Source organism: Oryctolagus cuniculus, chromosome 20 (assembly GCF_051225735.1).
Source record: "Oryctolagus cuniculus isolate XC-2025 breed Fujian yellow rabbit chromosome 20, ASM5122573v1, whole genome shotgun sequence".
NCBI classification, from domain to species: domain Eukaryota; kingdom Metazoa; phylum Chordata; class Mammalia; order Lagomorpha; family Leporidae; genus Oryctolagus; species Oryctolagus cuniculus.
The window spans coordinates 51,974,210-53,127,642 of record NC_142886.1 but is presented as its reverse complement, the minus strand read 5'-3'; the positions used below and the strand labels follow the sequence as shown (position 1 = coordinate 53,127,642).

Below are 1,153,433 nucleotides of genomic sequence, written 5' to 3'. Positions count from 1 at the left end.
ATGGACTTTGCATCTGATGTCAGATCCTGGTTGTTCAATGCTTTTTATGTAAACATCAAGACCATGCACCCCCTGTCAGTGCTGTTACGTTGGGGTGAGGACAAACCACATCCACCCCCACAGGCTGCTCCCAGCATTCCGTGTGGTTCTGTTAGGGGCACTGGGGACCTCAGCTTCCTCCATGAGGCCCTGACGTTGAATCTACTCATGGTGGGAGTCGTCACTGGATGCACTCCCCAGAGGCGACACCATTCCACAGCTCCCAGGCACCTGTGCTGGTTTTACTCAGTGGTGGTCAGTGTGGGGGTTGCCGGGGGCAAGGACACCTGATCAGACCTCCTGACTCAGTGTTCTCCTGCAGGCACTGGGTCCCAGCAGTGTGGCCCTTCCACCTGCCCTTACCCTCCTGCACAGCAGAGCCCACTCCTCCACCAGGTCCTCTCCCTCTGCTGCTGGACCTTGTCCCCGACTGTCACTTCCCCACGTGCCATGCTTCTTCTCCCCAGTCCTCAGCTTTGGGGGTGGAGCCATCCCCTGAAGATGCAGACTTCTGTGTCTTGGGGGATCAGTGCTGGCACAGTGTCTGGGGTGGACTCTGCTCATGAACATTTTCTACAGGATTTCACCAGGACATTGGTCATGATGGTTTCCTCCTGCAGGTGAATCACTTTCCTACTCAGTGGACACAGAGAAGCAGGGTCTGGGGTATTGAGGCTGAGGATGCTGTTCCTGCAGAGCCGTGAGCAGAGCCAGCACTGCTTGGTGTGTGTGTGTGTGGTCGCTCCAACTGAGCAGCTGAAGGCTGCATGTTAGGTGGAACTTACCCTCCATACTTGATGCACGGAGCCTCCCATCATGCATGTAGGGATCTCACCACCCAGTGATCCCACTGAGAGGGGCTCTAGGGAGGGGACAAGGCCATGAGGGTTACTGCCTACATGTGGGGAATACGACCTCTAGAGAGACCCTTCAGTAAGTCAAGTTTTAACTTTCAGTTATTCCCATATGAGGCAAAGAAAAAGAGAGAGAGACACTCCCATGCACTGTACTTTCCCAAGTGTCACTCTGGCCAGCTCTGCTTCCCAGCCTCACCCAGTTTCCGGACAACAATCCAGCACATCCACAAGAGTCACAGGGCCCAAATGTCCTCCCATAAACTTCTGATTCCTGGGGCTGCAGGAGCAGGAAAGTGGTATTGGGAGCCAGTGACACACATGAGACACAGGCTCTCCTTTGGTGGATGAACGCATCTTAAACAGTGCACATTTTAATGTTTTATTTCCTGTATTTCCATGAAATTTGATAACACAGTTAAGACTGATATACTCACAGTTGTGTCAAATATGATATACCTACACTATTTTACTTTGAATTTTATTCTTCTCAGATTTTCAGACCCCTATCTTACACCTTACACAAAATCCACTCAACATAGAATAAAGGTGTAAATCTATGACCCTACAATATCCAATTATTAGAGAACATTTGGGAAATGCTGCAAGACATTGGAATAGGCAAAGAGTTCTTGGAAAAGAACTCAGGGGCATAGGCAGTCAAAACCAAAACTAATAAATAGGATTACATCCAATTGAGAAGTCTCTGTACAGCAAAAAAAAAAAAAAAAAAAAAAAACAAAAAAAAAAACAAAAAACCCTCAGGAAAGTAAAGAGGCATCTTACATAATGGGAGATATTATTTGTAAGCTATGCAATTGATATAGATTAATAACCAGAATCTACAAAGTGATTAAGAAACTCCACAACAACATAACAAATAACCCAGTTAAGAGATGGGCCAAGGACTTACACATTTTTCAAAAGAGGAAGTCCAAGTGGCCAACAGACACATGAAAAAATGTTCAGGATAACTAGCTGTCAGGGAAATGCAAATCCAAACTACAATGTGGTTTCACCTCACCCCAGCCAGAACAGCTTCATACAGAAATCAACAAGCAACAAATGCTGATGAGGATGTGTGGAAAAAGGTGCCCTAATCCACTGTTGGTAGGAATGCAAACTGGTAAAGCCACCATGGAAGACAGTATAGAGATACCTCAAGACTCTGAATATAGACCTACTATATGATCCATGAACCCCACTCCTGGGAATTTACCCAGGGGAAATGAATTCACTACCCAAAGTAAGTTATCTGTACCTCCGTGTTTATTGCAACCAATTCCAAATAACTAAGAAATGGAATCAACCTAAATGCCCATCAACCAAAAACTGGATAAAGAAATTACGGGATATTTATACCTGGAATAATACACAGTGGTAAAAACAATGAAATCCAGTTATTTGCAACACAATGGATGAATCAAGAAAAGCTCATACTTGGTGAAATAAGCCAGTCCCAAAGGGACAAATACCACATGTTCTTCCTGATAGGTGAGAACTAACAGAGAACCTAAAAGGAAATCTAGAGAAGTGAAATAGATACTTTAAGAATGGATAACTAGAACTGTCCTTGTCTTAACTGTCGAGGAACAGGTTTTTTGGTGTTTTTTTTTTTTTTTTTTTTGGTTTTTGGTTATTTTTCTTCCTACTATTTTTTTAACTTTTACTTAACATAGAGTCAATCATACGTGCATAAAGTCAATTGAAAATTGATCCCAGTAAAAAATAAGGATGGAAATAAGCATGGGAGGAGGAATTTGGTAACTGTAAAGCTGTATAGTTCTGCATACTTTCCTACAGACTTACTTCTGAGGGTGCAGTTTAAAAACATGAGTGGGACTCCAAGTCCCAATAGCTTAGTCGTAAAAACGTCATCATAATTGTTAAAGTGATCATATTAAGTGTTAACATGAAGATTTAGATAGGATAAATTGAAAGTCATCGTATAAATAGGATCAATGCCTGGTAATAATATAAATAGAATTATAAAGGACAGAAAGTTCCAACATGGGAAGAAGTCCACACAGCAGACTCATTGAATGACAATCGCTTTAAGTAACACTCTGACCTCAGAATCAGCCCTTAAGTCAACCTAGTCTGGCTGAAAAGCCGTGATAGCATTTCAGGCATGGAAATCTAAGACACTGTGGCAAAAATGTTCTGCCTAAAGGATCTCTGTAAGTGAGAACCCAGGGGAAAGAAGTGGCCTCAAAGAAGAAGGTACTTTTCTCTAAAGCGAGAAGCAAATTTCCACTTTACTTATGGTCTTGTCCAAATACTGACAGTTTGTGGACTCAGAAGGCTTCCATAGCCTAAGCAGCTCATGTCAAGAGTCTCAGGTGGTCACTGACATCATATGTAAGAGTGTTTATTGTTAAATTAACAACAGGTCTCACTGTGCACTAACTCCCCATGCAGGACCTCCATCCTCAATGAGTTCTATTATGAGAGTTAACTGTAAAACCAGTTCTCAAACAGTTCTTGGATATGTGTGTGTGTGTGTGTGTGTGTGTGTTTAAATCTTTACATAGTATAGAGTTGGTCTTCTGTGTACAAAGTTAATTGAAAATAAATCTTAATGGAGAATGGGAATGGCAAGTTGAGAGGAGGAGGAGGAGGGGTGAGAGAGTGGATGGGAGGGTGGGAATGCTGGGAAGAATCACTATATTCCTAAAGCTCTATGTGTGAAATTTGTATTCCTTAAAAAATAAATTTTTAAAAATTAAAAATTAAAATACAACAATATTGTTATGTTCCTAAATATTCTCCAAGATTTTAAAAGATTTGTTGATACTACATATGGAATATTTAAGAAAAAGTTTTATTATTTATTGAAAGTCAGTGTTACACAGAGAGAGGGAAAGACACAGAGACAAGTTCTTCCATCTGCTGGTTCATCCCCCAGATGACAGTGACACCAGGAGACAGGAGTTTCTTCGGGGTCTCCCACGTGGGTGCAGGGGCCAAATACTAGGACCATGCTTTTCTGCTCTCCCAGGTGCATCAGCAAGAGACGATTGGAAGTGCCGCAGCTGGAACAGGAACACACAGCACTATGGGATGCAGGCATCACAGGCAGTGGATTCACCTGCTGCACCACAGTGATGCTTTCTCCATTTCTGCGCATTCATTCTCAGTGTACAAATGCAGCACCAATGTTTCCTAAATGGCACCTAGTGGTGGAGTATATTATTATCCATCATTTCTTGCACGTGCTGTGAGCCCTGCAGTTGGCAGTTTGTTACTGCTAGAACTTTCCCCCTTTCACGACATTCCATCATGGCCACCAGGACCCAGTGCTTACATCAAGGAACACACAACACCAACTTCTTATCCTGCGTGTGAGCTTCCACACATGAGAAACACAAGAGGCACCCAACCTTCATGCCCTGGCTGATGTCACTAGGCACAATGACCTGCATCAAAACAAAGATGTCCTGAAATCATAAATGTACAGAATCATGGAAAGAATCATATGTTCTGTGTCATTACCTGTGCTACCAAACACCAGGGGACACTGTGCTCTGCCAGAAACCTGTGCTCTCTGAAGTGCACAACCCCATGCCTGCTATACAGGGGCAGCACATGCAAATAGGGCCTCCCTCTGCCCATGAAAACCAGCCCAGCCCTCACCCTGCAGCTCTGGCACAGGAGCTCCAGCCCCAGCACTCCTAGGTGTCCACTCAGTGATCACACTCAACACAGACGCTCACCATGGAGACACGGCTGCGCTGGCTTCTCCTGGTTGCTGTGCTCAAAGGTAATGATGGAGAACACGGGGCACCGAGTCTGGGAGAGGACGTGAGTGAGAAACACAGAGAGTGTGAGTGACAGTGTCCTGACCAGGACGTCTGTGTTTGCAGGTGTCCAGTGTCAGGAGCAGCTGAAGGAGTCCGGAGGGGGTCTGGTCCAGCCGGAGGATCCCTGAAACTCTCCTGCAAAGCCTCTGGAATCTACTTCAGTAGCTACGTCATGAGCTGGGTCCGCCAGGCTCCAGGGAAGGGGCTGGAGTGGATCGCATACATTTATCTTGGTTTGGTATCACAAACTATGTGAACTCCGTGAAGACCCGATACACCATCTCCAGCGACAACGCCCAGAACACGGTGTTTCTGCAAATGAACAGTCTGACAGACGAGGACACAGCCATGTATTTCTGTGTCAGAGACACAGTGAGGGACCCTCAGGCTGAGCCCGGACACAAACTTCCCTGCAGGGACGCACAGTTCCACCAGGGAGTGCACACGATGCATTAAGCTCAGAATATGGTCCTGCACAGGTGCAGAGGGAAATTAAGCACTGGTTACCTGTCAGGGAATTGGGGTTTCCTCTCCTACAGTTCTGAGAGAAGACTGCTACTTTTATGATTCTGTCCCCGCCACTGACTTCACTGACATAGAGAAGTTTGATGTGACAAGATGAAGTCCTATATGAACAAATTCAGGTTCGTGAACGATGACAGTGGTGACCAGGGTCAGAGATGTGGGACTCTCTGAGGACCTCGTGAGTGTTTTCAAGTCTGACTCAGGACAGTGCCCTCAAACACTGCCGACTTTAGAACAATTTTAGTTTTCCCTTAAAACTCAGAGAGAGCTGAGCCAGAGACTTGATTTGTTAACCTCAATTATATATGTCATCAAACTGCTCCTGTCAGAGTAGCCTGTGTGCTAAAATGAACCAACCATCTTATTTTAAAAGGTGGCTGTTCCACAGGTTCCACAGTCTTTATACCCGATCTCCATTTTTCCTTTAATCCTGAAACAGTCTGTGGTCCCTGTGTGAACGTCACAGCACTCAGGAATGTACTTGCAGCTCAGCTGTGTCTCAGGCTGAGCTTCTGTAGGCACCTGGGAAGCCTACAGGGACTTCCTCATCCTCTAGGTCATGGGACCCTCCTGTGGGATCCCTGCCTGAACTCAGGAGGGAAATGCACTGGACAATAGCAGTCAAGGTCATAACTGAATGGAAAGTGTTGGGTGTGCACTTCCAGCTGATCTGGTTCTGCTCCAGTGTCGTGGGACCCCCTGCACCTGCTGTGGTTCAGCAGAGCAGAAAGTGGGACACACAGTGGCTGTGCACTCTGGGGCTGGAGTCCACCTAACGGGGAGCTGTGTCTGTGCCTCCAGCATGATGACCAGTGTCCTGAGGCTGAATCATAGCTGCAAGAAGAGCCAGTCCCAGCGACCATGTGTCCAGAGTCCCTGCTCTTCACTCCGTGTCTATGCTCACTGGCGTCATCAATCCATTTGCAGTCTTAGATCAGTTTTAGAGAGGGAGACACCCAAGCTGCATATCAGAGTCCTGGACAGAGCCCATTTACACATTTCCCACACTTGTACTGACAATGCACCCTGGAAGACAGTAGGTGATGATTCAGTTTTAAAGAACTGAATTTTCACTATTTGCCATTCTTCCCTTTCCTGTCATGACTGTTTAATGAATAATAAGTGAATATAGACATATGAGGTACAATGATATGTGTTGAAAAATGAATGTATCAAATTGAGTGGAATTATGAAGTCAGAGTTATTGACATGCTCATCGCAAAACGCACTGTCGCTCCCCCACTTGCAGAGGAATGACACCGGACCCTGCGCTGTTGTGTTTGCCCGGCCCTTCCTGGGTTTGCTGCCGCTCCCCCCTGCTTCCGGGAAGGAGCAGCACACCACCGGCTGGCTCTCTCAGGGGTTGCTCAGATGTTCCTCCTGCATGTTGTCTCTCTCTCCTCCTTTATAGTCCTCTTCCACCAATCCCAACTCTGCTGGCGTTCTCTCCCCATGTGCTGAGCACGCTGCTCTCCTCCAATCAGGAGCGGGATCAGCTTCTGCAGCTTGTTAGTCGAATTGGTGAGGCAGCTGTGTGGTAGTTGTTTATTCTGTCTCAGCGCCATATGGTGGGAGATCAGATGCATAGAATTAGTCTTAGCAGTTCCAGTAATTTAGTCTAGTCTCGGTTGCTCCTCACACACACGTCTCATGTAGAATGGCATCTGTCTCCTGTTTTGGAATTCTGTAGATACAATATTCCCTTAACTGCTGTCACCATGCTGTACAGCAGATCCCTCAACATGTGGATCCTGCCGGCCTGAAGCTCTGTCCTTCTTACTCTTTACTGCAATATAAACTTCCTGTTAAAGCATAACCCTTTGCACTTGTCCTATTATCCATTCCATCTTCAGTGGAAATTTCACTGGATTATATGTGTGAGCTCTCGTGAATTATGCTGCATTAATTGTACATGGAACTGCAGAGGTGTTTGCCACAGTAGCTGTGGATCCACTGGGCACCTCCCTGGGATTTCATGTTTCTTCTACCAGGCAACAGTGTTTGAGGATCCTGTGATAATTGTATTTCTCAGCTTTTGATGTTTTCCATGGATGCTTTACTAACTTACCTGACTCCAGCCTTGTACCAGGGTTATCTTCTCTCTCTTCCTGCACAAGACTTGTCAGCTCTGGTATGTCTGATGATACTCAGTCTACCAGGAGGGGTGGGCTGTCTCGTTGTGCTTCTAACATGGACATGCATGAGGATCTCAGATTTAAAGCATTTTTATACGTTTGCCTTTGTATATTTTCTTCAAAAAATTACAGATATACTTTTACCTCTTTTAAAACTTGTATGTGTTTATTTGTCCAAAAAGACAAAGCAACAGAGACTGACAGACAGTGATCTACTGAATCCTGGGTAACTTCCCAGATGCCCATAAAAGCTGGATTCAGTCAGATCACAGCCAGGTGCATGATTTCAGTGCAGGTCTCACACATGGGATTAACTCAGACTTCTCATACTGCCTCCCAGAGTGCACATTGGCAAGAGTCTGAAATAGACCCAAAATTTGGACATAAACCTAAGCATCCTGAAACGGGAGGCAGGAATCCCACGTGATACCTTCAAGGCCAGTCCTGTCACCCACCTTATCAGTAACTACATTTTTTTAGACAGGCAGAGTTAGACAGTGAGAGAGAGAGAGACAGAGAGAAAGGTCTTCCCTCCATTGGTTCACCCCGCAAATGGCCGCTACAGCCAGCGTGCTGTGCCAATCTGAAGCCAGGAGCCAGGCGCCTCCTCCCAGTCTCTCATGCGGGTGCAGGGCCCAAGTTCTTGGGCCATCCTACAATGTCTTCCCGGGCTACAGCAGAGAGCTGGACTGGAAGAGGAGCAACCAGGACAGAATCTGACACTCTGACCGGGACTAGAACCCGGAATGCCAGAACAGCAGGTGGAGGAGTAGCCTAGTGAGCTGCATCGCTGGCCAATCAGTCACTACATTTAAACAATTGATTTCTTCCCTTGTGATTCAGTTGTAAGATGTCATTCAACATTTGGATCTAGGCTCCTAAGCATATGCGTAAGTATCTGTAATTTACTTTAAATATCTTTTATTTCAAAGGCAGTTTATAGCAAGAGAGAAACACCCAAAGAGATGAAGAGAGAATCTTCCATCCACTGGTTTCCTTCCTGAATGGCTGCAAAGGCTGGAAATGGCTGAGGCTGAAGCCAGGACCCAGGAACATTCTCTAGGTTTCCCACATGGCTTGAAGGGGACAAATACTTGGGTCATCATTGACCCAGATCCATTAGTAGGGAGCTGGATTTGAAGTGGAGCAAGCAGAATCTGAACCCATGCTCCTGTGTGATGCATGCATAGTAGGTATGGCAGCTTAACCTGCAGGGCCACAACATTGGCCCCCACGGGTGTGATCAGAAAATACTTTCTGCCCAACTGCAGGTGACTCCTGGTTCTTCAATCACTCTCTTTGTTACACAGGAGCTCTGTAGTCTGATCCATTATCTTTTGCCTATTTTTGCTTGGTTACCTGTACTTTGGAGATTATCAAAATGTCATTGCCCAAACCAATGTCAGCTTGCTTTTGTCCGGTGTTTTCAAACCAGTGTCAGCTTGCTTTTGTCCAGTGTTTTCTTCTAGAACTTTACAGTCTCAGGTCTTGCTTTTTAGGTATTTTTCAAGCTTACTCTGTTTCTGTATCTGGTGTGATATGACCACATAATTGAATTATTTTCAAGTGCATTCAAGTTTCCCCAACCCCATGTATGACAGAATACCCATCCCCCATTCTGTGTGTGGCACCATGCATGCAATCAGTTTTCTGAGAATGTGTTTTTTTTATTTCTACATTTCTGTTGTGCTCCATGGCTGTGGGTGTCTATGTTATCTCAGCACCAGGTCTGATTTCAGCTTAGCTAGGATGAAGCCTCCTGCTTTGCTATTTTTCTCAAGACTGTTCAGTCATCATTACCCTGAAATTTTCTTGTGAATTCCAGAATTTTATTCCTCTTCCTGTGAAGAATACAGGGTGTTTGACAGGAAATACATTGAATCTGTGAATCACATGGTAGCTTGGCTATTTTAGCAAGATCATTTTTTCATACCACAACTATGTCATTAAAATGTACAGGTAATCTTCAGATTCCTTTTCACTTTTTATTTATTTTTATTTTTATTTTTATTTTTTGACATGCAGAGTGGACAGTGAGAGAGAGAAAGACAGAGAGAAAGGTCTTCCTTTGCCGTTGGCTCACCCTCCAATGGCCACCTAGGCAGGCGTGCTGTGGCCAGCACACTGTGCTGATCCAATGGCAGGAGCCAGGTGCATCTCCTGGTCTCCCATGGGGTGCAGGGCCCAAGCACTTGGGCCATCCTCCACTGTACTCCCTGGAAACAGCAGAAATCTGGCCTGGAAGAGGGGCAACCGGGACAGAATCCGGCGCCCTGACTGGGAATAGATCCCGGTGTGTCAGCGCTGCAAGACAGAGGATTGGCCTAGTGAGCCACGGTGCCGGCTAAGACCCCTATCTTACACCTTATACAAAAATCCACTCAACAAGGATTAAAGATAAACACCTATGATCCCACACCATCCAATTAGTAGAGAACATTAGGGAAGCCCTCAAGACACTGGCACACGTTAAGAGTTCTTGGAAAAGACCTCAGAGACATAGGAAGTCAAAGCCAAAATTAATAAATGGGATTAGATTAAATTGGGAATTCTCTGTGTGGTAAAAGAAACACTCAGGCAAGTGAAGAGGCATCTGACAGCATGTGCGAAATTATTTGCAAGCTATGCAACGGATATGGATTAATAACCAGAATTTACAAAGAGATGAAGTAATTCCAAAAACAAAACAAACAACCCAGTTAAGAGATGGGCCAAGGAATTACACATTTTTAAAGAGGAAGTCCAAATGGCCAACACAGACACATGAAAAAATGTTCAGCGTCACTAGCTGTCAGGGAAATGCAAATCAAACCACAAGGAGGTTTCACATCACCCCAGCTAAAATGGCTTCATACAGAAATCAACAAACATCAAATGCTGGCGAGGTTGTGGGGAAAGGTGCCTGAATCCACTGTTGGTGGGAATGCAAACTGGTAAAGCCACTATGGAAGACACTATGGAGATATCTCAAAAATCTGAATATATAGTCCTACCTTATATGACCCCGGAATCCCCCTCCTGGGAACTTACCCAAGGGAAATGAATTCACTACACACAAGAGATACCTGTACCTCCATGCTTATTGCAGCTCTATTCACAATAGCTAAGATATGGATTCAACCTAAATGCTCATCAACCAACAACTGGATAAAGAAATTATGGGATGTGTACACTATGGAATACTACACAGTGGTAAAAACAGTAAGATCCGGTTATTCGCAACACAATGCATGAATCTGGAAAAGATCATACTTTGTGAAAAAGGCCAGTACCCCGGGGACAAATACCACATGTTCTTCCTGATAGGTGAGACCTAATAGAGCACCCAAAAGGAAACCTAGGTAAGTGAAATTGACACTTCGAGAAGGGAAGACTTGAGCTGCCCTTCTCTTGACTGTCGAGGGACAGTTTTTTGTTTGTTTGTTTTTTGTTTGTTTGTTTATTTTTCTTCCTACTATTTGTTGAAGAATTTACATAACATTCAGTCCATCGTATGCACATACAGTCAATTGAAAATTGATCTCAGTAAAAAATAGGAATGGGAGTAAGAGCAGGAGGAGGAATTTTTTAACTGTAAAATGCATACATTCCTATGGACTTACTTCTAAACACACAATTTAAAAATTTGTTGTGGGACTCCAAGTCCCATTAAGCTTAATTAAAGTGATTACATTAAGTGTAAGGTGAACACATAGATAGGATTGAGTGTTAAAGTGATCATATAAATAGGATCAAGTTCCTGGTAATAAGAAGAGATAGAATTTAAAAGGAGAGAATGTTCCAACATGAGCAGAAGTCTACACAGCAGACTCATAGAATGATAATCGCTTTAAGTAACACTCTGACCTGATAATCAGCCCTTCAGTCTTTCTGGTGTGGCTGAAAAGCCCATGAGAACATTTCAGGCATGAAATCCAAGACACTGTGGCAAAAATGTTCTGCCTAAAGGATCTCTGTGACTGAGAACTCAGGCAGTAGAAGTGGCCTCAAAGAAGGAGGTACTTTTCTCTAAAGGGAGGAGAGAACTTCCACTTTGCTCATGGCCTTGTCCAAATACTATCAGAGTTTGTGGACTCAAATGGCTTCCATAGCCTAAGCAGCTCATGTCAAGAGTCTCAGGTGGTCACTGACATCATACGTAAGAGTGTTTATTGTTAAATTAACAACTGGTCTCACTGTGCACTAACTCCCCATGCAGGACCTCCATCCTCAATGAGTTCTATTATGAGAGTTGACTGTAAACCAGTTCTCAAACAGTTCTTGGATATGTGTGTGTGTGTGTGTTTAAATCTTTACATAGTACAGAGCTGGTTTTCTGTGTAGCAATACAAGTGAATCTTGATGATGGATCTTGATCTTGAATCTGTGTACCAACTTAAAATGAGTCTTATTGGAAAACTGAACTGACAAGTGGAGAGGGATGAGAAAGGTGGTGGGAATGTAAGTGGGAGGGCAGAAATGCTGGGAAGAATATCCATATTCCTAAAGTTGTACTATGACATTTTTATTCCTTAAAAATAAATTTTAAAAAATAAAAAATAAATTCAAAATTGAAAAACAATAATATTGTTATGTGGACATCATTCAGCCTGTTGATAAATTTCCTCCAGGACTTTAAAAGTTTGTTGATACTACATATGCAATCTTTTAGAAAATATTTATTTATTTATTGAAAGTCAGTGTTACACAGAGAGAGGGAAAGACACAGAGACAAATTCTCCCATCTGCTGGTTTACTCCCCCAAATGACATTGACATCTAGAGCCAGGAGTTTCTTCCCAGTCCCCACATGGGTGCAGAGGCCCAATCACTTGGGCCATGCTTGTCTGCTTTCCCAGGTGCATCAACAAGAGATGATTGGAAGTGCAGCTGGAATAAGAACAGACAGCAGTATGGGATGTAGGCATCACAGGTGGAAGATTCACATGCTAAACCACTGTGATGTTTTCTCCATTTTCTGCAAATTTGTTCTCAGTGTATAAATGCACCAGTGATTTTTCATAAATGGCATGTAGTAGTGGAGTATATTTTTCTCCATTATTTGTTGCACGTGCTATGAGCCCTGTAGTTGGCAGTTTGTTTCTGTTAGTAGTCTCCTGCAAAGCCTCTGGATTCACACTCTAACCATGCAATGGACTGGGTCCGCCAGGCTCCAGGGAAGGGGCTGGAGTGGATCGCAGCTAATGGTTATAATGGTGATAGCACATACTATGTAAACTCCGTGAATGGCCGATTCATGTTCTCCAGAAACAACGCCCAGAGCACAGATTTATTGACAAGCTCATCAGAAAACCCTATGTTTCCATGGTAGAATGGCATTTGTCTCCTGTTTTGGAATTCCACAGACACAATATTCCCTTCACTGCTGTCACCATCCTGTGCAATAGATCACTGAATGTGTGGACCCTGTCGGGCTGAAACTCTGACCTTGAACAGCGTCTCCTCTGCTCCTCCCTCGCTCAGACTTTGGTCTCACCATTGTATCCTGCCTCTGTGAGTTCATCCTTTTTATCTCATGTAACCAGCATCTCATATTACTTGTCTTCTTGGCCTTGATGGTTTTCAGAGTGTACTTATCCTGACACATTATCCTTGGACATTATTCTCTAGGATCATCCAAGTTGTCCAAAATACAGAATTTCTTCCACTTTACTGCCATATAAACTCCTGGTAAAATGTAGCTTTGTACATTTGTTCCATTGTTGATTCTTTCTTCCATGAAAATTCCATGGATTATATGTGTGAACTATTGAGATTGGCGCTGCTTTAATTGAACATGGAACTGCAGATGTTTTTGCCACAGTGACTGTGGATCCAGTGGACACCTCCAGGGATATCATGTTCCTTCTACCCAGAAATGGTGTTTGTAGATCCTGTGGTAATTGTACTTGTCAGTTTTTGATGATTTTCCATAACATTTTTACTAATTTTCCTGACCCCAGCCTTGTCCCAGGGTTGTCGTCTCACTCTGCCTCCCCAAGAATTGTCAGCCTTGGATTGTCTGGTAATTCTCATTCTACCTAGAGGGATGGGATGTCTCATTGTGCTTCTAACAGGGATATGCATGCTGTTCCCAGGGTTACAGCATTTTGTATGTTTCCCTTTATATAACGTCTTTAAAAGTTTATAGATATTATTTCACTTATTTTAAAATTTGTATGTATGTATGTGTCCAAAAAGAGACTGAGACTGACAGTGATCTTCCAATTCCTGGTCACTTCTCCGATTGCTACAAAAGATTCAGCTGGGTCAGGTGACAGCCAGGTGCTTGGAATTCTGTCCAGGTGTCCACATGGCAGTACTTGGAACTTCACCTATGGCCTCCCAGAGTGTGCTTAGGCAGGAACATGACACTGGAACCAAACTAGGACACAGCACTCAGCATCCTGACAGGGGAGGCAGGAATCCCACAGGCTCACTCCAGTGCTGCTCCTGTCACCACCTTATCATCACTGCATTTAAACAATTGATTTCTTCCCTTGGGATTCAGTTGCTTGAGATCATTCAACATTAGGAAATAGGCTCCTAATCATATGCATAATTAATCTTCAATTATTTTAAGTATCTATTTATTTTATTTTAAAGTCAGTGTTATAGCAAGAGAGGAAGAGACCAACAGATAGAGAATCTCAATCCGTTGCTTCACTTCCTGAATGGTTACAATGTTGGGGCTGCAAAAGCATGAAGTCAGGAGCCTGGAACTTCCTGCAGTTTCCCACAGGGCTGGAAGGAGACAAACACTTGGGTCATGGTACACAGTGATCTCCATTGCACTTCCTCCCTCTGTGAGTTCAAGCTTGTAGACTGCATATATAACTAATGTCACATACTATGTGTCCACATGTACCTGCATTATTTCTGTTAGCATATTATGCTCAAGGCTGACCCATGATTTCCTAATGACAGAGCAACCTCCTTCTTAACACTGAGTAATATTCCATGTCAAATGTAACAGACTGCATTCACCGTTTTATGCACATTTTGCTTTATTGTAGACTGAACTATTGTGAACACAGCTGCATTACCTGAACCCAGGACTGCAGGTGAATTGTGACACAGTGACTTCATACCCAGTGCTTGAGCTGAACTCAGAGTCATGGTTACAGAACAGGGAAGAGGGGGAACACAGGGGATGGCTGATACCAGGGCACAAAGCACAACTCAAAGGAAGGAATAATTCTGCCCACACCACAGTGGGCTGACTCAGTTCACTACAACCCATGACATGTTCCACAAATAAGCAGTACTGAGGACACCCGGTCTCCCAACACAAAGTGATGGAACGGAGGTAGAAATGTGAATGACAGTGAGTTGATCTGTGCCCATTTCTACAACACACAGATTCCAATAGCACACTACACACCACTAACACATACAGTGTTCTGTGTTAATGAACAGTTTTAAAATAAGGTAATGGATGAATAAGGAAACAAGACATAGTATCCTTAAATGAATCCACTTGCAGTCTTTCATCTGTGTAAATATGGGCGGCAGGCATTAGGACAAAATTGGCAAAGTCCCCACTAGGGACACCCGTGTTCCCATCAGAGTGCTTCTTGAGCCCAGCCACACGGCTTCCTACACTTTTTCCTGATAACACATCATGGTAAACTACAGATGACGCTATAGCGATAGAGCCCCTACAACCGACAAAGGAAACACAGACGCAGTTCTGGGCTCCAGGTTTTAGAAAGGCTAACTCCTAGATGTTGTAGGCATTTGGGGAGTTTGGGGCTGTCAATCCAAAGGCAGAAATCTCCCATTTTCATCTTTGCTGTCCATCACTACACTTGTGTTTCTCTCACCCCTTCTCTCTATCACTATTCCAATGTCTTTCATATAGATGATATAGATGTCAATAGATAATATGAAACAATTGTTATTTAAAAAATGAAGGACATGATATTGCTAACACTGGATACTAAGGGTACACACATACTAAAATGAAAAAACAATAAAACATAAAAAATTCATATGATCCGAATCCTATCATAGCCTACACCCACAGGACATGTACATCTGCCCTGGGCCCTGTCCTGTCTGAGACGTCTACTCCAGGGCTGGCTATATAGGGGCATCTCATGCAAATAGGGCCTCCCTCTGCCCATGAAAACCAGCCCAGCCCTCACCCTGCAGCTCTGGCACAGGAGCTCCAGCCCCAGCACTCCCAGGTGTCCACTCAGTGATCGCACTCAACACAGACGCTCACCATGGAGACTGGGCTGCGCTGGCTTCTCCTGGTCGCTGTGCTCAAAGGTAATGATGAGAAACGCGAGGCACTGAGTCTGGGAGAGGACGTGAGTGAGAGACACAGAGAGTGTGAGTGACAGTGTCCTGACCAGGACATCTGTGTTTGCAGGTTTCCAATGTCAGGAGCAGCTGGTGGAGTCCGGGAGAGGCCTGTTCAAGCCTGGGGGATCCCTGAAACTCTCCTGCAAAGCCTCTGGATTCTCCCTCAGTAGCTTTGGAGTAAGCTGGGTCCGCCAGGCTCCAGGGAAGGGGCTGGAGTGGATTGGATGCATTTATGCTGGTAGTGGTAGCACAGACTACGCGAGCTGGGTGAATGGCCAATTCACCACGCCCAGAACACGGTGAATCTGCAAATGAACAGTCCAACAACAGCGGACATGGCCACCTATTTCTGTGCCAGAGACACAGTGAGGGCCCTCAGGCTGAGCCCAGACACAAACCTGCCTGCAGGGGCGCGCGGCTCCACCAGGGGGCGCACAAGACGCACTGAGCAGACTCAGACCCATTCCCAGATGTGGTGGGAGGTGAATCCCTGGTCCTCCTGAGGAAATTGGGGTTTGTGGTCCTGTAACTGTTTCCTACGTTCCGATCTGGAAGGATGATTCTGTCCCTAACACCGATCACTGAGCAGAAGTTTTGGTATCATGGTAAGACGTCACATGAAGAAAATGGAGTCGTTTCTGGAAGAATGAATGACATCTTTGGGGTCCCCAGCATCTGAGACCTGACTAAGCTCTGGGCACCCGGGGAGTCTTTTCCTGTCCAAATCAAAGAGGAGCTCTCCGTGGAATTCTCTGATGACGTCATCTGGGACCCTGCTGAGAGCCCAGGGGCAGTGTAGAGCCGGTCAGGGGCTATGGATGCTGCAGTGTTTCACATCCATGCCCTCCCCTCCTGCACAGCTGGGCCCCCGAGGGACAGAGCTGACCCCGTGGTCCTGGTCCCTGGGGCTCCCATGTCCATTCTCTGCAGCTGTGCCCTCGTCTCCCTTTCACTTCCTCACCCTGAACTCACAGGTTGAGGTCCACGTGCTCCAAACCCCAGGTCAAGGATTAACCTGCAGCTCAGGGGTGGCTCAGGCTGTGGCTCCTAGAAATCCTGCTTGCTCTTCCTCACTCACGTCTCCTGGGATCCCCGGACCTGCTCTCATTTGCAAGCAGAGGTGGCCGTTGGTAGTGCAAGGGGTCAGACTCATGGAAAACACTGGGTGTGGAGAGGTCTTGTTCCCCACACTCTGCTGGCCTTGTCTCCATCTCAGGGAGACCAGCAGGTGGGAAAGCCCAGTGAAGTCTGCACTAGAGTCCAGGTGGTTCTGGACTGTGTCCCTGTGAGCCCACCAATGATCCAACCCTGAAGCTGCATCCCTGCTGCATGAAGGGCCTGCCCCAGAGACTGTGTGTCCAGAGACACCGACTCCTTCCTCCAGGGACTGCCTGCACCTGTTCTCAGCCATGCTCCTCCTTCTGTGGAAGCAAAATTGTCCTTCAACTCTCAACTTTATCATCATCAGGAATGAACAAATTTTCTGCTCTTCACCAGGATAACTGCATCAACCCCATGTGTTTACTAAATGTCTCCTGCAAAAATGCAATTGTTCTCTCATGTAGGATTCTTACAGAAACTGAAGCAATTCTCTCAGCTGAAGTAGAAATGACTAATTTGGAGTGGCTCTGTCTAAATTTGGAGACAAAGGAGAGTCTCTGTTTCAGGTGGGAACAGATGAGTGGCTAGTATGTTGCTATGCACCTGTTTTGTTTTGTTTTGTTTTGTTTTCCGCATGTTGGTTCCAAATGTAGTACCCCAGAGGGGAGGCGTGTGGAACTCACAGCTGTAGAGGCTGACGTCCAGGATCAGACAGTGAGAATGTTGTGCCATCAGGCATGCAAATATTGTGAACATCATACAGTTTTCAGGCATCCTAATATTGTGAACATCATACAGTGTTCAGGCATCCTAATATTGGGAACAGGGATGGGAGGGACCCCATCCCCACACAGGACATCAGACGAGACCAGGGTTGACTCTAGCAGCACTGTGCTCTGTGCTGAAGCTGGGGACCCAGGAGATCTACTGTGATCTCCTCCAAGAGCAGATTCCCCAGAAGTGAACAAATCCCACTAGGCCTCACTCGCAGAGCTCCCCCACTTCTCCCACAGTCACCCTGGAATCACTCCAAAACACACACACCTTTGAGGACACACTCTGCCACAGGCAGAGGAGGGAGGTTTCCTTTCACACGCATTGTAGGCCTGAGACACAGAACCTGTTGTTCAGGATGAAGCCAGTTGTGTAAAACAGGTATTTTGAGACGTTAGAAGACTCAGGGCCAGTTTTAAACACAGCTCATGCAGACAGTCCTTTTGTTCCTTTGGGATACAGGCTACTGATCATACGTTCTATATGAAAATAGTTACTTCCATGTGTGTGTAGGCTGCTCACGTCTCATCGGTCCACTTGCAGTAGAGAAGCTCTGTAGTTTATGCAGCATCATCTGAAGAGGTTTTCTTACGTTGCCTGAACTCTGGAGATCTAAAAGGGAAATCATGGACAGACCACTATCAGGGAGATTCTGCCCTATGTTTCCTTCTAGTAGTTGTACAATGGACTTTGCATCTGATGTCAGATCCTGGTTATTCCATGCTTTCCATGTAAACATCCAGACTGTGCACCCCCTGCCAGTGCTGTTATGTTGGGGCCATGCTCAGCACTGAAGCTGTGAGGACAAACTACATCTACCCCCAGCAGGCTGCTCCCAGCATTCCGTATAATTCTGTTAGGGGCACTGGAGACCTCAGCTTCCTCCATGAGGCCCTGACGTTGAATCCACTCATGGTGGGAGTCATCACTTGATGCACTCCCCAGAGGCGACACCATTCCACATCTCCCAGGCACCTGTGCTAGTTTTACTCAGTGGTGGTCAGTGTGGGGGTCCCTGGGGCAAGGAGACCTGATCAGACCTCCTGACTCAGTGCTCTCCTGCAGGCACTGGATCCCAGCAGTGTGGCCCTTCCACCTGTCCTTACCCTCCTGCAGAGGAAGAGCCCACCCTGTCCACCATGTCCTCTCTCTCTATGCTGCTGGACCCTGTCCTGACTGTCACTTCCCCACATGCCATGCTTCTCCTCCCCAGTCCTCAGCTTTGGGGGTGGAGCTATCCCCTGAAGATGCAGACTTCTGTGTCTTGGTGGATCAGTGCTGGCACAGTGTCTGGGGTGGACTCTGCTCACTAACATTTTCTACAGGATTTCACCTGGACATTGGTCATGATGGTTTCCTCCTGCAGGTGAATCACTTTCCTACTCAGTGGACACAGAGGAGCAGGGTCTGGGGTATTGAGGCTGAGGATGCTGTTCCTGCAGAGCCGTGAGCAGAGCCAGCACTGCTTGGTGTGTGTGTGTGGTCTCTCCAACTGAGCAGCTGAAGGCTGCATGTTAGGTGGAACTTACCCTCCATACTTGATGCACGGAGCCTCCCATCATGCATGTGGGGACCTCACCACCCAGTGATCCCATTGAGAGGGGCTCTAGGGAGGGGAGAAGGCCATGAAGGTTCTGCCTGCATTGAAGGGACTATGAACCTTAGAGAGACCCTCCCATACATTTGTGGTTCCTGGGGCTGCAGGTATTGGGTGCCAGAGTCACATGTGAGACCCTTTTACTCCCTTAGGGGAGGTGCACATCTTAAACAATGCAACTCATTTTATTATTTATCTTATATCCATGAAATTTGATAACAGAGTTAAGATTAATGTGCTGCACATTTGTGCAAAATACAATATACTTACTCTAATTTATTTCAGTTTTACTCTTATCAGATTTTCAGATATTTTGGTTAAAAACTAAGAAACCCTCATTCTCCTGTGCCCTACAGGACCTGCAAACTCAGTGCCTTCAACTTCTGCCCCTGGCAAACCTACATGATGCTCAGCACTGAACTGGATGAAATCTGTTGTGAAGGAGCCCAAAAGGGCTCAGGCCTTAATGTGACTGGAGGAGGTGGGCCAGAGCAGGGTGACACAGGAGCAGTGGACAGCACTGTTGGATGTCATATTTGCTCTTGGCGTAGTTGTGATGAAGAGTTGAGAGGCACAGGTGAGTCGCACTCACCACACACTTTCAACATGTGGGGCTGCTTCTGTATCTATCACAACTCGACAGCATTGGGAAGCAAATTGCCCAGCAGAGAAATTGTGAAGAACAGACAGACAGACACCAGCATGTGGAACACCACACTCAGATGCACCTGCATGAAACCTGGTCCCCTGTGCATCTCTCTGTCAAAAACAGAATCCAGCAAATGTGCTCCATGTTCATGAACTAACTTGTGAATGAGGTCACTGTAGTTGGAGATGGGACTGCAAAGGTCTAGACATGGCGCCCTCAGATCGCTTGGACACATCCCTCAGACTTCGTATTCCCTGTAAGCAACAGCAGGATTTGGCAATTTTTAAAAAAGGTTTATTTTATTTACTTTATTTGTTTAAATGACAGAGTTACAGAGAGAGGTAGAGACACACAGAGAGAGGTCTCCCATCCACTGGTTCTCTCCCCAGTTGGTCACAATGGCCAAAATTGTTCCGATCCGAAGGCAAAAGCCAGGAGCTTCTTGGGGTCTCCCATGTAGATTCAGGGGCCCAAAGACTTGGGCCATTTTCTACTGCTTCCCAGGCCATAGCAGAGAGCTGGATGGGAAGAGGAGCAGCCAGGACTAGACCGGCGCTCATTTGAGATGCCGGCGCTTCAGGCCAGGGCTTTAACCCAATGTGCCACACACCAGCTAAAGGATGAGACTGGTGAACTTTTGGGGTGGGAGTTCACGGACTGGCACTTTTTTGTCCATAACTGATATTTCATTGGTGTTAATATCCAGCACACAGGTGTTTTGATGTGTGCTCAATTCTTAACACACACACGAAAACCTAAAAAGCCATGAATTGCTTTTTTTGAAAATAAAAAGTTATTTCAATGACATTCGACTTCAAATTTGGAAGAAACACATTCATGTGCCAGTATCTTCAAAGACTGCTCTTACATAAATCCTACCCAGTCACAATTTAACATCATATACACAAAAAACTCACTATTTCAACCCTTCACAGCACATTAACAAAATCATTAGGTAATCTGGACAACCACAACCAATGACGGTACAGAGCGCACATCGCTCCTGGAGCTGTTAGGTGGAGTAGGAAGTCCTGTGTGAGGAACAGAGGTGTAGAGTGTGGAGGTGCCTCCTACCAGACTAGAGCCCCTGGACACAGCGCAGCCTGTCTGTGATTCCTTCAGTAACTGTGCACGTGTTCAAGGGAGGTATCACTCATGCCAGTATCACATTTCTGTGCTTGTGCAGACACAACACAGGGGCAGGCACTGTTGTGCAGTGAGCTGAGCCCTTGTTGGGAGCCCACACCCTGTGTTGGAGTGATGGCTCAAGAACCAGCCTCTCCACCTCAGGCCCTGTGTCCGGAGGGTAAAAACGTAAAGGTGGGGCCAGTGCTGGGACATAGTATGTTGCAGACCAAATCTGCAGTACTGGCATCCCACATGTGCACCGGTTCAAGTCCCAGCTGCTCTACTTCCAATCCAGCTCACTGCTACAGCCAGGGAAAGCAGTAGAAGACAGCCCAATTCCTTGGTTCCTTGTACCCGCATGGGGATCTGGAAGAAGCTCCTGGCTCCTAGGTTCCAAGTCGTTAAGGTCTAGCTGTTGTGACTAATTGGAAAGTGAACCAGAGGAAAGACGATTGCGCTCTCTCTCTGCGTGTCTCTCTCCATCTCTCTCTCTCTCTCTCACTCTCTCTATCTCTCTCTGCCTCTAGTTCTCTCTGTGTGTAACTTTGACTTTCAAATAAATAAATAAATGTTCAAAATATAAATTAAGGGCCCAAGCCAGGGCTCACTTGGCTAATCCTCTCTCTGCGGTGCCGGCATCCCATACAGGTGTCAGGTTCTAGTCCCAGTTGCTCCTCTTCCAGTCCAACTCTGAGCTGTAGCCCAGGAGGGCAGTGGAGGATGGCCCAGGTTCTTGTGCCCCTGCACCCACATGGGAGACCAGGAAGAAGCACCTGGCTCATCTCTTTGGATTGGAACAGCGCTGGCTGTAGCTGCCATTTGGGGAGGGAATAAACAGAAGGAAGACCTTTCTCTCTGTGTCTCTCTCTCACTGTCTATAACTCTACCTCCAAATAAATAAATATATATTTATATAAATTTTAAAAAGATGAATGAAATGCTTTTCTGTCCATTATCTCACAACAATTTCCAGGTCTCATGGCATTAATCGGCTACTTAAGACGCCAGACACCCTCGTCTGCCCTGGGCCCTGTCCTGTCTGAGGCGTCTGACCCCCGGAATGCTATCTAAGGGCAGCACATGCAAATAGGGCTCCCTCTGGCCATGAAAAGCAGCCCAGCCCTCACCCTGCAGCTCTGGCACAGGAGCTACAGCCCCAGCACTCCCAGGTGTCCACTCAGTGATCGCACTCAACACAGACTCTCACCATGGAGACTGGGCTGCGCTGGCTTCTCCTGGTCACTGTGCTCAAAGGTAATGATGGAGAACATGGGGCACTGAGTCTGGGAGAGGACGTGAGTGAGAGACACAGAGAGTGTGCGTGACAGTGCCCTGACCATGTCGTCTGTGTTTGCAGGTGTCCAGTGTCAGGAGCAGCTAGAGGAGTCCGCAGGAGGCCTGGTCAACCCTGGAGGATCCCTGACACTCACCTGCACAGCCTCTGGATTCTCCCTCAGTAGCTACAGCATGGGCTGGGTCCGCCAGGCTCCAGGGAAGGAGCTGGAATATATCAGAATCATTAGTAGTGGTGGTAACACATACTACGCGAGCTGGGTGAGAAGCCGATCCACCATTTCCAGCAACACGCCCAGAACACGGTTTCTCTGCAAATGAACAGTCTATTTCTGTGAAAGGGACACAGTGAGGGTCCTCAGGCTGAGCCCAGACACAAACCTCCCTGCAGGGAAGTGAGGCTCCACCAGGGGGCGCACAAGATGTACTGAACCAAAATTCTGGTCCTGCACAGGTGCAGAGGGAGATGAAGCCCTGGTTTCAGGTCAGGGAATTGAGGTTTCCTCTCCTTTAACACTTTTCAGGGAATAATTCTACTTTTTTTCTTTCCGACTGACTGCAGATTCCGTGGACACCTCCCTGGGATTTCATATTCATTGTACCATGCAATGGTGCTTGAAGATCATGTAATAATTCTATTTCTAGTTTTTGATGCTTTTCCATAACGGTTTTACTAATTAACCTGACACAGACTTGTACCAGGGTTATCATCTCTCTCTACCTCCATAAAACATGTCAGCTCTGGTATGTCTGATAATAGCCATTCTAACTAGAGCGATGCGATGTCTCAATGTGCTTCGAACATGGACATACATGATGGTCCCAAATTGATAGCATTTTATATGTCTGTCTATATATCTTCTTTTAATAATTTATAGAAATGATATAAATTTTAAAATTTATCATTTTATTTGAGAACTTGTCTTTATGTATTTGTCCAAAACCACAGAGAGACTGAGACTGACAGTGATCTTCTAATTCCTGCGTCACTTCCCAGATGACTACAAAAGATTCAGCTGGGTCAGGTGACAGCCAGGTGCTTGTAATTCTGTCCAGGTCTCCCACGTGGGACTACTTGGAACCTCATCTACAGCCTCCCAGGGTGTGCTTAGGCAGGAATCTGAAACTGGAACCAAAGTAGGACGCAGCACTAAGCATCCTGATACAGGAGCAGGAATCCCACAGGCTCACTCCAGTGCTGCTCCTGTCACTACCTTATCATCACTGAATGTAAACAATTCATTTCTTCCCTTGGGATTCAGTTGCTTGAGATCTTGGAACATTAGGAAACAGGCTCCTAATCATATGTATAATTAATCTTCAATTTATTTTAAGTATCTATTTATTCTATTTTAAAGACAGTGTTATAGCAACAGAGGAAGAGACAAACAGATGGAGGGAGAATCTTCCTTCCACAGGTTTCCTTCATGAATGTATCTAAGACTGGAGATGGCTGAGCCTAAAGTCAGGAGCCTGGAACTTCCTCCAGATTCCCACAGGGCCGGAAGGTGGCAAACCCTTGGGTCATGGTTGACAGTGATCACCATTGCACTTCCTACCTCTGTGAGTTCAAGCGTGTGGACTGCATATATAACTAATGTCACATACTGTGTGTCCACATGTACCTGGATCATTTCTTTTAGTATGTATGCTCCAGGTTGACCCACATTTCCTAGTGACAGAACAACCTCCTTCTTAATACTGAATAATATTCCATGTCCAAATGGGAAAGAATCCATTCACTGTTTTATGCACACTTGATCTTTGTTGACTGAACTATTGTGAGCAAAGCTACAACCTGAACACAGGACTGGGGGTGAATTGTGACACAGTGACTTCTACCCAGTGCTTGAGCTCAACTCAGAGTCATTATTACTAGACACAGGGAAGAGGGGGGAACAGGGGACGGCTGATACCAGGACACAAAGCACCACCAAAGGCAGGAAAAATTCTGCCCACACCACAGTGGGCTGACTCAGTTCACCACAACCCATGACAGGTTCCACAAATAACTAGAACTGAGGTCTCCAGGCCTCCCAACAGAGTGATGGAAAGGAGGTGGAAATGTGAATGACAGTGAGTTCATCTGTGCCCATTTCTACCATGCACATTCCAGTAGCACACAAACCCCACTACCATGTACAGTGTTCTGTGTTCAGGAACAGTTTTAAACAGTTTAAATAGTTTTTAAACTTTAAGGCAATGGATGAATAAGGAAACAAAACATAGTTAACCTTAAAAAAATCCACTTGCAGTCCTTCATCTGTTTAAAAGTGGGCAACAGGCATTAGGACAAAATTGGCTAAGTCCCCAATAGGGACACCCGTGTTCCCGTCAGAGAACTGACTGAGCCCAGCCTCACGGCTTCCCACAATTTTCCCTCATAATGCATTATGGGAAACTGTAGATGATGCTACAAGCAAAGGAGCCCCTACCACCGACGTTGGAATTACAGACACAGTTTCTTGCTTCAGGGTTCAGAAAGACTAACTCCTAGGGGTCATAGGTATTTGGGATGTCTGGACTGTCAACCCAAAGGCAGAAATCTCCCATTGTCACCTTTTCTGTCCATCTCTACATTTCTGCCTCTCTCACCCCTTCTCTCTCTATCACTGCACCAATGTCTTTCATATAGATGATAAAGAACTAATGGTTATTTAAATAAATGAGGGACATGATATTGCTAGCACTGGATATTAAGGGTACACACATATTAGAATGAAACAAGGTCATTGCCTGCAATCTTTTAAAATTATGATAACATAAACAATCATATGATCTGAATCATATCATAGCCATCAGCCTACAAACCTAGGACACCTTGGCTGCCCTGGGCTCTCTCCTGTCTGAGGCATCTGACCCCATGCCTGCTATCTAGGGGCAGCACATGCAAATAGGGCTCCCTCTGCCCATGAAAACCAGCCCAGCCCTCACCCTGCAGCTCTGGCACAGGAGCTCCAGCCCCAGGACTTCCAGGTGCCCACTCAGTGATCACACTGAACACAGACACTCACCATGGAGACTGGGCTGCGCTGGCTTCTCCTGGTCGCTGTGCTCAGAGGTAATGATGGGGAACGCGGGGCACTGAGTGTGGGAGAGATCGTGAGTGAGAAACAAAGAGAGTGTGAGTGACAGCTTCCTGACCAGGACGTCTGTGTTTGCAGGTGTCCAGTGCCAGGAGCAGCTGGAGGAGTCCGGGGGAGGCCTGGTCACGCCTGGAGGAACCCTGACACTCACCTGCACAGTCTCTGGATTCTCCCTCAGTAGCTATGGAGTGAGCTGGGTCCGCCAGGCTCCAGGGAAGGGACTGGAATGGATCGGATACATTAGTAGTAGTGGTAGCGCATACTACGCGAGCTGGGTGAATGGTCCATTCACCATCTCCAAGACCTCGAGCCCGGTGGATCTGAAAATGACCAGTCTGACAGCCTCGAACACGGCCACCTATTTCTGTGCAAGAAACACAGTGAGGGGCCCTCACACTGAGCCAAAACACCAAACTCCTGCAAGGGCGCGCGGCTCCACCAGGGGGCGCACAAGACGCACTGAGCTCAGATTCTGGTCCTGCACAGGCGCAGAGGGAGATGAAGTCCTGGTTTCCTGTCAGGAATTGGGGTTTGCTCTCCTGTAACAGTTTTGAGGGAAGAATTCTACTTTTTGATTCTGTCCCTCCCAACTTCAATGACGGAGAGAAAGTCTGATGTAAAAAGAAGAAGTCCTAATTGAACGATTTAGTACATGGACAGTGACTGTGCTCACCAGGATCAGAGATGTGGGAATATTGAGGACACTATTGAATCTCTTCCAACCTGACTCCGGACAGCACCCTCAGGGAACTGAAAGCTTTGGACAGTTTCAGTTTTCCCTGTATAACCAGGGACAGCTGAGACAGGGTCGTTGATCTGTTAAACAGCAACTATTCCACTCATCCCTCTCCTGCCACAACCAGCAAGTGTGCACTGAACCAACCTTTGACTTTACGTGTGGGTGATCCACACTCACTTTCTGCAGACTTTAACCCGACCTGCATTTCCCTTTAATCCTGGAACAGTCTGTGGTCCCTGTGTGAACGTCACAGCACTCAGGAATGTACTGCAGCTCAGCTGTGTCTCAGCCTGAGCTTCTGCAGGCACCTGGGAAGCCTACAGGGACTTCCTCATCCTCTAGGTCCTGGGACACTCCTGTGGGGCTCCCTGCATGAACTCAGGAGGGAAATGCACTGGACATCAGCAGTCAAGGTCATAACTGAATGGAAAGTGTTGGGTGTGCACTTCCAGCTGATCTGGTTCTGCTCCAGTGTCATGAGACCCCCTGCACCTGCTGTGGTTCAGGGAGAGCAGAAAGTGAGACACACAGTGGCTGTGCACTCTGGGGCTGGAGTCCACATCACGGGGAGCTGTGTCTGTGCCTCCAGCATGATGACCAGTGTCCTGAGGCTGGATCACAGCTGCAGGAAGAGCCAGTCCCAGAGACCATGTGTCCAGAGTCCCTGCTCTTCACTCCATGTCTATGCTGACTGGCATCATCAATCCATTGGAGGCTTTCTTTAATATACAGAGGGAGTGCCCCAGGCTGCATATCAAAATTCTGGACACAGCCCATTTGCACGCTTTCCAATACTTGTACTGACAGTGCACCTGGAAGACAGTAGATGATGGATCTGCTATGATGCCCCATCACCAAGGTGGGAACGCTGATGCAGTTCCATGCTCCTGGGTTCCAGCTGCCAAGCCTTGAGTGCACTGCCTTCATTTATCATCTCCATAAAACATTGGGAAGCACAACACCAGCATTTTCCGTTTTAGCCATTTTATTTTTATAAATGTTTGATAAATATTAATTTGATATATAATATGAGGTACAATTATGTGTTGTCATTCTTATTGACATGTTCATCACAAAATCCACATGTTTCCATGCTAGGATGTCAGTTGTCTCCTGTTTTTTTTTTTTTTTTTTTTTTTTTTTTTGACAAGTAGAGTGGACAGTGAGAGAGAGAGACAGAGAGAAAGGTCTTCCTTTGCCGTTGGTTCACTCTCTAATGGCCACCGTAGCTGGTGCGCTAAGGCCGGCGCACCACGCTGATCCGAAGGCAGAAGCCAGGTGCTTCTCCTGGTCTCCCATGAGGGTGCAGGGCCCAAGGACTTGGGCCATCCTTCACTGCACTCCCTGGCCACAGCAGAGAGCTGGCCTGGAAGAGGGGCAACCGGGACAGAATCCGGCGCCCGACCGGGACTAGAACCCAGGGTGCTGGCGCTGCATGTGGAGCATTAGCCTAGTGAGCCGCGGCGCCGGCCAGTTGTCTCCTGTTTTGGAATTCCGTAGACCCAATATTCACTTCACTGCTGTCACCATGCTGTACAGTAGATCCTCAGTGTGTGGATCCTGTGGGACTGAAACTCTGACCTTGCTCCAATGTCTCCTCTGTTCCATGCCCTTTTCTTCCATTATTGATTCCTTCTTCCATGAAAATTTCACTGGATTATATGTGTGAACACTCGTGAACGACGCTGCTTTAATTGCACATGGAACTGCAGATGTGTTTGCCATAGTGACTGTGAATCCCATGCACATCTCCCTGGGGTTTCACATTCCTGCTACCCAAAATGCTGTTTGAAGATCCTGTGATAACTGTATGTCTCAGTTTTTGATGACTTTCCATAATGGATTTACTAATTTACCTGACTCCAGCCTTGTGCAACCAGAGTGGTCATCTCTCTTCCTTCACAAGAATTGTCAGCTCTGGCTTGTCTGGTAATACTCATTCTAACATGAAGGATGGGACATCTCATTGTGCTTCTAAAATGTGCATACATGATGATCTGAGATTTATGGCATTTTATATGTTTGCTTTTATATCATTTCTTAAAATTATAGATATAATATACATTTAAAATTTGTAGATTTTATTTTAAAATTTGTCTTTATGTATTTCTCTAAACCCACAAAGAGACTGAGACTGACAGTGATCTTCTAACTCCTGGTCAATTCCCAGAGGGCTACAACTGCTTCATTGGATCATGTGACAGCCAGGGGCTTAGAATTCTGTCCAGGTCTCCAAAAGGGAGTACTTGGAACTTCACCTATGGCCACCAGAACCAAACTAGGATGCAGCACTAAAGAACCTGACATGGGAGGCAGCAATCCCACATGCTAACTCGAGTGCTGCTCCTGTCACCACCTTATCAGTCACTGCATTTAAGCAATTGATTTTTTTCCTTGGGATTCACTTGTCTGTGTTTATTCAACATTTGCATGTAGGCTTCTAATGATATGGATAATTAATCTTTCATTTATTTTAATATCTATTTATTTTGTTTGAAAGGCAGTGTTATAGCAAGAGAGGAAGAGACCAACAGATGGAGAGAGAATCTTCCTTCCATAGATTTCCTTCCTGAATGGTTGTATAGGCTGGGATGGCTCAGCCAGAAACCAGGACCCTGGAACTTGCCCCAGTTTCCCACAGGGCTGGAAGGTGACAAACCCTTGGGTCATGGTAGACAGTGATCTCCTTTGCACTTCCTACCTCTGTGAGTTCAAGCTTGTGGACTGTATATATAACTAATGTCACATACTGTGTGTCCACATGTACCGGGATTATTTCTTTTAGCATATTAGGCTCCAGCCTGACCCACGATTTCGTAATGACAGAATGACCTCCTTCTTAGTACTGAATAATATTCCATGTCCAAATGTAAAAGAATCCATTCACTGTTTTATGCACACTTGCTTTTTGCAGATTGAACTATTGTAATCAAAGCTGCATTACCTGAGGCCAGCGCCACTGCTCAATAGGCTAATCCTCCTCCTGCAGCTCGGCACCTGGGTTCTAGTCCCGGTCGGGGCGCCGGATGCTCTCCCGGTTGCTCCTCTTCCAGTGCAGCTCTTTGCTGTGGCCTGGGAGTGCAGTGGAGGATGGCCCAAGTCCTTGGGCTCTGCACCCACATGGGAGACCAGGAGAAGCACCTGGCTCCTGGCTTCAGATCAGCGCGGTGCACCAGCCACAACTCGCTGGCCGCAGCACCTATTGAGGATTAAACAATGGAAAAAGGAGGACTTTTCTCTCTGTATCTCTCTCTCCCTCACTGTCTAACTCTGCCTGTCAAAAAAAAAAAAGCTGCATTACCTGAATGCAGGACTGCGGGTGAATTGTAGCACAGTGACTTCATACCCAGTGCTTGACCTCAAATCAGAGTCATGATTACTAGACTTGAGGAGGAGGGGGGAACAGGGGACAGCTGTTACCAGGGCACAAAGCACCACTCAAAGGGAGGAATAATTATGCTCTGTGCCTCAGTGGGCTGCCTCAGTTCACTAGAACCCAGATCATGTTCCACAAATAACTAGAACTGAGGCCTCCAGGCCTCCCAACACAGAGTGATGGAAAGGAGGTGGAAATGTGCATGACACTGAGTTGATCTGGGCCCACTTCTAGGACACACAGATTCCAATAGCACACTACACACCACTAACACATACAGTGTTCTGTGTTCAGGAATAGTTTTAAACTAAGGCAATGGATGAATAAAGAAACAAATCATAGTTAACGAATCCACTTGCAGTCTTTCATCTGTTTAAAAGTGTGCAGCAGGCACTAGGACAAAATTGGCTAAGTACCCACTAGAGACACCCGTGTTCCCATCAGAGTGTTGCTTGAGGCCAGCCTAACAGATTCCAATACTCTTTCTTGATAATGCATCATGGGAAACTGTAGATGACCCTACAAGTGAATGAGACCCTACTGCCAACGTGGGACACACAGTTTTCTGCTCCAGGTTTTAGAAAGTCTAACTCCTAGATGTCTCAACATTTATGTTTCTCTCACTCCTTCTCTCTCTGTCACTGTTTCAATATCATTAGAAGAGTTAATAATGAACCAACGGTTACTTTAAAAATGAAGGACATGAAACTGCTAACACTGCATATTAAGAGTACACACATATTAAAGTGAAATGAGGCATTCGCCTTCAACTTTTTAAAAATAATAATAATGTAAAATTTGACTTGATCAGAATCCTATCATAGCCATCACCTTAAAACCCCAGGACACCCACGTCTGCCCTGGGCCCTGTCCTGTCTGAGGCATTTGACCCCATGCCTGCTATATAGGGGCAGCACATGCAAATAGGGCTCCCTCTGCCCATGAAAACCAGCCCAGCCCTCACCCTGCAGCTCTGGAACAGGAGCTCCAGCCCCAAGACTCCCAGGTGTCCACTCAGTGATCGCACTCAACACAGACGCTCACCATGGAGACAGGGCTGTGCTGGCTTCTCCTGGTCGCTGTGCTCAAAGATAATGATGGGGAATGCAGGGCACTGAGTCTGGCAGAGGACGTGAGTGAGAGACACAGAGAGTGTGAGTGACAGCTTCCTGACCAGGACGTCTGTGTTTGCAGGTGTCCAGTGTCAGGAGCAGCTGGTGGAGTCCGGAGGAGGCCTGGTCACGCCTGGGGGATCCCTGAAACTCTCCTGCAAAGGCTCTGGATTCGACTTCAGTAGCTATGCAATGTGCTGGGTCCACCAGGCTCCAGGGAAAGGGTTGGAGTGGATCCGATGGATTAGTAGTGGTGGTAGCACATGGTACGCGAGCTGGGCGAATGGCTGATTCACTATCTCCAGCGATAACGCCCAGAGCACAGTTTGCCTACAACTGAACAGTCTGACAGCCACAGGCTCGGCCTTGTATTACTGTGCCAGAGACAGTGTGAAGGCCCTCAGGGTGAACCCAGACACAAACCTCCCTGCTGGGGCACGTGGCTCCACAAGGGGGCGCACAAGACGCACCGAGAGACTCAGACCCAGGATCAGATGCAGTGGGAGGTGAATCGCTGGCTCCAGTCCGGAAATTGGGGTTTGTGGTCCTCTAAAGCTTTCCTACATTCCGATCTGGATGGATGATTCTCTCCCTAACACCGATCACCGAGCAGAAATTTTGGTATCATGGGAAGACGTCACATGAAGAAAATGGAGTCGTTTCTGGAGCAATGAATGACATCTCTGGGGTCCCCAGCATCTGAGACCTGAGGCGGCTCTGGGCACCCAGGGAGGCTTTTCCAGTTAGTACAAGAATGCAGTACCCAAGATAGGAGGTGTATGGAGCAAAAAGGTTTATTGAGCTCACAGCTGTAGAGGCTCGAAGTCCAGGATCAGAGAGTGAGAATGTTGTGCCGTCAGCCATCATAATATTGTGAACAGCATGGCAGTCATCAGGCATCCTAACATTGTGAACACGGATGGGAGGGACCCCATCCCCACACAGGACGTCAGACGAGACCAGGGCTGACTCTAGCAGCACTGTGCTCTGTGCTGAAGCTGGGGACCCAGGAGATCTACTGTGATCTCCTCCATAGCAGATGCCCCAGAAGTGAACAATCTATTTCTGTAAACATCCAGACCATGCACCCCCTGCCAGTGCTGTTACGTTGGGGCCATGCTCAGCACTGAAGCTGTGAGGACAAACCACATCCACCCCCAGCAGGCTTCTCCCAGCATTCCATGTGGTCCTGTTAGGGGCACTGGAGACCTCAGCTCCCTCCATGAGGCCCTGACGTTGAATCCACTCATGGTGGGAGTCGTCACTGGATGCACTCCCAGAGACGATGTCATTCCACGTCTCCCAGGCACCTGTGCTAGTTTTACTCAGTGGTGGTCAGTGTGGGGGTCCCTGGGGCAAGGAGACCTGATCAGACCTCCTGACTCAGTGCTCTCCTGCAGGCACTGGGGCCCAGCTCTGTGGCCTTCCACCTGTCCTTACCCTCCTGCACAGCAGAGCCCATCCCTCCACGAGGTCCTCTCCCTCCTGCTGCTGGACTCTGTCCCGACTGTCTATTCCCCACGTGCCATGCTTCTTCTCCCCAGTCCTCAGCTTTGGGGGTGGAGCCATCCCCTGAAGATGCAGACTTCTGTGTCTTGGGGGATCAGTACTGGCACAGTGTCTGGGGTGGACTCTGCTCACTAACATTTTCTACAGGATCCCACCAGGACATGGGTCATGATGGTTTCCTCCTGCAGGTGAATCACTTTCCTACTCAGTGGACACAGAGGAGCAGGGTCTGGGGTATTGAGGCTGAGGATGCTGTTCCTGCAGAGCCGTGAGCAGAGCCAGCACTGCTTGGTGTGCGTGTGTGGTCTCTCCAACTGAGCAGCTGAAGGCTGCATGTTAGGTGGAACTTACCCTCCATACTTGATGCACGGAGCCTCCCATCATGCATGTGGGGACCTCACCACCCAGTGATCCCATTAGAGGGGCTCTAGGGAGGGGACAAGGCCATGAGGGTTGCTGCCTGCATTGAAGGGAACAGGACATTTGAAAGACCCTTCAGTAACTCAAGGTTTAACTCTCATACATGAGTCAGTAAGGAAAAGAGAGAGATGCTCCCACTCACTGCACTTTCTCCAATGTCGCTGTGGCCAGGTCTGCCTCCCAGCCTGGCCCAGTTTCAGGACAACAATCAGGTGCATCCACTAGAGTGACAGGGTCCAAATATCTTCCATAAATTTCTGATTCCTGGGGCTGCAGGAGCAGGAATCTGGTACTGGGACCCAGAACCACATATGAGAACCTGGCACTCCCCTGGGTAATGTTTGCATCTTAAACAGTGCAACTTTCAATTTATTATTTCCTTTATTTCCATGAAATTTGATGACACAGTTAAGACTCATACACTGCATATTTGTGCAAAATATCATATTCTTACTCTGCTTTGCTTTTTTTAACTATAATTTAATGAATATAAATTTCCAAAGTACGACTTATGGATTACAATGGCTTCCCCCACAATACCGTCCCTCCCACCTGCAACACTCCCCTTTCCCACTCCCTCTCCCCTTGCATTCCCATCAAGATTCATTTTCGATTCTCTTTATATACAGAAGATCAGTTTAGCATACATTAAGATTTCAACAGCTTGCTCCCACACAGAAACATAAAGTGAAAAATAATAGATGATTTTTTAAATGATGATGAAATTAGATCAGACCTATTGTCATGTTTAATCCCAGTGAGAGTCAGGTTGGGAATTGATAATTTCTTTTTTTTTTTACAGAAGATCAGTTTAGTATACATTAAGTAAAGATTTCAACAGTTTGCACCCCCATAGAAGCACAAAATGAAATATACTGTTTGAGTACTCGTTATAGCATTAAATCTCAATGTACAGCACATTAAGGACAGAGATTCTACATGAGGAGTAAGTGCACAGTGACTCCTGTTGTTGACTTAGCAAATTGACACTCCTGTTTATGGCATCAGTAATCTCCCTATGCTCCAGTCATGAGTTTCCAAGGCTATGGAAGCCTTTTGAGTTCTCCAACTCTTATCTTGTTTAGACAAAGTCATACTCAAAGTGGAGGTTCTCTCCTCCCTTCAGAGAAAGGTACCTCCTTCTTTGAAGACCTGTTCTTTCCACTGGGATCTCACTCACAGAGATCTTTCATTTAGGCCTTTTTTTTTTTGGCCAGAGTGTCTTGGATTTCCATGCCTGAAATACTCTCATGGGCTTTTCAGCCAGATCCGAATGCCTTTAGGGCTGATTCTGAGGCCAGAGTGCTATTTAGGACATCTGCCATTCTATGACTCTGCTGAGTATCTCACTTCCCATGTTGGATCACTCTCCCCTTTATTTATTCTATTGGTTAGTATTAGCAGGTACTAGATTGTTTATGTGCTCCCTTTGACACATAGTCCTTTCATTATGATCAATTGTGAACTGAAATTGATCTCTTGGACTAGGGAGATGGCATTGGTACATGCCACCTTGATGGGATTGAATTGGAGTCCCCTGGTATGTTTCTAACTCTACCATTTGGGGCAAGTCAGATTGAGCATGTCCCAAATTGTACATCTCTTCCCTCTCTTATTCCCACTCTTATGTTTAACAGGGATCACATTTCAGTTAAATTTCAACACTTAAGAATAACTGTGTATTAATTACAGAATTAAACCAGTCATATTAAGTAGAACAGACAAAAAAACTACTGAGAGGGATAATGTATTAAGTTGTTCATTATGCTGATCAAGTCACCATTTCTCATAGTGTCCGTTTCACTTCAGGAGGTTTCCTTTTTGGTGTTCAGTCAGTTGTCACTGATCAGGGAGAACATATGGTATTTGTCCCTTTGGGACTGGCTTACTTCACTCAGCATGATGTGTTCCAGATTCCTCCATTTTGTTGCAAATGACTGGATTTCATTGTTTCTTACTACGGTATACTATTCTAGAGAGTACATATCCCATAATTTCTTTCTCCAGTCTACTGTTGATGGGCATTTAGGTTGGTTCCAGGTCTTGGCTATTGTGAATTGTGCTAAAATAAACATTAGGGTGCAGACAACTTTTTTTGTTTGCCAATTTAAATTCCTTTGGGTAAATTCCAAGGAGTGGGATGGGTGGGTCGAACGGTAGGGTTATATTCAGGTTTCTGAGGAATCTCCAGACTGACTTCCATAGTGGCTTGACCAGTTTGCATTCCCACCAACAGTGGATTAATGTCACTTTTTCCCCACATCCTGGCCAGCATCTGTTGTTGGTAGATTTCTGTATGTGAGCCATTCTAACCGGGGTGAGGTGAAACCTCATTGTGGTTTTGATTTGCATTTCCCTGACTGCTAGTGATCTTGAACATTTTTTCATGTGCCTGTTGGACATTTGGATTTCCTCTTTTGAAAAATGTCTATTGAGGTCCTTGGCCCATCTCTTACGTGGTTTGTTTGTTTTGTTTTTGTGGAGTTTCTTGATCTCTTTAGATTCTGGTTATTAACCCTTTATCTGTTGCATAGTTTGCAAATATTTTTTCCCATTGTGTCGGTTGTCTCTTCACTCTCCTGACTGTTTCTTTTGCAGTACAGAAACTTCTCAATTTGATGCAATCCCAATAGTTGATTTTGGCTTTGACTGCCTGTGCCTCCCGGGTCTTTTCCAGAAACTCTTTGCCTGTGCCAATATCTTGAAGGGTTTCTCAAATGTTCTCTAATAACTTGATGGTGTCAGGTCGTAGATTTAGGTCTTTTATCCATGTTGAGTGGATTTTTGTGTACGGTGTAAGGTAGGGGTCTTGCTTCATGCTTCTACACGTGCAAATCCAGTTTTCCCAGCACCATTTATTGAATAGACTGTCCTTGCTCCAGGAATTAGTTTTAGATCCTTGATCAAATATAAGTTGGCTGTAGAGGTTTGGGTTGGTTTCTGGTGTTTCAATTCTGTTCCATTGGTCTATCCATTGTTTCTGTACTAGTACCATGCTGTTTTGATTACAACTGCCCTGTAGTATGTCCTGAGATCTGGCATTGTGATGCCTCCGGCTTTGTTTTTGTTGTACAAGATTGCTTTAGCTATTCGAGGTCTCTTTTGCCTCCATATGAATCTCAGCATCACTTTTTCCAGATCTGAGAAGAATGTCTTTGGTATCCTGATTGGAATTGCATTGAATCTATAAATTGCTTTTGGGAGAATGGACATTTTGATGATGTTGATTCTTCCAATCCATGAGCATGGAAGATTTTTCCATTTTTTGGTATCCTCTTCTATTTCTTTCTTTAAGAGATTTTAATTCTCATTGTAGAGATCTTTAACATCCTTGGTTAAGTTTATTCCAAGGTATTTGATGGTTTTTGTAGCTATTGTGAATGGGATTGATCTTAGCAGTTCTTTCTCAGTTGTGGCATTGCTTGTGTATACAAAGGCTGTTGATTTTTGTGCATTGATTTTATATCCTGCCACTTTGCCAAACTCCTCTATGAGTTCCAATAGTCTCTTAGTAGAGTTCTTTGGATCCTCTAAGTAACGAATCATATCATCTGAAAAGAGGGATAGTTTACTTCTTCCTTCTCAATTTGTATTCCTTTAATTTCTTTTTCTTGTCTGATGGCTCTGGCTAAAATTTCCAGAACTATGTTAAATAGCAGTGGTGAGAGTGGGCATCCCTGTCTGGTGCCAGATCTCAGTAGAAATGCTTCCAACTTTTCCCCATTCAATAGGATGCTGGCCATGGGTTTTTTATAAATTGCTTTGATTATATTGAGGAATGTTCCTTCTATACCCAATTTGCTTAGAGTTTTCATCATGAAAGAGTGTTGAATTTTATCGAATGCTTTCTCTGCATCTATTGAGATAATCATATGGTTTTTCTTCTGCAGTCTGTTAATGTGGTGAATCACATTGATTGATTTGCGAATGTTGAACCATCCCTGCATACCAGGGATAAATTCCACGTGGTCTGGGTGGATGGTTTTTCTGATGTGTTGTTGTATTCTATTGGCGAGAATTTTATTGAGGATTTTTGCGTCTATGTTCATCAGGGATATTGGTCTTTAATTTTCTTTCAGTGCTGCATCTTTCTCTGGCTTAGGGATTAAGGTGATGCTGGCTTCATAGAAAGAATTTGGGAGGATTCCCTCTTTTTCGATTGTTCTGAATAGTTTGAGAAGAAATGGGATTAGTTCTTCTTTAAATGTCTGGTAGAATTCAGCAGTGAATCCATCCGGTCCTGGGTTTTTTTTTGTTGGGAGGGCCTTTATTACTGTTTCAATTTCTGTCTCAGTTATGGATCTATTTAGGTTTTCTATGTCTTCATGGTTCAATTTTGGTAGATTGCCTGTGTCCAGGAATCTATCCATTTCTGATAGATTTTCCTGTTTGCTGGCATACAAGTCCTTGTAGTAATTTCTGATGATTCTTTTTATTTCTGTGGTGTCTGTTGTTACGTTTCCTTTTTCATCTCTGATTTTATTGATTTGGGTCTTTTCTCTTCTTTTTTTTAGTTAGTTGGGCCAATGGGGTGTCAATTTTGTTTATTTTTTTCAAAAAACCAGCTTCTCGCTTGGCTGATTTTTTGTAATGTTATTTTGGATTCAATCCTGTTAATTTCTTCTCTGATTTTAATTATTTCTCTTCTCCTACTAGATTTGGGTTTGGTTTGCTGCAGTTTTTCTAGGTCCTTGAGATACACTTGAAGCTCATTTATTTGGTACCTTTCCAATTTCTTGATATAGGCACCTATTGCTATAAACTTGCCTCTCAGTACTGCTTTTGCTGTATCCCATAAGTTTTGATATGTTGTGTTCTTATCCTCATTTACTTCCAGAAAGTTTTTGATTTCTCTTTTGATTTCTTGAATGACCCAGTGTTCATTCAGGAGCATGTTGTTCAGTCTCCATGTGTTTGCATATGTTCTAGAAATTCCTGAGTTGCTAATTTCCAGCTTCATTCCGCTGTGGTCTGAGAAGCTGCATGGTATGATTCTAATTCTTTTAAATTTGCTGAGACTTGCTTTATGGCCTAGTATGTGATCAATCCTAGAGAAGGTTCCATGCACTGATGAGAAGAATGTAAAGTCTTTAGATGTAGGATTGAAAGTTCTGTAGATATCTGTTAGATCCATTTGGGCAATAGTGTTGATTAAATCTGCTGTTTCCTTGTTGACCTTCTGTCCGGATGATCTGTCTATTTCTGAGAGTGGAGTATTGAAGTCCCCCAGTACTATTGTATTGGGATCTAAGTCTCCCTTTAAGTCCCTTAACATATCTTTTAAATAGACCGGTGCCCTGTAATTAGGTGCATATACATTTATAATAGTTACATCTTCCTGTTGAATTGAACCCTTAATCATTATATGTTGTCCCTCTTTGTCTCTCTTAACAGTTTTTGTATTAAAGTTTATTTTGTCTGATACTAATATGGCTACACCTGCTTTTTTTGGTTTCTGTTGGCATGGAATATCTTTTTCCAACCTTTCACTTTCAGTCTGCATGCATCTTTGTTAGAGAGATGTGTTTCTTGTAGGCAACAAATAGTTGGGTTGTATTCCTTGAGCCAATCAGCCAATCGGTGTCTTTTAACTGAAGAGTTAAGACCATTAATGCTTAATGTGACTATTGATATGTAGTGACTTTGCCCTGCCATTTTCCCAGAGATATTTTCTAGTATATGCTTTGAGCTTCCCATGCTCTTTTACTGGTGGTTTTTCTTCCTTTACCTTCTTTCATATTGATGGCTGTGTTTCTGTGTTTCCGAGTGTAGCACATCTTTAAGTACCTTTGGCAGGGCCGGACGAGTGGCCACAAAGTCTTTCAATTTCTGTTTGCTATGAAAGGTCTTTATTTCACCTTCATTCACACATGAGAACTTAGCAGGATATAATATTCTGGGCTGGCAATTTTTCTCTCTTAGCACCTGTGCTATGTCTCGCAATTCCCTCCTAGCCTGTAGTGTTTCTGATGAGAAGTCTGCTGTGAGTCTAATTGGAGATCCTCTGAGAGTAATCTGACGTTTCTCTCTTGCACATTTTAGGATCTTTTCTTTATGTTTCACTGTGGTGAGTTTAATTACCACGTGTCGTGGTGAGGATCTCTTTTGGTCACGTTTATTGGGGGTTCTATGAGCTTCCTGTACTAGGATGTCTCTGTCCTTCTCCAAACCTGGAAAGTTCTCTGCTAGTATCTCACTAAAAAGGCCTTCTAATCCTTTTTCTCTCTCCATGCCTTCAGGAACTCCTAGAACTCGAATGTTGTTTTTTTTTTAATAGTATCCTGTAGATTCCCAACAATATTTTTTAGATTTCGAATTTCCTCTTCTTTTCTTTGGTTTGACTGTATGTTTTCCTGTGCTCTGTCTTCGAAGTCCGATATTCTCTCTTCTGCTTCACCCATTTTGTTTTTAAGACTTTCTAGTGTGTTTGTCATTTGAGCTATTGAGTTCTTCATTTCATTTTGATTTCTCTTCACTATCACACTTTCCTGTTCTACTAGTTTCTGCGTTTCATTTTGATTCTTCCTTAAAATTTCATTTTCATGAGAGAGATTTTCAATCCTGTCCAATAAGGATTTCTGTAGTTCAAGGATTTTCTTTTGAAAATTTCTAAATGTTCTTATCATAAATTTTTTGAAATCCGTATCTTGCATTTCTTCTATCTCATCATCTTCATAATCTTGGCTTGGGGTGTTTTGTTTATTTGGAGGCATCATAGTGTCATCATTGATCTTGTTCCCTCGATTTCTGTGTTTGTTGCTTGGCATAGTTAATTCTTCTTTCGTCACTGTGCATTTTTTTAATTTTTTTTTTTTATTTTATACTATGTCTGTGTTAAGTGGACTGCCTGCTGTTGGAGGAGCCTTGGAGGCTTGAGATGGGTGTGGCCTGAGAGCTCTGCTTGGTTCTTCCGGGTTACGGGTGTACAAATGTGACACCCTCAGTTTATGTATGGTAAATCTCTCTCTTTTTATTTATTTATTTATTTATTTATTTATTTAATTTATTCAGGAGGTAAGTAATACCACACCACAAGGCTGTGCAGAATTGATGGTATTTAGCTTCTGATCTCTGGCTTCTACCCAAAGAGTCTGTGCAGGCTCTGTTTCTCCTCTGGACTCTCACTGGGTTGCCTAGGCTACTGAATTGTAGTGACTCAGTTCCTTAGCTCTCCCCTGTTGTTATGTAAATCCAGAGAGGGGGCCTGCTCTTTGTCTCTTGCAAACCTTGCAAACTCTTGCAAACTCTTGCAAACCTTGCAACCTTGCAACCTTTTCAAGGTTGGCGGAGACAGAACCCCCCCACCTTTTTTCCTTCTCTCCTGTAGTCAGTCTGGTGAACTTTCCCACTCCCCTCTAGATTCTGACCGCCGTTTCCCTGTCAATGTCATGGGTTACTGAGCTCACCTCCCCTTCCAGCGCCGATGTGTGGACTCGGAGCCCTGGGCGTCCCAAGTCTCCCTGCTGGTGTCTGTGTGACATCCACTCCCCTTCCTGCACTGGCCCACAGACCCTGCGGCTCTTGCGGCTCAGCTTCCGCGTGGTGGGAGACCTTGTTCTCCCAGTAGGTCCTCCGAGTCACAGCCACTAGATCCAGAAGAGTTTCCTCTGCAATTTTTTCCTGATCCTTTTTCTGAGGCTACCGTAACTCCACTTTTATTAAACTAAATTTTCCTGGACTATCAGTGTGCGCCCTCTCTATTCCGCCATCTTCTCTGCTTTATGTTCAGTTTCACTCATATAAGATTTTCAGATACTTTGGTTAAAAACCAATAAAAACTCATTCACCTGGGCCCCACAGAACCTACAAACTCAAGACCTTTGACTTTTGCCACAAAACTTGCATGATGCACAGGGCTGAACTGGACGAATCTGTTGTGAAGGAGCCCAAAGGGGCTCAGGCCTTAATGTGACTGGAGGAGGTGGGCTGGGGCTGGGTGACACAGGGGCAGTGGGCAGCACCGTGGGATGTGATATTTGCTCTTGGCATAGTTGTGATGAGGAGTGAGAGAGGCACAGGTGAGTCACACTCACCACACACTTTCAACATGTGTGGCTGCTTCTGTATCTATCACAGCTCAACAGCATTGCCCATGGAAGCAAAATTGCCCAGCAAAGAAATTGTGAAGAGCAGACAGACAGACAGACACTGGCATGTGGAACACCACACTCAGATGCACTGGCGTGGAACCTGGTCCCCTGTGCATCTCTCTGCCAAAAACAGAATCCAGCAAAAGTGCTCCTTGTTCTGCTGCTGGCAGGGAGTTCTGCAGACCTCACCAGGAATCCCTGTGAGTGCTGAGTGTGGACTGGGGCAGAGCTGAGTCCTGTGGTGAGGGGGCAGATCAGGTGCTGGACTCCTGTTAGCACATGGAGTTGGGGACACATCCAGAGTCTGATGATTTCTCCTGTAATGTTGACCTGGGACAAGAGCTCAGGGAACCCATGAAAACATGTTGTAGGTCCATTCACATAAAAGGACTCAGACAGGCTTCTTTGTGCAACGAGAGCACACAATTTATCACTTGTCCCATATATGAATAATATCGGACTGCCATGGGACACTCTCATCAGTCTGGGCCCTGTCCTGTCTGAGGTGTCTACTCCAGGGCTGCTATATAGGGGCAGCACATGCAGATAGGCCTCCCTCTGCCCATGAAAACCAGCCCAGCCCTCACCCTGCAGCTCTGGCACAGGAGCTCCAGCCCCAGCACTCCCAGGTGTCCACTCAGTGATCACACTCAACACAGACGCTCACCATGGAGACTGGGCTGCGCTGGCTTCTCCTGATCGCTGTGCTCAAAGGTAATGATGGGGAACGCGGGGCACTGAGTCTGGCAGAGGACGTGAGTGAGAGACACAGAGAGTGTGAGTGACAGCTTCCTGACCAGGACGTCTGTGTTTGCAGGTGTCCAGTGTCAGGAGCAGCTGGTGGAGTCTGCAGGGGGTCTGGTCCAGCCTGGGGGATCCCTGAAACTCTCCTGCAAGCCTCTGGAATCGACTTCAGTAGCTACTATATGAGCTGGGTCCGCCAGGCTCCAGGGAATGGCTGGAGTGGATCGGATGGATTAGTAGTGCTGGTAGCACATGGTACTCGAGCTGGATGAATGGCCGATTCACCATCTCCAGAGACAACGCCCAGAACATGGTGTCTCTGCAAATGAACAGTCTAACCGCCCCGGACACGCCCACGTATTTCCGTGCAGTAGACACAGGAAGGGCCCTCAGGCTGAGCCCAGGCACAAACCTCCCTGCAGGGGAGTGCGGTTCCACCAGGGGGCGCAAAAGACGTACTGAGCCCAATTCTGGTCTGCTCAGAATCAGAGGGAAATGAAGCCCTGATTTCCTGTCATGGAATTGGGGTTTGTTCCCCTGTAGTTTTGCGGCAAGAATCTACTTCCTGATTCTGTCCTTTCCACTGACGTCACTGACGTAGAGAAGCTTGATGTGACAGGAAGAAGTCCTAAACGGACACATTCAGGTTCTTGAATGATGACAGTGGTCACCAGGGTCAGAGATGCAGGACTATCTGGGGACCTCGTGAGTGTTTTCCTGTCTGACTCAGGACAGCGTTCTCAGGGCACTTCTGACTTTAGCACAATTTTAGTTTTCCTTCAAACCCAGACAGACCCGAGCCAAAGTCTTGATTTGTTACCTCAGTTTTATAAGTCGTCCCACTCCTCCTGTCAGAGCAGCATGTGTGCTGACCTGAACCAACTGTCTTATTTTAACTGTGGGTGTTCTGACCTCACGTTCCAAGATTTTATACCCAATCTCCATTTTCCCTTTAATCCTGGAACAGTCTGTGGTCCCTGTGTGAACGTCACAGCACTCAGGAATGTACTTGCAGCTCAGCTGTGTTTCAGGCTGGGCTTCTGCAGGCCCCTGGGAAGCCTACAGGGACTTCCTCATCCTCTAGGTCCTGGGACACTCCTGTGGGCTCCCTGCATGAACTCAGGAGGGAAATGCACTGGACAATAGCAGTCAAGTTCATAACTGAATGGAAAATGTTGGGTGTGCACTTCCAGCTGATCTGGTTCTGCTCCAGTGTCATGGGACCCCCTGCACCTGCTGTGGTTCAGGGAGAGGAGAAAGTGGGACACACAGTGGCTGTGCACTCTGGGGCTGGAGTCCACCTAACGGGGAGCTGTGTCTGTGCCTCCAGCATGATGCCCAGTGTCCTGAGGCTGGATCACAGCTGCAGGAAGAGCCAGTCCCAGAGACCATGTGTCCAGTGTCCCTGCTCTTCACTCCATGTCTGTACTAACTGGCGTCATCAATCCATTTGCAGTCTTAGATCAGTTTTAGAGAGGGAGACATCCATGCTGCATATCACAGTGCTGGATGGAGCCCATTTACACATTTCCCACACTTGTACTGAAAATGCACCCTGGAAGACAGTAGATGATGGATGTGTTAGGAGGCCCCATCACCAAGGTGGGAACACTGATGCAGTTCCATGCTCCTGGGTTCCAGCTGCCAAGCCTTGAGTGCACTGCCTTCATTAATCATCTCCATAAAACATTGGCAAACACAACACCAGTATTCAGAGATCTGAATCTTCATGATTTCCCATTGTTCATCCTTTTATCCCACGCAGGTAGCATCACATATTATGTGTCTTCCTGGCCTGGATGGTTAGCAGAGTGTACTTTTGCTGACATATTATCCTAGGCACATTATTCTCCAGGATCATGCAAGTTGTCCAAAATTACAGAATTTCTTACTCTGTACTGCTTAAACTTTCTTATTATTTTACAGTCATAGTGGACAGGGAGACAGAGAGACAGAGAGGAAGGTCTTCTTTTGCCGTTGGTTCGCCCTCCAATGGCCGCCGTGGCTGGCATGCTGTGGCCGGTGCACCACGCTGATCGAAAGGCAGGAGCCAGATGCTTCTCCTGGTCTCCCATGGGTTGCAGGGCCCAAGCACTTGGGCCAAACTCCACTGCACTCCCGGGCCAAAACAGAGAGCTGATCTGGAAGGGCGGCAACCGGGACAGAATCCAGCGCCCGTCAGGGAGTAGAACCCAGTGTGCCAGCACCGCAAGGTGGAGGATTAGCCTATTGAGCCGCGGTGCCGGCTTAAACTTCCTTTTAAAATGTAACTTTGTCCATTTCTTTCATTTTCCATTCTTGCTTTCATGAGATGTCACTGGATCATATGTGCGAACTCTTTTGAATGACGGTGCTTTAAATGAACAAGGAACTGCAGAGGTGTTTGCTACAGTGACTGTATATCCCGTGGACACCTCCCTGGGATTTCATATTCATTGTACCATGCAATGGTGTTTGAAGATCATGTAATCATTCTGTTTCTAGTTTTTGATGCTTTTCCATAACGGTTTTACTAATTAACCTGACACAGACTTGTACCAGGGTTATCATCTCTCTCTACCTCCATAAAACATGTCAGCTCTAGTATGTCTGGTAATAGCCATTCTAACAGGAGCGATGGGTGCTTCTAACATGGACATACATGATGGTCCCAAATTGATAGCATTTTATATGTCTGTCTATATATCTTCTTTTAATAATTTATAGAAATGATATAAATTTTAAAATGTATCATTTTATTTGAGAATTTATCTTTATGTATTTGTCCAAAACCACAGAGAGACTGAGACTGACAGTGATCTTCTAATTCCTGCGTCACTACCCCGATGGCTACAAAAGCTTCAGCTGGATGAGGCAACAGCCTGGTGCTTGGAATTCTGTCCATGTGTCGCATGAGAGTACTTGGAACCTCACCTACAGCCTCCCAGGGTGTGCTTAGCAGGAATCTGAAACTGAACCAAACTAGGACACAGCACTAAGTATCCTGACATGGGAGGCAGGAATCCCACAGGCTCACTCCAGTGCTGCTCCTGTCACCACCTTATCATCACTGCATGTACACAATTGATTTCTTCCCTTGGGATTCAGTTGTCTGTGTTCATTCAACATTAGCAAACAGGCTCCTAATCATATGTATAATTAATCTTCAATGTATTTTAAGTATCTATTTATTTTATTTTAAGACAGTGTTATAGCAACAGAGGAAGAGACCAACAGATGGAGGGAGAATTCCTTCCATTTGTTCACTTCCTGAATGGCTGCCAAAGGCTGGGGATGGCTGAGCCTAAAGTCAGGAGCCTGGTACTTCCTCTAGTTTCCCCCAGGGCTGGAAGGGGACAAACATGGTAGACAGTGATCACCATTGCACTTCCTACCTCTGTGAGTTCAACTTGTGGACTGCATATATAACTAATGTCACTTACTATGTGTCCACATGTACTTGCATTATTTCTTTTAGTTTGTATGCTCCAAAGAGACCCACATTTTCTAATGACAGAACAACCTCCTTCTTAATGCTGAATAATATTCCATGTCTAAATGGGAAAGAACGCATTCACTGTTTTATGCACACTTGCTTTGTTTGAGACTGAAGTATTGTGAACAAAGCTGCAACCTGACAAAGGACTGTGGGTAAATTGTGAAACAGTGACTTCTACCCAGTGCTTGACCTCAACTCAGAGTCATTATTACTAGACACAGGGAAGAGGGGGGAACAGGGGACGGCTGATACCAGGACACAAAGCACCACTCACAGGAAGGAATAATTCTGCCCACACCACAGTGGGCTGACTCAGTTCACCACAACACACGACAGGTTCCACAAATAACTAGAACTAATGCGTCCAGGCTGCCCAACTAAGAGTGATTGAAAGGAGGTGGAAATGTGCATGACACTGAGTTCATCTGTGCCCATTTCTACCAGGCACATTCCAGTAGCACAGAAACCCCACTACCATGTACAGTGTTCTGTGTTCAGGAACAGTTTTAAACAGTTTAAACAGTTTTTAAACTTTAAGGCAATGGATGAATAAGGAAACAAAACATAGTTAACCTGAAAAAATCCACTTGAGTATTTCATCAATTTAAAAGTGGGTAACAGGCATTAGGACAAAATTGGCTAAGTCCCCACTAGGGACACCCGTGTTCCCGTCAGAGAACTGACTGAGCCCAGCCTCACGGCTTCCCACACTTTTCCCTCATAATGCATCATGGGAAACTGTAGATGATGCTACAAGCAAAGGAGCCCCTACCACTGATGTTTGAATTACAGACACAGTTTCTTGCTTCAGGGTTCAGAAAGACTAACTCCTAGGGGTCATAGGCATTTGGGATGTCTGGGGCTGTCAACCCAAAGGCAGAAATCTCCCATTGTCACCTTTTCTGTCCATCTCTACATTTCTGTCTCTCTCACCCCTTCTCTCTCTATCACTGTCCAAATGTCTTTCATATAGATGATAAGGAACTAGTGCTTACTTAAATAAATGAGGGACGTGATATTGCTAACACTGGATATGAGGGTAAACACATATTAAAATGAAACAAGGTCATTGCCTTCAACTTTTTGAAATTATGATAACATAAAAATTCATATGATCTGAATCATATCATAGCCATCACCGTACACACTCAGGTCAACTAATTCTGCCCCAGGCCCTGTCCTGTCTGAGGCGTCTGACACCATGCCTGCTATATAGGGGCAGCACATGCAGATAGGCCTCCCTCTGCCCATGAAAACCAGCCCAGCCCTCACCCTGCAGCTCTGGCACAGGAGCTCCAGCCCCAGCACTCCCAGGTGTCCACTCAGTGATCGCACTCAACACAGACGCTCACAATGGAGACTGGGCTGCGCTGGCTTCTCCTGGTCACTGTGCTCAAAGGTAATGATGGAGAACGTGGGGCACTGAGTCTGGGAGAGGACGTGAGTGAGAGACACAGAGAGTGTGACAGTGTCCTGACCAGGACGTCTGTGTTTGCAGGTGTCCAGTGTCAGGAGCAGCTGAAGGAGTCCGGGGGTCGCCTGGTCACGCCTGGAGGAATCCTGACACTCACCTGCACAGCCTCTGGATCCGACATCAGTAGCTACTATATGAGCTGGGTCCGCCAGGCTCCAGGGAAGGGGCTCGAATGGATAAGATACATTAGTTATGGTGGTAGCACATACTACAAGAGCTGAGCGAAAGGCCGATTCACCATCTCCAAAACCTCGAGCACGGTGGATCTGAAAATGACCAGTCTGACAGCCTTGGACACAGCCACCTATTTCTGTGCCAGAGACACAGTGAGGGGCCCTCAGGCTGAGCCCAGGCACAAACCTCCGTGCAGGGGCACGCAACTCCACCAGGGCGCGCACGAGACGCACTGAGCGCAGATTCTGGTCCTGCACAGGTGAAGAGGGAGATGAAGCCCTGGTTTCCTGTCAGGGAACTGGGATTTCCTCTCCTGTAAAAGTTTTGAGGGAAGAATTCTACTTATATGATTCTGTCCCTCCCAACTTCAATGACGGGGAGAAAGTCTGATGTAAAAGGAAGAAGTCCTAAATGAACAATTTGGTTCATGGACAGCAACTGTTGCTCACCAGGGTCAGAGATGTGGGGAATATTGAGGACATTATTGAGTCTCTTCCAACCTGACTCCCGACAGCACCCTCAGGGCACTGAAAGCTTTGGACAGTTTCAGTTTTCCCTCATAACCAGGGACAGCCGAGACAGGGCCGTTGATCTGTTAAACAGCAACTATTCCACTCATCCCTCTCCTGCCACAACCAGCAAGTGTGCACTGAACCAACCTTTGACTTTACGTGTGTGTGATCCACACTCACTTTCTGCAGACTTTAATCCAACCTGCATTTCCCCTTTAATCCTGGAACAGTCTGTGGTCCCTTTGTGAACGTCACAGCACTCAGGGATGTACTTGCAGCTCAGCTGTGTCTCAGGCTGGGCTTCTGCAGGCACCTGGGAAGCCTACAGGGACTTCCTCATCCTCTAGGTCCTGGGACCCTCCTGGGGGGCTCACTGCCAGAACTCCGAGGGGAAATGCCTGGACATCAGCAGTCAAGGTCATTACTGAATGGAAAGTGTTGGATGTGCACTTCCAGCTGATCTGGTTCTGCTCCAGTGTTGTGGGACCCCCTGCACCTGCTGTGGTTCAGGGAGAGCAGAAAGTGGGACACACAGTGGCTGTGCACTCTGGGGCTGGAGTCCACATCACGGGGAGCTGTGTCTGTGGCTCCAGCATGATGCCCAGTGTCCTGAGGCTGGATCACAGCTGCAGGAAGAGCCAGTCTTAGACCATGTGTCCAGAGTCCCTGCTCTTCACTCCATGCCTTGCTGACTGGAGTTATCGCTCCACTTTAGTCTTTCATCTATTTAGAGAGGGAGACATCCATGCTGCATATCACAGTGCTGGATGGAGCCCATTTACACATTTCCAATACTTCTACTGAAAATGCACCCTGGAAGACAGTAGATGATGGGTGTTAGGAGGCCCCATCACCAAGGTGGGAACACTGATGCATTTCCATGCTCCTGGGTTCCAGCTGCCAAGCCTTGAGTGCACTGCCTTCATTAATCATCTCCATAAAACATTGGCAAACACAACACCAGTATTCAGAGATCTGAATCTTCATGATTTCCCATTTTGGCAATTTCGTTATCATAAATGTTTAATAAATAATATTTATTATAAAATATGAAGTACAACGATATGTGTTGAATAAATGAATGTATACTGAATGGAATAATGAAGTCAGACTTCTTGACATGTTTATCACAAAACCCACGTTTTTCCTGGTAGAAACACTTTTGTCTAATGTCTTGGAATTCTGCAGACACTGTATTCCCTTCATTGTTGTCACCATGCTGTACAGTAGATCCCTCAACGTGTGGATCCTGTGGGACTGAAACTCTGACCTTGCTCCTTCGTCTCCTCTGTTCCTCCCAAGCACAGACGTTGGTCTTCACCATTGAATTTCTGGCTTGTTAGTTCATCCTTTCTATCCCATGTACGTAGCATCACATATTATTTGGCTTCTTGGCCTGGATATTTTAGCAGAGTGTACTTACCCTGACATATTATTCTTGGATATTATTCTCCAGGATCATCCATGTTATCCAAGATACCAGAATTTCTTCCTCTTTACTGCCTTATAAACTTCCTTTTAAAATATAACTCTGTCCATTTGTCCCATTATCCATCCTTCTTCAAGGCTAATTTCACTGGATTATATGTGTGACCTCTTGAGAATGACGCTGTTTTAATTGAACATGGGACTGCAGAGCTGTTTGCCACAGTGACTGCACATCCCGTGGTCTCCTCCCTGGGATTTCATATTCCTTCTACCAGGAATGGTGTTGGAGGATCCTGTGATAATTCTATTTCTCAGCTTCTGATGTTTTTCATGAAAGCTTTCCTAATTTACCTGACTCCAGCCTTTACCAGGTTATCTTCTCTCTCTTCCTGCACAATATTTGTCAGCTCTGGTATGTCTGATAATACAAAGTCTAACAAAGGGATGGGATATCTCATTGTTTCTCCAACATGTACGTGCATGATGATCCCAGATTTAAAGCATTCTTGTACGTTTGCCTTTACATATTTTCTTTAAAAAATTACAGATATACTTTTACCTCTTTTAAAACTTGCATTTGTCCAAAAAGAAAAAGAGACAGAGACTGACAACAGTGATCTACTGAATCCTGGAGCACTTCCCAGATGCCCATAAAAGCTTTCATTTGGTAAGACCATAGCCAGGTGCATGGAATTCAGTCCAGGTCTCACACATGGGATTAACTCAGACTTCTCGTACTACCTCCCAGAGTGCACATTGGAGGAATCTGAAATTGCGACCTAAACTGGGACATAAACCTAAAGCATCCTGATGCGGGAGGCAGGAATCCCACAGGCTAACTTCAATGCTGCTCCTATCACCCACGTTGTCAGTCACTGCATTTGAACAATTGATTGCTTCCCCTGTGATTCAGTTCCATGAGTTCATTCAACATTTGTATCTAGGCTCCTAACCATATATATATATATATATATATATATATATATATATATATATATAGTTATCTTTCATTTATTTTAAAAATCTATCTATTTGATTTGAAAGGCAGTGTTATGGCAACAGAGGAAGAGACCAACAGAGGGAGAGAGAAGCTTCCATCCACTGGTTTCCTTCCTGAATGGCTGCAAAGGCTGGGGAAGGGCAAGACTGTAGCCAGGAGCCTGGAACTTCCTCCAGTTTCCCATGAGGCTTGAAGGGGACACACACTTGAGTCATCATTGACAGAGTTCCCTGGTCCATGAGCAGGGAGCTGGATTTGAAGTGCAGCAAGCAGGGTCTGAACCCATGCTGCTGAGTGATGCTGCATAGGGATGGCAGCTTAACCTGTGGGGCCAAATGTTGGACAACCCATGTGTGACCTGAAAATGCTTTCTCCCCATCTGTGGTTGTCTTTGGTTCTTCGATCACTCCCTTTGTTACACAGGAGCTCTGTAGTTGGGTCCATTATCTTTTGCCTATTTTTGCTTGGTTGCCTGTATATTGGAGATTATCAAAATACCATTGCCCAAACCAATGTCACCTTGCTTTTGTCCAATGTTTTCTTCTAGAACCGTACTGTCTCAGGTCTTGCCTGTAAGGCATTCCTCAAGTTCACTCTGTTCTACATCTGGTGTGAGATGACCACATAACTGAATTATTTTCAGGTGCATTCAAGTGTCCCCAAACCCAGGTAACGACAAGAAACCCATCCCCCTCCTGGGCTTTTGTCACTGTGCATTCTCAGAACTCACATTCTCAGAATGTGTTCCTTTATTTCTAGGTTTCTGTTCTGTCCCAGGGCTCTGGGTGTCTATGTTATCCCAGCACCAGGCTTGATTTCAGCTCAGATATGATGACGCCTCCTGCTTTGCTATTTTTCCTAAAGACCATTCAGCCATCATGAACCCTGTTTTTTCATGATAATTCTTGAAGTTGCTTCCTGGTCCTGTGAAGAATCTCAGGCTGTTTCACAGGAAACGCATTGAATCTGCAAATCACATTGTAGCTTGGCTATTTTAACAAGGTCATTCCCTCAAATCCATGACTACATCATTCCAATTTACACGTAATCTTCAGATTCCTTTTCACTTTTTAAATTATTATATATTATGGAAGTAGGAAGCAAGACCCCTATGTTACACCTTACATGAAAATCCACGCAAGATAGATTAAAGATTTAATCTATGACCCTACACCACCCAGTTATTAGAGAACATTTAGGAAACCCTGCAAGGCACTGGCACAGGAATAGAATTTTTGGAAAAGACCTGAGACATAGGCAGTCAAAGACAAAATTAATAAATGGGATTATATCAAATTGAGGAAGTCCCTGTAGGCTTCCCAGGTGCCTCCTGTATGGCAAAAGAAACACCCAGGTAATTGAGAGGTATCTGAGAGAATGTGCAAAATATTTGAAACTATGCCACTGATAGGGATTAATAACCAGAATCTACAAAGAGATTAAGAAATCCCAAACAACAAAACAACTGAGTTAAGAGATGGGCCAATAACTCAGACATTTTTCAAAAGAGGAAGTCCAAATGGCCAACAGACACATGAAAAAATGTTCCGGATCACTAGCCATCAGGGCAAAGCCATCCATCATGCAGTACCCCATAGGGAGGTGTATGGAGCAAAAAGATTTCTTGAGCTCACAGCTGTAGAGGCTGGAAGTCCAGGATCAGACAGTGAGAATGTTGTGCCATCAGGTATCCTAATATTGTGAACAGGGATGGGAGGGACCCCATCCCCACACAGGACGTCAGACGAGACCAGGGCTGACTCTAGCAGCACTGTGCTCTGTGCTGAAGCTGGGGACCCAGGAGATCTACTGTGATCTCCTCCATAGCAGATTCCCCAGAAGTGAACAATCTATTTCTGTAAACATCCAGACCGTGCATCCCCTGCCAGTGCTATCACGTTGGGGCCATGCTCAGCACTGATGCTGTGAGGACAAACCACACCCACCCCCACAGGCTGCTCCCAGCATTCCGTATGGCCCTGATAGGTGCACTGGAGACCTCAGCTTCCTCCATGAGGCCCTGACATTGAATCCACTCATGGCGTGGAGTCCTCACTGGATGCACTCCCCAGAGACGATGTCATTCCACGTCTCCCAGGCACCTGTGCTAGTTTTACTCAGTGGTGGTCAGTGTGGAGGATGCAAGGGGGCAAGGAGACCTGATCAGACCTCCTGACTCAGTGCTCTCCTGCAGGTACTGGGGCCCCAGCTGTGTGGCCCTTCCCTCTGTCCTTACCTTGCTACACAGCAGAGCCCACCCCTCCGCCAGGTCCTCTCCCTCCTGCTGCTGGACCCTGTCCCCGACTGTCACTTCCCCATGTGTCATGCTTCTCCTCCCCAGTCCTCAGCTTTGGGGGTGGAGCTATCCCCTGAAGATGCAGACTTCTGTGTCTTGGGGGATCAGTGCTGGCACAGTGTCTGGGGTGGACTCTGCTCACTAACATTTTCTACAGGATCCCACCAGGACATTGGTCATGATGGTTTCCTCCTGCAGGTGAATCACTTTCCTACTCAGTGGACACAGAGGAGCAGGGTCTGGGGTATTGAGGCTGAGGATGCTGTTCCTGCAGAGCCGTGAGCAGAGCCAGCACTGCTTGGTGTGCGTGTGTGGTCGCTCCAACTGAGCAGCTGAAGGCTGTATGTTAGGTGGAACTTACCCTCCATACTTGATGCACAGAGCCTCCCATCATGCATGTAGGGACTTCACCACCCAGTGATCCCATTGAGAGGGGCTCTAGGGAGGGGACAAGGCCATGAGGGTTGCTGCCTGCATTGAAGGGAATACAACCCTTAGAAAGATCCTTCAGGCCGGCGCCGCGGCTCACTAGGCCTATCCTCCGCCTTCTGCGCCGGCACGCCGGGTTCTAGTCCCAGTTATGGCACCGGATTCTGTCCAGGTTGCTCCTCTTCCAGTCCAGCTCTCTGCTGTGGCCCGGGAAGGCAGTGGACGATGGCCCAAGTGCTTGGGCCCTGCACCCTCATGGGAGACCAGGAAGAAGCACCTGGCTTCCAGCTTGAATTGGCACAGCGCGCCGGCCATGGCCCACCAGTAGAGGTGGCCATTTGGGGGATAAACCAATGGAAGGAAGACCTTTCTCTCTGTGTCTCTCTCTCTAACTCTGCCTGTCCAAAAAAAAAAGACCCTTCAATAACTTAAGTTTTAAATTTGATTTATCACACATGAATCAGAGAGGAGAACAAGAGAAAGAGAGATGTTCCGACACTGCGCTTTCCCAAATGTTGCTGTGGCCAGATCTGCTTCCCAGCCTAGCCTGGTCTCAGGTCAACAATCAGGTGCATCCACTAGAGTGACAGGGCCCAAAAATCCTCCCATAAACTTCTGGGTCCTGGGGCTGCAGGAGCAGGAATCTGGTACTGGGACCCACAGCTACATATGAGACCCTGGCACTTCCCTGGGGGATGTGCACATCTTAAACAGTGCAACTTTCAATTTATTATTTCCATGAAATGTGATGACACAGTTAAGACTAATGTACTGCATATTTGTGCAAAATATCATTTTCTTACTCTGCTTTACTCTCAGTTTCATTCTTTTAAGATTTTCAGATATTTTAGTTAAAAACTAAGAAAAACACATTCACCTGGCCCCCACAGAACCCAAAAACTCAGGGCCACCGACTTCTGCCACAAAACCTGCATGTTGCACAGGGCTAAATGGATGAATCTGTTGTGAAGGAGCCCAAAGGGTTTCAGGCCTTAAAGTGACGGGAGGAGGTGGGCCGGGGCTGGGTGACACAGGGGCAGTGGGCAGCACCGTGGGATGTGATATTTGCTCTTGGCATAGGTGCGATGAGGAGTGAGAGAGGCACAGCTGAGTCGCACTCACCACACACTTTCAACATGTGCGGCTGCCTCTGTATCTATCACAGCTCAACAGCATTGCCCATGGAAGCAAAATTGCCCGGCAAAGAAATTGTGAAGAGCAGACAGACAGACAGACACTGGCACGTGGAACACCACACTCAGATGCACCTGCGTGGAACCTGGTCCCCTGTGCATCTCTCTGTCAAAAATGGAATCCAGCAAAAGTGCTCCTTGTTCTGCTGCTGGCAGGGAGTTCTGCAGACCTCACCAGGAAGCCCCAGTGAGTGCTGAGTGTGGACTGGGGCAGAGCTGAGTCCTGTGGTGAGGGGCACGGATCAAGGTGCTGGGGATTCCTCTTACCACACTGGAGCTGGTGACACATCCACACTATACTGATGATTTCTCTTGTAATGTTGAATGGACCAAGACCTACGGGAACCCATGAAAACATGTTGTAGGTCCATTCACATAAAAGGACCAAGACAGGGTTCAGTGTGCAATGAGAGAACACAATTCATCACTCATCCCATAAGTGTGCACTGACAGACTGCCCTGGGACACTCTCATCAGTCTGGGCACAGTCTTATCTGAGGCGTCTGACCCCATGCCTGCTATACAGGAGCAGCACCTGCAAATAGAGCTCCCCCTGCCCATGAAAACCAGCCCAGCCCTCACCCTGCAGCTCTGGCACAGGAGCTCCTGCCCCAGGATTCCCAGGTGTCCACTCAGTGATCACACTCAACACAGATGCTCACCATGGAGACTGGGCTGCGCTGGCTTCTCCTGGTCGCTGTGCTCAAAGGTAATGATGGCGAACGCAGGGCACTGAGTCTGAGAGAGGACGTGAGTGAGAGACACAGAGAGTATGAGTGACAGCTTCCTGACCAGGACGTCTGAGTTTGCACGTGACCAGTGTCAGGAGCAGCTGGTGGAGTCCCGGTGAGGCCTGGTCACGCCTGGGGAATCTCTAAAACTCTTCTGCAAAGCCTCTGGATTCACCATCAGTAGCAGCTACTGGATGAGCTGGGTCCGCCAGGCTCCAGGGAAGGGGCTGGAGTGAATCGGATGCATTTATACTGGTGATCGTAGCACATATTACGCGAGCTGGGACACGACCCTGTATTACTGTGCAAGACAGCTGAGCCCAGACAGAAACCTCCCTGCAGGGGCGCGAGTCTCCACCAGGGGGCGCACAAGACTCACTGAGCGCAGTTTCTGGTCATGCACAGGTGCAGAGTGAGATGAAGCCCTGCTTTCCTGTCAGGGAATTGGGGTTTCCTCTCCTGTAACAGTTTTGAGGGAAGAATTCTTTTATGATTCTGACCCTGCTACTGATTCCCTGACGTGGAGAAGTTTGATGTGACAGGAGAAGTCCTATATGAACGAATCCAGGCTCACTGGTCTCCAGGATCACCAGGATCAGAGATGTGGGACGATCTGGGTACAACGTGAGTGTTGTCCACTCTGACATGACAACGCTCTCAGGGCAGTGCCAACTTTAGGGAAATTTTACATTTCCCTTTCAATCCAGCGATAGCTGAGCCAGGGTTTGGGTTTAAAAATCGGCTATTTAAGTATCTCTCTCCTTTCAAAACGAGTGACTGTGCTGAACTAAACCAACCTTTCATTTTACACTGTGGGCAACAAACACTCCCTTTCCACAGACTTTATTCCCAATCTCCATTTACCATTTAATCCTAACACAGTCTGTGGTCCCTGTGTGAACATCACAGCACTCAGGACTGTGCTTGCAGCTCAGCTGTGTCTCAGGCTGAGCTTCTGCAGGCACCTGGGAAGCCTACAGGGACTTCCTCATTCTCTAGGTCCTGGGACCCTCCTGTGGGCTCCCTGCCTGAACTCAGGAGGGAAATGCACTGGACATCAGCAGTCAAGGTCATTACTGAATGGAAAGTTTTGAGTGTGCACTTCTAGCTGACCTGGTTCTGTCACGTGTTGTGGGACCCCCTGCACCTGCTGTGGTTCAGGGAGAGCAGAAAGTGGGACACACAGTGGCTATGCACTCTGGGGCTGGAGTCCACATCACGGGGAGCTGTGTCTGTGGGTCCAGCATGATGACCAGTATCCTGAGGCTGGATCACAGCTGCAGAAAGAGCCAGTCTCAGAGACCATGTATCCAGAATCCCTACTCTTCACTCCATGTCTACGCTGACTGGAATCATCAATCCATTTGGAATCCTTCATCAGTTTTAGAGAGAGAGTCACTCAGTCTGCATATCAGAGTGCTGGACTGAAATTATTTACGTTCTTTTTTTTTTTTTTTTTTTTTTTTTTTTTTTTTTTTTTTTTTTTTACAGTCAGATTTAGACGGTGGGTTAGGGAGAGAGAGACAAAGATAAAAGTCTTTGTTCCATTGGTTCCACCAAAATGGCCGCTACGGCCAGCATGCTGCGCCGATCCAAAGCCAGAAACCAAGTGCTTCCTCCTGGTCTCCCATGCGGGTGCAGGGCCCAAGCAGTTGGGCCATCGTCCACTGTCTTCTCAGGCCGCATCAGAGAGCTGGAGTGGAAGAGGAGCAACCGGGACAGAATCCAGCGCCGTAACCGGTACTAGAACCCAGATTAGCCTAGTGAGCTGCGGCACTGGCCCACATTTACATTCTTAACCACACTTGTAACTGACAGTGCACCCTGGAAGACAGCAGATGATGGATCTGTTATGAGGCCCTATCACCAAGGTGGGAACACTGATGCAGTTCCATGTTCCTGGGTTCCAGCTGCCAAGCCTTGAGTGCACTGCCTTTTTTATCATCTCCATAAAACATTGGCAAACACAACACCAGTATTCAGAGTATTGAATCTTCATGATTTGCCATTTTTGCCATTTCATTATCATAAATGTTTGATAAATAATAATTGAATATAGACATAGAGGTACAATGATATTGTTGTAAAACGAATGTATCAAATTGAGTGGAATTATGAAGTCACTCCTATTGACATGCTCATCACAAAATCCACATGTTCCCATGGTAGAATGTCAGTTGTCTTCTGTTTTGGAATTCTGTAGACACAATATTTGCTTAACTGCTGTCACCATGCTGTACAGTAGATTCCTCAACATGTGGATCCTGTGGGACTGAAACTCTGACCTTGCTCCAATGTCTCCTCTGTTCCATGCCCTTTTCTTCCATTATTGATTCCTTCTTCCATGAAAATTTCACTGGATTATATGTGTGAACACTCGCGAACGATGCTGCTTTAATTGCACATGGAACTGCAGTTGTATTTTCTATAGACTGTGAATCCCATGCACATCACCCTGGGATTTCACATTCCTGCTACCCAAAATGCTGTTTGAAAATCCTGTGATAACTGTATATCTCAGTTTTTGATGACTTTCCATAATGGATTTACTAATTTACCCGACTCCAGCCTTGTACAACCAGAGTGGTCATCTCTCTTCCTTCAAACGAATTCTCAGCTCTGGCTTGTCTGGTAATACTCATTCTAACATGAAGGATGGGACATCTCATTGTGTTTCTAAAATGTACATACATGATGATCTGAGATTTATGGCATTTTACATGTTCGCTTTTATATCATTTCTTAAATTTTATAGATGTAATATACATTTAAAAATTCATAGATTTTGTTTTAAAATTTGTATGTACGTTTTTATCTAAAACCACAAAGACTGAGACTGACAGTGATCATCTAACTCCTGGTCACTTCCCAGGTGGCTACAAACACTTCAGCTGGAACAGGTGACAGCCAGGTATTTAGAATTCATTCCAGATCTCCAACGTGGGAGTTCTTGGAACTTCACCTACGGCCTCCCAGAGTGGGCTTAGGCAGGAATCTGAAACTGGAACAAAACTAGGACACAGCACTCAGCATCCTGATGCAGGAGCAGCAATCCCATTGCTAACTCCAGTGTTGCTCCTGTCACCACCTTGGCAGTAACTGCATTGAAACAATTGATGTCTTCCCTTGGGATTCAGTTTTCTGTGCTTATTCAACATATGCATATAGGCTCCTAATGATATATAAAATTAATTTTCCATTTATTTTAATATCTATTTATTTAGTTTGAAAGGCAGTGTTATAGCAAGACAGGAAGAGACCAACAGGTGGAGAGAGAAGCTTCCTTCCACAGGTTTCCTTCCTGAATAGCTGCAAAGGCTGGGATGCCTGAGCCTGAAGCCAGCAGCCTGGAACTTCCCCCAGTTTCCCCCAGAGCTGGAAGGGGACAAACACTTGGGTCATGGTACACAGTGATCTCCATTGCACTCTCTACCTCTGTGAGTTCAAGCTTGTGGACTGCATATATAACTAATATCAAATACTATGTGTTCACATGTACCTGCATTATTTCTGTTAGCATATTATGCTCAAGGCTGACCCAAGATTTCCTAATGACAGAACAATCTCCTTCTTAACACTGAATAATATTTCATGTCAAATGTAACAGACTGCACTCACCGTTTCATGCACATTTCGCTTTATTGTAGACTGAACTATTGTGAACACAGCTGCATTACCTGAACCCAGGACTGTGGGTGAATTGTGACACAGTGACTTCATACCCAGTGCTTGAGCTGAACTCAGAGTCATGATTACTAGACACAGGGAAGAGAGGGAACAGCAGACAGCTGCTACCAGGACACAAAGCACCACTCAAAGCAAGGAATAATTCTGCCCCCACCACAGTGGGCTGACTCAGTTCACTACAACCCACGATATGTTCCATAAATAAACAGTACTGAGGACACCTGGTCTCCCAACACAAAGTGATGGAACGGAGGTAGAAATGTGAATGACAGTGAGTTGATCTGTGCAATATACAGATTCCAATAGCACACTACACCCCACTAACATGCACAGTGTTCTGAGTTAATGAACAGTTTAAAAATAAGGTAATGGATGAATAAGGAAACAAGACATAGTATCCTTAAATGAATCCACTTGCAGTCTTTCATCTGTGTAAATATGGGCGGCAGGCATTAGGACAAAATTGGCAAAGTCCCCACTAGGGACACCCATGTTCCCATCAGAGTGCTGGGCTCTTTCCTGATAACACATCGTGGTAAACTACAGATGACGCTATAGTGATAGAGCCCCTACAACCGACAAAGGAAACACAGACGCAGTTCTGGGCTCCAGGTTTTAGAAAGGCTAACTCCTAGATGTTGTAGGCATTTGGGGAGTTTGGGGCTGTCAATCCAAAGGCAGCAATCTCCCATTTTCATCTTTTCTGTCCATGACTACACTTGTGTTTCTCTCACCCCATCTCTCTATCACTATTCCATTGTCTTTCATATAGATGATAGAGAGGTCAATAGATGATATGAACCAATTGTTATTTAAAAAATGAAGGAAATGATATTGCTAACACTAGATATTAAGGGTACACAAATATTAAAAGGAAACAAGGTCATCGCCTTCAACTGTTATAAAAAAGCAATAAAACATAAAAATTCATATGATCCGAATTCTATCATAGCCTACACCCCCAGGACATGTACATCTGCCCTGGGCCCTGTCCTGTCTGAGACATCTACTCCAGGGCTGGTTATATAGGAGCAGACATGCAAATAGGGCCTCCCTCTGCCCATGAAAACCAGCCCAGCCCTCACCCTGCAGCTCTGGCACAGGAGCTACAGCCCCAGCACTCCCAGGTGTCCACTCAGTGATCGCACTCAACACAGATGCTCACCATGGAGACTGGGCTGCGCTGGCTTCTCCTGGTCGCTGTGCTCAAAGGTAATGATGGAGAACGTGGGGCACTGAGTCTGGGAGAGGACGTGAGTGAGAGACACAGAGAGTGTGAGTGACAGCTTCCTGACCAGGACATCTGTGTTTGCAGGTGTCCGGTGTCAGGAGTAGCTGAAGGAGTCCGGGGGAGGCCTGGTCACGCCTGGGGGATCCCTGAAACTCTCCTGCAAAGCCTCTGGATTCGACTTCAGTAGCTATACAATGATCTGGGTCCGCCAGGCTCCAGGGAAGGGGCTGGAGTGGATCGGAATCATTTATGCTGGTAGTAGTGGTAGCACTTACTACGCGAGCTGGGTGAATGGCCGATTCACCATCTCCAGCCACAACGCCCAGAACACTGTGGATCTTCAAATGAACAGTCTGACAGCCACGGACACAGCCACCTATTTCTGTGCGAGAGACACAGTGAGGGGCCCTCAGGCTGAGGCCAGACACAAACCTCCCTGCAGGGACGCGCGGCTCCACCAGGGGGCACACAAAATGCACTGAATATATATTCTGGTCATGGGTAGGTGCAAAGGGACATTAAGCCCTGGTTTCCTGTTAGGGAATTGGGGTTTCCTCTCCTCTAACGCATTTGAGGAAATGGTTCTATTCTTACGATTCTGTCCCTGCCACTGACTTCACTGACGGATAGAAACTTTGAATAGGGACTTAGCGGAAAATGGCGGAATAGAGAGGGAGGGAGCACAGCGAAGCTCCACTAAGGGAAGGTTCAAAGAGGGGTGAAAATTTGTAGTTTTTAAGCCCTTCCTCAAACTGGGGTGTTAGGGTGGACACGGGAGGAGGACGCGGACGCCTGAGACTCAGGACACCAGCAGGAGCGTGTTCACACCAGCGCTGGAAGCCGAGGTGAGACGGGGTGCTCGCCCAGCACCGCGGCACAGCTACCTCCGCCCCTCCCCCAACACATCCTGGGACAGACACTGAGACATGCACGACTGAGTGGGGGAGGAAATAGAAACCAGAACAGAGTGAGTGGTGCCAGCGGAGAGAGTGCACGATTCAGGGACACTAATTGAGAGTCTGAGTAAGCCAGTATCTCTTGGCGCCTCCGCGGAGCTCCAGCGGGGGGGAAGCAGCCATTCTGTTTGTTTACATTCGGGCTTAAAGGAGAACTATCTTTGCCTCCACACTAACCTTCGGAGGCGGAGCCCAAAGGTGGAGCTGAGGGTACTCAGGGGAGGGCAGCTGGAAGCCCTGAGACCCGACTACTCAAGTTACTGAATAGCGCCTCCTGGTGGGGAAAAAGCACAGGATCCAGAGCTGCAGTGGGCAGAGAGCAGCCATCCTGTCTGTTTACCTGCGGGCTGTGTAGAGCAGCCTGGTTACACAGGATATTGGTAGAGACTCACAGCAGCCTATAGTAGAGGGAAATCAACCCGAAAAATCACCCAGACAGAATGCCAAATAACAAAACCAAAAACCAAAAAAAACATAGAAGATAATATAAATTTGCCAATAGAGCAGGCTAAACCAACCATAACAGAGGCAGAAGAAGAAGTTGAAAACATGCCAGAAAAAGAATTCAGAAAATTAATAATCAGAATACTTAGAAATAATGAGAAACAGTGTCAAGAGCTGAATGGAAAACAAGCCCAAGGATTAGAGATCTTAACGAGAAGCCAGAATGAGATACTAGAACTGAAAAACTCAATTGACCATATAAAAAACACCGTGGAATCCCTCGGAAATCGAACAGATGAACTAGAAGACCGAATATCAGAATTCGAAGACAAAATTCCAGAAAGAATACAGTCAGTTCAATCGCAGGAAGAAGAAATTAAAAAATTAAAAAACACGGTCGGAGACCTACAAGATTCAATAAAACGGTGTAATGTTCGGATAATAGGAGTCCCTGAGGGGGTGGAAAGAGAGAGAATGGATTAGACGGTGTCTTCAACGAAATAATATCAGAAAACTTTAAACAAAGGCAGCTGGATAACAACACACAAATACAACAGATAACCAGGACCCCGAACAGAGTAGACCAGAAGAGAAATTCACCACGACACATTGTGGCAACACTCAGTTCAGTGACACACAAAGAACAAATCCTAAAATGTGCCAGAGAAAAGCGACAAATCACATTCAGGGGTAAGTCAATCAGACTCACCCCAGACTTCTCATTGCAAACACTACAGGCAAGGAGACAATGGCATGATATATTTCAAGTTTTAAAAGACAAACAATGCCAACCTAGAATACTATATCCTGCAAAGCTATCATTTGTGAATGAAGGGGAAATAAAGATCTTCCACGACAAACAGAAACTGAAAGAATTTGTATCCACGCGTCCAACCCTACAACACTTGCTCAAAGACGTGCTGCACAGAAATACAAAAACAAGAACTTCACTGCAAAAAAAGCAAATGTAGAGTAACCCACAAAGTTCAAAATACATAAACAGCTCGTTTCAGGAAACATGAAGGGAAAAAGACAGCACTTAACAGTAATCACATTGAATGTGAATGGTTTTAATTCCACGACAAAGAGGCACAGACTAGCAGATTGGATTAAACAAGAGGATCCAACTATATGCTGCCTTCAGGAGACACACCTCATCAGCAAAGATGCATGCAGACTGAAAGTGAAAGGATGGAAAAAGATACTCTAAGCTAATGGAAATCCAAAAAGAGCTGGTGTGGCCATCCTAATATCAGACAAAATAGACTTTAACATAAAAACTATTAAAAGAGACAGAGAAGGGCACTATATAATGATTAAAGGATCTATCCAACAGGAAGACATTACTATTATAAATGTATACGCACCTAATTACAGGGCGCCTGGCTACCTGAAAGAATTACTAAAGGATTTAAAGGGAGATATAGACTCAAATACAATAGTAACAGGGGACTTCAACACCCCACTCTCACCAATGGACAGATCAACCAGACAAATTCAACAAGGAAACAACTGAGCTAATTGACGCCATAGACCAAATAGACCTAATAGATATCTTCAGAACCCTCCACCCCACAGACACAGAGTTCACGTATTTCTCCCCAGTACATGGAACATTCTCTAGGATTGACCATATACTAGGCCATAAAGGGAGCCTCAACAAGTTCAAAAAAATTGAAACTATACCATGCAGCTTCTCAGACCATAGTGCAGTGAAACTTGAAATCAACAACCCAAGAATCTCTACACCATATGCAAATATATGGAGAATGGACAACATGATCCTAAATGAACAGTGGGTCATCGAAGAAATTAAAAGAGAAATCAAAAGATTTCTAGAAACAAATGAAAATGATAACACAACCTATCAAAACCTGTGGGACACAGCAAAAGCAGTGCTAAGAGGAAAGTTTATAGCAATTAGTGCCTACATCAAGAAGCTGGAAAGGAACCAAACAAATGAACTCTCCATGCACCTCAAGGAACTAGAAAAACAGCAGCAAATCAAGCCCAAATCCAAAAGGAGGAAAGAAATACTAAAGATCAGAGAAGAAGTAAACAGAATTGAAGCCAAAAAAAAAATACAAAAGATCAACTAAACCAGGAGCTGGTTCTTTGAAAAAATAAACAAAATTGACACACCATTGGCCCAACTAACCAAAAAAAGGAGAGAGAAGACCCAAATCTGTAAAATCAAAGATAGTAATGGAAATGTAACAACTGACACAATAGAAATAAAAAAGAATCATCAGAAACTACTACAAAGAGATGTATGCTAACAAATTGGGGAACCTGGAAGAAATGGATAGATTCCTGGACAAATGCCACCTTCCTAAACTGAGCCGTGAAGATATAGAAAATCTAAACAGACCCATAACCATGGAAGAAATTGAATCAGTAATAAACGCACTACCGAAAAAGAAGAGCCCAGGACCGGATGGCTTCACTGCCGAATTTTACCAGGCATTTAGAGAACAACTAACCCCAGTTCTTCTCAAATTATTCCAAACGCTTGAAAGAGAGGGAATCCTCCCAAATTCCTTCTACGAAGCCAATATCACCTTAATTCCTAAGCCCGGAAAAGACACAGCAGAGAAAGAAAACTACAGACCTATCTCCCTGATGAACATAGATGCAAAAATACTCAATAAAATCCTGGCAAACCGAATCCAACTACACATCAGAAAGTTCATTCACCCGGACCAAGTGGGATTTATCCCTGGTATGCAGGGATGGTTCAATATTTGAAAGTCAATCAATGTAATCCAGCACATTAAATTGAGAAACAAAAATCATATGGTTATCTCAATAGATGCAGAGAAAGCATTTGACAAAATACAACACCCCTTCATGATGAAAACCCTAAGCAAATTGGGGTTAGAAGGAACATTCCTCAACACAATTAAGGCAATCTATGATAAACCAAAGGCCAGCATCATATTGAATGGGGAAAAGTTGGAGGCATTTCCATTGAGATCGGGCACCAGACAGGGATGCCCACTCTCACCATTGCTATTCAATATAGTCCTAGAAGTCTTAGCCAGAGCCATCAGGCAAGAAAAAGAAATTAAAGGGATACAAATGGGAAAGGAGGAAGTCAAACTATCCCTGTTTGCAGATGACATGATACTATATATAGAGGACCCAATAAACTCCTATAAGAGGCTACCGAAACTCATAGAAGAGTTTGGTAAAGTAGCAGGATACAAAGTCAATGCTCAGAAGTCAACAGCCTTTGTATACACAGACAATGCCAGGGCCGAGGAAGAACTACTAAGATCAATCCCATTCACAATAGCCACAAAAACAATAAAGTTCCTTGGAATAAATTTAACCAAGGAGGTCAAAGACCTCTATGATGAAAATTACAAAACACTAAAGAAAGAAATAGAAGACGACACAAAAAAAATGGAAAAACCTGCCATGCTCATGGATTGGAAGAATCAATATCATCAAAATGTCCATTCTCCCAAAGCAATTTACAAGTTCAATGCAATGCCAATCAAAATACCAAAGTCATTCTTCAAAGACCTAGAAAAAACGATGCTGAAATTCATATGGAGAAACAGGAGACCCAGAATAGCTAAAGCAATCCTTTACAATAAAAACAAGGCTGGAGGCATCACAATTCCAGACTTCAAAGCATACTACAGGGTAGGGCAGTTATAATCAAAACAGCCTGGTACTGGTACAAAAGCAGATGGATAGACCCATGGAACAGAATAGAAACACCGGAGATCAATCCAAACATCTATAACCAACTCATATTTGACAAAGGACCTAAAACCAACCCCTGGAACAAGGACAGCCTCTTCAACAAATGGTGCTGGGAAAACTGGATGTCCACATGCCGCAGTATGAAGCAAGACCCCTACCTTACACCTTATACAAAAATCCACTCAACATGGATCAAAGAACTAGAGTTGCACCACGACACCATGAAACTAATTGAGAGCATAGGGGAAACCCTTCAAGATATCGGAATAGGCGAAGAATTCCTGGAGAAGACCCCACAGGCACGGGTAATCAAAGATAAAATAAACAAATGGGATTACCTAAAATTGAAGAGTTTCTTAACAGCAAAGGAAACAGTCAGGAAAGCGATGAAGCAACCAACAGAATGGGAGACGTTATTCGCAAACTACACAACAGATAAAGGATTAACAACTGGAATCTACACAATGATCAAAAAACACCACAGAATCAAAACAAACAACCCAATAAAAAAATGGGCCAAGGACCTTAACAGGCATTTTTCAAAAGAGGAAATCCAAATGGCCAACAGGCACATGAAAAAATGCTCAGGATCCCTAGCCATCAGGGAAATGCAGATCAAAACCACAATGAGATACCACCTCACTCCGGTTAGATTGGCTTACATACAGAAATCAACCAACAACAGATGCTGGCGAGGATGTGGAGAAAAGGGGGCACTAATCCACTGTTGGTGGGAATGCAAGCTGGTAAAGCCACTATGGAAGACAGTCTGGAGAGTCCTCAGAAACCTGAACACAGCACTACCACAGGACCCAGCCATCCCACTCCTTGGAATATACCCAAATGGAATTAAAGGGGTGAAAAAAGCCATTTGCACCTCAACATTTGTTGCAGCTCAATTCACAATAGCTAAGACATGGAATCAACCTAAATGTCCATCAGCAGATCACTGGATAAAGAAACTATGGGATATGTACTCTATGGAATACTATACAGCAGTAAAAAACAACGAAATCAGGGCATTCACAACAAAATGGAGGAAGCTGGAAAACATCATGCTGAGTGAAATAAGCCAGTCCAAAAGGGATAAATATCACATGTTCTCCCTGATTGATGGCAACTAAACGAGCACCTAAAATGATACCCATTGAAGTGAAATGGACACTATGAGAGACAATGACATGAGCAGCCCTTGTCTAGACTGTTGAGGAAAAACTTACTATTTTGTTCCTTTAGTATTTTTGTTGTTGTTGTTGCTCGGTATGCTCTACACAAGACCACTGGTTGAACTCTGCAATCAATGCACAACCATTCTTAAGCGTTTAAAAATTAATAGGAAATTGATCTCTGTGGAACATGGGAGTGGGAATAAGAGAGGGAGGAGATATATAGGATGGCACATACTCAATCAGACCTACCTCCAATGGTGGAACTGGAAATGTGCCAGGGGATTTCAACTCAATCTTACCAAGGAGGCAGGTACCAATGCCAGCACACTTGGTAAAGAGACAAATATAAATACACAACTGATCCAAAAGATAGGGTAAGTGTCGAAGAGATTACACAAATAAGACAAGTGTAAGCAAATAATGAAAGATAGAATCAAAAGGCTTGAGAATGATCCTGCGGGGGAAGCAGGTCACACAGCAGACTCATAGAATGGCAAATGCCCAAAACAGCACTCCTGCCTCAGAATCAACCCTTGGGACATTCGGATCTGACTAAAAGGTCCATGAGAGTCTCGCAGGCATGGAAAGCCATGACACGGTGGCAAAAAACAATCTAAATGAAGGATCCTGGTGAACAACACCCCAGCAGAAGGATCAGGCCATCAAGGAGAGAGGCGCCTTTCTCTGAAGGGAGGAAGGAACCTCCACTGTGATATGACCTTGACTAAACAAATTTAGAGTTGGTGAACTCAAGGGGCTTCCATAGCCTAGACAGCTCATAGCAAGAGTCTCGGGTGATTGCTGACGTCATAAATAAGAGTGCCAATTGTTAAATCAACAACGGGAGTCACTGGGTTCATGCTCTCCTCGCAGGATCTCTGTCCTTAATATGTTTATCTATGAAACTCAAAAACAACACTACTAGTCGAACAATACCCTATACCTGGTTCGGTTGTGTGAGTGCAACCTGTTGAAATCCCTGCTTAGTATATACTAAATTGATCTTCGGTATATGAAGGTAACCGAAAATGAAACGTGATGAAGGGGGGAGGGGGAGAGGAAGTGGGTGAGGGAGGGCCACGGGAGGGAGGGAGGTCGGGGGGAAGCCACAACAATGCAAAAGATGCATTTTATATTCTACTTAAAACTATTGGTTGAGCTCTGTAATTAATACACAATTACTCTTAGGTGTTTAATTAATGCTATAACTAGTACTCAAATAGTATTTTACACTTTATGTTTCTGTGTGGGAGCAAAATGTGGTAATCTTTACTTAACATATGCTAAATTGATCTTCTGTATATAAAGATAATTGAAAATTAATTGTGATGTGAAGGGGAAGGGGAGAGGGAGTGGGAAAGGGGAGCGTTGTGGATGGGAGGGAAGACATGGGGGAGAGGAGGCTATTGTGGTCCATAAGCTGTACTTTGGAAATTTATGCTCATTAAATAAATTTAAAAAAAAGAAAAAAATGTGTATCACAGAAGAAAAAACAGTGTGGTCTTAATGAAATCACAATAATAGTAATTTTAAGAATATTAACTTTGACACGGAAATTACACAATTGGTAGTAACATTTCCTATTATGTGGCTGTGTATTCTCAGAAATATTTTATGTTTCTAGTTATGATGAAAATTTAATGGATTATTAAAAATTAATACATTTGTTTAAATAAACATAACTTTGGATAAAGAAAAAAAAAACTTTGAATAGAAGGAAGAAGTCCTACGAGACAATTTCGGGTTCATGACTGACAACTGTCCTCACCGCGATCAGATATCATGGGGATCTGTGAGGACCTCGTGAGTCTTTTCCAGTCTAACTCATGCTGGTGTCATCTGGGAACTGCTGACTCTAGGACAATTTTATTTTTCCCTTTATATCCTGGAGACAGCTGAGCCAGGGTCTCCGGTCTGTTAAATCTCAACTATTTCCCTCTCTTCCTGTCAAAGTAGCCTGTGTGCGGAACTGAACTGACATTTTATTTTAAACTGTGGGTGATCCACACTCACTTTCCACAGAATGTGGCCACCTAAAATCCTGGAACAGTCTGTGGTCCCTGTGTGAATGTCACAGCACTCAGGAATGTACTTGCAGCTCAGCTGTGTCTCAGGCTGAGCTTCTGCAGGCACCTGGGAAGCCTACAGGGACTTCCTCATTATCTAGGTCATGGGACCCTCCTGGGGGGCTCCCTGCATGAACTCAGAGGGGAAATGCACTGGACATCAGCAGTCAAGGTCATCACTGAATGGAAAGTTTTGGGTGTGCACTTCTAGCTCATCTGATTCTGTCAAGTGTTGTGGGACTCCCTGCACCTGCTGTGGTTCAGCAGAGCAGAAAGTGGGACACACAGTGGCTGTGCACTCTGGGGCTGGAGTCCACATCACGGGGAGCTGTGTCTGTGGCTCCAGCATGATGCCCAGTGTCCTGAGGCTGGATCACAGCTGCAGGAAGAGCCAGTCCCAGAGATCATGTGTCCAGTGTCCCTGCTCTTCACTCCATGTCTATGCTGACTGGTGTCATCAATCCATTTGGAGACTTCCACCAGTATTAGAGAGGGAGACACCCAGGCTGCATATCAGAGTGATGGACACAGCCCATTTGCACGCTTTCCCAGACTAGTAACTGACAGTGCACCCTGGAAGACAGTAGATGATGGATGTGTTATGAGGACCCATCACCAAGGTGGGAACACTGATGCAGTTCCATGCTCCTGGGTTCCAGCTGCCAAGCCTGAGTGCACTGCCTTTATTTATCATCTCCATAAAATATTGGAAAATATTGGAAAGCACTACACCAGTATTCAGAGTGTTGAATCTCCATTTTTCATCATTTAATCATTTCCTTTACATAAGTGTTTGATATATAATACCAAAACATAGACATATGAGGTACAATTATATGTGTTGAAAAATAAATGTATCAAATTGAGTTTTTATGAAGTCAGACTCATTGACATGCTCATCAGAAAACCACATGTTTCCATGGTAGAATGTCAATTGTCTCCTGTTTTGGAATTCTGTAGACATAATATTCCCTTCACTGCTGTGACCATGCTGTACAGTAGATCCTCAGTGTGTGGATCCTGTGGGACTGAAACTCTGACCTTGCTCCAGCGTCTCCTCTGCTCCTCCCTTGCTCAGACGTTGGTCTTCACCATCATACTTCCTGCCTCTGTGACTTCATCCTTTTATCCCATGTATCCAGCATCACGTATTATTTGTCTTCTTGTCCTGCATGGTTAGCAGAGTGTACTTACCCTGACACATTATCCTTGGACATTATTCTCCAGGATCATCCAAGTTGTCCAAAATACAGAATTTCCTCATCTGTACTGCCATATAAACTTCCTGTTAAATATAATTTTGTCCATTTGTTCCATTGTTGATTCTTTCTTCATGACTATTTCACTGGATTGTATGTGTGAACTCTTGTGAATGATGCTGCATTAGTTGAACATGGAAGAGCAGAGGTGTTTGCCACATTGATTGCGGTTCCCCTGGACACCTCCCTGGGATTTCATATTCCTTCTACTCAAAAATGGTGTGTGAAGATCCTGTGATAATTGTGTTTCAGTTTTGATGATTTTCCATAATAGATTTACTTGTTTACCTGACTCCAATCTTGCACCAGAGTTATCTCCAGCTTCCTCCACATGGATTGTCAGCTCTGGATTGTAGGATAATACTCATTCTAACAGGAAGGATCGGATGTCTCATTGTGCATCTATTATGGACATGCATGATGGGCCCAATATATCATTTTATATGTTGCCTTTATATCTTTTTTAAAAAGTTAAAGATACTATTTCACTTATTTTGATATTTGTATTTACATATTTTTTCAAAAAGGCAAAGAGACTGAGACTGACAGTGATCTTCTAATTCCTGGTCACTTCTCAGATGGTTACAAAAGCTTCAGCTGGGTCAGGTGACAGCCAGGTGCTTGGAATTCTTTCCAGGTCTCCACATGGAAGTACTTGGAACTTCACCTACTGCCTCCAAGAGGGGCTTAGGCAGGAATCTGACACTGGAACCAAACTAGGACACAGCACTCAGCATCCTGACATGGGAGGCAGGAATCCCTCAGGCTCACTCCAGTGCTGCTCCTGTCACCACCTATCATCACTGCATTTAAGGAATTGATTGCTTCCCTTGGGATCAGTGGCTTGAGTTCATTCAACATTTGGAAATAGGCTCCTAACCATATGTATAATTAATGTTTCATTTATTTTAAGTATTTATTTTATTTGAAAGGCAGTGTTATAGCAAGAGTGAAAGCTATCAACAGATGGAGAGAGAAGTTTCCATTCACTGGTTCACTTCGTGAATGGCTGCAAAGGCTGGGATGGCTGAGCCTAAAGTCAGGAGCCTGGAACTTCCCCCAGTTTCTCACAGAGCTGGAAGGGGACAAACACTTGGGTCATGGTACACAGTGATCACCATTGCACTTCCTCCCTCTGTGAGTTCAAGCTTGTGGACTGCATATATAACTAATGTCACATACAATGTGTCCACATCTACCTGCATTATTTTTGTTAGCATATTATGCTCCAGGCTGAACCATGATTTCCTAATGACAGAGCAACCTCCTTCTTAACACTGAATAATATTCCATGTCAAATGTAACAGACTGCATTTACCGTTTTATGCACATTTCACTTTATTTAGAATGAACTATTGTGAACAAAGCTGCATTACCTGAACCCAGGACTGCGGTTGAATTGTGACACAGTGACTTCTATCCAGTGCTTGAGATGAACTCAGAGTCATGGTTACTAGACACAGGGAAGAGGGGGAACACAGGGCAGCTGATATCAGGGCACAAAGCACTCACAGGAAGGAATAATTCTGCCCCCACCACAGTGGGCTGACTCAGTTCACCACAACCCACGACGGGTTCCATGAATAATGAGAACTGAGGCCTCCAGGCCCCTCCAACTCAGAGTGTAGGAAAGGAGGTGGAAATGTGAATGACAATGAGTTGATCTGTGCCCATTTCTACAACACACAGATTCCAATAGCACACAAACCCCACTAACATGCACAGTGTTCTGTGTTCATGACGAGTGTTAAATAAGGCAATGGATGAATAAGGAAACAAAACATAGTTAACCTTAAAAGAATCCACTTGCAGTCTTTTATCTGTTTAAAAGTGGGAGGCAGGCATTAGGACAAAATTGGCAAAGTGCCCACTAGGGACACCCGTGTTCCCATCAGAATGAATCATTCAGCCACATGACGCCCCACACTTTTTCTGATAATGCATTTTGGAAAACTGTAGATGACACTACAAGTGAATGAGCCCCTACCACTGACGTGGGAAATAAAGTTGCAGTTTTGGGCTCCAGGTTTTAGAAAGGCTAAGTCCTCGATGTTGTAGGCACTTGGGATGTCTGGGGCTGTCAATCAAAGGTGGAAATCTCCCTTTGTCACCTTTTCTGTCCATCTCTACATTTCTCTTTCTCTCACCCCTTCTCTCACTGTCACTATTCCAATGTTATTTAAATAGTTAAAAATGAACCAATGGTTATTTTAAAAATGAAGGACATGCTAACACTGGATTATTAAGGGTACACACATATTAAAATGAAACAAGGTCATTGCCTTCAATTGTTTAAACAACAATGATAACGTAAAGATTTCTATGATCTGAATCCTATCATAGCCATCAACCTACACCACAGGACACCACATCTGCCCTGGGCACTGTCCTGTCTGAGGCGTCTGACCCCATGCCTGCTATATAGGGGCAGCACATGCAAATAGGGCCCATTCTGCCCATGAAACCAGCACAGCCCTCACCCTGCAGCTCTGGCACAGGAGCTCCAGCCCCAGGACTCCCAGGTGTCCACTCAGTGATCGCACTCAACACAGATGCTCACCATGGAGACTGGGCTGTGCTGGCTTCTCCTGGTCACTGTGCTCAAAGGTAATGATGGAGAATGTGGGGCACTGAGTCTGGGAGAGGACGTGAGTGAGAGACACAGAGAGTGTGAGTGACAGCTTCCTGACCAGGACATCTGTGTTTCCAGGTGTCCAGTGTCAGAGGCAGTTGGTGGAGTCCGGGGGAGGCCTGGTCCAGCCTAGGGGATCCCTGAAACTCTGCTGCAAAGCCTCTGGAATCTTCTTCAGTAGCAATGCAATGTGCTGGGTCCACCAGGCTCCAGGGAAGGGGCTGGAGTCAATCGCAAAAATTAATTCTGGTGGTAGCACAAACTACTCGACCTGGTGAATGGCCGATTCACCATCTCCAGAAACACCAACCAGAACACGGAGTGTTCACCCTGCAGCTCTGGCACAGGAGCTCCAGCCCCAGCACTCCCAGGTTCCAAAATTGCTTTTTGAACTCAAAGTGACATTGGGAGACTGTTCCTGAAGTTTGTAGACAGTTGAGGGAAATGTGTCCTAGCACCCGATGTGAAAGAAGAATGGGTCTGAGTATGAATGAATGACCCTTACCCTGGGAAGGGAGCAAGTGAGGACGACAGAGCTGTGGGTCATCACGTCCAGCTGCACAGGAGACAAACTCTTGTGTTTCAGAACAGCGCAGCTCTCATAGCTGTGTAGTCAATATCATGAAAGGATAGGATGTCACTTATTTGTCATCTGAAAATAAGAACATAAGCACGTGCAATAATAGTGTACTGAACACTGACTCTTCACAATGCACGTGCTCCATTTCCTAGTCATAAATGTTTGATAAATAAGAATTGAACACAGATAGGAGTATCAATGAAGTGTCCTGGTGAATAGTGCACCCCTTGTGGGTTAGGAATTTTGACTCACTAACGTGTTCATACATCACCCATGTTATCATCTGCTGTGAGAGGTTGGCCCTCGTCCATTCTGCAGGGAATGTTGAAATGCACAGTGTGTTTCCTTAACTACTGTCGCTATACTGTGCATGGGTCACTAACTGAGTGTCTGCTCTCAACCTGAAACTTGGGGACCTTGCACTAACGTCTCCCCTTTTCCTTTTCATGCTCAGCCTCTGATGATCACCATTGAACTTCCCACCTGTATGGGCTCAACGTTTACTGCACATAAGCATTCACACATGTTATTTTTCTCTGATTTCCTACATATTTTCATTTAGTTTATTATGTCCATAATCCCTCCAATTGTCCCAAATGACAGAATTGAACCTATTTATTGGCATATACAACACCATTTGAAATATGACAGTATGAATTGTTCAGTTATCCAATCATTCCTCAATGAAAATTTCACTGAATTAGATGAACTAAGTTGTGAATGAGGTCACTGTATTGGACATGTGACTGCAAATGCCTAGACATGGTGCCATCAGAATCCTTGGACACATCCCTCAGGCTTCATATTCCCTGTATGAAGGAGCATCATTTGGCAATTTTTTAGATTTATTTTCTTATTTGAAAGAGTTACAGAGAGAGGTAGAGACAAAGAAAGAGATCTTCCATCTGCTGGTTCACCCCCCAGATGGCCACAATGGCCGGAGCTCTGCATATCCGAAGGCAGGAGCCAGAAGCATCTTCTGGGTCTCACACTAGGTGCAGGAGCCCAAGGACTCGGGACATCCTCTACTGCTTTCCCAGGCCATAGCAGAGAACTGGACGGGAAGAGGAGCAGCCAGAACTAGACCAGCGCCCATTTGAGATGCCAGCACTTCAGGCCAGGGCTTTCACCCACTGCACCACACAGGCCCCAGCAATTTTATTCCATTAACATTTCCCAGGGTCTTTGAGATCAAGCCTTGTTTGCTTATTGACTTATTTATTTGAAATGCAGAGTTGCAGAGAAAGAAGCAGGAGAGACAGAGAGAAAGGGTCGGGAAGAGCGAGAGAGACAGAGAGAGATCTTCCAACTGCTGGTTCACTCCCCCAAATGGTCACAATGCCCAAGTGAGCCAGGCCAGAGACAGGATCTTGAAACTTGATTCAGAATTTTCATGTAGACATCACTCACCCCCTTGCTAAATTTCCTCCAGGCTATGTCATGGTTTTGTTGCTCCTGTGAATGATTGGCATGGGTCCCCTGGGAGATCTTCCCCCTGGGCTGAGGTCTGTGAGGACTCTGAGCTTCTCCATCAGCTGGGACTCAGGTGTCTGCAGTGTTCATGGGAGGCTGTGGCCTCCTGCTTATCTGTCCCCACCAGGGAAGACCATTAGGTTCAGTTCTGTCTCCCCTGGAGAGATGGGAGGGTGGATGCCCTGGGCTCCATTCCATTTTTGTAGGCCACCCAAGGGCCCTGTGTTGGTGACATCATGGTCTCTGCACTCTGAGTCTGGCCTTGAACATCCAGTGCAACCTGGCTTTGGCCTGTGCTGTTCATTCTTTTTGGGTGAAGGGCGCCAGATACCTAACTAAGCCCTCCTGCTCATCTCCTCTCCACTAACCATCCTCTACCAACACTAATTAGAAATCTGTTTATTTACCCTCCAACAACTAGGATTGTGGTTTCATATTCCCACCATATAAGATTCTTGGATGGGCCAGTCAGTTGAAATACTGTGCTTCTGTTCAGCCATGTTGTAAGGAAATAACATCAAAACACAGACAATCGAGGAAATGTGGACCTTGGAAGGATTATCTGTCCTGATCTTGTCAGAACTAAAGTGTGAGATTGGTGAACGTTTGGGGTGGAAGTTCATGGACAAGCACATTTTGTCCATAACTGATATTTCATTGGTGTTAATATTCAGCACACAGATGTTTTGATGTGTACTCAATTCTTAACACACACACACTAAAACCTAAAAAGCCATGAATTCCCTTTTTTATAGTGATTTCAGTGACATTCGACTTCAAATATGGAAGAAACACATCCTTAAGAGGCTTTCATGTACCAGTATCTTCAAAGATTGCTCTTACATAAATCCCACCCCGTCACAATTTAACATCATATACACAAAAAACTCATATTTCAACCTTTCACAGCACATTAACAAAATCATTAGGAAAACTGGACAACCACAACCAATGACGGTACAGAGCGCACATCGCTCCTGGAGCTGTTAGGTGGAGTGGGAAGTCCTGTGTGAGGAACAGAGGTGTAGAGTGTGGAGGTGACTCCTACCAGACTAGAGCCCCTGGACACAGCACAGCCTGTCTGTGATTCCTTCAGTAACTGTGCACGTGTTCAAGGGAGGTATCCCTCATGCCAGTATCACATTTCTGTGCTTGTGCAGACACAACACAGGGGCAGGCACTGTTGTGCAGTGAGCTGAGCCCTTGTTGGGAGCCCACACCCTTGCTGGAGTGATGGCTCAAGAACCAGCCTCTCCACTTCAGGCGCTGCTTCCTGCTCATGCACCTGGGAGGCAGCTGACGACGGCCCAAGGTCATGGGCCCTGCCTCCCACCTGGAGGACCTGCGTGGAGGTCCAGGCTGCTGGCTTTGACCTGGGCAAGGCCTGGCTTCTGTGGATGTTTGGGGAGCAATCCAGCAGTGGGGTCTTTCCCTGTCTGTTTCTCCAACTCTCTGTGTGTGGCATTCTGACTTGTAAATAAATATGCACATATTTATATTTATTCAGATTCAATGACCTTTAACAATTAGCTGTAATCACTTCATGAGTAGAATTTAAATACATACACAAACGTCCCCTTCCTGAATAGAATTATTCATTTCACGTAGTAGGAGGCTGGAAAAGGCATAAAGGGAAGGGAGAGGGCACACTGTCACGTAGATGGTTTATTCTGTGAGCAGTGTTTCTATCTGTGGACTCCCAAGAAACACGCCCCACACATTTCTAATGCTCTCCATCTGTGTTTGCTCCTACGTATGAGAAAAACGTGGCATTTGTGTTTCTGGCAGAATACACTCACCAGAATGATCTTCATAAAAAAATAAAGGTGGGGCCAGCGCTGTGCCACAGTATGTTACAGACCAAATCTGCAGTACCGGAATCCCATAGGGTCACTGGTTCAAGTCCCAGCTGCTCAACTTCCAGTCCAGCTCTCTGCTATGGCCTGGGAAAGTAGTAGAAGATAATCCAAGTCCTTGGCCCCCTGGAACAAAATGGGAGCCCTGGAAGAAGCTCCTGGCACCTGGCTTCCAATCGGCTAAGCTCCAGCTGTTGCAGACAATTGGAGAGTGAACCAGAGGATCGAAGACCTCTTTCTCTAATCTTTCTGTCTCTCCTTCTCTTTGCGTGTAACTCTCACTTTAAATAAATAAATATATATAAAAATAAATAAAAATACAGGTGAACGGAATGCTTAACTGTCCATAATCCCACAGCAAATACCATGTTCCAAGGCAGTAATTGGCTACTTAAGTTCCCAGGTCACCCATGTCTGCCCTGGGCTCTGTCCTGTCTGAGGCGTCTGACCCCATGCCTGCTATATAGGGGCAGCACATGCAAATTGGGCCCACTCTGCCCATGAAAATCAGCCCAGCCCTCACCCTGCAGCTCTGGCACAGGAGCTCCAGCCCCAGGACTCCCAGGTGTCCACTCAGTGAGCACACTCAACACAGACGCTCACCATGGAGACTGGGCTGCGCTGGCTTCTCCTGGTCTCTGTGCTAAAAGGTAATGATGGAGAATGCGGGGTACTGAGTCTGGCAGAGGACGTGAGTGAGAGACCCAGAGAGTGTGAGTGACAGCTTCCTGACCAGGACATCTGTGTTTGCAGGTGTCCAGTGTCAGGAGCAGCTGGTGGAGTACAGGGGAGGCCTGGTCCAGCCTGGGGGATCCCTGAAACTCTCCTGCAAAGCCTCTGGGTTAGACTTCAGTAGCTACAGCATGAGCTGGGTAAACCAGGCTCCAGAGAAGGTCCCAGAGTGGATCACATATATTTATCCTGGTAGTGGTAGCAGGGCCAATTCACAATCTCCAGCGACAACGCCCAGAACACGGTGTCTCAGCAAATGAACCATCTTACATAGGATGACACGGCCACCTATTACTGTGTGGGAGACAGAGTGAGGGGCTCTCAGGCTGAGCCCAGACACAAACCTCCTTGAGGGGCACACTGTTCCACCAGGGGGCATACAAGATGCACTGAGCCCAGATTCTGGTCATGAGCAGGTGCAGAGAAACCAAGCCCTGGTTTCCTGTCAGGGAATGGGGTTTCTGCTCTTGTAACAGTTTTGAGAGAAGAATTCTACTTTTATGACTCTGTCCCTGCCACTGACTTCACTGACCTGGAGATGTCTGATATGACAGGAAGAAGTCCTATATGAACAGTTTCATGTTCGTGAACGATGACAGTGGTCACCAGGATCAGACATGTGGGACTATCTGAGGACCTTGTGAGTGTTGTCCAGTCTGACACAGGATGCGTTCTCAAGGCCCAGCCGGCTTTAGGACAATTTTAGTTTTTCCTTCAAACCCAGAGAGAGTCAAGCCAGAGTCTTCTTTTTTGACTTCAATTATTTCAGTCATCCCTCTTCCTATCAAAATGAGCATGTAAGCAAAGAGCATCAGCAGTCTTATTTTAAGCTGTTGTTGTTCCACATTCACTTTCTAAAGACTTACGCCCAAACTCCTTTTTACCTTTAATCCTAAAACCGTTTGTGGTCCCTAAGGTGAACGTCACAGCACTCAGGAATGTACTTGCAGCTCAGCTGTGTCTCAGGCTGAGCTTTTGCAGGCACCTGGGAAGCCTACAGGGACTTCCTCATTCTCTAGGTCCTGGGACCCTCCTGGGGGGCTGCATGCATAAACTAAGGAGGGAAATGCACTGGACATCAGCAGTCAAGGTCATCACTGAATGGAAAGTGTTGGCTGTGCACTTCCAGCTGATCTGGTTCTACTCCAGTGTCGTGAGACCCCTGCACCTGCTGTGGTTCAGGGAGAGCAGAAAGTGGGACACACAGTGGCTGTGCACTCTGGGGCTGGAGTCCACATCACAGGGAGCTGTGTCTGTGACTCCAGCATGATGACCAGTGTCCTGAGGCTGAATCACAGCTGCAGGAAGAGCCAGTCCCAGAGACCATGTGTCCAGTGTCCCTGCTCTTCACTCCATGTCTATGCTGACTGGTGTCATCAATCCATTTGGAGTCTTTCATTAATATTACAGAGGGAGTCACCCAGGCTCATATCGGAGTGCTGGATGGAGCCCATTTACACGCTTTCCCATACTTGTACTGACAATGCACCCTGGAAGACAGTAGATGATGGATCTGTTTGGAGGCCCCATCACCAAGGTAGGAACACTGATGCATTTCTATGCTCCTGGGTTCTAGCTGCCAAGCCTGAGTGCACTGCCTTTATTTATCATCTCCATAAACATTGACAAACACAACACAAGTATTCAGAGTGTTGAATCTTCATTTGTGATCATTTTTGATCATAAATGTTTGATAAATAACACCTGAACACAGACTATGAGGTACAATGGCATGTGCTGAAAAATGAATGTATCAAATTGAGAGGAGTTATGAAGTCAGACTTATTGACATGCTCATCAGAAAACCACATGTTTCCATGGTAGAATGTCAGTTGTCTCCTGTTTTGGAATTCAGTAGACATAATATTCCCTTCACTGCTGTGACCATGCTGTACAGTAGATCCTCAGTGTGTGGATCCTGTGGGACTGAAACTCTGACCTTGCTCCAGCATCTCCTCTGCTTCTCCCTCGCTCAGACGTTGGTCTTCACCATCATACTTCCTGCCTCTGTGACTTCATCCTTTTATCCCATGTATCCAGCATCACGTATTATTTGTCTTCTTGTCCTGCATGGTTAGCAGAGTGTACTTACCCTGACACATTATCCTTGGACATTATTCTCCAGGATCATCCGAGTTGTCCAAAATACAGAATTTCCTCATCTGTACTGCCATATAAACTTCCTGTTAAATATAATTTTGTCCATTTGTTCCATTGTTGATTCTTTCTTCATGACTATTTCACTGGATTGTATGTGTGAACTCTTGTGAATGATGCTGCATTAGTTGAACATGGAAGAGCAGAGGTGTTTGCCACATTGATTGCGGTACACTTGGACACCTCCTTGAGATTTCATATTCCTTCTACCCAGAAATGGTGTGTGAAGATCTTGTGATAATTCTGTTTCTCAGTTTTGATGATTTTCCATAATAGATTTACTTGTTTACCTGACTTCGATCTTGTACCAGAGTTATTGTCTCTAGCTTCCTCCACATGGTTTGTCAGCTCTGGATTGTATAATACTCATTCTAACAGGAAGGGTGGGATGTCTCATTGTGCATCTAATATGGACATGCATGATGGTCCCAGATATTTTATATGTTGCCTTTTTATCTTTTTTAAACATTTATGGATATTATTTCACTTATTTAGATATTTGCATTTACATATGTGTCGCTCCCTTGCCCGCAAAGGAACGACGCTGTTCGCAAGTTATGGGTCTTCAGTAGACTTTTAATGAGAAAATAACAGCGACAGAGAAAGAATGAAGGGAGGAGAGTGGACAGAAAAGCCCCCTCCTTCCTCAGCACAGAGCTTATATACAAAATCTGGCCAATTGCAAGCGGGCTCAAGTCCATGCACGGAACACTCCAATCTGCTGTCTGTTCACACATTGTGCACACGTCCTTGGGCCAATCAGATGAGGTGTCACACAGCAGGCAGGCTCACCGCACAGTCCTCGGCGCCATCTTGTTGTTTACAACATTCTCAACTCCTCTGGAAAGTCCCAACCATGGGAAAGCATTGCCCTAACCGAAACTAGCAACATTCGTCTTGTGATAAAGACACAGCAACAGCTATCAGACCGACCTTGATGTGTGGGCTCCATGGCTGCGCATCCCATGGAGCCCCACATCTCCCCCTTCTTTATTATTTAAATGGCATGGAAACGTGCCTGTCTTAGGTACCCAATGGCGCGCTACCTGCTTACCTGTCATGGAGGTAATAGGAAGCCTATCCTACCCTCTGTCTTAGGTTGCTAGGTGCGCCCATCAGTGTTTACTCGTCTTTGACTACCGCTCCATCATGCTAAGCCATACTTCTTTATTGGAGTGAGATCGCAAGGTGGCCAGCATAGCCTGTTGGATTATCAAGTTGGTATTCTGCTGATGGAGTGCTAAGGCTCTGATCCATCTGGCAATGAAGGCAAGGCCCAGTGGTACCACGACAAACAAGCAACCGATAGTGACCCATTCTTTAACTTGAGCCCTGTCTTAGGTAGGTACTGGATGTGGAGTGTCTTACCCGTTTTTGAGTACCATTTTAGCCCAACATTAGGTGAGAGATGAAACATACAGCCAAATATTAATTATTTTTGATTACAAAGGAGGCTTGGTATGAAGTTTTAAGTGATGAATGTCAGTCCATACAGACTGTAGCGAAGATAGCACAAATTGCAGAACACACGGAAAACATCCCATACAAAGTATGAAAAGCAGTAATGGTCCAGCCCGCATTAATAACCAACGAATCCATTGAAACCCTCTAAATGAATAGTGGGTTAGCAATAAATATATGTTGCATTTTACTCTTTTAAGTTCATCAATAACAGACTCTATATATGGCATTGTAATGTTAAAACAACATTCCCCTTGAACAGATTTACAGCTTATATGATCTTTTAACAGCAAATAATCGATAGCTGCTCGGTTTAAGAGTACTCCTGAATGAACTTGATCCAATTCTTCAGCTATATTGGATAGCACAGTAGCAGTAAGATTGATTGTTTTGGTCACCAAATGTGTAAGCCTTTGTAGTCCACAATTATTTCCATAAACAAATCCAGGAACTCCCACTAGCTGCATAGCCATGGTGAAAGCAGGTCTCCAATTAAGATGACATCATCATCACAGTTCTCAGGTAATGAGCGTCCCTGTCGTGCCTTTGGAAATACAGATGTTAGCATTGGGGCCACACGGCCCAATGAGCAGTTGCAAAAATCATTAGGGGCTAACAATGTAAAAGCAAATTGGTTGCATAAAAATACCCATCCCTTAAGAGCCCATGTCCCATACCAGTACTGGATCAGGTCCATTCCATTGATTGGTGATAGGATCCTTCCATTTTACCATTGCTCTTACCCCAGCTGTTTGTGGATGCCACTGTTGATCAGATGCAAAACGACCATCTTTATCCAATGTGAAAAAATTTAAAATGAATAAAGCACGTGAGAGCCATTTGTTAGGAGAATGGGCAAGAACCCTAAACTCCCCCTTTTGTTTATATTATTAAAATATTGTTTTAAAGTGTTATGTGTACGTATAATAATGTCTTGACCCTGAGGATTATAAGGAATGTCAGTAACATGAGATAGAAAGTTACACAAAAATTTCTAAAAGAGGCAGAAATATAAGCAGGCCCATTATCCATTTTAATCTGTTTTGGAGTTCCTAGGGAAGCAAAAGCTTGTAAGCAACGGGCAATAACATGTTTTGTAGCTTTACCTGTATGTAAGGAAGCAAAAATAAATCCAGAACAAGTATCAATAGACACATGTATCTATTTTTGTTTACCAAATTTCATGAAGTGGGTGATATCCATTTGCCATAGTTGATTGGGGGAATAAATCACGAGGATTAATTTGAAAGTGAGGTAATGGTAACTGGATGGAGCAGGTAGAACAGAATTTTACAATTTGTCGAGCTTGTTCTTGAGTAATATTATGTTTTAAGCATAATGTATGAGCATTTAAATGATGTAAAACATGATCTTTTGTTGCTGTATTAATAGAATATATGCATAGAGCAGAATCTGCCAAATGGTTACCCTCTACCAAAGGTCTGGGAAGATTGGAATGTGCTCGAATATGACCTATAAAGGAAGGGCAGGTATGCTGCCGAATGACAGTGCAAATGCGAGAAAACAAAGGAGAAGCAGCTGAGGATTTAGGAAGGAATGAACACGTTTTCAATTGAGGCACCGATAGGAACACATATTTGCTATTGGTGTGTATGTTAACCGCTACATCCAAAGTAGACTGCAATGCAAGTGCAACAGCAGCTCATTTAACTAGCTGTAGAGATGAAAAAGAGGTGTTAATAACAGTATGGTGACCATCACAAATTACAGAAGCTTGACCTCCTTTTAGGATATTGAATAAAGGTTTAAGGTCTCCTGTTGTGAGGTGGAGATGTGCAGAAAGCCAATTAATATTTCCTAGAAGTTTTGAAACTTATTTAAAGTCTGTAAAGAATCCAATTGTAAGGTGACTTTTTGTGGAAGTATTTTTTATGGGTATAATTGGAAGTCTAGATATTGATAAGGATATTGAAGTTGCATTTTCTCAGGGGCTATGCTAAGACCAAAAGCAGTTAATTGCTCTCTTATTACTGTCAGACATTGTATCACCAAAAATTTCTCGGGTCCAGTTATCAAAATATCATCCATATAGTGTATAATATATACATTGCTATATTTTTTGCAAATTTTTTGAAGAGCAGCATTAATGAATTATTGGCACGAAGTAGGGCTATAAGCCATTTTTTGAGGTAAGATCCTTTATAGGCATCTTTGCATAGGTTCTTTAAAATTTACTGATGGAACACTGAAAGCAAATCGGGGACAATTTTTTGGATGTAAAGGTATAGTATAAAAAATAATCTTTTAAATCTATTATTGCAATATAAGAGTCCTTTGGAATTGTAGTAGGCAATGGTAAACCTGGTTGTAAAGCCCCATAATTTCCACAGTAGCATTAACAGCCCTAAGGCCTTGAAGCAATCACTATCTCCCAGATTTTTTTCTGATAACAAAAATAGGACTATTCCAAGGAGAATTAGAAGGAACTTTATGTCCTGCTGTTAATTATTTTTTTTACCAATATCTGTGCAGTATTTATATTTTCCTGCAGTAAAGGACACTGATTCACCCACACAGGATTATCTGATTTTTATTTTATTTTAATTTTTGTATGGGGCACAGGCTGACCAGTAGCCATCAAGGGAAACCCAAGCCTCTCTGGTTATGATTGACAGTTATAGTTACTGGAGATGTGATGCTTTGTTGTTGTTTGCCTAAACCCTTACCTGGCAAATGACCTTGTTGAAGTATGTTAATGGTAACAATCTTACTTGGACTATGTATTAAAGCCCCCATTTGAGTTAGAATATTACGTCTCCAGAGATTAACAAGTAATGCAGCCAAAATATATGTTTTATCCTCCCATTGTAGCAATATGGAACTTTGTGTTAATCTTTGACTCTTACCAATACCTTGCAATTGAGTTATGGTAATTTTCTTTTTTAATTTGTGGGCCAGCTTGCTGCTGAAATAACAGAGGCACCAGCTCCAGTATCTAAAAGACCACTGAATAACTTTTTATTTAATTTTAAGAAAAATTTGGGTCGGTCCGCAGTTATAGGTTGTATCCGATAAGCATCAGAAGATTCAAAACCATTATTTTCTCTTTTATTTAAAAAAGACTTACCAATTGAAGAGAAGGGGAACAGAATCAAGTGAGCAATGCATTGTCCTGGAGTTAAAGTTTCATTATTGGCTTGAGTCATAATTTTTATCTTACCAGTAAAGTCAGTGTTTATAACTCCAGGAAAAACCTGTAACCCTTTTATAGTTATACTACTTCTGCCCAGTAGGAGACCAAAAAACCCAGTTGGCAAAGGACCAAAAATCCCAGTAGGGAGGCCTTGTGGGCCCATCTCAGGGGTCAATACTGTATAGGAGGTGGCACTGAGGTCCAGTCCTGCACTACCCTCTGTGGCTCCATGGAGGAAATTGATGGATTTAGGGTGTTCTGTTGAGGAACAAATGTCATGGCCCCCAAAATTTGTTGGGATGGGGCCTGGGGCCAGCCCCGCTTTTAATTTTTTGAACTTTATTTATTTAATGAATTTTTTATTAGTTTTGGAGTGACATTTATTGGCCCGATGCCTTCCTCTTTTGCACTGGGGGCAAATCCCAGGAGGAGGGGCTTTTTTGGTGTTTGACTTTTGGACAATATTTGTACATGTCCCTGTTGCCCACATTGATAGTACCCTTATTTATCAGGTATAGCCCTCCTTGTTGATTTTTGTAATGACCTACCAAGTAGAGTGGCAGGTCCTGAATGTTCTGTTTTTTAAATTAATTTATTTTGTTAATTTTTTATTAAAGGGACTGTTACAGAACACCTCAGCCACAATAGCCAATCGATCCATATCTGCATTGTACTTATGTTTTGTAGAATTTACAGTACTATGGGCATTACTAGGCAATTTTCACACAGCACCAGAAAAGGATCCGTACTGAGAATTAAACATCATTAGTAATCATCACAGGCACGTTTAACGTTCAGCTTGACTGCGTGTTCCCCCGGGATGAAGCAGCAGCAGCAGAGGCTTGCTCCGGCTCCCCCTTAAAGCCCCCAAGGACAAGGGTGGCTCATTGCCAAGATGTTAGGCAAGCAGTGCGTCCCGTCCCGGATCTTGGCCAGAGAGCCGAGACACGAAGCATGCCCACCTGTTTATCAGAAAACATTCCTTTATCCTCCTCCTTGGGAGCTGGCCAGGCTCCCAAGGAGCAGGAGAAGGTCATCTGGCAGACAAGTTACTTGTTTATCAGAGCCAAACAAAGACACAAGCCTCTCCATCCCAAAAATTTGTCCTTACATTTGGCCCTAGAGTTGTACCAAGGTATAGGCATAATTAATACATCATAAGAATATAATACAAATTTTTATACAAATCTACATTTAGCAATCAAACACAATAATATTCAGTATGTTTTAAGGATAAATTGAAACATATCTGAGGGAACTAGCCCCTTATTATCTGTAATTATTACATTTCTGCAGGTGTGTGGAATCTTAACTACTTGCGGCATATTTTGACTTACATTTTTTTTTTTTTGTAAAGCAAACCAAGCATAATCTGCTCAAGCATTCCTATCAATAATAGGGGTAGAGTTAGTACATAAAACAAAAACAGATTGGGTAGTCCGGACACTTTGTTACCACAATTTTTCATTTTACATAGTAATATGAACTTTATAACAGAGAACATTTACTTCAAAAGAAATATTTAAATGCAAGGTGAGGGCTGTCCAGTGTACACTGATCTATATTTTTTACTCACAGTGTTTCTTATCCACAACACCCTCTTCAGCAAACCAAGGACTAATTGTTTTAACAGCACTGATAAACTGCTCTACAGTTTGTTTCTTTAACACTATTTTTTACATCTGCAACAAAGTTTTCACAGCCTTTGTCACGGCTTGCTTTTTTTTTTTTATGCACATTTAAATCTTTTTTGAGCAAATCCCAATGTTGCTCCTTTACGACTTCTTTTGCAAACCAAGGACTGACTATTCCTATAGCATTAATGAACCATTCTATGGCTCGCCTTGTTTAACCCTATTCCCTGCATCTGTAATGGAGTCTTTATAACTTTTTTATTTTTTTCCTAGGGGCAGATTTAGGGAGAGTCAATGGACGATACCGCGGCGGCGGTTCATCCTCTAAGGACAAATTTGCTAGCCTAGTCAAACTGGGATATAAATGAGATGGCTCCCTTGAGCACAGGAGCACATTCGATGGGGGATGGTCCTTCACTGAATTTTCCTTTGTCTTATCCAGTGGCTCGTCCCTACAGGGACCTTTGTCCATCTGTTTCCTGTCCCACTGACTACCACAGTCACTAGACTGACTATCATGCCGAGACTCCTCCTGAACCTTTTCTAGGAGCTCGCATCCTTCATCAAGTAAAAGCCCTATGCTCTCAGTGGGGTCCTGAAGTGTCTGTTCAATGAGTTGCCATAATCTAAGTATTTCTACCGGCTCTCTGGCTGCTCTCAACTGTCTCCCTACTCTCCACCACTGTTGCTCATCTAATTGGCCACCTTCCACAAACCATGGTGACCTCTTGGCAATGGCCCTAGTGAATGCGCATACTGTAGCCACCTTAAAGGGCGCCTCCACAGCTTTTAACAAGTGGATCAACAGCATGCGCAATCTAGTGGTGGATGGAGTATTGTCCATTTGGAGGTAAAAAGGAAGTTTCCGCCTATTTCCTGGCATTTCTGAACACTTTGTACTCCCGCGTTTTAAGGGATTCCTTTACCCTTTTTTCTGGCACTTAATTACCCCGTCTTTCTTTGATGGAACCGTGGTTTCTATTCTTTCCACAGCTGGATTTCCGTGCACATGCACGCTTACCTTTTGTTCCTTACCTATTCCTGCGTGTAGAAAGTGGTCCGAATCTGAGTCACGGAACCACTTGTCGCTCCCTTGCCCACAAAGCAACAACACTGTTAGCAGCTTATCGGTCTTCAGCAGACTTTTAATGAGAAAATAACAGCGACAGAGAAAGAATGAAGGGAGGAGAGTGGACAGAAAAGCCCCCTCCTTCCTCAGCACAGAGCTTATATACAAAATCTGGCCAATTGCAAGCGGGCTCAAGTCCATGCACGGAACACTCCAATCTGCTGTCTGTTCATGCATTGTGCACGCGACCTCGGGCCAATCAGATGAGGTGTCACACAGCAGGCAGGCTCACCGCACAGTCCTCGGCACCATCTTGTTGTTTACAACATTCTCAACTCCTCTGGAAAGTCCCAACCGTGGGAAAGCATTGCCCTAACTGAAACTAGCAACATTCGCCTTGTGATAAAGACACAGCAACAGCTATCAGACCGACCTTGACGTGGGGGCTCCATGGCTGTGCATCCCATGGAGCCCCACACATATGTTTCCAAAAAGGCAAAGAGACTGAGACTGACAGTGATCTTCTAATTCCTGGTCACTTCCCAGATGGCTACAAAAGATTCAGCTGGGTCAGGTGACAGCCAGGTGCTTGGAATTCTGTCCAGGGCTCCCACATGGGAGTATTTGGAACTTCACCTACTGCCTCCCAGAGGGGCTTAGGCAGGAATATGACACTGGAACCAAACTAGGACACAGCACTAAGCATCCTGATACGGGAGCAGGAATCCCACAGGCTAACTCCAGTGCTGCTCCTGTCACCACCTTATCATCACTGCATATACACAGTTAATTTCTTCCCTTGGGATTCAGTTGCTTGAGATCATTCAACATTAGGAAATAGGCTCCTAATCATATGTATAATTAATCTTCAATTTATTTTAAGTATTTTATTTTAGAGACAGTGTTATATCAAGAGAAGAAGAGACCAACAGATGGAGAGTGAGGCTTCCGTGCACTGGTTCACTTCGTGAATGGCTGCAAAGGCTGGGAAGGCTGAGCCAGAAACCAGGAGCTTGGAATTTCTTCCAGTTTCCCAAAGGGCTGGAAGGGGACAAACACTTGGGTCATGGTAGACAGTGATCACAATTGCACTTCTCCCTCTGTGAGAATAAGCTTGTGGACTGCACATATAACTAATGTCACATACTATGTGTCCACATCTACCTGGATTATTTCTGTTAGCACATTATGCTCCAGGCTGACCCACATTTCCTAATGACAGAACAACCTCCTTCTCAATACTGAATAATATTCCATGTCCAAATGGGAAAGAATCCATTCACTGTTCTATGCACACTTGCTTTATTGTAGACTAAACTACTGTGAACACAGCTGCAACCTGAACGCAGGACTGAGGGTGAATTGTGACACAGTGACTTCATACCCAGTGTTTGACCTGAACTCAGAGTCATGGTTACAGAACAGGGAAGAGGGGGACACAGGGCGACTGCTACCAGGGCCAAAAGCACCACTCACAGGAAGGAATAATTCTGTAGACACAACTGTGGGCGAACTCAGTTTACTACAACCCATGACAGGTTCCACCAATAACTAGAATTGATGTCTCCAGGCCTCCTAACACAGAGTGATGGAAAGGAGGTAGAAATGTGCCTGACACTGAGTTGATCTGTGCCCTTTTCTACAACACAGAGATTCCAATAACACACTACACCCCACTACCACGTACAGTGGTAGTGTTCTGTGTTCAGGAAGTTTTTTTTTTTTTTTTTGACAGGCAGAGTGGACAGTGAGAGAGATGGAGAGACAGAGAGAAAGGTCTTCCTTTGCCATTGGTTCACCCTCCAATGGCCGCCGCGGCCGGTGTGCTGCGGCCGGCCCACCGTGGTGATCCGATGGCAGGAGCTAGGTGCTTCTCCTGTTCTCCCATGGGGTGCAGGGCCCAAGCACTTGGGCCATCCTCCACTGCACTCCCTGGCCACAGCAGAGAGCTGGCCTGGAAGAGGGGCAACCAGGACAGAATCTGGCACCTGGATCAACTAGAACCCGGTGTGCCTTTGCCGCAAGGCAGAGGATTAGCCTAGTGAGCCGCGGCGCCAGCCCAGGAACAGTTTTAAACTAATACAATGGTTGAATAAGAAACAAAATATAGTTAACCTTAAACGAATCCACTTGCAGTCCTTCATCTGTTTAAAAGTGGGCAGCAGGCACTACGACAAAATTGGCAAAGTCCCCACCCGTGTTCCCATCAGAGTGCTGCTTGAGCCCAGCCTCACGGCTTCCCACACTTTTTCCTGGTAACGCATCATGGGAAACTGTGGATGATGCTAAGAGCAAATGAGCCCCTACAAGGGACCTGGGAAACACAGAAACTTTTTTGTGCTTCAGGTATTAGAAGGGTTAAGTCCTAGTTATTGCAGACTTTGGGATGTTTGGGATTCTCGACCCAAAGGCAGAATTCTCCCATTGTCACCTTTTCTGTCCATCACTACATTTCTGTCTCTCACCCCTTCTCTCTCTATCACTGTCACAATGTCTTTATATAGATGATAAGGAACTAGTGGTTATTTAAATAAATGAGGGACATGATATTGCTAACACTGGATATTAAGGATACACACTGAATTAAGATGAAACAAGGTATTTGCCTTCAACTATTTAAAATTTTGATAACATAAAAATTCATATGATCTGAATCATATCACAGCCATCAACTACACACCCAGGACACTATGTCTGCCCTGGACACTGTCCTGTCTGAGGCGTCGGAACCCATGCCAGCTATATAGGGGCAGCACATGCAAATAGGGCCTCCCTCTACCCATGAAAACTAGCCCAGCCCTCACCCTGCAGCTCTGGCACAGGAGCTCCAGCCCCAGCACTCCCAGGTGTCCACTCAGTGATCGCACTCAACACAGACGCTCACCATGGAGACTGGGCTGCGCTGCCTTCTCCTGGTCGCTGTGCTCAAAGGTAATGATGGGGAACGCAGGGTACTGAGTCTGGGAGAGGACATGAGTGAGAGACACAGAGAGTGTGAGTGACAGCTTCCTGACCATGTCGTCTGTGTTTGCAGGTGTCCAGTGTGAGTCGCTGGAGGAGTCCGGGGGAGGCCTGTTCAAGCCTGGGGGATCCCTGAAACTCTCCTGCAAAGCCTCCGGATTCATCTTCAGTGACAACTACGCAATGTGCCTGTTCCGCCAGGCTCCAGGGAAGGGGTTGGAGTGGATCGCATACATTAATACTGGTAGTGGTAGCACATGGTACGCGAGCTGGGTGAATGGCCGATTCACCATCTCCAGAAACACCAAGGAGAACACGGTGTCTCTGACTGCCGCGGACACGGCTGCCTATTTCTGTGTGAGAGACACACGAGGGGCCCTCAGGCTGAGCCCAGACACAAACCGCCCTGCAGGGGGCGCACAAGACACACTGAGTGCAGATTCTGGTCATGCACAGGTGCAGAAGGAGCCCAAGCCCTGGTTTCCTGTCAGGGAATTGGGGTTTCCTCTCCTGCAACAGTTTTGAGGGAAGAATTCTTCTTTGATGATTCTGACCCTGTACTGACTCTCTGATGTGACAGGAGAAGTCCTACATGAACGAATTTAGGTTCAGTGGTCTCCAGTATCAGAGATGTGGGACAATCTGGGGACCTCGTGAGGGTTGTCCAGCCTGAGTCAGGACAGAGTTCTTAGGACACTGCCGACTTTAGGGCAATTTTACTTTTCCCTTTCAATCCAGCAATAGCTGAGCCAGGGTTTGAGTTTAAAAATCTGCTATTTAAGTATCTCTCTCCTTTCAAAACGAGCGACTGTGCTGAACTGAACCAACCGTCTTATTTTAAACTGTGAGTGTCCTGCATCATTTCTAACAGACTTTATACCCGATCTCCATTTTCCTTTAATCCTGAAACAGTCTGTGGTCCCTGTGTGAATGTCACAGCACTCAGGAATATACTTGCAGCTCAGTTGTGTCTCAGGCTGAGCTTCTGCAGGCACCTGGGAAGCCTACAGGGACTTCCTCATTCTCTAGGTCCTGGACCCTCCTGTGGGGCTCCCTGCCTGGACTCAGGAGGGAAAAACACTGGACATCAGCAGTCAAGGTCATAACTGAATGGAAAGTGTTGGGTGTGCACTTCCAGCTGGTCTAGTTTTGCTCCAGTGTCCTGAGACCACCTGCACCTGTGTGGTTCAGGGAGAGCAGAAAGTGGGACACACAGTGGCTGTGCACTCTGGAGCTGGAGTCCACATCATGGGGAGCTGTGTCTGTGGCTCCAGCATGATGCCCAGTGTCCTGAGGCTGGATCACAGCTGCAGGAAGAGCCAGTCCCAGAGATCATGTGTCCAGAGTCCCTGCTCTTCACTCCACGTCTATGCTCCAAATGTCAATCCATTTGGAGTCTTTCATTGACATTACAGTGGGAGTCACTCAGGCTGCATATCACATTGCTGGATGGAGCCCATTTTCACGCTTTCCCATACTTGTACTGACAATGCACCCTGGAAGACAGTAGATGATGGATCTGTTATGAGGCCTCATACCCAAGGAGGGAACACTGACGCAGTTCCAAGCTCCTGGGTTCCAGCTGCCAAGCCTGAGTGCACTGCCTTTTTTAATCATCTCCATAAAACATTGGCAAACACAACACCAGTATGCAGAGATCTGAATCTTCATGACTGGCCATTGTTCATCCTTTTATCCCATGTAGGTAGCATCACATATTATGTGTCTTCCTGGCCTGGATGGTTAGCAGAGTGTACTTTTACTGACATATTATCCTAGGCACATTATTCTCCAGGGTCATCCAAGTTGTCCAAAATTACAGAATTTCTTACTCTGTACTGCTTTTAAACTCCTTTTAAAATGTAACTTTGTCCATTTCTTCATTTTCCATTCTTTCTTTCATGAGATGTCACTGGATCATATGTGTGAACTCTTTTGAATGAACAAGGAACTGCAGAGGTGTTTGGCACAGTGACTGCAGATCCCCTGGACACCTCCCTGGGATTTCATATTCATTGTACCATGCAATGGTGCTTGAAGATCATGTAATAATTCTGTTTCTAGTTTTTGATGCTTTTCCATAACGGTTTTACTAATTAACCTGACACAGACTTGTACCAGGGTTATCATCTCTCTCTACCTCCATATAACATGTCAGCTCTGGTATGTCTGATAATAGCCATTCTAACTAGAGCGATGCGATGTCTCAATGTGCTTCTAACATGGACATACATGATGGTCCCAGATTTATAGCATTTTACATGTTTGCCTATATATCTTCTTTTAATAATTTATAGATATTTTATGAATTTTAAAATTTATCATTTTATTTGAGAACTTGTCTTTATGTATTTGTCCAAAGCCACAGAGAGACTGAGACTGTCAGTGATGTTCTAATATCTGTGTCACTTCCCCAGTGGCTACAAAAGATTTAGCTGGGTCAGGTGACAGCCAGGTGCTTGGAATTCTGTCCAGGGCTCCCATGTGGGAGTACTTGGAACTTCACCTACGGCCTCCCAGAGTGTGCTCAGGCAGGAATATGACACTGGAACCAAACTAGGACACAGCACTAAGCATCCTGATATGGGAGGCAGGAATCCCTCAGGCTCACTCCAGTGCTGCTCCTGTCTCCACCTTATCATCACTGCATGTACACAATTGATTTCTTCCCTTGGGATTCAGTTGCTTGAGATCATTCAACATTAGGAAACAGGCTCCTAATCATATGTACAATTAATCTTCAATGTATTTTAAGTCTCTGTTTATTTTATTTTAAAAACAGTGTTATAGCAAGAGAGGAAGAGATCAACAAATGGAGGGAGAATTCCATCCACTGGTTAACTTCCTGAATGGCTGCAAAGGCTGGGGATGGCTCAGCCTAAATTCAGGAGCCTGACTTGGATCATGGCAGACAGTTTTCACCATTGCACTGCCTACCTCTGTGAGTTCAAGCTTGTGCACAGCATGTATAACTAATGTCACATACTGTGTGTCCACATCTACCTGGATCATTTCTTTTAGTATGTATGCTCCAGGCTGACCCACATTTCCTAATGACAGAACAACCTCCTTCTTAATACTGAATAATATTCTTTGTCTAAATGTGAAAGAATCCATTCACTGTTTTATGCACACTTGTTCTTTGTAGACTGAACTATTGTGAACAAAGCTGCATTACCCAAATGCAGGACTGCGGGTGAATTGTGACACAGTGACTTCTACCCAGTGCTTGAGCTAAACTCAGAGTCATGGTTACAGAACAGGGAAGAGTGGCCGACACTGTGGCTCACTAGGCTAATCCTTCACCTTGCGGCGCCGGCACACTGGGTTCTAGTCACGCTTGGGGCGCCGGATTCTGTCCTGGTTGCCCCTCTTCCAGGCCAGCTCTCTGCTGTGGCCAGGGAGTGCAGTGGAGGATGGCCCAAGTGCTTGGGCCCTGCACCCCATGGGAGACCAGGAGAAGTACCTGGCTCCTGCCATCGGATCAGCGTGGTGCGCCGGCCGCAGCGCGCCAGCTGCGACGGCCATTGGAGGGTGAACCAACGGCAAAGGAAGACCTTTCTCTCTGTCTCTCTCTCTCACTGTTCACTCTGCCTCTCAAAAAATAAAAAAAAGAACAGGGAAGATTGAACACAGGGCAGCTGATACCAGGACACAAAGCACCACCAAAGGCAGGAATAATTCTGCCCACACCACTTTGGGCTGACTCAGTTCACCACAACACACAACAGGTTCCAAGAATGACTAGAACTGAGGTCTCCAGGCCTCCCAACAGAGTGATGGGAAGGAGGTGGAAATGTGAATGACAGTGAGTTCATCTGTGCCCATTTCTACCATGCACATTCCAGTAGCACACAAACCCCACTACCATGTACAGTGTTCTGTGTTCAGGAACAGTTTTAAACAGTTTAAACAGTTTTTAAACTTTAAGGCAATGGATGAATAAGGAAAAAAACATAGTTAACCTGAAAAAATCCACTTGAGTATTTCGTCAATTTAAAAGTGGGTGACAGGCATTAGGACAAAATTGGCTAAGTCCCCACTAGGGTCACCCGTGTTCCCATCAGAGAACTGACTGAGCCCAGCCTCACGGCCTCCCACACTTTTCCCTCATAATGCATCATGGGAAACTGTAGATGATGCTACAAGCAAATGAACCCCTACCACCGACGTTGGAATTACAGACACAGTTTCTTGCTCCAGGGTTCAGAAAGACTAACTCCTAGATGTCATAGGCATTTGGGGTGTCTGGGGCTGTCAACCCAAAGGCATAAATTTCCCATTGTCACCTTTTCTGTCCATCTCTACATTTATGTATCTCTCACCCCTTCTCTCTCTATCTCTGTCCCAATGTCTTTCATATAGATGATAAGTAACTAATGGTTATTTAAATAAATGAGGGACATGATATTACTAACACTCGATATGAAGGGTACACACATATTAAAATGAAACAAGGTCATTGCCTTCAACTTTTTAAAATTATGATAACATAAAAATTCACATGATCTTAATTCTATCATAGCCATCACCCAACACACCAAGAACACAGACAACTTCCCTGGGCCCTGTCCTGTTGAGGCATCTGACCCCATGCCTGCTGCATAGGAGCAGCACATGCAAATAGGGCTCCCTCTGCCCATGAAAACCAGCCTAGCCCTCACCCTGCAGCTCTGGCACAGGAGCTCCAGCCCCAGCACTCCCAGGTGTCCACTCAGTGATCGCACTCAACACAGACGCTCACCATGGAGACTGGGCTGCGCTGCCTTCTCCTGGTCGCTGTGCTCAAAGGTAATCATGGAGAACGCGGGGCACTGAGTCTGGGAGAGGACATGAGTGAGAGACACAGAGAGTGTGCGTGACAGTGTCCTGACCATGTGGTCTGTGTTTACAGGTGTCCTTGTCAGTAGGCGGAGGAGTCCGGGAGAGGCCCTGTGAAGCCGGGAGGAAGTCTGACATTCACCTGCACAGTCTCTGGATTCTCTCTCAGTAGCAACGACATGAGCTGGGTCCGCCAGGCTCCAGGGAAGGGGCTGAAATACATCGGATACATTAGTAGTGGTGGTAGCACATACTACGCGAGCTGGGTGAATGACCGATTCACCATCTCCAGAGACACCAACGAGAACACGGTCTCTCTGAAAATGACAAGTCTGAATGCCGCGGACAGGGCCACCTATTTCTGTGCGAGAGACATAGTGAGGGGCCCTAGGGCTGAGCCCAGACACAAACCTCCCTGCAGGGGCGCCCGGAACCACTAGGGGGCGCACAAGATGCGCTGAGCGCAGACTCTGGTCATGCACAGGCACAGAGGGAGATGAATCCCTGGTTCCTGTCAGGGAATTGGGGTTTTCTCTCCTGTAAGAGTTTTGAGGGAAGAATTCTACTTTTTGATTCTGTCCCTCCCAACTTCACTGACGGATTGAAAGTTTGATATAAAAGGAAGAAGTCCTAATTGAACCATTTGGTTCATGGACAGCGACTGTGCTCAGCAGGGTCAGAGATGCGGGAATATTGAGGACACTATTGAATCTTTTCCAACCTGACACAGGACAGCACCCTCAGGGCACTGAAAGCTTTGGACAGTTTCAGTTTTCCCTGTATAACCAGGGAGAGCTGAGACAGGGCCGTTGATCTGTTAAACACCAACTATTCCACTCAGCCCTCTCCTGCCACAACGAGCAAGTGTGCACTGAACCAACCTTTGACTTTACATGTGGGTGATCCACACTCACTTTCTGCAGACTTTAACCCGACCTGCATTTCCCTTTAATCCTGAAACAGTCTGTGGTCCCTGTGTGAACGTCACAGCACTCAGGAATGTACTGCAGCTCAGCTGTGTCTCAGGCTGAGCTTCTGCAGGCACCTGGGAAGCCTACAGGGAATTCCTCATCCTCTATGTCCTGGGACCCTCCTGTGGGGCTCCCTGCCTGAACTCAGGATGGAAATGCACTGGACATCAGCAGTCAAGGTCATAACTGAATGGAAAGTGTTGGGTGTGCACTTCCAGCTGATCTGGTTCTGCTCCAGTGTCGTGAGACCCCCTGCACCTGCTGTGGTTCAGGGAGAGCAGAAAGTGGGACACACAGTGGCTGTGCACTCTGGGGCTGGAGTCCACATCACGGGGAGCTGTGTCTGTGGCTCCAGCATGATGACCAGTGTCCTGAGGCTGAATCACAGCTGCAGGAAGAGCCAGTCCCAGAGACCATTTGTCCAGAGTCCCTGCTCTTCACTCCACGTCTACGCTGACTGGGGTCATCAATCCATTTGGAGACTTCCATCAGTATTAGAGAGGGAGACACCAAGGCTGCATATCACATTGCTGGACGGAGCCCATTTTCACGATTTCCCATACTTGTACTGACAATGCACCCTGGAAGACAGTAGATGATGGATCTCTATGAGGCCCCGACACCAAGGTGGGAACACTGATGCAGTTCCATGCTCCTGGGTTCCAGCCGCCAAGCTTGAGTCCACTGCCTTCATTTATCATCTCCATAAAACATTGGCAGAAACAACACCAGTATTCAGAGATCTGAATTTTCATGATTTTCCTCAGTTCACCACAACCAACGACGGGTTCCACGAATAACTAGAACTGAGGCCTCCATGCCTCCCAACACAGAGTGATGGAAAGGAGGTGGAAATGTGCATGACACTGAGTTGATCTGTGCCCATTTCTACAACACACAGATTCCAATAGCACACTACACCCCACTACCATGTACAGTGTTCTGTGTTCAGGAACAGTTTTAAACTAAGGAACTGAATGAATAAGGGAACAAAACATAGTTAACCTTAAAAAATCCACTTGCAGTCTTTCATCTGTTTAAAAGTGTGCAGCAGGCATTAGGACAAAATTGACTAAGATCCCACTTGGGACACCCCTGTTCCCATCAGATTGTTCCTTGAGCCCATCCTCACAGTTTCCAATACTTTTTCCTGATAATACATCATGGGAAACTGTAGATGACACTACAAGTGAATGAGACCCTCCCACTGATGTGGGACACACAGTTTTCTGCTCCAGGTTTTAGAAAGTCTAACTCCTAGATGTCTCAACATTTATGTTTCTCTCACTCCTTCTCTCTCTGTCACTGTTTCAATGTCATTAGAATAGTTAATAATGAACCAATGGTTATTTTAAAAACGAAGGACATGATACTGCTAACATGGGATATAAAGAGTACAAACATATTCAAATGAAATGAGGTATTGCTTTCAAATGATTAAAAATAATAAAGTAAAATTTGCCTTGATCTGAATCCTATCATAGCCAGAGATCTGCATCTTCATGATTGGCCGCCATTGCCATTTCATATTCATATGTTTGATAAATAATATTTAATATAGACATATGAGTTACAATGATATGTGTTGAATAAATGAATGTATACTGAGTGGAATAATGAAGTCAGACTTACTGACATGTTTATCACAAAACCCATGTTTTTCATGGTAGAATGTCATTTGTCCAATGTCTTGGAATTCTGCAGACACTATATTCTCTTTACTGCTGTCACCATGCTGCACAGTAGATCCCTCAACATGTGGATCCTGTACGACTGAAACTCTGACCTTGCTCCCGTGTCTCCTCTGTTCCTCCCAAGCACAGACGTTGGTCTTCACCATTGAACTTTTGCCTTGTGAGTTCATCCTTTTATCCCACGTAACTAGCATCACATATTATTTGCCTTCTTGGCCTTGGTATTTTAGCAGAGTATACTTATCCTGACATTATCCTTGGATATTATTCTCTAGGATCATCCATGTTATCCAAGATACCAGAATTTCTTCCTCTATACTATAGCCATATAAACTTCCTGTTAAAATATAACTCTGTCCATTTGCCCCATTATCCATTCCTTCTTAAATGCAAATTTTCCTGGATTATATGTGTGAACTCTTGAGAATGATGCTGCTTTAATTGAACATGGGACTACAGAGGTGTTTGCCATAGTGACTGCAGAATGTTGTGCCATCAGGCATGATAATATTGTGAATATCATGGCAGTCTTCAGCCTAATATTGTGAACACGGATGGGAGAGACCCCATCCCCACACAGGACTTCAGACGAGACCAGGGCTGACTCTAGCAGCACTGTGCTCTGTGCTGAAGCTGGGGACCCAGGATCTACTGTGATCTCCTCCATAGCAGATTCCCCAGGAATGAACAAATCCCACTAGGCCTCACTCCCAGAGCTCCCATCTTTTCTCCCATGGTCTCCCTGGGAGCACACCTAAAACACAACGCCTTTGGGACACACTGAGCTGTGGTGGAATGAGAAGGCCATGCCTAGATGGCTGCTGGCAAGCAAGCATCAGTTACTCAGGCATGGTTTCAATGCCACCTGGCAACGGAGCCTGCCTGGCAACAGGCTGTGATTGGATGGCTTCAGATACTGCCTGGCAACAGGCTGTGATTGGTTAGGCATAAACTGCCCCTTGACCAGATTGGCTGCCTCAGCTATATAAGTGGCTGTACCTACTGAAACAAATGAGTCTGCGGGCTGCTCGCCTCTGACCTGCTTTCACCCAACTCCTGGGGTCTGTGTGGTGACTCCATGCCTCTTGCCCCCACCAGAATGAATCCATAGCAACACTGAGCCACACACATATCACAGAGGTTTGCTTCTATACCCATTGTAGGCCTGATGACGCAGAACCTGTCGATCAGGATGAACAAGCCAATTGTGTATCACAGTTATTTTGAGACTGCAGAAGACTCAGAACAGTTCTAAACACAGCTCATACAGATAGTTCCTTCTTATTCCTTTTGGATACAGGCTGTTGATCATACATTTGATATGAGAATAGTCACTTCCAATCTGTCTGTAGGCTGCTCACTTCTCAGTCAGTCTGTTTGTAATGCAGAAGCTCTGTAGTGTATGCAGCATCATTTGAGAATATTTTTTTGGTCTCTTGAATTTTGAAGATCTGAAAGGGAAATCATGGCCAGACCAATATCAGGGAGATTTTGCCCAATGTTTGCTTCAGTAGTTTTACAAGGACTTTGCATTTGACATCCGAGTCTGGTTATTCCATGCTTTTTATGTATACATCCAGACCGTGTACCCCTTGTCAGTGCTGTTATGTTGGGGCCATGCTCAGCACTGATGGTGTGAGGACAAATCACATCCACCCCCAGCAGGCTGCTCCCAGCATTCTGTGTGGTCCTGTTCAGAGCACTGGAGACCTCAGATTCCTCCATGAGGCCCTGACGTTGAATCCACTCATGGCGTGGAGTCGTCACTGGATGCACTCCCCAGAAATGATGCCATTCCACGTCTCCCAGGCACCTGTGCATTTGATATGTTTGCCTTTATAGTTCTTTTTAAATTTTATAGATATGATATAAATTTCAAAATTTATCATTTTATTAATAACTTGTCTGCGTGTATTTGTCCAAAACCACAAAGAGACTGAGACTGAGAGTGATATTCTAACTCCTGGATCACTTCCCAGACGGTTACAAAAGCTTCAGCTGGGTCAGTTGACAGCCAGGTGCTTGGAATTCTGTCCAGGTCTCCACATGGCAGTGCTTGGAACTTCACCTACGGCCTCCCAGAGGGGCTTAGGCAGGCATCTGAAATTGGAACCAAACCAGGACACAGCACTAAGCATCCTGACATGGGAGGCAGCAATCTCACAGGCTCACTCTAGTGCTGCTCCTGTCAACACCTTATCAGTCACTGCATGTACACAATTGATTTCTTCCCTTGGGATTCAGTGGCTTGAGTTCATTCAACATTTGGAAATAGGCTCCTAACCATATATATAATTAAAATTTCATTTATTTTAAGTATTTATTTTATTTGAAAGGCAGTGTTTTAGCAAGAGAGGAAGAGACCAACAGATGGAGAGAGAAGCTTCCATCCACTGGTTCACTTCCCATATTGCAGCAAAGGTGAGGTTGGGCAAGCCTAATGCCAAGAGCCTGGAACTTCCTCCAGTTTCCCACAGGGCTGGAAGGGGCCAAACACTTGAGTCATCATTGAGAGAGTTCCCAGGTCTGGATCCCAGCAGGCAGCTGGATTTGAAGTGGAGCAAGCAGAATCTGAACCCATGCTCCTGTGTGATGCATGCATAGGGATGGCAGCTTAACCTGCAGGGCCACAACATTGGCCCCCATGGGTGTCATCTGAAAATACTTTCTCCCCATCTGCGGGTGACTCCTGGTTCTACAATCTTTCTCTTTGTTACTCAGAATCTGTAGTTGGATCCATTATTCGTTGTCTGTGTATCTTGGTTGCCTGTACTTTGGAGATTATCAAACTATCATTGCCCAAACCAATGGGAACTTGCTTTGCTCCAGCGTTTTCCTCTAGAACTTTACAATCTCGGGTCTTGCCTTTAAGAGTTTCATCCTGTTCACTCTCTTTGGGATACTGGTGTGAGATGACAGCATGATGAATTATTTTAGGTGCACTCAAGTTTCCCCAGCACCATGAAATTCCACATTCAGTTTCCTGAATCATTTCACATGACCTCATTGCATGAACCCATGGGAAGCATAGGTGGACATTTGCATTCAGGGAATAATCTATTTGGAAAGTGTGTGGTGTGGACTTACATGTTCTGTTTCTGCTCCAGTGTGGTGGAATCCGCTGCACATCGGTGACTCCGGGGCCAGAGTCCCCATCCCTGGGATCTGGCTGCCAGGGGCTGCCACACACTGACCACCTGGTGAGCTGAATCAGTGCTGCGTGATTAGCCAGCCCTGGTCCAGAGTCCCCGCTCCTCCCTCCCTGGCTCCCCCTGCATGTCCTCTTCAGTACTTCATCCTTACCAAGAGAAAATAACTCCTCTTCTGTCAAGTTCATACTCATCCAGGGCAAACCAAGTTCCTGCAGCCAGAAATGCCCAGTGCAGCGATCCCCTGTGTTTTACAGGATATTTTCTGCTAAACTGCAATTGATCTGCCATGAACAGTCTTACAGAAACTGCAGCCAGTCACCTCATGTAGCAATGTGTGTTCTGAGTGACTCCCATCTAAATCCAGAGACACAAAAATTCCTATTAAATTAAAACAGTTGACACATCTCTGCCTTTTCTGAGAGAAGATTGACAAATAGAAATTGTTTCTATTTAGCTGGGGACAGTTTTCATGCATTCACCTAGAGAATTCATTGACACAATCCACCATCTGACACAGTGAATTCCATTGTTATGTGAGAACACCTCATATCTACAGTACTAGGAAATGTGAGATGTATAATTCATCACTATCTACAGTCACAAGAAATTACTCAAGAGAATTTACTCAAATTATAACTGAGAGAAACATATTCCATTTGTGTAAACACCATGATAGAGTCTCCCACCAGGTTCTGATGGGCTGTCAGTTGTATAAGATGCTGGCTCCCCAGGGTGACAAATGGCAGGACTGCACCATGGTGAGAAGAGGGAGGTCCTGTCTGGGCAAGCACGACTGGGGGTCTCTGATGACTGTGTTTTCAAGGAGTTGGCAGGTGGGCCTTGGTGGGTCCATGAAGAAACGGCTTGTGAAACCAGTTGGACACAGGGAGATTGGGGGGTAACTAAACAGCACAGAGAGAGGTTTCCATGGACGTAATCTGAGTGAGGACAGGGGCTCTTCTAAAATGACTCAGCTTCACACATGGGAGGGGAGGAATTCGAGAGGTCAGTGGTGGGGCAGTTGTGCCAGCCGGACACGACAGATAACCTCTCACATGTCGATGAACTCACAGCCCTTGTGACTGCATTAGTACCAGGAATGATTGCAACACCACGTAATTTTCTTCTTAGAATAAAACCACAGGCAGATGCAAGACAAGTCAACAGAGAATTATCCCTTCAAAATAGGTTTCATAAATGTTAAATTGACAAATAGTACCTGAATCTCTATGTGAGGTATAAGGAAAGGTGTTGATGTGGATTTATTTCATCAGGAATTCTAGAGTCAGATGAACCCACAAGTCCTTCCCTAGCAACACTACCATTCTTTTGTGATCGAATGACAAATGCCTACTCCTGCAGGAACTGGAAAGAACACAATAAAGCTTCATAACTATTGTCCCGGTGCTGTGCAGTAGATCTCTCGACGTGCCCCTCTGGTCACAGAAAACTCTCTGTGCTTGCAGGAATGTGGTCCCTTTTCTTCTCTTCTCCCAGACTCTCTATCTGCATTGTACTTCCTGCCTCTGTGAGCTCATGATTGTGGATTCCACATATAATTAAGATCATCAGGGCCGGTGCTGTGGTGTAGTGGGTAAAGCCTTCAATGCTGGCATCCCATATGGACGCCAGCTGGACTCCTGGCTGTTCCACTTCCAATCCAGCTCCCTGCTGTGGCCTGGGTAGGCAGTAGAAGATGGCTTCCATCTTCAGTTCCCATAATCCATGGGAGACCCAGTGCAGGCAACTGGCTCCTAGATTCAGATCAGTGCAGCTCCGACCATTGTTACCAATTGGAGAGGGAGGCCATGGATGGAGGACTTTCTCTCTCTCTCTCTCTTTCTGTCACTCTCCCTCTCCTTCTTTCTTGTGTATCTCTGATTTTAAAGAAATTAAATAAATTTTTATAAAAATGAGAGAAATCACATGGTATGAAACCACAATTTTTGAAAAAAAAAAAAAAAACCAAAATAATTAACCTTAAGTGAATCCACTTGTACTCTTTCATCTGTAAAAGTGGGCAGCAGGAATTAGGACACAATTGGCTAAGTCCCCACCACAGACACCCCTGTTCCCATATGAGTGCTGCTTCAGTTCATCCACATGGCTTCCCACACTTTGAAGATAAAGCATCATGGGAAACTGTACCTGATGCTACAAGCAAATGAGCTCCTACCACTGATGTAGGAAACACAGACTTTTGCTCTAGGATTTAGGAAGACCAACTCCTAGATGTTGTAGGCATTTGGTATTGTTGAGCTGTCAATCCAAAGGCAAAAATCTCCCATTGTCAACTCACTGTCCATCTCTACATTTCTGTTTCTCTCACCAATTCTCTCTCTGTCACTGTTCCAATGTCATTAGCATAGTTAATAATGAAGCAAAGGTTATTTTAAAATGAAGGACATGGTATTGCTAACAATGGACATTAAGGGCACACACATATTGTAATAAAATGAAGTCGTTGCCTACAACTGGTAAAACAACAACGAGAAAAAAAAATTGTATGATCTGAATCCTATCATAGCCATCACCCTACACCCCCAGGACACCACATCTGCACTGGGCCCTGTCCTGTCTGAGGCATCTGACCCCATGCCTGCTATATAGGGGCAGCACATGCAAATAAGGCCTCCCTCTGCCCATGAACCAGCCCAGCCCTCACCCTGCAGCTCTGGCACAGGAGCTCCAGCCCCAGCACTCCCAGGTGTCCACTCAGAGATCGCACTCAACACAGACGCTCACCATGGAGACTGGGCTGTGTTGGCTTCTCCTGGTCGCTGTGCTCAAAGGTAATGATGGAGAACTCGGGGCACTGAGTCTGGGAGAGGACATGAGTGAGAGAACCAAAAGTGTGAGTCACAGCTTCCTGACCAGGACGTCTGTGTTTGCAGGTGTCCAGTGTCAGGAGCAGCTGGTGGAGTCCCGGGGAGGCCTGGTCACGCCTGGGGTATCTCTGAAACTCTTCTGCAAAGCCTCTGGATTCACCATCAGTAGCAGTTACTGGATGAGCTGGGTCTGCCAGGCTCCAGGGAAGGGGCTGGAGTGGATCGGATGCATTTATACTGGTGATGGTAGCACATACTGCGCGATCTGGGTGAATGGCCGATTCTCCATCTCCAGAGAGAACACCCAGAACACGGTGTCTCTGCAAATGAACAGTCTGACAGCTGGGACACGACCCTGTATTACTGTGCAAGACAGCTGAGCCCAGACAGAAACCTCCCTGCAGGGGCGCGCGTCTCCACCAGGGGGCGCACAAGACTCACTGAGCGCAGATTCTGGTCATGCACAGGTGCAGAGTGGGATGAAGCCCTGGTTTCCTGTCAGGGAATTGGGGTTTCCTCTCCTGTAACAGTTTTGAGGGAAGAATTCTTCTTTTATGATTCTGACCCTGCTAATGATTCTCTGACGTAGAGAAGTTTGATGTGACAGGAGAAGTCCTATATGAAGGAATCCAGGCTCAGCGGTCTCCAGGATCACCAGGATCAGAGATGTGGGACAATCTGGGGACATCGTGAGTGTTGTCCACTCTGACAGGACAACTCTCTCAGGGCACTGCCAACTTTAGGGAAATTTTACATTTCCCTTTCTATCCAGCGATAGCTGAGCCAGGGTTTGGGTTTAAAAATCAGCTATTTAATATCTCACACCTGTCAAAACGAGCGAGTGTGCTGAACTGAACCAACCTTTCATTTTACACTGTGGGTGATAAACACTCACTTTCCACAGACTGTATTCACAATCTCCATTTACCATTTAATCCTAACACAGTCTGGTCCTTGTGTGAACCTCACAGCACTCAGGAATGTACTGCAGCTCAGTTGTGCCTCAGGCTGAGCTTTTGCAGGCACCTGGGAAGCCTACAGGGACTTCCTCATCCTCTAGGTCCTGGGACCCTCCTGTGGGCTCCCTGCCTGAACTCAGGAGGGAAATGCACTGGACATCAGCAGTCAAGGTCATTACTGAATGGAAAGTGTTGGGTGTGCACTTCCAGCTGATCTGGTTCTGTCGCGTGTTGTGGGACCCCCTGCACCTGCTGTGGTTCAGGGAGAGCAGAAAGTGGGACACACAGTGGCTGTGCACTCTGGGGCTGGAGTCCACATCAGGGGGAGCTGTGTCTGTGGCTCCAGCATGATGACCAGTGTCCTGAGGCTGGATCACAGCTGCAGGAAGAGCCAGTCTCGGAGACCATGTATCCAGAGTCCCTACTCTTCACTCCATGTCTACGCTGACTGGAATCATCAATCGATTTGGAATCCTTCATCAGTTTTACAGAGGGAGACACCCAGGCTGCATATCAGAGTGCTGGACTGAATATATTTGCATTCTTTTTTTTTTTGACAATCAGATTTAGACAGTGGGAGAGAGAGAGAGAGAGACAAAGATAAAAGTCTTTGTTCCATTGGTTCCACCAAAATGGCCGATACAGTCAGCATGCTGCGCCGATCCAAAGCCAGAATCCAAGTGCTTCCTCCTGGTCTCCCATGCAGGTGCAGAGCCCAAGCAGTTGGGCCATCCTCCACTGATTTCTCAGGCCACATCAGAGAGCTGGAGTGGAAGAGGAGCAACCGGGACAGAATCCAGCGCCGTAACCGGGACTAGAACCCAGATTAGCCTAGTGAGCCACGGCACTGGCCCACATTTACATTCTTAACCACACTTGTAACTGACAGTGCACCCTGGAAGACAGCAGATGATGGATCTGTTATGAGGCCCCATCACCAAGGTGGGAACACTGATGCAGTTCCATGTTCCTGGGTTCCAGCTGCCAAGCCTTGAGTGCACTGCCTTTTTTATCATCTCCATAAAACATTGGCAAACACAACACCAGTATTCAGAGTATTGAATCTTCATGATTTGCCATTTTTGCCATTTCATTATCATAAATGTTTGATAAATAATAATTGAATATAGACATATGAGGTACAATGATATTGTTGTAAAACGAATGTATCAAATTGAGTGGAATTATGAAGTCACTCCTATTGACATGCTCATCACAAAATCCACATGTTCCCATGGTAGAGTGTCAGTTGTCTTCTGTTTTGGAATTCTGTAGACACAATATTTGCTTAACTGCTGTCACCATGCTGTACAGTAGATCCCTCAACATGTGGATCCTGTGGGACTGAAACTCTGACCTTGCTCCAACGTCTCCTCTGTTCCATGCCCTTTTCTTCCATTATTGATTCCTTCTTCCATGAAAATTTCACTGGATTATATGTGTGAACACTCGTGAACGACGCTGCTTTAATTGCACATGGAACTGCAGTTGTATTTTCTATAGAGACTGTGAATCCCATGCACATCTCCCTGGGATTTCACATTCTTTCTACCCAAAATGCTGTTTGAAGATCCTGTGATAACTGTATGTCTCAGTTTTTGATGACTTTCCATAATGGATTTACTAATTTACCTGACTCCAGCCTTGTGCAACCAGAGTGGTCATCTCTCTTCCTTCACAAGAATTGTCAGCTCTGGCTTGTCTGGTAATACTCATTCTAACATGAAGGATGGGACATCTCATTGTGCTTCTAAAATGTACATACATGATGATCTGAGATTTATGGCATTTTACATGTTTGCTTTCATATCATTCTTAAATTTTATAGATGTAATATACATTTAAAAATTCATAGATTTTGTTTTAAAATTTGTATGTACGTTTTTATCTAAAACCACAAAGACTGAGACTGACAGTGATCATCTAACTCCTGGCCACTTCCCAGGTGGCTACAAACGCTTCAGCTGGAACAGGTGACAGCCAGGTACTTAGAATTCATTCCAGGTCTCCAACGTGGGAGTTCTTGGAACTTCACCTGCGGCCTCCCAGAGTGGGCTTAGGCAGGAATCTGAAACTGGAACAAAACTAGGACACAGCACTTAGCATCCGTTGGCTAACATGGCTAACACAACACCAGTATTCAGAGATCTGAATCTATCTGTTTGGTAAATAATACCTGAACATAGAGATATGAGGTACCATGATATGTGCTGACAAAATGAATGTATATTGTGAGAAATAATGTTCTCAGATTTAGTGACATGTTCATCACTAAATGGACATTATTTTCATGATAGAGTGTCAGTTGTCTCCCGTTTTGGAATTCGGTAGACACAGTATTCTCTTAACTGCTGTTACCATGCTGTACAGTAGACCACACAACATGTGGATCCTGTCGGACTAAACATCTGTCCATGCTCCAGCATCATCTCTGTTTCTACCATGTTCAGACTTTGGTCTTTACCATTGTGCTTCCTGCCTCTGTGAGTTCATCCTTTTTATCCCACGTAGCTAGCATCACCTATTATTATCTTCTTGGCCTGGATGGTTAGCAGTTAGTTAGTTAGTTAGCTAGCTAGCTAGTTAGAGTGTACTTATCCTGACACATTATCCTTGGATATTATTCTCCAGGATCTTACAAGTTTCCAAGATATCAGATTTTCCTCCTGTTTACTGCCATATAAATGTCCTGTTCAAATATAACGTTGTCCACTTGTCCCTTTATCCATTCCTTCTTCACTGTAAATTTCACTGGTTTATATGTGTGAACTCTTTTTTTTTTGACAGGCAGAGTGGACAGTGAGAGAGAGAGAGAGAAAGGTCTTCCTTTGCCGTTGGTTCACCCTCCAATGGCCGCCGCGGCCAGCGCACTGCGGCCGGTGCACCGCGCTCATCCGATCTCAGGAGCCAGGTGCTTATCCTGGTCTCCCATGGGATGCAGGGCCCAAGTACTTGGGCCATCCTCCACTGCACTCCCTGGCCACAGCAGAGGGCTGGCTTGGAAAGGGGCAACCGGGACAGAATCCGGTGCCCTGACCGGGACTAGAACCCGGTGTGCCAGCGGCGCAAGGTGGAGGATTAGCCTAGTGAACCGCGGCGCCGGCTATGTGTGTGAACTCTTGCAAATGATTCTGCCTTAACTGAACATGGGACTGCAGATTTCATTCCCATAGCGACTGCACATCTTGTGGACACCTCCCTGGGATTTCATATTCCTTCTACCCAGGAATGGTGTTTGAGGATCCTGTGATAATTCTATTTCCCAGCCTCTGATGTTTTCCATGAAGGCTTTACTAACTTACTTGACTCCAGCCTTGTACCAGGTTATCATCTCTCTCTTCCTGCACAAGATTTGTCAGATCTGGTATGTCTGAAAATACTCAGTCTAACAGGAGGGATGGGATGTCTCATTGTTTCTCCAACATAAACATGAATGAAGATTCCATATTTAAAGCATTTTTACATGGTTGCCTTTATATATTTTCTTTAAAAAATTACAGATATACTTTTACATCTTGTCAAATTTGTATTTGGGTATTTGTCCAAAAAGACAGAGACAGAGACTGACAGACAGTGATCTACTGAATCCTGATAACTTCCCAGATGCCCATAAAAGCTGAGTTGGGTCAGACCATAGCCAGGTGCATGGAACTCAGTCCAGGTCTCACACATGGGATAAACTCAGACTTCTCGTACTGCCTCCCAGAGTGCACATTGACAGGAATCTGAAATTGGACCCAAACTAGGACACAACACTCAGCATCTTGATGCAGGAGCAGGAATCCCACATGCTAACTCCAGTGCTGATCCTGTCACCACCTTGTCAGTCACTGCATTTAAACAATTGGTTTCTTCCCTTGGGATTCAGTGGCTTGAGTTCATTCAACATTTGGAAATAGGCTCCTAACCATATGTATAATTAATCTTTCATTTATTTTAAATGTCTATTTAGTTTATTTGAAAGACTGTGTAATAGAGAGAGAGGAACACACAAGGAGCTGAAGAGAGAATCTTCCATCACTGTTTTTTTTTCCTGAATGGCTGCAAAGGCTGGGATGCCTGAGCCTGAAGCCAGGAGCCTGGAACTTCCTCCAGTTTCCCACAAGGCTGGAAGGCAACAAACACTTGGTTCATGGTAGACAGTGATCACCATTGCGCTTCCTCCCTCTGTGAGTTCAAGCTTGTGGACTGCATATATAACTAATGTCACATACTATGTGTCCACATGTACAGGGATTATTTCTGTTAGCATATTATGCTCCAGGCTGACCAATGATTTCGTAATGACAGAAAAACCCCTTTCTTAATACTGAATAATATTCCATATCCAAATGTGAAAGAATCCAGTCACTGTTCTATGCACACTTGCTTTATTGTAGACTGAACTATTGGGAACAAAGCTGCAACCTGAAGCCAGCACTGCGGGTGAATTGTGACACAGTGACTTCATACCCAGTGCTTGACCTGAACTCAGAGTTATGATTACTAGACACAGGGAAGAGGGGAAAAAGAGGACGACTGCTACCAGGATACAAGGCACCACTCAAAGGGAGGAAAAATTATGTAGACACCACAGTGGGCTGACTCAGTTCACTACAACCCATGATAGGTTCCACGAATAACTAGAACTGAGGCCTCCAGACCTCCCAACTCAGTGTGAAGGAAAGGAGGTGGAAATGTGAATGACATTCAGTTGATCTGTGCCCATTTCTACAACACGCAGATTCCAATAGCACACTACACCCCACTACCATATACAGTGTTCTGTGTTCAGGAACAGTTTTAAACTAAGGCAATGAGTGAATAAGGGAGCAAAACATAGTTAACCTTAAAAAATCCACCTGCAGTCCTTCATCTGTTTAAATATGGGTGGCAGGCATTAGGACAAAATTGGCTAAGTCCCCACTAGGGTCACCCATGTTCCCATGAGAGAACTGACTGAGCCCAGCCACACGGCTTCCCACACTTTTTTCCTGATAATACATCATGGGAAACTGTAGATAACGCTAAGAGCAAATGAGCCCCTACCACGGACCTGGGAAACACAGACACAGTTTTGGGCTCCAGGTTTTAGAAAGGCTAAGTCCTAGATGTTGTAGGCACTTGGGATGTTTGGGGCTGTCAACACAAAGGCAGAAATTTACCATTGTCATCTTTCTGTCCATCTATGCATTTCGGTTTCTCTCCCACCTTCTCTCTCTGTCACTGTTCCAATGTCATTCAAGTAGTTAATAATGATCTAATGGTTATTTGAAAAATGAATGACATGATATTGCTAACACTGGATATTAAATGTACACACATATTAAAATGAAGGAAGGTAATTACCTTCCACAGTTAATGTAAAATTTCACTTGATCTGAATCCAAATATAGATATCATACTATTCTCCCAGGACACCCACTTCTGCCCTGGGCCCTGTCCTGTGTGAGGCATCTGACCCCATGACTGGTTAAATAGCAGCAGCACATGCAAATAGGGCCTCCCTCTGCCCGTGAAAACCAGCCCAGCCCTCACCCTGCAGCTCTGGCACAGGAGCTCCAGCCCCAGGACTCCCAGGTGTCCACTCAGTGATCGCACTCAACACAGACGCTCACCATGGGGACTGGACTGCGCTGGCTTCTCCTGGTCGCTGTGCTCAAAGGTAATGATGGAGAATGTGGGGCACTGAGTCTGGGAGAGGACGTGAGTGAGAGACACAGAGAGGGTGAGTGACAGTGTCCTGACCAGGACGTCTGAGTTTGCAGGTGTCCAGTGTCAGGAGCAGCTGGTGCAGTCCCGGGGAGGCCTGGTCCAGCCTGTGGGATCCCTGAAACTCTCCTGCAAAGCCTCTGGGTTCGACCTCAGTAGCTATGCAATGTGCTGGGTCCGCCAGGCTCCAGGGAAGGGGCTGGAGTGGAATGGAGAAATTAATCCTAATGGTGGTAGCACATGGTATGCGAGCAGGGTAAATGGCCGATTCACCGACTCCAGAAACAACGTCAAGAGCACGCTGGATCTGCAAATGAGCAGTCTGACAGCCGCGGACACGTCCCTCTATTACTGTGCAAGAGACACAGTGAGGGCCCTCAGGCTGAGCCCAGGCACAAACCTCCCTGCAGGGGCGTGCGGCTCCACCAGGGGGCGCACAAGACGCACTGAGCAGACTCAGACCCATTCCCAGATGCAGTGGGAGGTGAATCCCTGGTCCTCCTGAGGAAATTGGGGTTTGTGGTCCTGTAAATATTTCTTATGTTCCAGTTCTGCATGGATGATTCTGTCCCTAACACCGATCACCGAGCAGAAGTTTTGGTATCTCGGGAAGACGTCACATGAAGAAAATGGAGTCGTTTTGGAGGAATGAATGACATCTCTGGGGTCCCCAGCATCTGAGACCTGAGGGAGCTCTGGGCACCCGAGAAGTCTTTTGCAGCCCGAGTCACGGAAGAACTCTCCATGGAATTCTCTGATGACGTCATCTGGGACCCTGCTGAGAGCCCAGGGGCAGTGTAGAGCTGGTCAGGGGCTATGAATGCTGCAGTGTTTCACATCCATGCCCTCCCCTCCTGCACAGCTGGGCCCTGAGGGGTGAGATGACCCCGTGGTCCTGGTACTGGGGCTCCCGTGTGCATTCTCTACAGCTGTGCCCTTGTCTCCCTTTCACTTCTTCACCCTGAACTCATAGGTTGAGGTCCACGTGGTCCAAACCCCAGGTCAGGGATTAACCTGCAGCCCAGGGGTGGCTCAGGCTGTGGCTCCTAGAAATCCTGCTTGCACTTCCTCACTCACGTCTCCTGGGATCCCCAGACCTGCTCTCATTTGCAAGCAGAGGTGGCCGTTGGTAGTGCAAGGGCTCAGACTCATGGAAAACACTGGGTATGGAGAGGTCTTGTTCCCCACACTCTGCTGGCCTTGTCTCCATCTCAGGGAGACCAGCAGGTGGGACAGCCCAGTGAAGTCTGCACTAGAGTCCAGGTGGTTCTGGACCGTGTCCCTGTAAGCCCACCAATGATTCAACCCTGGAGCTGCATCCCTGCTGCATCTTGAAGGGCCTGCTCCAGACTGTGTGTCCACAGACCCCGACTCCTTCCTCCAATGACTGCCCGCACCTGTTCTCAGCCATGCTCCTCAGAATTGTCCTTCAACTCTCAACTTTATCATCATCAGGAATGGACAAATTTTCTGCTCTTCACCAGGATAACTGTATCAACCCCATGTGTTTACAAAATGTCTCCTGCAAAAATGCAATTGTTCTCTTGTGTAGTATTTTTACAGAAACTGAAGCAATTCTCTCAGCTAATGTAGAAATGACTAATTCTGAGTTGTTCTGTCTAAATCTGGAGACAAAGGAGAGTCTCTGTTTCAGGTGGGAACAGATGAGTGGCTAGTATGTCACTATGCACCTGGTTTTTTTTTCCCATGTTGGTTCCATAATGTAGTACCCCAGAGGGGAGGTGTGTGGAGCTCACAGCTGTAGAGGCTGAAGTCCAGGATCAGACAGTGAGAATGTTGTGCCATCAGGCATGCTAATATTGTGAACATCATACAGTTCAGGCATCCTAATATTGTGAACAGGGATGGGAGGGACCCCATCCCCACACAGGACATCAGACGAGACCAGGGCTGACTCTTGCAGCACTGTGCTCTATGCAGAACCTGAGGACCCAAGATCTACTGTGATCTCCTCCAAGAGCAGATTCCCCAGAAATGAACAAATCCCACTAGGCCTCACTTGCAGAGCTCCCTTACTTCTCCCACGGTCACCCTGGAATCACTCCAAAACACACACACCTTTGAGGACACACTCTGCCACAGGCAGAGGAGGGAGGTTTCCTTCCACACGCATTGTAGGCCTGATGATTCAGAACCTGTTGTTCTGGATGAAGCCAGTAAAACAGGTATTTTGAGACTTTAGAAGACTCAGGGCCAGTTTTAAACACAGCTCATGCAGACAGTCCTTTTGTTCCTTTGGGATACAGGCTACTGATCATACATTCTGTATGAAAATAGTTACTTCCATGTGTGTGTAGGCTGCTCACTTCTCATCGGTCCACTTGCAGTAGAGAAGCTCTGTAGTTTATGCAGCATCATCTGAAAAGATTTTCTTACGTTGCCTGAACTCTGGAGATCTAAAAGGGAAATCATGGACAGACCACTATCAGGGAGATTCTGCCCTATATTTACTTCCAGTAGTTGTACAATGGACTTTGCATCTGATGTCAGATCCTGGTTATTCCATGCTTTTCATGTAAACATCCAGACCGTGCATCCCCTGCCAGTGCTGTTACATTGGGGCCATGCTCAGCACTGATGCTGTGAGGACAAACCACATCCACCCCCAGCAGGCTGCTCCCAGCATTCCGTGTGGTCCTGTTCAGGGCACTGGAGACCTCAGCTTCCTCCATGAGACCCTGATGTTGTATCTACTCATGGTGGGAGTCGTCACTGGATGCATTCCCAAGAGACGATGACATTCCACATCTCCCAGGCACCTGTGCTAGTTTTACTCAGTGGTGGTCAGTGTGGGGGTTGCCGGGGGCAAAGACACCTGATCAGACCTCCTGACTCAGTGTTCTCCTGCAGGCAGTGGGGCACCAGCTGTGTGGCCCTTCCACCTCTCCTTACCCTCCTGCAGAGGAAGAGCCCACCCCTCCACCATGTCCTCTCCCTCCTGCTGCTGGACCCTGTCCTGACTGTCACTTCCCCACTTGCCATGGTTCTCCTCCCCAGTCCTCAGCTTTGGGGATGGAGGCATCCCCTGAAGATGCAGACTTCTTTGGCACAGTGTCTGGGGTGGACTCTGCTCACTAACATTTTCTACAGGATTCCACCAGGACATGGGTCATGATGGTTTCCTCCTGCAGGTGAATCACTTTCCTACTCAGTGGACACAGAGGAGCAGGGTCTGGGCTATTGAGGCTGAGGATGCTGTTCCTGCAGAGCCGTGAGCAGAGCCAGCACTGCTTGGTGTGCGTGTGTGGTCTCTCCAACTGAGCAGGTGAAGGCTGCATGTTAGGTGGAACTTACCCTCCATACTTGATGCACGGAGCCTCCCATCATGCATGTGGGGACCTCACCACCCAGTGATCCCATTGAGAGGGGCTCTAGGGAGGGGAAAATACCATGAGGGTTGCTGCCTGCAATGAAGGGAATACGACCCTTAGAGAGACCCTCCCATACATTTGTGGTTCCTGGGGCTGCAGGAACAGGAATCTGGTATTGGGTGCCAGAGTCACATGTAAGACCCTTGCACTCCCTTGGGGGAGGTGCATATCTTAAACAATGCAACTTTCATTTTATTATTTACCTTATATCCCTGAAATTTGATAACAGAGTTAAGATTAATGTGCTGCACATTTTCCAAAATATAATATACTTACTCTAATTTGTTTCAATTTTACTATTATCAGATTTTCAGATATTTTGGTTAAAAACTAATAAACCCTCATTCACCTGTGCCCTACAGGACCTGCAAACTCAGATCCTTCGACTTCTGCCCCTGGAAACCTACATGATGCTCAGCGCTGACTGGATGAAATCTGTTGTGAAGGAGACCAAAGGGGCTCAGGCCTCTATGTGACTGGAGGAGGAGGGCCAGGGCAGGGTGACACAGGGACAGTGGGCAGCACTGTGGGATGTCATATTTGCTCTTGGTGTAGTTGTGATGAAGAGTGAGAGAGGCACAGGTGAGTCACACTCACCACACACTTTCAACATGTGGGGCTGCCTCTGTATCTATCACAGCTCAACAGCATTGCCCATAGAAGCAAATTGCCCAGCAGAGAAAGTGTGAAGAACAGACAGACAGACAGCAGCACATGGAACACCACACTAAGATGCACCTGCGTGAAACCTGGTCCCCTGTGCATCTCTCTGTCAAAAACGGAATCCAGCCAAAGTGCTCCATGTTCCTGAACTAACTGTTGTGAATGAGGTTACTGTAGTTGGAGATGAGACTGCAAATGTCTAGACATGGTGCCCTCAGATCGCTTGGACACATCCCTCAGACTTCATATTCCCTGTAAGCAACAGCAGGATTTGGCATTTTTTAAAAAAGATTTCTTTTATTTACTTTATTTATTTAAATGACAGAGTTACAGAGAGAGGTAGAGACACACAGAGAGAGGTCTTCCATCCGCTGGTTCACTCCCCAGTTGGCCACAATGGCCGAAAATGTTCCGATCCGAAGGCAAGGGCCAGGAGCTTCTTGGGGTCTCCCACGTAAGTGCAGGGGCCCAAAGACTTGGGTCATCTTCTACTGCTTCCCAGGCCATAGCAGAGAGCTGGATGGGAAGAGGAGCAGACAGGACTAGACCGGCGCTCATTTGAGATGCCAGCACTTCAGGCCAGGGCTTTCACCCAATGTGCCACACACCAGCTAAAGTATGAGACTGGTGAACTTTTGGGGTGGGAGTTCACGGACTGGCACTTTTTGGACCATAACTGATATTTCATTGGTGTTAATATCCAGCACACAGGTGTTTTGATGTGTACTCAATTCTTAACACACACATGAAAACCTAAAAAGCCATGAATTGCTTTTTTTGAAAATAAAAAGTTATTTCAATGACATTCGACTTCAAATTTGGAAGAAACACATTCATGGGCCAGTATCTTCAAAGATTGCTCTTAATAAATCCTACCCAGTCGCAATTTAACAAAGTATACATGAAAAACTCACTATTTCAACCTTTCATAGCACATTAACAAATTCATTAGGAAAACTGGACAACCACAACTGATGATGGCTGTTAGGTGGAGTGGAAAGTCCTGTGTGAGGAACAGAGGTGTAGAGTGTGGAGGTGCCTCCTACCAGACTAGAGCCCCTGGACACAGCACAGCCTGTCTGTGATTCCTTCAGTAACTGTGCACGTGTTCAAGGGAGGTATCACTCATGCCAGTATCACATTTCTGTGCTTGTGCAGACACAACACAGGGGCAGGCACTGTTGTGCAGTGAGCTGAGCCCTTGTTGGGAGCCCACACCCTGTGTTGGAGTGATGGCTCAAGAACCAGCCTCTCCACCTCAGGCCCTCCTTCCTGCTTTTGAAAAAGTAAAGGTGGGGCCAATTCTGGGGCATAGTATGTTACAGACCAAATCTGCAGTACTGGCGTCCCACATGTACACCGATTCAAGTCCCAGCTGCTCTACTTCCAATCCAGCTCACTGCTACAGCCAGGGAAAGCAGTAGAAGACAGCCCAAGTCCTTGGTTCCTTGTACCCGCATGGGGATCTGGAAGAAGATCCTGGCTCCTGGCTTCCAAGCCGCTAAGCTCTAGCTGTTGCGACTAATTGGAAGGTGAACCAGAGGATAGACGATTGCGCTCTCTCTCTCTCTCTCTCTCTCTCTGCCTCTAGTTCTCTCTGTGTGTGTAACTTTGACTTTCAAATAAATAAATAAATGTTCAAAATATAAATTAAGGGCCCGAGCCAGGGCTCACTTGGCTAATATTCTGCCTGAGGTGCCGGCATCCCATACGGGTGCTAAGTTGTAGTCCCAGTTGCTCCTCTTCCAGTCCAGTCTCTGCTATGGCCCAGGAGGTCAGTGAGGGATGGCCCACGTGCTTAGGCCCCTGCACCCGCATGGGAGACCAGGAAGAAGCACTTGGCTCCTCGCTTTGGATCAGAACAGCTCTGGCTGTAGCTGCCACTTGGGGAGGGAACCAATGGAAGGAAGACCTTTCTCTCTGTGTCTCTCTCACTGTCTATAACTCTATATAACTGCCATATATATATATATATATATATATATACACATATATATAAATTTTTAAAAAGGTGAACAAAATGCTTTTCTGCCCATAATCTCACAACAAACTTCACGTCCCATGGAATTAATCAGCTACTTAAGACGCCAGAAACCCACGTCTTCCCTGGGCCCTGTCCTGTGTGAGGCGTCTGACCCCATGACTGCTATATAGCAGCAGCACATGCAGATAGGGCCTCCCTCTGCCCATGAAAACCAGCCCAGCCCTCACCCTGCAGCTCTGGCACAGGAGCTCCAGCCCCAGGACTCCCAGGTGTCCACTCTGTGAGCGCACTCAACACAGACGCTCACCATGGAGACTGGGCTGCACTGGCTTCTCCTGGTCGCTGTGCTCAAAGGTAATGATGGAGAACGCAGGGTACTGAGTCTGGGAGAGAACGTGAGTGAGAGACACAGAGAGTGTGAGTGACAGTGTGCTGACCAGGACGTCTGTGTTTGCAGGTGTCCAGTGTCAGGAGCAGCTGGAGGAGTCCGGGGGAGGCCTGGTCCAGGCTGGGAGATCTCTGAAACTCTCCTTCAAAGCCTCTGGGTTAGACTTCAGTAACTACAGCATGAGCTGGGTCCACCAGGCTCCAGGGAAGGTCCCGGAGTGGATCGCATATATTTATCCTGGTAGTGGTAGCAGGGCCGATTCACAATCTCCAGCGACAATGCCCAGAACACGGTGTCTCAGCAAATGAACCATCTTACATAGGATGACATGGCCACCTATTACTGTGTGGGAGACACAGTGAGGGGCTCTCAGGCTGAGCCCAGACACTAACCTCCTGAGGGGCACATTGCTCCACCAGGGGGCGCACAAAACGCACTGAGCACAGATTCTGGTCATGAGCAAGTGCAGAGAAACCAAGCCCTGGTTTCCTGTCAGGGAATTGGGGTTTCCGCTCTTGTAACAGTTTTGAGAGAAGAAGTCTACTTTTATGACTCTGTCCCTGCCACTGACTTCACTGACCTGGAGATGTCTGATATGACAGGAAGAAGTCCTATATGAACAGTTTCAGGTTCGTGAACGATGACAGTGGTCACCAGGATCAGACATGTGGGACTATCTGAGGACCTTGTGAGTGTTGTCCAGTCTGACACAGGATGCGTTCTCAAGGCCCAGCCGGCTTTAGGGCAATTTTAGTTTTCCCTTCAAACCCAGAGAGAGTCAAGCCAGAGACTTGTTTTTTTTTTTAACTTCAATTATTTCAGTCATCCCTCTTCCTATCAAAATGAGCATGTAAGCAAAGAGCACCAGCAGTGTTATTTTAAGCTGTTGTTGTTTCACATTCACTTTCTAAAGACTTACGCCCAAACTCCTTTTTACCTTTAATCCTAAAACTGTTTGTGGTCCCTAAGGTGAACGTCACAGCACTCAGGAATGTACTTGCAGCTCAGCTGTGTCTTAGGCTGAGCTTCTGCTGGCACCTGGGAAGCCTACAGGGACTTCCTCATCCTCTAGGTCCTGGGACCCTCCTGGGGGGGCTCCCTGCCAGAACTCAGGAGGAAAATGCACTGGACATCAGCAGTCAATGCCGTCACTGATTGGGAAGCATTGGGTGTGCACTTCCAGCTGATCTGGTTCTGCTCCAGTGTCGTGAGACCCCCTGCACCTGCTGTGGTTCAGGGAGAGCAGAAAGTGGGACACAGTGGCTGTGCACTCTGGGGCTGGAGTCCACATCACAGGGAGCTGTGTCTGTGACTCCAGCATGATGACCAGTATCCTGAGGCTGAATCACAGCTGCAGGAAGAGTCAGTCCCAGAGACCATGTGTCCAGAGTCCCTGCTCTTCACTCCATGTCTACGCTGACTGGTGTCATCAATCCATTTGGAGTCTTTCATTAATATTACAGAGGGAGACATCCAGGCTGCATATCAGAGTGCTGGATGGAGCTCATTTACACAAATTCCCAGACTAGTAACTGACAGTGCACCCTGGAAGACAGTAGATGATGGATCTGTTATGAGGCCCCATCACCAAGGTGGGAACACTGATGCAGTTCCATGCTCCTGGGTTCCAGCTGCCAAGCCTTGAGTACATTGCCTTTATTTATCATCTCCATAAACATTGACAAACACAACACCAATATTCAGAGTGTTGAATCTTCATTTTTGATCATTTTTGATCATAAATGTTTGATAAATAACACATGAACACAGACTTATGAGGTACAATAATATGTGTTCAAAAATGAATGTATCAAATTGAGAGGAGTTATGAAGTCAGACTTATTGACATGCTCATCAGAAAACCACATGTTTCCATGGTAGAATGTCAGTTGTCTCCTGTTTTGGAATTCAGTAGACATAATATTCCCTTCACTGCTGTGACCATGCTGTACAGTAGATCCTCAGTGTGTGGATCCTGTGGGACTGAAACTCTGACCCTGCTCCAGCGTCTCCTCTGCTCCTCCCTCGCTCAGACGTTGGTCTTCACCATCGTACTTCCTGCCTCTGTGACTTCATCCTTTTATCCCATGTATCCAGCATCACGTATTATTTGTCTTCTTGTCCTGCATGGTTAGCAGAGTGTACTTACCCTGACACATTATCCTTGGACATTATTCTCCAGGATCATCTAAGTTGTCCAAAATACAGAATTTCCTCATCTGTACTGCCATATAAACTTCCTGTTAAATATAATTTTGTCCATTTGTTCCATTGTTGATTCTTTCTTCATGACTATTTCACTGGATTGTATGTGTGAACTCTTGTGAATGATGCTGCATTAGTTGAACATGGAAGAGCAGAGGTGTTTGCCACATTGATTGCGGTTCCCCTGGACACCTCCCTGGGATTTCATATTCCTTCTACCCAGAAATGGTGTTTGAAGATCTTGTGAAAATTCTATTTCTCAGTTTTTGATGATTTTCCATAATAGATTTACTTGTGTACCTGACTTTGATCTTGTACCAGAGTTATCGTCTCTAGCTTCCTCCACATGGATTGTCAGCTCTGGATTGTAGGATAATACTCATTCTAACAGGAAGGATGGGATGTCTCATTGTGCATCTAATATGGACATGCGTGATGGTCCCAGATATTTTATATGTTGCCTTTATATCTTTTTTAAACATTTATGGATATTATTTCACTTATTTAGATATTTGCATTTACAAAGAGACTGAGACAGACAGTGATCTTCTAACTCCTGGGTCACTTCCCAGATGGCTACAAAAGCTTCAGCTGGGTCAGGTGACAGCCAGGTGCTTGGAATTCTGTCCAGGTGTCCACATGGCAGTTCTTGGAATTTCACTGCGGCCTCCCAGAGGGGCTTAGGCAGGAATCTGACACTGGAACCAAACTAGGACACAGCACTAAGCATCCTGATACGGGAGTCAGTAATCCCTCAGGCTAACTCCAGTGCTGCTCCTGTCACCACCTTATCATCACTGTATGTACACAATTGATTTCTTCCCTTGGGATTCAGTTGTCTGTGTTCATTCAACGTAAGGATCTAGGCTAGTAATTATATGTATAATTAGTCTTTCATTTATTTTTAGTGTCTATTTATTTTATTTGAAAAGCAGTGTTATGACCAAGAGGAAGAGACCAACAGATGGAGAGAGAATCTTCCATCCACTGGTTTCTTTCCTGAATGACTCTAAAGGCTGGGGGTTGGCTGACCTAATGCCAGTGCATGGAACTTCCCCCAGTTTCCCACAGAGCTGGGAGGGGACAAACACTTGGGTCATGGTAGACAGTGATCTCCATTGCACTGCCTGCCTCTGTGAGTTCAAGCTTCTGGATTTCATATATAATTACTGTGACATATGATGTCTCTACACGTACCGGGATTATATCTGTTATCATATTATGCTCCAGGCTGATCCACGATTTCCTAATGACAGAACAACCTCCTTCTTAATACTGAATAACATCCGTGACCAAATGGGAAATAATCCATTCACTGTTTCATGTACACTTGTGCAGGGTCTCATTTCACCCATACGAGGACAGACTGGGCCCAAGGAAAGGTAAGTGTTCTGCTCGCCCTTTTCCCAGCCTCGCGATCCTGGGTACAATCAGATGCAGTGGGGAGTCAAGTCAAGCAAGAACTGGTTTATTGTGCTTGTAACAAAGCCTTTTAAAACACAAAATTGCAGAGTCATTGGGGCAGGACATAAGGACCAACCAATCACTTAAAAGATCATTTTACAGGGTCTTTGTTCTGTTAAACCTCACCTACTTAAGTCATCCCTCTCCTCCCATCAAAACGAGCATGTGTACCAAACTGAACCTACAGTTTTTTAAATCTGTGGGTGATCCAGACTCACTTTTTACAGATTGTTCCCACAACTCCATTTTCCCTTTAATCCTGGAACAGTCTGTGGTCCCTGTGTGAATGTCACAGCACTCAGGAATGTACTGCAGCTCAGCTGTGTCTCAGGCTGAGCTCCTGCAGGCACCTGGGAAGCCTACAGGGACTTCCTCCTCCTCTAGGTCCTGGGACCCTCCTGTGGGGCTCCTGCATGAACTCAGGAGGGAAATGACTTGGACATCAGCAGTCAAGGTCATAACTGAATGGAAAGTGTTGAGTGTGCGCTTCCAGCTGATCTGGTTCTGCTCCAGTGTCATGGAGCCCCTGCACCTGCTGTGGTTCAGGGAGAGCAGAAAGTGGGACACACAGTGCCTGTGCACTCTGGGGCTGGAGTCCACATCACGGGGAGCTGTGTCTGTGGCTCCAGCATGATAACCAGTATCCTGAGGCTGGATCACCGCTGTAGGAAGAGCCAGTCCCAGAGACCATTTTTCCAGAGTCCCAGCTCTCCACTCCATGGCTGTGCTGATCGGTGTCATCAATCCACTTTTAGTCTTTCCTTTATTTAGAGAGGCAAACACCCAGCCTGCATAAGAGTTCTTGACAAATTCCATTTACACGCTTTCCCACACTTGTAACTGACAATGCACCCTGGAAGACAGTAGATGGTGGATGTGTTATGAGGCCTCGTCTCCAAGGTGGGAACATTGATGCAGTTCCATGCTCCTGGGTTCCAGCTTCCAAGCCTGAGTACACTGCCTTTATTTATCATCTCCATAAACATTGGCAAACACAACACGAGTATTCAGAGAACTGAATCTGCAACTGGCCATTTTTGTCATTTTCCCTTCATAAATTTTTGATAAATAATATCTGAACATAAACATATGATATACAATGCTATGTGTTGATCAAATTAACATATCAAATTGATAAAAAATTGATTGGAAATATGAAGTCAGAGTTATTGACATGCTCATCACAAAACCCACATGTTTCCACGGTAGAATGTCAATTTTCTCCTGTTTTGGAATTCCATAGACACAATATTCTCTCTCTTTTATTTTTAAAGACTTATTTTATTCATTTGAAGGACAGAGTTACAGAAAGAGGTAGAGACAGAGAGAGAGTTCTTCCATCTGCTGGTTCACTCCCCAGATTGCCGTAAGTGTCTGAGCTGCGCCCATCTGAAGCCAGGAGCCAAGAGCTTCTTCCGGGTCCCACACATGGGTACAGGGCCCCAAGCACTTCGTCCTCTTCTACTGCTTTCCCGGGCCATAGCAGAGAGCTGGATTGGAAGAGGACCAGCCAGGACTAGAACTGGCACCCACATGGGATGCCGGCACTTCAGGCCAGTGCTTTAACCCGCTGCACCACATCGCTGATCCCACAGTATTCCCTTAACTGCAGTCACCATGCAGTACAGTGGATCACTCAACATGTGGATCCTGTCATAGTGAAGCTCGGACATTGCTCCAGTGTTTCTTCTGTTCCTCCCATACTCAGACTTTTGTCTTCAGCATTGTACTTCTGCCTCTGTGAGTTCATCCTTTTATCCCACATAACTAGCATCACATATTATTTGTCTTCTTGGCCTGGATGGTTAGCAGAGTATACTTATCCTGACACATTATCCTTGGACATTATACTCCAGGATCCTCCAGGTTGTAAAAATAACAGAATTCCCTCCACTTTACTGCCATATAAACTCCCTTTTGATTTATAATTTTTTCCATTGGTTCCATTATCCATTCTTTCTTCCATGAAGATTTCACTGGATTATATGTGTGGACTCTTGATAATGGCGTGTGGGGAGCAACTCGGACTAGACTAAGTTACTGAAATTAAGACTTATTCTATGCATCTGCTCTCCCACAATATGGTGCTCAGAAGGGAGTAAACAGCTTCTACACAGCTGCTTCTTGCCAATTTGATTGACTGACCTGCAAGAGCTGATCCTGCTCCTGATTGGAGGAGAGCAGCATACTCGGCGTGTGGGTAGCAGAGTTGGGATTGGTGGAAGAGAACTATAAAGGAGAAGAGAGACAACATGCACCAGGAACATCTAAGGGGAACATCCGGATAACATCTGAGCAGCCCCCAAGAGAGCCGGCTGGCAGTGTGCCACTCCCCCGCGGAAGTGGGGAAAGTGGCAGGGGGAGCCGCCCTTCCACAGAGGTGGAAGGATCGGCAGCCAACCCGGGAAGAACCAGCAGCAAACCCGGGAAGGGCCGAGCAGACAAAAGAACAGCACAGGGTCTAGTGTCGTTCCTCCATGAAGAGGGGGAGTGACATAATGTTGCCGTGACTCGGATAGGAAGCCTAGGTGACATAATGGTGCCTTGACTCAGATAGGAAACCTAGGAGGGAAGAAGCAGGAAAAAGTGGGAAAATACTGGAGAGAGATTAGAGAGAGCCTAGGGAAAAGCCGGATGGAAAAAGTGCCAGAAGAAGTTAGGATTGAAAGCAAAAGTGAAAGCTAGAAGAAACTTAGACTCGGATATGGACTGTGGGGAGAAGCCAGGAGAAATGAGAGGGGAATTTTGTTGGAAGAAAAGTTAGGAAACATACCGGGTAGAGAAAAATATGTTAGGGAGGATGAAGCCACGGGGGCAGGCTGAAGCAGAGACGTAAGCTAGGTGGGATTCGTCAAGTCAGCCCAGGGAGCAAAAGTTGAAAAACTGAAACCAGAAGCGGAGATGTAAGCTAGGTTGGAATCCGTCAGATTAGCCAGGGGAGCAAAAGACGGGAAGCCAAACCAAAAGGCGGAGATGTAAGCTAGGTTGGATTTCGTCAGGTTAGCCCAGGGAACTTAGACTGAAAACCGAGAAGCGGAAACGTGAGCTAGGCCCTGATTCGCGGAAGCCACCGCGCGCAGAGAAAGCACCCGGGGCACAAGCAGAAAGAGCGCACAAAGTGCGAGTAGATAGGAAGCACGGGGCTGGCGCAGAGGCCGTGGTGCGGGCGCGAAGGGCGCGGAGACCGCGGAACGTGCAAAGCCGGGAAGCCGCAGAGATGAGAGAGGCGTGGGCTGAAGCCACGCAGAGCCAGGAAGCCACCACAGGGCGAGGCGCCAAGAAGCCGCCTTGGGGCGGGCGCCAGGAAGCCCGGGGATAAGAGAAACAGAAGTATAGAAGTAAAATGAGAGAAATAGGAATGCTGGCAGATAGAAGTAAAGTAGGAGAGATAGGAATGCCCGGAGACATAGAAATAGAGAAAAGTAAGGCCTCCCCACAACATGGCAATGAGAGGGCTCGGGTTCTGTCTGCCTGATTAGTGAGGCGGTGAGCACCTGCGGGTGGCTAGCAGCTTATGTGCCGCAGGTCACCGAAGACAGGCACTTTATCAACACCAATAAGTCTCCGCACAACACGGCAATGAGAGGGCTTCGATTCGGTCTACCTGATTAGGCAATAAGCACTTGCAGGCAGCTCGAGCAGAGCGTGCACTGCAGGGCACCGAACACAGGCACGCATCAGTGCCTAAAAACCTCCTCACAACATGGCGAAGAGAGGACCCGGATTTGGTTTGCCTGATTGGTAGGGCTTGTAAGCACCTGTGGGCAACTCTAGCAAGCAGAGCAGAGTGTGTGCCACGGGGCACCGAAGACAGGCGTGTATCAACGCCAAAAAATAAAAACAAAGTGGGAACTGTGGGGAGCAACTCAGACTAGACTAAGTTACTGAAATTAAGACTTATTCTATGCATCTGCTCTCCCACAATATGGCGCTGGGAGAGGAGTAAACAACTTCTACACAGCTGCCTCCAGTTTGACCAATAACCTGCAGGAGCTGATCCTGCTCCTGATTGGAGGAGAGCAGTGTACTCGGTGTGTGGGTAGCAGAGTTGGGATTGGTGGAAGAGGACTATAAAGGAGAAGAGAGACAACATGCACCAGGAACATCTAAGGGGAACATCCGGATAACAGCTGAGTAGCCCTCGAGAGAGCCAGCCGGCAGTGTGCCACTCCCCCATGGAAGTGGGGAAAGTGGCAGGGGGCGCCACCCTTCCACGGAGGTGGAAGGATCGGCAGCCAACCCGGGAAAAACCAGCAGCAAACCCGGGAAGGGCCGAGCAGACAAAAGAACAGCACAGGGTCTAGTGTCATTCCTCCGTGAAGAGGGGGAGCGACAATGGCGCTTCCTAACTGACAAGGAACTGCAGATGTGTTTCCCACAGTGGCTGCAGATCCTGTGGACACACCCCTGGGATACCATATTACTTCTACCCACACGTGGTGTTTGAGGATCCTGTGATAATCCTATTTCTCAGTTTTTGAAGATTTTCCATAATGGTTTTACTAATGCTTGGAATTCTGAGTGATTCCAACTAAATCTGGAGACACAGGTGAGTCTTTGAGGTAGGAACAAAGGAGTGGGGCTCATCAACTGTTTTATTCTGCTTGTTGGCTCCATAATGAGGTACCCCAGATAGGAGGTGTATGGAGCAAAAAGGTTTATTAGCTCATAGCTGTAGAGGCTAGAAGTCTAGGATCAGACAGTGAGAATGTTGTGCTGTCAGCCATCATAATATTGTGAACACCATGGCAGTCTTCAGGCATCCTAATATTGTGAACACAGACGGGAGGGACCCCATCCCCACACAGGACTTCAGACGAAACCAGGGCTGACTCTAGCAGCACTGTGCTCTGTGCTGAAGCTGGGGACCCAGGAAATCTACTGTGATCTCCTCCATAGCAGATTCCCCAGAAATGAACAAATCCCACTAGGCCTCACTCCCAGAGCACTCAGTGCTTCTCCCATGGTCACCCTGGGAGCACATCTACAACACAACACCTTTGGGACACACTGAGCTGTGGTGGAATGAGAAGGCCATGCCAAGATGGCTGCTGGAAAGCGAGCATCAGTTAGTCAGGGATGGTTTCAGCGCCACCTGGCAACGGAGCCTGCCTGGCAACAGGCTGTGATTGGATGGCTTCAGATACTGCCTGGCAACAGGCTGTGATTGGTTAGGCATAAACTGCCCCTTGACCGGATTGGCTGCCTCAGCTATATGAGCTGTGGTACCAACTGAAATAAATGAGTCTGTGGGCTGCTTGCCTCTGGCCTGCATTCACCCAACTCCTGGGGTCTGTGTGGTGACTCCACGCCTCTTGCCCCCACCAGAATGAATCCATAGCAACACTGAGCCACACACATATCACAGAGGTTTGCTTCTATACCCATTGTAGGCCTGATGACGCAGAACCTGTCGATCAGGATGAACAAGCCAATTGTGTATCACAGTTATTTTGAGACTGCAGAAGACTCAGAACAGTTCTAAACACAGCTCATACAGATAGTTCCTTCTTATTCCTTTTGGATACAGGCTATTGATCATACATTTGATACGAGAATAGTCACTTCCAATCTGTGTGTAGGCTGATCACTTCTCAGTCAGTCTGTTTGTAATGCAGAAGCTCTGTAGTTATGCAGCATCATCTAAAAATGTTTTCTTAGGTTGCTCGAAATTTGAAGATCTGAAAGGAAAATCATGGACAGACCATATCAGGAAGATTTTGCCCAATGTTTCCTTTGGTAGTTTTACAAGGACTTTATATCTGACATTAGATCCTGGTTAATTCAATGCTTTTTATGTAAACATCCAGACCGTGAACCCCAGTCAGTGCTGTTACGTTGGTGCCATGCTCAGCACTGATGGTGTGAGGACAAACCACATCCACCCCCACAGGCTGCTCCCAGCATTCTGTGTGGTCCTGTTCAGGGCACTGGAGACCTCAGCTTCCTCCATGAGGCCCTGACGTTGAATCCACTCATGGTGGGAGTCGTCACTGGATGCACTCCCAAGAGACGATGCAATTCCACGTCTCCCAGGCACCTGTGCTTCTTTACTCAGTGGTGGTCAGTGTGGGGGTTGCTGGGGGCAAGGACACCTGATCAGACCTCCTGACTCAGTGCTCTCCTGCAGGCACTGGGGCTTCAGCAGTGTGGCCCTTCCACCTCTCCTTACCTCCTGAACAGTAGAGTCCACCCCTCCACCAGGTCCTCTCCCTCCTGCTGCTGGACCCTGTCCTGACTGTCACTTCCCCACGTGCCATGGTTCTCCTCCCCAGTCCTCAGCTTTGGGGATGGAGCCATCCCCTGAAGATGCAGACTTCTGTGTCTTGGGGGATCAGTGCTGGCACAGTGTCTGGGGTGGACTCTGCTCACTAACATTTTCTACAGGTTTTCACCAGGACATGGGTCATGATGGTTTCCTCCTGCAGGTGAATCACTTTCCTACTCAGTGGACACAGAGGAGCAGGGTCTGGGGTATTGAGGCTGAGGATGCTGTTCCTGCAGAGCCGTGAGCAGAGCCAGCACTGCTTGGTGTGTGTGTGTGTGGTCGCTCCAACTGAGCAGCTGAAGGCTGCATGTTAGTTGGAACTTACCCTCCATACTTGATGCACGGAGCCTCCCATCATGCATGTGGGGACCTTACCACCCAGTGATCCCATTGAGAGAGGGCTTTAGGGAGGGGAAAATACCATGAGGGTTGCTGCCTGCAATGAAGGGAATATGACCCTTAGAGAGACCCTTCAGTAACTCAAGTTTTAAATTTCAGTTATTCCCACATGAGGGAAGGAAAAGGGAGAGACACTCCCACGCATGCACTTTCCCAAGTGTCGCTTGGACAGGTCTGCTTCCCAGCCTCACCCAGTTTCGGGACAACAATCAGGTGCATCCACTAGAGTGACAGTGCCCAAATATCATCCCATAAACTTCTGATTCCTGGGGTTGCAGGAGTAGGAATCTGGTACTGGGTGCCAGAGCCACACATGAGAATCAGGCACTCCCTTGAGGGGTGAGCGCAACCTAAACAGTGAAAATTTTAATTTATTATTTCCATGAAATTTAATAACACAGTTAATACTAATGTACGGCACAGTTGTGGAAAATATCATATACTTACTCTGCTTTATTTAAAGTTATATTCATATCAGATTATCAGATACTTTGTTTAAAAACTAAGCCTTCATTCACCTGGGCCCCACAGGACCTGAAAACTCAATGCCTTCACCTTCCGCCCCCAACAAACCTGCATGTCGCTCAGAGCTGAACTGGATGAAATCCATTGTGAAGGAACCCAAAGGGGCTCAGGCCTTAATGTGACTGGAGGAGGTGGGCCAGGGGCTGGGTGACACAGGGGCAGTGGACAGCACCATGGGATGTGATAGTTGCTCTTGGCGAAGTTGTGATGAGGAGTGAGAGAGGCACAGCTGAATTTCACTCAACACAGGCACACTTTCAACATGTGCAGCTGCCTCTGTATCTATCACAGCTCAACAGCATTGCCCATGGAAGCAAAATTTACCATCTGAGAAATTGTGAAGTACAGACAGACAGACAGACACTGGCACATGGAACACCACACTCAGATGCACCCGCGTGGAACCTGGTCCCCTGTGCATCTCTCTGTCAAAAACGGAATCCAGCAAAATGCTCCATGTTCTGCTGCTGGCAGGGAGTTCTGCAGACCTCACCAGGAAGCCCCCGTGAGTGCTGAGGGTGGACTGGGGCAGAGCTGAGTCCTGTGGTGAGGAGGCAGATCCAGATGCTGGACTCCTGTTAGCACATGGAGTTGGAGACACATACAGAGTCTACTGATGATTTCTCTTGTAACACTGATCTGGAACCATAGCTAAGTGAACCCATGATACAGGTTATGGTTCCATTCACATAAAAGGACTAAGACAGGGTTCAAAGTGCAATCAGAGCACAAAGTTATCACTGGTTCCATAAGTGTGCACTACAGACGGCCCCGGTAACACTACTCAATCTGAGTCTGTCCTATCTGAGGCGTCTGACCCCATGCCTGCTATATAGGAGCAGACATGAGATAGGGCTCCCTCTTCCCATGAAACCAGCCTAGCCCTCACCCTGCAGCTCTGGCACAGGAGCTCCAGCCCCAGGACTCCCAGGTGTCCACTCAGTGATCACACTCAACACAGACGCTCACCATGGAGACTGGGCTGCACTGGCTTCTCCTGGTCGCTGTGCTCAAAGGTAATGATGGAGAACGCAGGGTACTGAGTCTGGGAGAGGATGTGAGTGAGAGACACAGAGAGTGTGAGTGACAGTGCCCTGACCAGGACGTCTGTGTTTGTAGGTGTCCAGTGTCAGCAGCTGGAGGAGTCCGGAGGAGGCCTGGTCAAGCCTGGAGAATCCCTGAAACTCTGCTGCAAAGCCTCTGGATTCACCTTCAGTAGCTATTACATGTGCTGGGTCCACCAGGCTCCAGGGAAGGGGCTGGAGTGGATCGGATGCATTTATGCTGGTAGTGGTAGCACACACTACGCGAGCTGGGTGAATGGCCGATTCACTCTCTCCAGAGACAACGCCCAGAGCACAGTTTGCCTACAACTGAAAAGTCTGACAGCCGCTGACACAGCCACCTATTTCTGTGCCAGAGACACAGTGAGGGGCCCTCAGGCTGAGCCCAGACACAAACCTCCGTGCAGGGGCACGCGGCTCCACCAGGGGGCGCACAAGACGAACCGAGAGCACATTCTGGTCTTGAGCAGGTGCAGGAAGAGATGAAGCCCTGGTTTCCTGTCAGGGAATTGGATTTTTCTCTCCTGTAGCCGTTTTGAGGAATTAATTCTACTCTTGTTATTCTGACCCTACCGATGACTTCAGTGATGGTGATAAAGTTTGATGTGAAAGGAAGGAGTCGTTAATGAACAACTTCTGTTCATAAACAAGGACAGCAGTGACCAGGATGAGAGATCCTGGGAATCTCTGAGGACCCTGGTGATTCTTTTCCAACCTGACTCAGATAGAGCCCTCAGGGCACTGCTAACTTTAGGACAATTTTAGTTTTCCTTAAAGAACCAGGGACAGTAGAGCTAGGGTTTTTGTTCTGGTAAACCTCAACTACCTAAGTCATCCCTCTCCTCCCATCAAAATGAGCATGTGTACCGAACTGAACCTACATTTTTTTTGACAGGGAGAGTGGACAGTGAGAGAGAGAGACAGAGAGAAAGGTCATCCTTTTCCGTTGGTTTGCCCCCCAATGGCTGCTGCGACAGTCGCACTGCGGGCAGCACACCTCACAGATCTGAAGCCAGGAGCCAGGTGCTTCTCCTGGTCTCCCATGTGTTTGAGGGGCCCAAGGAGTTGGGCCATCCTCCACTGCACTCCCGGGCCACAGCAGAGAGCTGGCCTGGAAGAGGAGCGACTGGGACAGAATCCGGCGCCCCGACTGGGACTAGAATCTGGGGTGCCAAAACCGCAGGTGGAGCATTATAGTCTAATGAGACGCAGTGCCGGCCACATAATGTTTTTTTAATCTGTGGATGATCCATACTCACTTTCTACAGACTTTATACCCGACCTCTCTTTCCCGTTAATCCTGAAAATACATTGTGGTCCCTGTGTGAACAGCACAGCACTCAGGAATGTACTTGCTGCTCAGCTCTGTCTCAGGCTGAGCTTCTGCAGGCACCTGGGAAACCTACAGGGACTTCCTCCTTCTTTAGGTCCTGGGACCCTCCTGTGGGGCTCCCTGCATGAACTCAGGAGGGAAATGCACTGGACATCAGCAGTCAAGGTCATCACTGAATGGAAAGTTTTGGGTGTGCACTTCCAGCTGATCTGGTTTTGCTCCAGTGTTGTGGGAGCCCTGCACCTGCTGTGGATCAGCAAAGCAGAAAGTGGGACACACAGTGGCTGTGCACTCTGGGGCTGGAGTCCACATCATGGGGAGCTGTGTCTGTCGGTCCAGCATCATGACCAGTGTCCTGAGGCTGGATCACAGCTGCAGGAAGAGCCAGTCCCAGAGACCATGTGTCCAGTGTCCCTGTTCTTCACTCCACGTCTATGCTGACTGGCATTATCAATCCATTTGTAGTCTTTCATCAGTTTTAGAGAGGGAGACAAGTAGGCTGCATATCAGAGTCCTGGACAGAGCCCATTACACTCCTCCGCATACTTGTAACTGATAGTACATCCTGGAGGACAGTAGTTGACTGATCCATTATGAGGTCCCGTCACCAAGGTGGGAACGTTGATACAGCTTCATACTACTTCATACGTTTCCAGCTGCCATATTTTGAGTACAATGGCCTAATTTATCATCTCAATAAAACATTGGCAAACACAATGCCAGTATTCAGAGAACTGATCTGCAGTTGGGCATTTTTGTTAATCTTTACATATGTGTTTTTGGAATAATACCTGTACTCCTTGAATTTGATATTCCTTAAAAAATAAATTTAGTCTGCTCCAAGTTGGTGGAATAGGGAGGGAGCACACTGATAGCCCGGGGAAAGTTAGTTTAATAAAAGTGGAGATACTGTAGTCTCAGGGAAGAGTTAGGGAAAAACCTGCAAAGGAAACTCTTCTGGAACTAGTGGGACACAATGGAACTACATGGAGGGCACGAGCGCCCATGGCTCAGGACCCCAGTGCTGAGTCTACACACCAGCGCTGGAAAGGGAGGTGAGGTGAAACTGCAGTAGCCCAAGACACTGGCGGGAAAGCGGCAGAAAAGCCTACAGGGAATGAGGCTTGAAGCCCCATGGGGGGAAATTCGCCATGCTAACTAGAGGAGAGAGAAAAAATAAAATGGACCAGTACGGACACGATTCCCTCTCTCCACTCGCCTTACAAAGGCAAGCAAGACAAAGAGCAGGTGCCATTTGGACATACATAACAGCTGCACCAGCTCAGGGCTGTGCCCACCCTCAGCCAAGCAGAAAAAAATGACTCTGGTGGGGAGAAATACCAGGAGGTTAAGACCTAGTGAATGTGTGCAGCTTATGAACTGGGACTGTGAAAAAAGAAAATACTGAGGGTGTGTGAGGGAACTCACAGAGTACCTGAGACGTGAGTACTCTCGGGAGACACCACAAACTCAGTAACCTTGGCCAAACGGTGGGAGACATTGCAGGGGAATCTGAGCTTACACAGAGGGCTGCACAGATCCTTTGTGTGGTCCTTGGGACAGAGTGGACAAATATTATACCCACTGGGGCTAGTGCTCAGGCACTGGTTGCCTTCAAGGAGAATAGCTCATCTGTGCAGAATTACTTCCCTTCTGAATAAAAGAGAGAGAAGCTTTACCATGCCAAACCTGGGTGTGTCATCGTTGGCACACCCTTACCATAAAGAACTGCACAGAGCCCTCTGGACACACCCACCACAAGCCTCTAGAGATTTACCAAAAGCAGACAGTCCACTTAATCTAGGGTCATAGTATAATGAGAAAAGCCAACACAGCAAGGAAAAAAAAGAAGTAGAAGAAACCAAAGAATATTTCCCAATACCAAACAACAAATGCAGAAACCAAGGAAACAAGAACAAGGAAGACATTATGATGCCCCCAAATGAACATGACACTCCAATTAAAGATTATGAAGATGATGAGATAGAAGAAATGCAAGATACAGATTTCAAAAATTCATGATAAGAATATTTAGAAGTTATCAAAAACAAATTCATGAACTACAGAAATCCTTACTGGATAGAAAATCTCTCTCATGAAAATGAAATCTTAAGGAGGAATCATAATGAAATGAGGAATCTAGTAGAACCTGAAATTGTGATACTGAAGAGAAATCAAAATGAAATGAAGAATTCAATGGAACTAATGACAAACGCACTTGAGAGCCTTAAAGACTGAATCAGTGATATAGAAGAGACAATATCAGACTTAGAAGACAGAGCACAGGAAAGTATACAGTCAAACCAAAGGCAAGAAGGGGAAATTAGAAATTAAAAAATATTGTTGGGAATCTACAGGATACTATTAAAAAAACAACATTCGGGTTCTGGGAGTTCCTGAAGGCATGGAGAGAGAAAGAAAGGATTGAAAGGCCTTTTTAGTGAGATACTAGCAGAAAACTTCCCAGGTTTGGGGAAGGACAGAGACATCCAAGCACATAGAACCCCCAATAAACGTGACCAAAAGAGATCCTCACCACAACGCGTTGTAATCAAACTCACCACAGTGAATTATGAAGAACAGATTCTAACATGTGGAAGAGAGAAACGTCAGATTACTGTCAGAGGATCTCCAGTTAGACTCACAGCAGACTTCTCATCAGAAACCCTACAGGCTAGGAGGGAATGGCGAGACATAGCCCAGGTACTAAGAGAAAAAAATTGCCAGCCCAGAATATTATATCCTGCTAAGCTCTCATTTGTGAATGAAGAAGAAATAAAGACTTTTCATAGCAAACAGAATTGAAATAATTTCTCACCACTAGTCCAGCCCTGCAAAAGACCCTTGAAGATGTGTTACACACAGAAACACAGAAACACAACCATCAATACGAAAGAAGGTAAAGGAAGAAAAACTCCCAGTAAAAGATCACAGGAAGTTCAAAGCCTATATTAGAAATATCGTTGGGAAAATGGCAGGACAAAGTTACTATTTATCAATAATCACATTGAATGTTAATGGCCCCAGATCTCCAGTTAAAAGACAGACTGGCTGAATGGATTAAGGAACAAAACCCACCTATTTGCTGCTTACAAGAAACACATCTTTCCAACAAAGGTGCATGCAGACTGAACGTGGAAGGTTGGAAAAGATATTCCATGCCAACAGAAACCAAAAAAGAGCTGGCATAGCCATATTAATATCAGACAAAATAAACCTCAACACAAAAACTATTAAGAGAGACAAAGAAGGGCACTACATAATGATTAAGGGATCAATTCAACAGGAAGATGTAACTATTATAAATGTATATGCACCTAATTAGAGGACATTAGTTTATTTAAAAGATTCGTTAAGGGACTTAAAGGGAGACTTAGACTCCAATACAATAGTACTGGGGGACTTCAATACTCCACTTTCAGAAATATATCAACCAGACTGAAGCTCAACAAGGAAACAGCAGATTTAATCGACACTATAGCCCAAATGGATCTAACAGATATCTACAGAACTTTTCATCCTACACTTAAAGAATATACATTCTTCTCAGCAGTACATGGAACCTATTCTAGGATTGACCACACACTAGACCATAAAGCAAGTCTCAGCAAATTCAAAAGAATTGGAATAAAGCTGGAAATTAGCAACTCAGGAATTCCTAGAACATATGCAAACACATGGAGACTGAACAACATGCTCCTGAATGAACACTGGGTCATAGAAGAAATCAAAAGAGAAATCAAAAACTTTCTGGAAGTAAATGAGGATAACAACACAACATATCAAAACTCATGGTGTACAGCAAAAGCAATGTTAAGAGGAAAGTTTACAGCAATAGGTGCCTCCATCAAGAAATTGGAAAGGCACCAAATAAATGAGCTTTCAATGCATCTGAAGGATCTAGAAAAACTGCAGCAAACCAGACCCAAAACAGGTAGAAGAAGAGAAATTATTAAAATCAGAGAAAAAGTCAACAGGATTGAATTCAAATAATTACAAAAGATCAGCCAAAGAGCTGATTTTTTGAAAAAATTAACACAATTGACAAACCATTGGCCCATCTAACCAAAAAAAGAAAAGACCCAAATCAATAAAATCAGAGATGAAAAAGGGAATGTAACAACACACACCACAGAAATAAAAATAGTCATCAGAAATTACTATAAGGAGCTGTGTGCCAGCAAACAGGGAAATCTATCAGAAATGGATAGATTCCTGGACACATGCCACCTATCTAAATCGAACCATGAAGACATAGAAAACCCAAACAGACCCATAACTGAGACAGAAATTGAATCAGTAATAAAGTCCCTCCCAACAAAGAAAAGCCCAGGACCGGATGGATTCACTGCTGAATTCTACCACACATTTAAAGAAGAACTAACTCCAATTCTTCTTAAACTATTCAGAACAATTGAAAAAGAGGGAATCCTCGCAAATTCTTTCTATGAAGCCAGAATCACCTTAATCCCTAAGCCTGAAAATGATGCAGCATTGAAAGAAAATTAAAGACCAATATACCTGATGAACATAGACGCAAAAATCCTCAATAAAATTCTGGCCAATAGAATGCAACAACACATCAGAAAGATCATCCACACAGACCACGTGGGATTTATCCCTGGTATGCAGAGATGGTTCAATGTTTGCAAAACAATCAATGTGATACACCACATTAACAAACTGCAGAAGAAAAATCATATGATTATCTCAATAGATGCAGAGAAAGCATTCAATAAAATACAACACCCTTTCATGATGAAAACTCTAAGCAAATTGGGTATAGAAGGAACATTCCTCAATACAATCAAAACAACTTATAAAAAACCCACAGCCAGTATCCTATTGAATGGAGGAATGTTGGAAGCAGTTCCACTGAGATCCGGTACCAGACAGGGATGCCCACTCTCACTACTGCTATTCAATATAGTTCTGGAAGTTTTAGCCAGAGCCACTGGGCAAGAAAAAGAAATTAAAATGATACAAGTGGGGAAGGAAGAACTCAAACTATCCGTCTTTGCAGATGGTATGATTCTTTATTTAGGGGATCCAAAGAACTCTACTAAGAGACTATTGGAACTCATAGAAGAGTTTGGCAAAGTAGTAGGTTATAAAATCAATGCACAAAAACCAACAGACTTGGCCGGCACTGCGGCTAACTAGGCTAATCCTCCGCCTTGCAGCACTGGCACACCGGGTTCTAGTCCCGGTCGGGGCACCAGATTCTGTCCCGGTTGCTCCTCTTCCAGGCCAGCTCTCTGCTGTGGCCAGGGAGTGCAGTGGAGGATGGCCCAAGTGCTTGGGCCCTGCACCCCATGGAAGACCAGGATAAGCACCTGGCTCCTGCCATCGGATTAGCGCGGTGCACTGGCTGCAGCGCGCTGTCTGCAGCAGCCATTGGAGGGTGAACCAATGGAAAAAGGAAGACCTTTCTCTCTGTCTCTCTCTCTCAGGGTTGACTCTGCCTATCAAAAAAAAGCCTTTGTATACACAGGCAATGCCACGGCTGAGAAAGAACTTCTAAGATCAATCCCATTCACAATAGCTACAAACCAATCAAACACCTTGGAATAAACTTAACCAAGGATGTTAAAGACCTCTACAATGAGAATTATGAAATCTTAAAGAAAGAAATAGAAGAGGATACCAATAGAAGGAAAAATCTTCCATGCTCATGGATTGGAAGAATAAATATCATCAAAATATCCATTCTCCCAAAAGCAATTTATAGATTCAATGCAATACCAATCAAAATACCAAGACATTCTTTGCAAATCTGCAAAAAAATGATGCAGAAATTCATATGGAGGCACAGGAGACCTCGAATAGCTAAAGTAATACTGTACAACAAAAACAAAGCTGGAGGCATCACAATACCAGATTTCAAGACATACTACAGGGCAGTTATAATCAAAACAGCATGGCACCGGTACAGAAACAGATAGATAGACCAATGGAACAAAATAGAAACACCAGAAATCAACCCAAACATCTACAGCCAACTTATATTTGACCAAGGATCTAAAACCAATTCCCAGAGCAAGGACATCTATTCAATAAATGGTGCTGGGAAAACTGGATTTCCATGTGCAGAAGTATGAAGCAGGACCCCTACCTTACACCTTACAAAAAATCCACTCAAACTGGATTAAATATCTAAATCTACGACCTGACACCATCAAATTATTAGAGAACATTGGAGAAACCCTGCAAGATATACGCACGGGCACAGTCTTCTTGGAAAAGACCTGAGAGGCATAGGCTGTCAGAGCCAAAATTAACAACTGGGATTACATCAAGTTGAGAAGTTTCTGTACTGCAAAAACAAAAACAAAAAAAAACCAGGAAAGTGAAGAGGCAACCAACAGAATGGGAAAAATATTTGCAAACCATGCAACAGATAAAGGATTAATAACCAGAATCTAAAAAGAGATCAAGAAACTCCACAACAACAAAACAAACAACCCACTTAAGAGATGGGCCAAGGACCTCAACAGACATTTTTCAAAAGAGGAAATCCAAATGGCCAACAGACACATGAAAAAATGTTCAGGATCACTAGCCATCAGGGAAATGCAAATCAAAACCACAGTGAGGTTTCAACTCACTCCGGATAGAATCCTCACATACAGAAATCTACCAACAACAGATGCTGGCGAGGTTGTGGGGAAAAATGGACACTAACCCACTGTTGGTGGGAATGCAAACTAGTAAAGTCACTATGGAAGTCAGTTTGGAGATTCCTCAGAACCTGAATATAACCCTACCATACAACCCAGCCATCCCACTCCTTGGAATTCACCCAGAGGAAATTAAATTGGCAAATAAAAGAGCTGTCTGCACCTCAATGTTTATTGCAGCTCAATTCACAATAGCTAAGACCTGGAACCAACCTAAATGCCCATCAACAGTAGACTGGATAAAGAAATTATGGGACATATACTCTTTGGAATACTATACAGCAGTAAAAAACAATGAAATCTGGTCATTTGCAACAAAATGGAGGGATCTGGAAAAGATCGTGCTGAGTGAAGTAAGCCAGTCCCAAAGGGACAAATATCATATGTTCTCACTGATCGGTGATGACTAACCAAGCACCAAAAAGGGAACCTGTTGAAGTGAAATGGACACTATGAGAAACAGCGACTTGATCAGCCCTTGTCCTGACTGTCGAGGAACAACTTAATATTTTATCCCTTTTAGTATTTTTTTTGTTCTACTAATACTATTGGTTGACATATTTAATTAACACACAATTATTCTTAGGTGTTTAAATTTGATTGAAAAGTGATCCCTGTTAAATATGAGAGTGGGAATAAGAGAGGGAGGAGATGTACAGTTTGGCTCATGCTCAATCAGACTTGCATCAAACGGTAGATTTAGAAACGTGCCAGGGGATTCCAATTCAATCTGATCAAGGTGGGATGTACCAATGCCATCTCACTAGTCAAAGTGATCAGTTTTAGTTCATAATTTATCATAATGATAGGATTGGGATTTAAAGGGATCACATATACAAGACTAGTGTCTGCTACTACTAACTGATAGAATTATAAAGGAGAGAATTATCCAGCATGGGAAGTGGGATACACAGCAGACTCATAGAATGTCAGATGTCCTGAACAGCACTCTGGCCTCAGAATCAGCCCTTTAGGCATTCGGATATGGGTAAAAAGCCCATGAGAGTGTTTCAGGCATGGAAAGCCAAGACACTCTAGCAAAAAAAACCTGACCTAAATGAAAGATCTCTGTGAGTGAGATCCCAGCGGAAAAAAAAATAGGCCATCAAAGAAAGACGTACCTTTCTCTGAAGGGAGGAGAGAACTTGCACTTTGACTATGACCTTGTCTAAATAAGATCAGAGTTGGCCAACTCAAAAGGCTTCTATAGCCTTGGCAACTCGTGAGAAGAGCCTAGGGTGATTACTAACGCCATAAACAAGAGTGTCAGTTGTTAAGTCAATAACAGGAGTCACTGTGCATTTAACTCCCCATGTAGTATCTCTGTCCTTAATGTGTTGTACAATGTGAATTAATGCTATAACGAGTACTGAAACAGTACTTTACACTTTGTGTTTCTGTGTGAGTGTAAACTGTTGAAATCTTTGCTTAATATATACTAAACTGATCTTCAGTATATAAAGAAAATTGAAAATGAATCTTGATGTGAAAGGGATGGGAGAGGGAACCGTTCGACCCAGCCATCCCACTCCTTGGAATTTACCCAAAGGAGTTTAAATTGGCAAACAAAAAAGAGGTCTGCACCCTAATGTTTATCGCAGCACAATTCACAATAGCCAAGACCTGGAACCAACCTAAATGCCCATCAACGGTAGACTGGATAAAGAAATTATGGGATATGTACTCTTTAGAATACTATACTGCAGTAAGAAACAATGAAATCCAGTCATTTGCAACAAAATGGAGGAATCTGGAACACATCATGCTGAGTGAAGTAAGCCAGTCCCAAAGGGACAAATACCATATGTTCTCCCTGATCAGTGACAACTGACTGAACACCAAAAAGGAAACCTCCTGAAGTGAAATGGACACTATGAGAAATGGTGACTTGATCAGCATAGCCCTGACTGTTAATGAACAACTTAATACATTATCCCTCTTAGTATTTTTTTGTCTGTTCTACTTAATATGACTGGTTTAATTCTGTAATTAATACACAGTTATTCTTAAGTGTTGAAATTTAACTGAAATGTGATCCCTGTTAAACATAAGAGTGGGAATAAGAGAGGGAAGAGATGTATAATTTGGGACATGCTCAAGCTGACCTGCCCCAAATGGTAGAGTTAGAAACATACCAGGGGATTCCAATTCAATCCCATCAAGGTGGCATGTACCAATGCCATTTCCCTAGTCCAAGAGATCAATTTCAGTTCACAATTGATCATAATGAAAGGACTAAGAGTCATAGGGAGCACATAAACAAGTCTAGTACCTGCTAACACTAACCGATAGAATAAATAAAGGGGAGAGTGATCCAGCATGGGAAGTGAGATACTCAGCAGGCTCATAGAATGGCAGATGTCCTAAACAGCACTCTGGCCTCAGAATCAGCCCTAAAGGCATTCGGATCAGGCTGAAAAGCCCATGAGAGTATTTCAGGCATGGAAAGCCAAGACACTCTGGCAAAAAAATCTCTGTGAGTGAGATCCCAGTGGAAAGAACAGGTCTTCAAAGAAGGAGGTACCTTTCTCTGAAGGGAGGAGAGAACCTCCACTTTGAATATGACCTTGTCTAAACAAGATAAGAGTCAGAGAACTCAGAGGGCTTCCATAGCCTTGGAAACTCATGACTGGAGCATAGGGAGATTACTGATGCCATAGACAGGAGTGTCAATTTGTAAAGTCAACAACAGGAGTCACTGTGCACTTACTCCTCATGTAGGATCTCTGTCCTTAATGTGCTGTTCATTGAGATTTAATGCTATAACGAGTACTCAAACAGTATTTTTCACTTTGTGTTTCTATGGGGGTGCAAACTGTTGAAATCTTTACTTAATGCATACTAAACTGATCTTCTGTAAAAAAAAAAACAGAAAGAAATTATCAATTCCCAACTTGTCTCTCACTGGGATTAAACATGACAATAGGTCTGATCTGATTTCATCATCATTTAAAAAAATCATCTATTATTTTTCACTTTATATTTCAGTGTGGGAGCAAACTGTTGAAATCCTTACATAATGTATACTAAGCTGATCTTCTGTATATTAAGATAATCAAAAATGAATCTTGATGTGAATGGAAGGGGAGAGGGAGTGGGAAAGGGGAGGGTTGCGGGTGGGAGGGACGGTATGGGAGGGAAGCCATTGTAATCCATAAGTCGTACTTTGGAAATTTATATGCATTAAATAACAGTTAAAAAAAATAAAGAAACAGAAAAAAAGGGGATGGGAGAGGGAGCAGGAGATGGGAGGGTTGCGGGAGGGAGGGAAGTTATGAGGGGGAAAAGCCACTGTGATCCAAAAGCAGTACTTTGGAAATTTATATTTAATAAATAAAAGTTAAAAAAATTAAAAAATAAAAAAGATTTAAATATTTTAAATAATATTGTTACATGGAAATCATGCATGCTGTTCCTATATTTCCTCCAAGGTTTTAAAAGATGTTGAAACTGCTCGTGCAATTTTTTAGAAAAGATTTATTTATTTACTGAAAGTCAGTGTTACACAGAGAGAGGGAAAGACACAGAGACAAGTTCTTCCATCTTCTGGTTCATCGCCCAGATGACAGTGACACCAGGAGACAGGAGTTTCTTCGGGGTCTCCCACGTGGGTGCAGGGGCCAAATACTAGGACCATGCTTCTTTGCTCTCCCGGGTGCATCAGCAAGAGACGATTGGAAGTGCCGCAGCTGGAACAGGAACACACAGCACTATGGGATGCAGGCATCATAGGCAGTGGATTCACCTGCTGCACCACAGTGATGCTTTCTCCATTTCTGCGCATTCATTCTCAGTGTACAAATGCAGCACCGATGTTTCCTAAATGGCACCTAGTGGTGGAGTATATTATTCTCCATCATTTCGTTCATGGGCTCTCAGCCCTGAGCTTGGCAGTTTGTTTTTGTTAGAACTTCCTTCTTCATGATATTCCCTCGCTGCCACCCAGACCTAGTGCCCACATCAGGGAACACACAATACCAACTTCATATCCTGCATGTGAGGTTCCACACATGAGACACAAGAGGCACCCGTTGTTCTTGCCCTGGCTGATGTCACTAGGCACAAAGACCTATATCAAAAAAAGATGTCCTGAAATCATAACTGTACAGAATCATGGAAAGAATCATATGTTCTGTGTCATTACCTGTGCTACTAAACACCAGAGGACACTGTGCTCTGCCAGGAACCTGTCCTATCTGAAGTGCACAACCCCATGCCTGCTATACAGGGGCAGCACATGCAAATAGGGCCTCCCTCTGCCCATGAAAACCAGCCAAGCCCTCACCCTGCAGCTCTGGCACAGGAGCTCCAGCCCCAGGACTCCCAGGTGTCCACTCAGTGAGCGCACTCAACACAGACGCTCACCATGGAGACTGGGCTGCGCTGGCTTCTCCTGGTCGCTGTGCTCAAAGGTAATGATGGGGAACGCGGGGCACTGAGTCTGGGAGAGGACGTGAGTGAGAGACACAGAGAGTGTGAATGACAGTGTGCTGACCAGGACGTCTGTGTTTGCAGGTGTCCAGTGCCAGAAGCAGCTGAAGGAGTCCGGGGGAGGCCTGGTCCAGGCTGGGGGATCCCTGAAACTCTCCTGCAAAGCCTCTGGATTCAACTTCAGTAGCAATGCAATGAGCTGGGTCCACCAGGCTCCAGGGAAGGGGCTGGAATGGATCACATGTATTGATAGTTACGGTAGCACAAACTACGCGAGCTGGGTGAATGGCCAATTCACCATCTCCAGCAACAACGCCCAGAACATGGTGGATCTTGAAATGAACAGTCTGACAGCAGCGGACATGGCCACCTATTTCTGTGCCAGAGACACAGTGAGGGACCCTCAGGCTGAGTCCAGACACAAACCTCTGCAGGGGCGCGCGGCTCCACCAGGAGGCACACAAGATGCACTGAATATATATTCTGGTCATGGGTAGGTGCAGAGGGACAATAAGCCCTGGTTTCCTGTTAGGGAATTGGGGTTTCCTCTGCTCTAACGCATTTGAAGAAATGGTTCTACTCTTACGATTCTGTCCCTGCCACTTACTTCACTGACGGATAGAAACTTTGAATAGAAGGAAGAAGTCCTACATGACTATTTCGGGTTCGTGACTGACAACTGTCCTCACCGCGATCAGATATCATGGGGATCTGTGAGGACCTCGTGAGTCTTTTCCAGTCTAACTCGTGCTGGTGTCCTCAGGGCACTGCCGACTCTAGGAAAATTTTACTTTTCCCTTTATATCCTGGAGACAGCTGAGCCAGGGTCTCTGGTCTGTTAAACCTCAACTATTTCCCTCTCTTCCTGTCAAAGTAGCCTGTGTGCGGAACTGAACTGACATTTTATTTTAAACTGTGGGTGATCCACACGTACTTTCCACAGAATGTGGCCACCTTTAATCCTGAAACAGTCTGTGGTCCCTATGTGAACGTCACAGCACTCAGGGATGTACTTGCAGCTCAGCTGTGTCTCAGGCTGGGCTTCAGCAAGCACCTGGGAAGCCTACAGGGACTTCCTCATCCTCTAGGTCCTGGGACCCTCCTGGGGGGCTCCCTCCATGAACTCAGGAGGGAAATGCACTGGACATCAGCAGTCAAGGTCATAACTGAATGGAAAGTGTTGGGTGTGCACTTCTAGTTGATCTGGTTCTGCTCCAGTGTTGTGGGACCCCCTGCACCTGCTGTGGTTCAGGGAGAGCAGAAAGTGGGACACACAGTGGCTGTGCACTCTGGGGCTGGAGTCCACATCACGGGGAGCTGTGTCTGTGGCTCCAGCATGATGCCCAGTGTCCTGAGGCTGAATCACAGCTGCAGGAAGAGCAAGTCTCGGAGACCATGTGTCCAGAGTCCCTGCTCTTCACTCCATGTCTATGCTGACTGGGGTCATCAATCCATTTGGAGACTTCCATCAGTATTAGAGAGGGAGACACCAAGGCTGCATATCAGAGTGATGGACACAACCCTTTTGCACACTTTCCCAGACTAGTAACTGACAGTGCACCCTGGAAGTCAGTAGATGATGGATGTGTTATGAGGCCCCATCACCAAGGTGGGAACACTGATGTAGTTTCAAGCTCCTGGGTTGCAGCTGCCAAGCTTCAGTCCACTGGAATTTATTTATCATCTCCATAAAATATTGGAAAATACTGGAAAGCACTACACCAGTATTCAGAGTGTTGAATCTCCATTTTTCATCATTTAATCATTTCCTTTACATAAGTGTTTGATATATAATACCAAAACACAGACATATGAGGTACAATGATATGTGTTGATAAATAAATATATCAAATTGAGTTTTTATGAAGTCAAACTTATTGACATGCTCATCAGAAAACCACGTTTCCATGGTAGAATGTCAGTTGTCTCCTGTTTTGGAATTCTGTAGACACAATATTCCCTTCACTGCTGTGACCATGCTGTACAGTAGATCCTCAGTGTGTGGATCCTGTTGGACTGGAACTCTGACCTTGCTCCAGCGTCTCCTCTGCTCCTCCCTTGCTCAGACGTTGGTCTTCACCATCGTACTTCCTGCCTCTGTGACTTCATCCTTTTATCCCATGTATCCAGCATCACGTATTATTTGTCTTCTTGTCCTGCATGGTTAGCACAGTGTACTTACCCTGACACATTATCCTTGGACATTATTCTCCAGGATCATCCGAGTTGTCCAAAATACAGAATTTCCTCATCTGTACTGCCATATAAACTTCCTGTTAAATATAATTTTGTCCATTTGTTCCATTGTTGATTCTTTCTTCATGAATATTTCACTGGATTGTATGTGTGAACTCTTGTGAATGATGCTGCATTAGTTGAACATGGAAGAGCAGAGGTGTTTGCCACATTGATTGCGGTTCCCCTGGACACCTCCCTGGGATTTCATATTCCTTCTACCCAGAAATGGTGTTTGAAGATCTTGTGAAAATTCTATTTCTCAGTTTTTGATGATTTTCCATAATAGATTTACTTGTGTACCTGACTTCGATCTTGTACCAGAGTTATCGTCTCTAGCTTCCTCCACATGGATTGTCAGCTCTGGATTGTAGGATAATACTCATTCTAACAGGAAGGATGGGATGTCTCATTGTGCATCTATTACGGACATGCATGATGGGCCCAATATATCATTTTATATGTTGCCTTTATATCTTTTTTAAAAAGTTAAAGATACTATTTCACTTATTTTGATATTTGTATTTACATATTTTTTCAAAAAGGCAAAGAGACTGAGACTGACAGTGATCTTCTAATTCCTGGTCACTTACCAGATGGCTACAAAAGCTTCAGCTTGGTTAGGTGACAGCCATGTGCTTGGAATTCTGTCCAGGTGTCCACATGGCAGTACTTGGAACTTCACCTACTGCCTCCCAGAAGGGCTTAGGCAGGAATCTGACACTGGAATCAAACTAGGACACAGCACTCAGCATCCTGACACGGGAGGCAGGAATCCCTCAGGCTCACTCCAGTGCTGCTCCTGTCACCACCTTATCATCACTGCATTTAAGGAATTGATTGCTTCCCTTGGGATCAGTGGCTTGAGTTCATTCAACATTAGGAAATAAGCTCCTAACCATATGTATAATTAATGTTTCATTTATTTTAAGTATTTATTTTATTTGAAAGGCAGTGTTATAACAAGAGATAAAGCTATCAACAGATGGCGAGTGAAGTTTCCATTCACTGCTTTTCTTCCTTAATGGCTGCAATGGCTGGGATGCCTGAGCCTGAAGCCAGGAGCCTGGAACTTCCCCCAGTTTCCCACAGAGCTGGAAGGGGACAAACACTTGGGTCATGGTACACAGTGATCACCATTGCACTTTCTGCCTCTGTGAGTTAAAGTTTGTGGACCGCATGTATAACTAATGTCACATACTATGTGTCCACATGTACAGGGATTATTTCTGTTAGCATATTATGCTCCAGGCTGACCCATGATTTCCTAACGACAGAACAACCTCCTTCTTAACACTGAATAATATTCCATGTCAAATGTAACAGACTGCATTTACTGTTTTAGGCACATTTCACTTTATTGTAGACTGAACTATTGTGAACAAAGCTGCATTACCTGAACCCAGGACTGCGGTTGAATTGTGACACAGTGACTTCTATCCAGTGCTTGAGCTGAACTCGGAGTCATGGTTACTAGACACAGGGAAGAGGGGGAACACAGGGCAGCTGATACCAGGGCACAAAGCACTCACAGGAAGGAATAATTCTGCCCACACCACAGTGGGGTGACTCAGTTCAACACAACCCACGGCAGATTCCATGAATAATGAGAACTGAGGCCTCCAGGCCCCTCCAACTCAGAGTGTAGGGAAGGAGGTGGAAATGTGAATGACAATGAGTTGATCCGTGCCCATTTCTACAACACACAGATTCCAATAGCACACAAACCCCACTAACATGCACAGTGTTCTGTGTTCACGACGAGTGTTAAATAAGGCAATGGATGAATAAGGAAACAAAACATAGTTAACCTTAAAAGAATCCACTTGCAGTCTTTTATCTATTTAAAAGTGGGAGGCAGGCATTAGGACAAAATTGGCAAAGTGCCCACTAGGGACACCCGTGTTCCCATCAGAATGAATCATTCAGCCACACGACTTCCCACACTTTTTCTGATAATGCATTTTGGAAAACTGTAGATGACACTACAAGTGAATGAGCCCCTACCACTGACGTGGGAAACAAATTTGCAGTTTTGGGCTCCAGGTTTTAGAAAGGCTAAGTCCTCGGTGTTGTAGGCACTTAGGATGTCTGGGGCTGTCAATCAAAGGTGGAAATCTCCCTTTGTCACCTTTTCTGTCCATCTCTACATTTCTCTTTCTCTCACCCCTTCTCTCACTGTCACTATTCCAATGTTATTCAAAGAGTTAAAAATGAACCAATGGTTATTTAAAAGTGAAGGACATGCTAACACTGGATTATTAAGGATACACACATATTAAAATGAAACAAGGTCATTGCCTTCAATTGTTTAAACAACAATAATAATGTAAAGATTTCTATGATCTGAATCCTATCATAGCCATCAACCTACACCACAGGACACCACATCTTCCCTGGGCACTGTCCTGTCTGAGGCATCTGACCCCATGCCTGCTATATAGGGGCAGCACATGCAAATAGGGCCCACTCTGCCCATGAAACCAGCCCAGCCCTCACCCTGCAGCTCTGGCACAGGAGCTCCAGCCCCAGCACTCCCAGGTGTCCACTCAGTGATCGCACTCAACACAGACGCTCACCATGGAGACTGGGCTGCGCTGCCTTCTCCTGGTCGCTGTGCTCAAAGGTAATGATGGGGAACACGGGGCACTGAGTCTGGGAGAGGATGTGAGTGAGAGACACAGAGAGTGTGAGTGACAGTGTCCTGACCAGGACGTCTGTGTTTGCATGTGTCCAGTGTCAGCAGCTAGAGGAGTCCGGGGGAGGCCTAGTCCAGCCTGGGGAATCCCTGAAACTCATCTGGAATGCCTCTGGATTCACCTTCAGTAGCTACAGCATGAGCTGGGTCTACCATGCTCAGGGAAGGGCCCGAAGTGGATCGGATGCATTTATCCTGATTATGGTAGCACAGGCTACGTGAGCTCGGTGAATAACAGATTCACCATCTCCAGCCACAACGCCCAGAACACGGTGGATCTGAAAATGAACAGTCTGACAGCCGCGGACACGGCCATGTATTTCTGTGCCAGAGACACAGTGAGGGACCCTCAGGCTGAGCCCAGACACAAACCTCCCTGCAGGGGCGCGCATCTCCACCAGGGGGCACACAACACACACTGAGCAGACTCAACCCGCGCCCAGATGCAGTGGGAGGTGAATCGCTGATTCCTTCAGGAAATTTGGGTTTGCTGTAACCGTTTCCTACGTTCCAGTTCTTGATGGATGATTCTGTCCCTAACACCGATCAGCGTGCAGAAGTTTTGGTATCATGGTAAGACGTCACATGAAGAAAATGGAGTCGTTTTGAAGGAATGATTGACATCTCTGGGGTCCCCAGCATCTGAGACCTGAGTGAGCTCTGGGCACACGGGGAGGCTTTTCGGGGTCTGAGTCTCTGGAGTGTGCCCCGTGGTATTCTCTGATGACGTCATCTGGGACCCCGCTGAGAGCCCAGGGGCAGTGTAGAGCCGGTCAGGGGCTATGGATGCTGCAGTGTTTCGCATCCATGACCTCCCCTCCTGCACAGCTGGGCCCCCGAGGGACAGAGCTGACCCCGTGGTCCTGGTCCCTGGGGCTCCCATGTCCATTCTCTGCAGCTGTGCCCTCGTCTCCCTTCACTTCCTCACCCTGAACTCACAGGTTGAGGTCCACATGGTCCAAACCCCAGGTCAAGGATTAACCTGCAGCTCAGGGGTGGCTCAGGCTGTGGCTCCTAGAACTCCTGCTTGCTCTTCCTCACTCACGTCTCCTGGGATCCCCGGACCTGCTCTCATTTGCAAGCAGAGGTGGCCGTTGGTAGTGCAAGGGGTCAGACTCATGGAAAACACTGGGTGTGGAGAGGTCTTGTTCCCCACACTCTGCTGGCCTTGTCTCCATCTCAGGGAGACCAGCAGGTGGGACAGCCCAGTGAAGTCTGCACTGGAGTCCAGGTGGTTCTGGACTGTGTCCTTGCGAGTCCAGCAGGATATTCCAACCCTGGAGCTGCATCCCTGCTGCCTGAGGCGCCTGCCCCAGAGACTGTGTGTCCAGAGACTCCGACTCCTTCCTCCAACACAAAATAGTCCTCATTTCCATCTTCCAATATATGTGCTGTTTCAAATCCTGGATGAGACACCCAATCCTGGGCTTTGCTCTGGCCTTGGAAACAGCAGAAGGTGGCCCAAGTTCCTGTGCCCCTGCTCCCTCATGGGAGAACCTGAAGAACCTCCTGGCTCCGGGATTCAGATTGGCCCATCCCTGCCCTGGTGCCCAGCTGTGTATAGAAGCAGCAGATGGAAGACCACTTTCTCTCTCTCTGCATCTGCCACTCTGTATTTCTGCCTTTCAAATAAATAACCAAGTCTTTAAAAGAATACAAAAGAGAAAAACCAGTCCTTGCTTTCTCTCAACTTCATAATCACCAGGAGTAAACAAATTTTCTTCTGTCATTCACCAGAATAACAGCATCAACCCCATGTGTTTGCAAAATGTTTCCTGCAAAATTGCAATTGTTCTCTCATGTAGGATTCTTACAGAACCTAAGCAATTCCCTCAGCTGATATAGAGATGACGATTTCTGAGTGGCTCTGTCTAATTCTGTAAACACAGCTGAGTCTCTGTTTCAGGTAGGAACAGAGCATTGGCTAGTGTGTGGCTCTTCGATTGTTTTATTCCACCTGTTGATTCCATAATGGAGTACCCCGGAAAGGAGGTGTATGGAGCAAAAAGGTTTATTGAGCTCACAGCTATAAGGGTGCAAATCCAGGATCAGACAGTGAGAATGTTGTGCCATCAGGCTTCCTAATATTGTGAACATCATGCAGTCATCAGGCATCCTAATATTGTGAACAGGGATGGGAGGGACCCCATCCCCACACAGGACGTCAGATGAGACCAGGGCTGACTCTAGCAGCACTGTGCTCTGTGCTGAAGCTGGGGACCCAGGAGATCTACTGTGATCTCCTCCATGGCAGATTCCCCAGAAATGAACAAATCCCACTAGGCCTCACTCGCAGAGCTCCCACCAGTTCTCCCGTGGTCATCTTAGGAGCTCACCTAAAACACACACCTCAGCCACAAGCAGATCAGAAAGGTTTGCTTCTACACCAATTGTAGGCCTGATGACACAGAACCTGTCATTCAGGATGAAGAATCTAATTGTCTATCATAGTTATTTGAGACTGCAGAAGACTTGGGACCAGTTCTAAACACACAGACAATTTTTATTTATATTTATAACAGCTGATACAGACGGTTCATTTTATTTTTACAGCTCATTTTATTTATCCAGTGCTTACAGAGATTTCCTTTTTATTTCTTTGGGATACAGGCTATTCATCATACATATGGTATGTAAATAGTTACTTCCCTTATGTGTAGGCTGCTCACTTCTCATCGGTCCACTTACAGTGCAGAAGCTCTGTAGTCTATGCAGCATCATCTGAAAATGTTTTCTTACATTGCATGAACTTTGGGGATCTAAAAGAAAAATCAAGGCCAGACTACTATCAGGGAGATTCTGCCCTATGTTTCCTTCTAGTAGCTGTACAATGGACTTTGCATCTGATGTCAGATCCTGGTTGTTCAATGCTTTTTATGTAAACATCCAGACCATGCACTCCCTGCCAGTGCTGTTACTTTGGGGTGAGGACAAACCACATCCACCCCCACAGGCTGCTCCCAGCATTCCGTGTGGTTCTGTTAGGGGCACTGGGGGCCTCAGGTTCCTCCATGAGGCCCTGAAGTTGAATCTACTCATGGTGGGAGTCGTCACTGGATGCACTCCCCAGAGGCGACACCATTCCACAGCTCCCAGGCACCTGTGCTGGTTTTAATCAGTGGTGGTCAGTGTGAGGGTTGCCGGGGGCAAGGACACCTGATCAGACCTCCTGACTCAGTGTTCTCCTGCAGGCACTGGGTCCCAGCAGTGTGGCCCTTCCACCTGTCCTTACCCTCCTGCACAGCAGAGCCCACTCCTCCACCAGGTCCTCTCCCTCTGCTGCTGGACCCTGTCCCCGACTGTCACTTCCCCACGTGCCATGGTTCTCCTCCCCAGTCCTCAGCTTTGGGGGTGGAGCCATCCCCTGAAGATGAAGACTTCTGTGTCTTGGGGGATCATTGCTGGCACAGTGTCTGGGGTGGACTCTGCTCACTAACTTTTTCTACAGGATTTCACCAGGACATGGGTCATGATGGTTTCCTCCTGCAGGTGAATCACTTTCCTACTCAGTGGACACAGAGGAGCAGGGTCTGGGGTATTGAGGCTGAGGATGCTTTTCCTGCAGAGCCGTGAGCAGAGCCAGCACTGCTTGGTGTGTGCGTGTGTGGTCGCTCCAACTGAGCAGCTGAAGGCTGCATGTTAGGTGGAACTTACCCTCCATACTTGATGCACGGAGCCTCCCATCATGCATGTAGGGATCTCACCACCCAGTGATCCCACTGAGAGGGGCTCTAGGGAGGGGACAAGGCCATGAGGGTTGCTGCCTGCATGTAGGGAATACGACCTCTAGAGAGACCCTTCAGTAACTCAAGTTTTAACTTTCAGTTACTCCCATATGAGGCAAAGAAAAAGAGAGAGACACTCCCATGCACTGCACTTTCCCAAGTGTCACTCTGGCCAGCTCTGCTTCCCAGCCTCACCCAGTTTCCAGACAACAATCCGGCACATCCACGAGAGTGACAGGGCCCAAATTTCCTCCCATAAACTTCTGATTCCTGGGGCTGCAGGAGCAGGAAAGTGGTATTGGGAGCCAGTGACACACATGAGACACAGGCTCTCCTTTGTTGGATGAACGCATCTTAAACAGTGCAAATTTTAATGTTTTATTTCCTGTATTTCCATGAAATTTGATAACACAGTTAAGACTGATATACTCACAGTTGTGTCAAAGATGATATACCTACACTATTTTACTTTGAATTTTATTCTTATCAGATTTTCAGACCCCTATCTTACACCTTACACAAAATCCACTCAACATAGTATAAAGGTGTAAATCTATGACCCTACAATATCCAATTATTAGAGAACATTTGGGAAATGCTGCAAGACATTGGAATAGGCAAAGAGTTCTTGGAAAAGAACTCAGGGGCATAGGCAGTCAAAACCAGAACTAATAAATAGGATTACATCCAATTGAAAAGTCTCTGTACAGCAAAAAAAAAAAAAAAAAACCCTCAGGAAAGTAAAGAGGCATCTTACATAATGGGAAATATTATTTGTAAGCTATGCAATTGATATAGATTAATAACCAGAATCTACAAAGTGATTAAGAAACTCCACAACAACATAACAAATAACCCAGTTAAGAGATGGGCCAAGGACTTACATATTTTTCAAAAGAGGAAGTCCAAGTGGCCAACAGACACATGAAAAAATGTTCAGGATAACTAGCTGTCAGGGAAATGCAAATCCAAACTACAATGTTATTTCACCTCACCCCAGCCAGAACAGCTTCATACAGAAATCAACAAACAACAAATGCTGATGAGGATGTGTGGAAAAAGGTGCCCTAATCCACTGTTGGTAGGAATGCAAACTGGTAAAGCCACCATGGAAGACAGTATAGAGATACCTCAAGACTCTGAATATAGACCTACTATAAGATCCATGAACCCCACTCCTGGGAATTTACCCAGGGGAAATGAATTCACTACCCAAAGTAAGTTATCTGTACCTCCGTGTTTATTGCAACCAATTCCAAATAACTAAGAAATGGAATCAACCTAAATGCCCATCAACCAAAAACTGGATAAAGAAATTATGGGATATTTATACCTGGAATAATACACAGTGGTAAAAACAATGAAATCCAGTTATTTGCAACACAATGGATGAATCAAGAAAAGCTCATACTTGGTGAAATAAGCCAGTCCCAAAGGGACAAATACCACATGTTCTTCCTGATAGGTGAGAACTAACAGAGAACCTAAAAGGAAATCTAGAGAAGTAAAATAGATACTTTAAGAATGGATAACTAGAACTGCCCTTGTCTTAACTGTCGAGGAACAGGTTTTTTTTTTTTTTTTTGGTTTTTGGTTATTTTTCTTCCTACTATTTTTTGAACTTTTACTTAACATAGAGTCAATCATACGTGCATAAAGTCAATTGAAAATTGATCCCAGTAAAAAAAAGGATGGAAATAAGCATGGGAGGAGGAATTTGGTAACTGCAAAGCTGTATAGTTCTGCATACTTTCCTACAGACTTACTTCTGAGGGTGCAGTTTAAAAACATGAGTGGGACTCCAAGTCCCAATAGCTTAGTGGTAAAAACATCATCATAATTGTTAAAGTGATCATATTAAGTGTTAACATGAAGATTTAGATAGGATAAATTGTGAAAGTCATCATATAAATAGGATCAATGCCTGGTAATAATATAAATAGAATTATAAAGGACAGAAAGTTCCAACATGGGAAGAAGTCCACACAGCAGACTCATTGAATGACAATCGCTTTAAGTAACACTCTGACCTCAGAATCAGCCCTTAAGTCAACCTAGTCTGGCTGAAAAGCCGTGATAGCATTTCAGGCATGGAAATCTAAGACACTGTGGCAAAAATGTTCTGCCTAAAGGATCTCTGTGAGAACCCAGGGGAAAGAAGTGGCCTCAAAGAAGAAGGTACTTTTCTCTAAAGCGAGAAGAAAATTTCCACTTTACTTATGGTCTTGTCCAAATACGGACAGTTTGCAGACTCAAAAGGCTTCCATAGCCTAAGCAGCTCATGTCAAGAGTCTCAGGTGGTCACTGACATCATATGTAAGAGTGTTTATTGTTAAATTAACAACAGGTCTCACTGTGCACTAACTCCCCATGCAGGACCTCCATCCTCAATGAGTTCTATTATGAGAGTTAACTGTAAAACCAGTTCTCAAACAGTTCTTGTATTTGTGTGTGTGTGTGTGTGTGTTTAAATCTTTACATAGTATAGAGTTGGTCTTCTGTGTACAAAGTTAATTGAAAATAAATCATAATGGAGAATGGGAATGGCAATGTGAGAGGAGGAGGAGGAGGGGTAAGAGAGTGGATGGGATGGTGGGAATGCTGGGAAGAATCACTATATTCCTAAAGCTGTATGTGTGAAATTTGTATTCCTTAAAAAATAAATTTTAAAAAATTAAAAATTAAAAAACAATAATATTGTTATGTTCCTAAATATTCTCCAAGATTTTAAAAGATTTGTTGATACTACATATGGAATATTTAAGAAAAAGTTTTATTATTTATTGAAAGTCAGTGTTACACAGAGAGAGGGAAAGACACAGAGACAAGTTCTTCCATCTGCTGGTTCACCGCCCAGATGACAGTGACACCAGGAGACAGGAGTTTCTTCGGGGTCTCCCACGTGGGTGCAGGGGCCAAATACTAGGACCATGCTTCTTTGCTCTCCCGGGTGCATCAGCAAGAGACGATTGGAAGTGCCGCAGCTGGAACAGGAACACACAGCACTATGGGATGCAGGCATCATAGGCAGTGGATTCACCTGCTGCACCACAGTGATGCTTTCTCCATTTCTGCACATTCATTCTCAGTGTACAAATGCAGCACCGATGTTTCATAAATGGCACCTAGTGGTGGAGTATATTATTATCCATCATTTCTTGCACGTGCTGTGAGCCCTGCAGTTGGCAGTTTGTTACTGCTAGAACTTTCCCCCTTTCACGACATTCCATCATGGCCACCAGGACCCAGTGGTTACATCAAGGAACACACAACACCAACTTCTTATCCTGCGTGTGAGCTTCTACACATGAGAAACACAAGAGGCACCCATCCTTCATGCCCTGGCTGATGTCACTAGGCACAATGACCTGCATCAAAACAAAGATGTCCTGAAATCATAACTGTACAGAATCATGGAAAGAATCATATGTTCTGTGTCGTTACCTGTGCTACCAAACACCAGGGGACACTGTGCTCTGCCAAAAACCTGTGCTCTCTGTAGTGCACAACCCCATGCCTGCTATACAGGGGCAGCACATGCAAATAGGGCCTCCCTCTGCCCATGAAAACCAGCCCAGCCCTCACCCTGCAGCTCTGGCACAGGAGCTCCAGCCCCAGGACTCCCAGGTGTCCACTCAGTGAGCGCACTCAACACAGACGCTCACCATGGAGACTGGGCTGCGCTGGCTTCTCCTGGTCGCTGTGCTCAAAGGTAATGATGGGGAACGCGGGGCACTGAGTCTGGGAGAGGACGTGAGTGAGAGACACAGAGAGTGTGAGTGACAGTGTCCTGACCAGGACGTCTGTGTTTGCAGGTGTCCAGTGCCAGAAGCAGCTGAAGGAGTCCGGGGGAGGCCTGGTCCAGCTGGAGGATCCCTGAAACTCTCCTGCAAAGCCTCTGGAATCTACTTCAGTAGCTATGGCATGAGCTGGGTCCTCCAGGCTCCAGGGAAGGGGCTGGAGTGGATCGCATACATTTATCTTGGTTTGGTATCACAAACTACGCGAGCTCCGTGAAGACCCGATTCACCATCTCCAGCGACAACGTCCAGAACACGGTGTTTCTGCAAATGAACAGTCTGACAGACAAGGACACAGCCATGTATTTCTGTGTCAGAGACACAGTGAGGGGCCCTCAGGCTGAGCCCGGACACAAACTTCCCTGCAGGGACGCACGGTTCCACCAGGGAGTGCACACGATGCATTAAGCTCAGAATATGGTCCTGCACAGGTGCAGAGGGAAATTAAGCCCTGGTTACCTGTCAGGGAATTGGGGTTTCCTCTCCTACAGTTCTGAGGGAAGACTGCTACTTTTATGATTCTGTCCCCGCCACTGACTTCACTGACATAGAGAAGTTTGATGTGACAGGATGAAGTCCTATATGAACAAATTCAGGTTCGTGAACGATGACAGTGGTGACCAGGGTCAGAGTTGTGGGATTCTCCGAGGACCTCGAGAGTGTGTTCAAGTCTGACTCAGGACAGTGCCCTCAAACACTGCCGACTTTGGGACAATTTTAGTTTTCCCTTAAAACTCAGAGAGAGCTGAGCCAGAGACTTGATTTGTTAACCTCAATTATATATGTCATCAAACTGCTCCTGTCAGAGTAGCCTGTGTGCTAAAATGAACCAACCATCTTATTTTAAAAGGTGGCTGTTCCACAGGTTCCACAGTCTTTATACCCGATCTCCATTTTTCCTTTAATCCTAAAACAGTCTGTGGTCCCTGTGTGAACGTCACAGCACTCAGGAATGTACTTGCAGCTCAGCTGTGTCTCAGCCTGAGCTTCTGTAGGCACCTGGGAAACCTACAGGGACTTCCTCATCCTCTAGGTCATGGGACCCTCCTATGGGCTCCCTGCCTGAACTCAGAAGGGAAATGCACTGGACATCAGCACTCAAGGTCATTACTGAATGGAAAGTGTTGAGTGTGCACTTCCAGCTGATCTGGTTCTGTCGCATGTTGTGGGACCCCCTGCACCTGCTGTGGTTGAGGGAGAGCAGAAAGTGGGACACATAGTGACTGTGCACTTTGGGGCTGGAGTCCACATCACGGGGAGCTGTGTCTGTGGCTCCAGCATGATGACCAGTGTCCTGAGGCTGAATCACAGCTGCAGGAAGAGCCAGTCCCAGCGACCATGTGTCCAGAGTCCCTGCTCTTCACTCCGTGTCTATGCTCACTGGCATCATTAATCCATTTGCAGTCTTAGATCAGTTTTAGAAGGGAGACACCCAAGCTGCATATCACAGTCCTGGACAGAGCCCATTTACACATTTCCCACACTTGTACTGACAATGCACCCTGGAAGACAGTAGGTGATGATTCAGTTTTAGAGAACAGAATTTTCACTATTTGCCATTCTTCCCTTTCCTGTCATGACTGTTTGATGAATAATAAGTGAATATAGACATATGAGGTACAATGATATGTGTTGAAAAATGAATGTATCAAATTGAGTGGAATTATGAAGTCAGAGTTATTGACATGCTCATCGCAAAACGCATTGTCGCTCCCCCACTTGCGGAGGAACGACACCGGACCTTGCACTGTTGTCTTTGCCTGGCCCTTCCTGGGTTTGCTGCCGCTCCCCCCTGCTTCCGGGAAGGAGCAGCACACCGCCGGCTGGCTCTCTCGGGGGTTGCTCAGATGTTCCTCCTGCATGTTGTCTCTCTCTCCTCCTTTATAGTCCTCTTCCACCAATCCCAACTCTGCTGGCGTTCTCTCCCCACACGCTGAGCACGCTGCTCTCCTCCAATCAGGAGCGGGATCAGCTTCTGCAGCTTGTTAGTCGAATTGGTGAGGCAGCTGTGTGGTAGTTGTTTATTCTCTCTCAGCGCCATATGGCAGGAGATCAGATGCATAGAATTAGTCTTAGCAGTTCCAGTAATTTAGTCTAGTCTCGGTTGCTCCCCACACGCACATGTCTCATGTAGAATGGCATCTGTCTCCTGTTTTGGAATTCTGTAGATACAATATTCCCTTAACTGCTGTCACCATGCTGTACAGCAGATCCCTCAATGTGTGGATCCTGCCGGCCTGAAGCTCTGTCCTTCTTACTCTTTACTGCAATATAAACTTCCTGTTAAATTATAACTCTTTCCACTTGTCCCATTATCCATTCCATCTTCAGTGGAAATTTCACTGGATTATATGTGTGAGCTCTCGTGAATTATGCTGCATTAATTGTACATGGAACTGCAGAGGTGTTTGCCACAGTGGCTGTGGATCCCCTGGGCACCTCCCTGGGATTTCATGTTTCTTCTACCAGGCAACAGTGTTTGAGGATCCTGTGATAATTGTATTTCTCAGCTTTTGATGTTTTCCATGGAAGCTTTACTAACTTACCTGACTCCAGCCTTGTACCAGGGTTTTCTTCTCTCTCTTCCTGCACAAGACTTGTCAGCTCTGGTATGTCTGATGATACTCAGTCTACCAGGAGGGGTGGGCTCTCTCGTTGTGCTTCTAACATGGACATGCATGATGATCTCAGATTTAAAGCATTTTTATACGTTTGCCTTTGTATATTTTCTTCAAAAAATTACAGATATACTTTTACCTCTTTTAAAACTTGTATGTGTTTATTTGTCCAAAAAGACAAAGCAACAGAGACTGACAGACAGTGATCTACTGAATCCTGGATAACTTCCCAGATGCCCATAAAAGCTGGATTCGGTCAGATCACAGCCAGGTGCATGATTTCAGAGCAGGTCTCACACATGGGATTAACTCAGGCTTCTCGTACTGCTCCCAGAGTGCACATTGGCAAGAGTCTGAAATAGACCCAAAATTTGGACATAAACCTAAGCATCCTGAAATGGGAGGCAGGAATCCCACGTGATACCTTCAAGGCCAGTCCTGTCACCCACCTTATCAGTAACTACATTTCACATATGCTCCTAAGCATATGTGTAAGTATCTGTCATTTACTTTAAATATCTTTTATTTCAAAGGCAGTTTATAGCAAGAGAGAAACACCCAAAGAGATGAAGAGAGAATCTTCCATCCACTGGTTTCCTTCCTGAATGGCTGCAAAGGCTGGAAATGGCTGAGGCTGAAGCCAGGGCCCAGGAACATTCTCTAGGTTTCCCACATGGCTTGAAGGGGACAAGCACTTGGGTCATCTTTGACCCAGATCCATTAGTAGGGAGCTGGATTTGAAGTGGAGCAAGCAGAATCTGAACCCATGCTCCTGTGTGATGCATGCATAGTAGGTATGGCAGCTTAACCTGCAGGGCCACAACATTGGCCCCCATGGGTGTGATCGGAAAATACTTTCTGCCCAACTGCAGGCAACTCCTGGTTCTTCAATCACTCTCTTTGTTACACAGGAGCTCTGTAGTTGGATCCATTATCTTTTGCCTATTTTTGCTTGGTTGCCTGTACTTTGGAGATTATCAAAATGTCATTGCCCAAACCAATGTCAGCTTGCTTTTGTCCAGTGTTTTCTTCTAGAACTTTACAGTCTCAGGTCTTGCTTTTTAGGTATTTTTCAAGCTCACTCTGTTTCTGTATCTGGTGCGAGATGACCACATAATTGAATTATTTTCAAGTGCATTCAAGTTTCCCCAACCCCATGTATGACAGAATACCCATCCCCCATTCTGTGTGTGGCACCATGCATGCATTTTTCTGAGAATGTGTTTTTTTATTTCTACGTTTCTGTTGTGCTCCACGGCTGTGGGTGTCTATGTTATCCCAGCACCAGGTCTGATTTCAGCTCAGCTAGGATGAAGCCTCCTGCTTTGCTATTTTTCTCAAGACTGTTCAGTCATCATTACCCTGAAATTTTCTTGTGAATTCCAGAATTTTATTCCTCTTCCTGTGAAGAATACAGGGTGTTTGACAGGAAATGCATTGAATCTGTGAATCACATGGTAGCTTGGCTATTTTAGCAAGATCATTTTTTCATACCATAACTATGTCATTAAAATGTACAGGTAATCTTCAGATTCCTTTTCACTTTTTATTTATTTTTATTTTTATTTTTGTTTTTTTGACAGGCAGAGTGGACAGTGAGAGAGAGAGAGACAGAGAGAAAGGTCTTCCTTTGCCGTTGGCTCACCCTCCAATGGCCACCTAGGCAGGCGTGCTGTGGCCAGCACACTGCGCTGATCCAATGGCAGGAACCAGGTGCTTCTCCTGGTCTCCCATGGGGTGCAGGGCCCAAGCACTTGGGCCATCCTCCACTGTACTCCCTGGAAACAGCAGAAAGCTGGCCTGGAAGAGGGGCAACCGGGACAGAATCCGGCACCCTGACCGGGAATAGATCCCGGTGTGTTGGCGCTGCAAGACAGAGGATTGGCCTAGTGAGCCACGGTGCCGGCTAAGACCCCTATCTTACACCTTATAAAAAAATCCACTCAACAAGAATTAAAGAGAAACACCTATGATCCCACACCATCCAATTAGGTTGGAGAACATTAGGGAAGCCCTGAAGACACTGGCACACATTAAGAGTTCTTGGAAAAGACCTCAGAGACATAGGAAGTCAAAGCCAAAATTAATAAATGGGATTAGATTAAATCGGGAATTCTCTGTGTGGTAAAAGAAACACTCAGGCAAGTGAAGAGGCATCTGACAGCATGTGCGAAATTATTTGCAAGCTATGCAATGGATATGGATTAATAACCAGAATTTACAAAGAGATGAAGAAATTCCAAAAACAAAACAAACAACCCAGTTAAGAGATGGGCCAAGGACTTACACATTTTTCAAAAGAGGAAGTCCAAATGGCCAACACAGACACATGAAAAAATGTTCAGCGTCACTAGCTGTCAGGGAAATGCAAATCAAACCACAAGGAGGTTTCACATCACCCCAGCTAGAATGGTTTCATACAGAAATCAACAAACATCAAATGCTGGCGAGGTTGTGGGGAAAGGTGCCTGAATCCACTGTAGGTGGGAATGCAAACTGGTAAAGCCACTATGGAAGACACTATGGAGATATCTCAAAAATCTGAATATAGTCCTACCTTATATGACCCAGGAATCCCCCTCCTGGGAACTTACCCAAGGGAAATGAATTCACTACACACAAGAGATACCTGTACCTCCATGCTTATTGCAGCTCTATTCACAATAGCTAAGATATGGATTCAAAATAAATGCTCATCAACCAAAAACTGGATAAAGAAATTATGGGATGTGTACACTATGGAATACTACACAGTGGTAAAAACAATAAGATCCGGTTATTCGCAACACAATGCATGAATCTGGAAAAGATCATACTTTGTGAAAAAGGCCAGTACCCTGGGGACAAATACCACATGTTCTTCCTGATAGGTGAGACCTAATAGAGCACCCAAAAGGAAACCTAGGTAAGTGAAATTGACACTTCGAGAAGGGAAGACTTGAGCTGCCCTTCTCTTGACTGTCGAGGGACAGTTTTTGTTTGTTTGTTTTTTGTTTCTTTGTTTATTTTTCTTCCTACTATTTGTTGAAGAATTTACGTAACATTCAGTCCATCATATGCACATACAGTCAATTGAAAATTGATCTCAGTAAAAAATAGGAATGGGAGTAAGAGCAGGAGGAGGAATTTTTTAACTGTAAAGTGCATACATTCCTATGGACTTACTTCTAAACACACAATTTAAAATTTTGTTGTGGGACTCCAAGTCCCATGAAACTTAATTAAAGTGATCACATTAAGTGTAAGGTAAACACATAGATAGGATTAAGTGTTAAAGTGATCATATAAATAGGATCAAGTGCCTGGTAATAAGAAGAGATAGAATTTAAAAGGAGAGAATGTTACAACATGAGGAGAAGTCTACACAGCAGACTCATAGAATGATAACCGCTTTAAGTAACACTCTGACCTGATAAGCAGCTCATGTCCAGAGTCTCAGGTGGTCACTGACATCATACGTAAGAATGTTTATTGTTAAATTAACAACTGGTCTCACTGTGCACTAACTCCCCATGCAGGACCTCCATCCTCAATGAGTTCTATTATGAGAGTTAACTGTAAACCAGTTCTCAAACAGTTCTTGGATATGTGTGTGTATGTGTGTGTGTGTGTGTGTGTGTCTGTGTGTTTAAATCTTTACATAGTACAGAGCTGGTTTTCTGTGTAGCAATACAAGTGAATCTTGATGATGAATCTTGATCTTGAATCTGTGTACCAACTTAAAGTGAATCTTATTGGAAAACTGAACTGACAAGTGGAGAGGGATGAGAAAGGTGGTGGGAATGTAAGTGGGAGGGCAGAAATGCTGGGAAGAATATCTATATTCCTAAATTTGTACTATGACATTTTTATTCCTTAAAAATAAATTTTAAAAAATACAAAATAAATTCAAAATTGAAAAACAATAATATTGTTATGTGGACATCATTCAGCCTGCTGATAAATTTCCTCCAGGACTTTAAAAGTTTGTTGATACTACATATGCAATCTTTTAGAAAAGATTTATTTATTGAAAGTCAGTGTTACACAGAGAGAGGGAAAGACCCAGAGACAAATTCTCCCATCTGCTGGTTTACTCCCCCAAATGACATTGACACCTAGAGACAGGAGTTTCTTCCTAGTCCCCACATGGGTGCAGAGGCCCAATCACTTGGACCATGCTTGTCTGTTTTCCCAGGTGCATCAACAAGAGATGATTGGAAGTGCTGCTGGAATAAGAACAGACAGCAGTATGGGATGTAGGCATCACAGGCGGAAGATTCACATGCTAAACCACTGTCATGTTTTCTCCATTTTCTGCAAATTTGTTCTCAGTGTATAAATGCACCAGTGATTTTTCATAAATGGCATGTAGTAGTGGAGTATATTTTTCTCCATTATTTGTTGCACATGCTTTGAGCCCTGTAGTTGGCAGTTTGTTTCTGTTAGTAGTCTCCTGCAAAGCCTCTGGATTCACACTCTAACCATGCAATGGACTGGGTCCGCCAGGCTCCAGGAAAGGGGCTGGAGTGGATCGCAGCTAATAGTTATAATGGTGGTAGCACATACTATGTAAACTCCGTGAATGGCCGATTCATGTTCTCCAGAAACAACGCCCAGAGCACAGATTTATTGACAAGCTCATCAGAAAACCCTATGTTTCCATGGTAGAATGGCATTTGTCTCCTGTTTTGGAATTCCACAGACACAATATTCCCTTCACTGCTGTCACCATCCTGTGCAATAGATCACTGAATGTGTGGACCCTGTCGGGCTGAAACTCTGACCTTGAACAGCGTCTCCTCTGCTCCTCCCTAGCTCAGACTTTGGTCTCACCATTGTATCCTGCCTCTGTGAGTTCGTCCTTTTTATCTCATGTAACCAGCATCTCATATTATTTGTCTTCTTGGCCTTGATGGTTTTCAGAGTGTACTTATCCTGACACATTATCCTTTGACATTATTCTCTAGGATCATCCAAGTTGTCCAAAATACAGAATTTCTTCCACTTTACTGCCATACAAACTCCTGGTAAAATGTAGCTTTGTACATTTGTTCCATTGTTGATTCTTTCTTCCATGAAAATTCCATGGATTATATGTGTGAACTATTGAGATTGGCACTGCTTTAATTGAACATGGAACTGCAGATGTCTTTGCCACAGTGACTGTGGATCCAGTGGACACCTCCAGGGATATCATATTCCTTCTACCCAGAAATGGTGTTTGTAGATCCTGTGGTAATTGTACTTGTCAGTTTTTGACGATTTTCCATAACATTTTTACTAATTTTCCTGACCCCAGCCTTGTCCCAGGGTTGTCGTCTCACTCTGCCTCCCCAAGAATTGTCAGCCTTGGATTGTCTGATAATTCTCATTCTACCCGGAGGGATGGGATGTCTCATTGTGCTTCTAACAGGGATATGCATGCTGTTCCCAGGTTTACAGCATTTTGTATGTTTCCCTTTATATAACGTCTTTAAAAGTTTATAGATATTATTTCACTTATTTTAAAATTTGTATGTATGTATGTGTCCAAAAAGAGACTGAGCCTGACAGTGATCTTCCAATGCCTGGTCACTTCTCTGATTGCTAGAAAAGATTCAGTTGGGTAAGGTGACAGCCAGGTACTTGGAATTCTGTCCAGGTGTCCACATGGCAGTACTTGGAACTTCACCTATGGCCTCCCAGAGTGTGCTTAGGCAGGAAACTGAAACTGGAACCAAACTAGGACACAGCACTCAGCATCCTGACAGGGGAGGCAGGAATCCCACAGGCTCACTCCAGTGTTGCTCCTGTCACCACCTTATCATCACTGCATTTAAACAATTGATTTCTTCCCTTGGGATTCAGTTGCTTGAGATCATTCAACATTAGCAAATAGGCTCCTAATCATATGTATAAATAATCTTCAATTATTTTAAGTATCTATTTTATTTTAAAGTCAGTGTTATAGCAAGAGAGGAAGAGACCAACAGATAGAGAATTTCAATCCGTTGCTTCACTTCCTGAATGGTTGCAATGTTGGGGCTGCAAAAGCATGAAGTCAGGAGCCTGGAACTTCCTGCAGTTTCCCACAGGGCTGGAAGGAGACAAACACTTGGGTCATGGTACACAGTGATCTGCATTGCACTCTCTACCTCTGTGAGTTCAAGTTTGTGGACTGCATATATAACTAATGTCACATACTATGTGTACACATGTACCTGCATTATTTGTTAGCATATTATGCTCAAGGCTGACCCATGATTTCCTAATGACAGAGCCACCTCCTTCTTAACACTGAGTAATATTCCATGTCAAATGTAACAGACTGCATTCACTGTTTTATGCACATTTCGCTTTATTGTAGACTGAACTATTGTGAACACAGCTGCATTACCTGAACCCAGGACTGTGGGTGAATTGTGACACAGTAACTTCTATCCAGTGCTTGAGCTGAACTCAGAGTCATGGTTACAGAACAGGGAAGAGGGGGAACACAGGGGATGGCTGATAACAGGGCACAAAGCACCACTCAAAGCAAGGAATAATTCTGCCCCCACCACAGTGGGCTGACTCAGTTCACTACAACCCACGACATGTTCCACAAATAAGCAGTACTGAGGACACCCGGTCTCCCAACACAAAGTGATGGAACGGAGGTAGAAATGTGAATGACAGTGAGTTGATCTGTGCCCATTTCTACAACACACAGATTCCAATAGCACACTACACACCACTAACACATACAGTGTTCTGTGTTAATGAACAGTTTTCAAATAAGGTAATGGATGAATAAGGAAACAAGACATAGTATCCTTAAATGAATCCACTTGCAGTCTTTCATCTGTGTAAATATGGGCGGCAGTCATTAGGAGAAAATTGGCAATGTCCCCACTAGGGACACCCGTGTTCCAATCAGAGTGCTGCTTGAGCCCAGCCACACGGCTTCCTACACTTTACATCATGGTAAACTACAGATGACGCTATAGCGATAGAGCCCCTACAACCGACAAAGGAAACACAGACGCAGTTCTGGGCTCCAGGTTTTAGAAAGGCTAACTCCTAGATGTTGTAGGCATTTGGGGAGTTTGGGGCTGTCAATCCAAAGGCAGAAATCTCCCATTTTCATTTTTGCTGTCCATCACTACACTTGTGTTTCTCTCACCCCTTCTCTCTATCACTATTCCAATGTCTTTCATATAGATGATATAGATGTCAATAGATAATATGAAACAATTGTTATTTAAAAAATGAAGGACATGATATTGCTAACACTGGATACTAAGGGTACACACATACTAAAATGAAAAAACAATAAAATATAAAAAATTCATATGATCCGAATCCTATCATAGCCTACACCCACAGGACATGTACATCTGCCCTGGGCCGTGTCCTGTCTGAGACGTCTACTCCAGGGCTGGCTATATAGGGGCAGCTCATGCAAATAGGGCCTCCCTCTGCCCATGAAAACCAGCCCAGCCCTCACCCTGCAGATCTGGCACAGGAGCTCCAGCCCCAGGACTCCAGGGTTCCACTCAGTGATAGCACTCAACACAGACGCTCACCATGGAGACTGGGCTGCGCTGGCTTCTCCTGGTCGCTGTGCTCAAAGGTAATGATGGGGAACACGGGGCACTGAGTCTGGGAGAGGACGTGAGTGAGAGACACAGAGAGTGTGAGTGACAGCTTCCTGACCAGGATGTCTGTGTTTGCAGGTTTCCAATGTCAGGAGCAACAGGAGGAATCCGGGGGAGGCCTGTTCAAGCCTGTGGGATCCCTGAAACTCTTCTGCAAAGCCTCTGGGTTCTCCCTCAGTAGCTTTGGAGTAAGCTGGGTCCGCCAGGCTCCAGGGAAGGGGCTGGAGTGAATTGGATGCATTTATGCTGGTAGTGGTAGCACAGACTAAGCGAGCTGGGTGAATGGCCAATTCACCACACCCAGAACACGGTGAATCTGCAAATGAACAGTCCAACAACAGCGACATGGCCACCTATTTCTGTGGGAGAGACACAGTGAGGGCCCTCAGGATGAGCCCAGATACAAACCTGCCTGCAGGGGCACGCACCGCCACCAGGGGGCGCACAAGACGCACTGAGCAGACTCAGACCCATTCCCAGATGTGGTGGGAGGTGAATCCCTGGTCCTCCTGAGGAAATTGGGGTTTGTGGTCCTGTAACTGTTTCCTACGTTCCGATCTGGAAGGATGATTCTGTCCCTAACACCAATCACTGAACAGAAGTTTTGGTATCACGGGAAGATGTCACATGAAGAAAATGGAGTCGTTTCTGGAAGAATGAATGACATCTTTGGGGTCCCAGCATCTGAGACCTGACTAAGCTCTGGGCACCCGGGGAGTCTTTTCCTGTCCAAATCAAAGAGGAGCTCTCCGTGGAATTCTCTGATGACGTCATCTGGGACCCTGCTGAGAGCCCAGGGGCAGTGTAGAGCCGGTCAGGGGCTATGGATGCTGCAGTGTTTCACATCCATGCCCTCCCCTCCTGCACAGCTGGGCCCCCGAGGGACAGAGCTGACCCCGTGGTCCTGGTCCCTGGGGCTCCCATGTCCATTCTCTGCAGCTGTGCCCTCGTCTCCCTTTCACTTCCTCACCCTGAACTCACAGGTTGAGGTCCACGTGCTCCAAACCCCAGGTCAGGGATTAACCTGCAGCTCAGGGGTGGCTCAGGCTGTGGCTCCTAGAAATCCTGCTTGCTCTTCCTCACTCACGTCTCCTGGGATCCCCGGACCTGCTCTCATTTGCAAGCAGAGGTGGCCGTTGGTAGTGCAAGGGGTCAGACTCATGGAAAACACTGGGTGTGGAGAGGTCTTGTTCCCCACACTCTGCTGGCCTTGTCTCCATCTCAGGGAGACCAGCAGGTGGGCCAGCCCAGTGAAGTCTGCACTAGAGTCCAGGTGGTTCTGGACTGTGTCCCTGTGAGCCCACCAATGATCCAACCCTGGAGCTGCATCCCTGCTGCATGAAGGGCCTGCCCCAGAGACTGTGTGTCCAGAGACCCCCGACTCCTTCCTCCAGGGACTGCCTGCACCTGTTCTCAGCCATGCTCCTCCTTCTGTGGAAGCAAAATTGTCCTTCAACTCTCAACTTTATCATTATCAGGAATGAACAAATTTTCTGCTCTTCAGCAGGATAACTGCATCAACCCCATGTGTTTACAAAATGTCTCCTGCAAAAATGCAATTGTTCTCTCATGTAGGATTCTTACAGAAACTGAAGCAATTCTCTCAGCTGAAGTAGAAATGACTAACTTGGAGTGGCTCTGTCTAAATTTGGAGACAAAGGAGAGACTCTGTTTCAGGTGGGAACAGATGAGTGGCTAGTATGTTTCTATGCACCTGTTTTTTTTTTTTCCCGCATGTTGGTTCCAAATGTAGTACCCCAGAGGGGAGGTGTGTGGAGCTCACAGCCGTAGAGGCTGATGTCCAGGATCAGGCAGTGAGAATGTTGTGCCATCAGGCATGCTAATATTGTGAACATCATACAGTGTTCATGCATCCTAATATTGTGAACAGGGATGGGAGGGACCCCATCCCCACACAGGACATCAGATGCGACCAGGGCTGACTCTAGAAGCACTGTGTTCTGTGCTGAAGCTGGGGACCCAGGAGATCTACTGTGATCTCCTCCAAGAGCAGATTCCCCAGAAAAGAACAAATCCCACTAGGCCTCACTCGCAGAGCTCCCCCACTTCTCCCACAGTCACTCTGGAATCACTCCTAAACACACACACCTTTGAGGACACACTCTGCCACAGGCAGAGGAGGGAGGTTTCCTTCCACAAGCATTGTAGGCCTGATTACACAGAACCTGTTGTTCAGGATGAAGCCAGTTGTGTAAAACAGGTATTTTGAGACGTTAGAAGACTCAGGGCCAGTTTTAAACACAGCTCATGCAGGCGTACACCTTCCGGATAGGTTAACGCCGGCGAGACCTCGGAGACACCAGACGCGTTTATCGGCTTTTCAGCTTCCACTTTATTTTTCAGCAGACTCGCGTTACATGTCGCGAACGCCCGCCCTGTTACCGGCATTCATTCACAACTCCTTCATTCACCACTCCCACTTACTACTCGCATTCATTCACAGCTCCCGCCTGTTACCGGCGTTCATTCATAACTCTTGCCTGTTTCCGGCGTTCATTCACAACTCTGCCTGTTACCGGCGTTCATTCATTACTCCTTCTTTTACAAGCGTTCATTCATTCCTCCGTCTTTTACCAGCCTTCATTCACTCCTCCGCCTTTTACCAGCGTTCATTCATCACTCCGCCTTTTACCAGCGTTCATTCATCACTCCGCCTTTTACCAGCGTTCATTCATTCCTCCCGCCCACCGTCCACCTATTTATATATGATTCACGGAAAACATGTTACCAACTAAGTGTGGGAAACATGCAATAACAGGATGCTTAAAGTCAAAACAGGATCTTGCAATTAGCAACGGGCAGGGTGGAAAAAGCCCAGCACTAAACTTCTTGTGCTCGTACATGTCGGGAGGGGCACAGCTGGCCAGGCTGTCCCGTTCCCCGACAGCTCATGCAGACAGTCCTTTTGTTCCTTTGGGATACAGGCTACTGATTATATGTTCTATATGAAAATAGTTACTTCCATGTGTGTGTAGGCTGCTCACTTCTCATCGGTCCACTTGCAGTAGAGAAGCTCTGTAGTTTATGCAGCATCTTCTGAAAAGGTTTTCTTCTGTTGCCTGAACTCTGGAGATCTAAATGGGAAATCATGGACAGACCACTATCAGGGAGATTCTGCCCTATATTTACTTCCAGTAGTTGTACAGTGGACTTTGCATCTGATGTCAGATCCTGTTATTCCATGCTTTTCATGTAAACATCCAGACCGTGCATCCCCTGTCAGTGCTGTTACATTGGGGTCATGCTCAGCACTGATGCTGTGAGGACAAACCACATCCACCCCCACAGGCTGCTCCCAGCATTCCATGTGGTTCTGCTAGGGGCACTGGGGACCTCAGCTTCCTCCATGAGGCCCTGACGTTGAATCCACTCATGGTGGAAGTCGTCACTGGATGCACTCCCCAGAGGCAACACCATTCCACATCTCCCAGGCACCTGTGCTAGTTTTACTCAGTGGTGGTCAGTGTGGGTTCCCTGGGGCAAGGAGACCTGATCAGACCTCCCGACTCAGTGTTCTGCTGCAGGCACTGGGTCCCAGCAGTGTGGCCCTTCCACCTGTCCTTACCCTCCTGCAGAGGAAGAGCCCACCCCTACACCAGGTCCTCTCTATGTTGTTGGACCCTGTCCCCGACTGTCACTTCCCCACGTGCCATGGTTCTCCTCCCCAGTCCTCAGCTTTGGGGGTGGAGCCATCCCCTGAAGATGCAGACTTCTGTGTCTTGGGGGATCAGTGCTGGCACAGTGTCTGGGGTGGACTCTGCTCATGAACATTTTCTACAGGATCCCACCAGGACAGGGGTCATGATGGTTTCCTCCTGCAGGTGAATCACTTTCCTACTCAGTGGACACAGAGGAGCAGGGTCTGGGCTATTGAGGCTGAGGATGCTTTTCCTGCAGAGCCGTGAGCAGAGCCAGCACTGCTTGGTGTGTGTGTGTGTGGTCTCTCCAACTGAGCAGCTGAAGGCTGCATGTTAGGTGGAACTTACCCTCCATACTTGATGCACGGAGCCTCCCATCATGCATGTGGGGACCTCACCACCCAGTGATCCCATTGAGAGGGGCTCTAGGGAGGGGACAAGTCCATGAAGGTTCTGCCTGCATTGAAGGGACTATGAACCTTAGAGAGACCCTCCCATACATTTGTGGTTCCTGGGGCTGCAGGAACAGGAATCTGGTATTGGGTGCCAGAGTCACATGTGAGACCCTTGCACTCCCTTGGGGGAGGTGCACATCTTAAACAATGCAACTTTCATTTTATTATTTATCTTATATCCATGAAATTTGATAACAGAGTTAAGATTAATGTGCTGCACATTTGTGCCAAATATACTTACTCTAATTTATTTCAGTTTTACTCTTATCAGATTTTCAGATATTTTGGTTAAAAACTAAGAAACCCTCATTCACCTGTGCCCTACAGGACCTGCAAACTCAGTGCCTTCAACTTCTGCCCCTGGCAAACCTACATGATGCTCAGCACTGAACTGGATGAAATCTGTTGTGAAGGAGCCCAAAAGGGCTCAGGCCTTAATGTGACTGGAGGAGGTGGGCAGGGAAGGGTGACACAGGGACAGTGGGCAGCACTGTGGGATGTCATATTTGCTCTTGGCATAGTTGTGATGAAGAGTGAGAGAGGCACAGGTGAGTCACACTCACCACACACTTTCAACATGTGCGGCTGCCTCTGTATCTATCACAACTCGACAGCATTGGGAAGCAAATTGCCCAGCAGATAAGTTGTGAAGAACAGACAGACAGACACCAGCATGTGGAACACCACACTGATATACACCTGCATGAAACCTGGTCCCCTGTGCATCTCTCTGTCAAAAACAGAATCCAGCAAAAGTGCTCCATATTCATGAACTAACTTGTGAATGAGGTCACTGTAGTTGGAGATGGGACTGCAAATGTCTAGACATGGTGCCCTCAGATCGCTTGGACACATCCCTCAGACTTCGTATTCCCTGTAAGCAACAGCAGGATTTGGCAATTTTTAAAAAAGATTTCTTTTATTTACTTTATTTATTTAAATGACAGAGTTACAGAGAGAGGTAGAGACACACAGAGAGAGGTCTTCCATCCACTGGTTCTCTCCCCAGTTGGTCACAATGGCCAAAATTGTTCCGATCCGAAGGCAAGGACCAGGAGCTTCTTGGGGTCTCCCACGTAAGTGCAGGGGCCCAAAGACTTGGTCCATCTTCTACTGCTTCCCAGGCCATAGCAGAGAGCTGGATGGGAAGAGGAGCAGACAGGACTAGACCGGCGCTCATTTGAGATGCTGGCGCTTCAGGCCAGGGCTTTAACCCGATGTGCCACACACCAGCTAAAGTATGAGACTGGTGAACTTTTGGGGCGGGAGTTCACGGACTGGCACTTTTTGGTCCATAACTGATATTTCATTGGTGTTAATATCCAGCACACAGGTGTTTTGATGTGTACTCAATTCTTAACACACACACGAAAACCTAAAAAGTCATGCATTGCTTTTTTTAAAAAAGGTATTTTAATGACATTCTACTTCAAATTTGGAAGAAACACATTCATGTGCCACTATCTTCAAAGACTGCTCTTACATAAATCCTACCCAGTCACAATTTAACATCATATACACAAAAAACTCACTATTTCAACCCTTCACAGCACATTAACAAATTCATTAGGTAAACTGGACAACCACAACCAATGACGGTACAGAGCGCACATTGCTCCTGGAGCTGTTAGGTGGAGTGGAAAGTCCTGTGTGAGGAACAGAGGTGTAGAGTGTGGAGGTGCCTCCTACCAGACTAGAGCCCCTGGACACAGCACAGCCTGTCTGTGATTCCTTCAGTAACTGTGCACATGTTCAAGGGAGGTATCCCTCATGCCAGTATCACATTTCTGTGCTTGTGCAGACACAACACAGGGGCAGGCACTGTTGTGCAGTGAGCTGAGCCCTTGTTGGGAGCCCACACCCTGTGTTGGAGTGATGGCTCAAGAACCAGCCTCTCCACCTCAGGCCCTCCTTCCTGCTTGTGAAAAAGTAAAGGTGGGGCCAGTGCTGGGACATAGTATGTTGCAGACCAAATCTGCAGTACTGGTGTCCCACATGTGCACCGGTTCAAGTCCCAGCTGCTCTACTTCCAATCCAGCTCACTGCTACAGCCAGGGAAAGCAGTAGAAGACAGCGCAAGTCCTTGGTTCCTTGTACCCGCATGGGAATCTGGAAGAAGCTCCTGGCTCCTAGCTTCCAAGTCGCTAAGGTCTAGCTGTTGTGACTAATTGGAAAGTGAACCAGAGGAAAGACGATTGCGCTCTCTCTCTCTGTGTCTCTCTCCATCTCTCTCTCTCTCTCTCTCTCTCTCTCTCACTATCTCTCTCTCTCTCTGCCTCTAGTTCTCTCTGTGTGTAACTTTGACTTTCAAATAAATAAATAAATGTTCAAAATATAAATTAAGGGCCCGAGCCAGGGCTCACTTGGCTAATCCTCTCTCTGCAGTGCCGGCATCCCATACAGGTGCCAGGTTCTAGTCCCAGTTGCTCCTCTTCCAGTCCAGCTCTGAGCTGTGGCCCAGGAGGGCAGTGGAGGATGGCCCAGGTGCTTGTGCCCCTGCACCCACATGGGAGACCAGGAAGAAGCACCTGGCTCATCTCTTCGGGTTGGAACAGCGCTGGCTGTAGCTGCCATTTGGGGAGGGAATAAACAGAAGGAAGACTTTTCTCTCTGTGTCTCTCTCTCATTGTCTATAACTCTACCTCCAAATAAATAAATATATATTTATATAAATTTTAAAAAGATGAATGAAATGCTTTTCTGTCCATTATCTCACAACAATTTCCAGGTCTCATGGCATTAATCGGCTACTTAAGACGCCAGACACCCTCGTCTGCCCTGGGCCCTGTCCTGTCTGAGGCATCTGACCCCATGCCTGCTATCTAGGGGCAGCACATGCAAATAGGGCCTCCCTCTGCCCATGAAAACCAGCCCAGCCCTCACCCTGCAGATCTGTCACAGGAGCTCCAGCCCCAGCACTCCCAGGTGTCCACTCAGTGATCGCACTCAACACAGACGCTCACCATGGGGACTGGGCTGCGCTGGGTTCTCCTGGTCGCTGTGCTCAAAGGTAATGATGGAGAACGCGGGGCACTGAGTCTGGGAGAGGACGTGAGTGAGAGACACAGAGAGTGTGAGTGACAGCTTCCTTACCAGGACGTCTGTGTTTGCTGGTGTCCAGTGTCAGGAGCAGCTGGAGGAGTCCGGGGGAGGCCTGGTCAACCCTGGAGGATCCCTGACACTCACCTGCACAGCCTCAGGATTCTCCCTCAGTAGCTACAGCATGGGCTGGGTCCGCCAGGCTCCAGGGAAGGAGCTGGAATATATCAGAATCATTAGTAGTGGTGGTAACACATACTACACCAGCTGGGCGAGAAGCCGATCCACCATTTCCAGCAACACGCCCAGAACACGGTTTCTCTGCAAATGAACAGTCTATTTCTGTGAAAGGGACACAGTGAGGGTCCTCAGGCTGAGCCCAGACACAAACCTCCCTGCAGGGACGTGAGGCTCCACCAGGGGGCGCACAAGATGCACTGAACCAAGATTCGGGTCCTGCACAGGTGCAGAGGGAGATGAAGCCCTGGTTTCAGGTCAGGGAATTGAGGTTTCCTCTCCTTTAACACTTTTCAGGGAATAATTCTACTTTTTTTGTTTCCGACTGACTGCATTTTCCGTGGACACCTCCCTAGGATTTCATATTCATTGTACCATCCAATGGTGTTTGAAGATCATGTAATCATTGTTTCTCTTTTTGATGCTTTTCCATATGGTTTTACTAATTAACCTGACACAGACTTGTACCAGGGTTATCATCTCTCTCTACCCCCATAAAACATGTCAGCTCTGGTATGTCTGATAATAGCCATTCTAACAGGAGCGATGTGATGTCTCAATGTGCTTCTAACATGGACATACATGATGGTCCCAAATTGATAGCATTTTATATGTCTGTCTATATATCTTCTTTCAATAATTTATAGAAATGATATAAATTTTAAAATTTATCATTTTATTTGAGAACTTGTCTTTATGTATTTGTCCAAAACCACAGAGAGACTGAGACTGACAGTGATCTTCTAATATCTGTGTCACTTCCCCGATGGCTACAAAAGATTCAGCTGGGTCAGGTGACAGCCAGGTGCTTGGAATTCTGTCCAGGGCTCCCACATGGGACTACTTGGAACCTCATCTACAGCCTCCCAGGGTGTGCTTAGGCAGGAATCTGAAACTGGAACCAAAGTAGGACGCAGCACTAAGCATCCTGATACAGGAGCAGGAATCCCTCAGGCTAACTCCAGTGCTGCTCCTGTCACCACCTTATCATCACTGCATTTAAACAATTGGTTTCTTCCCTTGGGATTCAGTTGCTTGAGATCTTTGAACATTAGGAAACAGACCACTAATCATATGTATAATTAATCTTCAATTTATTTTAAGTATCTATTTATTTTATTTTAAAGACAGTGTTATAGCAACAGAGGAAGAGACAAACAGATGGAGGGAGAATCTTCCTTCCACAGGTTTCCTTCATGAATGTCTCTAAGACTGGAGATGGCTCAGCCTAAAGTCAGGAGCCTGGAACTTCCTCCAGATTCCCACAGGGCTGGAAGGTGGCAAACCCTTGGGTCATGGTTGACAGTGATCACCATTGCACTGCCTACCTCTGTGAGTTCAAGTGTGTGGACTGCATATATAACTAATGTCACATACTGTGTGTCCACATGTACCTGGATCATTTCTTTTAGTATGTATGCTCCAGGTTGACCCACATTTCCTAATGACAGAACAACCTCCTTCTTAATACTGAATAATATTCCATGTCCAAATGGGAAAGAATCCATTCACTGTTTTATGCACACTTGATCTTTGTTGACTGAACTATTGTGAGCAAAGCTACAACCTGAACCCAGGACTGCAGATGAATTGTGACACAGTGACTTCTACCCAGTGCTTGGCCTCAACTCAGAGTCATGGTTACAAAACAGGGAAAAGGGGGGAACAGGGGACGGCTGATACCAGGACACAAAGCACCACCAAAGGCAGGAATAATTCTGCCCACACCACAGTGGGCTGACTCAGTTCACCACAACCCATGACAGGTTCCACAAATAACTAGAACTGAGGTCTCCAGGCCTCCCAACAGAGTGATGGGAAGGAGGTGCAAATGTGCATGACACTGAGTTCATTTGTGCCCATTTCTACCATGCACATTCCAGTAGCACACAAACCCCACTACCATGCACAGTGTTCTGTGTTCAGGAACAGTTTTAAACAGTTTAAATAGTTTTTAAACTTTAAGGCAATGGATGAATAAGGAAACAAAACATAGTTAACCTTAAAAAATACACTTGCAGTCCTTCATCTGTTTAAAAGTGGGCGACAGGCATTAGGACAAAATTGGCTAATTCCCCACTAGGGACACCCGTGTTCCCATCAGAGAACTGACTGAGCCCAGCCTCACGGCTTCCCACACTTTTCCCTCATAATGCATCATGGGAAACTGTAGATGATGCTACAAGCAAAGGAGCCCCTACCACTGACGTTTGAATTACAGACACAGTTTCTTGCTTCAGGGTTCAGAAAGACTAACTCCTAGGGGTCATAGGTATTTGGGATGTCTGGGGCTGTCAACCCAAAGGCAGAAATCTCCCATTGTCACCTTTTCTGTCCATCTCTACATTTCTGCCTCTCTCACCTCTTCTCTCTCTATCACTGTACAAATGTCTTTCATATAGATGATAAAGAATTAATGGTTATTTAAATAAATGAGGTACATGATATTGCTAGCACTGGATATTAAGGGTACACACATATTAGAATGAAACAAGGTCATTGCCTTCAATCTTTTAAAATTATGATAACATAAACATTCACATGATCTGAATCATATCATAGGCATCAGCCTACAAACCTAGAACACCATGTCTGCCCTAGGCCCTGTCCTATCTGAGGCATCTGACCCCATGCCTGCTATCTAGGGGCAGCACATGCAAATAGGGCACCCTCTGCCCATGAAAACCAGCCCAGCCCTCACCCTGCAGCTCTGGCACAGGAGCTCCAGCCCCAGGACTCAGTGATCGCACTGAACACAGACACTCACCATGGAGACTGGGCTGCACTGGCTTCTCCTGGTCGCTGTGCTCAAAGGTAATGATGGAGAATGTGGGGCACTGAGTCTGGGAGAGGACGTGAGTGAGAGACACAGAGAGTGTGAGTGACAGCTTCCTGACCAGGACGTCTGTGTTTGCAGGTATCCAGTGTCAGGAGCAGCTGGAGGAATCTGGGGGAGGCCTGGTCACGCCTGGAGGAACCCTGACACTCACCTGCACAGTCTCTGGATTCTCCCTCAGTAGCTATGGAGTGAGCTGGGTCCGCCAGGCTGCAGGGAAGGGCTGGAATGGATCGGATACATTAGTAGTAGTGGTAGCGCATACTACGCGAGCTGGGTGAATGGTCCATTCACCATCTCCAAAACCTCGAGCACGGTGGATCTGAAAATGAACAGTCTGACAGCCTCGGACAGGGCCACCTATTTCTGTGCAAGAAACACAGTGAGGGGCCCTCACATTGAGCCAAAACACCAAACTCCTGCAGGGGCGCGCGGCTCCACCAGGGGACGCACAAGACGCACTGAGCGCAGATTCTGGTCCTGCACAGGCGCAGAGGGAGATGAAGCCCTGGTTTCAAGTCAGGAATTGGGGTTTGCTCTCCTGTAACAGTTTTGAGGGAAGAATTCTACTTTTCAATTCTGTCCCTCCCAACTTCAATGACGGGGAGAAACTTTGATGTAAAAGGAAGAAGTCCTAATTGAACGATTTAGTACATGGACAGCGACTGTGCTCACCAGGATCAGAGATGTGGGAATATTGAGGACACTATTGAATCTCTTCCAACCTGACTCCGGACAGCACCCTCAGGGCACTGAAAGCTTTGGACAGTTTCAGTTTTCCCTGCATAACCAGGGACAGCTGAGACAGGGTCGTTGATCTGTTAAACAGCAACTATTCCACTCATCCCTCTCCTGCCACAACCAGCAAGTGTGCACTGAACCAACCTTTGACTCTACATGAGGGTGATCCACACTCACTTTCTGCAGACTTTAACCCGACCTGCATTTCCCTTTAATCCTGGAACAGTCTGTGGTCCCTGTGTGAACATCACAGCACTCAGGAATGTACTGCAGCTCAGCTGTGTCTCAGGCTGAGCTTCTGCAGGCACCTGGGAAGCCTACAGGGACTTCCTCATTCTCTAGGTCCTGGGACCCTCCTGTGGGCTCCCTGCCTGAACTCAGGAGGGAAATGCACTGGACATCAGCAGTCAAGGTCATAACTGAATGGAAAGTGTTGGGTGTGCACTTCCAGTTTATCTGGTTCTGCTCCAGTGTCGTGTGACCCCCTGCACCTGTTGTGGTTGAGGGAGAGCAGAAAGTGGGACACACAGTGGCTGTGCACTCTGGGGCTGGAGTCCACATCACGGGGAGCTGTGTCTGTGGCTCCAGCATGATGACCAGTGTCCTGAGGCTGAATCACAGCTGCAGGACGAGCCAGTCCCAGAGACCATGTGTCCAGAGTCCCTGCTCTTCACTACATGTCTACTCTGACTGGCATCATCAATCCATTTGGAGGCTTTCTTTAATATACAGAGGGAGTCCCCCAGGCTGCATATCAAAATTCTGGACACAGCACATTTGCTCACTTTCCCATACTTGTGCTGACAGTGCACCTGGAAGACAGTAGATGATGGATCTGTTATGAGGCCCCATCACCAAGGTGGGAACACTGATGCAGTTCCATGCTCTTGGGTTCCAGCTGCCAAGCCTTGAGTGCACTGCCTTCATTTATCATCCCCATAAAACATTGGGAAGCACAACACCAGCATTTTCCGTTTTAGCCATTTATTTTTATAAATGTTTGATAAATATTAATTTGATATATACATATGAGGTACAATTATGTGTTGTCATTCTTATTGACATGTTCATCACAAAATCCACATGTTTCCATGCTAGGATGTCAGTTGTCTCCTGTTTTTTTTTTTTTGTTGTTGTTGTTTTGTTTTTTGTTTTTTTTTTTTTTTTTACAAGTAGAGTGGACAGTGAGAGAGAGAGACAGAGAGAAAGGTTTTCCTTTGTCGTTGGTTCGCCCTCTAATGGCCACCGCGGATGGTGCGCTGAGGCCGGCGCACCACGCTGATCCAAAGGCAGAAGCCAGGTGCTTCTCCTGGTCTCCCATGTGGGTGCAGGGCCCAAGGACTTGGGCCACCCTTCACTGCACTCCCTGGCCACAGCAGAGAGCTGACCTGGAAGAGGGGCAACCGGGACAGAATCTGGCGCCCAACCAGGACTAGAACCCAGGGTGCTAGCGCTGCATGTGGAGGATTAGCCTAGTGAGCTGCGGTGCCGGCCAGTTGTCTCCTGTTTTGGAATTCCGTAGACCCAATATTCACTTCACTGCTGTCACCATGCTGTACAGTAGATGCTCAGTGTGTGGATCCTGTGGGACTGAAACTCTGACCTTGCTCCAACGTCTCCTCTGTTCCATGCCCTTTTCTTTCAACATGCAATGGGTCCGCCAGGCTCCAGGGAAGGGGTTGGAGTGGATCCGATGGATTAGTAGTGGTGGTAGCACATGGTATGCGAGCTGGGCGAATGGCCGATTCACTATCTCCAGCGATAACGCCCAGAGCACAGTTTGCCTACAACTGAACAGTGTGACAGCCGCAGACTCGGGCTTGTATTACTGTGCCAGAGACAGAGTGAAGGCCCTCAGGGTGAACCCAGACACAAACCTCCCTGCTGGGGCACGTGGCTCCACCAGGGGGCGCACAAGACGCACCGAGAGACTCAGACCCAGGACCAGATGCAGTGGGAGCTGAATCGCTGGCTCCGGTCCGGAAATTGGGGTTTGTGGTCCTCTAAAGCTTTCCTACATTCCGATCTGGATGGATGATTCTCTCCCTAACACCGATCACCGAGCAGAAGTTTTGGTATCATGGGAAGACGTCACATGAAGAAAATGGAGTCGTTTCTGGAGGAATGAATGACATCTCTGGGGTCCCCAGCATCTGAGACGTGAGGGAGCTCTGGGCAGCCAGGGAGGCTTTTCCAGTTAGTACCATCATACAGTACCCAAGATAGGAGGTGTATGGAGCAAAAAGGTTTATTGAGCTCACAGCTGTAGAGGCTGGAAGTCCAGGATCAGAGAGTGAGAATGTTGTGCCGTCAGCCATCATAATATTGTGAACAGCATGGCAGTCATCAGGCATTCTATTATTGTGAACACGGATGGGAGGGACCCCATCCCCACACAGGACGTCAGACGAGACCAGGGCTGACTTCAGTAGCATTGTGCTCTGTGCTGAAGCTGGGGACCCAGGAGATCTACTGTGATCTCCTCCATAGCAGATTCCCCAGAAGTGAACAATCTATTTCTGTAAATATCCAGACCATGCACCCCCTGCCAGTGCTGTTACGTTGGGGCCATGCTCAGCACTGATGCTGTGAGGACAAACCACATCCACCCCCAGCAGGCTTCTCCCAGGATTCCATGTGGTCCTGTTAGGGGCACTGGGGACCTCAGCTTCCTCCATGAGGCCCTGACGTTGAATCCACTCATGGTGGGAGTCGTCACTGGATGCACTCCCCAGAGACGATGTCATTCCACGTCTCCCAGGCACCTGTGCTAGTTTTACTCAGGGGTGGTCAGTGTGGGGGTCCCTGGGGCAAGGAGACCTGATCAGAACTCCTGACTCAGTGCTCTCCTGCAGGCACAGGGTCCCAGAAGTGTGGCCCTTCCACCTCTCCTTACCCTCCTGCACAGCAGAGCCCACCCCGCCACCAGGTCCTCTCCCTCCTGCTGCTGGACCCTGTCCCCGACTGTCACTTCCCCACGTGCCATGGTTCTCCTCCCCAGTCCTCAGCTTTGGGGGTGGAGCCATCCCCTGAAGATGCAGACTTCTGTGTCTTGGGGGATCAGTGCTGGCACAGTGTCTGGGGTGGACTCAGCTCACGAACTTTTTCTACAGGATTTCACCAGGACATGGGTCATGATGGTTTCCTCCTGCAGGTGAATCACTTTCCTACTCAGTGGACACAGAGGAGCAGGGTCTGGAGTATTGAGGCTGAGGATGCTGTTCCTGCAGAGCCGTGAGCAGAGCCAGCACTGCTTGGTGTGTGTGTGTGGTCTCTCCAACAGAGCAGCTGAAGGCTGCACGTTAGGTGGAACTTACCCTCCATACTTGATGCACGGAGCCTCCCATCATGCATGTGGGGACCTCACCACCCAGTGATCCCATTGAGAGGGGCTCTAGGGAGGGGACAAGGCCATGAGGGTTGCTGCCTGCATTGAAGGGAACAGGACAATTGAAAGACCCTTCAGTAACTCAAGGTTTAACTCTCACACATGAGTCAGTAAGGAAAAGAGAGAGATGCTCCCACTCACTGCACTTTCTCCAATGTTGCTGTGCCCAGGTCTGCCTCCCAGCCTGGCCCAGTTTCAGCACAACAATCAGGTGCATCCACTAGAGTGACAGGGCCCAAATATCTTCCATAAATTTCTGATTCCTGGGGCTGCAGGAGCAGGAATCTGGTACTGGGACCCAGAACCACATATGAGAACCTGGCACTCCCCTGGGTAATGTTTGCATCTTAAACAGTGCAACTTTCAATTTATTATTTCCTTTATTTCCGTGAAATTTGATGACACAGTTAAGACTAATACACTGCATATTTGTGCAAAATATCATATTCTTACTCTGCTTTGCTTTTTTTAACTATAATTTAATGAATATAAATTTCCAAAGTACGGCTTATGAATTACAATGCCTTCCCCCCGATAACGTCCCTCCCACCCACAACCCTCCCCTTTCCCACTCCCTCTCCCCTTCCATTCCCATCAAGATTCATTTTCGATTCTCTTTATATACAGAAGATCAGTTTAGCATACATTAAGATTTCAACAGCTTGCTCCCACACAGAAACATAAAGTGAAAAATAATAGGTGATCTTTTAAATGATGATGAAATCAGATCAGACCTATTGTCATGTTTAATCCCAGTGAGAGTCAGGATGGGAATTGATAATTTCTTTTTTTTTTACAGAAGATCAGTTTAGTATGCATTAAGTAAAGATTTCAACAGTTTGCACCCCCATAGAAACACAAAATGAAATATACTGTTTGAGTACTCGTTATAGCATTAAATCTCAACGTACAGCACATTAAGGACAGAGATCCTACATGAGGAGTAAGTGCACAGTGACTCCTGTTGTTGACTTTACCAATTGACACTCCTGTTTATGGCATCAGTAATCTCCCTATGCTCCAGTCATGAGTTTCCAAGGCTATGGAAGCCCTCTGAGTTCTCCGACTCTTATCTTGTTTAGACAAGGTCATATTCAAAGTGGAGGTTCTCTCCTCCCTTCAGAGAAAGGTACCTCCTTCTTGGAAAACCTGTTCTTTCCATTGGGATCTCACTCACAGAGATCTTTCATTTAGGCCTTTTTTTTTTTTGCCACAGTGTCTTGGCTTTCCATGCCTGAAATACTCTCATGGGCTTTTCAGCCAGATCTGAAAGCTTTCAGGGCTGATTCTGAGGCCAGAGTGCTATTTAGGACATCTGCCATTCTATGAGTCTACTGAGTATCTCACTTCCCATGTTGGATCACTCTCCCCTTTGTTTATTCTATCGGTTAGTATTAGCAGGTACTAGACTTGTTTATGTGCTCCCTTTGACTCTTAGTCCTTTCATTATGATCGATTGTGAACTGAAATTGATCTCTTGGACTAGGGAGATGGCATTGGTACATGCCACCTTGATGGGATTGAATTGGAGTCCCCTGGTATGTTTCTAACTCTACCATCTGGGGCAAGTCAGCTTGAGCATGTCCCAAATTATACATCTCTTCCCTCTCTTATTCCCACTATTATGTTTAACAGGGATCACATTTCAGTTAAATTTCAACACTTAAGAATAACTGTGTATTAATTACAGAATTAAACCAGTCATGTTAAGTAGAGCAGACAAAAAAACTACTAAGAAGGATAATGTATTAAGTTGTTCATTAACAGTCAGGGCTATGCTGATCAAGTCACCATTTCCCATAGTGTCCATTTCACTTCAGGAGGTTTCCTTTTTGGTGTTCAGTCAGTTGTCACCGATTAGGGAGAACATATGGTATTTGTCCCTTTGGGACTGGCTTACTTCACTCAGCATGATGTGTTCCAGATTCCTCCATTTTGGTGCAAATGACTGAATTTCGTTGTTTCCTACTGCGGTATAGTATTCTAAAGAATACAAATCCCATAATTTCTTTATCCAGTCTACCGTTGATGGGCATTTAGGTTGGTTCCAGGTCTTGGCTATTGTGAATTGTGCTGCAATAAACATTAGGGTGCAGACCACTTTTTTTGTTTGCCAATTTAAATTCCTTTGGGTAAATTCCAAGGAGTGGGATGGGTGGGTCGAACAGTAGGGTTATATTCAGGTTTCTGAGGAATCTCCAGACTGACTTCCATAGTGGCTTGACCAGTTTGCATTCCCACCAACAGTGGATTAATGTCGCTTTTTCCCCACATCCTGGCCAGCATCTGTTGTTGGTAGATTTCTGTATGTGAGCTATTCTAACCGGGGTGAGGTGAAACCTCATTGTGGTTTTGATTTGCATTTCCCTGACTGCTAGTGATCTTGAACATTTTTTCATGTGTCTGTTGGACATTTGGATTCCCTCTTTTGAAAAATGTCTATTGAGGTCCTTGGCCCATCTTTACGTGGTTTGTTGGTTTTGTTTTTGTGGAGTTTCTTGATCTCTTTAGATTCTGGTTATTAACCCTTTATCTGTTGCATAGTTTGCAAATATTTTTTCCCATTCTGTCGGTTGTCTCTTCACTCTCCTGACTTTTGCAGTACAGAAACTTCTCAATTTGATGCAATCCCAATAGTTGATTTTGGCTTTGACTGCCTGTGCCTCCCGGGTCTTTTCCAGAAACTCTTTGCCTGTGCCAATATCTTAAAGGGTTTCTCCAATGTTCTCTAATAACTTGATGGTGTCAGGTCGTAGATTTAGGTCTTTCATCCATGTTGAGTGGATTTTTGTGTAAGGTGTAAGGTAGGGGTCTTGCTTCATGCTTCTGCACGTGGAAATCCAGTTTTCCCAGCACCATTTATTGAATAGACTGTCCTTGCTCCAGGAATTGGTTTTAGATCCTTGATCAAACATAAGTTGGCTGTAGAGGTTTGGGTTGGTTTCTGGTGTTTCAATTCTGTTCCATTGGTCTATCCATCTGTTTCTGTACCTGTACCATGCTGTTTTGATTGCAACTGCCCTGTAGTATGTCCTGAAATTTGGCATTGTGATGCCTCCAGCTTTGTTTTTGTTGTACAAGATTGCTTTAGCTATTCGAGGTCTCTTTTGCCTTCATATGAATTTCAGCATCATTTTTTCTAGATCTGAGAAGATTGTCTTTGGTATCCTGATTGGAATTGCATTGAATCTATAAATTGCTTTTGGGAGAATGGACATTTTGATGATGTTGATTCTTCCAATCCATGAGCATGGAAGATTTTTCCATTTTTTGGTATCCTCTTCTATTTCTTTCTTAAGAGATTTTAATTCTCATTGTGGAGATCTTTAACATCCTTGGTTAAGTTTATTCCAATGTATTTGATTGTTTTTGTAGCTATTGTGAATGGGATTGATCTTAGCAGTTCTTTCTCAGTCGTGGCATTACTTGTGTATACAAAGGCTGTTGATTTTTGTGCATTGATTTTATATCCTGCCACTTTGCCAAACTCCTCTATGAGTTCCAATAGTCTCTTAGTAGAGTTCTTTGGATCCTCTAAGTAACGAATCATATCATCTGAAAAGAGGGATAGTTTACTTCTTCCTTCTCAATTTGGATTCCTTTAATTTCTTTTTCTTGTCTGATGGCTCTGGCTAAAACTTCCAGAACTATGTTAAATAGCAGTGGTGAGAGTGGGCATCCCTGTCTGGTGCCAGATCTCAATGGAAGTGCTTCCAACCTTTCCCCCATTCAATAGGATGCTGGCCGTGGGTTTTTCATAAATTGCTTTGATTATATTGAGGAATGTTCCTTCTATACCCAATTTGCTTAGAGTTTTCATCATGAAAGGGTGTTGAATTTTATCAAATGCTTTCTCTGCATCTATTGAGATAATCATATGGTTTTTCTTCTGCAGTCTGTTAATGTGGTGAATCACATTGATTGATTTGCTAATGTTGAACCATCCCTGCATACCAGGGATAAATCCCACTTGGTCTGGGTGGATGGTTTTTCTGATGTATTGTTGTATTCTATTGGCGAGAATTTTATTAAGGATTTTTGCGTCTATGTTCATCAGGGATATTGGTCTATAATTTTCTTTCAGTGCTGCATCTTTCTCTGGCTTAGGGATTAAGGTGATGCTGGCTTCATAGAAAAAATTTGGGAGGATTCCTTCTTTTTCGATTGTTCTGAATAGTTTGAGAAGAAATGGGATTAGTTCTTCTTTAAATGTCTGGTAGAATTCAGCAGTGAATCCATCCGGTCCTGGGCTTTTCTTTGTTGGGAGGGCCTTTATTACTGTTTCAATTTCTGTCTCAGTTATGGATCTATTTAGGTTTTCTATGTCTTCATGGTTCAATTTTGGTAGATTGCCTGTGTCCAGGAATCTATACATTTCTGATAGATTTTCCTGTTTGCTGGCATACAAGTCCTTGTAGTAATTTCTGATGATTCTTTTTATTTCTGTGTTGTCTGTTGTTACGTTTCCTTTTTCATCTCTGATTTTATTGATTTGGGTCTTTTCTCTTCTTTTTTTTGTTAGTTGGGCCAATGGGGTGTCAACTTTGTTTATTTTTTCAAAAAACCAGCTTCTCGCTTGGCTGATTTTTTGTAATGTTATTTTGGATCCAATCCTGTTAATTTCTTCTCTGATTTTAATTATTTCTCTTCTCCTACTAGATTTGGGTTTGGTTTGCTGCAGTTTTTCTAGGTCCTTGAGATGCACTGAAAGCTCATTTATTTGGTACCTTTCCAATTTCTTGATATAGGCACCTATTGCTATAACCTTGCCTCTCAGTACTGCTTTTGCTGTATCCCATAAGTTTTGATATGTTGTGTTGTTATCCTCATTTACTTCCAGAAAGTTTCTGATTTCTCTTGATTTCTTGAATGACCCAGTGTTCATTCAGGAGCATGTTGTTCAGTCTCCATATGTTTGCATACTTTCTAGGGTTTCCTGAGTTGCTAATTTCCAGCTTCATTCCGATGTGGTCTGAGAAGCTGCATGGTATGATTCTAATTCTTTTAAATTTGCTGAGACTTGCTTTATGACCTAGTATGTGATCAATCCTAGAGAAGGTTCCATGCACTGATGAGAAGAATGTAAAGTCTGTAGATGTAGGATTGAAAGTTCTGTAGATATCTGTTAGATCCATTTGGGCAATAGTGTCTATTAAATCTGCTGTTTCCTTGTTGACCTTCTGTCCAGATGATCTGTCTATTTCTGAGAGTGGAGTATTGAAGTCCCCCAGTACTATTGTATTGGGGTCTAAGTCTCCCTTTAAGTCCCTTAACATATCTTTTAAATAGACCGGTGCCCTGTAATTAGGTGTATATACATTTATAATAGTTACATCTTCCTGTTGAATTGAACCCTTAATCATTATATATTGTCCCTCTTTGTCTCTCCTAACAGTTTTTGTATTAAAGTTTATTTTGTCTGATATTAATATGGCTACACCTGCTTTTTTTTGTTTCTGTTGGCATGGAATATCTTTTTCCAACCTTTCACTTTCAGTCTGCATGCATCTTTGTTAGAGAGATGTGTTTCTTGTAGGCAACAAATAGTTGGGTTGTATTCCTTGAGCCAATCAGCCAATCGGTGTCTTTTAACTGAAGAGTTAAGACCATTAATGCTTAATGTGACTATTGATATGTAGTGACTTTGCCCTGCCATTTTCCCAGAGATATTTTCTAGTATATGCTTTGAGCTTCCCATGCTCTTTTACTGGTGGTTTTTCTTCCTTTACCTTCTTTCATATTGATGGCCGTGTTTCTGTGTTTCCGAGTGTAGCACATCTTTAAGTATCTTTTGCAGGGCCAGGCGAGTGGCCACAAAGTCTTTCAATTTCTGTTTGCTATGAAAGGTCTTTATTTCACCTTCATTCGCACATGAGAACTTAGCAGGATATAATATTCTGGGCTGGCAATTTTTCTCTCTTAGCACCTGTGCTATGTCTCGCCATTCCCTCCTAGCCTGTAGTGTTTCTGATGAGAAGTCTGCTGTGAGTCTAATTGGAGATCCTCTGAGAGTAATCTGACGTTTCTCTCTTGCACATTTTAGGATCTTTTCTTTATGTTTCACTGTGGTGAGTTTAATTACCACGTGTCGTGGTGAGGATCTCTTTTGGTCACGTTTATTGGGGGTTCTATGAGCTTCCTGTACTAGGATGTCTCTGTCCTTCTCCAAACCTGGAAAGTTCTCTGCTAGTATCTCACTAAAAAAGCCTTCTAATCCTTTTTCTCTCTCCATGCCTTCAGGAACTCCTAGAACTCGAATGTTGTTTTTTTTAATAGTATGCTGTAGATTCCCAACAATATTTTTTAGATTTATAATTTCCTCTTCTTTTCTTTGGTTTGACTGTATGTTTTCCTGTGCTCTGTCTTCTAAGTCTGATATTCTCTCTTCTGCTTCATCCATTCTGTTTTTAAGGCTTTCTAGTGTGTTTGTCATTTGATCTATTGAGTTCTTCATTTCATTTTGATTTCTCTTCACTATCACACTTTCCTGTTGTACTAGTTGTTGCGTTTCATTTTGATTCTTCCTTAAAATTTCATTTTCATGAGAAAGATTTTCAATCCTGTCCAATAAGGATTTCTGTAGTTCAAAGATTTGCTTTTGAAAACTTCTAAATGTTCTTATCATAAATTTTTTGAAATCTGTATCTTGCATTTCCTCTATCTCATCATCTTCATAATCTTGGCTTGGGGTGTTTTGTTTATTTGGAGGCATCATAGTGTCATCGTTGATCTTGTTCCCTCGATTTCTGTTTGTTGCTTGGCATAGTTAATTCTTCTTTCGTCACTGTGCGTTTTTTTTTATTTTTTTTATTTTATACTATGTCTGTGTTAAGTGGACTGCCTGCTGTTGGTGGAGCCTTGGAGGCTTGAGATGGGTGTGGCCTGAGAGCTCTGCTTGGTTCTTCCGGGTTACGGGTGTGCAAAGGTGACACCCTCAGTTTATGTGTGGTAAATCTCTCTCTTTTTATTTATTTATTTATTTATTTTATTTATTCAGGAGGTAAGTAATACCGCACCACAAGGCTGTGCAGAATTGATGGTATTTAGCTTCTGATCTCTGGCTTCTACCCAAAGAGTCTGTGCAGGCTCTGTTTCTCCTCTGCACTCCCACTGGGTTGCCTAGGCTACTGAATTGTAGTGACTCAGTTCCTTAGCTCTCCCCTGTTGTTATGTAAATCCAGAGAGGGGGCCTGCTCTTTGTCTCTTGCAAACCTTGCAAACTCTTGCAAACTCTTGCAAACCTTGCAACCTTGCAACCTTTTGAATGTTGGCGGAGAGAGAACCCCAACACCTTTTTTCCTTCTCTCCTGTAGTCATTCTGGTGAACTTTCCCACTCCCCTCTAGATTCTGACCGCCGTTTCCCCGTCAATGTCACGGGTTACTGAGCTCACCTCCACTTCCAGCACCGATGTTTGGACTCGGAGCCCTGGGCATCCCAACTCTCCCTGCTGGTGTCTATGTGACATCCACTCCCCTTCCTGCACTGGCCCGCAGACCCTGCAGTTCCTGCAGCTCGGCTTCCGCGCGGTGCGCGACCTTGTTCTCCCAGTAGGTCCTCCGAGTCACAGCCATTAGATCCAGAAGAGTTTCCTCTGCAATTTTTTCCTGATCCTTTTTCTGAGGCTACCGTAACTCCACTTTTATTAATCTAAATTTTCCTGGACTATCGGTGCGCGCCCTCACTATTCCACCATCCTCTCTGCTTTACTTTCAGTTTCACTCATATAAGATTTTCAGATATTTTGGTTAAAAACTAATAAAAACTCATTCACCTGGGCCACACAGAACCTACAAACTCAAGACCTTCGACTTCTGCCACAAAACTTGCATGATGCACAGGGCTGAACTGGATGAATCTGTTGTGAAGGAGTCCAAAGGGTTTCAGGCCTTAATGTGACTGGAGGAGGTGGGCCCACAGTGTTCTGTGTTCAGGAACAGTTTTAAACAGTTTAAACAGTTTTTAAACTTTAAGGCAATGGATGAATAAGGAAACAAAACATAGTTAACCTTAAAAAATCCACTTGAGTATTTCATCAATTTAAAAGTGGGTGACAGGCATTAGGACAAAATTGGCTAAGTCCCCACTAGTGTCACCCGAGTTCCCGTCAGAGAACTGAGTCCAGCCTCACAGCTTCCCACACTTTTCCCTCATAATGCATCATGGGAAACTGTAGATGACACTGCAAGCAAATGAGTACCTACCACTGACGTTGGAATTACAGACACAGTTTCTTGCTTCAGGGTTCAGAAAGACTAACTCCTAGGGGTCATAGGTATTTGGGATGTCTGGGGCTGTCAACCCAAAGGCAGAAATCTCCCATTGTCACCTTTTCTGTCCATCTCTACATTTCTGTATCTCTCACCCCTTCTCTCTCTATCACTGTCCAAATGTCTTTCATATAGATGATAAGGAACTAGTGGTTATTTAAATAAATGAGGGACATGATATTGCTAACACTGGATATGAGGGTAAACACATATTAAAATGAAACAAGGTCATTGCCTTCAACTTTTTGAAATTATGATAACATAAAAATTCATATGATCTGAATCATATCATAGCCATCACCGTACACCCTCAAGTCATCTAATTCTGCCCCAGGCCCTGTCCTGTCTGAGGCGTCTGACTCCATGCCTGCTATATAGGGGCAGCACATGCAAATAGGGCCTCCCTCTGCCCATGAAAACCAGCCCAGCCCTCACCCTGCAGCTCTGGCACAGGAGCTCCAGCCCCAGCACTCCCAGGTGTCCACTCAGTGATCACACTCAACACAGACGCTCACCATGGAGACTGGGCTGCGCTGGGTTCTCCTGGTCGCTGTGCTCAAAGGTAATGATGGGGAACGCGGGGCACTCAGTCTGGGAGAGGACGTGAGTGAGAGACACAGAGAGTGTGAGTGACAGCTTCCTGACCAGGACGTCTGTGTTTGCAGGTGTCCAGGGTCAGGAGCAGCTGAAGGAGTCCGGGGGTCGCCTGGTCACGCCTGGAGGAATCCTGACACTCACCTGCACAGCCTCTGGATCCCACATCACTAGCTATGGAGTGAGCTGGGTCCGCCAGGCTGCAGGGAAGGGGCTGGAATGGATAAGATACATTAGTTATGGTGATAGCGCATACTACAATAGCTGGGCGAAAGGCTGATTCACCATCTCCAAAACCTCGAGCACGGTGGATCTGAAAATGACCAGTCTGACAGCCTCGGACACGGCCACCTATTTCTGTGCCAGAGACACAGTGAGGGGCCCTCAGGCTGAGCCCAGGCACAAAACTCCCTGCAGGGGCACGCGGCTCCACCAGGGGGCGCACGAGACGCACTGAGCCCAGATTCTGGTCCTGCACAGGCGCAGAGGGAGATTAAGTCCTGGTTTCCTGTCAGGGAACTGGGATTTCCTCTCCTGTAAAAGTTTTGAGGGAAGAATTCTACTTATATGATTCTGTCCCTCCCAACTTCAATGACGGGGAGAAAGTCTGATGTAAAAGGAAGAAGTCCTAAATGAACAATTTGGTTCATGGACAGCGACTGTTGCTCACCAGGGTCAGAGATGTGGGAATATTGAGGACACTATTGAGTCTCTTCCAACCTGAATCCCGACAGCACCCTCAAGGCACTGAAAGCTTTGGACAGTTTAAGTTTTCCCTCATAACCAGGGAAAGCCGAGACAGGGCCGTTGATCTGTTAAACAGCAACTATTCCACTCATCCCTCTCCTGCCACAACCAGCAAGTGTGCACTGAACCAACCTTTGACTTTACGTGTGGGTGATCCACACTCACTTTCTGCAGACTTTAACCCGACCTGCATTTCCCCTTAATCCTGGAACAGTCTGTGGTCCCTGTGTGAACGTCACAGCACTCAGGGATGTACTTGCAGCTCAGCTGTGTCTCAGGCTGAGCTTCTGCAGGCACCTGGGAAGCCTACAGGGACTTCCTCATTCTCTAGGTCCTGGGACCCTCCTGGGGGGCTCACTGCCAGAACTCCGAGGGGAAATGCACTGGACATCAGCACTCAAGGTCATTACTGAATGGAAAGTGTTGGGTGTGCACTTCCAGCTGATCTGGTTCTGCTCCAGTGTTGTGGGACCTCCTGCCCCTTCTGTGGTTCAGGGAGAGCAGAAAGTGGGACACACAGTGGCTGTGCACTCTGGGGGTAGAGTCCTCATCACGGGGAGCTGTGTCTGTGGTTCCATCATGATGCCCAGTGTCCTGAGGCTGGATCACAGCTGCAGGAAGAGCCAGTCTTAGACCATGTGTCCAGAGTCCCTGTTCTTCATTCCATGTCATGCTGACCGGAGTTATTGCTCCACTTTAGTCTTTCATCTATTTAGAGAGGGAGACACCCAGGCTGCATATCACAGTGCTGTATGGAGCCCATTTACACATTTCCAATACTTGTACTGAAAATGCACCCTGGAAGACCGTAGATGATGGATGTGTTAGGAGGCCCCATCTCCAAGGTGGGAGCACTGTTGCAGTTCCATGTTCCTGGGTTCCAGCTGCCAAGCCTTGAGTGCACTGCCTTCATTTATCATCTCCATAAAACATTGGCAAACACAACACCAGTATTCAGAGATCTGAATCTTAATGATTTCCCATTTTGGCCATTTCATTATCATAAATTTTTAATTAATAATATTTAATATAAAATATGAAGTACAACATATGTGTTGAATAAATGAACGTATACTGAATGGAATAATGAAGTCAGACTTATTGACATGTTTATCACAAAACCCACGTTTTTCCTGGTAGAATATCTTTTGTCTAATGTCTTGGAATTCTGCAGACACTGTATTCCCTTCACTGTTGTCACCATGCTGTACAGTAGATCCCTCAACGTGTGGATCCTGTGGGACTGTGTCGCGTCCCTCGACCAGCAAGGAAGACACGACCCGAACTCTTCTTCCAGCAGTTTATTCAGGAACCTCTTTCAAACTTCTACTACCGCGTCCTTTCCTCTCCCCTCCCTCTTATAGCCATCAGCGCACCAATCAAAAGCAGCCAAGTGGCAAGCATTGATTGGTACAGCAATGCAGAAGCTGGAAGGGAGCTCAGCCATCTTCTTATTAGGAGATGTTTGTTTCTCGCCAGTCCTTCCGGGGGAAAGGAGCCGGCGCCATCTTTAGGGCGCCGTGCAATGGCTCCCCACAGTTCCCCCTTTTTGTTTTAGAACCAGGCATCTAAGGATTACAGGAGAAGGTAGGGGTCTGTCCCCCACTGCCAGGCATCCACCTGGAACAGTATCCTTTTCGCAGGGGTGGGATCTGGGATGCCAACCCACATGCAGACAGACTTGCCTTCCAGAGAACGTAATGGCTCGTTCTCTCTGCAGTGCTTTGCCTCGCACCCTGCACCCATGCCTAGCATTCAAGGAAGGCCAGCCATGCTTGTGGCGATTGTCCAGCCTCAAGGGCATAAAAGGCTTGAGCTATCATGGCCAATTCCCACCGATGAGCTGTCCTCATCCTGCACAAACACCACAGACAAAATAACACAACAAGTAACAGCAACCCCGTCAAAGCTCCAAGTCCCGCCCACTCCTTCAGGCTGGAGACAGCTGGATCTGGGATGACAGTCCAGATGCGAAGGAGACATCCACACGCATGGAGTTGATGGTGACCACGGCAAGGCGCAGTTGCTCCAAGGTGTAGTCAAATTCCGCGGACCAATTCGGCATCGGCTTTGGGAATAGTGATAGAATCCCCCATCTCTGCTCCGCCAGTGTCCACTGCATGTGAGGCAGAAGTATCAAAAGCAACAGCAGGATTCTCCTTGTGGCAGACCCGCCTGACCGCTCGCTCCGGAACCCACACCGGGTCATGTTGATCCTGTGGAAAAACACAAACAGCACCTCGTGCCCATGCCAGCACGGGATCAGGGCCACGCCACTGGCCCGTCAAGAGATCTTTCCATTTTACCAACCCTCTACTTGGGTTTCCTTGTTGCTGATGCCTGTCCACGGCTGAGTGCCCATGCACATCCAAATTTAAAAAATTAATTGTAAATAAGACTAAGGCAATTCTCTCTCTTGGGGTGCGGCTATAGCCAACTCCCCCTTTTTGTTTTAAAAGATATTCTTTCAGTGTGCGGTGTGCTTGCTCAATTATGCCCTGGCCCTGAGGATTGTATGGCAATCCATGGACAAGTTGAACCTCCATTTTTTGGCAATAGGTGGTAAAGGTTTGAGATGTATAGGCCGGGCCATTATCAGTTTTTAGCACCTGGGGTTTCCCCCAGGCGGCCTATGCATCCAGACAATGAGCAATCACCTGATGTGTAGATTCACCACTGAGGGGAGAGGCATACATAATGCCTGAGCATGTGTCCACTGAGACATGAACATATTTCAATTTCCCAAATTCCGATACATGGGTCACATCCATCTGCCATACTCTCCCAGGCAGTAACCCTCTAGGGTTTACGCCAACACTAGGTTGCACACGAGTAACAGCACAGTCAGCGCAATCAAGTACAATCTGTCTGGCATCTGCGCGGGAAAGATGAAATTTCTGCTGCAAAGTGCGTGCGTTGACATGAAAAGATTGATGGAAAGCTTTAGCAGCCTCTGCAGAAGTAGTAAAAAAGATGAATTCCTGTCTAGTACACAGATCTACTCGCGCATTGCCTTCACATAAAGGACCAGGCATGCCTGTGTGGGCTCTAATATGCTGAGCAAAAAAGGGATTTTTCCGTGACCAAAGCAACCGCTGGGCTATATGTAATAGGGATGCAATTGGGCTAGAAGGTTTAGTCGGCCCTGTGGTTTCCAATATCTTTAATGCGTTCACCACATATAAGGAATCTGACAACAAATTAAAGGCAAAATAGCACTGCTTAAGGACCTCAATAACTATTTTTAACTCCACAACTTGAGGTGAGCCTGGCTGAAACTGATGAAATACCGGGTCATTACCCTCTACCATATAAACCCCACAGCCTGTTTTTGACCCATCCGTAAATATATTTGGAGCACCTAGTAATGGCTCAGCGGCTGTAATTTTTGGAAATACTACCGGATGTTCTTTAAAGAATTGTAACAATGGACTTTTTGGTAAATGATTGTCTATAAAGCCTGGGAACCCACAGCGAAACACTGCCCAATCATCTAAAAGAGCACATAGGATGTTGACTTGTTTGGCATCATAAGGAACAATCACTTCACACAGCAATTTTCCAAAATATTGTAAACATTGTTGCAAACCCTCCAGTGCTAGCTTTGCCACCGCTGCCGGATAATACTCAATAGACTTGGCTGGAGAGCTCCTTGGATGTATCCACAAAAGCGGACCTTCCTGCCATACTAGCCCTGTAGGTTGGCTAAGCGTTGGGAGAATGCATAATGACAATGGCAGATTTTCATTCATTCTGCATAAGAATGCCTCCTGTAATTTCTTTTCTACCTTCTCTAGGGCCTCCCTGGCCTCCGGAGTTAAGCACCGCGGTGAGTCCAACGCCAAATCACCACGCAAAATGACATAAAGTGGCTTAAGTTCATAATTGGGAAGATTCAAATAACCCCTAACCCAATTTATATCTCCTAATAATCTCTGAAAATCATTTAAAGTCTTTAAACTATCTTTGCGCAATTCCACCTTTTGAGGAACAATTTGAGTACTAGTTATGCGGGATCCCAGATAAGTTGCAATGCTTCCTTTTTGAACCTTTTCAGGGGCAATAAATAACTTCTTACTTTCTAACAACTGAATCAAATATGCAAAGCCATCATCTAATACTAATTCATCTTTTGCTGCTAAGAGGATGTCATCCATGTAATGGATGCATTTTAAGGAAGAAAATCTCTTACGTAAAGGCCCAATCGCTTGACCCACGAATAGCTGACACATTGTGGGGCTGTTAGCCATGCCCTGCGGAAGCACAACCCATTCATACCTCTGGTCAGGCTGCTCATGATTGCACGCCGGCAAGGTAAAGGCAAACCTTTCACAATCCTTTGTATGTAGGGGTATGGAGAAGAAACAGTCTTTAATATCTATTATTATTATGGGCCATCCCTGTGGAAGTGTAGATAGAAGAGGCAGCCCACGTTGCACAGGCCCCATGACCTGCATCTGTATATTAATAGCTCTCAAGTCATGCAGCAACCGCCACTTCTCGGATTTCTTTTTTATTACAAAAATAGGAGTATTCCAAGGCGATACAGAGGGTCTAATGTGTCCTAAATTCAATTGTTCTTGAATCAATTGCTGCGCTGCGACCAATTTGTCTGAGGACAGAGGCCACTGAGGAACCTACACTGGGTCCTCGTGCTTCCAAGTAATGGGAATACCTTCCTCAGCGGCCCCTATGAAAAACCCAGCCCTTGGCGAGGAGGCCTCTGCACTACTTCAGTGGGCTCATTTCTTCCTTGTAAGAATTTTCCTATTCCATAATTCGGATGGTGTCCCATATCCTTCATCAATTTTTGAGAAACACGGGAGTATTCATTACTTAATTTATAGTTCATGTCTTTCAAAAGGTCTCGGCCCCACAAAGAGATAGGTAAATCCAAAACATAAGGTTGCACCGTGCCTGAATGTCCCTCTGCATCCTCCCAGCGCAGCATTACTGCGCTCATCTCAGGAGTTTCTGAATATCCCAGTCCCCGAAGGGATTGTGAGGATGCCTGCTTAGGCCACTTTGGAGGCCAATCCTTGGAGGCGATGATACTACGGTCTGCACCTGTGTCTAGTAGGCCAAGAATGTCCTTTCCATTTATTTTTATCTTTAAGGTTGGTCTCTGGTCTAGTTCTAAAGACAAGAAGGTACAATCTACGCCTGTGGATCCAAAGCCTTCACTTCCTCATTGTTTCTTTGATGCACTGAACTGCAAATGCTTGCTAGGAAGGATTACAAGTTGTGCAATCCTATCTCCTGGATTAATAGCTGTTATACCTCTAGGGGACTCAACCATGATTTTCACCATGCCAGTATAATCCGAATCTATGACTCCTTGATGAATTATGAGACCTTTCAAGGTAGAGGATGAACGTCCCAACAACAATCCCACTGTCCCTTCCTCTAGGGGTCCCTGAAAGTCTGACTCAATGGCTTGCACTCCCATTTTTGGTGTCAGTATGAGTCTGGCGGTGGCACAGAGGTCCAGGCCTGCGGAGCCTGCAGTGGCTCTCCGTGGTCTCTGGGATGTCTGAAGCTGGGCCACTGACTTTGCCTCCCCTGCTGCTGGTCCTGATGGGGGCCCTGATGCTGACTCTCGAATGCCCCATATATTTGCGGGCCCTGAGGACAAGGGCCCCGCTGCCTGTTTTTTGGACACGCCCCACCATTGCCAGAAGCAAGGACATTGCCGTCAATGTCCTTTACCGAGCGGCATTCGTTGGCCCAGTGCTTTCCCTTCCTGCATTTTGGACAAATTCCTGGTCCTTCCTGTCTTTGTTCTTTGCCTCTTCCCCTTTGCGGACATTGCCGCTTCATATGTCCCATTTTTCCACAGCTGAAACATGCTCCAGCGTTCCCTGATCCCCTATTGCCCTTCGTGATTTGAAGGACTGCTGCAGCAAGGCCAGTGTTGGATAGCGGCCCTCCTATTTCCCTGCATTGTTTTATCCATACCTGAAGCCCTTTGCTCTTCCATGGTGTTATAGCGGCTCTGCATTCCTTAGTGCACTGCTCAAAAACCAACCGTTCTATCAGCGGCATGGCGTGATCTGGATCTCCAAAAATCCTACCCGCAGCTTCCACCATGCGCGCTGCAAAGTCTGAAAATGACTCGGTGGGTCCCTGTGTAATCTTTGTCAAATTCCCACTTACCTCTCCTCTGTTGGGTATAGACTTCCAAGCCTTGATGGCTATCTTGTTAACTTGTTCATACACTGCATGTGGGTAACCTGTCTGCTAGTTAGCGAATCTCCCTATGCCTAGCAGCATATCTCTGTCCCAATGCTGATTCCCTGCCGCTGCATTTTCTGCCGCTTGTTCATTGGCAAAGTCAATCAGGAAAGCTCTGAAGTCTAAGTATTGTCCTGGTGACAATGCAGCACGAGCCAACCCGCTCCAGTCATTTGGAGTCATGCAGTATCTTTGAAGATTTTCTACTTGAGCCAGCGTGAATGAGCCGCTGATGCCATAGGCTCTTACTGACTCCGCTAGTGATTTGATTATCTTTATGTCGAGGGGTTCCTCGTACCTCTGCCCTTGCGGATCTTGGAAGACAGGATAGGCACTTAACAACTCTGCACCAACCTGTTTCCAGACTCCTGGACAGAAAGTCCGCCCTCTTTCTCGCGCGGATACAGGCTCATACTGAGGAGGAGAGGCTTCAGGCTCCTCCCCTAAGTTCCCCTTGAAAGTACCATGCTTAAGTTCCTTTTTTCCTTTCAATTGCAACTTCCTCATTTGCCAATTCAATTCCCGTACTTGCTTTATATCAGACTCTTTGTTATCGCCACACTCTTCAGACTCACTGCTGCTTTCTGAGCTACTTTCTGCACTAGAACTACTTACTAAGGAGGGGCTGCGCAACTCAGAAAGATCGGGGTACAGTTTTTTCCTAGTTCTTTTCCGACTCTCCTTCAAAGTTTTCCCTTTTTCACTGGCAGCTCTCTCGGAGCGCTCTTCCTGAAGCTCCTCCAAGGCAGCTTGACCGCTCAGAATAGCTTCACTACACTGCTCATCCTCGAGGCATGCTCGCACTAGCTTCCATATTGGTCTCACTCCCCCTTCAAGATTACCCTGTTCGAATGCAAAATCCAAATCCCTGCCTAGTTTGTCCCATGAAGGGATAGTAAGGCTTCCCAAAACCCCATACCAGGGTGCAATGGTATCGCAGTTACGTAAAAACCTATGCAACGTACTAGGCTTAAGTTTCAAACCGTTTTCCCGAAGCAGCGCATTCAGCACCAGAAAAATTTGATGGGACTGTGAATTACCCATCATCAAAAATTGCGCTCTTTCCCTGGCCACAGGTCAGAGCTCCTTCTGCTTTTGTCACAGAACTTCCTCTGCTTTAATCGCAGAACTACCCTCCCGCTATTATCGCAGGACTGCCCGCTCTTATCGTGGATCCCCACCTTATTTTCCTGGGGGACTTACCAGCGCTGCCCTGACTGCAGGAAGTTCTGAGTTCGCGTTCGAGATGTTCCCCGTACAGGCCACCAGTTGTCACGTCCCTCGACCAGCAAGGAAGACACGACCCGAACTCTTCTTCCAGCAGTTTATTCAGGAACCTCTTTCAAACTTCTACTACCGCGTCCTTTCCTCTCCCCTCCCTCTTATAGCCATCAGCGCACCAATCAAAAGCAGCCAAGTGGCAAGCATTGATTGGTACAGCAATGCAGAAGCTGGAAGGGAGCTCAGCCATCTCCTTATTAGGAGATGTTTGTTTCTCACCAGTCCTTCCGGGGGAAAGGAGCCAGCGCCATCTTTAGGGCGCCATGCAATAGCTCCCCACAGGACTGAAACTCTGACCTTGCTCCATCGTCTCCTCTGTTCCTCCCAAGCACAGATGTTGGTCTTCACCATTAAATTTCTGGCTTGTTAGTTCATCCTTTTTATCCCATGTACATAGCATCACATATTATTTGGCTTCTTGGCCTGGATATTTTAGCAGAGTGTACTTACCCTGACATATTATCCTTGGATATTATTCTCCAGGATCATCTATGTTATCCAAGATACCAGAATTTCTTCCTCTTTACTGCCTTATAAACTTCCTGTTAAAATATAACTCTGTCCATTTGTCCCATTATCCATCCTTCTTCAACGCTAATTTCACTGGATTATATGTGTGACCTCTTGAGAATGACGCTGCTTTAATTGAACATGGGACTGCAGAGCTGTTTGCCACAGTGACTGCACATCCTGTGGTCTCCTCCCTGGGATTTCATATTCCTTCTACCAGGAATGGTGTTGGAGGATCCTGTGATAATTCTATTTCTCAGCTTCTGATGTATTCCATGAAAGCTTTCCTAATTTACCTGACTCTAGCCTTTACCAGGTTATCTTCTCTCTCTTCCTGCACAACATGTGTCAGCTCTGGTATGTCTGGTGATACTCAGTCTAACGAAGGGATGGGATATCTCATTGTTTCTCCAACATGTACGTGCATGATGATCCCAGATTTAAAGCATTCTTGTACGTTTGCCTTTACATATTTTCTTTAAAAAATTACAGATATACTTTTACCTCTTTTAAAACTTGCATTTGTCCAAAAAGAAAAAGAGACAGAGACTGACAACAGTGATCTACTGAATCCTGGAGCACTTCCCAGATGCCCATAAAAGCTGGCATTTGGTAAGACCATGGCCAGGTGCATGGAATTCAGTCCAGGTCTCACACATGGGATTAACTCAGACTTCTCGTACTGCCTCCCAGAGTGCACATTGGCAGGAATCTGAAATTGCGACCTAAACTGGGACATAAACCTAAGCATCCTGATGTGGGAGGCAGGAATCCCACAGGCTAACTTCAATGCTGCTCCTGTCACCCATGTTGTCAGTCACTGCATTTGAACAATTGATTGCTTCCCCTGTGATTCAGTTCCATGAGTTCATTCAACATTTGGATCTAGGCTCCTAACCATATATATAGTTATCTTTCATTTATTTTAAAAATCTATCTATTTGATTTGAAAGGCAGTGTTATGGCAACAGAGGAAGAGACCAACAGAGGGAGAGAGAAGCTTCCATCCACTGGTTTCCTTCCTGAATGGCTGCAAAGGCTGGGGAAGGGCAAGACTGTAGCCAGGAGCCTGGAACTTCCTCCAGTTTCCCACGAGGCTTGAAGGGGACACACACTTGAGTCATCATTGACAGAATTCCCTGGTCCATGAGCAGAGAGCTGGATTTGAAGTGCAGCAAGCAGGGTCTGAACCCATGCTGCTGAGTGATGCTGCATAAGGATGGCAGCTTAACCTGTGGGGCCAAATGTTGGACAACCCATGTGTGACCTGAAAATGCTTTCTCCCCATCTGTGGTTGTCTTTGGTTCTTCGATCACTCCCTTTGTTACACAGGAGCTCTGTAGTTGGGTCCATTATCATTTGCCTATTTTTGCTTGGTTGCCTGTACATTGGAGATTATCAAAATACCATTGCCCAAACCAATGTCAGCTTGCTTTTGTCCAGTGTTTTCTTCTAGAACCGTACTGTGTCAGGTCTTGCCTGTAAGGCATTCCTCAAGTTCACTCTGTTCTACATCTGGTGTGAGATGACCACATAACTGAATTATTTTCAGGTGCATTCAAGTGTCCCCAAACCCAGGTAACGACAGGAAACCCATCCCCATCCTGGGCTTTTGTCACCGTGTATTCTCAGAACTCACATTCTCAGAACGTGTTCCTTTATTTCTAGGTTCTGTTCTGTCCCAGGGCTCTGGGTGTCTATGTTATCCCAGCACCAGGCTTGATTTCAGCTCAGATATGATGAAGCCTCCTGCTTTGCTATTTTTCCTCAAGACCATTCAGCCATCATGAACCCTGTTTTTTCATGATAATTCTTGAAGTTGCTTCCTGGTCCTGTGAAGAATCTCAGGCTGTTTCACAGGAAACGCATTGAATCTGCAAATCACATTGTAGCTTGGCTATTTTAACAAGGTCATTCCCTCAAATCCATGACTACGTCATTCCAATTTACAGGTAATCTTCAGATTCCTTTTCACTTTTTAAATTATTATATATTATGGAAGTAAGAAGCAAGAGCCCTATGTTACACCTTACATGAAAATCCACGCAAGATGGATTAAAGATTTAATCTATGACCCTACACCATCCAGTTATTAGAGAACATTTAGGAAACCCTGCAAGACACTGGCACAGGAATAGAATTTTTGGAAAAGACCTGAGACATAGGCAGTCAAAGACAAAATTAATAAATGGGATTATATCAAATTGAGAAGTCTCTGTATGGCAAAAGAAACACCCAGGTAATTGAGAGGTATCTGAGAGAATGTGCAAAATATTTGAAACTATGCCACTGATAGGGATTAATAACCAGAATCTACAAAGAGATTAAGAAATCCCAAACAACAAAAACAACTGAGTTAAGAGATGGGCCAATAACTCAGACATTTTTCAAAAGAGGAAGTCCAAATGGCCAACAGACACATGAAAAAATGTTCCGGATCACTAGCCATCAGGGCAAAGCCATCCATCATGCAGTACCCCATAGGGAGGTGTATGGAGCAAAAAGGTTTCTTGAGCTCACAGCTGTAGAGGCTGGAAGTCCAGGATCAGACAGTGAGAATGTTGTGCCATCAGGCATCCTAATATTGTGAACAGGGATGGGAGGGACCCCATCCCCACACAGGACGTCAGACGAGACCAGGGCTGACTCCAGTAGCACTGTGCTCTGTGCTGAAGCTGGGGACCCAGGAGATCTACTGTGATCTCCTCCATAGCAGATTCCCCAGAAGTGAACAATCTATTTCTGTAAACATCCAGACCGTGTACTCCCTGTCAGTGCTGTTACGTTGGGCCCATGCTCAGCACTGATGCTGTGAGGACAAACCACACCCACCCCCACAGGCTGCTCCCAGCATTCCGTGTGGCCCTGATAGGTGCACTGGAGACCTCAGCTTCCTCCATGAGGCCCTGACGTTGAATCCACTCATGGCGTGGAGTCCTCACTGGATGCACTCCCCAGAGACGATGTCATTCCACGTCTCCCAGGCACCTGTGCTAGTTTTACTCAGTGGTGGTCAGTGTGGAGGATGCAAGGAGGCAAGGAGACCTGATCAGACCTCCTGACTCAATGCTCTCCTGCAGGTACTGGGGCCCCAGCTGTGTGGCCCTTCCCCCTGTCCTTACCTTCCTTCACAGCAGAGCCCACCCCTCCACCAGGTCCTCTCCCTCCTGCTGCTGGACCCTGTCCTGACTGTCACTTCCCCATGTGCCATGGTTCTCCTCCCCAGTCCTCAGCTTTGGGGGTGGAGCCATCCCCTAAAGATGCAGACTTCTGTGTCTTGGGGGATCAGTGCTGGCACAGTGTTTGGGGTGGACTCTGCTCGATAACATTTTCTACAGGATCCCACCAGGACATTGGTCATGATGGTTTCCTCCTGCAGGTGAATCACTTTCTTACTCAGTGGACACAGAGGAGCAGGGTCTGGGGTATTGAGGCTGAGGATGCTGTTCCTGCAGAGCCGTGAGCAGAGCCAGCACTGCTTGGTGTGCGTGTGTGGTCGCTCCAACTGAGCAGGTGAAGGCTGTATGTTAGGTGGAACTTACCCTCCATACTTGATGCACGGAGCCTCCCATCATGCATGTAGGGACTTCACCACTCAGTGATCCCATTAAGAGGGGCTCTAGGGAGGGGACAAGGCCATGAGGGCTTCTGCCTGCATTGAAGGGAATACAACCCTTAGAAAGATCCTTCAGGCCAGCGCCATGGCTCACTAGGCCTATCCTCCACCTGCTGTGCTGGCACTCAGGGTTCTAGTCCCAGTTATGGCACCGGATTCTGTCCAGGTTGCTCCTCTACCAGTCCAGCTCTCTGCTGTGGCCCGGGAAGGCAGTGGACGATGGCCCAAGTGCTTAGGTCCTGCACCCTCATGGGAGACCAGGAAGAAGCACCTGGCTTCCGCCTTCGAATTGGCACAGCGCGCCGGCCATGGCCCACCAGTAGAGGCGGCCATTTGGGGGATAAACCAATGGAAGGAAGACCTTTCTCTCTGTCTCTCTCTCTCTAACTCTGCCTGTCCAAAAAACAAAAAGACACTTCAATAACTTAAGTTTTAAATTTGAGTTATCACACATGAATCAGAAAGGAGAACAAGAGAAAGAGAGATGTTCCGACACTGCGCTTTCCCAAATGTTGCTGTGGCCAGGTCTGCTTCCCAGCCTAGCCTGGTCTCAGGTCAACAATCAGGTGCATCCACTAGAGTGACAGGGCCCAAAAATCCTCCCATAAACTTCTGGGTCCTGGGGTTGCAGGAGCAGGAATCTGGTACTGGGACCCACAGCTACATATGAGACCCTGGCACTTCCCTGGGGGATGTGCGCATCTTAAACAGTGCAACTTTCAATTTATTATTTCCATGAAATGTGATGACACCGTTAAGACTAATGTACTGCACATTTGTGCAAAATATCATTTTCTTACTCTGCTTTACTCTCAGTTTCATTCTTTTAAGATTTTCAGATATTTTAGTTAAAAACTAAGAAAAACGCATTCACTTGGGCCCCACAGAACCCAAAAACTCAGGGCCACCGACTTCTGCCACAAAACCTGCATGTTGCACAGGGCTGAACTGGATGAATCTGTTATGAAGGAGCCCAAAGGGTTTCAGGCCTTAAAGTGACGGGAGGAGGTGGGCCGGGGCTGGGTGACACAGGGGCAGTGGGCAGCACCGTGGGATGTGATATTTGCTCTTGGCATAGGTGTGATGAGGAGTGAGAGAGGCACAGGTGAGTCGCACTCACCACACACTTTCAACATGTGTGGCTGCCTCTGTATCTATCACAGCTCAACAGCATTGCCCATGGAAGCAAAATTGCCCAGCAAATTAATGTGAAGAGCAGACAGGCAGACACTGGCACGTGGAACACCACACTCAGATGCACCTGCATGGAACCTGGTCCCCTGTGCATCTCTCTGTCAAAAATGGAATCCAGCAAAAGTGCTCCTTGTTCTGCTGCTGGCAGGGAGTTCTGCAGACCTCACCAGGAAGCCCCAGTGAGTGCTGAGTGTGGACTGGGGCAGAGCTGAGTCCTGTGGTGAGGGGCACGGATCAAGGTGCTGGGGATTCCTCTTACCACACTGGAGCTGGGGACACATCCAAACTGTACTGATGATTTCTCCTGTAATGTTGAATGGACCAAGACCTACGGGAACCCATGAAAGCATGTTGTAGGTCCACTCACATAAAAGGACCAAGGCAGGGTTCAGTGTGCAATGAGAGCACACAATTCATCACTCATCCCATAAGTGTGCACTGACAGACTGCCCCGGGACACTCTCATCAGTCTGGGCACAGTCTTGTCTGAGGCGTCTGACCCCATGCCTGCTATATAGGAGCAGCACACGAAAATAGGGCCTCCCTCTGCCCATGAAAACTTGCCCAGCCCTCACCCTGCAGCTCTGGCACAGGAGCTCCAGCCCCAGCACTCCCAGGTGTCCACTCAGTGATCGCACTCAACACAGACGCTCACCATGGAGACTGGGCTGCGCTGGGTTCTCCTGGTCGCTGTGCTCAAAGGTAATGATGGAGAACGCGGGGCACTGAGTCTGGGAGAGGACGTGAGTGAGAGACACAGAGAGTGTGAGTGACAGCTTCCTGACCAGGATGTCTGTGTTTGCAGGTTCCAGTGTCAGGAACAGCTGGAGGAATCCTGGGCAGGCCAAGTCCTGCCTGGGGATCCCTGACACTCACATGCGCAGTCTCTGGATTCTCCCTCAGTAGCTATGCAATGATCTGGGTCCGCCAGCCTCCAGGGGAGGGGCTGGAATACATCGGAATCATTTATACTGGTGGTAGCGCATACTACGCGAGCTGGGTGAATGGTCGATTCACCATCTCCAAAACCTCGAGCACGGTGGATCTGAAAATGACCGGTCTGACAGCCTCGGACAAGGCCACCTATTTCTGTGCCAGAGACACAGCAAGGGGCCTCAGGCTGAGCCCAGACACAAACCTCCCTGCAGGGACGCACGGCTCCACCAGGGAGCGCACAAGACTCACTGAGCGCAGATTCTGGTCATGCACTAGTGCAGAGTGAGATGAAGCCCTGGTTTCCTGTAGGGATGGGGTTTGCTCTCCTGTAACAGTTTTGAGGGAAGAATTCTTCTTTTATGATTCTGTCCCTGCTACTGAATTCCTGACATAGAGAAGTTTGATGTGACAGGAGAAGTCCTATATGAATCAATTCAGGTTCAGTGGTCTCCAGTATCAGAGATGTGGGTCTATCTGGGTACAACGTGAGTGTTGTCCATCTGAGTCAGGACAACGCTCTCAGGGCACTGCCGACTTTAGGACAATTTTAGTTTTCCCTTTCGACCAGGACAGCTGAGGCAGGGTTCTTGGTCTTTATAAATCAGCTATTTAAGTATCTGTAGCCTGTCAAAAGTAGCAAGTGTGCTGAACTGAACCAACCTTTGACGCTACATGTGGGTGATCCACACTCACTTTCGATAGACTTTATGCTCGATTTCTATTTTCCTTTAACATGAACAGTCTGTGGTCCCTGTGTGAACATCACAGCACTCAGGAATATACTTGCCGCTCAGCTGTGTCTCAGGCTGGGCTTCTGCAGGCACCTGGGAAGCCTACAGGGACTTCCTCATCCTCTAGGTCCTGGGACCCTCCTGGGGGGCTCCCTGCCTGAACTCAGGAGGGAAGTGCAATGGAAATCAGCAGTCAAGGTCATAACTGAATGGAAAGTGTTGGGTGTGCACTTCCAGCTGATCTGGTCCTGCTCCAATGTTGGGGACCCCCTGCACCTCCTGTGGATCAGGGAGATCAGAAAGTGGGACACACAGTGACTGTGCACTCTGGGGCTGGAGTCCACATCACGGGGAGCTGTGTCTGTGGATCCAGTATGATGACCAGTGTCCTGAGGCTCAACCACAGCTGCAGGAAGAGCCAGTCCCAGCGACCATGTGTCCAGAGTCCCTGCTCTTCACCCAGTAGCTATGCTGATGTCATCAATAACCCATTGTAGTTTTTCATCAATTTTAGAGTAGTAGAGACACCCGGGCTTCATATCAAATTGCTGCACTGAATCTATTTACAAAATTTCCCACACTTGTAATGAATAATAAACCTGGAAGACAGTAGATGATGGATCTGTTATGAGGTCCCATCTCCAAGGTGGGAACACTGATGCAGTTCCATGCTCCTGGGTTCCAGCTGCCAAGCCTTGAGTGCACTGCCTTTATTTATCATCTCCATAAAACATTGGCAAACACAACACTAGTATTCAGAGATCTGAATCTTCATATTTGGACATTTTTCTCTTTTGATTTTCATAAATGTTTGATAAATAATATTTGATTATGGACATAAGAGATACAATGATATCTGTTGAAAAAATGAATGTGTATTAATGGAATTGTGAAGTCATTCTTATTGACATGCTCATCACAATCCCACTTGTTTCCAGGTATATTATCATTTTTCTCCTGCTTGGAATTCTGTGGACACAATATTCTCTTAACTGCTGTCACCATGCGATACAGATCATTCAAAGTGTGGATCTCTCAGACTGAAACTCTGACCTTGCTCCAGTGTCTCCTCTGTTCCTCCCTCTCTCAGACTTTGGTCTTCACCATTGTATCCTGCCTCTGTGAGTTCATCCTTTTGATCCCACGTAACTAGCATCACGTATTATTTGTCTTCTTGTAAGGATGGTGAGCAGAGTATACTTATCCTGACCTATTATCCTTGGACATTATTCTCCAGGATGATCCAAGTTGTCCAAAATACAAAATTCCCTCCACTTTACTGCCATATAAACTTCTTGTTAAAATACAACTTTGTCCATTTCCTCAATTGTTGATTTCCTTATTCAATGAAAATTTCACTGGATTATTGTGTGAACTCTTGTGAATGACCCTGCATTAACTCAACGTGGAACTGCAGAGGTGTTTGCCACAGTGACTGCGGATCGGTGGACCCCTCCCTGGGATTTCATATTCCTTCTAATAGGCAATGCCGTTTGAAGATCTTGTGATAATTCTATTTCCCAGTTTTTCATGCTTTTCCATAATGTTTTTTCCTATTTACCTGGCTCCAGCCTTGGACCAAGGTTGACATCTCTCTCTCTCCTCCTTCATGAGGCTTGTAGGTCTGATATCTCTGATAATACTAATTCTAACAGGAGGAATGGCATGTCTCACTGTGCTTCTAACATGGAAATGCATAATGTTTGCCTTTACATATGCACTTTGAAAATTTAAAGATACTATTTCATTTATTTTAAAATTTGTATTTACATATTTTCCATAAACAAAAAGAGACTGAGACTGACAGTGATCTTCTAACTCCTGGGTCACTTCCCCGATGGCTACAAAAGCTTCAGCTGGGTGAGGCAACAGCCTGGTGCTTGGAATTCTGTCCAGGGCTCCACGTGGGAGTACTTGGAACATCACCCACGGCTTCCCAGAGGGGCTTAGGCAGGAATCTGACACTGGAACCAAACAAGGACACAGCACTAAGCATCCTGACATGGGAGGCAGCAATCCCACAGACTCACTCCAGTGCTGCTCCTGTCACCACCTTATCATCACTGCATTTAAACAACTGATTTCTTCCCTTGGGATTCAGTTGCTTGAGATCATTCAACATTAGGAAACAGGCTCCTAATCATATGTATAACTAATCTTTCAATGTTTAAAAAAACCTATTTTTTAGTTGAAAGTCAGTGTTATAGCAAGAGAGGAAGAGACCAACAGATGGAGAGAGAATCTTCCATCCACTGGTTCACTTCCTATATGGCAGCAAAGGTGAGGTTGGGCAAGCCTAATGCCAAGAGCCTGGAACTCCCTCCAGTTTCCCACAGGGCTGGAAGGGGTCACACACTTGAGTCATCATTGACAGTGTTCCCAGGTCTGGATCCCAGCAGGGAGCTGGATTTGAAGTAGAGCAAGCAGAATCTGAACCCATGCTCCTGAGTGATGCATGCCACAAGTCGGCCCCCTCGGCTATGATCTGAAAATACTTTCTCCCCATCGGTGATCATATCCTTGTTCTTCAATCTTTCTCTTTGTTACTCAGAATCTGTAGTTGGATCCATTATTCTTTGTCTATGTATCTTGGTTGCCTGTACTTTGGAGATTATCAAACTATCATTGCCCAAACCAATGGGAACTTGCTTTTGTCCTGTGTTTTCCTCTAGAACTTTACAGTCTTGGGTCTTTCCTTTAAGAGTTTCATCCTGTTCACTCTCTTTGGGATACTGGTGTGAGATGACAGCATGATGAATTATTTTAGGTGCATTCAAGTTTCCCCAACACCATGAAATTCCGCACTCAGTTTCCTGAAACATTTCAGATGACCTCATTGCATGAACTCATGGGAAGCACAGGTGGACATTTCTATTCAAGGAATAATCTGTTTGGAAAGTGTGTGGTGTGGACTTACAGGTTCTGTTTCTGCTCCAGTGTGGTGGAATCCGCTGCACTGCGGTGTCTCAGGGTGAGCAGAGGGGGACAGTCCAGGGCCCTGACTCTGGGGCCAGAGTCGCCATCCATGGGATCTGGCTGCCAGGGGCTGCCACTCGCTGACCCATCTGGTGAGCTGAATCAGTGCTGCGTGATGAGCCAGCCCTGGACCATCTGTCCAGAGTCCCCACTCCTCCCTCCCTGGCTCCCCCTGGCTGTCCTCATCAGTACTTCATCCTTTCCAAGAGAGAAAATAACTCCTCTTCTGTCAAGTTCATACTCGTCCAGGGCAAACCAAGTTCCTGCAGCCAGAAATGCCCAGTGCAGCGATCCCCTGTGTTTTACAGGATATTTTCTGCTAAACTGCAATTGATCTGCCATGAACAGTTCTTACAGAAACTGCAGCCAGTCACTCACCTCATGCAGCAATGTGTGTTCTGAGTGACTCCCATCTAAATCCAGAGACACAAAAATTCCTACTAAATTAAAACAGTTGACATATCTCTGCCTTTTCTGAGAGAAGATTGACAAACAGAAAGTGCTTCTATTTAGCTGGGGACAGTTTTCATGCATTTGCCTAGAGAATTCATTGACACAATCCACCATCTGACACAGTGAATTCCATTGTTCTGTGAGAACACCTCATATCTACAGTACTAGGAAATGTGAAATTTAATTTGTCAGATATCTACAGTCACAAGAAATTGCCCCAACAAGAGAATTCACTCAAATTATAACTGACAGAATCATGTTCCATTTGTTTGAACACCATGACAGAGTCTCCCACCAGGTTCTGATGGGCTGTCAGTTGTATAAGATGCTGTGTCCCCAGGGTGACAAATGGCAGGACTGCACCATGGTGAGAAGAGGGAGGTCCTGTTCTGGGCAGCAGGACTGGGGTCTCTGATGACTGTGTTTTCAAGGAGTTGGCAGGTGGGCCTTGGTAGGTCCATGAAGAAACGGCTTGTGAAACCAGTTGGACACAGGGAGTTTGGGGGGTAACTAAACAGCACAGAGAGAGGTTTCCATGGACTTGATCTGAGTGAACACAGGGGCTCTTCTAAAATGACTCAGCTTCACACATGGGAGGGGAGGAATTCGAGAGGGCAGTGGTGGGGCAGTTGTGCCAGCCGGACTCCACAGATAACCTCTCACATGCTGATGAACTCACAGCCCTCGTGACTGCATTAGTACCAGGAATGATTGCAACACCACATAATTTTCTTCTTAGAATAAAACCACAGGCAGATGCAAGACAAGTCAACAGAGAATTGTCCCTTCAAAATAGATTTCATAAATGTTAAATTGACAAATAGTACCTGAATCCCTATGTGAGGTATAAGGAAAGGTGTTGATGTGGATTTATTTCATCAGGAATTCTAGAGTCAGATGAACCCACAAGTCCATCCCTAGCAACACTACCATTCTTTTGTGATCGAATGACAAATGCCTACTCCTGCAGGAACTGGAAAGAACAAATAAAGCTTCATAACTATTGTCTCCGTGCTGTGCAGTAGATCTCTCCACGTGCCTTTCTGGTCACAGAAAAATTCTCTGTGCTTGCAGGAACGTGGTCCCTTTTCTTCTCTACTCCCAGACTCGGGTATCTGCATTGTACTTCCTGCCTCTGTGATTCACTTTCGTACATTCCATATATAATTAAGATCATCAGGGCCGGTGCTGTGATGAAGTGGGTAGAGCCTCTGCCTTCAGTGCTGGCATCCCATATGGACGCCAGTTGGAGTCCTGGCTGTTCCACTTCCAATCCAGCTCTCTGCTGTGGCCTTGGTAGGCAGTAGAAGATGGCTGACATCTTCAGCTCCTGTAATCCCATGGGAAACCCAGAGGAGGCACCTGGCTCCTAGATTCAGATTGATGCGGCTCTGACCACATTACCGACTAGAGAGAGAGCCAGTGGATGGAGGACTTCTCTACCTTTCTCACTACCTCTCCTTCTTTCTCTGAATAATTCTGAATCAAAAAATTAAATAAAGCCTTATAAAATGAGAAAAATCACATGGTATGAAGCCACATTAAAAAAAAGAAAAACAAAAATAATTAACCTAAAATGAATCCACTTGTACTCTTTCATCAGTTTAAAAGTGGACAGCAGGAATTAGGACACAATTAGCTAAGTCCCCACTACAGACACCCCTGTTCCCATATGACTGCTGCTTCAGTTCATCCACACGGCTTCCCACCATTTGATGATAAAGCATCATGGGAAACTGTACCTGATGCTACAAGTGAATGAGCTCCTACCACTGACGTAGGAAACACAGACCCAGTCTTTTGCTCTAGGATTTAGGAAGACTAACTCCTAGAAGTTGTAGGCATTTGGTATTGTGGAGCTGTCAATCCAAAGACAAAAATACCCCATTGCCAATTCACTGTCCATCTCTACATTTCTGTTTCCCTCACCAATTCTCTCTCTGTCACTGTTCCAATGTCATTAGCATAGTTAATAATGAACCAATGGTTACTTAAAATGAATAACATGATATTGCTAACACTGGATATTAAGGGTACACACATAGAAAAAGGAAATGAAGTCATTGTCTTCTACTGTTAAAACAACAATGAGAAAATAAATATTCACATGATCTGAATTCTATCATAGCCATCACCCTACACACCAAGAACACTCATAACTTCCCTGGGCACTGTCCTGTCTGAGGCGTCTGACCCCAGGGCTGCCTATACAGCAGCAGCACATGCAAATAGGGCCTCCCTCTGCCCATGAAAACCAGCCCAGCCCTCACCCTGCAGCTCTGGCACAGGAGCTCCAGCCCCAGCACTCCCAGGTGTCCATTCAGTGATCGCACTCAACACAGACGCTCACCATGGAGACTGGGCTGCGCTGGGTTCTCCTGGTCGCTGTGCTCAAAGGTAATGATGGAGAACGCGGGGCACTGAGTCTGGGAGAGGACGTGAGTGAGAGACACAGAGAGTGTGAGTGACAGCTTCCTGGCCAGGACGTCTGAGTTTGCAGGTGTCCAGTGTCAGGAGCAGCTGGTGGAGTCCCGGGGAGGCCTGGTCACGCCTGGGGAATCTCTGAAACTCTTCTGCAAAGCCTCTGGATTCACCATCAGTAGCAGCTACTGGATGTGCTGGGTCCACCAGGCTCCAGGGAAGGGGCTGGAGTGGATCGGATGCATTTATACTGGTGATCGTAGCACATACTACGCGAGCTGGGTGAATGGCCGATTCTCCATCTCCAGAGAGAACACCCAGAACACGGTGTCTCTGCAAATGAATAGTCTGACAGCTGCGACACGACCCTGTATAACTGTGCAAGACAGCTGAGCCCAGACAGAAACCTCCCTGCAGGGGCGCGAGTCTCCGCCAGGGGGCGCACAAGACTCACTGAGCGCAGATTCTGGTCATGCACAGGTGCAGAGTGAGATGAAGCCCTGTTTTCCTGTCAGGGAATTGGGATTTCCTCTCCTGTAACAGTTTTGAGGGAAGAATTCTTTTATGATTCTGACCCTGCTACTGATTCCCTGACGTGGAGAAGTTTGATGTGACAGGAGAAGTCCTATATGAACGAATCCAGGCTCAGTGGTCTCCAGGATCACCAGGATCAGAGATGTGGGACGATCTGGGTTCAACGTGAGTGTTGTCCAGTCTGACAGGACAACGCTCGCAGGGCACTGTCAACTTTAGGGAAATTTTACATTTCCCTTTCTATCCAGCGATAGCTGAGCCAGGGTTTGGGTTTAAAAATTGGCTATTTAAGTATCTCTCTCCTTTCAAAACGAGTGACTGTGCTGAACTTAACCAACCTTTCATTTTACACTGTGGGCAACGAACACTCCTTTTCCACAGACTTTATTCACAATCTCCATTTACCATTTAATCCTAACACAGTCTGTGGTCCCTGTGTGAACATCACAGCACTCAGGAATGTACTGCAGCTCAGCTGTGTCTCAGGCTGAGCTTCTGCAGGCACCTGGGAAGCCTACAGGGACTTCCTCATTCTCTAGGTCCTGGGACCCTCCTGGGGGGCTCCCTGCATGAACTCAGAGGGGAAATGTACTGGACATCAGCAGTCAAGGTCATAAATGAATGGAAAATGTTGAGTGTGCACTTCTAGCTGATCTGGTTCTGTCACGTGTTGTGGGAACCCCTGCACCTGCTGTGGTTCAGGGAGATCAGAAAGTGGGACACACAGTGGCTCTGCACTCTGGGACTGGAGTCCACATCACGGGGAGCTGTGTCTGTGTGTCCAGCATGATGACCAGTATCCTGAGGCTGGATCACAGCTGCAGGAAGAGCCAGTCTCAGAGACCATGTATCCTGAGTCCCTACTCTTCACTCCATGTCTACGCTGCATGGAATCATCAATCCATTTGGAATCCTTCATCAGTTTTAGAGAGGGAGTCACTCAGGCTGCATATCAGAGTGCTGGACTGAATGTATTTACGTTCTTTTTTTTTTTTTTTTTTGACAGTCAGATTTAGACGGTGGGAGAGAGAGAGAGAGACAAAGAAAAAAGTCTTTGTTCCTTTGGTTCCACCAAAATGGCCGCTACGGCCAGCATGCTGCGCCGATCCAAAGCCAGAAACCAAGTGCTTCCTCCTGGTCTCCCATGCGGGTGCAGGGCCCAAGCAGTTGGGCCATCCTCCACTGTCTTCTCAGGCCGCATCAGAGAGCTGGAGTGGAAGAGGAGCAACTGGGACAGAATCTGGCGCCCTAACCGGGACTAGAACCCAGATTAGCCTAGTGAGCCACGGCACTGGCCCACATTTACATTCTTAACCACACTTGTAACTGACAGTGCACCCTGGAAGGCAGCAGATGATGGATCTGTTATGAGGCCCTATCACCAAGGTGGGAACACTGATGCAGTTCCATGCTCCTGGGTTCCAGCTGCCAAGCCTTGAGTGCACTGCCTTTGTTTATCATCTCCATAAAACATTGGCAAACACAACACCAGTATTCAGAGTATTGAATCTTCATGATTTGCCATTTTTGCCATTTCATTATCATAAATGTTTGATAAATAATAATTGAATATAGACATATGAGGTACAATGATATTGTTGTAAAACGAATGTATCAAATTGAGTGGAATTATGAAGTCACTCCTATTGACATGCTCATCACAAAATCCACATGTTCCCATGGTAGAATGTCAGTTGTCTTCTGTTTTGGAATTCTGTAGACACAATATTTGCTTAACTGCTGTCACCATGCTGTACAGTAGATCCCTCAACATGTGGATCCTGTGGGACTGAAACTCTGACCTTGCTCCAACGTCTCCTCTGTTCCATGCCCTTTTCTTCCATTATTGATTCCTTCTTCCATGAAAATTTCACTGGATTATATGTGTGAACACTCGCGAATGACGCTGCTTTAATTGCACATGGAACTGCAGTTGTATTTTCTATAGAGACTGTGAATCCCATGCACATCTCCCTGGGATTTCACATTCCTGCTACCCAAAATGCTGTTTGAAGATCCTGTGATAACTGTATGTCTCAGTTTTTGATGACTTTCCATAGTGGATTTACTAATTTACCCGACTCCAGCCTTGTACAACCAGAGTGGTCATCTCTCTTCCTTCACAAGAATTGTCAGCTCTGGCTTGTCTGGTAATACTCATTCTAACATGAAGGATGGGACATCTCATTGTGCTTCTAAAATGTACATACATGATGATCTGAGATTTATGGCATTTTACATGTTTGCTTTTATATCATTTCTTAAATTTTATAGATGTAATATACATTTAAAAATTCATAGATTTTGTTTTAAAATTTGTATGTACGTTTTTATCTAAAACCACAAAGACTGAGACTGACAGTGATCATCTAACTCCTGGTCACTTCCCAGGTGGCTACAAATGCTTCAGCTGGAACAGGTGACAGCCAGGTACTTAGAATTCATTCCAGGTCTCCAATGTGGGAGTTCTTGGAACTTCACCTACGGCCTCCCAGACTGGCCTTAGGCAGGAATCTGAAACTGGAACAAAACTAGGACACAGCACTCAGCATCCTGATGCAAGAGCAGCAATCCCATTGCTAACTCCAGTGCTGCTCCTGTCACCACCTTGGCAGTAACTGCATTTAAACAATTGATGTCTTCCCTTGGGATTCAGTTTTCTGTGTTTATTCAACATATGCATATAGGCTCCTAATGATATATAAAGTTAATTTTCCATTTATTTTAATATCTATTTACTTAGTTTGAAAGTCAGTGTGATAGCAAGAGAGGAAGAGACCAAGAGGTGGAGAGAGAAGCTTCTTCCACAGGTTTCCTTCCTGAATGGCTGCAAAGGCTGGGGATGGCTGAGCCTGAAGCTAGGAGCCTGGAACTTCCCCAAGTTTCCCACAGGGCTGGAAGGGGACAAACACTTGGGTCATGGTAGACAGTGATCTCCATTGCACTCCCTCCCTCTGTGAGTTCAAGCTTGTGGACTGCATATATAACTAATGTCAAATACTATGTGTCCATGTGTACCTGCATTATTTCTGTTAGCATATTATGCTCAAGGCTGACCCAAGATTTCCTAATGACAAAACAATCTCCTTCTTAACACTGAATAATATTCCATGTCAAATGTAACAGACTGCATTCACCATTTTATGCACATTTGGCTTTATTGTAGACTAAACTATTGTGAACACAGCTGCATTACCTGAACCCAGGACTGTGGGTGAATTGTGACACAGGGACTTCATACCCAGTGCTTGAGCTGAACTCAGAGTCATGATTACCAGACACAGGGAAGAGAGGGAACAGCAGACGGCTGCTACCAGGACACAAAGCACCACTCAAAGCAAGGAATAATTCTGCCCCCACCACAGTGGGCTGACTCAGTTCACTACAACCCACGACATGTTCCACAAATAAGCAGTACTGAGGACACCCGGTCTCCCAACACAAAGTGATGGAACGGAGGTAGAAATGTGAATGACAGTGAGTTGATCTGTGCCCATTTCTGCAACACACAGATTCCAATAGCACACTACACCCCACTAACATGCACAGTGTTCTGAGTTAATGAACAGTTTTAAAATAAGGTAATGGATGAATAAGGAAACAAGACATAGTATCCTTAAATGAATCCACTTGCAGTCTTTCATCTGTGTAAATATGGGCGGCAGGCATTAGGACAAAATTGGCAAAGTCCCCACTAGGGACACCCGTGTTCCCATCAGAGTGCTGCTTGAGCCCAGCCACACGGCTTCCTACACATTTTCCTGATAACACATCATGGTAAACTACAGATGACACTATAGCGATAGAGCCCCTACAACCGACAAAGGAAACACAGACGCAGTTCTGGGCTCCAGGTTTTAGAAAGGCTAACTCCTAGATGTTGTAGGCATTTGGGGAGTCTGGGGCTGTCAATCCAAAGGCAGAAATCTCCCATTTTCATCTTTTCTGTCCATCACTACACTTGTGTTTCTCTCACCCCTTCTCTCTATCAATATTCCAATGTCTTTCCTATAGATGATAGAGAGGTCAATTGATGATATGAAACAATTGTTATTTAAAAAATGAAGGAAATGATATTGCTAACACTAGATATTAAGGGTACACACATAGTAAAAGGAAACAAGGTCATTGCCTTCAACTGTTATAAAAAAGCAATAAAACATAAAAATTCATATGATCCGAATTCTATCATAGCCTACACCCCCAGGACATGTACATCTGCCCTGGGCCCTGTCCTGTCTGAGACGTCTACTCCAGGGCTGGCTATATAGGAGCAGACATGCAAATAGGGCCTCCCTCTGCCCATGAAAACCAGCCCAGCCCTCACCCTGCAGCTCTGGCACAGGAGCTCCAGCCCCAGCACTCCCAGGTGTCCACTCAGTGATTGTACTCAACACAGACGCTCACCATGGAGACTGGGCTGCGCTGGGTTCTCCTGGTCGCTGTGCTCAAAGGTAATGATGGAGAACGCGGGGCACTGAGTCTGGGAGAGGACGTGAGTGAGAGATACAGAGAGTGTGAGTGACAGCTTTCTGACCAGGATGTCTGTGTTTGCAGGTGTCCAGTGTCAGGAGTAGCTGAAGGAGTCCGGGGTAGGCCTGGTCCAGCCTGGGGGTATCCCTGAAACTCTCCTGTAAAGCCTCTGGATTTGACTTCAGTAGCTAGTACATGATCTGGGTCCGCCAGGCTCCAGGGAAGGGGCTGGAGTGGATCGGAATCATTTATGCTGGTAGAGGTAGCACAGACTACGCGAGCTGTGTGAATGGCCGATTCACCATCTCCAGCGACAACGCCCAGAACACTGTGGATCTTCAAATGAACAGTCTGACAGCCGTGGACACGGCCACCTATTTCTGTGCGAGAGACACAGTGAGGGGCCCTCAGGCTGAGGCCAGACACAAACCTCCCTGCAGGGACGCGCGGCTCCACCAGGGGGCGCACAAAACGCACTGAGTATATATTCTGGTCATGGGTAGGTGCAAAGGGACATTAAGCCCTGGTTTCCTGTTAGGGAATTGGGGTTTCCTCTCCTCTAACGCATGTGAGGAAATGGTTCTATTCTTACGATTCTGTCCCTGCCACTGACTTCACTGACTGATAGAAACTTTGAATAGGGACTTAGCGGAAGATGGCGGAATAGAGAGGGAGGGAGCACAGAGAAGCTCCACTAACGGAAGGTTCAAAGAGGGATGAAAATTTGTAGTTTTTAAGCCCTTCTTAACTGGGGTGTTAGGGTGGACACGGGAGGAGGACGCGGACGCCTGAGACTCAGGACACCAGCAGGAGCGTGTACACACCAGCGCTGGAAGCTGAGGTGAGACGGGGCGCTCGCCCAGCACTGCGGCACAGCTGCCGCCGCCCCTCCCCCAACACATCCTGGGATGGACACTGAGACATGCACGACTGAGTGGGGGAGGAAATAGAAAACGGAACAGAGTGAGTAGTGCCGGCAGAGAGTGCATGATTCAGGGACACTAATTGAGAGTCTGAGTAAGCCAGTATCTCTTGGCACCTCCCCGGAGCTCCAGCAGGCGGGAAGCAGCCATTTTGTTTGTTTACATTCGGGCTTAAAGGAGAACTATCTTTGCCTCCACACTAACCTTCGGAGGCGGAGCCCAAAGGTGGAGCTGAGGGTACTCGAGGGAGGGCAGCCGGAAGCCCTGAGACCGGACTATTCAAGTTACTGAATAGCGCCTCCTGATGGGGAAAAAGCACAGGATCCAGAGCTGCAGTGGGCAGAGAGCAGCCATCCTGTCTGTTTACCTGCGGGCTGTGTAGAGCAGCCTGGTTACACAGGATATTGGTAGAGACTCACAGCAGCCTATAGTAGAGGGAAATCAACCCGAAAAATCACCCAGACGGAATGCCAAAAAACAAAACCAAAAACCAAAAAAACATAGAAGATAATATAAATTTGCCAATGGAGCAGGCTAAACCAACCATAACAGAGGCAGAAGAAGAAGAAGTTGAAAACATGCCAGAAAAAGAATTCAGAAAATTAATAATCAGAATACTTAGAAATAATGAGAAACAGTGTCAAGAACTGAATGGAAAACAAGCCCAAGGATTAGAGATCTTAAAGAGAAGCCAGAATGAGATACTAGAACTGAAAAACTCAATTGACCATATAAAAAACACCGTGGAATCCCTCGGAAATCGAACAGATGAACTAGAAGACCGAATATCAGAATTCGAAGACAAAATTCCAGAAAGAATACAGTCAGTTCAATCGCAGGAAGAAGAAATTAAAAAATTAAAAAACACGGTCGGAGACCTACAAGATTCAATAAAACGGTGTAATGTTCGGATAATAGGAGTCCCTGAGGGGGTGGAAAGAGAGAGAATGGATTAGACGGTGTCTTCAATTAAATAATATCAGAAAACTTTAAACAAAGGCAGCTGGATAACAACACACAAATACAACAGATAACCAGGACCCCGAACAGAGTAGACCAGAAGAGAAATTCACCACGACACATTGTGGCAACACTCAGTTCAGTGACACACAAAGAACAAATCCTAAAATGTGCCAGAGAAAAGCGACAAATCACATTCAGGGGTAAGTCAATCAGACTCACCCCAGACTTCTCATTGCAAACACTACAGGCAAGGAGACAATGGCATGATATATTTCAAGTTTTAAAAGACAAACAATGCCAACCTAGAATACTATATCCTGCAAAGCTATCATTTGTGAATGAAGGGGAAATAAAGATCTTCCACGACAAACAGAAACTGAAAGAATTTGTATCCACGCGTCCAACCCTACAACACTTGCTCAAAGACGTGCTGCACACAGAAATACAAAAACAAGAACTTCACTGCAAAAAAAGCAAATGTAGAGTAACCCACAAAGTTCAAAATACATAAACAGCTCGTTTCAGGAAACATGAAGGGAAAAAGACAGCACTTAACAGTAATCACATTGAATGTGAATGGTTTTAATTCCACGACAAAGAGGCACAGACTAGCAGATTGGATTAAACAAGAGGATCCAACTATATGCTGCCTTCAGGAGACACACCTCATCAGCAAAGATGCATGCAGACTGAAAGTGAAAGGATGGAAAAAGATACTCTAAGCTAATGGAAATCCAAAAAGAGCTGGTGTGGCCATCCTAATATCAGACAAAATAGACTTTAACATAAAAACTATTAAAAGAGACAGAGAAGGGCACTATATAATGATTAAAGGATCTATCCAACAGGAAGACATTACTATTATAAATGTATACGCACCTAATTACAGGGTGCCTGGCTACCTGAAAGCATTACTAAAGGATTTAAAGGGAGATATAGACTCAAATACAATAGTAACAGGGGACTTCAACACCCCACTCTCACCGATGGACAGATCAACCAGACAGAAATTCAACAAGGAAACAACTGAGCTAATTGATGCCATAGACCAAATAGACCTAATAGATATCTTCAGAACCCTCCACCCCACAGACACAGAGTTCACGTATTTCTCCCCAGTACATGGAACATTCTCTAGGATTGACCATATACTAGGCCATAAAGGGAGCCTCAACAAGTTCAAAAAAATTGAAACTATACCATGCAGCTTCTCAGACCATAGTGCAGTGAAACTTGAAATCAACAACCCAAGAATCTCTACACCATATGCAAATATATGGAGAATGGACAACATGATCCTAAATGAACAGTGGGTCATCGAAGAAATTAAAAGAGAAATCAAAAGATTTCTAGAAACAAATGAAAATGATAACACAACCTATCAAAACCTGTGGGACACAGCAAAAGCAGTGCTAAGAGGAAAGTTTATAGCAATTAGTGCCTACATCAAGAAGCTGGAAAGGAACCAAACACATGAACTCTCCATGCACCTCAAGGAACTAGAAAAACAGCAGCAAATCAAGCCCAAATCCAAAAGGAGGAAAGAAATACTAAAGATCAGAGAAGAAGTAAACAGAATTGAAGCCAAAAAAAAAATACAAAAGATCAACTAAACCAGGAGCTGGTTCTTTGAAAAAATAAACAAAATTGACACACCATTGGCCCAACTAACCAAAAAAAGGAGAGAGAAGACCCAAATCTGTAAAATCAAAGATAGTAATGGAAATGTAACAACTGACACAATAGAAATAAAAAGAATCATCAGAAACTACTACAAAGAGATGTATGCTAACAAATTGGGGAACCTGGAAGAAATGGATAGATTCCTGGACAAATGCCACCTTCCTAAACTGAGCCGTGAAGATATAGAAAATCTAAACAGACCCATAACCATGGAAGAAATTGAATCAGTAATAAACGCACTACCGAAAAAGAAGAGCCCAGGACCGGATGGCTTCACTGCAGAATTTTACCAGGCATTTAGAAAACAACTAACCCCAGTTCTTCTCAAATTATTCCAAACGATTGAAAGAGAGGGAATCCTCCCAAATTCCTTCTATGAAGCCAATATCACCTTAATTCCTAAGCCCGGAAAAGACACAGCAGAGAAAGAAAACTACAGACCTATCTCCCTGATGAACATAGATGCAAAAATACTCAATAAAATTCTGGCAAACCGAATCCAACTACACATCAGAAAGATCATTCACCCGGACCAAGTGGGATTTATCCCTGGTATGCAGGGATGGTTCAATATTCGAAAGTCAATCAACGTAATCCAGCACATTAACAAATTGAGAAACAAAAATCATATGGTTATCTCAATAGATGCAGAGAAAGCATTTGACAAAATACAACACCCCTTCATGATGAAAACCCTAAGCAAATCGGGGTTAGAAGGAACATTCCTCAACACAATTAAGGCAATCTATGATAAACCAAAGGCCAGCATCATATGGAATGGGGAAAAGTTGGAGGCATTTCCATTGAGATCGGGCACCAGACAGGGATGCCCACTCTCACCATTGCTATTCAATATAGTCCTAGAAGTCTTAGCCAGAGCCATCAGGCAAGAAAAAGAAATTAAAGGGATACAAATGGGAAAGGAGGAAGTCAAACTATCCCTGTTTGCAGATGACATGATACTATATATAGAGGACCCAATAAACTCCTATAAGAGGCTACTGAAACTCATAAAAGAATTTGGTAAAGTAGCAGGATACAAAGTCAACGCTCAGAAATCAACAGCCTTTGTATACACAGACAATGCCAGGGCCGAGGAAGAACTACTAAGATCAATCCCATTCACAATAGCCACAAAAACAATAAAGTACCTTGGAATAAATTTAACCAAGGAGGTCAAAGACCTCTATGATGAAAATTACAAAACACTAAAGAAAGAAATAGAAGACGACACAAAAAAATGGAAAAACCTGCCATGCTCATGGATTGGAAGAATCAATATCATCAAAATGTCCATTCTCCCAAAAGCAATTTACAAGTTCAATGCAATACCAATCAAAATACCAAAGTCATTCTTCAAAGACCTAGAAAAAACGATGCTGAAATTCATATGGAGAAACAGGAGACCCAGAATAGCTAAAGCAATCCTTTACAATAAAAACAAGGCCGGAGGCATCACAATTCCAGACTTTAAAGCATACTAAAGGGCAGTTATAATCAAAACAGCCTGGTACTGGTACAAAAACAGATGGATAGACCAATGGAACAGAATAGAAACACCGGAGATCAATCCAAACATCTATAACCAACTCATATTTGACAAAGGACCTAAAACCAACCCCTGGAACAAGGACAGCCTCTTCAACAAATGGTGCTGGGAAAACTGGATGTCCACATGCCGCAGTATGAAGCAAGACCCCTACCTTACACCGTATACAAAAATCCACTCAACATGGATCAAAGAACTAGAGTTGCGCCACGACACCATGAAACTAATTGAGAGCATAGGGGAAACCCTTCAAGATATCGGAATAGGCAAAGAATTCCTGGAGAAGACCCCACAGGCACGGGTAATCAAAGATAAAATAAACAAATGGGATTACCTAAAATTGAGGAGTTTCTTAACAGCAAAGGAAACAGTCAGGAAAGCGAAGAGGCAACCAACAGAATGGGAGACGTTATTCGCAAACTACACAACAAATAAAGGATTAACAACTAGAATCTACACAATGATCAAAAAACACCACAGAATCCAAACAAACAACCCAATAAAAAAAATGGGCCAAGGACCTTAACAGGCATTTTTCAAAAGAGGAAATCCAAATGGCCAACAGGCACATGAAAAAATGCTCAGGATCCCTAGCCATCAGGGAAATGCAGATCAAAACCACAATGAGATACCACCTCACTCCGGTTAGATTGGCTTACATACAGAAATCAACCAACAACAGATGCTGGCGAGGACGTGGAGAAAAGGGGTCACTAATCCACTGTTGGTGGGAATGCAAGCTGATAAAGCCACTATGGAAGACAGCCTGGAGAGTCCTCAGAAACCTGAACATAGCACTACCACAGGACCCAGCCATCCCACTCCTTGGAATATACCCAAATGGAATTTAATGGGTTAAAAAAGCCATTTGCACCTCAACATTTGTTGCAGCTCAATTCACAATAGCTAAGACATGGAATCAACCTAAATGTCCATCAGCGGATGACTGGATAAAGAAACTATGGGATATGTACTCTATGGAATACTATACAGCAGTAAAAAACAACGAAATCAGGGCATTCACAACAAAATGGAGGAAGCTGGAAAACATCATGCTGAGTGAAATAAGCCAGTCCAAAAGGGATAAATATCACATGTTCTCCCTGATTGATGGCAACTAAACGAGCACCTAAAATGATACCCATTGAAGTGAAATGGACACTATGAGAGACAATGACATGAGCAGCCCTTGTCTAGACTGTTGAGGAAAAACTTACTATTTTGTTCCTTTAGTATTTTTGTTGTTGTTGTTGTTGCTCGGTATGCTCTACACAAGACCACTGGTTGAACTCTGCAATCAATGCACAACCATTCTTAAGCGTTTAAAAATTAATAAGAAATTGATCTCTGTGGAACATGGGAGTGGGAATAAGAGAGGGAGGAGATATATAGGACGGCACATACTCAATCAGACCTACCTCCAGTGGTGGAACTGGAAATGTGCCAGGGGATTTCAACTCAATCTTACCAAGGAGGCAGGTACCAATGTCAGCACACTTGGTAAAGAGACAAATATAAATACACAACTGATCCAAAAGATAGGGTAAGTGTCGAAGAGATTACACAAATAAGACCAGTGTAAGCAAATAATGAAAGATAGAATCAAAAGGCTTGAGAATGATCCTGCGGGGGAAGCAGGTCACACAGCAGACTCATAGAATGGCAAATGCCCAAAACAGCACTCCTGCCTCAGAATCAACCCTTGGGACATTCGGATCTGACTAAAAGGTCCATGAGAGTCTCGCAGGCATGGAAAGCCATGACACGGTGGCAAAAAACAATCTAAATGAAGGATCCTGGTGAACAACACTCCAGCAGAAGGATCAGGCCATCAAGGAGAGAGGCGCCTTTCTCTGAAGGGAGGAAGGAACCTCCACTGTGATATGACCTTGACTAAACAAATTCAGAGTTGGTGAACTCAAGGGGCTTCCATAGCCTAGACAGCTCATAGCAAGAGTCTCGGGTGATTGCTGACGTCATAAATAAGAGTGCCAATTGTTAAATCAACAATGGGAGTCACTGGGTTCATGCTCCCCTCGCAGGATCTCTGTCCTTAATTTGTTTATCTATGAAACTCAAAAACAACACTACTAGTCGAACAATACCCTATACCTGGTTCGGTTGTGTGAGTGCAACCTGTTGAAATCCCTGCTTAGTATATACTAAATTGATCTTTGGTATATGAAGGTAACCGAAAATGAAATGTGATGAAGGGGGGAGAGGGGAGAGGAAGTGGGTGAGGGAGGGCCACGGGAGGGAGGGAGGTCGGGGGGAAGCCACAACAATGCAAAAGATGCATTTTATATTCTACTTAAAACTATTGGTTGAGCTCTGTAATTAATACACAATTACTCTTAGGTGTTTAATTAATGCTATAACTAGTACTCAAATAGTATTTTACACTTTATGTTTCTGTGTGGGAGCAAAATGTGGTAATCTTTACTTAACATACGCTAAATTGATCTTCTGTATATAAAGATAATTTAAAATTAATTGTGATGTGAAGGGGAAGGGGACAGGGAGTGGGAGAGGGGAGCGTTGTGGATGGGAGGGAAGACACGGGGTGGGGGAGGCTATTGTGGTCCATAAGCTGTACTTTGAAAATTTATGCTCATTAAATACATTTTTAAAAAAAAGAAAAAAAATGTATATCACAGAAGAAAAAACAGTGTGGTCTTAATGAAATCACAATAATAGTAATTTTAAGAATATTAACTTTGACACGGAAATTACATAATTGGTAGTAACATTTCCTATTATGTGGTTGTGTATTCTCAGAAATATTTTATGTTTCTAGTTATTATGAAAATTTAATGGATTATTAAAAATTAATACATTTGTTTAAATAAACATAACTTTGGATAAAGAAAAAAAAACTTTGAATAGAAGGAAGAAGTCCTACGTGACAATTTCGGGTTCATGACTGACAACTGTCCTCACCGCGATCAGATATCATGGGGATCCGTGAGGACCTCGTGAGTCTTTTCCAGTCTAACTCGTGCTGGTGTCCTCAGGGCACTGCCGACTCTAGGACAATTTTATTTTTCCCTTTATATCCTGGAGACAGCTGAGTCAGGGTCTCCGGTCTGTTAAACCTCAACTATTTCCCTCTCTTCCTGTCAAAGTAGCCTGTGTGCGGAACTGAACTGACATTTTATTTTAAACTGTGGGTGATCCACACTCACTTTCCACAGAATGTGGTCACCTTTAATCGTGGAACAGTCTGTGGTCCCTGTGTGAACGTCACAGCACTCAGGAATGTACTTGCAGCTCAGCTGTGTCTCAGGCTGAGCTTCTGCAGGCACCTGGGAAGCCTACAGGGACTTCCTCATTCTCTAGGTCCTGGGACCCTCCTGGGGGGCTCCCTGCATGAACTCAGAGGGGAAATGTACTGGACATCAGCAGTCAAGGTCATAACTGAATGGAAAGTGTTGGGTGTGCACTTCTAGCTCATCTGATTCTGTCAAGTGTTGTGGGACTCACTGCACCTACTGTGGTTCAGCAGAGCAGAAAGTGGGACACACAGTGGCTGTGCACTCTGGGGCTGGAGTCCACAACACGGGGAGCTGTGTCTGTGGCTCCAGCATGATGACCAGTGTCCTGAGGCTGAATCACAGCTGCAGGAAGAGCCAGTCCCAGAGATCATGTATCCAGAGTCCCTACTCTTCACTCCATGTCTATGCTGACTGGGGTCATCAATGCATTTGGAGACTTCCATCAGTATTAGAGAGGGAGACACCCAGGCTGCATATCAGAGTGATGGACACAGCCCATTTGCACGCTTTCCCAGACTAGTAACTGACAGTGCACCCTGGAAGACAGTAGATGATGGATGTGTTATGAGGTCCCATCACCAAGGTGGGAACACTGATGCAGTTCCATGCTCCTGGGTTCCAGCTGCCAAGCCTGAGTGCACTGCCTTTATTTATCATCTCCATAAAATATTGGAAAATATTGAAAAGCACTACACCAGTATTCAGAGTGTTGAATCTCCATTTTTGATCATTTAATCATTTCCTTTACATAAGTGTTTGATATATAATACCAAAACATAGACATATGAGGTACAATTATATGTGTTGAAAAATAAATGTATCAAATTGAGTTTTTATGAAGGCAGACTTATTGACATGCTCATCAGAAAACCACATGTTTCTATGGTAGAAAGTCAATTGTCTCCTGTTTTGGAATTCTATAGACACAATATTCCCTTCACTGCTGTGACCATGCTGTACAGTAGATCCTCAGTGTGTGGATCCTGTGGGACTGAAACTCTGACCTTGCTCCAGCATCTCCTCTGCTCCTCCCTTGCTAAGACGTTGGTCTTCACCATCGTACTTCCTGCCTCTGTGACTTCATCCTTTTATCCCATGTATCCAGCATCACGTATTATTTGTCTTCTTGTCCTGCATGGTTAGCAGAGTGTACTTACCCTGACACATTATCCTTGGACATTATTCTCCAAGATCATCCGAGCTGTCCAAAATACAGAATTTCCTCATCTGTACTGCCATATAAACTTCCTGTTAAATATAATTTTGTCCATTTGTTCCATTGTTGATTCTTTCTTCATGAATATTTCACTGGATTATATGTGTGAACTCTTGTGAATGATGCTGCATTAGTTGAACATGGAAGAGCAGAGGTGTTTGTCACATTGATTGCGGTTCCCCTGGACACCTCCCTGGGATTTCATATTCCTTCTACTCAAAAATGGTGTTTGAAGATCCTGTGATAATTCTGTTTCAGTTTTGATGATTTTCCATAATAGTTTTACTTATTTACCTGACTCCAATCTTGCACCAGAGTTATCTCCAGCTTCCTCCACATGGATTGTCAGCTCTGGATTGTAGGATAATACTCATTCTAACAGGAAGGATGGGATGTCTCATTGTGCATCTACTATGGACATGCATGATGGGTCCAATATATCATTTTATATGTTGCCTTTATATCTTTTTTAAAAAGTTAAAGATACTATTTCACTTATTTTGATATTTGTATTTACATATTTTTTCAAAAAGCAAAGAGACTGAGATTGACAGTGATCTTCTAATTCCTGGTCACTTCTCAGATGGTTACAAAAGCTTCAGCTGGGTCAGGTGACAGCCAGGTGCTTGGAATTCTGTCCAGGTGTCCACATGGCAGTACTTGGAACTTCACCTACTGCCTCCAAGAGGGGCTTAGGCAGGAATCTGACACTGGAACCAAACTAGGACACAGCACTCAGCATCCTGACATGGGAGTCAGTAATCCCTCAGGCTCACTCCAGTGCTGCTCCTGTCACCACCTATCATCACTGCATTTAAGGAATTGATTGCTTCCCATGGGATCAGTGGCTTGAGTTCATTCAACATTTGGAAATAGGCTCCTAACCATATGTATAATTAATCTTTCATTTATTTTAAGTATTTATTTTATTTGAAAGGCAGTGTTATAGCAAGAGAGAAAGCTATCAACAGATGGAGAGAGAAGTTTCCATTCACTGGTTCACTTCGTGAATGGCTGCAAAGGCTGGGATGGCTGAGCCTAAAGTCAGGAGCCTGGAACTTCCCCCAGTTTCCCACAGAGCTGGAAGGGGACAAACACTTGGGTCATGGTAGACAGTGATCACCATTGCACTTCCTCCCTCTGTGAGTTCAAGCTTGTGGACTGCATGTATAACTAATGTCACATACTATGTGTCCACATCTACCTGCATTATTTCTGTTAGCATATTATGCTCCAGGCTGACCCATGATTTCCTAATGACAGAGCAACCTCCTTCTTAACATTGAATAATATTCCATGTCAAATGTAACAGAATGTATTCACCGTTTTAGGCACATTTCACTTTATTTAGAATGAACTATTGTGAACAAAGCTGCATTACCTGAACCCAGGACTGCGGGTGAATTCTGACACAGTGACTTCTATCCAGTGCTTGAGCTGAACTCAGAGTCATGGTTACTAGACACAGGGAAGAGGGGGAACACAGGGCAGCTGATATCAGGGCAGAAAGCACTCACAGGAAGGAATAATTCTGCCCACACCACAGTGGGCTGACTCAGTTCACCACAACCCACGACAGGTTCCATGAATAATGAGAACTGAGGCCTCCAGGCCCCTCGATCTCAGAGTGTAGGAAAGGAGGTGGAAATGTGAATGACAATGAGTTGATCTGTGCCCATTTCTACAACACACAGATTCCAATAGCACACAAAGCCCACTAACATGCACAGTGTTCTGTGTTCATGACGAGTGTTAAATAAGGCAATGGATGAATAAGGAAACAAAACATAGTTAACCTTAAAAGAATCCACTTGCAGTCTTTTATCTGTTTAAAAGTGGGAGGCAGGCATTAGGACAAAATTGGCAAAGTCCCCACTAGGGACACCCGTGTTCCCATCAGAATGAATCATTCAGCCACACGACTTCCCACACTTTTTCTGATAATGCATTTTAGAAAACTGTAGATGACACTACAAGTGAATGAGCCCCTACCACTGATGTGGGAAACAAAGTCGCAGTTTTGGGCTCCAGGTTTTAGAAAGGCTAAGTCCTCGATGTTGTAGGCACTTGGGATGTCTGGGGCTGTCAATCAAAGGTGGAAATCTCCCTTTGTCACCTTTTCTGTCCATCTCTACATTTCTCTTTCTCTCACCCCTTCTCTCACTGTCACTATTCCAATGTTATTCAAATAGTTAAAAATGAACCAATGGTTATTTAAAAATGAAGGACATGCTAACACTGGATTATTAAGGGTACACACATATTAAAATGAAACAAGGTCATTGCCTTCAATTGTTTAAACAACAATGATAACGTAAAGATTTATATGATCTGAATCCTATCATAGCCATCAACCTACACCACAGGACACCACATCTTCCCTGGGCACTGTCCTGTCTGAGGCGTCTGACCCCATGCCTGCTATATAGGGGAAGCACATGCAAATAGGGCCCACTCTGCCCATGAAACCAGCCCAGCCCTCACCCTGCAGCTCTGGCACAAGAGCTCCAGCCCCAGGATTCCCAGGTGTCCACTCAGTGATCGCACTCAACACAGATGCTCACCATGGAGACTGGGCTCTGCTGGCTTCTCCTGGTTGCTGTGCTCAAAGGTAATGATGGAGAATGTGGGGCACTGAGTCTGGGAGAGGACGTGAGTGAGAGACACAGGGAGTGTGAGTGACAGTTTCCTGACCAGCACATCTGTGTTTCCAGGTGTCCAGTGTCAGGAGCAGCTGGTGGAGTCCGGGGGAGGCCTGGTCCAGCCTGAGGGAATGCCTGACACTCTGCTGCAAAGCCTCTGGAATCATCTTCAGTAGCAATGCAATGTGCTGGGTCCACCAGGCTCCAGGGAAGGGGCTGGAGTCGATCGCATAAATTAATTCTGGTGGTAGCACAAACTACTCGACCTGGCGAATGGCCGATTCACCATCTCCAGAAACACCAACCAGAACACGGAGTGTTCACCCTGTAGCTCTGGCACAGGAGCTCCAGCCCCAGGACTCCCAGGTCCCAAAATTGCTTTTTGAACTCAAAGTGACATTGGGAGACTTGTCCTAAAGTTAGTAGACAGTCGAGGGAAGTGTGTCCTAGCACCCGATGTGAAAGAAGAATGGGTCTGAGTATGAATGAATGACCCTTACCCTGGGAAGGGAGCAAGGGAGGACGACAGAGCTGTGTTTCATCACATCCAGCTGCACAGGAGACAAACTCTTGTGTTTCAGAACAGCGCAGCTCTCGTAGCTGTGTAGTCAATATCATGAAAGGATAGGATGTCACTTATTTGCCATCTGAAAATAAGAACATAAGCACGTGCAATAATAGTGTACTGAACACTGACTCTTCACAATGCACGTGCTCCATTTCCTAGTCATAAATGTTTGATAAATAAGAATTGAACACAGATAGGAGTATCAATGAAATGTCCTGGTGAATAGTGCACCCCTTGTGGGTTAGGAATTTTGACTCACTAACGTGTTCATACATCACCCATGTTATCATCTGCTGTGAGAGGTTGGCCCTCGTCCATTCTGCAGGGAATGTTGAAATGCACAGTGTGTTTCCTTAACTACTGTCGCTATACTGTGCATGGGTCACTAACTGAGTGTCTGCTCTCAACCTGAAACTCGGGGACCTTGCACTAACGTCTCCCCTTTTCCTTTTCATGCTCAGCCTCTGATGATCACCATTGAACTTCCCACCTGTATGGGCTCAACGTTTACTGCACATAAGCATTCACACATGTTATTTTTCTCTGATTTCCTACATATTTTCATTTAGTTTATTATGTCCATAATCCCTGCAATTGTCCCAAATGACAGAATTGAACCTATTTATTGGCATATACAACAACATTTGAAATATGACAGTATGAATTGTTCAGTTATCCAATCATTCCTCAATGAAAATTTCACTGAATTAGATGAACTAAGTTGTGAATGAGGTCACTGTATTGGACATGTGACTGCAAATGCCTAGACATGGTGCCATCAGAATCCTTGGACACATCCCTCAGACTTCATATTCCCTGTATGAAGGAGCATCATTTGGCAATTTTTTAAAGATTTATTTTCTTATTTGAAAGAGTTACAGAGAGAGGTAGAGACAAAGAAAGAGATCTTCCATCTGCTGGTTCACCCCCCAGATGGCCACAATGGCCGGAGCTCTGCATATCCGAAGGCAGGAGCCAGAAGCATCTTCTGGGTCTCACACTAGGTGCAGGAGCCCAAGGACTCGGGACATCCTCTACTGCTTTCCCAGGCCATAGCAGAGAACTGGACGGGAAGAGGAGCAGCCAGAACTAGACCAGCGCCCATTTGAGATGCCAGCACTTCAGGCCAGGGCTTTCACCCACTGCACCACACAGGCCCCAGCAATTTTATTCCATTAACATTTCCCAGGGTCTTTGAGATCAAGCCTTGTTTGCTTATTGACTTATTTATTTGAAATGCAGAGTTGCAGAGAAAGAAGCAGGAGAGACAGAGAGAAAGGGTCGGGAAGAGCGAGAGAGACAGAGAGAGATCTTCCAACTGCTGGTTCACTCCCCCAAATGGTCACAATGCCCAAGTGAGTCAGGCCAGAGACAGGATCTTGAAACTTGATTCAGAATTTTCATGTAGACATCACTCACCCCCTTGCTAAATTTCCTCCAGGCTATGTCATGGTTTTGTTGCTCCTGTGAATGATTGGCATGGGTCCCCTGGGAGATCTTCCCCCTGGGCTGAGGTCTGTGAGGACTCTGAGCTTCTCCATCAGCTGGGACTCAGGTGTCTGCAGTGTTCATGGGAGGCTGTGGCCTCCTGCTTATCTGTCCCCACCAGGGAAGACCATTAGGTTCAGTTCTGTCTCCCCTGGAGAGATGGGAGGGTGGATGCCCTGGGCTCCATTCCATTTTTGTAGGCCACCCGAGGGCCCTGTGTTGGTGACATCATGGTCTCTGCACTCTGAGTCTGGCCTTGAACATCCAGTGCAACCTGGCTTTGGCCTGTGCTGTTCATTCTTTTTGGGTGAAGGGCGCCAGATACCTAACTAAGCCCTCCTGCTCATCTCCTCTCCACTAACCATCCTCTACCAACACTAATTAGAAATCTGTTTATTTACCCTCCAACAACTAGGATTGTGGTTTCATATTCCCACCATATAAGATTCTTGGATGGGCCAGTCAGTTGAAATACTGTGCTTCTGTTCAGCCATGTTGTAAGGAAATAACATCAAAACACAGACAATCGAGGAAATGTGGACCTTGGAAGGATTATCTGTCCTGATCTTGTCAGAACTAAAGCGTGAGATTGGTGAACGTTTGGGGTGTGAGTTCATGGACAAGCACATTTTGTCCATAACTGATATTTCATTGGTGTTAATATTCAGCACACAGATGTTTTGATGTGTACTCAATTCTTAACACACACACACACTAAAACCTAAAAAGCCATGAATTCCCTTTTTTATAGTGATTTCAGTGACATTCGACTTCAAATATGGAAGAAACACATCCTTAAGAGGCTTTCATGTACCAGTATCTTCAAAGATTGCTCTTACATAAATCCCACCCAGTCACAATTTAACATCATATACACAAAAAACTCATATTTCAACCTTTCACAGCACATTAACAAAATCATTAGGAAACCTGGACAACCACAACCAATGATGGTACAGAGCGCACATCGCTCCTGGAGCTGTTAGGTGGAGTGGGAAGTCCTGTGTGAGGAACAGAGGTGTAGAGTGTGGAGGTGCCTCCTACCAGACTAGAGCCCCTGGACACAGCACAGCCTGTCTGTGATTCCTTCAGTAACTCTGCATGTGTTCAAGGGAGGTATCCCTCATGCCAGTATCACATTTCTGTGCTTGTGCAGACACAACACAGGGGCAGGCACTGTTGTGCAGTGAGCTGAGCCCTTGTTGGGAGCCCACACCCTTGCTGGAGTGATGGCTCAAGAACCAGCCTCTCCACTTCAGGCGCTGCTTCCTGCTCATGCACCTGGGAAGCAGCTGACGATGGCCCAAGGTCATGGGCCCTGCCTCCCACCTGGAGGACCTGCGTGGAGGTCCAGGCTGCTGGCTTTGATCTGGGCGAGGCCTGGCTTCTGTGGATGTTTGGGGAGCAATCCAGCAGTGGGGTCTTTCCCTGTCTGTCTCTCCATCTCTCTGTGTGTGGCATTCTGACTTGTAAATAAATATGCACATATTTATATTTATTCAGATTCAATGACCTTTAACATTTAGCTGTAATCACTTCATGAGTAGAGTTTAAATACATACACAAACGTCCCCTTCCTGAATAGAATTATTCATTTCATATAGTAGGAGGCTGGAAAAGGCATAAAGGGAAGGGAGAGGGCACACTGTCACGTAGATGGTTTATTCGGTGAACAGTGTTTCTATCTGTGGACTCCCAAGAAACACGCCCCACACATTTCTAATGCTCTCCATCTGTGTTTGCTCCTACGTATGAGAAAAACGTGGCATTTGTGTTTCTGGCAGAATACACTCACCAGAATGATCTTCATAAAAAAATAAAGATGGGGCCAGCGCTGTGGCACAGTATGTTACAGACCAAATCTGCAGTACCGGAATCCCATAGGGTCACTGGTTCAAGTCCCAGCTGCTCTACTTCCAGTCCAGCTCTCTGCTATGGCCTGGGAAAGTAGTAGAAGATGATCCAAGTACTTGGGCCCCTGGAACAAAATGGGAGCCCTGGAAGAAGCTCCTGGCACCTGGCTTCCAATCGGCTAAGCTCCAGCTGCTGCAGACAATTGGAGAGTGAACCAGAGGATCGAAGACCTCTTTCTCTAATCTTTCTGTCTCTCCTTCTCTTTGCGTGTAACTCTCACTTTAAATAAATAAATATATATCAAAATAAATAAAAATACAGGTGAACGGAATGCTTATCTGTCCATAATCCCACAGCAAATACCACGTTCCAAGGCAGTAATTGGCTACTTAAGTTCCCAGGTCACCGACGTCTGCCCTGGGCTCTGTCCTGTCTGAGGCGTCTGACCCCATGACTGCTATATAGGGGCAGCACATGCAAATTGGGCCTCCTTCTGCCCATGAAAACCAGCCCAGCCCTCACCCTGCAGCTCTGGTACAGGAGCTCCAGCCCCAGGACTCCCAGGTGTCCACTCAGTGATCGCACTCAACACAGACGCTCACCATGGAGACTGGGCTGCACTGGCTTCTCCTGGTCACTGTGCTCAAAGGTAATGATGGAGAATGCGGGGTACTGAGTCTGACAGAGGACGTGAGTGAGAGACACAGAGAGTGTGAGCGACAGCTTCCTGACCAGGACGTCTGTGTTTGCAGGTGTCCAGTGTCAGGAGCAGCTGGTGGATTACGGGGGAGGCCTGGTCCAGCCTGGGGGATCCCTAAACTCTCCTGCAAAGCCTCTGGGTTAGACTTCAGTAGCTACAGCATGAGCTGGGTCCACCAGGCTCCAGAGAAGGTCCCGGAGTGGATCACATATATTTATCCTGGTAGTGGTAGCAGGGCCAATTCACAATCTCCAGCGACAACGCCCAGAACATGGTGTCTCTGCAAATGAACCATCTTACAGAGGATGACACGGCCACCTATTACTGTGTGGGAGACACAGGGAGGGGCCCTCAGGCTGAGCCCAGATACAAACCTCCTTGAGGGGCACACTGCTCCACCAGGGGGCATACAAGATGCACTGAGCCCAGATTCTGGTCATGAGCAGGTGCAGAGAAACCAAGCCCTGGTTTCCTGTCAGGGAATGGGGTTTCTGCTCTTGTAACAGTTTTGAGAGAAGAATTCTACTTTTATGACTCTGTCCCTGCCACTGACTTCACTGACCTGGAGATGTCTGATATGACAGGAAGAAGTCCCATATGAACAGTTTCAGGTTCGTGAACGATGACAGTGGTCACCAGGATCAGACATGTGGGGCTATCTGAGGACCTTGTCAGTGTTGTCCAGTCTGACACAGGATGCGTTCTCAAGGCCCAGCTGGCTTTAGGACAATTTTAGTTTTCCCTTCAAACCCAGAGAGAGTCAAGCCAGAGTCTTGTTTTTTTAACTTCAATTATTTCAGTCATCCCTCTTCCTATCAAAATGAGCATGTAAGCAAATAGCACCAGCAGTCTTATTTTAAGATGTTGTTGTTCCACATTCACTTTCTAAAGACTTACACCCAAACTCCTTTTTACCTTTAATTCTAAAACCATTTGTGGTCCCTAAGGTGAACGTCACAGCACTCAGGAATGTACTTGCAGCTCAGTTGTGTCTCAGGCTGAGCTTCTGCAGGCACCTGGGAAGCCTACAGGGACTTCCTCATCCTCTAGGTCCTGGGACCCTCCTGGGGGGCTCCCTGCCAGAACTCAGGAGGGAAATGCGCTGGACATCAGCAGTCAAGGTCATAACTGAATGGAAAGTGTTGGGTGTGCACTTCCAGCTGATCTGGTTCTGCTCCAGTGTCGTGAGACCCCCTGCACCTGCTGTGGTTCAGCAGAGCAGAAAGTGGGACACACAGTGGCTATGCACTCTGGGGCTGGAGTCCACATCACAGGGAGCTGTGTCTGTGACTCCAGCATGATGCCCAGTGTCCTGAGGCTGAATCACAGCTGCAGGAAGAGCCAGTCCCAGAGACCATGTGTCCAGAGTCCCTGCTCTTCACTCCATGTCTATGCTGACTGGGGTCATCAATCCATTTGGAGTCTTTCATTAATATTACAGAGGGAGTCACCCAGGCTCATATCAGAGTGCAGAATGGAGCCCATTTACACGCTTTCCCAGACTAGTAACTGACAGTGCACCCTGGAAGACAGTAGATGATGGATCTGTTATGAGGCCCCATCACCAAGGTGAGAACACTGATGCAGTTCCATGCTCCTGGGTTCCAGCTGCCAAGCCTTGAGTACACTGCCTTTATTTATCATCTCCATAAACATTGACAAGCACAACACCAATATTCAGAGTGTTGAATCTTCATTTTCAAACATTTTTGACCATAAATGTTTGATAAATAGCACATGAACACAGACTATGAGGTACAATAATATGTGTTGAAAAATGAATGTATCAAATTGAGTGGAGTTATGAAGTCAGACTTATTGACATGCTCATCAGAAAACCACATGTTTCCATGGTAGAATGTCAGTTGTCTCCTGTTTTGGAATTCTGTAGACACAATATTCCCTTCACTGCTGTGACCATGCTGTACAGTAGATCCTCAATGTGTGGATCCTGTGGGACTGAAACTCTGATCCTACTACAGCGTCTCCTCTGCTCCTCCCTCACTCAGATGTTGGTCTTCACCATCGTACTTCCTGCCTCTGTGACTTCATCCTTTTATCCCATGTATCCAGCATCACGTATTATTTGTCTTCTTGTCCTGCATGCTTAGCAGAGTGTACTTACCCTGACACATTATCCTTGGACATTATTCTCCAGGATCATCCGAGTGGTCCAAAATACAGAATTTCCTCATCTGTACTGCCATATAAACTTCCTGTTAAATATAATTTTGTCCATTTGTTCCATTGTTGATTCTTTCTTCAAGAATGTTCCACTGGATTGTATGTGTGAACTCTTGTGAATGATGCTGCATTAGTTGAACATGGAAGAGCAGAGGTGTTTGTCACATTGATTGCGGTTCCCCTGGACACCTCCCTGGGATTTCATATTCCTTCTACCCAGAAATGGTGTTTGAAGACCTTGTGAAAATTCTATTTCTCAGTTTTGATGATTTTCCATAATAGATTTACTTATTTACCTGACTTCAATCTTGTACCAGAGTTATCATCTCTAGCTTCCTCCACATGGTTTGTCAGCTCTGGATTGTATAATACTCATTCTAACAGGAAGGATGGGATGTCCCATTGTGCATCTAATATGGACATGCATGATGGTCCCAGATATTTTATATGTTGCCTTTTTATCTTTTTTAAACATTTATGGATATTATTTCACTTATTTAGATATTTGCATTTACATATGTGTCGCTCCCTTGCCCGCAAAGGAACGACATTGTTCGCAACTTATCGGTCTTCAGTAGACTTTTAATGAGAAAATAACAGCGACAGAGAAAGAATGAAGGGAGGAGAGTGGACAGAAAAGCCCCCTCCTTCCTCAGCACAGAGCTTATATACAAAATCTGGCCAATTGCAAGCGGGCTCAAGTCCATGCACGGAACACTCCAATCTGCTGTCTGTTCACGCATTGTGCACACGTCCTCGGGCCAATCAGATGAGGTATCACACAGCAGGCAGGCTCACCGCACAGTGCTCGGCGCCATCTTGTTGTTTACAACATTCTCAACTCCTCTGGAAAGTCCCAACCATGGGAAAGCATTGCCCTAACCGAAACTAGCAACATTCGCCTTGTGATAAAGACACAGCAACAGCTATCAGACCGACCTTGACGTGGGGGCTCCATGGCTGTGCATCCCATGGAGCCCCACATCTCCCCCTTCTTTATTATTTAAATGGCATGGAAACGTGCCTGTCTTAGGTACCCAATGGCGCGCTACCTGCTTACCTGTCATGGAGGTAATAGGAAGCTTGTCCTACCCTCTGTCTTAGGTTGCTAGGAGCGCCCACCAGTGTTTAACCATCTTTGACTACCGCTCCATCATGCTAAGCCATACTTCTTTATTGGGGTGAGATTGCAAGGTGGCCAGCATAGCCTGTTGGATTATCAAGTTGGTATTCTGCTGATGGAGTGCTAAGGCTCTGATCCATCTGGCAATGAAGGCAAGGCCCAGTGGTACCACGACAAACAAGCAACCGATAGTGACCCATTCTTTAACTTGAGCCCTGTCTTAGGTAGGTACTGGATGTGGAGTGTCTTACCCGTTTTTGAGTACCATTTTAGCCCAACATTAGGTGAGAGATGAAACATACAGCCAAATATTAATTATTTTTGATTACAAAGGAGGCTTGGTACGAAGTTTTAAGTGATGAATGTCAGTCCATACAGACTGTAGCGAAGATAGCACAAATTGCAGAACACACGGAAAACATCCCATACAAAGTATGAAAAGCAGTAATGGTCCAGCCCGCATTAATAACCAACGAATCCATTGAAACCCTCTAAATGAATAGTGGGTTAGCAATAAATATATGTTGCATTTTACTCTTTTAAGTTCATCAATAACAGACTCTATATATGGCATTGTAATGTTAAAACAACATTCCCCTTGAACAGATTTACAGCTTATATGATCTTTTAACAGCAAATAATCGATAGCTGCTCGGTTTAAGAGTACTCCTGAATGAACTTGATCCAATTCTTCAGCTATATTGGATAGCACAGTAGCAGTAAGATTGATTGTTTTGGTCACCAAATGTGTAAGCCTTTGTAGTCCACAATTATTTCCATAAACCAATCCAGGAACTCCCACTAGCTGCATAGCCATGGTGAAAGCAGGTCTCCAATTAAGATGACATCATCATCACAGTTCTCAGGTAATGAGCGTCCCTGTCGTGCCTTTGGAAATACAGATGTTAGCATTGGGGCCACACGGCCCAATGAGCAGTTGCAAAAATCATTAGGGGCTAACAATGTAAAAGCAAATTGGTTGCATAAAAATACCCATCCCTTAAGAGCCCATGTCCCATACCAGTACTGGATCAGGTCCATTCCATTGATTGGTGATAGGATCCTTCCATTTTACCATTGTTCTTACCCCAGCTGCTTGTGGATGCCACTGTTGATCAGATGCAAAACGACCATCTTTATCCAATGTGAAAAAATTTTAAATGAATAAAGCACGTGAGAGCCATTTGTTAGGAGAATGGGCAAGAACCCTAAACTCCCCCTTTTGTTTATATTATTAAAATATTGTTTTAAAGTGTTATGTGTACGTATAATAATGTCTTGACCCTGAGGATTATAAGGAATGTCAGTAACATGAGATAGAAAGTTACACAAAAATTTCTAAAAGAGGCAGAAATATAAGCAGGTCCATTATCCATTTTAATCTGTTTTGGAGTTCCTAGGGAAGCAAAAGCTTGTAAGCAACGGGCAATAACATGTTTTGTAGCTTTACCTGTATGTAAGGAAGCAAAAATAAATCCAGAACAAGTATCAATAGACACATGTATCTATTTTTGTTTACCAAATTTCATGAAGTGGGTGATATCCATTTGCCATAGTTGATTGGGGGAATAAATCACGAGGATTAATTCGAAAGTGAGGTAATGGTAACTGGATGGAGCAGGTAGAACAGAATTTTACAATTTGTCGAGCTTGTTCTTGAGTAATATTATGTTTTAAGCATAATGTATGAGCATTTAAATGATGTAAAACATGATCTTTTGTTGCTGTATTAATAGAATATATGCATAGAGCAGAATCTGCCAAAGGGTTACCCTCTACCAATGGTCTGGGAAGATTGGAATGTGCTCAAATATGACCTATAAAGAAAGGGCAGGTATGCTGCCGAATGACAGTGCAAATGCAAGAAAACAAAGGAGAAGCAGCTGAGGATTTAGGAAGGAATGAACACGTTTTCAATTGAGGCACCGATAGGAACACATATTTGCTATTGGTGTGTATGTTAACCGCTACATCCAAAGTAGACTGCAATGCAAGTGCAACAGCAGCTAATTTAACTAGCTGTAGAGATGCAAAAGAGGTATTAATAACAGTATGGTGACCATCACAAATTACAGAAGCTTGACCTCCTTTTAGGATATTGAATAAAGGTTTAAGGACTCCTGTTGTGAGGTGGAGATGTGCAGAAAGCCAATTAATATTTCCTAGAAGTTTTGAAACTTATTTAAAGTCTGTAAAGAATCCAATTGTAAGGTGACTTTTTGTGGAAGTATTTTTTATGGGTATAATTGGAAGTCTAGATATTGATAAGGATATTGAAGTTGCATTTTCTCAGGGGCTATGCTAAGACCAAAAGCAGTTAATTGCTCTCTTATTACTGTCAGACATTGTATCACCAAAAATTTCTCGGGTCCAGTTATCAAAATATCATCCATATAGTGTATAATATATACATTGCTATATTTTTTGCAAATTTTTTGAAGAGCAGCATTAATGAATTATTGGCACAAAGTAGGGCTATAAGCCATTTTTTGAGGTAAGATCCTTTATAGGCATCTTTGCATAGGTTCTTTAAAATTTACTGATGGAACACTGAAAGCAAATCGGGGACAATTTTTTGGATGTAAAGGTATAGTATAAAAAATAATCTTTTAGGGCCGGCGCCGCGGCTCAATAGGCTAATCCTCCGCCTTGCAGCGCCGGCACACCGGGTTCTAGTCCCGGTCGGGGCGCCGGATTCTGTCCCGGTTGCCCCTCTTCCAGGCCAGCCCTCTGCTGTGGCCAGGGAGTGCAGTGGAGGATGGCCCAGGTGCTTGGGCCCTGCACCCCATGGGAGACCAGGAAAAGCACCTGGCTCCTGGCTCCTGCCATCGGATCAGCGCGGTGCGCCGGCCGCAGCGCGCCGGCCGCGGCGGCCATTGGAGGGTGAACCAACGGCAAAGGAAGACCTTTCTCTCTGTCTCTCTCTCTCACTGTCCACTCTGCCTGTCAAAAAAAAAATAATAATCTTTTAAATCTATTATTGCAATATAAGAGTCCTTTGGAATTGTAGTAGGCAATGGTAAACCTGGTTGTAAAGCCCCCATAATTTCCACAGTAGCATTAACAGCCCTAAGGCCTTGAAGCAATCGCTATCTCCCAGATTTTTTTCTGATAACAAAAATAGGACTATTCCAAGGAGAATTAGTGGGAACTATATGTCCTTCTGTTAATTGTTTTTTTTTTTTTTACCAATATCTGTGCAGTATTTATATTTTCCTGCAGTAAAGGACACTGATTCACCCACACAGGATTATCTGATTTTTATTTTACTTTAATTTTTGTATGGGGCACAGGCTGACCAGTAGCCATCAAGGGAAACCCAAGCCTCTCTGGTTATGATTGACAGTTATAGTTACTGGAGATGTGATGCTTTGTTGTTGTTTGCCTAAACCCTTACCTGGCAAATGACCTTGTTGAAGTATGTTAATGGTAACAATCTTACTTGGACTATGTATTAAAGCCCCCATTTGAGTTAGAATATTACGTCTCCAGAGATTAACAAGTAATGCAGCCAAAATATATGTTTTATCCTCCCATTGTAGCAATATGGAACTTTGTGTTAATCTTTGACTCTGACCAATACCTTGCAATTGAGTTATGGTAATTTTCTTTTTTAATTTGTGGGCCAGCTTGCTGCTGAAATAACAGAGGCACCAGCTCCAGTATCTAAAAGACCACTGAATAACTTTTTATTTAATTTTAAGAAAAATTTGGGTCGGTCCTCAGTTATAGGTTGTATCCGATAAGCATCAGAAGATTCAAAACCGTTATTTTCTCTTTTATTTAAAAAAGACTTACCAATTGAAGAGAAGGGGAACAGAATCAAGTGAGCAATGCATTGTCCTGGAGTTAAAGTTTCATTATTGGCTTGAGTCATAATTTTTATCTTACCAGTAAAGTCAGTGTTTATAACTCCAGGAAAAACCTGTAACCCTTTTATAGTTATACTACTTCTGCCCAGTAGGAGACCAAAAAACCCAGTTGGCAAAGGACCAAAAATCCCAATAGGGAGGCCTTGTGGGCCCATCTCAGGGGTCAATACTGTATAGGATGTGGCACTGAGGTCCAGTCCTGCACTACCCTCTGTGGCTCCATGGAGGAAATTGATGGATTTAGGGTGTTCTGTTGAGGAACAAATGTCATGGCCCCCAAAATTTGTTGGGATGGGGCCTGGGGCCAGCCCCGCTTTTAATTTTTTGAACTTTATTTATTTAATGAATTTTTTATTAGTTTTGGAGTGACATTTATTGGCCCGATGCCTTCCTCTTTTGCACTGGGGGCAAATCCCAGGAGGAGGGGCTTTTTTGGTGTTTGACTTTTGGACAATATTTGTACATGTCCCTGTTGCCCACATTGATAGTACCCTTATTTATCAGGTATAGCCCTCCTTGTTGATTTTTGTAATGACCTACCAAGTAGAGTGGCAGGTCCTGAATGTTCTGTTTTTTAAATTAATTTATTTTGTTAATTTTTTATTAAAGGGACTGTTACAGAACACCTCAGCCACAATAGCCAATCGATCCATATCTGCGTTGTACTTATGTTTTGTAGAATTTACAGTACTATGGGCATTACTAGGCAATTTTCACACAGCACCAGAAAAGGATCCGTACTGAGAATTAAACATCATTAGTAATCATCACAGGCACGTTTAACGTTCAGCTTGACTGCGTGTTCCCCCGGGATGAAGCAGCAGCAGCAGAGGCTTGCTCCGGCTCCCCCTTAAAGCCCCCAAGGACAAGGGTGGCTCATTGCCAAGATGTTAGGCAAGCAGTGCGTCCCGTCCCGGATCTTGGCCAGAGAGCCGAGACACGAAGCATGCCCACCTGTTTATCAGAAAACATTCCTTTATCCTCCTCCCTGGGAGCTGGCCAGGCTCCCAAGGAGCAGGAGAAGGTCATCTGGCAGACAAGTTACTTGTTTATCAGAGCCAAACAAAGACACAAGCCTCTCCATCCCAAAAATTTGTCCTTACATTTGGCCCTAGAGTTGTACCAAGGTATAGGCATAATTAATACATCATAAGAATATAATACAAATTTTTATACAAATCTACATTTAGCAATCAAACACAATAATATTCAGTATGTTTTAAGGATAAATTGAAACATATCTGAGGGAACTAGCCCCTTATTATCTGTAATTATTACATTTCTGCAGGTGTGTGGAATCTTAACTACTTGCGGCATATTTTGACTTACTTTTTTTTTTGTAAAGCAAACCAAGCATAATCTGCTCAAGCATTCCTATCAATAATAGGGGTAGAGTTAGTACATAAAACAAAAACAGAATGGGTAGTCCGGACACTTTGTTACCACAATTTTTCATTTTACATAGTAATATGAACTTTATAACAGAGAACATTTACTTCAAATGAAATATTTAAATGCAAGGTGAGGGCTGTCCAGTGTACACCGATCTATATTTTTTACTCCCAGTGTTTCTTATCCACAACACCCTCTTCAGCAAACCAAGGACTAATTGTTTTAACAGCACTGATAAACTGCTCTACAGTTTGTTTCTTTAACCCTATTTTTTACATCTGCAACAAAGTTTTCACAGCCTTTGTCATGGCTTGCTTTTTTTTTTTTTTATGCACATTTAAATCTTTTTTGAGCAAATCCCAATGTTGCTCGTTTACGACTTCTTTTGCGAACCAAGGACTGACTATTCCTATAGCATTAATGAACCATTCTATGGCTCGCCTTGTTTAACCCTATTCCCTGCATCTGCAATGGAGTCTTTATAACTTTTTTATTTTTTTCCTAGGGGCAGATTTAGGGAGAGTCAATGGACGATACTACGGTGGCGCTTCATCGTCTAAGGACAAATTTGCTAGCCTAGTCAAACTGGGATATAAATGAGATGGCTCCCTTGAGCACAGGAGCACACTCGATGGGGGATGGTCCTTCACTGAATTTTCCTTTGTCTTATCCAGTGGCTGGTCCCTACAGGGACCTTTGTCCATCTGTTTCCTGTCCCACTGACTACCACAGTCACTAGACTGACTATCATGCCGAGACTCCTCCTGAACCTTTTCTAGGAGCTCGCATCCTTCATCAAGTAAAAGCCCTATGCTCTCAGTGGGGTCCTGAAGTGTCTGTTCAATGAGTTGCCATAATCTAAGTATTTCTACCGGCTCTCTGGCTGCTCTCAACTGTCTCCCTACTCTCCACCACTGTTGCTCATCTAATTGGCCACCTTCCACAAACCATGGTGACCTCTTGGCAATGGCCCTAGTGAATGCGCATACTGTAGCCACCTTAACAGGCATCCCCACAGCTTTTAACAAGTGGATCAACAGCATGCCCAACCTAGTGGTGGATGGAGTATTGTCCATTTGGAGGTAAAAAGGAAGTTTCCGCCTATTTCCTGGCGTTTCTGAACACTTTGTACTCCCGCCTTTTAAGGGATTCCTTTACCCTTTTTTCTGGCACTTAATTTCCCCGTCTTTCTTTGACGGAACCGCGGTTTCTATTCTTTCCCCAGCTGGATATCCGTGCACACGCATGCTTACATTTTGTTCCTTACCTATTCCTGCGTGTAGAAAGTGGTCCGAATCCGAGTCACGGAACCACTTGTCGCTCCCTTGCCCGCAAAGGAACGACATTGTTCGCAGCTTATCGGTCTTCAGTAGACTTTTAATGAGAAAATAACAGCGACAGAGAAAGAATGAAGGGAGGAGAGTGGACAGAAAAGCCCCCTCCTTCCTCAGCACAGAGCTTATATACAAAATCTGGCCAATTGCAAGCGGGCTCAAGTCCATGCACGGAACACTCCAATCTGCTGTCTGTTCACGCATTGTGCATGCGTCCTCGGGCCAATCAGATGAGGTGTCACACAGCAGGCAGGCTCACCGCACAGTCCTCGGCGCCATCTTGTTGTTTACAACATTCTCAACTCCTCTGGAATGTCCCAACCATGGGAAAGCATTGCCCTAACCAAAACTAGCAACATTCGCCTTGTGATAAAGACACAGCAACAGCTATCAGACCGACCTTGACGTGGGGGCTCCATGGCTGTGCATCCCATGGAGCCCCACACATATGTTTCCAAAAAGCCAAAGAGACTGAGACTGACAGTGATCTTCTAACTCCTGATGGCTACAAAAGATTCAGCTGGGTCAGTTGACAGCCAGGTGCTTGGAATTCTGTCCAGGTGTCCAAATGGGAGTATTTGGAACTTCACCTACTGCCTCCCAGAGGGGCTTAGGCAGGAATATGACACTGGAACCAAACTAGGACACAGCACTCAGCATCCTGACATGGGAGGCAACAATCCCACAGGCTAACTCCAGTGCTGCTCCTGTCACCACCTTATCATCACTGCATGTACACAATTAATTTCTTCCCTTGGGATTCAGTTGCTTGAGATCATTCAACATTAGGAAATAGGCTCCTAATCATATGTATAATTAATCTTCAATTTATTTTAAGTATTTTATTTTAGAGACAGTGTTATATCAAGAGAAGAAGAGACCAACAGATGGAGAGTGAGACTTCCGTGCACTGGTTCACTTCGTGAATGGCTGCAAAGGCTGGGAAGGCTGAGCCAGAAACCAGGAGCTTGGAATTTCTTCCAGTTTCCCAAAGGGCTGGAAGGGGACAAACACTTGGGTCATGGTAGACAGTGATCACAATTGCACTTCTCCCTCTGTGAGAATAAGCTTGTGGACTGCACATATAACTAATGTCACATACTATGTGTCCAAATCTACCTGGATTATTTCTGTTAGCACATTATGCTCCAGGCTGACCCACGTTTCCTAATGACAGAACAACCTCCTTCTCAATACTGAATAATATTCCATGTCCAAATGGGAAAGAATCCATTCACTGTTCTATGCACACTTGCTTTATTGTAGACTAAACTACGGTGAACACAGCTGCAACCTGAACGCAGGACTGAGGGTGAATTGTGACACAGTGACTTCTACCCAGTGTTTGACCTGAACTCAGAGTCATGGTTACAGAACAGGGAAGAGGGGGACACAGGGCGACTGCTACCAGAGCCAAAAACACCACTCGCAGGAAGGAATAATTCTGTAGACACAACTGTGGGCTGACTCAGTTTACTACAACCCATGACAGGTTCCACCAATAACTAGAACTGATGTCTCCAGGCCTCCTAACACAGAGTGATGGAAAGGAGGTAGAAATGTGCCTGACACTGAGTTGATCTGTGCCCTCTTCTACAACACACAGATTCCAATAGCACACTACACCACACTACCATGTACAGTGTTTGTGTTCAGGAACAGGTTTTTTTTTTTTTTTGACAGGCAGAGTGGACAGTGAGAGAGATGGAGAGACAGAGAGAAAGGTCTTCATTTGCCGTTGGTTCACCCTCCAATGGCCGCCACGGCCGGTGCGCTGCGGCCGGCGCACCGCGCTGATCCGATGGCAGGAGCCAGGTGCTTCTCCTGTTCTCCCATGGAGTGCAGGGCCCAAGCACTTGGGCCATCCTCCACTGCACTCCCTGCCCACAGCAGAGAGCTGGCCTGGAAGAGGGGCAACCAGGACAGAATCCGGCGCCTGGATCAACTAGAACCTGGTGTGCCGGCGCCGCAAGGCAGAGGATTAGCCTAGTGAGCCGCGGCGCCAGCCCAGGAACAGTTTTAAACTAATACAATGGTTGAATAAGAAACAAAATATAGTTAACCTTAAACGAATCCACTTGCAGTCCTTCATCTGTTTAAAAGTGGGCAGCAGGCACTACGACAAAATTGGCAAAGTCCCCACCCGTGTTCCCATCAGAGTGCTGCTTGAGCCCAGCCTCACGGCTTCCCACACTTTTTCCTGGTAACGCATCATGGGAAACTGTGGATGATGCTAAGAGCAAATGAGCCCCTACAAGGGACCTGGGAAACACAGAAAGTTTTTTCTGCTTCAGGTATTAGAAGGGTTAAGTCCTAGATGTTGCAGACTTTGGGATGTTTGGGATTCTCGACCCAAAGGCAGAATTCTCCCATTGTCACTTTTTCTGTCCATCACTACATTTCTGTATCTCTCACCCCTTCTCTCTCTATCACTGTCCCAATGTCTTTATATAGATGATAAGGAACTAGTGGTTATTTAAATAAATGAGGGACATGATATTGCTAACATTGGATATTAAGGATACACACTGAATTAAGATGAAACAAGGTATTTGCCTTCAACTATTTAAAATTTTGATAACATAAAAATTCATATGATCTGAATCATATCACAGCCATCAACTACACACCCAGGACACTATGTCTGCCCTGGGCACTGTCCCGTCTGAGGCGTCTAACCCATGCCAGCTATATAGGGGCAGCTCATGCAAATAGGGCCTCCCTCTACCCATGAAAACTAGGCCAGCCCTCACCCTGCAGCTGTGGAACAGGAGCTCCAGCCCCAGGACTCCCAGGTGTCCACTCAGTGATCGCACTCAACACAGACGTTCACCATGGGGACTGGGCTGCGCTGGCTTCTCCTTGTCGCTGTGCTCAAAGGTAATGATGGAGAACGCGGGGCACTCAGTCTGGGAGAGGACGTGAGTGAGAGACCCAGAGAATGTGAGTGATAGCTTCCTGGCCAGGACGTCTGTATTTGCAGGTGTGCAGTGTCAGTCGGTGGAGGAGTCCGGGGGAGGCCTGTTCAAGCCTGGGGGATCCCTGAAACTCTCTTGCAAAGCCTCCGGATTCATCTTCAGTGACAACTACGCAATGTGCTGGGTCCGCCAGGCTCCAGGGAAGGGGTTGCAGTGGATAGCATACATTAATACTGGTAGTGGTAGCACATGGTACACGAGCTGGGTGAATGGCCGATTCACCATCTCCAGAAACACCAAGGAGAACACGGTGTCTCTGAAAATGACTAGTCTGACTGCCGCGGACACGGCCACCTATTTCTGTGCCAGAGACACATGAGGGTCCCTCAGGCTGAGCCCAGACACAAACCTCCCTGCAGGGGGCGCACAAGACACACTGAGTGCAGATTCTGGTCATGCACAGGTGCAGAAGGAGCCCAAGCCCTGGTTTCCTGTCAGGGAATTCTTCTTTGATGATTCTGACCCTGTACTGACTCTCTTATGTGACAGGAGAAGTCCTACATGAACGAATTTAGGTTCAGTGGTCTCCAGTATCTGAGATGTGGGACAATCTGGGGACCTCGTGAGTGTTGTCCAGCCTGAGTCAGGACAGAGTTCTTAGGACACTGCCGACTTTAGGGCAATTTTACTTTTCCCTTTCAATCCAGCAATAGCTGAGCCAGGGTTTGAGTTTAAAAATCTGCTATTTAAGTATCTCTCTCCTTTCAAAATGAGCGACTGTGCTGAATTGAACCAACCGTCTTATTTTAAACTGTGAGTGTTCTGCATCAATTCTAACAGACTTTATACCCGATCTCCATTTTCCTTTAATCCTGAAACAGTCTGTGGTCCCTGTGTGAACGTCACAGCACTCAGGTATATACTTGCGGCTCAGTTGTGTCTCAGGCTGAGCTTCTGCAGGCACCTGGGAAGCCTACAGGGACTTCCTCATTCTCTAGGTCCTGGGACCCTCCTGGGGGGCTCCCTGCCTGGACTCAGGAGGGAAATGCACTGGACATCAGCAGTCAAGGTCATAACTGAATGGAAAGTGTTGAGTGTGCACTTCCAGCTGGTCTAGTTTTGCTCCAGTGTCGTGAGACCACCTGCACCTGTATGGTTCAGGGAGAGCAGAAAGTGGGACACACAGTGGCTGTGCACTCTGGGGCTGGAGTCCACATCACGGGGAGCTGTGTCTGTGGCTCCAGCATGATGCCCAGTGTCCTGAGGCTGAATCACAGCTGCAGGAAGAGCTAGTCCCAGAGATCATGTGTCCAGAGTCCCTGCTCTTTACTCCACGTCTATGCTCCAAATGTCAATCCATTTGGAGTCTTTCATTAACATTACAGTGGGAGTCACTCAGGCTGCATATCACATTGCTGGATGGAGCCCATTTTCACGCTTTCCCATACTTGTACTGACAATGCACCCTGGAAGACAGTAGATGATGGATCTGTTATGAGGCCCCATCACCAAGGAGGGAACTCTGATGCAGTTCCAAGCTCCTGGGTTCCAGCTGCCAAGCCTGAGTGCACTGCCTTTTTTAATCATCTCCATAAAACATTGGGAAACACAACACCAGTATGCAGAGATCTGAATCTTCATGACTGGCCATTGTTCCTCCTTTTATCCCATGTAGGTAGCATCACATATTATGTGTCTTCCTGGCCTGGATAGTTAGCAGAGTGTACTTTTACTGACATATTATCCTAGGCACATTATTCTCCAGGGTCATCCAAGTTGTCCAAAATTACAGAATTTCTTACTCTGTACTGCTTTTAAACTCCTTTTAAAATGTAACTTTGTCCATTTCTTCATTTTCCATTCTTTCTTCCATGAGATGTCACTGGATCATATGTGTGAACTCTTTTGAATGAACTCTTTTAAATGAACAAGGAACTGCAGAGGTGTTTGGCACAGTGACTGCAGATCCCGTGGACACCTCCCTGGGATTTCATATTCACTGTACAATGCAATGGTGCTTGAAGATCATGTAATAATTCTATTTCTAGTTTTTGATGCTTTTCCATATGGTTTTACTAATTAACCTGACACAGACTTGTACCAGGGTTATCATCTCTCTCTACCTCCATATAACATGTCAGCTCTGGTATGTCTGATAATAGCCATTCTAACTGGAGCGATGCGATGTCTCATTGTGCTTCCAACATGGACATACATGATGGTCCCAGATTTATAGCATTTTACATGTTTGCCTATATATCTTCTTTTAATAATTTATAGATATTATATATATTTTAAAATTTATCATTTTATTTGAGAACTTGTCTTTATGTATTTGTCCAAAACCACAGAGAGACTGAGACTGTCAGTGATCTTCTAATTCCTGCGTCACTTCCCCAATGGCTACAAAAGATTCAGCTGGGTCAGGTGACAGCCAGGTGCTTGGAATTCTGTCAAGGGCTCCCACGTGGGAGTACTTGGAACTTCACCTACTGCCTCCCAGAGTGTGCTCAGGCAGGAATATGACACTGGAACCAAACTAGGACACAGCACTAAGCATCCTGATACGGGAGCAGGAATTCCACAGGCTCACTCCAGCGCTACTCCTGTCACCACCTTATCATCACTGCATGTACACAATTGATTTCTTCCCTTGGGATTCAGTTGCTTGAGATCATTCAACATTAGGAAACAGGCTCCTAATCATATGTATAATTAATCTTCAATTTATTTTAAGTCTCTGTTTATTTTATTTTAAAAACAGTGTTATAGCAAGAGAGGAAGAGATCAACAAATGGAGGGAGAATTCCATCCACTGGTTAACTTCCTGAATGGCTGCAAAGGCTGGGGATGGCTCAGCCTAAATTCAGGAGCCTGACTTGGATCATGGTAGACAGTTTTCACCATTGCACTGCCTGCCTCTGTGAGTTCAAGCTTGTGCACTGCATGTATAACTAATGTCACATACTGTGTGTCCACATGTACCTGGATCATTTCTTTTAGTATGTATGCTCAAGGCTGACCCACATTTCCTAATGACAGAACAACCTCCTTCTTAATACTGAATAATATTCTTTGTCTAAATGTGAAAGAATCCATTCACTGTTTTATGCACACTTGTTCTTTGTAGACTGAACTATTGTGAACAAAGCTGCATTACCCAAATGCAGGACTGCGGGTGAATTGTGACACAGTGACTTCTACCCAGTGCTTGAGCTAAACTCAGAGTCATGGTTACAGAACAGGGAAGAGTGGCCAGCGCTGTGGCTCACTAGGCTAATCCTCTGCCTTGCGGAGCTGGCACACCGGGTTCTAGTTGATCCAGGCGCCGGATTCTGTCCTGGTTGCCCCTCTTCCAGGCCAGCTCTCTGCTGTGGCCAGGGAGTACAGTGGAGGATGGCCCAAGTGCTTGGGCCCTGCACTCCATGGGAGACCAGGAGAAGTACCTGGCTCCTGCCATCGGAACAGCGCGGTGTGCCGGCCGCAGCGCGCCGGCTGCGGCGGCCATTGGAGGGTGAACCAACGGTGAAGGAAGACCTTTCTCTCTGTCTCTCTCTCTCACTGTTCACTCTGCCTGTCAAAATATAAAAAAAAAGAACAGGAAGAGGGAACACAGGGCAGCTGATACCAGGGCAGAAAGCACCACCAAAGGCAGGAATAATTCTGTCCACACCACTTTGGGCTGACACAGTTCACCACAACACACAACAGGTTCCAAGAATGACTAGAACTGAGGTCTCCAGGCCTCCCAACATAGTGATGGAAAAGGAGGTGGAAATGTAAATTATAATGAGTTGATCTGTGCCCATTTCTACCATGCACATTCCAGTAGCACACAAACCCCACTACCATGTACAGTGTTCTGTGTTCAGGAACACTTTTAAACAGTTTAAACAGTTTTTAAACTTTAAGGCAATGGATGAATAAGGAAAAAAACATAGTTACCTTAAAAAATCCACTTGAGTATTTCATCTATTTAAAAGTGGGTGACAGGCATTAGGACAAAATTGGCTAAGTCCCCACTAGGGACACCCGTGTTCCCATCAGAGAACTGACTGAGCCCAGCCTCATGGCTTCCCACACTTTTCCCTCATAATGCATCATGGGAAACTGTAGATGATGCTACAAGCAAATGAACCCCTACCACCGACGGAATTACAGACACAGTTTATTGATCCAGGGTTCAGAAAGACTAACTCCTAGATGTCATAGGCATTTGGGGTGTCTAGGGCTGTCAACCCAAAGGCAGAAATTTCCCATTGTCACCTTTTCTGTCCATCTCTACATTTCTGTATCTCTCACCCCTTCTCTCTCTATCTCTGCCCCAATGTCTTTCATATAGATGATAAGGAACTAATGGTTATTTAAATAAATGAGGGACATGACATTGCTAACACTCAATATGAAGGGAACACACATATTAAAATGAAATAAGGTCATTGCCTTCAACTTTTTAAAATTATGATAACATAAAAATTCACAGGATCTTAATTCTATCATAGCCATCACCCAACACACCAAGAACACAGACAACTTCCCTGGGCCCTGTCCTGTTGAGGCATCTGACCCCATGCCTGCTATATAGGAGCAGCACATGCAAATAGGGCTCCCTCTGCCCATGAAAACCAGCCCAGCCCTCACCCTGCAGCTCTGGCACAGGAGCTCCAGCCCCAGCACTCCCAGGTGTCCACTCAGTGATCATACTCAACACAGATGCTCACCATGGTGACTGGGCTGCGCTGGCTTCTCCTGGTCGCTGTGCTCAAAGGTAATGATGGGGAACGCGGGGCACTGAGTCTGGGAGAGGACGTGAGTGAGAGACACAGAGAGTGTGCGTGACAGTGTCCTGACCATGTCATCTGTGTTTACAGGTGTCCTTGTCAGTAGGCGGAGGAGTCCGGGAGAGGCCCCGTGAAGCCTGGATGAAGTCTGACACTCACCTGCACAGTCTCTGGATTCTCTCTCAGTAGCAACAACATGGGCTGGGTCCGCCAGGCTCCAGGGAAGGGGCTGGAATACATCGGATACATTAGTAGTGGTGGTAGCACATACTACACGAGCTGGGTGAATGACCGATTCACCATCCCCAGAGACACCAACGAGAACACGGTCTCTCTGAAAATGACAAGTCTGACTGCCGCGGACACGGCCACCTATTTCTGTGCCAGAGACACAGTGAGGGGCCCTCACACTGAGCCCAGACACAAACCTCCCTGCAGGGGCGCGCGCCTCCACCAGGGGGCGCACGAGATGCACTGAGCCCAGACTCTGGTCATGCACAGGAACAGAGGGAGATGAATTCCTGGTTCCTGTCAGGGAACTGGGGTTTCCTCTCCTGTAACAGTTTTGAGGGAAGAATTCTACTTTTTGATTCTGTCCCTCCCAACTTCACTGACCGATTGAAAGTTTGATATAAAAGGAAGAAGTCCTAATTGAACAATTTGGTTCATGGACAGCGACTGTGCTCACCAGGGTCAGAGATGTGGGAATATTGAGGACACTATTGAATCTTTTCCAACCTGACTCAGGACAGCACCCTCAGGGCACTGAAAGCTTTGGACAGTTTCTGTTTTCCCTGTATAACCAGGGAGAGCTGAGACAGGGCCGTTGATCTGTTAAACAGCAACTATTCCACTCATCCCTCTCCTGCCACAATCAGCAAGTGTGCACTGAACCAATCTTTGACTTTACGTGTGGGTGATCCACACTCACTTTCTGCATACTTTAACCCGACCTGCATTTCCCCTTTAATCCTGGAACAGTCTGTGGTCCCTGTGTGAACGTCACAGCACTCAGGAATGTACTGCAGCTCAGCTGTGTCTCAGGCTGAGCTTCTGCAGGCACCTGGGAAGCCTACCGGGACTTCCTCATTCTCTATGTCCTGGGACCCTCCTGGGGGGCTCCCTGCCTGAACTCAGGAGGGAAATGCACTGGACATCAGCGGTTAAGGTCATCACTGAATGGAAAGTGTTGGGTGTGCACTTCTAGCTGATCTGGTTCTGCTCCAGTGTCATGGGACCCCCTGCACCTGCTGTGGTTCAGCAGAGCAGAAAGTGGGACACACAGTGGCTGTGCACTCTGGGGCTGGAGTCCACATCACGGGGAGCTGTGTCTGTGGCTCCAGCATGATGACCAGTGTCCTGAGGCTGAATCACAGCTGCAGGAAGAGCCAGTCCCAGAGACCATTTCTCCAGAGTCCCTGCTCTTCACTCCATGTCTATGCTGACTGGGGTCATCAATCCATTTGTGTTCTTTCATCAGTATTAGAGAGGGAGACACCCAGGCTGCATATCACATTGCTGGACGGAGCCCATTTGCACGCTTTCCCATACTTGTACTGACAGTGCACCTGGAAGACAGTAGATGATGGTCTGTTATGAGGCCCCATCACCAAGGTGGGAACACTGATGCAGTTCCATGCTCCTGGGTTCCAGCCGCCAAGCTTGAGTCCACTGCCTTCATTTATCATCTCCATAAAACATTGGCAAACACAACACCGGTATTCAGAGATCTGAATCTGCATGATTTGCCTCAGTTCACCACAACCAACGACGGGTTCCACGAATAACTAGAACTGAGGCCTCCATGCCTCCCAACACAGAGTGATGGAAAGGAGGTGAAATGTGCATGACACTGAGTTGATCTGTGACCATTTCTACAACACACAGATTCCAATAGCACACTACACCACACTACCATGTACAGTGTTCTGTGTTCAGGAACAGTTTTAAACTAAGGAAATGAATGAATAAGGGAACAAAACATAGTTAACCTTAAAAAATCCCCTTGCAGTCTTTCATCTGTTTAAAAGTGTGCAGCAGGCATTAGGACAAAATTGGCTAAGATCCCACTTGGGACACCCCTGTTCCCATCAGATTGTTGCTTGAGCCCATCCTCACAGTTTCCAATACTTTTTCCTGATAATACATCATGGGAAACTGTAGATGACACTACAAGTGAATGAGACCCTACCACTGATGTGGGACACACAGTTTTCTGTTCCAGGTTTTAGAAAGTCTAACTCCTAGATGTCTCAACATTTATGTTTCTCTCACTCCTTCTCTCTCTGTCACTGTTTCAATGTCATTAGAATAGTTAATAATGAACCAATGGTTATTTTAAAAACAAAGGACATGATACTGCTAACATGGGATATAAAGAGTATAAACATATTAAAATGAAATGAGGTATTGCTTTCAAATGATTAAAAGTAATAAAGTAAAATTTGCCTTGATCTGAATCCTATCATAGCCAGAGATCTGCATCTTCATGATTGGCTGTCATTGCCATTTCATATTCATAATTGTTTGATAAATAATATTTAATATAGACATATGAGTTACAATGATATGTGTTGAATAAATGAATGTATACTGAGTGGAACAATGAAGTCAGACTTACTGACATGTTTATCACAAAACCCACGTTTTTCATGGTAGAATGTCACTTGTCCAATGTCTTGGAATTCTGCAGACACTATCTTCGCTTTACTGCTGTCACCATGCTGCACAGTAGATCCCTCAACATGTGGATCCTGTACGACTGAAACTCTGACCTTGCTCCATCGTCTCCTCTGTTCCTCCCAAGCACAGACGTTGGTCTTCACCATCGAACTTTTGCCTTGTGAGTTCATCCTTTTATCCCACGTAACTAGCATCACATATTATTAGCCTTCTTGGCCTTGGTATTTTAGCAGAGTATACTTATCCTGACATTATCCTTGGATATTATTCTCCAGGATCACCCATGTTATCCAAGATACCAGAATTTCTTCCTCTATACTATAGCCATATAAACTTCCTGTTAAAATATAACTCTGTCCATTTGTCCCATTATCCATTCCTTCTTAAATGCAAATTTTCCTGGATTATATGTGTGAACTCTTGAGAATGATGCTGCTTTAATTGAACATGGGACTACAGAGGTGTTTGCCATAGTGACTGCAGAATGTTGTGCCATCAGGCATGATAATATTGTGAATATCATGGCAGTCTTCAGCCTAATATTGTGAACACGGATGGGAGAGACCCCATCCCCACACAGGACTTCAGACGAGACCAGGGCTGACTCTAGCTGCACTGTGCTCTGTGCTGAAGCTGGGGACCCAGGATCTACTGTGATCTCCTCCATAGCAGATTCCCCAGGAATGAACAAATCCCACTTGGCCTCACTCCCAGAGCTCCCATCATTTCTCCCATGGTCTCCCTGGGAGCACACTTAAAACACAACGCCTTTGGGACACACTGAGCTGTGGTGGAATGAGAAGGCCATGCCTAGATGGCTGCTGGCAAGCAAGCATCAGTTACTCAGGCATGGCTTCAATGCCACCTGGCAACGGAGCCTGCCTGGCAACAGGCTGTGATTGGATGGCTTCAGATACTGCCTGGCAACAGGTTGTGATTGGTTAGGCATAAACTGCCCCTTGACCAGATTGGCTGCCTCAGCTATATAAGCGGTTGTACCTACTGAAACAAATGAGTCTGTGGGCTGCTCACCTCTGACCTGCTTTCACCCAACTCCCGGGGTCTGTGTGGTGACCCCGCGCCTCTTGCCCCCACCAGAATGAATCCATAGCAACACTGAGCTACACACAATCAGAGAGGTTTGCTTCTATACCCATTGTAGGCCTGATGACACAGAACCTGTCGATCAGGATGAACAAGCCAATTGTGTATCACAGTTATTTTTAGACTGCAGAAGACTCAGAACAGTTCTAAACACAGCTCATACAGTTAGTTCCATCTTATTCCTTTTGGATACAGGCTATTGATCATACATTTGATATGAGAATAGTCACTTCCAATCTGTGTGTAGGCTGCTCACTTCTCAGTCAGTCTTTTTGTAATGCAGAAGCTCTGTAGTTTATGCAGCATCATTTGAGAATATTGTTTGGTCTCTTGAATTTTGAAGATCTGAAAAGGGAAATCATGGACAGAACAACATCAGGGAGATTTTGCCCAAGGTTTCCTTCAGTAGTTTTACAAGGACTTTGCATTTGACATCAGAGTCTGGTTATTCCATGCTTTTTATGTAAACATCCAGACCGTGTACCCCTTGTCAGTACTGTTATGTTGGGGCCATGCTCAGCACTGATGGTGTGAGGACAAATCACATCCACCCCCAGCAGGCTGCTCCCAGCATTCTGTGTGGTCCTGTTCAGAGCACTGGAGACCTCAGATTCCTCCATGAGGCCCTGACATTGAATCCACTCATGGCGTGGAGTCATCACTGGATGCACTCCCCAGAGACGATGCAATTCCATCTCTCCCAGGCACCTGTGCATTTGATATGCTTGCCTTTATATTTCTTTTTAAATTTTATAGATATGATATAAATTTCAAAATTTATCATTTTATTAATAACTTGTCTGCATGTATTTGTCCAAAACCACAAAGAGACTGAGACTGAGAGTGATATTCTAATTCCTGGGTCACTTCCCAGACAGTTACAAAAGCTTCAGCTGGGTCAGTTGACAGCCAGGTGCTTGGAATTCTGTCCAGGTCTCCACATGGCAGTACTTGGAACTTCACCTACGGCCTCCCAGAGGGGCTTAGGCAGGCATCTGAAACTGGAACCAAACCAGGACGCAGCACTAAGCATCCTGACATGGGAGGCAGCAATCCCACAGGCTCACTCCAGTGCTGCTCCTGTCACCACCTTATCAGTCACTGCATGTACACAATTGATTTCTTCCCTTGGGATTCAGTGGCTTGAGTTCGTTCAACATTTGGAAATAGGCTCCTAACCATATGTATAATTAATCTTTCATTTATTTTAAGTATTTATTTTATTTGAAAGGCAGTGTTTTAGCAAGAGAGGAAGAGACCAACAGATGGAGAGAGAAGCTTCCATCCACTGGTTCACTTCCCATATTGCAGCAAAGGTGAGGTTGGGCAAGCCTAATGCCAAGAGCCTGGAACTTCCTCCAGTTTCCCACAGGGCTGGAAGGGGCCAAACACTTGAGTTATCATTGAGAGAGTTCCCAGGTCTGGATCCCAGCAGGCAGCTGGATTTGAAGTGGAGCAAGCAGAATCTGAACCCATGCTCCTGTGTGATGCATGCATAGGGATGGCAGCTTAACCTGCAGGGCCACAACATTGGCCCCCATGGGTGTCATCTGAAAATACTTTCTCCCCATCTGCGGGTGACTCCTGGTTCTTCAATCTTTCTATTTGTTACTCAGAATCTGTAGTTGGATCCATTATTCTTTGTCTATGTATCTTGCTTGCCTGTACTTTGGAGATTATCAAACTATCATTGCCCAAACCAATGAGAACTTGCTTTGGTCCTGTGTCCTCTTCAAGAACTTTACAGTCTCAGGTCTTGCCTTTAAGAGTTTCATCCTGTTCACTCTCTTTGGGATACTGGTGTGAGATGACAGCATGATGAATTATTTTAGGTGCACTCAAGTTTCCTCAGCAACTTGAAATTCCGCATTCAGTTTCCTGAAACATTTCAGATGACCTCATTGCATGAACCCATGGGAAGCACAGGTGGACATTTGCATTCAAGGAATAATCTGTTTGGAAAGTGTGTGGTGGGGACTTAAAGGTTCTGTTTCTGCTCCAGTGTGGTGGAATCCGCTGCACTGCGGTGTTTCAGGGTGAGCAGAGTGGGACAGTCCAGGGCCGTGACTCCGGGGTCAGAGTCCCCATCCCTGGGATCTGGGTGCCAGGGGCTGCCACACACTCACCACCTGGTGAGCTGAATCAGTGCTATGTGATGAGGCAGCCCTGGTCCAGAGTCCCCGCTCCTCCCTCCCTGGCTCCCCCTGCATGTCCTCATTAGTACTTCATCCTTACCAAGAGAAAATAACTCCTCTTCTGTCAAGTTCATACTCATCCAGGGCAAACCAAGTTCCTGCAGCCAGAAATGCCCAGTGCAGTGATCCCCTGTGTTTTACAGGATATTTTCTGCTGAACTGCAATTGATCTGCCATGAACAGTTCTTACAGAAACTGCAGCCAGTCACTCACCTCATGCAGCAATGTGTGTTCTGAGTGACTCCCATCTAAATCCAGACACACAAAAATTCCTACTAAATTAAAACAGTTGACATATCTCTGCCTTTTCTGAGAGAAGATTGACAAACAGAAAGTGTTTCTATTTAGCTGGGGACAGTTTTCATGCATTCACCTAGAGAATTCATTGACACAATCCACCATCTGACACAGTGAATTCCATTGTTATGTGAGAACACCTCATATCTACAGTACTAGGAAATGTGAGATGTATAATTCATCACTTATCTACAGTCACAAGAAATTGCTCAAGAGAATTTACTCAAATTATAACTGATAGAAACATATTCCATTTGTGTAAACACCACGACAGAGTCTCCCCCCAGGTGCTGAGGGGCTGTCAGTTGTATAAGACACTGTGTCCCCAGGGTGACAAATGGCAGGACTGCACCATGGTGAGAAGAGGGAGGACCTGTCTGGGCAAGCACGACTGGGGGTCTCTGATGACTGTGTTTTCAAGGAGTTGGCAGGTGGGCCTTGGTGGGTCCATGAACTAACGTCTTGTGAAACCAGTTGGACACAGGGAGATGGGGGGTGAAGTAAACAGCACAGAGAGAGGTTTCCATGGACTTGATCTGAGTGAAGACAGGGGCTCTTCTAAAATGACTCAGCTTCACACATGGGAGGGGAGGAATACGAGAGGGCAGTGGTGGGGCAGTTGTGCCAGCTGGACACGACAGATAACCTCTCACATGCTGATGAACTCACAGCCCTCGTGACTGCATTAGTACCAGGAATGATTGCAACACCACGTAATATTCTTCTTAGAATAAAACCACAGGCAGATGCAAGACAAGTCAACAGAGAATTGTCCCTTCAAAATAGGTTTCATAAATGTTAAATTGACAAATAGTACCTGAATCTCTATGTGAGGTATAAGGAAAGGTGTTGATGTGGATTTATTTCATCAGGAATTCTAGAATCAGACGAACCCACAAGTCCTTCCCTAGCAACACTACCATTCTTTTGTGATCGAATGACAAATGCCTACTCCTGCAGGAACTGGAAAGAACACAATAAAGCTGCATAACTGTTGTCCCCGTGCTGTGCAGTAGATCTCTCCACGTGCCTCTCTGGTCACAGAAAACTCTCTGTGCTTGCAGGAATGTGGTCCCTTTTCTTCTCTTCTCTCAGACTCAGTATCTGCATTGTACTTCCTGCCTCTGTGAGCTCAGGATTGCGGATTCCACATATAATTAAGATGATCAGGGCTGGTGCTGTGGTGTAGTGGGTAAAGCCTCTGCCTTCAGTGCTGGCATCCCATATGGACGCCAGTTGGACTCCTGGCTGTTCCACTTCCAATCCAGCTCCCTGCTGTGGCCTGGGTAGGCAGTAGAAGATGGCTTCCATCTTCAGTTCCCATAATCCATGGGAGACCCAGTGCAGGCAACTGGCTCCTAGATTCGGATCAGTGCAGCTCCGACCATTGTTACCAATTGGAGAGGGAGGCCGTGGATGGAGGACTTCTCTCTCTCTCTCTCTCTCTCTCTCCCTCTCCCTCTCCCTCTCCTTCTTTCTTGTGTATCTCTGATTTTAAAGAAATTAAATAAATTTTTATAAAAATGTGAAAAATCACATGGTATGAAACCACAATTTTTCAAAAAAAAAAAAAAAACCAAAATAATTAACCTTACGTGAATCCACTTGTACACTTTCATCTGTAAAAGTGGGCAGCAGGAATTAGGACACAATTGGCTAAGTCCCCACCACAGACACCCCTGTTCCCATATGAGTGCTGCTTCAGCTCATCCACACGGCTTCCCACACTTTGAAGATAAAGTATCATGGGAAACTGTACCTGATGCTACAAGCAAATGAGCTCCTACCACTGATGTAGGAAACACAGACTTTTGCTCTAGGATTTAGGAAGACCAACTCCTAGATGTTGTAGGCATTTGGTATTGTTTAGCTGTCAATCCAAAGGCAAAAATCTCCCATTGTCAACTCACTGTCCATCTCTACATTTCTGTTTCCCTCACCAATTCTCTCTCTGTCACTGTTCCAATGTCATTAGCATAGTTAATAATGAAGCAAAGGTTACTTTAAAATGAAGGTCATGATATTGCTAACAATAGACATTAAGGGCACACACATATTATAATGAAATGAAGTCGTTGCCTACAACTGGTGAAACAACAACGAGAAAAAAAATGCGTATGATCTGAATCCTATCATAGCCATCACCCTACACCCCCAGGACACCACATCTGCACTGGGCCCTGTCCTGTCTGAGGCATCTGACGCCATGCCTGCTATATAGGGGCAGCACATGCAAATAGGGCCTCCCTCTGCCCATGAAAACCAGCCCAGCCCTCACCCTGCAGCTCTGGCACAGGAGCTCCAGCCCCAGGACTCCCAGGTGTCCACTCAGTGATGGCACTCAACACAGACGCTCACCATGGAGACTGGGCTGCGCTGGCTTCTCCTGGTCGCTGTGCTCAAAGGTAATGATGGAGAATGCGGGGCACTGAGTCTGGAAGAGGACGTGAGTGAGAGACCCAAAAGTGTGAGTGACAGCTTCCTGGCCAGGACGTCTGTGTTTGCAGGTGTCCAGTGTCAGAAGCAGCTGGTGGAGTCCCGGGGAGGCCTGGTCACGCCTGGGGAATCTCTGAAACTCTTCTGCAAAGCCTCTGGATTCACCATCAGTAGCAGCTACTGGATGAGCTGGGCCCGCCAGGCTCCAGGGAAGGGGAGGGAGTGGATCGGATGCATTTATACTGGTGATGGTAGCACACACTACGCGAGCTGGGTGAATGGCCGATTCTCCATCTCCAGAGAGAACACCCAGAACACGGTGTCTCTGCAAATGAACAGTCTGACAGCTGGGACACGACCCTGTATTACTGTGCAAGACAGCTGAGCCCCGACAGAAACCTCCCTGCAGGGGCGCGAGTCTCCACCAGGGGGCGCACAAGACTCACTGAGCGCAGATTTTGGTCCTGCACAGGCGCAGAGGGAGATGAAGCCCTAGTTTCCTGTCAGGGAATTGGGGTTTCCTCTCCTGTAACAGTTTTGAGGGAAGAATTCTTCTTTTATGATTCTGACCCTGCTACCGATTCTCTGACGTGGAGAAGTTTGATGTGACAGGAGAAGTCCTAAATGAACGAATCCAGGCTCAGCAGTCTCCAGGATCACCAGGATCAGAGATGTGCGACACTCTGGGGACATCGTGAGTGTTGTCCACTCTGACAGGACAACTCTCTCAGGGCACTGCCAACTTTAGGGAAATTTTACATTTCCCTTTCTATCCAACAATAGCTGAGCCAGGGTTTGGGTTTAAAAATCAGCTTTTTAATGTCTCTCACCTGTCAAAACGAGCGAGTGTACTGAACTGAACAAACCTTTCATTTTACACTGTGGGTGATAAACACTCACATTCCACAGACTTTATTCACAATCTCCATTTACCATTTAATCATAACACAGTCTGTGGTCCTTGTGTGAACGTCACAGCACTCAGGAATGTACTTGCAGCTCAGCTGTGTCTCAGGCTGAGCTTCTGCAGGCACCTGGGAAGCCTACAGGGACATCCTCATCCTCTAGGTCCTGGGACCCTCCTGTGGGCTCCTTGCATGAACTCAGGAGGGAAATGCACTGGACATCAGCACTCAAGGTCATTACTGAATGGAAAGTGTTGAGTGTGTACTTCCAGCTGATCTGGTTCTGTCGCGTGTTGTGGGAACCCCTGCACCTGCTGTGGTTCAGGGAGAGCAGAAAGTGGGACACACAGTGGCTGTGCACTCTGGAACTGGAGTCCACATCAGGGGGAGCTGTGTCTGTGGCTCCAGCATGATGACCAGTATCCTGAGGCTGGATCACAGCTGCAGGAAGAGCCAGTCTTGGAGACCATGTATCCAGAGTCCCTACTCTTCACTCCATGTCTACGCTGCATGGAATCATCAATCCATTTGGAATCCTTCATCAGTTTTAGAGAGGGAGACACCCAGGTTCAATATCAGAGTGCTGGACTGAATATATTTACATGCTTTTTTTTTTTTTTTGACAGTCACATTTAGACAGTGGGAGAGAGAGAGAGAGACAAAGATAAAAGTCTTTGTTCCATTGGTTCCACCAAAATGGCCGCTACGGCCAGCATGCTGCGCCGATCCAAAGCCAGAAACCAAGTGCTTCCTCCTGGTCTCCCATGCGGGTGCAGGGCCCAAGCAGTTGGGCCATCCTCCACTGTCTTCTCAGGCCGCATCAGAGAGCTGGAGTGGAAGAGGAGCAACCGGGACAGAATCCAGTGCCGTAACTGGAACTAGAACCCAGATTAGCATAGTGAGCCACGGCACTGGCCCACATTTACATTCTTAACCACACTTGTAACTGACAGTGCACCCTGGAAGACAGCAGATGATGGATCTGTTATGAGGCCCCATCACCAAGGTGGGAACACTGATGCAGTTCCATGTTCCTGGGTTCCAGCTGCCAAGCCTTGAGTGCACTGCCTTTGTTTATTATCTCCATAAAACATTGGCAAACACAACACCAATATTCAGAGTATTGAATCTTCATGATTTGCCATTTTTGCCATTTCATTATCATAAATGTTTGATAAATAATAATTGAATATAGACATATGAGGTACAATGATATTGTTGTAAAACGAATGTATCAAATTGAGTGGAATTATGAAGTCACTCCTATTGACATGCTCATCACAAAATTCACATGTTATCATGGTAGAATGTCAGTTGTCTTCTGTTTTGGAATTCTGTAGACACAATATTTGCTTAACTGCTGTCACCATGCTGTACAGTAGATCCCTCAACATGTGGATCCTGTGGGACTGAAACTCTGACCTTACTCCAACGTCTCCTCTGTTCCATGCCCTTTTCTTCCATTATTGATTCCTTCTTCCATGAAAATTTCACTGGATTATATGTGTGAACACTCGTGAACGATGCTGCTTTAATTGCACATGGAACTGCAGTTGTATTTTCTATAGAGACTGTGAATCCCATGCACATCTCCCTGGGATTTCACATTCCTGCTACCCAAAATGCTGTTTGAAGATCCTGTGATAACTGTATGTCTCAGTTTTTGATGACTTTCCATAATGGCTTTACTAATTTACCCGACTCCAGCCTTGTACAACCAGAGTGGTCATCTCTCTTCCTTCACAAGAATTGTCAGCTCTGGCTTGTCTGGTAATACTCATTCTAACATGAAGGATGGGACATCTCATTGTGCTTCTAAAATGTACATACATGATGATCTGAGATTTATGGCATTTTACATGTTTGCTTTTATATCATTTCTTAAATTTTATAGATGTAATATACATTTAAAATTCATAGATTTTGTTTTAAAATTTGTATGTACGTTTTTATCTAAAACCACAAAGACTGAGACTGACAGTGATCATCTAACTCCTGGTCACTTCCCAGGTGGCTACAAATGCTTCAGCTGGAACAGGTGACAGCCAGGTACTTAGAATTCATTCCAGGTCTCCAACGTGGGAGTTCTTGGAACTTCACTTACGGCCTCCCAGACTGGCCTTAGGCAGGAATCTGAAACTGGAACAAAACTAGGACACAGCACTCAGCATCCTGATGCGGGAGCAGCAATCCCATTGCTAACTCCAGTGCTGCTGCTGTCACCACCTTGTCAGTAACTGCATTTAAACAATTGATGTCTTCCCTTGGGATTCAGTTTTCTGTGTTTATTCAACATATGCATATAGGCTCCTAATGATATATAAAATTAATTTTCCATTTATCTTAATATCTATTTATTTAGTTTGAAAGGCAGTGTGATAGCAAGAGAGGAAGAGACCAAGAGGTGGAGAGAGAAGCTTCTTCCACAGGTTTCCTTCCTGAATGGCTGCAAAGGCTGGGGATGACTGAGCCTGAAGCTAGGAGCCTGGAACTTCCCCGAGTTTCCCACAGGGCTGGAAGGGGACAAACACTTGGGTCATGGTAGACAGTGATCTCCATTGCACTCCCTCCCTCTGTGAGTTCAAGCTTGTGGACTGCATATATAACTAATGTCAAATACTATGTGTCCATGTGTACCTGCATTATTTCTGTTAGCATATTATGCTCAAGGCTGACCCAAGATTTCCTAATGACAAAACAATCTCCTTCTTAACACTGAATAATATTCCATGTCAAATGTAACAGACTGCATTCACCATTTTATGCACATTTGGCTTTATTGTAGACTAAACTATTGTGAACACAGCTGCATTACCTGAACCCAGGACTGTGGGTGAATTGTGACACAGGGACTTCATACCCAGTGCTTGAGCTGAACTCAGAGTCATGATTACCAGACACAGGGAAGAGAGGGAACAGCAGACGGCTGCTACCAGGACACAAAGCACCACTCAAAGCAAGGAATAATTCTGCCCCCACCACAGTGGGCTGACTCAGTTCACTACAACCCACGACATGTTCCACAAATAAGCAGTACTGAGGACACCCGGTCTCCCAACACAAAGTGATGGAACGGAGGTAGAAATGTGAATGACAGTGAGTTGATCTGTGCCCATTTCTGCAACACACAGATTCCAATAGCACACTACACCCCACTAACATGCACAGTGTTCTGAGTTAATGAACAGTTTTAAAATAAGGTAATGGATGAATAAGGAAACAAGACATAGTATCCTTAAATGAATCCACTTGCAGTCTTTCATCTGTGTAAATATGGGCAGCAGGCATTAGGACAAAATTGGCAAAGTACCCACTAGGGACACCCGTGTTCCCATCAGAGTGTTGCTTCAGCCCAGCCACACAGCTTCCCACACTTTTTCCTGATACCACATCGTGGTAAACTACAGATGATGCTCTAGCGATAGAGCCCCTACAACCAACAAAGGAAACAGACGCAGTTCTGGGCTCCAGGTTTTAGAAAGGCTAACTCCTAGATGTTGTAGGCATTTGGGGAGTTTGGGGCTGTCAATCCAAAGGCAGAAATCTCCCATTTTCATCTTTTCTGTCCATCACTACACTTGTGTTCCTCTCACCCCTTCTCTCTATCACTATTCCAATGTCTTTCCTATAGATGATAGAGAGGTCAATAGATGAAATGAAACAATTGTTATTTAAAAAATGAAGGACATGATATTGCTAACACTAGATATTAAGGGTACACACATAGTAAAATGAAACAAGGTCATTGCCTTCAACTGTTATAAAAAGCAATAAAACATAAAAATTCATATGATCCGAATTCTATCATACCCATCACCCACAGGACATGTACATCTGCCTGGGCCCTGTCCTGTCTGAGACATCTACCCCATGCCTGCTATGTAGGGCCAGCACATGCAAATAGGGCCTCCCACTGCCCATGAAAACCAGCCCAGCCCTCACCCTGCAGCTCTGGCACAGGAGCTCCAGCCCCAGGACTCCCAGGTGTCCACTCAGTGATGGCACTCAACACAGACGCTCACCATGGAGACTGGGCTGCGCTGGCTTCTCCTGGTCGCTGTGCTCAAAGGTAATGATGGAGAATGCGGGGCACTGAGTCTGGGAGAGGACGTGAGTGAGAAACACAGAGAGTGTGAGTGACATTGTCCTGACCAGGACATCTGTGTTTGCAGGTGTCCAGTGTCAGCAGCTGGAGCAGTCCGGAGGAGGCCTGGTCAAGCCTGGGGGATCCTTGGAACTCTTCTGCAAAGCCTCTGGATTCGACTTCAGTAGCTACTGGATATGCTGGGTCCGCCAGGCTCCAGGGAAGGGGCTGGAGTGGATCGGATGCATTTATGCTGGTAGTAGTGGTAGCACTTACTCCGCGATTCACTCTCTCCAGAGACATCGAGCAGAGCACAGGTTGCCTACAACTGAACAGTCTGACAGCCGCGGACATGGCCATGTATTACTGTGCGAGAGACACAGTGAGGGGCCCTCAGGCTGAGCCCAGACACAAACCTCCGTGCAGGGGCGCGCGGCTCCACCAGGGGGCGCACAAGACGTACCGAGAGCACATTCTGGTCTTGAGCAGGTGCAGGAAGAGATGAAGCCCTGGTTTCCTGTCAGGGAATTGGGGTTTCCTCTCCAGTAGCCGTTTTGAGGAATTCATTCTACTCTTGTTATTCTGACCCTACCGATGACTTCAGTGACGGTGATAAAGTTTGATGTGAAAGGAAGGAGTCGTTAATGAACAAATTTGGTTCATAAACAAGGACAGCAGTCACCAGGATCAGAGATCCTGGGAATCTCTGAGAACCCTGGTGATTCTTTTCCAACCTGACTCAGGACAGCGCCCTAGGGCAGTGCCGATTTTAGGACAATTTTAGTTTTCCCTTTAGAACCAGGGACAGTAGAGCTAGGGTTTCTGTTCTGGTAAACCTCAACTACCTAAGTCATCCCTCTCCTCCCATCAAAATGTGCATGTGTACCGAACTGAACCCACATTTTTTTTAATCTGTGGATGATTCATATTTCTACAGATTGTGCCCACATCGCCATTTTCTGTTTATTCCTAAAACATTTAATTGTTCCTGTGTGAACGTCACAGCACTCAGGAATTTACTTGCAGCTCAGCTGTGTCTCAGGCTGAGCTTCTGCAGGCACCTGGGAAGCCTACAGGGACTTCCTCCTTCTCTAGGTCCTGGGACCCTCCTGGGGGGCTCCTGCATGAACTCAGGAGGGAAATGCGATGGACATCAGCAGTCAAGGTCATAACTGAATGGAAAGTGTTGAGTGTGCACTTCCAGCTGATCTGGTTCTGCTCCAGTGTCATGGGACCCCCTGCACCTGCTGTGCTTCAGCAGAGCAGAAAGTGGGATACACAGTGGTTGTGCACTCTGGGGCTGGAGTCCACATCACAGGGAGCTGTGTCTGTGGCTCCAGCATGATACCCAGTGTCCTGGGGCTGAATCACAGCTGCAGGAATAGCCAGTCCCAGAGACCATGTGTCCAGAGTCCCTGCTCTTCACTCCGTGTCTATGCTGACTGGGGTCATCAATCCATTTGGAGACTTCCATCAGTTTTAGAGAGGGAGACACCCAGGCTGCATATCAGAGTGCTGGACTGAGTTTATTTACAAGAATTTCCCAGACTTGTAACTGACAGTGCACCCTGGAAGACAGTAGGTGATGATTCAGTTTTAGAGAACAGAATTTTCACTATTTGCCATTCTTCCCTTTCCTGTCATGACTGTTTGATGAATAATAAGTGAATATAGACATATGAGGTACAATGATATGTGTTGAAAAATGAATGTATCAAATTGAGTGGAATTATGAAGTCAGAGTTATTGACATGCTCATCACAAAATGCACATGTCTCATGTGGAATGGCATCTGTCTCCTGTTTTGGAATTCTGTAGATACAACATTCCCTTAACTGCTGTCACCATGCTGTACAGCAGATCCCCTCAACGTGTGGATCCTGCCGGCCTGAAGCTCTGTCCTTGCTACTCTTTACTGCCATATAAACTTCCTGTTAAAATATAACTCTGTCCACTTTTCCCATTATCCATTCCTTCTTCAATGCAAATTTCAGTGGCTTATATGTGTGAGCTCTCGTGAATTATGCTGCATTAATTGTACATGGAACTGCAGAGGTGTTTGCCACAGTGGCTGTGGATCTGCTGGGAACCTCCCTGGGATTTCATATTTCTTCTACCAGGCAACAGTGTTTGAGGATCCTGTGATAATTGTATTTCTCAGCTTTTGATGTTTTCCATGGAAGCTTTACTAAGTTATCTGACTCAAGCCTTGTACCAGGGTTATCTTCTCTCTCTTCCTGCACAAGACTTGTCAGCTCTGGTATGTCTGATGATACTCAGTCTACCAGGAGGGATGGGCTGTCTCGTTGTGCTTCTAACATGGACATGCATGAGGATCTCAGATTTAAAGCATTTTTATACGTTTGCCTTTGTATATTTTCTTCAAAAAATTACAGATATACTTTTACCTCTTTTAAAACTTGTATTTGTTTATTTGTCCAAAAAGACAATGTGACAGAGGCTGACAGACAGTGATCTACTGAATCCTGGGTAACTTCCCAGATGCCCATAAAAGCTGGATTCAGTCAGATCACAGCCAGGTGCATGAATTCAGTTCAGGTCTCACACATGAGATTAACTCAGACTTCTCGTACTGCCTCCCTGAGTGCACATTGGCAAGAGTCTGAAATAGACCCAAAATTTGGACATAAACCTAAGCATCCTAAACGGGAGGCAGGAATCCCACGTGATACCTTCAAGGCCAGTCCTGTCACCCACCTTATCAGTAACTACATTTTTTTTAGACAGGCAGAGTTAGATAGTGAGAGAGAGAGAGACAGAGAGAAAGGTCTTCCCTCCATTGGTTCACCCCGCAAATGGCCACTACAGCCGGCGTGCTGTGCCGATCTGAAGCCAGGAGCCAGGCGCCTCCTCCCAGTCTCTCATGTGGGTGCAGGACCCAAGCACTTGGGCCATCATACACTGTCTTCCCTGGCCACAGCAGAGAGCTGGACTGGAAGAGGAGCAACCGGGACAGAATCTGACACTCCGACCGGGACTAGAACCCGGAGTGCTGGAACCGCAGGTGGAAGCGAAATCGACACTTCAAGAAGGGACGACTTGAGCTGCCCTTGTCTTGACTGTTGAGGAACAGTTTTTTGTTTGTTTTTGTTTGGTTGTTTATTTTTCTTCCTACTATTTGTTGAAGTCTTAACATTCAGTCCATCGTATGCACATAAAGTCAATTGAAAATTGATCTCAGTAAAAAATAGGAATGGGAATAAGAGCAGGAGGAGGAATTTTGTAACTGTAAAGTGCATACATTCCTATGGACTTACTTCTAAACACACAATTTAAAAATTTGTTGTGGGATTCCAAATCCCATTAAGCTTAATTAAAGTGATTACATTAAGTGTAAGGTGAACACATAGATAGGATTAAGTGTTAAAGTGATCATATAAATAGGATCAAGTGCCTGGTAATAAGAAGAGATAGCATTAAAAAGGAGAGAATGTTCCAACATGAGCAGAAGTCTACACAGCAGACTCATAGAATGATAACCGCTTTAAGTAACACTCTGACCTGATAATCAGCCCTTAAGACTTCCTGGTCTGGCTGAAAAGCCCATGAGAACATTTCAGGCATGAAATCCAAGACACTGTGGCAAAAATGTTCTGCCTAAAGGATCTCTGTGACTGAGACCTCAGGCAGTAGAACTGGCCTCAAAGAAGGAGGTACTTTTCTCTAAAGGGAGGAGAGAACTTCCACTTTGCTCATGGCCTTGTCCAAATACTATCAGAGTTTGTGGACTCAAAAGGCTTCCATAGCCTAAGCAGCTCATGTCCAGAGTCTCAGGTGGTCACTGGCATCATATGTAAGAGTGTTAATTGTTAGATAACAACAGGTCTCACTGTGCACTAACTCTCCATGCAGGACCTCCATCCTCAATGAGTTCTATTATGAGAGTTAACTGTAAAACCAGTTCTCAAACAGTTTTTGTTATGTGTGTGTGTGTGTGTTTAAATCTTTACATAGTATACAGCTGGTTTTCTGTGTAGCAATACAAGTGAATCTTGATGATGGATCTTGATCTTGAATCTGTGTACCAACTTAAAGGGAATCTTATTGGAAAACTGAACTGACAAGTGGAGAGGGATGAGAAAGGTGGTGGGAATGTAAGTGGGAGGGCAGAAATGCTGGGAAGAATATCTATATTCCTAAAGTTGTACTATGACATTTTTATTCCTTAAAAATAAATTTTAAAAAATACAAAATAAATTCAAAATTGAAAAACAATAATATTGTTATGTGGACATCATTCAGCCTGTTGATAAATTTCCTCCAGGACTTTAAAAGTTTGTTGATACTACATATGCAATCTTTTAGAAAAGATTTATTTATTTATTGAAAGTCAGTGTTACACACAGAGAGGGAAAGACCCAGAGACAAGTTTTCCATCTGCTGGTTCAATCCCCAAAATGACATTGAGCCAGGACATTGACCTAGAGCCAGGAGTTTCTTCCCAGTCCCCACATGGGTGCAGAGGCACAATCACTTGGACCATGCTTGTCTGCTTTCCCAGGTGCATCAACAAGAGATGATTGGAAGTGCAGCTGGAATAAGAACAGACAGCAGTATGGGATGTAGGAATCACAGGCGGAAGATTCACAAGCTAAACCACTGTGATGTTTTCTCCATTTTCTGCAAATTTGTTCTCAGTGTATAAATGCACCAGTGATTTTTCATAAATGGCATGTAGTAGTGGAGTATATTTTTCTCCATTATTTGTTGCACGTGCTGTGAGCCCTGTAGTTGGCAGTTTGTTTCTGTTAGTAGTCTCCTGCAAAGCCTGTGGATTCACACTCTAACCATGCAATGGACTGGGTTCGCCAGGCTCCAGGGAAGGGGCTGGAGTGGATCACAGCTAATGGTTATAATGGTGGTAGCACATACTATGCGAACTCCGTGAATGGCCGAGTCATCGTCTCCAGAAACAACGCCCAAGCGCGGTGGATCTGCAAATGAAGTCTGACAACCACAGACAGGGCCCTCTATTTCTGTGCCAGAGACACATGAGGGGCCCTCTGGCTGAGCCCAGACACAAACCTCCCTGCAAGGGCGCGCGGTACCACTAGGGGGCGCACAAGATGCACCGAGCGCAGATTCTGGTCATGCACAGGTGCAGAGGGAGATGAATGGGGTTTCCTCTCCTGTAAGAGTTTTGAGGGAAGAATTCTTCTTTTATGATTCTGTCCCTGCCAACTTCACTGACAGAGAGAAATTTTGATGTGAAAGAAGGAGTCCTAAATGAACAAATTTGGTTCATGGACAGCGACTGTGGTCACTAGGATCAGAGATGTGGGACTCTGAGATCCCTTTGAGTCTTTTCCAACCTGACTCAGGGCAGTGCCCTCAGGGCACTGCTGACTTTAGGACAGTTTTAGTTTTCCCTTTAGAACCAGGGGCAGCTAAGGCAGGGTCCTTGATCTGTTAAACCTCAACTACTTAAATCATCTCTCTCTTGTCAAAACGAGTGAGTGTTGCTGGCGCCGCACTCACTAGGTAACCCTCCACCTGCGGCGCAGGCACTCTGGGTTCTAGTCCCGGTTGCTCCTCTTCCAGTCCAGGTCTCTGCTGTGCCCGTGAGTGCAGTGGAGGATGACCCAAGTGATTGGGCCCCTGCACCTGCATGGGAGGCCAGGAGGAAGCACCTGGTCCCTGGCCTCAAAAGTAGCGAGCCGGCCACAACGCGCCAGCCATAGCGGCCAATTGGGGAGTGAACCAATGGAAAAATGAAGACCTTTCTTTCTCTCTCTCTCTCTCTCTCTCTCTCTCTCACTGTCTTACTCTGCCTGTCAAAAATAAAATGTAAAATAAAAAAAAACGAGTGAGCATGCTTAACTGAACCAATCTTTTATTTTAAACTGTGGATGATCCAGACTCACTTGTACAGATTTTATACCAATCTCCATTTCCCCTTTAATTCTGAAACAGCACATATCATGGTACCTCATGGTACCATGGGCCCTGCATCCCATGGGAGACCAGGATAAGCAACTGGACAACCACAACTGATGATGGCTGTTAGGTGAAGTGGAAAGTCCTGTGTGAGGAACAGAGGTGTAGAGTGTGGAGGTGCCTCCTACCAGACTAGAGCCCCTGGACACAGCACAGCCTGTCTATGATTCCTTCAGTAACTGTGCACGTGTTCAAGGGAGGTATCCCTCATGCCAGTATCACATTTCTGTGCTTGTGCAGACACAACACAGGGGCAGGCACTGTTGTGCAGTGAGCTGAGCCCTTGTTGGGAGCCCACACCCTGTGTTGGAGTGATGGCTCAAGAACCAGCCTCTCCACCTCAGGCCCTCCTTCCTGCTTGTGAAAAAGTAAAGGTGGGGCCAGTGCTGGGGCATAGTATGTTACAGACCAAATCTGCAGTACTGGCATCCCACAGTGCACCGGTTCAAGTCCCAGATGCTCTACTTCCAATCCAGCTTTCTGCTACAGCCAGGGAAAGTGGTAGAAGACGGCCCAAGTCCTTGGTTCCTTGTACCCGCATGGGGATCTGGAAGAAGCTCCTGGCTCCTGGCTTCCAAGCCGCAAAGCTCTAGCTGTTGTGACTAATTGGATGGTGAACCAGAGGATAGACGATTGCGTGCTCTCTCTCCATCTCTCTCTCTCTCTCTCTCTCTCTCTCTCTGCCTCTAGTTCTCTCTGTGTGTGTAACTTTGACTTTCAAATAAATAAATAAATGTTCAAAATATAAATTAAGGGCCCGAGCCAGGGCTCACTTGGCTAATCCTTTGCCTGAGGTGCCGGCATCCCATACAGGTGCTAAGTTCTAGTCCCAGTTGCTCCTCTTCCAGTCCAGCTCTCTGCTATGGCCCAGGAGGGCAGTGAGGGATGGCCCAAGTGCTTAGGGCCTTGCAACCGCATGGGAGACCAGGAAGAAGCACTTGGCTCCTCGCTTTGGATCAGAACAGCTCTGGCTGTAGCTGCCACTTGGGGAGGGAACCAATGGAAGGAACACCTTTCTCTCTGTGTCTCTCTCACTGTCTATAACTCTACCTGCCATATATATATATATATATATATATATAATTTTTAAAAAGGTGAACGAAATGCTTTTCTGCCCATAATCTCACAACAAACTTCACGTCCCATGGAATTAATCAGCCACTTAAGATGCCAGACACCCACGTCTGCCCTGGGCACTGTCCTGTCTGAGGCGTCTGACCCCATGATTGCTATATAGCAGCAGCACATGCAGATAGGGCCTCCCTCTGCCCATGAAAACCTGCCCAGCCCTCACCCTGCAGCTCTGGCATAGGAGCTCCAGCCCCAGGACTCCCAGGTGTCCACTCAGTGATCGCACTCAACACAGACGCTCACCATGGAGACTGGGCTGCGCTGGCTTCTCCTGGTCGCTGTGCTCAAAGGTAATGATGGAGAATGCGGGGTACTGAGTCTGGGAGAGGACGTGAGTGGGAGACACAGAGAGGGTGAGTGACAGTGTGCTGACCAGGACGTCTGTGTTTGCAGGTGTCCAGTGTCAGGAGCAGCTGAAGGAGTCCGGAGGAGGCCTGGTCCAGCCTGGGGGATCCCTGAAACTCTCCTGTAAAGCCTCTGGGTTAGACTTCAGTAGCTACAGCATGAGCTGGGTCCACCAGGCTCCAGGGAAGGTCCCAGAGTAGATCGCATATATTTATCCTGGTAGTGGTAGCAGGGCCGATTCACAATCTCCAGCGACAACGCCCAGAACACGGTGTCTCAGCAAATGAACCATCTTACATAGGATGACACGACCACCTGTTACTGTGTGGGAGACACAGTGAGGGGCTCTCAGCTGAGCCCAGACACAAACCTCCTTGAGGGGCACATTGCTCCACCAGGGGGCGCACAAGACGCACTGAGCACAGATTCTGGTCATGAGCAGGTGCAGAGAAACCAAGCCCTGGTTCCCTGTCAGGGAATTGGGGTTTCCGCTCTTGTAACAGTTTTGAGAGAAGAATTCTACTTTTATGACTCTGTCCCTGCCACTGACTTCACTGACCTGGAGATGTCTGATATGACAGGAAGAAGTCCTATATGAACAGTTTCATGTTCGTGAACGATGACAGTGGTCACCAGGATCAGACATGTGGGACTATCTGAGGACCTTGTGAGTGTTGTCCAGTCTGACACAGGATGTGTTCTCAAGGCCCAGCCGGCTTTAGGGCAATTTTAGTTTTCCCTTCAAACCCAGAGAGAGTCAAGCCAGAGACTTGTTTTTTTAACTTCAATTATTTCAGTCATCCCTCTTCCTATCAAAATGAGCATGTAAGCAAATAGCACCAGCAGTCTTATTTTAAGATGTTGTTGTTCCACATTCACTTTCTAAAGACTTACGCCCAAACTCCTTTTTACCTTTAATCCTAAAACTGTTTGTGGTCCCTAAGGTGAATGTCACAGCACTCAGGAATGTACTTGCAGCTCAGCTGTGTCTCAGGCTGAGCTTCTGCAGGCACCTGGGAAGCCTACAGGGACTTCCTCATCCTCTAGGTCATGGGACACTCCTGGGGGGGGCTCCCTGCCAGAACTCAGGAGGGAAATGCACTGGACATCAGCAGTCAAGGTCATCACTGAATGGAAAGCATTGGGTGTGCACTTCCAGCTGATCTGGTTTTGCTCCAGTGTCGTGAGATCCCCTGCACCTGCTGTGCTTCAGGGGAGAGCAGAAAGTGGGACACACAGTGGCTGTGCACTCTGGTGCTGGAGTGCACATCACAGGGAGCTGTGTCTGTGACTCCAGCATGATGCCCAGTGTCCTGAGGCTGAACCACAGCTGCAGGAAGAGTCAGTCCCAGAGACCATGTGTCCAGAGTCCCTGCTCTTCACTCCATGTCTATGCTGACTGGGGTCATCAATCCATTTGGAGTCTTTCAATAATATTACAGAGGGAGACACCCAGGCTACATATCAGAGTGCAGGATGGAGCCCATTTACACGCTTTCCCAGACTAGTAACTGACAGTGCACCCTGGAAGACAGTAGATGATGGATCTGTTTGGAGGCCCCATCACCAAGGTGGGAACACTGATGCAGTTCCATGCTCCTGGGTTCCAGCTGCCAAGCCTTGAGTACACTGCCTTTATTTATCATCTCCATAAACATTGACAGACACAAGTATGCAGAGTGTTGAATCTTCATTTTTGATCATTTTTGATCATAAATGTTTGATCAATAACACCTGAACACAGACTATGAGGTACAATAATATGTGTTGAAAAATGAATGTATCAAATTGAGTGGAGTTATGAAGTCAGACTTATTGACATGCTCATCAGAAAACCACGTTTCCATGGTAGAATGTCAGTTGTCTCCTGTTTTGGAATTCTGTAGACACAATATTCCCTTCACTGCTGTGACCATGCTGTACAGTAGATCCTCAATGTGTGGATCCTGTGGGACTGAAACTCTGATCCTACTACAGCGTCTCCTCTGCTCCTCCCTCGCTCAGATGTTGGTCTTCACCATCGTACTTCCTGCCTCTGTGACTTCATCCTTTTATCCCATGTATCCAGCATCACGTATTATTTGTCTTCTTGTCCTGCATGGTTAGCAGAGTGTACTTACCCTGACACATTATCCTTGGACATTATTCTCCAGGATCATCCGAGTTGTCCAAAGTACAGAATTTCCTCATCTTTACTGCCATATAAACTTCCTGTTAAATATAATTTTGTCCATTTGTTCCATTGTTGATTCTTTCTTCATGAATATTTCACTGGATTATATGTGTGAACTCTTGTGAATGATGCTGCATTAGTTGAACATGGAAGAGCAGAGGTGTTTGCCACATTGATTGTGGTTCCCCTGGACACCTCCCTGGTATTTCATATTCCTTCTACCCAGAAATGGTGTTTGAAGACCTTGTGAAAATTCTATTTCTCAGTTTTTGATGATTTTCCATAATAGATTTGCTTGTTTACCTGACTTCGATCTTGTACCAGAGTTATCGTCTCTAGCTTCCTCCACATGGATTGTCAGCTCTGGATTGTAGGATAATACTCATTCTAACAGGAAGGATGGGATGTCTCATTGTGCATCTAATATGGACATGCGTGATGGTCCCAGATATTTTATATGTTGCCTTTATATCTTTTTTAAACATTTATGGATATTATTTCACTTATTTAGATATTTGCATTTACAAAGAGACTGAGACAGACAGTGATCTTCTAACTCCTGGGTCACTTCCCAGATGGCTACAAAAGCTTCAGCTGGGTCAGGTGACAGCCAGGTGCTTGGAATTCTGTCCAGGTGTCCACATGGCAGTACTTGGAATTTCACTACGGCCTCCCAGAGGGGCTTAGACAGGAATCTGACACTGGAACCAAACTAGGACACAGCACTAAGCATCCTGACACGGGAGTCAGTAATCCCTCAGGCTAACTCCAGTGCTGCTCCTGTCACCACCTTATCATCACTGCATGTACACAATTGATTTCTTCCCTTGGGATTCAGTTGTCTGTGTTCATTCAATGTAAGGATCTAGGCTAGTAATTATATGTATAATTAGTCTTTCATTTATTTTTAGTGTCTATTTATTTTATTTGAAAAGCAGTGTTATGACCAAGAGGAAGAGACCAACAGATGGAGAGAGAATCTTCCATCCACTGGTTTCTTTCCTGAATGACTCTAATGGCTGGGGGTTGGCTGAGCCTAAAGCCAGTGCATGGAACTTCCCCCAGTTTCCCACAGAGCTGGGAGGGGACAAACACTTGGGTCATGGTAGACAGTGATCCCCATTGCACTGCCTGCCTCTGTGAGTTCAAGCTTCTGGATTTCATATATAATTACTGTGACATATGATGTGTCTACATGTACCGGGATTATTTCTGTTATGATATTATGCTCCAGGCTGACCCACGATTTCCTAATGACAGAACAACCTCCTTCTTAATACTGAATAACATCCTTGACCAAATGCGAAATAACCCATTCACTGTTTCATGTACACTTGTGCAAGGTCTCATTTCACCCATACGAGGACAGAATGGGCCCAAGGAAAGGTAAGTGTTCTGCTCGCCCTTTTCCCAGCCTTGGGATCCTGGGTACAATCAGACGAAGTGGGGAGTCAAGTCAAGCAAGAACTGGTTTATTGTGCTTGTAACAAAGCCTTTTAAAACACAAAATTGCAGAGTCATTGGGGCAGGACATAAGGACCAACCAATCACTTAAAAGATCATTTTACAGGGTCTTTGTTCTGTTAAACCTCACCTACTTAAGTCATCCCTCTCCTCCCGTCAAAACGAGCATGTGTACCAAACTGAACCTACAGTTTTTTAAATCTGTGGGTGATCCAGACTCACTTTTTACAGATTGTTCCCACAACTCCATTTTCCCTTTAATCCTGGAACAGTCTGTGGTCCCTGTGTGAACGTCACAGCACTCAGGAATGTACTGCAGCTCAGGTGTGTCTCAGGCTGAGCTTCTGCAGGCACCTGGGGAGCCTACAGGGACTTCCTCCTCCTCTAGGTCCTGGGACCCTCCTGTGCGTCTCCTGCATGAACTCAGGAGGGAAATACAATGGACATCAGCAGTCAAGGTCATAACTGAATGGAAAGTGTTGGGTGTGCACTTCCAGCTGATCTGGTTCTGCTCCAGTGTCATGGAGCCCCTGCACCTGCTGTGGTTCAGGGAGAGCAGAAAGTGGGACACACAGTGGCTGTGCGCTCTGGGGCTGGAGTCCACATCACGGGGATCTGTGTCTGTGGGCCCAGCATGATAACCAGTGTCCTGAGGCTGGATCACCGCTGCAGGAAGAGCCAGTCCCAGAGTCCATTTTTCCAGAGTCCCAGCTCTCCACTCCATGGCTGTGCTGATCGGCGTCATCAATCCACTTTTAGTCTTTCCTCTATTTAGAGAGGCAAACACCCAGCCTGCATAAGAGTTCTTGACAAATTCCATTTACACGCTTTCCCACACTTGTAACTGACAATGCACCCTGGAAGACAGTAGATGGTGGATGTGTTATGAAGCCTCATCTCCAAGGTGGGAACATTGATGCAGTTCCATGCTCCTGGGTTCCAGCTTCCAAGCCTGAGTACACTGCCTTTATTTATCATCTCCATAAACATTGGCAAACACAACACGAGTATTCAGAGAACTGAATCTGCAACTGGCCATTTTTGTCATTTCCCCTTCATAAATGTTTGATAAATAATATCTGAACATAAACATATGATATACAATGCTATGTGTTGATCAAATTAACATATCAAATTGATAGAAAATTGATTGGAAATATGAAGTCAGAGTTATTGACATGCTCATCACAAAACCCACATGTTTCCATGGTAGAATGTCAATTTTCTCCTGTTTTGGAATTCCATAGACACAATATTCTTTCTCTTTTATTTTTAAAGACTTATTTTATTCATTTGAAGGACAGAGTTACAGAAAGAGGTAGAGACAGAGAGAGAGTTCTTCCATCTGCTGGTTCACTCCCCAGATTGCCGTAAGTGTCTGAGCTGCGCCCATCTGAAGCCAGGAGCCAAGAGCTTCTTCCGGGTCCCACACATGGGTACAGGGCCCCAAGCACTTTGTCCTCTTCTACTGCTTTCCCGGGCCATAGCAGAGAGCTGGATTGGAAGAGGACCTGCCAGGACTAGAACTGGCACCCACATGGGATGCCGGCACTTCAGGCCAGTGCTTTAATCCGCTGCACCACATCGCTGATCCCACAGTTTTCCCTTAACTGCAGTCACCATGCAGTACAGTGGATCACTCAACGTGTGGATCCTGTCGTAGTGAAGCTCGGACCTTGCTCCAGTGTCTCTTCTGTTCCTCCCATACTCAGACTTTTGTCTTCAGCATTGTACTTCTGCCTCTGTGAGTTCATCCTTTTATCCCACGTAACTAGCATCACATATTATTTGTCTTCTTGGCCTGGATGGTTAGCAGAGTATACTTATCCTGACACATTATCCTTGGACATTATACTCCAGGATCATCCAAGTTGTAAAAATAACAGAATTCCCTCCACTTTACTGCCATATAAACTCCCTTTTGATTTATAATTTTTTCCATTGGTTCCATTATCCATTCTTTCTTCCATGAAGATTTCACTGGATTATATGTGTGGACTCTTGATAATGGCGTGTGGGGAGCAACTCGGACTAGACTAAGTTACTGAAATTAAGACTTATTCTATGCATCTGCTCTCCCACAATATGGTGCTGAGAAGGGAGTAAACAGCTTCTACACAGCTGCTTCTTGCCAATTTGATTGACTGACCTGCAGGAGCTGATCCTGCTCCTGATTGGAGGAGAGCAGCGTACTCGGCGTGTGGGTAGCAGAGTTGGGATTGGTGGAAGAGGATATAAAGGAGAAGAGAGACAACATGCACCAGGAACATCTAAGGGGAACATCCGGATAACAGCTGAGCAGCCCCCAAGAGAGCCAGCTGGCGGTGTGCCACTCCCCTGCGGAAGTGGGGAAAGTGGCAGGGGGAGCTGCCCTTCCACGGAGGTGGAAGGATCGGCAGCCAACCCGGGAAGAACCAGCAGCAAACCTGGGAAGGGCCGAGCAGACAAAAGAACAGCACAGGGTCTAGTGTCGTTCCTCCATGAAGAGGGGGAGTGACATAATGTTGCCGTGACTCAGATAGGAAGCCTAGGCAACATAATGGTACCTTGACTCGGATAGGAAACCTAGGAGGGAAGAAGCAGGAAAAAGTGGGAAAATACTGGAGAGAGATTAGAGAGCGCCTAGGGAAAAGCCGGATGGAAAAAGTGCCAGAAGAAGTTAGGATTGAAAGCGAAAGTGAAAGCTAGAAGAAACTTAGACTCGGATACGGACTGTGGGGAGAAGCCAGGAGAAATGAGAGGGGAATATTGTTGGAAGAAAAGTTAGGAAACATACCGGGTAGAGAAAAATATGTTAGGGAGGATGAAGCTGCGGGGGCAGGCTGAAGCAGAGACGTAAGCTAGGTGGGATTCGTCATGTCAGCCCAGGGAGCAAAAGGCGAAAAACTAAAACCAGAAGCGGAGATGTAAGCTAGGTTGGAATCCGTCAGATTAGCCCGGGGAGCAAAAGACAGGAAGCCAAACCAAAAGGCAGAGACGTAAGCTAGGTTGGATTTCGTCAGGTTAGCCCAGGGAACTTAGACTGAAAACCGAGAAGTGGAAACGTGAGCTAGGCCCTGATTTGCAAAAGCCGCCGCGCCCAGAGAAAGTGCACGGGGCACAAGCGGAAAGAGTGCACAGGGCGTGAGTAGATAGGAAGTGCAGGGCTGGCGCAGAGGCCGTGGTGCGGGCACGAAGGGCGCGGAGACCACGGAGCGCGCGCGAAGCCGGGAAGCCGCAGAGATGAGAGAGGCGCGGGCTGAAGCCGCGCAGAGCTGGGAAGCCACCACGGGGTGAGGTGCCAAGAAGCCGCCTTGGGGCGGGCGCCGGGAAGCCCGGGGATAAGAGAAACAGAAGTATAGAAGTAAAATGAGAAAAATAGGAATGCTGGCAGATAGAAGTAAAATAGGAGAGATAGGAATGCCCGGAGACAGAGAAATAGAGAAAAATAAGGCCTCCCCACAACATGACAATGAGAGGGCTTGGGCTCTGTCTGCCTGATTAGTGAGGCGGTGAGCACCTGCGGGTGGCTAGCAGCTTATGCGCCACAGGTCGCCAAAGACAGGCACTTTATCAACACCAATAAGTCTCCCCACAACACGGCAATGAGAGGGCTTGGATTCGGTCTGCCTGATTAGGCAATAAGCACTTGCAGGCAGCTCGAGCAGAGCGTGCACTGCAGGACACCGAACACAGGCACGCATCAGTGCCTAAAAACCTCCTCACAACATGGCGAAGAGAGGACCCGGATTTGGTTTGCCTGATTGGTAGGGCTTGTAAGCACCTGTGGGCAACTCTAGCAAGCAGAGCAGAGTGTGTGCCGTGGGGCACCGAAGACAGGCGTGTATCAACGCCAAAAAATAAAAAGAAAGGGGGAACTGTGGGGAGCAACTCGGACTAGACTAAGTTACTGAAATTAAGACTTATTCTATACATCTGCTCTCCCACCATATGGCACTGGGAGAGGAGTAAACAACTTCTACACAGCTGCCTCCAGTTTGACCAATAACCTGCAGGAGCTGATCCTGCTCCTGATTGGAGGAGAGCAGCGTACTCGGTGTGTGGGTAGCAGAGTTGGGATTGGTGGAAGAGGACTACAAAGGAGAAGAGAGACAGCATGCACCAGGAACATCTAAGGGGAACATCCGGATAACAGCTGAGTAGCCCTCGAGAGATCCGGCCGGCAGTGTGCCACTCCCCCACGGACGTGGGGAAAGTGGCAGGGGGCGCCGCCCTTCCACGGAGGTGGAAGGATCGGCAGCCAACCCAGGAAAAACCAGCAGCAAACCCGGGAAGGGCCGAGCAGACAAAAGAACAGCGCAGGGTCTAGTGTCATTCCTCCATGAAGAGGGGGAGTGAGAATGGCGCTTCTTAACTGACAAGAAACTGCAGATGTGTTTCCCACAGTGGCTGCAGATCCTGTGGACACACCCCTGGGATACCATATTCCTTCTACCCACACGTGGTGTTTGAGGATCCTGTGATAATCCGATTTCTCAGTTTTTGAAGATTTTCCATAATGGTTTTACTAATTTACCTGACTCAAGCCTTGTACCAGTGTTGTCATTTTTTGCTTCCTCCCAAAGAATTGTCAGCTCTGGCTTGTCTGATAATTCTCATACTAACAGGAGGGATGGGATGCCTCATTGTGCTTCTAACATATACATGCATGGTGATCCCAGAATTGTAGCATTTGCATGTTTACTTTCATATCTTCTTTTAAACATTTATATTATTATATCACTTATTTTAAAATTTATATTAACATATTATTCCACAAACACAAAGAAACCGAGACTGACAGTGATCTAACTCCTGGTCACTTCCCACATGGCTACAAAAGCTTCAGCTGAGTCAAGAAACAGCAAGGTGCTTGGAATTCTGAGTGGTTCCAACTAAATCTGGAGACACAGGTGAGTCTTTGAGGTAGGAACAAAGGAGTGGGGCTCATCAACTGTTTTATTCTGCTTGTTGGCTCCATAATGAGGTACCCCAGATAGGAGGTGTATGGAGCAAAAAGGTTTATTAGCTCATAGCTGTAGAGGCTAGAAGTCTAGGATCAGACAGTGAGAATGTTGTGCTGTCAGCCATCATAATATTGTGAACACCATGGCAGTCTTCAGGCATCCTAATATTGTGAACACAGACGGGAGGGACCCCATCCCCACACAGGACTTCAGACGAAACCAGGGCTGACTCTAGCAGCACTGTGCTCTGTGCTGAAGCTGGGGACCCAGGAAATCTACTGTGATCTCCTCCAAGAGCAGATTCCCCAGAAATGGACACATCCCACTAGGCCTCACTCCCAGAGCACTCAGCGCTTCTCCCATGGTCACCCTGGGAGCACATCTACAACACAACACCTTTGGGACACACTGAGCTGTGGTGGAATGAGAAGGCCATGCCTAGATGGCTGCTGGAAAGCGAGCATCAGTTACTCAGGGATGGCTTCAACGCCACCTGGCAACGGAGCCTGCCTGGCAACAGGCTGTGATTGGATGGCTTCAGATACTGCCTGGCAACAGGCTGTGATTGGTTAGGCATAAACTGCCCTTTGGCTGGATTGGCTGCCTCAGCTATATGAGCTGTGGTACCAACTGAAATAAATGAGTCTGTGGGCTGCTTGCCTCTGGCCTGCATTCACCCAACTCCTGGGGTCTGTGTGGTGACTCCACGCCTCTTGCCCCCACCAGAATGAATCCATAGCAACACTGAGCCACACACATATCACAGAGGTTTGCTTCTATACCCATTGTAGGCCTGATGACGCAGAACCTGTCGATCAGGATGAACAAGCCAATTGTGTATCACAGTTATTTTGAGACTGCAGAAGACTCAGAACAGTTCTAAACACAGCTCATACAGATAGTTCCTTCTTATTCCTTTTGGATACAGGCTATTGATCATACATTTGATACAAGAATAGTCACTTCCAATCTTTGTGTAGGCTGCTCACTTCTCAGTCAGTCTGTTTGTAATGCAGAAGCTCTGTAGTTATGCAGCATCATCTAAAAATGTTTTCTTAGGTTGCTCAAAATTTGAAGATCTGAAAGGGAAATCATGGCCAGACCAATATCAGGAAGATTTTGCCCAATGTTTCCTTTGGTAGTTTTACAAGGACTTTCTATCTGACATTAGATCCTGGTTAATTCAATGCTTTTTATGTAAACATCCAGACCGTGTACCCCAGTCAGTGCTGTTACGTTGGGGCCATGCTCAGCACTGATGCTGTGAGGACAAACCACTTCCACCCCCACAGGCTGCTCCCAGCATTCTGTGTGGTCCTGTTCAGGGCACTGGAGACCTCAGCTTCCTCCATGAGGCCCTGACGTTGAATCCACTCATGGTGGGAGTCGTCACTGGATGCACTCCCAAGAGGCGATGCCATTCCACGTCTCCCAGGCACCTGTGCTTCTTTACTCAGTGGTGGTCAGTGTGAGGGTTGCCGGGGGCAAGGACACCTGATCAGACCTCCTGACTCAGTGCTCTCCTGCAGGCACTGGGGCTCCAGCAGTGTGGCCCTTCCACCTGTCCTTACCTCCTGAACAGTAGAGTCCACCCTTCCACCAGGTCCTCTCCCTCCTGCTGCTGGACCCTGTCCTGACTGTCACTTCCCCACGTGCCATGGTTCTCCTCCCCAGTCCTCAGCTTTGGGGGTGGAGCCATCCCCTGAAGATGCAGACTTCTGTGTCTTGGGGGATCAGTGCTGGCACAGTGTCTGGGGTGGACTCTGATCACTAACATTTTCTACAGGATTTCACCAGAACATGGGTCATGATGGTTTCCTCCTGCAGGTGAATCACTTTCCTACTCAGTGGACACAGAGAAGCAGGGTCTGGGGTATTGAGGCTGAGGATGCTGTTCCTGCAGAGCCGTGAGCAGAGCCAGCACTGCTTGGTATGCGTGTGTGGTCTCTCCAACTGAGCAGCTGAAGGCTGCATGTTAGGTGGAACTTACCCTCCATACTTGAGGCACAGAGCCTCCCATCATGCATGTGGGGACCTCACCACCCAGTGATCCCATTGAGAGAGGGCTTTAGGGAGGGGAAAATACCATGAGAGTTGCTGCCTGCAATGAAGGGAATACGACCCTTAGAGAGATCCTTCAGTAACTCAAGTTTTAAATTTCAGTTATTCCCACATGAGGGAAGGAAAAGGGAGAGACACTCCCATGCATGCACTTTCCCAAGTGTCGCTTGGACAGGTCTGCTTCCCAGCCTCACCCAGTTTCGGGACAACAATCAGGTGCATCGACGAGAGTGACAGTGCCCAAATATCATCCCATAAACTTCTGATTCCTGGGGTTGCAGGAGTAGGAATCTGGTACTGGGTGCCAGAGCCACATATGAGATGCAGGCACTCCCTTGAGGGGTGAGCGCAACCTAAACAGTGAAAATTTTAATTTATTATTTCCATGAAATTTATTAACACAGTTAATACGAATGTACTGCACAGTGGTGGAAAATATCATATACTTACTCTGCTTTATTTGAAGTTATATTCATATCAGATTTTCAGATACTTTGTTTAAAAACTAAGAAGCCTTCATTCACCTGGGCCCCACAGCACCTGAAAACTCAATTCCTTCACCTTCCGCCCCCAACAAACCTGCATGTCGCTCAGAGCTGAACTGGATGAAATCCATTGTGAAGGAACCCAAAGGGGCTCAGGCCTTAATGTGACTGGAGGAGGTGGGCCGGGGGCTGGGTGACACAGGGGCAGTGGACAGCACTGTGGGATGTGATATTTGCTCTTGGTGAAGTTGTGATGAGGACTGAGAGAGGCACAGCTGAATTGCACTCAACACAGGCACACTTTCAACATGTGCAGCTGCCTTTGTATCTATCACAGCTCAACAGCATTGCCCATGGAAGCAAAATTTACCATCTGAGAAGTTGTGAAGGACAGACAGACAGACACTGGCACATGGAACACCACACTCAGATGCACCTGCATGGAACCTGGTCCCCTGTGCATCTCTCTGTCAAAAATGGAATCCAGCAAAATGCTCCATGTTCTGCTGCTGGCAGGGAGTTCTGCAGACCTCACCAGGAAGCCCCCGTGAATGCTGAGGGTGGACTGGGGCAGAGCTGAGTCCTGTGGTGAGGGGGCAGATCCAGATGCTGGACTCCTGTTAGCACATGGAGTTGGAGACACATACAGAGTCTACTGATGATTTCTCCTGTAACACTGATTTGGAACCATAGCTAAGTGAACCCATGATACAGGTTATGGTTTCATTCACATAAAAGGACTAAGACAGGGTTCAAAGTGCAATCAGAGCACAAAGTTATCACTGGTTCCATAAGTGTGCACTACAGACGGCCCCGGTAACACTACTCAGTCTGGGTCTGTCCTGTATGAGGCGTCTGACCCCATGCCTGCTATATAGGAGCAGACATGAGATAGGGCTCCCTCTGCCCATGAAAACCAGCCTAGCCCTCACCCTGCAGCTCTGGCACAGGAGCTCCAGCCCCAAGACTCCCAGGTGTCCACTCAGTGATCGCACTCAACACAGACGCTCACCATGGAGACTGGGCTGCGCTGGCTTCTCCTGGTCGCTGTGCTCAAAGGGAATGATGGAGAACGCGTGGTACTGAGTCTGGGAGAGGACGTGAGTGAGAGACACAGAGAGTGTGAGTGACAGTGTCCTGACCAGGACGTCTGTGTTTGTAGGCGTCCAGTGTCAGCAGCTGGAGGAGTCCGGAGGAGGCCTGGTCCAGCCTGGAGGATCCCTGAAACTCTTCTGCAAAGCCTCTGGATTCACCTTCAGTAGCTACTACATGTTTTGGGTCCGCCAGGCTCCAGGGAAGGGGCTGGAGTGGATTGGTTGCATTCATGCTGGTAGTGGTAGCACATGGTACGCGAGCTGGGTGAATGGCCGATTCACTCTCTCCAGAGACAACGCCCAGAGCACAGTTTGCCTACAACTGAAGAGTCTGACAGCCGTGGACATGGCCACCTATTTCTGTGCCAGAGACACAGTGAGGGGCCCTCAGGCTGAGCCCAGACACAAACCTCCGTGCAGGGGCGCGCGGCTCCACCAGGGGGCGCACAAGACGAACTGAGAGCACATTCTGGTCTTGAGCAGGTGCAGGAAGAGATGAAGCCCTGGTTTCCTATCAGGGAACTGGATTTTTCTCTCCTGTAGCCGTTTTGAGGAATTAATTCTACTCTTGTTGTTCTGACCCTACCGATGACTTCAGTGACGGTGATAAAGTTTGATGTGAAAGGAAGGAGTCGTTAATGAACAAATTTGGTTCATAAACAAGGACAGCAGTCACCAGGATCAGAGAACCTGGGAATCTCTGAGGACCCTGGTGATTCTTTTCCAACCTGACTCAGATAGAGCCCTCAGGGCACTGCTAACTTTAGGACAATTTTAGTTTTCCTTTTAGAACCAGGGACATTAGAGCTAGGGTTTTTGTTCTGGTAAACCTCAACTACCTAAGTCATCCCTCTCCTCCCATCAAAATGAGCATGTGTACCGAACTGAACCTACATTTTTTTTGACAGGCAGAGTGGACCATGATAGAGAGAGACAGAGAGAAAGGTCATCCTTTTCCGTTGGTTTGCCCCCCAATGGCTGCTGCGACAGTCGCACTGCGGGCAGCACACCTCACAGATCCAAAGCCAGGAGCCAGGTGCTTCTCCTGGTCTCCCATGTGTTTGAGGGGCCCAAGGAGTTGGGCCATCCTCCACTGCACTCCCGGGCCACAGCAGAGAGCTGGCTTGGAAGCGGAGCGACTGGGACAGAATCCAGCGCCCCGACCAGGACTAGAATCTGGGGTGCCAGCACCGCAGGTGGAGCATTATAGTCTATTGAGACGCAGTGCCGGCCACATAATGTTTTTTTAATCTGTGGATGATCCACACTCACTTTCTACAGACTTTATACCCAACCTCTATTTCCCGTTAATCCTGAAAACACATTGTGGTCCCTGTGTGAAAGTCACAGCACTCAGGAATGTACTTGCTGTTCAGCTCTGTCTCAGGCTGAGCTTCTGCAGGCACCTGGGAAACCTACAGGGACTTCCTCCTTCTTTAGGTCCGGGGACCCTCCTGGGGGGCTCCCTGCATGAACTCAGGTGGGAAATGCACTGGACACCAGCAGTCAAGGTCATCACTGAATGGAATGTGTTGGGTGTGCACTTCCAGCTGATCTGGTTCTGCTCCAGTGTTGTGGGACCCCTGCACCTGCTGTGGTTCAGGGAGAGCAGAAAGTGGGACACACAGTGGCTGTGCACTCTGGGGCTGGAGTCCACATCATGGGGAGCTGTGTCTGTCGGTCCAGCATAATGACCAGTGTCCTGAGGCTGGATCACAGATGCAGGAAGAGCCAGTCCCAGAGACCATGTGTCCAGTGTCCCTGTTCTTCACTCCACGTCTATGCTGACTGGCATTATCAATCCATTTGTAGTCTTTCATCAGTTTTAGAGAGGGAGTCAACCAGGCTGCATATCAGAGTGCTGGACAGAGCCCATTACACTCCTCCCCAGACTTGTAACTGATAGTACACCCTGGAGGACAGTAGATGATGGATCCATTATGAGGTCCCGTCACCAAGGTGCGAACGTTGATACAGCTTCATACTCCTTCATACGTTTCCAGCTGCCATATTTTGAGTACAATGGCCTAATTTATCATCTCAATAAAACATTGGCAAACACAATGCCAGTATTCAGAGAACTGATCTGAAGTTGGGCATTTTTGTTAATCTTTACATATGTGTTTTTGGAATAATACCTGTACTCATTGAATTTGTATTCCTTAAAAAATAAATTTAGACTGCTCCAAGTTGGTGGAATAGGGAGGGAGCACACTGATAGCCCGGGGAAAGATAGTTTAATAAAAGTGGAGATACTGTAGTCTCAGGGAAGAGTTAGGGAAAAACCTGCAAAGGAAACTCTTCTGGAACTAGTGGGACACAATGGAACTACATGGAGGGCACGAGCGCCCATGGCTCAGGACCCCAGTGCTGAGTCTACACACCAGTGCTGGAAAGGGAGGTGAGGTGAAACTGCAGTAGCCCAAGACACTGGCGGGAAAGCGGCAGAAAAGCCTACAGGGAATGAGGCTTGAAGCCCCATGGGGGGAAATTCGCCATGCTAACTAGAGGAGAGAGAAAAAATAAAATGGACCAGTACGGACACGATTCCCTCTCTCCACTCGCCTTACAAAGGCAAGCAAGACAAAGAGCAGGTGCCATTTGGACATACATAACAGCTGCACCAGCTCAGGGCTGTGCCCACCCTCAGCCAAGCAGAAAAAAATGACTCTGGTGGGGAGAAATACCAGGAGGTTAAGACCTAGTGAATGTGTGCAGCTTATGAACTGGGACTGTGAAAAAAGAAAATACTGAGGGTGTGTGAGGGAACTCACAGAGTACCTGAGACGTGAGTACTCTCGGGAGACACCACAAACTCAGTAACCTTGGCCAAACGGTGGGAGACATTGCAGGGGAATCTGAGCTTACACAGAGGGCTGCACAGATCCTTTGTGTGGTCCTTGGGACAGAGTGGACAAATATTATACCCACTGGGGCTAGTGCTCAGGCACTGGTTGCCTTCAAGGAGAATAGCTCATCTGTGCAGAATTACTTCCCTTCTGAATAAAAGAGAGAGAAGCTTTACCATGCCAAACCTGGGTGTGTCACCGTTGGCACACCCTTACCATAAAGAACTGCACAGAGCCCTCTGGACACACCCACCACAAGCCTCTAGAGATTTACCAAAAGCAGACAGTCCACTTAATCTAGGGTCATAGTATAATGAGAAAAGCCAACACAGCAAGGAAAAAAAAGAAGAAGAAGAAACCAAAGAATATTTCCCAATACCAAACAACAAATGCAGAAACCAAGGAAACAAGAACAAGGAAGACATTATGATGCCCCCAAATGAACATGACACTCCAATTCAAGATTATGAAGATGATGAGATAGAAGAAACGCAAGATACAGATTTCAAAACTTCATGATAAGAATATTTAGAAGTTATCAAAAACAAATTCATGAACTACAGAAATCCTTACTGGATAGAAAATCTCTCTCATGAAAATGAAATCTTAAGGAGGAATCATAATGAAATGAGGAATCTAGTAGAACCTGAAATTGTGATACTGAAGAGAAATCAAAATGAAATGATGAATTCAATGGAACTAATGACAAACGCACTTGAGAGCCTTAAAGACTGAATCAGTGATATAGAAGAGACAATATCAGACTTAGAAGACAGAGCACAGGAAAGTATACAGTCAAACCAAAGGCAAGAAGGGGAAATTAGAAATTAAAAAAATATTGTTGGGAATCTACAGGATACTATTAAAAAACCAACATTTGGGTTCTAGGAGTTCCTGAAGGCATGGAGAGAGAAAGAAAGGATTGGAAGGCCTTTTTAGTGAGATACTAGCAGAAAACTTCCCAGGTTTGGAGAAGGACAGAGACATCCAAGCACATAGAACCCCCAATAAACGTGACCAAAAGAGATCCTCACCACAATGCGTTGTAATCAAACTCACCACAGTGAATTATAAAGAAAAGATTCTAACATGTGGAAGAGAGAAACGTCAGATTACTCTCAGAGGATCTCCAGTTAGTCTCACAGCAGACTTCTCATCAGAAACCCTACAGGCTAGGAGGGAATGGCGAGACATAGCCCAGGTACTAAGAGAAAAAAATTGCCAGCCCAGAATATTATATCCTGCTAAGCTCTCATTTGTGAATGAAGATGAAATAAAGACTTTTCATAGCAAACAGAATTGAAATAATTTCTCACCACTAGTCCAGCCCTGCAAAAGACCCTTGAAGATGTGTTACACACAGAAACACAGAAACACAACCATCAATACGAAAGAAGGTAAAGGAAGAAAAACTCCCAGTAAAAGATCACAGGAAGTTCAAAGCCTATATTAGAAATATCTTTGGGAAAATGGCAGGGCAAAGTTACTATTTATCAATAATCACATTGAATGTTAATGGCCCCAGATCTCCAGTTAAAAGACAGACTGGCTGAATGGATTAAGGAACAAAACCCACCTATTTGCTGCTTACAAGAAACACATCTTTCCAACAAAGGTGCATGCAGACTGAACGTGGAAGGTTGGAAAAGATATTCCATGCCAACAGAAACCAAAAAAGAGCTGGCATAGCCATATTAATATCAGACAAAATAAACCTCAACACAAAAATGTTAAGAGAGACAAAGAAGGGCACTACATAATGATTAAGGGATCAATTCAACAGGAAGATGTAACTATTATAAATGTATATGCACCTAATTAGAGGACACTAGTTTATTTAAAAGATTTGTTAAGGGACTTAAAGGGAGACTTAGACTCCAATACAATAGTACTGGGGGACTTCAATACTCCACTTTCAGAAATGTATCAACCAGACAGAAGCTCAACAAGGAAACAGCAGATTTAATCGACACTATAGCCCAAATGGATCTAACAGATATCTACAGAACTTTTCATCCTACACTTAAAGAATATACATTCTTCTTAGCAGTACATGGAACCTATTCTAGGATTGACCACACACTAGACCATAAAGCAAGTCTCAGCAAATTCAAAAGAATTGGAATAAAGCTGGAAATTAGCAACTCAGGAATTCCTAGAACATATGCAAACACATGGAGACTGAACAACATGCTCCTGAATGAACACTAGGTCATAGAAGAAATCAAAAGAGAAATCAAAAACTTTCTGGAAGTAAATGAGGATAACAACACAACATATCAAAACTCATGGGATACAGCAAAAGCAATGTTAAGCGGAAAGTTTACAGCAATAGGTGCCTCCATCAAGAAATTGGAAAGGCACCAAATAAATGAGCTTTCAATGCATCTGAAGGATCTAGAAAAACTGCAGCAAACCAGACCCAAAACAGGTAGAAGAAGAGAAATAATTAAAATCAGAGAAAAAGTCAACAGGATTGAATACAAATAATTACAAAAGATCAGCCAAAGAGCTGATTTTTTGAAAAAATTAACACAATTGACAGACCATTGGCCCATCTAACCAAAAAAAGACCCAAATCAATAAAATCAGAGATGAAAAAGGGAATGTAACAACACACACCACAGAAATAAAAATAGTCATCAGAAATTACTACAAGGAGCTGTGTGCCAGTAAACAGGGAAATCTATCAGAAATGGATAGATTCCTGGACACATGCCACCTACCTAAATTGAACCATGAAGACATAGAAAACCCAAACAGACCCATAACTGAGACAGAAATTGAATCAGTAATAAAGTCCCTCCCAACAAAGAAAAGCCCAGGACCGGATGGATTCACTGCTGAATTCTACCACACATTTAAAGAAGAACTAACTCCAATTCTTCTTAAATTATTCAGAACAATTGAAAAAGAGGGAATCCTCGCAAATTCTTTCTATGAAGCCAGAATCACCTTAATCCCTAAGCCTGAAAATGATGCAGCATTGAAAGAAAATTAAAGACCAATATACCTGATGAACATAGACGCAAAAATCCTCAATAAAATTCTGGCCAATAGAATGCAACAACACATCAGAAAGATCATCCACACAGACCACGTGGGATTTATCCCTGGTATGCAGGGACGGTTCAATGTTTGCAAATCAATCAATGTGATACACCACATTAACAAACTACAGAAGAAAAATCATATGATTATCTCAATAGATGCAGAGAAAGTATTCCATAAAATACAACACCCTTTCATGATTAAAACTCTAAGCAAATTGGGTATAGAAGGAACATTCCTCAATACAATCAAAACAACTTATAAAAAACCCACAGCCAGTATCCTATTGAATGGAGGAAAGTTGGAAGCAGTTCCACTGAGATCCGTTACCAGACAGGGATGCCCACTCTCACTACTGCTATTCAATATAGTTCTGGAAGTTTTAGCTAGAGCCACTGGGCAAGAAAAAGAAATTAAAATGATACAAATGGGGAAGGAAGAACTCAAACTATCCGTCTTTGCAGATGGTATGATTCTTTATTAAAGGATCCAAAGAACTCTACTAAGAGACTATTGGAACTCATAGAAGAGTTTGGCAAAGTAGTAGGTTATAAAATCAATGCACAAAAACCAACAGACTTGGCCAGCACTGCAGCTAACTTGGCTAATCCTCCACCTTGCGGCACTGGCACACCGGGTTCTAGTCCCGGTCGGGGCGCCAGATTCTGTCCCGGTTGCTCCTCTTCCAGCCCAGCTCTCTGCTGTGGCCAGGGAGTGCAGTGGAGGATGGCCCAAGTGCTTGTGCCCTGCACCCCATGGAAGACCAGGATAAGCACCTGGCTCCTGCCATCGGATTAGCGCGGTGCACTGGCTGCAGCGCGCTGTCCGCAGCAGCCATTGGAGGGTGAACCAATGGAAAAAGGAAGACCTTTCTCTCTGTCTCTCTCTCTCACGGTCGACTCTGCCTATCAAAAAAAAAAGCCTTTGTATACACAGGCAATGCCACGGCTGAGAAAGAACTTCTAAGATCAATCCCATTCACAATAGCTACAAACCAATCAAACACCTTGGAATAAACTTAACCAAGGATGTTAAAGACCTCTACAATGAGAATTACAAAATCTTAAACAAAGAAATAGAAGAGGATACCAAAAAATGGAAAAATCTTCCATGCTCATGGATTGGAAGAATAAATATCATCAAAATGTCCATTCTCCCAAAAGCAATTTATAGATTTAATGCAATACCAATCAAAATACCAAGACATTCTTCGCAAATCTGTAAAAAAATGATGCAGAAATTCATATGGAGGCACAGGAGACCTCGAATAGCTAAAGTAATACTGTACAACAAAAACAAAGCTGGAGGCATCACAATACCAGATTTCAAGACATACTACAGGGCAGTTATAATCAAAACAGCATGGCACCGGTACAGAAACAGATAGATAGACCAATGGAACAAAATAGAAACACCAGAAATCAACCCAAACATCTACAGCCAACTTATATTTGACCAAGGATCTAAAACCAATTCCCAGAGCAAGGACATCTATTCAATAAATGGTGCTGGGAAAACTGGATTTCCATGTGCAGAAGTATGAAGCAGGACCCCTACCTTACACCTTACAAAAAATCCACTCAAACTGGATTAAATATCTAAATCTACGACCTGACACCATCAAATTATTAGAGAACATTGGAGAAACCCTGCAAGATATATGCACGGGCACAGTCTTCTTGGAAAAGACCTGAGAGGCACAGGCTGTCAGAGCCAAAATTAACAACTGGGATTACATCAAGTTGAGAAGTTTCTGTACTGCAAAAAACAAAAACAAAAAAACAGAAAAGTGAAGAGGCAACCAACAGAATGGGAAAAAATATTTGCAAACCATGCAACAGATAAAGGATTAATGACCAGAATCTAAAAAGAGATCAAGAAACTCCACAACAACAAAACAAACAACCCACTTAAGAGATGGGCCAAGGACCTCAACAGACATTTTTCAAAAGAGGAAATCCAAATGGCCAACAGACACATGAAAAAATGTTCAGGATCACTAGCCATCAGGGAAATGCAAATCAAAACCACAGTGAGGTTTCAACTCACTCCGGATAGAATCCTCACATACAGAAATCTACCAACAACAGATGCTGGCGAGGTTGTGGGGAAAAATGGACACTAACCCACTGTTGGTGGGAATGCAAACTAGTAAAGTCACTATGGAAGTCAGTTTGGAGATTCCTCAGAACCTGAATATAACCCTACCATACAACCCAGCCATCCCACTCCTTGGAATTCACCCAGAGGAAATTAAATTGGCAAATAAAAGAGCTGTCTGCACCTCAATGTTTATCGCAGCTCAATTCACAATAGCTAAGACCTGGAACCAACCTAAATGCCCATCAACAGTAGACTGGATAAAGAAATTATGGGAAATGTACTCTTTAGAATACTATACAGCAGTAAAAAAGAAAAACAATGAAATCCAGTCATTTGCAACAAAATGGAGGGATCTGGAAAAGATCGTGCTGAGTGAAATAAGCCAGTCCCAAAGGGACAAATATCATATGTTCTCCCTGATCGGTGATGACTAACCAAGCACCAAAAAGGGAACCTGTTGAAGTGAAATGGACACTATGAGAAGCAGCGACGTGATCAGCCCTTGTCCTGACTGTCGAGGAACAACTTAATATTTTATCCCTTTTAGTATTTTTTTTGTTCTACTAATACTATTGGTTGACGTCTTTAATTAACACACAATTATTCTTAGGTGTTTAAATTTGATTGAAAAGTGATCCCTGTTAAATATGAGAGTGGGAATAAGAGAGGGAGGAGATGTACAGTTTGGCACATGCTCAACCGGACTTGCATCAAACGGTAGATTTAGAAACGTGCCAGAGGATTCCAATTCCAACATGGGAAGTGGGATACACAGCAGACTCATAGAATGTCAGATGTCCTGAACAGCACTCTGGCCTCAGAATCAGCCCTTTAGGCATTCGGATATGGGTAAAAAGCCCGTGAGAGTGTTTCAGGCATGGAAAGCCAAGACACTCTAGCAAAAAAAAAACATGATCTAAATGAAAGATCTCTGTGAGTGAGATCCCAGCAGAAAAAAAAATAGGCCATCAAAGAAAGACGTACCTTTCTCTGAAGGGAGGAGAGAACTTCCACTTTGACTATGACCTTGTCTAAATAAGATCAGAGTTGGAGAACTCAAAAGGCTTCTATAGCCTTGGCAACTCGTGAGAAGAGCCTAGGGTGATTACTAATGCCATAAACAAGAGTGTCAGTTGTTAAGTCAATAAAAAGAGTCACTGTGCACTTAACTCCCCATGTAGTATCTCTGTCCTTAATGTGTTGTACAATGTGAATTAATGCTATAACGAGTACTGAAATAGTACTTTACACTTTGTGTTTCTGTGTGAGTGTAAACTGTTGAAATCTTTGCTTAATATATACTAAACTGATCTTCAGTATATAAAGAAAATTGAAAATGAATCTTGATGTGAAAGGGATGGGAGAGGGAACCATTCGACCCAGCCATCCCACTCCTTGGAATTTACCCAAAGGAGTTTAAATTGGCAAACAAAAAAGAGGTCTGCACCCTAATGTTTATCGCAGCACAATTCACAATACCAAGACCTGGAACCAACCTAAATGCCCATCAACGGTAGACTGGATAAAGAAAATATGGGATATGTATTCTTTAGAATACTATACTGCAGTAAGAAACAATGAAATCCAGTCATTTGCAACAAAATGGAGGAATCTGGAACACATCATGCTGACTGAAGTAAGCCAGTCCCAAAGGGACAAATACCATATGTTCTCCCTAATCGGTGACAACTGACTGAACACCAAAAAGGAAACCTCCTGAAGTGAAATGGACACTATGGGAAATGGTGACTTGATCAGCATAGCCCTGACTGTTAATGAACAACTTAATACATTATCCCTCTTAGTAGTTTTTGTCTGTTCTACTTAATATGACTGGTTTAATTCTGTAATTAATACACAGTTATTCTTAAGTGTTGAAATTTAACTGAAATGTGATCCCTGTTAAACATAAGAGTGGGAATAAGGGAGGGAAGAGATGTATAATTTGGGACATGCTCAAGCTGACCTGCCCCAAATGGTAGAGTTAGAAACATACCAGGGGATTCCAATTCAATCCCATCAAGATGGCATGTACCAATGCCATCTCACTATTCCAAGTGATCAATTTCAGTTCACAATCGATCATAATGAAAGGACTAAGAGTCAAAGGGAGCACATAAACAAGTCTAGTACCTGCTAACACTAACCGATAGAATAAATAAAGGGGAGAGTGATCCAGCATGGGAAGCAAGATACTCAGCAGACTCATAGAATGGCAGATGTCCTAAATAGCACTCTGGCCTCAGAATCAGCCCTAAAGGCATTCGGATCTGGCTGAAAAGCCCATGAGAGTATTTCAGGCATGGAAAGCCAAGACACTCTGGCAAAAAGATCTCTGTGAGTGAGATCCCAGTGGAAAGAACAGGTCTTCAAAGAAGGAGGTACCTTTCTCTGAAGGGAGGAGAGAACCTCCACTTTGAATATGACCTTGTCTAAACAAGATAAGAGTCGGAGAACTCAGAGGGCTTCCATAGCCTTGGAAACTCATGACTGGAGCATAGGGAGATTACTGATGCCATAGACAGGAGTGTCAATTTGTAAAGTCAACAACAGGAGTCACTGTGCACTTACTCCTCATGTAGGATCTCTGTCCTTAATGTGCTGTTCATTGAGATTTAATGCTATAACGAGTACTCAAACAGTATATTTCACTTTGTGTTTCTATGGGGGTGCAAACTGTTGAAATCTTTACTTAATGCATACTAAACTGATCTTCTGTAAAAAAAAAAGAAAGAAATTATAATTCCCAACTTGTCTCTCACTGGGATTAAACATGACAATAGGTCTGATCTGATTTCATCATCATTTAAAAAAATCATCTATTATTTTTCACTTCATGATTCAGTGTGGGAGCAAACTGTTGAAATCCTTACATAATGTATACTAAGCTGATCTTCTGTATATTAAGATAATCAAAAATGAATCTTGATGTGAATGGAAGGGGAGAGGGAGTGGGAAAGGGGAGTGTTGCGGGTGGGAGGGATGGTATGGGGGGGAAGCCATTGTAATCCATAAGTCGTACTTTGGAAATTTATATTCATTAAATAACAGTTAAAAAAAATAAAGAAACAGAAAAAAAGGGGATGGGAGAGGGAGCAGGAGATGGGAGGGTTGCGGGAGGGAGGGAAGTTATGAGGGGGAAAAGCCACTGTGATCCAAAAGCAGTACTTTGGAAATTTATATTTAATAAATAAAAGTTAAAAAATAAATTTAAAAAATAAAAAAAAGATTTAAATATTTTAAATAATATTGTTACATGGACATCATGCATGCTGTTCCTATATTTCCTCCAAGGTTTTAAAAGATGTTGAAACTGCTCATGCAATTTTTTAGAAAAGATTTATTTATTTACTGAAAGTCAGTGTTACACAGAGAGAGGGAAAGACACAAAGACAAGTCTTCCATCTGCTGGTTCATCCCCCAGATGACAGTGACACCAGGAGACAGGAGTTTCTTCGGGGTCTCCCACGTGGGTGCAGGGGCCAAATACTAGGACCATGCTTTTCTGCTCTCCCGGGTGCATCAGCAAGAGACGATTGGAAGTGCCGCAGCTGGAACAGGAACACACAGCACTATGGGATGCAGGCATCACAGGCAGTGGATTCACCTGCTGCACCACAGTGATGCTTTCTCCATTTCTGCACATTTGTTCTCAGTGTACAAATGCAGCACTGATGTTTCCTAAATGGCACCTAGTGGTGGAGTATATTATTCTCCATCATTTCGTGCATGGGCTCTCAGCCCTGAGCTTGGCAGTTTGTTTTTGTTAGAACTTCCCTCTTCATGATATTCCCTCGCTGCCACCCAGACCTAGTGCCCACATCAGGGAACACACAACACCAACTTCTTATCCTGCATGTGAGGTTCCACACATGAGACACAAGAGGCACCCGTTGTTCTTGCCCTGGCTGATGTCACTAGGCACAAAGACCTGTATCAAAACAAAGATGTCCTGAAATCATAACTGTACAGAACCATGGAAAGAATCATATGTTCTGTGTCGTTACCTGTGCTACTAAACACCAGAGGACGCTGCGCTCTGCCAGGAACCTGTCCTATCTGAAGTGCACAACCCCATGCCTGCTATACAGGGGCAGCACATGCAAATAGGGCCTCCCTCTGCCCATGAACACCAGCCCAGCCCTCACCCTGCAGCTCTGGCATAGGAGCTCCAGCCCCAGCACTCCCAGGTGTCCACTCAGTGATCGCACTCAACACAGACGCTCACCATGGAGACTGGGCTGCGCTGGCTTCTCCTGGTCGCTGTGCTCCTGGTAATGATGGGGAACACGGGGCATTGAGTCTGGGAGAGGATGTGAGTGAGAGACACAGAGAGTGTGAGTGACAGTGTCCTGACCAGGACGTCTGTGTTTGCAGGTGTCCAGTGCCAGAAGCAGCTGGTGGAGTCCCGGGGAGGCCTGGACCAGCCTGGTGGAATCCCTGAAACTCTCCTGCAAAGCCTCTGGATTCACCCTCAGTAGCAATGCAATGTGCTGGGTCCACCAGGCTCCAGGGAAGGGGCTGGAGTGGATCGCATGTATTGAATTTTACGGTAGCACAAACTACGCGAGCTGGGTGAATGGCTGATTCACCATCTCCAGCAACAACGCCCAGAACATGGTGGATCTTGAAATGAACAGTCTGACAGCAGCAGACATGGCCACCTATTTCTGTGCCAGAGACACAGTGAGGGACCCTCAGGCTGAGTCCAGACACAAACCTCTCTGCAGGGGCGCGCGACTCCACCAGGAGGCACACAAGATGCACTGAATATATATTCTGGTCATGGGTAGGTGCAGAGGGACAATAAGCCCTGGTTTCCTGTTAGGGAATTGGGGTTTCCTCTCCTCTAACGCATTTGAAGAAATGGTTCTACTCTTACGATTCTGTCCCTGCCACTTACTTCACTGACGGATAGAAACTTTGAATAGAAGGAAGAAGTCCTACGTGACAATTTCGGGTTCATGACTGACAACTGTCCTCACCACGATCAGATATCATGGGGATCTGTGAGGACCTCGTGAGTCTTTTCCAGTCTAACTCGTGCTGGTGTCCTCAGGGCACTGCCGACTCTAGGAAAATTTTACTTTTCCCTTTATATCCTGGAGACAGCTGAGCCAGGGTCTCTGGTCTGTTAAACCTCAACTATTTCCCTCTCTTCCTGTCAAAGTAGCCTGTGTGTGGAACTGAACTGACATTTTATTTTAAACTGTGGGTGATCCACACTCACTTTCCACAGAATGTGGCCACCTTTAATCCTGAAACAGTCTGTGGTCCCTGTGTGAACGTCACAGCACTCAGGGATGTACTTGCAGCTCAGCTGTGTCTCAGACTGAGCTTCTGCAAGCACCTGGGAAGCCTACAGGGACTTCCTCATCCTCTAGGTCCTGGGACCCTCCTGGGGGGCTCCCTGCATGAACTCAGAGGGGAAATGCACTGGACATCAGCAGTCAAGGTCATCACTGAATGGAAAGTGTTGGGTGTGCACTTCTAGTTGATCTGATTCTGTTGAGTGTTGTGGGACTCCCTGCACCTGCTGTGGTTCAAGGAGAGCAGAAAGTGGGACACACAGTGTCTGTGCACTCTGGGGCTGGAGTCCACATCATGGGGAGCTGTGTCTGTGGCTCCAGCATGATACCCAGTGTCCTGGGGCTGAATCACAGCTGCAGGAAGAGCAAGTCTTGGAGACCATGTGTCCAGAGTCCCTGCTCTTCACTCCATGTCTATGCTGACTGGGGTCATCAATGCATTTGGAGACTTCCATCAGTATTAGAGAGGGAGACACCCAGGCTGCATATCAGAGTGATGGACACAGCCCATTTGCACACTTTCCAAGACTAGTAACTGACAGTGCACCCTGGAAGTCAGTAGATGATGGATGTGTTATGAGGCCCCATCACCAATGTGGGAACACTGATGCAGTTTCAAGCTCCTGGGTTGCAGCTGCCAAGCTTCAGTCCACTGGAATTTATTTATCATCTCCATAAAATATTGGAAAATACTGGAAAGCACTACACCAGTATTCAGAGTGTTGAATCTCCATTTTTGATCATTTAATCATTTCCTTTACATAAGTGTTTGATATATAATACCAAAACATAGACATATGAGGTACAATGATATGTGTTGATAAATAAATGTATCAAATTGAGTTTTTATGAAGTCAGACTTATTGAGATGCTCATCAGAAAACCACGTTTCCATGGTAGAATGTCAGTTGTCTCCTGTTTTGGAATTCTGTAGACACAATATTCCCTTTACTGCTGTGACCATGCTGTACAGTAGATCCTCAGTGTGTGGATCCTGTTGGACTGGAACTCTGACCTTGCTCCAGTGTCTCCTCTGCTCCTCCCTCGCTCAGATGTTGGTCTTCACCATCTTACTTCCTGCCTCTGTGACTTCATCCTTTTATCCCATGTATCCAGCATCACGTATTATTTGTCTCCTTGCCCTGCATGGTTAGCAGAGTGTACTTACCCTGACACATTATCCTTGGACATTATTCTCCAGGATCATCTGAGTTGTCCAAAATACAGAATTTCCTCATCTTTACTGCCATATAAACTTCCTGTTAAATATAATTTTGTCCATTTGTTCCATTGTTGATTCTTTCTTCATGAATATTTCACTGGATTGTATGTGTGAACTCTTGTGAATGATGCTGCATTAGTTGAACATGGAAGAGCAGAGGTGTTTGCCACATTGATTGTGGTTCCTCTGGACACCTCCCTGGGATTTCATATTCCTTCTACCCAGAAATGGTGTTTGAAGACCTTGTGAAAATTCTATTTCTCAGTTTTTGATGATTTTCCATAATAGATTTACTTGTTTACCTGACTTCGATCTTGTACCAGAGTTATCGTCTCTAGCTTCCTCCACATGGATTGTCAGCTCTGGATTGTAGGATAATACTCATTCTAACAGGAAGGATGGGATGTCTCATTGTGCATCTATTACGGACATGCATGATGGGCCCAATATATCATTTTATATGTTGCCTTTATATCTTTTTTAAAAAGTTAAAGATACTATTTCACTTATTTTGATATTTGTATTTACATATTTTTTCAAAAAGGCAAAGAGACTGAGACTGACAGTGATCTTCTAATTCCTGGTCACTTCCCAGATGGCTACAAAAGTTTCAGCTTGGTTTGGTGACAACCATGTGCTTGGAATTCTGTCCAGGTGTCCACATGGCAGTACTTGGAACTTCACCTACTGCCTCCCAGAAGGGCTTAGGCAGGAATCTGACACTGGAATCAAACTAGGACACAGCACTCAGCATCCTGACACAGGAGGCAGGAATCCCTCAGGATCACTCCAGTGCTGCTCCTGTCACCACCTTATCATCACTACATTTAAGGAATTGATTGCTTCCCTTGGGATCAGTGGCTTGAGTTCATTCAACATTAGGAAATAAGCTCCTAACCATATGTATAATTAATGTTTCATTTATTTTAAGTATTTATTTTATTTGAAAGGCAGTGTTATAGCAAGAGATAAAGCTATCAACAGATGGCGAGTGAAGTTTCCATTCACTGCTTTTCTTCCTGAATGGCTGCAAAGGCTGGGATGCCTGAGCCTGAAGCCAGGAGCCTGGAACTTCCCCCAGTTTCCCACAGAGCTGGAAGGGGACAAACACTTGGGTCATGGTAGACAGTGATCACCATTGCACTTCCTGCCTCTGTGAGTTCAAGCTTGTGGACTGCATGTATAACTAATGTCACATACTATGTGTCCACATGTACCTGCATTATTTCTGTTAGCATATTATGCTCCAGGCTGACCCATGATTTCCTAACGACAGAACAACCTCCTTCTTAACACTGAATAATATTCCATGTCAAATGTAACAGACTGCATTCACTGTTTTAGGCACATTTCACTTTATTGTAGACTGAACTATTGTGAACAAAGCTGCATTACCTGAACCCAGGACTGCGGGTGAATTCTGACACAGTGACTTCTATCCAGTGCTTGAGCTGAACTCAGAGTCATGGTTACTAGACACAGGGAAGAGGGGGAACACAGGGCAGCTGATACCAGGGCACAAAGCACAACTCAAAGGAAGGAATAATTCTGCCCACACCACAGTGGGGTAACTCAGTTCAACACAACCCACGGCAGATTCCATGAATAATGAGAACTGAGGCCTCCAGGCCCCTCCAACTCAGAGTGTAGGAAAGGAGGTTGAAATGTGAATGACAATGAGTTGATCCGTGCCCATTTCTACAACACACAGATTCCAATAGCACACAAACCCCACTAGCAAGCACAGTGTACTGTGTTCATGACGAGTGTTAAATAAGTCAATGGATGAATAAGGAAACAAAACATAGTTAACCTAAAAAGAATCCACTTGCAGTCTTTTATCTGTTTAAAAATGGGAGGCAGGCATTAGGACAAAATTGGCAAAGTGCCCACTAGGGACACCCGTGTTCCCATCAGAATGAATCATTCAGCCACACGACTTCCCACACTTTTTCTGATAATGCATTTTGGAAAACTGTAGATGACACTACAAGAGAATGAGCCCCTACCACTGACGTGGGAAACAAAGTCGCAGTTTTGGGCTCCAGGTTTTAGAAAGGCTAAGTCCTCGGTGTTGTAGGCACTTGGGATGTTTGGGGCTGTCAATCAAAGGTGGAAATCTCCCTTTGTCACCTTTTCTGTCCATCTCTACATTTCTCTTTCTCTCACCCCTTCTCTCACTGTCACTATTCCAATGTTATTCAAAGAGTTAAAAATGAACCAATGGTTATTTAAAAGTGAAGGACATGCTAACACTGGATTATTAAGGATACACACATATTAAAATGAAACAAGGTCATTGCCTTCAATTGTTTAAACAACAATAATAATGTAAAGATTTCTATGATCTGAATCCTATCATAGCCATCAACCTACACCACAGGACACCACATCTTCCCTGGGCACTGTCCTGTCTGAGGCGTCTGACCCCATGCCTGCTATATAGGGGCAGCACATGCAAATAGGGCCCACTCTGCCCATGAAACCAGCCCAGCCCTCACCCTGCAGCTCTGGCACAGGAGCTCCAGCCCCAGGACTCCCAGGTGTCCACTCAGTGATCGCACTCAACACAGACGCTCACCATGGAGACTGGGCTGCGCTGGCTTCTCCTGGTCACTGTGCTCAAAGGTAATGATGGGGAATGCGGGGCACTGAGTCTGGGAGAGGACGTGAGTGAGAGACACAGAGAGTGTGAGTGACAGTGTCCTGACCAGGACGTCTGTGTTTGCATGTGTCCAGTGTCAGCAGCTAGAGGAGTCCGGGGGAGGCCTAGTCCAGCCTGGGGAATCCCTGAAACTCATCTGGAAAGCCTCTGGATTCACCTTCAGTAGCTACAGCATGAGCTGGGTTCACCATGCTCAGGGAAGGGCCCGCAGTGGATCAGATGCATTTATCCTGATTATGGTAGCACAGACTACGTGAGCTCGGTGAATGACAGATTCACCATCTCCAGCCACAACGCCCAGAACACGGTGGATCTGAAAATGAACAGTCTGACAGCCGCGGACACGGCCACCTATTTCTGTGCCAGAGACACGGTGAGGGACCCTCAGGCTGAGCCCAGACACAAACCTCCCTGCAGGGGCGCGCATCTCCACCAGGGGGCACACAACACACACTGAGCAGACTCAACCCGCGCCCAGATGCAGTGGGAGGTGAATCGCTGATTCCTTCAGGAAATTTGGGTTTGCTGTAACCGTTTCCTACGTTCCAGTTCTTGATGGATGATTCTGTCCCTAACACCGATCAGCGTGCAGAAGTTTTGGTATCATGGTAAGACGTCACATGAAGAAAATGGAGTCGTTTTGAAGGAATGATTGACATCTCTGGGGTCCCCAGCATCTGAGACCTGAGTGAGCTCTGGGCACACGGGGAGGCTTTTCGGGGTCTGAGTCTCTGGAGTGTGCCCCGTGGTATTCTCTGATGACGTCATCTGGGACCCCGCTGAGAGCCCAGGGGCAGTGTAGAGCCGGTCAGGGGCTATGGATGCTGCAGTGTTTCACATCCATGCCCTCCCCTCCTGCACAGCTGGGCCCTTGAGAGGCAGAGCTGACCCCGTGGTCCTGTTCCCTGGGGCTCCCATGTCCATTCTCTGCAGCTGTGCCCTCGTCTCCTTTTCACTTCCTCACCCTGAACTCACAGGTTGAGGTCCACATGGTCCAAACCCCAGGTCAGGGATTAACCTGCAGCTCAGGGGTGGCTCAGGCTGTGGCTCCTAGAAATCCTGCTTACTCTTCCTCACTCATGTCTCCTGGGATCCCCGGACCTGCTCTCATTTGCAAGCAGAGGTGGACGTTGGTAGTGCAAGGGGTCAGACTCATGGAAAACACTGGGTGTGGAGAGGTCTTGTTCCCCACACTCTGCTGGCCTTGTCTCCATCTCAGGGAGACCAGCAGGTGGGAAAGCCCAGTGAGGTCTGCACTAGAGTCCAGGTGGTTCTGGACTGTGTCCTTGCGAGTCCAGCAGGATATTCCAACCCTGGAGCTGCATCCCTGCTGCCTGAGGCGCCTGCCCCAGAGACTGTGTGTCCAGAGACTCCGACTCCTTCCTCCAACACAAAATAGTCCTCGTTTCCATCTTCCAATATATGTGCTGTTTCAAATCCTGGATGAGACACCCAATCCTGGGCTTTGCTCTGGCCTTGGAAACAGCAGAAGATGGCCCAAGTTCCTGTGCCCCTGCTCCCTCATGGGAGAACCTGAAGAACCTCCTGGCTCCGGGATTCAGATTGGCCCATCCCTGCCCTGGTGCCCAGCTGTGTATAGAAACAGCAGATGGAAGACCACTTTCTCTCTCTCTGCATCTGCCACTCTGTATTTCTGCCTTTCAAATAAATAACCAAGTCTTTAAAAGAATACAAAAGAGAAAAACCAGTCCTTGCTTTCTCTCAACTTCATAATCACCAGGAGTAAACAAATTTTCTTCTGTCATTCACCAGAATAACAGCATCAACCCCATGTGTTTGCAAAATGTTTCCTGCAAAATTGCAATTGTTCTCTCATGTAGGATTCTTACAGAACCTAAGCAATTCCCTCAGCTGATATAGAGATGACGATTTCTGAGTGGCTCTGTCTAATTCTGTAAACACAGCTGAGTCTCTGTTTCAGGTAGGAACAGAGCATTGGCTAGTGTGTGGCTCTTCGATTGTTTTATTCCACCTGTTGATTCCATAATGGAGTACCCCGGAAAGGAGGTGTATGGAGCAAAAAGGTTTATTGAGCTCACAGCTATAAGGGTGCAAATCCAGGATCAGACAGTGAGAATGTTGTGCCATCAGGCTTCCTAATATTGTGAACATCATGCAGTCATCAGGCATCCTAATATTGTGAACAGGGATGGGAGGGACCCCATCCCCACACAGGACGTCAGATGAGACCAGGGCTGACTCTAGCAGCACTGTGCTCTGTGCTGAAGCTGGGGACCCAGGAGATCTACTGTGATCTCCTCCATGGCAGATTCCCCAGAAATGAACAAATCCCACTAGGCCTCACTCGCAGAGCTCCCACCAGTTCTCCCGTGGTCATCTTGGGAGCTCACCTAAAACACACACCTCAGCCACAAGCAGATCAGAAAGGTTTGCTTCTACACCAATTGTAGGCCTGATGACACAGAACCTGTCATTCAGGATGAAGAATCTAATTGTCTATCATAGTTATTTGAGACTGCAGAAGACTTGGGACCAGTTCTAAACACACAGACAATTTTTATTTATATTTATAACAGCTGATACAGACGGTTCATTTTATTTTTACAGCTCATTTTATTTATCCAGTGCTTACAGAGATTTCCTTTTTATTTCTTTGGGATACAGGCTATTCATCATACATATGGTATGTAAATAGTTACTTCCCTTGTGTGTAGGCTGCTCACTTCTCATCGGTCCACTTACAGTGCAGAAGCTCTGTAGTCTATGCAGCATCATCTGAAAATGTTTTCTTACATTGCATGAACTTTGGGGATCTAAAAGAAAAATCAAGGCCAGACTACTATCAGGGAGATTTTGCCCTATGTTTCCTTCTAGTAGCTGTACAATGGACTTTGCATCTGATGTCAGATCCTGGTTGTTCAATGCTTTTTATGTAAACATCCAGACCATGCACCCCCTGCCAGTGCTGTTACGTTGGGGTGAGGACAAACCACATCCATCCCCACAGGCTGCTCCCAGCATTCTGTGTGGTTCTCTTAGGGGCACTGGGGACCTCAGCTTCCTCCATGAGGCCCTGAAGTTGAATCTACTCATGGTGGGAGTCGTCACTGGATGCACTCCCCAGAGGCGACACCATTCCACAGCTCCCAGGCACCTGTGCTGGTTTTAATCAGTGGTGGTCAGTGTGAGGGTTGCCGGGGGCAAGGACACCTGATCAGACCTCCTGACTCAGTGTTCTCCTGCAGGCACTGGGTCCCAGCAGTGTGGCCCTTCCACCTGTCCTTACCCTCCTGCACAGCAGAGCCCACTCCTCCACCAGGTCCTCTCCCTTTGCTGCTGGACCCTGTCCCCGACTGTCACTTCCCCACGTGCCATGGTTCTCCTCCCCAGTCCTCAGCTTTGGGGGTGGAGCCATCCCCTGAAATGCAGACTTCTGTGTCTTGGGGGATCAGTGCTGGCACAGTGTCTGGGGTGGACTCTGCTCATGAACATTTTCTACAGGATTTCACCAGGACATGGGTCATGATGGTTTCCTCCTGCAGGTGAATCACTTTCCTACTCAGTGGACACAGAGGAGCAGGGTCTGGGGTATTGAGGCTGAGGATGCTGTTCCTGCAGAGCCGTGAGCAGAGCCAGCACTGCTTGGTGTGTGTGTGTGTGTGTGGTCTCTCCAACTGAGCAGCTGAAGGCTGCATGTTAGGTGGAACTTACCCTCCATACTTGATGCACGGAGCCTCCCATCATGCATGTAGGGATCTCACCACCCAGTGATCCCAGTGAGAGGGGCTCTAGGGAGGGGACAAGGCCATGAGGGTTGCTGCCTGCATGTAGGGAATACGACCTCTAGAGAGACCCTTCAGTAACTCAAGTTTTAACTTTCAGTTATTCCCATATGAGGCAAAGAAAAAGAGACACTCCCACTCACTTCACTTTCCCAAGTGTCACTCTGGCCAGCTCTGCTTCCCAGCCTCACCCAGTTTCCAGACAACAATCCGGCACATCCACGAGAGTGAGAGGGCCCAAATGTCCTCCCATAAACTTCTGATTCCTGGGGCTGCAGGAGCAGGAAAGTGGTATTGGGAGCCAGTGACACACATGAGACACAGGCTCCCCTTTGGTGGATGAACGCATCTTAAACAGTGCAAATTTTAATGTTTTATTTCCTGTATTTCCATGAAATTTGATAACACAGTTAAGACTGATATACTCACAGTTGTGTCAAAGATGATATACCTACACTATTTTACTTTGAATTTTATTCTTATCAGATTTTCAGACCCCTATCTTACACCTTACACAAAATCCACTCAACATAGTATAAAGGTGTAAATCTATGACCCTACAATATCCAATTATTAGAGAACATTTGGGAAATGCTGCAAGACATTGGAATAGGCAAAGAGTTCTTGGAAAAGAACTCAGGGGCATAGGCAGTCAAAACCAAAACTAATAAATAGGATTACATCCAATTGAGAAGTCTCTGTACAGCAAAAAAAAAAAAACCCTCAGGAAAGTAAAGAGGCATCTTACATAATGGGAGATATTATTTGTAAGCTATGCAATTGATATAGATTAATAACCATAATCTACAAAGTGATTAAGAAACTCCACAACAACATAACAAATACCCCAGTTAAGAGATGGGCCAAGGACTTACACATTTTTCAAAAGAGGAAGTCCAAGTGGCCAACAGACACATGAAAAAATGTTCAGGATAACTAGCTGTCAGGGAAATGCAAATCCAAACTACAATGTGGTTTCACCTCACCCCAGCCAGAACAGCTTCATACAGAAATCAACAAGCAACAAATGCTGATGAGGATGCGTGGAAAAAGGTGCCCTAATCCACTGTTGGTAGGAATGCAAACTGGTAAATCCACCATGGAAGACAGTATAGAGATACCTCAAGACTCTGAATATAGACCTACTATATGATCCATGAACCCCACTCCTGGGAATTTACCCAGGGGAAATGAATTCACTACCCAAAGTAAGTTATCTGTACCTCCGTGTTTATTGCAACCAATTCAAAATAACTAAGAAATGGAATCAACCTAAATGCCCATCAACCAAAAACTGGATAAAGAAATTATGGGATATTTATACCTGGAATAATACACAGTGGTAAAAACAATGAAATCCAGTTATTTGCAACACAATGGATGAATCAAGAAAAGCTCATACTTGGTGAAATAAGCCAGTCCCAAAGGGACAAATACCACATGTTCTTCCTGATAGGTGAGAACTAACAGAGAACCTAAAAGGAAATCTAGAGAAGTAAAATAGATACTTTAAGAATGGATAACTAGAACTGCCCTTGTCCCTTGTCTTAACTGTCGAGGAACAGGTTTTTTTTTGTTTTTTTTTTTTTTTTTTTGGTTTTTGGTTATTTTTCTTCCTACTATTTTTTGAACTTTTACTTAACATAGAGTCAATCATACGTGCATAAAGTCAATTGAAAGTTGATCCCAGTAAAAAATAAGGATGGAAATAAGCATGGGAGGAGGAATTTGGTAACTGCAAAGCTGTATAGTTCTGCATACTTTCCTACAGACTTGCTTCTGAGGGTGCAGTTTAAAAACATGAGTGGGACTCCAAGTCCCAATAGCTTAGTCGTAAAAACGTCATCATAATTGTTAAAGTGATCATATTAAGTGTTAACATGAAGATTTAGATAGGATAAATTGTGAAAGTCATCATATAAATAGGATCAATGCCTGGTAATAATATAAATAGAATTATAAAGGACAGAAAGTTCCAACATGGGAAGAAGTCCACACAGCAGACTCATTGAATGACAATCGCTTTAAGTAACACTCTGACCTCAGAATCAGCCCTTAAGTCAACCTAGTCTGGCTGAAAAGCCGTGATAGCATTTCAGGCATGGAAATCTAAGACACTGTGGCAAAAATGTTCTGCCTAAAGGATCTCTGTGAGAACCCAGGGGAAAGAAGTGGCCTCAAAGAAGAAGGTACTTTTCTCTAAAGCGAGAAGAAAATTTCCACTTTACTTATGGTCTTGTCCAAATACGGACAGTTTGCAGACTCAAAAGGCTTCCATAGCCTAAGCAGCTCATGTCAAGAGTCTCAGGTGGTCACTGACATCATATGTAAGAGTGTTTATTGTTAAATTAACAACAGGTCTCACTGTGCACTAACTCCCCATGCAGGACCTCCATCCTCAATGAGTTCTATTATGAGAGTTAACTGTAAAACCAGTTCTCAAACAGTTCTTGTATTTGTGTGTGTGTGTGTGTGTGTTTAAATCTTTACATAGTATAGAGTTGGTCTTCTGTGTACAAAGTTAATTGAAAATAAATCATAATGGAGAATGGGAATGGCAAGGTGAGAGGAGGAGGGGTAAGAGAGTGGATGGGATGGTGGGAATGCTGGGAAGAATCACTATATTCCTAAAGCTGTATGTGTGAAATTTGTATTCCTTAAAAAATAAATTTTAAAAAATTAAAAAATAAAAAACAATAATATTGTTATGTTCCTAAATATTCTCCAAGATTTTAAAAGATATGTTGATACTACATATGGAATATTTAAGAAAAAGTTTTATTATTTATTGAAAGTCAGTGTTACACAGAGAGAGGGAAAGACACAGAGACAAGTTCTTCCATCTGCTGGTTCATCCCCCAGATGACAGTGACACCAGGAGACAGGAGTTTCTTCGGGGTCTCCCACGTGGGTGCAAGGGCCAAATACTAGGACCATGCTTCTTTGCTCTCCCGGGTGCATCAGCAAGAGACGATTGGAAGTGCCGCAGCTGGAACAGGAACACACAGCACTATGGGATGCAGGCATCACAGGCAGTGGATTCACCTGCTGCACCACAGTGATGCTTTCTCCATTTCTGCGCATTCATTCTCAGTGTACAAATGCAGCACCGATGTTTCCTAAATGGCACCTAGTGGTGGAGTATATTATTATCCATCATTTCTTGCACGTGCTGTGAGCCCTGCAGTTGGCAGTTTGTTACTGCTAGAACTTTCCCCCTTTCACGACATTCCATCATGGCCACCAGGACCCAGTGGTTACATCAAGGAACACACAACACCAACTTCTTATCCTGCGTGTGAGCTTCTACACATGAGAAACACAAGAGGCACCCATCCTTCATGCCCTGGCTGATGTCACTAGGCACAATGACCTGCATCAAAACAAAGATGTCCTGAAATCATAACTGTACAGAATCATGGAAAGAATCATATGTTCTGTGTCGTTACCTGTGCTACCAAACACCAGGGGACACTGTGCTCTGCCAAAAACCTGTGCTCTCTGTAGTGCACAACCCCATGCCTGCTATACAGGGGCAGCACATGCAAATAGGGCTCCCTCTGCCCATGAAAACCAGCCCAGCCCTCACCCTGCAGATCTGGCACAGGAGCTCCAGCCCCAGCACTCCCAGGTGTCCACTCAGTGATCGCACTCAACACAGACGCTCACCATGGAGACTGGGCTGCGCTTGCTTCTCCTGGTCGCTGTGCTCAAAGGTAATGATGGGGAACACGGGGCACTGAGTCTGGGAGAGGACGTGAGTGAGAAACACAGAGAGTGTGAGTGACAGTGTCCTGAACAGGACGTCTGTGTTTGCAGGTGTCCAGTGTCAGGAGCAGCTGAAGGAGTCCGGAGGGGGTCTGGTCCAGCTGGAGGATCCCTGAAACTCTCCTGCAAAGCCTCTGGAATCTACTTCAGTAGCTATGGCATGAGCTGGGTCCTCCAGGCTCCAGGGAAGGGGCTGGAGTGGATCGCATACATTTATCTTGGTTTGGTATCACAAACTACGCGAGCTCCGTGAAGACCCGATTCACCATCTCCAGCGACAACGTCCAGAACACGGTGTTTCTGCAAATGAACAGTCTGACAGACGAGGACACAGCCATGTATTTCTGTGTCAGAGACACAGTGAGGGGCCCTCAGGCTGAGCCCGGACACAAACTTCCCTGCAGGGACGCACGGTTCCACCAGGGAGTGCACACGATGCATTAAGCTCAGAATATGGTCCTGCACAGGTGCAGAGGGAAATTAAGCCCTGGTTACCTGTCAGGGAATTGGGGTTTCCTCTCCTACAGTTCTGAGGGAAGACTGCTACTTTTATGATTCTGTCCCCGCCACTGACTTCACTGACATAGAGAAGTTTGATGTGACAGGATGAAGTCCTATATGAACAAATTCAGGTTCGTGAACGATGACAGTGGTGACCAGGGTCAGAGATGTGGGACTCTCCGAGGACCTCGAGAGTGTGTTCAAGTCTGACTCAGGACAGTGCCCTCAAACACTGCCGACTTTGGGACAATTTTAGTTTTCCCTTAAAACTCAGAGAGAGCTGAGCCAGAGACTTGATTTGTTAACCTCAATTATATATGTCATCAAACTGCTCCTGTCAGAGTAGCCTGTGTGCTAAAATGAACCAACCATCTTATTTTAAAAGGTGGCTGTTCCACAGGTTCCACAGTCTTTATACCCGATCTCCATTTTTCCTTTAATCCTAAAACAGTCTGTGGTCCCTGTGTGAACGTCACAGCACTCAGGAATGTACTTGCAGCTCAGCTGTGTCTCAGCCTGAGCTTCTGTAGGCACCTGGGAAACCTACAGGGACTTCCTCATCCTCTAGGTCATGGGACCCTCCTGTGGGCTCCCTGCCTTAACTCAGAAGGGAAATGCACTGGACATCAGCACTCAAGGTCATTACTGAATGGAAAGTGTTGAGTGTGCACTTCCAGCTGATCTGGTTCTGTCGCATGTTGTGGGACCCCCTGCACCTGCTGTGGTTGAGGGAGAGCAGAAAGTGGGACACACAGTGACTGTGCACTCTGGGGCTGGAGTCCACATCACGGGGAGCTGTGTCTGTGGCTCCAGCATGATGACCAGTGTCCTGAGGCTGAATCACAGCTGCAGGAAGAGCCAGTCCCAGCGACCATGTGTCCAGAGTCCCTGCTCTTCACTCCGTGTCTATGCTCACTGGCATCATTAATCCATTTGCAGTCTTAGATCAGTTTTAGAGAGGGAGACACCCAAGCTGCATATCACAGTCCTGGACAGAGCCCATTTACACATTTCCCACACTTGTACTGACAATGCACCCTGGAAGACAGTAGGTGATGATTCAGTTTTAGAGAACAGAATATTCACTATTTGCCATTCTTCCCTTTCCTGTCATGACTGTTTGATGAATAATAAGTGAATATAGACATATGAGGTACAATGATATGTGTTGAAAAATGAATGTATCAAATTGAGTGGAATCATGAAGTCAGAGTTATTGACATGCTCATCGCAAAACGCATTGTCGCTCCCCCACTTGCGGAGGAACGACACCGGACCTTGCGCTGTTGTCTTTGCCTGGCCCTTCCTGGGTTTGCTGCCGCTCCCCCCTGCTTCCGGGAAGGAGCAGCACACCGCCGGCTGGCTCTCTCGGGGGTTGCTCAGATGTTCCTCCTGCATGTTGTCTCTCTCTCCTCCTTTATAGTCCTCTTCCACCAATCCCAACTCTGCTGGCGTTCTCTCCCCACACGCTGAGCACGCTGCTCTCCTCCAATCAGGAGCGGGATCAGCTTCTGCAGCTTGTTAGTCGAATTGGTGAGGCAACTGTGTGGTAGTTGTTTATTCTCTCTCAGCGCCATATGGTGGGAGATCAGATGCATAGAATTAGTCTTAGCAGTTCCAGTAATTTAGTCTAGTCTCGGTTGCTCCCCACACGCACATGTCTCATGTAGAATGGCATCTGTCTCCTGTTTTGGAATTCTGTAGATACAATATTCCCTTAACTGCTGTCACCATGCTGTACAGCAGATCCCTCAATGTGTGGATCCTGCCGGCCTGAAGCTCTGTCCTTCTTACTCTTTACTGCAATATAAACTTCCTGTTAAAATATAACTCTTTCCACTTGTCCCATTATCCATTCCATCTTCAGTGGAAATTTCACTGGATTATATGTGTCAGCTCTCGTGAATTATGCTGCATTAATTGTACGTGGAACTGCAGAGGTGTTTGCCACAGTGGCTGTGGATCCCCTGGGCACCTCCCTGGGATTTCATGTTTCTTCTACCAGGCAACAGTGTTTGAGGATCCTGTGATAATTGTATTTCTCAGCTTTTGATGTTTTCCATGGAAACTTTACTAACTTACCTGACTCCAGCCTTGTACCAGGGTTTTCTTCTCTCTCTTCCTGCACAAGACTTGTCAGCTCTGGTATGTCTGATGATACTCAGTCTACCAGGAGGGGTGGGCTCTCTCGTTGTGCTTCTAACATGGACATGCATGATGATCTCAGATTTAAAGCATTTTTATACGTTTGCCTTTGTATATTTTCTTCAAAAAATTACAGATATACTTTTACCTCTTTTAAAACTTGTATGTGTTTATTTGTCCAAAAAGACAAAGCAACAGAGACTGACAGACAGTGATCTACTGAATCCTGCATAACTTCCCAGATGCCCATAAAAGCTGGATTCGGTCAGATCACAGCCAGGTGCATGATTTCAGAGCAGGTCTCACACATGGGATTAACTCAGGCTTCTCGTACTGCTCCCAGAGTGCACATTGGCAAGAGTCTGAAATAGACCCAAAATTTGGACATAAACCTAAGCATCCTGAAATGGGAGGCAGGAATCCCACGTGATACCTTCAAGGCCAGTCCTGTCACCCACCTTATCAGTAACTACATTTTTTTAGACAGGCAGAGTTAGACAGTGAGAGAGAGAGAGACAGAGAGAAAGGTCTTCCCTCCATTGGTTCACCCCGCAAATGGCCACTACAGCCAGTGTGCTGTGCTGATCTGAAGCCAGGAGGCAGGCGCCTCCTCCCAGTCTCTCATGTGGGTGCAGGGCCCAAGCTCTTGGGCCATCCTACACTGTCTTCACGGGCTACAGCAGAAAGCTGGACTGGAAGAGGAGCAACCGGGACAGAATCTGACACTCCGACCGGGACTAGAACCCGGAATGCCGGAACAGCAGGTGGAGGAGTAGCCTAGTGAGCTGCATCACCGGCCAATCAGTCACTACATTTAAACAATTGATTTCTTCCCTTGTGATTCAGTTGTAAGATGTCATTCAACATTTGGATCTAGGATCCTAAGCATATGTGTAAGCATCTGTCATTTACTTTAAGTATCTTTTATTTCAAAGGCAGTTTATAGCAAGAGAGAAACACCCAAAGAGATGAAGAGAGAATCTTCCATCCACTGGTTTCCTTCCTGAATGGCTGCAAAGGCTGGAAATGGCTGAGGCTGAAGCCAGGACCCAGGAACATTCTCTAGGTTTCCCACATGGCTTGAAGGGGACAAGCACTTGGGTCATCTTTGACCCAGATCCATTAGTAGGGAGCTGGATTTGAAGTGGAGCAAGCAGAATCTGAACCCATGCTCCTGTGTGATGCATGCATAGTAGGTATGGCAGCTTAACCTGCAGGGCCACAACATTGGCCCCCATGGGTGTGATCGGAAAATACTTTCTGCCCAACTGCAGGCGACTCCTGGATCTTCAATCACTCTCTTTGTTACACAGGAGCTCTGTAGTTGGATCCATTATCTTTTGCCTATTTTTGCTTGGTTGCCTGTACTTTGGAGATTATCAAAATGTCATTGCCCAAACCAATGTCAGCTTGCTTTTGTCCAGTGTTTTCTTCTAGAACTTTACAGTCTCAGGTCTTGCTTTTTAGGTATTTTTCAAGCTCACTCTGTTTCTGTATCTGGTGCGAGATGACCACATAATTGAATTATTTTCAAGTGCATTCAAGTTTCCCCAACCCCATGTATGACAGAATACCCATCCCCCATTCTGTGTGTGGCACCATGCATGCATTTTTCTGAGAATGTGTTTTTTTATTTCTACGTTTCTGTTGTGCTCCACGGCTGTGGGTGTCTATGTTATCCCAGCACCAGGTCTGATTTCAGCTCAGCTAGGATGAAGCCTCCTGCTTTGCTATTTTTCTCAAGACTGTTCAGTCATCATTACCCTGAAATTTTCTTGTGAATTCCAGAATTTTATTCCTCTTCCTGTGAAGAATACAGGGTGTTTGACAGGAAATGCATTGAATCTGTGAATCACATGGTAGCTTGGCTATTTCAGCAAGATCATTTTTTCATACCATAACTATGTCATGAAAATGTACAGGTAATCTTCAGATTCCTTTTCACTTTTTATTTATTTTTATTTTTATTTTTATTTTTTTGACAGGCAGAGTGGACAGTGAGAGAGAGAGAGACAGAGAGAAAGGTCTTCCTTTGCCGTTGGCTCACCCTCCAATGGCCACCTAGGCAGGCGTGCTGTGGCCAGCACACTGCGCTGATCCAATGGCAGGAGCCAGGTGCTTCTCCTGGTCTCCCATGGGGTGCAGGGCCCAAGCTCTTGGGCCATCCTCCACTGTACTCCCTGGAAACAGCAGAAAGCTGGCCTGGAAGAGGGGCAACCGGGACAGAATCCGGCACCCTGACCGGGAATAGATCCCGGTGTGTTGGCGCTGCAAGGCAGAGGATTGGCCTAGTGAGCCACGGTGCCGGCTAAGACCCCTATCTTACACCTTATACAAAAATCCACTCAACAAGGATTAAAGATAAACACCTATGATCCCACACCATCCAATTAGTAGAGAACATTAGGGAAGCCCTGAAGACACTGGCACACGTTAAGAGTTCTTGGAAAAGACCTCAGAGACATAGGAAGTCAAAGCCAAAATTAATAAATGGGATTAGATTAAATCGGGAATTCTCTGTGTGGTAAAAGAAACACTCAGGCAAGTGAAGAGGCAACTGACAGCATGTGCGAAATTATTTGCAAGCTATGCAACGGATATGGATTAATAACCAGAATTTACAAAGAGATGAAGAAATTCCAAAAACAAAACAAACAACCAGTTAAGAGATGGGCCAAGGACTTACACATTTTTCAAAAGAGGAAGTCCAAATGGCCAACACAGACACATGAAAAAATGTTCAGCATCACTAGCTGTCAGGGAAATGCAAATCAAACCACAAGGAGGTTTCACATCACCCCAGCTAGAATGGCTTCATACAGAAATCAACAAACATCAAATGCTGGCGAGGTTGTGGGGAAAGGTGCCTGAATCCACTGTAGGTGGGAATGCAAACTGGTAAAGCCACTATGGAAGACACTATGGAGATATCTCAAAAATCTGAATATAGTCCTACCTTATATGACCCAGGAATCCCCCTCCTGGGAACTTACCCAAGGGAAATGAATTCACTACACACAAGAGATACCTGTACCTCCATGCTTATTGCAGCTCTATTCACAATAGCTAAGATATGGATTCAAACTAAATGCTCATCAACCAAAAACTGGATAAAGAAATTATGGGATGTGTACACTATGGAATACTACACAGTGGTAAAAACAATAAGATCCGGTTATTCGCAACACAATGCATGAATCTGGAAAAGATCATACTTTGTGAAAAAGGCCAGTACCCCGGGGACAAATACCACATGTTCTTCCTGATAGGTGAGACCTAATAGAGCACCCAAAAGGAAACCTAGGTAAGTGAAATTGACACTTCGAGAAGGGAAGACTTGAGCTGCCCTTCTCTTGACTGTCGAGGGACAGTTTTTGTTTGTTTGTTTTTTGTTTCTTTGTTTATTTTTCTTCCTACTATTTGTTGAAGAATTTACGTAACATTCAGTCCATCGTATGCACATAAAGTCAATTGAAAATTGATCTCAGTAAAAAATAGGAATGGGAGTAAGAGCAGGAGGAGGAATTTTGTAACTGTAAAGTGCATACATTCCTATGGACTTACTTCTAAACACACAATTTAAAAATTTGTTGTGGGACTCCAAGTCCCATGAAACTTAATTAAAGTGATCACATTAAGTGTAAGGTAAACACATAGATAGGATTAAGTGTTAAAGTGATCATATAAATAGGATCAAGTGCCTGGTAATAAGAAGAGATAGAATTTAAAAGGAGAGCATGTTCCAACATGAGGAGAAGTCTACACAGCAGACTCATAGAATGATAATCGCTTTAAGTAACACTCTGACCTGATAATCAGCCCTTCAGTCTTTCTGGTGTGGCTGAAAAGCCCATGAGAACATTTCAGGCATGAAATCCAAGACACTGTGGCAAAAATGTTCTGCCTAAAGGATCTCTGTGACTGAGACCTCAGGCAGTAGAAGTGGCCTCAAAGAAGGAGGTACTTTTCTCTAAAGGGAGGAGAGAACTTCCACTTTGCTCATGGCCTTGTCCAAATACTATCAGAGTTTGTGGACTCAAAAGGCTTCCATAGCCTAAGCAGCTCATGTCCAGAGTCTCAGGTGGTCACTGACACCATACGTAAGAGTGTTTATTGTTAAATTAACAACTGGTCTCACTGTGCACTAACTCCCCATGCAGGACCTCCATCCTCAATGAGTTCTATTATGAGAGTTAACTGTAAAGCAGTTCTCAAACAGTTCTTGGATATGTGTGTGTGTGTGTGTGTGTGTGTGTGTGTTTAAATCTTTACATAGTACAGAGCTGGTTTTCTGTGTAGCAATACAAGTGAATCTTGATGATGAATCTTGATCTTGAATCTGTGTACCAACTTAAAGGGAATCTTATTGGAAAACTGAACTGACAAGTGGAGAGGGATGAGAAAGTTGGTGGGAATGTAAGTGGGAGGGCAGAAATGCTGGGAAGAATATCTATATTCCTAAAGTTGTACTATGACATTTTTATTCCTTAAAAATAAATTTTAAAAAATACAAAATAAATTCAAAATTGAAATACAATAATATTGTTATGTGGACATCATTCAGCCTGTTGATAAATTTCCTCCAGGACTTTAAAAGTTTGTTGATACTACATATGCAATCTTTTAGAAAAGATTTATTTATTTATTGAAAGTCAGTGTTACACAGAGAGAGGGAAAGACCCAGAGACAAGTTCTCCATCTGCTGGTTCAATCCCCAAAATGACATTGAGCCAGGACATTGACCTAGAGCCAGGAGTTTCTTCCCAGTCCCCACCTGGGTGCAGAGGCACAATCACTTGGACCATGCTTGTCTGCTTTCCCAGGTGCATCAACAAGAGATGATTGGAAGTGCAGCTGGAATAAGAACAGACAGCAGTATGGGATGTAGGCATCACAGGCGGAAGATTCACATGCTAAACCACTGTGATGTTGTCTCCATTTTCTGCAAATTTGTTCTCAGTGTATAAATGCACCAGTGATTTTTCATAAATGGCATGTAGTAGTGGAGTATATTTTTCTCCATTATTTGTTGCATGTGCTGTGAGCCTGTAGTTGGCAGTTTGTTTCTGTTAGTAGTCTCCTGCAAAGCCTCTGGATTCACACTCTAACCATGCAATGGACTGGGTTCGCCAGGCTCCAGGGAAGGGGCTGGAGTGGATCGCAGCTAATAGTTACAATGGTGGTAGCACATACTATGTAAACTCCGTGAATGGCCGATTCATGTTCTCCAGAAACAACACCCAGAGCACAGATTTATTGACAAGCTCCTCAGAAAACCCTATGTTTCCATAGTAGAATGGCATTTGTCTCCTGTTTAGGAATTCCACAGACACAATATTCCCTTCACTGCTGTTACCATCCTGTGCAATAGATCACTGAATGTGTGGACCCTGTCGGGCTGAAACTCTGACCTTGAACAGCGTCTCCTCTGCTCCTCCCTCGCTCAAACTTTGGTCTCACCATTGTATCCTGCCTCTGTGAGTTCATCCTTTTTTATCTCATGTAACCAGCATCTCATATTATTTGTCTTCTTGGCCTTGATGGTTTTCAGAGTGTACTTATCCTGACACATTATCCTTCGACATTATTCTCTAGGATCATCCAAGTTGTCCAAAATACAGAATTTCTTCCACTTTACTGCCATATAAACTCCTGGTAAAATGTAGCTTTGTACATTTGTTCCATTGTTGATTCTTTCTTCCATGAAAATTCCATGGATTATATGTGTGAACTATTGAGATTGGCGCTGCTTTAATTGAACATGGAACTGCAGAAGTCTTTGCCACAGTGACTGTGGATCCAGTGGACACTTCCAGGGATATCATATTCCTTCTACCCAGAAATGGTGTTTGTAGATCCTGTGGTAATTGTACTTGTCAGTTTTTGACGATTTTCCATAACATTTTTACTAATTTTCCTGACCCCAGCCTTGTCCCAGGGTTGTCGTCTCACTCTGCCTCCCCAAGAATTGTCAGCCTTGGATTGTCTGATAATTCTCATTCTACCCAGAGGGATGGGATGTCTCATTGTGCTTCTAACAGGGATATGCATGCTGTTCCCAGGTTTACAGCATTTTGTATGTTTCCCTTTATATAACGTCTTTAAAAGTTTATAGATATTATTTCACTTATTTTAAAATGTGTATGTATGTATGTGCCCAAAAAGAGACTGAGACTGACAGTGATCTTCCAATGCCTGGTCACTTCTCTGATTGCTACAAAAGATTCAGCTGGGTCAGGTGACAGCCAGGTGCTTGGAATTCTGTCCAGGTGTCCACATGGCAGTACTTGGAACTTCACCTACGGCCTCCCAGGGTGTGCTTAGGCAGGAAACTGAAACTGGAACCAAACTAGGACACAGCACTCAGCATCCTGACAGGGGAGGCAGGAATCCCACAGGCTCACTCCAGTGCTGCTCCTGTCACCACCTTATCATCACTGCATTTAAACAATTGATTTCTTCCCTTGGGATTCAGTTGCTTGAGATCATTCAACATTAGGAAATAGGCTCCGAATCATATGTATAATTAATCTTCAATTATTTTAAGTATCTATTTATTTTATTTTAAAGTCAGTGTTATAGCAAGAGAGGAAGAGACTAACAGATAGAGAATCTCAATCCGTTGCTTCACTTCCTGAATAGTTACAATGTTGGGGCTGCAAAAGCATGAAGTCAGGAGCCTGGAACTTCCTGCAGTTTCCCACAGGGCTGGAAGGAGACAAACACTTGGGTCATGGTACACAGTGATCTCCATTGCACTTCCTCCCTCTGTGAGTTAAAGCTTGTGGACTGCATAAATAACTAATGTCACATACTATGTGTCCACATCTACCTGCGTTATTTCTGTTAGCATATTATGCTCAAGGCTGAACCATGATTTCCTAATGACAGTGAAACCTCCTTCTTAACACTGAGTAATATTCCATGTCAAATGTAACAGACTGCATTCACCGTTTTATGCACATTTCGCTTTATTGTAGACTGAACTATTGTGAACAAAGCTGCATTACCTGAACCCAGGACTGGGGGTGAATTGTGACACAGTGACTTCTATCCAGTGCTTGAGCTGAACTCAGAGTCATGGTTACAGAACAGGGAAGAGGGGGAACACAGGGGATGGCTGATACCAGGGCACAAAGCACAACTCAAAGGAAGGAATAATTCTGCCCACACCACAGTGGGCTGACTCAGTTCACTACAACCCACGACATGTTCCACAAATAAGCAGTACTGAGGACGCCCGGTCTCCCAATACAAAGTGATGGAACGGAGGTAGAAATGTGAATGACAGTGAGTTGATCTGTGCCCATTTCTACAACACACAGATTCCAATAGCACACTACACAACACTAACACATACAGTGTTCTGTGTTAATGAACAGTTTTCAAATAAGGTAATGGATGAATAAGGAAACAAGACATAGTATCCTTAAATGAATCCACTTGCAGTCTTTCATCTGTGTAAATATGGGCAGCAGGCATTAGGACAAAATTGGCAAAGTCCCCACTAGGGACACCCGTGTTCCCATCAGAGTGCCGCTTGAGCCCAGCCACACGGCTTCCTACACTTTTTCCTGATAACACATCGTGGTAAACTACAGTTGACGCTATAGCGATAGAGCCCCTACAACCGACAAAGGAAACACAGACGCAGTTCTGGGCTCCAGGTTTTAGAAAGGCTAACTCCTAGATGTTGTAGGCATTTGGGGAGTTTGGGGCTGTCAATCCAAAGGCAAAAATCTCCCATTTCATCTTTTCTGTCCATCACTACACTTGTGTTTCTCTCACCCCTTCTCTCTATCACTATTCCAATGTCTTTCATATAGATGATATAGATGTCAATAGATGATATGAAACAATTGTTATTTAAAAAATGAAGGACATGATATTGCTAACACTGGATACTAAGGGTACACACATACTAAAATGAAAAAACAATAAAACATAAAAAATTCATATGATCCGAATCCTATCATAGCCTACACCCACAGGACATGTACATCTGCCCTGGGCCCTGTCCTGTCTGAGACGTCTACTCCAGGGCTGGCTATATAGGGACAGCTCATGCAAATAGGGCCTCCCTCTGCCCATGAAAACCAGCCCAGCCCCCACCCTGCAGATCTGGCACAGGAGCTCCAGCCCCAGGACTCCCAAGTGTCCACTCAGTGATCACACTCAACACAGACGCTCACCATGGAGACTGGGCTGCGCTGGCTTCTCCTGGTTGCTGTGCTCAAAGGTAATGATGAGGAACTTCTGTGTCTTGGGGGATCAGTGCTGGCACAGTGTCTGGGGTGGACTCTGCTCACGAACATTTTCTACAGGATCCCACCAGGACATTGGTCATGATGGTTTCCTCCTGCAGGTGAATCACTTTCTTACTCAGTGAACACAGAGGAGTAGGGTCTGGGGTATTGAGGCTGAGGATGCTGTTCCTGCAGAGCCGTGAGCAGAGCCAGCACTGCTTGGTATGCGTGTGTGGTCTCTCCAACTGAGCAGCTGAAGGCTGCATGTTAGGTGGAACTTACCCTCCATACTTGATGCATGGAGCCTCCCATCATGCATGTGGGGACCTCACCACCCAGTGATCCCAGTGAGAGGGGCTCTAGGGAGGGGACAAGTCCATGAAGGTTCTGCCTGCATTGAAGGGACTATGAACCTTAGAGAGACCCTCCCATACATTTGTGGTTCCTGGGGCTGCAGGAACAGGAACCTGGTATTGGGTGCCAGAGTCACATGTGAGACCCTTGCACTCCCTTGGGGGAAGTGCACATCTTAAACAATGCAACTTTCATTTTATTATTTACCTTATATCCATGAAATTTGATAACAGAGTTAAGATTAATGTGCTGCACATTTGTGCCAAATACAATATACTTACTCTAATTTATTTCAGTTTTACTCTTATCAGATTTTCAGATATTTTGGTTAAAAACTAAGAAACCCTCATTCACCTGTGCCCTACAGGACCTGAAAACTCAGTGCCTTCAACTTCTGCAAACCTACATGATGCTCAGCACTGAACTGGATGAAATCTGTTGTGAAGGAGCCCAAAAGGGCTCAGGCCTTAATGTGACTGGAGGAGGTGGGCTAGGGAATGGTGACACAGGGACAGTGGGCAGCACTGTGGGATGTCATATTTGCTCTTGGTGTAGTTGTGATGAAGAGTGAGAGAGGCACAGGTGAGTCGCACTCACCACACACTTTCAACATGTGGGGCTGCCTCTGTATCTATCACAACTCAACAGCATTGGGAAGCAAATTGCCCAGCAGAGAAATTGTGAAGAACAGACAGACAGACACCAGCACGTGGAACACCACACTGATATACACCTGCATGAAACCTGGTCCCCTGTGCATCTCTCTGTCAAAAACAGAATCCAGCAAAAGTGCTCCATGTTCATGAACTAACTTGTGAATGAGGTCACTGTAGTTAGAGATGGGACTGCAAATGTCTAGACATGGCGCCCTCAGATCGCTTGGACACATCCCTCAGACTTCGTATTCTCTGTAAGCAACAGCAGGATTTGGCAATTTTTAAAAAAGATTTATTTTATTTACTTTATTTATTTAAATGACAGAGTTACAGAGAGAGGTAGAGACACACAGAGAGAGGTCTTCCATCCACTGGTTCTCTCCCTAGTTGGTCACAATGGCCAAAATTGTTCTGATCTGAAGGCAAGGGCCAGGAGCTTCTTGGGGTCTCCCATGTAGATTCAGGGTCCCATAGACTTGGGCCATCTTCTACTGCTTCCCAGGCCATAGCAGAGAGCTGGATGGGAAGAGGAGCAGCCAGGACTAGACAGGCGCTCATTTGAGATGCCGGCGCTTCAGGCCAGGGCTTTCACCCAATGTGCCACACACCAGCTAAAGTATGAGACTGGTGAACTTTTGGGGTGGGAGTTCACGGACTGGCACTTTTTGGTCCATAACTGATATTTCATTGGTGTTAATATCCAGCACACAGGTGTTTTGATGTGTACTCAATTCTTAACACACACATGAAAACCTAAAAAGCCATGCATTGCTTTTTTTAAAAAAAAGTTATTTTAATGACATTCGACTTCAAAAATGGAAGAAACACATTCATGTGCCACTATCTTCAAAGACTGCTCTTACATAAATCCTACCCAGTCACAATTTAACATCATATACACGGAAAACTCACTATTTCAACCCTTCACAGCACATTAACAAAATCATTAGGAAAACCGGACAACCACAACCAATGACAGTACAGAGCGCACATCGCTCCTGGAGCTGTTAGGTGGAGTAGGAAGTCCTGTGTGAGGAACAGAGGTGTAGAGTGTGGAGGTGCCTCCTACCAGACTAGAGCCCCTGGACACAGCACAGCCTGTCTGTGATTCCTTCAGTAACTGTGCACGTGTTCAAGGGAGGTATCACTCATGCCAGTATCACATTTCTGTGCTTGTGCAGACACAACACAGGGGCAGGCACTGTTGTGCAGTGAGCTGAGCCCTTGTTGGGAGCCCACACCCTGTGTTGGAGTGATGGCTCAAGAACCAGCCTCTCCACCTCAGGCCCTCCTTCCTGCTTTTCAAAAAGTAAAGGTGGGGCCAATTCTGGGACATAGTATGTTGCAGACCAAATCTGCAGTACTGGCGTCCCACATGTGCACCGGTTCAAGTCCCAGCTGCTCTACTTCCAATCCAGCTCACTGCTACAGCCAGGGAAAGCAGTAGAAGACAGCCCAAGTCCTTGGTTCCTTGTACCCACATGGGGATCTGGAAGAAGCTCCTGGCTCCTAGCTTCCAAGTCGCTAAGGTCTAGCTGTTGTGACTAATTGGAAAGTGAACCAGAGGAAAGACGATTGCGCTCTCTCTCTGTGTGTCTCTCTCCATCTCTCTCTCTCTCTGCCTCTAGTTCTCTCTGTGTGTAACTTTGACTTTCAAATAAATAAATAAATGTTCAAAATATAAATTAAGGGCTCGAGCCAGGGCTCACTTGGCTAATCCTCTCTCTGCGGTGCCGGCATCCCATACAGGTGCCAGGTTCTAGTCCCAGTTGCTCCTCTTCCAGTCCAACTCTGAGCTGTGGCCCAGGAGGGCAGTGGAGGATGGCCCAGGTTCTTGTGCCCCTGCACCCACATGGGAGACCAGGAAGAAGCACCTGGCTCATCTCTTCGGATTGGAACAGCGCGCGCTGTAGCTGCAATTTGGGGAGGGAATAAACAGAAGGAAGACCTTTCTCTCTGTGTCTCTCTCTCACACTCTATAATCCTACCGCCAAATAAATAAATATATATTTATATAAATTCTAAAAAGATGAATGAAATGCTTTTCTGTCCATTATCTCACAACAATTTCCAGGTCTCATGGCATTAATCGGCTACTTAAGAAGCCAGACAACCTCGTCTGCCCTGGGCCCTGTCCTGTCTGAGGCATCTGACCCCATGCCTGCTATCTAGGGGCAGCACATGCAAATAGGGCTCCCTCTGCCCATGAAAACCAGCCCAGCCCTCACCCTGCAGCTCTGGCACAGGAGCTCCAGCCCCAGGACTCCCAGGTGTCCACTCAGTGATCACACTCAACACAGACGCTCACCATGGAGACTGGGCTGCGCTGGCTTCTCCTGGTCGCTGTGCTCAAAGGTAATGATGGAGAACGCGGGGCACTGAGTCTGGGAGAGGACGTGAGTGAGAGACACAGAGTGTGAGTGACAGTGCCCTGACCAGGATGTCTGTGTTTGCTGGTGTCCAGTGTCAGGAGCAGCTGGAGGAGTCTGCAGGAGGCCTGGTCAACCCTGGAGGATCCCTGACACTCACCTGCACAGCCTCTGGATTCTCCCTCAGTAGCTACAGCATGGGCTGGGTCCGCCAGGCTCCAAGGAAGGAGCTGGAATATATCAGAATCATTAGTAGTGGTGGTAACACATACTACGCGAGCTGGGCGAGAAGCCGATCCACCATTTCCAGCAACACGCCCAGAACACGGTTTCTCTGCAAATGAACAGTCTATTTCTGTGAAAGGGACACAGTGAGGGGTCCTCAGGCTGAGCCCAGACACAAACCTCCCTGCAGGGACGTGAGGCTCCACCAGGGGGCGCACAAGATGCACTGAACCAAGATTCTGGTCCTGCACAGGTGCAGAGGGAGATGAAGCCCTGATTTCAGGTCAGGAATTGAGGTTTCCTCTCCTTTAACACTTTTCAGGGAATAATTCTACTTTTTTTGTTTCCGACTGACTGCAGATTCCGTGGACACCTCCCTGGGATTTCATATTCATTGTACCAACCAATGGTGTTTGAAGATCATGTAATAATTGTTTCTCCTTTTTGATGCTTTTCCATATGGTTTTACTAATTAACCTGACACAGACTTGTACCAGGGTTATCATCTCTCTCTACCTCCATAAAACATGTCAGCTCTGGTACGTCTGGTAATAGCCATTCTAACAGGAGCGATGCGATGTCTCAATGTGCTTCTAACATGGACATACATGATGGTCCCAAATTGATAGCATTTTATATGTCTGTCTATATATCTTCTTTTAATAATTTATAGAAATGATATAATTTTAAATATTTATCATTTTACTTGAGAACTTGTCTTTATGTATTTGTCCAAATCCACTAAGAGACTGAGACTGACAGTGATTTTCTAATTCCTGTGTCACTTACCAGATGACTACAAAAGATTCAGCTGGGTCAGGTGACAGCCAGGTGCTTGTAATTCTGTCCAGGTCTCCCACATGGGACTACTTGGAACCTCATCTACAGCCTCCCAGGGTGTGCTTAGGCAGGAATCTGAAACTGGAACCAAAGTAGGACGCAGCACTAAGCATCCTGATAAAGCAGCAGGAATCCCTCAGGCCAACTCCAGTGCTGCTCCTGTCACCACCTTATCATCACTGCATGTAAACAATTCATTTCTTCCCTTGGGATTCAGTTGCTTGAGATCTTTCAACATTAGGAAACAGGCCCCTAATCATATGTATAATTAATCTTCAATGTATTTTAAGTATCTATTTAATTTTAAAGACAGTGTTATAGCAATAGAGGAAGAGACAAACAGATGGAGGGATAATCTTCCTTCCACAGGTTTCCTTCATGAATGTCTCTAAGACTGGAGATGGCTCAGCCTAAAGTCAGGAGCCTGGAACTTCCTCCAGATTCCCACAGGGCTGGAAGGTGGCAAACCCTTGGGTCATGGTAGACAGTGATCACCATTGCACTTCCTACCTCTGTGAGTTCAAGTGTGTGGACTGCATATATAACTAATGTCACATACTGTGTGTCCACATGTACCTGGATCATTTCTTTTAGTATGTATGCTGCAGGTTGACCCATATTTCCTAATGACAGAACAACCTCCTTATTAATACTGAATAATATTCTATGTCCAAATGGGAAAGAATCCATTCACTGTTTTATGCACACTTGATTTTGTTGACTGAACTATTGTGAGCAAAGCTGCATTACCTGAACCCAGGACTGGGGGTGAATTGTGACACAGAGACTTCTACCCAGTGCATGACCTCAACTCAGAGTCATGATTACTAGACACAGGGAACGGGGGGGAACAGGGGACGGCTGATAGCAGGGCACAAAACACCACCAAAGGCAGGAATAATTCTGCCCACACCACAGTGGGCTGACTCAGTTCACCACAACCCATGACAGGTTCCACAAATAACTAGAACTGAGGTCTCCAGGCCTCCCAACATAGTGATGGAAAAGGAGGTGGAAATGTGCATGACACTGAGTTCATCTGTGCCCATTTCTACCATGCACATTCCAATAGCACACAAACCCCACTACCATGTACAGTGTTCTGTGTTCAGGAACAGCTTTAAACAGTTTAAATAGTTTTTAAACTTTAAGGCAATGGATGAATAAGGAAACAAAACATAGTTAACCTTAAAAAAATCCACTTGCAGTCCTTCATCTGTTTAAAAGTGGGCGACAAGCATTAGGAGAAAATTGGCTAAGTCCCCACTAGGGACACCGGAGTTCCCGTCAGAGAACTGACTGAGCCCAGCCTCACGGCTTCCCACAATTTTCCCTCATAATGCATCATGGGAAACTGTAGATGATGCTACAAGCAAAGGAGCCCCTACCACCAACATTTGAATTACAGACACAGTTTCTTGCTTCAGGGTTCAGAAAGACTAACTCCTAGGGGTCATAGGTATTTGGAATGTCTGGGGCTGTCAACCCAAAGGCAGAAATCTCCCATTGTCACCTTTTCTGTCCATCTCTACATTTCTGTCTCTCTCACCCCTTCTCTCTCTATCACTGTACCAATGTCTTTCATATAGATGATAAAGAACTAATGGTTATTTAAATAAATGAGGGACATGATATTGCTAGCACTGGATATTAAGGGTACACACATATTAGAATGAAACAAGGTCATTGCCTTCAATCTTTTAAAATTATAATAACATAAAAATTCATATGATCTGAATCATATCATAGGCATCAGCCTACAAACCTAGGACACCACGTCTGCCCTGGGCCCTGTCCTGTCTGAGGCATCTGACCCCATGCCTGCTATCTAGGGGCAGCACATGCAATTAGGGTTCCCTCTGCCCATGAAAACCAGCCCAGCCCTCACCCTGCAGCTCTGGCACAGGAGCTCCAGCCCCAGGACTCAGTGATCACACTGAACACAGACACTCACCATGGAGACTGGGCTGCGCTGGCATCTCCTAGTCGCTGTGCTCAAAGGTAATGATGGAGAACGCGGGGCACTGAGTCTGGGAGAGAACGTGAGTGAGAAACACAAAGAGTGTCAGTGACAGCTTCCTGACCAGGACGTCTGTGTTTGCAGGTGTCCAGTGTCAGGAGCAGCTGGAGGAGTCCGAGGGAGGCCTGGTCATGCCTGGAGGAACCCTGACACTCACCTGCACAGTCTCTGGATTCTCCCTCAGTAGCTATGGAGTGAGCTGGTTCCGCCAGGCTGCAGGGAAGTGGCTGGAATGGATCGGATACATTAGTAGTTGTGGTAGCGCATACTACGCGAGCTGGGTGAATGGTCGATTCACCATCTCCAAAACCTCGAGCACGGTGGATCTGAAAATGACCAGTCTGACAGCCTCGGACACGGCCACCTATTTCTGTGCAAGAAACACAGTGAAGGGCCCTCACACTGAGCCAAAACATCAAACTCCTGCAGGGGCGCGCGGCTCCACCAGGGGGCGCACGAGACGCACTGAGCCCAGATTCTGGTCCTGCACAGGCGCAGAGGGAGATGAAGTCCTGGTTTCAAGTCAGGAATTGGGGTTTGCTCTCCTGTAACAGTTTTGAGGGAAGAATTCTACTTTTTGATTCTGTCCCTCCCAACTTCAATGACGGGGAGAAACTTTGATGTAAAAGGAAGAAGTCCTAATTGAACGATTTAGTACATGGACAGTGACTGTGCTCACCAGGATCAGAGATGTGGGAATATTGAGGACACTATTGAATCGCTTCCAACCTGACTCCCGACAGCACCCTCAGGGCACTGAAAGCTTTGGACAGTTTCAGTTTTCCCTGTATAACCAGGGACAGCTGAGACATGGCCGTTGATCTGTTAAACTGCAACTATTCCACTCATCCCTCTCCTGCCACAACCAGCAAGTGTGCACTGAACCAACCTTTGACTTTACGTGTGGGTGATCCACACTCACTTTCTGCAGACTTTAACCCGACCTGCATTTCCCCTTAATCCTGGAACAGTCTGTGGTCCCTGTGTGAACGTCACAGCACTCAGGAATGTACTGCAGCTCAGCTGTGTCTCAGCCTGAGCTTCTGCAGACACCTGGGAAACCTACAGGGACTTCCTCTTCCTCTAGGTCCTGGGACCCTCCTGTGGGCTCCCTGCCTGAACTCAGGAGGGAAATGCACTGGACATCAGCAGTCAAGTTCATAACTGAATGGAAAGTGTTGGGTGTGCACGTCCAGCTGATCTGGTTCTGCTCCAGTGTCGTGAGACCCCCTGCACCTGTTGTGGTTGAGGGAGAGCAGAAAGTGGGACACACAGTGGCTGTGCACTCTGGGGCTGGAGTCCACATCACGGGGAGCTGTGTCTGTGGCTCCAGCATGATGACCAGTGTCCTGAGGCTGAATCACAGCTGCAGGACGAGCCAGTCCCAGAGACCATGTGTCCAGAGTCCCTGCTCTTCACTCCATGTCTATGATGACTGGCATCATCAATCCATTTGGAGGCTTTCTTTAATATACAGAGGGAGTCACCCATGCTGCATATCAAAATTCTGGACACAGCCCATTTGCATGCTTTCCCATACTTGTACTGACAGTGCACCTGGAAGGCAGTAGATGATGGATCTGTTATGAGGCCCCATCACCAAGGTGGGAACACTGATGCAGTTCCATGCTCCTGGGTTCCAGCTGCCAAGCCTTGAGTGCACTGCGTTCATTTATCATCTCCATAAAACATTGGGAAGCACAACACCAGCATTTTCCGTTTTAGCCATTTTATTTTTATAAATGTTTGATAAATATTAATTTGAGATATACATATGAGGTACAATTATGTGTTGTCATTCTTATTGACATGTTCATCACAAAATCCACATGTTTCCATGCTAGGATGTCAGTTGTCTCCTGTTTTTTTTTCTTTTTTTGTTTTTTGTTTTTTGTTTTTTGTTTTTTTTTTTTTTGACAAGTAGAGTGGACAGTGAGAGAGAGAGACAGAGAGAAAGGTCTTCCTTTGCCGTTGGTTCGCCCTCTAATGGCCACCGCGGCTGGTGCGCTGAGGCCGGTGCACCACGCTGATCCTAAAGCAAAAGCCAGGTGCTTCTCCTGGTCTCCCATGTGGGTGCAGGGCCCAAGGACTTGGGCCATCCTTCACTGCACTCCCTGGCCACAGCAGAGAGCTGGCCTGGAAGAGGGGCAACCGGGACAGAATCCGGCATCCGACCGGGACTAGAACCCAGGGTGCTGGCGCTGCATGTGGAGGATTAGCCTAGTGAGCTGCGGCGCCGGAGAGTTGTCTCCTGTTTTGGAATTCAGTAGACCCAATATTCACTTCACTGCTGTCACCATGCTGTACAGTAGATCCCTCAACATGTGGATCCTGTGGGACTGAAACTCTGACCTTGCTCCAACGTCTCCTCTGTTCCATGCCCTTTTCTTTCATTATTGATTCCTTCTTCCATGAAAATTTCACTGGATTATATGTGTGAACACTCGCGAACGACGCTGCTTTAATTGCACATGGAACTGCAGTTGTATTTTCTATAGAGGCTGTGAATCCCATGCACATCTCCCTGGGATTTCACATTCCTGCTACCCAAAATGCTGTTTGAAGATCCTGTGATAACTGTATGTCTCAGTTTTTGATGAGTTTCCATAATGGATTTACTAATTTACCTGACTCCAGCCTTGTGCAACCAGAGTGGTCATCTCTCTTCCTTCACAAGAATTGTCAGCTCTGGCTTGTCTGGTAATACTCATTCTAACATGAAGCATGGGACATTTCATTGTGCTTCTAAAATGTGCATACATGATGATCTGAGATTTATGGCATTTTATATGTTTGCTTTTATATCATTTCTTAAAATTATAGATATAATATACATTTAAAATTTGTAGATTTTATTTTAAAATTTGTCTTTATGTATTTCTCTAAACCCACAAAGAGACTGAGACTGACAGTGATCTTCTAACTCGTGGTCAATTCCCAGAGGGCTACAACTGCTTCAGTTGGATCATGTGACAGCCAGGGGCTTAGAATTCTGTCCAGGTCTGCAAAAGGGAGTACTTGGAACTTCACCTATGGCCACCAGAACCAAACTAGATGCAGCACTAAAGAACCTGACACGGGAGGCAGCAATCCCACATGCTAACTCCAGTGCTGCTCCTGTCACCACCTTATCAGTCACTGCATTTAAGCAATTGATTTCTTTCCTTGGGATTCACTTGTCTGTGTTTATTCAACATTTGCATATAGGCTTCTAATGATATGGATAATAAATCTTTCATTTATTTTAATATCGATTTATTTTGTTTGAAAGGCAGTGTTATAGCAAGAGAGGAAGAGACCAACAGATGGAGAGAGAATCTTCCTTCCACAGATTTCCTTCCTGAATTGCTGTATAGGCTGCGATGGCTCAGCCAGAAACCAGGACCCTGGAACTTGCCCCAGTTTCCCACAGGGCTGGAAGGTGACAAACCCTTGGGTCATGGTAGACAGTGATCTCCTTTGCACTTCCTACCTCTGTGAGTTCAAGTGTGTGGACTGCATATATAACTAATGTCACATACTGTGTGTCCACATGTACCAGGATTATTTCTTTTAGCATATTAGGCTCCAGCCTGACCCACGATTTCGTAATGACAGAATGACCTCCTTCTTAGTACTGAATAATATTCCATGTCCAAATGTGAAAGAATCCATTCACTGTTTTATGCACACTTGCTTTTTGCAGATTGAACTATTGTAATCAAAGCTGCATTACCTGAGGCCAGCGCCACTGCTCAATAGGCTAATCCTCCTCCTGCAGCTCGGCACCCGGGTTCTAGTCCCGGTCGGGGCGCCGGATGCTCTCCCAGTTGCTCCTCTTCCAGTGCAGCTCTTTGCTGTGCCCCGGGAGTGCAGTGGAGGATGGCCCAAGCCCTTGGGCTCTGCACCCACATGAGAGACCAGGAGAAGCACCTGGCTCCTGGCTTCAGATCAGCGTGGTGCACCAGCCACAACTCGCTGGCCGCAGCACCTATTGAGGGTTAAACAACGGAAAAAGGAGGACTTTTCTCTCTGTCTCTCTCTCTCTCTCACTGTCTAACTCTGCCTGTCCAAAAAAAAAAAAAGCTAGCCGGCGCCACGGCTCACTAGGTTAATCCTCCGCCTAGGGGCGCCGGCACACCGGGTTCTAGTCCCAGTCGGGGCGCCAGATTCTGTCCCGGTCGCCCCTCTTCCAGGCCAGCTCTCTGCCGTGGCCAGGGAGTGCAGTGGAGGATGGCCCAAGTGCCTGGGCCCTGCACCCCATGGGAGACCAGGAAAAGCACCTGGCTCCTGGCTCCTGCCATCGGATCAGCACGGTGTGCCGGCCGCAGCGCACCGACCGCGGCGGCCATTGGAGGGTGAACCAACGGCAAAGGAAGACCTTTCTCTCTGTCTCTCTCTCTCACTGTCCACTCTGCCTGTCAAAAAAAAAAAAAGCTGCATTACCTGAATGCAGGACTGCGGGTGAATTGTAGCACAGTGACTTCATACCCAGTGCTTGACCTCAAATCAGAGTCATGATTAATAGACATGAGGAAGAGGGGGGAACAGGGGACGGCTGTTACCAGGGCACAAAGCACCACTCAAAGGGAGGAATAATTATGCTCTGTGCCTCAGTGGGCTGCCTCAGTTCACTAGAACCCAGATCATGTTCCATAAATAACTAGAACTGAGGCCTCCAGGCCTCCCAACACAGAGTGATGGAAAGGAGGTGGAAATGTGCATGACAGTGAATTGATCTGTGCCCATTCCTACGACACACAGATTCCAATAGCACACTACACACCACTAACACATACAGTGTTCTGTGTTCAGGAACAGTTTTAAACTAAGGCAATGGATGAATAAAGAAACAAATCATAGTTAACGAATCCACTTGCAGTCTTTCATCTGTTTAAAAGTGTGCAGCAGGCACTAGGACAAAATTGGCTAAGTACCCACTAGAGACACCCGTGTTCCCATCAGAGTGTTGCTTGAGCCCAGCCTAACAGATTCCAATACTCTTTCTTGATAATGCATCATGGGAAACTGTAGATGACCCTGCAAGTGAATGAGACCCTACCACCAACGTGGGACACACAGTTTTCTGCTCCAGGTTTTAGAAAGTCTAACTCCTAGATGTCTCAACATTTATGTTTCTCTCACTCCTTCTCTCTCTGTTACTGTTTCAATATCATTAGAAGAGTTAATAATGAACCAACGGTTACTTTAAAAATGAAGGACATGAAACTGCTAACACTGCATATTAAGAGTACACACATATTAAAGTGAAATGAGGCATTTGCCTTCAACTTTTTAAAAGTATTAATAATGTAAAATTTGACTTGATCAGAATCCTATCATAGCCATCACCCTACCCACACAGGTCACCACGTCTGCCCTGGGCCCTGTCCTGTCTGAGGCATCTGACCCCAGGGCTGCTATATAGGGGCAGCACATGCAGATAGGCCTCCCTCTGCCCATGAAAACCAGCCCAGCCCTCACCCTGCAGCTCTGGCACAGGAGCTCCAGCCTCAGGACTCCCAGGTGTCCACTCAGTGATCGCACTCAACACAGACGCTCACCATGGAGACTGGGCTGCGCTGGCTTCTCCTGGTCACTGTGCTCAAAGGTAATGATAGAGAACGTGGGGCACTGAGTCTGGGAGAGGACGTGAGTGAGAGACACAGAGAGGGTGAGTGACAGTGTCCTGACCAGGACGTCTGTGTTTGCAGGTGTCCAGTGTCAGGAGCAGCTGGTGGAGTCCGGAGGAGGCCTGGTCACGCCTGGGGGATCCCTGAAACTCTCCTGCAAAGCCTCTGGATTCACCATCAGTAGCTACAACATGCAATGGGTCCGCCAGGCTCCAGGGAAGGGGTTGGAGTGGATCCGATGGATTAGTAGTGGTGGTAGCACATGGTACGCGAGCTGGGCGAATGGCCGATTCACTATCTCCAGCGATAACGCCCAGAGCACAGTTTGCCTACAACTGAACTGTCTGACAGCCGCAGACTCGGGCTTGTATTACTGTGCCAGAGACAGAGTGAAGGCCCTCAGTGTGAACCCAGACACAAACCTCCCTGCTGGGGCACGTGGCTCCACCGGGGGGCGCACAAGACGCACCGAGAGACTCAGACCCAGGACCAGATGCAGTGGGAGGTGAATCGCTGGCTCAGGTCCGGAAATTGGGGTTTGTGGTCCTCTAAAGCTTTCCTACATTCCGATCTGGATGGATGATTCTCTCCCTAACACCGATCACCGAGCAGAAGTTTTGGTATCATGGGAAGACGTCACATGAAGAAAATGGAGTCGTTTCTGGAGGAATGAATGACATCTCTGGGGTCCCCAGCATCTGAGACCTGAGGGAGCTCTGGGAACCCAGGGAGGCTTTTCCAGTTAGTACCATCATGCAGTACCCAAGATAGGAGGTGTATGGAGCACAAAGGCTTATTGAGCTCACAGCTTTAGAGGCTGGAAGTCCAGGATCAGACAGTGAGAATGTTGTGCCATCAGCCATCATAATATTGTGAACAGCATGGCAGTCATCAGGCATTCTATTATTGTGAACACGGATGGGAGGGACCCCATCCCCACACAGGACGTCAGACGAGACCAGGGCTGACTCTAGCAGCACTGTGCTCTGTGCTGAAGCTGGGGACCCAGGAGATCTACTGTGATCTCCTCCATAGCAGATTCCCCAGAAGTAAACAATCTATTTCTGTAAACATCCAGACCATGCACCCCCTGCCAGTGCTGTTACGTTGGGGCCATACTCAGCACTGAAGCTGTGAGGATAAACCACATCCACCCCCAGCAGGCTTCTCCCAGCATTCCATGTGGTCCTGTTAGGGGCACTGGAGACCTCAGCTTCCTCCATGAGGCCCTGAAATTGAATCCACTCATGGTGGGAGTCGTCACTGGATGCACTCCCCAGAGACGATGTCATTCCACGTCTCCCAGGCACCTGTGCTAGTTTTACTCAGGGGTGGTCAGTGTGGGGGTTGCCGGGGGCAAGGAGACCTGAACAGAACTCCTGACTCAGTGCTCTCCTGCAGGCACTGGGTCCCAGCAGTGTGGCCCTTCCACCTGCCCTTACCCTCCTGCACAGCAGAGCCCACCCCTCCACCAGGTCCTCTCCCTCCTGCTGCTGACCCTATCCCGACTTTCACTTCCCCACATGCCATCGTTCTCCTCCCCAGTCCTCAGCTTTGTGGGTGGAGCCATCCCCTGAAGATGCAGACTTCTGTGTCTTGGGGGATCAGTGCTGGCACAGTGTCTGGGGTGGACTCTGCTCACTAACTTTTTCTACAGGATTTCACCAGGACATGGGTCATGATGGTTTCCTCCTGCAGGTGAATCACTTTCTTACACAGTGGACACAGAGGAGCAGGGTCTGGGGTATTGAGGCTGAGGATGCTGTTCCTGCAGAGCCATGAGCAGAGCCAGCACTGCTTGGTGTGCGTGTGTGGTCTCTCCAACTGAGCAGCTGAAGGCTGCATGTTAGGTGGAACTTACCCTCCATACTTGATGCACGGAGCCTCCCATCATGCATGTGGGGACCTCACCACCCAGTGATCCCAGTGAGAGGGGCTCTAGGGAGGGGACAAGGCCATGAGGGTTGTTGCCTGCATTGAAGGGAACAGGACATTTGAAAGACCCTTCAGTAACTCAAGGTTTAACTCTCACACATGAGTCAGTAAGGAAAAGAGAGAGATGCTCCCACTCACTGCACTTTCTCCAATGTCGCTGTGCCCAGGTCTGCCTCCCAGCCTGGCCCAGTTTCAGGACAACAATCAGGTGCATCCACTAGAGTGACAGGGCCCAAATATCTTCCATAAATTTCTGATTCCTGGGGCTGCAGGAGCAGGAATCTGGTACTGGGACCCAGAACCACATATGAGAACCTGGCACTCCCCTGGGTAATGTTTGCATCTTAAACAGTGCAACTTTCAATTTATTATTTCCTTTATTTCCATGAAATTTGATGACACGGTTAAGACTAATACACTGCATATTTGTGCAAAATATCATATTCTTACTCTGCTTTACTTTTTTTAACTATAATTCAATGAATATAAATTTCCAAAGTACAGCTTATGGATTACAATGGCTTCCCCCCCATAACGTCCCTCCCACCCACAAGCCTCCCCTTTCCCACTCCCTCTCCCCTTCCATTCCCATCAAGATTCATTTTCGATTCTCTTTATATACAGAAGATCAGTTTAGCATACATTAAGTAAAGATTTCAACAGCTTGCTCCCACACAGAAACATAAAGTGAAAAATAATAGATGATTTTTTAAATGATGATGAAATCAGATCAGACCTATTGTCATGTTTAATCCCAGTGAGAGTCAGGTTGGGAATTGGTAATTTCTTTTTTTTTTTTACAGAAGATCAGTTTAGTATACATTAAGTAAAGATTTCAACAGTTTGCACCCCCATAGAAACACAAAATGAAATATACTGTTTGAGTACTCGTTATAGCATTAAATCTCAATGTACAGCACATTAAGGGCAGAGATCCTACATGATGAGTAAGTGCACAGTGACTCCTGTTGTTGACTTAGCAAATTGACACTCCTGTTTATGGCATCAGTAATCTCCCTATGCTCCAGTCATGAGTTTCCAAGGCTATGGAAGCCTTTTGAGTTCTCCGACTCTTATCTTGTTTAGACAAAGTCATACTCAAAGTAGAGGTTCTCTCTTCCCTTCAGAGAAAGGTACCTCCTTCTTTGTAAACCTGTTCTTTCCATTGGGATCTCACTCACAGAGATCTTTCATTTAGGCCTTTTTTTGCCAGAGTGTCTTGGCTTTCCATGCCTGAAATACTCTCATGGGCTTTTCAGCCAGATCCGAATGCCTTTAGGGCTGATTCTGAGGCCAGAGTGCTGTTTAGGACATCTGCCATTCTATGAGTCTGCTGAGTATCTCACTTCCCATGCTGGATCACTCTCCCCTTTATTTATTCTATCGGTTAGTATTAGCAGGTACTAGACTTGTTTATGTGCTCCCTTTGACTCATAGTCCTTTCATTATGATCAATTGTGAACTGAAATTGATCTCTTGGACTAGGGAGATGGCATTGGTACATGCCACCTTGATGGGATTGAATTGGAGTCCCCTGGTATGTTTCTAACTCTACCATTTGGGGCAAGTCAGCTTGAGCATGTCCCAAATTATACATCTCTTCCCTCTCTTATTCCCACTCTTATGTTTAACAGGGATCACATTTCAGTTAAATTTCAACACTTAAGAATAACTGTGTATTCATTACAGAATTAAACCAGTCATGTTAAGTAGAACAGACAAAAAAATACTAAGAGGGATAATGTATTAAGTTGTTCATTAACAGTCAGGGCTATGCTGATCAAGTCACCGTTTCTCATAGTGTCCATTTCACTTCAGGAGGTTTCCTTTTTGGTGTTCAGTCAGTTGTCACCGATCAGGGAGAACATATGGTATTTGTCCCTTTGGGACTGGCTTACTTCACTCAGCATGATGTGTTCCAGATTCCTCCATTTTGTTGCAAATGACTGGATTTCGTTCTTTCTTACTGCAGTATAGTATTCTAAAGAGTACATATCCTATAATTTCTTTATCCAGTTTACCGTTGATGGGCATTTAGGTTGGTTCCAGGTCTTGGCTATTGTGAATTGTGCTAAAATAAACATTAGGGTGCAGACCACTTTTTTTGTTTGCCAATTTAAATTCCTTTGGGTAAATTCCAAGGAGTGGGATGGGTGGGTCGAACGGTAGGGTTATCTTCAGGTTTCTGAGGAATCTCCAGACTGATTTCCATAGTGGCTTGACCAGTTTGCATTCCCACCAACAGTGGATTAATGTCACTTTTTCCCCACATCCTGGCCAGCATCTGTTGTTGGTAGATTTCTGTATGTGAGCCATTCTAACCGGGGTGAGGTGAAACCTCATTGTGGTTTTGATTTGCATTTCCCTGACTGCTAGTGATCTTGAACATTTTTTCATGTGCCTGTTGGACATTTGGATTTCCTCTTTTGAAAAATGTCTATTGAGGTCCTTGGCCCATCTCTTACGTGGTTTGTTTGTTTTGTTTTTGTGGAGTTTCTTGATCTCTTTAGATTCTGGTTATTAACCCTTTATCTGTTGCATAGTTTGCAAATATTTTTCCCATTCTGTCGGTTGTCTCTTCACTCTCCTGACTTTTGCAGTACAGAAACTTCTCAATTTGATGCAATCCCAATAGTTGATTTTGGCTTTGACTGCCTGTGCCTCCCGGGTCTTTTCCAGAAACTCTTTGCCTGTGCGAATATCTTGAAGGGTTTCTCCAATGTTCTCTAATAACTTGATGGTGTCAGGTCATAGATTTAGATCTTTCATCCATGTTGAGTGGATTTTTGTGTACGGTGTAAGGTAGGGGTCTTGCTTCATGCTTCTGCACGTGGAAATCCAGTTTTCCCAGCACCATTTATTGAATAGACTGTCCTTGCTCCAGGAATTGGTTTTAGATCCTTGATCAAATATAAGTTGGCTGTAGAGGTTTGGGTTGGTTTCTGGTGTTTCAATTCTGTTCCATTGGTCTATCCATCTGTTTCTGTACCATTACCATGCTGTTTTGATTACAACTGCCCTGTAGTATGTCCTGAGATCTGGCATTGTGATGCCTCCGGCTTTGTTTTTGTTGTACAAGATTTCTTTAGCTGTCGAGGTCTCTTGTGCCTCCATATGAATTTCAGCATCATTTTTTCTAGATCTGAGAAGAATGTCTTTGGTATCCTGATTGGAATTGCATTGAATCTATAAATTGCTTTTGGGAGAATGGACATTTTGATGATGTTGATTCTTCCAATCCATGAGCATGGAAGAGTTTTCCATTTTTTGGTATCCTCTTCTATTTCTTTCTTTAAGAGATTTTAATTCTCATTGTAGAGATCTTTAACATCCTTGGTTAAGTTTATTCCAAGGTATTTGATTGTTTTTGTAGCTATTGTGAATGGGATTGATCTTAGCAGTTCTTTCTCAGTTGTGGCATTGCTTGTGTATACAAAGGCTGTTGATTTTTGTGCATTGATTTTATATCCTGCCACTTTGCCAAACTCCTCTATGAGTACCAATAGTCTCTTAGTAGAGTTCTTTGGATCCTCTAAATAACTAATCATATCATCTGAAAAGAGGGATAGTTTACTTCTTCCTTCTCAATTTGTATTCCTTTAATTTCTTTTTCTTGTCTGATGGCTCTGGCTAAAACTTCCAGAACTATGTTAAATAGCAGTGGTGAGAGTGGGCATCCCTGTCTGGTGCCAGATCTCAGTGGAAATGCTTCCAACTTTTCCCCATTCAATAGGATGCTGGCCGTGGGTTTTTCATAAATTGCTTTGATTATATTGAGGAATGTTCCTTCTATACCCAATTTGCTTAGAGTTTTCATCATGAAAGGGTATGGAATTTTATCAAATGCTTTCTCTGCATCTATTGAGATAATCATATGGTTTTTCTTCTGCAGTCTGTTAATGTGGTGAATCACATTGATTGATTTGCGAATGTTGAACCATCCCTGCATACCAGGGATAAATCCCTTTTGGTCTGGGTGGATGGTTTTTCTGATGTGTTGTTGTATTCTATTGGCGAGAATTTTATTAAGGATTTTTGCGTCTATGTTCATCAGGGATATTGGTCTATAATTTTCCTTCAGTGCTGCATGTTTCTCTGGCTTAGGGATTAAGGTGATTCTGGCTTCATAGAAAGAATTTGGGAGGATTCCCTCTTTTTCGATTGTTCTGAATAATTTAAGAAGAATTGGAGTTAGTTCTTCTTTAAATGTGTGGTAGAATTCAGCAGTGAATCCATCCGGTCCTGGGCTTTTCTTTGTTGGGAGGGCCTTTATTACTGTTTCAATTTCTGTCTCAGTTATGGATCTATTTAGGTTTTCTATGTCTTCATGGTTCAATTTTGGTAGATTGCCTGTGTCCAGGAATCTATACATTTCTGATAGATTTTCCTGTTTGCTGGCATACAAGTCCTTGTAGTAATTTCTGATGATTCTTTTTATTTCTGTGTTGTCTGTTGTTACGTTTCCTTTTTCATCTCTGATTTTATTGATTTGGGTCTTTTCTCTTCTTTTTTTTGTTAGTTGGGCCAATGGGGTGTCAACTTTCTTTATTTTTTCAAAAAACCAGCTTCTCGCTTGGCTGATTTTTTGTAATGTTATTTTGGATCCAATCCTGTTAATTTCTTCTCTGATTTTAATTATTTCTCTTCTCCTACTAGATTTGGGTTTGGTTTGCTGCAGTTTTTCTAGGTCCTTGAGATGCACTGAAAGCTCATTTATTTGGTACCTTTCCAATTTCTTGATATAGGCACCTATTGCTATAAACTTGCCTCTCAGTACTGCTTTTGCTGTATCCCATAAGTTTTGATATGTTGTGTTGTTATCCTCATTTACTTCCAGAAAGTTTCTGATTTCTCTTGATTTCTTGAATGACCCAGTGTTCATTCAGGACCATGTTGTTCAGTCTCCATGTGTTTCCATACTTTCTAGGGTTTCCTGAGTTGCTAATTTCCAGCTTCATTCCGCTGTGGTCTGAGAAGCTGCATGGTATGATTCTAATTCTTTTAAATTTGCTGAGACTTGCTTTATGGCCTAGTATGTGATCAATCCTAGAGAAGGTTCCATGCACTGATGAGAAGAATGTAAAGTCTTTAGATGTAGGATTGAAAGTTCTGTAGATATCTGTTAGATCCATTTGGGCAATAGTGTCGATTAAATCTGCTGTTTCCTTGTTGACCTTCTGTCCGGATGATCTGTCTATTTCTGAGAGTGGAGTATTGAAGTCCCCCAGTACTATTGTATTGGGGTCTAAGTCTCCCTTTAAGTCCCTTAACATATCTTTTAAATAGACCGGTGCCCTGTAATTAGGTGCATATACATTTATAATAGTTACATCTTCCTGTTGAATTGAACCCTTAATCATTATATATTGTCCCTTTTTGTCTCTCCTAACAGTTTTTGTATTAAAGTTTATTTTGTCTGATATTAATATGGCTACACCTGCTTTTTTTTTTTGTTTCTGTTGCCATGGAATATCTTTTTCCAACCTTTCACTTTCAGTCAGCATGCATCTTTGTTAGAGAGATGTGTTTCTTGTAGGCAACAAATAGTTGGGTTGTATTCCTTGAGCCAATCAGCCAATCGGTGTCTTTTAACTGAAGAGTTAAGACCATTAATGCTTAATGTGACTATCGATATGTAGTGACTTTGCCCTGCCATTTTCCCAGAGATATTTTCTAGTATATGCTTTGAGCTTCCCATGCTCTTTTACTGGTGGTTTTTCTTCCTTTACCTTCTTTCATATTGATGGCCGTGTTTCTGTGTTTCCGAGTGTAGCACGTCTTTAAGTATCTTTTGCAGGGCCAGGCGAGTGGCCACAAAGTCTTTCAATTTCTGTTTGCTATGAAAGGTCTTTATTTCACCTTCATTCACACATGAGAACTTAGCAGGATATAATATTCTGGGCTGGCAATTTTTCTCTCTTAGCACCTGTGCTATGTCTCGCCATTCCCTCCTAGCCTGTAGTGTTTCTGATGAGAAGTCTGCTGTGAGTCTAATTGGAGATCCTCTGAGAGTAATCTCTCTTGCACATTTTAGGATCTTTTCTTTATGTTTCACTGTGGTGGGTTTAATTACCACGTGTCGTGGTGAGGATCTCTTTTGGTCATGTTTATTGGGGGTTCTATGAGCTTCCTGTACTAGGATGTCTCTGTCCTTATCCAAACCTGGAAAGTTCTCTGCTAGTATCTCACTAAAAAGGCCTTCTAATCCTTTTTCTCTCTCCATGCCTTCAGGAACTCCTAGAACTCGAATGTTGTTTTTTTTTAATAGTATCCTGTAGATTCCCAACAATATTTTTTAGATTTCTAATTTTCTCTTCTTTTCTTTGGTTTGACTGTATGTTTTCCTGTGCTCTGTCTTCTAAGTCAGATATTCTCTCTTCTGCTTCACCCATTCTGTTTTTAAGGCTTTCTAGTGTGTTTGTCATTTGATCTATTGAGTTCTTCATTTCATTTTGATTTCTCTTCACTATCACACTTTCCTGTTCTACTAGTTTCTGCGTTTCATTTTGATTCTTCCTTAAAATTTCATTTTCATGAGAGAGATTTTCAATCCTGTCCAATAAGGATTTCTGTAGTTCAAGGATTTGCTTTTGAAAACTTCTAAATGTTCTTATCATAAATTTTTTGAAATCCGTATCTTGCATTTCTTCTATCTCATCATCTTCATAATCTTGGCTTGGGGTGTTTTGTTTATTTGGAGGCATCATAGTGTCATCGTTGATCTCGTTCCCTCGATTTCTGTGTTTGTTGCTTGGCATAGTTAATTCTTCTTTTGTCACTGTGCTTTTTTTTTAATTTTTTTTTTTATTTTATACTATGTCTGTGTTAAGTGGACTGCCTGCTGTTGGAGTAGCCTTGGAGGCTTGAGATGGGTGTGGCCTGAGAGCTCTGCTTGGTTCTTCCGGGTTACGGGTGTGCAAAGGTGACACCCTCAGTTTATGTGTGGTAAATCTCTCTCTATTTATTTATTTATTTATTTTATTCAGGAGGTAAATAATACCGCACTACAAGGCTGTGCAGAATTAATGGTATTTAGCTTCCGATCTCTGGCTTCTACCCAAAGAGTCTGTGCAGGCTCTGTTTCTCTTCTGGACTCCCACTGGGTTGCCTAGGCTACTGAATTGTAGTGACTCAGTTCCTTAGCTCTCCCCTGTTGTTATGTAAATCCAGAGAGGGGGCCTGCTCTTTGTCTCTTGCAAACCTTGCAAACTCTTGCAAACTCTTGCAAACCTTGCAACCTTGCAACCTTTTCAAGGTTGGTGGAGAGAGAACCCCCCCACCTTTTTTCCTTCTCTCCTGTAGTCAGTCTGGTGAACTTTCCCACTCCCCTCTAGATTCTGACTGCCATTTCCCCGTCAATGTCACGGGTTACTGAGCTCACCTCCCCTTCCAGCGCCGATGTGTGGACTCGGAGCCCTGGGCGTCCCAACTCTCCCTGCTGGTGTCTATGTGACATCCACTCCCCTTCCTGCACTGGCCTGCAGACCCTGTGGCTCCTGCGGCTCGGCTTCCGCATGGTGGGCGACCTTGTTCACCCAGTAGGTCCTCCGAGTCACAGCCACTAGATCCAGAAGAGTTTCCTCTGCAATTTTTTCCTGATCCTTTTTCTGAGGCTACCGTAACTCCACTTTTATTAAACTAAATTTTCCCGGACTATCGGTGCGCGCCCTCACTATCCCGCTATCTTCTCTGCTTTACTTTCATTTTCACTCATATAAGATTTTCAGATATTTTGGTTAAAAACTAATAAAAACTCATTCAACTGGGCCCCACAGAACCTACAAACTCAAGACCTTCGACTTCTGCCACAAAACTTGCATGATGCACAGGGCTGAATTGGATGAATCTGTTGTGAAGGAGTCCAAAGGGTTTCAGGCCTTAATGTGACTGGAGGAGGTGAGCCCGGGGCTGGGTGACACAGGGGCAGTGGGCAGCACCGTGGGATGTGATATTTGCTCATGGCATAGTTGTGATGAGGAGAGAGGCACAGGTGAGTCGCACTCACCACACACTTTCAACATGTGCGGCTGCCTCTGTATCTATCACAGCTCAACAGCATTGCCCATGGAAGCAAAATTGCCCAGCAAAGAAATTGTGAAGAGCAGACAGACAGACAGACACTGGCATGTGGAACACCACACTCAGATGCACTGGCGTGGAACCTGGTCCCCTGTGCATCTCTCTGCCAAAAACGGAATCCAGCAAAAGTGCTCCTTGTTCTGCTGCTGGCAGGGAGTTCTGCAGACCTCACCAGGAAGCCCCAGTGAGTGCTGAGTGTGGACTGGGGCAGAGCTGAGTCCTGTGGTGAGGGGGCAGATCAGGTGCTGGACTCCTGTTAGCACATGGAGTTGGGGACACATCCAGAGTCTGATGATTTCTCCTGTAATGTTGACCTGGGCCAAGAGCTCAGGGAACCCATGAAAACATGTTGTAGGTCAATTCACATAAAAGGACTCAGACAGGGTTCTTTGTGCAATGAGAGCACACAATTTATAACTTGTCCCATATATGAATAATATCGGACTGCCATGGGACACTCTCATCAGTCTGGGCCCTGTCCTGTCTGAGGTGTCTACTCCAGGGCTGCTATATAGGGGCAGCACATGCAGATAGGCCTCCCTCTGCCCATGAAAACCAGCCCAGCCCTCACCCTGCAGCTCTGGCACAAGAGCTCCAGCCCCAGGACTCCCAGGTGTCCACTCAGTGATCGCACTCAACACAGACGCTCACTATGGAGACTGGGCTGCGCTGGCTTCTCCTGGTCTCTGTGCTCAAAGGTAATGATGGAGAATGCGGGGCACTGAGTCAGGGAGAGGACGTGAGTGAGAGACACAGAGAGTGTGACAGTGTCCTGACCAGAACGTCTGTGTTTGCAGGTGTCCAGTGTCAGGAGAAGCTGGTGGAGTCCGCAGGGGGTCTGGTCCAGCCTGGGGGATCCCTGAAACTCTCCTGCAAAGCCTCTGGAATCTACTTCAGTAGCTACTATATGAGCTGGGTCTGCCAGGCTCCAGGGAAGGGCTGGAGTGGATCCGATGGATTAGTAGTGGTGGTAGCACATGGTACGCGAGCTGGGTGAATGGCCGATTCACCATCTCCAGAGACAACGCCCAGAACACAGTGTCTCTGCAAATGAACAGTCTAACCGCCCCGGACACGCCCACGTATTTCCGTGCAGTAGACACAGGAGGGGCCCTCAGGCTGAGCCCAGGCACAAACCTCCCTGCAGGGGAGTGCGGTTCCACCAGGGGGCGCAAAAGACGCACTGAGCCCAATTCTGGTCTGCTCAGAATCAGAGGGAAATGAAGCCCTGATTTCCTGTCATGGAATTGGGGTTTGTTCCCCTGTAGTTTTCCGGCAAGAATCTACTTCCTGATTCTGTCCTTTCCACTGACGTCACTGACATAGAGAAGCTTGATGTGAACAGGAAGAAGTCCTAAACGGACACATTCAGGTTCTTGAACGATGACAGTGGTCACCAGGGTCAGAGATGCAGGACTATCTGGGGACCTCGTGAGTGTTTTCCTGTCTGACTCAGGACAGCGTTCTCAGGGCACTGCCGACTTTAGCCAATTTTAGTTTTCCTTCAAATCCAGACAGACCCGAGCCAAAGTCTTGATTTGTTACCTCAGTTTTATAAGTCATCCCACTCCTCCTGTCAGAGCAGCATGTGTGCTGACCTGAACCAACTGTCTTTTTTTAACTGTGGGTGTTCTGACCTCACGTTCCAAGATTTTATACCCAATCTCCATTTTCCCTTTAATCCTTGAACAGTCTGTGGTCTCTGTGTGAATGTCACAGCACTCAGGAATGTACTTGCAGCTCAGCTGTGTCTCAGGCTGAGCTTCTGCAGACACCTGGGAAGCCTACAGGGACTTCCTCATCCTCTAGGTCCTGGGACCCTCCTGGGGGGCTCCCTGCATGAACTCAGGAGGGAAATGCACTGGACATCAGCAGTCAAGGTCATAACTGAATGGAAAGTGTTGGGTGTGCACTTCCAGCTGATCTGGTTCTGCTCCAGTGTCATGGGACCCCCTGCACCTGCTGTGGTTCAGGGAGAGCAGAAAGTGGGACACACAGTGGCTGTGCACTCTGGGGCTGGAGTCCACATCACGGGGAGCTGTGTCTGTGGCTCCAGCATGATGACCAGTGTCCTGAGGCTGGATCACAGCTGCAGGAAGAGCCAGTCCCAGAGACCATGTGTCCAGTGTCCCTGCTCTTCACTCCATGTCTGTACTAACTGGCGTCATCAATCCATTTGCAGTCTTAGATCAGTTTTAGAGAGGGAGACATCCATGCTGCATATCACAGTGCTGGATGGAGCCCATTTACACATTTCCCACACTTGTACTGACAATGCACCCTGGAGGACAGGAGATGATGGATCTGTTATGAGGCTCCATCTCCTAGGTGGGAACACTGATGCAGTTCCATGCTCCTGGGTTCTAGCTGCCAAGCCTTGAGTGCACTGCCTTCATTAATCATCTCCATAAAACATTGGCAAACACAACACCAGTATTCAGAGATCTGAATCTTCATGATTGACCATTGTTCATCCTTTTATCCCACGCAGGTAGCATCACATATTATGTGTCTTCCTGGCCTGGATGGTTAGCAGAGTGTACTTTTGTTGACATATTATCCTAGGCACATTATTCTCCAGGATCATGCAAGTTGTCCAAAATTACAGAATTTCTTACTCTGTGCTGCTTATAAACTTCCTTATTTTTTTACAGTCATAGTGGACAGGGAGACAGAGAGACAGAGAGGAAGGTCTTCTTTTGCCATTGGTTCTCCCTCCAATGGCCGCCGCGGCTGGCATGCTGTGGCCGGTGCACCATGCTGATCGAAAGGCAGGAGCCAGATGCTTCTCCTAGTCTCCCATGGGTTGCAATGCCCAAGCACTTGGGCCAAACTCCACTGCACTCCCGGGCCAAAACAGAGAGCTGGTCTGGAAGAGCGGCAACCGGGACAGAATCCGGTGCCCGTCAGGGAGTAGAACCCAGTGTGCCAGCACCGAAAGGTGGAGGATTAGCCTATTGAGCCGTGGTGCTGGCTTAAACTTCCTTTTAAAATGTAACTTTGTCCATTTCTTTCATTTTCCATTCTTGCTTTCATGAGATGTCACTGGATCACATGTGTGAACTCTTTTGAATGACGGTGCTTTAAATGAACAAGCAACTGCAGAGGTGTTTGCTACAGTGACTGCAGATCCCGTGGACACCTCCCTGGGATGGTCCATGCAATGGGGTTTGGAGATCATGTAATAATTCTGTTTCTAGTTTTTGATGCTTTTCCATAACGGTTTTACTAATTAACCTGACACAGACTTGTACCAGGGTTATCATCTCTCTCTACCTCCATAAAACATGTCAGCTCTGGTATGTCTGGTAATAGCCATTCTAACAGGAGCGATGGGATGTCTCATTGTGCTTCTAACATGGACATACATGATGTTCCCAGATTTGTAGCATTTTATATGTCTGTCTGTATATCTTCTTTTAATAATAGATATAGATATAGATATGATATAAATTTTGAAATTTATCATTTTATTTGAGAACTTGTCTTTATGTATTTGTCCAAAACCACAGAGAGACTGAGACTGACAGTGATCTTCTAATTCCTGGGTCACTTCCCCGATGGCTACAAAAGCTTCAGCTGGATGAGGCAACAGCCTGGTGCTTGGAATTCTGTCCATGTGTCGCATGGGAGTACTTGGAACCTCACCTACAGCCTCCCAGGGTGTGCTTAGCAGGAATCTGAAACTGGAACCAAACTAGGACACATCACTAAGCATCCTGACATGGGAGGCAGGAATCCCTCAGGCTCACTCCAGTGCTGCTCCTGTCACCACCTTATCATCACTGCATGTACACAATTGATTTCTTCCCTTGGGATTCAGTTGTCTGTGTTCATTCAACATTAGCAAACAGGCTCCTAATCATATGTATAATTAATCTTCAATGTATTTTAAGTATCTATTTTATTTTAAAGACAGTGTTATAGCAAGAGAGGAAGAGACCAACAGATGGAGGGAGAATTCCTTCCATTTGTTCACTTCCTGAATGGCTGCCAAAGGCTGGGGATGGCTGAGCCTAAAGTCAGGAGCCTGGAACTTCCTCTAGTTTCCCACAGGGCTGGAAGGGGACAAACATGGTAGACAGTGATCACCATTGCACTTCCTACCTCTGTGAGTTCAACTTGTGGATTGCATATATAACTAATGTCACTTACTATGTGTCCACATGTACTTGCATTATTTCTTTTAGTTTGTATGCTCCAGGGAGACCCACGTTTTCTAATGACAGAACAAACTCCTTCTTAATGCTGAATAATATTCCATGTCCAAATGGGAAAGAATGCATTCACTGTTTTATGCACACTTGCTTTGTTTGAGACTGAAGTATTGTGAACAAAGCTGTAACCTGACAAAGGACTGTGGGTAAATTGTGACACAGTGACTTCTACCCAGTGCTTGACCTGAACTCAGAGTCATGATTACTAGACACAGGGAAGAGGGGGGAACAGGGGACGGCTGATACCAGGACACAAAGCACCACTCACAGGAAGGAATAATTCTGCCCACACCACAGTGGGCTGACTCAGTTCACCACAACACACTACAGGTTCCACAAATAACTAGAACCAATGCGTCCAGACTGCCCAACTAAGAGTGATTGAAAGGAGGTGGAAATGTGCATGACACTGAGTTCATCTGTGCCCATTTCTACCAGGCACATTCCAATAGCACTCTATACCCCACTACCATGTACAGTGTTCTGTGTTCAGGAACAGTTTTAAACAGTTTAAACAGTTTTTAAACTTTAAGGCAATGGATGAATAAGGAAAAAAACATAGTTAACCTTAAAAAATCCACTTGAGTATTTCATCAATTTCAAAGTGGGTGACAGGCATTAGGACAAAATTGGCTAAGTCCCCACTAGGGTCACCCGAGTTCCCGTCAGAGAACTGACTGAGTCCAGCCTCATGGCTTCCCACACTTTTCCCTCATAATGCATCATGGGAAACTGAAGATGACACTACAAGCAAATGAGCCACTACCACCGACGTTGGAATTACAGACACAGTTTCTTGCTTCAGGGTTCAGAAAGACTAACTCCTAGGGGTCATAGGTATTTGGGATGTCTGGGGCTGTCAACCCAAAGGCAGAAATCTCCCATTGTCAACTTTTCTGTCCATCTCTACATTTCTGTATCTCTCACCCCTTCTCGCTCTATCACTGTCCAAATGTCTTTCATATAGATGATAAGGAACTAGTGGTTACTTAAATAAATGAGGGACATGATATTGCTAACACTGGATATGAGGGTAAACACATATTAAAATGAAACAAGGTCATTGCCTTCAACTTTTTGAAATTATGGTAACATAAAAATTCACATGATCTGAATCGTATCATAGCCATCACCCTACACACCCAGGTCACCTAATTCTGCCCCAGGCCCTGTCCTGTCTGAGGCGTCTGACCCCATGCCTGCTATATAGGGGCAGCACATGCAGATAGGACTCCCTCTGCCCATGAAAACCAGCCCAGCCCTCACCCTGCAGATCTGGCACAGGAGCTCCAGGCCCAGGACTCCCAGGTGTCCACTCAGTGATCGCACTCAACACAGACGCTCTGGCTTCTCCTGGTCGCTGTGCTCAAAGGTAATGATGGAGAACGCGGGTCAGTGAGTCTGGGAGAGGACGTGATGAGAGACACAGAGAGTGTGACAGTGTCCTGACCAGGACGTCTGTGTTTGCAGGTGTCCAGTGTCAGGAGCAGCTGAAGGAGTCCGGGGGTCGCCTGGTCACGCCTGGAGGAATCCTGACACTCACCTGCACAGCCTCCGGATCCGACATCAGTAGCTACTATATGAGCTGGGTCCGCCAGGCTCCAGGGAAGGGGCTCGAATGGATAAGATACATTAGTTATGGTGGTAGCGCCTACTACAAGAGCTGGGCGAAAGGCCGATTCACCATCTCCAAAACCTTGAGCACGGTGGATCTGAAAATGACCAGTCTGACAGCCTCGGACACGGCCACCTATTTCTGTGCCAGAGACACAGTGAGGGGGCCTCACACTGAGCCCAGACACAAACCTCCCTGCAGGAGCGCGCGGCTCCACCAGGGGGCGCACGAGACGCACTGAGCCCAGATTCTGGTCCTGCACAGGCGCAGAGGGAGATGAAGCCCTGGTTTCCTGTCAGGGAACTGGGCTTTCCTCTCCTGTAAAAGTTTTGAGGGAAGAATTCTACTTATATGATTATGTCCCTCCCAACTTCAATGACGGAGAGAAAGTCTGATGTAAAAGGAAGAAGTCCTAAATGAACAATTTGGTTCATGGACAGCGACTGTGCTCACCAGGGTCAGAGATGTGGGAATATTGAGGACACTATTGAGTCTCTTCCACCCTGACTCACGACAGCACCCTCAGGGCACTGAAAGCTTTGGACAGTTTCAGTTTTCCCTCATAACCAGGGACAGCTGAGACAGGGCCGTTGATCTGTTAAACTGCAACTATTCCACTCATCCCTCTCCTGCCACAACCAGCAAGTGTGCACTGAACCAACCTTTGACTTTACGTGTGGGTGATCCACACTCACTTTCTGCAGACTTTAACCCGACCTGCATTTCCCCTTAATCCTGGAACAGTCTGTGGTCCCTGTGTGAATGTCACAGCACTCAGGGATGTACTTGCAGCTCAGCTGTGTCTCAGGCTGGCCTCTGCAGGCACCTGGGAAGCCTACAGGGACTTCCTCATCCTCTAGGTCCTGGGACCCTCCTGGGGGGCTCACTGCCAGAACTCCGAGGGGAAATGCCCTGGACATCAGCAGTCAAGGTCATAACTGAATGGCAAGTGTTGGGTGTGCCCTTCCAGCTGATCTGGTTCTGCTCCAGTGTCGTGGGACCCCCTGCACCTGCTGTGGTTGAGGGAGAGCAGAAAATGGGACACACAGTGGCTGTGCACTCTGGGGCTGGAGTCCACATCACAGGGAGCTGTGTCTATGGCTCCAGCATGATGCCCAGTGTCCTGAGGCTGGATCACAGCTGCAGGAAGAGCCAGTCTTAGACCATGTGTCCAGAGTCCCTGCTCTTCACTCCATGTCATGCTGACTGGAGTTATCGCTCCACTTTAGTCTTTCATCTATTTAGAGAGGGAGACATCCATGCTGCATATCACAGTGCTGGATCGAGTCCATTTACACATTTCCAATACTTGTACTGACAATGCACTCTGGAAGAGAGTAGATGATGGATATGTTAGGAGGCCCCATCACCAAGGTGGGAACACTCATTCAGTTCCATGCTCCTGGGTTCCAGCTGCCAAGCCTTGAGTGCACTGCCTTCATTTATCATCTCCATAAAACATTGGCAAACACAACACCAGTATTCAGAGATCTGAATCTTCATGATTTCCCATTTTGCCCATTTCATTATCATAAATGTTTAATAATAATATTTAATATAAAATATGAAGTACAACGATATGTGTTGAATAAATGAATGTATACTGAATGGAATAATGAAGTCAGACTTATTGACATGTTTATATCAAAACCCACGTTTTTCCTGGTGGAATATCTTTTGTCTAATGTCTTGGAATTCTGCAGACACTGTATTCCCTTCACTGTTGTCACCATGCTGTACAGTAGATCCCTCAACGTGTGGATCCTGTGGGACTGAAACTCTGACCTTGCTCCAGCATCTCCTCTGTTCCTCCCAAGCACAGACGTTGGTCTTCACCATTGAATTTCTGGCTTGTTAGTTCATCCTTTTTATCCCATGTACGTAGCATCGCATATTATTTGGCTTCTTGGCCTGGATATTTTAGCAGAGTGTACTTACCCTAACATATTATCCTTTGATATTATTCTCCAGGATCATCCATGTTATCCAAGATACCAGAATTTCTTCCTCTTTACTGCCATATAAACTTCCTGTTAAAATATAACTCTGTTCATTTGTCCCATTATCCATTCCTTCTTCAACGCTAATTTCACTGGATTATATGTGTGCCCTCTTGAGAATGACGCTGCTTTAATTGAACATGGGACGGCAGAGCTGTTTGCTATAGTGACTGCACATCCCGTGGTCTCCTCCCTGGGATTTCATATTCCTTCTACCAGGAATGGTGTTGGAGGATCCTGTGATAATTCTATTTCTCAGCTTCTGATGTTCTCCATGAAAGCTTTCCTAATTTACCTGACTCCAGCCTTTACCAGGTTATCTTCTCTCTCTTCCTGCACAACACGTGTCAGCTCTGGTATGTCTGATAATACAAAGTCTAACAAAGGGATGGGATATCTCATTGTTTCTCCAACATGTACGTGCATGATGATCCCAGATTTAAAGCATTCTTGTACATTTGCCTTTACATATTTTCTTTAAAAAATTACAGATATACTTTCACCTCTTTTAAAACTTGTATTTGTCCAAAAAGAAAAAGAGACAGAGACTGACAACAGTGATCTACTGAATCCTGGAGCACTTCCCAGATGCCCATAAAAGCTGGCATTTGGTAAGACCATAGCCAGGTGCATGGAATTCAGTCCAGGTCTCACACATGGGATTAACTCAGACTTCTCGTACTGCCTCCCAGAGTGCACATTGGAGGAGTCTGAAATTGCGACCTAAACTGGGACATAAACCTAAGCATCCTGATGCGGGAGCAGGAATCCCACAGGCTAACTTCAATGCTGCTCCTGTCACCCACGTTGTCAGTCACTGCATTTGAACAATTGATTGCTTCCCCTGTGATTCAGTTCCATGAGTTCATTCAACATTTGGATCTAGGCTCCTAACCATATATATAGTTATCTTTCATTTATTTTAAAAATCTATCTATTTGATTTGAAAGGCAGTGTTATGGCAAGAGAGGAAGAGACCAACAGAGGGAGAGAGAAGCTTCCATCCACTGAGGCTGGGGAAGGGCAAGACTGTAGCCAGGAGCCTGGAACTTCCTCCAGTTTCCCACAAGGCTCGAAGGGGACACACACTTGAGTCATCATTGACAGAATTCCCTGGTCCATGAGCAGGGAGCTGGATTTGAAGTGCAGCAAGCAGGGTCTGAACCCATGCTGCTGAGTGATGCTGCATAGGGATGGCAGCTTAACCTGTGGGGCCAAATGTTGGACAACCCATGTGTGATCTGAAAATGCTTTCTCCCCATCTGTGGTTGTCTTTGGTTCTTCGATCACTCCCTTTGTTACACAGGAGCTCTGTAGTTGGGTCCATTATCTTTTGCCTATTTTTGCTCAGTTGCCTGTACATTGGAGATTATCAAAATATCATTGCCCAAACCAATGTCAGCTTGCATTTGTCCAGTGTTTTCTTCTAGAACTGTACTGTCTCAGGTCTTGCCTGTAAGGCATTCCTCAAGTTCACTCTGTTCTAATCTGGTGTGAGATGACCACATAACTGAATTATTTTCAGGTGCATTCAAGTGTCCCCAACCCCAGGTAATGACAGCAAACCCATCCCCATCCTGGGCTTTTTTCACCGTTCATTCTCAGAACTCACATTCTCAGAACGTGTTCCTTATTTCTAGGTTTCTGTTCTGTCCCAGGGCTCTGGGTGTCTATGTTATCCCAGCACCAGGCTTAATTTCAGCTCAGATGTGATGACACCTCCTGCTTTGCTATTTTTCCTCAAGACCATTCAGCCATCATGAACTCTTTTCTCATGATAATTCTTGAAGTTGCTTCCTGGTCCTGTGAAGAATGTCAGGCTGTCTCACAGGAAATGCATTGAATCTGCAAATCACATTGTAGCTTGGCTATTTTAACAAGGTCATTCCCTCAAATCCATGACTACGTCATTCCAATTTACAGGGAATCTTCAGATTCCTTTTCACTTTTTAAATTATTATATATTATGGAAGTAGGAAGCAAGACCCCTATCTTACACCTTACACGAAAATCCACGCAAGAATGATTAAAGATTTAATCTATGACCATACACCATCCAGTTATTAGAGAACATTTAGGAAACCCTGCAAGACACTGGCACAGGAATAGAATTTTTGGAAAAGACCTGAGACATAGGCAGTCAAAGACAAAATTAATAAATGGGATTATATCAAATTGAGAAGTCTCTGTATGGCAAAAGAAACACCCAGGAAATTAAGAGGTATCTGAGAGAATGTGCAAAATATTTGAAGCTATGCCACTGATAGGGATTAATAACCAGAATCTACAAAGAGATTAAGAAATCCCAAACAACAAAAACAACTGAGTTAAGAGATGGGCCAATAACTCAGACATTTTTCAAAAGAGGAAGTCCAAATGGCCAACAGACACATGAAACAAAGTACCGGATCACGAGCCATCAGGGCAAAGCCATCCATCATGCAGTACCCCATAGGGAAGTGTACGGAGCAAAAAGGTTTCTTGAGCTCACAGCTGTAGAGGCTGGAAGTCCAGGATCAGACAGTGAGAATGTTGTGCCATCAGGCATCCTAATATTGTGAACACGGATGGGAGGGACCCCATCCCCACAGAGGACATCAGACGACACCAGGGCTGACTCCAGCAGCACTGTGCTCTGTGCTGAAGCTGGGGACCCAGGAGATCTACTGTGATCTCCTCCATAGCAGATTCCCCAGAAGTGAACAATCTATTTCTGTAAACATCCAGACCGTGCGCCCCCTGCCAGTGCTGTTACGTTGGGACCATGCTCAGCACTGATGGTGTGAGGACAAACCACATCCACCCCCACAGGCTGCTCCCAGCATTCTGTGTGGTCCTGTTAGGGGCACTGGAGACCTCAGCTTCCTCCATGAGGCCCTGATACTGAATCCACTCATGGTGGGAGTCGTCACTGGATGCACTCCCCAGAGATGATGTCATTCAATGTCTCGCAGGCACCTGTGCAAGTTTTACTCAGTGGTGGTCAGTGTGGGGGTCTCGGGTGCAAGGAGACCTGATCAGAACTCCTGACTCAGTGCTCTCCTGCAGGCACTGGGTCCCAGCAGTGTGGCCCTTCCACCTGCCCTTACCCTCCTGCACAGCAGAGCCCACCCCTCCACCAGGTCCTCTTCCTCCTGCTGCTGCACCTTGTCCCCGACTGTCACTTCCCCATGTGCCATGCTTCTCCTCCCCAGTCCTCAGCTTTGGGGATGGAGCCATCCCCTGAAGATGCAGACTTCTGTGTCTTGGGGGATCAGTGCTGGCACAGTGTCTGGGGTGGACTCTGCTCACTAACTTTTTCTACAGGATTTCACCAGGACATGGGTCATGATGGTTTCCTCCTGCAGGTGAATCACTTTCCTACTCAGTGGACACAGAGGAGCAGGGTCTGGGGTATTGAGGCTGAGGATGCTGTTCCTGCAGAGCCGTGAGCAGAGCCAGCACTGCTTGGTGTGCGTGTGTGGTCTCTCCAACTGAGCAGGTGAAGGCTGCATGTTAGTTGGAACTTACCCTCCATACTTGATGCATGGAGCCTCCCATCATGCATGTAGGGACCTCACCACCCAGTGATCCCATTGAGAGGGGTTCTAGGGAGGGCACAAAGCCATGAGGGTAGCTGCCTGCTTTGAAGGGAATACAACCCTTAGAAAGATCCTTCAGGCCAGAGCCAAGGCTAATCCTCCACCTGTGGCGCCTGCACTCCGGGTTCTAGTCCCAGTTATGGCGCTGGATTCTGTCCCAGTTGCTCCTCTTCCAGTCCAGCTCTCTGCTGTGACCCGGGAGTGCAATGGAGGAAGGCCCAAGTGCTTGGGCCCTGCACCCTCATCGGAGACCAGGAAGAAGCACCTGGCTCCCGGTTTTGAATTGGCCCAGCGCCCTGGCCATGTCCCGCCAGTGGAGTCGGCAATTTGGGTGATAAACCAATGGAAGGAAGACCTTTCTCTCTGTCCCTCTCTCTCTCTAACTCGGCCTGTCAAAAAAAAAAAAAAAAAAGAAAGACCTTTCAGTAACTAAGCTTTAAATTTGAGTTATCACACATGAATCATAGAGGAGAATGAGAAAAACAGAAATGTTCCAACACTGCACTTTCCCAGGTGTCGCTGTGGCCAGGTCTGCTTCCCAGCCTCGCCCGGTCTCAGGACAACAATCAGGCGCATCCACAAGCGTGATTTGCCCAAATATCCTCCCATAAACTTCTGGGTCCTGGGGCTGCAGGAGCAGGAATCTGGTACTGGGACCCAGAGCCACATATGAGACACTGGCACTATTTAGAGGATGTGCTCATCTTAGTGCAACTTTCAATTTATTATATCCTTTATTTCCATGAAATTTGATGACACAATTAAGACTAATACACTGCATATTTGTGCAAAATATCATTTTCTTACTCTACTTTACTTTCACTCTCATTCTTGTAAGATTTTCAGATATTTTGGTTAAAAACTTGAAAAACACATTCAGCTGGGCCCCACAGAACCTGCAAACTCAAGACCTTCGACTTCTGCCACAAAACCTGCATGTTGCACAGGGCTGAACTGGATGAATCTAATGTGAAGGAGCCCAAAGTGGCTCAGGCCTTAATGTGACGGGAGGAGATGGGCCGGGGCTGGGTGACACAGGGGCAGTGGGCAGCACCGTGGGATGTGATATTTGCACTTGGCATAGTTGTGATGAGGAGTGAGAGAGGCACAGGTGAGTCGCACTCACCACAGGCACACTTTCAACATGTGCGGCTGCCTCTGTATCTGTCACAGCTCAACAGCATTGCCCATAGAAGCAAAATTTACCAGCTGAGAAGTTGTGAAGAGCAGACAGACAGACACTGGCACGTGGAACACCACACTCAGATGCACCTGCGTGGAACCTGGTCCCCTGTGCATCTCTCTGTCAAAAATGGAATCCAGCAAAAGTGCTCCTTGTTCTGCTGCTGGCAGGGAGTTCTGCAGACCTCACCAGGAAGCCCCAGTGAGTGCTGAGGGTGGACTGGGGCAGAGCTGAGTCCTGTGGTGAGGGGCATGGATCAAGGTGCTGGGGATATTAAAACTCTTCTGCAAAGTCTCTGGATTCTCCCTCAGCAGCTACCACATTATCTGGGTCCGCCAGGATTCCAGGGAAGGGGCTGGAGTGGATCGGATTCATTTGGAGTGGTGGTAGCACAGACTATGTGAGCTGGGTGAATGGCTGAATCATCATCTCCAGCGATAACACCCAGAACATGGTGTCTCTGCTCATGAACAGTCTGTCAGCCAGGGACACGGCCACGTATTTCTGTGCAGGAAGCAGAGTGAGGGGCCCTAAGTCAGAGCCCAGAAGCGAACCTACCTGCAGGGGAGTGCGGCTCCACCAGGGGGCGTAAAAGACGCACTGAGTCCAGATCCTTGTCCTGCTCAGGCACAGAGGGAGATGAAGCCCTGGTTTCCTGTAGAGAATTTGGGGTTTCCTCTCCTACAGTTTTGAGGGAAGACTTCTACTTCATGATTCTGTCCCTTACACTGACGCCACTGAGGTAGAGAAGCTTGATGTGACAGGAAGAAGTCTTAAATGGACACATTCAGGTTCGTGAACGTTGACAGTGGTCACCAGGGTCAGAGATGCAGGACTATCTGGGGACCTCGTGAGTATTGTCCAGTCTGACTCAGGACAGCGTTCTCAGGGCACTGCCGACTTTAGGAAAATTTTAGTTTCCCTTCAAACCCAGACAGACCCGAGCCAGAGACTTGATTTGCTACCTCAATTTTATAAGTCGTCCTACCTCCTGTCATAGAGCCTGTGTGCTGACATGAACCAACCATCTTATTCTACACTGTGGGTGTTCTGCATTCACTTTCCACAGACTTTACACCCCATCTCCACTTTCCCTATAATCCTGGAACACTCTGTTTTCCCTGTGTTCACTTCCCGCTGATCTGTTTCTGCTCCAGTGATGTGGGACCCCCTACACCTGCGTGGTTGAGGTAGAGCAGAAAGTGGGACACACAGTGGCTGTGCACTCTGGGGCTGGAGTCCACATCACGGGGAGCTGTGTCTGTGGCTCCAGCATGATGACCAGTGTCCTGAGGCTGAATCACAGCTGGAGGAAGAGCCAGTCCCAGAGACCATGTGTCCAGAGTCCCTGCTCTTCACTCGGTGGCTATGCTGATGTCATCAAAAACCCATTTGTAGTTTTTCATCAATTTTAGAGCGGTGGAGACACCCAGGCTTCATATTAAATTGCTGCACTGAATCTATTTACAATATTTCCCATACTTGTACTGACAGTGCACCCTGGAAGAAAGTGGATGATGGATCTGTTATGAGGCCCCGTCACCAAGGAGGGAACACTGATGCAGTTCCAAGCTCCCGCGTTCCAGCTGCCAAGCCTTGAGTGCACTGCCTTTATTTATCATCTCCATAAAACACTGGCAAACACAACACCAGTATTCAGAGAACTGAATCTTCAAGATTGGCCATTGTTGCTATTTCTTATTCATAAATGTTTAATAAATATTATTGAGTATAGTTCTATGAAGTACAATGATATCTGTTTAAAAAAATGAATGTTGTATTAATGGAATTATGAAGTCAGACTTGATGACACGTCTTACCACAACACATGTTTTTGGTGGAGTTCAGCTGTCTGCTGCTCTTAGGATTTTCCACTCACAATATTCTCTTGACCTCTGTCACCATGCTGTACGGTAGATCCCTCAGTGTGTGGATCCTGTGGGACTGGAATTCTGACCTTGCTCAGTGTCTCCTCTGTTCCTCCCTCGCTCAGACTTTGGTCTTCACCATCGTACTTCCTGCCTCTGTGAGTTCATCCTTTTATCCCGTAGGTAGCATCACATATTATGTGTCTTCCTGGCCTGGATGGTTAGCAGAGTGTACTTTTACTGACATATTATCCTAGGCACATTATTCTCCAGGATCATCCAAGTTGTCCAAAATTACAGAATTTCTTACTCTACTGCTTGTAAACTTCCTTTTAAAATGTAACTTTGTCCATTTCTTTCATTTTCCATTCATGCTTCCATGAGATGTCACTGGATCACATGTGTGAACTCTTTTGAATGACGGTGCTTTAAATGAACAAGGAACTGCAGAGGTGTTTGCCACAATGACTGCAGATCCCGTGGACACCTCCCTGGGATTTCATATTCATTGTCAATGCAATGGTGCTTGAAGATCATGTAATAATTCCATTTCTAGTTTTTGATGCTTTACCATACGGTTTTACTAATTAACCTGACACAGACTTGTACCAGGGTTATCATCTCTCTCTACCTCCATAAAACATGTCAGCTCTGGTTTGTCTGATAACAGTCATTCTAACAGGAGCGATGGGATGTCTCATAGTGCTTCTAACATGGACATACGTGATAGTCCCATATTTGTAGCATTTTATATGTTTGCCTTTATATTTTCTTTTAAAATTTATAGATGTAACATAAATTTTAAAATTTATCATTTTATTGGCTGGCGTCGCGGCTCACTAGGCTAATCCTCCACATGTGGCGCCTGCACCCCGGGTTCTAGCCCCAGTCAGACACTGGATTCTGTCCTGGTTGCCCCTCCTCCAAGCCAGCTCTCTGCTGTGGCCAGGGAGTGCAGTGGAGGATGGCCCTGTGCCCACATGGGAGACCAGGAGAAGTGCCTGGGTCCAGCCTTCAGATCAGCGCGGTGCGCCGGCTGCAGCAGCCATTGGAGGGTGAACCAACGGTAAAGGAAGACATTTCTCTCTGTCTCTCTCTCTGTCACTGTCCACTCTGCCTGTCAAAAAATTTACCATTTTATTTAAAAATTTTTCTTTATGAATTTGTCCAAAACCACAGAGAGACTGAGACAGACAGTGATCTTCTAACTCCTGGGTCACTTCCCCAATGGCTACAAAAGCTTCAGCTGTGTCAGGTGAGAGCCAGGTGCTTGGAATTCTGTCCAGGTGTCCACATGGCAGTACTTGGAACTTCACCTACTGCCTCCCAGAGGGGCTTAGGCAGGAATCTGACACTGGAACCAAACTAGGACACAGCACTCAGCATCCTGACACGGGAGGCAGGAATCCCACAGGCTCACTCCAGTGCTGCTCCTGTCACCACCTTTCATCACTGCATTTAAGGAATTGATTGATTTTCTTGGGATTCAGTTGCTTGAGATCATTCAACATTAAGAAACAGGCTCCTAATCATATGTATAATTAATCTTCAATTTATTTTAGGTATGTATTTATTTTATTTTAAAGTCAGTATTATAGCAAGAGAAGAAGAGACCAACAGATGGAGAGAGAATCTTCCTTCCACAGGTTTCCGTCCTGAATGGCTGCTAAGACTGGGGATGGCTCAGCCAGAAACCAGGAGCCTGGAACTTCCTCCAGTTTCCCACATGGCTGGAAGGGGACAAACACTTGGGTCAGGGTACACAGGGATCACCATTGCACTGCCTACCTCTGTGAGTTCAACTTGCGAGCTGCATATAAAACTAATGTCACATACTGTGTGTCCATATCTACCTGGATTATTTCTTTTAGTATGTATGCTCCATGCTGACCCATGTTTCCGAATGACAGAACATTCTCCTTCTTAATGCTGAATAATATTCCAAGTCCAAATGTGAAAGAATCCATTCACTGTTTTTGCACACTTGTTCTTTGTAGACTGAACTATCGTGAATAAGGCTGCATTAGCTGAACGCAGGACTGCAGATGAATTGTGACACAGTGACTTCATACTCACTGCTTGACCTGATCTCAGAGTCATGGTTACAGTCAGGGAAGAGGGGGGAACAGGGCGGCTGATACCAGGGCACAAAGCACCAGTCACAGGAAGGAATAATTCTGCCCACACCACAGTGGGCTGACTCAGTTCACCACAACACACGACAAGTTCCACTAATAACTAGAACTGAGGCCTCCAGGCCTCCCAACAGAGTGATGGGAAAGGAGGTGGAAATGTGCATGACACTGAGTTCATCTGTGCCCATTTCTACCATGCACATTCCAATAGCACACTACACCCCACTACCATGTACAGTGTTCTGTGTTCAGGAACAGTTTTAAACTAAAGCAATAGAGGAATAAGGAAACAAAACATAGTTAACCTTAAAAAATCCACTTGCAGTCCTTCATCTGTTTAAAAGTGGGCAACAGGCATTAGGACAAAATTGGCTAGGTACCCACCAGGGGGCGCATTAGAGAACTGACTGAGCCCAGCCTCACAGCTTCCCACACTTTTCCCTCATAATGCATCATGGGAAACTGTAGATGACGCTACAAACAAAGGAGACCCTACCCCTGATGTTGGAATTACAGACACAGTTTCTGGATCCAGGGTTCAGAAAGACTAACTCCTAGGGGTCATAGGTATTTGGGATGTCTGGGGCTGTCAACCCAAAAGCAGAAATCGCCCATTGTCACCTTTTCTTTCCATCTCTACATTTCTGTATCTCTCACCCCTTCTCTCTCTATCACTGTCCAAAGTCTTTCATATAGATGATAAGGAACTAATGGTTATTTAAATAAATGAAGGACATGATATTGCTAACACTGGATATTAAAGGTACACGCATATTGCAACGAAACAAAGTCATTGCCTTCAACTTTTTAAAATAATGATAACATAAAAATTCACAATATCTGAATCGTATCATAGCCATCACCCTACACACCCAGGTCACCACGTCTGCCCTGGGCCCTGTCCTCTCTGAGGCGTCTGACCCCATGCCTGCTATCTAGGGGCAGTTCATGCAAATAGGGCCTCCCTCTGCCCATGAAAACCTGCCCAGCCCTCACCCTGCAGCTCTGGCACAGGAGCTCCAGCCCCAGCACTCCCAGGTGTCCACTCAGTGATCGCACTCAACACAGACGCTCACCATGGAGACTGGGCTGCGCTGCCTTCTCCTGGTCGCTGTGCTCAAAGGTAATGATGGAGAATGCGGGGCACTGAGTCTGGGAGAGGACGTGAGTGAGAGACACAGAGAGTGTGAGTGACAGCTTCCTGACCATGTCGTCTGTGTTTGCAGTTGCCCAGTGTCAGCAGCAGCTGAAGGAGTCCGGGGGTCGCCTGGTCACGCCTGGAGGAATCCTGACACTCACCTGCACAGCCTCCGGATCCGACATCAGTAGCTACTATATGAGCTGGGTCCGCCAGGCTCCAGGGAAGGGGCTCGAATGGATAAGATACATTAGTTATGGTGGTAGCGCCTACTACAAGAGCTGGGCGAAAGGCCGATTCACCATCTCCAAAACCTCGAGCACGGTGGATCTGAAAATGACCAGTCTGACAGCCTCGGACACGGCCACCTATTTCTGTGCCAGAGACACAGTGAGGGGCCCTCACACTGAGCCCAGACACAAACCTCCCTGCAGGAGCGCGCGGCTCCACCAGGGGGCGCACGAGACGCACTGAGCCCAGATTCTGGTCCTGCACAGGCGCAGAGGGAGATGAAGCCCTGGTTTCCTGTCAGGGAACTGGGCTTTCCTCTCCTGTAAAAGTTTTGAGGGAAGAATTCTACTTATATGATTATGTCCCTCCCAACTTCAATGACGGAGAGAAAGTCTGATGTAAAAGGAAGAAGTCCTAAATGAACAATTTGGTTCATGGACAGCGACTGTGCTCACCAGGGTCAGAGATGTGGGAATATTGAGGACACTATTGAGTCTCTTCCACCTTGACTCCCGACAGCACCCTCAGGGCACTGAAAGCTTTGGACAGTTTCAGTTTTCCCTGCACAAACAGGGACAGCTGAGACAGGGCCGTTGATCTGTTAAACTGCAACTATTCCACTCATCCCTCTCCTGCCACAACCAGCAAGTGTGCACTGAACCAACCTTTGACTTTACATGTGGGTGATCCACACTCATTTTCTGCAGACTTTAACCCGACCTGCATATGTGTTCAAAATGACTGTATCAAATTGATGGAATTATGAAGTCATTCTTAGTTACATGCTCATCACAAAATCCACATGTTCCCATGGTCGAATGTCAGTGGTCTCCTGTTTTGGAAATCAGTAGACACATATTCCCTTCACTGCTGTCACAATGCTGTACAGCAGATCCCTCAGTGTGTGGATCCTGTGGGACTGGAACTCTGATCCTACTACAGCGTCTCCTCTGTTCCTCCCTCGCTCAGACTTTGGTCTTCACCATCATACTTCCTGCCTCTGTGAGTTCATCCTTTTATCCCACATAGGTAGCATCACTAATTATGTGTCTTCTTGACTAGATGGTAATCTGTACATTGACTGACACATTATCCTTAGGCATTATTCTCAGCATTATCCAAGTTATCCAAGACATCAGAATTTCCTCCTCTTTACTGCCTTATAAACTTCATGTTAAAATATAACTATGTCTATTTGTCCCATTATCCATCCTTCTTCAACGCCAATTTCACTGGATTATATGTGTGACCTCTTGAGAATGACGCTGCTTTAATTGAACATGGGACTGCAGAGATGTTTGCCACAGTGACTGCACATCCCGTGGTCTCCTCCCTGGGATTTCATATTCCTTCTACCAGGAATGGTGTTGGAGGATCCTGTGATAATTGTATTTCTCAGCTTCTGATGTTCTCCATGAAAGCTTTCCTAATTTACCTGACTCCAGCCTTTACCAGGTTATCTTCTCTCTCTTCCTGCACAACACATGTCAGCTCTGGTATGTCTGATAATACAAAGTCTAACAAAGGGATGGGATATCTCATTGTTTCTCCAACATGTACGTGCATGATGATCCCAGATTTAAAGCATTCTTGTACATTTGCCTTTACATATTTTCTTTAAAAAATTACAGATATACTTTCACCTTTTTTAAAACTTGTATTTGTCCAAAAAGAAAAAGAGACAGAGACTGACAACAGTGATCTACTGAATCCTGGAGCACTTCCCAGATGCCCATAAAAGCTGGCATTTGGTAAGACCATAGCCAGGTGCATGGAATTCAGTCCAGGTCTCACACATGGGATTAACTCAGACTTCTCGTACTGCCTCCCAGAGTGCACATTGGAGGAGTCTGAAATTGCGACCTAAACTGGGACATAAACCTAAGCATCCTGATGCGGGAGCAGGAATCCCACAGGCTAACTTCAATGCTGCTCCTGTCACCCACGTTGTCAGTCACTGCATTTGAACAATTGATTGCTTCCCCTGTGATTCAGTTCCATGAGTTCATTCAACATTTGGATCTAGGCTCCTAACCATATATATAGTTATCTTTCATTTATTTTAAAAATCTATCTATTTGATTTGAAAGGCAGTGTTATGGCAAGAGAGGAAGAGACCAACAGAGGGAGAGAGAAGCTTCCATCCACTGGTTTCCTTCCTGAATGGCTGCAAAGGCTGGGGAAGGGCAAGACTGTAGCCAGGAGCCTGGAACTTCCTCCAGTTTCCCACAAGGCTCGAAGGGGACACACACTTGAGTCATCATTGACAGAATTCCCTGGTCCATGAGCAGGGAGCTGGATTTGAAGTGCAGCAAGCAGGGTCTGAACCCATGCTGCTGAGTGATGCTGCATAGGGAGGGCAGCTTAACCTGTGGGGCCAAATGTTGGACAACCCATGTGTGATCTGAAAATGCTTTCTCCCAACTGTGGTTGTCTTTGGTTCTTCGATCACTCCCTTTGTTACACAGGAGCTCTGCAGTTGGGTCCATTATCTTTTGCCTATTTTTGCTCAGTTGCCTGTACATTGGAGATTATCAAAATATCATTGCCCAAACCAATGTCAGCTTGCATTTGTCCAGTGTTTTCTTCTAGAACTGTACTGTCTCAGGTCTTGCCTGCAAGGCATTCCTCAAGTTCACTCTGTTCTAATCTGGTGTGAGATGACCACATAACTGAATTATTTTCAGGTGCATTCAAGTGTCCCCAACCCCAGGTAATGACAGCAAACCCATCCCCATCCTGGGCTTTTTTCACCATGCATTCTCAGAACTCACATTCTCAGAATGTGTTCCTTATTTCTAGGTTCTGTTCTGTCCCAGGGCTCTGGGTGTCTATGTTATCCCAGCACCAGGCTTAATTTCAGCTCAGATGTGATGACACCTCCTGCTTTGCTATTTTTCCTCAAGACCATTCAGCCATCATGAACTCTATTTTTTCATGATAATTCTTGAAGTTGCTTCCTGGTCCTGTGAAGAATGTCAGGCTGTCTCACAGGAAATGCATTGAATCTGCAAATCACATTGTAGCTTAGCTATTTTAACAAGGTCATTCCCTCAAATCCATGACTACGTCATTCCAATTTACAGGGAATCTTCAGATTCTTTTTCACTTTTTAAATTATTATATATTATGGAAGTAGGAAGCAAGACCCCTATCTTACGCCTTACATGAAAATCCACGCAAGATAGATTAAAGATTTAATCTATGACCATACACCATCCAGTTATTAGAGAACATTTAGGAAACCCTGCAAGACACTGGCACAGGAATAGAATTTTTGGAAAAGACCTGAGACATAGGCAGTCAAAGACAAAATTAATAAATGGGATTATATCAAATTGAGAAGTCTCTGTATGGCAAAAGAAACACCCAGGAAATTGAGAGGTATCTGAGAGAATGTGCAAAATATTTGAAGCTATGCCACTGATAGGGATTAATAACCAGAATCTACAAAGAGATTAAGAAATCCCAAACAACAAAAACAACTGAGTTAAGAGATGGGCCAATAACGCAGACATTTTTCAAAAGAGGAAGACCAAATGGCCAACAGACACATGAAAAAATGTTCCAGATCACTAGCCATCAGGGCAAAACCATCCATCATGCAGTACCCCATAGGGAGGTGTACGGAGCAAAAAGGTTTCTTGAGCTCACAGCTGTAGAGGCTGGAAGTCCAGGATCAGACAGTGAGAATGTTGTGCCATCAGGCATCCTAATATTGTGAACACGGATGGGAGGGACCCCATCCCCACAGAGGACGTCAGACGAGACCAGGGCTGACTCCAGCAGCACTGTGCTCTGTGCTGAAGCTGGGGACCCAGGAGATCTACTGTGATCTCCTAATAGCAGATTCCCCAGAATTGAACAATCTATTTCTGTAAACATCCAGACCGTGCGCCCCCTGCCAGTGCTGTTACGTTGGGACCATGCTCAGCACTGATGGTGTGAGGACAAACCACATCCACCCCCACAGGCTGCTCCCAGCATTCTGTGTGGTCCTGTTAGGGGCACTGGAGACCTCAGCTTCCTCCATGAGGCCCTGATACTGAATCCACTCATGGTGGGAGTCGTCACTGGATGCACTCCCCAGAGATGATGTCATTCAATGTCTCGCAGGCACCTGTGCAAGTTTTACTCAGTGGTGGTCAGTGTGGGGGATGCAAGGGGGCAAGGAGACCTGATCAGACCTCCTGACTCAGTGCTCTCCTGCAGGCACTGGGGCTCCAGCTGTGTGGCCCTTCCCCCTGTCCTTACCCTCATGCACAGCAGAGCCCATCCCTCCACCAGGTCCTCTCCCTCTGCTGCTGGACCCTGTCCCCGACTGTCACTTCCCCACGTGCCATGGTTCTCCTCCCCAGTCCTCAGCTTTGGGGGTGGAGCCATCCCCTGAAGATGCAGACTTCTGTGTCTTGGGGGATCAGTGCTGGCACAGTGTCTGGGGTGGACTCTGCTCGCTTACATTTTCTACAGGATTCCACCAGGACATTGGTCATAATGGTTTCCTCCTGCAGGTGAATCACTTTCTTACACAGTGGACACAGAGGAGCAGGGTCTGGGGTATTGAGGCTGAGGATGCTGTCCCTGCAGAGCCGTGAGCAGAGCCAGCACTGCTTGGTGTGCGTGTGTGGTCTCTCCAACTGAGCAGGTGAAGGCTGCATGTTAGGTGGAACTTACCCTCCATACTTGATGAATGGAGCCTTCCATCATGCATGTAGGGACTTCACCACCCAGTGATCCCATTGAAAGGGGCACTAAGGAGGGACAAGTCCATGAAGGTTCTGCCTCCTTTGAAGGGAATACAACCCTTATAAAGATCCTTCAGGCCAGCGCCGTGGCTCACTAGGTCTATCCTCCACCTGTGGCGCCTGCACTCTGGGTTCTTGTCCCAGTTATAGCGTCGGATTCTGTCCCGGTTGCCCCTCTTCCAGTCCAGCTCTCTGCTGTGGCCCGGGAAGGCAGAGGAGGATGGCCCAAGTGCTTGGGCCCTGCACCCTCATGGGAGACCAGGAAGAAGCACCTGGCTTCCAGCTTCGAATTGGCACAGCGCGCCGGCCATGGCCCACCAGTGGAGGTGGCCATTTGGGGGATAAACCAATGGAAGGAAGACCTTTCTCTCTGTCTGTCTGTCTCTCTCTCTCTCTAACTCTGCCTGTCCACAAAAAAAGACCCTTCAATAACTTAAGTTATCTGTCACAGCTCAACAGCATTGCCCATAGAAGCAAAATTTACCAGCTGAGAAGTTGTGAAGAGCAGACAGACAGACACTGGCACGTGGAACACCACACTCAGATGCACCTGCGTGGAACCTGGTCCCCTGTGCATCTCTCTGTCAAAAATGGAATCCAGCAAAAGTGCTCCTTGTTCTGCTGCTGGCAGGGAGTTCTGCAGACCTCACCAGGAAGCCCCAGTGAGTGCTGAGTGTGGACTGGGGCAGAGCTGAGTCCTGTGGTGAGGGGCACGGATCAAGGTGCTGGGGATTCCTCTTACCACACTGGAGCTGGGGACACATCCAAACTGTACTGATGATTTCTCCTGTAATGTTGAATGGACCAAGAGCTAAGGGAACCAATGAAAACATGTTGTAGGTCCATTCACATAAAAGGACCAAGACAGGGTTCAGTGTGCAATAAGAGCACACAATTCATCACGCGTCCCATAAGTGTGCACTGACAGACTGCCTCGGGACACTCTCATCAGTCTGGGCACAGTCCTGTCTGAGGCGTCTGACCCCATGCCTGCTATATAGGGGCAGCACATGCAAATAGGGCCTCCCTCTGCCCATGAAAACCAGCCCAGCCCTCACCCTGCAGCTCTGGCACAGGAGCTCCAGCCCCAGGACTCCCAGGTGTCCACTCAGTGATCGCACTCAACACAGACGCTCACCATGGAGACTGGGCTGCGCTGGCTTGTCCTGGTCGCTGTGCTCAAAGGTAATGATGGGGAACGTGGGGCACTGAGTGTGGGAGAGGACGTGAGTGAGAGACACAGAGAGTGTGAGTGACAGTGTCCTGACCAGGACGTCTGTGTTTGCAGGTGTCCAGTGTCAGGAGCAGCTGGAGGAGTCCGGGGGAGGCCTGGTCAAGCCTGGGGGATATTAAAACTCTTCTGCAAAGTCTCTGGATTCTCCCTCAGCAGCTACAACATGAGCTGGGTCCGCCAGGCTCCAGGGAAGGGGCTGGAGTGGATCGGATTCATTTGGAGTGGTGGTAGCACAGACTATGCGAGCTGGGTGAATGGCTGAATCATCATCTCCAGCGATAACACCCAGAACATGGTGTCTCTGCTCATGAACAGTCTGTCAGCCAGGGACACGGCCACGTATTTCTGCGCAGGAAGCAGAGTGAGGGGCCCTCAGTCAGAGCCCAGAAGCGAACCTATCTGCAGGGGAGTGCGGCTCCACCAGGGGGCGCACAAGACGCACTGAGTCCAGATCCTTGTCCTGCTCAGGCACAGAGGGAGATGAAGCCCTGGTTTCCTGTCAGGGATTTGGGTTTCCTCTCCTACAGTTTTGAGGGAAGACTTCTACTTCATGATTCTGTCCCTTACACTGACGCCACTGACGTAGAGAAGCTTGATGTGACAGGAAGAAGTCCTAAATGGACACATTCAGGTTCATGAACGATGACAGTGGTCACCAGGATCAGAGATGCAGGACTATCTGGGGACCTCGTGAGTGTTGTCCAGTCTGACTCAGGACAGCGTTCTCAGGGCACTGCCGACTTTAGGAAAATTTTAGTTTTCCCTTCAAATCCAGACAGACACGAGCCAGAGTCTTGATTTGCTACCTCAATTTTATAAGTCGTCCCTACCTCTTGTCAGAGCAGCCTCTGAGCTGAACTGAATCAACCGTCTTATTCTAAACTGTGGATGTCCTGCATTCACTTTTTACAGATTGTTCCCACAACTCCATTTTCCCTTTAATCCTGGAACAGTCTGTGCTCCCTGTGTGAACGTCACAGCACTCAGGAATGTACTTGCAGCTCAGCTGTGTCTCAGGCTGAGCTTCTGCAAGCGCCTGGGAAGCCTACAGGGACTTCCTCATCCTCTAGGTCCTGGGACCCTCCTGTGGGCTCCCTGCCTGAACTCAGGAGGGAAATGCCCTGGACATCAGCAGTCAAGGTCATCACTGAATGGAAAGTGTTGAGTGTGCCCTTCCAGCTGATCTGGTTCTGCTCCAGTGTTGTGGGACCCCTGCACCTACTGTGGTTCAGGGAGAGCAGAAAGTGGGACACACAGAGGCTGTGCACTCTGGGGCTGGAGTCCATATCACGGGGAGCTGTGACTGTGGCTCCAGCATGATGATCAGTGTCCTGAGGCTGAATCACAGCTGAAGGAAGAGCCAGTCCCAGAGACCATGTGTCCAGTGTCCCTGCTCTTCACTCCATGTCTATGCTGACTGGGGTCATCAATCCATTTGGAGTCTTTCATAAGTATTAGAGAGAGAGAGACACCCAGGCTGCATATCAGAGTGATGAACAGAGCCCATTTACACATTTCCCACACTTGTACTGACAATGCACCCTGGAAGACAGTAGATGATGGATGTGTTATGAGGCCCCATCACCAAGGTGGGAACACTGATGCAGTTCCAAGCTCCTGGGTTCCAGCTTCCAAGCCTTGAGTACACTGCCTTTATTTATCATCTCCATAAAACATGGCCAACACAACACCAGTATTCAGAGATCTGAATCTTCATGATTGGCTATTGTTCATCCTTTTATCCCACGTAGGTAGCATCACATATCATTTGTCTCCCTGGCCTGGATGGTTAGCAGAGTGTACTTTTACTGACATATTATCCTAGGCACATTTTTCTCCAGGAACATAAAGTTGTCCAAAATTACAGAATTTCTTACTCTGTACTGCATATAAGCTTCCTTTTAAAATGAAACTTTGTCCATTTCTTCATTTTCCATTCCTTCTTCCATGAGATGTTACTGGATCATATGTGTGAACTCTTTTGAATTATGGTGCCTTAAATGAACAAGCAACTGCAGAGGTGTTTGCCACACTGACTGCAGATCCCATGGACACCTCCCTGGGATTTCATATTCATTGTCCATGCAATGGTGATTGAACATCATGTAATAATTCTATTTCTAGTTTTTGATGCTTTTCCATTATGGTTTTACTAATTAACCTGACACAGACTTGTACCAGGGTTATCATCTCTCTCTACCTATAAAACATATCAGCTCTAGTATGTCTGGTAATAGCCATTCTAACAGGAGCGATGGGATGTCTCATTGTGCTTCTAACATGGACATACATGATGGTCCTAGATTTGTAGCGTGTTATATGTTTGCCTTTATATCTTCTTTTAAAATTTATAGATGTAACATAAATTTTAAAATTCATCATTTCATTGGCCGGCGCCGCGGCTCACTAGGCTAATCCTCCACCTGCGGCATCTGCACCCTGGGTTCTAGTTCAGGTCGGGCGCTGTATTCTGTCCCAGTTGCTCCTCTTCCAGGCCAGCTCTCTTCTGTGTCCCGGGAGTGCACTGGAGGATGGCCCAAGTGCTTGGGCCCTGCATCCGCTTGGGAGACCAGGAGAAGCACCTGGCTCCTGGCTTCGGATCAGCTCGGTGCGCCAGCTACAGCGGCCATTGGAGGGTGAACCAATGGTAAAGGAAGACATTTCTCTCTGTCTCTCTCTGTCATTGTCCACTCTGCCTGTCATAAAAATTTATCATTTTATTTAAAAATTTGTCTGTATGTATTTGTCCAAAACCACAAAGAGATGGAGACTGACAGTGATCTTCTAACTCCTGGGTCATTTGTACAAAAGATTCATATGGTCAGGCAACAGCCAGGTGCTTGGAATTCTGTCCAGGGCTCCCACGTGGGACTGCTTGGAACCTCACCTATGGCCTCCCAGGGTGTGCTTAGGCAGGAATCTGAAACAGGAACAACCTAGGACACAGCACTAATCATCCTGATACGGGAGGCAGGAATCCCTCAGGCTCACTCCAGTGCTGCTCCTGTCACCACCTTATCATCACTGCATGTACACAATTGATTTCTTCCCTTGTGATTCAGTTGCTTGAGATCTTTCAACATTAGGAAAAAGGCTCCTAATCATATGTATAATTAATCTTCAATTTATTTTAAGTATCTATTTTATTTTTTTAAAACTTTTATTTAATGCATATAAATTTCAGTATCTATTTTATTTTAAAGTCAGTGTTATAGCAAGAGATGACGAGACCAACAGATGGAGAGAGAAGATTCCGTCCAATGGTTCACTTCCTGAATGGCTGCTAAGACTGAAGATGGCTCAGCCAGAAACCAGGAGCCTGGAATTTCCTCCAGCTTCACAAGGGGCTAGAAGGGGACAAACACTTGAGTCATGGTAGACAGTGATCACCATTGCACTTCCTACCTGTGTGAGTTCAAGCTTGTGGACTGCATATACAACTAATTTCACATACTATGTGTCCACATGTACCTGCATTATTTCTTTTAGTATGTATGCTCCAGGCAGACCCACATTTCCTAATGACAGAAAAACCTCATTCTTAATACTGAATAATATTCCATATCCAAATGGGAAAGGATCAATTCACTGTTTTATGCACACTTGCTTTTTTGTAGACTGAACTAGTGTGAAAAAAGCTGCATAGCTGAACCCAGGACTGTGGGTGAATTGTGACTCAGTGACTTCATATCCAGTGCTGGACCTGAACTCAGAGTCATGGTTACAGAACAGGGAAGGGGGGGAACACAGGGCAGCTGATACCAGGGCACAAAGCACCACTCACAGGAAGGAATAATTCTGCCCACACCACAGTGGGCTGACTCAGTTCACCACAACCCACGACAGGTTCCACAAATAACGAGAACTGAGGTCTCCAGGCCTCCCAACAGAGTGATGGAAAGGAGGTGGAAATGTGCATGACACTGAGTTCATCTGTGCCCATTTCTACCATGCACATTCCAGGAGCACACTACACCCCACTACCATGTACAGTGTTCTGTGTTCAGGAACAGTTTTAAAATAAGGTAATGGATGAATAAGGAAACAAAACATAGTTAACCTTAAAAATGTACTTGCAGTCTCATCTGTTTTAAAGTGGGCGACAGGCATTAGGACAAAATTGGATAAGTCCCCATTGGGACACCTGATTTCCCATCAGAGAACTGACTGAGCCCAGCCTCACGGCTTCCCACACTTTTTCCTGATAATTCATAATCAGAAACTATAGATGATGCTACAAGCAAAGGAGCCCCTACCACCAAAGTTGGAATTACAGACACAGTTTCTTGCTTCAGGGTTCAGAAAGACTAACTCCTAGGGGTGATGGGCATTTGGGATGTCTGGGACTGTCAACCCAAAGGCAGAAATCTCCCATTGTCACCTTTTCTGTCCATCTCTACATTTCTGTCTCTCTCACCCCTTCTCTCTCTATCACTGTACCAATGTCTATCATACAGATGATAAGGAACCAATGGTTATTTAAATAAATGAATGACATGACACTGCTAACACTAGATATTAAGGGTACACACATATTAGAATGAAACAAGGTCATTGCCTTCAACTTTTAAAATTATGATAACATAAAAATTCATATTATCTGAATCGTATCATAGCCATCACCCTACACACCCAGGTACCACGTCTGCCCTGGGCCCTGTCCTGTCTGAGGCGTCTGACCCCATGCCTGCTATATAGGGGCAGCACATGCAAATAGGGCATCCCTCTGCCCATGAAAACCAGCCCAGCCCTCACCCTGCAGCTCTGGCACAGGAGCTCCAGCCCCAGGACTCCCAGGTGTCCACTCAGTGATCGCACTCAACACAGACGCTCACCATGGAGACTGGGCTGCGCTGGCTTCTCCTGGTCGCTGTGCTCAAAGGTAATGATGGAGAATGCGGGGCACTGAGTCTGGGAGAGGACGTGAGTGAGAGACACAGAGAGTGTGAGTGACAGCTTCCTGACCATGTCGTCTGTGTTTGCAGGTGTCCAGTGTCAGCAGCAGCTGAAGGAGTCCGGGGGAGGCCTGATCACGCCTGGAGGATCCCTGACACTCACCTGCACAGTCTCTTGATTCTCCCTCAGTAGCTACAACATGGGCTCGGTCCGCAGGGCTCCAAGGAAGGGGCTGGAATACATAGGATGGATTAGTACTGGTGGTAGCGCATACTACGCGAGCTGGGTGAATGGTCGATTCACCATCTCCAAAACCTCGAGCACGGTGGATCTGAAAATGACCAGTCTGACAGCGGCGGACACGGCCACCTATTTCTGTGCCAGAGACACAGTAAGGGGCCCTCAGACTGAGCCCAGACACAAACCTCCCTGAGGGGCGCGCGGCTCCACCAGGGGGCGCACAAGACTCACTGAGCGCAGATTTTGGTCATGCGCAGGCGCAGAGGGAGATGAAGCCCTGGTTTCCTATCAGGGAACTGGGGTTTGCTCTCCTGTAACAGTTTTGAGGGAAGAATTCTACTTTTTGATCTGTCCCTCCCAACTTCAATGACGGAGAGAAAGTTTGATGTAAAAGGAAGAAGTCCTAAATGAACAATTTGGTTCATGGACAGCGACTGTGCTCACAAGGGTCAGAGATGTGGGAATATTGAGGACTATTGAGTCTCTTCCAACCTGACTCACGACAGCACCCTCAGGGCACTGAAAGCTTTGGACAGTTTCAGTTTTCCCTGTATAACCAGGGACAGCTGAGACAGGGCCGTTGATCTGTTAAACAGCAACTATTCCACTCATCCCTCTCCTGCCACAACCAGCAAGTGTGCACTGAACCAACTTTTGACTCTACATGTGGGTGATCCACACTCACTTTCTGCAGACTTTAACCCAACCTGCATTTCCCTTTAATCCTGGAAGTCTGTGGTCCCTGTGTGAACATCACAGCACTCAGGAATGTACTGCAGCTCAGCTGTGTCTCAGGCTGAGCTTCTGCAAGCACCTGGGAAGCCTACAGGGACTTCCTCATCCTCTAGGTCCTGGTACCCTCCTGTGGGTCCCTACCTGAACTCAAGAGAGAAATGCACTGGACATCAGCAGTCAAGGTCATAACTGAATGGAAAGTGTTGGATGTGCACTTCCAGCTGATCTGGTTCTGCCCCAGTGTCGTGGGACCCCTGCAACTGCTGTGGTTGAGGGAGAGCAGAAAGTGGGACACACAGTGGCTGTGCACTCTGGGGCTGGAGTCCACATCAGGGGGAGCTGTGTCTGTGGCTCCAGCATGATGACCAGTGTCCTGAGGCTGAATCACAGCTGCAGGAAGAGCCAGTCTTAGACCATGTGTCCAGTGTCCCTGCTCTTCACTCCATGTCATGCTGACTGGAGTTATCACTCCACTTTAGTCTTTCATCTATTTAGAGAGGGAGACATCCATGCTGCATATCACAGTGCTGGATGGAGCCTATTTACACACTTTCCCATACTTGTACTGACAATGCACCCTGGAAGACAGTAGATGATGGATCTGTTATGAGGCTCGATCACCAAGGTGGGAACAATGATTCAGTTCCAACCTCCTGGGTTCCAGCTGCCAAGCCTGAGTCAACTGCCTTCATTTATCATCTCCATAAAACATTGGCAAACACAACCCCAGTATTCAGAGATCTGAATCTTCATGATTGGCCATCGTTGCCATTTCATATTCATAAATGTTTTATAAATAAGAATTGAGTATAGCTCTATGAGGTACAATGATATGTGTGGACAAAATGAATGCATATTGAGTGGAATTATGAACTCAGACTTGCTGACACGTTCATACCTCAACACATGTTTTTGGTGGAGTTCAGCTGTCTCCTGCTCTTAGGAGATTTCCAAACACAATATTCTCTTAACCTCTTTCACCACGCTGTACAGTAGATCCCTCAGTGTGTGGATCCTGTGGGACTGGAACTCTGACCTTGCTCCACCATCACCTCTGCTCCTCCCTCGCTCAGACTTTGGTCTTCACCATTGTACTTCCTGCCTCTGTGAGTTCAGCCTTTTATCCCACGTAGGTAGCATCACATATTATGTGTCTTCCTGGCCTGGATTGTTAGCAGAGTGTACTTTTACTGACATATTATCCTAGGCACATTATTCTCCAGGAACATCCAAGTTGTCCAAAATTACAGAATTTCTTACTCTACTGCTTGTAAACTTCCTATTAAAATGTAACTTTGTCCATTTCTTTCATTTTCCATTCTTGCTTTCATGAGATGTCACTGGATCACACGTATGAACTCTTTTGATTTGCGGTGCTTTAAACGAACAAGGAACTGCAGAGGTGTTTGCCATACTGATTGCAGATCCCGTGGACACCTCCCTGGGATTTCATATTCATTGTACCATGCAATGGTGCTTGAACATCATGTAATAATTCTATTTCTCAGTTTTTGATGCTTTTCCATAACGGTTTTACTAATTAACCTGACACAGACTTGTACCAGGGTTATCATCTCTCTCTACCTCCATAAAACATGTCAGCTCTGGTATGTCTGGTAATAGCCATTCTAACAGGAGCGATGGGATGTCTCATGCTTCTAACATGGACATACATATGGTCCCAGACTGATAACATTTTATATATCTGTCTATTTATCTTCTTTTAATAATTTATAGAAATGATATAATTTTAAAATTTATCATTTTATTTAAAAATTTGTCTGTATGTATTTGTCCAAAACCACAAAGAGACGGAGATTGACAGTGATCTTCTAATTCCTGGGTCACTTCCCTAATGGCTACAAAAGCTTTAGCTGGATGAGGCAACAGCCTGGTTCTTGGAATTCTTCCATGTGTCCGCATGGGACTACTTGGAACCTCACCTACGGCCTCCCAGGGTGTGCTTAGGCAGGACTCTGAAACTGGAACCAAACTAGGACGCAGCTCTAAGCATCCTGACACGGGAGGCAGGAATCCCTCAGGCTCACTCCAGGGCTGCTCCAGTCACCACCTTATCAGTCACTGCATTTAAACAATTGATTTCTTCCCTTGGGTTTCAATTGCTTGAGATCATTCAACATTAAGAAACAGGCTCCTAATCATATGTATAATTAATCTTCAATTTATTTTAAGTATCTATTTATTTTATTTTAAAGTCAGTGTTATAGCAAGAGAGGAAGAGACCAACAGATGGAGGGAGAATCTTCCTTCCACAGATTTCCGTCTGAATGGCTGCTAAGACTGAAGATGGCTCAGCCAGAAACCAGGAGCCTGGAACTTCCTCCAGTTTCCTACAGGGTTGGAAGGGGACAAACACTTGGGTCATGGTAGACAGTGATCAACATTGCACTGCCTACCTCTGTGAGTTCAATCTTGTGGACTGCATATATAACTAATGTCACATACTATGTGTCTACATGTACCGGGATTATTTCTGTTAGCATATTTTGTTCCAGGCAGACCCATGTTTCCTATTGACAGAATGACCTCCTTCTTAATGCTGAATAATATTCTATGTCCAAATGTGAAAGAATCCATTCACTCTTCTATGCACACTTGCTTTATTGTAGACTGAACTATTGGGAACAAAGCTGCATTACCTGAACACAGAATGGCAGCTCAATTGTGACACAGAGACTTCTACCCAGTGCTTGACCTCAACTCAGAGTCATGGTTACAGAACAGGGAAGAGGGGGGAACAGGGGATGGCTGATACCAGGGCACAAAGCACCACCCACAAGAAGGAATAATTCTGCCCACACCACAGTGGGCTGACTGAGTTCACCACAACACACGACAGGTTCCACAAATAACGAGAACTGAGGTCTCCAGGCTGCCAAACTCAGATTGATGGAAAAGGAGGTGGAAATGCGCATGACACTGAGTTGATCTGTGCCCATTTCTACCATGCACATTCCAGGAGCACTCTATACCCCACTACCATGTACAGTGTTCTGTGTTCAGGAACAGTTTTAAACAGTTTAAATAGTTTTTAAACTTTAAGGCAATGGATGAATAAGGAAACAAAACATAGTTAACATTAAAAAATGCACTTGCAGTCCTTCATCTGTTTAAAAGTGGGCGACAGGCATTTGGTCAAAATTGGCTAAGTCCCCACTAGGGACACCCGTGTTCCCATCACAGAACTGACTGGGCCCAGCCTCACGGCTTCCCACACTTTTCCTCATAATGCATCATGGGAAACTGTAGACGACGCTATGAGCAAAGGAGCCCCTACCACCGACATTTGAATTTCAGACACAGTTTCTTGATCCAGGGTTCAGAAAGACTAACTCCTAGGGGTCATAGGCATATGGGATGTCTGGGGCTGTCAACCCAAAGGCAGAAATCTCCCATTGTCACCTTTTCTTTCCATCTCTACATTTCTGTATCTCTCACCCCTTCTCTCTCTATCACTGTCCCAATGTCTTTCATATAGATGATAAAGAACTAATGCTTATTTAAATAAATGAGGCACATGATATTGCTAACACTGCATATTAAGGGTACACACATATTAGAATGAAACAAGGTCATTGCCTTCAATCTTCTAAAATTATGATAACATAAACATTCATATCATCTGAATCCAATCATAGCCATCACCCTACAAACCTAGGACACCACGTCTGCCCTGGGCCCTGTCCTGTCTGAGGCGTCTGACCCCATGCCTGCTATATAGGGGCAGCACATGCAAATAGGGCATCCCTCTGCCCATGAAAACCAGCCCAGCCCTCACCCTGCAGCTCTGGCACAGGAGCTCCAGCCCCAGGACTCCCAGGTGTCCACTCAGTGATCGCACTCAACACAGACGCTCACCATGGAGACTGGGCTGCGCTGGCTTCTCCTGGTCGCTGTGCTCAAAGGTAATGATGGGGAATGCGGGGCACTGAGTCTGGGAGAGGACGTGAGTGAGAGACACAGAGAATGTGAGTGACAGCTTCCTGACCATGTCGTCTGTGTTTGCAGGTGTCCAGTGTCAGCAGCAGCTGAAGGAGTCCGGGGGAGGCCTGGTCACGCCTGGAGGATCCCTGACACTTACCTGCACAGCCTCTGGATTCATCATCAGTAGCTACCACATGTGCTGGGTCCGACAGGCTCCAGGGAATGGGCTGGAGTGGATCGGATACATTTATGCTAGTAGTATTAGCACATACTACGCGAGTTGGGTGAATGGCCGATTCACCATCTCCAGCAACACCAACCAGAACACGGTGTCTCTGCTAATGACCAGTCTGACAGCAGCGGACACGGCCACTTATTTCTGTGCCAGAGACACAATGAGGGGCCCTCAGGCTGAGTCCAGACACAAACCTCCCTGCAGGGACGCGCGGCTCCACCAGGGGGCGCAGGAGACGCACTGAGCAGACTCAGACCCAGGACCAGATGCATTAGGAGGTGAATCGCTGGCTCCCGTCCGGAAATTGGGGTTTGTGGTCCACTAAACCTTTCCTACGTCCCGATCTGGATGGATGATTCTGTCCCTAACACCGATCACTGAGCAGAAGTTTTGGTATCACGGGAAGACGTCACATGAAGATAATGGAGTTGTTTTGAAGGAATGAATGACATCTCTGGGGTCCCCAGCATCTGAGACCTGAGGGAGCTCTGGGCACCCGGGGAGGCTTTTCCAGCCCGAGTCACAGAAGAGCTCTCCGTGGAATTCTCAGATGACGTCATCTGGGAGCCCGCTGAGAGCCCAGGGGCAGTGTAGAGCCGGTCAGGGGCTATGGATGCTGCAGTGTTTCACATCCATGCCCTACCCTCCTGCACAGCTGGGGCCTGAGGGGTGAGCTGACCCCTAGTCCTGTTCCCTGGGGCTCCCGTGTCCATTCTCTACAGCTGTGCCCTCGTATCCCTTCACTTCTTCACCCTGAACTCACAGGTTGAGGTCCACGTGCTCCAAACCCCAGGTCAGGGATTAACCTGCAGCTCAGGGGTGGCTCAGGCTGTGGCTCCTAGAAATCCTGCTTACTCTTCCTCACGTCTCCTGGGATCCCCGAACCTGCTCTCATTTGCAAGCAGAGGTGGCCTTTGGTAGTGCAAGGGGTCAGACTCATGGAAAACACTGGGTGTGGAGAGGTCTTGTTCCCCACACTCTGCTGGCCTTGTCTCCATCTCAGGGAGACCAGCAGGTGGGACATCCCAGTGAAGTCTGCACTAGATCCAGGTGGTTCTGGACTGTGTCCCTGTGAGCCCACCAATGATCCAACCCTGGAGCTGCATCCCTGCTGCATGAAGGGCCTGCCCCAGAGACTGTGTGTCCAGAGACCCCGACTCCTTCCTCCAGGGACTGCCCGCACCTGTTCTCAGCCATGCTCCTCCTCCTGTGGAAGCAAAATCATCCTTGCATCTCTCAACTCTGTCATCATCAGGAATGAACAAATTTTCTGCTCTTCACCAGGATAGCTGCATCAACTCCATGTGTTTACTAAATGTCTCCTGCAAAAATACAATTGTTCTCTCATGTAATAAATAAATAAACCTTTAAAATAAAATAAAGTAAAATAAAATCTCATTAGAGGTGGGTGATGATGGCATGGTAGATGCAGGCATCCCATATGCGGGGGTTTGGGTAGTAAACCAGCTGATTTGAAATTTCTCTTTGTCTGCATGGTTGTCTCCCCAGTTGGTCACAATGGCCGAAATTGTTCCGATCTGAAGGCAAGGGCCAGGAGCTTCTTGGGGTCTCCCATGTAGATTCAGGGGCCCAAAGACTTGGGCCATCTTCTACTGCTTCCCAGGCCATAGCAGAGAGCTGGATGGGAAGAGGAGCAGCTAGGACTAGACCGGCGCTCATTTGAGATGCCGGCGCTTCAGGCCAGGGCTTTCACCCAATGTGCCACACACCAGCTAAAGTATGAGATTGGTGAACTTTTGGGGTGGGAGTTCACAGACTGGCACTTTTTGGTCCATAACTGATATTTCATTGGTGTTAATATCCAGCACACAGGTGTTTTGATGTGTACTCAATTCTTAACACACACACACACACTAAAACCTAAAAAGCCATGAATTGCTTTTTTAAAAAAAGTTATTTCAATGACATTCGACTTCAAATTTGGAAGAAACACATTCATGTGCCAGTATCTTCAAAGACTGCTCTTACATAAATCCCACCCAGTCAGAATTTAACACCATATACGTGAAGAACTCACTATTTCAACCTTTCACAGCACATTAACAAAATCATTAGGAAAACTGGACAACCACAACCAATGACGGTACAGAGCGCACATCGCTCCTGGAGCTGTTAGGTGGAGTGGAAAGTCCTGTGTGAGGAACAGAGGTGTAGAGTGTGGAGGTGCCTCCTACCAGACTAGAGCCCCTGGACACAGCACAGCCTGTCTGTGATTCCTTCAGTAACTGTGCACGTGTTCAAGGGAGGTATCACTCATGCCAGTATCACATTTCTGTGCTTGTGCAGACACAACACAGGGGCAGGCACTGTTGTGCAGTGAGCTGAGCCCTTGTTGGGAGCCCACACCCTGTGTTGGAGTGATGGCTCAAGAACTACCCTCTCCACCTCAGGCCCTCCTTCCTGCTTGTGAAAAGGTAAAGGTGGGGGCGGTGCTGGGCCATAGTATGTTACAGACCAAATCTGCAGTACTGGCATCCCACATGTGCAACAGCTCAAGTCCCAGCTGCTCTACTTCCAATTCAGCTCTCTGCTACAGCCAGGGAAAGTGGTAGAAGACGGCCCAAGTCCCTTGTACCTGCATGGGGATCTGGAAGAAGCTCCTGGCTCCTGGCTTCCAAGCCGCTAAGCTCTAGCTGTTCTGACTAATTGGAAGTGATTGCTCTCTCGCTCTCGCTCTCGCTCTCGCTCTCTCTCTCTCTCTCTCTCTGCCTCTAGTTCTCTCTGAGTGTGTAACTTTGATTTTCAAATAAATAAATAAATGTTCAAAATATAAATTAAAGGCCCGAGCCAGGACTCACTTGGCTAATCCTCCACCTGCAGCACCAGCATCCCATATTAGTGCCGGATTCTAGTCCCAGTTGCTCCTCTTCCAGTCCAGCTCTCTGATGTGGCCCAGGAGGGCAGTGGAGGATGGCCCAAGTGCTTAGGCCCTGCACCCGCATGGGAGTCTCTGGATTCTCCATCAGTAGCTATGCAATGATCTGGGTCCACCAGGCTCCAGAAAAGGGGCTGGAATACATCGGATTCATTAATACTGGTGGTAGCGCATACTACGCGAGCTGGGTGAATGGCCGATTCACCATCTCCAGAACTTCGACCACGGTGGATCTGAAAATGACCAGTCTGACAGCGGCGGACACGGCCACCTATTTCTGTGCCAGAGACACAGTGAGGGGCCCTCAGGCTGAGCCCAGACACAAGCCTCCCTGCAGGGACGCGCGGCTCCACCAGGGGGCGCACAAGATTCACTGAACCCGGATTCTGGTCCTGCACAGATGGAGAGGGAGATGAAGCCCCGGTTTCCTGTAGGGATTGGGTTTCCTCTCCTGTAACAGTTTTGAGGGAAGACTTCTTCTTTTATGATTCTGTCCCGGCTACTGAATTCCTGACACAGAGAAGTTTGATGTGACAGGAGAAGTCGTATATGAACCAATTCAGGTTCAGTGGTTTCCAGGATCAGAGATGTGGGTCTATTTGGGTACAACGTGAGTGTTGTCCACTCTGAGTCAGGACAATGCTTTCAGGGCACTGCCGAATTTAGGACAATTTTAGTTTTCCCTTTCGACCAGGTCAGCTGAGGCAGGGTTCTTGGTCTTTATAAATCAGCTATTTAAGTATCTCTAGCCTGTCAAAAGAGGCAAGTGTGCTGAACTGAACCAACCTTTGACGCTACATGTGGGTGATCCACACTCACTTTCTGCAGACTTTATGCTCGATTTCTATTTCCCTTTAATCCTGGAACAGTCTGTGGTCCCTGTGTGAACGTCACAGCACTCAGGAATGTACTTGCAGCTCAGCTGTGTCTCAGGCTGAGCTTCTGCAGGCACCTGGGAAGCCTACAGGGACTTCCTCATCCTCTAGGTCATGGGACCCTCCTGTGGGCTCCCTGCCTAAACTCAAGAGAGAAATGTGCTGGACATCGGCAGTCAAGGTCATCACTGAATGGAAAGTGTTGGGTGTGCCCTTCCAGCTGATCTGGTTCTGATCCAGTGTTGTGGGACCCCCTGCACCTGCTGTGGTTCAGCAGAGCAGAAAGTGGGACACACAGTGGCTGTGCACTCTGGGGCTGGAGTCCACATCATGGGGAGCTGTGTCTGTGGCTCCAGCATGATGACCAGTGTCCTGAGGCTGAACCACAGCTGCAGGAAGAGCCAGTCCCAGTGACCATGTGTCCAGAGTCCCTGCTCTTCACTCCATTTCTATGCTGACTGGCGTCATCAATCCATTTGGAGTCTTAGATCAGTTTTAGATGGGAGACACACAGGCTGCATATCAGAGTCTTGGACAGAGCCCATTTACACATTTCCCACACTTGTAACTGACAATGCACCCTGGAAGACAGTAGATGATGGATCTGTTTTGAGGCTCGATCACCAAGGTGGGAACAATGATTCAGTTCCAACCTCCTGGGTTCCAGCTGCCAAGCCTGAGTCAACTGCCTTCATTTATCATCTCCATAAAACATTGGCAAACACAACCCCAGTATTCAGAGATCTGAATCTTCATGATTGGCCATCGTTGCCATTTCATATTCATAAATGTTTTATAAATAAGAATTGAGTATAGCTCTATGAGGTACAATGATATGTGTGGACAAAATGAATGCATATTGAGTGGAATTATGAACTCAGACTTGCTGACACGTTCATACCTCAACACATGTTTTTAGTGGAGTTCAGCTGTCTCCTGCTTTTAGGATTTTCCACTCACAATATTCTCTTAAGCTCTGTCACCATGCTGTGCAGTAGATCCCTCAGTGTGTGGATCCTGTGGGACTAGAACTCTGACATTGCTCCACCATTCTCTGCTCCTCCCTCACTCAGACTTTGGTCTTCACCATCGTATTTCCTGCCTCTGTGCCTTCAGCCTTTTATCCCACGTAGGTAGCATCACATATTATGTGTCTTCTTTGCCTGGGTGGTTAGCAGAGTGTACTTTTACTGACATATTATCCTAGGCACATTATTCTCCAGGATCATTAAAGTTGTCCAAATTACAGAATTTCTTACTCTACTGCTTGTAAACTTCCTATTAAAATGTAACTTTGTCCATTTCTTTCATTTTCCATCCGTGCTTCCATGAGATGTCACTGGATCATATGTGTGAACTCTTTTAAATCAACAAAGAACTGCAGAGGTGTTTGCCACACTGATTGCAGATCCCGTGGACACCTCCCTGGGATTTCATATTCCTTGTTCCATGCAATGGTGCTTGAACATCATGTAATAATTCTATTTCTAGTTTATGATGCTTTTCCATAACGGTTTTACTAATTAACCTGACACAGACTTGTACCAGGGTTATCATCTCTCTCTACTTCCATGAAACATGTCAGCTCTGGTATGTCTGGTAATAGCCATTCTAACAGGAGTGATGTGATGTCTCATTGTGCTTCTAACATGGACATACACGATGTTCCCAGATTTGTAGCATTTTATATGCTTGCCCTTATATCTTCTTTTAATATTTATAGGTGTACCATAAAATTTAAAATTTATCATTTTATTGGCCAGCTCCATGGCTCATTAGGCTAATCCTCCACCTGCGGCGCCTGCACCCTGGGTTCTAGTCCCGGCTGGGGCGCTAGATTCTGTCCCGGTTGCCCCTATTCCAGGCCAGCTCTCTGCTGTGGCCAGGGAGTGCAGTGGAGGATGGCCCTGTGTCCACATGGGAGACCAGGAGAAGTGCCTGGGTCCTGCCTTCGGATCAGTGTGGTGCGCCAGCTGCAGCGGCCATTGGAGGGTGAAGCAATGGTAAAGGAAGACCTTTCTCTCTGTGTCTCTCTCTCACTGTCTACTCTGCCTGTCAAAAAAATTTATCATTTTATTTAAAAATTTGTCTGTATGTATTTGTCCAAAACCACAAAGAGACTGAGACTGACAGTGATCTTCTAACTCCTGGGTCACTTCCCCAATGGCTACAAAAGCTTCAGCTGGGTCAGGCGACAGCCAGGTGCTTGGAATTCTGTCCAGGGCTCCCACGTGGGACTACTTGGAACTTCACCTACTGCCTCCCAGAGGGGCTTAGACAGGACTCTGAAACTGGAACCAAACTAGGATGCAGCACTAAGCATCCTGACACGGGAGGCAGGAATCCCTCAGGCTCACTCCAGTGCTGCTCCTGTCTCCACCTTATCATCACTGCATTTAAGGAATTGATTGCTTCCCTTGGGATTCAGTTGCTTGAGATCTTTCAACATTAGGAAATAGGCTCCTAATCATATGTATAATTAATCTTCAAGTTATGTTAAGTATCTATTTCATTTTAGCCATCACATAAAGCCGGGGAGGTGATTAACCAGCCAATGATGATGGCTGCCAGGCAGCTCCATGATGAAGCTCACAAATGGTCCAACAAGGGCAGTGACATCATTGCAGCAGCCAAACGCATGGCTCTGCTGATGGCCGAGATGTCTCGGCTTGTGAGAGGAGGCAGTGGTACCAAGCGGGCACTCATTCAGTGTGCCAAGGACATCACCAAGGCCTCGGATGAGGTGACTCGGTTGGCCAAGGAGGTTGCCAAGCAGTGCACAGATAAGCGGATTAGAACCAACCTCTTACAGGTGTGTGAACGAATCCCAACTATAAGCACCCAGCTCAAAATCCTGTCCACAGTAAAGGCTACCATGCTGGGCCAGACTCCCATCAGCGACAAGGAGTCTGAGCAGGCCACAGACATGCTGGTTCACAAAGCTCAGAGCCTCATGCAGTCTGTGAAGGAGACTGTGCGAGAAGCAGAAGCTGCTTCAGTCAAAATTCGAACAGATGCTGGATTTACACTGCGCTGGGTTAGAAAGACTCCCTGGTACCAGTAGGCACCTAACAGGACATGGTTGGCACAGAAACCCCTACTAAATAGAAGGAAAATTATCAAGGCCCAGGAGATACCCATAGGTGCTGGGGCTTGAATGCCACAACCTGGCCTGACATCAGAAAGGAATGGAGGCCTCTTCATATTAGAAACCATTTATACTCTTTTGTCATGAATGCTTTGAGATGTGTCTCCATATAAAGCCTGTATTCTCAAAACACAGTTATATTCATGCACACTCTATCCCAGTAGGCATGGGTTTCTGGCCCATGGACTTCACCTAAGCTCAGAATCCAAGTGAACACTAGCCAGACACCTCTTCTGCCCTTATTCTTTAGGGGACATTTCCCTTTCTGTTTCCATTTTACTGGTCCTCATCCTCCCATCAGGCTCCCAAGACCCAGAGCCCAGGCAATTCAGTTAAGAAGGAAATCACTGTGCCTCCAAAAATGGTTTTGGGCTTTCCGTGTTGCTGCTGACCCTACAAAAAAATGTGAGTGACAGTGTTATAGCAAGAGAGGAAGAGACCAACAGATGGAGGGAGAATTCCTGCCACTGGTTCACTTCGTGAATGGCTGCAAAGGCTGGGATGGCTCAGCCTAAAGTCAGGAGCCTGGAACTTCCCCCAGTTTCCCGCAGGGTTGGAAGGGGACAAACACTTGGGTCATGGTAGACAGTGATCACCATTGCACTGCCTACCTCTGTAAGTTCAAGCTTGTGGGCTGCATATATAACTAATGTCACATACTATGTGTCCACATCTACCTGGTTATTTCTGTTAGCATATTATGATCCAGGCTGACCCACGTTTCATAATGACACAACAATCTCATTCTTCTTTTTTTTTTGACAGGCAGAGTGGCAGTGAGAGAGAGAGACAGAGAAAAAGGTCTTCCTTTGCCGTTGGTTTACCCTCCAATGGCCGCCGCGGCTAGCGCGCTGCGCCCGGAACACCGCACTCATCCGATGGCAGGAGCCAGGAGCCAGGTGCTTTTCCTGGTCTCCCATGGGGTGCAGGGCCCAAGCACCTGGACCATCCTCCACTGCACTCCCTGGCCACAGCAGAGAGCTTGCCTGGAAGAGTTGCAACCTGGACAGAATCCGGCTCCCCGACCGGGACTAGAACCCAGTGTGCCGGCGCCGCTAGGCGGAGGATTAGCCTAGTGAGCCGCGGTGCCGGCCTAACAATCTCATTCTTAATACTGAATAATATTCTATGTCCAAATGTGTAAGGATCCATTAACTGTTTTATGCACACTTGATCTTTGTTGATTGAACTACTGTGAACAAAGCTGTAAGCTGAATCCAGGACTGCGGATGAATTGTGACACAGTGACTTCTACCCAGTGCTTGACCTCAACTCAGAGTCATGATTACTAGACACAGGGAAGAGGGGGGAACAGGGGACGGCTGATACCGGGACACAAAGCACCACCAAAGGCAGGAATAATTCTGCCCACACCACAGTGGGCTGACTCAGTTCACCACAACACACGACAGGTTCCACAAATAACTAGAACTGAGGTTTCCAGGCCTCCCAACAGAGTGATGGAAAGGGGGTGGAAATGTGCATGACACTGAGTTGATCTGTGCCCATTTCTACCATGCACATTCCAGGAGCACTCTATATCCCACTACCATGTACAGTGTTCTGTGTTCAGGAACAGTTTTAAACAGTTTAAATAGTTTTTAAACTTTAAGGCAATGAATGAATAAGGAAAAAAAAAATATTTAACCTTAAAAAATGGACTTGCAGTCCTTCATCTATTTAAAAGTGGGTGACAGGCATTAGGACAAAATTGGCTAAGTCCCCACTAGGAACACCCGTGTTCCCATCAGAGAACTGACTGAGCCCAGCCTCACGGCTTCCACACTTTCCCCACATAATGCATCATGGGAAACTGTAGATGACACTACAAGCAAAGGAGCCCCTACCACCGACATTTGAATTACAGACACAGTTTCTTGATCCAGGGTTCAGAAAGACTAACTCCTAGGGGTCATAGGCATATGGGATGTCTGGGGCTGTCAACCCAAAGGCAGAAATCTCCCATTGTCACCTTTTCTGTCCATCTCTACATTTCTGTATCTCTCACCCCTTCTCTCTCTATCACTGTCCCAATGTCTTTCATATAGATGATAAAGAACTAATGGTTATTTAAATAAATGAGGCACATGATATTGCTAACACTGCATATTAAGGGTACACACATATTAGAATGAAACAAGGTCATTAAAATTATGATACCATAAAAACTCACATGATCTGAATCGTATCACAGTCATCACCCTACACACCCAGGTCACCCAATTCTGCACTGGGCCCTGTGCTGTCTGAGGCGTCTGACCCCATGCCTGCTATATAGGGGCAGCACATGCAGATAGGACTCCCTCTGCCCATGAAAACCAGCCCAGCCCTCACCCTGCAGCTCTGGCACAGGAGCTCCAGCCCCAGGACTCCCAGGTGTCCACTCAGTGATTGCACTCAACACAGACGCTCACCATGGAGACTGGGCTGCGCTGGCTTCTCCTGGTCGCTGTGCTCAAAGGTAATGATGGAGAATGCGGGGCACTGAGTCTGGGAGAGGACGTGAGTGAGAGACACAGAGAGTGTGAGTGACAGCTTCCTGACCATGTCGTCTGTGTTTGCAGGTGTCCAGTGTCAGTCGGTGGAGGAGTCCGGGGGTCGCCTGCTCAAGCCTGACGAAACCCTGACACTCACCTGCACAGTCTCTGGATTCTCCCTCAGTAGCTATGCAATGAGCTGGGTCTGCCAGGAAAGGGGCTGGAATGGATGGGAAACATTAGTACTGGTGGTAGCACATACTACGGGAGCTGGGCAACAGGCCGATTCACCATCTCCAAAACCTCGACCACGGTGACTCTGAAAATGACCAGTCTGACAGCGGCGGACACGGCCACCTATTTCTGTGCCAGAGACACAGTGACGGGCCCTCACACTGAGCCAAGACACAAACCTCCCTGCAGGGGAGCGCGGCTCCACCAGGGGGCGCACAAAACGTACTAGGCCAGATTCTGGTCCTGCACAGGCGAAGAGGGAGATGAAGCCCTGGTTTCCTGTCAGGGATTTGGGGTTTCCTCTCCTGTAACAGTTTTGAGGGAAGAATTCTACTTTTTGATCTGTCCCTCCCAACTTCAATGACGGGGAGAAACTTTGATGTAACAGGAAGAAGTCCTAATTGAACAATTTGGTTCATGGACAGCGACTGTGCTCACCAGGGTCAGAGATGTGGGAATATTGAGGACACTATTGAGTCTCTTCCAACCTGACTCACGACAGCACCCTCAGGGCACTGAAAGCTTTGGACAGTTTCAGTTTTCCCTGTATAACCAGGGACAGCTGAGACAGGGCTGTTGATCTGTTAAACAGCAACTATTCCACTCATCCCTCTCCTGCCACAACCAGCAAGTGTGCACTGAACCAACCTTTGACTTTACATGTGGGTGATCCACACTCACTTTCTGCAGACTTTAACCCGACCTGCATTTCCCTTTAATCCTGGAATGGTCTGTGGTTCCTGTGTGAACGTCACAGCACTCAGGAATGTACTTGCAGCTCAGCTGTGTCTCAGGCTGAGCTTCTGCAGACACCTGGGAAGCCTACAGGGACTTCCTCATCCTCTAGGTCCTGGGACACTCCTGGGGGACTGCCTGCCTGAACTCAGGAGGGAAATGCCCTGGACATCAGCAGTCAAGGTCATAACTGAATGGAAAGTGTTGGGTGTGCCCTTCCAGCTGATCTGGTTCTGCTCCAGTGTCGTGGGACCCCCTGCACCTGCTGTGGTTGAGGGAGAGCAGAAAATGGGACACACAGTGGCTGTGCACTCTGGGGCTTGAGTTCACATCACCAGGAGCTGTGTCTGTGGCTCCAGCATGATGACCAGTGTCCTGAGGCTGAATCACAGCTGCAGGAAGAGCCAGTCCCAGAGACCATGTGTCCAGAGTCCCTGCTCTTCACTCCATGTCTATGCTGACTGGCGTCATCAATCCATTTGGAGTCTTTCATCTATTTAGAGAGGGAGACATCCAGGCTGCATATCAGAGTTCTGGACAGAGCACATTTACACTATTTCTATACTTGGAAGAGAAAATGAATTCTGAAGACAGCAGATGATGGATCAGTTAGGAGTCCCCATGAAAAACGTGCGAACGCTATTGCAGTCCCTGCTCTTGGGTTCCACCTGCCAATCCTTGAATGAACTGGCATTTATTTATCATCTGCATAAAACATTGGCAAACACAACCCCAGTATTCAGAGAACTTAATCTGCAGTTGACCATTTTTGTCATTTCCTTTTCATAAATGTTTGATAAATAATAACTGAACATAGACATGAGATAAATGATGTGTTCAAAAATGACTGTATCAATTGATGGAATTATGAAGTCATTCTTATTGACATGTTCATCACAAAATCCACATGTTCCCATGGTCGAATGTCAGTTTCCTGTGTTGGAATTCTGTAGACACAATATTCTCTTAACCTCTGTCACCGTGCTGTACAGTAGATCCCTCAGTGTGTGGATCCCGTGGGACTGAAACTCTGACCTTGCTCCACCGTCTCCTCTGTTACCCCCACACTCAGACTTTGGTCTTCACAATTGTATTATGTCTCTGTGAGTTCATCCTTTTATCCCATGTAACTAGCATCACATATTATCTGTCTTCTTGGACTAGATGGTATATTGTACATTTACTGACACATTATCCTTAGGCATTGTTCTCAGCATTATCCAAGTTATCCAAGACATCAGAATTTCTTCCTCTTTACTGCCATATAAACTTCATGTTAATATATAACTCTGTCCATTTGTCCATTATCCATCTTTCCTCAAGGCTAATTTCACTGAATTATATGTGTGACCTCTTGAGAAAGACGCTGCTTTAATTGAACATGGGACTGCAGAGCTGTTTTCCATAGTGACTGTGGATCCCGTGGTCTCCTCCCTGGGATTTCATATTCCTTCTACCCAGGAATGGTGTTGGAGGATCCTGTGATAATTGTATTTCTCAGCTTCTGATGTTTTCTATGAAAGATTTCCTAATTTACCTGACTCCAGCCTTTACCAGGTTATCTTCTCTCTCTTCCTGCACAACTGTGTCAGCTCTGGTATGTCTGGTGATACTCAGTCTAACAAAGGGATGGGGTATCTCATTGTTTCTCCAGCATGTACGTGCATGATGATCCCAGATAAAGCATTTTACACGTTTGCCTTTACATATTTTCTTTAAAAAATTACAGATATACTTTTACCTCTTTTAAAACTTACATTTGTCCAAAAAGAAAAAGCAACAAAGACTGACAGACAGTGGTCTACTGAATCCTGGGTAACTTCCCAGATGCCATAAAAGAGGAGTTGGGTCAGATCATAGCCAGGTGCATGGAATTCAGTCCAAGTCTCACACATGGGATTAACTCAGATTCTCGCACTGCCCCTCAGAGTGCACATTGGCAGGAATCTGAAACTGGACCCAAACTAGGACCTAAACATAAGCATCCATACAGGAGCAGGAATCCCATGTGATACCTTCAAGGCCGCTCCTGTCACCACCTTGTCAGTCACTGAATTTGAATAATTGATTTCTTCCCTTGGGATTCAGTTGCTTGAGTTCATTCAACATTAGGAAATAGGCTCCTATTCATATGTACAGTTATCTTTCATTTCTTTTAAATATCTATTTATTTTATTTGAAAGGCAGTGTTATGGCAACAGAGGAAGAGACCAACAGAGGGAGAGAGAAGCTTCCATCCACTGGTTTCCTTCCTGAATGGCTGCAAAGGCTGGGGAAGGGCAAGACTGTAGCCAGGAGCCTGGAACTTCCTCCAGTTTCCCACGAGGCTCGAAGGGGACACACACTTGAGTCATCGTTGACAGAGATCCCTGGTCCATGAGCAGGGAGCTGGATTTGAAGTGCAGCAAGCAGGGTCTGAACCCATGCTGCTGAGTGATGCTGCATAGGGATGGCAGCTTAACCTGTGGGGCCAAATGTTGGACAACACATGTGTGATCTGAAAATACTTTCTCCCCATCTGCGGGCGACTCCTGGTTCTTCAATCACTCTCTTTATTCTGCAGAAGCTCTGTGGTTGGATCCATATTCTTTTGCCTATTTTTGCTTGGTTGCCTGTACTTTGCAGATTATCAAAATACCATTGCCCAAACCAATGTCAGCTTGCTTTTGTCCAGTGTTTTCTTCTAGAATTGTACTGTCTCAGGTCTTGCTTTTGAGGCATTCCTCAAGTTCACTCTGTTTCTGCATCTGGTGTGAGATGACATCATAATTGAATTATTTCAGGTGCATTCAAGTTTCCCCAAACCCAGGTAATGACAGGAAACCCATCCCCATCCTGTGCTTTTGTCACCGTGCATTCTCAGAACTCACAGTCTCAGAACGTGTTCCTTATTTCTAGGTTCTGTTCTGTCCCAGGGCTCTGGGTGTCTATCTTATCCCAGCACCAGGCTTGATTTAGCTCAGATGTGATGAAGCCTCCTGCTTTGCCATCACAAACCTTGATTTTCTTCATGTGAATTCTAGAATTTTCTTCCTTTTCCTGGAAAAAATGTCAGGCTATTTCACAGGAAATGCATTGAATCTGTGAATCACATTGTAGCTTGGCTATTTTAACTAGCTCATTCCCTCAAATCCATGACTACGTCATTCCAATTTATAGGGAATCATCAAATTCCTTTTCACTTTTTAAATTATTATGTATTGCAGAAGTATTGGTGAAGACCCCTATCTTACGCCTTACACAAAACTCCACTCAACATGGATTAAAAATCTAAATCTATGACCCTACACCATCCAGTTATTAGAGAACATTTGTGAAACCCTGCAAGACACTGGCACAGGTAAAGAGTTCTTGGAAAAGACCTCAGAGACATAGGCAGTCAAAGCCAAAATTAATAAATGGGATTAGATCAAATCGGGAAGTCTCTGTGTGGCAAAAAACACTCAGACAAGTGAAGAGGCATCTGACAGCATGTGCAAAATTATTTGCAAGCTATGCAACGGATATGGATTAATAACCAGAATCTGTAAAAAAATAAGAAATTCAAAAAACAAAACAAACAACCCAGTTAAGAGATGGGCCAAGACTCAGACATTTTTCAAAAGAGGAAGTCCAAATTACCAACAGACATAGAAAAAATGTTCAGGATCACTAGCGGTCAGGGAAATGCAAATCAAAACCACAAGGTGGTTTCACTTCACCCCAGCTAGAATGGCTTCATACAGAAATCAACAAACATCAAATGCTGGCGAGGATGTGGGGGGACTGTTGGTGGGAATGCAAACTGGTAAAGCCACTATGGAAGACACTATGGAGATATCTCAAAAATCTGAATATAGTCCTATCTTATATGACCCAGGAATCCCACTCCTGGGAACATACCCAAGGGAAATGAATTCACTACACACAAGAGATACCTGTACCTCCACGTTATAGAAATTGTGGGATATGTATGCTATCGAATACTACACAGTGGTAAAAAAAAAATGAAATCCAGTCATTTGCAACAGAATAGATGATTCTAGAAAAGATCATAGTTAGTGAAATAAGCCAGTCCCTAAGGGACAAATACCACATGTGCTTCCTGATAGGTGAGACCTAATAGAGCACCCAAAAGGAAATCTAGGGAAGTGATGGCTTGAGCTGCCCTTGTCTTGACTGTCGAGGAACAGTTTTTTGTTTATTTGGTTTTTTGTTTATTTTCCTTCTTACTATTTGTTGAACTCTACTTAACATAGAGTTAATCATATGTATATAAAGTCAATTGAAAAGAGATCTCAGTAAAAAAATAAGAATAGGAATAAGAGAGGGAGGAAGGAAGTTTGTAACTGTAAAGCTGTATAGTTCTGCATACTTTCCTACAGACTTACTTCTGAGGGTACAGATTTAACACTTGTCACGGGGCTCCAAGTCCCATTAAGCTTAGTGGTAAAAATGCCATTGTAATTGTTAAAGTGATCGTATTGAGTGTTAAGGTGAATATATAGGTAGGATTGAGTTTTAAAGTGATCATATAAATAGGGTCAAGTGCCTGGTAATAATAACAAATAGAATTAAAAAGGAGAGAATGTTCCAACATGGGAAGCAATCCACACAGCAGACTCAAAGAATGACAATCGCTTTAAGTAACACTCTGACCTCAGATGCAGCACCTAAGTCTTCCTGGTCTGACTGAAAAGCCCATGAGAACATTTCAGCCAAGACACTGTGGCAAAAATATTCTACATGAAGGTTCTCTGTGAGTGAGACCCGTGGGGAAAGAAGTGGCCATCAAAGAAGGAAGTACTTTTCTCTCAAGGGAGGAGAGAACTTCCACTTTGCTTATGGCCTTGTCTAAATACTGAAAGAGATTGTAGATTCAAAGGCTTTCATAGCCTAAGCAGCTCATGTCAAGAGCCTTGGGTGGTCATGGATGTCATACGTAAGAGTGTTAATTGTTAAATTAACAACAGGGGCGGCCGGCGCCGTGGCTCAATAGGCTAATCCTCCACCTTGCGGCGCCGGCACACCGGGTTCTAGTCCCGGTCAGGGCACCGGATTCTGTCCCGGTTGCCCCTCTTCCAGGCCAGCTCTCTGCTATGGCCAGGGAGTGCAGTGGAGGATGGCCCAGGTGCTTGGGCCCTGCACCCCATGGGAGACCAGGAAAAGCACCTGGATCCTGGCTCCTGCCATCGGATCAGCGCGGTGCGCCGGCTGCAGCGGCGGCCATTGGAGGGTGAACCAACGGCAAAAAAAGGAAGACCTTTCTCTCTCTGTCTCTCTCTCTCACTGTCCACTCTGCCTGTCAAAAAAAAAAATTAACAACAGGGGCACTGTGCACTAACTCCCCATGCACGACCTCTATCCTCAATGAGTTGTATTATGAGAGTTAACTGTAAAACCAGTTCTCAGTGTGTGTGTGTGTGTGTGTGTGTGTGTGTATTGTTAAAATCTTCACTTAGTATAGAGTTGGCTTCTGTTTACAAACTAATTGAAAATGAATCTTAATGGAGCATGGGACTGGCAAGGGGAGAGGGAAGAGGAAGAGGGGTGGGAATGTAGGTGGGAGGGTGGGTATGGTGGGAGAAAATGTATTCCAAAAGTTGTACTTATGAAATTTGTATTCCTTAAAAATTTTTCAAATATTAAAAATTAAAAAACAATAATATTGTTATGTGGACATCATTCACCCGAATCCTAAATTGCCTCCAAGGTTTTTGAAGTGTTTTTGATGCTACAAATGTAATTTTTTAGAAAAGATTCTTTTATTTATTGAAAGACAGAGTTACAGAGAGAGAGAAGAGACCCAGAGAAAGAGTTCTTCCACCTGCTGGTTCACTCCCCAGACGACAGTGACACCAGGAGCCAGGAGTTTCTTCAGGGTCTCCCACTTGGACACAGAGGCCTAAGTACTACGACCATGCTTTTCTGCTTTCCCAGGTGCATCAGCAAGAGACAGATTGGAAGACAAACACACAGCACTATGGGATGCAGGCAACACAGGTTGGGGATTCACCTCCTACACCACATTGGTGTTTTCTGCATTTTCTGCACTTTTGTTCTCAATGTACAATGTACCACTGATTTTCACAAATGGCATGAGGTAGTAGAATATATTTTTATCCATCATTTCCTGCACGTGCTGTCAGCCCTGTGTTGGCAGTTTGTTTCTGATAGCACTTCCCCCAGTCACACATGCACTGTGCAGACTCATCCCCTTGCCCAGATGCAGTGGGAGGTGAATCACTGGTTCCTTCAGAAAATTGGTGTTTGTGGTCCTGTAACTGTTTCCTACGTTCTGATCTGGATGGATGATTCTGTCCCTAACACCGATCACTGAGCAGAAGTTTTGGTATCACAGGAAGACATCACATGAAGAAAATGGAGTCGTTTCTGGAGGAATGAATGACATCTCTGTGGCCCCAGCATCTGAGACCTGAGGGAGCTCTGGGCACCCAGGGAGGCTTTTCCAGCCCGAGTCACAGAAGAGCTCTCCATGGAATTCTCTGATGACGTCATCTGGGAACCCGCTGAGAGCCCAGGGGCAGTGTAGAGCCGGTCAGGGGCTATGGATGCTGCAGTGTTTCACATCCATGCCCTACCCTCCTGCACAGCTAGGCCCCTGAGGGGCAGAGCTGACCCCTAGTCCTGTTCCCGGGGCTCCCGTGTCCATTCTCTACAGCTGTGCCCTCGTCTCCCTTTCACTTCCTCACCCTGAACTCACAGGTTGAGGTCCACGTGCTCCAAACCCCAGGTCAGGGATTAACCTGCAGCTCAGGGGTGGCTCAGGCTGTGGCTCCTAGAAACCCTGCTTGCACTTCCTCACTCACGTCTCCTGGGATACCCGGACCTGCTCTCATTTGCAAGCAGAGGTGGCCGTTGGTAGTGCAAGGGGTCAGACTGATGGAAAACACTGGGTGTGGAGAGGTCTTGTTCCCCACACTCTGCTGGCCTTGTCTCCATCTCAGGGAGACCAGCAGGTGGAACAGCCCAGTGAAGTAAGCACTAGAGTCCAGGTGGTTCTGGACTGTGTCCCTGTGAGTCCTCCAATGATCCAACCCTGGAGCTGCATCCCTGCTGCATGAAGGGCCTGCCCCAGAGACTGTGTGTCCAGAGACCCCGACTCCTTCCTCCAATGACTGCCCGCACCTGTTCTCAGCCGTGCTCCTCCTTCTGTGGAAGCAAAATTGTCCTTGCTTTCTCTCAACTCTGTCATCACCAGGAATGAACAAATTGTCTGCTCCTCACCAGGATAGCTGCATCAACCCCATGTGTTTACTAAATGTCTCCTGCAAAAATGCAATTGTTCACTCGTGTAGGATTCTTACAGATTCTGAAGCAATTCTCTCAGCTGATATAGAAATGACTATTTCTGAGTTTCTACATCTAAATTCAGAGACACGTGTGACACTATGTTTCAGGTGGGGACAGAGGAGTGACTGAGTGTTGTTCTTTGACTCTTTTATTCTGCCTGTTAGTACCATCATGCAGTACCCAAGAGAGGAGGTGTATGTAGCAAAAAGGTTTATTGAGCTCACAGCTGTAGAGGCTGGAAGTCCAGGATCAGACAGTGAGAATGTGGTGCCGTCAGGCATCCTAATATTGTGAACACCATAGCAGTCTTCAGGCATCCCCACAAAGGACGTCAGACGAGACCAGGGCTGACTCCAGCAACACTGTGCTCTGTGCTGAAGCTGGGGACCCAGGAGATCTACTGTGATCTCCTCCATAGCAGATTCCCCAGAAGTGAACAATCTATTTCTGTAAACACCCAGACCGTGAAACCCCTGCCAGTGCTGTTACGTTGGGCCCATGCTCAGCACTGATGGTGTGAGGACAAACCACATCCACCCCCACAGGCTGCTCCCAGCATTCTGTGTGGCCCTGATATGTGCACTGGAGACCTCAGCTTCCTCCATGAGGCCCTGACGTTGAATCCACTCATGACATGGAGTCATCACTGGATGCACTCCCCAGAGACGATGCCATTCCACGTCTCCCAGGCACCTGTGCTAGTTTTACTCAATGGGGGTCAGTGTGGGGGATGCAGGGGGCAAGGAGACCTGATCAGACCTCCTGTCTCAGTGCTCTCCTGCAGGCACTGGGGCTCCAGCTGTGTGGCCTTTCCACCTGTCCTTACCCTCATGCACAGTAGAGCCCACCCCTCCACCAGGTCCTCTCCCTCTGCTGCTGGAACCTGTCCCCGACTGTCACTTCCCCACGTGCCATGGTTCTCCTCCCCAGTCCTCAGCTTTGGGGGTGGAGGCATCCCCTGAAGATGCAGACTTCTGTGTCTTGGGGGATCAGTGCTGGCACAGTGTCTGGGGTGGACTCTGATCACGAACATTTTCTACAGGATCCCACCAGGACATTGGTCATAATGGTTTCCTCCTGCAGGTAAATCACTTTCCTACTCAGTGGACACAGAGGAGCAGGGTCTGGGGTATTGAGGCTGAGGATGCTGTTCCTGCAGAGCCATGAGCAGAGCCAGCACTGCTTGGTGTGCGTGTGTGGTCACTCCAACTGAGCAGCTGAAGGCTGCATGTTAGGTGAAACTTACCCTCCATACTTGATGCACGGAGCCTCCCATCATGCATGTAGGGACTCACCACCCAGTGATCCATCCTATTAAGAGGAGGCTCTAAGGATGGGACAAGGCCATATGGGTTGCTGCCTGCATTGAAGGGTATAGGACATTAGAAAGACCCTTCAGTAACTCTGGTTTTAACACTCAGTTATTCCCACGTGAGGCAGAGCAGAGAAAGAGACATCCTTACTCACTGCACTTTCCCAAGTGTCACTGTGCCAGCTCTGCATCCCAACCTAGCCCAGTTTCAGGACAACAGTCAGGTGCAACCACAGAAGTGTTAGGGCTCAGCTATCGTCCCGTTATCTTCTGATCCTGGGGCTGAAGGAGCAGGGATCTGGTATTGGGAGCCTTAGCCACATATGAGACCCTCGCACTCCTTGGGGGATGAGCACATCTTAAACAGCAGAATAAAAAGTGCCATAGTAAGTGACCTCCTCCCAGGTGTGTCATCTGCCATGGGGGAAAATGGTTTCTGTCTCTCCTTCCATGGGAGGGCCAGCACCATGACATCATCGTGGGAAGAAAGAGCTGGCCCTGAGCAGACCCTGACTCTGGGAATGCTGTGATCTGGTGGTCTCAGCCCTAAGAACCACAACACGGGCCAATGCTGTGGTGTGGTGGATAAAGCATCCACATGACATCCATAATGATGTTCCAGTGGTTGATGTGTACAAGGAGCCGATATCAGCCATGAACCACACGTTGTAGTGCAGCCACATGAAAAACAATGATTCAAAGCACTTATCAGGGCACAATCACATAAGGACTCCCATGGTCCCATTCCATATGATGTCAACAGACACATTCAAGACACTCTCATCAGTCTGGGCCCTGTAGTGTCTGAGGCATCTGACCCCAGGGCTGCTATATAGGGGCAGCTCATGCAAATAGGGCCTCCCTCTGTCCATGAAAACCAGCCCAGCCCTCACCCTGCAGCTCTGGTACAGGAGCTCCAGCCCCAGGACTCCCAGGTGTCCACTCAGTGATCGCACTCAACACAGACGCTCACCATGGAGACTGGGCTGCGCTGGCTTCTCCTGGTCGCTGTGCTCAAAGGTGATGATGGAGAACGCGGGGCACTGAATCTGGGAGAGGACGTGAGTGAGAGACACAGAGAGTGTGAGTGACAGTGTCCTGACCAGGATGTCTGTATTTGCAGGTGTCCAGTGTCAGGAGCAGCTGGTGGAGTCCAGGGGAGGCCTGGTCCAGCCTGGGGGATCATTGACACTCTCCTGCAAAGCCTCTGGATTCACCATCAGTAGCTATGCAATGAGCTGGGTCTGCCAGGCTCCAGGAAAGGGGCTGGAGTGGATCGGATTCATTTATACTGATGGTAGCACATACTACGCGAGCTGGGTGAATGGCCGATTCAACATCTCCAAAACCTCGACCACGGTGATGCAGAAAATGACCAGTCTGAGAGCCGCGGACACGGCCACCTATTTCTGTGCAAGAAACACAGTGAGGGGCCCTCAGGCTGAGCCCAGACACAAACCTACCTGCAGGGGAGCGCGGCTCCACCAGGGGGCGCATAAAATCCACTGAGCCTGGATTCTAATCATACACGTGTGCATAGGGAGCCCAAGCCCTGGTTTCCTATCAGGGATTTGGGGTTTCCTCTCCTGTAACAGTTTTGAGGGAAGAATTCTACTTTTTGATCTGTCCCTCCCAACTTCAATGACGGATTGAAAGTTTGATGTAAAAGAAGAGGTCCTAATTGAACAATTTGGTTCATGGACAGCGACTGTTGCTCACCAGGGTCAGAGATGTGGGAATATTGAGGACACTATTGAGTCTCTTCCAACCTGACTCACGACAGCACCCTCAGGGCACTGAAAGCTTTGGACAGTTTCAGTTTTCCCTGTGTAACCAGGGACAGCCAAGACAGGGCCGTGATCTGTTAAACTGCAACTATTCCAGTCATCCCTCTCCTGCCACAACGAGCAAGTCTGCAACTGAACCAACCTTTGACTTTACATGTGGGTGATCCACACTCACTTTCTGCAGACTTTAACCCGACCTGCATTTGACCTTTAATCCTGGAACAGTCTGTGGTCCCTGTGTGAATGTCACAGCACTCAGGGATGTACTGCAGCTCAGCTGTGTCTCAGGCTGAGCTTCTGCAGGCACCTGGGAAGCCTACAGGGACTTCTTCATCCTCTAGGTCCTGGGACCCTCCTGGGGGGCTCCCTGACAGATCTCAGGAAGGAAATGCACTGGACATCAGCAGTCAAGGTGTGCCCTTCCAGCTGATCTGGTTCTGCTCCATTGTCGTGGGACCCCCTGCACCTGCTGTGGTTCAGGGAGAGCAGAAAGTGGGACACTCAGTGGCTGTGCACTCTGGGGCTGGAGTCCACATCACGGGGAGCTGTGTCTGTGGCTCCAGCATGATGAACAGTGTCCTGAGGCTGGATCACAGCTGCAGGAAGAGTCAGTCCCAGAGACCATGTGTCCAGAGTCCCTGCTCTTCACTCCAAGTCTATGCTGACTGGGGTCATCAATCCATTTGGAGTCTTTCATCTTTTTAGAGAGGGAGACATCTATGCTGCATATCACAGTGCTGGACGGAGCCCATTTACACACTTTCCCATACTTGTACTGATAATGCACCCTGGAAGAGAGTAGATAATGGATGTGTTATGAGGCCTCATCACCAAGGTGGGAACACTGATGCAGTTCCATGCTCCTGGGTTCTAGCTGCCAAGGCTGAGTGCACTGCCTTTATTTGTCATCTCCATAAAACATTGCAAAACACAACACCAGTATTCAGAGATCTGAATCTTCATGATTGGCCATCGTTGCCATTTCATATTCATAAATGTTTGATAAATAGTATTTAATATAGACTTATGAGGTATAATGATATGTGTTGAATAAATGAGTGTATACTGGGTGGAATAATGAAGTCAGACTTACTGACATGTTTATCACAAAACCCATGTTTTTCATGGTAGAATGTCGTTTGTCTAATGTCTTGGAATACTGCAGACACTATATTCTCTTAACTGCTGTTACCATGCTGCACAGTAGACCCCTCAACGTGTGGATCCTGGGGGACTGAAACTCTGACCTTGCTCCATCGTCTCCTCTGTTCCTCCCAAGCACAGATGTTGGTCTTCATCATTGAACTTCTGCCTCTGTGAGTTCATCCTTTTTATCCCATGTACGTAGCATTACATATTATTTGCCTTCTTGGCTTGGTATTTTAGCAGAGTATACTTATCCTGACATATTATACTTGGATATTATTCTCCAGGATCATCCATGTTATCCAAGATACCAGAATTTCTTCCTCTGTACTATAGTCATATAAACTTCCTGTTAAAATATAACTCTGTCCATTTGTCCCATTATCCATTCCTTCTTAAATGGAAATTTTCCTGGATTATATGTGTGAACTCTTGAGAATGATGCTGCTTTAATTGAACATGGGACTACAGAAGTTTTTGCCATAGTGACTGCAGAATGTTGTGCCATCAGGCATCATAACATTTTGAACATCATGGCAGTCTTCAGGCTAATTTTGTGAACATGGATAGGAGGGACCCCATCCCCACACAGGATGTCAGATGAGACCAGGGCTGACTCTAATAACACTGTGCTCTGTGCTGAAGCTGGGGACTCAGGAGATCTACCGTGGTACCTCCAACAGCAGATTCCCCAGGAATGAACAAATCCCACTAGGCCTCACTCCCAGAACTCCCATCTTTTCTCCCATGGTCTCCCTGGGAGCACACCTAAAACACAATGCCTTTAGGACACACTGAGCTGTGGTAGAATGAGAAGGCCATGCCTAGATGGCTGCTGGCAAGCGAGCATCAGTTACTCAGGCATGGCTTCAATGCCACCTGGCAATGGAGCCTGCCTGGCAACAGGGTGTGATTGGATGGCTTCAGATACTGCCTGGCAACAGGCTGTGATTGGTTAGGCATAAGCTGCCCCTTGACCAGATTGGCTGCCTCAGCTATATAAGCTGTGGTACCAACTGAAATAAATGAGTCTGCGGGCTGCTCACCTCTGGCCTGCTTTCACCCAACTCCCGGGGTCTGTGTGGTGACCCCGCGCCTCTTGCCCGAACCAGAATGAATCCATAGCGACACTGAGCCACACACAATCAGAGAGGTTTGCTTCTATACCCATTGTAGGCCTGATGACGCAGAACCTGTCGATCAGGATGAAGAAGCCAATTGTGTATCACAGTTATTTTGAGACTGCAGAAGACTCAGAACAGTTCTAAACATGGCTCATACAGACTGTTCCTTTTTATTCCTTTTGGATACAGGCTATTGATCATACATTTGATACAAGAATAGTCACTTCCAATCAGTGTGTAGGCTGCTCACTTCTCAGTTAGTCTGTAATGCAGAAGCTCTGTAGTTATGCAGCATCATCTGAAAATATTTTCTTAGGTCTCTTGAATTTTGAAGATCTGAAAGGGAAATCATGGCCAGACCAACATCAGGGAGATTTTTCCCAATGTTTCCTTCAGTAGTTTTACAAGGACTTTGCATCTGACATCAGAGTCTGGTTATTCCATACTTTTCATGGAAACATCCAGACCGTGTACCCCTTGTCAGTGCTGTTACATTGGGGCCATGCTCAGCACTGATGCTGTGAAGACAAACCACATTCACCACCAGCAGGCTGCTCCCAGCATTCCGTGTCGTCCTGTTAGGGGCACTGGAGACCTCAGCTTCCTCCATGAGGCCCTGACATTGAATCCACTCATGGTGTGGAGTCATCACTGGATGTACTCACCAGAGACGATGCCATTCCATGACCCCCAGGCACTTGTGTAAATACCACGACAGAGTCTCCCACCATGTGCTGATGGGCTGTCAGTTGTATGAGACGCTGGGTCCCCAGGGTGACAAATGGCAGGACTGCACCATGGTGAGAAGAGGGTGGTCCTGCCTGGGCAAGCATGACTGGGGTCTCTGATGACTGTGTTTTCAAGGAGTTGGCAGGTGGGCCTTGGTGGTTACATGAACTAACGTCTTGTGAAACCAGTTGGACGCAGGGAGATTGGGGGGTGAAGTAAACAGCACAGAGAGAGGTTTCCATGGACTTGATCTGAGTGAACACAGGGGCTCTTCTAAAATGACTCTGTTTCACACATGGGAGGGGAGGAATTCGAGAGGGCAGTGGTGGGGCAGTTGTGCCAGCCGGACATGACAGATAACCTCTCACGTGCTGATAAACTCACAGCCCTCGTGACTGCATTAGTACCAGGAATGATTGCAACACCACATAATTTTCTTCTTAAAATAAAACCACAGACAGATGCAAGACAAGTCAACAGAGAATTGTCCCTTCAAAATAGATTTCATAAATGTTAAAATGACAAATAGTACCTGAATCTGTATGTGAGTTATAAGGAAAGGTGTTGATGTGGATTTATTTCATCAGGAATTCTAGAGTCAGACGAACTCACAAGTCCTTCCCTATCAACACTACCATTCTTTGTGACTGGATGACAAATGCCTACTCCTGCAGGAACTGGAAAGAACACAATAAAGCTTCATAACTACTGTCCCTGTGCTGTGCAGTAGATCTCTCAATGTGCCTCTCTGGTCACAGAAAACTCTCTGTGCTTGCAGGAATGTTGTCCCTTTTCTTCTCTACTCCCAGACTCGGGTATCTGCATTGTACTTCCTGCCTCTGTGATTCACTTTTGTGGATTCCATATATAATTAAGATCATCAGGGCCGGTGCTGTGGTGTAGTGGGTAGAGCCTCTGCCTTCATTGTTGCCATCCCATATGGATGCCAGTTGGAGTCCTGGCATTTCCACTTCCAATCCAGCTCTCTGCTGTGGCCTGGGTAGGCAGTAGAAGATGGCTGACATCTTCAGCTCCTGTAATCCATGGGAGACCCAGTGCAGGCAACTGGCTCCTAGATTCAGATCAGTGCAGCTCCGACCATTGTTACCATTTGGAGAGGGAGCCCATGGATGGAGGACTTCTCTCTCTCTGACTTCGTCTCCTTCTTTCTCTGTGTATCTCTGACTTTAAAGAAATTAAATAAATCTTTATAAAAATGAGAAAAATCACATGGTATGAAACCACAATTTTTCTAAAAAAAAAAAAACAAATATAATTAACCTTAAGTGAATCCACTTGTACTCTTTCATCTGTAAAAGTGGGGAGCAGGAATTAGGACACAATTGGCTAAGTCCCCACCACAGACACGCCTGCTCCCATCAGAGTGCTGCTTCAGCACAGCCACATGGCTTCTCACCATTTGATGATAAATCATCATGGGAAACTGTACCTGTCGCTACAAGCGAAAGAGTCCCTACAACCCACATAGGAAACACAGACCCAGTTTTTTGCTCTAGGGTTTAGGAAAACTAACTCCTAGATGTTGTAGGCATTTGGGTTGTTTGGAGCTGTCAATCCAAAGGCAGAAATCCCCCAATGTCAACTCACTGTCCACCTCTACATTTCTGTTTCTCTCACCAATTCTCTCTCTGTCACTGTTCCAATGTCATTATCATAGTTAATCATGAAGCAAAGGTCATTTTAAAATGAAGGACATGGTATTGCTAACACTGGATATTAAGGGCACAGACATATTAGAATGAAATTAACACGTTGCCTACAACTGGTAAAACAACAACAAGAAAAAAAATTTGCAGGATCTGAATCCTATCATAGCCATCACCCTACACACCCAGGACACCACGTCTGCCCTGGGCACTGTCCTGTCTGAGAATCTGACCCCATGCCTGCTGTATAGGGGCAGCATATGTAAATAGGGCCTCCCTCTGTCCATGAAAACCAGCCCAGCCCTCACCCTGCAGCTCTGGTACAGGAGCTCCAGCCCCAGGACTCCCAGGTGTCCACTCAGTGATCACACTCAATACAGACGCTCACCATGGAGACTGGGCTGCGCTGGCTTCTTCTGGTCGCTGTGCTCAAAGGTAATGTGGAGAACGCGGGGCCCTGAATCTGGGAGAGGACGTGAGTGAGAGATACAGAGAGTGTGAGTGACAGCTTCCTGACCACGACGTCTGTGTTTGCAGGTGTCCAGTGTCAGGAGCTGAAGGAGTCCAGGGGTCACCTGGTCATGCCTGGGGGATCCCTGACACTACCTGCAAAGTCTCTAGATTCACCATTAGTAGCTCCTACATGAACTGGGCCCCCTAGGCTCCAGGGAAGGGGCTGGAGTGGATCAGATACATTTGGAGTGGTGGTAGCACAAATACGAGAGCTGCCTCAATGGTTGAATCACCATCTCCAGCAACACCAACCAAAACACGGTGTCTCTGCAAATGAACAGTCTGACAGCCGCGGACATGGCCACCTATTTCTGCGCAGGAGATAGAGTGAGGGGCCCTCAGGCTGAGCCCAGAAGCAAACCTCCATGCAGGGGCGATCGGCTCCACCAGGGGGCGCACAAAACACACTGAGCCAGAATCTGGTCTGCACAGGTGCAGAGGGAGATGAAGCCCTGGTTTCCTGTCAAGGAATTGGGGTTTCCTCTCCTGTAACATTTTTGAGGGAGGACTTCTCCTTTTATGTCTCTGTCCCTTATACTGACGTCACTGATGTAGAGAAGTTTCATGTGACAGGAAGAAGTCCTAAATGGACACATTCAGGTTTGTGCACGATGACTGTGCCTTCCAGGATCACCAGGATCAGAGATGTGGGAATATCTGGGGACCTCGTGAGTGTTTTCCCGTCTGACTCAGGACAGCGTTCTCAGGCCACTACCGACTATAGGACAACATTAGTTTTCCCTCAAATCCACAGAGTGCAGAGCCAGGATCTTGATTTGCTACCTCAATTGTATAAGTCGTCCCTACCTCCTGTCAGAGCAGCCTGTGTGCTGAACTGAACCAACCATCTTATTTTAAACTGTGGGTGTTCTGAACTCACTTTCCACACTTTATAACCCATCTCCATTTCCCCATTAATCCTGGAACAGTCTGTGGTCCCTGTGTGAATGTCACAGCACTCAGGAATGTACTTGCAGCTCAGCTGTGTCTCAGGCTGAGCTTCTGCAGGCACCTGGGAAGCCTACAGGGACTTCTTCATCCTCTAGGTCTTGGGACCCTCCTCTGGGCTCCATGCCTGAACTCAGGAGGGAAATACACTGGACATTAGCAGTCAAGGTCATAACTGAATGGAAAGTGTTGGGTGTGTACTTCCAGCTGATCTGGTTCTACTCCAGAGTCGTGGGACCCCCTGCACCTGCTGTGGTTCAGCAGAGCAGAAAGTGGGACACACAGAGGCTGTGCACTCTGGGGCTGGAGTCCACATCACGGGGAGCTGTGTCTATGGCTCCAGCATGATGCCCAGTGTCCTGAGGCTGAATCACAGCTGCAGGAAGAGTCAGTCCCAGAGACCATGTGTCCAGAATCTCTGTTCTTCACTCCATGTCTATGCTGACTGGCGTCATCAATCCATTTGGAGTCTTAGATCAGTATTAGAGAGGGAGACACCCAGGCTGCATATCAAAATTCTGGACACAGCCCATTTACACGCTTTCCCATACTTGTACTGACAATGCACCCTGGAAGAGAGTAGATGATGGATGTGTTATGAGGCCCCATCACCAAGGTGGGAACAGTGATTCAATTCCAAGCTCCTGGGTTCCAGCTGCCAAGCCTGAGACCACTGCCTTTATTTATCATCTCCATAAAACATTGGCAAACAGAACACCAGTATTCAGAGATCTGAATCTTCATGATTGGCCATCGTTGCCATTTCATATTCATAAATGTTTTATAAATAAGAATTGAGTATAGCTCTATGAGGTACAATGATATGTGTGGACAAAATGAATGCATATTGAGTGGAATTATGAACTCAGACTTGCTGACACATTCATACCTCAACACATGTTTTTGGTGGAGTTCAGCTATCTCCTGCTTTTAGGATTTTCCACTCACAATATTCTCTTAAGCTCTGTGACCATGCTGTGCAGTAGATCCCTCAGTGTGTGGATCCTGTGGGACTAGAACTCTGACATTGCTCCACCATTCTCTGCTCCTCCCTCACTCAGACTTTGGTCTTCACCATCGTATTTCCTGCCTCTGTGCCTTCAGCCTTTTATCCCACGTAGGTAGCATCACATATTATGTGTCTTCTTTGCCTGGGTGGTTAGCAGAGTGTACTTTTACTGACATATTATCCTAGGCACATTATTCTCCAGGATCATTAAAGTTGTCCAAAATAACAGAATTTCTTACTCTTTACTGCTTATAAACTTCCTTTTAAAATGTAACTTTGTCCATTTCTTTCCTTTTCCATTCTTGCTTCCATGAGATGTCACTGGATCATATGTGTGAACTCTTTTGAATGACGGTGCTCTAAATGAACAAGGAACTGCAGAGGTGTTTGCCACAGTGACTGCGGATCCCGTGCACACCTCCCTGGGATTTCATATTCATTGTACCATGCAATGGTGCTTGAACATCATGTAATAATTCTATTTCTAGTTTTTGATGCTTTTCCATAACGGTTTTACTAATTAACCTGACACAGACTTGTACCAGGGTTATCATCTCTCTCTACCTCCATAAAACATGTCAGCTCTGGTATGTCTGGTAATAGCCATTCTAACAGGAGTGATGCGATCTCTCGTTGTGCTTCTAACATGGACATACATGAGGTTCCCAGATTTGTAGCATTTTATATGCTTGCCTTTATATCTTCTTTTAAAATTTATAGGTGTACCATAAAATTTAAAATTTATCATTTTATTGGCCAGCTCCATGGCTCATTAGGCTAATCCTCCACCTGCGGCGCCTGCACCCTGGGTTCTAGTCCCAGCTGGGGCTCTAGATTCTGTCCCGGTTGCCCCTATTCCAGGCCAGCTCTCTGCTGTGGCCAGGGAGTGCAGTGGAGGATGGCCCTGTGCCCACATGGGAGACCAGGAGAAGTGCCTGGGTCCTGCCTTCAGATCAGTGTGGTGCGCCAGCTGCAGCGGCCATTGGAGGGTGAACCAATGGTAAAGGAAGACCTTTCTCTCTGTCTATTTCTCTCTCACTGTCTACTCTGCCTGTCAAAAAAATTTATCATTTTATTTAAAAATTTGTCTGTATGTATTTGTCCAAAACCACAAAGAGACTGAGACTGACAGTGATCTTCTAACTCCTGGGTCACTTCCCCAATGGCTACAAAAGCTTCAGCTAGGTCAGGTGACAGCCAGGTGCTTGGAATTCTGTCCAGGCTCCCATGTGGGACTACTTGGAATTTCACCTACTGCCTCCCAGAGGGGCTTAGACAGGACTCTGACACTGGAACCAAACTAGGATGCAGCACTAAGCATCCTGACACGGGAGGCAGGAATCCCTCAGGCTCACTCCAGTGCTGCTCCTGTCTCCACCTTATCATCACTGCATTTAAGGAATTGATTGCTTCCCTTGGGATTCAGTTGCTTGAGATCTTTCAACATTAGGAAATAGGGTCCTAATCACATGTATAATTAATCTTCAAGTTATTTTAAGTATCTATTTCATTTTAGATGCCGCAGAAAGCCGGGGAGGTGATTAACCAGCCAATGATGATGGCTGCCAGGCAGCTCCATGATGAAGCTCGCAAATGGTCCAACAAGGGCAATGACATCATTGCAGCAGCCAAACTCATGGCTCTGCTGATGGCTGAGATGTCTCGGCTTGTGAGAGGAGGCAATGGTACCAAGCGGGCACTCATTCAGTGTGCCAAGGACATCGCCACGGCCTCAGATGAGGTGACTCGGTTGCCTAGGAGGTTGCCAAGCAGTACACAGATAAGCGGATTAGAACCAACCTCTTACAGGTGTGTGAACGAATCCCAACTATAAGCACCCAGCTCAAAATCCTGTCCACAGTGAAGGCTACCATGCTGGGCCGGACTCCCATCAGTGACAAGGAGTCTGAGCAGGCCACAGACATGCTGGTTCACAATGCTCAGAGCCTCATGCAGTCTGTGAAGGAGACTGTGCGAGAAGCAGAAGCTGCTTCAGTCAAAATTCGAACAGATGCTGGATTTACACTGTGCTGCGTTAGAAAGACTCCCTGGTACCAGTAGGCACCTAACAGGACATGGTTGGCACAGAAACCCCTACTAAATAGAAGGAAAATTATCAAGGCCCAGGAGCCACCCATAGGTGCTGGGGCTTGAATGCCACAACCTGGCCTGATCAGAAAGGAATGGAGGCCTCCTCATATTAGAAACCATTTATACTCTTTTGTCATGGATGCTTTGAGATGTGTCTCCATATAAAGCCTGTATTCTCAAAACACAGTTATATTCATGCACACTCTATCCCAGTAGGCATGGGTTTCTGGCCCATGGACTTCACCTAAGCTCAGAATCCAAGTGAGCACTAGCCAGACACCTCTTCTGCCCTTATTCTTTAGGGGACATTTCCCTTTCTGTTTCCATTTTACTGGTCCTCATCCTCCCATCAGGCTCCCAAGACCCAGAGCCCAGGCAATTCAGTTAAGAAGGAAATCACTGTGCCTCCAAAAATGGTTTTGGGCTTTCCGTGTTGCTGCTGACCCTACAAAAAAATGTGAGTGACAGTGTTATAGCAAGAGAGGAAGAGACCAACAGATGGAGGGAGAATTCCTGCCACTGGTTCACTTCGTGAATGGCTGCAAAGGCTGGGATGGCTCACCATGAGCCAGGAGCCTGGAACTTCCCCCAGTTTCCCGCAGGGTTGGAAGGGGACAAACACTTGGGTCATGGTACACAGTGATCACCATTGCACTGCCTACCTCTGTGAGTTCAAGCTTGTGGACTGCATATATAACTAATGTCACATACTATGTGTCCACATGTACCTGCATTATTTCTGTTAGCATATTATGCTCCATGCTGACCCACGTTTCCTAATGACAGAACAATCTCCTTCTTAATACTGAATAATATTCTATGTCCAAATGTGAAAGAATCCATTCACAGTTTTATGCACACTTGATCTTTGTTGACTGAACTATTGTGAACAAAGCTGTAAGCTGAATCCAGGACTGCGGATGAATTGTGACACAGTGACTTCTACCCAGTGCTTGACCTCAACTCAGAGTCATGATTACTAGACACAGGGAAGAGGGGGGAACAGGGGACGGCTGATACCGGGACACAAAGCACCACCAAAGGCAGGAATAATTCTGCCCACACCACAGTGGGCTGACTCAGTTCACCACAACACACGACAGGTTCCACAAATAACTAGAACTGAGGTTTCCAGGCCTCCCAACAGAGTGATGGAAAGGGGGTGGAAATGTGCATGACACTGAGTTGATCTGTGCCCATTTCTACCATGCACATTCCAGGAGCACACAAACCCCACTACCATGTACAGTGTTCTGTGTTCAGGAACAGTTTTAAACAGTTTAAACAGTTTTTAAAATTTAAGGCAATGGATGAATAAGGAAAAAAAACACAGTTAACCTTAAAAAATGGACTTGCAGTCCTTCATCTGTATAAAAGTGGGCGACAGGCATTAGGAGAAAATTGGCTAAGTCCCCACTAGGAACACCCGTGTTCCCATCAGAGAACTGACTGAGCCCAGCCTCACGGCTTCCCACACTTTCCCCACATAATGCATCATGGGAAACTGTAGATGACACTACAAGCAAAGGAGCCCCTACCACCAACGTTGGAATTACAGACACGGTTTCTTGCTCCAGGGTTCAGAAAGACTAACTCCTAGGGGTCATAGGCATTTGGGATGTCTGGGGCTGTCAACCCAAAGGCAGAAATCTCCCATTGTCACCTTTTCTGTCCATCTCTACATTTCTCTTTCTCTCACCCCTTCTCTCTCTATCACTGTCCAAATGTCTTTCATATAGATGATAAAGAACTAATGGTTATTTAAATAAATGAAGGACATGTTATTGCTAGCACTGGTTACGAAGGATACACAAACATTAAAATGAAACAAGGTTTTTGCCTTCAACTTTTTAAAATTATGATAACATAAAAATTCATATGATCTCAATCATATCATAGCCATCACCCTGCACACCCAGGTCACCAGGTCTGCCCTGGGCACTGTCCTCTCTGAGGCGTCTGACCCAACGCCTGCTATATAGAGGCAGTACATGTAAATAGGGCCTCCCTCTGCCCATGAAAACCAACCCAGCCCTCACCCTGCAGCTCTGGCACAGGAGCTCCAGCCCCAGGACTCCCAGGTGTCCACTCAGTGATCACACTCAACATAGATGCTCACCGTGGAGACTGGTCTGCGCTGGCTTCTCCTGGTCGCTGTGCTCAAAGGTAATGATGGGGAACGCAGGGCACTGAGTCTGGGAGAGGACGTGAGTGAGAGACACAGAGAGTATGAGTGACAGTGTGCTGACCAGGACGTTTGTATTTGCAGGTGTCCAGTGTCAGTCGCTGGAGGAGTCCGGGGGAAACCTGGTCCAGCCTGGGGGATCCCTGACACTCACCTGCACAGCCTCACTATTCTCCCTCAGTAGCTATGCAATGGACTGGTTCCGCCAGGCTGCAGGGAAGGGGCTGGAATACATCGGATGGATTAGTACTGGTGGTAGCGCATACTATGAGAGCTGGGTGAATGTCCGATTTACCATCTCCAAAACCTCGACCACGGTGCATCTGAAAATGACCAGTCTGACTGCTTCGGACATGGCCACCTATTTCTGTGCCAGAGACACAGTGAGGGGCTCTCAGGCTGTGCCAAGACACAAACCTACCTGCAGGGGAGTGCGGCTCCCCAGGGGGCGCACAAAACACACTGAGCCCAGATTCTGGTCATACACATGTGCATAGGGAGCCCAAGCCCTGGTTTCGAGTCAGGGAATTGGGGTTTCCTCTCCTGTAACAGTTTTGAGGGAAGAATTCTACTTTTTGATCTGTCCCTCCCAACTTCAATGACGGATTGAAAGTTTGATGTAAAAGGAAGAGGTCCTAATTGAACAATTTGGTTCATGGACAGCGACTGTTCCTCACCAGGATCAGAGATGTGGGAATATTGAGGACACTATTGAGTCTCTTCCAACCTGACTCACGACAGCACCCTCAGGGCACTGAAAGCTTTGGACAGTTTCAGTTTTCCCTGTATAACCAGGGACAGCTGAGACAGGGCCGTTGATCTGTTAAACAGCAACTATTCCACTCATCCCTCTCCTGCCACAACCAGCAAGTGTGCACTGAACCAACCTTTGACTCTACATGTGGGTGATCCACACTCACTTTCTGCAGACTTTAACCCGACCTGCATTTCCCCTTTAATCCTGGAACAGTCTGTGGTCCCTGTGTGAATGTCACAGCACTCAGGAATGTACTGCAGCTCAGCTGTGTCTCAGGCTGAGCTTCTGCAGGCACCTGGGAAGCCTACAGGGACTTCCTCATCCTCTAGGTCCTGGGACCCTCCTGTAGGCTCCCTGCCTGAACTCAGGAGGGAAATGCACTGGACATCAGCAGTCAAGGTCATCACTGAATGGAAAGTGTTGGGTGTGCACTTCCAGCTGATCTGGTTCTGCTCCAGTTTCGTGGGACCCCCTGCACCTGTTGTGGTTGAGGGAGAGCAGAAAGTGGGACACACAGTGGCTGTGCACTCTGGGGCTGGAGTCCACATCACGGGGAGCTGTGTCTGTGGCTCCAGCATAATGATCAGTGTCCTAAGATTGAGTCACCAAAAGGGAGAGAATGATCCTGCGGGGGAAGCATAACACACAGCAGAGTCCTAGAATGGCAAATGCCCAAAACAGCACTCCTGCCTCAGAATCAACCCTTGGGACATTCGGATCTGACTAAAAGGTCCATGAGAGTCTCACAGGCATGGAAAGCCATGACACGGTGGCAAAAAAAACAATCTAAATGAAGGACTGGTGAAGAACACCCCAGCAGAAGGATCAGGCCATCAAGGAGAGAGGCGCCTTTCTCTGAAGGGAGGAAGGAACCTCCACTGTGATATGGCCTTGACTAAACAAGTTCAGAGTCGGTGAACTCAAGGGACTTCCATGGCCTAGACAGCTCATAGCAAGAGTCTCGGGTGATTGCTGACATCATAAATAAGTGTGCCAATTGTTAAATCAACAACAGGAGTCACTGGGTTCATGCTCCCCACACAGGATCTCTGTCCTTAATATGTTTAACTATGAAACTCAAAAATACACTACTAGTCGAACAATACCCTATATCTGGTTCGGTTGTGTGAGTGCAACCTGTTGAAATCCCTGCTTAGTATATACTAAGTTGATCTTCAATATATGAAGGCAATTGAAAATGAAATGTGATAAAGGGCGGGATGGGAGAGGGAGTGGGTGAGGGGAGGGGCACGGGAGGGTGGGAGGTCGGGGTAAGCCACAACAATACAAAAGATGCATTTTATATTCTAAAAAAATAAAAATAAAAAAAAAGATTGAATCACAGCTGCAAGAAGAGCCAGTCCCAGAAACCATGTGACCAGAGTCCCTGCTCTTCTCTCCATGTCATGCTGACTGGGGTCATCAATCCATTTGGAGTCTCTCATAAGTATTAGAGAGAGAGACACACAGGCTGCATACAGAGTGATGGACAGAGCCCATTTACACATTTCCCATACTTGCACTGACAATGCACCCTGGAAGACAGTAGATGATGGATCTGTTATGAGGCCCCATCTCCAAGGTGGGAACACTGATGCAGTTCCATGCTCCTGGGTTCCAGCTGCCAAGCCTTGAGTGCACTGGAATTTATTTATCATCTCCATAAAATATTGGAAAGCACTACAGCAGTATTCAGAGTGTTGAATCTTCATTTTTGATCATTTTTTATTATAAATATTTGATAAATAACATCTGAACATAGACCTATGAAGTATAATGTTATGTGTTGATAAATAAATATATCAAATTGAGTGGAGTTATGAAGTCAGACTTACTGACATACTCATCAGAAAACCACATGTTTCCATGGTAGAATGTCAGTTGTCTCCTGTTTTGGAATTCTGTAGACACAATATTCCCTTCACTGCTGTGACCATGCTGTACAGTAGATCCTCAGTGTGTGGATCCTGTTGGACTGGAACTCTGACCTTGCTCCAGCGTCTCCTCTGCTCCTCCCTTGCTCAGACGTTGGTCTTCACCATCGTACTTCCTGCCTCTGTGACTTCATCCTTTTATCCCATGTATCCAGCATCACGTATTATTTGTCTTCTTGTCCTGCATGGTTAGCAGAGTGTACTTACCCTGACACATTATCCTTGGACATTATTCTCCAGGATCATCCAAGTTGTCCAAAATACAGAATTTCCTCATCTTTACTGCCATATAAACTTCCTGTTAAATATAATTTTGTCCATTTGTTCCATTGTTGATTCTTTCTTCATGAATATTTCACTGGATTGTATGTGTGAACTCTCGTGAATGACGCTGCATTAATTGAACATGGAAGAGCAGAGGTGTTTGCCACATTGATTGCAGTTCCCCTGGACACCTCCCTGGGATTTCATATTCCTTCTACCCAGAAATGGTATTTGAAGATCTTGTGAAAATTCTATTTCTCAGTTTTTGATGATTTTCCATAATAGTTTTACTTGTTTACCTGACTCCGATCTTGCACCAGAGTTATCTCCAGCTACCTCCACATGGATTGTCAGCTCTGGATTGTAGGATAATACTCATTCTAACAGGAAGGATGGGATGTCTCATTGTGCATCTAATATGGACATGCATGATGGGCCCAATATATAATTTTATATGTTGCCTTTATATCTTTTTAAACAGTTATAGATAATATTTCACTTATTTTGACATTTGTATTTACATATTTTTCCATAAAGGCAAAGAGACTGTGACTGACAGTGATCTTCTAACTCCTGGGTCACTTCCCAGATGGCTACAAAAGCTTCAGCTGGGTCAGGTGACAGCCAGGAACTTGGAATTCTGTCCAGGGCTCCACATAGGAGTACTTGTAACTTCACCTACGGCTTCACAGAGGGGCTTAGGCAGGAATCTGACACTGGAACCAAACTAGGACACAGCACTAAGCATCCTGACATGGGAGGCAGCAATCCCTCAGGCTCACTCCAGTGCTGCTCCTGTCACCACCTTACCAGTCACTGCATGTACACAATTGATTTCTTCCCATGGGATTCAGTGGCTTGAGTTCATTCAACATCTGGAAATAGGCTCCTGACCATATGTATAATTAATCTTTCATTTATTTTAAGTTTATTTTATTTGAAAGGCAGTGTTATAGCAGGAGATGAAGAGACCAACAAATGGAGAGAGAAGCTTCCATTCACTGGTTCACTTCATGAATGGCTGCAAAGGCTGAGATGGATCAGCCTAAAGTCAGGAGCCTGGAACTTCCCCCAGTTTCCCACAGGGTTGGAAGGGGACAAACACTTGGGTCATGGTAGACAGTGATTTCCCTTGCACTTCCTGCCTCTGTGAGTTCAAGCTTGTGGGTTGCATATATAACTAATGTCACATACTATGTGTCCACATGTACCTGCATTATTTCTGTTAGCATATTATGCTCCAGGCTGACCCATGATTTCCAATGACAGAACAACCTCCTTCATAACACTGAATAATATTCCATGTCAAATGTAACAGACTGCATTCACCGTTTTAGGCACATTTCACTTTATTTAGAATGAACTATTGTGAACAAAGCTGCATTACCTGAACCCAGGACTGCGGGTGAATTGTGACACAGTGACTTCTACCCAGTGCTTGAGCTGAACTCAGAGTCATGGTTACAGAACAGGGAAGAGGGGGAACACAGGGCAGCTGATACCAGGGCACAAAGCACTCACAGGAAGGAATAATTCTGCCCACACCACAGTGGGCTGACTCAGTTCACCACAACCCAGGACAGGTTCCACGAATAACCAGAACTGAGGCCTCCAGGCCCCTCCAACTCAGAGTGTAGGAAAGGAGATGGAAATGTGAACGACACTGAGTTGATCTGTGCCCATTTCTACAACACACAGATTCCAATAGCACACAAACCCCACTAGCAAGCACAGTGTTCTGTGTTCATGACGAGTGTTAAATAGGCAATGGATGAATAAGGAAACAAAACATAGTTAACCTAAAAAGAATCCACTTGCAGTCTTTAATCTGTTTAAAAGTGGGAGGCAGGCATTAGGACAAAATTGGCAAAGTCCCCACTACGGACACCTGTGTTCCCATCAGAATGAATCATTCGGAAACACGACTTCCCACACTTTTTCTGATAATGCATTTTGGAAAACTGTAGATGACGCTACAAGTGAATGAGCCCCTACCACTGATGTGGGAAACAAAGTCTCAGTTTTGGGCTCCAGGTTTTAGAAAGGCTAAGTCCTCGATGTTGTAGGCACTTGGGATATTTGGGGCTGTCAATCAAAGGTGGAAATCTCCCTTTGTCACTTTTTCTGTCCATCTCTACATTTCTCTTTCTCTCACCCCTTCTCTCACTGTCACTATTTCAATGTTATTCAAATAGCTAAAAATGAACCAATGGTTATTTAAAAATGAAGGACATGCTAACACTGGATTATTAAGGGTAAACACATATTAAAATGAAACAAGGTCATTGCCTTCAATTGTTTAAACAACAATGATAACGTAAAAATGTATATGATCTGACACCTATCATAGCCATCAACCTACACACCCAGGTCACCACGTCTGCCCTGGGCACTGTCCTCTCTGAGGCATCTGAACCCATGCCTGCTATATAGGGGCAGAATATGCAAATAGGGCCTCCCTCTGCCCATGAAAACCTGCCCAGCCCTCACCCTGCAGCTCTGGCACAGGAGCTCCAGCCCCAGGACTCCCAGGTGTCCACGCAGTGATCACACTCAACACAGACACTCACCATGGAGACTGGGCTGCGCTGGCTTCTCCTGGTCGCTGTGCTCAAAGGTAATGATGGGGAACGCGGGGTACTGAGTCTGGGAGAGGAGGTGAGTGAGAGACACAGAGAGGGTGAGTGACAGTGTCCTGACCATGTCGTCTGTGTTAGCAGGTGTCCAGTGTCAGGAGCAGCTGGAGGATTCCGGGGGAGGCCTGGTCACGCCTGCAGGAACCCTAACACTCACCTGCACAGCCTCGGGATCCGACATCAGTAGCTACAGCATTGGCTGGGTCCACCAGGTTCCAGGGAAGGGGTTGGAATGGATCGGATACATTAGTACTGGTGGTAGCGCATACTACGCGAGCTGGGTGAATGGTCGATTCACCATCTCCAAAACCTCGACCACAGTGCATCTGAAAATGACCGGTCTGAGAGCAGCGGACACGGCCACCTATTTCTGTGCCAGGGACAGAGTGAGGGGCCCTCACACTTAGCCTAGACACAAAACTCCTGCAGGCGCCCGCGGCTCCACCAGGGGGCGCATAAAACGCACTGAGCCCAGATTCTGCTCCTGCACAAGCGCAGAGGGAGATGAAGCCCTGGTTTCCTGTCAGGGAATTGGGGTTTGCTCTCCTGTAACAGCTTTGAGGGAAGAATTCTACTTTTTGATTCTGTCCCTCCCAACTTCAATGACGGATTGAAAGTTTGATGTAAAAGGAAGAAGTCCTAAATGAACAATTTGGTTCATGGACAGCGACTGTGCTCACCAGGATCAGAGATGTGGGAATATTGAGGACACTATTGAGTCTCTTCCAACCTGACTCACGACAGCACCCTCAGGGCACTGAAAGCTTTGGACAGTTTCAGTTTTCCCTGTATAACCAGGGACAGCTGAGACAGGGCCGTTGATCTGTTAAACAGCAACTATTCCACTCATCCCTCTCCTGCCACAACCAGCAAGTGTGCACTGAACCAACCTTTGACTCTACATGTGGGTGATCCACACTCACTTTCTGCATACTTTAACCCGACCTGCATTTCCCCTTTAATCCTGGAACAGTCTGTGGTCCCTGTGTGAATGTCACAGCACTCAGGGATGTACTGCAGCTCAGCTGTGTCTCAGGCTGAGCTTCTGCAGGCCCCTGGGAAGCCTACAGGGACTTCCTCATCCTCTAGGTCTTGGGACCCTCCTGGGGGGCTCCCTGTCTGAACTCAGGAGGGAAATGCCCTGGACATCAGCAGTCAAGGTCATAACTGAATGGAAAGTGTTGGGTGTGCACTTTCAGCTGATCTGGTTCTCCTCCAGTGTAGTGGAACCCCCTGCACCTGCTGTGGTTGAGGGAGAGCAGAAAGTGGGACACACAGTGGCTATGCACTCTGGGGCTGGAGTCCACATCATGGGGAGCTGTGTCTGTGGCTCCACCATGACGCCCAGGGTCCTGAGGCTGAATCACAGCTGCATGAAGAGCCAATCCCAGAGACCATGTGTCCAGAGTCCCTGCTCCTCACTCCATGTCTATGCTGATGAGTCATCAATCCACTTGGAGTCTTTCTTTAATATACAGAGGGAGACATCCAGCCTGCATATCAGAGTGCTGGATGGAGCCCATTTACACATTTCGCACACTTGTAACTGACAGTGCACCCTGGAAGACAGTAGATGATGGATGTGTTATGAGGCCCCATCACCAAGGTGGGAACACTGATGCAGTTCCATGCTCCTGGGTTCCAGCTGCCAAGGCTGAGTGCACTGCCTTTATTTATCATCTCCATAAAACACTGGCAAACACAACACCAGTATTCAGAGATCTGAATCTTCATGACTGGCCATTGTTCATCCTTTTATCCCATGTAGGTAGCAGCACATATTATGTGTCTTCCTGGCCTGGATGGTTAGCAGAGTTTACTTTTACTGACATATTATCCTAGGCACATTATTCTCCAGGGTCTTCCAAGTTGTCCAAAATTACAGAATTTCTGTCGCTGTACTGCTTTTAAACTCCTTTTAAAATGTAACTTTGTCCATTTCTTTCATTTTCCATCGTTGCTTCCATGAGATGTCACTGGATCATATGTGTGAACTCTTTTGAATGACGGTGCTTTAAATGAAAAGGAACTGCAGAGGTGTTTGCCACAGTGACTGCAGATCCTGTGGACACCTCCCTGGGATTTCATATTCATTGTACCATGCAATGGTGCTTGAACATCATGTAATAATTCTATTTCTAGTTTTTGATGCTTTTCCATAATGGTTTTACTAATTAACCTGACACAGACTTGTACCAGGGTTATCATCTCTCTCTACCTCCATAAAACATCTCAGCTCTGGTATGTCTGGTAATAGCCATTCTATCAGGAGCGATGGGATGTCTCGTTGTGCTTCTAACATGGACATACATGATGGTCCCAAATTGATAGCATTTTATATGTCTGTCTATATATCTTCTTTTAATAATTTATAGAAATGATATAAATTTTAAAATTTATCATTTTATTTGAGAACTTGTCTTTATGTATTTGTCCAAAACCACAGAGAGACTGAGACTGACAGTGATCTTCTAATTCCTGCGTCACTTCCCCAATGGCTACAAAAGATTCAGCTGGGTCAGGAGACAGCCAGGTGCTTGGAATTCTGTCCAGGGTTCCCACGTGGGAGTACTTGGAACTTCACCTATTGCCTCCCAGAGGGGCTTAGGCAGGACTCTGAAACTGAAACCAAACTAGGACACAGCACTAAGCATCCTGACATGGGAGGCAGGAATCCCACAGGCTCACTCCAGTGCTGCTCCTGTCTCCACCTTATCATCACTGCATTTAAACAATTGATTTCTTCCCTTGGGATCAGTGGCTTGAGATCTTTCAACATTAGGAAATAGGGTCCTAATCATATGTATAATTAATCTTCAATTTATTTTAAGTATCTATTTTATTTTAGAGACTGTGTTATAGCAAGAGAGGGAGAGACCAACGGATGTAGAGTGAGGCTTCCGTCCACTGGTTCACTTCGTGAATGGCTCAAAGGCTATGATGTCTGAGCCTGAATCCAGGAGCCTGGAACTTCCTCCAGTTTCCCACAAGGCTGGAAGGGGACAAACACTTGGGTCATGGTCGACAGTTATCACCATTGCACTGCCTACATCTGTGAGTTCAAGTTTGTGGACTGCATATATAACTAATGTCACATACTATGTGTCCAAATCTACCTGGATTATATCTTTTAGTATGTATGCTCCAGGCTGACCCACATTTCCTAATGACAGAACAATCTCCTTCTTAACACTGAATAATATCCATGTCCAAGTGGGAAAGAATGCATTCACTGTTTTATGTGCACTTGTTCTTTGGAGACTAAACTATTGGGAACACAGCTGCATTACCTGAACGCAGGACTGCAGGTGAATTGTGACACAGTGACTTCTACCCAGTGCTTGAGCTGAACTCAGAGTCATGGTTACAGAACAGGGAAGAGGGGGGAACACAGGGCAGCTGATACCAGGGCACAAAGCACCACGCACAAGAGGAATAACTCTGCTCCACACCACAGTGGGCAGACCAGTTCACTAGAACACACATCACTTTTCACAAATAGCTAGAACTGGGGCCTCAGGGCTGCCCAACTCAGAGTGATTGAAAGGAGGTGGAAATGTGAATGACAGTGAGTTGATCTGTACCCATTTCTACGACACACAGATTCCAATAGCACACTACACCCCACTACCATGTGCAGTGTTCTGTGTTCAGGAACAGTTTTAAACTAAGGCAATGGATGAATAAGGAAGCAAAACATAGTTAACCTTAAAAAATACACTTGCAGTCTTTCATCTGTTTAAAAGTGGGAAGCAGGCATTAAGACAAAATTGGCTAAGTCCCCACTAGGGACACCCGTGTTCCCATCACAGAACTGACTGAGTCCAGCCTCACGGCTTCCCACACTTTTCCCTCATAATGCATCATGGGAAACTGTAGGTGATGCTACAAGCAAATGAACCCCTATGTCTGACGTTGGAATTACAGTCACATTTTCTTGCTCCACGGTTCAGAAAGACTAACTCCTAGATGTCATAGGCATTTGGGATGTCTGGGGCTGTCAACCCAAAGGCAGAAATTTCCCATTGTCACCTTTTCTGTCCATCTCTACATTTCTGTAACTCTCACCCCTTCTCTCTATATCACTGTCCCAATGTCTATCATACAGATGAAAAGGAACTAATGGGTATTTAAATAAATGAGGAACATGACATTGCTAACACTGGATATTAAGGGTACACACTGAATTAAGATGAAACAATGTATTTGCCTTCAACTTTTTAAAATTATGATAACATAAAAATTCGTATGATCTGAATCCTATCATAGCCATCACCCTACATACCCAGGACAACCACATCTGCCCTGGGCGCTGTCCTGTCTGAGGCATCTAAACCCATGCCTGCTATATAGGAGCAGTTCATGCAGATAGGGCCTCCCTCTGCCCATGAAAACCTGCCCAGCCCTCACCCTGCAGCTCTGGCACAGGAGCTCCAGCCCCAGGACTCCCAGGTGTCCACTCAGTGATCGCACTCAACACAGACGCTCACCATGGAGACTGGGCTGCGCTGGCTTGTCCTGGTCGCTGTGCTCAAAGGTAATGATGGAGAATGCGGGGCACTGAGTCTGGGAGAGGACGTGAGTGAGAGACACAGAGAGTGTGAGTGACAGTTTCCTGACCATGTCGTCTGTGTTTGCAGGTGTCCAGTGTCAGTCGCTGGAGGAGTCCGTGGGAGGCCTGGTCAAGCCTGGAGGAACCCTGACACTCACCTGCACAGTCTCTGGATTATCTCTCAGTAGCAATGCAATAAACTGGGTACTGCAGACTCCAGGGAAATGGCTGGAATATATCACAACCATTGGTAGTAGTGTAGCACATACTACGCGAGCTGGGCGAAAAGCCGATCCACCATCACCAGAAACACCAACCTGAACACGGTGGACCTGAAAATTACCAGACTGACAGCCTCGGACACGGCCACCTATTTATGTGCCAGAGTCATGTGAGGGGCCCTCAGGCTGAGCCCAGACACAAACCTCCCTGCAGGGGCGCGCGGCTCCACCAGGGGGCGCACTAGACACACTGAGCCCAGATTCTGCTCCTGCACAGATGCAGAGGGAGATGAATCCCTGGTTCCTGTCAGGGAATTGGGGTTTGCTCTCCTGTAACAGTTTTGAGGGAAGAATTCTACTTTTTGACCTGCTCCGTTTCCGACCTGGGCCGGTTCACCCCTCCTTAGGCAACCTGGTGGTCCCCCGCTCCCGGGAGGTCACCATATTGATGCCGAACTTAGTGCGGACACCCGATCAGCATAGCGCATGACAGCCCAGAACTCCTGGACTCAAGCGATCCTCCGGCCTCAGCCTCCCGAGTAGCTGGGACTACAGGCGCGCGCCACCACGCCCAGCGAATTCTACTTTTTGATTCTGTCCCTCCCAACTTCAATGACGGATTGAAAGTTTGATGTAAAAGAAGAGGTCCTAAATGAACAATTTGGTTCATGGACAGCGACTGTGCTCACCAGGATCAGAGATGTGGGAATATTGAGGACACTATTGAGTCTCTTCCAACCTGACTCACGACAGCACCCTCAGGGCACTGAAAGCTTTGGACAGTTTCAGTTTTCCCTGTATAACCAGGGACAGCTGAGACAGGGTCGCTGATCTGTTAAACAGCAACTATTCCACTCATCCCTCTCCTGCCACAACCAGCAAGAGTGCACTGAACCAACCTTTGACTCTACATGTGGGTGATCCACACTCACTTTCTGCAGACTTTAACCTGACCTGCATTTCCCCTTTAATCCTGGAACAGTCTGTGGTCCCTGTGTGAATTCACAGCACTCAGGGATGTACTGCAGCTCAGCTGTGTCTCAGGCTGAGCTTCTGCAAGCGCCTGGGAAGCCTACAGGGACTTCCTCATCCTCTAGGTCCTGGGACCCTCCTGGGGGGCTCCCTGCTTGAACTCAAGAGAGAAATGCACTGGACATCAGCAGTCAAGGTCATCACTGAATGAAAATTGTTGGGTGTGCACTTCCAGCTGATCTGGTTCTGCTCCAGTGCCATGGGACCCCCTGCACCTGCTGTGGTTCAGGTAGAGCAGAAAGTGGGACACACAGTGGCTATGCACTCTGGGGCTGGAGTCCACATCATGGGGAGCTGTGTCTGTGGCTCCAGCATGATGACCAGTGTCCTGAGGCTGAATCACAGCTGCATGAAGAGCCAGTCTCAGAGACCATTTGTCCAAGTCTCTGCTCTTCACTCTGTATCTGTGCTGACTGGGATCATCAATCCATTTGTTGTCTTTCATCTATTTAGAGAGGGAGACACCCAGGCTGCATATCAGAGTGCTGGATGGAGCCCATTTACACATTTTGCACACTTGTAACTGACAATGCACCCTGGAAGACAGTAGATGATGGATGCGTTATGAGGCCCCATCACCATGAGGCAACAGTGATGCAGTTCCATGCTCCTGGGTTCCAGCTGCCAAGCCTTGAGTGCACTGCCTTTATTTATCATCTCCATAAAACACTGGCAAACACAACACCAGTATTCAGAGATCTGAATCTTCATGATTTCCCATTTTTGCCATTTCATTATCATTAAATATTTGGTAAATAATATTTAATATAGGCATATGAGGTACAGTGATATGTGTTGAATAAACGAATGCATACTGAGTGGAATAATGAAGTCAGACTTACTGACATGTTTATCACAAAACCCACATTTTTCATGGTAGAATGTAGTTTGTCTAATGTCTTGGTATTCTACAGACACTATATTCTCTTAACCTCTGTCACCATGCTGCACAGTAGATCCCTCAGTGTGTGGATCCTGTGGGACTGAAACTCTGACCTTGCTCCAGCATCTCCTCTGTTACCCCCTACCTCAGACGTTGGTCTTCACCATTAAACTTCTGCCTTGTGAGTTCATCCTTTAATCCCACGTAGGTAGCATCACATATTATTTGGCTTCTTGGCCTGGATAGTTTAGCAGAGTGTACTTACCCTGACATATTATCCTGGGATATTATTCTCCAGGATCATCCATGTTATCCAAGATACCAGAATTTCTTCCTCTATACTATAGTCATATAAACTTCCTGTTAAAATATAACTCTGTCCATTTGTCCCATTATCCATTCCTTCTTAAATGGAAATTTTCCTGGATTATATGTGTGAACTCTTGAGAATGATGCTGCTTTAATTGAACATGGGACTGCAGAGGTGTTTTTCATAGTGACTGCAGAATGTTGTGCCATCAGGCATGATAATATTGTGAAGAGCATGGCAGTCTTCAGGCTAATATTGTGAACATGGATGGGAGGGACCCCATCCCCACACAGGACTTCAGACGAGACCAGGGCTGACTCTAGTAGCACTGTGCTCTGTGCTGAAGCTGGGGACTCAGGAGATCTACCGTGGTACCTCCAACAGCAGATTCCCCAGGAATGAACAAATCCCACTAGGCCTCACTCCCAGAACTCCCATCTTTTCTCCCATGGTCTTCCTGGGAGCACATCTAAAACACAACACCTTTGGGACACACTGAGCTGTGGTGGAATGAGAAGGCCATGCCTAGATGGCTGCTAGCAAGCGAGCATCAGTTACTCAGGCATGGCTTCAATGCCACCTGGCAATGGAGCCTGCCTGACAACAGGGTGTGATTGGATGGCTTCAGATACTGCCTGGCAACAGGCTGTGATTGGTTAGGCATAAACTTCCCCTAGACCAGATTGGCTGTCTCGGCTATATAAGCTGCTGTACCTACTGAAACAAATGAGTCTGCGGGCTGCTCACCTCTGGCATGCTTTCACCCAACTCCTGGGGTCCTGGTGGTGACCCCACGCCTCTTGCCCCCACCACGCTCCTCCTCTAATAACAAAACCATAGCAACATTGAGCCACACACATATCAGAGAGGTTTGCTTCTATACCCATTGTAGGCCTGATGACGCAGAACCTGTCAATCAGGATGAAGAAGCCAATTGTGCATCACAGTTATTTTGAGACTGCAGAAGACTCAGAACCAGTTCTAAACACGGCTCAGACAGACAGTTCCTTTTTATTCCTTTGGGAAACAGGCTATGGATCATACATTTGATACGAGAATAGTCACTTCCAATCTGTGTGTAGGCTGCTCACTTCTCAGTCAGTCTGCAGAAGCTCTGTAGTTATGCAGCATCATCTGAGAATGTTTTCTTAGGTTGCTTGAATTTTGAATTCTGAAAGGGGAATCATGGCGAGAACAACATCAGGGAGATTTTGCCCTATGTTTCCTTTGGTAATTTTACAAGGACATTATATCTGACATCAGATCCTGGTTAATTCCATGCTTTTTATGTAAACTTCCAGACCGTGCACCCCCTGCCAGTGCTATCACATTGGGGCCATGCTCAGCACTGATGCTGTGAGGACAAACCACATCCACCCCCAGCAGGCTGTTCCCAGCATTCCGTGTGGTCCTGTTCAGGGCACTGGAGACCTCAGCTTCCTCCATGAGGCCCTGACATTGAATCCACTCATGGTGTGGAGTCGTCACTGGATGCACTCCCCAGAGACAATGCCATTCCACGTCTCCCAGGCACCTGTGCATTTTATATGTTTGCCTTTATATTTCTTTTTAAATTTATAGATATGATATAAATTTTAAAATTTATCATTTTATTAATACCTTGTCTGTATGTATTTGTCCAAAACCACAGAGAGACTGAGGCTGACAGTGATCTAACCCCTGAGTCACTTTCCAGATAGCTACAAAAGCTTCAGCTAGGTCAGGTGACAGCCAGGTGCTTGGAATTCTGTCCAGGTATCCACATGTGAGTACTGGAACTTCACAATGGCCTCCCAGAGGGGCTTAGGCAGGAATCTGACACTGGAACCAAACTAGGACACAGCACTAAGCATCCTGACACGGGAGGCAGCAATCCCACAGGCTCACTCCAGTGCTGCTCCTGTCACCACCTTATCATCACTGCTTTTAAAGAATTGATTTCTTCCCTTGGGATTCAGTTGTTTGTGGTCATTCAACATTAGGAAATAGGCTCCGAATGATATTTATAATTAATCTTTCCATTTTTAAAAAAATTTATTTTTTATTTTAAAGTCAGTGTTATAGCAAGAGAGGAAGAGACCATCCACTAGTTCACTTCCTATATGGCAGCAAAGGTGATGCTGGACAAGCCTAATGCAAAGATCTGGGAACTTCCTAAAGTTTCCCACATGGCTTGAAGGGGACACACACTTGAGTCATCATTGACAGAGTTCCCAGGTCTGCAACCCAGCAGGGAGCTGGATTTGAAGTAGAGCAAGCAGAATCTGAACCCATGCTCCTGAGTGATGCATGCATGGAGATGTCAGCATAACATGCAGGGCCACAACATTGGCCCCCATGGGTGTGATCTGAAAATACTTTCTCCCCATCGGTGATCATATCCTTGTTCTTCAATCTTTCTCTTTGTTACTCAGAATCTGTAGTTGGATCCATTATTCTTTGTCTATGTATCTTGGTTGCCTGTACTTTGGAGATTATCAAACTATCATTGCCCAAACCAATGGGAACTTGCTTTTGTCCTGTGTCCTCTTCAAGAACTTTACAGTCTCGAGTCTTGCCTTTAAGAGTTTCATCCTGTTCACTCTCTTTGGGATACTGGTGTGAGATGACAGCATGATGAATTATTTTCAGGTGCATTCAAGTTTCCCCGACACCATGAAATTCCGCATTCAGTTCCCTGAAACATTTCAGATGACCTCATTGCATGAACTCATGGGAAGCACAGGTGGACATTTGTATTCAAGGAATAATCTGTTTGGAAAGTGTGTGGTGTGGACTTACAGGTTCTTTTTCTGCTCCAGTGTGGTGGAATCCATTGACTGCAGTGCTCTCAGGGTGAACAGAGGGTGACAGTCCAGGGCCCTGGCTCCAGGGCCAGAGTCCCCATCCCTGGGATCTGGGTGCCAGGGGCTGCCACACACTGACCCACCTGGTGAGCTGAATCAGTGCTGCGTGATGAGCCAGCCCCAGACCATTTGACCAGAATCCCCACTCCTCCCTCCCTGGCTCCCCCTGGCTGTCCTCATCAGTACTTCATCCTTTCCAAGAGAGAAAATAACTCCTCTTCTGTCAAGTTCATACTCCTCAAGGGGAAACCAAGTTCCTGCAGCCAGAAATGCCCAGTGCAGCGATCCCCCTGTGTTTTACAGGATATTTTCTGCTAAACTGCAATTGATCTGCCATGAACAGTTCTTACAGAAACTGCAGCCAGTCACTCACCTCATGCAGCAATGTGTGTTCTGAGTGACTCCCATCTAAATCCAGAGACACAAAAATTCCTACTAAATTAAAACAGTTGACATATCTCTGCCTTTTCTGAGAGAAGATTGACAAACAGAAAGTGTTTCTATTTAGCTGGGGACAGTTTTCATGCATTTGCCTAGAGAATTCATTGACACAATCCACCATCTGACACAGTGAATTCCATTGTTCTGTGAGAACACCTCATATCTACAGCACTAAGAAATGTGAAATTTAATTTGTCAGATATCTAGAGTCACAAGAAATTGCCCCACCAAGAGAATTTACTCAAATTATAACTGATAGAAATATATTCCATTTGTGTAAACACCATGACAGTCTCCCACCAGGTGCTGAGGGGCTATCAGTTGTGTAAGATGCTGGTTCCCCAGGGTGACAAATGGCAGGACTGCACCATGGTGAGAAGAGGGTGGCCTTGTCTGGGTAAGCAGGACTGGGGTCTCTGATGGCTGTGTTTTCAAGGAGTTGGCAGGTGGGCCTTGGTGGTCCATGAACTAACGTCTTGTGAAACCAGTTGGACTCAGGGAGATTGGGGGGTGAAGTAAACAGCACAGAGAGAGGTTTCCATGGACTTGATCTGAGTGAAGACAGGGGCTCATCTATGAACGACTTAGCTTCACACATGGGAGGGGAGGAATTCGAGAGGGCAGTGGTGGGGCAGTTATGCCAGCCGGGCATGACAGAAAACCTCTCACATGCCGCACATGCCGATGAACTCACAGCCCTCGTGACTGCATTAGTACCAGGAATGATTGCAACACCACGTAATTTTCTTCTTAGAATAAAACCACAGACAGACGCAAGACAAGTCAACAGAAAATTGTCCCTTCAAAATAGATTTCGTAGATGTTAAACTGACAAATAGTACCTGAATCTGTATGTGAGGTATAAGGAAAGGTATTGATGTGGATTTATTTCATCAGGAATTCTAGAGTCAGACGAACTCACAAGTCCTTCCCTAGCAAAACCACCATTCTTTGTGACTGGATGACAAATGCCTACTCCTGCAGGAAGTGAAAGAACACAATAAAGCTTCATAACTACTGTCCCCGTGCTGTGCAGTAGATCTCTCCACGTGCCTCTCTGGTCACAGAAAACTCTCTGTGCTTGCAGGAATGTGGTCCCTTTTCTTCTCTACTCCCAGACTCGGGTATCTGCATTGTACTTCCTGCCTCTGTGAGCTCACGATTGCGGATTCCATATATAATTAAGATCATCAGGGCCAGTGCTGTGGTGTAGTGGGTAAAGCCTCTGCCTTCAGTGCTGGCATCCCATATGGACGCCAGTTGGAGTCCTGGCTGTTCCACTTCCAATCCAGCTCTCCGTTGTGGTCTGGGTAGGCAGTAGAAGATGGCTTCCATCTTCAGCTCCCATAATCCATGGGAGACCCAGTGCAGGCAACTGGCTCCTAGATTCAGATCAGTGCAGCTCCGACCATTGTTACCATTTGGAGAGGGAGCCTGTGGATGGAGGACTTCTCTCTCTCTCTCAGTGCCTCTCCTTCTTTCTCTATGTATCTCTGACTAAAAAAATGAAATAAATCTTCGTAAAAATGAGGAAAAATCACATGGTACAAAACCACATTTTTAAGAAAAAAAATAAACAAAAAAAATTAACCTTAAATTAATCCACTGGCATTCTAAAAGTGGGCAGCAGGAATTAGGACACAATTGGCTAAGTCCCCACTAAGGACACCCACGTTCCCATCAGAGTGCTGCTTTAGCTCAGCCACACGGCTTCCCACCATTTGATGATAATGCATCATGGAAAACTGTACCTGATGCTACAAGTGAATGAGCTCCTACCACTGACGGAGGAAACACAGACCCAGTCTGTTGCTCTAGGATTCAGGAAGACAAACTCCTAGATGTTGTAGGCATTTGTTATTGTGGAGCTGTCAGTCCAAAGGCAGAAACCTCCCATTGTCAACTCACTGTCCATCTCTACATTTCTGTATCTCTCATCGATTCTCTCTCTGTCACTGTTCCAATGTCATGAGAATAGTTAAAAATGAACCGAAGGTTACTTTAAAATGAAGGACATGATATTGCTAACACTGGATATTAAGGGCACACACATATTAGAATGAAATGAAGTCATTGCCTTCAACTGTTAAAACAACAGTGAAAAAATAAAAATTCATACAGTCTGAATCCTATCATAGCCATCACCCTACACCCCCAGGTCACCCACGTCTGCACTGGGTGCTGTCCTGTCTGAGACATCTGACCCCATGCCTGCTATATAGGGGCAGCACATGCAAATAGGGCATCCCTCTGCCCATGAAAACCAGCCCAGTCCTCACCCTGCAGCTCTGGCACAGGAGCTCCAGCCCCAGGACTCCCAGGTGTCCACTCAGTGATCGCACTCAACACAGACGCTCACCATGGAGACTGGGCTGCGCTGGCTTCTCCTGGTCGCTGTGCTCAAAGGTAATGATGGAGAACGCGGGGTACTGAGTCTGGGAGAGGACGTGAGTGAGAGACACAGAGAATGTGAGTGACAGCTTCCTGACCATGTCGTCTGTGTTTGCAGGTGTCCAGTGTCAGGAGCAGCTGAAGGAGTCCGGGGGAGGCCTGGTCACGCCTGGAGGAACCCTGACACTCACCTGCACAGCCTCTGCATTCACCATAAGTAGCTACCACATGTGCTGGGTCCGACAGGCTCCAGGGAAGGGGCTGGAGTGGATCGGATACATTTATGCTAGTAGTATTAGCACATACTACGCGAGCTGGGTGAATGGCCGATTCACCATCTGCAGCAACACCAACCAGAACACGGTGTCTCTGCAAATGACCAGTCTGACAGCCGCGGACACGGCCACCTATTTCTGTGCAAGAGACACAATGAGGGGCCCACAGGCTGAGCCCAGACACAAACCTCCCTGCAGGGACGCGCGGCTCCACCAGGGGGCGCAGGAGACGAACTGAGCAGACTCAGACCCACTCCTAGATGCAGTGGGAGGTGAATCCCTGGTCCTCCTGAGGAAACTGGGGTTTCTGGTCCTCTAATCCGAATGTCCTACATTCCGATCTGGATGGATGATTCTGTCCCTAACACCGATCACTGAGCAGAAGTTTTGGTATCACGGGAAGACATCACATGAAGAAAATGGAGTCGTTTCTGGAGGAATGAATGACATCTCTGGGGCCCCAGCATCTGAGACTTGAGGGAGCTCTGGGCACCCGGGGAGGCTTTTCCAGCCCGAGTCACTGAAGAGCTCTTTGTGGAATTCTCTGATGACGTCATCTGGGACCCTGCTGAGAGCCCAGGGGCAGTGTAGAGCCGGTCAGGGGCTATGAATGCTGCAGTGTTTCACATCCATGCCCTCCCCTCCTGCACAGCTGGGCCCTGAGGGGGCAGAGCTGACCCCGTGGTCCTGGTCCCTGGGGCTCCCGTGTCCATTCTCTACAGCTGTGCCCTCGTCTCCCTTTCACTTCCTCACCCTGAACTCACAGGTTGAGGTCCACGTGGTCCAATCCCCAGGTCAGGGATTAACCTGCAGCTCAGGGGTGGCTCAGGCTGTGGCTCCTAGAAATCCTGCTTGCTCTTCCTCACTCACATCTCCTGGGATCCCCGGACCTGCTCTCATTTGCAAGCAGAGGTGGCCGTTGGTAGTGCAAGGGGTCAGACTCATGGAAAACACTGGGTGTGGAGAGGTCTTGTTCCCCACACTCTGCTGGCCTTGTCTCCATCTCAGGGAGACCGCAGGTGGAACAGCCCAGTGAAGTAAGCACTAGAGTCCAGGTGGTTCTGGACTGTGTCCCTGTGAGCCCACCAATGATCCAACCCTGGAGCTGCATCCCTGTTGCATGAAGGGCCTGCCCCAGAGACTGTGTGTCCAGAGACCCCGACTCCTTCCTCCAGGTACTGCCTGCACCTGTTCTCAGCCATGCTCCTCCTCCTGTGGAAGCAAAATCATCCTTGCATCTCTCAACTCTGTCGTCATCAGGAATGAACAAATTGTCTGCTATTCACCAGGATAGCTGCATCAACCCCATGTGTTTACTAAATGTCTCCTGCAAAAATGCAATTGTTCTCTCGTGTAGGATTCCTACAGAACCTGAAGCAATTCTCACAGCTGATGTAGAAATGACTAATTCGCAGTGGCTTCCTGTAAATCTGGAGACACAGGTAAGTGTTGGTTTAAGGTGGGAACAGAGCAGAGGCTGAGTGTGGTTCTTTGACTGTTTTATTCTGCTTGTTAGTACCATCATGCAGTACCCCAAGAGGAGGTGTATGGAGCAAATAAGTTTATTGAGCTCACATCTGTAGAGGCTTACGTCCAGGATCAGACAGTGAGAATGTTGTGCCATCAGGTATCCTAATATTGTGAACATCATACAGTGTTCAGGCATCCTAATTTTGTGAACAGGGATGGGAGGGACCCCATCCCCACACAGGACTTCAGACGAGACCAGGGCTGACTCTAGCAGCACTGTGCTCGATGCAGAACCTGAGGACCCAGGAGATCTACTGTGATCTCCTCCATGGCAGATTCCCCAGAAATGAACAAATCCCACTAGGCCTCACTCGCAGAGCTCCCCCACTTCTCCCACGGTCACCCTGGAATCACTCCAAAACACGCACACCTTTGAGGACACACTCTGCCACAGGCAGAGGAGGGAGGTTTCCTTCCACATGCATTGTAGGCCTGATGACACAGAATCTGTTGTTCAGGATGAAGCCAGTTGTGTAAAACAGGTATTTTGAGACGTTAGAAGACTCAGGGCCAGTTTTAAACACAGCTCATGCAGACAGTCCTTTTGTTCCTTTGGGATACAGGCTACTGATCATACATTCTGTATGAAAATAGTTACTTCCATGTGTGTGTAGGCTGCTCACGTCTCATCGGTCCACTTGCAGTAGAGAAGCTCTGTAGTTTATGCAACATCATCTGAAAAGGTTTTCTTACGTTGCCTGAACTCTGGAAATCCAAAAGGGAAATCATGGACAGACCACTATCAGGGAGATTCTGCCCTATGTTTCCTTCTAATAGTTGTACAATGGACTTTGCATCTGATGTCAGATCCTGGTTATTCCATGCTTTTCATGTAAACATCCAGACCATGCACCCCCTGTCAGTGCTATCATGTTGGGGCCAGGCTGAGCACGGATGCTGTGAGGACAAACCACATCTACCCCCACAGGCTGCTCCCAGCATTCCCTGTGGTCCTGTTCAGGGCACTGGAGACCTCAGCTTCCATGAGGCCCTGACGTTGAATCCACTCATGGCATGGAGTCCTCACTGATTGCACTCCCCAGAGATGATGTCATTCCACGTCTCAGAGGCACCTGTGCTAGTTTTACTCAGTACTGGTCAGTGTGGGGTTTGCCAGGGACAAGGACACCTGATCAGACCTCCTGACTCAGTGCTCTCCTGAAGACACTGGGGCGCAGCTGTGTGGCCCTTCCACCTGTCCTTACCCTCCTGCACAGCAAAGCCCACACCTCCACCAGGTCCCCTTCCTCCTGCTGCTGGACCCTTTCCCCGACTCTCACTTCCCCACGTGCCATGGTTCTCCTCCCCAGTCCTCAGCTTTGGGGGTGGAGCCATCCCCTGAAGATGCAGACTTCTGTGTCATGGGGGATCAGTGCTGGCACAGTGTCTGGGGTGGACTCTGCTCACGAACATTTTCTACAGGATTCCACCAGGACATGGGTCATGATGGTTTCCTCCTGCAGGTGAATCACTTTCTTACTCAGTGGACACAGAGGAGCAGGGTCTGGGGTATTGAGGCTGAGGATGCTGTTCCTGCAGAGCCGTGAGCAGAGCCAGCACTGCTTGGTGTGCGTGTGTGGTCTCTCCAACTGAGCAGCTGAAGGCTGCATGTTAGGTGGAACTTACCCTCCATACTTGATGCACGGAGCCTCCCATCATGCATGTGGGGACCTCACCACCCAGTGATCCCATTGAGAGGGGTTCTAAGGAGGGACAAGGCCATGAAGGTTCTGCCTGCATTGAAGGGACTATGAACCTTAGAGAGACCCTCCTATACATTTGTGGTTCCTGGGGCTGCAGGAACAGGAATCTGGTGTTGGGCGCTAGAGTCACATGTGAGACCCTTGCACTCCCTTGGGGGAGGTGCACATCTTAAACAATGCAACTTTCATTTTATTATTTACCTTATATCCATTGAATTTGATAACAGTTAAGATTAATGCGCTGCACATTTGTGCAAAATACAATATACTTACTCTAATTTATTTCAGTTTTTCTCTTATCAGATTTTCAGATATTTTGGTTAAAAACTAAGAAACCCTCATTCACCTGTGCCCTACAGGACCTGCAAACTCAGTGCCTTCAACTTCTGACCCTGGCAAACCTACATGATGCTCAGCACTGAACTGGATGAATCTGTTGTGAAGGAGCCCAAAGGGGCTCAGGACTTAATGTGACTGGAGGAGGTGGGCCAGGGCAGAGTGACACAGTGGCAGTGGGCAGCACCGTGGGATGTGATATTTGCTCTTGGTGTAGTTGTGATGAGGAGTGAGTCGCACAGCTGAGTCGCACTCACCACACACTTTCAACATGTGGGGCTGCCTCTGTATCTATCACAGCTCAACAGCATTGGGAAGCAAATTGCCCAGCAGAGAAAGTGTGAAGAACAGACAGACAGACACTGGCACATGGAACACCACACTCAGATGCACCTGCGTGAAACCTGGTCCTTTGTTCATCTGTCTGTCAAAAACAGAATCCAGCCAAAGTGCTCCATGTTCATGAACTAACTGTTGTGAAGGAGGTCAATGTAGTTGGAGATGGGACTGCAAATGTCTAGACATGGCGCCCTCAGATCGCTTGGACACATCCCTCAGAATTCATATTCCCTGTAAGCAACAGCAGGATTTTTTTTTTGACAGTCAGAGTGGACAGAGAGAGAGAGACAGAGAGAAAGGTTTTCCTTTCGCCGTTGGTTCACCCTCCATTGGCCGCCACAGCATGAGCCAGGTGCTTCTCCTGGTCTCCCATGGGGTGCAGGGCACAAGCACTTGGGCCATCCTCCACTGCACTCTGGGGCCACAGCAGAGAGCTGGACTGGAAGTGGGGCAACCGGGAGAGAATCCGGCGCCCCTACCGGGACTAGAACCTTGTGTGCGGGCTCCGCGAGGCAGAATATTAGCCTAGTGAGCCATGGTGCCGGCCAGCAAGAGCAGGATTTCCCAATTTTTAAAAAAGGTAGAGACACACAGAGAGAGGTCTTCCATCCACTGGTTCTCTCCCCAGTTGTTCACAATGGCCAAAATTTTTCCAATCCGAAGGCAAGGGCCAGGAGCTTCTTGGGGTCTCCCATGTAGATTCAGGGCCCAAAGACTTAGGCCATCTTCTACTGCTTCCCAGGCCATAGCAGAGAGCTGGATGGGAAGAGGAGCAGCTAGCACTAGACTGGCGCTCATTTGAGATGCCGGCGCTTCAGGCCAGGGCTTTCACCCAATGTGCCACACACCAGCTAAAGTATGAGATTGGTGAACTTTTGGAGTGGGAGTTCACGGACTGGCACTTTTTGGTCCATAACTGATATTTCATTGGTGTTAATATCCAGCACACAGGTGTTTTGATGTGTACTCAATTCTTAACACACACACACACGAAAACCTAAAAAGCCATGAATTGCTTTTTTAAAAAAGGTTATTTCAATGACATTCGACTTCAAATTTGGAAGAAACACATTCATGTGCCAGTATCTTCAAAGATTGCTCTTACATAAATCCCACCCGGTCAGAATTTAACACCATATACGTGAAGAACTCACTATTTCAACCTTTCACAGCACATCAACAAAATCATTAGGAAAACTGGACAACCACAACCAATGACGGTACAGAGCGCACATCGCTCCTGGAGCTGTTAGGTGGAGTGGAAAGTCCTGTGTGAGGAACAGAGGTGTAGAGTGTGGAGGTGCCTCCTACCAGACTAGAGCCCCTGGACACAGCACAGCCTGTCTGTGATTCCTTCAGTAACTGTGCACGTGTTCAAGGGAGGTATCATTCATGCCAGTATCACATTTCTGTGCTTGTGCAGACACAACACAGGGGCAGGCACTGTTGTGCAGTGAGCTGAGCCCTTGTTGGGAGCCCACACCCTTGTTAGAGTGATGGCTCAAGAACTAGCCTCTCCACCTCAGGCCCTCCTTCCTGCTTTTGAAAAAGTAAAGGTGGGGCCAGTGCTGGGACATAGTATGTTACGGACCAAATCTGCAGTACTGGCATCCCACATGTGCAACGGTTCAAGTCCCAGCTGCTTTACTTCCAATCCAGCTCTCTGCTACAGCCAGGGAATGTGGTAGAAGATGGCCCAAGTCCTTGGTTCCTTGTACCCACATGGGGATCTGGAAGAAGCTCCTGGCTCCTGGCTTCCAAGCCGCTAAGCTCTAGCTGTTCTGACTAATTGGAAGTGATTGCTCTCTCTCTCTCTCTCTCTCTCTCTCTCTCTCTCTCTCTCTCTCTCCATCTCTCTCTCTCTCTCTCTCTCTCTCCATCTCTCTCTCTCTCTCTCTCCATCTCTCTCTCTCTCTCTCTCTGCCTCTCCTTCTCTGTGTGTGTGTAACTTTGACTTTCAAATAATTAAATAAATGTTCAAAATATAAATTAAGGGCCTGAGCCAGGGCTCACTTGGCTAATCCTCCACCTGCAGCACCGGCATCCCATATTAGTTCCGGATTCTAGTCCCAGTTGCTCCTCTTCCAGTCCAGCTCTCTGATGTGGCCTAGAGGAGCAGTGGGGGATGGCCTAAGTGCTTGGGCCGTGCACCCGCATGGGAGTCTCTGGATTCTCCATCAGTAGCTATGCAATGATCTGGGTCCGCCAGGCTCCAGGGGAGGGGCTGGAATACATTGGATTCATTAATACTGGTGGTAGCGCATTCTATGCGAGCTGGGTGAATGGCCGATTCACCATCTCCAGAACCTCGACCACGGTGGATCTGAAAATGACCACTCTGACAGCCTCGGACACGGCCACCTATTTCTGTGCCAGAGACACAGCAAGGGGCCTCAGGCTGAGCCCAGACAGACACCTCCCTGCAGGGACGCGCGGATCCACCAGGGGGCGGACAAGTCTCACTGAGCGCAGATTCTGGTTCTGCACAGGCACAGAGGGAGATGAAGCCCTGATTTCCTGTAGGGATGGGGTTTCCTCTCCTGTAACAGTTTTGAGGGAAGAATTCTTCTTTTATGATTCTGTCCCTGCTACTGAATTCCTGACATAGAGAAGTATGAATTGACAGGAGAAGTCCTATATGAACCAATTCAGGTTCAGTGGTCTCCAGGATCAGAGATGTGGGTCTATCTGGGTACAACGTGAGTGTATTCCACTCTGAGTCAGGACAACGCTCTCAGGGCACTGCCGACTTTAGGACAATTTTAGTTTTCCCTTTCGACCAGGACAGCTGAGGCAGGGTTCTTGGTCTTTATAAATCAGCTATTTAAGTATCTCTAGCCTGTCAAAAGGAGCAAGTGTGCTGAACTGAACCAACCTTTGACTTCACATGTGGGTGATCCACACAAACTTTCGATAGACTTTATGCTCGATTTCTATTTCCCTTTAATCTTGGAACAGTCTGTGGTTCCTGTGTGAATGTCACAGCACTCAGGAATGTACTGCAGCTCAGCTGTGTCTCAGGCTAAGCTCCTGCAGGCACCTGGGAAGCCTACAGGGACTTCCTCATCCTCTAGGTCTTGGGACCCTCCTGGGGGGCTCCCTGCCTGAACTCAGGAGGGAAATGCCCTGGACATCAGCAGTCAAGGTCATCACTGAATGGAAAGTGTTGGGTGTGCACGTCCAGTTGATCTGGTTCTGCTCCATTGTCGTGGGACCCCCTGCACCTGCTGTGGTTCAGGGAGAGCAGAAAGTGGGACACACAGTGGCTGTGCACTCTGGGGCTGGAGTCCACATCACGGGGAGCTGTGGCTGTGGCTCCAGCATGATGACCAGTATCCTGAGGCTGAACCACAGCTGCAGGAAGAGCCAGTCCCAGAGACCATGTGTCCAGAGTCCCTGCTCTTCACTCCATGTCTATGCTGACTGGCGTCATCAATCCATTTGGAGTCTTAGATCAGTTTTAGATGGGAGACACCCAGGCTGCATATCAGACTCCTGGACAGAGCCCATTTACACATTTCCCACACTTGTAACTGACAATGCACCCTGGAAGATAGTAGATGATGGATCTGTTATGAGGCCCCATCACCAAGTGGGAACACTGATGCAGTTCCAAGCTCCAGGGTTCCAGCTGCCAAGCCTGAGTCAACTGCCTTCATTTATCATCTCCATAAAACTTTGGCAAACACAACACCAGTATTCAGAGATCTGAATCTTCATGATGGGCAATTGTTGCCATTTCATATTCATAAATGTTTTATAAATAAGAATTGAGTATAGCTCTATGAGGTACAATAATATGTGTGGACAAAATGAATGCATATTGAGTGGAATTATGAAGTCAGACTGGATGACACGTTCATACCTCAAGACATGTTTTTGGTGGAGTTCAGCTGTCTCCTACTTTTAGGATTTTCCACTCACAATATTCTCTTAACCTCTTTCACCATGCTGTGCAGTAGATCCCTCAGTGTGTGGATCCTGTAGGACTGAAACTCTGACCTTACTCCACCATCACCTCTGTTCCTCCCTCGCTCAGACTTTGATCTTCACCATTGTACTTCCTGCCACTGTGCCTTCAGCTTTTTTTCCCACGTAGGTAGCATCACATATTATGTGTCTTCCTGGCCTGGATGGTTAGCAGAGTGTACTTTTACTGACATATTATCCTAGGCACATTATTCTCCAGGGTCTTCCAAGTTGTCCAAAATTACAGAATCTCTTACTCTACTGCTTATAAACTTCCTATTAAAATGTAACTTTATCCATTTCTTTCATTTTCCATTCTTGCTTCCATGAGATGTCACTGGATCATATGTGTGAACTCTTTTAAATGAACAAGGAACTGCAGAGGTGTTTGCCACAGTGACGGCAGATCCCGTGGACACCTCCCTGGGATTTCATATTCATTGTACCATGCAATGGTGCTTGAACATCATGTAATAATTCTATTTCTAGTTTTTGATGCTTTTCCATAACGGTTTTACTAATTAACCTGACACAGACTTGTACCAGGGTTATCATCTCTCTCTACCTCCATAAAACATCTCAGCTCTGGTATGTCTGGTAATAGCCATTCTATCAGGAGCGATGGGATGTCTCGTTGTGCTTCTAACATGGACATACATGATGGTCCCAAATTGATAGCATTTTATATGTCTGTCTATATATCTTCTTTTAATAATTTATAGAAATGATATAAATTTTAAAATTTATCATTTTATTTGAGAACTTGTCTTTATGTATTTGTCCAAAACCACAGAGAGTGAGACTGACAGTGATTTTCTAATTCCTGTGTCACTTCCCCGATGGCTACAAAAGCTTCAGCTGGATGAGGCAACAGCCTGGTGCTTGGAATTCTGTCCATGTGTCCACATGGGACTACTTGGAACCTCACCTATGGCCTCCCAGGGTGTGCTTAGCAGGAATCTTAAACTGGAACCAAACTAGGACACAGCACTAAGCATCCTGACACGGGAGGCAGGAATCCCACAGGCTCACTCCAGTGCTGCTCCTGTCACCACCTTATCATCACTGCATGTACACAATTGATTTCTTCCCTTGGGATTCAGTTGTCTGTGATCATTCAACATTAGCAAACAGGCTCCTAATCATATGTATAATTAATCTTCAATGTATTTTAAGTATCTATTTATTTTATTTTTAAGACCGTGTTATAGCAAGAGAGGAAGAGACCAACAGATGGAGGGAGAATTCCTTCCATTTGTTCACTTCCTGAATGGCTGCCAAAGGCTGGGGATGGCTGAGCCTAAAGTCAGGAGCCTGGAACTTCCTCTAGTTTCCCACAGGGCTGGAAGGGGACAAACATGGTTGACAGTGATCACCATTGCACTTCCTACCTCTGTGAGTTCAACTTGTGGACTGCATATATAACTAATGTCACTTACTATGTGTCCACATGTATTTGCATTATTTCTTTTAGTTTGTATGCTCCAGGGAGACCCACATTTCCTAATGACAGAACAACCTCCTTCTTAATACTGAATAATATTCCATGTCCAAATGGGAAATAATGCATTCACTGTTTTATGCGCACTTGCTTTGTTTGAGACTGAAGTATTGTGAACAAAGCTGCAACCTGACACAGGACTGTGGGTAAATTGTGACACAGTGACTTCTACCCAGTGCTTGACCTGAACTCAGAGTCATGATTACTAGACACAGGGAAGAGGGGGGAACAGGGGACGGCTGATACCAGGACACAAAGCACCACTCACAGGAAGGAATAATTCTGCCCACACCACAGTGGGCTGACTCAGTTCACCACAACACACGACAGGTTCCACAAATAACTAGAACTAATGTGTCCAGGCTGCCAAACTAAGAGTGATTGAAAGGAGGTGGAAATGTGCATGACACTGAGTTGATCTGTGCCCATTTCTACCATGCACATTCCAATAGCACTCTATACCCCACTACCATGTACAGTGTTCTGTGTTCAGGAACAGTTTTAAACAGTTTAAACAGTTTTTAAACTTTAAGGCAATGGATGAATAAGGAAACAAAACATAGTTAACCTTAAAAAATCCACTTGCAGTCCTTCATCTGTTTAAAAGTGGGTGACAGGCATTAGGAGAAAATTGGCTAAGTCCCCACTAGGGACACCGGAGTTCCAGTCAGAGAACTGACTGAGCCCAGCCTCACAGCTTCCCACACTTTTTCCTCATAATGCATCATGGGGAACTGTAGATGACACTACAAGAAAATGAGTCCCTACCACTGACGTTGGAATAACAGACATAGTTTCTTGCTTCAGGGTTCAGAAAGACTAACTCCTAGATGTCATAGGCATTTGGGATGTCTGGGGCTGTCAACCCAAAGGCAGAAATCTCCCATTGTCACCTTTTCTGTCCATCTCTACATTTCTGTATCTCTCACCCCTTCTCTCTCTATCACTGTCCCAATGTCTCTCATATAGATGATAAGGAAAGGAACTAGTGGTTACTTAAATAAATGAGGGACATGATATTGCTAACACTGGATATGAGGGTAAACACATATTAAAATGAAACAAGGTCATTGCCTTCAACTTTTTGAAATTATGATAACATAAAAATTCATATGATCTGAATCATATTATAGTCATCACCCTACACACCCAAGTCACCTAATTCTGCCCCAGGCCCTATCCTGTCTGAGGCATCTGACGCCAGGGCTGCTATATAGGGGCAGCACATGCAGATAGGGCCTCCCTCTGCCCAGGAAAACCAGCCCAGCCCTCACCCTGCAGCTCTGGCACAGGAGCTCCAGCCCCAGGACTCCCAGGTGTCCACTCAGTGATCGCACTCAACACAGACGCTCACCATGGAGACTGGGCTGCGCTGGCTTGTCCTGGTCGCTGTGCTCAAAGGTAATGATGGGGAATGCGGGGCACTGAGTCTGGAGAGGACGTGAGTGAGAAACACAGAGAGTGTCAGTGACAGTGTGCTGACCAGGACGTCTGTGTTTGCAGGTGTCCAGTGTCAGGAGCAGCTGAAGGAGTCCGGGGGAAGCCTAGTCACGCCTGGAGGAATCCTGACACTCACCTGCACAGCCTCTGGATTCTCCATCAGTAGCTACAGAATGGGCTGGGTCCGCCAGGCTCCAGGGAAGGGGCTGGAATACATCGGATACATTAGTTATGGTGGTAGCGCATACCACAAGAGCTGGGCGAAAGGCCGATTCACCATCTCCAAAACCTCGAGCACGGTGGATCTGAAAATGACCAGTCTGACAGCCTCGGACACGGCCACCTATTTCTGTGCCAGAGACACAGTGAGGGGCCCTCACAGTGAGCCCACACAAACCTCCCTGCAGGGGCGCGCGCCTCCACCAGGGGGCGCACGAGATGCACTGAACCCAGACTCTGGTCCTGCACAGGCGCAGAGGGAGATGAAGCCCTGGTTTAAGTCAGGGAACGGGGATTTCCTCTCCTGTAACAGTTTTGAGGGAAGAATTCTACTTATATGATTCTGTCCCTCCCAACTTCAATGACGGGAAGAAAGTCTGATGTAAAAAGAAGAAGTCCTAAATGAACAATTTGGTTCATGGACAGCGACTGTGCTCACCAGGGTCAGAGATGTGGGAATATTGAGGACACTATTGAGTCTCTTCCAACCTGGCTCAGGACAGCACCCTCAGGGCACTGAAAGCTTTGGACAGTTTCAGGTTTCCCTCATAACCAGGGACAGCCGAGACAGGGCCGTTGATCTGTTAAACAGCAACTATTCCACTCATCCCTCTCCTGCCACAACCAGCAAGTGTGCACTGAACCAACCTTTGACTTTACGTGTGTGTGATCCACACTCACTTTCTGCAGACTTTAACCTGACCTGCATTTCCCTTTAATCCTGGAACAGTCTGTGGTCCCTGTGTAAACGTCACAGCACTCAGGGATGTACTGCAGCTCAGGTGTGTCTCAGGCAGAGCTTCTGCAGGCACCTGGGAAGCCTACAGGGACTTCCTCATCCTCTAGGTCCTGGGACACTACTGGGGGGCTTACTGCCAGAACTCCGACGGGAAATGCCCTGGACATCAGCAGTCAAGGTCATAACTGAATGGAAAGTGTTTGGTGTGCACTTCCAACTGATCTGGTTCTACTCCAGTGTCGTGGGACCCCCTGCACCTGTTGTGGTTCAGGGAGAGCAGAAAGTGGGACACACAGTGGCTGTGCACTCTGGGGCTGGAGTCCACATCACGTGGAGCTGTGTCTGTGGTTCCATCATGATGCCCAGTGTCCTGAGGCTGGATCACAGCTGCAGGAAGAGCCAGTCTTAGACCATTTGTCCAGAGTCCCTGCTCTTCACTCCATGTCATGCTGACTGGAGTTATCGCTCCACTTTAGTCTTTCATTTATTTAGAGAGGGAGACATCCATGCTGCATATCACAGTGCTGGTTGGAGCCCATTTACACATTTCCAATACTTGTACTGACAATGCACCCTGAAAGAGAGTAGATGATGGATGTGTTAGGAGGCCCCATCACCAAGGTGGGAACACTAATGCAGTTCCATTCTCCTGGGTTTCAGCTGCCAAGCCTTGAGTGCACTGCCTTCATTTATCATCTCCATAAAACATTGGCAAACACAACACCAGTATTCAGAGATCTGAATCTTCATGATTTCCCATTTTGCCCATTTCATTGTCATTAATGTTTAATAATAATATTTAATATAAAATATGAAGTACAACGATATGTGTTGAATAAATGAATGTATACTGAATGGAATAATGAAGTCAGACTTATTGACATGTTTATCACAAAACCCACATTTTTCATGGTAGAATATCTTTTGTCTAATGTCTTGGAATTCTGCAGACACTGTATTCCCTTCACTGCTGTCACCATGCTGCACAGTAGATCCCTCAACATGTGGATCCTGTGGGATTGAAACTCTGACCTTGCTCCATCGTCTCCTCTGTTCGTCCCAAGCACAGACGTTGGTCTTCACCATTGAATTTCTGGCTTGTTAGTTCATCCTTTTTATCCCATGTACGTAGCATCACATATTATTTGGCTTCTTGTCCTGGATATTTTAGCAGAGTGTACTTACCCTGACATATTATCCTTGGATATTATTCTCCAGGATCATCCATGTTATCCAAGATACCAGAATTTCTTCCTCTTTACTGCCATATAAACTTCCTGTTAAAATATAACTCTGTCCATTTGTCCCATTATCCATTCCTTCTTCAATGCTAATTTCACTGGATTATATGTGTGACCTCTTGAGAATTACGCTGCTTTAATTGAACATGGGACTGCAGAGCTGTTTGCCACAGTGACTGCACATCCCGTGGTCTCCTCCCTGGCATTTCATATTCCTTCTACCAGGAATGGTGTTGGAGGATCCTGTGATAATTCTATTTCTCAGCTTCTGATGTTTTCCATGAAAGCTTTCCTAATTTACCTGACTCCAGCCTTTACCAGGTTATCTTCTCTCTCTTCCTGCACAACATGTGTCAGCTCTGGTATGTCTGGTGATACTCAGTCTAACGAAGGGATGGGATATCTCATTGTTTCTCCAACATGTACGTGCATGATGATCCCAGATTTAAAGCATTCTTGTATGTTTGCCTTTACATATTTTCTTTAAAAAATTACAGATATACTGTTACCTCTTTTAAAACTTGCATTTGTCCAAAAAGAAAAAGAGACAGAGACTGACAACAGTGATCTACTGAATCCTGGAGCACTTCCCAGATGCCCATAAAAGCTGGCATTTGGTAAGACCATAGCCAGGTGCATGGAATTCAGTCCAGGTCTCACACATGGGATTAACTCAGACTTCTCGTACTGCCTCCCAGAGTGCACATTGGCAGGAATCTGAAATTGCGACCTAAACTGGGACATAAACCTAAGCATCCTGATGTGGGAGGCAGGAATCCCACAGGCTAACTTCAATGCTGCTCCTGTCACCCACGTTGTCAGTCACTGCATTTGAACAATTGATTGCTTCCCCTGTGATTCAGTTCCATGAGTTCATTCAACATTTGGATCTAGGCTCCTAACCATATATATAGTTATCTTTCATTTATTTTAAAAATCTATCTATTTGATTTGAAAGGCAGTGTTATGGCAAGAGAGGAAGAGACCAACAGAGGGAGAGAGAAGCTTCCATCCACTGGTTTCCTTCCTGAATGGCTGCAAAGGCTGGGGAAGGGCAAGACTGTAGCCAGGAGCCTGGAACTTCCTCCAGTTTCCCACGAGGCTTGAAGGGGACACACACTTGAGTCATCGTTGACAGAGTTCCCTGGTCCATGAGCAGGGAGCTGGATTTGAAGTGCAGCAATCAGGGTCTGAACCCATGCTGCTGAGTGATGCTGCATAGGGATGGCAGCTTAACCTGTGGGGCCAAATGTTGGACAACCCATGTGTGATCTGAAAATGCTTTCTCCCCATCTGTGGTTGTCTTTGGTTCTTCTATTACTCTCTTTGTTACACAGGAGCTCTGTAGTTGGGTCCATTATTTTTTGCCTATTTTTGCTTGGTTGCCTGTACATTGGAGATTATCAAAATACCATTGCCCAAACCAACGTCAGCTTGCTTTTGTCCAGTGTTTTCTTCTAGAACTGTACTGTCTCAGGTCTTGCCTGTAAGGCATTCCTCACGTTCACTCTGTTCTACATCTGGTGTGAGATGACCACATAACTGAATTATTTTCAGGTGCATTCAAGTGTCCCCAACCCCAGGTAATGACAGGAAACCCATCCCCATCCTGTGCTTTTGTCACCGTGCATTCTCAGAACTCACATTCTCAGAACGTGTTCCTTATTTCTAGGTTTCTGTTCTGTCCCAGGGCTCTGGGTGTCTATGTTATCCCAGCACCAGGCTTGATTTCAGCTCAGATGTGATGACGCCTCCTGCTTTGCTATTTTTCCTCAAGACCATTCAGCCATCATGAACCCTGTTTTTTCATGATAATTCTTGAAGTTGCTTCCTGGTCCTGTGAAGAATCTCAGGCTGTTTCACAGGAAATGCATTGAATCTGTGAATCACATTGTAGCTTGGCTATTTTAACAAGGTCATTCCCTCAAATCCATGACTACATCATTCCAATTTACAGGTAATCTTCAGATTCCATTTCACTTTTTAAATTATTATATATTATGGAAGTAAGAAGCAAGAGCCCTATGTTACACCTTACATGAAAATCCACGAAAGATAGATTAAAGATTTAATCTATGACCATACACCATCCAGTTATTAGAGAACATTTAGGAAACCCTGCAAGACACTGGCACAGGAATAGAATTTTTGGAAAAGACCTGAGACATAGGCAGTCAAAGACAAAATTAATAAATGGGATTACATCAAATTGAGAAGTCTCTGTATGGCAAAAGAAACACCCAGGTAATTGAGAGGTATCTGAGAGAATGTGCAAAATATTTGAAGCTATGCCACTGATAGGGATTAATAACCAGAATCTACAAAGAGATTAAGAAATCCCAAACAACAAAAACAACTGAGTTAAGAGATGGGCCAATAACTCAGACATTTTTCAAAAGAGGAAGTCCAAATGGCCAACAGACACATGAAAAAATGTTCCGGATCACTAGCCATCAGGGCAAAACCATCCATCATGCAGTACCCCATAGGGGGGTGTATGGAGCAAAAAGGTTTCTTGAGCTCACAGCTGTAGAGGCTGGAAGTCCAGGATCAGACAGTGAGAATGTTGTGCCAACAGGCATCCTAATATTGTGAACACGGATGGGAGGGACCCCATCCCCACACAGGATGTCAGACGAGACCAGGGCTGACTCTAGCAGCACTGTGCTCTGTGCAGAAGCTGTGGACCCAGGAGATCTACTGTGATCTCCTCCATAGCAGATTCCCCAGAAGTGAACAATCTATTTCTGTAAACATCCAGACCGTGCATCCCCTGCCAGTGCTATCACGTTGGGGCCATGCTCAGCACTGAAGCTGTGAGGACAAACCACACCCACCCCCACAGGCTGCTCCCAGCATTCTGTGTGGCCCTGATATGTGCACTGGAGACCTCAGCTTCCTCCATGAGGCCCTGACATTGAATCCACTCATGGCATGGAGTCCTCACTGGATGCACTCCCCAGAGACGATGTCATTCCACGTCTCCCAGGCACCTGTGCTAGTTTTACTCAGTGGTGGTCAGTGTGGAGGATGCAAGGGGGCAAGGAGACCTGATCAGACCTCCTGACTCAGTGCTCTCCTGCAGGCACTGGGGCCCTAGCAGTGTGGACCTTCCCCCTGTCATTACCTTCCTGCACAGCAGAGCCCACACCTCCACCAGTTCCTCTCCCTCCTGCTGCTGGACCCTGTCCCCGACTGTCACTTCCCCATGTGTCATGCTTCTCCTCCCCAGTCCTCAGCTTTGGGGGTGGAGCCATCCCCTGAAGATGCAGACTTCTGTGTCTTGGGGGATCAGTGCTGGAACAGTGTCTGGGGTGGACTGTGCTCACGTACATTTTCTACAGGATTTCACCAGGACATGGGTCATGATGGTTTCCTCCTGCAGGTGAATCACTTTCTTACTCAGTGGACACAGAGGAGCAGGGTCTGGGGTATTGAGGCTGAGGATGCTGTTCCTGCAGAGCTGTGAGCAGAGCCAGCACTGCTTGGTGTGCGTGTGTGGTCTCTCCAACTGAGCAGCTGAAGGCTGCATGTTAGGTGGAACTTACCCTCCATACTTGAGGCACAGAGCCTCCCATCATGCATGTGGGGACCTCACCACCCAGTGATCCCATTGAGAGGGGCTCTAGGGAGGGGACAAGGCCATGAGGGTTGCTGCCTGCATTGAAGGGAATACAACCCTTAGAAAGATCCTTCAGGCCGGCGCCGCAGCTCACTAGGCCTATCCTCCGCCTGCTGCACCGGCACTCCGGGTTCTAGTCCCAGTTATGGCACCGGATTCTGTCCATGTTGCTCCTCTTCCAGTCCAGCTCTCTGCTGTGGCCCGGGAAGGCAGTGGACGATGGCCCAAGTGCTTGGGCCCTGCACCCTCATGGGAGACCAGGAAGAAGCACTTGGCTTCCGGCTTCGAATTGGCACAGCGCGCCGGCCATGGCCCACCAGTAGAGGCGGCCATTTGGGGGATAAACCAATGGAAGGAAGACCTTTCTCTCTGTCTCTCTCTCTAACTCTGCCTGTCCAAAAAAAAAAAAGACCCTTCAATAACTTAAGTTTTAAATTTGAGTTATCACACATGAATCAGAAAGGAGAACAAGAGAAACAGAGTTGTTCCGACACTGTGCTTTCCCAAATGTTGCTGTGGCCAGGTCTGCTACCCAGTCTAGCCTGGTCTCAGTTCAACAATCAGATGCATCCACTAGAGTGACAGCGCCCAAAAATCCTCCCATAATCTTCTGGGTCCTGGGGCTGCAGGAGCAGGAATCTGGTACTGGGACCCACAGCTACATATGAGACCCTGGCACTTCCCTGGGGGATGTGCGCATCTTAAACAGTGCAACTTTCAATTTATTATTTCCATGAAATGTGATGACACCGTTAAGACTAATGTACTGCATATTTGTGCAAAATATCATTTTCTTACTCTGCTTTACTCTCAGTTTCATTCTTTTAAGATTTTCAGATATTTTAGTTAAAAACTAAGAAAAACGCATTCACTTGGGCCCCACAGAACCCGAAAACTCAGGGCCACCGACTTCTGCCACAAAACCTGCATGTTGCACAGGGCTGAACTGGATGAATCTGTTGTGAAGGAGCCCAAAGGGTTTCAGGCCTTAAAGTGACGGGAGGAGGTGGGTCGGGGCTGGGTGACACAGGGGCAGTGGGCAGCACCGTGGGATGTGATATTTGCTCTTGGCATAGGTGTGATGAGGAGTGAGAGAGGCACAGCTGAGTCGCATTCACCACAAAGCACACTTTCAACATGTGGGGCTGCCTCTGTATCTATCACAGCTCAACAGCATTGCCCATGGAAGCAAAATTGCCCAGCAAAGAAATGTGAAGAGCAGACAGGCAGACACTGGCACATGGAACACCACCCTCAGATGCACCTGCATGGAACCTGGTCCCCTGTGCATCTCTCTGTCAAAAATGGAATCCAGCAAAAGTGCTCCTTGTTCTGCTGCTGGGAGGGAGTTCTGCAGACCTCACCAGGAAGCCCCAGTGAGTGCTGAGTGTGGACTGGGGCAGAGCTGAGTCCTGTGGTGAGGGGCACAGATCAAGGTGCTGGGGACTCCTCTTACCACACTGGAGCTGGGGACACATCCACACTGTACTGATGATTTCTCCTGTAATGTTGAATGTACCAAGACCTACAGGAACCCATGAAAACATGTTGTAGGTCCATTCACATAAAAGGACCAAGACAGGGTTCAGTGTGCAATGAGAGCACACAATTCATCACTCATCCCATAAGTGTGCACTGACAGACTGCCCAGGGACACTCTCATCAGTCTGGGCACAGTCTTGTCTGAGGCGTCTGACCCCATGCCTGCTATCTAGGGGCAGCACATGAAAATAGGGCCTCCCTCTGCCCAGGAAAACCAGCCCAGCCCTCACCTTGCAGCTCTGGCACAGGAGCTCCAGCCCCAGCACTCCCAGGTGTCCACTCAGTGATCACACTCAACACAGACGCTCACCATGGAGACTGGGCTGCGCTGGCTTCTCCTGGTCGCTGTGCTCAAAGGTAATGATGGAGAACGTGGGGCACTGAGTGTGGGAGAGGACGTGAGTGAGAGACACAGAGAGTGTGAGTGACAGTGTCCTGACCAGGATGTCTGTGTTTGCAGGTTCCAGTGTCAGGAACAGCTGGAGGAATCCTGGGCAGGCCAAGTCCTGCCTGGGGATCCCTGACACTCACATGCACAGTCTCTGGATTCTCCCTCAGTAGATATGCAATGATCTGGGTCCGCCAGGCTCCAGGGGAGGGGCTGGAATACATCGGAATCATTTATACTGGTGGTAGCGCATACTACGCGAGCTTGGTGAATGGTCGATTCACCATCTCCAAAACCTCGAGCACGGTGGATCTGAAAATGACCAGTCTCACAGCCTCAGACACGGCCACCTATTTCTGTGCCAGAGACACAGCAAGGGGCCTCAGGCTGAGCCCAGACAGACACCTCCCTGCAGGGACGCACGGCTCCACCAGGGAGCGCACAAGACTCACTGAGCGCAGATTCTGGTCCTGCACAGGCACAGAGGGAGATGAAGCCCTGGTTTCCTGCAGGGATGGGGTTTCCTCTCCTGTAACAGTTTTGAGGGAAGAATTCTTCTTTTATGATTCTGTCCCTGCTACTGAATTCCTGACATAGAGAAGTTTGATGTGACAGGAGAAGTCCTATATGAACCAATTCAGGTTCAGTGGTTTCCAGGATCAGAGATGTGGATCTATCTGGGTACAACGTCAGTGTTGTCCACTCTGGGTCAGGACAACGCTCTCAGGGCACTGCCGACTTTAGGACAATTTTAGTTTTCCCTTTCGACCAGGACAGCTGAGGCAGGGTTCTTGGTCTTTATAAATCAGCTATTTAAGTATCTCTTGCCTGTCAAAAGGAGCAAGTGTGCTGAACTGAACCAACCTTTGACGCTACATGTGGGTGATCCACACAAACTTTCGATAGACTTTATGCTCGATTTCTATTTCCCTTTAACATGAACAGTCTGTGGTCCCTGTGTGAACGTCACAGCACTCAGGAATGTACTTGCAGCTCAGCTGTGTCTCAGGCTGGGCTTCTGCAGGCACCTGGGAAGCCTACAGGGACTTCCTCATCCTCTAGGTCCTGGGACACTACTGGGGGGCTCCCTGCCTGAACTCAGGAGGGAAGTGCACTGGACATCAGCAGTCAAGGTCATCACTGAATGGAAAGTGTTGGGTGTGCACTTCCAGATGATCTGGTCCTGCTCCAATGTTGCGGACCCCCTGCACCTGCTGTGGATCAGGGAGAGCAGAAAGTGGGACACACAGAGGCTGTGCACTCTGGCGCTGGAGTCCACATCACAGGGAGCTGTGTCTGTGGATCCAGTATGATGCCCAGTGTCCTGAGGCTCAACCACAGCTGCAGGAAGAGCCAGTCTTAGACCATGTGTCCAGAGTCCCTGCTCTTCACTCAGTAGCTATGCTGATGTCATCAATAACCCATTGTAGTTTTTCATCAATTTTAGAGTAGTAGAGACACCCAGGCTTCATATCAAATTGCTGCACTGAAACTACAAAATTTCCCACACTTGTAATGAATAATAAACCTGGAAGACAGTAGATGATGGATCTGTTATGAGGCCCCATCTCCAAGTTTGGAACACTGATGCAGTTCCATGCTCCTGGGTTCCAGCTACCAAGCCTTGAGTGCACTGCCTTTATTTATCATCACAATAAAACATTGGCAAACACTACACCAGTATTCAGAGATCTGAATCTTCATATTTGGACATTTTTCTCTTTTGATTTTCATAAATGTTTGATAAATAATATTTGATTATGGACATAAGAGGTACAATGATATCTGTTGAAAAAATGAATGTGTATTAATGGAATTGTGAAGTCATTCTTATTGACATGCTCATCACAATCCCACTTGTTTCCAGGTATAGTATCATTTTTCTCCTGCTTGGAATTCTGTGGACACAATATTCTCTTAACTGCTGTCACCATGCTATACAGATCATTCAAAGTGTGGATCTGTCAGACTGAAACTCTGACCTTGCTCCAGCTTCTCCTCTGTTCCGCCCTCACTCAGACTTTGGTCTTCACCATTGTATCCTGCCTCTGTGAGTTCATCCTTTTGATCCCACGTAACTAGCATCACGTATTATTTGTCTTCTTGTAAGGATGGTGAGCAGAGTATACTTATCCTGACCTATTATCCTTGGACATTATTCTCCAGGATGATCCAAGTTGTCCAAAATGCAAAATTCCCTCCACTTTACTGCCATATAAACTTCTTGTTAAAATACAACTTTGTCCATTTCCTCAATTGTTGATTTCCTTATTCAATGAAAATTTCACTGGATTATTGCGTGAACTCTTGTGAATGACCCTGCATTAACTCAACGTGGAACTGCAGAGGTGTTTGCCACAGTGACTGCGGATCAGTGGATCCCTCCCTGGGATTTCATATTCCTTCTAATAGGCAATGCCGTTTGAAGATCTTGTGATAATTCTATTTCCCAGTTTTTCATGCTTTTCCATAATGTTTTTTCCTATTTACCTGGCTCCAGCCTTGGACCAAGGTTGACATCTCTCTCTCTCCTCCTTCATGAGGCTTGTAGGTCTGATATCTCTGATAATACTAATTCTAACAGGAGGAATGGCATGTCTCACTGTGCTTCTAACATGGAAATGCATGATGTTTGCCTTTACATATGCAATTTGAAAATTTGAAGATACTATTTCATTTATTTTAAAATTTGTATTTACATATTTTCCATAAACAAAAAGAGACTGAGACTGACAGTGATCTTCTAACTCCTGGGTCACTTCCCCGATGGCTACAAAAGCTTCAGCTGGGTGAGGCAACAGCCTGGTGCTTGGAATTCTGTCCAGGGCTCCACGTGGGAGTACTTGGAACATCACCCACGGCTTCCCAGAGGGGCTTAGGCGGGAATCTGACACTGGAACCAAACTAGGACACAGCACTAAGCATCCTGACACGGGAGGCAGGAATCCCACAGGCTCACTCCAGTGCTGCTCCTGTCACCACCTTATCATCACTGCTTTTAAACAACTGATTTCTTCCCTTGGGATTCAGTTGCTTGAGATCTTTCAACATTAGCAAACAGGCTCCTAATCATATGTATAACTAATCTTTCAATGTTTAAAAAAACCTATCTTTTATTTGAAAGTCAGTGTTATAGCAAGAGAGGAAGAGACCAACAGATGGAGAGAGAATCTTCCATCCACTGGTTCACTTCCTATATGGCAGCAAAGGTGAGGTTGGGCAAGCCTAATGCCAAGAGCCTGGAACTTTCTCCAGTTTCCCACATGGCTTGAAGGGGACACACACTTGAGTCATCGTTGACAGAGTTCCCAGGTCTGGATCCCAGCAGGGAGCTGGATTTGAAGTGGAGCAAGCAGAATCTGAACCCATGCTCTTGAGTGATGCATGCCACAAGTCGGCCCCCTCGGCTATGATCTGAAAATACTTTCTCCCCATCGGTGATCATATCCTTGTTCTTCAATCTTTCTCTTTGTTACTCAGAATCTGTAGTTGGATCCATTATTCTTTGTCTATGTATCTTGGTTGCCTGTACTTTGGAGATTATCAAACTATCATTGCCCAAACCAATGGGAACTTGCTTTTGTCCTGTGTTTTCCTCTAGCACTTTACAGTCTCGGGTCTTTCCTTTAAGAGTTTCATCCTATTCACTCTTTTTGGGATACTGGTGTGAGATGACAGCATGATGAATTATTTTCAGGTGCACTCAAGTTTCCCCAACACCATGAAATTCTGCACTCAGTTTCCTGAATCATTTCAGATGACCTCATTGCATGAACTCATGGGAAGCACAGGTGGACATTTGTATTCAAGGAATAATCTGTTTGGAAAGTGTGTGGTGTGGACTTACAGGTTCTGTTTCTGCTCCAGTGTGGTGGAATCCCCTACACCGTGATGTTTCAGGGTGAGCAGAGGCGGACAGTCCAGGGCCCTGACTCCGGGGCCAGAGTCCCCATCCCTGGGATCTGGCTGCCAGGGGCTGCCACACGCTGACCACCTGGTGAGCTCAATCAGTGCTGCGTGATGAGCCAGCCCTGGACCATCTGTCCAGAGTCCCCGCTCCTCCCTCCCTGGCTCCCCCTGGCTGTCCTCATCAGTACTTCATCCTTACCAAGAGAAAATAACTCCTCTTCTGTCAAGTTCATACTCGTCCAGGGCAAACCAAGTTCCTGCAGCCAGAAATGCCCAGTGGAGCGATCCCCTGTGTTTTACAGGATATTTTCTGCTAAACTGCAATTGATCTGCCATGAACAGTTCTTACAGAAACTGCAGCCAGTCACTCACCTCATGCAGCAATGTGTGTTCTGAGTGACTCCCATCTAAATCCAGAGACACAAAAATTCCTACTAAATTAAAACAGTTGACATATCTCTGCCTTTTCTGAGAGAAGATTGACAAACAGAAAGTGTTTCTATTTAGCTGGGGACAGTTTTCATGCATTTGCCTAGAAAATTCATTGACACGATCCACCATCTGACACAGTGAATTCCATTGTTCTGTGAGAACACCTCATATCTACAGCACTAAGAAATGTGAAATTTAATTTGTCAGATATCTAGAGTCACAAGAAATTGCCCCACCAAGAGAATTCACTCAAATTATAACTGATAGAAATATATTCCATTTGTGTAAACACCATGACAGAGTCTCCCACCAGGTGCTGAGGGGCTGTCAGTTGTATAAGATGCTGTGTCCCCAGGGTGACAAATGTCAGGACTGCACCATGGTGAGAAGAGGGTGGTCCTGTCTGGGCAAGCAGGACTGGGGTCTCTGATGGCTGTGTTTTCAAGGAGTTGGCAGGTGGGCCTTGGTGTGTCCATGAAGAAACAGCTTGTGAAACCAGTTGGACACAGGGAGATTGGGGGGTGAAGTAAACAGCACAGAGAGAGGTTTCCATGGACTTGATCTGAGTGAAGACAGGGGCTCTCCTAAAATGACTCAGCTTCACACATGGGAGGGGAGGAATTCGAGAGGGCAGTGGTGGGGCAGTTGTGCCAGCCGGACTCGACAGATAACCTCTCACGTGCCAATGAACTCACAGCCCTCGTGACTGCATTAGTACCAGGAATGATTGCAACACCACGTAATTTTCTTCTTAGAATAAAACCACAGGCAGATGCAAGACAAATCAACAGAGAATTGTCCCTTCAAAATAGATTTCATAAATGTTAAATTGACAAAAAGTACCTGAATCTGTATGTGAGGTATAAGGAAAGGTGTTGATGTGGATTTATTTCATCAGGAATTCTAGAGTCAGATGAACTCACAAGTCCTTCCCTAGCAACACCACCATTCTTTGTGATCGACTGACAAATGCCTACTCCTGCAGGAACTGGAAAGAACACAATAAAGCTTCATAACTATTGTCCCTGTGCTGTGCAGTAGATCTCTCCACGTGCCTTTCTGGTCACAGAAAAATTCTCTGTGCTTGCAGGAACGTGGTCCCTTTTCTTCTCTACTCCCAGACTCGGGTATTTGCATTGTACTTCCTGCCTCTGTGATTCACTTTTGTGGATTCCACATATAATTAAGATCATCAGGGCCAGTGCTGTGGTGAAGTGGGTAAAGCCTCTGCCTTCAGTGCTGGCATCCCATATGGACGCCAGTTGGAGTCCTGGCTGTTCCACTTCCAATCCAGCTCTCTGCTGTGGCCTGGGTAGGCAGTAGAAGATGACTGACATCTTCAGCTCCTGTAATCCCATGGGAAACCCAGAGGAGGCACCTGCCTCCTAGATTCAGATCGATGCAGCTCCGACCACATTACCGACTAGAGAGAGAGCCAGTGGATGGAGGACTTCTCTCTCTTTCTCACTACCTCTCCTTCTTTCTCTGAATAATTCTGAATCAAAAAAAATTAAATAAAGCCTTATAAAATGAGAAAAATCACATGGTATGAACCCACATTAAAAAAAAAAGAAAAACAAAAATAATTAACCTTAAATGAATCCACTTGTACTCTTTCATCAGTTTAAAAGTGGACAGCAGGAATTAGGACACAATTAGCTAAGTCCCCACTACAGACACCCCTGTTCCCATATGACTGCTGCTTCAGTTCATCCACACGGCTTCCCACCATTTGATGATAAAGCATCATGGGAAACTGTACCTGATGCTACAAGCGAATGAGCTCCTACCACTGACGGAGGAAACACAGACCCAGTCTTTTGCTCTAGGATTTAGGAAGACTAACTCCTAGAAGTTGTAGGCATTTGGTATTGTTGAGCTATCAATCCAAAGACAAAAATCTCCCATTGTCAATTCACTGTCCATCTCTACATTTCTATTTCCCTCACCAGTTCTCTCTCTGTCACTGTTCCAATGTCATTAGCATAGTTAATAATGAACCAATGGTTACTTAAAATGAATAACATGATATTGCTAACACTGGATATTAAGGGTACACACATATTAAAAGGAAATGAAGTCATTGCCTTCTACTGTTAAAACAACAATGAGAAAATAAATATTCACATGATCTGAATCCTATCATAGCCATCACCCTACACACCAAGAACACTCATAACTTCCCTGGGCACTGTCCTGTCTGAGGCGTCTGACCCCATGGCTGCCTATACAGCAGCAGCACATGCAAATAGGGCCTCCCTCTGCCCATGAAAACTTGCCCAGCCCTCACCCTGCAGCTCTGGCACAGGAGCTCCAGCCCATGGACTCCCAGGTGTCCACTCAGTGATCGCACTCAACACAGACGCTCACCATGGAGACTGGGCTGCGCTGGCTTCTCCTGGTCGCTGTGCTCAAAGGTAATGATGGAGAACGCGGGGCACTGAGTCTGGGAGAGGACGTGAGTGAGAGACACAGAGAGTATGACTTACAGTGTCCTGACCACGACGTCTGAGTTTGCAGGTGTCCAGTGTCAGGAGCATCTGGTGGAGTCCCGGGGAGGCCTGGTCACGCCTGGGGAATCTTTGAAACTCGTCTGCAAAGCCTCTGGATTCACCATCAGTAGCAGCTACTGGATGTGCTGGGTCCGCCAGGCTACAGGGAAGGGGCTGGAGTGGATCGGATGAATTTATACTGGTGATGGTAGCACATAGTACGCGAGCTGGGTGAATGGCCGATTCTCCATCTCCAGAGAGAACACCCAGAACACGGTGTCTCTGCAAATGAACAGTCTGACAGCTGCGACACGACCCTGTATTACTGTGCAAGACAGCTGAGCCCAGACAGAAACCTCCCTGCAGGGGCGCGAGTCTCCACCAGGGGGCGCACAAGACTCACTGAGCTCAGATTCTGGTCATGCACAGGTGCAGAGTGAGATGAAGCCCTGGTTTCCTGTCAGGGAATTGGGGTTTCCTCTCCTATAACAGTTTTGAGGGAAGAATTCTATTATGATTCTGACCCTGCTACTGATTCTCTGACGTGGAGAAGTTTGATGTGACAGGAGAAGTCCTATATGAACGAATCCAGGCTCAGTGGTCTCCAGGATCACCAGGATCAGAGATGTGGGACGATCTGGGTACAACGTGAGTGTTGTCCAGTCTGACAGGACAACGCTCGCAGGGCACTGCCAACTTTAGGGAAATTTTACATTTCCCTTTCTATCCAGCGATAGCTGAGCCAGGGTTTGGGTTTAAAAATCTGCTATTTAAGTATCTCTCTCCTTTGAAAATGAGTGAGTGTGCTGAACTAAACCAACCTTTCATTTTACACTGTGGGCGACAAACACTCGCTTTCCACAGACTTTATTCCCAATCTTCATTTACCATTTAATCCTAACACAGTCTGTGGTTCCTGTGTGAACGTCACAGCACTCAGGAATGTACTTCCAGCTCAGCTGTGTCTCAGGCTGAGCTTCTGCAGGCACCTGGGAAGCCTACAGGGACTTCCTCATTCTCTAGGTCCTGGGACCCTCCTGGAGGGCTCCCTGCCAGAACTCAGGAGGGAAATGCACTGGACATCAGCAGTCAAGGTCATCAATGAATGGAAAATGTTGAGTGTGCACTTCCAGCTAATCTGGTTCTGCTCCAGTGTCTTGGGATCCCCTGCACCTGCCTTGGTTCAGGGAGAGCAGAAAGTGGGACACACAGTGGCTATGCACTCTGGGGCTGGAGTCCACATCACGGGGAGCTGTGTCTGTGGCTCCAGCATGATGCCCAGTGTCCTGAGGCTGGATCACAGCTGCAGGAAGAGCCAGTCTCGGAGACCATGTATCCAGAGTCCCTACCCTTCACTCCATGTCTACGCTGACTGGAATCATCATCCATTTGGAATCCTTCATCAGTTTTAGAGAGGGAGTCACTCAGGCTGCATATCACAGTGCTGGACTGAATGTATTTACGTTCTTTTTTTTTTTTTTGACAGTCAGATTTAGACGGTGGGAGAGAGAGAGAGAGAGACAAAGATAAAAGTCTTTGTTCCATTGGTTCCACCAAAATGGCTGCTACGGCCAGCATGCTGCGCCAGTCCAAAGCCAGAAACCAAGGGCTTCCTCCTGGTCTCCCATGCGGGTGCAGGGCCCAAGCAGTTGGGCCATCCTCCACTGTCTTCTCAGGCCGCATCAGAGAGCTGGAGTGGAAGAGGAGCAACCGGGACAGAATCCAGTGCCGTAACCGGGACTAGAACCCAGATTAGCCTAGTGAGCCGCGGCACTGGCCCACATTTACATTCTTAACCACACTTGTAACTGACAGTGCACCCTGGAAGACAGCAGATGATGGATCTGTTATGAGGCCCTATCACCAAGGTGGGAACACTGATGCAGTTCCATGTTCCTGGGTTCCAGCTGCCAAGCCTTGAGTGCACTACCTTTGTTTATCATCTCAATAAAACATTGGCAAACACAACACCAGTATTCAGAGTATTGAATCTTCATGATTTGCCATTTTTGCCATTTCATTATCATAAATGTTTGATAAATAATAATTGAATATAGACATATGAGGTACAATGATATTGTTGTAAAACGAATGTATCAAATTGAGTGGAATTATGAAGTCACTCCTATTGACATGCTCATCACAAAATCCACATGTTCCCATGGTAGAATGTCAGTTGTCTTCTGTTTTGGAATTCTGTAGACACAATATTTGCTTAACTGCTGTCACCATGCTGTACAGTAGATCCCTCAACATGTGGATCCTGTGGGACTGAAACTCTGACCTTGCTCCAACGTCTCCTCTGTTCCATGCCCTTTTCTTCCATTATTGATTCCTTCTTCCATGAAAATTTCACTGGATTATATGTGTGAACACTCGTGAACGACGCTGCTTTAATTGCACGTGGAACTGCAGTTGTATTTTCTATAGAGACTGTGAATCCCATGCACATCTCCCTGGGGTTTCACATTCCTGCTACCCAAAATGCTGTTTGAAGATCCTGTGATAACTGTAAGTCTCAGTTTTTGATGACTTTCCATAATGGATTTACTAATTTACCTGACTCCAGCCTTGTACAACCAGAGTGGTCATCTCTCTTCCTTCACAAGAATTGTCAGCTCTGGCTTGTCTGGTAATACTCATTCTAACATGAAGGATGGGACATCTCATTGTGCTTCTAAAATGTACATACATGATGATCTGAGATTTGTGGCATTTTACATGTTTGCTTTTATATCACTTCTTAAATTTTATAGATGTAATATACATTTAAAATTCATAGATTTTGTTTTAAAATTTGTATGTACGTTTTTATCTAAAACCACAAAGACTGAGACTGACAGTGATCATCTAACTCCTGGTCACTTCCCAGGTGGCTACAAATGCTTCAGCTGGATGAGGCAACAGCCTGGTTCTTGGAATTCTGTCCAGGTCTCCAACGTGGGAGTTCTTGGAACTTCACCTACGGCCTCCCAGAGTGGGCTTAGGCAGGAATCTGAAACTGGAACAAAACTAGGACACAGCACTCAGCATCCTGATGCGGGAGCAGCAATCCCATTGCTAACTCCAGTGCTGCTCCTGTCACCACCTTGTCAGTAACTGCATTTAAACAATTGATGTCTTCCCTTGGGATTCAGTTTTCTGTGTTTATTCAACATATGCATATAGGCTCCTAATGATATATAAAATTAATTTTCCATTTATTTTAATATCTATTTATTTAGTTTGAAGGGCAGTGTGATAGCAAGAGAGGAAGAGACCAACAGGTGTAGAGAGAAGCTTCCTTCCACAGGTTTCCTTCCTGAATCGCTGCAAAGGCTGGGATGGCTGAGCCTGAAGCCAGGAGCCTGGAACTTCCCCCAGTTTCCCACAGAGCTGGAAGGGGACAAACACTTGGGTCATGGTACACAGTGATCTCCATTGCACTCCCTCCCTCTGTGAGTTCAAGCTTGTGGGTTGCATATATAACTAATGTCAAATACTATGTGTCCACGTGTACCTGCATTATTTCTGTTAGCATATTATGCTCAAGGCTGAACCAAGATTTCCTAATGACAAAACAATCTCCTTCTTAACACTGAATAATATTCCATGTCAAATGTAACAAACTGCATTCACCGTTTTATGCACATTTCGCTTTATTGTAGACTGAACTATTGTGAACACAGCTGCATTACCTGAACCCAGGACTGTGGGTGAATTGTGACACAGTGACTTCATACCCAGTGCTTGAGCTGAACTCAGAGTCATGATTACTAGACACAGGGAAGAGAGGGAACAGCAGACGGCTGCTACCAGGACACAAAGCACCACTCAAAGCAAGGAATAATTCTGCCCACACCACAGTGGGCTGACTCAGTTCACTACAACCCACGACATGTTCCACAAATAAGCAGTACTGAGGACACCTGGTCTCCCAACACAAAGTGATGGAACGGAGGTAGAAATGTGAATGACAGTGAGTTGATCTGTGCCCATTTCTGCAACACACAGATTCCAATAGCACACTACACCCCACTAACATGCACAGTGTTCTGAGTTAATGAACAGTTTTAAAATAACGTAATGGATGAATAAGGAAACAAGACATAGTATCCTTAAATGAATCCACTTGCAGTCTTTCATCTGTGTAAATATGGGCGGTAGGCATTAGGACAAAATTGGCAAAGTCCCCACTAGGGACACCCGTGTTCCCATCAGAGTGCTTCTTGAGCCCAGCCACACGGCTTCCCACACTTTTTCCTGATAACACATTGTGGTAAACTACAGATGACACTATAGTGATAGAGCCCCTACAACCGACAAAGGAAACACGGACGCAGTTCTGGGCTCCAGGTTTTAGAAAGGCTAACTCCTAGATGTTGTAGGCATTTGGGGAGTTTGGGGCTGTCAATCCAAAGGCAGAAATCTCCCATTTTCATCTTTGCTGTCCATCACTACACTTGTGTTTGTCTCACCCCTTCTCTCTATCACTATTCCAATGTCTTTCATATAGATGATAGAGAGGTCAATAGATGATATGAAACAATTGTTATTTAAAAAATGCAGGACATGATATTGCTAACACTAGATATTAAGGGTACACACATAGTAAAAGGAAACAAGTTCATTGCCTTCAACTGTTATAAAAAAGCAATAAAACATAAAAATTCATATGATCCAAATTCTATCATAGCCTACACCCCCAGGACATGTACATCTGCCCTGGGCCCTGTCCTGTCTGAGACATCTACTCCGGGGCTGGCTATATAGGAGCAGACATGCAAATAGGGCCTCCCTCTGCCCAGGAAAACCAGCCCAGCCCTCACCCTGCAGCTCTGGCACAGGAGCTCCAGCCCCAGGACTCCCAGGTGTCCACTCAGTGATCGCACTCAACACAGACGCTCACCATGGAGACTGGGCTGCGCTGGGTTCTCCTGGTCGCTGTGCTCAAAGGTAATGATGGAGAACGTGGGGCACTGAGTCTGGGAGAGGACGTGAGTGAGAGACACAGAGAGTGTGCGTGACAGTGTCCTGACCAGGACGTCTGTGTTTGCAGGTGTCCAGTGTCAGGAGCAGCTGAAGGAGTCCGGGGGAGGCCTGGTCCAGCCTGGGGGGATCCCTGAAACTCTCCTGCAAAGCCTCTGGATTCGACTTCAGTAGCTACTACATGAGCTGGGTCCGCCAGGCTCCAGGGAAGGGGCTGGAGTGGATTGGAATCATTTATGCTGGTGATGGTAGCACATACTACGCGAGCTGTGTGAATGGCCGATTCACCATCTCCAGCGACAACGCCCAGAACACTGTGGATCTTCAAATGAACAGTCTGACAGCGGCGGACAGGGCCACCTATTTCTGTGCGAGAGACACAGTGAGGGGCCCTCAGGCTGAGCCCAGACACAAACCTCCCTGCAGGGGCGCGCGTCTCCACCAGGGGGCGCACAAAACGCACTGAATATATATTCTGGTCATGGGTAGGTGCAGAGGGACATTAAGCCCTGGTTTCCTGTTAGGGAATTGGGGTTTCCTCTCCTCTAACGCATTTGAGGAAATGCTTCTATTCTTACGATTCTGTCCCTGCCACTGACTTCACTGACGGATAGAAACTTTGAATAGAAGGAAGAAGTCCTACGTGACAATTTCGGGTTCATGACTGACAACTGTCCTCACTGCGACCAGATATCATGGGGATCTGTGAGGACCTCGTGAGTCTTCTCCAGTCTAACTCGTGCTGGTGTTCTCAGGGCACTGCCGACTCTAGGAAAATTTTATTTTTCCCTTTATATCCTGGAGACAGCTGAGCCAGGATCTCTGGTCTGTGAAACCTCAACTACTTCCCTCTCTTCCTGTCAAAGCAGCCTGTGCGCGGAACTGAACTGGCATTTTCTTTTAAACTGTGGGTGATCCACACTCACTTTCCACAGAATGTGGCCACCTTTAATCCTGGAACAGTCTGTGGTCTCTGTGTGAACGTCACAGCACTCAGGAATGTACTTGCAGCTCAGCTGTGTCTCAGGCTGAGCTTCTGCAGGCACCTGGGAAGCCTACAGGGACTTCCTCATTCTCTAGGTCCTGGGACCCTCCTGGAGGGCTCCCTGCATGAACTCAGAGGGGAAATGCACTGGACATCAGCAGTCAAGGTCATCACTGAATGGAAACTGTTGGGTGTGCACTTCTAGCTGATCTGATTCTGTCAAATGTTGTGGGACTCCCTGCACCTGCTGTGGTTCAGCAGAGCAGAAAGTGGGACACACAGTGGCTGTGCACTCTGGGGCTGGAGTCCACATCACGGGGAGCTGTGTCTGTGGCTCCAGCATGATGACCAGTGTCCTGAGGCTGAATCACAGCTGCAGGAAGAGCAAGTCTCGGAGACCATGTGTCCAGAGTCCCTGCTCTTCACTCCCTGTCTATGCTGACTGGGGTCATCAATGCATTTGGAGACTTCCATCAGTATTAGAGAGGGAGATACCCAGGCTGCATATCAGAGGGATGGACACAGCCCATTTGCACACTTTCCCAGACTAGTAACTGACAGTGCACCCTGGAAGTCAGTAGATGATGGATGTGTTATGAGGCCCCATCACCAAGGTGGGAACACTGATGCAGTTCCATGCTCCTGGGTTCCAGCTGCCAAGTTTGAGTCCACTGGAATTTATTTATCATCTCCATAAAATGTTGGAAAATATTGGAAAGCACTACACCAGTATTCAGAGTGTTGAATCTCCATTTTTGATCATTTAATCATTTCCTTTACATAAGTGTTTGATATATAATACCAAAACATAGACATATGAGGTACAATGATATGTGTTGATAAATAAATGTATCAAATTGAGTGGAGTTATGAAGTCAGACTTATTCACATGCTCATCAGAAAACCACGTTTCCATGGTAGAATGTCAGTTGTCTCCTGTTTTGGAATTCAGTAGCACAATATTCCCTCCACTGCTGTGACCATGCTGTACAGTAGATCCTCAATGTGTGGATCCTGTGGGACTGAAACTCTGACCTTGCTCCAGCTTCTCCTCTGCTCCTCCCTTGCTCAGACATTGGTCTTCACCATCATACTTCCTGCCTCTTTGACGTCATCCTTTTATCCCATGTATCCAGCATCACATATTATTTGTCTTCTTGTCCTGCATGGTTAGCAGAGTGTACTTACCCTGACACATTATCCTTGGACATTATTCTCCAGGATCATCCGAGTTGTCCAAAATACAGAATTTCCTCATCTGTACTGCCATATAAACTTCCTGTTAAATATAATTTTGTCCATTTGTTCCATTGTTGATTCTTTCTTCATGAATATTTCACTGGATTGTATGTGTGAACTCTCGTGAATGACACTGCATTAGTTGAACATGGAAGAGCAGAGGTGTTTGCCACATTGATTGCGGTTCCCCTGGACACCTCCCTGGGATTTCATATTCCTTCTGCCCAGAAATGGTGTTTGAAGATCTTGTAATAATTCTGTTTCTCAGTTTTGATGATTTTCCATAATAGTTTTACTTGTTTACCTGACTCCGATCTGGCACCAGAGTTATCTCCAGCTTCCTCCACATGGATTGTCAGCTCTGGATTGTAGGATAATACTCATTCTAACAGGAATGATGGGATGTCTCATTGTGCATCTATTATGGACATGCATGATGGTCCCAATATATCATTTTATATGTTGCCTTTATATCTTTTTTAAAAACTTATAGATACTATTTCATTTATTTTGATATTTGTATTTACATATTTTTCCAAAAAGGCAAGGAGACTGAGACTGACAGTGATCTTCTAATTCCTGGTCACTTCCCAGATGGCTACAAAAGCTTCAGCTGGGTCGGGTGAAGGCAGGTGCTTGGAATTCTGTCCAGGTGTCCATATGGCAGTTCTTGGAACTTCACCTACTGCCTCCCAGAGGGGCTTAGGCAGGAAACTGAAACTGGAACCAAACTAGGACACAGCACTCAGCATCCTGACACGGGAGGCAGGAATCCCTCAGGATCACTCCAGTGCTGCTCCTGTCACCACCTTATCATCACTCCATTTAAGGAATTGTTGCTTCCCTTGGGATCAGTGGCTTGAATTCATTCAACATTTGGAAATAGGCTCCTAACCATATGTATAATTAATCTTTCATTTATTTTAAGTATTTATTTTATTTGAAAGGCAGTGTTATAGCAAGAGATAAATCTATCAACAGATGGAGAGTGAAGTTTCCATTCACTGGTTTTCTTCCTGAATGGCTGCAAAGGCTGGGATGGCTGAGCCTGAAGCCAGGAGCCTGGAACTTCCCCCAGTTTCCCACAGAGCTGGAAGGGAACAAACACTTGGGTCATGGTACACAGTGATCTCCATTGCACTCCCTCCCTCTGTGAGTTCAAGCTTGTGGGTTGCATATATAACTAATGTCACATACTATGTGTCCACATGTACCTGCATTATTTCTGTTAGCATATTATGCTCAAGGCTGACCCATGATTTCCTAATGACAGAACAACCTCCTTCTTAACACTGAATAATATTCCATGTCAAATGTAACAGACTGCATTCACCGTTTTAGGCACATTTCACTTTATTTAGAATGAACTATTGTGAACAAAGCTGCATTACCTGAACCCAGGACTGCGGGTGAATTCTGACACAGTGACTTCTATCCAGTGCTTGAGCTGAACTCAGAGTCATGGTTACTAGACACAGGGAAGAGGGGGAACACAGGGCAGCTGATACCAGGGCACAAAGCACTCACAGGAAGGAATAATTCTGCCCACACCACAGTGGGCTGACTCAGTTCACCACAACCCACGACAGGTTCCACGAATAATGAGAACTGAGGCCTCCAGGCCCCTCCAACTCAGAGTGTAGGAAAGGAGGTGGAAATGTGAATGACAATGAGTTGATCTGTGCCCATTTCTACAACACACAGATTCCAGTAGCACACAAACCCCACTAACATGCACAGTGTTCTGTGTTCATGACGAGTGTTAAATAAGGCAATGGATGAATAAGGAAACAAAACATAGTTAACCTAAAAAGAATCCACTTGCAGTCTTTTATCTGTTTAAAAGGGGGAGGCAGGCATTAGGACAAAATTGGCAAAGTGCCCACTAGGGAAACCCGTGTTCCCATCAGAATGAATCATTCAGCCACACGACTTCCCACACTTTTTCTGATAATGCATTTTGGAAAACTGTAGATGACGCTACAAGTGAATGAGCCCCTACCACTGACGTGGGAAACAAAGTCGCAGTTTTGGGCTCCAGGTTTTAGAAAGGCTAAGTCCTCGATGTTGTAGGCACTTGGGATTTCTGGGGCTGTGAATCAAAGGTGGAAATCTCCCTTTGTCACCTTTTCTGTCCATCTCTACATTTCTCTTTCTCTCACCCCTTCTCTCACTGTCACTATTCCAATGTTATTCAAAGAGTTAAAAATGAACCAATGGTTATTTAAAAATGAAGGACATGCTAACACTGGATGATTAAGGGTACACACATATTAAAATGAAACAAGGTCATTGCCTTCAATTGTTTAAACAACAATGATAATGTAAAGATTTATATGATCTGAATCCTATCATAGCCATCAACCTACACCACAGGACACCACATCTGCCCTGGGCACTGTCCTGTCTGAGGCGTCTGACCCCATGCCTGCTATATAGGGGCAGCACATGTAAATAGGGCCCACTCTGCCCATGAAACCAGCCCAGCACTCACCCTGCAGCTCTGGCACAGGAGCTCCAGCCCCAGCACTCCCAGGTGTCCACTCAGTGATCGCACTCAACACAGAAGCTCACCATGGAGACTGGGCTGCACTGGCTTCTGTTCACTGTGCTCAAAGGTAATGATGGAGAATGCGGGGCACTGAGTCTGGCAGAGGACGTGAGTGAGAGACCCAGAGACTGTGAGCGACAGCTTCCTGACCAGGACATCAGTGTTTGCAGGTGTCCAGTGTCAGGAGCAGCTGGTGGAGTACGGGGGAGGCCTGGTCCAGCCTGGGGGATCCCTGAAACTCTCCTGCAAAGCCTCTGGGTTAGACTTCAGTAGCTACAGCATGAGCTGGGTCCACCAGGCTCCAGAGAAGGTCCCGGAGTGGATCACATATATTTATCCTGGTAGTGGTAGCAGGGCCAATTCACAATCTCCAGCGACAACGCCCAGAACATGGTGTCTCTGCAAATGAACCATCTTACAGAGGATGACACGGCCGTCTATTACTGTGTGGGAGACACAGTGAGGGGCCCTCAGGCTGAGCCCAGACACAAACCTCCTTGAGGGGCACATTGCTCCCCCAGGGGGCGCACAAGACGCACTGAGCACAGATTCTGGTTATGAGCGGGTGCAGAGAAACCAAGCCCTGGTTTCCTGTCAGGGAATGGGGTTTCTGCTCTTGTAACACTTTTGAGAGAAGAATTCTACTTTTATGACTCTGTCCCTGCCACTGACTTCACTGACCTGGAGATGTCTGATATGACAGGAAGAAGTCCTATATGAACAGTTTCAGGTTCGTGAACGATGACAGTGGTCACCAGGATCAGACATGTGGGGCTATCTGAGGACCTTGTGAGTGTTGTCCAGTCTGACACAGGATGCGTTCTCAAGGCCCAGGCGGCTTTAGGACAATTTTAGTTTTCCCTTCAAACCCAGAGAGAGTCAAGCCAGAGTCTTGTTTTTTTAACTTCAATTATTTCAGTCATCCCTCTTCCTATCAAAATGAGCATGTAAGCAAATAGCACCAGCAGTCTTATTTTAAGCTGTTGTTGTTCCACATTCACTTTCTAAAGACTTACGCCCAAACTCCTTTTTACCTTTAATCCTAAAACCGTTTGTGGTCCCTAAGGTGAACGTCACAGCACTCAGGAATGTACTGCAGCTCAGCTGTGTCTCAGGCTGAGCTTCTGCAGGCACCTGGGAAGCCTACAGGGACTTCCTCATTCTCTAGGTCCTGGGACCCTCCTGGGGGGGCTCCCTGCCAGAACTCAGGAGGGAAATGCACTGGACATCAGCAGTCAAGGTCATCACTGAATAGAAAGTGTTGGGTGTGCACTTCTAGCTGATCTGGTTCTGCTCCAGTGTCGTGAGACCCCCTGCACCTGTATGGTTCAGGGAGAGCAGAAAGTGGGACACACAGTGGCTGTGCACTGGGGCTGGAGTCCACATCACAGGGAGCTGTGTCTGTGACTCCAGCATGATGACCAGTGTCCTGAGGCTGAATCACAGCTGCAGGAAGAGCAAGTCTCGGAGACCATGTGTCCAGACTCCCTGCTCTTCACTCCATGTCTATGCTGACTGGCGTCATCAATCCATTTGGAGTGTTTCATTAATATTACAGAGGGAGTCACTCAGGCTGCATATCAGAGTTCTGGATGGAGCCCATTTACACGCTTTCCCATACTTGTACTGAAAATGCACCCTGGAAGACAGTAGATGATGGATGTGTTATGAGGCCCCATCACCAAGGTGGGAAAACTGATGCAGTTCCATGCTCCCGGGTTCCAGCTGTCAAGCCTTGAGTGCACTGCCTTCATTTATCATCTCCATAAACATTGGCAAACACAACACAAGTATTCAGAGTGTTTAATCTTCATTTTTGATCATTTTTGATCATAAATGTTTGATAAATAACACCTGAACACAGACTTATGAGGTACAATGATATGTGTTGAAAACTGAATATATCAAATTGAGTGGAGTTATGAAGTCAGACTTACTGACATGCTCATCAGAAAACCACATGTTTCCATGGTAGAATGTCAGTTGTCTCCTGTTTTGGAATTCTGTAGACACAATATTCCCTTCACTGCTGTGACCATGCTGTACAGTAGATCCTCAGTGTGTGGATCCTGTGGGACTGAAACTCTGACCCTACTACAGCGTCTCCTCTGTTCCTCCCTCACTCAGACGTTGGTCTTCACCATCGTACTTCCTGCCTCTTTGACGTCATCCTTTTATCCCATGTATCCAGCATCACGTATTATTTGTCTTCTTGTCCTGCATGGTTAGCAGAGTGTACTTACCCTGACACATTATCCTTGGACATTATTTTCCAGGATCATCCAAGTTGTCCAAAATACAGAATTTCCTCATCTGTACTGCCATATAAACTTCCTGTTAAATATAATTTTGTCCATTTGTTCCATTGTTGATTCTTTCTTCATGAATATTTCACTGGATTGTATGTGTGAACTCTCGTGAATGACGCTGCATTAGTTGAACATGGAAGAGCAGAGGTGTTTGCCACATTGACTGCGGTACACTTGGACACCTCCTTGGGATTTCATATTCCTTCTACCCAGAAATGGTATTTGAAGATCTTGTGAAAATTCTATTTCTCAGTTTTTGATGATTTTCCATTATAGTTTTACTTGTTTACCTGACTCCGATCTGGCACCAGAGTTATTGTCTCTAGCTTCCTCCACATGGTTTGTCAGCTCTGGATTGTATAATACTCATTCTAACAGGAAGGATGGGATGTCTCATTGTGCATCTAATATGGACATGCATGATGGTTCCAGATATTTTATATGTTGCCTTTATATCTTTTTTAAACATTTATGGATATTATTTCACTTATTTAGATATTTGCATTTACATATGTGTCGCTCCCTTGCCCGCAAAGGAACGACACTGTTCGCAACTTATCGGTCTTCAGTAGACTTTTAATGAGAAAATAACAGCGACAGAGAAAGAATGAAGGGAGGAGAGTGGACAGAAAAGCCCCCTCCTTCCTCAGCACAGAGCTTATATACAAAATCTGGCCAATTGCAAGCGGGCTCAAGTCCATGCACGGAACACTCCAATCTGCTGTCTGTTCACGCATTGTGCACGCGTCCTCGGGCCAATCAGATGAGGTGTCACACAGCAGGCAGGCTCACCGCACAGTCCTCGGCGCCATCTTGTTGTTTACAACATTCTCAACTCCTCTGGAAAGTCCCAACCGTGGGAAAGCATTGCCCTAACTGAAACTAGCAACATTCGCCTTGTGATAAAGACACAGCAACAGCTATCAGACCGACCTTGACGTGGGGGCTCCATGGCTGCACATCCCATGGGGTCCCACATCTCCCCCTTCTTTATTATTTAAATGGCATGGAAACTTGCCTGTCTTAGGTACCCAATGGCGTGCTACCTGCTTACCTGTCATGGAGGTCATAGGAAGCCTGTCCTACCCTCTGTCTTAGGTTGCTAGGAGCGCCCATCAGTGTTTAACCGTCTTTGACTACCGCTCCATCATGCTAAGCCATACTTCTTTATTGGGGTGAGATCACAAGGTGGCCAGCATAGCCTGTTGGATTATCAAGTTGGTATTCTGCTGATGGAGTGCTAAGGCTCTGATCCATCTGGCAGTGAAGGCAAAGCCCAGTGGTACCATGACAAACAAGCAACCGATAGCAACCCATTCTTTAACTTGAGCCCTGTCTTAGGTAGGTACTGGATGTGGAGTGTCTTACCTGTTTTTGAGTACCATTTTAGCCCAACATTAGGTGAGAGATGAAACATACAGCCAAATATTAATTATTTTTGATTACAAAGGAGGCTTGGTATGAAGTTTTAAGTGATGAATGTCAGTCCATACAGACTGTAGCGAAGATAGCACAAATTGCAGAACACATGGAAAACATCCCATACAAAGTATGAAAAGCAGTAACGGTCCAGCCCACATTAATAACTAACGAATCCATTGAAACCCTCCAAATGAATAGTGGGTTAGCAATAAATATATGTTGCATTTTACTCTTTTAAGTTTATCAATAACAGACTCTATATATGGCATTGTTAGTAATGTTAAAACAACATTCCCCTGGAACAGATTTACAGTTTATATGATTTTTTAACAGCAAATAATCGATAGCTGCTCAGTTTAAGAGTACTCCTGAGTGAACTTGATCCAATTCTTCAGCTATATTGGATAGCGCAGTAGCAGTAAGATTGATTGTTTTGGTCACCAGACATGTAAGCCTTTGTAGTCCACGATTATTTGCATAAAGCAATCCAGGAACTCCCACTAGCTGCATAGCCATGGTGAAAGCAGGTCTCCAATTAAGATGACATCATCATCACAGTTCTCAGGTAATGAGCGTCGCTGTCGTGCCTTTGGAAATACAGATGTTAGCATTGGGGCCACACGGCCCAGTGAGCAGTTGCAAAAATCATTAGGGGCTAACAATGTAAAAGCAAATTGGTTGCATAAAAGTATCCATCCCTTAAGAGCCCATGTCCCATACCAGTACTGGATCAGGTCCATTCCATTGATTGGTGATAGGATTCTTCCATTTTACCATTGTTCTTACCCCAGCTGTTTGTGGATGCTACTGTTGATCAGATGCAAAACGACCATCTTTATCCAATGTGAAAAAATTTTAAATGAATAAAGCACGTGAGAGCCATTTGTTGGGAGAATGGGCAAGAACCCTAAACTCCCCCTTTTGTTTATATTATTAAAATGTTGTTTTAAAGTGTGATGTGTACGTATAATAATGTCTTGACCCTGAGGATTATAAGGAATGTCAGTAACATGAGATAGAAAGTTACACAAAAATTTCTAAAAGAGGCAGAAATATAAGCAGGTCCATTATCCATTTTAATCTGTTTTGGAGTTCCTAGGGAAGCAAAAGCTTGTAAGCAACGGGCAATAACATGTTTTGTAGCTTTACCTGTATGTAAGGAAGCAAAAATAAATCCAGAACAAGTATCAATAGACACATGTATCTATTTTTGTTTACCAAATTTCATGAAGTGGGTGATATCCATTTGCCATAGTTGATTGGGGGAATAAATCACGAAGATTAATTCGAAAGTGAGGTAATGGTAACTGGATGGAGCAAGTAGAACAGAATTTTACAATTTGTCGAGCTTGTTCTTGAGTAACATTATGTTTTAAGCATAATGTATGAGCATTTAAATGATGTAAAACATGATCTTTTGTTGCTGTATTAATAGAATATATTCATAGAGCAGAATCTGCCAAATGATTACCCTCTACCAATGGTCCAGGAAGATTGGAATGTGCTCGAATATGACCTATGAAGAAAGGGCAGGTATGTGGTCGAATGACAGTGCAAATGCGAGAAAACAAAGGAGAAGCAGCTGAGGATTTAGGAAGGAATGAACACGTTTTCAATTGAGGCACCGATAGGAACACATATTTGCTATTGGTGTGTATGTTAACCGCTACATCCAAAGTAGACTGCAATGCAAGTGCAACAGCAGCTAATTTAACTAGCTGTAGAGATGAAAAAGAGGTGTTAATAACAGTATGGTGACCATCACAAATTACAGAAGCTTGACCTCCTTTTAGGATATTGAATAAAGGTTTAAGGTCTCCTGTTGTGAGGTGGAGATGTGCAGAAAGCCAATTAATATTTCCTAGAAGTTTTGAAACTTATTTAAAGTCTGTAAAGAATCCAATTGTAAGGTGACTTTTTGTGGAAGTATTTTTTATGGGTATAAATGGAAGTCTAGATATTGATAAGGATATTGAAGTTGCGTATTCTCAGGGGCTATGAGAAGACCAAAAGCAGTTAATTGCTCTCTTATTACTGTCAGACATTATATCACCAAAAATTTCTCGGGTCCAGTTATGAAAATATCATCCACATAGTGTATAATATATAAATTGCTATATTTTTTGCAAATTTTTTGAAGAGCAGCATTAATGAATTATTGGCACAAAGTAGGGCTATAAGCCATTTTTTGAGGTAAGATCCTTTATAGGCATCTTTGCATAGGTTCTTTAAAATTTACTGATGGAACACTGAAAGCAAATCGGGGACAATTTTTTGGATGTAAAGGTATAGTATAAAAAATCATCTTTTAAATCTATTATTGCAATATAAGAGTCCTTTGGAATTGTAGTAGGCAATGGTAAACCTGGTTGTAAAGCCCCCATAATTTCCACAGTAGCATTAACAGCCCTAAAGCCTTGAAGCAATCGCTATCTCCCAGATTTTTTTCTGATAACAAAAATAGGACTATTCCAAGGAGAATTAGAGGGAACTATATGTCCTGCTGTTAATTTTTTTTTTACCAATATCTGTGCAGTATTTATATTTTCCTGCAGTAAAGGACACTGATTCACCCACACGGGATTATCTGATTTTTATTTTATTTTAATTTTTGTATGGGGCACAGGCTGACCAGTAGCCATCAAGGGAAACCCAAGCCTCTCTGGTTATGATTGACAGTTATAGTAACTGGAGATGTGATGCTTTGTTGTTGTTTGCCTAAACCCTTACCTGGCAAATGACCTTGTTGAAGTATGTTAATGGTAACAATCTTACTTGGACTATGTATTAAAGCCCCCATTTGAGTTAGAATATTACGTCTCCAGAGATTAACAAGTAATGCAGCCAAAATATATGTTTTATCCTCCCATTGTAGCAAAATGGAACTTTGTGTTAATCTTTGACTCTGACCAATACCTTGCAATTGAGTTATGGTAATTTTCTTTTTTTTAATTTGTGGGCCAGCTTGCTGCTGAAATAACAGAGGCACCAGCTCCAGTATCTAAAAGACCACTGAATAACTTTTTTATTTAATTTTAAGAAAAATTTGGGTCGGTCCTCAGTTATAGGTTGTATCCGATAAGCATCAGAAGATTCAAAACCGTTATTTTCTCTTTTATTTGAAAAAGACTTACCAATTGAAGAGAAGGGGAACAGAATCAAGTGAGCAATGCATTGTCCTGGAGTTAAAGTTTCATTATTGGCTTGAGTCATAATTTTTATCTTACCAGTAAAGTCAGTGTTTATAACTCCAGGAAAAACCTGTAACCCTTTTATAGTTATACTACTTCTGCCCAGTAGGAGACCAAAAAACCCAGTTGGCAAAGGACCAAAAATCCCAGTAGGGAGGCCTTGTGGGCCCATCTCAGGGGTCAATACTGTATAGGAGGTGGCACTGAGGTCCAGTCCTGCACTACCCTCTGTGGCTCCATGGAGGAAATTGATGGATTTAGGGTGTTCTGTTGAGGAACAAATGCCATGGCCCCCAAAATTTGTTGGGATGGGGCCTGGGGCCAGCCCTGCTTTTAATTTTTTGAACTTTATTTATTTAATGAATTTTTTATTAGTTTTGGAGTGACATTTATTGGCCCAATGCCTTCCTCTTTTGCACTGGGGGCAAATCCCAGGAGGAGGGGCTTTTTTGATGTTTGACTTTTGGACAATATTTGTACATGTGCCTGTTGCCCACATTGATAGTACCCTTATTTATCAGGTATAGCCCTCCTTGTTGATTTTTGTAATGACATACCAAGTAGAGTGGCAGGTCCTGAATGTTCTGTTTTTTAAATTAATTTATTTTGTTAATTTTTTATTAAAGGGACTGTTACAGAACACCTCAGCCACAATAGCCAATTGATCCATATCTGCGTTGTACTTATGTTTTGTAGAATTTACAGTACTATGGGCATTACTAGGCAATTTTCACACAGCACCAGAAAAGGATCCGTACTGAGAATTAAACATCATTAGTAATCATCATGGGCACATTTAACGTTCAGCTTGACTGCGTGTTCCCCCAGGATGAAACAGCAGCAGCAGAGGCTTTCTCCGGCTCCCCCTTAAAGCCCCCAAGGACAGGGTGGCTCATTGCCAAGATGTTAGGCAAGCAGTGTGTCCCGTTCCGGATCTTGGCCAGAGAGCCGAGACACGAAGCATGCCCACCTGTTTATCAGAAAACATTCCTTTATCCTCCTCCCCGGGAGCTGGCCAGGCTCCCAAGGAGCAGGAGAAGGTCATCTGGCAGACAAGTTACTTGTTTATCAGAGCCAAACAAAGACACAAGCCTCTCCATCCCAAAAATTTGTCCTTACATTTGGCCCTAGAGTTGTACCAAGGTATAGGCATAATTAATACATCATAAGAATATAATACAAATTTTTATACAAATCTACATTTAGCAATCAAACACAATAATATTCAGTATGTTTTAAGGATAAATTGAAACATATCTGAGGGAACTAGCCTCTTATTATCTGTAATTATTACATTTCTGCAGGTGTGTGGAATCTTAACTACTTGCGGCATATTTTGACTTACATTTTTTTTTGTAAAGCAAACCAAGCATAATCTGCTCAAGCATTCCTATCAATAATAGGGGTAGAGTTAGTACATAAAACAAAAATAGAATGGGTAGTCCGGACACTTTGTTACCACAATTTTTCATTTTACATAGTAATATGAACTTTATAACAGAGAACATTTACTTCAAATGAAATATTTAAATGCAAGGTGAAGGCTGTCCAGTGTACACTGATCTATATTTTTTACTCCCAGTGTTTCTTATCCACAACACCCTCTTCAGCAAACCAAGGACTAATTGTTTTAACAGCACTGATAAACTGCTCTACGGTTTGTTTCTTTAACCCTATTTTTTACATCTGCAACAAAGTTTTGACAGCCTTTGTCACAGCTTGCTTTGTTTTTTTTTTTTATGCACATTTAAATCTTTTTTGAGCAAATCCCAATGTTGCTCATTTATGACTTCTTTTGTGAACCAAGGACTGACTATTCCTATAGCATTAATGAACCATTCTATGGCTCGCCTTGTTTAACCCTATTCCCTGCGTCTGTAATGGAGTCTTTATAACTTTTTTATTTTTTTCCTAGGGGCAGATTTAGGGAGAGTCAATGGACGATACCGCGGCGGCGGTTCATCCTCTAAGGACAAATTTGCTAGCCTAGTCAAACTGGGATATAAATGAGATGGCTCCCTCGAGCGCAGGAACGCACTCGATGGGGGATGGTCCTTCACTGAATTTTCCTTTGTCTTATCCAGTGGCTCATCCCTACAGGGACCTTTGTCCATCTGTTTCCTGTCCCACTGACTACCACAGTCACTAGACTGACTATCATGCCGAGACTCCTCCTGAACCTTTTCTAGGAGCTCGCATCCTTCATCAAGTAAAAGCCCTATGCTCTCAGTGGGGTCCTGAAGTGTCTGTTCAATGAGTTGCCATAATCTAAGTATTTCTACCGGCTCTCTGGCTGCTCTCAACTGTCTCCCTACTCTCCGCCACTGTTGCTCATCTAATTGGCCACCTTCCGCAAACCACGGTGACCTCTTGGCAACGGCCCTAGTGAATGCGCATACTGTAGCGGCCTTACCGGGCATCCCCACAGCTTTTAACAAGTGGATCAACAGCATGCCCAACCTAGTGGTGGATGGAGTATTGTCCATTTGGAGGTAAAAAGGAAGTTTCCGCCTATTTCCTGGCGTTTCTGAACACTTTGTACTCCCGCCTTTTAAGGGATTCCTTTACCCTTTCTTCTGGCACTTAATTTCCCCGTCTTTCTTCGACGTAACCATGGTTTCTATTCTTTCCCCAGCTGGATTTCCGTGCACACGCACACTTACCTTTTGTTCCTTACCTATTCCTGCGTGTAGAAAGTGGTCCGAATCCGAGTCACGGAACCACTTGTCGCTCCCTTGCCCGCAAAGGAACGACACTGTTCGCAACTTATCGGTCTTCAGTAGACTTTTAATGAGAAAATAACAGCGACAGAGAAAGAATGAAGGGAGGAGAGTGGACAGAAAAGCCCCCTCCTTCCTCAGCACAGAGCTTATATACAAAATCTGGCCAATTGCAAGCGGGCTCAAGTCCATGCACGGAACACTCCAATCTGCTGTCTGTTCACGCATTGTGCACGCGTCCTCGGGCCAATCAGATGAGGTGTCACACAGCAGGCAGGCTCACCGCACAGTCCTCGGCGCCATCTTGTTGTTTACAACATTCTCAACTCCTCTGGAAAGTCCCAACCGTGGGAAAGCATTGCCCTAACTGAAACTAGCAACATTCGCCTTGTGATAAAGACACAGCAACAGCTATCAGACCGACCTTGACGTGGGGGCTCCATGGCTGCGCATCCCATGGAGCCCCACACATATGTTTCCAAAAAGGCAAAGAGACTGAGACTGACAGTGATCTTCTAACTCCTGGTCACTTCCCCAATGGCTACAAAAGATTCAGCTGGGTCAGGTGACAGCCAGGTGCTTGGAATTCTGTCCAGCTGTCCAAATGGGAGTATTTGGAACTTCACCTACTGCCTCCCAGAGGGGCTTAGGCAGGAATATGACACTGGAACCAAACTAGGACACAGCACTCAGCATCCTGACACGGGAGTCAACAATCCCACAGGCTCACTCCAGTGCTGCTCCTGTCACCACCTTATCATCACTGCATTTAAGGAATTGATTGCTTCCCTTGGGATTCAGTTGCTTGAGATCTTTCAACATTAGGAAATAGGCTCCTAATCATATGTATAATTAATCTTCAATTTATTTTAAGTATTTTATTTTAGAGACAGTGTTATATCAAGAGAAGAAGAGACCAACAGATGGAGAGTGAGGCTTCCGTCCACTGGTTCACTTCGTGAATGGCTGCAAAGGCTGGGAAGGCTGAGCCGGAAACCAGGAGCTTGGAATTTCCTCCAGTTTCCCACTTGGTCATGGTAGACAGTGATCACAATTGCACTTCTCCCTCTGTGAGAATAAGCTTGTGGACTGCACATATAACTAATGTCACATACTATGTGTCCACATCTACCTGGATTATTGCTGTTAGCACATTATGCTCCAGGCTGACCCACATTTCCTAATGACAGAACAACCTCCTTCTTAATACTGAATAATATTCCATGTCCAAATGGGAAAGAATCCATTCACTGTTCTATGCACACTTGCTTTATTGTAGACTAAACTACTGTGAACACAGCTGCAACCTGAACGCAGGACTGAGGGTGAATTGTGACACAGTGACTTCTACCCAGTGTTTGACCTGAACTCAGAGTCATGGTTACAGAACAGGGAAGAGGGGGACACAGGGCGACTGCTACCAGGGCCAAAAGCACCACTCACAGGAAGGAATAATTCTGTAGACACAACTGTGGGCTGACTCAGTTCACTACAACCCATGACAGGTTCCACCAATAACTAGAACTGATGTCTCCAGGCCTCCTAACACAGAGTGATGGAAAGGAGGTAGAAATGTGCCTGACACTGAGTTGATCTGTGCCCTTTTCTACAACACACAGATTCCAATAACACACTACACCCCACTACCACATACAGTGTTCTGTGTTCAGGAACAGTTTTTTTTTTTTTTTTTGACAGGCAGAGTGGACAGTGAGAGAGATGGAGAGACAGAGAGAAAGGTCTTCCTTTGCCATTGGTTCACCCTCCAATGGCCGCCGCAGCTGGTGCACTGCAGCCGGCCCACTGTGGTGATCCGATGGCAGGAGCCAGGTGCTTCTCCCATGGGGTGCAGAGCCCAAGCACTTGGGCCATCCTCCACTGCACTCCCTGGCCACAGCAGAGAGCTGGCCTGGAAGAGGGGCAACCAGGACAGAATCCGGTGCCTGGATCAACTAGAACCCGGTGTGCCGGCGCCCCAAGGTGGAGGATTAGCCTAGTGAGCCACGGCGCCAGCCCAGGAACAGTTTTAAACTAATACAATGGTTGAATAAGAAACAAAATATAGTTAACCTTAAACGAATCCACTTGCAGTCCTTCATCTGTTTAAAAGTGGGCAGCAGGCACTACGACAAAATTGGCAAAGTCCCCACCCGTGTTCCCATCAGAGTGCTGCTTGAGCCCAGCCTCACGGCTTCCCACACTTTTTCCTGGTAACGCATCATGGGAAACTGTGGATGATGCTAAGAGCAAATGAGCCCCTACAAGGGACCTGGGAAACACAGAAAGTTTTTTCTGCTTCAGGTATTAGAAGGGTTAAGTCCTAGATGTTGCAGACTTTGGGATGTTTGGGATTCTCGACCCAAAGGCAGAATTCTCCCATTGTCACCTTTTCTGTCCATCACTACATTTCTGTCTTTCTCACCCCTTCTCTCTCTATCACTGTCCCAATGTCTTTATATAGATGATAAGGAACTAGTGGTTATTTAAATAAATGAGGGACATGATATTGCTAACACTGGATATTAAGGATACACACTGAATTAAGATGAAACAAGGTATTTGCCTTTAACTATTTAAAATTTTGATAACATAAAAATTCATATGATCTGAATCATATCACAGCCATCAACTACACACCAAGGACACTATGTCTGCCCTGGGCACTGTCCTGTCTGAGACGTCTACCCCATGCCAGCTATATAGGGGGAGCACATGCAAATAGGGCCTCCCTCTACCCATGAAAACTAGCCCAGCCCTCACCCTGCAGCTCTGGCACAGGAGCTCCAGCCCCAGGACTCCCAGGTGTCCACTCAGTGATCGCACTCAACACAGACGCTCACCATGGAGACTGGGCTGCGCTGGCTTCTCCTGGTCGCTGTGCTCAAAGGTAATGATGGGGAACGCGGGGCACTGAGTCTGGGAGAGGACATGAGTGAGAGACCCAGAGAGTGTGAGTGATAGCTTCCTGACCAGGACGTCTGTGTTTGCAGGTGTCCAGTGTCAGGAGCCGCTAGAGGAGTCCGGGGGAGGCCTGTTCAAGCCTGGGGGATCCCTGAAACTCTCCTGCAAAGCCTCCGCATACATCTTCAGTGACAACTACGCGATGTTCTGGGTCCGCTAGGCTCCAGGGAAGGGGTTGGAGTGGATCGCATACATTAATACTGGTAGTGGTAGCACATGGTACACGAGCTGGGTGAATGGCCGATTCACCATCTCCAGAAACACCAAGGAGAACACGGTGTCTCTGAAAATGACTAGTCTGACTGCCACGGACACGGCCGCCTATTTCTGTGCCAGAGACACATGAAGGGCACTCAGGCTGAGCCCAGACACAAACCTCCCTGCAGGGGGCACACAAGACACACTGAGTGCAGATTCTGGTCATGCACAGGTGCAGAAGGAGCCCAAGCCCTGGTTTCCTGTCAGGGAATTGGGGTTTCCTCTCCTGCAACAGTTTTGAGGGAAGAATTCTTCTTTGATGATTCTGACCCTGTACTGACTCTCTGATGTGACAGGAGAAGGCCTACATGAACGAATTTAGGTTCAGTGGTCTCCAGTATCAGAGATGTGGGACAATCTGGGGACCTCGTGAGTGTTGTCCAGCCTGAGTCAGGACAGAGTTCTTAGGACACTGCTGATTTTAGGGCAATTTTACTTTTCCCTTTCAATCCAGCAATAGCTGAGCCAGGGTTTGAGTTTAAAAATCTGCTATTTAAGTATCTCTCTCCTTTCAAAACGAGCGACTGTGCTGAACTGAACCAACCATCTTATTTTAAACTGTGAGTGTTCTGCATCAATTCTAACAGACTTTATACCCGATCTCCATTTTCCTTTAATCCTGAAACAGTCTGTGGTCCCTGTGTGAATGTCACAGCACTCAGGAATATACTTAATGCTCAGTTGTGTCTCAGGCTGAGCTTCTGCAGGCACCTGGGAAGCCTACAGGGACTTCCTCATTCTCTAGGTCCTGGGACCCTCCTGTGGGACTCCCTGCCTGGACTCAGGAGGGAAAAACACTGGACATCAGCAGTCAAGGTCATAACTGAATGGAAAGTGTTGGGTGTGCACTTCCAGCTGGGCTAGTTTTGCTCCAGTGTCATGAGACCACCTGCACCTGTATGGTTCAGGGAGAGCAGAAAGTGGGACACACAGTGGCTGTGCACTCTGTAGCTGGATTCCACATCACAGGGAGCTGTGTCTGTGGCTCCAGCATGATGACCAGTGTCCTGAGGCTGAATCACAGCTGCAGGAAGAGCCAGTCCCAGAGATCATGTGTCCAGAGTCCCTGCTCTTTACTCCACGTCTATGCTCCAAATGTCAATCCATTTGGAGTCTTTCATTAACATTACAGTGGGAGTCACTCAGGCTGCATATCACATTGCTGGATGGAGCCCATTTTCACGCTTTCCCATACTTGTACTGACAATGCACCCTGGAAGACAGTAGATGATGGATCTGTTATGAGGCCCCATCACCAAGGAGGGAACACTGATGCAGTTCCAAGCTCCTGGGTTCCAGCTGCCAAGCCTGAGTGCACTGCCTTTTTTTTATCATCTCCATAAAACATTGGCAAACACAACACCAGTATGCAGAGATCTGAATATTCATGACTGGCCATTGTTCATCCTTTTATCCCATGTAGGTAGCATCACATATTATATGTCTTCCTGGCCTGGATGGTTAGCAGAGTGTACTTTTACTGACATATTATCCTAGGCACATTATTCTCCAGGGTCATCCAAGTTGTCCAAAATTACAGAATTTCTTACTCTGTACTGCTTTTAAACTCCTTTTAAAATGTAACTTTGTCCATTTCTTCATTTTCCATTCTTTCTTCCATGAGATGTCACTGGATCATATGTGTGAACTCTTTTGAATGACGGTGCTTTAAATGAACAAGGAACTGCAGAGGTGTTTGCCACACTGACTGCAGATCCCGTGGACACCTCCCTGGGATTTCATATTCATGTACCATGCAATGGTGCTTGAAGATCATGTAATAATTCTATTTCTAGTTTTTGATGCTTTTCCATACGGTTTTACTAATTAACGTGACACAGACTTGTACCAGGGTTATCATCTCTCTCTACCTCCATAAAACATGTCAGCTCTGGTATGTCTGATAATAGCCATTCTAACTGGGGCGATGCGATGTCTCATTGTGCTTCCAACATGGACATACATGATGGTCACAGATTTATAGCATTTTATATGTTTGCCTATATATCTTCTTTTAATAATTTATAGATATTATATATATTTTAAAATTTATCATTTTATTTGAGAACTTATCTTTATGTATTTGTACAAAACCACAGAGAGACTGAGACTGACAGTGATCTTCTAATTCCTGCGTCACTTCCCCGATGGCTACAAAAGATTCAGCTGGGTCAGGTGACAGCCAGGTGCTTGGAATTCTGTCCAGGGCTCCCACATGGGAGTACTTGGAACTTCACCTACGGCCTCCCAGAGTGTGCTCAGGCAGGAATATCACACTGGAACCAAACTAGGACACAGCACTAAGCATCCTGATACGGGAGGCAGGAATCCCACAGGCTCACTCCAGTGCTGCTCCTGTCTCCACCTTATCATCACTGCATGTACACAATTGATTTCTTCCCTTGGGATTCAGTTGCTTGAGATCATTCAACATTAGGAAACAGGCTCCTAATCATATGTACAATTAATCTTCAATGTATTTTAAGTCTCTGTTTATTTTATTTTAAAAACAGTGCTATAGCAAGAGAGGAAGAGATCAACAAATGGAGGGAGAATTCCATCCACTGGTTAACTTCCTGAATGGCTGTAAAGGCTGGGGGGTGGCTCAGCCTAAATTCAGGAGCCTGACTTGGATCATGGTAGACAGTTTTCACCATTGCACTGCCTACCTCTGTGAGTTCAAGCTTGTGCACTGCATGTATAACTAATGTCACATACTGTGTGTCCACATGTACCTGGATCATTTCTTTTAGTATGTATGCTCCAGGCTGACCCACATTTCCTAATGACAGAACAACCTCCTTCTTAATACTGAATAATATTCTTTGTCTAAATGTGAAAGAATCCATTCACTGTTTTATCCACACTTGTTCTTTGTAGACTGAACTATTGTGAACAAAGCTGCATTACCCAAACGCAGGACTGCGGGTGAATTGTGACACAGTGACTTCTACCCAGTGCTTGAGCTAATCTCAGAGTCATGGTTACAGAACAGGGAAGACTGGAGAGCACTGTGGCTCACTAGGCTAATCCTCCACCTTGCGGCGCCGGCACACCGGGTTCTAGTTGATCCAGGCGCCAGATTCTGTCCTGGTTGCCCCTCTTCCAGGCCAGCTCTCTGCTGTGGCCAGGGAGTACAGTGGAGGATGGCCCAAGTGCTTGGGCCCTGCACCCCATGGGAGACCAGGAGAAGTACCTGGCTCCTGCCATCGGATCAGCGCGGTGTGCCGGCCGCAGCGCGCCTGCTGCGGAGGCCATTGGAGGGTGAACCAACGGCAAAGGAAGACCTTTCTCTCTGTCTCTCTCTCACTGTTCACTCTGCCTGTCAAAAAATAAAAAAAAAAGAACAGGGAAGAGAGAACACAGGGCAGCTGATACGAGGGCAGAAAGCACCACCAAAGGCAGGAATAATTCTGCCCACACCACTTTGGGCTGACACAGTTCACCAAAACACACAACAGGTTCCAAGAATGACTAGAACTGAGGTCTCCAGGCCTCACAACAGAGTGATGGGAAGGAGGTGGAAATGTGAATGACAGTGAGTTCATCTGTGCCCATTTCTACCATGCACATTCCAATAGCACACTACACCCCACTACCATGTACAGTGTTCTGTGTTCAGGAACAGTTTTAAACAGTTTAAACAGTTTTTAAACTTTAAGAAAATGGATGAATAAGGAAAAAACATAGTTAACCTTAAAAAATCCACTTGAGTATTTCATCTATTTAAAAGTGGGTGACAGGCATTAGGACAAAATTGGCTAAGTCCCCACTAGGGTCACCCGTGTTCCCATCAGAGAACTGACTGAGCCCAGCCTCACGGCTTCCCACACTTTTCCCTCATAATGCATCATGGGAAACTGTAGATGATGCTACAAGCAAATGAACCCCTACCACCGACGTTGGAATTACAGACACAGTTTATTGCTCCAGGGTTCAGAAAGACTAATTCCTAGATGTCATAGGCATTTGGGATGTCTGGACTGTCAACCCAAAGGCATAAATTTCCCATTGTCACCTTTTCTGTCCATCTCTACATTTAAGTATCTCTCACCCCTTCTCTCTCTATCTCTGTCCCAATGTCTTTCATATAGATGATAAGGAACTAGTGGTTATTTAAATAAATGAGGGACATGATATTGCTAACACTCGATATGAAGGGTACACACATATTAAAATGAAACAAGGTCATTGCCTTCAACTTTTTAAAATTATGATAACATAAAAATTCACATGATCTTAATTCTATCATAGCCATCACCCAACACACCAAGAACACAGACAACTTCCCTGGGCCCTGTCCTGTTCAGGCATCTGACCCCATGCCTGCTATATAGCAGCAGCACATGCAAATAGGGCTCCCTCTGCCCATGAAAACCAGCCCAGCCCTCACCCTGCAGCTCTGGCACAGGAGCTCCAGCCCCAGCACTCCCAGGTGTCCACTCAGTGATCGCACTCAACACAGACGCTCACCATGGAGACTGGGCTGCGCTGGCTTCTCCTGGTCGCTGTGCTCAAACGTAATGATGGAGAACGCGGGGCACTGAGTCTGGGAGAGGACGTGAGTGAGAGACACAGAGAGTGTGCGTGACAGTGTCCTGACCATGTCATCTGTGTTTACAGGTGTCCTTGTCAGTAGGCGGAGGAGTCCGGGAGAGGCCCGTTAAAGCATGGAGGAAGTCTGACACTCACCTGCACAGTCTCTGGATTCTCTCTCAGTAGCAACGACATGAGCTGGGTCCGCCAGGCTCCAAGGAAGGGGCTGGAATACATCGGATACATTAGTAGTGGTGGTAGCACATACTACACGAGCTGGGTGAATGACCGATTCACCATCTCCAGAGACTCCAACGAGAACACGGTGTCTCTGAGAATGACAAGTCTGACTGCCGCGGACACGGCCACCTATATCTGTGGGAGAGACACAGTGAGGGGCCCTCACAGAGCCCAGACACAAACCTCCCTGCAGGGGCGCGCGGAACCACTAGGGGGCGCACAAGATGCGCCGAGCGCAGACTCTGGTCATGCACAGGTACAGAGGGAGATGAATCCCTGGTTCCTGTCAGGGAACTGGGGTTTCCTCTCCTGTAACAGTTTTGAGGGAAGAATTCTACTTTTTGATTCTGTCCCTCCCAACTTCACTGACGGATTGAAAGTTTGATATAAAAGGAAGAAGTCCTAATTGAACAATTTGGTTCATGGACAGCGACTGATCTCACCAGGGTCAGAGATGTGGGAATATTGAGGACACTATTGAGTCTCTTCCAACCTGACTCCCGACAGCACCCTCAGGGCACTGAAAGCTTTGGACAGTTTCAGTTTTCCCTGTATAACCAGGGACAGCTGAGACAGGGCCGTGATCTGTTAAACAGCAACTATTCCACTCATCCCTCTCCTGCCACAACCAGCAAGAGTGCACTGAACCAACCTTTGACTTTACATGTGTGTGATCCACACTCACTTTCTGCAGACTTTAACCCGACCTGCATTTCCCTTTAATCCTGAAGCAGTCTGTGGTCCCTGTGTGAACGTCACAGCACTCAGGAATGTACTGCAGCTCAGCTGTGTCTCAGGCTGAGCTTCTGCAGGCACCTGGGAAGCCTACAGGGACTTCCTCATCCTCTAGGTCCTGGGACCCTCCTGGGGGGCTCCCTGCCTGAACTCAGGAGGGAAATGCACTGGGCATCAGCGGTTAAGGTCATCACTGAATGGAAAGTGTTGGGTGTGCACTTCTAGCTGATCTGGTTCTGCTCCAGTGTCATGGGACCCCCTGCACCTGCTGTGGTTCAGGGAGAGCAGAAAGTGGGACACACAGTGGCTGTGCACTCTGGGGCTGGAGTCCACATCACGTGGAGCTGTTTCTGTGGCTCCAGCATGATGACCAGTGTCCTGAGGCTGGATCACAGCTGCAGGAAGAGCCAGTCCCAGAGACCATTTGTCCAGAGTCCCTGCTCTTCACTCCATGTCTATGGTGACTGGGGTCATCAATCCATTTGTGTTCTTTCATCAGTATTAGAGAGGGAGACACCCTGGCTGCATATCACATTGCTGGACAGAGCCCATTTGCACACTTTCCCATACTTGTACTGACAATGCACCCTGGAAGACAGTAGATGATGGATCTGTATGAGGCCCTGACACCAAGGTGGGAACACTGATACAGTTCCATGCTCCTGGGTTCCAGCCGCCAAGCTTGAGTGCACTGCCTTCATTTATCATCTCCATAAAACATTGGCAAACACTACACCAGTATTCAGAGATCTGAATCTTCATGATTTGCCTCAGTTCACCACAACCAACCACGGGTTCCACGAATAACTAGAACTGAGGCCTCCACGCCTCCCAACACAGAGTGATGGAAAGGAGGTGGAAATGTGCATGATACTGAGTTGATCTGTGACCATTTCTACAACACACAGATTCCAATAGCACACTATACCCCACTACCATGTACAGTGTTCTGTGTTCAGGAACAGTTTTAAACTAAGGAAATGAATGAATAAGGGAACAAAACATAGTTAACCTTAAAAAATCCCCTTGCAGTCTTTCATCTGTTTAAAAGTGTGCAGCAGGCATTAGGACAAAATTGGCTAAGATCCCACTTGGGACACCCCTGTTCCCATCAGATTGTTGCTTGAGTCCATCCTCACAGTTTCCAATACTTTTTCCTGATAATGCATCATGGGAAACTGTAGATGACACTACAATTGAATGAGACCCTACCACTGATGTGGGACACACAGTTTTCTGCTCCAGGTTTTAGAAAGTCTAACTCCTAGATGTCTCAACACTTATGTTTCTCTCACTCCTTCTCTCTCTGTCACTGTTTCAATGTCATTAGAATAGTTAATAATGAACCAATGGTTATTTTAAAAATGAAGGACATGATACTGCTAACATGGGATATAAAGAGTACAAACATATTAAAATGAAATGAGGTATTGCTTTCAAATGATTAAAAATAATAAAGTAAAATTTGCCTTGATCTGAATCCTATCATAGCCAGAGATCTGCATCTTCATGATTGGCCGCCATTGCCATTTCATATTCATAAATGTTTGATAAATAATATTTAATATAGACATATGAGTTACAATGATATGTGTTGAATAAATGAATGTATACTGAGTGGAATAATGAAGTCAGACTTACTGACATGTTTATCACAAAACCCACATTTTTCATGGTAGAATGTCGTTTGTCCAATGTCTTGGAATTCTGCAGACACTATATTCTCTTTACTGCTGTCACCATGCTGCACAGTAGATCCCTCAACATGTGGATCCTGTAGGACTGAAACTCTGACCTTGCTCCCGTGTCTCCTCTGTTCCTCCCAAGCACAGACGTTGGTCTTCACCATTGAACTTCTGCCTCTGTGAGTTCATCCTTTTATCCCATGTAACTAGCATCACATATTATTTGCCTTCTTGGCCTTGGTATTTTAGCAGAGTATACTTATCCTGACATATTATCCTTGGATATTATTCTCCAGGATCATCCATGTTATCCAAGATACCAGAATTTCTTCCTCTATACTATAGCCATATAAACTTCCTGTTAAAATATAACTCTGTCCATTTGTCCCATTATCCATTCCTTCTTAAAGGGAAATTTTCCTGGATTATATGTGTGAACTCTTGAGAATGATGCTGCTTTAATTGAACATGGGACTACAGAGGTGTTTGCCATAGTGACTGCAGAATGTTGTGCCATCAGGCATGATAATATTGTGAATATCATGGCAGTCTTCAGCCTAATATTGTGAACACGGATGGGAGAGACCCCATCCCCACACAGGACTTCAGACGAGACCAGGGCTGACTCTAGCAGCACTGTGCTCTGTGCTGAAGCTGGGGACCCAGGATCTACTGTGATCTCCTCCATAGCAGATTCCCCAGGAATGAACAAATCCCACTAGGCCTCACTCCCAGAGCTCCCATCTTTTCTCCCATGGTCTCCCTGGGAGCACACCTGAAACACAACACCTTTGGGACACACTGAGCTGTGGTGGAATGAGAAGGCCATGCCTAGATGGCTGCTGGCAAGCAAGCATCAGTTACTCAGGCATGGCTTCAATGCCACCTGGCAACGGAGCCTGCCTGGCAACAGGCTGTGATTAGATGGCTTCAGATACTGCCTGGCAACAGGCTGTGATTGGTTAGGCATAAACTGCCCCTTGACCAGATTGGCCGCCTCGGCTATATAAGCGGCTGTACCTACTGAAACAAATGAGTCTGTGGGCTACTCGCCTCTGACCTGCTTTCACCCAACTCCCGGGGTCTGTGTGGTGACCCCGTGCCTCTTGCCCGCACCAGAATGAATCCATAGCAACACTGAGCCACACACAATCAGAGAGGTTTGCTTCTATACCCATTGTAGGCCTGATGACACAGAACCTGTCGGTCAGGATGAACAAGCCAATTGTGTATCACAGTTATTTTGAGACTGCAGAAGACTCAGAACAGTTCTAAACACAGCTCATACAGTTAGTTCCTTCTTATTCCTTTTGGATACAGGCTATTTATCATACATTTGATATGAGAATAGTCACTTCCAATCTGTGTGTAGGCTGCTCACTTCTCAGTCAGTCTGTTTGTAATGCAGAAGCTCTGTAGTCTATGCAGCATCATTTGAGAATATTTTTTTGGTCTCTTGAATTTTGAAGATCTGAAAGGGAAATCATGGCCAGACCAACATCGGGGAGATTTTGCCCAATGTTTCCTTCAGTAGTTTTACAAGGACTTTGCATTTGACATCAGAGTCTGGTTTGTGGGGAGCAACTCGGACTAGACTAAGTTACTGGAATTAAGACTTATTCTATGCATCTGCTCTCCCACAATATGACGCTGAGAAGGGAGAAACAGCTTCTACACAGCTGCCTCCAGTTCAACCAATAAACTGTAGGACCTGCTCCTGATTGGAGGAGAGCAGCGTACTCGGCGTGTGGGTAGCAGAGTTGGGATTGGTGGAAGAGGACTATAAAGGAGGAGAGAGACAACATGCACCAGGAACATCTAAAGGGAACATCTATCCGAATAACACCTGTGCAGCCCCCGAGAGAGCCGGCCGGCGGTGTGCCCCTCCCCCACGGAAGTGGGGAAGGTGGCAGGGGGAACCGCCCTTCCACGGAGGTGGAAGGGACGGTAGCCAACCTGGGAAGAACCAGCAGCAAACCCGGGGAGGGCCGAGCAGACAAAAGAAAAGCGCAGGGTCCTGTGTCGTTCCTCCATGAAGTCGGGGAGCGACACTGGTTATTCCATGCTTTTTATGTAAACATCCAGACCGTGTACCCCTTGTCAGTACTGTTATGTTGGGGCCATGCTCAGCACTGATGGTGTGAGGACAAATCACATCCACCCCCAGCAGGCTGCTCCCAGCATTCTGTGTGGTCCTGTTCAGAGCACTGGAGACCTCAGATTCCTCCATGAGACCCTGACGTTGAATCCACTCATGGGGTGGAGTCGTCACTGGATGCACTCCCCAGAGATGATGCCATTCCACGTCTCCCAGGCACCTGTGCATTTGATATGTTTGCCTTTATAGTTCTTTTTAAATTTTATAAATATGATATAAATTTCAAAATTTATCATTTTATTAATAACTTGTCTGCATGTATTTGTCCAAAACCACAAAGAGACTGAGACTGAGAGTGATATTCTAACTCCTGGATCACTTCCCAGACGGTTACAAAAGCTTCAGCCGGGTCAGCTGACAGCCAGGTGCTTGGAATTCTGGCCAGGTCTCCACATGGCAGTGCTTCGAACTTCACCTATGGCCTCGCAGAGGGGCATAGGCAGGCATCTGAAATTGGAACCAAACCAGGACGCAGCACTAAGCATCCTGACATGGGAGGCAGCAATCCCACAGGCTCACTCCAGTGCTGCTCCTGTCACCACCTTATCAGTCACTGCATGTACACAATTGATTTCTTCCCTTGGGATTCAGTGGCTTGAGTTCATTCAACATTTGGAAATAGGCTCCTAACCATATATATAACTAATCTTTCATTTATTTTAAGTATTTATTTTATTTGAAAGGCAGTGTTTTAGCAAGAGAGGAAGAGACCAACAGAGGGAGAGAGAAGCTTCCATCCACTGGTTCACTTCCCATATTGCAGCAAAGGTGAGGTAGGGCAAGCCTAATGCCAAGAGCCTGGAACTTTCTCCAGTTTCCCACAGGGCTTGAAGGGGACACACACTTGAGTCATCATTGAGAGAGTTCCCAGGTCTGGATCCCAGCAGGCAGCTGGATTTGAAGTGGAGCAAGCAGAATCTGAACCCATGCTCCTGTGTGATGCATGCATAGGGATGGCAGCTTAACCTGCAGGGCCACAACATTGGCCCCCATGGGTGTCATCTGAAAATACTTTCTCCCCATCTGCGGGCGACTCCTGGTTCTTCAATCTTTCTCTTTGTTACTCAGAATCTGTAGTTGGATCCATTATTCTTTGTCTATGTATCTTGGTTGCCTGTACTTTGGAGATTATCAAACTATCATTGCCCAAACCAATGGGAACTTGCTTTTGTCCTGTGTTTTCCTCTAGAACTTTACAGTCTCGGGTCTTTCCTTTAAGAGTTTCATCCTGTTCACTCTCTTTGGGATACTGGTGTGAGATGACAGCATGATGAATTATTTTAGGTGCACTCAAGTTTCCCCAACACCATGAAATTCTGCATTCAGTTTCCTGAAACATTTCAGGTGACCTCATGCATGAACCCATGGGAAGCACAGGTGGACATTTGCATTCAGGGAATAATCTGTTTGGAAAGTGTGTGGTGTGGACTTACAGGTTCTGTTTCTGCTCCAGTGTGGTGGAATCCGCTGCACTGCGGTGTTTCAGGGTGAGCAGCGGGGGACAGTCCAGGGCCCTGACTCCGGGGCCAGAGTCCCCATCCCTGGGATCTGGCTGCCAGGGGCTGCCACACACTGACCACCTGGTGAGCTGAATCAGTGCTGCGTGATGAGCCAGCCCTGGTCCAGAGTCCCCGCTCCTCCCTCCCTGGCTCCCCCTGGCTGTCCTCATCAGTACTTCATCCTTTCCAAGAGAGAAAATAACTCCTCTTCTGTCAAGTTCATACTCGTCCAGGGCAAACCAAGTTCCTGCAGCCAGAAATGCCCAGTGGAGCGATCCCCTGTGTTTTACAGGATATTTTCTGCTAAACTGCAATTGATCTGCCATGAACAGTTCTTACAGAAACTGCAGCCAGTCACTCACCTCATGCAGCAATGTGTGTTCTGAGTGACTCCCATCTAAATCCAGAGACATAAAAATTCCTACTAAATTAAAACAGTTGACATATCTCTGCCTTTTCTGAGAGAAGATTGACAAACAGAAAGTGTTTCTATTTAGCTGGGGACAGTTTTCATGCATTTGCCCACAGAATTCATTGACACAATCCACCATCTGACACAGTGAATTCCATTGTTCTGTGAGAACACCTCATATCTACAGTACTAGGAAATGTGAGATGTATAATTCATCACTTATCTACAGTCACAAGAAATTACTCAAGAGAATTTACTCAAATTATAACTGATAGAAACATATTCCATTTGTGTAAACACCACGACACAGTCTCCCACCAGGTGCTGATGGGCTGTCAGTTGTATAAGACACTGTGTCCCCAGGGTGACAAATGGCAGGACTGCACCATGGTGAGAAGTGGGAGGTCCTGTCTGGGCAAGCACGACTGGGGGTCTCTGATGACTGTGTTTTCAAGGAGTTGGCAGGTGGGCCTTGGTGTGTCCATGAAGAAACAGCTTGTGAAACCAGTTGGACACAGGGAGATTGGGGGATAACTAAACAGCACAGAGAGAGGTTTCCATGGACGTGATCTGAGTGAAGACAGGGGCTCTTCTAAAATGACTCAGCTTCACACATGGGAGGGGAGGAATTTCAGAGGGCAGTGGTGGGGCAGTTGTGCCAGCCGGACATGACAGATAACCTCTCACGTGTCGATGAACTCACAGCCCTTGTGACTGTATTAGTACCAGGAATGATTGCAATACCACATAATTTTATTCTTAGAATAAAACCACAGGCAGATGCAAGATAAGTCAACAGAGAATTGTCCCTTCAAAATAGATTTCATAAATGTTAAATTGACAAATAGTACCTGAATCTCTATGTGAGGTATAAGGAAAGGTATTGATGTGGATTTATTTCATCAGGAATTCTAGAGTCAGACGAACTCACAAGTCCTTCCCTAGCAACACTACCATTCTTTTGTGATCGAATGACAAATGCCTACTCCTGCAGGAACTGGAAAGAACACAATAAAGCTTCATAACTGTTGTCCCCGTGCTGTGCAGTAAATCTCTCCACGTGCCTCTCTGGTCACAGAAAACTCTCTGTGCTTGCAGGAATGTGGTCCCTTTTCTTCTTTTCTCCCAGACTCAGTATCTGCATTGTACTTCCTGCCTCTGTGAGCTCACGATTGCGGATTCCACATATAATTAAGATCATCAGGGCCGGTGCTGTGGTGTAGTGGGTAAAGCCTTCAGTGCTGGCATCCCATATGGACGCCAGTTGGAGTCCTGGCTGTTCCACTTCCAATCCAGCTCCCTGCTGTGGCCTGGGTAGGCAGTAGAAGATGGCTTCCATCTTCAGTTCCTGTAATCCATGGGAGACCCAGTGCAGGCAACTGGCTCCTAGATTCAGATCAGTGCAGCTCTGACCATTGTTACCAATTGGAGAGGGAGGCCGTGGATGGAGGACTTTCTCTCTCTCTCTCTCTCTCTCTCTCTCTCTCCCCCTCTCCCTCTCCCTCTCCCTCTCCCTCTCCCTCTCCCTCTCCCTCTCCCTCTCCTTCTTTCTTGTGTATCTCTGATTTTAAAGAAATTAAATAAATTTTTATAAAAATGAGGAAAATCACATGGTATGAAACCACAATTTTTCAAAAAAAAAACCAAAATAATTACCCTTAAGTGAAACCACTTGTACTCTTTCATCTGTAAAAGTGGGCAGCAGGAATTAGGACACAATTGGCTAAGTCCCCACCACAGACACCCCTGTTCCCATATGAGTGCTGCTTCAGCTCATCCACACGGCTTCCCACACTTTGAAGATAAAGCATCATGGGAAACTGTACCTGATGCTACAAGCAAATGAGCTCCTACCACTGATGTAGGAAACACAGACCTTTGCTCTAGGATTTGGGAAGACCAACTCCTAGATGTTGTAGGCATTTGGTATTGTTGAGCTGTCAATCCAAAGGCAAAAATCTCCCATTGTCAATTCACTGTCCATCTCTACATTTCTGTTTCTCTCACCAATTCTCTCTCTGTCACTGTTCCAATGTAATTAGCATAGTTAATAATGAAGCAAAGGTTATTTTAAAATGAAGGAAATGGTATTGCTAACAATGGACATTAAGGGCACACACATATTGTAATGAAATGAAGTCATTGCCTACAACTGGTAAAACAACAATGAGAAAAAAAAAATTCGTATGATCTGAATCCTATCATAGCCATCACCCTACAGCCCCAGGACACCACATCTGCAATGGGCCCTGTCCTGTCTGAGGCATCTGACCCCATGCCTGCTATATAGGGGCAGCACATGCAAATAGGGCCTCCCTCTACCCATGAAAATCAGCCTAGCCCTCACCCTGCAGCTCTAGCACAGGAGCTCCAGCCCCAGCACTCCCAGGTGTCCACTCAGTGATCGCACTCAACACAGACGCTCACCATGGAGACTGGGCTGCGCTGGCTTCTCCTGGTCGCTGTGCTCAAAGGTAATGATGGGGAACGCAGGGCACTGAGTCTGGGAGAGGACGTGAGTGAGAGACCCAAAAGTGTGAGTGACAGCTTCCTGACCATGTCGTCTGTGTTTGCAGGTGTCCAGTGTCAGGAGCAGCTGGTGGAGTCCCGGGGAGGCCTGGTCACGCCTGGGGAATCTCTGACACTCTTCTGCAAAGCCTCTGGATTCACCATCAGTAGCAGCTACTGGATGTGCTGGGTCCGCCAGGCTCCAGGGAAGGGGCTGGAGTGGATCGGATGCATTTATACTGGTGATCGTAGCACATACTGCGCGATCTGGGTGAATGGCCGATTCTCCATCTCCAGAGAGAACACGCAGAACACGGTGTCTCTGCAAATGAACAGTCTGACAGCTGGACACGACCCTGTATTACTGTGCAAGACAGCTGAGCCCAGACAGAAACCTCCCTGCAGGGGCGCGTGTCTCCACCAGGGGGCGAACAAGACTCACTGAGCGCAGATTCTGGTCATGCACAGGTGCAGAGTGGGATGAAGCCCTGGTTTCCTGTCAGGGAATTGGGGTTTCCTCTCCTGTAACAGTTTTGAGGGAAGAATTCTTCTTTTATGATTCTGACCCTGCTACTGATTCTCTGACGTGGAGAAGTTTGATGTGACAGGAGAAGTCCTAAATGAACGAATCCAGGCTCAGCAGTCTCCAGGATCACCAGGATCAGATGTGGGACAATCTGGGTACAATGTGAGTGTTGTCCAGTCTGACAGGACAACTCTCTCAGGGCACTGCCAACTTTAGGGATATTTTACATTTCCCTTTCTATCCAGCGATAGCTGAGCGAGGGTTTGGGTTTAAAAATTGGCTATTTAATATCTCTCACCTGTCAAAATGAGCGAGTGTGCTGAACTGAACCAACCTTTCATTTTACACTGTGGGTGATAAACACTCACTTTCCACAGACTTTATTCACAATCTCCATTTACCATTTAATCCTAACACAGTCTGTGGTCCTTGTGTGAATGTCACAGCACTCAGGACTGTACTTGCAGCTCAGCTGTGTCTCAGGCTGAGCTTCTGCAGGCACCTGGGAAGCCTACAGGGACTTCCTCATCCTCTAGGTCCTGGGACCCTCCTGGGGGCTCCCTGCCTGAACTCAGGATGGAAATGCACTGGACATCAGCAGTCAAGGTCATCACTGAATGGAAAGTGTTGGGTGTGCACTTCCAGCTGATCTGGTTCTGTCACGTGTCGTGGGACCCCCTGCACCTGCTGTGGTTCAGGGAGAGCAGAAAGTGGGACACACAGTGGCTGTGCACTCTGGAGCTGGAGTCCACATCACGGGGAGCTGTGTCTGTGGCTCTAGCATGATGACCAGTGTCCTGAGGCTGGATCACAGCTGCAGGAAGAGCCAGTCTCAGAGACCATGTATCCAGAGTCCCTACTCTTCACTCCATGTCTATGCTGGCTGGAATCATCAATCCATTTGGAATCCTTCATCAGTTTTAGAGAGGGAGACACCCAGGCTGCATATCAGAGTGCTGGACTGAATATATTTACATTCTTTTTTTTTTTTTTTTGACAATCAGATTTAGACAGTGGGAGAGAGAGAGAGAGACAAGGTAAAAGTCTTTGTTCCATTGGTTCCACCAAAATGGCCGCTACGGCCAGCATGCTGCACCGATCCAAAGCCAGAAACCAAATGCTTCCTCCTGGTCTCCCATGCGGGTGCAAGGCCCAAGCAGTTGGGCCATCCTCCACTGTCTTCTCAGGCCGCATCAGAGAGCTGGAGTGGAAGAGGAGCAACTGGGACAGAATCCAGCGCCGTAACCGGGACTAGAACCCAGATTAGCCTAGTGAGCCATGGCACTGGCCCACATTTACATTCTTAACCACACTTGTAACTGACAGTGCACCCTGGAAGACAGCAGATGATGGATCTGTTATGAGGCCCCATCACCAAGGTGGGAACACTGATGCAGTTCCATGTTCCTGGGTTCCAGCTGCCAAGCCTTGAGTGCACTGCCTTTTTTATCATCTCCATAAAACATTGGCAAACACAACACCAGTATTCAGAGTATTGAATCTTCATGATTTGCCATTTTTGCCATTTCATTATCATAAATGTTTGATAAATAATAATTGAATATAGACATATGAGGTACAATGATATTGTTGTAAAACGAATGTATCAAATTGAGTGGAATTATGAAGTCACTCCTATTGACATGCTCATCACAAAATCCACATGTTCCCATGGTAGATTGTCAGTTGTCTTCTGTTTTGGAATTCTGTAGACACAATATTTGCTTAACTGCTGTCACCATGCTGTACAGTAGATCCCTCAACATGTGGATCCTGTGGGACTGAAACTCTGACCTTACTCTAACGTCTCCTCTGTTCCATGCCCTTTTCTTCCATTATTGATTCCTTCTTCCATGAAAATTTCACTGGATTATATGTGTGAACACTCGTGAACGACGCTGCTTTACTTGCACATGGAACTGCAGTTGTATTTTCTATAGTGACTGTGAATCCCATGCACATCTCCCTGGGATTTCACATTCCTGCTACCCAAAATGCTGTTTGAAGATCCTGTGATAACTGTATGTCTCAGTTTTTGATGACTTTCCATAATGGATTTACTAATTTACCCGACTCCAGCCTTGTACAACCAGAGTGGTCATCTCTCTTCCTTCACAAGAATTGTCAGCTCTGGCTTGTCTGGTAATACTCATTCTAACATGAAGGATGGGACATCTCATTGTGCTTCTAAAATGTACATACATGATGATCTGAGATTTATGGCATTTTACATGTTTGCTTTTATATCATTTCTTAAATTTTATAGATGTAATATACATTTAAAAATTCATAGATTTTGTTTTAAAATTTGTATGTACGTTTTTATCTAAAACCACAAAGACTGAGACTGACAGTGATCATCTAACTCCTGGTCACTTCCCAGGTGGCTACAAACGCTTCAGCTGGAACAGGTGACAGCCAGGTACTTAGAATTCATTCCAGGTCTCCAACGTGGGAGTTCTTGGAACTTCACCTACGGCCTCCCAGAGTGGGCTTAGGCAGGCATCTGAAACTGGAACAAAACTAGGACACAGCACTCAGCATCCTGATGCGGGAGCAGCAATCCCTTTGCTAACTCCAGTGCTGCTCCTGTCACCACCTTGTCAGTAACTGCATTTAAACAATTGATGTCTTCCCTTGGGATTCAGTTTTCTGTGTTTATTCAACATATGCATATAGGCTCCTAATGATATATAAAGTTAATTTTCCATTTATTTTAATATCTATTTATTTAGTTTGAAAGGCAGTGTGATAGCAAGAGAGGAAGAGACCAACAGGTGGAGAGAGAAGCTTCCTTCCACAGGTTTCCTTCCTGAATGGCTGCAAAGGCTGGGATGGCTGAGCCTGAAGCCAGGAGCCTGGAACTTCCCCGAGTTTCCCACAGGGCTGGAAGGGGACAAACACTTGGGTCATGGTAGACAGTGATCTCCATTGCACTCCCTCCCTCTGTGAGTTCAAGCTTGTGGACTGCATATATAACTAATGTCAAATACTATGTGTCCACGTGTACCTGCATTATTTCTGTTAGCATATTATGCTCAAGGCTGACCCAAGATTTCCTAATGACAAAACAATCTCCTTCTTAACACTGAATAATATTCCATGTCAAATGTAACAGACTGCATTCACCATTTTATGCACATTTCGCTTTATTGTAGACTGAACTATTGTGAACACAGCTGCATTACCTGAACCCAGGACTGTGGGTGAATTGTGACACAGTGACTTCATACCCAGTGCTTGAGCTGAACTCAGAGTCATGATTACTAGACACAGGGAAGAGAGGGAACAGCAGACAGCTGCTACCAGGACACAAAGCACCACTCAAAGCAAGGAATAATTCTGCCCACACCACAGTGGGCTGACTCAGTTCACTACAACCCACGACATGTTCCACAAATAAGCAGTACTGAGGACACCCGGTCTCCCAACACAAAGTGTTGGAACGGAGGTAGAAATGTGAATGACAGTGAGTTGATCTGTGCCCATTTCTGCAACACACAGATTCCAATAGCACACTACACCCCAGTAACATGCACAGTGTTCTGAGTTAATGAACAGTTTTAAAATAACGTAATGGATGAATAAGGAAACAAGACATAGTATCCTTAAATGAATCCACTTGCAGTCTTTCATCTGTGTAAATATGGGCGGCAGGCGTTAGGACAAAATTGGCAAAGTCCCCACTAGGGACACCCGTGTTCCCATCAGAGTGCTTCTTGAGCCCAGCCACACGGCTTCCTACACTTTTTCTACAGATGACGCTATAGCGATAGAGCCCCTACAACTGACAAAGGAAACACGGACGCAGTTCTGGGCTCCAGGTTTTAGAAAGGCTAACTCCTAGATGTTATAGGCATTTGGGGAGTTTGGGGCTGTCAATCCAAAGGCAGAAATCTCCCATTTTCATCTTTGCTGTCCATCACTATACTTGTGTTTGTCTCACCCCTTCTCTCTATCACTATTCCAATGTCTTTCATATAGATGATAGAGAGGTCAATAGATGATATGAAACAATTGTTATTTAAAAAATGAAGGACATGATATTGCTTACACTGGATATTAAGGGTACACACATATTAAAAGGAAACAAGGTCATTGCCTTCAACTGTTATAAAAAAGCAATAAAACATAAAAATTCATATGATCCAAATCCTATCATAGCCTACACCCACAGGACATGTACATCTGCCCTGGGCCCTGTCCTGTCTGAGGCGTCTACTCCAGGGCTGGCTATATAGGAGCAGACATGCAAATAGGGCCTCCCTCTGCCCATGAAAACCAGCCCAGCCCTCACCCTGCAGCTCTGGCACAGGAGCTCCAGCCCCAGCACTCCCAGGTGTCCACTCAGTGATCGCACTCAACACAGACGCTCACCATGGAGACTGGGCTGCGCTGGCTTCTCCTGGTCGCTGTGCTCAAAGGTAATGATGGAGAACGCGGGGTACTGAGTCTGGGAGAGGATGTGAGTGAGAGACACAGAGAGTGTGAGTGAAAGTGTACTGACCACGTCGTCTGTGTTTGCAGGTGTTTAGTGTCAGCAGCTGGAGCAGTCCGGAGGAGGAGCCGGAGGAGGCCTGGTCAAGCCTGGGGGATCCCTGGAACTCTGCTGCAAAGCCTCTGGATTCACCCTCAGTAGCAGCTACTGGATATGCTGGGTCCGCCAGGCTCCAGGCAAGGGGCTGGAGTGGATCGGATGCATTTATGCTGGTAGTAGTGGTAGCACTTACTACGCGAGCTGGGTGAATGGCCGATTCACTCTCTCCAGAGACATCGACCAGAGCACAGGTTGCCTACAACCGAACAGTCTGACAGCCGCGGACACGGCCATGTATTACTGTGTGAGAGACACAGTGAGAGGCCCTAGGGCTGAACCCAGACACAAACCTCCGTGCAGGGGCGCGCGGCTCCACCAGGGGGCGCACAAGACGAACCGAGAGCACATTCTGGTCTTGAGCAGGTGCAGGAAGAGATGAAGCCCTGGTTTCCTGTCAGGGAATTGGATTTTCCTCTCCGGTAGCCGTTTTGAGGAATTCATTCTACTCTTGTTGTTCTGACCCTGCCGATGACTTCAGTGACGGTGATAAAGTTTGATGTGAAAGGAAGGAGTCGTTAATGAACAAATTTGGTTCATAAACAAGGACAGCAGTCACCAGGATCAGAGATCCTGGGAATCTGAGGACCCTGGTGATTCTTTTCCAACCTGACTCAGGACAGCGCCCTAGGGCAGTGCCGATTTTAGGACAATTTTAGTTTTCCCTTTAGAACCAGGGAAAGCAGAGCTAGGGTTTCTGTTCTGGTAAACCTCAACTACCTAAGTCATCCCTCTCCTCCCATCAAAATGAGTATGTGTATTGAACTGAACCTACATTTTTTTTAAATCTGTGGGTGATCCATATTTCTACAGATTGTGTCCACATCGCCATTTTCTTTTTATTCCTAAAACATTTAATTGTTCCTGTGTGAATGTCACAGCACTCAGGAATGTACTTGCAGCTCAGCTGTGTCTCAGGCTGAGCTTCTGCAGGCACCTGGGAAACCTACAGGGACTTCCTCATTCTCTAGGTCCTGGGACCCTCCTGGGGGGCTCCCTGCCTGAACTCAGGAGGGAAATGCACTGGACATCAGCAGTCAAGGTCATAACTGAATGGAAAGTGTTGAGTGTGCACTTCCAGCTGATCTGGTTCTACTCCAGTGTCATGGGACCCCTGCACCTGCTGTGGTTCAGGGAGACCTGAAAGTGGGACACACAGTGGCTGTGCACTCTGGGGCTGGAGTCCACATCAGGGGGAGCTGTGTCTGTGGCTCCAGCATGATGACCAGTGTCCTGAGGCTGAACCACAGCTGCAGGAAGAGCCAGTCCCAGAGACCATTTGTCCAGAGTCCCTGCTCTTTACTCCATGTCTATGCTGGCTGGTGTCATCAATCCATTTGGAGACTTCCATCAGTTTTAGAGAGGGAGACACCCAGGCTGCATATCAGAGTGCTGGACTGAGTTTATTTACAAGAATTTCCAAGACTTGTAACTGACAATGCACCCTGGAAGACAGCAGATGGTAATTCAGTTTTAGAGAACTGAATTTTCACTATTTGCCATTCTTCCCTTTCCTGTCCTGTTTGATGAATAATAAGTGAATATAGACATATGAGACACAATGATATGTGTTGAAAAATGAATGTATCAAATTGAGTGGAATTATGAAGTCAGAGTTATTGACATGCTCATCACAAAACGCACATGTCTCATGTGGAATGGCATCTGTCTCCTGTTTTGTAATTCTGTAGATACAATATTCCCTTAACTGTTGTCACCATGCTGTACAGCAGATCCCCTCAACGTGTGGATCCTGCCAGCCTGAAGCTCTGTCCTTGCTACTCTTTACTGCCATATAAACTTCCTGTTAAAATATAACTCTGTCCACTTGTCCCATTATCCATTCCTTCTTCAATGCAAATTTCAGTGGCTTATATGTGTGAGCTCTCGTGAATTATGCTGCATTAATTGTACATGGAACTGGAGAGGTGTTTGCCACAGTGGCTGTGGATCCACTGGGAACCTCCCTGGGATTTCATATTTCTTCTACCAGGCAACAGTGTTTGAGGATCCTGTGATAATTGTATTTCTCAGCTTTTGATGTTTTCCATGGAAGCTTTACTAACTTACCTGACTCCAGCTTTGTACCAGGGTTTTCTTCTCTCTCTTCCTGCACAAGACTTGTCAGCTCTGGTATGTCTGATGATACTCAGTCTACCAGGAGGGGTGGGTGTCGCTCCCCCTCTTCGTGGAGGAACGACACAGGACCCTGCGCTGTTCTTTTGTCTGCTCGGCCCTCCCCGGGTTTGCTGCTGGTTCTTCCCGGGTTGGCTGCCATCCCTTCCACCTCTGTGGAAGGGTAGTTCCCCCTGGCCACTTTCCCCACTTCCGCAGGGGAGCGGCACACCGCCGGCCGGCTCTCTCGGGGGCTGCACAGGTGTTCTTTCAGATAGATGTTCCCCTTAGATGTTCCTGGTGCATGTTGTCTCTCTCCTCCTTCATAGTCCTCTTCCGCCAATCCCAACTCAGATGCCCACACACCGAGTATGCTGCTCTCCTCCAATCAGGAGCAGGATCAGCTCCTGGAGGTCATCACTCAAGTTGGCAAGAGGCAGCTGCATAGAAGCTGTTTTCTCCTCTCCCAGCACCATATTGTGGGAGAGCAGATGCATAGAATAAGTCTTAATTCCAGTAACTTAGTCTAGTCCGAGTTGCTCCCAGTTGCTCCCCACAGGTGGGCTGTCTCATTGTGCTTCAAACATGGACATGCATGATGATCTCAGATTTAAAGCATTTTTATACGTTTGCCTTTGTATATTTTCTTCAAAAAATTTCAGATATACTTTTACCTCTTTTAAAACTTGTATTTGTTTATTTGTCCAAAAAGACAAAGCAACAGAGACTGACAGACAGTGATCTACTGAATCCTGGGTAACTTCCCAGATGCCCATAAAAGCTGGATTCAGTCAGATCACAGCCAGGTGCATGAATTCAGTCCAGGTCTCACACATGAGATTAACTCAGACTTCTCGTACTGCCTCCCAGTGTGCACATTGGCAAGAGTCTGAAATAGACCCAAAATTTGGACATAAACCTAAGCATCCTAAACGGGAGGCAGGAATCCCACGTGATACCTTCAAGGCCAGTCCTGTCACCCACCTTATCAGTAACTACATTTTTTTTTTAGACAGGCAGAGTTAGACAGTGAGAGAGAGAGAGACAGAGAGAAAGGCCTTCCCTCCATTGGTTCACCCCGCAAATGGCTGCTACAGCAGGCGTGCTGTGCCGATCTGAAGCCAGCAGCCAGGCGCCTCCTCCCAGTCTCTCATGCGGGTGCAGGACCCAAGCAGTTGGGCCATCCTTCACTGTCTTCCCTGGCCACAGCAGAGAGCTGGACTGGAAGAGGAGCAACCGGGACAGAATCTGACACTCCGACCGGGACTAGAACCCGGAGTGCTGGAACCGCAGGTGGAAGCGAAATCGACACTTCAAGAAGGGACGACTTGAGCTGCCCTTGTCTTGACTGTTGAGGAACAGTTTTTTCTTTTTTTGTTTGTGTTTGGTTGTTTATTTTTCTTCCTACTATTTGTTGAAGTCTTAACATTCAGTCCATCGTATGCACATAAAGTCAATTGAAAATTGATCTCAGTAAAAAATAGGAATGGGAATAAGAGCAGGAGGAGGAATTTTGTAACTGTAAAGTGCATACATTCCTATGGACTTACTTCTAAACACACAATTTAAAAATTTGTTGTGGGATTCCAAATCCCATTAAGCTTAATTAAAGTGATTACATTAAGTGTAAGGTGAACACATAGATAGGATTAAGTGTTAAAGTGATCATATAAATAGGATCAAGTGCCTGGTAATAAGAAGAGGTAGAATTAAAAAGGAGAGAATCTTCCAATATGAGCAGAAGTCTACACAGCAGACTCATAGAATGATAACCACTTTAAGTAACACTCTGACCTGATAATCAGCCCTTAAGACTTCCTGGTGTGGCTGAAAAGCCCATGAGAACATTTCAGGCATGAAATCCAAGACACTGTGGCAAAAATGTTCTGCCTAAAGGATCTCTGTGACTGAGACCTCAGGCAGTAGAAGTGGCCTCAAAGAAGGAGGTACTTTTCTCTAAAGGGAGGAGAGAACTTCCACTTTGCTCATGGCCTTGTCCAAATACTATCAGAGTTTGTGGACTCAAAAGGCTTCCATAGACCAAGCAGCTCATGTCAAGAGTCTCAGGTGGTCACTGGCATCATATGTAAGAGTGTTAATTCTTAGATAACAACAGGTCTCACTGTGCACTAACTCCCCATGCAGGACCTCCATCCTCAATGAGTTCTACTTTGAGAGTTAACTGTAAAACCAGTTCTCAAACAGTTTTTGTTATGTGTGTGTGTGTGTGTGTGTGTTTAAATCTTTACATAGTATACAGCTGGTTTTCTGTGTAGCAACTCAAGTGAATCTTGATGATGGATCTTGATCTTGAATCTGTGTACCAACTTAAAATGAGTCTTATTGGAAAACTGAACTGGCAAGTGGAGAGGGATGAGAAAGGTGGTGGGAATGTAAGTGGGAGGGCAGAAATGCTGGGGAGAATATCTATATTCCTAAAGTTGTACTATGACATTTTTATTCCTTAAAAATAAATTTAAAAAAAATAAAAAATAAATTCAAAATTGAAAAACAATAATATTGTTATGTGGACATCATTCAGCCTGTTGATAAATTTCCTCCAGGACTTTAAAAGTTTGTTGATACTACATATGCAATCTTTTAGAAAATATTTATTTATTTATTGAAAGTCAGTGTTACACAGAAAGAGGGAAAGACCCAGAGACAAGTTCTCCATCTGCTGGTTCAATCCCCAAAATGACATTGAGCCAGGACATTGACCTAGAGCCAGGAGTTTCTTCCCAGTCCCCACCTGGGTGCAGAGGCACAATCACTTGGACCATGCTTGTCTGCTTTCCCAGGTGCATCAACAAGAGATGATTGGAAGTGCAGCTGGAATAAGAACAGACAGCAGTATGGGATGTAGGCATCACAGGCGGAAGATTCACATGCTAAACCACTGTGATGTTTTCTCCATTTTCTGCAAATTTGTTCTCAGTGTATAAATGCACCAGTGATTTTTCATAAATGGCATGTAGTCGTGGAGTATATTTTTCTCCATTATTTGTTGCACGTGCTGTGAGCCTGTAGTTGGCAGTTTGTTTCTGTTAGTAGTCTCCTGCAAAGCCTTTGGATTCACACTCCAACCATGCAATGGACTGGGTCCACCAGGCTCCAGGGAAGGGGCTGGAGTGGATCGCAGCTAATGGTTATAATGGTGGTAGCACATACTATGCGAACTCCGTGAATGGCCGAGTCATTGTCTCCAGAAACAACGCCCAAGCGCGGTGGATCTGCAAATGAAGTCTGACAACCACAGACACGGCCCTCTATTTCTGTGCCAGAGACACATGAGGGGCCCTCAGGCTGAGCCCAGACACAAACCTCCCTGCAGGGGCTCGCGGTACCACTAGGGGGCGCACAAGATGCACCAAGCGCAGATTCTGGTCATGCACAGGTGCAGAGGGAGATGAAGCCCTGGTTTCCTGTCAAGGAATTGGGGTTTCCTCTCCTGTAAGAGTTTTGAGGGAAGAATTCTACTTTTATGATTCTGTCCCTGCCAACTTCACTGACAGAGAGAAATTTTGATGTGAAAAAGGAGTCCTAAATGAACAAATTTGTTTCATGGACAGCGACTGTGGTCACTAGGATCAGAGATGTGGGACTCTGAGATCCCTTTGAGTCTTTTCCAACCTGACTCAGGTCAGCGCCCTCAGGGCACTGCTGACTTTAGGACAGTTTTAGTTTTCCCTTTAGAACCAGGGGCAGCTGAGGCAGGGTCCTTGATCTGTTAAACCTCAACTACTTAAATCATCTCTCTCTTGTCAAAACGAGTGAGTGTTGCTGGCGCCGCCGCTCACTAGGTAACCCTCCACCTGCGGCGCAGGCACTCTGGGTTCTAGTCCCGGTTGCTCCTCTTCCAGTCCAGCTCTCTGCTGTGCCCGTGAGTGCAGTGGAGGATGACCCAAGTGCTTGGGCCCCTGCACCTGCATGGGAGGCCAGGAGGAAGCACCTGGTCCCTGGCCTCAAAAGTAGCGAGCCGGCCACAACTCGCCAGCCATAGCGGCCAATTGGGGAGTGAACCAACGGAAAAACGAAGACCTTTCTTTCTTTCTCTCACTCTCTGTCTCTCTCTCTCACTGTCTTACTCTGCCTGTCAAAAATAAAATATAAAATAAAAAAACGAGTGAGCATGCTGAACTGAACCAATCTTTTATTTTAAACTGTGGATGATCCAGACTCACTTGTACAGATTTTATACCAATCTCCATTTCCCCTTTAATCCTGAAACAGCACATATCACGGTACCTCATGGTACCATGGGCCCTGCATCCCATGGGAGACCAGGATAAGCAACTGGACAACCACAACTGATGATGGCTGTTAGGTGGAGTGGAAAATCCTGTGTGAGGAACAGAGGTGTAGAGTGTGGAGGTGCCTCCAACCAGACAAGAGCCCCTGGACACAGCACAGCCTGTTTGTGATTCCTTCAGTAACTGTGCACGTGTTCAAGGGAGGTATCACTCATGCCAGTATCACATTTCTGTGCTTGTGCAGACACAACACAGGGGCAGGCACTGTTGTGCAGTGAGCTGAGCCCTTGTTGGGAGCCCACACCCTGTGTTGGAGTGATGGCTCAAGAACCAGCCTCTCCACCTCAGGCCCTCCTTCCTGCTTGTGAAAAAGTAAAGGTGGGGCCGGTGCTGGGGCATAGTATGTTACAGACCAAATCTGCAGTACTGGCATCCCACATGTGCACCGGTTCAAGTCCCAGCTGCTCTACTTCCAATCCAGCTTTCTGCTACAGCCAGGGAAAGTGGTAGAAGACGGCCCAAGTCCTTGGTTCCTTGTACCCACATGGGGATCTGGAAGAAGCTCCTGGCTCCTGGCTTCCAAGCCGCTAAGCTCTAGCTGTTGCGACTAATTGGAAGGTGAACCAGAGGATAGACGATTGCATGCTCTCTCTCCATCTCTCTCTCTCTCTCTCTCTCTCTCTCTCTCTCTCTCTCTCTCTGCCTCTAGTTCTCTGTGTGTGTGTAACTTTGACTTTCAAATAAATAAATAAATGTTCAAAATATAAATTAAGGGCCCGAGCCAGGGCTCACTTGGCTAATCCTCTGCCTGAGGTGCCGGCATCCCATACAGGTGCTAAGTTCTAGTCCCAGTTGCTCCTCTTCCAGTCCAGCTCTCTGCTATGGCCCAGGAGGGCAGTGAGGGATGGCCCAAGTGCTTAGGCCCCTGCACCCACATGGGAGACCAGGAAGAAGCACTTGGCTCCTCGCTTTGGATCAGAACAGCTCTGGCTGTAGCTGCCATTTGGGGAGGGAACCAATGGAAGGAAGACCTTTCTCTCTGTGTCTCTCTCACTGTCTATAACTCTATATAACTGCCATATATATATATATATATATATATGTATATATATATATATATTTTTTAAAAAGGTGAACGAAATGCTTTTCTGCCCATAATCTCACAACAAACTTCACGTCCCATGGAATTAATCAGCTACTTAAGACGCCAGACACCCACGTCTGCCCTGGGCACTGTCCTGTCTGAGGCGTCTGACCCCATGCCTGCTATATAGCAGCAGCACATGCAGATAGGGCCTCCCTCTGCCCATGAAAACCAGCCCAGCCCTCACCCTGCAGCTCTGGCACAGGAGCTCCAGCCCCAGCACTCCCAGGTGTCCACTCAGTGATCGCACTCAACACAGACGCTCACCATGGAGACTGGGCTGCGCTGGCTTCTCCTGGTCGCAGTGCTCAAAGGTAATGATGGAGAACGCGGGGTACTGAGTCTGGGAGAGGACATGAGTGAGAGACACAGAGAGGGTGTATGACAGTGTGCTGACCAGGACGTCTGTGTTTGCAGGTGTCCAGTGTCAGGAGCCGCTAGAGGAGTCCGGGGGAGGCCTGGTCCAGGCTGGGGGATCCCTGAAACTCTCCTGCAAAGCCTCTGGGTTAGACTTCAGTAGCTACAGCATGAGCTGGGTCCACCAGGCTCCAGGGAAGGTCCCGGAGTGGATCGCATATATTTATCCTGGTAGTGGTAGCAGGGCCAATTCACAATCTCCAGAGACAACGCCCAGAACACGGTGTCTCAGCAAATGAACCATCTTACAGAGGATGACACGGCCGTCTATTACTGTGTGGGAGACACAGTGAGGGGCTCTCAGCTGAGCCCAGACACAAACCTCCTTGAGGGGCACATTGCTCCACCAGGGGGCACACAAGACGCACAGAGCCCAGATTCTGGTCATGAGCAGGTGCAGAGAAACCAAGCCCTGGTTTCCTGTCAGGGAATTGGGGTTTCCGCTCTTGTAACAGTTTTGAGAGAAGAATTCTACTTTTATGACTCTGTCCCTGCCACTGACTTCACTGACCTGGAGATGTCTGATATGACAGGAAGAAGTCCTATATGAACAGTTTCAGGTTCATGAACGATGACAGTGGTCACCAGGATCAGACATGTGGGACTATCTGAGGACATTGTGAGTGTTGTCCAGTCTGACACAGGATGCGTTCTCAAGGCCCAGCCGGCTTTAGGGCAATTTTAGTTTACCCTTCAAACCCAGAGAGAGTCAAGCCAGAGACTTGTTTTTTTAACTTCAATTATTTCAGTCATCCCTCTTCCTATCAAAATGAGCATGTAAGCAAATAGCACCAGCAGTCTTATTTTAAGCTGTTGTTGTTCCACATTCACTTTCTAAAGACTTACACCCAAACTCCTTTTTACCTTTAATCCTAAAACCATTTGTGGTCCCTAAGGTGAACGTCACAGCACTCAGGAATGTACTTGCAGCTCAGCTGTGTCTCAGGCTGAGCTTCTGCAGGCACCTGGGAAGCCTACAGGGACTTCCTCATCCTCTAGGTCCTGGGACATGCCTTGGGGGGCTCCCTGCCAGAACTCAGGAGGAAAATGCACTGGACATCAGCAGTCAAGGTCATCACTGAATGGAAATCATTGGGTATGCACTTCCAGCTGATCTGGTTTTGCTCCAGTGTCGTGAGACCCCCTGCACCTGCTGTGGTTCAGGAGAGAGCAGAAAGTGGGACACACAGTAGCTGTGCACTCTGGGGCTGGAGTCCACATCACAGGGAGCTGTGTCTGTGACTCCAGCATGATGACCAGTGTCCTGAGGCTGAACCACAGCTGCAGGAAGAGTCAGTCCCAGAGACCATGTGTCCAGACTCCCTGCTCTTCACTCCATGTCTATGCTGACTGGGGTCATCAATGCATTTGGAGTCTTTCATTAACATTACAGAGGGAGACACCCAGGCTGCATATCAGAGTGCAGGATGGAGCCCATTTACACGCTTTCCCAGACTAGTAACTGACAGTGCACCCTGGAAGACAGTAGATGATGGATGTGTTATGAGGCCCCATCACCAAGGTGGGAACACTGATGCAGTTCCATGCTCCTGGGTTCCATCTGCCAAGCCTTGAGTACACTGCCTTTATTTATCATCTCCATAAACATTGACAAACACAACACCAATATTCAGAGTGTTGAATCTTCATTTTCGATCATTTTTGATCATAAATATTTGATAAATAACACATGAACACAGACTATGAGGTACAATGATATGTGTTGAAAAATGAATGTATCAAATTGAGTGGAGTTATGAAGTCAGACTTATTGACATGCTCATCAGAAAACCACATGTTTCCATGGTGGAATGTCAGTAGTCTCCTGTTTTGGAATTCTGTAGACACAATATTCCCTTCACTGCTGTGACCATGCTGTACAGTAGATCCTCAATGTGTGATTCCTGTGGGACTGAAACTCTGATCCTACTACAGCATCTCCTCTGCTCCTCCCTTGCTCAGATGTTGGTCCTCACCATCGTACTTCCTGCCTCTGTGACTTCATCCTTTTATCCCATGTATCCAGCATCACGTATTATTTGTCTTCTTGTCCTGCATGGTTAGCAGAGTTTACTTACCCTGACACATTATCCTTGGACATTATTCTCCAGGATCATCCGAGTTGTCCAAAGTACAGAATTTCCTCATCTTTACTGCCATATAAACTTCCTGTTAAATATAATTTTGCCCATTTGTTCCATTGTTGATTCTTTCTTCATGAATATTTCACTGGATTATATGTGTGAACTCTTGTGAATGACGCTGCATTAGTTGAACATGGAAGAGCAGAGGTGTTTGCCACATTGATTGCGGTTCCCCTGGACACGTCCCTGGGATTTCATATTCCTTCTACCCAGAAATGGTGTTTGAAGATCTTGTGAAAATTCTATTTCTCAGTTTTTGATGATTTTCCATAATAGATTTACTTGTTTACCTGACTTCAATCTTATACCAGAGTTATCATCTCTAGCTTCCTCCACATGGATTGTCAGCTCTGGATTGTAGGATAATACTCATTCTAACAGGAAGGATGGGATGTCTCATTGTGCATCTAATATGGACATGCGTGATGGTCCCAGATATTTTATATGTTGCCTTTATATCTTTTTTAAACATTTAGGGATATTATTTCACTTATTTAGATATTTGCATTTACAAAGAGACTGAGACAGACAGTGATCTTCTAACTCCTGGGTCACTTCCCCGATGGCTACAAAAGCTTCAGCTGGGTCAGGTGACAGCCAGGTGCTTGGAATTCTGTCCAGGTGTCCACATGGCAGTACTTGGAATTTCACTGCGGCCTCCCAGAGGGGCTTAGGCAGGAATCTGACACTGGAACCAAACTAGGACACAGCACTAAGCATCCTGACACAGGAGTCAGTAATCCCTCAGGCTAACTCCAGTGCTGCTCCTGTCACCACCTTATCATCACTGCATATACACAATTGATTTCTTCCCTTGGGATTCAGTTGTCTGTGTTCATTCAACGTAAGGATCTAGGCTAGTAATTATATGTATAATTAGTCTTTCATTTATTTTTAGTGTCTATTTATTTTATTTGAAAAGCAGTGTTATGACCAAGAGGAAGAGACCAACAGATGGAGAGAGAATCTTCCATCCACTGGTTTCTTTCCTGATTGACTCTAAAGGCTGGGGGTTGGCTGAGCCTAAAGCCAGTGCATGGAACTTCCCCCAGTTTTCCACAGAGCTGGGAGGGGACAAACACTTGGGTCATGGTAGACAGTGATCTCCATTGCACTGCCTGCCTCTGTGAGTTCAAGCTTCTGGATTTCATATATAATTACTGTGACATATGATGTGTCTACATGTACCAGGATTATTTCTGTTATCATATTATGCTCCAGGCTGACCCACGATTTCCTAATGTCAGAACAACCTCCTTCTTAATACTGAATAACATCCTTGACCAAATGGGAAATAATCCATTCACTGTTTCATGTACACTTGTGCAGGGTCTCATTTCACCCGTACGAGGACAGACTGGGCCCAAGGAAAGGTAAGTGTTCTGCTCGCCCTTTTCCCAGCCTCACGATCCTGGGTACAATCAGATGCAGTGGGGAGTCAAGTCAAGCAAGAACTGGTTTATTGTGCTTGTAACAAAGCCTTTTAAAACACAAAATTGCAGAGTCATTGGGGCAGGACATAAGGACCAACCAATCACTTAAAAGATCATTTTACAGGGTCTTTGTTCTGTTAAACCTCACCTACTTAAGTCATCCCTCTCCTCCCATCAAAACGAGCATGTGTACCAAACTGAACCTACAGTTTTTTAAATCTGTGGGTGATCCAGACTCACTTTTTACAGATTGTTCCCACAACTCCATTTTCCCTTTAATCCTGGAACAGTCTGTGGTCCCTGTGTGAATGTCACAGCACTCAGGAATGTACTGCAGCTCAGCTGTGTCTCAGGCTGAGCTCCTGCAGGCACCTGGGGAGCCTACAGGGACTTCCTCCTCCTCTAGGTCCTGGGACCCTCCTGTGGGGCTCCTGCATGAACTCAGGAGGGAAATGACTTGGACATCAGCAGTCAAGGTCATAACTGAATGGAAAGTGTTGAGTGTGCGCTTCCAGCTGATCTGGTTCTGCTCCAGTGTCATGGAGCCCCTGCACCTGCTGTGGTTCAGGGAGAGCAGAAAGTGGGACACACAGTGCCTGTGCACTCTGGGGCTGGAGTCCACATCACGGGGAGCTGTGTCTGTGGCTCCAGCATGATAACCAGTATCCTGAGGCTGGATCACCGCTGTAGGAAGAGCCAGTCCCAGAGACCATTTTTCCAGAGTCCCAGCTCTCCACTCCATGGCTGTGCTGATCGGTGTCATCAATCCACTTTTAGTCTTTCCTTTATTTAGAGAGGCAAACACCCAGCCTGCATAAGAGTTCTTGACAAATTCCATTTACACGCTTTCCCACACTTGTAACTGACAATGCACCCTGGAAGACAGTAGATGGTGGATGTGTTATGAGGCCTCGTCTCCAAGGTGGGAACATTGATGCAGTTCCATGCTCCTGGGTTCCAGCTTCCAAGCCTGAGTACACTGCCTTTATTTATCATCTCCATAAACATTGGCAAACACAACACGAGTATTCAGAGAACTGAATCTGCAACTGGCCATTTTTGTCATTTTCCCTTCATAAATTTTTGATAAATAATATCTGAACATAAACATATGATATACAATGCTATGTGTTGATCAAATTAACATATCAAATTGATAAAAAATTGATTGGAAATATGAAGTCAGAGTTATTGACATGCTCATCACAAAACCCACATGTTTCCACGGTAGAATGTCAATTTTCTCCTGTTTTGGAATTCCATAGACACAATATTCTCTCTCTTTTATTTTTAAAGACTTATTTTATTCATTTGAAGGACAGAGTTACAGAAAGAGGTAGAGACAGAGAGAGAGTTCTTCCATCTGCTGGTTCACTCCCCAGATTGCCGTAAGTGTCTGAGCTGCGCCCATCTGAAGCCAGGAGCCAAGAGCTTCTTCCGGGTCCCACACATGGGTACAGGGCCCCAAGCACTTCGTCCTCTTCTACTGCTTTCCCGGGCCATAGCAGAGAGCTGGATTGGAAGAGGACCAGCCAGGACTAGAACTGGCACCCACATGGGATGCCAGCACTTCAGGCCAGTGCTTTAACCCGCTGCACCACATCGCTGATCCCACAGTATTCCCTTAACTGCAGTCACCATGCAGTACAGTGGATCACTCAACATGTGGATCCTGTCATAGTGAAGCTCGGACATTGCTCCAGTGTTTCTTCTGTTCCTCCCATACTCAGACTTTTGTCTTCAGCATTGTACTTCTGCCTCTGTGAGTTCATCCTTTTATCCCACATAACTAGCATCACATATTATTTGTCTTCTTGGCCTGGATGGTTAGCAGAGTATACTTATCCTGACACATTATCCTTGGACATTATACTCCAGGATCCTCCAGGTTGTAAAAATAACAGAATTCCCTCCACTTTACTGCCATATAAACTCCCTTTTGATTTATAATTTTTTCCATTGGTTCCATTATCCATTCTTTCTTCCATGAAGATTTCACTGGATTATATGTGTGGACTCTTGATAATGGCGTGTGGGGAGCAACTCGGACTAGACTAAGTTACTGAAATTAAGACTTATTCTATGCATCTGCTCTCCCACAATATGGTGCTCAGAAGGGAGTAAACAGCTTCTACACAGCTGCTTCTTGCCAATTTGATTGACTGACCTGCAGGAGCTGATCCTGCTCCTGATTGGAGGAGAGCAGCATACTCGGCGTGTGGGTAGCAGAGTTGGGATTGGTGGAAGAGAACTATAAAGGAGAAGAGAGACAACATGCACCAGGAACATCTAAGGGGAACATCCGGATAACATCTGAGCAGCCCCCAAGAGAGCCGGCTGGCAGTGTGCCACTCCCCCGCGGAAGTGGGGAAAGTGGCAGGGGGAGCCGCCCTTCCACAGAGGTGGAAGGATCGGCAGCCAACCCGGGAAGAACCAGCAGCAAACCCGGGAAGGGCCGAGCAGACAAAAGAACAGCACAGGGTCTAGTGTCGTTCCTCCATGAAGAGGGGGAGTGACATAATGTTGCCGTGACTCGGATAGGAAGCCTAGGTGACATAATGGTGCCTTGACTCAGATAGGAAACCTAGGAGGGAAGAAGCAGGAAAAAGTGGGAAAATACTGGAGAGAGATTAGAGAGAGCCTAGGGAAAAGCCGGATGGAAAAAGTGCCAGAAGAAGTTAGGATTGAAAGCGAAAGTGAAAGCTAGAAGAAACTTAGACTCGGATATGGACTGTGGGGAGAAGCCAGGAGAAATGAGAGGGGAATTTTGTTGGAAGAAAAGTTAGGAAACATACCGGGTAGAGAAAAATATGTTAGGGAGGATGAAGCCGCGGGGGCAGGCTGAAGCAGAGACGTAAGCTAGGTGGGATTCGTCAAGTCAGCCCAGGGAGCAAAAGTTGAAAAACTGAAACCAGAAGCGGAGATGTAAGCTAGGTTGGAATCCGTCAGATTAGCCAGGGGAGCAAAAGACGGGAAGCCAAACCAAAAGGCGGAGACGTAAGCTAGGTTTTATTTCATCAGGTTAGCCCGGGGAACTTAGACTGAAAACCGAGAAGCGGAAACGTGAGCTAGGCCCTGATTCGCAGAAGCCGCCACGCGCAGAGAAAGCACATGGGGCACAAGCGGAAAGAGCACACAGGGCGCGAGTAGATAGGAAGTGCGGGGCTGTGCAGAGGCCGTGGTGCGGGCGCGAAGGGTGCGGAGACCGCGGAGCGCGCAAAGCCGGGAAGCCGCAGAGATGAGAGAGGCGCGGGCTGAAGCCGCACAGAGCCGGGAAGCCACCACAGGGCGAGGCGCCAAGAAGCCGCATTGGGGCGGGCGCCGGGAAGCCCGGGGATAAGAGAAACAGAAGTATAGAAGTAAAATGAGAGAAATAGGAATGCTGGCAGATAGAAGTAAAATAGGAGAGATAGGAATGCCCGGAGACAGAGAAATAGAGAAAAATAAGGCCTCCCCACAACATGGCAATGAGAGGGCTCGGGTTCTGTCTGCCTGATTAGTGAGGCGGTGAGAACCTGCGGGCGGCTAGCAGCTTATGCGCCGCAGGTCACCGAAGACAGGCACGTTATCAATACCAATAAGTCTCCCCACAACACGGCAATGAGAGGGCTTGGATTCAGTCTGCCTGATTAGGCAATAAGCACTTGCAGGCAGCTCGAGCAGAGCGTGCACTGCAGGGCACCGAACACAGGCATGCATCAGTGCCTAAAAACCTCCTCACAACATGGCGAAGAGAGGACCCGGATTTGGTTTGCCTGATTGGTAGGGCTTGTAAGCACCTGTGGGCAACTCTAGCAAGCAGAGCAGAGTGTGTGCCGCGGGGCACCGAAGACAGGCGTGTATCAATGCCAAAAAATAAAAAGAAAGGGGGAACTGTGGGGAGCAACTCGGACTAGACTAAGTTACTGAAATTAAGACTTATTCTATGCATCTCCTCTCCCACAATATGGTGCTGAGAAGGGAGTAAACAGCTTCTACACAGCTGCCTCCAGTTTGACCAATAACCTGCAGGAGCTGATCCTGCTCCTGATTGCAGGAGAGCAGCGTTCTCGGCATGTGGGTAGCAGAGTTGGGATTGGTGGAAGAGAACTATAAAGGAGAAGAGAGACAACATGCACCAGGAACATCTAAGGGGAACATCCGGATAACAGCTGAGCAGCCCTCGAGAGAGCCGGCCGGCAGTGTGCCACTCCCCCATGGAAGTGGGGAAAGTGGCAGGGGGTGCCGCCCTTCCGTGGAGGTGGAAGGATCGGCAGCCAACCTGGGAAGAACCAGCAGCAAACCCGGGAAGGGCCGAGCAGACAAAAGAACAGCGCAGGGTCTAGTGTCATTCCTCCGTGAAGAGGGGGAGCGACAATGGCGCTTCTTAACTGACAAGGAACTGCAGATGTGTTTCCCACAGTGGCTGCAGATCCTGTGGACACACCCCTGGGATACCATATTCCTTCTACCCACACGTGGTGTTTCAGGATCCTGTGATAATCCTATTTCTCAGTTTTTGAAGATTTTCCATAATGGTTTTACTAATTTACCTGACTCAAGCCTTGTACCAGTGTTGTCATTTCTTGCTTCCTCCCAAAGAATTGTCAGCTCTGGCTTGTCTGATAATTCTCATACTAACAGGAGGGATGGGATGTCTCATTGTGCTTCTAACATATACATGCATGGTGAACCCAGATTTGTAGCATTTGCATGTTTACTTTCATATCTTCTTTTAAACATTTATATTATTATATCACTTATTTTAAAATTTATATTAACATATTTTTCCACAAACACAAAGAAACTGAGAATGACAGTGAACTTCTAACTCCTGGTCATTTCCCACATGGCTACAAAAGCTTCAGCTGGGTCAGGAAACAGCCAGGTGCTTGGAATTCTGAGTGGTTCCAACTAAATCTGGAGACACAGGTGAGTCTTTGAGGTAGGAACAAAGGAGTGGGGCTCATCAACTGTTTTATTCTGCTTGTTGGCTCCATAATGAGGTACCCCAGATAGTAGGTGTATGAAGCAAAAAGGTTTATTAGCTCATAGCTGTAGAGGCTAGAAGTCTAGGATCAGACAGTGAGAATGTTGTGCTGTCAGCCATCATAATATTGTGAACACCATGGCAGTCTTCAGGCATCCTAATATTGTGAACACAGACGGGAGGGACCCCATCCCCACACAGGACTTCAGACGAAACCGGGGCTGACGCTAGCAGCACTGTGCTCTGTGCTGAAGCTGGGGACCCAGGAAATCTACTGTGATCTCCTCCAAGAGCAGATTCCCCAGGAATGGACACATCCCACTAGGCCTCACTCCCAGAGCACTCAGCGCTTCTCCCATGGTCACCCTGGGAGCACATCTACAACACAACACCTTTGGGACACACTGAGCTGTGGTGGAATGAGAAGGCCATGCCAAGATGGCTGCTGGAAAGCGAGCATCAGTTACTCAGGGATGGCTTCAATGCCACCTGGCAACGGAGCCTGCCTGGCAACAGGCTGTGATTGGATGGCTTCAGATACTGCCTGGCAACAGGCTGTGATTGGTTAGGCATAAACCGCCCCTTGACCAGATTGGCTGCCTCAGCTATATGAGCTGTGGTACCAACTGAAATAAATGAGTCTGTGGGCTGCTTGCCTCTGGCCTGCTTTCACCCAACTCCTGGGGTCTGTGTGGTGACTCCATGCCTCTTGCCCCCACCAGAATGAATCCATAGCAACACTGAGCCACACACATATCACAGAGGTTTGCTTCTATACCCATTGTAGGCCTGATGACACAGAACCTGTCGGTCAGGATGAAGAAGCCAATTGTGCATCACAGTTATTTTGAGACTGCAGAAGACTCAGAACAGTTCTAAACACAGCTCATACAGATAGTTCCTTCTTATTCCTATTGGACACAGGCTATTGATCATACATTTGATACGAGAATAGTCACTTCCAATCTGTGTGTAGGCTGCTCATTTCTCAGTCAGTCTGTTTGTAATGCAGAAGCTCTGTAGTTATGCAGCATCATCTAAAAATGTTTTCTTAGGTTGCTTGAAATTTGAAGATCTGAAAGGAAAATCATGGACAAAGCATATCAGGAAGATTTTGCCCAATGTTTCCTTTGGTAGTTTTACAAGGACTTTATATCTGAAATTAGATCCTGGTTATTTCAATGCTTTTTATGTAAACATCCAGACCGTGAACCCCAGTCAGTGCTGTTACATTGGGGCCATGCTCAGCACTGATGGTGTGAGGACAAACCACATCCACCCCCACAGGCTGCTCCCAGCATTCTGTGTGGTCCTGTTCAGGGCACTGGAGACCTCAGCTTCCTCCATGAGGCCCTGATGTTGAATCCACTCATGGTGGGAGTCGTCAGTGGATGCACTCCCAAGAGACGATGCCATTCCACGTCTCCCAGGCACCTGTGCTTCTTTACTCAGTGGTGGTCAGTGTGGGGGTTGCCGGGGGCAAGGAGACCTGATCAGACCTCCTGACTCAGTGTTCTCCTGCAGGCACTGGGTCCCAGCTGTGTGGACCTTCCCCCTGTCATTACCTTCCTGCACAGCAGAGCCCACCCCTCCACCAGGTCCTCTCCCTCCTGCTGCTGGACCCTGTCCTGACTGTCACTTCCCCACGTGCCATGCTTCTCCTCCCCAGTCCTCAGCTTTGGGGGTGGAGCCATCCCCTGAAGATGCAGACTTCTGTGTCTTGGGGGATCAGTGCTGGCACAGTGTCTGGGGTGGACTCTGCTCACAAACATTTTCTAGAGGATTACACCAGGACATGGGTCATGATGGTTTCCTCCTGCAGGTGAATCACTTTCCTACTCAGTGGACACAGAGAAGCAGGGTCTGGGGTATTGAGGCTGAGGATGCTGTTCTTGCAGAGCCGTGAGCAGAGCCAGCACTGCTTGGTGTGTGTGTGTGGTCTCTCCAACTAAGCAGCTGAAGGCTGCATGTTAGGTGGAACTTACCCTCCATACTTGATGCACGGAGCCTCCCATCATGCATGTAGGGACCTCACCACCCAGTGATCCCATTGAGAGAGGGCTTTAGGGAGGGGAAAATAGCATGAGGGTTGCTGCCTGCAATGAAGGGAACACGACCCTTAGAGAGATCCTTCAGTAACTCAAGTTTTAAATTTCAGTTCTTCCCACATGAGGCAAGGAAAAGGGAGAGACACTCCCACACATGCACTTTCCAAAGTGTCGCTTGGACAGGTCTGCTTTCCAGCCTCACCCAGTTTCGGGACAACAATCAGGTGCATCCACGAGAGTGACAGTGCCCAAATGTCCTCCCATAAACTTCTGATTCCTGGGGTTGCAGGAGTAGGAGTCTGGTACTGGGTGCCAGAGCCACATATGAGATGCAGGCACTCCCTTGAGGGGTGAGCGCAACCTAAACAGTGAAAATTTTAATTTATTATTTCCATGAAATTTAATAACACAGTTAATACTAATGTACTGCACAGTTGTGGAAAATATCATATACTTACTCTGCTTTATTTAAAGTTATATTCATATCAGATTTTCAGATACTTTGTTTAAAAACTAAGAAACCTTCATTCACCTGGGCCCCACAGGACCTGAAAACTCAATGCCTTCACCATCCGCCCCCAACAAACCTGCATGTCGCTCAGAACTGAACTGGATGAAATCCATTGTGAAGGAACCCAAAGGGGCTCAGGCCTTAATGTGACTGGAGGAGGTGGGCTGGGGGCTGGGTGACACAGGGGCAGTGGACAGCACCGTGGGATGTGATAGTTGCTCTTGGCGAAGTTGTGATGAGGAGTGAGAAAGGCACAGCTGAATTGCACTCAACACAGGCACACTTTCAACATGTGCGGCTGCCTCTGTATCTATGACAGCTCAACAGCATTGCCCATGGAAGCAAAATTTACCAGCTGAGAAGTTGTGAAGGACAGACAGACAGACACTGGCACATGGAACACCACACTCAGATGCACCTGCATGGAACCTGGTCCCCTGTGCATCTCTCTGTCAAAAACGGAATCCAGCAAAATGCTCCATGTTCTGCTGCTGGCAGGGAGTTCTGAAGACCTCACCAGGAAGCCCCCGTGAGTGCTGAGGGTGGACTGGGGCAGAGCTGAGTCCTGTGGTGAGGGGGCAGATCCAGATGCTGGACTCCTGTTAGCACATGGAGTTGGAGACACATACAGAGTCTACTGATGATTTCTCCTGTAACACTGATCTGGAACCATAGCTAAGTGAACCCATGATACAGGTTGTGGTTCCATTCACATAAAAGGACTAAGACAGGGTTCAAAGTGCAATCAGAGCACAAAGTTATCACTGGTTCCATAATTGTGCACTACAGACGGCCCCGGTAACACTACTCAGTCTGGGTCTGTCCTGTCTGAGGAGTCTGACCCCATGCCTGCTAGATAGGAGCAGACATGAGATAGGGCTCCCTCTGCCCATGAAAACCAGCCTAGCCCTCACCCTGCAGCTCTGGCACAGGAGCTCCAGCCCCAGCACTCCCAGGTGTCCACTCAGTGATCGCACTCAACACAGACGCTCACCATGGAGACAGGGCTGCGCTGGCTTCTCCTGGTCGCTGTGCTCAAAGGTAATGATGGAGAACGCGGGGTACTGAGTCTGGGGGAGGACATGAGTGAGAGACACAGAGAGTGTGCGTGACAGTGTCCTTACCAGGACGTCTGTGTTTGTAGGTGTCCAGTGTCAGGAGCAGCTGGAGGAGTCCGGAGGAGGCCTGGTCAAGCCTGGGGGATCCCTGGAACTCTGCTGCAAAGCCTCTGGATTCACCTTCAGTAGCTACTACATGTGCTGGGTCCGCCAGGCTCCAGGGAAGGGGCTGGAGTGGATCGGATGCATTTATGCTGGTAGTGGTAGCACACACTACGCGAGCTGGGTGAATGGCCGATTCACTCTCTCCAGAGACAACGCCCAGAGCACAGTTTGCCTACAACTGAACAGTCTGACAGCCGCGGATACGGCCACCTATTTCTGTGCCAGAGACACAGTGAGGGGCCCTCAGGCTGAGCCCAGACACAAACCTCCGTGCAGGGGCACGCGTCTCCACCAGGGGGCGCACAAGACGAACCGAGAGCACATTCTGGTCTTGAGCAGGTGCAGGAAGAGATGAAGCCCTGGTTTCCTGTCAGGGAATTGGGGTTTCCTCTCCTGTAGCCGTTTTGAGGAATTAATTCTACTCTTGTTATTCTGACCCTACCGATGACTTCAGTGATGGTGATAAAGTTTGATGTGAAAGGAAGGAGTCGTTAATGAACAAATTCAGTTCATAAACAAGGACAGCAGTCACCAGGATTAGAGATCCTGGGAATCTCTGAGGACCCTGGTGATTCTTTTCCAACCTGACTCAGATAGAGCCCTCAGGGCACTGCTAACTTTAGGACAATTTTAGTTTTCCTTTTAGAACCAGGGACAGTAGAGCTAGGGTTTCTGTTCTGGTAAACCTCAACTACCTAAGTCATCCCTCTCCTCCCATCAAAATGAGCATGTGTACCGAACTGAACCTACATTTTTTTGACAGGCAGATTGGACCATGATAGAGAGAGACAGAGAGAAAGGTCATCCTTTTCCGTTGGTTTGCCCCCCAATGGCTGCTGCAACAGTCGCACTGTGGGCAGCACACCTCACAGATCCGAAGCCAGGAGCCAGGTGCTTCTCCTGGTCTCCCATGTGTTTGAGGGGCCCAAGGAGTTGGGCCATCCTCCACTGCACTCCCAGGCCACAGCAGAGAGCTGGCCTGGAAGAGGAGCGACTGGGACAGAATCCGGCGCCCCGACCGGGACTAGAATCTGGGGTGCCGGCACCGCAGGTGGAGCATTATAGTCTATTGAGACGCAGTGCCGGCCACATAATGTTTTTTTTAATACGTGGATGATCCACACTCACTTTCTACAGACTTTATACCCGACCTCTCTTTCCTGTTAATCCTGAAAACACATTGTGGTCCCTGTGTGAATGTCACAGCACTCAGGAATGTACTTGCTGCTCAGCTCTGTCTCAGGCTGAGCTTCGGCAGGCACCTGGGAAACCTACAGGGACTTCCTCCTTCTTTAGGTCCTGGGACCCTCCTGTGGGGCTCCCTGCATGAACTCAGGAGGGAAATGCACTGGACATCAGCAGTCAAGGTCATCACTGAATGGAAAGTGTTGGGTGTGCACTTCCAGCTGATCTGCTTTTGCTCCAGTGTTGTGGGAGCCCTGCACCTGCTGTGGATCAGCAAAGCAGAAAGTGGGACACACGGTGGCTGTGCACTCTGGGGCTGGAGTCCACATCATGGGGAGCTGTGTCTGTGGGTCCAGCATGATGACCAGTGTCCTGAGGCTGGATCACAGCTGCAGGAAGAGCCAGTCCCAGAGACCATGTGTCCAGTGTCCCTGTTCTTCACTCCACGTCTATGCTGACTGGCATTATCAATCCATTTGTAGTCTTTCATCAGTTTTAGAGAGGGAGACAACCAGGCTGCATATCAGAGTCCTGGACAGAGCCCATTACACTCCTCCCCATACTTGTAACTGATAGTACATCCTGGAGGACAGTAGATGATGGATCCATTATGAGGTCCCGTCACCAAGGTGGGAACGTTGATACAGCTTCATACTCCTTCATACATTTCCAGCTGCCATATTTTGAGTACAATGGCCTAATTTATCATCTCAATAAAACATTGGCAAACACAATGCCAGTATTCAGAGAACTGATCTGCAGTTGGGCATTTTTGTTAATCTTTACATATGTGTTTTTTGAATAATACCTGTACTCATTGAATTTGTATTCCTTAAAAAATAAATTTAGACTGCTCCATGTTGGTGGAATAGGGAGGGAGCACACTGATAGCCCAGGGAAAGATAGTTTAATAAAAGTGGAGATACTGTAGTCTCAGGGAAGAGTTAGGGAAAAACCTGTAAAGGAAACTCTTCTGGAACTAGTGGGACACAATAGAACTACATGGAGGGCACGAGCGCCCATGTCTCAGGACCCCAGTGCTGAGTCTACACACCAGCGCTGGAAAGGGAGGTGAGGTGAAACTGCAGTAGCCCAAGACACTGGCGGGAAAGTGGCAGAAAAGCCTAGAGGGAATGAGGCTTGAAGCCCCATGGGGGAAAATTCACCATGCTAACTAGAGGAGAGAGAAAAAATAAAATGGACCAGTACGGACACGATTCCCTCTCTCCACTCGCCTTACAAAGGCAAGCAAGACAAAGAGCAGGTGCCATTTGGACATACATAACAGCTGCACCAGCTCAGGGCTGTGCCCACCCTCAGCCAAGCAGAAAAAAATGACTCTGGTGGGGAGAAATACCAGGAGGTTAAGACCTAGTGAATGTGTGCAGCTTATGAACTGGGACTGTGAAAAAAGAAAAAACTGAGGGTGTGTGAGGGAACTCACAGAGTACCTGAGACATGAGTGCAGTCAGTAACCTTGGCCAAACGGTGGGAGACATTGCAGGGGAATCTGAGCTTACACAGAGGGCTGCACAGATCCTTTGTGTGGTCCTTGGGACAGAGTGGACAAATATTATACCCACTGGGGCTAGTGCTCAGGCACTGGTTGCCTTCAAGGAGAATAGCTCATCTGTGCAGAATTACTTCCCTTCTGAATAAAAGAGAGAGAAGCTTTACCATGCCAAACCTGGGTGTGTCACCGTTGGCACACCCTTACCATAAAGAACTGCACAGAGCCCTCTGGACACACCCACCACAAGCCTCTAGAGATTTACCAAAAGCAGACAGTCCACTTAATCTAGGGTCATAGTATAATGAGAAAAGCCAACACAGCAAGGAAAAAAAAGAAGAAGAAACCAAAGAATATTTCCCAATACCAAACAACAAATGCAGAAACCAAGGAAACAAGAACAAGGAAGACATTATGATGCCCCCAAATGAACATGACACTCCAATTCAAGATTATGAAGATGATGAGATAGAAGAAATGCAAGATACAGATTTCAAAAATTTATGATAAGAATATTTAGAAGTTATCAAAAACAAATTCATGAACTACAGAAATCCTTACTGGATAGAAAATCTCTCTCATGAAAATGAAATCTTAAGGAGGAATCATAATGAAATGAGGAATCTAGTAGAACCTGAAATTGTGATACTGAAGAGAAATCAAAATGAAATGAAGAATTCAATGGAACTAATGACAAACGCACTTGAGAGCCTTAAAGACTGAATCAGTGATATAGAAGAGACAATATCAGACTTAGAAGACAGAGCACAGGAAAGTATACAGTCAAACCAAAGGCAAGAAGGGGAAATTAGAAATTAAAAAAATATTGTTGGGAATCTACAGAATACTATTTAAAAACCAACATTCGGGTTCTAGGAGTTCCTGAAGGCATGGAGAGAGAAAGAAAGGATTGGAAGGCCTTTTTAGTGAGATACTAGCAGAAACCTTCCCAGGTTTGGAGAAGGACAGAGACATCCAAGCACATAGAACCCCCAATAAACGTGACCAAAAGAGATCCTCACCACAACGCGTTGTAATCAAACTCACCACAGTGAATTATGGAGAAGAGGTTCTAACATGTGGAAGAGAGAAATGTAAGATTACTCTCAGAGGATCTCCAGTTGGACTCACAGCAGACTTCTCATCAGAAACCCTACAGGCTAGGAGGGAATGGTGAGACATAGCCCAGGTACTAAGAGAAAAAAATTGCCAGCCCAGAATATTATATCCTGCTAAGCTCTCATTTGTGAATGAAGATGAAATAAAGACTTTTCATAGCAAACAGAATTGAAATAATTTCTCACCACTAGTCCAGCCCTGCAAAAGACCCTTGAAGATGTGTTACACACAGAAACACACAAACACAAGCATCAATACGAAAGAAGGTAAAGGAAGAAAAACTCCCAGTAAAAGATCACAGGAACTTCAAAGCCTATATTAGAAATATCTTTGGGAAAATGGCAGGGCAAAGTTACTATTTATCAATAATCACATTGAATGTTAATGGCCCCAACTCTCCAGTTAAATGACAGACTGGCTGAATGGATTAAGGAACAAAACCCACCTATTTGCTGCTTACAAGAAACACATCTTTCCAACAAAGGTGCATGCAGACTGAACGTGGAAGGTTGGAAAAGATATTCCATGCCAACAGAAACCAAAAAAGAGCTGGCATAGCCATATTAATATCAGACAAAATAAACCTCAACACAAAAAAAGTTAAGAGAGACAAAGAAGGGCACTACATAATGATTAAGGGATCAATTCAACAGGAAGATGTAACTATTATAAATGTATATGCACCTAATTACAGGACACTATTTTATTTAAAAGATTTGTTAATGGACTTAAAGGGAGACTTAGACTCCAATACAATAGTACTGGGGGACTTCAATACTCCACTTTCAGAAATATATCAACCAGACAGAAGATCAACAAGGAAACAGCAGATTTAATCGACACTATAGCCCAAATGGACCTAACAGATATCTACAGAACTTTTCATCCTACACTTAAAGAATATACATTATTCTCAGCAGTACATGGAACCTATTCTAGGATTGACCACACACTAGACCATAAAGCAAGTCTCAGCAAATTCAAAAGAATTGGAATAAAGCTGGAAATTAGCAACTCAGGAATTCCTAGAACATATGCAAACACATGGAGACTGAACAACATGCTCCTGAATGAACACTAGGTCATAGAAGAAATCAAAAGAGAAATCAAAAACTTTCTGGAAGTAAATGAGGATAACAACACAACATATCAAAACTCATGGGATACAGCAAAAGCAAGGTTAAGTGGAAAGTTTACAGCAATAGGTGCCTCCATCAAGAAATTGGAAAGGCACCAAATAAATGAGCTTTCAATGCATCTGAAGGATCTAGAAAAACTGCAGCAAACCAGACCCAAAACTAGTAGAAGAAGAGAAATAATTAAAATCAGAGAAAAAGTCAACAGGATTGAATTCAAATAATTACAAAAGATCAGCCAAAGAGCTGATTTTTTGAAAAAATTAGCACAATTGACAGACCATTGGCCCATCTAACCAAAACAAGAAAAGACCCAAATCAATAAAATCAGAGATGAAAAAGGGAATGTAACAACACACACCACAGAAATAAAAATAGTCATCAGAAATTACTACAAGGAGCTGTGTGCCAGCAAACAGGGAAATCTATCAGAAATGGATAGATTCCTGGACACATGCCACCTACCTAAATTGAACCATGAAGACATAGAAAACCCAAACAGACCCATAACTGAGACAGAAATTGAATCAGTAATAAAGTCCCTCCCAACAAAGAAAAGCCCAGGACCGGATGGATTCACTGCTGAATTCTACCACACATTTAAAGAAGAACTAACTCCAATTCTTCTTAAATTATTCAGAACAATCGAAAAAGAGGGAATCCTCCCAAATTTTTTCTATGAAGCCAGAATCACCTTAATCCCTAAGCCTGAAAATGATGCAGCATTGAAAGAAAATTAAAGACCAATATACCTGATGAACATAGACGCAAAAATCCTCAATAAAATTCTGGCCAATAGAATGCAACAACACATCAGAAAGATCATCCACACAGACCACGTGGGATTTATCCCTGGTATGCAGGGATGGTTCAATGTTTGCAAATCAATCAATGTGATACACCACATTCACAAACTGCAGAAGAAAAATCATATGATTATCTCAATAGATGCAGAGAAAGCATTCAATAAAATACAACACCCTTTCATGATGAAAACTCTAAGCAAATTGGGTATAGAAGGAACATTCCTCAATACAATCAAAACAACTTATAAAAAACCCACAGCCAGTATCCTATTGAATGGAGGAAAGTTGGAAGCAGTTCCACTGAGATCCGGTACCAGACAGGGATGCCCACTCTCACTACTGCTATTCAATATAGTTCTGGAAGTTTTAGCCAGAGCCACTGGGCAAGAAAAAGAAATTAAAATTATACAAATGGGGAAGGAAGAACTCAAACTATCCGTCTTTGCAGATGGTATGATTCTTTATTTAGGGGATCCAAAGAACTCTACTAAGAGACTATTGGAACTCATAGAAGAGTTTGGCAAAGTAGTAGGTTATAAAATCAATGCACAAAAACCAACAGACTTGGCCGGCACTGCGGCTAACTAGGCTAATCCTCCGCCTTGCGGCACTGGCACACCAGGTTCTAGTCCCGGTCGGGGCACCAGATTCTGTCCCGGTTGCTCCTCTTCCAGGCCAGCTCTCTGCTGTGGCCAGGGAGTGCAGTGGAGGATGGCCCAAGTGCTTGTGCCCTGCACCCCATGGAAGACCAGGATAAGCACCTGGCTCCTGCCATCGGATTAGCGCGGTGCACTGGCTGCAGTGCGCTGTCCGCAGCAGCCATTGGAGGGTGAACCAATGGAAAAAGGAAGACCTTTCTCTCTGTCTCTCTCTCTCAGGGTTGACTCTGCCTATCAAAAAAAAGCCTTTGTATACACAGGCAATGCCACGGCTGAGAAAGAACTTCTAAGATCAATCCCATTCACAATAGCTACAAACCAATCAAACACCTTGGAATAAACTTAACCAAGGATGTTAAAGACCTCTACAATGAGAATTACGAAATCTTAAAGAAAGAAATAGAAGAGGATACCAATAAAAGGAAAAATCTTCCATGCTCATGGATTGGAAGAATAAATATCATCAAAATGTCCATTCTCCCAAAAGCAATTTATAGATTCAATGCAATACCAATCAAAATACCAAGACATTCTTTGCAAATCTGTAAAAAAATGATGCAGAAATTCATATGGAGGCACAGGAGACCTCGAATAGCTAAAGTAATACTGTACAACAAAAACAAAGCTGGAGGCATCACAATACCAGATTTCAAGACATACTACAGGGCAGTTATAATCAAAACAGCATGGCACTGGTACAGAAACAGATAGATAGACCAATGGAACAAAATAGAAACACCAGAAATCAACCCAAACATCTACAGCCAACTTATATTTGACCAAGGATCTAAAACCAATTCCCAGAGCAAGGACATCTATTCAATAAATGGTGCTGGGGAAACTGGATTTCCATGTGCAGAAGTATGAAGCAGGACCCCTACCTTACACCTTACAAAAAATCCACTCAAACTGGATTAAATATCTAAATCTATGACCTGACACCATCAAATTATTAGAGAACATTGGAGAAACCCTGCAAGATATACGCACGCGCACAGTCTTCTTGGAAAAGACCTGAGAGGCACAGGCTGTCAGAGCCAAAATTAACAACTGGGATTACATCAAGTTGAGAAGTTTCTGTACTGCAAAAACAAAAACAAAAAAAAAACCAGGAAAGTGAAGAAGCAACCAACAGAATGGGAAAAATATTTGCAAACCATGCAACAGATAAAGGATTAATAACCAGAATCTAAAAAGAGATCAAGAAACTCCACAACAACAAAACAAACAACCCACTTAAGAGATGGGCCAAGGACCTCAACAGACATTTTTCAAAAGAGGAAATCCAAATGGCCAACAGACACATGAAAAAATGTTCAGGATCACTAGCCATCAGGGAAATGCAAATCAAAACCACAGTGAGGTTTCAACTCACTCCGGATAGAATCCTCACATACAGAAATCTACCAACAACAGATGCTGGCGAGGTTGTGGGGAAAAATGGACACTAACCCACTGTTGGTGGGAATGCAAACTAGTAAAGCCACTAAGGAAGTCAGTTTGGAGATTCCTCAGAACCTGAATATAACCCTACCATACAACCCAGCCATCCCACTCCTTGGAATTCACCCAGAGGAAATTAAATTGGCAAATAAAAGAGCTGTCTGCACCTCAATGTTTATTGCAGCTCAATTCACAATAGCTAAGACCTGGAACCAACCTAAATGCCCATCAACAGTAGACTGGATAAAGAAATTATGGGACATGTACTCTTTAGAATACTATACAGCAGTAAAAAACAATGAAATCCGGTCATTTGCAACAAAATGGAGGGATCTGGAAAAGATCGTGCTGAGTGAAATAAGCCAGTCCCAAAGGGACAAATATCATATGTTCTCCCTGATCGGTGATGACTAACCAAGCACCAAAAAGGGAACCTGTTGAAGTGAAATGGACACTATGAGAAACAGCGACTTGATCAGCCCTTGTCCTGACTGTCGAGGAACAACTTAATATTTTATCCCTTTTAGTATTTTTTTTGTTCTACTAATACTATTGGTTGATGTATTTAATTAACACACAATTATTCTTAGGTGTTTAAATTTGATTGAAAAGTGATCCCTGTTAAATATGAGAGTGGGAATAAGAGAGGGAGGAGATGTACAGTTTGGCTCATGCTCAATCAGACTTGCATCAAACGGTAGATTTAGAAATGTGCCAGGGGATTCCAATTCAATCTGATCAAGGTGGCATGTACCAATGCCATCTCACTAGTCAAAGTGATCAGTTTTAGTTCATAATTTATCATAATGATAGGATTGGGATTTAAAGGGATCACATATACAAGACTAGTGTCTGCTACTACTAACTGATAGAATTATAAAGGAGAGAATTATCCAACATGGGAAGTGGGATACACAGCAGACTCATAGAATGTCAGATGTCCTGAACAGCACTCTGGCCTCAGAATCAGCCCTTTAGGCATTCGGATATGGGTAAAAAGCCCATGAGAGTGTTTCAGGCATGGAAAGCCAAGACACTCTAGCAAAAAAAACATGACCTAAATGAAAGATCTCTGTGAGTGAGATCCCAGCGGAAAAAAAAATAGGCCATCAAAGAAAGACGTACCTTTCTCTGAAGGGAGGAGAGAACTTCCACTTTGACTATGACCTTGTCTAAATAAGATCAGAGTTGGCGAACTCAAAAGGCTTCTATAGCCTTGGCAACTCATGAGAAGAGCCTAGGGTGATTACTAACGCCATAAACAAGAGTGTCAGTTGTTTAGTCAATAACAGGAGTCACTGTGCACTTAACTCCCCATGTAGTATCTCTGTCCTTAATGTGTTGTACAATGTGAATTAATGCTATAACGAGTACTGAAACAGTACTTTACACTTTGTGTTTCTGTGTGAGTGTAAACTGTTGAAATCTTTGCTTAATATATACTAAACTGATCTTCAGTATATAAAGAGAATTGAAAATGAATCTTGATAAGAAAGGGATGGGAGAGGGAACCGTTCGACCCAGCCATCCCACTCCTTGGAATTTACCCAAAGGAGTTTAAATTGGCAAACAAAAAAGAGGTCTGCACCCTAATGTTTATCGCAGCACAATTCACAATAGCCAAGACCTGGAACCAACCTAAATGCCCATCAACGGTAGACTGGATAAAGAAATTATGGGATATGTATGCTTTAGAATACTATACCGCAGTAAGAAACAACGAAATCCAGTCATTTGCAACAAAATGGAGGAAACTGGAACACATCATGCTGAGTGAAGTAAGCCAGTCCCAAAGGGACAAATACCATATGTTCTCCCTGATCAGTGACAACTGACTGAACACCAAAAAGGAAACCTCCTGAAGTGAAATGGACACTATGAGAAATGGTGACTTGATCAGCATAGCCCTGACTGTTAATGAACAACTTAATACATTATCCCTCTTAGTAGTTTTTTTGTCTGTTCTACTTAATATGACTGGTTTAATTCTGTAATTAATACACAGTTATTCTTAAGCATTGAAATTTAACTGAAATGTGATCCCTGTTAAACATAAGAGTGGGAATAAGAGAGGGAAGAGATGTATAATTTGGGACATGCTCAAGCTGACCTGCCCCAAATGGTAGAGTTAGAAACATACCAGGGGATTCCAATTCAATCCCATCAAGGTGGCATGTACCAATGCCATTTCCCTAGTCCAAGAGATCAATTTCAGTTCACAATTGATCATAATGAAAGGACTAAGAGTCAAAGGGAGCACATAAACAAGTCTAGTACCTGCTAATACTAACCGATAGAATAAATAAAGGGGAGAGTGATCCAACATGGGAAGTGAGATACTCAGCAGACTCATAGAATGGCAGATGTCCTAAACAGCACTCTGGCCTCAGAATCAGCCCTAAAGGCATTCGGATCTGGCTGAAAAGCCCATGAGAGTATTTCAGGCATGGAAAGCCAAGACACTCTGGCAAAAAGATCTCTGTGAGTGAGATCCCAGTGGAAAGAACAGGTCTTCAAAGAAGGAGGTACCTTTCTCTGAAGGGAGGAGAGAACCTCCACTTTGAATATGACCTTGTCTAAACAAGATAAGAGTCGGAGAACTCAGAGGGCTTCCATAGCCTTGGAAACTCATGACTGGAGCATAGGGAGATTACTGATGCCATAGACAGGTGTGTCAATTTGTAAAGTCAACAACAGGAGTCACTGTGCACTTACTCCTCATGTAGGATCTCTGTCCTTAATGTGCTGTTCATTGAGATTTAATGCTATAACGAGTACTCAAACAGTATATTTCACTTTGTGTTTCTATGGGGGTGCAAACTGTTGAAATTTTTACTTAATGCATACTAAACTGATCTTCTGTAAAAAAAAAAAAAAAGAAAGAAATTATCAATTCCCAACTTGTCTCTCACTGGGATTAAACATGACAATAGGTCTGATCTGATTTCATCATCATTTAAAAAAATCATCTATTATTTTTCACTTTATGTTTCAGTGTGGGAGCAAACTGTTGAAATCCTTACATAATGTATACTAAGCTGATCTTCTGTATATTAAGATAATCAAAAATGAATCTTGATGTGAATGGAAGGGGAGAGGGAGTGGGAAAGGGGAGGGTTGCGGGTGGGAGGGACGGTATGGGGGGGAAGCCATTGTAATCCATAAGTCGTACTTTGGAAATTTATATTTATTAAATAACAGTTAAAAAAAATAAAGAAACAGAAAAAAAGGGGATGGGAGAGGGAGCAGGAGATGGGAGGGTTGCGGGAGGGAGGGAAGTTATGAGGGGGAAAAGCCACTGTGATCCAAAAGCAGTACTTTGAAATTTATATTTAATAAATAAAAGTTAAAAAAATTAAAACATAAAAAAGATTTAAATATTTTAAATAATATTGTTACATGGAAATCATGCATGCTGTTCCTATATTTCCTCCAAGGTTTTAAAAGATGTTGAAACTGCTCGTGCAATATTTTAGAAAAGATTTATTTATTTACTGAAAGTCAGTGTTACACAGAGAGAGGGAAAGACACAGAGACAAGTTCTTCCATCTGCTGGTTCATCCCCCAGATGACAGTGACACCAGGAGACAGGAGTTTCTTCAGGGTCTCCCACGTGGGTGCAGGGGCCAAATACTAGGACCATGCTTTTCTGCTCTCCCGGGTGCATCAGCAAGAGATGATTGGAAGTGCCGCAGCTGGAACAGGAACACACAGCACTATGGGATGCAGGCATCACAGGCAGTGGATTCACCTGCTGCACCACAGTGATGCTTTCTCCATTTCTGCGCATTTGTTCTCAGTGTACAAATGCAGCACTGATGTTTCCTAAATGGCACCTAGTGGTGGAGTATATTATTCTCCATCATTTCGTTCATGGGCTCTCAGCCCTGAGCTTGGCAGTTTGTTTTTGTTAGAACTTCCCTCTTCATGATATTCCCTCGCTGCCACCCAGACCTAGTGCCCACATCAGGGAACACACAATACCAACTTCTTATCCTGCATGTGAGGTTCCACACATGAGAAACACAAGAGGCACCCGTTGTTCTTGCCCTGGCTGATGTCACTAGGCACAAAGACCTATATCAAAAAAAGATGTCCTGAAATCATAAATGTACAGAATCATGGAAAGAATCATATGTTCTGTGTCATTACCTGTGCTACTAAACACCAGATGACACTGTGCTCTGCCAGGAACCTGTCCTATCTGAAGTGCACAACCCCATGCCTGCTATACAGGGGCAGCACATGCAAATAGGGCCTCCCTCTGCCCATGAAAACCAGCCCAGCCCTCACCCTGCAGCTCTGGCACAGGAGCTCCAGCCCCAGCACTCCCAGGTGTCCACTCAGTGATCGCACTCAACACAGACGCTCACCATGGAGACTGGGCTGCGCTGGCTTCTCCTGGTCGCTGTGCTCAAAGGTAATGATGGAGAACGCGGGGCACTGAGTCTGGGAGAGGACGTGAGTGAGAGACACAGAGAGTGTGCGTGACAGTGTCCTGACCAGGACGTCTGTGTTTGCAGGTGTCCAGTGCCAGAAGCAGCTGAAGGAGTCCGGGGGAGGCCTGGTCCAGGCTGGGGGATCCCTGAAACTCTCCTGCAAAGCCTCTGGATTCAACTTCAGTAGCAATGCAATGAGCTGGGTCCACGAGGCTCCAGGGAAGGGGCTGGAATGGATCACATGTATTGATAGTTACGGTAGCACAAACTACGCGAGCTGGGTGAATGGCCGATTCACCATCTCCAGCAACAACGCCCAGAACATGGTGGATCTTGAAATGAACAGTCTGACAGCAGCAGACATGGCCACCTATTTCTGTGCCAGAGACACAGTGAGGGACCCTCAGGCTGAGTCCAGACACAAACCTCTGCAGGGGCGCGCGGCTCCACCAGGAGGCACACAAGATGCACTGAATATATATTCTGGTCATGGGTAGGTGCAGAGGGACAATAAGCCCTGGTTTCCTGTTAGGGAATTGGGGTTTCCTCTCTTCTAACGCATTTGAAGAAATGGTTCTACTCTTACGATTCTGTCCCTGCCACTTACTTCACTGACGGATAGAAACTTTGAATAGAAGGAAGAAGTCCTACATGACTATTTCGGGTTCGTGACTGACAACTGTCCTCACCGCGATCAGATATCATGGGGATCTGTGAGGACCTCGTGAGTCTTCTCCAGTCTAACTCGTGCTGGTGTCCTCAGGGCACTGCCGACTCTAGGAAAATTTTACTTTTCCCTTTATATCCTGGAGACAGCTGAGCCAGGGACTCTGGTCTGTTAAACCTCAACTATTTCCCTCTCTTCCTGTCAAAGTAGCCTGTGTGTGGAACTGAACTGACATTTTATTTTAAACTGTGGGTGATCCACACGCACTTTCCACAGAATGTGGCCACCTTTAATCCTGAAACAGTCTGTGGTCCCTGTGTGAACGTCACAGCACTCAGGGATGTACTTGCAGCTCAGCTGTGTCTCAGGCTGAGCTTCTGCAAGCACCTGGGAAGCCTACAGGGACTTCCTCATCCTCTAGGTCCTGGGACCCTCCTGGGGGGCTCCCTGCATGAACTCAGGAGGGAAATGCACTGGACATCAGCAGTCAAGGTCATAACTGAATGGAAAGCATTGGGTGTGCACTTCTAGTTGATCTGATTCTGTTGAGTGTTGAGGGACCTCCTGCACCTGCTGTGGTTCTGGGAGAGCAGAAAGTGGGACACACAGTGGCTGTGCACTCTGGGGCTGGAGTCCACATCATGCGGAGCTGTGTCTGTGGCTCCAACATGATGACCAGTGTCCTGAGGCTGAATCACAGCTGAAGGAAGAGCCAGTCCCAGAGATCATGTGTCCAGACTCCCTGCTCTTCACTCCATGTCTATGCTGACTGGGGTCATCAATGCATTTGGAGACTTCCATCAGTATTAGAGAGGGAGACACCCAGGCTGCATATCAGAGTGATAGACACAGCCCATTTGCACATTTTCCCAGACTAGTAACTGACAGTGCACCCTGGAAGACAGTAGATGATGGATGTGTTATGAGGCCCCATCACCAAGGTGGGAACACTGATGCAGTTCCAAGCTCCTGGGTTCCAGCTGCCAAGCCTGAGTGCACTGCCTTTATTTATCATCTCCATAAAATATTGGAAAATACTGGAAAGCACTACACCACTATTCAGAGTGTTGAATCTCCATTTTTGATCATTAAATCATTTCCTTTATGTAAGTGTTTGATATATAATACCAAAACATAGACATATGAGGTACAATGATATGTGTTGAAAAATGAATGTATCAAATTGAGTGGAGTTACGAAGTCAGACTTATTCACATGCTCATCAGAAAACCACTTTTCCATGGTAGAATGTCAGTTGTCTCCTGTTTTGGAATTCCATAGACACAATATTCCCTTCACTGCTGTGACCATGCTGTACAGTAGATCCTCAATGTGTGGATCCTGTTGGACTGGAACTCTGACCTTGCTCCAGTGTCTCCTCTGTTCCTCCCTTGCTCAGACGTTGGTCTTCACCATCGTACTTCCTGCCTCTGTGACTTCATCCTTTTATCCCATGTATCCAGCATCACGTATTATTTGTCTTCTTGTCCTGCATGGTTAGCAGAGTGTACTTACCCTGACACATTATCCTTGGACATTATTCTCCAGGATCATCCGAGTTGTCCAAAATACAGAATTTCCTCATCTTTACTGCCATATAAACTTCCTGTTAAATATAATTTTGTCCATTTGTTCCATTGTTGATTCTTTCTTCATGAATATTTCACTGGATTATATGTGTGAACTCTTGTGAATGACGCTGCATTAGTTGAACATGGAAGAGCAGAGGTGTTTGCCACATTGATTGCGGTTCCCCTGGACACGTCCCTGGGATTTCATATTCCTTCTACCCAGAAATGGTGTTTGAAGATCTTGTGAAAATTCTATTTCTCAGTTTTTGATGATTTTCCATAATAGATTTACTTGTTTACCTGACTTCGATCTTGTACCAGAGTTATCATCTCTAGCTTCCTCCACATGGATTGTCAGTTCTGGATTGTAGGATAATACTCATTCTAACAGGAAGGATGGGATGTCTCATTGTGCATCTATTATGGACATGCATGATGGGCCCAATATATCATTTTATATGTTGCCTTTATATCTTTTTTAAAAAGTTAAAGATACTATTTCACTTATTTTGATATTTGTATTTACATATTTTTTCAAAAAGTCAAAGAGACTGAGACTGACAGTGATCTTCTAATTCCTGGTCACTTCCCAGATGGCTACAAAAGCTTCAGCTTGGTTAGGTGACAGCCATGTGCTTGGAATTCTGTCCAGGTGTCCACATGGCAGTACTTGGAACTTCACCTACTGCCTCCCAGAAGGGCTTAGGCAGGAATCTGACACTGGAACCAAAATAGGACACAGCACTCAGCATCCTGACACGGGAGGCAGGAATCCCTCAGGTTCACTCCAGTGCTGCTCCTGTCACCACCTTATCATCACTCCATTTAAGGAATTGATTGCTTCCCTTGGGATCAGTGGCTTGAGTTCACTCAACATTTGGAAATAGGCTCCTAACCATATGTATAATTAATGTTTCATTTATTTTAAGTATTTATTTTATTTGAAAGGCAGTGTTATAGCAAGAGATAAAGCTATCAACAGATGGAGAGTGAAGTTTCCATTCACTGGTTTTCTTCCTGAATGGCTGCAAAGGCTGGGATGGCTGAGCCTGAAGCCAGGAGCCTGGAACTTCCCCCAGTTTCCCACAGGGCTGGAAGGAGACAAACACTTGGGTCATGGTACACAGTGATCACCATTGCACTCCCTCCCTCTGTGAGTTCAAGCTTGTGGGCTGCATGTATAACTAATGTCACATACTATGTGTCCACATGTACCTGCATTATTTCTGTTAGCATATTATGCTCAAGGCTGACCCATGATTTCCTAATGACAAGGCAACCTCCTTCTTAACACTGAATAATATTCCATGTCAAATGTAACAGACTGCATTCACTGTTTTAGGCACATTTCACTTTATTGTAGACTGAACTATTGTGAACAAAGCTGCATTACCTGAACCCAGGACTGCAGGTGAATTGTGACACAGTGACTTCTATCCAGTGCTTGAGATGAACTCAGAGTCATGATTACTAGACACAGGGAAGAGAGGGAACAGCAGACGGCTGCTACCAGGACACAAAGCACCACTCAAAGCAAGGAATAATTCTGCCCACACCACAGTGGGCTGACTCAGTTAACTACAACCCACGACAGATTCCATGAATAATGAGAACTGAGGCCTCCAGGCCCCTCCAACTCAGAGTGTAGGAAAGGAGGTGGAAATGTGAATGACAATGAGTTGATCTGTGCCCATTTCTACAACACACAGATTCCAATAGCACACAAACCCCACTAGCAAGCACAGTGTTCTGTGTTCATGACGAGTGTTAAATAAGGCAATGGATGAATAAGGAAACAAAACATAGTTAACCTAAAAACAATCCACTTGCAGTCTTTTATCTGTTTAAAAGTGGGAGGCAGGCATTAGGACAAAATTGGCAAAGTCCCCACTAGGGACACCCATGTTCCCATCAGAATGAATCATTCAGTCACACGACTTCCCACACTTTCTCTGATAATGCATTTTGGAAAACTGTAGATGACACTACAAGTGAATGAGCCCCTACCACTAACGTGGGAAACAAAGTTGCAGTTTTGGGCTCCAGGTTTTAGAAAGGCAAAGTCCTCGATGTTGTAGGCACTTGGGATGTCTGGGCCTGTCAATCAAAGGTGGAAATCTCCCTTTGTCACCTTTTCTGTCCATCTCTACATTTCTCTTTCTCTCACCCCTTCTCTCACTGTCACTATTCCAATGTTATTCAAATAGTTAAAAATGAACCAATGGTTATTTTAAAAATGAAGGACATGCTAACACTGGATTATTAAGGATACACACATATTAAAATGAAACAAGGTCATTGCCTTCAATTGTTTAAACAACAATGATAATGTAAAGATTTATATGATCTGAATCCTATCATAGCCATCAACCTACACCACAGGACACCACATCTGCCCTGGGCACTGTCCTGTCTGAGGCGTCTGACCCCATGCCTGCTATATAGCGGCAGCACACGAAAACAGGGCCTCCCTCTGCCCATGAAAACCAGCCCAGCCCTCACCCTGCAGCTCTGGCACAGGAGCTCCAGCCCCAGCACTCCCAGGTGTCCACTCAGTGATCGCACTCAACACAGACGCTCACCATGGAGACTGGGCTGCGCTGGCTTCTCCTGGTCGCTGTGCTCAAAGGTAATGATGGGTAATGCGGGGCACTGAGTCTGGGAGAGGACGTGAGTGAGAGACACAGAGAGTGTGAGTGACAGTGTCCTGACCAGGACGTCTGTGTTTGCAGGTGTCCAGTGTCAGCAGCTAGAGGAGTCCGGGGAGGCCTAGTCCAGCCTGGGGAATCCCTGAAACTCATCTCGAAAGCCTCTGGATTCACCTTCAGTAGCTACTGGATTTGCTGGGTCCACCATGCTCAGGGAAGGGCCCGGAGTGGATCGGATGCATTTATCCTGATTATGGTAGCACAGACTACGTGAGCTCGGTGAATGACAGATTCACCATCTCCAGCCACAACGCCCAGAACACGGTGGATCTGAAAATGAACAGTCTGACAGCCGCGGACACGGCCACCTATTTCTGTGCCAGAGACACAGTGAGGGACCCTCAGGCTGAGCCCAGACACAAACCTCCCTGCAGGGGCGCGCGTCTCCACCAGGGGGCGCACAACACACACTGAGCAGACTCAACCCGCGCCCAGATGCAGTGGGAGGTGAATCGCTGATTCCTTCAGGAAATTTGGGTTTGCTGTAACCGTTTCCTACGTCCCAATTCTTGATGGATGATTCTGTCCCTAACACCGATCACCGAGCAGAAGTTTTGGTATCATGGTAAGACGTCACATGAAGAAAATGGAGTCGTTTTGAAGGAATGATTGACATCTCTGGGGTCCCCAGCATCTGAGACCTGAGTGAGCTCTTGGTACCCGGGGAGGCTTTTCGGGGTCTGAGTCTCTGGAGTGTGCCCCGTGGTATTCTCTGATGACGTCATCTGGGACCCTGCTGAGAGCCCAGAGGCAGTGTAGAGCTGGTCAGGGGCTATGGATGCTGCAGTGTTTCACATCCATTCCCTCCCCTCCTGCATAGCTGGGCCCCAGAGAGCAGAGCTGACCCCGTGGTCCTGTTCCCTGGGGCTCCCATGTCCATTCTCTACAGCTGTGCCCTAGTCTCCCTTCACTTCTTCACCCTGAACTCACAGGTTGAGGTCCACGTGGTCCAAACCCCAGGTCAGGGATTAACCTGCAGCTCAGGGGTGGCTCAGGCTGTGGCTCCTAGAAATCCTGCTTGCTCTTCCTCACTCACGTCTCCTGGGATCCCCGGACCTGCTCTCATTTGCAAGCAGAGGTGGCCGTTGGTAGTGCAAGGGGTCAGACTCATGGAAAACACTGGGTGTGGAGAGGTCTTGTTCCCCACACTCTGCTGGCCTTGTCTCCATCTCAGGGAGCCCAGCAGGTGGGACAGCCCAGTGACGTCTGCACTAGAGTCCAGGTGGTTCTGGACTGTGTCCTTGCGAGTCCAGCAGGATATTCCAACCCTGGAGCTGCATCCCTGCTGCCTGAGGCGCCTGCCCCAGAGACTGTGTGTCCAGAGACTCCGACTCCTTCCTCCAACACAAAATAGTCCTCGTTTTCATCTTCCAATATGTGTGCTGTTTCAAATCCTGGATGAGACACCCAATCCTGGGCTTTGCTCTGGCCTTGGAAACAGCAGAAGGTGGCCCAAGTTCCTGTGCCCCTGCTCCCTCATGGGAGAACCTGAAGAACCTCCTGGCTCCGGGATTCAGATTGGCCCATCTCTGCCCTGGTGCCCAGCTGTGTATAGAAGCAGCAGATGGAAGACCACTTTCTCTCTCTCTGCATCTGCCACTCTGTATTTCTGCCTTTCAAATAAATAACCAAGTCTTTAAAAGAATACAAAAGAGAAAAATCAGTCCTTGCTTTCTCTCAACTTCATAATCACCAGGAGTAAACAAATTTTCTTCTGTCATTCACCAGAATAACAGCATCAACCCCATGTGTTTGCAAAATGTTTCCTGCAAAATTGCAATTGTTCTCTCATGTAGGATTCTTACAGAACCTAAGCAATTCCCTCAGCTGATATAGAGATGATGATTTCTGAGTGGCTCTGTCTAATTCTGTAAACACAGCTGAGTCTCTGTTTCAGGTAGGAACAGAGCATTGGCTAGTGTGTGGCTCTTCGATTGTTTTATTCCACCTGTTGATTCCATAATGGAGTACCCCGGAAAGGAGGTGTATGGAGCAAAAAGGTTTATTGAGCTCACAGCTATAAGGGTGCAAGTCCAGGATCAGACAGTGAGAATGTTGTGCCATCAGGCATCCTAATATTGTGAACAGGGATGGGAGGGACCCCATCCCCACACAGGACTTCAGACGAGACCAGGGCTGACTCTAGCAGCACTGTGCTCTGTGCTGAAGCTGGGGCCCCAGGAGATCTACTGTGATCTCCTCCATAGAAGATTCCCCAGAAATGAACAAATCCCACTAGGCCTCACTCGCAGAGCTCCCCCCACTTCTCCTGTGGTCATCTTGGGAGCTCACCTAAAACACACACCTCAGCCACAAGCAGATCAGAGAGGTTTGCTTCTACACCAATTGTAGGCCTGATGACACAGAACCTGTCATTCAGGATGAAGAAGCTAATTGTCTATCATAGTTATTTGAGACTGCAGAAGACTTGGGACCAGTTCTAAACACACAATTTTTTATTTATATTTATAACAGCTGATACAGACGGTTCATTTTATTTTTACAGCTCATTTTATTTATCCAGTGCTTACAGAGATTTCCTTTTTATTTCTTTGGGATACAGGCTATTCATCATACATATGGTATGTAAATAGTTACTTCCCTTGTGTGTAGGCTGCTCACTTCTCATCTGTCCACTTACAGTGCAGAAGCTCTGTAGTCTATGCAGCATCATCTGAAAATGTTTTCTTACATTGCATGAACTTTGGGGATCTAAAAGAAAAATCAAGGCCAGACTACTATCAGGGAGATTCTGCCCTATGTTTCCTTCTAGTAGCTGTACAATGGACTTTGCATCTGATGTCGGATCCTGGTTGTTCAATGCTTTTTATGTAAACATCAAGACCATGCACCCCCTGTCAGTGCTGTTACGTTGGGGTGAGGACAAACCACATCCACCCCCACAGACTGCTCCCAGCATTCCGTGTGGTTCTGTTAGGGGCACTGGGGACCTCAGCTTCCTCCATGAGGCCCTGACATTGAATCTACTCATGGTGGGAGTCATCACTGGATGCACTCCCCAGAGGCGACACCATTCCACAGCTCCCAGGCACCTGTGCTAGTTTTACTCAGTGGTGGTCAGTGTGGGAGTTGCCGGGGGCAAGGAGACCTGATCAGACCTCCTGACTCAGTGTTCTCCTGCAGGCACTGGGTCCCAGCAGTGTGGCCCTTCCACCTGTCCTTACCCTCCTGCACAGCAGAGCCCACTCCTCCACCAGGTCCTCTCCGTCTGCTGCTGGACCCTGTCCCCGACTGTCACTTCCCCACGTGTCATGCTTCTTCTCCCCAGTCCTCAGCTTTGGGGGTGGAGCCATCCCCTGAAGATGCAGACTTCTGTGTCTTGGGGGATCAGTGCTGGCACAGTGTCTGGGGTGGACTCTGCTCACTAACATTTTCTACAGGATCCCACCAGGACATTGGTCATGATGGTTTCCTCCTGCAGGTGAATCACTTTCCTACTCAGTGGACACAGAGAAGCAGGGTCTGGGGTATTGAGGCTGAGGATGCTGTTCTTGCAGAGCCGTGAGCAGAGCCAGCACTGCTTGGTGTGTGTGTGTGTGGTCGCTCCAACTGAGCAGCTGAAGGCTGCATGTTAGGTGGAACTTACCCTCCACACTTGATGCACGGAGTCTCCCATCATGCATGTGGGGATCTCACCACCCAGTGATCCCACTGAGAGGGGCTCTAGGGAGGGGAGAAGGCCATGAGGGTTGCTGCCTGCATGTAGGGAATACGACCTCTAGAGAGACCCTTCAGTAACTCAAGTTTTAACTTTCAGTTATTCCCATATGAGGCAAAGAAAACGAGAGAGAGACACTCCCATGCACTTCACTTTCCCAAGTGTCACTCTGGCCAGCTCTGCTTCCCAGCCTCACCCAGTTTCCGGACAACAATCCGGCACATCCACAAGAGTGACAGGGCCCAAATGTCCTCCCATAAACTTCTGATTCCTGGGGCTGCAGGAGCAGGAAAGTGGTATTGGGAGCCAGTGACACACATGAGACACAGGCTCTCCTTTGGTGGATGAACGCATCTTAAACAGTGCAAATTTTAATGTTTTATTTCCTGTATTTCCATGAAATTTGATAACACAGTTAAGACTGATATACTCACAGTTGTGTCAAATATGATATACCTACACTATTTTACTTTGAATTTTATTCTTATCAGATTTTCAGACCCCTATCTTACACCTTACACAAAATCCACTCAACATAGAATAAAGGTGTAAATCTATGACCCTACAATATCCAATTATTAGAGAACATTTGGGAAATGCTGCAAGACATTGGAATAGGCAAAGAGTTCTTGGAAAAGAACTCAGGGGCATAGGCAGTCAAAACCAAAACTAATAAATAGGATTACATCCAATTGAGAAGTCTCTGTACAGCAAAAAAAAAAAAAAAAACCCTCAGGAAAGTAAAGAGGCATCTTACATAATGGGAGATATTATTTGTAAGCTATGCAATTGATATAGATTAATAACCAGAATCTACAAAGTGATTAAGAAACTCCACAACAACATAACAAATAACCCAGTTAAGAGATGGGCCAAGGACTTACACATTTTTCAAAAGAGGAAGTCCAAGTGGCCAACAGACACATGAAAAAATGTTCAGGATAACTAGCTGTCAGGGAAATGCAAATCCAAACTACAATGTGGTTTCACCTCACCCCAGCCAGAACAGCTTCATACAGAAATCAACAAGCAACAAATGCTGATGAGGATGTGTGGAAAAAGGTGCCCTAATCCACTGTTGGTAGGAATGCAAACTGGTAAAGCCACCATGGAAGACAGTATAGAGATACCTCAAGACTCTGAATATAGACCTACTATATGATCCATGAACCCCACTCCTGGGAATTTACCCAGGGGAAATGAATTCACTACCCAAAGTAAGTTATCTGTACCTCCGTGTTTATTGCAACCAATTCCAAATAACTAAGAAATGGAATCAACCTAAATGCCCATCAACCAAAAACTGGATAAAGAAATTACGGGATATTTATACCTGGAATAATACACAGTGGTAAAAACAATGAAATCCAGTTATTTGCAACACAATGGATGAATCAAGAAAAGCTCATACTTGGTGAAATAAGCCAGTCCCAAAGGGACAAATACCACATGTTCTTCCTGATAGGTGAGAACTAACAGAGAACCTAAAAGGAAATCTAGAGAAGTGAAATAGATACTTTAAGAATGGATAACTAGAACTGTCCTTGTCTTAACTGTCGAGGAACAGGTTTTTTGGTGTTTTTTTTTTTTTTTTTGGTTTTTGGTTATTTTTCTTCCTACTATTTTTTTAACTTTTACTTAACATAGAGTCAATCATACGTGCATAAAGTCAATTGAAAATTGATCCCAGTAAAAAATAAGGATGGAAATAAGCATGGGAGGAGGAATTTGGTAACTGTAAAGCTGTATAGTTCTGCATACTTTCCTACAGACTTACTTCTGAGGGTGCAGTTTAAAAACATGAGTGGGACTCCAAGTCCCAATAGCTTAGTCGTAAAAACGTCATCATAATTGTTAAAGTGATCATATTAAGTGTTAACATGAAGATTTAGATAGGATAAATTGAAAGTCATCATATAAATAGGATCAATGCCTGGTAATAATATAAATAGAATTATAAAGGACAGAAAGTTCCAACATGGGAAGAAGTCCACACAGCAGACTCATTGAATGACAATCGCTTTAAGTAACACTCTGACCTCAGAATCAGCCCTTAAGTCAACCTAGTCTGGCTGAAAAGCCGTGATAGCATTTCAGGCATGGAAATCTAAGACACTGTGGCAAAAATGTTCTGCCTAAAGGATCTCTGTAAGTGAGAACCCAGGGGAAAGAAGTGGCCTCAAAGAAGAAGGTACTTTTCTCTAAAGCGAGAAGCAAATTTCCACTTTACTTATGGTCTTGTCCAAATACTGACAGTTTGTGGACTCAGAAGGCTTCCATAGCCTAAGCAGCTCATGTCAAGAGTCTCAGGTGGTCACTGACATCATATGTAAGAGTGTTTATTGTTAAATTAACAACAGGTCTCACTGTGCACTAACTCCCCATGCAGGACCTCCATCCTCAATGAGTTCTATTATGAGAGTTAACTGTAAAACCAGTTCTCAAACAGTTCTTGTATTTGTGTGTGTGTGTGTGTGTGTTTAAATCTTTACATAGTATAGAGTTGGTCTTCTGTGTACAAAGTTAATTGAAAATAAATCTTAATGGAGAATGGGAATGGCAAGTTGAGAGGAGGAGGAGGAGGGGTGAGAGAGTGGATGGGAGGGTGGGAATGCTGGGAAGAATCACTATATTCCTAAAGCTCTATGTGTGAAATTTGTATTCCTTAAAAAATAAATTTTTAAAAATTAAAAATTAAAATACAACAATATTGTTATGTTCCTAAATATTCTCCAAGATTTTAAAAGATTTGTTGATACTACATATGGAATATTTAAGAAAAAGTTTTATTATTTATTGAAAGTCAGTGTTACACAGAGAGAAGGAAAGACACAGAGACAAGTTCTTCCATCTGCTGGTTCATCCCCCAGATGACAGTGACACCAGGAGACAGGAGTTTCTTCAGGGTCTCCCACGTGGGTGCAGGGGCCAAATACTAGGACCATGCTTTTCTGCTCTCCCAGGTGCATCAGCAAGAGACGATTGGAAGTGCCGCAGCTGGAACAGGAACACACAGCACTATGGGATGCAGGCATCACAGGCAGTGGATTCACCTGCTGCACCACAGTGATGCTTTCTCCATTTCTGCGCATTCATTCTCAGTGTACAAATGCAGCACCAATGTTTCATAAATGGCACCTAGTGGTGGAGTATATTATTATCCATCATTTCTTGCACGTGCTGTGAGCCCTGCAGTTGGCAGTTTGTTACTGCTAGAACTTTCCCCCTTTCACGACATTCCATCATGGCCACCAGGACCCAGTGCTTACATCAAGGAACACACAACACCAACTTCTTATCCTGCGTGTGAGCTTCCACACATGAGAAACACAAGAGGCACCCAACCTTCATGCCCTGGCTGATGTCACTAGGCACAATGACCTGCATCAAAACAAAGATGTCCTGAAATCATAAATGTACAGAATCATGGAAAGAATCATATGTTCTGTGTCATTACCTGTGCTACCAAACACCAGGGGACACTGTGCTCTGCCAGAAACCTGTGCTCTGAAGTGCACAACCCCATGCCTGCTATACAGGGGCAGCACATGCAAATAGGGCCTCCCTCTGCCCATGAAAACCAGCCCAGCCCTCACCCTGCAGCTCTGGCACAGGAGCTCCAGCCCCAGCACTCCTAGGTGTCCACTCAGTGATCACACTCAACACAGACGCTCACCATGGAGACAGGGCTGCGCTGGCTTCTCCTGGTCGCTGTGCTCAAAGGTAATGATGGAGAACACGGGGCACCGAGTCTGGGAGAGGACGTGAGTGAGAAACACAGAGAGTGTGAGTGACAGTGTCCTGACCAGGACGTCTGTGTTTGCAGGTGTCCAGTGTCAGGAGCAGCTGAAGGAGTCCGGAGGGGGTCTGGTCCAGCCGGAGGATCCCTGAAACTCTCCTGCAAAGCCTCTGGAATCTACTTCAGTAGCTACGGCATGAGCTGGGTCCGCCAGGCTCCAGGGAAGGGGCTGGAGTGGATCGCATACATTTATCTTGGTTTGGTATCACAAACTATGTGAACTCCGTGAAGACCCGATACACCATCTCCAGTGACAACGCCCAGAACACGGTGTTTCTGCAAATGAACAGTCTGACAGACGAGGACACAGCCATGTATTTCTGTGTCAGAGACACAGTGAGGGACCCTCAGGCTGAGCCCGGACACAAACTTCCCTGCAGGGACGCACAGTTCCACCAGGGAGTGCACACGATGCATTAAGCTCAGAATATGGTCCTGCACAGGTGCAGAGGGAAATTAAGCCCTGGTTACCTGTCAGGGAATTGGGGTTTCCTCTCCTACAGTTCTGAGAGAAGACTGCTACTTTTATGATTCTGTCCCCGCCACTGACTTCACTGACATAGAGAAGTTTGATGTGACAAGATGAAGTCCTATATGAACAAATTCAGGTTCGTGAACGATGACAGTGGTGACCAGGGTCAGAGATGTGGGACTCTCTGAGGACCTCATGAGTGTTTTCAAGTCTGACTCAGGACAGTGCCCTCAAACACTGCCGACTTTAGGACAATTTTAGTTTTCCCTTAAAACTCAGAGAGAGCTGAGCCAGAGACTTGATTTGTTAACCTCAATTATATGTCATCAAACTGCTCCTGTCAGAGTAGCCTGTGTGCTAAAATGAACCAACCATCTTATTTTAAAAGGTGGCTGTTCCACAGGTTCCACAGTCTTTATACCCGATCTCCATTTTTCCTTTAATCCTGAAACAGTCTGTGGTCCCTGTGTGAACGTCACAGCACTCAGGAATGTACTTGCAGCTCAGCTGTGTCTCAGGCTGAGCTTCTGTAGGCACCTGGGAAGCCTACAGGGACTTCCTCATCCTCTAGGTCATGGGACCCTCCTGTGGGATCCCTGCCTGAACTCAGGAGGGAAATGCACTGGACAATAGCAGTCAAGGTCATAACTGAATGGAAAGTGTTGGGTGTGCACTTCCAGCTGATCTGGTTCTGCTCCAGTGTCGTGGGACCCCCTGCACCTGCTGTGGTTCAGCAGAGCAGAAAGTGGGACACACAGTGGCTGTGCACTCTGGGGCTGGAGTCCACATCACGGGGAGCTGTGTCTGTGCCTCCAGCATGATGACCAGTGTCCTGAGGCTGAATCACAGCTGCAAGAAGAGCCAGTCCCAGCGACCATGTGTCCAGAGTCCCTGCTCTTCACTCCGTGTCTATGCTCACTGGCGTCATCAATCCATTTGCAGTCTTAGATCAGTTTTAGAGAGGGAGACACCCAAGCTGCATATCAGAGTCCTGGACAGAGCCCATTTACACATTTCCCACACTTGTACTGACAATGCACCCTGGAAGACAGTAGGTGATGATTCAGTTTTAAAGAACTGAATTTTCACTATTTGCCATTCTTCCCTTTCCTGTCATGACTGTTTAATGAATAATAAGTGAATATAGACATATGAGGTACAATGATATGTGTTGAAAAATGAATGTATCAAATTGAGTGGAATTATGAAGTCAGAGTTATTGACATGCTCATCGCAAAACGCACTGTCGCTCCCCCACTTGCAGAGGAATGACACCGGACCCTGCGCTGTTGTGTTTGCCCGGCCCTTCCTGGGTTTGCTGCCGCTCCCCCCTGCTTCCGGGAAGGAGCAGCACACCACCGGCTGGCTCTCTCAGGGGTTGCTCAGATGTTCCTCCTGCATGTTGTCTCTCTCTCCTCCTTTATAGTCCTCTTCCACCAATCCCAACTCTGCTGGCGTTCTCTCCCCATGTGCTGAGCACGCTGCTCTCCTCCAATCAGGAGCGGGATCAGCTTCTGCAGCTTGTTAGTCGAATTGGTGAGGCAGCTGTGTGGTAGTTGTTTATTCTGTCTCAGCGCCATATGGTGGGAGATCAGATGCATAGAATTAGTCTTAGCAGTTCCAGTAATTTAGTCTAGTCTCGGTTGCTCCTCACACACACGTCTCATGTAGAATGGCATCTGTCTCCTGTTTTGGAATTCTGTAGATACAATATTCCCTTAACTGCTGTCACCATGCTGTACAGCAGATCCCCTCAACGTGTGGATCCTGCCGGCCTGAAGCTCTGTCCTTCTTACTCTTTACTGCAATATAAACTTCCTGTTAAAGCATAACCCTTTGCACTTGTCCTATTATCCATTCCATCTTCAGTGGAAATTTCACTGGATTATATGTGTGAGCTCTCATGAATTATGCTGCATTAATTGTACATGGAACTGCAGAGGTGTTTGCCACAGTAGCTGTGGATCCACTGGGCACCTCCCTGGGATTTCATGTTTCTTCTACCAGGCAACAGTGTTTGAGGACCTGTGATAATTGTATTTCTCAGCTTTTGATGTTTTCCATGGATGCTTTACTAACTTACCTGACTCCAGCCTTGTACCAGGGTTATCTTCTCTCTCTTCCTGCACAAGACTTGTCAGCTCTGGTATGTCTGATGATACTCAGTCTACCAGGAGGGGTGGGCTGTCTCGTTGTGCTTCTAACATGGACATGCATGAGGATCTCAGATTTAAAGCATTTTTATACGTTTGCCTTTGTATATTTTCTTCAAAAAATTACAGATATACTTTTACCTCTTTTAAAACTTGTATGTGTTTATTTGTCCAAAAAGACAAAGCAACAGAGACTGACAGACAGTGATCTACTGAATCCTGGGTAACTTCCCAGATGCCCATAAAAGCTGGATTCAGTCAGATCACAGCCAGGTGCATGATTTCAGTGCAGGTCTCACACATGGGATTAACTCAGACTTCTCATACTGCCTCCCAGAGTGCACATTGGCAAGAGTCTGAAATAGACCCAAAATTTGGACATAAACCTAAGCATCCTGAAACGGGAGGCAGGAATCCCACGTGATACCTTCAAGGCCAGTCCTGTCACCCACCTTATCAGTAACTACATTTTTTTAGACAGGCAGAGTTAGACAGTGAGAGAGAGAGAGACAGAGAGAAAGGTCTTCCCTCCATTGGTTCACCCCGCAAATGGCCGCTACAGCCAGCGTGCTGTGCCAATCTGAAGCCAGGAGCCAGGCGCCTCCTCCCAGTCTCTCATGCGGGTGCAGGGCCCAAGTTCTTGGGCCATCCTACAATGTCTTCCCGGGCTACAGCAGAGAGCTGGACTGGAAGAGGAGCAACCAGGACAGAATCTGACACTCTGACCGGGACTAGAACCCGGAATGCCAGAACAGCAGGTGGAGGAGTAGCCTAGTGAGCTGCATCGCTGGCCAATCAGTCACTACATTTAAACAATTGATTTCTTCCCTTGTGATTCAGTTGTAAGATGTCATTCAACATTTGGATCTAGGCTCCTAAGCATATGCGTAAGTATCTGTAATTTACTTTAAATATCTTTTATTTCAAAGGCAGTTTATAGCAAGAGAGAAACACCCAAAGAGATGAAGAGAGAATCTTCCATCCACTGGTTTCCTTCCTGAATGGCTGCAAAGGCTGGAAATGGCTGAGGCTGAAGCCAGGACCCAGGAACATTCTCTAGGTTTCCCACATGGCTTGAAGGGGACAAATACTTGGGTCATCATTGACCCAGATCCATTAGTAGGGAGCTGGATTTGAAGTGGAGCAAGCAGAATCTGAACCCATGCTCCTGTGTGATGCATGCATAGTAGGTATGGCAGCTTAACCTGCAGGGCCACAACATTGGCCCCCACGGGTGTGATCGGAAAATACTTTCTGCCCAACTGCAGGTGACTCCTGGTTCTTCAATCACTCTCTTTGTTACACAGGAGCTCTGTAGTCGGATCCATTATCTTTTGCCTATTTTTGCTTGGTTACCTGTACTTTGGAGATTATCAAAATGTCATTGCCCAAACCAATGTCAGCTTGCTTTTGTCCAGTGTTTTCTTCTAGAACTTTACAGTCTCAGGTCTTGCTTTTTAGGTATTTTTCAAGCTTACTCTGTTTCTGTATCTGGTGTGATATGACCACATAATTGAATTATTTTCAAGTGCATTCAAGTTTCCCCAACCCCATGTATGACAGAATACCCATCCCCCATTCTGTGTGTGGCACCATGCATGCAATCAGTTTTCTGAGAATGTGTTTTTTTTATTTCTACATTTCTGTTGTGCTCCATGGCTGTGGGTGTCTATGTTATCTCAGCACCAGGTCTGATTTCAGCTTAGCTAGGATGAAAGCCTCCTGCTTTGCTATTTTTCTCAAGACTGTTCAGTCATCATTACCCTGAAATTTTCTTGTGAATTCCAGAATTTTATTCCTCTTCCTGTGAAGAATACAGGGTGTTTGACAGGAAATACATTGAATCTGTGAATCACATGGTAGCTTGGCTATTTTAGCAAGATCATTTTTTCATACCACAACTATGTCATTAAAATGTACAGGTAATCTTCAGATTCCTTTTCACTTTTTATTTATTTTTATTTTTATTTTTATTTTTATTTTTTGACATGCAGAGTGGACAGTGAGAGAGAGAAAGACAGAGAGAAAGGTCTTCCTTTGCCGTTGGCTCACCCTCCAATGGCCACCTAGGCAGGCATGCTGTGGCCAGCACACTGTGCTGATCCAATGGCAGGAGCCAGGTGCATCTCCTGGTCTCCCATGGGGTGCAGGGCCCAAGCACTTGGGCCATCCTCCACTGTACTCCCTGGAAACAGCAGAAAGCTGGCCTGGAAGAGGGGCAACCGGGACAGAATCCGGCGCCCTGACTGGGAATAGATCCCGGTGTGTCGGCGCTGCAAGACAGAGGATTGGCCTAGTGAGCCACGGTGCCGGCTAAGACCCCTATCTTACACCTTATACAAAAATCCACTCAACAAGGATTAAAGATAAACACCTATGATCCCACACCATCCAATTAGTAGAGAACATTAGGGAAGCCCTCAAGACACTGGCACACGTTAAGAGTTCTTGGAAAAGACCTCAGAGACATAGGAAGTCAAAGCCAAAATTAATAAATGGGATTAGATTAAATCGGGAATTCTCTGTGTGGTAAAAGAAACACTCAGGCAAGTGAAGAGGCATCTGACAGCATGTGCGAAATTATTTGCAAGCTATGCAACGGATATGGATTAATAACCAGAATTTACAAAGAGATGAAGTAATTCCAAAAACAAAACAAACAACCCAGTTAAGAGATGGACCAAGGACTTACACATTTTTAAAGAGGAAGTCCAAATGGCCAACACAGACACATGAAAAAATGTTCAGCGTCACTAGCTGTCAGGGAAATGCAAATCAAACCACAAGGAGGTTTCACATCACCCCAGCTAAAATGGCTTCATACAGAAATCAACAAACATCAAATGCTGGCGAGGTTGTGGGGAAAGGTGCCTGAATCCACTGTTGGTGGGAATGCAAACTGGTAAAGCCACTATGGAAGACACTATGGAGATATCTCAAAAATCTGAATATATAGTCCTACCTTATATGACCCAGGAATCCCCCTCCTGGGAACTTACCCAAGGGAAATGAATTCACTACACACAAGAGATACCTGTACCTCCATGCTTATTGCAGCTCTATTCACAATAGCTAAGATATGGATTCAACCCAAATGCTCATCAACCAACAACTGGATAAAGAAATTATGGGATGTGTACACTATGGAATACTACACAGTGGTAAAAACAGTAAGATCCGGTTATTCGCAACACAATGCATGAATCTGGAAAAGATCATACTTTGTGAAAAAGGCCAGTACCCCGGGGACAAATACCACATGTTCTTCCTGATAGGTGAGACCTAATAGAGCACCCAAAAGGAAACCTAGGTAAGTGAAATTGACACTTCGAGAAGGGAAGACTTGAGCTGCCCTTCTCTTGACTGTCGAGGGACAGTTTTTTGTTTGTTTGTTTTTTGTTTGTTTATTTTTCTTCCTACTATTTGTTGAAGAATTTATGTAACATTCAGTCCATCGTATGCACATACAGTCAATTGAAAATTGATCTCAGTAAAAAATAGGAATGGGAGTAAGAGCAGGAGGAGGAATTTTTTAACTGTAAAGTGCATACATTCCTATGGACTTACTTCTAAACACACAATTTAAAAATTTGTTGTGGGACTCCAAGTCCCATTAAGCTTAATTAAAGTGATTACATTAAGTGTAAGGTGAACACATAGATAGGATTGAGTGTTAAAGTGATCATATAAATAGGATCAAGTGCCTGGTAATAAGAAGAGATAGAATTTAAAAGGAGAGAATGTTCCAACATGAGGAGAAGTCTACACAGCAGACTCATAGAATGATAATCGCTTTAAGTAACACTCTGACCTGATAATCAGCCCTTCAGTCTTTCTGGTGTGGCTGAAAAGCCCATGAGAACATTTCAGGCATGAAATCCAAGACACTGTGGCAAAAATGTTCTGCCTAAAGGATCTCTGTGACTGAGACCTCAGGCAGTAGAAGTGGCCTCAAAGAAGGAGGTACTTTTCTCTAAAGGGAGGAGAGAACTTCCACTTTGCTCATGGCCTTGTCCAAATACTATCAGAGTTTGTGGACTCAAAAGGCTTCCATATACCAAGCAGCTCATGTCAAGAGTCTCAGGTGGTCACTGACATCATACGTAAGAGTGTTTATTGTTAAATTAACAACTGGTCTCACTGTGCACTAACTCCCCATGCAGGACCTCCATCCTCAATGAGTTCTACTTTGAGAGTTAACTGTAAAACCAGTTCTCAAACAGTTTTTGTTATGTGTGTGTGTGTGTGTGTGTTTAAATCTTTACATAGTATACAGCTGGTTTTCTGTGTAGCAACTCAAGTGAATCTTGATGATGGATCTTGATCTTGAATCTGTGTACCAACTTAAAATGAGTCTTATTGGAAAACTGAACTGGCAAGTGGAGAGGGATGAGAAAGGTGGTGGGAATGTAAGTGGGAGGGCAGAAATGCTGGGAAGAATATCCATATTCCTAAAGTTGTACTATGACATTTTTATTCCTTAAAAATAAATTTTAAAAAATAAAAAATAAATTCAAAATTGAAAAACAATAATATTGTTATGTGGACATCATTCAGCCTGTTGATAAATTTCCTCCAGGACTTTAAAAGTTTGTTGATACTACATATGCAATCTTTTAGAAAATATTTATTTATTTATTGAAAGTCAGTGTTACACAGAGAGAGGGAAAGACCCAGAGACAAATTCTCCCATCTGCTGGTTTACTCCCCCAAATGACATTGACATCTAGAGCCAGGAGTTTCTTCCCAGTCCCCACATGGGTGCAGAGGCCCAATCACTTGGGCCATGCTTGTCTGCTTTCCCAGGTGCATCAACAAGAGATGATTGGAAGTGCAGCTGGAATAAGAACAGACAGCAGTATGGGATGTAGGCATCACAGGTGGAAGATTCACATGCTAAACCACTGTGATGTTTTCTCCATTTTCTGCAAATTTGTTCTCAGTGTATAAATGCACCAGTGATTTTTCATAAATGGCATGTAGTAGTGGAGTATATTTTTCTCCATTATTTGTTGCACGTGCTATGAGCCCTGTAGTTGGCAGTTTGTTTCTGTTAGTAGTCTCCTGCAAAGCCTCTGGATTCACACTCTAACCATGCAATGGACTGGGTCCGCCAGGCTCCAGGGAAGGGGCTGGAGTGGATCGCAGCTAATGGTTATAATGGTGATAGCACATACTATGTAAACTCCGTGAATGGCCGATTCATGTTCTCCAGAAACAACGCCCAGAGCACAGATTTATTGACAAGCTCATCAGAAAACCCTATGTTTCCATGGTAGAATGGCATTTGTCTCCTGTTTTGGAATTCCACAGACACAATATTCCCTTCACTGCTGTCACCATCCTGTGCAATAGATCACTGAATGTGTGGACCCTGTCGGGCTGAAACTCTGACCTTGAACAGCGTCTCCTCTGCTCCTCCCTCGCTCAGACTTTGGTCTCACCATTGTATCCTGCCTCTGTGAGTTCATCCTTTTTATCTCATGTAACCAGCATCTCATATTATTTGTCTTCTTGGCCTTGATGGTTTTCAGAGTGTACTTATCCTGACACATTATCCTTGGACATTATTCTCTAGGATCATCCAAGTTGTCCAAAATACAGAATTTCTTCCACTTTACTGCCATATAAACTCCTGGTAAAATGTAGCTTTGTATATTTGTTCCATTGTTGATTCTTTCTTCCATGAAAATTCCATGGATTATATGTGTGAACTATTGAGATTGGCGCTGCTTTAATTGAACATGGAACTGCAGATGTTTTTGCCACAGTGACTGTGGATCCACTGGACACCTCCAGGGATATCATGTTCCTTCTACCCAGAAATGGTGTTTGTAGATCCTGTGGTAATTGTACTTGTCAGTTTTTGATGATTTTCCATAACATTTTTACTAATTTTCCTGACCCCAGCCTTGTCCCAGGGTTGTCGTCTCACTCTGCCTCCCCAAGAATTGTCAGCCTTGGATTGTCTGGTAATTCTCATTCTACCTGGAGGGATGGGATGTCTCATTGTGCTTCTAACAGGGATATGCATGCTGTTCCCAGGGTTACAGCATTTTGTATGTTTCCCTTTATATAACGTCTTTAAAAGTTTATAGATATTATTTCACTTATTTTAAAATTTGTATGTATGTATGTGTCCAAAAAGAGACTGAGACTGACAGTGATCTTCCAATTCCTGGTCACTTCTCCGATTGCTACAAAAGATTCAGCTGGGTCAGGTGACAGCCAGGTGCTTGGAATTCTGTCCAGGTGTCCACATGGCAGTACTTGGAACTTCACCTATGGCCTCCCAGAGTGTGCTTAGGCAGGAACATGACACTGGAACCAAACTAGGACACAGCACTCAGCATCCTGACAGGGGAGGCAGGAATCCCACAGGCTCACTCCAGTGCTGCTCCTGTCACCACCTTATCATCACTGCATTTAAACAATTGATTTCTTCCCTTGGGATTCAGTTGCTTGAGATCATTCAACATTAGGAAATAGGCTCCTAATCATATGTATAATTAATCTTCAATTATTTTAAGTATCTATTTATTTTATTTTAAAGTCAGTGTTATAGCAAGAGAGGAAGAGACCAACAGATAGAGAATCTCAATCCGTTGCTTCACTTCCTGAATGGTTACAATGTTGGGGCTGCAAAAGCATGAAGTCAGGAGCCTGGAACTTCCTGCAGTTTCCCACAGGGCTGGAAGGAGACAAACACTTGGGTCATGGTACACAGTGATCTCCATTGCACTTCCTCCCTCTGTGAGTTCAAGCTTGTAGACTGCATATATAACTAATGTCACATACTATGTGTCCACATGTACCTGCATTATTTCTGTTAGCATATTATGCTCAAGGCTGACCCATGATTTCCTAATGACAGAGCAACCTCCTTCTTAACACTGAGTAATATTCCATGTCAAATGTAACAGACTGCATTCACCGTTTTATGCACATTTTGCTTTATTGTAGACTGAACTATTGTGAACACAGCTGCATTACCTGAACCCAGGACTGCAGGTGAATTGTGACACAGTGACTTCATACCCAGTGCTTGAGCTGAACTCAGAGTCATGGTTACAGAACAGGGAAGAGGGGGAACACAGGGGATGGCTGATACCAGGGCACAAAGCACAACTCAAAGGAAGGAATAATTCTGCCCACACCACAGTGGGCTGACTCAGTTCACTACAACCCACGACATGTTCCACAAATAAGCAGTACTGAGGACACCCGGTCTCCCAACACAAAGTGATGGAACGGAGGTAGAAATGTGAATGACAGTGAGTTGATCTGTGCCCATTTCTACAACACACAGATTCCAATAGCACACTACACACCACTAACACATACAGTGTTCTGTGTTAATGAACAGTTTTAAAATAAGGTAATGGATGAATAAGGAAACAAGACATAGTATCCTTAAATGAATCCACTTGCAGTCTTTCATCTGTGTAAATATGGGCGGCAGGCATTAGGACAAAATTGGCAAAGTCCCCACTAGGGACACCCGTGTTCCCATCAGAGTGCTTCTTGAGCCCAGCCACACGGCTTCCTACACTTTTTCCTGATAACACATCATGGTAAACTACAGATGACGCTATAGCGATAGAGCCCCTACAACCGACAAAGGAAACACAGACGCAGTTCTGGGCTCCAGGTTTTAGAAAGGCTAACTCCTAGATGTTGTAGGCATTTGGGGAGTTTGGGGCTGTCAATCCAAAGGCAGAAATCTCCCATTTTCATCTTTGCTGTCCATCACTACACTTGTGTTTCTCTCACCCCTTCTCTCTATCACTATTCCAATGTCTTTCATATAGATGATATAGATGTCAATAGATAATATGAAACAATTGTTATTTAAAAAATGAAGGACATGATATTGCTAACACTGGATACTAAGGGTACACACATACTAAAATGAAAAAACAATAAAACATAAAAAATTCATATGATCCGAATCCTATCATAGCCTACACCCACAGGACATGTACATCTGCCCTGGGCCCTGTCCTGTCTGAGACGTCTACTCCAGGGCTGGCTATATAGGGGCATCTCATGCAAATAGGGCCTCCCTCTGCCCATGAAAACCAGCCCAGCCCTCACCCTGCAGCTCTGGCACAGGAGCTCCAGCCCCAGCACTCCCAGGTGTCCACTCAGTGAGCGCACTCAACACAGACGCTCACCATGGAGACTGGGCTGCGCTGGCTTCTCCTGGTCGCTGTGCTCAAAGGTAATGATGAGAAACGCGAGGCACTGAGTCTGGGAGAGGACGTGAGTGAGAGACACAGAGAGTGTGAGTGACAGTGTCCTGACCAGGACATCTGTGTTTGCAGGTTTCCAATGTCAGGAGCAGCTGGTGGAGTCCGGGAGAGGCCTGTTCAAGCCTGGGGGATCCCTGAAACTCTCCTGCAAAGCCTCTGGATTCTCCCTCAGTAGCTTTGGAGTAAGCTGGGTCCGCCAGGCTCCAGGGAAGGGGCTGGAGTGGATTGGATGCATTTATGCTGGTAGTGGTAGCACAGACTACGCGAGCTGGGTGAATGGCCAATTCACCACGCCCAGAACACGGTGAATCTGCAAATGAACAGTCCAACAACAGCGGACATGGCCACCTATTTCTGTGCCAGAGACACAGTGAGGGCCCTCAGGCTGAGCCCAGACACAAACCTGCCTGCAGGGGCGCGCGGCTCCACCAGGGGGCGCACAAGACGCACTGAGCAGACTCAGACCCATTCCCAGATGTGGTGGGAGGTGAATCCCTGGTCCTCCTGAGGAAATTGGGGTTTGTGGTCCTGTAACTGTTTCCTACGTTCCGATCTGGAAGGATGATTCTGTCCCTAACACCGATCACTGAGCAGAAGTTTTGGTATCATGGTAAGACGTCACATGAAGAAAATGGAGTCGTTTCTGGAAGAATGAATGACATCTTTGGGGTCCCCAGCATCTGAGACCTGACTAAGCTCTGGGCACCCGGGGAGTCTTTTCCTGTCCAAATCAAAGAGGAGCTCTCCGTGGAATTCTCTGATGACGTCATCTGGGACCCTGCTGAGAGCCCAGGGGCAGTGTAGAGCCGGTCAGGGGCTATGGATGCTGCAGTGTTTCACATCCATGCCCTCCCCTCCTGCACAGCTGGGCCCCCGAGGGACAGAGCTGACCCCGTGGTCCTGGTCCCTGGGGCTCCCATGTCCATTCTCTGCAGCTGTGCCCTCGTCTCCCTTTCACTTCCTCACCCTGAACTCACAGGTTGAGGTCCACGTGGTCCAAACCCCAGGTCAAGGATTAACCTGCAGCTCAGGGGTGGCTCAGGCTGTGGCTCCTAGAAATCCTGCTTGCTCTTCCTCACTCACGTCTCCTGGGATCCCCGGACCTGCTCTCATTTGCAAGCAGAGGTGGCCGTTGGTAGTGCAAGGGCTCAGACTCATGGAAAACACTGGGTGTGGAGAGGTCTTGTTCCCCACACTCTGCTGGCCTTGTCTCCATCTCAGGGAGACCAGCAGGTGGGAAAGCCCAGTGAAGTCTGCACTAGAGTCCAGGTGGTTCTGGACTGTGTCCCTGTGAGCCCACCCATGATCCAACCCTGAAGCTGCATCCCTGCTGCATGAAGGGCCTGCCCCAGAGACTGTGTGTCCAGAGACACCGACTCCTTCCTCCAGGGACTGCCTGCACCTGTTCTCAGCCATGCTCCTCCTTCTGTGGAAGCAAAATTGTCCTTCAACTCTCAACTTTATCATCACCAGGAATGAACAAATTTTCTGCTCTTCACCAGGATAACTGCATCAACCCCATGTGTTTACAAAATGTCTCCTGCAAAAATGCAATTGTTCTCTCATGTAGGATTCTTACAGAAACTGAAGCAATTCTCTCAGCTGAAGTAGAAATGACTAATTTGGAGTGGCTCTGTCTAAATTTGGAGACAAAGGAGAGTCTCTGTTTCAGGTGGGAACAGATGAGTGGCTAGTATGTTGCTATGCACCTGTTTTGTTTTGTTTTGTTTTGTTTTCCGCATGTTGGTTCCAAATGTAGTACCCCAGAGGGGAGGCGTGTGGAACTCACAGCTGTAGAGGCTGACGTCCAGGATCAGACAGTGAGAATGATGTGCCATCAGGCATGCAAATATTGTGAACATCATACAGTTTTCAGGCATCCTAATATTGTGAACATCATACAGTGTTCAGGCATCCTAATATTGTGAACAGGGATGGGAGGGACCCCATCCCCACACAGGACATCAGACGAGACCAGGGTTGACTCTAGCAGCACTGTGCTCTGTGCTGAAGCTGGGGACCCAGGAGATCTACTGTGATCTCCTCCAAGAGCAGATTCCCCAGAAGTGAACAAATCCCACTAGGCCTCACTCGCAGAGCTCCCCCACTTCTCCCACAGTCACCCTGGAATCACTCCAAAACACACACACCTTTGAGGACACACTCTGCCACAGGCAGAGGAGGGAGGTTTCCTTTCACACGCATTGTAGGCCTGAGACACAGAACCTGTTGTTCAGGATGAAGCCAGTTGTGTAAAACAGGTATTCTGAGACTTTAGAAGACTCAGGGCCAGTTTTAAACACAGCTCATGCAGACAGTCCTTTTATTCCTTTGGGATACAGGCTACTGATCATACGTTCTATATGAAAATAGTTGCTTCCATGTGTGTGTAGGCTGCTCACGTCTCATCGGTCCACTTGCAGTAGAGAAGCTCTGTAGTTTATGCAGCATCATCTGAAGAGGTTTTCTTACGTTGCCTGAACTCTGGAGATCTAAAAGGGAAATCATGGACAGACCACTATCAGGGAGATTCTGCCCTATGTTTCCTTCTAGTAGTTGTACAATGGACTTTGCATCTGATGTCAGATCCTGGTTATTCCATGCTTTCCATGTAAACATCCAGACTGTGCACCCCCTGCCAGTGCTGTTATGTTGGGGCCATGCTCAGCACTGAAGCTGTGAGGACAAACTACATCTACCCCCAGCAGGCTGCTCCCAGCATTCCGTATAATTCTGTTAGGGGCACTGGAGACCTCAGCTTCCTCCATGAGGCCCTGACGTTGAATCCACTCATGGTGGGAGTCATCACTGGATGCACTCCCCAGAGGCGACACCATTCCACATCTCCCAGGCACCTGTGCTAGTTTTACTCAGTGGTGGTCAGTGTGGGGGTCCCTGGGGCAAGGAGACCTGATCAGACCTCCTGACTCAGTGCTCTCCTGCAGGCACTGGATCCCAGCAGTGTGGCCCTTCCACCTGTCCTTACCCTCCTGCAGAGGAAGAGCCCACCCTGTCCACCATGTCCTCTCTCTCTATGCTGCTGGACCCTGTCCTGACTGTCACTTCCCCACATGCCATGCTTCTCCTCCCCAGTCCTCAGCTTTGGGGGTGGAGCTATCCCCTGAAGATGCAGACTTCTGTGTCTTGGGGGATCAGTGCTGGCACAGTGTCTGGGGTGGACTCTGCTCACTAACATTTTCTACAGGATTTCACCTGGACATGGGTCATGATGGTTTCCTCCTGCAGGTGAATCACTTTCCTACTCAGTGGACACAGAGAAGCAGGGTCTGGGGTATTGAGGCTGAGGATGCTGTTCCTGCAGAGCCGTGAGCAGAGCCAGCACTGCTTGGTGTGTGTGTGTGGTCTCTCCAACTGAGCAGCTGAAGGCTGCATGTTAGGTGGAACTTACCCTCCATACTTGATGCACGGAGCCTCCCATCATGCATGTGGGGACCTCACCACCCAGTGATCCCATTGAGAGGGCTCTAGGGAGGGGAGAAGGCCATGAAGGTTCTGCCTGCATTGAAGGGACTATGAACCTTAGAGAGACCCTCCCATACATTTGTGGTTCCTGGGGCTGCAGGAACAGGAACCTGGTATTGGGTGCCAGAGTCACATGTGAGACCCTTTTACTCCCTTGGGGGAGGTGCACATCTTAAACAATGCAACTCATTTTATTATTTATCTTATATCCATGAAATTTGATAACAGAGTTAAGATTAATGTGCTGCACATTTGTGCAAAATACAATATACTTACTCTAATTTATTTCAGTTTTACTCTTATCAGATTTTCAGATATTTTGGTTAAAAACTAAGAAACCCTCATTCACCTGTGCCCTACAGGACCTGCAAACTCAGTGCCTTCAACTTCTGCCCCTGGCAAACCTACATGATGCTCAGCACTGAACTGGATGAAATCTGTTGTGAAGGAGCCCAAAAGGGCTCAGGCCTTAATGTGACTGGAGGAGGTGGGCCAGAGCAGGGTGACACAGGAGCAGTGGACAGCACTGTGGGATGTCATATTTGCTCTTGGCGTAGTTGTGATGAAGAGTTGAGAGGCACAGGTGAGTCGCACTCACCACACACTTTCAACATGTGGGGCTGCCTCTGTATCTATCACAACTCGACAGCATTGGGAAGCAAATTGCCCAGCAGAGAAATTGTGAAGAACAGACAGACAGACACCAGCATGTGGAACACCACACTCAGATGCACCTGCATGAAACCTGGTCCCCTGTGCATCTCTCTGTCAAAAACAGAATCCAGCAAATGTGCTCCATGTTCATGAACTAACTTGTGAATGAGGTCACTGTAGTTGGAGATGGGACTGCAAAGGTCTAGACATGGCGCCCTCAGATCGCTTGGACACATCCCTCAGACTTCGTATTCCCTGTAAGCAACAGCAGGATTTGGCAATTTTTAAAAAAGGTTTATTTTATTTACTTTATTTGTTTAAATGACAGAGTTACAGAGAGAGGTAGAGACACACAGAGAGAGGTCTCCCATCCACTGGTTCTCTCCCCAGTTGGTCACAATGGCCAAAATTGTTCCGATCCGAAGGCAAAAGCCAGGAGCTTCTTGGGGTCTCCTATGTAGATTCAGGGGCCCAAAGACTTGGGCCATTTTCTACTGCTTCCCAGGCCATAGCAGAGAGCTGGATGGGAAGAGGAGCAGCCAGGACTAGACCGGCGCTCATTTGAGATGCCGGCGCTTCAGGCCAGGGCTTTAACCCAATGTGCCACACACCAGCTAAAGTATGAGACTGGTGAACTTTTGGGGTGGGAGTTCACGGACTGGCACTTTTTTGTCCATAACTGATATTTCATTGGTGTTAATATCCAGCACACAGGTGTTTTGATGTGTGCTCAATTCTTAACACACACATGAAAACCTAAAAAGCCATGAATTGCTTTTTTTGAAAATAAAAAGTTATTTCAATGACATTCGACTTCAAATTTGGAAGAAACACATTCATGTGCCAGTATCTTCAAAGACTGCTCTTACATAAATCCTACCCAGTCACAATTTAACATCATATACACAAAAAACTCACTATTTCAACCCTTCACAGCACATTAACAAATTCATTAGGTAATCTGGACAACCACAACCAATGACGGTACAGAGCGCACATCGCTCCTGGAGCTGTTAGGTGGAGTAGGAAGTCCTGTGTGAGGAACAGAGGTGTAGAGTGTGGAGGTGCCTCCTACCAGACTAGAGCCCCTGGACACAGCGCAGCCTGTCTGTGATTCCTTCAGTAACTGTGCACGTGTTCAAGGGAGGTATCACTCATGCCAGTATCACATTTCTGTGCTTGTGCAGACACAACACAGGGGCAGGCACTGTTGTGCAGTGAGCTGAGCCCTTGTTGGGAGCCCACACCCTGTGTTGGAGTGATGGCTCAAGAACCAGCCTCTCCACCTCAGGCCCTGTGTCCGGAGGGTAAAAACGTAAAGGTGGGGCCAGTGCTGGGACATAGTATGTTGCAGACCAAATCTGCAGTACTGGCATCCCACATGTGCACCGGTTCAAGTCCCAGCTGCTCTACTTCCAATCCAGCTCACTGCTACAGCCAGGGAAAGCAGTAGAAGACAGCCCAATTCCTTGGTTCCTTGTACCCGCATGGGGATCTGGAAGAAGCTCCTGGCTCCTAGCTTCCAAGTCGTTAAGGTCTAGCTGTTGTGACTAATTGGAAAGTGAACCAGAGGAAAGACGATTGCGCTCTCTCTCTGCGTGTCTCTCTCCATCTCTCTCTCTCTCTCTCACTCTCTCTATCTCTCTCTGCCTCTAGTTCTCTCTGTGTGTAACTTTGACTTTCAAATAAATAAATAAATGTTCAAAATATAAATTAAGGGCCCAAGCCAGGGCTCACTTGGCTAATCCTCTCTCTGCGGTGCCGGCATCCCATACAGGTGTCAGGTTCTAGTCCCAGTTGCTCCTCTTCCAGTCCAACTCTGAGCTGTGGCCCAGGAGGGCAGTGGAGGATGGCCCAGGTTCTTGTGCCCCTGCACCCACATGGGAGACCAGGAAGAAGCACCTGGCTCATCTCTTTGGATTGGAACAGCGCTGGCTGTAGCTGCCATTTGGGGAGGGAATAAACAGAAGGAAGACCTTTCTCTCTGTGTCTCTCTCTCACTGTCTATAACTCTACCTCCAAATAAATAAATATATATTTATATAAATTTTAAAAAGATGAATGAAATGCTTTTCTGTCCATTATCTCACAACAATTTCCAGGTCTCATGGCATTAATCGGCTACTTAAGACGCCAGACACCCTCGTCTGCCCTGGGCCCTGTCCTGTCTGAGGCGTCTGACCCCCTGAATGCTATCTAAGGGCAGCACATGCAAATAGGGCTCCCTCTGGCCATGAAAACCAGCCCAGCCCTCACCCTGCAGCTCTGGCACAGGAGCTCCAGCCCCAGCACTCCCAGGTGTCCACTCAGTGATCGCACTCAACACAGACTCTCACCATGGAGACTGGGCTGCGCTGGCTTCTCCTGGTCACTGTGCTCAAAGGTAATGATGGAGAACATGGGGCACTGAGTCTGGGAGAGGACGTGAGTGAGAGACACAGAGAGTGTGCGTGACAGTGCCCTGACCATGTCATCTGTGTTTGCAGGTGTCCAGTGTCAGGAGCAGCTAGAGGAGTCCGCAGGAGGCCTGGTCAACCCTGGAGGATCCCTGACACTCACCTGCACAGCCTCTGGATTCTCCCTCAGTAGCTACAGCATGGGCTGGGTCCGCCAGGCTCCAGGGAAGGAGCTGGAATATATCAGAATCATTAGTAGTGGTGGTAACACATACTACGCGAGCTGGGTGAGAAGCCGATCCACCATTTCCAGCAACACGCCCAGAACACGGTTTCTCTGCAAATGAACAGTCTATTTCTGTGAAAGGGACACAGTGAGGGTCCTCAGGCTGAGCCCAGACACAAACCTCCCTGCAGGGAAGTGAGGCTCCACCAGGGGGCGCACAAGATGTACTGAACCAAAATTCTGGTCCTGCACAGGTGCAGAGGGAGATGAAGCCCTGGTTTCAGGTCAGGGAATTGAGGTTTCCTCTCCTTTAACACTTTTCAGGGAATAATTCTACTTTTTTTCTTTCCGACTGACTGCAGATTCCGTGGACACCTCCCTGGGATTTCATATTCATTGTACCGTGCAATGGTGCTTGAAGATCATGTAATAATTCTATTTCTAGTTTTTGATGCTTTTCCATAACGGTTTTACTAATTAACCTGACACAGACTTGTACCAGGGTTATCATCTCTCTCTACCTCCATAAAACATGTCAGCTCTGGTATGTCTGATAATAGCCATTCTAACAGGAGCAATGCGATGTCTCAATGTGCTTCGAACATGGACATACATGATGGTCCCAAATTGATAGCATTTTATATGTCTGTCTATATATCTTCTTTTAATAATTTATAGAAATGATATAAATTTTAAAATTTATCATTTTAATTGAGACCTTGTCTTTATGTATTTGTCCAAAACCACAGAGAGCCTGAGACTGACAGTGATCTTCTAATTCCTGCGTCACTTCCCAGATGGCTACAAAAGATTCAGCTGGGTCAGGTGACAGCCAGGTGCTTGTAATTCTGTCCAGGTCTCCCACGTGGGACTACTTTGAACCTCATCTACAGCCTCCCAGGGTGTGCTTAGGCAGGAATCTGAAACTGGAACCAAAGTAGGACGCAGCACTAAGCATCCTGATACAGGAGCAGGAATCCCACAGGCTCACTCCAGTGCTGCTCCTGTCACTACCTTATCATCACTGAATGTAAACAATTCATTTCTTCCCTTGGGATTCAGTTGCTTGAGATCTTGGAACATTAGGAAACAGGCCCCTAATCATATGTATAATTAATCTTCAATTTATTTTAAGTATCTATTTATTCTATTTTAAAGACAGTGTTATAGCAACAGAGGAAGAGACAAACAGATGGAGGGAGAATCTTCCTTCCACAGGTTTCCTTCATGAATGTATCTAAGACTGGAGATGGCTGAGCCTAAAGTCAGGAGCCTGGAACTTCCTCCAGATTCCCACAGGGCCGGAAGGTGGCAAACCCTTGGGTCATGGTTGACAGTGATCACCATTGCACTTCCTACCTCTGTGAGTTCAAGCGTGTGGACTGCATATATAACTAATGTCACATACTGTGTGTCCACATGTACCTGGATCATTTCTTTTAGTATGTATGCTCCAGGTTGACCCACATTTCCTAGTGACAGAACAACCTCCTTCTTAATACTGAATAATATTCCATGTCCAAATGGGAAAGAATCCATTCACTGTTTTATGCACACTTGATCTTTGTTGACTGAACTATTGTGAGCAAAGCTACAACCTGAACACAGGACTGGGGGTGAATTGTGACACAGTGACTTCTACCCAGTGCTTGAGCTCAACTCAGAGTCATTATTACTAGACACAGGGAAGAGGGGGGAACAGGGGACGGCTGATACCAGGACACAAAGCACCACCAAAGGCAGGAAAAATTCTGCCCACACCACAGTGGGCTGACTCAGTTCACCACAACCCATGACAGGTTCCACAAATAACTAGAACTGAGGTCTCCAGGCCTCCCAACAGAGTGATGGAAAGGAGGTGGAAATGTGAATGACAGTGAGTTCATCTGTGCCCATTTCTACCATGCACATTCCAGTAGCACACAAACCCCACTACCATGTACAGTGTTCTGTGTTCAGGAACAGTTTTAAACAGTTTAAAGAGTTTTTAAACTTTAAGGCAATGGATGAATAAGGAAACAAAACATAGTTAACCTTAAAAAAATCCACTTGCAGTCCTTCATCTGTTTAAAAGTGGGCAACAGGCATTAGGACAAAATTGGCTAAGTCCCCAATAGGGACACCCGTGTTCCCGTCAGAGAACTGACTGAGCCCAGCCTCACGGCTTCCCACAATTTTCCCTCATAATGCATTATGGGAAACTGTAGATGATGCTACAAGCAAAGGAGCCCCTACCACCGACGTTGGAATTACAGACACAGTTTCTTGCTTCAGGGTTCAGAAAGACTAACTCCTAGGGGTCATAGGTATTTGGGATGTCTGGACTGTCAACCCAAAGGCAGAAATCTCCCATTGTCACCTTTTGTGTCCATCTCTACATTTCTGCCTCTCTCACCCCTTCTCTCTCTATCACTGCACCAATGTCTTTCATATAGATGATAAAGAACTAATGGTTATTTAAATAAATGAGGGACATGATATTGCTAGCACTGGATATTAAGGGTACACACATATTAGAATGAAACAAGGTCATTGCCTGCAATCTTTTAAAATTATGATAACATAAACAATCATATGATCTGAATCATATCATAGCCATCAGCCTACAAACCTAGGACACCTCGGCTGCCCTGGGCTCTCTCCTGTCTGAGGCATCTGACCCCATGCCTGCTATCTAGGGGCAGCACATGCAAATAGGGCTCCCTCTGCCCATGAAAACCAGCCCAGCCCTCACCCTGCAGCTCTGGAACAGGAGCTCCAGCCCCAGGACTTCCAGGTGCCCACTCAGTGATCACACTGAACACAGACACTCACCATGGAGACTGGGCTGCGCTGGCTTCTCCTGGTCGCTGTGCTCAGAGGTAATGATGGGGAACGCGGGGCACTGAGTGTGGGAGAGATCGTGAGTGAGAAACAAAGAGAGTGTGAGTGACAGCTTCCTGACCAGGACGTCTGTGTTTGCAGGTGTCCAGTGCCAGGAGCAGCTGGAGGAGTCCGGGGGAGGCCTGGTCACGCCTGGAGGAACCCTGACACTCACCTGCACAGTCTCTGTATTCTCCCTCAGTAGCTATGGAGTGAGCTGGGTCCGCCAGGCTCCAGGGAAGGGACTGGAATGGATCGGATACATTAGTAGTAGTGGTAGCGCATACTACGCGAGCTGGGTGAATGGTCCATTCACCATCTCCAAGACCTCGAGCCCGGTGGATCTGAAAATGACCAGTCTGACAGCCTCGAACACGGCCACCTATTTCTGTGCAAGAAACACAGTGAGGGGCCCTCACACTGAGCCAAAACACCAAACTCCTGCAAGGGCGCGCGGCTCCACCAGGGGGCGCACAAGACGCACTCAGCTCAGATTCTGGTCCTGCACAGGCGCAGAGGGAGATGAAGTCCTGGTTTCCTGTCAGGAATTGGGGTTTGCTCTCCTGTAACAGTTTTGAGGGAAGAATTCTACTTTTTGATTCTGTCCCTCCCAACTTCAATGACGGAGAGAAAGTCTGATGTAAAAAGAAGAAGTCCTAATTGAACGATTTAGTACATGGACAGTGACTGTGCTCACCAGGATCAGAGATGTGGGAATATTGAGGACACTATTGAATCTCTTCCAACCTGACTCCGGACAGCACCCTCAGGGAACTGAAAGCTTTGGACTGTTTCAGTTTTCCCTGTATAACCAGGGACAGCTGAGACAGGGTCGTTGATCTGTTAAACAGCAACTATTCCACTCATCCCTCTCCTGCCACAACCAGCAAGTGTGCACTGAACCAACCTTTGACTTTACGTGTGGGTGATCCACACTCACTTTCTGCAGACTTTAACCCGACCTGCATTTCCCTTTAATCCTGGAACAGTCTGTGGTCCCTGTGTGAACGTCACAGCACTCAGGAATGTACTGCAGCTCAGCTGTGTCTCAGGCTGAGCTTCTGCAGGCACCTGGGAAGCCTACAGGGACTTCCTCATCCTCTAGGTCCTGGGACACTCCTGTGGGGCTCCCTGCATGAACTCAGGAGGGAAATGCACTGGACATCAGCAGTCAAGGTCATAACTGAATGGAAAGTGTTGGGTGTGCACGTCCAGCTGATCTGGTTCTGCTCCAGTGTCATGAGACCCCCTGCACCTGCTGTGGTTCAGGGAGAGCAGAAAGTGAGACACACAGTGGCTGTGCACTCTGGGGCTGGAGTCCACATCACGGGGAGCTGTGTCTGTGCCTCCAGCATGATGACCAGTGTCCTGAGGCTGGATCACAGCTGCAGGAAGAGCCAGTCCCAGAGACCATGTGTCCAGAGTCCCTGCTCTTCACTCCATGTCTATGCTGACTGGCATCATCAATCCATTGGAGGCTTTCTTTAATATACAGAGGGAGTGCCCCAGGCTGCATATCAAAATTCTGGACACAGCCCATTTGCACGCTTTCCCATACTTGTACTGACAGTGCACCTGGAGACAGTAGATGATGGATCTGCTATGATGCCCCATCACCAAGGTGGGAACACTGATGCAGTTCCATGCTCCTGGGTTCCAGCTGCCAAGCCTTGAGTGCACTGCCTTCATTTATCATCTCCATAAAACATTGGGAAGCACAACACCAGCATTTTCCGTTTTAGCCATTTTATTTTTATAAATGTTTGATAAATATTAATTTGATATATAATATGAGGTACAATTATGTGTTGTCATTCTTATTGACATGTTCATCACAAAATCCACATGTTTCCATGCTAGGATGTCAGTTGTCTCCTGGTTTTTTTTTTTTTCTTTTTTTTTTTTTTTTTTTGACAAGTAGAGTGGACAGTGAGAGAGAGAGACAGAGAGAAAGGTCTTCCTTTGCCGTTGGTTCACTCTCTAATGGCCACCGTGGCTGGTGCGCTGAGGCCGGCGCACCACGCTGATCCGAAGGCAGAAGCCAGGTGCTTCTCCTGGTCTCCCATGAGGGTGCAGGGCCCAAGGACTTGGGCCATTCTTCACTGCACTCCCTGGCCACAGCAGAGAGCTGGCCTGGAAGAGGGGCAACCGGGACAGAATCCGGCGCCCGACCGGGACTAGAACCCAGGGTGCTGGCGCTGCATGTGGAGGATTAGCCTAGTGAGCCGCGGCGCCGGCCAGTTGTCTCCTGTTTTGGAATTCCGTAGACCCAATATTCACTTCACTGCTGTCACCATGCTGTACAGTAGATCCTCAGTGTGTGGATCCTGTGGGACTGAAACTCTGACCTTGCTCCAATGTCTCCTCTGTTCCATGCCCTTTTCTTCCATTATTGATTCCTTCTTCCATGAAAATTTCACTGGATTATATGTGTGAACACTCGTGAACGACGCTGCTTTACTTGCACATGGAACTGCAGTTGTATTTTCTATAGAGACTGTGAATCCCATGCACATCTCCCTGGGATTTCACATTCCTGCTACCCAAAATGCTGTTTGAAGATCCTGTGATAACTGTAAGTCTCAGTTTTTGATGACTTTCCATAATGGATTTACTAATTTACCTGACTCCAGCCTTGTGCAACCAGAGTGGTCATCTCTCTTCCTTCACAAGAATTGTCAGCTCTGGCTTGTCTGGTAATACTCATTCTAACATGAAGGATGGGACATCTCATTGTGCTTCTAAAATGTGCATACATGATGATCTGAGATTTATGGCATTTTATATGTTTGCTTTTATATCATTTCTTAAAATTATAGATATAATATACATTTAAAATTTGTAGATTTTATTTTAAAATTTGTCTTTATGTATTTGTCTAAACCCACAAAGAGACTGAGACTGACAGTGATCTTCTAACTCCTGGTCAATTCCCAGAGGGCTACAACTGCTTCATTGGATCATGTGACAGCCAGGGGCTTAGAATTCTGTCCAGGTCTCCAAAAGGGAGTACTTGGAACTTCACCTATGGCCACCAGAACCAAACTAGGATGCAGCACTAAAGAACCTGACATGGGAGGCAGCAATCCCACATGCTAACTCGAGTGCTGCTCCTGTCACCACCTTATCAGTCACTGCATTTAAGCAATTGATTTTTTTCCTTGGGATTCACTTGTCTGTGTTTATTCAACATTTGCATGTAGGCTTCTAATGATATGGATAATTAATCTTTCATTTATTTTAATATCTATTTATTTTGTTTGAAAGGCAGTGTTATAGCAAGAGAGGAAGAGACCAACAGATGGAGAGAGAATCTTCCTTCCATAGATTTCCTTCCTGAATGGTTGTATAGGCTGGGATGGCTCAGCCAGAAACCAGGACCCTGGAACTTGCCCCAGTTTCCCACAGGGCTGGAAGGTGACAAACCCTTGGGTCATGGTAGACAGTGATCTCCTTTGCACTTCCTACCTCTGTGAGTTCAAGCTTGTGGACTGTATATATAACTAATGTCACATACTGTGTGTCCACATGTACCGGGATTATTTCTTTTAGCATATTAGGCTCCAGCCTGACCCACGATTTCGTAATGACAGAATGACCTCCTTCTTAGTACTGAATAATATTCCATGTCCAAATGTAAAAGAATCCATTCACTGTTTTATGCACACTTGCTTTTTGCAGATTGAACTATTGTAATCAAAGCTGCATTACCTGAGGCCAGCGCCACTGCTCAATAGGCTAATCCTCCTCCTGCAGCTCGGCACCTGGGTTCTAGTCCCGGTCGGGGCGCCGGATGCTCTCCCGGTTGCTCCTCTTCCAGTGCAGCTCTTTGCTGTGGCCTGGGAGTGCAGTGGAGGATGGCCCAAGTCCTTGGGCTCTGCACCCACATGGGAGACCAGGAGAAGCACCTGGCTCCTGGCTTCAGATCAGCGCGGTGCACCAGCCACAACTCGCTGGCCGCAGCACCTATTGAGGATTAAACAATGGAAAAAGGAGGACTTTTCTCTCTGTATCTCTCTCTCCCTCACTGTCTAACTCTGCCTGTCAAAAAAAAAAAAGCTGCATTACCTGAATGCAGGACTGCGGGTGAATTGTAGCACAGTGACTTCATACCCAGTGCTTGACCTCAAATCAGAGTCATGATTACTAGACTTGAGGAGGAGGGGGGAACAGGGGACAGCTGTTACCAGGGCACAAAGCACCACTCAAAGGGAGGAATAATTATGCTCTGTGCCTCAGTGGGCTGCCTCAGTTCACTAGAACCCAGATCATGTTCCACAAATAACTAGAACTGAGGCCTCCAGGCCTCCCAACACAGAGTGATGGAAAGGAGGTGGAAATGTGCATGACACTGAGTTGATCTGGGCCCACTTCTAGGACACACAGATTCCAATAGCACACTACACACCACTAACACATACAGTGTTCTGTGTTCAGGAATAGTTTTAAACTAAGGCAATGGATGAATAAAGAAACAAATCATAGTTAACGAATCCACTTGCAGTCTTTCATCTGTTTAAAAGTGTGCAGCAGGCACTAGGACAAAATTGGCTAAGTATCCACTAGAGACACCCGTGTTCCCATCAGAGTGTTGCTTGAGCCCAGCCTAACAGATTCCAATACTCTTTCTTGATAATGCATCATGGGAAACTGTAGATGACCCTACAAGTGAATGAGACCCTACCGCCAACGTGGGACACACAGTTTTCTGCTCCAGGTTTTAGAAAGTCTAACTCCTAGATGTCTCAACATTTATGTTTCTCTCACTCCTTCTCTCTCTGTCACTGTTTCAATATCATTAGAAGAGTTAATAATGAACCAACGGTTACTTTAAAAATGAAGGACATGAAACTGCTAACACTGCATATTAAGAGTACACACATATTAAAGTGAAATGAGGCATTCGCCTTCAACTTTTTAAAAATAATAATAATGTAAAATTTGACTTGATCAGAATCCTATCATAGCCATCACCTTAAAACCCCAGGACACCCACGTCTGCCCTGGGCCCTGTCCTGTCTGAGGCATTTGACCCCATGCCTGCTATATAGGGGCAGCACATGCAAATAGGGCTCCCTCTGCCCATGAAAACCAGCCCAGCCCTCACCCTGCAGCTCTGGAACAGGAGCTCCAGCCCCAAGACTCCCAGGTGTCCACTCAGTGATCGCACTCAACACAGACGCTCACCATGGAGACAGGGCTGCGCTGGCTTCTCCTGGTCGCTGTGCTCAAAGGTAATGATGGGGAACGCAGGGCACTGAGTCTGGCAGAGGACGTGAGTGAGAGACACAGAGAGTGTGAGTGACAGCTTCCTGACCAGGACGTCTGTGTTTGCTGGTGTCCAGTGTCAGGAGCAGCTGGTGGAGTCCGGAGGAGGCCTGGTCACGCCTGGGGGATCCCTGAAACTCTCCTGCAAAGGCTCTGGATTCGACTTCAGTAGCTATGCAATGTGCTGGGTCCACCAGGCTCCAGGGAAAGGGTTGGAGTGGATCCGATGGATTAGTAGTGGTGGTAGCACATGGTACGCGAGCTGGGCGAATGGCCGATTCACTATCTCCAGCGATAACGCCCAGAGCACAGTTTGCCTACAACTGAACAGTCTGACAGCCACAGGCTCGGCCTTGTATTACTGTGCCAGAGACAGTGTGAAGGCCCTCAGGGTGAACCCAGACACAAACCTCCCTGCTGGGGCACGTGGCTCCACAAGGGGGCGCACAAGACGCACCGAGAGACTCAGACCCAGGATCAGATGCAGTGGGAGGTGAATCGCTGGCTCCAGTCCAGAAATTGGGGTTTGTGGTCCTCTAAAGCTTTCCTACATTCCGATCTGGATGGATGATTCTCTCCCTAACACCGATCACCGAGCAGAAATTTTGGTATCATGGGAAGACGTCACATGAAGAAAATGGAGTCGTTTCTGGAGCAATGAATGACATCTCTGGGGTCCCCAGCATCTGAGACCTGAGGCGGCTCTGGGCACCCAGGGAGGCTTTTCCAGTTAGTACAAGAATGCAGTACCCAAGATAGGAGGTGTATGGAGCAAAAAGGTTTATTGAGCTCACAGCTGTAGAGGCTCGAAGTCCAGGATCAGAGAGTGAGAATGTTGTGCCGTCAGCCATCATAATATTGTGAACAGCATGGCAGTCATCAGGCATCCTAACATTGTGAACACGGATGGGAGGGACCCCATCCCCACACAGGACGTCAGACGAGACCAGGGCTGACTCTAGCAGCACTGTGCTCTGTGCTGAAGCTGGGGACCCAGGAGATCTACTGTGATCTCCTCCATAGCAGATGCCCCAGAAGTGAACAATCTATTTCTGTAAACATCCAGACCATGCACCCCCTGCCAGTGCTGTTACGTTGGGGCCATGCTCAGCACTGAAGCTGTGAGGACAAACCACATCCACCCCCAGCAGGCTTCTCCCAGCATTCCATGTGGTCCTGTTAGGGGCACTGGAGACCTCAGCTCCCTCCATGAGGCCCTGACGTTGAATCCACTCATGGTGGGAGTCGTCACTGGATGCACTCCCAGAGACGATGTCATTCCACGTCTCCCAGGCACCTGTGCTAGTTTTACTCAGTGGTGGTCAGTGTGGGGGTCCCTGGGGCAAGGAGACCTGATCAGACCTCCTGACTCAGTGCTCTCCTGCAGGCACTGGGGCCCAGCTCTGTGGCCTTCCACCTGTCCTTACCCTCCTGCACAGCAGAGCCCATCCCTCCACGAGGTCCTCTCCCTCCTGCTGCTGGACTCTGTCCCGACTGTCTATTCCCCACGTGCCATGCTTCTTCTCCCCAGTCCTCAGCTTTGGGGGTGGAGCCATCCCCTGAAGATGCAGACTTCTGTGTCTTGGGGGATCAGTGCTGGAACAGTGTCTGGGGTGGACTCTGCTCACTAACATTTTCTACAGGATCCCACCAGGACATGGGTCATGATGGTTTCCTCCTGCAGGTGAATCACTTTCCTACTCAGTGGACACAGAGGAGCAGGGTCTGGGGTATTGAGGCTGAGGATGCTGTTCCTGCAGAGCCGTGAGCAGAGCCAGCACTGCTTGGTGTGCGTGTGTGGTCTCTCCAACTGAGCAGCTGAAGGCTGCATGTTAGGTGGAACTTACCCTCCATACTTGATGCACGGAGCCTCCCATCATGCATGTGGGGACCTCACCACCCAGTGATCCCATTAGAGGGGCTCTAGGGAGGGGACAAGGCCATGAGGGTTGCTGCCTGCATTGAAGGGAACAGGACATTTGAAAGACCCTTCAGTAACTCAAGGTTTAACTCTCATACATGAGTCAGTAAGGAAAAGAGAGAGATGCTCCCACTCACTGCACTTTCTCCAATGTCGCTGTGGCCAGGTCTGCCTCCCAGCCTGGCCCAGTTTCAGGACAACAATCAGGTGCATCCACTAGAGTGACAGGGCCCAAATATCTTCCATAAATTTCTGATTCCTGGGGCTGCAGGAGCAGGAATCTGGTACTGGGACCCAGAACCACATATGAGAACCTGGCACTCCCCTGGGTAATGTTTGCATCTTAAACAGTGCAACTTTCAATTTATTATTTCCTTTATTTCCATGAAATTTGATGACACAATTAAGACTCATACACTGCATATTTGTGCAAAATATCATATTCTTACTCTGATTTACTTTTTTTAACTATAATTTAATGAATATAAATTTCCAAAGTACGACTTATGGATTACAATGGCTTCCCCCACAATACCGTCCCTCCCACCAGCAACACTCCCCTTTCCCACTCCCTCTCCCCTTCCATTCCCATCAAGATTCATTTTCGATTCTCTTTATATACAGAAGATCAGTTTAGCATACATTAAGATTTCAACAGCTTGCTCCCACACAGAAACATAAAGTGAAAAATAATAGATGATTTTTTAAATGATGATGAAATTAGATCAGACCCATTGTCATGTTTAATCCCAGTGAGAGTCAGGTTGGGAATTGATAATTTCTTTTTTTTTTTACAGAAGATCAGTTTAGTATACATTAAGTAAAGATTTCAACAGTTTGCACCCCCATAGAAGCACAAAATGAAATATACTGTTTGAGTACTCGTTATAGCATTAAATCTCAATGTACAGCACATTAAGGACAGAGATCCTACATGAGGAGTAAGTGCACAGTGACTCCTGTTGTTGACTTAGCAAATTGACACTCCTGTTTATGGCATCAGTAATCTCCCTATGCTCCAGTCATGAGTTTCCAAGGCTATGGAAGCCTTTTGAGTTCTCCAACTCTTATCTTGTTTAGACAAAGTCATACTCAAAGTGGAGGTTCTCTCCTCCCTTCAGAGAAAGGTACCTCCTTCTTTGAAGACCTGTTCTTTCCATTGGGATCTCACTCACAGAGATCTTTCATTTAGGCCTTTTTTTTTTTGGCCAGAGTGTCTTGGCTTTCCATGCCTGAAATACTCTCATGGGCTTTTCAGCCAGATCCGAATGCCTTTAGGGCTGATTCTGAGGCCAGAGTGCTATTTAGGACATCTGCCATTCTATGACTCTGCTGAGTATCTCACTTCCCATGTTGGATCACTCTCCCCTTTATTTATTCTATTGGTTAGTATTAGCAGGTACTAGATTGTTTATGTGCTCGCTTTGACACATAGTCCTTTCATTATGATCAATTGTGAACTGAAATTGATCTCTTGGACTAGGGAGATGGCATTGGTACATGCCACCTTGATGGGATTGAATTGGAGTCCCCTGGTATGTTTCTAACTCTACCATTTGGGGCAAGTCAGATTGAGCATGTCCCAAATTGTACATCTCTTCCCTCTCTTATTCCCACTCTTATGTTTAACAGGGATCACATTTCAGTTAAATTTCAACACTTAAGAATAACTGTGTATTAATTACAGAATTAAACCAGTCATATTAAGTAGAACAGACAAAAAAAACTACTGAGAGGGATAATGTATTAAGTTGTTCATTATGCTGATCAAGTCACCATTTCTCATAGTGTCCATTTCACTTCAGGAGGTTTCCTTTTTGGTGTTCAGTCAGTTGTCACTGATCAGGGAGAACATATGGTATTTGTCCCTTTGGGACTGGCTTACTTCACTCAGCATGATGTGTTCCAGATTCCTCCATTTTGTTGCAAATGACTGGATTTCATTGTTTCTTACTACGGTATAGTATTCTAGAGAGTACATATCCCATAATTTCTTTATCCAGTCTACTGTTGATGGGCATTTAGGTTGGTTCCAGGTCTTGGCTATTGTGAATTGTGCTAAAATAAACATTAGGGTGCAGACAACTTTTTTTGTTTGCCAATTTAAATTCCTTTGGGTAAATTCCAAGGAGTGGGATGGGTGGGTCGAACGGTAGGGTTATCTTCAGGTTTCTGAGGAATCTCCAGACTGACTTCCATAGTGGCTTGACCAGTTTGCATTCCCACCAACAGTGGATTAATGTCACTTTTTCCCCACATCCTGGCCAGCATCTGTTGTTGGTAGATTTCTGTATGTGAGCCATTCTAACCGGGGTGAGGTGAAACCTCATTGTGGTTTTGATTTGCATTTCCCTGACTGCTAGTGATCTTGAACATTTTTTCATGTGCCTGTTGGACATTTGGATTTCCTCTTTTGAAAAATGTCTATTGAGGTCCTTGGCCCATCTCTTACGTGGTTTGTTTGTTTTGTTTTTGTGGAGTTTCTTGATCTCTTTAGATTCTGGTTATTAACCCTTTATCTGTTGCATAGTTTGCAAATATTTTTTCCCATTGTGTCGGTTGTCTCTTCACTCTCCTGACTGTTTCTTTTGCAGTACAGAAACTTCTCAATTTGATGCAATCCCAATAGTTGATTTTGGCTTTGACTGCCTGTGCCTTCCGGGTCTTTTCCAGAAACTCTTTGCCTGTGCCAATATCTTGAAGGGTTTCTCCAATGTTCTCTAATAACTTGATGGTGTCAGGTCGTAGATTTAGGTCTTTTATCCATGTTGAGTGGATTTTTGTGTACGGTGTAAGGTAGGGGTCTTGCTTCATGCTTCTACACGTGCAAATCCAGTTTTCCCAGCACCATTTATTGAATAGACTGTCCTTGCTCCAGGAATTAGTTTTAGATCCTTGATCAAATATAAGTTGGCTGTAGAGGTTTGGGTTGGTTTCTGGTGTTTCAATTCTGTTCCATTGGTCTATCCATCTGTTTCTGTACTAGTACCATGCTGTTTTGATTACAACTGCCCTGTAGTATGTCCTGAGATCTGGCATTGTGATGCCTCCGGCTTTGTTTTTGTTGTACAAGATTGCTTTAGCTATTCGAGGTCTCTTTTGCCTCCATATGAATCTCAGCATCACTTTTTCCAGATCTGAGAAGAATGTCTTTGGTATCCTGATTGGAATTGCATTGAATCTATAAATTGCTTTTGGGAGAATGGACATTTTGATGATGTTGATTCTTCCAATCCATGAGCATGGAAGATTTTTCCATTTTTTGGTATCCTCTTCTATTTCTTTCTTTAAGAGATTTTAATTCTCATTGTAGAGATCTTTAACATGCTTGGTTAAGTTTATTCCAAGGTATTTGATGGTTTTTGTAGCTATTGTGAATGGGATTGATCTTAGCAGTTCTTTCTCAGTTGTGGCATTGCTTGTGTATACAAAGGCTGTTGATTTTTGTGCATTGATTTTATATCCTGCCACTTTGCCAAACTCCTCTATGAGTTCCAATAGTCTCTTAGTAGAGTTCTTTGGATCCTCTAAGTAACGAATCATATCATCTGAAAAGAGGGATAGTTTACTTCTTCCTTCTCAATTTGTATTCCTTTAATTTCTTTTTCTTGTCTGATGGCTCTGGCTAAAATTTCCAGAACTATGTTAAATAGCAGTGGTGAGAGTGGGCATCCCTGTCTGGTGCCAGATCTCAGTGGAAATGCTTCCAACTTTTCCCCATTCAATAGGATGCTGGCCATGGGTTTTTTATAAATTGCTTTGATTATATTGAGGAATGTTCCTTCTATACCCAATTTGCTTAGAGTTTTCATCATGAAAGAGTGTTGAATTTTATCGAATGCTTTCTCTGCATCTATTGAGATAATCATATGGTTTTTCTTCTGCAGTCTCTTAATGTGGTGAATCACATTGATTGATTTGCGAATGTTGAACCATCCCTGCATACCAGGGATAAATTCCACGTGGTCTGGGTGGATGGTTTTTCTGATGTGTTGTTGTATTCTATTGGCGAGAATTTTATTGAGGATTTTTGCGTCTATGTTCATCAGGGATATTGGTCTTTAATTTTCTTTCAGTGCTGCATCTTTCTCTGGCTTAGGGATTAAGGTGATGCTGGCTTCATAGAAAGAATTTGGGAGGATTCCCTCTTTTTCGATTGTTCTGAATAGTTTGAGAAGAAATGGGATTAGTTCTTCTTTAAATGTCTGGTAGAATTCAGCAGTGAATCCATCCGGTCCTGGGTTTTTTTTTGTTGGGAGGGCCTTTAATACTGTTTCAATTTCTGTCTCAGTTATGGATCTATTTAGGTTTTCTATGTCTTCATGGTTCAATTTTGGTAGATTGCCTGTGTCCAGGAATCTATCCATTTCTGATAGATTTTCCTGTTTGCTGGCATACAAGTCCTTGTAGTAATTTCTGATGATTCTTTTTATTTCTGTGGTGTCTGTTGTTACGTTTCCTTTTTCATCTCTGATTTTATTGATTTGGGTCTTTTCTCTTCTTTTTTTTAGTTAGTTGGGCCAATGGGGTGTCAATTTTGTTTATTTTTTCAAAAAACCAGCTTCTCGCTTGGCTGATTTTTTGTAATGTTATTTTGGATTCAATCCTGTTAATTTCTTCTCTGATTTTAATTATTTCTCTTCTCCTACTAGATTTGGGTTTGGTTTGCTGCAGTTTTTCTAGGTCCTTGAGATACACTTGAAGCTCATTTATTTGGTACCTTTCCAATTTCTTGATATAGGCACCTATTGCTATAAACTTGCCTCTCAGTACTGCTTTTGCTGTATCCCATAAGTTTTGATATGTTGTGTTCTTATCCTCATTTACTTCCAGAAAGTTTTTGATTTCTCTTTTGATTTCTTGAATGACCCAGTGTTCATTCAGGAGCATGTTGTTCAGTCTCCATGTGTTTGCATACTTTCTAGGGTTTCCTGAGTTGCTAATTTCCAGCTTCATTCCGCTGTGGTCTGAGAACCTGCATGGTATGATTCTAATTCTTTTAAATTTGCTGAGACTTGCTTTATGGCCTAGTATGTGATCAATCCTAGAAAAGGTTCCATGCACTGATGAGAAGAATGTAAAGTCTTTAGATGTAGGATTGAAAGTTCTGCAGATATCTGTTAGATCCATTTGGGCAATAGTGTTGATTAAATCTGCTGTTTCCTTGTTGACCTTCTGTCTGGATGATCTGTCTATTTCTGAGAGTGGAGTATTGAAGTCCCCCAGTACTATTGTATTGGAGTCTAAGTCTCCCTTTAAGTCCCTTAACATATCTTTTAAATAGACCGGTGCCCTGTAATTAGGTGCATATACATTTATAATAGTTACATCTTCCTGTTGAATTGAACCCTTAATCATTATATGTTGTCCCTCTTTGTCTCTCTTAACAGTTTTTGTATTAAAGTTTATTTTGTCTGATACTAATATGGCTACACCTGCTTTTTTTGGTTTCTGTTGGCATGGAATATCTTTTTCCAACCTTTCACTTTCAGTCTGCATGCATCTTTGTTAGAGAGATGTGTTTCTTGTAGGCAACAAATAGTTGGGTTGTATTCCTTGAGCCAATCAGCCAATCGGTGTCTTTTAACTGAAGAGTTAAGACCATTAATGCTTAATGTGACTATTGATATGTAGTGACTTTGCCCTGCCATTTTCCCAGAGATATTTTCTAGTATATGCTTTGAGCTTCCCATGCTCTTTTACTGGTGGTTTTTCTTCCTTTACCTTCTTTCATATTGATGGCTGTGTTTCCGTGTTTCCGAGTGTAGCACATCTTTAAGTACCTTTGGCAGGGCCGGACGAGTGGCCACAAAGTCTTTCAATTTCTGTTTGCTATGAAAGGTCTTTATTTCACCTTCATTCACACATGAGAACTTAGCAGGATATAATATTCTGGGCTGGCAATTTTTCTCTCTTAGCACCTGTGCTATGTCTCGCCATTCCCTCCTAGCCTGTAGTGTTTCTGATGAGAAGTCTGCTGTGAGTCTAATTGGAGATCCTCTGAGAGTAATCTGACATTTCTCTCTTGCACATTTTAGGATCTTTTCTTTATGTTTCACTGTGGTGAGTTTAATTACCACGTGTCGTGGTGAGGATCTCTTTTGGTCACGTTTATTGGGGGTTCTATGAGCTTCCTGTACTAGGATGTCTCTGTCCTTCTCCAAACCTGGAAAGTTCTCTGCTAGTATCTCACTAAAAAGGCCTTCTAATCCTTTTTCTCTCTCCATGCCTTCAGGAACTCCTAGAACTCGAATGTTGTTTTTTTTTTAATAGTATCCTGTAGATTCCCAACAATATTTTTTAGATTTCTAATTTCCTCTTCTTTTCTTTGGTTTGACTGTATGTTTTCCTGTGCTCTGTCTTCTAAGTCCGATATTCTCTCTTCTGCTTCACCCATTTTGTTTTTAAGACTTTCTAGTGTGTTTGTCATTTGAGCTATTGAGTTCTTCATTTCATTTTGATTTCTCTTCACTATCACACTTTCCTGTTCTACTAGTTTCTGCGTTTCATTTTGATTCTTCCTTAAAATTTCATTTTCATGAGAGAGATTTTCAATCCTGTCCAATAAGGATTTCTGTAGTTCAAGGATTTGCTTTTGAAAACTTCTAAATGTTCTTATCATAAATTTTTTGAAATCCGTATCTTGCATTTCTTCTATCTCATCATCTTCATAATCTTGGCTTGGGGTGTTTTGTTTATTTGGAGGCATCATAGTGTCATCATTGATCTTGTTCCCTCGATTTCTGTGTTTGTTGCTTGGCATAGTTAATTCTTCTTTCGTCACTGTGCGTTTTTTTAATTTTTTTTTATTTTATACTATGTCTGTGTTAAGTGGACTGCCTGCTGTTGGAGGAGCCTTGGAGGCTTGAGATGGGTGTGGCCTGAGAGCTCTGCTTGGTTCTTCCGGGTTACGGGTGTGCAAATGTGACACCCTCAGTTTATGTATGGTAAATCTCTCTCTTTTTATTTATTTATTTATTTATTTATTTAATTTATTCAGGAGGTAAGTAATACCACACCACAAGGCTGTGCAGAATTGATGGTATTTAGCTTCTGATCTCTGGCTTCTACCCAAAGAGTCTGTGCAGGCTCTGTTTCTCCTCTGGACTCTCACTGGGTTGCCTAGGCTACTGAATTGTAGTGACTCAGTTCCTTAGCTCTCCCCTGTTGTTATGTAAATCCAGAGAGGGGGCCTGCTCTTTGTCTCTTGCAAACCTTGCAAACTCTTGCAAACTCTTGCAAACCTTGCAACCTTGCAACCTTTTCAACGTTGGCGGAGACAGAACCCCCCCACCTTTTTTCCTTCTCTCCTGTAGTCAGTCTGGTGAACTTTCCCACTCCCCTCTAGATTCTGACCGCCGTTTCCCTGTCAATGTCATGGGTTACTGAGCTCACCTCCCCTTCCAGCGCCGATGTGTGGACTCGGAGCCCTGGGCGTCCCAAGTCTCCCTGCTGGTGTCTGTGTGACATCCACTCCCCTTCCTGCACTGGCCCACAGACCCTGCGGCTCCTGCGGCTCAGCTTCCGCGTGGTGGGAGACCTTGTTCTCCCAGTAGGTCCTCCGAGTCACAGCCACTAGATCCAGAAGAGTTTCCTCTGCAATTTTTTCCTGATCCTTTTTCTGAGGCTACCGTAACTCCACTTTTATTAAACTAAATTTTCCTGGACTATCAGTGTGCGCCCTCTCTATTCCGCCATCTTCTCTGCTTTATGTTCAGTTTCACTCATATAAGATTTTCAGATACTTTGGTTAAAAACCAATAAAAACTCATTCACCTGGGCCCCACAGAACCTACAAACTCAAGACCTTTGACTTTTGCCACAAAACTTGCATGATGCACAGGGCTGAACTGGACGAATCTGTTGTGAAGGAGCCCAAAGGGTCTCAGGCCTTAATGTGACTGGAGGAGGTGGGCCGGGGCTGGGTGACACAGGGGCAGTGGGCAGCACCGTGGGATGTGATATTTGCTCTAGGCATAGTTGTGATGAGGAGTGAGAGAGGCACAGGTGAGTCACACTCACCACACACTTTCAACATGTGTGGCTGCTTCTGTATCTATCACAGCTCAACAGCATTGCCCATGGAAGCAAAATTGCCCAGCAAAGAAATTGTGAAGAGCAGACAGACAGACAGACACTGGCATGTGGAACACCACACTCAGATGCACTGGCGTGGAACCTGGTCCCCTGTGCATCTCTCTGCCAAAAACAGAATCCAGCAAAAGTGCTCCTTGTTCTGCTGCTGGCAGGGAGTTCTGCAGACCTCACCAGGAAGCCCTGTGAGTGCTGAGTGTGGACTGGGGCAGAGCTGAGTCCTGTGGTGAGGGGGCAGATCAGGTGCTGGACTCCTGTTAGCACATGGAGTTGGGGACACATCCAGAGTCTGATGATTTCTCCTGTAATGTTGACCTGGGACAAGAGCTCAGGGAACCCATGAAAACATGTTGTAGGTCCATTCACATAAAAGGACTCAGACAGGGTTCTTTGTGCAACGAGAGCACACAATTTATCACTTGTCCCATATATGAATAATATCGGACTGCCATGGGACACTCTCATCAGTCTGGGCCCTGTCCTGTCTGAGGTGTCTACTCCAGGGCTGCTATATAGGGGCAGCACATGCAGATAGGCCTCCCTCTGCCCATGAAAACCAGCCCAGCCCTCACCCTGCAGCTCTGGCACAGGAGCTCCAGCCCCAGCACTCCCAGGTGTCCACTCAGTGATCACACTCAACACAGACGCTCACCATGGAGACTGGGCTGCGCTGGCTTCTCCTGATAGCTGTGCTCAAAGGTAATGATGGGGAACGCGGGGCACTGAGTCTGGCAGAGGACGTGAGTGAGAGACACAGAGAGTGTGAGTGACAGCTTCCTGACCAGGACGTCTGTGTTTGCAGGTGTCCAGTGTCAGGAGCAGCTGGTGGAGTCTGCAGGGGGTCTGGTCCAGCCTGGGGGATCCCTGAAACTCTCCTGCAAGCCTCTGGAATCGACTTCAGTAGCTACTATATGAGCTGGGTCCGCCAGGCTCCAGGGAATGGCTGGAGTGGATCGGATGGATTAGTAGTGCTGGTAGCACATGGTACTCGAGCTGGATGAATGGCCGATTCACCATCTCCAGAGACAACGCCCAGAACATGGTGTCTCTGCAAATGAACAGTCTAACCGCCCCGGACACGCCCACGTATTTCCGTGCAGTAGACACAGGAAGGGCCCTCAGGCTGAGCCCAGGCACAAACCTCCCTGCAGGGGAGTGCGGTTCCACCAGGGGGCGCAAAAGACGTACTGAGCCCAATTCTGGTCTGCTCAGAATCAGAGGGAAATGAAGCCCTGATTTCCTGTCATGGAATTGGGGTTTGTTCCCCTGTAGTTTTGCGGCAAGAATCTACTTCCTGATTCTGTCCTTTCCACTGACGTCACTGACGTAGAGAAGCTTGATGTGACAGGAAGAAGTCCTAAACGGACACATTCAGGTTCTTGAATGATGACAGTGGTCACCAGGGTCAGAGATGCAGGACTATCTGGGGACCTCGTGAGTGTTTTCCTGTCTGACTCAGGACAGCGTTCTCAGGGCACTTCCGACTTTAGCACAATTTTAGTTTTCCTTCAAACCCAGACAGACCCGAGCCAAAGTCTTGATTTGTTACCTCAGTTTTATAAGTCGTCCCACTCCTCCTGTCAGAGCAGCATGTGTGCTGACCTGAACCAACTGTCTTATTTTAACTGTGGGTGTTCTGACCTCACGTTCCAAGATTTTATACCCAATCTCCATTTTCCCTTTAATCCTGGAACAGTCTGTGGTCCCTGTGTGAACGTCACAGCACTCAGGAATGTACTTGCAGCTCAGCTGTGTTTCAGGCTGGGCTTCTGCAGGCACCTGGGAAGCCTACAGGGACTTCCTCATCCTCTAGGTCCTGGGACACTCCTGTGGGCTCCCTGCCTGAACTCAGGAGGGAAATGCACTGGACATCAGCAGTCAAGGTCATAACTGAATGGAAAGTTTTGGGTGTGCACTTCCAGCTGATCTGGTTCTGCTCCAGTGTCATGGGACCCCCTGCACCTGCTGTGGTTCAGGGAGAGCAGAAAGTGGGACACACAGTGGCTGTGCACTCTGGGGCTGGAGTCCACATCACGGGGAGCTGTGTCTGTGGCTCCAGCATGATGACCAGTGTCCTAAGGCTGGATCACAGCTGCAGGAAGAGCCAGTCCCAGAGACCATGTGTCCAGTGTCCCTGCTCTTCACTCCATGTCTGTACTGACTGGCGTCATCAATCCACTTGCAGTCTTAGATCAGTTTTAGAGAGGGAGACACCCAGGCTGCATATCACAGTGCTCGATGGAGCCCATTTACACATTTCCCACACTTGTACTGACAATGCACCCTGGAATACAGGAAATGATGGATCTGTTATGAGGCCCCATCTCCAAGGTGGGAACACTGATGCAGTTCCATGCTCCTGGGTTCCAGCTGCCAAGCCTTGAGTGCACTGCCTTCATTTATCATCTCCATAAAACATTGACAAACACAACACCAGTATTCAGAGATCTGAATCTTCATGATTGACCATTGTTCGTCCTTTTATCCCACGCAGGTAGCATCACATATTATGTGTCTTCCTGGCCTGGATGGTTAGCAGAGTGTACTTTTGCTGACATATTATCCTAGGCATATTATTCTCCAGGATCATGCAAGTTGTCCAAAATTACAGAATTTCTTACTCTGTACTGCTTATAAACTTCCTTTTTTTACAGTCATAGTGGACAGGGAGACAGAGAGACGGAGAGGAAGGTCTTCTTTTGCCGTTGGTTCACCCTCCAATGGCCACCGCGGCTGGCATGATGTGGCTGGTTCACCACGCTGATCGAAAGGCAGGAGCCAGATGCTTCTCCTGGTCTCCCATGGGTTGCAGGGCCCAAGCACTTGGGCCAAACTCCACTGCACTCCCGGGCCAAAACAGAGAGCTGGTCTGGAAGAGCGGCAACTGGGACAGAATCCAGCGCCCGTCAGGGAGTAGAACCCAGTGTGCCAGCACCACAAGGTGGAGGATTAGCCTATTGAGCCGCAGTGCCGGCTTAAACTTCCTTTAGAAATGTAACTTTGTCCATTTCTTTCATTTTCCATTCTTGCTTTCATGAGATTCCACTGGATCATATGTGTGAACTCTTTTGAATGACGGTGCTTTAAATGAACAAGGAACTGCAGAGGTGTTTGCTACAGTGACTGCAGATCCCGTGGACACCTCCCTGGGATTTCATATTCATTGTACCGTGCAATGGTGCTTGAAGATCATGTAATAATTCTATTTCTAGTTTTTGATGCTTTTCCATAATGGTTTTACTAATTAACCTGACACAGACTTGTACCAGGGTTATCATCTCTCTCTACCTCCATAAATCATGTCAGCTCTGGTATGTCTGGTAATAGCCATTCTAACAGGAGCGATGGGATGTCTCATTGTGCTTCTAACATGGACATACATGATGGTCCCAAATTGATAGCATTTTATATGTCTGTCTATATATCTTCTTTTAATAATTTATAGAAATGATATAAATTTTAAAATTTATCTTTTTAATTGAGACCTTGTCTTTATGTATTTGTCCAAAACCACAGAGAGCCTGAGACTGACAGTGATCTTCTAATTCCTGGGTCACTTCCCCGATGGCTACAAAAGCTTCAGCTGGATGAGGAAACAGCCTGGTGCTTGGAATTCTGTCCATGTGTCCGCATGGGAGTACTTGGAACCTCACCTACGGCCTCCCAGGGTGTGCTTAGCAGGAATCTGAAACTAGAACCAAACTAGGACACAGCACTAAGCATCCTGACACGGGAGGCAGGAATCCCACAAGCTCACTCCAGTGCTGCTCCTGTCACCACCTTATCATCACTGCATGTACACAATTGATTTCTTCCCTTGGGATTCAGTTGTCTGTGTTCATTCAACATTAGCAAACAGGCTCCTAATCATATGTATAATTAATCTTCAATGTATTTTAAGTATCTATTTATTTTATTTTAAGACAGTGTTATAGCAACAGAGGAAGAGACCAACAGATGGAGGGAGAATTCCTTCCATTTGTTCACTTCCTGAATGGCTGCCAAAGGCTGGGGATGGCTGAGCCTAAAGTCAGGAGCCTGGAACTTCCTCTAGTTTCCCACAGGGCTGGAAGGGGACAAACATGGTAGACAGTGATCACCATTGCACTTCCTACCTCTGTGAGTTCAACTTGTGGACTGCATATATAACTAATGTCACTTACTATGTGTCCACATGTACTTGCATTATTTCTTTTAGTTTGTATGCTCCAGGGAGACCCACATTTTCTAATGACAGAACAACCTCCTTCTTAATGCTGAATAATATTCAGTGTCCAAATGGGAAAGAATCCACTCACTGTTTTATGCACACTTGCTTTGTTTGAGATTGAAGTATTGTGAACAAAGCTGCAACCTGACAAAGGACTGTGGGTAAATTGTGACACAGTGACTTCTACCCAGTGCTTGACCTCAACTCAGAGTCATGATTACTAGACACAGGGAAGATGGGGGAACAGGGGACGGCTGATACCAGGACACAAAGCACCACCAAAGGCAGGAATGCTTCTGCCCACACCACAGTGGGCTGACTCAGTTCACAACCCATGACAGCTTCCACAAATAACTAGAACTAATGCATCCAGGCTGCCCAACTAAGAGTGATGGAAAGGAGGTGGAAATGTGCATGACACTGAGTTGATCTGTGCCCATTTCTGCCATGCACATTCCAATAGCACTCTATAGCCCACTACCATGTACAGTGTGCTGTGTTCAGGAACAGTTTTAAACAGTTTAAAGAGTTTTTAAACTTTAAGGCAATGGATGAATAAGGAAACAAAACATAGTTAACCTTAAAAAATCCACTTGAGTATTTCATCAATTTCAAAGTGGGTGACAGGCATTAGGACAAAATTGGCTAAGTCCCCACTAGGGTCACCCGAGTTCCCGTCAGAGAACTGACTGAGTCCAGCCTCATGGCTTCCCACACTTTTCCCTCATAATGCATCATGGGAAACTGTAGATGACATTACAAGTAAATGAGTCCCTGCCACCGACGTTGGAATTACAGACACAGTTTCTTGCTTCAGGGTTCAGAAAGACTAACTCCTAGGGGTCATAGGCATTTGGGATGTCTGGGGCTGTCAACCCAAAGGCAGAAATCTCCCATTGTCACCTTTTCTGTCCATCTCTACATTTCTGTATCTCTCACCCCTTCTCTCTCTATCACTGCACCAATGTCTTTCATATAGATGATAAGGAACTAGTGGTTACTTAAATAAATGAGTTACATGATATTGCTAACACTGGATATGAGGGTAAACACATATTAAAATGAAACAAGGTCATTGCCTTCAACTTTTTAAAATGATGATAACATAAAAATTTGCATGATCTGAATCGTATCATAGCCATCACCCTACACACCCAGGTCACCCAATTCTGCCCTGGGCCCTGTCCTGTCTGAGGCGTCTGACCCCATGCCTGCTATATAGGGGCAGCACATGCAAATAGGGCCTCCCTCTGCCCATGAAAACCAGCCCAGCCCTCACCCTGCAGCTCTGGCACAGGAGCTCCAGCCCCAGGACTCCCAGGTGTCCACTCAGTGATCACACTCAACACAGACGCTCACCATGGAGACTGGGCTGCGCTGGCTTCTCCTGGTCACTGTGCTCAAAGGTAATGATGGAGAACGTGGGGCACTGAGTCTGGGAGAGGACGTGAGTGAGAGACACAGAGAGTGTGACAGTGTCCTGACCAGGACGTCTGTGTTTGCAGGTGTCCAGTGTCAGGAGCAGCTGAAGGAGTCCGGGGGTCGCCTGGTCACGCCTGGAGGAATCCTGACACTCACCTGCACAGCCTCTGGATCCGACATCAGTAGCTATGGAGTGAACTGGGTCCGCCAGGCTCCAGGGAAGGGGCTGGAGTGGATCAGATACATTTATGCTGGTAGTGGTAGCACATGGTACGCGAGCTGGGCGAAAGGCCGATTCACCATCTCCAAAACCTCGAGCACGGTGGATCTGAAAATGACCAGTCTGACAGCCTCGGACACGGCCACCTATTTCTGTGCCAGAGACACAGTGAGGGGCCCTCACACTGAGCCAAGACACAAACCTCCCTGCAGGGGCGCGCGGCTCCACCAGGGGGCGCACAAGACGCACTGAGCTCAGATTCTGGTCCTGCACAGGCGCAGAGGGAGATGAAGCCCTGGTTTCCTCTCAGGGAACTGGGATTTCCTCTCCTGTAACAGTTTTGAGGGAAGAATTCTACTTATATGATTCTGTCCCTCCCAACTTCAATGACGGGGAGAAAGTCTGATGTAAAAGGAAGAAGTCCTAAATGAACAATTTGGTTCATGGACAGCGACTGTTGCTCACCAGGGTCAGAGATGTGGGAATATTGAGGACACTATTGAATCTCTTCCAACCTGACTCCGGACAGCACCCTCAGGGAACTGAAAGCTTTGGACAGTTTCAGTTTTCCCTCATAACCAGGGACAGCCGAGACAGGGCCATTGATCTGTTAAACAGCAACTATTCCACTCATCTCTCTCCTGCCACAACCAGCAAGTGTGCACTGAACCAACCTTTGACTTTACGTGTGGGTGATTCACACTCACTTTCTGCAGACTTTAACCCAACCTGCATTTCCCCTTAATCCTGGAACAGTCTGTGGTCCCTGTGTGAACGTCACAGCACTCAGGGATGTACTTGCAGCTCAGCTGTGTCTCAGGCTGGGCTTCTGCAGGCACCTGGGAAGCCTACAGGGACTTCCTTATCCTCTAGGTCCTGGGACACTCCTGTGGGCTCCCTGCCTGAACTCAGGAGGGAAATGCCCTGGACATCAGCAGTCAAGGTCATAACTGAATGGAAAGTGTTGGGTGTGCACTTCCAGCTGATCTGGTTCTGCTCCAGTGTCGTGGGACCCCCTGCACCTGCTGTGGTTCAGCAGAGCAGAAAGTGGGACACACAGTGGCTGTGCACTCTGGGGCTGGAGTCCACATCACAGGGAGCTGTGTCTGTGGCTCCAGCATGATGACCAGTGTCCTAAGGCTGGATCACAGCGGCAGGAAGAGCCAGTCCCAGAGACCATGTGTCCAGTGTCCTGCTCTTCACTCCATGTCATGCTGACTGGAGTTATCACTCCACTTTAGTCTTTCATCTATTTAGAGAGGGAGACATCCATGCTGCATATCACAGTGCTGGATGGAGCCCATTTACACGCTTTCCCATACTTGTACTGACAATGCACCCTGGAAGACAGGAGATGATGGATCTGTTATGAGGCCCCATCTCCAAGGTGGGAACACTGATGCAGTTCCATGCTCCTGGGTTCCAGCTGCCAAGCCTTGAGTGCACTGCCTTCATTTATCATCTGCATAAAACATTGGCAAACACAACACCAGTATTCAGAGATCTGAATCTTCATGATTTCCCATTTTGGCCATTTCATTATCATAAATGTTTAATAAATATTTAATATAAAATATGAAGTACAATGATGTGTTGAATAAATGAATCTATACTGAATGGAATAATGAAGTCAGACTTATTGACATGTTTATCACAAAACCTACATTTTTCCTGGTAGAATATCTTTTGTCTAATGTCTTGGAATTCTGCAGACACTGTATTCCCTTCACTGTTGTCACCATGCTGTACAGTAGATCCCTCAATGTGTGGATCCTGTGGGACTGAAACTCTGACCTTGCTCCATCGTCTCCTCTGTTCCTCCCAAGCACAGACGTTGGTCTTCACCATTGAATTTCTGGCTTGTTAGTTCATCCTTTTTATCCCATGTACGTAGCATCACATATTATTTGGCTTCTTGGCCTGGATATTTTAGCAGAGTGTACTTACCCTGACATATTATCCTTGGATATTATTCTCCAGGATCATCCATGTTATCCAAGATACCAGAATTTCTTCCTCTTTACTGCCTTATAAACTTACTGTTAAAATATAACTCTGTCCATTTGTCCCATTATCCATCCTTCTTCAACGCTAATTTCACTGGATTATATGTGTGACCTCTTGAGAATGATGCTGCTTTAATTGAACATGGGACTGCAGAGCTGTTTGCCACAGTGACTGCACATCCCGTGGTCTCCTCCCTGGCATTTCATATTCCTTCTACCAGGAATGGTGTTGGAGGATTCTGTGATAATTCTATTTCTCAGCTTCTGTTGTTTTCCATGAAAGCTTTCCTAATTTACCTGACTCCAGCCTTTACCAGGTTATCTTCTCTCTCTTCCTACACAACATGTGTCAGCTCTGGTATGTCTGATAATACAAAGTCTAACAAAGAGATGGGATATCTCATTGTTTCTCCAACATGTACGTTCATGATGATCCCAGATTTAAAGCTTCTTGTACATTTGCCTTTACATATTTTCTTTAAAAAATTACACATATACTTTCACCTCTTTTAAAACTTGCATTTGTCCAAAAAGAAAAAGAGACAGAGACTGACAACAGTGATCTACTGAATCCTGGAGCACTTCCCAGATGCCCATAAAAGCTGGCATTTGGTAAGACCATAGCCAGGTGCATGGAACTCAGTCCAGGTCTCACACATGGGATAAACTCAGACTTCTCCTACTGCCTCCCAGAGTGCACATTGGCAGGAATCTGAAATTGTGACCTAAACTGGGACATAAACCTAAGCATCCTGATGTGGGAGGCAGGAATCCCACAGGCTAACTTCAATACTTCTCCTGTCACCCACGTTGTCAGTCACTGCATTTGAACAATTGATTGCTTCCCCTGTGATTCAGTTCCATGAGTTCATTCAACATTTGGATCATGGCTCCTAACCATATATATAGTTATCTTTCATTTATTTTAAAAATCTATCTATTTGATTTGAAAGGCAGTGCTATGGCAAGAGAGGAAGAGACCAACAGAGGGAGAGAGAAGCTTCCATCCACTGGTTTCCTTCCTGAATGGCTGCAAAGGCTGGGCAAGGGCAAGACTGTAGCCAGGAGCCTGGAACTTCCTCCAGTTTCCCACGAGGCTTGAAGGGGACACACACTTGAGTCATCATTGACAGAGTTCCCTGGTCCATGAGCAGGGAGCTGGATTTGAAGTGCAGCAAGCAGGGTCTGAAGCCATGCTGCTGAGTGATGCTGCATAGGGATGGCAGCTTAACCTGTGGGGCCAAATGTTGGACAACCCATGTGTGACCTGAAAATGCTTTCTCCCCATCTGTGGTTGTCTTTGGTTCTTCGATCACTCCCTTTGTTACACAGGAGCTCTGTAGTTGGGTCCATATTCTTTTGCCTATTTTTGCTTGGTTGCCTGTACTTTGGAGATTATCAAAATACCATTGCCCAAACCAATGTCAGCTTGCTTTTGTCCAGTGTTTTCTTCTAGAACCGTACTGTCTCAGGTCTTGCCTGTAAGGCATTCCTCAAGTTCACTCTGTTCTAATCTGCTGTGAGATGACCACATAACTGAATTATTTTCAGGTGCATTCAAGTGTCCCCAACCCCAGGTAACGACAGGAAACCCATCCCCATCCTGTGCTTTTGTCACCGTGCATTCTCAGAACTCACATTCTCAGAACGTGTTCCTTTATTTCTAGGTTCTGTTCTGCCCCAGGGCTCTGGGTGTCTACATTATCCCAGCACCAGGCCTGATTTCAGCTCAGATGTGATGACACCTCCTGCTTTGCTATTTTTCCTCAAGAGGATTCAGCCAACATTAACCCTGTTTTTTCATAATACTTCTTGAACTTGCTTCCTGGTCCTGTGAAGAATGTCAGGCTGTTTCACAGGAAATGCATTGAATCTGCAAATCACATTGTAGCTTGGCTATTTTAACAAGGTCATTCCCTCAAATCCATGACTACATCATTCCAATTTACAGGGAATCTTCAGATTCCTTTTCACTTTTTAAATTATTATATATTATGGAAGTAAGAAGCAAGAGCCCTATGTTACACCTTACATGAAAATCCATGCAAGATAGATTAAAGATTAATCTATGACCATACACCATCCAGTTATTAGAGAACATTTAGGAAACCCTGCAAGACACTGGCACAGGAGTAGAATTTTTGGAAAAGACCTGAGACATAGGCAGTCAAAGACAAAATTAATAAATGGGATTATATCAAATTGAGAAGTCTCTGTATGGCAAAAGAAACACCCAGGTAATTGAGAGGTATCTGAGAGAATGTGCAAAATATTTGAAGCTATGCCACTGATAGGGATTAATAACCAGAATCTACAAAGAGATTAAGAAATCCCAAACAACAAAAACAACTGAGTTAAGAGATGGGCCAATAACTCAGACATTTTTCAAAAGAGGAAGTCCAAATGGCCAACAGACACATGAAAATGTTCTGGATCACTAGCCATCAGGGCAAAGCCATCCATCATGCAGTACCCCATAGGGAGGTGTATGGAGCAAAAAGGTTTCTTGAGCTCACAGCTGTAGAGGCTGGAAGTCCAGGATCAGTGAGAATGTTGTGTCATCAGGCATCATAACATTGTGAACATGGATGGGAGTGACCCCATCCCCACACAGGACGTCAGACTAGACCAGGGCTCACTCTAGCAGCACTGTGCTCTGTGCAGAAGCTGGGGACCCAGGAGATCTACTGTGATCTCCTCCATAGCAGATGCCCCAGAAGTGAACAATCTATTTCTGTAAACATCCAGACCGTGCATCCCCTGCCAGTGCTATCACGTTGGGGCCATGCTCAGTACTGATGCTGTGAGGACAAACCACACCCACCCCACAGGCTGCCCCCAGCATTCCGTGTGGCCCTGATAGGTGCACTGGAGACCTCAGCTTCCTCCATGAGGCCCTGACGTTGAATCCACTCATGGCGTGGAGTCCTCACTGGATGCACTCCCCAGAGACGATGCCATTCCACGTCTCCCAGGCACCTGTGCTAGTTTTACTCAGTGGTGGTCAGTGTGGAGGATGCAAGGGGGCAAGGAGACCTGATCAGACCTCCTGACTCAGTGCTCTCCTGCAGGCACTGGGGCCCTAGCAGTGTGGACCTTCCCCCTGTCATTACCTTCCTGCACAGCAGAGCCCACACCTCCACCAGTTCCTCTCCCTCCTGCTGCTGGACCCTGTCCCCGACTGTCACTTCCCCATGTGTCATGCTTCTCCTCCCCAGTCCTCAGCTTTGGGGGTGGAGCCATCCCCTGAAGATGCAGACTTCTGTGTCTTGGGGGATCAGTGCTGGAACAGTGTCTGGGGTGGACTGTGCTCACGTACATTTTCTACAGGATTTCACCAGGACATGGGTCATGATGGTTTCCTCCTGCAGGTGAATCACTTTCTTACTCAGTGGACACAGAGGAGCAGGGTCTGGGGTATTGAGGCTGAGGATGCTGTTCCTGCAGAGCTGTGAGCAGAGCCAGCACTGCTTGGTGTGCGTGTGTGGTCTCTCCAACTGAGCAGCTGAAGGCTGCATGTTAGGTGGAACTTACCCTTCATACTTGATGCACAGAGCCTCCCATCATGCATGTGGGGACCTCACCACCCAGTGATCCCATTGAGAGGGGCTCTAGGGAGGGGACAAGGCCATGAGGGTTGCTGCCTGCATTGAAGGGAATACAACCCTTAGAAAGATCCTTCAGGCCGGCGCCGCAGCTCACTAGGCCTATCCTCCGCCTGCTGCACCGGCACTCCGGGTTCTAGTCCCAGTTATGGCACCGGATTCTGTCCATGTTGCTCCTCTTCCAGTCCAGCTCTCTGCTGTGGCCCGGGAAGGCAGTGGACGATGGCCCAAGTGCTTGGGCCCTGCACCCTCATGGGAGACCAGGAAGAAGCACCTGGCTTCCGGCTTCGAATTGGCACAGCGCGCCGGCCATGGCCCACCAGTAGAGGCGGCCATTTGGGGGATAAACCAATGGAAGGAAGACCTTTCTCTCTGTCTCTCTCTCTTTAACTCTGCCTTTCCAAAAAAAAAGAGACCCTTCAATAACTTAAGTTTTAAATTTGAGTTATCACACATGAATCAGAAAGGAGAACAAGAGAAAGAGAGATGTTCCAACACTGTGCTTTCCCAAATGTTGCTGTGGCCAGGTCTGCTTCCCAGCCTAGCCTGGTCTCAGTTCAACAATCAGGTGCATCCACTAGAGTGACAGCACCCAAAAATCCTCCCATAAACTTCTGGGTCCTGGGGCTACAGGAGCAGGAATCTGGTACTGGGACCCACAGCTACATATGAGACCCTGGCACTTCCCTGGGGGATGTGCGCATCTTAAACAGTGCAACTTTCAATTTATTATTTCCATGAAATGTGATGACACAGTTAAGACTAATGTACTGCATATTTGTGCAAAATATCATTTTCTTACTCTGCTTTACTCTCAGTTTCATTCTTTTAAGATTTTCAGATATTTTGGTTAAAAACTAAGAAAAACGCATTCACTTGGGCCCCACAGAACCCGAAAAATCAGGGCCACCGACTTCTGCCACAAAACCTGCATGTTGCACAGGGCTGAACTGGATGAATCTGTTGTGAAGGAGCCCAAAGGGTTTCAGGCCTTAAAGTTACGGGAGGAGGTGGGCCGGGGCTGGGTGACACAGGGGCAGTGGGCAGCACCGTGGGATGTGATATTTGCTCTTGGCGTAGTTGTGATGAGGAGTGAGAGAGGCACAGCTGAGTCGCACTCACCACAGGCACACTTTCAACATGTGGGGCTGCCTCTGTATCTATCACAGCTCAACAGCATTGCTCATGGAAGCAAAATTGCCCAGCAAAGAAATGTGAAGAGCAGACAGGCAGACACTGGCAAGTGGAACACCACACTCAGATGCACCTGCGTGGAACCTGGTCCCCTGTGCATCTCTCTGTCAAAAATGGAATCCAGCAAAAGTGCTCCTTGTTCTGCTGCTGGCAGTGAGTTCTGCAGACCTCACCAGGAAGCCCCAGTGAGTGCTGAGTGTGGACTGGGGCAGAGCTGAGTCCTGTGGTGAGGGACACGGATCAAGGTGCTGGGATTCCTCTTACCACACTGGAGCTGGGGACACATCCACACTGTACTGATGATTTCTCCTGTAATGTTGAATGGACCAAGACCTACGGGAACCTATGAAAACATGTTGTAGGTCCACTCACATAAAAGGACCAGACAGGGTTCAGTGTGCAATGAGAGCACACAATTCATCACTCATCCCATAAGTGTGCACTGACAGACTGCCCAGGGACACTCTCATCAGTCTGGGCACAGTCTTGTCTGAGGCGTCTGACCCCATGCCTGCTATATAGCAGCAGCACACGAAAATAGGGCCTCCCTCTGCCCATGAAAACCAGCCCAGCCCTCACCCTGCAGCTCTGGCACAGGAGCTCCAGCCCCAGGACTCCCAGGTGTCCACTCAGTGAGCGCACTCAACACAGACACTCACCATGGAGACTGGGCTGCGCTGGCTTCTCCTGGTCGCTGTGCTCAAAGGTAATGATGGAGAACGTGGGGCACTGAGTCTGGGAGAGGACGTGAGTGAGAGACACAGAGAGTGTGAGTGACAGTGTCCTGACCAGGATGTCTGTGTTTGCAGGTTCCAGTGTCAGGAACAGCTGGAGGAATCCTGGGCAGGCCAAGTCCTGCCTGGGGATCCCTGACACTCACATGCACAGTCTCTGGATTCTCCCTCAGTAGCTATGCAATGATCTGGGTCCGCCAGGCTCCAGGGGAGGGGCTGGAATGGATCGGAATCATTTACACTGGTGGTAGCGCATACTACGCGAGCTGGGTCGATTCACCATCTTCAAAATCTCGAGCACGGTGGATCTGAAAATGACCAGTCTGACAGCCTCGAACACGGCCACCTATTTCTGTGCCAGAGACACAGCAAGGGGCCTCAGGCTGAGCTCAGACACAAACCTCCCTGCAGGGACGCAGGGCTCCACCAGGGAGCGCACAAGACTCACTGAGCGCAGATTCTGGTCCTGCACAGGCACAGAGGGAGATGAAGCCCTGGTTTCCTGTAGGGATGGGGTTTCCTCTCCTGTAACAGTTTTGAGGGAAGAATTCTTCTTTTATGATTCTGTACCTGCTACTGAATTCCTGACATAGAGAAGTTTGATGTGACAGGAGAAGTCCTATATGAACCAATTCAGGTTCAGTGGTCTCCAGGATCAGAGATGTAGGTCTATCTGGGTACAACGTGAGTGTTGTCCACTCTGAGTCAGGACAACGCTCTCAGGGCACTGCCGACTTTAGGACAATTTTCGTTTTCCCTTTCGACCAGGACAGCTGAGGCAGGGTTCTTGGTCTTTATAAATCAGCTATTTAAGTACCTCTTGCCTGTCAAAAGGAACAAGTGTGCTGAACTGAACCAACTTTGACGCTACATGTGGGTGATCCACACTCACTTTCAATAGACTTTATGCTCGATTTCTATTTCCGTTTAACATGAACAGTCTGTGGTCCCTGTGTGAACGTCACAGCACTCAGGAATGTACTTGCCGCTCAGCTGTGTCTCAGGCTGGGCTTCTGCAGGCACCTGGGAAGCCTACAGGGACTTCCTCATCCTCTAGGTCCTGGGACCCTCCTGGGGGCTCCCTGCCTGAACTCAGGAGGGAAGTGCACTGGACATCAGCAGTCAAGGTCATCACTGAATGGAAAGTGTTGGGTGTGCACGTCCATCTGATCTGGTTCTGCTCCAGTGTCGTGGGACCCCCTGCACCTGCTGTGGATCAGGGAGATCAGAAAGTGGGACACACAGTGGCTGTGCACTCTGGGGCTGGAGTCCACATCACAGAGTGTTGTGTCTGTGGATCCAGTATGATGCCCAGTGTCCTGAGGCTCAACCACAGCTGCAGGAAGAGCCAGTCTTAGACCATTTGTCCAGAGTCCCTGCTCTTCACTCAGTAGCTATGCTGATGTCATCAATAACCCATTGTAGTTTTTCATCAATTTTAGAGTAGTAGAGACACCCAGGCTTCATATCAAATTGCTGCACTGAATCTATTTACAAAATTTCCCACACTTGTAATGAATAATAAACCTGGAAGACAGTAGATGATGGATCTGTTAGGAGGCCCCATCTCCAAGGTTGGAACACTGATGCAGTTCCATGCTCCTGGGTTCCAGCTGCCAAGCCTTGAGTGCACTGCCTTTATTTATCATCTCCATAAAACATTGGCCAACACAACACCAGTATTCAGAGATCTGAATCTTCATATTTGGACATTTTTCTCTTTTGATTTTCATAAATGTTTGATAAATAATATTTGATTATGGACATAAGAGGTACAATGATATCTGTTGAAAAAATGAATGTGTATTAATGGAATTATGAAGTCATTCTTATTGACATGCTCATCACAATCCCACTTGTTTCCAGGTATAGTATCATTTTTCTCCTGCTTGGAATTCTGTGGACACAATATTCTCTTAACTGCTGTCACCATGCGATACAGATCATTCAAAGTGTGGATCTGTCAGACTGAAACTCTGACCTTGCTCCAGCGTCTCCTCTGTTCCGCCCTCACTCAGACTTTGGTCTTCACCATTGTATCCTGCCTCTGTGAGTTCATCCTTTTGATCCCACGTAACTAGCATCACGTATTATTTGTCTTCTTGTAAGGATGGTGAGCAGAGTATACTTATCCTGACCTATTATCCTTGGACATTATTCTCCAGGATGATCCAAGTTGTCCAAAATACAAAATTCCCTCCACTTTACTGCCATATAAACTTCTTGTTAAAATACAACTTTGTCCATTTCCTCAATTATTGATTTCCTTATTCAATGAAAATTTCATTGGATTATTGTGTGAACTCTTGTGAATGACCCTGCATTAACTCAACGTGGAACTGCAGAGGTGTTTTCCACAGTGACTGCAGATCAGTGGACCCCTCCCTGGGATTTCATATTCCTTCTAATAGGCAATGCTGTTTGAAGATCTTGTGATAATTCTATTTCCCAGTTTTTCATGCTTTTCCATAATGTTTTTTCCTATTTACCTGACTCCAGCCTTGGACCAAGGTTGACATCTCTTTCTCTCCTCCTTCATGAGGCTTGTAGGTCTGATATCTCTGATAATACTAATTCTAACAGGAGGAATGGCATGTCTCACTGTGCTTCTAACATGGACATGCATGATGTTTGCCTTTACATATGCACTTTGAAAATCTGAAGATACTATTTCATTTATTTTAAAATTTGTATTTACATATTTTCCATAAACAAAAAGAGACTGAGACTGACAGTGATCTTCTAACTCCTGGGTCACTTCCCCGATGGCTACAAAAGCTTCAGCTGGGTGAGGCAACAGCCTGGTGCTTGGAATTCTGTCCAGGGCTCCACGTGGGAGTACTTGGAACATCACCCACGGCTTCCCAGAGGGGCTTAGGCAGGAATCTGACACTGGAACCAAACTAGGACACAGCACTAAGCATCCTGACACGGGAGGCAGGAATCCCACAGGCTAACTCCAGTGCTGCTCCTGTCACCACCTTATCATCACTGCTTTTAAAGAATTGATTTCTTCCCTTGGGATTCAGTTGCTTGAGATCATTCAACATTAGGAAATAGGCTCCTAATCATATGTATAACTAATCTTTCAATGTTTAAAAAAACCTATTTTTTATTTGAAAGTCAGTGTTATAGCAAGAGAGGAAGAGACCAACAGAGGGAGAGAGAAGCTTCCATCCACTGGTTCACTTCCTATATGGCAGCAAAGGTGAGGTTGGGCAAGCCTAACGCCAAGAGCCTGGAACTTTCTCCAGTTTCCCACATGGCTTGAAGGGGACACACACTTGAGTCATCGTTGACAGAGTTCCCAGGTCTGGATCCCAGCAGGGAGCTGGATTTGAAGTAGAGCAAGCAGAATCTGAACCCATGCTCCTGAGTGATGCATGCCACAAGTCGGCCCCTCTCGGCTATGATCTGAAAATACTTTCTCCCCATCGGTGATCATATCCTTGTTCTTCAATCTTTCTCTTTGTTACTCAGAATCTGTAGTTGGATCCATTATTCTTTGTCTATGTATCCTGGTTGCCTGTACTTTGGAGATTATCAAACTATCATTGCCCAAACCAATGGGAACTTGCTTTTGTCCTGTGTTTTCCTCTAGAACTTTACAGTCTCGGGTCTTTCCTTTAAGAGTTTCATCCTATTCACTCTTTTTGGGATACTGGTGTGAGATGACAGCATGATGAATTATTTTAGGTGCACTCAAGTTTCCCCAACACCATGAAATTCCGCACTCAGTTTCCTGAAACATTTCAGATGACCTCATTGCATGAACTCATGGGAAGCACAGGTGGACATTTGTATTCAAGGAATAATCTGTTTGGAAAGTGTGTGGTGTGGACTTACACGTTCTGTTTCTGCTCCAGTGTGGTGGAATCCCCTACACTGTGATGTTTCAGGGTAAGCAGAGGGGGACAGTCCAGGGCCCTGACTCCGGGGCCAGAGTCCCCATCCCTGGGATCTGGGTGCCAGGGGCTGCCACACGCTGACCACCTGGTGAGCTGAATCAGTGCTGCGTGATGAGCCAGCCCTGGACCATCTGTCCAGAGACCCCACTCCTCCCTCCCTGGCTCCCCCTGGCTGTCCTCATCAGTACTTCATCCTTACCAAGAGAAAATAACTCCTCTTCTGTCAAGTTCATACTCGTCCAGGGGAAACCAAGTTCCTGCAGCCAGAAATGCCCAGTGCAGCGATCCCCTGTGTTTTACAGGATATTTTCTGCTGAATTGCAATTGATCTGCCATGAACAGTTCTTACAGAAACTGCAGCCAGTCACTCACCTCATGCAGCAATGTGTGTTCTGAGTGACTCCCATCTAAATCCAGAGACACAAAAATTCCTACTAAATTAAAACAGTTGTCACATCTCTGCCTTTTCTGAGAGAAGATTGACAAACAGAAAGTGTTTCTATTTAGCTGGGGACAGTTTTCATGCATTTGCCTAGAGAATTCATTGACACAATCCACCATCTGACACAGTGAATTCCATTGTTATGTGAGAACACCCCATATCTACAGTACTAGAAAATGTGAAATTTAATTTGTCAGATATCTACAGTCACAAGAAATTGCCCCACCAAGAGAATTCACTCAAATTATAACTGACAGAAACATATTCCATTTGTTTGAACACCATGACATAGTCTCCCACCAGGTGCTGATGGGCTGTCAGTTGTATAAGACGCTGTGTCCCCAGGGTGACAAATGGCAGGACTGCACCATGGTGAGAAGAGGGAGGTTCTGTTCTGGGCAGCAGGACTGGGGTCTCTGATGACTGTGTTTTCAAGGAGTTGGCAGGTGGGCCTTGGTGGTCCATGAAGAAACGGCTTGTGAAACCAGTTGGACACAGGGAGATTGGGGGGTAAAGTAAACAGCACAGAGAGAGGTTTCCATGGACTTGATCTGAGTGAAGACAGGGGCTCTTCTAAAATGACTCAGCTTCACACATGGGAGGGGAGGAATTTCAGAGGGCAGTGGTGGGGCAGTTGTGCCAGCCGGACTCAACAGATAACCTCTCACATGTCGATGAACTCACAGCCCTCGTGACTGCATTAGTACCAGGAATGATTGCAACACCACGTAATTTTCTTCTTAGAATAAAACCACAGACAGACACAAGACAAGTCAACAGAAAATTGTCCCTTCAAAATAGATTTCGTAGATGTTAAACTGACGAATAGTACCTGAATCTGTATGTGAGGTATAAGGAATGGTGTTGATGTGGATTTATTTCATCAGGAATTCTAGAGTCAAACGAACTCACAAGTCCTTCCCTAGCAACACCACCATTCTTTGTGATCGAATGACAAATGCCTACTCCTGCAGGAACTGGAAAGAACACAATAAAGCTTTATAACTATTGTCCCCGTGCTGTGCAGTAGATCTCTCCATGTGCCTTTCTGGTCACAGAAAAATTCTCTGTGCTTGCAGGAACGTGGTCCCTTTTCTTCTCTACTCCCAGACTCGGGTATCTGCATTGTACTTCCTGCCTCTGTGATTCACTTTCGTGCATTCCATATATAATTAAGATCATCAGGGCCGGTGCTGTGGTGAAGTGGGTAAAGCCTCTGCCTTCAGTGCTGGCATCCCATATGGACGCCAGTTGGAGTCCTGGCTGTTCCACTTCCAATCCAGCTCTCTGCTGTGGCCTGGGTAGGCAGTAGAAGATGGCTGACATCTTCAGCTCCTGTAATCCCATGGGAAACCCAGAGGAGGCACCTGGCTCCTAGATTCAGATCGATGCGGCTCCGACCACATTACCGACTAGAGAGAGAGCCAGTGGATGGAGGACTTCTCTCTCTTTCTCACTACCTCTCCTTCTTTCTCTGAATAATTCTGAATCAAAAAAATTAAATAAAGCCTTATAAAATGAGAAAACTCACATGGTATGAACCCACATTTAAAAAAAGAAAAACAAAAATAATTAACCTTAAATGAATCCACTTGTACTCTTTCATCAGTTTAAAAGTGGACAGCAGGAATTAGGACACAATTAGCTAAGTCCCCACTACAGACACCCCTGTTCCCATATGACTGCTGCTTCAGTTCATCCACACGGCTTCCCACCATTTGATGATAAAGCATCATGGGAAACTGTACCTGATGCTACAAGCAAATGAGCTCCTACCACTGACGTAGGAAACACAGACTTTTGCTCTAGGATTCAGGAAGACCAACTCCTAGAAGTTGTAGGCATTTGGTATTGTTGAGCTGTCAATCCAAAGGCAAAAATCTCCCATTGTCAATTCACTGTCCATCTCTACATTTCTGTTTCCCTCACCAATTCTCTCTCTGTCACTGTTCCAATGTCATTAGCATAGTTAATAATGAAGCAAAGGTTATTTTAAAATGAAGGACATGATATTGCCAACAATGGACATTAAGGGCACACACATATTGTAATGAAATGAAGTCGTTGCCTACAACTGGTAAAACAACAACGAGAAAAAAAAAATTCATATGATCTGAATCCTATCATAGCCATCACCCTACACCCCCAGGACACCACATCTGCACTAGGGCCTGTCCTGTCTGAGGCATCTGAACCCATGCCAGCTATCTAGGGGCAGCACATGTAAAAAGGGCCTCCCTCTGCCCATGAAAACCAGCCCAGCCCTCACCCTGCAGCTCTGGCACAGGAGCTCCAGCCCCAGCACTCCCAGGTGTCCACTCAGTGATCGCACTCAACACAGACGCTCACCATGAAGACTGGGCTGCGCTGGCTTCTCCTGGTCGCTGTGCTCAAAGGTAATTATGGAGAACACGGGGCATTGAGTCTGGGAGAGAACATGAGTGAGAGACCCAAAAGTGTGAGTGACAGCTTCCTGACCAGGACGTCTGTGTTTGCAGGTGTCCAGTGTCAGGAGCAGCTGGTGGAGTCCCAGGGAGGCCTGGTCACGCCTGGGGAATCCCTGAAACTCATCTGGAAAGCCTCTGGATTCACCATCAGTAGCAGCTACTGGATGTGCTGGGTCCGCCAGGCTCCAGGGAAGGGGCTGGAGTGGATCGGATGCATTTATACTGGTGATGGTAGCACATACTACGCGATCTGGGTGAATGGCCGATTCTCCATCTCCAGAGAGAACACCCAGAACACGGTGTCTCTGCAAATGAACAGTCTGACAGCTGCGACACGACCCTGTATTACTGTGCAAGACAGCTGAGCCCAGACAGAAACCTCCCTGCAGGGGCGCGTGTCTCCACCAGGGGGCGCACAAGACTCACTGAGCGCAGATTCTGGTCATGCACAGGTGCAGAGTGGGATGAAGCCCTGGTTTCCTGTCAGGGAATTGGGGTTTCCTCTCCTGTAACAGTTTTGAGGGAAGAATTCTTCTTTTATGATTCTGACCCTGCTACTGATTCTCTGACGTGGAGAAGTTTGATGTGACAGGAGAAGTCCTAAATGAACGAATCCAGGCTCAGCGGTCTCCAGGATCACCAGGATCAGAGATGTGGGACGATCTGGGTACAACGTGAGTGTTGTCCAGTCTGACAGGACAACGTTCTCAGGGCAGTGCCAATATTTGCTTAACTGCTGTCACCATGCTGTACAGTAGATCCCTCAACATGTGGATCCTGTGGGACTGAAACTCTGACCTTGCTCCAACGTCTCCTCTGTTCCATGCGCTTTTCTTCCATTATTGATTCCTTCTTCCATGAAAATTTCACTGGATTATATGTGTGAACACTCGCGAACGACGCTGCTTTACTTGCACATGGAACTGCAGTTGTAGTTTCTATAGAGACTGTGAATCCCATGCACATCTCCCTGGGATTTCACATTCCTGCTACCCAAAATGCTGTTTGAAGATCCTGTGATAACTGTATGTCTCAGTTTTTGATGACTTTCCATAATGGATTTACTAATTTACCTGACTCCAGCCTTGTGCAACCAGAGTGGTCATCTCTCTTCCTTCACAAGAATTGTCAGCTCTGGCTTGTCTGGTAATACTCATTCTAACATGAAGGATGGGACATCTCATTGTGCTTCTAAAATGTACATACATGATGATCTGAGATTTATGGCATTTTACATGTTTGCTTTTATATCATTTCTTAAATTTTATAGATGTAATATACATTTAAAAATTCATAGATTTTGTTTTAAAATTTGTATGTACGTTTTTATCTAAAACCACAAAGACTGAGACTGACAGTGATCATCTAACTCCTGGTCACTTCCCAGGTGGCTACAAATGCGTCAGCTGGAACAGGTGACAGCCAGGTACTTAGAATTCATTCCAGGTCTCCAACGTGGGAGTTCTTGGAACTTCACCTACGGCCTCCCAGAGTGGGCTTAGGCAGGAATCTGAAACTGGAACAAAACTAGGACACAGCACTCAGCATCCTGATGCGGGAGCAGCAATCCCTTTGCTAACTCCAGTGCTGCTCCTGTCACCACCTTGTCAGTAACTGCATTTAAACAATTGATGTCTTCCCTTGGGATTCAGTTTTCTGTGCTTATTCAACATATGCATATAAGCTCCTAATGATATATAAAATTAATTTTCCATTTATTTTAATATCTATTTATTTAGTTTGAAAGGCAGTGTGATAGCAAGAGAGGAAGAGACCAAGATGGAGAGAGAATCTTCCTTCCACAGGTTTCCTTCCTGAATGGCTGCAAAGGCTGGGATGGCTGAGCCTGAAGCCAGGAGCCTGGAACTTCCCCCAGTTTCCCCCAGAGCTGGAAGGGGACAAACACTTGGGTCATGGTAGACAGTGATCTCCATTGCACTCCCTACCTCTGTGAGTTCAAGCTTGTGGACTGCATATATAACCAATGTCAAATACTATGTGTCCACGTGTACCTGCATTATTTCTGTTAGCATATTATGCTCAAGGCTGACCTAAGATTTCTTAATGACAGAACAATCTCCTTCTTAACACTGAATAATATTCCATGTCAAATGTAACAGACTGCATTCACCGTTTTATGCACATTTCGCTTTATTGTAGACTGAACTATTGTGAACACAGCTGCATTACCTGAACCCAGGACTGTGGGTGAATTGTGACACAGTGACTTCATACCCAGTGCTTGAGCTGAACTCAGAGCATGATTACTAGACACAGGGAAGAGGGGGAACAGCAGACGGCTGCTACCAGACACAAAGCACCACTCAAAGCAAGGAATAATTCTGCCCCCACCACAGTGGGCTGACTCAGTTCACTACAACCCACGACATGTTCCACAAATAAGCAGTACTGAGGACACCCGGTCTCCCAACACAAAGTGATGGAACGGAGGTAGAAATGTGAATGCCAGTGAGTTGATCTGTGCCCATTTCTACAACACACAGATTCCAATAGCACACTACACACCACTAACATGCACAGTGTTCTGAGTTAATGAACAGTTTTAAAATAAGGTAATGGATGAATAAGGAAACAAGACATAGTATCCTTAAATGAATCCACTTGCAGTCTTTCATCTGTGTAAATATGGGCGGCAGGCATTAGGACAAAAATGGCAAAGTCTCCACTAGGGACACCCGTGTTCCCATCAGAGTGCTTCTTGAGCCCAGCCACACGGCTTCCCACACTTTTTCCTGATAACACATTGTGGTAAACTACAGATGATGCTATAGCGATAGAGCCCCTACAACCAACAAAGGAAACACGGACGCAGTTCTGGGCTCCAGGTTTTAGAAAGGCTAACTCCTAGATGTTGTAGGCATTTGGGGAGTTTGGGGCTGTCAATCCAAAGGCAGAAATCTCCCATTTTCATCTTTGCTGTCCATCACTACGCTTGTGTTTCTCTCACCCCTTCTCTCTATCACTATTCCAATGTCTTTCATATAGATGATAGAGAGGTTAATAGACGATATGAAACAATTGTTATTTGAAAAATGAAGGACATGATATTGCTTACACTGGATATTAAGGGTACACACATATTAAAAGGAAACAAGGTCATTGCCTTCAACTGTTATAAAAAAGCAATAAAAAATAAAAATTCATATGATCCAAATCCTATCATACCCTACACCCACAGGACATGTACATCTGCCTGGGCCCTGTCCTGTCTGTGACGTCTACTCCAGGGCTGGCTATATAGGAGCAGACATGCAAATAGGGCCTCCCTCTGCCCATGAAAACCAGCCCAGCCCTCACCCTGCAGCTCTGGCACAGGAGCTCCAGCCCCAGCACTCCCAGGTGTCCACTCAGTGATCGCACTCAACACAGACGCTCACCATGGAGACTGGGCTGCGCTGGCTTCTCCTGGTCGCTGTGCTCAAAGGTAATGATGGAGAACGCGGGGCACTGAGTCTGGGAGAGGACGTGAGTGAGAGACACAGAGAGTGTGAGTGACAGCTTCCTGACCATGTCGTCTGTGTTTGCAGGTGTCCAGTGTCAGCAGCTGGAGCAGTCCGGAGGAGGAGCCGAAGGAGGCCTGGTCAAGCCTGGGGGATCCCTGGAACTCTGCTGCAAAGCCTCTGGATTCTCCCTCAGTAGCAGCTACTGGATATGCTGGGTCCGCCAGGCTCCAGGGAAGGGGCTGGAGTGGATCGGATGCATTTATGCTGGTAGTAGTGGTAGCACTTACTACGCGAGCTGGGTGAATGGCCGATTCACTCTCTCCAGAGACATCGACCAGAGCACAGGTTGCCTACAACTGAACAGTCTGACAGCCGCGGACACGGCCATGTATTACTGTGCGAGAGACACAGTGAGGGGCCCTAGGGCTGAACCCAGACACAAACCTCCGTGCAGGGGCGCGCGGCTCCACCAGGGGGCGCAGAAGACGTACCGAGAGCACATTCTGGTCTTGAGCAGGTGCAGGAAGAGATGAAGCCCTGGTTTCCTGTCAGGGAATTGGGGTTTCCTCTCCGGTAGCCGTTTTCAGGAATTAATTCTACTCTTGTTGTTCTGACCCTGCCGATGACTTCAGTGACGGTGATAAAGTTTGATGTGAAAGGAAGGAGTCGTTAATGAACAAATTCAGTTCATAAACAAGGACAGCAGTCACCAGGATCAGCGATCCTGGGAATCTGAGGACCCTGGTGATTCTTTTCCAACCTGACTCAGGACAGCGCCCTAGGGCAGTGCCGATTTTAGGACAATTTTAGTTTTCCCTTTAGAACCAGGGACAGTAGAGCTAGGGTTTCTGTTCTGGTAAACCTCAACTACCTAAGTCATCCCTCTCCTCCCATTAAAATGAGCATGTGTACCGAACTGAACCTACATTTTTTTTAATCTGTGGGTGATCCATATTTCTACAGATTGTGCCCACACCGCCATTTTCTTTTTATTCCTAAAACATTTAATTGTTCCTGTGTGAATGTCACAGCACTCAGGAATGCATTTGCTGCTCAGCTGTGTCTCAGGCTGGGCTTCTGCAGGCACCTGGGAAGCCTACAGGGACTTCCTCATCCTCTAGGTCCTGGGACCCTCCTGGGGGGGGCTCCCTGCCTGAACTCAGGAGGAAAATGCACTGGACATCAGCAGTCAAGGTCATAACTGAATGGAAAGTGCTAGGTGTGCACTTCCAGCTGATCTGGTTTTGCTCCAGTGTCGTGAGACCCCCTGCACCTGCTGTGGTTCAGGGAGAGCAGAAAGTGGGACACACAGTGGCTGTGCACTCTGGAGCTGGAGTCCACATCACGGGGAGCTGTGTCTGTGCCTCCAGCATGATGCCCAGTGTCCTGAGGCTGGATCACAGCTGCAGGAAGAGCCAGTCTCAGAGACCATTTGTCCAGAGTCCCTGCTCTTCTCTCCATGTCATGCTCACTGGCATCATCAATGCATTTGGAATCTTTCCTCAGTATTATATAGGGAAACACCCAAGCTGCATACAGAGTGCTAGATGGAGCCCATTTGCACGCTTTCTCAGACTAGTAACTGACAGTGCACCCTGGAAGACAGTAGATGATGGATCTGTTATGAGGCCCCATCACCAAGGTGGGAACACTGATGCAGTTCCATGCTCCTGGGTTCCAGCTGCCAAGCCTTGAGTACACTGCCTTTATTTATCATCTCCAAAAACGTTGGCTAACATGGCTAACACAACACCAGTATTCAGAGATCTGAATCTATCTGTTTGGTAAATAATACCTGAACATAGAGATATGAGGTACCATGATATGTGCTGACAAAATGAATGTATATTGTGAGAAATAATGTTCTCAGATTTAGTGACATGTTCATCACTAAATGGACATTATTTTCATGATAGAGTGTCAGTTGTCTCCCGTTTTGGAATTCTGTAGACACAGTATTCTCTTAACTGCTGTTACCATGCTGTACAGTAGACCACACAACATGCGGATCCTGTCGGACTAAACATCTGTCCATGCTCCAGCATCATCTCTGTTTCTACCATGTTCAGACTTTGGTCTTTACCATTGTGCTTCCTGCCTCTGTGAGTTCATCCTTTTTATCCCACGTAGCTAGCATCACCTATTATTATCTTCTTGGCCTGGATGGTTAGCAGTTAGTTAATTAGTTAGGTAGCTAGCTAGTTAGAGTGTACTTATCCTGACACATTATCCTTGGACATTATTCTCCAGGATCTTACAAGTTTCCAAGATATCAGATTTTCCTCCTGTTTACTGCCATATAAATGTCCTGTTAAAATATAACTTTGTCCACTTGTCCCTTTATCCATTCCTTCTTCACTTCACTGTAAATTTCACTGGTTTATATGTGTGAACTCTTTTTTTTTTTGACAGGCAGAGTGGACAGTGAGAGAGAGAGAGAGAGAGAAAGGTCTTCCTTTGCCATTGGTTCACCCTCCAATGGCCGCCGCGGCCAGCGCACTGCGCTCATCCGATGGCAGGAGCCAGGTGCTTATCCTGGTCTACCATGGGATGCAGGGCCCAAGTACTTGGGCCATCTTCCACTGCACTCCCTGGCCACAGCAGAGGGCTGGCTTGGAAGGGGGCAACCGGGACAGAATCTGGTGCCCCGACCGGGACTAGAACCCGGTTTGCCAGCGGCGCAAGGCGGAGGATTAGCCTAGTGAACCGCGGAGCCGGCTATGTGTGTGAACTCTTGCAAGTGATTCTGCCTTAACTGAACATGGGACTGCAGATTTCATTCCCATAGTGACTGCACATCTTGTGGACACCTCACTGGGATTTCATATTCCTTCTACCCAGGAATGGTGTTTGAGGATCCTGTGATAATTCTATTTCTCAGCCTCTGATGTTTTCCATGAAAGCTTTACTAACTTACTTGACTCCAGCCTTGAACCAGGTTATCATCTCTCTCTTCCTGCACAAGATTTGTTAGATCTGGTATGTCTGAAAACACTCAGTCTAACAGAAGGGATGGGATGTCTCATTGTTTCTCCAACATAAACATGAATGAAGATTCCATATTTAAAGCATTTTTACATGGTTGCCTTTATATATTTTCTTTAAAAAATTACAGATATACTTTTACATCTTGTCAAATTTGTATTTGGGTATTTGTCCAAAAAGACAGAGACAGAGACTGACAGACAGTGATCTACTGAATCCTGATAACTTCCCAGATGCCCATAAAAGCTGAGTTGGGTCAGACCATAGCCAGGCGCATGGAACTCAGTCCAGGTCTCACACATGGGATAAACTCAGACTTCTCGTACTGCCTCCCAGAGTGCACATTGACAGGAATCTGAAATTGGACCCAAACTAGGACACAACACTCAGCATCTTCATGCAGGAGCAGGAATCCCACATGCTAACTCCAGTGCGGCTCCTGTCACCACCTTGTCAGTCACTGCATTTAAACAATTGGTTTCTTCCCTTGGGATTCAGTGGCTTGAGTTCATTCAACATTTGGAAATAGGCTCCTAACCATATGTATAATTAATCTTTCATTTATTTTAAATGTGTATTTAGTTTATTTGAAAGACTGTGTAATAGAGAGAGAGGAACACAAAAGGAGCTGAAGAGAGAATCTTCCATCACTGTTTTTTTTTTTTTTTCCTGAATGGCTGCAAAGGCTGGGATGGCTGAGCCTGAAGCCAGGAGCCTGGAACTTCCTCCAGTTTCCCACAAGGCTGGAAGGCAACAAACACTTGGGTCATGGTAGACAGTGATCACCATTGTGCTTCCTCCCTCTGTGAGTTCAAGCTTGTGGACTGCATATATAACTAATGTCACATACTATGTGTCCACATGTACCGGGAATATTTCTGTTAGCATATTATGCTCCAGGCTGACCAATGATTTTGTAATGACAGAAAAACCCCTTTCTTAATACTGAATAATATTCCATATCCAAATGTGAAAGAATCCAGTCACTGTTCTATGCACACTTGCTTTATTGTAGACTGAACTATTGGGAACAAAGCTGCAACCTGAAGCCAGCACTGCGGGTGAATTGTGACACAGTGACTTCATACCCAGTGCTTGACCTGAACTCAGAGTTATGATTACTAGACACAGGGAAGAGGGGGGAAAAGAGGACGACTGCTACCAGGACACAAGGCACCACTCAAAGGGAGGAATAATTATGTAGACACCACAGTGGGCTGACTCAGTTCACTACAACCCATGATAGGTTCCACGAATAACTAGAACTGACGTCTCCAGGCCTCCGAACAGAGTGATGGAAAAGAAGGTGGAAATGTGAATGACATTCAGTTGATCTGTGCCCACTTCTACAACACACAGATTCCAATAGCACACTACACCCCACTACCATGTACAGTGTTCTGTGTTCAGGAACAGTTTTAAACTAAGGCAATGAATGAATAAGGGAACAAAACATAGTTAACCTTTAAAAGTCCACTTGCAGTCCTTCATCTGTTTAAATATGGGTGGCAGGCATTAGGACAAAATTGGCTAAGTCCCCACTAGGGTCACCCATGTTCCCATGAGAGAACTGACTGAGCCCAGCCACACGGCTTCCCACACTTTTTTCCTGATAATGCATCATGGGAAACTGTAGATGACGCTAAGAGCAAATGAGCCCCTACCACAGACCTGGGAAACACAGACACAGTTTTGGGCTCCAGGTTTTAGAAAGGCTAAGTCCTAGATGTTGTAGGCACTTGGGATGTTTGGGGCTGTCAACACAAAGGCAGAAATTTACCATTGTCATCTTTCTGTCCATCTATACATTTCGGTTTCTCTCCCACCTTCTCTCTCTGTCACTGTTCCAATGTCATTCAAATAGTTAATAGTGATCTAATGGTTATTTGAAAAATGAATGACATGATATTGCTAACACTGGATAGTAAATGTACACACATAATAAAATGAAGGAAGGTAATTACCTTCCACAGTTAATGTAAAATTTCACTTGATCTGAATCCAAATATAGATATCATACTATTCTCCCAGGACACCCACTTCTGCCCTGGGCCCTGTCCTGTCTGAGGCATCTGACCCAATGACTGGTTAAATAGCAGCAGCACATGCAAATAGGGCCTCCCCCTGCCCATGAAAACCTGCCCAGCCCTCACCTGCAGCTCTGGCACAGGAGCTCCAGCCCCAGGACTCCCAGGTGTCCACTCAGTGAGCACACTCAACACAGACGCTCACCATGGAGACTGGGCTGCGCTGGCTTCTCCTGGTCGCTGTGCTCAAAGGTAATGATGGAGAACGCGGGGCACTGAGTCTGGCAGAGGACGTGAGTGAGAGACACAGAGAGGGTGAGTGACAGTGTGCTGACCAGGACATCTGTGTTTGCTGGTGTCCAGTGTCAGGAGCAGCTGTTGGAGTCCGGAGGAGGCCTGGTCAAGCCTGTGAGATCCCTGAAACTCTCCTGCAAACCCTCTGGATTCACCTTCAGTAGCAACTACTACATGTGCTGGGTCTGCCAGGCTCCAGGGAAGGGGCTGGAGTGGATCGGGTACATTTATCCTGATTATGGTAGCACAGACTACGCGAGCTGGGTGAATGGCCGATTCACCATCTCCAGCGACAACGCCCAGAACACTGTGGATCTGCAAATGACCGGTCTGACAGCCGCGGACAGGGCCACCTATTTCTGTGCCAGAGACACAGTGAGGGGCCCTCAGGCTGAGCCCAGACACAAACCTCCCTGCAGGGGCGCGAGGCTAAACCAGGGGGCGCACAATACGCACTGAGCAGACTCAGACCCAGGACCAGATGCAGTGGGAGGTGAATCGCTGGCTCCAGTCCGGAAATTGGGGTTTGCTGTAGTCGTTTCCTACGTTCCAATTCTCTATGGATGATTCTGTCCCTAACACCGATCACTGAGCAGAAGTTTTGGTATCATGGTAAGACGTCACATGAAGAAAATGGAGTCGTTTCTGGAGGAATGAATGACATCTCTGGGGCCCCAGCATCTGAGACATGAGGGAGCTCTGGGCACCCGGGGAGGCTTTTCCAGCCCGAGTCACGGAAGAGCTCTCCGTGGAATTCTCTGATGACGTCATCTGGGACCCTGCTGAGAGCCCAGGGGCAGTGTAGAGCCGGTCAGGGGCTATGGATGCTGCAGTGTTTCACATCCATGCCCTCCCCTCCTGCACAGCTGGGGCCCTGAGGGGTGAGCTGACCTGTGGTCCTGTTCCCTGGGGCTCCCGTGTGCATTCTCTACAGCTGTACCCTCATCTCCCTTTCACTTCTTCACCCTGAACTCACAGGTTGAGGTCCACGTGCTCCAAACCCCAGGTCAGGGATTAACCTGCAGCTCAGGGGTGGCTCAGGCTGTGGCTCTGAGAAATTCTGCTTGCTCTTCCTCACTCACGTCTCCTGGGATCCCCGGACCTGCTCTCATTTGCAAGCAGAGGTGGCCGTTGGTAATGCAAGGGCTCAGACTCATGGAAAACACTGGGTGTGGAGAGGTCTTGTTCCCCACACTCTGCTGGCCTTGTCTCCATCTCAGGGAGACCAGCAGGTGGGACAGCCCAGTGAAGTCTGCACTAGAGTCCAGGTGGTTCTGGACTGTGTCCCTGTGAGCCCACCAATGATCCAACCCTGGAGCTGCATCCCTGCTGCATGAAGGGCCTGCCCCAGAGACTGTGTGTCCAGAGGCCCCGACTCCTTCCTCCAGGGACTGCCCGCTCTTGTTCTCAGCTGTGCTCCTCCTTCTGTGGAAGCAAAATTGTCCTTGCATCTCTCAACTTTATCATCATCAGGAATGAGCTAATTTTCTGCTCTTCACCAGGATAACTTCATCATCCCCATATGTTTACAAAATGTCTCCTACAAAAATGCAATTGTTCTCTCGTGTAGGTTATTTCAGAACCTGAAGCAATTCTCTCAGCTGTTGTAGAAATGACTATTTCTGAGTGGCTCCATCTAATTCTGGAGACATAAGTGAGTCTTTGTTTCAGGTGGTAGTAGAGGAGTGGCTAGTGTGTGGCTCTTCTGTTTTGTTCCTTTTCTTGGTTCTATAATGCCGTTCCCATGCAGCAGGGGAGACATGGATTCCTGACAGGAAGAGGGCTTCCTCGTAGAGATCAGTTCTTGGGGGATTCCATCACCACTACTTCCACAGCTTGGCCACGTAGTCAGTGGTGCATCCAGGAAAACTCCCTGGTGAAGCCCATCTCTATCGGGAGATTCTTGTAGAAAATGAGCAGGACAGACACAGGCTAGGGAAATCTCTTCCTTGGATATGAGATGATGGAAGAAAGGGTCTGTCCCATGAATGATTCACATTACACATAAAGAGGTAGGTAGAGTGTAACAGACAAAGAGACAGAGAGTGCGCACTTCTATCCACTGGTTTGTTACCCAAAATGCCTGCAACAGTAGGGACTCAGCCAGGCAAAATCCAACCCCAGAAGTCAACCAAGGCCTCAATATGGGCAGCAGGAATTTATTTTAAGTATCTATTTATTTAATTTGAAACGCAGTGTCATAGCAAGACAGGAAGAGACCAACAGATGGAGAGAGAATCTTCCTTCCACAGGTTTCCTTCCTGAATGGCTGCAAAGGCTGGGATGGCTGAGCCTGAAGCCAGGAGAATGGAACTTCCTCCAAGTTTCCTGCAGGGCTGGAAGGGGACAAACACTTGGGTCATGGTAGACAGTGATCACCATTGCACTTCCTACCTTTGTGAGTTCAAGCCTGTGGATGGCATATACAACTAATGTCACATACTGTGTGCCCACATGTACCGGGATTATATCTGTTAGCATATTGTGTTCCAGGCTGACCCATGATTTCCTAATGACAGAACAACCTCCTTCTTAATACTGAGTAATATTCCAGATCAAATATAACATTATCCATTCACTGTTTCATACCCACTTGCTTAATTGTAGACTGAACTACTGTGAACACAGCTGCAACCTGAACCCAGGACTGTGGGTGAATTGTGACACAGTGACTTCATACCCAGTGCTTGAGCTGAACTCAGAGTTATGATTACTAGACACAGGGAAGAGGGGGGAACACAGGGCGGCTGATACCAGGGCACAAAGCACCACTCACAGGAAGGAATAACTCTGCTCCACACCACAGTGGGCCGACTCAGTCACTAGAACCCACGACAGGTTGCATGAATAACTAAACCTGAGGCTTCCAGGCCTCCAAATACAGAGTGAAGGAAAGGAGGTGGAAATGTGCATGACACTGAGTTGATCTGTGCCCATTTCCCATTTCTGCAACACACAGATTCCAATAGCACACTACACCCCACTACCATGTACAGTGTTCTGTGTTCAGGAACAGTTTTAAACTAAGGCAATGGATGAATAAGGAAACAAAACGTAGTTATCCTAAAGGAAACCCCTTGCAATCTTTCATCTGTTTAAAAGTGGGTAGGAGGCACTTGGACAAAGCTAAGTCACCACTAGGGACGCCCATGTTCCCATCAGAGAACTGACTGAGCCCAGCCTCATGGCTTCCCACACTTTTCCCTCATAATGCATCATGGGAAACTGTAGATGATGCTACAGGCCAGTGAGCCCCTACCACTGACATGGGAAACACAGACACAGTTTTTAGCTGTAGGGTTAGAAAGACTGAGTCCTGGATGCTGTTGGCCATTGGGAGTTTGGGGAATTCAACCCAAAGGCAAAAATCTCCCAGTGTCACCTGTTCTGTCCATCCCTCCTTTTCTGTTTCTCTCACACCTTCTCTCTCTATCACTGTTGCAAAGCCTTTCATATAGATAATAATGAACCAATGGTTATTTAAAAATGAAGACATGATATTGCTAAAACTTGATATGAAGGGTACACACATATTAAAATGAAATAAGGTCATTGCCTTCAACTGTTTAAATAACAATGAGAACATAAAAATTAAATGATCTGAATCCTATAATAGGCAGCACCATACACCTTCAGGAAACCCACATCTGCCCTGGGCACTGTCCTGTCTGAGGCATCTGACCCCATGCCTGCTATATAGGGGCAGCACATGCAAATAGGGCCTCCCTCTGCCCAAGAAAACCTGCCCAGCCCTCACCCTGCAGCTCTGGAACAGGAGCTCCAGCCCCAGGACTCCCAGGTGTCCACTCAGTGAGCACACTCAACACAGGTGCTCACCATGGAGACTGGACTGCGCTGGCTTCTCCTGGTCGCTGTGCTCAAAGGTAATGATGGAGAACGCGGGGCACTGAGTCTGGGAGAGGACGTGAGTGAGAGACACAGAGAGTGTGAGTGACAGTGTGCTGACCATGTCATCTGTGTTTGCAGGTGTCCAGTGTCAGGAGCTGGTGGAGTCTGGAGGGGGTCTGGTCCAGCCGGAGGAATCCCTGAAACTCTCCTGCAAGGCCTCTGGAATCGACTTCAGTAGCTATGGCATTAGCTGGGTCCGCCAGGCTCCAGGGAAGGGGCTGGAGTGGATCGCATACATTTATCCTGGTTTTAGTATCACAAACTACGCGAACTCTGTGAAGGGCTGATTCACCATCTCCAGCGACAACGCCCAGAACACGGTGTTTCTGCAAATGACCAGTCTGACAGCCTCGGACATGGCCACCTATTTCTGTGCAAGAGACACAGTGAGGGGCCCTCAGGCTGAGCCCAGACATAAACCTCCCTGCAGGGGCACGCGGCTCCACCAGGGGGCGCACAAGATGCATTAAGCTCAGAATCTGGTCATGCACAGGTGCAGAGGGAAATTAAGCCCTGGTTTCCTGTCAGGGAATTGGGGTTTCCTCTCCTACAGTTCTGAGGGAAGAATTCTACTTTTATGATTCTGTCCCTGCCACTGACTTCACTGACATAGAGAAGTTTGATGTGGCAGGAAGAATTTATACGTACAAATTATATGTAAAGTTATATGTACAAATGTACAAATTCAGGTTCGTGAAAGATGACAGTGGTCACCAAGGTCAGAGATGTGGGACTATCTGAGGACCTCGTGTTTTCCAGTCTGACTCAGGACATCGCCCTCAGGACACTGCTGACTTTAGGACAATTTTAGATTTCCCTTAAAACTCAGAGAGAGCCGAGCCAGAGACTTGATTGTTCAACTCAATTATATAAGTCATCCCACTGCTCCTGTCAGAGTAGCCTGTGTAGTGAAATGAACCAACCATCTTATTTTAAAAGGTGGGTGTTCCACAGGTTCCACAGTCTTTATACCTGATCTCCATTTTCCCTTTAATGCTAAAACTGTGGTCCCTGTGTGAACGTCCCAGCACGCAGGACTGTACTTGCAGCTCAGCTGTGTCTCAGGCTGAGCTTCTGCAGGCACCTGGGAAGCCTACAGGGACTTCCTCATCCTCTAGGTCCTGGGACCCTCCTGGGGGGCTCCCTGCATGAACTCAGGAGGAAAATGCACTGGACATCAGCAGTCAAGGTAATCACTGAATGGAAAGTGTTGGGTGTGCACTTCCAGCTGATCTGGTTCTGCTCCAGTGTCGTGGGACCCCCTGCACCTGCTGTGGTTCAGCAGAGCAGAAAGTGGGACACACAGTGGCTGTGCACTCTGAGTCTGGAGTCCACATCATGGGGAGCTGTGTCTGTGGCCCCAGCATGATGACCAGTGTCCTGAGGCTGAACCACAGCTGCAGGAAGAGCCAGTCTTAGACCATGTGTCCAGAGTCCCTGCTTTTCACTCCATGTCTATGCTGACTGTCGTCATCAATCCACTTTTATTCTTTCATCTATTTAGAGAGGGAGACACCCAGGCTGCATATCAGAGTGCTGGACTGAGTTTATTTACAAGAATTTCCCAGACTTGTAACTGACAATGCACCCTGGAAGACAGCAGATGGTTATTCAGTTTTAGAGAACTGAATTTTCACTATTTGCGATTTTTCCATTTCCTTTTCATGACTGTTTGATAAATAAGTGAATATAGACATATGAGACACAATGATATGTGTTGAAAAATGAATGTATCAAATTGAGTGGAATTATGAAGTCAGAGTTATTGACATGCTCATCGCAAAACGCACATGTCTCATGTGGAATGGCATCTGTCTCCTGTTTTGGAATTCTGTAGATACAATATTCCCTTAACTGCTGTCACCATGCTGTACAGCAGATCCCCTCAACGTGTGGATCCTGCCGGCCTGAAGCTCTGTCCTTGCTACTCTTTACTGCCATATAAACTTCCTGTTAAAATGTAACTCTGTCCACTTGTCCCATTATCCATTCCATCTTCAGTGGAAATTTCACTGGATTATATGTGTGAGCTCTCGTGAATTATGCTGCATTAATTGTACATGGAACTGCAGAGGTGTTTGCCACAGTGGCTGTGGATCCCCTGGGCACCTCCCAGGGATTTCATATTTCTTCTACCAGGCAACAGTGTTTGAGGATCCTGTGATAATTGTATTTCTCAGCTTTTGATGTTTTCCATGAAAGCTTTACTAACTTACCTGACTCCAGCCTTATACCAGGGTTATCTTCTCTCTCTTCCTGCACAAGACTTGTTAGCTCTGGTATGTCTGATGATACTCAGTCTACCAGGAGGGATGGGCTGTCTCGTTGTGCTTCTAACATGGACATGCATGAGGATCTCAGATTTAAAGCATTTTTATACGTTTGCCTTTGTATATTTTCTTCAAAAAATTACAGATATACTTTTACCTCTTTTAAAACTTGTATGTGTTTATTTGTCCAAAAAGACAAAGCGACAGAGACTGACAGACATTGATCTACTGAATCCTGGGTAACTTCCCAGATGCCCATAAAAGCTGGAGTTCGGTCAGATCATAGCCAGGTGCATGAATTCAGTCCAGGTCTCAAACATGGGATTAACTCAGACTTCTCATACTGCCTCCCAGAGTGTGCATTGGCAGGAATCTGAAATTGGACCCAATTTTATTTGAAAGGCAGTTTATAGCAAGAGAGGAACACCCAAAGAGATGAAGAGAGAATCTTCCATTCACTGGTTTCCTTCCTGAATGGCTGCAAAGGCTGGAAATGGCTGAGGCTGAAGCCAGGACCCAGGGACGTTCTCTAGGTTTCCCACATGGCTTGAAGGGGACAAACACTTGGGTCATCATTGACCCAGGTCCATTAGCAGGGAGCTGGATTTGAAGTGGAGCAAGCAGAATCTGAACCCATGCTCCTGTGTGATGCATGCATAGTAGGTATGGCAGCTTAACCTGCAGGGCCACAACATTGGCCCCCATGGGTGTGATCGGAAAATACTTTCTGCCCAACTGCAGGTGACTCCTGGTTCTTCAATCACTCTCTTTGTTACACAGGAGCTCTGTAGTCGGATCCATTATCTTTTGCCTATTTTTGCTTGGTTGCCTGTACTTTGGAGATTATCAAAATGTCATTGCCCAAACCAATGTCAGCTTGCTTTTGTTCAGTGTTTTCAAACCAATGTCAGCTTGCTTTTGTCCAGTGTTTTCTTCTAGAACTTTACAGTCTCAGGTCTTGCTTTTTAGGTATTTTTCAAGCTCACTCTGTTTCTGTATCTGGTGTGAGATGACCACATAATTGAATTATTTTCAAGTGCATTCAAGTTTCCCCAACCCCATGTATGACAGAATACCCATCCCCCATTCTGTGTGTGGCACCATGCATGCAATCAGTTTTCTGAGAATGTGTTTTTTTTTTTTTTTATTTCTACGTTTCTGTTGTGCTCCACGGCTGTGGGTGTCTATGTTATCTCAGCACCAGGTCTGATTTCATCTCAGCTAGGATAAAACCTCCTGCTTTGCTATTTTTCTCAAGACTGTTCAGTCATCATTACCCTGAAATTTTCTTGTGAATTCCAGAATTTTATTCCTCTTCCTGTGAAGAATACAGGGTGTTTGACAGGAAATGCATTGAATCTGTGAATCACATGGTAGCTTGGCTATTTTAGCAAGATCATTTTTTCATACCACATCTATGTCATTAAAATGTACAGGTAATCTTCAGATTCCTTTTCACTTTTTAAATTATTATGTATTACAGAAGTAGGAAGCAAGACCCCTATCTTACACCTCATACAAAAATCCACTCAACAAGGATTAAAGACAAAAACCTACGATCCCACACCACCCAATTATTAGAGAACATTAGGGAAACCCTCAAGACACTGGCACAGGTAAAGAGTTCTTGGAAAAGACCTCAGAGACATAGGAAGTCAAAGCCAAAATTAATAAATGGGATTAGATCAAATTGGGAAGTCTCTGTGTGGCACAAGAAACACTCAGGCAAGTGAAGAGGCATCTGACAGAATGTGCGAAATTATTTGCAAGCTATGCAACGGATATGGATTAATAACCAGAATTTACAAAGAGATGAAGTAATTCCAAAAACAAAACAAACAACCCAGTTAAGAGATGGGCCAAGGACTTACACATTTTTCAAAAGAGGAAGTCCAAATGGCCAACACAGACACATGAAAAAATGTTCAGCTTCACTAGCTGTCTGAGAAATGCAAATCAAACCACAAGGAGGTTTCACATCACCCCAGCTAGAATGGCTTCATACAGAAATCAACAAACATCAAATGCTGGCGAGGTTGTGGGGAAAGGTGCCTGAATCCACTGTTGGTGGGAATGCAAACTGGTAAAGCCACTATGGAAGACACTATGGAGATATCTCAAAAATCTGAATATATAGTCCTACCTTATATGACCCCGGAATCCCCCTCCTGGGAACTTACCCAAGGGAAATGAATTCACTACACACAAGAGATACCTGTACCTCCATGTTTATTGCAGCTCAATTCATAATAGCTAAGACATGGATTCAACCTAAATGCTCATCAACCAAAAACTGGATAAAGAAATTATGGGGGCCGGCGCCATGGCTCACTAGGCTAATCCTCCGCCTTGCGGTGCCGGCACACCAGGTTCTAGTCCTGGTCGGGGATCCAGATTCTGTCCCGGTTGCCCCTCTTCCAGGCCAGCTCTCTGCTGTTTCCAGGGAGTGCAGTGGAGGATGGCCCGAGTATTTGGGCCCTGCACCCCATGGGAGACCAGGATAAGTTCCTGGTTCCTGCCATCGGATCAGCGCGGTGTGCCGGTCACAGCGCGCCAGCCACGGCGGCCATTGGAGGGTGAACCAATGGCAAAGGAAGACCTTTCCCTCTGTCTGTCTCTCTCTGTCTACTCTGCCTGTCAAAAAATTAAAAAAAATTATGGGATGTGTACAGTATGGAATACTACACAGTGGTAAAAACAATAAAATCCGGTTATTTGCAACACAATGCATGAATCTGAAAAAGATCATACTTTGTGAAAAAAGTCAGTACCCCGGGGACAAGTACCACATGTTCTTCCTGATAGGTGAGACCTGATAGAGCACCAAAGGAAATCTGGGGAAGCGAAATTGACACTTCAAGAAGGGACGACTTGAGCTGCCCTTGTCTTGACTGTTGAGGGACAGTTTTTTGTTTGTTTTTGTTTGTTTGTTTGTTTGTTTTTCTTCCTACTATTTGTTGAAGTCTTAACATTCAGTCCATCGAATGCACATAAAGCCAATTGAAAACTGATCTCAGTAAAAAACAGGAATGGGAGTAAGAGCAGGAGGAGGAATTTTGCAACTGTAAAGTGCATACATTCCTATGGACTTACTTCTAAACACACAATTTAAAAATTTGTTGTGGGATTCCAAGTCCCATTAAGCTTAATTAAAGTGATTACATTAAGTGTAAGGTGAACACATAGATAGGATTAAGTGTTAAAGTGATCATATAAATAGAATCAAGTGCCTGGTAATAAGAAGAGATAGAATTAAAAAGGAGAGAATGTTCCAAAATGAGCAGAAGTCTACACAGCAGACTCATAGAATGATAACCACTTTAAGTAACACTCTGACCTGATAATCAGCCCTTAAGATTTCCTGGTCTGGCTGAAAAGCCCATGAGAACATTTCAGGCATGAAATCCAAGACACTGTGGCAAAAATGTTCTGCCTAAAGGATCTCTGTGACTGAGACCTCAGGCAGTAGAAGTGGCCTCAAAGAAGGAGGTACTTTTCTCTAAAGGGAGGAGAGAACTTCCACTTTGCTCATGGCCTTGTCCAAATACTATCAGAGTTTGTGGACTCAAAAGGCTTCCATATACCAAGCAGCTCATGTCAAGAGTCTGACATCATACGTACGAGTGTTAATTGTTAAATTAACAACAGGTCTCACTGTGCACTAACTCCCCATGCAGGACCTCCATCCTCAATGAGTTCTATTATGAGAGTTAACTGTAAAACCAGTTCTCAAACAGTTCTTGTTATTTGTGTGTGTGTGTGTGTGTGTGTGTGTTTAAATCTTTACATAGCACAGAGCTGGTTTTCTGTGTAGCAACTCAAGTGAATCTTGATGATGGATCTTGATCTTGAATCTGTGTACCAACTTACAGTGAATCTTATTGGAAAAATGAACTGACAAGTGGAGAGGGATGAGAAAGGTGGTGGGAATGTAAGTGGGAGGGCAGAAATGCTGGGAAGAATATCTATATTCCTAAAGTTGTACTATGACATTTTTATTCCTTAAAAATAAATTCTAAAAAATAAAAAATAAATTCAAAATTGAAAAACAATAATATTGTTATGTGGACATCATTCAGCCTGTTGATAAATTTCCTCCAGGACTTAAAAAATTTGTTGATACTACATATGCAATCTTTTAGAAAATATTTATTTATTTATTGAAAGTCAGTGTTACACAGAGAGAGGGAAAGACCCAGAGACAAGTTCTCCCATCTGCTGGTTCACTCCCCCAAATGACATTGACACCTAGAGCCAGGAGTTTCTTCCCAGTCCCCACATGGGTGCAGAGGCCCAATCACTTGGACCATGCTTGTCTGCTTTCCCAGGTGCATCAACAAGAGATGGTTGGAAGTGCAGCTGGAATAAGAACAGACAGCAGTATGGGATGTAGGCATCACAGGTGGAAGATTCACATGCTAAACCACTGTGATGTTTTCTCCATTTTCTGCAAATTTGTTCTCAGTGTATAAATGCACCAGTGATTTTTCATAAATGGCATGTAGTAGTGGAGTATATTTTTCTCCATTATTTGTTGCACGTGCTGTGAGCCTGTAGTTGGCAGTTTGTTTCTGTTAGTAGTCTCCTGCAAAGCCTCTGGATTCACACTCTAACCATGCAATGGACTGGGTCCGCCAGGCTCCAGGGAAGGGGCTGGAGTGGATCGCAGCTAATGGTTATAATGGTGATAGCACATACTATGCGAACTCCGTGAATGGCCGAGTCATCGTCTCCAGAAACAATGCCCAGAGCACGCTGTATCTGCAAATGAAGTCTGACAACCACAGACACGGCCCTCTATTTCTGTGCCAGAGACACATGAGGGGCCCTCAGGCTGAGCCCAGACACAAACCTCCCTGCAGGGGCGCTCGGTACCACTAGGGGGCGCACAAGATGCACCGAGCGCAGATTCTGGTCATGCACAGGCGCAGAGGGAGATGAAGCCCTGGTTTCCTGTCAAGGAATTGGGGTTTCCTCTCCTGTAAGAGTTTTGAGGGAAGAATTCTACTTTTATGATTCTGTCCCTGCCAACTTCACTGACAGAGAGAAATTTCGCTGTGAAAGAAGGAGTCCTAAATGAACAAATTTGGTTCATGAACACCGACTGTGGTCACCAGGATCAGAGATGTGGGACTCTGAGATCCCTTTGAGTCTTTTCCAACCTGACTCAGGACAGCGCCCTCAGGGCACCGCTGACTTTAGGACAGTTTTAGTTTTCCCTTTAGAACCAGGGGCAGCTGAGGCAGGGTCCTTGATCTGTTAAACCTCAACTACTTAAATCATCTCTCTCTTGTCAAAACGAGTGAGTGTTGCTGGCGCCGCCGCTCACTAGGTAACCCTCCACCTGTGGCGCAGGCACTCCGGCTTCTAGTCCCGGTTGCTCCTCTTCCAGTCCAGATCTCTGCTGTGCCCGGGAGTGCAGTGGAGGATGACCCAAGTGCTTGGGCCCCTGCACCTGCATGGGAGGCCAGGAGGAAGCACCTGGTCCCTGGCCTCAAAAGTAGCGAGCCGGCAACAACGTGCCAGCCATAGCGGCCAATTGGGGAGTGAACCAACGGAAAAACCAAGACCTACCTTTCTTTCTTTCTTTCTTTCTTTCTTTCTTTCTTTCTTTCTTTCTCTCTCTCTCTCTCTCTCTCTCTCTCTCTCTCTCACTGGCTTACTCCGCCTGTCAAAAAATAAAAAATAAAATAAAATAAAACGAGTGAGCATGCTGAACTGAAAAATCTTTTATTTTAAACTGTGGATGATCCAGACTCACTTGTACAGATTTTATACCAAATCTCCATTTCCCCTTTAATCCTGGAACAGTCTGTGGTCCCTGTGTGAATGTCACAGCACTCAGGGTTGTACTTGCAGCTCAGCTGGGTCTCAGGCTGAGCTTCTGCAGGCACCTGGGAAGCCTACAGGGACTTCCTCATCCTCTAGGTCCTGGGACCCTCCTGGGGGGCTCCCTGCATGAACTCAGGAGGGAAATGCACTGGACATCAGCAGTCAAGGTCATCACTGAATGGAAATTGTTGGGTGTACACTTCCAGCTGATCTGGTTTTGCTCCAGTGTCGTGGGACCCCCTGCACCTGCTGTGATTCAGGGAGAGTAGAAAGTGGTACACAGTGGCTGTGCACTCTGGGGCTGGAGTCCACATCACAGGGAGCTGTGTCTGTGGCTCCAGCATGATGACCAGTGTCCTGAGGCTGGATCACAGCTGCAGGAAGAGCTAGTCCCAGAGACCATTTGTCCAGAGTCCCTGCTCTTCTCTCCATGTCATGTTCACTGGCATCACCAATGCATTTGGAATCTTTCCTCAGTATTATATAGGGAAACACCCAAGCTGCATACAGAGTGCTGGATGGAGCCCATTTGTACGCTTTCCCACACTTGTAACTGACAATGCACCCTGGAAGACAGTAGATGATGGATCTGTTATGAGACCCCATCACCAATGTAGGAACACTGATGCAGTTCCATTATTTCTGGGTTCCAGCTGCCAAGCCTTGAGTACACTGCCTTTATTTATCATCTCCAAAAACGTTGGCTAACATGGCTAACACAACACCAGTATTCAGAGATCTGAATCTATCTGTTTGGTAAATAATACCTGAACATAGAGATATGAGGTACCATGATATGTGCTGACAAAATGAATGTATATTGTGAGAAATAATGTTCTCAGATTTAGTGACATGTTCATCACTAAATGGACATTATTTTCATGATAGAGTGTCAGTTGTCTCCTGTTTTGGAATTCGGTAGACACAGTATTCTCTTAACTGCTGTTACCATGCTGTACAGTAGACCACACAACATGTGATCCTGTCGGACTAAACATCTGTCCATGCTCCAGCATCATCTCTGTTTCTACCATGTTCAGACTTTGGTCTTTACCATTGTGCTTCCTGCCTCTGTGAGTTCATCCTTTTTATCCCACGTAGCTAGCATCACCTATTATTATCTTCTTGGCCTGGATGGTTAGCAGTTAGTTAATTAGTTAGGTAGCTAGCTAGTTAGAGTGTACTTATCCTGACACATTATCCTTGGACATTATTCTCCAGGATCTAACAAGTTTCCAAGATATCAGATTTTCCTCCTGTTTACTGCCATATAAATGTCCTGTTGAAATACAACTTTGTCCACTTGTCCCGTTATCCATTCCTTCTTCACTGTAAATTTCACTGGTTTATATGTGTGAACTCTTGCAAATGATTCTGCCTTAACTGAACATGGGACTGCAGATGTCATTCCCATAGTGACTGCACATCCTGTGGACACCTCCCTGGGATTTCATATTCCTTCTACCCAGGAATGGTGTTTGAGGATCCTGTGATAATTCTATTTCTCAGCCTCTGATGTTTTCCATGAAGGCTTTACTAACTTACTTGACTCCAGCCTTGTACCAGGTTATCATCTCTCTCTTCCTGCACAAGATTTGTTAGATCTGGTATGTCTGAAAACACTCAGTCTAACAGGAGGGATGGGATGTCTCATTGTTCTCCAACATAAACATAAATGAAGATTCCATATTTAAAGCATTTTTACATGGTTGCCTTTATATATTTTCTTTAAAAAATTACAGATATCCTTTTACATCTTGTAAAATTTGTATTTGGGTATTTGTCCAAAAAGACAAAGAGACAGAGACTGACAGACAGTGATCTACTGAATCCTGGTAACTTCCCAGATGCCCATAAAAGCTGAGTTGGGTCAGATCATAGCCAGGTGCATGGAACTCAGTCCAGGTCTCACACATGGGATAAACTCAGACTTCTCGTACTGCCTCCCAGAGTGCACATTGACAGGAATCTGAAATTGGACCCAAACTAGGACACAACACTCAGCATCTTCATGCAGGAGCAGGAATCCCACATGCTAACTCCAGTGCTGCTCCTGTCACCACCTTGTTAGTCACTGCATTTAAACAATTGGTTTCTTCCCTTGGGATTCAGTGGCTTGAGTTCATTCAACATTTGGAAATAGGCTCCTAACCATATGTATAATTAATCTTTCATTTATTTTAAATATCTATTTATTTTATTTGAAAGACTGTGTAATAGAGAGAGAGGAACACAAAAGGAGCTGAAGAGAGAATCTTCCATCACTGTTTTTTTTTTTTTTTTTCTGAATGGCCGCAAAGGCTGGGATGGCTGAGCCTGAAGCCAGGAGCCTGGAACTTCCTCCAGTTTCCCACAGGGGTGGAAGGCGACAAACACTTGGGTCATGGTAGACAGTGATCACCATTGCGCTTCCTACCTCTGTGAGTTCAAGCTTGTGGACTGCATATATAACTAATGTCACATACTATGTGTCCACATGTACCGGGAATATTTCTGTTAGCATATTATGCTCCAGGCTGACCAATGATTTCATAATGACAGAAAAACCCCTTTCTTAATACTGAATAATATTCCATGTCCTAATGTGCAAGAATCCAATCACTGTTCTATGCACACTTGCTTTATTGTAGACTGAACTATTGGGAACAAAGCTGCAACCTGAAGCCAGCACTGCAGGTGAATTGTGACACAGTGACTTCATACCCAGTGCTTGACCTGAACTCAGAGTTATGATTACTAGACACAGGGAAGAGGGGGGAAAAGAGGACGACTGCTACCAGGACACAAGGCACCACTCAAAGGGAGGAATAATTATGTAGACACCACAGTGGGCTGACTCAATTCACTACAACCCATGATAGGTTCCACGAATAACTAGAACTGAGGCCTCCAGGCCTCCGAACAGAGTGATGGAAAAGAAGGTGGGAATGTGAATGACATTCAGTTGATCTGTGCCCATTTCTACAACACACAGATTCCAATAGCACACTACACCCCACTACCATGTACATTGTTCTGTGTTCAGGAACAGTTTTAAACTAAGGCAATGAATGAATAAGGGAACAAAATATAGTTAACCTTTAAAAATCCACTTGCAGTCCTTCATCTGTTTAAATATGGGTGGCAGGCATTAGGACAAAATTGGCTAAGTCCCCACTAGGGTCACCCATGTTCCCATGAGAGAACTGACTGAGCCCAGCTTCATGGTTTTCCACACTTTTTCCTGATAATGCATCATGGGAAACTGTAGATGACGCTAAGAGCAAATGAGCCCCTACCACGGACCTGGGAAACACAGACACAGTTTTGGGCTCCAGGTTTTAAAAAGGCTAAGTCCTAGATGTTGTAGGCACTTGGGATGTTTGGGGCTGTCAACACAAAGGCAGAAATTTACCATTGTCATCTTTCTGTCCATCTATACATTTCAGTTTCTCTCACACCTTCTCTCACTGTCACTGTTCCAATGTCATTCAAATAGTTAATAATGATCTAATGGTTATTTGAAAAATGAATGACATGATATTGCTAACACTGGATAGTAAATGTACACACATATTAAAATGAAGGAAGGTAATTACCTTCCACAGTTAATGTAAAATTTCACTTGATCTGAATCCAAATATAGATATCATACTATTCTCCCAGGACACCCACGTCTGCCCTGGGCCCTGTCCTGTCTGAGGCATCTGACCCAATGACTGGTTAAATAGCAGCAGCACATGCAAATAGGGCCTCCCCCTGCCCATGAAAACCAGCCCAGCCCTCACCTGCAGCTCTGGCACAGGAGCTGCAGCCCCAGCACTCCCAGGTGTCCACTCAGTGAGCGCACTCAACACAGACGCTCACCATGGAGACTGGGCTGCGCTGGCTTCTCCTGGTCGCTGTGCTCAAAGGTAATGATGGAGAATGCGGGGCACTGAGTCTGGCAGAGGACGTGAGTGAGAGACACAGAGAGTGTGAGTGACAGTGTGCTGACCAGGACATCTGTGTTTGCAGGTGTCCAGTGTCAGGAGCAGCTGGAGGAGTCCGGGGGAGGCCTGGTCCAGCCTGGGGGATCCCTGAAACTCACCTGCACAGCCTCTGGATTCGACCTCAGTAGCTATGCAATGTGCTGGGTCTGCCAGGCTCTAGGGAAGGGGCTGGAGAAATTAATCCTAATGGTGGTAGCACATGGTATGCGAGCAGGGTAAATGGCCAATTCACCGTCTCCAGAAACAACATCCAGAACATGCTGGATCTGCAAATGAGCAGTCTGACAGCCGCGGACACGGCCATCTATTACTGTGCCAGAGACACAGTGAGGGGCCCTCAGGCCGAGCCCAGATACAAACCTTCCTGCAGGGGCGCGCTGCTCTTCCAGGGTGTGAACAAGACACACTGAGCAGACTCAGACCCAGGACCAGATGTGGTGGGAGGTGAATCCCTGGTCCTCCTGAGGAAATTGATGTTTGTGGTCCTGTAACTATTTCTTATGTTCCAGTTCTGCATGGATGATTCTGTCCCTAGCACCGATCACCGAGCAGAAGTTTTGCTATCACGGGAAGACGTCACATGAAGAAAATGGAGTCGTTTCTGGAGGAATGAATGACATCTCTGGGGCCCCAGCATCTGAGACCTGAGGGAGCTCTGGGCACCCGGGGAGGCTTTTCCAGCCCGAGTCACAGAAGAGCTCTCCGTGGAATTCTCTGATGACGTCATCTGGGACCCTGCTGAGAGCCCAGGGGCAGTGTGGAGCCGGTCAGGGGCTATGGATGCTGCAGTGTTTCACATCCATGCCCTCCCCTCCTGCACAGCTGGGGCCCTGAGGGGTGAGCTGACCCCATGGTCCTGGTCCCTGGGGCTCCCGTGTCCATTCTCTACAGCTGTGCCCTCGTCTCCCTTTCACTTCTTCACCCTGAACTCACAGGTTGAGGTCCACGTGGTCCAAACCCCAGGTCAGGGATTAACCTGCAGCTCAGGAGTGGCTCAGGCTGTGGCTCCTAGAACTCCTGCTTGCTCTTCCTCACTCACGTCTCCTGGGATCCCGGACCTGCTCTCATTTGCAAGCAGAGATGGACGTTGGTAGTGCAAGTGGTCAGACTCATGGAAAACACTGGGTGTGGAGAGGTCTTGTTCCCCACACTCTGCTGGCCTTGTCTCCATCTCAGGGAGACCAGCAGGTGGGAAAGCCCAGTGAAGTCTGCACTAGAGTCCAGGTGGTTCTGGACTGTGTCCCTGTGAGCCCACCAGTGATCCAACCCTGGAGCTGCATCCCTGCTGCATGAAGGGCCTGCCCCAGAGACTGTGTGTCCAGAGACACCGACTCCTTCCTCCAATGAATGCCCGCACCTGTTCTCAGCCATGCTCCTCCTTCTGTGGAAGCAAAATTGTCCTTGCATCTCTCAACTTTATCATCATCAGGAATGAACAAATTTTCTGCTCTTCACCAGGATAACTGTATCAACCCCATGTGTTTACAAAATGTCTCCTGCAAAAATGCAATTGTTCTCTTGTGTAGTATTTTTACAGAAACTGAAGCAAATCTCTCCGCTGATGTAGAAATGACTATTTCTGAGTGGCTCTGTCTAAATCTGGAGACAAAGGAGAGTCTCTGTTTCAGGTGGGAACAGATGAGTGGCTAGTATGTTGCTATGCACCTGTTTTTTTTTCCACATGCTGGTTCCACAATGTAGTACCCCAGAGGGGAGGTGTGTGGACCTTACAGCTGTAGAGGCTGAAGTCCAGGATCAGACAGTGAGAATGTTGTGCCATCAGGCATCCTAATATTGTGAACATCATACAGTTCAGGCATCCTAATATTGTGAACATCATACAGTGTTCAGGCATCCTAATATTGTGAACAGGGATGGGAGGGACCCCATCCCCACACAGGACGGCAGAGGAGACCAGGGCTGACTCTAGCAGCACTGTGCTCTGTGCTGAAGCTGGGGACCCAGGAGATCTACTGTGGTCTCCTCCAAGAGCAGATTCCCCAGAAATGAACAAATCCCACTAGGCCTCACTCGCACAGCTCCTCCACTTCTCCCACGGTCACCCTGGAATCACTCCAAAACACACACACCTTTGAGGACACACTCTGCCACAGGCAGAGGAGGGAGGTTTCCTTCCACACGCATTGCAGGCCTGATGACACAGAACCTGTTGTTCAGGATGAAGCCAGTTGTGTAAAACAGGTATTCTGAGACATTAGAAGACTCAGGGCCAGTTTTAAACACAGCTCATGCAGACAGTCCTTTTGTTCCTTTGGAATACAGGCTACTGATCATACATTCTGTATGAAAATAGTTACTTCCATGTGTGTGTAGGCTGCTCACGTCTCATCGGTCCACTTGCAGTAGAGAAGCTCTGTAGTTTATGCAGCATCATCTGAAGAGGTTTTCTTACGTTGCCTGAACTCTGGAGATCTAAAAGGGAAATCATGGACAGACCACTATCAGGGAGATTCTGCCCTATATTTCCTTTTAGTAGTTGTACAATGGACTTTGCATCTGATGTCAGATCCTGGTTGTTCCATGCTTTTTATGTAAACATCCAGACCGTGCACCCCCTGCCAGTGCTGTTACGTTGGGGCCATGCTCAGCACTGATGCTGTGAGGACAAACCACATCCACCCCCACAGGCTGCTCCCAGCATTCCCTGGGGTCCTGTTCAGGGCACTGGAGACCTCAGCTTCCTCCATGAGGCCCTGACGTTGTATCTACTCATGGTGGGAGTCGTCACTGGATGCACTCCCCAGAGATGATGTCATTCCACGTCTCCCAGGCACCTGTGCTAGTTTTACTCAGTGGTGGTCAGTGTGGGGGTTGCCGGGGGCAAGGACACCTGATCAGAACTCCTGACTCAGTGTTCTGCTGCAGGCACTGGGGTCCCAGCTGTGTGGCCCTTCCACCTGTCCTTACCTTCCTGCACAGCAGAGCCCACCCTTCCACCATGTCCTCTCCTCCTGCTGCTGGACCCTGTCCCCGACTGTCACTTCCCCACGTGCCATGCTTCTCCTCCCCAGTCCTCAGCTTTGGGGGTGGAGCCATCCCCTGAAGATGCAGACTTCTGTGTCTTGGGGGATCAGTGCTGGCACAGTGTCTGGGGTGGACTCCGCTCACGAACATTTTCTACAGGATTCCACCAGGACATTGGTCATGATGGTTTCCTCCTGCAGGTGAATCACTTTCTTACAGTGGACACAGAGGAGCAGGGTCTGGGGTATTGAGGCTGAGGATGCTGTTCCTGCAGAGCCGTGAGCAGAGCCAGCACTGCTTGGTGTGCATGTGTGGTCTCTCCAACTGAGCAGCTGAAGGCTGTATGTTAGGTGGAACTTACCCTCCATACTTGATGCACGGAGCCTCCCATCATGCATGTGGGGACCTCACCACCCAGTGATCCCATTGAGAGGGGCTCTGGGGGGGGGGGGAGAAGGCCATGAAGGTTCTGCCTGCATTGAAGGGACTATGGACCTTAGAGAGACCCTCCCATACATTTGTGGTTCCGGCAGCTGCAGGAACAGGAATCTGGTGTTGGGTGCCAGAGTCACATGTGGAACCCTTGCACTCCCTTGGGGGAGGTGCATATCTTAAACAATGCAACTTTCATTTTATTATTTACCTTATATCCATGAAATTTGATAACAGAGTTAAGATTAATGTGTTGCACATTTGTGCAAAATATAATATACTTACTCTAATTTGTTTCAGTTTTACTATTATCAGATTTTCAGATATTTTGGTTAAAACTAATAAACCCTCATTCACCGGTGCCCTACAGGATCTGCAAACTCAGGGCCTTCGACTTCTGCCCCTGGAAACCTACATGATGCTCAGCGCTGAACTGGATGAAATCTGTTGTGAAGGAGCCCAAAGGGGCTCAGGCCTTAATGTGACTGGAGGAGGTGGGCCAGAGCAGGGTGACACAGGGGCAGTGGACAGCACCGTGGGATGTGATATTCATTCTTTGCGTAGTTGTGATGAGGAGTGAGAGAGGCACAGGTGAGTCGCACTCACCACACACTTTCAACATGTGGGGCTGCCTCTGTATCTATCACAGCTCAACAGCATTGCCCATGGAAGCAAATTGCCCAGCAGAGAAAGTGTGAAGAACACACAGACAGACAATGGCATGTGGAACACCACACTAAGATGCACCTGCCTGAAACCTGATCCCCTGTGCATCTCTCTGTCAAAAACAGAATCCAGCCAAAGTGCTCCATGTTCATGAACTAACTGTTGTGAATGAAGTCACTGTAGTTGGAGATGGGACTGCAAATGTCTAGACATGGTGCCCTCAGATCGCTTGGACACATCCCTCAGACTTCATGTTCCCTGTAAGCAACAGCAGGATTTGGCATTTTTTAAAAAGATTTATTTTATTTACTTTATTTATTTAAATGACAGAGTTACAGAGAGAGGTAGAGACACACAGAGAGAGGTCTTCCATCCACTGGTTCACTCCCCAGTTGGCCACAATGGCCGAAACTGTTCCGAACCGAAGGCAAGGGCCAGGAGCTTCTTGGGGACTCCCACGTAAGTGCAGGGGCCCAAAGACTTGGGTCATCTTCTACTGCTTCCCAGGCCATAGCAGAGAGCTGGATGGGAAGAGGAGCAGCTAGGACTAGACCGGCGCTCATTTGAGATGCCGGCGCTTCAGGCCAGGGCTTTAACCCAATGTGCCACACACCAGCTAAAGTATGAGATTGGTGAACTTTTGGGGTGGGAGTTCACGGACTGGCACTTTTTCATCCATAACTGATATTTCATTGGTGTTAATATCCAGCACACAGGTGTTTTGATGTGTACTCAATTCTTAACACACACACCAAAACCTAAAAAGCCATGAATTGCTTTTTTTGAAAAAAAAAAAAGTTATTTCAATGACATTCAACATCAGATTTGGAAGAAACACATTCATGGGCCAGTATCTTTAAAGATTTCTCTTACATACATCCTACCCAGTCACAATTTAACATAGTATACATGAAAAACTCACTATTTCAACCTTTCACAGCACATTAAAAAAATCATTAGGAAAACTGGACAACCACAGCTGATGATGGCTGTTAGGTGGAGTGGAAAGTCCTGTGTGAGGAACAGAGGTGTAGAGTGTGGAGGTGCCTCCTACCAGACAAGAGCCCCTGGACACAGCACAGCCTGTCTGTGATTCCTTCAGTAACTGTGCACGTGTTCAAGGGAGGTATCATTCATGCCAGTATCACATTTCTGTGCTTGTGCAGACACAACACAGGGGCAGGCACTGTTGTGCAGTGAGCTGAGCCCTTGTTGGGAGCCCACACCCTGTGTTGGAGTGATGGCTCAAGAACCAGCCTCTCCTCCTCAGGCCCTCCTTCCTGCTTGTGAAAAAGTAAAGGTGGGGCCGGTGCTGGGACATAGCATGTTACAGACCATATCTGCAGTACTGGCATCCCACATGTGCACCGGTTCAAGTCCCAGCTGCTCTACTTCCAATCCAGCTCTCTGCTACAGCCAGGGAAAGTGGTAGAAGATGGCCCAAGTCCTTGGTTCCTTGTACCCGCATGGGGATCTGGAAGAAGCTCCTGGCTCCTGGCTTCCAAGCCGCTAAGCTCTAGCTGTTGCGACTAATTGGAAGGTGAACCAGAGGATAGACGATTGCGCACTCTCTCTCCATCTCTCTCTCTCTCTCTCTCTCTGTCTCTGTCTCTGTCTCTCTGCCTCTAGTTCTCTGTGTGTGTGTAACTTTGACTTTCAAATAAATAAATAGATGTTCAAAATATAAATTAAGGGCCCGAGCCAGGGCTCACTTGGCTAATCCTCTGCCTGAGGTGCCGGCATCCCATACGGGTGCTAAGTTCTAGTCCCAGTTGCTCCTCTTCCAGTCCAGCTCTCTGCTATGGCCCAGGAGGGCAGTGAGGGATGGCCCAAGTGCTTAGGCCCCTGCACCCGCATGGGAGACCAGGAAGAAGCACTTGGCTCCTCGCTTCGGATCAGAACAGCTCTGGTTGTAGCTGCCATTTGGGGAGGGAACCAATGGAAGGAAGACCTTTCTCTCTGTGTCTCTCTCACTGTCTATAACTCTACCTGCCATATATATATATATATATATATATATATAAATTTTTAAAAAGGTGAACGAAATGCTTTTCTGCCCATAATCTCACAACAAACTTCACGTCCCATGGAATTAATCAGCTACTTAAGACGCCAGACACCCACGTCTGCCCCGGGCCCTGTCCTGTCTGAGGCGTCTGACCCCATGCCTGCTATATAGCAGTAGCACATGCAGATAGGGCCTCCCTCTGCCCATGAAAACCAGCCCAGCCCTCACCTGCAGCTCTGGCACAGGAGCTCCAGCCCCAGGACTCCCAGGTGTCCACTCAGTGATCGCACTCAACACAGACACTCACCATGGAGACTGGGCTGCGCTGGGTTCTCCTGGTCGCTGTGCTCAGAGGTAATGATGGGGAACGCGGGGCACTGAGTCTGGGAGAGGACGTGAGTGAGAGACACAGAGAGGGTGAATGACAGTGTGCTGACCAGGACGTCTGTGTTTGCAGGTGTCCAGTGTCAGGAGCAGCTGGAGGAGTCCGGGGGAGGCCTGGTCCAGCCTGGGGGATCCCTGAAACTCTCCTGCAAAGGCTCTGGATTCGACTTCAGTAGCTACAGCATGAGCTCAGTCCACCAGGCTCCAGGGAAGGTCCCGGAGTGGATCGCATATATTTATCCTGGTAGTGGTAGCAGGGCCAATTCACAATCTCCAGAGACAACGCCCAGAACACGGTGTCTCAGCAAATGAACCATCTTACAGAGGATGACACGACCACCTGTTACTGTGTGGGAGACACAGTGAGGGGCTCTCAGGCTGAGCCCAGATACAAACCTCCTTGAGGGGCACACTGCTCCACCAGGGGGCGCACAAGACGCACTGAGCACAGATTCTGGTCATGAGCAGGTGCAGAGAAACCAAGCCCTGGTTTCCTGTCAGGGAATTGGGGTTTCCGCTCTTGTAACAGTTTTGAGAGAAGAATTCTACTTTTATGACTCTGTCCCTGCCACTGACTTCACTGACCTGGAGATGTCTGATATGACAGGAAGAAGTCCTATATGAACAGTTTCATGTTCGTGAACGATGACAGTGGTCACCCGGAGCAGACATGTGGGACTATCTGAGGACCTTGTGAGTGTTGTCCAGTCTGACACAGGATGCGTTCTCAAGGCCCAGCTGGCTTTAGGACAATTTTAGTTTTCCCTTCAAACCCAGAGAGAGTCAAGCCAGAGACTTGTTTTTTAACTTCAATTATTTCAGTCATCCCTCTTCCTATCAAAATGAGCATGTAAGCAAATAGCACCAGCAGTCTTATTTTAAGCTGTTGTTGTTCCACATTCACTTTCTAAAGACTTACACCCAAACTCCTTTTTACCTTTAATCCTAAAACTGTTTGTGGTCCCTGTGTGAATGTCACAGCACTCAGGAATGTACTTGCAGCTCAGCTGTGTCTCAGGCTGAGCTTCTGCAGGCACCTGGGAAGCCTACAGGGACTTCCTCATCCTCTAGGTCCTGGGACCCTCCTGGGGGGGGCTCCCTGCCTGAACTCAGGAGGAAAATGCACTGGACATCAGCAGTCAAGGTAATCACTGAATGGAAAGTGTTGGGTGTGCACTTCCAGCTGATCTGGTTCTGCTCCAGTGTTGTGGGACACCCTGCACCTGCTGTGGTTCAGGGAGAGCAGAAAGTGGGACACACAGTGGCTGTGCACTCTGGGGCTGGAGTCCACATCACAGGGAGCTGTGTCTGTGACTTCAGCATGACGCCCAGTGTCCTGAGGCTGAACCACAGCTGCAGGAAGAGTCAGTCCCAGAGACCATGTGTCCAGAGTCCCTGCTCTTCACTCCATGTCTATGCTGACTGGCATCATCAATCCATTTGGAGTTTTTCATTAATATTACAGAGGGAGACACCCAGGCTGCATATCAGAGTGCTGGATGGAGCCCATTTTACAGGCTTTCCCAGACTAGTAACTGACAGTGCACCCTGGAAGACAGTAGATGATGGATCTGTTATGAGGCCCCATCACCAAGGTGGGAACACTGATGCAGCTCCATGTTTCTGGGTTCCATCTGCCAAGCCTTGAGTACACTGCCTTTATTTATCATCTCCATAAACATTGACAAACACAACACCAGTATTCAGAGTGTTGAATCTTCATTTTTGATCATTTTTGATCATAAATGTTTGATCAATAACACCTGAACACAGACTTATGAGGTACAATAATATGTGTTGAAAAATGAATGTATCAAATTGAGTGGAGTTATGAAGTCAGACTTATTGACATGCTCATCAGAAAACCACATGTTTCCATGGTAGAATGTCAGTTGTCTCCTGTTTTGGAATTCAGTAGACACAATATTCCCTTCACTGCTGTGACCATGCTGTACAGTAGATCCCTCAATGTGTGGATCCTGTGGGACTGAAACTCTGACCTTGCTCCAGCGTCTCCTCTGCTCCTCCCTCGCTCAGACATTGGTCTTCACCATCGTACTTCCTGCCTCTGTGACTTCATCCTTTTATCCCATGTATCCAGCATCACATATTATTTGTCTTCTTGTCCTGCATGGTTAGCAGAGTGTACTTACCCTGACACATTATCCTTGGACATTATTCTCCAGGATCATCCAAGTTGTCCAAAATACAGAATTTCCTCATCTTTGCTGCCATATAAACTTCCTGTTAAATATAATTTTGTCCATTTGTTCCATTGTTGATTCTTTCTTCATGAATATTTCACTGGATTATATGTGTGAATGATGCTGCATTAATTGAACATGGAAGAGCAGAGGTGTTTGCCATATTGACTGAGGTACACTTGGACACCTCCCTGGGATTTCATATTCCTTCTACCCAGAAATGGTGTTTGAAGATCTTGTGAAAATTCTATTTCTCAGTTTTTGATGATTTTCCATAATAGATTTACTTGTTTACCTGACTCTGATCTTGCACCAGAGTTATCGTCTCTAGCTTCCTCCACATGGTTTGTCAGCTCTGGATTGTATAATACTCATTCTAACAGGAAGGATGGGATGTCTCATTGTGCATCTAATATGGACATGTGTGATGGTCCCAGATATTTTATATGTTGCCTTTATATCTTTTCTAAACATTTATGGATATTATTTCACTTATTTAGATATTTGCTTTTACAAAGAGACGGAGACAGACAGTGATCTTCTAACTCCTGAGTCACTTCCCAGATGGCTACAAAAGCTTCAGCTGGGTCAGGTGACAGCCAGGTGCTTGGAATTCTGTCCAGGTGTCCACATGGCAGTACTTGGAATTTCACTACGGCCTCCCAGAGGGGCTTAGGCAGGAATCTGACACTGGAACCAAACTAGGACACAGCACTAAGCATCCTGACACGGGAGGCAGGAATCCCTCAGGCTAACTCCAGTGCTGCTCCTGTCACTACCTTATCATCACTGCATGTACACAATTGATTTCTTCCCTTGGGATTCAGTTGTCTGTGTTCATTCAACGTAAGGATCTAGGCTAGTAATTATATGTATAATTAGTCTTTCATTTATTTTTAGTGTCTATTTATTTTATTTGAAAAGCAGTTATGACCAAGAGGAAGAGACCAACAGATGGAGAGAGAATCTTCCATCCACAGGTTTCTTTCCTGAATGACTCTAAAGGCTGGGGGTTGGCTGAGCCTAAAGCCAGTGCATGGAACTTCCCCCAGTTTCCCACAGGGCTGGGAGGGGACAAACACTTGGGTCATGGTAGACAGTGATCTCCATTGCACTGCCTGCCTCTGTGAGTTCAAGCTTCTGGATTTCATATATAATTACTGTGACATATGATGTGTCTACATGTACCTGGATTATTTCTGTTAGCATATTATGCTCCAGGCTGACCCACGATTTCCTAATGACAGAACAACCTCCTTCTTAATACTGAATAACATCCTTGACCAAATGCGAAATAATCCATTCACTGTTTCATGTACACTTGTGCAGGGTCTCATTTCACCCATACGAGGACAGACTGGGCCCAAGGAAAGGTAAGTGTTCTGCTCGCCCTTTTCCCAGCCTCGCGATCCTGGGTACAATCAGACACAGTGAGGAGTCAAGTCAAGCAAGAACTCCTTTATTGTGCTTGTAACAAAGCCTTTTAAAACACAAAATTGCAGAGTCATTGGGGCAGGACATAAGGACCAACCAATCACTTAAAAGATCATTTTACAGGGTCTTTGTTCTGTTAAACCTCACCTACTTAAGTCATCCCTCTCCTCCTGTCAAAACGAGCATGTGTACCAAACTGAACCTACAGTTTTTTAAATCTGTGGGTGATCCAGACTGACTTTTTACAGATTGTTCCCACAAGTCCATTTTCCCTTTAATCCTGGAACAGTCTGTGGTCCCTGTGTGAACGTCACAGCACTCAGGAATGTACTTGCAGTTCAGCTGTGTCTCAGGCTGGGCTTCTGCAGGCACCTGGGGAGCCTACAGGGACTTCCTCCTCCTCTAGGTCCTGGGACCCTCCTGTGGGGCTCCTGCATGAACTCAGGAGGGAAATGACTTGGACATCAGCAGTCAAGGTCATAACTGAATGGAAAGTGTTGGGTGTGCACTTCCAGCTGATCTGGTTCTGCTCCGGTGTTGTGAGACCCCCTGCACCTGCTGTGGTTCAGGGAGAGCAGAAAGTGAGACACACAGTGGCTATGCACTCTGGGGCTGGAGTCCACATCACGGGGAGCTGTGTCTGTGGGTCCAGCATGACGCCCAGTGTCCTGAGGCTGAACCACAGCTGCAGGAAGAGCCAGTCCCAGAGTCCATTTTTCCAGAGTCCCAGCTCTGCACTCCATGGCTGTGCTGATCGGTGTCATCAATCCACTTTTAGTCTTTCCTCTATTTAGAGAGGCAAACACCCAGCCTGCATAAGAGTTCTTGACAAATTCCATTTACATGCTTTCCCACACTTGTAACTGACAATGCACCCTGGAAGACAGTAGATGGTGGATGTGTTATGAGGCCTCGTCTCCAAGGTGGGAACATTGATGCAGTTCCATGCTCCTGGGTTTCAGCTTCAAAGCCTGAGTACACTGCCTTTATTTATCATCTCCATAAACATTGGCAAACACAACACCAGTATTCAGAGAACTGAATCTGCAACTGGCCATTTTTGTCATTTTCCCTTCATAAATTTTTGATAAATAATATCTGAACATAAACATATGATATACAATGCTATGTGTTGATAAAATTAACATATCAAATTGATAGAAAATAGATTGGAAATATGAAGTCAGAGTTATTGACATGCTCATCACAAAACCCACATGTTTCCATGGTAGAATGTCAATTTTCTCCTGTTTTGGAATTCCATAGACACAATATTCTCTCTCTTTTATTTTTAAAGACTTATTTTATTCATTTGAAGGACAGAGTTACAGAAAGAGGTAGAGACAGAGAGAGAGTTCTGCCATCTGCTGGTTCATTCCCCAGATTTCCGTATGTGTCTGAGCTGCGCCCATCTGAAGCCAGGAGCCAAGAGCTTCTTCCGGGTCCCACACATGGGTACAGGGCCCCAAGCACTTCGTCCTCTTCTACTGCTTTCCCGGGCCATAGCAGAGAGCTGGATTGGAAGAGGACCAGCCAGGACTAGAACTGGCACCCACATGGGATGCCGGCACTTCAGGCCAGTGCTTTAACCCGCTGCACCACATCGCTGATCCCACAATATTCCCTTAACTGCAGTCACCATGCAGTACAGTGGATCACTCAACGTGTGGATCCTGTCGTAGTGAAGCTCAGACCTTGCTCCAGTGTCTCTTCTGTTCCTCCCATACTCAGACTTTTGTCTTCAGCATTGTACTTCTGCCTCTGTGAGTTCATCCTTTTATCCCACTTAACTAGCATCACATATTATTTGTCTTCTTGGCCTGGATGGTTAGCAGAGTATACTTATCCTGACACATTATCCTTGGACATTATACTCCAGGATCATCCAGGTTGTAAAAATAACAGAATTCCCTCCACTTTACTGCCATATAAACTCCCTTTTGATTTATAATTTTTTCCATTGGTTCCATTATCCATTCTTTCTTCCATGAAGATTTCACTGGATTATATGTGTGGACTCTTGATAATGGCGTGTGGGGAGCAACTCGGACTAGACTAAGTTACTGAAATTAAGACTTACTCTATGCATCTGCTCTCCCACAATATGGCGCTGGGAGAGGAGTAAACAACTTCTACACAGCTGCCTCCAGTTTGACCAATAACCTGCAGGAGCTGATCCTGCTCCTGATTGCAGGAGAGCAGCGTACTCGGTGTGTGGGTAGCAGAGTTGGGATTGGTGGAAGAGAACTATAAAGGAGAAGAGAGACAACATGCACCAGGAACATCTAAGGGGAACATCCGGATAACAGCTGAGCAGCCCCCGAGAGAGCCAGCCGGCGGTGTGCCACTCCCCCGCGGAAGTGGGGAAAGTGGCAGGGGGAGCCACCCTTCCACGGAGGTGGAAGGATCGGAAGCCAACCCGGGAAGGGTCGGCAGCCAACCCGGGAAGAACCAGCAGCAAACCCGGGAAGGGCCGAGCAGACAAAAGAACAGCACAGGGTTTAGTGTCGTTCCTCCATGAAGAGGGGGAGTGACATAATGTTGCCGTGACTCGGATAGGAAGCCTAGGCGACATAATGGTGCCATGACTCGGATAGGAAACCTAGGAGGGAAGAAGCGGGAAAAAGTGGGAAAATACTAGAGAGAGATTAGAGAGAGCCTAGGGAAAAGCCGGATGGAAAAAGTGCCGGAAGAAGTTAGGATTGAAAGCGAAAGTGAAAGCTAGAAGAAACTTAGACTCGGATATGGACTGTGGGGAGAAGCCAGGAGAAATGAGAGGGGAATATTGTTGGAAGAAAAGTTCGGAAACATACCGGGTAGAGAAAAATATGTTAGGGAGGATGAAGCCGCGGGGGCAGGCCGAAGCAGAGACGTAAGCTAGGTGGGATTTGTCAAGTCAGCCCAGGGAGCAAAAGGCGAAAAACTAAAACCAGAAGCGGAGATGTAAGCTAGGTTGGAATCCGTCAGATTAGCCCAGGGAGCAAAAGACGGGAAGCCAAACCGAAAGGCAGAGACGTAAGCTAGGTTGGATTTCGTCAGGTTAGCCCAGGGAACTTAGACTGAAAACCGAGAAGTGGAAACGTGAGCTAGGCCCTGATTTGCGGAAGCCGCCGCGCGCAGAGAAAGTGCGTGGGGCACAAGCAGAGAGAGCGCACAGGGCGCGAGTAGATAGGAAGTGCGGGGCTGGCGCGGAGGCCGTGGTGCGGGCGCGAAGGGCTCGGAGATCGCGGAGCTCGCACGAAGCCGGGAAGCCGCGCAGATGAGAGAGGCGCAGGCTGAAGCCGCACAGAGCTGGGAAGCCGCCACGGGGCGAGGCACGAAGAAGCCACCTCGGGGCAGGCGCCGGGAAGCCGCGGGGATAAGAGAAACAGAAGTATAGAAGTAAAATGAGAGAAATAGGAATGCTGGCAGATAGAAGTAAAATAGGAGAGATAGGAATGCCCGGAGACAGAGAAATAGAGAAAAATAAGGCCTCCCCACAACATGGCAATGAGAGGGCTCAGATTCTGTCTGCCTGATTAGTGAGGCGGTGAGCACCTGCGGGCGGCTAGCAGCTTATGCGCCGCAGATCACCGAAGACAGGCACGTTATCAACACCAATAAGTCTCCCCACAACACGGCAATGAGAGGGCTTGGATTCAGTCTGCCTGATTAGGCAATAAGCACTTGCAGGCAGCTCGAGCAGAGCGTGCACTGCAGGGCACCGAACACAGGCATGCATCAGTGCCTAAAAACCTCCTCACAACATGGCGAAGAGAGGACCCGGATTTGGTTTGCCTGATTGGTAGGGCTTGTAAGCACCTGTGGGCAACTCTAGCAAGCAGAGCAGAGTGTGTGCCACGGGGCACCGAAGACAGGCGCGTATCAACGCCAAAAAATAAAAAAAAGGGGGAAATGTGGGGAGCAACTTGGACTAGACTAAGTTACTGAAATTAAAACTTATTCTATGCATCTGCTCTCCCACAATATGGCACTGGGAGAGGAGTAAACAACTTCTACACAGCTGCCTCCAGTTTGACCAATAACCTGCAGGAGCTGATCCTGCTCCTGATTGCAGGAGAGCAGCGTACTCGGTGTGTGGGTAGCAGAGCTGGGATTGGTGGAAGAGAACTATAAAGGAGAAGAGAGACAACATGCACCAGGAACATCTAAGAGGAACATCCGGATAACAGCTGAGCAGCCCCCGAGAGAGCCAGCCGGCGGTGTGCCACTCCCCCGCGGAAGTGGGGAAAGTGGCAGGGGGAGCCACCCTTCCACGGAGGTGGAAGGATCGGAAGCCAACCCGGGAAGGGTCGGCAGCCAACCCGGGAAGAACCAGCAGCAAACCCGGGAAGGGCCGAGCAGACAAAAGAACAGCACAGGGTCTAGTGTCATTCCTCCGTGAAGAGGGGGAGCGACAATGGCGCTTCTTAACTGACGAGGAACTGCAGATGTGTTTCCCACAGTGGCTGCAGATCCTGTGGACACACCCCTGGGATACCATATTCCTTCTACCCACACGTGGTGTTTGAGGATCCTGTGATAATCCGATTTCTCAGTTTTTGAAGATTTTCCATAATGGTTTTACTAATTTACCTGACTCAAGCCTTGTACCAGTGTTGTCATTTTTTGCTTCCTCCCAAAGAATTGTCAGCTCTGGCTTGTCTGATAATTCTCATACTAACAGGAGGGATGGGATGTCTCATTGTGCTTCTAACATGTACATGCATGGTGATCCCAGATTTGTAGCATTTGCATGTTTACTTTCATATCTTCTTTTAAACATTTATATTATTATATCACTTATTTTAAAATTTATATTAACATATTTTTCCACAAACACAAAGAAACTGAGAATGACAGTGAACTTCTAACTCCTGGTCATTTCCCACATGGCTACAAAAGCTTCAGCTGGGTCAGGAAACAGCCAGGTGCTTGGAATTCTCAGTGGTTCCAACTAAATCTGGAGACACAGGTGAGTCTTTGTTTGAGGTAGGAACAAAGAAGTGGGGCTCATCAACTGTTTTATTCTGCTTGTTGGCTCCATAATGAGGTACCCCAGATAGGAGGTGTATGGAGCAAAAAGGTTTATTAGCTCATAGCTGTAGAGGCTAGAAGTCTAGGATCAGACAGTGAGAATGTTGTGCTGTCAGCCATCATAATATTGTGAACACCATGGCAGTCTTCAGGCATCCTAATATTGTGAACACAGACGGGAGGGACCCCATCCCCACACAGGACTTCAGACGAAACCAGGGCTGACTCTAGCAGCACTGTGCTCTGTGCTGAAGCTGGGGACCCAGGAAATCTACTGTGATCTCCTCCAAGAGCAGATTCCCCAGAAATGGACACATCCCACTAGGCCTCACTCCCAGAGCACTCAGCACTTCTCCCATGGTCACCCTGGGAGCACATCTACAACACAACACCTTTGGGACACACTGAGCTGTGGTGGAATGAGAAGGCCATGCCTAGATGGCTGCTGGAAAGCGAGCATCAGTTACTCAGGCATGGCTTCAACGCCACCTGGCAACGGAGCCTGCCTGGCAACAGGCTGTGATTGGATGGCTTCAGATACTGCCTGGCAACAGGCTGTGATTGGTTAGGCATAAACCGCCCCTTGACCGGATTGGCTGCCTCAGCTATATGAGCTGTGGTACCAACTGAAATAAATGAGTCTGCGGGCTGCTTGCCTCTGCCCTGCATTCACCCAACTCCTGGGGTCTGTGTGGTGACTCCGTGCCTCTTGCCCCCACCAGAATGAATACATAGCAACACTGAGCCACACACATATCACAGAGGTTTGCTTCTATACCCATTGTAGGCCTGATGACGCAAAACCTGTCGATCAGGATGAAGAAGCCAATTGTGTATCACAGTTATTTTGAGACTGCAGAAGACTCAGAACAGTTCTAAACACAGATCATACAGATAGTTCCTTCTTATTCCTTTTGGACACAGGCTATTGATCATACATTTGATACGAGAATAGTCACTTCCAATCTGTGTGTAGGCTGCTCACTTCTCAGTCAGTCTGTAATGCAGAAGCTCTGTAGCTATGCAGCATCATCTAAAAATGTTTTCTTAGGTTGCTCAAAATTTGAAGATCTGAAAGGAAAATCATGGACAGACCATATCAGGGAGATTTTGCCCAATGTTTCCTTTGGTAGTTTTACAAGAACTTTATATCTGACATCAGAGTCTGGTTATTCCATGCTTTTTATGTAAACATCCAGACCGTGAACCCCAGTCAGTGCTGTTAATTTGGGGCCATGCTCAGCACTGATGCTGTGAGGACAAACCACATCCACCCCCACAGGCTGCTCCCAGCATTCCCTGTGGTCCTGTTCAGGGCACTGGAGACCTCAGCTTCCTCCATGAGGCCCTGACGCTGAATCTACTCATGGTGGGAGTTGTCACTGGATGCACTCCCCAGAGATGATGTCATCCACGTCTCCCAGGCACCTGTGCTTCTTTACTCAGTGGTGGTCAGTGTGGGGGATGCAGGGGGCAAGGAGACCTGATCAGACCTCCTGACTCAGTGTTCTCCTGCAGGCACTGGGTCCCCAGCAGTGTGGCCTTCCACCTGTCCTTACCCTCCTGAACAGTAGAGCCCACCCCTCCACCAGGTCCTCTCCCTCCTGCTGCTGGACCCTGTCCCCGACTGTCACTTCCCCACTTGCCATGGTTCTCCTCCCCAGTCCTCAGCTTTGGGGGTGGAGCCATCCCCTGAAGATGCAGACTTCTGTGTCTTGGGGGCTCAGTGCTGGCACAGTGTCTGGGGTGGACTCTGCTCGATAACATTTTCTACAGGATTTCACCAGGACATGGGTCATGATGGTTTCCTCCTGCAGGTGAATCACTTTCCTACTCAGTGGACACAGAGGAGCAGGGTCTGGGGTATTGAGGCTGAGGATTCTGTTCCTGCAGAGCCGTGAGCAGAGCCAGCACTGCTTGGTGTGTGTGTGTGTGGTCTCTCCAACTGAGCAGCTGAAGGCTGCATGTTAGGTGGAACTTACCCTCCATACTTGATGCACGGAGCCTCCCATCATGCATGTGGGGACCTCACCACCCAGTTATCCCATTGAGAGGGGCTTTAGGGAGGGGAAAATACCATGAGGGTTGCTGCCTGCAATGAAGGGAATACGACCCTTAGAGAGACCCTTCAGTAACTCAAGTTTTAAATTTCAGTTATTCCCACATGAGGCAAGGAAAAGGAGAGACACTCCCACGCATGCACTTTCCCAAGTGTCGCTTGGACAGGTCTGCTTCCCAGCCTCACCCAGTTTCGGGACAACAATCAGGTGCATCCACGAGAGTGACAGTGCCCAAATATCATCCCATAAACTTCTGATTCCTGGGGTTGCAGGAGTAGGAATCTGGTACTGGGTGCCAGAGCCACATATGAGATGTAGGCACTCCCTTGAGGGGTGAGCGCAACCTAAACAGTGAAAATTTTAATTTATTATTTCCATGAAATTTAATAACACAGTTAATACTAATGTACTGCACAGTTGTGGAAAATATCATATACTTACTCTGCTTTATTTAAAGTTATATTCATATCAGATTTTCAGATACTTTGTTTAAAAACTAAGAAGCCTTCATTCACCTGGGCCCCACAGGACCTGAAAACTCAATGCCTTCACCTTCTGCCCTCAACAAACCTGCATGTCGCTCAGAGCTGAACTGGATGAAATCCATTGTGAAGGAACCCAAAGGGGCTCAGGCCTTAATGTGACTGGAGGAGGTGGGCCGGGGGCTGGGTGACACAGGGGCAGTGGACAGCACCGTGGGATGTGATAGTTGCTCATGGCGAGGTTGTGATGAGGAGTGAGAGAGGCACAGCTGAGTCGCACTCAACACAGACACACTTTAAACTTGGGCGGCTGCCTCTGTATCTATCACAGCTCAACAGCATTGCCCATGGAAGCAAAATTTACCAGCTGAGAAGTTGTGAAGGACAGACAGACACTGGCACGTGGAACACCACACTCAGATGCACCTGCGTGGAACCTGGTCCCCTGTGCATCTCTCTGTCAAAAACGGAATCCAGCAAAATGCTCCATGTTCTGCTGCTGGCAGGGAGTTCTGCAGACCTCACCAGGAAGCCCCCATGAGTGCTGAGGGTGGACTGGGGCAGAGCTGAGTCCTGTGGTGAGGGGGCAGATCCAGATGCTGGACTCCTGTTAGCACATGGAGTTGGAGACACATCCAGAGTCTACTGATGATTTCTCCTGTAACACTGATCTGGAACAATAGCTAAGTGAACCCATGATACAGGTTGTGGTTCCATTCACATAAAAGGACTAAGACAGGGTTCAAAGTGCAATCAGAGCACAAAGTTATCACTGGTTCCATAAGTGTGCACTACAGACGGCCCCGGTAACACTACTCAGTCTGGGTCTGTCCTGTCTGAGGCGTCTGACCCCATGCCTGCTATATAGGAGCAGACATGGGATAGGGCTCCCTCTGCCCATGAAAACCAGCCTAGCCCTCACCCTGCAGCTCTGGCACAGGAGCTCCAGCCCCAGCACTCCCAGGTGTCCACTCAGTGATCGCACTCAACACAGACGCTCACCATGGAGACTGGGCTGCGCTGGCTTCTCCTGGTCGCTGTGCTCAAAGGTAATGAAGGAGAACGCAGGGCACTGAGTCTGGGAGAGGACGTGAGTGAGAGACACAGAGAATGTGAGTGACAGTGTCCAGACCAGGACGTCTGTGTTTGTAGGTGTCCAGTGTCAGCAGCTGGAGGAGTCCGGAGGAGGCCTGGTGCAGCCTGGAGGATCCCTGGAACTCTGTTGCAAAGCCTCTGGATTCACCTTCAGTAGCTACTACATGTGCTGGGTCCGCCAGGCTCCAGGGAAGGGGCTGGAGTGGATCGGATGCATTTATGCTGGTAGTGGTAGCACACGCTACGCGAGCTGGGCGAATGGCCGATTCACTCTCTCCAGAGACAACGCCCAGAGCACAGTTTGCCTACAACCGAACAGTCTGACAGCCTCAGACACGGCCACCTATTTCTGTGCCAGAGACACAGTGAGGGGCCCTAGGGCTGAGCCCAGACACAAACCTCCGTGCAGGGGCGCGCGGCTCCACCAGGGGGCGCAGAAGACGTACCGAGAGCACATTCTGGTCTTGAGCAGGTGCAGGAAGAGATGAAGCCCTGGTTTCCTGTCAGGGAATTGGGATTTCCTCTCCAGTAGCCGTTTTCAGGAATTAATTCTACTCTTGTTATTCTGACCCTACCGATGACTTCAGTGATGGTGATAAAGTTTGATGTGAAAGGAAGGAGTCGTTAATGAACAACTTCGGTTCATAAACAAGGACAGCAGTCACCAGGATCAGAGATCCTGGGAATCTCTGAGGACCCTGGTGATTCTTTTCCAACCTGACTCAGATAGAGCCCTCAGGGCACTGCTAACTTTAGGACAATTTTAGTTTTCCTTTTAGAACCAGGGACAGTAGAGCTAGGGTTTTTGTTCTGGTAAACCTCAACTACCTAAGTCATCCCTCTCCTCCCATCAAAATGAGCATGTGTACCGAACTTAACCTACATTTTTTTTTGACAGGCAGATTGGACCGTGATAGAGAGAGACAGAGAGAAAGGTCATTCTTTTCCATTGGTTTGCCCCCCAATGGCTGCTGCGACAGTCGCACTGCGGCCAGCACACCTCACAGATCTGAAGCCAGGAGCCAGGTGCTTCTCCTGGTCTCCCATGTGTTTGAGGGGCCCAAGGGGTTGGGCCATCCTCCACTGCACTCCCGGGCCACAGCAGAGAGCTGGCCTGGAAGAGGAGCGACTGGGACAGAATCCGGCGCCCCAACCGGGACTAGAATCTGGGGTGCCGGCACCGCAGGTGGAGCATTATAGCCTATTGAGACGCGGTGCCGGCCACATAATGTTTTTTTAATCTGTGGATGATCCACACTCAATTTCTACAGACTTTATACCCGACCTCTATTTCCCGTTAATCCTGAAAACACATTGTGGTCGCTGTGTGAACGTCACAGCACTCAGGAATGTACTTGCAGCTCAGCTGTGTCTCAGGCTGAGCTTCTGCAGGCACCTGGGAAACCTGCAAGGACTTCCTCCTTCTTTAGGTCCTGGGACCCTCCTGTGGGGCTCCCTGCATGAACTCAGGTGGGAAATGCACTGGACATCAGCAGTAAAGGTCATCACTGAATGGAAAGCACTGGGTGTGCACTTCCAGCTGATCTGGTTCTGTCGAGTGTTGTGGGACCCCTGCACCTGCTGTGGATCAGCAAAGCAGAAAGTGGGACACACAGTGGCTGTGCACTCTGGGGCTGGAGTCCACATCACGGGGAGCTGTGTCAGTGGGTCCAGCATGATGACCAGTGTCCTGAGGCTGGATCACAGCTGCAGGAAGAGCCAGTCCCAGAGACCATGTGTCCAGTGTCCCTGTTCTTCACTCCACGTCTATGCTGACTGGCATTATCAATCCATTTGTAGTCTTTCATCAGTTTTAGAGAGGGAGACACCCAGGCTGCATATCAGAATGCTGGACAGAGCCCATTACACTCCTCCCCATACTTGTAACTGATAGTACATCCTGGAGGACAGTAGATGTTGGATCCATTATGAGGCCCCATCACCAAGGTGGGAATGTTGATACAGCTTCATACTCCTTCATACATTTCCAGCTGCCATATTTTGAGTACAATGGCCTAATTTACCATCTCAATAAAACATTGGCAAACACAATGCCAGTATTCAGAGAACTGATCTTCAGTTGAGCATTTTTGTTAATCTTTACATATGTGTTTTTTGAATAATACCTGTACTCATTGAATTTGTATTCCTTAAAAAATAAATTTAGAGAGCTCCAAGTTGGTGGAATAAGGAGGGAGCACACTGATAGCCCGGGGAAAGATAGTTTAATAAAAGTGGAGATACTGTAGTCTCAGGGAAGAGTTAGGGAAAAACCTGCAAAGGAAACTCTTCTGGAACTAGTGGGACACAATGGAACTACATGGAGGGCACGAGCGCCCATGTTTCAGGACCCCAGTGCTGAGTCTATGCACCAGCGCTGGAAAGGGAGGTGAGGTGAAACTGCAGTAGCCCAAGACACTGGTGGGAAAGCGGCAGAAAAGCCTAGAGGGAATGAGGTTTGAAGCCCCATGGGGGAAAATTCACCATGCTAACTAGAGGAGAAAGAAAAAATAAAATGGACCAGTACGGACACGATTCCCTCTCTCCACTCGCCTTACAAAGGCAAGCAAGACAAAGAGCAGGTGCCATTTGGACATACATAACAGCTGCACCAGCTCAGGGCTGTGCCCACCCTCAGCCAAGCAGAAAAACATGACTCTGGTGGGGAGAAATACCAGGAGGTTAAGACCTAGTGAATGTGTGCAGCTTATGAACTGGGACTGTGAAAAAAGAAATAACTGAGGGTGTGTGAGGGAACTCACAGAGTACCTGAGACGTGAGTACTCTCGGGAGACACCACAAACTCAGTAACCTTGGCCAAACAGTGGGAGACATTGCAGGGGAATCTGAGCTTACACAGAGGGCTGCACAGATCCTTTGTGTGGTCCTTGGGACAGAGTGGACAAATATTATACCCACTGGGGCTAGTGCTCAGGCACTGGTTGCCTTCAAGGAGAATAGCTCATCTGTGCAGAATTACTTCCCTTCTGAATAAAAGAGAGAGAAGCTTTACCATGCCAAACCTGGGTGTGTCACCGTTGGCACACCCTTACCATAAAGAACTGCACAGAGCCCTCTGGACACACCCACCACAAGCCTCTAGAGATTTACCAAAAGCAGACAGTCCACTTAATCTAGGGTCATAGTATAATGAGAAAAGCCAACACAGCAAGGAAAAAAAAGAAGAAGAAACCAAAGAATATTTCCCAATACCAAACAACAAATGCAGAAACCAAGGAAACAAGAACAAGGAAGACATTATGATGCCCCCAAATGAACATGACACTCCAATTCAAGATTATGAAGATGATGAGATAGAAGAAATGCAAGATACAGATTTCAAAAATTTATGATAAGAATATTTAGAAGTTATCAAAAACAAATTCATGAACTACAGAAATCCTTACTGGATAGAAAATCTCTCTCATGAAAATGAAATCTTAAGGAGGAATCATAATGAAATGAGGAATCTAGTAGAACCTGAAATTGTGATACTGAAGAGAAATCAAAATGAAATGAAGAATTCAATGGAACTAAGGACAAACGCACTTGAGAGCCTTAAAGACTGAATCAGTGATATAGAAGAGACAATATCAGACTTAGAAGACAGAGCACAGGAAAGGATACAGTCAAACCAAAGGCAAGAAGGGGAAATTAGAAATTAAAAAAATATTGTTGGGAATCTACAGGATACTATTAAAAAACCAACATTCGGGTTCTAGGAGTTCCTGAAGGCGTGGAGAGAGAAAGAAAGGATTGGAAGGCCTTTTTAGTGAGATACTAGCAGAAAACTTCCTGGGTTTGGAGAAGGACAGAGACATCCAAGCACATAGAACCGCCAATAAACGTGACCAAAAGAGATCCTCACCATGACGCGTTGTAATCAAACTCACCACCGTGAATTATCAAGAAGAGATTCTAACTTGTGGAAGAGAGAAATGTAAGATTACTCTCAGAGGATCTCCAGTTAGACTCACAGCAGACTTCTCATCAGAAACCCTACAGGCTAGGAGAGAATGGCGAGACATAGCCCAGGTACTAAGAGAAAAAAATTGCCAGCCCAGAATATTATATCCTGCTAAGCTCTCATTTGTGAATGAAGATGAAATAAAGACTTTTCATAGCAAACAGAATTGAAATAATTTCTCACCACTAGTCCAGCCCTGCAAAAGACCCTTAAAGATGTGTTACACACAGAAACACAGAAACACAACCATCAATACGAAAGAAGGTAAAGGAAGAAAAACTCCCAGTAAAAGATCACAGGAAGTTCAAAGCCTATATTAGAAATATCTTTGGGAAAATGGCAGGGCAAAGTTACTATTTATCAATAGTCACATTGAATGTTAATGGCCCCAACTCTCCAGTTAAATGACAGACTGGCTGAATGGATTAAGGAACAAAACCCACCTATTTGCTGCTTACAAGAAACACATCTTTCCAACAAAGGTGCATGCAGACTGAACGTGGAAGGTTGGAAAAGATATTCCATGCCAACAGAAACCAAAAAAGAGCTGGCATAGCCATATTAATATCAGACAAAATAAACCTCAACACAAAAAATGTTAAGAGAGACAAAGAAGGGCACTACATAATGATTAAGGGATCAATTCAACAGGAAGATGTAACTATTATAAATGTATATGAACCTAATTACAGTACACTAGTTTATTTAAAAGATTTGTTAAGGGACTTAAAGGGAGACTTAAACTCCAATACAATAGTACTGGGGGACTTCAATACTCCACTCTCAGAAATAGATAGATCATCCGGACAGAAGATCAACAAGGAAACAGCAGATTTAATCGACACTATAGCCCAAATGGATTTAACAGATATCTACAGAACTTTTCATCCTACACTTAAAGAATATACATTCTTCTCAGCAGTACATGGAACCTATTCTAGGATTGACCACACACTAGACCATAAAGCAAGTCTCAGCAAATTCAAAAGAATTGGAATAAAGCTGGAAATTAGAAACTCAGGAATTCCTAGAACATATGCAAACACATGGAGACTGAACAACATGCTCTTGAATGAACACTGGGTCATAGAAGAAATCAAAAGAGAAATCAAAAACTTTCTGGAAGTAAATGAGGATAACAACACAACATATCAAAACTCATGGGATACAGCAAAAGCAATGTTAAGAGGAAAGTTTACAGCAATAGGTGCCTACATCAAGAAATTGGAAAGGCACCAAATAAATGAGCTTTCAATGCATCTGAAGGATCTAGAAAAACTGCAGCAAACCAGACCCAAAACTAGTAGGAGAAGAGAAATAATTAAAATCAGAGAAAAAGTCAACAGTATTGAATTCAAATAATTACAAAAGATCAGCCAAAGAGCTGATTTTTTGAAAAAATTAGCACAATTGACAGACCATTGGCCCATCTAACCAAAACAAGAAAAGACCCAAATCAATAAAATCAGAGATGAAAAAGGGAATGTAACAACACACACCACAGAAATAAAAATAGTCATCAGAAATTACTACAAGGAGCTGTGTGCCAGCAAACAGGGAAATCTATCAGAAATGGATAGATTCCTGGACACATGCCACCTACCTAAATTGAACCATGAAGACATAGAAAACCCAAACAGACCCATAACTGAGACAGAAATTGAATCAGTAATAAAGTCCCTCCCAACAAAGAAAAGCCCAGGACCAGATGGATTCACTGCTGAATTCTACCACACATTTAAAGAAGAACTAACTCCAATTCTTCTTAAATTATTCAGAACAATCGAAAAAGAGGGAATCCTCCCAAATTCTTTCTATGAAGCCAGAATCACCTTAATCCCTGAGCCTGAAAATGATGCAGCATTGAAAGAAAATTAAAGACCAATATACCTGATGAACATAGACGCAAAAATCCTCAATAAAATTCTGGCCAATAGAATGCAACAACACATCAGAAAGATCATCCACCCAGACCACGTGGAATTTATCCCTGGTATGCAGGGATGGTTCAATGTTTGCAAATCAATCAATGTGATACACCACATTAACAAACTGCAGAAGAAAAACCATATGATTATCTCAATAGATGCAGAGAAAGCATTCCATAAAATACAACACCCTTTCATGATGAAAACTCTAAGCAAATTGGGTATAGAAGGAACATTCCTCAATACAATCAAAACAACTTATAAAAAACCCACAGCCAGTATCCTATTGAATGGGGGAAAGTTGGAAGCAGTTCCACTGAGATCCGGTACCAGACAGGGATGCCCACTCTCACTACTGCTATTCAATATAGTTCTGGAAGTTTTAGCCAGAGCCACTGGGCAAGAAAAAGAAATTAAAATGATACAAATGGGGAAGGAAGAACTCAAACTATCTGTCTTTGCAGATGATATGATTCTTTATTTAGGGGATCCAAAGAACTCTACTAAGAGACTATTGGAACTCATAGAAGAGTTTGGCAAAGTAGTAGGTTATAAAATCAATGCACAAAAACCAACAGACTTGGCCGGCACTGCGGCTAACTAGGCTAATCCTCCGCCTTGCGGCACTGGCACACCAGGTTCTAGTCCCGGTCAGGGTGCCAGATTCTGTCCCGGTTACTCCTCTTCCAGGCCAGCTCTCTGCTGTGGCCAGGAAGTGCAGTGGAAGATGACCCAAGTGCTTGGGCCCTGCACCCCATGGAAGACCAGGATAAGCACCTGGCTCCTGCCATCGGATTAGCGCGGTGCACTGGCCGCAGCACGCTGTCCGCAGCAGCCATTGGAGGGTGAACCAATGGAAAAAGGAAGACCTTTCTCTCTGTCTCTCTCTCTCACGGTCGACTCTGCCTATCAAAAAAAAGCCTTTGTATACACAGGCAATGCCACGGCTGAGAAAGAACTTCTAAGATCAATCCCATTCACAATAGCTACAAACCAATCAAACACCTTGGAATAAACTTAACCAAGGATGTTAAAGACCTCTACAATGAGAATTACGAAATCTTAAAGAAAGAAATAGAAGAGGATACCAAAAAATGGAAAAATCTTCCATGCTCATGGATTGGAAGAATAAATATCATCAAAATGTCCAGTCTCCCAAAAGCAATTTATAGATTCAATGCAATACCAATCAAAATACCAAGACATTCTTTGCAAATCTGTAAAAAAATGATGCAGAAATTCATATGGAGGCACAGGAGACCTCGAATAGCTGAAGTAATACTGTACAACAAAAACAAAGCTGGAGGCATCACAATACCAGATTTCAAGACATACTACAGGGCAGTTGTAATCAAAACAGCATGGCACTGGTACAGAAACAGATGGATAGACCAATGGAACAGAATTGAAACACCAGAAATCAACCCAAACATCTACAGCCACCTTATATTTGACCAAGGATCTAAAACCAATTCCCAGAGCAAGGACATCTATTCAATAAATGGTGCTGGGAAAACTGGATTTCCATGTGCAAAAGTATGAAGCAGGACCCCTACCTTACACCTTACAAAAAATCCACTCAAACTGGATTCAATATCTAAATCTACGACCTGACACCATCAAATTATTAGAGAACATTGGAGAAACCCTGCAAGATATACGCACGGGCACAGTCTTCTTGGAAAAGACCTGAGAGGCACAGGCTGTCAGAGCCAAAATTAACAACTGGGATTACATCAAGTTGAGAAGTTTCTGTACTGCAAAAAAAAACCAGGAAAGTGAAGAGGCAACCAACAGAATGGGAAAAATATTTGCAAACCATGCAACAGATAAAGGATTAATAACCAGAATCTAAAAAGAGATCAAGAAACTCCACAACAACAAAACAAACAACCCACTTAAGAGATGGGCCAAGGACCTCAACAGACATTTTTCAAAAGAGGAAATCCAAATGGCCAACAGACACATGAAAAAATGTTCAGGATCACTAGCCATCAGGGAAATGCAAATCAAAACCACAGTGAGGTTTCAACTCACTCCGGATAGAATCCTCACATACAGAAATCTACCAACAACAGATGCTGGTGAGGTTGTGGGGAAAAATGGACACTAACCCACTGTTGGTGGGAATGCAAACTAGTAAAGCCACTGTGGAAGTCATTTTGGAGATTCCTCAGAAACCTGAATATAACCCTACCATACAACCCAGCCATCCCACTCCTTGGAATTCACCCAGAGGAAATTAAATTGGCAAATAAAAGAGCTGTCTGCACCTCAATGTTTATTGCAGCTCAATTCACAATAGCTAAGACCTGGAACCAACCTAAATGCCCATCAACGGTAGACTGGATAAAGAAATTATGGGACATGTACTCTTTAGAATACTATACAGCAGTAAAAAACAATGAAATCCGGTCATTTGCACAAAATGGAGGGATCTGGAAAAGATCGTGCTGAGTGAAATAAGCCATTCCAAAAAGGACAAATATCATATGTTCTCCCTGATCGGTGATGACTAACCGAGCACCAAAAATGAAACCTGTTGAAGTGAAATGGACACTATGAGAAACAGCGACTTCATCAGCCCTTGTCCTGACTGTCAAGGAACAACTTAATATTTTATCCCTTTTAGTATTTTTTTGTTCTACTAATACTATTGGTTGATGTCTTTAATTAACACACAATTATTCTTAGGTGTTTAAATTTGATTGAAAAGTGATACCTGTTAAATATGAGAGTGGGAATAAGAGAGGGAGGAGATGTACAGTTTGGCACATGCTCAATCAGACTTGCATCAAACGGTAGATTTAGAAACGTGCCAGGGGATTCCAATTCAATCTGATCAAGGTGGCATGTACCAATGCCATCTCACTAGTCAAAGTGATCAGTTTTAGTTCATAATTTATCATAATGATAGGATTGGGATTTAAAGGGATCACATATACAAGACTAGTGTCTGCTACTACTAACTGATAGAATTATAAAGGAGAGAATTATCCAACATGGGAAGTGGGATACACAGCAGACTCATAGAATGTCAGATGTCCTGAACAGCACTCTGCCCTCAGAATCAGCCCTTAAGGCATTCGGATATGGGTAAACAGCCCATGAGAGTGTTTCAGGCATGGAAAGCCAAGACACTCTAGCAAAAAAAAAAAATGACTTAAATGAAAGATCTCTGTGAATGAGATCCCAGCGGAAAAAAAAAAATAGGCCATCAAAGAAAGACGTACCTTTCTCTGAAGGGAGGAGAGAACTTCCACTTTGACTATGACCTTGTCTAAATAAGATCAGAGTTGGCGAACTCAAAAGGCTTCTATAGCCTTGGCAACTCATGAGAAGAGCCTAGGGTGATTACTAACGCCATAAACAAGAGTGTCAGTTGTTAAGTCAATAACAGGAGTCACTGTGCACTTAACTCCCCATGTAGTATCTCAGTCCTTAATGTGTTGTACAATGTGAATTAATGCTATAACGAGTACTGAAACAGTACTTTACACTTTGTATTTCTGTGTGAGTGTAAACTGTTTAAATCTTTGCTTAATATATACTAAACTGATCTTCAGTATATAAAGAGAATTGAAAATGAATCTTGATATGAAAGGGATGGGAGAGGGAACCGTTCGACCCAGCCATCCCACTCCTTGGAATTTACCCAAAGGAGTTTAAATTGGCAAACAAAAAAGAGGTCTGCACCCTAATGTTTATCGCAGCACAATTCACAATACCAAGACCTGGAACCAACCTAAATGCCCATCAAAGGTGGACTGGATAAAGAAATTATTGGATATGTATTCTTTAGAATACTATACTGCAGTAAGAAACAATGAAATCCATTCATTTGCAACAAAATGGAGGAATCTGGAACACATCATGCTGAGTGAAATAAGCCAGTCCCAAAGGGACAAATACCATATGTTCTCCCTGATCGGTGACAACTGACTGAACACCAAAAAGGAAACCTCCTGAAGTGAAATGGACACTATGGGAAACAGTGACGTGATCAGCATAGCCCTGACTGTTAATGAACAACTTAATACATTATCCCTCTTAGTATTTTTTGTCTGTTCTACTTAATATGACTGGTTTAATTCTGTAATTATCACACAGTTATTCTTAAGTGTTGAAATTTAACTGAAATGTGATCCCTGTTAAACATAAGAGTGGGAATAAGAGAGGGAAGAGAGGTATAATTTGGGACATGCTCAAGCTGACTTGCCCCAAATGGTAGAGTTAGAAACATACCTGGGGATTCCAATTCAATCCCATCAAGGTGGCATGTACCAATGCCATCTCACTATTCCAAGTGATCAATTTCAGTTCACAATTGATCATAATGAAAGGACTAAGAGTCAAAGGGAGCACATAAACAAGTCTAGTACCTGCTAACACTAACTGATAGAATAAATAAAAGGGAGAGTGATCCATCATGGGAAGCGAGACACTCAGCAGACTCATAGAATGGCAGATGTCCTAAATAGCACTCTGGCCTCAGAATCAGCCCTAAAGCCATTCGGATCTGGTTGAAAAGCCCATGAGAGTATTTCAGGCATGGAAAGCCAAGACACTCTGGCAAAAAGATCTCTGTGAGTGAGATCCCAGTGGAAAGAACAGGTCTTCAAAGAGGGAGGTGCCTTTCTCTGAAGGGAGGAGAGAACCTCCACTTTGACTATGACTGTGTCTAAACAAGATAAGAGTCGGAGAACTCAAGGGGCTTCCATAGCCTTGGAAACTCATAACTGGTGCATAGGGAGATTACTGATGCCATAAACAGGAGTGTCAATTTGTAAAGTCAACAACAGGAGTCACTGTGCACTTACTCCTCATGTAGGATCTCTGTCCTTAACGTGCTGTACACTGAGGCTTAATGCTATAACGAGTACTCAAACAGTATATTTCACTTTGTGTTTCTATGGGGGTGCAAACGATTGAAATCTTTACTTAATGTACACTAAACTGATCTTCTGTAAAAAAAAAAAAAAAAAAAAAAGAAATTATCAATTCCCAACTTGACTCTCACTGGGATTAAACATGACAATAGGTCTGATCTGATTTCATCATCATTTAAAAAAAATCATCTATTATTTTTCAGTTTATGTTTCTGTGTGGGAGCAAACTGTTGAAATACTTACTTAAGGTATACTAAGCTGATCTTCTGTATATTAAGATAATCGAAAATGAATGTTGATGTGAATGGAAGGGGAGAGGTAGTGGGAAAGGGGAGGGTTGTGGGTGGGAGGGACGGTATGGGGGGGGAAGCCATTGTAACACATGAGTCGTACTTTGGAAATTTATATTCATTAAATAAAAGATAAAAAAAAAGAAACATACCTGGGGATTCCAATTCAATCCCATCAAGGTGGCATGTACCAATGCCATCTCACTATTCCAAGTGATCAATTTCAGTTCACAATTGATCATAATGAAAGGACTAAGAGTCAAAGGGAGCACATAAACAAGTCTAGTACCTGCTAACACTAACCGATAGAATAAATAAAAGGGAGAGTGATCCAGCATGGGAAGCGAGACACTCAGCAGACTCATAGAATGGCAGATGTCCTAAATAGCACTCTGGCCTCAGAATCAGCCCTAAAGCCATTCGGATCTGGCTGAAAAGCCCATGAGAGTATTTCAGGCATGGAAAGCCAAGACACTCTGGCAAAAATATTTCTGTGAGTGAGATCCCAGTGGAAAGAACAGGTCTTCAAAGAAGGAGGTACCTTTCTCTGAAGGGAGGAGAGAACCTCCACTTTGACTATGACCTTGTCTAAACAAGATAAGAGTTGGAGAACTCAAAAGGCTTCCATAGCCTTCGAAACTCATGACTGGAGCATAGGGAGATTACTGATGCCATAAACAGGAGTGTCAATTTGTAAAGTCAACAACAGGAGTCACTGTGCACTTACTCCTCATGTAGGATCTCTGTCCTTAATGTGCTGTACATTGAGATTTAATGCTATAATGAGTACTCAAACAGTATATTTCACTTTGTGTTTCTATGGGGGTGCAAACTGTTGAAATTTTTACTTAATGCATACTAAACTGATCTTCTATAAAAAAAAAAAAAAAAAGAAATTATCAATTCCCAACTTGACTCTCACTGGGATTAAACATGACAATAGGTCTGATCTGATTTCATCATCATTTAAAAAAATCATCTATTATTTTTCACTTTATGTTTCAGTGTGGGAGAAAACTGTTGAAATCCTCACTTAATGTATACTAAGCTGATCTTCTGTATATTAAGATAATTGAAAATGAATGTTGATGTGAATGGAAGGGGAGAGGGAGTGGGAAAGGGGAGGGTTGCGGGTGGGAGGGACATTATGGGGGGGAAGCCATTGTAATCCATAAGCCGTACTTTGGAAATTTATATTCACTAAATAAAAGTTAAAAAAAATAAAGAAACAGAAAAAATAAAAGGGGATGGGAGAGGGAGCAGGAGATGGGAGGGTTGCAGGAGGGAGGGAAGTTATGAGGGGGAAAAGCCACTGTGATCCAAAAGCAGTACTTTAGAAATTTATATTTAATAAATAAAAGTTAAAAAAATAAATTTAAAAAATAAAAAAGATTTAAAATATTTTAAATAATATTGTTACATGGACATCATGCATGCTGTTCCTATATTTCCTCCAAGACTTTAAAAGATGTTGAAACTGCATGTGCAATTTTTTAGAAAAGATTTATTTATTTACTGAAAGTCAGTGTTACACAGAGAGAGGGAAAGACACAGAGACAAGTCTTCCATCTGTTGGTTCATCCCCCAGATGACAGTGACACCAGGAGACAGGAGTTTCTTCGGGGTCTCCCACGTGGGTGCAGGGGCCAAATACTAGGACCATGCTTTTCTGCTCTCCCAGGTGCATCAGCAAGAGACGATTGGAAGTGCCGCAGCTGGAACAGGAACACACAGCACTATGGGATGCAGGCATCATAGGCAGTGGATTCACCTGCTGCACCACAGTGATGCTTTCTCCATTTCTGCGCATTTGTTCTCAGTGTACAAATGCAGCACTGATGTTTCCTAAATGGCACCTAGTGGTGGAGTATATTATTCTCCATCATTTCGTTCATGGGCTGTAAGCCCTGAGCTTGGCAGTTTGTTTTTGTTAGAACTTCCCTCTGTCACGATATTCCCCCGCTGCCACCCAGACCTAGTGCCCACATCAGGGAACACATAACCTCAACTTCTTATCCTGCACGTGAGCTTCCACACATGAGACACAAGAGGCACCCGTTATTCTTGCCCTGGCTGATGTCACTAGGCACAAAGAGCTGTATCAAATCAAAGATGTCCTGAAATCATAACTGTACAGAATCATGGAAAGAATCATATGTTCTGTGTCGTTACCTGTGCTACTAAACACCAGAGGACACTGTGCTCTGCCAGGAACCTGTCCTATCTGAAGTGCACAACCCCATGCCTGCTATACAGGGGCAGCACATGCAAATAGGGCCTCCCTCTGACCATGAAAACCTGCCCAGCCCTCACCCTGCAGCTCTGGCACAGGAGCTCCAGCCCCAGCACTCCCAGGTGTCCACTCAGTGAGCGCACTCAACACAGACGCTCACCATGGAGACTGGGCTGCGCTGGCTTCTCCTGGTCGCTGTGCTCAAAGGTAATGATGGGGAATGTGGGGCACTGAGTCTGGGAGAGGACGTGAGTGAGAGACACAGAGAGTGTGAGTGACAGTGTCCTGACCAGGACGTCTGTGTTTGCAGGTGTCCAGTGCCAGGAGCAGCTAAAGGAGTCCGGGGGAGGCCTGGTCCAGCCTGGGGGATCCCTGAAACTCTCCTGCAAAGCCTCTGGATTCACCTTCAGTAGCAATGCAATGTGCTGGGTCCACCAGGCTCCAGGGAAGGGGCTGGAGTGGATTGCATGTATTGATAGTTACGGTAGCAGAAACTACGTGATCAGGGTGAATGGCCGATTCACCATCTCCAGCAACAACGCCCAGAACACGGTGGATCTTGAAATGAACAGTCTGACAGCCGCGGACATGGCCACCTATTTCTGTGCCAGAGACACAGTGAGGGAACCTCAGCCTGAGTCCAGACACAAACCTCCCTGCAGGGCCACACGGCTCCACCAGGAGGAACACAAGAAGCACTGAATATATATTCTGGTCATGGGTAGGTGCAGAGGGACAATAAGCCCTGGTTTCCTGTTAGGGAATTGGGGTTTCCTCTCTTCTAACGCATTTGAAGAAATGGTTCTACTCTTATGATTCTGTCCCTGCCACTGACTTCACTGATGGATAGAAACTTTGAATAGAAGGAAGAAGTCCTACGTGACAATTTCGGGTTCATGACTGACAACTGTCCTCACCGCGATCAGATATCATGGGGATCTGTGAGGACCTCGTGAGTCTTTTCCAGTCTAACTCGTGCTGGTGTTCTCAGGGCACTGCTGACTCTAGGACAATTTTACTTTTCCCTTTATATCCTGGAGACAGCTGAGCCAGGGTCTCTGGTCTGTTAAACCTCAACTATTTCCCTCTCTTCCTGTCAAAGCAGCCTGTGTGCGGAACTGAACTGATATTTTATTTTAAACTGTGGGTGATCCACACTCACTTTCCACAGAATGTGGCCACCTTTAATCCTGGAACAGTCTGTGGTCCCTGTGTGAACGTCACAGCACTCAGGGATGTACTTGCAGCTCAGCTGTGTCTCAGGCTGAGCTTCTGCAGGCACCTGGGAAGCCTAAAGGGACTTCCTCATCCTCTAGGTCCTGGGACCCTCCTGGGGGGCTCCCTGCATGAACTCAGAGGGGAAATGCACTGGACATCAGCAGTCAAGGTCATAACTGAATGGAAAGTGTTGGGTGTGCACTTCTAGCTGATCTGATTCTGTTGAGGGTTGTGGGACTCCCTGCACCTGCTGTGGTTCAGCAGAGCAGAAAGTGGGACACACAGTGGCTGTGCACTCTGGGGCTGGAGTCCACATCACGGGGAGCTGTGTCAGTGGCTCCAGCATGATGACCAGTGTCCTGAGGCTGAATCACAGCTTCAGGAAGAGCCAGTCCCAGAGACCATGTGTCCAGAGTCCCTGCTCTTCATTCCATGTCTATGCTGACTGGCGTCATCAATCCATTTGGAGTTTTTCATTAATATTACAGAGGGAGACACCCAGGCTGCATATCAGAGTGATGGACACAGCCCATTTGCATGCTTTCCCACACTAGTAACTGACAGTGCACCCTGGAAGTCAGTAGATGTGTTATGAGGCCCCATCACCAAGGTGGGAACACTGATGCAGTTCCAAGCTCCTGGGTTCCAGCTGCCAAGCTTGAGTCCACTGGAATTTATTTATCATCTCCATAAAATATTGGAAAATACTGGAAAGCACTACACCAGTATTCAGAGTGTTGAATCTCCATTTTTGATCATTTAATCATTTCCTTTACATAAGTGTTTGATATATAATACCAAAACATAGACATATGAGGTACAATTATATGTGTTGATAAATAAATGTATCAAATTGAGTTTTTATTGACATGCTCATCAGAAAACCACGTTTCCATGGTAGAATGTCAGTTGTCTCCTGTTTTGGAATTCAGTAGACACAATATTCCCTTCACTGCTGTGACCATGCTGTACAGTAGATCCTCAGTGTGTGGATCCTGTGGGACTGAAACTCTGACCTTGCTCCAGCGTCTCCTCTGCTCCTCCCTTGCTCAGACATTGGTCTTCACCATCGTACTTCCTGCCTCTGTGACTTCATCCTTTTATCCCATGTATCCAGCATCACGTATTATTTGTCTTCTTGTCCTGCATGGTTAGCAGAGTGTACTTACCCTGACACATTATCCTTGGACATTATTCTCCAGGATCATCCGAGTTGTCCAAAATGCAGAATTTCCTCATCTTTACTGCCATATAAACTTCCTGTTAAATATAATTTTGTCCATTTGTTCCATTGTTGATTCTTTCTTCATGAATATTTCACTGGATTGTATGTGTGAACTCTCGTGAATGACGCTGCATTAATTGAACATGGAAGAGCAGAGGTGTTTGCCACATTGATTGTGGTTCCCCTGGACACCTCCCTGGGATTTCATATTCCTTCTACCCAGAAATGGTGTGTGAAGATCCTGTGATAATTCTGTTTCAGTTTTGATGATTTTCCATAATAGTTTTACTTGTTTACCTGACTCTGATCTTGCACCAGAGTTATCGTCTCTAGCTTCCTCCACATGGATTGTCAGCTCTGGATTGTAGGATAATACTCATTCTAACAGGAAGGATGTGATGTCTCATTGTGCATCTATTATGAACATGCATGATGGTCCCAATATATCATTTTATATGTTGCCTTTGTATCTTTTTTAAAAAGTTAAAGATACTATTTCACTTATTTTGATATTTGTATTTACATATTTTTTCAAAAAGGCAAAGAGACTGAGACTGACAGTGATCTTCTAATTCCTGGTCACGTCCCAGATGGCTACAAATGCTTCAGCTGGGTTAGGTGACAGCCATGTGCTTGGAATTCTGTCCAGGTGTCCAAATGGGAGTACTTGGAACTTCACCTACTGCCTCCCAGAGGGGCTTAGGCAGGAATCTGACACTGGAACCAAACTAGGACACAGCACTCAGCATCCTGACACAGGAGGCAGGAATCCCTCAGGCTCACTCCAGTGCTGCTCCTGTCACCACCTTATCATCACTCCATTTAAGGAATTGTTGCTTCCCTTGGGATCAGTGGCTTGAATTCATTCAACATTTGGAAATAGGCTCCTAAACATATGTATAATTAATCTTTCATTTATTTTAAGTATTTATTTTATTTGAAAGGCAGTGTTATAGCAAGAGATAAATCTATCAACAGATGGAGAGTGAAGTTTCCATTCACTGGTTTTCTTCCTGAATGGCTGCAAAGGCTGGGATGGCTGAGCCTGAAGCCAGGAGCTTGGAACTTCCCCCAATTTCCCACAGAGCTGGAAGGGAACAAACACTTGGGTCATGGAACACAGTGATCTCCATTGCACTTCCTGCCTCTGTGAGTTCAAGCTTGTGGGTTGCATATATAACTAATGTCACATACTATGTGTCCACATGTACCTGCATTATTTCTGTTAGCATATTATGCTCCAGGCTGACCCATGATTTCCTAACGACAGAACAACCTCCTTCTTAACACTGAATAATATTCCATGTCAAATGTAACAGACTGCATTCACCGTTTTAGGCACATTTCACTTTATTTAGAATGAACTATTGTGAACAAAGCTGCATTACCTGAACCCAGGACTGCGGGTGAATTCTGACACAGTGACTTCTATCCAGTGCTTGAGCTGAACTCAGAGTCATGGTTACTAGACACAGGGAAGAGGGGGAACACAGGGCAGCTGATACCAGGGCACAAAGCACTCACAGGAAGGAATAATTCTGCCCACACCACAGTGGGCTGACTCAGTTCACCACAACCCACGACAGGTTCCACGAATAATGAGAACTGAGGCCTCCAGGCCCCTCCAACTCAGAGTGTAGGAAAGGAGGTGGAAATGTGAATGACAATGAGTTGATCTGTGCCCATTTCTACAACACACAGATTCCAGTAGCACACAAACCCCACTAACATGCACAGTGTTCTGTGTTCATGACGAGTGTTAAATAAGGCAATGGATGAATAAGGAAACAAAACATAGTTAACCTAAAAAGAATCCACTTGCAGTCTTTTATCTGTTTAAAAGGGGGAGGCAGGCATTAGGACAAAATTGGCAAAGTGCCCACTAGGGAAACCCGTGTTCCCATCAGAATGAATCATTCAGCCACACGACTTCCCACACTTTTTCTGATAATGCATTTTGGAAAACTGTAGATGACGCTACAAGTGAATGAGCCCCTACCACTGACGTGGGAAACAAAGTCGCAGTTTTGGGCTCCAGGTTTTAGAAAGGCTAAGTCCTCGATGTTGTAGGCACTTGGGATTTCTGGGGCTGTGAATCAAAGGTGGAAATCTCCCTTTGTCACCTTTTCTGTCCATCTCTACATTTCTCTTTCTCTCACCCCTTCTCTCACTGTCACTATTCCAATGTTATTCAAAGAGTTAAAAATGAACCAATGGTTATTTAAAAATGAAGGACATGCTAACACTGGATGATTAAGGGTACACACATATTAAAATGAAACAAGGTCATTGCCTTCAATTGTTTAAACAACAATGATAATGTAAAGATTTATATGATCTGAATCCTATCATAGCCATCAACCTACACCACAGGACACCACATCTGCCCTGGGCACTGTCCTGTCTGAGACGTCTGACCCCATGCCTGCTATCTAGCAGCAGCACATGCAAATAGGGCCTCCCTCTGCCCATGAAAACCAGTCCAGCCCTCACCCTGCAGCTCTGGCACAGGAGCTCCAGCCCCAGGACTCCCAGGTGTCCACTCAGTGAGCGCACTCAACACAGACGCTCACCATGGAGACTGGGCTGCGCTGGCTTCTCCTGGTCGCTGTGCTCAAAGGTAATGATGGGGAATGCGGGGCACTGAGTCTGGGAGAGGACGTGAGTGAGAGACACAGAGAGTGTGAGTGATAGTGTCCTGACCAGGACGTCTGTGTTTGCAGGTGTCCAGTGTCAGCAGCTAGAGGAGTCCGGGGAGGCCTGGTCCAGCCTGGGGAATCCCTGACACTCACCTGCACAGCCTCTGGATTCACCTTCAGTAGCTACTGGATTTGCTGGGTCCACCAGGCTCCAGGGAAGGGCCCAGAGTGCATCGGATGCATTTATCCTGATTATGGTAGCACAGACTACGTGAGCTCGGTGAATGACAGATTCACCATCTCCAGTGACAACGCCCAGAACACGGTGGATCTGAAAATGAACAGTCTGACAGCCGCGGACACGGCCACCTATTTCTGTGCCAGAGACACAGTGAGGGACCCTCAGGCTGAGCGGACACAAACCTCCCTGCAGGGACGCGCGTCTCCACCAGGGGGCGCACAACACACACTGAGCAGACAACCCTCGCCCAGATGCAGTGGGAGGTGAATCGCTGATTCCTTCAGGAAATTTGAGTTTGCTGTAACCGTTTCCTACCTTCCAATTCTCGATGGATGATTCTGTCCCTAACACCGATCACCGAGCAGAAGTTTTGGTATCACGGGAAGATGTCACATGAAGAAAATGGAGTCGTTTTGAAGGAATGATTGACATCTCTGGTGTCCCCAGCATCTGAGACCTTAGTGAGCTCTGGGCACACGGGGAGGCTTTTCAGGGTCTGAGTCTCTGGAGTGTGCCCCGTGGTATTCTCTGATGACGTCATCTGGGACCCTGCTGAGAGCCCAGGGGCAGTGTAGAGCCGGTCAGGGGCTATGGATGCTGCAGTGTTTCACATCCATGCCCTCCCCTCCTGCACAGCTGGGCCCTGAGGGGTGAACTGACCCCGTGGTCCTGTTCCCTGGGGCTCCCGTGTGCATTCTCTACAGCTGTGCCCTCGTCTCCCTTCACTTCTTCACCCTGAACTCACAGGTTGAGGTCCACGTGGTCCAATCCCCAGGTCAGGGATTAACCTGCAGCTCAGGGGTGGCTCAGGCTGTGGCTCCGAGAAATCCTGCTTGCTCTTCCTCACTCACGTCTCCTGGGACCCCGGACCTGCTCTCATTTGCAAGCAGAGGTGGCCGTTGGTAGTGCAAGGGGTCAGACTCATGGAAAACACTGGGTGTGGAGAGGTCTTGTTCCCCACACTCTGCTGGCCTTGTCTCCATCTCAGGGAGACCAGCAGGTGGGACAGCCCAGTGACGTCTGCACTAGAGTCCAGGTGGTTCTGGACTGTGTCCTTGTGAGTCCAGCAGGATATTCCAACCCTGGAGCTGCATCCCTGCTGCCTGAAGCGCCTGCCCCAGAGACTGTGTGTCCAGAGACCCCGACTCCTTCCTCCAACACAAAATAGTCCTCGTTTCCATCTTCCAATATGTGTGCTGTTTCAAATCCTGGATGAGACACCCAATCCTGGGCTTTGCTCTGGCCTTGGAAACAGCAGAAGGTGGCCCAAGTTCCTGTGCCCCTGCTCCCTCATGGGAGAACCTGAAGAACCTCCTGGCTCCGGGATTCAGATTGGCCCATCCCTGCCCTGGTGCCCAGCTGTGTATAGAAGCAGCAGATGGAAGACCACTTTCTCTCTCTCTGCATCTGCCACTCTGTATTTCTGCCTTTCAAATAAATAACCAAGTCTTTAAAAGAATACAAAAGAGAAAAATCAGTCCTTGCTTTCTCTCAACTTCATAATCACCAGGAGTAAACAAATTTTCTTCTGTCATTCACCAGAATAACAGCATCAACCCCATGTGTTTGCAAAATGTTTCCTGCAAAATTGCAATTGTTCTCTCATGTAGGATTCTTACAGAACCTAAGCAATTCCCTCAGCTGATATAGAGATGACGATTTCTGAGTGGCTCTGTCTAATTCTGTAAACACAGCTGAGTCTCTGTTTCAGGTAGGAACAGAGCATTGGCTAGTGTGTGGCTCTTCGATTGTTTTATTCCACCTGTTGATTCCATAATGGAGTACCCCGGAAAGGAGGTGTATGGAGCAAAAAGGTTTATTGAGCTCACAGCTATAAGGGTGCAAATCCAGGATCAGAAAGTGAGAATGTTGTGCCATCAGGCTTCCTAATATTGTGAACATCATGCAGTCATCAGGCATCCTAATATTGTGAACAGGGATGGGAGGGACCCCATCCCCACACAGGACGTCAGATGAGACCAGGGCTGACTCTAGTAGCACTGTGCTCTGTGTTGAAGCTGGGGACCCAGCTGTGATATCCTCCAAGAGCAGATTCCCCAGAAATGAACAAATCCCACTAGGCCTCACTCGCAGAGCTCCCCCCTCTTCTCCTGTGGTCATCTTGGGAGCTCACCTAAAACACACACCTCAGCCACAAGCAGATCAGAGAGGTTTGCTTCTACACCAATTGTAGGCCTGATGACACAGAACCTGTCATTCAGGATGAAGAAGCTAATTGTCTATCATAGTTATTTGAGACTGCAGAAGACTTGGGACCAGTTCTAAACACACAGACAATTTTTTTATTTATATTTATAACAGATGATACAGACGGTTCATTTGATTTTTACAGCTCATTTTATTTATCCAGCGCTTACAGAGATTTCCTTTTTATTTCTTTGGGATACAGGCTATTCATCATACATAAGGTATATGTAAATAGTTACTTCCCTTGTGTGTAGGCTGCTCACTTCTCATCAGTCCACTTACAGTGCAGAAGCTCTGTAGTCTATGCAGCATCATCTGAAAATGTTTTCTTACATTGCATGAACTTTGGGGATCTAAAAGAAAAATCAAGGCCAGACTACTATCAGGGAGATTCTGCCCTATGTTTCCTTCTAGTAGCTGTACAATGGACTTTGCATCTGATGTCAGATCCTGGTTGTTCAATGCTTTTTATGTAAACATCCAGACCGTGCACCCCCTGTCAGTGCTGTTACGTTGGGGTGAGGACAAACCACATCCATCCCCACAGGCTGCTCCCAGCATTCCATGTGGTTCTGTTAGGGGCACTGGGGACCCCAGCTTCCTCCATGAGGCCCTAACGTTGAATCCACTCATGGTGGGAGTCGTCACTGGATGCACTCCCCAGAGGCGACACCATTCCACAGCTCCCAGGCACCTGTGCTGGTTTTACTCAGTGGTGGTCAGTGTGGGGGTCCCTGGGGCAAGGACACCTGATCAGACCTCCTGACTCAGTGTTCTGCTGCAGGCACTGGGGTCCCAGCTGTGTGGCCCTTCCACCTGTCCTTACCCTCCTGCACAGCAGAGCCCACCCCTCCACCAGGTCCTCTCCCTCCTGCTGCTGGACCCTGTCCCTACTGTCACTTCCCCACGTGCCATGCTTCTCCTCCCCAGTCCTCAGCTTTGGGGGTGGAGCCATCCCCTGAAGAAGCAGACTTCTGTGTCTTGGGGGATCAGTGCTGGCACAGTGTCTGGGGTGGACTCTGCTCACTAACATTTTCTACAGGATTCCACCAGGACATTGGTCATGATGGTTTCCTCCTGCAGGTGAATCACTTTCCTACTCAGTGGACACAGAGGAGCAGGGTCTGGGGTATTGAGGCTGAGGATGCTGTTCCTGCAGAGCCGTGAGCAGAGCCAGCACTGCTTGGTGTGCATGTGTGGTCGCTCCAACTGAGCAGCTGAAGGCTGCATGTTAGGTGGAACTTACCCTCCATACTTGATGCACGGAGCCTCCCATCATGCATGTGGGGACCTCACCACCCAGTGATCCCATTGAGAGGGGCTCTAGGGAGGGGACAAGGCCATGAAGGTTCTCCCTGCATTAAAGGGACTATGAACCTTAGAGAGACCCTCCCATACATTTGTGGTTCCTGGGGATGCAAAACCAGGAATCTGGTATTGGGTGCCAGAGTCACATGTGAGACCCTTTTACTCCCTTGGGGGAGGTGCACATCTTAAACAACGCAACTTTCATTTTATTATTTATCTTATATCCATGAAATTTGATAACAGAGTTAAGATTAATGTGCTGCACATTTGTGCCAAATACAATATACTTACTCTAATTTATTTCAGTTTTACTATTATCAGATTTTCAGATATTTTGGTTAAAACTAATAAACCCTCATTCACCTGTGCCCTACAGGACCTGCAAACTCAGTGCCTTCAACTTCTGCCCCTGGCAAACCTACATGATGCTCAGCGCTGAACTGGATGAAATCTGTTGTGAAGGAGCCCAAAAGGGGCTCAGGCCTTAATGTGACTGGAGGAGGTGGGCCAGGGCAGGGTGACACAGGGGCAGTGGACAGCACTGTGTGATGTCATATTTGCTCTTGGCGTAGTTGTGATGAGGAGTGAGAGAGGCACAGCTGAGTCGCACTCACCACACACTTTCAACATGTGGGGCTGCCTCTGTATCTATCACAACTCGACAGCATTGGGAAGCAAATTGCCCAGCAGAGAAATTGTGAAGAACAGACAGACAGACACTGGCACATGGAACACCACACTCAGATGCACCTGCATGAAACCTGATCCCCTGTGCATCTCTCTGTCAAAAACAGAATCCAGCAAAAGTGCTCCATATTCATGAACTAACTTGTGAATGAGGTCACTGTAGTTGGAGATGGGACTGCAAAGGTCTAGACATGGCGCCCTCAGATCGCTTGGACACATCCCTCAGACTTCGTATTCCCTGTAAGCAACAGCAGGATTTGGCAATTTTTAAAAAAGATTTATTTTATTTACTTTATTTATTTAAATGACAGAGTTACAGAGAGAGGTAGAGATACACAGAGAGAGGTCTTCCATCCGCTGGTTCACTCCCCAGTTGGCCACAATGGCTGAAACTGTTCTGATCCGAAGGCAAGGGCCAGGAGCTTCTTGGGGTCTCCCATGTAGATTCAGGGGCCCAAAGACTTGGGCCATCTTCTACTGCTTCCCAGGCCATAGCAGAGAGCTGGATGGGAAGAGGAGCAGCTAGGACTAGACCGGCGCTCATTTGAGATGCCGGCGCTTCAGGCCAGGGCTTTAACCCAATGTGCCACACACCAGCTAAAGTATGAGATTGGTGAACTTTTGGGGTGGGAGTTCACAGACTGGCACTTTTTTGTCCATAACTGATATTTCATTGGTGTTAATATCCAGCACACAGGTGTTTTGATGTGTACTCAATTCTTAACACACTTTTTTTAAAAAAAGTTATTTCAATGACATTCGACTTCAAATTTGGAAGAAACACATTCATGTGCCACTATCTTCAAAGACTGCTCTTGCATAAATCCTACCCAGTCACAATTTAACATCATATACACGAAAAACTCACTATTTCAACCCTTCACAGCACATTAACAAATTCATTAGGTAAACTGGACAACCACAGCCAATGACGGTACAGAGCGCACATCGCTCCTGGAGCTGTTAGGTGGAGTAGGAAGTCCTGTGTGAGGAACAGAGGTGTAGAGTGTGGAGGTGCCTCCTACCAGACAAGAGCCCCTGGACACAGCACAGCCTGTCTGTGATTCCTTCAGTAACTGTGCACGTGTTCAAGGGAGGTATCACTCATGCCAATATCACATTTCTGTGCTTGTGCAGACACAACACAGGGGCAGGCACTGTTGTGCAGTGAGCTGAGCCCTTGTTGGGAGCCCACACCCTGTGTTGGAGTGATGGCTCAAGAACCAGCCTCTCCACCTCAGGCCCTGTTTCCGGAGGGTAAAAACGTAAAGGTGGGGCCGGTGCTGGGACATAGTATGCTGCAGACCAAATCTGCAGTACTGGCGTCCCACATGTGCACTGGTTCAAGTCCCAGCTGCTCTACTTCCAATCCAGCTCACTGCTACAGCCAGGGAAAGCAGTCGAAGACAGCCCAAGTCCTTGGTTCCTTGTACCCGCATGGGGATCTGGAAGAAGCTCCTGGATCCTAGGTTCCAAGTCGCTAAGGTCTAGCTGTTGTGACTAATTGGAAAGTGAACCAGAGGAAAGACGATTGCGCTCTCTCTCTGCGTGTCTCTCTCCATTCTCTCTCTCTCTCTCTCTCTCTCTCTCTCTGCCTCTCCTTCTCTCTGTGTGTAACTTTGACTTTCAAATAAATAAATAAATGTTCAAAATATAAATTAAGGGCCCAAGCCAGGGCTCACTTGGCTAATCCTCTCTCTGTGGTGCCAGCATCCCATACAGGTGTCAGGTTCTAGTCCCAGTTGCTCCTCTTCCAGTCCAGCTCTGAGCTGTGGCCCAGGAGGGCAGTGGAGGATGGCCCAGGTTCTTGTGCCCCTGCACCCACATGGGAGACCAGGAAGAAGCACCTGGCTCATATCTTCGGATTGGAACAGCACTGGCTGTAGCTGCCATTTGGGGAGGGAATAAACAGAAGAAGACCTTTCTCTCTGTGTCTCTCTCTCACTGTCTATAACTCTACCTCCAAATAAATAAATATATATTTATATAAATTTTAAAAAGATGAATGAAATGCTTTTATGTCCATTATCTCACAACAATTTCCAGGTCTCATGACATTAATCGACTACTTAAGACGCCAGACACCCTCGTCTGCCCTGGGCCCTGTCCTGTCTGAGGCGTCTGACCCCATACCTGATATATAGGGGCAGCACATGCAAATAGGGCCTCCCTCTACCCATGAAAACCAGCCCAGCCCTCACCCTGCAGCTCTGGCACAGGAGCTCCAGCCCCAGCACTCCCAGGTGTCCACTCAGTGAGCGCACTCAACACAGACGCTCACCATGGAGACTGGGCTGCGCTGGCTTCTCCTGGTCGCTGTGCTCAAAGGTAATGATGGGGAATGCGGGGCACTGAGTCTGGGAGAGGACGTGAGTGAGAGACACAGAGAGTGTGAGTGACAGTGTGCTGACCAGGACGTCTGTGTTTGCAGGTGTCCAGTGTCAGGAGCAGCTGGAGGAGTCCGGAGGAGGCCTGGTCACGCCTGGAGGATCCCTGACACTCACCTGCACAGCCTCTGGATTCTCCCTCAGTAGCTGCAGCATGGGCTGGGTCCGCCAGGCTCCAGGGAAGGAGCTGGAATATATCAGAATCATTAGTAGTGGTGGTAACACATACTACGCGAGCTGGGCGAGAAGCCGATCCACCATTTGCAGCAACACGCCCAGAACACGGTTTCTCTGCAAATGAACAGTCCGACAGCCGCGGACACGGCCATCTATTTCTGTGAAAGGGACACAGTGAGGGTCCTCAGGCTGAGCCCAGACACAAACCTCCCTGCAGGGACGTGAGGCTCCACCAGGGGGCGCACAAGATGCACTGAACCAAGATTCTGGTCCTGCACAGGTGCAGAGGGAGATGAAGCCCTGGTTTCAGGTCAGGGAATTGAGGTTTCCTCTCCTTTAACACTTTTCAGGGAATAATTCTACTTGTTTTGTTTCCGACTGACTGCAGATTCCGTGGACACCTCCCTGGGATTTCATATTCATTGTACCATCCAATGGTGTTTGAAGATCATGTAATAATTGTTTCTCGTTTTTGATGCTTTTCCATATGGTTTTACTAATTAACCTGACACAGACTTGTACCAGGGTTATCATCTCTCTCTACCTCCATAAAACATGTCAGCTCTGGTATGTCTGATAATAGCCATTCTAACAGGAGCAATGCGATGTCTCAATGTGCTTCTAACATGGACATACATGATGGTCCCAAATTGATAGCATTTTATATGTCTGTCTATATATCTTCTTTTAATAATTTATAGAAATGATATAAATTTTAAAATTTATCATTTTATTTGAGAACTTGTCTTTATGTATTTGTCCAAATCCACTAAGAGACTGAGACTGACAGTGATTTTCTAATTCCCACATCACTTCCCAGATGGCTACAAAAGATTCAGCTGGGTCAGGTGACAGCCAGGTGCTTGGAATTCTGTCCAGGTCTCCCACGTGGGAATACTTGGAACCTCACCTACAGCCTCCCAGGGTGTGCTTAGGCAGGAATCTGAAACTGGAACCAAAGTAGGACACAGCACTAAGCATCCTGACACGGGAGGCAACAATCCCACAGGCTAACTCCAGTGCTGCTCCTGTCACCACAATTAATTTCTTCCCTTGGGATTCAGTTGCTTGAGATCTTGGAACATTAGCAAACAGGCCCCTAATCATATGTATAATTAATCTTCAATTTATTTTAAGTATCTATTTATTTTATTTTAAAGACAGTGTTATAGCAACAGAGGAAGAGACAAACAGATGGAGGGAGAATCTTCCTTCCACAGGTTTCCTTCATGAATGTCTCTAAGACTGGAGATGGCTCAGCCTAAAGTCAGGAGCCTGGAACTTCCTCCAGATTCCCACAGGGCTGGAAGGTGGCAAACCCTTGGGTCATGGTAGATAGTGATCACCATTGCACTTCCTACCTCTGTGAGTTCAAGCGTGTGGACTGCATATATAACTAATGTCACATACTGTGTGTCGACATGTACCTGGATCATTTCTTTTAGTATGTATGCTCCAGGTTGACCCACATTTCCTAATGACAGAACAACCTCCTTCTTAATACTGAATAATATTCCATGTCCAAATGGGAAAGAATCCATTCACTGTTTTATGTACACTTGATCTTTGTTGACTGAACTATTGTGAGCAAAGCTACAACCTGAACACAGGACTGGGGATGAATTGTGACACAGTGACTTCTACCCAGTGCTTGACCTCAACTCAGAGTCATGGTTACTAGACACAGGGAAGAGGGGGGAACAGGGGACGGCTGATACCAGGACACAAAGCACCACCAAAGGCAGGAATAAATCTGCCCACACCACAGTGGGCTGACTCAGTTCACCACAACCCATGACAGGTTCCACAAATAACTAGAACTGAGGTCTCCAGGCCTCCCAACATAGTGATGGAAAGGAGGTGGAAATGTACATGACAGGGAGTTGATCTGTGCCCATTTCTACCATGCACATTCCAATAGCACACAAACCCCACTACCATGTACAGTGTTCTGTGTTCAGGAACAGTTTTAAACAGTTTAAATAGTTTTTAAACTTTAAGGCAATGGATGAATAAGGAAACAAAACATAGTTAACCTTAAAAAAATCCACTTGCAGTCCTTCATCTGTTTAAAAGTGGGTGACAGGCATTAGGACAAAATTGGCTAAGTCCCCACTAGGGACACCCGAGTTCCCATCACAGAACTGACTGAGTCCAGCCTCACGGCTTCCCACACTTTTCCCTCATAATGCATCATGGGAAACTATAGATGACGCTACAAGCAAATGAGCACCTACCACTGACGTTGGAATTACAGACACAGTTTCTTGCTCCAGGGTTCAGAAAGACTAACTCCTAGGGGTCATAGGCATTTGGGATGTCTGGGGCTGTCAACCCAAAGGCAGAAATCTCCCATTGTCACCTTTTCTGTCCATCTCTACATTTCTGTATCTCTCACCCCTTCTCTCTCTATCATTGTCCCAATGTCTTTCATATAGATGATAAAGAACTAATGGTTGGCCTCGGCGCGCATATTGGCTCCTTCGGCTGCGGGCCGCCTCGGCGACGAGCTCTCCTCCGAGCCGCTCACTGCGTGGTAGAGTGTGGTGCCCCCGCCGCCGCCTGCATCGCTGCCGCCGCCGCCCCACGACGACCACCTCCGCCCCCTGCCCTGCATCAGCAGCTGCCGCCTGTGTCGCCGCCGCCTCGGGACCGGCTGTATGATTAGGCCACAATCTTCAATGAGTAAACATATTCCTCAGTTCTGTGGTGTTCTTGGTCACACATTTATGGAGTTTCTGAAGGGCAGTGGAGACTACTGCCAGGCACAGCACGACCTCTATGCAGACAAGTGAACTGTAGAGATTCGTTACTACTCCACCAAGAAGCCCCCATAAAAGTGGTTAACCTGGACACAGAAGTGTTGGATTGAAATCCACAGAGCATTTTACAAGAGTTCTGACCTGGATGGGGTAAACCTCAGTGCACTTCCTTTCTATTGCCTCAGTATTACTGGATTGAAGAATTGCTGCTTCTTGTTAGGAGGTTCATTTCATTTCCCATTACTCCCAACTTCATACTTAAAGCACTGAGAATCACAAGTGGAAGATAGTGAAGTAGACTTCAGTTTCTTTGTGTAATTTCTGTATTCAGTTTTTTTAAATTCTTTCATAATCCTATTAAGTGTTTTTTAAGTAAATTAACATGGCCCGAATGAACCTCCCAGCTCCTGTGGAAGTCACGTACAAGAACATGAGATTTCTTATTACACATAATCCAACCAATGCAACATTAAACAAATTTATTGAGGAACTTAAGAAATATGGAGTTACCACGATAGTAAGAGTATATGAAGCAACTTATGACACTACTCTTGTGGAGAAAGAAGGCATCCATGTTCTTGATTGGCCTTTTGATGATGGTGCACCACCGTCCAACCAGATTGTTGACGACTGGTTAAGTCTTGTAAAAATTAAGTTTCGTGAAGAACCTGGTTGTTGTATTGCTGTTCACTGTGTTGCAGGCCTTGGGAGAGCTCCAGTGCTTGTCGCCCTAGCATTAATTGAAGGTGGAATGAAATATGAAGATGCAGTGCAGTTCATAAGACAAAAGTGGCATGGAGCTTTTAACAGCAAACAACTTTTGTATTTGGAAAAATATCGTCCTAAGATGCGGCTGCGCTTCAAAGACTCCAATGGTCATAGAAACAACTGTTGCATTCAATAAAACTGGGGTGCCTAATGCTATTGCCTTGGAAGAAGAACTTGAGACAGGATCTAATTTGTCATACATATTAGCCAAAGGGTATTGAAAATTAGTTTTACCAGGCCACGAGTTTGACAGAATTGCAACCTCTATCTTTGGGTTATAACCAACTTATTTGGACATTTAGCAAAAGATTGTTGCTGTTTAGTATTTAAAATGTGCTTATCATTTGTACCAATTGACTTTTCCTGAAATCATGCAATATTGAGTTGTATCTTAAATCTATTCCCATGCCAGAATCTTATCAATACATAAGAAATTTAGAAAGGTTAGGTGCCAAAATACCCAGCACAATACTTGTACATTTTGTGTCATACAGAATTAAAATCCCAGGAACTATGAACACTCTAGACCTTATGTGGTTTATTCCTTCAGTCATTTCAAACATTGAAACTAGGGACTATATGGTTATTTGCCTGCTCACTTTATGTTTACATCTCCCACATTCATACCAGTATACATCAGGTTTGCTTAACCATTGATTTCTTTTTTTTTTACCAAGTCTTATGATTATTTAATGTTTCTATAAATCTTTTGCTGTTAATATAAAACCTCCATTTTGAAAAATCTACATTGTACAGAAGCACATGTCTTTAATGTCTTCAGACAAAAAAAGCCTTACAGTTAATTTAACGTTTGCACTCTGAGGTGCAGCTTAACAGGGAGGGCCTGAGAAAAGAATGGGAGGGGGCTATTAAATATTTTTAGTAGAATGTTGCCTTTGTCTTGTGCATAACATGTAGAATATGCTCTTTAATTTAGTAAATATTTTTTAAGAGGTAGAGATGCTTTGTTATTGTAGCTTAAAATTCTTAATCATAAAATTTCTGAAATTCTTGTAATTTTTTCCATACTTATCAAAAGTTGTTTACCAACTTATTTTTGTTTGAAGTGTGATTTTTTTTTCCTTCCCAACCTCTTGCAAAAAAAAGTGGGTTTCTGCTAATGAATTGAGCAGACATCTAATATTTTATATGCCTTTTGAGCTGTGTAATTTAATATTTGAATACTTGATAATTTGTTATATTATGTAATTGATAAAATGGTGATGTGTATTAATGTTAGTTCAACCATATATTTATAATGTCTGGGAATGTGTGGTTATAGTTCTGTGGGAGAATAATTTGTCAGCGTTCACCAGCTTGTAAAAACTTAGTGCGAGAGCTTAAACATCTAAATAAATAATGAAATGCAAAAAAAAAAAAGAACTAATGGTTATTAAATAAATGAGGGACATGATATTGCTAACACTGGATATTAAGGGTACACACATATTAGAATGAAACAAGGTCATTGCCTTCAATCTTTTAACATTATGATAACATAAACATTCATATGATCTGAATCCTATCATAGCCATCAGCCTACAAACCTAGGACACCACGTCTGCCCTGGGCCCTGTCCTGTCTGAGGCGTCTGACCCCATGCCTGCTACATAGGGGCAGCACATGCAAATAGGGCTCCCTCTGCCCATGAAAACCTGCCCAGCCCTCACCCTGCAGCTCTGGCACAGGAGCTCCAGCCCCAGCACTCCCAGGTGTCCACTCAGTGATCGCACTCAACACAGACGCTCACCATGGAGACTGGGCTGCGCTGGCTTCGCCTGGTCGCTGTGCTCAAAGGTAATGATGGGGAACGCGGGGCACTGAGTCTGGGAGAGGATGTGAGTGAGAGACACAGAGAGTGTGAGTGACAGTGTGCTGACCAGGACGTCTGTGTTTGCAGGTGTCCAGTGTCAGCAGCTAGAGGAGTCCGGGGAGGCCTGGTCCAGCCTGGGGAATCCCTGACACTCACCTGCACAGCCTCTGGATTCACCTTCAGTAGCTACTGGATTTGCTGGGTCCGCCAGGCTCCAGGGAAGGGGCTGGAATAAATCGGATATATTAGTAGTAGTGGTAGCGCATACTACACGAGCTGGGTGAATGGTCGATTCACCATCTCCAAAACCTCGAGCACGGTGGATCTGAAAATGAACAGTCTGACAGCCTCGGACACGGCCACCTATTTCTGTGCCAGAGACACAGTGAGGGGCCCTCACACTGAGCCCAGACAGAAACCTCCCTGCAGGGGCGCGCGGCTCAACCAGGGGGCGCACGAGACGCACTGAGCCCAGATTCTGGTCCTGCACAGGCGCAGAGGGAGATGAAGCCCTGGTTTCCTGTCTGGAATTGGGGTTTGCTCTCCTGTAACAGTTTTGAGGAAAGAATTCTACTTTTCGATTCTGTCCCTCCCAACTTCAATGACGGGGAGAAAGTTTGATGTAAAAGGAAGAAGTCCTAATTGAACGATTTGGTACATGGACAGCGACTGTGCTCACCAGGGTCAGAGATGTGGGAATATTGAGGACACTATTGAATCTCTTCCAGCCTGACTCCGGACAGCACCCTCAGGGCACTGAAAGCTTTGGACAGTTTCAGTTTTCCCTCATAACCAGGGACAGCCGAGACAGGGCCGTTGATCTGTTAAACAGCAACTATTCCACTCATCCCTCTCCTGCCACAACCAGCAAGTGTGCACTGAACCAACCTTTGACTTTACGTGTGGGTGATCCACACTCACTTTCTGCAGACTTTAACCCGACCTGCATTTCCCCTTTAATCCTGGAACAGTCTGTGGTCCCTGTGTGAACATCACAGCACTCAGGGATGTACTTGCAGCTCAGCTGTGTCTCAGGCTGGGCTTCTGCAGGCACCTGGGAAGCCTACAGGGACTTCCTCATCCTCTAGGTCCTGGGACCCTCCTGGGGGCTCCCTGCCTGAACTCAGGAGGGAAATGCACTGGACATCAGCAGTCAAGGTCATAACTGAATGGAAAGTGTTGGGTGTGCACTTCCAGTTTATCTGGTTCTGCTCCAGTGTCGTGTGACCCCCTGCACCTGTTGTGGTTGAGGGAGAGCAGAAAGTGGGACACACAGTGGCTGTGCACTCTGGGGCTGGAGTCCACATCACGGGGAGCTGTGTCTGTGGCTCTAGCATGATGACCAGTGTCCTGAGGCTGAATCACAGCTGCAGGAAGAGCCAGTCCCAGAGACCATGTGTCCAGAGTCCCTGCTCTTCACTCCATGTCTACGCTGACTGGCATCATCAATCCATTTGGAGGCTCTTTAATATACAGAGGGAGTCCCCCAGGCTGCATATCAAAATTCTGGACACAGCCCATTTGCACGCTTTCCCATACTTGTACTGACAGTGCACCTGGAAGACAGTAGATGATGGATCTGTTATGAGGCCCCATCACCAAGGTGGGAACACTGATGCAGTTCCATGCTCCTGGGTTCCAGCTGCCAAGCCTGAGTACACTGCCTTCATTTTGTTAGAGTCGACCGCCCGAAAAACGTCACCAAGAGACACGTCTCTTATGCAAACAGCACGGGGAAGTTTTATTGATTATCCAGCATGCTGGGGCTGTCTGATCATCATGAGCAGAGCAGCCCCGAATAACCAAAGGTTAGGGTTTATAAAGGCAAAAACCGCAAAATCGGGAGGGGGGAGAGAATACACAGTTGCTAAGCGGTTGCTAATATCTTACAATCAGCAATTATGATTTTAAGACATAGACAAATCACATCTTCATTATTAGCCCAGGTAACCCAGGTGCAACCTTTCTACTTTTAAGCTTGAGCAATCATGCTAGGGGGTTTTTGTGCGTTGCCAAGGGTGATGTAGTGCACTGCTATTGTCCGACTATTTGAGATCATAGTTTCAGACCAGAGTCTCATGGTGGGGGGGGGGGGGTTGCTTTCCCAGAATGCAGTCTCAAGTGCTCCAAAATGGAGTCCCTACTGTCAAGGTGCTACTTTACTCTGTCTTATTTTCACAGCTGCACCAGGAAGGTTTAAACCTGTAAGCTTAAGCTTAACTTTTTACATCCACACATATACAATTTTAACTCTTCATTCCCCACTCCTTGTTGTGAGGATCTCTAATCTTAGAGATTATTTATTTTTGTCTGTTTTAATGTGACATGTTGTTGTTTTACAACCATGAGTTTAACATTTTTAACTTGTTTTTCCACGAAGGTGATGAGTCTATTTAACACACAAGGTCCTATGGTTACAATTAGGAGTAGAACAATTAAGGGTCCTGTTAGGGCTGACAGTAGAGTAGTAAGCCATGGGGACCGGCCAAACCATGACTCAAACCATCCCTGTTGAGTTTCCCTCTCCCGTTGCCGTTTTTCCAGGTGTTTTCTGAGTTTGGCCATGGAGTTTTTAACCACCCCAGTTTAGTCGGCATAAAAACAACATTTTTTTCTTTAGGGCCGTGCATAACCCACCCCCATGAAAATGAGATTCAACCCCCGCCTGTTCTGTAATACTGAAATGCAGACACTGGGCTGCATCTGGGAGATTGTGGAAGATTTGTCAGGCAGAAGGGGCGGGGACCTAAACCTGGCAAGTTATTAGGTAGAAGGGGGCAGGGCAGGATGCGAAGGCCAGGCTGCCCATGAAACATTGTCAAGATGACTGAGATGTAGATGCATATGCTGGACACATTAGGCCTTTATGTCACACACACATAAGCTCATAACTGACTTTCTGCCTAATATTTTTTTCTCAAGAGGTAATACCCAAAATTTTCTTTGGGATTATGGATGGAGTTCCGTTTTCTGTAACTTCTTCAAAGCTGGCATGTGGGCGTCGAGGGGGATTTGGGTATTTCCTCTTGCTACCTGTCTTATGGTGTGCAACAGTGGCCTTGGAAAGACTGTGCTGCTCGGTCCAGAGGGCTGCTCAGGTTGTCCAGTGGAATGGGCTGGAAGTCTTGCCTGATGACCATTTGGAGTTCAACAGCTTTTAGTCTGTTAGAGACAAAACGAACAAGGGCATTAAAAACACATGGCCCAAAGAGAAGCATCAAGATTTCAGAAGTTAGTGGGCCAAAGAGAGGAAATAGCCAGGATTTTTATGATCAGATGTTAGGCCAGAAATCCCAGCCCTGCTTGGCCTGGTCCTGGAGCTGTTTGGCTTTTTCCAGAAAAAGTACAAATTTGGGTTTGTGTCTGTCTAGTCTGATTGACCCAGAGACAATATATACATATTTTTTTTTTCGGATATTTAGTAGCCAGTTTTGCTAGGAAGTTAAGCCAATGTACAAGACTAGAGTCTCAGGCTGGGAAAGAAGACAGACTAATGAATTATTTACATTTAACTATTTATATTATGGATTATTGTGCACACCCCTCAAGAGATAGGCCCTCTAAGTCCTCAGTGAGGACCTGCCCAAATCGGTGTAGGGCTATCTGAGTTAGCTGTTACTGAAAGCCCTGTTTTTAGGAACTGGCAGGGAGGGCTTTCTAAGCTTAATGTTATTGGATAGACTTTTAAGGCCTGGCTGGGTGTGTGAGGCCCAGACCTATCCATGGGGTGCTGGAAGAGAATTGAAAGAGATGCAAATCTCCTTTAAGGGAGGCACCCTGTTGACTTGCATTACATGGCTGGACTAGGAGGAGAGCTGAATAGGAGACGGATAGAAATAGGCAACTTGCGTTTCACTGACCCTAGGCCATCCCCTCAATAGCAGTGGCTGGAGCTGGAAGCTGGGCAGAGGCTGGGCAGAGCCAAAGGCTTTTTAGCTCGGGGCCACAGGGTCTGTAGTTCTGAACCAGGAGTCCTTCGACACCCAGGGCAGTTCCATGTCCAGTGACCATGCTCTTGGCAGAGCTGACAGAAGGCATTTGCTGTCACAACAGCTGCTTGCCCAATGCCCTGGCTCCTTATGTCAGCAACAGGTGCCGTTTGGGGTGCACTGGCCTTGCTGGGTCTCCTTGATGGCAATCACTGTGTAAAGCAGCCATTGATTGGTCTATCCTTTGCTTAGCCTATCCTTTGTTAGCTTGCTCCTCATTTTCCTGGTCTCTAATAAAGTAGACCAAGGAGGCAGCCTCTATGATGTCAGTCAAGCGGGTGCTCAACCCAACCCTGATTTTTGGAGATTTTTTTTAATATCAGGGTGAGCTAGAAAAACTATGGTCATGGGCAAATTCTGACACTTAGTATTTTCCTGCGAGTTAAGACCGTGCCCATGAGGAGAACTATGACCTTTTAGGTATGATCAACTGTGGTGACCTGTTTGTATCAGTGTAACTTTTTATTTATTTTTTAGTTTGGTTTAAAAGGGGAGTTTTACCGCATACACCGAAAAATTGATCTGGTTGTCACATTATTTTATAGTTTAACCTTTTTTGTTGTTGTTGTTATGTTGTTTGGGGCCCTATACTGTGGTCAGGCATTATTACAGAAAAGGTCAGTCATCCCTTACATAAGGTCTGGGGATCAAACCGTACATCACAGTGGAGAGTCCTGCAGAGCAGTAGTAACTTCCCTTCTGGAAGAGAAAAGAGGAGAAGTGAGGCAGCGAGTTGGGTCTCTAGCCTGACTTTTTGGGCTTTTAGATTTAACTGGCAGTTTAACCAGTGTTTACTGTGTAGCCAGACTTAGAGGAGAAATTATGGCAGAGGTCTCTGCCATTCTTTGGCTTCCGAGTATTTACCATGTAGCCTGTGGACACTAGAGCTTTCTTGGGTTTCTGGAACCCAGTTTTCTAGCATCTGCCGCATAACCATAACTTAACAGAGACAGTAGAGTACACAATGGATTAACATGAATTTTATGTCTCTTGTTGTCGAATAAACCAGAAATAAATTTTAAAAAAACCTTGTATATAAGAGTTTACATAATTTAGAATTATTTAACAGAGTCAAAAAGAGCTTACAGGACTTAACTCTAGAAATGGCAGAGTAACCGATTAAGCAGACACTGTTAAAATAGACGTTACAGTTTTGCAAAAACAGATTTTAAGATTTATGATTTAGACCATTTTTAGATATTTACTAATATTAGTACACAATTTTTTTAAACCCATTGTTATAACAGAAGATCAGACTTTAACTTTTTAGTGTAATTTTGGCATTAGCACTCAACTCTGTAAACAATATTTTAAAATTGTGAACATTTTAAACTTTTTATGACTTGTTTACACCTTTTGAAACTTTATACCCTTAGTTACTTTTACATAGCCTTGAATTGTCATGTATGGACAACCTATGAGAATACATGTTAACAAACTTAAACAGTTTTTTTATCGAATTTGAGATGTTAAAAGTATATATAATATATTTTCCCAAGTTTTACTTAGCACTGATGCCTAGATGACTTAAGACACTGAGTTATTAATGAATACCACACCATTATTTGAAATAAAAGTTAAAATTACATTTTCATGTTTTTAAGTAACATGAGGATAACACCTCCTGGACAGCAAACACTAGTGCATGTTTACAACTTTGAAAAGATCTTCCTCATTAAGAGAAACAAGTTTAAAGCATATCAAAGACATGTAAAACTGAGCAAGTAAGCCACTGAGCAAACCGAAGGGTGTTTGCATTACCTCAATTTTTTGAACCAACCTGCATTGGCTTACTTTAGTTAACAACATAAAGGCTTGTATACACAGAATTTACTCTTATTTTTATAAGACCACTTTAGCTGGAAAGCAAAAACATAAATACAGCATAGGTCTGACACCATTTATAACATTTTAATATATTTTATATAATCTGAATTGACCCAAGCAGCTGTTACTTTAACAAATTTAGAGTCTCATCCTCTGAGAGTTCCAGGGATCCGACTGGAAGCCCAAAGTTGGAAGACTCGGTTTAGAATTTAAGCTGTCGGAGAGTTAAACCATTTAGCCAAAATTACTACATTTCTGATCAGTTGGGTAATCACTCAGACATTAAAAACAGATAAACAATGTAAACAAACTTTGCATTGTAGTTTTTCCAATCAAGACTCTAAGGCAATAGAAAAACGCGAAACCTTCAAGATAGGTGAACGCTCTCAGATGAGTCAGGGACAGCAGCACAGAAAAGAGCTGATTATCAGCATATGAACCCATTGTTTAGGTTTTTATTAGCTGCAAAGAGAAAAACCCATCAGGTTGGAAAGGGTTAATGGCTTAAGGTTCCGGCTCCCTTAGGTAAGGCCAGCAGTAGTATTGAATTGGAAATTCCTCCAGGAGAGGAAAAAAGAAGCAGCGCTGGGGTGGGGGCTCTGCCTAGAGATATTTGGCTATGCCTGCCTGGGTGCACCAGGCCACATGGACTAGAATAGAGTGCAGAGAAAGGCTGTGGTCCCCCATTTACAGGAAAGACTGTGCACACCAGGGCTTGGCAGGACTAACTGTGGGGTTGGGTAGGTGCGCCATTTTACCAAGAGTGTTGGGAACCTCCTATAATTTAACCAAAGCCAGATCAATTAGGACTACTGCAGACACTCAGTCAATTACAACAGATAGTTAACTTTAGCTCTTTTCCAGATTTAGTCCTCAGGCAATCAAAGCTTAGCAACAGTAATAGTTCACAAAAAACTTTAAGACACACCAGAGCTACCATAAGCTGCGAAGATGGAAAACTTTCTACCAGGTTGGAAAGGGTTAACAGGTAACAGGTAACAGCTTTTCCCTAGGTGGAGAGACTTGTGGAATTTCCCTCTCCCTTTCTCCTGCCCAGTGGTATAGGAATGGAGATGAGGAGAGCAAAAGAGTGGGGGAAGGAGCCCCCCGGGAGGAGGAGGAAGGCAGAAAGCAATGACCTCCTCCTGTCTGGGGGCTGAGTGGGGTTTGAAATCTCCTATCACTCAAGGTTACCCACTACCTAGTTGTCTGAGTTTACCTGAAGGGCCAATATTAGCCTCGACCGAAGCTAAGCCCTGCTCGCATAGCAGTAGGCAGCGTGACCAGGCGTCCCTCCAAGAGAGAGACCTGGTCCTCGGGTCGCAGTCCGGCTGCCGGGAAGCCAAAGCGAGCTCAGGGGGTCTCCAGGTTCTCAGCCAACTGCCCTTCCTAATTTCCCTCCCGTTCCTTACAATCCCTCTGGAGTTTTGCCCGTAGCTAAGCTGTGGCCAGGGGGACTCCGCGTTCTCGGAGAGCTGTGGGGTGCCGGACACTCAACGGTCACTTCCACAGATCCGGTCCCACTTGAGGGAAGGAATACTGACCTCCGATGTCTTCTCAAAATCCTGGTCCAGGTGCCCATGACGGCCAGGCAGGAGAATGGCCTCTTTCACTCAGCAAATGAGTGGTAAATGGAATGAGCCCTCCGGGGGGCCAATCCACTCCAAGAGCAGGCCATTCAGAGGCACAGAAAGACTGCTGCTTTACCTTCTTAATCAGAAGAGAGAGATTAGATCCCCTAGCCCCTACATCAGGCCAGTGAGCCAAAGTAAGAGATAGTGGCTTGGACACAGTTTGACCCATGTTACAGACAGAAAAACAATTTCCCAAAAAACTGAAACCTAAAATGTAACCGCTGTTGGCACAAAACTCCCGCCTAGGGGAATTTCTGATGGGAGTTTCGCTGAGTGTCCTCAGTCTCCTGGTCCTCTCGGGGCATCCCCCAAGGTGGTAGCCTGGGGCTTCCAGGCACGTCTGCCAGCCACAGTGCATACCGTGCCAACCCAAAATCTGAAACCGAAACAGGCCTGTAACCCGAAAAACTGAAACCTGAAGCGCGCATATACTGAGTCCCTACCTTAGGCACCTTTATACTTACCCCAAGAGATGTCCATTGGCAGCGTCCATGGACAGCCCCGATCTCGCTGGGGCCTCCAAATGTTAGAGTCGACCGCCCGAAAAACGTCACCAAGAGACACGTCTCTTATGCAAACAGCACGGGGAAGTTTTATTGATTATCCAGCATGCTGGGGCTGTCTGATCATCATGAGCAGAGCAGCCCCGAATAACCAAAGGTTAGGGTTTATAAAGGCAAAAACCGCAAAATCGGGAGGGGGGAGAGAATACACAGTTGCTAAGCGGTTGCTAATATCTTACAATCAGCAATTATGATTTTAAGACATAGACAAATCACATCTTCATTATTAGCCCAGGTAACCCAGGTGCAACCTTTCTACTTTTAAGCTTGAGCAATCATGCTAGGGGGTTTTTGTGCGTTGCCAAGGGTGATGTAGTGCACTGCTATTGTCCGACTATTTGAGATCATAGTTTCAGACCAGAGTCTCATGGTGGGGGGGGGTTGCTTTCCCAGAATGCAGTCTCAAGTGCTCCAAAATGGAGTCCCTACTGTCAAGGTGCTACTTTACTCTGTCTTATTTTCACAGCTGCACCAGGAAGGTTTAAACCTGTAAGCTTAAGCTTAACTTTTTACATCCACACATATACAATTTTAACTCTTCAATTTATCATCTCCATAAAACACTGGGAAGCACAACACCAGCATTTTCCGTTTTAGCCATTTTATTTTTATAAATGTTTGATAAATATTAATTTGATATATACATATGAGGTACAATTATGTGTTGTCATTCTTATTGACATGTTCATCACAAAATCCACATGTTTCCATGCTATGATGTCAGTTGTCTCCTGTTTTTTTGTTTTTTGTTTTTTGTTTTTTTTTTTTTTTTTGACAAGTAGAGTGGACAGTGAGAGAGAGAGACAGAGAGAAAGGTCTTCCTTTGCCGTTGGTTCGCCCTCTAATGGCCACCGCGGCTGGTGTGCTGAGGCCAGCGCACCACGCTGATCCGAAGGCAGAAGCCAGGTGCTTCTCCTGGTCTCCCATGTGGGTGCAGGGCCCAAGGACTTGGGCCATCCTTCACTGCACTCCCTGGCCACAGCAGAGAGCTGGCCTGGAAGAGGGGCAACCGGGACAGAATCCGGTGCCCGACTGGGACTAGAACCCAGGGTGCTGGTGCTGCATGTGGAGGATTAGCCTAGTGAGCTGCGGCGCCGGCCAGTTGTCTCCTGTTTTGGAATTCCGTAGACCCAATATTCACTTCACTGCTCTCACCATGCTGTACAGTAGATCCTCAGTGTGTGGATCCTGTGGGACTGAAACTCTGACCTTGCTCCAACGTCTCCTCTGTTCCATGCCCTTTTCTTCCATTATTGATTCCTTCTTCCATGAAAATTTCACTGGATTATATGTGTGAACACTCGCGAACGACGCTGCTTTACTTGCACATGGAACTGCAGTTGTATTTTCTATAGAGACTGTGAATCCCATGCACATCTCCCTGGGATTTCACATTCCTGCTACCCAAAATGCTGTTTGAAGATCCTGTGATAACTGTATGTCTCAGTTTTTGATGACTTTCCATAATGGATTTACTAATTTACCCGACTCCAGCCTTGTGCAACCAGAGTGGTCATCTCTCTTCCTTCACAAGAATTGTCAGCTCTGGCTTGTCTGGTAATACTCATTCTAACATGAAGGATGGGACATCTCATTGTGCTTCTAAAATGTACATACATGATGATCTGAGATTTATGGCATTTTACATGTTTGCTTTTATATCATTTCTTAAATTTTATAGATGTAATATACATTTAAAAATTCATAGATTTTGTTTTAAAATTTGTATGTACGTTTTTATCTAAAACCACAAAGACTGAGACTGACAGTGATCATCTAACTCCTGGTCACTTCCCAGGTGGCTACAAATGCGTCAGCTGGAACAGGTGACAGCCAGGTACTTAGAATTCATTCCAGGTCTCCAACGTGGGAGTTCTTGGAACTTCACCTACGGCCTCCCAGAGTGGGCTTAGGCAGGCATCTGAAACTGGAACAAAACTAGGACACAGCACTCAGCATCCTGATGCGGGAGCAGCAATCCCTTTGCTAACTCCAGTGCTGCTCCTGTCACCACCTTGTCAGTAACTGCATTTAAACAATTGATGTCTTCCCTTGGGATTCAGTTTTCTGTGTTTATTCAACATATGCATATAGGCTCCTAATGATATATAAAATTAATTTTCCATTTATTTTAATATCTATTTATTTAGTTTGAAAGGCAGTGTGATAGCAAGAGAGGAAGAGACCAAGATGGAGAGAGAATCTTCCTTCCACAGGTTTCCTTCCTGAATGGCTGCAAAGGCTGGGATGGCTGAGCCTGAAGCCAGGAGCCTGGAACTTCCCCCAGTTTCCCCCAGAGCTGGAAGGGGACAAACACTTGGGTCATGGTAGACAGTGATCTCCATTGCACTCCCTACCTCTGTGAGTTCAAGCTTGTGGACTGCATATATAACCAATGTCAAATACTATGTGTCCACGTGTACCTGCATTATTTCTGTTAGCATATTATGCTCAAGGCTGACCTAAGATTTCCTAATGACAGAACAATCTCCTTCTTAACACTGAATAATATTCCATGTCAAATGTAACAGACTGCATTCACCATTTTATGCACATTTCGCTTTATTGTAGACTGAACTATTGTGAACACAGCTGCATTACCTGAACCCAGGACTGTGGGTGAATTGTGACACAGTGACTTCATACCCAGTGCTTGAGCTGAACTCAGAGTCATGATTACTAGACACAGGGAAGAGAGGGAACAGCAGACAGCTGCTACCAGGACACAAAGCACCACTCAAAGCAAGGAATAATTCTGCCCCCACCACAGTGGGCTGACTCAGTTCACTACAACCCATGACATGTTCCACAAATAAGCAGTACTGAGGACACCCGGTCTCCCAACACAAAGTGATGGAACGGAGGTAGAAATGTGAATGCCAGTGAGTTGATCTGTGCCCATTTCTGCAACACACAGATTCCAATAGCACACTACACCCCACTAACATGCACAGTGTTCTGAGTTAATGAACAGTTTTAAAATAAGGTAATGGATGAATAAGGAAACAAGACATAGTATCCTTAAATGAATCCACTTGCAGTCTTTCATCTGTGTAAATATGGGCGGCAGGCATTAGGACAAAATTGGCAAAGTCCCCACTAGGGACACCCGTGTTCCCATCAGAGTGCTTCTTGAGCCCAGCCACACGGCTTCCTACACTTTTTCCTGATAACACATCATGGTAAACTACAGATGACGCTATAGCGATAGAGCCCCTACAACCGACAAAGGAAACACAGACGCAGTTCTGGGCTCCAGGTTTTAGAAAGGCTAACTCCTAGATGTTGTAGGCATTTGGGGAGTTTGGGGCTGTCAATCCAAAGGCAGAAATCTCCCATTTTCATCTTTGCTGTCCATCACTACACTTGTGTTTCTCTCACCCCTTCTCTCTATCACTATTCCAATGTCTTTCATATAGATGATAGAGAGGTCAATAGATGATATGAAACAATTGTTATTTAAAAAATGAAGGACATGATATTGCTAACACTAGATATTAAGGGTACACACATAGTAAGAGGAAACAAGGTCATTGCCTTCAACTGTTATAAAAAGCAATAAAACATAAAAATTTATATGATCCGAATTCTATCATAGCCTACACCCCCAGGACATGTACATCTGCCCTGGGCCCTGTCCTGTCTGAGACGTCTACTCCGGGGCTGGCTATATAGGAGCAGACATGCAAATAGGGCCTCCCTCTGCCCATGAAAACCTGCCCAGCCCTCACCCTGCAGCTCTGGCACAGGAGCTCCAGCCCCAGCACTCCCAGGTGTCCACTCAGTGAGCGCACTCAACACAGACGCTCACCATGGAGACTGGGCTGCGCTGGCTTCTCCTGGTCGCTGTGCTCAAAGGTAATGATGGAGAACGCGGGGCACTGAGTCTGGGAGAGGACGTGAGTGAGAGACACAGAGAGTGTGAGTGACAGTGTCCTGACCAGGACGTCTGTGTTTGCAGGTGTCCAGTGTCAGGAGCAGCTGAAGGAGTCCGGGGGAGGCCTGGTCCAGCCTGGGGGATCCCTGACACTCTCCTGCAAAGCCTCTGGATTCGACTTCAGTAGCTACTACATGAGCTGGGTCCGCCAGGCTCCAGGGAAGGGGCTGGAGTGGATTGGAACCATTTATGCTAGTAAAGGTAGAACATACTACGCGAGCTGGGTGAATGGCCGATTCACCATCTCCAGCGACAACGCCCAGAACACTGTGGATCTTCAAATGAACAGTCTGACAGCCGCGGACAGGGCCACCTATTTCTGTGCAAGAGACACAGTGAGGGGCCCTCAGGCTGAGCCCAGACACAAACCTCCCTGCAGGGGCGCGCAGCTCCACCAGGGGGCGCACAAAACGCACTGAATATATATTCTGGTAATGGGTAGGTGCAAAGGGACATTAAGCCCTGGTTTCCTGTTAGGGAATTGGGGTTTCCTCTCCTCTAACGCATTTGAGGAAATGGTTCTATTCTTACGATTCTGTCCCTGCCACTGACTTCACTGACGGATAGAAACTTTGAATAGAAGGAAGAAGTCCTACGTGACAATTTCGGGTTCATGACTGACAACTGTCCTCACCGCGATCAGATATCATTGGGATCTGTGAGGACCTTTGAGTCTTTTCCAGTCTAACTCGTGCTGGTGTCCTCAGGGCACTGCCGACTCTAGGAAAATTTTACTTTTCCCTTTATATCCTGGAGACAGCTGAGCCAGGGTCTCTGGTCTGTTAAACCTCAACTATTTCCCTCTCTTCCTGTCAAAGCAGCCTGTGTGCGGAACTGAACTGACATTTTATTTTAAATTGTGGGTGATCCACACTCACTTTCCACAGAATGTGGCCACCTTTAATCCTGGAACAGTCTGTGGTCCCTGTGTGAACGTCACAGCACTCAGGAATGTACTTGCAGCTCAGCTGTGTCTCAGGCTGGGCTTCTGCAGGCACCTGAGAAGCCTACAGGGACTTCCTCATCCTCTAGGTCCTGGGACCCTCCTGGGGGGCTCCCTGCATGAACTCCGAGGGGAAATTCCCTGGACATCAGCAGTCAAGGTCATAACTGAATGGAAAGTGTTGGGTGTGCACTTCTAGCTGATCTGATTCTGTTGAGTGTTGTGGGACTCCCTGCACCTGCTGTGGATCAGGGAGAGCAGAAAGTGGGACACACAGTGGCTGTGCACTCTGGGGCTGGAGTCCACATCATGGGGAGCTGTGTCTGTGGCTCCAGCATGATGATCAGTGTCCTGAGGCTGGATCACAGCTGCAGGAAGAGCCAGTCCCAGAGACCATGTGTCCAGAGTCCCTGCTCTTCACTCCATGTCTACGCTGACTGGGGTCATCAATCCATTTGGAGTCTTTCATCTTTTTAGAGAGGGAGACATCCATGCTGCATATCAGAGTGCTGGACGGAGCCCATTTACACACTTTCCCATACTTGTACTGACAATGCACCCTGAAAGAGAGTAGATGATGGATGTGTTATGAGGCCCCATCACCAAGGTGGGAACACTGATGCAGTTCCATGCTCCTGGGTTCCAGCTGCCAAGCCTTGAGTGCACTGCCTTTATTTATCATCTCCATAAAACATGGCCAACACAACACCAGTATTCAGAGATCTGAATCTTCGTGATTTCCCATTTTGCCATTTCATTATCATAAATGTTTGATAAATAATATTTAATATAGACTGATGAGGTATAATGATATGTGTTGAATAAATGAGTGTATACTGAGTGGAATAATGAAGTCAGACTTACTGACATGTTTATCACAAAACCCACGTTTTTCATGGTAGAATGTTGTTTGTCTAAGGCCTTGGAATTCTGCAGACACTATATTCTCTTAACTGCTGTCACCATGCTGCACAGTAGACCCCTCAACATGTGGATCCTGTGGGACTGAAACTCTGACCTTGCTCCATCGTCTCCTCTGTTCCTGCCAAGCACAGACGTTGGTCTTCACCATTGAACTTCTGCCTCTGTGAGTTCATCCTTTTTATCCCATGTACGTAGCATCACATATTGTTTGGCTTCTCGGCCTGGATGCTTTAGCAGAGTGTACTTATCCTGACATATTATCCTTGGATATTATTCCAGGATCATCCATGTTATCCAAGATACCAGAATTTCTTCCTCTATACTATAACCATATAAACTTCCTGTTAAAATATAACTCTGTCCATTTGTCCCATTATCCATTCCTTCTTAAATGCAAATTTTCCTGGATTATATGTGTGAACTCTTGAGAATGATGCTGCTTTAATTGAACATGGGACTACAGAGGTGTTTGCCATAGTGACTGCAGAATGTTGTGCCATCAGGCATCATAACATTGTGAACATCATGGCAGTCTTCAGGCTAATTTTGTGAACATGGATGGGAGGGACCCCATCCCCACACAGGACTTCAGACGAGACCAGGGCTGACTCTAGCAGCACTGTGCTCTTCGCTGAAGCTGGGGACCCAGGAGATCTACTGTGATCTCCTCCATAGCAGATTCCCCAGGAATGAACAAATCCCACTAGGCCTCACTCCCAGAGCTCCCATTTTTTCTCCCATGGTCTCCCTGGGAGCACACCTAAAACACAACGCATTTGGGACACACTGAGCTGTGGTGGAATGAGAAGGCCATGCCTAGATGGCTGCTGGGAAGCAAGCATCAGTTACTCAGGGATGGCGTCAATGCCATCTGGAAATGGAGCCTACCTGGCAACAGGGTCTGATTGGATGGCTTCAGATACTGCCTGGCAACAGGCTGTGATTGGTTAGGCATAAACTGCCCCTAGACCAGATTGGCTGCCTCGGCTATATAAGCTGCTGTACCTACTGAAACAAATGAGTCTGCGGGCTGCTCGCCTCTGGCCTGCTTTCACCCAACTCCCAGGATCTGTGTGGTGACTCCGCGCCTCTTGCCCCCACCAGAATGAATCCATAGCAACACTGAGCCACACACAATCAGAGAGGTTTCCTTCTATACCCATTGTAGGCCTGATGACACAGAACCTGTCGATCAGGATGAAGAAGCCAATTGTGTATCACAGTTATTTTGAGACTGCAGAAGACTCAGAACCAGTTCTAAACACAGCTCATACAGATAGTTCCTTTTTATTCCTTTTGGATACAGGTTATTGATCATACATTTGATATGAGAATAGTCACTTCCAATCGGTGTGTAGGCTGCTTACTTCTCAGTCAGTCTGTAATGCAGAAGCTCTGTAGTTATGCAGCATCATCTGAAAATATTTTCTTAGGTCTCTTGAATTTTGAAGATCTGAAAGGGAAATCATGGCCAGACCAACATCAGGGAGACTTTGCCCTATGTTTCCTTCAGTAGTTTTACAAGGACTTTGCATCTGACATCAGAGTCTGGTTATTCCATACTTTTCATGTAAACATCCAGACCGTGTACCCCTTGTCAGTGCTGTTACGTTGGGGCCATGCTCAGCACTGATGCTGTTAAGACAAACCACATCCACCCCCAGAAGGCTGCTCCCAGCATTCCGTGTGGTCCTGTTCAGGGCACTGGAGACCTCAGCTTCCTCCATGAGGCCCTGACATTGAATCCACTCATGGCGTGGAGTCATCACTGGATGTACTCCCCAGAGACAATGCCATTCAATGTCCCCCAGGCACCTGTGCATTTTTTATGTTTGCCTTTATATTTCTTTTTAACTTTATAGATATGATATAAATTTTAAACTTTATCATTTTATTAATACCTTGTCTGTATGTATTTGTCCAAAACCACAGAGAGACTGAGACTGACAGTGATCTAACTCCTGGGTCACTTCCCAGATGGCTACAAAAGCTTCAGTTAGGTCAGGTGACAGCCAGGTGCTTGGAATTCTGTCCAGGTATCCAAGTGGGAGTACTGGAACTTCACAACAGCCTCCCAGAGGGGCTTAGGCAGGAATCTGACACTGGAACCAAACTAGGACACAGCACTCAGCATCCTGACATCGGAACCATTAGCACTGGTGGTAGCACATACTACGCGAGCTGGGCGAAAGGCCGATTCACCATCTCCAAAACCTCGACCACAGTGGATCTGAAAATGACCAGTCTGACAGCCGCGGACACGGCCACCTATTTCTGTGCCAGAGACACAGTGAGGGGCCCTCAGGCTGAGCCCAGACACAAACCTCCCTGCAGGGGCGCGCGGCCCCACCAGGGGGCGCACAGAATGCACTAGCCCAGATTCTGGTCATGCGCAGGCGCAGAGGGAGATGAAGCCCTGGTTTCCTGTGAGAGATTTGGGGTTTCCTCTCCTGTAGCAGTTTTGAGGGAAGAATTCTACTTTTTGATTCTGTCCCTCCTAACTTCAATGAAGGATTGAAAGTTTGATGTAAAAGGAAGAAGTCCTAATTGAACAATTTGGTTCATGGACAGCTACTGTGCTCACCAGGATCAGAGATGTGGGAATATTGAGGACACTATTGAGTCTCTTCCAACCTGACTCAGGACAGCACCCTCAGGGCACTGAAAGCTTTGGACAGTTTCAGTTTTCCCTGTATAACCAGGGACAGCTGAGACAGGGCCGTTGATCTGTTAAACAGCAACTATTCCACTCATCCCTCTCCTGCCACAACCAGCAAGTGTGCACTGAACCAACCTTTGACTCCACATGTGGGTGATCCACACTCACTTTCTGCAGACTTTAACCCGACCTGCATTTCCCCTTTAATCCTGGAACAGTCTATGGTCCCTGTGTAAACGTCACAGCACTCAGGAATGTACTTGCAGTTCAGCTGTGTATCAGGCTGAGCTTCTGCAGGCCCCTGGGAAGCCTACAGGGACTTCCTCATCCTCTAGGTCCTGGGACCCTCCTGGGGGGCTTCCTGTCAGAACTCCGAGGGGATTGCCCTGGACATCAGCAGTCAAGGTCATAAATGAATGGAAAGTATTGGGTGTGCACTTCCAGCTGATCTGGTTCTGCTCCAGTGTCGTGGGACCCCATGCACCTGCTGTGGTTGAGGGAGAGCAGAAAGTGGGACACACAGTGGCTGTGCACTCTGGGGCTGGAGTCCACATCACGGGGAGCTGTGTCTGTGGCTCCAGCATGATGCCCAGTGTCCTGAGGCTGAATCACAGCTGCAGGAAGAGCCAGTCCCAGCGACCATGTGTCCAGAGTCCCTGCTCTTCACTCCATGTCTATGCTGACTGGGGTCATCAATCCATTTGTCATCTTTCATCTATTTAGAGAGGGAGACATCCAGGCTGCATATCAGAGTTCTGGACAGAGCACTTTTACACTATTTCTATACTTGGAAGTGAAAATGCATTCTGAAGGCAGTAGATGATGGATCAGTTAGGAGTCCCCATGAAAAACGTGCAAACGCTATTGCAGTTCCCTGCTCCTGGGTTCCACCTGCCAATCCTTGAATGAACTGGCATTTATTTATCATCTGCATAAAACATTGGCAAACACAACACCAGTATTCAGAGAACTTAATCTGCAGTTGGCCATTTTGTCATTTCCTTTTCATAAATGTTTGATAAATAATAACTGAACATAGACATGAGATAAATGATATGTGTTCAAAAATGACTGTATCAAATTGATGGAATTATGAAGTCATTCTTATTGACATGCTCATCACAAAATCCACATGTTCCCATGGTCGAATGTCAGTTTCCTGTGTTGGAATTCTGCAGACACAATATTCTCTTAACCTCTGTCACCATGCTGTACAGTAGATCCCTCAGTGTGTGGATCCTGTGGGACTGAAACTCTGACCTTGCTCCACCGTCTCCTCTGTTATCCCCACACTCAGACTTTGGTCTTCACAATTGTATTATGTCTCCGTGAGTTCATCCTTTTATCCCATGTAACTAGCATCACATATTATCTGTCTTCTTGGACTAGATGGTATACTGTACATTTACTGACACATTATCCTTAGGCATTATTCTCAGCATTATCCAAGTTATCCAAGACATCAGAATTTCTTCCTCTTTACTGCCTTATAAACTTCATGTTAAAATATAACTCTGTCCATTTGTCCATTATCCATCCTTCCTCAAGGCTAATTTCACTGGATTATATGTGTGACCTCTTAAGAATGACACTGCTTTAATTGAACATGGGACTGCAGAGCTGTTTGCCATAGTGACTGTGGATCCCGTGGTCTCCTCCCTGGGATTTCATATTCCTTCTACCCAGGCATGGTGTTGGAGGATCCTGTGATAATTCTATTTCTCAGCTTCTGATGTTTTCCATGAAAGATTTCCTAATTTACCTGACTCCAGCATTTACCAGGTTATCTTCTCTCTCTTCCTGCACAACATGTGTCAGCTCTGGTATGTCTGGTGATACTCAGTCTAACAAAGGGATGGGGTATCTCATTGTTTCTCCAACATGCACATGCATGATGATCCCATATAAAGCATTTTTATACATTTGCCTTTATATATTTTATTTTAAAAATTACAGATATACTTTTACCTCTTTAAAACTTGTATTTGTGTATTTGTCCAAAAAGAAAAAGCAACAGAGACTGACAGACAGTGTCTACTGAATCCTGGGTAACTTCCCAGATGCCATAAAAGAGGAGTTGGGTCAGATCATAGCCAGGTGCATGGAATTCAGTCCAAGTCTCACACATGGGATTAACTCAGATTCTCGCACTGCCCCTCAGAGTGCACATTGGCAGGAATCTGAAACTGGACCCAAACTAGGACCTAAACGTAAGCATCCATACAGGAGCAGGAATCCCATGTGATACCTTCAAGGCCGCTCCTGTCACCACCTTGTCAGTCACTGCATTTGAATAATTGATTTCTTCCCTTGGGATTCAGTGGCTTGAGTTCATTCAACATTAGGAGATAGGCTCCTATTCATATGCACAGTTATCTTTCATTTCTTTTAAATATCTATTTATTTTATTTGAAAGGCAGTGTTATGGCAACAGAGGAAGAGACCAACAGAGGGAGAGAGAAGCTTCCATCCACTGGTTTCCTTCCTGAATGGCTGCAAAGGCTGGGCAAGGGCAAGACTGTAGCCAGGAGCCTGGAACTTCCTCCAGTTTCCCACGAGGCTTGAAGGGGACACACACTTGAGTCATCGTTGACAGAGTTCCCTGGTCCATGAGCAGGGAGCTGGATTTGAAGTGCAGCAAGCAGGGTCTGAACCCATGCTGCTGAGTGATGCTGCATAGGGATGGCAGCTTAACCTGCGGGGCCACAACATTGGCCCCTACGGGTGTGATCTGAAAATACTTTCTCCCCATCTGCGGGCGACTCCTGGTTCTTCAATCACTCTCTTTATTCTGCAGAAGCTCTGTGGTTGGATCCATTATCTTTTGCCTATTTTTGCTTGGTTGCCTGTACTTTGGAGATTTTCAAAATATCATTGCCCAAACCAATGTCAGCTTGCTTTTGTCCAGTGTTTTCTTCTAGAACTGTACTGTCTCGGCTCTTGCTTTTAAGGCATTCCTCAAGTTCACTCTGTTTCTGTATGTGGTATGAGATGACATCATAATTGAATTATTTCAGGTGCATTCAAGTTTCCCCAAACCCAGGTAATGACAGGAAACCCATCCCCATCCTGTGATTTTGTCACCGTGCATTCTCAGAACTCACATTCTCAGAACGTGTTCCTTTATTTCTAGGTTCTGTTCTGTCCCAGGGCTCTGGGTGTCTATCTTATCCCAGCACCAGGCTTGATTTCAGCTCAGATGTGATGAAGCCTCCTGCTTTGCCATCACAAACCTTGATTTTCTTCATGTGAATTCTAGAATTTTCTTCCTTTTCCTGGAAAAAATGTCAGGCTATTTCACAGGAAATGCATTGAATCTGTGAATCACATTGTAGCTTGCCTATTTTAACAAGCTCATTCCCTCAAATCCATGACTACGTCATTCCAATTTACAGGGAATCATCAAATTCCTTTTCACTTTTTAAATTATTATGTATTGCAGAAGTATGAGTGAAGACCCCTATCTTACACCTTACACAAAACTCCACTCAACATGGATTAAAGATCTAAATCTATGACCCTACACCATCCAGTTATTAGAGAACATTTGTGAAACCCTGCAAAACACTGGCACAGGTAAAGAGTTCTTGGAAAAGACCTCAGAGACATAGGTATCAAAGCCAAAATTAATAAATGGGATTAGATCAAATTGGGAAGTCTCTGTGTGGCAAAAGAAACACTCAGGCAAGTGAAGAGGCATCTGACAGCATGTGCGAAATTATTTGCAAGCTATGCAACGGATATGGATTAATAACCAGAATTTACAAATAGATGAAGAAATTCAAAAAACAAAACAAACAACCCAGTTAAGAGATGGGCTAAGACTCAGACATTTTTCAAAAGAGGAAGTCCAAATTACCAACAGACATAGAAAAAATGTTCAGGATCACTAGTGGTCATGGAAATGCAAATCAAAACCACAAGGAGGTTTCACTTCACCCCAGCTAGAATGGCTTCATAGAGAAATCAACAAACATCAAATGCTGGCGAGGATGTGGGGGGAAAAGTACCCTAATCCACTGTAGGTGGGAATGCAAACTGGTAAAGCCACTATGGAAGACACTATGGAGATATCTCAAAAATCTGAATATAGTCCTACCTTATATGACCCAGGAACCCACTCCTGGGAACTTACCCAAGGGAAATGAATTCACTACACACAAGACATACCTGTACCTCCACGTTATACAAATTGTGGGATATGTATGCTACCGAATACTACACAGTGGTAAAAAAAAATGAAATCCAGTCATTTGCAACAGAATAGATGATTCTAGAAAAGATCATAGTTAGTGAAATAAGCCAGTCCCTAAGGGACAAATACCACATGTGCTTCCTGATAGGTGAGACCTAATAGAGCACCCAAAAGGAAATCTAGGGAAGTGATGGCTTGAGCTGCCCTTGTCTTGACTGTCGAGGAACAGTTTTTTGTTTATTTGGTTTTTTGTTTATTTTCCTTCTTACTATTTGTTGAACTCTACTTAACATAGAGTTAATCATATGTATATAAAGTCAATTGAAAAGAGATCTCAGTAAAAAAATAAGAATAGGAATCAGAGAGGGAGGAAGGAAGTTTGTAACTGTAAAGCTGTATAGTTCTGCATACTTTCCTACAGACATACTTCTGAGGGTACAGTTTTAACACTTGTCACGGGGCTCCAAGTCCCATTAAGCTTAGTGGTAAAAATGCCATTGTAATTGTTAAAGTGATCATATTGAGTGTTAAGGTGAATATATAGGTAGGATTAAGTTTTAAAGTGATCATATAAATAGGGTCAAGTGCCTGGTAATAATAACAGATAGAATTAAAAAGGAGAGAATGTTCCAACATGGGAAGCAGTCCACACAGCAGACTCAAAGAATGACAATCGCTTTAAGTAACACTCTGACCTCAGATGCAGCACCTAAGTCTTCCTGGTCTGACTGAAAAGCCCATGAGAACATTTCAGCCAAGACACTGTGGCAAAAATATTCTATATGAAGGTTCTCTGTGAGTGAGACCCGTGGGGAAAGAAGTGGCCATCAAAGAAGGAGGTACTTTTCTCTCAAGGGAGGAGAGAACTTCCACTTTGCTTATGGCCTTGTCTAAATACTGAAAGAGATTGTAGATTCAAAGGCTTTCATAGCCTAAGCAGCTCATGTCAAGAGCCTCGGGTGGTCACTGATGTCATACGTAAGAGTGTTAATTGTTAAATTAACAACAGGGGCACTGTGCACTAACTCCCCATGCACGACCTCTGTCCTCAATGAGTTGTATTATGAGAGTTAACTGTAAAACCAGTTCTCAGTGTGTGTGTGTGTGTGTGTGTGTGTATTGTTGAAATCTTCACTTAGTATAGAGTTGGCTTTGTGGGGCTCCATGGCTACGCATCCCATGGAGCCCCCACGTCAAGGTCGGTCTGATAGCTGTTGCTGTGTCTTTATCACAAGGCGAATGTTGCTAGTTTCGGTAAGTGCAATGCTTTCCCACAGTTGGGACTTTCCAGAGGAGTTGAGAATGTTGTAAACAACAAGATGGCGCCGAGGACTGTGCGGTGAGCCTGCCTGCTGCATGACACCTCATCTGATTGGCCCGAGGACACGTGCACACTGCGTGAACAGACAGCGGATTGGAGTGTTCCATGCATGGACTTGAGCCCGCTTGTAATTGGCCGGATTTTGTATATAAGCTGTGTGCTGAGGAAGGAGGCGGCTTTCCTGTCCACTCTCCTTCTTTCGTTCTTTCTCTGTCGCTGTTATCTTCCCATTAAAAGTCTGCTGAAGACCGATAAGCTGCGAACAGTGTCGTTCCTTTGCGGGCAAGGGAGCGGCAGGCTTCTGTTTATAAACTAATTGAAAATGAATCTTCATGGAGCATGGGACTGGCAAGGGGAGAGGGGAGAGGAAGAGGGGTGGGAATGTAGGTGGGAGGGTGGGTATGGTGGGAGAAAATGTATTCCAAAAGTTGTACTTATGAAATTTGTATTCCTTAAAAATTTTTCAAATATTAAAAATTAAAAAACAATAATATTGTTATGTGGACATCATTCACCCGAATCCTAAATTGCCTCCAAGGTTTTTGAAGTGTTTTTGATGCTACAAATGTAATTTTTTAGAAAAGATTCTTTTATTTATTGAAAGTCAGAGTTACAGAGAGAGAGAAGAGACCCAGAGAAAGAGTTCTTCCACCTGCTGGTTCACTCCCCAGACGACAGTGACACCAGGAGCCAGGAGTTTCTTCAGGGTCTCCCACTTGGACACAGAGGCCCAAGCACTACGACCATGCTTTTCTGCTTTCCCAGGTGCATCAGCAAGAGACAGAATGAAAGACGAACACACAGCACTATGGGATGCAGGCAACACAGGTTGAGGATTCACCTGCTACACCACAGTGACGTTTTCTGCATTTTCTGCACTTTTGTTCTCAATGTACAATGTACCACTGATTTTCACAAATGGCATGAGGTAGTGGAGTATATTTTTATCCATCATTTCCTGCATGTGCTGTCAGCCCTGTGTTGGCAGTTTGTTTCTGATAGCACTTTCCCCCAGTCACACATGCACTGTCCAGACATCCCCTTGCCCAGATGCAGTGGGAGGTGAATCGCTGGTTCCTTCAGAAAATTTGGGTTTGCTATAACCGTTTCCTATGTTCCAATTCTCGATGGATGATTCTGTCCCTAACACCTATCACAGAGCAGAAGTTTTGGTATCACGGGAAGACGTCACATAAAGAAAATGGAGTCGTTTCTGGAGGAATGAATGACATCTCTGGGGTCCCAGCATCTGAGACCTGAGGGAGCTCTGGGCACCCGGGGAGGCTTTTCCCGCCCGAGTCACTGAAGAGCTCTCCGTGGAATTCTCTGATGACATCATCGGGGACCCCGCTGAGAGCCCAGGGGCAGTGTAGAGCCGGTCAGGGGCTATGGATGCTGCAGTGTTTCACATCCATGCCCTCCCCTCCTGCACAGCTGGGGCCCTGAGGGGTGAGCTGACCCCGTGGTCCTGTTCCCTGGGGCTCCCGTGTCCATTCTCTACAGCTGTGCCCTCGTCTCCCTTCACTTCTTCACCCTGAACTCACAGGTTGAGGTCCACGTGCTCCAAACCCCAGGTCAGGGATTAACCTGCAGCTCAGGGGTGGCTCAGGCTGTGGCTCCTAGAACTCCTGCTTGTTCTTCCTCACTTACGTCTCCTGGGATCCCGGACCTGCTCTCATTTGCAAGCAGAGGTGGCCGTTGGTAGTGCAAGGGCTCAGACTCATGGAAAACACTGGGTGTGGAGAGGTCTTGTTCCCCATACTCTGCTGGCCTTGTCTCCATCTCAGGGAGACCAGCAGGTGGGACAGCCCAGTGAAGTCTGCACTAGAGTCCAGGTGGTTCTGGACTGTGTCCCTGTGAGCCCACCAATGATCCAACCCTGGAGCTGCATCCCTGCTGCATGAAGAGCCTGCCCCAGAGACTGTGTGTCCAGAGACCCCGACTCCTTCCTCCAGGACTGCCTGCACCTGTTCTCAGCCGTGCTCCTCCTCCTGTGGAAGCAAAATTGTCCTTGCTTTCTCTCAACTCTGTCGTCATCCGGAATGAACAAATTTTCTGCTCTTCACCAGGATAGCTGCATCAACCCCATGTGTTTACTAAATGTCTCCTGCAAAAATGCAATTGTTCACTCGTGTAGGATTCTTACAGAATCTGAAGCAATTCTCTCAGCTGATATAGAAATGACTATTTCTGAGTTTCTACATCTAAATTCAGAGACACGTGTGACTCTATGTTTCAGGTGGGAACAGAGGAGTGGCTGAGTGTTGTTCTTTGACTCTTTTATTCTGCCTGTTAGTACCATCATGCAGTACCCAAGAGAGGAGGTGTATGTAGCAAAAGGTTTATTGAGCTCACAGCTGTAGAGGCTGGAAGTCCAGGATCAGACAGTGAGAATGTTGTGTCATCAGGCATCCTAATATTGTGAGCACGGATGGGAGGGACCCCATCCCCACACAGGGCATCAGACGAGACCAGGGCTGACTCTAGCAGCACTGTGCTCTGTGCTGAAGCTGGGGACCCAGGAGATCTACTGTGATCTCCTCCATAGCAGATTCCCCAGAAGTGAACAATCTATTTCTGCAAACAGCCAGACCGTGCACTCCCTGTCAGTGCTGTTACGTTGGGGCCATGCTCAGCACTGATGGTGTGAGGACAAACCACATCCACCCCCACAGGCTGCTCCCAGCATTCTGTGTGGTCCTGTTCAGGGCACTGGAGACCTCACCTTCATCCATGAGGCCCCGACGTTGAATCCACTCATGGTCTAGTCGTCACTGGATGCACTCCCCTGAGACGATGCCATTCCACGTCTCCCAGGCACCTGTGCTAGTTTTACTCAATGGTGGTCAGTGTGGGGGTTGCCGGGGGCAAAGAGACCTGATCAGACCTCCTGACTCAGTGCTCTCCTGCAGGCACTGGGTCCCAGCTGTGTGGCCCTTCCACCTGTCCTTACCCTCCTGCAGAGGAAGAGCCCACCACTCCACCAGGTCCTCTCCCTCCTGCTGCTGGACCCCTTCCCCGACTGTCACTTCCCCACGTGCCATGGTTCTCCTCCCCAGTCCTCAGCTTTGGGGGTGGAGCCATCCCCTGAAGATGCAGACTTCTGTGTCTTGGGGGATCAGTGCTGGCACAGTGTCTGGGGTGGACTCTGCTCACTAACATTTTCTACAGGATTTCACCAGGACATGGGTCATGATGGTTTCCTCCTGCAGGTGAATCACTTTCCTACTCAGTGGACACAGCGGAGCAGGGTCTGGGGTATTGGGGCTGAGGATGCTGTTCCTGCAGAGCCGTGAGCAGAGCCAGCACTGCTTGGTGTGCGTGTGTGGTCGCTCCAACTGAGCAGCTGAAGGCTGCGTGTTAGGTGGAACTTACCCTCCATACTTGATGCACGGAGCCTCCCATCATGCATGTGGGGACCTCACCACCCAGTGATCCCATTGAGAGGGGCTCTAGGTAGGGGACAAGGCCATGAGGGTTGCTGCCTGCATTGAAGGGAATACGGCCCTTAGAGAGACCCTTCAGTAACTCAAGGCTTGACTTTCAGTTATTCACGCATGAGTCAGAGAGGAGAAACAGAGACACTCCCACTCACTGCACTTTCCCAAATGTCACTGTGACCAGGTCTGCTTCCCAGCCTCGCCCAGTTTCAGGACAGCAATCAGGTGCATCCACTAGAATGACAGGGCCCAAATATCCTCCCATAAACTTCTGGGTCCTGGGGCTGCAGGAGCAGGGATCTGGTATTGGGAACCAGAGCCACATATGAGACCCTGGCACTCCCCTAGGGGATGTGCGCATCTTAAATAGTGCAACTTTCAATTTATTATTTCCATGAAATTTGATGACACAGCTAAGACTAATACACTGCATATTTGTGCAAAATATCCTATTCATACTCTGCTTTACTTTTAGTTTAATTCTTATAGGACTTTCAGATATTTTGGTTAAAAACTAAGAAACCCTCATTCACCTGAGCCCCACAGAACCTGAAAACTCAAGGCCATCAACTTCTGCCACAAAACCTACATGTTGCTCAGGGATGAACTGGATGAATCTGTTGTGAAGGAGCCCAAAGGGGCTCAGGACTTATTGTGACTGGAGGAGGTGGGCCGGAGCTGGGTGACACAGGGGCAGTGGGCAGCACCGTGGGATGTGATATTTGCTCTTGGCATAGGTGTGATGAGGCGTGAGAGAGGCACAGCTGAGTCGCACTCACCACACACTTTAAACATGTGCGGCTGCCTCTGTATCTATCACAGATCAACAGCATTGCCCATGGAAGCAAAATTTACCAGCAGAGAAAATTCAAGGACAGACAGACACCGGCACGTGGAACACCACACTCAGATGCACCTGCATGGAACCTGGTCCCCTGTGCATCTCTCTGTCAAAAACAGAATCCAGCAAAAGTGCTCCTTGTTCTGCTGCTGGCAGGGCGTTCTGCAGACCTCACCAGGAAGCCCCCGTGAGTGCTGAGGGTGGACTGGGGCAGAGCTGAGTCCTGTGGTGAGGGGCACGGATCAAGGTGCTGGGGACTCCTCTTACCACACTGGAGCTGGGGACACATCCACACTGTACTGGTGATTTCTCCTGTAATGTTGAATGGACCAAGGCCTAAGGGAACCCATGAATACACGTTGTAGGTCCATTCACATAAAAGGACCAAGACAGGGTTCAGTGTGCAATAAGAGCACAAAAGGTATCATTCGTCTCACAAGTGTGCACTGACAGACTGCTCTGGGACACTCTCATCAGTCTGGGCACAGTCCTGTCTGAGGCATCTGACCCCATGCCTGCTATATAGGGGCAGCACATGCAGATAGGGCCTCCCTCTGCCCATGAAAACCAGCCCAGCCCTCACCCTGCAGCTCTGGCACAGGAGCTCCAGCCCCAGGACTCCCAGGTGTCCACTCAGTGAGCGCACTCAACACAGACGCTCACCATGGAGACTGGGCTGTGCTGGCTTCTCCTGGTCGCTGTGCTCAAAGGTAATGATGGAGAACGCGAGGCACTGAGTCTGGGAGAGTGCGTGAGTGAGAGACACAGAGAGTGTGAGTGACAGTGTGCTGACCAGGACGTCTGTGTTTGCAGGTGTCCAGTGTAAGGAGCAGCTGGAGGAGTCCGGGGAAGGCCTGGTCAAGCCTGGGGGATATTAAAACTCTTCTGCACAGTCTCTGGATTCTCCCTCAGCAGCTACGACATGAGCTGGGTCCGCCAGGCTCCAGGGAAGGGGCTGGAGTGGATCGGATACATTTGGAGTGGTGGTAGCACGGACTACGCGAGCTGGGTGAATGGCTGAATCATCATCTCCAGCGATAACACCCAGAACACGGTGTCTCTGCTCATGAACAGTCTGTCAGCCAGGGACACGGCCACGTATTTCTGCGCAGGAGGCAGAGTGAGGGGCCCTCAGTCAGAGCCCAGAAGCGAACCTCCCTGCAGTGGTGTGCGGCTCCACCAGGGGGCGCGCAAGACGCACTGAGTCCAGATTCTGGTCCTGCTCAGGCACAGAGGGAGATGAAGCCCTGGTTTCCTGTCAGGGATTTGGGTTTCCTCTCCTACAGTTTTGAGGGAAGACTTCTACTTCATGATTCTGTCCCTTACACTGACGCCACTGACGTAGAGAAGCTTGATGTGACAGGAAGAAGTCCTAAATGGACACATTCAGGTTCGTGAACGATGACAGTGGTCACCAGGATCAGAGATGCAGGACTATCTGGGGACCTCGTGAGTGTTGTCCAGTCTGACTCAGGACAGCGTTCTCAGGGCACTGCCGACTTTAGGACAATTTTAGTTTTCCCTTCAAACCCAGACAGACCCGAGCGAGAGCCTTGATTTGCTACCTCAATTTTATAAGTCGTCCCTACCTCCTGTCAGAGCAGCCTCTGAGCTGAACTGCATCAACCGTCTTATTCTAAACTGTGGGTGTTCTGAACTCACTTTCTACAGACTTTATACCCAATCTCCATTTCACCTTTAATCCTGGAACAGTCTGTGGTCCCTGTGTGAACATCACAGCACTCAGGAATGTACTGCAGCTCAGCTGTGTCTCAGGCTGAGCTTCTGCAGGCACCTGGGAAGCCTACAGGGACTTCCTCATCCTCTAGGTCCTGGGACCCTCCTGGGGGGCTCCCTGCATGAACTCAGGAGGGAAATGCGCTGGACATTAGCAGTCAAGGTCATAACTGAATGGAAAGTGTTGGGTGTGCCCTTCCAGCTGATCTGGTTCTGCTCCAATGTCGTGGGACCCCTGCACCTGCTGTGGTTCAGGGAGAGCAGAAAGTGGGACACACAGAGGCTGTGCACTCTGGGGCTGGAGTCCACATCACGGGGAGCTGTGTCTGTGGCTCCAGCATGATGCCCAGTGTCCTGAGGCTGAACCACAGATACAGGAAGAGCCAGTCCCAGCGACCATGTGTCCAGACTCCCTGCTCTTCACTCCATGTCTATGCTGACTGTCGTCATCAATCCATTTGGAGTCTTAGATCAGTTTTAGATGGGAGACACCCAGGCTGCATATCAGAGTCCTGGACAGAGCCCATTTACATATTTACCACACTTGTACTGACAATGCAACCTGGAAGACAGTAGATGATAGATCTGTTATGAGGCCCCATCACCAAGGTGGGAACACTGATGCAGTTCCATGCTCCTGGGTTCCAGCTGCCAAGCCTTGAGTACACTGCCTTTATTTATCATCTCCATAAAACATGGCCAACACAACACCAGTATTCAGAGATCTGAATCTTCATGACTGGCTATTGTTCATCCTTTTATCCCATGTATGTAGCATCACATATCATTTGTCTCCCTGGCCTGGATGGTTAGCAGAGTGTACTTTTGCTGACATAATATCCTAGGCACATTTTTCTCCAGGAACATTAAAGTTTTCCAAAATTACAGAATTTCTTACTCTGTACTGCATATAAGCTTCCTTTTAAAATGAAACTTTGTCCATTTCTTCATTTTCCATTCTTTCTTCCATGAGATGTTACTGGATCATATGTGTGAACTCTTTTGAATTATGGTGCCTTAAATGAACAAGCGACTACAGAGGTGTTTGCCACAGTGACTGCAGATCACATATACACCTCCCTGGGATTTCATATTCATTGTACCATGCAATGGTGCTTGAACATCATGTAATAATTCTATTTCTCAGTTTTTGATGCTTTTCCATAACGGTTTTACTAATTAACCTGACACAGACTTGTACCAGGGTTATCATCTCTCTCTACCTATAAAACATGTCAGCTCTGGTATGTCTGATAATAGCCATTCTAACAGGAGCGATGGGATGTCTCATTGTGCTTCTAACATGGACATACACGATATTCCCAGATTTGTAGCATTTTATATGCTTGCCTTTATATCTTCTTTTAAAATTTATAGGTGTAACATAAATTTTAAAATTCATCATTTTATTGGCCGGCGCCGCAGCTCACTAAGCTAATCCTCCACCTGCGGCACCTGCACCCTGGGTTCTAGTCCCGGTTGGGAGCTGGATTCTGTCCCAGTTGCCCCTCTTCCAGGCCAGCTCTCTGCTGTGGCCAGGGAGTGCAGTGGAGGATGGCCCAAGTGCTTGGGCCCTGCATCCGCTTGGGAGACCAGGAGAAGCACCTGGCTCCTGGCTTCGGATTAGCTCGGTACACCGGCTACAGCGGCCATTGGAGGGTGAACCAATGGTAAAGGAAGACATTTCTCTCTGTTTCTCTCTGTAATTGTCCACTCTGCCTGTCAAAAAAATTTATCATTTTATTTGAAAATTTGTCTGTCTGTATTTTTCCAAATCCACTAAGAGATGGAGACTGACAGTGATCTTCTAACTACTGGGTCATTTTCCCAATAGCTACAAAAGATTCATATGGTCAGGCAACAGCCAGGTGCTTGGAATTCTGTCCAGGGTTCCCACGTGGGACTGCTTGGAACCTCACCTACGGCCTGCCAGGGTGTGCTTAGGCAGGAATCTGAAACAGGAACAACCTAGGACACAACACTAATCATCCTGATACGGGAGGCAGGAATCCCTCAGGCTCACTCCAGTGCTGCTCGTGTCACCACCTTATCATCACTGCATTTAAGGAATTGATTTCTTCCCTTGGGATTCAGTTGCTTGAGATCATTCAACATTAGGAAAAAGGCTCCTAATCATATGTATAATTAATCTTCAATATACTTTAAGTATCTATTTTATTTTAAAGTCAGTGTTATACCAAGAGATGACGAGACCAACAGATGGAGAGAGAAGATTCCCTCCACTGGTTCACTTCCTGAATGGCTGCTAAGACTGAGGATGGCTCAGCCAGAAACCAGGAGCCTGGAACTTCCTCCAGCTTCCCAAGGGGCTGGAAGGGGACAAACACTTGGGTCATGGTAGACAGTGATCACAATTGCACTTCCTACCACTGTGAGTTCAAGCTTGTGGATAGGATATACAACTAGTGTCACATACTATGTGTCCACATATACCTGCATTATTTCTTTTAGTATGTATGCTCCAGGCAGACCCACATTTCCTAATGACAGAACAATCTCATTCCTAATACTGAATAACATTCCATGTCCAAATGGGAAAGGATCCATTCACTGTTTTATGCACACTTGCTTTTTTGTAGACTGAACTAGTGTCAACAAAGCTGCATAGCTGAACCCAGGACTGTGGATTAATTGTGACTCAGTGACTAAATATCCAGTGCTTGACCTGAACTCAGAGTCATGGTTACAGAACAAGGAAGAGGGGGGAACAGGGGACAGCTGATACCAGGGCACAAAGCACCACTCACAATAAGGAATAACTCTGCCCACACCACAGTGGGCTGACTCAGTTCACCACAACCCACGACAGGTTCCACGAATAACTAGAACTGAGGCCTCCAGGCATCCCAACAGAGTGATGGAAAGGAGGTGGAAATGTGCATGACACTGAGTTGATCTGTGCCCATTTCTACCATGCACATTCCAATAGCACACAAACCCCACTACCATGTACAGTGTTCTGTGTTCAGGAACAGTTTTAAACTAAGGCAATGGAGGAATAAGGAAACAAAACATAGTTAACCTTAAAAATGTACTTGCAGTCTCATCTGTTTTAAAGTGGGCGACAGGCATTAGGACAAAATTGGCTAAGTCCCCACTAGGGACACCTGAGTTCCCATCAGAGAACTGACTGAGCCCAGCCTCACGGCTTCCCACACTTTTTCCTGATAATGCATAATCAGAAACTATAGATGACGCTACAAGCAAAGGAGCCCCTACCATCAACGCTGGAATTACAGACACAGTTTCTCGATCCAGGGTTCAGAAAGACTAACTCCCAGGGGTCATAGGCATTTGGGATGTCTGGGCTGTCAACCCAAAGGCAGAAATCTCCCATTGCCACCTTTTCTGTCTATCTCTACATTTCTGTCTCTCTCACCCCTTCTCTCTCTATCACTGTCCCAATGTCTATCATACAGATGATAAGGAATCAATGGTTATTTAAATAAATGAATGACATGATATTGCTAACACTGGATATGAAGGGTACACACATATTAAAATGAAACAAGGTCATTGCCTTCAACTTTTTAAAAAAATGATAACATAAAAATTCACATGATCTAAATCCTATCATAGCCATCACCCTACACACTCAGGTCACCACGTCTGCCCTGGGCCCTGTCCTGTCTGAGGCATCTGACCCCATGCCTGCTATATAGGGGCAGCACATGCAGATAGGGCCTCCCTCTGCCCATGAAAACCAGCCCAGCCCTCACCCTGCAGCTCTGGCACAGGAGCTCCAGCCCCAGGACTCCCAGGTGTCCACTCAGTGATCGCACTCAACACAGACGCTCACCATGGAGACTGGGCTGCGCTGGCTTCTCCTGGTCGCTGTGCTCAAAGGTAATGATGGAGAACGCGGGGCACTGAGTCTGGGAGAGGACGTGAGTGAGAGACACAGAGAGTGTGAGTGACAGCTTCCTGACCATGTCGTCTGTGTTTGCAGGTGTCCAGTGTCAGGAGCAGCTGAAGGAGTCCGGAGGAGGCCTGGTCACGCCTGGAGGAACCCTGACACTCACCTGCACAGCCTCTGGATTCACCATCAGTAGCTACCACATGTGCTGGGTCCAACAGGCTCCAGGGAAGGGGCTGGAGTGGATCGGAGACATTTATGCTGGTAGTGGTAGCACATGGTACGCGAGCTGGGCGAAAGGCCGATTCACCATCTCCAAAACCTCGACCACGGTGGATCTGAAAATGACCAGTCTGACAGCCGCGGACACGGCCACCTATTTCTGTGCAAGAGACACAGTGAGGGGCCCTCAGGCTGAGCCCAGACACAAACCTCCCTGCAGGGACGCGCGGCTCCACCAGGGGGCGCAGGAGACGCACTGAGAGGACTCAGACCCATGCCCAGGTGCATTAGGAGGTGAATCGCTGGCTCCCGTCCGGAAATTGGGGTTTGTGGTCCACTAAACCTTTCCTACGTTCCGATCTGCATGGATGATTCTGTCCCTAACACCGATCACTGAGCAGAAGTTTTGGTATCACGGGAAGACGTCACATGAACAAAATGGAGTCGTTTCTGGAGGAATGAATGACATCTCTGGGGTCCCCAGCATCTGAGACCTGAGGGAGCTCTGGGCACCCGGGGAGGCTTTTCCCGCCCGAGTCACTGAAGAGCTCTCCGTGGAATTCTCTGATGACGTCATCGGGGACCCCGCTGAGAGCCCAGGGGCAGTGTGGAGCCGGTCAGGGGCTATGGATGCTGCAGTGTTTCACATCCATGCCCTCCCCTCCTGCACAGCTGGGCCCCCGAGGGACAGAGCTGACCCCGTGGTCCTAGTCCCTGGGGCTCCCGTGTCCATTCTCTACAGCTGTGCCCTCGTCTCCCTTTCACTTCCTCACCCTGAACTCACAGGTTGAGGTCCACGTGCTCCAAACCCCAGGTCAGGGATTAACCTGCAGCTCAGGAGTGGCTCAGGCTGTGGCTCCTAGAACTCCTGCTTGTTCTTCCTCACTCACGTCTCCTGGGATCCCCAGACCTGCTCTCATTTGCAAGCAGAGGTGGCCATTGGTAGTGCAAGGGCTCAGACTCATGGAAAACACTGGGTGTGGAGAGGTCTTGTTCCCCACACTCTGCTGGCCTTGTCTCCATCTCAGGGAGACCAGCAGGTGGGACAGCCCAGTGAAGTCTGCACTAGAGTCCAGGTGGTTCTGGACTGTGTCCCTGTGAGCCCACCAATGATCCAACCCTGGAGCTGCATCCCTGCTGCATGAAGGGCCTGCCCCAGAGACTGTGTGTCCAGAGACCCCGACTCCTTCCTCCAGGGACTGCCCGCACCTGTTCTCAGCCATGCTCCTCCTCCTGTGGAAGCAAAATCATCCTTGCATCTCTCAACTCTGTCGTCATCAGGAATGAACAAATTTTCTGCTCTTCACCAGGATAACTGCATCAACCCCATGTGTTTACTAAATGTCTCCTGCAAAAATGCAATTGTTCTCTCGTGTAGGATTCCTACAGAACCTGACGCAATTCTCTCAGCTGATGTAGAAATGACTAATTCGGAGTGGCTTCCTGTAAATCTGGAGACACAGGTAAGTGTTGGTTTAAGGTGGGAACAGAGCAGAGGCTGAGTGTGGTTCTTTGACTGTTTTATTCTGCCTGTTAGTACCATCATGCAGTACCCCAAGAGGAGGTGTATGGAGCAATAAGGTTTATTGAGCTCACATCTGTAGAGGCTTACGTCCAGGATCAGACAGTGAGAATGTTGTGCCATCAGGCATCCTAATATTGTGAACATCATACAGTGTTCAGGCATCCTAACATTGGGAACAGGGATGGGAGGGACCCCATCCCCACACAGGACGTCAGACGAGACCAGGGCTGACTCTAGCAGCACTGTGCTCTATGCAGAACCTGAGGACCCAGGAGATCTACTGTGATCTCCTCCAAGAGCAGATTCCCCAGAAATGAACAAATCCCACTAGGCCTCACTCGCAGAGCTCCCCCACTTCTCCCACCCTGGAATCACTCCAAAACACACACACCTTTGAGGACACACTCTGCCACAGGCAGAGGAGGGAGGTTTCCTTCCACACACATTGTAGGCCTGATGACACAGAACCTGTTGTTCAGGATGAAGCCAGTTGTGTAAAACAGGTATTTTGAGACGTTAGAAGACTCAGGGCCAGTTTTAAACACAGCTCATGCAGACAGTCCTTTTGTTCCTTTGGGATACAGGCTACTGATCATACATTCTGTATGAAAATAGTTACTTCCGTGTGTGTGTGGGCTGCTCACTTCTCATCGGTCCACTTGCAGTATAGAAGCTCTGTAGTTTATGCAGCATCATCTGAAAAGGTTTTCTTATATTGCCTGAACTCTGGAGATCCAAAAGGGAAATCATGGACAGACCACTATCAGGGAGATTCTGCCCTGTTTCCTTCCAGTAGTTGTACAATGGAGTTTGCATCTGATGTCAGATCCTGGTTATTCCATGCTTTTCATGTAAACATCCAGACCATGCACCCCCTGCCAGTGCTATCATGTTAGGGCCATGCTCAGCACTGATGCTGTGAGGACAAACCACATCCACCCCCATAGGCTGCTCCCAGCATTCTGTGTGGTCCTGTTCAGGGCACTGGAGACCTCAGCTTCCTCCATGAGGCCCTGACATTGAATCCACTCATGACGTGGAGTCGTCACTGGATGCACTCCCCAGAGACGATGTCATTCCATGTCTCCCAGGCACCTGTGCTAGTTTTACTCAGTGGTGGTCAGTGTGGGGGTTGCCAGGGACAAGGACACCTGATCAGACCTCCTGACTCAGTGTTCAGCTGCAGGCACTGGGGTCCCAGCTGTGTGGCCCTTCCACCTGTCCTTACCCTCATGCAGAGGAAGAGCCCACCCCTCCACCAGGTCCTCTCCCTCCTGCTGCTGGACCCTGTCCCCGACTGTCACTTCCCCACGTGCCATGGTTCTCCTCCCCAGTCCTCAGCTTTGGGGGTGGAGCCATCCCCTGAAGGTGCAGACTTCTGTGTCTTGGGGGATCAGTGCTGGCACAGTGTCTGGGGTGGACTCTGCTCACTAACATTTTCTACAGGATCCCACCAGGACATTGGTCATGATGGTTTCCTCCTGCAGGTGAATCACTTTCCTACTCAGTGGACACAGAGGAGCAGGGTCTGGGGTATTGAGGCTGAGGATGCTGTTCCTGCAGAGCCGTGAGCAGAGCCAGCACTGCTTGGTGTGCGTGTGTGGTCTCTCCAACTGAGCAGCTGAAGGCTGCATGTTAGGTGGAACTTACCCTCCATACTTGATGCACGGAGCCTCCCATCATGCATGTGGGGACCTCACCACCCAGTGATCCCATTGAGAGGGGCTCTAGGGAGGGGACAAGGCCATGAGGGTTGCTGCCTGCATTGAAGGGAATATGAACCTTAGAGAGACCCTCCTATACATTTGTGGTTCCTGGGGCTGCAGGAACAGGAATCTGGTGTTGGGCGCTACAGTCACATGTGAGACCCTTGCACTCCCTTGGGGGAGGTGCACATCTTAAACAATGCAACTTTCATTTTATTATTTACCTTATATCCATTGAATTTGATAACAGTTAAGATTAATGCGCTGCACATTTGTGCAAAATACAATATACTTACTCTAATTTATTTCAGTTTTTCTCTTATCAGATTTTCAGATATTTTGGTTAAAAACTAAGAAACCCTCATTCACCTGTGCCCTACAGGACCTGCAAATTCAGTGCCTTCAACTTCTGCCCCTGGCAAACCTACATGATGCTCAGCACTGAACAGGATGAATCCATTGTGAAGGAGCCCAAAGGGGCTCAGGCCTTAATGTGACAGGAGGAGGTGGGCCAGGGCAGGGTGACACAGGGGCAGTGGGCAACACTGCGGGATGTCATATTTGCTCTTGGTGTAGTTGTGATGAGGAGTGAGAGAGGCACAGGTGAGTCGCACTCACCACACACTTTCAACATGTGGGGCTGCCTCTGTATCTATCACAACTCGACAGCATTGGGAAGCAAATTGCCCAGCAGAGAAATTGTGAAGAACAGACAGACACCAGCACGTGGAACACCACACTAAGATGCACCTGTGTGAAACCTGGTCCTTTATTCATCTGTCTGTCAAAAACAGAATCCAGCCAAAGTGCTCCATGTTCATGAACTAACTGTTCTGAAGGAGGTCACTGTAGTTGGAGATGGGACTGCAAATGTCTAGACATGGCGCCCTCAGATCGCTTGGACACATCCCTCAGACTTCATATTCCCTGTAAGCAACAGCAGGATTTTTTTTTGACAGGCAGAGTGGACAGAGAGAGAGAGACAGAGAGAAAGGTTTTCCTTTTGCCGTTGGTTCACCCTCCATTGGCCGCCACGGCAGGAGCCAGGTGCTTCTCCTGGTCTCCCATGGGGTGCAGGGCACAAGCACTTGAGCCATCCTCCACTGCACTCCGGGGCCACAGCAGAGAGCTGGACTGGAAGAGGGGCAACCGGGAGAGAATCTGGCGCCCCTACCGGGACTAGAACCTTATGTGCCGGCTCCGCAAGGCGGAAGATTAGCCTAGTGAGCCATGGTGCCGGCCAGCAACAGCAGGATTTGGCAATTTTTAAAAAAGGTAGAGACACACAGAGAGAAGTCTTCCATCCACTGGTTCTCTCCCCAGTTGGTCACAATGGCCGAAATTGTTCCGATCCGAAGGCAAGGGCCAGGAGCTTCTTGGGGTCTCCCATGTAGATTCAGGGGCCCAAAGACTTGGGCCATCTTCTACTGCTTCCCAGGCCATAGCAGAGAGCTGGATGGGAAGAGGAGCAGCTAGGACTAGACCGGCGCTCATTTCAGATGCCGGCGCTTCAGGCCAGGGCTTTAACCCAATGTGCCACACACCAGCTAAAGTATGAGATTGGTGAACTTTTGGGGTGGGAGTTCACGGACTGGCACTTTTTGGTCCATAACTGATATTTCATTGGTGTTAATATCCAGCACACAGGTGTTTTGATGTGTACTCAATTCTTAACACACACACACTAAAACCTAAAAAGCCATGCATTGCTTTTTTAAAAAAAGTTATTTCAATGACATTCGACTTCAAATTTGGAAGAAACACATTCATGTGCCAGTATCTTCAAAGATTGCTCTTACATAAATCCTACCCAGTCACAATTTAACATCATATACACGAAAAACTCACTATTTCAACCCTTCACAGCTGTCGCTCCCCGTCTTCGTGGAGGAACGACACAGGACCCCGCGCTGTTCTTTAGTCTGCTCGGCCCTTCCCGGGTTTGCTGCTGGTTCTTCCCGGGTTGGCTGCTGGTCCTTCCCGGGTTGGCTACCGTCCCTTCCACCTCCGTGGAAGGGCAGTTCCCCCTGCCACATTCCCCACTTCCGCAGGGGAGCGGCACACCGCCGGCCGGCTCTCTCGGGGGCTGCACAGGTGTTCCTTCAATAGATGTTCCCCTTAGATGTTCCTGGTGCATGTTGTCTCTCTCCTCCTTTATAGTCCTCTTCCACCAATCCCAACTCTGCTACCCACACGCCGAGTACGCTGCTCTCCTCCAATCAGGAGCAGGTCCTACAGTTTATTGGTTGAACTGGAGGCAGCTGAGCAGAAGCTGTTTCTCCCTTCTCAGCGCCATATTGTGGGAGAGCAGATGCATAGAATAAGTCTTAATTCCAGTAACTTAGTCTAGTCCGAGTTGCTCCCCACAACAGCACATTAACAAAATCATTAGGAAAACTGGACAACCACAACCAATGACGGTACAGAGCGCACATCGCTCCTGGAGCTGTTAGGTGGAGTAGGAAGTCCTGTGTGAGGAACAGAAGTGTAGAGTGTGGAGGTGCCTCCTACCAGACTAGAGCCCCTGGACACAGCACAGCCTGTCTGTGATTCCTTCAGTAACTGTGCACGTGTTCAAGGGAGGTATCACTCATGCCAGTATCACATTTCTGTGCTTGTGCAGACACAACACAGGGGCAGGCACTGTTGTGCAGTGAGCTGAGCCCTTGTTGGGAGCCCACACCCTGTGTTGGAGTAATGGCTCAAGAACCAGCCTCTCCACCTCAGGCCCTCCTTCCTGCTTGTGAAAAAGTAAAGGTGGGGCCGGTGCTGGGCCATAGTATGTTACAGACCAAATCTGCAATACTGGCGTCCCACATGTGCAACGGTTCAAGTCCCAGCTGCTCTACTTCCAATCCAGCTCTCTGCTACAGCCAGGGAAAGTGGTAGAAGACGGCCCAAGTCCTTGGTTCCTTGTACCCGCATGGGGATCTGGAAGAAGCTCCTGGCTCCTGGTTTCCAAGCCGCCAAGCTCTATCTGTTGTGACTAATTGGAAGTGATTTCTCTCTCTCTCTCTCTCTCTCTCTCTCTCTCTGCCTCTCCTTCTCTCTGTGTGTGTAACTTTGACTTTCAAATAAATAAATAAATGTTCAAAATATAAATTAAGGGCCCGAGCCAGGGCTCACTTGGCTAACCCTCACCTGCAGCACCGGCATCCCATATTAGTGCCGGATTCTACTCCCAGTTGCTCCTCTTCCAGTCCAGCTCTCTGCTGTGGCCCAGGAGGGCAGTGGAGAATGGCCCAAGTGCTTGGGCCCTGCACCCACATGGGAGTCTCTGGATTCTCCATCAGTAGCTATGCAATGATCTGGGTCCGCCAGGCTCCAGGGGAGGGGCTGGAATGGATCGGAACCATTAGTACTGGTGGTAGCGCATACTACGCGAGCTGGGCAAAAGGCCGATTCACCATCTCCAGAACCTCGACCACGGTGGATCTGAAAATGACCAGTCTGACAGCCTCGGACACGGCCACCTATTTCTGTGCCAGAGACACAGTGAGGGGCCCTCAGGCTGAGCCCAGACACAAACCTCCCTGCAGGGACGCGCGGCTCCACCAGGGGGCGCACAAGACTCACTGAGCGCAGATTCTGGTCCTGCACAGGCGCAGAGGGAGATGAAGCCCTGGTTTCCTGTCAGGTAATTCGGGTTTCCTCTCCTGTAACAGTTTTGAGGGAAGACTTCTTCTTTTATGATTCTGTCCCTGCTACTGAATTCCTGACACAGAGAAGTTTGATGTGACAGGAGAAGTCCTATATGAACCAATTCAGGTTCAGTGGTCTCCAGGATCAGAAATGTGGGTCTATCTGGGTACAACGTGAGTGTTGTCCACTCTGAGTCAGGACAACGCTCTCAGGGCACTGCCGACTTTAGGACAATTTTAGTTTTCCCTTTCTACCAGGACAGCTGAGGCAGGGTTCTTGGTCTTTATAAATCAGCTATTTAAGTATCTGTAGCCTGTCAAAAGGAGCAAGTGTGCTGAACTGAACCAACCTTTGACTTTACATGTGGGTGATCCACACAAATTTTCGATAGACTTTATGCTCGATTTCCATTTCCCTTTAATCCTGGAACAGTCTGTGGTCCCTGTGTGAACGTCACAGCACTGAGGACTGTACTTGCAGCTCAGCTGTGTCTCAGGCTGAGCTTCTGCAGGCACCTGGGAAGCCTACAGGGACTTCCTCATCCTCTAGGTCCTGGGACCCTCCTGTGGGCTCCCTGCCTGAACTCAGGAGGGAAATGCACTGGACATCAGCAGTCAAGGTCATCACTGAATGGAAAGTGTTGGGTGTGCACTTCCAGCTGATCTGGTTCTGCTCCAGTGTCATGGGACCCCCTGCACCTGCTGTGGTTCAGGGAGAGCAGAAAGTGGGACACACAGAGGCTGTGCACTCTGGGGCTGGAGTCCACATCATGGGGAGCTGTGTCTGTGGCTCCAGCATGATGCCCAGTGTCCTGAGGCTGAATCACAGCTGCAGGAAGAGCCAGTCCCAGCGACCATGTGTCCAGAGTCCCTGCTCTTCACTCCATGTCTATGCTGACTGGGTCATCAATCCATTTGGAGTCTTAGATCAGTTTTAGATGGGAGACACCCAGGCTGCATATCAGAGTCCTGGACAGAGCCCATTTACACATTTCCCACACTTGTAACGGACAATGCACCCTGGAAGACAGTAGATGATGGATCTGTTATGAGGCCCCATCACCAAGGTGGGAACAATGATTCAGTTCCAACCTCCTGGTTTCCAGCTGCCAAGCCTGAGACCACTGACTTTATTTATCATCTCCATGAAACATTGGCCAACACAACACCAGTATTCAGAGATCTGAATCTTCATGATTGATCATCGTTGACATTTCATATTCATGAATGTTTTATAAATAAGAATTGAGTATAGCTCTATGAGGTACAATGATATGTGTGGACAAAATGAATGCATATTGAGTGGAATTATGAAGTCAGACTTGCTGACACGTTCATACCTCAACACATGTTTTTGGTGGAGTTCAGCTGTCTCCTGCTTTTAGGATTTTCCACTCACAATATTCTCTTAAGCTCTGTCACCATGCTGTGCAGGAGATCTCTCAGTGTGTGGATCCTGTAGGACTGAAACTCTGACCTTGGTCCACCATCACCTCTGTTCCTCCCTCGCTCAGACTTTGGTCTTCACCACTGTACTTCCTGCCTCTGTGCCTTCAGCTTTTTTTCCCATGTAGGTAGCATCACATATCATTTGTCTCCCTGGCCTTGATGGTTAGCGGAGTGTACTTTTACTGTCATATTATCCTACGCACATTACTCTCCAGGGTCATCCAAGTTGTCCAAAATTACAGAATTTCTTACTCTACTGCTTCTAAACTTCCTATTAAAATGTAACTTTGTCCATTTTTTTCATTTTCCATTCTTGCTTCCATGAGATGTCACTGGATCATATGTGTGAACTCTTTTAAATAAACAAGGAACTGCAGAGGTGTTTGCCACAGTGACTGCGGATCCCGTGGACACCTCCCTGGGATTTCATATTCATTGTCCATGCAATGGTGCTTGAACATCATGTAATAATTCTATTTCTCAGTTTTTGATGCTTTTCCATACGGTTTTACTAATTAACCTGACACAGACTTGTACCAGGGTTATCATCTCTCTCTACCTCCATAAAACATGTCAGCTCTGGTATGTCTGGTAATAGGCATTCTAACAGGAGCGATGCGATGTCTCATTGTGCTTCTAACATGGACATACACGATGTTCCCCGATTTGTAGCATTTTATATGCTTGCCTTTATATCTTCTTTTAAAATTTATAGGTGTACCATAAAATTTAAAATTTATCATTTTATTGGCCAGCTCCATGGCTCATTAGGCTAATCCTCCACCTGCGGCGCCTGCACCCTGTGTTCTAGTCCTGGCTGGGGCACTAGATTCTGTCCCAGTTGCCCCTATTCCAGGCCAGCTCTCTGCTGTGGCCAGGGAGTGCAGTGGAGGATGGCCCTGTGCCCACATGGGAGACCAGGAGAAGTGCCTGGGTCCTGCCTTCGGATCAGTGTGGTGCGCCAGCTGCAGCGGCCATTGGAGGGTGAAGCAATGGTAAAGGAAGACCTTTCTCTCTGTCTCTCTATCTCACTGTCTACTCTGCCTGTCAAAAAAATTTATCATTTTATTTAAAAATTTGTCTGTATGTATTTGTCCAAAACCACAAAGAGACTGGGACTGACAGTGATCTTCTAACTCCTGGGTCACTTCCCCAATGGCTACAAAGCTTCAGCTGGGTCAGGCGACAGCCAGGTGCTTGGAATTCTGTCCAGGGCTCCCACGTAGGACTACTTGGAACTTCACCTATGGCCTCCCAGAGGGGCTTAGACAGGACTCTGAAACTGGAACCAAACTAGGACACAGCACTCAGCATCCTGACATGGGAGGCAGGAATCCCTCAGGCTCACTCCAGTGCTGCTCCTGTCTCTACCTTATCATCACTGCATTTAAGGAATTGATTGCTTCCCTTGGGATTCAGTTGCTTGAGATCTTTCAACATTAGGAAATAGGCTCCTAATCATATGTATAATTAATCTTCAAGTTATTTTAAGTATCTATTTTATTTTAGCCTTCACAGAATGCCAGGGAGGTGATTAACCAGCCAATGATGATGGCTGCCAGGCAGCTCCATGATGAAGCTCGCAAATGGTCCAACAAGGGCAGTGACATCATTGCAGCAGCCAAACGCATGGCTCTGCTGATGGCCGAGATGTCTCGGCTTGTGAGAGGAGGCAGTGGTACCAAGCGGGCACTCATTCAGTGTGCCAAGGACATCGCCAAGGCCTCGGATGAGGTGACTCGGTTGGCCAAGGAGGTTGCCAAGCAGTGCACAGATAAGCGGATTAGAACCAACCTCTTACAGGTGTGTGAACGAATCCCAACTATAAGCACCCAGCTCAAAATCCTGTCCACAGTGAAGGCTACCATGCTGGGCTGGATTCCCATCAGCAACAAGGAGTCTGAGCAGGCCACAGACATGCTGGTTCACAAAGCTCAGAGCCTCATGCAGTCTGTGAAGGAGACTGTGTGAGAAGCAGAAGCTGCTTCAGTCAAAATTCGAACAGATGCTGGATTTACACTGCGCTGGGTTAGAAAGACTCCCTGGTACCAATAGGCACCTAGCTGGACATGGTTGGCACAGAAACCCCTACTAAATAGAAGGAAAATGATCAAGGCCCAGGAGACACCCATAGGTGCTGGGGCTTGAATGCCACAACCTGGCCTGACATCAGAAAGGAATGGAGGCCTCTTCATATTAGAAACCATTTATACTCTTTTGTCATGGATGCTTTGAGATGTGTCTCCATATAAAGCCTGTATTCTCAAAACACAGTTATATTCATGCACACTCTATCCCAGTAGGCATGGGTTTCTGGCCCATGGACTTCACCTAAGCTCAGAATCCAAGTGAACACTAGCCAGACACCTCTTCTGCCCTTATCTTTAGGGGACATTTCCCTTTCTGTTTCCATTTTACTGGTCCTCATCCTCCCATCAATCTCCCAAGACCCAGAGCCCAGGCAATTCAGTTAAGAAGGAAATCACTGTGCCTCCAAAAATGGTTTTGGGCTTTCCGTGTTGCTGCTGACCCTACAAAAAAATGTGAATGACAGAGTTATAGCAAGAGAGGAAGAGACCAACAGATGGAGGGAGAATTCCTTCCACTGGTCACTTCGTGAATGGCGGCAAAGGCTGGGATGGCTCAGCCTAAAGTCTGGAGCCTGGAACTTCTCCCAGTTTCCCGCAGGGTTGGAAGGGGACAAACACTTGGGTCATGGTACACAGTGATCACCATTGCACTGCCTACCTCTGTGAGTTCAAGCTTGTGGGCTGCATATATAACTAATGTCACATACTATATGTCCACATCTACCTGGTTATTTCTGTTAGCATATTATGCTCCAGGCTGACCCACGTTTCATAATGACAGAAAAATCTCATTCTTTTCTTTCTTTTTTTTTTTTTTTTTTGACAGGCAGAGTGGACAGTGAGAGAGAGAGACAGAGAGAAAGGTCTTCCTTTGCCGTTGGTTCACCCTCCAATGGCCGCCGCGGCCGGCGCGCTGCAGCCGGCACACCGCGCCGATCCAATGACAGGAGCCAGGAGCCAGGTGCTTTTCCTGGTCTCCCATGGGGTGCAGGGCCCAAGCACCTGGGACATCCTCCACTGCACTCCCAGGCCACAGCAGAGAGCTTGCCTGGAAGAGGGGCAACCTGGACAGAATCCAGCGCCCCGACCGGGACTAGAACCCAGTGTGCCAGCGCTGCTAGGCAGAGGATTAGCCTAGTAAGCCGCGGCGCCGGCCTAACAATCTCATTCTTAATACTGAATAAGATTCTATGTCCAAATGTGTAAGGATCCATTCACTGTTTTATGCACACTTGATCTTTGTTGGCTGAACTACTGTGAACAAAGCTGTAAGCTGAACCTAGGACTGCAGATGAATTGTGACACAGTGACTTCTACCCAGTGCTTGATCTCAACTCAGAGTCATGATTACTAGACACAGGGAAGAGGGGGGAACAGGGGACGGCTGATACCAGGACACAAAGCACCACTCACAGGAAGGAATAATTCTGCCCACACCACAGTGGGCTGACTCAGTTCACCACAACACACGACAGGTTCCACAAATAACTAGAACTGAGGTTTCCAGGCCTCCCAACAGAGTGATGGAAAGGAGGTGGAAATGTGCATGACACTGAGTTCATCTGTGCCCATTTCTACCATGCACATTCCAGTAGCACACAAACCCCACTACCATGTACAGTGTTCTGTGTTCAGGAACAGTTTTAAACAGTTTAAATAGTTTTTAAACTTTAAGGCAATGGATGAATAAGGAAACAAAACATAGTTAACCTTAAAAAAATACACTTGCAGTCCTTCATCTGTTTAAAAGTGGGCGACAGGCATTAGGACAAAATTGGCTAAGTCCCCAATAGGGACACCCGTGTTCCCGTCAGAGAACTGACTGAGCCCAGCCTCACGGCTTCCCACACTTTTCCCCCATAATGCATCATGGGAAACTGTAGGTGATGCTACAAGCAAATGAACCCCTATGTCTGACATTGGAATTACAGTCACATTTTCTTGCTCCAGGGTTCAGAAAGACTAACTCCTAGATGTCATAGGCATTTGGGATGTCTGGGGCTCTCAACCCAAAGGCAGAAATTTCCCATTGTCACCTTTTCTGTCCATCTCTACATTTCTGTATCTCTCACCCCTTCTCTCTCTATCACTGTACCAATGTCTATCATACAGATGAAAAGGAACTAATGGGTATTTAAATAAATGAGGGACATGATATTGCTAACACTGGATATGAAGGGTACACACAAATTAAAATGAAACAAGGTCATTGCCTTCAACTTTGTAAAATAATGATAACATAAAAATTCACATGATCTAAATCCTATCATAGCCATCACCCTACACACCCAGGTCACCACGTCTGCCATGGGCTCTCTCCTGTCTGAGGCATCTGACCCCATGCCTGCTATATAGCAGCAGCACATGCAAATAGGGCCTCCCTCTGGCCATGAAAACCTGCCCAGCCCTCACCCTGCAGCTCTGGCACAGGAGCTCCAGCCCCAGGACCTCCAGGTGTCCACTCAGTGATCACACTCAACACAGACGCTCACCATGGAGACTGGGCTGCGCTGGCTTCTCCTGGTCGCTGTGCTCAAAGGTAATGATGGAGAATGCGGGGCACTGAGTCTGGGAGAGGACGTGAGTGAGAGACACAGAGAGTGTGAGTGACAGTGTCCTGACCATGTCGTCTGTGTTTGCAGGTGTCCAGTGTCAGTCGGTGGAGGAGTCCGGGGGTCGCCTGGTCAAGCCTGACGAAACCCTGACACTCACCTGCACAGTCTCTGGAATCGACCTCAGTAGCAATGCAATGAGCTGGGTCCGCCAGGCTCCAGGGGAGGGGCTGGAATGGATCGGAACCATTAGTACTGGTGGTAGCACATACTACGCGAGCTGGGCAAAAGGCCGATTCACCATCTCCAAAACCTCGACCACGGTGGATCTGAAAATGACCAGTCTGACAGCCGCGGACACGGCCACCTATTTCTGTGCCAGAGACACAGTGAGGGGCCCTCACACTGAGCCCAGACACAAACCTCCCTGCAGGGGCGCGCGGCTCCACCAGGGGGCACACAAAACGTACGAGGCCAGATTCTGGTCCTGCACAGGCGCAGAGGGAGATGAAGCCCTGGTTTCCAGTCAGGGAATTGGGGTTTGCTCTCCTGTAACAGTTTTGAGGGAAGAATTCTACTTTTTGATTCTGTCCCTCCCAACTTCAATGACGGAGAGAAAGTTTGATGTAAAAGGAAGAAGTCCTAATTGAACAATTTGGTTCATGGACAGCGACTGTCGCTCACCAGGGTCAGAGATGTGGGAATATTGAGGGCACTATTGAGTCTCTTCCAACCTGACTCCGGACAGCACCCTCAGGGCACCGAAAGCTTTGGACAGTTTCAGTTTTCCCTGTATAACCAGGGACAGCCGAGACAGGGCCGTTGATCTGTTAAACAGCAACTATTCCACTCATCCCTCTCCTGCCACAACCAGCAAGTGTACACTGAACCAACCTTTGACTTTACATGTGGGTGATCCACACAAACTTTCGATAGACTTTATGCTCGATTTCCATTTCCCTTTAATCCTGGAACAGTCTGTGGTCCCTGTGTGAACGTCACAGCACTCAGGACTGTACTTGCAGCTCAGCTGTGTCTCAGGCTGAGCTTCTGCAGGCACCTGGGAAGCCTACAGGGACTTCCTCATCCTCTAGGTCCTGGGACCCTCCTTGAGGGCTCCCTGCCTGATCTCAGGAAGGAAATGCACTGGACATCAGTAGTCAAGGTCATCACTGAATGGAAAGTGTTGGGTGTGCACTTCGGGCTTATCTGATTCTGCTCCAGTGTCGTGGGAACCCCTGCACCTGCTGTGGTTCAGGGAGAGCAGAAAGTGGGACACACAGTGGCTGTGCACTCTGGGGCTGGAGTCCACATCACTGGGATCTGTGTCTGTGGCTCCAGCATGATGACCAATGTCCTGAGGCTGAATCACAGCTGCAGGAAGAGCCAGTCCAGCAACCATGTGTCCAAAGTCCCTGCTCTTTACTCCATGTCTATGCTGACTGGGGTCATCAATCCATTTGTCGTCTTTCATCTATTTAGAGAGGGAGACACCCAGGCTGCATATCAGAGTTCTGGACAGAGCACATTTACACTATTTCTATACTTGGAAGTGAAAATACATTCTGAAGACAGCAGATGATGGATCAGTTAGGAGTCCCCATGAAAAACGTGCGAACGCTATTGCAGTTCCCTGCTCCTGGGTTCCACCTGCCAGTCCTTGAATGAACTGGCATTTATTTATCATCTGCATAAAACATTGGCAAACACAACCCCAGTATTCAGAGAACTTAATCTGCAGTTGGCCATTTTTGTCATTTCCTTTTCATAAATGTTTGATAAATAATAACTGAACATAGACATGAGATAAATGATATTTGTTCAAAAATGACTGTATCAATTGATGGAATTATGAAGTCATTCTTATTGACATGCTCATCACAAAATCCACATGTTCCCATGGTCGAATGTCAGTTTCCTGTGTTGGAATTCTGTAGACACAATATTCTCTTAACCTCTGTCACCATGCTGTACAGTAGATCCTTCAGTGTGTGGATCCTGTGGGACTGAAACTCTGACCTTGCTCCACCGTCTCCTCTGTTACCCCCACACTCAGACTTTGGTCTTCACAATTGTATTATGTCTCCGTGAGTTCATCCTTTTATCCCATGTAACTAGCATCACATATTATCTGTCTTCTTGGACTAGATGGTATACTGTACATTTACTGACACATTATCCTTAGGCATTATTCTCAGCATTATCCAAGTTATCCAAGACATCAGAATTTCTTCCTCTTTACTGCCTTATAAACTTCATGTTAAAATATAACTCTGTCCATTTGTCCATTATCCATCCTTCCTCAAGGCTAATTTCACTGGATTATATGTGTGACCTCTTGAGAATGACGCTGCTTTAATTGAACATGGGACTGCAGAGCTGTTTGCCATAGTGACTGCACATCCCGTGGTCTCCTCCCTGGGATTTCATATTCCTTCTACCCAGGAATGGTGTTGGAGGATCCTGTGATAATTCTATTTCTCAGCTTCTGATGTTTTCTATGAAAGATTTCCTAATTTACCTGACTCCAGCCTTTACCAGGTTATCTTCTCTCTCTTCCTGCACAACATGTGTCAGCTCTGGTATGTCTGGTGATACTCAGTCTAACAAAGGGATGGGATATCTCATTGTTTCTCCAACATGTACGTGCATGATGATCCCAGATAAAGCATTTTACATGTTTGCCTTTACACATGCTATTAAAAATTACAGATATACTTTTACCTCTTTTAAAACTTGCATTTGTCCAAAAAGAAAAAGAGACAGAGACTGATAGACAGTGGTATACTGAATCCTGGGTAACTTCCCAGATGCCATAAAAGAGGAATTGGGTCAGATCATAGCCAGGTGCATGGAATTCAGTCCAAGTCTCACACATGGGATTAACTCAGATTTTCCCACTGCCCCTCAGAGTGCACATTGGCAGGAATCTGAAACTGGACCCAAACTAGGACCTAAACATAAGCATCCATACAGGAGCAGGAATCCCATGTGATACCTTCAAGGCCGCTCCTGTCACCACCTTGTCAGTCACTGCATTTGAATAATTGATTTCTTCCCTTGGGATTCAGTGGCTTGAGTTCATTCAACATTAGGAGATAGGCTCCTATTCATATGCACAGTTATCTTTCATTTCTTTTAAATATCTACTTATTTTATTTGAAAGGCAGTGTTATGGCAACAGAGGAAGAGACCAACAGAGGGAGAGAGAAGCTTCCATCCACTGGTTTCCTTCCTGAATGGCTGCAAAGGCTGGGCAAGGGCAAGACTGTAGCCAGGAGCCTGGAACTTCCTCCAGTTTCCCACGAGGCTTGAAGGGGACACACACTTGAGTCATCGTTGACAGAGTTCCCTGGTCCATGAGCAGGGAGCTGGATTTGAAGTGCAGCAAGCAGGGTCTGAACCCATGCTGCTGAGTGATGCTGCTAAGGATGGCAGGTTAACCTGCGGGGCCACAACATTGGCCCCTACGGGTGTGATCTGAAAATACTTTCTCCCCATCTGCGGGCGACTCCTGGTTCTTCAATCACTCTCTTTATTCTGCAGAAGCTCTGTGGTTGGATCCATTATCTTTTGCCTATTTTTGCTTGGTTGCCTGTACTTTGGAGATTATCAAAATATCATTGCCCAAACCAATGTCAGCTTGCTTTTGTCCAGTGTTTTCTTCTAGAACTGTACTGTCTCGGCTCTTGCTTTTAAGGCATTCCTCAAGTTCACTCTGTTTCTGCATCTGGTGTGAGATGACATCATAATTGAATTATTTCAGGTGCATTCAAGTTTCCCCAAACCCAGGTAATGACAGGAAACCCATCCCCATCCTGTGCTTTTTTCACCGTGCATTCTCAGAACTCACAGTCTCAGAACGTGTTCCTTTATTTCTAGGTTCTGTTCTGTCCCAGGGCTCTGGGTGTCTATCTTATCCCAGCACCAGGCTTGATTTAGCTCAGATGTGATGAAGCCTCCTGCTTTGCCATCACAAACCTTGATTTTCTTCATGTGAATTCTTGAAGTTTCTTCCTTTTCCTGGAAAAAATGCCAGGCTATTTCACAGGAAATGCATTGAATCTGTGAATCACATTGTAGCTTGCCTATTTTAACAAGCTCATTCCCTCAAATCCACGACTATGTCATTCCAATTTACAGGGAATCATCAAATTCCTTTTCACTTTTTAAATTATTATGTATTGCAGAAGTATGAGTGAAGACCCCTATCTTACGTCTTACACAAAACTCCACTCAACATGGATTAAAGATCTAAATCTATGACCCTACACCATCCAGTTATTAGAGAACATTTGTGAAACCCTGCAAGACACTGGCACAGGTAAAGAGTTCTTGGAAAAGACCTGAGACATAGGAAGTCAAAGCCAAAATTAATAAATGGGATTGTATCAAATCGGGAAGTCTCTGTGTGGCAAAAGAAACACTCAGGCAAGTGAAGAGGCATCTGACAGCATGTGCAAAATTATTTGCAAGCTATGCAACGGATATGGATTAATAACCAGAATCTGTAAAAAATTAAGAAATTCAAAAAACAAAACAAACAACCCAGTTAAGAGATGGGCCAAGACTCAGACATTTTTCAAAAAAAGAAGTCCAAATTACCTACAGACATAGAAAAAATGTTCAGGATCACTAGCGGTCAGGGAAATGCAAATCAAAACCACAAGGAGGTTTCACTTCACCCCAGCTAGAATGGCTTCATACGGAAATCAACAAACATCAAATGCTGGCGAGGATGTGGGGGAAAAAGTACCCTAATCCACTGTTGGTGGGAATGCAAACTGGTAAAGCCACTATGGAAGACACTATGGAGATATCTCAAAAATCTGAATATAGTCCTACCTTATATGACCCAGGAATCCCACTCCTGGGAACTTACCCAAGGGAAATGAATTCACTACACACAAGACATACCTGTACCTCCATGTTATAGAAATTGTGGGATATGTGTGCTATCCAATACTACACAGTGGTAAAAAAAATGAAATCCAGTCATTTGCAACAGAATAGATGATTCTAGAAAAGATCATAGTTAGTGAAATAAGCCAGTCCCTAAGGGACAAATACCACATGTGCTTCCTGATAGGTGAGACCTAATAGAGCACCCAAAAGGAAATCTAGGGAAGTGATGGCTTGAGCTGCCCTTGTCTTGACTGTCGAGGAACAGTTTTTTGTTTATTTGGTTTTTTGTTTATTTTCCTTCTATTTGTTGAACTCTACTTAACATAGAGTTAATCATATGTATATAAAGTCAATTGAAAAGAGATCTCAGTAAAAAAATAAGAATAGGAATCAGAGAGGGAGGAAGGAAGTTTGTAACTGTAAAGCTGTATAGTTCTGCATACTTTCCTACAGACATACTTCTGAGGGTACAGTTTTAACACTTGTCACAGGGCTCCAAGTCCCGTTAAGCTTAGTGGTAAAAATGCCATTGTAATTGTTAAAGTGATCATATTGAGTGTTAAGGTGAATATATAGGTAGGATTAAGTTTTAAAGTGATCATAGAAATAGGGTCAAGTGCCTGGTAATAATAAGAGATAGAATTAAAAAGGAGAGAATGTTCCAACATGGGAAGCAGTCCACACAGAAGACTCAAAGAATGACAATCACTTTAAGTAACACTCTGACCTCAGATGCAGCACCTAAGTCTTCCTGGTCTGACTGAAAAGCCCATGAGAACATTTCAGCCAAGGCACTGTGGCAAAAATATTCTACATGAAGGTTCTCTGTGAGTGAGACCCGTGGGGAAAGAAGTGGCCATCAAAGAAGGAAGTACTTTTCTCTCAAGGGAGGAGAGAACTTCCACTTTGCTTATGGCCTTGTCTAAATACTGAAAGAATTTGTAGATTCAAAAGGCTTTCATAGCCTAAGCAGCTCATGTCAAGAGCCTCGGGTGGTCACTGATGTCATACGTAAGAGTGTTAATTGTTAAATTAACAACAGGGGCACTGTGCACTAACTCCCCATGCACGACCTCTGTCCTCAATGAGTTGTATTATGAGAGTTAACTGTAAAACCAGTTCTCAGTGTGTGTGTGTGTGTGTGTGTATTGTTGAAATCTTCACTTAGTATAGAGTTGGCTTCTGTTTACAAACTAATTGAAAATGAATCTTAATGGAGCATGGGACTGGCAAGGGGAGAGGGAAGAGGAAGAGGGGTGGGAATGTAGGTGGGAGGGTGGGTATGGTGGGAGAAAATGTATTCCAAAAGTTGTACTTATGAAATTTGTATTCCTTAAAAATTTTTCAAATATTAAAAATTAAAAAACAATAATATTGTTATGTGGACATCATTCACCCGAATCCTAAATTGCCTCCAAGGTTTTTGAAGTGTTTTTGATGCTACAAATGTAATTTTTTAGAAAAGATTCTTTTATTTATTGAAAGTCAGAGTTACAGAGAGAGAGAAGAGACCCAGAGAAAGAGTTCTTCCACCTGCTGGTTCACTCCCCAGACGACAGTGACACCAGGAGCCAGGAGTTTCTTCAGGGTCTCCCACTTGGACACAGAGGCCCAAGCACTACGGCCATGCTTTTCTGCTTTCCCAGGTGCATCAGCAAGAGACAGAATGAAAGACGAACACACAGCATTATGGGATGCAGGCAACACAGGTGGAGGATTCACCTGCTACACCACAGTGACGTTTTCTGCATTTTCTGCACTTTTGTTCTCAATGTACAATGTACCACTGATTTTCACAAATGGCATGAGGTAGTGGAGTATATTTTTATCCATCATTTCCTGCACGTGCTGTCAGCCCTGTGTTGGCAGTTTGTTTCGGATAGCACTTTCCCCCAGTCACACATGCACTGTGCAGACTCATCCCCTTGCCCAGATGCAGTGGGAGGTGAATCGCTGGTTCCTTCAGAAAATTGGGGTTTGTGGTCCTGTAACTGTTTCCTACGTTCCGATCTGGATGGTTGATTCTGTCCCTAGCACCGATCACTGAGCAGAAGTTTTGGTATCACGGGAAGACGTCACATGAACAAAATGGAGTCGTTTCTGGAGGAATGAATGACATCTCTGGGGTTCCCAGCATCTGAGACCTGAGGGAGCTCTGGGCACCCGGGGAGGCTTTTCCAGTCCGAGTCACTGAAGAGCTCTCTGTGGTATTCTCTGATGACGTCATCGGGGACCCCGCTGAGAGCCCAGGGGCAGTGTGGAGCCGGTCAGGGGCTATGGATGCTGCAGTGTTTCACATCCATGCCCTCCCCTCCTGCACAGCTGGGCCCCCGAGGGACAGAGCTGACCCCATGGTCCTGTTCCCTGGGGCTCCCGTGTCCATTCTCTACAGCTGTGCCCTCGTCTCCCTTTCACTTCCTCACCCTGAACTCACAGGTTGAGGTCCACGTGCTCCAAACCCCAGGTCAGGGATTAACCTGCAGCTCAGGGGTGGCTCAGGCTGTGGCTCCTAGAACTCCTGCTTGTTCTTCCTCACTCACGTCTCTTGGGATCCCCGGACCTGCTCTCATTTGCAAGCAGAGGTGGACGTTGGTAGTGCAAGGGCTCAGACTCATGGAAAACACTGGGTGTGGAGAGGTCTTGTTCCCCACACTCTGCTGGCCTTGTCTCCATCTCAGGGAGACCAGCAGGTGGGACAGCCCAGTGACATCTGCACTAGAGTCCAGGTGGTTCTGGACTGTGTCCCTGTGAGCCCACCAATGATCCAACCCTGGAGCTGCATCCCTGCTGCATGAAGGGCCTGCCCCAGAGACTGTGTGTCCAGAGACCCCGACTCCTTCCTCCAGGGACTGCCCGCACCTGTTCTCAGCCATGCTCCTCCTTCTGTGGAAGCAAAATTGTCCTTGCTTTCTCTCAACTCTATCATCACCAGGAATGAACAAATTTTCTGCTCCTCACCAGGATAGCTGCATCAACCCCATGTGTTTACTAAATGTCTCCTGCAAAAATGCAATTGTTCACTCGTGTAGGATTCTTACAGAATCTGAAACAATTCTCTCAGCTGATATAGAAATGACTATTTCTGAGTTTCTACATTTAAATTCAGAGACACGTGTGACTCTATGTTTCAGGTGGGAACAGAGGAGTGGCTGAGTGTTGTTCTTTGACTCTTTTATTCTGCCTGTTAGTACCATCATGCAGTACCCCAGATAGGAGGTGTATGGAGCAAAAAGGTTTATTGAGCTCACAGCTGTAGAGGCTGGAAGTCCAGGATCAGACAGTGAGAATGTTGTGTTATCAGGCATCATAACACTGTGAACACGGATGGGAGGGACCCCATCCCCACACAGGACGTCAGACGAGACCAGGGTTGACTCTAGCAGCCCTGTGCTCTGTGACTCCAGCAGCCCTGTGCTCTGTGCTGTAGCTATGAAACCTATGAAAACCTGCCCAGCCCTCACCCTGCAGCTCTGACACAGGAGCTCCAGCCCCAGGACTCCCAGGTGTCCACTCAGTGAGCGCACTCAACACAGACGCTCACCATGGAGACTGGGCTGCGCTGGTTTCTCCTGGTCACTGTGCTGAAAGGTAATGATGGAGAATGCGGGGTACTGAGTCTGGGAGAGGATGTGAGTGAGAGACACAGAGAGCATGAGTGACAGCTTCCTGACCAGGACGTCTGTGTTTGCATGTGTCCAGTGTCAGGAGCAACTTGACGAGTCCGGGGGAGGCCTGGTCAAGCCTGGGGATCCCTGAAACTCTCCTGCAAAGCCTCTGTATTCACCATCAGTAGCTACAGCATGCAATGGGTCTGCCAGGCTCCAGGGAAGGGGCTGAAGTGGATCGCATACATTAACACTGGTAGTGGTAGCGCATACTACGCGAGCTGGGTGAATGACCAATTCACCATCTCCAGCAACACCAGGTGTCTCTGCAACTGAATAGTCGACAGCCCCGGACACGACCACGTATTTCTGTGCAGTAGACACAGAGAGGGGCCCTCAGGCTGAGCCCAGACACAAACCTCCCTCAGGGGAGTGCAGCTCCACCAGGGGGAGCACAAGACGCACTGAGTCCAGTTCTGGTCCTGCTCAGATGCAGAGGGAAATGAAGCCCTGTTTTATTTAGGGAATTGGGGTTTCCTCTCCGGCAACAGTTTTTTTTTTTTTTTTGACAGGTAGAGTGGATAGTGAGAGAGATAGAGAGACAGAGAGAAAGGTCTTCCTTTTGCCATTGGTTCACCCTCAAAAGGCCACCGCAGCCGGCGCACTACAGCCGGCACATCGCACTGATCTGAAGCCAGGAGCCAGGTGCTTCTCCTGGCCTCCCATGGGGTGCAGGGCCCAAATACATGGGCCATCCTCCACTGCACTCCCAGGCCATAGCAGAGGGCTGGCCTGGAAGAGGGGCAACCGGGACAGAATCCGGCACCCTGACTGGGACTAGAACCCAGTGTGCTGGCACCGCAAGGTGGAGGATTAGACTACTGAACCGCGGCGCCGGCTCCTGCAACAGTTTTGAGCGAGTAATTCTATTTCATGATTGTGTCCCTTCCACTGACGTCACTGATATAGAGAAGTTTGATGTGACAGGAAGAAGTCCTATATGGACACATTCAGGTTAGTGAACTATGACAGTGGTCACCAGGATGAGAGATACGGGACTATCTGGGGAGAGCCCATGAGTGTTTTCCTGTCTGACTCAAGACAGCGTTCTCAGGGCACTGCCGACTTTAGGATAATTTTATTTTTCCCTTCAACCTAGAGAGAGCCAAGGCAGAGTCTTGATTTGTTACCTCAATTATATAAGTCGTCCTACTCCTCCTGTCAGAGTAGCCTGTGTGCTAAACTGAACCAACCATCTTACTCTAAACTCTGGGTGTTCTGCATTCACTTTCTACAGACTTTATACCCAATCTCCATTTCCCTTTAATCCTGGAACAGTCTGTGGTCCCTGTGTGTACGTCACAGCACTCAGGAATGCCCTTGCAGCTCAACTGTGTTTCAGGCTGAGCTTCTGCAGGCACCTGGGAAGCCTACAGGGACTTCCTCATTCTCTAGGTCCTGGGACCCTCCTGTGGGCTCCCTGCCTGAACTCAAGAGAGAAATGTGCTGGACAGCAAAGGTCAAGGTCATAACTGAATGGAAAGTGTTGGGTGTGCACTTCCAGCTGATCTGGTTCTGCTCCAGTGTCGTGGACCCCCTGCACCTGCTGTGGTTGAGGGAGAGCAGAAAGTGGGACACACAGTGGCTGTGCACTCTGGGGCTGGAGTCCACATCACGGGAGCTGTGTCTGTGCCTCCAGCTTGATGCCCAGTGTCCTGAGGCTAGAATCACAGTTGCAGGAAGAGCCAGTCCCAGAGACCATGTGTCCAGAGTCCCTGCTCTTCACTCCATGTCTATGCTCACTTGCATCATCAATGCATTTGGAATCTTTCCTCAGTATCATATAGGGAAACACCCAACCTGCATACAGAGTGCTAGATGGAGCCCATTTACACATTTCCCATACTTGTACTGACAATGCACCCTGGAAGACAGTAGATGATGGATCTGCTATGAGGCCCCATCACCAAGGTGGGAACACTGATGCAGTTCCATGCTGCTGGGTTCCAGCTGCCAAGCCTTGAGTACACTACCTTCATTTATCATCTCAATAAAACATTGGCAAACACAACACCAGTATTCAGAGATCTGAATCTTCATGATTGGCCATTGTACATCCTTTTATCCCATGTAGGTAGCATCACATATTATGTGTCTTCCTGGCCTGGATGGTTAGCAGAGTGTACTTTTACTGACATATTATCCTAGGCACATTATTCTCCAGGATCATCCAAGTTGTCCAAAATTACAGAATTTCTTACTCTGTACTTCTTTTAAACTTCCTTTTAAAATGTAACTTTGTCCATTTCTTCATTTTCCATTCTTTCTTCCATGAGATGTCACTGGATCATATGTGTGAACTCTTTTGAATGGCGGTGCTTTAAACAAACAGGAACTGCAGAGGTGTTTGCCACAGTGACTGCAGATCCCATGGACACCTCCCTGGGTTTTCATATTCATTGTCCATGCAATGGTGCTTGAACATCATGTAATAATTCTATTTCTCAGTTTTTGATGCTTTTCCATACGGTTTTACTAATTAACCTGACACAGACTTGTACCAGGGTTATCATCTCTCTCTACCTCCATAAAACATGTCAGCTCTGGTATGTCTGGTAATAGGCATTCTAACAGGAGCGATGCGATGTCTCATTGTGCTTCTAACATGGACATACACGATGTTCCCCGATTTGTAGCATTTTATATGCTTGCCTTTATATCTTCTTTTAAAATTTATAGAAATGATATAAATTTTAAATTTAACATTTTATTTGAGAACTTGTCTTTATGTATTTGTCCGAACCACTAAGAGACTGAGACTGACAGTGATCTTCTAATTCTGGTCACTTCACAGATGGCTACAAAGCTTCAGCTGGGTCAGGCGACAGCCAGGTGCTTGGAATTCTGTCCAGGTGTCACCTATGGCATCCCAGAGGGGCTTAGGCAGGAATCTGAAACTGGAACCAAGCTAGGACACAGCACTAAGCATCCTGATACCGGAGGCAGGAATCCCACAGGCTCACTCCAGTGCTGCTCCTGTCACCACCTTATCATCGCTGCATGTACACAATTGATTTCTTCCCTTGGGATTCAGTTGCTTGAGATCTCTCAACATTAGGAAACAGGCTTCTAATCATATGTATAATTAATCTTCAATTTAGTTTGCGTATCTATTTATTTTATTTTAAAGACAGTGTTACAGCAAGAGAGGAAGAGACCAACAGATGGAGGGAGAATTCCTTCCATTTGTTCACTTCCTGAATGGCTGCCAAAGGCTGGGATGGCTGAACCTAAAGTCAGGAGCCTGGAACTTCCTCCAGCTTCCCACAGGGTTCGAAGGGGACAAACCCTTGGGTCATGGTAGACAGTGGTCACCATTGTACTTCCTACCTCTGTGAGTTCAAGCTTGTGGATGGCATATACAACTAATGTCACTTACTATGTGTCCACATGTACTTGCATTATTTCTTTTAGTTTGTATACTCCAGGCTGACCCATGTTTCATAATGACAGAATGACCTCCTTTTTAATACTGAATAATATTCCATGTCCAAATGGGAAAGAATCCATTTACTGTTTTATGCACACTTGCTTTGTTTGAGACTGAAGTATTGTGAAAAAAGCTGCAACCTGACACAGGACTGGGGGTAAATTGTGACACAGTGACTTCTACCCAGTGCTTGACCTCAACTCAGAGTCATGATTACTAGACACAGAGAAGAGAGGGGAACAGGGGACGGCTGATACCAGGACACAAAGCACCACTCACAGGAAGGAAAAATTCTGCCCACACCACAGTGGGCTGACTCAGTTCACCACAACCCATGACAGGTTCCACAACTAACGAGAACTGAGGTCTCCAGGCTGCCCAACTCAGCGTGATTGAAAGGAGGTGGAAATGTACATGACAGGGAGTTGATCTGTGCCCATTTCTACCATGCACATTCCAATAGCACACAAACCCCACTACCATGTACAGAGTTCTGTGTTCAGGAACAGTTTTAAACAGTTTAAACAGTTTTTAAACTTTAAGGCAATAGATGAATAAGGAAACAAAACATAGTTAACCTTGAAAAATGCACTTGCAGTCCTTCATTTGTTTAAAAGTGGGCAACAGGCATTAGAACAAAATTGGCTAAGTCCCCACTAGGGACACCCGTGTTCCCTTCACAGAACTGACTGAGCCCAGCCTCACGGCTTCCCACACTTTTCCTCATAATGCATCATGGGAAACTGTAGATGACGCTACGAGCAAAGGAGCCCCTACCACCAACGCTGGAATTACAGACACAGTTCCTTGCTTCAGGGTTCAGAAAGACTAACTCCTAGGGGTCATAGGCATTTGGGATGTCTGGGGCTGTCAACCCAAAGGCAGAAATCTCCCATTGTCACCTTTTCTGTCCATCTCTACATTTCTGTATCTCTCACCCCTTCTCTCTCTATCACTGTACCAAGGTCTTTCATATAGATGAAAAGAAACTAGTGGTTACTTAAATAAATGAGGGACATGATATTGCTAACACTGGATATGAGGGTAAACACAAATTAAAATGAAACAAGGTCATTGCCTTCAACTTTTTGAAACTATAATAACACAAAAATTCACATGATCTGAATCCTATCATAGCCATCACCCTACACACTCAGGTCACCACGTCTGCCCTGGGCACTGTCCTGTCTGAGGCGTCTGACCCCATGCCTGCAATATAGGGGCAGCACATGCAGATAGGCCTCCCTCTGCCCATGAAAACCAGCCCAGCCCTCACCCTGCAGCTCTGGCACAGGAGCTCCAGCCCCAGGACTCCCAGGTGTCCACTCAGTGATCACACTCAACACAGACGCTCACCATGGAGACTGGGCTGCGCTGGCTTCTCCTGGTCGCTGTGCTCAAAGGTAATGATGGAGAACGTGGGGCACCGAGTCTGGGAGAGGACGTGAGTGAGAGACACAGAGAATGTGAGTGACAGCTTCCTGACCAGGACGTCTGTGTTTGCAGGTGTCCAGTATCAGGAGCAGCTGAAGGAGTCCGGGGGTCGCCTGGTCACGCCTGGAGGATCCCTGACACTCACCTGCACAGTCTCTGGATTCTCCCTCAGTAGCTACAACATGCAATGGGTCCGCCAGGCTCCAGGGAAGGGGCTGGAATACATCGGATACATTAGTAGTAGTGGTAGCACATACTACGCGAGCTGGGTGAATGGTCGATTCACCATCTCCAAAACCTCGACCACGATGGATCTGAAAATGAACAGTCTGACAGCCTCGGACACGGCCACCTTTTTCTGTACCAGAGACACAGTGAGGGGCCCTCACACTGAGCCCAGACACAAAACTCCTGCAGGCGCGCTCGGCTCCACCAGGGGGCGCACAAGACGCACTGAGTCCAGATTCTGGTCATGCACAGGCACAGAGGGAGATGAAGCCCTGGTTTCCTATCAGGGATTTGGGTTTCCTCTCCTACAGTTTTGAGGGAAGACTTCTACTTCATGATTCTGTCCCTTACACTGACGCCACTGACGTAGAGAAGCTTGATGTGACAGGAAGAAGTCTTAAATGGACACATTCAGGTTCGTGAACGTTGACAGTGGTCACCAGGATCAGAGATGCAGGACTACTGGGGACCTCGTGAGTGTTGTCCAGTCTGACTCAGGACAGCGTTCTCAGGGCACTGCCGACTTTAGGACAATTTTAGTTTTCCCTTCAAACCCAGACAGACCCGAGCCAGAGTCTTGATTTGCTATCTCAATTTTATAAGCCGTCCCTACCTCCTGTCAGAGCAGCCTCTGAGCTGAACTGAATCAACCGTCTTATTCTAAACTGTGGGTGTTCTGCATTCACTTTCTACAGAATTTATACCCAATCTCCATTTTCCCTTTAATCCTGGAACAGTCTGTGGTCCCTGTGTGGACGTCACAGCACTCAGGAATGCACTTGCAGCTCAGCTGTGTCTCAGGCTGAGCTTCTGCAGGCACCTGGGAAGCCTACAGGGACTTCCTCATCCTCTAGGTCCTGGGACCCTCCTGGGTGGCTCCCTGCCTGATCTCAGGAGGGAAATGCACTGGACATTAGCAGTCAAGGTCATAACTGAATGGAAAGTGTTGGGTGTGCCCTTCCAGCTGATCTGGTTCTGCTCCAGTGTCGTGGGACCCCTGCACCTGCTGTGGTTCAGGGAGAGCAGAAAGTGGGACACACAGTGGCTGTGCACTCTGGGGCTGGAGTCCACATCACGGGGAGCTGTGTCTGTGGCTCCAGCATGATGATCAGTGTCCTGAGGCTGAATCACAGCTGAAGGAAGAGCCAGTCCCAGAGACCATGTGTCCAGAGTCCCTGCTCTTCACTCCATGTCTATGCTGACTGTCGTCATCAATCCATTTGGAGTCTTTCATAAGTATTAGAGAGGGAGACACCCAGGCTGCATATCAGAGTGATGGACAGAGCCCATTTACACATTTACCACACTTGTACTGACAATGCACCCTGGAAGACAGTAGATGATGGATCTGCTATGAGGCCCCATCACCAAGGTGAGAACACTGATGCAGTTCCATGCTGCTGGGTTCCAGGTGCCAAGCCTTGAGTACACTGCCTTTATTTATCATCTCCATAAAACATGGCCAACACAACACCAGTATTCAGAGATCTGAATCTTCATGATTGGCTATTGTTCATCCTTTTATCCCATGTAGGTAGCATCACATATCATTTGTCTCCCTGGCCTGGATGGTTAGCAGAGTGTACTTTTACTGACATATTATCCTAGGCACATTTTTCGCCAGGAACATTAAAGTTTTCCAAAATTACAGAATTTCTTACTCTGTACTGCATATAAGCTTCCTTTTAAAATGAAACTTTGTCCATTTCTTCATTTTCCATTCTTTCTTCCATGAGATGTCACTGGATCATATGTGTGAACTCTTTTGAATTATGGTGCCTTAAATGAACAAGCGACTACAGAGGTGTTTGCCACAGTGACTGCAGATCACATATACACCTCCCTGGGATTTCATATTCATTGTCCATGCAATGGTGCTTGAACATCATGTAATAATTCTATTTCAGTTTTTGATGCTTTTCCATAACGGTTTTACTAATTAACCTGACACAGACTTGTACCAGGGTTATCATCTCTCTCTACCTCCATAAAACATGTCAGCTCTGGTATCTCTGGTAATAGGCATTCTAAAAGGAGCGATGGGATGTCTCATTGTGCTTCTAACATGGACATACATGATGGTCCCAAATTGATAGCATTTTATATGTCTGTCTATATATCTTCTTTTAATAATTTATAGAGGTAACATAAATTTTAAAATTCATCATTTTATTGGAGGCTCACTAGGCTAATCCTCCACCTGCGGCACCTGCACCCTGGGTTCTAGTTCAGGTCAGGCGCTGGATTCTGTCCCAGTTGCTCCTCTTCCAGGCCAGCTCTCTGCTGTGTCCCGGGAGTGCAGTGGAGGATGGCCCAAGTGCTTGGGCCCTGCATCCGCTTGGGAGACCAGGAAAAGCACCTGGTTCCTGGCTTCGGATTAGCTCGGTGCGCCGGCTACAGCGGCCATGGGAGGGTGAACCAATGGTAAAGGAAGACATTGCTCTCTGTCTCTCTCTCTGTCACTGTCCACTCTGTCTGTCAAAAAAATTTATCATTTTATTATTTAAAAATTTGTCTGTATGTATTTGTCAAAACCACAAAGAGACGGAGACTGACAGTGATCTTCTAACTCCTGGGTCATTTCCCCAATGGCTACAAAAGATTCATATGGTCAGGCAACAGCCAGGTGCTTGGAATTCTGCCCAGGGTTCCCACGTGGGACTGCTTGGAACCTCACCTACGGCCTGCCAGGGTGTGCTTAGGCAGGAATCTGAAACAGGAACAACCTAGGACACAGCACTAATCATCCTGATACGGGAGGCAGGAATCCCTCAGGCTCACTCCAGTGCTGCTCCTGTCACCACCTTATCATCACTGCATTTAAACAATTGATTTCTTCCCTTGGGATTCAGTTGCTTGAGATCATTCAACATTAGGAAAAAGGCTCCTAATCATATGTATAATTAATCGTCAATATATTTTAAGTATCTATTTTATTTTAAAGTCAGTGTTATAGCAAGAGATGACGAGACCAACACATGGAGAGAGAAGATTCCGTCCACTGGTTCACTTCCTGAATGGCTGCTAAGACTGAGGATGGCTCAGCCAAAAACCAGGAGCCTGGAATTTCCTCCAGCTTCCCAAGGGGCTGGAAGGGGACAAACACTTGGGTCATGGTAGACAGTGATCAACATTGCACTGCCTACCTCTGTGAGTTCAAGCTTGTGGACTGCATGTATAACTAATGTCACATACTGTGTGTCCACATGTACCTGGATCATTTCTTTTAGTATGTATGCTCCAGGCAGACCCACATTTCCTAATGACAGAACAATCTCATTCTTAATATTGAATAATATTCCATATCCAAATGGGAAAGGATCCATTCACTGTTTTATGCACACTTGCTTTTTTGTAGACTGAACTAGTGTCAACAAAGCTGCATAGCTGAACCCAGGACTGTGGGTGACTTGTGACTCAGTGACTTCTATCCAGTGCTTGATCTCAACTCAGAGTCATAGTAACAGAACAGGGAAGAGGGGGAACACAGGGCAGCTGATACCAGGGCACAAAGCACCACTCACAGGAAGGAATAATTCTGCCCACACCACAGTGGGCTGACTCAGTTCACCACAACACACGACAGGTTCCACAAATAACGAGAACTGAGGTCTCCAGGCCTCCCAACAGAGTGATGGAAAGGAGGTGGAAATGTGCATGACACTGAGTTCATCTGTGCCCATTTCTACCATGCACATTCCAGGAGCACACAAACCCCACTACCATGTACAGAGTTCTGTGTTCAGGAACAGTTTTAAACAGTTTAAATAGTTTTTAAACTTTAAGGCAATGAATGAATAAGGAAAAAAAAATAGTTAACCTTAAAAATGTACTTGCAGTCTCATCTGTTTTAAAGTGGGCGACAGGCATTAGAACAAAATTGGCTAAGTCCCCACTAGGGACACCCGTGTTCCCTTCACAGAACTGACTGAGCCCAGCCTCACGGCTTCCCACATTTTTTCCTGATAATGCATAATCAGAAACTATAGATGACGCTACAAGCAAAGGAGCCCCTATCACCGACGTTGAAATTACAGACACAGTTTCTTGCTTCAGGGTTCAGAATGACTAACTCCTAGGGGTCATAGGCATTTGGGATGTCTGGGGCTCTCAACCCAAAGGCAGAAATCTCCCATTGTCACCTTTTCTGTCCATCTCTACATTTCTGTATCTCTCACCCCTTCTCTCTCTATCACTGTACCAATGTCTATCATACAGATGATAAGGAACCAATGGTTATTTAAATAAATGAATGACATGACACTGCTAACACTAGATATTAAGGGTACACTCATATTAGAATGAAACAAGGTCATTGCCTTCAACTTTTTAAAATTATGATAACATAAAAATTCATATGATCTGAATCGTATCATAGCCATCACCCTACACACCCAGGTACCACGTCTGCCCTGGGCCCTGTCCTGTCTGAGGCGTCTGACCCCATGCCTGCAATATAGGGGCAGCCCATGCAGATAGGGCCTCCCTCTGCCCATGAAAACCTGCCCAGCCCTCACCCTGCAGCTCTGGCACAGGAGCTCCAGCCCCAGGACTCCCAGGTGTCCACTCAGTGATCGCACTCAACACAGACGCTCACCATGGAGACTGGGCTGCGCTGGCTTCTCCTGGTCGCTGTGCTCAAAGGTAATGATGGAGAACACGGGACACTGAGTCTGGGAGAGGACGTGAGTGAGAGACACAGAGAGTGTCAGTGACAGTGTGCTGACCAGGACATCTGTGTTTGCAGGTGTCCAGTATCAGGAGCAGCTGAAGGAGTCCGGGGGTCGTCTGGTCATGCCTGGAGGATCCCTGACACTCACCTGCACAGTCTCTGGATTCTCCCTCAGTAGCTACAACATGGGCTGGGTCCGCCAGGCTCCAGGGGAGGGGCTGGAATACATCGGATGGATTAGTACTGGTGGTAGCGCATACTACGCGAGCTGGGTGAATGGTCGATTCACCATCTCCAAAACCTCAACCACGATGGATCTGAAAATGACCAGTCTGACAGCCGCGGACACAGCCACCTATTTCTGTGCCAGAGACACAGTGAGGGGCCCTCACACTGAACCCAGACACAAACCTCCCTGAAGGGCGTGAGGCTCTTCTAGGGGGCGCACAAGACGCACTGAGCCCAGATTCCTGTCCTGCACAGGCGCAGAGGGAGATGAAGCCCTGGTTTCCTATCAGGGAATTGGGGTTTGCTGTCCTGTAACAGTTTTGAGGGAAGAATTCTACTTTTTGATTCTGTCCCTCCCAACTTCAATGACGGAGAGAAAGTTTGATGTAAAAGGAAGAAGTCCTAATTGAACAATTTGGTTCATGGACAGCTACTGTGCTCACCAGGGTCAGAGATGTGGGAATATTGAGGACACTATTGAGTCTCTTCCAACCTGACTCCCGACAGCACCCTCAGGGCACTGAAAGCTTTGGACAGTTTCAGTTTTCCCTGTATAACCAGGGACAGCTGAGACAGGGCCGTTGATCTGTTAAACAGCAACTATTCCACTCAGCCCTCTCCTGCCACAACCAGCAAGTGTGCACTGAACCAACTTTTGACTCTACATGTGTGTGATCCACACTCACTTTCTGCAGACTTTAACCCAACCTGCATTTCCCCTTTAATCCTGGAAAAGTCAGTGGTCCCTGTGTGAACATCACAGCACTCAGGAATGTACTTGCAGCTCAGCTGTGTCTCAGGCTGAGCTTCTGCAGGCACCTGGGAAGCCTACAGGGACTTCCTCATCCTCTAGGTCCTGGGACCCTCCTGGGGGGCTCCCTGCCTGAACTCAAGAGAGAAATGTGCTGGACATCAGCAGTCAAGGTCATAACTGAATGGAAAGTGTTGGGTGTGCACTTCCAGCTGATCTGGTTCTGCTCCAGTGTCGTGGGACCCCCTGCACCTGCTGTGGTTCAGGGAGAGCAGAAAGTGGGACACATAGTGGCTGTGCACTCTGGGGCTGGAGTCCACATCACGGGGAGCTGTGTCTGTGGCTCCAGCATGATGACCAATGTCCTGAGGCTGAATCACAGCTGCAGGAAGAGCCAGTCTTAGACCATTTGTCCAGAGTCCCTGCTCTTCACTCCATGTCATGCTGACTGGAGTTATCACTCCACTTTACTCTTTCATCTATTTAGAGAGGGAGACATCCATGCTGCACATCACATTGCTGGATGGAGCCCATTTACACGCTTTCCCATACTTGTACTGACAATGCACCCTGAAAGACAGTAGATGATGGATGTGTTATGAGGCCCCATCACCAAGGAGGGAACACTGATGCAGTTCCAAGCTCCTGGGTTCCAGCTGCCAAGCCTTCAGTACACTGCCTTTGTTTATCATCTCCATGAAACATTGGCCAACACAACACCAGTATTCAGAGATCTGAATCTTCATGATGGGCAATTGTTGCCATTTCATATTCATAAATGTTTCATAAATAAGAATTGAGTATAGCTCTATGAGGTACAATGATATGTGTGGACAAAATGAATGCATATTGAGTGGAATTATGAAGTCAGACTTGCTGACACGTTCATACCTCAACACATGTTTTTGGTGGAGTTCAGCTGTCTCCTGCTCTTAGGAGATTTCCAAACACAATATTCTCTTAACCTCTTTCACCATGCTGTACAGTAGATCCCTCAGTGTGTGGATCCTGTGGGACTGGAACTCTGACATTGCTCCACCATTCTCTGCTCCTCCCTCGCTCAGACTTTGGTCTTCACCATTGTACTTCCTGCCTCTGTGAGTTCAGCCTTTTATCCCGCATAGGTAGCATCACATATTATGTGTCTTCCTGGCCTGGATGGTTAGCAGTGTGTACTTTTACTGACATATTATCCTAGGCACATTATTCTCCAGGAACATCCAAGTTGTCCAAAATTACAGAATTTCTTACTCTACTGCTTGTAAACTTCCTATTAAAATGTAACTTTGTCCATTTCTTTCATTTTCCATTCTTGCTTTCATGAGATGTCACTGGATCACACGTATGAACTCTTTTGATTGATGGTGCTTTAAACGAACAAGGAACTGCAGAGGTGTTTGCCATACTGATTGCAGATCCCGTGGACACCTCCCTGGGATTTCATATTCATTGTACCATGCAATGGTGCTTGAGCATCATGTAATAATTCTATTTCTAGTTTTTGATGCTTTTCCATACGGTTTTACTAATTAACCTGACACAGACTTGTACCAGGGTTATCATCTCTCTCTACCTCCATAAAACATGTCAGCTCTGGTATGTCTGGTAATAGCCATTCTAACAGGAGCGATGCGATGTCTCATTGTGCTTCTAACATGGACATACATGATGGTCCCAGACTGATAACATTTTATTTATCTGTCTATATATCTTCTTTTAATAATTTATAGAAATGATATAATTTTAAAATTTATCATTTTATTTAAAAATTTGTCTGTATGTATTTGTCCAAAACCACAAAGAGACGGAGACTGACAGTGATCTTCTAATTCCTGCGTCACTTCCCCAATGGCTACAAATGCTTTAGCTGGATGAGGCAACAGCCTGGTTCTTGGAATTCTGTCCATGTGTCCACATGGGACTACTTGGAACCTCACCTATGGCCTGCCAGGGTGTGCTTAGGCAGGAATCTGGAACTGGAACCAAACTAGGACGCAGCACTAAGCATCCTGACACGGGAGGCAGGAATCCCTCAGGCTCACTCCAGTGCTGCTCCTGTCACCACCTTATCATCACTGCATTTAAACAATCGATTTCTTCCCTTGGGATTCAGTTGCTTGAGATCATTCAACATTAAGAAACAGGCTCCTAATCATATGTATAATTAATCTTCAATTTATTTTAAGTATCTATTTATTTTATTTTAAAGTCAGTGTTATAGCAAGAGAGGAAGAGACCAACAGATGGAGGGAGAATCTTCCTTCCACAGGTTTCCGTCTGAATGGCTGCTAAGACTGAAGATGGCTCAGCCAGAAACCAGGAGCCTGGAACTTCCTCCAGTTTCCTACAGGGTTGGAAGGGGACAAACACTTGGGTCATGGTAGACAGTGATCAACATTGCACTGCCTACCTCTGTGAGTTCAATCTTGTGGACTGCATATATAACTAATGTCACATACTATGTGTCTACGTGTACTGGGATTATTTCTGTTAGCATATGGTGTTCCAGGCAGACCCATGTTTCCTATTGACAGAATGACCTCCTTCTTAATACTGAATAATATTCTATGTCCAAATGTGAAAGAATCCATTCACTCTTCTATGCACACTTGCTTTATTGTAGACTGAACTATTGGGAACAAAGTTGCATTACCTGAACACAGGATGGCGGCTCAATTGTGACACAGAGACTTCTATCCAGTGCTTGACCTCAACTCAGAGTCATGGTTACAGAACAAGGAAGAGGGGGGAACAGGGGAAGGCTGATACCAGGGCACAAAGCACCACTCACAGGAAGGAATAATTCTGCCCACACCACAGTGGGCTGACTCACGACAGGTTCCACAAATAACGAGAACTGAGGTCTCCAGGCTGCCCAACTCAGAGTGATTGAAAGGAGGTGGAAATGTGCATGACACTGAGTTGATCTGTGCCCATTTCTACCATGCACATTCCAGTAGCACTCCATACCCCACTACCATATACAGTGTTCTGAGTTCAGGAACAGTTTTAAACAGTTTAAATAGTTGTTAAACTTTAAGACAATGGATGAATAAGGAAACAAAACATAGTTAACCTTAAAAAATCCACTTGCAGTCCTTCATCTGTTTAAAAGTGGGCGACAGGCATTTGGTCAAAATTGGCTAAGTCCCCACTAGGGACACCCGTGTTCCCATCACAGAACTGACTGAGCCCAGCCTCACGGCTTCCCACACTTTTCCTCATAATGCATCATGGGAAACTGTAGATGACGCTACGAGCAAAGGAGCCCTACCACCAACGTTTGAATTACAGACACAGTTTCTTGCTCCAGGGTTCAGAAAGACTAACTCCTAGGGGTCATAGGCATTTGGGATGTCTGGGCTGTCAACCCAAAGGCAGAAATCTCCCATTGTCACCTTTTCTGTCCATCTCTACATTTCTGTATCTCTGACCCCTTCTCTCTCTATCACTGTACCAAGGTCTTTCATATAGATGAAAAGGAACTAATGGTTATTTAAATAAATGAGGGACATGATATTGCTAACACTGGATATGAGGGGTACACACATATTAAAATGAAACAAGGTCATTGCCTTCAGTCTTTTAAAATTATGATAACATAAACATTCATATGATCTGAATCGTATCATAGCCATCACCCTACACACCCAGGACACCACGTCTGCCCTGGGCACTGTCCTGTCTGAGGCGTCTGACCCCATGCCTGCAATATAGGGGCAGCACATGCAGATAGGGCCTCCCTCTGCCCATGAAAACCAGCCCAGCCCTCACCCTGCAGCTCTGGCACAGGAGCTCCAGCCCCAGCACTCCCAGGTGTCCACTCAGTGATCGCACTCAACACAGACGCTCACCATGGAGACTGGGCTGCGCTGGCTTCTCCTGGTCGCTGTGCTCAAAGGTAATGATGGGGAAGGCAGGGCACTGAGTCTGGGAGAGGACGTGAGTGAGAGACACAGAGAGTGTCAGTGACAGTGTGCTGACCAGGAGGTCTGTTTTGCAGGTGTCCAGTATCAGGAGCAGCTGAAGGAGTCCGGGGGTCGTCTGGTCATGCCTGGAGGATCCCTGACACTCACCTGCACAGTCTCTGGATTCTCCCTCAGTAGCTACAACATGGGCTGGGTCCGCCAGGCTCCAGGGGAGGGGCTGGAGTGGATCGGAGACATTTATGCTGGTAGTGGTAGCACATACTACGCGAGCTGGGTGAATGGCCGATTCACCATCTCCAGCAACACCAACCAGAACACGGTGTCTCTGCAAATGAACAGTCTGACAGCGGCGGACACGGCCACCATTTCTGTGCAAGAGACACAATGAGGGGCCCTCAGGCTGAGCCCAGACACAAACCTCCCTGCAGGGACGCGCGACTCCACCAGGGGGCGCAGGAGACGCACTGAGCAGACAGACCCAGGACCAGATGCAGTGGGAGGTGAATCGCTGGCTCCCATCCGGAAATTGGGGTTTGTGGTCCACTAAACCTTTCTTACGTTCCGATCTGGATGGTTGATTCTGTCCCTAACACCGATCACGAGCAGAAGTTTTGGTATCACGGGAAGACGTCACATGAAGAAAATGGAGTCGTTTCTGGAGGAATGAATGACATCTCTGGGGTCCCAGCATCTGAGACCTGAGGGAGCTCTGGGCACCCGGGGAGGCTTTTCCAGCCCGAGTCACGGAAGAGCTCTCCGTGGAATTCTCTGATGACGTCATCTGGGACCCTGCTGAGAGCCCAGGGGCAGTGTAGAGCCGGTCAGGGGCTATGGATGCTGCAGTGTTTCACATCCATGCCCTCCCTTCCTGCACAGCTGGGCCCTGAGGGGTGAACTGACCCCGTGGTCCTGGTCCTGGGGCTCCCGTGTGCATTCTCTACAGCTGTGCCCTCGTCTCCCTTTCACTTCCTCACCCTGAACTCACAGGTTGAGGTCCACGTGCTCCAAACCCCAGGTCAGGGATTAACCTGCAGCTCAGGGGTGGCTCAGGCTGTGGCTCCTAGAACTCCTGCTTGCTCTTCCTCACTCACGTCTCCTGGGATCCCCGGACCTGCTCTCATTTGCAAGCAGAGGTGGCCGTTGGTAGTGCAAGGGGTCAGACTCATGGAAAACACTGGGTGTGGAGAGGTCTTGTTCCCCACACTCTGCTGGCCTTGTCTCCATCTCAGGGAGACCAGCAGGTGGGACAGCCCAGTGAAGTCTGCACTAGAGTCCAGGTGGTTCTGGACTGTGTGCCTGTGAGTCCACCAATGATCCAACCCTGGAGCTGCATCCCTGCTGCATGAAGGGCCTGCCCCAGAGACTGTGTGTCCAGAGACCCCGACTCCTTCCTCCAGGGACTGCCCACACCTGTTCTCAGCCATGCTCCTCCTCCTGTGGAAGCAAAATCATCCTTGCATCTCTCAGCTCTGTCGGACAAATTGTCTGCTCTTCACCAGGATAGCTGCATCAACCCCATGTGTTTACTAAATGTCTCCTGCAAAAATGCAATTGTTCTCTCATGTAGGATTCCTACAGAACCTGAAGGAATTCTCTCAGCTGATGTAGAAATGACTAATTCTGAGTGGCTTCATCTAAACCTGGAGACACAGGTAAGTGTTGGTTTAAGGTGGGAACAGAGCAGAGGCTGAGTGTGGTTCTTTGACTGTTTTATTCTGCCTGTTAGTACCATCATGCAGTACCCCAGAGAGGAGGTGTATGGAGCAATAAGGTTTATTGAGCTCACATCTGTAGAGGCTTACGTCCAGGATCAGACAGTGAGAATGTTGTGCCATCAGGCATCCTAATATTGTGAACATCATACAGTGTTCAGGCATCCTAATATTGGGAACAGGGATGGGAGGGACCCCATCCCCACACAGAACTTCAGACGAGACCAGGGCTGACTCTAGCAGCACTGTGCTCTGTGCTGAAGCTGGGGACCCAGGAGATCTACTGTAATCTCCTCCATAGCAGATTCCCCAGAAATGAACAAATCCCACTAGGCCTCACTCGCAGAGCTCCCCCACTTCTCCCACGGTCACCCTGGAATCACTCCAAAACACGCACACTTTGAGGACACACTCTGCCACAGGCAGAGGAGGGAGGTTTCCTTCCACACGCATTGTAGGCCTGATGACACAGAACCTGTTGTTCAGGATGAAGCCAGTTGTGTAAAACAGGTATTTTGAGATGTTAGAAGACTCAGGGCCAGTTTTAAACACAGCTCGTGCAGACAGTCCTTTTGTTCCTTTGGGATACAGGCTACTGATCATACATTCTGTATGAAAATAGTTACTTCCGTGTGTGTATAGGCTGCTCACGTCTCATCGGTCCACTTGCAGTATAGAAGCTCTGTAGTTTATGCAGCATCATCTGAAGAGGTTTTCTTACGTTGCCTGAACTCTGGAGATCCAAAAGGGAAATCATGGACAGACCACTATCAGGGAGATTCTGCCCTATGTTTCCTTCCAGTAGTTGTACAATGGACTTTGCATCTGATGTCAGATCCTGTTATTCCATGCTTTTCATGTAAACATCCAGACCGTGCACCCCCTGTCATTGCTATCATGTTGGGGCCATGTTCAGCACTGATGCTGTGAGGACAAACCACATCCACCCCCACAGGCTGCTCCCAGCATTCCATGTGGTCCTGTTCAGGGCACTGGAGACCTCAGCTTCCTCCATGAGGCCCTGACATTGAATCCACTCATGACGTGGAGTCGTCACTGGATGCACTCCCCAGAGACGATGTCATTCCACATCTCCCAGGCACCTGTGCTAGTTTTACTCAGTGGTGGTCAGTGTGGGGTTTGCCAGGGACAAGGACACCTGATCAGACCTCCTGACTCAGTGTTCTGCTGCAGGCACTGGGGTCCCAGTTGTGTGGCCCTTCCACCTGTCCTTACCCTCCTGCAGAGGAAGAGCCCACCCCTCCACCAGGTCCTCTCCCTCCTGCTGCTGGACCCTGTCCCCGACTGTCACTTCCCCACGTGCCATGCTTCTCCTCCCCAGTCCTCAGCTTTGGGGGTGGAGCCATCCCCTGAAGAAGCAGACTTCTGTGTCTTGGGGGATCAGTGCTGGCACAGTGTCTGGGGTGGACTCTGCTCACGAACATTGTCTACAGGATTTCACCAGGACATTGGTCATGATGGTTTCCTCCTACAGGTTGATAACTTTATTACTCAGTGGACACAGAGGAGCAGGGTCTGGGGCGTTGAGGCTGAGGATGCTGTTCCTGCAGAGCCGTGAGCAGAGCCAGCACTGCTTGGTGTGCGTGTGTGGTCGCTCCAACTGAGCAGCTGAAGGCTGCATGTTAGGTGGAACTTACCCTCCATACTTGATGCACGGAGCCTCCCATCATGCATGTGGGGACCTCACCACCCAGTGATCCCATTGAGAGGGGCTCTAAGGATGGGACAAGGCCATGAGGGTTGCTGCCTGCATTGAAGGGAATATGACCTTTAGAGAGACCCTCCCATACATTTGTGGTTCCTGGGGCTGCAGGAACAGGAATCTGGTGTTGGGCGCTAGAGTCACATGTGAGACCATTGCACTCCCTAGGGGGAGGTGCATATCTTAAACAATGCAACTTTCATTTTATTATTTACCTTATATCCATTGAATTTGCTAACAGTTAAGATTAATGCGCTGCACATTTGTGCAAAATACAATATACTTACTCTAATTTATTTCAGTTTTTCTCTTATCAGAATTTCAGATATTTTGGTTAAAAACTAAGAAACCCTCATTCACCTGTGCCCTACAGGACCTGCAAACTCAGTGCCTTCAACTTCTGCCCCTGGAAACCTACATGATGCTCAGCACTGAACAGGATGAATCCATTGTGAAGGAGCCCAAAGGGGCTCAGGCCTTAATGTGACAGGAGGAGGTGGGCCAGGGCAGGGTGACACAGGGGCAGTGGGCAGCACTGTGGGATGTCATATTTGCTCTTGGTGTAGTTGTGATGAAGAGTGAGAGAGGCACAGCTGAGTCGCACTCACCACACACTTTGAACATGTGGGGCTGCCTCTGTATCTATCACAGCTCAACAGCATTGGGAAGCAAATTGCCCAGCAGAGAAATTGTGAAGAACAGACAGACAGACACCAGCACGTGGAACACCACACTAAGATGCACCTGTGTGAAACCTGGTCCTTTATTCATCTGTCTGTCAAAAACAGAATCCAGCCAAAGTGCTCCATGTTCATGAACTAACTGTTCTGAAGGAGGTCACTGTAGTTGGAGATGGGACTGCAAATGTCTAGACATGGCGCCCTCAGATCGCTTGGACACATCCCTCAGACTTCATATTCCCTGTAAGCAACAGCAGGATTTTTTTTTTTTTTGACAGGCAGAGTGGACAGAGAGAGAGAGACAGAGAGAAAGGTTTTCCTTTTGCCGTTGGTTCACCCTCCATTGGCCGCCACGGCAGGAGCCAGGTGCTTCTCCTGGTCTCCCATGGGGTGCAGGGCACAAGCACTTGAGCCATCCTCCACTGCACTCCGGGGCCACAGCAGAGAGCTGGACTGGAAGAGGGGCAACCGGGAGAGAATCTGGCGCCCCTACCGGGACTAGAACCTGGTGTGCCGGCACCGCAAGGCGGAAGATTAGCCTAGTGAGCCCTGGTGCCGGCCAGCAACAGCGGGATTTGGCAATTTTTAAAAAAGGTAGAGACACACAGAGAGAAGTCTTCCATCCACTGGTTCTCTCCCCAGTTGGTCACAATGGCCGAAATTGTTCCGATCCGAAGGCAAGGGCCAGGAGCTTCTTGGGGTCTCCCATGTAGATTCAGGGGCCCAAAGACTTGGGCCATCTTCTACTGCTTCCCAGGCCATAGCAGAGAGCTGGATGGGAAGAGGAGCAGCCAGGACTAGACCGGCGCTCATTTCAGATGCCGGCGCTTCAGGCCAGGGCTTTAACCCGATGTGCCACACACCAGCTAAAGTATGAGATTGGTGAACTTTTGGGGTGGGAGTTCACGGACTGGCACTTTTTGGTCCATAACTGATATTTCATTGGTGTTAATATCCAGCACACAGGTGTTTTGATGTGTACTCAATTCTTAACACACACACACACTAAAACCTAAAAAGCCATGAATTGCTTTTTTAAAAAAAGTTATTTCAATGACATTCGACTTCAAATTTGGAAGAAACACATTCATGTGCCAGTATCTTCAAAGATTGCTCTTACATAAATCCTACCCAGTCACAATTTAACATCATATACATGAAAAACTCACTATTTCAACCCTTCACAGCTGTCGCTCCCCGTCTTCGTGGAGGAACGACACAGGACCCTGCGCTGTTCTTTCGTCTGCTCGGCCCTTCCCGGGTTTGCTGCTGGTTCTTCCCGGGTTGGCTGCTGGTCCTTCCCGGGTTGGCTACTGTCCCTTCCACCTCCGTGGAAGGGCGGTTCCCCCTGCCACATTCCCCACTTCCGCAGGGGAGCAGCACACCGCCGGCCGGCTCTCTCGGGGGCTGCACAGGTGTTCCTTCAGATAGATGTTCCCCTTAGATGTTCCTGGTGCATGTTGTCTCTCTCCTCCTTTATAGTCCTCTTCCACCAATCCCAACTCTGCTACCCACACGCCGAGTACGCTGCTCTCCTCCAATCAGGAGCAGGTCCTACAGTTTATTGGTTGAACTGGAGGCAGCTGAGCAGAAGCTATTTCTCCCTTCTCAGCGCCATATTGTGGGAGAGCAGATGCATAGAATAAGTCTTAATTCCAGTAACTTAGTCTAGTCCGAGTTGCTCCCCACAACAGCACATTAACAAAATCATTAGGAAAACTGGACAACCACAACCAATGACGGTACAGAGCGCACATCGCTCCTGGAGCTGTTAGGTGGAGTGGGAAGTCCTGTGTGATGAACAGAGGTGTAGAGTGTGGAGGTGCCTCCTACCAGACTAGAGCCCCTGGACACAGCACAGCCTGTCTGTGATTCCTTCAGTAACTGTGCACGTGTTCAAGGGAGGTATCCCTCATGCCAGTATCACATTTCTGTGCTTGTGCAGACACAACACAGGGGCAGGCACTGTTGTGCAGTGAGCTGAGCCCTTGTTGGGAGCCCACACCCTGTGTTGGAGTGATGGCTCAAGAACCAGCCTCTCCACCTCAGGCCCTCCTTCCTGCTTGTGAAAAAGTAAAGGTGGGGCCGGTGCTGGGCCATAGTATGTTACAAACCAAATCTGCAGTACTGGCATCCTACATGTGCACCGGTTCAAGTCCCAGCTGCTCTACTTCCAATCCAGCTCTCTGCTACAGCCAGGGAAAGTGGTAGAAGACGGCCCAAGTCCTTGGTTCCTTGTACCCGCATGGGGATCTGGAAGAAGCTCCTGGCTCCTGGCTTCCAAGCCGCTAAGCTCTATCTGTTGTGACTAATTGGAAGTGATTTCTCTCTCTCTCTCTCTCTCTCTCTCTCTCTCTCTCGATCTCTCTCTCTCTCTCTCTCTCTCTGCCTCTCCTTCTCTCTGTGTGTGTAACTTTGACTTTCAAATAAATAAATAAATGTTCAAAATATAAATTAAGGGCCCGAGCCAGGGCTCACTTGGCTAACCCTCACCTGCAGCACCGGCATCCCATATTAGTGCCGGATTCTAGTCCCAGTTGCTCCTCTTCCAGTCCAGCTCTCTGCTGTGGCCCAGGAGGGCAGTGGAGGATGGCCCAAGTGCTTGGGCCCTGCACCCGCATGGGAGTCTCTGGATTCTCCATCAGTAGCTATGCAATGATCTGGGTCCGCCAGGCTCCAGGGGAGGGGCTGGAATACATCGGATTCATTAATACTGGTGGTAGCGCATACTACGCGAGCTGGGCAAAAGGCCGATTCACCATCTCCAGAACCTCGACCACGGTGGATCTGAAAATGACCAGTCTGACAGCCGCGGACACGGCCACCTATTTCTGTGCCAGAGACACAGTGAGGGGCCCTCAGGCTGAGCCCAGACACAAACCTCCCTGCAGGGACGCGAGGCTCCACCAGGGGGCGCACAAGACTCACTGAGCGCAGATTCTGGTCCTGCACAGGCGCAGAGGGAGATGAAGCCCTGGTTTCCTGTCAGGTAATTCGGGTTTCCTCTCCTGTAACAGTTTTGAGGGAAGACTTCTTCTTTTATGATTCTGTCCCTGCTACTGAATTCCTGACACAGAGAAGTTTGATGTGACAGGAGAAGTCCTATATGAACCAATTCAGGTTCAGTGGTCTCCAGGATCAGAAATGTGGGTCTATCTGGGTACAACGTGAGTGTTGTCCACTCTGAGTCAGGACAACGCTCTCAGGGCACTGCCGACTTTAGGACAATTTTAGTTTTCCCTTTCTACCAGGACAGCTGAGGCAGGGTTCTTGGTCTTTATAAATCAGCTATTTAAGTATCTGTAGCCTGTCAAAAGGAGCAAGTGTGTTGAACTGAACCAACCTTTGACTTTACATGTGGGTGATCCACACAAACTTTCGATAGACTTTATGCTCGATTTCCATTTCCCTTTAACATGAACAGTCTGTGGTCCCTGTGTGAACGTCACAGCACTCAGGAATGTACTTGCAGCTCAGCTGTGTCTCAGGCTGAGCTTCTGCAGGCACCTGGGAAGCCTACAGGGACTTCCTCATCCTCTAGGTCCTGGGACCCTCCTGGGGGGCTCCCTGCCTGAACTCAGGAGGGAAATGCACTGGACATCAGCAGTCAAGGTCATCACTGAATGGAAAGTGTTGGGTGTGCACTGCCAGCTGATCTGGTTCTTCTCCAGTATCATGGGACCCCCTGCACCTGCTGTGGTTCAGCAGAGCAGAAAGTGGGACACACAGTGGCTGTGCACTCTGGGGCTGGAGTCCACATCATGGGGAGCTGTGTCTGTGGCTCCAGCATGATGATCAGTGTCCTGAGGCTGAACCACAGCTGCAGGAAGAGCCAGTCCCAGCGACCATGTGTCCAGAGTCCCTGCTCTTCACTCCATGTCTATGCTGACTGGGTCATCAATCCATTTGGAGTCTTAGATCAGTTTTAGATGGGAGACACCCAGGCTGCATATCAGAGTCCTGGACAGAGCCCATTTACACATTTCCCACACTTGTAACGGACAATGCACCCTGGAAGACAGTAGATGATGGATCTGTTATGAGGCCCCATCACCAAGGTGGGAACACTGATGCAGTTCCAACCTCCTGGGTTCCAGCTGCCAAGCCTGAGTCAACTGCCTTCATTTATCATCTCCATAAAACATTGGCCAACACAACACCAGTATTCAGAGATCTGAATCTTCATGATTGATCATCGTTGCCATTTCATATTCATGAATGTTTTATAAATAAGAATTGAGTATAGCTCTATGAGGTACAATGATATGTGTGGACAAAATGAATGCATATTGAGTGGAATTATGAACTCAGACTTGCTGACACATTCATACCTCAACACATGTTTTTGGTGGAGTTCAGCTGTCTCCTGCTTTTAGGATTTTCCACTCACAATATTCTCTTAAGCTCTGTCACCATGCTGTGCAGGAGATGTCTCAGTGTGTGGATCCTGTAGGACTGAAACTCTGACCTTGGTCCACCATCACCTCTGTTCCTCCCTCGCTCAGACTTTGGTCTTCACCACTGTACTTCCTGCCTCTGTGCCTTCAGCTTTTTTTCCCACGTAGGTAGCATCACATATTATGTGTCTTCCTGGCCTGAACTCAGGAGGGAAATGACTTGGACATTAGCAGTCAAGGTCATCACTGAATGGAAAGTGTACTTTTACTGACATATTATCCTAGGAACATTATTTTCCAGGGTCATCCAAGTTGACCAAAATTACAGAATTTCTTACTCTACTGCTTGTAAACTTCCTATTAAAATGTAACTTTGTCCATTTCTTTCATTTTCCATTCTTTCTTCCATGAGATGTCACTGGATCATATGTGTGAACTCTTTTAAATCAACAAGGAACTGCAGAGGTGTTTGCCATACTGATTGCAGATCCCGTGGACACCTCCCTGGGATTTCATATTCATTGTCCATGCAATGGTGCGTGAACATCATGCAATAATTCTATTTCTCAGTTTTTGATGCTTTTCCATACGGTTTTACTAATTAACCTGACACAGACTTGTACCAGGGTTATCATCTCTCTCTACCTCCATAAAACATGTCAGCTCTGGTATGTCTGGTAATAGGCATTCTAACAGGAGCGATGCGATGTCTCATTGTGCTTCTAACAAGAACATACATGATGTTCCCCCATTTGTAGCATTTTATATGCTTGCCTTTATATCTTCTTTTAAAATTTATAGGTGTACCATAAAATTTAAAATTTATCATTTTGTTGGCCAGCTCCACGGCTCATTAGGCTAATCCTCCACCTGCGGCGCCTGCACCCTGTGTTCTAGTCCTGGCTGGGGCACTAGATTCTGTCCCGGTTGCCCCTATTCCAGGCCAGCTCTATGCTGTGGGCAGGGAATGCAGTGGAGGATGGCCCTGTGCCCACATGGGAGACCAGGAGAAGCACCTGGCTCCTGCCTTCGGATCAGTGTGGTGCGCCAGCTGCAGCGGCCATTGGAGGGTGAAGCAATGGTAAAGGAAGACCTTTCTCTCTGTCTCTCTCTCTCACTGTCTACTCTGCCTGTCAAAAAAATTTATCATTTTATTTAAAAAATTGTCTGTATGTATTTGTCCAAAACCACAAAGAGACGGAGACTGACAGTGATCTAACTCCTGGGTCACTTCCCCAATGGCTACAAAGCTTCAGCTGGGTCAGGCGACAGCCAGGTGCTTGGAATTCTGTCCAGGGCTCCCACGTAGGACTACTAGGAACTTCACCTACGGCCTCCCAGAGGGGCTTAGACAGGACTCTGAAACTGGAACCAAACTAGGATGCAGCACTAAGCATCCTGACACGGGAGGCAGGAATCCCTCAGGCTCACTCCAGTGCTGCTCCTGTCTCCACCTTATCATCACTGCATTTAAGGAATTGATTGCTTCCCTTGGGATTCAGTTGCTTGAGATCTTTCAACATTAGGAAATAGGCTCCTAATCATATGTATAATTAATCTTCAAGTTATTTTAAGTATCTATTTTATTTTAGCCTTCACAGAATGCCAGGGAGGTGATTAACCAGCCAATGATGATGGCTGCCAGGCAGCTCCATGATGAAGCTCGCAAATGGTCCAACAAGGGCAGTGACATCATTGCAGCAGCCAAACGCATGGCTCTGCTGATGGCCGAGATGTCTCGGCTTGTGAGAGGAGGCAGTGGTACCAAGCGGGCACTCATTCAGTGTGCCAAGGACATCACCAAGGCCTCGGATGAGGTGACTCGGTTGGCCAAGGAGGTTGCCAAGCAGTGCACAGATAAGCGGATTAGAACCAACCTCTCTTACAGGTGTGTGAACGAATCCCAACTATAAGCACCCAGCTCAAAATCCTGTCCACAGTGAAGGCTACCATGCTGGGCCGGACTCCCATCAGCGACAAGGAGTCTGAGCAGGCCACAGACATGCTGGTTCACAAAGCTCAGAGCCTCATGCAGTCTGTGAAGGAGACTGTGTGAGAAGCAGAAGCTGCTTCAGCCAAAAATCGAACAGAAGCTGGATTTATACTGCACTGGGTTAGAAAGACTCCCTGGTACCAGTAGGCACCTAGCTGGACATGGTTGGCACAGAAACCCCTACTAAATAGAAGGAAAATTATCAAGGCCCAGGAGATACCCATAGGTGCTGGGGCTTGAATGCCACAACCTGGCCTGACATCAGAAAGGAATGGAGGCCTCTTCATATTAGAAACCATTTATACTCTTTTGTCATGGATGCTTTGAGATGTGTCTCCATATAAAGCCTGTATTCTCAAAACACAGTTATATTCATGCACACTCTATCCCAGTAGGCATGGGTTTCTGGCCCATGGACTTCACCTAAGCTCAGAATCCAAGTGAACACTAGCCAGACACCTCTTCTGCCCTTATTCTTTAGGGGACATTTCCCTCTCTGTTTCCATTTTACTGGTCCTCATCCTCCCATCAGGCTCCCAAGACCAGAGCCCAGGCAATTCAGTTAAGAAGGAAATCACTGTGCCTCCAAAAATGGTTTTGGGCTTTCCGTGTTGCTGCTGACCCTACAAAAAAATGTGAATGACAGTGTTATAGCAAGAGAGGAAGAGACCAACAGATGGAGGGAGAATTCCTTCCACTGGTTCACTTTGTGAATGGCTGCAAAGGCTGGGATGGCTCAGCATGAATCCAAGAGCCTGGAACTTCCCCCAGTTTCCCGCAGGGTAGGAAGGGGACAAACACTTGGGTCATGGTACACAGTGATCACCATTGCACTGCCTACCTCTGTGAGTTCAAGCTTGAGGGCTGCATATATAACTAATGTCACATACTATGTGTCCACATCTACCTGGTTATTTCTGTTAGCATATTATGCTCCAGGCTGACCCACGTTTCATAATGACAGAACAATCTCATTCTTTTCTTTTCTTTTTTTTTTTTTTTTTTTTTTTGACAGGCAGAGTGGACAGTGAGAGAGAGAGACAGAGAGAAAAGTCTTCCTTTGCTGTTGGTTCACCCTCCAATGGCCGCCGCGGCCGGCGCGCTGCGGCCAGCACACCACGCTGATCCAATGGCAGGAGCCAGGAGCCAGGTGCTTTTCCTGGGCTCCCATGGGGTGCAGGGCCCAAGCACCTGGGCCATCCTCCACTGCACTCCCAGGCCACAGCAGAGAGCTTGCCTGGAAGAGGGGCAACCTGGACAGAATCCGGCGCCCCGACCGGGACTAGAACCCGGTGTGCCGGCGCTGCTAGGCAGAGGATTAGCCTAGTAAGCCGCGGCGCTGGCCTAACAATCTCATTCTTAATACTGAATAAGATTCTATGTCCAAATGTGAAAGAATCCATTCACTGTTTTATGCACACTTGATCTTTGTTGACTGAACTACTGTGAACAAAACTGTAAGCTGAACCCAGGACTGCAGATGAATTGTGACACAGTGACTTCTCTACCCAGTGCTTGATCTCAACTCAGAGTCATGATTACTAGACACAGGGAAGAGGGGGGAACAGGGGAAGGCTGATACCAGGACACAAAGCACCACTCACAGGAAGGAATAATTCTGCCCACACCACAGTGGGCTGACTCAGTTCACCACAACCCACGACAGGTTCCACAAATAACTAGAACTGAGGTCTCCAGGCCTCCCAACATAGTGATGGAAAGGAGGTGGAAAATATACATGACAGGGAGTTGATCTGTGCCCATTTCTACCATGCACATTCCAGGAGCACATAAACCCCACTACCATGTACAGACTTCTGTGTTCAGGAACAATTTTAAACAGTTTAAATAGTTTTTAAACTTTAAGGCAATGAATGAATAAGGAAAAAAAAATAGTTAACCATAAAAAATGGACTTGCAGTCCTTCATCTGTTTAAAAGTGGGCGACAGGCATTAGAGGAAATAGGCTAAGTCCCCACTAGGGACACCCGAGTTCCCATCAGAGAACTGCCTGAGTCCAGCCTCACGGCTTCCCCCACTTTTCCCTCATAATGCATCATGGGAAACTGTAGGTGATGCTACAAGCAAATGAACCCCTATGTCTGACGTTGGAATTACAGTCACATTTTCTTGCTCCAGGGTTCAGAAAGACTAACTCCTAGATGTCATAGGCATTTGGGATGTCTGGGGCTGTCAACCCAAAGGCAGAAATTTCCCATTGTCACCTTTTCTGTCCATCTCTACATTTCTGTCTCTCTCACCCCTTCTCTCTCTATCACTGTCCCAATGTCTATCATACAGATGAAAAGAAACTAATGGGTATTTAAATAAATGAGGGACATGATATTGCTAACACTGGATATGAAGGGTACACACAAATTAAAATGAAACAAGGTCATTGCCTTCAACTTTGTAAAATAATGATAACATAAAAATTCACATGATCTAAATCCTATCATAGCCATCACCCTACACACCCAGGTCACCACGTCTGCCCTGGGCTCTCTCCTGTCTGAGGCATCTGACCCCATGCCTGCTATATAGCAGCAGCACATGCAAATAGTGCCTCCCTCTGCCCATGAAACCAGCCCAACCCTCACCCTGCAGCTCTGGAACAGGAGCTCCAGCCCCAGGACTCCCAGGTGTCCACTCAGTGATCACACTCAACACAGACGCTCACCATGGAGACTGGGCTGCGCTGGCTTCTCCTGGTCGCTGTGCTCAAAGGTAATGATGGAGAATGCGGGGCACTGAGTCTGGGAGAGAACGTGAGTGAGAGACACAGAGAGTGTGAGTGACAGTGTCCTGACCATGTCGTCTGTGTTTGCAGGTGTCCAGTGTCAGTCGCTGGAGGAGTCCGGGGGTCGCCTGGTCAAGCCTGACGAAACCCTGACAATCACCTGCACAGTCTCTGGAATCGACCTCAGTAGCAATGCAATGAGCTGGGTCCGCCAGGCTCCAGGGGAGGGGCTGGAATGGATCGGAACCATTAGTACTGGTGGTAGCACATACTACGCGAGCTGGGCAAAAGGCCGATTCACCATCTCCAAAACCTCGACCACGGTGGATCTGAAAATGACCAGTCTGACAGCCGCGGACACGGCCACCTATTTCTGTGCCAGAGATACAGTGAGGGGCCCTCACACTGAGCCCAGACACAAACCTCCCTGCAGGGGAGCGCGGCTCCACCAGGGGGCACACAAAACGTACTAGGCCAGATTCTGGTCCTGCACAGGCGCAGAGGGAGATGAAGCCCTGGTTTCCTGTCAGGGAATTGGGGTTTGCTGTCCTGTAACAGTTTTGAGGGAAGAATTCTAGTTTTTGATTCTGTCCCTCCCAACTTCAATGACGGAGAGAAAGTTTGATGTAAAAGGAAGAAGTCCTAAATGAACAATTTGGTTCATGGACAGCGACTGTCGCTCACCAGGATCAGAGATGTGGGAATATTGAGGACACTATTGAGTCTCTTCCAACCTGACTCAGGACAGCACCCTCAGGGCACTGAAAGCTTTGGACAGTTTCAGTTTTCCCTGTATAACCAGGGAAAGCCTAGACAGGGTCGTTGAATCTGTTAAACAGCAACTATTCCACTCATCCCTCTCCTGCCACAACCAGCAAGTGTGCACTGAACCAACCTTTGACTTTACATGTGGGTGATCCACACAAACTTTCGATAGACTTTAACCTGACCTGCATTTCCCCTTTAATCCTGGAACAGTCTGTGGTCCCTGTGTGAATGTCACAGCACTCAGGACTGTACTTGCAGCTCAGCTGTGTCTCAGGCTGAGCTTCTGCAGGCACCTGGGAAGCCTACAGGGACTTCCTCATCCTCTAGGTCCTGGGACCCTCCTGGGGGGCTCCCTGCCTGATCTCAGGAAGGAAATGCACTGGACATCAGTAGTCAAGGTCATCACTGAATGGAAAGTGTTGGGTGTGCACTTCCAGCTGATCTGGTTCTGCTCCAGTGTCGTGGGACCCCCTGCACCTGCTGTGGTTCAGGGAGAGCAGAAAGTGGGACACACAGTGGCTGTGCACTCTGGAGCTGGAGTCCACATCACGGGGAGCTGTGTCTGTGGCTCCAGCATGATGACCAGTGTCCTGAGGCTGGATCACAGCTGCAGGAAGAGCCAGTCCCAGCAACCATGTGTCCAAAATCCCTGCTCTTCACTCCATGTCTATGCTGACTGTGGTCATCAATCCATTTGTCGTCTTTCATCTATTTAGAGAGGGAGACACCCAGGCTGCATATCAGAGTTCTGGACAGAGCACTTTTACACTAATTCTATACTTGGAAGTGAAAATACATTCTGAAGACAGCAGATGATGGATCAGTTAGGAGTCCCCATGAAAAACGTGCGAACGCTATTGCAGTTCCCTGCTCCTGGGTTCCACCTGCCAGTCCTTGAATGAACTGGCATTTATTTATCATCTGCATAAAACATTGGCAAACACAACCCCAGTATTCAGAGAACTTAATCTGCAGTTGGCCATTTTTGTCATTGCCTTTTCGTAAATGTTTGATAAATAATAACTGAACATAGACATGAGATAAATGATATGTGTTCAAAAATGACTGTATCAAATTGATGGAATTATGAAGTCATTCTTATTGACATGCTCATCACAAAATCCACATGTTCCCATGGTCGAATGTCAGTTTCCTGTGTTGGAATTCTGTAGACACAATATTCTCTTAACCTCTGTCACCATGCTGTACAGTAGATCCCTCAGTGTGTGGATCCTGTGGGACTGAAACTCTGACCTTGCTCCACCGTCTCCTCTGTTACCCCCACACTCAGACTTTGGTCTTCACAATTGTATTATGTCTCCGTGAGTTCATCCTTTTATCCCATGTAACTAGCATCACATATTATCTGTCTTCTTGGACTAGATGGTATACTGTACATTTACTGACACATTATCCTTAGGCATTATTCTCAGCATTATCCAAGTTATCCAAGACATCAGAATTTCTTCCTCTTTACTGCCTTATAAACTTCCTGTTAAAATATAACTCTGTCCATTTGTCCATTATCCATCCTTCCTCAAGGCTAATTTCACTGGATTATATGTGTGACCTCTTGAGAATGACGCTGCTTTAATTGAACATGGGACTGCAGAGCTGTTTGCCATAGTGACTCTGGATCCTGTGGTCTCCTCCCTGGGATTTCATATTCCTTCTACCCAGGCATGGTGTTGGAGGATCCTGTGATAATTCTATTTCTCAGCTTCTGATGTTTTCCATGAAAGCTTTCCTAATTTACCTGACTCCAGCCTTTACCAGGTTATCTTCTCTCTCTTCCTGCACAACATGTGTCAGCTCTGGTATGTCTGGTGATACTCAGTCTAACAAAGGGATGGGGTATCTCATTGTTTCTCCAACATGCACATGCATGATGATTACATATAAAGCATTTTTATACGTTTGCCTTTATTTATTTTATTTTAAAAATTACAGATATACTTTTACCTCTTTAAAACCTGTATTTGTGTATTTGTCCAAAAAGAAAAAGCAACAGAGACTGACAGACAGTGGTCTACTGAATCCTGGGTAACTTCCCAGATGCCATAAAAGAGGAGTTGGGTCAGATCACAGCCAGGTGCATGGAATTCAGTCCAGGTCTCACACATGGGATTAACTCAGATTCTCGCACTGCCCCTCAGAGTGCACATTGGCAGGAATCTGAAACTGGACCCAAACTAGGACCTAAACATAAGCATCCATACAGGAGCAGGAATCCCATGTGATACCTTCAAGGCCGCTCCTGTCACCACCTTGTCAGTCACTGCATTTGAATAATTGATTTCTTCCCTTGGGATTCAGTTGCTTGAGTTCATTCAACATTAGGAGATAGGCTCCTATTCATATGTACAGTTATCTTTCATTTCTTTTAAATATCTACTTATTTTATTTGAAAGGCAGTGTTATGGCAAGAGAGGAAGAGACCAACAGAGGGAGAGAGAAGCTTCCATCCACTGGTTTCCTTCCTGAATGGCTGCAAAGGCTGGGCAAGGGCAAGACTGTAGCCAGGAGCCTGGAACTTCCTCCAGTTTCCCACGAGGCTTGAAGGGGACACACACTTGAGTCATCGTTGACAGAGTTCCCTGGTCCATGAGCAGGGAGCTGGATTTGAAATGCAGCAAGCAGGGTCTGAACCCATGCTGCTGAGTGATGATGCATAGGGATGGCAGGTTAACCTGCGGGGCCACAACATTGGCCCCTACGGGTGTGATCTGAAAATACTTTATCCCCATCTTCGGGCGACTCCTGGTTCTTCAATCACTCTCTTTATTCTGCAGAAGCTCTGTGGTTGGATCCATATTCTTTTGCCTATTTTTGCTTGGTTGCCTGTACTTTGGAGATTTTCAAAATATCATTGCCCAAACCAATGTCAGCTTGCTTTTGTCCAGTGTTTTCTTCTAGAACTGTACTGTCTCGGCTCTTGCTTTTAAGGCATTCCTCAAGTTCACTCTGTTTCTGTATGTGGTATGAGATGACATCATAATTGAATTATTTTAGGTGCATTCAAGTTTCCCCAAACCCAGGTAACGACAGGAAACCCATCCCCATCCTGTGCTTTTTTCACCATGCATTCTCAGAACTCACATTCTCAGAACATGTTCCTAAATTTCTAGGTTCTGTTCTGTCCCAGGGCTCTGGGTGTCTATCTTATCCCAGCACCAGGCTTGATTTAGCTCAGATGTGATGAAGCCTCCTGCTTTGCCATCACAAACCTTGATTTTCTTCATGTGAATTCTTGAAGTTTCTTCCTTTTCCTGGAAAAAATGTCAGGCTATTTCACAGGAAATGCATTGAATCTGTGAATCACATTGTAGCTTGGCTATTTTAACAAGCTCATTCGTCAAATCCATGACTACATCATTCCAATTTACAGGGAATCATCAAATTCCTTTTCACTTTTTAAATTATTATGTATTGCAGAAGTATGAGTGAAGACCCCTATCTTACGCCTTACACAAAACTCCACTCAACACGGATTAAAGATCTAAATCTATGACCCTACACCATCCAGTTATTAGAGAACATTTGTGAAACCCTGCAAGACACTGGCACAGGTAAAGAGTTCTTGGAAAAGACCTGAGAAATAGGCAGTCAAAGCCAAAATTAATAAATGGGATTAGATCAAATTGGGAAGTCTCTGTGTGGCAAAAAACACTCAGGCAAGTGAAGAGGCATCTGACAGCATGTGCGAAATTATTTGCAAGCTATGCAATGGATATGGATTAATAACCAGAATTTACAAAGAGATGAAGAAATTCAAAAAACAAAACAAACAACCCAGTTAAGAGATGGGCCAAGACTCAGACATTTTTCAAAAGAGGAAGTCCAAATTACCAACAGATGTAGAAAAAACGTTCAGGATCACTAGTGGTCAGGGAAATGCAAATCAAAACCACAAGGAGGTTTCACTTCACCCCAGCTAGAATGGCTTCATACAGAAATCAACAAACATCAAATGCTGGCGAGGATGTGGGGGAAAAAGTACCCTAATCCACTGTAGGTGGGAATGCAAACTGGTAAAGCCACTATGGAAGACACTATGGAGATACTTCAAGAATCTGAATATAGTCCTACCTTATATAACCCAGGAATCCCACCCCTGGGAACTTACCCAAGGGAAATGAATTCACTACACACAAGAGATACCTGTACCTCCACGTTATAGAAATTGTGGGATATGTATGCTACCGAATACTACACAGTGGTAAAAAAAAATGAAATCCAGTCATTTGCAACAGAATAGATGATTCTAGAAAAGATCATAGTTAGTGAAATAAGCCAGTCCCTAAGGGACAAATACCACATGTTCTTCCTGATAGGTGAGACCTAATAGAGCACCCAAAAGGAAATCTAGGGAAGTGATGGCTTGAGCTGCCCTTGTCTTGACTGTCGAGGAACAGTTTTTTGTTTATTTGCTTTTTTTTGTTTATTTTCCTTCTTACTATTTGTTGAACTCTACTTAACATAGAGTTAATCATATGTATATAAAGTCAATTGAAAAGAGATCTCAGTAAAAAAATAAGAATAGGAATAAGAGAGGGAGGAAGGAAGTTTGTAACTGTAAAGCTGTATAGTTCTGCATACTTTCCTACAGACATACTTCTGAGGGTACAGTTTTAACACTTGTCACGGGGCTCCAAGTCCCATTAAGCTTAGTGGTAAAAATGCCATTGTAATTGTTAAAGTGATCATATTGAGTGTTAAGGTGAATATATAGGTACGATTAAGTTTTAAAGTGATCATATAAATAGGGTCAAGTGCCTGGTAATAATAAGAGATAGAATTAAAAAGGAGAGAATGTTCCAACGTGGGAAGCAATACACACAGCAGACTCAAAGAATGACAATCGCTTTAAATAACACTCTGACCTCAGATGCACCACCTAAGTCTTCCTGGTCTGACTGAAAAGCCCATGAGAACATTTCAGCCAAGGCACTGTGGCAAAAATATTCTACATGAAGGTTCTCTGTGAGTGAGACCTGTGGGGAAAGAAGTGGCCATCAAAGAAGGAAGTACTTTTCTCTCAAGGGAGGAGAGAACTTCCACTTTGCTTATGGCCTTGTCTAAATACTGAAAGAGATTGTAGATTCAAAGGCTTTCATAGCCTAAGCAGCTCATGTCAAGAGCCTCGGGTGGTCACTGATGTCATACGTAAGAGTGTTAATTGTTAAATTAACAACAGGGGCACTGTGCACTAACTCCCCATGCACGACCTCTGTCCTCAATGAGTTGTATTATGAGAGTTAACTGTAAAACCAGTTCTCAGTGTGTGTGTGTGTGTGTGTGTGTGTATTGTTGAAATCTTCACTTAGTATAGAGTTGGCTTCTGTTTACAAACTAATTGAAAATGAATCTTAATGGAGCATGGGACTGGCAAGGGGAGAGGGGAGAGGAAGAGGGGTGGGAATGTAGGTGGGAGGGTGGGTATGGTGGGAGAAAATGTATTCCAAAAGTTGTACTTATGAAATTTGTATTCCTTAAAAATTTTTCAAATATTAAAAAGTAAAAAACAATAATATTGTTATGTGGACATCATTCACCCAAATCCTAAATTGCCTCCAAGGTTTTTGAAGTGTTTTTGATGCTACAAATGTAATTTTTTAGAAAAGATTCTTTTATTTATTGAAAGTCAGAGTTACAGAGAGAGAGAAGAGACCCAGAGAAAGAGTTCTTCCACCTGCTGGTTCACTCCCCAGACGACAGTGACACCAGGAGCCAGGAGTTTCTTCAGGGTCTCCCACTTGGACACAGAGGCCCAAGCACTACGACCATGCTTTTCTGCTTTCCCAGGTGCATCAGCAAGAGACAGATTGGAAGACGAACACACAGCACTATGGGATGCAGGCAACACAGGTTGAGGATTCACCTGCTACACCACAGTGACGTTTTCTGCATTTTCTGCACTTTTGTTCTCAATGTACAATGTACCACTGATTTTCACAAATGGCATGAGGTAGTGGAGTATATTTTTATCCATCATTTCCTGCATGTGCTGTCAGCCCTGTGTTGGCAGTTTGTTTCTGATAGCACTTTCCCCCAGTCACACATGCACTGTGCAGACTCATCCCCTTGCCCAGATGCAGTGGGAGGTGAATCGCTGGTTCCTTCAGAAAATTGGTGTTTGTGGTCCTGTAACTGTTTCCTACCTTCTGATCTGGATGGATGATTCTGTCCCTAACACCGATCACTGAGCAGAAGTTTTGGTATCACGGGAAGACGTCACATGAAGAAAATGGAGTCGTTTTGAAGGAATGAATGACATCTCTGGGGTCCCCAGCATCTGAGACCTGAGGGAGCTCTGGGCACCCGGGGAGGCTTTTCCAGCCCGAGTCACTGAAGAGCTCTCCGTGGAATTCTCTGATGACGTCATCGGGGACCCCGCTGAGAGCCCAGGGGCAGTGTGGAGCCGGTCAGGGGCTATGGATGCTGCAGTGTTTCACATCCATGCCCTCCCCTCCTGCACAGCTGGGCCCCCGAGGGACAGAGCTGACCCCGTGGTCCTAGTCCCTGGGGCTTCCATGTCCATTCTCTGCAGCTGTGCCCTCGTCTCCCTTTCACTTCTTCACCCTGAACTCACAGGTTGAGGTCCACGTACTCCAAACCCCAGGTCAGGGATTAACCTACAGCTCAGGGGTGGCTCAGGCTGTGGCTCCTAGAAACCCTGCTTGCTCTTCCTCACTCACATCTCCTGGGATTCCTGGACCTGCTCTTATTTACAAGCAGAGGTGGCCATTGGTAGTGCAAGGGGTCAGACTCGTGGAAAACACTGGGTGTGGAGAGGTCTTGTTCCCCACACTCTGCTGGCCTTGTCTCCATCTCAGGGAGACCGCAGGTGGAACAGCCCAGTGAAGTCTGCACTAGAGTCCAGGTGGTTCTGGACTGTGTCCCTGTGAGTCCTCCAATGATCCAACCCTGGAGCTGCATCCCTGCTGCATGAAGGGCCTGCCCCAGAGACTGTGTGTCCAGAGACCCCGACTCCTTCCTCCAGGGACTGCCCGCACCTGTTCTCAGCCATGCTCCTCCTTCTGTGGAAGCAAAATTGTCCTTGCTTTCTCTCAACTCTATCATCACCAGGAATGAACAAATTGTCTGCTCCTCACCAGGATAGCTGCATCAACCCCATGTGTTTACTAAATGTCTCCTGCAAAAATGCAATTGTTCACTCATGTAGGATTCTTACAGAATCTGAAGCAATTCTCTCAGCTGATATAGAAATGACTATTTCTGAGTTTCTACATCTAAATTCAGAGACACGTGTGACTCTATGTTTCAGGTGGGAACAGAGGAGTGGCTGAGTGTTGTTCTTTGACTCTTTTATTCTGCCTGTTAGTACCATCATGCAGTACCCAAGAGAGGAGGTGTGTGGAGCAAAAAGGTTTATTGAGCTCACATCTGTAGAGGCTGGAAGTCCAGGATCAGACAGTGAGAATGTTGTGCCGTCAGCAATCCTAATATTGTGAACACCATAGCAGTCTTCAGGCATCCTAATATTGTGAACACGGATGGGAGGGACCCCATCCCCACACAGGACGTCAGACGAGACCAGGGCTGACTCCAGCAACACTGTCCTCTGTGCTGAAGCTGGGGACCCAGGAGATCTACTGTGATCTCCTCCATAGCAAATTCCCCAGAAGTGAACAATCTAATTCTGTAAACATCCTGACCGTGCACCCCCTGCCAGTGCTGGTACGTTGGGGCCATGCTCAGCACTGATGCTGTGAGGACAAACCACATCCACCCCCAGCAGGCTGCTCCCAGCATTCTGTGTGGTCCTGTTAGGAGCACTGGAGACTTCAGCTTCCTCCATAAGGCCCTGACGTTGAATCCACTCATGGCGTGGAGTCATCACTGGATGCACTCCCCAGAGACAATGTCATTCCACGTCTCCCAGGCACCTGTGCTAGTTTTACTCAGTGGTGGTCAGTGTGGGGGTCCCTGGGGCAAGGAGACCTGATCAGAACTCCTGACTCAGTGCTCTCCTGAAGGCACTGGGGCCCAGCTGTGTGGCCCTTCCACCTGTCCTTACTCTCCTGCACAATAGAGCCCACCCCCCCACCAAGTCCTTTCCCTCCTGCTGCTGGACCCTGTCCCCGACTGTCACTTCCCCACTTGCCATGGTTCTCCTCCCCAGTCCTCAGCTTTGGGGGTGAAGCCATCCCCTGAAGATGCAGACTTCTGTGTCTTGGGGGATCAGTGCTGGCACAGTGTCTGGGGTGGACTCTGCTCACGAACATTTTCTACAGGATCCCACCAGGACATTGGTCATGATGGTTTCCTCCTGCAGGTGAATCACTTTCCTACTCAGTGGACACAGAGGAGCAGGGTCTGGGGTATTGAGGCTGAGGATGCTGTTCCTGCAGAGCCGTGAGCAGAGCCAGCACTGCTTGGTGTGTGTGTGTGGTCGCTCCAACTGAGCAGCTGAAGGCTGCATGTTAGGTGGAACTTACCCTCCATACTTGATGCACGGAGCCTCCCATCATGCATGTGGGGACTCACCACCCAGTGATCCATCCTATTAAGAGGAGGCTCTAAGGATGGGACAAGGCCATGAGGGTTGCTGCCTGCATTGAAGGGTATAGGACATTAGAAAGACCCTTCAGTAACTCAGGTTTTAACACTCAGTTATTCCCACATGAGGCAGAGCAGAGAAAGAGACATCCTTACTCACTGCACTTTCCCAAGTGTCACTGTGCCAGCTCTGCATCCCAACCTAGCCCAGTTTCAGGACAACAGTCAGGTGCAACCACAGAAGTGTTAGGGCTCAACTATCGTCCCATTAACTTCTGACCTGGGGCTGAAGCAGCAGGGATCTGGTATTGGGAGCCTTAGCCACATATGAGACCCTGGCACTCCTTGGGGGATGAGCACATCTTAAACAGCAGAATAAAAAGTGCCATAGTAAGTGACCTCCTCCCAGGTGTGTCATCTGCCATGGGAGGAAATGGTGTCTGTCTCTCCTGCCATGGGAGGGCCAGCATCATGACATCATCGTGGGAAGAAAGAGCTGGCCCTGAGCAGACCCTGACTCTGGGAATGCTGTGATCTGGTGGTCTCAGCCCTAAGAACCACAACACGGGCCAATGCTGTGGTGTGGTGGATAAAGCATCCACATGACATCCATAATGATGTTCCAGTGGTGTTGACGTGTAAAAGGAGCCGATATCAGCCATGAACCACACGTTGTAGTGCAGCCACATGAAAAACAAAGATTCAAAGCACTTATCAGGGCACAATCACATAAGGACTCCCATTGTCCCATTCCATATGATGTCAACAGACACATTCAAGACACTCTCATCAGTCTGGGCCCTGTAGTGTCTGAGGCATCTGACACCAGGGCTGCTATATAGGGGCAGCTCATGCAAATAGGACCTCCCTCTGTCCATGAAAACCAGCCCAGCCCTCACCCTGCAGCTCTGGCACAGGAGCTCCAGGACTCCCAGGTGTCCACTCAGTGATCGCACTCAACACAGACGCTCACCATGGAGACTGGGCTGCGCTGGCTTCTCCTGGTCGCTGTGCTCAAAGGTAATGATGGGGAATGCGGGGCACTGAGTCTGGGAGAGGACGTGAGTGAGAGACACAGAGAGTGTCAGTGACAGTGTCCTGACCAGGATGTCTGTGTTTGCAGGTGTTCAGTGTCAGGAGCAGCTGATGGAGTCCAGGGGAGGCCTGCTCCAGCCTGGGGGATCCCTGACACTCTCCTGAAAAGCCTCTGGATTTACCATCAGTAGCTATGGAGTGAGCTGGGTCCGCCAGGCTCCAGGGAAGGGGCTGGAGTGGATCGGATACATTTATACTGATGGTAGCACATACTACGCGAGCTGGGTGAATGGCCGATTCACCATCTCCAAAACCTCGACCACGGTGACTCTGAAAATGACCAGTCTGACAGCCGCGGACATGGCCACCTATTTCTGTGCAAGAAACACAGTGAGGGGCCCTCAGGCTGAGCCAAGACACAAACCTACCTGCAGGGGAGCGCGGCTCCACCACGGGGACGCATAAAATCCACTGAGCCCGGATTCTAGTCATACACGTGTGCATAGGGAGCCCAAGCCCTGGTTTCCTGTCAGGGATTTGGGGTTTCCTCTCCTGTAACAGTTTTGAGGGAAGAATTCTACTTTTTGATCTGTCCCTCCCAACTTCAATGACGGAGAGAAAGTTTGATGTAAAAGGAAGAAGTCCTAATTGAACAATTTGGTCCATGGACAGCGACTGTTGCTCACCAAGGTCAGAGATGTGCGAATTTTGAAGACACTATTGAGTCTCTTCCAACCTGACTCAGGACAGCACCCTCAGGGCACTGAAAGCTTTGGACAGTTTCAGTTTTCCCTGTATAACCAGGGACAGCCGAGACAGGGTCGTTGATCTGTTAAACAGCAACTATTCCACTCAGCCCTCTCCTGCCACAACCAGCAAGTGTGCACTGAACCAACCTTTGACTTTACATGTGGGTGATCCACACTCACTTTCTGCAGACTTTAACCCGACCTGCTTTTCCCCTTTAATCCTGGAACAGTCTGTGGTCCCTGTGTGAATGTCACAGCACTCAGGAATGTACTTGCAGCTCAGCTGTGTCTCAGGCTGAGCTTCTGCAGGCACCTGGGAAGCTTACAGGGACTTCCTCATCCTCTAGGTCCTGGGACCCTCCTGGGGGGCTCCCTGACTGATCTCAGGAAGGAAATGCACTGGAAATCAGCGGTCAAGGTCATAACTGAATGGAAAGTGTTGGGTGTGCCCTTCCAGCTGATCTGGTTCTGCTCCAGTGTCGTGGGACCCCTGCACCTGCTGTGGTTCAGCAGAGCAGAAAGTGGGACACACAGTGATTGTGCACTCTGGGGCTGGAGTCCACATCACGGGGAGCTGTGTCTGTCACTCCAGCATGACGCCCAGTGTCCTGAGGCTGGATCACAGCTGCAGGAAGAGCCAGTCCCAGAGACCATGTGTCCAGAGTCCCTGCTCTTCACTCCAAGTCTACGCTGACTGGGGTCATCAATCCATTTGGAATCTTTCATCTTTTTAGAGAGGGAGACATCCATGCTGCATATCAGAGTGCTGGACGGAGCCCATTTACACACTTTCCCATACTTGTACTGATAATGCACCCTGGAAGAGAGTAGATGATGGATTTGTTATGAGGCCTCATCACCAAGGTGGGAACACTGATGCAGTTCCATGCTCCTGGGTTCCAGCTGCCAAGGCTGAGTGCACTGCCTTTATTTGTCATCTCCATAAAACAATGCAAAAGACAACACCAGTATTCAGAGATCTGAATCTTCATGATTTCCCATTTTTGCCATTTCATATTCATTAATGTTTGATAAATAATATTTAATATAGGCTTATGAGGTATAATGATATGTATTGAATAAATGAGTGTATACTGAGTGGAATAATGAAGTCAGACTTACTGACATGTTTATCACAAAACCCATGTTTTTCATGGTAGACTGTCTTTTGTCTAATGTCTTAGAATTCTGCAGACACTATATTCTCTTAACTGCTGTCACCATGCTGCACAGTAGACCCCTCAACGTGTGGATCCTGCGGGACTGAAACTCTGACCTTGCTCCATCGTCTCCTCTGTTCCTCCCAAGCACAGACGTTGGTCTTCACCATTGAACTTCTGGCTTGTTAGTTCATCCTTTTTATCCCATGTACGTAGCATTACATATTATTTGGCTTCTTGGCCTGGATAGTTTAGCAGAGTGTACTTATCCTGACATATTATCCTGGGATATTATTCTCCAGGATCATCCATGTTATCCAAGATACCAGAATTTCTTCCTCTGTACTATAACCATATAAACTTCCTGTTAAAATATAACTCTGTCCATTTGTCCCATTATCCATTCCTTTTAAAGGGAAATTTTCCTGGATTATATGTGTGAACTCTTGAGAATGATGCTGCTTTAATTGAACATGGGACTACAGAAGTTTTTGCCATAGTGACTGCAGAATGTTGTGCCATCAGGCATCATAACATTGTGAACATCATGGCAGTCTTCAGGCTAATTTTGTGAACATGGATGGGAGGGACCCCATCCCCACACAACGTCAGACGAGACCAGGGCTGACTCTAGTAGCACTGTGCTCTGTGCTGAAGCTGGGGACCCAGGAGATCTACCGTGGTACCTCCAACAGCAGATTCCCCAGGAATGAACAAATCCCACTAGGCCTCACTCCCAGAACTCCCATCTTTTCTCCCATGGTCTCCCTGGGAGCACACCTAAAACACAACGCCTTTGGGACACACTGAGCTGTGGTGGAATGAGAAGGCCATGCCTAGATGGCTGCTGGGAAGCAAGCATCAGTTACTCAGGGATGGCTTCAATGCCACCTGGCAATGGAGCCTACCTGGCAACAGGGTCTGATTGGATGGCTTCAGATACTGCCTGGCAACAGGCTGTGATTGGTTATGCATAAACTGCCCCTTGACCAGATTGGCTGCCTCAGCTATATAAGCTACTGTACCAACTGAAACAAATGAGTCTGCGGGCTGCTTGCCTCTGGCCTGCTTTCACCCAACTCCCGGGGTCTGTGTGGTGACTCCGTGCCTCTTGCCCCCACCAGAATGAATCCATAGCAACACTGAGCCACACACAATCAGAGAGGTTTGCTTCTATACCCATTGTAGGCCTGATGACACAGAACCTGTCGATCAGGATGAACAAGCCAATTGTGTATCACAGTTATTTGAGACTGCAGAAGACTCAGAACAGTTCTAAACAGGGCTCATACAGACTGTTCCTTTTTATTCCTTTTGGATACAGGCTATTGATCATATATTTGATACGAGAATAGTCACTTCCAATCGGTGTGTAGGCTGCTCACTTCTCAGTCAGTCTGTAATGCAGAAGCTCTGTAGTTATGCAGCATCATCTGAAAATATTTTCTTAGGTCTCTTGAATTTTGAAGATCTGAAAGGGAAATCATGGCCAGACCAACATCAGGGAGATTTTGCCCAATGTTTCCTTCAGTAGTTTTACAAGTACTTTGATCTGACATCAGAGTCTGGTTATTCCATACTTTTCATGTAAACATCCAGACCGTGTACCCCTTGTCAGTGCTGTTACATTGGGGCCATGCTCAGCACTGATGCTGTGAAGACAAACCACATCCACCCCCAGCAGGCTGCTCCCAGCATTCCGTGTGGTCCTGTTAGGGGCACTGGAGACCTCAGCTTCCTCCATGAGGCCCTGACATTGAATCCACTCATGGCATGGAGTCATCACTGGATGTACTCACCAGAGACGACGCCATTCCATGTCCCCCAGGCACTTGTGTAAATACCACGACAGAGTCTCCCACCAGGTGCTGATGGTCTGTCAGTTGTATGAGACGCTGTGTCCCCAGGGTGACAAATGGCAAGACTGCACCACGGTGAGAAGAGGGTGGTCCTGTCTGGGCAAGCAGGACTGGGGTCTCTGATGGCTGTGTTTTCAAGGAGTTGGCAGGTGGGCCTTGGTGGTTACATGAACTAACGTCTTATGAAACCAGTTGGACACAGGGAGATTGGGGGGTAACTAAACAGCACAGAGAGAGGTTTCCATGGACGTGATCTGAGTGAAGACAGGGGCTCTTCTAAAATGACTCAGTTTCACACATGGGAGGGGAGGAATTCGAGAGGGCAGTGGTGGGGCAGTTGTGCCAGCCGGACTCGACAGATAACCTCTCACGTGCTGATGAACTCACAGCCCTCGTGACTGCATTAGTACCAGGAATGATTGCAACACCATGTAATTTTCTTCTTAGAATTAAACCACAGACAGACGCAAGACAAGTCAACAGAGAATTGTCCCTTCAAAATAGATTTCATAAATGTTAAATTGACAAATAGTACCTGAATCTCTATGTGAGGTATAAGGAAAGGTGTTGATGTGGATTTATTTCATCAGGAATTCTAGAGTCAGACGAGCTCACAAGTCCTTCCCTAGCAACACTACCATTCTTTTGTGATCGAATGACAAATGCCTACTCCTGCAGGAACTGGAAAGAACACAATAAAGCTGCATAACTGTTGTCCCCGTGCTGTGCAGTAGATCTCTCCACGTGCCTTTCTGGTCACAGAAAACTCTCTGTGCTTGCAGGAATGTGGTTCCTTTTCTTCTCTACTCCCAGACTCAGTATCTGCATTGTACTTCCTGCCTCTGTGATTCACTTTTGTGGATTCCATATATAATTAAGATCATCAGGGCCGGTGCTGTAGTGTAGTGGGTAGAGCCTCTGCCTTCAGTGCTGGCATCCCATATGGACGCCAGTTGGAGTCCTGGCTGTTCCACTTCCAATCTGGCTCTCTGCTGTGGCCTGGGTAGGCAGTAGAAGATGGCTGACATCTTCAGCTCCTGTAATCCATGGGAGACCCAGTGCAGGCAACTGGCTCCTAGATTCAGATCAGTGCAGCTCCGACCATTGTTACCATTTGGAGAGGGAGCCCATGGATGGAGGACTTCTCTCTTTCTCTCTGACTGCGTCTCCTTTCTCTGTGTATCTCTGACTTTAAAGAAATTAAATAAATCTTTATAAAAATGAGAAAAATCACATGGTATGAAACCATAATTTTTCTAAAAAAAAAAAAAACAAATATAATTAACCTTAAGTGAATCCACTTGTACTCTTTCATCTGTAAAAGTGGGCAGCAGGAATTAGGACACAATTGGCTAAGTCCCCACCACAGACACGCCTGCTCCCATCAGAGTGCTGCTTCAGCACAGCCACATGGCTTCCCACCATTTGATGATAAAGCATCATGGGAAACTGTACCTGATGCTACAAGCGAAAGAGTCCCTATAACCCACATAGGAAACACAGACCCAGTTTTTTGCTCTAGGGTTTAGGAAGACTAACTCCTAGATGTTGTAGGCATTTGGGTTGTTTGGAACTGTCAATCCAAAGGCAGAAATCTCCCAATGTCAACTCACTGTCCATCTCTACATTTCTGTTTCTCTCACCAATTCTCTCTCTGTCACTGTTCCAATGTCATTATCACAGTTAATAATGAAGCAAAGGTTATTTTAAAATGAAGGACATGGTATTGCTAACACTGGATATTAAGGGCACAGACATATTAGAATGAAATTAACACGTTGCCTACAACTGGTAAAACAACAACGAGAAAAAAAATTTGTATGATCTGAATCCTATCATAGCCATCACCCTACACACCCAGGACACCACGTCTGCCCTGGGCACTGTCCTGTCTGAGAATCTGACCCCATGCCTGCTGTATAGGGGCAGCACATGTAAATAGGGCCTCCCTCTGTCCATGAAAACCAGCCCAGCCCTCACCCTGCAGCTCTGGCACAGGAGCTCCAGCCCCAGGACTCCCAGGTGTCCACTCAGTGATCGCACTCAACACAGACGCTCACCATGGGGACTGGGCTGCGCTGGCTTCTCCTGGTCGCTGTGCTCAAAGGTAATGATGGAGAACGCGGGGCACTGAGTCTGGGAGAGGACGTGAGTGAGAGACACAGAGAGCATGAGTGACAGCTTCCTGACCATGTCGTCTGTGTTTGCAGGTGTCCAGTGTCAGGAGCTGAAGGAGTCCGGGGGTCGCCTGGTCACGCCTGGGGGATCCCTGACACTCTCCTGCAAAGCCTCTGGACTCACCATTAGTAGCTCCTACATGAACTGGGCCCCCTAGGCTCCAGGGAAGGGGCTGGAGTGGATCAGATACATTTGGAGTGGTGGTAGCACAAATACGAGAGCTGCGTCAATGGTTGAATCACCATCTCCAGCAACACCAACCAGAACACGGTGTCTCTGCAAATGAACAGTCCGACAACAGCGGACATGGCCACCTATTTCTGCGCAGGAGATAGAGTGAGGGGCCCTCAGGCTGAGCCCAGAAGCACACCGCGCTGCAGGGGCGATCGGCTCCACCAGGGGGCGCACAAGACACACTGAGCCAGAATCTGGTCTGCACAGGTGCAGAGGGAGATGAAGCCCTGGTTTCCTGTCAAGGAATTGGGGTTTGCTCTCCTGTAACATTTTTGAAGGAGGACTTCTCCTTTTATGTCTCTGTCCCTTATACTGACGTCACTGATGTAGAGAAGTTTGATGTGACAGGAAGAAGTCCTAAATGGACACATTCAGGTTTGTGCACGATGACCGTGGCTTCCAGGATCACCAGGATCAGAGATGTGGGACAATCTGGGGACCTCGTGAGTGTTTTCCCGTCTGACTCAGGACAGCGTTCTCAGGCCACTACCGACTATAGGACAACATTAGTTTTCCCTCAAATCCACAGAGTGCAGAGCCAGGATCTTGATTTGCTACCTCAATTGTATAAGTCGTCCCTACCTCCTGTCAGAGCAGCCTGTGTGCTGAACTGAACCAACCATCTTATTTTAAACTGTGGGTGTTCTGAACTCACTTTCCACACTTTATAAACCATCTCCATTTTCCCTTTAATCCTGGAACAGTCTGTGGTCCCTGTGTGAATGTCACAGCACTCAGGAATGTACTTGCAGCTCAGCTGTGTCTCAGGCTGAGCTTCTGCAGGCCCCTGGGAAGCCTACAGGGACTTCCTCATCCTCTAGGTCCTGGGACCCTCCTGGGGGGCTCCCTGCCTGAACTCAGGAGGGAAATGCACTGGACATCAGCAGTCAAGGTCATCACTGAATGGAAAGTGTTGGGTGTGTACTTCCAACTGATCTGGTTCTACTCCAGTGTCGTGGGACCCCCTGCACCTGCTGTGGTTCAGCAGAGCAGAAAGTGGGACACACAGTGATTGTGCACTCTGGGGCTGGAGTCCACATCACGGGGAGCTGTGTCTGTGGCTCCAGCATGATGCCCAGTGTCCTGAGGCTGAATCACAGCTGCAGGAAGAGCCAGTCCCAGAGACCATGTGTCCAGAATCTCTGCTCTTCACTCCATGTCAGTGCTGACTGGCCTCATCAATCCATTTGGAGTCTTAGATCAGTATTAGAGAGGGAGACACCCAGGCTGCATATCAGAGTGATGGACACAGCCCATTTGCACGCTTTCCCATACTTGTACTGACAGTGCACCCTGGAAGACAGTAGATGATGGATGTGTTATGAGGCCCCGTCACCTAGGTGGGATCACTGATTCAGTTCCAAGCTTCTGGGTTCCAGCTGCCAAGCCTGAGACCACTGCCTTTATTTATCATCTCCATAAAACATTGGCAAACACAACACCAGTATTCAGAGATCTGAATCTTCATGATTGGCCATCATTGCTATTTCATATTCATAAATGTTTATAAATAAGAATTGAGTATAGCTCTATGAGGTACAATGATATGTGTGGACAAAATGAATGCATATTGAGTGGAATTATGAAGTCAGACTTGATGACACATTCATACCGCAACACATGTGTTTGGTGGAGTTCAGCTGTCTCCTGCTTTTAGGATTTTCCACTCACAATATTCTCTAAAGCTCTGTCACCATGCTGTGCAGTAGATCCCTCAGTGTGTGGATCCTGTAGGACTGAAACTCTGACATTGCTCCACCATTCTCTGCTCCTCCCTTGCTCAGACTTTGGTCTTCACCATCGTACTTCCTGCCTCTGTGCCTTCAGCCTTTTATCCCACGTAGGTAGCATCACATATTATGTGTCTTCCTGGCCTGGATGGTTAGCAGAGTGTACTTTTACTGACATATTATCCTAGGCACATTATTCTCCAGGAACATCCAAGTTGTCCAAAATTACAGAATTTCTTACTCTACTGCTTATAAACTTCCTTTTAAAATGTAACTTTGTCCATTTCTTTCATTTTCCATTCTTGCTTCCATGAGATGTCACTGGATCACATGTGTGAACTCTTTTAAATCAACAAGGAACTGCAGAGGTGTTTGCCACAGTGACTGCAGATCACATATACACCTCCCTGGGATTTCGTATTCATTGTACCATGCAATGGTGCTTGAAGATCATGTAATAATTCTATTTCTAGTTTTTGATGCTTTTCCATACGGTTTTACTAATTAACCTGACACAGACTTGTACCAGGGTTATCATCTCTCTCTACCTCCATAAAACATGTCAGCTCTGGTATGTCTGGTAATAGGCATTCTAACAGGAGCGATGCGATGTCTCATTGTGCTTCTAACAAGAACATACATGATGTTCCCCCATTTGTAGCATTTTATATGCTTGCCTTTATATCTTCTTTTAAAATTTATAGGTGTACCATAAAATTTAAAATTTATCATTTTGTTGGCCAGCTCCACGGCTCATTAGGCTAATCCTCCACCTGTGGCACCTGCACCCTGTGTTCTAGTCCCGGCTGGGGCGCTAGATTCTGTCCCAGTTGCCCCTATTCCAGGCCAGCTCTCTGCTGTGGCCAGGGAGTGCAGTGGAGGATGGCCCTGTGCCCACATGGGAGACCAGGAGAAGTGCCTGGGTCCTGCCTTCGGATCAGTGTGGTGCGCCAGCTGCAGCGGCCATTGGAGGGTGAAGCAATGGTAAAGGAAGACATTTCTCTCTGTCTGTTTCTCTCTCTCTCACTGTCTACTCTGCCTGTCAAAAAATTTATCATTTTATTTAAAAATTTGTCTGTATGTATTTGTCCAAAACCACAAAGAGACTGGGACTGACAGTGATCTTCTAACTCCTGGTCACATCCCAGATGGCTACAAAAGCTTCAGCTAGGTCAGGTGACATCCAGGTGCTTGGAATTCTGTCCAGGGCTCCCACGTGGGAGTACTGGAACTTCACCTACTGCCTCCCAGAGGGGCTTAGACAGGACTCTGAAACTGGAACCAAACTAGGAACAGCACTAAGCATCCTGACACGGGAGGCAGGAATCCCACAGGCTCACTCCAGTGCTGCTCCTGTCTCCACCTTATCATCACTGCATTTAAGGAATTGATTGCTTCCCTTGGGATTCAGTTGCTTGAGATCTTTCAACATTAGGAAATAGACTCCTAATCATATGTATAATTAATCTTCAAGTTATTTTAAGTATCTATTTCATTTTAGCTGCCACAGAAAGCCGGGGAGGTGATTAACCAGCCAATGATGATGGCTGTCAGGCAGCTCCATGATGAAGCTCGCAAATGGTCCAACAAGGGCAATGACATCATTGCAGCAGCCAAACGCATGGCTCTGCTGATGGCCAAGATGTCTCGGCTTGTGAGAGGAGGCAGTGGTACCAAGCGGGCACTCATTCAGTGTGCCAAGGACATCGCCAAGGCCTCGGATGAGGTGACTCGGTTGGCCAAGGAGGTTGCCAAGCAGTGCACAGATAAGCGGATTAGAACCAACCTCTTACAGGTGTGTGAACGAATCCCAACTATAAGCACCCAGCTCAAAATCCTGTCCACAGTGAAGGCTACCATGCTGGGCCGGACTCCCATCAGCGACAAGGAGTCTGAGCAGGCCACAGACATGCTGGTTCACAAAGCTCAGAGCCTCATGCAGTCTGTGAAGGAGACTGTGTGAGAAGCAGAAGCTGCTTCAGTCAAAATTCGAACAGATGCTGGATTTACACTGCGCTGGGTTAGAAAGACTCCCTGGTACCAGTAGGCACCTAGCTGGACATGGTTGGCACAGAAACCCCTACTAAATAGAAGGAAAATTATCAAGGCCCAGGAGACACCCATAGGTGCTGGGGCTTGAATGCCACAACCTGGCCTGACATCAGAAAGGAATGGAGGCCTCTTCATATTAGAAACCATTTATACTCTTTTGTCATGGATGCTTTGAGATGTGTCTCCATAAAAAGCTTGTATTCTCAAAACACAGTTATATTCATGCACACTCTATCCCAGTAGGCATGGGTTTCTGGCCCATGGACTTCACCTAAGCTCAGAATCCAAGTGAACACTAGCCAGACACCTCTTCTGCCCTTATCTTTAGGGGACATTTCCCTTTCTGTTTCCATTTTACTGGTCCTCATCCTCCCATCAGGCTCCCAAGACCCAGAGCCCAGGCAATTCAGTTAAGAAGGAAATCACTGTGCCTCCAAAAATGGTTTTGGGCTTTCCGTGTTGCTGCTGACCCTACAAAAAAATGTGAATGACAGTGTTATAGCAAGAGAGGAAGAGACCAACAGATGGAGGGAGAATTCCTTCCACTGGTTCACTTTGTGAATGGCTGCAAAGGCTGGGATGGCTCAGCATGAATCCAAGAGCCTGGAACTTCCCCCAGTTTCCCGCAGGGTAGGAAGGGGACAAACACTTGGGTCATGGTACACAGTGATCACCATTGCACTGCCTACCTCTGTGAGTTCAAGCTTGAGGGCTGCATATATAACTAATGTCACATACTATGTGTCCACATCTACCTGGTTATTTCTGTTAGCATATTATGCTCCAGGCTGACCCACGTTTCATAATGACAGAACAATCTCATTCTTTTCTTTTCTTTTTTTTTTTTTTTTTTTTTTTGACAGGCAGAGTGGACAGTGAGAGAGAGAGACAGAGAGAAAAGTCTTCCTTTGCTGTTGGTTCACCCTCCAATGGCCGCCGCGGCCGGCGCGCTGCGGCCAGCACACCACGCTGATCCAATGGCAGGAGCCAGGAGCCAGGTGCTTTTCCTGGGCTCCCATGGGGTGCAGGGCCCAAGCACCTGGGCCATCCTCCACTGCACTCCCAGGCCACAGCAGAGAGCTTGCCTGGAAGAGGGGCAACCTGGACAGAATCCGGCGCCCCGACCGGGACTAGAACCCGGTGTGCCGGCGCTGCTAGGCAGAGGATTAGCCTAGTAAGCCGCGGCGCTGGCCTAACAATCTCATTCTTAATACTGAATAAGATTCTATGTCCAAATGTGAAAGAATCCATTCACTGTTTTATGCACACTTGATCTTTGTTGACTGAACTACTGTGAACAAAACTGTAAGCTGAACCCAGGACTGCAGATGAATTGTGACACAGTGACTTCTCTACCCAGTGCTTGATCTCAACTCAGAGTCATGATTACTAGACACAGGGAAGAGGGGGGAACAGGGGAAGGCTGATACCAGGACACAAAGCACCACTCACAGGAAGGAATAATTCTGCCCACACCACAGTGGGCTGACTCAGTTCACCACAACCCACGACAGGTTCCACAAATAACTAGAACTGAGGTCTCCAGGCCTCCCAACATAGTGATGGAAAGGAGGTGGAAAATATACATGACAGGGAGTTGATCTGTGCCCATTTCTACCATGCACATTCCAGGAGCACATAAACCCCACTACCATGTACAGACTTCTGTGTTCAGGAACAATTTTAAACAGTTTAAATAGTTTTTAAACTTTAAGGCAATGAATGAATAAGGAAAAAAAAATAGTTAACCATAAAAAATGGACTTGCAGTCCTTCATCTGTTTAAAAGTGGGCGACAGGCATTAGAGGAAATAGGCTAAGTCCCCACTAGGGACACCCGAGTTCCCATCAGAGAACTGCCTGAGTCCAGCCTCACGGCTTCCCCCACTTTTCCCTCATAATGCATCATGGGAAACTGTAGGTGATGCTACAAGCAAATGAACCCCTATGTCTGACGTTGGAATTACAGTCACATTTTCTTGCTCCAGGGTTCAGAAAGACTAACTCCTAGATGTCATAGGCATTTGGGATGTCTGGGGCTGTCAACCCAAAGGCAGAAATTTCCCATTGTCACCTTTTCTGTCCATCTCTACATTTCTGTCTCTCTCACCCCTTCTCTCTCTATCACTGTCCCAATGTCTATCATACAGATGAAAAGAAACTAATGGGTATTTAAATAAATGAGGGACATGATATTGCTAACACTGGATATGAAGGGTACACACAAATTAAAATGAAACAAGGTCATTGCCTTCAACTTTGTAAAATAATGATAACATAAAAATTCACATGATCTAAATCCTATCATAGCCATCACCCTACACACCCAGGTCACCACGTCTGCCCTGGGCTCTCTCCTGTCTGAGGCATCTGACCCCATGCCTGCTATATAGCAGCAGCACATGCAAATAGTGCCTCCCTCTGCCCATGAAACCAGCCCAACCCTCACCCTGCAGCTCTGGAACAGGAGCTCCAGCCCCAGGACTCCCAGGTGTCCACTCAGTGATCACACTCAACACAGACGCTCACCATGGAGACTGGGCTGCGCTGGCTTCTCCTGGTCGCTGTGCTCAAAGGTAATGATGGAGAATGCGGGGCACTGAGTCTGGGAGAGAACGTGAGTGAGAGACACAGAGAGTGTGAGTGACAGTGTCCTGACCATGTCGTCTGTGTTTGCAGGTGTCCAGTGTCAGTCGCTGGAGGAGTCCGGGGGTCGCCTGGTCAAGCCTGACGAAACCCTGACAATCACCTGCACAGTCTCTGGAATCGACCTCAGTAGCAATGCAATGAGCTGGGTCCGCCAGGCTCCAGGGGAGGGGCTGGAATGGATCGGAACCATTAGTACTGGTGGTAGCACATACTACGCGAGCTGGGCAAAAGGCCGATTCACCATCTCCAAAACCTCGACCACGGTGGATCTGAAAATGACCAGTCTGACAGCCGCGGACACGGCCACCTATTTCTGTGCCAGAGATACAGTGAGGGGCCCTCACACTGAGCCCAGACACAAACCTCCCTGCAGGGGAGCGCGGCTCCACCAGGGGGCACACAAAACGTACTAGGCCAGATTCTGGTCCTGCACAGGCGCAGAGGGAGATGAAGCCCTGGTTTCCTGTCAGGGAATTGGGGTTTGCTGTCCTGTAACAGTTTTGAGGGAAGAATTCTAGTTTTTGATTCTGTCCCTCCCAACTTCAATGACGGAGAGAAAGTTTGATGTAAAAGGAAGAAGTCCTAAATGAACAATTTGGTTCATGGACAGCGACTGTCGCTCACCAGGATCAGAGATGTGGGAATATTGAGGACACTATTGAGTCTCTTCCAACCTGACTCAGGACAGCACCCTCAGGGCACTGAAAGCTTTGGACAGTTTCAGTTTTCCCTGTATAACCAGGGAAAGCCTAGACAGGGTCGTTGAATCTGTTAAACAGCAACTATTCCACTCATCCCTCTCCTGCCACAACCAGCAAGTGTGCACTGAACCAACCTTTGACTTTACATGTGGGTGATCCACACAAACTTTCGATAGACTTTAACCTGACCTGCATTTCCCCTTTAATCCTGGAACAGTCTGTGGTCCCTGTGTGAATGTCACAGCACTCAGGACTGTACTTGCAGCTCAGCTGTGTCTCAGGCTGAGCTTCTGCAGGCACCTGGGAAGCCTACAGGGACTTCCTCATCCTCTAGGTCCTGGGACCCTCCTGGGGGGCTCCCTGCCTGATCTCAGGAAGGAAATGCACTGGACATCAGTAGTCAAGGTCATCACTGAATGGAAAGTGTTGGGTGTGCACTTCCAGCTGATCTGGTTCTGCTCCAGTGTCGTGGGACCCCCTGCACCTGCTGTGGTTCAGGGAGAGCAGAAAGTGGGACACACAGTGGCTGTGCACTCTGGAGCTGGAGTCCACATCACGGGGAGCTGTGTCTGTGGCTCCAGCATGATGACCAGTGTCCTGAGGCTGGATCACAGCTGCAGGAAGAGCCAGTCCCAGCAACCATGTGTCCAAAATCCCTGCTCTTCACTCCATGTCTATGCTGACTGTGGTCATCAATCCATTTGTCGTCTTTCATCTATTTAGAGAGGGAGACACCCAGGCTGCATATCAGAGTTCTGGACAGAGCACTTTTACACTAATTCTATACTTGGAAGTGAAAATACATTCTGAAGACAGCAGATGATGGATCAGTTAGGAGTCCCCATGAAAAACGTGCGAACGCTATTGCAGTTCCCTGCTCCTGGGTTCCACCTGCCAGTCCTTGAATGAACTGGCATTTATTTATCATCTGCATAAAACATTGGCAAACACAACCCCAGTATTCAGAGAACTTAATCTGCAGTTGGCCATTTTTGTCATTGCCTTTTCGTAAATGTTTGATAAATAATAACTGAACATAGACATGAGATAAATGATATGTGTTCAAAAATGACTGTATCAAATTGATGGAATTATGAAGTCATTCTTATTGACATGCTCATCACAAAATCCACATGTTCCCATGGTCGAATGTCAGTTTCCTGTGTTGGAATTCTGTAGACACAATATTCTCTTAACCTCTGTCACCATGCTGTACAGTAGATCCCTCAGTGTGTGGATCCTGTGGGACTGAAACTCTGACCTTGCTCCACCGTCTCCTCTGTTACCCCCACACTCAGACTTTGGTCTTCACAATTGTATTATGTCTCCGTGAGTTCATCCTTTTATCCCATGTAACTAGCATCACATATTATCTGTCTTCTTGGACTAGATGGTATACTGTACATTTACTGACACATTATCCTTAGGCATTATTCTCAGCATTATCCAAGTTATCCAAGACATCAGAATTTCTTCCTCTTTACTGCCTTATAAACTTCCTGTTAAAATATAACTCTGTCCATTTGTCCATTATCCATCCTTCCTCAAGGCTAATTTCACTGGATTATATGTGTGACCTCTTGAGAATGACGCTGCTTTAATTGAACATGGGACTGCAGAGCTGTTTGCCATAGTGACTCTGGATCCTGTGGTCTCCTCCCTGGGATTTCATATTCCTTCTACCCAGGCATGGTGTTGGAGGATCCTGTGATAATTCTATTTCTCAGCTTCTGATGTTTTCCATGAAAGCTTTCCTAATTTACCTGACTCCAGCCTTTACCAGGTTATCTTCTCTCTCTTCCTGCACAACATGTGTCAGCTCTGGTATGTCTGGTGATACTCAGTCTAACAAAGGGATGGGGTATCTCATTGTTTCTCCAACATGCACATGCATGATGATTACATATAAAGCATTTTTATACGTTTGCCTTTATTTATTTTATTTTAAAAATTACAGATATACTTTTACCTCTTTAAAACCTGTATTTGTGTATTTGTCCAAAAAGAAAAAGCAACAGAGACTGACAGACAGTGGTCTACTGAATCCTGGGTAACTTCCCAGATGCCATAAAAGAGGAGTTGGGTCAGATCACAGCCAGGTGCATGGAATTCAGTCCAGGTCTCACACATGGGATTAACTCAGATTCTCGCACTGCCCCTCAGAGTGCACATTGGCAGGAATCTGAAACTGGACCCAAACTAGGACCTAAACATAAGCATCCATACAGGAGCAGGAATCCCATGTGATACCTTCAAGGCCGCTCCTGTCACCACCTTGTCAGTCACTGCATTTGAATAATTGATTTCTTCCCTTGGGATTCAGTTGCTTGAGTTCATTCAACATTAGGAGATAGGCTCCTATTCATATGTACAGTTATCTTTCATTTCTTTTAAATATCTACTTATTTTATTTGAAAGGCAGTGTTATGGCAAGAGAGGAAGAGACCAACAGAGGGAGAGAGAAGCTTCCATCCACTGGTTTCCTTCCTGAATGGCTGCAAAGGCTGGGCAAGGGCAAGACTGTAGCCAGGAGCCTGGAACTTCCTCCAGTTTCCCACGAGGCTTGAAGGGGACACACACTTGAGTCATCGTTGACAGAGTTCCCTGGTCCATGAGCAGGGAGCTGGATTTGAAATGCAGCAAGCAGGGTCTGAACCCATGCTGCTGAGTGATGATGCATAGGGATGGCAGGTTAACCTGCGGGGCCACAACATTGGCCCCTACGGGTGTGATCTGAAAATACTTTATCCCCATCTTCGGGCGACTCCTGGTTCTTCAATCACTCTCTTTATTCTGCAGAAGCTCTGTGGTTGGATCCATATTCTTTTGCCTATTTTTGCTTGGTTGCCTGTACTTTGGAGATTTTCAAAATATCATTGCCCAAACCAATGTCAGCTTGCTTTTGTCCAGTGTTTTCTTCTAGAACTGTACTGTCTCGGCTCTTGCTTTTAAGGCATTCCTCAAGTTCACTCTGTTTCTGTATGTGGTATGAGATGACATCATAATTGAATTATTTTAGGTGCATTCAAGTTTCCCCAAACCCAGGTAACGACAGGAAACCCATCCCCATCCTGTGCTTTTTTCACCATGCATTCTCAGAACTCACATTCTCAGAACATGTTCCTAAATTTCTAGGTTCTGTTCTGTCCCAGGGCTCTGGGTGTCTATCTTATCCCAGCACCAGGCTTGATTTAGCTCAGATGTGATGAAGCCTCCTGCTTTGCCATCACAAACCTTGATTTTCTTCATGTGAATTCTTGAAGTTTCTTCCTTTTCCTGGAAAAAATGTCAGGCTATTTCACAGGAAATGCATTGAATCTGTGAATCACATTGTAGCTTGGCTATTTTAACAAGCTCATTCGTCAAATCCATGACTACATCATTCCAATTTACAGGGAATCATCAAATTCCTTTTCACTTTTTAAATTATTATGTATTGCAGAAGTATGAGTGAAGACCCCTATCTTACGCCTTACACAAAACTCCACTCAACACGGATTAAAGATCTAAATCTATGACCCTACACCATCCAGTTATTAGAGAACATTTGTGAAACCCTGCAAGACACTGGCACAGGTAAAGAGTTCTTGGAAAAGACCTGAGAAATAGGCAGTCAAAGCCAAAATTAATAAATGGGATTAGATCAAATTGGGAAGTCTCTGTGTGGCAAAAAACACTCAGGCAAGTGAAGAGGCATCTGACAGCATGTGCGAAATTATTTGCAAGCTATGCAATGGATATGGATTAATAACCAGAATTTACAAAGAGATGAAGAAATTCAAAAAACAAAACAAACAACCCAGTTAAGAGATGGGCCAAGACTCAGACATTTTTCAAAAGAGGAAGTCCAAATTACCAACAGATGTAGAAAAAACGTTCAGGATCACTAGTGGTCAGGGAAATGCAAATCAAAACCACAAGGAGGTTTCACTTCACCCCAGCTAGAATGGCTTCATACAGAAATCAACAAACATCAAATGCTGGCGAGGATGTGGGGGAAAAAGTACCCTAATCCACTGTAGGTGGGAATGCAAACTGGTAAAGCCACTATGGAAGACACTATGGAGATACTTCAAGAATCTGAATATAGTCCTACCTTATATAACCCAGGAATCCCACCCCTGGGAACTTACCCAAGGGAAATGAATTCACTACACACAAGAGATACCTGTACCTCCACGTTATAGAAATTGTGGGATATGTATGCTACCGAATACTACACAGTGGTAAAAAAAAATGAAATCCAGTCATTTGCAACAGAATAGATGATTCTAGAAAAGATCATAGTTAGTGAAATAAGCCAGTCCCTAAGGGACAAATACCACATGTTCTTCCTGATAGGTGAGACCTAATAGAGCACCCAAAAGGAAATCTAGGGAAGTGATGGCTTGAGCTGCCCTTGTCTTGACTGTCGAGGAACAGTTTTTTGTTTATTTGCTTTTTTTTGTTTATTTTCCTTCTTACTATTTGTTGAACTCTACTTAACATAGAGTTAATCATATGTATATAAAGTCAATTGAAAAGAGATCTCAGTAAAAAAATAAGAATAGGAATAAGAGAGGGAGGAAGGAAGTTTGTAACTGTAAAGCTGTATAGTTCTGCATACTTTCCTACAGACATACTTCTGAGGGTACAGTTTTAACACTTGTCACGGGGCTCCAAGTCCCATTAAGCTTAGTGGTAAAAATGCCATTGTAATTGTTAAAGTGATCATATTGAGTGTTAAGGTGAATATATAGGTACGATTAAGTTTTAAAGTGATCATATAAATAGGGTCAAGTGCCTGGTAATAATAAGAGATAGAATTAAAAAGGAGAGAATGTTCCAACGTGGGAAGCAATACACACAGCAGACTCAAAGAATGACAATCGCTTTAAATAACACTCTGACCTCAGATGCACCACCTAAGTCTTCCTGGTCTGACTGAAAAGCCCATGAGAACATTTCAGCCAAGGCACTGTGGCAAAAATATTCTACATGAAGGTTCTCTGTGAGTGAGACCTGTGGGGAAAGAAGTGGCCATCAAAGAAGGAAGTACTTTTCTCTCAAGGGAGGAGAGAACTTCCACTTTGCTTATGGCCTTGTCTAAATACTGAAAGAGATTGTAGATTCAAAGGCTTTCATAGCCTAAGCAGCTCATGTCAAGAGCCTCGGGTGGTCACTGATGTCATACGTAAGAGTGTTAATTGTTAAATTAACAACAGGGGCACTGTGCACTAACTCCCCATGCACGACCTCTGTCCTCAATGAGTTGTATTATGAGAGTTAACTGTAAAACCAGTTCTCAGTGTGTGTGTGTGTGTGTGTGTGTGTATTGTTGAAATCTTCACTTAGTATAGAGTTGGCTTCTGTTTACAAACTAATTGAAAATGAATCTTAATGGAGCATGGGACTGGCAAGGGGAGAGGGGAGAGGAAGAGGGGTGGGAATGTAGGTGGGAGGGTGGGTATGGTGGGAGAAAATGTATTCCAAAAGTTGTACTTATGAAATTTGTATTCCTTAAAAATTTTTCAAATATTAAAAAGTAAAAAACAATAATATTGTTATGTGGACATCATTCACCCAAATCCTAAATTGCCTCCAAGGTTTTTGAAGTGTTTTTGATGCTACAAATGTAATTTTTTAGAAAAGATTCTTTTATTTATTGAAAGTCAGAGTTACAGAGAGAGAGAAGAGACCCAGAGAAAGAGTTCTTCCACCTGCTGGTTCACTCCCCAGACGACAGTGACACCAGGAGCCAGGAGTTTCTTCAGGGTCTCCCACTTGGACACAGAGGCCCAAGCACTACGACCATGCTTTTCTGCTTTCCCAGGTGCATCAGCAAGAGACAGATTGGAAGACGAACACACAGCACTATGGGATGCAGGCAACACAGGTTGAGGATTCACCTGCTACACCACAGTGACGTTTTCTGCATTTTCTGCACTTTTGTTCTCAATGTACAATGTACCACTGATTTTCACAAATGGCATGAGGTAGTGGAGTATATTTTTATCCATCATTTCCTGCATGTGCTGTCAGCCCTGTGTTGGCAGTTTGTTTCTGATAGCACTTTCCCCCAGTCACACATGCACTGTGCAGACTCATCCCCTTGCCCAGATGCAGTGGGAGGTGAATCGCTGGTTCCTTCAGAAAATTGGTGTTTGTGGTCCTGTAACTGTTTCCTACCTTCTGATCTGGATGGATGATTCTGTCCCTAACACCGATCACTGAGCAGAAGTTTTGGTATCACGGGAAGACGTCACATGAAGAAAATGGAGTCGTTTTGAAGGAATGAATGACATCTCTGGGGTCCCCAGCATCTGAGACCTGAGGGAGCTCTGGGCACCCGGGGAGGCTTTTCCAGCCCGAGTCACTGAAGAGCTCTCCGTGGAATTCTCTGATGACGTCATCGGGGACCCCGCTGAGAGCCCAGGGGCAGTGTGGAGCCGGTCAGGGGCTATGGATGCTGCAGTGTTTCACATCCATGCCCTCCCCTCCTGCACAGCTGGGCCCCCGAGGGACAGAGCTGACCCCGTGGTCCTAGTCCCTGGGGCTTCCATGTCCATTCTCTGCAGCTGTGCCCTCGTCTCCCTTTCACTTCTTCACCCTGAACTCACAGGTTGAGGTCCACGTACTCCAAACCCCAGGTCAGGGATTAACCTACAGCTCAGGGGTGGCTCAGGCTGTGGCTCCTAGAAACCCTGCTTGCTCTTCCTCACTCACATCTCCTGGGATTCCTGGACCTGCTCTTATTTACAAGCAGAGGTGGCCATTGGTAGTGCAAGGGGTCAGACTCGTGGAAAACACTGGGTGTGGAGAGGTCTTGTTCCCCACACTCTGCTGGCCTTGTCTCCATCTCAGGGAGACCGCAGGTGGAACAGCCCAGTGAAGTCTGCACTAGAGTCCAGGTGGTTCTGGACTGTGTCCCTGTGAGTCCTCCAATGATCCAACCCTGGAGCTGCATCCCTGCTGCATGAAGGGCCTGCCCCAGAGACTGTGTGTCCAGAGACCCCGACTCCTTCCTCCAGGGACTGCCCGCACCTGTTCTCAGCCATGCTCCTCCTTCTGTGGAAGCAAAATTGTCCTTGCTTTCTCTCAACTCTATCATCACCAGGAATGAACAAATTGTCTGCTCCTCACCAGGATAGCTGCATCAACCCCATGTGTTTACTAAATGTCTCCTGCAAAAATGCAATTGTTCACTCATGTAGGATTCTTACAGAATCTGAAGCAATTCTCTCAGCTGATATAGAAATGACTATTTCTGAGTTTCTACATCTAAATTCAGAGACACGTGTGACTCTATGTTTCAGGTGGGAACAGAGGAGTGGCTGAGTGTTGTTCTTTGACTCTTTTATTCTGCCTGTTAGTACCATCATGCAGTACCCAAGAGAGGAGGTGTGTGGAGCAAAAAGGTTTATTGAGCTCACATCTGTAGAGGCTGGAAGTCCAGGATCAGACAGTGAGAATGTTGTGCCGTCAGCAATCCTAATATTGTGAACACCATAGCAGTCTTCAGGCATCCTAATATTGTGAACACGGATGGGAGGGACCCCATCCCCACACAGGACGTCAGACGAGACCAGGGCTGACTCCAGCAACACTGTCCTCTGTGCTGAAGCTGGGGACCCAGGAGATCTACTGTGATCTCCTCCATAGCAAATTCCCCAGAAGTGAACAATCTAATTCTGTAAACATCCTGACCGTGCACCCCCTGCCAGTGCTGGTACGTTGGGGCCATGCTCAGCACTGATGCTGTGAGGACAAACCACATCCACCCCCAGCAGGCTGCTCCCAGCATTCTGTGTGGTCCTGTTAGGAGCACTGGAGACTTCAGCTTCCTCCATAAGGCCCTGACGTTGAATCCACTCATGGCGTGGAGTCATCACTGGATGCACTCCCCAGAGACAATGTCATTCCACGTCTCCCAGGCACCTGTGCTAGTTTTACTCAGTGGTGGTCAGTGTGGGGGTCCCTGGGGCAAGGAGACCTGATCAGAACTCCTGACTCAGTGCTCTCCTGAAGGCACTGGGGCCCAGCTGTGTGGCCCTTCCACCTGTCCTTACTCTCCTGCACAATAGAGCCCACCCCCCCACCAAGTCCTTTCCCTCCTGCTGCTGGACCCTGTCCCCGACTGTCACTTCCCCACTTGCCATGGTTCTCCTCCCCAGTCCTCAGCTTTGGGGGTGAAGCCATCCCCTGAAGATGCAGACTTCTGTGTCTTGGGGGATCAGTGCTGGCACAGTGTCTGGGGTGGACTCTGCTCACGAACATTTTCTACAGGATCCCACCAGGACATTGGTCATGATGGTTTCCTCCTGCAGGTGAATCACTTTCCTACTCAATGGACACAGAGGAGCAGGGTCTGGGGTATTGAGGCTGAGGATGCTGTTCCTGCAGAGCCGTGAGCAGAGCCAGCACTGCTTGGTGTGTGTGTGTGGTCGCTCCAACTGAGCAGCTGAAGGCTGCATGTTAGGTGGAACTTACCCTCCATACTTGATGCACGGAGCCTCCCATCATGCATGTGGGGACTCACCACCCAGTGATCCATCCTATTAAGAGGAGGCTCTAAGGATGGGACAAGGCCATGAGGGTTGCTGCCTGCATTGAAGGGTATAGGACATTAGAAAGACCCTTCAGTAACTCAGGTTTTAACACTCAGTTATTCCCACATGAGGCAGAGCAGAGAAAGAGACATCCTTACTCACTGCACTTTCCCAAGTGTCACTGTGCCAGCTCTGCATCCCAACCTAGCCCAGTTTCAGGACAACAGTCAGGTGCAACCACAGAAGTGTTAGGGCTCAACTATCGTCCCATTAACTTCTGACCTGGGGCTGAAGCAGCAGGGATCTGGTATTGGGAGCCTTAGCCACATATGAGACCCTGGCACTCCTTGGGGGATGAGCACATCTTAAACAGCAGAATAAAAAGTGCCATAGTAAGTGACCTCCTCCCAGGTGTGTCATCTGCCATGGGAGGAAATGGTGTCTGTCTCTCCTGCCATGGGAGGGCCAGCATCATGACATCATCGTGGGAAGAAAGAGCTGGCCCTGAGCAGACCCTGACTCTGGGAATGCTGTGATCTGGTGGTCTCAGCCCTAAGAACCACAACACGGGCCAATGCTGTGGTGTGGTGGATAAAGCATCCACATGACATCCATAATGATGTTCCAGTGGTGTTGACGTGTAAAAGGAGCCGATATCAGCCATGAACCACACGTTGTAGTGCAGCCACATGAAAAACAAAGATTCAAAGCACTTATCAGGGCACAATCACATAAGGACTCCCATTGTCCCATTCCATATGATGTCAACAGACACATTCAAGACACTCTCATCAGTCTGGGCCCTGTAGTGTCTGAGGCATCTGACACCAGGGCTGCTATATAGGGGCAGCTCATGCAAATAGGACCTCCCTCTGTCCATGAAAACCAGCCCAGCCCTCACCCTGCAGCTCTGGCACAGGAGCTCCAGGACTCCCAGGTGTCCACTCAGTGATCGCACTCAACACAGACGCTCACCATGGAGACTGGGCTGCGCTGGCTTCTCCTGGTCGCTGTGCTCAAAGGTAATGATGGGGAATGCGGGGCACTGAGTCTGGGAGAGGACGTGAGTGAGAGACACAGAGAGTGTCAGTGACAGTGTCCTGACCAGGATGTCTGTGTTTGCAGGTGTTCAGTGTCAGGAGCAGCTGATGGAGTCCAGGGGAGGCCTGCTCCAGCCTGGGGGATCCCTGACACTCTCCTGAAAAGCCTCTGGATTTACCATCAGTAGCTATGGAGTGAGCTGGGTCCGCCAGGCTCCAGGGAAGGGGCTGGAGTGGATCGGATACATTTATACTGATGGTAGCACATACTACGCGAGCTGGGTGAATGGCCGATTCACCATCTCCAAAACCTCGACCACGGTGACTCTGAAAATGACCAGTCTGACAGCCGCGGACATGGCCACCTATTTCTGTGCAAGAAACACAGTGAGGGGCCCTCAGGCTGAGCCAAGACACAAACCTACCTGCAGGGGAGCGCGGCTCCACCACGGGGACGCATAAAATCCACTGAGCCCGGATTCTAGTCATACACGTGTGCATAGGGAGCCCAAGCCCTGGTTTCCTGTCAGGGATTTGGGGTTTCCTCTCCTGTAACAGTTTTGAGGGAAGAATTCTACTTTTTGATCTGTCCCTCCCAACTTCAATGACGGAGAGAAAGTTTGATGTAAAAGGAAGAAGTCCTAATTGAACAATTTGGTCCATGGACAGCGACTGTTGCTCACCAAGGTCAGAGATGTGCGAATTTTGAAGACACTATTGAGTCTCTTCCAACCTGACTCAGGACAGCACCCTCAGGGCACTGAAAGCTTTGGACAGTTTCAGTTTTCCCTGTATAACCAGGGACAGCCGAGACAGGGTCGTTGATCTGTTAAACAGCAACTATTCCACTCAGCCCTCTCCTGCCACAACCAGCAAGTGTGCACTGAACCAACCTTTGACTTTACATGTGGGTGATCCACACTCACTTTCTGCAGACTTTAACCCGACCTGCTTTTCCCCTTTAATCCTGGAACAGTCTGTGGTCCCTGTGTGAATGTCACAGCACTCAGGAATGTACTTGCAGCTCAGCTGTGTCTCAGGCTGAGCTTCTGCAGGCACCTGGGAAGCTTACAGGGACTTCCTCATCCTCTAGGTCCTGGGACCCTCCTGGGGGGCTCCCTGACTGATCTCAGGAAGGAAATGCACTGGAAATCAGCGGTCAAGGTCATAACTGAATGGAAAGTGTTGGGTGTGCCCTTCCAGCTGATCTGGTTCTGCTCCAGTGTCGTGGGACCCCTGCACCTGCTGTGGTTCAGCAGAGCAGAAAGTGGGACACACAGTGATTGTGCACTCTGGGGCTGGAGTCCACATCACGGGGAGCTGTGTCTGTCACTCCAGCATGACGCCCAGTGTCCTGAGGCTGGATCACAGCTGCAGGAAGAGCCAGTCCCAGAGACCATGTGTCCAGAGTCCCTGCTCTTCACTCCAAGTCTACGCTGACTGGGGTCATCAATCCATTTGGAATCTTTCATCTTTTTAGAGAGGGAGACATCCATGCTGCATATCAGAGTGCTGGACGGAGCCCATTTACACACTTTCCCATACTTGTACTGATAATGCACCCTGGAAGAGAGTAGATGATGGATTTGTTATGAGGCCTCATCACCAAGGTGGGAACACTGATGCAGTTCCATGCTCCTGGGTTCCAGCTGCCAAGGCTGAGTGCACTGCCTTTATTTGTCATCTCCATAAAACAATGCAAAAGACAACACCAGTATTCAGAGATCTGAATCTTCATGATTTCCCATTTTTGCCATTTCATATTCATTAATGTTTGATAAATAATATTTAATATAGGCTTATGAGGTATAATGATATGTATTGAATAAATGAGTGTATACTGAGTGGAATAATGAAGTCAGACTTACTGACATGTTTATCACAAAACCCATGTTTTTCATGGTAGACTGTCTTTTGTCTAATGTCTTAGAATTCTGCAGACACTATATTCTCTTAACTGCTGTCACCATGCTGCACAGTAGACCCCTCAACGTGTGGATCCTGCGGGACTGAAACTCTGACCTTGCTCCATCGTCTCCTCTGTTCCTCCCAAGCACAGACGTTGGTCTTCACCATTGAACTTCTGGCTTGTTAGTTCATCCTTTTTATCCCATGTACGTAGCATTACATATTATTTGGCTTCTTGGCCTGGATAGTTTAGCAGAGTGTACTTATCCTGACATATTATCCTGGGATATTATTCTCCAGGATCATCCATGTTATCCAAGATACCAGAATTTCTTCCTCTGTACTATAACCATATAAACTTCCTGTTAAAATATAACTCTGTCCATTTGTCCCATTATCCATTCCTTTTAAAGGGAAATTTTCCTGGATTATATGTGTGAACTCTTGAGAATGATGCTGCTTTAATTGAACATGGGACTACAGAAGTTTTTGCCATAGTGACTGCAGAATGTTGTGCCATCAGGCATCATAACATTGTGAACATCATGGCAGTCTTCAGGCTAATTTTGTGAACATGGATGGGAGGGACCCCATCCCCACACAACGTCAGACGAGACCAGGGCTGACTCTAGTAGCACTGTGCTCTGTGCTGAAGCTGGGGACCCAGGAGATCTACCGTGGTACCTCCAACAGCAGATTCCCCAGGAATGAACAAATCCCACTAGGCCTCACTCCCAGAACTCCCATCTTTTCTCCCATGGTCTCCCTGGGAGCACACCTAAAACACAACGCCTTTGGGACACACTGAGCTGTGGTGGAATGAGAAGGCCATGCCTAGATGGCTGCTGGGAAGCAAGCATCAGTTACTCAGGGATGGCTTCAATGCCACCTGGCAATGGAGCCTACCTGGCAACAGGGTCTGATTGGATGGCTTCAGATACTGCCTGGCAACAGGCTGTGATTGGTTATGCATAAACTGCCCCTTGACCAGATTGGCTGCCTCAGCTATATAAGCTACTGTACCAACTGAAACAAATGAGTCTGCGGGCTGCTTGCCTCTGGCCTGCTTTCACCCAACTCCCGGGGTCTGTGTGGTGACTCCGTGCCTCTTGCCCCCACCAGAATGAATCCATAGCAACACTGAGCCACACACAATCAGAGAGGTTTGCTTCTATACCCATTGTAGGCCTGATGACACAGAACCTGTCGATCAGGATGAACAAGCCAATTGTGTATCACAGTTATTTGAGACTGCAGAAGACTCAGAACAGTTCTAAACAGGGCTCATACAGACTGTTCCTTTTTATTCCTTTTGGATACAGGCTATTGATCATATATTTGATACGAGAATAGTCACTTCCAATCGGTGTGTAGGCTGCTCACTTCTCAGTCAGTCTGTAATGCAGAAGCTCTGTAGTTATGCAGCATCATCTGAAAATATTTTCTTAGGTCTCTTGAATTTTGAAGATCTGAAAGGGAAATCATGGCCAGACCAACATCAGGGAGATTTTGCCCAATGTTTCCTTCAGTAGTTTTACAAGTACTTTGATCTGACATCAGAGTCTGGTTATTCCATACTTTTCATGTAAACATCCAGACCGTGTACCCCTTGTCAGTGCTGTTACATTGGGGCCATGCTCAGCACTGATGCTGTGAAGACAAACCACATCCACCCCCAGCAGGCTGCTCCCAGCATTCCGTGTGGTCCTGTTAGGGGCACTGGAGACCTCAGCTTCCTCCATGAGGCCCTGACATTGAATCCACTCATGGCATGGAGTCATCACTGGATGTACTCACCAGAGACGACGCCATTCCATGTCCCCCAGGCACTTGTGTAAATACCACGACAGAGTCTCCCACCAGGTGCTGATGGTCTGTCAGTTGTATGAGACGCTGTGTCCCCAGGGTGACAAATGGCAAGACTGCACCACGGTGAGAAGAGGGTGGTCCTGTCTGGGCAAGCAGGACTGGGGTCTCTGATGGCTGTGTTTTCAAGGAGTTGGCAGGTGGGCCTTGGTGGTTACATGAACTAACGTCTTATGAAACCAGTTGGACACAGGGAGATTGGGGGGTAACTAAACAGCACAGAGAGAGGTTTCCATGGACGTGATCTGAGTGAAGACAGGGGCTCTTCTAAAATGACTCAGTTTCACACATGGGAGGGGAGGAATTCGAGAGGGCAGTGGTGGGGCAGTTGTGCCAGCCGGACTCGACAGATAACCTCTCACGTGCTGATGAACTCACAGCCCTCGTGACTGCATTAGTACCAGGAATGATTGCAACACCATGTAATTTTCTTCTTAGAATTAAACCACAGACAGACGCAAGACAAGTCAACAGAGAATTGTCCCTTCAAAATAGATTTCATAAATGTTAAATTGACAAATAGTACCTGAATCTCTATGTGAGGTATAAGGAAAGGTGTTGATGTGGATTTATTTCATCAGGAATTCTAGAGTCAGACGAGCTCACAAGTCCTTCCCTAGCAACACTACCATTCTTTTGTGATCGAATGACAAATGCCTACTCCTGCAGGAACTGGAAAGAACACAATAAAGCTGCATAACTGTTGTCCCCGTGCTGTGCAGTAGATCTCTCCACGTGCCTTTCTGGTCACAGAAAACTCTCTGTGCTTGCAGGAATGTGGTTCCTTTTCTTCTCTACTCCCAGACTCAGTATCTGCATTGTACTTCCTGCCTCTGTGATTCACTTTTGTGGATTCCATATATAATTAAGATCATCAGGGCCGGTGCTGTAGTGTAGTGGGTAGAGCCTCTGCCTTCAGTGCTGGCATCCCATATGGACGCCAGTTGGAGTCCTGGCTGTTCCACTTCCAATCTGGCTCTCTGCTGTGGCCTGGGTAGGCAGTAGAAGATGGCTGACATCTTCAGCTCCTGTAATCCATGGGAGACCCAGTGCAGGCAACTGGCTCCTAGATTCAGATCAGTGCAGCTCCGACCATTGTTACCATTTGGAGAGGGAGCCCATGGATGGAGGACTTCTCTCTTTCTCTCTGACTGCGTCTCCTTTCTCTGTGTATCTCTGACTTTAAAGAAATTAAATAAATCTTTATAAAAATGAGAAAAATCACATGGTATGAAACCATAATTTTTCTAAAAAAAAAAAAAACAAATATAATTAACCTTAAGTGAATCCACTTGTACTCTTTCATCTGTAAAAGTGGGCAGCAGGAATTAGGACACAATTGGCTAAGTCCCCACCACAGACACGCCTGCTCCCATCAGAGTGCTGCTTCAGCACAGCCACATGGCTTCCCACCATTTGATGATAAAGCATCATGGGAAACTGTACCTGATGCTACAAGCGAAAGAGTCCCTATAACCCACATAGGAAACACAGACCCAGTTTTTTGCTCTAGGGTTTAGGAAGACTAACTCCTAGATGTTGTAGGCATTTGGGTTGTTTGGAACTGTCAATCCAAAGGCAGAAATCTCCCAATGTCAACTCACTGTCCATCTCTACATTTCTGTTTCTCTCACCAATTCTCTCTCTGTCACTGTTCCAATGTCATTATCACAGTTAATAATGAAGCAAAGGTTATTTTAAAATGAAGGACATGGTATTGCTAACACTGGATATTAAGGGCACAGACATATTAGAATGAAATTAACACGTTGCCTACAACTGGTAAAACAACAACGAGAAAAAAAATTTGTATGATCTGAATCCTATCATAGCCATCACCCTACACACCCAGGACACCACGTCTGCCCTGGGCACTGTCCTGTCTGAGAATCTGACCCCATGCCTGCTGTATAGGGGCAGCACATGTAAATAGGGCCTCCCTCTGTCCATGAAAACCAGCCCAGCCCTCACCCTGCAGCTCTGGCACAGGAGCTCCAGCCCCAGGACTCCCAGGTGTCCACTCAGTGATCGCACTCAACACAGACGCTCACCATGGGGACTGGGCTGCGCTGGCTTCTCCTGGTCGCTGTGCTCAAAGGTAATGATGGAGAACGCGGGGCACTGAGTCTGGGAGAGGACGTGAGTGAGAGACACAGAGAGCATGAGTGACAGCTTCCTGACCATGTCGTCTGTGTTTGCAGGTGTCCAGTGTCAGGAGCTGAAGGAGTCCGGGGGTCGCCTGGTCACGCCTGGGGGATCCCTGACACTCTCCTGCAAAGCCTCTGGACTCACCATTAGTAGCTCCTACATGAACTGGGCCCCCTAGGCTCCAGGGAAGGGGCTGGAGTGGATCAGATACATTTGGAGTGGTGGTAGCACAAATACGAGAGCTGCGTCAATGGTTGAATCACCATCTCCAGCAACACCAACCAGAACACGGTGTCTCTGCAAATGAACAGTCCGACAACAGCGGACATGGCCACCTATTTCTGCGCAGGAGATAGAGTGAGGGGCCCTCAGGCTGAGCCCAGAAGCACACCGCGCTGCAGGGGCGATCGGCTCCACCAGGGGGCGCACAAGACACACTGAGCCAGAATCTGGTCTGCACAGGTGCAGAGGGAGATGAAGCCCTGGTTTCCTGTCAAGGAATTGGGGTTTGCTCTCCTGTAACATTTTTGAAGGAGGACTTCTCCTTTTATGTCTCTGTCCCTTATACTGACGTCACTGATGTAGAGAAGTTTGATGTGACAGGAAGAAGTCCTAAATGGACACATTCAGGTTTGTGCACGATGACCGTGGCTTCCAGGATCACCAGGATCAGAGATGTGGGACAATCTGGGGACCTCGTGAGTGTTTTCCCGTCTGACTCAGGACAGCGTTCTCAGGCCACTACCGACTATAGGACAACATTAGTTTTCCCTCAAATCCACAGAGTGCAGAGCCAGGATCTTGATTTGCTACCTCAATTGTATAAGTCGTCCCTACCTCCTGTCAGAGCAGCCTGTGTGCTGAACTGAACCAACCATCTTATTTTAAACTGTGGGTGTTCTGAACTCACTTTCCACACTTTATAAACCATCTCCATTTTCCCTTTAATCCTGGAACAGTCTGTGGTCCCTGTGTGAATGTCACAGCACTCAGGAATGTACTTGCAGCTCAGCTGTGTCTCAGGCTGAGCTTCTGCAGGCCCCTGGGAAGCCTACAGGGACTTCCTCATCCTCTAGGTCCTGGGACCCTCCTGGGGGGCTCCCTGCCTGAACTCAGGAGGGAAATGCACTGGACATCAGCAGTCAAGGTCATCACTGAATGGAAAGTGTTGGGTGTGTACTTCCAACTGATCTGGTTCTACTCCAGTGTCGTGGGACCCCCTGCACCTGCTGTGGTTCAGCAGAGCAGAAAGTGGGACACACAGTGATTGTGCACTCTGGGGCTGGAGTCCACATCACGGGGAGCTGTGTCTGTGGCTCCAGCATGATGCCCAGTGTCCTGAGGCTGAATCACAGCTGCAGGAAGAGCCAGTCCCAGAGACCATGTGTCCAGAATCTCTGCTCTTCACTCCATGTCAGTGCTGACTGGCCTCATCAATCCATTTGGAGTCTTAGATCAGTATTAGAGAGGGAGACACCCAGGCTGCATATCAGAGTGATGGACACAGCCCATTTGCACGCTTTCCCATACTTGTACTGACAGTGCACCCTGGAAGACAGTAGATGATGGATGTGTTATGAGGCCCCGTCACCTAGGTGGGATCACTGATTCAGTTCCAAGCTTCTGGGTTCCAGCTGCCAAGCCTGAGACCACTGCCTTTATTTATCATCTCCATAAAACATTGGCAAACACAACACCAGTATTCAGAGATCTGAATCTTCATGATTGGCCATCATTGCTATTTCATATTCATAAATGTTTATAAATAAGAATTGAGTATAGCTCTATGAGGTACAATGATATGTGTGGACAAAATGAATGCATATTGAGTGGAATTATGAAGTCAGACTTGATGACACATTCATACCGCAACACATGTGTTTGGTGGAGTTCAGCTGTCTCCTGCTTTTAGGATTTTCCACTCACAATATTCTCTAAAGCTCTGTCACCATGCTGTGCAGTAGATCCCTCAGTGTGTGGATCCTGTAGGACTGAAACTCTGACATTGCTCCACCATTCTCTGCTCCTCCCTTGCTCAGACTTTGGTCTTCACCATCGTACTTCCTGCCTCTGTGCCTTCAGCCTTTTATCCCACGTAGGTAGCATCACATATTATGTGTCTTCCTGGCCTGGATGGTTAGCAGAGTGTACTTTTACTGACATATTATCCTAGGCACATTATTCTCCAGGAACATCCAAGTTGTCCAAAATTACAGAATTTCTTACTCTACTGCTTATAAACTTCCTTTTAAAATGTAACTTTGTCCATTTCTTTCATTTTCCATTCTTGCTTCCATGAGATGTCACTGGATCACATGTGTGAACTCTTTTAAATCAACAAGGAACTGCAGAGGTGTTTGCCACAGTGACTGCAGATCACATATACACCTCCCTGGGATTTCGTATTCATTGTACCATGCAATGGTGCTTGAAGATCATGTAATAATTCTATTTCTAGTTTTTGATGCTTTTCCATACGGTTTTACTAATTAACCTGACACAGACTTGTACCAGGGTTATCATCTCTCTCTACCTCCATAAAACATGTCAGCTCTGGTATGTCTGGTAATAGGCATTCTAACAGGAGCGATGCGATGTCTCATTGTGCTTCTAACAAGAACATACATGATGTTCCCCCATTTGTAGCATTTTATATGCTTGCCTTTATATCTTCTTTTAAAATTTATAGGTGTACCATAAAATTTAAAATTTATCATTTTGTTGGCCAGCTCCACGGCTCATTAGGCTAATCCTCCACCTGTGGCACCTGCACCCTGTGTTCTAGTCCCGGCTGGGGCGCTAGATTCTGTCCCAGTTGCCCCTATTCCAGGCCAGCTCTCTGCTGTGGCCAGGGAGTGCAGTGGAGGATGGCCCTGTGCCCACATGGGAGACCAGGAGAAGTGCCTGGGTCCTGCCTTCGGATCAGTGTGGTGCGCCAGCTGCAGCGGCCATTGGAGGGTGAAGCAATGGTAAAGGAAGACATTTCTCTCTGTCTGTTTCTCTCTCTCTCACTGTCTACTCTGCCTGTCAAAAAATTTATCATTTTATTTAAAAATTTGTCTGTATGTATTTGTCCAAAACCACAAAGAGACTGGGACTGACAGTGATCTTCTAACTCCTGGTCACATCCCAGATGGCTACAAAAGCTTCAGCTAGGTCAGGTGACATCCAGGTGCTTGGAATTCTGTCCAGGGCTCCCACGTGGGAGTACTGGAACTTCACCTACTGCCTCCCAGAGGGGCTTAGACAGGACTCTGAAACTGGAACCAAACTAGGAACAGCACTAAGCATCCTGACACGGGAGGCAGGAATCCCACAGGCTCACTCCAGTGCTGCTCCTGTCTCCACCTTATCATCACTGCATTTAAGGAATTGATTGCTTCCCTTGGGATTCAGTTGCTTGAGATCTTTCAACATTAGGAAATAGACTCCTAATCATATGTATAATTAATCTTCAAGTTATTTTAAGTATCTATTTCATTTTAGCTGCCACAGAAAGCCGGGGAGGTGATTAACCAGCCAATGATGATGGCTGTCAGGCAGCTCCATGATGAAGCTCGCAAATGGTCCAACAAGGGCAATGACATCATTGCAGCAGCCAAACGCATGGCTCTGCTGATGGCCAAGATGTCTCGGCTTGTGAGAGGAGGCAGTGGTACCAAGCGGGCACTCATTCAGTGTGCCAAGGACATCGCCAAGGCCTCGGATGAGGTGACTCGGTTGGCCAAGGAGGTTGCCAAGCAGTGCACAGATAAGCGGATTAGAACCAACCTCTTACAGGTGTGTGAACGAATCCCAACTATAAGCACCCAGCTCAAAATCCTGTCCACAGTGAAGGCTACCATGCTGGGCCGGACTCCCATCAGCGACAAGGAGTCTGAGCAGGCCACAGACATGCTGGTTCACAAAGCTCAGAGCCTCATGCAGTCTGTGAAGGAGACTGTGTGAGAAGCAGAAGCTGCTTCAGTCAAAATTCGAACAGATGCTGGATTTACACTGCGCTGGGTTAGAAAGACTCCCTGGTACCAGTAGGCACCTAGCTGGACATGGTTGGCACAGAAACCCCTACTAAATAGAAGGAAAATTATCAAGGCCCAGGAGACACCCATAGGTGCTGGGGCTTGAATGCCACAACCTGGCCTGACATCAGAAAGGAATGGAGGCCTCTTCATATTAGAAACCATTTATACTCTTTTGTCATGGATGCTTTGAGATGTGTCTCCATAAAAAGCTTGTATTCTCAAAACACAGTTATATTCATGCACACTCTATCCCAGTAGGCATGGGTTTCTGGCCCATGGACTTCACCTAAGCTCAGAATCCAAGTGAACACTAGCCAGACACCTCTTCTGCCCTTATCTTTAGGGGACATTTCCCTTTCTGTTTCCATTTTACTGGTCCTCATCCTCCCATCAGGCTCCCAAGACCCAGAGCCCAGGCAATTCAGTTAAGAAGGAAATCACTGTGCCTCCAAAAATGGTTTTGGGCTTTCCGTGTTGCTGCTGACCCTACAAAAAAATGTGAATGACAGTGTTATAGCAAGAGAGGAAGAGACCAACAGATGGAGGGAGAATTCCTTCCACTGGTTCACTTCGTGAATGGCTGCAAAGGCTGGGATGGCTCAGCCTAAAGTCAGGAGCCTGGAACTTCCCCCAGTTTCCCGCAGGGTAGGAAGGGGACAAACACTTGGGTCATGGTACACAGTGATCACCATTGCACTGCCTACCTCTGTGAGTTCAAGCTTGAGGGCTGCATATATAACTAATGTCACATACTATGTGTCCACATCTACCTGCATTATTTCTGTTAGCATATTATGCTCCAGGCTGACCCACGTTTCATAATGACAGAACAATCTCATTCTTAATACTGAATAATATTCTATGTCCAAATGTGTAAGGATCCATTCACTGTTTTATGCACACTTGATCTTTGTTGACTGAACTATTGTGAACAAAGCTGTAAGCTGAACCCAGGACTGCAGATGAATTGTGACACAGTGACTTCTACCCAGTGCTTGACCTCAACTCAGAGTCATGATTACTAGACACAGGGCAGAGGGGGGAACAGGGGACTGCTGATACCAGGACACAAAGCACCACCAAAGGAAGGAATAATTCTGCCCACAACACAGTGGGCTGACTCAGTTCACCACAACACACGACAGGTTCCACAAATAACTAGAACTGAGGTCTCCAGGCCTCCCAACAGAGTGATGGAAAGGAGGTGGAAATGTGCATGACACTGAGTTCATCTGTGCCCATTTCTACCATGCACATTCCAGGAGCACATAAACCCCACTACCATGTACAGTGTTCTGAGTTCAGGTACAGTTTTAAACAGTTTAAATAGTTTTTAAACTTTAAGGCAATGGATGAATAAGGAAACAAAACATAGTTAACCTTAAAAAATGCACTTGCAGTCCTTCATCTGTTTAAAAGTGGGCGACAGGCATTAGGACAAAATTGGCTAAGTCCCCACTAGGAACACCCGTGTTCCCATCAGAGAACTGAGTGAGCCCAGCCTCACGGCTTCCCACACTTTCCCCTCATAATGCATCATGGGAAACTGTAGATAAAGCTACAAGCAAAGGAGCCCCTACCACCAACATTGGAATTACGGACACGGTTTCTTGCTCCAGGGTTCAGAAAGACTAACTCCTAGGGGTCATAGGCATTTGGGATGTCTGGGGCTCTCAACCCAAAGGCAGAAATCTCCCATTGTCACCTTTTCTGTCCATCTCTACATTTCTGTATCTCTCACCCCTTCTCTCTCTATCACTGTCCAAATGTCTTTCATATAGATGATAAAGAACTAATGGTTATTTAAATAAATGAAGGACATGTTATTGCTAGCACTGGTTACGAAGGATACACAAATATTAAAATGAAACAAGGTTTTTGCCTTCAACTTTTTAAAATAATGATAACATAAAAATTCACATGATCTGAATCCTATCATAGCCATCACCCTACACACCCAGGTCACCACGTCTGCCCTGGGCACTGTCCTGTCTGAGGCGTCTGACCCCATGCCTGCTATATAGGGGCAGCACATGCAGATAGGCCTCCCTCTGTCCATGAAAACCAGCCCAGCCCTCACCCTGCAGCTCTGGCACAGGAGCTCCAGGACTCCCAGGTGTCCACTCAGTGATCGCACTCAACACAGACGCTCACCATGGAGACTGGGCTGCGCTGGCTTCTCCTGGTCGCTGTGCTCAAAGGTAATGATGGGGAACGCGGGGCACTGAGTCTGGGAGAGGATGTGAGTGAGAGACACAGAGAGTATGAGTGACAGTGTCCTGACCAGGACGTTTGTATTTGCAGGTGTCCAGTGTCAGTCGCTGGAGGATCCGGGGGAAACCTGGTCACGCCTGGAGGATCCCTGACACTCACCTGCACAGTCTCTGGATTCTCCCTCAGTAGCTATGCAATGGGCTGGTTCCGCCAGGCTCCAGGGAAGGGGCTGGAATACATCGGATACATTAGTTATGGTGGTAGCGCATACTACGCGAGCTGGGTGAATGGCCGATTCACCATCTCCAAAACCTCGACCACGGTGGATCTGAAAATGACCAGTCTGACAGCTTCAGACACGGCCACCTATTTCTGTGCCAGAGACACAGTGAGGGGCCCTCAGGCTGTGCCAAGACACAAACCTACCTGCAGGGGAGCGCGGCTCCACCAGGGGGCGCACTAGAAGCATTGAGCCCAGATTCTGGTCATACACGTGTGCATAGGGAGCCCAAGCCCTGGTTTCCAGTCAGGGAATTGGGGTTTCCTCTCCTGTAACAGTTTTGAGGGAAGAATTCTACTTTTTGATCTGTCCCTTCCAACTTCAATGACGGATTGAAAGTTTGATGTAAAAGGAAGAGGTCCTAAATGAACAATTTGGTTCATGGACAGCGACTGTGCTCACCAGGGTCAGAGATGTGGGAATATTGAGGACACTGTTGAGTCTCTTCCAACCTGACTCAGGACAGCACCCTCAGGGCACTGAAAGCTTTGGACAGTTTCAGTTTTCCCTGTATAACCAGGGACAGCTGAGACAGGGCCGTTGATCTGTTAAACAGCAACTATTCCACTCATCCCTCTCCTGCCACAACCAGCAAGTGTGCACTGAACCAACCTTTGACTTTACATGTGAGTGATCCACACTCACTTTCTGCAGACTTTAACCCGACCTGCATTTCCCTTTAATCCTGGAACAGTCTGTGGTCCCTGTGTGAACATCACAGCACTCAGGGATGTACTGCAGCTCAGCTGTGTCTCAGGCTGAGCTTCTGCAGGCACCTGGGAAGCCTACAGGGACTTCCTCATCCTCTATGTCCTGGGACCCTCCTGTAGGCTCCCTGCCTGAACTCAGGAGGGAAATGCACTGGACATCAGCGGTCAAGGTCATCACTGAATGGAAAGTGTTGGGTGTGCACTTCCAGCTGATCTGGTTCTGCTCCAGTGTCGTGAGACCCCCTGCACCTGCTGTGGTTGAGGGAGAGCAGAAAGTGGGACACACAGTGGCTGTGCACTCTGGGGCTGGAGTCCACATCATGGGGAGCTGTGTCTGTGGCTCCAGCATAATGATCAGTGTCCTAAGATTGAATCACCAAAAGGGAGAGAATGATCCTGCGGGGGAAGCAGAACACACAGCAGAGTCATAGAATGGTAAATGCCCAAAACAGCACTCCTGCCTCAGAATCAACTCTTGGGACATTCGGATCTGACTAAAAGGTCCATGAGAGTCTCACAGGCATGGAAAGCCATGACACGGTGGCAAAAAAACAATCTAAATGAAGGATCCTGGTGAACAACACCCCAGCAGAAGGATCAGGCCATCAAGGAGAGAGGCGCCTTTCTCTGAAGGGAGGAAGGAACCTCCACTGTGATATGGCCTTGACTAAACAAGTTCAGAGTCGGTGAACTCAAGGGGCTTCCATAGCCTAAACAGCTCATAGCAAGAGTCTCGGGTGATTGCTGACATCATAAATAAGTGTGCCAATTGTTAAATCAACAACAGGAGTCACTGGGTTCATGCTCCCCATGCAGGATCTCTGTCCTTAATATGTTTAACTATGAAACTCAAAAACAACACTACTAGTCGAACAATACCCTATATCTGGTTCGGTTGTGTGAGTGCAACCTGTTGAAATCCCTGCTTAGTATATACTAAGTTGATCTTCAATATATGAAGGCAATTGAAAATGAAACGTGATGAAGGGCAGGATGGGAGAGGGAGTGGGTGAGGGGAGGGCCACGGGAGGGTGGGAGGTCGGGGGGGGAAGCCACAACAATACAAAAGATGCATTTTATATTCTAAAAAAATAAAAATAAAAAAAAAGATGGAATCACAGCTGCAGGAAGAGCCAGTCCCAGAGACCATGTGACCAGAGTCCCTGCTCTTCTCTCCATGTCATGCTGACTGGGGTCATCAATCCATTTGGAGTCTCTCATTAGTATTAGAGAGAGAGACACACAGGCTGCATACAGAGTGATGGACAGAGCCCATTTACACATTTCCCATACTTGTACTGACAATGCACCCTGGAAGACAGTAGATGATGGATCTGTTATGAGGCCCCTTCACCAAGGTGGGAACACTGATGCAGTTCCATGCTCCTGGGTTCCAGCTGCCAAGCCTTGAGTGCACTGGAATTTATTTATCATCTCCATAAAATATTGGAAAGCACTACAGCAGTATTCAGAGTGTTGAATCTTCATTTTTGATCATTTTTGTTTATAAATATTTGATAAATAACATCTGAACATAGACCTATGAAGTATAATGTTATGTGTTGATAAATAAATATATCAAATTGAGTGGAGTTATGAAGTCAGACTTACTGACATGCTCATCAGAAAACCACATGTTTCCATGGTAGAATGTCAGTTGTCTCCTGTTTTGGAATTCAGTAGACACAATATTCCCTTCACTGCTGTGACCATGCTGTACAGTAGATCCTCAGTGTGTGGATCCTGTGGGACTGGAACTCTGACCTTGCTCCAGCGTCTCCTCTGCTCCTCCCTTGCTCAGACATTGGTCTTCACCATCGTACTTCCTGCCTCTTTGACGTCATCCTTTTATCCCATGTATCCAGCATCACGTATTATTTGTCATCTTGTCCTGCATGGTTAGCAGAGTGTACTTACCCTGAAACATTATCCTTGGACATTATTCTCCAGGATCATCCAAGTTGTCCAAAATACAGAATTTCCTCATCTTTACTGCCATATAAACTTCCTGTTAAATATAATTTTGTCCATTTGTTCCATTGTTGATTCTTTCTTCATGAATATTTCACTGGATTGTATGTGTGAACTCTCGTGAATGACGCTGCATTAATTGAACATGGAAGAGCAGAGGTGTTTGCCACATTGATTGCGGTTCCCCTGGACACCTCCCTGGGATTTCATATTCCTTCTGCCCAGAAATGGTGTTTGAAGATCTTGTGAAAATTCTATTTCTCAGTTTTTGATGATTTTCCATAATAGTTTTACTTATTTACCAGACTCCGCTCTTGCACCAGAGTTATCTCCAGCTTCCTCCACATGGATTGTCAGCTCTGGATTGTAGGATAATACTCATTCTAACAGGAATGATGGGATGTCTCATTGTGCATCCATTATGGACATGCGTGATGGGCCCAATATATAATTTTATATGTTGCCTTTATATCTTTTTAAACAGTTATAGATACTATTTCACTTATTTTGATATTTGTATTTACATATTTTTCCAAAAAGGCAAAGAGACTAAGACTGACAGTGATCTTCTAATTCTTGGTCACTTCCCAGATGGCTACAAAAGCTTCAGCTGGGTCAGGTGACAGCCAGGAACTTGGAATTCTGTCCAGGGCTCCACATAGGAGTACTTGTAAATTCACCTACGGCTTCACAGAGGGGCTTAGGCAGGAATCTGACACTGGAACCAAACTAGGACACAGCACTAAGCATTCTGACACGGGAGGCAGGAATCCCTCAGGCTCACACCAGTGCTGCTCCTGTCACCACCTTTCATCACTGCATTTAAGGAATTGATTGCTTCCCTTGGGATTCAGTGGCTTGAGTTCATTCAACATTTGGAAATAGGCTCCTAACCATATGTATAATTAATCTTTCATTTATTTTAAGTTTATTTTATTTGAAAGGCAGTGTTATAGCAGGAGATGAAGAGACCAACAGATGGAGAGAGAAGCTTCCATTCACTGGTTTTCTTCCTGAATGGCTGCAAAGGCTGGGATGGCTCAGCCTAAAGTCAGGAGCCTGGAACTTCCCCCAGTTTCCCACAGGGCTGGAAGGGGACAAACACTTGGGTCATGGTAGACAGTGATCTCCCTTGCACTTCCTGCCTCTGTGAGTTCAAGCTTGTGGGCTGCATATATAACTAATGTCACATACTATGTGTCCACATCTACCTGCATTATTTCTGTTAGCATATTATGCTCCAGGCTGACCCATGATTTCTTAACGACAGAACAACCTCCTTCTTAACACTGAATAATATTCCATGTCAAATGTAACAGACTGCATTCACCGTTTTAGGCACATTTCACTTTATTTAGAATAAACTATTGTGAACAAAGCTGCATTACCAAACCCAGGACTGTGGGTGAATTGTGACACAGTGACTTCTACCCAGTGCTTGAGCTTAACTCAGAGTCATGGTTACAGAACAGGGAAGAGGGGGAACACAGGGCAGCTGATACCAGGGCACAAAGCACCACTCACAGGAAGGAATAATTCTGCCCACACCACAGTGGGCTGACTCAGTTCACCACAACCCACGACAGGTTCCACGAATAATGAGAACTGAGGCCTCCAGGCCCCTCCAACTCAGAGTGTAGGAAAGGAGGTGGAAATGTGAATGACACTGAGTTGATCTGTGCCCATTTCTACAACACACAGATTCCAATAGCACACAAACCCCACTAACAAGCACAGTGTTCTGTGTTCATGACGAGTGTTAAATAAGGCAATGGATGAACAAGGAAACAAAACATAGTTAACCTAAAAAGAATCCACTTGCAGTCTTTTATCTGTTTAAAAGTGGGAGGCAGGCATTAGGACAAAATTGGCAAAGTCCCCACTAGGGACACCCGTGTTCCCATCTGAATGAATCATTCAGCCACACGACTTCCCACACTTTTTCTGATAATGCATTTTGGAAAACTGTAGATTCACTACAAGTGAATGAGCCCCTACCACTGACATGGGAAACAAAGTTGCAGTTTTGGGCTCCAGGTTTTAGAAAGGCTAAGTCCTCGATGTTGTAGGCACTTGGGATGTCTGGGGCTGTCAATCAAAGGTGGAAATCTCCCTTTGTCACTTTTTCTGTCCATCTCTACATTTCTCTTTCTCTCATCCCTTCTCTCACTGTCACTATTTCAACGTTATTCAAATAGTTAAAAATGAACCAATGGTTATTTAAAAATGAAGGACATGCTAACACTGGATTATTAAGGGTAAACACATATTAAAATGAAACAAAGTCATTGCCTTCAATTGTTTAAACAACAATGATAATGTAAATATTTATTAGATCTGACTCCTATCATAGCCATCACCCTACACACCAGGTCACCACGTCTGCCCTGGGCCCTGTCCTGTCTGAGGCGTCTGACCCCATGCCTGCTATATAGGGGCAGCACATGTAAATAGGGCCTCCCTCTGCCCATGAAAACCAGCCCAGCCCTCACCCTGCAGCTCTGGCACAGGAGCTCCAGCCCCAGGACTCCCAGGTGTCCACTCAGTGATCACACTCAACACAGACGCTCACCATGGGGACTGGGCTGCGCTGGCTTCTCCTGGTCGCTGTGCTCAAAGGTAATGATGGAGAACGCGGGGCACTGAGTCTGGGAGAGGACATGAGTGAGAGACACAGAGAGTGTGAGTGACAGTGTCCTGACCAGGACGTCTGTGTTTGCAAGTGTCCAATGTCAGGAGCAACAGGAGGAATCTGGGGGAGGCCTGCTCAAAACTGAGGGATCCCTGACACTCACCTGCAAAGCCTCTGGATTCTCCCTCAGTAGCTACTGGATGAGCTGGGTCCGCCAGGCTCGTGGGAAGGGGCTGGATGGATTGGATGCATTTATGCTGGTAGTGGTACCACAGACTACGCGAGCTGGGTGAATGGCCAATTCACCATCTCCAGCGACAACGCCCAGAACACTGTGATTCTGCTAATGAACAGTCCGACAACAGTGGACATGGCCACCTATTTCTGTGCCAGAGACACAGTGAGGGGCCCTCAGGCTGAGCCCAGACACAAGCCTGCCTGCAGGGGCGCGCACCGCCACCAGGGGGCGCACAAGACGCACTGAGCAGACTCAGACCCATTCCCAGATGCGGTGGGAGGTGAATCCCTGGTTCTCCTGAGGAAATTGGGGTTTGCGGTGCTATAACTGTTTCCTACGTTCCGATCTGGATGGATGATTCTGTCCCTAACACCGATCACTGAGCAGAAGTTTTGGTATCACGGGAAGACGTCACATGAAGAAAATGGAGTCGTTTCTGGAGGAATGAATGACATCTCTGGGGTCCCCAGCATCTGAGACCTGAGGGAGCTCTGGGCACACGGGGAGTCTTTTCAGGGTCTGAGTCTCTGGAGTGTGCCCCGTGGTATTCTCTGATGACGTCATCGGGGACCCCGCTGAGAGCCCAGGGGCAGTGTGGAGCCGGTCAGGGGCTATGGATGCTGCAGTGTTTCACATCCATGCCCTCCCCTCCTGCACAGCTGGGCCCTGAGGGGCAGAGCTGACCCGTGGTCCTAGTCCCTGGGGATCCCTTGTCCATTCTCTGCAGCTGTGCCCTCGTCTCCCTTTCACTTCCTCACCCTGAACTCACAGGTTGAGGTCCACGTGCTCCAAACCCCAGGTCAGGGATTAACCTGCAGCTCAGGGGTGGCTCAGGCTGTGGCTCCGAGAAATCCTGCTTGCTCTTCCTCACTCACGCCTCCTGGGATCCCCGGACCTGCTCTCATTTGCAAGCAGAGGTGGCCTTTGGTAGTGCAAGGGGTCAGACTCATGGAAAACACTGGGTGTGGAGAGGTCTTGTTCCCCGCACTCTGCTGGCCTTGTCTCCATCTCAGGGAGACCAGCAGGTGGGACAGCCCAGTGAAGTCTGCACTAGAGTCCAGGTGGTTCTGGACTGTGTCCCTGTGAGCCCACCAATGATCCAACCCTGGAGCTGCATCCCTGCTGCATGAAGGGCCTGCCCCAGACACTGTGTGTCCAGAGACCCCCGACTCCTTCCTCCAGGGACTGCCCGCACCTGTTCTCAGCCATGCTCCTCCTTCTGTGGAAGCAAAATTGTCCTTGCTTTCTCTCAACTCTATCATCACCAGGAATGAACAAATTTTCTGCTCTTCACCAGGATAACTGTATCAACCCCATGTGTTTACAAAATGTCTCCTGCAAAAATGCAATTGTTCACTCATGTAGGATTCTTACAGAATCTGAAGCAATTCTCTCAGCTGATGTAGAAATGACTAATTCTGAGTGGTTCTGTCTAAATTTGGAGACAAAGGAGAGTCTCTGTTTCAGGTGGGAACAGATGAATGGCTAGTATGTTGCTATGCACCTGTTTTTCTTCCGCATGTTGGTTCCATAATATAGTACCCCAGAGGGGAGGTGTGTGGAGCTCACAGCTGTAGAGGCTGAATTCCAGGATCAGACAGTGAGAATGTTGTGCCATCAGGCTTCCTAATATTGTGAACATCATACAGTGTTCAGGCATCCTAATATTGTGAACAGGGATGGGAGAGACCCCATCCCCACACAGAACTTCAGACGAGACCAGGGCTGACTCTAGCAGCACTGTGCTCTGTGCTGAAGCTGGGGACCCAGGAGATCTACTGTGATCTCCTCCATAGCAGATTCCCCAGAAACGAACAAATCCCACTAGGCCTCACTCGCAGAGCTCCCCCACTTCTCCCACGGTCACCCTGGAATCACTCCAAAACGCACACACCTTTGAGGACACACTCTGCCACAGGCAGAGGAGGGAGGTTTCCTTCCACACGCATTGTAGGCCTGATGACACAGAACCTGTTGTTCAGGATGAAGCCAGTTGTGTAAAACAGGTATTCTGAGACGTTAGAAGACTCAGGGCCAGTTTTAAACACAGCTCATGCAGACAGTCCTTTTGTTCCTTTGGGATACAGGCTACTGATCATACGTTTTATATGAAAATAGTTACTTCCATGTGTGTGTAGGCTGCTCACGTCTCATCGGTCCACTTGCAGTAGAGAAGTTCTGTAGTTTATGCAGCATCATCTGAAAAGGTTTTCTTACGTTGCCTGAACTCTGGAGATCTAAAAGGGAAATCATGGACAGACCACTATCAGGGAGATTCTGCCCTGTGTTTCCTTCTAGTAGCTGTACAATGGACTTTGCATCTGATGTCAGATCCTGTTATTCCATGCTTTTCATGTAAACATCCAGACCGTGCACCCCCTGTCAGTGCTGTTATGTTGGGGCCATGCTCAGCACTGATGCTGTGAGGACAAACCACATCCACCCCCACGGGCTGCTCCCAGCATTCCATGTGGTCCTGTTCAGGGCACTGGAGACCTCAGCTTCCTCCATGAGGCCCTGACGTTGAATCCACTCATGGTGGGAGTCGTCACTGGATGCACTCCCCAGAGACGATGTCATTCCACGTCTCCCAGGCACCTGTGCTGGTTTTACTCAGTGGTGGTCAGTGTGGGGGTTGCCGGGGGTGAAGGAACCTGATCAGACCTCCTGACTCAGTGTTCTCCTGCAGGCACTGGGATCCCATCACTGTGGCCCTTCCACCTGTCCTTACCCTCCTGCACAGCAGAGCCCACCCCTCCACCAGGTCCTCTCCCTCTGCTGCTGGACCCTGTCCCCGACTGTCACTTCCCCACGTGTCATGCTTCTCCTCCCCAGTCCTCAGCTTTGGGGGTGGAGCCATCCCCTGAAGAAGCAGACTTCTGTGTCTTGGGGGATCAGTGCTGGCACAGTGTCTGGGGTGGACTCTGCTCACGAACATTTTCTACAGGATCCCACCAGGACATTGGTCATGATGGTTTCCTCCTGCAGGTGAATCACTTTCCTACTCAGTGGACACAGAGGAGCAGGGTCTGGGGTATTGAGGCTGAGGATGCTGTTCCTGCAGAGCCGTGAGCAGAGCCAGCAGTGCTTGGTGTGCGTGTGTGGTCTCTCCAACTGAGCAGCTGAAGGCTGCATGTTAGGTGGAACTTACCCTCCATACTTGATGCATGGAGCCTCCCATCATGCATGTGGGGACCTCACCACCCAGTAATCCCATTGAGAGGGGCTTTAGGGAGGGGACAAGGCCATGAAGGTTCTGCCTGCATTGAAGGGAATATGAACCTTAGAGAGACCCTCCCATACATTTGTGGTTCCTGGGGCTGCAGGAACAGGAATCTGGTATTGGGTGCCAGAGTCACATGTGAGACCCTTTTACTCCCTTGGGGGAGGTGCACATCTTAAACAATGCAACTTTCATTTTATTATTTACCTTATATCCATGAAATTTGATAACAGCATTAAGATTAATGTGTTGCACATTTGTGCCAAATACAATATACTTACTCTAATTTATTTCAGTTTCACTCTTATCAGATTTTCAGATATTTTGGTTAAAAACTAAGAAACCCTCATTCACCTGTGCCCTACAGGACCTGCAAACTCAGTGCCTTCAACTTCTGCCCCTGGAAACCTACATGATGCTCAGCACTGAACAGGATGAATCCATTGTGAAGGAGCCCAAAGGGGCTCAGGCCTCTATGTGACTGGAGGAGGTGGGCCAGGGCAGGGTGACACAGGGGCAGTGGACAGCACCGTGGGATGTGATATTTGCTCTTGGTGTAGTTGTGATGAGGAGTGAGAGAGGCACAGGTGAGTCGCACTCACCACACACTTTGAACATGTGGGGCTGCCTCTGTATCTATCACAACTCGACAGCATTGGGAAGCAAATTGCCCAGCAGAGAAATTGTGAAGAACAGACAGACAGACACCAGCACGTGGAACACCACACTCAGATGCACCTGCATGAAACCTGGTCCCCTGTGCATCTCTCTGTCAAAAACAGAATCCAGCCAAAGTGCTCCATGTTCATGAGCTAACTGTTGTGAAGGAGGTCACTGTAGTTGGAGATGGGACTGCAAAGGTCTAGACATGGTGCCCTCAGATCGCTTGGACACATCCCTCAGACTTCATATTCCCTGTAAGCAACAGCAGGATTTTTTTTAAAAAGATTTATTTTATTTATTTTATTTACTTTATTTATTTAAAAGACAGAGTTACAGAGAGAGGTAGAGACACACAGAGAGAGGTCTTCCATCCGCTGGTTCACTCCCCAGTTGGCCACAATGGCCGAAATTGTTCCGATCCGAAGGCAAGGGCCAGGAGCTTCTTGGGGTCTCCTATGTAGATTCAGGGGCCCAAAGACTTGGGCCATCTTCTACTGCTTCCCAGGCCATAGCAGAGAGCTGGATGGGAAGAGGAGCAGCTAGGACTAGACCGGCGCTCATTTGAGATGCCGGCGCTTCAGGCCAGGGCTTTAACCCGATGTGCCACACACCAGCTAAAGTATGAGATTGGTGAACTTTTGGGGTGGGAGTTCACGGACTGGCACTTTTTGGTCCATAACTGATATTTCATTGGTGTTAATATCCAGCACACAGGTGTTTTGATGTGTACTCAATTCTTAACACACACACTAAAACCTAAAACGCCATGAATTGCTTTTTTTTAAAAAGTTATTTCAATGACATTCGACTTCAAATTTGGAAGAAACACATTCATGTGCCACTATCTTCAAAGATTGCTCTTACATAAATCCCACCCAGTCAGAATTTAACATCATATACATGAAAAACTCACTATTTCAACCCTTCACAGCACATTAACAAATTCATTAGGTAAACTGGACAACCACAACCAATGACGGTACAGAGCGCACATCGCTCCTGGAGCTGTTAGGTGGAGTGGGAAGTCCTGTGTGAGGAACAGAGGTGTAGAGTGTGGAGGTGCCTCCTACCAGACTAGAGCCCCTGGACACAGCACAGCCTGTCTGGGATTCCTTCAGTAACTGTGCACGTGTTCAAGGGAGGTATCCCTCATGCCAGTATCACATTTCTGTGCTTGTGCAGACACAACACAGGGGCAGGCACTGTTGTGCAGTGAGCTGAGCCCTTGTTGGGAGCCCACACACTGTGTTGGAGTGATGGCTCAAGAACCAGCCTCTCCACCTCAGGCCCTGTGTCCGGAGGGTAAAAACGTAAAGGTGGGGCCGGTGCTGGGACATAGTATGTTGCAGACCAAATCTGCAGTACTGGCATCCCACATGTGCACCGGTTCAAGTCCCAGCTGCTCTACTTCCAATCCAGCTCTCTGCTACAGCCAGGGAAAGTGGTAGAAGACGGCCCAAGGACCCATGCAGTTCCTTGTACCTGCATGGGGATCTGGAAGAAGCTACTGGCTCCTGGCTTCCAAGTCGCTAAGGTCTAGCAGTTGCGACTAATTGGAATGTGAACCAGAGGAAAGCGATTGCGCTCTCTCTCTGTGTGTCTCTCTCCATATCTCTCTCTCTCTCTCTCTCTCTCTCTGCCTCTCCTTCTCTCTGTGTGTAACTTTGACTTTCAAATAAATAAATAAATGTTCAAAATATAAATTAAGGGCCCGAGCCAGGGCTCACTTGGCTAATCCTCTCTCTGCGGTGCCGGCATCCCATACAGGTGCCAGGTTCTAGTCCCAGTTGCTCCTCTTCAAGTCCAGCTCTGAGTTGTGGCCCAGGAGGGCAGTGGAGGATGGCCCAGGTGCTTGTGCCCTGCACCCACATGGGAGACCAGGAAGAAGCACCTGGCTCATCTCTTCGGATTGGAACAGCGCTGGCCGTAGCTGCCAATGGGGAGGGAATAAACAGAAGGAAGACCTTTCTCTCTGTGTCTCTCTCTCACTATCTATAACTCTACCTCCAAATAAATAAATATATATTTATATGAATTTTGTAAAGATGAATGAAATGCATTTCTGTCCATGATCTCACAGCAATTTCCAGGTCTCATGGCATTAATCGACTACTTAAGACGCCAGACACCCTCGTCTGCCCTGGGCCCTGTCCTGTCTGAGGCATCTGAACCCATGACTGCTATATAGCAGCAGCACATGCAGATAGGGCCTCCCTCTGCCCATGAAAACCAGCCCAGCCCTCACCCTGCAGCTCTGGCACAGGAGCTCCAGCCCCAGGACTCCCAGGTGTCCACTCAGTGATCGCACTCAACACAGACACTCACCATGGAGACTGGGCTGCGCTGGCTTCTCCTGGTCGCTGTGCTCAAAGGTAATGATGGAGAACGCGGGGCACTGAGTCTGGGAGAGGACGTGAGTGAGAGACACAGAGAGGGTGAGTGACAGTGTCCTGACCAGGACGTCTGTGTTTGCAGGTGTCCAGTGTCAGGAGCAGCTGAAGGAGTCCGGGGGAGACCTGGTCACGCCTGCAGGAACCCTGACACTCACCTGCACAGCCTCTGGATCCGACATCAGTAGCTATGCAATAAGCTGGGTCCGCCAGGCTCCAGGGAAGGGGCTGGAATACATCGGATACATTAGTTATGGTGGTAGCGCATACTACGCGAGCTGGGCGAAAGGCCGATTCACCATCTCCAAAACCTCGACCACGGTGGATCTGAAAATGACCAGTCTGACAGCTTCAGACACGGCCACCTATTTCTGTGCCAGAGACACATGAGGGGCCCTCAGGTTGAGCCCAGAAACAAACCTCCCTGCAGGGGCGCGCGGCTCCACCAGGGGGCGCATAAAACGCACTGAGTCCAGATTCTGCTCCTGCGCAGGCGCAGAGGGAGATGAAGCCCTGGTTTCCTGTCAGGGAACTGGGATTTCCTCTCCTGTAACAGTTTTGAGGGAAGAATTCTAGTTTTTGATTCTGTCCCTCCCAACTTCAATGACGGATTGAAAGTTTGATGTAAAAGGAAGAAGTCCTAAATGAACAATTTGGTTCATGGACAGTGACTGTGCTCACCAGGATCAGAGATGTGGGAATATTGAGGACACTATTGAGTCTCTTCCAACCTGACTCAGGACAGCACCCTCAGGGCACTGAAAGCTTTGGACAGTTTCAGTTTTCCCTGTGTAACCAGGGACAGCTGAGACAGGGCCGTTGATCTGTTAAACAGCAACTATTCCACTCATCCCTCTCCTGCCACAACCAGCAAGTGTGCACTGAACCAACCTTTGACTTTACATGTGGGTGATCCACACTCACTTTCTGCAGACTTTAACCCGACCTGCATTTCCCCTTAATCCTGGAACATTCTGTGGTCCCTGTGTGAATTCACAGCACTCAGGGATGTACTGCAGCTCAGCTGTGTCTCAGGCTGAGCTTCTGCAGGCCCCTGGGAAGCCTACAGGGACTTCCTCATCCTCTAGGTCCTGGGACCCTCCTGGGGTCTCCCTGCCTGAACTCAGGAGGGAAATGCACTGGAAATCAGCGGTCAAGGTCATAACTGAATGGAAAGTGTTGGGTGTGCCCTTCCAGCTGATCTGGTTCTGCTCCAGTGTCGTGGGACCCCCTGCACCTGCTGTGGTTGAGGGAGAGCAGAAAGTGGGACACACAGTGGCTGTGCACTCTGGGGCTGGAGTCCACATCACGGGGAGCTGTGTCTGTGGCTCCAGCATGACGCCCAGTGTCCTGAGGCTGGATCACAGCTGCAGGAAGAGCCAGTCCCAGAGACCATGTGTCCAGAGTCCCTGCTCTTCACTCCATGTCTATGCTGATGAGTCATCAATCCACTTGGAGTCTTTCTTTAATATACAGAGGGAGACACCCAAGCTGCATATCACATTGCTGGATGGAGCATATTTGCACGCTTTCCCACACTTGTAACTGACAATGCAACCTGGAAGACAGTAGATGATGGATCTGTTATGAGGCCCCATCACCAAGGTGGGAACACTGATGCAGTTCCATGCTCCTGGGTTCCAGCTGCCAAGGCTGAGTGCACTTCCTTTATTTATCGTCTCCGTAAAACACTGGCAAACACAACACCAGTATTCAGAGATCTGAATCTTCATGACTGGCCATTGTTCATCCTTTTATCCCATGTAGGTAGCATCACATATTATGTGTCTTCTTTGCCTGGGTGGTTAGCAGAGTGTACTTTTACTGACATATTATCCTAGGCACATTATTCTCCAGGGTCATCCAAGTTGTCCAAAATTACAGAATTTCTTTCTCTGTACTGCTTTTAAATTCCTTTTAAAATGTAACTTTGTCCATTTCTTTCATTTTCCTTCTTGCTTCCATGAGATGTCACTGGATCATATGTGTGAACTCTTTTGAATGACGGTGCTTTAAATGAACAAGGAACTGCAGAGGTGTTTGCCACAGTGACTGCAGAACCCGTGGACACCTCCCTGGGATTTCATATTCATTGTCCATGCAATGGTACTTGAAGATCATGTAATAATTCTATTTCTAGTTTTTGATGCTTTTCCATAACGGTTTTACTAATTAACCTGACACAGACTTGTACCAGGGTTATCATCTTTCTCTGCCTCCATAAAACATGTCAGCTCTGGTATGTCTGATAATAGCCATTCTAACAGGAGCGATGGGATGTCTCGTTGTGCTTCTAACATGGACATACATGATGGTCCCAAATTGATAGCATTTTATATGTCTGTCTATATATCTTCTTTTAATAATTTATAGAAATGATATAAATTTTAAAATTTATCATTTTATTTGAGACCTTGTCTTTATGTATTTGTCCAAAACCACAGTTACTGAGACTGACAGTGATCTTCTAATTCCTGCATCACTTCCCCAATGGCTACAAAAGATTCAGCTGGGTCAGGTGACAGCCAGGTGCTTGGAATTCTGTCCAGGGTTCCCACGTGGGAGTACTTGGAACTTCACCTATGGCCTCCCAGAGGGGCTTAGGCAGGAATCTGAAACTGAAACCAAACTAGGACACAGCACTAAGCATCCTGACATGGGAGGCAGGAATCCCACAGGCTCACTCCAGTGCTGCTCCTGTCTCCACCTTATCAGTCACTGCATTTAAACAATTGATTTCTTCCCTTGGGATCAGTGGCTTGAGATCTTTCAACATTAGGAAATAGGCTCCTAATCATATGTATAATTAATCTTCAATTTATTTTAAGTATCTATTTTATTTTAGAGACTGTGTTATAGCAAGAGAGGGAGAGACCAACGGATGTAGAGTGAGGCTTCCGTCCACTGGTTCACTTCATGAATGGCTGCAAAGGCTATGATGTCTGAGCCTGAAGCCAGGAGCCTGGAACTTCCTCCAGTTTCCCACAGGGCTGGAAGGGGACAAACCCTTGGGTCATGGTCGACAGTTATCACCATTGCACTGCCTACATCTGTGAGTTCAAGCTTGTGGACTGCATATATAACTAATGTCACATACTATGTGTCCACATCTACCTGGATTATATCTTTTAGTATGTATGCTCCAGGCTGACCCACATTTCCTAATGACAGAAAAATCTCCTTCTTAACACTGAATAATATCCATGTCCAAGTGGGAAAGAATGCATTCACTGTTTTATGCGCACTTGTTCTTTGTAGACTGAACTATTGGGAACACAGCTGCATTACCTGAACGCAGGACTGCAGGTGAATTGTGACACAGTGACTTCTACCCAGTGCTTGAGCTGAACTCAGAGTCATGGTTACAGAACAGGGAAGAGGGGGGAACACAGGGCAGCTGATACCAGGGCACAAAGCACCACTCACAAGAGGAATAACTCTGCTCCACACCACAGTGGGCAGACCAGTTCACTAGAACACACATCACTTTTCACAAATAGCTAGAACTGGGGCCTCAGGGCTGCCCAACTCAGAGTGATTGAAAGGAGGTGGAAATGTGAATGACAGTGAGTTGATCTGTACCCATTTCTACCATGCACATTCCAATAGCACACTACACCCCACTACCATGTACAGAGTTCTATGTTCAGGAACAGTTGTAAACTAAGGCAATGGATGAATAAGGAAACAAAACATAGTTAACCTTAAAAAATACACTTGCAGTCTTTCATCTGTTTAAAAGTGGGAAGCAGGCATTAGGACAAAATTGGCTAAGTCCCCACTAGGGACACCCGTGTTCCCATCAGAAAAATGACTGAGTCCAGCCTCACGGCTTCCCACACTTTTCCCTCATAATGCATCATGGGAAACTGTAGGTGATGCTACAAGCAAATGAACCCCTATGTCTGACGTTGGAATTACAGTCATTTTCTTGCTCCAGGGTTCAGAAAGACTAACTCCTAGATGTCATAGGCATTTGGGATGTCTGGGCTGTCAACCCAAAGGCAGAAATTTCCCATTGTCACCTTTTCTGTCCATCTCTACATTTCTGTAACTCTCACCCCTTCTCTCTCTATCACTGTCCCAATGTCGATCATACAGATGAAAAAGAACTAATGGGTATTTAAATAAATGAGGAACATGACATTGCTAACATTGGATATTAAGGGTACACACTGAATTAAGATGAAACAATGTATTTGCCTTCAACTTTTTAAAATTATGATAACATAAAAATTCGTATGATCTGAATCCTATCATAGCCATCACCCTACATACCCAGGACAACCACATCTGCCCTGGGCGCTGTCCTGTCTGAGGCATCTGACCCCATGCCTGCTATATAGGAGCAGTTCATGCAGATAGGACCGCCCTCTGCCCATGAAAACCAGCCCAGCCCTCACCCTGCAGCTCTGGCACAGGAGCTCCAGCCCCAGGACTCCCAGGTGTCACTCAGTGATCGCACTCAACACAGACGCTCACCATGGAAACCCAGCCTGCGCTGGCTTCTCCTGGTATCTGTGCTCAAAGGTAATGATGGGGAACGCGGGGCACTGAGTCTGGGAGAGGACATGAGTGAGAGACACAGAGAGTGTGAGTGACAGTTTCCTGACCACGACGTCTGTGTTTGCAGGTGTCCAGTGTCAGTCGCTGGAGGAGTCCGGGGGAGGCCTGGTCAAGCCTGGAGGAACCCTGACACTCACCTGCACAGTCTCTGGATTATCCCTCAGTAGCAATGCAATAAACTGGGTACTGCAGACTCCAGGGAAATGACTGGAATATATCGCAACCATTGGTAGCAGTGTAGCACATACTACGCGAGCTGGGCGAAAAGCCGATCACCATCACCAGAAACATCAACCTGAACACGGTGGATCTGAAAATGACCAGTCTGACAGCCGCGGACACGGCCACCTATTTCTGTGCCAGAGTCACATGAGGGGCCCTCAGGCTGAGCCCAGACACAAACCTCCCTGCAGGGGCGCGCAGCTCCACCACGGGGCACACTAGACACACTGAGCCCAGATTCTGCTCCTGCACAGGAACAGAGGGAGATGAATCCCTGGTTCCTGTCAGGGAATTGGGGTTTCCTCTCCTGTAACAGTTTTGAGGGAAGAATTCTACTTTTTGATTCTGTCCCTCCCAACTTCAATGACGGATTGAAAGTTTGATGTAAAAGAAGAGGTCCTAAATGAACAATTTGGTTCATGGACAGTGACTGTGCTCACCAGGGTCAGAGATGTGGGAATATTGAGGACACTATTGAGTCTCTTCCAACCTGACTCAGGACAGCACCCTCAGGGCACTGAAAGCTTTGGACAGTTTCAGTTTTCCCTGTGTAACCAGGGACAGCTGAGACAGGGCCGTTGATCTGTTAAACAGCAACTATTCCACTCATCCCTCTCCTGCCACAACCAGCAAGTGTGCACTGAACCAACCTTTGACTTTACATGTGGGTGATCCACACTCACTTTCTGCAGACTTTAACCCGACCTGCATTTCCCTTTAATCCTGGAACAGTCTGTGGTCCCTGTGTGAACGTCACAGCACTCAGGGATGTACTGCAGCTCAGCTGTGTCTCAGGCTGAGCTTCTGCAGGCACCTGGGAAGCCTACAGGGACTTCCTCATCCTCTAGGTCCTGGGACCCTCCTGGGGGGCTCCCTGCTTGAACTCAAGAGAGAAATGTGCTGGACATCAATAGTCAAGGTCATCACTGAATGAAAATTGTTGGGTGTGCACTTCCAGCTGATCTGGTTCTGCTCCAGTGCCATGGGACCCCCTGCACCTGCTGTGGATCAGGGAGAGCAGAAAGTGGGACACACAGTGGCTGTGCACTCTAGGGCTGGAGTCCACATCACAGGGAGCTGTGTCTGTGGCTCCAGCATGATGACCAGTGTCCTGAGGCTGAATCACAGCTGCAGGAAGAGCCAGTCTCGGAGACCATTTGTCCAAGTCTCTGCTCTTCACTCTGTATCTGTGCTGACTGGGATCATCAATCCATTTGTTGTCTTTCATCTATTTAGAGAGGGAGACATCCAGGCTGCATATCAGAGTGCTGGACAGAGCCCATTTACACATTTTGCACACTAGTAACTGACAATGCACCCTGGAAGACAGTAGATGATGGATCTGTTATGAGGCCCCATCACCATGAGGCAACAGTGATGCAGTTCCATGCTCCTGGGTTCCAGCTGCCAAGACTGAGTGCACTGCCTTCATTTATCATCTCCATAAAACATTGGCAAACACAACACCAGTATTCAGAGATCTGAATCTCCATGATCTCCCATTTTTGCCATTTCATTATCATTAAATATTTGGTAAATAATATTTAATATAGGCATATGAGGTACAGTGATATGTGTTGAATAAACGAATGCATACTGTGTGGAATAATGAAGTCAGACTTACTGACATGTTTATCACAAAACCCACATTTTTCATGGTAGAATGTTGTTTGTCTAATGTCTTGGTATTCTACAGACACTATATTCTCTTAACGTCTGTCACCATGCTGCACAGTAGATCCCTCAGTGTGTGGATCCTGTGGGACTGAAACTCTGACCTTGCTCCAGCACCTCCTCTGTTACCCCCTCCCTCAGACGTTGGTCTTCACCATTGAACTTCTGCCTTGTGAGTTCATCCTTTAATCCCACGTAGGTAGCATCACATATTATTTGGCTTCTTGGCCTGGATAGTTTAGCAGAGTGTACTTATCCTGACATATTATCCTTGGATATTATTCTCCAGGATCATCCATGTTATCCAAGATACCAGAATTTCTTCCTCTATACTATAACCATATAAACTTCCTGTTAAAATATAACTCTGTCCATTTGTCCCATTATCCATTCCTTCTTTTTTTTATTTTTTTTATTTTTTTATTTTTTTTTAAATTTTTTTTTTGACAGGCAGAGTGGACAGTGAGAGAGAGAGACAGAGAGAAAGGTCTTCCTTTGCCATTGGTTCACCCTCCAATGGCCGCCGCGGCCGGCGCTGCGGCCGGCGCACCGCGCTGATCCGATGGCAGGAGCCAGGAGCCAGGTGCTTTTCCTGGTCTCCCATGGGGTGCAGGGCCCAAGCACCTGGGCCATCCTCCACTGCACTCCCTGGCCACAGCAGAGGGCTGGCCTGGAAGAGGGGCAACCGGGACAGAATCCGGCGCCCCGACCGGGACTAGAACCTGGTGTGCCGGCGCCGCTAGGCGGAGGATTAGCCTATTGAGCCGCAGCGCCGGCCTATCCATTCTTTCTTAAATGCAAATTTTCCTGGATTATATGTGTGAACTCTTGAGAATGATGCTGCTTTAATTGAACATGGGACTACAGAGGTGTTTTTCATAGTAACTGCAGAATGTTGTGCCATCAGGCATGATAATATTGTGAACAGCATGGCATTCTTCAGGCTAATATTGTGAACATGGATGGGAGGGACCCCATCCCCACACAGGACTTCAGATGAGACCAGGGCTGACTCTAGGAGCACTGTGCTCTCTGCTGAAGCTGGGGACCCAGGAGATCTACTGTGATCTCCTCCATAGCAGATTCCACAGGAATGAACAAATCCCACTAGGCCTCACTCCAAGAACTCCCATCTTTTCTCCCATGGTCTTCCTGGGAGCACATCTAAAACACAACACCTTTGGGACACACTGAGCTGTGGTGGAATGAGAAGGCCATGCCTAGATGGCTGCTAGCAAGCAAGCATCAGTTACTCAGGGATGGCTTCAATGCCACCTGGCAATGGAGCCTGCCTGGCAACAGGGTCTGATTGGATGGCTTCAGATACTGCCTGGCAACAGGCTGTGATTGCTTAGGCATAAACTGCCCCTTGACCAGATTGGCTGCCTCGGCTATATAAGCGGCTGTACCTACTGAAACAAATGAGTCTGCGGGCTGCTCGCCTCTGGCATGCTTTCACCCAACTCCTGGGGTCCTGGTGGTGACCCCGCGCCTCTTGCCCCCACCACGCTCCTCCTCTCATAACAAAACCATAGCAACACTGAGCCACACACATATCAGAGAGGTTTGCTTCTATACCCATTGTAGGCCTGATGACACAGAACCTGTCGATCAGGATGAAGAAGCCAATTGTGTATCACTGTTATTTGAGACTGCAGAAGACTCAGAACAGTTCTAAACACGGCTCAGACAGACAGTTCCTTTTTATTCCTTTTGGATACAGGCTATTGATCATACATTTGATACGAGAATAGTCACTTCCAATTGGTGTGTATGCTGCTCACTTCTCAGTCAGTCTGCAGAAGCTCTGTAGTTATGCAGCATCATCTGAGAGTGTTTTCTTAGGTTGCTTGAATTTTGAATTCTGAAAGGGAAATCATGGCGAGAACAACATCAGGGAGATTTTGCCCTATGTTTCCTTTGGTAATTTTACAAGGACATTATATCTCACATCAGATCCTGGTTAATTCCATGCTTTTTATGTAAACATCCAGACCGTGCACCCCCTGCCAGTGCTATCACATTGGGGCCATGCTCAGCACTGATGGTGTGAGGACAAACCACATCCACCCCCAGCAGGCTGCTCCCAGCATTCCCTGTGGTCCTGTTCAGGGCACTGGAGACCTCAGCTTCCTCCATGAGGCCCTGACATTGAATCCACTCATGGCGTGGAGTTGTCACTGGATGCACTCCCCAGAGACGATGCCATTCCACGTCTCCCAGGCACCTGTGCATTTTATATGTTTGCCTTTATATTTCTTTTTAAATTTATAGATATGATATAAATTTTAAACTTTATCATTTTATTAATACCTTGTCTGTATGTATTTGTCCAAAACCACAGAGAGACTGAGACTGACAGTGATCTAACTCCTGGGTCACTTCCCAGATGGCTACAAAAGCTCCAGCTAGGTCAGGTGACAGCCAGGTGCTTGGAATTCTGTCCAGGTATCCACGTGTGAGTACTGGAACTTCACAATGGCCTCCCAGAGGGGCTTAGGCAGGAATCTGACACTGGAACCAAACTAGGACACAGCACTCAGCATCCTGACACGGGAGGCAGCAATCCCACAGGCTCACTCCAGTGCTGCACCTGTCACCACCTTATCATCACTGCTTTTAAAGAATTGATTTCTTCCCTTGGGATTCAGTTGTTTGTGGTCATTCAACATTAGGAAATAGGCTCCTAATGATATTTATAATTAATCTTTCCATTTTTTAAAAAAAATCTATTTTTTATTTGAAAGGCAGTGTTATAGCAAGAGAGGAAGAGACCAACAGATGGTGAGAGAAGCTCCCATCCACTAGTTCACTTCCTATATGGCAGCAAAGGTGGTGCTGGACAAGCCTAATGCAAAGAGCTGGGAACTTCCTAAAGTTTCCCACATGGCTTGAAGGGGACACACACTTGAGTCATCGTTGACAGAGTTCCCAGGTCTGCATCCCAGCAGGGAGCTGGATTTGAAGTGGAGCAAGCAGAATCTGAACCCATGCTCCTGAGTGATGCATGCATAGGGATGGCAGCTTAACCTGCAGGGCCACAACATTGGCCCCCATGGGTGTGATCTGAAAATACTTCCTCCCCATTGGTGATCATATCCTTGTTCTTCAATCTTTCTCTTTGTTACTCAAAATCTGTAGTCGGATCCATTATTCTTTGTCTATGTATCTTGGTTGCCTGTACTTTGGAGATTATCAAACTATCATTGCCCAAACCAATGGGAACTTGCTTTTGTCCTGTGTTTTCCTCTAGAACTTTACAGTATCGGGTCTTGCCTTTAAGAGTTTCATCCTGTTCACTCTCTTTGGGATACTGGTGTGAGATGACAGCATGATGAATTATTTTAGGTGCATTCAAGTTTCCCCGACACCATGAAATTCCGCATTCAGTTCCCTGAAACATTTCAGATGACCTCATTGCATGAACTCATGGGAAGCACAAGTGGACATTTGCATTCAAGGAATAATCTGTTTGGAAAGTGTGTGGTGTGGACTTACAGGTTCTTTTTCTGCTCCAGTGTGGTGGAATCCGTTGAATGCAGTGCTCTCAGGGTGAACAGAGGGGGACAGTCCAGGGCCGTGACTCCGGGGCCAGAGTCCCCATCCCTGGGATCTGGCTGCCAGGGGCTGCCACACACTGACCCACCTGGTGAGCTGAATCAGTGCTGCGTGATGAGCCAGCCCCAGACCATTTGACCAGCATCCCCGCTCCTCCCTCCCTGGCTCCCCCTGGCTGTCCTCATCAGTACTTCATCCTTTCCAAGAGAGAAAATAACTCCTCTTCTGTCAAGTTCATATTCGTCCAGGGCAAACCAAGTTCCTGCAGCCAGAAATGCCCAGTGCAGCGATCCCCTGTGTTTTACAGGATATTTTCTGCTAAACTGCAATTGATCTGCCATGAACAGTCTTACAGAAACTGCAGCCAGTCACTCACCTCATGCAGCAATGTGTGTTCTGAGTGACTCCCATCTAAATCCAGAGACACAAAAATTCCTACTAAATTAAAACAGTTGTCACATCTCTGCCTTTTCTGAGAGAAGATTGACAAACAGAAAGTGTTTCTATTTAGCTGGGGACAGTTTTCATGCATTCGCCTAGAGAATTCATTGACACAATCCACCATCTGACACAGTGAATTCTATTGTTATGTGAGAACACCTCATATCTACAGCACTAGAAAATGTGAAATTTAATTTGTCAGATATCTACAGTCACAAGAAATTACCCCACCAAGAGAATTCACTCAAATTATAACTGATAGAAACATATTCCATTTGTGTAAACACCATGACAGAGTCTCCCCCCAGGTGCTGAGGGGCTGTCAGTTGTACAAGATGCTGGGTCCCCAGGGTGACAAATGGCAGGACTGCACCATGGTGAGAAGAGGGTGGCCTTGTCTGGGCAAGCAGGACTGGGGTCTCTGATGGCTGTGTTTTCAAGGAGTTGGCAGGTGGGCCTTGGTGGTCCATGAACTAACATCTTGTGAAACCAGTTGGACACAGGGAGATTGGGGGGTAAAGTAAACAGCACAGAGAGAGGTTTCCATGGACGTGATCTGAGTGAAGACAGGGGCTCTTCTAAAATGACTCAGCTTCACACATGGGAGGGGAGGAATTCGAGAGGGCAGTGGTGGGGCAGTTATGCCAGCCGGGCACGACAGATAACCTCTCACGTGCCAATGAACTCACAGCCCTCGTGACTGCATTAGTACCAGGAATGATTGCAACACCACGTAATTTTCTTCTTAGAATAAAACCACAGACAGACGCAAGACAAGTCAACAGAAAATTGTCCCTTCAAAATAGATTTCATAAATGTTAAACTGACAAATAGTACCTGAATCCCTATGTGAGGTATAAGGAAAGGTGTTGATGTGGATTTATTTCATCAGGAATTCTAGAGTCAGACAAACTCACAAGTCCTTCCCTAGCAACACCACCATTCTTTGTGATCGAATGACAAATGCCTACTCCTGCAGGAACTGGAAAGAACACAATAAAGCTTCATAACTGTTGTCCCCGTGCTGTGCAGTAGATCTCTCCACGTGCCTCTCTGGTCACAGAAAAATTCTCTGTGCTTGCAGGAATGTGGTCCCTTTTCTTCTCTACTCCCAGACTCAGTATCTGCATTGTACTTCCTGCCTCTGTGAGCTCACAATTGTGGATTCCATATATAATTAAGATCATCAGGGCCGGTGCTGTGGTATAGTGCGTAAAGCCTCTGCCTTGAGTGCTGGCATCCCATAAGGACGCCAGTTGGAGTCCTGGCTGTTACACTTCCAATCCAGCTCTCTACTGTGGCCTGGGTAGGCAGTAGAAGATGGCTGACATCTTCAGCTCCCATAATCCATGGGAGACCCAGTGCAGGCAACTGGCTCCTAGATTCAGATCAGTGCAGCTCCGACCATTGTTACCATTTGGAGAGGGAGCCTGTGGATGGAGGACTTCTCTCTCTCTCTCTCTCTCAGTGCCTCTCCTTCTTTCTCTATGTATCTCTGACTAAAAAAGTGAAATAAATCTTTATAAAAATGAGGAAAATCACATGGTACAAAACCACATTTTTAAGAAAAAACTAAACAAAAATAATGAACCTTAAATGAATCCACTGGCAGTCTAAAAGTGGGCAGCAGGAATTAGGACACAATTGGCTAAGTCCCCACTAAGGACACCCACGTTCCCATCAGAGTGCTGCTTTAGCTCAGCCACACGGCTTCCCACCATTTGATGATAATGCATCATGGGAAACTGTACCTGATGCTACAAGCGAATGAGCTCCTACCACTGACGGAGGAAACACAGATCCAGTCTGTTGCTCTAGGATTCAGGAAGACCAACTCCTAGATGTTGTAGACATTTGTTATTGTGGAGCTGTCAGTCCAAAGGCAGAAACCTCCCATTGTCAACTCACTGTCCATCTCTACATTTCTGTATCTCTCATCCATTCTCTCTCTGTCACTGTTCCAATGTCATGAGAATAGTTAAAAATGAACCGAAGGTTACTTTAAAATGAAGGACATGATATTGATAACACTGGATATTAAGGGCACACACATATTAGAATGAAATGAAGTCATTGCCTTCAACTGTTAAAACAACAATGAAAAAATAAAATTTCATACACTCTGAATCCTATCATAGCCATCACCCTACACACCCAGGTCACCCACGTCTGCACTGGGCACTGTCCTGTCTGAGGCGTCTGACCCCATGCCTGCTATATTTGGGCAGCACATGCAAATAGGTCCTCCCTTTGCCCATGAAAACCAGCCCAGCCCTCACGCTGCAGCTCTGGCACAGGAGCTCCAGCCCCAGGACTCCCAGGTGTCCACTCAGTGATCGCACTCAACACAGACGATCACCATGGAGACTGGCCTGCGCTGGCTTCTCCTGGTCCCTGTGCTCAAAGGTAATGATGCAGAACGCGGGGCACTGAGTCTGGGAGAGGACGTGAGTGAGAGACACAGAGAGTGAGTGAGAGTGTCCTGACCATGTCGTCTGTGTTTGCAGGTGTCCAGTATCAGGAGCCGCTGAAGGAGTCCGGGGAGGCCTGGTCACGCCTGGAGGAAATCTGACACTCACCTGCACAGCCTCTGGATTCGACATCAGTAGCTACAACATGCAATGGGTCCGCCAGTCTCCAGGGAAGGGGCTGGAATACATCGGATACATTAGTTATGGTGGTAGCACATACTACGCGAGCTGGGTGAATGGTCGATTCACCATCTCCAAAACCTCGACCACGGTGGATCTGAAAATGACCAGTCTGACAGCCGCGGACACGGCCACCTATTTCTGTGCCAGAGACACAGTGAGGGGCCCTCAGGCTGAGCCAAGACACAAACCTCCCTGCAGGCGCGCGCGGCTCCACCAGGGGGCGCATAAGATCACTGAGCGCAGATTCTGGTCCTGCACAGGCGCAGAGGGAGATGAAGCCCTGGTTCCTGTCAGGGAATTGGGGTTTCCTCTCCTGTAATAGTTTTGAGGGAAGAATTCTACTTTTTGATTCTGTCCCTCCCAATTTCAATGACGGATTGAAAGTTTGATGTAAAAGGAAGAAGTCCTAAATGAACAATTTGGTTCATGGACAGCGACTGTGCTCACCAGGGTCAGAGATGTGGGAATATTGAGGACACTATTGAGTCTCTTCCAACCTGACTCCGGACAGCACCCTCAGGGCACTGAAAGCTTTTGACAGTTTCAGTTTTCCCTGTATAACCAGGGACAGCTGAGACAGGGTCGTAGATCTGTTAAACAGCAACTATTCCACTCATCCCTCTCCTGCCACAACCAGCAAGTGTGCACTGAACCAACCTTTGACTCTACATGTGGGTGATCCACACTCACTTTCTGCAGACTTTAACCCGACCTGCATTTCCCTTTAATCCTGGAACAGTCTGTGGTCCCTGTGTGAATGTCACAGCACTCAGGAATGTACTTGCAGCTCAGCTGTGTCTCAGGCTGAGCTTCTGCAGGCACCTGGGAAGCCTACAGGGACTTCCTCATCCTCTAGGTCCTGGGACCCTCCTGGGGGGCTCCCTGCCTGATCTCAGGAGGGAAATGCACTGGAAATCAGTAGTCAAGGTAATCACTGAATGGAAAGTATTGGGTGTGCCCTTCTAGCTGATCTGGTTCTGCTCCAGTGCCATGGGACCCCTGCACCTGCTGTGGTTCGGGGAGAGCAGAAAGTGGGACACACAGTGGCTGTGCACTTTGGGGCTGGAGTCCACATTATGGGGAGCTGTGTCTGTGGCTCCAGCATGACGCCCAGTGTCCTGAGGCTGGATCACAGCTGCAGGAAGAGCCAGTCCCAGAGAACATTTGTCCAGAGTCCCTGCTCTTCACTCCATGTCTACGCTGACTGGGGTCATCAATCCATTTGGAGTCTTTCATCTTTTTAGAGAGGGAGACATCCATGCTGCATATCACAGTGCTGGACGGAGCCCATTTACACACTTTCTGATAATTGTGCTGACAATGCACCCTGGAAGAGAGTAGATGATGGATCTGTTATGAGGCCCCATCACCAAGGTGGGAACACTGATGCAGTTCCATGCTCCTGGGTTCCAGCTGCCAAGGCTGAGTGCACTGCCTTCATTTATCATCTCCATAAAACATTGGCAAACACAACACCAGTATTCAGAGATCTGAATCTTCATGATTTCCTATTTTTGCCATTTCATATTCATAAATGTTTGATAAATAATATTTAATATAGACTTATGAGGTATAATGATATGTGTTGAATAAATGAGTGTATACTGGGTGGAATAATGAAGTCAGACTTACTGACATGTTTATCACAAAACCCATGTTTTTCATGGTAGACTGTCGTTTGTCTAATGTCTTCGAATTCTGCAGACACTATATTCTCTTAACTGCTGTTACCATGCTGCACAGTAGACCCCTCAACGTGTGGATCCTGTGGGACTGAAACTCTGACCTTGCTCTATCGTCTCCTCTGTTCCTCCCAAGCACAGACATTGGTCTTCACCATTGAATTTCTGGCTTGTTAGTTCATCCTTTTTATCCCATGTACGTAGCATCACATATTATTTGGCTTCTCGGCCTGGATACTTTAGCAGAGTGTACTTACCCTGACATATTATCCTTGGATATTATTCTCCAGGATCATCCATGTTATCCAAGATACCAGAATTTCTTCCTCTTTACTGCCTTATAAACTTCCTGTTAAAATATAACTCTGTCCATTTGTCCCATTATCCATTCCTTCTTAAAGGGAAATTTTCCTGGATTATATGTGTGAACTCTTGAGAATGATGCTGCTTTAATTGAACATGGGACTACAGAAGTTTTTGCCATAGTGACTGCAGAATGTTGTGCCATTAGGCATGATAACATTGTGAACATCATGGCAGTCTTCAGGCTAATTTTGTGAACATGGATGGGAGGGACCCCTTCCCCACACAACGTCAGATGAGACCAGGGCTGACTCTAGTAGCACTGTGCTCTGTGCTGAAGCTGGGGACCCAGGAGATCTACCGTGGTACCTCCAACAGCAGATTCCCCAGGAATGAACAAATCCCACTAGGCCTCACTCCCAGAGCTCCCATCTTTTCTCCCATGGTCTCCCTGGGAGCACACCTAAAACACAACGCCTTTGGGACACACTGAGCTGTGGTGGAATGAGAAGGCCATGCCTAGATGGCTGCTGGGAAGCAAGCATCAGTTACTCAGGCATGGCGTTAATGCCACCTGGCAATGGAGCCTGCCTGGTAACAGGGTGTGATTGGATGGCTTCAGATACTGCCTGGCAACAGGCTGTGATTGGTTAGGCATAAACTGCCCCTTGACCAGATTGGCTGCCTCAGCTGTATAAGCTGCTGTACCTACTGAAACAAATGAGTCTGCGGGCTGCTTGCCTCTGGCCTGCTTTCACCCAACTCCCAGGGTCTGTGTGGTGACTCCGCACCTATTTCCCCCACCAGAATGAATCCATAACAACACTGAGCCACACACAATCAGAGAGGTTTGCTTCTATACCCATTGTAGGCCTGATGACACAGAACCTGTCGATCAGGATGAACAAGCCAATTGTGTATCACAGTTATTTTGAGACTGCAGAAGACTCAGAACCAGTTCTAAACATGGCTCATACAGACTGTTCCTTTTTATTCCTTTTGGATACAGGCTATTGATCATACATTTGATACGAGAATATTCACTTCCAATCGGTGTGTAGGCTGCCCACTTCTCAGTCAGTCTGTAATGCAGAAGCTCTGTAGTTATGCAGCATCATCTGAAAATATTTTCTTAGGTCTCTTGAATTTTGAAGATCTGAAAGGGAAATCATGGCGAGAACAACATCAGGGAGATTTTGACCAATGTTTCCTTCAGTAGTTTTACAAGGACTTTGCATCTGCCATCAGAGTCTGGTTATTCCATACTTTTCATGTAAACATCCAGACCGTGTACCCCTTGTCAGTGCTGTTACATTGGGGCCATGCTCAGCACAGATGCTGTGAGGACAAACCACATTTACCCCCAGCTGGCTGCTCACAGCATTCCATGTGGTCCTGTTAGGGGCACTGGAGACCTCAGCTTCCTCCATGAGGCCCTGATATTGAATCCAATCATGGCGTGGAGTCACCACTGGATGTACTCCCCAGAGACGACGCCATTCCATGTCCCCCAGGCACCTGTGCATTGTATATGTTTGCCTTTATATTTCTTTTTAAATTTTGTAGATATGATATAAATTTTAAAATTTATCATTTTATTAATACCTTGTCTGTATGTATTTGTCCAAAACCACAGAGAGACTGAGACTGACAGTGATCTTCTAACTCCTGGGTCACTTCCCCAATGGCTACAAAAGCTTCAGCTAGGTCAGGTGACAGCCAGGTGCTTGGAATTCTGTCCAGGGCTCCCACGTGGGAATACTTGGAACTTCACAATGGCCTCCCAGAGTGTGCTTAGGCAGGAATCTGACACTGGAACCAAACTAGGAACAGCACTAAGCATCCTGACATGGGAGGCAGGAATCCCTCAGGCACACTCCAGTGCTGCTCCTGTCTCCACATATCATCACTGCATTTAAGGAATTGATTGCTTCCCTTGGGATTCAGTTGCTTGAGATCTTTCAACATTAGGAAATAGGCTCCTAATCATATGTATAATTAATCTTCAAGTTATTTTAAGTATCTATTTCATTTTAGCTGCCGCAGAAAGCCGGGGAGGTGATTAACCAGCCAATGATGATGGCTGTCAGGCAGCTCCATGATGAAGCTCGCAAATGGTCCAACAAGGGCAATGACATCATTGCAGCAGCCAAACGCATGGCTCTGCTGATGGCCAAGATGTCTCGGCTTGTGAGAGGAGGCAGTGGTACCAAGCGGGCACTCATTCAGTGTGCCAAGGACATCGCCAAGGCCTCGGATGAGGTGACTCGGTTGGCCAAGGAGGTTGCCAAGCAGTGCACAGATAAGCAGATTAGAACCAACCTCTTACAGGTGTGTGAACGAATCCCAACTATAAGCACCCAGCTCAAAATCCTGTCCACAGTGAAGGCTACCATGCTGGGCCGGACTCCCATCAGCGACAAGGAGTCTGAGCAGGCCACAGACATGCTGGTTCACAAAGCTCAGAGCCTCATGCAGTCTGTGAAGGAGACTGTGTGAGAAGCAGAAGCTGCTTCAGCCAAAAATCGAACAGAAGCTGGATTTATACTGCACTGGGTTAGAAAGACTCCCTGGTACCAGTAGGCACCTAAATGGACATGGTTGGCACAGAAACCCCTACTAAATAGAAGGAAAATGATCAAGGCCCAGGAGACACCCATAGGTGCTGGGGCTTGAATGCCACAACCTGGCCTGACATCAGAAAGGAATGGAGGCCTCTTCATATTAGAAACCATTTATACTCTTTTGTCATGGATGCTTTGAGATGTGTCTCCATAAAAAGCTTGTATTCTCAAAACACAGTTATATTCATGCACACTCTATCCCAGTAGGCATGGGTTTCTGGCCCATGGACTTCACCTAAGCTCAGAATCCAAGTGAACACTAGCCAGACACCTCTTCTGCCCTTATTCTTTAGGGGACATTTCCCTTTCTGTTTCCATTTTACTGGTCCTCATCCTCCCATCAGGCTCCCAAGACCCAGAGCCCAGGCAATTCAGTTAAGAAGGAAATCACTGTGCCTCCAAAAATGGTTTTGGGCTTTCCGTGTTGCTGCTGACCCTACAAAAAAATGTGAATGACAGTGTTATAGCAAGAGAGGAAGAGACCAACAGATGGAGGGAGAATTCCTTCCACTGGTTCACTTCGTGAATGGCTGCAAAGGCTGGGATGGCTTAGCATGAAGCCAGGAGCCTGGAACTTCCCCCAGTTTCCCGCAGGGTTGGAAGGGGACAAACACTTGGGTCATGGTAGACGGTGATCACCATTGCACTGCCTACCTCTGTGCATTCAAGCTTGTGGGCTGCATATATAACTAATGTCACATACTATGTGTCCACATCTACCTGGATCTTTTCTTTTAGTATGTATGCTCCAGGCTGACCCACGTTTCATAATGACAGAACAACCTCCTTCTTAATACTGAATAATACTCTATGTCCAAATGTGAAAGAATCCATTCACTGTTTTATGCACACTTGTTCTTTGTAAACTGAACTATTGGGAACAAAGCTGCAACCTGAACACAGGACTGGGGGTGAATTGTGACACAGTGACTTCTACCCAGTGCTTGACCTCAACTCAGAGTCATGATTACTAGACACAGGGAAGGGGGGGAGGGGGACACAGGGCAGCTGATACCAGGGCAGAAAGCTCCACCAAAGGCAGGAATGATTCTGCCTACACCACAGTGGGCTGACTCAGTTCACCACAAAACACAGCATGTTCCACAAATAACTAGAACTGAGGTCTCCAGGCCTCCCAACAGAGTGATGGAAAAGGAGGTGGAAATGTGAATGACAGTGAGTTGATCTGTGCCCATTTCTACCATGCAATTCCAATAGCACACAAACCCCACTACCATGTACAGTGTTCTGTGTTCAGGAACATTTTTAAACAGTTTAAATAATTTTTAAACTTTAAGGCAATGGAGGAATAAGGAAACAACATAGTTAACCTTAAAAAATGCACTTGCAGTCCTTTATCTGTTTAAAAGTGGTTGACAGGCATTAGGCCAAAATTGGCTAAGTCCCCACTAGGGACACCCGTGTTCCCATCAGAAAAATGACTGAGTCCAGCCTCACGGCTTCCCACACTTTCCCCTCATAATGCATCATGGGAAACTGTAGATGATGCTACAAGCAAAGGAGCCCCTACCACCAACGATGGAATTACAGACACGGTTTCTTGATCCAGGGTTCAGAAAGACTAACTCCTAGATGTCATAGGCATTTGGGATGTCTGGGCTGTCAACCCAAAGGCAGAAATCTCCCATTGTCACCTTTTCTGTCCATCTCTACATTTCTGTATCTCTCACCCCTTCTCTCTCTATCCTGTCCCAATATCTTTCATATAGATGAAAAGGAACTAATGGGTATTTAAATAAATGAGGGACATGATATTGCTAACACTGGATATGAAGGGTACACACATATTAAAATGAAACAAGGTATTTGCCTTCACCTTTTTAAAAATATGGTAACATAAAAATTCATATGATCTGAATCCAATCATAGCCATCACCCTACACACCCAGGTCACCTCATCTGCCCTGGGCCCTGTCCTGTCTGAGGCATCTGAACCCATGACTGCTATATAGAGGCAGCACATGCAGATAGGGCCTCCCTCTGCCCATGAAAACCAGCCCAGCCCTCACCCTGCAGCTCTGGCACAGGAGCTCCAGCCCCAGGACTCCCAGGTGTCCACTCAGTGATCGCACTCAACACAGACACTCACCATGGAGACTGGGCTGCGCTGGCTTCTCCTGGTCGCTGTGCTCAAAGGTAATGATGGGGAACGCGGGGCACTGAGTCTGGGAGAGGACATGAGTGTGAGACACAGAGAGTGAGAGTGTCCTGACCATGTCGTCTGTGTTTGCAGGTGTCCAGTGTCAGTCGGTGGAGGAGTCCGGCGGTCGCCTGGTAAAGCCTGACGAATCCCTGACACTCACCTGCACAGCCTCTGGATTCTCCCTCAGTAGCTACTACATGATCTGGGTCCGCCAGGCTCCAGGAAAGGGGCTGGAATACATCGGAATCATTAGTTATGGTGGTAGCACATACTACGCGAGCTGGGCGAAAGGCCGATTCACCATCTCCAAAACCTCGACCACGGTGACTCTGACAATCACCGATCTGCAACCTTCAGACACGGGCACCTATTTCTGTGCCAGAGACACAGTGAGGGGCCCTCAGGCTGAGCCCAGACACAAACCTCCCTGCAGGGGCGCGCGGCTCCACCAGGCGGCGCACAGAACGCACTAGCCCAGATTCTGGTCATGCGCAGGCGCAGAGGGAGATGAAGCCCTGGTTCCTGTCAGGGAATTGGGGTTTCCTCTCCTGTAACAGTTTTTAGGGAAGAATTCTACTTTTTGATTCTGTCCCTCCCAACTTCAATGACGGATTGAAAGTTTGATGTAAAAGAAGAGGTCCTAAATGAACAATTTGGTTCATGGACAGCGACTGTGCTCACCAGGGTCAGAGATGTGGGAATATTGAGGGCACTATTGAGTCTCTTCCAACCTGACTCAGGACAGCACCCTCAGGGCACTGAAAGCTTTGGACAGTTTCAGTTTTCCCTGTATAACGAGGGACAGCTGAAACAGGGCCGTTGATCTGTTAAACAGCAACTATTCCACTCATCCCTCTCCTGCCACAACCAGCAAGTGTGCACTGAACCAACCTTTGACTTTACATGTGGGTGATCCACACTCACTTTCTGCAGACTTTAACCCGACCTGCATTTCCCTTTAATCCTGGAACAGTCTGTGGTCCCTGTGTGAATGTCACAGCACTCAGGAATGTACTGCAGCTCAGCTGTATCTCAGGCTGGGCTTCTGCAGGCACCTGGAAAGCCTACAGGGACTTCCTCATCCTCTAGGTCCTGGGACCCTCCTGGGGGGCTTCCTGCCAGAACTCCGAGGGGAAATGCCCTGGACATCAGCAGTCAAGGTCATAGCAGATAGGAAAGTGTTGGGTGTGCACTTCCAGCTGATCTGGTTCTGCTCCAGTATCGTGGGACCCCTGCACCTGCTGTGGTTCAGCGAGAGCAGAAAGTGGGATACACAGTGGCTGTGCACTTTGGGGCTGGAGTCCACATCAGGGGGAGCTGTGTCTGTGACTCCAGCATGATGCCCAGTGTCCTGAGGCTGGATCACAGCTGCAGGAAGAGTCAGTCCCAGAGACCATGTGTCCAGAGTCCCTGCTCTTCACTCCATGTCTATGCTGACTGGGGTCATCAATCCATTTGTCGTCTTTCATCTATTTAGAGAGGGAGACATCCAGGCTGCATATCAGAGTTCTGGACAGAGCACATTTACACTATTTCTATCCTTGGAAGTGAAAATACATTCTGAAGACAGCAGATGATGGATCAGTTAGGAGTCCCCATGAAAAACGTGCGAACGCTATTGCAGTTCCCTGCTCCTGGGTTCCACGTGCCAGTCCTTGAATGAACTGGCATTTATTTATCATCTGCATAAAACATTGGCAAACACAACCCCAGTATTCAGAGAACTTAATCTGCAGTTGGCCATTTTTGTCATTTCCTTTTCATAAATGTTTGATAAATAATAACTGAACATAGACATGAGATAAATGATACGTGTTCAAAAATGACTGTATCAAATTGATGGAATTATGAAGTCATTCTTATTGACATGCTCATCACAAAATCCACATGTTCCCATGGTCGAATGTCAGTTTCCTGTGTTGGAATTCTGTAGACACAATATTCTCTTAACCTCTGTCACCATGCTGTACAGTAGATCCCTCAGTGTGTGGATCCTGTGGGACTGAAACTCTGACCTTGCTCCACCGTCTCCTCTGTTACCCCCACACTCAGACTTTGGTCTTCACAATTGTATTATGTCTCCGTGAGTTCATCCTTTTATCCCATGTAACTAGCATCACATATTATCTGTCTTCTTGGACTAGATGGTATACTGTACATTTACTGACACATTATCCTTAGGCATTATTCTCAGCATTATCCAAGTTATCCAAGACATCAGAATTTCTTCCTCTTTACTGCCTTATAAACTTCATGTTAAAATATAACTCTGTCCATCTGTCCATTATCCATCCTTCCTCAAGGCTAATTTCACTGGATTATATGTGTGACCTCTTGAGAATGACGCTGCTTTAATTGAACATGGGACTGCAGAGCTGTTTGCCATAGTGACTGTGGATCCTGTGGTCTCCTCCCTGGGATTTCATATTCCTTCTACCCAGGAATGGTGTTGGAGGATCCTGTGATAATTCTATTTCTCAGCTTCTGATGTTTTCCATGAAAGATTTCCTAATTTACCTGACTCCAGCATTTACCAGGTTATCTTCTCTCTCTTCCTGCACAACATGTGTCAGCTCTGGTATGTCTGGTGATACTCAGTCTAACAAAGGGATGGGGTATCTCATTGTTTCTCCAGCATGTACGTGCATGATGATCCCAGATAAAGCATTTTACATGTTTGCCTTTACATATGCTATTAAAAAATTACAGATATACTTTTACCTCTTTTAAAACTTGCATTTGTCCAAAAAGAAAAAGCAACAGAGACTGACAGACAGTGGTCTACTGAATCCTGGGTAACTTCCCAGATGCCATAAAAGAGGAGTTGGGTCAGACCATAGCCAGGTGCATGAATTCAGTCCAAGTCTCACACATGGGATTAACTCATATTCTCGCACTGCCTCTCAGAGTGCACATTGGCAGGAATCTGAAACTGGACCCAAACTAGTACCCAATCCTAAGCATCCATACAGGAGCAGGAATCCCATGTGATACCTTCAAGGCCGCTCCTGTCACCACCTTGTCAGTCACTGCATTTGAATAATTGATTTCTTCCCTTGGGATTCAGTGGCTTGAGTTCATTCAACATTAGGAGATAGGCTCCTATTCATATGTACAGTTATCTTTCATTTCTTTTTTTTTTTTTTTTTTTTTTTTAACTTTTATTTAATGCATATAAATTTCCAAAGTACGACTTATGGATTACAATGGCTTTCCCCCCACTTTCATTTCTTTTAAATATCTATTTATTTTATTTGAAAGGCAGTGTTATGGCAACAGAGGAAGAGACCAACAGAGGGAGAGAGAAGCTTCCATCCACTGGTTTCCTTCCTGAATGGCTGCAAAGGCTGGGCAAGGGCAAGACTGTAGCCAGGAGCCTGGAACTTCCTCCAGTTTCCCACGAGGCTTGAAGGGGACACACACTTGAGTCATCGTTGACAGAGTTCCCTGGTCCATGAGCAGGGAGCTGGATTTGAAGTGCAGCAAGCAGGGTCTGAACCCATGCTGCTGAGTGATGCTGCATAGGGATGGCAGCTTAACCTGCGGGGCCAAATGTTGGACAACCCATGTGTGACCTGAAAATGCTTTCTCCCCATCTGTGGTTGTCTTTGGTTTTTCGATCACTCCCTTTGTTACACAGGAGCTCTGTAGTTGGGTCCATTATCTTTTGCCTACTTTTGCTTGGTTGCCTGTACATTGGAGATTATCAAAATACCATGGCCCAAACCAATGTCAGCTTGCTTTTGTCCAGTATTTTCTTCTAGAACTGTACTGTCTCGGCTCTTGCTTTTAAGGCATTCCTCAAGTTCACTCTGTTTCTGCATCTGGTGTGAGATGACATCATAATTGAATTATTTCAGGTGCATTCAAGTTTCCCCAAACCCAGGTAACGACAGGAAACCCATCCCCATCCTGTGATTTTGTCACCGTGCATTCTCAGAACTCACAGTCTCAGAACGTGTTCCTTTATTTCTAGGTTCTGTTCTGTCCCAGGGCTCTGGGTGTCTATCTTATCCCAGCACCAGGCTTGATTTAGCTCAGATGTGATGAAGCCTCCTGCTTTGCCATCACAAACCTTGATTTTCTTCATGTGAATTCTAGAATTTTCTTTCTTTTCCTGGAAAAAATGTCAGGCTATTTCACAGGAAATGCATTGAATCTGTGAATCACATTGTAGCTTGGCTATTTTAACAAGCTCATTCGTCAAATCCATGACTACGTCATTCCAATTTACAGGGAATCATCAAATTCCTTTTCACTTTTTAAATTATTATGTATTGCATAAGTATGAGTGAAGACCCCTATCTTACACCTTACATAAAACTCCACTCAACATGGATTAAAGATCTAAATCTATGGCCCTAAACCATCCAGTTATTAGAGAACGTTTGTGAAACCCTGCAAGACACTGGCACAGGTAAAGAGTTCTTGGAAAAGACCTGAGACATAGGCAGTCAAAGCCAAAATTAATAAATGGGATTGTATCAAATCGGGAAGTCTCTGTGTGGCAAAAAACACTCAGGCAAGTGAAGAGGCATCTGACAGCATGTGCGAAATTATCTGCAAGCTATGCAACGGATATGGATTAATAACCAGAATTTACAAAGAGATGAAGAAATTCCAAAAACAAAACAAACAACCCAGTTAAGAGATGGGCCAAGACTCAGACATTTTTCAAAAGAGGATGTCCAAATTACCAACAGATGTAGAAAAAATGTTCAGGATCACTAGCGGTCAGGGAAATGCAAATCAAAACCACAAGGAGGTTTCACTTCACCCCAGCTAGAATGGCTTCATACAGAAATCAACAAACATGAATTGCTGGCGAGAATGTGGGGGAAAAAGTACCCTAATCCACTGTTGGTGGGAATGCAAACTGGTAAAGCCACTATGGAAGACGCTATGGAGATATCTCAAAAATCTGAATATAGTCCTACCTTATATGACCCAGGAATCCCACCCCTGGGAACTTACCCAAGGGAAATGAATTCACTACACACAAGAGATACCTGTACCTCCATGTTATAGAAATTGTGGGATATGTGTGCTATCCAATATTACACAGTGGTAAAAAAAAAATGAAATCCAGTCATTTGCAACAGAATAGATGATTCTAGAAAAGATCATAGTTAGTGAAATAAGCCAGTCCCTAAGGGACAAATACCACATGTTCTTCCTGATAGGTGAGACCTAATAGAGCACCCAAAAGGAAATCTAGGGAAGTGATGGCTTGAGCTGCCCTTGTCTTGACTGTCGAGGAACAGTTTTTTGTTTATTTGGTTTTTTGTTTATTTTCCTTCTTACTATTTGTTGAACTCTACTTAACATAGAGTTAATCATATGTATATAAAGTCAATTGAAAAGAGATCTCAGTAAAAAAATAAGAATAGGAATAAGAGAGGGAGGAAGGAAGTTTGTAACTGTAAAGCTGTATAGTTCTGCATACTTTCCTACAGACTTACTTCTGAGGGTACAGTTTTAACACTTGTCACGGGGCTCCAAGTCCCATTAAGCTTAGTGGGAAAAATGCCATTGTAATTGTTAAAGTGATCATATTGAGTGTTAAGGTGAATATATAGGTAGGATTAAGTTTTAAAGTGATCATATAAATAGGGTCAAGTGCCTGGTAATAATAAGAGATAGAATTAAAAAGGAGAGAATGTTCCAACATGGGAAGCAGTCCACACAGCAGACTCAAAGAATGACAATCGCTTTAAGTAACACTCTGACCTCTGATGCAGCACCTAAGTCTTCCTGGTCTGACTGAAAAGCCCATGAGAACATTTCAGCCAAGACACTGTGGCAAAAATATTCTACATGAAGGTTCTCTGTGAGTGAGACCTGTGGGGAAAGAAGTGGCCATCAAAGAAGGAAGTACTTTTCTCTCAAGGGAGGAGAGAACTTCCACTTTGCTTATGGCCTTGTCTAAATACTGAAAGAGATTGTAGATTCAAAAGGCTTTCATAGCCTAAGCAGCTCATGTCAAGAGCCTCGGGTGGTCACTGATGTCATACCTAAGAGTGTTAATTGTTAAATTAACAACAGGGGCACTGTGCACTTATTCCCCATGCACGACCTCTGTCCTCAATGAGTTGTATTATGAGAGTTAACTGTAAAACCAGTTCTCAGTGTGTGTGTGTGTGTGTGTGTGTGTGTATTGTTGAAATCTTCACTTAGTATAGAGTTGGCTTCTGTTTACAAACTAATTGAAAATGAATCTTAATGGAGCATGGGACTGGCAAGGGGAGAGGGAAGAGGAAGAGGGGTGGGAATGTAGGTGGGAGGGTGGGTATGGTGGGAGAAAATGTATTCCAAAAGTTGTACTTATGAAATTTGTATTCCTTAAAAATTTTTCAAATATTAAAAAGTAAAAAACAATAATATTCTTATGTGGGCATCATTCACCCGAATCCTAAATTGCCTCCAAGGTTTTTGAAGTGTTTTTGATGCTACAAATGTAATTTTTTAGAAAAGATTTTTTTATTTATTGAAAGTCAGAGTTACAGAGAGAGAGAAGAGACCCAGAGAAAGAGTTCTTCCACCTGCTGGTTCACTCCCCAGACGACAGTGACACCAGGAGCCAGGAGTTTCTTCAGGGTCTCCCACTTGGACACAGAGGCCCAAGCACTACGACCATGCTTTTCTGCTTTCCCAGGTGCATCAGCAAGAGACAGATTGGAAGACGAACACACAGCAGTATGGGATGCAGGCAACACAGGTGGAGGATTCACCTGCTACACCACAGTGACGTTTTCTGCATTTTCTGCACTTTTGTTCTCAATGTACAATGTACCACTGATTTTCACAAATGGCATGAGGTAGTGGAGTATATTTTTATCCACCATTTCCTGCACGTGCTGTCAGCCCTGTGTTGGCAGTTCGTTTCTGATAGCACTTTCCCCCAGTCACACATGCACTGTGCAGACTCATCCCCTTGCCCAGATGCAGTGGGAGGTGAATCGCTGGTTCCTTCAGGAAATTGGGGTTTGTGGTCCTGTAACCGTTTCCTACGTTCCGATCTGGATGGATGATTCTGTCCCTAACACCGATCACCAAGCAGAAGTTTTGGTATCACGGGAAGACATCACATGAAGAAAATGGAGTTGTTTTGGAGGAATGAATGACATCTCTGGGGCCCCAGCATCTGAGACCTGAGGGAGCTCTGGGCACCCGGGGAGGCTTTTCCAGCCCAAGTCACGGAAGAGCTCTCCGTGGAATTCTCTGATGACGTCATCGGGGACCCCGCTGAGAGCCCAGGGGCAGTGTGGAGCCGGTCAGGGGCTATGGATGCTGCAGTGTTGCACATCTATGCCCTCCCCTCCTGCACAGCTGGGCCCTGAGGGGTGAGCTGACCCCATGGTCCTGTTCCCTGGGGCTCCCGTGTCCATTCTCTACAGCTGTGCCCTCGTCTCCCTTCACTTCTTCACCCTGAACTCACAGGTTGAGGTCCACGTGCTCCAAACCCCAGGTCAGGGATTAACCTGCAGCTCAGGGGTGGCTCAGGCTGTGGCTCCTAGAAATCCTGCTTGTTCTTCCTCACTCACGTCTCCTGGGATCCCCGGACCTGCTCTCATTTGCAAGCAGAGGTGGCCGTTGGTAGTGCAAGGGGTCAGACTCATGGAAAACACTGGGTGTGGAGAGGTCTTGTTCCCCACACTCTGCTGGCCTTGTCTCCATCTCAGGGAGACCAGCAGGTGGGACAGCCCAGTGACGTCTGCACTAGAGTCCAGGTGGTTCTGGACTGTGTCCCTGTGAGCCCACCAATGATCCAACCCTGGAGCTGCATCCCTGCTGCATGAAGGGCCTGCCCCAGAGACTGTGTGTCCAGAGACCCCGACTCCTTCCTCCAGGGACTGCCCGCACCTGTTCTCAGCCGTGCTCCTCCTCCTGTGGAAGCAAAATCATCCTTGCATCTCTCAACTCTGTCATCATCAGGAATGAACAAATTGTCTGCTCTTCACCAGGATAGCTGCATCAACCCCATGTGTTTACTAAATGTCTCCTGCAAAAATGCAATTGCTCTCTCGTGTAGGATTCCTACAGAACCTGAAGCAATTCTCTCAGCTGATGTAGAAATGACTAATTCAGAGTAGCTTCCTGTAAATCTGGAGACACAGGTAAGTGTTGGTTTAAGGTCGGAACAGAGCAGAGGCTGAGTGTGGTTCTTTGACAGTTTTATTCTGCCTGTTAGTACCATCATGCAGTACCCCAAGAGGAGGTGTATGGAGCAAAAAGGTTTATTGAGCTCACAGCTGTAGAGGCTGGAAGTCCAGGATCAGACAGTGAGAATGTTGTGCCATCAGGCATCCTAATATTGTGAACATCATACAGTGTTCAGGCATCTTAATATTGGGAACAGGGGTGGGAGGGACCCCATCCCCACACAGGACGTCAGAGGAGACCAGGGCTCACTCTAGCAGCACTGTGCTCTATGCAGAACCTGAGGACCCAGGAGATCTACTGTGATCTCCTCCATAGCAGATTCCCCAGAAATGAACAAATCCCACTAGGCCTCACTCACAGAGCTCCCCCACTTCTCCCACGGTCACCCTGGAATCACTCCAAAACACGCACACCTTTGAGGACACACTCTGCCACAGGCAGAGGAGGGAGGTTTCCTTCCACACGCATTGTAGGCCTGATGACACAGAACCTGTTGTTCAGGATGACGCCAGTTGTGTAAAACAGGTATTCTGAGACGTTAGAAGACTCAGGGCCAGTTTTAAACACAGCTCATACAGACAGTCCTTTTGTTCCTTTGGGATACAGGCTACTGATCATACATTCTGTATGAAAATAGTTACTTCCGTGTGTGTGTAGGCTGCTCACGTCTCATCGGTCCACTTGCAGTAGAGAAGCTCTGTAGTTTATGCAGCATCATCTGAAAAGGTTTTCTTACGTTGCCTGAACTCTGGAGATCTAAAAGGGAAATGATGGACAGGCCACTATCAGGGAGATTCTGCCCTATATTTCCTTCCAGTAGTTGTACAATGGACTTTGCATCTGATGTCAGATCCTGTTATTCCATGTTTTTCATGTAAACATCCAGACCGTGCACCCCCTGCCAGCGCTGTTACGTTGGGGCCATGCTCAGCACTGATGGTGTGAGGACAAACCACATCACCCCCACAGGCTGCTCCCAGCATTCCCTGTGGTCCTGTTCAGGGCACTGGAGACCTCAGCTTCCTCCATGAGGCCCTGACGTTGAATCCACTCATGGTGGGAGTCGTCACTGGGTGCACTCCCCAGAGACGATGTCATTCCACGTCTCCCAGGCACCTGTGCTAGTTTTACTCAGTGGTGGTCAGTGTGGGGTTTGCCGGGGACAAGGAGACCTGATCAGACCTCCTGACACAGTGTCTAATGCAGGCACTGGGTCCCAGCAGTGTGGCCCTTCCACATGTCCTTACCCACCTGCAGAGGAAGAGCCCACCCCTCCACCAGGTCCTCTCTCTCTATGCTGCTGGACGCTGTCCATGAATGTCACTTCCCCACGTACCATGCTTCTCCTCCCCAGTCCTCAGCTTTGGGGGTGTAGCCATCCCCTGAAGATGCAGACTTCTGTGTCTTGGGGGATCAGTGCTGGCACAGTGTCTGGGGTGGACTCTGCTCACGAACATTTTCTACAGGATTTCACCAGGACATTGGTCATGATGGTTTCTTCCTGCAGGTGAATCACTTTCTTACAGTGGACACAGAGGAGCAGGGTCTGGGGTATTGAGGCTGAGGATGCTGTTCCTACAGAGCCGTGAGCAGAGCCAGCACTGCTTGGTGTGCGTGTGTGGTCGCTCCAACTGAGCAGCTGAAGGCTGCATGTTAGGTGGAACTTACCCTCCATACTTGATGCACGGAGCCTCCCATCATGCATGTGAGGACCTCACCACCCAGTGATCCCATTGAGAGGGGCTCTAGGGAGGGGACAAGGCCATGAAGATTCTGCCTGCATTGAAGGGAATATGAACCTTAGAGAGACCCTCCCATACATTTGTGGTTCCTGGGGCTGCAGGAACAGGAATCTGGTGTTGGGCGCTAGAGTCACATGTGAGAGCATTGCACTCCCTTGGGGGAGGTGCACATCTTAAACAATGCAACTTTCATTTTATTATTTACCTTATATCCATGAAATTTGATAACAGCATTAAGATTAATGTGTTGCACATTTGTGCAAAATACAATATACTTACTCTAATTTATTTCAGTTTTACTCTTATCAGATTTTCAGATATTTTGGTTAAAAACTAAGAAACCCTCATTCACCTGTGCCCTACAGGACCTGCAAACTCAGTGCCTTCAACTTCTGCCCCTGGAAACCTACATGATGCTCAGCGCTGAACTGGATGAAATCTGTTGTGAAGGAGCCCAAAGGGGCTCAGGACTTAATGTGACTGGAGGAGGTGGGCCAGGGCAGGGTGACACAGGGACAGTGGGCAGCACCGTGTGATGTGATATTTGCTCTTGGTGTAGTTGTGATGAGGAGTGAGAGAGGCACAGCTGAGTCGCACTCACCACACACTTTCAACATGTGGGGCTGCCTCTGTATCTATCACAGCTCAACAGCATTGGGAAGCAAATTGCCCAGCAGAGAAATTGTGAAGAACAGACAGACAGACATTGGCACGTGGAACACCACACTAAGATGCACCTGTGTGAAACCTGGTCCTTTGTTCATCTCTCTGTCAAAAACAGAATCGAGCAAAAGTGCTCCATGTTCATGAACTAACTGTTGTGAATGAGGTCACTGTAGTTGGAGATGGGACTGCAAATGTCTAGACATGGTGCCCTCAGATCGCTTGGACACATCCCTCAGACTTCATATTCCCTGTAAGCAACAGCAGGATTTTTTTTTTGACAGGCAGAGTGGACAGAGAGAGAGAGACAGAGAGAAAGGTTTTCCTTTGCCGTCGGTTCACCCTCCGCCACGGCAGGAGCCAGGTGCTTCTCCTGGTCTCCCATGGGGTGCAGGGCCCAAGCACTTGGGCATCCTCCACTGCCCTCCTGGGCCACAGCAGAGAGCTGGACTGGAAGAGGGGCAACCGGGAGAGAATCCGGCACCCCTACTGGGACTAGAACCTGGTGTGCCGGCGGCACAAGGCAGAAGATTAGCCTAGTGAGCCATGGTGCCAGCCAGCAACAGCAGGATTTGGCAATTTTTAAAAAAGGTAGAGACACACAGAGAGAGGTCTTCCATCCACTGGTTCTCTCCCCAGTTGGCCACAATGGCCGAAATTGTTCCGATCCAAAGGCAAGGACCAGGAGCTTCTTGGGGTCTCCCATGTAGATTCAGGGGCCCAAAGACTTGGACCATCTTCTACTGCTTCCCAGGCCATAGCAGAGAGCTGGATGGGAAGAGGAGCAGCTAGGACTAGACCGGTGCTCATTTGAGATGCCGGCGCTTCAGGCCAGGGCTTTAACCCAATGTGCCACACACCAGCTAAAGTATGAGACTGGTGAACTTTTGGAGTGGGAGTTCACGGACTGGCACTTTTTGGTCCATAACTGATATTTCATTGGTGTTAATATCCAGCACACAGGTGTTTTGATGTGTACTCAATTCTTAACACACACACTAAAACCTAAAAAGCCATGAATTGCTTTTTTTAAAAAAGTTACTTCAATGACATTCGACTTCAAATTTGGAAGAAACACATTCATGTGCCAGTATCTTCAAAGACTGCTCTTACATAAATCCTACCCAGTCACAATTTAACATCATATACATGAAAAACTCACTATTTCAACCCTTCACAGCACATTAACAAATTCATTAGGAAAACTGGACAACCACAACCAATGACGGTACAGAGCGCACATCGCTCCTGGAGCTGTTAGGTGGAGTGGAAAGTCCTGTGTGAGGAACAGAGGTGTAGAGTGTGGAGGTGCCTCCTACCAGACTAGAGCCCCTGGACACAGCACAGCCTGTCTGTGATTCCTTCAGTAACTCTGCACGTGTTCAAGGGAGGTATCACTCATGCCAGTATCACATTTCTGTGCTTGTGCAGACACAACACAGGGGCAGGCACTGTTGTGCAGTGAGCTGAGCCCTTGTTGGGAGCCCACACCCTTGTTGGAGTGATGGCTCAAGAACCAGCCTCTCCACCTCAGGCCCTGTGTCCAGAGGGTAAAAACGTAAAGGTGGGGCTGGTGCTGGGACATAGTATGTTGCAGACCAAATCTGCAGTACTGGTGTCCCACATGTGCAACGGTTCAAGTCCCAGCTGCTCTACTTCCAATCCAGCTCTCTGCTACAGCCAGGGAAAGTGGTAGAAGACGGCCCAAGTCCTTGGTTCCTTGTACCCACATGGGGATCTGGAAGAAGCTGCTGGCTCCTGGCTTCCAAGCCGCTAAGCTCTAGCTGTTGTGACTAATTGGAAGTGATTGCTCTCTCTCTCTCTCTCTCTCTCTCTCTCTCTCTGCCTCTCCTTCTCTCTGTGTGTGTAACTTTGACTTTCACATAAATAAATAAATGTTCAAAATATAAGTTAAGGGCCCGAGCCAGGGCTTACTTGGCTAATACTCTGCCTGCAGCACCAGGACCCCGGGTTCTAGTCCCAGTTGCTCCTCTTCCAGTCCAGCTCTCTGCTGTGGACCAGGAGGGCAGTGGAGGATGGCCCAAGTGCTTGTGCCCCTGCACTCACATGGGATACCAGGAAAAAGCACCTGGCTCCTCGCTTTGGATCGGAACAGCGCTGGCTGTAGCTGCCATTTGGGGAGGGAATAAACAGAAGGAAGACCTTTCTCTCTGTGTCTCTCTCTCACCGTCTATAACTCTACCTCCAAATAAATAAATATATATATTTATATGAATTTTAAAGAAGGTGAATGAAATGCTTTTTTGTCCATAATCTCACAACAATTTCCAGGTCTCATGGCATTAATTGGCTACTTAAGGAGCCAGACACCCATGTCTGCCCTGGGCCCTGTCCTGTCTGAGACATCTGTCCCCATGGCTGCCTATATAGGGGCAGCACATGCCAATAGGGCCTCCCTCTGCCCATGAAAACCAGCCCAGTCCTCACCCTGCAGCTCTGGCACAGGAGCTCCAGCCCCAGGACTCCCAGGTGTCCACTCAGTGTTCGCACTCAACACAGACGCTCACCATGGAGACTGGGCTGTGCTGGCTTCTCCTGGTCGCTGTGCTCAAAGGTAATGATGGAGAACGCAGGGCACTGAGTCTGGGAGAGGATGTGAGTGAGAGACACAGAGAGTGTGAGTGACAGTGTCCTGACCAGGACGTCTGTGTTTGCAAGTGTCCAATGTCAGGAGCAGCTGGTGGAATCCTGGGGAGGCCAAGTCCTGCCTGGGGATCCCTGACACTCACCTGCACCGTCTCTGGATTCTCCCTCAGTAGCTATGCAATGATCTGGGTCCACCAGGCTCCAGAAAAGGGGCTGGAATACATCGGAATCATTTATACTGGTGGTAGCGCATCCTACGCGAGCTGGGCGAATGGTCGATTCACCATCTCCAAAACCTCGAGCACGGTGGATCTGAAAATGACCGGTCTGACAGCCTCCAACACGGCCACCTATTTCTGTGCCAGAGACACAGTGAGGGGCCTCAGGCTGAGCCCAGACACAAACCTCCCTGCAGGGACGCGAGGCTCCACCAGGGGGCGCACAACGCACACTGAGCCCAGATTCTGGTCCTGCACAGGCGCAGAGGGAGATGAAGCCCTGGTTTCCTGTCAGGGAATTGGGGTTTCCACTCCTGTAACAGTTTTGTGGGAAGAATTCTTCTTTATGATTCTGTCCCTGCTACTGATTTCCTGACATAGAGAAATTTGATGTGACAGGAGAAGTCCTATATGAACCAATTCAGGTTCAGTGGTCTCCAGGATCAGAGATGTGGGTCTATCTGGGTACAACGTGAGTGTTGTCCACTCTGAGTCAGGACAATGCTCTCAGGGCACTGCCGACATTAGGACAATTTTAGTTTTCCCTTTCGACCAGGGACAGCTGAGGCAGGGTTCTTGGTCTTTATAAATCAGCTATTTAAGTATCTCTTGCCTGTCAAAAGGAGCAAGTGTGCTGAACTGAACCAACCTTTGACTTTACTTGTGGGTGATCCACACAAACTTTTGATAGACTTTATGCTCGATATCTATTTCCCTTTAACATGAACAGTCTGTGGTTCCTGTGTGAACGTCACAGCACTCAGGAATGTACTGCAGCTCAGCTGTGTCTCAGGCTGAGCTTCTGCAGGCACCTGGGAAGCCTACAGGGACTTCCTCATCCTATAGATCCTGGGACCCTCCTGGGGGGCTCCCTGCATGAACTCAGGAGGGAAATGCACTGGACATTAGCAATCAAGGTCATCACTGAATGGAAAGTGTTGGGTGTGCACTTCCAGCTGATCTGGTTCTGCTCCAGTGTCGTGGGACCCCCTGCACCTGCTGTGGTTCAGGGAGAGTAGAAAGTGGGACACACAGTGGCTGTGCACTCTGGGGCTGGAGTCCACATCACGGGGAGCTGTGTCTGTGGATCCAGTATGATGACCAGTGTCCTGAGGCTCAACCACAGCTGCAGGAAGAGCCAGTCCCAGCGACCATTTGTCCAGTTTCCCTGCTCTTCACCCAGTGGCTATGCTGATGTCATCAATAACCCATTGTAGTTTTTCATCAATTTTAGAGTAGTACAGACACCCAGGCTTCATATAAATTGCTGCACTGAATCTATTTACACATTTCCCACACTTGTAATGAATAATAAACCTGGAAGACAGTAGATGATGGATGTGTTAGGAGGCCCCATCACCAAGGTGGGAACACTGATGCAGTTCCATGCTCCTGGGTTCCAGCTGCCAAGCCTTGAGTGCACTGGAATTTATTTATCATCTCCATAAAACATTGGCAAACACAACACCAGTATTCAGAGATCTGAATCTTCATATTTGGACATTTTTCTCTTTTGATTTTCATAAATGTTTGATAAATAATATTTGATTATGGACATAAGAGGTACAATGATATCTGTTGAAAAAATGAATGTGTATTAATGGAATTATGAAGTCATTCTTATTGACATGCTCATCACAATCCCACTTGTTTCCAGGTATAGTATCATTTTTCTCCTGCTTGGAATTCTCTGGACACAATATTCTCTTAACTGCTGTCACCATGCGATACAGATCATTCAAAGTGTGGATCTGTCAGACTGAAACTCTGACCTTGCTCCAGCGTCTCCTCTGTTCCGCCCTCACTCAGACTTTGGTCTTCACCATTGTATCCTGCCTCTGTGAGTTCATCCTTTTGATCCCACGTAACTAGCATCACGTATTATTTGTCTTCTTGTAAGGATGGTGAGCAGAGTATACTTATCCTGACCTATTATCCTTGGACATTATTCTCCAGGATGATCCAAGTTGTCCAAAATAAAGAATTCCCTCCACTTTACTGCCATATAAACTTCTTGTTAAAATACAACTTTTCCATTTCCTCAATTATTGATTTCCTTATTCAATGAAAATTTCACTGGATTATTGTGTGAACTCTTGTGAATGACCCTGCATTAACTCAACATGGAACTGCAGAGGTGTTTGCCACAGTGACTGCAGATCAGTGGACCCCTCACTGGGATTTCATATTCCTTCTAATAGGCAATGCTGTTTGAAGATCTTGTGATAATTCTATTTCCCAGTTTTTCATTCTTTTCCATAATGTTTTTTCCTATTTACCTGGCTCCAGCCTTGGACCAAGGTTGACATCTCTCTCTCTCCTCCTTCATGAGGCTTGTAGGTCTGATATCTCTGATAATACTAATTCTAACAGGAGGAATGGCATGTCTCACTGTGCTTCTAACATGGAAATGCATGATGTTTGCCTTTACATATGCACTTTGAAAATTTGAAGATACTATTTCATTTATTTTAAAATTTGTATTTACATATTTTCCATAAACAAAAAGAGACTGAGACTGACAGTGATCTTCTAACTCCTGGGTCACCTCCCCGATGGCTACAAAAGCTTCAGCTGGGAGAGGCAAGAGCCTGGTGCTTGGAATTCTGTTCAGGGCTCCACGTGGGAGTACTTGGAACATCACCCACGGCTTCCCAGAGGGGCTTAGGCAGGAATCTGACACTGGAACCAAACTAGGACACAGCACTAAGCATGCTGATACAGGAGCAGGAATCCCTCAGGATCACTCCAGTGCTGCTCCTGTCACCACCTTATCATCACTGCATGTACACAATTGATTTCTTCCCTTGGGATTCAGTTGCTTGAGATCATTCAACATTTGGAAACAGGCTCCTAGTCATATGTATAATTAATCTTTCAATTTTTAAAGAAACCTATTTTTTTATTTGAAAGTCAGTGTTATAGCAAGAGAGGAAGAGACCAACAGAGGGAGAGAGAAGCTTCCATCCACTGGTTCACTTCCTATATGGCAGCAAAGGTGAGGTTGGGCAAGCCTAATGCCAAGAGCCTGGAACTTTCTCCAGTTTCCCACATGGCTTGAAGGGGACACACACTTGAGTCATCGTTGACAGAGTTCCCAGGTCTGGATCCCAGCAGGGAGCTGGATTTGAAGTAGAGCAAGCAGAATCTGAACCCATGCTCCTGAGTGATGCATGCCACAAGTCGGCCCCCTCGGCTATGATCTGAAAATACTTTCTCCCCATCGGTGATCATATCCTTGTTCTTCAATCTTTCTCTTTGTTACTCAGAATCTGTAGTTGGATCCATTATTCTTTGTCTATGTATCTTGGTTGCCTGTACTTTGGAGATTATCAAACTATCATTGCCCAAACCAATCAGAACTTGCTTTACTCCTGTGTTTTCCTCTAGAACTTTACAGTATCGGGTCTTGCCTTTAAGAGTTTCATCCTGTTCACTCTTTTTGGTATACTGGTGTGAGATGACAGCATGATGAATTATTTTAGGTGCACTCAAGTTTCCCCGACACCATGAAATTCCGCATTCAGTTTCCCGAAACATTTCAGATGACCTCATTGCATGAACCCATGGGAAGCACAGGTGGACATTTATATTCAAGGAATAATCTGTTTGGAAAGTGTGTGGTGTGGACTTACAGGTTCTGTTTCTGCTCCAGTGTGGTGGAATCCACTGCACTGCAGTGTTTCAGGGTGAGAAGAGGGGGACAGTCCAGGGCCGTGACTCCGGGGCCAGAGTCCCCATCCCTGGGATCTGGGTGCCAGGGGCTGCCACACACTGACCCACCTGGTGAGCTGAATCAGTGCTGTGTGATGAGCCAGCCCCAGACCATTTGATCAGAATCCCCGCTCCTCCCTCCCTGGCTCCCCCTGGCTGTCCTCATCAGTACTTCATCCTTACCAAGAGAAAATAACTCCTCTTCTGTAAAGTTCATACTGGTCAAGGGCAAACCAAGTTCCTGCAGCCAGAAATGCCCAGTGCAGCGATCCCCTGTGTTTTACAGGATATTTTCTGCTAAATTGCAATTGATCTGCCATGAACAGTCTTACAGAAACTGCAGCCAGTCACTCACCTCATGCAGCAATGTGTGTTCTGAGTGACTCCCATCTAAATCCAGAGACACAAAAATCCCTACTAAATTAAAACAGTTGTCACATCTCTGCCTTTTCTGAGAGAATATTGACAAACAGAAATTGTTTCTATTTAGCTGGAGACTGTATTCATGCATTTGCCTAGAGAATTCATTGACAAAATCCACCATCTGACACAGTGAATTCCATTGTTATGTGAGAACACCTCATATCTACAGCACTAGAAAATGTGAAATTTAATTTGTCAGATATCTACAGTCACAAGAAATTACTCCACCAAGAGAATTCACTCAAATTATAACTGATAGAAACATATTCCATTTGTGTAAACACCATGACAGAATCTCCCACCAGGTGCTGAGGTGCTGTCAGTTGTATGAGACGCTGTGTCCCCAGGGTGACAAATGGCAAGACTGCACCATGGTGAGAAGAGAGTGGCCCTGTCTGGGCAAGCAGGACTGGGGTCTCTGATGGCTGTGTTTTCAAGCAGTTGGCAGGTGGGCCTTGGTGGTCCATGAACTAACATCTTGTGAAACCAGTTGGACACAGGGAGATTGGGGGGTAAAGTAAACAGCACAGAGAGAGGTTTCCATGGACTTGATCTGAGTGAAGACAGGGGCTTATCTATGAATGACTCAGGTTCACACATGGGAGGGGAGGAATTCGAGAGGGCAGTGGTGGGGCAGTTGTGCCAGCCGGACTCGACAGATAACCTCTCACGTGCCAATGAACTCACAGCCCTCGTGACTGCATTAGTACCAGGAATGATTGCAACACCACGTAATTTTCTCCTTAGAATAAAACCACAGGCAGACGCAAGACAAGTCAACAGAGAATTGTCCCTTCAAAATAGATTTCATTGTTAAACTGAAAAATAGTACCTGAATCTATATGTGAGGTATAAGGAAAGGTGTTGATGTAGATTTATTTCATCAGGAATTCTAGAGTCAGACGAACTCACAAGTCCTTCCCTAGCAACACTACCATTCTTTGTGATCGAATGACAAATGCCTACTCCTGCAGGAACTGGAAAGAACACAATAAAGCTTCATAACTACTGTCCCTGTGCTGTGCAGTAGATCTCTCCACGTGCCTCTCTGGTCACAGAAAACTCTCTGTGCTTGCAGGAATGTGGTCCCTTTTCTTCTCTACTCCCAGACTCAGTATCTGCATTGTACTTCCTGCCTCTGTGAGCTCACAATTGCGGATTCCATATATAATTAAGATCATCAGGGCCAGTGCTGTGGTGTAGTGGGTAAAGCCTCTGCCTTCAGTGCTGGCATCCCATATGGATGCCAGTTGGAGTCCTGGCTGTTCCACTTCCAATCCAGCTCTCTGCTGTGGCCTGGGTAGGCAGTAGAAGATGGCTGACATCTTCAGCTCCCGTAATCCATGGGAGACCCAGTGCAGGCAACTGGCTCCTAGATTCAGATCAGTGCAGCTCCGACCATTATTACCATTTGAAGAGGGAGCCTGTGGATGGAGGACTTCTCTCTCTCTCTCAGTGCCTCTCCTTCTTTCTCTATGTATCTCTGACTAAAAAAATGAAATAAATCTTTATAAAAATGAGGAAAATCACATGGTACAAAACCACGTTTTTAAGAAAAAGCTAAACAAAAATAATTAACCTTAAATGAATCCACTGGCAGTCTAAAAGTGGGCAGCAGGAATTAGGACACAATTGGCTAAGTCCCCACTAAGGACACCCACGTTCCCATCAGAGTGCTGCTTCAGCACAGCCACACGGCTTCCCACCATTTGATGATAAAGCATCATGGGAAACTGTACTTGATGCTACAAGCGAAAGAGTCCCTACCACCTACGTAGGAAACACAGACCCAGTTTTTTGCTCTAGGGTTTAGAAAGGCTAACTCCTAGATGTTGTAGGCATTTGGTATTGTGGAGCTGTCAAGCGAAAGGCAAAAATCTCCCATTGTCAACTCACTGTCCATCTCTACATTTCTGTTTCCCTCATCAATTCTCTCTCTGTCACTGTTCCAATGTCATGAGAATAGTTAAAAATGAACAAAAGGTTACTTTAAAATGAAGGACATGATATTGCTAACACTGGATATTAAGGGCACACACATATTAGAATGAAATGAAGTCATTGCCTTCAACTGTTAAAATAACAATGAGAAAATAAAAATTCATACAATCTGAATTCTATCATAGCCATCACCCTACACCCCCAGGACACCACATCTGCCCTGGGCCCTGTCCTGTCTGAGCGTCTACCCCATGCCTGCTATATAGGGGCAGCACATGCAAATAGGGCCTCCCTCTGCCCATGAAAACCAGCCCAGCCCTCACCCTGCAGCTCTGGCACAGGAGCTCCAGCCCCAGCACTCCCAGGTGTCCACTCAGTGATCGCACTCAACACAGACGCTCACCATGGAGACTGGGCTGCGCTGGCTTCTCCTGGTCGCTGTGCTCAAAGGTAATGATGGGGAACGCGGGGCACTGAGTCTGGGAGAGGACGTGAGTGAGAGACACAGAGAGTGTGAGTGACAGTGTCCTGACCATGTCGTCTGTGTTTGCAGGTGTCCAGTGTCAGTCAGTGAAGGAGTCCGGGGGAGGCCTCTTCAAGCCAACGGATACCCTGACACTCACCTGCACCGTCTCTGGATTCTCCCTCAGTAGCAATGCAATAAGCTGGGTCCCCCAGGCTCCAGGGAAGGGGCTGGAATGGATCGGAATCATTAATAGTTATGGTAGCACATACTACGCGAGCTGGGCGAAAAGCCGATCCACCATCACCAGAAACACCAACGAGAACACGGTGACTCTGAAAATGACCAGTCTGACAGCCGCGGACACGGCCACCTATTTCTGTGCGAGAGACACATGAGGGGCCCTCAGGCTGAGCCCAGACACAAACCTCCCTGCAGGGATGCGCGGCTCCACCAGGGGGCGCTCAAGACGCACTGATTGCAGATTCTGATCTTGCACAGGCGCAGAAGGAGATGAAGCCCTGGTTTCCTGTCAGGGATTTGGGGTTTCCTCTCCTGTAACAGTTTTGAGGGAAGAATTCTACTTTTTGATTCTGTCCCTCAAACTTCACTGACGGATTGAAAGTTTGATATAAAAGGAAAAAGTCCTAATTGAACAATTTGGTTCATGGACAGCGACTGTGCTCACCAGGGTCAGAGATGTGGGAATATTGAGGACACTATTGAGTCTCTTCCAACCTGACTCCGGACAGCACCCTCAGGGCACTGAAAGCTTTGGACAGTTTCAGTTTTCCCTGTATAACCAGGGACAGCTGAGACAGGGCCGTTGATCTGTTAAACAGCAACTATTCCACTCATCACTCTCCTGCCACAACCAGCAAGTGTGCACTGAACCAACTTTTGACTCTACATGTGTGTGATCCACACTCACTTTCTGCAGACTTTAACCTGACCTGCATTTCCCTTTAATCCTGGAACAGTCTGTGGTCCCTGTGTGAACGTCACAACACTCAGGAATGTACTGCTGCTCAGCTGTGTCTCAGGCTGAGCTTCTGCAGGCACCTGGGAAGCCTACAGGGACTTCCTCATCCTCTAGGTCCTGGGACCCTCCTGTGGGCTCCCTGCCTGAACTCAGGAGGGAAATGCACTGGACATCAGCAGTCAAGGTCATCACTGAATGGAAAGTGTTGGGTGTGCACTTCCAGCTGATCTGGTTCTGCTCCAGTGTCATGGGACCCCCTGCACCTGCTGTGGTTCAGGGAGAGCAGAAACTGGGACACAGAGTGGCTGTGCACTCTGGGGCTGGAGTCCACATCACGGGGAGCTGTGTCTGTGGCTCCAGCATGATGACCAGTGTCCTGAGGCTGAATCACAGCTGCAGGAAGAGCCAGTCCCAGAGTCCATGTGACAACTCTCTGCTCTTCACTCCTAATCTATGCGGACCAGCATCATCAATCCATTTGTAGTCTTTCAACTATTTAGAGAGGGAGACACCCAGGCTGCATATCAGAGTCCTGGACAGAGCCCATTTACACATTTCCCATACTTGCACTGACAATGCACCCTGGAAGACAGTAGATGATGGATCTGTTATGAGGCCCCACCACCAAGGTGGGAACACTGATGCAGTTCCATGCTCCAGTGTTCCAGCTGCCAAGCCTTGAGTGCACTGCCTTTATTTATCATCTCCATAAATCTCCATATATACTTCCTTTTAAATATAACTCTGTCCTTTGTCCCATTAACCATTCCTTCTCCAATGCTAATTTCACTGGATTATGTGTGTGAACTCTTGAGAATGACGCTGCTTTAATTGAACATGGGACTGCAGAGCTGTTTGCCATAGTGACTGTGGATCCCGTGGTCTCCTCCCTGGGATTTCATATTCCTTCTACCCAGGAATGGTGTTGGAGGATCCTGTGATAATTCTGTTTCTCAGCTTCTGATGTTTTCCATGAAAGCTTTCCTAATTTACCTGACTCCAGCCTTTACCTGGTTATCTTCTCTCTCTTCCTGCACAACATGTGTCAGCTCTGGTATGTCTGGTGATACTCAGTCTAACAAAGGGATGGGATATCTCATTGTTTCTCCAACATGCACATGCATGATGATCCCAGATAAAGCATTTTACATGTTTGCCTTTACATATGCTATTAAAAAATTACAGATATACTTTTACCTCTTTTAAAACTTGCATTTGTCCAAAAAGAAAAAGAGACAGAGACTGACAGACAGTGGTCTACTGAATCCTGGGTAACTTCCCAGATGCCATAAAAGCTGAGTTGGGTCAGATCATAGCCAGGTGCATGGAATTCAGTCCAAGTCTCACACATGGGATTAACTCAGATTCTCGCACTGCCCCTCAGAGTGTGCATTGGCAGGAATCTGAAACTGGACCCAAACTAGGACCTAAACGTAAGCATCCACACCGGAGCAGGAATCCCATGTGTTACCTTCAAGGCCGCTCCTGTCACCACCTTGTCAATCACTGCATTTGAATAATTGATTTCTTCCCTTGGGATTCAGTTGCTTGAGTTCATTCAACATTAGGAGATAGGCTCCTATTCATATGTACAGTTATCTTTCATTTCTTTTAAATATCTATTTATTTTATTTGAAAGGCAGTGTTATGGCAACAGAGGAAGAGACCAACAGAGGGAGAGAGAAGCTTCCATCCACTGGTTTCCTTCCTGAATGGCTGCAAAGGCTGGGGAAGGGCAAGACTGTAGCCAGGAGCCTGAACTTCCTCCAGTTTCCCACGAGGCTTGAAGGGGACACACACTTGAGTCATCGTTGACAGAGTTCCCTGGTCCATGAGCAGGGAGCTGGATTTGAAATGCAGCAAGCAGGGTCTGAACCCATGCTGCTGAGTGATGCTGCATAGGGATGGCAGCTTAACCTGCGGGGCCACAACATTGGCTCCCACGGGTGTGATCTGAAAATACTTTCTCCCCATCTGCGGGCGACTCCTGGTTCTTCAATCACTCTCTTTATTCTGCAGAAGCTCTGTGGTTGGATCCATATTCTTTTGCCTATTTTTGCTAGGTTGCCTGTACTTTGGAGATTTTCAAAATATCATTGCCCAAACCAATGTCAGCTTGCTTTTGTCCAGTGTTTTCTTCTAGAACTGTACTGTCTCGGCTCTTGCTTTTAAGGCATTCCTCAAGTTCACTCTGTTTCTGTATGTGGTATGAGATGACATCATAATTGAATTATTTCAGGTGCATTCAAGTTTCCCCAAACCCAGGTAATGACAGGAAACCCATCCCCATCCTGTGCTTTTTTCACCATGCATTCTCAGAACTCACATTCTCAGAACGTGTTCCTTTATTTCTAGGTTCTGTTCTGTCCCAGGGCTCTGGGTGTCTATGTTATCCCAGCACCAGGCTTGATTTCAGCTCAGATGAGATAAAGCCTCCTGCTTTGCCATCACAAACCTTGATTTTCTTCATGTGAATTCTAGAATTTTCTTCCTTTTCCTGGAAAAAATGTCAGGCTATTTCACAGGAAATGCATTGAATCTGTGAATCACATTGTAGCTTGGCTATTTTAACAAGCTCATTCGTCAAATCCATGACTACATCATTCCAATTTACAGGGAATCATCAAATTCTTTTTCACTTTTTAAATTATTATGTATTGCAGAAGTATGAGTGAAGACCCCTATCTTACGCCTTACACAAAACTCCACTCAACATGGATTAAAGATCTAAATCTATGACCCTACACCATCCAGTTATTAGAGAACATTTGTGAAACCCTGCAAGACACTGGCACAGGTAAAGAGTTCTTGGAAAAGACCTGAGACATAGGCAGTCAAAGCCAAAATTAATAAATGGGATTGTATCAAATCGGGAAGTCTCTGTGTGGCAAAAGAAACACTCAGGCAAGTGAAGAGGCATCTGACAGCATGTGCGAAATTATTTGCAAGCTATGCAATGGATATGGATTAATAACCAGAATCTGTAAAAAATTAAGAAATTCAAAAAACAAAACAAACAACCCAGTTAAGAGATGGGCCAAGACTCAGACATTTTTCAAAAAAAGAAGTCCAAATTACCTACAGACATAGAAAAAATGTTCAGGATCACTAGTGGTCAGGGAAATGCAAATCAAAACCACAAGGAGGTTTCACTTCACCCCAGTTAGAATGGCTTCATACAGAAATCAACAAACATCAAATGCTGGCGAGGATGTGGGGGAAAAAGTACCCTAATCCACTGTTGGTGGGAATGCAAACTGGTAAAGCCACTATGGATGACACTATGGAGATATCTCAAAAATCTGAATATAGTCATACCTTATATGACCCAGGAATCCCCCTCCTGGGAACTTACCCAAGGGAAATGAATTCACTACACACAAGAGATACCTGTACCTCCACGTTATAGAAATTGTGGGATATGTGTGCTATCGAATACTACACAGTGGTAAAAAAAAAATGAAATCCAGTCATTTGCAACAGAATAGATGATTCTAGAAAAGATCATAGTTAGTGAAATAAGCCAGTCCCTAAGGGACAAATACCACATGTTCTTCCTGATAGGTGAGACCTAATAGAGCACCCAAAAGGAAATCTAGGGAAGTGATGGCTTGAGCTGCCCTTGTCTTGACTGTCGAGGAACAGTTTTTTGTTTATTTGGTTTTTTGTTTATTTTCCTTCTTACTATTTGTTGAACTCTACTTAACATAGAGTTAATCATATGTATATAAAGTCAATTGAAATGAGATCTCAGTAAAAAAATAAGAATAGGAATAAGAGAGGGAGGAAGGAAGTTTGTAACTGTAAAGCTGTATAGTTCTGCATACTTTCCTACAGACATACTTCTGAGGGTACAGTTTTAACACTTGTCACGGGGCTCCAAGTCCCATTAAGCTTAGTGGTAAAAATGCCATTGTAATTGTTAAAGTGATCATATTGAGTGTTAAGGTGAATATATAGGTAGGATTAAGTTTTAAAGTGATCATATAAATAGGGTCAAGTGCCTGGTAATAATAAGAGATAGAATTAAAAAGGAGAGAATGTTCCAACATGGGAAGCAGTCCACACAGCAGACTCAAAGAATGACAATCGCCTTAAGTAACACTCTGACCTCTGATGCAGCACCTAAGTCTTCCTGGTCTGACTGAAAAGCCCATGAGAACATTTCAGCCAAGACACTGTGGCAAAAATATTCTACATGAAGGTTCTCTGTGAGTGAGACCTGTGGGGAAAGAAGTGGCCATCAAAGAAGGAAGTACTTTTCTCTCAAGGGAGAGACAACTTCCACTTTGCTTATGGCCTTGTCTAAATACTGAAAGAGATTGTAGATTCAAAAGGCTTTCATAGCCTAAGCAGCTCATGTCAAGAGCCTCGGGTGGTCACTGATGTCATACGTAAGAGTGTTAACTGTTAAATTAACAACAGGGGCACTGTGCACTAACTCCCCATGCACGACCTCTGTCCTCAATGAGTTGTATTATGAGAGTTAACTGTAAAACCAGTTCTCAGTGTGTGTGTGTGTGTGTGTGTGTGTGTGTGTATTGTTGAAATCTTCACTTAGTATAGAGTTGGCTTCTGTTTACAAACTAATTGAAAATGAATCTTAATGGAGCATGGGACTGGCAAGGGGAGAGGGAAGAGGAAGAGGGGTGGGAATGTAGGTGGGAGGGTGGGTATGGTGGGAGAAAATGTATTCCAAAAGTTGTACTTATGAAATTTGTATTCCTTAAAAATTTTTCAAATATTAAAAAGTAAAAAACAATAATATTGTTATGTGGACATCATTCACCCGAATCCTAAACTGCCTCCAAGGTTTTTGAAGTGTTTTTGATGCTACAAATGTAATTTTTTAGAAAAGATTCTTTTATTTATTGAAAGTCAGAGTTACAGAGAGAGAGAAGAGACCCAGAGAAAGAGTTCTTCCACCTGCTGGTTCACTCCCCAGACGACAGTGACACCAGGAGCCAGGAGTTTCTTCAGGGTCTCCCACTTGGACACAGAGGCCCAAGCACTACGACCATGCTTTTCTGCTTTCCCAGGTGCATCAGCAAGAGACAGATTGGAAGATGAACACACAGCACTATGGGATGCAGGCAACACAGGTTGAGGATTCACCTGCTACACCACAGTGACGTTTTCTGCATTTTCTACACTTTTGTTCTCAATGTACAATGTACCACTGATTTTCACAAATGGCATGAGGTAGTGGAGTATATTTTTATCCACCATTTCCTGCACGTGCTGTCAGCCCTGTGTTGGCAGTTCGTTTCTGATAGCACTTTCCCCCAGTCACACATGCACTGTGCAGACTCATCCCCTTGCCCAGATGCAGTGGGAGGTGAATCGCTGGTTCCTTCAGAAAATTGGTGTTTGTGGTCCTGTAACCGTTTCCTAAGTTCCGATCTGGATGGATGATTCTGTCCCTAACACCGATCACCGAGCAGAAGTTTTGGTATCACGGGAAGACGTCACATGAAGAAAATGGAGTCGTTTTGAAGGAATGAATGACATCTCTGGGGTCCCCAGCATCTGAGACCTGAGGGAGCTCTGGGCACCCGGGGAGGCTTTTCCAGCCCGAGTCACTGAAGAGCTCTCCATGGAATTCTCTGATGACGTCATCGGGGACCCCGCTGAGAGCCCAGGGGCAGTGTGGAGCCAGTCAGGGGCTATGGATGCTGCAGTGTTTCACATCCATGCCCTCCCCTCCTGCACAGCTAGGGCCCTGAGGGGTGAGCTGACCCCGTGGTCCTGTTCCTTGGGGCTCCCGTGTCCATTCTCTACAGCTGCGCCCTCGTCTCCCTTTCACTTCCTCACCCTGAACTCACAGGTTGAGGTCCACGTGCTCCAAACCCCAGGTCAGGGATTAACCTGCAGCTCAGGGGTGGCTCAGGCTGTGGCTCCTAGAAACCCTGCTTGTTCTTCCTCACTCACGTCTCCTGGGATCCCCGGACCTGCTCTCATTTGCAAGCAGAGGTGGCCGTTGGTAGTGCAAGGGGTCAGACTCATGGAAAACACTGGGTGTGGAGAGGTCTTGTTCCCCACACTCTGCTGGCCTTGTCTCCATCTCAGGGAGACCAGCAGGTGGGACAGCCCAGTGAAGTAAGCACTAGATTCCAGGTGGTTCTGGACTGTGTCCCTGTGAGCCCACCAATGATCCAACCCTGGAGCTGCATCCCTGCTGCCTGAAGGGCCTGCCCCAGAGACTGTGTGTCCAGAGACCCCGACTCCTTCCTCCAGGGACTGCCCGCACCTGTTCTCAGCCATGCTCCTCCTTCTGTGGAAGCAAAATTGTCCTTGCATCTCTCAACTCTGTCGTCATCAGGAATGAACAAATTGTCTGCTCCTCACCAGGATAACTGCATCAACCCCATGTGTTTACTAAATGTCTCCTGCAAAAATGCAATTGTTCACTCATGTAGGATTCTTACAGAAACTGAAGCAATTCTCTCAGCTGATGTAGAAATGACTAATTTGGAGTGGTTCTGTCTAAATTTGGAGACAAAGGAGATTCTCTGTTTCAGGTGGGAACAGATGAGTGTCTAGTATGTTGCTATGCACCTGGTTTTTTTTTTTCTGCATGTTGGTTCCATAATGTAGTACCCCAGAGGGGAGGTGTGTGGAGCTCACAGCTGTAGAGGCTGAAGTCCAGGATCAGACAGTGAGAATGTTGTGCCATCAGGCATCCTAATATTGTGAACATCATACAGTGTTCAGGCATCCTAATATTGTGAACATCATACAGTGTTCAGGCATCCTAATATTGTGAACAGGGATGGGAGAGACCCCATCCCCACACAGGACTTCAGAGGAGACCCGGGCTGACTCTAGCAGCACTGTGCTCTGTGCTGAAGCTGGGGACCCAGGAGATCTACTGTGATCTCCTCCAAGAGCAGATTCCCCAGAAATGAACAAATCCCACTAGGCCTCACTCGCAGAGCTCCCCTACTTCTCCCACGGTCACCCTGGAATCACTCCAAAACACACACACCTTTGAGGACACACTCTGCCACAGGCAGAGGAGGGAGGTTTCCTTCCACACGCATTGTAGGCCTGATGACACAGAACCTGTTGTTCAGGATGAAGCCAGTTGTGTAAAACAGGTATTTTGAGACGTTAGAAGACTCAGGCCAGTTTTAAACACAGCTCATGCAGACAGTCCTTTTGTTCCTTTGGGATACAGGCTACTGATCATACGTTCTATATGAAAATAGTTACTTCCGTGTGTGTGTAGGCTGCTCACGTCTCATCGGTCCACTTGCAGTAGAGAAGCTCTGTAGTTTATGCAGCATCATCGGAAAAGGTTTTCTTACGTTGCCTGAACTCTGGAGATCTAAAAGGGAAATCATGGACAGACCACTATCAGGGAGATTCTGCCCTATGTTTCCTTCCAGTAGTTGTACAATGGACTTTGCATCTGATGTCAGATCCTGGTTATTCCATGCTTTTCATGTAAACATGCAGACCGTGCACCCCCTGTCAGTGCTGTTACGTTGGGGCCATGCTCAGCACTGAAGCTGTGAGGACAAACCACATCCACCCCCATAGGCTGCTCACAGCATTCCATGTGGTCCTGTTCGGGGCACTGGAGACCTCAGCTTCCTCCATGAGGCCCTGATTTTGAATCCACTCATGGTGGGAGTCATCACTGGATGCACTCCCCAGAGATGATGTCATTCCACGTCTCCCAGGCACCTGTGCTAGTTTTACTCAGTGGTGGTCAGTGTGGGGGTTGCCGGGGGTGAAGGAACCTGATCAGACCTCCTGACTCAGTGTTCTCCTACAAGCACTGGGATCCCAGCAGTGTGGCACTTCCACCTGTCCTTACCCTCCTGCACAGCAGAGACCACCCCTCCACCAGGTCCTCTCCCTCCTGTTGCTGGACCCTGTCCCCGACTGTCACTTCCCCACGTGCCATGGTTCTCCTCCCCAGTCCTCAGCTTTGGGGGTGGAGCCATCCCCTGAAGATGCAGACTTCTGTGTCTTGGGGGATCAGTGCTGGCACAGTGTCTGGGGTGGACTCTGCTCACTAACATTTTCTACAGGATTTCACCAGGACATGGGTCATGATGGTTTCCTCCTGCAGGTGAATCACTTTCTTCCTCAGTGGACACAGAGGAGCAGGGTCTGGGGTATTGAGGCTGAGGATGCTGTTCCTGCAGAGCCGTGAGCAGAGCCAGCACTGCTTGGTGTGCGTGTGTGGTCGCTCCAACTGAGCAGCTGAAGGCTGCATGTTAGGTGGAACTTACCCTCCATACTTGATGCACGGAGCCTCCCATCATGCATGTGGGGACCTCACCACCCAGTGATCCCATTGAGAGAGGGCTTTAGGGAGTGGACAAGGCCATGAAGGTTCTGCCTGCATTGAAGGGACTATGATCCTTAGAGAGACCCTCCCATACATTTGTGGTTCCTGGGGCTGCAGGAACAGGTATCTGGTGTTGGGTGCCAGAGTCACATGTGAGACCCTTGCACTGCCTTGGGGGAGGTGCACATCTTAAACAATGCAACTTTCATTTTATTATTTACCTTATATCCATTGAATTTGATAACAGAGTTAAGATTAATGTGTTGCACATTTGTGCAAAATACAATATACTTACTCTAATTTATTTCAGTTTTACTCTTATCAGATTTTCAGATATTTTGGTTAAAAACTAAGAAACCCTCATTCACCTGTGCCCTACAGGACCTGCAAACTCAGGGCCTTCGACTTCTGCCCCTGGAAACCTACATGATGCTCAGCGCTGAACTGGATGAAATCTGTTGTGAAGGAGCCCAAAGGGGCTCAGGACTTAATGTGACTGGAGGAGGTGGGCCAGGGCAGGGTGACACAGGGACAGTGTGCAGCACCGTGGGATGTGATATTTGCTCTTGGCATAGGTGTGATGAGGAGTGAGAGAGGCACAGCTGAGTCGCACTCACCACACACTTTGAACATGTGGGGCTGCCTCTTATCTATCACAACTCGACAGCATTGGGAAGCAAATTGCCCAGCAGAGAAATTGTGAAGAACAGACAGACAGACACTGGCACATGGAACACCACACTCAGATGCACCTGCATGAAACCTGGTCCCCTGTGCATCTCTCTGTCAAAAACAGAATCCAGCCAAAGTGCTCCATGTTCATGAGCTAACTGTTGTGAAGGAGGTCACTGTAGTTGGAGATGGGACTGCAAATGTCTAGACATGGCGCCCTCAGATCGCTTGGACACATCCTTCAGACTTCATATTCCCTGTAAGCAACAGCAGGATTTTTTTTAAAAAAGATTTATTTTATTTATTTTATTTACTTTATTTATTTAAAAGACAGAGTTACAGAGAGAGGTAGAGACACACAGAGAGAGGTCTTCCATCCACTGGTTCACTCCCCAGTTGGCCACAATGGCCGAAATTGTTCCGATCCGAAGGCAAGGACCAGGAGCTTCTTGGGGTCTCCCATGTAGATTCAGGGGCCCAAAGACTTGGGCCATCTTCTACTGCTTCCCAGGCCATAGCAGAGAGCTGGATGGGAAGAGGAGCAGCTAGGACTAGACCGGCGCTCATTTGAGATGCCGGCGCTTCAGGCCAGGGCTTTAACCCAATGTGCCACACACCAGCTAAAGTATGAGATTGGTGAACTTTTGGGGTGGGAGTTCACGGACTGGCACTTTTTGGTCCATAACTGATATTTCATTGGTGTTAATATCCAGCACACAGGTGTTTTGATGTGTACTCAATTCTTAACACACACACACACTAAAACCTAAAAAGCCATGAATTGCTTTTTTTAAAAAAAGTTATTTCAATGACATTCGACTTCAAATTTGGAAGAAACACATTCATGTGCCAGTATCTTCAAAGATTGCTCTTACATAAATCCCACCCAGTCAGAATTTAACATCATATACATGAAAAACTCACTATTTCAACCCTTCACAGCACATTAACAAATTCATTAGGAAAACTGGACAACCACAACCAATGACAGTACAGAGCGCACATCGCTCCTGGAGCTGTTAGGTGGAGTGGGAAGTCCTGTGTGAGGAACAGAGGTGTAGAGTGTGGAGGTGCCTCCTACCAGACTAGAGCCCCTGGACACAGCACAGCCTGTCTGGGATTCCTTCAGTAACTGTGCACGTGTTCAAGGGAGGTATCACTCATGCCAGTATCACATTTCTGTGCTTGTGCAGACACAACACAGGGGCAGGCACTGTTGTGCAGTGAGCTGAGCCCTTGTTGGGAGCCCACACCCTGTTTTGGAGTGATGGCTCAAGAACCAGCCTCTCCACCTCAGGCCCTGTGTCCGGAGGGTAAAAACGTAAAGGTGGGGCCAGTGCTGGGACATAGTATGCTGCAGACCAAATCTGCAGTACTGGTATCCCACATGTGCACCGGTTCAAGTCCCAGCTGCTCTACTTCCAATCCAGCTCACTGCTACAGCCAGGGAAAGCAGTAGAAGACAGCCCAAGTCCTTGGTTCCTTGTACCCACATGGGGATCTGGAAGAAGATCCTGGCTCCTAGCTTCCAAGTCGCTAAGGTCTAGCTGTTGTGACTAATTGGAAAATGAACAAGAGGAAAGATGATTGTGCTCTCTCTCTGCGTGTCTCTCTCCATCTCTCTCTCTCTCTCTCTCTCTGCCTCTCCTTCTCTCTGTGTGTAACTTTGACTTTCAAATAAATAAATAAATGTTCAAAATATAAATTAAGGGCCCGAGCCAGGGCTCACTTGGCTAATCCTCTCTCTGCGGTGCCGGCATCCCATACAGGTGCCAGGTTCTAGTCCCAGTTGCTCCTCTTCAAGTCCAGCTCTGAGTTGTGGCCCAGGAGGGCAGTGGAGGATGGCCCAGGTGCTTGTGCCCCTGCACCCACATGGGAGACCAGGAAGAAGCACCTGGCTCATCTCTTCGGATCGGAACAGCGCTGGCTGTAGCTGCCAATGGGGAGGGAATAAACAGAAGGAAGACCTTTCTCTCTGTGTCTCTCTCTCACTATCTATAACTCTACCTCCAAATAAATAAATATATATTTATATGAATTTTGTAAAGATGAATGAAATGCATTTCTGTCCATAATCTCACAACAATTTCCAGGTCTCATGGCATTAATCGACTACTTAAGACGCCAGACACCCTCGTCTGCCCTGGGCACTGTCCTGTCTGAGGCGTCTGAACCCATGCCTGCTATATAGGGGCAGCACATGCAGATAGGGCCTCCCTCTGCCCATGAAAACCAGCCCAGCCCTCACCCTGCAGCTCTGGCACAGGAGCTCCAGCCCCAGGACTCCCAGGTGTCCACTCAGTGATCGCACTCAACACAGACGCTCACCATGGAGACTGGGCTGCGCTGGCTTCTCCTGGTCGCTGTGCTCAAAGGTAATGATGGAGAACGCGGGGCACTGAGTCTGGCAGAGGACGTGAGTGAGAGACACAGAGAGTGTGAGTGACAGTGTCCTGACCATGTCGTCTGTGTTTGCAGGTGTCCAGTGTCAGTCGCTGGAGGAGTCCGGGGGTCGCCTGGTCACGCCTGGGACACCCCTGACACTCACCTGCACAGCCTCTGGATTCTCCCTCAGTAGCTACTACATGAGCTGGGTCCGCCAGGCTCCAGGGAAGGGGCTGGAATGGATCGGAATCATTTATGCTAGTGGTAGCACATACTACGCGAGCTGGGCGAAAGGCCGATTCACCATCTCCAAAACCTCGACCACGGTGGATCTGAAAATGACCAGTCTGACAACCGAGGACACGGCCACCTATTTCTGTGCTGGAGACACAGTGAGGGGCCCTCAGGCTGAGCCCAGACACAAACCTCCCTGCAGGGGCGCGCGGCTCCACCAGGGGGCGCACAGAACGCATTAGCCCAGATTCTGGTCCTGCACAGGCGCAGAGGGAGATGAAGCCCTGGTTTCCTGTCAGAGATTTGGGGTTTCCTCTCCTGTAACAGTTTTGAGGGAAGAATTCTACTTTTTGATTCTGTCCCTCCCAACTTCAATGACGGATTGAAAGTTTGATGTAAAAGGAAGAAGTCCTAAATGAACAATTTGGTTCATGGACAGCGACTGTGCTCACCAGGATCAGAGATGTGGGAATATTGAGGACACTATTGAGTCTCTTCCAACCTGACTCAGGACAGCACCCTCAGGGCACTGAAAGCTTTGGACAGTTTCAGTTTTCCCTGTATAACCAGGGACAGCCGAGACAGGGTCGTTGATCTGTTAAACAGCAACTATTCCACTCATCCCTCTCCTGCCACAACCAGCAAGTGTGCACTGAACCAACCTTTGACTCTACATGTGGGTGATCCACACTCACTTTCTGCAGACTTTCACCCGACCTCTATTTCCCCTTTAATCCTGGAACAGTCTGTGGTCCCTGTGTGAATGTCACAGCACTCAGGAATGTACTTGCAGCTCAGCTGTGTCTCAGGCTGAGCTTCTGCAGGCACCTGGGAAGCCTACAGGGACTTCCTCATCCTCTAGGTCCTGGGACCCTCCTGGGGGGCTTCCTGCCAGAACTCCGAGGGGAAATGCCCTGGACATCAGCAGTCAAGGTCATAGCAGAATGGAAAGTGTTGGGTGTGCACTTCCAGCTGATCTGGTTCTGCTCCAGTGTCGTGGGACCCCCTGCACCTGCTGTGGTTCAGGGAGAGCAGAAAGTGGGACACACAGTGGCTGTGCACTCTGGGGCTGGAGTCCACATCATGGGGAGCTGTGTCTGTGGCTCCAGCATGATGCCCAGTGTCCTGAGGCTGAATCACAGCTGCAGGAAGAGCCAGTCCCAGCGACCATGTGTCCAGAGTCCCTGCTCTTCACTCCATGTCTATGCTGACTGGGGTCATCAATCCATTTGTCATCTTTCATCTATTTAGAGAGGGAGACATCCAGGCTGCATATCAGAGTTCTGGACAGAGCACATTTACACTATTTCTATCCTTGGAAGTGAAAATGCATTCTGAAGACAGCAGATGATGGATCAGTTAGGAGTCCCCATGAAAAACGTGCGAACGCTATTGCAGTTCCCTGCTCCTGGGTTCCACGTGCCAGTCCTTGAATGAACTGGCATTTATTTATCATCTGCATAAAACATTGGCAAACACAACCCCAGTATTCAGAGAACTTAATCTGCAGTTGGCCATTTTGTCATTTCCTTTTCATAAATGTTTGATAAATAATAACTGAACATAGACATGAGATAAATGATATGTGTTCAAAAATGACTGTATCAAATTGATGGAATTATGAAGTCATTCTTATTGACATGCTCATCACAAAATCCACATGTTCCCATGGTCGAATGTCAGTTTCCTGTGTTGGAATTCTGTAGACACAATATTCTCTTAACCTCTGTCACCATGCTGTACAGTAGATCCCTCAGTGTGTGGATCCTGTGGGACTGAAACTCTGACCTTGCTCCACCGTCTCCTCTGTTACCCCCACACTCAGACTTTGGTCTTCACAATTGTATTATGTCTCCATGAGTTCATCCTTTTTTCCCATGTAACTAGCATCACATATTATCTGTCTTCTTGGACTAGATGGTATACTGTACATTTACTGACACATTATGCTTAGGCATTATTCTCAGCATTATCCAAGTTATCCAAGACATCAGAATTTCTTCCTCTTTACTGCCTTATAAACTTCCTGTTAAAATATAACTCTGTCCATTTGTCCATTATCCATCCTTCCTCAAGGCTAATTTCACTGGATTATATGTGTGACCTCTTGAGAATGACGCTGCTTTAATTGAACATGGGACTGCAGAGCTGTTTGCCATAGTGACTGTGGATCCCGTGGTCTCCTCCCTGGGATTTCATATTCCTTCTACCAGGAATGGTGTTGGAGGATCCTGTGATAATTCTATTTCTCAGCTTCTGATGTTTTCCATGAAAGCTTTCCTAATTTACCTGACTCCAGCCTTTACCAGGTTATCTTCTCTCTCTTCCTGCACAACATGTGTCAGCTCTGGTATGTCTGGTGATACTCAGTCTAACAAAGGGATGGGGTATCTCATTGTTTCTCCAACATGCACATGCATGATGATCCCATATAAAGCATTTTTATATGTTTGCCTTTATATATTTTATTTAAAAATTACACATATACTTTTACCTCTTTAAAACTTGTATTTGTGTATTTGTCCAAAAAGAAAAAGCAACAGAGACTGACAGACAGTGGTCTACTGAATCCTGGGTAACTTCCCAGATGCCATAAAAGAGGAGTTGGGTCAGATCATAGCCAGGTGCATGAATTCAGTCCAAGTCTCACACATGGGATTAACTCAGATTCTCGCACTGCCCCTCAGAGTGCACATTGGCAGGAATCTGAAACTGGACCCAAACTAGGACCTAAACATAAGCATCCATACAGGAGCAGGAATCCCATGTGATACCTTCAAGGCCGCTCCTGTCACCACCTTGTCAGTCACTGCATTTGAATAATTGATTTCTTCCCTTGGGATTCAGTTGCTTGAGTTCATTCAACATTAGGAAATAGGCTCCTATTCATATGTACAGTTATCTTTCATTTCTTTTAAATATCTACTTATTTTATTTGAAAAGCAGTGTTATGGCAACAGAGGAAGAGACCAACAGAGGGAGAGAGAAGCTTCCATCCACTGGTTTCCTTCCTGAATGGCTGCAAAGGCTGGGGAAGGGCAAGACTGTAGCCAGGAGCCTGGAACTTCCTCCAGTTTCCCACGAGGCTTGAAGGGGACACACACTTGAGTCATCATTGACAGAGATCCCTGGTCCATTAGCAGGGAGCTGGATTTGAAGTGCAGCAAGCAGGGTCTGAAGCCATGCTGCTGAGTGATGCTGCATGGGGATGGCAGGTTAACCTGCGGGACCACAACATTGGCACCCACGGGTGTGATCTGAAAATACTTTCTCCCCATCTGCGGGCGACTCCTGGTTCTTCAATCACTCTCTTTATTCTGCAGAAGCTCTGTGGTTGGATCCATATTCTTTTGCCTATTTTTGCTTGGTTGCCTGTACTTTGGAGATTTTCAAAATACCATTGCCCAAACCAATGTCAGCATGCTTTTGTCCAGTGTTTTCTTCTAGAACTGTACTGTCTCGGCTCTTGCTTTTAAGGCATTCCTCAAGTTCACTCTGTTTCTGTATGTGGTATGAGATGACATCGTAATTGAATTATTTCAGGTGCATTCAAGTTTCCCCAACCCCAGGTAACGACAGGAAACCCATCCCCATCCTGTGATTTTGTCACCGTGCATTCTCAGAACTCACAGTCTCAGAACGTGTTCCTTTATTTCTAGGTTCTGTTCTGTCCCAGGGCTCTGGGTGTCTATCTTATCCCAGCACCAGGCTTGATTTAGCTCAGATGTGATGAAGCCTCCTGCTTTGCCATCACAAACCTTGATTTTCTTCATGTGAATTCTAGAATTTTCTTCCTTTTCCTGGAAAAAATGTCAGGCTATTTCACAGGAAATGCATTGAATCTGTGAATCACATTGTAGCTTGCCTATTTTAACAAGCTCATTCCCTCAAATCCATGACTACGTCATTCCAATTTACAGGGAATCATCAAATTCCTTTTCACTTTTTAAATTATTATGCATTGCATAAGTATGAGTGAAGACCCCTATCTTACACCTTACATAAAACTCCACTCAACATGGATTAAAGATCTAAATCTATGACTCTAAACCATCCAGTTATTAGAGAACATTTGTGAAACCCTGCAAGACACTGGCACAGGTAAAGAGTTCTTGGAAAAGACCTGAGACATAGGCAGTCAAAGCCAAAATTAATAAATGGGATTGTATCAAATCGGGAAGTCTCTGTGTGGCAAAAAACACTCAGGCAAGTGAAGAGGCATCTGACAGCATGTGCGAAATTATCTGCAAGCTATGCAACGGATATGGATTAATAACCAGAATCTGTAAAAAATTAAGAAATTCAAAAAACAAAACAAACAACCCAGTTAAGAGATGGGCCAAGACTCAGACATTTTTCAAAAGAGGATGTCCAAATTACCAACAGACATAGAAAAAATGTTCAGGATCACTAGTGGTCAGGGAAATGCAAATCAAAATCACAAGGAGGTTTCACTTCACCCCAGCTAGAATGGCTTCATACAGAAATCAACAAACATGAATTGCTGGCGAGGATGTGGGGGAAAAAGTACCCTAATCCACTGTTGGTGGGAATGCAAACTGGTAAAGCCACTATGGAAGACGCTATGGAGATATCTCAAAAATCTGAATATAGTCCTACCTTATATGACCCAGGAATCCCACTCCTGGGAACTTACCCAAGGGAAATGAATTCACTACACACAAGAGATACCTGTACCTCCACGTTATAGAAATTGTGGGATATGTATGCTACCGAATACTACACAGTGGTAAAAAAAAAATGAAATCCAGTCATTTGCAACAGAATAGATGATTCTAGAAAAGATCATAGTTAGTGAAATAAGCCAGTCCCTAAGGGACAAATACCACATGTTCTTCCTGATAGGTGAGACCTAATAGAGCACCCAAAAGGAAATCTAGGGAAGTGATGGCTTGAGCTGCCCTTGTCTTGACTGTCAAGGAACAGTTTTTTGTTTATTTGGTTTTTTGTTTATTTTCCTTCTTACTATTTATTGAACTCTACTTAACATAGAGTTAATCATATGTATATAAAGTCAATTGAAATGAGATCTCAGTAAAAAAATAAGAATAGGAATAAGAGAGGGAGGAAGGAAGTTTGTAACTGTAAAGCTGTATAGTGCTGCATACTTTCCTACAGACTTATTTCTGAGGGTACAGTTTTAACACTTGTCACGGGGCTCCAAGTCCCATTAAGCTTAGTGGGAAAAATGCCATTGTAATTGTTAAAGTGATCATATTGAGTGTTAAGGTGAATATATAGGTAGGATTAAGTTTTAAAGTGATCATATAAATAGGGTCAAGTGCCTGGTAATAATAAGAGATAGAATTTAAAAGGAGAGAATGTTCCAACATGGGAAGCAGTCCACACAGCAGACTCAAAGAATGACAATCGCTTTAAGTAACACTCTGACCTCTGATGCAGCACCTAAGTCTTCCTGGTCTGACTGAAAAGCCCATGAGAACATTTCAGCCAAGACACTGTGGCAAAAATATTCTACATGAAGGTTCTCTGTGAGTGAGACCCGTGGGGAAAGAAGTGGCCCTCAAAGAAGGAAGTACTTTTCTCTCAAGGGAGGAGAGAACTTCCACTTTGCTTATGGCCTTGTCTAAATACTGAAAGAATTTGTAGATTCAAAAGGCTTTCATAGCCTAAGCAGCTCATGTCAAGAGCCTCGGGTGGTCACTGATGTCATACGTAAGAGTGTTAATTGTTAAATTAACAACAGGGGCACTGTGCACTAACTCCCCATGCACGACCTCTGTCCTCAATGAGTTGTATTATGAGAGTTAACTGTAAAACCAGTTCTCAGTGTGTGTGTGTGTGTGTGTGTGTGTGTGTATTGTTGAAATCTTCACTTAGTATAGAGTTGGCTTCTGTTTACAAACTAATTGAAAATGAATCTTAATGGAGCATGGGACTGGCAAGGGGAGAGGGAAGAGGAAGAGGGGTGGGAATGTAGGTGGGAGGGTGGGTATGGTGGGAGAAAATGTATTCCAAAAGTTGTACTTATGAAATTTGTATTCCTTAAAAATTTTTCAAATATTAAAAAGTAAAAAACAATAATATTGTTATGTGGACATCATTCACCCGAATCCTAAACTGCCTCCAAGGTTTTTGAAGTGTTTTTGATGCTACAAATGTAATTTTTTAGAAAAGATTCTTTTATTTATTGAAAGTCAGAGTTACAGAGAGAGAGAAGAGACCCAGAGAAAGAGTTCTTCCACCTGCTGGTTCACTCCCCAGACGACAGTGACACCAGGAGCCAGGAGTTTCTTCAGGGTCTCCCACTTGGACACAGAGGCCCAAGCACTACGACCATGCTTTTCTGCTTTCCCAGGTGCATCAGCAAGAGACAGAATGAAAGACGAACACACAGCACTATGGGATGCAGGCAACACAGGTGGAGGATTCACCTGCTACACCACAGTGACGTTTTCTGCATTTTCTGCACTTTTGTTCTCAATGTACAATGTACCACTGATTTTCACAAATGGCATGAGGTAGTGGAGTATATTTTTATCCATCATTTCCTGCACGTGCTGTCAGCCCTGTGTTGGCAGTTTGTTTCTGATAGCACTTTCCCCCAGTCACACATGCACTGTGCAGACTCATCCCCTTGCCCAGATGCAGTGGGAGGTGAATCGCTGGTTCCTTCAGGAAATTGGGGTTTGTGGTCCTGTAACTGTTTCCTAAGTTCCGATCTGGATGGATGCTTCTGTCCCTAACACCAATCACCGAGCAGAAGTTTCGGTATCACGGGAAGACGTCACATGAAGAAAATGGAGTCGTTTTGAAGGAATGAATGACATCTCTGGGGCCCCAGCATCTGAGACCTGAGGGAGCTCTGGGCACCCGGGGAGGCTTTTCCAGCCCGAGTCACTGAAGAGCTCTCCATGGAATTCTCTGATGACGTCATCGGGGACCCTGCTGAGAGCCCAGGGGCAGTGTAGAACCGGTCAGGGGCTATGAATGCTGCAGTGTTTCACATCCATGCCCTCCCCTCCTGCACAGCTGGGCCCCTGAGGGGTGAGCTGACCCCGTGGTCCTGTTCCCTGGGGCTCCCATGTCCATTCTCTACAGCTGTGCCCTCGTCTCCCTTTCACTTCCTCACCCTGAACTCACAGGTTGAGGTCCACGTGCTCCAAACCCCAGGTCAGGGATTAACCTGCAGCTCAGGGGTGGCTCAGGCTGTGGCTCCTAGAAACCCTGCTTGCTCTTCCTCACTCACGTCTCCTGGGATCCCGGACCTGCTCTCATTTGCAAGCAGAGGTGGCCATTGGTAGTGCAAGGGGTCAGACTCATGGAAAACACTGGGTGTGGAGAGGTCTTGTTCCCCACACTCTGCTGGCCTTGTCTCCATCTCAGGGAGACCAGCAGGTGGGATAGCCCAGTGAGGTCTGCACTAGAGTCCAGGTGGTTCTGGACTGTGTCCCTGTGAGCCCACCAATGATCCAACCCTGGAGCTGCATCCCTGCTGCATGAAGGGCCTGCCCCAGAGACTGTGTGTCCAGAGACCCCGACTCCTTCCTCCAGGGACTGCCCGCACCTGTTCTCAGCCATGCTCCTCCTTCTGTGGAAGCAAAATTGTCCTTGCTTTCTCTCAACTCTGTCATCATCAGGAATGAACAAATTTTCTGCTCTTCACCAGGATAGCTGCATCAACCCCATGTGTTTACTAAATGTCTCCTGCAAAAATGCAATTGTTCACTCGTGTAGGATTCTTACAGAATCTGAAGCAATTCTCTCAGCTGATACAGAAATGACTATTTCTGAGTTTCTACATCTAAATTCAGAGACACGTGTTACTCTATGTTTCAGGTGGGAACAGAGGACTGGCTGAGTGTTGTTCTTTGACTCTTTTATTCTGCCTGTTAGTACCATCATGCAGTACCCAAGAGAGGAGGTGTTATGTCGCAAAAAGGTTTATTGAGCTCACAGCTGTAGAGGCTGGAAGTCCAGGATCAGACAGTGAGAATCTTGTGTCCTCAGGCATCCTAATATTGTGAACATGGATGGGAGGGACCCCATCCCCACACAGGACATCAGATGAGACCAGGGTTGACTCTAGCAGCCCTGTGCTCTGTGCTGAAGCTGGGGACCCAGGAGATCTACTGTGATCTCCTCCATAGCAGATTCCCCAGAAGTGAACAATCTATTTCTGCAAACAGCCAGACCGTGCACTCCCTGTCAATGCTGTTACATTGTGGCCATGCTCAGCACTGATGGTGTGAGGACAGACCACATCCACCCCCAGCGGGCTGCTCCCAGCATTCTGTGTGGTCCTGTTCAGGGCACTGGAGACCTCAGCTTCCTCCATGAGGCCCTGACATTGAATCCACTCATGGTGGGAGTCGTCACTGGATGCACTCCCCAGAGACGATGTCATTCCACATCTCCCAGGCACCTGTGCTAGTTTTACTCAGTGGTGGTCAGTGTGGGGAGTGCTGGGGGCAAGGACACCTGATCAGACCTCCTGACTCAGTGCTCTCCTGCAGGCACTGGTGCTCCAGCTGTATGGCCTTCCCCCTGTCCTTACCCTCCTGCACAGCAGAGCCCACCCCCCCACCAGGTCCTCTCCCTCTGCTGCTGGACCCTGTCCCGACTGTCACTTCCCCACGTGCCATGGTTCTCCTCCCCAGTCCTCAGCTTTGGGGGTGGAGCCATTCCCTGAAGATGCAGACTTCTGTGTCTTGGGGGATCAGTGCTGGCACAGTGTCTGGGGTGGACTCTGCTCACGAACATTTTCTACAGGATTTCACCAGGACATTGGTCATGATGGTTTCCTCCTGCAGGTGAATCACTTTCCTACTCAGTGGACACAGAGGAGCAGGGTCTGGGGTATTGAGGCTGAGGATGCTGTTCCTGCAGAGCCGTGAGCAGAGCCAGCACTGCTTGGTGTGCATGTGTGGTCTCTCCAACTGAGCAGCTGAAGGCTGTATGTTAGGTGGAACTTACCCTCCATACTTGATGCACGGAGCCTCCCATCATGCATGTGGGGACCTCACCACCCAGTGATCTCATTGAGAGGGGCTCTAGGGAGGGACAAGGCCATGAGGGTTGCTGCCTGCATTGAAGGGAATACGGCCCTTAGAGAGACCCTTCAGTAACTCAAGGCTTAACTTTCAGTTATTCACACATGGGTCAGAGAGGAGAAACAGAGCCGCTCCCACTCACTGCACTTTCCCAAATGTCACTGTGACCAGGTCTGCTTCCCAGCCTCGCCCAGTTTCAGGACAACAATCAGGCGCATCCACTAGAGTGACAGGGCCCAAATATCCTCCCATAAACTTCTGGGTCCTGGGGCTGCAGGAGCAGGAATCTGGTATTGGGAACCAGAGCCACATATGAGACCCTGGAACTCCCCTGGGGGATGTGCACATCTTAAATAGTGCAACTTTCAATTTATTATTTCCATGAAATTTGATGACACAGCTAAGACTAATACACTGCATATTTGTGCAAAATATCCTATTCATACTCTGCTTTACTTTTAGTTTAATTCTTATAGGACTTTCAGATATTTTGCTTAAAAACTAAGAAAAACTCGTTCACCTGAGCCCCACAGAACCTGCAAACTCAAGGCCATCAACTTCTGCCACAAAACCTACATGTTGCTCAGGGATGAACTGGATGAATCCATTGTGAAGGAGCCCAAAGGGGCTCAGGACTTAATGTGACTGGAGGAGGTGGGCGGAGGCAGGGTGACACAGGGGCAGTGGGCAGCACTGTGGGATGTGATATTTGCTCTTGGCATAGGTGTGATGAGGAGTGAGAGAGGCACAGCTGAGTCGCACTCACCACACACTTTCAACATGTGCAGCTGCCTCTGTATCTATCACAGCTCAACAGCATTGCCCATAGAAGCAAAATTTACCAGCAGAGAAAATTGAAGGACAGACAGACACCGGCACGTGGAACACCACACTCAGATGCACCTGCGTGGAACCTGGTCCCCTGTGCATCTCTCTGTCAAAAATGGAATCCAGCAAAAGTGCTCCTTGTTCTGCTGCTGGCAGAGAGTTCTGCAGACCTCACCAGGAAGCCCCAGTGAGTGCTGAGTGTGGACTGGGGCAGAGCTGAGTCCTGAGGTGAGGGGAACAGATCAAGGTGCTGGGGACTCCTCTTACCACACTGGAGCTGGGGACACATCCACACTGTACTGGTGATTTCTCCTGTAATGTTGAATGGACCAAGACCTAAGGGAACCCATGAATATACGTTGTAGGTCCATTCACATAAAAGGACCAAGACAGGGTTCAGTGTGCAATAAGAGCACAAAAGGTATCATTTGCCTCACAAGTGTGCACTGACAGACTGCTCTGGGACACTCTCATCAGTCTGGGCACAGTCCTGTCTGAGGCATCTGACCCCATGCCTGCTATATAGGGGCAGCACATGCAGATAGGACCTCACTCTGCCCATGAAAACCAGCCCAGCCCTCACCCTGCAGCTCTGGCACAGGAGCTCCAGCCCCAGGACTCCCAGGTGTCCACTCAGTGAGCGCACTCAACACAGACGCTCACCATGGAGACTGGGCTGCGCTGGCTTCTCCTGGTCGCTGTGCTCAAAGGTAATGATGGAGAACGCGGGGCACTGAGTCTGGGAGAGGACGTGAGTGAGAGACACAGAGAGTGTGAGTGACAGTGTCCTGACCAGGACGTCTGTGTTTGCAGGTGTCCAGTGTCAGGAGCAGCTGGAGGAGTCCGGGGAAGGCCTGGTCAAGCCTGGGGGATATTAAAACTCTTCTGCAAAGTCTCTGGATTCTCCCTCAGCAGCTACGACATGAGCTGGGTCCGCCAGGCTCCAGGGAAGGGGCTGGAGTGGATCGGATACATTTGGAGTGGTGGTAGCACGGACTACGCGAGCTGGGTGAATGGCTGAATCATCATCTCCAGCGATAACACCCAGAACACGGTGTCTCTGCTCATGAACAGTCTGTCAGCCTCGGACACGGCCACCTATTTCTGCGCAGGAGGCAGAGTGAGGGGCCCTCAGTCAGAGCCCAGAAGCGAACCTCCCTGCAGGGGAGTGCGGCTCCACCAGGGGGCGCACAAGACGCACTGAGTCCAGATTCTGGTCCTGCTCAGGCACAGAGGGAGATGAAGCCCTGGTTTCCTGTCAGGGATTTGGGTTTCCTCTCCTACAGTTTTGAGGGAAGACTTCTACTTCATGATTCTGTCCCTTACACTGACGCCACTGACGTAGAGAAGCTTGATGTGACAGGAAAAAGTCCTAAATGGACACATTCAGGTTCGTGAACGATGACAGTGGTCACCAGGATCAGAGATGCAGGACTATCTGGGGACCTCGTGAGTGTTGTCCAGTCTGACTCAGGCAGCGTTCTCAGGGCACTGCCGACTTTAGGACAATTTTAGTTTTCCCTTCAAACCCAGACAGACCCGAGCGAGAGTCTTGATTTGCTACCTCAATTTTATAAGTCGTCCCTACCTCCTGTCAGAGCAGCCTCTGAGCTGAACTGAACCAACCATCTTATTCTAAACTGTGGGTGTTCTGCATTCACTTTCTACAGACTTTATACCCAATCTCCATTTTCCCTTTAATCCTGGAACAGTCTGTGGTCTCTGTGTGAATGTCACAGCACTCAGGAATGTCTTGCAGCTCAGCTGTGTCTCAGGCTGAGCTTCTGCAGGCACCTGGGAAGCCTACAGGGACTTCCTCATCCTCTAGGTCCTGGAACCCTCCTGTGGGCTCCCTGCCTGATCTCAGGAGGGAAATGCACTGGACATCAGCAGTCAAGGTCATAACTGAATGGAAAGTGTTGGGTGTGCACTTCCAGCTGATCTGGTTCTGCTCCAGTGTCGTGGGACCCCCTGCACCTGCTGTGGTTCAGGGAGAGCAGAAAGTGGGACACACAGTGGCTGTACACTCTGGGGCTGGAGTCCACATCACGGGGAGCTGTGTCTGTGGCTCCAGCATGATGCCCAGTGTCCTGAGGCTGAATCACAGCTGCAGGAAGAGCCAGTCCCAGAGACCATGTGTCCAGAGTCCCTGCTCTTCACTCCATGTCTATGCTGACTGGGGTCATCAATCCATTTGGAGTCTTTCATAAGTATTAGAGAGAGAGAGACACCCAGGCTGCATATCAGAGTGATGGACAGAGCCCATTTACACATTTCCCACACTTGTAACTGACAATGCAACCTGTAAGACAGTAGATGATGGATCTGTTATGAGGCCCCATCACCAAGGTGGGAACACTGATGCAGTTCCCTGCTCCTGGGTTCCAGCTGCCAAGCCTTGAGTACACTGCCTTTATTTATCATCTCCATAAAACATTGGCCAACACAACACCAGTATTCAGAGATCTGAATCTTCATGATTGGCTATTGTTCATCCTTTTATCCCACATAGGTAGCATCACATATCATTTGTCTCCCTGGCCTGGATGGTTAGCAGAGTGTACTTTTACTGACATATTATCCTAGGCACATTTTTCTCCAGGAACATTAAAGTTGTCCAAAATTACAGAATTTCTTTCTCTGCACTGCATATAAGCTTCCTTTTAAAATGAAACTTTGTCCATTTCTTCATTTTCCATTCTTTCTTCCATGAGATGTTACTGGATCATATGTGTGAACTCTTTTGATTATGGTGCCTTAAATGAACAAGCAACTTCAGAGGAGTTTGCCACACTGACTGCAGATCACATATACACCTCCCTGGGATTTCATATTCATTCTCCATGCAATGGTGCTTGAACATCATGTAATAATTCTATTTCTCAGTTTTTGATGCTTTTCCATACGGTTTTACTAATTAACCTGACACAGACTTGTACCAGGGTTATCATCTCTCTCTACCTCCATAAAACATGTCAGCTCTGGTATGTCTGGTAATAGCCATTCTAACAGGAGCGATGCGATGTCTCAATGTGCTTCCAACATGGACATACATGATATTCCCATATTTGTAGCATTTTATATGCTTGCCTTTATATCTTCTTTTAAAATTTATAGGTGTAACATAAATTTTAAAATTCATCATTTTATTGGCCGGCGCCGCAGCTCACTAGGCTAATCCTCCACCTGCGGCACCTGCACCCTGGGTTCTAGTCCCGGTCGGGCGCTGGATTCTGTCCCAGTTGCTCCTCTTCCAGGCCAGCTCTCTGCTGTGGCCAGGGAGTGCAGTGGAGGATGGCCTAAGTGCTTTGGCCCTGCATCCGCTTGGGAGAAGCACCTGGCTCCTGGCTTCGGATTAGCTCGGTACGCCGGCTACAGTGGCCATTGGAGGGTGAACCAATGGTAAAGGAAGACATTTCTCTCTGTCTCTCTCTGTCATTGTCACTCTGCCTGTCAAAAGAATTTATCATTTTACTTAAAAATTTGTCTGTATGTATTTGTCAAAACCACAAAGAGATGGAGACTGACAGTGATCTTCTAACTCCTGGGTCATTTCCCCAATGGCTACAAAAGATTCACATGGTCAGGCAACAGCCAGGTGCTTGGAATTCTGTCCAGGGTTCCCACGTGGGACTGCTTGGAACCTCACCTACGGCCTCCCAGGGTGTGCTTAGGCAGGAATCTGAAACAGGAACAACCTAGGACACAGCACTAATCATTCTGATACGGGAGCAGGAATCCCTCAGGCTCACTCCAGTGCTGCTCCTGTCACCACCTTATCATCACTGCATTTAAACAATTGATTTCTTCCCTTGGGATTCAGTTGCTTGAGATCATTCAACATTAAGAAACAGGCTCCTAATCATATGTACAATTAATCTTCAATATATTTTAAGTATCTATTTTATTTTAAAGTCAGTGTTATAGCAAGAGATGACGAGACCAACAGATGGAGGGAGAAGATTCCCTCCACTGGTTCACTTCCTGAATGGCTGCTAAGACTGAGGATGGCTCAGCCAGAAACCAGGAGCCTGGAACTTCCTCCAGCTTCCCAAGGGGCTGGAAGGGGACAAACACTTGGGTCATGGTACACAGTGATCTCCATTGCACTGCCTACCTCTGTGAGTTCAAGCTTGTGGACTGCATATACAACTAGTGTCACATGCTATGTGTCCACATGTACCTGCATTATTTCTTTTAGTATGTATGCCCCAGGCAGACCCACATTTCCTAATGACAGAACAATCTCATTCCTAATACTGAATAATATTCCATGTCCAAATGGGAAAGATCCATTCACTGTTTTATGCACACTTGCTTTTTTGTAGACTGAACTAGTGTCAACAAAGCTGCATAGCTGAACCCAGGACTGTGGATGAATTGTGACTCAGTGACTTCATATCCAGTGCTTGACCTCAACTCAGAGTCATGGTTACAGAACAGGGAAGAGGGGGAACACAGGGCAGCTGATACCAGGGCACAAAGCACTCACAGGAAGGAATAATTCTGCCCACACCACAGTGGGCTGACTCAGTTCACCACAACACACAGCATGTTCCACGAATAACTAGAACTGAGGTTTCCAGGCCTCCCAAAAGAGTGATGGAAAGGAGGTGGAAATGTGCATGACAGTGAGTTCATCTGTGCCCATTTCTACCATGCACATTCCAGTAGCACACTACACCCCACTACCATGTACAGTATTCTGTGTTCAGGAACATTTTTAAACAGTTTAAACAGTTTTTAAACTTTCAGGCAATGGATGAATAAGGAAAAAAAACATAGTTAACCTTAAAAATGTACTTGCAGTCTCATCTGTTTTAAAGTGGGCGACAGGCATTAGGACAAAATTGGCTAAGTCCCCACTAGGAACACCCGAGTTCCCATCAGAGAACTGACTGAGCCCAGCCTCACGGCTTCCCACACTTTTTCCTGATAATGCATAATCAGAAACTATAGATGACGCTACAAGCAAAGGAGCCCCTACCACCGACGTTGGAATTACAGACACAGTTCCTTGCTTCAGGGTTCAGAAAGACTAACTTCTAGGGGTCATAGGCATTTGGGATGTCTGGGCTGTCAACCCAAAGGCAGAAATCTCCCATTGTCACCTTTTCTGTCCATCTCTACATTTCTGTCTCTCTCACCCCTTCTCTCTCTATCACTGTACCAATATCTTTTATATAGATGATAAGGAACTAATGGTTATTTAAATAAATGAGGGACATGATCTTGCTAACACTGGATATGAAGGATACACACATATTAAAATGAAACAAGGTCATTGCCTTCAACTTTTTAACATAATGATAACATAAAAATTCACATGATCTGAATCCTATCATAGCCATCACCCTACACACCCAGGTCACCACGTCTGCCCTGGGCTCTCTCCTGTCTGAGGCGTCTGACCCCATGCCTGCTATATAGGGGCAGCACATGCAAATAGGGCCTCCCTCTGCCCATGAAAACCAGCCCAGCCCTCACCCTGCAGCTCTGGCACAGGAGCTCCAGCCCCAGGACTCCCAGGTGTCCACTCAGTGATCACACTCAACACAGACGCTCACCATGGAGACTGGGCTGCGCTGGCTTCTCCTGGTCGCTGTGCTCAAAGGTAATGATGGAGAACGTGGGGCACTGAGTCTGGGAGAGGACGTGAGTGAGAGACACAGAGAGTGTGAGTGACAGTGTCCTGACCATGTCGTCTGTGTTTGCAGGTGTCCAGTGTCAGTCGCTGGAGGAGTCCGGGGGTCGCCTGGTAACGCCTGGAGGATCCCTGACACTCACCTGCACAGTCTCTGGAATCGACCTCAGTAGCTATGCAATGGGCTGGGTCCGCCAGGCTCCAGGGAAGGGGCTGGAATACATCGGAATCATTAGTAGTAGTGGTAGCACATACTACGCGAGCTGGGCGAAAGGCCGATTCACCATCTCCAAAACCTCGTCGACCACGGTGGATCTGAAAATGACCAGTCTGACAACCGAGGACACGGCCACCTATTTCTGTGCTGGAGACACAGTGAGGGGCCCTCAGGCTGAGCCCAGACACAAACCTCCCTGCAGGGGCGCGCGGCTCCACCAGGGGGAGCACAAGACTCACTGAGTCCAGATTCTGGTCTTGCTCAGGCACAGAGGGAGATGAAGCCCTGGTTTCCTGTCAGAGATTTGGGGTTTCCTCTCCTGTAACAGTTTTGAGGGAAGACTTCTTCTTTTTGATTCTGTCCCTCCCAACTTCAATGACGGATTGAAAGTTTGATGTAAAAGGAAGAAGTCCTAAATGAACAATTTGGTTCATGGACAGCGACTGTGCTCACCAGGATCAGAGATGTGGGAATATTGAGGACACTATTGAGTCTCTTCCAACCTGACTCAGGACAGCACCCTCAGGACACTGAAAGCTTTGGACAGTTTCAGTTTTCCCTGTATAACCAGGGATAGCCGAGACAGGGCCGTTGATCTGTTAAACAGCAACTATTCCACTCATCCCTCTCCTGCCACAACCAGCAAGTGTGCACTGAACCAACCTTTGACTTTACGTGTGGGTGATCCACACTCACTTTCTGCAGACTTTAACCCGACCTGCATTTCCCCTTTAATCCTGGAACAGTCTGTGGTCCCTGTGTGAATGTCACAGCACTCAGGAATGTACTTGCAGCTCAGCTGTGTCTCAGGCTGAGCTTCTGCAGGCACCTGGGAAGCCTACAGGGACTTCCTCATCCTCTAGGTCCTGGGACCCTCCTGGGGGGCTCCCTGTGTGAACTCAGGAGGGAAATGCACTGGACATCAGCAGTCAAGGTCATAACTGAATGGAAAGTGTTGGGTGTGCCCTTCCAGCTGATCTGGTTCTGCTCCAGTGTCATGGGACCCCCTGCACCTGCTGTGGTTCAGGGAGAGCAGAAAGTGGGACACACAGTGGCTGTGCACTCTGGGGCTGGAGTCCACATCACGGGGAGCTGTGTCTGTGGCTCCAGCACGATGCCCAGTGTCCTGAGGCTGAATCACAGCTGCAGGAAGAGCCAGCCTTAGACCATGTGTCCAGAGTCCCTGCTCTTCACTCCATGTCATGCTGACTGGAGTTATCGCTCCAGTCTTTCATCTATTTAGAGAGGGAGACATCCATGCTGCATATCACAGTGCTGGATGGAGCCCATTTACACATTTCCCATACTTGTACTGAAAGTGCACCCTGGAAGACAGTAGATGATGGATCTGTTATGAGGCCCCATCACCAAGGAGGGAACACTGATGCAGTTCCAAGCTCCTGGGTTCCAGCTGCCAAGCCTTGAGTACACTGCCTTTGTTTATCATCTCCATAAAACACTGGCAAACACAACACCAGTATTCAGAGATCTGCATCTTCATGATGGGCCATTGTTGCCATTTCATATTCATAAATGTTTCATAAATAAGAATTCATTATAGCTCTATGAGGTACAATGATATGTGTGGACAAAATGAATGCATATTGAGTGGAATTATGAACTCAGACTTGCTGACACGTTCATACCTCAACACATGTTTTTGGTGGAGTTCAGCTGTCTCCTGCTCTTAGGAGATTTCCAAACACAGTATTCTCTTAACCTCTTTCACCATGCTGTACAGTAGATCCCTCAGTGTGTGGATCCTGTGGGACTGGAACTCTGACCTTGCTCCACCATTCTCTGCTCCTCCCTCGCTCAGACTTTGGTCTTCACCATTGTACTTCCTGCCTCTGTGAGTTCAGCCTTTTATCCCATGTAGGTAGCATCACATATTATGTGTCTTCCTGGCCTGGATGGTTAGCAGAGTGTACTTTTACTGACATAGTATCCTAGGCACATTATTCTCCAGGAACATCCAAGTTGTCCAAAATTACAGAATTTCTTACTCTACTGCTTGTAAACTTCCTATTAAAATGTAACTTTGTCCATTTCTTTCATTTTCCATTCTTGCTTTCATGAGATGTCACTGGATCACATGGGTGAACTCTTTTGAATGACGGTGCTTTAAACGAACAAGGAACTGCAGAGGTGTTTGCCACACTGACTGCAGATCCTGTGGACACCTCCCTGGGATTTCATATTCATTCTCCATGCAATGGTGCTTGAAGATCATGTAATAATTCTATTTCTAGTTTTTGATGCTTTTCCATAACGGTTTTACTAATTAACCTGACACAGACTTGTACCAGGGTTATCATCTCTACCTCCATAAAACATGTCAGCTCTGGTATGTCTGGTAATAGCCATTCTAACAGGAGCGATGGGATGTCTCATTGTGCTTCTAACATGGACATACATGATGGTCCCAGACTGATAGCATTTTATATGTCTGTCTATATATCTTCTTTTAATAATTTATAGAAATGATATAATTTTAAAATTTATCATTTTATTTGAGACCTTGTCTTTATGTATTTGTCCAAAACCACAGAGGGACTGAGACTGACAGTGATCTTCTAATTCCTGGGTCACTTCCCCAATGGCTACAAAAGCTTCTGCTGGATGAGGCAACAACCTGGTGCTTGGAATTCTGTCCATGTGTCCACATGGGAGTACTTGGAACCTCACCTACGGCCTCCCAGAGGGGCTTAGCAGGAATCTGAAACTGGAACCAAACTAGGACACAGCACTCAGCATCCTGACACGGGAGGCAGGAATCCTTCAGGCTAACTCCAGTGCTGCTCCTGTCACCACCTTGTCAGTCACTGCATTTAAACAATTGATTTCTTCCCTTGGGATTCAGTTGCTTGAGATCATTCAACATTAAGAAACAGGCTGCTAATCATATGTATAATTAATCTTCAATGTATTTTAAGTATCTATTTATTTTATTTTAAAGTCAGTGTTATAGCAAGAGAGGAAGAGACCAACAGATGGAGGGAGAATCTTCCTTCCACAGGTTTCCGTCTGAATGGCTGCTAAGACTGAAGATGGCTCAGCCAGAAACCAGGAGCCTGGAACTTCCTCCAGTTTCCTACAGGGCTGGAAGGGGACAAACCCTTGGGTCATGGTAGACAGTGATCAACATTGCACTGCCTACCTCTGTGAGTTCAATCTTGTGGACTGCATATATAACTAATGTCACATACTATGTGTCTACATGTACCGGGATTATTTCTGTTAGCATATTGTGTTCCAGGCAGACCCACGTTTCCTATTGACAGAATGACCTCCTTCTTAATACTGAATAATATTCTATGTCCAAATGTGAAAGAATCCATTCACTCTTCTACGCACATTTTCTTTATTGTAGACTGAACTATTGTAAACACAGCTGCATTACCTGAATGCAGGACTGCGGGTGAATTGTGACACAGTGACTTCTACCCAGTGCTTGACCTCAACTCAGAGTCATGGTTACAGAACAGGGAAGAGGGGGGAACAGGGGAAGGCTGATACCAGGGCACAAAGCACCACTCAAAGGCAGGAATAATTCTGCCCACACCACAGTGGGCTGACTCAGTTCACCACAACACACAACAGGTTCCACGAATAACTAGAACTGAGGCGTCCAGGCTGCCCAACTCAGAGTGATTGAAAGGAGGTGGAAATGTGCATGACACTGAGTTCATCTGTGCCCATTTCTACCATGCACATTCCAGTAGCACACTACACCCCACTACCATGTACAGTATTCTGTGTTCAGGAACAGTTTTAAACAGTTTAAACAGTTTTTAAACTTTCAGGCAATGGAGGAAGAAGGAAACAAAACATAGTTAACCTTAAAAATGCACTTACAGTCTTTCATCTGTTTAAAAGTGGGCGACAGGCATTTGGTCAAAATTGGCTAAGTCCCCACTAGGGACAACCGTGTTCCCATCAGAGAACTGACTGAGCCCATCCTCACGGCTTCCCACACTTTCCCCTCATAATGCATCATGGGAAACTGTAGATGACGCTACAAGCAAAGGAGCCCTACCACCGACATTTGAATTACAGACACAGTTTCTCGATCCAGGGTTCAGAAAGACTAACTTCTAGGGGTCATAGGCATTTGGGATGTCTGGGCTGTCAACCCAAAGGCAGAAATCTCCCATTGTCACCTTTTCTGTCCATCTCTACATTTCTGTCTCTCTCACCCCTTCTCTCTCTATCACTGTCCAAATGTCTTTTATATAGATGATAAGGAACTAATGGTTATTTAAATAAATGAGGGACATGATCTTGCTAACACTGGATATGAAGGATACACACATATTAAAATGAAACAAGGTCATTGCCTTCAACTTTTTAAAATTATGATAACATAAAAATTCACATGATCTGAATCCTATCATAGCCATCACCCTACACACCCAGGTCACCACGTCTGCCCTGGGCTTCTCCTGTCTGAGGTGTCTGACCCCATGCCTGCTATATAGGGGCAGCACATGCAAATAGGGCCTCCCTCTGCCCATGAAAACCAGCCCAGCCCTCACCCTGCAGCTCTGGCACAGGAGCTCCAGCCCCAGGACTCCCAGGTGTCCACTCAGTGAGCGCACTCAACACAGACGCTCACCATGGAGACTGGGCTGCGCTGGCTTCTCCTGGTCGCTGTGCTCAAAGGTAATGATGGAGAACGTGGGGTACTGAGTCTGGCAGAGGACGTGAGTGAGAGACACAGAGAGTGTGAGTGACAGCTTCCTGACCATGTCGTCTGTGTTTGCAGGTGTCCAGTGTCAGGAGCAGCTGAAGGAGTCCGGAGGAGGCCTGGTAACGCCTGGAGGAACCCTGACACTCACCTGCACAGCCTCTGGATTCACCATCAGTAGCTACCACATGTGCTGGGTCTGCTAAGCTCCAGGGAAGGGGCTGGAGTGGATCGGATACATTTATGCTGGTAGTGGTAGCACATGGTACGCGAGCTGGGTGAAAGGCCGATTCACCATCTCCAAAACCTCGACCACGGTGGATCTGAAAATGACCAGTCTGACAACCGAGGACACGGCCACCTATTTCTGTGCCAGAGACACAATGAGGGGCCCTCAGGCTGAGCCCAGACACAAACCTCCCTGCAGGGGCGCGCGGCTCCACCAGGGGGCGCAGGAGACGCACTGAGCAGACTCAGACCCATTCCCAGATGAAGTGGGAGGTGAATCGCTGGCTCCCATTCAGAAATTGGGGTTTGTGGTCCTGTAACCGTTTCCTACGTTCCGATCTGGATGGATGATTCTGTCCCTAACACCGATCACTGAGCAGAAGTTTTGGTATCACGGGAAGATGTCACATGAAGAAAATGGAGTCGTTTCTGGAGGAATGAATGACATCTCAGGTCCCAGCATCTGAGACCTGAGGGAGCTCTGGGCACCCGGGGAGGCTTTTCCCGCCCGAGTCACGGAAGAGCTCTCCGTGGAATTCTCTGATGACGTCATCTGGGACCCTGCTGAGAGCCCAGGGGCAGTGTAGAGCCGGTCAGGGGCTATGGATGCTGCAGTGTTTCACATCCATGCCCTCCCCTCCTGCACAGCTGGGCCCTGAGGGGTGAACTGACCCCGTGGTCCTGTTTCCTGGGGCCCCCGTGTCCATTCTCTACAGCTGTGCCCTCGTCTCCCTTTCACTTCCTCACCCTGAACTCACAGGTTGAGGTCCACGTGCTCCAAACCCCAGGTCAGGGATTAACCTGCAGCTCAGGGGTGGCTCAGGCTGTGGCTCCTAGAAACCCTGCTTGCTCTTCCTCACTCACGTCTCCTGGGATCCCCGGACCTGCTCTCATTTGCAAGCAGAGGTGGCCGTTGGTAGTGCAAGGGGTCAGACTCATGGAAAACACTGGGTGTGGAGAGGTCTTGTTCCCCACACTCTGCTGGCCAGCAGGTGGGACAGCCCAGTGACGTCTGCACTAGAGTCCAGGTGGTTCTGGACTGTGTCCCTGTGAGCCCACCAATGATCCAACCCTGGAGCTGCATCCCTGCTGCATGAAGGGCCTGCCCCAGAGACTGTGTGTCCAGAGACCCCGACTCCTTCCTCCAGGGACTGCCCGCACCTGTTCTCAGCCATGCTCCTCCTTCTGTGGAAGCAAAATCATCCTTGCATCTCCCAACTCTGTCATCATCAGGAATGAACAAATTTTCTGCTCTTCACCAGGATAGCTGCATCAACCCCATGTGTTTACTAAATGTCTCCTGCAAAAATGCAATTGTTCTCTCATGTAGGATTCCTACAGAACCTGAAGCAATTCTCTCAGCTGATGTAGAAATGACTAATTCTGAGTGGCTTCATCTAAACCTGGAGACACAGACAGGTAAGTGTTGGTTTAAGGTGGGAACAGAGTAGAGGCTGAGTGTGGTTCTTTGACAGTTTTATTCTGCCTGTTAGTACCATCATGCAGTACCCCAGATAGGAGGTGTATGGAGCAAAAAGGTTTATTGAGCTCACAGCTGTAGAGGCTGGAAGTCCAGGATCAGACAGTGAGAATGTTGTGCCATCAGGCTTCCTAATATTGTGAACATCATACAGTGTTCAGGCATCCTAATATTGTGAACAGGGATGGGAGGGACCCCATCCCCACACAGGACTTCAGACGAGACCAGGGCTGACTCTAGCAGCACTGTGCTCTGTGCTGAAGCTGGGGATCCAGGAGATCTACTGTGATCTCCTCCAAGAGCAGATTCCCCAGAAATGAACAAATCCCACTAGGCCTCACTCGCAGAGCTCCCCTACTTCTCCCACGGTCACCCTGGAATCACTCCAAAACACACACACCTTTGAGGACACACTCTGCCACAGGCAGAGGAGGGAGGTTTCCTTCCACACGCATTGTAGGCCTGATGACACAGAACCTGTTGTTCAGGATGAAGCCAGTTGTGTAAAACAGGTATTTTGAGACTTTAGAAGACTCAGGGCCAGTTTTAAACACAGCTCATGCAGACAGTCCTTTTGTTCCTTTGGGATACAGGCTACTGATCATACGTTCTGTATGAAAATAGTTACTTCCGTGTGTGTGTAGGCTGCTCACGTCTCATCGGTCCACTTGCAGTAGAGAAGCTCTGTAGTTTATGCAACATCATCTGAAAAGGTTTTCTTATGTTGCCTGAACTCTGGAGATCTAAAAGGGAAATCATGGACAGACCACTATCAGGGAGATTCTGCCCTATGTTTCCTTCTAGTAGTTGTACAATGGACTTTGCATCTGATGTCAGATCCTGGTTGTTCCATGCTTTTCATGTAAACATCCAGACCGTGCACCCCCTGCCAGTGCTATCATGTTGGGGCCATGTTCAGCACTGATGCTGTGAGGACAAACCACATCCACCCCCAGCAGGCTGATCCCAGCATTCCGTGTGGTCCTGCTCAGGGCACTGGAGACCTCAGCTTCCTCCATGAGGCCCTGACGTTGAATCCACTCATGACGTGGAGTCATCACTGGATGCACTCCCCAGAGACGATGTCATTCCACATCTCCCAGGCACCTGTGCTAGTTTTACTCAGTGGTGGTCAGTGTGGGGTTTGCCAGGGACAAGGACACCTGATCAGACCTCCTGACTCAGTGCTCTCCTGCAGGCACTGGGGCTCCAGCTGTGTGGCCCTTCCACCTGTCCTTACCCTCATGCACAGCAGAGCCCACCCCTCCACCAGGTCCTCTCCCTCCTGCTGCTGGACCCTGTCCCCGATTGTCACTTCCCCACGTGCCATGGTTCTCCTCCCCAGTCCTCAGCTTTGGGGGTGGAGCCATCCCCTGAGGATGCAGACTTCTGTGTCTTGGGGGATCAGTGCTGCCACAGTGTCTGGGGTGGACTCTGCTCACGAACATTTTCTACAGGATTTCACCAGGACATGGGTCATGATGGTTTCCTCCTGCAGGTGAATCACTTTCCTACTCAGTGGACACAGAGGAGCAGGGTCTGGGGTATTGAGGCTGAGGATGCTGTTCCTGCAGAGCCGTGAGCAGAGCCAGCACTGCTTGGTGTGTGTGTGTGCTCGCTCCAACTGAGCAGCTGAAGGCTGCATGTTAGGTGGAACTTACCCTCCATACTTGATGCACGGAGCCTCCCATCATGCATGTAGGGACCTCACCACCCAGTGATCCCATTGAGAGGGGCTCTAAGGAGGGGACAAGTCCATGAAGATTCTTCCTGCATTGAAGGGACTATGATCCTTAGAGAGACCCTCCCATACATTTGTGGTTCCTGGGGCTGCAGGAACAGGAATCTGGTGTTGGGTGCTAGAGTCACATGTGAGACCCTTGCACTCCCTTGGGGGAGGTGCATATCTTAAACAATGCAACTTTCATTTTATTATTTACCTTATATCCATTGAATTTGATAACAGTTAAGATTAATGCGCTGCACATTTGTGCAAAATACAATATACTTACTCTAATTTATTTCAGTTTTACTCTTATCAGATTTTCAGATATTTTGGTTAAAAACTAAGAAACCCTCATTCACCCGTGCCCTACAGGACCTGCAAACTCAGTGCCTTCAACTTCTGCCCCTGGAAACCTACATGATGCTCAGCACTGAACTGGATGAATCTGTTGTGAAGGAGCCCAAAGGGGCTCAGGCCTTAATGTGACTGGAGGAGGTGGGCCAGGGCAGGGTGACACAGGGGCAGTGGGCAGCACCGTGTGATGTGATATTTGCTCTTGGTGTAGTTGTGATGAGGAGTGAGTCGCACAGCTGAGTCGCACTCACCACACACTTTCAACAAGTGGGGCTGCCTCTGTATCTATCACAACTCTACAGCATTGGGAAGCAAATTGCCCAGCAGAGAAATTGTGAAGAACAGACAGACAGACACTGGCACATGGAACACCACACTCAGATGCACCTGCGTGAAACCTGGTCCCCTGTGCATCTCTCTGTCAAAAACAGAATCGAGCAAAAGTGCTCCATGTTCATGAACTAACTGTTGTGAATGAGGTCACTGTAGTTGGAGATGGGACTGCAAATGTCTAGACATGGCGCCCTCAGATCGCTTGGACACATCCCTCAGACTTCATATTCCTTGTAAGCAACAGCAGGATTTTTTTTGACAGGCAGAGTGGACAGAGAGAGAGAGACAGAGAGAAAGGTTTTCCTTTTGCCGTTGGTTCACCCTCCATTGGCCGCCACGGCAGGAGCCAGGTGCTTCTCCTGGTCTCCCATGGGGTGCAGGGCACAAGCACTTGGGCCATCCTCCACTGCACTCCAGGGCCATAGCAGAGAGCTGGACTGGAAGAGGGGGAACCAGGAGAGAATCCGGCGCCCCTACCGGGACTAGAACCTGGTGTGCCGGCGCCGCAAGGCAGAAGATTAGCCTAGTGAGCCATGGTGCTGGCCAGCAACAGCAGGATTTGGCAATTTTTAAAAAAGGTAGAGACACACAGAGAGAGGTCTTCCATCCACTGGTTCACTCCCCAGTTGGTCACAATGACCAAAATTGTTCCGATCCGAAGGCAAGGACCAGGAGCTTCTTGGGGTCTCCCATGTAGATTCAGGGGCCCAAAGACTTGGGCCATCTTCTACTGCTTCCCAGGCCATAGCAGAGAGCTGGATGGGAAGAGGAGCAGCTAGGACTAGACCGGCGCTCATTTGAGATGCCGGTGCTTCAGGCCAGGGCTTTAACCCAATGTGCCACACACCAGCTAAAGTATGAGATTGGTGAACTTTTGGGGTGGGAGTTCACGGACTGGCACTTTTTGGTCCATAACTGATATTTCATTGGTGTTAATATCCAGCACACAGGTGTTTTGATGTGTACTCAATTCTTAACACACACACACTAAAACCTAAAAAGCCATGAATTGCTTTTTTTAAAAAAAGTTATTTCAATGACATTTGACTTCAAATTTGGAAGAAACACATTCATGTGCCACTATCTTCAAAGACTGCTCTTGCATAAATCCTACCCAGTCACAATTTAACATCATATACACGAAAAACTCACTATTTCAACCCTTCACAGCACATTAACAAATTCATTAGGTAAACTGGACAACCACAACCAATGACGGTACAGAGCGCACATCGCTCCTGGAGCTGTTAGGTGGAGTAGGAAGTCCTGTGTGAGGAACAGAGGTGTAGAGTGTGGAGGTGCCTCCTACCAGACGAGAGCCCCTGGACACAGCACAGCCTGTCTGTGATTCCTTCAGTAACTGTGCACGTGTTCAAGGGAGGTATCACTCATGCCAGTATCACATTTCTGTACTTGTGCAGACACAACACAGGGGCAGGCACTGTTGTGCAGTGAGCTGAGCCCTTGTTGGGAGCCCACACCCTTGTTGGAGTGATGGCTCAAGAACTAGCCTCTCCACCTCAGGCCCTGTTTCCTGCTGGTGAAAAAGTAAAGGTGGAGCCAGTGCTGGGCCATAGTATGTTACGGACCAAATCTGCAGTACTGGCATCCCACATGTGCACCGGTTCAAGTCCCAGCTGCTTTACTTCCAATAGAGCTCACTGCTACAGCCCGGGAAAATGGTAGAAGACGGCCCAAGTCCTTGGTTCCTTGTACCCGCATGGGGATCTGGAAGAAGCTGCTGGCTCCTGGCTTCCAAGCCGCTAAGCTCTAGCTGTTGTGACTAATTGGAAGTGATTGCTCTCTCTCTCTCTCTCTCTCTCTCTCTCTCCATCTCTCTCTCTCCATCTCTATCTCTCTCTCTCTGCCTCTCCTTCTCTCTCTGTGTGTAACTTTGACTTTCAAATAAATAAATAAATGTTCAAAAGATAAATTAAGGGCCTGACCCAGGGCTCACTTGGCTAATCCTCCACCTGCAGCACCGGCATCCCATATTAGTGCCGGATTCTAGTCCCAGTTGCTCCTCTTCCAGTCCAGCTCTCTGCTGTGGCCCAGGAGGGCAGTGGAGGATGGCCCAAGTGCTTGGGCCCTGCACCCGCATGGGAGTCTCTGGATTCTCCATCAGTAGCTATGCAATGATCTGGGTCCGCCAGGCTCCAGGGGAGGGGCTGGAATACATCGGATTCATTAATACTGGTGGTAGCGCATACTACGCGAGCTGGGCAAAAGGCCGATTCACCATCTCCAGAACCTCGACCACGGTGGATCTGAAAATGACCAGTCTGACAACCGAGGACACGGCCACCTATTTCTGTGCCAGAGACACAGTGAGGGGCCCTCAGGCTGAGCCCAGACACAAACCTCCCTGCAGGGGCGCGAGGCTCCACCAGGGGGCGCACAAGTCTCACTGAGCGCAGATTCTGGTCCTGTACAGGCGCAGAGGGAGATGAAGCCCTGGTTTGCTGTAGGGATGGGGTTTCCTCTCCTGTAACAGATTTGAGGAAAGAATTCTTCTTTTATGATTCTGTCCCTGCTACTGAATTCCTGACATAGAGAAGTTTGAATTGGCAGGAGAAGTCCTATATGAACCAATTCAGGTTCAGTGTCTCCAGGATCAGAAATGTGGGTCTATCTGGGCACAACGTGAGTGTTGTCCACTCTGAGTCAGGACAACGCTCTCAGGGCACTGCCGACTTTAGGACAATTTTAGTTTTCCCTTTCGACCAGGACAGCTGAGGCATGGTTCTTGGTCTTTATAAATCAGCTATTTAAGTATCTCTAGCCTGTCAAAAGAGGTAAGTGTGCTGAACTGAACCAACCTTTGACTTTACATGTGGGTGATACACACAAACTTTCGATAGACTTTATGCTTGATTTATATTTCCCTTTAATCCTGGAACAGTCTGTGGTCCCTGTGTGAACGTCACAGCACTCAGGAATGTACTTGCAGCTCAGCTGTGTCTCAGGCTGAGCTTCTGCAGGCACCTGGGAAGCCTACAGGGACTTCCTCATCCTCTAGGTCCTGGGACCCTCCTGGAGGGCTCCCTGCATGAACTCAGGAGGGAAATGCACTGGACATCAGCAGTCAAGGTCATAACTGAATGGAAAGTGTTGGGTGTGCACTTCCAGCTGATCTGGTTCTGCTCCAGTGTTGTGGGACCTCCTGCACCTGCTGTGGTGGAGGGAGAGCAGAAAGTGGGACACACAGTGGCTGTGCACTCTGGGGCTGGAGTCCACATCACGGGGAGCTGTGTCTGTGACTCCAGCATGATGACCAGTGTCCTGAGGCTGAATCACAGCTGCAGGAAGAGCCAGTCCCAGCGGCCATGTGTCCAGAGTCCCTGCTCTTCACTCCATGTCTATGCTGACTGTCGTCATCAATCCATTTGGAGTCTTAGATCAGTTTTAGATGGGAGACATCCAGGCTGCATATCAGAGTGATGGACAGAGCCCATTTACACATTTCCCACACTTGTAACTGACAATGCACCCTGTAAGACAGTAGATGATGGATCTGTTATGAGGCCCCATCACCAAGGAGGGAACACTGATGCAGTTCCAAGCTCCTGGGTTCCAGCTGCCAAGCCTGAGTCAACTGCCTTTGTTTATCATCTCCATAAAACATTGGCAAACACAACACCAGTATTCAGAGATCTGAATCTTCATGATGGGCCATTGTTGCCATTTCATATTCATAAATGTTTCATAAATAAGAATTGAGTGTAGCTCTATGAGGTACAATGATATGTGTGGACAAAATGAATGCATATTGAGTGGAATTATGAAGTCAGACTGGATGACACATTCATACCTCAACACATGTTTTTGGTGGAGTTCAGCTGTCTCCTGCTCTTAGGAGATTTCCAAACACAATATTCTCTTAACCTCTTTCACCATGCTGTACAGTAGATCCCTCAGTGTGTGGATCCTGTGGGACTGGAACTCTGACCTTGCTCCACCATTCTCTGCTCCTCCCTCGCTCAGACTTTGGTCTTCACCATTGTACTTCCTGCCTCTGTGAGTTCAGCCTTTTATCCCGCATAGGTAGCATCACATATTATGTGTCTTCCTGGCCTGGATGGTTAGCAGAGTGTACTTTTACTGACATATTATCCTAGGTACATTATTATCCAGGATCATTAAAGTTGTCCAAAATTACAGAATTTCTTACTCTACTGCTTGTAAACTTCCTATTAAAATGTAACTTTGTCCATTTCTTTCATTTTCCATTCTTGCTTTCATGAGATGTCACTGGATCATATGTGTGAACTCTTTTAAATGAACAAGGAACTGCAGAGGTGTTTGCCACAGTGACTGCAGATCCCGTGGACACCTCCCTGGGATTTCATATTCATTGTACCATGCAATGGTGCTTGAACATCATGTAATAATTCTATTTCTAGTTTTTGATGCTTTTCCATAACGGTTTTACTAATTAACCTGACACAGACTTGTACCAGGGTTATCATCTCTCTCTACCTCCATAAAACATGTCAGCTCTGGTATGTCTGGTAATAGCCATTCTAACAGGAGCAATGCGATGTCTCATTGTGCTTCCAACATGGACATACATGATGGTCCCAGATTTGTAGCATTTTATATGCTTGCCTTTATATCTTCTTTTAAAATTTATAGGTGTACCATAAAATTTAAAATTTATCATTTTATTGTCTGGCACCACGGCTCATTAGGCTAATGCTCCACCTGCGGCGCCTGCACCCTGGGTTCTAGTCCCGGTTAGGGCGCTAGATTCTGTTCCGGTTGCCCCTATTCCAGGCCAGCTCTCTGTTGTGGCCAGGGAGTGCAGTGGAGGATGGCCCTGTGCCCACATGGGAGACCAGGAGAAGTGCCTGGGTCCTGCCTTTGGATCAGTGTGGTGCGCCAGCTGCAGCGGCCATTGGAGGGTGAACCAATGGTAAAGGAAGACATTTCTCTCTGTTTGTTTCTCTCTCTCTCACTGTCTACTCTGCCTGTCAAAAAAATTTATCATTTTATTTAAAAATTTGTCTGTATGTATTTGTCCAAAACCACAAAGAGACTGAGACTGACAGTGATCTTCTAACTCCTGGTCACTTCCCAGATGGCTACAAAAGCTTCAGCTAGGTCAGGTGACATCCAGGTGCTTGGAATTCTGTCCAGGGCTCCCACGTGGGACTACTTGGAATTTCACCTACTGCCTCCCAGAGGGGCTTAGACAGGACTCTGAAACTGGAACCAAACTAGGACACAGCACTCAGCATCCTGACACGGGAGGCAGGAATCCCTCAGGCTCACTCCAGTGCTGCTCCTGTCTCCACCTTATCATCACTGCATTTAAGGAATTGATTGCTTCCCTTGGGATTCAGTTGCTTGAGATCTTTCAACATTAGGAAATAGGCTCCTAATCATATGTATAATTAATCTTCAAGTTATTTTAAGTATCTATTTTTTTTAGCCGTCACAGAAAGCCGGGAGGTGATTAACCAGCCAATGATGATGGCTGCCAGGCAGCTCCATGATGAAGCTCGCAAATGGTCCAACAAAGGCAATGACATCATTGCAGCAGCCAAACGCATGGCTCTGCTGATGGCCGAGATGTCTCGGCTTGTGAGAGGAGGCAGTGGTACCAAGCGGGCACTCATTCAGTGTGCCAAGGACATCGCCAAGGCCTCGGATGAGGTGACTCGGTTGGCCAAGGAGGTTGCCAAGCAGTGCACAGATAAGCGGATTAGAACCAACCTCTTACAAGTGTGTGAACGAATCCCAACTATAAGCACCCAGCTCAAAATCCTGTCCACAGTGAAGGCTACCATGCTGGGCCGGACTCCCATCAGCGACAAGGAGTCTGAGCAGGCCACAGACATGCTGGTTCACAAAGCTCAGAGCCTCATGCAGTCTGTGAAGGAGACTGTGTGAGAAGCAGAAGCTGCTTCAGTCAAAATTCGAACAGATGCTGGATTTACACTGCGCTGGGTTAGAAAGACTCCCTGGTACCAGTAGGCACCTAAATGGACATGGTTGGCACAGAAACCCCTACTAAATAGAAGGAAAATGATCAAGGCCCAGGAGACACCCATAGGTGCTGGGGCTTGAATGCCACAACCTGGCCTGACATCAGAAAGGAATGGAGGCCTCTTCATATTAGAAACCATTTATACTCTTTTGTCATGGATGCTTTGAGATGTGTCTCCATATAAAGCTTGTATTCTCAAAACACAGTTATATTCATGCACACTCTATCCCAGTAGGCATGGGTTTCTGGCCCATGGACTTCACCTAAGCTCAGAATCCAAGTGAACACTAGCCAGACACCTCTTCTGCCCTTATTCTTTAGGGGACATTTCCCTCTCTGTTTCCATTTTACTGGTCCTCATCCTCCCATCAGGCTCCCAAGACCAGAGCCCAGGCAATTCAGTTAAGAAGGAAATCACTGTGCCTCCACAAATGGTTTTGGGCTTTCCGTGTTGCTGCTGACCCTACAAAAAAATGTGAATGACAGTGTTATAGCAAGAGAGGAAGAGACCAACAGATGGAGGGAGAATTCCTTCCACTGGTTCACTTTGTGAATGGCTGCAAAGACTGGGATGGCTTAGCATGAAGCCAGGAGCCTGGAACTTCCCCGAGTTTACCGCAGGGTTGGAAGGGGACAAACACTTGGGTCATAGTAGACAGTGATCTCCATTGTACTTCCTACCTCTGTGCATTCAAGCTTGTGGATGGCATATACAACTAATATCACATACTATATGTCCACATGTACTTGGATCATTTCTTTTAGTATGTATACTCCAGGCTGACCCACGTTTCATAATGACAGAACAACCTCCTTCTTAATACTGAATAATATTCTATGTCCAAATGTGAAAGAATCATTTATGGTTTTATGCACACTTGTTCTTTGTAGACTGAACTATTGGGAACAAAGCTGCAACCTGAACCCAGGACTGTGGATGAATTATGACACAGTGACTTCTACCCAGTGCTTGATCTCAACTCAGAGTCATGATTACTAGACACAGGGAAGAGGGGGAACACAGGGCAGCTGATACCAGGGCAGAAAGCACCACCAAAGGCAGGAATGATTCTGCCCACACCACAGTGGGCTGACTCAGTTCACCACAACACACAGCATGTTCCACGAATAACTAGAAATGAGGTCTCCAGGCCTCACAACAGAGTGATGGAAAGGAGGTGGAAATGTGAATTATAGTGAGTTGATCTGTGCCCATTTCTACCATGCACATTCCAGTAGCACACTACACCCCACTACCATGTACAGTGTTCTGTGTTCAGGAACATTTTTAAACAGTTTAAACAGTTTTTAAACTTTCAGGCAATGGATGAATAAGGAAAAAAAAAACATAGTTAACCTTAAAAAATGCACTTGCAGTCCTTCATCTGTTTAAAAGTGGGCGACAGGCATTTGGTCAAAATTGGCTAAGTCCCCACTAGGGACAACCGTGTTCCCATCAGAGAACTGACTGAGCCCAGCCTCACGGCTTCCCACACATTCCCCTCATAATGCATCATGGGAAACTGTAGATGACGCTACAAGCAAAGGAGCCTCTACCACCGACATTTGAATTACAGACACAGTTTCTTGCTCCAGGGTTCAGAAAGACTAACTCCTAGGGGTCATGAGCATTTGGGATGTCTGGGCTGTCAACCCAAAGGCAGAAATCTCCCATTGTCACCTTTTCTGTCCATCTCTACATTTCTGTATTTCTCACCCCTTCTCTCTCTATCACTGTACCAATGTCTTTCATATAGATGATAAGGAACTAATGGTTATTTAAATAAATGAGGGACATGATATTGCTAACACTGGATATGAAGGATACACACATATTAAAATGAAACAAGGTCATTGCCTTCAACTTTTTAAAATTATGATAACATAAAAATTCACATGATCTGAATCCAATCATAGCCATCACCCTATACACCCAGGTCACCACGTCTGCCCTGGGCTCTCTCCTGTCTGAGGCGTATCACCCCATGCCTGCTATATAGGGGCAGCACATGCAAATAGGGCTTCCCTCTGCCCATGAAAACCAGCCCAGCCCTCACCCTGCAGCTCTGGCACAGGAGCTCCAGCCCCAGGACTCCCAGGTGTCCACTCAGTGATCGCACTCAACACAGACGCTCACCATGGAGACTGGGCTGCGCTGGCTTCTCCTGGTCGCTGTGCTCAAAGGTAATGATGGAGAACGTGGGGCACTGAGTCTGGGAGAAGACTTGAGAGAGACACAGAGAGTGTGAGTGACAGTGTCCTGACCATGTCGTCTGTGTTTGCAGGTGTCCAGTGTCAGTCGGTGGAGGAGTCCGGGGGTCGCCTGGTCACGCCTGGGACACCCCTGACACTCACCTGCACAGTCTCTGGATTCTCCCTCAGTAGCTATGCAATGAGCTGGGTCCGCCAGGCTCCAGGGAAGGGGCTGGAATGGATCGGAATCATTAGTAGTAGTGGTAGCACATACTACGCGAGCTGGGCGAAAGGCCGATTCACCATCTCCAAAACCTCGACCACGGTGGATCTGAAAATCACCAGTCCGACAACCGAGGACACGGCCACCTATTTCTGTGCCAGAGACACAGTGAGGGGCCCTCAGGCTGAGCCCAGACACAAACCTCCCTGCAGGGGCGCGCGGCTCCACCAGGGGGCGCACAAAACGCACTAGGCCAGATTCTGGTCCTGCACAGGCGCAGAGGGAGATGAAGCCCTGGTTTCCTGTCAGGGATTTGGGGTTTCCTCTCCTGTAACAGTTTTGAGGGAAGAATTCTTCTTTTTGATTCTGTCCCTCCCAACTTCAATGACGGATTGAAAGTTTGATGTAAAAGGAAGAAGTCCTAAATGAATAATTTGGTTCGTGGACAGCGACTGTTGCTCACCAGGATCAGAGATGTGGGAATATTGAGGACACTATTGAGTCTCTTCCAACCTGACTCAGGACAGCACCCTCAGGACACTGAAAGCTTTGGACAGTTTCAGTTTTCCCTGTATAACCAGCGACAGCTGAGACAGGGCCGTTGATCTGTTAAACAGCAACTATTCCACTCAGCCCTCTCCTGCCACAACCAGCAAGTGTGCATTGAACCAACCTTTGACTCTACATGTGGGTGATCCACACTCACTTTCTGCAGACTTTCACCCGACCTGCATTTCCCTTTAATCCTGGAACAGTCTGTGGTCCCTGTGTGAACGTCACAGCACTCAGGAATGTACTTGCAGCTCAGCTGTGTCTCAGGCTGAGCTTCTGCAGGCACCTGGGAAGCCTACAGGGACTTCCTCATCCTCTAGGTCCTGGGACCCTCCTGGGGGGCTCCCTGTGTGAACTCAGGAGGGAAATGCACTGGACATCAGCAGTCAAGGTCATAACTGAATGGAAAGTGTTGGGCGTGCCCTTCCAGCTGATCTGGTTCTGCTCCAGTGTCGTGGGACCCCCTGCACCTGCTGTGGTGGAGGGAGAGCAGAAAGTGGGACACACAGTGGCTGTGCACTCTGGGGCTGGAGTCCACATCACGGGGAGCTATGTCTGTGACTCCAGCATGATGACCAGTGTCCTGAGGCTGAATCACAGCTGCAGGAAGAGCCAGTCCCAGCGACCATGTGTCCAGAGTCCCTGCTCTTCACTCCATGTCTATGCTGATTGGGGTCATCAATCCATTTGTCGTCTTTCATCTATTTAGAGAGGGAGACATCCAGGCTGCATATCAGAGTTCTGGACAGAGCACATTTACACTATTTCTATCCTTGGAAGTGAAAATGCATTCTGAAGACAGCAGATGATGGATCAGTTAGGAGTCCCCATGAAAAACGTGCGAACGCTATTGCAGTTCCCTGCTCCTGGGTTCCACCTGCCAGTCCTTGAATGAACTGGCATTTATTTATCATCTGCATAAAACATTGGCAAACACAACCCCAGTATTCAGAGAACTTAATCTGCAGTTGGCCATTTTGTCATTTCCTTTTCATAAATGTTTGATAAATAATAACTGAACATAGACATGAGATAAATGATATGTGTTCAAAAATGACTGTATCAAATTGATGGAATTATGAAGTCATTCTTATTGACATGCTCATCACAAAATCCACATGTTCCCATGGTCGAATGTCAGTTTCCTGTGTTGGAATTCTGTAGACACAATATTCTCTTAACCTCTGTCACCATGCTGTACAGTAGATCCCTCAGTGTGTGGATCCTGTGGGACTGAAACTCTGACCTTGCTCCACCGTCTCCTCTGTTACCCCCACACTCAGACTTTGGTCTTCACAATTGTATTATGTCTCCGTGAGTTCATCCTTTTATCCCATGTAACTAGCATCACATATTATCTGTCTTCTTGGACTAGATGGTATACTGTACATTTACTGACACATTATGCTTAGGCATTATTCTCAGCATTATCCAAGTTATCCAAGACATCAGAATTTCTTCCTCTTTACTGCCTTATAAACTTCCTGTTAAAATATAACTCTGTCCATTTGTCCATTATCCATCCTTCCTCAAGGCTAATTTCACTGGATTATGTGTGTGAACTCTTGAGAATGACGCTGCTTTAATTGAACATGGGACTGCAGAGCTGTTTGCCATAGTGACTGTGGATCCCGTGGTCTCCTCCCTGGGATTTCATATTCCTTCTACCCAGGAATGGTGTTGGAGGATCCTGTGATAATTCTGTTTCTCAGCTTCTGATGTTTTCCATGAAAGCTTTCCTAATTTACCTGACTCCAGCCTTTACCAGGTTATCTTCTCTCTCTTCCTGTACAACATGTGTCAGCTCTGGTATGTCTGGTGATACTCAGTCTAACAAAGGGATGGGGTATCTCATTGTTTCTCCAACATGCACATGCATGATGATCCCATATAAGGCATTTTATATGTTTGCCTTTATATATTTTATTTAAAAATTACACATATACTTTTACCTCTTTAAAACTTGTATTTGTGTATTTGTCCAAAAAAAAGGGAAAGAGACTGACAGACAGTGGTCCAGTGGTCTACTGAATCCTGGGTAACTTCCTAGATGCCATAAAAGAGGAGTTGGGTCAGACCATAGCCAGGTGCATGAATTCAGTCCAAGTCTCACACATGGGATTAACTCATATTCTCGCACTGCCTCTCAGAGTGCACATTGGCAGGAATCTGAAACTGGACCCAAACTAGTACCCAATCCTAAGCATCCATACAGGAGCAGGAATCCCATGTGATACCTTCAAGGCCGCTCCTGTCACCACCTTGTCAGTCACTGCATTTGAATAATTGATTTCTTCCCTTGGGATTCAGTTGCTTGAGTTCATTCAACATTAGGAGATAGGCTCCTATTCATATGTACAGTTATCTTTCATTTCTTTTAAATATCTATTTATTTTATTTGAAAGGCAGTGTTATGGCAACAGAGGAAGAGACCAACAGAGGGAGAGAGAAGCTTCCATCCACTGGTTTCCTTCCTGAATGGCTGCAAAGGCTGGGCAAGGGCAAGACTGTAGCCAGGAGCCTGGAACTTCCTCCAGTTTCCCACGAGGCTTGAAGGGGACACACACTTGAGTCATCGTTGACAGAGTTCCCTGGTCCATGAGCAGGGAGCTGGATTTGAAATGCAGCAAGCAGGGTCTGAAGCCATGCTGCTGAGTGATGCTGCATGGGGATGGCAGGTTAACCTGCGGGGCCACAACATTGGCACCCACGGGTGTGATCTGAAAATACTTTCTCCCCATCTGCGGGCGACTCCTGGTTCTTCAATCACTCTCTTTATTCTGCAGAAGCTCTGTGGTTGGATCCACATTCTTTTGCCTATTTTTGCTTGGTTGCCTGTACTTTGGAGATTTTCAAAATATCATTGCCCAAACCAATGTCAGCATGCTTTTGTCCAGTGTTTTCTTCTAGAACTGTACTGTCTCGGCTCTTGCTTTTAAGGCATTCCTCAAGTTCACTCTGTTTCTGCATCTGGTGTGAGATGACATCATAATTGAATTATTTCAGGTGCATTCAAGTGTCCCCAACCCAGGTAACGACAGGAAACCCATCCCCACCCTGTGCTTTTGTCACCGTGCATTCTCAGAACTCACAGTCTCAGAACGTGTTCCTTTATTTCTAGGTTCTGTTCTGTCCCAGGGCTCTGGGTGTCTATCTTATCCCAGCACCAGGCTTGATTTAGCTCAGATGTGATGAAGCCTCCTGCTTTGCCATCACAAACCTTGATTTTCTTCATGTGAATTCTTGAAGTTTCTTCCTGGTCCTGTGTAGAATGTCAGGCTATTTCACAGGAAATGCATTGAATCTGTGAATCACATTGTAGCTTGGCTATTTTAACTAGCTCATTCCCTCAAATCCATGACTACGTCATTCCAATTTACAGGGAATCATCAAATTCCTTTTCACTTTTTAAATTATTATGTATTGCAGAAGTATGAGTGAAGACCTCTATCTTACACCTTACACAAAACTCCACTCAACATGGATTAAAGATCTAAATCTATGACCCTACACCATCCAGCTATTAGAGAACATTAGGGAAGCCCTCAAGACACTGGCACAGGTAAAGAGTTCTTGGAAAAGACCTGAGACATAGGCAGTAAAGCCAAAATTAATAAATGGGATTAGATCAAATCGGGAAGTCTCTGTGTGGCAAAAAACACTCAGGCAAGTGAAGAGGCATCTGACAGCATGTGCGAAATTATTTGCAAGCTATGCAACGGATATGGATTAATAACCAGAATTTACAAAGAGATGAAGAAATTCAAAAAACAAAACAAACAACCCAGTTAAGAGATGGGCCAAGACTCAGACATTTTTCTTTTTTTTTCTTTTTTTTTTTATCTTTTATTTAATGAATATAAATTTCCAAAGTACGACTCATGGGTTACAATGGCTTCCCCCCCCATACCGTCCCTCCCACCCACAACCCTCCCCTTTCCCACTCCCTCTCCCCTTCCATTCACATCAAGATTCATTTTCGATTATCTTAATATACAGAAGATCAGCTTAGTATACCTTAAGTAAGGATTTCAAAGTTTGCTCCCACACAGAAACATAAAGTGAAAAATAATAGATGATTTTTTTTAATGATGATGAAATCAGATCAGACCTATTGTCATGTTTAATCCCAGTGAGAGTCAAGTTGGGAATTGATAATTTCTTTTTTTTTTTACAGAAGATCAGTTTAGTGTACATTAAGTAAGGATTTCAACAGTTTGCACCCCCATAGAAACACAAAGTGAAATATACTGTTTGAGTACTCGTTATAGCATTAAGCCTCAGTGTACAGCACGTTAAGGACAGAGATCCTACATGAGGAGTAAGTGCACAGTGACTCCTGTTGTTGACTTTACAAATTGACACTCCTGTTTATGGCATCAGTAATCTCCCTATGCACCAGTCATGAGTTTCCAAGGCTATGGAAGCCCCTTGAGTTCTCCGACTCTTATCTTGTTTAGACAAGGTCATAGTCAAAGTGGAGGTTCTCTCCTCCCTTCAGAGAAAGGCACCTCCCTCTTTGAAGACCTGTTCTTTCCACTGGGATCTCACTCACAGAGATCTTTTTGCCAGAGTGTCTTGGCTTTCCATGCCTGAAATACTCTCATGGGCTTTTCAGCCAGATCCGAATGCCTTTAGGGCTGATTCTGAGGACAGAGTGCTATTTAGGACATCTGCCATTCTATGAGTCTGCTGAGTATCTCACTTCCCATGTTGGATCACTCTCCCCTTTATTTATTCTATCGGTTAGTGTTAGCAGATACTAGACTTGTTTATGTGCTCCCTTTGACTCTTAGTCCTTTCATTATGATCAATTGTGAACTGAAATTGATCACTTGGAATAGTGAGATGGCATTGGCAAATGCCACCTTGATGGGATTGAATTGGAATCCCCTGGTATGTTTCCAACTCTACCAATTGGGGCAAGTCAGCCCGAGCATGCCCCAAATTATACATCTCTTCCCTCTCTTATTCCCACTTTTATGTTTAACAGGGATCACATTTCAGTTAATTTTCAACACTTAAGAATAACTGTGTGATAATTACAGAATTAAACCAGTCATATTAAGTAGAACAGACAAAAAAAAATACTATGAGGGATAATGTATTAAGTTGTCCATTGGCAGTCAGGGCTATGCTGATCAAGTCACCATTTCTCATAGTGTCCATTTCACTTCAGGAGGTTTCCTTTTTGGTGTTCAGTCAGTTGTCACCGATCAGGGAGAACATATGGTATTTGTCCCTTTGGGACTGGCTTACTTCACTCAGCATGATGTGTTCCAGATTCCTCCATTTTGTTGCAAATGACTGGATTTCGTTGTTTCTTACTGCAGTGTAGTATTCTAAAGAATACATATCCCATAATTTCTTTATCCAGTCTACCATTGATGGGCATTTAGGTTGGTTCCAGGTCTTGGCTATTGTGAATTGTGCTGCAATAAACATTAGGGTGCAGACCGCTTTTTTCTTTATCAATTTAAACTCCTTTGGGTAAATTCCAAGGAGTGGGATGGCTGGGTCGAACGGTAGGGTTATCTTCAGGTTTCTGAGGAATCTCCAGACTGATTTCCATAGTGGCTTGACCAGTTTGCATTCCCACCAACAGTGGGTTAGTGTCCCTTTTTCCCCACATCCTCGCCAGCATCTGTTGTTGGTAGATTTCTGAATGTGAGCCATTCTAACCGGGGTGAGGTGAAACCTCATTGTGCTTTTGATTTGCATTTCCCTGATTGCTAGTGACCTTGAACATTTTTTCATGTGCCTGTTGGCCATTTGGATTTCCTCTTTTGAAAAATGTCTATTGAAGTCCTTGGCCCATCTCTTAAGTGGGTTGTTGGTTTTGTTTTTGTGGAGTTTCTTGATCTCTTTGTAGATTCTGGTTATTAACCCTTTATCTGTTGCATAGTTTGCAAATATTTTTTCCCATTCTGTTGGTTGTCTCTTCACTCTCCTGACTGTTTCTTTTGCAGTACAGAAACTTCTCAACTTGATGCAATCCCAATAGTTGATTTTGGCTTTGACTGTGCCTCCCGGGTCTTTTCCAGAAATTCTTTGCCTGTGCCAATATCTTGAAGGGTTTCTCCAATGTTCTCTAATAACTTAATGGTGTCAGGACGTACATTTAGGTCTTTAATCCACGTTGAGTGGATTTTTGTGTAAGGTGTAAGATAGGGGTCTTGCTTCATGATTCTGCACGTGGAAATCCAGTTTTCCCAGCACCATTTATTGAATAGACTGTCCTTGCTCCAGGAATTAGTTTTAGATCCTTGATCAAATATAAGTTGGCTGTAGATGTTTGGATTGATTTCTGGTGTTTCAATTCTGTTCCACTGGTCTATCCATCTGTTTCTGTACCAGTACCATGCTGTTTTGATTACAACTGCCCTGTAGTATGTCCTGAAGTCTGGTATTGTGATGCCTCCGGCTTTGTTTTTGTTGTACATGATTGCTTTAGCTATTCGAGGTCTCTTGTGCCTCCATATGAATTTCAGCATCATTTTTTCTAGATCTGCGAAGAATGTCTTTGGTATCTTGATTGGGATTGCATTGAATCTATAAATTGCTTTTGGGAGAATGGACATTTTGATGATGTTGATTCTTCCAATCCATGAGCATGGAAGATTTTTCCATTTTTTGGTATCCTCTTCTATTTCTTTCTTTAAGGTTTTGTAATTTTCATCGTAGAGATCTTTAACGTCCTTGGTTAAGTTTATTCCAAGGTATTTGATTGTTTTTGTAGCTATTGTGAATGGGATTGATCTTAGCAGTTCTTTCTCAGTCATGGCATTGCTTGTGTATACAAAGGCTGTTGATTTTTGTGCATTGATTTTATATCCTGCCACTTTGCCAAACTCCTCTATGAGTTCCAATAGTCTCTTAGTAGAGTTCTTTGGATCCTCTAAGTACAGAATCATATCGTCTGCAAAGAGGGATAGTTTGACTTCTTCCTTCTTGATTTGTATTCCTTTGATTTCTTTTTCTTGTCTGATGGCTCTGGCTAAAACTTCCAGAACTATGTTAAATAGCAGTGGTGAGAGTGGGCATCCCTGCCTGGTGCCAGATTTCAGTGGAAATGCTTCCAACTTTTCCCCATTCAATAGGATGCTGGCTGTGGGTTTTTCATAAATTGCTTTGATTATATTGAGGAATGTTCCTTCTATACCCAATTTGCTTAGAGTTTTCATCATGAAAGGGTGTTGAATTTTATCAAATGCTTTCTCTGCATCAATTGAGATAACCATATGGTTTTTCTTCTGCAGTCTGTTAATGTGGTGAATCACATTGATTGATTTGCGAATGTTGAACCATCCCTGCATACCAGGGATGAATCCCACTTGGTCTGGGTGGATGATTTTCCTGATGTGTTGTTGTATTCTATTGGCCAGAATTTTATTGAGGATTTTTGCATCTATGTTCATCAGGGATATTGGTCTGTAATTTTCTTTCAGTGCTGCATCTTTCTCTGGCTTAGGGATTAAGGTGATGCTGGCTTCATAGAAAGAATTTGGGAGGATTCCCTCTTTTTTGATTGTTCTGAATAGTTTGAGAAGAAATGGGATTAGTTCTTCTTTAAATGTCTGGTAGAATTCAGCAGTGACTCCATCTGGTCCTGGGCTTTTCTTTGTTGGGAGGGCCTTTATTACTGTTTCAATTTCTGTTTCAGTTATGGGTCTATTTAGGTTTTCCATGTCTTCATGGTTCAATTTTGGTAGATTGCCTGTGTCCAGGAATCTATCCATTTCTGATAGGTTTTCCTGTTTGCTGGCATACAGGTCCTTGTAGTAATTTCTGATGATTCTTTTTATTTCTGTGGTGTCTGTTGTTACGTTTCCTTTTTCATCTCTGATTTTATTGATTTGGGTCTTTTCTCTTCTTTTTTTAGTTAGTTGGGCCAATGGGGTGTCAATTTTGTTTATTTTTTCAAAAAACCAGCTTCTCACTTGGCTGATTTTTTGTAATGTTTTTCTTGATTCAATCCTGTTGATTTCTTCTCTGGTTTTAATTATTTCTCTTCTCCTACTAGATTTGGGTTTGGTTTGCTGCAGTTTTTCTAGGTCCTTGAGGTGCGCTGAAAGCTCATTTATTTGGTACCTTTCCAATTTCTTGATATAGGCACCTATTGCTATAAATTTGCCTCTCAATACTGCTTTTGCTGTATCCCATAAGTTTTGATATGTTGTGTTGTTGTCTTCATTTACTTCCAGAAAGTTTTTAATTTCTCTTTTGATTTCTTGAATGACCCAGTGTTCATTCAGGAGCATGTTGTTCAGTCTCCACGTGTTTGCATACTTTCTGGGGTTTCCTGAGTTGCTAATTTCCAGCTTCATTCCGCTGTGGTCTGAGAAGCTGCATGGTATGATTCTAATTCTTTTGAATTTGCTGAGACTTGCTTTATGGCCTAGTATGTGATCAATCTTAGAGAAGGTTCCATGAGCTGCTAAGAAGAATGTGAAGTCTGTAGATGTAGGATTGAGAGTTCTGTAGATATCTGTTAGATCCATTTGGGCAATAGTGTCAATTAAATCTGCTGTTTCCTTGTTGATCTTCTGTCCGGATGATCTATTTCTGAGAGTGGAGTATTGAAGTCCCCCAGTACTATTGTATTGGAATCTAAATCTCCCTTTAAGTCCCTTAACATATCTTTTAAATAGACCGGTGCCCTGTAATTAGGTGCATATACATTTATAATAGTTACATCTTCCTGTTGAATTGAACCCTTAATCATTATATAGTGTCCCTCTTTGTCTCTCTTAACAGTTTTTGTATTAAAGTTTATTTTGTCTGATATTAATATGGCTACACCTGCTTTTTTTGGTTTCTGTTGGCATGGAATATCTTTTTCCAACCTTTCACTTTCAGTCTGCATGCCTCTTTGTTAGAGAGATGTGTTTCTTGTAGGCAACAAATAGTTGGGTTGTGTTCTGTGAGCCAGTCAGCCAAACGGTGTCTTTTAACTGAAGAATTCAGACCATTAATGTTCAATGTGACTATTGATACGTAGTGACTTTGCCCTGCCATTTTCCTGGAAATATTTTCTAGTATATGCTTTGAGCTTCCCATGCTCTTTTACTGGTAGGTGTTCTTCCTTTCCCTTCTTTCATATTGATGGCCGTGTTTCTGTGTTTCTGAGTGTAGCACATCTTTAAGTATCTTTTGCAGGGCCGGACAAGTGGCCACAAAGTCTTTCAATTTCTGTTTTCTATGAAAGGTCTTTATTTCACCTTCATTCACAAATGAATCTTGTCCATTAAGGATTTCTGTAGTTCAAGAATTTGCTTTTGAAAACTTCTAAATGTTCTTATCATAAATTTTTTGAAATCCGTATCTTGCATTTCTTCTATCTCATCATCTTCATACTCTTGGCTTGGGGTGTTTTGCTTATTTGGAGGCATCATAGTGTCATCGTTGATCTTGCTCCCTCTATTTCTGTGTTTGTTACTCGGCATAGTTAATTCTTCTTGTGTCACTGTGCGTTTTTTTTTCTTTTTTTTTTTTTTATACTGTGTCTGTGTTAAGTGGACTGCCTGCTGTTGGAGAAGCCTTGGAGGCTTGAGATGGGTGCGGCCTGAGAGCTCTGCCTGGTTCTTCCTCCCCTTCCAGCGCCGATGTGTGGACTCAGAGCCCTGAGCGTCCCAAGTCTCCCCGCTGTTGTCTGTGTGGCATGCACTTCCCTTGGAGCACTGTCGCGCAGACCCTGGGGCTTCTGCGGCTCGGTCCCGCGACTTGGCTTCCGCGCGGTGGGCGACCTTGTTCTCCCAGTAGGTCCTCCGATTTACGGCTGCTCCATCCAGAAGGGTTTCCCCTGCAATTTTTTTTTTTGGTTCTATTTTCTGCGGCTACCGTAACTCCCCTTTTATTAAACTAAATTTTCCCGGACTATCGGTGCGCGCCCTCACTATACCGCCATCTTCAGACATTTTTCAAAAGAGGAAGTCCAAATTACCAACAGACATAGAAAAAATGTTCAGGATCACTAGCGGTCAGGGAAATGCAAATCAAAACCACAAGGAGGTTTCACTTCACCCCAGCTAGAATGGCTTCATACAGAAATCAACAAACATCAAATGCTGGCGAGGATGTGGGGGAAAAAGTACCCTAATCCACTGTTGGTGGGAATGCAAACTGGTAAAGCCACTATGGAAGACACTATGGAGATATCTCAAAAATCTGAATATAGTCCTACCTTATATGACCCAGGAATCCCCCTCCTGGGAACTTACCCAAGGGAAATGAATTCACTACACACAAGAGATACCTGTACCTCCACGTTATAGAAATTGTGGGATATGTATGCTATCGAATACTACACAGTGGTAAAAAAAAAATGAAATCCAGTCATTTGCAACAGAATAGATGATTCTAGAAAAGATCATAGTTAGTGAAATAAGCCAGTCCCTAAGGGACAAATACCACATGTTCTTCCTGATAGGTGAGACCTAATAGAGCACCCAAAAGGAAATCTAGGGAAGTGATGGCTTGAGCTGCCCTTGTCTTGACTGTCGAGGAACAGTTTTTTGTTTATTTGTTTTTTTGTTTATTTTCCTTCTTACTATTTGTTGAACTCTACTTAACATAGAGTTAATCATATGTATATAAAGTCAATTGAAAAGAGATCTCAGTAAAAAAATAAGAATAGGAATAAGAGAGGGAGGAAGGAAGTTTGTAACTATAAAGCTGTATAGTTCTGCATACTTTCCTACAGACTTATTTCTGAGGGTACAGTTTTAACACTTGTCACAGGGCTCCAAGTCCCATTAAGCTTAGTGGTAAAAATGCCATTGTAATTGTTAAAGTGATCATATTGAGTGTTAAGGTGAATATATAGGTAGGATTAAGTTTTAAAGTGATCATATAAATAGGGTCAAGTGCCTGGTAATAATAAGAGATAGAATTTAAAAGGAGAGAATGTTCCAACATGGGAAGCAGTCCAACAGCAGACTCAAAGAATGACAATCGCTTTAAGTAACACTCTGACCTCTGATGCAGCACCTAAGTCTTCCTGGTCTGACTGAAAAGCCCATGAGAACATTTCAGCCAAGACACTGTGGCAAAAATATTCTACATGAAGGTTCTCTGTGAGTGAGACCCGTGGGGAAAGAAGTGGCCCTCAAAGAAGGAAGTACTTTTCTCTCAAGGGAGGAGAGAACTTCCACTTTGCTTATGGCCTTGTCTAAATAGTGAAAGAGTTTGTAGATTCAAAAGGCTTTCATAGCCTAAGCAGCTCATGTCAAGAGCCTCGGGTGGTCACTGATGTCATACGTAAGAGTGTTAATTGTTAAATTAACAACAGGGGCACTGTGCACTAACTCCCCATGCACGACCTCTGTCCTCAATGAGTTGTATTATGAGAGTTAACTGTAAAACCAGTTCTCAGTGTGTGTGTGTGTGTGTGTGTGTGTATTGTTGAAATCTTCACTTAGTATAGAGTTGGCTTCTGTTTACAAACTAATTGAAAATGAATCTTAATGGAGCATGGGACTGGCAAGGGGAGAGGGAAGAGGAAGAGGGGTGGGAATGTAGGTGGGAGGGTGGGTATGGTGGGAGAAAATGTATTCCAAAAGTTGTACTTATGAAATTTGTATTCCTTAAAAATTTTTCAAATATTAAAAAGTAAAAAACAATAATATTGTTATGTGGACATCATTCACCCGAATCCTAAACTGCCTCCAAGGTTTTTGAAGTGTTTTTGATGCTACAAATGTAATTTTTTAGAAAAGATTCTTTTATTTATTGAAAGTCAGAGTTACAGAGAGAGAGAAGAGACCCAGAGAAAGAGTTCTTCCACCTGCTGGTTCACTCCCCAGACGACAGTGACACCAGGAGCCAGGAGTTTCTTCAGGGTCTCCCACTTGGACACAGAGGCCCAAGCACTACGACCATGCTTTTCTGCTTTCCCAGGTGCATCAGCAAGAGACAGAATGAAAGACGAACACACAGCACTATGGGATGCAGGCAACACAGGTGGAGGATTCACCTGCTACACCACAGTGACGTTTTCTGCATTTTCTGCACTTTTGTTCTCAATGTACAATGTACCACTGATTTTCACAAATGGCATGAGGTAGTGGAGTATATTTTTATCCATCATTTCCTGCACGTGCTGTCAGCCCTGTGTTGGCAGTTTGTTTCTGATAGCACTTTCCCCCAGTCACACATGCACTGTGCAGACTCATCCCCTTGCCCAGATGCAGTGGGAGGTGAATCGCTGGTTCCTTCAGGAAATTGGGGTTTGTGGTCCTGTAACTGTTTCCTAAGTTCCGATCTGGATGGATGATTCTGTCCCTAACACCGATCACTGAGCAGAAGTTTTGGTATCACGGGAAGACGTCACATGAAGAAAATGGAGTCATTTCTGGAGGAATGAATGACATCTCTGGGGCCCCAGCATCAGAGTCCTGAGGGAGCTCTGGGCACCCGGGGAGTCTTTTTGGGGTCTGAGTCTCTGGAGTGTGCCCCGAGGTATTCTCTGATGACGTCATCTGGGACCCCGCTGAGAGCCCAGGGGCAGTGTAGAGCTGGTTAGGGGCTATGAATGCTGCAGTGTTTCACATCCATGCCCTCCCCTCCTGCACAGCTGGGGCCCTGAGGGGCAGAGCTGACCCCATGGTCCTGTTCCTTGGGGCCCCTGTGTCCATTCTCTACAGCTGTGCCCTCGTCTCCCTTTCACTTCCTCACCCTGAACTCACAGGTTGAGGTCCACGTGCTCCAAATCCCAGGTCAGGGATTAACCTGCAGCTCAGGGGTGGCTCAGGCTGTGGCTCCTAGAAATCCTGCTTGCTCTTCCTCACTCACGTCTCCTGGGATCCCGGACCTGCTCTCATTTGCAAGCAGAGGTGGCCATTGGTAGTGCAAGGGGTCAGACTCATGGAAAACACTGGGTGTGGAGAGGTCTTGTTCCCCACACTCTGCTGGCCTTGTCTCCATCTCAGGGAGACCAGCAGGTGGGACAGCCCAGTGACGTCTGCACTAGATCCAGGTGGTTCTGGACTGTGCCCCTGTGAGCCCACCAATGATCCAACCCTGGAGCTGCATCCCTGCTGCATGAAGGGCCTGCCCCAGAGACTGTGTGTCCAGAGACCCCGACTCCTTCCTCCAGGGACTGCCCGCACCTGTTCTCGGCCATGCTCCTCCTCCTGTGGAAGCAAAATCATCCTTGCATCTCTCAACTCTGTCGTTATCAGGAATGAACAAATTTTCTGCTCCTCACCAGGATAGCTGCATCAACCCCATGTGTTTACAAAAAGTCTCCTGCAAAAATGCAATTGTTCTCTCATGTAGGATTCCTAAAGAATCTGAAGCAATTCTCTCAGCTGATGTAGAAATGACTATTTCTGAGTGGCTCTGTCTAAATCTGGAGAAACACATGTGAGTCTCTGTTTCAGGTGGGAACAGAGGAGTGGCTAGTGTGGGGCTCTTCTATCATGTTCCGTTTCTTGGTTCTATAACACAGAAGCCATGCGGGAGGAGCGACATGATTCCTGATAAGAAGAGGCCATCCATCTGTCTCTCTGCCTCTCTCTCTCACTGTCTGTAATTATAAAATATAATAAATTATAAAATATAAGAAAAGAAGAGGGCAACCTCCCAGAGATCAGTTCATGGGGGTTCCATTCACCACTACTTCCAGAGCTTGGCCACGAAGTTCATGGTGCAGCCAGGAACACTCCCTGGTGAAACCCATCTGCTATCGGGAGATTTTTGTAGCAAAGTGAATAGAACAGACACAGACGAGGGAAATCTCTTCCTTGGACATGAGATGATGGAATAAAGGGTCAATTAAATGAAGGAGTCATCATTACACATGGAGGTGATAGAGCGTGATGGAGCAAGAGAGAGCGAGCTTCCATCCACTGGTTTGCCACCCAAAATGCCTGCAACAGTAGGGACTCAGCCAGGCAAAACCCAAGCCTAGAAGTCAGTCGAGGTCTCACATATGGGCAGCAGGAAACCAACTACTTGAGACATCCAACTGCATCCCAGAGTGGACATTAACAGGAAGCTGGACCCACAGGCAAAGCCACAACGCAAACCTGAGCACCGGGATATGGGAACTGGTGTAACGCTGCGTCCATCATCCACATCATCACGCACTGTTTTGTAAAATGAGTTTGTGTGTTCCCCTGTGAACCCCTCATTGCAGTCCTTGCACTTTGGGATACAGGCTATTGATCATACATTCGATTGGAAACAGTTACTTCCAATCTGTGTGTGGTCTGTTCACTTTTCAGTCATTCCTTTACAATTCAGAAGCATTGTAGTTTATGCAGCATCATGTTAAAATATTTTCTTGTGTTTTCTGCACATTCGGGATCTAAAACAGAAATCATCGCCACACCAATATCAAGAAGACTTTGCTCTTTTAGTATTTTTACACTGGACTTTACATCTGATGTCCGATCATGGTCTAATTCCATGCTCTTTATGTAAACACCCAATTCCCCCAACACAATTTAATGAAAAGATACCTTTTCATTGTGCTTGGTACCATTGCCTAAAATTAGCTATGTGAGGACTAGTGCATCTATTTCTAGAATGTCAGTTGTGCTCCTTTTGTGTGTTATTTTAATCACAGTACCATGCTGTTCTAGTTATTATTGCTGCTCCCTAACTTTTTTTTTTGAGAGGCAGAGTTAGACAGAGAGAGAGAGAGGAAGGTCTTCCTTCTGTTGGTTCACCCCCACAAATGGCTGCTATGGCTGCTGCCGCACCAATCTGAAGCCAGGAGCCAGGTGCTTCTTCCTGGTCTCCCATGCGGGTGCAGGGCCCAAGGACCTGGGCCGTCCTCCAGTGCCTTCCCGGGCCACAGCAGAGAGCTGGACTGGAAGAGGAGCAACCGGGACAGAATCCAGTGCCCCAACCGGGACTAGAACCCGGGGTGCTGGCTCCACAGGCGGAGGATTAGCCTAGTGAACCATGGTGCCGGCCTGCTCCCTAACTTTTGATGAGGTCTGTTGTTGTCTCCAACTTTGTTATTATCCTCGGGATTCCTTTGGTCATCCTGAGCCCTTTCTCTTTCTGCGTGGATTTTAGCATTGTTTTCTTGCTATTTCTGTGCAGAATGCCCTGTGATTTTCATGGAATGTGCATAGAGTCTGTCAAAGTCTTTGGGGCAGCACGGATATTTGAACAATGTCAAGTCTTTAAACGCATGGACATGGCTGCCTCTCCACTTTTGTGTGCTTTCTCCCATAATCAGCTGTAGAATGCTCGCTGCAACATCCTTCACTGCCTGGTTGAATTTACTGGCGGATACTTCATGTTCTTGGAGCTCTTGTGAATGTGGCTTGTTATTTGTGAGTTAAGAGGTCTGTGCGTGGATTTGGCACCAAGCCATGCGCTGAATACTTGTCATTTATAGCAGATTCTGGATGGAATTTGTACATGGTCCTGTATTTGACGTCACACCATGTGCGAGCAGGGATAATCTGATTCCTCCTTTCTTACTTGGTACTCTTATTCTTTGTCTCGTCTAGATGCTGTGACTGAGACATCGGGTATGATCATGAACATGAGTGGGGGGAAGGTGGACGTCCCTGTCTTGGTCCACATCTTAGTGGACAGGCATTTAGCTTGCTCCATTCAGTCAGGTGCTGTCTTTGGGGTTGTCACGTGTCATCCTTGCAGCTCAGTTTGCTGAAATGTTCATCATGCAGAGATGTGGAATTGTGTTGAGTGCCTTCTGCATTGTTGAGATGACCACACGCTTTCTCTCCCCCATTCTGGTGATGTGACATTTTATATTTACTGACTCGTCCCTGGTGAATCCACTTTTCACCTCAGGGATAAATCCCCCGTGATCATGGTGAATCTTGGATGTGCCGAATGACTACACTGCAAGTATTTATGATGACTCTTCAGTTTCTAACCTTCTTGCTCTGCATACAGATGACGCGTCTTTGGCCCCCAAAACGCAGGCAGTAGGAGAGCCAGCAGGCACCTGAACACCTTCGCCCTGGTGCAGCTCCTTCCTGGGAATCAGCACCTCAGACGAGACACAGCACCATGAGGGGCTGCCAGGGGAGCTCTGGCCCGGTTCCAGGAGCACCAGAGCCCAAGCAGGAAGCATGACCAATCCCTCTGCCAGCACCATGGCCCAGCTCAGGGACATGTGTCTGAGGAGCCGGCTTAGAGGGAGTATCTGCAGAGAGCCAGATCTGAACCATCTGCTGTGGCCTCCTCTGCCAGGGGACAGTGACAAGGACAAAGGGCCTCCCTAGGCTTCCAGCAGCTGAGGGAGTTGGGTAATGGAAGCAGGGCATGGCAGGGGTGGGCATTATGTCATCTTAGCTCCAGGGGGCTGGGGTCAAAGGGCACACTGGGGAGTGTTCATCTGGAGGGGAAAAGGCACAGGGAAGCAGGGCTGGGCCTCCACCTGACCTGTTCCGTCTCCTCTCTGGCTTTTTGAATACAAGGAATGTATTTACCACATTGCAGCCATCAGTCTGAAGAAGGAGGAGGCCCAGGAGCTCCCCGATCTCTCAGCGACCATTGGAACCCCCACAGAAGCCCTGCAACAGCTGGCAGTGGGGAGCCGCAGTCACAAGAAAATGCAACAACAGCTGCAGAAACTGCTGCATCTTTCTCATGAGATGTGTCATGTGTGTCACTCGTGTGTGGACATGTATGCCGTGTCTCTGTGGCTAAGTAAATAAGCTGGTGATTCTACTGGGTGAACTGAAGTACAGGCAACTTTAAATGTGTTAACATGTTATAGTGCCAGGGCCTGCTGACCTAGCAGGACTGTAATTGTCAGGGGCTGGCACTGTGGTGCAGCCAGTAAAGCCACACTGCCTGCAGTGCCAGCATCCCGTATGGGCACCAGTTCCAGTCCCAGCTGCTCCACTTCTGATCCAACTCCCTGCTAATGTGTCTGGGAAAGCAACAGAAGATGGCCCAAGTGCTTGGGCCTTTGCACCCATGTGGGAGACCCGGAAGAAGCTTCTGGGTTCAGACTGGCCCAGCTCTGGTCATTGTGGCCATTTGGGGAGTGAATCAGATCTCTCTCTCTCTCTCGCTCTCTCTCTCTCTCGCTGTGTGTGTGTGTGTGTGTCCCTCTCTATAACTCTGACTTTAAAATAAATAAATCTTTAAAAATTGTCTCTTGGATGGTTAGCCTCATAAAAGCACAGATTTGGCCTGAGATCAGGCAGCTGTTCTGTGCACCACGCATGACAACTTTCTGACTTCTCAGTGGTGACTGTGCCTGGCCACCAGCTCAGTTCTCAAGGGTAACCCAAGCCAGAGTCAAACACATGCAGGTGAATGCTAGCAAACATTTTAATGCTTTTGATATCTTTCTTGGGTTTTCCGAGAATCAACCTTTCAAACTAATTCCTTTGACTTTGGGATTTGCAACTGGATCTGTGGAAATCCTCAGGAAATGTAGCTCTCATCTGGCAGAGATAACATAATTTGGCTTACTTGGATTGCAAGGTTCTCTCAAAGTGTGAATCGTAGGCGGCAGCTACACTTACATGGTTGTTATTGACGTCGTCCATCACGATTGTTTTCTTGGTAGAAAAAGGGACTCTGGAAGCAGAGGGCCTGCCCATCACAGGCCCAGAGCCACAAGGATGGGGGGTTCACAGAGCCTCTGCGCCTTTAGGGTGCTGTGTGCCATGAGAGCAGTAAGTCTCCTTGCTAACAGCTGACATCCAAATTTTAATCACGATGATGTGAACACTTTTCTCAGCCGCAGCTTTGATTCTCCTCTAGAAACCATCAATGGCATCCGGGTTTGAATCGTGATGGTTCTAAGGCTTCTGTCACCCATGGCTCTGATTCTTCTCTAGAAACAACCAAAGAAGAGTCCAGCAAATGTTTGTAAATGCAGGTTTCTAATTTAAAAATCAGTGTTGAAGAATTCTGATATGGAAACTGATAATGGAGCTCAAATAAAACTAGAAATATAATTACCTAAGACTCAAGAAAGTGATCAAGTTTGTGGGCCTCTATGTCTTTTACTTAAGAAATTGGTGGCTCTATATTCAAATGCATCGTCTTCTGGGCTGAAATATTTTCTGAGATTTGCAGGGTTTGCATCACTTTGGTAGTATAACACGCCTGCTGTTAGGTTGCAGCACTTTTCATTGTTTTCAAGATACAAGCCGGGTTTGTCATGCTTACGTTCCACAGAAGTACAGTTCCCAACAAGACAGCGCTGGCCTGGCACGCTGAGAACCGATAAACTTCATTTTAACAATGGACTCCGGATAAGCATAACCTGAGGACTCCTCCTCTTTATTGGTTAAAATGTGGATAAAAGTAGTTTTTGATACTGACTGTTAGCTGTCAATCAGTTGCCACCAAACATGGGACCAAATCAGACCAACAACCACGACCAAGGCCATCCTGGCAAAAGGGACAAACAGAACCCAGCTACAAGTGACTGATTAGCAATGATTTTTCCATAAAAGAGGTCACAAGAGGAAAATATATAAGTTAAGAGGAGCTGGCACCGTGGCTCACTTGGTTAATCCTCTGCCTGCAGCACTGACATCCCATATGGGCGCTGGGTTCTAGTCCCGGTTGCTCCTCTTCCAGTCCAGCTCTCTGCTGTGGCCCAGGAGGGCAATGGAGGATGGCCCAGGTGCTTGGGTCCTGCACCCACATGGGAGACCAGGAAGAAGCACCTGGCTCCTGGCTTTGGATCAGCACAGCGCCGGCTGTAGCAGCCATTTGGGGGGGGGGGGTGGTGAGCCAGCAGAATGAAGACCTTTCTCTCTGTCTCTCTCTCACTATCTATATCTCTCTACCTGTCAATATATATATATATATATATATATATGTTAAGATGGAATCACTGGTTCCAAGCCTACATTCAAATATATAAAGTTGAGAGGTTATAAAATGTTAGCCTGTGCCGCGGCTCAGTAGGCTAATCCTCCACCTTGCGGCGCTGGCACACCGGGTTCTAGTCCTGGTCGGGGCACCGGATTCTGTCCTGGTTGCCCCTCTTCCAGGCCAGCTCTCTGCTGTGGCCAGGGAGTGCAGTGGAGGATGGCCCAAGTACTTGGGCCCTGCACCCCATGGGAGACCAGGAGAAGCACCTGGCTCCTGCCATTGGATAGGCACGGTGCGCCGGCCGTGGCGGCCATTGGAGGGTGAACCAACAGCAAAAGAAGACCTTTCTCTCTGTCTCTCACTCTCACTGTCCACTCTGCCTGTCAAAAAAAAAAAAGTGTTCTTATGCATGGTTGTCTGATAGCAACTGTCACAAAATTCTGCCAAGGCTGCAGCCTCTACAGAGAGCCACCACTGAGTTAGAGAAACGTACTAACTAGATGTGACTCTGGTATCTAACAGAACAGGATGAGGTGCGTGTGTTGGCCTATGCTTCCTGCTCTGCTCAGGTTAACTCTCTGTCCCAAAGATAAATATTAATAAAACCTGGGTAGCCATCTGGCTCCTACAGACTCTAGATCGCAAATGCCCTCTTCCAAGGAGCTTGAAAGGTTTTCAAGTTATTCTTCTGGATGGTGTCTAATAGCAGGCCCGGTTTCACAGGAATTTTAATGTCAGGATGAACATTCCTAGTGATAGTTTTTTTGTCATTTTATTTAGGGCTTGAAAGTCATTTTGTGGCCAGCGCCACGGCTCACTAGGCTAATCCTCCACCTGCAGCGCCAGCATCCCGGGTTCTAGTCCTGGTTGGGGCGCCAGATTCTGTCCTGGTTGCTCCTCTTCCAGTCCAGCTCTCAGCTGTGGCCCGGAAAGGCAGTGGGGGATGGCCCACCTGGGCCCTGCACCCGCATGGGAGACCAGGAGAAAGCGCCTGGCTCCTGGCTTCAGATTGGCGCAGCACCTGCCGCAGCTGCCACTTGTGGGGTGAACCAATGGAAGGAAGACCTTTCTCTCTGTCTGTCTCTCTCTCTCTCACTATCTAACTCTGCCTGTCAAAAAAAAAAGTCATTTTGTTATACCTATAAATACCTTGTAAGTAGAAGTAAACAAATGCGAGGGGCGGAGCCAAGATGGCGGAATAGTGAGGGCGCGCACCGATAGTCCGGGAAAATTTAGTTTAATAAAAGGGGAGTTACGGTAGCCTCAGAAAAAAGAACCAGGAAAATATTGCAGACAAAACTCTTCTGGATCCAGTGGGCGTGAATCGGAGGACCTACTGGGAGAACAAGGTCGCCCACCGCGCGCGAAAGCCGAACCGCAGGACCAAGCCGCGGGACTGAGCCGCGGAAGCCGAGCCTCGGGACTGAGCTGCGCAAGCTGCAGGGTCTGCGCGCAAGTGCTCGAAGGGGAGTGCAACAGCGGGGAGACTTGGGACGTCCAGGGCTCCGAGTCCACACATCGGCGCTGGAAGGGGAGCAGACCTGCGTGGAGAGCGTGGGAGCCCACAGTTCGGGACATCAGCGGCAGACTCAACACACCAGCGCTGGAACGCGAGGTGAGCCGAACCTCAATAACCCGAGACACCGGCAGGCAAGCGGAGAGAGGAGACTAGAGGGAACGACCCCCGGGGCGGGGGGGACTTCACCAAGCTAACTGGAAGAGAGAGAGAGGGAAAAAAAAAAAAAAGGTGACTGGTATGGACACGGGTTTCTCTCTCTCCGCTCACCTCTCAAGGGCGAGCAAGACAAAGAGCAGGCGCCATCTTGGACATACGTCATAAGCAGAGCGACCTCAGGTCTGCACCGGCCCTGAGCCTAGCAGTAAAACCTGACTCTGGGTGGGGCGAATTAACAGGAGATTAGGACTTAGTAAATTTATGGTGCTACTGAACTGAGACTGTGAAAAAAGAGACGGTGGGGGAGAGAACTCACGGAATTCACGTGAGCACTCTCCAGAGACGCTACAATTCCGTAACTTTGGCAACCCAGTGGGAGACTGAAGGAGAATTTGAGCCCACTCTAAGGGCCGAACAGATTCCCTGTGTGGTCCTTGGGAAAGAGCTTCTGATCTCTGGCTCCTGTGGGTATATCATTTGCCTGCTAACTACCTCCAACTTTGTTCAGCTGTGCAGAATAACTTCCCTGTTGAATCAAAAAAAAAAAGAGAGAGAGAGAGAGAGAGAGAGAGAGGTTTACCACGCCTAACCTGGGAGTGTCACCTTTGGCACACCAAACAGAGCTCTCAGGCCACACCCATCTCAAGCCCTAAGGCTCCATCAAAAACAGATAGTCCACTTAATCTAGAGTCATAGTATAACAAGAAAAAGCACCACAGTGAAGAAACCAAATATCTCCAATGTGACAAATAACAAACGCAAAAACCAAGGTAATAAAAACAAGGAAGTCACCATGAAGCCCTCAAATGAAAAAGACACCCCAATTCAAGATTATGAGGATGATGACATAGAAGAAATGCAAGAAGCAGATCTCAAAAAATTGATAAGAACATTAAGAAGTTCTCAAAAACAAATTCTTGAACTACAGAAATCCTTAATGGACAAGATAGAAAATCTCTCTCGTGAAAATGAAATATTAAGGAGGAATCAAAATGAAACGAAACAACTAGTACAACAGGAAACTGGGATAGTGACTGAAGTGAAGAATTCAATAGATCAAATGAAAAACACAATAGAGAGCCTTACAAACAGAATGGGAGAAGCAGAAGAGAGAATATCGGACGTAGAAGACAGAGAACAGGAAAGGATACAGTCAGACCAAAGAAAAGAAGAGGAAATTAGGAATCTAAAACATATTGTCGGGAATCTTCAGGATACTATTAAAAAACCCAACATTCAGGTTCTAGGAGTTCCTGAAGGCATGGAGAGGGAGAAAGGATTAGAAGGCCTTTTTAGTGAGATATTAGCAGAAAATTTCCCAGGTTTGGAGAAGGACAGAGATATCCTAGTACAGGAAGCTCACAGAACCCCTAATAAACACGACCAAAAGAGACCCTCACCACGGCACGTTGTAATTAAACTCTCCACAGTGAAACATAAAGAAAAGATCCTAAAATGTGCAAGAGAGAAACGTCAGATTACTCTCAGAGGATCTCCAATCAGACTCACAGCTGACTTCTCATCAGAAACTCTACAAGCTAGGAGGGAATGGCAAGATATAGCCCAGGTACTAAGAGAGAACAACTGCCAGCCCAGAATATTATATCCTGCAAAGCTATCATTTGTGAATGAAGGTGAAATAAAGACTTTTCATAACAAACAGAAATTGAAAGAATTTGTTGCCACTCGTCCAGCCCTGCAAAAGATGCTTAAAGATGTGTTACACACAGAAACAAAGAAACACGGTCATCAATATGAAAGAAGGTAAAGGAAGGAAACCAAGGAAGGAAAGCTCACAGCAAAAGATCACAGGGAATTCAAAGCATATATTAGAACTTATCTTTGGCAAATGGCAGGGCAAAGTTACCACTTATCATTAGTCACATTGAACGTGAATGGCCTGAACTGTCCAGTTAAAAGACACCGTTTGGCTGATTGGGTTAAAAAACAAAACCCATCTATTTGCTACTTACAAGAAACACATCTTTCCAACAAAGATCCATACAGACTGAAAGTGAAAGGCTGGAAAAAGATATACCATGCCAACAGAAATGAAAAAAGAGCAGGCGTAGCCATCTTAATATCAGACACCATAAACTTTACCACAAAAACCATTAAGAGAGACAAAGAGGGACACTACATAATGATTAAGGGATCAATTCAACAGGAAGATATAACAATTATCAATGTATATGCACCTAACTACAGGGCACCGGTTTATCTAAAAGATTTCTTAACGGACTTAAAGTGAGACTTAGACCCCAATACAATAATACTGGGGGACTTCAATACTCCACTCTCAGAAATAGACAGATCAATAGGACAGAAGATCAACAAGGATACAGTAGATTTAAACGACACTATAGCCCAAATGGATCTAACAGATATATACAGAACTTTCAATCCTACAGCTAAAGATTATACATTCTTCTCAGCAGTACATGGAACCTTCTCTAGGATTGACCACATACTAGGCCATAAAGCAAGTCTCAGCAAATTCAAAAGAATTAGAATCATACCATGCAGCTTCTCAGACCATAAAGGAATGAAGTTGGAAATGAACAACTCAGGAATCCCTAGAGCATACGCAAACACATGGAGATTGAACAACATGCTCCTGAATGAACAATGGGTCATAGAAGAAATCAAAAGAGAAATCAAAAACTTTCTGGAAGTAAATGAGGATAACAGCACAACATACCAAAACTTATGGGACGCAGCAAAAGCAGTGTTAAGAGGAAAGTTTATATCAATAGGTGCCTACATCAAGAAATTGGAAAGGCACCAAATAGATGAGCTTTCTATTCACCTCAAGGATCTAGAAAACCTACAGCAAACCAGACCCAAATCTAGTAGGAGAAGAGAAATAATTAAAATCAGAGAAGAAATCAACAGGATTGAATCAAGAAAAACATTACAAAAAATCAGCCAAACGAGGAGCTGGTTTTTTGAAAAAATAAACAAAATTGACACCCCATTGGCCCAACTAACTAAAAAAAGAAGAGAAAAGACCCAAATCAATAAAATCAGAGATGAAAAAGGAAATGTAACAACAGACACCACAGAAATAAAAAGAATCATCAGAAATTACTACAAGGACTTGTATGCCAGCAAACAGGGAAACCTATCAGAAATGGATAGATTCCTGGACACATGCAACCTACCTAAATTGAACCAGGAAGACATCGAAAACCCAAACAGACCCATAACTGAGACAGAAATTGAAACAGTAATAAAGGCCCTCCCAACAAAGAAAAGCCCAGGACCAGATGGATTCACTGCTGAATTCTACCAGACATTTAAAGAAGAACTAACTCCAATTCTTCTCAAACTATTCAGAACAATTGAAGAAGAGGGAATCCTCCCAAATTCTTTCTATGAAGCCAGCATCACCTTAATTCCTAAGCCGGGAAAAGATGCAGCACTGAAAGAGAGTTACAGACCAATATCCCTGATGAACATAGATGCAAAAATCCTCAATAAAATTCTCGCCAATAGAATGCAACAACACATCAGAAAGATCATCCACCCAGACCAAGTGGGATTTATCCCTGGTATGCAGGGATGGTTTAATGTGCGCAAGACAATCAATGTGATACACCACATTAACAGACTGCAGAAGAAAAACCATATGATTCTCTCAATAGATGCCGAGAAAGCATTTGATAAAATACAACACCCGTTCATGATGAAAACTCTAAGCAAACTGGGTTTGGAAGGAACATTCCTCAATACAATCAAAGCAATCTATGAAAAACCCACAGCCAACATCCTATTGAATGGGGAAAAGTTGGAAGCATTTCCACTGAGATCTGGGACCAGACAGGGATGTCCACTCTCACCACTGCTATTCAATATAGTTCTGGAGGTTCTAGCCAGAGCTATTAGGCAAGAAAAAGAAATTAAAGGGATACAAATTGGGAAGGAAGAACTCAAACTATCCCTCTTTGCAGATGACATGATTCTTTATTTAGGGGACCCAAAGAACTCTACCAAGAGACTATTGGAACTCATAGAAGAGTTTGGCAAAGTAGCAGGGTATAAAATCAATGCACAAAAATCAACAGCCTTTGTATACACAGACAATGCCATGGCTGAGGAAGAAATTCTAAGATCAATCCCATTCACAATAGCTACAAAAACAATCAAATACCTTGGAATAAACTTAACCAAGGACGTTAAAGATCTCTACGATGAAAATTACAAAACCTTAAAGAAAGAAATAGAAGAGGATACCAAGAAATGGAAAAATCTTCCATGCTCATGGATTGGAAGAATCAACATCATCAAAATGTCCATTCTCCCAAAAGCAATTTATAGATTCAATGCAATACCAATCAAGATACCGAAGACCTTCTTCTCAGATCTGGAAAAATTGGTGCTGAAATTTATATGGAGGCACAAGAGACCTCGAATAGCTAAAGCAATCTTGTACAACAAAAACAAAGCTGGAGGCATCACAATACCAGATTTCAGGACATACTACAGGGCAGTTGTAATCAAAACAGCATGGTACTGGTACAGAAACAGAAGGATAGACCAATGGAACAGAATTGAAATACCAGAAATCAACCCAAACATCTACAGCCAACTTATATTTGATCAAGGATCTAAAACTAATTCCTGGAGCAAGGACAGTCTATTCAATAAATGGTGCTGGGAAAATTGGATTTCCACGTGCAGAATCATGAAGCAAGACCCCTACCTTACACCTTACACAAAAATCCACTCAACATGGATTAAAGACCTAAATCTACGACCTGACACCATCAAGTTACTAGAGAACATTGGAGAAACCCTTCAAGATATTGGCACAGGCAAAGAGTTTCTGGAAAAGACCCGGGAGGCACAGGCAGTCAAAGCCAAAATTAACTATTGGGATTGCATCAAATTGAGAAGTTTCTGTACTGCAAAAGAAACAGTCAGGAGAGTGAAGAGACAACCATCAGAATGGGAAAAAATATTTGCAAACTATGCAACAGATAAAGGGTTAATAACCAGAATCTACAAAGAGATCAAGAAACTCCACAAAAACAAAACCAACAACCCAATTAAGAGATGGGCCAAGGACCTCAATAGACATTTTTCAAAAGAGGAAATCCAAATGGCCAACAGGCACATGAAAAAATGTTCAAGGTCATTAGCAATCAGAGAAATGCAAATCAAAACCACAATGAGGTTCCACCTCACCCCAGTTAGAATGGCTCACATTCAGAAATCTACCAACAACAGATGCTGGCGAGGATGTGGGGAAAAAGGGACACTAACCCACTGTTGGTGGGAATGCAAACTGGTCAAGCCACTATGGAAATCAGTCTGGAGATTCCTCAGAAACCTGAAGATAACCCTACCGTTCGACCCAGCCATCCCACTCCTTGGAATTTACCCAAAGGAATTTAAATTGGCAAACAAAAAAGCGGTCTGCACCCTAATGTTTATTGCAGCACAATTCACAATAGCTAAGACCTGGAACCAACCTAAATGCCCATCAACGGTAGACTGGATAAAGAAATTATGGGATATGTACTCTTTAGAATACTACACTGCAGTAAGAAACAACGAAATCCAGTCATTTGCAACAGAATGGAGGAATCTGGAACACATCATGCTGAGTGAAATAAGCCAGTCCCAAAGGGACAAATACCATATGTTCTCCCTGATCGGTGACAACTGACTGAACACCAAAAAGGAAACTTGTTGAAGTGAAAGGGACACTATGGGAAACGGTGACTTGATCAGCATAGCCCTGACTGTTAATGAACAACTTAATACATTATCCCTCTTAGTAGTTTTTTTGTCTGTTCTACTTAATATGACTGATTTAATTCTGTAATTAATACACAGTTATTCTTAAGTGTTGAAATTTAACTGAAATGTGATCCCTGTTAAACATAAGAGTAGGAATAAGAGAGGGAAGAGATGTACAATTTGGGACATGCTCAAGCTGACTTGCCCCAAATGGTAGAGTTAGAAACATACCAGGGGACTCCAATTTAATCCCATCAAGGTGGCATGTACCAATGCCATCTCACTAGTCCAAGTGATCAATTTCAGTTCGCAATTGATCATAATGAAAGGACTAAGAGTCAAAGGGAGCACATAAGCAAGTCTAGTACCTGCTAACACTAACCGATAGAATAAATAAAGGGGAGAGTGATCCAACATGGGAAGTGAGATACTCAGCAGACTCATAGAATGGCAGATGCCCTAAATAGCACTCTGGCCTGAGAATCAGCCCTAAAGGCATTCAGATCTGGCTGAAAAGCCCATGAGAGTATTTCAGGCATGGAAAGCCAAGACACTCTGGCAAAAGATCTCTGTGAGTGAGATCTCAGTGGAAAGAACAGGTCTTCAAAGAAGGAGGTACCTTTCTCTGAAGGGAGGAGAGAACCTCCACTTTGACTATGACCTTGTCTAAACAAGATAAGAGTCGGAGAACTCAAGGGGCTTCCATAGCCTTGGAAACTCATGACTGGAGCATAGGGAGATTACTGATGCCATAGACAGGAGTGTCAATTGGTAAAGTCAACAACAGGAGTCACTGTGCACTTACTCCTCATGTAGGATCTCTGTCCTTAATGTGCTGTGCATTGAGATTTAATGCTATAACGAGTACTCAAATAATATATTTCACTTTGTGTTTCTATGGGGGTGCAAACTGTTGAAATCTTTACTTAATGCATACTAAACTGATCCTCTGTAAAAAAAAAAAAAAAAAGAAAAGAAAAGAAAAAAAAAGAAAAGAAAAGAAAAGAAACTATCAACTCCCAACTTGACTCTCACTGGGATTAAACATGACAATAGGTCTGATCTGATTTCATCATCATTAAAAAAAATCATCTATTATTTTTCACTTTATGTTTCTGTGTGGGAGCAAACTGTTGAAATCCTTACTTAATGTATACTAAGCTGATCTTCTGTATATTAAGATAATCGAAAATGAATCTTGATGTGAATGGAAGGGGAGAGGGAGTGGGAAAGGGGAGGGTTGTGGGTGGGAGGGACGGTATGGGGGGGAAGCCATAGTAATCCATTATTCGTACTTTGGAAACGTATATTCATTAAATAAAAGTTAAAAATAAAAAAAAAGAAGTAAACAAATGCCTTTGGCCCACTCTCTCTCTTAGAGGATAGACCTGAAAACGATGTATTTCACTATGTCCAAGCTTTTGATTCCTAAACCCTCTCTTCACCACCCTCCTCCAATTGGGAAGGCATGACAGGAGGAAGACAACCTGACTGTGACCCAGGAACTGGGTAGGTTTCTCCCTTCAAAACCAGGAAAGGAGCCAGCTTGTCTGGGCACTGGTAGATAGGGCAGGGCAGTTTCCCTCAGGGCAATATCCCACAGGACGTTTAATTATGCGCAGGCAGCCAGCAGGGTATTACTGGACCTATAGTCTTTTTCCATCTCTGATCTGTTAAATTGAAGAAGGTCAAATCCAAAACACAGCGGAGACACTCAGACAATGACTGAGTTGCTTACCGCTGTCTTTGCAACTCATCACCCCATTGGGCAGATACCCAGACTTGCCAAATATTCTGCCTGCACGCATAGCCTGGCGACAAAGCAGATAAGAGACACAACACCTCCGTCAGGCTCTCAACCCCATAACTGTCATGCCATGGCGACCCTAATGTGGACAGCGTGATGTGAGAATGAGTAGCTATAGGACGTGTGTTCTGGCTGGGTGTGGAAAGGGGTATATTGGCCAATGGCATGATGGTTGGGCTATCTTCCTAGACAATCCAAATGTGAAGTTCAAGACTGTGTCCACTCCAAGTCCTGCCACTCTGCTGCCTACCCAGGAAAATGAGCTCCCTCATCATGACCATCTGGAGACCTTGGAGACTGGTTTCTCCGTGAAATGGCACTGCCAGACCACCCCGCCCTGAGCCAGACCTGACCCTTTTCACTGACCGCAGCAGTTTCATGGGGAATGGACCTGGAGCCCAGGTATGCGGTGGTCACAGGACGACAAATACTGGAAGCCATGACACTAAGTCAGGACTTTGGCCCAGAAGGCTGGAGCGGTCACTCTAATCAGAGCTCTTTGGCAGCAGAAGGAAAGAAGATAGACATGGACCTGGGCTACAAATGTGCCTTCGTGACTAGACATACTCGCCACGATAATTGCAAGGAAAGGAGGATCCTGACAACAGGGTTTAGGACATTAAGTAGGCAGCCGAGATCCTGACTCTATTGCAGTCTGAAGCAGAGCCAGAACAGGTGGCAGCAATGCATAGTTCTAGTCACCAAAAGTGGCCTCTCGGGTTACGAAAGGAAACCAGGCCACCAATCTGTCTGCCAAAACATCAGCTAAAGGAAAGAGTATTCTTGGGCCTTGACATTTCAACTTGACTTACACCAACACAAGCGTCTTTATACCAAGGAAGACAAGGCAAGAGCAAAGGCCAAGGGGTTTGATGGGAGGGATGACATCAACAGGTGGAAATAGAAGTCCCATGGCTCCTCCTTCTAGCCAAGGCCCTGGTCAGACCCTCCATGGGCACTTGTGTGGTGGACACGCCGCAGTGTGGTTCCCTGATGGACTTTGTGGAGTCCCATCCAGGGTGACCTCATCTCCGCAGGTAGCGCAGCAGACGGTACATGGTTGTTCTCTCTGTGTGTTTGGAACAGCCCCAAGAAGTTGTCAACTAGAAGGGGCACCCAACATGAGGTGACGACTACAAATAGACTTTGCTCAGATGCCTAGGACAACTGGGGACTCCAAGTGTTTGCTTGTCTCAGTGGACACGTTTTTGGTGTGGGTAGAAGTTCACCCCACCAGGACAGAGAGATCTGGGACAGCCGAGACGTGGTTAAGGGGACTTGTTCCTAAATGTGGACTCCCTTCTTCTGTACGAGGCACCAGTGGGCTCCTTTCACCTCCTAAGTAGCTCAGCCAGCGGGTGGATCCCTCATTTACAGTGAGAGCTGCGTGTGCTTTGCAGTCCTCAGTCTACTGCAGAAACCAAAAAGAGGCACCACAGCTTGAAGAAGACAGCCGACAGACGACGCCAAGAAACTGGCCTGAGGTGGGATAAGGCCTTGCACTTGTCCTCCTGGGGACAAGGGTAGCCCCCACAAAGTGGGTTCCAGTTGAGTCCCTATGGAATAGGATGTGGGAGAATCCTGATGTCCCGAGGTAAGTATGCAAATATTGCTTTAAGTGAAGACAATAAAAACGTGTCCCGGAGACAAATCAGATACAATAACTGTACATAACTTCTGCCCCACAGTCAGAAACGCCACTTCGTCTTTTTTGTTCTTTTTTTTTATTTATTTATTTGACAGGCAGATTTATAGACAGTGAGAGAGAGAGAGAGAGAGAGAGAGAGAGAGAGAAAGGTCTTCCTTCCGTTGGTTCACCCCCACAAATGGCTGCTACAGCCGACGCTGCGCCGATCCAAAGCCAGGAGCCAGGTGCTTCTCCTGATCCCCCATGTGGGTGCAGGACCCAAACACTTGGGCCATCCTCCACTGCCCTCCCGGGCCACAGCAGAGAGCTGGACTAGAAGAAGAGCAACTAGGACTAGAACCTGGCGCCACAGGTGGAGGATTAGCCAAGTGAGCCACAGCATTGGCCCCAAGTCACTTTGTCTTTTCAAGCTTGGAAGCTGTGGTGTCCTGGATGAAGATCAGTTGCTGCGAAGTCCATGAAGCTGTCTGGGTTCAAGCCTCGACTCCATCACACGAGAGCCCAAGAGGGTCTGAGACGCCCTCAGTGGCTGCGTCAGCCTGCGTAAAAGCCAAAGCCGCCCTTGGAGCTGACATCTTTGCTTGTCTGCTCATTTCATCTACAAGATGGGGAGACGACTCGTTCACTCAGGTCAAGCCGACTCTGGCCTCCTCAACCTGACTGACCAGCTGCTGGATTTGCCTTACCAGGTGCCATGGATCATGGTGACCCCTTCAGGCACCAAGTACAAAATTTCCCATGGCGCCATGGATCGGGTGATCCATTCATCACCGGGTACAGGATTTCCCAGGTGCCATGGATTGCAGTGACCCCTTTAGGCACTGGGTACCTTTCAGACCTGATGTATCCAGTGGGCATAACTCACCTCACCACTGGAAAATGTTCTGATGTCCCATGCCTTGCCCTGCCCCTCATCCACGGTCATGTGTCTCAGATAATTTTCAAGTGTGAGCTCACAGGAACTTCCAGTGTCCCCATACTCGGTGTGCTCCGTTAGGCTTGTTCCTCAAGTTGCCTGCGCTGTGCCCTGTAGCCCGGCGGGCAGGGCAGCACACCCACAGGTCCTCTGCAATGGACCTCAAACACTGGCACTGAAGTGGAGACTGCTGTAGCCCTCACAGAGCAGTGTTTGACTTCCATGAGGTTTTGTGGCTGGCAGGGTCTGTGCCATTGCCCGGGCTTCTTGCTCTGTGTCTATCAACACCTCAGCCCAGGTGGAAGTCCGTGGAGAGAAAGTTCAGCAGCAGGCTATTGGGTTGCTGCAGACCCTTGGCCACCGTGCCCCGTTTTGAGATGGTACAGACATGGAATTAAGCAAGACACAGGGTCACTGTGGCCTGGGGGCTTCCCACCTACCTGATCTTGGGAAACTCGTGAAGAGTCATCCACAACATAAGTAAGGATAAAATCAGAGTAACATTGAATATCTCACATTACCAGTCCCAGGGCATGTTATTCACAGTGAACACGGCAACAGAAAGTTAGGCTGTTTATGGAAAACAGTTGAATGTAGACATTCGTACATAATAATAGGAATCTACAGGCGATGATTTTTAAATCTTCATTTATTTTCATTTTATTTGAAAGAGACATAAAGGCAGAGAGAGAGAGAGAAATTTTATATCCATAATTCCCTCCCCACGTGCTCACAACAGCCAAGAGTGAGCAAACCAAAAGACAGGAGCCTAGAAGTCAGCCCAGATTTCCCGTATTGGCAAGGAGGACCCAGAGTTTGAGCCAATACTCATTGTCTCCCAGGGTGCACATTGGTGAAAAGCAGGAACAGAACCAGAGAGGCCGAGACTGAACCAGGACGCAGGTGTCCCAAGCAGCATCCTGACCTCTGTGTCACACTACTCACTCCCCTGACCCCCAACTTGCAGGAAATGACCAGGGGCTCCCAGGACCCCCAGAGGGAGCTCAGGAATCACTAAGCCCAGGCCCACCTCAGGGCAAGCTGTGGTCACTGGAGGAGAGGTCTGCGTCTTGGCAAAAGTGCAGTTGCTTCTGCTTGATGGATAAGCTGCCCTCCTTGATAGATAAGCTGCTTTCTCTCTTGAAACCCCAGATCTCAGGCTGCAAGAGGACTGGAGTTGAGATTCTTCTGCCTCTGCAGTTCCTGCGAAGAAGTCGCCTAGCACCCCTGAGAAATGCTTGCTTTCCCTGGAGAAGAAGCATTCATTCAAACCTGCAAATGCCTTGGAGGGGCTCAGGGTAGGGCTTGGGCGAAGCTGGACACAGGACAACCCGGCTCCTGCTCTCCAGAACACACAACCCGCAGACGCTTTGTCTGAGTTGTCAGCACCTAAGCAGCTGCCAAGAGCTGGCGTTTGAAAGCAGTCGGGTCTGAGCATTTGCCCCACACTTTGGGATTAAGGTTCATGAAGGACAGCTGTGGTCAGTGTCCTTGGGTGCCAGGAGGACAATGGCCTGACCTATTCTCTCAGCAGACCTGAAATTTGAGCAGCCCGTCATGTGCACGGATCCATCCGGAAACCGGAAGAAGGGACATCCACATGGCGGGGATACAAAGGCTGAGTCTCTGAGGGAGGAGCCTGCTTGCACCTGCTGCTCACCACTTACCTGGCTTTCTGCTCCCTCCATGTTTCTGGGGCGGTCTCAAGTGGGCTTACTCCCCACAGTGCATTGTAAAATGCTCCAACCATAGTGGAAGGATAATGGGGCTTCCCCAAAAGCAAAAGTACTGCAGTGTCACCCAGCACTTCCATCTCTAGGTCCATACTCAGGATGAGTGAATGCAGGCAGGTCTTTGAAAAGAAGCACAGGGAACTTAGTGGCGTAAAAAAAGATAATCTTTTCAACAGAGAGTATTAAAACAACAACAAACAAGAAAAACCATTAAAACGCTATGATTTCTACAGAGATCAACTCAAAATGGATTACACACCTCTTGTGCAACACACATCAACACAATTTCTAGAGGAAGCCGTGGAGAAAATCCTGGGTGTCCTTTAGTTCCCTTTAAGGTCTTAGCTACAACCCCAACATACCCTTTATAAAGGAAAAAATATGAATAAATGCAACTTCCTTATTATTCCAAGCTTCAGCGTGTGAATGACACTGTGATGGAAACGGAAGGAGGGGAAGGACACATCTCAAGAAGCACTTGCACCCAGAGCTTAGGAAGACTAGGGCCCACAGTGTGGCGTAGCGGGTAAAGCTGCTGCTTGCAGTCCCAGCATTCCATAGGGGCACTTTTCAAGTCCCGGCTGCTCCATTTCCAATCCAGCCCTCTACTATGGCCTGGGAAAGCAGTAGAAGATGGCCCAAGTGCTTGGCCCCTGCACCCACGTGGGAGACCAGAAGAAGCTCCTGGCTCCTGGCTCCTGGCTCCTGGCTTCAGATTGGCCCAGCTCCAGCTGTTGCAGCCAAATGGGGAGTGAACCAGCGGATGGAAGACCTCTTTCTCTGCATCTCCTCTCTGTGTGTAGCTCTGACTTTCAAATAAATAAATAAATCTTTAAAAAAAATAACTAAAGTCAGCACTAAGCAATAAGCAGCCCAAGAGAAAACTACAGAAAGCAGGAGAACGACACTTGCAAGAAGATCTCTGTGAAATCCTGTGTCTCCCTTTCCCCTGGCCAACCCACCCCACCCACCAAAGAGAAGAGCAAAGAAAACCAAGATCCATCTCTTTGCTGCCAGGAAAAACATCCACTTCTGGACAGGGAAAGGGAGAGATAAGAAAGCACAGGCGTGGTCTCAAGCTGAGGTCCTCATGCCTGAAGAGATAGGACCACCCCTGAGACCAGCACCCTTCCCAGCCCTCCCAAGACAGTAAAAGAGAGACCACCAGGGAGGCCACTGCAGGAAAGCCCAAGCCCGAACCATGAGATGGCCCTCACCATGGCCAGGGACAGCGCCGTGGGCAGCTTTGCTTCGTGCGCATCCACAGGGAAGGCTCTCCTCCCGTTTCGTGCAGCTAGAATTGAGATGCATGAATACCTTTGCCTGGCACCTCAGCAGGGACAGGGTTTGGCAATGAGTGACCACAGGGTCAGGAGATCTCACTGAGGATACCCTGGACCCCCGGGCTCCCAGCCAAAAGAGATGGATGGGCAGTTGGAGACCCAGGGAGACTCAAAGTGCTGGATCTGGGTTGGCTGACCTTGTCCCCAGGCTCCGAGCAGCATCTGTTCCACGCCCGCGGTAAGTGGCCTCTGCTCCAGGTCAGACTTGTGTGTGTGAGTGCATGGCCACGGTGTCCTCTCTCTGCTAGAACAGGAGAAATTCCTCCTGCAGAGGGGAAACAAGATGGAGACATGCAAACAGGGTCAAAGCCACCTGCCTCCGCCCGTGTCAGGGGCTCCCTCATGGGCCTGGTGGGTAGCTTGCAGCTCTATGGAGGGGCCTCCCTACTGTGCAGACTATAAGGAGGGCCACGTCCCAGTGCCACTGACAAAACAGCAGAGCCAGGAGCAGCCACCAGGTGTGGCCAAGGCCCAGGACACATCCAGAGCCCTGAGGACTCAAGGACAGCAGCCCCCAGTGCTCACTGCTGCGTGTGGATCCAGGGAAACAAAGGAAACCTCCAACTGCCTCTCGGCCTGCCCTGGCCCCTGCATGGACCTGGGGAGCTGCGAGACCCAGCCCAGGGGAGAGCCCACAGGTGCACTGCTCAGTGGGGGGTGAGACAGACAAGTCCTGTGTGGAGATTCATGACAGCCAGGGCGGCGTGTGGCATGTGCAGTGGCCTGCCCTGTGCTACAGGCCTAACTCCCCCAACCTCAGGGGGAAGGGTGAGCCTTGGAACTGCACAGTGCCACACAGAGCCCAGGGGGCAGCCCTCTGGGGTCAGGACCATCCCTGACAGAGGGCGAGAGGTTGAGGGGCTTGGGGCAAGCCTTCCCCTGAGCCCCACCCAGGGCAGACTCAGGTGGCTGGGACTGCATCAGCCTAGCCTCCCACTGCCCCTGGGCCGAGTGGGCTATGATGCCCTCCATGGGGTACAGGTGCTCCCAGTGCACGGGAAGCAGAGGGAACAGGATCCAGCTGGGATCTGGTGTGGCAGAAGAGGGCCTGGCTCCACCAGCTTGTCCAGGGCAATAGGGCTGAGGGGCCCCCATAGGGTCTGGGTCCTTGTCCTAGGACCTGAGACAGCGCCCTCCCAGGGAGAAGGCGTCTTTGCGTGGAGAGATGGAGAACCAACATGAGGAAGTAAAGTAGTCTCAGCGTCCCTCTGGATGGGACCATGAAAGACAGCATGGACAGAGGCCCCGTGGAGGCCGGGAGAGGATGTGGACTGTGTAGGCAACTCTCCAGGGCCTACCTGCAACAGCTGGGCCTTGGCCCTGTGGGATTCTCTGACATCCAGAGCCCTCTGTGCCCATGGTGAGGACAGCCACGGCACACCGTGCAGGCCCCGAGAGCTGTCACTCAGAGCCAGCACCTGACCCCATACAACTGGCAAAATCTTACCCACACCCAGACCACCCAACCCACATCCACACCACCACCACCCACACCCATGCCACCCTCACTCTCACACCCAACTCAGCTCTCGGCAGCATCTGACCTCTTGTCCCATGGTCAGACACCCGCTAGGGTCAGACTCCCTTTCTACATCCCCTGAGCTGGGGGCTTTGTTTCCGTCAGGCACTGACCTCCTTGGGGCAGTACCACTCCTGAGGGGGCCCTAGGAGTTGGGGAGTTGGCTCTGGTCTCTCCAAGGTGCTGCTGGCTCCCCTCACAGCCTTGGGTCCCATGCCCATGGCTCAACTGCTGGGTGGTCCTTCCCTGTGCTCTGACCACTCACACCTGCCATGGCTGACACATGCCCTGGGCACATACTCACTGGCTCCAAAACCTGAAAAGGAAGCCAGCCCCTGCACGACTCTGGAAAATGTGAGCTGTGACTCCATCCAGTGACAGCCACAGAGCAGGAGCTGGGGTCCTGCTCCTGTCCCCGGCTTGGAGGGGCCAACAACAGGACCTGGGCAGCTGATGGACACAGGGCTTTTACCTTGGGATGTAGGTGTGGAGGCCCGGAGACCCCACCAAGAGCCTCAGGGAAGTGTCCACCCTACTGGAGAGAGGAGAGTCTCCGTGCTGTATCTTGTCCCTGGACAAAGAGTGTGTCCCGGGCTGGTGCAGGGAGCCTGCAGTGAGAGGGGCCAAGACCTCCAGGTGAGGCCAGAGTCAGGAGAGGGCAGCAGAGCTTCAACCCACTGAGGACTGGAGGGGCTGGGCCGGGTGCCAGGGCTGGGTGCCAGGGCTGTGTCACTGACCCACAAACAGAGGCCTGAGAGGCTGAAGCAGAACTCTGTGCGTCTCAGGGCTGAGCCCAAAGACAAGAGCCTTGGACCACCTGGAGAGACCGCGTTGAATAGCGGGTGAGGCCTGCAGTCCTCACCCAGGGAAGGCTGAGTCCCTTGGACACTGAGGCCCAGGGCTCAGGGCAGGGGCCCTGCTGGGAAGGGTCCCATTTACCAGGATTTCCACTGAAAGACAGCTCATGAGCCTGCCTAGAACAGTGAGTCCAACACAGCCACACAGGAACCTGGAAAAACGCAGACTGCACTTGACACAGAAGTCAACGCCTGGACACAGCAGTGAGAACACAGCCTCAGTGTCCATGCAGGGTGGCCAAGGGGTCTGCAGCAGAGGACCTGGGAGCCTTGAGCTTGGGAGGGGCAAGGACATGACACAGCACTCTCTGCACCCACAGGTCCTGGTCCATAGAATTCTCAGAGGCAGAGTGTCCACAGGGATGAGCAACCTGCCACTGCAAAGACCAGCACTTAGGAGCCAGCACCTCACAGCCAGCACACACAGCCCAGCTGCTCAGGGGCCAGCACCTCACAGCCAGCACATACAGCCCAGCTGCTCAGGAGTCAGCACCTAGGGGCTAGCACCTCACAGCCAGCACAAAGAGACTAGCTGTTCAGGAGCCAGCACTGGGGAGCCAGCACCTCACAGCCAACACACACAGCCCAGCTGCTCAGGGGCCAGCACCCCACAGCCAACACACACAGCCCAGCTGCTCACAGTCAGCTCCTCACAGCCCAGCACACACAGCCCAGCAGACACAGTCTGGCCTAATCCGCTGTGTCTCTACAATTCTTGAGTGTTGACACCCTGAAAACTCTCACAAGATTTTTGAAGACTAAAGATGTAAGGGTCCGGAAAGACCAGATTTTACCACACTCCAGGAGGTGAGAGTCCTGGAGATGACCCAAGCAGGGGACATTTGCCAGGGTCTGAATCCGGGTAGGCATGTGCAGGAGGGATCTGCAATTTCAGCCTCCTTCACTCTGTCTTCCCTCTCTCAGCCATAGCCACAGACTTGTGAGCAGGGGAAGCCACCCATCGACCTGACCCGGCCGCAGGTGCTCGCCACAGAGGCCAGCAGGGTGCCCTGCAGGGGCATGGAGGCCTCGGGAGCTGTTCACTGCCCCCACGGCCCCACGCCGCCCGCCAGCCCCCTCTTTGCCCCACTCTCTCTCTCTGCGAGGCCAAACCTCTCGCTGCTGTCAGTAGTCCCTGAAAAGCCTGCTTCTGCCGCCTCACTGACTTGCACTGTGCTTATCTCAGACAACACTTGGCCGGGAGTCGGGGACTAAAGCCAGGGACCCTGTGCTCACCCTGTGGGCGGTGCAAAGGGTTACCTTGCCATTGTGCGAGTGTCCTGGGTCTTGTGCCACTAAAGCAGGAAGCCAGCAGCACACAGAAAACACCTGCGAGAGGCAGCTGGATGGTGAGAGTCAGCGCCCAACCTGGACTCCAACGGTGCAGCCACAGGAGGCCCTGCACCTTCCTGAGCCTGCACACCCTGCTCGCCAAGCCTACTGCGGGCGGCACACGGAGCCCCCGGCTGCGCTGCTGTTGCTCTGGGGGCCGCTGCAGAGACTGGGCTGGAGTGGCCGGCATGAAGGCTCAAACCGTGCAGGCACACATGGCAGTGTGCGTGAGCTGGAGCACTGCGCGGGCCAGGCAGAGACCTGTCTCTCTCTGGGGCTGGGATGACATCTCCAGAGACATGCACATGTGTCCAAGGAAGAGAAACCGAAGCCGGGGCCACAGCGTCCCCAGGCCTGGCCGCCAGGGGCCGGGCCATGGCAACGTCGAGGGCTAGAACACAAGCCACACGAGGCGACTGGGGAAGTGGTGGAGACCTGGATCCCCACCAGCCACCCAGGGTCAGGAAGAAAGCAAGAGAAGCCCACCATGCAGAATGCAAACAGCAAGACTCCAAGCCTTTCCAGGCCTGACGTCACAGGAGACCTCTTCCTACAAAAACCCTGGGCCACCAGGGCGGCCAGTGAGGAGGGGGCTCCTGTCCGGAGAGGGGAGCTTCTTTGTCACTGCCCGGCCTCCTGCTGGACCCAGACCTGGCCCACGGGGCTCACCTGGAGCAGACGAGGGATCCCTGCAGAGGGCTGCAGCTGTCTTCCCTGAGAGAAGCCGCTGGAGCTGCAGAATCTCCAGTGAGGGGAAACGGGGGATTTTGTCGGGGTGTGTGCCACTGTGGCATATACTAGTAGTAGTGGTTATTATATACCACAGTGACACAGCCCCGGTCCAAAAGCCCCTCCCACACACACGTGCTCTCCAGGCTGGGGGGCCCAGCATCTAGGAAGCAAGGCCCATTGGGACCCATCTCCATGCAAAACCCATTGTGCCCCTGCCCCCAGAGCCCCCACAGGGCACAGAGCAGGGGCTGTGACGGCAAAGAGGAGCAGGGGCTCCTGCACTGTGTGGTGCGAGCAGAGCCAGGCCAGCTGCTGCCCCTCGTGCACAAAGGGGATCCCAGGAAGGACGGCTGTGGGTCAGAATCTGCGATCTTGGGAGGGAGAGCCCAGAGCAGAGGCAGGAGGCGTCCTCTCGCACTGCTGTCCGCCCAGGGCCCTAATGCTGGTGCAGGCAGCACTAAAGACAGACCTGGAGGGCTGGTGCAGAACGCGGAACACAGAACCCGCAGCAGAAAAGCCTGCTGGAGGACGCTGACAGCTGGCTGCGGCCAGACCGCTTGGGCACTCAGCCCTACCTTCCTCCAGCTAGAACGCCCCAGGGAACCTCCCTGGAGTAGGGAAGGTCCATCTGGGCTGACTGCACCGATGCCCCCAGTCCAACGCTGGCAGACGGGGAGCAGAGCGAAGGTGGGTGGCTCCTACTTAACCTTCCTCGAGTCTCTGCAACCTACCCAAGCCACTCACTGCTCAAAGGCCCCACCTTGGGACCCAGTAATGGCATCAGGGCTCTACCTGGTCCATCGACACTTAGTGCAAGACTGGGCTTCAGGGACTGGAGCTGTGGAATAGTAGGTTAAGCCTCTGCCTGCAGCGCTAGAACACCACATGGGCATCAGTTCAAGTCCCAGCAGCTCCACTTCTGATGCAGCTCCCTGCGGATGGCCTAGGAAAGCAGCAGAGGATGTCCGAACTGCACCGATGTGGGAGACTGGAAGAAGCTCCTGGCTCTTCACTTCGGATATGCCCAGCTCCAGATGTTTTGGCCATATAGGGATTGAACCAACAGATGAAAATCTCTTTCTATAATTCTTCCTCTCAAATAAAAAATATTCTTAAAAATTAAAAAAAAAAAACATTTCCAAAAAATACTGGGCTTCAACGTTAGCAAGAGCTTGGAAACCAAGAACCTCATGGACAGAGAAGCTGGGGCTGCCTAAGTGGGGAACCCCAAACTGGAAGCAAATCAGACATGAGCCCAAGGCAGAGCAGGTGCTACTAAGTCTCACGGTGGCAGAGCAAACGTGATGGCAGCACAGGACAGTGTCACACGGAGTGGCATGGTGGCTTCGCTTTCAGTGCTGGTCAAAGAAGTAAAAAACAAGTCCAACACAGACATCCACGTCAACTCCGTCCAGATCAGACTCGCTGAGGATCACATTCCCGGTTGGAGAGCTGCAGGGAAGACGCAGGAACAGTGAGCTGAGCTCGGGGCTGTGGTTTTGGCAGAGGACAAGGAGGCAGGGATTTTGTGAAGGGCCAACCCACCGTGTAGCTACGATGACTATGGTGATTACCACAGTGGTGCACCCAGCACAAAAACCCTCAGGGACCTGCAGCCCACAGGCTCCTCGCTGACAGCCTGAACATCTGGGAGCAGCCAGTGTGCCCCTCAGCTGAGCTCAGCCCCTCACCCTGAGGCCATCCCTCTCACTGCCCCACACCCCCAGGGTGCCCAGCCAGAACAGGCCATAGGGTCAAGGTCTCTATCACTGTGCCTATGGGGTCCTGGTTCCCATGGCTATGGGGTTCACACTCAAAACCAGCTGCACATACAGGGGCTGAGCCCACCCCCTCCCACCAGACCCTCAACAGCTCGGGGGCCAGAGAAGACCCCAATTTCTCAGGCTTAGAGCCCACCCCACCAGTGTCTATCCTCCCGTCCTACACCCCTCACACAGCCAGCAGCCCAGCCCCCACAAACTTGGTGCCCACACCAGAGGGGCAGCCCTGCCCTGGGGTGGCCTCTGAGCCCCAACTCCAGAGGACGTGGAGGACGAAGAAGGCCTGTGTTGAGCCCCTGCTCATGGGTTCCAGCGATTTGCACAGGGTGGATGGGTGTGGGTCCCAGGGCCCAGTTCTCACTCCCCCTGCTCTTCCCTCGTCAGCCCTGCATGGGGAAGCACCAGGATCCTCAGAGGGGGTGAGCATGGTGCAGGGCTGCTTGGGGATGTGGTAGGAGCCTCCAGCTGTCAGTGCTGACGTGTAAGGTGCAGGACACACTTCATCGGCTGCCCCTGCAGTGGCCTGCTGAGTAAACACCAGCGGAGGGGGCACCACGCATGACCCACTGCCCCTCCTACCCAGCCTGGCCTGGCCACTGGTCAGACACACCCACCATCTGGCCTCTCCCATGTCCCCAGTAGCCACAGGGCAGGTGCAGAGGGACACAGATGTGGAGAGCATCCAGGGCAGCTGTGCACCCTGGAAAGGGGAGGGGGTGCTCAGCTGTGGATGCCCCCCAGGTTTCCCATCATCATCTGCAATCCACAGATCCCACCCCAATGCTTTGGGAGGACAGGAAGGAAGGAATTTTTGCAGGAACCTCTCTTTGTGGAGGGCTGCAGGCCCGGCTCCACCTCTGCACACCCTACTCGCCTGAGCCTGCACACTCTGCTCACCAAGCTTGCTGCAAGAGGCCCTCAGTGAGGCCTCCCTGTGGCCAGTTGCAGCTGCTGACCCCTGGCAGACTGGGGACTCCACACTGCAGGAGGCTCCTGGCCGGAAGCTCTGAGAGATAGCAAAGCAGGTGTGGGCACTCTGGTCTGGGGGAGCCGGTGCTCCCAGCCTGAGAGCATGCATAGGGGCAGCTGCCTCTGAAGCTATGACCCCACTCCCATGGGCACTCCCACACACAGCGCCAAGAGCTCCTAAGGAGGTCACTTTCCCAGGGAGTGGAAGCTTCTAAGCTCCGGGGGAAAAGCCCAGGGCTGAGGGGTCCCTGTCTGCTCGTGCCTGTGTCACTGCAGCACAGCAACAGCTGGTCCCGCTCAGCACACTTGAGGCAGCATCCCCAGTGCCAGGAGACATCTGGGATCTGGAAGCAGCACCCGCCATTGAGGCTCTGAGTGCTCAGATGGCAGGGGCAGCCCCCGTCCACCAGCCCTCCTCTCCCAGGCAACGGGCTCCAAAGCATGAAGACCAGAGACCTCAGCTCTGCACCGGGCTGCAGGGGAATTTGCGCTGGTCTGAGACACCGTGGTTACTATAGTAGTGGCTGGGGTGCACAGTGCCTCAGGCCACACATAAAACTTGAGCCGTGGCCACCCAGAGCCCAGATTGGTGGACCAGCCCCACAAAGAGGAGACCCCGCCCAGTAGCCCGCCCTTCTCTGAAGAGGCCCCAATGCCCTAAACAGATTCTGAGATTCTGAGTGGCCGGGATCACAGTGGGTATAACTGGAACTACCACTGTGGGCAATACTGTGTCCCAAGCTGCCTCCACAGCCACCTAGGCCCAGCACAGCCCACGCCCTGCCCGGTCCCTGCGTATCTCCCACAGCTCAGACCCTCTGGGTGTTCGCATTTCCTAGTTAGGATGAGGTGAGTGCAGGAGTCTTGGGTCCCACAGTTGAGAGGGCTACCCTTACCCACCCCAGCCAGAACTGACCCCTCAGGAGGTATGCCTCAGGGAGACAGCAGTGGCCAGGGGAAGCAGGCATGACCCCCATGACAACCACAGCCAACTGCAGGAGCAGACACCCCAACCCTGGAGAAGTGACAGATTCTGCCCATGAGCCCATAGTAACCTGGACCCCTCCAGTATCTACCTCAATCAGGGTGGGAGCTGGGAACTCATGGGGAGCTGGTGGAACACAGGACTTTCCAGAATGTCAGGTCAACAAAAGCCAGGCACCAGAGAACAGAGCCCTCTGACAGGCTGCCCACCAGCCCTTAGCCCCAGCTCCGAGCACCTAGGTTGAGGCAACACCATAAGGATGGGGCCCCAAAGCAGCAGCCAGAGCCCGGGCCCCTCAACATGGGGGTCCTCCAGGGCGGTCCTCTATAGAGGGCCCCATGGTGTCCCCCACCCCATTACCTAAGCCACTTGCAACTGCCAAGCCTACCCGGACAGACAGAGAGAGTCTGGGCTGGGGACTTCAGAGGCACCTCAGAAACCAGCACAAGCCTTCCCGTCCCCGACCCAAACCCGTGCCCACCTGTGTGGGTCACTCACCTCCCTTCCTGGGTGAAGAGGCCTTGCACCTATGTCTCAGGGCCAGCGCAAACCACAGATGGGGGTAGTGGACCCAAGGGCAGCCCTGACCTCCGCCCTAGACTCCCTGGCCCCAGCTGCCCGCTGTCCCGGAGACCAGGGACTCTGCATTTCCAGAGCTTCAGGGCAGGGCCCAGCCTCCAGGGCCGCCCCCTCCGCCTCCCCCCACCCCCCATGCCAAGGTCAGGAAGAGCCAGGGAACAGCTCTGCACGAAACAGGCTTCCTGCCAGGGGCTCTGGTTCTCCCAGCCTGCAGTTTCTCCTTCCTTCCTTCGGGGTAACGGCCAGAGCTCCCCTCACGCACCCCTCCTCCACCCAGCTGCAGCCTCAGCGTGCCTGGCTCAGGCCCAGCGCTGTGCAGAGAGGAAGGGCAGGACGGACACAGCACAGGCGGCTGGGACCCAGAACGCGCGCTCAGACAGCCTTCTAGGGGTCTCTCTCGATGCCCAGAATTGCCCTGGACAAGGAATCTAATGCCCTCTGCAGGTCCTAGTCTCACCCAGAGATAAAATTCTAAGTGGAGACATAGTAGCAAGTCCAGATAAGAACACCATTCATTTATTCAAAGTTAGATAGAAAATATGGGAGCGAGGTCTGGACCCAGTAGATGAGTGTGGTCTGCCCCAACCTAATTGGAGACAAAAAAAAACACTTCAGGAAGAGCAGTAGGAAAAAAAAAAAAACAGAAGAAAAATTAAAAATAAGACATCACAAAAGGACATTGGTGGGGTCGGCGCTGTGACATAGCTGGTAAAACTGAGCCTGCAGTGCCGGCAACCCGTACGGGTTCCAGTACAAGTCCTGGTTGCTCCACTTCCAGTCCAGCTCTCTGCTGTAGCCTGGGAAAGCAGTAGAAGATGGCCCAAGTCCTTAGGCCCCTACCCCGACATGGGGGACGCGACTTAGGATCGGTGCAGTTCCGGAACTAGCAGCCAACTGGGGAGTGAACCAGGGGATAGAAGACCTCTCTCTCTCTCATTCTCTCTTTCTCTGTAACTCTGCCTTTAAAATGAATAAATAAATTTAAAAAAAAAAAAGTGCAGGGGAGAGAGGAAGAATGTGACAGAATTAAAGAGATGAAACAGATACTGCCGGCCAGGAGGAGAGAAGCAACAAAGTGTGGCTCCGGCCTGGGCACTGGCATCCCATAGACAGGTGCCACTTGCAGTCCTGGCTGCTCCACCTCTGATCCAGCTCCTGCTGATGTCCTGGGAAAGCAGTGCAGGACGTCCCAACTGCTTGAGCCACTGCATCCACATAGGAGACCCAGAAGGATTTCCTGGCCCCTGACTTCAGATCAGCCCAGCTCTGGCCCTAAAGGCCATCTGGGGAGTGAACCAGTAAATGGAAGATTTCGCTCTCTCTGTGTGTGTCTCTACCTCTCTGTCTGTAACAATACTCTCAAACAATTAGATCAACCATTTATAAAATTAAAAAATAAAATATTTCCAAAAAATACTGAGGTTCAAACATTAGCAAAAGCTTGGGAGCCAAGAACCTCATGGACAGAGAAGCTGGAGCTGCCTATGTGGGGAACCCCAAACTGGAAGCAAATCAGACGTCCGCCCGAGGCAGAGCAGGTGCTACTAAGTCTCACGGTGGCAGAGCAAACGTGATGGCAGCACAGGACAGTGTCACACGGAGTGGCATGGTGGCTTCACTTTCAGTGCTGGTCGAAGAAGTAAAAAACAAGTCCAACACAGACATCCACGTCGACTCCATCCAGATCAGACTCGCTGAGGATCACATTCCAGTTGGAGAGCTGCACGGAAGACGCGGGAACAGTGAGCTGAGCTCGGGGCTGTGGTCTTGGCAGAGGACGAGGAGGCAGGGATTTTGTGAAGGGCCGACCCACCGTGTAGCTACGATGACTATGGTGATTACCACAATAGTGCACCCAGCACAAAACCCTCAGGGACCTGCAGCCCACAGGCTCCTCGCTGACAGCCTGAACATCTGGGAGCAGCCAGTGTGCCCCTCAGCTGAGCTCAGCCCCTCACCCTGAGGCCATCCCTCTCACTGCCCCACACCCCCAGGGTGCCCAGCCAGAACAGGCCATAGGGTCAAGGTCTCTATCACTGTGCCTATGGGGTCCTGGTTCCCATGGCTATGGGGTTCACACTCAAAACCAGCTGCACATACAGGGGCTGAGCCCACCCCCTACCACCAGACTCTCAACAGCTCGGGGGCCAGAGCAGACCCCAATTTCTCAGGCTTAGAGTCCACCCCCACCGGGCCAGAGCAGACCCCAATTGCTCAGGCTTAGAGTCCACCCCCACCAGTGTTCACCTCTCCTGTCCTTCACCCCTCACACAGCCAGCAGCCCAGCCCCCACAAACATGATGCCCACACCAGAGGGGCAGCCCTGCCCTGGGGTGGCCTCTGAGTCCCAACTCCAGAGGACGTGGAGGACGAAGAAGGCCTTTGTTGAGCTCCTGCTCCTGGGTTCCAGCTCATCCCAGGGCCCACGGCTTGCACAGAAAGGATGGGTCCCCTGGGTGCCCCAGGCCCCAGTTCTCACTCCCTCTGCTCTTCCCTCATCAGCCCTGTATGAGGAAGCACCAGGAACTGTTACCATAGAATGGCAGGGCTCTTGTCTTTGCGCAAGAAAGAATTCAGGTGTGAGACAGAGAGTAAGTGGAAAACAAATACCAAGATTTATTAGGGTAGGGACATCCGTAGGAATGGATGGGCACCACTCCAGACAGAACCTAAAAGAGAGTGCCCAGTCACTCAGACTGGGGGAGAGCGAGGTTACATGGTTGAGTGGAGAGAGTACACCTGGGGAGGCAGGCGGGCGGCTCAGCAGAGAGGGAGAGGGCTGAGCGCGCAGTCTGGTTGAGGCCGGGGTTTTTAAGGGGCTCGGTCTCGCCTCCCCACCTCTGCTCCTGCTGGAACAAAGGACTTTTTGGATGTAAATATGAAAAACTCCTATCTGAGTTTTCCCCCTGAAGACAGGGGGAAGGGTGGGAAGACAGGGAAGGCAGAAGGGTGGGACCCCCGCCTGGCAGGTTTTCGAGAAGACTTTGAGATACATATGCTGGACCTAGATGTCAGCTCTTTAGGTCTTTGTCACACACACATAATCTGACTTCCTACCTAACAGAACCTCCGAGGGGATGAGACGGTACAGGACTGCTGGCGATGTGGTGGGAGCCTCCAGCTGTCAGTGCTGATGTAAGGTACAAAATACATAGACTGCCCCTGCGGCTGCCTGATGAGCAAACACCAGCGGAGGGGGCACCACAGTTGATCCACTGCCCCTCACCCAGCCTGGCCTATCCATTAGACCAGCATTCCCACCATCGGGCCTCTCCCATGTCCCCGGGAGCCACAGGGCAGGTGCAGAGAGACACACGTGTGGAGAGCAGCCAGGACAGCTGTGTACCCTGGAAAGGGGAGGGGGAGCTCAGCTGAGGATGCCCCCAGGTCCCCCATCTGCTACTACAATCTACAGACCCCCGCCCCAATACTTTGAGAGGGATAGGAAGGAGGAAAATTTTGCATGGACCCTCTCTCTGTTGAAAATCCCCACAGCAGCCCAGGTCAGACCACAAAGGCCATCAGTGAGGACTGTCTCTGGCCAGCTGCAGCCCCAGAGCCCTGGCAGAGGGCAACCCCCTCCAAAGCATGAAGACCAGAGACTCACAGCATTGCTCTGGGCTGCAGGGGAATTTGTGCTGGTCTGAGACACCGTGGTTATGCTGGTAGTAGCTGGGATGCACAGTGCCTCAGGCCACACATAAAACTCAGTCTACAGCCTCCTGGTTCCCACACTGCTGAACAGCCCCACGCAAAGGAGGCCCCGCCCAGTAGCCGGTCCTTCTCTGAGGTGGACCTAGCTATGGATTTGCAGAAGAGAAGAGACAGGGATTTGGTGAAGGGCCGACCCACCATGTAGCTATGGTAGTTACCACAGTGGTGCACCCAGCACAAAAACCCTCAGGGACCTACAGCCCACAGGCTCCTGGCCCTGAACATCTGGGAGCAGCCAGTGTGCCCCTCAGCTGAGCTCAGCCACTCACCCTGAGCCCGTCCCTCTCACTGCCCCACACCCCCAGGGTGCCCTGCCAGGACAGGCCATAGGGTCAGGGCCTCGATCACTGTGCCTATCGGGTCCTTGTTCCCATGGCTATGCAGTCCACACTCAAAAGCAGCTGCCCCAACAGGGGCTGAGCCCACACCTCCCACCAGACTCTCAACAGCTCGAGGGCCAGAGCAGATCCCAATTTCTCAGGCTTACAGCCCACCCCACCAGTGTCTACCGCTCCTATACTTCATCCCTCACACAGCCAGCAGCCCAGCACCCACAGACTTAATGCCCACACCAGAGGGACAGCCCTGCCCTGGGGTGGCCTCTGAGCCCCAACTCCAGAGGACGTGGAGGACGAAGAAGGCCTGTGTTGAGCCCCTGCTCATGAGTTCTGGCTCATGCCAGGCCTGCGACTTGCACAGGGTGGATGGGTGTGGGTCCCAGGGCCCAGTTCTCACTCCTTGCTCTTCCCTCGCCAGTCCTGCATGGGGAAGCACCAGGATCCTCCAAGGGGGTGAGCACGGTGCAGGGCTGCTGGGGTATATGGTAGGAGCCTCCAGCTGTCAGAGCTGATGTCCCGGAGGGGAGGGCTGGAGTTGCTGTATTGAGTCTCCTGGGATCTCTTCCTTCAACTTAGTATAGGAATAACAAGCCAGGAAATAATTTGCAAAGAGGCAGAAACTTTTATTTGATTGGCAAGCGACAGAGAAAATGTCTGGTCCAAGGGGAGACGAGGCAGAGTGCCCGAGAGGACACAGGCTCTGAGAGAGTGTCCTGGGTTTAGGGCATTTCTGTCTGTTCACTGAGTCATTCTCTGGGGGTGCCCATTTCACGGGAGGTTTCTCTTTTTTTCAGATTTATTCACGGCCAGCGCCGTGGCTCAATAGGCTAATACTGCGCTGCAAGGATTGCCCCTCTTCCAGGCCAGCTCTCTGCTGTGGCCCGGGAGTACAGTGGAGGATGCCCCAAGTACTTGGGCTCTGCACCCCATGGGAGACCAGGAGGAAGCACCTGGCTCCTGCCATAGCATCAGCACGTTGCGCCGGCCGCGGCAGCCATTGGAGGGTGAACCAAGGGCAAAAGGAAGACCTTTCTCTCTGTCTCTCTCTCTTACTGTCCACTCTGAATGTCAAAAAAAAAAAAAGATTTATTCATTTATTTGAAAGTCAGAGTTACACAGAGAGAGAGGCCTTCCATCCACTGGATCCCTCCTCAATTGGCTGCAACGGCCAGAGCTGGGCAGATCCAGTCAGGAGCCAGAAGCCTCTTCAGGTCTCCCATGCGGGTGCAGAGGTCCAAGGACTTGGGCCATCTTCTGTTGCTTTCCCAGCCACAGCAGAGAGCTGGATTAGGAGTGCAGCAGCCAGGACTCCAACCGGCGACCACATGGGCTGCTGGCATGGCAGGTGCCGACTTTACCCACTATGCCACAGCGCCAGCCCCGAGCACGGGGGTGTTTCACATATGAACGTTGCTTGGCTTGGGGCTCGTGGAGATAGCAAGGGTCTCCTGGAGACTGTCTGTCTCCTTAGGGGCTCAGCCCCTCCCCTGCCAGCTCTGGGTGGAAGACTGCACCCACCCTGAAGGTGTGAGTTAAAGCCTCGAGGTCACACACACAGCACGAGAAGCTGTTAGTGGGGGAGATGACAGTTGGTCTGGAGTCGGGTTTTCCAGCCACAGCCAGCAGCCTGCTGGTGAAGGACATTCTACCTATGACTGAGGGGCCCAAGACCACAGCCCAACAGGCTGGCCTCATGTACGGTGCAGGACACACTTCATCGGCTGCCCCCGCGGCTGTCTGCTGAGCAAACACCAGCGGAGGGAGCACCACGCATGACCCACTGCCCCTCCTACCCAGCCTGGCCTGGCCACTGGCCCAGCACACCCACCATCTGGCCTCTCTCATGTCCCCTGGAGCCGCAGGGCAGGTGCAGAGAGACACACGTGTGGAGAGCAGCCAGGGCAGCTGTGCACCCTGGAAAGGGGAGGGGGAGCTCAGCTGAGGATGCCCCCAGGTCCCCCATCTTCATCTGGAACCCACAGACCCTCCCCCAATGCTTGGGGAGGGACAGGAAGGAGGGAAATTCTGCAAGGAACCCTCTTACTGTGGAAGACCCCCCACATCAACCCAGGCCAGGTCCCAAAGGCCCTCGGTGAGGGCTTTCTGTGGCCAGCTGCTGCCCAGGAGCCCGGGTAAGTCAACCCTCTCCAACGTGTGACGACCAGAGACTCACCGCACTTCACCATGCTGCAGGGGAATTTGTACTGGTCTGGAGCATGGTGGTTACTATAGTTATGGTTATGCTTATGCTACCCACAGTGCCTAAGGCCTCACATAAAACTCAGCCACAGCCTCCCAGGTCCCAAGCTGCTGGAACAGCCTCATCCCAGAGGAGGCCACACCCCTGTAGCCCCTCCTTTGAGGAGGCCCATCCTCTGAACAGATTCTCAGCGGCCCAGGATCATGGTGGGTACAACTGGAACTACCACTGTGGGCAATGCTGTGTCCTAAGCTGCCCCCCGAACCCACCTAGGTCCAGCCCAGCCCCACACCCTGCCCAGTCCCTGTGTATCTCCCACAGCCCAGACCCTCTGGGTGTTCACATTTCCTAGTGAGGATGAGGTGAGTGCCGGAGTCTTGGGTCCCACAGTTGAGAGGGCTACCCTTACCCACCCCAGCCAGAACTGACCCCTCAGGAGGGTGTCCCTCAGAGAGACAGCAGTGGCCAGGGGGATGCAGGAGTGACCACAGCCTTCCACCCCTTGACCAAAGCCCGTGCCCACCTATGTCTGCAGGCTGCTCGTGGTGGTCACTCACCTCCCTTCCTGGGTGAAGAGGCCTTGCACCTGTATCCCAGGGCCAACGCAAGTCACAGATGGGGGTAGTGGACCCAAGGGCAGCCCTGACCTCCGCCCTAGACTCCCTGGCCCCAGCTGCCCGCTGTCCCAGAGACCAGGGACTCTGCATTTCCAGAGCTTCAGGGCAGGGCCCAGCCTCCAGGGCCACCCCCTCCGCCTCCCCCCACCCCCCATGCCAAGGTCAGGAAGAGCCAGGGAACAGCTCTGCACGAAACAGGCTTCCTGCCAGGGGCTCTGGTTCTCCCAGCCTGCAGTTTCTCCTTCCTTCCTTCGGGGTAACGGCCAGAGCTCCCCTCACGCACCCCTCCTCCACCCAGCTGCAGCCTCAGCGTGCCTGGCTCGGGCCCAGCGCTGTGCAGAGAGGAAGGGCAGGACGGACACAGCACAGGCGGCTGGGACCCAGAACGCGCGCTCAGACAGCCTTCTAGGGGTCTCTCTCGATGCCCAGAATTGCCCTGGACAAGGAATCTAATGCCCTCTGCAGGTCCTAGTCTCACCCAGAGATAAAATTCTAAGTGGAGACAGTGTAGCATGTCCAGGTAAGAACAGTGTTTATTTATTCCAAGGAGGAAGAGTATTTGGCAGCGAGTTCTGGACCCAGGAGATGAGTGTGGTCTGCCAAACTAATGGGAAGAACTAAAGAAAAGTAAACAAACAAAAAAACCCTTCAGGAAGAGCAGTAGATAAAAAACAGAAGAAAAATAAAAATAAGACATCACAAAAGGGCAGTGGTGGGGTCGGCTCTGTGGCATATCTGATAAAGCTGTCGCCTGCACTGCCAGCCTCCCATACTGGCTCCAGTCCAAGTCCTGGCGGCTCCACTTCTGGTCCAGCTCTCTGCTGTGGCCTGGGATAGCAGGAGAAGATGGCCCAAGTCTTTGGGACCCTGCACCCATGTGGGGGACCTGAAGGAAGCTCCTGGCTCCTGGCTTAGGGTCACTGCAGCTCCGGTCCTTGCAGCCAACTGGGGAGTAAACCAAGTGTAGGAAGACCTCTCTCTCCCTCTCTCATTCTCTCTCTCTCTCTCTCTCTCTCTCTCTATATATATATATATATATATGCTTTTCAAATGAGTAAATAAATCTTCATTTAAAAAAAGTGCAGGGGAGAGAGGAAGAATGTGACAGAATTAAAGAGAAGAAACAGATACTGCCGGCCAAGAAGAGAGAAACAACAAAGTGTGACTCCGGCCTGGGCACTGGCATCCCATAGACAGGTGCCACTTGCAGTCCTGGCTGCTCCACCTCTGATCCAGCTCCTGCTGATGTCCTGGGAAAGCAGTGCAGGACGTCCCAACTGCTTGGGCCACTGCATCCACATAGGAGACCCAGAAGGATTTCCTGGCCCCTGACTTCAGATCAGCCCAGCTCTGGCCCTAAAGACCATTTGGGGAGTGAACCAGTAAATGGAAGATTTCACTCTCTCTCTTTCTCTATCTCTCTCTGTCTGTAGCCTTGCCACTCAAACAAATAGATCAATCTTTTATAAAATTAAAAAAATTTTTCCAAAACAAATACTGGGTTTAAAAAATTAGCAAAAGCTTGGGAGCCAAGAACCTCATGGACAGAGAAGCTGGAGCTGCCTATCTGGGGAACCCCAAACTGGAAGCAAATCAGACATGAGCCCAAGGCAGAGCAGGTGCTACTAAGTCTCACGGTGGCAGAGCAAACGTGATGGCAGCACAGGACAGTGTCACACGGAGTGGCATGGTGGCTTTACTTTCAGTGCTGGTCAAAGAAGTAAAAAACAAGTCCAACACAGACATCCACGTCGACTCCGTCCAGATCAGACTCGCTGAGGATCACATTCCAGTTGGAGAGCTGCACGGAAGACGCGGGAACAGTGAGCTGAGCTCGGGGCTGTGGTCTTGGCAGAGGACGAGGAGGCAGGGATTTTGTGAAGGGCTGACCCACCGTGTAGCTACGATGACTATGGTGATTACCACAGTAGTGCACCCAGCACAAAAACCCTCAGGGACCTACAGCCCACAGGCTCCTGGCTGACAGCCTGAACATCTGGGAGCAGCCAGTGTGCCCCTCAGCTGAGCTCAGCCACTCACCCTGAGCCCGTCCCTCTCACTGCCCCACACCCCCAGGGTGCCCTGCCAGGACAGGCCATAGGGTCAGGGCCTCGATCACTGTGCCTATCGGGTCCTGGACCCCAAGGCTATGCGGTCCACACTCAAAAGCAGCTGCCCCAACAGGGGCTGAGCCCGCCCCTCCCACCAGACCCTCAGCAGTTGAGGGGCCAGAGCAGACCCCAATCGCTAAGGCTAAGAGTCCACCCCAGCACTGTCTACCGCTCCTATACTTCATCCCTCACACAGCCAGCACCCACAGACTTGATGCCCACACCAGAGGGACAGCCCTGCCCTGGGGTGGCCTCTGAGCCCCAACTCCAGAGGACGTGGAGGACGAAGAAGGCCTGTGTTGAGCCCCTGCTCATGAGTTCTGGCTCATGCCAGGCCTGCGACTTGCACAGTGAGGATGGGTGTGGGTCCCAGGGCCCAGTTCTCACTCCCTGCTCTTCCCTCGCCAGTCCTGCATGGGGAAGCACCAGGATCCTCCAAGGGGGTGAGCACGGTGCAGGGCTGCTGGGGTATATGGTAGGAGCCTCCAGCTGTCAGAGCTGATGTCCCGGAGGGGAGGGCTGGAGTTGCTGTATTGAGTCTCCTGGGATCTCTTCCTTCAACTTAGTATAGGAATAACAAGCCAGGAAATAATTTGCAAAGAGGCAGAAACTTTTATTTGAATGGCAAGCGACAGAGAAAATGTCTGGTCCGAGGGGAGACCAGGCAGAGTGCCCGAGAGGACACTGGCTCTGAGAGAGTGTCCTGGGTTTAGGGCATTTCTGTCTGTTCACTGAGTCATTCTCTGGGGGTGCCAATTTCACAGGAGGTTTCTCTCTTTTTAAGATTTATTCATTTATTTGAAAGTCAGAGTTACACAGAGAGCGGCAAGGCAGAGAGAGAGAGAGAGACCTTCCATCCACTGGATCCCTCCTCAATTGGCTGCAACGGCCAGAGCTGGGCAGATCCAGTCAGGAGCCAGAAGCCTCTTCAGGTCTCCCATGCGGGTGCAGAGGTCCAAGGACTTGGGCCATCTTCTGTTGCTTTCCCAGCCACAGCAGAGAGCTGGATTAGGAGTGCAGCAGCCAGGACTCCAACCGGCGACCACATGGGCTGCTGGCATGGCAGGTGCCGACTTTACCCACTATGCCACAGCGCCAGCCCCGAGCACGGGGGTGTTTCACATATGAACGTTGCTTGGCTTGGGGCTCGTGGAGATAGCAAGGGTCTCCTGGAGACTGTCTGTCCCCTTAGGGGCTCAGCCCCTCCCCTGCCAGCTCTGGGTGGAAGACTGCACCCACCCTGAAGGTGTGAGTTAAAGCCTCGAGGTCACACACACAGCACGAGAAGCTGTTAGTGGGGGAGATGACAGTTGGTCTGGAGTCGGGCTTTCCAGCCACAGCCAGCAGCCTGCTGGTGAAGGACATTCTACCTATGACTGAGGGGCCCAAGACCACAGCCCAACAGGCTGGCCTCATGTACGGTGCAGGACACACTTCATCGGCTGCCCCCGCGGCTGTCCGCTGAGCAAACACCAGCGGAGGGAGCACCACGCATGACCCACTGCCCCTCCTACCCAGCCTGGCCTGGCCACTGGCCCAGCACACCCACCATCTGGCCTCTCTCATGTCCCCTGGAGCTGCAGGGCAGGTGCAGAGAGACACACGTGTGGAGAGCAGCCAGGGCAGCTGTGCACCCTGGAAAGGGGAGGGGGAGCTCAGCTGAGGATGCCCCCAGGTCCCCCATCTTCATCTGGAACCCACAGACCCTCCCTCAATGCTTGGGGAGGGACAGGAAGGAGGGAAATTCTGCAAGGGACCTTCTCACTGTGGAAGACCCCCCACATCAACCCAGGCCAGGTCCCAAAGGCCCTCGGTAAGGCCTCTCTGTGGCCAGCTGCAACCACAGAGCCCGGGTAGAGGTCAACCTCTCCAAAGGATGAAGACTAGAGATTCAGTACTGCACCGAGCTGCAGGGGATTTTGTGCTGGTCTGAGACACAGTGGTTATCCTGGTTATAGTACTGGTACCCACAGTGCCTCAGGCCTCACATAAAACTCAGCCACAGCCTCCCAAGTCCCAAGCTGCTGGAACAGCCTCACCCCAGAGGAGGCCCCGCCCCTGTAGCCCCTCCTTTGAGGAGGCCCACCTCTGAACAGATTCTCAGCAGCCCAGGATCACGGTGGGTACAACTGGAACTACCACTGTGGGCAATGCTGTGTCCTAAGCTGCCCCCGCACCCACCTAGGTCCAGCCCAGCCCCACACCCTGCCCAGTCCCTGTGTATCTCCCACAGCCCAGACCCTCTGGGTGTTCACATTTCCTAGTGAGGATGAGGTGAGTGCCGGAGTCTTGGGTCCCACAGTTGAGAGGGCTACCCTTACCCACCCCAGCCAGAACTGACCCCTCAGGAGGGTGTCCCTCAGAGAGACAGCAGTGGCCAGGGGGATGCAGGAGTGACCACAGCCTTCCACCCCTTGACCAAAGCCCGTGCCCACCTATGTCTGCAGGCTGCTCGTGGTGGTCACTCACCTCCCTTCCTGGGTGAAGAGGCCTTGCACCTGTATCCCAGGGCCAACGCAAGTCACAGATGGGGGTAGTGGACCCAAGGGCAGCCCTGACCTCCGCCCTAGACTCCCTGGCCCCAGCTGCCCGCTGTCCCGGAGACCAGGGACTCTGCATTTCCAGAGCTTCAGGGCAGGGCCCAGCCTCCAGGGCCGCCCCCTCCGCCTCCCCCCACCCCCCATGCCAAGGTCAGGAAGAGCCAGGGAACAGCTCTGCACGAAACAGGCTTCCTGCCAGGGGCTCTGGCTCTCCCAGCCTGCAGTTTCTCCTTCCTTCCTTCGGGGTAACGGCCAGAGCTCCCCTCACGCACCCCTCCTCCACCCAGCTGCAGCCTCAGCGTGCCTGGCTCGGGCCCAGCGCTGTGCAGAGAGGAAGGGCAGGACGGACACAGCACAGGCGGCTGGGACCCAGAACGCGCGCTCAGACAGCCTTCTAGGGGTCTCTCTCGATGCCCAGAATTGCCCTGGACAAGGAATCTAATGCCCTCTGCAGGTCCTAGTCTCACCCAGAGATAAAATTCTGAGACATAGTAGCAAGTCCAGATAAGAACACCATTCATTTATTCCAAGTAAGAGAGAAATATGCACTCACAAGTTTCTGTTAGCCCCCCATGTTACTTAGGCAGATAGAAATTAGCCTATGTGTGTATGTGTGTGTGTGTGTGTTATGTGTATGTATGCTTGTGTTTGTGTGTGTGCACGTGTGTGTATGTGTTTGCATGTGTGTATATGTGTGTGCACAGGTGTGTATGTGTGCATGTGTATGTATGTGTGTGAGCGTGTGCCTGTGTATGTGTGTGCATGCATGTGTTCCTGTGTATGTGTGTGTGCGTGTGTATGTGTGTGTGTGTGCGTGTGTGTGTTAGGGGTCTGAGGAACTCAGCAGATGCAGAAACTCACTTTGGAAGCAGCCCAGTTTACACTGCAGAGTCCTGCCCGGGTGGTCTCAGCCCTTCTCCCCCAGAGGAACCTCCCCAGGGCAGTCTCCCTCCTCGGCACCTCGTGGGTTACCTGGCCTGACAACATGCAGCAAGGCAGGCACCCAGGGAAGCTCCCCTGCCCAGTGCCAGGTGGGCTCCCCAGTCTGACAGCACTGAGTAGTAAAACCCGGGAGGAGTTTTCTTTGTCCTGGGCGGGGAAAGCTGGACCCTTTCCCTCAGAAGCCGCAGTCTGCAAACAGACTCTGCGCTCAGCACTCAGCCCCTGCTGAGCCGCCTGCCTGGCTCCGGGTGTGTTCTCTCCGTTCACCCGTGCGACCTTGCTCTGTCCAGTCTCAGTGACTGGGTGCTCTCTCGAATTCTGTCCCATCCGTTCTCATGGATGTCCTGCCTCCATAAACTTGCTACTTGCCTACCACTGCTTTCTGTCTCATGCCAGAGTTCTTTCTTGCGAGAAGACAAAAGCCCACACTAGGATGTCCACTAACACCCAAGTGGATGACACCTGGCCTTGGTCGGGGAGAGGGAAGTCCAGGGGGAGAGAGATGGAGAGGGTCCCTGAGTGGCAGCCCCAGCTGAAGTCCGACAAGAAGAAGTCTCTCCCCCATTCTCAGCCTCATTTGTGCTGCAGGGAGTGGTGCCTTAGCGCATGAGGAGCTGGGGGGGGGGGGTCTAGTTTTCTATTCCAGGTGTTTGCCTTCTACTTACGTTAGCAGAGATGACTTAAGTAGACGTAAGTAGACGACTCTCAGTCCCACACTGCCTCTGGGGAGGGGAGGGGGCTGCAGGCCGAGTTGATCACCAACAGCTAATGATTAAATCAATTGCTCGAATGTAATTGGTAGTGGGGAAGTAGGCAGGATGGTTAGGTAGCAACCGGTGAGCTGGAAGATCTTTTTACACAGTTTCTACCTGTAGCTCTGAATTGTAACTCCACCCCTTGCCTGTCAATCCAGTATGTCCATTTTCCCACAATGCACCTGTGTCTCATGTGGGACCAGGAAGGAGGATATGTCATGATGGCCTCAGGGAAGGGAAGCACCATGGAACTCCCAGAAAGCTTTAGGCATGTGAAGCCTCGTCCAAACTCCACGCCCTTTGCATGTTCAACTAGGACACCAGCCCCTCCCACAGAGGGACCACTGCCCATGGTCACTAGGACACCAGCCCCTCCCACAGAGGGACCACTGCCCGTGGTCACTAGGACACCAGCCCCTCCCACAGAGGGACCACTGCCCGTGGTCACTAGGACACCAGCCCCTCCCACAGAGGGACCACTGCCCATGGTCACTAGGACACCAGCCCCTCCCACAGAGGGACCACTGCCCGTGGTCACTAGGGCACCAGCCCCTCCCACAGAGGGACCACTGCCCGTGGTCACTAGGACACCAGCCCCTCCCACAGAGGGACCACTGCCCGTGGTCACTAGGACACCAGCCCCTCCCACAGAGGGACCACTGCCCATGGTCACTAGGACACCAGCCCCTCCCACAGAGGGACCACTGCCCATGGTCCTTTTCTGCCTTTTGCTTCTGGCCCTTGTTGTTCCTCCCTCTGGCCTCGTGCCTGGTTCTCTCCTGCTAGGCAGCTCCTAGGCCCTCTGGTGATGGTGTCTCTGGGTGTGGGATGGCCCTCACCCACCCATGAGTGTCTATCCTGCCTCTCCCTTATAGAAGCCCTGCTCTTACCTCTGACCTGTAGTCATGCCTCTGCTTTGAATTCTTATCTCTGTGTGGGTAAGAACATGATACAATTGGCCCACAAGTTCCCATCCGTAAGGAAGCTGCCATAAGAACCTGGAAGAAAAGCTGTATGAGGACTCCGGAGGGTGGAGCTCAAAGAGGACAAAGGAACCCCAGCCCCACACACACCTGGCCACACCTGCACCTCTCCTCACCTGGATGTTCACCTGTGTCCTTTGTAACATGCAATGTGATGAACAGGAACCCTAAGAAAAGCATTTCTCTGAGTTAATCACACCTAAGGCAGGGGTTGTGGGAGACGATTTGGAACTGGGCAGTCAGAAGCACAAATGAAATGGCCTGGAATTGTGGCCAGCGTCCAAGGGGATGAACCCTCAACCAGTGGGTCTGGCACTAAGAATTTATGGGTTTGGAGGCGCCTGCTGAGGTCCCTGCATGCTTGCCTGCTGGGGGTCAGCAGCCCAGGCAGCAGGCCACCAGTGTGGGCAAAGCAAGTGGGGGAAGCTGTGTTTGGTTTTTCCTTTTCCATGTTTCCCATCCATCCTTGGGCACCTTGGAGGACTTCACATCTTGGCTTTTTGAGGGGTGCTGCATTCCTGCTGGATCCAAAGGTAGACTTTAAGAAAATTGAAAACTTCCTCTATCAGTAAACCCAGGAAACAGAAACAACCCCGAGACTCCAAAATAAATGCAGATACCCAAAGTGGCTGGCATTGGGCAGAGGTGTCGGGAGAGGAAGTGAACGGCCACCAGGCAAATCCCTAGAGGTGAGAGGCTCAATGGCAGAAAAGAGCCTTTCTGGAAATGAAGACTTCTCCCTGCACTCGCTGTGACGCAGGAAGGCGGCAGAGGCTCAGGGGCATGGGGGAAGGGAAACTCAGGGGCATGATGGGAAGGGAAACTCAGGGGCATGGTGGGAGGGAAACTCAGGGGCATGATGGGAAGGGAAACTCAGGGGCATGATGGGGAAGTGGCTCAGGCTCAGTGCAAGGTGGGAAGGGAAGCTGAGGGGCATGGTGGGGAAGTGGGTCTGCTAAGCCTGGTCCACATCACTAGTGGTGAACTTGGATTAGAACAGGACCAGCTTGATCCAAACAGCAGCAAAATGCAGCACCAAAAGAAAACACATATCAGAAAAAAACAATCGCCAAAGGATAAGATGAAAATGTCAAGTGATTCTTCATGAATAAAAAGTGCATTCCTCAAGGAAAACTATGAAGCCCATTGCAAGACTCAAAAGGGCTGAGGAGTGGACGAGAGTGGCCTGGGCTGAGGAGGAGCAAGCGAGGTCTGGACCCTGGAGGAGACAAGTGTGGTCTGCCCAACCTTACAGAAAGAACTAGAACAACAACAACAAAACACTTCTGGAAGAGAGGTAGCAAAAGCATAAGGAAAATAAGACACCACAAAAGCGCAGGGGAGAAAAGACGGGTCAGAATTAAAGAGATGAACAGATACTGCCAGCCAGGAGGAGAAAAGAAACAAAGTGTGGCTCTGGCCTGGGCACTGGCATCCCATAGACAGGTGCCAGATGGAGTCCTGGCTGCCCCACTTCTGACGCAGCTCCCTGCTGATGTCCTGGGAAAGCAGTAGAGGACGTCCCAGCTGCTAGGGCCCCTGCACCTCTGAGGGAGATCCAAAGAAGCTCCTGGCCCCTGACTCCAATCGGCCCAGCTCTGGCCCTAAAGACCATTTGGGGAGTGAACCAGCAGATGGAAGATTTCGCCTCTCTCTCTGTCTCTACCTCTCTCTGTCTGTAAACTTGCCTCTCAAACAAATAAATTAATCTTTTTAAAAATTAAAAAATAAAATGTTTCCAAAAATGAATACCCCTAACAGGAAGTGATCAGACGTCCGCCCGAGGCAGAGCAGGTGCTACTAAGTCTCACGGTGGCAGAGCAAACGTGATGGCAGCACAGGACAGTGTCACACGGAGTGGCATGGTGGCTTCACTTTCAGTGCTGGTCGAAGAAGTAAAAAACAAGTCCAACACAGACATCCACGTCGACTCCGTCCAGATCAGACTCGCTGAGGATCACATTCCAGTTGGAGAGCTGCACGGAAGACGCGGGAACAGTGAGCTGAGCTCGGGGCTGTGGTCTTGGCAGAGGACGAGGAGGCAGGGATTTTGTGAAGGGCCGACCTACCGTGTAGCTACGATGACTATGGTGATTACCACAGTAGTGCACCCAGCACAAAAACCCTCAGGGACCTACAGCCCACAGGCTCCTGGCTGACAGCCCTGAACATCTGGGAGCAGCCAGTGTGCCCCTCAGCTGAGCTCAGCCCCTCACCCTGAGCCCGTCCCTCTCACTGCCCCACACCCCCAAGGTGCCTGGCCGGGAAAGGCCATAGGGTCAGGGCCTCGATTACTGTGCCTCTCGGGTCTTGGAACCCATGGCAATGCGGTCCACATTCAAAATTAGCTGCCCCAACAGGGCCTGAGCCCGCCCCTCCCACCAGACCCTCAGCAGTTGAGGGGCCAGAGCAGACCCCAATCGCTAAGGCTTAGAGTCCACCCCAGCACTGTCTACCGCTCCTATACTTTATCCCTCACACAGCCAGCAGCCTAGCACCCACAAACTTGGTGCTCACACCAGAGAGGCAGCCCTGCCCTGGGGTGGCCTCTGAGCCCCAACTCCAGAGGACGTGGAGGACGAAGAAGGCCTGTGTTGAGCCCCTGCTCATGGGTTCCGGCGACTTGCACAGGGTGGATGGGTGTGGGTCCCAGGGCCCAGTTCTCACTCCCCCTGCTCTTCCCTCGCCAGTCCTGCATGAGGAAGCACCAGGATCCTCAGAGGGGGTGAACATGGTGCAGGGCTGCTTGGGGATGTGGTAGGAGCCTCCAGCTGTCAGTGCTGACGTGTAAGGTGCAGGACACACTTCATCGGCTGCCCCTGCTGAGTAAACACCAGCATAGGGGGTACCACGCTTGAACCACTGCCCCTCCTACCCAGCCTGGCCTGGACACTGGTCAGACACACCCACCATCTGGCCTCTCCCATGTCCCCGGGAGCCGCAGGGCAGGTGCAGAGAGACACAGGTGTGGAGAGCAGCCAGGGCAGCTGTGCACCCTGGAAAGGAGAGGAGGAGTTCAGCTGAGGATGTCCCTGGGTCCGCCATCTTCATCTGGAACCCACAGACCCTCCCTCAATGCTTGGGGAGGGGCAGGAGGAGGAAAATTCTTCATGGACCCTCTCTCTTTGGAAGACCCCCCCACAGCAGCCTAGGTCAGGCCCCAATGGGCCTCGGTGAGGACTGTCTCTGGCCAGCTGCAGCCCCAGAGCCCTGGCACAGGTCAACCCTCTCCAAAGCATGAAGACCAGAGACTCCCAGCACTGCTCCGGGCTGCAGGGGAATTTGTGCTGGTCTGAGGCACCGTGGTTATGCTGGTAGTAGTTATTATACCCACAGTGCCTCAGGCCACACATAAAACTCCTCCAGCTGTGGCCCGGAGTTCAGAACAAAGGTTGCTGTGAAACAGTTTGAAGCACATCGGAGCTGGGGAACTGGGTTTCCACAACCGCTCAGGACGCAGCTGCAGGAAGCCCCTGGCCACCACGAGAGGCTGGAGAAGCTGGGCCAAGACCCAGCAGCAAACATGAAGTGTGCTCAGTGGTAACACAGACGACAGGCAACTGTTCACCTGCACAGAAAAGAAGCACTGTGGCCCTAACAAAGCCAGCATTCGGCCACACTCAGCAGCCACAGGTGAGGACACGGGGTGGACAGCTGTTGTGTGTGTGGCTCCCTCCTGCAGCCCCAAGTTGAAGGTCACCAGGAAAGCCAAAGCAAGCCTCTGAACACAGCACCAGTAAATGCCAAATCTCTAGTGCCCGACCACCGCCGTGCTCCGGGAGGCAGAGGGGCACAGAGAGGAGGGAAGACAGCCAGTGTCACCCCTGCATGTAGTAAAAAGCAGCAGTTCGCTGTGTAAGGGGTACAGCACAACGAAGTCTTTAGATCTCGAATTATAAAGGCAACCACTGCCCACGCAAATAGGGAAAAAAGAGCTAAAGACGTCACCAAAAGAGAAGTTTACCTGGGACAGAGCCCTTGTGTTTTAACTAGCCTTGTCTCTAACTGACATGACGAAAGCTGTGGCAGAAACCTTCCCAAGGTCAGACAAAGAAAAAGCAAGGCCTGCGTTCCTGGAGTGCACGCGGCTGTGCCTGCCGCCTGCGATGCTTCCCGGCACTCACCGTCTGCTCAAACGTAGCCCTGTCCGGTTCTGCTCGCTGGTACAGAGCAGACAGCAGACGGCTCAGCACGTGTGAGATAGATAGACACACACACATACATAAAATCTCCAGTTAACTGTGGTCCGCGGGCAGTGTTCTATCAAGCCTGCGGCTGCCATGCAACATTACCGTATCCAATCGCGTGTAACCATATAAAGGAGACAAGGAGGCTAAAGTCATACAGAAGGCAAAAGCCTTCTTTGTTCAGGACTCAGGATTTCGGATAAGAAATTCCACCTGGGCCTTATGCTGGCGTAATAAAAGACTACCTCTTGTTAAGAGGCCTTGGTGTCTTGTCTCAGTACAGGAATCCTGCCACATACCAAGGGGCCAGCACCATGGCACAGCAGGTAAAGCCATTGCCTGTGGTGTTGGCATCCCATGTGTGCACACGTTCTAATACTGGCTGCTCCACTTCTGATTCAGCTCTCTGCTAATGGCCTGGGGAGGCAGCGGAGGATGGCCCAAGGAGGAGACCAGACCAAATGGCCTGGCCCTGACTTCCAATCAGCCCAGCTGCTGCTGTTGCAGCCATCGGGGGAGTGAACCAACAGATGGAGAACCTTTCTCTCTATCTGTCTCTGCATCTCCCTCTAACTCTACCTTTCAAATAAATAAGTAAATCTTAAAAAAAAAAAAGTTTAACAAGAAAAAAGCAAAAAGACCCTAGTTTATTGGGAGTATAGACAATGGCTATAAACAACAGTTGAATGGGAAAATGACCATTTCACCCATGTACAGTGAATGTAAAAACAATCACAGATCATTAAAACTATAGAAGTATAGCATTCTTAACCATTGGTTGGACAAAGCTATAAAACAAAGTTTACAAAAGCACTAAGCCCTGGGGCCAGCACTGTGGCAGGTAAAGCTGCTACCTCCAGTGCCAGCATCCCATAGGGGCGCTGGTTCGAGACATAGCTGCCCCTCTTCCGATCCAGCCCTCTGCCACGGCTTGGAAAAGCAGTGGAAGATGGCCCAAGTGCTTGGGCCCCTGCACCTGAGTGGGAGACCTGGAAGAAGCTCCTGGCTCCTGGCTTCAGATCTGCACAGCTCCAGCCATTACAGCCATTTGGGTAGGGAACCAGCAGATGGAAGACCTCTTTCTCTCTCTCTCCCCCTCCCCCGCCTCCCACCTCTGCCTCTCTGTAACTCTGTCTTTCGAATAAATAAATAAATCTTTTAAAAATTACTTGTTAAACAACTGTTAGAGATTACTTTCAGGAAATCGGTACATATGATGCTGGAATGGATATTTGGGGAGCAAACCTAGAAATCTCCTTTAGGATTTGGCAGTGTGGAGGAACTTTGCAAACTGTTACATGCTCACACGTTGGACATGTTTTGGAAAGCTACACCTTACATATTTCCAGGAAGCACAGGGCAAATTATCAATAAAAATAACAGACGACTTGCAGAGTGTGGATGGCTGAATTCAAGATCATTTTCTATACAATCTCTCCAGGTGTTACAAAGGTAGACTGTGGAGATAGATCATCGAGACTTGCTCTAAGACACAAGCCACAGTGCAAACCTTTCTCTTGGTACCTAGAGAACATTGATCCTGATTCGCAAATTCCATGTCACTGTTTCTCATTGGGAGAGATCTGAAATGTGGAAACAAATCAGTGTCTGGATAACATGGCTACAAAAGAGAATGAAAAGCTGGAATTTTTAATTGTCACAGTACGAGAGGTAATCAGGCTTTCTCGTACACTGCCAACAAAGAAATCGGAACAATGACCTTTGCTTGGATGTCTCCAAACTCTATGGCCCAGTCACAATGCTCAAATGCCACCACCTAGAAGACAACCGACTCCGGGAGTATGACTCGCTGAAATTAACCTTACGGCACCTGGACAGTAATCAGAGCCTGGACAAGGCGTCAAGGGGATAGCCAGGTGCCCTCCAGCCCAGGAGACTGCAGCGGAAGCAGTCACAGCAGGGGCTTCTTCGAAACATCACACTTCCAGTCCTTGGGCCCCTGGACCCGCGTAGGAGACCTGGAAGAAGCTCCTGGCTCCTGGCTTCGGATTGGCGCAGCTCCAGCTATTGTAGCCAATTGAGGAGTGAACCAGCGAATGGAAGACCTCTCTCTCTGTTTCTGTCTCTGTCTCTGTCTCTCTCTGCCTCTCCTCTCTCTGTGTAACTCTGATTTTCAAATAAATCTTTAAAAAAAAGAGTCATGGTAAAGAATATTCAGACAGTGAAACAGACAACAAAATGGTTTCTGTCAAGTGCATATTTAGATCAGATTCTTCAATTGTAATGTTGATCTGCTTTTTTTAAATAAAATTTTCCTGGAAATGTTCAGTTGGCATTTTTTAGTGAGTTAGCAGAAGTGCAATTATTATTCCACATTACTGGTCCTGCATTTCTTCCCTAAATTCCATGTGGGTTAAATTGATTTTTCTGATTTTAATACCACAAAATCACCTGAGTATCAATGAAAAGTTAATTTTTAATCTCACAGAAAACCTCTTTGTGACTTTTCTCCTGATATATAAAGCAATCCGTTGGCAAAACTGCATGTAATTTTCTCCCATTTGTAGGACTCTGCTTCATGGCGTCTGTGTCTTTGATTGTCGGAGTTTTCACTGCAGGCAGTGCTACTTCCTGTGTCTGAGAACGCCCAGGGCTGTTTGCCAGGCCGAGTGCACAAGTTCTCTCCTCTCCTGTTGGAGCTACTCAGCACCAAGCACATGCGGACGCTTCAGGGTAGAGCTCTGGGCCAGATGTGTAAACCGCGTCCCAGGAACTCGTCAAAGAAGTGGGTGCTGGGTGGAATCCTTTCCTCTTCCAGGAGCTGTGTGTTAACTCTGTCTTCAGTGGGCCTGATGCTTGAACAGACCAGACGTCTGATCAATCAGTTGTTTCCATGCTCAGAGTGGCAGGTCTTACTCCTTACTGTGAGAAAGCTCAACAGTGGTTCAGGCCTGGTTTTGTTTTTTAAGTGGGGAATGTGAGTGACTTAATTCATGGGTGCTTTTAGAGCCTGATGGATAATCCAATTGCCTTTGTTTTTCTAATTAAAGAACTCCTAAACACTTTGAAAAGATAAAATATTCCTAAATTTTAAAAAGTATTAAGCCCTTTTACTTAATGTAAATTTGAATGTTATCTCAAAAAAGAGAGGGAGAAGGAAGGAAAGTACGAAGGGGAGGGGGAAGGGAGGGGGAGGGGAGGGAGGGGGAGGGAGGGAGAGGGAATATTATTATGTTCCTAGAGTTTTATCCATATACCACATTGAAACTGTTAAAAACTAATTTAAAGTGCCCGGTAAAAATTGTAGAATTAAAAAGGAAGGAAAGTCCAGTATGGGAAGCACTCCACACAGCAGACTCCTAGAACGACAGTCGCTGTAAGTAACACTCTGACCTCAGAATCAGCCCTTAAGGCTTCCAGGTCTGGCTGAAAGGCCTGCGAGAGTGTTTCAGGCATGGAAATCCAGGACTCTGGCAAAAAATATTCTACACGGAGGATCTCTGTGAGGCCTCAGAGGAAAGGAAGGGCCATCAAGGGAGGATGTGCTTTTCTCTGAAGGGAGGAGAGAACTTCCACTTTGCTTATGGCCGTGTCCAAATACCGATGGAGTCTATGGTCACGAAAGGCATCCATAGCCTTGGCAGCCATGGCAAGAGCCTCAGATGATCACTGACGTCATAAATCAGAGTGTTAATCGTTAAAGGAACAACAGAAGTCCCTGTGCACTTGCTTCCCATGTAGGACCTCCGTCCCTAATGAATTGTTTTTTTTTTTAATTTATTTAATGAGCATAAATTTCCAAAGTACAGCTTCTGGACCACAATAGCCTCTTCCCCCCCACCCCCCGTGTCTTCCCTCCCATCCACAACGCTCCCCTCTCCCACTCCCTCTCCCCTTCCCCTCCGTCCCTAATGAATTGTACTATGAGAATCAACTGCAAATTTTATTCCCAAATTGTGCTCTACATGTTGTGTGTGGGGGTGGGTGCAAACTGTTGAAATCTGTGCTAGCGAGAGAAGCAAGGTTTATTCCTGTGTACCGGGCCGTGCTGCTTATGGCAGCACTGGAGAGGGGGCGCTGAGCTGATGGTATGATGTGTAACAGAACAGACTTTACCACCTGAAACTGCTGCTTCAAGTTCAGCTCAGGCAAAGAACAAACCTCAAAACAACCAACAAGACCAAAGAAGACTACACTTAAGTGGAAGACACAAGAAGTTTGTGTCTACTCAACAGCTTTGAACGAGCACTCCCCAATGCTGCTAGTAGTCTGTGAGGTTGCCTGGGGCAGCAGCGGCTGTGTTCTTTATTAGCTGGGTAGATCATCTTCTCGCTCTTTAATACTAGCAGCTTTCATCCTTTGAAACGTGTGCTGAAACGAAGAGTCAGCAAATGCTGCTGAAAGTGCGGTGTTTGATCACCACTGCAAGATGAGTTTCTCCACGATGGACACAACGGGTTCCCCATGGCACTCGGCAGCACCGCGTGAGGCTGGGCTGCTGAAAAACTGTTAACCTCCTCTGGAGTGATTCAGTGCTCCGAACGCCAAGCTAGACTCTTCTTCCACTGTTCACAGTATAATGGCGACCTGCAGGACTTAAAAGGGGGAGACAATGTTGAGTTTGAAGTATCATCTGACCAGAGGACTGGGAAACCCATTGCTGTTAAACTGGTGGAGATAAAATCAGAAATTCTCCCTGGGGCCAGCGCCACGGCTCAATAGGCTAATCCTCCGCCTTGCGGCGCTGGCACACTGGGTTCTAGTCCCGGTCGGGGCACCGGATTCTGTCCCGGTTGCCCCTCTTCCAGGCCAGCTCTCTGCTGTGGCCAGGGAGTGCAGTGGAGGATGGCCCAAGTGCTTGGGCCCTGCACCCCATGGGAGACCAGGAGAAGCACCTGGCTCCTGCCATCGGATCAGCGCGGTGCGCCGGCCACAGCGCCCGGCCGCGGTGGCCATTGGAGGGTGAACCAACAGCAAAGGAAGACCTTTCTCTCTCTCTCTCTCTCTCTCTCTCTCTCATTGTCCACTCTTCCTGTAAAAAAAAGGAAAAGAAAAAGAAGAAAAAAGAAATCCTCCCTGAAGAACCAATGAACGCACAAGAAGTGTTTTATCTGACTTACACCCTGAAGTTGTTGAAGGGAATGTTCAGCTAGAAACTGGAGATAAAATTAACTTTTTAATTGGTAGTAAACATGCTGGTGCTGTAAGTGCTCCCAACATTATGCTGTTGGAAAAGAAGCAAGCCCGCTCTCAGGAGTGGTGTGTGCCGTGAAGGAGGTGTTTGGCTTTATTGAAAGAGGTGATATTGTAGAAGAAATATTCTTTCACTATGGTGAATTTAAAGGCAACATAGAAGCTTTACAGCCTGGAGACGATGTGGAATTCACAATCAAGGATAGAAATGGTAAAGAAGTTGCAACAGATATCAGACTGTTGCCTCAAGGAACAGTCATTTTTGAAGATACCAGCACTGAACATTTTGAAGGAACTGTAACCAAAGTTATCCCAAAAGTACCCAGTAAAAACCAGAATAACCCATTGCCAGGACGCATCAAAGTTGACTCCGTGATTCCTAAAGAACTTCCCTTTGGAGACAAAGATACAAAATCCAAGGTGACCTTGCTAGAAGGCTACCATGTTAGATTTCGTATTTCAACAGATCGACATGACAGATTAGAATGTGCAACCAACATAGAAGTTCTATCAGATACATTTCAGTTCACTAATGAAGCCAGAGAAATGGGTGTGACTGCTGCCATGGGAGAGGGTTTTGGTTTCGCCAAGTGTGTGGACCGCGATGCTCGTGTCGTCTGTTCTTCCCCCTCAGGGAAAGTCTGGGTGGGAACCAGCTCCATACTGCAGATGAAGCAGAGTTTACTGTGGTGCCTGACATGTTCTCTGCCCAAAGAAATCATGCTGTGAGGACGGTTTCATTCCACTCTCATTCACTGTAGAAAAAGAAGCCACTTGTTCCAATCCTAAAACCACCAGCCCAAATAAAGGCAAAGAGGAGCCTGAAGATGGCATTATTGCTCATGACGATCGTGGGGTGAAACTGACTATCGCTTCTCAAGCCAAGGGTGTGGAAGGATCTACTTCCTCTCAAACAGGAGATAAGATTGAATTTAGTATTAGTGACAGAGGCCTGGCCAGCAGATTGCAACTTGTGTGAGACTTTTAGGTCGTAATTCCCATTCCAAGAGACTCTTGGGTTATATCTGAAGGATAATTTTGGATTTATTGAAGCAGCCAATCATAATAAGGACATCTTTTTCCATTACAGTGAGTTCTCTGGTGATGTCAATAGTCTGGAACTAGGGGACATGGTCGAGTACAGCTTGTCCAAAGGCAAAGACAACAAAATCAGTGCTGAAAAAGTGAACAAAACGCACTCAGTGAATGGCATTCCCACCATCTACTCTGGGAAAGTCATTCGCCCCTGAGGAGTGTCGATCCAACACAGCCAGAGTACCAAGTGATTGAGACTGTGGAGGAAGGGGATGTGAAGGGTGAGGTCTGTCCATCTGGCATAGATGGGATGGCCAACAAAGGGGGTTGCATGCAGAAAGGGGAGAGTATCAAGTTCCAGTTGTGTGCCCTGGGTCAGAATGCACAGACTATGGCCCCCAGCATCATGCCCCTGCATAGGGCCACGGTGGAGTGTGTGAAAGATCAGTAACTATGAAGCAGGAGACAGCGAGAAGCTCTTCTTCCACGGGAAAGCCGTTCAGGACGGCATCGAGCTCCAGGCACAGATGAGGTGGAGTCCTCAGTGATCTTAGTCAGACCTGGCAAGTGCAGCACCTGTAATGTTTGGCGGGTCTGAGAGGGCCCCCAGGCTGTTACAGCCCCTCCACCTGGTCACTTGGTCAATCTTTGAGGAACATCACCCTTGATGATGCCAATGCTCCTCGCCTTATGGTTCTTTGTCAGCCAAGGGGACCGGATAACTCAATGGGATTTGGCACAGAGAGATCCATCAGGCTGGTGTCATTGACTAACCACATCCACAAAGCACATCATTAATCCACTATGCTCAAGTTGGGGGGATTCTGGTGAAGGGTTTTGAGTATCTCCATCTTCATCCCTCCCAAAATCTGGAATGCTTATTCTCTTGAGCTTTTACACCAGTTTGAACACCTTCCTCATGTTATGTTTAAAAAAATAAATAAATTTAAGAAAACCATTTTAAAATTATGCACAGTTGCAGCCTGGAAAACTTAAGGTGACGCCTTATAGTATCAATTTTGGGAACTTTATTTGGTGCATTTAACGCAACTGGTAATGGACAAATCCACTTCGCCTGTGTAAGTGAAAAGTAGACTGTTATCTTGTTGGCCCTATGAAATTCTGCACTTGATATTTAGTGTAAATTCCACTTCATTACTCTGGCAAGATGTTCTGCCTTAGCACTCAGTTGCACTCTTTTCCTTTCCTTCCTGTTCGTTATGCTTTAATTCTGAGGGCCATATGAGGGTAGATTATATTACCTTTTTAAAAAGTACAAAAATTTGTATGGGCAAACCATGTTCTTAAGTTGATAGCTAAATGTTAAAAACGTTATTTTTCATATCATTTATAATCTTGTCACAATCCACTTCACGAAGTTTGGTTAGGTTTTAATGAAAATTATCTTCCAGAGTAGTTTTTTTTCCTGGGATGGGGGGTAAATAACTTTACTACAATTAGCATGTATGGTGCAGAATTTCATGCAAATGAGGCTTGCCAGCAGTGTGATAATTTAACATATTTAAATAAACAAAAGAATGCACAAACTTGCTGCTGCTTAGACCACTGCAGCTTCTAGGACCCAGTTTCTTTCACTGATTTTAAAACAAAACAGAAAAAAATTAAAAAGTTGTGCCTGAAATGAATCTTGTTTTTTTTTTGTTTGTTTGTTTTTGTTTTGTTTTGTTTTGTTTTATAAGTAGCTGCCTGGTTCCTGTGTCTTGTAGAATAAAGGTACGTGAATCTTGGTGTAGCTTCTGTTCCACCTTGTATCACGGGAATGGATTGGTCTGATTTCTTGGCCCTCATCTTAAATTGGCCAAATACAGGGTCCCTGGCCAGTGGACTGAAGGCTTTGTCTAGCATGACTTGGGTCAGCTTAGGGGGTGCAGGGGAGGGTGCTTTGATCTTCCCCATTGTCCTTTGAGGTTTTGATCTCTGGATAAAGAGGCCGTTTATCTTTGCAAACACAAAACATTTTTGGCTTTCTCGAATTTTCTGTTAATGTGAAAGAATGGAAGCGAATAAAGTTTTACTGATTTTTGAGACACTAAAAAAAAAGAATATAATCTATGCTAAACATGGAGTTGGTTCTCTGTATATAAAATCAAACTAAAATTGAAGCATAATGAAGAAGGAGATGGGAGAGGGAGGGAGGTGGGATGGGAGTTGGGGGGGCATGGGGGAAAGAACCCCTATATTCCTAAAGTTGTATCTATGAAAAAATGCATTCACTAAATAAAAACTTAAAAAAAACTAATTTAAAAAGATTTTAAAGAAAATGCAACTTAAAAATATTTTAAAAGAAATGCTGCTGGGGCCAGCACTGTGTCGCAGTAGGTTAATCTTCTGCCTGCAGCACCTGCATCCCATATGGGTGCTGGTTCTAGTCCCGGCTGCTCCTCTTCCAGTCTAGCTCTCTGCTGCAGCCTGGGAAAGCAGTAGAAGATGACCCAAGAGCTTGGGCCCCTGTACCCATGTGGGAGACCCGGAGGAAGCCCATGGCTCCTGGCTTCGGATCAGCACAGCTCTGGCCCTTGTGGCCAATTAGGGAGTGAACCAACGGATGAAAGACCTTTCTCTCTGTCTCTCCCTCTCACTGTCTGTAACTCTACCTCTCAAATAAATAAAATCTTTTTTTTTTTTTGACAGGCAGAGTGGACAGTGAGAGAGACAGAGAGAAAGGTCTTCCTTTGCCATTGGTTCACCCTCCAATGGCTGCCGCACTGCGGCTGGCGCACCACGATGATCCGATGGCAGGAGCCAGGTGCTTCTCCTGGTTTCCCATGGGGTGCAGGGCACAAGCACTTGGGCCATCCTCCACTGCACTCCCTGGCCACAGCAGAGAGCTGGCCTGGAAGAGGGGCAACTGGGACAGAATCCGGCGCCCCGACCGGGACTAGAACCCAGTGTGCCAGCGCCGCAAGGCGGAGGATTAGCCTAGGGAGCCGCAGCGCTGGCCTCAAATAAATAAAATCTTAAAAAAAAAAAGAAAGAAAGAAAGAACGAAAGAGATGCCGCTGCTCGGGATGCCTGCGTCCCGTCAGAATGTCTGGCTCTGCTTCCTGCTCATGTGCACTCCTGCAGGCAGCAGTGACGGCTCGAGTCCTCAGGGCTCTGTCACCCATGGGAGACCAGGACTGAGTCGCCAGCCCCTGGCTACGGACTGGCCCAGCCCCAGCTCTTGTGGGCATTGAGAGTCAGTGAATGGAAGATGGCTGTCTCTGTCTCTCTACCTTTCAAGTAAATTAGAAGGAACACACCCCACGTGACTGGGACTACTTGGGGAGAACTAGCCCACATGACTGAAGACCACACTTCAGTGGCCAGTGGGTCCCGTACATTTATAAAGAGTTACCGGGACAGATGTAGAGGACGGATTACAGAAGTTACAGAAGGAGTACAGAAGGCAGAGTTTAGGACATCTTCCCTCCCTGGACAAGATAACTCTCGAAGACTCCACTTTCCTTAGTCTCTGGTTGCGGCCGTGTCTCCTCTACAGAAGAGACTTCCAAAGTGCTCTGCACAGCAGGCGGGAGTTACAAATAGAGCAAAAATGTGGGAAGCACCTGGGCAAACTCGACTGTGTCCTCTGTGAGAGCCTTTCAGGCTGTGTGCCAGGGACAGCCAAGCCCACTCAGCTCTTTGCCCGCTGTCCTTCTGCAGGGAAGGGGTGGGGGGTGGAGAGCGGAAACACAGCGCCCTGTGCCTCTCCTGGGCGGCGCTGCCACACCCTTCAGGGCTCAGAGCTGTAGCAAGGTTGCTGCAGGGAAACAGGCGGGGCTGAGCGGTGGCTCTGCAGACTCCAACGGCCCCGTGCGTGACTCCGGGGCAGCAGAACAGGTCTGCAAGGGTGTCACCCGCTGGCCAGCTGCTCAGCAAGTCTTGGGAGTGGGCTTCTTCCAGATCCAGGAGCTGAGGGAGCCCCAGGGTGGGTGGGGGGCTCACCCACAGAATGCTGACCTCATCTGACATGGCATGGTGTCCAGCCATGCACAGAGGCCTCTGGAATGGTCCAGGAACCCCAAGGGCACTGCCTCAGGCAAGAAATCAAGGCCGCCCTCAAAGGAAAGGCCGGAAGTTGCCGCAGGGGAGTGGAGACTCCACCAACCACCGTGGGAGAGTGGGGCCTGTGCCGCCTGTGCTGGACCTCTCTCGCCCAGGCTGCCTCCAGCCCAGGCCCTCCCCTGCTTGACCTAATCTACTCCAGCCTTCAGGCAAAGAAGCAGTGAGGTGAGAGACATTGCTGGGGAATCTGAACTTACACTGAGAACTGCACAGGTCCCTTTTGTGGTCCTTGGGACAGAGTGGACCAATGTTATACCCACTGGGGCTAGCGCTCTGGCACTGGTGTCCATTGAGGAGAGGAGCTCAGCTGAGCAGAATAAACCTCCCTTCTGATTAAGAGGGAGAGAGAGAGAGAGAGAGAGAGAGAGAGAGAGAGAGAGAGAGACACCATGCCAAACCTGGTGTGTCACCTTAGGCATGCCCTAAACCCTGAAGAACTGAAGAGAGCTCTCTGGCTAAACCCACTACAAACCTCTAGAGATTCACTGAAAGCAGACATTCCACTTATCTACAAAGTCACAGTACAATGATAAAAGCAGCCACAGCAAAAAAAAAGGTGGGGGGAGAAAAAGAAACCAAAGAGTATCTCCACAAATGCTCAACAACAAACTCACCAATCCAGGAAACAAGAATAAGGAAGACAGTATGACACCCCCAAAAGAGCATGACACTTGGATACTAGATTGTGAAGACGGGGAGATAGAAGAAATGCAAGAAATGGAACTCAAAAAATTGATCATAAGATTACATAGAAGTAATCAAAAGCAAATGCATGAACTACTGAAATCCATGCAAGACATGAAAGAAAATTTCTCCATGAAATTAAGATCCCAAAGAGAAATCAAAATGTAATGAAGAATTCAACAGAACAAATAAAAATGCAGTGGAGAGCTTTAAGAACAGAATCAGTGAGGCAGAAGAGAGAATATTGGACTTAGAAGACAGAGCACAGGAGTATACAGTCAAACCAAAGACAAGAAGAGGAAATTAGAAAACTAATACACTGTTGGAAATCTACAGGATACTATACAAAAACCCCAATATACAGGTTCTAGGAGTTCCTGAAGACATGGAGAGAGAGAAGGGATTAGAAGGCCTTTTTAGTGAGATAACAGCAGAAAACTTCCTAGGTTTAGAGAAAAAGACCTCCAAGTGCAGGAAGCACACAGAACTCCCAATAGACATGACCAGAAAAGATCCTCACCACAACACATCGTAATCCAACTCATCACAGTGAAGCATAAAGAATAGATGCTAAAATGTGCACCAGAGAAATGCCAGATTACTTTCAGGGGATCTCCAATTAGACTCACAGCAGACTTCTCAACAGAAACCCTGCAGGCTAGGAGAGAATGGCAAGATATAGCCCAAGTCCTAAGAGGAAAAAAACTGACATCCCAGAATATTATATCCTGCAAGCTCTCATTTGTGAATAAAAGTGAAATAAGGACCATTTACAACAAACAGAAATTGAAAGAATTTGTCACCACTCATTCAGAGGCTTAAGGATGTGTTGCACACAGAAACATGGTCATCACCAAGAAAGCAGGTAAAGGAAGACAGTCTCTCAGTAAAAGATCACAGGAAGTTCAAAGTATAAGTTAGGAATATCTTTGGGAAAATGGCAGAGCAAAGTCATTTCTTGTCAATAGGCACCTTGAATGTAAATGTCCTCAACTCCCCAGGTAAAAGACACAGACTGGCTGGGTGGATTAAAAAACAAAACCCATGGCTCAGAGGCAAGATGGCGGAATAGGAAGGGAGCACACTGATAGTCCGAGGAGAGATAGTTTAATAAAAGTGGAGATACTGCAGTTTCAAGGAAGAGTAGGGGAGGAAAAAGCAGAAGAAACTCTTCCGGAATGCGTGATTCACAGTGGACCTGCGTGGAGAGCGTGGGAGCCCACAGTTCGGGACACCAGCGGCAGACTCAACACACCAGTGCTGGAACGCGAGGTGAGCCGAACCTCAATAGCCCGAGACACCGGCAGGCAAGCGGAGAGAGGAGACTAGAGGGAACGACCCCGGGGGGGGGGGGGGGGAGTTCACCAGGCTAACTGGAAGAGAGAGAGAGAAAAAAAAAAAGGTGACTGGTACGGACACGGGTTTCTCTCTCTCCGCTCACCTCTCAAGGGCGAGCAAGACAAAGAGCAGGCGCCATCTTGGACATACGTCATAAGCAGAGCGAACTCAGGTCTGCACCGGCCCTGAGCCTAGCAAAAAAACCTGACTCTGGGCGGGGCAAATTAACAGGAGATTAGGACCTAGTAAATTTGTGGCACTACTGAACTGAGACTGTGAAAAAAGAGACGGTGGGGGAGAGAACTCACGGAATTCACCTGAGTACTCTCCAGAGATGCTACAATTCCGTAACTTTGGCAACCCAGTGGGAGACTGAAGGAGAATTTGAGCCCACTCTGAGGGCCAAACAGATTCCCTGTGTGGTCCTTGGGAAAGAGCTTCTGATCTCTGGCTCCTGTGGGTATATCATTTGCCTGCTAACTAACTCCAACTTTGTTCAGCTGTGTGGAATTACTTCCCTTTTGAATCAAAAAGAGAAAGAGAGAGAGAGAGAGATTTACCACGCCTAACCTGGGAGTGTCACCTTTGGCACACCAAACAGAGCTCTCAGGCCACACCCATCTCAAGCCCTAAGGCTCCATCAAAAACAGATAGTCCACTTAATCTAGAGTCATAGTATAACAAGAAAAAGCACCACAGTGAAGAAACCAAATATCTCCAATATGCCAAATAACAAATGCAAAAACCGAGGTAATAAAAACAAGGAAGTCACCATGATGCCCTCAAATGAAAAAGACACCCCAATTCAAGATTATGAAGATGATGACATAGAAGAAATGCAAGAAGCAGATCTCAAAAAATTGATAAGAACATTAAGAAGTTCTCAAATTCTTGAACTACATAAAGCCTTAATGGACAAGATAGAAAATCTCTCTCGTGAAAATGAAATATTAAGGAGGAATCAAAATGAAACGAAACAATCAGTACAACAGGAAACTGTGATAGTGACTGAAGTGAAGAATTCAATAGATCAAATGAAAAACACAATAGAGAGCCTTACAAACAGAATGGGTGAAGCAGAAGAGAGAATATCGGACTTAGAAGACAGAGAACAGGAAAGGATACAGTCAGATCAAAGAAAAGAAGAGGAAATTAGAAATCTAAAACATATTGTCAGGAATCTTCAGGATACTATTAAAAAACCCAACATTCGGGTTCTAGGAGTTCCTGAAGGCATGGAGAGGGAGAAAGGATTAGAAGGCCTTTTTAGTGAGATACTTGCAGAGAACTTCCTGGGTTTGGAGAAGGACAGAGAAATCCTAGTACAGGAAGCTCACAGAACCCCTAATAAACACGACCAAAAGAGATCCTCACCACGACACGTTGTAATTAAACTCTCCACAGTGAAACATAAAGAAAAGATCCTAAAATGTGCAAGAGAGAAACGTCAGATTACTCTCAGAGGATCGCCAATCAGACTCACTGCTGACTTCTCATCAGAAACTCTACAAGCTAGGAGGGAATGGCGAGATATAGCCCAGGTACTAAAAGAGAAAAACTGCCAGCCCAGAATATTATATCCTGCAAAGCTATCATGTGTGAATGAAGGTGAAATAAAGACTTTTCATAACAAACAGAAATTGAAAGACTTTGTGGCCACTTGTCCAGCCCTGCAACAGATGCTTAAAGATGTGTTACACACAGAAACACAGAAACACGATCATCAGTATGAAAGAAGATAAAGGAAGGAAACCTCATAGCAAAAGATCACAGGGAATTCAAAGCATATATTAGAACTTATCTTTGGCAAATGGCAGGGCAAAGTTACCACTTTTCATTAGTCACATTGAACGTTAATGGCCTGAACTGTCCAGTTAAAAGACACCGATTGGGATTTGCTTCTTAACCTGATGCAATTTTAAATGATGCTTAATTTTGTTTTTAAATTTCAAATCCTAGCTCTTACCCATACATGGAACAACAATGAAATTGTACATGTAATTTGCCACTTTGCTACACTAACATTGTTCCAGGGGTACTTATGATGTACTTTTGAATTTTCTATACATGCAATAATGACATTTGCTAGCAGTTTTATGTCTTCCTTCCCAATATGTATGCATTTTGTATCCTTTCTTTGTGTTACTGCACTGTCTAGTAATTCCACCATAATATTGAAAAGTAGTGGTGAGAAAAAGACACTTCCCCCTTTCTCCAACTTAAGGGAAAACTGTCCAATTTCACTATTAAAGCTGGTTTTGGTAGATATTCTTTATCTAGATGAGGAATTTCTCTTATGTTCCTTGTTTGCTCAGTTTTTTTATGCCAAATATCTTCTACAAAAGTTGATGTAATCATTTAACATTTTTGCAGTTTGTGTAGGATGTCCAATTTATTGATTTTTTTAAATGCTGACAGCCTTGCTTACGTGGGATAAATACCACTTGCTTGTACTACATAAAATTGTTGGATTTTACCTATTATTATTTTGCTTTCTATTTTTATTTTGCATCTTTGTTCATGTGAAATGTTTTTCTATAGTTTTCCTTTCTTAGAAGTTTTTTAAACTTAAAAAATTAGAACTTAATTTAGAAAAAATTAGAACTTAAATTAGAATTTAAATTTAAAAAATTAGAACAATTTTTTATTAAGGTAATGCTGATTTCACCAATTGAGTTATAAATTATTATCTACACTTCAGATCTCAAGAGGAAATGGTAGAGAGTTGTCCTTTTTTGTACTTTGAATGTATGGTAGAATTCAACTATGAGTTACCCTTGCCTGATTTTTTCATTCCTTTTTTTTTGGTGGTGGTGGGAAGAAGTATGCATCTTTGATTCAATTCTTTTAAAGGAAATGGGCCTTGACTGATTATATTTCTTTTTGTGTAAGTATTGGCAATTTGTGTTTCAAGCAATTGTTCTGTTCATTTAAGTTATCAAATTTTTGTGCATAGTGATTTTAGTAGCCCCTTATTATCCTTAAGTTTCCATGGAACATTAATGTTCATTTCCAATGATGGCCACTCTTTGATTTCTGATACTGGTAATTTCTGTCTTTCTCTTTTCTTAATGAGCATGGAGAGAGGTTTATGAATTTGTTATTTCACTGAAGTATCTTTTGGTTTTGCTGATTTTCATATATTATTTTCCTATTTTTCAATATTATTCATTTATATTTCAATTTTCATTCCTTTTCTTTTTCATGCTTCAGTTGTTCTTCTTGCTACAGTTTCTTAAAATTTATTATCTGGGAACATTCTTCATGTGTTTTGTGAACATTCACAGTTTCAGGTGTATTTTGTTGTCCAGACTATGGTCCCTTCATGGAAGCTTGATCTTGTTGGACAAAGAATTCTGTAAATATTATTAGACCAAAGTAATTGATAAGGCTATTAAAGCCAAATTTATGCTTCTGGTTTTTTGCATTTTTGAACAGCCAATTAATGGAAGATTGATGTTCCCAAATATAATAGTGGAACTTTCTCTCTCTCCTTGAAATTTTGTCAATTTTTAAAAAATATTTATTTATTTGAAAGTTAGGGTGTCTGGGTAGAGCAGGAGTGGGGAGAGACAGAGAGAGCACACGCGCACGCGCAAGAGAGAGAAAGAGAGAGAGAAACAGAAAGAGAGAGAGATCTTCCATTCACTGTTTCACACTTGAAATGGCTGCAATACCTGGAGCTGGGCAGGCTTAAGCCAGGAATTCCATCCTGGTCAACCATGCAGCAGAAAGACAGAGAGATGGATTGAGAGGGGAGAATCTAGAATTCCAAACAGCACTCCAAAATGGAATACAGGTGTCCCAAGCAGTGGCGTACCCTGCTTTGCCAGAATGCCCACCCTCATTCTGTAGGTTTTTGAAGTGTATTTTGCAGTTCTGAATTTAGGTGTATACACAAATTTGCTAGGTTTTAAAGCAATGGCTGCCTAATCATTAAGTAATCTTCCTGTTTGTCTCTGATAATTTTCCTTGTTCTGAATTCCATTTATCTGAAATTAGTGTAGTACCTCCAGCTTTCTTTCAATTAGTTTTAACACATCTTTTGCTATCGCTTTATTTGAACTTGTCTGAATCAGTATATTTAGTGAATGTCCAAAAGACAAGAAGTTATTATACTCACTTTGTCAATCTTTATCTTTTAATGAATATATTTAAACGATTCACATTTAAGCCTTTAAATAAGAAGATGGTTTTCATCCTATTTCACAATGGTTACTGTTCCTCTTCCCTGTCATAGCTAATAAATGATGTTTCTAAGCCCTTTACTGTGAAAAGTTGGTGGGATTCCTCAAGATAAAGCAAAGTATTGGATCCCTAAGTCCATGTTGCCTGGGAGTTTCCCATTCATAGTAGGAATGGCCTCCAGCCACTGGGTAAAATTGCCTTCACACAAAGTTACCCTCTAAGTGCTTCAGCCAGGGCTCTGTTCCAGATAAGCAGGTCCCAGCTGTGATTCCAGCTTTACGACCTTTGATGATTCCTGGGTGCTCATTGCATTGTAACTGCAACTCCTTAGTGTGCCCAGAGAAGCTGTTGATATTTGTTTTGTTTAGCTTATTATTGTTGTAATGAGGAGAGTAATGACTTTCAAGTCTTTTCATTTCGGAAATGATACTTGAAAGAACTTCCACTTTGACTGTGACATTGTCTAAATAAGATCGGTGTTGGAGCCTCGGGTGATTACTGACGCCATAAATAAGAGTGTCAATTGTTAAATCAACAACAGGAGTCACTGTGCATCTACTCCCCATGTAGGATCTCTGTCCTTAATGTGTTGTACTATGTGAATTAGCGGTATAACTAATACTCAAACAGTACTTTACACTTTGTGTTTCTGTGTGGGTGCAAACTGTTGAAAACCTTACTTAGTATATACTAAATTGATCTTCTGTATATAAAGATAATTAAAAATGAATTTTGATGTGAATGGGATGGGAGAGGGAGCCGGAGATGGGATGGTTGCGGGTGGGAGGGAGGTTATGGGGAGAAAAAGCTGCTATAATCCAAAAGCTGTACTTTGGAAATTTATATTTATTAAATAAAAGTTAAAAAAAAACATCTATTTGCTGTCTACAAGAAACACATCTCATCAACAAAGATGCATGCAGACTGAAAGTGAAAGGATGGAAAAAGATATTCCATGCCAACAGAAACCAAAAAAGAGCTGGTATAGCCACCTGAATATCAGACAAAATGTACTTTAACACAAAAACTGTTAAAAAAGACAAAGAGGGGCACTATATAATGATTAACGGGTTGATTCAACAGGAAGATGTAACTATTATAAATGTATATGCACCTAATTACAGGGCACCAGTTTATTTAAAAGAAATGTTGAGGGATTTAAAGGAAGACATAGACTCAAGTACAACAGTATTGGGGGACTTTAATACTCCACTTTCAGCCATGGACAGATCAACCAAACAGAAAAGAAACAGCAGAATTAATCAACACTATAGACCAAATGGACCTAACAGATATCCTCAGAACTTTTCATCCTACAGTTGCAGAATACACATTCTTCTCATCAGTGCATGGAACTTTCTCTAGGATTGACCAAACACTAAGCTGTAAAGCAAGTCTTAACAAATTCAAAAAAAAATCAAAATCATACCATGCATCTTCTTGGTCTACAATGGAATGAAGCTGGAAATTAGAAACTCAGGAATCTCTAGAACATGTGGAAACACATAGAGACTTAACACATGCTCCTGAATGAACAGTGGGTCATAGAAGAAATCAAAAGAGAAATAAAAAACTTTCTCAAAACAAATGAAGATAAAATACAACATATCAAGACTTATAGGACACAACAAAAGCAGTGTTAAGAGGAAAGATTATAGAAATAGGTGCCTACATCAAGAAATTGGAAACGCACCAAATAAATGAGCTATCAATGCATTTCAAGGATCTAGAAAAACTACATCAAACCAAACCCAAAATTAGGAGGAGAAAAGAAATATTAAAATTAGAGAAGAATCAACAAAATTGAATCCAAAAAAATATAAAAGATCAGTGAAATTAACAGCTGTTTTTTTGAAAAAATAAACAAAATTGACACACCATTGGCCCAACTAACCAAACAAAAAAGAGAGAGAAGACCCAAATCAATAAATTTAGAAATGAAAAAGGAAATATAACAAGACACCACAGAAATAAGAAGAATCATCAGGAATTACTACATAAGCTGTATGCCAACAAACTGGGAAACCTAGAAGAAACAGATAGATTTCTGGATGCATACAACTTACCTAAATTGAGCGATGAAGACACAGAAAACCTAAACAGATCCATAAATAAGTCAGAAACTGAATCAGTATTAAAGGCCCTCCCAACAAAGAAAAGCCCAGGACCAAATGGATTCACTACTGAATTCTACCAGACGTTTAAAGAAGTAACTCCAATTCTTCTCAAGCTATTCAGAACAATCGAAAGAGAAGGGAATTCTCCCAAACTCTTTCTGTGAAGCCAGCATCATCTTAATTCCTAAACCTGAAAAAGATGCAACAGAGAAAGAGAATTACAGACCAATTTCCCTAATGAATACTGATGCAAAAATCCTCAGAAAAATTCTAGCCAATCAAATCCAACAACATATCAGAAAGATAATCCACCAAGACCAAGGGGATTTATCCCTGGCATACAGAGATGATTCAACATTTGCAAATCATTCAATGTGATGCATAACATTAACAAACTGCAGAAGAAAAACCATATGATTATTTTAATAGATGTATAAAAAGCATCTTATAAAATACAACACTCTTTCATGATGAAAACTCTAAGCAAATTGGGTATAGAAGGAACATTCCTCAACACAATCAAAGCAATTTATGAAAAACCCACGGCCAGCATCATATTGAATGGAGAAAAGCTGGACGCATTCCCACTGAGATCTGGTACCAAACAGGTATGCCCACTCTCATCATTGCTACTCAATATAGTACTGGAAGTTTTAGCCAGAGCCATTAGTCAAGAAAAAGAAATCAAAGGGATACAAATTGGGAAGGAGGAAGCCAAATCATCCCTATTTGCAGACAACAGGATTCTTTATTTAGAAAATCCAAAGAACTCTACTAAGAGACTATCGAAACTCATAGAAGAGTCTGGTAAAGTAGCAGGATTTAAAGTCAATACACAAAAATCAGCAACCTTTGTATACAGATACGATGCCATGGCTGAGAAAAAATTTCTAAGATCAATCCCATTCACAATACCTATTAAAAGAAATCAAATACCTTGGGATAAATTTAACCAAGGATGTCAAAGATCACTATGATGAGAATTACAAAACATTAAAGAAAGAAATAGAAGAAGATACAAAAAATGGAAAATCCTCCGTGTTCATGGATTGAAAGAATCAATATCATCAAAATGTCCATTCTTACAAAAGCAATTTGCAAATTCAATGCGATACCAATCAAAATACCAAAGACATTCTTCTCAGATATAGAAAAAAATGATGCTAAAGTGCATATGGAAGCACAGGAGACCTTGAATAGCTAAAGCAATCTTATACATCCAAAACAAATCTGGAGGCATCATAATACCAGGTTTCAAGACATGCTAGAGGGCAGTTATAATCAAAACAGCTGGGTACTGGTACAGAAACAGATGGATAGAACAATGGAACAGAAAAGAAATGCCAAAAATCAATTCAAACATCTACAACCAACTTATATTTGATCAAGGCCTGGAGCAAGGACAGTCTATTCAACAAATGGTGCTGGGAAAACTGGATTTCCACATGCAGAAGTATGAAGCAAGACCCCTACCTTACACCTTACACAAAAATCCACCCAGCATGGATTAAAGATCTAAATCTATGACCAACACCATCAAATTATTAGAGAATTATTATTAGATTATTATTAGAGAACAAATTATTAGAGAACATCGGAGAAGCTCTGCTACATATTGGCACAGGCAAAGACTTCTTGGAAAAGACTCCAGAGGCACAGGCAGTCAAAGCCAAAATTAACAATTGAGATAACATCAGATTGAAAAGTTTCTGGATGGCAAAGAAACAGTTAGGAAAATGAAGAAGTAACCAAGAAAATGGGAGAAATTATTTGCAAACTATGAAACTGATAAAGGATTAATAACCAGAATCTACAAAGAGATCAAGTCTCTGCTATGGCCAAGGAGTGCAGTGGAGGATGGCCCAAGTACTTGGGCCCTGCACCGCATAGGAGACCAGGAGAAGCACCTGGCTCCTGCCTTCAGATCAGTGCGGTGCGCCGGCCGCAGCGCGCCGGCCACGGTGGCCATTGGAGGGTGAACCAACGGCAAAGGTAGACCTTTCTCTCTGTCTCTCTCTCTCACTGTCCACTCTGCCTGTCAAAAAATAAAAAAATAAAAATAAATAAATAAAGAGATCAAGAAACTCCACAACATCAAAACAAACAACCCACTTAAGAGATGGGCCAAGGACCTCAATAGACATTTTTCAAAAGAGGAAATCCAAATGGCCAACAGACACATGAAAAAATGTTCAGGATCACTAGCCATCAGGGAAATGCAAATCAAAACCACAATGAGGTTTCACCTCACCCCAGCTAGAATGGCTTTCATACAGAAATGAACTAACAACAGATGCTGGCGAGGATGTGGGGAAAAAGGTGCCCTAATCCACTGTTGATGGGAATGCAAACTGGTGAGCCACTTTGGAAGACGGTTTGGAGATTCCTCAGAAATCTGAATATAGTTGTACCAGATGACCCAGCCATCCCACTCCTGGGAATTTACCCAAGGGAAATGAAATCAGTAAATGAAAGAGCTATCTGCACCTCCATGTTTATTGCAGCTCAATTCACAATAGCTAAGACATGGAATCAACCTAAATGCCCATCAGTGTAAGACTGGATAAAGAAACTATGGGATATGTACTCTATGAAATACTACAAAGTGGTAAAAAAAAATGAAATCCGGTTATTTGCAACAAAATGGAGGAATCTGGAAAACATCATGCTGAGTGAAATAAGCCAGACCCAAAGGGACAAATATCATATGTTCTCCCTGACCTGTGACAACTAACTGAGCGTCTAAAAGGAAACTTGTAGTAGTGAAATTAATACTACGAGAAGCAATGACTTGATCAGCCTTTGTCCTGTTAGGAAATAGTTTATTATTTTTTTTTACTATTTTCTTTTTCTACTTAATACCATTGGTTGAACTCTTAACACATAATTACTCACAAGTGTTTAGATCCAACTGAAAATTGATCCCAGGAAAAAATAAGAGTGGGAATAAGAGAGGGAGGAGATGTACAGTTCAACACATGCTCCATCAGACTTACCCCTAAGGGAAAAGCTGAGAACTTGCCATGGGACTCCAAAGCCCACTAAGTCAGATGGTACTAGTGCCATCTTACTAGTTAAAGTGATCACTTTAAATGTAACTGATTATATAGATAGAAATAAGTTCAAAGGGATCACACAACTAAAACCAAGTGTCTTCAAATAACAATAGATAGAATTAAAAAGGAGAGAACGAATCAACATGGGGAGGGGGTCACACAGCAGATGCATAGAATGACAAACGCTCTAAACAGCACTCTGGCCTCAGAATCAGCCCTTAAGGCATTAGGCTCTGGCTAAAAAGCCCATGAGAGGAGAGCAGCAAGATGGCGGAACAGGAAGGGAGCACACTAATAGTCCGGGAAGAGACAGTTTAATAAAAGTGGAGATACTGTAGGTTCAAGGAAGAGTTGGGGAATAAACAGCAGAGGAAACTCGTCTGGAACTAGTGATTCACGGTGGACCTGTGTGGAGCTCATGGGAGCCCACGGTTCCAGACACCAGTGGCAGGATCAATGCACCAGCGCTGGAACGCGAGGTGAGTCGAACCTCAATAGCCTGAGACACTGGCGGAAAAGCAGAAGGAGGAGCCTAGAGGGAACGAGGCTTGAAGCCCCGTGGGGAAAGTTCACCAGGCTAACTAGAGGAGAGAGAGAAAAAAAAAAAGGACCAGTCCAAACACGAGTTTCTCTCTCTCCGCTCACCTCTCAAAGGCGAGCAAGACAAAGAGCAGGTGCCATTTTGATCATACGTAAAAGCTGCGTGATCCCAGGGCTGCACCTGCCCACAGCCAAGCAGAAAAACCTGACTCTGGGGGGAGTGGTGAAATAACAGGAGATTAGAACCTAGTGAATGTGTGGAGCTAATGAACTGAGACTGTGAAAAAACAGACGGTGGGGGAGAGAACTCACGGAGTTCACGTGAGTACTCTCCAGAGATGCTACAATTCGGTAACCTTGGCAACCCAGTGGGATACTGCAGGAGAATTTGAGCCCACACTGAGGGCAGAACAGATTCCCTGTGTGATCCTTGGGAAAGAGCAGGCGAATGTTATACCCACAGGAGCCAGAGATCAGAAGCTGACTACCTTCAATTCTGCACAGCTGTGTGGAATTATTTCCCTTCTGAATCAAAAAAAAAAAGAAAGAAAGAAAGAAAGAAAAGAAAAGAAAGAGAGAGATTTACCATGCCTGAACTGGGAGTGTCACCTTTGGCACACCCTTAACCCTAAGGAACCAAACAAGGTCTCTGGCCACACCCATCTCAAGCCTCTAAGGCTCCATCAAAAGCAGACAGTCCACTTAATACAGTCATAGTATAACAAGAAAAAAACACCACAGTGAGAGAAGAAGAATCCAAAGAATATCTCCACAATGCCAAGCAACAAACACAGAAACCGAGGAAACAAGAACAAGGAAGACATTATGACACCCACAAATGAACAAGACACCCAAAGCCAAGATTATGAAAATGATGAGATGGAAGAAATGCAAGATATGGATTTCAAAAAATTTATGATAAGAACATTTAGAAGTTTTCAAAAACAAATGCTTGAGCTATGGAAATCCTTACTGGACAGGATAGAAAATCTTGTGAAAATGAAATCTTAAGGAGGAATCAAAATGAAACACAGAAACTAGTAGAACAGGAAAGTGTGATAGTGAAGAGTAATCAAAATGAAATGAAGAACTCAATAGATCAAATGACAAACACATTAGAGAGTCTTAAAAACAGAATGGTTGAAGCAGAAGAGAGAATATCGGACTTACAAGACAGAGCACAGGAAAACATACAGTCAAACCAAAGAAAAGAAGAGGAAATTAGAAATCTAAAAAATATTGTTGGGAATCTACAGGATACTATTAAAAAAACCAACATTCGGGTTCTAGGAGTTCCTGAAGGCATGGAGAGAGAGAAAGGATTAGAAGGCCTTTTTAGTGAGATACTTGCAGAGAACTTCCTGGGTTTGGAGAAGGACAGAGAAATCCTAGTACAGGAAGCTCATAGAACCCCAAGTAGGCCGACACCACGGCTCACTAGGCTAATCTTCCGCCTTGCGATGCCGGCACACCGGGTTCTAGTCCCAGTCGGGGCACTGGATTCTGTCCCGGTAGCCCCTCATCCAGGCCAGCTCTCTGCTGTGGCCCAGGAGTGCAGTGGAGGATGGCCCAAGTACTTGGGCCCTGCACCCCATGGGAGACCAGGATAAGTACCTGGCTCCTGCCATCGGATCAGCGCGGTGCGCCAGCCGCAGTGCACTGGCCACAGAGGCCATTGTAGGGTGAACCAACAGCAAACGGAAGACCTTTCTCTCTGTCTCTCTCTCTCACTGTCTACTCTGCCTGTCAAAAAAAAAGAACCCCTAGTAAACATGACCAAAAGAGATCCTCACCATGACACGTTGTAATCAAACTCAACACAGTGAAACATAAAGAAAAAATTCTAAAATGTGTAAGACAGAAACGTCAGATTACTCTCAGAGGATCTCCAATTGGACTCACAGCAGACTTCTCATCAGAAACCCTACAGGCTAGGAGGGAATGGCGAGATATAGCGCAGGTACTAAGAGAGAAAAACTGCCAGCCCAGAATATTATATCCTGCAAAGCTCTCATTTGTGAATGAAGGTGAAATAAAGACCTTTCATAGCAAACAGAAATTGAAAGAATTTGTTGCCACTTGTCCGGCACTGCAAAAAATGCTTAAAGATGTGTTGCACACAGAAACACAGAAGCACGGTCATCAGTATGAAAGAAGGTAAAGGAAGAAAACCCCACAGTAAAAGATCACAGGAAGTTCAAAGCATATATTAGAACTTATCTTTGGGAAAATTGCAGGGCAAAGTTACTACTTATCAATAGTCACATTGAACGTTAATGACCTCAACTGTCCAGTTAAAAGACACAGATTGGCTGAATGGGTTAAGGAACAAAACCGATCTATTTGCTGCTTACAAGAAACACATCTTTCCAACAAACATGCATACAGACTGAAAGTGGAAGTCTGGAAAAAGATATTCCATGCCAACAGAAATGAAAAAAGAGCAGGCGTAGCCATCTTAATATCAGACAAAATAAACTTTAACACAAAAGCTGTTAGGAGAGACAAAGAGGGGCACTATATAATAATTAGGGGATCAATTCAACAGGAAGATATAACGATTATCAACGTATATGCACCTAATTGCAGGGCATCGGTTTATTTAAAAGATTTGCTAAGGGACTTAAAAGGAGACTTGGACTCCAATACAATAGTACTGGGGGACTTCAATAGCACTCTCAGAAATAGACAGATCAACCAGACAGAAGATCAACAAGGAGACAGTAGATTTAAACGACACTATAGCCCAAATGGATCTAACAGATATATACAGAACTTTTCATCCTACACATAAAGCATTTACATTCTTCTCATCAGTACATGGAACCTTCTCTAGGATTGACCACATACAGGCCATAAAGCAAGTCTCAGCAAATTCAAAAGAATTAGAATCATACGATGCAGCTTCTCAGACCATAGAGGAATGAAGTTGGAAATTAGCAACTCAGGAATCCCTAGAGCATATGCAAACACATGGAGACTGAACAACACACTCCTGAATGAACACTGGGTCATAGAAGAAATCAAAAGAGAAATCAAAAACTTTCTGTAAGTAACTGAGGATAACAGCACAACATACCAAAACTTATGGGATACAGGAAAAGCAGTGTTAAGAGGAAAGTTATAATAATAGGTGCTCACATCAAGAAATTTGAAAGGCACCAAATAAGTGAGCTTTCAATTCATCTCAAGGATCTAGAAAATCTGCAGCAAACCAGACCCAAATATAGTGGGAGAAGAGAAATAATTAAAATCAGAGAAGAAATCAATAGAATTGAATCCAAAAAAATTACAAAAAATCAGCCAAACGAGGAGCTGGTTTTTTGAAAAAATAAACAAAATTGACACCCTATTGGCCCAACTAACTAAAAAAAAAGGAGAGAAAAGACCCAAATCAATAAAATCAGAGATGAAAAAGGAAACGTAACAACAGACACCACAGAAATAAAAAGAATCATCAGAAATTACTACAAGGACTTGTATGCCAGCAAACAGGGAAATCTATCAGAAATGGATAGATGCCTGGACACATGCAACCTACCTAAATTGAACCAGGAAGACATAGAAAACCTAAGCAGACCCATAACTGTGACAGAAATTGAAACGGTAATAAAGGCCCTCCCAAAAAAGAAAAGCCCAGGACGAGAAGGATTCACTGCTGAATTCTACCACACATTTAAAGAAGAACTAACTCCAATTCTTCTCAAACTATTAAGAACAATTGAAAAAGAGGGAATCCTACCAAATTCTTTCTATGAAGCCAGCATCACCTTAATCCCTAAGCCAGAAAAAGATGCAGCATTGAAAGAGAATTACAGACCAATATCCCTGATGAACATAGATGCAAAAACGCTCAATAAAATTCTGGCCAATAGAATGCAACAACACATCAGAAAGATCATCCACGCAGACCACGTGGGATTTATCCCTGGTATGCAGGGATGGTTCAATGTTTGCAAAACAATCAATGTGATACACCACATTAACAGACTGCAGAAGAAAAACCATATGATTATCCCAATAGATGCCGAGAAATCATTCGATAAAATACAATACCCTTTCATGATGAAAACTCTAAGCAAACTGGGTATGGAAGGAACATTCCTCAATACAATCAAAGCAATTTATGAAAAACCCACAGCCAGCATCCTACTGAATGGGGAAAAGTCAGAAGCATTTCCACTGAGATCTGGTAGCAGACAGGGATGCCCACTCTCACCACTGCTATTCAATATAGTTCTGGATGTTTTAAACAGAGCTATTAGGCAAGATAAAGAAATTAAAGGGATACATATTGGGAAGGAAGAAGTCAAAGTATTCCTCTTTGCAGATGATATGATTCTTTATTTAGGGGATCCAAAGAACTCTTACTAAGAGACTATTGGAACTCATAGAAGAGTTTGGCAAAGGAGCTTGATATAAAATCAATGCACAAAAACCAACAGCTTTTGTATACACAGGCAATGCCACAGCTGAGAAAGAACTTCTAAGATCAATCCCATTCACAATAGCTACAAAAACCATCAAATACCTTGGAATAAACTTAACCAAGGATGTTAAAGATCTCTATGATGAAAATTACAAAACCTTAAAGAAAGAAATAGAAGAGGATACCAAGAAATGGAAAAATCTTCCATGCTCATGGATTGGAAGAATCAATATCATCAAAATGTCCATTCTCCCAAAAGCAATTTGCAAATTCAATGCGATATCAATCAGGATACCAAAGACATTCTTCTCAGATCTGAAAAAAATTATGCTGAAATTCATATGGAGGCACAGGAGACCTCGAATAGCTAAAGCAATCTTGTACAACAAAAACAAAGCTGGAGGCATCACAATACCAGATTTCAGGACATACTACAGGGCAGTTATAATCAAAACAGCATGGCACTGGTACAGAAACAGATAGATAGACCAATGGAACAGAATAGAAACACCAGAAATCAACCCCAACATCTACAGCCAACTTATATTTGATCAAGGATCCAAAACCAATCCCTGAGTAAGGACAGTCTATTCAATAAATGGTGCTGGGAAAACTGGATTTCCATGTGCAGAAGCATGAAGCAAGACCCGTACCTTTCACCTTACACAAAAATCCACTCAACATGGATTAAAGACTTAAATCTATGACCTGACACCATCAAATTGTTAGAGAACATTGGAGAAACCCTGCAAGATATAGGTACCGGCAAAGACTTCTTAGAAAAGACCCTGGAAGCACAAGCAGTCAAAGCCAAAATTAACATTTGGGATTGCATCAAATTGAGAAGTTTCTGTACTGCAAAAGAAACAGTCAGGAAAGTGAAGAGGCTACTGACAGAATGGGAAAAAATTTTTGCAAACTGTGCAACAGATAAAGTGTTAATAACCAGAATCTACAAAGAGATCAAGAAACTCCACAACATCAAAACAAACAACCCACTTAAGAGATGGGCCAAGGACCTCAATAGACATTTTTCAAAAGAGGAAATCCAAATGGCCAACAGACACATGAAAAAATGTTCAGGATCATTAGCCATCAGGGAAATGCAAATCAAAACCAAAATGAGGTTTCACCTCACCCCAGTTAAAATGGCTCACATTCAGAAATATACCAACAACAGATGCTGGCAAGGATGTGGGGGGAAAAGTGTCCTAACCCACTGTTGGTGGGAATGCAAACTGGTAAAGCCAATATGGAAGTCAGTCTGGAGATTCCTCAGAAATGAATATAACCCTACCACATGACCCACCAATCCCACTCCTTGGAATTTACCCAAGGGAAATTAAATTGGCAAATAAAAGAGCTGTCTGCACCTCAATGTTTATTGCAGCTCAATTCAGAATAGCTAAGACATGGAACCAACCCAAATTCCCATCAACAGTAGACTGGATAAAGAAATTATGGGGCATGTACTCTATACAATACTATACAGCAGTAAAAAAAAAATGAAATCCGGTCATTTGCAACAAAATGGAGGAATCTGGAAAACATCATGCTGAGTGAATTAAGCCAGTCTCAAAGGGACAGATATCATATGTTCTCCCTGATCGGTGACAACTAACCAACCACAAAAAAGGAAATCTGTTGAAGTGAAAAGGACACTATGAGAAACAGTGACTTGATCAGCCCTTGTCCTGACTGTTGATGTACAATTTAATACTTTATCCCTTTTAGTATTTTTTGTTCTAGTTAATACTATTGGTTGAACTCTGTGATTAACACACAATTATTCTTAAGTGTTTACATTTAACTGAAAAGTGATCCCTGTTAAATATAAGAGTGGGAATAAGAGAGGGAGGAGATGTACAATTTGGGATATGCTCAAACGGACTTGCGCCAAATGGTGGAGTTAGAAATGTGCCAGGGGATTTCAATACAATCCCATCAAGGTTGCATGTACAAATGCCATCTCACTAGTCCAAGTGATCAATTTCAGTTCACAATTGATCACACTGATAGGTTGAAGAGTCAAAGGTATCACACAAACAAGACTAGTGTCTGCAAATACTAACTGATAGAATAAAAAAGGGAGAGAACGATCCAACATGGAAAGTGGGATACACAGCAGACCCATAGAATGGCAGATGTCCTAAACAGCACTCTGGCCTCAGAATCAGCCCTTAAGGCATTCGGATCTGGCTGAAGAGCCCATGAGAGTATTTTAGGCATGGAAATCCAAGACACTCTGGCAAAAAAAAAAAATAGAGGACCTAAATGAAAGATCTCTGTGAGTGAGATCCCAGTGAAAAGAACAGGCCATCAAAGAAGGAGGTACCTTTCTCTGAAGGGAGGAGAGAACTTCTACTTTGACTGTGACCCTGTCGGAATAAGATCGAAGTCGGCAAACCCAAAAGGCTTCCATAGCCTTGGCAACTCATGACTTGAGCCTAGGGAGATTATTATTTTTTTATTTTTGACAGGCAGAGTGGACATTGAGTGAGAGAGACAGAGAGAAAGGTCTTCCTTTGCCGTTGGTTCACCCTCCAATGGCCGCCACGGCCGGCTCACTGCAGCAGGCACACCGCGCTGATCCAAAGGCAAGAGCCAGGTGCTCCTCCTGGTCTTCCATGTGGGTGCAGGGCCCAAGCACTTGGGCCACCCTCCACTGCACTCCCAGACCACAGCAGAGAGCTGGCCTGGAAGAGGGGCAACCAGGACAGAATCCGGAGCCCCGACCGGGACTAGAACCTGGGGTGCCGGTGCCACAGGCAGAGGATTAGCCTATTGAGCTGTGGCACTGGCTGAGCCTAGGGAGATTACTGATGCCATAAACAAGAGTGTCAAATTGTTAAGTCAACAACAGGAGTCACTGTGTATTTACTCCTCATGTGGGATCTGTCCTTAATGTGTTGTCCAATGTGAATTAATGCTATAACTAGTACTCAAACAGTATTTTACACTTTATGTTCTGTGTGGGTGCAAACTGATGAAATCTTTACTTAATATATACTAAATCGATCTTCTGTATATAAAGATAATTGAAAATGAATCGATGTGAATTGAATGGGAGAGGGAACGGGAGATGGGAGGGGTGCAAGTGGGAGGGAAGTTATGGGGGGGCCATTGTACTCCATAAACTGTACTTTGGAAATTTATATTTACTAAATAAAAGTTTAAAAAAAAAAAAGAAAGCCCATGAGAGTTTCTCAGGCATGGAAAGCCAAGACACTGTGGAAAAAAAATGACCTAAATGAAAGATCTCGGTGAGTGAGATCCCAGTGGAAAGATGGGGCCATCAAAGAAGGAGGTACCTTTCTCTGAAGGGAGGAGAGAACTTCCACTTTGATTATACCCTCTCTAAATACTGACGGATTTTGTGGAATCAGAAGGCTTCCATAGAATTAGCAGCTCATGACAAGAGCCTTGGGTGGTCACTGACATAATAAATAAGAATGTCAATTGTTAAATCAACAACAGGAGTCACTGTGCACTTGCTCTCCATGTAGGACCTCTGTCCTTAATGCGTTGTACTATGAGAATTAATGGTCAAACTTGTCTTCAAACAGTACTTTATACTTTATGTGTATGTGTGGGTGCAAATTATTGAAATATTTACTTAGTATAGAGTTGGTCTTCTGTATATAAAGATAATTAAAAATGAATCTTAACGAAGAATGGCATGGGAGAGGGAGTAGAAAGTGGGACAGGAGCGGGGGGGGGGGGGTGGAAGGGCTGGTATGGGGGGAAGAACCACTATATCCCTAAAGCTGTACCTATGAAATTTATATTCATTAAATAAATGCTTTCTAAAAAATGAATGAATCTGCTATAAATAAAAAAAAGCAGTGAGGGGTTTTCCGAGGTCGCGGGGAACTCAGGTAGAGCGCTTGTCACTCCGCCACCTTCTGCCAAGCCCACCGCACAGCCCGTCCTCCGAAAAGCTCAGGGTTAGTGCAGTCATGGCCTTGTGGCCATGTTCTGGGCGAGGGGACGTGGGGCAGAGCCAGGCTCTCATGGTGGAGTGCGTCAGCCCCTGCCTTGTCGCTCCGGGTGCTGCTGAGAGGCCACCAGCAGCTTCCGGCTGTACCCCTCCCCACCCAGAGGAAAGGCCCAGGGCATTTGCACAGACAGCGCCCCCCTGATGGGGCCAGTCCTCCAGGGCACTGCAGACTCCAGGGCATTGGCAAACTCCTCCTTTCTTCTTTGGGCCACGGTGTGAGGACCAAGATCTGTCAGAGCCGCATCTTCGACCACCGCGGCTTGGAAATAAGTTTATGCCGCCTCTTGTCTCCTCTTTAGTCTTTCCTGCTCGTGGCATTGGATGGTCGCACAGAGGAAGTCTGCTTCGCCATTCACTTTCCACTCCCTTTGGAACTTCCCACAACTCCTCCCTTACGTGTTCCTTCCAATCTGAGCAGCGAGCAGCCTGCTTCCTCCCCTCCTGTTCAAGACCAAGAGGCGCTGAGTGCCCCGGCTGCAGAGGCAGCGCCAGAGAGACAGCGCCCGCCGCCCCCGGCACAGGCCCAGAATTTAGCCTCAGTTGCAGCACAAAGCAGAAGCATTTTGCTCCTCGCCAAGTGGTCCCCCACAGTGGAGCCTGCTGTGCTCACCAAGGCACGGAGGCGCCATTGCCCTTGGAGGCGGTGGAAACTGGAGCCCACCAGCAAAGCCCCGTCCTTCCTCGGGAACTAACACTGTGTCTGGTCACCCAAGCAGACTCTTGCATGAACTCTGATTTCTCTGCCTCTGGATGTCATGGTCCCAAAGCTGAGCAAATGTGGATCCCACCTCCCTCAAGCCTCTCTCTCCCAGCCAGGGAGCCCAGCCCAAGAGAGAACTGGGTGGCTGGAGCAGACCCTCCACTGGGGATCCAGCCCTCAGCTCAGCCACAGGCCTCTCAGGGCAGCCAAGCCAAGAACCTTCCCCCACCACACAAGGCACTCGCTGGAGCCTGTGCCTGCCACAGCGATGTCCCCTCCCTGAAGTGTGGCTGTGTGTTCCCAAACTGGGCCCCTAGGTGTTGGAATAAAGCTGGCCCCACATGGAGGACCCTAGGCCAAGACATCCCACACAGTGTTGCTGGGGCCCACACTAGGAGGCTCAGAGGGCTATGCAAAGGCCCAGGGACCCAACAGGACCTGCTGGGCTCCGAGAGGGGAGCAGGACTCTGCACAGGCAGCGAGTGCAGAGGCAAGGCCAGGGCTGGCCAGGACGCGGAGGCACCTTCCCTCCCCCGCCGGGAGCCACAGCTCCAGCACAGGAGCAGGTGCTTCCGGAAGGGCAGGGGTGGCCCCTCCCCCTTGTTCCCCAGTGCTTAGACCACGGGAGGAAGAGCCTTCTGGAAAGGACCCAGGAGCTCAGCGAGTCTCAAAGAGCAGCTGGGCCCCAGCAGGGGAGATGGGAGCGTCTCCAGGTTGGAGGCAAGAGGCCCTAAGACCAATGCCCATGCCACCTGCTCTGTCCCCAGCCCCACTGTGTCCCCCAGGTCTCAGACCATCAAGCCACCTCCCTCCTCCTTCGTCCTTCATCCTCTCCCCACACCCAGGCCTCTGCTCACCTTGAAGGGTCAGTCTGCCCTTGAGCAAGTCTGCAGCCTTCCCTCAGTGCCGGGGCCAGGACATGACTCATACGCTCAGGCTGTCCAGCACTGTCCAGCCATTTCCCAAGGGACCCCACTGTCCTAGCACTGCTCGTTGTCTCTCTGTCCTTCCTGAACCCCATGGGAGCTGTCACCCTACCTCCATATCAGGATTCCCTCCCAGATGCCTCAGCCCCGCCCAGCCCTCACCATGCTGGAGGAAACCTAGAGTGAAAGTGAACAAACCCACGCTTCCTGCAGCCCCCCGCACAAGCGCTCGGGCCACCGTGAAATCCCCCCACGCTTCCTGCAGCCCCCCGCACAAGCGCTCGGGCCACCGTGAAATCCCCCCACGCTTCCTGCAGCCCCTCGCACAAGCGCTCGGGCCACCGTGAAATCCCCCCACGCTTCCTGCAGCCCCCCGCACAAGCACTCGGGCCACCGTGAAATCCCCACCTCCACTCCCTCTCCACTGATCAGGAGCTGGCCTCTGAAGCTTCGCCATGGCTGTTTCTCTGCCTGCAGTTGGCCCCCGCTCCCCCACCTCAGGCGTCTCGGCCTGTGCACTGGGTCCCCTTGGCAGGACTAGAGAGCATTTTCCTGGCCCCCGCAGCCCCACATGGGAGCTCGCACCTCGCTAGGGGCCCACAGCTGAGCTTCAGCACAGGGACTGACAGGTGGTGAACATCAGTGCCCTGTGAACGTCAGCTGGAGCCCTGTCCTGAAGACAGCCTTGCCCACCCCCAGGACCCAGCTCTGCAGTCAGGACAGCACTGAGACCCCTGGCCCGGGACCAGAGCTCCAGGGGCACCACAGTGAGAGCCCCAGCCTCCCTGTGAGGACACTGAGAGGGAGGACAGGGAATGGGGGGAGAGGCTGCAGGCCACCCCACAGAGGGGCCAGGGAGGCGAGCAGTGGGCCAGCCACGTGGCTGACAGAACTCTCAGGGGCCCAACCAGAGAGCTGCCCACCTCGTTGATTGGTGATGACCCAAGGTGTCCTCAGGCTGCCCCCACCTCAGTCCCCTCCACAGCAGAGGAATCAATTCCAGCCCCAGACAATGACGGTGCAGCACACACACCTCCTCCTCCAGCCTCAGACAACAACGGTGCAGCACACACACCTCCTTTTCCAGCCCCAGACAACGACGGTGCAGCACACACCTCCTCCTCCTTCTCCAGCCCCAGACAATGACGGTGCAGCACACACACCTCCTTCTCCAGCCTCAGACAACGACGGTGCAGCACGCACACCTCCTCCTTCAGCCCCAGAGAGAAGGTGCACTGGGCGCCTACAGACTCAATGGCCACTGGCACAGGAAATCCTGGCCACAGCCACGACTGACAGCCGAGGTTATAGGTCCTGACAAGCTGTGTGGGGGTCTCTACTGAACCAGATCCCACACACACCCAGCCCCAGGGGTTTTAGCTGAGCTGGGAGCCTCTGTGCTAACTGGGACCACAGTGACTCAACACTGTGAAAACCCAGCCTCCCATCTGCAGCACAGCCCAGGGCAGCAGTGTGGGCTCAGCTTCAGGGACCGAAGGAGGCTGGAAGGGAAGTGGCCTTTGGGCCCTGTGGAAAGTGAGGAGAACTTATAGGTGGGCAGTAGGTGAGTCCTGGGGCAGAAGTGGGTGCAGGGGTGTGGGCAGAAGTGGGGGAAGAGGTTGGAGGAAACAGGTGTGGGGCAGCAAGGATGGGGCAGAAGCAGGGTAGAAAGTGGAGTAGAAGTGGCGGAGACAGGGGAGAGCAGAGGTGGGGAGCAGAGATGGAAGGGATAGAGGTTGGGGAAGCAGAGGTGGGGGAGCTGGAGGTAGGGAGCTAGAAGTAGGGGCAGAGATGAAGGCTGGACAGAGGTGGGGTGGACAGAAGTGGAGAACGAGTGCTGTTGGACTGGCTGGAGGTGCAGCCCTGGAGGTGCAGCCCTGGCTGATACCCGAGGGCTCAGCTGACACCTCCACTGAGCAGGGAGGCCCCACCCCGGGGGCCAATGAGAGGCCAACCTAGGAATCCCGGGCCCCAGATTGGCCAAGATGTCTAGGCAGTGGGTACAGGCGCTCACGGTGCCTGCCTTTCCTTCTAGTCCTGGGCCAGGGTGCCTTGTCTGCGCTGCAGATGCAGAGGCTATGGCCGGAGCCGAGGCCGGGGCCAGGGCCAGGGCCAGGGTGGGAGCCAGGGCCAGGCCCGGGGCCAGAGCTGGAGCTGTGTTATAAAGGGAGACTGAGGGAGGCAGAGGCTGTGCTACTGGTACCTGGATCCCTGGGGCACAGGCACCCTGGTCACCATCTCTTCAGGTGAAGCCTCTTCAGGCCCCCTTAGTCTCCTTAGCCTGGGTCCAGGGTCTGCAGCTGGCTCGTGTCCATCCCCAGAGGGTACACAGGCCTCTCCTACCAGAGTCTGTACCCTTGGACACCTGCCAGGGCCCTGGGTCTGTGTGCTGTGAGCAGGCACACGGGCTGTGCAGCCACAGGTGTGGTTTGTGTCTGGGCAGCAACAGGGGATGTGCCCCTGTGTGATGCTTTCGATCCCTGGGGCCCAGGCACCCTGGTCACCGTCTCCTCAGGTGAGTCCTTGCCAACTCTCTCTCCTACTCAACTCTGAGGGCCTTTGCTGCATTTTGGGGCAAACTGAGTGTGCTGGGTCTCAGGCCAAGGACAAGTCGGGGCAGCCTGGGGGGCTCAGGATGGGGTCCTTGGGGGCCACGGCCCCTCTCCTCCTGCCTCTGTGACCAGGGCTCTCTCTGGAGTCCTCTGGTCTCCTCCAGGCCAGCCCTCATGCGGCTGACTCTGAGAGGGTCCCAGGCCTGGCCAGGCACCGGTTCTTGCCGGGGGTCCTGGCACGGTCGTCACAGTGTGACGATCGGTTGGATCCCTGGGGCCAGGGCACCCTGGTCACCGTCTCCTCAGGTGAGTCCTCCCTCTTTCTGCTCTGAGACTGGGCTGACCGTCTTGCTCTGGGTGGGGATGCGATGGTCAGCGACACAGACTTTCTGGGGTGGCCGGCCGGACACAGGGGCTGGCAGGTGAGGTTTTTGCACGCCCCCTAAGGGTGTCTACAGCAATGTGACTACTTTAACATCTGGGGCCCAGGCACCCTGGTCACCGTCTCCTCAGGTGAGTCCTTGCCAACTCTCTCTCCTACTCAACTCTGAGCGATTTTTCTGCATTTTGGGGCAAACTGAGCGGGACGGGTCTCAGGCCAAGAATGACTTGGGGCAGCCTGGGGGCTCAGGATGGGGTCCTTGGGGGCCACGGCCCTTCTCCTCCTGCCTCTGTGACCGGAGGTCTCTCTGGAGTTCTCTGGTCTCCACTATGCCAGCCCTCATGCGGCTCAGTCTGAGAGGGTCCCAGGCCTGGCCAGGCACTGGTTCTTGCCTGGGGTCCTGGCACGGTCATCACAATGTGATGACTGGTTGGATCTCTGGGGCCAGGGCACCCTGGTCACTGTCTCTTCAGGTGAGTCCGCCCCATCTGACTTCTCTTAAGGGGGACTTTGGGTGTCAGCGTCTCAGTGTCGGAGTGGCTGAAGAGTTTTGGGAGGTCAAGAAAGGGATCGGGGACAGGTTCCCCCACCAACAGGGGCTGGGGCTCCTGCTCCCCTGTTCCCCGAATTCAGCCACAGGTGTCGGGGCCAGGGGTCTTCTCTGGCTGTTCTGGGGTATCGGCTATTTGATCAACTTGAGAGTTTGTGGGGCCATTATGACTGCCGGCCCTGCCGCACCCACCTTCTGGGGTCGGTGCCCAAGCAAAGACTACTGGAGTCCCAAGGGGACTTGGGGTCCCCAGGCTGGCAGTGGCGTGGCTTCTGAGGGCCAGGCTGGACTGTGACGGCCGGCTAGGGAGAGTGCAGAATCGTGACTTCATTGGCGGCAAGCTGAGACCTGGACAGAGCAGACCTCTGGGCAGCCGGCAGCAATGCCGGGCCAGGAGACTGGGGTTTTGTGTGGGGTGAAGATGGAGGCTCCACCATTGTGATTACTACGGCATGGACCCCTGGGGCCCAGGGACCCTCGTCACCGTCTCTTCAGGTAGGAACGGCCTCTCCGGGGCCTTCATTCTCTCCTCTTTTCTGTGGCCTTTTCTGACCATCACAGGTTGGTCTTCAGGATGTGTCCCAGAGGGGACCTGGGAGGGAGGCCAGGTAGAGACAAGGGCCAGGTAGAGACAAGGGGGTTTCTGGTGCCTTTGGAAAACTGGAATAACAGCGGCGCGTCTGTGGGACTAGCTGAGCCACTGGAAGAGGGGCTGGATCTTGCCGGCCAAGACTGGGCAAGGCACAAAAGAGACCAGGATCCCATGGCTTGGGTGGCAGCCGCGGAGCTCCCGTTGTGGGACTGCCAGTGTTGGCTGAGGCGCGTGCCCAGCCATGTTTGCAGAACCACAGGAGTGCAGACTAGAGCACACAGCGGGGCCTTTTCTTTAGAACTGTGAGGCGTTCTCTGTGCTGACTTGGAGTTAGAATTCTTTACTGGTTAGAAAGAGAACGGTTCTGAGCAAATCAAGGAAGGAGGGCCGTGGAGCCCCGAAGGGCGGCTGCCCCTCTGACAGGGACCTAGCAAGGCCTGGGCAGCCCAACCGTGCTGGGACGGCGCCCACCAGGTATGCAGGGACATGGTGTCCGAAGTGGCTTCTGAGAAAAGTGGCTGAGAAAATTGAGAATTAAGACTTTTTGTTCATGTATATTCAGCTTTTTGTGTTTTTTTAATGTAAAGGAATTTTAAATTCTTATTGTTCAGTATCTGTCTGGGATTGGCACAAGACAGCAGAGAAATGGTGGAGTGGCACCAGCAGGCCCCAATACAGGACTGAGTTTTGACAAAATTATTTAAGTTTAATTTTTAATTAATTGCGCAATGCCAGATTAGTGCGTGAGTGACAGCCAAGATGGCCGCGCATCCGGCCAGACACCTGCAGCAGGTGGCAGGAAGCATGTCGCACTGAGAGTCTATTTTAGGAAGCCAAAAAGCACCCTGTGTGAATTTATAGCTCCTGTTTTTGAAGTGGTGGTTTTCAAGTGGTTTTCCCGGATCCGAAAGTGTTGCAGAGCAAAACAACACCTGGGTAGTTTGCATATCTAAAATAGGACAGGGGACTGCCAGGGTTCCTCTTGTCACTATTTGAATTTATTTTTTCAATCTGAACTTAGCAACTTCTAGTTTGCTCAAGCTTAGCTTATCAATTTCTAAATTGTATTCATTTTTAAAGTAAGATATTTTAGAAATTAAACTTACAGATGGTTTATTAATGCGCCCATGAAACTTTTTAAAATTACTTTGTTATTTCTTCATATGGTAATTAACCTCAAACTTCAGAGACCTCAAAGCATTATTTTTGCAAAGCCTGCGACCGTCATTTTTAAGAGTCTGTTTTCTCTATGATTAGAAGAGACGTTTTGAGGCTTCATTTCAGTATTTTTCAAGACTGCTTTTCAAGTATTCATTTTCGCACCAGTTCTAGCTGAGGTGGACCTAAGTGTCCTGAGTTATTGGGTTAAACGTGTGACTTGGTGAATTGGAGAGCCATCAGACAGTGCAGAGACAGGAGTCGGGAGCTCTGCAGAAGCCGGGCCACCCACGCCTTGAGGTTTCCCAGGACCGCCGGGTCTGGGGGTGCAGCCGTGGCTTCTGGTTAGTCAGGAATTCCTGTTTGGAGTGGACTTGGAGGACCCGCAGGACGTGCCGGTGACCAGCCACTGCACATGGTGAGAGGGGCAGCTGCTCTGCCACAGATCTGCTTCTATGGAAAGTTGGGGTTTGATGTTTCTTTGCCTCTGAAGGGGAACCCACCTTTGCCTGGTGCCTGAAAGACAACCTGTCTTCCCTAAGGGCGCTTCGAGGAAACGCAGGCATGGGCTGGTCACGGGTATCTCGTGCAGCCTGCCACTGAGCTTGTCTCTGCTCAGATTAGTCGCGGCTTGCCGCCTGTCAGGTGCCCTTGGACTTGGCTCAGTTGACAGCTGAACTGTGAGCGGCGACCTTGATCAGATGCAGACTTTGGGGTCATTTTTAGGGACAGTTTTTCTCTGGAGGAAACAGAGAGTCCAGGTTTATTTAGAATTGGGGAGGAGGGGTTCACGCCAAGGGCTGCTCGGCGGGCTCTAGAGTTAGGGAACTTTTCTCCCAAGTTTTTACTCTAAATCTCAGGATGCTCAGTGAGCGCAGAGCGCCAGGGAACATCCAGCCAGGGTGGCCAGGTGCAGTGAGAGATGCCCGAAGGAGATGAGATCAGAGCAAGTCGTGCGGGGTCCTGGAATGGGACAGTTTTAGCTGAGACAGCCAGGGACGCTTTATGGCCACATTCTGCACTGGGCTTTCAAAACTGAACACAGATTCACCAAGGCAGGGGTGAGCTGAGCTAGGCTGGCTGGAGCTGAGCTAATCCGAGCTGAGCTGGGCTGAGATGGACAGAGCTGGGCTGAGCTGAGCTGGGATGAGCAGAGCTGAGCTGAGCTGGGCTGTGCTGGGCTGAGCTAGACTGGGCTGAGCCGGTCTGAGCTGGGTTGAGCTGGGCTGAACTGAGCTGGGCAGAGCTAGGCTGAGCCGGGCTGAGCCAAGCTGAGCTGAGCTGGGCCAAGCTGGGCTGGGCTGAGCCGGGCTGGGCTGGGCAGAGCTGTGCTGAGCTGGGCTGAGCTGGGTTGAGCTGGGCAGAGCTGACCTGGGCTGAGCTGGGCTGAGCAGGGCTGAACTGGGCTGAGCTGACCTGGGCTGAGCTAGACTGGGCTGAGCGGGCTGAGCTGGGTTGAGCTGGCCTGAGCTGGGCTGAGCTGGGCTGAGCTGGGCCGAGCTGGGCCGAGATGGGCAGAGCTGGGCAGAGCTGAGCTGGGTCGAGCTGGGCTGTGCTGGGCTGAGCTGGGCTGAGCTGGGCTGAGCTAGGCTGAGCTGGGCTGAGCTGGGCTGGGCTGAGCTGGGCTGAGCTGGGCTGAGCTGGGCTGGGCTGGGCTGGGCTGGGCTGAGCTGGGCTGAGCTGACCTGGGTGAGCTAGACTGGGCTGAGCTGGGCTGTTCTGGTCTGAGCTGGGTTGAGCTGAGCTGGGTTGAGCAGGGCTGAGCTAGGCTGAGCTGGGCTGAGCTGGGCTGGGCTGAGCTGGGCTGAGCTGGGCTGAGCTGGGCTGAGCTAGGCTGAGCTGGGCTGAGCTGGGCTGAGCTGAGCTGGGCTGAGCTGGGCTTAGCTGGGCTGAGCTGGGCTGGGCTGAGCTGGGCTGGGCTGTGCTGAGCTGAGCTGGGCTGAGCTGGGCAGAGCTGAGCTGAGCTGGGCAGAGCTGGGCCGAGCTGGCCAAGCTGGGCTGGGCTGAGCTGAGCTGAGCTGGGCTGAGCTAGACTGGACTGAGCCGGGCTGAGCTGGGCTGAGCTGGGCTGTGCAGAGTTGAGCTGAGCTGGGCAGAGCTGGGCAGAGCCGGGCAGGGCCGAGCTGAGCTTGGCCGAGTGAGCTGAGCTGAGCTGGGTTGAGCTGAGCTGAGCTGAGCTGAGCTGGGCTGAGCTGGGCCAAGCTGGGCCGAGATGGGCCGAGCTGGGCCGGGCTGAGCTGGGCTGGGCTGGGCCGAGCTGGGCCGGGCTGGGCTGAGCTAGACTGGGCTGAGCCGGGCTGAGCTGGGCCGAGCTGGGCTGAGCTGACCTGGGCTGAGCTGGGCCGAGCTGGGCCGGGCTGGGCTGAGCTGACCTGGGCTGAGCTAGACTGGGCTGAGCTGGGCTGAGCTGGGCTGAGCTGACCTGGGCTGAGCTGTGCCGAGCTGGGCCGAGCTGGGCCGAGCTGGGCTGAGCTGACCTGGGCTGAGCTGAGCTGGGCTGAGCTGGGCAGAGCTGGGCAGAGCTGGGCAGAGCTGTGCTGAGCTGACCTGGGCTGAGCTGAGCTGGGCTGGGCTGTGCAGAGCTGGGCTGAGCTGGGCCGAGACGGGCCAAGCTGGGCCGAGATGGGCAGAGCTGGGCAGAGCTGAGCTGGGCTGAGCTGGGCTGAGCTGGGCCAAGCTGGGCTGGGCTGAGCTGGGCTAAGCTTAGCTGGGTTGAGCTGGGCTGGGCTGGGCTGGGCTGGGCAGAGCTGTGCTGAGCTGTGCTGAGCTGGGCTGAGCTGGGCTGAGCTGGGCTGAGCTGTGCCGAGCTGGGCTGAGCTGAGCTGGGCCGAGCTGGGCTGAGCTGAACTGGGCTGAGCTAGCCTGGGCTGAGCTGGGCTGAGCTGGGCTGAGCTGGGCTGAGCTGTGTTGAGCTGAGCTGGGCAGAGCTGGGCAGAGCCGGGCAGAGCTGTGCTAAGCTGAGCTGAGCTGGGCTGAGCTGACCTGGGCTGAGCTGAGCTGTGCTGAACTGTGCAGAGCTGGCTGAGCTGGGCAGAGCTGGGCTGGGCTGAGCTGGGCTAAGCTGAGCTGGGTTGAGCTGGGCTGGGCTGGGCTGGGCTGGGCTGGGCTGAGCTGGGCCGAGATGGGCAGAGCTAGGCAGAGCTGAGCTGGGTCGAGCTGGGCTGTGCTGGGCTGAGCTGACCTGGGCTGAGCTGGGCTGAGCTGGGCCAAGCTGGGCCGAGATGGGCAGAGCTAGGCAGAGCTGAGCTGGGTTGAGCTGGGCTGAGCTGGGCTGGGCTGAGCTGGGCCAAGCTGGGCCAAGCTGGGCCGAGATGGGCCGAGCCGGGCAGGGCTGAGCTGGGCTGGGCTGGGCTGGGCCGAGCTGGGCTGAGCTGACCTGGGCTGAGCTGGGCCGAGTTGGGCCGGGTTGGGCTGAGCTGACCTGGGTGAGCTGGGCCGAGCTGGGCCGGGCTGGGCTGAGCTGAGCTGGGCTGAGCTGGGCTGAGCTAGCCTGGGCTGAGCTGGGTTGAGCTGGGCTGAGCTGGGCTGAGCCGGGCTGAGCTGGGTTGAGCTGAGCTGGGCAGAGCTGGGCAGAGCCGGGCAGAGCCGGGCAGAGCTGTGCTAAGCTGAGCTGAGCTGGGCTGAGCTGGGCTGAGCTGGGCTGAGCTGAGCTGGGTTGAGCTGGGTTGAGCTGGGCAGAGCTGACCTGGGCTGAGCTGAGCTGGGCCGAGATAGGCAGAGCTAGGCAGAGCTGAGCTGGGTCGAGCTGGGCTGTGCTGGGCTGAGCTGACCTGGGTTGAGCTGAGCTGGGCTGAGCCGGGCTGAGCTGGGTTGAGCTGAGCTGGGCTGAGCTGGGCTGGGCCGAGCTGGGCCGAGATGGGCAGAGCTAGGCAGAGTTGAGCTGGGTCGAGCTGGGCTGTGCTGGGCTGAGCTTACCTGGGCTGAGCTGGGCTGAGCTGTGCTGAGCTGAGCTGGGCTGAGCTGGGCTGGGCTGAGCTGGGCTGGGCTGAGCTGGGCTAAGCTGGGCTGAGCTGGGCCGAGATGGGCCGAGATGGGCAGAGCTAGGCAGAGCTGAGCTGGGTCGAGCTGGGCTGAGCTGGGCTGTGCTGAACTGGGCTAAGCTGAGCTGGGTTGAGCTGGGCTGGGCTGGGCCGAGCTGGGCTGAGCTGGGCTGGGCTGAGCTGGGCTAAGCTGAGCTGGACTGAGCTGGGCTGGGCTGGGCTGGGCCGAGCTGGGCTGAGCTGACCTGGGCTGAGCTGGGCCGAGTTGGGCCGGGTTGGGCTGAGCTGACCTGGGCTGAGCTGGGCCGAGCTGGGCCGGGTTGGGCTGAGCTGACCTGGGCTGAGCTAGACTGGGCTGAGCTGGGCTGAGCTGAGCTGGGTTGAGCTGGGCTGAGCTGACCTGGGTCGAGCTGTGCTGGGCTGGGTTGAGCTGAGCTGGGCTGAGCTGGACTGAGATAGGCTTGGCTGGGCCTGGCTGAGCCGGGCTGAGCTGGGCTGAGCTGACCTAGGCTGAGCTGACCTGGGCTGAACTGAGCTGGGCTGAGCTGCCCTGGGCCGAGCTGGGCTTGGCTGGGCCAGGCTGGGTTGGGCAGGGCATAGCTCGGCTGTACTGACCTGGACAGAGTTGGGCTGGGCTGAGTTGGGCTGAGCTGGGCAGAGCTGAGCTGAGCTGAGCTGGATTGAGCTGGGTTGAGCTGACCTTGACTATACATAGCTGAGCTGGACTGAGCTTAGCTGGGCTGGGCTGGGCAGGGCATAGCTGGGCTGGGCTGAGCTGTACAGAGGTGAACTGGGCTGGTCTTAGCTTAGCTGGGCTAGGCTGGGCTGGGCTGGTCTGGGCTGAACTGGACAGAGCTTGGCTGGTCGGGGCATAACTCGGCTGGCTGTGCTGAGCTTGGCATAGCTCAGCTGGGCTGGGCTGGGCTGGGCTGAGCCTGGTTGAGCTGAGCTGGGCTATGCTGGGCACGGTTAAGCTTGGGTGAGCTGGGCTGGCCAGGGCTGGGCTGAGCTTAGCTGCACTGAGCTGATTGGGCTGGGCAGAGGGTACAGGGCCGGGCTGGGCTGAGCTGGGCTGGGCTGGGCACATCAAGGCTGAGCTGAACTGACCTTGGCTGGACTGAGCTGGGCTGGACGGGGAGGGGCTATGCAAAGCTGGACTGATTCGGGCTAGGTAGGTTTATGCTGAGTTAAGGTGAGCTGTACTGAGTTGTGCTACACTGGACTGAGCTAGCTGAGCTTAGCTGGTCTGGACTGGACTGGACTGGCTGAGCAGTCAGTGAACAGCTTTCTGCCAGGGTGATGTATTCTGGGCCACCGTAGCCCGACGAGGCTGAGCTAGCTGTGCTGTGCACTACTGGACTTAGCTGGGCTGGGCTGGTCCTGCCCAACCTGAGCCACCATGTGAAGCCCTCCCTGTTGGCTGTGATGCGTGGTGTGCATAGTTGGTTGGCCTGCGGGGCATAAACACTGGCTCACACATCGGTCTCACACTCGCTCTCACTTTGTGGCTCCCACATCAGCCTGAGTTGTCTGTCCAGGGTGACTTCAAGGGGAGGGGCTCCTATCCCTGCTGGATGCCATCCTTGTGTGGCTACAGGCATCCCAGACCTCCGATTCCCTGGGTTCAAGGCTGAGGTGCCAGTCCCACAGCCCCCACGTCCTAGAGGGAAGGAGAGTTGATCAAACCTGAGCCGGAAGCCTGAGCCGGATCCTTCTGAGCAGGGGAGCCTGGACACAATGTTCCCAAGTTCAGGGTGGGCTGCAGTCAGAACACCACCCACAGCAGGAGCACCAGACCTGCTCCCACAGTGCAGAAGCCCAGGGTGGCCTCCTCTGCCCTGTTGGCCATGTCCAGCCAGGCCATGGAGGCTGTAGGAGGGCTCAGCCTTGGGGGAGCACGTCACAGTGCCATGAGGGTAGGTGGAGACCGTCGGAGCTCTGTTTGCCCTGGACTGGCAGGGACACAGGAAAACAGCTTTTCACACCTCCCCTTTCTCTCTTTGCTCCCCTGGGCCCTCAGTGAGCCTGTCATCTCCAACTCTGTACCCGCTCGTCTCCTGCGAGGGTGCCCTGACCGATGGGAACCTGGTGGCCATGGGCTGCCTGGCGCGGGACTTTCTGCCCAGCTCCGTCACCTTCTCCTGGAGCTTCAAGAACAACTCTGAGATCAGCAGCCGGACCGTCAGGACCTTCCCGGTGGTGAAGAGAGGGGACAAGTATATGGCCACCTCGCAGGTGCTGGTGCCCTCCAAGGATGTCCTCCAGGGCACAGAGGAGTACCTGGTGTGCAAAGTCCAGCACGACAACAGCAACAGAGACCTGCGAGTGTCCTTTCCCGGTGAGCCGCGAGGCCTCCCGCGTGATGGAGAAGGTCCGGTGTGGCTGGGAGGGAGCGGTGGGGACCTGGGCCGGGCCGGGCTGACATCTCGGCCCCATACTGCAGTGGACTCAGAGCTGCCCCCCAACGTGAGCGTGTTCATCCCACCTCGAGACTCCTTCAGCGGCTCTGGCACACGCAAGTCCAGGCTCATCTGCCAGGCCACAGGTTTCAGCCCCAAACAGATCAGCGTGTCCTGGCTGCGCGATGGGCAGAAGGTGGAGTCTGGCGTCCTCACCAAGCCGGTGGAGGCTGAAACCAAAGGGGCTGGGCCTGCGACCTTTAGCATCAGCAGCATGCTGACCATCACCGAGAGCGACTGGCTGAGCCAGAGCCTGTACACCTGCCGCGTGGACCACAGGGGCATCTTCTTCGATAAGAACGTGTCCATGTCCTCCGAGTGCAGCACGAGTGAGTGTCCAGTCCCCAGGCCAGGACAGGCGTCCTCATGGGTTTGCAGACCCTGAGCCTCAGCTTCCCGGCACACGGAAGCCACGGGCGGGAGCGGGGTGGGGAAGCAGCTGGCACGGCAGGGCCAGGTGGGGTCTGAGGGTCCCCCTGCTGCCCTCTGGGTGAAACCACCCCTTCCCCCAACCGCACATCCACCCACCGCCTGAGACCAGCTTCCCCCCACCCCAGCCCCATCCCCAGGCATCCAGGTCTTCCCCATCGCCCCTTCGTTCGCCGACACCTTCCTCAGCAAGTCAGCCAGGCTGATCTGCCTGGTCACAGACCTGACCACCTATGGCAGCCTCAACATCTCCTGGGCAAGCCATAACGGCAAAGCCCTGGACACCCACATGAACATCACCGAGAGCCACCCCAACGCCACCTTCAGCGCCATGGGCGAGGCCAGCGTGTGCGCGGAGGATTGGGAGTCTGGGGAGCAGTTCACGTGCACCGTGACCCACGCCGACCTGCCCTTCCCGCTGAAGCACACCATCTCCAAGTCCAGGGGTAGGCTCAGCCGCCTGCTGCCCTCGCCCGCCTCCACTCCCTGCTGGCCTCCCCCGGCCCAGGCTCACCACCTTCTCTCTGCCCACAGAGGTGGCCAAGCACCCCCCGGCGGTGTACGTGCTGCCGCCAGCCCGGGAGCAGCTGGTCCTGCGAGAGTCGGCCACCGTGACCTGCCTGGTCAAGGGCTTCTCGCCGGCAGATGTGTTCGTGCAGTGGCAGCAGAGGGGGCAGCCCTTGTCCTCAGACAAGTACGTGACCAGCGCCCCAGCGCCCGAGCCCCAGGCCCCAGGCCTGTACTTCACCCACAGCACCCTGACCGTGACCGAGGAGGACTGGAACTCCGGGGAGACGTTCACCTGCGTCGTGGGCCACGAGGCCCTGCCGCACATGGTGACCGAGAGGACCGTGGACAAGTCCACTGGTAAACCCACCTTGTACAATGTGTCCCTGATCATGTCTGACACGGCCAGCACCTGCTACTGACCCCTCTGGGTGACCAGGCGCTGTGTGTGTGTGCATGCAAACTAACCCTGTCAGTGGGGCTGAGATGTTGCATTTTTAAAACTTAGAAATAAAAAGATCCGTTCAAAAGATGCTGGTCCTGAGTGTGCGATGCTCTTGCCTGCTGGGCCCGTGACTGTGCTGTGCCTGCCCTGCCCCCACCCACCTGCCCACCTCTGAGTGGCCTGCAGAAGCCTCTGTGCTCCTTGGCTCATGGTGGGAAGAGTCTGTGCACAGCTCTCCTCCAGCTGCTCCAGAGGAACAGCCACGTGGGCACAGGCAACACATGGACACACACATGCACGAAGAAACATGGATACACATGTATGCAGATGCGGGCACACACAGGAGGGGTACGCATGGATGGACACATGCAAACATACAGATGGACAGATACAGACATGGGTATGCACATGTGCACATGCACACACACAAAGACACACACACGGATACCCACCTGCATGGACATGCCCAGAAACACACATGGACACAAATAAGGACATATGCAGACACATGTACAGATGACACACATAATATGGGCAGGAACACACATGGCCATGCAGTCATGGACACACATAGCACATTCACATGGATGCATGTGGAATCGTATACATGCACAGACATGGGCAGACACAGGCCCACACACCCACAGGTGTGAACACGGCCTCCCGTGCAGGTGGACACGCGGACACACGCACACATGCACCAGGGCCTTGGTGCCTCTGCAGCCACTCCCTGTGCCGAGCTGGCACCAGGACTCCTGCCCAAGGCTCTGTTTGTCCTGTGTCTGCTTGGAAGCTTCCTCAGCTGGGCTCAGCCTAGACTCTGACCAAGGCAATGGTCCCCAGGCCCAGTGCACAGGGCTCAGAATGTCGCGTCGGGCTTGGCCACTGCAACAGTTAAAGGCCCAGGCGTGGGGCCAAGCGTCCCCTCCTCATTCAGCACCCCCGTGGAGGCAGCAGGCCCCCTGGCACCCACCTGTGAGACCAGAGCCTAGGCCATCAGCACAGAGCAGGCAGTGTCTGAACATGCCAAGGCCAGGAAGCCGCCTTAGGGGCTCCTTCACTGGCTGGAAGCCTCAAGCACTGGCCCCCACGAACCTGCCCTGCCCTCAGCCCAGCAATCAGAGGGCAGAAGGCAGCTGTCCAGAGAGGGGAGGACAGGAGCCCCGTGGTAAGGGGCCTCCAGGCTCCCCGGGCTGCCTGCTGGACCCTCCCACATTCACACCTTTTGGGGCCTGAGCTCCAAGGGCTCATATATGCAGAGACCACAGGCCTTAAAGTGTCCCCATCCTGCTGTCACCCTCAGGGGTCCATCCATGCCCAGAGCCGTGTGTCAGAAAGACCTGGGCAGCCAGGGTGTCCCTCACGGGCCCTGCCGAGGACCCAGGGAGGGGGCAGCTTCAGGCCCAGACCTGCCATCGTCCTTCCCAAGCCACAGGGGACAGGAAGCCCCCCTCCCTGCCTCTCAGCCCTAGGGGCCCTGGTTGTCCTCAAGGAGAGCGAGCCCTGGGCACAAGCAGCCAAGAGTCTTGCCGCTGGCGTACCCTCCTCGCAGGTGTCTGTGCACTGCTTCTGCTGTGTTCTGTCTGTCACTCGGGGCTCCCGGGACAAGGGTCAGGGCAGCCCCACCCCTGGCTTCAGACCACCCCAGGAGTCCTCAGGCTGCAAGACGGGTGTTCTGTGCACCGCCCCCTCCTCAGGAGCACAGCACAGCCTGGGCCAAGGGTGGCTTTGATGACTGGGATGGGGTCCTAGGCCCCAGCCCATGTGGGTGTGACTGAGCCTGACCCCCTGCCTCCACCTGTGCCCTTGCAGAAGGGGAGGTAGGCGCCGAGGAGGAGGGCTTTGAGAACCTGTGGACCACCGCCTCCACCTTCATCGTCCTGTTCCTGCTGAGCCTCTTCTACAGCACCACGGTCACTCTGTTCAAGGTAGCCGGCCTCAGGCAGGGCTGGGGGGCAGGGCAGAGCCACTCGGGTGGATGTCCGTTCCAGGGGTGCCCCCACGTCCATTCCCAACACATGAACAGCATCTCACGCCACCTCTGTTGCCTGCAGGTGAAGTGACCTGAGAAGGATGTCGGAGGCCAAGAGACAAGCCCGCCGTGGCCCTGCTCGCGTGGCCTGCACTCTGGGGCCTGCATCTTCCCCATATCGCCAGCCAGCTTTGAGCTCTAAAGCGCAGGCCTCGTTCCAGACCAGCCCAGGACCCTCTGCCCTGTGGAGTGACAGTGAGGGTGTGCCCCACGCGCTGTGTGCTGTGTGCTGTGTGCTGTGTGCTGTGCAGCTGTCAGTCACCCTGAAATAAATGCGGGCGGCCCAGCTCACAAAGCTGCTCTCTTGTGAGGCTTTTGTCTCCGCACAAAGCTGTGTGGATGTCTGCAGGGAACCCCAAGTACAAATACGAAAATCATGGTGGGGGGCCCACTTAGGAGGGGGCAGGCGGAGCCCAGGGCTGAGGTTCACAGGGGAAGAGGCTACTTGGGCTCAGGCCTCGGGGGCCTTGGTGTGCCCGGCAGGGGCTCTGCCACCTCCCCAGCGACCCCGTCACCTCGCAGTCTTGTCCAGACCCTCGTGGAGCGCTGAGTGTGCAGGAACTAACTTGGCAGGAGGCTCCTGGGTGCTCGCAGCATGGCACAGGGCACGCAATCCCCCCCCAGCAGGCACAGGGCACGTACATCCCCCCAGCAGGCACAGGGCACACACATTCCCCCCAGCAGCATGGCACAGGGCACACACATCCCCCCAGCAGGCACAGGGCACACACATCCCCCCAGCAGGCACAGGGCACACAATCCCCCCCAGCAGCAGGCACAGGGCACGCAATCCCCCCCAGCAGGCACAGGGCACACAATCCCCCCCCAGCAGCAGGCACAGGGCACGCAATCCCCCCCAGCAGGCACAGGGCACACAATCCCCCCCCAGCAGCATGGCACAGGGCACGCAATCCCCCCAGCAGGCACAGGGCATGCACATCCTCCCCCCCAGCAGGCACAGGGCACGCAATCCCCCCCAGCAGGCACAGGGCATGCACATCCTCCCCCCCAGCAGGCACAGGGCACACAATCCCCCCCAGCAGGCACAGGGCACACAATTCCCCCCCCCAGCAGCATGGCACAGGGCACGCAATCCCCCCCAGCAGGCACAGGGCACACACATCCCCCAGCAGGCACAGGGCACACAATCCCCCCCAGCAGGCACAGGGCACGCAATCCCCCCCAGCAGGCACAGGGCACACAATCCCCCCCAGCAGGCACAGGGCACACACATCCCCCCAGCAGGCACAGGGCACACAATCCCCCCCCCCAGCAGCAGGCACAGGGCACGCAATCCCCCCCAGCAGGCACAGGGCACACACATCCCCCCAGCAGGCACAGGGCACACAATTCCCCCCCCCAGCAGCATGGCACAGGGCACGCAATCCCCCCAGCAGGCACAGGGCACGCACATCCTCCCCCCCAGCAGGCACAGGGCACGCAATCCCCCCCAGCAGGCACAGGGCACACACATCCCCCCAGCAGGCACAGGGCACGCAATCCCCCCAAGCAGGCCCCCGGCCCCACGGAGCTTCAACAGCGGCAGTGCCCCTGGTTCCCGAGACAGGCTGAGCCTGCGGCCAGCGGGCCGGGGTCCACTGAGGGCTGTGCAGGTTCACAGGTGGACACCCCTGGTACTCTGGTGGTGAGAGGGCTGAGAGGGTGAGTAGCCATCACTTCCCAAAGGTCTACCTTGAACACCTCTCATTGGAGGGGACGGTCAAAGGATAAAGCAGCCCAAAACAATGGTTAGGTGGACTCACGAGACGGGGCGGAGGGGCAGAAGTCCCAGCTGTCCCAGAAAGAGAGGCCAGGAAACAAGGCCTGAGGGGTGGAAGCGGGGACACTGGCTGGGTTCAGCTCAGAGACAGGAGCCCCAGAGACAGAAGGTGGGGGCTCTCTGGATCACAGCACAAACCACAGAGGTGGCTCACAGGCCTAGGGAGATCCTGGCCAGCAGGAGGGTTGAGAGCCTTGGAGGAGGCAGGAGGCGGGAGGAGAGAAGGCAGAGAGTGACCACGTGAGCCCAGAGCCCCAAGGAGGCACGGTGGGAGCACATCTGGGAAGGTGCCCACCAGGGGTCCCGGAGCGGCAAGCCCAGGGTGCAGGGGGCAGCCTGGAGCCTGCTCGGGCCCCACTGCCACGGTCAGGCTCAGAGGCCTCCAGTAAACGTGCCAGCCGAGTCGGGGCGGGTTGGTGAGTCCCTGCTGCACCCTGCGCTGGCCCTGAGCAGCGAGTGCGAGCCGCACAGCAAACGCCCCGTGGGCCTGGGGCGCTGCCCGGGCTGTCGCTCGTGTGGTGGGAATGGAGCTCATGGCAGCACCGCCCGGCCTGCTGCTGGGTGGGGGGGTGAGAGCTCAGTGAGCGGCCAGTTCAGCCAGGAGCCCACGCAGCCTGGGCTGGGGAGGAAGCTGCAGGCCGTGGGGCCGATGGCCTGGCCCGCCCCGCGTCAGTCGGCTTAGCCCGCCGAGCAACACCCAGGACGGGGCAGCTTCCACCGCAGAGACGTGTTCTCAGCCAGCTCTGCCAAGTGGGGCCTGGGCTCTGGATGTCAGCAGGGAGACTGTCCCAGGCCTCTCTTGTGGCCTCTGGTGCTCTCCTGGCTGTCTTGGTGCCCCTGGGCATGTAGAAGCACCCTCGATCCTTGCCTGACCTCGTCGGTGTCTCCTGTGGACGCATCCATGAGGGCCAAGTTAGGCTGGACGCCTGCCCTCACCCAGTGTGGACTCCCAGAGCCTGAACATCTGCTAAGCCTTGTGCTTTCCAAGTTGGGTCATGTTCTGAGGTCCTGGCAGGTAGAGTTCCACATGTGAGCCTGCAGGGCACACGATTCCTCCCCTAGCAAGCCTCTTCCTGGTGTCTGTGAAGGGGTCTGGCGGAGTTGAGCCCCCTGAACCCTGGGCGGGGCAGGACAGCTCAGAGAGGTGGCAGAAGACGCTTGAGGAAGGGAGTTGGGGCGGCCATGTGCAGCAGGTGCTTGAGCAGGACACACGGTGGGCTGATCGGGGTGGGCAAAGGCAGGTTTCCCCAGTGTCTGGAATAGCAGGAGGCAGGTTTGCATCCTGGATACCAGGCAGAGGGACAGATCACCCCCAGACAGCCCCGTGTACAAGGCTAGGTGATGGGAGCAGCAATGATCAGCGTGGTGGGCAGGGCCCACAGTAGTGCAGGTGGGGGCAGGGAAAAGGCCCCATTGAGACAGAAATGGAGCGGTGCCACCAGAGACACCCAGCTGCCCTCACACCAGGACCCTAGCAACAGGAGACAGCCGAGCCCAGGAGGAAGCCTCATGTGTGGGAACTCACCATCTTCCTGCCTGAGGCCGTGGGCAACCCCTCCAGGGACCAGGCCTGCTCACAGGCTGATGCCAAGCAGTAGAGCTGCCAAGATCAGGCATCAGGGAGAGGAGGGTCCATCCAGAATCACACAGAGGGTCCCGGGCTTCCGTTAACGGCAGCCAAGGATCAGGGGCTGCAGGCCTGGTGTAGGAGTCCCACAGCCTGTCCCTCCATGACCTGGGTTATCCCTCATCCTCAAGGGCTCAAAGTGAGATGTGGGGAGGGTCCCCAGGGACTGGCCAGAGGGCATTGTGGTCACTGGAAGAAGACCGGTGGACAGAGCCACTCCCACCCCAGCCACTCCCCAGTGCCCTCCTCACCAGGACTCCTTTCGCCTCCAGCCAGGGCCCCCTCCTGCCCCCTGCCCCTCGCCCTCAGGACCCTTGAGCCTCTGTCTTCTGAGATCCCGTGGCCCCAGACATGTTCCCATCATCTCAGAGTGGGCCTGGTGTGGCTGGGACTGGCTGCACCCAGAGCTGGTACAAGACCTGCAGAAGCGCGTGCTGTATGGTGGAGGGCTCTGCACCCCGAGCTCCCTGCTCAGTAACAGACCCTAAACAGACCAAGTCTAGGAAATGCCTGAAAAGGAATTCAAAATAATTCTCTTATATAAACTTGGTGAGAAACAAGAGAATACAGCTTTAAAAAGTTCAGTGAAATTAGGAAAACAATTCATGGTCTGGAAAGAAATTCAGTAGAAATAAATACCTTTTTTTTGAAGATTTATTTATTTACTTGAAAGTCAGTTATACAGAGAGAAAAGGAGAGGCAGAGACAGAGAGAGAGAAAGAGGCCTTCTATCTGCTGGTTTACTCCTGAGTTGGCCGCAATGGCTGGAGCTGCGCCCATCTGAAGCCAGGAGCCAGGAGCCAGGAGCTGCTTCTGGGTCTCCCACGTGGGTGCAGGGCCCAAGGACTTGGACCATCTTCTACCGCTTTCCCAGGCCACAGCAGAGAGCTGGATAGGAAGTGAAGCAGCTGGGACTCAAACCATCGCCCATATGAGATGCCTGCACTGCAGGCAGCTGCTTTACCTGCTATGCCACAGGGCCGGTGTGAGAAATTTTGGTGTTAAGAATCATGACACAGGCCGGCGCCGCGGCTCACTAGGCTAATCCTCCGCCTAGTGGCGCCGGCACACCGGGTTCTAGTCCCGGTCGGGGCGCCGGATTCTGTCCCGGTGGCCCCTCTTCCAGGCCAGCTCTCTGCTGTGGCCCAGGAGTGCAGTGGAGGATGGCCCAAGTGCTTGAGCCCTGCACCCCATGAGAGACCAGGATAAGTATCTGGCTCCTGCCTTCGGATCAGCATCAGCACGGTGCGCCAGCCGCAGCGGCCATTGGAGGGTGAACCGACGGCAGAGGAAGACCTTTCTTTCTGTCTCTCTCTTTCTCCCTGTCCACTCTGCCTGTAAAAATAAATAAATAAATAAATAATAAAAAAAATAAAAAAGAAAGGCCACATGTTATAAAAAAAATCACGACACAGACATACATAATTCTTAACATACACAATTCTTAACAAATACCAAAAATCTAAAAAGCCATGAATTGTCATTGTTTTTTAGTCATTCCAATAACTTTGCAACTTCAGATTTGGAGGACAGTCTTCCTTATGAGGATACTAACTACCAATATCTTCAAATGTTGCTGTTACATAAACACACCAATCCACAATCTCAAATTTCTAGTCTTTCACAGCACATTAGCAAAATCATTAGGAAAACTGGGCAACTGCAGGGTCTCAGTCCACCCGAACGAGGATGGACTGGGTCCAAGCGAAGGTAAGTGCGACGCTCGCCCGCTCCCCAGCCTCCTGATCCCAGAGACAATCAGACGCAGCGGGAGTCGAGTCAAGCAGGAACTCATTTATTACTGCGCAGTAAGCCTGTTTTAAAGCTAAAAACCACAAAGCTATAGGGGAGGAGAAGAGAAACCAACCAATCGTTTTAAACGTTACCTATCGTGCGCTAGGTTTCCATAGAGTCCACGCACTGACGTCATCTCGCCTGGTGCCTGCGCCCAGTCAAGTTTCATTGTAAACAACTCGGACTCCGCCCGTCTAGCTTCCTCTCGGCGCCATCTTCGTGTCCAGCACTGCGGAGATGGTCCTTGAGCAGCTGGGGCAGGAGCTTCTCCTCCAGAGGAAGGCAGCTGGGCGGGCAGGGCCAGATGACCTCGTGCTGCAGCCCCGTGCGGATCTGGTAGCGGCCGCTGAGCAGCTGGCTCTGCGACGGCGTGCACAGCGGCTGCGTGTAGTAGTTGTCCAGCAGCACGTGGCCGGCGGCCAGCAGCAGGAGGAGCAGCAGCAGCAGCAGTAGCGGCGGCTGCCCCAGCCCATCCTGCCCCGCCAGCCCACGCCTGCGGCCCCTGCTGCCCCGCTTATAGACGCGGGCCCGGCACAGCAGGTGCAGCAGGGGCCCGGGCAGCGGGTGCTGGGGGCTTCTCTGGCCGCTGCTCAAAGGGCGCCAGATCCAGGCCAGGGCACAGTGTTGGGAGTCTGTCCAGACCCTTGAGTGTGCGCAGGCCCATGAGGACAACAGCGCAATGCAGGCGCACCACGGCCGCACCACCCTCCCCAGGGCCAGTCCCGCTACCTCCCCGCGAGCCACGCGCCACAGCCACCCTCATGCCCCGCAGGCAACCACAACCAGAGGCATTACAAAGTACACATGGCTTGTTCTGTAGGAAACAGTTCTATGGAACAACGTGGGAGGAGTAATTGCAGATATTCAAGGCAGATTAAATGCACAATTGTGACTTGAAATTGCCATTTTGTATTGTGAGGTATAAAATTCACCACGAACTACAGAGTGTGTTAATCTGACACACAAGACAATCAAAGTCTCCACAAGTCAATATTCACTGTTTTCCGGCTGTACCAAAAAAAAAAAAAAAAAAAAAAAGCAAATAATTTAATCTCTTAAAAAATCATTTACATTTGAAAAATGAGATTAGGTGGGTGTTCCTCCTTCTTAAAAGTGTTTCTAGAAATCTTCAGTTAATTTTCAACACTTAAGAATAACTGTGTGATAATTACAGAATTAAATCAGTCATATTAAGTAGAACAGACAAAAAAAAATACTATGAGGGATAATGTATTAAGTTGTCCATTAGCAGTCAGGGCTATGCTGATCAAGTCACCATTTCTCATAGTGTCCATTTCACTTCAGGAGGTTTCCTTTTTGGTGTTCAGTCAGTTGTCACCGATCAGGGAGAACATATGGTATTTGTCCCTTTGGGACTGGCTTACTTCACTCAGCATGATGTGTTCCAGATTCCTCCATTTTGTTGCAAATGACTGGATTTCGTTGTTTCTTACTGCGGTATAGTATTCTAAAGAATACATATCCCATAATTTCTTTATCCAGTCTACCATTGATGGGCATTTAGGTTGGTTCCAGGTCTTGGCTATTGTGAATTGTGCTGCAATAAACATTAGGGTGCAGACCGCTTTTTTCTTTATCAATTTAAACTCCTTTGGGTAAATTCCAAGGAGTGGGATGGCTGGGTCGAACGGTAGGGTTATATTCAGGTTTCTGAGGAATCTCCAGACTGATTTCCATAGTGGTTTGACCAGTTTGCATTCCCACCAACAGTGGGTTAGTGTCCCTTTTTCCCCACATCCTCACCAGCATCTGTTGTTGGTAGATTTCTGTATGTGAGCCATTCTAACCGGGGTGAGGTGAAACCTCATTGTGCTTTTGATTTGCATTTCCCTGATTGCTAGTGACCTTGAACATTTTTTCATGTGCCTGTTGGCCATTTGGATTTCCTCTTTTGAAAAATGTCTATTGAAGTCCTTGGCCCATCTCTTAAGTGGGTTGTTGGTTTTGTTTTTGTGGAGTTTCTTGATCTCTTTGTAGATTCTGGTTATTAACCCTTTATCTGTTGCATAGTTTGCAAATATTTTTTCCCATTCTGTTGGTTGTCTCTTCACTCTCCTGTTTCTTTTGCAGTACAGAAACTTCTCAATTTGATGCAATCCCAATAGTTGATTTTGGCTTTGACTGTCTGTGCCTCCCGGGTCTTTTCCAGAAATTCTTTGCCTGTGCCAATATCTTGAAGAGTTTCTCCAATGTTCTCTAATAACTTAATGGTGTCAGGACGTAGATTTAGGTCTTTAATCCACGTTGAGTGGATTTTTGTGTAAGGTATAAGGTAGGGGTCTTGCTTCATGCTTCTGCATGTGGAAATCCAGTTTTCCCAGCACCATTTATTGAATAGACTGTCCTTGCTCCAGGAATTAGTTTTAGATCCTTGATCAAATATAAGTTGGCTGTAGATGTTTGGATTGATTTCTGGTGTTTCAATTCTGTTCCATTGGTCTATCCATCTGTTTCTGTACCAGTACCATGCTGTTTTGATTACAACTGCCCTGTAGTATGTCCTGAAGTCTGGTATTGTGATGCCTCCGGCTTTGTTTTTGTTGTACATGATTGCTTTAGCTATTCGAGGTCTCTTGTGCCTCCATATGAATTTCAGCATCATTTTTTCTAGATCTGCGAAGAATGTCTTTGCTATCTTGATTGGGATTGCATTGAATCTATAAATTGCTTTTGGGAGAATGGACATTTTGATGATGTTGATTCTTCCAATCCATGAGCATGGAAGATTTTTCCATTTTTTGGTATCCTCTTCTATTTCTTTCTTTAAGGTTTTGTAATTTTCATCGTAGAGATCTTTAACGTCCTTGGTTAAGTTTATTCCAAGGTATTTGATTGTTTTTGTAGCTATTGTGAATGGGATTGATCTTAGCAGTTCTTTCTCAGTCATGGCATTGCTTGTGTATACAAAGGCTGTTGATTTTTGTGCATTGATTTTATATCCTGCCACTTTGCCAAACTCCTCTATGAGTTCCAATAGTCTCTTAGTAGAGTTCTTTGGATCCTCTAAGTACAGAATCATATCGTCTGCAAAGAGGGATAGTTTGACTTCTTCCTTCTTGATTTGTATTCCTTTGATTTCTTTTTCTTGTCTGATGGCTCTGGCTAAAACTTCCAGAACTATGTTAAATAGCAGTGGTGAGAGTGGGCATCCCTGTCTGGTACCAGATCTCAGTGGAAATGCTTCCAACTTTTCCCCATTCAATAGGATGCTGGCTGTGGGTTTTTTATAAATTGCTTTGATTATATTGAGGAATGTTCCTTCTATACCCAATTTGCTTAGAGTTTTCATCATGAAAGGGTGTTGAATTTTATCAAATGCTTTCTCTGCATCAATTGAGATAACCATATGGTTTTTCTTCGGCACAATATTTGCAAACTATGCAACAGATAAAGGGTTAATAACCAAGTCAGAAATTGAATCAATAATAAAGGTCTTCCCAACCAGACCAAGTGGGATTTATCCCTGGTATGCAGGGATGATTCAACATTTGCAAATCATTCAGTATGATACATCACATTAACAAATTGAAGAACAAAAACCATACGGTTATCTCAATAGATGTAGAGAAGGCATTTGATAAAATACAACACCCTTTCATGATGAAGATTCTAAGCAAATTGGGTATAGAAGGAACATTCCTCAACACAATCTGGGCAATTTATGACAAGCCCATGGCCAGCACCATAGTGAATGGGGGAAAGCTGGAAGCATTCCCACTGAGATCCAGTACCAGACAGAGATGCCCACTCTCATCATTGCTATTCAACATAATACTGGAAGTTTTAGCCAGAACCCTTAGTCAAGAAAAAGAAATCAAAGGGATACAAATTGGGAAGGAGGAAGTAAAACCATCCCTGTTTGCAGACAACATGATTCTTTATTTAGGAGATCCAAAGAACTGTACTAAGAAACTATTGAAACTCATTGAAGAGTTTGGTAATGTAGTAGGATATAAAATCAATACACAAAAATCGGCAGCCTTTGTATACAGATACAATGTCATGGCTGAGAAAGAACTTCTAAGATCAATCCCGTTCACAATAGCTATTAAAAAAAATCAAATACCTTGGAATAAACTTGACCAAGGATGTCAAAAATCACTATGATGACAATTATAAAACATTAAGAAAGAAAGAAGATACAAAAAATGGAAAAATCTTCTGTGTTCATGGATTGGAAGAATCAATAACATCAGGGGCTGGAGCTGAGGCACAGTGGGTTAACACCCTGGCCTGAAGCACTGGCATCCCATAGGGGCGCCGGTTCTAGTACCAGCTGCTCCACTTCCGATCCAGCTCTCTGCTATGGCTTGGGAAAGCAATAGAAGATGGCCCAAGTCCTTCGGCCCCTGCACCCATGTGGGAATCCCAGAAGAAGTTCCTGGTTCTTGGCTTCAGATAGGCACAGCTCTGACCATTGCAACCAATTGGGGAGTGAACCATCATATGGAAGACCTCTCTCTCTCTCTCTCTCTCTCTCTCTCTCTCTTTCTCTGCCTCTCCTCTCTCTGTGTAACTCTGACTTTCAAATTAATTAATTAGATAATAAATAAATAAATAAAAATAATCAATATAATCAAAATGTCCATTCGTGCCGGCGCCACAGCTCAATAAGCTAATCCTCCGCCTAGCGGTACCAGTACACCGGGTTCTAGTCCCGGTCAGGGCGCCGGATTCTGTCCCGATTGCCCCTCTTCCAGGCCAGCTCTCTGCTGTGGCCAGGGAGTGCAGTGGAGGATGGCCCAAGTGCTTGGGCCCTGCACACCATGGGAGACCAGGAGAAGCACCTGGCTCCTGCCTTCAGATCAGCGTGGTGCGCCAGCCATTGGAGGGTGAACCAACAGCAAAGGAAGACCTTTCTGTCTGTCTCTCTCTCTCTCACTGTCCACTCTGTCAAAAAAAATGTCCATTCTTACAAAAGCAATTTGCAAATTCAATGTGATACCCATCAAAATACCAAAGACATTCTTCTCAGATCTGGAAAAATGATGCTAAAATTCATATGCAGGCACAGGAGACCTTGAATAGCTAAAGCAATCTTGTATGACAAAAACAAAGCCAGAGGCATCACAATACCAGATTTCAAGACGTGCTAGAGGGCAGTTATAATCAAAACAGCTGGGTACTGGTACAGAAACAGATGGATAGACCAATGGAACAGAATAGAAACACCAAAAATCAATTCAAACATCTACAACCAACTTATATTTGATCAAGGAGCTAAAACCAATTCCTGGAGCAAGGACAGTCTATTCAACAAATGGTGCTGGGAAAACTGGATTTCCACATGCAGAAGTATGAAACAAGACCCCTACCTTACACCTTACACAAAAATCCACCCAACATGGATTAAAGGTCTAAATCTATGACCCAACACCATCAAATTATTAGGTAACATCAGAGAAACCCTGCAAGATATAGGCACAGGCAAAGATTTCTTGGAAAATAACCCAGAGGCACAGACAGTCAAAGCCAGAATTAACAATTGGGATTACATCAAATTGAGAAGTTTCTGTACTGCAAAAGATAGAGTCAAGAAAGGGAATAGGCAACCAACAGAATGAGAGAAAATATTTGCAAACTATGCAACTAATAAAGGATTAATAACCAGAATCTACAAAGAGATCAAGAAATTCCACAACATCAAAACAAACAACCCACTTAAGAGATGGGCCAAGGACCTCAATAGACATTTTTCAAAAGAGGAAATCCAAATGGCCAACAGACACATGAAAAAATGTTCAGGATCATTAGCCATCAGGGAAATGCAAATCAAAACCAAAATGAGGTTTCACCTCACCCCAGTTAGAATGGCTCACATTCAGAAATCTACCAACAACAGATGCTGGTGAGGATGTGGGGAAAAAAGTGTCCTAATCCACTGTTGGTGGGAATGCAAACTGGTAAAGCCACTATGGAAGTCAGTTTGGAGATTCCTCAGAAACCTGAATATAGCCCTACCATACAACCCAGCCATCCCACTCCTTGAAATTTACCCAAGGGAAATTAAATTGGCAAATAAAAGAGCTATCTGCACCTCAAAGTTTACTGCAGCTCAATTCACAATAGCTAAAACATGGAATCAACCTAAATGCCCATCAACCAAAGACTGGATAAAGAAATTATGGGATATGTACTCTATGGAATACTACAAAGTGGTAAAAAAAATCAATGAAATCTGGTCATTTGCAACAAAATGGAGGAATCTGGAAAACATCATGCTGAGTGCAATAAACCAGACCCAAAGGGACAAATATCGTATGTTCTCCCTGATCTGTGACAACTAACTGAGCACCTAAAAGGAAACCTGTATTAGTGAAACTGACACTACAAGAAGCAATGACTTGATCAGCCCCTGTCCTATCGAGGAACAGCTTACTATTTTATTCTTTTTAGTATTTTCCTGTTCTACTTAATACCATGAGTTGAACTCTTTACTTAACACAGAATTATTCTTAGGTGTTTAAATTTAACTGAAAAGTGATCCCTGTTAAATATAAGAGTGGGAATAAGAGAGGAAGGAGATGTACAGTTCAGCACATGCTCACTCGAACTTACCCCTAATGGTAGAGCTAGAAACATGCCATGGGACTCCAAATCCCATTAAGTTGGCATGTACCAATGCCATCTTACTAGTTAAAGTGATCAGTTTAAGTTCATAATTGATCATAAAGATAGGATTAAGTGTCAAAGAGATTACATAAACAAGACCAGTGTCTGCTAATAACAATATAATTAAATTAAAAAGGAGTGAACACTCCAACATGGGAAGAGGGATACACAGCAGACTCATAGACTGGCAGAGCCCTAAATAGCACTCTGGCCTCAGAATCAGCCCTTAAGCCATTCAGATCCAGTTAAAAAGCCCATGAGAGTTTCTCAGGTGTGGAAAGCCAGGACACTGTGGCAAAAAAAAAATGACCTAAATGAAAGATCTCTGTGAGTGAGATCCCAGCGGAAAGAACAGACCATCAAGGAAGGAGGTACCTCTCTCTGAAGGGAGGAGAGAACTTCCACTTTGATTATGGCCTTGTCTAAATGAGGTCAGAGTTTGTGAACTCAAGAGGCTTCCATAGCCTTGGCAGCTTATGACAAGAGCCTCGGGTGATTACTGACGTCATAAATAAGAGTGTCAATTGTTAAATCAACAACAGGAGTCACTGTGCACTTACTCCCCATGTAGGATCTCTGCCCTTAATGTGTTGTACTATATGAATTAATAGTAAAACTAGTATTCAAACAGTACTTTATACTTTGTGTGTCTGTGTGGGGAACTCTTTACTTAGTATATACTATGTTGATCTGCTGTATATAAAGATAATTAAAAATGAATCTTAGGCCAGCGCCGCAGCTCACTAGGCTAATCCTCCGCCTGCAGCGCCAGCACACCAGGTTCTAGTCCCGGTCGGGGCGCCGGTTCTGTCCCAGTTGCTCCTCTTCCAGTCCAGCTCTCTGCTGTGGCCCGCAAGTGCAGTGGAGAATGGCCCAAGTCCTTGGGCCCTGCACCCGAGTCAGAGACCAGGAGAAACACCTGGCTCCTGGATTTGGATCAGCATGGTGTGCCAGCCACAGTGTGCCGGCCACAGCGGCCATTAGGGGATGAACCAATGGAAAAAGGAAGACCTTTCTCTCTCCCTCTCTCCCTCTCTCCCTCTCTCCCTCTCTCCCTCTCTCCCTCTCTCCCTCTCTCTCCCCCCTACTCTCCACTCTGCCTGTCAAAAAAAAAAAATGAATCTTAATGAAGAATGGGATGGGAGAGGGACTAGGAGATGGGATGGTTTGTGGGTGGGAGAGTGGTTATATGGGGAAAAACCGCTATAATCCAAAAGTTGTACTTTCGAAATTTATATTTTTTAAATAAAAGTTTTAAAAAATGGGTGCTGGTTCTAGTCCTGGCTGCTCCTCTTCCCATCCAGCTCTCTGCTATGGCCTGGGATAGCAACGAAAGTTGCCCAAGTCCTTGGGCCCCTGCACCCACGTGGGAGACCTGGAGGAAGCTCCTGGCTCCTGGCTTCAGATTGGGGCAGCTCTGGTGATTGTGGCCACTGGGGAGTGAACCAGCGGATAGAAGACCTCACTCTCTGTCTCTACCTCTCTCTGTAACTCTGTCTTTCGAATAAATAAAATAAATCTTTATAACTAAAAAATAAAGTGTTTCTAGAGCTACTGAAAAACTTGCATTTACAAAATGAACAAAAATATTCCTCTGGACTGCACAAGAAGGGAGACAGGGACCTCTGACCACATGTGGTGTGCGATGTTTGTGACTGGCTTCTTTCTCAGCTGCTTCACCAGAGGTGCACGCATTTCAGTGGGTGGGAGGGTGTCTCTGCGCTCTGCAGACCAATCCTGGTTCTCAGTGAGTCACTGCGCCTTTGCTGCTTTCTTCTCTTTCATCTGCACTGTGTTTGTCTGAAGACTTAGCCTTCCCCATTGCATTTTGGGGCTTCGGTTTTCCCCATAGAACATCAATTTATTAAATTTATTAGAGAATGTTTCTGTTTGTAAACATATGCAGAATTCCCATGCATGACGGTGGGGAGAGCACCTGCAGGCCATGTCGCCCCAAGAGCCTTCAAAGCTGGGTTGTTTGATCACTGTTGCTCCTCCTGCCACAGAGCTCCCAGGAGAAACAAATGGGACCCAATTGGGAGCCCCCTGCAGAAATAGATATCACTTTAAAATGAACCAAAAGAAATCGTAGAGCTGAAAATTTCAACAAATGAAACTAAAAATGCAACTGAGTGTTTCAACAGATTAGATCAAGCAGGAAAAAATATTTCTGAATTTAAAAAGATAGATCTTTGGAAACAGCACAGTGTGAAGAGGAGATAAGAATTATAAGAATGAGGAAGCCTACGGAGCCTATGCATTACCATCAACAAAACTCACATTATTGGAGCGGCAGAGGGAGAAAGGATGCACTAAAGCACAGAAGACGTAACTCACCAGTTAACAGCCAAAAATGTGCTGTGTCCTGGGGGAGATTTGTGCTTCCAGATACCAGCAGCTCAAAATCACAAATGGGCCCAACCTAGAGAGGTCCTGTCTGGCCACACTATGGTCAGATTGTCAAGTCAAAGGCAATGAGAATTCCAAATGCAGCAAGACAAAGGCTTTGACTGAGGTCCTTTTCACTATCAATTTTCTTAGTTTTGATTCCCAAGGGATCAGCTCAGCTTATAAACACTGGGGATCCTTTCCATCCCAGGCCCAGCCCTTATGGTTAGGTGGAAAGACCCCGGGACAGGAGAATGGAAGAGACCACACCCTCTGCTAACCAAGGGTCGAGGATATGCTTGTGTCTTTCCAGAGAATGCGGGACAGCCCATTTGGGTACCAGCCAGAAACATCAAGCCTGCAACTGACAGCCAACCAGAACCAGCTGAACAAGACTGAGAGTCCGCCTTGTTAGCAGATGCACCTACCCTAACATCCTACCCTGAGAAACTGACCATAGCAACATCTGTTACAGTTTTACACCCCACTAGCTCTGGTCAGCCACCCAAACGGCCCACAGCCTGAGTGTGGTCACGCCCTTCCTGATTACCGTTGTTCCTCATTCCTACCCCTATCTGTGCAAGCACTCCTGTGGTCTCCCATTTTGAGTGCTGGTTAGTCAACGATAGGTAAGATCCCATGGGGGACAACCTAAGACAGGCATAGCCATGTACAGAGACCACATGGAAACGGGGTCAACAATGGTATGCCCAAGAATCATGCCTCCTGTTGCTCAAAAATAAACAAAAAGGGGGAAATGTGGTGGAATGAGAAGGCCATGCCAAGATGGCTGCTGGCAACAGAAACTGCCTGGCAACAGGCTGTGATTGGATGGTTTCAGAAACTTCCTGGCAACAGCCTGTGATTGGTTAGGGCATAGACCACCCCTTGACCAGATTGGCTGCCTCAGCTATATAAGCTGCTGTACCAACTAAAATAAACAAGTTTACAGGCTGCTTGCCTCACTCCTGCTTTCACCCAACTCCCGGGGTCTGTGTGGTGACTCTGCACCTCTTGCCCCCACCACACTCTTCCTCTCAGAACGAATCCACAGCAACAGTGTCCTGGGGGAGATTTGTGCATCCAGATACCAGAAGCCCAAAATCACAAATGGGTCCAAACTAGAGAGGTCCTATCTGGGCATATTGTGGTCAGATTGTCAGGTCAAAGACAATGAGAATTCCAAACGCAGCAAGACAAAGGTGTCAGGTCCCAGGTAAGGGAGTCTTCATAAGTCTCAGGAGATTTCTCAGCAGAAACCTTGCAGGCTGGAGGACAATGGATGATAAACTCGAGATGCTGAATGCAAAAAAAACAAAAACAAAAACAAAAAAAACTTCCCTCTAAGACTGCTGTACCCAGCTAAACTATGATGGAGAAAAAAGCCCTTCCCTGACATGCAGAAGCTAGGGGAATTCACCACAGTGGAACTACCTTATGAGAATACGTGAGGGAGTGCTGCAAATGGAAGCAAAGGGCAATAATCTGTAAAGCAGCCAGTGTTGTGGCAGCTACTGCTTGCAACACCAGTGTCCCATTTCCAAGTGTTGGCTCAAGTCCCAGCAGCTCTGCTTCCAATCAGCTTCCTACTAATGCATCTGGGAAACCAGGAGATGACCCTAGTAATTGAGCCACAGTCACCCATGTGGGAGACCCACATGGAGTGCCAGGCTCCTGGCTTCTGCCTGGCCCAGCCCTGGCCATTATAGCCATTTTGGGGAGTGAACCAGCATATGGAAGATCTCTGTGTCTCTCCCTCTCTGTGTCACTCTTTCAAATAAGTAAATAAATAAATAAATAAATCTTTTTAAAAAGTTGAAGTCTAAAAATCACTAACAGACGCAAGCGTATAATGGCTCAGATACCCCCATACTGCACTGGTGCTATGCAGAGCTTTCACACCTGTAGAATGAAGGTGCAAGTCCATCAGTTGTTAAAGAATGTACAAGATAGAAATATAAAAGTGAAAGCAACAGAAGTCTAAATTACTGGGTTAGGATAAAAGTCTGCTCTTTCTGATGTGTGTCAGGATCCTGAAGTGTCTCTTCCAAGAACTGGAACAGGAAATGAAATGTGACTTTACCCATACAATCCTGAACACAAGACACAATCAAGCCAATGGTTTCCAAGGGGCAAGCGGCCCAGTCACAGCAAAGGTAGGCGGGTCAGCAACAGAGGTCACGGCAACATCGTCTGGGGATGCTCCAGGTGTTGTGTTTGTCGGCTTGCTGGAGAATGCAGGAATGATAACGGCTGCTTGGTAGGAAAGTGCTCTGAGGAAGTCGGCCAGAGTCCAGCAGAGGAAGGCTGGCAGACGTCCCCCCAGCACATTGCTCCCGCCTGGTGCTCTTGCTGGGCACAGGCAGCCCTGGGGGCACTGTGAGTGGAGGTGGAGGACACACACCTTGCTTTTGGCTCCTCTGACTTCTTTTTGCTTCCTAATTTTACAAATAGCTTTAAAGGGCACCTATTTTTCTTTGGTTAAGAATGCAATGACCGTGCTGACCTGGTTGTCTCCCCAGGGCCCTCAGGTGGTTACGGGTGGATGCAATGGTTGGCACCATCACTTACAATGATGTCTCTTTTTTCTTAAGATTTATTTATTTACTTGAAAGGCAGAGTTACAGAGATGCAGAGGTGGGGGGGGGGCTTCCATCTGCTGGTTCACTCCCCAGATGGCCACAATGGCAGGAGCTGTGCCAATCCAAAGTCAGAGCCAAGGGTTTCTTCTGGGTCTCCCACATGGATGCAGGGCCTTGGGCTATTGCTGTGGATTCATTCTGAGAGGAATGTGGTGGGAGCAAGAGGTGCGGAGTCACCACACAGACACTGGGGGTGGGGTGAAAGCGGTTCAGAGGCGAGTAGCCTGCAAACTCATTTATTTCAGTTGGTACAGCAGCTTATATAGCTGAGGCAGCCAATTCAGTCAAGGGGCAGTTTATACCCTAACCAATCACAGCCTGTTGCCAGGCAGTTTCTGTTGCCAGCGGCCATCTTGGCATGGCCTTCTCATTCCACATTTCCCCCTTTTTGTTTATTTTTGAGCAACAGGAGGCATGATTCTTGGCCACACCATTGTTGACCCCATTTCCATGTGGTCTCTGTATGTGGTTGTGCCTGTCTTAGGCTGTCCCCCATGGGATCTTACCTGTCGTTGACTAACCAGTGCTCAAAACGGGAGACCAGAGGAGTGCTTGCTCAGATGGGGGTAGGAATGAGGAACAATGGTAATCAGGAAGGGCGTGACTGCACGCGGGCTGTGGGCCGTTTGGGTGGCTGACCAGAGCTAGTGGGGTATAAAGCAGTAGTGGATGTGGCTATGGGCAGTTCCTCAGGGTAGGATGATAGGGCAGCAGCTTGACAATCAGTAGCAGGTGCATCTGCTAACAAGGTGGACTCTCAGTCTTGTTCAGCTGGTTCTGGTTGGCTGTCAGTTGCAGGCTTGATGTTTCTGGCTGGTACCCAAATGGGCTGTCCCGCATTCTCTGGAAAGACTCAAGCATATCTTTGGTCCTTAGTTAGCAGAAGCCTTTTTACGGGAGTTGGAATCCAAGTCCTGAATTCTGTGTCCACTTCAAGATTATCTGCAAGGATGTGGGTGGGTTGAGGTCTAGTGGCTTCCCTGAGAGCCTGGGGTGCCTGGCGACTGCCACAAACGTGGAGATCCTTGCTGGGTGCAGATGCGATGACCTCACATGGGTTATTGCATCGAGGTCATCTAAGTTCATCCCACGGATATGTGGGGGGTGGCTGACTAGGCATTGCTGCGTTGTCTGCTGTCATGTCATTTTCACTGTCAGAGCTCTCTCTCCCTAAGTCATCAACTGTTACTTGTGAGGCAGAGACCTGGAGTGACAGGCTTTTATCACTCACAGATTCATTATATTTGGTAATTTGTGCAGGCTTCTGAGAGGAGGGTATCTTTCTCATGTTTGAGCACTTAAGAGTGGCACACCATGCCAACTCTAGCCAAAGTAAAGACATGCACAGCACTGCTGCCATAACAAAGCAAATTCCTAGCACCTCAGCAGCTTATGGCATTCTGCAGGAGTTCCCTACCTTAAACAAACAGATAGTGATGTATCAGATCATACGTATGTCCTGTGCTTAGTGGGGGACTTCCTTGATTCGTTAGGTCAAGGCCATATGCTCACACGGTGTCTCTGGAGTGTCACCTCTCTCGAGTGAGGGAAGATGACTTGGTTCCGAATTCTGGGATGATCAGTCCCTTATGTGAATTTGCAGGGCGAACCGAAAGTAAAAGGAGGAGCTTCTGGGCGGTGTGTGCCTAACCTGGGGTCACTTAGACCGAGGACAAGGACAAGGAAAGGGGAGTAGGAGGGGGGTTCTTTGCTCACCCTCACAGAAACGAACAGTACACAGAACACCGAGGGACCTACTTGTCAAAATCAAGGAGAGACCTCGCCAAGTCTGACATGCTGTCTCTGTCTCAGTTACATTGGTGTCAGATGTTGCTGTGGATTCATTCTGAGAGGAGCGCGGTGGGGGCAAGAGGCACAGAGTCACCACACAGACCCCAGGAGTTGGGTGAAAGTGGTCCAGAGGCGAGCAGCCTACAGACTCATTTATTTCTGTTCGTACAGCAGCTTATATAGCCAAGGCAGCCAATCTAGTCAAGGAGCGGTTTATGCCCTAACCAATCACAGCCTGTGGCCAGGCAGGCTCCATTGTCATGTGGTTTCTGAAGCCATCCAATCACAACTGTTGCCAGGCAGGCTCCATTGCCAGCAGCCATCTTGGCATGGCCTTCTCATTCCACCACATTGGGCCATCTTCTACTGCTTTCCCAGGCCACAACAGTTCTGAAGTGGAGCAGCCGGGACTCAAACTGGCACCCACATGGGACAGCAGCACTGCAGGCAGTGGCTTTACCCACTGTGCCACACTGCCAGCCCCCATTTCTTTTAAGACCCTTTTCCTCAGGTCTTTCACACACACATGGGCTAATTTCTTCCTACCTTTTATTTTTCTTTCATTTTTTAAGATTTATTTATTTGAAAGGCAGAGTTACAGAGAGACAGAGAGATCTTCCATCTGCTGGTTCACTCCCAAATGGCCACAACATCCAGAGCAGGGCTGGATGAACCCAGAAGCCAGGAGTTTCCTCTGGTCCCAAGCACTGGGCCATCCTCTGCTGCTTCCCCAGGTGCATCAGCAGGGAGCTGGATGAGAAGTGGAGCAGTCAGAACCCATGTCTATATGGAACTTTACCGCTATGCCACAGCACTGGCCCTCTAACTTCCTACCTGACAAAGGCAGGAGCAGCAGCAAGCAGTCCCTGCCGCCCAGCCTACCTGGTTTCTCTCCTCAGTGCCCCTGCTGGTCACACCCCATCCAAAGTGAGAAAGACAGAGCCCAGCAGGGCAGAACCCTGCAGTGAACTCAGTGAGTGCCTGCCAGTGCCCAGCCAGGCTCTGCTCAGGGGAGGCTGGTCCTGTCCAGAACAAGGGTAGCACTGCCCACACTATGAGGCACCTTTGCTAGCCAAGTCCCAAGACCCCTGGGGCAGGGTCTGCTCCTGGCTGGAAGCAGGTGGGCCACGGCTCCCAGACTTCTGGCCATTGCACTTCTGCTGCTCTCTTCACAGCAAGTCCGAGTCCACACTCATGCCCTCCACCTCCCCTGCAGGGCCTGTGGGTCCAGGAGGAGGCCGCCTGCACCCGCTTGGTGCTGGGACATGACCTGCAGGAAGGTCACTTGTCCTGGGAGGGGCCGGAGCGCCCCTCAAGCAGGCGGTGGAGGACCGGCCGCTTAAGCAGCTCATCCACACTGGGGCTAAAGTTGCCGAAGGCACTGAAAGCAAGGTGAGAGGCCGCTACCCAGGGCCGAGCTCACGCCCGCCTCCAGGACCAGCCAGGGTGGCTCCCGTGCCGCTTCAGGGACCCCAGGGGCCCACACACACCCACCTGAAGGCAGCCCAGGGCCGAGCTCACGCCCACCTCAGGACCAGCCAGGGTGGTTCCCATGCCGCTTCAGGGACCCCAGGGGCCCGCCCACACCCACCTGAAGGCAGCCCAGGGCCCTGCACACGCCCACCCCAGGACTGTGCCCACCTCCAGATCACTCAAGGCCAGTGCACAAACACCGCAGGACCTCCCAGGACTGCCCAGAGCCACACCCATGCCCACCTCAACTCCGCCCAGAGCCGTGCGGGGCTGCACCCACACCCACTTTAGGGCTGCCCAGAGCCAGGCCCTTGTTCATGTCAGGGCCGTGTCCACAATGCCTCAAGGACCCCAGGGTGCCACCGTGTCCACCTTAGGTCCACCCAGGGCCACCCCACCGCCTACCTCAGAGTCGCCAAGGGACAAGCCCACCTAAAGGCCGTGCTGGGCTCTGCGCAAAATGGTCTCAGGGCCGTCCCGGGCTGCTTCTGTGTGCTCACACCTCAGAGACCCCCCCAAGGTTCCTCCCATGCCCACCTCAGCCCCGCCCAGGGCCGCTCTCAAGCCCACCCGCCCACGACCACGCCTGTGCCCACCTGAGGGCCGCCCAGAGCCCCGCCCACCCCAACTCCCCCAGGGCCCCACCTCTGCCCACCTCATGGCCGCTCAGGACAGCGTTGGCACCAAGGATGAGACCCCGGGGTCCCACCCGCGCTCACTTCAAGGCCATCCGGGGCCTCCCATGACCACTCTAACTCAAGTGCTGTGACCTCAGGGACGCTCCTGAGCCCACCTCAGCCCCATCGCAAGGCCGCCAAAGGCCACAAACGCCCATCTCAGGGCCTCTCAGGGACACGCCCACTCCAAAGCTGCCCAGGGCGCGCCTGCGCCCACCTCAGGGATGCCCATGGCCCAGTGCACAATGACCTCTAACCTTTGGGCCGCCCCAGGCTGCGTCTGCATCTGCCCCCAGCTCTGAGCTCCCAGAGTCTCGCCGGCGCCCCATTCAAATCCACCCAGGACCCCACCCAGGGCTGCAACCCACCCACCTCAGGGCCGCCCAGCGATGCATTGCCCGCCTCAGTGCAGCCGTACCTGTGCGCGGGATTACTCGGGTCACTTTCCACAAGGGCCTGAGGGGCAGGGCCCCTGGGCTCCCGCATCCATGGACAGCACTGCGGCGCGAGCCTGCCAGGTTCGCAGTCACAGCCCATGGCAGATCTCGGGAACACTGCTCCAGCCTGGAGCGGCATGAGCACCCGGTCTCGGTGAGCCCTCAGCCGGCCGCCCAGCAAGAGGCCTCACGGAAACTGCTGGAGGTCAGCGGGAGCCTGGGCACTGCTGGGGGCCCTGGGTAGGCTCAAGGGCTGGTAAGGCGCTGACCCCAGAGGCGGCTTCCCTCCACTGGGGCCTGAGGAGGGCCCAGTGCCTTCTCCACTGGCAACCCTGAGCAAGCTCCCCTTGGCCCTGGGCTCAGGCCCACACTGGTGCTGTCGGGTGGCAGGTGGGTGTTGGCCTTTGTTTGTCACTGGGTTTGCTTGGGTCCTGTCAGGATTCTCTTTTAAAAAATATTGATTTTGCCGGCGCCACGGCTCACTAGGCTGATCCTCCGCCTTGCGGCACCGGCACACTGGGTTCTAGTCCCAGTCGGGATGCCGGATTCTGTCCCAGTTGCCCCTCTTCCAGGCCAGCTCTCTGCTGTGGCCCGGGAGTGCAGTGCAGGATGGCCCAAGTGCTTGGGCCCTGCACCCCAGAAAGCTCCTGGCTCCTGGCTTCGGATCAGCACAGGGCACCAGCCGTAGCAGCCATTTGGGGGGTGAACCAACGGAAGAAAGACCTTTCTCTCTCTCTCTCTCTCTCTCCCCCCCTCTTACTGTCTAACTCTGCCCATCAAAAAAATTTATTTTATTTATTTGGAAGAGAGCTAGAGAGCTAGAGGAAGAGAGAGAGAGGTGTCTTCCATCCACTGGTTCGCTCCCCAATTGGCCACAACATCCAGAACTGAGCCAATCCGAAGAGCCAAGAGCCAGAAGCTTCTTCCGGGTCTCCCACGTGTGTGCAGGGCCCCAGCACTTGGGTCATCTTCCACTGCCTTCCCAGGCCACAGCAGAGAGCTGGAAGGGAGGTGGAGCAGCCGGGACTCAGACGGCACCCGTATAGGATGCTCGCACTGCAGGTGGCGGCTTTACCAGCTATGCCACAGCGCCGGCCCCTAGTCAGCGTTCTCTCCTAGGGTGAATGTGGGTGTGGCCTCGACACAGCTGCCCTCTCAGGGGTGTCTGACAGTCTAGAAGCACGGCAGGAAGCTCTGGAAGTCAGAAGGTCTCCGAAGAGCCCCAGAAATGAGGACCTGAGCTCTCGTTCTGCCCTGGCTTGGCCTGGGCCCTGTTCCTGCATGGCCCCTCTGTGCCTGGCTGCATAGTCAGGAGGCAATGTGTGGGCTAACCCAGCATGATCCTGGAATTCAGACCCCAGGCCGACCAGCCCCAGCCAGAGGAGGAAGCTTCAGCGGCCAGGGAGCAGGGGGCTGGCCCTGTGGGTCACCACTGCCTGGGACACCAGCACCCACGTGAGCACCAGTCAAGTCCCAGCAGCTCTGCTTCTCAGTAATATGCCTTGGAAGCAGCAGACGGCTTGGGCCCTGCCACAGTGTGGGAAACCTGCCTGTAGTTGCAGGCTCCTGGCGTCAGCCTGGCTCAGCCCTGGCCATGGAGCCATTGGGGGAATGAACCAATGGGTGAAAGATCTGTGTGTGTGTGTGTGTGTGTGTGTGTCTCCCTCTATGTCTGTCACTCTGCCTTTCAAATAAATTTTTAAAAATCCCTTTTAAAAGCTTTCTGAAAGCTATGCCAGCTTCTCTCAGCCCAAAGGCCTCAGGCCCAGACCTGCCGGCAGCCCCAGGCCCAGCATGGGCTTCTGTCCAAGGTGACCCTGAGGGGTGGCCTCACAAATCCTCAGGGGACCTCCCTGCAGGGAGCCCCTAGACTGGCAGCCACTCTTCACACCTCCAACGCACCTGTTCTCTCCCAGAGAGTCTGCAGCCCAGGCCTCCGCCCCTGGCTACCCCACTGACCATCAGGGCTGGGACGTTCCCTCCCCCACCCTCCCTTTCAGGCCTCATCCACACTGGCCATCAGCTGTGGTGTCCTCCCTCTCTGGGTCTGTCTGTCCCCTGCTGTTGACATGGCCTCCTGGCCTGTTCCTCCCTGGCCCGTCGGGTAGACAGAAAGGCATCCCCTGCCCAAGGGCTCCATGCTGGCCGTCTCCCTGGTCTCTCTTCTCCCATGCCCAGCCGTCCAGCCGCCCCCAGGCACAGATGGTCTGGAGATCACCGGTGGCCTGGGAAACCCAGCTGGACAGGCCTGGGTGAGATTGGAGGCTGTTCCACCCCAGGCACCAGGGCATCAAGTCTCAGTACTATGGGGCATATGTATGTGACAACCTGCAGTGACCAAGTGCCAGACACAACACGAGAGCACCTGGCTGCCCCTGTGGTCAAGAGCCCTGGCACCCTTATTTTATTTTATTTTTTAAAGGTTTTTTTATTTACTTGAAAGGCAGAGTTACAGAGAGGCAGAGGCAGGGTGGGGGTAGGGTCTTCCATCCTCACAACAGCTGGAGCTGAGCCAATTGAAAGCCAGGAGCCAGGAGCTTCTTCCAGGTCTCCCACGCAGGTGCAGGGGGCGTAAGGACTTGGGCCATCTTCTGCTGCTTTCCCAGGCCATAACAGAGAGCTGGATCGGAAGAGGAGCAGTCGGGACTAGAACTGGCGCCCATATGGGATGCTGGTGCCGCAGGCAGAGGATTAACCTACTGTGCCACAGTGCCAGCCCCCCTGGGACCTTTAGACCTGGACTTTCTCCCCCCATCTTTGGGGAACCAGGAGCACCTACATCCTGGGCTGCTGTGAGGATTAAATGAGTTGGTGCTGGAGGTGCCCAGCCCCTGTATGTAGAATGGGGCCAGGTGTACAGGACTCTGCAGGCCTGCAGGTGTTTCCTACTGCCCAGTGCACCTCACCCTTTTGCGTGCATGGGGTCGCAGGGTGAATCCTGACATCTAGGAGGCAGTCCTGACCCCAGAGTGGAGCTGAAGCCTCCAGAGCCTTGACCCGGCCCAGCCACACCTCCCTACAGGGGCCCTGGCAGAGCCAGTGTCTGTTCACCTCCTTGAACCAGGTACTCTGGGGATAGGAGGGCTGCAGCAGCCACAGGAGGCCAGGCCCAGCCAAGCCAGCCTCCTACCAGCCCTGACTCCAAGCTGCAAGGCCCTGGCCTGTTCCCAGGGCCCTTCTGGGGATGCCCAGGGACCCTGGCAGTGAGTGGGGGCAAGGCCTCCTCCAGGAGCCAAGCTATGGTGCTCACTCAGAAACACAGCTGCAGGCCCTGCCTGCTCTCAGACCCTGCTCTGGCCAGGCAGAGGACAGCTGGAACTGCACCCCTGGCTGAAGTAGTCTCAGCCCCTCTGGAGTGAACCTGCTGCCTGTAAGCCCCCACCTGCCCACTGCTGGGATCACAGCCTGACGCCCCACAGCCCACCCTGGCCCCACCAACCCTCCCGATTCAGCTGTGCTTTGCTTTCTCCACAGGACCCCAGGTGGTCTTCTCACTGCCCCGCTCTGGGCTTCCTCCCACGGCCTCTGTGGGTCACACCCTAACCTCTTGGATCTAGAGTCGGCCACCATGAGCCCCTCTCCCCAAACAAGGAGACATTGCAATGCTGTCAGTGCCGGCACTGGAGGCCATGACCACCATGCACGAATGACCCCACGAAGCCTGCCCCTCCTCACGGTGCTCCTGGCTTCATGGGATGGCCACAGCTGCCCTCGTCCCACAGAAAGAAGTCGCACCCTACTGTCACCCTTGCAGCCGAGGGACCCGCCAATCCTGCTCCTCCCTCACTGAGCCCAGCCCATCCCTCCCCAGGATATCACAAGGCCCCGCTGGCCCCTCCACGGCCACTTTCACTCCATCCTTTGCTCAGCGGCCAAGGTCATCTTTTGAAGTGTACATTTGAGCTCTTCCAGTTAAAGATGGTGTACAAGACGGTGGCAGGCAGTCGCTCTAGGAGAAAGGGGAGTACCAGAGAAACAATTATTCACCACACCTTCGTTCACGCATACTCAGAGAATCCAGCAGAGGCAAATTGCTGCACCAGAGGAGACCGGTGGCTCTCCCGTCCTGGGCCCAGGTGGACAGGCAATGGGCTCAGGGAAGAAGAGATCAGACAGGATGCTGATGTCCGGGTGGGCGGCCGTGAAGAGCCCCCAGCAGGTTCCCCACAGGCCCCGGGCCAAGTGCACAGCGGCTGGAAGCAGAGCTGGCAAGCAGTGAGCGATCCAGCCTTGCACAGACCCCACAGCTTGCTGGAGGAAGGGCGCAGACGTCAGAACCAGAGGACAGGGGTGCTGCCCCCAGCCCCCGCCAAGCTCACACAGGATTGGAGTGGAGAGATCAGCCCTGTGGGAACAGAAACAGCAGCGAGAATTAGGCCCACAGGGACGGGACCCAGATGTTGGAATTAAGAACAATGCAGACTGTCACCTCCAGTTCAGACTCCTCCAGGACCCGCCACACCGGTGAGGGAGCCGGGCTGCTCTCCAGAGCCGTTGTCCTCCACGCTGCGTCTCCTGCCTAAGGAGCTCCCACCCCACTGTCTGCCCAGTGGCTGCCTCCTGTGCCCCCGGGGGAGGTGTGACCCCTTACTTCCACCTGCCTGGAGCCCATGGTGTTGAGCCGCCTGACCGCACCCTGGGTCACTTGCCATTGCATTCCAAGCGTTTCCAGTTGTCTGCATAAAGGACTAGCAGCTTCTACATTTCCAACTCACCATGGAAGAGTCTCAGAATCAGTTATTACGAAAGCTAAAGGGGCAGAAACGGACACACCAGTTCATTTTTTACTGGGCTCCTCTGGCTGCTACAAAGCTGTGCTCACACACGTCTGTCCTTACTCCCACGGCCCAGGATGCCGTCCCTGGACCTGCCCCTGCCAGACCCCACGTGCAGCAGCTCGGAGCACGCAGCGCAGTCTCCGTCCACTTGGGTGAATCCCAGGGAGTCCTGGTGTTGTGGTGCTCCCTTCTAGACGTCCTACCTGCCTGGGGCTTTCCGCCATGGGCCTGGGTGTGCTCTCTGTGCAAGTGCAGCCCAAACTGTTCTGTGTATACGTTTGGTTGTGACACACCCTTGCTTCAAGTCCTCCAGTGGCTCCCCATTCCTATCAAGAACCTACCACCAGGCATGGCCTGGACACAGCCCAGACTACCCTCCCTGCTGTTAGGAAACTGGCACAGTTTTATCTATGGCGCGATCTACACCCTGATTTACATCCCAAGCTCTAGCCCCCGCCGCCATTGCTGGAAGCCAGGTGGCCACATGGCCCAACCTCTGTGGTCAAGCTCCACCCCATCCTAATGGGATTCGCTGCTCCTGCTTCCCTGCCCGCCCTCCAGCAAAGCTTTAATAGGACCTGTTCCTGCACACGTGCTCTCTTAGCTCCTCTCCTCCTCTCGTCTCTCTTCTCTCCTCTCTGTCTCTCTCTCTCTTACAGTCTCCTTCTCTCTTTTTCCTTCACCGCCCCACCCCTCCAGCCTGTTGGGTGTTCCCCAATAAACCTTTTCTCTTACTCTGGTGTTCGGTGTGTTTTGTGACGGCTGACACCTGCAGCCTCACACCCGGCCCTGGCTCTCTCTGCCCTCCTGGCTGCTCCTTCTGCTTGGATCACTGTTTTGCCCATCTGCCTGGGTCCCACTGGCTGCGTTCCCCCTCCCCACAACAGCCACTCTCCTAGGAGGCTCTGGCTGCCCAGTGCCCCTTGTCTGGGCTGGCCTGACCCCGCCACACAGGAGTTCGGCTCCAGTTTGGCTCTGCCCTGGCGCAGGTGGGGAGTCTCGGGCTCTTCTCACCCGGCTCCAGTTCTTTCCCAGGTCTGGCCACAGCCCCGCAGGGACAACAAAGGTGACGACTACATGGAGCTGGCCGGTGCAGACAGCCGGTGGCCGGCACTCTTCCTCCTCACGCCGCTGTACGCCACCTTCATCATCTTCAACAAGGTGGGAGTCCTCTGTCAGGGGAGACAGGCGAGACGCCCTCCCAGGGGACGTGCAAGGCTGTTCCACTAACTCTGAGACTGGCAAGGGTTGGGGGTGTCGTGTATGCTGCCTGGGCCCCACAGACTGCCCCTCACTGCTCTGCACCCCCAGGCTGTAGCCCCTGTCTGGTCCCAGGGCTCTCTGGCAGCTGAGGGAGCCCCAAAGTTACAGAGAAGAGAAGCCCGGCCTCCATGCCCCACCCATGGCTGCCAGAGAGTGGAGAGACCCATTCTGTCCCCCTCTGTGCAAGGAGCTGCCTCAGCCCCTGTGTCCACCACAGAGATTAACCTCCCAGACCCGGAGATGGGTACCCTCGGCTGCAGGTGAAGACAGGTGCCATTTTGCTTTGGTCCTGTGCCTCTGCCAGAGCCCCCGGCCCCACCCAGCAAACAAACGGCTCCATGCGCCTGGCTCCTGCCTCTGGGTCCCAGCAACCCAGGCTCACCTCTGCCCAAAGGACAGGGCCCAGGGCAAGCAGCAGGAGGACACACGCGGGGTGGGTCCTGGCCACCACCGGAGAGGATGAATGGAGCCTTCTGCTCTGAACGTCCTCCTCTGCACAGCAGGCGCATGTGCACATGCATGCAAGCACATGTGTAGCCACATACCTCAGACAACACACACATGTGTGCACATGCATGGGCTCACACATGTGCAATCACACACCTCAACATATGGCACACATGTGCATGCACACACCCCATGGAAATGAGAGCAAGTGCAGGTGGAGCCCCTTGTGTGTGTGTCTGCCTCGACCCCTGCTGTCTGCGTGACCTTGGGCAGAGCTCTGAGCCCCTACACCTCCACTTCCTGCACTGGAAGTGGCTTTCACCAGGAGAGGGGGTGGGGGAGACCTCTGAGGGGCTCTGGAAGACTGTGCGTTGGTCACTGCCCAAGACCCTGGACAGCTGCTGTGGGCTCTGAGTCCTCTCGAGCTGTCCCCATGGAAGCCTCACTCCAAGGAGCTGCGACCTTTATGAGGTCCTCAGTCATGGGGAACACCTTTCAGTGTGCGAGGACCAGGACGATGAAGCTACTGCCTCTGCCTCCATCACTGCGAGGGACACGTTCCTGCCACCGTGAGCCTCCCAGTCTGTGGCACTCGATGACAGCAGGCAAAACAGGCAAGAGACACCATCGTCCAGTCTTCAGGCTGCCCATGCGAGAGCCAGGACTGGACCTTGTTCAGCCGGACCTGGTCTCCTCGCCGTACCAGCTAAGGGCAGAGTCGGGGGTGGGGCTTGCGGCTAGCACCTGGCTCAGCACCACGGCTCTTCCATGCCCTGCCTCTCCGCTGACCAGCCGCAACACGGGTGCTGTTCCAGTCCTGGCCTCACACAGCTTCTGCATGAAGTCTCAGCTCAACTCCCTGGTGCTCGATTGCGTGGGCGCCAGTGGTTGCCCAGCACCTCTCACATGTAGGACACCAAACCTGGAGGTCAGTGGTCATCCGGACAGGGTCCCACGGGGTCCTCCTGTTAATTTCTGGAGCATCACACAGCAAAATGGAGCTGAAATCCTTGAAGGGAGGATCTGAAGACAGGGATGGGCCCAGAGTATCTGGGATCGGACTGTGGTCTCGAGTGCCATGCACTCAAGCCTGCATGCCACACAGACGTGTGTCAGCTCCTGCACATAGCATGTGCCAGACATGTGCCAACTCCCTGCACATAGCATGTGCCACACAGATGTGTGTCAGCTCCTGCACATAGCGTGTGCCACAGACTGTGCCAGCTCCCTGCACATAGTGTGTGCCACACAGACTTGTGTCAGCTCTTGCACATGGCATGTGCCACAGACGTGTGTCATCTCCTGCACATAGCGTGTGCCACAGACATGTATCAGCTCCCTGCACATAGCGTGTGCCACACAGACATGTGTCAGCTCCTGCACATAGCGTGTGCCACACAGATGTGTGACAGCTCCCTGCACATAGCGTGTGCCACAGACGTGCCAACTCCATGCACATAGCGTGTACCACAGATGTGTGCCAGCTCCCTGCACATAGTGTGTGTCACACAGACGTGTGCCAACTCCCTGCACATAGCGTGTGCCACAGATGTGTGTCATCTCCTGCACATAGCATGTGCCACAGACGTGTATCAGCTCCCTGCACATAGCATGTGCCACACAGACGTGTGCCAACTCCCTGCACATAGCATGTGCCACAGACGTGTATCAGCTTCCTGCACATAGCGTGTGCCACACAGACATGTGTCAGCTCCCTGCACATAGCGTGTGCCACACAGACATGTGTCAGCTCCTGCACATAGCGTGTGCCACAGACGTGTGCCAACTCCCTGCACATAGCATGTGCCACAGACATGCGCCAACTCCATGCACATAGTGTGTACCACAGATGTGTGCCAGCTCCCTGCACATAGTGTGTGTCACACAGACGTGTGCCAACTCCCTGCACATAGTGTGTGCCACAGATGTGTGTCAGCTCCTGCACATAGCGTGTGCCTCACAGATATGTGCCAGTTCCCTGCACATAGCATGTGCCACACAGACATGTGTCAGCTCCCTGCACATAGCGTGTGCCACAGACATATGTCAGCTCCTGCACATAGCGTGTGCCACAGACATGTGGCAGGCCATGTCGGTGATGGGCTTCCACATCACAGTCACGCTGGTCTCCCTGGTGCTATTGCCTGAACCTGAAGATTCAGTTCCCCCAGGTGATTCTCTGGTTCCTCCCCTGCACCATCTTTGCCATCCCAGAGAGGGACCACACTGCCTGGTTGTCCCAGCACCCTCCAGCCCAGGACCCACCCACTCCCACCTCACACACCTCCCATCCCATCAGGCTGTCATCATAGCTGCCACTGTCACCCCCAGGGCTCCTGCCAGCTCTCGGCCTCCACACCTCTCTCACCCACAGCCATGGCCTCCGTGCAGCCCAGGCGCAGAGAACAAAATGCAGCCTGGAACTCGAGCACAGGGCCGCAGGCTCACCCCAGCCCCTCTCCTGCTTGGAAGCCAGCACCACTTGCCTTTCACACGGCTTCAGCCTCTGGCCACTGTCCCCTCTCGCACTTCTGTCCTTGTCACTGTCCACCTGCTTCCCACTCTGGGTTCTGACCCCAGGGAGAGTGGAGAGCACACAGGGCTGGCACCCAGCAGTCAGAGCAGCTGCTCTGCTGGCCTCAGAGCTGCTGTCCCGAAGAGAAGACCGGCTTGGTCTTCTGGCCAAAGCTGTGCGCGTGCTGAGGAGACCCTGGTGTCATCCCAGCTGTCACCCTGCTGTTTCTGCAGAGGGGACTGCTGGCCTTGCCAGTTGCCATTTGTGCTGTGCCATTCAGAGGCCCTGGGAGGACTGTGATGTCCACACCACAGCCTGTGGCCCACAGTCTCCCCTGAGGACAGGGTGCCTGCTTTGGACCAGATCTGTGTGTGAGCTCCCTGACTATCTAGGGAACACAGTACGTCATCCTCAACAGCCTTCTCCCAGCGTCCTCCTTTCTAAAGCCAGGGCTCATGGGACTTGGCCAGATGCTCAGCCCAGACCTCTGCAAACCCGCCACTCCCAGCCCGCCACACTCGCTCGCACCCAGCCCCACAGAAGGACACAGGGACCTATCTTCCCACACACTTCCCCTTTCTACATCAGTGTCCGTTGGTGTTGACCACAGAGATCCCTGCCGGAGGCATGTGACAGGGCCAGGTGGCCTGGCGCCTCTGCAAGGCTGTGGTCTGCGCCCTTCCTGGCACCCAAGCACAGACATCACTCAGCACTGTGACCTGTGGTCACGCTTCACAGCCCATCTGTGTCCCCACAGCCTGGCTGCCTGGTGCCAGCAGTGCAAACAGCACCTCAGAGCAGAACCACCTGTTTCCAGCCGCGACACAAACAGGACGCACGGCCTCCTGCAGCTAAATCAAGAGCTTGGTGGGCCTGATCCGCCCCTGCGGAACTCACCTCCCCACCACCACCTGCGGCCCAGCAGAGCTGCCTCGCTGTTAGTGCTCTAGGGGCAAGATCCAGCCTGTCCTGCCCTCCTAGACTGTGGACTGGGGTCTCCCAGACCTGGGCAGAAGCCAGGCTGTGATTTCCAGCTCCCCGTGCTGGGACCATGGCTGGGTCTGCATTCACCAAGTTTTCCCTGGAGGACATATCACTTGAGAGAAGGCCTGAAAAGAAAATTAAGGGGATGAAAGAGAAAAGAGACAGGATTTCTGCTCCCATTGTAAGGACAAAACACACTAATGTGCAGCATTGACACAAATCAATATTCAGATCAGAAGAAGTTGAGGAAACAGTTACATTCTCTTGGGGGTAAATAAGTGTTTTCTCAAATTAAAAAACAACTGACAGATTTTTGTCCCCCAAAGGAAGGAAATGAAATCTATCCAAGGACAAAGCCACCATAAACAAAGCAGATGCTACAGCAAAGAAAATGGCCAAACCATCCAGCATCACACTGCCTGCATCTTCCCGGAGCCTGAGGGATATGACTATAGACAGACCAGATGGGGACAGACAGAGACAACAGCGAGACAGACTGTGCAGCGGTGGAGATGAGGAGCAAACAGAGGCAGAGACGATGCTAGAGAGAAAGACAAAAGATGGACTTGGAAACGACAGAGGGTGAGGCAGAGACAATAGACACAAGCAGAAAACGTAAGGAATTGGCTCAAGAACTTACAGAGCTGAAGGCAGCCTGGCAGGCGGGACACCAGGCAAGAGCTGGCTCCGCAGCTCGAGCGCCAAGCTCAGCTCGTTGGCAGTATTCCCTCCTCCGCAGAGGACCTGTCTGTTTTGTCCTAAATCTTCAGTGGATTGAATGAAGTCTGCCTGCATTGTGGAGGGTGATGGGTTATACTCAAATCTCCAAACACCCTCACCATCTAGACTGCTTAGTATTTGGGTGAGAATGGAGTCCTATGGCCTCGCCACGCCAGCATCTAAAACAGACCGTCACAGAGTCTACATAGGTGAAGGCTGGAAAACGTGATGCGTGCCACCAACCTGGCCTTGAAGTAGAAGATTCAAGTGGAACATTGGGGTGGGGGCAAGGTCGCATCTGGCAAGCCGAAGCGTGAATGAAAGGGGCGGCTGTTGGTGCAGAACCTCCCAAACCAGAGTGCCTGGGTTCAAGTCCCATCTCTGCCACCCCCTCCGGGCTCCTGGTAACGTACAGCTTGGAAGAGAGCGATGGTGGCTGAGATACGTGGGAGACATGAATTGAGTTTCAGGCTTCTGGTCCAGCCTTGGCTATTGTGGACATTTAGGACCTTTCAAATAAAGAATTTCAAAGATTTTATTGTGACTAACAAACAAAGCACATGAAAAAAAGTCATAAATCACCGAATACAAGGGACTTCACACAGCAGATCATTGCCTTAGACTACGCACACGGGATGCACAGACATGAGATGTTCTGTAAAGGACCAGGAGCCAGAAGAGGTCACAGACACCAGCACCCGGCACCCAGGCCCTTTCCTTGAGGGGCTCTGCTTGGGGTGAGGGAGGTGCATCCCGGGCAGGGGCCCGAGGCAGCGAGGCCCTGGGCAGAGCTTTGTGTCACCCGCTCCCAGGCAGCAGGAGGTCAGAGGGCATGGAAAGCAGGGCTCAGGAGGATGGGTGGGGCCGGACTGGCCTCATCCGGGCTCCCGACCCCTTCTGGGAATAGAGGAAGCCCCTGGAGGGACTTGAGAGGGGTCCTTTGTGTCCAAACCTTGTGCTAAGGCCACAGATGGGAACTGTGCCAGGACAAAGGAGCCCCCTGGATATGTGTAGACATACCAGGCCTGCAGACTGGACATTCCACAACCCTGATGTAGAGAAGAAAGATGGCCCTTTCACAGGAAAAGAGAAATTAGCAGAAGCTGTCCCTGAGGAAGCTCAGACAGCAGACTTACTAGACAAAGACTTTAAAGTAAGAGTCTTAAATATTCTCAACAAGCTCAAGGACTACTGTCCCAGCAAATAGAAGATAGCAACAGAGACATGAATCATTAAAAGAGATCAAAGAAATTGTTGCGATACAAAGTATTGTAAAGGAAATGAAAACCTCACAAATCAACAGCAGGTTTGAGCAGGTAGAAGAATCAATGAGCTGAAAGCAGTTCCACTGGCGATCTCCAGCATGAGAACCCGCAGGGGCGTGGGTAGAGGGAGCGGTGGTGCCCCATCGAGCTCACCAGCAGGGGCGTGGGTAGAGGGAGCGGTGGTGCCCCATCGAGCTCACCAGCAGGGGCGTGGGTAGAGGGAGCGGTGGTGCACCATCGAGCTCACCAGCAGGGGTGTGGGTAGAGGGAGCGGTGGTGCACCATTGAGCTCACCAGCCTGAGATGGGTCATGAATCTATACACAACTGAACAATAAAAGCTCATTGAACTCCAATAAAATACACTCAAATGTGAAGGGACCAAATGTTCCTGTTAGGTGCCAAGGGTTGCCAACTTTATAAATAAAGCTTATTAAATGATGTTTGCAAAAGAGAAAGATAAAGTGTGAGGCTACAGAAAACTTGACAGAGGTTAATAAAAGATGTGCCACGGAGCCAACACTGTGGCACAGTGGGTTAAGCTGCTTGCCTGCAGTGTTAGCATCCCATGCGGGCACCAGTTCAAGCCCTGGCTTCTCCACTTCTGACCCAGCTACCTGCAAATGTACCTGGGAAATCAGTGGAAGATAGCCCAAGTACTTGGGCCCCTGCACTCACGTGGGAGATCAGGATGAAGCTCCTGGCTCCTGGCTACTGGCTTTGGCCTGGCCCAGCCCTAGTCATTGCAGCCATTTGTAGAGCGAATCAGAAGATGCAAGAGTCTCTCTCTCCCTCCCTCTCTCTCTCTCTCTCTCTCTCTCTCATCATCCCCTGTAACTCTGACTTCCAAATAAATAAATAAATCATAAAAAAGACATGTCATGCAGGTGTTAACCAAAGAAAGTTGCTGCTGCTCTACTAAATTCATACAGAGTAGACTCTAAGGCAAAAATTATCACTGGGACTAAATAGAGGCGATAAAAGACTCAGGGAATATCTATCTAAAATCTGACTCCAGGAAACATACAACAGAAATTGACAGAACTACAGGAAGAATTAGATAAGTCCATAATTATAGTAGGAGATGTTAACATTTGCCCAACTTTAACTACAGAAGTAGCAGCATATTGCTAAGCTTGCCCTTCATTTAAACATTATAACCAGGAAATCTCATATGGTAGGTGCACACAGACTTGGATGGAGCAGCTACAGAATGTCCCTTCACCCCACGCCATGTGGAATACCCACACATTATACCACTTGGTGGCCCAGAAATGTTTGCTTGTGATGTGGCCACAGTGAAATTAAGCCAGAAATCAATAGCAAAAACACATATATGTAGAAATTAAGAAGTAAACCACTAGGCAACTTTTCAGTTAAAGGATAAATCACAACAGGACAGTTAACATGTATTAAACAAATAGTAATGGAAATTCTGCCTTTCAAAAATATTGTGGGGTGAAGCCCAAATAGTGCCAAGAAGAACGCATATAGCCTCAAACACATATAATATGAAGGAGAAAGGCCTAAGAATCAGGGAGCTGGGGTCCATTTCAAGAAGTCAAAACAGAATGTTGAAAGTGAAGGGAAAATCAGTTAAATAATGTAAGAAAATGACTATAATTTACTTTAGACAAAAGTAGACAATAAAATGAGTGAAATTAATAATTTTATCACCCCTCTTTAACCCCAGTAATGCTTTTGGCCTTAAATTCTGTTCTTAGAGTCTGTTTTTGTCTGTTGAAAGTAGAAGGAAAGAAATCTTTTAAATAATAAAAGAAAATGATTAAATTGAGTAAAAGAAAACAAAACTATGATTGACTAAGCCAATTAGTAAAATTGATGAACTCCTCATGGCATGAGTCAGGGTGGGCAGGAAGAAAAATAAAGTTTCTTCCAAAGAAGAGACCGAGTCCAGCTCTCTAGGTGGTGTCAACCCTGAATCTCCTGCAACTTAAATGCTGAGATGTATGGTAAATCAACACTGTGGCATCTGAAGTTGAAGAGCAGGAAAAGGCAGGGTGGCATCAAGAAAATAATATGTTAACAAAAGTAAACTTCATAGCAAAAGAAGGGGCCATACGGGAATTCCAGCCCCTGCCACCTGCGCCCACCCAGCCTCCCTTGTGACATACGTGGTTGATGCCTGCACAAAATGTGACCCCAGGATCTTGTGCCAGGTGCTTGGTGACAAAGACCGGCATAGTCCCAGATGCCAGGGCCCCTGTGTGAGTCTACTTTGCCAAGCACGATGCCGCCTTTACCCCCATTGGACCCCAGCTGTCTATGTGCGTCTCTTAAGAGCCAGAGGCCCCAGCCGCTGTCCACGGTGCTGCCTCAGACTGACACAACATGCCGTGTTTGAGCTGCTGTCCACAGTTCTGCTTTCATTTTTCTGTGTAACCTAATGATTATTTCTCCTGGAGACAGATTTTCCTTTAAAAAACAAATCAGGATTTCAAGATGGCAGAATAGGTATCAGCGTACTGTGCTAGGCTAGGGAGAAATAGTTTAAAAAAAAAAGAGTGGGAAATACATTCTCAAGAGGGAGTTAAAGAGAAAACCCAGTGGAAATTCGATGGAAGGAAGAGGAAGACCATGGATCTGTGTGCAAGGTGCAGATGCGCAGCACGAACATGGACACAGCACACGACTCCAGCAGCCGAGAGCCAGGGAAGGTGCCAGCTTTGGAGACTGAGATGAAATCAACTGCAGCAACCTGTGCACTGCTGATATAGCTGGAGGGAGAGCATGGGCGTGAGTCTGGCCTGGAGCCCCCAGGAGGAGAGGGCACCTACTGACCCAGTAAAAAAAAGTGGGGCACTCTGCTCTCAGCCAGTCCCCCCACGACACCAGCCAGCAGCCAGCTGAGAGAGGGCGAGTGCCAATCTGGGCATAAGTGGCGGCAGCAGAGCCCTTGTGCATGTGCAGACAACCGGCTGAGACGCTGCCTCCCCCCAGCAGTGCTGGCAGCAGCAGCTCGGGGAGAAGGAGAAGGTGACGTCCAGCCACCAGCTCCTGTGTGTGCATGTGCTCCAGAGATTCTAGCAGAGGGGGAGATCCAAGTTCCTCTGACTTTGAGTCTGACCGAGAGGATTGATGGGGGCTGGGCACCCAGGTAGAACTGTGAGGGTCCCCAATCTCCCAACATACCACAGGCGATGGGGACCCCACTGCCTAAGAGGAGCACCCACGTGCAGCTGGCTCTAGGAAGCAGACAGGCTAGCAGAGCAGAGTGGATCCTCTGCACCCCAGGACCAAGGGAGCCTCTGTGACTGCACGAGGGGTGCAGGGCTTTTAGCTGGGTCTCTGGGAAATCACTGTGTGCAGCCCCACATGCTCAGGGCTCCCTGATCGCCAGGGGTGGGTCATGGCCACAGGACCTGTGCTCACAGGGAGGACTGCACAGATCCTTTGGACAGTTCATATGGCTGCACAGATAAACATTAACCCACTGAGGGCTAATGCCTGGCCATTGATCACCCAGCAAGAGAGGAGGTGAGGATGAGGCCACACCAACAGAAGCGACCCTGTCCCTCCTTCTATTACCAAGAGATCCACCATGACCAACGTGGGTGTCACCCTGGACACTTGCCACACCCTGGAGCACTGACCAGAGCTCCTTGGCCACACCCAGCACACACCTCTGGTGTTCACTGGAAGTCAGATATTCCATTACGCCACACAGGCATAGTTCAAAGATAAAAGCCATCAGAGGAAAAATGAACACTTATCTCCATAAATGCCTAAAAGTAAATGCATAAATTCAAGAAACAAGAATGACCCCCCAAAGGAACACAAAAACACTTCAATATTAGAATGTGAACATGAAGAGATTGATGAAATGCCTGAAATTGAATTCAAAAGATTAATCAGAAGCAATGAGAAGCAAATCCATGAATTAAAGAAATCCATACTTGACATGATTGAAAAATTTTCCCATGAAATTGAGATCTAAAAGAGAAATCAAAATGAAATATTAGAAATGAAGAATTCAGTAGTTCAAATAAAAAATGCACGAGAAGCCTTAAAGACAGACTTGGTGAGGCAGAAGAAGGAATATCCAGGCTAGAAGACAAATCTTTGGAATTTTTTTCAGCAGACAGAAAAAAAAAGGAGAAATTAGAAAAATTAAAAATAGTGTTGGAGGCTGGCGCCATGGCTCAATAGGCTAATCCTCCGCCTTGCAGCGCCAGCACACCGGGTTCTAGTCCTGGTCGGGGCGCCGGATTCTGTCCCGGTTGCCCCTCTTCCAGGCCAGCTTTCTGCTGTGGCCAGGGAGTGCAGTGGAGGATGGCCCAAGTCCTTGGGCCCTGCACCCCATGGGAGACCAGGAGGAGCACCTGGCTCCTGCCTTCGGATCAGCGCAGTGCGCCGGCCACAGCGCACCAGCCGCGGCAGCCATTGGAGGGTGAAACAACAGCAAAAAAGGAAGACCTTTCTCTCTGTCTCTCTCACTGTCCACTCTGCCTGTCAAAAAAAAAATAGTGTTGGAGATTTATGGGATTCTATCAAATGACTCAACACCTGGGTCTTAGGAGTTCCTGAAGGGGTGGAAAGAGAGAATGGATTAGAAGGCCTGTCCAGTGAGATAATTACAGAAAACTTCCCCAACTTGGAGAAAGAAAGGGATGTACAAGTACAGGAAGCACGTAGAACCCCTCATAGACAGGACCAGAAAAGATCTTCACCACGACACATTGTAGTCAAACTGTCAACAGTAAAACAAAGAAAAGATTCTAAAATGTGCACGAGAGAAACGCCAGATTACTTTCAGAGGATCTCCAATTGGACTCACAGTGAACTTCTCATCAGAAACTCTACAGGTTAGGAGAGACTAGAGAGACATAGTTAAAGTCTTAAGAGAAAAAAAAAACTGTCAACCCAGAATACTGTACCCAGTAAAGCTCTCATTTATGAATGAAGGTGAAATAAACACCTTTCACAACAAACAGATATTGAAAGAATTTGTCACCACTCATCAGCCTTATATAAGATGCTTAAGGATGTGCTGCACATAGAAACAGAGAGGGCCGGCGCCGTGGCTCAATAGGCTAATCCTCCACCTTGCGGCGCCGGCACACCGGGTTCTAGTCCCGGTTGGGGCGCCGGATTCTGTCCCGGTTGCCCCTCTTCCAGGCCAGCTCTCTGCTATGGCCAGGGAGTGCAGTGGAGGATGGCCCAGGTGCTTGGGCCCTGCACCCCATGGGAGACCAGGAAAAGCACCTGGATCCTGGCTCCTGCCATCGGATCAGCACGGTGCGCCGGCTGCAGCGGCGGCCATTGGAGGGTGAACCAACGGCAAAAGGAAGACCTTTCTCTCTCTGTCTCTCTCTCACACTGTCCACTCTGCCTGTCAAAAAAAAAAATTTTTTTTAAAAAAAAAAAGAAAGAAACAGAGAAAGACAGTCATCCTTATGAACAAATGTGAAGGCAGAAAATCCCCCAGTAAAAGTATAAAGCAAATCCAAAAGTAAACAATAGGAATATCTATGGGAAAATGGCAGGGCCAAATCGTTACTTATCAATAGTAACCTTGACTGGACTCTAAACGCTCCAATTAAAAGACAACACGTTGGCTGAGTAGATTAAAAAATAAGACCCATCTATTTGCTGCCTATAAGAAACACACCTCACCAACAAAGATACACGCAGGCTGAAAATGAAAGGCTGGAAAAAGTTATTCCATGCTAATGGAAAGCAAAAAAGGGCAAGTGTAGCCGTCCTAATATCAGACAAAATAGACTTCAACACGCAAACAGCTAGAAGAGATGAGGAAGGCAGGCACTGTGCAGTGATCAGGGATCTATTCAGCAGGGAGGTGTGGCTATGCTGAGTTTATATGCATCTGACACAAGGGTGCTGGGCTATCTGAAAGAACTGTTAATAGATCTAAAGAGAGATATAGACTCCAAAACAATAGTAGTGGGGGACTTCAATACCTCACTTTCAGCAATGTAGATCAACCAGACAGAAAATCAACAAAGCTAATCAACACTATAGACCAAATGGGCCTAACTGATATCTGCAGAACTAATCACCCCACAGTTGCAGAACACATTCTTCTCATCACTGCATGGAGCTCAAGGCTCCTGGAAGGATCTCACGGGGACGCCGCTGTGGGCTGCGGGTCAGGGGTCCCGGGACCCCGTGGGCCCCAGAGCTGCAACCAGCAGGGGAAGGGCAGCAGCACAGACACCCTCAAACTACACCACTCTGATGGAAGTGTGACCTTGAGCGAGGCCACTAAACAGAGCTAATCTGGAAAAAAATCTCTCTCCCAACCAGACTCTCTCCCTACTCCCTCCCACCACCATGCGCAGGCAGTACTGAGACCCACAGGACAGGGTCCCAGTGACCCAGCAGGGAGACAGCAAGGGCCACTCCTGCCTCAGGATCCCACCTGGCAGCCAGGGACTGAGGCCTGCCCGGGTCCAGTCAAGCACAGGGCCGGTGGTCAGCAGTCTGGCTGGAGGGGTAGCTGGCTGGAGGACTTCTCTGTGAGGTTTCAAGCACAGGTACAAAGAAGGCACGGGGAGTGCTGGCTTTCTGCTAGAGAAAGAACACTATGGAACAAGAAGTAGGATTCCAGCCCCCGGCCGGAGGCAACGTCCCCTTGTGCTTCCTGCCTGGGACAGGGCCATGGGTTCCCACGAGACCCACTCCCCAGGACTGCGTGGGCCTGGAAAAGCAGGAAGCCGCCTTGGCAGGGGATTTGGAGTTAGCCCAGGAGCCTGGGAAGTAGCTGTGGAAGTCATCACACTGGCGAATCTCAGGCAATGAAATGCCACAGGGCTGTCCTCAGGGTCACTCTGCTGGGGCCGAACTTTACCAGGGGCAGAGTTACCCATTGCTGCCCCAATGGCCTTGCTGGCCCTAACAGACAGCAGCGCTGGGGGTCCTGGGGCGTCACAGCTGCTGACCTGGACACAGGTCGTGTCCCCGGGGACATCCAGGGCTGCGGGAAAGCTTGAGCAGAACTGCCCCGGGTCTCGCCATCCTGGTCACCCATGTACTTCTAGAGCATTCTGAGCCAGGGACAGGCTACTCTCAGTGTGGCTGGGTGGTGATGTTCACCAGGCGTGGGGCTCCCAGTGGCACCCGTGCACCCACCCATGGCACCTCGGGGGCTGTGCAGAGCTGGGCGGCCCAGCCAGAAGGACTGAGCCCAGAAGGCCGGCGCTGGCTGAGACTACGCTGGCGACAGAAGCAGCCGGGAGAGACTTGCCACTTAGGACAAGTCGTGGAGAGACAGCAGTCGGAAGGGCGTGCTCACCATACCCAGGGGTCACTGGGTCGTTTGCAGGCTTTCCTATAGGACGATGGGTAGAACCTGGGCAGTGAATGTGGCTGGGGAACAGCTGGGGGCAGGTCTGTTGGCTCAGAGGACCCCCATGCCAGCAGTGGCTGGAAATTAGAACGGGGGAGGAGGGGCTGTCGTTCCGGCCTAGCGGGTAAACCTGCCGTGCCGGCATCCCATATAGGTGTCAGCTGGAGTCCTGGCTGTTCCACTTCTGACCCAGCTCCCTGCTGATCAGGGAAGGGGGAAGCAGCGGAGGACGTCCAAGTGCTTGGGCCCCCGCACTCACGTGGGAGACCCAGAAGAAGCTCCTGGCTTCAGCCTGGCCCAGCCCTGGCCGTTGTGGCCATTTGGGGAGTGAACCAGTGGATGGAAGGGCTCTCTTTCTGTCTCTTCCTCTCTCTCAATCGCTCTATAATTCTGTCTTTCAAATAAATAAAATAAATCTTTAGAAAAAGTACACAAGAACGGGAAGCCCAGCTGGAACAAGGACCACGTCCCTGGACGCTGGCCAGGGCGGTCCCTGCAACCAGTGGCAGAGGACCTGGCTGGGCCGCGTTTCGCTATTTTGTTGAAAGTAAACGTGGAGGCCATGACTCGGATCCAGAGCTGAGCTTTCTAAGCCGGGTGTGGAAGACACGGCCTGGCTCCTGCTTGCCGCTAATAGCAAGATGTGAGAGGAGGGAAACAAATTAACTAGAAAACTGCTAGGCAAAGACGCACTGCGCGTGAGGAGTGGGGAAATTCTCAGCCTGTCTGGGGACAGAGCCACTGGCATGGCTGCACAGCCATTGGCAAAGAGATGGCAGAGGGGACACTGGCTCCAGCCTGGCATCTTGGCAAAGCCAGGACAAAGAGGGGCAGGAGGCTGCCTGGGAGACATCTGCGGGCTGTGCCAGGAGACATGTGGGTGGGTTGAGGGCGCTCATGGGTTACATGGGAGCCTGATGGTGGAGGCTGGCAGGGAAGAACAAATGAAGGAGGGAGCACTTTGAGGCCAGAGCCAAGATGCAGAGGTTGCCACTGTCCTGCGGGGCCAAGGTCAGAGCAACGAGACTGCAATGCCCTCCAGCCTCAGGACCTGCCAGGCGCTGAACGCCTCGGGACCCGGACGCCTGTCTGCCCCCAACCTCTCCCCTGGCCACTGGGAACTGCCCCCACTGCTGCTGTCACAGGAGGAATTCGCTTCAGCGTGAACCACGCCCTCCCGCTGAGTCTCACGCACCCCCGGTGCAGGCAGTCCGGCCCCACCTGGAAGGTGCACTGACTGAAGACACTGCAAGGGGTGAGAGCATTTCTCAGGAAAGAGCCCTGAGTTTAGAAGGCCAGAGAGCAGAGGGCTGAGGGCTGCCTTGCGCTGCAACCCATGGAAACACAGGCTTAGCAGATGTTCAAGCTCCGGGAGTCTACACTGGGTGAGGGCAGGCGTCCAGCCTGACATGGCCCCCACAGACGCGCCCACAGGTGACGCCAGATGGGGACGGTCAAGGATCGGGGGATCCTACATGCCCAGGGGCACCAAGACAGCCAGGAGAGCACCAGAGGCCACAAGAGAGGCCTGGGACAGTCTCCCTGCTGACATCCAGAGCCCAGGCCCCACTTGGCAGAGCTGGCTGAGAACACGTCTCTGCGGTGGAAGCTGCCCCGTCCTGGGTGTTGCTCGGCGGGCTAAGCCGACTGACGCGGGGCGGGCCAGGCCATCGGCCCCACGGCCTGCAGCTTCCTCCCCAGCCCAGGCTGCGTGGGCTCCTGGCTGAACTGGCCGCTCACTGAGCTCTCACCCCCCCACCCAGCAGCAGGCCGGGCGGTGCTGCCATGAGCTCCATTCCCACCACACGAGCGACAGCCCGGGCAGCGCCCCAGGCCCACGGGGCGTTTGCTGTGCGGCTCGCACTCGCTGCTCAGGGCCAGCGCAGGGTGCAGCAGGGACTCACCAACCCGCCCCGACTCGGCTGGCACGTTTACTGGAGGCCTCTGAGCCTGACCGTGGCAGTGGGGCCCGAGCAGGCTCCAGGCTGCCCCCTGCACCCTGGGCTTGCCGCTCCGGGACCCCTGGTGGGCACCTTCCCAGATGTGCTCCCACCGTGCCTCCTTGGGGCTCTGGGCTCACGCGGTCACTCTCCGCCTTCTCTCCTCCCGTCTCCTGCCTCCTCCCAGCCCTTTCCTGCCTCCCTATGGCCCCATCTAGCTCTGCCCTCTCTAGAGCCTCTACCTGGAAGGAATCTGCTGTTGGACCAAGACACTACCCGCAGCACAGGTGGGCGCCTTGCACTGTGCTAGGCCCTCCCCGCACAGCATCAGGGCCCTAGTCTCTGGAGGCTGCTGCTGTCTCTGGGGCTGGCATCAGGCGCACCCTGCACCCTGCACCCTGAGGAAACTCAGGCCTGCCCGCTCCAGGCCTGTCCCCTCAGCCCCTGGGCCCTGCCAGCTGCTCCTCTCCCCTACCTGGACCCCAGCCCTTGGCAGCCCCCACTGAGGCCCTGAGTGGACCCCCGCTGCCCCAGATCCCCATAAGCTCCTGGTACAGAACACGTCCCTGGACCTGAGAGCCACAGCCCATCAGGTTCCCCAGAGTGGCCACCCCAGGGGCCTTCCTTGTCCAGGGTCTCCTCTCCCAGTAGCCACCCATGCCCCTCGCCTGTGAGCTGGGCAGGGCTCCCAGCCCCAGGGGAGGTCACCTGGGCTGTCCTGAGGGCGAGCAGCCTGGAGAGAGGGACGCCAGGGCTCAGGGGAGAGGCTCAGGCACAGAGAGGTCTGAGTCCTCAGAGAAGGAGGCAGGGCACAGGGACCCTGGCAGAGCAACAGTGCTGGTCGGGCACCTGCCTCACCCAGCCCCCACCAGCACCTCCTCCTGCCTGGGGCCTGCACCCCACACCCAGAAACCCCCAGCAGAAAAGGGAACTTGAGGAGGCCCCGTGCCACCCGTTTCAATCCCGTTCTTAGTGTACATGGAGGGGCAACCAGAACTGCCTCTCCTGGGAGGGCAGCTGCGGTGGCAGAGCCTGGGGCCACCCTGGGAAGGGCTCCGAGCACAAACACCAGGGCTCCGGGAGGGTGGGGACAGACGGTGTTGGGGCACCCAACAGGCACAGGTAGGGGGAGGGGCTAGAGAGAGACCACCCCTCCCGGAAGGCCCAGGCCTGGGCATGGACAACGACACACACAGGCCAGTAAAGCAGCCCAAGAGTGCCTCCAGCATCAGGAAGAGGCCTGAGGCCAGGCTGACCCACGCCCGACACAGCACCGAGCCTGCTAGGGCTGGACCGGCAGAGCGCAGGTGTTGCCGTGGACGGCCTGGGCTGAGATGAGGACAATACAGGGGAGGGAGGGAGACCCACAGGCCAAGGGTCCTACCCAGGCCAAGGTGGCACCCTCAGTCCAGGGTAGCATCTGAGGTGGTGGCCGGAGGGCCTGGTCCCAGCTGGGCCAGGGCAGCAGGTGAGCTGGGAGCAGAGCAGGCGAGGCAGGCCACGCAGAGCCAGCTGACAGAGAAAGGAGTGCCAGCTTGGTGGGGGTGGAGCCCGGGACTGACGGGGAGGGAAAGGGAAAAACGCAGGAGACCAGGGCGGATGGAGAGCTCAGGGTAGGGAGTTCTTTCCGGAGGCATCCAGGAAATCTGTCTACCCTCACTGGGGCCAGCAGAGCGCAGGTGGGATGGGGGCATGGGGCAGGAGATCCAGCAGAGTGGGGGGCATCTGGCAGAACCCCCAGACCTGGAAGAATGGGAGGGGATGCGTAGAGAGCCCTGAGCTTATCTGAGAAGGCACAGGCAGGAGCGGTGCTCTGGTGAGGGGACCTGGCTGCACACCGGCCAAATGCCAGAAGACAGAACGAGACCACTTGGCAGAGAGGGTAGCACCAGAGGGACAGCGGTGAAAGGTCAGAGACCACGTGAGCAGGGGCTATGACAGGACTGGACGGGCAGGAGCAAGCATCCAGCATGAGTGCAGAAGCCAGGCACAGAACAGCTACAGGTGAGCAGGGGCAGGTGGGAGGGCTGGAAAGACAGGGGCAGCTCCAGGAGTCCATGGGCAGGGGAGAGCAGCTACAGGTGAGCAGGGGCAGCTGGGAGGGCTGGATGGGCAGGGGCAGCTCCAGGAGCCAAAAACCAGGCACAGAACAGCTACAGGTGAGCAGGCACAGGTGGGAGGGCTGGACGGGCAGGGGCAGCTCCAGGAGTCCACAGGCAGGGGAGAGCAGCTACAGGTGAGCAGGGGCAGCTGGGAGGGCTGGATGGTCAAGGACAGCTCCAGGAGTCCAGGGGTCATAGGAGAGCAGCTACCGGTGAGCAGGGGTAGCTGGGAGGGCTGGATGGGCAGGGGCAGCTCCAGGAGTCTGCGGCCAGGGGAGAGCAGCTACAGGTGAGCAGGGGCAGCTGGGAGGGCTGGATGGGCAGGGGCAGCTCCAGGAGTCCGTGGCCAGGGGAGAGCAGCTAACAGTGAGCAGAGGCAGCTGGGAGGGCAGGGGCAGCTCCAGGGGCCCAGAGGCCAGACACAGAGCAGCTACCGGTGAGCAGGGGCAGCTGGGAGGGCTGGATGGGCAGGGGCAGCTCCAGGAGCCAAAAACTGGGCACAGAGCAGCTACCGGTGAGCAGGGGCAGGTGGGAGGGCTGGATGGGCAGGGGCAGCTCCAGGAGCCAAAAACTGGGCACAGAGCAGCTACCGGTGAGCAGGGGCAGGTGGGAGGGCTGGATGGGCAGGGGCAGCTCCAGGAGTCTGCGGCCAGGGTAGAGCAGCTACCAGTGAGCAGGGGCAGCTGGGAGGGCTGAATGGGTTAGGGACAGGTCCAGGATTCCAGGGGCCAGGGACAGAGCAGCTACCAATGAGCAGGGGCAGCTGGGAGGGCTGGACGGGCAGGGGCAGCTCCAGGAGCCCAGAGGTCATAGCAGAGCAGCTACCAGTGAGCAGGAGCAGCTGGGAGGGCTTTATGGACAAGGGCAGCTCCAGGAGCCCAGAGGCCAGGCACAGAGCAGCTACCAGTGAGCAAGGGCAGCTGGGAGGGCTGGATGGGCAGGGACAGCCCTAGGAGACAAGGGGCCAGGCACAGAGCAGCTACCAGTGAGCAAGGGCAGCTGGGAGGGCTGGATGGGCAGGGACAGCCCTAGGAGACAAGGGGCCAGGCACAGAGCAGCTACCAGTGAGCAGGGGCAGGTGGGAGGGCTGGATGGGCAGGGGCAGCTCCAGGAGTCCGCGGCCAGGGTAGAGCAGCTACCAGTGAGCAGGGGCAGCTGGGAGGGCAGGGGCAGCTCCAGGAGCCCAGAGGCCAGGGACAGAGCAGCTACCAATGAGCAGGAGCAGCTGGGAGGGCTGAATGGGTTAGGGACAGGTCCAGGAGTCCAGGGGCCAGGGACAGAGCAGCTACCGGTGAGCAGGGGCAGGTGGGAGGGCTGGACGGGCAGGGGCAGCTCCAGGAGCCCAGAGGTCATAGCAGAGCAGCTACCAGTGAGCAGGGGCAGGTGGGAGGGCTTTATGGACAAGGGCAGCTCCAGGCGCCCAGAGGCCAGGCACAGAGCAGCTACCAGTGAGCAGGAGCAGCTGGGAGGGCTGGATGGGCAGGGGCAGCTCCAGGAGCCAAAAACCAGGCACAGAGCAGCTACCGGTGAGCAGGGGCAGCTGGGAGGGCTGGATGGGCAGGGCAGCTCCAGGAGCCAAAAACCGGGCACAGAGCAGCTACCGGTGAGCAGGGGCAGGTGGGAGGGCTGGATGGGCAGGGGCAGCTCCAGGAGTCCGCAGCCAGGGTAGAGCAGCTACCAGTGAGCAGGGGCAGCTGGGAGGGCTGGATGGGCAGGGCCAGCTCCAGGAGTCCAGAGGCCAGGCACAGAGCAGCTACCGGTGAGCAGGGGAAGGTGGGAGGGCTGGATGGGCAGGGCAGCTCCAGGAGCCCAGGGGCCAGGGACAGAGCAGCTACCAGTGAGCAGGGGCAGCTGGGAGGGCTGGATGGGCAGGGCAGCTCCAGGAGCCCAGAGGCCAGACACAGAGCAGCTACCGGTGAGCAGGGGCAGGTGGGAGGGCTGGATGGGCAGGGGCAGCTCCAGGAGTCCGCGGCCAGGGTAGAGCAGCTACCAGTGAGCAGGGGCAGCTGGAAGGGCAGGGGCAGCTCCAGGGGCCCAGAGGCCAGGGACAGAGCAGCTACCAATGAGCAGGAGCAGCTGGGAGGGCTGAATGGGTTAGGGACAGGTCCAGGAGTCCAGGGGCCAGGGACAGAGCAGATACCGGTGAGCAGGGGCAGCTGGGAGGGCTTTATGGACAAGGGCAGCTCCAAGAGCCCAGAGACCAGGGACAGAGCAGCTACCGGTGAGCAGGGGCAGCTGGGAGGGCTAGATGGGCAGGGGCAGCTCCAGGTGCCCAGGGGTCATAGCAGAGCAGCTACCAGTGAGCAGGAGCAGCTGGGAGGGCTGGATGGGCAGGGGCCAGGGACAGAGCAGCTACAGAGCAGGGGCAGGTGTGAGGGCTGGACAGACAGGGACAGCCCTAGGAGACAAGGGGCCAGGGACAGAGCAGCTACCGGTGAGCAGGAGCAGCTGGGAGGGCTGGATGGGCAGGGACAGGTCCAGGAGTCCAGGGGCCAGGGACAGAGCATACAGGTGAGCAGGAGCAGCTGGGAGGGCTGAATGGGCAGGGACTGGTCCAGGAGTCCAGGGGCCAGGGACAGAGCATACAGGTGAGCAGGGGCAGCTGGGAGGCAGCAGGGTCAGGGCAGCCCTGGGAGATGCTGAGTGAGGGTGAGTGTCCGGATGTCCTAGGCTGGAGCAGGAGCTGAGCAGCTGCTCAGAAGGGGCAGCTGAGGCTCAGGCAGCCCAGGTGGCCTCTCCCTTGGGAGCAGTGGCGACCAGTGGGGGACAGCTGGATGGAGCTCAGGGAGCCAGGCCCCGCTCACAGGTGGGTCTAGAAGTTTCCGAGAGAGAGAGAAGCTGCGGTAGAGAGAGACCCAGAGCTGCTCCGAGAGGCGGCCCTGGGCAGGAAAGGGCCCGAGAGATGCCGCTCACCAAGGATCTCTGTGAGCTGCAGTTCATGGGTCCGGGTGTGGCAGTGTTGGTGGCTGGTGGGACCACGGCACAGGAGGGCACCCACGCCAAAGCAGCTGGAGGTACAGGGGCAGCTGTCCAGGGCCCAGAGCCAGCGGATCAGCACCCGAGCGAAGCTTACTTGTTGGGGGCGGGCAGGTCTAAGGGCACCTGCCAGGTGTGGGGGCTGGGCTGACTCAGCAGGAGCCTTCTAGAAGGAAAGCTCTGGAGAAGGTGGGGGCAGAGGGCGGGAAAGGCCTGTGAGGAGGCGGGTGGTGGGCAGGGCCACTGGGAAGGGAGGGCTGGGGGTGACACTCAGGTTGGCACTGGGGAGGACCTGAGGAGGCAGGTGCCAGGCACAGAGCTGAACCTGGGCAGGGCAGGGGCAGGTAACAAGAAGGATTCTCCTTGGAGCCTGGTCCAGGGTGGTCCAGGGCGGTCCAGGGCCTGGGGTTTGCAAGCTGGGCTGTGACAGGGCCTCTCTCCCCAGGGGCAAGCAGCAAAGCCTGGGCACAGAGCCCAAAGCCCCCACACAGAGAAGCTCCCCAGGGCAGGGCCTGCAGGGCTTGGGGGACCTTCTTGGAGCAGGCAGAGGACAGAGGCATGAGATCAGCCTCCCAGAGGCTGGAATGATAGGTCCAGCAGGAGGGGCCCACATGGGCTCTGGTTAGCAGGAGAAAACGGCCCCCAGGTCCCCATGGCCACCACGCACCGACTGCTGGTGAAGCTTTGGGTGGCAGACGAGAGCCACATGGGCAGCTGCTCCTGTCACTCTCTGGGAGTGCATCGAGGGGCAAGACTGGCCAGGTGGCCTCCTGACGCCCTCAGGCCCAGACTGTAGACCTGCCTGGCCCCTGCCAAGGTCAGGGGTCCTCCAGGGCAGGGGTCACATTGTGCCCCTTCTCTTGCAGGGCAACCTAAGGCTCCATCAGTCTTCCCACTGGCCCCCTGCTGCGGGGACACACCCAGCTCCACGGTGACCCTGGGCTGCCTGGTCAAAGGCTACCTCCCGGAGCCAGTGACCGTGACCTGGAACTCGGGCACCCTCACCAATGGGGTACGCACCTTCCCGTCCGTCCGGCAGTCCTCAGGCCTCTACTCGCTGAGCAGCGTGGTGAGCGTGACCTCAAGCAGCCAGCCCGTCACCTGCAACGTGGCCCACCCAGCCACCAACACCAAAGTGGACAAGACCGTTGGTGAGAGCACAGGAGGTGGGGTCCACAGGACACGAGGCCGGGGCAGGTGCTCCTGCCTGTACTGCCCCTGAAGGCCACTGTGCACTCCTGGGCACACAGCGGGGCTCTTGGCCCCCTGGCCCAGAGGAGCCTGGCCCTGACCTGAGTCCACCCCAATAGCCAGCCTCTGCAGGCCCCAGTAACCCCAGTCTTCTTTCTCTGCAGCGCCCTCGACATGCAGCAAGCCCACGTGCCCACGTGAGTCCCATTAGCCTCACCCTCTAGCCCCAGCCCGGGGAGCCCCACCCCAGGGTGCCCCCCAGGTGTTGACTCTTCCCCGTCTCTCCCACTGCAGCCCCTGAACTCCTGGGGGGACCGTCTGTCTTCATCTTCCCCCCAAAACCCAAGGACACCCTCATGATCTCACGCACCCCCGAGGTCACATGCGTGGTGGTGGACGTGAGCCAGGATGACCCCGAGGTGCAGTTCACATGGTACATAAACAACGAGCAGGTGCGCACCGCCCGGCCGCCGCTACGGGAGCAGCAGTTCAACAGCACGATCCGCGTGGTCAGCACCCTCCCCATCACGCACCAGGACTGGCTGAGGGGCAAGGAGTTCAAGTGCAAAGTCCACAACAAGGCACTCCCGGCCCCCATCGAGAAAACCATCTCCAAAGCCAGAGGTGGGAGCCGCGGGCTGGGAGCAGGGCAGGCAGCTCCCACGGCCCGAGGCCTCCGCCCGGGAGTGACCCTGTGCTGTCCGCTGTCCCCACAGGGCAGCCCCTGGAGCCGAAGGTCTACACCATGGGCCCTCCCCGGGAGGAGCTGAGCAGCAGGTCGGTCAGCCTGACCTGCATGATCAACGGCTTCTACCCTTCCGACATCTCGGTGGAGTGGGAGAAGAACGGGAAGGCAGAGGACAACTACAAGACCACGCCGGCCGTGCTGGACAGCGACGGCTCCTACTTCCTCTACAGCAAGCTCTCAGTGCCCACGAGTGAGTGGCAGCGGGGCGACGTCTTCACCTGCTCCGTGATGCACGAGGCCTTGCACAACCACTACACGCAGAAGTCCATCTCCCGCTCTCCGGGTAAATGAGCGCTGTGCCGGCGAGCTGCCCCTCTCCCTCCCCCCCACGCCGCAGCTGTGCACCCCGCACACAAATAAAGCACCCAGCTCTGCCCTGAGAGGCTGTCCTGATTCCTTCCAAGGCAGAGGCTTCCACTCGGGCCGGACAGGGTTGGGCGGGCGCCGTGGGCTCTGCTGTGGCCAGCAGCCAGAACGGTCAACAGTGGGACAGGGGCAGACCCACAGCACAGGGGCCTGCCAAGAACTGGGCTCAGCCGGAGTGCTGTGGCAGGTCCCCCCTTGCAGCTAGCACGTGTGTGCTGGGCAGGCAGAGGCCCCCAGGGGAGGAGCACACAGCTACCACCTCTGCAAGAGCCTGGCCTGGCGCCCAGGTCCCAGTCCACAGGGTGTGTGTACACAGAGCCTCATCTTACCACAGATGTAGGGACAGACCCACCACGCCCCTGCACCCCACCCAGCCTCGCCCCTTGTGGGACCAGGGCTACCACTCCACTCCCCCGCCCAGAGCAGCAGAAGCAGGTGGCATCCTCAGCAGAGGGACAGTCTCACCCCTCCACGGCACTGAGCCCTGACCCATCAAACAAGCCCCTCCTGCTGCACAGCACCTGTGTGCACATCACACACACACACACACACACACTGAGGCCTGACCCCATCCTGCCCTCCTGCTGCATGGCACCTGTGTGCACATCACACACACATGCACACACACACTCACACACACTGAGCCCTGACCCCATCCTGCCCTCCTGCTGCATGGCACCTGTGTGCACATCACACACACACACACACACACACACACACACTGAGCCCTGACCCCATCCTGCCCTCCTGCTGCATGGCACCTGTGCACACATCACAAACACGCCTGCCTCATACACTGGCACTCAGAAGGGGCCCCTGTACACGCATACACATGCACACACCTCACACATGGGCCCCCTACACACGCATCACACACACTCATGCACACTCCTCACACATGGCCCTCCTGCACATACATTGCACACACATGTGCACAGACCTCACAATGGGCCCCTGCACACACATTGTACACACGCATGTGCACACACTTCACACATGGGCCCCCTGCACATGCATTGCACACACAGACACACACATGTGCATTCCTCACACATTGGGGCCTTGCAAGGGATGCCCTGCACACACATTGCACATGCTCACATGTGCACACACCCCACACTGGAGCCTTGCATAGGGCCCCCTGTACACACATCATGCATACACACACACCTCACACAAGGGGCCCCCTACATACGCAAAACACACACACACACATGCACACACCTCATACACGGGCCCCCTACACACATCACACACACACACACACACACGTATGCATGCCTCACACACAGACCTTGCAAGGGGCCCCCTGCACATGCATCAAACACATATGCACATGTTTCACACACACGGTCCCCTACACACACTGCACACGCACACATGTGTACATGCTTCACACACTGGGGCCTTGCATGGGGTCCCCTGCATAGCATAGCACCCAGAGCCACGCCAGGTGCCTGGGCACATGGACACTGGTGCACACACAGCACCCAAGCCCAGCTCTCCCATCCAAGGGGCACCAGCACCCCCCACTCACGAGCACCCTGAATTCCTGCTCCCCACAAGCGAACGTGCACCCTACCTCTCCAGACGTCCCTTTCCTGTGGCCACTCCCATAGGTATTGGCGAGACCCTCCCTTGACCCTTGGGCCTGGTCACCCAGGGGACAGGAGAGGGCCAAGTTGGGCCACAGTACCACTGCCCAGCAGGGGTGAGGCAAGCAGAGGGTGGGTCTGTGAGGCGTCTGGCCAGCCGTGCTGGGGCCCAGGTGGGGAGCAGCTGGGTGGCTGAGGTGGCTTCCTTGCAGGTGGTTGGGGGGAGCTGGCCCCACAAGTGCCACTGCCCAGCACTGTCCAGTGCTTCCCCCTGAACCTCCCGGCCACCCATCCCCAGCTGCAGCCGCAGAGGGAGTGCCCCTCGGCCTCCTCGGCAAGACGCACGCTGACTGCCCCTCCCCATCCAGAGCTGCAGCTGGACGAGAGCTGTGCCGAGGCCCAGGACGGGGAGCTGGACGGGCTGTGGACCACCATCACCATCTTCATCTCCCTCTTCCTGCTCAGCGTGTGCTACAGCGCCACAGTCACCCTCTTCAAGGTGGGTGCTGCACCCGGCACGGGTGGGCTGGGGGCCAGGGGCGGGGGCCGGGGGCCAGGCCCTCCTCACCCCGCGCCGCCGCTGCTGCAGGTGAAGTGGATCTTCTCGTCCGTGGTGGAGCTGAAACACACCATCGCTCCCGACTACAGGAACATGATCGGGCAGGGGGCCTAGGCCCTTCGTTCTCACAGCCTGCCTCCCTGGCCAGCAGGAGCCCCCGCCTCCGCCTCGGACCCCATGGCTCTCTGCTCTGGCCGCTCCGGACCCCTCCGCCTCGGGAGAAGCGCGCAGCTGATGCCTGCCGGCCCCTCCACGCAGCAGTGCGGACAGCACGCATCTGTCGTCCACCCGGCAGGACCCCACCCAGGGCCAGCCCTGACCGCCAGCCTCCTGGACTCAGGGCTCCTCTGAGAAAAGGCCCACTTGTTGGTCCCCTCAGCCCACACCCAGGCAGCCTCCGGTGGGTGCTTCCCTGGACCCCAGCCTGAGGCCTATGCTTGTTCTCCTGTGGCTCTTACTCAGAGGCCCGTGCTGGACTCCCACCCACAGGGACAGTGCCCTGCTCCAACCCTCACTGCACTGGGGGTCATGGGGCCACCTTCTGTGCAGGGGTCCTGGCTCCAAGGAGAACACTCGAAGGGCCTGCTTGGCCACCTGGCACCACGGGAGCCCCGCTGGGTAGCTTGGCAGGGACCCCTGAGTAGAGGTGGGTGCACCCAGCCAGAAAGCCTGCTGGATGGACAGGAGCCTGGCGTCCGGGCCCCAGGCAGGCAGACACGGCTTCATGGACAGGAGAGGCCAAGGAACATCAGCAAAGAGAGACAGCTGGGCCGGGCGTTCCAGCCAGACCCATCCTGCAGCCCAGCATCGGGCCCCGTGTCACTCACAGCAGGGACAGCCAGTCTGACTCGATGACCGTGAAGCCCTGCTGCCCAGGGAGCCACGACAGGCTGGCCGCCCTCACTGGACAGAGGCCCGGCTCTTTCTCGCCCATCCCTGTTTTGGACAGACACTATAACAGTCTCCAGACAAGAGGGAGACCCCATAGGAGAGGGACATGGACGCCTGCCTGGACCACTGGGGAAACCACGCAGAAATTGTTTCTGTGGCCCTAGCTGCGGTGGCTTTCTGCTGTCTTTGTTGTCTGCAGCCCCAGAGCTGTCCCGGATGTCTCTTCGTGAATGAGAATAAAGCGTCCTCAGGGAATCCTGCACCTGCAGCCCCGTTCCTGTGGCCACGCCAGGGCAGCTTCCACCGTCCACCATCCACCATCCTCCAGCCCCTGTGCAGGCCTCCCCACCCCATACTGCATGCCCCTGGCCACTCTGGTGGACAGTGTGTCCCTGGCCAATCTAGTGGGCACCATATGCCCCTTGTCACTCTGGTGGACAACGTGCACCCCTGGTCACTCTGGTGGACACCGTGCATCACTGGTCACTCTGGTGGTCATTGTGTGTCCCTGGTCACTCTGGTGGACACCATGTGCTCCTGGTCACTCTGGGGGATACCATGTGCCTCTGGTCACTCTGGTGGGCACCATGTGCCCCTGATCACTCTGGTAGACATTGTATGCTCCTGGTCACTCTGGTGGACATTGTGTGCTCCTGGTCAGTCTAGTAGACACCATGCACCCCTGATCACTCTGGTGGACACCAGACACCCCTGGTCACTCAGTGGACACGTTGTGTTCCTGGTCATTCTGGTGGACACCATGAGTCCCTGGTCACTCTGGTAGACACCATGCATCCCTAGTTATTCTGGTGGACACAGTGTGCCCAGGTCACTCTGGTAGACACAATGTGCCCCTGGTCACTCTGGTGGACACCGTGTGCCCCTGGTCACTCTGGTGGACACTGTATGCCCCGGTCACTCTGGTAGACACCGTGCACCCCTGGTCACTCTGGTGGACACCGTGTGCCCCTGGTCACACTGGTGGACACTGTGTGCCCCTGGTCACACTGGTGGACACTGTGTGCCCCTGATCACACTGGTGGACACTGTGCACCCCTGATCACTCTGGTGGATATTGTGTGTCCCTGGTCACTCTGGAGGACACCGTGAACCCCTGGTCACTCTGGTGGACACCGTGTGCCCCTGGTCACTCTGGTGGACACCATGCACCCTGGTCACTCTGGTGGACACCATGCACCCCTGGTCACTCTGGAGGACACCGTGTGCCCCTGGTCACACTGGTGGACACTGTGTGCTCCTGGTCACTCTGGTGGACACCGTGCATCCCTGGTCACTCTGGTGGACACAATGTGCCCCTGGCCACTCTTGTAGACACCATGTGCCCCTGGCCAGTATGGTGGACACCATGTGCCCCTGGTCAGTCTGGTGGACATCATTAGTCCCTGGTCACTCTGGTGGACACTGTGTGCTCCTGGTCACTCTGGTGGACACTGTGTGTTCCTGGTCACCCCTGGGGGACAAAGTCAATGGATCTGAGGGCCCTGCTGGCCTCAGGGGCAAGGCTGGGACTGACCTCAGGCTGCCCTGCAAGACCACAGGGAGGCCCCCAGCAACCTTGCAAGCAGGAGCCAGAAGCATGTTGGGTCTGTGTGCATCAGACTGCCACGAAGCCCACAGACCGTGGTTTAAACCACAGAAATCGTCTCGTGGTCCTGAGGCCAGAAGTCCAAGTCCACGTGTCCAGGGCTGGAACCCCGGGAGGGCTGCTCTGCCCAGTGTGCAGACACCGCCTACTCTCTCTCGGGCCATCACATGACACACACACCTGCCACAGCACAACGATGTCACGTGACACACACACACGCACACGTGGTCACACAGCCTCACACAAGGACACGCGTGCCTGCAGTTCCCTTGTGCGTCCCAAGGCTGTCACGCTGCCCCACACCTCCAGCCTCCACGCTCGCAGTCCCTCGGCCCCTGTCCCTTCTGTGCCCACTGCTCACTCCTCAGCCTCAGTGCCCGGTCCCTGGCATCGGTCCCCAGCAGCCAGCACAGTGGCCCGCCTCTTCCACTCAGGGCCCAGGGGCCTCTCCCATGACACCCAGGCACAGTGGGCAGGGCAGGCCCCCCTCTCCTCTGGAGCCATCTGGTCCCTTCCTCTTCCCCAGGCCTGGAGACCCCTGTGATGTCACACCTTCCCTATGCCCCACCCACAGCCAGCTCCACTTCGTGTTCCCGCCCAGAGCCTGGCACCCATGTGGGCTTGGGGCTGGGTCGGGGGCAAAGGTTGGTGAAGGGGCCAAAGCCACACCACGAGCATGAGCCCCCCTTGCCTGCTGTCCCAGAGCTCCTTCCACGCCTAAACTGCACAGAGCCAGGCCATGGGAAGGAGACAGAGGGGGACAGTAGGGCAGGTGCAGAGCCAGGAGGGCGGGAGGACAGGGGGGCCAGACTCATGCTGGCCTCAGGATGCAGCTCCCAGGCTCTTTCCTCCTGTGGGGAACCAGACAGAGCCCTCCTTGCTCCCTGCACCCCTGCCTCCACACAGCAGGCCCTCTGATCCAGCAAGGGGCATGCCCACCACCGACGAACCAGCCTCAGCTGAGAAATGGGTGCAGGAGCAGCCAGGGCCTGGATCCACCTGTGTGCTCTCCTGTTCTGAGAAGGGAACATTCCAGAAGGGCCTGCTCCTTTGCCCGGGTCCCAGGACACCGTGGCCCCACAAACCGCAGCCCACACATGTGTATAAGCAATGGACTTGTGCTTCTCCAGCCTCCTCACCTGGGGCGGGGCCTGGGGCTGGGGTTGTCACCACTCCACATCAGACAAAGCCAGGGGACATGGCCCCCGCTCACGCCACTCCCACTGCAGTGAGCGTGAAGCAGCGCCGAGACCGCGCACAGCATCTGGCTTTCACAGGGTTTCCAGAGCTGTTACTCAGGGTCCTCCAGAGAAGCAAAGCCAGTAAGACGGTAGATAACACAGACGGATAACGGACAAGAGAGAGACAATACACAATACTTCGATGCGTGGATAGATACATGATAGCCTGACAGAGGATATGCAGAGGTAGATGGCAGACACATGGAGACATGGGTGACATATGAGATGCCGCTCGGGACACCACATCCCAGATCAGACTGTCTGGGTCCAGATCCCTGCTCCTCTTCCAATTCCAGCCTTCCGGGAGGCAGCAATGACAGCTCCAGTGGCCGGGTCCCTGTCACTCACATGGCAGACCTGGGGCTCCTGGTTCCTGCCCACAGTCTGGGCAGTCCCAGCTGTTGCAGGCATTTGAGTGAACCAATGGGTGGAAGATCTCTCGCTACCTCTCTCACTCTTGCCATCTTGCTCTCTCTCCCTCTCTCTCTCTCTCTCTCTCTGCCTTTCAAATAAAAGTGAATGAATGGGTGGATGGGTGGGTGGATGTATGGGTGGGTGGGCGGGTGGATGGATGGGTGGATGGATGGATGGGTGGGCGGGTGGATGGATGGATGGGTGGGTGGATGGATGGGTGGGTGGATGGATGGGTGGGTGGGTGGATGGGTGGATGGATGGATGGGTGGGTGGGTGGATGGGTGGTTGGATGGATGGATGGGTGGGTGGGTGGACAGATGGATGGATGGGTGGTGGGTGGGAGGAAGGGTGGGTGGATGGGTGGGTGGATGGATGGGTGGGTTGGTGGATGGGTGGGTGGACGGATGGATGGATGGGTGGTGGGTGGGAGGGAGGGTGGGTGGATGGGTGGGTGGATGGATGGATGGGTGGGTGGTGGGTGGGAGGGAGGGTGGGTGGACGGATGGATGGATGCGTGGTGGGTGGGTGGATGTGTGGATGGGTGGATGGATGGGTGGGTGGGTGGGTGGATGGGTGGGTGGTGGGTGGGAGGGAGGGTGGGTGGATGGGTGGGTGGTGGGTGGGAGGGAGGGTGGGTGGATGGGTGGGTGGATGGATGGATGGATGGGTGGATGGATGGATGGGTGGGTGGGTGGATGGGTGGATGGGTGTGTGGACGGATGGATGGATGGGTGGGTGGTGGGTGGGAGGGAGGGTGGGTGGATAGGTGGGTGGAGGGGTAGGTGGGTGGGTGGATGGATGGGTGGATGGATGGGTGGGTGGATGTGTGGATGGGTGGATGGATGGGTGGGTGGAGGGGTAGGTGGGTGGATGGATGGATGGGTGGATGAAATTTTAATGTAAATAAAAATAACTTGAAGGCACTGGGACAATGCTGAAAGCCAACTCTGGAAATGATTCTTTTCTGAGAGTGTTTGTCCAAAGGCGCATCCCAGGCCCTGCAGCAGGTGCAACTGGAATCCAGACAGAAAACCGAAGCCTTCCTGGATGAGGAACAGGGTCCAGAGTGGCTGAAGTTCAGGGCAGACGTCCCTAAGAGGAGGGAGAGCAGAAAGCTGCGGCAGCTCTGCCCACGTCTCGGCTGAAAGGCTCAGCGTGGGAATGGAGGGAAAACGACCAAGGGCCCCGCAGACAGCAGTGCCGCTGAACATGGAGAACTCGGACGCCAGCCGTCTCCCCACCCGTCTCTCCACGGGGAGGAGTCGGGGCAATCCCTGGAGACCTGGCAGGGCTGCCCCTCCAGGTGGGAGCGGCAGAGGTGAGGCAGAGACTCGGGTGGAGCCCCTCTAAAGCTGGGACCCTGGGGCAGCAGAGGCTGTGGGTGGGCTGTGAGACTGCGGCAGCTGTAGCGGCCACGAGCCTCCTTCCCAGGGACACACGGCGCCTCCAGACACTTCGCTCCTGCTGGGGAGCCGGGCTAGGCCCTGCCCTGAATGCCCACAGCCTGCCGAGCACTAGCTGGAAGGCAACAGGCCTGGTGGCTCCCGCCCGCCACTCAGTGCAGCACAGCTGCGGGCCTCCTGGCCTGGGCCTCTGCCCCGACACCTCTGGGGTTTCCTCAGAATCGTGGTCCTTCTAAGGAACCAGCCTTCACTCTCTGTCTCCCACGGCCAGAGGGAGGGGCTGTGGGCTTGGACACTGCCTGGGAACAAGGGGGTCAGCTGGGCCCAGGCCCTGCAGGCCTCAATTCAAGGCCTCCAGGCCCCTGGCCCTGGGCCAGGTTCAGCCCCTCCGTGCTGCAGCCCTCCAGGGACTTCCAAAGGTGTCGAGCCCCCGCCTTGGCCACAGGCCTGTCAGAGCCCGGCTTCTTCAGCCCCAACTCAGAGGCCGGGGCCGGGTGTCCTGGGGGACAACATGACTTCTCCAAGGTGGCCAGGCTCAGGCTCAGGACCCCAGGCTAGGAGCCAAGCTGGCAGTGTCCACAGCTTCCCACTGTGCACTCGGGCCTCCAGGGACAGCTAGGGACACCTGGCCACACATGGGCCGGAAAGGAACCACGAAGCCAAGAGGCAGCGTCCACCAGCCCATGGCCTTAACTGTGTCCCTGCAGCCCAGTGGGCACTGCAGCCATGCCTGGCACTCGAGCGCTCACTTGCTGGCCTCCCATAGTCCTCTCTGGCCGGGCAGCCCAGTGTCAGCCCTGAGGTGCCCTGCCCCCCCCCTCAGCTGCACCTGCAGGTACCACCTCAGCTGCCAGCACCAAGGCCCAGGCTCCTTCACCTGCCCTGGGCACACTGGCCCAGGCCAGCTCCCTGAAGAACCACAAAGTGGCCACTTCCCTCCCCTGGCAAGGCTGCTGTGGGCACAGATGGAGGTGACCAGTGCCCACCCACCGAGGCTGACGGGGTGCCCACCCATCTGCTCGCAGGTCAGGGTGAGTTTGTACACTGGGCAGGGGCCTGCAGCAAGGACAGAACCCGCGTGAGCATGTGGCACAGGGGCCTCCCTCACCTGAAACCCCGCAGTCCTCACCCAGCTTCCCAAGAACAGAACAATGGCAACTTCCGGGGCTGCCAGGGCCGGGGGTTCCCGCCCCATTTTTAGCCCAGGGCACTGAGGCAGAGCTCCCCTGTCTCCAGACCGACCGCTCAGGTGTAAAAACGGCAACAATGATTACTAACGCACCACACACCCCGAGCCTTCCAGGGACCAGCCGCTGCCGCAGATCGGGACAGCCACGCCGGCCGCAGCCAGTGCACGGAGGACCTGGCCCTCAGGTATCCAAGCCCACAGGGAGCCTACGCAGGGCTGCCCGGGCCACAGCCCAGAGTGCATACTGGGCTGCCCTCCCCGTGTGGACCACACCTTTTGGTCACTAAGTGTCCATCAGTTGTCCCCAGCATGGAGCTAGAAGCAGCCTCAAGCTACCCTGGGAAAGGCGGTGGTTGTGGACGTCCATGGGACAAGACAGGACTGGACCAGGCCCATGATGAGGACAAGCAGGGTCAGCTCAGAGGCTCCAGGCTGGGCATGAACCTGCCTGCAACCACTCAAGATGGGACGGTCACCCAGGATGGGCCACGGGTGGCAGCAGGTGGCTGCCCTGTGCTGGGTGGCACAACAGGTAGCCACAGTCCACAATGGCTGGGCTGTCCTGCCTGGGATGGGCTGGACTGAGCTGAGTTAGGCATTTCTGCTGGACTGGGCTCAGCTATCTGGGCTAGACTGAGCTGGGATGGGCTGGGCTGGACTGGGCTGGACTGGGCTGAGCTGAGCTGAGCTGAGCTGGACTGGGCTGGGCTAGGCTGGGCTAAGCTGGGCTGAACTGGGCTGGGCTAAACTGGGCAGGCTGAGCTGAGCTGGGCTAGACTGAGCTGGGCTGGGCTGGGCTAAACTGGGCAGGCTGGGCTGAGCAGAGCTGGGCTGGGCTGGGCTGAGCTGAGCTGGGCTGGGCTGGGCTGGGCTGAGCTGAGCTGGGCTGGGCTGGGCTGGGCTGGGCTGGGCTGGGCTGAACTGGGCTGGACTGGACTGGGCAGGCTGAGCTGAGCTGGGCTAGACTGAGCTGGATGGGCTGGGCTGGGCTGGGCTGAACTGGGCTGAGCTGGGCAGAGCTGGGCTTGGCTAAACTGGGCAGGCTGAGCTGAGCTGGGCTGTACTGGGCTGGCTGGGCTAGGCTGAACTGAGCTGGGCAGAACTGGGCTGGGCTGGATTGGGCTGGCTGACCTGGGCTAGAATGGGCTGGCTGGGCTGGGCTGAACTGAGCTGGGCTGAGCTGGACTGGGCTGGATAGGGCTGAGCTGAGCTAAACTGCACTGAGCTGAGCTGGACTGGGCTGGGCTGAACTGAGCTGGGCTGGGCTGGGCTGGGCTAAACTGGGCAGGCTGAGCTGAACTGGGTTGAGCTGGGCTGAGCTGAGCTGAGCTGAGCTGGTCTGAGCTATGCTGAACTGGGCTGGGCTGGATTGGGCTGGCTGGGCTAGGCTGAACTGAGCTGGGCAGAACTGGGCTGGGCTGGATTGGGCTGGCTGACCTGGGCTAGAATGGGCTGGCTGGGCTGGGCTGAACTGAGCTGGGCTGAGCTGGACTGGGCTGGATAGGGCTGAGCTGAGCTAAACTGCACTGAGCTGAGCTGGACTGGGCTGGGCTGAACTGAGCTGGGCTGGGCTGGGCTGGGCTGGGCTGGGCTAAACTGGGCAGGCTGAGCTGAACTGGGTTGAGCTGGGCTGAGCTGAGCTGAGCTGGGCTGAGCTGGGCTGGGCTGAGCTGAGCTGGGATGGACTGAGCTGAGCTGAACTGAGCTGAGCTAAGCAGGACTAGGCTGGACTGGGCTGGCTGAGCTGGGCTGGCCTGAGCTGGGCAGAGCTGGGCTGGGCTGGTCTTGTCTAGGCCTAGCTGAGTTGAGCTGGGCTGGGCTGGGCGGAGTTGGCCTGGGCTGGGCTGTCCTGGACTGACTGGGTATACTGAAGTGGACTCATGGGGAGGACTGAGGTTGCCTGGGCTGGGCTGGGCTGGACTCATTGGGTGGACTAAGCTGGGCTGCCCTTGCCTTTGATAGGCTAGGATTGACCAAGCTGTCTGGAACCATGGGGATCTGGGCAGAGCTGGGCAGAGTGTAGCTGAGGTGAGTGAGCGGACTGCACTAGCACGAGCCATACAGATAGCAGGGTTCCCCTAAGCCCTTGGTGTGTGGGGTGGACTAAGCTCGGCAGATGGAGTGAGGTCCAGCATCCAGCGAAGGTTAAAAAAAGAAGAAGAAAGCTGAGTGAATCTGAGGTAACCTGACTGGATGGCTCTGGCTGTGTTCAGCAGGGCTGAATTCCACTGGCCTGAACTTGACCGGGGGTGGCTGAAGGGAGCCGGGCTGACTGGAGCAGCTGGCTCAACTGAGGTGGACCCAGCTTTAGTCCCATTTCTGGACTGGTTGAGCAGGGCTGGGCTATCTTGGACTGTGCTGGACTGGGCTGATCTGGGCTCGGCTGAGTTGGGCTGCACTGCACTGGGCTGGGCTGAGCAGGACTGGGCTGGGCTTACCCTTGTTGAATGGGTTCCCATGAGTCCATTCGTCTCCACTGCCCTTAGCCAAACTGACTGGGGCCACGTAGGCTGTGGCAGAGCAGAGCAGTGAGGACAGAGCTGTGCTGGGCACTGTGGCATTTTAAGAGCCCACAGTAGATCAAGATCGTGTGCCCAGAGTAGATCAAGATCGTGTGCCCAGAGTAGATCCAAGATCGTGTGCCAAGAGTAGATCAAGATCGTGTGCCCAGAGTAGATCCAAGATCGTGTGCCAAGAGTAGATCAAGATCGTGTGCCCAGAGTAGATCCAAGATCGTGTGCCAAGAGTAGATCAAGATCGTGTGCCCAGAGTAGATCCAAGATCGTGTGCCAAGAGTAGATCAAGATCGTGTGCCCAGAGTAGATCCAAGATCGTGTGCCTAGAGTAGATCAAGATCGTGTGCCCAGAGTAAATCCAAGATCGTGTGCTCTGGGCACTAGGGCCAGGACTGGCTGGGCATCTGGGCCGTCTGCTCGGAGCAAGCAGACTGCCATGCACACTGGAGCAGCTGGGGTGTCAGGGACTGAGGGGTCTGATGGGGTCCCTGTCCTCCCACCCCTGGGAGAGCACCCTGGATGCCCAGCAGTCCAGTGAGGGCTGAGCTCAGGAGACAAAGCCTCAGGGAGCAGGGCCCCCCAAGATTGTTGGGGGCAGGAGGGGATGGACTGGTGGTTCCTGGGGTGCCTGGGCTCTGAACCGGGCAAGCGGGCAGCCAGGTGCCTCCACTCCTCAGGAGCCCCCGGGCTGTCCTGGGAGCCCGGTCTGAGTCGGCAACTGCTTGAAGAGGGTGCGTGGGCTCATCAGGAGAGAGGTGGAAGCCAGGGTGAGGACAGGGCCCCCTCAGCCAGTGGGGTCCTGGGTCTGACACAGGCCCTGTCCCCTCAGTCTCTATCCAGGCCCCCTCCGTCTTCCCCTTGGCCTCCTGCTGCAGAGGGGCGACTGCCAGGGCAGCCTCCGTGACGCTGGGCTGCCTGGTGAAGGGCTACTTCCCGGAGCCGGTGAGCGTGACCTGGGATGCCGGCACCCTGAACAGCAGCACCGTGACCTTGCCTGCCGTCACCCTCGACACGGGGCTGTCCACCACCGTCAGCCAGGTGACCATTTCGGGCGCATGGGCTAAGCAGCGGTTCACCTGCAGTGTGGCACACACTCCGTCTGCAACCCACACCAACAAGACCTTCCAAGGTGAGTGGGACGGCCCAGCGGTCAGCACACGGCGGGTGTCCAGATCACATCCGGCTGAGGGGGTGGGGAGCGACAGGGCACGCCCGATATGCTCTGGCCCTGAGCGGGGCTGTGCAGGGGGCAGAGGGAGGACCCGGCACGGAGGCCACTCACACCCCTGCTCTGCCTAGCGTGCTCTGTGAGCTTCACCCCGCCGGCCGTGAGGCTCTTCCACTCCTCCTGTGACCCCAGAGAGAACGACACCTACACCGTCCAGCTTCTGTGCCTCATCTCCGGCTACACCCCGGGGGACATCGAGGTCACCTGGCTGGTGGACGGGCAGAAGGACCCCAACATGTTCTCGATCACGGCGCAGCCCAGGCAGGAGGGCAAGCTGGCGTCCACCCACAGTGAACTCAACATCACCCAGGGCGAGTGGGCGTCCAAGCGCACCTACACCTGCAGGGTCGCCTACCAAGGCGAGCTCTTTGAGGCCCACGCCCGGGAGTGCACAGGTGTGGAACCCGTCTGCCCTGACACCCAGAAAGACAGGGCTCAGGGAGGAGGGGAGGACGGGGTCTCACACAGCCCCCTTCCCACACCGCAGATTACGAACCGCGAGGCGTGAGCACCTACCTGAGCTCCCCCAGCCCCCTCGACCTATACGTCCACAAGTCGCCCAAGCTCACCTGCCTGGTGGTGGACCTGGCCAGTGAAGAGGGCGTGAGCCTGGTCTGGTCCCGGGACAGCGGGAAGCCTGTCGACCCTGACCCCTGGAAGTCTGATAAGCAGTTCAATGCCACGGTCATCATCAGGTCCACCCTGCCAGTGGACGCCCAGGACTGGATTGATGGCGAGATCTTCAAGTGCACCGTGACCCACCCTGACCTGCCCACAGCCATCGTGCGCTCCATCTCCAAGGCCCAGGGTGAGCCCCAAGCTGTGGGAGGGGTGGGAGCAGGGGGCGGGGGCAGGGAGGAGCCTGGGCTGACCCAGACTGTCCACAGGCAAGCGTGCCACCCCTGAGGTCCACCTGTTCACACCGCCTGAGGAGGATCAGGGGAGCAGGGACCAGCTCACCCTCACCTGCCTGGTCCAGAACTTCTTCCCAGCGGACATCTTCGTGGACTGGCTGCGCAATGGCCAGCACATGCCCAGTGGCCAGCAAAGCACCACCGAGCCTCGCCTGGCTGGCGGCTCCAACCAAACCTACTTTGTCTTCAGCCGCCTGGAGGTCAGCCGGGCTGACTGGGAGCAGAACATCCCATTCACCTGCCGCGTGGTCCACGAGGCGGTGACCGACACCAGGACCCTGCTGAAAACCGTGTCCAAGAGGCCCGGTAAATGACGCCCACTCCCGCCAGGGCTCCATGCAGCTGGGGCAGGGGAGGAGGGCTGGCCAGCCCTGCCTGCTGCAGGGATGATACTGGCGAGCACCCCAATAAACACTGCAGTGTCACTCGGAGCCCTGGGTGCCCGTTCTTGGGGTGAGCATCTCAGCACCAAAGCGCAGACCCCGAGAAGAGGCCTGGGAGGCAGGCAGACAGAGCACACTCCTCCACCAGCTTCACATCCTAGGCCTTTGTCCAAAAGCAGTACAGGGGCTCACACAGCCTCCCCGGGCACGCCCACAGAGGTGCACAGAGCCAGGCCAGGGACAGCCAAGCCGGCCCGGCCCAGAGGTCCAGGCCTCCATCCTCTGGGCAGGTGGCCCTGGCGCCCCCAGGTGCAGAAGCAGGTGGCAAGTTCCTGTCCATGCAGAGGTTTGCTGGGCACCTGTCTGCACATGAGCGGAGTACAGGGCCAGCAGGGCTGAGCCCACTCAGCCCACACAGCCACACTGCAGGCTGGGCTGGTGGCTAGGGTCCCCCATTTTGCTGCCCTGCCTCCCTCTAGCCAGAGGCCCCTGGAGCAGTCAGCACCCGGCCCTAAAGCCCCTAACAGCACTGCACACACTCAGGGACCCCACACACAGCCACCTAGGACCGCTCTAGCCCAGGTCACCCCACGTCCCAGGAGGCCTCACACCTGACTGGGAGCCCAGTGCTCCCCACATGACCTCCTCCTGTGGCCCCAGCCCCTCCTGGTCAGTTGTGATCCATGGGCAGACATGGACACACGTGCACAGAGACACACATTGCCCAGCACAGATGCGTGTGCACACACACAGGTGCACCCACACACACCCATTCCACTCTTCACTGAGCACAAGTCCAGAGCTGGTTGTGTGGAGAGGCTCACCCTGGGCCTGGAGGCTGGGGGCTCAGGGCCGGGCCGCCTCTCAGCCGCACCTCCACACACAGGAGCCAGCACGCCCCGCCCACCCCCCATACAGGGAAAGCACAGGCCTCGGGCTCCAGGCTGCACACACACCCCCAACTAGAGGAGAAGCGGCACACACCACATCCAGCCAGAACCGCCACCCTGAGCCAGGCTCACCCTCGCCTCCCAGCCAGCACTGGCCCTGGCCCTGGGCTGGGGACACAGAGGAGGGCCATGGCCGGCCTGAGCCACCGGGGACCAGGCGTGAGCGGCAGAACCCAGGGGAGGAGGAACAGGGTACCGGGACGGTGGGGTGGCCAGCTCCGAGGGAGGGCCAGCTCTGGGCCCCAAGTGCACAAGGCCAGGACGGTCCCTCAGAGGCCTACGATCACTGGGCAAAGCCTCCTGGCCTGGGCAGGGTGGTCTCTGTGTGCACTTGGAAGGGCCCTGAACTGGCGGGACCAGGCTGGGCAGGGTGAGCCAGGTCCTGGACGGAGGGCACCCTGATGAGGTGCCGTGAACAGGTATGCTGGCCAGGGCCGAGGCAAGACAGGTCTGTAGAGGGGCTTCAGGGCTGAGGGGAGGTGACCAGCAGTCAGGAGAGGAATCATGAGAAATGGAAGGAAAGAAAATGCTGGGGCCGGCGCCACGGCTCACTAGGCTAATCCTCCGCCTGCAGCGCCAACACCCTGGGTTCTAGTTCCGATCGGGGCACCGGATTCTGTCTCGGTTGCACCTTTTCTAGTCCAGCTCTCTGCTCTGGCCCGGGAAAGCAGTGGAGGATGGCCCAAGTGCTTGGGCCCTGCACCCGCGTGGGAGACCAGGAGGAAGCACCTGGCTCCTGGCTTCGGATCGGCGCAGCACACCATAGCGGCCATTGGGGAGTGAACCAACGGCAAAGGAAGACCTTTCTCTCTGTCTCTCTCTCTCTCACTGTCTAACTCTGCCTGGAAAGAAAGAAAGAAAGAAAGAAAGAAAGAAAGAAAGAAAGAAAGAAAGAAAGAAAGAAAGAAAGAAAGAAAGAAAGAAAGAAAGAAAGAAAGAAAGAAAGAAAGAAAGAAAGAAAGAAAGAAAGAAAGAAAGAAAGAAAGAAAGAAAGAAAGAAAGAAAGAAAGAAAGAAAGAAAGAAAGAAAGAAAGAAAGAAAGAAAGGAAGAAAGAAAGAAAGAAAGAAAATGCTGGACCCCCAAGGCCACGAGAGGTCAGCCTGGCCCTGCCCACCCAGGGGCAGGAGAAAGCAGAGAACCAGGACTTCTCCCCCCAAGCCACTGGCAACTCAGAGCAACCTTCTCTGGCTGGCCTGTGGCTCTGGGCAGCCCCTGGGAGGGCCACACGGGGAGGGTGATGGGCAGGGCTGACTGACCGCGGGGTCCCTCAGAGCTGGACGTCCAGGACCTGTGCACAGAGGGGGCTGAGCACGAGGAGCTAGACGGACTGTGGACCAGCACCTGCATCTTCGCCGGCCTCTTCCTGCTCAGTACGAGCTGCAGCGCCACCGTCCTGCTCCTCAAGGTGGGCGTGCACTTGAGGCCCACACCCCGTGCCAGGGGGCAGCAGGGAGGCCGGACTGGGCCACAGAGCTGGCCTCATGCTGCCCTCCCTACAGGTGAAGTGGGTCTTCACAGCGGTGCTGCGGGAGTCGCCCCAAGCCTCCCACGACTACACCAACGTCCTCCAGCTGCGGGCCTAGGCCAGGACCACAGCCTGCCGGGCAGGCCTGGCCTCAGCTCCCACGGCTGCCCAGCAACAGGAGGGAAGCAGAGAGACCCCCGTCCACCGATGGCAAGTGGCACTGAGCCCTCCCGCCAACTGCAGCCCAGCACCAGGACTGAGGCACAGGAGGGAAGAGACGGCCCCAGCCCCAGCCCAGTGTAGCTTCCGTCCCTTCACAGCGGGTCCTGGGCTCCCCACAGGCCTGTGGGCTCAGGGTCACCCCTGCCCAGCCCATCGCCTGCCTGCCCCAGGTCCAGCGCCTTGCAGTCTGCCCTGTGCCTGGCTCCCACCCGCCCTGTAGCCCCCTGGGCCTCCCTGCTCCCTAACCACCCTGTCTGCCTCCCTTCTTGGTAAAGCTCCTCCTCCCTACAGCCCCAAGTCTCCCGAGTGTGCTTTGAGGGTGTCTGTGGCTGCAGCGGGGTGGAGGGTGTGGGCAAGGACCCTGTGAGAGCCTCCAGCTCAGCCCCCACCACGCCGGCTGGTCTCCAGCCCAGCGCCACGCCCCCTACTGAACTGTGGGCAAAGCCAGGGGGCACAGGAAGTCTCAGGCTGCAAATCACCAGGTGGGGGCTGCCAAGCAGTCTCCCCAGGCCACCAGTCTCCCGTCTACCTCTGAGCACAGCTGGACAATCCCTGCCCCAGCAGTCGGCCCAGGCTGTCAGATGAGCACCCACAGGCACCTAGAGGCACTGGCCAGCCCAGACTTTGGCAGGCTCCCCAGGTTGGCTTCCGTGGGGGCTCTAGGAAGCCCGGTAAACACGGGGAAAACTGGTGAGCAAGGGTGACAGAGGCCTGGGGTCCCCCGGGAAGGAGAGGTGGGCACTGAGCCCTGAGCCGCTAGGACCAGGCCAAGTTCTGGTGCCCCCTGCCCAAGTACCCGTCACCACAGAGCCCACTGATGCCATGGCCCTGGGGGACAGTTTTACACTGTCAGGGCCCCTGATGTGCTGTCACACAGACTGGGGTCTCCAGTGTGCCAGGCCCTGTCCTCCCACCGGGGCCAAAGTCCAGGAGTGACAGATGCCCACTAGGGACAGAAAACCCAGAAGTGAGCACCGGACCAAGGATGCCAGGAGTCTGGACTACACACAGCTTCAGAGAGGTGTGCAACCCTCTCGGGACACACCCAGCTCCCACACGGGCCCTCGCACACTTAGATGATCAGAAACACACATGTACTCTCACAGACAAGGGCACACACAAGTGCAAGGACACACACTCACACCCACACACGCAGTCAGAAGCACACAGGTGGCCTAGTGGGTTAAATCACCACCTGCAGTTCGACCTCCCATATGGGCTCTGGTTCCATCCCTGGCTGCTCCACTTCCTATCCAGCTCCCTGCTAATGAGCCTAGGAAAGCATCAGAAAATGGTCCACGTGCTTGGGCCCCTGCAACACATTGGAGACCCGGGAGAAGCTCTGGCTCCTGGCTTTGGTCTGGTCCAGCTCAAGCTGCTTCAGCCATCTGGGCAGTGAACCAGCAGATGGAAGACCTCTCTCTCCGTAACTCTGCCTCTCAAATGAAATAAATATTAAAAAAACAGTCAGACTCTCAGACATGCTCACACACACACACACATACACTCTGACACACCCGACCCACAGTCAGAAACACACACACTGTAGGGCACACACACACATGCACACACAAACAGACACACATAGTGAGAAACACACTGACACTCTCACACACTCACACACACATGCTAGGATGCACACTCACACAGAGACACGCTGTCAGACACACACATGCACACAGAAACAGTCACACGCATGGACACACTGTGAGAAACACGCTCTCAGACACACACACATGCTAGCATGCACACTCACAGACACGCTGTCAGACACACGCATGCACAGAAACAGACACACACACGGACACACTGTGAGAAACACACTGACACTCTTGCACACACACACACACATGCTAGGATGCACACTCACACACAGAAACACGCTGTCAGACACACACATGCACACAGTCACACGCATGGACACACAGTGAGAAACACACTCTCAGACACACACACATGCTAGCATGCACACTCACAGACATGCTGTCAGACACACGCATGCACAGAAACAGTCACACGCATGGACACACTGTGAGAAACACGCTGACACTCTCGCACACTCACACACACATGCTAGGATGCACACTCACACACAGAAACACGCTGTCAGACACACACATGCACACAGTCACACGCATGGACACACAGTGAGAAACACACTCTCAGACACACACACATGCTAGGATGCACACTCACACAGAGACACGCTGTCAGACACACACATGCACACAGTCACATGCATGGACACACAGTGAGAAACACACTCTCAGACACACACATGCTAGCATGCACACTCACAGACACGCTGTCAGACACACACATGCACACAGAAACAATCACACGCATGGACACACAGTGAGAAACACACTCTCAGACACACACATGCTAGCATGCACACTCACACAGAGACACGCTGTCAGACACACGCATGCACACAGAAACAGACACACACGGACACACTGTGAGAAACACGCTGACACTCTCGCACACTCACACACAGACACACTTTTGGACCTGCTCACTCCCACTTTGCAGCCGAGGCCCAGGCTCCTCCTCCCATCCCTGCAGGCAGAGCTGGGGCTTCTTGCTGTGACCCACAGAGACCAGCAGCCCCCTCACACGGCCTGGGCACCACGCTGAGGGGCAGCAGAGCCGCGCCATCCTGGAGAGTACTGCAGGGACACCTCCAGCAGCCACTCAAGGGCCCGGGCCGGGGCACGAGGACAGCGTCAGAGCCCTACCCCTGCTGTCCGCTCTTATTAATGTGCCACAGGGTCCCTGGCAGCTCCCAAGGGCACATCCACATCCCGGACCCTGAGGCCCACAGTCTCGCAGGGTAACATCAACAGGCGCCGAGAGGGTGATGGCCAAGAGCCAGCTGGCCCGCTGCACCCAGCCTGGGGTTTCAGCAGAGGGGCCACGAGAACCGAGACCTGGCTTCGCTGACAACCAGGGACACTGGGCTCGGGCCACTGCAGACGGGCCAGCCCTGTACGGACAAGGAATGGAAGCTGCAGGACCCAGCCCAGCCAGAGCTGAGCACACAGCACGGTGCTGAGCCTCCAGCAGGACCTGCCTCCAGCCCCACCTCCTAAACCCAGCCCCTCCCCCACCACAGCTGCAGGAGGCCGGCCCACTGCTTCCCAGGGAGGCTGTTGTTGAGGGCTCCTCCTGCCCATGGGCCCCGTCCTCCACACACAGGAATGAGCTCAGGACGCCCACTGCGGCTGAGGCCCCTGCGACACCCTCACAGCCCAACCCCTAGCTCCCATGGAAGTCCAGAGCACAGAGGCCATAAGGGCTGACCCCTCTGCCCTCCCCATCCCCACTCTGGGGTTCTGGGACCCAGAGGAGGGGTCTCAGGCACAGGTGTCCAGGAGACCCAGCCTGCGAGGAGCTGGCACGGAGCCTCCCCACAGACGGACAACAGGCTCCATGGGACCTCAAATGCTGCTGCCAGAGCCCAAGAGCTAGGATTTCAAACTCGGGGGAAACGGAAGGAAGGAGGCAGTGCGGAGAAAGAGAGAAATGTGCAAGGGGCAGGGAGTCCGGCCTGGCTGGAGCAGCTCCAAGGCCTGTCCACCTGGGCTCCTGCTGGGCCACCGACCCGCCATGGAAACCACGGGGCTGCGATGGCTCCCGGGTCTCCCTCGCTTCCTGAGGCTGCCCAGTCCCTCTCCTGCCGCACCAGCACCAGTCCTGAGGGCTCAGGGGAGCTGTCCCGGCCAGCGAGCCGGGGACACAGCCACCATGGTGTGAGTTCTCCGAGTGTGGAGTCCACGTCTCTGGGGTCACGGCCCAGACAAACCCCGAGCAGATGAGACTGTCTTTGTTCTACACTGGCCTGCTTTGGTCCCAGACACAAGGCCACCAGACGACGCCCGGGGAACAGTGTCCAGCCTCAGGCTGCGGCCGCTCCAGACCACTCCCCGCCCTGCGTCCTGGGTCTTGGCAAAGCCCAGGCAGGGACAGGTGTGCAGCACAGCAGGTGAAGCTGCCTCGGGACACCCACAGCCCACGTGGGAGCACCTGGGGTCACGGCCTGGCTCAGCCTCCGATTCCAGTTTCCTGCTGACCTGCACCTGGGAAGCAGCAGTGACCACTCCACTCCTGGGCCCTGCCACCCACAAGCCAGACCCAGGCTCCTGGCTTCCGCCTGCCCAGTCCCGGCTCTTGTGGGCCTCGGGGAGCCAACCAGCAGATGGAAGATCTTCCTCTCTCTCTTCTTCCCTCTCTGCCGCCCTCCTGTGAGGACAGACGAAAACAAACAAGGCCAGCAGTTGTGGGAGAGCCCCTGTCCCCGCCAGGGCTGGCGCCTGCGCTCTCGTGGCAGTGCTGGCCGCCAGGGAGCTGTTCCCTGTGGAGGACAGCCCAACTGTGTCACTCGGCAAACCCTGATCCCACCGGGCGCTGTCGGGGTCACCAGGGTGCAGCCCACAGTGGGATCCCTGCCTTAGGAAAAGCACCCAGCGTGACCTGGCTCCTCTCCCTGCCAGGGGACGGCACCTGCAGTGATCTTCCTCTGTGCAGATGAGGGCACCCAGGTGAGCTCGCTCTCCCTCTCTCTCTCTCTCTCCCTCCCTCTCTCTCTCTCTCTCTCTCTCCCTCTCTCTCCCTCTCTCCCTCTCTCTCTCTCTCTCTCTCCCTCTCTCTCTCTCTCTCCCTCCTCTGGCTTCCTCCCTCTCCCCCCACCCAAGGTGTGGACACTGGGAGAAGACCCCGCCCTGACGCTGGCTCCAGCCTGCAGAACGGGGAGAATCGGTGCCTTCTCTGAAGCCTGCCCGTCTGCACTGTGTTTGCTGCAGCCGTCAGCAATGCCTAAGACGCACGACCACGAGGTCCCCGCACTGAGAGTGCGGCCGTCACAACACCTGCCGAGCTCCCTGTGGCCAGGCCAGGGCACATCTGCCGGGACCCCGGGCCACGCCACTTCTAGCCTGGAGCTCCCACTGCCCACTGCAGCTCCCAGGCTCACCATGCTGCCTCTTGTGACCAGAGGGCTTCAGGTCACCCACACTTCACAAGACACTGCTGGGCCTGCCTCTGGGTAGACCCCAGGCCCCAGCCCAGCCAACCCAGCCCTGTGGAGCTGGGCAGGTGTGTGCAGCCCCTGCTGCCTCACCTGCCGCTCCCCGCTCCCCTCCCGACCGGGTGCTCCCTGGATGAGGACAGGTGGGTACCTGTGTATGGCTGCAGAACCTGGTACAGCAATGCTGATGGGGCAGCCTGGAGAGAGATAGGGTGGGGGACTGGGGTGGATGCAGGGAGCCAGGGCCAGGAAGAGCCTCACCCTCTGCCAGTCACAGGCCAGAGACCCTGAGAAGGCAGACCTGGAACTGCAGGGGGCTTCAGTCAGCTGTCTGTGGGACTGGACAGGTACAGGGGTGCCTGGCCCATGGCACAATGGCTGTCCCCACCCTGACATCAACCCTGTGGCCCTAAAGACAGCCCTGTCCCCTGGGCCCTGGCCCTCCCATGAACGGGACTTTCTCTCGGCCTGGGCTAGCACTCCCTGCTCTCTGTCTCCCTTCCTGTACAGTGTCTCTGAGCTTCTGTGTCCATTTGGGCCTCTCCTTCCTGAATCTCAGCCCCCACCCCAGTCCTGTGGCCGGCCACATGGAGCCCTCATCTCTCACGGCCCCTGGGGTCCCAGGGCCCAGGCCACACACACCTGTCCCCACCACAGACAGACCACAGACCAGACATGACGTGGAGACGAGCTGCACTGTCTGCTGGGACAGGAAGTGGTGAGTGACCCCAACGTGGGGCCAGACCCACAGTCACGCAGCCTCCCCAGCCTGCACTCAGCAGCCAGCCCCAGCCCAGCCATGGACAAAGAGCCAAGCAGGTGCACATCTCTCCAGGAGGGCCCGGACCAGGCCTGGCTCCCACTCCACTCGGCCCCTCTGGGCCAGGAGCACAGGGTGCAGATGAGGAGCTCAGGCCCAGGCATGGACCTGCAGTGCAGGGCAGCCTGGCCAGGGAGACCTGACCCTCCATGGTGCTCCTCCAGCAGCCCAGACAGGTGAGTCCACGGGACTCTGCCCCTCTGCACTGGGGCAGTCACAGCCAGGCTGGTCCTGAGGCTCCTGGGGGCAGAGGGAGAACAGGCATCAGCCAAAGAGGGCAGGGAGATGGGGACCACGGCCAGGAGCCCAGCCAGTGTCAGCTCAGTAGGCTGAATCCAGCAGAGCCCAACTCAGGATGAGCTGAGTCCCTGGGAGGCAGTGCCAAGAGCCCTGCAGGCTGATCTAGATGTGGGCTGTGCAGGGACAGAGAGGAGCAGATGATGATGTGGGGAAACTGATGAATGCCCACCCCATGATGAACTGGGCTGAGTTGTGCTGAGCTAGGATGACTTGGGCTGGGCTACGCTGATCTGGGCAGAGCTGAGCTGAACTTGGCTGGACTGACTAGAGCTGACCTGGGAAGAACTGGACTGAACTTGAATGAGCTGGGCTCAGCTGTGGTGGACCAGGCTGGGCAGAGCTGGGCTGGAATGGTTTGAGTTGAGCTAAGCTGAGCTGAGTTGAGCTGGGCAGAACTGGGCAGAGCTGGGCTGAGCTGGGCTTGGCTAGGCTGAGCTGGGCTGTGCTGAGCTGAGTGGGCTGAGCTGGCCTGAATTGGGCTGAGCTGAGCTGGGCTGGGCAGAGCTGAGCTGGGCTGGGCTGAGCTGAGTGGGCTGAGCTGGCCTGAGCTGGGTTGAGCTGGGCTGAGCTGTGCTGAGCTGAGCTGAGCTGGGCTGGGCAGAGCTGAGCTGGGCTGGGCTGAGCTGGGCTGAGCTGAGCTGGGCTGGGCTGAGCTGGGCTGAGCTGGGCTTAGCTGGGCTGAGCTGCGCTGGGCTGAGCTGAGCTGGGCTGAGCTGGGCTGATCTGGGCTTAGCTGGGCTGGGCAAAGCTGAGCTGAGCTGGGCTGGGCAGAGCTGGGCTGAGCTGTGCTTAGCTGAGCTGAGCTGGGCTGGGCTGGGCTGGGCTGAGCTGGGCTGAGCTGAGCTGGGCTGAGCTGGGCTGGGCAGAGCTGGGCTGGGCTGAGCTGAGCTGGGCTGAGCTGGGCTGAGCTGGGCTTTGTTGGGCTGGGCAGGGCTGAGCTGAGCTGGGCTGAGCTGGACTGGGCTGGGCTGAGCTGGGCTGAGCTAGGCTGGGCTGGGCTGAGCTGAGCTGGACTGAGCTGGACTGGGCTGGGCTGAGCTGATCTGGGCTGAGCTAGAGTGGGCTGAGCTGAGCTAGGCTGGGCTGGGCAGAGCTGGGCTGAGCTGGGGTGAGCTGGTCTGAGTTGGGCTTGCTTGGCAGAGCTGGGCTGGGCTGGGCTGAGCTGGGCTGAGCTGGGCTGGGCTGGGCTGAGCTGGGCAGAGCTAGGCTGAGCTGGTCTGAGCTAGGCAGAGCTGGGCTGGGCTGAGCTGGGCTGAGCTGGGCTGAGCTGGGCAGAGCTGGGCTGAGCTGGGCTGGCCTGGCTGGACAGAGCTGGGCTGGGCTGGGCTTGGCTGGGCAGAGCTGGGCTGGGCTGGGCTGAGCAGGGCTGAGCCTGGCAGAGCTGAGCTAGGCTGGGCTGAGCTGATCTGGGCTGAGCTAGAGTGGGCTGAGCTGAGCTGGGCTTGGCTGGGCAGAGCTGGGCTGAGCTGGGCAGAGCTGGGCTGAGCTGGGCTGGCCTGGGCTGGACAGAGCTGGGCTGGGCTGGGCTGGGCTGGGCAGAGCTGGGCTGGGCTGGGCTGAGCAGGGCTGAGCCTGGCAGAGCTGAGCTAGGCTGGGCTGAGCTGAGCTGGGCAGAGCTGGGGTGAGCAGGGCTGAGCTGGGCTGAGCAGGGCTGAGCTGGGCTGAGCTGGGCAGAGCTGGGCTGGGCTGGGCTGGGCTGGGCTGGGCTGAGCTTAACTGGACTGTGCTGAACTGAGCTTGGCTGAGCTGGGCTCTGCTGAGCTGAGCTGGGCTGATCTGTGCTGGGCTGGGCTGAGGGCTGGGCAGAGCTGGGCTGATCTGTGCTGGGCTGGGCTGAGCTGGGCTGGGCTGGGCAGAGCTGGGCTGGGCTGAGCTGGGCTGAGCTTAACTGGACTGTGCTGAACTGAGCTTGGCTGAGCTGGGCTCTGCTGAGCTGAGCTGGGGTGAGCTGGGCTGAGCTGAGGGCTGGGCAGAGCTGGACTGAGCTGGGCTTGGCTGGGCTGAGCTGGGCTGTGCTGAGCTGAGTGGGCTGAGCTGGCCTGAATTGGGCTGAGCTGGCCTGGGTTGAGCTGAGCTAGGCTGGGCTGGGCTGAGCTGGGCTGAGCTGAGCTGAGCTGGGCTGAGCTGAGCTGAGCTGGGCTGGGCTGAGCTGGGTTAAGCTGGGCTGGGCTGGGCTTAGCTGGGCAGAGCTGAGCTGTGCTGAGCTAGGCTGGGCTGAGCTGAGCTTGGCTGAGCTGGGCTTAGCTAGGCAGAGCTGGGCTGGGCTGGGCTAGGCAGAGCTGGGCTGGACTGGGCTGGGCTGGGCTGGGCTGAGCTGGGCTGAGCTGGGCTGAGCTGGGCTGATCTGGGCTTAGCTGGGCTGAGTGGGCTGATCTGGGCTTAGCTGGGCTGAGCTGGCCTGGGTTGAGCTGAGCTAGGCTGGGCTGGGCTGAGCTGGGTTGAGCTGAGCTCGGTTGAGCTGGACTGAGCTGAGCTGAGCTGGGCTGGGCTGGGCTGAGCTGGGCTGGGCTGAGCTGAGCTGGGCTGAGCTGGGCTGAGCTGGGCTGAGCTGGGCTGAGCTGGGCTTTGTTGGGCTGGGCAGAGCTGAGCTGAGCTGGGATGGGCTGAGCTGAGCTGGGCTGAGCTGGACTGGGCTGGGCTGAGCTGGGCTGAGCTAGGCTGGGCTGGGCTGAGCTGAGCTGGACTGAGCTGGACTGGGCTGGGCTGAGCTGATCTGGGCTGAGCTAGAGTGGGCTGAGCTGAGCTGGGCTTGGCTGGGCAGAGCTGGGCTGAGCTGGGGTGAGCTGGTCTGAGTTGGGCTTGCTTGGCAGAGCTGGGCTGGGCTGGGCTGAGCTGGGCTGAGCTGGGCTGGGCTGGGCTGAGCTGAGCAGAGCTAGGCTGAGCTGAGCTGAGCTAGGCAGAGCTGGACTGGGCTGAGCTGGTCTGAGCTGGGCTGAGCTGGGCTGGGCTGGGCTGAGCTGAGCAGAGCTAGGCTGAGCTGAGCTGAGCTAGGCAGAGCTGGACTGGGCTGAGCTGGTCTGAGCTGGGCTGAGCTGGGCAGAGCTGGGCTGAGCTGGGCTGGCCTGGCTGGACAGAGCTGGGCTGGGCTGGGCTGGGCTGGGCAGAGCTGGGCTGGGCTGGGCTGAGCAGGGCTGAGCCTGGCAGAGCTGAGCTAGGCTGGGCTGAGCTGAGCTGGGCAGAGCTGGGGTGAGCAGGGCTGAGCTGGGCTGAGCTGGGCTGAGCAGGGCTGTGCTGGGCTGAGCTGGGCAGAGCTGGGCTGGGCTGGGCTGGGCTGGGCTGGGCTGAGCTTAACTGGACTGTGCTGAACTGAGCTTGGCTGAGCTGGGCTCTGCTGAGCTGAGCTGGGGTGAGCTGGGCTGGGCTGAGGGCTGGGCAGAGCTGGGCTGATCTGTGCTGGGCTGGGCTGAGCTGGGCTGGGCTGGGCAGAGCTGGGCTGAGCAGGGCTGAGCTGGGCTGAGCTGGGCAGAGCTGGGCTGGGCTGAGCTGGGTTAAGCTGGGCTGGGCTGGGCTTAGCTGGGCAGAGCTGAGCTGTGCTGAGCTAGGCTGCGCTGAGCTGAGCTTGGCTGAGCTGGGCTTAGCTAGGCAGAGCTGGGCTGGGCTGGGCTGAGCTGGGCTGAGCTGAGCTTGGCTGAGCTGGGCTTAGCTAGGCAGAGCTGGGCTGTGCTGAGCTAGGCTGCGCTGAGCTGAGCTTGGCTGAGCTGGGCTTAGCTAGGCAGAGCTGGGCTGTGCTGAGCTAGGCTGCGCTGAGCTGAGCTTGGCTGAGCTGGGCTTAGCTGGGCAGAGCTGAGCTGTGCTGAGCTAGGCTGCGCTGAGCTGAGCTTGGCTGAGCTGGGCTTAGCTAGGCAGAGCTGGGCTGTGCTGAGCTGAGTGGGCTGAGCTGGCCTGATCTGGGCTTAGCTGGGCTGAGCTGGCCTGGTTTGAGCTGAGCTAGGCTGGGCTGGGCTGGCCTGGGTTGAGCTGAGTTGGGCTGGGCAGAGCTGGGCATAGCTGACCTGGGCTGAGCTGGGCTGGGCTGAGTTGGGCTGAGCTGGGCTTAGCTGGGTTGAGCTGGGCTGAGCTGGGCTGAGCTGAGCTGAGCAGAGCTGGGCTGGGCTGAGCTGAGCAGAGCTTGGCTGGGCTGGGCATGCTGAGCTAGGCTGGGCTGAGCTGAGCTGGGCTGAGCTGGGCTTAGCTAGGCAGAGCTGGGCTGAGCTGGGCTGAGCTGGGCTGTGCTGAGCTGAGCTAGGCAGAGCTGGGCTGGGCTGGGCTCGGCTGAGCTGGGTTGAGCTGGGCTGAGCTGGGCTGGGCTGAGCTGAGCTAGGCAGAGCTGGGCTGGGCTGAGATGGTCTGAGCTGGGCTGAGCTGGGCTGAGCTTGGCTGAGCTGGACTGGGCTGAGCTGAGCTGGGCAGAGCTGGGCTGGGCTGAGCTGGCTGAGCTGGGCTGAGCTGGGCTGAGCTGGGCTGGGCTGAGCTGAGCTAGGCAGAGCTGGGCTGAGCTGAGCTGGTCTGAGCTGGGCTCAGCTGGGCAGAGCTGGGCTGAGCTGTGCTGGCCTGGGCTGGACAGAGCTGGGCTGGGCTGGGCAGAGCTGACCTGGGCTGGGCTGAGCAGGGCTGAGCTGGGCAGAGCTGAGCTGGGCTGGGCTGAGCTGAGCTGGGCAGAGCTGGGCTGAGCAGGGCGTAGCTGGGCTGGGCTGGGCTGAGCAGGGCTGAGCTGGGCTGAGCTGGGCAGAGCTGGGCTGGGCTGAGCTGGGCTGAGCTTAACTGGACTGTGCTGAACTGAGCTTGGCTGAGCTGGGCTCTGCTGAGCTGGGCGGATCTGCGCTGGGCTAGGCTGAGCTGGGCTGGGCTGAGCTGGGCTGTGATGACCTCATCTTGGCTGAGTTGAGCTGATCTGGCCTGACTTGGGCTGTCATGGGCTACATTAAGCTGGGCAGAGCTGGGCAGAGCTGGGCTGAGCTGAGCTGGGCTGAGCTGGGCTGAGCTGGGCAGAGCTGGGCAGAGCTGGGCTGGGCTGAGCTGGACTGATCTGGGCTGAACTGATGTGTTGTGACCTGAGCTAGACTTAGCTGATTAGGAATGGGCTGGATTGAACTGGGCAGAGCTGGGTAGAGCTAGGCAGAGCTGACCTGGCAGAGTTGGGCTGACCTGGACTAAGCTGACCTGGGCTAAGCTGAACTAACCTGGGCTGTGTTGGGCTTTATTGACCTTTACTGACCTGGGCTGGGCTGAGCTGGGTTGGACTGGGCTAAGCTGAGCTGGCCTGAGGTGAAATAAGCTGAACTGGCCTAGCTTAGCTCACCTGGTCTGGGCTGGGCTGGGCTGGATTGGGCTGAGCTGGGATGACCTGAGCTGACCAGGGCTGGACTGAGCTGAGCTTATGTAGACTGAGCTGACCTGGATTGGACTGGGCTGAGCTGGACTGAGCTGACTGGGCTTAGCTGGGCTGAGTTGGGCTAAGGTGACCTGAGCTAGGCTGAGCTGGACTAAGTTGACCTGGGCAGAGCAGAGGTGACCTGGGCTAGGCTGAACTGACAACTGACCTAGGCTGGGCTGTGCTGGGCAGAACTGAACTGAACTGGGTTGAGCTGGGCTGACCTGTGCTAAACTAAGCTGATCAGGGCTGAGTTGAACTGGGCTGGGCTGGGCTGGACTGGACTGGTTGAGATGAACAGTGTCTTCTGGACTCTGGAAACTTCCAAATATGTGTCTGAGGTTGAGCTACTTTTTGAGGTACTGGGATTTCTGGAATGACTTAGGTCAAGCCCAGAGCCCATGGTGCAGCCAGGCAGGGCCTGTGTTCCTAGGGCGGAGCCTGTGCCTCTGGGCGCTGTCGGTCACCTCTGTCCTGCAGGACTCAGAGATGTCCTGGGCAGGAGGCTGCCATGTGGTCAGAGCTCCAGGAACAAGCGCTCCTTGGCATTGGGAGCCCTGGTGGCCAGGAGGGCTGGTGACTACTGCTTCATGGGGGGAGGGGTGTGAGTGTGGGGGCCGTGGGGCCGGGGGCCGTGGGGCCGGGGCAAGAGTCTAGGATCCTGGTAATGGAAGTGCTAGGAGGGGACAGAGCTGGATGGACCCTCTGCCTCCCCATGGCCTTCACCAAGCCCAGATTGCTCCGGCCCGGCCAGCCCCTTCTCTCCAACCAACCCTTCAGCACCCAACCTGTGCACACTGCCCTAATCAGCCTAAGGCCCTGGGAGCCTGGGGCCCTCGACGGCTCCGTGCCAGCCAAGCTTGACCAGCTCAGCCCCAAGGAGCCTGGGAGACACAGGGCAGCAGGAGTCAGCTGGACACTTCTGGCCCCAGTCCTGTGCAGCTGCTGTGACCCTGGGCTGCTCTCCTCCCCTCTCTGGGCCAGGTTCCGGCTGGGATGATGCAGGCAGGACCCTGTGCTCCAAAGGTGCTCTGGGGTAGCAGTCTCGTGGCTGCAAAAGTCTCACAGTGTGTCCTGTATTGCAGTGCCTGCAACCCCCCCGATCATCTTCCCGCTGACCTGCCCCGGGTGTGTACTGAAAGACACTTCAGCGACCATTGTCGCCGGCTGCCTGATCCGGGGCTTCTTCCCCCGGGGCCCTCTGAGTGTGACATGGAACGACAACAGGGCAAACCTGACCTTCCCACCTGTCCAGTCTGCCACCTCGAGCCTGTACACCACGTGCAGCCTGCTGAGCCTGCCAGCTGAGCAGTGTCCTGCAGGAAACAGTGTGGCCTGCCGCGTGGAGCACAACAACAAGCGCCAGGACCTGACTGTGCCCTGCCTAGGTCAGAGGGCAGCTGGGGGCAGCGGGCATGAGGCTGCAGAGTGGGCTGCGGGCTGGACCATTAAGCTGGGGCAGAGGACAGCCCACACAGGGATTAAAGAAAGGGTACTGAAACAAGGTCTTCTCTGTTCCATCAGCTTGCAATAAGCCCACCATAGAACCACCAACGAAACCCACCTGCCCCTGCCCCTGCCCCTCCCCCTCCTGTGGGAAGCCCAGCCTGTCCCTGCAGCGGCCAGACCTCGGGGACCTGCTCCTGGACTCGAACGCCAGCCTCACCTGCACCCTGAGAGGCCTGCTGAACCCCGAGGGCGCCGTCTTCACCTGGAATCCCACAAATGGGAAGGAACCCGTCCAGCAGAGCGCCCAGCGTGACCACTGCGGCTGCTACAGTGTGTCCAGCGTGCTGCCTGGCTGTGCGGAGCCCTGGAATGCAGGGACAGTCTTCACCTGCACTGTCACCCACCCTGAGATAGACAGCGGCTCCCTGACAGCCACCATCAGCAAAGACACAGGTGGGCCTGCCCCCACCCCCGGGAAATGGGATGCTCTCCTCACCCCCACCCCCGACTCCTCACTCCCTTCCTGGGCTCTGAGACTCCCACCCTGGAAAATAGAGGGAAACTCAAGCTAGCCATCAGGACAAGGGGCTCGGTCCTCCCCTGCCACCCTGATCCCGCTCTCCCCATTCCAGGCAGCCTCATCCCACCCCAGGTCCACCTGCTGCCACCGCCATCGGAGGAGCTGGCCCTCAATGCACTGGTGACACTGACCTGCCTGGTGCGGGGCTTCAGCCCCAAGGACGTGCTGGTGTACTGGACGAACAAAGGCGTGCAGGTCCCCAAAGACAGCTTCCTGGTGTGGAAGCCCCTGCCTGAGCCCGGCCAGGAACCCACCACCTACGCCGTCACCAGCCTGCTGCGCGTGCCGGCCGAGGACTGGAACCAGAATGAAAGCTACACCTGCGTGGTGGGCCATGAGGGCCTGGCCGAGCACTTCACCCAGAAGACCATCGACCGCCTGGCGGGTAAACCCACCCACGTCAACGTGTCTGTGGTCGTGGCAGACGTGGAAGGCGTCTGCTACTGAGCCCCTGGCCTGCCCTGAATAAATTCCGTGCTCGCCCCCAGCAGCCCTGCGGGTTCATTGTGCCAGTCTGTCTCCTCGGGGGCTGCAGCCACATGGCGGGGAGGGGGAGCGCCCCTGGTCCTAGGAGCTGGGGCTTGGGCACCTGAAGGGACACCATGCATGGTGAACGTGAGTGTGCATGTGAGCGTGAGTGTGAGCAAACATGCCTGTGAGAAATAGTGTGCCTGGAAGTGAGTGGGTCTGGGAATGTGTGTGTCTGGGAATGAGTGTGTCTGGGAGTGAGAGTACCTGGGAGTGAGCATGAATGGAAGTGAGTGTGCCTGGGAGTGAGTGTGCCTGTCTGGGAGTGAGCATGTCTGGGAGTAAGTGTGTCTGGGAGTGAGTGTGTCTGGGAGTGAGTGTGTCTGGGAGGGAACAGTGAGAGGGGAGGCTGAGCCGGGGTGGATTCTGAGGCAGTGCAGGCATAGCTCAGGTTGCACCCAGAGCCGTGGACACCAGCAGGAGTTCCTGGGCGGCAGGGATGCAGCCATTGCCCTGGTGCAGAGGACGAGGGAGGGAGGGGGAGGAACAGGGGGCGTGCAGGGACCCCTGGGACAAGGTGTCCACAGGCCCCACAGCCCAGCAGGGGTGGACAGTGCAGGACAGCGCTGACACACACAGGGCACACAGCAGGCCCCACCCCGCACCACGCTCTCTGGAGCCTGCACACGGCACACGTGCTCACAGGGCACACACGCTCACACACGTCCCCCTCAGCTGCAGGGGAGCTCACAGTCCAGACCCAGCTCCAGGAAGGCAGGGGCATCCCCACCCGACCCCAGACGGTTTCCCCAGGCCCAGCCCTGCTGCCCATGGCCCTGCTGGCCCTCTCTGGGCCTCCCTGAATGTCCAGCCATGCACAGCTCAGGGACCAGTTCCACTGCCCACCCTAGGCAGGCCCTGCTCACTGCTGGGTCCCAGACTCAACCCTCCAATCCTCTCCTGAGCCCGAGTCTGAGCCAAACCACAGGCAGAGAGGGGCTGAGCAGAGACCACCGACACAGGCCCCTCCTCAGACGTCGGGCTTCTGATTCACACCCCAGGAACCCCAGTACAGTCACAGACCAGTGTAGGAACCCCAGGCACCAGGACTCCCACAGGGCACCGGGCCCCTGCTGCTGTCTCAATTGTCCTTGGGGCCTCCCAAGGGCTCTGGCTCTGGCCACCTCCCTTGTCAGGGCCCAGGTGAAGAGGAGCCCCACACACAGCGATTTCTCTCCCCAGGGATGCCCGGCCCAAGGAGCTGTAGGGGGAGGAACAGGCCAGGCAGGGAAATGGTACCCACACAAGTGCCCCAGCCACCCCATGGGGCCCAGGAACTGAGCCAAAGGAGCAGCTTGCTAAGAAAGAGGGAAAGGGGAGAATTAACATAGAGAGCAGACAGATTAGCCCATGAGCCTAAGACAGTGGAACATGGATGGATGGGTGGACGGTGGGTGGATGGATGGAAAGATGGTAGATGTATCAGTGGATGGATGCATGACAGCTATATAGATGGGAAGAACAGTGGATGGATAGATAAATAATTGATAGATGACAGATAGATGAATTAGAGATTTGATTGATGCACCAGTACAGGGCAAAAAGGATCAACTCCAAATAACACAGATCCATCACCCAGGACCTGGGACGTCCGGTGCACTCTGCTGGCTGCTCGCTGCTGGCCTTCGCTGGCCGTCCCTCAGCCACTTCCCTGGGGAAGAACAGAGGCTCTGCTCACACCAAGGTCCCTGCTCACGCCCTGGGCACACTGACCCCACACTCAGACCTTGAGGTGTGCCTGGTCCTCTCTGGACCCAGGTCCCGGCCAAGGCCAGCCCAAGAGCAGGGCTTAGGCAGGAGCCACTGACACGTGGCTCAGCTCAGGCCAGCAGGGCTCCGGCCACACCTTCCCTGGACCAGCAAGGACACTGCCCCGCCTCCTGTCCTGCAGCTGCGCTAAGACACTTGTAGGGGCCAACCCCCTATGGGCCCTGCTCTCGCCCTCAGACCCCATAGAGACCCCACCACTCCACCCCCAGCCCCTGAGAAGGCGTGTGAGGGAAGGCCTGGGGCCCAGGCCCCACCCACACATTCACGTCCTGGCAGGCCTTCTGTGTCTTGCAGGTTGTCAGGAGCCCCTGCCCTGTGTGGTGCTGGATCTGCCACAGGACAGCCTGGAGGAGGAGGCCCCCGGCGCCAACCTGTGGCCCACCACCGTCACCCTCCTCACTCTCTTCCTGCTGAGCCTGTTCTACAGCACAGCTCTGACCATGACAAACATCCGGGACCCACCTGGCAGCAAAGAGGGACCCCAGTACTGAGGCACAGGTGTGGGGATGCCCTGGGAAGGGGGTCCGGGCCCAAGGACAGGTGACTGCTGCTGCCATAGAGGGGCACACGGGTCCCTGCAGGAACTGGGACATGGGTGCCCTGGGTCAGGGTGGGAGCGTCCCCGGGTGCAGGAGCTGAGGATTCCAGCAAGGCTCCCGGGAGCCAGGCCCCGCCTGGGACAGGGGAGAGGGTGAGGACACCGCCCACCCTCAGCTGCCCCTGTCTCTGCAGGAGGGAAGCGTGCAAGAGCCCCTGGGAAAGCCAGCTCTGCATGCCAGAGCCCAGCCCTCCATGAAGCAGCGGACCCCCTCATCCCCCTGCCAGGTGCACTCAACCCTTCCCAGACGAATGTTCTCGCTCTGCTGGACGATGGCTCAGGGAAGCCACGGTGGCTGCAGCCTGGGAGACGCCTGCCACTCCAACACAGGGACTTCAGCATGGACTGGACACGGTGCCCCAGACATGGCCTGACCCTGCAGGAGGCTCAAGTCCAAGACCAGTGCTTCACCTGGAGTGTTCAGGAGGATGCCTCCTTGGAACTGGCCATGGAACTGGTCCTGAGCACTGGTCCCTGGTCCTGGTCACTGAGCCCTGGTCCTCATTACTGAGCCCAGGTCCTATCATGGAGCTCTAGTCCTGAACACTGGGTCTGTGTCCTCATAACTAAGCCCTGGTCTGTACTTTGGGTCCTCATCCTGAGTGCTGTATCCTGGTCCAGACTTTGGAACCTGGTCCTGATCTCTGAGCCCTGGTCCTGAGTACTGAGCCCTGGTGCTCCTCACTGAGCCCTACTCCTGGACATTCATCCCTGGTTCTGCTCACTGGGTCCTGGTTCTGCTCAGGGTGCCTAAGTTCTGATCACTGGGCCCTGGTTCTGGTCACTCAGCCCTGGTCCTGGGACCTGCTGCTGGTCCTGACCCTGTCACTGATTACAGCTCCCCGCCCCTGAGTTCTGGACCCTGCGTTTGCCCACTGCTCCCTGGGGCTACTGCTGAGCCCTGCCTCAGGTCCTGAGTTGGGTCCTGAACACAGGCAGTGGCCCTGGTCAGTAACCCAAGCTCCAGGTCACTGCCCCTGTAACTGGTCAGCGAGCTGAGGTCAGCTTATTCAGTCCTGGTCCCGAGCTCGGGGCCACTCCTCAGCACTGATTCCTGGTGCCATCCCTGGTCCATAGCCCTGAGCCCAGGTCCTGGGAACCGCACCCTGGGAGTGATCACTGATCCACACTCAGATCACTCAGCACTGCCGGACCCAGTTGATGACCTGGCTCCTGCTTGCTTAGGCCTAGTCCCAGCCAAGGTAGCTTTGGGGGAGTGAATCAATTGATGGATGATCTTTCTCTCTCTCTCTCTCCCTCTACATGTGTCGTTCACAGCAACTGCCTTTCAAATAAATATGTCATTAAAAATTGAGCACCCGGGGCCAACATTGTGGCAGAGTTTTGTTCATGTTCGTTCCAAACTAGCTCTCTGTTATGCAGCTGGGAGAGCACAGAGGAGGCCCAAATGTCTGGGTCCCTGCCACGCACGGGAGAGACCCAGATGAAGCTCCTGGTTCTTGGCTTCAGCCTGACCCATCCCTGGCCATCACAGCCATCTGGGCAGTGAACCAACCACAGGCTCTCTGGTCTCCCTCTCTCTGTCTCTGTAACTCTGGCTTTCAAATAAAGAAACAAATCTTTTCTAAAAATAACAACTCCGCCCCCATCAGGATGAAACCATGGGAATAATTGGGTCTAGAATGAACCTAGCTGAGCCCAGCAGAGGCCACTGGGACAGCCACACAGCCAGCGCCGCCCCAGCTGAGGGAAGCGGGAGCGAGCCCTCAGATCTCAGGGGCAAAGGCGTCCACTCGCGCAATCTCAGCCACAGGGCGTGGGAGCTTCTGCCGAGATGCAGCGAGAGAAAGGGCACAGGTGCGCACACAGGAAGGGAGAGTTAAGTGAGCCCTGCAGGAGAAGGCGCTGCCTCCACACGGAGCGAAGCTGCACCACCAGGCCTCAGGGCCACAGCCAAGGAGGCTGTCACATGAGGTCAGCCCCTGTGTGCACCGCTGACCACCTGGCTGAGGAAAACACAGAGAGAGCCACCCCATTACAACATCCGCCTAGAACTGGTCCCGGCCCCAGGTCCCTGCCCGGAGGAAACGAGGTCAGAGGTCAGGGAGAGGCACTGTCCCTGCTCTTGGCAGCATTGCCCCCAGTAGCAAAAGCCAGGACTCGACCTAGGTGTGCCCGGACAGAGACTGGGCAAAGAACAAGTGCTTCCTGTGCACCACGAAACACCATCACTACACACACCACAAAATACTACACACATAAACACCACAAAATATAGCCCGGATGGACCACGAAATACCATACACATACACTGTGAAATAACATACACAAGTACACCACGAAATACCACACACACACACAACATGAAATACTGCTGACATGTACCATGTAATACCACACACACATACACCACAAAATATAGCCCACCTATACACCACGAAATACCACACACACATACACCACAAAATATAGCCCACCTATACGCCACGAAATACCACACACACGTACAACACGATGTACAGCCCACACATACACCATGAAATCCACACACACAGATGTTCACCATAAATACAGCCCACATCAACAGGAAGAACTGTAAACAAGTACACCCTAAAGTACCACCCTCTACACTCAGAAATATCATCTCCACGTACCCCTGAAAATTCACCCTAAATTATCAACCACGTGTGCACCCTGAGACATCCACCTGTGCCCCCGAGGCACCCATCTGTGCACCCGGAGGCTCGTGGACCCCGTGAAGAGCCCTCACCTTTCAGAGAGGGAAATTCAGTCTTGGCCACAGGTGCATGAGCCTGGCGGCCACCGTGCCCTCAACTGCACCTGGCCCAGAGGAGCACGCGCTCCGTGGTTCTTTGTCATGTGCAATCTGAGAGCTCAGGGCAGTGCCCTGGGAGACTGGGGCGGGGGGGGACACCCAGGGTGAGAACACAGTGGGACAGGATCCCCAGGCGCTCAGGCGCGGCTCAGGGGGACAGTGCACTGCAGGGCCCTGGAGCACACCAGCCCCAGGTCAGCGCCAGCTCAGCCCCGGCTGCTCCGCTTCCTCCCCAGCTCCCTGCTCTGCACCTGGGAAGACGGTGGGTGGTAGCTCAGTGCTCGGGCCCTGCACCCACGCAGGAGAAGAGAGGGAGTTCTGGGTGAGCCCTCTGCCTCTGGGGTTCTGTCAATCACCCTGTCCTGCAGGACTCAGAGACGTCCTGGGCAGGAGGCTGCGGTGTTGTCAGAGCTCCAGGAACAAGCGCTCCTTGGGTTTTGGAGCCCTGGTGGCCATGAGGGCTGTCATCCACCTGCCAGGTGCAGTCGACACTTCCCAGACGAATGTTCTCACTCTGTTGGACGATGGCTCAGGGAAGCCACGGTGGCTGCAGCCTGGGAGACGCCTGCCACTCCAACACAGGGACTTCAGCATGGACTGGACGTGGTGCCCCAGACACAGCCTGGCCCTGCAGGAGGGCTCAGGAGGAGGCCTCCCTGAAGTGGCCTTGGAACTGGTCTTGAGCACTGGGCCATGGTTCTGAGCACTGAGCCCTGGTTGAGAGCTAAGCTTTGGTCCTGATGACCGAGTCCTGTTCCTGGTTACTGAGCCCTAGTCTTGCAAACTAAGCCCTGGTCCTGGTCAAGATCCCTGGTCTGAATAATTGAGCCCTGGTCCTTATCTGAGCCCTGGTCCTATTATCTGATTCCTGGTCTTGATGACTGGATGTGGTCTGGATATTGGGCCCTGGTCATGACAACTGAGCCCTGGTCCTGCTCACTGGGCCCTGGTCATGTGTACTATGCCTTTGTCCTCATCACTGATCCCTGGTCCTGCTCTCTGAACCCTGGTCCTGGGCCCTGGTCCTGATGACTGAGCCCTGGTCCTGCTCTCTGATCCCTGGTCCTTAGCCCTGGTCCTGAGCCTGGGCCTCGCCCCATTGCACACACCAGGACTCCTCCTGAGCTGCATCCTCTAAGGCTCTGACTCCTTTGCACACATCCTGAGCCCTGAGTGCTGACCACTCTAGGACGTGACCTGCAGGAAGGCCACAGCCCTCAGGGAGGCCCCGGCGGGCACCGCTTGCAGATGCAGTCACGGCCGCACTCCTCATCCTCACTCCGTCCTCTCAGGCCCTGAGGGGTTGCAGGGGTGGAGAGGGGACAAGCCCAGGCCCCAGGCTGCCTGAGGTGGACTCAGTGCCTGCGGTCCCCGGGTCAGGGGTGCAGCGCAGGTGGGACCGAGGAGGACGGACGGTCGTGTTGTTTTCCCCTGTGTTGCTCCTTCTTCAGAAGCTTCCTGTGCCCGTGCACCTGCTGAAACCCCTGAAATAGCCCTGGGCCGGCTGAGTCATCCCAGGCACAACCCAGGTGTCCCCGCTGAGACCCCTGTTCTCAGGCCCTCCACGGAGGCCTGGCCAGATTGCCCCGAGGCCTGGGCAAGGACGGACAGCCCCATGGGGACCTTGGGGCCCTCCCACCCCTCAGGACAGGGTCTCACGGACACCACCCACCAGCCCCAGCCAGGCTTCAGGAAGGCCAAGAGCTCAGGTTAGCCAGGACCAGCCTGGCTTCTGGCAGGGTCAGCCCAGGCTCCCCTGCCTTCCACCAGGTCAGGCCGTCTCAGCCAGGCCGTCTCCCTGGGGCACTGACCCACAGCACAGCAGACCCACGGGGACCCGGGCTAGTACCTGCCACTGCACCTCAGCGTCCCCCTGCCCATGTCAGGGCCGATGAAGGGCACAGCCTGGCCCCGCCCCAGCCTTTGCAGCCCTCTGGGAGGGAACCAGCACACACAAGATCTCTCTCCTTCTCTGTAATTCTGCCTTCAAATAAATAAATCAGTGACAAGTAAAACAAAAGCTGTGCTGGAGCGAGGGCACCTCACCCCTGCTGAGCGAGCACAGCCCCCCCCCCAGGGCCCACAGCCAAAGCCCCGCTCTGCTCAGAGCACCAGCTCCAGTGATCTCAAGTGATCCCGGGAAGGATCTCACGGGGACGCCGCTGTGGGCTGCGGGTCAGGGGTCCCGGCACCCCGTGGGCTCCAGGCTGCAACCAGCAAGGGAAGGGCAGCAGCACAGCCCCCACCCCCACCCCCACAACATACGCCACTCTGATGGAAGAGTGACCGTGAGCAAAGCCATTAAACAGAGCCGATCTGGAAAAATTCTGCCCCCCCCCCAGACTGGCTCCCACTCCCTCCCTCCGCCATGGGCAGGCAGTGCTGAGACCCCCAGGACAGGGGCCCAGTGACCCAGCAGGGAGACAGCAAGGCCCACTCCTGCCTCAGGGTCCCTCCTAGCATACAGGGACTGAGGCCTGCCCGGGTCCACCCTGAGGACATGGGCTGAGCGAGGCCAGCAGGACCCACCTCCAACCCTACCATCTGCCCGGGGCCCTTCCCCCACCACAGCTGCAGGAGGCCAGCCCACTGCTTCCCAGGGAGGCTGTATCTGAGGGCTCCTCCCGCCCATGGACCCCGTCCTCCACACACAGGGATGAGCTCAGGACGCCCACTGCGGCTGACGACTCGGCAACACCGTCATAGCACGGCCCCTTGCTCCCACGGACGCCCACGGAGTGCAGAGGCCATCCGGGCTGACCATTTACCCTGCAACAGGCGCTCAGTGGAGCTCTGGAAGCCTGGAGGAGGGTCTCGGGCACAGGTGTCCATGAAGTGCAGCCTCTGCAGCTGAGACCCAGCCTGCGAGGAGTTAGCACGGAGCCTCCCCACAGGAGGAGCGTCCACGTCTCTGGGGTCACGGCCCAGACAAACCCCGAGCAGATGAGACTGTCTTTGTTCTACACTGGCCTGCTTTGGTCCCAGAGCACAAGGCCACCAGACGAGGCCCGGGGAACAGTGTCCAGCCTCGGGCTGCGGCCGCCCCAGACCACTCCCCGCCCTGCGTCCTGGGTCTTGGCAAAGCCCAGGCTGGGGGCAGGCGTGTGGCACAGCAGGTGAAGTTGCCTCGGGACACCCGCAGCACACATGGGAGCACCTGGGGTCACGGCCTGGCTCCGCCTCCAATTCCAGTTTCCTGCTGACCTGCACCTGGGAAGCAGCAGTGACCACTCCACTCCTGGGCCCTGCCACCCACAAGCCAGACCCAGGCTCCTGGCTTCCGCCTGCCCAGTCCCAGCTCTTGTGGGCCTTGGGGAGCCAACCAGCAGGTGGAAGATCTTCCTCTCTCTCTTCCTCCCTCTCTGCCGCCCTCCCGTGAGGACAGACGAAAACAAACGAGGCCAGCAGTTGTGGGAGAGCACCTGTCCCCCACCAGGGCGGGCGCCTGTGCTCCCGTGGCAGAGCTGGCCGACGAGGAGCTGTTCCCTGTGGAGGACGGCCCAACTGTGTCACCCGGCAAACCCTGATCCCACCGGGCGGTGTCGGGGGTCACCAGGGTGCAGCCCACAGTGGGATCCCTGCCTTAGGAAAACACCCAGCGTGACCTGGCTCCAGGGGACGGCACCTGCAGTGATCGCCCTCTGTGCAGATGAGGACTCCCAGGTGAGCTCGCTCTCCCTCCCTCTCCCTCTCTCCCTCTCTCTCCCTCCCTCTCTCCCTCTCTCTCTCTCCCTCTCTCTCCCTCTCCCTCTCCCTCTCTTCCTCCCTCCCCCCCACCCAAGGTGTGGACACTGGGAGAAGACCCCACCCTGACGCTGGCTCCAGCCTGCAGCACTGGGAGAATCGGTGCCTCCTCTGAAGCCTGCCCGTCTACACTGTGTTTGCTGCAGCCGTCAGCAATGCCTAAGACGCACGGCCACGAGGTCCCCACACTGAGAGTGCGGCCGTCACAACACCTGCCGAGCTCCCTGTGGCCAGGCCAGGGCACATCTGCCGGGACCAGGGGCCACGCCACAACCTAGCCTGCTGACCTGGCCCCTGCACCTCCCAGGCTCGCCGTGCTGCCTCTTGTGGCCAGGGGGCTTCAGGTCACCCACACTTCACAAGACACTGCCGGGCCCACCTCTGGGAAGCCCCCAGGCCCCAGCCCCGCCAACCCAGGTCCTGTGGAGCTGAGCAGGTATGTGCAGACCCTACCAGCTCACCTGCCGCTCCCCGCTCCCCGACAAACCCAGACCTCCCTGGGTGAGGACACGCGGGTACCTGAGTGTGGCTACGGAACCCTAAGGAGAGAAGACATGGGCCAGCAACACTGACGGGACAGCAACTAAGACAGGGCAGCCTGGAGAGAGATGGGGTGGGGGACTGGGGTGGATGCAGGGAGCCAGGGCCAGGAAGAGCCTCACCCTCTGCCAGTCACAGGCCAGAGACCCCGAGTGGGAGAAGGCAGAGCTGGAACTACAGGGGGTTCAGTCAGGGATCCCAGCTGTCTATGGGGCTGCACTGGCAGGGGTGCTAGGCCCATGGCACAATGGCTGTCCCCACCCTGACATCAGCCCTGTGGTCCCAAAGGAAACCCTGTTCCCTGAGCCCTGGCCCTCCCATGAATGGGGCCTTCTCTCAGCCTGGGCTAGCACTCCCAGCTCTCCGTCCCCATCCCAGTCCCAGTGTCTCTGAGACTCTGTGTCCATTTGGGCCTCTCCTTCCCGAATCTCAGCCCCCAGCCCCGCCCTGTGGCCAGCCACATGGAGCACTGGTCCCTCCAGGGTCCCTGGGGTCACAGGACCCAGGCCACACACACCTGTCCCCACCACAGACAGACCACAGACCAGACATGACGTGGAGGCAAGCTGCACTGTCTACTGGGACAGGAAGTGGACAGCTGAGGGACCCCAACGTGGGGTCAGACGCACAGTCACGCAGCCTCCCCAGCCTGCACTCAGCAGCCAGCCCCAGCCCAGCCATGGGCAAAGAGCCAGAGCAGGTGCACAGCTCTCCAGGAGGGCCCGGACCAGGCCTGGCTCCCACTCCACTCGGCCCCTCTGGGCCAGCAGCAGAGGGAGTTGATGGGGAGCTCTGGCCCAGAGTGTGGACCCGCAGTGCAGGGCAGCCTGGCCAGGGAGACCTGACCCTCCATGGTGCTCCTCCAGCAGCCCAGACAGGTTGGTCCACGGGATTCTGCCCCTCTGCACAGGGGCAGTCGCAGCCAGGCTGATCCTGAGGCTCCTGGGGACAGAGGGAGAACAGGCATCAGCACAGAGAGCAGGGAGGGGGAGACCACGGCCAGGAGCCCAGCGACCACAGGCAGGACACAGCCACTGGCCGGGAGAGGCTGGGACAGGGGGCTGAGCCCGGCAGAGCCCAACTCAGTCAGGATGAGCCGAGGCCCTGGGAGGCAGTGCCAAGAGCCCTGCAGGCTGATCTGGACGTGGGCTGTGCTGGGACAGAGAGGAGCAGAGGAGGACGTGGGGAACCTGATGGACGCCCACCCCCTGCTGGGCTGGGCTGGGCTGGAATAAAAGGGTAAGTTCGGGCTGAGCTGAGCTGGACTGAGCTGGGCTGGGCTGAGCTGAGCTGGGCTGGGCTGAGCTGGGCTGAGCTGGGCCGAGATGGGCCGAGCTAGGCCGATATGGGCAGAGCTAGGCAGAGCTGAGCTGGGTCGATCTGGGCTGTGCTGGGCTGAGCTGGGCTGCACTGATTTGAGCACAGCCAAACTGCACTGCAATAATGGGCTGGGTTGGGCTGGGCTGAGCTGGGCTGAGCTGGGTGAAGGTGACCTGTGCTGACCTTGGCTGGGGTAGGCTGGGCTGAGCTGACCTTGGCTTTGATGGACTGAGCTGGGCTGGGCCTGGCTGGGCTAGGCTGGGCTGGGCTGAGCTGAGTTAAGAAGGGCTAAGCTGACCTTGGCTGTAGAGGCATGAGCTACTTTGACTTGGATGGGCTGAGCGGGGCAAAGTTGAGCTGGACTGAAATGAGCTGAGCTGGGTGGAGGTGACCAGTGCTAACCTGGGCTGGGTTTGGGCTGGACTGAGCTAGGCTGAGCTGGGCTGAGCTGGGCTGAGCTGGGCTGAGCTGAACTGGGCTGGGCTGACCTGGGCTGAGCTGGGCCAGGCCGACCTGGGCTGGGCTGAGCTGGGCTGAACCAGGCTGATCAGGGCTGAGCTGAGCTGGGCTTTGATGGGCTGAGCTGAGCTGAGCTGGCCTGGGCTGACCTGGGCTAGGTGACCTTGGCTATGCTAGGCCGGGCCAAGCTGAGCTGGGCTGGGCTGGGCTGAGCTGAGCTGGGCTGAGCTGGGCTAAGCTGGGCTGAGCTGAGCTGGGCTGAGCTGGGCTGGGCTGAGCTGGGCTCGGCTGAGCTGGGCTGAGCTGAGCTGGGCTGAGCTGGGCTGAACCAGGCTGAGCTGGGCTGAGCTGGCTGGGCTGAGCTGGGCTGAACCAGGCTGAGCTGGGCTGAGCTGAGCTGAGCTGGGCTGAGCTGGGCTGAGCTGGGCTGGGCTGGTCTGAGCTGGGCTGAGCTGGGCTGAGCTGGGCTGAGCTGAGCTGGGCTGGGCTGAGCTGAGCTGGGCTGAGCTGGGCTGAGCTGAGCTGGGCTGAGCTGGGCTGAGCTGAGCTGGGCTGAGCTGGGCTGAGCTGGGCTGAACCAGGCTGACCTGGGCTGAGCTGACCTTGGTTTTGATGGGCTGAGCTGGGCTGAGCTGGGCTGAGCTGGGCTGGGCTGAGCTGACCTTGGCTTGATGGACTGAGATGGGATGAGCTAAGCTGGGCAGAGCTGGGCTGGGCTGACCTGAGCTGAGCTGAGCTGGGTTGAGCTGGGCTGAGCTGGGCTAGGCTGGGCTCAGCTGGGCTGTCTGGGCTGGGCTGACCTGTGCTGAGCTGGGCTGGGCTGAGCTGACCTTGGCTTGATGGACTGAGATGGGGTGAGCTAAGCTGGGCAGAGCTGGGCTGGGCTGACCTGAGCTGAGCTGGGCTGGGTTGAGCTGGGCTGAGCTGGGCTAGGCTGGGCTCAGCTGGGCTGTCTGGGCTGGGCTGACCTGTGCTGAGCTGGGCTGGGCTGAGCTGGGCTGAGCTGACCTTGGCTTGATGGACTGAGATGGGGTGAGCTAAGCTGGGCAGAGCTGGGCTGGGCTGACCTGAGCTGGGCTGACCTGGCCTGGGCTGAGCAGGGCTGAGCTGGGCTGGGCTGGGCTGGGCTGTGCTGGGCTGAGCTGAGCTGAGGTGGGCTTAGCTGGGCTGGGCTGGGCTGAGCTGGGCTGGGCTGGGCTGGGCTGGGCTGAGCTGGGCTGGGCTGGGTTGGGCTTGGCTGGGTTTGGCTTGGCTGAGCTGTGCTAGGCAGGGCAGGGCTGGGCTGACCTGAGCTGATCTGGGCTGGGTTGAGCTGGGCTGGGCTGGGCTGGGCTGGGTTAGGCTGGGCTCAAATGGGCAGAGCTGGGCTGGGTTGAGCTGGGCTGGGCTGGGCTGGGCTAGGCTGAGCTAGGCTGGGCTCAGCTGGGCAGAGCTGGGCTGGGTTGAGCTGGGCTGAGCTGGGTTAGGCTTGGCTGAGCTGGGCTGAACCGGACTGACCAGGGCTGAGCTGAGCTGGGCTTTGATGGGCTGAGCTGAGCTGAGCTGGCCTGGGCTGACCTGGGCTAGGTGACCTTGGCTATGCTAGGCAGGGCCAAGCTGAGCTGGGCTGAGCTGGGCTGAGCTGGGCTGAGCTGAGCTGGACTGAGCTGGGCTGGGCTGACCTGGGCTGAGCTGGGCTGGGCTGAGCTGGGCTGGGCTGACCTGGGCTGGGCTGAGCTGGACTGGTGTGAGCTGGTCTGAGCTGGGCTGGTCTGGGCTGGGCTCAGCTGAGCTGGGCTGAGCTGGGCTGTGCTGGGCTGAGCTAGGCTGAACCAGGCTGAGCTGGACTGGTGTGAGCTGGTCTGAGCTGGGCTGGTCTGGGCTGGGCTCAGCTGAGCTGGGCTGAGCTGGGCTGTGCTGGTCTGGGCTGGGCTGAACCAGGCTGAGCTGGGCTGGGCTTTGATGGGCTGAGCTGGGCTGAGCTGAGCTGGGCTGAGCTAGGCAGAGCTGGGCTGGACTGAGCTGAGCTGGGCTGGGCTGAGCTGGGCTTTGATGGGCTGAGCTGAGCTGTGCTGAGCTGAGCTGGGCTGAGCTGGGCTGTGCTGAGCTGGGCTGAGCTGGGCATGGCTGGCTGGACTGAGCTGAGCTGGGCTGGGCAGAGCTGAGCTGAGCTGGGCTGAGCTGTGCTGAGCTGAGCTGGGCTGAGCTGGGCATAGCTGGGCTGGGCTGAGCTGGGCTGAGCTGGGCTTAGCTGGGCTGGACTGAGCTGAGCTGGGCTGAGCTGGGCTGGGCTGAGCTGAGCTGGGCTGAGCTGGGCTGGGCTGAGTTGGGCTGAGCTGGGCTGAGCTGGGCTGAACCAGGCTGACCTGGGCTGAGCTGACCTTGGCTTTGATGGGCTGAGCTGACCTGGGCTGGGCTGACCTGGGCTGAGCTGACCTTGGCTTTGATGGGCTGAGCTGGGCTGAGCTAGGCTGAGCTGACCTGTGCTGAGGTGAGCTGGGCTGAGCTGAGCTGGGCTGAGCTGGGCTGGGCTCAGCTGGGCAGAGCTGAGCTGGGTTGAGCTGGCTGAGCTCGGCTGGGCAGAGCTGGGTCAATTGGGCTGGACTGGGCTGGGCTTGGCTGGGCTGAGCTGGGCTGAGCTGGGCTGAACCAGGCTGAGCTGGGCTGGGCTGAGCTAGGCTGAGCTCAGCTGAACTGAGCTGGGATGAGCAGAGCTGGACTGGGCTATCCTGGGCTGAGCTGACCTTGGCTTTGATGGGCTGAGCTGGGCTGAAAGGAGCTGTGCTTTGCAGGGCTGAGCTGAGCTTGGCTGAGCTGGGCTGGGCTGACCTGAGCTGAGCTGGGCTGGGTTGAGCTGGGCTGAGCTGGGCTAGGCTGGGCTCAGCTGGGCAGAGCTGGGCTGGGCTGACCTGTGCTGAGCTGGGCTGGGCTGAGCTGAGCTGAGCTGGGCTGAGCTGACCTTGGCTTGATGGGTTGAGCTGCGCTGAGCTGGGCTATGCTGGGCTCAGCTGGGCAGAGCTGGGCTGGGCTGACCTGTGCTGAGCTGGCCTGGGCTGAGCTGGGCTGAGCTGGGCAGAGCTGGGCTGGGTTGAGCTGGGCTGAGCTGGGCTGGGCTGGGCTGAGCTGGGCTGGGCTGACCTGAGCTGAGTTGTGCTGGGCTGGGCTGGGCTGGGCTGAGCTGGGCTGGGCTGGGTTGGGCTTGGCTGGGTTTGGCTTGGCTGAGCTGTGCTAGGCAGGGCAGGGCTGGGCTGACCTGAGCTGAGCTGGGCTGGGTTGAGCTGGGCTGGGCTGGGCTGGGCTGGGCTGGGCTGGGCTGGGCTCAGCTGGGATGGGTTGAGCTGGGCTGGGCTGGGTTAGGCTGGGCTGAGCTGGTCTGAACCGGTCTGACCAGGGCTGAGCTGAGCTGAGCTCGGCTGGGCTGGGCAGAGCTGGGCTGAGCAGGGCTGAGCTGGGCTGGGCTAGGCTGGGCTGACTTGGGCTGACCTGAGCTGAGCTGGGAAGGGCTGGGCTGGGCTGAGTTGGGCTGAGCTGAGCTGGGCTGAGCTGAACTTAGCTGGCCTGAGCTGGGCTGGGCTGGGCTGAACTTAGCCGGCTGGGCTGAGCTGGGCTGATCTGAGCTGGGCTGAGCAGAGCTGAGCTGGGCTGGGCTGAGCTGGGCTGGGCTGAGCTGAGCTGAACTGGGCTGGGCTGGGTTAAGCTGAGCTGGGCTGGGCTGTGCTGGGCTTGGCTGGGCTGAGCTGAGCTGGACTGGACTGAGTTGTCCTGGGCTGACCTGGTCTGACCTGAGCTGAGTTATGCTGGGCTGAGCTGGGCTGAGCTGAGCAAGCTAAGCAAGCCTGCACTGAGCTGGGCTGGAATGGGCTGGGTGGATCTGAGGTTGACTTTGATGGGCTGAGCTGAGCTGAGCTGACTTAGGCTGGACTGGGCGGGACTGGGCTGTGCTGTGGTGGGCTGGACTGGGCTGAGCAGAGCCGACCTGGGCTAGGCTGAAGTGACCTGGGCTACACGGGGCTGAGCTTGTATAGACCAAGCTTAGCTGGGCTGGACTGGGCTGAGCAGAGCTGACCTTGCCTTGTATGGACTAAGCTGGGCCAAACTTAGCTTGCTGAGCTGTGCTAAGGCGACGTGACTTGGGCTAGGCTGACCCGGGCTGAGCTGAGCTGGGCTGAGCTGGGCTGTGCTGGACTAAGCTGGACTAAGCTGGACTTGAGCTGGGCCGGACTGGTTGATGTGAACAGTGTCTTCTGGACTCTCTGGGAACTGCCAAGTATGTATCTGAGGCTGAGCTACTTGCTGAGGTTCAAGGTTTCTGGAGTGACAGTGGTCAAGCCCAGAGCACACAGTGCAGCCAAAGAAGGCCTATGTTCCTAGGGCGGAGCCTGTGCCTCTGGGCGCTGTCGGTCACCTCTGTCCTGCAGGACTCAGAGATGTCCTGGGCAGGAGGCGGCAGTGTGGTCAGAGCTCCAGGAACAAGCGCTCCTTGGCATTGGGAGCCCTGGTGGCCAGGAGGGCTGGCGACTGCTGCTCATGGGGGAGGGGTGTGAGTGTGGGAACTGTGGGGCCAGGACGAGGGTCTGGGACCCTGACAAAGAAAGTGCAAGGTGGGCACAGAGCTGGGTGGACCCCCTGGCTCCCCAAAGCCCTCACCAAGCCCATGCTCCTCCGGCCTGGCCAGGCCCTTCCTCTACACCCACCCTTCAGCACCCCAACCTGTGTACACTGCCCAAAGAAGCCTAAGGCCCTGAGAGCCTGGGGCCTGCGATGGCTCAGTGCCAGCCAAGCACAGTCTAGAGGAGCCTGGGAGACACAGGGCAGCAGGAGTCAGCTGGACACTTCTGGCCCTGGTCCTGGCCCAGCCGCTGTTTGACCCTGGGCTGGTCTCCTCCCCTCTCTGGACCAGCTTCTGGCGAGATGAGGCAGGTGGGGCCCTGTGCTCCCAGGGCACTCTGGGGTAGCAGTCTCGTGGCTGCAAAAGTCTCACAGTGTGTCCTGTATTGCAGTGCCTGCAACCCCCCCGATCATCTTCCCGCTGACCTGCCCCGGGTGTGTACTGAAAGACACTTCAGCGACCATTGTCGCCGGCTGCCTGATCCGGGGCTTCTTCCCCCGGGGCCCTCTGAGTGTGAGCTGGAACGCCAGCGGGAAGAACGTGACTTTCCCGCCCGTCCCGTCTGGCACTTCAGGCCCGTACACCACGTGCAGCCTGCTGAGCCTAACACCGGAGCAGTGTCCTGAGGATGACAATGTGGTCTGCCACGTGGAGCACTATGACGAGGGCCAGGATTTGACTGTGCTCTACCCAGGTCAGAGGCGGCTGGGGGGCCCTGAGGCTGCAGAGTGGGCTGCGGGGCTGGACCACTGAGCTGGAACAGAGGACAGCCTACACAGGGATGAAGGAAGGGCACTGACACTCCATCTTCTCTGTTTCATCAGAATGCCAACCGCCAACTCCTAGTCCTACAACTCCAACCACAGCCACCACATCCGGCCCCACCCCCTCCTGCGGGGAGCCCAGCCTGTCCCTGCAGCGGCCAGACCTCGGGGACCTGCTGCTGAACTCGAACGCCAGCCTCACCTGCACCCTGAGAGGCCTGTTGGACCCCGAGGGCGCCGTCTTCACCTGGGAGCCCACAAACGGGAACGAACCCGTCCAGCTGAGTCCCAAGCTTGACCACTGCGGCTGCTACAGTGTGTCCAGCGTGCTGCCCGGCTGTGCGGCGGCCTGGAATGCGGGGACAAAGTTCAACTGCACAGTCACCCACCCTGAGATAGAGGGCGGCTCCCTAACAGACATAATCAGCAAAGACACAGGTGGGCCTACCCCCACCCCCAGGCAATGGGCTACTCTCCTCACCCTGGCCTGACTCCTCCCTCCCCTCCTGGGCTCTGAGGTACACTCCCCGGCTCACAGAGGGAAACTGAGGCCGGTGTGCAGGACAGTGGGGCTCAGTCCTCTCCTGTGGCCCTGACCCCACTTTGCCCCTTTCAGGTGTCGTCATCGCGCCCCAGGTCCACCTGCTGCCGCCGCCGTCAGAAGAGCTGGCCCTCAACGCGCTGGTGACGCTGACCTGCCTGGTGCGGGGCTTCAGCCCCAAGGATGTGCTGGTTTACTGGACGAACAAAGGCGTGGCGGTCCCCAAAGACAGATACCTGGTGTGGAAGCCCCTGCCTGAGCCTGGCCAGGACCCCACCACCTACGCCGTCACCAGCCTGCTGCGCGTGCCGGCCGAGGACTGGAACCAGAATGAAAGCTACACCTGCGTGGTGGGCCATGAGGGCCTGGCCGAGCACTTCACCCAGAAGACCATCGACCGCCTGGCGGGTAAACCCACCCAAGTCAACGTGTCTGTGGTCGTGGCAGACGTGGAAGCCGTGTGCTACTGAGCCCCATGGCCCTGCCCTGAATAAACTCCGTGCTCGCCCCCAGCAGCCCTGCGGGTTCATTGTGCCTGTCTGTCTCCTCAGGGGCTGCAGCCACAGTGCGGAGAGGGGGAGCACCCCTGGTCCTAAAGTAGGGGCCTCGGATACCTGGAGGGGACATCATGCATGGTGCCCGTGAGTGTGCATGTGAGTGTGAGTGTGAGCACAGGTGCCTGCGGGAGTGAGTGTGTCTGGGAATGAGTGTGCCTGGGAGTGAGTGTGTAGGGAGTGAGTGTGTCTGGGAGTGAGTGTGTCTGGGAGGGAGCAGTGAGAGGGGAGGCTGAGCTGGGGTGGATTCTGAGGCAGTGCAGGCACAGCTCAGGTCGCACCCAGAGCCGTGGACACCACCAGGAGTTCCTGGGCGGCAGGGATGCAGCCATTGCCCTGGTGCAGAGGACGAGGGAGGGAGGGAGGGGGAGGAACAGGGGCTGGGTGCAGGGACCCCTGGGAAGAGGGGCACCAGTCAGGCCCCCCCAGACCAGCAGAGGTCTGCCCCAGGCGGACACCACCCAGCAGTGCAGGACAGCGCTGACACACACAGGGCACACAGCAGGCCCCACCCCGCACCACGCTCTCTGGGGCCTGCACACAGCACACATGCTCACAGGGCACACACGCTTACACATGTCCCCCTCAGCTGCAGGAGAGCTCACAGCCCAGACCCAGCTCCAGGAAAGCAAGGGGAGTCCCCATCCAAGCCCCAGATGGTTTTCCTAGGCCCAGCCCTGCTGCCCAGGCCCCTGCTTGCCCGCTCTGGGCCTCCCTGAAAGTCCAGGAATACACAGCTCAAGGATCATTTGCACAGCCCAAACTAGGCAGGCCCTGCTCACTGCTGGGCCAACAGAATAAACCCTCCAATCCTCTCAAAGCCCAAGTCTGAGCCAAACCACAGGCAGAGAGGGACAGGACAGAGACCACTGACACAGGCCCCTCCTCAGAGCTTGGGCTTCTGATTCACACCCCAGGAGCCCCTGAACAGTTCCAGACCAGTGTAGGAAACTAGGCACCAGGACTCCCAGGGCACGGGGCCTCTGCTCCTGCCTCAGACACCCTTGGGGCCTCCCAGGGACTCTGGCTCTGGCAACCTCCCTTGTCAGTGCCCAGGTGAAGAGGATCCCACACACAGCCACTTCTCTCCCCAGAGGGTGGCATCCAAAAGAGTTACAGGGAGAGGAACAGGCCAGGTGGGGAAATGGTACTCACACAAGTACCCCAGCCACCCCATGGGACCAGGAACTGAGCCAAATAGGCAGCTTCCTAAGAAAGAGAGAAAGGGGGAGAATCATCATGGAGAGCAGACAGATTAGCCCAAGACCCAAAGATGTAGTGGAACACGGACAGATGGCTGGATGGATGACTGATGCACAAGTAGATGGATGGATCAGTGGATGGATGGATGGATTATAGCTATATAGAGGAGTCAAGTCATGGATGGATAAATAATTGATAGATTATTTATAGATGAGTTATAGATATGACTGCTATACAAGTAGAGGACAAACAGATTCAACTCCAAATTAACACAGATCCATCAGCCAGGACCTAGGACGTCTGGTCCACTCTGCTGGCTGCTGGCTGCTGGCCTTCGCTGGCGATCCCTCAGCCACTTCCCTGGGGAAGAACAGAGGCTCTGCTCACACCATGGTCCCTGCTCATGCCCTGGGCACAATGACCCCACACTCAGACCTTGAGGTGTGCCTGGTCCTCTCTGCACCCAGGTCCCGGCCAAGGCCAGCCCAAGAGCAGGGCTTAGGCAGGAGCCACTGAGTACGTGGCTCAGATCAGGCCAGCAGGGCTCCGGCCACACCTTCCCTGGACCAGCAAGGACACTGCCCCGCCTCCTGTCCTGCAGCTGTGCTAAGACACTTGCAGGGGCCAACCCCCCATGGACCCTGCTCTCGCCCTCAGTCCCCATAGGAGATCCCACCACTCTGCCCCCAGCCCCCTGAGAAGGCGTGCGAGGGAAGGCCTTGGGCCCAGGCCCCATGCACACATTCACGTCCTGGCAGGCCTTCTGTGTCTTGCAGGTTGTCAGGAGCCCCTGCCCTGTGTGGTGCTGGATCTGCCACAGGACAGCCTGGAGGAGGAGGCCCCCGGCGCCAACCTGTGGCCCACCACCGTCACCCTCCTCACTCTCTTCCTGCTGAGCCTGTTCTACAGCACAGCTCTGACCATGACAAACATTCGGGGTCCACCTGGCAGCAAAGAGGGACCCCAGTACTGAGGCACAGGTGTGGGGATGCCCTGGGCAGGGGGGAACCGGGCCCAAGGACAGATGACTGCTGCTGCCATAGAGGGGCACACGGGTCCCTGCAGGAACTGGGACATGGGTGCCCTGGGTCAGGGTGGGAGCGTCCCTGGGTGCAGGATCTGAGGATTCCACCAAGGCTCCCGGGAGCCAGGCCCAGGCTGGGACAGGGGAGAGGGTGAGGACACCGCCCACCCTCAGCTGCCCCTGTCTCTGCAGGAGGGAAGCGTGCAGGAGCCCCTGGGAAAGCCAGCTCTGCATGCCAGAGCCCAGCCCTCCATGAAGCATTGAAACCCCCATCCCCCTGCCAGGTGCACTCAACCCTTCCCAGACGAATGTTCTCGCTCTGCTGGACGATGGCTCAGGGAAGCCACGTGACTTCAGACTGGGAGACAACTGCCACTCCACCACAGGGACTTCAGCATGGACTGGACGCGGTGACCCACACATGGCCTGGCCCTGCAGGAGGCTCAAGTCCAAGACCAGTGCTTCCCCTGGGAGGGCTCAGGAGGATGCCTCCTTGGAAGTGGCCTTGGAACTGGTCCTGCACACTGGGCCCTGGTCCTTGGCACTGAGACCTGGTGCTTATTACTGAGCCCTGGTCCTGTCATGGAGCTCTGGACTTGAGTACTGGATCTGGGTCTCATAACTAAGCCCTGGTCTGTACATTGGGCCCTAGTCCTGATCTCTGAGCCCTGGGCCTGTGTACTGAGCCCTGGTCCTGGTCATTCATCTCTGGTTCTGCTCACTGGGCCCGGGTTCTGCTCACTCAGCCCTGGACCTGGGCCCTGCTGCTGGTCCTGACCCTGTCACTGGTTACAGCTCCCGCCCCTGACTCTGGATCCTGCGTTTGCCCACTGCTCCCTGGGGCTACTGCTGAGCCCTGCTTCAGGTCCTGAGTTGGGTCCTGAACACAGGCAGTGGCCCTGGTCAGTAACCCAAGCTCCAGGTCACTGCCCCTGTAACTGGTCAGCGAGCTGAGGTCAGCTTATTCATCCTGGTCTGAGCTCGGGGCAACTCCTCAGCACTGATTCCTGGTGCCATCCCTGGTCCATAGCCCTGAGCCCAGGTCCTGGGAACCGCACCCTGGGAGTGATCACTGATCCACACTCAGATCACTCGGCACTGCCTGACCCAGATGATGACCTGGCTCCTGCTTGCTTAGGCCCAGTCCCAGCCAAGGTAGCTTTGGGGGAGTGAATCAATGGACGTATGATTTTTCTCTGTCTCTCTCTCAGTCTCTCTCTCTATCTATCTCTATCTCTTCAACACACAGGGGCCAGCATTGCGGCACAGTGATAAACGCTGCCTGGGATGCCAGCAACTCATGTGCGCACCAGTTCATTTCATGGTACCAGCCCAGCTCTCTGTTATGCAGCTGGGAGAGCACAGAGGAGGCCCAAATGTCTGGGTCCCTGCCACGCACGGGAGAGACACAGATGAAGCCCCTGGTTCTTGGCTTCAGCCTGACCCATCCCTGGCCATCACAGCCATCTGGGCAGTGAACCAACCACAAGCTCTCTGGTCTCCCTCTCTCTGTCTCTGTAACTCTGGCTTTCAAATAAAGAAATAAATCTTTTCTAAAAATAACAACTCCGCCCCCATCAGGATGAAACCATGGGAATAATTCGGTCTAGAATGAACCTAGCTGAGCCCAGCAGAGGCCACTGGGACAGCCACACAGCCAGTGCCGCCCCAGCTGAGGGAAGCGGGTGCAAGCCCTCAGATCTCAGGGGCAAAGGCGCCCACTCGTGCAATCTCAGCCACAGGGCGTGGGAGCTTCTGCCGAGATTCAGCGAGAGAAAGGGCACAGGTGCGCACACAGGAAGGGAGAGTTAAGTGAGCCCTGCAGGAGAAGGCGCTGCCTCCACACAGAGGGAAGCTGCACCACCAGGCCTCAGGGCCACAGCCAGGAGGCCATCACACGAGGTCAGCCCCTGTGTGCACCGCTGACCACCTGGCTGAGGAAAACACAGAGAGAGCCACCCCATTACAACATCCGCCTAGAACTGGTCCCGGCCCCAGGTCCCTGCCCGGAGGAAACGAGGTCAGAGGTCAGGGAGAGGCACTGTCCCTGCTCTTGGCAGCACTGCCCCCAGTAGCAAAAGCCAGGACTCGACCTAGGTGTGCACGGACAGAGACTGGGCAAAGAACAAGTGCTTCCTGTGCACCACGAAACACCATCACTACACACACCACAAAATATTACACACACACACACACACACCACGAAATAGAGCCCACATGTACCACGAAATACCACACACATACAGACCACGAAATACAGCCAGGATGGACCACGAAATACCATACACACACACTGTGAAATACCACACACACGTACACCACGAAATATCACACACACACACACACACACAACATGAAATACTGCTGACATGTACCATGTAATACCACACACACATACACCACAAAATATAGCACACCTACACACCACAAAATACCACACATGTACTACATGATATACAGCCTACACATACACCATGAAATCCACACACACATATGTACACCAAAAATACAGCCCACATCAACAGGAAGAACTGTAAACAAGTACACCCTAAAGTACCACCCCTCTACACTCAGAAATATCATCTCCACGTACCCCTGAAAATTCACCCTAAATTGTCATCCACGTGTGCACCCTGAGACACCCACGTGTGCACCCTGAGGCGTCGTGGACCCCGTGAAGAGCCCTCACCTTTCAGAGAGGAAATTTGGTCTTGGCCACAGGTGCAGGAGCCTGGCGGCCACCGTGCCCTCAACTGCGCCTGGCCCAGAGGAGCACGCGCTCCATGGCTCTTTGTCACATGATATCTGAGAGCTCAGGGCGGTATCATGGGAGCCTGTTGAGGAGGGGGGGGACACCCAGGGTGAGAACACAATGGGACAGGATCCCCGGGCGCTCAGGTGCGGCTCAGGGGGACAGCGCACTGCAGGGCCTGGAGCACACCAGCCCCCGCGTCAGCGCCAGCTCAGCCCCGGCTGCTCCGCTTCCTCCCCAGATCCCTGCTCTGCGCCTGGGAAGACGGTGGGTGTTGGCTCAGTGCTCGGGCCCTGCACCCACGCAGGAGAACAGAGGGAGTTCTGGGTGGAGCCTGTGCCTCTGGGGTTCTGTCAATCACCCTGTCCTGCAGGACTCAGAGATGTCCTGGGCAGGAGGCGGCCGTGTGGTCAGAGCTCCAGGAACAAGCGCTCCTTGGCATTGGAGTCCTGGTGGCCAGGAGGGCTGGCGACTGCTGCTCATGGGCGGAGGGGAGCTGAGTGTGGGTTTCCTGGGACGGGAGGAGGGTCTGGGTCCCTGTCGGGGTACTGCAAGGTGGGGACACAGCTGGGTGGACCCTCTGCCTCCCCACGGCCCTCACGAAGTCCAGGCTCCTCTGGCCTGGCCAGCCCCGTCCTCTACACCGACCCTTCACCACCCCCACCCTGTGCACACTGCCCAGGGGACCTGAGGCCGGGGAGCCTGGGGCCTTCAAAGGCTCCGTACCAGCCAAGCTTGAGCAGCTCAGCCCCGAAGAGCCCGGGAGACACAGGGCAGCAGAGCCAGATGGACACTTCCGGACCCAGTCCTGGCCCAGCTGCTGTGTGACCCTGGGCTGCTCTTTCCCCCTCTCTGGGCCAGGTTCTGACTGTGACGAGGCGGGGGGTCCTGTGCTCCTAGGGCGCTCTGGGGTTGCAGCCACGTGCCTGCGGTGGTCTCCCAGCGTGCTCTGTGTTGCGGAGAACGCAGCCCCTCCCAGCCTCTTCCCGCTGAGCCTCCCCATGCTTGTGTCAAAAGGGAATTCACAGACCGTGGTCGTCAGCTGCTTGATCCGGGACTCCTTCCCCCTGGGCCCTCTGAGTGTACTGGAACAACTGCGGGGAGAACGTGAGCGTCTATAACTTCCCGCCTGCCCAGTCTGGCACTTCAGGCCCATACACCGCATGCAGCGAGCTGATCCTACCACCTGACAGGTGTCCTGCAGATGACAGTGTGGCCTGCCACGTGGAGCACAGTACGATGAGGGCCAGCTTTATAGATGTGTGAAATGATAGATGGATAGATACATAATCTACTGATAGATACATAATCTACTGATAGATACATAATCAGATAGAATAATAGATACACAATCTACTGATAGATAGGATTCATTTGCCAGTATATGAGAAAAGGTTCAACTCCAATTTAAGATGAGAGATCAATGCTTAGGACCTGAGGACATCTGCTACTCTGTGCTGCGGGCCTTCACTGGCCATCCCTCAGCCACATTCCCTGGGGAAGAACAGAGGATCTGCACACACCATGGTCCCTGCTCACGCCCTGCGCACACTGACCCCACACTAAGACCCTTGAGGTGTGCCTGGTCCTCTCTGGACCCAGGTCCCGGCCAAGGTCAGCCCAAGAGCAGGGCTTAGGCAGGAGCCACTGACACATGGCTCAGATCAGGCCAGCAGGGCTCCGGCCACACCTTCCCTAGACCAGCAAGGACACTGCCCCGCCTCCTGTCCTGCCTGCTGGGCTAAGACACTTGTAGGGGCCAACCCCCCATGGACCCTGCTCTCGCCCTCAGACCCCATAGAGACCCCACCACTCCACCCCCAGCCCCTGAGGAGGTGTGGGAGGGAAGGCCTGGGGCCCAGGGCCCACCCACACGTCAGGTCCTGGCAGGCCTTCTGTGTCTTGCAGGTTGTCAGGAGCCCCTGCCCTGTGTGGTGCTGGATCTGCCACAGGACAGCCTGGAGGAGGAGGCCCCCGGCGCCAACCTGTGGCCCACCACCGTCACCCTCCTCACTCTCTTCCTGCTGAGCCTGTTCTACAGCACAGCTCTGACCGTGACCAGCATCCGGGGCCCACCTGGCAGCAAAGAGGGACCCCAGTACTGAGGCACAGGTGTGGGGATGCCCTGGGGAGGGGGGAACTGGGCCCAAGGACAGGTGACTGCTGCTGCCATAGAGGGGCACAAGGGTCCCTGCAGGAACTGGGACATGGGTGCCCTGGGTCAGGGTGGGAGCATCCCCAGGTGCAGGAGCTGAGGATTCCACCAAGGCTCCCGGGAGCCAGGCCCAGGCTGGGACAGGGGAAAGGGTGAGGACACCGCCCACCCTCAGCTGCCCCTGTCTCTGCAGGAGGGAAGCGTGCAAGAGCCCCTGGGAAAGCCAGCTCTGCATGCCAGAGCCCAGCCCTCCATGAAGCATTGAAACCCCCATCCCCCTGCCAGGTGCACTCAACCCTTCCCAGATGAATGTTCTCGCTCTGCTGGACGATGGCTCAGGGAAGCCACGGTGGCTGCAGCCTGGGAGACGCCTGCCACTCCAACACAGGGACTTCAGCATGGACTGGACGTGGTGCCCCAGACACGGCCTGGCCCTCAGGAGTCTCAAGTCCAAGACCAGTGCTTCACCTGGGCTCAGGAGGACGCCTCCCTGGAGTGGCCATGGACCTGGTCCTGAGCACTGAGCCCTGGTCCTGCTCACTGAGCCCTGGTCCTCGTCACTGAGCCCTGGTCCTGAGCCTGGGCCTGGTCCCATTTCACACACCAGGACTCCTCTGGAGCTGCATCCTCTAAGGCTCTGACTTTGAACATATGCTGAGCCCTGAGTGCTGACCGCTCTAGGACGTGACCTGCAGGAAGGCCACAGCCCTCAGGGAGGCCCCGGCGGGCACCGCTTGCAGATGCAGTCACGGCCGCACTCCTCATCCTCACTCCGTCCTCTCAGGCCCTGAGGGGTTGCAGGGGTGGAGAGGGGACAAGCCCAGGCCCCGGGCTGCCTGAGGTGGACTCAGTGCCTGCGGTCCCCGGGTCAGGGGTGCAGCGCAGGTGGGACCGAGGAGGACGGGCGGTCGTGTTGTTTTCCCCTGTGTTGCTCCTTCTTCAGAAGCTTCCTGTGCCCGTGCACCTGCTGAAACCCCTGAAATAGCCCTGGGCCGGCTGAGTCATCCCAGGCACAGCCCAGGTGTCCCCGCTGAGAATCCTGTTCTCAGGCCCTCCACGGAGGCCTGGCCAGATTGCCCCGAGGCCTGGGCAAGGACGGACAGCCCCGTGGGGACCATGGGGCCCTCGCACCCCTCAGGACAGGGTCTCACGGATGGCACCCACCAGCCCCAGCCAGGCTTCAGGAAGGCCAAGAGCTCAGGTTAGCCGGGACCAGCCTGCCTTCCGCCAGGGTCAGCCCAGGCCCCGCTGGCTTCCACCAGGTCAGGCCGTCTCAGCCAGGCCATCTCCCAGGGGCACTGACCCACAGCACAGCAGACCCACGGGGACCCGGGCTAGCACTTGCCACCGCACCTCAGCGTCCCCCTGCCTGTGTCAGGGCTGATGAAGGGCACAGCCTGGCCCAGCCCCAGCCTTTGCAGCCCTCTGGGAGGGAACCAGCACACACAGGATCTCTCTCCTTCTCTGTAATTCTGCCTTCAAATAAATAAATCTTTAACGAGAAAAAAAAGCTGTGCTGGAGCAAGGGCGCCACACCCCTGCTGAGCGAGCACAGCCCCCCCCCCCCACCAGGGCCCGCAGCCAAAGCCCCGCTCTGCTCAGAGCACCAGCTCCAGGCTCGGGGAAGGATGTCACGGGGACGCCGCTGTGGGCTGCGGGTCAGGGGTCCCGGCACCCCGTGGGCCCAGAGCTGCAACCAGCAGGGGAAGGGCAGCAGCACAGACACCCTCAAACTACACCACCCTGATGGAAGTGTGACCTTGAGCGAGGCCACCAATCAAAGCCGATGTAGAAAAATCTCTCTGTCCCCCCCAACAGACTCTCTCCCTACTCCCACCCACCTCCACGCACAGGCAGTGCTGAGACCACAGGACAGGGGCCCAGTGACAGCAATGGCCCCAAGGAGACAACAAAGGACATCCCTGCCTCAGGGTCCCACCTGGCAGCCAGGGACTGAGGCCTGCCCGGGTCCACCCCGAGGACATGGGCCGAGCCAGGACAGCAGGACCCGCCTCCAGCCCTACCTTCTGCCCCGGGCCCTGCCCCCACCACAGCTGCAGGAGGCCGGCCCACTGCTTCCCAGGGAGGTTGCTTCCTGAGGGCTCCTCCCGCCCATGGACCCCGTCCTCCACACACAGGGATGAGCTCAGGACGCCCACTGCGGCTGACGACTCGGCGACACCCTCACAGCACGACCCCTGTGGACGCCTACGGAAGCGTCGGGCTGAGTGCTCGCCCCACCCCAGCCCCTCTCTGGGGCTCTGGGACCTGGAAGAGGGTCTCGGGCACAGGTGTCCAGGAAGTGCAGCCTCTGCAGCTGAGACCCCGCCTGCGAGGAGCTGGCACGGAGCCTCCCCACAGGACGGACAAAGGCTCCATGGGACCTCAAATGCTGCTGCCAGAGCCCAAGAGCTGCGATTTCAAACTCGGGGGAAACGGAAGGAAGGAGGCAGTGCGGAGAAAGAGAGAAATGTGCAAGGGGCAGGGAGTCCGGCCTGGCTGGAGCAGCTCCAAGGTCTGCCCACCTGGGCTCCTGCTGGGCCACCGACCCGCCATGGAAACCACGGGGCTGCAATGGCTCCCGGGTCTCCCTCGCTTCCTGAGGCTGCCCAGTCCCTCTCCTGCCACACCAGCACCAGTCCTGAGGGCTCAGGGGAGCTGTCCCGGCCAGCGAGCCAGGGACACAGCCACCACGGTGTGAGTTCTCCGAGTGTGGAGTCCACGTCTCTGGGGTCACGGCCCAGACAAACCCCGAGCAGATGAGACTGTCTTTGTTCTACACTGGCCTGCTTTGGTCCCAGACACAAGGCCACCAGACCAGCCCCGGGACCAGTGTCCAGCCTCGGCTGCAGCTGCCCCAGACCACTCCCCGCCCTGTGTCCTGGGTCATGGCAAAGCCCAGGCAGGGACAGGTGTGTGGCACAGCAGGTGAAGCTGCCTCGGGACACCCGCAGCCCACATGGGAGCACCTGGGGTCACGGCCTGGCTCCGCCTCCGATTCCAGCTTCCTGCTGACCTGCACCTGGGAGGCAGCAGTGACCACTCCACTCCTGGGCCCTGCCACCCACAAGCCAGACCCAGGCTCCTGGCTTCCGCCTGCCCAGTCCCGGCTCTTGTGGGCCTCGGGGAGCCAACCAGCAGGTGGAAGATCTTCCTCTCTCTGTTCCTCCCTCTCTGCCGCCCTCCCGTGAGGACAGACGAAAACAAACGAGGCCAGCAGTTGTGGGAGAGCCCCTGTCCCCCCCAGGGCCGGCGCCTGTGCTCCCGTGGCAGAGCTGGCCGTGGAGGGGCTGTTCCCTGTGGAGGACGGCCCAACTGTGTCACTCGGCAAACCCTGATCCCACCGGGCGGTGTCGGGGTCACCAGGGTGCAGCCCACAGTGGGATCCCTGCCTTAGGAAAAGCACCCAGCGTGACCTGGCTCCTCTCCCTGCCAGGGGACGGCACCTGCAGTGATCGCCCTCTGTGCAGATGAGGGCACCCAGGTGAGCTCGCTCTCCCTCTCTCCCTCTCTCTCTCCCTCTCTCCCTCTCTCCCTCTCTCCCTCTCTCTCCCTCTCTCTCTCCCTCCATCTCTCTCTCTCCCTCCCCTCCACCCGAGGTGTGGACACTGGGAGAAGACCCCGCCCTGACTCTGGCTCCAGCCTGCAGAACGGGGAGAAATCAGTGCCTTCTCTGAAGCCTGCCCGTCTGCGCTGTGTTTGCTGCAGCCGTCAGCAATGCCTAAGACGCACGGCCACGAGGTCCCCACACTGAGAGTGCGGCCGTCACAACACCTGCCGAGCTCCCTGTGGCCAGGCCAGGGCACATCTGCCGGGACCAGGGGCCACGCCACAACCTAGCCTGCTGACCTGGCCCCTGCACCTCCCAGGCTCGCCGTGCTGCCTCTGTGGCCAGGGGGCTTCAGGTCACCCACACTTGACAAGAAACTGCCGGGCCCACCTCTGGGAAGCCCCCAGGCCCCAGCCCAGCCAACCCAGGCCCTGTGGAGCTGGGCAGGTGTGTGCAGCCCCTACCAGCTCACCTGCCACTCCCCGCTCCCCGACAAACCCAGACCTCCCTGGGTGAGGACACGCGGGTACCTGAGTGTGGCTACGGAACCCTAAGGAGAGAAGACATGGGCCAGCAACACTGACGGGACAGCAACTAAGACAGGGCAGCCTGGAGAGAGATGGGGTGGGGGACTGGGGTGGATGCAGGGAGCCAGGGCCAGGAAGAGCCTCACCCTCTGCCAGTCACAGGCCAGAGACCCCGAGTGGGAGAAGGCAGAGCTGGAACTGCAGGGGGCTTCAGTCAGGACCCCCGCTGTCGTTGGGGCTGACAGGACAGTAGCTATCCCCACCCTATACCAACCCTGAGACCCAAAGGCAGCCCTGTCCCCTGACCCTGGCCCTCCCATGAATGGGGCCTTCTCTCGGCCTGGGCTAGCACTCCCAGCTCTCCGTCCCCATCCCTGTCCCAGTGTCTCTGAGACTCTGTGTCCATTTGTGCCTCTCCTTCCCGAATCAGCCCCCAGCCCTGTCCTGTGGCCGGCCACGTGGAGCCGTCATCTCTCACGGCCCCTGGTGTCAAGGGCACAGATCACACACACCTGTCCCCACCACAGACAAACCACAGACAAACATGACAAGGGGGCAAGCTGCACTGTCTGCTGGGACAGGAAGTGGTGAGTGACCCCAACGTGGGGCCAGACCCACAGCCACGCAGCCTCCCCAGCCTGCACTCAGCAGCCAGCCCCAGCCCAGCCATGGGCAAAGAGCCAGAGCAGGTGCACAGCGCTCCAGGAGGGCCCGGACCAGGCCTGGCTCCCACTCCACTCGGCCCCTCTGGGCCAGCAGCAGAGGGAGTTGATGGGGAGCTCTGGCCCAGAGTGTGGACCCGCAGTGCAGGGCAGCCTGGCCAGGGAGACCTGACCCTCCACGGTGCTCCTCCAGCAGCCCAGACAGGTGGGTCCACGGGATGCTGCCCCTCTGCACAGGGGCAGTCGCAGCCAGGCTGGTCCTGAGGCTCCTGGGGGCAGAGGGAGAACAGGCATCAGCCAAAGAAGGGAGGGAGAGGGGGACCACGGCCAGGAGCCCAGCGACCACAGGCAGGACACAGCCACTGGCCGGGAGAGGCTGGGACAGGGGGCTGAGCCCGGCAGAGCCCAGCTCAGTCAGGATGAGCCGAGTCCCTGGATGCAGTGCCAAGAGCCCTGCAGGCTGATCTGGACATGGGCTGGGCTGGGACAGAGACGAGCAGAGGAGGACGTAGGGAACCTGGTGGACGCCCACCCCCTACTGAACTGGGCTGGGCTGGGCTGATCTGGGCTGAGCTGGTCTTCGTTCAGCTGAGCCCTGCAGGCTGGCCTGAAAGGCCTGGCTGGGCTGCCCAGGACTAATCTGATCTTAGCTGGGCTGTGAAGAGCTGAGCTGGAGTAAGTTGTGCTGATCTGAGTGGAATTGAGCTCAGCTGACCTGGTTAGGGCTGAGAGCTGACCTGGGCTGGGTGGGCTGAGCAGGGCTGAGCTGAGCTGTGCTGGGTGGGCTGAGCAGGGCTGAGCTGAGCTGTGCTGGGTGGGCTGAGCTGGGCAGAGCAGGGCTGGGCTGAGGTGACCTGACTGGGCTCAGCTGTGCTGGGTGGGCTGAGCTGGGCAGAGCAGGGCTGGGCTGAACTGGGCTGGGCTGGGCTGATCTGAGCTGTGCTGGGTGGGCTGAGCTGGGCAGAGCAGGGCTGGGATGAAATGGGCTAGGCTGGGCTGGGCTGAGCTGTGCTGGGTGGGCTGAGCTGGGCTGAGGTGACCTGACTGGGCTGAGCTGGGCTGGGCTGGTGAGCTGGCTGAGGTGACCTGTGCTGGATAGAACTTGGATAGACTGAGTAGGTGGAGCTAGGCTAAGCTGGGCTGAGTTGAACTGAGCAGGACTGAACTGGGCTGGGCTGATCACACCTGCGCTTGGCTGGGCTGGGCAGGGCGGAATGAGCCTGGCAGGGCTGAGCTGGGCAGAGCTGGGCTGAGCTGGGCAGTGTTGAACGGATCCGGTCCGCTGAGCATAGCGTGTGTGGACGAAGCTGGGCTAAGTTGAGCTGAGCTGGGCTGAGGAGGGCTGAGCAGGACAGCGAGGGCTGAGTGGGCTGAGCTTGCAATCTCTGAGGCCTCTGGGGGAAGTGCAAAGTCTGTGTCTGGGGCTAAGCTGGTTCCCAGGTGTGGGGTTCCAGGCATGAAAACCATTGAAGACCTGAGCCCTAGTGCAGTAGGGGGCGCCTGTGCTCCTAGGGCGGAGCCTGTGCCTCTGGGCGCTGTCGGTCACCCCTGTCCTGCAGGACTCAGAGACGTCCTGGGCAGGAGGCGGCCATGTGGTCAGAGCTCCAGGAACAAGCGCTCCTTGGCATTGGAGCCCTGGTGGCCAGGAGGGCTGGCGACTGCTGCTCATGGGGGAGGGGTGTGAGTGTGAGACGTGGGGCTGGGGCGAGGGTCTGGGACCCTGGCAAGGGCAGTGCAAGCTGGGCACAGAGCTGGACCCCACCCCTGCCTCCCCTCGGCCTTCACCAGGCCCAGCCTGCTTCACTGCTCCACCCAGCCTGTCCCCTCCTCCCTTCAGCACCCCACCCTGTGCACACTGCCCAGGGGACCTGAGGCCGGGGAGCCTGGGGCCCTCGACGGCTCCGTGCCAGCCAGGCTTGAGCAGCTCAGCCCCGAGGAGCCTGGAGACACAGGGCAGCAGAGCCAGCTGGACACTTCCGGCCCCAGTCCTGGCCCAGCAGCTGTGTGACCCTGGGCTGGTCTCTTCCCCTCTCTGGGCCAGGTTCCGGCTGGGATGAGGCAGGCAGGGTCCCGTGCTCCCAGGGCTCTCTGGGGTTGCAGCCATGTGACTTCGACGGTCTCACAGCGTGTCCTGTATTGCAGATCCCGCAACCACCCCCATCCTCTTCCCGCTGAGCCTCCCCTGTCCTGTGTCTGGACAGCCCGTGGTCGTCGGCTGCCTGATCCAGGGCTTCTTCCCCCTGGGCCCTCTGAATGTGAAGTGGACCATCAGCGGGGAGAACGTGACCTTCCCTCCTGTCCAGTTGGACACCTCAGGCCTGTACACCACGAGTAGCCTACTGAACCTGACAGATGAAGAGTGTCCTACATGTGTGGCCTGCCACGTGGAACACAATGAAGTGGACAGATATCTGATCCTGCCCTGCCCAGGTAGGAGGGCGGCTGGGGGCCCTGAGGCTGCATGTGGGCTGCTGGGCTGGACAATACTTGGGGGATGGCAGCCTGGCCAGGATGTGTGAGCTGCACACTGACAGATGTGGCTCTCTCTGTTTCCACATGTCCAGATACCCACAGCTCCTGCCCCCCCACCTCCTGCGGGGAGCCCAGCCTGTCCCTGCAGCGGCCAGACCTCAGAGACCTGCTCCTGGGCTCAGACGCCAGCCTCACCTGCACCCTGAGAGGCCTGAAGGACCCCAAGGATGCCGTCTTCACCTGGGAGCCCACAAACGGGAACGAACCGGTCCAGCAGAGCCCCCAGCGTGACCCCTGCGGCTGCTACAGTGTGTCCAGTGTGCTGCCCGGCTGTGCGGAGCCCTGGAATGCGGGGACAGAGTTCACCTGCACAGTCACCCACCCTGAGATAGAGGGCAGCTCCCTGACAGCCACCATCAGCAAAGACACAGGTGGGCCTGCCCCCACCCCCAGGCAATGGGATGCTCTCCTCACCCTGGCCTGACTCCTCCCTCCCCTCCTGGGCTCCGAGGCTCCCTCCCCGTAAAACAGAGGGAAACTGAGGCCGGCGTGCAGGACAGTGGGGCTCAGTCCTCCCCCGCCACCTTGACCCCACTCTCCCCCTTCCAGGCAGCCTCACCCCGCCCCAGGTCCACCTGCTGCCGCCGCCATCAGAAGAGCTGGCCCTCAACGCGCTGGTGACGCTGACCTGCCTGGTGAGGGGCTTCAGCCCCAAGGACGTGCTGGTGTACTGGACAAACAAAGGCGTGGTGGTCCCCAAAGACAGCTTCCTGGTGTGGAAGCCCCTGCCAGAGCCCGGCCAGGAACCCACCACCTACGCCGTCACCAGCCTGCTGCGCGTGTCGGCCGAGGACTGGAACCAGGGGGACAGCTACTCCTGCGTGGTGGGCCATGAGGGCCTGGCCGAGCACTTCACCCAGAAGACCATCGACCGCCAAGCGGGTAAACCCACCCACGTCAACGTGTCTGTGGTCGTGGCAGACGTGGAAGGCGTGTGCTACTGAGCCCCTGGCCTGCCCTGAATAAACTCTGTGCTCGCCCACAGCAGCCCTGCGGGTTTATTGTGCCTGTCTGTCTCCTCGGGGGCTGCAGCCACAGGGCAGGGAGGGGGAGCACCCCTGATCCTAGGAGCTGGGGTCTCGGGCACCTGGAGGGGACATCATGCATGGTGCCCGTGAGTGTGCATGTGAGCGTGAGTGTGAACACAGGTGCCTGAGAGTGAGCATGTCTGGGAATGAGTGTGCCTGGGAGTTGGCTTGTCTAGGAGTATCTCTGAGAGTGAGTGTGTCTGGGAATGAGTGTGTAGGGAGTGAGTGTGTCTGGGAGGGAGCAGTGAGAGGGGAGGCTGAGCTGGGGTGGATTCTGAGGCAGTGCAGGCACAGCTCAGGTCAGGGCCCAGAGCCGTGGACACCACCAGGAGTTCCTGGCAGCAGGGATGCAGCCATTGCCCTGGTGCAGAGGACAAGGGAGGGAGGGGGGAGGAACAGGGGCTGAGTGCAGGGACCCCTGGGAAGAGGGCCACCAGGCAGGACTCCCAGCCTAAGAGATGTCCGCCCAAGGCAGACACTGCCCAGCAGTGCAGGACAGCGCTCACACACACAGGGCACACAGCAGGCCCCACCCCGCACCACGCTCTCTGGGGCCTGCACACGGCACACGTGCTCACAGGGCACACACGCTCACACACGTCCCCCTCAGCTAAAGGGGAGCTCACAGTCCAGACCCAGCTCCAGGAAGGCAAGGGGAGTCCTCGCCCAAGCCAAAGACAGTTTCCCCAGGCCCAGCCCTGCTGCCCAGACTTCTGCTGGCCCTCTCTCGGCCTCACTGAATGTCCAGCCATGCACAGCTCAGAGCCCAGTTCCACAGCCCACCCTAGGCAGGCCCTGCTTCCTGCTGGGCACCAGACTCAACCCTCCAATCCCCCCTGAGCCCGAGTCTGAGCCAAACCACACTCAGAGAGGGGCAGGACAGAGACCACCCACACAGGCCCCTCCTCAGGCCTCAGGCTTCTTATTCGCACCCCAGGATCTCCCAGACCAATGTAGGAACCTCGGGCACCAGGACTCTGATAGGCACAGGGCCCCAGCTCTTGTCTCAGATGACCTTGGGGCCTCCCAAGTGCTCTGGCTCTGGCCACCTCCCCTGTCAGGGCCCAGGTGAAGAGGAGCCCCACACACAGCCACTTCTCTCCCCAGAGGGTCCCGGCCCAAACAACTCAGGAGAAGGAAGAGGCCAGGCAGGGAAACGGTACCCACACAAGTACTCCAGCCACCCCAAGGGCCCAGGAACTGAGCCAAAGGAGCAGCTTCCTAAGAAAGAGGGAAAGGGGGAGAATTAACATGGAGAGCAGACAGATAAGCCAGTGACCACATGACACAGTGGAACGTGATGGACGGACAGACAGATGGGTGGATGGATTGGTGGATACATAGATCAGTGGATGGATGGACAGGTAGATGGATGGTTGAAAGGATGGATGGTGGCTGGTTACAGATTGATGGATGGATAGGTAGATGAATAGATTCATGGATACTTAATTGGTTGCATAGGTAGGATTGTGGGTGGGTGGATGGATGGATGGATGGTTTTAAGTTGGAGAGTAGATAGATGTATGGGTGGATCAAAAACTGGATAGGATAACTGAGGGAGGGGTGAGTACATGGATGGATGGAAGGATGACACTGTTAGATGTGCGAAATGATAAATGGATAGAAATGTAATATTGATAGACAGATAATTGATGTACCAAAATAGGACAAACTGGTCAACTCCAATTTAACACAGAGATCCGTGACCCAGGACCCAGGACGTCTGGTCCACTCTGCTGGCTGCTGGCTGCTGGCCTTCGCTGGCCGTGCCTCAGCCACTTCCCTGGGGAAGAACAGAGGCTCTGCTCACACCATGGTCCCTGCTCACGCCCTGGGCACACTGACCCCCACACTCAGATCTTGAGGTGTGCCTGGTCCTCTCTGGACCCAGGTCCTGGCCAAGGCCAGCCCAAGAGCAGGGCTTAGGCAGGAGCCACTGACACATGGCTCAGCTCAGGCCAGCAGGGCTCCGGCCACACCTTCCCTGGACCAGCAAGGACACTGCCCCGCCTCCTGTCCTACCTGCTGGGCTAAGACACTTGCAAGGGGCCAACCCCCTATGGGCCCTGCTCTCGCCCTCAGTCCCCATAGGAGACCCCACCACTCTGCCCCCAGCCCCTGAGGAGGTGTGGGAGGGAAGGCCTGGGGCCCAGGGCCCACCCACACGTTCACGTCCTGGCAGCCCTTCTGTGTCTTGCAGGTTGTCAGGAGCCCCTGCCCTGTGTGGTGCTGGATCTGCCACAGGACAGCCTGGAGGAGGAGGCCCCTAGCGACAGCCTGTGGCCCACCACCGTCACCCTCCTCACTCTCTTCCTGCTGAGCCTGTTCTACAGCACAGCTCTGACCATGACCAGCATCCGGGGCCCACCTGGCAGCAAAGAGGGACCCCAGTACTGAGGCACAGGTGTGGGGATGCCCTGGGCAGGGGGGAACCGGGCCCAAGGACAGGTGACTGCTGCTGCCATAGAGGGGCACACGGGTCCCTGCAGGACTGGGACATGGGTGCCCTGGGTCAGGGTGGGAGCGTCCCCGGGTGCAGGAGCTGAGGATTCCACCAAGGCTCCCGGGAGCCAGGCCCAGGCTGGGACAGGGGAGAGGGTGAGGACACCGCCCACCCTCAGCTGCCCCTGTCTCTGCAGGAGGGAAGCATGCAGGAGCCCCTGGGAAAGCCAGCTCTGCATGCCAGAGCCCAGCCCTCCATGAAGCATTGAAACCCCCATCCCCCTGCCAGGTGCACTCAACCCTTCCCAGACGAATGTTCTCGCTCTGCTGGACGATGGCTCAGGGAAGCCACGGTGGCTGCAGCCTGGGAGACGCCTGCCACTCCAACACAGGGACTTCAGCATGGACTGGACGCGGTGCCCCAGACATGGCCTGGCCCTGCAGGAAGCTCAAGTCCAAGACCAGTGCCTCCCCTGGGAGGACTCAGGAGGACGGTTCCCTGGAGTGGCCACAGCCCTGGTTCTGAGCACTGGGCCCTTGTTCTGGTCAGTGATCCCTGGTCGTAATATTTTTGACCTGGTCCTTATCTCTGAGCACTGGTCGTATTATCTAATCTCTGGTCTTGATGACTGAATGTGGTCCGGATACTGGCCCTGGTCATGACGACTGAGCCCTGGTCCTGATGACTGAGAACTGGTCATAAGCACTGAGCCTCTATCCTGCTCACTGAGCCCTAGTCCTAATCTCTGAATCCTGCTTCTGCTCATTGGGTCCTTGTTATCATCACTCAGCCCTGGCCCTGGGCCCTGTTCCTGGTCCTGAACCTGTCACTGACTCTGGACCCTGCGTTTGCCCACTGCTCCCTGGGGCTACTGCTGAGCCCTGCTTCAGGTCCTGAGTTGGGTCCTGAACACAGGCAGTGGCCCTGGTCAGTAACCCAAGCTCCAGGTCACTGCCCCTGTAACTGGTCAGCGAGCTGAGGTCAGCTTATTCAGTCCTGGTCCCAAGCTCGGGGCCACTCCTCAGCACTGATTCCTGGTGCCATCCCTGGTCCATAGCCCTGAGCCCAGATCCTGGGAACCGCACCCTGGGAGTGATCACTGATCCACACTCAGATCACTCGGCACTGCCGGGCCCAGTTGATGACCTGGCTCCTGCTTGCTTAGGCCCAGTCCCAGCCAAGGTAGCTTTGGGGGAGTGAATCAATGGACGTATGATCTTTCTCTCTCTCTCTCTCTCTCTTTCTCTCTCTCTCTCTCTCATTGGCTCATTCACTGCAACTGCCTTAAAATAAATATATCATTAAAAGTCAGCACCCAAGGGCCAGCATCATGGCATTGAGTTTAACTCCGTTGCCTGGGATGCCAGCATCCCGTAGGGGCACCAGTTTCTGTTGTGGTTCCAAACCAGCTCTCTGCTGTGCTGCTGGGAGAGCACAGAAGAGGCCCAAATGTCTGGGTCCCTGCCACACATGTGGAGAATCAGATGAAACTCCTGGTTCTTGGCTTCAGCCTGACCCAGCCCCGGCCATTGTGCCCATCTGGGGAGTGAACCAACCATAGTCTCTCTGGTCTCCCTCTCTCTGTCTCGGTAACTCTGGCTTTCAAATAAAGAAACAAATCTTTTTTAAAAATAACAACTCCGCCCCATCAGGATGGACCTTGGGAATAATTGGGTCTAGAATGAACCTAGCTGAGCCCAGCAGCGGCCACTGGGACAGCCACACAGCCAGCGCCGCCCCAGCTGAGGGAAGCGGGAGCGAGCCCTCAGATCTCAGGGGCAAAGGCGTCCACTCGCGCAATCTCAGCCACAGGGCGTGGGAGCTTCTGCCGAGATTCAGCGAGAGAAAGGGCACAGGTGCGCACACAGGAAGGGAGAGTTAAGTGAGCCCTGCAGGAGAAGGCGCTGCCTCCACACGGAGCGAAGCTGCACCACCAGGCCTCAGGGCCACAGCCAGGAGGCCGTCACACGAGGTCAGCCCCTGTGTGCACCGCTGACCACCTGGCTGAGGAAAACACAGAGAGAGCCACCCCATCACAACATCCGCCTAGAACTGGTCCCGGCCCCAGGTCCCTGCCCGGAGGAAACGAGGTCAGAGGTCAGGGAGAGGCACTGTCCCTGCTCATGGCAGCACTGCCCCAGTATCAAAAGCCAGGACTCGACCTAGGTGTGCCCGGACAGAGACTGGGCAAAGAACAAGTGCTTCCTGTGCACCACGAAACACCACACAAACACATCACAAATACCACACACACACACACCACGAAATACAGCCTTCATGTACCACAAAATACCACACACAAACAGCATGAAATACCACACATGTACACCACGAAATACCACACACACATACAACATGAAATACTGCTGACATGTACCATGTAATACCACACACACATACACCACAAAATATAGCCCACCTATACACCACGTAATACCACACACACGTACAACACGATGTACAGCCCACACATACACCATGAAATCCACACACACAGATGTTCACCATAAATACAGCCCACATCAACAGGAAGAACTGTAAACAAGTACACCCTAAAGTACCACCCCTCTACACTCAGAAATATCATCTCCACGTACCCCTGAAAATTCACCCTAAATTGTCATCCATGTGTGCACCCTGAGACACCCACGTGTGCTCCCTGAGGCACCCACATGTGCTCGCTGAGGCGTCGTGGACCCCGTGAAGAGCCCTCACCTTTCAGAGAGGAAATTTGGTCTTGGCCACAGGTGCAGGAGCCTGGCGGCCACCGTGCCCTCAACTGCGCCTGGCCCAGAGGAGCACGCGCTCCATGGCTCTTTCTCACATGCAATCTAGAGCTCAGGGCGGTATCATGGGAGCCTGTTGAGGAGGGGAGGGGAACACCCAGGGTGAGAACACAGTGGGACAGGAGCCCCGGGCGCTCAGGTGCGGCTCAGGGGGACAGCGCACTGCAGGGCCTGGAGTACACCAGCCCCCGCGTCAGCGCCAGCTCAGCCCCGGCTGCTCCGCTTCCTCCCCAGATCCCTGCTCTGCGCCTGGGAAGACGGTGGGTGTTGGCTCAGTGCTCGGGCCCTGCACCCACGCAGGAGAACAGAGGGAGTTCTGGGTGGAGCCTGTGCCTCTGGGGTTCTGTCAATCACCCTGTCCTGCAGGACTCAGAGATGTCCTGGGCAGGAGGCGGCCGTGTGGTCAGAGCTCCAGGAACAAGCGCTCCTTGGCATTGGAGTCCTGGTGGCCAGGAGGGCTGGCGACTGCTGCTCATGGGCGGAGGGGAGCTGAGTGTGGGTTTCCTGGGACGGGAGGAGGGTCTGGGTCCCTGTCGGGGTACTGCAAGGTGGGGACACAGCTGGGTGGACCCTCTGCCTCCCCACGGCCCTCACGAAGTCCAGGCTCCTCTGGCCTGGCCAGCCCCGTCCTCTACACCGACCCTTCACCACCCCCACCCTGTGCACACTGCCCAGGGGACCTGAGGCCGGGGAGCCTGGGGCCTTCAAAGGCTCCGTACCAGCCAAGCTTGAGCAGCTCAGCCCCGAAGAGCCCGGGAGACACAGGGCAGCAGAGCCAGATGGACACTTCCGGACCCAGTCCTGGCCCAGCTGCTGTGTGACCCTGGGCTGCTCTTTCCCCCTCTCTGGGCCAGGTTCTGACTGTGACGAGGCGGGGGGTCCTGTGCTCCTAGGGCGCTCTGGGGTTGCAGCCACGTGCCTGCGGTGGTCTCCCAGCGTGCTCTGTGTTGCGGAGAACGCAGCCCCTCCCAGCCTCTTCCCGCTGAGCCTCCCCATGCTTGTGTCAAAAGGGAATTCACAGACCGTGGTCGTCAGCTGCTTGATCCGGGACTCCTTCCCCCTGGGCCCTCTGAGTGTACTGGAACAACTGCGGGGAGAACGTGAGCGTCTATAACTTCCCGCCTGCCCAGTCTGGCACTTCAGGCCCATACACCGCATGCAGCGAGCTGATCCTACCACCTGACAGGTGTCCTGCAGATGACAGTGTGGCCTGCCACGTGGAGCACAGTACGATGAGGGCCAGCTTTATAGATGTGTGAAATGATAGATGGATAGATACATAATCTACTGATAGATACATAATCTACTGATAGATACATAATCAGATAGAATAATAGATACACAATCTACTGATAGATAGGATTCATTAGCAGTATATGAAAAAAGGTTCAATTCCAATTTAAGATGAGAGATCAATGCCTAGGACCTGAGGACGTCTGGTCCTCTGTGCTGCGGGCCTTCCGCTGGCCATCCCTTAGCCACATTTCTGGGGCAGAACAGAGGTTCTATTCACACCATGATCCCTGCTCACGCCCTGGGCACACTGACCCCACACTCAGACCTTGAGGTGTGCCTGGTCCTCTCTGGACCCAAGTCACGGCCAAGGCCAGCCCAAGAGCAGGGCTTAGGCAGGAGCCACTGAGTACATGACTCAGCTCAGGGCAGCAGGGCCCCAGCCACACCTTCCCTGGACCAGCAAGGACACTGCCCCGCCTCCTGTCCTGCAGCTGCGCTAAGACACTTGCAGGGGCCAACCCCCTATGGGCCCTGCTCTCACCCTCAGACCCCATAGAGACCCCACCACTCCACCCCCAACCCCTGAGGAGGTATGGGAGGGAAGGCCTTGGGCCAGGCCCCACCCACACGTCAGGTCCTGGCAGGCCTTCTGTGTCTTGCAGGTTGTCAGGAGCCCCTGCCCTGTGTGGTGCTGGATCTGCCACAGGACAGCCTGGAGGAGGAGGCCCCCGGCGCCAACCTGTGGCCCACCACCGTCACCCTCCTCACTCTCTTCCTGCTGAGCCTGTTCTACAGCACAGCTCTGACCGTGACCAGCATCCGGGGCCCACCTGGCAGCAAAGAGGGACCCCAGTACTGAGGCACAGGTGTGGGGATGCCCTCGGGAGGGGGGAACCAGGCCAAGCAGAGGTGACTGCTGCTGCCATAGAGGGGCACATGGGTCCCTGCAGGAACTGGGACATGGGTGCCCTGGGGTCAGAGTGGGAGCAACCCCGGGTGCAGGAGCTGGAATTCCACCAAGGCTCCTAGGAGCCAGGCCCGGCCTGGGACAGGGGAGAGCAGTGAGGACACCGCCCACCCTCAGCTGCCCCTGTCTCTGCAGGAGGGAAGCGTGCAAGAGCCCCTGGGAAAGCCAGCTCTGCATGCCAGAGCCCAGCCCTCCATGAAGCAGTGACCCCCCATCCCCCTGCCAGGTGCACTCAACCCTCCCCAGATGAATGTTCTCGCTCTGCTGGACGATGGCTCAGGGAAGCCACGGTGGCTGCAGACTGGGGGACAACTGCCACTCCACCACAGGGACTTCAGCATGGACTGGACACGGTGCCCCAGACACGGCCTGGCCCTCAGGATTCTCAAGTCCAAGACCAGTGCTTCACCTGGGCTCAGGAGGACGCCTCCCTGGAGTGGCCATGGACCTGGTCCTGAGCACTGGGCCCTCATCCTCGTCACTGATCCCTGGTCCTGCTCACTGAGCCCTGGTCCTGCTCACTGTGCCCTGGTCCTGGGCCTGGCCCCATCGCACACACCAGGACTCCTCTGGAGCTGCATCCTCTAAGGCTCTGACTCCTTTGCACACATCCTGAGCCCTGAGTGCTGACCGCTCTAGGACGTGACCTGCAGGAAGGCTGCAGCCCTCAGGGAGTCTCCGGCAGGCACCGCTTGCAGGTGCAGTCACGGCCGCACTCCTCATCCTCACTCCGTCCTCTCAGGCCCTGAGGGGTTGCAGGGGTGGAGAGGGGACAAGCCCAGGCCCCGGGCTGCCTGAGGTGGACTCAGTGCCTGCGGTCCCCGGGTCAGGGGTGCAGCGCAGGTGGGACCGAGGAGGACGGGCGGTCGTGTTGTTTTCCCCTGTGTTGCTCCTTCTTCAGAAGCTTCCTGTGCCCGTGCACCTGCTGAAACCCCTGAAATAGCCCTGGGCCGGCTGAGTCATCCCAGGCACAGCCCAGGTGTCCCTGCTGAGACCCCTGTCCTCAGGCCCTCCACGGAGGCCTGGCCAGATTGCCCCGAGGCCTGGGCCAGGACGGCCAGTCCCGTGGGGACTGTGGGGCCCTCGCACCCCTCATGCCAGGGTCTCACGAACGGCACCCACCAGCCCCAGCCAGGCTTCAGGAAGGCCAAGAGCTCAGGTTAGCCGGGACCAGCCTGCCTTCCGCCAGGGTCAGCCCAGGCTCCCCTGCCTTCCACCAGGTCAGGCCGTCTCAGCCAGGCCGTCTCCCTGGGGCACTGACCCACAGCACAGCAGACCCACGGGGACCCGGGCTAGCACCTGCCACCGCACCTCAGCGTCCCCCTGCCGGTGTCAGGGCCGATGAAGGGCACAGCCTGGCCCAGCCCCAGCCTTTGCAGCCCTCTGGGAGGGAACCAGCACACACAGGATCTCTCTCCTTCTCTGTAATTCTGCCTTCAAATAAATAAATCTTTAATGAGAAAACAAAAGCTGTGCTGGAGCGAGGGCACCTCACCCCTGCTGAGCGAGCACAGCCCCCCCCCCCCCCGGGCCCGCAGCCAAAGCCCCGCTCTGCTCAGAGCACCAGCTCCACTGATCTCAAGTGATCCCGGGAAGGATCTCACGGGGACGCCGCTGTGGGCTGCGGGTCAGGGGTCCCAGCACCCCGTGGGCTCCAGGCTGCAACCAGCAGGGGAAGGGCAGCAGCACAGCCCCCACCCCCACCCCCACAACATACGCCACTCTGATGGAAGAGTGACCGTGAGCAAAGCCATTAAACAGAGCCAATCTGGAAAAATTCTGCCCCCCCCCAGACTGGCTCCCACTCCCTCCCTCCGCCATGGGCAGGCAGTGCTGAGACCCAAAAGGACAGGGGCCCAGTGACCCAGCAGGGAGACAGCAAGGCCCACTCCTGCCTCAGGGTCCCGCCTAGCATACAGGGACTGAGCCCTGCCCGGGTCCACCCTGAGGACATGGGCCGAGCGAGGCCAGCAGGACCCACCTCCAACCCTACCATCTGCCCGGGGCCCTTCCCCCACCACAGCTGCAGGAGGCCAGCCCACTGCTTCACAGGGAGGCTGTTGTTGAGGGCTCCTCCCGCCCATGGACCCCGTCCTCCACACACAGGGATGAGCTCAGGACGCCCACTGCAGCTGACGACTTGGCAACACCGTCATAGCCCGGCCCCTTGCTCCCACGGACGCCCACGGAGTGCAGAGGCCATCCGGGCTGACCATTTACCCTGCAACAGGCGCTCAGTGGAGCTCTGGAAGCCTGGAGGAGGGTCTCGGGCACAGGTGTCCATGAAGTGCAGCCTCTGCAGCTGAGACCCAGCCTGCGAGGAGTTAGCACGGAGCCTCCCCACAGGAGGAGGGTCCACGTCTCTGGGGTCACAGCCCAGACAAACCCCAAGCAGATGAGACTGTCTTTGTTCTACACTGGCCTGCTTTGGTCCCAGAGCACAAGGCCACCAGACCAGCCCGGGGAACAGTGTCCAGCCTCAGGCTGCGGCCGCCCCAGACCACTCCCCGCCCTGCGTCCTGGGTCATGGCACAGCCCAGGCTGGGAGCAGGAGTGTGGCACAGCAGGTGAAGCTGCCTCGGGACACCCGCAGCCCACATGGGAGCACCTGGGGTCACGGCCTGGCTCCGCCTCCGATTCCAGCTTCCTGCTGACCTGCACCTGGGAGGCAGCAGTGACCACTCCACTCCTGGGCCCTGCCACCCACAAGCCAGACCCAGGCTCCTGGCTTCCGCCTGCCCAGTCCCGGCTCTTGTGGGCCTCGGGGAGCCAACCAGCAGGTGGAAGATCTTCCTCTCTCTCTTCCTCCCTCTCTGCCGCCCTCCCGTGAGGACAGACGAAAACAAACGAGGCCAGCAGTTGTGGGAGAGCCCCTGTCCCCCCCAGGGCCGGCGCCTGTGCTCCCGTGGCAGAGCTGGCCGTGGAGGGGCTGTTCCCTGTGGAGGACGGCCCAACTGTGTCACTCGGCAAACCCTGATCCCACCGGGCGGTGTCGGGGTCACCAGGGTGCAGCCCACAGTGGGATCCCTGCCTTAGGAAAAGCACCCAGCGTGACCTGGCTCCTCTCCCTGCCAGGGGACGGCACCTGCAGTGATCTTCCTCTGTGCAGATGAGGACACCCAGGGTGAGCTTGCTCTCCCTCTCTCTGCCTCTCTCTCCCTCTCTCTCTCCCTCCCTCTCTCTCTCTCCCTCCCCTCCACCCGAGGTGTGGACACTGGGAGAAGACCCCGCCCTGACGCTGGCTCCAGCCTGCAGAACGGGGAGAAATCAGTGCCTTCTCTGAAGCCTGCCCGTCTGCGCTGTGTTTGCTGCAGCCATCAGCAATGCCTAAGACGCACGGCCACGAGGTCCCCGCACTGAGAGTGCGGCCGTCACAACACCTGCCGAGCTCCCTGTGGCCAGGCCAGGGCACATCTGCCGGGACCCTGGGCCACACCACAACCTAGCCTGCTGACCTGGCCCTGCACCTCCCAGGCTCGCCGTGCTGCCTCTGTGGCCAGGGGGCTTCAGGTCACCCACATTTCAAAAGACACTGCCAGGACTGCCTCTGGGTAGACCCCAGCCCAGCCAACCCACACCTGTGGAGCCTGGGCAGGTGTGTGCAGCCCATGCTAGCTTACCTGCTGCTCCCCATCCCCTCCTGACCCGGACTTCCCTGGGTGAGGACTGTGGGTACCTGAATGTGGCTGTGGAACCCCAAGGACAGAGGACCTGGTACAGCAACGCTGACAGTGCAGCCCAGAGAGAGATGGGGTGGGGGACTGGGGTGGATGCAGGGAACCCAGGCCAGGAAGAGCATCGCCCTCTGCCTGCCACAGGCCAGAGACCCCGAGTGGGAGAAGGCAGAGCTGGAACTGCAGGGGATTCAGTCAGCTGTCTGTGGGGCTGACAGGTGCAGGGAGGCCAGACCCATGGCTCAATGGCTGTCCCCACCCTGACACCAACCCTGAGGCCCCAAAGGCAGCCCTGTCCCCTGAGCCCTGGCCCTCCCATGAATGGGGCCTTCTCTTGGCCTGGGCTAGCACTCCCTGCTCTCCGTCTCCACCCCTGTCCCAGTGTCTCTGAGACTCTGTGTCCATTTGGGCCTCTCCTTCCCGAATCTCAGCCCCCAGCCCATCGTGTGGCCAGCAACATGAAACTCTGGTCCCTCCATGGTCCCTGGGGTCACAGGGCCCAAACCTCACACACCTGTTCCCAACACAGACAGACCACAGACCAGACATGATGCAGAGGCCAGCTGCATTGTCTGCTGGAACAGGAAGCAGGCAGCTGAGTGACCCCAACATGGGGCCAGACCCACAGTCACGCAACCCTCTCCAGCCTGCACTCAGCAGCCAGCCCCAGCCCAGCCATGGACAACGAGCCAGAGCAGGTGCACAGCTCTCCAGGAGGGCCCGGACCAGGCCTGGCTCCCACTCCACTCGGCCCCTCTGGGCCAGCAGCAGAGGGTGCAGGTAAGGAGCTCTGGTCAGGCGTGGATCCGCAGTGCAGGGCAGCCTGGCCAGGGAGACCTGACCCTCCACGGTGCTCCTCCAGCAGCCCAGACAGGTGGGTCCACGGGGCTCTGCCCCTCTGCACAGGGGCAGTCACAGCCAGGCTGGTCCTGAGGCTCCTGGGGACAGAGGGAGAACAGGCATCAGCCAAAGAAGGGAGGGAAAGGGAGACCACAGCCAGGAGCCCAGCGACCACAGGCAGGACACAGCCACTGGCCGGGAGAGGCTGGGACAGGGGGCTGAGCCCGGCAGAGCCCAACTCAGTCAGGATGAGCCGAGGCCCTGGGAGGCAGTGCCAAGAGCCCTGCAGGCTGATCTAGACGTGGGCTGGGTTGGGACAGAGATGAGCAGAGGAGGATGTGGGAACCTGATGGACGCCCACACTCAGCTGAACTGGACTGGGCTGGAATAAAAGGGTAGGGTAGGGTCGGGCTGAGCTGGGCTGAGCTGAGCTGGACTGGTTTGAGCACGGCCAAACTGGACTGCAATAAATGGGCTGGATTTGCCTTGCTCAGCTGATGTAAGCAGGGCTAAGCTGATCTGGGCTGAAGCTAACTTTGGCTTGGATGGGCTGTGCGGGGCTGAGTTGGTCTGGACTGAGCTGAGCTGAGCTGTGCAGAGATGACCTGGGCAGAGCTGAGCTGGGCTGGGCTGAGCTGACCTTGGCTTTGATGGGCTGAGATGGGCTGGGCTGGGCTGGGCTGGGCTGAGCTGGGCTGGGCTGGACTGGACTGGGCTGAGCTGAGCTGAGCTGAGCTTGTCTGGGCTGAGCTGGCTGGGCTGACCTGGGCTGGAATGGGCTGGCTTGAACCAGGCAGAGTGTGCTAAGCTGATTTGGACAGAGCTGTGCTCAGCTTAGCTGGGCAGAGCTAGGCAGAGCTGGGCAGAGCTGAGATGGGCTGGGCTGAGCTGACCTGGACAGAGCTGGACTGGGCTGGGCTGAGCTGAGCTGGGCTGAGCTGGGCTGAGCTGGGCTGGGCTGGGCTGGGCTGGGCTGAGCTGGACAGGGCTGAGCTGAGCTGAGCTGGTCTGGGCTAAGCTGGCTGGAATGGGCTGGCTTGAACCAGGCAGAGTGTGCTAAGCTGATTTGGACAGAGCTGACCTGGACAGAGCTGGGCTGGGCTTGGCTGAGCTGGGCTGGGCTGAGTTTAGTTGTGCTAAACTGGGCTGAGCTGGGTTGGGCTTACCCGAATTGGGAGCTGGGATGAACAGGGCATAGCTCGGCTGCGCAGAGCTGGACTGGGCCAGGCTGGGCTGAGCTGAGCTGGGCTGGGCATAATTGGACTGGGTTGAGCTGGGCAGAGCTAGGCTGAGCTGAGCTGGCATGGCATGGGCTGGGCAGAGCTTGGCTGGGCTGGGCTGGGCTCTGTTGGGTAGAGGTGTCCTTTGCAGGGCTGGGCTGCCATGGGCTGGCTGAGCTGGGTTGAGCTGAGCTGAGCTGAGCTGGGCAGAGCTGGGCTGAGCTGAATTGGGCTGAGCTGGGCTGACTGGGCTGGGTTGAGCTGGGCTGAGCTGGGCTGAGCTGGGCTGAGCTCAGCTGAGCTTGGCAGAGCTTGGCCTGAGCTGACCTCAGCTGAGCTAGGCTAAACTGGCCTGGCATGGACTGGGCAGAGCTGGGATGGACTGGGCTGAGCTGAGATGAGCTGAGCTGAGCTGGGTTGGACAGAGCTTGGCAGAGTTGGGCTGGGCTGGGCTGGTCTGAGCTGATCTGGGCTGACCTCGGCAGAGCTGGGCAGAGCCGGTCTGGGCACAACTGGGCTAGGTTGAGCTGAGCTGGGCTGACCTGGGCTCTGCTGGGCTGGCCTGAGCAGAGCTGAGCTGACCTTGGCTTTGATGGGTTGAGGTGTGTTGGGCTGGGATGCACTGAGCTGATCTGGGCTGGACCGAGCTAAGCTGGGCTGGGCTGGATTGAACTGGGCAGAGCTGAGCTGAGCTAGACTGAGCTGACTAGGGCTGAGCTGGATTGAACTGGGCAGAACTGGGCTGAACTGACCTGACCTGGACTGAGTGGAGTGAGCTGGTGTAGACTGAGCTGACCTGGGCTGGACTGGGCTGGGCAGAGCTGATCTTGGCCTGTATGGGCTGAGCTGGGCTGAGCTGAGCTGACCTCTATTGAGCTGAGCTGGAATGGGCTGGGCAGAGCTTACTTGGCTTTGATGGGCTGTGCTGAACTGGGTTGAGCTGATCTGGGCATGGCTAAGCTGGGCTGCCCTGGGCTGGGCTGAGCTGATCTGGTCTAGGATGAGCTGGGCTGAGCAGAGCTGGGCTGGGATGAAGTGGCCTGGGCTAGGCTGGGATGAGCTGGCGTAGACTGAGCAGAGCTGGGCTGGACTGGGTTGTGCAGAGCTGACCATGGCTGGTATAGACTGAGCTGGGACGAGTCTAGCTTGCTGAGACAGGCTAAGGTTATGTGACCTGGGCTGGGCTAAGCTGAGCAGGGCTGAGTTGTGCTGGGCTGAGCTGGACTAACCTGGACTTGAGCTGGAATGGACTGGACTGGGCTGGACTAATTGAGATGAACAGTGTCTTCTGCACTCTCTGGGAAATACCAAATATGTGTCTGAGGCTGAGCTTCTTTCTGAGGTACTGGGGAAAGGCAAGGCCAGAGCCCATGGTGCAGCCAAACAAGACCTGTGCTCCTAGGGCGGAGCCTGTGCCTCTGGGCGCTGTCGGTCACCCCTGTCCTGCAGGACTCAGAGACGTCCTGGGCAGGAGGCTGCTGTGTGGTCAGAGCTCCAGGAACAAGCACTCCTTGGCATTGGGAGCCCTGGTGGCCAGGAGGGCTGTCGACTGCGGCTTCATGGGGGAGGGGTGCCAGTGTGGGGACCATGGGGCCGGGCGAGGGTCTGGGATCCTGACAAAGAAAGTGCAAGGTGGGCACAGAGCTGGGTGGACCCCCTGGCTCCCCACAGCCCTCACCAAGCCCAGGCTCCTCCGGCCTGGACAGGCCCTTCCTCTACACCCACCCTTCAGCACCCCAACCTGTGCACACTGCGCAGAGAAGCCTAAGGCCCTGAGAGCCTGGGGCCTGCGATGGCTCAGTGCCAGCCAAGCACAGTCTAGAGGAGCTTGGGAGACACAGGGCAGCAGGAGCCAGCTGGACACTTCAGGCCCTGGTCCTGGCCCAGCTGCTGTGTGACCCTGGGCTGGTCTCCTCCCCTCTCTGGATGAGGTTCCACACAGAGGCGGCAGGCGATGTCCTATGTTCCCAGGGCTCTCTGGGGTTACAGCCATGTGACTGGGATGGTTTCACAATGAGTCTTGTGTTGCAGATCTCGAGAACACCAGTCCTGACCTCATCCCGCTACCCTGCCCCATACTTGAACCCGGAGAGCCCATGGTCATCGGCTGCCTGATCCGGGGCTTCTTCCCCCGGGGCCCTCTGAGTGTGACATGGAACGTCAGCGGGGAGAGCGTGATCTTCCCGCCCGTCCCGTCTCCCCCCTCAAGCCTCTACACCACGTACAGCCTGCTGAGGCTACCAGCTGAGCAGTGTCCTGAAGAAAACAGTGTGGCCTGCCGCGTGGAGCACAACAACAAGGGCCAGGATGTGACCGTGCCCAGCCCCCCAGGTCAGAGGAGAGCTGGGGGAGGGGGCATGAGGCTGCAGAGTGGGCTGCGGGCTGGACCACAAAGCTAGAACAGAGGACAACCTAGATAAGCAATTAAAGAAAGGGCACTGAAACTCCGTCTTCTCTGTTCCATCAGCTTGCAATGAGTCCACCATAGAACCACCAACGACACCCACCTGCCCCTGCCCCTGCCCCTCCCCCTCCTGTGGGAAGCCCAGCCTGTCCCTGCAGCGGCCAGACCTCGGGGACCTGCTCCTGAACTCGAACGCCAGCCTCACCTGCACCCTGAGAGGCCTGTTGAACCCCGAGGGCGCCGTCTTCACCTGGGAGCCCACATTTGGGAAGGAACCCGTCCAGCAGAGTCCCCAGCTTGACCACTGTGGCTGCTACAGTGTGTCCAGTGTGCTGCCTGGCTGTGCAGTGCTCTGGAATGCTGGGACAGAGTTCACCTGCACAGTCACCCACCCTGAGATAGAGGGCGACTCCCTAACAGGAACCATTAGCAAAGACACAGGTGAGCCTGACCCCACCCCCAGGCAATAGGCTGCTCTCCTCACCCTGGCCTGACTCCTCCCTCCCCACCCTGGGGGCTGAGGCTCCCTCCCCAGGTCACAGAGGGAAACTGAGGCCAGCGTTCGTGACAATGGAGCTCGGTACTTCACTACCGCCCTGACCCCACTCTCCCCCTTCCAGGCAGCCTCATCCCACCCCAGGTCCACCTGCTGCCGCCGCCATCAGAGGAGCTGGCCCTCAACGCGCTGGTGACACTGACCTGCCTGGTGAGGGGCTTCAGCCCCAAGGACGTGCTGGTGTCCTGGACACACAACGGCACCCCAGTGGTCCCCAAAGACAGCTACCTGGTGTGGAAGCCCCTGCCTGAGCCCGGCCAGGACCCCACAACCTACGCCATCACCAGCCTGCTGCGCGTGCCGGCCGAGGACTGGAACCAGGGGGACAGCTACTCCTGCGTGGTGGGCCATGAGGGCCTGGCCGAGCACTTCACCCAGAAGACCATCGACCGCCTGGCGGGTAAACCCACCCACGTCAACGTGTCTGTGGTCGTGGCAGACGTGGAAGGCGTGTGCTACTGAGCCCCTGGCCTGCCCTGAATAAACTCCATGCTCACCCCCAGCAGCCCTGCGGGTTCATTGTGCCTGTCTGTCTCCTCGGGGGCTGCAGCCACAGGGCAGGGAGGGGGAGCGACCCTGGTCCAAGGAGTTGGGGCTTCGGGTACCTGGTGGGGACATCATGCATGGTGCCCGTGAGTGTGCATGTGAGTGTGAGTGTGAGCAAGGTGCCTGTGGGAATGAGTGTGCCTGGGAGTGAGTGTGTAGGGAGTGAGCGTGTCTGGGAGTGAGTGTGCCTGGGAGTGAGTGTGTCTGGGAGTGAGTGTGTAAGGAGTGAGTGTGTCTGGGAGTGAGTGTGTCTGGGAGGGAGCAGTGAGAGGGGAGGCTGAGCCGGGGTGGATTCTGAGGCAGTGCAGGCACAGCTCAGGTCGCACCCAGAGCCGTGGACACCACCAGGAGTTCCTGGGCAGCAGGGATGCAGCCATTGCCCTGGTGCAGAGGACGAGGGAGGGAGGGAGGGGGAAGGAACAGGGGCTGGGTGCAGGGACCCCCGGGAAGAGGGGACCCACAGGCCCCCCAGACCGGCAGAGGTCAGCCCAGGGCAACATCGCCCAGTAGTGCAGGACAGTACTGACATACACAGGGGACACAGCAGGCCCCACCCCGCACCACACTCTGTGGCATGCACACGGCACACGTGCTCACAGGGCACACACACTCACACACGTCCCCCTCAGCTGCAGGAGAGCTCACAGCCCAGACCCAGCTCTAGGAAGGCAAGGTTGTCTCCGCCCAAGCCCCAGACGGTTTCCCCAGACCAACCCTGCTGCCCAGGGCTCAGCTGGCCCTCTCTGGGTCTCCTTGATGTCCAGCCATGCACAGCTCTTAGAGTAGTTCTACTGCCCACCCTAGGCAAGCCCTGCTTCCAGCTGGCCCCAGACTTAACCCTCTAATCCCCTCCTGAGCCCAAGTCTGATCAAACCACAGGCAGAGAGGGGCAGGACAGAGACCACCCACACAGGCCCCTCTTCAGGCCTCAAGCTTCTGATTCTCACCCCAGGAGCTCCCAAACAAATTTAAGAACACCGGGCACCAGGACGCACAAAAACTGGGATCTTAATCTTGCCCTAGATGCTTTTGGGGCCTCCTAGGGGCTCTGATTATGGCCGCCTCCCTTGTCAGGGCCCAGGTGAAGAGGAGCCCCACACACAGCCACTTCATCCCCAGAGGGTCACATCCAAAAGAGCTGCAAGAGAACAGGCCAGGCAGGGAAATGGTACCCACACAAGTACCCCAGCCACCCCATGGGCCCAGGAACTTAGTCAAAGGAGAAGCTTTTTTTTTTTTTTTTTTTTTTTTTTTTTGGACAGGCAGAGTGGACAGTGAGAGAGAGAGATAGAGAGAAAGGTCTTCCTTTTCCGTTGGTTCATCTTCCAATGTCCGTTGTGGTTGGCATGCTGCAGCCGGCGCACCACGCTGATCCGAAGCCAGGAGCCAGATGCTTCTCTTGGTCTTCCATGCGGGTGCAGGGCCCAAGGACCTGGGCCATCAAGACAGCTTTCTAAGGAAAGAGAGAAAGGGGAAGAATTATCATGGATAGCAGACAGATAAGCCAATGACCATAAGACATAGTGGACCATGGATGGATGGATGGAAGGACACTAGATAGATGGAAAACAATAGATGGAAGGATCAGTGGAAGGATGGACGATAGCTATGTAGATGGGACAAGCGGTGGATAAATAGATAACTATTGCTTAGATGACGATAGATAATTATAGATTAGATTGATGTACCAGTGCAGGGCAAACAAGATCAACTCCAATTTGAGATGAGAGATCAAACCTAGGACCTGAGGACGTCTGGTCTGCTGTGCTGGCTGCTGGCTGCTGGCCTTCGCTGACCGTCCCTCAGCCACTTCCCTGGGGAAGAACAGAGGCTCTGCTCACACCATGGTCCCTGCTCATGCCCTGGGCACACTGATCCCCACACTCAGACCTTGAGGTGTGCCTGGTCCTCTCTGGACCCAGGTCCCGGCCAAGGTCAGCCCAAGAGCAGGGCTTAGGCAGGAGCCACTGAGTACATGACTCAGCTCAGGCCAGCAGGGCTCCGGCCACACCTTCCCTAGACCAGCAAGGACACTGCCCCGCCTCCTGTCCTGCAGCTGCGCTAAGACACTTGTAGGGGCCAACCCCCTATGGGCCCTGCTCTCGCCCTCAGACCCCATAGAGACCCCACCATTCCACCCCCAGCCCCTGAGGAGGTGTGGGAGGGAAGGCCTTGGGCCAGGCCCCACCCACACGTCAGGTCCTGGCAGGCCTTCTGTGTCTTGCAGGTTGTCAGGAGCCCCTGCCCTGTGTGGTGCTGGATCTGCCACAGGACAGCCTGGAGGAGGAGGCCCCCGGCGCCAACCTGTGGCCCACCACCGTCACCCTCCTCACTCTCTTCCTGCTGAGCCTGTTCTACAGCACAGCTCTGACCATGACAAACATCCGGGGCCCAGCTGCCAGCAAAGAGGGACCCCAGTACTGAGGCACAGGTGTGGGGATGCCCAGGGAAGGGGGGAACCAGCCCAAGCAGAGGTGACTGCTGCTGCCATAGAGGGGCACACGGGTCCCTGCAGGAACTGGGACATGGGTGCCCTGGGTCAGGGTGGGAGCGTCCCCAGGTGCAGGAGCTGAGGATTCCACCAAGCTCCCGGGAGCCAAGCCCGGCCTGGGGCAGGGGAGAGGGGTGAGGACACCGCCCACCCTCAGCTGCCCCTGTCTCTGCAGGAGGGAAGCGTGCAGGAGCCCCTGGGAAAGCCAGCTCTGCATGCCAGAGCCCAGCCCTCCATGAAGCAGCGGACCCCCCATCCCCCTGCCAGGTGCACTCAACCCTTCCCAGACGAATGTTCTCGCTCTGCTGGACGATGGCTCAGGGAAGCCACGGTGGCTGCAGCCTGGGAGACGCCTGCCACTCCAACACAGAGACTTCAGCATGGACTGGACGCGGTGCCCCACACATGGCCTGGCCCTGCAGTAGGCTCAAGTCCGAGACCAGTGCTTCTCCTGGGAGGGCGCAGGAGGACACCTCCCTGGAGTAGCCACGGACCTGGTCCTGAGCACTGAGCCTTGGTCCTGGTGACTGACCCTGTTTCAGGTTACTGAGCCCTGGTCTTGCTCACTGTGTCCTGTTCGTGTACTCATATTTGGTCTGGTACTGACCCTTGGTCATGTTCACTGAACCCTTTTCCTAAGCACTGACACCTGGTTCTCCTCACTGGGCCCTGGTTCTCGACGCGGTGACCCAGACAAGGCCTGGCCCTGCGGGAGGCTCAAGTCCAAGACCAGTGCTTCACCTGGGCTCAGGAGGACGCCTCCGGGGAGTGGCCATAGAACTGGTCCTGAGCACTGGGCCCTTGTCCTCGTCACTGAGCTCTTGTCCTCATCACTGAGCCCTGGACCTGGTCACTGATCCATGGTCCTGCTCACTGGCCCCTGGTCCTGATCTCTGAGCCCTAGTCCTGAGCCTGGGCCTGCCCCATCGCACACACCAGGACTCCTCTGGAGCTGCATCCTCTAAGGCTCTGACTCCTTTGCACACATCCTGAGCCCTGAGTGCTGACCGCTCTAGGACGTGACCTGCAGGAAGGCCGCAGCCCTCAGGGAGGCCCCGGCGGGCACCGCTTGCAGGTGCAGTCACGGCCGCACTCCTCATCCTCACTCCGTGCTCTCAGGCCCTGAGGGGTTGCAGGGGTGGAGAGGGGACAAGCCCAGGCCCCGGGCTGCCTGAGGTGGACTCAGTGCCTGTGGTCCCCGGGTCAGGGGTGCAGCGCAGGTGGGACCGAGGAGGACGGGCGGTCGTGTTGTTTTCCCCTGTGTTGCTCCTTCTTCAGAAGCTTCCTGTGCCCGTGCACCTGCTGAAACCCCTGAAATAGCCCTGGGCCGGCTGAGTCATCCCAGGCACAGCCCAGGTGTCCCCGCTGAGACCCCTGTCCTCAGGCCCTCCACGGAGGCCTGGCCAGATTGCCCCGAGGCCTGGGCCAGGACGGACAGCCCCGTGGGGACCGTGGGGCCCTCGCACCCCTCAGGCCAGGGGCTCACAGACGGCACCCACCAGCCCCAGCCAGGCTTCAGGAAGGCCAAGAGCTCAGGTTAGCCAGGACCAGCCTGGCTTCCGCCAGGGTCAGCCCAGGCCCCGCTGGCTTCCACCAGGTCAGGCCGTCTCAGCCAGGCCGTCTCCCTGGGGCACTGACCCACAGCACAGCAGACCCACGGGACCCGGGCTAGCACCTGCCACCGCACCTCAGCGTCCCCCTGCCCATGTCAGGGCTGATGAAGGGCACAGCCTGGCCCAGCCCCAGCCTTTGCAGCCCTCTGGGAGGGAACCAGCACACACAGGATCTCTCTCCTTCTCTGTAATTCTGCCTTCAAATAAATGAATCTTTAACGAGAAAACAAAAGCTGTTCTGGAGCGAGGGAGACGCACCCCTGCTGAGCGAGCACAGCCCCACCCCCCCACCAGGGCCTGCAGCCAAAGCCCCACTCTGCTCAGAGCTCCTGATTGAGGCTCCTGGAGGGATCTCACAGGGACGCTGCTGTGGGCTGCGGGTCAGGAGTTCTGGGACCCTGTGGGCCCAGAGCTGCAACCAGCAGGGGAAGGGCAGAAGCACAGACACCCTCAAACTACACCACTCTGATGGAAGTGTGACCTTGAGGGAGGCCACTAAATAGAGTCGATCTGAAAAAATCTCTGCCCACCCCACCAGACTCACTCCCCACTCCCTCCCACCGCCATGGGCAGGCAGTGCTGAGACCCCCAGGACAGGGGCCCAGGGACACAGTAGGGAGACAGCTAGGGCTACTCCTGCCTCAGGGTCCCACCAGGCAGCCAGGGACCAGGGACGGAGCCCTGCCTCGGTCCAACCCGAGGACATGGGGCCGAGCAAGGCCGGCAGGGCCCGCCTCCAGCCCCACCTTTTGCCCCAGCCCTTCCCCCACCAGGGCTGCAGGAGGCCGGTCCACTGCTTCCCATGGAGGCTGTTGCTGAGGGCTCCTCCCGCCCATGGGCCCCGTCCTCCACACACAGGAATGAGCTCAGGACACCCACTGCAGCTGAGGACCCAGCGACACCGTCATAGCCCAGCCCCTACTCCACGGACACTCACGGAGTGCAGAGCCAATCCAAGGGGACCACTCTCCCCGCCCCAGCCACTCACTGGGGTCTAGATACCTGGAGGAGGGTCTCGGGCACAGGTGTCCATGAAGTGCAGCCTCTGCAGCTGAGACCCAGCCTGCGAGGAGTTAGCACGGAGCCTCCCCACAGGAGGAGGGTCCACGTCTCTGGGGTCACGGCCCAGACAAACCCCGAGCAGATGAGACTGTCTTTGTTCTACACTGGCCTGCTTTGGTCCCAGAGCACAAGGCCACCAGACCAGCCCGGGGAACAGTGTCCAGCCTCAGGCTGCGGCCGCCCCAGACCACTCCCCGCCCTGCGTCCTGGGTCATGGCACAGCCCAGGCTGGGAGCAGGAGTGTGGCACAGCAGGTGAAGCTGCCTCGGGACACCCGCAGCCCACATGGGAGCACCTGGGGTCACGGCCTGGCTCCGCCTCCGATTCCAGCTTCCTGCTGACCTGCACCTGGGAGGCAGCAGTGACCACTCCACTCCTGGGCCCTGCCACCCACAAGCCAGACCCAGGCTCCTGGCTTCCGCCTGCCCAGTCCCGGCTCTTGTGGGCCTCGGGGAGCCAACCAGCAGGTGGAAGATCTTCCTCTCTCTCTTCCTCCCTCTCTGCCGCCCTCCCGTGAGGACAGACGAAAACAAACGAGGCCAGCAGTTGTGGGAGAGCCCCTGTCCCCCCCAGGGCCGGCGCCTGTGCTCCCGTGGCAGAGCTGGCCGTGGAGGGGCTGTTCCCTGTGGAGGACGGCCCAACTGTGTCACTCGGCAAACCCTGATCCCACCGGGCGGTGTCGGGGTCACCAGGGTGCAGCCCACAGTGGGATCCCTGCCTTAGGAAAACACCCAGCGTGACCTGGCTCCTCTCCCTGCCAGGGGACGGCACCTGCAGTGATCTTCCTCTGTGCAGATGAGGACACCCAGGGTGAGCTCGCTCTCCCTCTCTCTCCCTCTCCCTCTCCCTCTCCCTCTCCCTCTCTCCCTCTCTCCCTCTCTCCCTCCTCTGGCTTCCTCCCTCTCCCCCCACCCAAGGTGTGGACACTGGGAGAAGACCCCGCCTGACGCTGGCTCCAGCCTGCAGCACTGGGAGAAATCAGTGCCTTCTCTGAAGCCTGCCCGTCTGCGCTGTGTTTGCTGCAGCCATCAGCAATGCCTAAGACACACGGCCACGAGGTCCCCGCACTGAGAGTGCGGCCGTCACAACACCTGCCGAGGTCCTTGTGGCCAGGCCAGGGCACATCTGCCGGGACCCTGGGCCACACCACAACCTAGCCTGCTGACCCAGGCCCTGCACCTCCCAGGCTCGCCGTGCTGCCTCTGTGGCCAGGGGGCTTCAGGTCACCCACACTTCACAAAAAACTGCCGGCCTGCCTCTGGGTAGACCCCAGGACTCAGCCCAGCCAACCTAGGTCCTGTGGAGTGTGGGCAGGGTGTGCAGCTCCTACTGGCTCACCTGCCACTCCCCGCTCCCTGCCCGACCCAGCCCTCCCTGGGTGAGAAATGTGGGCACTGAGTGTGGCTGTGGTACCCTAAGGACAGAGGACCTAGGACAGCAATGCTGACTGGCAGCCCAGAGAGAGATGGGGTGGGGGACTGGGGTGGATGCAGGGAACCCGGGCCAGGAAGAGCATCGCCCTCTGCCTGCCATAGGCCAGAGACCCCAAGTGGGAGAAGGCAGAGCTGGAACTGCAGGGGGTTCAGTCAGGGATCCCAGCTGTCTGTGGGGCTGACAGGTGCAGGGGCGTTAGGCCCACAGCACAATGGCTGTCCCCACCCTGACATCAGCCCTGTGGTCCCAAAGGAAACCCTGTCCCCTGAGACCTGGCCCTCCCATGAATGAAGCCTTCTCTCGGCCTGGGCTAGCACTCCCTGCTCTCCGTCCCCATCCCTGTCCCAGTGTCTCTGAGACTCTGTGTCCATTTGGGCCTCTCCTTCCTGAATCTCAGCCCCTAACCCCGTCCTGTGGCTGGCCACATGGAGCCCTGGTCCCACCATGGTCCCTCGGGTAACACGCCACACACATACCTGTCCCCACCACAGACAGACCACAGACAAGTATGATGTGGAGATGAGCTGCACTGTCTACTGGGATAGGAAGTGGGCAGCTGAGTGACCCCAACGTGGGGCCAGACCCACAGTCACGCAGCCCTCACCAGTCACACTCAACAGCCAGCCCCAGCAAAGTCATGGGCAAAGAGCCAGAGCAGGTGCACAGCTCTCCAGGAGGGGCCCTGACTAGGGCTGGTTCCCACTCCACTCAGCCCCTCTGGGCCAGCAGCAGAGGGTGCAGATGGGGAGCTCTGGTCAGGCGTGGACCCGCAATGCAGGGCAGCCTGGCCAGGGAGACCTGACCCTCCATGGTGCTCCTCCAGTAGCCCAGACAGGTGGGTCCACGGGACTCTGCCCCTCTGCACAGGGGTAGTTGCAGCCAGGCTGGTCCTGAGGCTCCTGGGGGCAGAGGGAGAACAGGCATCAGCACAGAGGGCAGGGAGAGGGAGACCAGGGCCAGGAGCCCAGCAACCACAGGTAGGACACAGCCACTGGCCGGGAGAAGCTGGGACAGGGGGCTGAGCCCAGCATAGCCCATCCCAGTCAGGATGAGCCGAGGCCCTGGGAGGCAGTGCCAAGAGCCCTGCCGGCTGATCTAAACGTGGGCTGTGCTGGGACAGAGATGAGCAGAGGAGGACATGGGGAACCTGATGGACGCCCACCCCCTGCTGAGCTGGGCTGGGCTGGAATAAAAGGATAAGTTCTGGCTGAGCTGAGCTGGACTGAGCTGAGCTGGACTGAAATGAGCACAGCTGAACTGCACTGCAATAATGGGCTGGGTTGGGCTGGGCTGAGCTGGGCTGAGCTGGGTGAAGGTAACCTGTGCTGGCCTGGGCTGGGATAGGCTGGGCTGAGCTGACCTTGGCTTTGAGGGGCTGAGCTGGGCTGGGCTGGGCTGAGCTGAGCTAAGAAGGGCTAAGCTGACCTTGGCTGTAGAGACACGAGCTACTTTGACCTGGATGGGATGAGCAGGGCAAAGTTGAGCTGGACTGAGATGAGCTGAGCTGGGCAGAGGTGACCTGTGCTAACCTGGGCTGTGTTTGGGCTGAGCATGGCTGGGCTGAGTAGGGCTGAGCTGGGCTGAGCAGGGCTGAGCTAAGCTAAGCTGGGATGATCAGAGCTGGGCTGGGCTGTCCTGGGCTGAGCTGACCTTGGCTTTGATGGGCTGAGCTGGGATGAACAGAGCTGGGCTGAGCTGGGCTGAGCTGGGATGAACAGAGCTGGGCTGAGCTGGGCTGGGCTGAGCTGGGCTGAGCAGAGCTGGGTTGAGCTGAGCTGGGCTGAGCTGGGATGAGCAGAGCTGGGTTGAGCTGAGCTGGGCTGAGCAAGGCTGAGCTGGGCTAAGCTGGGCTGAGCTGAGCTGAGCTGGCCTGGGTTGAGCTGGGCTGAGCAGGACTGAGCTGGGCTGAGCTGAGCTGGGCTGAGCAGGGCTGGGCTGGGCTGGGCTGGACTGAACTGAGCTGGGATGAGCCGAGCTGGGCTGGGCTGGTCTGAGCTGGTCTGAGCTGACCTTGGCTTTAATGGGCTGAGTTGGGCTGAGCTGGGTTTGGCTGACCTGGGCTGACCTGAGCTGAGCTGGGATGAGCCAAGGTGGGCTGAGTTGGGCTGGGCTGGGTTGAGCTGGGATGAGCAGAGCTGGGCTGAGCCGGGCTGGGCTGAGCTGGGATGAGCCGAGCTGGGCTGAGCTGGGCTGAACTGAGCTGTGCTTAGCTGAGCTGGGCTGAGCTGGGCTGAGCTGGGCTGGGCTGGGCTGAGCTGAGCTGGGATGAGCAGAGCTGGGCTGAGCTGGGCTGGGCTGAGTTGGGCTGAGCTGAGCTGAGCTGAGCTGTGCTGGGCTGAGTAGGGCTGAGCTGGGCTGAGCCGGGCTTTGCTGAGCTGAGCTAAGCTAAGCTGGGATGATCAGAGCTGGGCTGGGCTGTCCTGGGCTGAGCTGACCTTGGCTTTGATGGGCTGAGCTAGTCTGGGCTGAGCTGATCTTGGCTTTGATGGGCTGAGCTGGGCTGAGCTGAGCCAGGCTGAGCTGGGCTGAGCAGGGCTTGAACTGGGTTGGGCCGGCCTGGGTTGGGCCTAGCTGGGCTGAGCTGACCTTGGCTTTAATGAGCTGAGCTGAGCTGTGCTCTGCTTCTCTGAGCTGAGCTGAGCTGGGATGAGCAGAGCTGGGCTGGGATGAGCAGAGCTGTGTTGAGCTGGGCTGACCCGGGCTGAGCGGAGCTGAGCTGGTGTAGATTGGGCTGACCTGGGCTGGACTGGGCTAGGCAAAGCTTACCTTGGGTTTGATGGGCTGAGGTGACCTGGGCTGAGCTGGATCGAACTGTGCAGAACTGGACTTAACTGAGATGAGCTGACTTGATCTGAGCTGAGCTGGTGTAGACTGAGCTGAGCTGGTATAGACTGAGCTGAGCTGGGCTGAGCTGAGCAAGCCTGCACTGAGCTGGGCTGGAATGGGCTGGGTGGAGCTGACGTTGACTTTGATGAGCTGAGCTGAGCTGATCTGACTTAAGCTGGACTGGGCGGGACTGGGCTGTGCTGTGGTGGGCTGGACTGGGCTGAACAGAGCTGACCTTGCCTTGTATGGACTAAGCTGGGCCAAGCTTAGCTTGCTGAGCTGTGCTAAGGTGACGTGACTTGGGCTGGGCTGTGCTGAGCAGGGCTGAGTTGTGCTAGGCTGAGCTGGGCTGAGCTGGACTAAGCTAGACTAAGCTGGACTTGAGCTGGGCCGGACTGGTTGATGTGAACAGTGTCTTCTGGACTCTCTGGGAACTGCCAAGTATGTATCTGAGGCTGAGCTACTTTCTGAGGTACGAGGTTTCTGGAGTGACAGTGGTCAAGCCCAGAGCACACAGTGCAGCCAAACAAGGCCTGTGTTCCTAGGGCGGAGCCTGTGCCTCTGGGTGCTGTCAGTCACCCCTGTCCTGCAGGACTCAGAGACGTCCTGGGCAGGAGGCGGCCGTGTGGTCAGAGCTCCAGGAACAAGCGCTCCTTGGCATTGGGAGCCCTGGTGGCCAGGAGGGCTGGCGACTGCTGCTCATGGAGGGAGGGGTGTGAGTGTGGGAACTGTGGGGCCAGGGCGAGGGTCTGGGACCCTGACAAAGAAAGTGCAAGGTGGGCACAGAGCTGGGTGGACCCCCTGGCTCCCCACAGCCCTCACCAAGCCCAGGCTCCTCCGGCCTGGACAGGCCCTTCCTCTACACCCACCCTTCAGCACCCCAACCTGTGCACACTGCGCAGAGAAGCCTAAGGCCCTGAGAGCCTGGGGCCTGCGATGGCTCAGTGCCAGCCAAGCACAGTCTAGAGGAGCCTGGGAGACACAGGGCAGCAGGAGCCAGCTGGACACTTCAGGCCCTGGTCCTGGCCCAGCTGCTATGTGACCCTGGGCTGGTCTCCTCCCCTCTCTGGACCAGCTTCTGGCGAGATGAGGCAGGCGGGGCCCTGTGCTCCCAGGGCACTCTGGGGTGACAGTGTCGTGACTGCCACGGTCTCACAGTGTGTCCTGTGTTGCAGCGACCGCGGCCCCTCCCAGCCTCTTCCCGCTGATCCACCCCAGATGTGCATTAAAAGACACTCCAGCGACCGTGATCGCCGGCTGCCTGATCCGGGGCTTCTTCCCCCTGGGCCCTCTGAGTGTGAGCTGGAACGCCAGCGGGAAGAACGTGACCTTCCCACCCGTCCCGTCTGGCACTTCAGGCCCGTACACCACGTGCAGCCTGCTGAGCCTAACACCGGAGCAGTGTCCTGAGGATCACAATGTGGTCTGCCACGTGGAGCACAACTATGACGAGGGCCAGAATCTGACTGTGCTCTACCCAGGTCAGAGGCGGCTGGGGGGGCCCTGAGGCTACAGAGTGGGCTGCGGGGCTGGACCACTGAGCTGGAACAGAGGACAGCCTACACAGGGATGAAGGAAGGGCACTGACACTCCATCTTCTCTGTTTCATCAGAGTGCAAAGATCCAAATTCAGATCCAACCCCCTGCCCCTGCCCCCCCATCACCTGCGGGGAGCCAAGCCTGTCCCTGCAGCGGCCAGACATCGGGGACCTGCTCCTGGAATCGAACGCCAGCCTCACCTGCACCCTGAGCGGCCTGAAGGACCCCGAGGGTGCCGTCTTCACCTGGAATCCCACAAATGGGAACGAACCCGTGCAGCAGAGCACCCAGAGTTACCCGTGCGGCTGCTACAGTGTGTCCAGCGTGCTGCCCGGCTGTGCGGAGCCCTGGAATGCGGGGACAGAGTTCACCTGCACAGTCACCCACCCTGAGATAGAGGGCGGCTCCCTGACAGCCACCATCAGCAGAGGTGGGCCTGACCCCACCCCTGGGCAATGGGATGCTCTCCTCACCCCCGGGTATAACTCCTCCCTCCCCTCCTGGATTCCGAGGCTCCCTCCCTGGAAAACAGAGGGAAACTGAGGCCGGCACGCGGGACAGTGGGGCTCGGTCCTCCCCTGCCGCCCTGACCTCACTCTCCCCCTTCCAGGCAGCCTCACCCCGCCCCAGGTCCACCTGCTGCCGCCGCCGACTGAGGAACTGGCCCTCAACGCGCTGGTGACGCTGACCTGCCTGGTGAGGGGCTTCAGCCCCAAGGACGTGCTGGTGTCCTGGACACACAACGGCACCCTGGTGGTCCCCAAAGACAGCTTCCTGGTGTGGAAGCCCCTGCCTGAGCCCGGCCAGGAACCCACCACCTACGCTGTCACCAGCCTGCTGCGCGTGCCGGCCGAGGACTGGAACCAGGGGGACAGCTACTCCTGCGTGGTGGGCCATGAGGGCCTGGCCGAGCATTTCACCCAGAAGACCATCGACCGCCTGGCGGGTAAACCCACCCACGTCAACGTGTCTGTGGTCGTGGCAGACGTGGAAGCCGTGTGCTACTGAGCCCCTGGCCTGCCCTGAATAAAATCCGTGCTCGCCCCCAGCAGCCCTGCGGGTTCATTGTGCCAGTCTGTCTCCTCGGGGGCTGCAGCCACAGGGCAGGGAGGGGAAGCGCCCCTTGTCCTAGGAGCTGGGGTCTCGGCACCTGGAGGGGACATCATGCATGGTGCTCGTGAGTGTGCATGAGAGCGTGAGTGTGAGTAAAGGTGCCTGTGGAGTGAGTGTGTCTGGGAGTGAGCATGCCTGGGAGTGAGCGTGTCTGGGAGTGAGTGTGTCCAGGAGTGAGTGTGTCTGGAAGTGAGTGTTTTTGGGAGTGAGTGTTTCTGGGAGTGGGTGTGTCTGGGAGTGAGTGTGTGTGGGAGTGAGTGTGTCTGTTAGTGAGTGTGTAGGTAGTGACTGTGTCTGAGAGTGAGTGTGTCTAGGAGGGATTGTGTCTGGGAGTGAGCGTGCCTGGGAGTGAGGGTGTCTGGGAGTGAGTGTGTCTGGGAGTGGGTGTGTCTGGGAGTGAGCATTTCTGGGAGTGAGTGTGTCTGGGAGAGAGTGTGTCTGGGAGTGAGTGTGTAAGGAGTGAGTGTGTCTGGGAGTGAGCGTGTCTGGGAGGGAGCAGTGAGAGGGGAGGCTGAGCTGAGGTGGATTCTGAGGCAGTGCAGGCACAGCTCAGGTCGCACCCAGAGCCGTGGACACCACCAGGAGTTCCTGGGCGGCAGGGGTGCAGCCATTGCCCTGGTGCAGAGGACGAGGGAGGGAGGGGGAGGAACAGCGGCTGGGTGCAGGGATCCCTGGGAAGAAGGTGCCCGCAGGCCCCACAGCCCAGCAGAGGTCAGCCACAGGCAGACACCGCCCAGCAGTGCAGGACAGCGCTGACACACACAGGGCACACAGCAGGCCCCACCCCGCACCACGCTCTCTGTGGCATGCACACGGCACACATGCTCACAGGGCACACACGCTCACACACGTCCTCCTCAGCTGCAGGAGAGCTCACAGCCCAGCCCCAGCTCCAGGAAGGCAGGGGCGTCCCCGCCCGAGCCCCAGAGGTTTCCCCGGGCCCAGCCCTGCTGCCCAGACCCCTGCTGGGACTCTCTGAGCCTCCCAGAATGTCCAGCATGTGCAGCTCAGAGACCACTTCCACAGGCCACCACAACAGAATCAACCCTCCAATACCCTCCACGCCCAAGTCTGAGCAAAACCACAGGCACAGAGGGACAGGCCAGAGACCACCCACAGAGGCCCCTCCTAGGTCTCAGGCTTCTGATTCGCACCCCAGGAGCTCCAGAGCACTCAGAGCAGTGTAGGAACCTGGGCACCAGGACTCCCACAGGCACAGGGCCCCTGCTGCTGCCTCAGATGTCCTTGGGGCTTTTCAGGGAATCTGCTCAGGCTGCCACCCTTTTCAGGGCCCAGGTGCACAGGAGTCCCACACACAGGCACTTCTCTCCAGAGGGACCCAGCTGAAAAGCTGCAGGGATAGGAACAGACCAGGTGAGGAAATGGTACCCACACAAGTGCCCCAGCCACCCATGGGGCCCAGGAACTGAGTAAAGGAGCAACTTCCTAAGAAAGAGGGAAAGGGGGAGAAAGAACATGGAGAGCAGACAGACAAACAGATGACTGTAACACATAGTGGACCAGGGACAGATGCACAAACTGATGGAAGAGGAAAGGATGGTAGGAAGGATGGACAGACTGATTTTTCAGTAGATTGATGGACGATAGCTATATAGATGGGACAAGCCTTGGATAGACAGATAAATAATTGATAGATGACAGATGAATTAGACATTTGATTGATGCACCAGGACAGAGCAAACAGGATCAACTCCAATTTGAGATGAGAGATCCCTGACCCAGGAACTAGGACGTCTGGTCCACTCTGCTGGCCGCTGTGCTGCTGGCCTTCGCTGGCCGTCCCTCAGCCACTTCCCTGGGGAAGAACAGAGGCTCTGCTCACACCATGGTCCCTGCTCATGCCCTGGGCACACTGACCCCCACACTCAGACCTTGAGGTGTGCCTGGTCCTCTCTGCACCCAGGTCCCGGCCAAGGCCAGCCCAAGAGCAGGGCTTAGGCAGGAGCCACTGAGTACGTGGCTCAGCTCAGGCCAGCAGGGCTCCGGCCACACCTTCCCTGGACCAGCAAGGACGCTGCCCCGCCTCCTGTCCTGCAGCTGCGCTAAGACACTTGCAGGGGCCAACCCCCTATGGGCCCTGCTCTCGCCCTCAGACCCCATAGGAGACCCCACCACTCTGCCCCCAGCCCCTGAGGAGGTGTGGGAGGGAAGGCCTTGGGCCCAGGCCCCATGCACACATTCACATCCTGGCAGGCCTTCTGTGTCTTGCAGGTTGTCAGGAGCCCCTGCCCTGTGTGGTGCTGGATCTGCCACAGGACAGCCTGGAGGAGGAGGCCCCCAGCGCCAACCTGTGGCCCACCACCGTCACCCTCCTCACTCTCTTCCTGCTGAGCCTGTTCTACAGCACAGCTCTGACCATGACAAACATTCGGGGTCCACCTGGCAGCAAAGAGGGACCCCAGTACTGAGGCACAGGTGTGGGGATGCCCTGGGCAGGGGGGAACCGGGCCCAAGGACAGATGACTGCTGCTGCCATAGAGGGGCACACGGGGTCCCTACAGGAACTGGGACATGGGTGCCCTGGGTCAGGGTGGGAGCGTCTCTGGGTGCAGGAGCTGAGGATTCCACCAAGGCTCCCGGGAGCCAGGCCCAGGCTGGGACAGGGGAAAGGGTGAGGACACCGCCCACCCTCAACTGCCCCTGTCTCTGCAGGAGGGAAGCGTGCAGGAGCCCCTGGGAAAGCCAGCTCTGCATGCCAGAGCCCAGCCCTCCATGAAGCAGAGGACCCCCCCATCCACGTGCCAGGTGCACTCAACCCTTCCCAGACGAATGTTCTCGCTCTGCTGGACGATGGCTCAGGGAAGCCACGGTGGCTGCAGACTGGGAGACACCTGCCACTCCAACACAGGGACTTCAGCGTGGACTGGACGTGGTGCCCCAGACATGGCCTGGCCCTGCAGGAGGCTCAAGTCCGAGACCAGTGCTTCACCTGGGAGGGCGCAGGAGGACGCCTCCCTGGAGTGGCCTTGGAACTGGTCCTTGGCACACCGCCCTTGTTCTGATTTCTGAGCCCTGGTCCTGATCACAAAACTCTGGTCCTGAGCGTTGAGGCCTGGTCCTCATGACTAAGCCATGGTACAGACTTTGGAACCTGGTCCTGATCTCTGAGCCCTGGGCCTGAGTACTGAGCCCTGGTGCTCCTCACTGAGCCCTACTCCTGGTCATGCTTCCCTTGTTCTACTCACTGAGCCCTGAGGCCTATCACAGAACCTGGTTCTGCTCAGTGGGTCCTGGTTCTGGTCACTCAGCCCTGGTCCTGGGCCCTGCACCTGTCCTGACCCTGTCACTGATTACAGTTCCCCGCCCCCGACTCTGGACCCTGGGTTTGCCCACTGCTCACTGCTCCCTGGGGCTACTGCTGAGCCCTGCTTCAGGTCCTGAGTTGGGTCCTGAACACAGGCAGTGGCCCTGGTCAGTAACCCAAGCTCCAGGTCACTGCCCCTGTAACTGGTCAGCGAGCTGAGGTCAGCTTATTCAGTCCTGGTCCCGAGCTCGGGGCCACTCCTCAGCACTGATTCCTGGTGCCATCCCTGGTCCATAGCCCTGAGCCCAGGTCCTGGGAACCGCACCCTGGGAGTAATCATGATCCACACTCAGATCACTCAGCACTGCCTGACCCAGTTGATGACCTGGCTCCTGCTTGCTTAGGCCCAGTCCCAGCCAAGGTAGCTTTGGGGGAGTGAATCAATGGACGTATGATCTCTCTCTCTCTCTCTCTCTCTCTCTCTCCCTCCCCCCCCCCTCTATTTTGTCACTTTCACTGCAAAAGTCTTTCAAATAAATATATCATTAAAAGTCAGCACCCAGGGCCAGCATTGTGGCACAGTGTTTAACTCTGCAACCTGGGAGGCCAGCATCTATATGGGCACCAGTTCATGTCCTGTTTCCAACCCAGCTCTCTGCTCTGCAGCTGGGAGAGCACAGAGGAGGCCCAAATGTCTGGGTCCCTGCCACGCACGAGGGAGACCCAGATGAAGATCCTGGTTCTTGGCTTTGGCCTGACCAAGCCCTGGCCATTGTGGCCATCTGGGGAGTGAACCAACCACAGCCTCTCTGGCCTCCCTCTCTCTGTCTCTGTAACTCTGGCTTTCAAATAAAGAAATAAATCTTTTCTAAAAATAAAAATTCTGTGCCCATCGTGATGGACCTTAGGATAATTGGGTCTATAATGAACTTATACGAAACCAGTAAAGGCCACCTTTCCCTCAACCAGACCGCACTAGCCGAGGAAAGAGGGAGCGAGCCCTCGGACCTCAGGGGCAAAGGCGTCCACTCGCACACTCTCATTCCACATGGCGTGGGAGCTTCAGCCGAGATTCAGCAAGAGAAAGGGCACAGGTGGGGCAGCGCCGCGGCTCACTAGGCTAATCCTCCACCTGTGGTCCTGGCACCCTCAGCGCGGTGCGCCAGCCCCAGTGGCCACTGGGGAGTGAACCAATGGAAAAAGGAAGACCTTTCTCTCTGTCTCTCTCTCTCTCTCTCACTGTCCACTCTGCCCTTGGAAAAAAAAGGGGGGCACAGGTGCACACACAGGAAGGGAGAGTTAAGTGAGCCCTGCAGGAGAAGGCGCTGCCTCCACACGGAGCGAAGCTGCACCACCAGGCCTCAGGGCCACAGCCAGGAGGCCGTCACACGAGGTCAGCCCCTGTGTGCACCACTGACCACCTGGCTGAGGAAAACACAGAGAGAGCCACCCCATCACAACATCCGCCTAGAACTGGTCCCAGCCCCAGGTCCCTGCCCAGAGGAAACGAGGTCAGAGGTCAGGGAGAGGCACTGTCCCTGCTCTTGGCAGCACTGCCCCCAGTAGCAAAAGCCAGGACTCGACCTAGGTGTGCACAGACAGAGACTGGGCAAAGAACAAGTGCTTCCTGTGCACCACAAAACACCATCACTACACACACCACGAAATACCACACACACACAAACCATGAAATATCACACACACGTGCAAAGAAAAAATACCACACACACGTACACCACAAACTACTAAACACATATACAAGGTGAGGCACCACCCACGCAGCATTAAATACAGCCCAGATAAACAGGAAGAACTGTAAACAAGTACACCCTAAAGTACCACCCTCTACACTCAGAAATATCATCTCCACGTACCCCTGAAAATTCACCCTAAATTATCATCCACGTGTGTACCCTGAGACATCCACGTGTGCTCCCTGAGGCTCGTGGACCCCGTGAAGAGCCCTCACCTTTCAGGGAGGGAAATTCAGTCTTGGCCACAGGTGCAGGAGCATGGCGGCCACCGTGCCCTCAACTGCGCCTGGCCCAGAGGAGCACGCGCTCCATGGTTCTTTGTCACGTGCAATCTGAAAGCTCAGGAGGGTATCACGGGAGACTGAGGAGAGGAGGGGTGGGGAACCCCAGGTGAGAACACAGTGGGACAGGAGCCCCGGGCGCTCAGGCACGGCTCAGGGGGACAGCGCACTGCAGGGCCCTGGAGCACACCAGCCCCCGCGTCAGCGCCAGCTCAGCCCCGGCTGCTCCGCTTCCTCCCCAGCTCCCTGCTCTGCACCTGGGAAGGCGGTGGGTGGTGGCTCAGTGCTCGGGCCCTGCACCCACACTGGGGACCAGAGGGAATTCTGGGACCCTGGCGTTGGCCTGGCCCGGCCCCGGCTTTGCAGCCATTTGGGGCAGGAACCAAAAACCAAATCTCTTTTCATCTCTGTCTCATTCCCGCCTTTCAAACAATGAATAAATCCCTTTCACCACGTGCGGGAGGGATCTTCACCTTCTCTCCACAAACGTCATCAGCGTGAGTGATGACGCCTTCATTCTCTGGCTTCGCTCACGCCCGTCCCGTGCATCTCCAGAGCCTCACGATCCACTCACAGCACGGACGCTGCTGCTCAATGTGGACGTGGAGGAAGAGGGCTCCTGCGGCTGCCTGAGATGCCCACAGCCGGCGTCTGGGTCCCAGCCCCACTTCCAGGGCAGCTTCCTGCCCATGCGCACCCTGGGGGCGGCAGCTGATGCTCCCCTGCCTGGGCCCTGCCACCCCCGTGGGAGACCTGGGGGAGCTCCTGGCTCCGGGCTCAAGCACGACCCAGCCCTGGCTGTTACAGGTGGGGGGTGGGGGGGATGGAGGATGGAAAATCTCGCTAAACCTCCCCCATTACTCTCGCTAGCTCTCTCTCTTTCTCTCTTCTCAGTCTATCTCTCTCCCCCCTCACTCCCGTCCAGGTGAAGAAACGCAGAACAGTCTCCATCTCTCTCTGTCCAGGCGTGCACACTGGAAGAATCCCCTCCCTGACGCTGGCCTCCAGCCTGCAGACCTGGGAGAAATCAGTGCCTTCCGGCAAAGCCTGCCCGTCTGCACTGTTTGTCACAGCAGCCACCAATGACTAAGACGCACAGCATGAAGTCTCCATGCACTTTCCCTGCATCTCAGCCCCCAGCCCTGTCCTTTGGCCCGCCATGTGGAGCCCTTGTCCCTCCACGGCCCCTGGGTCACAAGGTCCAGGCCACACACCTGTCCCCACCACAGACAGACCACAGACCAGACATGACGAGGGGGCAAGCTGCACTGTCTGCTGGGACAGGAAGTGGGCAGCTGAGTGACCCCAACGTGGGGCCAGACCCACAGTCACGCAGCCTCCCAGCCTGCACTCAGCAGCCAGCCCCAGCCCAGCCATGGGCAAAGAGCCAGAGCAGGTGCACAGCTCTCCAGGAGGGCCCGGACCAGGCCTGGCTCCCACTCCACTCAGCCCCTCTGGGCCAGCAACAGAGGGTGTGGTGAAGAGCTCTGGTCAGGCATGGACCCGCAGTGCAGGGCAGCCTGGCCAGGGAGACCTGACCCTCCATGGTGCTCCTCCAGCAGCCCAGACAGGTGGGTCCACGGGACTCTGCCCCTCTGCACAGGGGCAGTCGCAGCCAGGCTGGTCCTGAGGCTCCTGGGGGCAGAGGGAGAACAGGCATCAGCCAAAGAGGGTAGGGAGAGGGAGACCATGGCCAGGAGCCCAGCGACCACAGGCAGGACACAGCCACTGGCCAGGAGAGGCTGGGACAGGGGGCTGAGCCCGGCAGAGCCCAACTCAGTCAGGATGGGCCGAGTCCTGGGAGGCAGTGCCAAGAGCCCTGCAGGCTGATCTGGACGTGGGCTGGGTTGGGACAGAGCCGAGCAGAGGAGGACGTGGGGAACCTGATGGACGCCCACCCCCTGCTGGGCTGAGCTGGGCTGGGCTGAAAGGGTAGTGTTGGGCCGGGTTGACCTGGATTAAGCTGGATGACCTGTTCTGGGCTGGCTGAGCAGAGCGTAGTGGAATGAGGAGGGCTGCACTGGGCTGAAAGGGATACATTGAGCTGGGCTGGGCTGGGCGGAACTGAACTCAGCTGAACTGGCCGGGGCTGGGCGGCCTTGGCTAGTCTGACTGAGCTGTGCTGACCTGGCCTGAGCTGGATTAAGCTGGACTGAACTGGGCTGAGTTGAACTGAGCTGGTCTGGGATGGACTGAACTGGGATGGGCTGGGTTGAGCTGGGCTGTGCTGGGCTGAACTGGGCTGGGCTTTGTTGAGCTGAGCTAGACTAATCTGGACTGAGCTAGACTGCACTGGGCTGAGCTGGTTTGGACTAAGCTGGACAGGACTGGACTGAGCTGGCTGAGCTGGGCTGGGCTGGGCTGGACTAAGCTGCACAGGACTGGAATGAGCTGGCTGAGCTGGGCTGGGCTGGGCAGTGCTGAGCAGGACTAAGCTGTATGTGACCTAGACTGAACTGGGTTGAGCTGGGATATGTTGAGCTGGGCTGGGCTGAGCTGGATTAAGCTGGACTAAGCTGTGCTGGGCAGGGCTGGGTTAGACTGGTATGACTGAGGTGGACTGAGCAAGACTGGGCTGACCTGAGCTGAGCTGGGCTAAGCTGGCTGAGGTGGACTGAGCTGGCCTGGACTGACCTTGGCTGACCCAGAGAGGGCAGGACTGGGCAGAATGAGGTGAGCAGTCTATGAGGCCTCTGGGAAGTCCAAAGTCTGTGTCCCAAGTTGACAGGTTTCTGGAAAAGAGAGGTCAAGACAGAGCCCATGGTGCAGCCAGGCAGGGCCTGTGCTCCTAGGGTGGAGCCTGTGCCTCTGGGCGCTGTCGGTCACCCCTGTCCTGCAGGACTCAGAGATGTCCTGGGCAGGAGGCAGCCATGTGGTCAGAGCTCCAGGAACAAGCGCTCCTTGGCATTGGAGCCCTGGTGGCCAGGAGGGCTGGCGACTGCTGCTCATGGGGGGTAGGGGGGCGGTTCAGAGCTGCGTGTGAAACCGTGGGGCCGTATGGGACCCGGACAAGGGCAGTGCAAGCTGGGCACAGAGCTGGGCCCTACCCCTGCCTCCCCTCAGCCTTCACCAGGCCCAGCCTGCTTCACTGCTCCAGCCAGCCTGTCCCCTCCTCCCTTCAGCACCCCACGCTGTGCACACTGCCCAGGGGCCCTGAGGCCGGGGAGCCTGCGGCCCTCGACGGCTCCGTGCCAGCCAAGCTTGAGCAGCTCAGCCCCGAGGAGCCTGGGAGACACAGGGCAGCAGGAGACAGATGGACACTTCTGGCCCCAGTCCTGGTCCAGCTGCTGTGTGACCCTGGCCTGCTCTATCCCCCTCTCTGGGCCAGATTCCAGCAGGGAGGAGGCAGGAGGGGTCCTGTGCTCCCAGGGTGCTCTGGGGCTGCAGCCACGTGCCTGCAGTGGTCTCACTGAGGATCCTCTGTTACAGAGCCCGCAGCCACCCCAGACATCTTCCCGCTGAACCTCCCCCTACGTGTGTCAGATGGGAATTCACAGACCGTGGTCGTCGGCTGCCTGATCCGGGGCTTCTTCCCCCCGAGCCCTCTGCGTGTGAGCTGGAACGTCAGCAGGGAGAACATGAGCGTCTATAACTTCCCACCTGCCCCGACTGGCACTTCAGGCCCGTACACCGCATGCAGCGAGCTGATCCTACCAGTCACGCAGTGTCTTGAATATGACAGTGCAGCCTGCCACGTGGAGTACAACTCAGTAATAAACGAGAGTCTGCCCGTGCCCTTCCCAGGTCAGAGGGCAGGCTGGGGTGGGGCCATGAGGCTGCAGAGTGGGCTGCTGGCCCGACCCAGGGACTACAGCCAAAGGGCAGCCTGAGGCCAGGGGTGGGCGAGGGCCACTGACACATTACTCACGCTCTGTTTCTTCAGATCCATGTGAACAATGCCACTGCCCCTCCTGCGAGGAGCCCAGCCTGTCCCTGCAGCGGCCAGACCTCAGAGACCTGCTCCTGGGCTCAGACGCCAGCCTCACCTGCACCCTGAGAGGCCTCAAGTACCCCGAGGGCGCCGTCTTCACCTGGGAGCCCACAAACGGGAACGAACCGGTCCAGCAGAGCCCCCAGCGTGACCCCTGCGGCTGCTACAGTGTGTCCAGCGTGCTGCCCGGCTGTGCGGAGCCCTGGAATGCGGGGACAGAGTTCACCTGCACAGTCACCCACCCTGAGATAGAGGGCGGCTCCCTGACAGCCACCATCAGCAAAGACACAGGTGGGCCTGCCCCCACCCCCAGGCAATAGGCTCCTCTCCTCACCCCCGGGTATAACTTCTCCCTCCCCTCCTGGGCTCCGAGGCTCCCTCCCCGTAAAACAGAGGGAAACTGAGGCTGGCGTGCGGGACAGTGGGGCTCAGTCCTCCCCCGCCACCCTGACCCCACTCTCCCCTTTCCAGGGAGCCTCACTCCACCCCAGGTCCACCTGCTGCCGCCGCCATCGGAGGAGCTGGCCCTCAACGCGCTGGTGACACTGACCTGCCTGGTGCGGGGCTTCAGCCCCAAGGACGTGCTGGTGTACTGGAGGAAGAAAGACGTGGAGGTCCCCGAAAACAGCTTCCTGGTGTGGAAGCCCCTGCCTGAGCCCGGCCAGGACCCCACCACCTACGCCGTCACCAGCCTGCTGCGCGTGTCGGCCGAGGACTGGAACCAGGGGGACAGTTACACCTGCGTGGTGGGCCATGAGGGCCTGGCCGAGCACTTCACCCAGAAGACCATCGACCGGGAGGCGGGTAAACCCACCCACGTCAACGTGTCTGTGGTCGTGGCAGACGTGGAAGCCGTGTGCTACTGAGCCCCTGGCCTGCCCTGAATAAACTCCGTGCTCGCCCCAGCAGCCCTGCGGGTTCATCGTGCCTGTCTGTCTCCTCAGGGGTGCAGCCACAGGGCGGGGAGGGGGAGCGCCCCTGGTCCTAGGAGCTGGGGTCTCGGGCACCTGAAGGGGACACCATGCATGGTGAACGTGAGTGTGCGTGTGAGTGTGAGTGTGAGCACAGGTGCCTGCGGGAGTGAGTGTGTCTGGGAATGAGTGTGCCTGGGAGTGAGTGTGTCTGGGAGTGAGTGTGTCTGGGAGTGAGCGTGTCTGGGAGTGAGTGTGTCTGGGAGTGAGCGTGTCTGGGAGTGAGTGTGCCTGGGAGGGAGCATGTCTGGGAGTGGGTGTGCCTGGGAGTGAGTGTGTCTAGGAGTGAGTGTGTCTGAGAGTGAGTCTGTCTGGGAGTGGGTGTGTCTGGGAGTGAGCGTGTCTGGGAGTGAGTGTGCCTGGGAGTAGGTGTGCCTGGGAGTGAGTGTGTCTGTGAGTGAGTGTGTCTGGGAGTGAGTGTGTAAGGAGTGAGCGTGTCTGGGAGTGAGTGTGTCTGGGAGGGAGCAGTGAGAGGGGAGGCTGAGCCGGGGTGGATTCTGAGGCAGTGCAGGCACAGCTCAGGTCGCACCCAGAGCCGTGGACACCACCAGGAGTTCCTGGGCGGCAGGGATGCAGCCATTGCCCTGGTGCAGAGGACGAGGGAGGGAGGGAGGGGGAGGAACAGGGGCTGGGTGCAAGGACCCCTGGGAAGAGGTCACCCAGCAGACCCCCAGCCTGTCAGAGGTCAGCCGCAGGCAGACACCGCCCAGCAGTGCAGGACAGCGCTGACACACACAGGGCACACAGCAGGCCCCACCCTGCCCCACGCTCTCTGGGGCCTGCACACGGCACACGTGCTCACAGGGCACACACGCTCACATACGTCCCCCTCAGCTGCAGGAGAGCTCACAGCCCAGACCCAGCTCCAGGAAGGCAAGGGGCGTCCCCGCCCGAGCCCCAGACGGTTTCCCCAGGCCCAGCCCTGCTGCCCAGACCCCTGCTGGCCCTCTCTGGGCATCCCAGAATATCCAGCATGTGCAGCTCAGAGAACAGTTACACAGCCCAACCTAGGCAGGCTCTGCTCTTTTCTGGGCTCCCAGACTCAACCCTCCAATTCTCTCCTGAGCCCAAGTCTGAACCAAACCACAGGCAGAGAGGGGCAGGACAAAGACCACACACACAGACACTGCCTCAGGCCTCAGGCTTCTGATTCACACCGCAGGAGCTCCAGAACAGTCGAAGACCAGTGTAGGAACCCCGGGCATCAGGACTCCCACAGGGCACGGGGCCCCTGCTCTTGCCTCAGACGCCATTGGGGCCTCCCAGGGGCTCTGGCTCTGGCCACCTCCCTTGTCAGGGCCCAGGTGAAGAGGATCCCACCCACAGCCACTTCCCTCCCCAGTGGGTCGCATCCAAAAGAGCTGCAGGGTGAAGAACAGTCCAGGCGGGGAAATGGTACCCACACAAGTACCCCAGCCACCCCACGGACCCAGGACCTGAGCCAAAGGAGCAGCTTCCTAAGAAAGCAGGAAAAGCAGAGACTTGATAGATGGAGAGCAGACAGATAGGACAATGACCACATGACATAGTGGACCAAGGACACATGATGGGCAGATGGATGGATGGGTAGGTAGATGGATGGATGGATAGATTAGGAGATGGATGTAAAGATGGGTTTTTACAGATTCATGGATGGACAGGTAAACGGATGATGGAGGATGGATGGACAGGTGGATGGATGGATAAGTGGATGGGTGGACAGGTAGACAGATGAATGGATGTAAGGATGGGTTTCTACAGATTGATGGATGGATAGATTAGGAGATGGATGTAAAGATGGGTTTTTACAGATTCATGGATGGACAGGTAAACGGATGATGGAGGATGGATGGACAGGTGGATGGATGGATAAGTGGATGCGTGGACAGGTAGACAGATGAATGGATGTAAGGATGGGTTTCTACAGATTGATGGATGGATAGGTAAGTGGATAGATGGATGGAAATTTAGTCTGATGCTTCGCTGAGTTTGTGGGTGGGTAGATGGGTGGAAGGATGGATTGAAGAATCATCGACAGGCAGATGAATGAGTGCATACATGGATGGAAGGATAGGAAGATAGGATAACTGAGGAAGGGGTGAGTACATGGATGGGTGGAGGATGACAGCTTGATAGAGGTGTGAAATGATAGATGGATAGAAATGTAATATTGATAGACAGATAATTGATGTACCAAAATAGGATAAACTGGTCAACTCCAATTTAACACAGAGATCCGTGACCCAGGACCTAGGACGTCTGGTCCACTCTGCTGGCTGCTGGCTGCTGGCCTTCACTGGCGGTCCCTCAGCCACTTCCCTGGGGAAGAACAGAGGCTCTGCTCACACCATGGTCCCTGCTCACGCCCTGGGCACACTGACCCCACACTCAGACCTTGAGGTGTGCCTGGTCCTCTCTGGACCCAGGTCCCGGCCAAGGCCAGCCCAAGAGCAGGGCTTAGGCAGGAGCCACTGAGTACGTGGCTCAGCTCAGGCCAGCAGGGCTCAGGCCACACCTTCCCTGGACCAGCAAGGACACTGCCCTGCCTCCTGTCCTGCAGCTGCGCTAAGACACTTGTAGAGGCCAACCCAATATGGGCCCTGCTCTCACCCTCAGACCCCATAGAGACCCCACCACTCTGCCCCCAGTCCCTGAGGAGGTGTGGGATGCGAGGGGTGGACCCAGGCCATACCACACAGTCCAGGTCCTGGCAGGCCTTCCATGTCTTGCAGGTTGTCAGGAGCCCCTGCCCTGTGTGGTGCTGGATCTGCCACAGGACAGCCTGGAGGAGGAGGCCCCCGGCGCCAACCTGTGGCCCACCACCGTCACCCTCCTCACTCTCTTCCTGCTGAGCCTGTTCTACAGCACAGCTCTGACCGTGACCAGCATCCAGGCCCCACCTGGCAGCAAAGAGGGACCCCAGTACTGAGGCACAGGTGTGGGGATGCCCAGGGAAGGGGGTCTGGGCCCAAGGACAGGTGACTGCTGCTGCCATAGAGGGGCACACGGGTCCCTGCAGGAACTGGGACATGGGTGCCCTGGGTCAGGGTGGGAGCGTCCCTGGGTGCAGCAGCTGAGGATTCCACCAAGGCTCCCGGGAGCCAGGCCCGGCCTGGGACAGGGGAGAGCGGTGAGGACACCGCCCACCCTCAGCTGCCCCTGTCTCTGCAGGAGGGAAGCGTGCAAGAGCCCCTGGGAAAGCCAGCTCTGCATGCCAGAGCCCAGCCCTCCATGAAGCTTGACCCCCCATCCCCCTGCCAGGTGCACTCAACCCTTCCCAGATGAATGTTCTCGCTCTGCTGGACGATGGCTCAGGGAAGCCACGGTGGCTGCAGCCTGGGAGACGCCTGCCACTCCAACACAGGGACTTCAGCATGGACTGGACGCGGTGCCCCAGACATGGCCTGGCCCTGCAGGAGGCTCAAGTCCAAGACCAGTGCTTCTCCTGGGAGGGCTCAGGAGGACGCCTCCCTGGAGTGCCCACGGACCTGGTCCTGAGCACTGAGCCCTGTTCCTGGTGACTGACCCTGTTTCAGTTTACTGAGCCCTGGTCTTGCTCACTGTGTCCTGTTCGTCTACTCATCTTTGGTCTGGTACTGATCCTTGGTCATGCTCACTGAACCCTTTTCCTAAGCACTGACTCCTGGTTCTGCTCACTGGGCCCTGGTTCTGGTCACTCAGCCCTGGTCCTGGGACCTGCACCTGTCCTGACCCTGTCACTGATTACAGCTCCCCGCCCCTGACTCTGGACCCTGCGTTTGCCCACTGCTCCCTGGGGCTACTGCTGAGCCCTGCTTCAGGTCCTGAGTTGGGTCCTGAACACAGGCAGTGGCCCTGGTCAGTAACCCAAGCTCCAGGTCACTGCCCTGTAACTGGTCAGCGAGCTGAGGTCAGCTTATTCAGTCCTGGTCCCGAGCTCGGGGCCACTCCTCAGCACTGATTCCTGGTGCCATCCCTGGTCCATAGCCCTGAGCCCAGGTCCTGGGAACCGCACCCTGGGAGTGATCATGATCCACACTCAGATCACTCAGCACTGCCTGACCCAGATGATGACCTGGCTTCTGCTTGCTTAGGCCCAGTCCCAGCCAAGGTAGCTTTGGGGGAGTGAATCAATGGACGTATGATCTTTCACTGTCTCTCTCTATCTATCTATCTATCTATCTCTGTCTCTTACACACAGGGGCCAGCATTGCAGCACAGTGATAAACGCTGCCTGGGATGCCAGCAACTCATGTGCGCACCAGTTCATTTCATGGTACCAGCCCAGCTCTCTGCTGTGCTGCTGGGAGAGCACAGAGGAGGCCCAAATGTCTGGGTCCCTGCCACGCACTTGAGAGACACAGATGAAGCCCCTGGTTCTTGGCTTCAGCC

At 48.6% G+C, this 1,153,433-nt stretch overlaps 1 protein-coding gene, 8 long non-coding RNA genes, 1 other non-coding gene, 31 pseudogenes and 10 gene segments (V, D, J or C); 45 read left to right on the top strand and 6 right to left on the bottom strand.

Moving 5' to 3' along the window:
* The first annotated feature begins 4,610 nt into the window (after positions 1–4,610).
* LOC100349297 (immunoglobulin heavy variable 3-11 pseudogene) lies at positions 4,611–5,152 on the top strand (annotated as a pseudogene).
* Positions 5,153–41,131: 35,979 nt separating this feature from the next.
* On the top strand, positions 41,132–46,627 carry LOC149120207 (immunoglobulin heavy variable 3-66 pseudogene; annotated as a pseudogene).
* A 12,206-nt stretch (positions 46,628–58,833) lies between these two features.
* LOC149120206 (immunoglobulin heavy variable 3-23 pseudogene) lies at positions 58,834–59,380 on the top strand (annotated as a pseudogene).
* Positions 59,381–187,058: 127,678 nt separating this feature from the next.
* LOC149120205 (uncharacterized) lies at positions 187,059–193,361 on the bottom strand. The gene is made up of 2 exons (XR_016226812.1): positions 193,210–193,361; positions 187,059–187,988 (listed from the first exon to the last, which is right to left on the bottom strand). It is a non-coding gene; the product is annotated as an uncharacterized LOC149120205 (long non-coding RNA).
* Positions 193,362–266,566: 73,205 nt separating this feature from the next.
* LOC149120197 (Ig heavy chain V-A1 region BS-5 pseudogene) lies at positions 266,567–380,526 on the top strand (annotated as a pseudogene).
* On the top strand, positions 303,590–304,131 carry LOC149120204 (immunoglobulin heavy variable 3-23 pseudogene; annotated as a pseudogene).
* Positions 320,979–324,743, top strand: LOC149120203 (Ig heavy chain V-A2 region P-MU-3 pseudogene; annotated as a pseudogene).
* Positions 337,264–346,264, top strand: LOC149120202 (immunoglobulin heavy variable 3-66 pseudogene; annotated as a pseudogene).
* LOC149120201 (Ig heavy chain V-A1 region BS-5 pseudogene) lies at positions 354,287–355,886 on the top strand (annotated as a pseudogene).
* Positions 365,453–365,945, top strand: LOC149120200 (immunoglobulin heavy variable 3-23 pseudogene; annotated as a pseudogene).
* LOC149120199 (immunoglobulin heavy variable 3-23 pseudogene) lies at positions 370,309–371,437 on the top strand (annotated as a pseudogene).
* Positions 373,049–377,641, top strand: LOC149120198 (vinculin pseudogene; annotated as a pseudogene).
* A 10,000-nt stretch (positions 380,527–390,526) lies between the features above and the next one.
* LOC149120180 (Ig heavy chain V-A1 region BS-5-like) lies at positions 390,527–870,911 on the top strand. The segment is given in 2 exon segments: positions 390,527–390,657; positions 870,495–870,911. Coding segments are annotated over 2 exon segments (432 nt in total).
* Positions 397,215–400,621, top strand: LOC149120196 (vinculin pseudogene; annotated as a pseudogene).
* LOC149120195 (signal recognition particle RNA) lies at positions 413,475–413,776 on the bottom strand. The gene has a single exon (XR_016226928.1).
* On the top strand, positions 432,052–446,972 carry LOC103346896 (immunoglobulin heavy variable 3-23 pseudogene; annotated as a pseudogene).
* On the top strand, positions 451,611–469,472 carry LOC149120194 (immunoglobulin heavy variable 3-23 pseudogene; annotated as a pseudogene).
* Positions 520,767–521,328, top strand: LOC149120193 (immunoglobulin heavy variable 3-66 pseudogene; annotated as a pseudogene).
* LOC149120192 (immunoglobulin heavy variable 3-74 pseudogene) lies at positions 525,653–526,191 on the top strand (annotated as a pseudogene).
* LOC149120191 (immunoglobulin heavy variable 3-11 pseudogene) lies at positions 533,134–533,675 on the top strand (annotated as a pseudogene).
* Positions 574,610–598,980, top strand: LOC149120190 (Ig heavy chain V region MOPC 21-like). The segment is given in 6 exon segments: positions 574,610–574,655; positions 574,755–575,059; positions 586,297–586,330; positions 592,776–592,828; positions 598,067–598,325; positions 598,976–598,980. Coding segments are annotated over 6 exon segments (702 nt in total).
* On the top strand, positions 601,770–602,376 carry LOC149120189 (immunoglobulin heavy variable 3-11 pseudogene; annotated as a pseudogene). The gene is made up of 2 exons (XR_016226908.1): positions 601,770–601,881; positions 601,985–602,376. The product of XR_016226908.1 is annotated as an immunoglobulin heavy variable 3-11 pseudogene (transcript).
* Positions 646,214–646,754, top strand: LOC149120188 (immunoglobulin heavy variable 3-66 pseudogene; annotated as a pseudogene).
* LOC149120187 (immunoglobulin heavy variable 3-74 pseudogene) lies at positions 651,070–651,642 on the top strand (annotated as a pseudogene).
* Positions 660,803–661,129, top strand: LOC149120186 (uncharacterized). Its single transcript, XR_016226849.1, has one exon. It is a non-coding gene; the product is annotated as an uncharacterized LOC149120186 (long non-coding RNA).
* LOC149120185 (protein tyrosine phosphatase type IVA 1 pseudogene) lies at positions 661,287–663,052 on the top strand (annotated as a pseudogene). Its single transcript, XR_016226848.1, has one exon. The product of XR_016226848.1 is annotated as a protein tyrosine phosphatase type IVA 1 pseudogene (transcript).
* On the bottom strand, positions 665,203–671,117 carry LOC149120184 (uncharacterized). The gene is made up of 3 exons (XR_016226449.1): positions 670,846–671,117; positions 668,133–668,173; positions 665,203–666,647 (listed from the first exon to the last, which is right to left on the bottom strand). It is a non-coding gene; the product is annotated as an uncharacterized LOC149120184 (long non-coding RNA).
* On the top strand, positions 691,160–705,985 carry LOC149120183 (vinculin-like; annotated as a pseudogene).
* Positions 707,875–742,451, top strand: LOC149120182 (vinculin-like; annotated as a pseudogene).
* Positions 744,363–765,342, top strand: LOC149120181 (vinculin-like; annotated as a pseudogene).
* LOC138847237 (vinculin-like) lies at positions 767,239–788,218 on the top strand (annotated as a pseudogene).
* Positions 815,268–822,875, top strand: LOC138847235 (Ig heavy chain V-A1 region BS-5 pseudogene; annotated as a pseudogene). Its single transcript, XR_016226907.1, has 2 exons — positions 815,268–815,381; positions 822,493–822,875. The product of XR_016226907.1 is annotated as an Ig heavy chain V-A1 region BS-5 pseudogene (transcript).
* On the top strand, positions 818,937–820,197 carry LOC138847236 (vinculin pseudogene; annotated as a pseudogene).
* A 4,476-nt stretch (positions 870,912–875,387) lies between the features above and the next one.
* Positions 875,388–881,875, top strand: LOC149120179 (Ig heavy chain V-A1 region BS-5 pseudogene; annotated as a pseudogene).
* Positions 881,876–884,529: 2,654 nt separating this feature from the next.
* LOC149120178 (vinculin pseudogene) lies at positions 884,530–885,590 on the top strand (annotated as a pseudogene).
* Positions 885,591–887,503: 1,913 nt separating this feature from the next.
* Positions 887,504–889,763, top strand: LOC149120177 (Ig heavy chain V-A1 region BS-5-like). The segment is given in 2 exon segments: positions 887,504–887,625; positions 887,727–889,763. Coding segments are annotated over 2 exon segments (429 nt in total).
* A 29,856-nt stretch (positions 889,764–919,619) lies between these two features.
* On the bottom strand, positions 919,620–937,889 carry LOC138847295 (uncharacterized). Of its 9 annotated transcripts, none has more exons than XR_016226901.1 (5): positions 937,626–937,889; positions 926,440–927,954; positions 922,200–922,327; positions 921,937–922,013; positions 919,620–921,528 (listed from the first exon to the last, which is right to left on the bottom strand). It is a non-coding gene; the product is annotated as an uncharacterized LOC138847295 (long non-coding RNA). The 9 variants fall into 9 exon arrangements; XR_016226902.1 differs by having other exon boundaries at positions 919,620–921,524; XR_016226898.1 differs by having other exon boundaries at positions 921,937–922,327.
* Positions 937,890–938,193: 304 nt separating this feature from the next.
* On the bottom strand, positions 938,194–942,649 carry LOC149120176 (uncharacterized). The gene is made up of 2 exons (XR_016226906.1): positions 942,266–942,649; positions 938,194–939,486 (listed from the first exon to the last, which is right to left on the bottom strand). It is a non-coding gene; the product is annotated as an uncharacterized LOC149120176 (long non-coding RNA).
* Positions 942,650–949,026: 6,377 nt separating this feature from the next.
* On the top strand, positions 949,027–952,974 carry LOC138847312 (polypeptide N-acetylgalactosaminyltransferase 1 pseudogene; annotated as a pseudogene).
* Positions 952,975–953,094: 120 nt separating this feature from the next.
* LOC149120175 (uncharacterized) lies at positions 953,095–983,299 on the bottom strand. 2 transcript variants are annotated; one of them, XR_016226905.1, is made up of 2 exons: positions 982,644–983,299; positions 953,095–953,759 (listed from the first exon to the last, which is right to left on the bottom strand). It is a non-coding gene; the product is annotated as an uncharacterized LOC149120175 (long non-coding RNA). The 2 variants fall into 2 exon arrangements; XR_016226904.1 differs by lacking the exon at positions 982,644–983,299 and adding an exon at positions 981,370–981,728.
* Positions 954,247–956,190, top strand: LOC138847311 (cold shock domain-containing protein E1 pseudogene; annotated as a pseudogene).
* Positions 983,300–984,904: 1,605 nt separating the features above from the next.
* Positions 984,905–996,819, top strand: LOC100342859 (Ig mu chain C region membrane-bound form-like). The segment is given in 7 exon segments: positions 984,905–985,417; positions 992,673–992,990; positions 993,096–993,440; positions 993,669–993,986; positions 994,075–994,407; positions 996,305–996,420; positions 996,547–996,819. Coding segments are annotated over 7 exon segments (1,482 nt in total).
* A 43,359-nt stretch (positions 996,820–1,040,178) lies between these two features.
* Positions 1,040,179–1,046,404, top strand: LOC100009097 (Ig gamma chain C region). 2 transcript variants are annotated; one of them, XM_089322793.1, is made up of 5 exons: positions 1,040,179–1,041,011; positions 1,044,952–1,045,236; positions 1,045,441–1,045,473; positions 1,045,571–1,045,900; positions 1,045,993–1,046,404. In XM_089322793.1, exons 1-5 carry the CDS (start codon positions 1,040,942–1,040,944, stop codon positions 1,046,313–1,046,315), a joined length of 1,041 nt encoding a protein of 346 aa, XP_089178919.1. In that variant the 5' UTR covers positions 1,040,179–1,040,941; the 3' UTR covers positions 1,046,316–1,046,404. The 2 variants fall into 2 exon arrangements, with proteins under 2 accessions (XP_089178919.1, XP_089178920.1); XM_089322794.1 differs by having other exon boundaries at positions 1,040,192–1,040,475.
* Positions 1,046,405–1,055,303: 8,899 nt separating this feature from the next.
* On the top strand, positions 1,055,304–1,060,377 carry LOC103346551 (immunoglobulin heavy constant epsilon-like). The segment is given in 5 exon segments: positions 1,055,304–1,055,473; positions 1,058,634–1,058,933; positions 1,059,104–1,059,427; positions 1,059,520–1,059,840; positions 1,059,920–1,060,377. Coding segments are annotated over 3 exon segments (822 nt in total).
* A 31,660-nt stretch (positions 1,060,378–1,092,037) lies between these two features.
* On the top strand, positions 1,092,038–1,094,659 carry LOC127485894 (Ig alpha chain C region-like). The segment is given in 4 exon segments: positions 1,092,038–1,092,497; positions 1,093,231–1,093,533; positions 1,093,664–1,094,041; positions 1,094,220–1,094,659. Coding segments are annotated over 4 exon segments (1,077 nt in total).
* An 11,871-nt stretch (positions 1,094,660–1,106,530) lies between these two features.
* Positions 1,106,531–1,110,090, top strand: LOC127485760 (Ig alpha chain C region-like). The segment is given in 4 exon segments: positions 1,106,531–1,106,776; positions 1,108,714–1,109,001; positions 1,109,136–1,109,474; positions 1,109,653–1,110,090. Coding segments are annotated over 4 exon segments (1,221 nt in total).
* Positions 1,110,091–1,111,728: 1,638 nt separating this feature from the next.
* Positions 1,111,729–1,113,166, top strand: LOC149120174 (uncharacterized). The gene is made up of 2 exons (XR_016226903.1): positions 1,111,729–1,112,535; positions 1,112,863–1,113,166. It is a non-coding gene; the product is annotated as an uncharacterized LOC149120174 (long non-coding RNA).
* A 9,334-nt stretch (positions 1,113,167–1,122,500) lies between these two features.
* Positions 1,122,501–1,126,762, top strand: LOC100355766 (Ig alpha chain C region-like). The segment is given in 4 exon segments: positions 1,122,501–1,122,576; positions 1,125,329–1,125,628; positions 1,125,765–1,126,142; positions 1,126,322–1,126,762. Coding segments are annotated over 3 exon segments (1,011 nt in total).
* A 9,910-nt stretch (positions 1,126,763–1,136,672) lies between these two features.
* On the top strand, positions 1,136,673–1,138,819 carry LOC100359197 (Ig alpha chain C region-like). The segment is given in 5 exon segments: positions 1,136,673–1,136,701; positions 1,136,822–1,136,901; positions 1,137,405–1,137,710; positions 1,137,842–1,138,198; positions 1,138,379–1,138,819. Coding segments are annotated over 5 exon segments (1,170 nt in total).
* Positions 1,138,820–1,145,541: 6,722 nt separating this feature from the next.
* On the top strand, positions 1,145,542–1,149,016 carry LOC149120173 (Ig alpha chain C region-like). The segment is given in 4 exon segments: positions 1,145,542–1,145,752; positions 1,147,611–1,147,925; positions 1,148,065–1,148,403; positions 1,148,584–1,149,016. Coding segments are annotated over 4 exon segments (1,245 nt in total).
* A 1,872-nt stretch (positions 1,149,017–1,150,888) lies between these two features.
* On the top strand, positions 1,150,889–1,152,694 carry LOC149120172 (uncharacterized). The gene is made up of 2 exons (XR_016226893.1): positions 1,150,889–1,151,998; positions 1,152,324–1,152,694. It is a non-coding gene; the product is annotated as an uncharacterized LOC149120172 (long non-coding RNA).
* The last annotated feature ends 739 nt before the right edge of the window (positions 1,152,695–1,153,433 follow it).

Coding starts and splice junctions, on each gene's coding strand:
- LOC100009097 (XM_089322793.1), top strand. CDS start 1,040,942: ATGACAGGACTGGACGGGCAGGAGCAAGCATCCAGCATGAGTGCAGAA. Junction 1,041,012..1,044,951: donor CAGGCACAGAACAGCTACAG/GTGAGCAGGGGC, acceptor CTTCTCTTGCAG/GGCAACCTAAGGCTCCATCA. Junction 1,045,237..1,045,440: donor CAAAGTGGACAAGACCGTTG/GTGAGAGCACAG, acceptor CTTTCTCTGCAG/CGCCCTCGACATGCAGCAAG.